The 991326-nt window shown below is 41.5% G+C and overlaps 1 protein-coding gene and 1 pseudogene across 5 annotated transcripts; one reads left to right on the forward strand and one right to left on the reverse strand.

Moving 5' to 3' along the window:
- The first annotated feature begins 406668 nt into the window (after positions 1-406668).
- LOC126174781 (axotactin) lies at positions 406669-974181 on the forward strand. Of its 5 annotated transcripts, XR_007535484.1 has the most exons (37): positions 406669-406839; positions 602982-603060; positions 641571-641671; positions 644239-644406; positions 650729-650981; positions 660966-661150; positions 667831-667998; positions 668374-668542; positions 675978-676093; positions 676204-676310; positions 686584-686893; positions 700895-701199; positions 715168-715272; positions 715357-715489; positions 720860-721090; positions 739204-739379; positions 753323-753557; positions 753714-753908; positions 771155-771328; positions 771441-771666; positions 774136-774383; positions 783766-784044; positions 812204-812353; positions 817749-817943; positions 832354-832491; positions 832912-833062; positions 833154-833322; positions 852214-852370; positions 871918-872096; positions 891665-891761; positions 911447-911637; positions 911745-911880; positions 919559-919623; positions 957388-957468; positions 971298-971434; positions 972272-972380; positions 973637-973664. XR_007535484.1 is itself a non-coding variant. In XM_049921127.1 (36 exons), exons 2-36 carry the CDS (start codon positions 603005-603007, stop codon positions 973825-973827), a joined length of 5949 nt encoding a protein of 1982 aa, XP_049777084.1. In that variant the 5' UTR covers positions 406669-406839; positions 602982-603004; the 3' UTR covers positions 973828-974181. The 5 variants fall into 5 exon arrangements, 3 of the variants coding, with proteins under 3 accessions (XP_049777084.1, XP_049777086.1, XP_049777085.1); XR_007535485.1 differs by lacking the exon at positions 957388-957468; XM_049921127.1 differs by lacking the exon at positions 971298-971434 and having other exon boundaries at positions 973637-974181.
- LOC126177279 (5S ribosomal RNA) lies at positions 505929-506046 on the reverse strand (annotated as a pseudogene).
- Positions 974182-991326: the final 17145 nt, after the last annotated feature.

The following is a 991326-nucleotide window of genomic DNA, read 5'->3' on the forward strand; positions in this document are numbered from 1 at the left end:
CGGCTACACGGGTAGCGCAGGCTGTGTGGCGTGGACTGGGCGGTTTTTTAGGTTAGAAGGCCTCGGGAAAGTACGGGGTGGGCTGCAATCTAAAAGGGTGCATGGCAAATACAGGACGTGCTTGGATCAAGGAACAGTCGGAATTGTAGTTGTAAATTGTTGTAGTTGTGCTGGGAAAGTCCCTGAGCTCCAAGCGCTAATACACTCCTGGAAATTGAAATAAGAACACCGTGAATTCATTGTCCCAGGATGGGGAAACTTTATTGACACATTCCTGGGGTCAGATACATCACATGATCACACTGACAGAACCACAGGCACATAGACACAGGCAACAGAGCATGCACAATGTCGGCACTAGTACAGTGTATATCCACCTTTCGCAGCAATGCAGGCTGCTATTCTCCCATGGAGACGATCGTAGAGATGCTGGATGTAGTCCTGTGGAACGGCTTGCCATGCCATTTCCACCTGGCGCCTCAGTTGGACCAGCGTTCGTGCTGGACGTGCAGACCGCGTGAGACGACGCTTCATCCAGTCCCAAACATGCTCAATGGGGGACAGATCCGGAGATCTTGCTGGCCAGGGTAGTTGACTTACACCTTCTAGAGCACGTTGGGTAGCACCGGATACATGCGGATGTGCATTGTCCTGTTGGAACAGCAAGTTCCCTTGCCAGTCTAGGAATGGTAGAACGATGGGTTCGATGACAGTTTGGATGTACCGTGCACTATTCAGTGTCCCCTCGACGATCACCAGTTGTGTACGGCCAGTGTAGGAGATCGCTCCCCACACCATGATGCCGGGTGTTGGCCCTGTGTGCCTCGGTCGTATGCAGTCCTGATTGTGGCGCTCACCTGCACGGCGCCAAACACGCATACGACCATCATTGGCACCAAGGCAGAAGCGACTCTCATCGCTGAAGACGACACGTCTCCATTCGTCCCTCCATTCACGCCTGTCGCGACACCACTGGAGGCGGGCTGCACGATGTTGGGGCGTGAGCGGAAGACGGCCTAACGGTGTGTGGGACCGTAGCCCAGCTTCATGGAGACGGTTGCGAATGGTCCTCGCCGATACCCCAGGAGCAACAGTGTCCCTAATTTGCTGGGAAGTGGCGGTGCGGTCCCCTACGGCACTGCGTAGGATCCTACGGTCTTGGCGTGCATCCGTGCATCGCTGCAGTCCGGTCCCAGGTCGACGGGCACGTGCACCTTCCGCCGACCACTGGCGACAACATCGATGTACTGTGGAGACCTCACGCCCCACGTGTTGAGCAATTCGGCGGTACGTCCACCCGGCCTCCCGCATGCCCACTATACGCCCTCGCTCAAAGTCCGTCAACTGCACATACGGTTCACGTCCACGCTGTCGCGGCATGCTACCAGTGTTAAAGACTGCGATGGAGCTCCGTATGCCACGGCAAACTGGCTGACACTGACGGCGGCGGTGCACAAATGCTGCACAGCTAGCGCCATTCGATGGCCAACACCGCGGTTCCTGGTGTGTCCGCTGTGCCGTGCGTGTGATCATTGCTTGTACAGCCCTCTCGCAGTGTCCGGAGCAAGTATGGTGGGTCTGACACACCGGTGTCAATGTGTTCTTTTTTTCATTTCCAGGAGTGTAGAAAGCACAGAAGCTGAAATCGTTATAGGTACAGAAAGCTGGCTAAAGCCTGAAATAAGTTCTGCAGAAATTTTTACGAAGTCTCAGACGGTGTTCAGGAAAGATAGATTAGGCAGAATTGGTAGTGGAGTGTTTGTGTCTGTCAGTAGTGGTTTATCTTGTAGTGAAGTCGAAGTAGATACTCCGTGCGAATTGGTATGGGTGGAGGTTATACCGACCCCCCAGACTCCGATGATATAGTTGCTGAACAGTTCAGAGAAAATTTGAGTCTCGTAACAAATAAATACCCCACTCATACGGTTATAGTTGGTGGAGACTTCAACCTTCCCTCGATATGTTGGCAAAAATACTTGTTCAAAACCAGTGGTAGGCAGAAAACATCTTCCGAGATTGTCCTAAATGCTTTCTCCGAAAATTATTTCGAGCAGTTAGTCCACGAACCCACGCGAATTGTAAATGGTTGCGAAAACACACTTGATCTCTTAGCCACAAACAATCCAGAGCTAATAGGGAGCATCATGACTGATACAGGGATTAGTGATCACAAGGTCGTTGTAGCTAGGCTCAATACCGTTTCTTCCAAATCCACCAGAAACAAACGCAAAATAATTTTATTTAAAAAAGCGGATAAAGTGTCACTAGAAGCCTTCGTAAGAGACAATCTCCATTCCTTCCGAACTGACTATGCAAATATAGACGAGATGTGGCTCAAATTCAAAGATATAGTAGCGACAGCAATTGAGAGATTCATACCTCATAAATTGGTAAGAGATGGAACTGATCCCCCACGGTACACAAAACAGGTCCGAACGCTGTTGCAGAGGCAAAGGAAAAAGCATGCGAAGTTCAGAAGAACGCAAAATCCCGAAGATTGGCTAAAATTTACAGACGCGCGAAATTTGGCACGGACTTCAATGCGAGATGCCTTCAATAGGATCCACAACGATACATTGGCTCGAAATTTGGTAGAAAATCCGAAGAAATTCTGGTCGTATGTAAAGTACACAAGCGGAAAGACTCAGTCAATACCTTCGCTGCGCAGTGCCGATGGCACTGTTATCGACGACTGTGCCGCTAAAGCGGAGTTATTGAACGCAGTTTTCCGAAATTCCTTCACCAGGCAAGACGAATGAAATATTCGAGAATTTGAAACACGAACAGCTGCTAACATGAGTTTCTTAGAAGTAGATACCTTAGGGGTTGCGAAGCAACTCCAATCGCTTGATACGGGCAAGTCTTCAGGTCCAGATTGTATACCGATTAGGTTCTTTTCAGATTACGCTGATACACTACCTCCCTACTTAGCAATCATATACAACCGCTCGCTCACCCATAGATTGGAAAATTGCGCAGGTCGCACCAGTGTTTAAGAAGGGTAGTAGGAGTAATAGATCGAACTACAGACCTATATCATTGACGTCGGTTTGCAGTAGGGTTTTGGAGCATATACTGTATTCAAACATTATGAATCACCTCGAAGGGAACTATCTATTGATACGTAATCAACATGGTTTCAGAAAACATCGTTCTTGTGCAACGCAGCTAGCTCTTTATTCGCACGAAGTAATGGCCGCTATCGGCAGGGGATTTCAAGTTGATTCCGTATTTCTAGATTTCCGGAAAGCTTTTGACACCGTTCCTCACAAGCGACTTCTAATCAAGCTGCGGGACTATGGGGTATCGTCTCAGTTGTGCGACTGGATTCGTGATTTCCTGTCAGGAAGGTCGCAGTTCGTAGTAATAGACGGCAAATCATCGAGTAAAACTGAAGTGATATCAGGTGTTCCCCAGGGAAGCGTCCTGGGACCTCTGCTGTTCCTGATCTATATAAATGACCTGGGTGACAATCTGAGCAGTTCTCTTACGTTGTTCGCAGATGATGCTGTAATTAACCGTCTAGTAAGGTCATCCGAAGACCAGTATCAGTTGCAAAGCGCTTTAGAAAAGATTGCTGTATGGTGTGGCAGGTGGAAGTTGACGCTAAATAACGAAAAGTGTGAGGTGATACACATGAGTTCAAAAAGAAATCCGTTGGAATTCGATTACTCGATAAATAGTACAATTCTCAAGGCTGTCAATTCAACTAAGTACCCGGGTGTTAAAATGACGAACAACTTCAGTTGGAAAGACCACATAGATAATATTGTGGGGAAGGCGAGCCAAAGGTTGCGTTTCATTGGCAGGACACTTAGAAGATGCAACAAGTACACTAAAGAGACAGCTTACACTACACTCGTTCGTCCTCTGTTAGAATATTGCTGCGTGGTGTGGGATCCTTACCAGGCGGGATTGATGGAGGATATCGAAAGGGTGCAAAAAAGGGCAGCTCGTTTTGTATTATCACGTAATAGGGGAGAGAGTGTGGCAGATATGATACGCGAGTTGGGATGGAAGTCATTAAAGCAAAGACGTTTTTCGTCACGGCGAGATCTATTTACGAAATTTCAGTCACCAACTTTCTCTTCAGAATGCGAAAATATTTTGTTGAGCCCACCCTACATAGGTAGGAATGATCATCAAAGTAAAATAAGAGAAATCAGAGCTCGAACAGAAAGGTTTAGGTGTTCGTTTTTCCCGCGCGCTGTTCGGGAGTGGAATGGTAGAGAGATAGTATGATTGTGGTTCGATGAGCCCTCTGCCAAGCACTTATATGTGAATTGCAGATTAGTCATGTAGATGTAGATGTGAAACAGGCGGAACGTTGGTACCAACGAGGTATTCATCTAATCGGTGTGGGAAAACTCCTAAAAACAATATCCAAGCTGGGCAGTACACTACCTTTTGTCGTTGATCTGCGTGACGGTTTTTTTTCTCTTTAAATCAAAAAAAAAGAAAAATAACTTTGGGCGGGACTCGATCCGGAAATCCACCGTTTACGGAGCTTTTTTTTTCAATACTACGCGTAAAATACATGCTACTAGCACGGCATCGTGCACCAAGAAAACAAATAATCCCGCGACTGTTCTGTACCGAGAGATAGGAATCTGTACTGCATAGCACGACGCAGAGAGGTGTGCCGCTTCTCTTCTTACGCATGATCATTCAGCTGTGTCCTAACGCACGTCGTAGGTTATTCCACGGACAGCCGACCGTGTCTTCGTCTGCTCAGTCAATAGATATTTTTTCCTACCTGTTGACCCTGTGGAGGGTCACGTAGGGCATTCCATAACTAATTAGAAAAATAGTCTTCGGGTTCCGTACACTCTCACTTGACATTCTTATAAGTAGTTTCAAAAGTCCAATACGTCTTTAGGTCCATCGTGAACTAGATAGTGCACCTCCTGCCCATGGACTCATGTGGCTGAGTTGATTTCGACATGCAGGAAATACATCTCATCCGGGGAAAGTAGCATCCGAGGTACGATATGTTCCAAGGTCACTCGTAGAGGGTGTAAGTGGGCTGTTTATGTTTTTATGTTGGTAACGTCACGTAGCGCTCTGTATGAAAATCACTGACTGTGCTGTGTGCAGTCTGTGGCTGGTTTGCATTGTTGGAATATTTGCTATTGTAGTGGTGGACAGTTGGATGTGAACAGTGCGTAGCGTTGCGCAGTTGGAGGTGAGTCGCCGGCAGTCGTGGATGTAGGGAGAGAGATGGCAGAATTTTGGAAGCGGACGATCTGGACGTGTGTCCATCAGAAAGAGTAAATTTGTAATATTGGATATCATGAACTGACATGTATATGATGACTTTTGAACATTATTAAGGTAAATACATTGTTTGTTCTATATCAATACCTTCACTAGTTAGAATCTTTTATTCAGCTGGCAGTTTTGGCGCACGCTGTATTGCAGTAGTTCGAGTAACGAAGATTTTTGTGAGGTAAGTGATTCATGAAAGGTATAGGTTATTGTTAGTCAGGGCCATTCTTTTGTAGGGATTTTTGGAAGTCAGATTGCGTTGCGCTAAAAAAGTATTGTGTGTCAGTTTAGTGATGATCAGAATAAGTAAAGAGAGAAATGTCTGAGTACGTTCAGTTTTGCTCAGCTATTTGAAAATCAAATAACGTAAGAGGTTTATCAGCACAGTCATTCATAAATTTCTAAGGGGACGTTACAAGGGTACGCCAAAATTTGTCGCACCAATCGCCATACGTCTATTGATGCGCTACCTCCGAGACGGTGCTCGTCCGTGTCTGGAACTCCTCATTCCGCGCATACAGTCGAGTCCGTCATATGTATATTGTGGAAACGCAATCGGATGAAATCGGGTGACCCGTTCAGCGTTTGCTGTGATGAATCATTTTTATCGGACGTCTGAATCCAGTGTAGCCGCGTCTGTCGTCCGCCTCACCACGTCCAACTAACATGAGGGTCCTTTGCCAACCCGACGTTTGCTGAACGCCTCCGTTGTAGGCCGCCTATTTCGTCGTTGGTAGTGCGATGAGGACCTAACCGTCTTCAAGGTGAAAGTGATGGAAGTAATAGAAAGGCGGGGGTGTGTCTTGCGTCGTCAGCGGGGGCGTAAGGGAGAGCGGAACCAGGGACTCCAGCAGCAAGACTGGGTGGTGCCACCACAGGTTGATATGGAGCTGATAAACAGGGCCACCGCTCTGTCGTGAACGTGAACTAGGCCAATACTTCCTCTGTCTAGGGGAAGCGTCAGCGTTTCGTAACTGACTTTGAAGACTTTAAAAATGGACGCAAACAGTCTCGACCACAAGAACATTTGTTTTGGTAGTAAGCGGTTTCGGTCAGTTTTTGTAGGCGGTTGCGGTGAATGGAGCGGGTGTTGTAACTTCACCAACATCAACTGTGCAGTAAATGAGTGCCAGATCGCTGTTCTCCACGAGATATGTTCTCAGAAATTAATGATTTCGAAGAGCATGCCGCTAATATACGTAACGGCATTGGAAGTACATGAGCTGTGTGTGGAAAGCGCGACGCTAAGTAAATATTGAGGAATTGCGTCCATTCAAGAATGTTGAGAGCTCAGTAGACGAATGTTGGCGATCTTCACCCGAATTTATTGTAACAAGTAACAGTAGTTAAATGCTGTATATCGTCGTGAAACTCTACCCGAGGCATTTGATAGTACCACTAAGCTGTTGGCGGTCGATACTTGCTGGGGCTAAATTGACTGCTATGTTTACGGCGACCGATTTAGTGACATATAGATAGCTGTGGGAGGCCACACAGTATATGCCAACCCATTCTAGGGCTTTGGTTGCATTGTCACCGTTGCGTAGGACGAGAATCGTGTCGTGTGCGTATGTTGCGCGGTGAAATGTGGCGCTACGCAACTTTAGTCCGGTGATCCGTTGATGGAGGCTGCAGAGGAGCGGTTCCAGTGCCGGGGCTTAGAGTACGGTCGACGGAGTAGCATTGAAGCACCGCTCTGGAAATCGGGATGGACTGCTTGAGACGTCCGTTGATGAGCGCTTTGGAGGTCGCCTCTAGTGGGAGGTGCTTCGTGACGTCTAAGAATTTCTAAGGGTACTGCACGTGTTGGAGAACGGACGTCAGGTGCACGTGATCAACGCGATCGAAAAGTTTGGCTAAAATCTAGTGATGTCTGTGCTCCCGGGATTCAGAGAGCCCTGCCTAGGGCTGTTATGTCACGGTATCGACAAAGGGCAGTGTGGATGTTATTGATGTGCCCTAGAGAAGCTTGATTTAGTGAGATGACGTGAGGCAGGATCAATCGTATACGAGACGCTCACAGTTAAGGAGTGTCAAAGGCGGTAGTCATGTATTCGACCGTCATCTGTCGGTTTGTCAACAGGTATAAATCATTCCTTCAACGGAAGCTGCGGAGAGAGGCACCGCGGGGGGACATGAGCTCCTGCAGATCTCCACCCACTTGGGGCCCAGTACATACTGAAAAGTTCTATAAAACTCCATGATGAGTCAGTCAGAGCAGCAGACTTGTTCGATGCTCCTTTACCTATGGCGTCATAACGTCTTCTTCTTCCATAATTTCTACCAATAATTCAGTGCTATAAAACGTCGTCGGGACGGAACGTTGAGCAGAATAAAATCGTGCGTAATGGTCGAAGGAGGCTGTGCCAGTACCGCACTGCATAATGAGGCGACGGTCATCCTCACTAGTGATGGCCTGTGTCAGCGCCCGTCGTCGTTGTTTACGTTCTCGAATAACGTAGTACGTGGTGTGTCTTTCCGTTGCTATTTTATCGTGCATTCGCGTTCGGACGATCGTTCCTTGTAGTTCGCAGCATATATCCATGATGCGTGCCCTCGCACTGTGAACTGTCATCTATCGTTGCGTAGGGGGTGGCAGGCAGACACGTTCGCGAAAGGCGGTGAAATAGAAATCCAAGGTGCGACGCATCCAAGCCGCAGCCTTGCGACCATGCGTAATAAAAATTCTTCACACATCGTGTTTGGCGCAGAGTAACCACCAACTAATTGATGCAGGTTACATTGCGAGGCACTGGACGAACGAACTCCATCTGTCTTCGAGGCATACTGTGTATCAGGAGAAGCGAGATGAGCGAGGTTTAACTTCCAGGGATGTCGGCTGCGCCACACCCGTTGGTGATGAAGGGTGGCGGCACACATATATATAGGCCGCGTAATCAAAAGAGAAGACCTGAGTCGAAACAAGGACCCCCGAGTAGACAACATTCCATTGGAACTACTGACGGCCTTGGGAGAGCCAGTCCTGACAAAACTCTACCATCTGGTGAGCAAGATGTATGAAACAGGCGAAATACCCTCAGACTTCAAGAAGAATATAATAATTCCGATCCCAAAGAAAGCAGGTGTTGACAGATGTGAAAATTACCGAACAATCAGTTTAATAAGCCACAGCTGCAAAATACTAACACGAATACTTTGCAGACGAATGGAAAAACTAGTAGAAGCCGACCTCGGGGAAGATCAGTTTGGATTCCGTAGAAATACTGGAACACGTGAGGCAATACTGACCTTACGACTTATCTTAGAAGAAAGATTAAGGAAAGGCAAACCTACGTTTCTAGCATTTGTAGACTTAGAGAAAGCTTTTGACAATGTTGACTGGAATACTCTCTTTCAAATTCTCAAGGTGGCAGGGGTAAAATACAGGGAGCGAAAGGCTATTTACAATTTGTACAGAAACCAGATGGCAGTTATAAGAGTCGAGGGACATGAAAGGGAAGCAGTGGTTGGGAAGAGAGTAAGACAGGGTTGTAGCCTCTCCCCGATGTTATTCAATCTGTATATTGAGCAAGCAGTAAAGGAAACAAAAGAAAAATTCGGAGTAGGTATTAAAATCCATGGAGAAGAAATAAAAACTTTGAGGTTCGCCGATGACATTGTAATTCTGTCAGAGACAGCAAAGGACTTGGAAGAGCAGTTGAACGGAATGGATGGTGTCTTGAAGGGAGGATATAAGATGAACATCAACAAAAGCAAAACGAGGATAATGGAATGTAGTCGAATTAAGTCGGGTGATGTTGAGGGTATTAGATTAGGAAATGAGACACTTAAAGTAGTAAAGGAGTTTTGCTATTTGGGGAGCAAAATAACTGATGATGGTCGAAGTAGAGAGGATATAAAATGTAGACGGGCAATGGCAAGGAAAGCGTTTCTGAAGAAGAGAAATTTGTTAACATCTTGTATAGATTTAAGTGTCAGGAAGTCATTTCTGAAAGTATTTGTATGGAGTGTAGCCATGTATGGAAGTGAAACCTGGACGGTAAATAGTTTGGACAAGAAGAGAATAGAAGCTTTCGAAATGTAGTGCTACAGAAGAATGCTGAAGATTAGATGGGTAGATCACATAGCTAATGAGGAAGTATTGAATAGGATTGGGGAGAAGAGAAGTTTGTGGCACAACTTGACCAGAAGAAGGGATCGGTTGATAGGACATGTTCTGAGGCATCAAGGGATCACCAATTTAGTATTGGAGGGCAGTGTGGAGGGTAAAAATCGTAGGGGGAGACCAAGAGATGAATACACTAAGCAGATTCAGAAGGATGTAGGTTGCAGTAGGTACTGGGAGATGAAGAAGCTTGCACAGGATAGAGTAGCATGGAGAGCTGCATCAAACCAGTCTCAGGACTGAAGACCACAACAATAACAACAATCAAAAGAGCTACAGACGAGTGATTCGTAAAATGCGTAAATTCCGTCAGATTCCCAAGGACATGTTCTCATGTATCTTACAGCTGGAGATCACTGATGACTGCCTCAAGTTTTTAGCACGGTGAACGCGCAGCAGCTGATGGATACTAAGTGGTAGGTCTGCAGAGCTCCCGTGAATGGGGATCACCAGCAGCGTCGCCGCATGTGTTTGGCCTGCCGAATGCATTCTGTGTCAACGCAGTCGTCCGCTACTTCGTGGGCGGGAAGGGGGGGGGGGCGAGTTGTGTGGTGATACACCTCTACTCATCCAATACAGCGAGCATAGAATCTTCTGTAGAGTAGTCCGCCCAAGGTCCGTAAGCTATCAGTGGCTGTGGTATGGTACTTCCTAGTTGGGTGACCAAAGTTGAATCAAGTCTTTTCCTGCTGCATATCGGTGACAGGATGTAAAGGACCGGAAATGGTTATGTAGAAGACAGGGACAGTAGCAGGTGATGGCAACCCTGTATCATCCTAATTCGTCAGACGTCCGGTCGTCAACCGGTGTAGACGTCTGCAGGCGGCAATCGTTTTATCTTTCCTGGTGACGTCTGTTTGAGGACATAGGTTTCTGTGTCCGAATGAGTGTGCGGTTCCCTCACTGTACCCCGTCAGGGAGAAAGCAGAGGTCAGTACAACCCTAGTGTTGAGCTCGATTCTCAAGTCCAAAGCTCCGTGCGAAATCGATGGGCGACCTCCCTCATTGTGGAGTGTGATTTCGCCTGTCTTTCAAGTGGTCCGCCGTTTGCCACGATGGTCGATCATTTCACATCAGCGTATTTGAGAGGAAGAGCCGTAATCATAGGTGGTGGTGGTAATCACCTAACGGGATTTGTGTAAGCAAATGTTTAATGCCGGCCCCGGTGGTCTAGCGGTTCTGGCGCTGCAGTCCGGAACCGCGGGGCTGCTACGGTCGCAGGTTCGAATCCTGCCTCGGGCATGGGTGTGTGTGATGTCCTTAGGTTAGTTAGGTTTAAGTAGTTCTAAGTTCTAGGGGACTTATGACCTAAGATGTTGAGTCCCATAGTGCTCAGAGCCATTTGAACCATTTGAACCAAATGTTTAATACACGCCGAACGTATGAGACCTTCCTGGCCGCAAACAGAACAAGTACCGACTGTCCATCGTACATCATAGCTGCCTGACATCCACCTATTACTAGCTAAAATGGTACATGTTTTGTTAATTCGATTTTTACTTTAAGCTGTTGATGACTCTGTCGCGTGGCTAATGACGGTCTCATACCATCGCAAAGCTGCGGTGAATACGTCCGGCAGCACTTCGAATCAGAGTTCGAAGACTCTCAGAGTATGTTCGTATATCTGCTCACAACATCATTAATATCGTCTCATTGACCATCTTGACGTAGACGCTACTTGTGATATGTAGATGGATATCATCGATGTGCTGTAATTCTAGCTGAACGTCGTCACGAATAAATCGTTCGATTTTGAAGGCTTCTGGTCTTACACCGTCGGGTTGTTGGCTTTTCTGTAAGAACGAGCCATAGCGAATAAATGTCAATGGATTCCTGTACTAACTTTTGGCGAGGAGCTACACAAACTACGAGCGCTCGCGACTCTGTGGACGAGACGAAAGCGAGATGTCCTCGCAGTTGACCTGCCGAAGGAAGACAACGGGTTGGATCCGGGGACGGCGTGCCTCCGAAATCCCGGAAACGGCGTGCTAGTTGATGTTCCTTACTTGTAAAGGAGACTGTGACTGCGCTACATCTCTACTTTTCATTTTTCTAAAATGTGGAAATATCTCTATTTCATGTCAAAACTATTGTGCTACTTTATACCTGTAGCTATACGCTCCGCGGTAGGAGGATTTCTCGTCGTATCACAGAGAGACTTTACTGCAAACTACTACCATTAAATCATATCTCCCACTTCATCTAAGCTAATAACCACCACTGTAAAACAAATTGATACTCCAAACATGTAAGCTGGATCCAGTCCGTCCACGATGGCTCCACGCTGCTGGTATGACGGTCCGACCATTCGTAATCCTCCACTCACTGACGGTGTGTGACGCACTGCGGCTGCAACACTCGATCCTCCAGGAGTTAGGTATAAGCTTCAATCAGTGTTAATGCCTAGCAAAGTAATTATGAGCGTTCATTGATACTGACAATATTGGCTATTAGTCTGGTCCAGTTATTTTTTACGAGTTCTTGTTCAAGATACATTTTTTTTCTGCTGCATAACGATTTTCTTTTTATTTTTCTTCTGCACCAAGCATTCGGGAAATGATTCCCATTTTCAAGAACGTTTTTATGTATAATGCCATTTATTTGTATAGTTTTGGATGTGTGAGGTGATGAATTGTTCTGTTGCCTTTACTATAACATATAAACACTATTAATTTTTCCAGAATGAGATTTTCACTCTGCAGCGGAGTGTGCGCTGATATGAAACTTCCTGGCAGATTAAAACTGCAGGAGACGAGATACTGGCAGAAGTGAAGCTGTGAGTACCGGGCGTGAGTCGTGCTTCCGTAGCTCAGATGGTAGAGCACTTGCCCGCGAAAGGCAAAGGTCCCGAGTTTGAGTCTCGGTCGGGCACACAGTTTTAATCTGCCAGGAAGTTTCACTATTAATTTTGTAATTAATTACCTTTGCTCAGTCCAAACGTTGAATGGTGGGTTTCAAATAACAATATCTCGCCCCATAATCGCTAGGCTGCAGTAACTGGCTCTGATTTTGGAATGGAAATTTGAAAACTGCAAGGAACTGAACTTATGTATTAGTCTAGGCCGTGACTGGGAGTCGATTTTGTTCCAATTGAGTAACAGAGAGGAAGGTGGATCGGAGTGTAGAGTCTCTACTAGTACGAATTTGCATATAGGTTACAGCAACATGTACACAAATGGATTGTGAGACAGACTAGCCGTGCTGAGTGAAACCTGCACCATGCAGCGGAAGGGCTGGGGCTAGCAGGACGGCATCACTGCCGGCCGATGTGGCCGAGCGGTTCTAGGCGCTTCAGTCTTGAACCGCGCGACCGATATGGTCGCAGGTTCGAATCCTGCCTCGGGCATGGATATGTGTGATGTCCTTAGGTTAGTTAGGTTTAAGTAGTTCTAAGTTCTAGGGGCCTGATGACCTTAGAAGTTAAGTTCCATAGTGTTCAGAGCCATTTGAACCATTTCTGAACCTTGGAATGGGCTTTCAAAGAGCAGAGGGCTGACACAGCAAGAAGAAGTAATGCGCCGCTGACGTCGGAGCCTTCCCCTACTGACGGACCGCCAGCCACTGCCCAACCTGACATTTGAAATGCAGGGTACCTATGCGAGTTCAGTTCCACTGGGGCAGAACTCAGGTAACCGTTGACGGCCCGTCGCGAAGGGTATCTGCCACTAACTGAAAACGACGAGCAGTGTAGCTGAAGATTAATGAAGTGTTTTTCTCGGGCACCAGGCACTACCGGCCCGCCACTCTGCCAACTCCCTTGGGCCCTACAGGGGATTCAACTGTAATAACAAAAATTGAAGTTTAAGGGAGAGATGTATTCCATTAAAATTCTCAAACGACGGTTTAATGCTGCATGCGAGTGGCGTGCAGTAAATAATTTAAAAAAATCCAAATGGCTCTGAGCACTATGGGACTTAACAGTGGATGTCATCAGTCCCCTAGAACTTAGAACTACGTAAACCTAACTAACCTAAGGACATTACACTCACCCATGCCCGAGGCAGGATTCGAACCTGCGACCGTAGCGGTCGCGCAGTTCCAGATTGTAGCGCCTAGAACAGCTCGGCCACCCCGGCCGGCAGTAAATAATACAACACTATATTGTTCTTCACTTTTTCGACTACAGAGCCCTATTTTTCAACATAATCTCCATTCAATGTGACGGCCTTGCGCCACCTTGATGGGCCTTCGCTCGCATGGTACCACTCTACTGGTCCACGCCAGCGCCAACGTCTTGCTGCATCAATAACCTCCCTGCCATCCACACTCCTTCCTGGACCCCAACTGGTGGACGAGTGTGTCAGCATTACCAACAGAGACGCCCAGTTGAACAGCGAGGTGTTTGACTTTGATCTATCGATCACCTCAAATGAGAATGTCTGCACGTTCCAACATTGCAGGAGTCATATCTGTGTGCGGTCGGCCGGCTCACGGGAGTTCAAACAGGTTTGTGCCACCTTTTTGCGACGATGAGACGCATCGCCCAATGACTCACCGTGCTTTTGTTCACTGCCAGATCTCCATAGAAATTCTGCAAGCACCCATGGATGTCTGCGATGCTCTGGTTCTCCTCAAAAGAAACTCAATGACAGTTCTTTGCTTGGAACGCACCTCCGTTACAGATGCCATTTTGAAGGTTACTATTGAGTTCTTCCTCAGTCTCATGTGCATTATCCTACATTAATCCACATTTAAGGTAAGCTGCCATTCTTTACACGGAGGATACTTTCATCCCCTATCAGGCTGTAGAGATTGAATCGGGAACATTTCACGATATCCCATAACAAGTTCTCCATTTTTTCAACCGAAATCGGCTGAGAAAAAAGTGTTGCATTACTAAGTGAATGGCCCGCTTACATATTAGGAAGACATTGACAGAGATATTAACCAAAGAATACAAGAATCAGCACATAAAGCTACACAGTGATTTATGCGGCACTCGCACTACTGTCGTAATGGACAGAGTTGACCGAAAGCGGGAATCCTAGCACGCTATAAAAAAGAGCTTAACTCACGACACAAAAAAAACAGGGTGAGATAGGTGAGTGATTTCTGTGACACGGCTGTTGATGTCATACGGAAATAGCAATGCATAATCACATGCTCGAGTGATAACGGTGAGCTTATATGTGAACGACGCAACTATCTTCTGATCAAGATAATTAACAGAATATCTTTAACCTCATTTTAAGTAGCAAGCGTCCAGAGTAGTTTCTCGAGCTGGAGTAATCTTGCAGCAACCACAGCCCTGAAGAGAAGTCAGCAAAATGAGGGCTGCGCGGTTGTGCTCCAGAGTTTTATGACTACGGAGTGACTGGTCTCAAAATATATGTCTAGTATCAGCTTCTGGAAGAAGCAGTCGCCAGGGACTGCCGGCTGAGTGGCTGAGGAGACACGACATCTGTTCATGAAAGTATCACATCTTGCCTTCTCTGCAACTCTCGAAACAGCCGTTGGTGTATACTCCTCAAGGAAGAAGAAAGAGCCGCATAAATTTTCATCTTTATTTAATGATAGCCTCTGTTTTGTGAAAATCCAAAATTGGATTCCGGAATATTGTTCCTTAGTATTTTAGGAATCTTCCGTTACAGTATTATTTGCCTCTTAAATTTTAATGTAGGGTTTATTTGCATTTAGAGTCTTGGGGACCTCGAAATAAAACTGATAACGCAATATCACACGAGATTACTTCATGATGAATAAATCCGACATCGCTGATGATATGAATGGATTATTAACATGTGTGCCCTTTTTGTTTTTAGAGGCTTCGCGCAAACTCACATGATCGAGTGCGACCACGTGGCGAACATGGCTAGGGTCGCTATGTTACAAAAGTTACATTAATATTAAAGTTATCCAATAATGCTTCCGAACCGAACAAACAATATTATCTAATCCCAGCAAATAATAATATTTAATTTCCTTCCCATTTGTCTCGGGAATGCACAAGCAATTGTTATGCACACTTTTCGATATGTGGAAGCCGGGTGCCGTGTGGGTACGATATCAATGAGGTACGACGCCGTGCGGTATACTTAAACACAGTTAAGAGACACACTACTGTTGACGATGGACGCTAAGAATGAACTGAAGTCTCTAGTCAAGTAACAGGTATTCCACTCCCAGCACGCCAACGATGTATATCATAGTGGAAGTTTACACAAAAATCTGAATTCATAATTTTTTTTCTAAACAACGCTTCGCACTTAACTAATCTTCAGCCTCTTTGGTGTCACGTTATATTGTCCCTGCTAGTAATTCCTATGTATATCTCTCTGAGCAACACTGTTCTTGGATAGTTTTCGCATTTAAGTCAAGGCTGGCGGTACACACTGCTCGTAAACTTTCCTCTTCAGACACATGGGAAATATCTGGAGAATCCTAATTAACTTATCAAAACACTCCCATCATTTTTAATCTTCTGTTGATTTTTTTTTTTTTTTTTTTTGCGCTACACACGAAAACTATGAGTACACTGTTAACTTTTATTGTTTTCTTTTTGACTGGTTCGTTGTACATTATTTACCCGTTCATTGTAGAAATTTCAGTGCACTATATGCAAACAGAATAATGTCATCAACAAGACGAAGGAGAGTTACATACGTTTTGTAATTTGTACTTCTTCTTTGTATTCCCGGTTTAAGGATTTGAAAAGTAACTGCAGTGTTGCTAAGAACAGTTTCAGCTGTGTGAAATCTTCTTACCTGATCCAACTCGCCTCCGTAGTCGAGGTCGCTAACGACCCCCTAAGATGTTTTAGCCTGTTCAGTCCCTGGTAGTGGACTAGTTTTCACTGCCAGTATTTGGGTGGCAAGGGAAGGAGGGGTGGTTCCCGATCAGTAGACTTCGCGCCATTGGCTTGCATTGAATTCCACTGCTGATGGCGATCCGTCCGTCGGATGGGAACACAGAGCCCGGCGAACCCCGTGGTGCTATTCGAGAGCAGCAGACCACGTGCCGGCACAGAGTTCCACCCTCTCCCTTCTCTCACCGTCGTACACTACAAACATATAGGCGGAAGATTTAAGTGCTCATTTTGCCTGCGCGCCGTTCGGGAGTGGAATGATAGAGAAATAGCTCAAAGGTGGTTCGATGAACCCTCTGCCAGCTACTTAATGTGATTTGCAGAGAATCATGTAGATGTAGATATAGAATATGACAGCGAGGTACATACACCCTTCACAGTTACCTACACTAAATAGATACACCTACGACAAAAATCTCAAACGCTACATGAAAATGTGCCACTGTCCGTGGAGAAAGAATTCCCCTTTACCTTTCGGACTGCCGAAAAACCCAGAAGGAATTCCGAGGCAACAACTGCTCTTTCTATACCTGGCTCCAACCCCGATGTTATAACCTGATAAAATTTAATGAATTATGTCAAATACAATAGAGAAAACAATGTGATACTTAACAGTATAAGAGGAAAACCTGATTTGAGAAACTGAAATAATCTCTGTTCAGAGCTGTCATTAGTTAACGTTGCATATTTCTAAATTCCCTTTAAGAAAGGATTAATATAATCTGGGTACTGATAATAAATGCTAACTTGCATCTTTAGAAATAGAAGATCCTTTCCTTCCGGTTATTCCACTCAAATAAGCTGGGGCACCGTCTTTAATTATTTGGGTAGCAATGGGACGTTGAGCCGTAATAACCGTTGCTTTCTTTTTAGTGTTAAATGTTTTCGTTTGGACATGTAAAACAGGTTCATCACTCCATAAATAAAATTATTAAATGGAGAGTTCGGAGCTAATCTCAACCACGTCCATTTTAGGCTATTTCTCATTGGAAACTACCATTCTACTGCCAAAACAAGTTACTTCCCTGTGAAGTATTGCACAAATTTCATAGTTAAATGAACACACACGAACTGGTATTAAATGTTTTGCCGTCAGAAGTACACCCATACGTTTTGTATGTTACAGTGAAGCAAGCCCACAAGAGTCTTATCTTATGACGCTTACAGATTCGTGGTGTACGTTTGTTAACTTTTTCAGTCCCGAAGACCAGTCAGCACGCCATAGGTGACGCCAACACAACACGCATACTTCAAAAATAATCCAGTGCAGCTGAACACACTCGTTAGCGATGTACCATCAGGATGAAGATGACGGTGACATTGATGAAGACCAGAATGTTAAGAAATATTGTAGTAATCAGTTACGAGGTGTGTAATACGGGGGTCGTTCAATAAGTAATACATTTATTTTCTCAGAACATATTTATTGTTAAGAGTCAGAATTTGGTGACAATATACATCAACATGTCTTGTCCATGCGCTATTTTTCTACGTAGACTCCATCACGTTCTATAGCCGTACGCCAACGTTGTCGAAGAGCATGTATTCCCTGCTCGTAGACGCTCTTATCCTGTAGGAGTAACCATGTTTTCACTGCATGACTGACCCTCTCGTCATCTTCAAAGTGCGTTCCCCGTAGAGAATCTTTAAGCGGCCCAAAGAGATGGAAGTCCAAGAGTACTAGGTCTGGACTGTAGGGTGGATGAGGCAATGATGTCCAACCCATTTTGGCGATGTGTTCCCGGGTTCTGAGACTTGTGTGTGGACGTGCATTATCGTGTTGGAGCAAGATTTATGCTGGATTCTTGTCCGATCGAGCACATAGGAAACGGTTCTTGAGTTTATTCAGAGTCTTCACGTCTGCCTCTGAATTGATGGTTGATCCTCTTGGCATCACATTCACGAGAATGACGCCATCACAATGCCAGAAGACTGTCATACAACTTTTCAAGCGAAGGGGGTTGTCTTGAATTTCTTCTTTTGTGGTGAATGAGGGTGATGTCACTCCATGAACTGCCTTTCTGTTTCCGGCGCAAGGCGGTGCAACCAGCTATAGTAAGCGTGGTGTCACCGCCAGACACCACACTTGCTAGGTGGTAGCCTTTAAATCGGCCGCGGTCCTTTAGTAAACGTCGGACCCGCGTGTCGCCACTATCAGTGATTGCAGACCGAGCGCCGCCACACGGCAGGTCTAGAGAGACTTCCTAGCACTCGCCCCAGTTGTACAACCGACTTTGCTAGCGATGGTTCACTGACAAAATACGCTCTCAATTGCCGAGACGATAGTTAGCATAGCCTTCAGCTACGTCATTTGCTACGACCTAGCAAGACGCCATTACCAGTTACTATTGAGATTATGAATAATGTACCGTCAAGAGCGATGTTCACCATTAATGGATTAAAGTTAAGTATTCCACCAGCTACGTCCGTTTTTTATAAAGTCTAATTTCCTTGTCCTGCTCCAGACCTCACGCTAGCCTGCGTGAGCTAAAACGCGTGCCTTTCGGCTTCCTCTAGTACCCGGTGTTGGCTCTCCTGCCAACCCACAACAGTAAGAGCCCTCCAGTGGCAGAGGGCAGCAAACATCTGATACAAAGAATAATGGTGTAGATTGTTAATAACGATTGTTTTATCTAATAAGCTTTAAGATTTTACTCATAGAAATCCAGAGGCACTACTTTTCAGCGCGCTCTCGTAATGGGGCAATAGTCCATTGAAAAGCATACCAAAACTTCAAAACGATTTAAGAAGTAAAATACATCAGTGCAAGGGGTTCGCCTTTACTGTCCTTTCCCTCAAATTCAACTTTCATGGAGTTGGTTGACTTCAGTTTTGAATCCCCAGATGTCGAATACGGAGTCATTGGTGGAGAAGCTGGACCTCCGGGGCCAAGCTCTCACTCCTTGGGAAGGCGCGTCCACAGCAGCAGGAAGAGCGCCCTGGCCTCAGACCGCAGTCCGTGCTCTTCACGTTAGCGCGTGGCGGGGGCACCAGCGCGCTAACTCCGGCTGACTCAGACCCAATCACGACGCCGCTCAGCGGCTGCAGGCTGGTTTCCGAGGTCCTGACCAAACAGGGGCACCACGGCTGTTGAGCCAGGCGAGTTACCTTCCCATTTCCTGCAGTCAAACGTCAACAAGCAGGCAAACTAAGCTGACAACTGATGGAACACTGAAAATGCATATTAAAATACCTTTTGCACCATCCAAAATTTTTCGCCCTTTAATATCCGTTGATGACTTGTACTGTAATTCTTAATCTGCAAGCTGTATTACAGAAACTATATTTGATATGTGTTAGATGTAAGAGTGTGTTTGTTTCTGACAGCATGTAATTCATTGTAATGATAATGTAAATACACTCCTGGAAATTGAAATAAGAACACCGTGAATTCATTGTCCCAGGACACATTCCTGGGGTCAGATACATCACATGATCACACTGACAGAACCACAGGCACATAGACACAGGCAACAGAGTATGCACAATGTCGGCACTAGTACAGTGTATATCCACCTTTCGCAGCAATGCAGGCTGCTATTCTCCCATGGAGACGATCGTAGAGATGCTGGATGTAGTCCTGTGGAACGGCTTGCCATGCCATTTCCACCTGGCGCCTCAGTTGGACCAGCGTTCGTGATGGACGTGCAGACCGCGTGAGACGACGCTTCATCCAGTTCCAAACATGCTCAATGGGGGACAGATCCGGAGATCTTGCTGGCCAGGGTAGTTGACTTACACCTTCTAGAGCACGTTGGGTGGCACGGGATACATGCGGACGTGCATTGTCCTGTTGGAACAGCAAGTTCCCTTGCCGGTCTAGGAATGGTAGAACGATGGGTTCGATGACGGTTTGGATGTACCGTGCACTATTCAGTGTCCCCTCGACGATCACCAATAGTGTACGGCCAGTGTAGGAGATCGCTCCCCGCACCATGATTCCGGGTGTTGGCCCTGTGTGCCTCGGTCGTATGCAGTCCTGATTGTGGCGCTCACCTGCACGGCGCCAAACACGCATACGACCATCATTGGCACCAAGGCAGAAGCGACTCTCATCGCTGAAGACGACACGTCTCCATTCGTCCCTCCATTCACGCCTGTCGCGACACCACTGGAGGCGGGCTGCACGATGTTGGGGTGTGAGCGGAAGACGGCCTAACGGTGTGCGGGACCGTAGCCCAGCTTCATGGAGACGGTTGCGAATGGTCCTCGCCGATACCCCAGGAGCAACAGTGTCCCTAATTTGCTGGGAAGTGGCGGTGCGGTCCCCTACGGCACTGCGTAGGATCCTACGGTCTTGGCGTGCATCCGTGCGTCGCTGCGGTCCGGTCCCAGGTCGACGGGCACGTGCACCTTCCGCCGACCACTGGCGACAACATCGATGTACTGTGGAGACCTCACGCCCCACGTGTTGAGCAATTCGGCGGTACGTCCACCTGGCCTCCCGCATGCCCACTATACGCCCTCGCTCAAAGTCCGTCAACTGCACATACGGTTCACGTCCACGCTGTCGCGGCATGCTACCAGTGTTAAAGACTGCGATGGAGCTCCGTATGCCACGGCAAACTGGCTGACACTGACGGCGGCGGTGCACAAATGCTGCGCAGCTAGCGCCATTCGACGGCCAACACCGCGGTTCCTGGTGTGTCCGCTGTGCCGTGCGTGTGATCATTGCTTGTACAGCCCTCTCGCAGTGTCCGGACCAATATGGTGGGTCTGACACACCGGTGTCAATGTGTTCTTTTTTCCATTTCCAGGAGTGTAGACTATTGTAAATTGCTGGGTAATAGTCAAGGGAACTTTATTTGAATGTACCGATAACAACGAGGAATGGCAGTAACTGTGCCGTTGCTTAACTTTGTTTATGGAGAGTCTATGTCGCTCTGCAAGCAGAGAGGAAGCAGAGCAGCCTGAGTCATGAAAGAGTGCATAAGTGTTTGTTGGGCACACCCGCAGACGCTGTGTGCAGCTATGATCGAGCCAGTGCAGGCGCACCTAATTCGTTAAACCGCGAGTATTGAGAACACTGGAGGAGTGAACATACGGAGGAAGCCGCCATTCTAAATTTTGCTTGTCCCATAACTGGAGCAGCAGCAACAGCGGCAGCTGAGCATTGTCGTCAGGTGCATTCTTCGTCGTCAGCACAGCTACAACATCTAAGACTTACATTGTACCGGCATTACATAGTGACATTTCTTTCACAAACTTTGATAATTTTCTTCAATAATAAGCTTCAATAAATAAAACCGGGCCAGTTGTGCTGTCATTGTCCTCAGACATTATCACCAAACAGGACCACTTTCCTTTCCATGCAATCACCGAGCGTCGTAAAAATATTAAATCTGATTAACTACTTACTGCCAGTTTTGTTTATTAGCTAATGACCAGTTTCAGTCAAAATTTTGCTGCTTAAGTAGCTGTTCATTCTTGCATTTCATAACAGAGGATTAATTAATTTGCAATTTTGAGTATTAACTTCACTCAAAGTACAAGATACAACACAAATTAAGAGTGTGAAATTCCATTTATTCTGCATTTAGCTTAGCTTGTGACTTCTGGTGGCTTGTTACGTACCTTAGTTTCATGTTAAAAGTAAATCAGTTGCTCATTTGCTTAAAGTAAATTCAATTCAGTCTGTTAATAACTAGAAGTAATATGCTTGCCTTTTTCCAAATTTTGCATTACGTTATGCAGTGGTAACTGAAAGTAATTTTTTGGGAAACAAAGTTTCAGTTGGTCAGTCAGTCATTTATTTAACCAGCAACTTCACTAAGCTTGACTTTCAAATTAGTTATTTCAGACTGAGTAACTGTAAACTCTGTGCCTTCTGATTTATTTATTTTCTCGTCAACTGTTATGTTGTCTAAAAGAGTGACAATCTTGTGTTTCCATGTCAGAAATTATTTGCTTGATTTTATTTGGCATTACCTTGGATAGGATTTTAGATATTCATGGCTCTAGTGGGCTGGAGACCGTTTAATTATCCTGTTTTGCTAATCAGTATTTTTTGTATTAAAAATATAACGGGAAATAAGTGTTATCGAGGGCTTGTAAAAGTAATTCGCCATGTTAGTGAGGGGTACAACACGATCATGGAACTCAACTTTCTTGCTGAACATCACACAAAAATTGATCTTTTGGAGCTTACAATTGAATTTGGTGAAACGTTTTTTCCGCTAGGGGCAACAGCTACAGCGTTAAACTGTCATAGGGTTCACTGATCGTGAAGGTGGTACCCAATAAGCTGTGGACACAAGCGTTAAAGATCACGTGACACGATACCGCATGGTACGGGGAAGTTGATCTGGGTGAGCATAGGTTCGGATCTACATAAGGGTTTATTATACAGGGTGATTCAAAAAGAATACCACAACTTTAAAAATGTGTATTTAATGAATGAAACATAATATAACCTTCTGTTATACATCATTACAAAGAGTATTTAAAAAGGTTTTTTTCACTCAAAAACAAGTTCAGAGATGTTCAATATGGCCCCCTCCAGACACTCGAGCAATATCAACCCGATACTCCAACTCGTTCCACACTCTCTGTAGCATATCAGGCGTAACAATTTGGATAGCTGCTGTTATTTCTCGTTTCAAATCATCAATGGTGGCTGGGAGAGGTGGCCGAAACACCATATCCTTAACATACCCCCATAAGAAAAAATCGCAGGGGGTAAGATCAGGGCTTCTTGGAGGCCAGTGATGAAGTGCTCTGTCACGGGCTGCCTGGCAGCCGATCCATCGCCTTGGGTAGTTGACGTTCAGGTTTCATAACTAACCTTTTTCGTAGGACTCTCCATACAGTTGATTCGCAACTCTCTGCTAGCTCTGCGAGTCGATTTTCCTGGGCTGCGAACAAATGCTTGCTGGATGCGTGCTACATTTTCATCACTCGTTCTCGGCCGTCCAGAACTTTTCCCTTTACACAAACACCCATTCTCTGTAAACTGTTTATACCAACGTTTAATACACCACCTATCAGGAGGTTTAACACCATACTTCGTTCGAAATGCACGCTGAACAACTGTCGTCGATTCACTTCTGCCGTACTCAATAACACAAAAAGCTTTCTGTTGAGCGGTCGCCATCTTAGCATCAACTGACGCTGACGCCTAGTCAACAGCGCCTCAAGCGAACAAATGTACAACTAAATGAAACTTTATAGCTCCCTTAATTCGCCGACAGATAGTGCCTAGCTCTGCCTTTTGTCGTTGCAGAGTTTTAAATTCCTAAAGTTGTGGTATTCTTTTTGAATCACCCTGTATATTGTAGTGCTATTGGAAACTAACAAAGATATGATTGAGTAACACGGTTCTGTACACAGATGTACAGTACACGTCAGAGATATGGACTGAGATTTTATGATTCTCGTCAGTCTTGATCATTTTGACAGGGATGAGCTGAGTCTGCCAAAGGATTTATTAGTTTCCAATTTAGATTTGACACAGGAGGGTGTTTTACACAGGTCAAGTGAGGATATCTGCCACAAGCAAATCATCAATGCAACTGCCTTACATGAGAAAGTGAACATTTACAGGGAAATAATAGAAAGGCAATGGAAGCTTTGGTACAGCAGTTAATGGATTTGTTTAATTTGAGTGGTCCATTAGCAGTGACACTATTCACGCAACACAGAATTTCAGTAGGGGATAATACTCTAGTGTAAAAGAACCAATATCTAGATCTGAAATGTGTCCAACCGGTAATGGAAGAATTTATCGACCAGCAGCTAACTGACAGTATTATTGAGCATAGTGACAGTTCCTGAGGGGTGACATGTGTAATTTTGGTAGCAAAAAAGACAGCAGATGGCTCTAAGAGATTCAGATTTTGCTGTGACTGCCAGTACCTCAATTCACGAACGATCACAATGCACATCTGATACCAAATACGACGGGGACTCTCGATAATGGATTTAAAGAGTACATATCATTAAATGGAAGTATTGCCAGTGGGTTGACTAAAGACAACTTTCTACATCCCAGGAGGTCATTGTCAAGCTCGTCCAACGCCATTTGGACTCAAGAATGCTCCCGTCATGTTTCAGAGATTACTGGATGGTGTATTTAGGGGACTGAAATCAAAACAATGTTTGATCTAAGTGGATGACATAACATTGTTTTCAAAGGACATGTAAGAGTATGTATGAAGATTGGAGGAGGTATTCATAAGACTGAGAACAACACGACTAATGCTAAACATGGTAAACGTCATTTTGCAGCAACGAAAATAAATTATCTTGGGCATATAATTAGCAAAGAAGGTGTGAGAACAGATCCACTCTTGGACTCAGCAGCTCAGGATTTTTCGCCACTGAAGACAGTTTAACAGTTGCAGAGTTTCATCAGACTCTGTAATTGCTGGGCCTTTGAACCGTTTGTTACAAAAGGACCAAAATTTGAATGATCTATCGAATGTCAGAAGGCGTCTCATACTTTAAAGCGAGCACTGATATTCTACCAAGTTTTGATATTCCCCAATTTCAAAAAAGAATTTGATCTGTTTTGTGATACAAGTACTACAGCTCTTGGATGTGACCTAGGACAGAATATAGACAGAAAGAGAACCCTGTAGTACATGCATACAGACAGTTGAACAAAGCAGAGCAAAATTATTCCGTGACTGAGAAGGAGATGCTGGCAGTAATCTAAGATATTACATACTTCCAATGCTACTTATAAGGCCAGTAGTTTAAGGTTGTGGCAGATCACACTGCTCTCAAATGGTTGTTAGAGGATTGAAGGATTATTGCAGAAGATTAACAAAGTGGGCACCCTGTTTGAGTGAATTTGATTACACAGTAATACGCAAACGAGAGAAAAGCAACAGCTTGAGTAGAAAAACTGCAGTTCTACAAACACTGGGCAGGATCATTGCTGAATAGCGAAAGGCTCAAACTGCTGATGTTGACTGTCAACAGTTCAAGTCATAACCTCAGTTTGTGATGCACGGAGGTTTGCTGTGCAGAATAACACAGTGTGGATTATGAGTGGTAGTAGCTGCAACTTTCCAGAACAAAGTCTTGAGACAAGTACATGACCATGTGTTGTCAGGCCATGTTGAGCAAAGACCGATTGAAAGATTAATAGCAGAAAAATTTTGGTGGAATACTATAAAACGAGATGTCAAGCAGTATTCCAGGAACTACATACCTTGTGTGCAATGAGCTGATCTTAGCCACCAAATGATTCCGTTCAAAAGTCTACTGGAAGCGTCTTAACCGTTTTCAATGCTTGGAATGGATGTTTTAGGTTCATTTAATAAAACACGAGCAGTACTGACTATAATCGACAATTTCTCGTGTAAAAAGCGTGTACAGTTGCTCAAGCATTAGTAAATAATTGGTTGTCACATTTGGCATTCCAGACACGCTAATTACAGGCCGAGGTACTATCCTCATGTTTGATCTTATGAAGCAGTTGCGTCGACTGTTCTGAATGCGCAAGCTATGAACAAGCCTATTTCACCCTCAAGCCAATGGAAGAACAGCGAGAGTTCATCGCATGATTTCAAAGATTTTAAGCTATTGCATTAGCAATAATGATGTAAATTGGGATGTATGTTTAAATTATATAATCACCACATACCATTCTTAAGTCCAAACACCTACTGGTCTATAAGGTAATACATGGGAGGAAAATTCATTCACCTTTTGAAGCGATTAAGCCAAAGCTTGGATCCAACATTGAATCAGTAAAAAAGTTTGCTCAGAAATTGAAAGACATTTGGCGACAAGCAAAATTTACAGATATGAAAATTTCAGAACAACAAGAGGAGATAATACACCTTGTAGGGAGTTTACTGCAATACATGGTTGGTCAATAGGTATTAGTCAATAAATCCATATACATCAAAAGGCAAAACAATAAAATGCCGACCCAATACCATGGACCATAACAAGTAGTGGAAATGGCGTCAGTGTTAAAATACAGACGCCAAAGATTACTTCTATTATTCACATGGGACATATTAAGCCTTTTAAGGGCGCTGTTGATGCGTTGCCACAGATACCAGCGGCATGCGAAGCCTCGTGGAATAAAGAAGAAACAGACACTGCTGGCCAGAGTACATTTAAAATGCCTTCCATCTTTAAGCCACATCGATAGATAATTTTTCAGATAATTGTTTACCTGTATTACACTTCCTTTGTTCTTGTGTAGAGTGTTAGGAAATCTTCCAGTTTTATTCTATACTATTTATAGTATGTTTTAAACTGTTTTCCTTTTCTTTACTTTTCGTTATCGAGGGATCGGCATACTGTTGTTTATGCATACGGAGGTAGAATTTTGTCCAGTTAATGGGAGTGGAAGATAGTGATAAAGATTCCTTTCTCTCAAGGTACATGTACTGTAAGTAGGCTGTTTAGGTTTTTATGTTGGTAACGCCACGTAGCGCTCTGTATGAAAATCACTGGCTGTGCTGTGTGCAGTCTGTGGCTAGTTTGCATTGTTGTCTGCCATTTTAGTGTTGGGCAGCTGGATGTTAACAGCGTGTAGCGTTGCGCAGTTGGAGGTGAACCGCCAGCAGTGGTGGATGTGGGGAGAGAAATGGCGGAGTTTTGAAATTTGTAAGACTGGATGTCATGAACTGCTATGTATATTACGACTTTTGAGCACTAGTAAGGTTTGTTCTCTATCAAAATCTTTCATTTGCTAACTATGCATATCAGTAGTTAGTGCCTTCAGTAGTTTGAATCTTTTATTTAGCTGGCAGTAGTGGCGCTCGCTTTATAACAGTAGTTCAAGTAACGAAGATTTTTGGTGAGGTAAGTGATTTGTGAAAGGTATAGGTTAACGTTAGTCAGAGCCATTCCTTTGTAGGGATTTTTGAAAGTCAGATTAAGTTGCGCTAAAAATATTGTGTGTCAGTTTAGTGTTGATCAGAATAGGTAAAGAGCGAAATGTCTGAGTGCGTTCAGTTCTGCTCAGTTGTTTGAAAATCAAATAATGTAAGAGGTTTATCAGCACAATAATTAATAAATTTTTCTAAGGGGACGTTTCATATGGCGACCCTGCCAGGAAACCTCACTGATTTTTTCTTGTAGTTTGTGCAATTAGTGCAGCTTTTGATTATTGCTAGCGTGTAATTGTAGAGAGTATCTCCTTTGTAGTTGCGATCTTTCATTGTTGTACAGTAAAACAGTTGTGGCATGCAGGTAGATTTGCACCAAGTATTTCGCAGCTGCACTAGCAATTAACCAGATTTTATTTCCAATGCTATGTTAATGTGTTTTCTTATTTTGCTCTTCAAATTGTGCTTTTCTGTGTTATCGTGTGAAATATTGTGACAATAATGGCGTGTGAAAAATGTAATACTAGGCTCCAAAGTAAACTGAGACATGACAGTGAAGACGAAAGCAGTGTGTTAGCGCCGCTGAGTAATGAATTAACTAAAGTTCAAAGTAGTAATTTGGTAATTGTGCATAGGGAAATGGAGCGGGCTGCAAATAATGGTGTAGGCAGTGAAACAATTAGTGAACAGGGAAGCATTATCGATCGATCAGTTGGCAATAGCTTACCTCAGGAATCCGAAATGACAGGACACAATCTTGCAAATACTGTAGATTCAGGTTTTGCGTCCTCTCCGTTTTCCCAAATAAGTCAAGACATATTTTCTGCGTTTAAAATGCGAATATTGCCGGTTCAAATGCATTGCCGAATAGCACTGAGGAACATGTTTCAGACACCAGTGCATTGTTATTACAATTAATGCAACAAATGGGACAAAAGCTTCAAAAGTTAGACACAATGGAACAAAATCAAAGACAAAAACAGTAAAAGCTTCAAAAGTTAGACATCACATTTGAACAAACACGTGAAGATTTAACTACTGAGTTACATAACATTGAATCGAAATGTCAAAAAGTCTGTAATGACGTAAAAACACAAATTTGTGAGCATTTTCAACCTATTTTTTCGCGGCATGAAAATGCATTACAGGATCACGAAGCAGCCATAACAGAACTGCAAACCATTGTTCATGAAAATCATGAGACCTTGTGGGCTAAAATTGATTCAGTTGCATCTATCGATTCGGTTATGCTACGTGCAAAAACTCAGGGAAACTTAAAGGACATAGTAGATACGATTTCAACACAAATGGACACTCTGAAACTTGGTTCAGAAAAACACACTGGGGAAATAAGCACATTATCGGAGAAAGTAGCAGAACTTTCGGATCAGTTCACTAACTTACCTGCAAAGGTAGATAATGATCTGAATGACACAAGACCTGTAGCCATCACTGACACAGAAGAGTGTGAACAAATTAAGAAATTCAAACAAAATCAGAATCAAATTAATACGCAATACAAAAGAGAAATCCGGGAAGAACAAGATCAGTTGGCACAAGTAATACAAAAAATTACCTATTTCAGAGGACCCTCGCGCTCCATCATGGGTAGAGGAACTTAGAAATACGGAAAAGCCACAAAATAATAACACAGGGCATTTCGTAAATTATAAAAGAAATTGGCAAGGTGCACCGAATTTTGAGATGGAACCGTCGACACGACGTAACAATGACCGATATGCTACTCGCCGACACGATGATTTTGACTATAAGCTGTTCATTACTACACGTAAATTCAAAATATTTAAGAATTCTGGCAACGACATTCATCCACAAGCGTGGCTCCATCAATTCTCTCTTTGTTTTCCTCCCAACTGGTCATTAGAGCACAGATTAGAATTTATGTGTGGCTACTTAGAGAATGAACCAGCTGAAAGAATGTGATTGGTCATTCACGATTGTCACAGTGAAGGAGAATTTTATCATGCCTTCCTCTCAGCATATTGGTCTCAAGCTACACAAGACCGAGTAAAACATAGCATCATAATGATGAAACATTTCGAACAATCTGAATTTTCCAGTCTTGTGAAATATTTTGAAGACATGTTGCACAAGAGTCAGTACCTGTCAAACCCATACAGCCCCTCAGAACTCATCCGCATTTGCTTAATCAAACTACCTGAACATTTACGACATATTATTTTTGCAGGACGTTGCAAATATGACATTGAAGCTTTTCAGGGACTGTTACAAGAATTGGAAATTGACACTGACAATCGCGGAACGTGAAAACAGGAACACAACTACAGGTCACATCTGTCACAATTCCCCGATGAAAGAAATAATAACTGGACACGACAAGGCTATTCTCACAACACAAATCGTGACCAAAACAGACACCACCCATATGACAACCGTTGGCAGAGTAGTAATAATTACAGGGAAAGATCACCTCTCCGCGGTAATGACTATCACAGAGAGAATCAGAGAAACAGACAATATGGGAACCAAAACAATTATTATCAAGGGAGACAGAATAACTTTAGATGCAACGGTCCAGCGCGCAGTTACGACTCAGGGAGAAATTCTCCACCACGTGACCGACAAGAAAGAAACTATGGAGTCTACCAACATGGCGACAAACGATATGATCGTAGCGACAGACCTGAATTGCATCAGAACTGGCGGGATTCAAACAGGGCGGGGTCCTCTCGACAAGGTGAATTTGTAGAAGTTAGGTCTCCAAATCCCAATAACGACGTGCGCCCACAAAGAGACAATAGGCAATGACTCATACCGCTGGCAGCCACAAAACTTACTTCTGAAACTGACGACGCAGCTGCCGCAGCTAGTAATTACGTAAAAATGGAAGACATTAGGGACATCTTACTCCAGGAACACGACGTAAAACGTAACAACATTGCATATCCTGTGGTTCACATTACAGTAAATGACGTAAAATTTACGGCAGCACATGACTCTGGCAGTCCCATTTCAGTAATTAGTGAAACAGCCTTTAGCAAATGCAACAAATCGAACGATTGCCCCACACTTCCGTTACGTAAGATTAAATTACAAGGTGCAATCGTTGGAAAAAGTGTAGATGTACGCCAACAAACCAACTTGGAATTCTTTTGTGAAAGCCACAGCTTCTCTATGAACTTTCTTATTGTTCAATTATTGTCAACGGAAATTATATTGGGAGTAGACTTTTTGAATGAATACAAAGCAATCTTAAACTTTCACAATGCTGAAATAAGTTTAGAGAAAGAAGGTAAGACAATAGCTTTGAAATTTGTAGATTGGCTCTCAAACCATGACGAGGCTTTACCTTCTGTTAGACAACAGTTCGGAATTTTCTACGGAACTAGACACTAACAATTACTCTGCAAGTACTGACAGGGATGATATCGACGGCATATTTGATACTAATGAGTTAATTCAGAATAAAATTCAAACAATTGAGAATTGTAATGACACTGATAGGCAGGATCTTTTTGAGATTTTACAAGCACATTCCACAGTTTTTACTCACAAAACAGGAACAATCAAGGGATTTCAATACCAATTTCGTGTTCGTGAGCATACTAAATTTTGTGTTAGACCATATGTAATTCCAGCACATTATAGGGACTGTGTTAGAACAGAAATACAATCTATGCTTGACGAGGGCATTATTGAGCCTGCAGTAAGCTCATACAACAATCCATTACATGTTGTTGAGAAGAAAAATGGATCGATCAGGCTTGTCTTAGATTTGAGACAAATCAATACTATCATCATTCCTGAAACAGACAGGCCGCAAACGATGGAAGAACTTCTTCAAAATTTTAATGGTGTAAAAGTGTTGTCTTCTATTGATCTCAGATCCAGCTTTTATCAGATCGAAATTCATCCAGAATGTAGAAAATACACAGCTTTTCTTTGTTTCGGCGTTTGTTACCAGTTTCGGAAACTTCCTTTTGGTTTGAACATTTCTTCGGCAGCATTCATTCGCTGGCTAAATTCCATATTACCCGAGTTTTTAAAACGTCACATCACCTTATATGTGGACGATATTCTGACAGCAGAAACCTCATGGGAACAACACAATCGCATCCTCAACAGCGTGTTACATATTTTTGCAGAATCTGGAAATACTGTTAACTTGGAAAAGTCTGAATTCGGTAGGATAAAGGTGAAGTTTTTGGGACATATTATTTCTTCTGAAGGCATTCAGCCGGATCCTGAAAAGTTAGAAGCAATCAGAGACATTCCATTTCCATCCACAAAAAAAACAAGTCCGCAGTTTTCTACGTCTCGTAAATTTTTACCGTCGTTTTCTGAATATGCAAATTCTAGTTACACCAAAACTTTGTTCTCTCACTGGAAAAAATACTATTTGGAACTGGGACGAACAAGCACAGTTGGAATTCAATTCTTTGAAAGAATCGCTACTTAACGCTCCAATACTAGCTCATCCAAATCTGTCACTAGATTTATGCCTTAGCACGGGTTCTTCTAAAGTCGGTCTTTGTGCCCATTTATTTCAAGAAACCACAGAAAATGACACTACTGTTCAGAAAACCATTGCTTTTGCTAGCTGAGTGCTAACAAAATCTGAAAAAATTATTCCGTTACTGAATTAGAAGCTTTAGCTATCGTTTGGGCATTTAACAAATTCCGTTTCTTTCTTTCTGGTAAGCACGTAAAAGTATACAGTGATCATCGTGCATTACAATTTCTTATGTCTTCAAAATTAAATCATGACAGGTTAAAACGTTGGGCATTGTTTCTGCAAGAATTCCACTTCACAATAGTCTACATTCCCGGCAAGGAGAACATTGTTGCGGACGCACTCTCACGCGCAGCGGCTGGGCTTGAGAAAAGTAACACAGAAGGCAACCTCGAGAAAAATTTCAGTATTCTTTACATTCAGAAAGTCGCCTTTGAAAACTTCATCTCCACATCTTTAAAGGACATTGCTCATGAACAAGATAAAGGTCCGATTTGGAAAGACATCAATAGCAATTCGCATGAAAAGACACACACACAGATTCGGCATTATTATCTGGTTAGAAACAACATACTGTTCAAATGCTGCACTGTTGATGACAAGCTATGGGTACTTTGCATTCCTAACGATTTTGTTAATAGGCTCATTTGGTACATTCATTTCAGCTATGCACATTTTGCCCCACGAAAATGTTATCATATTCTTCGGACAACTTGTTATTTTAACAATATGGAAAATAGAATTCGAAGAGTCTTGCCTATTTGTAAACTTTGTCAAAAGGCGAAACCATCTACTATCTCACTCGTGCTCCGTTGTTTCCTATCGTTCCTTCAAAATTAAAAGAATTTCTGCTGTTGATCTCTTGGGACCCCTTGTCAGAACATCGAATGGGTTTTCGTACGTTCTAGTCGCTGTTGAACTTACTTCAAAATTTGTTTCTTTCACTTCGTTACGTAAAGCCACTGGACGGTCTGTATCCAACGTCTTTGTTAAAAATTTCTTACGTGAAGTTGGCCACGTTGCTAAAGTCATTTCAGATAACGGACCGCAATTCAGATCTGCTGTTTGGTCACACATGCTTCGGAATCATAAAATCAAACCTGTTTTTATTTCATTGCACTCATCACATTGTAACCCCTCCGAACGGATTATGAAAGAAATCAATAAGCTTTGCAGACTTTATTGTCACAGAAAGCATCAGCATTGGGACAGATATTTACACTTATTTCAAAACGTGCTGAATGAAATGCCTCATGACTCCACTACTTTACCACCTATTCTTGTACTGAAGAACGAAGAACCACCGAACAGAATCAGAGAGCTTGTACCTTTTCCGAATACACGTAAACTTCGACACAAAGACATAATTGATTTGGCTATTAAAAATATAAATTCTGCAGCAGACAAAAGGAGAAAACTAGACGGTAAAGCAAATGCGAAGAAATTATATATTGGTCAGAAAGTTTTCATTAAAGCTCATTCGTTGTCACATAAGAAGAAACACTTGAGTCACAAATTCTTTCTAGTTTACAGTGGACCTCACAGAATCCGACGTATACCACATGATAATAGCGTTGAAGTTGAAACTCTGCGTACTAGGAAGAGTGTAAACCAAAGGTTTACACCACATTTCACATGTAAAACCGTTTATTGAAAGATAATCTGCTTTTTAACTTTGTCTTTGCCATATAACTTTTCACTTTTCATTACTAGTATGCTTTGTCAGACTTAGAATCTGTTAACATGCAACAATGTTTGAAGAACCAAGAGAATTTATTTAAACAGAAATTACGAATGCATTGTTATTGTGAACAGACGACACAGTGTTATTGTATGTGTACATTCTTGCTTGTTAGTTGCACGATTACGTAACGACTATAAGGCTCACATACTTATAACATTTACCAGTACTGCTAATGAGTTTTTAATGCAACATTTTGGTTTACTTGAAAATACATTCTGGATTTAAAGTATTTTCTGTGAGATACCAGATGACACAGTGGTTAGTTTATGTGACACCTACACGATTTTTTCACGACGCTACTAATGAGTGACAATTTACAATGTTGCTTTTGCGGTGTTTCTATTTTATATCTGCACAGTTTTTCTGAATTATTCTGGAAAGTAAAATATATTTTAGTAGTAACTTTTGTGGTATAGCTACAATGAGACAGCCTTTTCCATAGCACAACAATACGTTACAGCACAGTACTTTCTTCATCACGGCAATAAGCGTAATAACTAAGATATCTATACGCAAAGCATTTCACTTTTCTCTATCATGAGGTAAGTACATTGACTTCTGCAGAACTGAGCTTTCAGAGGACGATAACTACGACACTTCCACAGAGATTATCTTACAACAAGATGCACAGTTTAGCACTACAGTATATGTATTTGAGTGATTAATTTTGTACTTAAAACATTTATTTTTAAAGATATTTGAAGTACAATGATACAAAGGTTTTCCGTGACACATTTCATTCCATTGCTGTAATCTGTAACACGTGAGGGTATAATTACATTAATCCTCAGGGGGTACACGCTTACTTTGTGTACCATGTGATTGGCAAACACAAGGAGCCCTAGCTAATATAGTATTTGCTTATACAACTTTACACATCGGTACCATATTTCTCTAACCCATAAATTACACAGCTATTTGATCATTTAACTGAGAGAGACAAACATTTTTTTTTTACTACGCCAGTGACAGATGTTTACGCAATTATACAGCTGGATAACTTCACACTTATGAAATTTTATTTTGTCTGTACTGTGTGAACCCTTCATATTTTTCGGAACCATTGTGATTCTATGAGAGCTTTGAATGATGTATTTGGTATGGGGTCACGATTTTTAAAGTACGTTTGAGGTAGATGACACTACTGAAATGAGCAGAGAATTTTTTTTAGGTTTTGAAATTATTGGAGGAAGCTACGACGATTTTGAGAATTGACTGAGATGTTATGATATTATTACGATGACGATATGTATGTAATGATCAATAAGATAATGCTACCATATATGAGGAATTTGATTATGCTACGTATTTCTTATTTTGAAATATTGAAGAAGTGTCGAGGAATATGTGTATGTATAATAAGGTAAGGAATAATGAGTAGTGGTTAGGGACTCTGATTTGTGGAAAAGGATGTTGGAAACCAAGAATCGTACTTTAAGAATTATGAAATGTGTGTACATGCGTGAATGTATTACAATGCTGTCGAAAATTTTTTGGACACTGTCATATTTATAGGATTTATTTTCTACACATTTGTAACGCAAATTCTCAACCTGTGAAAATATTTTTATATGAGACTGTCACTGTAGCGGAAACTGCCATCGTAAATATTTCAGTAAGAAAGGTAAGTGACCTTGACGTAATGCGTTTTGGGCGCCCAGCTGAGAGCTAGTCGTCTGACAAAAGAAAGCCATTAGGTGGAGAAAAAAAAGAGGCCATTATCCTCGCTATTGACTTTTCTTTGTCGAAAGCATCGCAAATACGGCACACTCAAACTTGAAAACATATGATTACACTGTTGAGCTCTTAACTTATGATATTTACTAAAATGCCTAATGAAATGATGAGAAACATTTTACATCTATTGTCTTTGCAGTTGTGAGATTGCTCATTTTGTTTAATGTCTAGTTTCTAGCTGCACTGCAGCATTGGCTAAAATAAAATTTTATAGATGTACTAATATAAATATTTTATGCCTAAAGAGCCAGTAAATAATAACTTTATGATCTACTTCAAAAAAACGAGGGAGCACAAAAAGACATTTCCCTTCACAGGAACTGCATACTAATTTTTGTCAATGACTGGGTAACTTATTTAGTAGTGTAAGTTAAGGTGATACATCACCCCAGTGTTAAGATGTGACATAGGTATTAAAGATGGCCATTTTTACTGTAATATTTTTTCTGCTTGAGCTTTGTCATGTTTAGATATAAGTTATTGCATTTGCTGCTGCTGTTAGCCAGGCATAATGTTACTGAATTTGACTTTGTATTACTCTGTTAAGCCTGTTTTGTACGGATTTATTTTTCTTGTTTGCTGCACATTGCCTTATATTAGTTGTAATATTGCATTTGCTTTGTAATTTTTGCTGCTTGCTTTGCCAATTTGCATTTTTTATCATTGCTGTTTGTGTTAATTATTTTGCGCTGCTGCATTACCTTGTCCCTTAGTTTAGCATCTGAGCTCAGTAGATTTAAGTTAGCTTAAGAAGGGGTAGACTCTATAAGAAACTAACTATGGAGGACAGGGAAAGAATGCATTGAGAAGTTATACGAAAAAAGGTTGTAAAAAGAAAAAGTAGTGTGCAATGAGGAGTAATTATTTGGAAAGAGAATATGAATAGAATACAGAAAGTAGGTACAGAGAGGATTTTTTGGGAATAATGATGAATGAAGGGAGATCTCCAAGAAGTAAAGAAACTTTTGTTTGCAAAATACTGCAGTACCAAATGTCACACTGAAAACAAACCTTGTCCTGTACTTCTGTGTTATTATGCTATGTGAATTTGTGTTTTTCCTGTCTTTATGTGTTTAGCTAGTAAGATTTATGTCGTAGAATTTTTAAACTACTATGTCATTTTCTTTGTAAAGTTGTTTAGACATTATTTATTCTATTCTGTTTTGTTTCTCATGTGTGCAGCTGATGTTTCGAAAGCTATTCTGATCTTTTATGTATGTACTTATATCATAATTCCTGCAAGACTATATGTCTATTTCTATTCCTTTGTAAAGCCAGTATTACTACAAATGTTATCTGTATTGTTATGTTTTAATGATGTTTTTTGTATCTTTGTAATTGTATTCTCATGTTGTAAAATTGTAATTGACACCAGTTCATCAAACTAAGTAACTTGTAAGTTACATTTGACTGCACACGTTTCTGTTGGTCATAGTATATGGACAATATGTGAGAAGTAGGGACTGATAGTGTTTTCACGTGTGTTAATAATTCAGCAAGGGACTGGCTAACAGCATTGCTGGTTCTAAGGACAATTAAAAAAAAAACTTTGTGAGTGCACAAGTGGTGGTTTATGGACTTGCTATATTCTCCGCAAGACTCTTCGATGGTGATTGTGCACCTGCACAGTCGCAGCAGATGGCTGCTGGCTGTCTCTACGAGGACTACGGTGGGTCTGCATCTTTGATGGCCCACCAATACCATTATTTCTACAGGGACTGCAGTGGGTCTGCAACTCTGGTGGCCCACCAATACCGTAAACTCTACCAGGACTACAGTGGGTCTGCTCTGTGATGACCTACCTACCAATATTCTACAACTTCGACTGACTCTGCTGTGGGTTTGTCCTGTTGTGGCCCATTACCTGTCTGCATGTTAAGAGTCAGCACTGTCTTTCCGTTGGAAGGAAAAGACTACTTCTTCAAGACTGCATGGAAATCCACTACTTCTGTGTGCATTTTCTTTTACTGCTCAGACGTTGTGCATAAAATTGTAATTAATACTGTTATGAATGATCAGGACTGTCTTTATGGACTGTGAGAAAATCTTTGCTTTTGACCAACAGTGTATCAATAGGTGTGTGCATTGGATATCTTTGTTATTGTAATTATGAAAAATTTTTTTCAAATCTGTATTGGCCACTGCCTAAAACAATTTGTAATTTTTTTTGTGGGGAGCATGGAGGCTATGTAAGTAGGCTGTTTAGGTTTTTATATTGGTAACGCCACGTAGCGCTCTGTATGAAAATCACTGGCTGTGCTGTGTGCAGTCTGTGGCTAGTTTGTATTGTTGTCCACCATTGTAGCGTTGGTCAGCTGGTTGTTAACAGCGCGTAGCGTTGCGCAGTTGGAGGTTAGCCGCCAGCAGTGGTGGATGTGGGGAGGGAAATGGCAGAGTTTTGAGATATGTAAGACTGGATGTCATGAACTGCTATATATATTATGACTTTTGAACACTAGTAAGGTAAATACATTGTTTGTTCTCTATCAAAATCTTTCATTTGCTAACTATGCATATCAGTAGTTAGTGCCTTCAGTAGTTTGAATCTTTTATTTAGCTGGCAGTAGTGGCGATCGCTGTATTGCATTAGTTCGAGTAACGAAGATTTTTGGTGAGGTAAGTGATTTGTGAAAGGTATAGGTTAATGTTAGTCAGGGACATTCTTTCGTAGGGATTTTTTAAAGGCAGATTGCGTTGCGCTAAAGATATTGTGTGTCAGTTTAGTGTTGATCAGAATAGGTAAAGAGGGAAATGTCTGAGTGCGTTCAGTTCTGCTCATCTGTTTGAAAATCAAATAATGTAAGAGGTTTATCAGCACAGTAATTAATTAATTTTTCTAAGGGGATGTTTCAGTACATACAAATACTGTATTAATTTATGGCAGCACTCTAATGTCGTTGGAAGACCTACAGAGATGCCAGAGGGACAGTGTTAGGATGTGCCCAAGTAGGATGATACAGACTGGTGTACAGCCATGCAAGGTTCAGTTTGCTCCTGGGAAAAACCGAAGCATCTGAATGTCAAAGGGAAGTGTTAATGCCACATCCGCATTTCCAGAGAGTAGGCACCCACTGCGTCGACACAGTTTTTTCACCAGAAGTATAGTAAACTGTTAATAACACGGGAAACCAACATGTGTTGCTTGTCTCATTCCTGTGGCAGATACCAATGTTGCTGGCTCGTGTTTCCTAAACAGGGATTGAAAGCCGAGTCCTGATAGCCTGAGAGTACTTCAGTTGCACCGGGGGCGAGACTCCTGAGTGTAAATCTACGACGTCTGTGGGAGCACTTGCTGGTCTCTTGCCACTGACGAGGCTCTACACTGCCGGCCCGGGTGTGGCGCGGCACACACTCTTGTATTACTGCCTAATAAATGTGTGCTTGTCAGTGCAGTTTCCTTGGCGCTTTTGAGTGTAACTAGGATCTCACCATTGTATCCTACACAGCTCTCGTCCGAGAACCGTAGGAGACTGGAACCGGAGCTGTATAGTAGGTACTGAACCAGTGTCTCCCAGTCTGTTATCATCGTCCCAGCGGATTGTCTCAAGGTCGATAATATACTTAGTGATTGAACTTTGTTTGCTGAAAGTGTATGTGGAAAAGACAAAGATTTGTTATCATTTGGTCCTTTACTTATGTCTCCCAAATTTTTTTTTAGTTTTGTTTCGTGTAAAAACTTAGTCCTTCATAATTTTGTTTCACTGTCTGATAGAAACTCAGCCTTTTTTGTCGTTCTTTCTCCTAAGGATATGTGGATGTACCTTCTCGCCTGCCTTGTTCTACATCTTAAGGATTGTAGGGTGGGCCTCCAGGGAGTTTTGAACTCTTTTGACTTCCTAACAGATGTTATTATACTCGTGTCTTGAGCATCTGCATCAGTCGCACCAATCTGTGGCTTTGGCGTCAACATCAAGACCATTTCCGTGAAGTGGCGCTGTCATGAATTCTACCATTAAAATTTCCCAGTTGACTTTGCGTAAATCGTATAGTATTCGGTCTGGACGTTAGCGTCTGAGTGATTATCTGTTACTTTCATGAGATTATGGTCACTTCTTGCAAGACCTCACAGACCTTCCAGTAACGTGGTCATTACCTTTCGAGGTTGCATGGGTCATATGTATGTTTTCAGCAGTGGATAGTCGGTCAAAACCTGATTACGAACCAAGCACGAAAACAGGAAGAAGGTGTTCTGAACTGTGAAAAAAGAATTAAAAAGAAACGGTGCGCTGTCCAAGCTCAAGCTGTGCAACGTCGCGCAGAGAGCAAGATTCACGGTGTCGTGGTTATGTGGCTACAGTGTTGGACGGCAGACCGAATGATCAGGATTTAAACTTCCCTCGTGCCCCTTTTTTCACACAATTCTGAACTTTCCGGCCGGTTATTGACGTTTCTGGCCTGCTTCGGCATTCTTGGCAAATGTCATACTGCACATTGGTTGTAGAATATGAGTCGTGTGGTAAGAATAAGATACCGTCGCAAGTAAATGCGACGAATAGTGAGAGAGGGAGAGATATCGCATAGATCTTTCACAGAAATGAAAACAACAAATAAACTGGTGTGAACTACGTTATAACAAAGGAATTCAAGAGTCAAAACTTCCAAAACGGAATGCAAGAGTCATAACATGTGGTACTTGCGTAGAACAAATAGGAGGTACGTATATCTGGAAGTCCCATCCTTACAAATCGCTATTGCAAACGGACGTAACCCCAGGACACAGACACAAATTTGAATACAGCGAACAGACACGTCAATGACCGAACGTACAGTTCATAATTTTGCAAGAAAAAGAAGAGGCCAAAGGAGATTTGAACACAGATGTATCCCTTCGTAGTCCAGCACCATGACCACATAACCACGACCCTGCGGCTATTCAAATTTGCTCGATATCTTGAATTTGAACCATTCAATGCTGCGATTTTGGTTCTTTTTTCACAGTTCGGTACACCGTCTTCCTGTTTCCATGCTTGATCCGTGCTCTGTTTTTGATAGGCTATCCAGTGGGCCATTGGGCCATCTTTAAATCTGAGGGGAGGGGGGGGAGGTGCGATGGGGAATTTCCCTTGTAAGTATGGGTAGCCAGAAAGCCGGTGTGGGTGTGATGTGATGGTACTACTTATACGACGCTCAGCACAGTTGAGCCCTGTACCGACAGGTTTTGTATGAGCACTACTCATCTATGCTGGGGAGCAATATTCCACAATAGTGTAAACCAACACTAGAGCTGAAGTAAGTAGTGTCGATGCAGTTGATCCCCATGATATGCCACAGAGTAATAAGTAACAATGAGAAAACTTAATTTTTCTTCTGCAAGAAGGTCATTTTGCTGGTAAATTACACTAATTTCTCTCATCTTTCACTTTGTGAGCATTCTGTTGTTATGACTAAGCCGCTGATACAACAGTGAGCGAATGTTCCCGGCGTCGGCGCCACACTAGTTGTGTGATATCGCGCTCGTTTTCTGATGCGAGAAAAACTCTGACTTCGTGCTGCAGGTTTTGTATAGACTGAACAGACAATTTTTAATAATAATCAGTTGAATGATGGAATGCACAAAACTTCTTTAATTAGTACTATAATATGAAGACCACATGGCAAGATGGGGCTAAGTCCATTTTATAGATTTTTCAGGAGAGCAGTTTTAAATTTTAAAACGTTAGTGTTTCATTGGTTATTGAAGTATGCTTTTGCAGTTTATACAGTACATTCAACGACCTTAAAAGCGTAAAAAAACATTACTAAAAATTAGCCACTGTATGTCTTTTTATATGAATGTCTTTTTTAATTGTTTTGTACAATGCACTATTTAGATTGGAAAAGTTAGAATGCAATGAGGTATTGGGATGATACTTCACTATAAAACTTCCCTGCAACTTCGTTGACAAAGATCTATTCATCTTTGAGCCTAGTCATTATTGTACAGGATGTTCATGACTAATCAGGTCTTAAGAAAAATACTGTTTGTCAATGATCTGTTTTTATTTTCATTGAAGTCATGTAAATTATAATGATTAATAAGCCCATGTCTCAACTTTTGTAACTTTAAATCACCTGGTATACAACTACTAACAATTATACAATAAATGGTTACAACACATACTATAAAAATATGGTTAATAGGACGTAGTTTCAGTTATCACCATAAATCGCAGTTCTTATAACCCATAGTCTTCATTTCTCACTTTTTACTTATTACAAACAAATAACACAAAACGTGTTTGTAAATTCACTGCCGAAAAGGAATATTTGTTTAGTACTCTTGGGGCCCTGTGTCACAGAACACTTCCAGTTCTTTGCAAATCACGATACTTTTCCTTGGTGATAGGTAGCAGTCCTGAAACATTGGACATGCAACCTCTTATTAGGATGGTTTGTTATAATAAAGCAGGACCTGCTATTTCACACACTGATATGATCTGGTTTCATTTAATTGCTGTGACCAAGTATTTACCAGCCTACCTTTGTAACAGGGTGAAGGGAAGAAAAGCTCTCCTTCTACAAGTTATGGTTCCTCTTCCATTCATCCAGCAGGAGCAGTAACAACTGATGTCATCCAAGATGCGTTGTAAGTGTCACGATGAACGTTAAGCCTTGGATGGTGACGTTCTGTCTTCATCTCCTTAATAACTCGCGATGGAAATTGACAATCTGGTCGGTATCTTGGTTGCAAGAAATCAGTCCATTCACGTATCATCGAGGCAACTTCAACAACCTGAAAAGGTGTGGGTTTCGCACGTGCATCTTCAATAATTATGTCTGTCCAGTCCTTTAGGAGCTCAGCTTTTGTTTTACGTCTGATGAGGCCCACGTCTTTGTCACTTTCCAGGTATGAATGTCCTCTTCCTGGGAATGTCACACGAATTGATTCAAATCTCTTTGCATGATGGACAAGATAATGAATGAACCTGAAAAGGGTGTAGTTTTTATATTTACCACCACAGGAGTCACAGAAGATTTCCAAATTTTTAACCTCAGGATCCAGAGACGAAGTAACATAATGATGCAGGAAAGAAACTACTTCATTTGAACCTTTATTCCCTATTGCATTGTATTGTATGTTAACCAGGGACCTAGGAACGATGGAGAGGCTCCGTCCCCGCCGCAGCCGCAGTCGTCCATAACCCCACGACGCCTACCGCAGTCCCCTTCACCCCTCCGCCGCCCCACACCGAACCCAGGGTTATTGTGCGGTTCGGCCCCCGGTGGACACCACCAGGGAACGTCTCACACCAGACGAGTGTAACCCCTTTGTTTGCGTGGTAGAGTAAAGGTGGTGTACGCGTACGTGGAGAACTTTTTTGCGCAGCAATCGCCGATATAGTGTAACTGAGGCGGAATATGGGGAACCAGCCCGCATTCGCCGAGGCAGATGGGAAACCGCCTAAAAACCATCCACAGACTGGCCGGTTCACCGGACCTCGACACAAATCCGCTGGGCGGATTCGTGCCGGGGACGAGGCGCTCCTTCCCGCCCGGAAAGCCGTGCCGGCCATTTATTCACTATAGTTTCAGGGTAAACATAAAACACAGCATTACTGTCTGAGAGTCGATGAATGTTAAATAGATATAGAGAAAACTGTCGCTTATAATAGATAATGTTGGTGCTGATGTTTGGACATGAAAGATTTCGTTGGAAATCCATACATATTGATTCTGTGTTTGTAAACTTTCTGCTTCTGTGTCGAGGTCGCCTTTTACGCTGACAGAAAGCGTCAACTTTACGGCGGTGCAGTTCGCATTCGGTATTCTCTCCCTTAATATTACTTTGAACGTTTGATCATTCCTTTCCATCTGTTGCATGTGTGAGTTGTGCCTCTAGAGCTTTGAAAGTTACAGAAAACTCATCACAAGTACTGCATGTACAAGTATCACTTCGTGGGAAACCGAATGAGATATTAAATTTTGTATTAAATGTTTTACGATAAGTTTCATACGATACGGAACACGTACAATGTGTCTCTTGAAACATCTTGAATGTCTTCTTGATTGTGAGTTCAGGCAAATACAGTTCCTGTCTTTTATTTATGCTGTAATGACTGGACCGTCCTTTAAATCACTTGACGTAAGCGCAGATGTTTTGCTCTGCTTCTGTTGAATGTTTATGAACTTGGTTTCCGTGTTTCCCTCATTTATGAACTGCCTTTATTTTTTAAGGAATTCCTGATCGTTTCTAATCTTTTCTTTGAAATACCATACATTGATATAAAGACCTTTTGACAAACAGACAATTCTATCAAAGTATTGTCTCTCTCATTATTCTAACCTCATAATGAAATGCATAATCACGCAAAGTAGCTACTGTCTCATCTCTGTGAGGCCTTCGGCGTAGTATATTTCCAATAGAAATCAGTCCTGTCAAGTGACAATTTTGCTCATTCCAGTCCCTCAGAAAACTGAAATTAAATATTACTGTAAACTTCTCTGCATGTGTTAGCAAATCAGTACAATTCTTCTTACAGTTACAATGCTCTCCTATTCCTTGTGACATTTTTCTTAGCTTTACAGAAACTTCAGATTGTATGCCATAGCTCTGTCTTTTTCTAGAACTGTCGCTGCAGCTTGACTCTGGATATTCCATCACCAGTTGAAACACCGACCTCAGTTGGATTTTACATGAAAATCAATTCTAAACATCACACCACAAACCACTGATGCGATTGTCGAGGCTGCTCTGTGTTAGCACAAATCACGGCACGAAATTCAGTTCCACCACAGCACAAAGCAAAGAAGCCAATGTCAAATCTGCTCCGTGTTAGCTTCGACAACACATAAGAAAGATCAACAATGACATTGCATTTAACAATGTCAACAATGAGACTTCCATAAAAGCAGTCAAAAAAAATCAATACAGCTCAGAAATCCGCATCTGCCGGACTTCACCCTTTCTGTCCGTGTATTGGACGGACTTGACCCGTTTTCTCTGTGTATATCATATTTTAATCTGGCTACAACTCTGTGACCATACCCATCACATTCATTTAAGTTCACCCAACTGAAAGTACATGTGATGAACTTCATAACGATACCACTAACTCATTTTCATGAGATTTGGACTTATCACCTTCATTCCGGGTAGTCTTCATATTATTATTGTTATTATTATTTGTTCGTTCTTAGAAACTTTCATGTTGCTTATTTTCTCACTATTTTTTTAATGTGAATTTGCAAAATGACGCACTGGGTGCTCTTGTTTACCTTTGCTGTTCACCTAATTTTCAGAGTAAAGGGAGAATATCGCGTCAGAAAAGCTAATAAAGTGAGCTGGTATTCTAGCCATAAATCTGCAACCATTTCTGGTGATTTATCACTCTGACGATAAAACAGTTAACGCAGCAGTATGTTACACAACTATAAAACGAGTAAATGCGCCAAAACTACCAGAAAACATGAATGCACGGCCTTGATCAGCCCAGAACAGTTTACTGTTTCATCGGTTGACTCCATTAATTGACTGAAAATAGCAGAAAATGTTTCATGACATTGGAATTCTGATGCATCTGTAACGAAGTATGGAAAGATTGAAATGTTGAGTATTTATTGCTTTTGGGTCTAAAACCCAGTGTCCTGGTCCAGTATAGAAATTTTCGTCATCTAGTTTCAAGTTCAGGTTTACTAAGTGATACTGGTTAAAAAGAGGTATACCACGTCTCTTTATGCGTAGTCCGCAATGAAGATAGCTTCTGTGTTCGAATCGTAAGTTGTTCACGATGAACTTTCTCCAGAGCATTTGGCGCTGTAATGGCCGTTTTCTAACCTGTCTTTCTGTATTAACTAGTCCAAACAAATGGTTTAATAGGTGGGTGGTAAACATTTTAGAGAGCAAGAATACTTCGAATTATCATCGAACTTCGGGGGTCCAGAAAAAAATCTCTTATTCGGAATGAAAATTTAGTTTTTGGAAAGGATTACGGTGTGATTTATGTGGTTGTGTTAATTGTCTCATATTGCAATCAGAATAATAACATTTTAGAAACGTCATTTATTGTAATGAATTTGAATTTACAAGCGATAAGAACTGTCTCATTTCTAATATGGTGTCCCTCATCTATGTATTCTCGAGATTTTTGTGTTCACCTTAAAATCTTGCAAATACAGAGCAGTATACTCTAGTGGTCGCTTGTAGTAACAATTTTGTTCAGTCAGACGACAGTACCGCCGTCAGATTAGAGAACCTCTAAGTTAGTTACGTTAAGTGGACTACGTGGAGATAAGGCGGAACGGAATTCAGGTCTTTCGGATACTTTTGGACATGGTAGTACATAAGAGAGCTACAACGGCAGAAAATATTGCGAAATGGTAGAAAGCCATCCGAGGTGTGTCTCTTCTTGCAGACTGACAATTAATTAACCCTCAACATAAACAAATGCTACGTATTGCGAACTAGATGTAGGAAAGGCAGGTGCCAGACAAATTCGTTGAAAGAATCAAAAGTAAATTTAATTTGTCCACCAAATGGGTGACTTACAAAACTCACGCTGGACTAAATCTTATATATTGTCTGACAGTATAGCAACATAGTTTCGATAGAAGCAATAAAGAAGATCGAAAGAAGAGAAGCGTGTTTCGTCTTGGCTTCGTTTGGTATATCCGAGAGCACCATTAATATGCTGCTCCAAATCCAATGACTGGCGCTCATTAAAAAAGTGTTTCATTTCCAGCAATGAACTTTCCAATGATAATGGAGCAACATCTTACTTCCTGCCACGTACGAGGTGTTTTCGAAAAAGTAATGGGAATTTCGGTTGTTGTATTAGTCCGATTCGCGTGAGTCTTCGATACTGTGTTGTTAATGATCTGTGAAAAGTGCCAGTACAATGTTAGTTAAGGCTGATATTTAGTCTTTTGTAAGCTGTTATGATGGCTACATGTGTTTTGGGAATATCAGTGATGGTTTTCTGTACAACATGGGACAGAGAATTTGCATTAAATTTTGCCAGAAGAACGTTATAAAGTGCAGCAAAGCCATAGAAATGTTAAAATTTTCTTTCGGTGAGCTTATTACGAGTGAAGCAAGTACGAATGATATAAGCTTTTCGAACAAGACAAGCAACACGTTGAAAATGACGAGCACCCCGGACGACCTCCAAGCCCCCAAATGCTGAAATCGTAGAAAACGTGAAAGAAAATTAATTGGCTCATGTCATGACATTTTTCGAATGTTTTGGGTGTGAAACATGTGACACCAAAATTTGTTTCAAAACTGTTAAATTTCGAACAAAAACAGCGGTGGTTGTTACTTGCTCACGAGTCGCCAGACGGAGCGAATAACGTGGTAACTTGTAGAACTACTAAAACATGTCATAACAGACGCTGAAACATAGGTTTACTGATAGGTCGTCGAAACCATGGTTAAACTGTCCTATTGCACGTGTTCTGGACCAGCGAGATCGAAAAATCTCGTCAAGTACTATCAATTGTAAAAGTTGTTCTTTGACTTTAATGGCACTACTCTGAAGTGTATTGTGCTACCCTCAGGAAATTGAGGAAACAACTTCAACCTGTTCGTTCGATTATGTTGAAAAATAGGATTTTGTAGCCATATGAGTGGGGAATAATGTTGTATATTGCAATCCTAAATAAAACCAACCTCTTTTCAGAAAAAAAGTGTTGCATTACTTATTCAGCGCCCCTCTTGCAAAGATTGCCGTTATTTCTTTAACACATCTCGTATTATCTCGTGAAATGGTGACCGAAGTAATTCTAATTCATATTGAGGCTTACGTTCAGTCTACGTGAAAACTATTCACGAATGAAACAGTAAAGGAGAGAAGTAGAAAATGTAACAGGAAGTCCCTTCCACTACACACTGTAACGTTGCATTGCGCACTGTAGCAGACTGAATACAAGGATGCGGTCAGCATATGTAGCCAGTTTCGAGAATACTAATAAGGCCAGTACTGTGGGATAAATCCGTCTGTTGTAGTCCCTTCAGAATGGGACGGAAATAAAATTTGCTTTTTATTATGTAGGGAATCTGGGTAGCCAAGATTATGTCCAGTCTCTGCTGTATGTGTATCAAATATCCCGCTCCCTGCATGTGTAATAGCAGTAGATCGTACAAATAATAATTTTATGGGAGAGAGTATAACTTGGCTTTCTTTAAGCCAGTACGAAGTATAGTAAAGCCACATAGTGCTGACACAGTAAAACCGACATGTATGTAAGCGCATTCACCGTAATGGCAGGTAATGTATCACGTGTTAGGTGCAGTACCGTTAGCTTCGGTTTTATTGCTACCCCGTAAGGCTACATTTCCGTTCCAGCGAGCTAACAACGCAGCGTAATGTTAACAAGCCAAGCCTGCGCAGCTACGGGCGAGACTGCTCCCAAGGGAAAGACACGTAGTTGGTGTTCCCTGGTGAGCGTTGGCTGTTGCGGTATTGCGCAGTGCTCGAGCACGTGTACGTTAGGGTGAGGCAAACACCCGACGCCATTGAAATCCTGTTATCTTGTGCATCTCCCACATTATCTGCTGCTCGACCCTCTCAGACACCTTACCTTTGCCTTCTGTTTGTACATTATGGTACATTCAGTTATTACCACGTTCTCCTCTTTCTTTTACGACCTCTTATTTTCCTACAGTCACAATTATACAAGTTTTAAAGGTCGAATACCGTCTTTTTACAGCGTAATGGAAGTTTTATGAAGACTTAATAAGACTTACATTGCAGTCGCAAAAGCCGGTACACTATGTGATCAAAAGTATCCAGACACCTAGCTGAAAATGACTTACGAGTTGGTGGCGCCCTCTATCGGTAATGCTCTAATTCAATATGGTTTTGGTCCACCCTTAACCTTGATGACAGCTTCCACTTTCGCAGGTAGACATTCAATCAGGTGCTGGAAAGTTTCTTGGAGAATGGCAGCCCATTCTTCACGGGGTGCTGCACTGAGGAGAGGTATCGATGCCGGTCGGTGAGGCCTGGCACGAAGTCGGCGTTCCAAAACATCCCAAGGTGCTCTATAGGATTCAGGTCAGGACGCTGTGCAGGCCAGTCTATTACAGGGATGTTATTGTCGTGTAACCACTCCGCCACAGGCCGTGCATTATGAACAGGTGCTCGGTCCTGTTGAAAGATGCAATCGCCTTCTCTGAATTGCTCTCCCACCGTGGGAAGCAAGAACGTGCTTAAAACGTCAGTGTAGGCCAAACAACAAGGGGTGCAAGTCTCCTCCATGAAAAACACGACCACACCATAACATCACAGCCTCCGAATTCTACTGTTGGCACTACACATCCTGGCAGATGACGTTCACCGGGCTTTCGCCATACCCACACTCTGCCATCGGATCGCCACATTGTGTACTGTGATTTGTCACTCCACACAACGTTTTTCCACTGTTCAATCATCAGATGTTTACCCTCCTTACAACGAGCTAGGCGTCGTTTGGCATCTACTGGCGTGATGTGTGGCTTATGAGCAGCCGCTCGACCATGAAATCCAAGTTTTCTCACCTCCCGCCTAACTGTCAGAGTACGTGTAGTGGCTCCTGATGCAGTTTGGAATTCCTGTGTGATGGTCTGGATAGATGTCAGCCCATTACGACGCTCCTAAAATGTCGGCGGTCTCTGTCCGTCAATAGACGAGGCCTGTACGCTTTTGTGCTGTACGTGTCCCTTCACGTTTCCCCTTTATCACATCGGAAACAGTGGATCTAGGGATGTTTAGGAGTGTGGGAAGCTCGCTTACAGACTTACGACACAAGTGTCACCCAATCACCTGACCACGTTCGAAGTCCGTGAGTTCCGCGGGGCGCCCCATTCTTCTCTCTCACGATGTCTAATGACTACTGAGGTCGCTGATAGTTAATACCTGGCAGCAGGTGGCAGCACAAAACACCTAATATGAAAAACGTATGTTTTTGGGAGTGTCCGGATACTTTTCATAACATAGTGTATACAGGGTGATACAAAAAGGTAAGGCCAAACTTTCAGGAAACATTCCTCACACACAAATAAAGAAAAGATGTTATGTGGACATGTGTCCGGAAACGCTTAATTTCCATGTTAGAGCTCATTTTAGTTTCGTCCACCTACGCTCAATGGAGCACGTTATCATGATTTCATACGGGATACTCTACCTGTGCTGCTAGAACATGTGCTTTTACAAGTACGACACAACATGTGGTTCATGCACGATGGAGCTCCTGCACATTTCGGTCGAAGTGTTCGTACGCTTCTCAACAACAGATTCGGTGACCGATAGATTGGTAGAGGCGGACCAATTCCATGGCCTCCACGCTCTCCTGACCTCAACCCTCTCGACTTTCATTTATGGGGGCATTTGAAAGCTCTTGTTTACGCAACCCTGGTACCAAATGTAGAGACTCTTAGTGCTCGTATTGTGGAGGGCTGTGATACAATACGCCATTCTCCAGGACTGCATCAGCGCATCAGGGATTCCTTGCGACGGAGGGTGGATGCATGTATCCTCGCTAAAGGAGGACATTTTGAACATTTCCTGTAACAAAATGTTTGGAGTCACGCTGGTACGTTCTGTTGCTGTGTGTTTCCATTCCACGATTAATGTGCTTTGAAGAGAAGTAATAAAATGAGCTCTAACATGGAAAGTAAGCGTTTTCGGACACATGTCCACATAACATATTTTCCTGATAGTTTGGCCGTACCTTTTTGTAACACCCTGTATACAGGGTGGAGCTACCCATGGAGAAGAAAGACCATATGTGCTATCAGTGAATCTCTTTTATATGAACACCAGCAATTACATTGCTGCATTGAGAGAGTGTCGCTTACTGAGACACGGGTGAGCTTGGTGGGGCAACTGGAAGAAGAAGGCATCCTTTCCAGTGGAAGTTACTGACGAGGTTGCTGTTGCTGTAACTGATCGTGTAGCACATGCTAGTGCTCACGTAGTGTCACGAGAACTGTCCATACCATGGTCAACAGGACGGAGAATTTTGTGGTCTATTTTTCACTGGTACCCGTACAAGATACAATAGCTGAAATCTCATGACCCACAACAACGCCCCGAATTTGCTCTTCGGTTTCTGGAACGGATCGAAGTTGATCACATGTGGCCCTACAATATTCTATGAAGTGGTGAGGCAAATTTTACACTACAGTGAATACGCAGAACTGCCAAATTTGGCCATTGTTAAACCGCGTGTTGTGCACAAAGAGCCATTGTGCTCGCCTTATGTGACTGAGTGGTGTGTTTTAGGGCTGGTGATAAAATATCGATATATCACTAAAGTTTCAACGATATCGATTGATGTTGTCTATATTAGTTTACCGATAAATTGATATGGTGATATAGAAACTGCAATATGGAGCGCCGATTACATTCTTTTCGCAATTTTCGATTAATATTTGAAGTTGTTGTTTTGAAATTATAGTAGAACATAATTTTACTTTCACTGTGGGATGGAGTCTTACCACTTTTTGAAGATCATCAGATGCAGTCTTTCTCTTTGACTGTGTGAAGCAAGTATAGATGGCACAAAGAAGAAGTTAGATCGCACAGGGAGGTGGCGATGTGAATGAAATAACAAGATTTCCGACGCGAAAAAATAGCACAGCACACCAGTTGCGTTAAAAAAAATTTGTAACGCAACTGTTGTGCTATTCCTTCACGCCGGCCGCGGTGGTCTAGCGGTTCTAGGCGCTCAGTCCGGAACCGCGGGACTGCCGCGGCCGCAGGTTCGAATCCTGCCTCGGGCATGGATGTGTGTGTTGTCCTTAGGTTAGTTAGGTTTAATTAGTTCTAAATTCTAGGCGACTGATGACCTCAGAAGTTAAGTCGCATAGTACTCAGAGCCATTTGAACCATTTTATTCCTTCACGTCGGCATTCTTCAAAAATAGTTGCTGAAACAGATGAACAAAACCCTAAATTACAAGACTGGTCTTTGCGGTGGGCGCAGGCGTGTCAGAGGAAATGCTGACGTAATCGGCGCTCGGTGCTACCAACAGAAACTGCAACGTTTAACTTCACCACGCAACTGCTAGGTCGCTAGAGTCCGCAGAAATGAAAAAAAAACTGGGAAGCCGACATGGAGTGTTCCAAGCAAATCCGACATGTGATGAAACCGAACGACAGACCCATCGGCACCTTTTATTATGCCACCATCGTTAGCAAAGTGCTAAAGTGCACCGTTTTCCTTTCAATTCTTACTCTAAGGGGGACAAGCAAGCTCCTAGCTTGTTGACGTACAATTCCTTTCCTTCGTATCGATGTTCGACAATGATACTTTTTTAATATCGATATATCGGATTACCGATTTTATTAAAAATCTCAACAGTCCTAATGTGGATTTGCAAGTACTTTTATTCGCAGAACTTTTTTTTTAGCACAGTATATCCAGAGGTCTTGTCAGGTGTGCTGGACGTCTGCACGTCATCGAGACCTCCTCGAACAGCATGTGATTCCTGCTTTGAAAGAGCGCATCTGTATGGAAATCGCGTCTTCATACAAGATGGTTAATAATAAAATGAAGACTATGCCTTTCTCTCTGGTTTCACCTTTCTGCCACGTCCCGTTCCTCCGTTCCTAATTCATTACATATGGAGACATTGCTATACGTTTCTCGTGCATTCACAGTGGCAGGTTTGCAGTTGGTGGTCAAAATTTGAAATAATTTTTTTTCCAGCGTAAATCTGTTCGAAACTAACGCATTCTCCTATTCCAAGGTTCGTTTTTCCATACGATAATTACTGCCGACTCTGGACGTCCGTGAGTAGCTGCACTTTAATTATAACCACCCAGTATAGGGACGACGAGAAAGTTTCCTTTGGAAGGCTGTACTGTCCAGAAGCGGTATGCCAGTCAGACAAAAGGGCTGGAACATTGAGGCAATCACCCCACCGACGCACCAGGTTCAAGATACCTTTTTGGTAAAATGAAGAGTCCTGCTGCGTGAAGTCCATACCTAGCTGCTGTATATCCTCTTCCGACAAGCCGTTTTTAAGGAACCGAAATCGTGATAATCGCATGGGGAGAGATCAGGACCATAGCGCGGGTTCTCGAGTCTCTCCGACGAGTTTGTGACACTTGCACGTTGTGACACTTGTGCGGAGAGGAAATGTGTTGCCTTTTGTGCGGAGCCCAGGACTCTGTAGGTTGTGGATAGGGTGTTCCAGAAGTAGGATTCACCGGCCTGTCCGCCCTTTCTGCAATGTATACTGGCGAAGGGAAGAGCCCATTTCCACATCAAGTTCCCTGTCCCCGCACCAATTCTTAGTGTGCATGGCTTCCTACCTCAGTTCAGTACTGCAGCTGAACTCTAAATGGCAAGCATTGTTCCGTGTTTTGGTGCTGAGATAATGGAGTTCACTGATACCGCCAAAGGGAAACCTTTACTGATGATTTTCACGGGTTTGCAGCCGGGTTCCATCATCCTGACGACAACACATTTCGACGGGCCATCTGGCCGCCATCTCACCTGAAGATGGCGGCCAGACCAGATGGTCCGCCGAAATATCGTGTTGTCGTCAGGACGATGGAACCGGCTGCAAACCCGTGACAATCATCAGTATTTGATACGCGGGAAAATCTACGGAAACCTTTACTGATTTACAACGGGCATCAGTATATAGTGGACTACACAAAAAAAACAATAAGTGTCTTACTGGCGTTATATGAAATTTAAAAAGAATAAATGCAAGAGAAAACTATCCGCAAAGAATAACACAGTTTTACTGTATGGTAGCCATGTTTGTATTTCAGATGAAACCGTAAATGAAGTATGAAAGCATTTTGTCGGTGCAAAGAAGCCAGCAGAAGAAATAGATGCTACAGTTCCGTCAGTTTACAGTGAAGAAGTAAGGCAGCTCTTCAGTCGAGGCTACGACTTGGTAACGTCGGTACGATCACACCGAAGTGCGAACAATCGTTACATCGTATTAGGAGAAAATATGTGGAAAATAGACAAGATCCACAGATTCTGGAGCAATAAAGAAAATAATTTATTGATGAATGATGATAGCCACTTTTTGCTTGCAGATGATAACAGGGAACCGAATGACAGAATACTGTTGTTTGCCAGCGAAAAGGAAAGAGCGGGAGTATCAAATTGCGAAACGTTATTTGTGGATGAAACGTTCACGAGTTCGAGCTAGCAGATTGGACAGTTGTTTATACACCACGCCGAACTTAATAGTTCTTGGGAGGAAACAAACACCATTCCAGTTGTTTACGCTTTGCTGCCAAATAAAAAGCGGGAAGCATGTGAACGTACTTTTAAAGCTATAAAACTAAGATGCCTGGATGGAACCCTGCATCACTGATGATGGATTTCAAAATTGCCATCTTCCAAACAGCTAACACTTTTTTTTTTCTGAAACGGAGATTTAAATGGTTCAAATGGCTCTGAGCACTATGCGACATAACTTCTGAGGTCATCAGTCGCCTAGAACTTAGAACTACTTAAACCTAACTAACCTAAGGACATCCATGCCCGAGGCAGGATTCGAACCTGCGACCGTAGCGGTCGCGCGGCTCCAGACTGTAGCGCCTAGAACCGCTCGGCCACTCCCGCCGGCCGACCAGTGTTTCGATAACGAACTTATGCCAAGAGAGATGTGGAACGACAGTAGAAGATCTCATCGCTCTAATAACGTCTCAGAAGGATGGAACCGAAGAAGAAATACATTTGAGCCGGGGCAGCTTCTTTTCATCTTTTCTTGCCCCTTCATTTGCTGGCTCCCCCCAGGTGGCATGAATTACCCTTAGCTCCCTGTCTGTTATCGCTGGCGCGGAGTCTTGAGAACACGACGGAGCGTGTGGAGTTGGGTAATGTCTGGAAACGTGGCGACGGGGCAACACGGTCAATGGTCGGACCGTCAGCTTTGTGGGCCGTTGGCTCTGTATGTGCGGTGAGCGATTAGTTGCGAGTGTACCGTCAGCGGCTGCATTGTACTTACCATCAGTTCTTCAGTGTGCTTCAGCTGAATTGTCTTCCCTTATGTCCATGCTGTGAGCTTTTTAATGCTGGCGTTTTGCATTGAGTTAAAATTGTGGAAAAACGGCTTCTTGGTGTAGCAATGCTTGCTAACCCTCGTGCTGTGATTTGCCCGCCTCTGTGACTCCCGCTTTATTTACCTCAAAAAAATTTCACCCGTTGTAATTATTGAGAACCACAACTGGTCTGTTTGATTTTGATCCATTTAATCGTTAGTGCTTGTTCCGCACGTGTAAAGGTATCGCTTGGCATTGTGTTACTTGAAGTTTTACCTACTGTTACCTGTTTACGCCACAACCTGTCTAGTACCTTTAATCTGGTAGTTTTCAAATAAGTGAGCCGCCAGGTCGTTTGTCGTTACCCTAGTGGTTCAAAAATGGTTCAAATGGCTCTGAGCACTATGGGACTCAACATCTTAGGGCATAAGTCCACTAGAACTTAGAACTACTTAAATCTAACTAACCTAAGGACATCACACACACCCACGCCCGAGGCAGGATTCGAACCTGCGACCGTAGCAGTCCCGCGGTTCCGGACTGCAGCGCCAGAACCGCTAGACCACCGCGGCCGGCGTTACCCTAGTGTTTAATGAAATTGGGTATTTACCACTGTTAAATTGTTCATAAGTTCTGTGGTAAACCTGGTTTATTAAGTATTTGCATGTAGTACCTTGTGATATTTTCTTGGATTTATTATTTAATCTTTTAATTATTTCAAGGAAATTTGTCGAACTAATGTACGCTGTTCAGATTTGTTTTAGATCGTTCTGAAATTTAAATGCCTTGGAAGAGAGCCGCCTTGCGGAGTAGACGCACGGTCTAAGGGGCGCCTTGTCATGGTTCGTACGACTCCCGCTGTCGGAGGTTCGGGTCCTTCCTCGGGCATGGATGCATGTGTGTTGTCCTTAGCGTAAGTTAGTTTAAATGAAGGTAGTGTGTAAGCCTAGGGAGCGATGACCTCAGCAGTTTGATCCCATAGTACCTTACCACTACCAAGGAAGAGAGCCTTAGGTGTAAATTATAGCAATTAAGTACCACCTCCTAGAGGTAAGCATCTGGTTCTCATAGAAAGTTCAGTTTGGTGCAAACAAGCCTTCTATTTCAAGTAACTTTCCGAGATTAATGATTTCACCCTATTCAATTAAGTTGCTTTGGGGGAGACGTTTATTACGCCATCATTTTACCGTTTTATGTCGTTAAGCGGTGTTTGTTCCTTGCAATTTTGAGCAACATTACTGTTTGATTATTACGGCAGATTTGAAGATTTTATTCCATTAAGTTATTAAGGCGCGGGTGAATTACATTTTCTTAACTTGTACTTTTAGTTCATGTTTCACCTGTGCGGTGTTCGTTAACAGCTCTTAGTTTTGTGAGTTGAGGGGGCGCTGTCTAGGGTGGTGCTTGGCCATGGGGATGAGTTGCTGTTACACAGCGCCGTGGTGTTCATGGGAGTGTTTGTGCCTGCCCGACATTACATCATTGGAGCTGTTCGTGCTAGCAGTGTATTTATTAAGTTAAATTTGTTCACAAGTTCTCATGTTAAAATTTTCTGCCAAATACTTTACATCTCTCCTGACATGGGTAATATCCGATTTATGATCAACCTTCAGATTTTCTAAATAAAATTATTTCACCCAATACTTATTGTGCTAATATTTGGAAATTCTGAGCTTACTTTCTGTAGCGGTCAATGTTTGAGATGGTTTTCTAATTATTTTGCCATCATTTCCGTATTGTATTCATTCCAAGCATGTAGAGGAAAATCTTGCTGGATCGTAGCGGTTGGCACTTAACTGTCATAGTTGGTCTGTTCAGAAAACTGAATGTTTGGACTTGTGATTTACTAATCGCAGCTGCAGATGTTTCTTTCAAGGGCTAGTCTGATTAATAATGACATTAATTTAAATTTCTTTTTTAAAATCCCTTTAAGAACTGTAAGTCGCGACTTTTTTTGTTAAAGTTATGGCAGAGTAATTCTTTTAATTATTCCAAGGCCAAATTGCTTTTATTAAAAATAGGGGTATCTTATCATTTTTAAATATGTATTTAGTACAGATTCCTTTCTTCTGGCTTCGGGCCTATGAGCAGTGGCTTAAACCGATTATTGTCTTTAAAAAAAGTAGTCCTGTCGGTCGTTCTTTGACATGGTTAATATTGTATTCCGTTTGTCAGTGTAATATGTTCTGAAATAAATGTTAACTGTCAAACGAAAGATAATACGATTATCATGTGTCCGCCCTTCCATGCGTCCTTTTCCTTTCCGATCTTATATGGGGGTATTTCAACTGTAATATCAAAATCTCATCTGGCTGTTTACTCACTAGCGAAAAATCTTCGAGAAGGTGCAGAGTACCATGCCACTTTTATGAGAAACGAAGAAAAAGTACAGCAATTACGACTGATTAAACGATTGCAAAGGCTTTAAAGCAACTCCAAACTGATGGGAACATAACATCATTTCTGATTTGTGTGCCCTACGCACAGAAGTTACAATGACGAAGAAAAGTTCAGTATCACTGCCAAATACGTAAATATTGAAAAGTAGTTTAATGTAATCATTGGCAACCTTGTAAATATGGTAAATAAATTTAATTGGGGACGAAAAGAGACTGCTTCCTCCTGGTGTTCCATGGAAACCACACAAAGTCCGCTAAACGTATCTTGAAATTTGCAAAATATTCCCTAATGAAGACTGACAAGACTATCCCAGAGGCCGAAGCTTTTCTTGGGAATAATCGCAGCATACATCCTGATAAGTTCTTAGAAACAAAAACAGTATGGGCGGAAACTGAATACAAGATCTTTACGGTGGAAACACAGGCAAATGACATGCAATTAAATCCATATTTTTCCCTACGTTAGAAGATGAGCAGACCGTCACGAAGCTGGCAAAGACAAAATAAATCATCAGAAAAAAGTGACTGGTTGCAGTTTTCCAATTTTCCAACATATGTTAAAACTAATTTCTAGAAACAAATTTCATAGACTACAACAGGGCTGCTGAGGATGCGGCTAGACGAGCAAGAGACCTCACGTTCCTTTACCGTCTGTGTTATGTGCGCTCGCGATAAAATAGGACGGTCGTGTGTCGTTACATAGAACAGCACGGTCGACTGGTAGCGCACGAGAAGTGCAAATAATGTGCTGACTTCAGAGGAATGACCATTATTAGGTTTGACGTTGCCTCAGGTACGAACACGCAGTATATACGGCGCAGTGCTTAAGAGGAGACTCCACTCAAAATTTAACTTTTCTTCTACTTTTGCCGATATCAACCAAATTTTAAAATCGTGTCTGTTATGTAAAGATGCAACACTACCCAAAGTTTGAAGCCCATAATTTCGCTGGTTTCCAAGTTCTGAATTTTTAATACACACATCAAAAAAAGTCTTGCATCACCTCGGTTCCGAGAGTCCCGGAACCTGTACAGAAAATTGGAATAGAGATCAACATAAATATCATTTCCGCCCTTTTCATTGCTCATGAAAACCACACATTGCATTTTATACCACTCTACAGCAAGACCTTCAGAAGTGGTGGTCCAGATTGCTGTGCATCTCGGTACCTCTAATACACAGTAGCACGTCCTCTTGCATTGATGCATGCCTGTATTCGTCGTGGCATACTATCCAAAAGTTCATCAAGTCACTGTTGGTCCAGATTGTCCCACTCCTCAACGGCGATTCGGCGTAGATCCCTCAGAGTGGTTGGCAGGTCACGTCGTCCATGACAGCCCTTTTCAGTCTATCCCAGGCATGTTCGATAGGGTTCATGTCTCGAGAACATGCTTGCCACTCTCGTCGAGCGATGTCGTTACCCTAAAAGAAGCCATTCACAAGATGTGCATGATGGGGGCGCGAATTGTCGTCCATGAAGACGAATGCCTCGCCAATATGCTGCCGATATGGTTGCACTATCGGTCGGAAGAAGGCATTCACGTATATTACAGCCGTTACGGCTCCTTCCATGACCACCAGCGGCGTACGTCGGCCCCACATAATGCCACCCCAAAACAGCAGGGAACCTACACCTCGCTGCACTCGTCGGACAGTGTGTCTAAGGCGTTCAGCCTTACTGGGTTGCCTCCAAACACGTCTCTGACGATTGTCTGGTTAAAGGCAAATGCGACACCATATGCGACACTCATCGGTGAAGAGGGGTACATTCGGCATGTTGTTGGGCCCCTCTGTCCCGCGCTATATGGCGTCGTGGTTGCAAAGATGGACCTCTCCATGTACATTGGAACTGAAGTTGTGCATCATGCAGCCTATTGCGCATAGTTTGAGTCATAACACAGTATCCTGTGGCTGCACGAAAAGCATTATTCAACATGGTGGCGTTGCTTCCAGGGTTCCTCCGAGCCATAATCCGTAGGTAGCGGTTATCCACTGCAGTAGTAGCCATTGGGCGGCCTGAGCGAGGCATGTCATCGACAGTTCCTGTCTCTCTGTATCTGCTCCATGTCCGAACAACATCGCTTTGGTTCGCTCCGAGACGCCTAGATACTTCCCTTGTTGAGAGCCCTTCCTGGGACAAAGTAACAATGCAGACGCGATCGAACCGCGGTATTGACCGTCTGGACATGGTTCAACTGCAGACAGCACGAGCCGTGTACCTCCTTCCTGGTGGAATGATTGGAACTGATAGGCTGTCAGACCCCTCTCTGTCTAATAGGCGTTGTTCATGCATGGTTGTTTACATATTTGGGCGGATTTAGTGACACCTCTGAACAGTCAAAGGGACTGTGTCTGTGATACAATATCCACAGTCAACATCTATGTTCAAGCGGTCTGGAAACAACTTTTGGTACCCACACCACAATTTCCACAGGCCACATTTTGTAGGTTCATTCACAAGACTTATTATTTCAACGGTTCTGTGGATTCATTTTATGAGTTCTATCCTCGGCGTAGCCCAAAAATGGAAATAGGAGTAATCCGCTGAATTACAGGCCTATATCGAACATCATGAATTACCTCGAAGAAAACGATTTATTGACACATAGTCAGCACGGATTCAGGAAACACCGTTCTTGTGAAACACAACTAGCTCTTTATACTCATGAAGTAATAAGTGCTATCGACAGGGGATGTCAACTTGATTCCATATTTAGATTTGCAGAAGCCTTTCGACACCGTTCCTCACAAGCGTCTTCTAACCAAACTACGTGCCTATGGAATATCGCCTCAGTTGTGTGACTGGATTCGTGATTTCCTATCAGATAGGTCACAGTTCGTAGTAATAGACGGAAGTCAACGAGTAAAACAGAAGTAATATTCGGCGTTCTCAAAGGAAGTGTTATAGGCCATCTATGATTCCTGATGTATATTAACGACATAGGAGATTGTCTGAGTAGCCCTCTTAGATTATTTGCAGAAGATGCTGTCATTTACCATCTTTGTAAAGTCATCAGATGACGAAAACTAGTTGCAAAATGATTTAGATATCTGCGTGATGCGAATAGTGGCAATCGACGCTGAATAAATAAAAGTGTGAAGTTATACACATGAGTACTAAAATAAATGCGCTAAATTTAGATTACGCGATAAGTCACACAAATCTGAAGGCTGTAAATTCAACTAAATACTTAGGGATTACAATTACAAGTAATCTAAATTGGAACGATCACATAGATAATGTTGTGGGTAGAGCAAATTAAAGATTACGATTCATTGGCAGAACACTTAGAAGGTGCAACGGGTCTACTGAAGAGACTGCTTACACCACACTTCTCCGCCGTATTCTGGAGTACTGCTGTGCGGTGTGGGATCCACATCGCGTGGGACTGACAGATGGCATCGAAAGAGTTCAAAGAAGGGCGGCTCGTTTTGTATTATTGTGAAGTAGGGGAGATAGTACCAGAGACATGGTACGTGAACTGGAGTGGCAATCATTAAAACAAAGACGTTTCGCGTTCCGACGGGATCTTCTCATGAAAATTCAATCTGCAGTTTTCTCCTTCGAATGCTAAAATATTCTGTTGGCACCTACCTACGTAGGGAGAAATGATCATCACGATAAAATAAGAGAAATCAGGGCTCGCAGAGAAAAAATTCAGTGCTCGTTTTTCCCGCGCGCCGCTCGAGAGTGGAACGATAGAGACAACTTGAAGATGGTTCATTGAACCCTCTGCCAGGCACTTAATTGAAAATAGCAGAGTAATGACGTAGATGTAAATGTAGATATAGATTAAGAGTAAACACTCTAAAGATGTGAAATAGACATTAAACATTTTTTTTAAAAATTGGAATTTTATGGTGGAGTCTCACCTTAAAATGGAGAGTACCTGTTTTTAAATGGATGAAAAGTAACATCATGGTGGGATTAAGAACTTCCAAGTGGTCAGACAAATCAGTATCCACTTATTAGTTCAGGATGCCTGGTTTATAAGTTTATTGTATGCGATGATGTCTTCATACGCGTAGTGTTCTGTTAATGTGTTTCAAAACTTCGAAAACAATGAAAAAATTCAGTTTACAACAACATTACAACAGATTCGGTGCAAAATGTTACGCACACTTGAAAGATGAACAGCGAAAAGCCGAGGTGAAGAAAAAAATCGTTTTAAAGCGATATGACTGAAGAAAGTACTCATCGCAGGGCATCCCAGAACAAATGTCTCACTAATTTTCCCAACATTTTCAGTATGAAAATATATTTTTGTTTTCGGGAGAAATATTCAACGAATGAATCTGCAGTTAGATCAAGTCGCCATACTGCTTTCAGCTTGCAAAGCGTTGCACAGTTTTACTGATTTTCGGATTATGTTGACAGTGGGAAACTCGGCTACAGCTAGAACTTACACACTTACAGTGTGACGTTTATGCGATTAGTTTCATAGCAAAATTAGTCTGGTACGCTTCTGTTCCCTCAATGTAAATTTTCACGACTTCAGGTGTCTGCAGCTACCACTATGTCGATGTTTAGACTTACATGTACGTGTTGCATTTTTACGCAATGAAGATAAAGAAATCCGCCCAGAGAAGCTCACAGGCAAACATAATTATAAGAGCTTGTCTTCGAATTAGCATTATTCGAAAAATGGTAGAAGATATTAATCAAAATGTTCAAATCTGTGTGAAATCTTATGGGACTTAACTGCTACGGTCATCAGTCCCTAAGCTTACACACTACTTAACCTAAATTATCCTAAGGACAAACACACACACCCATGCCCGAGGGAGGCTCGAACCTCCGCCGGGATCAGCCGCACAGTCCATGACTGCAGCGCCTAAGACCGCTCGGCCAATTACGCGCGGCTTTTAATCCTTTAGTGGAAAGCAAAATAAGTAATATTCATTGACATTCTGCAATTTTATGTTTAATGTTTAAATAAAATGGTAACGAAATATAAATTTGTCCATTTAAATTTCGTCCTAAATCAGCAGTCATCATAAGTCTGCAACAATCATGAGAAATACTATAGTTCCTGCTTAGCTGCCCCCCAGTTGTTTGTATCATTAACTCATTAAAAGAGATGTCGAATTTCATTATCAGTTCTCCTTCAGACAACTGTCTTAAACTTGCCACGAAACGCGTTAATGAGTCACGCTGAAGCGGTACGCGGTTGCCCAGTGCTTTGGTGTGAGCGTTGTGCTGGGCTGCTGGACTTCTTAGTGCGCCTGTACCTGTGAAAAGCCGGTTAACCTGGCAAGAGCCCCAGGCTTCGTGCAAGTGTCACTCCACGCAAATGTCACTCCACACAAGTGTTCCGACCGTGTCTCCCACTTGAATTGGATGAGGCCGGTCTCCCAGAATAACTGATGTCATGTGCCACATCACGACCAGAAACAAATGCACCATTCCACAACAGTGGTGTTCAGGAGACGTGATGCCCTATACACATTTTTCATTCCACTTTGGGTGTCGAGCGGTGTTTGTCCATCTGCTACCAAGAAAAGAGTAAGAGCACATCAGTATTGCTTGGATGTATTTTATAATACCTTTACCACAGTTCACGGTTCCACATTTACCCACATATGCACATATGTCGGAAAGACACGAATGCTGTGTCGCTTATACGCTGCAGCAACGCCCTCAAATAGAATAATTGTTGGGTGTTTTTACCGGCCACCAGGTTCCACCGTGACAGTTCTGGACTCATTCAAAGGGAGTCTACACTCTGTATCGTAGAAGTACCCGGATCACTCTATATTAGTCGGAGGCGACTTCAACCTACCTAGTATAGACTGGGATGCCTATGGATTCATTACAGGTGGTACAGACAAGCCGTCGTGTGAATTACTTTTGAACACATTATCCGAAAACTGTCTTGAGCAGCTAAATCGACAGCCAACGCGTAATGGAAATACTTTAGATCTGGTAGCCACGAACAGACCAGACCTCATCGACGGTGTCAGTGTTGAGACAGGGATTAGTGATAATGATGTTGTCATAACGACTATGGTTATGAAAGTTAAAAAGTCGGTCAAGAAGGTTAGGAGAGTATTCTTACTAGAAAGAGCAGATAAGCAGTTGTTAGCATCCCACTTAGTAAATGAATCGACTTCATTTATTTCCCGTACGATGGATGTGGAAGAATTATGGGCAAATTTTAAATACATTGTAAATCACGCATTGGAAAAGTATGTGCCGAAGAAGTGGGTTACGGATGGAAAAGACCCACCGTGGTTTAACAGCGCAATTCGGAGAATGCTCAGGAAGCAAAGACAGTTGCACTCGCGGTACGAGAAAGATCGGGAGAATGAGGACAGGCAAAAGTTAGTAGAGATTCGTGCTGTTGTAAAAAGAGCGATGCGCGAAGCATACAACCACTACCACCGTCATACCTTAGCAAAAGATCTTGCTGAAAACCCAAGGAAATACTGGTCTTAACGTAAAATCGGTAAGCGGGTCGAAGGCTTCCATCCAGTCACTCACTGATCAGTCTGGCAGCAAAACGAAAGCTGAAATTTTAAATTTACCATTTGCGAAATCTTTCACGCAGGAGGATCGTACAAACATACCGCCGTTTGAGTCACGTACAGATTCCCGTATGGAGGACATCGTGATAGACATCCCTGGGGTTGTGAAGCAGCTGAATGGGTTGAAAATAAATAAATCACCAGGTCCTGATGGTATTCCAATTCGGCTTTACAGGGAGTACTCTACTGCATTGGCTCCTTACTTAGCTTGCATTTATCGCGAATCTCTTGGCTAACTTAAAGTCCCGAGCGACTGAAAAAAAAGCGCAGGTGACGCCCGTATATAAGAAGGGTTGAAGGACGGATCCTCAAAATTACAGACCAATATCCTTAACATAGGTTTGTTGCAGGATTCTCGAACATATTCTCAGTTCGAATATAATGAATTTCCTTGAGACAGAGTAGCTGCTGTCCTTGCATCAGCACGGCTTTAGAAAGGATCGCTCCTGCGAAACGCAATTCGCCCTTTTTTCACATGATATCTTGGGAACCATGGATGAAGGGTGTCAGACGGATGCCATATTCTTTGACTTCCGGAAAGCGTTTGACTCGATGCCCCACTGCAGACTCCTAACTAAGGTACGAGCATATGGGATTGGTTCCCAAATATGTGAGTGGCTCGAAGACTTCTTAAGTAATAGAACCCAGTACGTTGTCCTCGATGGTGAGTGTTCATCGGAGGTGAGGGTATCATCTGGAGTGCCCCAGGGAAGTGTGGTAGGTCCGCTGTTGTTTTATATCTACATAAATGATCTTTTGGATAGGGTGGACTGCAATGTGCGGCTGTTTGGTGATGAAGCTGTGGTGTACGGGAAGGTGTCGTCGTTGAGTGACTGTAGGAGGACACAAGATGACTTGGACAGAATTTGTGATTGGGGTAAAGAATGGCATCTAACTCTAAATATAGATAAATGTAAATTAATGCAGATGAATAGGAAAAAGAATCCCGTAATGTTTGAATACTCCATTAGTAGTGTAGCGCTTGACACAGTCACGTCGATTAAATATTTGGGCGTAACATTGCAGAGCGACATGAAGTGGGAGAAACATGTAATGGCAGTTGTGGGGAAGGCGGATAGTCGTCTTCGGTTCATTGGTAGAATTTTGGTAAGATGTGGTTCATCTGTAAAGGAGACCGCTTATAAAACACTAATACGACCCATTCTTGAGTACTGCTCGAGCGTTTGGGATCCCTATCAGGTCGGATTGAGGGAGGACATAGAAGCAATTCAGAGGGGGGCTGCTAGATTTGTTACTGGTAGGTTTGATCATCACGCGAGTGTTACGGAAATGTTTCAGGAACTCGGGTGGGAGTCTCTGGAGGAAAGGAGGCGTTCTTTTCGTGAATCGCTACTGAGGAAATTTAGAGAACCAGCATTTGAGGCTGACTGCAGTACAATTTTGCTGCCGCCAACTTATATTTCGCGGAAAGACCACAAAGATAAGATAAGAGAGATTAGGGCTCGTACAGAGGCATATAGGCAGTCATTTTTCCCTCGTTCTGTTTGGGAGTGGAACAGGGAGAGAAGATGCTAGTTGTGGTAGGAGGTACCCTCTGCCACGCACCGTATGGTGGATTGCGGAGTATGTATGTAGATGTAGATGTAGAACTTCTTGATTGACCCCTATAACTTGTCAATTATTATGTGTACGTTACAAAATTTTATGTTAGCAGCTTGGGTACACTGGATGAACTTTCTACTTCAGCTCATTCACCGCTACTCTTTGATTACTTCTTCGATATATTGTGGTTGGGCAAAAATACGGAAACCCTGTGAGAAATGCATGCTTGAATGTAAATGCAGATGTGAGCCAAGTTGTATTTGTTGTATCTGACCACAAACGGCACCTACGCATTGTCCTCAGTACTTTCCAAGTATCATCTATGGTCAGAACAGCGTTCTGTGTAATTTTGAGTAGGTTATGTCGGAGCTAAGCGAATTCGAACGACGGTTATTTGTTGATTCTCTTATGGTGGTTGCTTATGTAACCAACGTAGCCGATGTGTTTGGCATCATACCGAAGATTTTTAGTGCTTGTAGGGAAATTCGAAAACCATCGTCTTTTCAGTCACAACCTGTACGAAAGTGTGTATCGAGCGATCGTGGCTGTTCTTCGTTCCAGAGGAATATGGCGTGAAACAAGAGGACGACAAGTGTAAAACTTGATTAACTTCTCATGGTTGGGATTCACAGTCATATAATACACTCCTGGAAATTGAAATAAGAATACCGTGAATTCATTGTCCCAGGAAGGGGAAACTTTATTGACACATTCCTGTGGTCAGATACATCACATGATCACACTGACAGAACCACAGGCACATAGACACAGGCAACAGAGCATGCACAATGTCGGCACTAGTACAGTGTATATCCACCTTTCGCAGCAATGCAGGCTGCTATTCTCCCATGGAGACGATCGTAGAGATGCTGGATGTAGGCCTGTGGAACGGCTTGCCATGCCATTTCCACCTGGCGCCTCAGTTGGACCAGCGTTCGTGCTGGACGTGCAGACCGCGTGAGACGACGCTTCATCCAGTCCCAAACATGCTCAATGGGGGACAGATCTGGAGATCTTGCTGGCCAGGGTAGTTGACTTACACCTTCTAGAGCACGTTGGGTGGCACGGGATACATGCGGACGTGCATTGTCCTGTTGGAACAGCAAGTTCCCTTGCTGGTCTAGGAATGGTAGAACGATGGGTTCGATGACGGTTTGGATGTACCGTGCACTATTCAGTGTCCCCTCGACGATCACCAGTGGTGTACGACCAGTGTAGGAGATCGCTCCCCACACCATGATGCCGGGTGTTGGCTCTGTGTGCCTCGGTCGTATGCAGTCCTGATTGTGGCGCTCACCTGCACGGCGCCAAACACGCATACGACCATCATTGGCACCAAGGCAGAAGCGACTCTCATCGCTGAAGACGACACGTCTCCATTCGTCCCTCCATTCACGCCTGTCGCGACACCACTGGAGGCGGGCTGCACGATGTTGGGGCGTGAGCGGAAGACGGCCTAACGGTGTGCGGGACCGTAGCCCAGCTTCATGGAGACGGTTGCGAATGGTCCTCGCCGATACCCCAGGAGCAACAGTGTCCCTAATTTGCTGGGAAGTGGCGGTGCGGTCCCCTACGGCACTGCGTAGGATCCTACGGTCTTGGCGTGCATCCGTGCGTCGCTGCGGTCCGGTCCCAGGTCGACGGGCACGTGCACCTTCCGCCGACCACTGGCGACAACATCGATGTACTGTGGAGACCTCACGCCCCACGTGTTGAGCAATTCGGCGGTACGTCCACCCGGCCTCCCGCATGCCCACTATACGCCCTCGCTCAAAGTCCGTCAACTGCACATACGGTTCACGTCCACGCTGTCGCGGCATGCTACCAGTGTTAAAGACTGCGATGGAGCTCCGTATGCCACGGCAAACTGGCTGACACTGACGGCGGCGGTGCACAAATGCTGCGCAGCTAGCGCCATTCGACGGCCAACACCGCGGTTCCTGGTGTGTCCGCTGTGCCGTGCGTGTGATCATTGCTTGTACAGCCCTCTCGCAGTGTCCGGAGCAAGTATGGTGGGTCTGACACACCGGTGTCAATGTGTTCTTTTTTCCATTTCCAGGAGTGTATTTCTAAAAAGACAACATAGTCGCCGTTGACTGTATAAAATATTTATTATTACTATTGCAATTTCGGCCTTATATTTTGCAGTGTTACTTGAAAATGGCCATAAGGCCGAAATTGTAATAGTAATAACAAATATTTTATACAGTCAACGGCGACTATGTTGTCTTTTAAGAAACTGTAAAACTCATTGCAGTACTGGATGCCACACTCACAAACTCTGTCAGCGCCAGAAAAACTGAAGGGAGCTCCAGAAGCAGAGAATTACTGGGAGAGCTTGATCTCCAAAACACTCATCGGTTATGCAGATGTCCATTACAGGAGCACGTGGTGCTGAAGCCATAAAACCTGCACTATGCAGCAATGACATAACGTGTCTTGGGCAGATGAGTCTTATCCATACTGTTTTCAGCTTTTGGTCAAATAGTGAAATATGGCAGGGTTTCGGTGATGATTTGAGCAGCCACATCGCGGTATCCCGTGGTTCCCAAGGTTGCTCTGCGAGAACGAGTTACTGCCAAGGATTATGTGAGCATTGTGGTTGATCTGCTCCAGCCCACGTTTGTTCCCCAATCGTCATGCTGTGTCACAATTCAACAAGAACCGATATTTTGATCAGACAGAATGGGCATATTATAAGCGAGACGGAACAGTTCAAGTTCCTAGGCGTTCGGATAGGTAGTAAGCTGTTGTGGAGAGCCCATGTCCAGGATCTTGTTCAGAAACTAAATACTGCTTTATTTACCATTAGAACAGTTGTTGTTCTTGTTGTTGTTGTATTCAGTCCTGAGACTGGTTTGATGCAGCTCTCCATGCTACTCTATCCTGTGCAAGCTTCTTCATCTCCCAGTACCTACTGCAGCCTACATCCTTCTGAATCTGCTTAGTGTATTCATCTCTTTGTCTCCCCCTACGATTTTTACCCTCCACTCTGCCCTCCAATATTAAATTGGTGATCCCTTGATGCCTCAGAACATGTCCTACCAACCGATCCCTTCTTCTGGTCAAGTTGTGCCACAAACTTCTCTTCTCCCCAATCCTATTCAATACTTCCTCATTAGTTATGTGATCTACCCATCTAATCTTCAGCATTCTTCTGTAGCACCACATTTCGAAAGCTTCTATTCTCTTCTTGTCCAAACTATTTACCGTCCATGTTTCACTTCCATACATGGCTACACTCCATACAAATACTTTCAGAAATGACTTCCTGACACTTAAATCTATACTCGATGTTAACAAATTTCTCTTCTTCAGAAACGCTTTCCTTGCCATTGCCAGTCTACATTTTATATCCTCTCTACTTCGACCATCATCAGTTATTTTGCTCCCCAAATAGCAAAACTCCTTTACTACTTTAAGTGTCTCATTTCCTAATCTAATTCCCTCAGCATCACCCGACTCAATTCGACTACATTCCATTATCCTCGTTTTGCTTTTGTTGATGTTCTTCTTATATCCTCCTTTCAAGACACTGTCCATTGCGTTCAACTGCTCTTCCAGGTCCTTTGCTGTCTCTGACAGAATTACAATGTCATCGGCAAACCTCAAGGTTTTTATTTCTTCTCCATGGATTTTAATACCCACTCCGAATTTTTCTTTTGTTTCCTTTACTGCTTGCTCAATATACAGATTGAATAACATCGGGGAGAGGCTACAACCCTGTCTCACTCCCTTCCCAACCACTGCTTCCCTTTCATGTCCCTCGACTCTTATAACTGCCATCTGGTTTCTGTACAAATTGTAAATAGCCTTTCGCTCCCTGTATTTTACCCCTGCCACCTTTAGAATTTGAAAGAGAGTATTCCAGTCAACATTGTCAAAAGCTTTCTCTAAGTCTACAAATGCTAGAAACGTAGGTTTGCCTTTCCTTAATCTTTCTTCTAAGATAAGTCGTAAGGTCAGTATTGCCTCACGTGTTCCAGTATTTCTACGGAATCCAAACTGATCTTCCCCGAGGTCGGCTTCTACTAGTTTTTCCATTCTTCTGTAAAGAATTCGTGTTAGTATTTTGCAGCTGTGGCTTATTAAACTGACTGTTCGGTAATTTTCGCATCTGTCAACACCTGCTTTCTTTGGGATTGGAATTATTATATTCTTCTTGAAGTCTGAGGGTATTTCGCCTGTTTCATACATCTTGCTCACCAGATGGTAGAGTTTTGTCAGGACTGGCTCTCCCAAGGCCGTCAGTAGTTCCAATGGAATTTTGTCTACTCCGGGGGCCTTGTTTCGACTCAGGTCTTTCAGTGCTCTGTCACAGAACAGTATCTGAAATAAATGACACTTCAACACGAAAAGTAGTCTACTTCGCATATTTTCATACGCTTATGTCGTATGGTATTATTTTTTGGGGTAATTCGTCTGATTCAAAAAGGGTATTTTTGGCTGTAAAACGGGCTGTTCGAGCTATATGGGGTGTAAGTTCGAGAACCTTTTGTCGACCCCTATTCAATAGTCTGGGAATTCTGACATTGCCCTCACAGTATATATTTTCTTTAATGTCGTTTGTTGTTAGCAATATTAGCCTATTTTCAAGAGTTAGCAGCTTTCACTCAGTTAATACTAGGCAGAAGTCCAATCTGCATGTGGAATGTACTTCCTTGACTCTTGTGCAGAAAGGAGTGCAGTATTCTGCTGCATCCATTTTCAATAAGCTACCACAAGAACTCAAAAATCTTAGCAGTATCCCAAACTCTTTTAAGTCTAAACTGAAGAGTTTCCTCATGGCTAACTCCTTCTATTCTGTCGAGGAGCTCCTGGAGGAGGTAAAAAATTAAGCAATTTCCAGTGTTACATTGTTGATTTTCTTTATTTAAACTTACGACTTGTCACCTGAATATGTTTTTTTTATATTTCATTTTATCTGTTTCTAATATAGTGTTATAATTTCATGTATTGACTCGTTCCATGGCCATGGAGACTTCTCCTTAATTTGGTTCCACGGAACAATAAATAAATAAATAAATAAAGACGACGGGGCCCCTGTTCACACAGCTCGCTTCGTCCCCGACTAGTTTTGTGAGTATGACGATGAACTGCTCTAGCCACTAATCACCACATCTCAATATTACTGTGCCTTGTACTTTGGAGGGAAGAGTGTTGACTGCCAAACTCTAGATATTTGCCAATCTACTGATACTGTGGCTGCATTGGATGATTCCTGGCTGAAGAGAGGTCATACATCGCCCTCTGTAAATATAGACAAGCTGCTGGACTTTGAATGCCTTAAAAAACTGTACCAAGGTTATGCCACAAGGCTAATGAACACAAACGGGACATAAGTATTGAAGATTTCAGTAGTAAATGGAAAGCAAGGAGGCAGTCTCTATTTTTAATAGGTCAGTTATTAAACATGGTGTGCAGTTCACTCACTGCCTTGATGAAGGTGACTCTAAAGGCTTCTATAGTGCTGTGGTTACTAAACCATATGGTGCAACTCCAAAATGTGGAATGTATAGGAGATGTGCAGAAGAAAATGAGGGCTAGACTCAGGACACTCTGCAAGGAGGTGACAGGAAAACAGCTCTCTGATGACAAAGCAATTAGTTGACAAGGCAAACCCACGAAATCAGAAATAGAAAACCCAACAGAATATTATAGTCTAGCCTTCACGAGAAACTTTGGAAACGTCAGAGAGATGAGAAAAGCAATTTGGGCAACTCTATATCACAGAACATATTTTTTTTTTCTTTAGTGTAATTTTAATCACCTAATACAGGCGGGCTGTCAGCAGCTATGACACTGCTCTTCAGCCTTAAGTGGTACAATAATATGACATATAGGTGACACAGACAATACAATAAAAACAGCGGGCAAAAAATGTAGATTCGAAAAACAATAAACATGAAGCCGTTCACGCTGGACGAGAAAAAACACTAACACATGTTGACACGGCGCACATAACACGGATGACTGCGACGGCACACGTGAACAGTGGAGGCGTGACGGCGAGAGAACACGAAACACAAAACGAAGGCATACACACGAGACACTGAAGGCGATGATCTCCAGCATGCGAAAGTCCAATGAGAGTGTACGAGTCCGGGGACCTGCCAAGAGAGGAGGAGGGGGGAGGGGGTGGGAGAGGGAGAGGGGAAAGCAGAGATGCCATGGGCAGGGGAGAGACGGGGAAGGGAGGAAGGGGGAGGGGAAACCCGGGGGATGAGGGGTGGAGGAAGGGGGATGGGGGAAAAGGAAAGAGAAGGGAGGGGAAGGGAGGGAGGGTGCCTAAAGGAAAGGACACAGGAAGTGGGGGGAGGATCAAAGTTGATAGGAAGGGTAGATGTAGGGGAGGAGGACATCATCAGGGAGGGGGAGTTGGCGGAAGCCACCTTGGGAGAGGGTAAGGAGGGTGGAGAGATGGAGACGGGGTGGGACGTGGGAATACAGGCACGGCAGTGGGCGGGGGTGGGAGAGGATGGGTGAGACAAGCGGGTGAGGAGGATCAAGCGGGAGGTGTACAGGATCCATATCGTTTCAAGGAAAAGGAGGAGGTGGGGGAAGGGGATGAGATCGTACAGAATCCGCTTGGGGGAGGGGAGACGGATGCGATAGGTGAGGCAGAGAGCATGGCGTTCAAGGATTTGGAGGGGTTTATAAAAGGTAGGGGGGGGCGGAGATCCATGCCAGATGGGCGTAACAAAGGATAGGGCGGTCGAGGGGTTTGTAGGTGTGGAGGATGGAGGAGGGGTCCACACCCCACGTACGGCCGGAAAGGAGCTTGAGGAGACGGAGTCGGGAGCGTGCCTTGACTTGGATTGTCTGGAGATGTGGAGTCCAGGAGAGGCGACGGTCGAGCGTGACGCCAAGGTACTTAAGTGTGGGAGTGAGGGCGATAGGACGGCCATAGATAGTTAGATAGAAATCAAGGAGGCGGAAGGAAGGGGTGTTTTTGCCTACAATGATCGCCTGGGTTTTGGAGGGATTGACCTTGAGCAACCACTGGTTGCACCAAGCGGTGAACCGGTCAAGATGGGATTGAAGAAGGTGTTGGGAGCGCTGCAGGGTGGGGGCTAAGGAAAGGAAGGCAGTGTCATCGGCAAACTGGAGAAGGTGGACGGGGGGGGGGGGGGGGGTGACGGCGGTGGCATGTCCGCCGTATACAAAAGGTACAGAAGGGGGGAGAGGGCGGAGCCTTGGGGCACACCGGCGGAGGGGAAAAAGGTGTAGGAATCTGTGTTATGGATGGTGACGTAGGAAGGACGGTTAAGCACGTTCGAGGTCCAGAGAGAGGAAGATTGCGGAGCGACGGGAATTAAGTTGGTCGGAAAGGAGATGAGTGAGGTGAAGGAGAAGGTCGTCGGAAGAGAAGAACGGCCGAAAGCCACACTGGGTAACGGGAAGGAGGCGGTGCTGGCGGAGATGCTGGTGGATGCATCGGGTGAGGATAGATTCCAGGACCTTGCGGAAAACTCACAGAACATCCACTGATGAACATATAAAGCAAGACCTCTTGCCAAAAGGAAACACTTCATCGTGCAAGTAAAATAGGTGTGAAGCAAATGGACAAAAACATACACATTCACCCAGTGCTGAAACTGTTATGGTAGAACTAAAGCCAATATACAAGGTGGTCCATTGAAAGTGACCGGGACAAATATCTCACGAAATAAGCGTCAAACGAAAGAACTACAAAGAACGAAACTTGTCTAGATTGTAGGGGGAAACCTGATGGCTCTATGGTTGGCCCGCTAGATGGCGCTGCCATAGGTCAAACGGATATCAACTGCGTTTTTTTTTAAATAGGAACCCCCATTTTTATTACATATTCGTGTAGTACGTAAAGAAATATAAATGTTTTAGTTGGATCACTTTTTTCGCATTGTGATAGATGGCGCCGTAATAGTCACAAACATATGGCTCACAATTTTAGACGAACCGTTGGTGACAGGTAGGCTGTTTAAATTAAAATACAGAACGTAGGTACCTTTTAACATTTTATTTCGGTTCTTCCAATGTGATACATGTACCTTTGTGAACTTATCATTTCTGAGAACGCATGCTGTTACAGCGTGATTACCTGTAAATACCACATTAATGCAATAAATGCTCAGAATGATGTCCGTCAACCTCAATGCATTTAGCAATACGTGTAACGACATTCCTCTCAACAGCGAGTAGTTCGCCTTCCGTAATGTTCGCACATGCATTGACAGTGCGCTGACGCATGTTGTCAGGCGTTCTCGGTGGATCACGATAGCAAATATCCTTCAATTTTCCCCACAGAAAGAAATCCGAGGACGTCAGATCCGGTGAACGTGCGGGCCATGGTATGGTGCTTCGACGACCAGTCCACCTGTCATGAAATATGCTGTTCCATACCGCTTCAACCGCACGCGAGCTATGTGCCGGACATCCATCATGTTGGAAGTACATCGCCATTCTGTCACGCAGTGAAACATCTTGTAGTAACATCGGTAGAACATTACGTAGGAAATCAGCATACATTGCACCATTTAGATTGCGATCGATAAAATGGGGGCCAATTATTCTTCCTCTCATAATGCAGCACCATACATTAACCCGCCAAGGTCGCTGATGTTCCATTTGTCGCAGCCACCGTGGATTTTCCGTTGACCCATGGTGCATATTATGCCGGTTTACGTTACGGCTGTTGGTGAATGACGCTTCGTCACTAAATAGAACGCGTGCAAAAAATCTGTCATCGTCCAGTAATCTGTCTTGTGCCCAGTGGCAGAACTGTACACGACGTTCAAAGTCGTCGCCATGCAATTCCTGGTGCATAGAAATATGGTACGGGTGCAATCGATGTTGATGTAGCATTCTCAACACCGACGTTTTCGATATTCCCGATTCTCGTGCAGTTTGTCTGCTACTGGTGTGCGGATTAGCCGCGACAGCAGCTAAAACACCTACTTGGGCATCATCATTTGTTGCAGGTCGTGGTTGACGTTTCACATGTGGCTGAACACTTCCTGTTTCCTTAAATAACGTAACTATCCGGAGAACGGACACTTGGATGATGTCATCCAGGATACCGAGCAGCATACATAGCACACGCCCTTTGGGCATTTTGATGACAATAGCCGTACATCAACACGATATCGACCTTTTCCGCAATTGGTAAACGGTTCATTTTAACACGGGTAATGTATCACGAAGCAAATACCGTCCGCACTGGCGGAATGTTACGTGATACCACGCACTTATACGTTTGTGACTATTACGGCGCCATCTATCACAAAGCGAAAAAAGTGGTCCAACTAAAACATTCATATTTCTTGACGTACTACACTAATATGTTCCTATTTTTTAAAAAAACGCAGTTGATATCCGTTTGATCTACGGCAGCGCAAGCTAGCGGGCCAACCATAGCGCCATCTGGTTTCCCCCTCCAAGCTAGACAACTTTCGTTCTTTGTAGTTTTTTCGTTTGATGCTTATTTCGTGAGATATTTGGCCCGGTCACGATCACCTATATAGGGATCTTTCAGATTCTAAATTCCTGGAAAATTGTTTACATGGCAAAACACAGAATCCGAATGCATTTGGAAATGGTTTACAAAAATTGTTTTTGTTGGTATATCATCTTTAGAGATTGGTGTGATGAACGCCTTAATAAGTTTTAATGATGGAATAAAAAGATGATTAAAACCATTAGCAGACTATGCATCAAAACTGGAGACAACATTAAAAGTGGGCTTCTACGAGTAGACAGAAAAGGTGTCACTGAAGCTGAAAAACCTGCTGAAATTTGAAAAAGGGAGGGCAGAATAGCAAAGAAAGCAAATAAGCTGAGAAGGACACTCCTAATCAACAAGATTATGGAGCTGAAATGTTTTAACTTGTTAACATTGAGACGAAAATGACATGCTAACGCTTAGTTTCAATTCCTCGTAGTCAACATTTTTGTGCACTTAGGTATCATTATTTCATCTAATATTAAAGCAAAAACAAAACTTTGCATGACACTCTTAGTAAAAGACTGAGCAGTAATAACAAATCTTTTAAATTGAACTACCCACTGACAATGAGTAAAGTACACACTCAACCACATAACTCAACGATGTATTAAATATTGTTAGCTGGAGCAATTCATATCTTTTTAAGTTATTCGGAGGGAAAATTGAGTACTAAAAGACACTTTTTAAAAATGCACAGAACGTCGAATTGATGAATACTCCTGGTTTACTGTTTCAAAAAGTTAGTAATTGAAAGAATAAAATTGGTTTTGACCTTTTATTTTGAATAGTGTGGAAGTATAGTATACCTAAATAAAAAATTGCACATAATTCAGTACATAAGATAAAAATCAATATTCACTCCACTATGTATTCCACAGTTTTTAAAGTTTTCTTTCACCTGGAGGTCAAAATGTGTGATCAAAAGTATCCGGACACCTGTCTGAAAATGACTTACAAGTTCGTGGCGCCCTCCATCGGTAATGCTTTAATTCAGTATGGTGTTGGCCCACCCTTAGCTTGATAACAGCTTCCACTCTCGCAGGCATATGTTCATTCAGGTGCTGGAAGGTTTCTTGGGGAATGGCAGCCCATTCTTCACGGAGTGCTGCATTGAGGAGAGATGTTCTATAGGATTCAGGTTAGGACTCTGTGGCCAGTCCATTACAGAGATGTTATTGTCGTGAAACCACTCCGCCACAGGCCGTGCATTAGGAACAGATGCTCTATCGTGTTTAAAGATGCAATCGCCATCCCCGAATGGCGCTTCAACAGTGGGAAGCAAGAAGGTGCTTAAAACATCAATGTAGGCCTGTGCTGTGATAGTGCCACGCAAAACAACAAGGGGTGCAAGCTCCCTCCACGAAAGACACGACCACACTATAACACCATCGCCTCCGAATTATTGGCACTACACACGCTGGCACATGACGTTCACCGTGCGTTCGCCATATCCATACTCTGCCGTCGGATCGCCACGTTGTGTGCCGTGATTCGTCACTCCTGACAACGTTTTTCCACTGTTCAATCGTCCAATGTTTACGCTCCTTACACCAAACGAGGCGTCGTTTGGCATTTACCGCTGTGATGTGTGGCTTATGAGCAGCCGCTCGACCATGAAATCCAAGTTTTATCACCTCCCACCTAACTGTCATAGTACTTGCAGTGGACCCTGATGCAGTATGGAATTCCTGTGTGATGGTCTGGATAGATGTCTGCCTGTTACTCATTACGATCCCCTTCAACTGTCGGCGGTCTCTGTCGGTCAACAGACGAGGTCGGAGTGTGCGTGTCCCTTCACGTTTCCACTCACTATTACGTCGAAAACAGTGGATCTAGGGATGTTTAGGAGTGTGGAAATCTCACCTACAGACGTATGACACAAGTGACACCCAGTCACCTGACCACGTTCGAAGTCCGCGAGTTCGCGGAGCGCCCCACTCTGCTCTCTCACCTTGTCTAATGACTACTGAGGTCGCTGACATGGAGTACGTGGCAGTAGGTGGCAGCACAATGCACCTAATATGAAAGACGTATGTTTTTGGGTGTGTACGGATACTTTTGATCACATAGTGTATACTCATTATTTGGCTAAAGTTTCATTTCAATATCTAAGATATTTTTTGAGTAATTAAATTTCGAAATACTAGTTAAAATTACAGGCACGACGTCCAGGTCCGCTTTAAACGGGGTTACTCCTGTGTTGTCTTTACTTGTAGCACGAAGGTAGAGTGAAGCTGAGCACCAATTGAATAAGAGATCTGTTTGTTATAAAGCAACTTCTTACGCAGAAATGAAGCGTCATTGCAACCACTTAGTACACTAAATACTGAGCAGTAATAACAAATTGTTTAAATTGAACTACACTCTGACAATGAGTAAAGTACCAGTCGAATTAAGCTGGAGCACTGGTAATAGCAAGTAATTCAAACACAGTGACAGTCATCTCCCTTTCTTTTTCATTCATATTTCATTGCGTTGCATAGCACATAATTTGTCCCTGTAGACATTGCGAATATTATTATTTCGCTTCGATAAACGCAGTAACCCACCCAGAGACGAGACTCAGTAAACAAAGCCTGGACATGACCTTTTCACTGGAGCTAACGACATTCTATACTTTTCATTATGAAATACGTCTTTCCCAACAGGGAATGTGAAAACTAGTTATCATCTTCAGTATTACCTGGAAGCCGACACACCCTTTCACTGCAATTACGAAGCACTCCGCGGTCTCCTGGGAAAAGAAGCACTTGATTAATTGCCAAACGAGCGAACGGGCACTTTCCCTGAGAGCACAGGTCTATATCAGGAACTTCGTAGATACCGTGAGTCATGTTTCCGGATAATCGGTATTTACTGAATTGTTTGACACCCTTCGTAAATATTCCCGGAAATATGAAATCTAAAATGATGTGGAGTAAACTTTTTCAGCAATGGGTCATTTCCAAGATACTGGTTGGAAATCACGGGGAAACCCATACATAGGGCGGTCACAAACAGTCTGGAGTCGATACGTTGCGCCGTTTGCAAGTTAATTAGCACTGAAGTTATCCAATCAGGCAATTGCGCGCGCAAATTCAATCGACCTGCCCTAGGTGCTGTCGCCAAACGTGTTCTTCGTTTGGTTTTCTAACGCTGAACAAGAGCGACACAAAAATTGGGCATGGGACGGCAGTAAGGATCGGATCTGAGCCACAGACTAAGCAGTCTCGTGCGCCGTCACCTACGCTATATGAACAACTGACACTAATATTGTATCTGGCTGGTCGTTTGAATTTGTGTTCACAAAGGTCTGACTGGCTAATTTCAATGCTAATGTACTAGGAAACGGCGAAACGTATCGATTTTTTTCTTAACAATTATTTCTCACCACAGCCTACCCTGCAACACCCTTACAAGTTTTTCAGACTGTTTGTGACTACACTGTATATAAATGTGACGGAAAAAACAGCACTCACAGTATTTTGCATCAGCGAATGTTACATCGCTGAGTACGAGGTAAGTTAAAGACACCATCATTACTAAGGAAAATAAAACATGGTAAATCGATAAACAGACAAAGGGAGAAAATGAAAATCGATTACGGCTCAGAATCTACACTTCTAGAATAGCATGAGGAGGGCTAACAAGCTTAATGGCCCCATCCGATGGACGGGTCACCATCAACACATTAACACGCCCTCACACGTTCAGACATGTCGAAGTGGCTTGGAATGTAACACCTGACTTGGCAAGAAATGTGGTGATGAGGCACTTCACGACTCCAAATCTACTCCTCTAACTGAACACATACTGATGATGAAATTTTTTGTTTCTAAGATTCGCAGTGCCTAATTCCGAATCGTGTGGCCGTGTTCAAGGGTGATTCAACAACACCTTTTAGCCGTCTTCTTATACCATCTCTGTTTAATCTGAGTTTTCTATCTCCTTTTCCAACCCATTATGTCTCTCTCCAACACGTCTCTTTTTAGCTTCTCGCGCTGTAGTCTGTAATGTTTCTTTTATTTTCTCCTGTTTTTCCCTTTGTAATGCTAATTCTTGATATTCAAGTCATTCATGCTTTTTTCGGGATCTAAATGTATTCTATGTGGTCGAGTAAAGATCATTAACACTCCAAGAGTGTCGTTGGTCCTCGTTAATTCCAACTTGCGGTCCTCGTTAGTGCAACCGAGGACAACGTACCTTCTTTCGCACCTTTTCTGCATCATCCAGTGTTGGTGGTGTGGCCGGTAAGGTTGAAACTCCTATATGTCTGAAGCGACTCTGGTCGTCGAATAGTGTGTTGAATGAGCCACATACCCTAGTATACAGCTGATATTTGGTTCCTGGGAACAGGTACCACTTCGGCTGAGGAATGACACTGCTCGTTCTAGTAATTAAAATCAATTTTTTTCTCGTCCATGACCAAATTTCATTTTGGTCGGAACAAAGAAATTTATCTGCGAGAGTGTCGTGCATCGGAAGCTTTCTACACAGGGGATCTGCTGTTAGACTTATGTTGTGTTACTTATTACTTGTTGAAACTTCCCATGAACTGTATCCAGCCAAGGGGATTTGGTATCTAACGGCAGGAATTTTTGATGAACATTCAGCGAAACCCTGCTCCAGACTGTCGGTGGATAACTTCTGTGAAGTAGATGTCCCGGTGAATGCTGAAACGCTTGTTGGTGTAAAAAAGCTGTGGAACAGTGAAGGATCCTTCCCCCATGTTACTTGTAGTAATTGCACTTACAAGGCGCGGAGTGGCAGTTCTCTTTCCAGTATGAATATGGGCGGAGAAAGCGTTAAACAAAGTTTTAGTCACAGAATTTGTTGTAAATGAAAAGAAATTGAAAATAGTTGTGGCGTGCATAAAGTTGAAATACGATACAGCATTGTGCAATTCCGAACCGTCTTCGGAAATGTATGTTGCTGCTGTTAGAGAGCGTAAGTGAGGATGTTAAAACGACCCAATCGATTACGGTGGTGGCGGAAATTCTGGTTACTGTGACGTGAGAAGAAGTAAGAACTATGTCTCAGTTTCTTTTCTATCACGTGTTACAAGGCAAAATGTCGCTCGGTTTAGTTGTCTAAGAGCACAGATTTACATTTGAACCGATCTAATCAAAAATAACGTTTGTATTCGGTACATTTCCACTTATTATTTCAAACTATGAAACTGTCCTACACCATTTCGAATGAAATCGTGCCACTGATCAATGAAAGACGGTAATAAATAACTCAGGAAAAAGCACCACGTGCTAATAAATGCATTTGTCGATGGCAGTTGAAACTTCAGCCATTTCACCAGACTTAAAATCCTCTGAATTCCCCTGGTACAGCATCTAAGGAAATTTATGACTGGAGCACATTTTGAATGTCGTAAAAGGTGTCTGACACCCGTAGAAGAGTACTTTTGCAGATCTCTCCGAATAGCTCTTCAGAAGACTGCTCGTAGGAAAAACGTTTCTAAAATTATAAGAATTATGTGAATAGTTGACGTGTCGGACCAGAAGCTTTTCCCGTAGCAAAAGTCCCTTTGTCGCACGATAGTCACCTCTCTTAACATTGGCAGCCTTTCCTCCGTTTGCATCAGTAGCGACTTGTGTCCTTACTTTGTAAGATCCCGCTGAAATTTTCGGAAAGACACTGGAGATGAACAAATTCCAAACGATGTAAAGTGCTTTATTATCAGATTTCTAACTAGCGACCTCAGGTCGAATATTATCTCGTTATCGACAGCTGGTCATCCCTTTCCTATCAATCGTCAACACATTGTTTCTATGTAATCGAAATTCCACTAAACCAATGTGCCTACAGAGTAACATGCTGCAACGACAAGCCAAGTACTCGACCACTATGAATAAAACGACTAGTAAAACCTCTTCCTTTTTGGTGTTGGTTGGTGAAGAGTATGCATTACAACCAGCAGTATCAGTTTTCAACGAGAGTAACGCCAAAGTTTCGCCTTCCCTTGACCTGACTAGCCCGTGTCTCAAATACCACACGTGTTTCCTGTGCGGTAACTGACGCAGGTAGTGACAAGAGGGTGACGTGTGCTGTCATGTAAATCAATAAAGGTTTAAAGAGTGCGCAGCATATAGCATGCCTGTCTATTATTGAGCCACACAGGTATTTAATGAGTGGCTTTCTACGTAACGAAGAGGTTTAATGACTAAATTTCGAGGACGCACATTCCAAGGTGGGCTAAGAATAAATTACTTTCCGTTAAAATCAGTCGTGAGATGAGTTCGACCGTCAAATCAGATAAATTCGAGCTAATACCTACGCTTTCCGGTAGACATTCTGACGACGCACCATTCGCAAATGAAATAGCAAGACCTCAAACGGAAGTGTTATACGATGTACGACTTCACCACTTGCGTAGCCGATATTCATATAGAAACGTAATTGTTTTTACTTCAACTGCTGAGTGAAATTGAACCTACTGTCCCTTTGCTTGTCTTTGTCATTTCATAACTTCTGCATCTACATGGTCACTCTGCAATTCATACTTAAGTGCCTGGCATATGGTTCATCAAATCATTTTCATACTCCGAGGTGCTTTCAAGTTCTAAAGCCTCCGATTTTTTTTTTTTTTTTCTAACTAACTACTCACCCGAAATCGATGAAACTGGCGATACCTCTCGACGTAATCGCCCTGCAGACGTACACATTTTTCACAACGCTGACGCCATGATTCCATGGCAACGGCGAAGGCTTCTTCAGGAGTCTGTTTTGACCACTGGAAAATCGCTGAGGCAATAGCAGCACAGCTGGTGAATGAATCTGCGGCCACGGAAAGTGTCTTTCATTGTTGGAAAAACCCAAAAGTCACTAGGAACCAGGTCAGGTGAGTAGGGAGCATGAGGAATCACTTCAAAGTTGTTATCACGAAGAAACTGTTGCGTAACGTTAGTTCGATGTGCGGGTGCGTTGTCTTGGTGAAACAGCACACGCGTAGCCCTTCCCAGACGTTTTTGTTGCAGTGCAGGAAGGAATTTGTTCTTCAAAACATTTTCGTAGGATGCACCTGTTAACGTAGTGCCCTTTGGAACGCAATGGGTAAGGATTACGCCCTCGCTGTCCCAGAACATGGACACCATCATTTTTTCAGCACTGGCGGTTACCCGAAATTTTTTTGGTGGCGGTGAATCTGTGTGCTTCCATTGAGCTGACTGGCACTTTGTTTATGGATTGAAAAATGGCATCCACGTCTCATCCATTGTCACAACCGACGAAACGAAAGTCCCATTCATGCTGTCGTTGCGCGTCAACATTGCTTGGCAACATGCCACACAGGCAGCCATGTGGTCGTCCGTCAGCATTCGTGGCACCCACCTGGATGACACTTTTCGCATTTTCAGGTCGTCATGGAGGATTGTGTGCACAGAACCCACAGAAATGCCAACTCTGGAGGCGATCTGTTCAACAGTCATTCGGCGATCCCCCAAAATAATTCTCTCCACTTTCTCGATCATGTCGTCAGACCGCCTTGTGCGATCCCGAGGTTGTTTCGGTTTGTTGTCACACGATGTTCTGCCTTCATTAAACTGTCGCACCCACGAACACACTTTCGACACATCCATAACTCCATCACCACATGTCTCCTTCAACTGTCGATGAATTTCAATTGGTTTCACACCACGCAAATTCAGAAAACGAATGATTGCATGCTGTTCAAGTAAGGAAAACGTCGGCATTTTAAGTATTTAAAACAGTTCTCATTCTCGCCGCTGGCGGTAAAATTCCATCTGTCGTACGGTGCTGCCATCTCTGGGACGTATTGACAATGAACGCGGCCTCATTTTAAAACAATGCGCTTGTTTCTATCTCTTTCCAGTCCAGAGAAAAAATATCGGAGGCCTTAGAACTTGAATGCACCTCGTACTTCTCTACCATTCCACTCTCGAATGGCGTGTGGGAAAAAGGAACACCTAAATCTTTCCGTTCGAGCTCTGATTTCTGTTATTTTTTTATTATGATCATTTCTCCCTACGTAGGTTGGTGTCAACTAAATATTTACGCATTCGGAAGAGAAAGTTGTTGATTGAAATTTCGTAAATAGATCTCGCCGCAAAGAAAACCGCTTTTGTTTCAGTGACTTCCACCTCAACTTGCGTATCATATCAGTGACTCTCTCATCCCTATTGCGTGATAACACGAAACGAGCTGCCCTTCTTTGCACTTTTTCGATGTCCCCTGTCAACCCTACCTGATAAGGATCCCACACCGTGCAGCAGTATTCCAGCAGAGGACAGACAAGTCTGACGTAGGCTGTCTCTTTAGTGGGCTTGTCGCATCTTCTAAGTGTTCTGCCAACAAAGCGCAGTCTTTGTTTCACCTACCCCACAATGTTATCTATGTGGTCTTTCCAATGTAAGGTGCTCGTAATTGTAATTCCTAGGTATTTAGTCGAATTGACAGCCCTTAGAATTGTGTGATTTATCGTATATCCTTTTGTATTTGGAATTGATCGTCTGATGATTTTACTAGACGGTAAATTACAGCGTCATCTGCAAACAATGTAAGGGGGCTGCTCAGATTATCAACTAGATCATTTATATAAATCAGCAACAGCAGAGGGCCTATGGCACTACCTTGCGAAACGCCAGATATCACTTCTGTTCTATTCGATGATTTATCGTCTATCACTGAAAACTGTGACATCTCTGAGAGGAAATCACCAATCCAGTCACACAACTGAGACGATACTCCACATGCAAGCAACTTGATTAATAGTCGCTTTTGAAGAACGGTATCAAGTCTTCTGGAAATCTAGGAATATGGAATCGATCTGAGATCCCTTGTCGACAAAACTCATTACTCCTGTGTAGCACAAGAACGATATTTTCTGAATCTGTGTTGGTTATGTATCAATAAGTCATTTTCTTCTAGGTGATTCATAATGGCCGGCCGAAGTGGCTGTGCGGTTAAAGACGCTGCAGTCTGGAACCGCAAGACCGCTACGGTCGCAGGTTCGAATCCTGCCCCGGGCATGGATGTTTGTGATGTCCTTAGGTTAGTTAGGTTTAACTAGTTCTAAGTTCTAGGAGACTAATGATCTCAGCAGTTGAGTCCCATAGTGCTCAGAGCCATTTGAACCATTTTTTTTATTCATAATGTTCGAGTACAGTGTATGCTCCAAATTCCTACTGAAACTGAGGTCAGTTATTCCTATTTCCTTTCTTGAATATTCGTGTGACTTGTGCTACTCTCCGGTCTTTAGGAACAGACCTTTGGTCAAGTGAGCGGTTGTATATGATTGCTAAGAAAAGCGCTATTGTGTCTGCATACTCTGAGAGAAACCTGACTGTTGTACCATCTGGACCGGAAGACTTGCCTTTCTTCAGTGATTTGAGTTGTTTCGCAACACATAAGATATCTACTTTTATGTCACTCATCATAACAGCTGTTCTGGTTTCTAATTCTTGAATATTTACTTCGACTTCTTTCGTGAAGGAATTACGGAAAACTGTATTTAGTAACTCCGCTTTAGTGGCACCATCATCGGTAACATTTCCATCGCTATTGTGCAGTGACGGTATTGACTGTTTTTTGCACTGGTGTACTTTACATACGACTAGAATCTCTTTGGGTTTTCTACCATATTTTGACATCTCTGCTGGCAATTCACCTCCAACTTCTAGTCCGACCAGCCAAACAGAGTCTCTTACAGAGTCCCCACAGCGCTGTCAGAGTTATTAATACAGAGCGCTACATAGTGCTGCCAACATACAAACACAGAAAAAGCCTACTTACAATATCAACTCTTTAGCTTCACACCCTAGGTACTTGGGTGACTAAAATTGGTGAGACGTGTTAATTGTGTAACGATAGAGGAAGTGGTTCCTCTATCGTTACACAATTAACATGTCCCATTCGTATGATGGTCTTGTCAGTGGTACTGCAGGGGGATATCAGTTTGTTCAATCTGAATGTACCCTAATCGGCCCTGTTATCTGTCATGAAGTAATTAGACACTTTCCAGAATAATGAATTAGGAATACAATGACTACTAAAATAAACAATAATCGCAATTAATTCGGTTTAGTACGTTAGAATGAATCATCAGTCATCTGACAAGCAATAATAATTGATTAATGGAAAATCTCATATAAAGATGTGAAACAAATACTAACAAAGAGATAGAGGGGCTGGCCAGTACTTACCTCAGCTCAGTACAGCCGATAGATACACATAAAACAGAACCGAAAATTTACATTCCTAGCTTTCGGAACAAATGTTCCTTCATCAGAGAGGAGAGAGGGGAAAGAAAGGGAAGAAGGGAAAGGAGATTCAGTTACTCACAACCAAGGCTATGAAGCAACAGGGAAAGGAAAATAGGGAGGGTAGCAAGGATGGAGGCATGGTTGTCAGAGGGAAGCCAAAGATATTCTACTATAAGTACTGTGCCAGCTTCAAACCAAAGAGGATGCATGCAGAAGTAAAGAGGTATATACGTAGTATAAAGATAAACACGACTATGTAGGATGAAAAGATGCGTGAATGGCTAAAGAGGAAAGGGAAAGAGGAGAAGACTGAAGAATAAATGGGAGTGAGGTTGTTTAACGTAGGTTCAGTCCAGGGGGATGGCGGGATGAAAGGATGTGTTGGAGTGCAAGTTCCCATCTCCGCAGTTCAGAGGGTGGGAGAAGCCAAATGGCACATACGGTGTAGCAGGTTCCCAGGTCCCTAGAATTATGCTGGAGGGCATGCTTCGCTACTGGGTATTGGGCATCTCCTAGGCGGACAGTTCGTCTGTGTCCGTTCATGCGCTCAGCCAGTTTAGTTGTTGTCATGCCGATGTAAAAGGCTGTGCAGTGCAGGCATGTCAGTTGATAAATGACATGTGTAGTTTCACACGTGGCCCTGCCTTGAATTGTGTATGTTTTACCAGTAGCGGGGCTGGAGTAGGTGGTTGTGGGGGGATGCATGGGGCAGGTTTTGCAGCGGGGTCGGTTACAGGGGTAGGAACCGCTGGGTAGAGAAGGTAGTCTGGGAATATTGTAGGGTTTAACAAGGATGTTACGGAGGTTAGGGGGGCGACGAAAGGCAACTCTGGGTGGTGTGGGGAGAATTTTGTCAAGGGATGATCTCATTTCAGGGGTTGACTTGAGAAAGTCATATCCCTGGCGGAGTAATTTGTTGATGTTTTCGAGGCCAGGATAATATTGGGTGACAAGGGAGATGCTTCTGTGTGATCTGGGGGTAGGAACATTGTTGTTGGACGGGGAGGAATGTATTGCTCGGGAGATCTGTTTGTGGACAAGGTCTGCAGGATAGTTGCGGGAGAGGAAAGCACTGGTCAGGTTATTGGTGTAATTGTTGAGGGATTCATCACTGGAGCAGATGCGTTTGCCACGAATACCTAGGCTGTAGGGAAGGGAGCGTTTGATGTGGAATGGATGGCAGCTATCAAAGTGAAGGTACTGTTGTTTGTTTGTGGGTTTGATATGTACAGAGGTGTGGATGTGAGCTTCAACAACATTCCTGGATGTTGACCTTCATCTTGTTGAAGCTCACATCCACACCTCTGTCCATATCAAACCCAACGTACCGCAGGCTCCTACACCAGACACGCGCTCTGCTGCAGGACAACAAAGTGTGTCGCTTGGATATGCTCCTCAGAACACGTTACGTCAACACCTACCTTGTCTCCAAACTGAACTATTTTGCGCATGTCCTTCCATTGACGGCTACGGTGGTCAACAGATTTCAAGCAGCATATGGACATTTCGTAATCACCGGTCTGGTTTTTAAAGTCAGATACGCCACCCTAACACTGCCTCAGCGGGCGGGCGGTAACTGTTTAATTCATGTATATAACCGTGGGCGATCGCTTTATCTCAACATTATGAGTCGCACGTAGACCTCTGTCCACGACACTCTGACGGGCACCCTGATAGCGGAAGTCCCACCACACTCTCTGCATCCCCCGGTTTCTGTAGGACACATTTCACCGGCACTCGCCCACATCAGAGAGTTCTTGATTGACTTCAGCTACTTACGGACAGAACTTCCAACGACACGGATGCCCAGCACGAAAGACTATTATCGTCTCTATCAACAGCAGCATCCTATCAATACGGTCGCCCACAGACATCCTGAAGTTGCCTGGAACACAGTGTGGCGAGCGGTACACATGCCTTTTCTACCTACGACGGCGCGTTCATTGTGGTACGTGGTTGTGAATGGGAAGTTCGCTACTCGTCAGAGGCTACATTCCATTCATCTGACAGACGACCGCTTGTGTCTGACATGCTCAGTCGTTGACTCGAATGCACACCGTCTGACTTGTGGCGCGACCAGCGAGTGCTGACTACTGACCCAGCGCATGCTGGGATTACTCTTGCGGCGATTGCCGGAGTCTATCTCCCCTGATGATGTATTGCGCCCCGACGGCGTATACTTTCCATCGACCAGTACGAACGCCGTTAACTGGCTAAAAGGCATGGCCCTTTACTACATATTTTGCGATGCTCCCAAAGACACACTCGACTTCTGGTCCCTATTGATGACGACACATGCAGCTTTCAGCCGCCACCCGAAGTACAGAACCCGTTTCGCAAAGTATTTAGGTTCATTATTTACGGATCCTCCTGCTCACTGGGGCGTTCCGGGTATGAGACGCTGAAAATGAAGACGACTCCTCGAGCATATTGATCCTCCACCGACGGAATAGGGGGGAAACCCTCCCAACAGACGAGAAGACGTCTCGGACCCTCGACTACGGCGGTTGTAGGATCTTTTTTTGTAATGAAACAAAAATAAATCGATCAATAAAAAAATTTAAAATGTTATAAAAAATTAAAGAAATGAATAAATAAAACAACATAGACCATCCCACTACATCCTATTCCTGATCCTTCGATCCTCGAACACGTTGCTTGAGAGTGGCGGCGGGATGGCCAGGCTTCGGGTGTCGACCCCTGCCCTACCCGTCGTCTTGCTCCTGCAGCGGTTCCTTTTGGGAAAAAAAGTTGACAGAGCACTTGCCCGCGAAAGGCATAGGTCCCGAGTTCGATTCTCGGTCCGGCACACAGTTTTAATCTGCCAGGAAGTTTCATATCAGCGCACACTCCGCTGCAGAGTGAAAATCTCATTCTGGCACATTTATTATTCTTATACTTTTAACTAACTGCCCATTTTTTATATTGGCCACCTAGTATGGTATAAGATTAAAAAAATAGACCTAAGTAATAGTTTAGCAAATGTTCAGCACCCCCAACTCTTCACACCTTGTACACGTCATCCGGCCAGTGGCGATTCTCGCGCCACTGCATGAGCGCTTTCCGGGTTTCGGCCAGTCAGTCAGGCCGTGATCATTGCCGCGCGGCTCCTCTCAACTTGCACGGTATGTTCTGATATGTTTATGTGGCCCTAATTCCGCTGTTTGTTCATGCTAATGTTCTGCTCTTCGTCGTTCGTGTTTAGGAGTGTTTTATCAGCATCGTATTTTATTTTTATTTTCTAGGTCATTGCCGCTCCCATTATTTAAAAAAAAATTGTAAAAAAGATTTTTAAATTTTAACTACTGCTTTCACCAGATGACGGTATATTGGACGTGAATGGTGGGGAGTGGCTACAGGGCAATGTTCAACGTTATTATGTTATAAATAGCGTATGTGAGTACTTTCTTGTTTCATTCAAAAAACTTGCTATTTAAAAGTTTAATTTACACCTCAGAATTGGGGTACCGAATAGTTTATATAATCTCTTATTATATTATTTTTTGTACAGATTGCCTGAGGATGCACCGATGAGTGGTGCGAAACCGATCGCAGATTTAATAAAAATCATTCATACAGCAAGTACGGAATTTTCTTTGAAAAAATGTCGAGGTTTGGCTGTGGCTGCCCGCCCTACAAAATAATTGCTTCAGACTGAAGCTTGCGGTTATTGAATTTCTATAAAATGACTTTACTGCCCGTAATCATCTCGCTGTGGCAGCGCGAGCTCACTGTCTCTCCCTATAGGTAGAGACTGAAGCGGCTGCATCACTGGTTGCGCACCAACGTCCCGCGCGTGACGCCAAGTTCGAATCAGCCGGAAACTTTCGAAGTCCCTCAGTCCACGTGCTCGGGAACGGACGCTAGCGGCGGCAAAGGCCGGTGGAGGAGATGCCTCCCGCTAGTCGGGCGAAGAAGGAGTCCCATTGTCGAGTCCCGAATGTCGTATGAATTTGTACCGGCTGATTCTTAAAAGGAAAACTCGTATTTTGGCGTTTTTCTTCCTTTACTTGAATCGCAATAGCTGGGCTACGGGTATTCCGAGAGCCGACCAGTAAAAAGATTTCTTAAATGATGCTGGTCCCCGTCCCTCAGTTTTTCTTCGGGTGTTTAACCAGCAGTGAGCTTTACTTAGTGGTAAAAAAAAAGTCATCTTACTCTCTCTCTCTCTCTCTCTCTCTCTCTCTCTCTCTCTCTGTCTCTATGCCTCTCTGTGGCCAATGAAGTGGGACGTCAGCAGCCCACTCGAGTTTCTGTCTTCTAGTTTATCTACATTAGCCAATACTGGTAGGTCTTATATTACATTTCACTTTTATGGCCCTAACTTTCAGAAGTGTCCCACGCTTACAAAGAGGTCCCAAACTGCAGGCTCTCACTCCATTTTTTAGATGTTATCTGTTACGTCCAGTGCTTCCCGAAGAATCACAGTTTTGTACATTTTGTTCAAAATAGTGCATTTGTTGCACCTGCACTTTGCCTCTTTCCACCGTCGAGTCATAAAAGAGTCACCGTTGCAGGCCTTGCACCACCGGAGATTGTATCTACATTGTCTGTGATGTGCCCAGCGTCCACTTATGGCAACTCAGAGTATGGTGACGCGAGTGGCACTCACCTGCAGCCCATCTGGCGATCTCTCCTGAGAGTTCACCCGAGCGTGGCTTATCAGATTCAGTATGATAATTAATGATGTTTCTTGTATATGTGATGCACACCACGTATCCGTGTTGTCAAACTGCATCGCAGGGACCATACAGTTGCGGAATTTAAGATCAAGGGTTCCTATAAATAATCACGAACGGCTGGTTCAAATGGCTCTCAGCACTATGGCACTTAACATCTGAGGTCATCAGTCCCCTAGAACTTAAACCTAACTAAGCTAAGGACATCACACACATCCATGCCCGAGGCAGGATTCGAACCTGCGACCGTAGCGCTCGCTTGGTTCCAGACTGCAGCGCCTAGAATCGCTCGGCCACAGCGGCCGACGGAGTGGCCGAGCGGTTCTAGGCGCTACAGTCTGGAGCCGCGCGACCGCTACGGTCGCAGGTTCGAATCCTGCCTCGGGCATGGATGTGTGTGATGTCCTTAGGTTAGTTAGGTTTAAGTAGTTCTAAGTTCTAGGGGACTGATGACCACAGCAGTTAAGTCCCATAGTGCTCAGAGCCATTTTTTGAACCACAGCGGCCGAACGGCCGGCACGGCACACACTGTGGATGAGGTTGGGACAAAAACTACTTGCTTCCGTCCTTTACTGAGATAGATCAAGTAATGAAGTTCATTGCATGTGGCAGTTTGTTTGTCCACTCAATACAGAATCCATTTACTGATTTCCAAGCTTATTCATACGACCAAAAACAAATAGCAGATAACTTGCACTTGGCAATACCAAAAATTATCTTTATTGACGATCGAGGGAGTAGCAAATTTGCAGAGGCGCTGTTCACATGCGGCTTGTAGCAGCATCCCGAATCAGCACAGCACGGTGCGCCGTGGGACTTCTCAAACATGCGGGCGACGCTCCTTGAAGCGATGTTTGTTTAAATAAGGATGTAAATATTCTTTTCTTATCCCAAAAGCGGTGGCAATAGTTTAAATAGTACACAGTTTTACACTTATGGCAATCAGCGCAAACTGAAGGTAACGATTATGCAAGGTGAATCAGTGAATTGTTATGTCATACAGGGGAATTGTTAAGATGACATTTTAAACAAGACTCTTTGATTCTCCCGCAATTTTAAACGTAGGGCAAGAGACGCAGCACCAGTACCGCAGGTCCATCACCTTAGATTCTAGACTTTGCACAAGTGATCTGGCAACCATGTAGGCTGCACCAGTATCACAGGATTTGCCATCTGGAATTCATATGTCTTAGAAATTCGAAAAACAGTGAAATCTGACAACCATGCAGTCTCCACCACCATCCCAGGTCCATCATCTTGAATTCTGATGTCATAGGCTTGGGAAAATCACAACTATGCAGGCTCCACCAGTATCCCAGGGTCCATCATACTGAATTTTGATGCCATAGGGCTGGGGCAATATGACAACCACGTAGACTGCAGCAGTATCCCAGGGTCCAGCATCTTGGATTTTCAACCAGCAAGACAATTTCCCGGCTTGGTTTTATGGATTTCCCATCAATTTACATTTAGAACAAGTGACCTATTTCCTCAGTGCCTTCAGACGGATGGCAGACGAAAACCTTTTTTCCAGTTGTTTGAATTTCCTGCCATTTTACAGACAGAGTTTCGCAAGGAGTTTTCTCCAACGGCTTGCTGACAATTGACGATGCTAGAAGTGAGGGGGACCGGTTCCTCATGTCCATTGTCTTAGGATGAAATCAAGGATCAATGGCAAAACATATTCATTGTAAACCGCCCGAACGTCCAAAGAGTACATTTCCATTCGTGTAATCAGGAGTCTACTGAATGGTTGTAGACAGTCTGCCACTGAAACTTACGCTCTAATTCAGCACATCACAAATAGAGGATACTATGCTGCGTCCACATGCAGAGGTGAGGGTACCATTTTTTTACATTCATTGAGCACTAAGGCAGAGTCTAGACGTAGTAGGGGTCAGTGAAGTGAAATGAAAGAAGACAATCATTTCTGGTCAGATGAGTACAGGGTAATATCAACAGCACCAGAAAATGATATAACGGGAGTAGGATTCGTTATGAATCGGAAGGTACGGCAGAGAGTGACTTATGGTGATAGGATTGTGCTCATCAGATTCGACAGCAAACCAACGCCAACGATAGTTTGCGTGAACTTTCCTATGTCCAACCAGAAAATGAAGAGATACAGAAAGAATTTGAGGACATTGAACTGGTAATTCAGTATGTAAGGGGAGGTGAAAATCTAGTAGCCGTTGGCCATTAGAATGCGGTTGTAGGGGAAGCAGTAGAAGAAGGGTTAATGGAGAAAATGGACTTAGTAGTAGGAATGAAAGAGGAGAAAGACTAATTGAGTTCTGTAGTAAATTGCAGCTAGTAATAGCGAATATTCATTTCGGGAATCGTAAGCGAAGAAGATATACTTCGAAAAAGCCGAGATATACGGGAAGATTCCAATTAGATTATTTCATTGTCAGGCGCAGATACCGAAACGAGATATTGGATTGTAAGGCGTAATCAGAGGCAGATATAGATTCAGATCGCAATTTAGCAGAGATGAAGAGTAGGATGAAGTTTAAGAGACTAATCAGGAAGAATCAATGTGCAAAGAAGTGAGTTACGGCAGTACTAAGGAATGAGAGATACACTTAAAGTTCTCTGAGAGTGTAGGTACTGCACTAATGGGTTGTTGTTGGGTTGTTTTGGGGGAAAGAGACCAAACTTCGAGGTCATCTGTCTCATAGGATTAGGGAAGGACGGGGAAGCAAGTCGGCCGTGCCCTTTCAAAGGAATCATCCCGGCATTTGCCTGGAGCGCTTTAGGGAAATCACGGAAAACCTAAATCAGGATGGCAGGACGGGGGATTGAACCGTCGTCCTCCCGAATGCGAGTCCAGTGTTGCAATAAGGAATAGCTCAGTAGGTAGTATAGCTGAAGACGATTGGACATTTCTAAAAAGTGCAATCACTGAAATAGGAAAGAAAAACTTAGGTACAAAGAAGGTAACTGCGAAGAAACTATGGGTAACAGAAGAAATAGTTCGGGTTGACCGATTAAAGAAGGAAGTACCAAAATGTTCAGGGAAATACAGGAATACAGAAATACAAGTCGTTTAGAAATGAAATAAATAGGAACTGCAGGAAACCTAAGGGAAATTGGCTGCATGGAAAATGTGATGAATTCGAAAAATAAATGACTGTCGGAAGGACCGACTCAACATATAGAAAAATCTAAACAAACCTTCGGTAAAATTAAAAGCAAAGTCGGTAACATTGAGAGTGCAATGGGAATTCCATTGTTAAATGCAGAGGAGGGAGCGGATAGGTGGAAAGACTTTTGAAGGGGACGACTTGTCTGATGATGTAGTAGTCTCTAGAAGAGCGTAGCGTTCCAAAGGATTGGAAAAGGGCACAGGTCATCCCCGTGTTCGAGAAGGGACGTCGAACAGATGTGCAGGACTATAGACCTATATCTCTAACGTCGATCAGTTGTAGAATTTTGGAACACGTATTGTGTTCGAGTATAATGACTTTTCTGGAGACTAGAAATCTACTCTGTAGGAATCAGCATGGGTTTCGAAAAAGACGGTCGTGTGAAACCCAGCTTGCGCTATTCGTCCACGAGACTCAGAGGGCCATAGACACGGGTTCACAGGTAGATGGCGTGTTTCTTTACTTCCGCAAGGCGTTCGATACAGTTCCCCACAGTCGTTTAATGAACAAAGTAAGAGCATATGGACTATCAGACCAATTGTGTGATTGGATTGAGGAGTTCCTAGATAACAGGACGCAGCATGTCATTCTCAATGGAGAGAAGTCTTCCGAAGTAAGAGTGATTTTAGGTGTGCCGCAGGGGAGTGTCATAGGACCGTTGCTATTCACAATATACATAAATGACCTGGTGGATGACATCGGAAGTTCACTGAGGCTTTTTGCAGATGATGCTGTGGTGTATCGAGAGGTTGTAACAATGGAAAATTTTACTGAAATGCAGGAGGATCTGCAGCGGATTGACGCATGGTGCAGGGAATGGTAATTGAATCTCAATGTAGACAAGTGTAATGTGCTGCGAATACACAGAAAGATAGATCCTTTATCATTTAGCTACAAAATAGCAGGTCAGCAACTGGAAGCAGTTAATACCATAAATTATCTGGGAGTACGCATTAGGAGTGATTTAAAATGGAATGATCATATAATGTTGATCGTCGGTAAAGCAGATGCTAGACTGAGATTCATTGGAAGAATCCTAAGGAAATGCAATCCGAAAACAAAGGAAGTAGGTTACAGTACGCTTGTTCGCCCTCTGCTTGAATACTGCTCAGCAGTGTGGGATCCGTACCAGATAGGGTTGATAGAAGATATAGAGAAGATCCAACGGAGAGCAGCGCGCTTCGTTACAGGATCATTTAGTAATCGCGAAAGCGTTACGGAGATGATAGATAAACTCCAATGGAAGACTCTGCAGGAGAGACGCTCAGTAGCTCGGTACGGGCTTTTGTCAAAGTTTCGAGAACATACCTTCACCGAAGAGTCAAGCAGTATATTGCTCCCTCCTACGTATATCTCGCGAAGAGACCATGAGGATAAAATCGGAGAGATTAGAGCCCACACAGAGGCATACCGACAATCCTTCTTTCCACGAACAATACGAGACTGGAATAGAAGGGAGAACCGATAGAGGTACTCAAGGTACCCTCCGCCACACACCGTCAGGTGGCTTGCGGAGTATGGATGTAGATAGATAGATAGATAGAAGAAAAACCAGAATCGATATGGAGGAGATGCGAGATCCAATATTAGAATCAGAATTAAAAGTTGTTTTTAACAGTTAAAATCAAGTAAGGCAGAAAGGATAGATAACATTCCACCATAATTTCTAAAATCATCGGGGGAAGTGGCAATAAAACGACTATTCACGTTGGTGTGTAAAAACTACGAGTGTGGCCATAAACAATCTGACTTTCGGGAAAAAAACATCATTCGTACAATTCCGAAGACTGTAAGAGCTGACAAGTGTGAGAATTATTGCACAATAAGCCTAACAGCTCATGCATTCATATTACTGACTAGAATAACTTACAGAAGAATGGAAAAGAAAATTAAGGATGCGTTAGATGACGAACAGTTTGGATTTGGGAAAGGTAAAGACAGCAAAGAGGCAGTTCTGACGTTGCGGTTGATAATTGAAGCAAGACTAATAAAAAATCAAGGCATTCATACTATTTGTCGACCTGGAAAAAGCGTTCAGCAATGTCAAATGGTGTAAAATGTTCGAAATTCTGAGAAAAACAGTAGTAAGCTATACGGAAAGGCGAGTAACATACAATATGTACAAGTTCCAACAAGGAACCACAAGAGTGGAAAACCAAGAACGAAGTTCTCGGATTAAAAAGGTTGTAAGTGGGGGATTTATTCCTTCGCCAGAACGATTCAAGAGTATAATTACATTGCAATCTTCACTAAACGTAAACAGAACCTGTTGAATGGAATTAACAGTCTAATGAGAACAGAATATGGATTGAGAGTAAATGAAAGACAGAAAAACGGAATGAGAAGTAGCAGACATGAGAACAGCGACAGTCTTAAGTTCAAGATTGGTGATCGCGAAGTAGATGAAGTTAAGGAATTCTGTTACCTAGGCAGCAAAATAACCCATGGCGGATTGAGTGAGGAAGACATAAAAAGCAGACTATTACTGGCAAAGAGAGCATTCCGTCCTAGAGAAATCTACTAGTATCAAACATAGACCTTAGTTTGAGGGAGAAAGTTCTGAGAATGTATGTTTAGAACACAGCATTGTATGGTAGTGAAACATGAAACCAGAAAAGAAGAAAATCGAAACGTTTTAAATGTGGTGCTACAGAAAAATGTTGAAAATTAGGTTGACTGATAAGGTAAGTAATGAGGAGGTTCTTCGCAGAATCGACGATGAAAGGAATATACGGAAGAAACCGACAAGGGGAAGGGACAGGATGGTAGGACATCTGTTAAGACATCAGGGAAAAGATTCCATGTTACTAGAGGAGCCTGAAGAGGGTAAGACTATAGAGGAAGACAGAGATTTGAATACATCCAGCAAATAACTGAGGACGAAGGTTGCAAGTAGTACTCCAAGATGAAGAGGTTGACACAGGAGACGAATTCGTGGGAGCCGCATCGAACCAGCCAGAAGAGTGACGACTCAAAACAGATGACAAACCCGACATTGCCCGGATATTCATTCTTCCAATATTCCATTAGAAGCGCAAACAAAAAATGAACTGTGTTGCATAGTAATATCGAAAAATTTCATTTCCATGTACTCGTGAAAATACCTTTGAAAGTACGAAACAGTCGTACAAATAAAGATGCATAATGTACAAATCTACAAGTACAGGTGCTTCGCGTGTTTACAACGCGGTTTTGTAAACCGTCTCTATGGAAACGCCTCTTCATCGCTCTGCAGACGGCTACTGCCGTTTACGCTTCTCAGTTGAAAGCTGTCAAAGCGCTACCACGCGTCAAGAAATTTCTTAAGTTGACTCGACTGTGGGAGTGCCTTAGTAGTAAAGAATAACATATATGTTACAACTTCGTGCATGAAGTGGCATGTTTTTCTCGCATTTCAGTGTTTATGACGTCATATCTCTTGAACTATGTGTGTTACATTGTTGAATATGTGCAGGTACGTTTAGCGGCATATGTGGACACTGTTTGCGTTATATGTTTCCGAAAGAGTAAGTAGAAAAGAAGTAATAAATTTAAACGCCATGTACAATGTGGTAGTTTTTCAGGCGCTTCAGTGTTTATGACGTCGTCTCCTCTCAACTGTGATAGGTAGGTGGTTCTTACCCCAATAGCGATTGTTGCCTGACGGTAAGGTATGTGTTCCAAGTTTGGCTGAAGTCGGTCATGTGTTTTCGGAGAGGATGTAGAACATTCGTGTTGATGAATAGGTTATGTCAAATAATAGAAATAGAGAGTATTTTGCTTGAGGCTTTCATACGAAGTTCAAAGAACTGTCAGCTTACAGAATTTCTTAGTGACGCCATTCACATACACTTCAGTCAGTATATCCTAATCACTTTTCCTTGACCAATTTGTTAAGGTCTAATGCCATTACGTGCTAACATCCATAATTGAACATGCCTTTATAAATATATATAATTTATTCTGTTTTTTTCAGCTGTCCTGATACACCTGTAACAAAGAGAAATGGACGGAAATACATGAAAATCGTCCTCAGTATCATTGTAATCACTGGAGTTTGGTGAATAAGTGACAAATATAAATAGCACGAACAGTGTATTACTTCTGTCGGCTTACCTATATTCATAAATAGTTTACCAGGTTCATGGTTAATGATTCATGGTGCAGGTTCCCAGTTGTAGGTTCCCAGTATAACGGCTTCCAGGCACAACAAAATTTTATCTTCAGTGTTTCCTATAATTACTGGCTGAATCCCTAAAATTTAAAATGTTGTCATAATCTGCTCATTAAATGGTATAATCGTTACGCATGCGACAGCATGCGCTACCTATTATGTCTCAAAAGCAGCTCATAAAAAGGGGGATTCTGCCGAGGCTCATTTCTCGGGTCCAGTTGGTGTTATAGGTAGGGTCAAGTGTTTTGGATAGCTCTTGCACTAGAGACCACTTGTATACCCAACAGAAGGCTCGTCTTAATGTCACTATCCTATAGTGCTGTGTGAAAGTATGAATGACACTTTCTCCGCCTTAGGCAAATGGAGCAAATCATTCAGTCCTCTTTGCATTTGATGCGTTCTAAGGCGGGCCTTAAAGGGCCTGCGTAGGGAACATTAGTTCATGGGCGGTTTTTCAGAAAACAGCAAAAACAGATTTATTCACCATTTTTTTAATCAAAATCGAGCCACGGATTCCAAGATAGCTAATGGTTGAAATTTTTACAATGAAGTCCTAAGATTCCCATCTCAAACAATCTTGAAGTTTTTGTTGATATCTTTATTCGCTCCCGAGATACAGGAGTTCAATGTTACCGTACTTGTACACGTAAAATATGCACGTAGAATACGGTGTGAGGCGAAAAAGTGGTTTATAAAGTGACGTAGCACGGAGAAATGTGCTGTAAAATTTCTCCGTTATGATCAGAAGAGTTCTGGGAACCCCATGTTGTAGTACTGAAACACATGCAAAATTTTTTTGCATGTAAACTCCGGTCTCCGGGGTAAAATTAGGCTTGTGTTATTTCAGTTTCACATACGTAAACTGTGACAGGGGAAAGAAGGGAACCAGAGGAAAAATGCTCCTATCGCAGACAAAGAACGCTAATCTGCTCCTGTTTAAAACACTCTCACTAAAAAGCAGGGTACCAACTGCCACATTCTACTTTCTTCAGCACCTTCAAAAGCTTACCTAAAAATTTTGGCATGCGAACATATTCGCAGTTTTCCTAAAAAATTTGACATGAGAACATATTAGTGAATTTTTATGCTGAGAGGGAAGGAGACAGTGGCAGTGGGAAAGAGAATGAAAAGAAATACGATAGTAGACGGCAGAAGAACGAAGGAGACAACGGCAGTGTGAGACAAAGAGAGGGACACAGAGGCAGTGGAACATAGTTGACAGTGACAGAAGAATGCCAGAAGAAAGAGTAAAGTTAGTGCCAGTGGGAAAGAAAAAAAAAGGAAGGAGAAAGTGGAAGTGGGTGAGAGTTAGTGATACTGAGAGACAGTACGTAACAATGACAACAAGGAACAGAGAGATAATGACAGAGAGAAGAGACAGCAGCAGTGGGAAGAAATGAATGAGATATTAGCAGTAAGAGAGAGCAAGAGGAAGACAGTGACAATAATACGAGACTGCAGTAGTGGAACAGAACGAAGAGAGCCGTGGTTTCTTGACAGGAGACACTGACAGAGATACACAGAGACGTAATGATGAGTTGGTGTGAATGAATGAGTGAAAACGGGGAAGTGGGACTGGATGGGCATGAGCGACTTAACAGCGATGGACTATTGGGTGTGAGTGAGTTACAGTTAGGGGAATTTGGGGGAGTGAGAAGTGAGTTGCATGTTAAAAGGAGCACGAATATGTTCGCATGCCAAACTTTTTAAAGGTGCTGAGGAACGTAGAACGAGGCAGCTGGTACCCCAATTTTCAGTCAGAGTCTTTGAAACAGGAGCCTGATCACCTTTTTGTGCTCCGATAGAAGCATTTTTCCGCTGGTCTTATAAATTTAACATAGTAAGAGAACTATTATAATTAGCAACTGTGTGTATACCTTGACTGACTTTATTCATCCACTGACAGAGAATTAGGGCACTCAGTGACTTGCAAACAAACTTTATACACAATTTCAAACCTTTACAAAACTTTGTCCACTGAACCCCCCCACACACACACACAACAAAACGATGAAAGGAAAATATTGTATCACTTACTACATATTCGTTGTTCAAGCAGTAAAACTGCCTTTCAAGCATGGCGTTTTAAATCATTACTTCCTTACTACTGCCTGTATTTGCAAAGCATTATGCATACAGTATCGGCATTTACCACTGAATGTAACAGCAAAATTACGTCATTGTATGAGACATAGGTCAGAACATACGACGTCAAGAAAATTGAGATGCAGGGATCAACTAGCTTTTTTGCTTGAAACAGAGCGCAAATTACCCGGAATATATTCATCCAGTGTTTCAGAATGAGAGCGCTTAGCGACTTCCACCAAACTATAAACGTAATTTCAAACCTTTTCAAGACTTTTCCTCGCTTACATGCTTCACGTCAGATATTTAACACGTTAACTCATTTGTAAAGGAACGAGAAGTTTGAAGATGCTTTACACATGAGGGTTCGAATCTTTGAATATTTGTATTGCACTCTCATCAGTACTAAACAAATTCCTGTTCTGACTGCTAATTGAAATGCTATGTTCAACGCTACGTGAGTGAAAGAGGTCGCAATATAGTAGTGGCGAATTGTATTTTGCTGCATAATGGATTGTAATGTGGGACAGGGTAAGAGCTCTTAGTAGTTCCAGTTAGTGGAAATGTGCGGGACGAAGCCAGCAAATAAATTTGAGCGAACTGGAGCGCTGTGGTGTGTGTATAAGGCGGGGCACGCTACGGCGAAACGCGTTTAATGCGCCGCTCCCACGCGATCCACAGGAAAGTCGGTAGTTACAGCGTTTCCAAGAGGACGCGGCTGGCTATGGAACAAGCGAATACAAACCTCCCGCTGCTGCCAAGATACCTCAACAGAAGGAAAGTGGAAAGCAGGAACCTGCAGCCCTAATGACATCAAGGTTATTGTTTCGGGCAACCGCTTTTTATCACTGAAAGAAAAATAAAACTTCAGCTTTTACTGTTTGAGAATTTCTTTTCGTTATGCTTCTGACTGTTTTTTTTTTTTCTTTGCTCAAGTAAGATGCGAATTGCCTTGAATTTTTTAAGTATCTGTTAAGAAAACCACTTGACACAAATGAAAGATTTCTAAAAATTGTGTCTATTGATAGCGAAAACCGCTTCAGCAATAGTCGTTGTCGCGCGGTGAAAGTGGACTTTAATAACTGCGAGCTGCTTGTAAAAGAGTAAAGTATGAATTGTCCCTAAACAGGCGGTAGCGTTAGCATAGTTATACCGCAGTGTGCTACAGCACGGGGCGAATGCTAATGACACAGTATCATCACGGCGCCTGGTCTTTATCAAGAGATGTTGCAGGTGCGCCTCGTGCATTTGTGGCGCGTCTGTGAGTAGTCGTCAGTCGTCAAACGACATAGTGTACGACTTAACAGCTTTAGAAAAGTATAAATCTAGTGTGTACGTGTGACGATTTCCACTGACAATAAATTCAAGTAACAAGACACGAATGGCAGGTTGAATCTGTAAGTGTCACTTGGAAAAAAAATCGAAACATTGGACAAACTTTCGGACTACACGATGTAGCGAGAATTGTAGATACAGTACTTGTGTAATAAAAGATGGAAGCTGCTCTGGCCATAATATTCAGCAGTAACAAACGTAAAGAACCCCGGCTTTCTGAGTTAAGAAGATATGAAGCAGAGAGAAATAACAGGGGACCGTTCGAGAAAACAGCTACAGAGTCCAGAAGACTCTCGGGAAACAAGGTGCAAACCCGAGGAAAACTGCAGTCCAATATAGGGAGATGAGAAACCAGGCTACTGTCAGAGTGTGTTTAAAAAGCCATCACTTGGTCAGGAAGGAGACAGCATAGCTTCTGCTAGACACTCTTCTCTCCTACGACGTTCCTTACACCGACCAGCCACAACAAAGCCAAGGCGCATCTAGGAGATGAGAAACCAGGCTACTGTCAGAGTGTGTTTAAAAAGCCATCACTTGGTCAGGAAGGAGACAGCATAGCTTCTGCTAGACACTCTCCTCTCCTACGACGTTCCTTACACCGACCAGCCACAACAAAGCCAAGGCGCATCTAGCGACTGAGAACGGTGCAAGAACTGTCACAAACGCATTTGCGCAAGAAACGGTCACACTAATAGTGGCAAGATTATGTATGGAGTAGCTCTGGAGACGGACAGTATCCACTATGAAAGATAGAAATACCTAGCGCACAGATCTTACCCTGTCTTTCTCCGTTATTCAACGGTGCTTTAAGACTAAGAAAAGTACTGGAGGTGTAGAAATCTTCAAAAGTCTATATTAAAAAGCAGAGAAATCAAAGTTACGATTTTTGAGGGAGTTAAAGACCAAGTTTTCTTATAAATGCAAAAGTTATAGTCCAGGAGCGATTCCTGTCCAACCCTCGCCAGGGCCACTCAGAGTTCTACGGCTTTATCCAAGGCAGTATGGTTTCCAGCAAAGGAAACAGAGAGGCGACACCATTAACTGAGAAGGGAACCAGGACTACTCGCCATCACAACTTTAATCCAAATTTGTGATACATTCCTCGCCTGGCCAGAAATGACACCGACCTCAGTGCGAGCTCTAGATGGCCAAGCGTTTAGAAAAATAGCATTTGTGGCGTGGGTCAGACAAGGCATGTGCCATGTATGAATGGGTTTATTTCAATAGTGGTACAAGTCCATTTTTGTTCATTCTGAGATACAGAGTCCTAAAGTTAAATGAGCGCAGAAAAATCTACAGTTGAGATACCAAAAATAGGTGTTCGTTTTTCCCGCGCGCTGTTCGGGAGTGGAATGGTAGAGAGATAGTATGATTGTGGTTCGATGAAGTATATATACTTGAATATTCCTGGTATCATAACTGCAGATTTTGTAGCCTATCTTCTAACATAAGTCGTAGGATCAATATTGCCTCACGTACTCCTACAGTTATACAGGATCACAGCTGAACTTTCGTCACAACGGCTACTAAGACTCCTTCATTTTTCTGTAACTACACTACTGTCCATTCACATTCCAGTACCAGGAATGATACCAAACAACAAAATCATACTTATTGGGTGTACTAGGCGTTTCCCCACAGCTCCGGCTGCATTCGACACATATATAAAATACAGCTCCTCCTTACTGTCTCTATGTCCATCTTTTCGACCCTCCGCCTGTCCACCTTATCCCACCACTTATATCTCTCTGCCTCCTCCTCCTCCATTCCCTCTGTCTCTTCATTTTCTTCTCTCCCTCTCTTTGTCCATTTCCTCCACCACCTCTCTCTGACAATATGTTCTTCACCCTCCCACTGAATGTATCCTACTTCCCCTCTTTCTTTTCATTTATCCCTCCCCCTCCACATTTTGCACATGACCGGTACCCTCTACACTTTCCACCTGCCTCATGCATCTCCCCCTCCTCCAACCTCTCTGTCCATTTCCTTCTCTCCCTTGCTCTGTCCAACCCCTCTCAACCTGTCCCCAGCCATGCTCATCAGCACTTGTAACCACTGCAGTACAGTTCAATAAAAAAAAGGCTGATATTGTTCTCAAACCACACCTGTCACACTGGACAGGTTACACATCAGAGGCTTGAAAATTCATACATTGGTCCCTGACATACAGGCTGTCACGCAGAGCAGACCATACTACTCAAACACAACACACCTGTCATGCAGGGCTGCCTAAATGTCATGCCCTGGAAAACAGTTTCTTGCCCCTGAAACGTGTAAAGCAGGTTTATTTGGCATGCTGATACTGTTCCCACACAATGTGCCTGTTGTGCAGGGCCGCTTGTACGTGAGAGGCTATGAAAAATAAGTTTCTGCACTTATCTTTGCTCCTATTGGAGCTAAAAGGTTACAAACCCCACAGTGCGGATACTCGTGAGACCTGCTGTTTCTGCGCCAAATTTGGTTGGATATAGGAGACTGGGAGGAGGATCAGGCGTACACACATACACTCTCTTTATATAGATATAGTACAGCAGTAAGACTACATAATAAAATTCGTAGGGGATTGAGGGGAAAACAGGGTGCAAAATTTAGAACACGGAGGTGCCACAGCTAGTAGTGACTACAGCTTTAACCTGGCTGGACATCGATTTGAACAGCTTGGATGACAGATGGGCATATGTTATTTCAAGCTATTTCAACTCTTTGACAGATTACATCAATCGTGGTGGCATGCTGCTCTCTCAGTAGCCCATGACCAGATGTTTTCTTTTGAAGACTCGCGAAAGACATCGTTCTCATATAGCTTTTCTATACGGAGAGAGCACTGCGCGCCAGGTTCGTCAACTGGAGAAACTGCGCGGACGTATGCACAGTTGCGGAGTAATTTGGCATTTCTGCAACGTCGTCGGCATAAGGAGATCGTGCCCAAGTTTTCTGTTGTAAAACACCACATAAGGTGGCTGGAGCGAATAATATATTACGGAAGACTAGCCATGGTACAGTCAAAAAAAAGGTACGACATACAAGGTACGAACTGGATTCTAATGCACGCAGGTTGTATAACTGCCACCTATCTTCATCTGTAGTCTCCTCATCTCTCGACTGGGAGTGGGTCGATACTTCGAGGGGAGCTCATCAAAGAGCTCATCATGGCGATACAAAGGCGCAACAGATAAAGAAATTTGAGAGACTTGCAAACACGCAAAGATCGATGTCATCTCATGGAACGGCACGCACTGTCATCAACCTGTCGGACAAGAACCTGGACGAAGGAGCCATCTCGGTCCTTAATACAGAATTGAATTTCTCTCCTAAGTCACGCACTGTACCTATCGTGTTTTTTAGTAGAGTGGAACAGGCGGTGTAGCGTCTCTCAAAAGACGACGCCGACGTTGTAAGACTTACCACCAGTCGCTTTTTACCCTCAGCTAATCCGACCAAATCTAACGTCAACAGTGCAGAGAGAGGGGGGGGGGGCGGGGGCTTCGTACATTGCGGAAAGATGAAGATCTTGTGGTACTTCCTGCTGACAAGGGAAATGCCACGGTTGTTCTTAATACTGCTGAATATCAGAGCAAAGTGGCATCGTTGTTGAAAATAGCACATACAAATGCCTAAAACGGGACCCACTCTTTCATGCAGTAGAAAAACGGTGGAGTTCCTGAACAATTCTGGTCTACCAGAGGATGTCATCAAAAATCTTAGACCACGAGCTGCTAGACCTCCTAGGCTGTACGGATTACCTAAACTCCACAAGGAAGGTATTCCACTGAAGCAACTCTTAGCGCCATTGGTTCCGTTACCTAAGAGGTGGTCAAATATTTAACTAAGTGGAAGACTCCGATGGACGGCTGCTGTGAACATCAAATCAAAAACTCTCACATGTTCGCTGAGGAAATTAAACAGATGAGAGTTGGCCCAAACGATATTTTAACGTGGATGGATGTGGTCTCACTATTTACAAAAGTTCCTGCGAAGGACATATTTAAACTATTGGCAGGGCATTTTCCTCCTGAACGATAAAGGTGTTTCGACATGTTATGACGACCACCTACTTCTTGTACGGAGGTAAATTTTATGTAATGGACAGATTGGCAATAGGTTCTCCGTTGTATTCAGCAATGGCCAGCTTTTTTTATGGAACATTTTGAGGAACATGCATTAAATTCAGTTCCCATTCGTCCATCTCTATTTTATCATTATGTTGACGACATGTTTATGGTGTAACCACACGGCATAGAAGCTCTTGAGAACTTTCAGGAAAGAAAACAGCATGTATCCAAATATCCAGTTCAGCGTCGAGACAGAAAAAGAGAGAAGGTGCCGTTTTTAGATGTCTGGTACAACTAAAGAAGGAAGGATATCTCGGCCACTCAGTACACCACAAGCTGAAGCACACGGATTTATATCTGAGCGCTCAGAGTTTTCACCATCCAGTGCAAAAAAGAGCGGCTTTAGATACATTTGTACACAGAGCAAAATCCGTTTCTGACGAAGACCACTTGGATTCCAAGATTATTCATCAGAAGAGTGTGTTCTGGAAGAATGACTATGCGTCACGTCATATCAAGTCAACATTCACCAAGGAAAGGAAACGTGAAAATCTATGTTGGTAACCTTCTGTCTAATCAAATAATCCCAGGAAATTATGCTTGTGAGGTATGGAAAAGTGCTCAAACACTGCAGCCGGTGGTCTCCTAATTTCACATATGTGGGATGCCTATTTCTGTTAAGTGCCATCACAACAGTCCTGATGTCGCTAATGTGGAGATCACATTCCTGAAACTTGGATGATAAGTCAGGTCTGAAATTTCTTTTCTGCTCATCCCAGATCATGACATCATCAGTGAACGAAACTGCACTAAGTTCACTAAAGCTTTTCTTCGTGTTTTTTATTATGTCATCTATAAGAGTAATAAACAACAGTGAGACTTGTTATATGTAAACTCTTGTGGTGTTTGTAACATACAGCGTATGTATGTGTGGTTGCCTAATGTTGTCTCCACAATGGATTTCAAATGCCTACAAATGATTAAACGACCCTGCCATTGACAACCTCCACCTAGGGTTTCCCATAAAACGACGTATCATGTTGCGGTTATACTTCACTTCAATTTAACACATTAAACCAATCATTCCTGTCAGGATGCTTCTATAATGAATCACAATTTGGATACTATAAATGATTTATTCCCAAAAACAGGTACAGCACAAAACATTTGTACAAATATAAAGTGCACAACGTCAGATTCTACACCAAATGTAATTTAGAGATCGGCAGGACATACGTTTTACTGTATTTACATCACGCCTTCCTTAATTACATGGACACAATACTGGCTGATACTGATAAATGATGAGAAACAGAAAACCTTAACCCTGACTGGCACTTCAGAGAAAGCTCAGTGTACAAGTATATGTAACTCAACAAATTTACTGTGAGTGTTTCCCTACCCACCGAATTGGAGTGTGCACGTTATTTACTGAAGTAGCAACAGTGATCTGCTTGCTGGGGCGTTGGCCGCTGTGGAGATGATGCGTGGCGTACCTGCAATTCTCTACCTACACAGTGGAAGCAATATGCCATGAGCAAATTCCTAGAGCCGAAATTACCTCAGTACAAGACAGAACATGAGTCAAGATTTATGTTTGCTCATTAGCCAGAACCAGAAATTCAACTCAAGTATTCTTTGGTAAAGAGGGTTTCAGTATTTATCAGACTCCACAGAAAGGTAAATCATCGTCACCTGAATAAACAAAATGACAACTCTGTTCACGGAGCAACCTCTCCACGTGCTCTTTCTGTCGAAAGCAAGACTTCCCAAAATCTAAATCAAAGATTCCCTGCCTTAGTTCTCGCTAACTAGGTCAGTCCGCGGAGGGAAATTTCTTCAGTCAGTTCCCGCAGGGAAGTGCCCCTCCGTGTCACTAGCCCGCTCCCTCCTGGACACATGGCGTTTACATTTGCGCTCAGATGAGGAGACCCAGTGGCCGTAACAAAAACTTTACCTCCCACTACATGGGTCATGAATCTACCTGCCAATCATCTGAAGCTCATACACCTTTCCAAAGATTTTCTGGAAATTTCCCCTCTTACTCTCTTAGCACTCCGCCAATCAAATACGCAACTCTGCTTTTTGTTGTGAAGTGTGCCCGGCGCTTACTATGAGGAGATTCCTCGGAGGTCAGCTCAGGACCATCGTTCTCGACCCCACAGATTCCTTTGCATTAAAAGGACGTCTCTTCACCTTGTTCCGCCCCCAACTCTCTTTCGCCATGTACGCCATTCTGAAAATTTGCAGAGTGCAACCTCCTGATCGCACAGTCTGCACTCTGGGGGTTCTGTCGCTTCCAGCACTGTAAACCACCACATCCTTGCTGTGCACATTTTCAGGGCAATAAATGTCCGCCCCGACAGAACAAGACAACTCTCTTCCTAGCCTCTCTTTAGAGGCTCCTGAGGAATGTGTAGCCCACATTGCCCTTTCTGTCAGTGCGCACCTCTAATTAACTCCCAGACATGCAGTACTACAGGAACTGTTTGTAAGTGGTACTAGCCAGAATCTACCAATGAAATGACTGATAATCCGATTGTGCATCATAAACAGTGATCTAATAAAAGTATAAATCGAAACACATTTACAGAATACTAAATGTATGGTGACAAAATCTTGAAACGTCCCCTTAGAACAATTTATACAGGTCTGTGCTTAAACTGACACAATATTTTTTAGCGCAACGCAATCTGACTTTCAATAATCCCTACAAAACAATGGCCCTGACTAACTTTAACCTATACCTTTCACAAATCACTTACCTCACAAAAATCTTCGTTACTCGAACTACTGCAATACAGCGAGCGACACTATTGCCAGATAAATAAAGGATTCAAACTACAGAAGGCACTAACTACTGATAGGGATAGTTAGCAAATGAAAGATATTAATAGAGAACAAACAATGTATTTACCTTAATAGTCATAATATATATAGCAGTTCATGACAAATTACAAAATTCCGCCATCTCTCTCCCCACATCCACCACTGCTGGCGGCTCACCTCCAACTGCGCAACGCTACGCGCTGTTCACATCCAGCTGCCGCTTCCCAACACTACAATGGCAGACAATGCAAACTAGCCACAGACTGCACACAGCACAGCCAGTGATTTTCGTACAGAGCGTTACGTAACGTTGCCAATAAGAAAATATAAACAGCCTACTTACAATCTTGCCACCTTAAAAGTGCACTTCCTTACTGAACTCCACTGCTGGTCATTTTCTGGCTAAATAATCGTTCTTACAAATAATAATTTTGCTGATACTTGAAACGATGAGTTCCTGTGCGGCTACATTGTGAACATTAACTGTTGCCGCCACATAGTACGAGGGAGGGCTGGAAAGCAATCCCTCCGAATTTCTTATGTCAAAATTCTTAAAGATCTTTCAATTAAACAAACGTTATTAACATTTTACACTTTTATTCACGACAACATATTATTTCTCAACATACTAATCATAACAACGTACAAATTTCTCCCAACGAGATACCAGTTTGTTGATGCCATCACTGTAGAATGTTTGACATTGCTGACGGAGCCACAACCTCACCTCTGCTTGCAACGCTTCATCGCTGTCAAAGTGAAGTCCTCGAAGGCGGTTTTTTTTTCGGTAACGAAAAAAATCTGTTGCGCCAAGTCGGGACCTTGTGGAGGATGATCAACGACAGAGAACCCAAGGCATCGCATTGCTGCAGATGATATAGCGCTCGTGTATGGCATGGCAATGTCATGCTGAAGGAAAGGAAGCTCCATGTGGGGACGAACTCTTCGAATTCGAAACTCGTTTATAGTACGCTGCTTCTCACGAACGACATAGTTACGTTTCACATCGCCATTTTACACGCTAAAATATGGAGTAGTCTAGCCGCAAAGGGCTGCAAATATATAGACATGAGGAATAACGGTGTAGACCGTTAATCATGTTTTTTTTTTTTTTATTTGAAAAGACGTCAAAAGTTTTCACATATAAAATTTGGAGGCATTACTTTTCAGCTCGCCCTCATATTTTCAAATAAGAGATTAAATGGGCATGTCGGGAAAACCGTCTCAAGCAGATTACAAATGTTGGTAATTTAAGTTGAAGTAATAGACAACATTTTTGTGGGAAGTTTTCGTGCATAAAGGCTGTGGATGACTGACCCTGCGTTTCTTCGTTTGTAGCAGCACTCGTGAAACAGTTTTTACTCCTGAGCGTGAATTACCGTTTGGGTAAAGTAACTGCTGTCTGCTCGTAAAATGTGACCTCAGTAAGAGCTGGCATTGACGATGTATCCGTGACTGTTGAAAGTGTGGCAGCGGCCATCCCTACCTATGTGTTTTGAGTTTTCCTGGCCTTTAGCTGGCAGACAGTTTAATTTCCAGATGACAGATAGAACTGCAGGTTGGTCAGACTCTCGGCTAGCCACCGCCTGTAACTAAAGTCGTGGAACCAGCAATTTATAGTGGGATACATTTCCTCAAGTATATTTCTACAATCCTCGTGTCATTTGTTGATTTTCCGTCATTCACCTTGTGTTTGTAATGCTGTGCTGAAACTCACCAGGGAGTGGGGGGTTCGTGGGAGTTGGGGGAAGGCTGGGAGAGGAAGGGGCACCAGCGGACAGCTCACCTAGAGTATTTTATCTCTAAAATATGTTTCACTAACGCACTGTGATGTAAAGAGATCATTTTATTCATAACAAGCATTTTTTCTGTCCGGCGACGTTCTATGACTTCAGAGAATTTGGAACGTACTTGATTAAATTAATAGCGTCTCAAAATGAAAAGTGAGGTAGGGTACAAAAGACAAGACGGACGCTATAGTAAATAGATGTTACAGAAAATAATATTCTTTTATTAGCGCAGTATAGAATTACAAAATAAAAACTTAACCAATGTAAATTGTACGTTCGTAATTACCTTTTTGTGTTTCTGGTAAGTGTTATACGATGTACGCTTCACCACTTGCTTAGCCGATATTCATATTGAAACTTAATTGTTTTTACTTCAACTGCTGAGTGAAATTGAACCTACTGTCCCTTTGCTTGTCTTTGTCATTTCATAACTTCTGCATCTACATGGTCACTCTGCAATTCATACTTGAGTGCCAGGCATAGGGTTCATCGAATCATTTTCATACTACGAGGTGCATTCAAGTTCTAAGGCCTCCAGTTTTTTTTTTCTAATTAACTACTCACCCGAAATCGATGAAACTGGCGTTACTTCTCGACGTAATCGCCCTGCAGACGTACACATTTTTCACAACGCTGACGCCATGATTCCATGGCAGCGGCGAAGGCTTCTTTAGGAGTCTGTTTTGACCACTGGAAAATCGCTGAGGCAATAGCAGCACGGCTGGTGAATGTGCGGCCACGGAAAGTGTCTTTCATTGTTGGAGAAAGCCAAAAGTCACTAGGAGCCAGGTCAGGTGAGTAGGGAGCATGAGGAATCACTTCAAAGTTGTTATCACGAAGAAACTCTTGCGTAACGTTAGCTCGATGTGCGGGTGCGTTGCCTTGGTGAAACAGCACACGCGCAGCCCTTCCCGGACGTTTTTGTTGCAGTGCAGGAAGGAATTTGTTCTTCAAAACATTTTCGTAGGATGCACCTGTTACCGTAGTGCCCTTTGGAACGCAATTGGTAAGGATTACGCCCTCGGTGTCCCAGAACATGGACACCATCATTTTTTCAGCACTGGCGGTTACCTGAAATTTTTTTGGTGGCGGCGAATCTGTGTGCTTCCATTGAGCTGACTGGCGCTTTGTTTCTGGATTGAAAAATGGCATCCACGTCTCATCCATTGTCACAACCGACGGGAAGAAAGTCCCATTCATGCTGTCGTTGCGTGTCAACATTGCTTGGCAACATGCCACACGGGCAGCCATGTGTGGTCGTCCGTCAGCATTCGTGGCACCCACCTGGATGACACTTTTCGCATTTTCAGGTCGTCATGCAGGATTGTGTGAACAGAACCCACAGAAACGCCAACTCTGGAGGCGATCTGTTCAACAGTCATTCGGCGATCTCCCCAAACAATTCTCTCCACTTTCTCGATCATGTCGTCCGACTGGCTTGTGCGAACCCAAGGTTGTTTTGGTTTGTTGTCACACAATGTTCTGCCTTCATTAAACTGTCGCACCGACGAACGCACTTTCGACACATCCATAACTCCATCACCACATGTCTCCTTCAACTGTCGATGAATTTCAATTGGTTTCACACTATGCAAATTCAGAAAACGAATGATTGCATGCTGTTCAAGTAAGGAAAACGTCGCCATTTTAAGTATTTAAAACAGTTCTCATTCTCGCCGCTGGCGGTAAAATTCCATCTGCCGTACGGTGCTGCCATCTCTGGGACATATTGACAATGAACGCGGCCTCATTTTAAAACAATGCGCATGTTTCTATCTCTTTCCAGTCCGGAGAAAAAAAATCGGAGGCCTTAGAACTTGAATGCACCTCGTAGTATGCTATGGCATCATTCTTGTTTTGTGTCAAAAACTTAACTGCTATACATATTTTCTTACGTGCTTAATCCGTTTTCAGTAGTAAAATATGCACATATTTCCCATGTTTATATTATTTAAAAAAGGGAAGCATCAGTTGAGAAGGAGATGAGGCATTGTTGTAGCTTATTCTCGATGTTATTCAGTCTGTACGCTGAGTAAGCAGTAAAGGAAACCAAAGGAAAATTTAGAGAAGGAACTGAAGTTCGTTGAGAAGAAATAAAAACTTTGATATTCGCCGATGGAATTTTAATTCTGTCAGAGACGACGAAAAATTTCGGAGACCAGTTCCACGAAATGGACAATATCTGGAAAAGAAGTTACGAGTCGAAATCAACAAAAGTAAAACAAGGGTAATGGAAAGTAAACGAAATCAAACGATGCTGAAAGAATGAGATTAGGAAATGAGAGATGAGTTTTGTAATTTGGACCGCAAAATTAGTGACAGTGTTCAAATTAAAGGATATAAAACTCAGATTTACAATAACAACAAAAAATTTCTTGAAAGAGGCATTTTTGTCATCGACTTTAAATTTAAGTGGTAAGACGTATTTTCTGAAGCTATTTGGCTTTGAGCACTATGGGACTTAACATCTGAGGTCATCAGTCCCCTAGAACATAGAACGACTTAAGCCTAACTAACCTAAGGACATCACACACATCCATGCCCGAGGCAAGATTCGAACCTGCGACCGTAGCGGTCGCGAGGTTCCAGACTGAAGCGCCTAGAACCGCTCGGCCACACTGGCCGGCTGAAGTTATTTGTCAGGAATGTAGCGTTGAATGGTAGCGATATTTCTACGACAAACTGCTCACACAAGAAGAGAATAGCAGCTTTTGAAATATGGTGCTGCAATGGGATACTGACGATTTGGTTGGTAGATATCCGATAATGAGGAAGAAATTAATCAATTAGGGGAGAACTATAGCACAACTTGACTAAAATAAAGGATCTACTGACAGGACACATCTTGAGGCACCAAACGATCGTCCATTTAATACCGGAGGGAAGTTTAGAGTATAAAAATTATACTGAAATTTGTTTATATTATTTATACATTCTGGTAGCCAGGATAGGAAACAGAAAAATTAAACTCATCGATGGATAGAATGCGGACATTATGAGATGGCACTCACCCGTGAGCATATACAAACGACATCTTTGACCGACCTAGAGGCGTGGAGCGGTGTGGGGGGAGCAAGGCACGCCTGCCTCTTGCAGCGCTGGCAATCAACGACAGCGTTCTGGGCTTCTGCGAAAGCAGGACTGGCACAATGGTCACAACAGTCGCCGAGTCCTCTCGTGAGGATTGTACTCGAACCCCTTAGTCTCGTCACTCAACGCAAAATAAGGAAAGAAAGTAACGAACGATGCGCAACACAAAGCGAAGTGAAGTACTCAAACAGAGCAATCGTTTGCTGAGGCTGATAGTGTAGTAAACGAGGTAGTCCATGTCTTATCTCTACCGGTCCGCAGCTCGTGGTCTAGTGGCTAGCGTTGCTGCCTCTGGATCACGGGGTCCCAATTCGATTCCCGGCCGGGTTGAGGATTTTCTCTGCCCTAAATTTGGAACTTCGTAGGACGCTGATGACCGCGCATTTGAGCGCCACACAAACCAAACAATCTCATCATCAATCTCTACCGGAATCTTACGCAACCATTGTTCAAAGGACTCCCCACCTCAAACTGCCACTTTAAAGTGCCCGCGTAATAACCTCTTTCCCTCAAGGGCAAGCTCATCGTTTACTCCCAATGAGTCGCGGCTGTCTGGGTAAATGCACCAGCGTACGGAGATTAGCGGTAGTGTCCTCATGTAGCGACTGACTTCGGTTTTTCCTTACCAACAGAGCTTAAAGCACTGTAGCAAATTACATCTTTACATATTTAGTGTATCACTCGTATTTCAATTGTAGCGGTTAGTTGTATATTCACATACAGGCTGACAGCTATTGAGCCCGCAGCTCGTGGTCGTGCGGTAGCGTTCTCGCTTCCCACGCCCGGGTTTCCGGGTTCGATTCCCGGCGGAGTCAAGGATTTTCTCTGCCTCGTGATGACTGGCAGTTGTGTGATGTCCTTAGGTTAGTTAGGTTTAAGCGGTTCTAAGTTCTAGGGGACTGATGACCATAGATGTTAAGTCCCATAGTGCGCAGAGCCATTTGAACCATTTTTGACAGCTATTGAGCTATATGAAAAAACACGGAAATTAGTTACAAACCACGGCATGACTTCATTGAACATGTAAACGTCGCTACAGATACTCGGATTTAGAATATGACATGTTTGATATGCCTGCCATCTCTGACGATGATGTGGCGCAGACGAATACCGAAATTCTGCACAACCCGCTGAAGTGTCGGAACATCGATGCTGCCGATGATCTCCTGAATGGCTGTTTTCAGATCAGCAATGGTTTTGGGGTCGTTGCTATACGCCTAGATTAGATTAGATAAGTTTTCCTTTCATTCCAATTGATCCGTAGTGAGGAGGCTCAAATGTTCAAATGTGTGTGAAATCTTATGGGACGTAACTGCTAAGGTCATCAGTCCCTAAGCTTACACATTACTTAACCTAAATTATCCTAAGGACAAACACACACACCCATGCCCGAAGGAGGACTCGAATCTCCGCCGGGACCAGCCGCACAGTCCATGATTGCAGCGCCTAAGACCACTCGGCTAATCCAGCGCGGCTGTGAAGAGGTCCTCCAGGCTGTAGAACATGTCAGAAAAAGAATAATACATGACAAATATTTACAACTCAAACAAATAAGCTAATGTACCTTCCACAGGTCCCAAGTGGAATGATCGTCATTTTTTTATGAACACTATATGAAAGAATCATTTGACAAACACTAATGCACTGAATTTAAAATAAAAAAGTTTTTTTTATTTATAAGGAAATAAACATGTAATAGAACTATTATAATACTTATTTACGATGAACACATTACTGCACTGAAATGGTGCAGAAGTTAGATTGTACTTATATATATGAGTTCTACTGAGAAATTCATCAGTGGAGTAGAAGCCTTTAGGCTTCTCTTAAACTGAATTTCATTGGTTGTTAAGCTTTTTATGGCTACTGGCAAGTTATTGAAATGTGTGTTCCTGAATAGTGCACACCTCTTTGTACAAGAGAAAGTGACTTTAAATCCTTGTGAAGATAATTCTTATATCTAGTACTGATTGCATTAATTGAGCTGTTGGTTTGAAAAAGTGGTGTATTTTTAATGACAAATTTCATTAAGGAATAAATATATTGGGAAGCAGTAGTTAGTATCCATAGTTCCTTAAACAGACTTCTGTGGGATGTTCTTGAGTTCACACCACATATAACTCTAACTGCACCTTTTTGTGCCCGGAAAACATTAGCTTGGCGTGATGAATTACCCCAAATAATAATCCCACATGACATTATGGAATGAAAGTAAGCTCAGTATGCCAGCTTTCTCATTTTTGTATCCGCTATATCTGACACAATTCGCACTGCAAATAGAGATTTGTTAAGACGTTTCAGCAGTTATGTGGTGTGCTCATTCCAACTGAATTTATTGTCAAGCTGTAATCCCAAGAATTTAACACTGTCCACTTGTTCTATCTGCTTGTCATTGTATGTTAGGCATATATTCGTGGGACACCCCTTACAAGTCATGAACTGCATGCAGTGTGTTTTTTCAAAGTTCAGTGACAAATAATTGGCTAGGAACCAGTGATTAATGTCTACAAATATTTTATTAGCCTATCTTTCTAAGACTACACTTGATTTGCTATTTATTACAATGTTTGTATCATTGGCAAACAAAACGAACTTGGCAACTGGTCATGTTACTGATGACAGGTCACTGATATACACAACAAAAAGTAAGGGCACTAAAATGGAACCTTGTGGGACCCCACATGTAATTAGTTCCCAGTTGGTTGGTGCCTGATAGCTTAATGAATGGCTCTTTCCTAATAACACCCATTGTTTCCTGCCAGAGATATAAGATTTTAACTATTTTGCAGCATTTCTTGTTACACCATAATATTCTAATTTACTTAAAAGGATATTATGATTTACACAGACAAATGCCTTCGACAGATCACAAAATATACCAGCTGCCTGTAATTTTTTGTCTAATTAATTAAGAACATTTTCACTGTAAGTGTAGATGTTGTTGTTGTTGTTGTGGTCTTCAGTCCTGAGACTGGTTTGATGCAGCTCTCCATGCTACTCTATTCTGTGCAAGCTTCTCCATCTCCCAGTACTTGCTGCAAACTACATCCTTCTGAAGCTCCTTAGTGTATTCATCTCTTGGTCTCCCCCTACGATTTTTACCCTCCACGCTGCCCTCCAATGCTAAATTTGTGATCCATTGATGCCTCAGAATATGTCCTGCCAACTGGTCCCTTCTTCTTGTCGAGTTGTGCCACAAACTCCTCTTCTCCCCAATTTTATTCAATACCTCCTCATTAGTTATGTGATCTATCCATCTAATCTTCAGCATTCTTCTGTAGCACCACATTTCGAAAGCTTCTATTCTCTTCTTGTCCAAACTATTTATCGTCCACGTTTCACTTCCATACATGGCTACACCCCCTACCAATACGTTCAGAAACGACTTCCTGACATTTAAATCTATACTCGATATTAACAAATTTCTCTTCTTCAGAAACGATTTCCTTCCCATTGCCAGTCTACATTTTATATCTTCTCTACTTCGACCATCGAAAGGGAAACAGTGGTTGGGAAGGGAGTGAGACAGGGTTGTAGCCTCTCCCTGATGTTATTCAATCTCTGTATTGAGCAAGTGTAGATAGCCTTCTCAATATCAGAACCCTTTAGAAATCCGAACTGCGACTTTGACAGTATGTTATTTGAGATAAGTTGGTTATAAAGCCGATTGTACATTACTTTTTCTAAAAATTTTGAGAATGCTGGCAAAAGTGAAATTGGGCGGAAATTTTGTGCTATTTCTTTATCTCCCTTCTTAAACGGTGGCTTAACTTTAGCGTATTTCAACCATTCAGGAAATATTCCACTGATAAACGACTGGTTACACAGATAGCTTAATATGTTACTTAACTCAGAATCACATTCTTTAATTAACTTTGTTCATATTTCATCACACCCACTAGATGTTTTTGATTTTAAAGATTTTTATGATGGACATTATTTCTGCTGGGGTAGTGATGGTCAAATTCATATTATGGAAGTTACTTGAAATGTCTGGTCTGAGATATTACATAGCAGCATCTACAGAACCTAACAACCCCATCTTCTCAGAAACAGTTATAAAATGTTTGCTGAAAATTTCTGCAACATTATACACTTCTGTCACCAATGTATCATTTACTCTTAATGCTGTTTGTCCCTCTTCATGTCTGGTTCTACCGGTCTCCTCCTTCACTATATCCCATATTGTCTTTATTTTGCTCTCTGATATATCTTTTCCTTGTAATATATTTGTCTTTAATATAGCCCCACAAAAAGGAGTCGCAGGTGTTCAGATCCGGAGAATATGACGGCCTATCGGGGCCCATGCCTCAAGGTACCCCAGAGCCAGAATGCGGTCCCCAAAGTCCTCCTCCAGGACCTCAAACACTCTCCTGCTGCCGGGCGCGGTGGCCAAGTGGTTCTAGGCGCTTCAGTCCGGAACCGCCCGACAGCTACGGTCGCAGGTTCGAAGCCTGCCTCGAGCATGGATGTGTGTGATATCCTTAGGTTATTTAGGTTTAAGTAGTTGTAAGTCCTAGGTGACTGATGACCTCAGATGTTAAGTTCCATAGTGCTCAGAGCCATTTGAACCATTTGAACTCTCCTGCTTCTATGGGGTCGAGCTCCGTCTTGCAAGAACCAAATGTTCTCGAAATCAGGATCACTTTGGAAAATGGGGATGAAATCATCTTCCAAAACCTTCACGTACCGTTCGGTAGTCACCGTACCATCAAGGAATATCGTACCGATTATTTCCTGACTCGACACTGCATACACAGTCACGCTTTGAGGGTGAAGAGACTTCTAGATCGCGAAATGTGGATTCTTAGTCCCCCAAATGAGCCAATTTTGCTTATTGACGAACCAATCCAAATGACAGTGGCTTCATCACTAAACCAAACCATAACGCGCATATTAATGCCCATCACGCCCTGCAGCCAACCGTACAGTTCGAAAGTCCTAACGTAAACCGTTCAGATGTTATGGCCATTTTATATCGTATAGTTAAATAATTGTCACCTTGTAGATACAATATGGATGCAGGTGGATTTGTCACATCCTTAATAAAGGATTATAATTACAAAAATGTAGAGATATTCTGTATAGATGCGGAAATATAAGCATATGCTTCTGAAATAAAACCGATAAATATAATATTTGTGATTGTTTCAGTGTATAAGGCCACTCCTGAGTAACTCGTCAATTCGTTTGAAAATTTTTTATGTCCGAGTGAAACAAGAGATTTTTAATTTCTGTTGATTTCAATGTAAATTTCTTGAAGAAATCTGACAAGAAAAGTGATCTAGAGGTGTTGTTCTGTGCCGTCTGTAACTGATTATTAGTCATACTCTTTCCTACTCGAGTTGCTCAAGACACTAGTAACCTTACAGATAATGTATTCGTACAATAAGGAATATATGACTACATTGCATTAAACTGATTGTCAGATCTCGAGTCAGCTCAGTTATATCACAGAACTCAACTCCACGCGCAACTCAGAAGCCCTCAAAGGAAACAGTATAGTAATTAATGACGAAACAGAACAAAATAACGATCCAGAAATGATCCACCGCTGTAACGTACTAATAAAAGTTGTGAGAAAAGTAGGAGTATGCACATCTTATCTGAAAGTGACAGATCAGACGCTAAAACGAAATTAATGTGATATGTCGTTAAAAGAGAAACAGGGAAAGAAGCAACAGAAGGTTACATTATTTCTGTGAAAGAGAACTGGAGCTCTGTACAAGACAGTCCATATGCAGCATATATTTTTAGTAATTAGTTTTTAAAATAGGGTAAAAAGTGTGTGCAAATAGTTCAGAAGAATAAGCAAAACTGTACTCTAAAGAAGTAAAACTTAAGACGTTTGTGAAATAAAAAACATTCCTATCTGAAACACGAAGATCAACATGACTAAAAAAAATTCATATGGTATGGATAATTATTCCAATAAAAGAATTTAAAGTTGTGGTCACTTAAGCATAATTTCTTAATCACTCATGTAACGCATCATTAATTCGGGGTATTATTTCAGAAATTAGCAGATTCCTTGTTAGGCGTGCATCCACAGATGCAGATAACTACAGTCCACTGTCACACCTTCCGAAAAAGGTTCTGGAAGGTAATGTTCTCCAGGGTTTTTACCCATCTGCGTAGTAATAGGATACACACTTGCTTAGCACATAGTAAGATCTCTAAATGATAAAACAGCACCAGTTGGGATCTTTTTTCGCATATCTATGGCACTTGATTCCTCAGTCCTATTCTATTACGTAAGTTAAGATTTTATTGAATAAACATTTCAGCATATTCCTGTAACAGATTTTACTTAATAAACATAATGCAGGGAGCTACCTTACGCTGTTCGGGTGCTAGAAAAAGGAACGTCGCTTTATCTGCATGAGGAGAAATTACTGTGGAAGTCTCACAGGATTCGATCATTATGAAGCTAGTGTGTATCATGTGTGAGACTGCTTCTGATCTATCTTTCTACCACAGTTGCGCAAGGACGCTCTGTGAGTATTTTAGGAATTTGTATTGGACCTACGGCGTGCAAGATAGAAAGATACCAGCTCACCATGCAGAGTTGAGAATAGTGCAGCAGTATGAACAGTGATGTAATCAGACAATGATCTCAATGACGGTTCCACTACACTCCCTCTAAAGGAAACGTTATCGCTAACAGAAATTAGTGTACGGGTTCAGGCGTAACTATATGTTATCAAAAAATGATAATCTTAGATTTTTGTTGTTGAGGTTTATTTTTACTCTAAGTATGACTTTATGACATATCAGTCATAATTGTAATATGTACAGGATGGTAAAATATTGATATGGAGTGTTCACGACTGTGAAGCAAAATTCGTAACTATTCTAAGGTTATTTAACAATGAGATGGTTCATAACCATGTCTGGGGTCGATAAAAACAAACAAATTAAATAAAATTGGAGCCAGAGATATCAATTAGGCTAAAATGCGTAGTTAAAGTAACCAAATAATGGATGGGGCCCAGTAAAGAGCAATCAGAAAAAGTGCACAATTAAAACAATTCAATAACTCCAGAGTATAAACCACTCTAGAGCGGCTGATCAGTTCTTTTCGTTAATTCGAAAATCTCCCGTTTCTCCTTCAGTTAAGACCGACAATCGTGAATATGTTCAGCTACAGGTCATGGATGAATGCATAAAAAAAATTGTAGAGATGGAGACTACCGCAGTTCTGAGTATCAATTGAATATCACTTGCTGACATAGCGTGAGCGCGCATGTTTGCCTTTCGTCAGCGGCAGAAGTGGCTGCTGTCGGGGCGAGCTTCCTGAGAATCTATTCTAAATATCTCTCGACTGTTAAACACTAGTCAGATAGAGATTTTCACTCTGCAGCAGAGTGTGCGCTGATATGAAACTTCCTGGCAGATTAAAACTGTGTGCCGGACCGAGACTCGAACTCGGGACCTTTGCCTTTCGCGGGCAAGTGCTCTACCAACTGAGCTCCCAAGCACCACTCACGCCCCGTCCTCAAAGCTTAACTTCTGCCAGTACCTCGTCTCCTACCTTCCAAACTTCACAGAAGCTCTTCTGCGAACCTGGAAGAAAGGATACTGCGGAGACATGGCTTAGCCACGGCCTGGGGGATGTTTCCAGAATGAGATTTTCACTCTGCAGCGGAGTGTGCGCTGATATGAAACTTCCTGGCAGATTAAAACTGTGTGCCGGACCGAGACTCGAACTCGGGACTTTGCCTTTCGCGGGCAAGTGCTCTACCAACTGAGCTACCCAAGCACGACTCACGCCCCGTCCTCAAAGCTTTACTTCTGCCAGTACCTCGTCTCCTACCTTACAAACTTAACAGAAGCTCTTCTGCGAAGAGCTCAGTTGGTAGAGCACTTGCCCGCGAAAGGCAGAGTATCCATGTAGATGTAGATGTAGAGTTTAGTGGAATAAATTCATGGACAGTCTAAGGAAGAATGGAGTTGTCTCTAGGGATAGAAGGCTAGTTAAGAATCTGTACCTACAACAGAAAATACGAGTACAGACTTGGAATAAGCACAACTGGAAGAGGAGTGATGCAAGACTGCTGCCTACCCCCAATAATGTTCAACGTGTATTTGGAACTTATTTTCCAGAAACGTTTGAAACGAAAAAGAGGAATTTGGGTTGGTGGTAAGAGAGCAGAATGTATTCGATTTGCAGATGATATGATGTTACTGGCAGAGAGTGAAAGAATTATGATTGGAATGTTAAAAGAATTAAATAAGATCTGCTAGAAATTGTGAGTGAGTGAGAATTGATAAGAACAAGACACAAAGTGTGGCGATAAGAACAAGAAATGTAAAAACAACGATAAAGTCAGGACAGGAAAATATAAAACAAGTTAGTGCTTTCAAACATCTGGAAAGCATAATTACGGAAGACATTAAATGCAGTAAGGAGATGAAACGCGCATAGAAATTGCCACGGAGTCATTTAACAAGAAGAGGAGGCTTCTATGTGTGTGTGGGACAGGGACCTGAGGAAGAGACTGGCGAAGTGCTTTAAATGGAGCGCACCATTATACGGGGCTGTGAGATGGACACTGAAGGAAGAGGAAGAAAGGAGATAGAAGCATTTGACATGTGAATTTGGAGGATGTTGGAAGAGATGAAATAAGTAGAGAAAGTGAGAAATGAGGATCTGTTGAAAAGACTGGGCTAAGAGAGGGAATTTTTAAAAATTATCAGGAAGAGGAAATACAATTGGCTTGGACACTGGATGAGAAGAGATTGTTTACTGGAGGATGCTATGGAATGAACACCAAGTAGAAGAAGATGAGGACACAGACGATACCATATGATGGATAGAATAAGGATAGAAAACAATTACGAGTAGATGACGAGGGTAGCAAATGACAGAACTGCATGGAGAGCTACTTGTGAAGAGCTGCCCTAGGACAGAACACTGATGATGATGGCGATGATGTATCTAACGTCATCAGCGTACTAGTGGTATCACTATATTAATAATATATTCACAATTAGATTTGAAATACTTTATGCAAATATTTAAAATTAATAACACTCATTTATAACAAGGAAGACAAAAATGAACTCATTTTTTGCGTAGAAAGTGTGTGGTGTTAAAGTGTTTAGTGTTCTGTGTATTTGTGTTCCACATTGTGTTGTACAGTTCATCTTCCAGACCCAGCCTATTCCCAGAGATTATTGTCCAGTGTTCTTTCTAAGCGACAGGCGATATTTTTAGTGAACAGCTTGTACTTCATGGAAGAAGATATTGCTAGCTCTTTCGTATTATATAGTTTCTGCCTCATTTCTAATGAAGTAGAATAATTACATCGTTGTTCCAGTTTTGGGAATTATTTTCTCCGGTGAAAGAATGTAAATAATGTTGCAGTTTCGTTTTATCTTACTTTCCCCTCCAGATTTAAGCGTTTGTATTGAAACGCCACGTTAATCCGTTGTTTTTCGATTCTTTATAACTCGAATGTCTTTATATACGTCATCTAGCATAATTTCCAGGTCGTCTTTATTAAATAGTAGTGTTTCTGTTTCATGTCCTGAAAGATACAAATATTTAATCAAGTATTCGACTGCCTGTACACTTCGCTCTCTGTTGTTAGTTATCCGCCATCTTTACTGCGGAAGTATAACATCCGTTATGCGTAAAATAAAGAGAACTGACTGTGTGTATCTTTAAAACTGAGACAACTGTACCTATATTAAGTCAAGTGAATGTGTTGTAATGTGTTCAATTTCACTTTCATTATCCTCAGAAAATAATTTAATTCACGACGTCTAATGTTTTTAACGCACTGACAAAGAGGTGAATTTTACCCAGCGAGGTGGTCTGTGATTTAGATACAACTTTCCTATTTTCCTATAGTTTCCTTAAATAAGATGGAGCGAATACTGAAATGCTTTCGTCAACGGATAACTGCCGATTCCTTCGATACCCCTGTCAGCACTTCGCCTCCGACGGCTCCCAACTTTTTGGCAGCTCTAAAGCAGGCAACAAAGAGACGCACATGAGGATGTGCTCATTCCTTTCTGCGGTACTGCGGACAGCTGCCCTGGTCATTCGGTCAAGAGCACATTCATTACCAATTTAACGAGCGAGGGCAGACGCGGGATAGCGTTTCTCACTTGCGCGACCGCACTGCGGGCCGGATCCGGTGGCCGTGTCAACACGGGGGCTGCCTCGTTTTCCTCATACGCTGTTCAAACATCAGACGACACCGGGGCATGCAAGGGATCCATTAACGTCTGCATCAACGCCAGTACTACGCAGGTGAGATGTTCGCGTGTGACGCAGTGTTCTCCTTTTCCCTCCTTTCCTGTTTCATTTACGAATGACGCGTGGGAATTATGATTGTTGATAAGGCACCGTATAACATCTAATTTCTATAATTTTCTTGTCGTGACCATTTCGCGACATATATATGAGAGGAAATGATATGTTCCACGACTCTTGTTAGAACGTGACTTCACAAATTCGAACAGTATACCAGTACGTGATTCATAAAGACTCTCTTGTAGCGTCTGCGAGGGGAGTATGTTAAGCATTATCTGTAACGCTCCCTCGCCGAGTAAACGATTCCGTGACAAAACGTGCCACTCGTCGTTGGCTCTTTTCTCTCTTATTTATTAATTTTACTTCGTAAGGGACCAAGACTGTTGAACAGTAGTCAAGAATCGGTCAAAGGAGTCTTTCTCAACTCAGGATGCTCGCAATGAATCTCAGTCCGACGTCTGCTTTTCCTAATATACAGCGTCCGAGTTATAATTACACACATAAAAAAAAGTTTGCATCGCTTCGGTTCCGAGAGTTCCGGAACCTGCACAGAAAATTGAATTAGAGGTCAACATAAAGATCATTTCTGCCCTTTTTATTGCTCATGAAAACCACACATTGCTTGTTGTACTAACATACGGCAGGAACTTCAGAGGTGGTGGTCTAGATTGCTGTTCACACCAGCACCTCTAATACCCAGTAGCACATCCTCTTGCACTGATGCATGTCTATATACGTCGTGGCATACTATCCACAAGTTCATCAAGGCACTGTCGGTCCAGATTGTTCCACTCCTCAACGGCGTGTGGTTGGTGGGTGACGTCGTCCATAAATAGCCCTTTTCAATCTATCCCAGGCATGTTCGATAGCGTTCTTGTCTGGAGAACATGCTGGCCACTCTAGTCGAACGATGTCGTTATCTTGAAGGAAGTCATTCACAAGATGTGCACGATGGGGGCACGAATTGTAGTGCATGAAGACGAATGCCTCGTCAATATGCTGCCGATATGGTTGCACTATCGGTCGGAGGATGGCATTGACTTATCGTACAGTCGTTACGACGCCTTCCATGACCACCAGCAGCGTACGTTGACCCCACATAATGCCACCCCAAAACAGCAGGGAACCTCCACCTTGCTACATCCGGGTCGCCTCCAAATACGTCTGTCACGATTGTCAGGTTGAAGGCATATGCGAAACTCATCGGTGAAGAGAACGTGATGCCAATCCTGAGCGGTCAATTCCGCATGTTGTTGGGCCCATCTGTAACGCACTGCATGGTGTCGTGGTTGCAAAGATGGACCTCGCCATGGACGTGGGGAGTAAAGTTGCGCATCATGCATCCTATTGCGCATAGTTCTAGTCGTAACATGACGTCTTGTGGGTGCACGAAAAGCATTATTCAACATGGTGGCGTTGCTGTCAGGGTTCCTCCGAGCCATAACCCCTAGATAGCGGTTATCCATTGCAGTAGTAGCCCTTGGGCGGCCCAAGCGAGGCATGTCATCTACAGTTCCTGTCTCTCTGTATCTCGTCCATGTACGAATAACATCGCGTTGGTTCACTCCGAGAGGCCTGGACACTTCCCTTGTTGAGAGCCCTTCCTGGCACAAAGTAACAATGCGGACGCAATCGAACGCGGTATTGACCGTCTAGGCATGGTTGAACTGCAGACAACACGAGCCGAGTACCTCCTTCCTAGTGGAATGATTGGAACTGACCGACTGTTGGACCCCCTCCGTCTAATAAGCGCTGCTCATGCATGGTTGTTTACTTTTTTGGGCAGGTTCAGTGACATCTCTGAACAGTCATGTGTATATGAAATGCAATTACTTGAGACGTAATTGAGATATTTACTGGCGGTTTGTTTCTGCAAGTATGGTAACTCAAAATGTTTTCTGCTACAGTTAGTATCGCGTGCACCTGCGGTTAACTGCTCTGTTCACGTAAAAGCGCGTCAGTAGACATGTGGGCTCTACAGAAGACGTTCTGTGTGTTTTTTGTCCCGGAGTTATTGTCTGTTACGATGGTACAACGTCGATTTGGACGTGAATATGGATTGCGACCTCCTGAGGATGATCCCATTTACCTAAAAGTCAAGAAATGGGACAAGCGGCATCGGGAAAATACGAGTTTGCTTTCCATATCGGGCCCCCAAGCCAGGGAGGTAGTTTCAGAGGCTACTGTTGAATTAATCTGTACGTCCTTTCATCGGTGTCCTTGTACGTCAGTCCAATAGCAAATAGTCAGTTACAGGTACTCAGTTACCGGTACCTCTTTCGGCAGTTCGCAATGTCGTCCATAAAAGGGCTATGGGTGTACAAACTGCACTTCGTCAGAAACTCATGCCTGAGGTTGGACTGCGACGAGGGGCATTCACGGAGACAATTCTTCCAAAAATGGATGAAAACGAAACATTCCTCAATTCCGCTGTTGCTCGGCCAAGGCTACATTTCCCGGCACGGTAAACTGAAATTTTAAACTTGTAGTAAGGTAGTATGGGACCAAACAGCGGGGTCATCGGTCCATAGGCTTACACGCTACGTAATCTAACTTAAACTAACTTACGCTAAGGGCAACGTACACACCCATGCCCGAGGGAGGGCTCGAACCTCCGACGGGAGGTGCTGCGTGAACCGTGACAAGGCGCCCTAGACGGTGCGGCTACCCCTCGCGGCAGACGAACTGAACCCCGCCACATGGTGACAGAGAGCGAACGCAATTCCAAAGGTGTGGATTGTTGAAGGACAGCTTTATAGGCCCTTTCTTCTGCACGGTGCCTACAGTTAATGCATCAACGTACGTTCATATGTTTGAGCTGTATGCTGTGCAGCAACTTCTTCATGCCGCGATCTTTCAACTAGATGGCGCCCAGGCCTTTTTACAAATATTGTGAGGGATTTCTTGGTTCATGAGTTCCGCGATCGCTGGACTGGGAGAGGAAGTTAATCGATTTCTTGGCCTCTTAGAAGCCCATGTGGTTGTTTATAAAGAATGAACTGTACGAGACACCAGTTCGTGATCTGCGCCATCGCATCCATGCAGCTATCGCAAATTTTATGCTTGCAAGCTGCAAAACACTTTGAGAGAACTGGAATACAGGTTAGACGTCTATCGTATAACTAATGGTGTGAAAATCGAGGTGTATTAGGTGTGTGAGAAGACATTTTGGGTTACCATACTTTTAGACACATAACGTTAATAAATATATCAGTATCTTCTCAAGTCATTACTTTTTTTTATCATTTGCGTAACCTGAACACAGTGCATTTGTTTTATGTGATCATTCCACTTTAGGTCGCTCCGGACGGTTACTCACAGGTATTTTGAGGTAGTTACAGTTCTCTCTGAATCGAAGAACAGAGGACCTCTTCACCTATTTATGGACTTACTCAAGTTCAAGATCGTGCCAGTCCCTTTACCAGTCGTCGAACCTCTGCAGGTCCCCTTGCAATTTGCTACAGTGGTCTGGCGTTGCTGCCTTCTGTAGGCAAATCTTCCACATAGTGCCTCTCGGAGCCTCCACAGGTACCCACTAGATCATTGATATAACCAGCGGACAAATACTGCTGCCGCAGCACAAAAATGTAAATTTGTTTCCCCTTAAAAAAATTCTGACAGGAAAGTGGAGAACCAGCTGCCTCAATGTTCATTCCTCTTTACTCACCACAAATTTTGGCACGCCAACATATTCACACTCTTTTCACACAGAACATTCTAAATCCTTTTACACTGTCTCTCTTCGTAGTTAGCACTTCACACTTAGAGTCTCCCTCTCACTGCCACTGTCTATGTAAGTCTCTCTCCCACAGTCTCCTTTTTCTCCTACGGATTTTCTGCGTATCGTACTGTCACTGTCTCCTCTCTCATTTACACTGTCTCCTTTTGCCTTTCTCTCTCACTACTACTGACTCCACCATATCTCAGCAGCTCAAAAATTCTGCAAAATCTATTTTTATTTTCCCCCTATGCCCATGTGTTTAAAACTTCAATCTAAAATACGCCCTCCCCTATACACATTAAAGTTAACCGGTCTGGAAGGGTCTAGTCCCCCTCCCCCTCCCACCAAGTATATTTATGGCCTCCATACATTTGTATTTTACATGTCCACTGTCTTCCCTCTGTTTTGTTCCTACTGCTTCTATTTCCATCCATCTCTCTTTTTGTCTCTTACTGCTACTGTCCCTCCTGACCACCACTATATCTTCCCTCTTTGGCTGTCACTGCTATTGTCTTCATCCATCTCCCTTTCTCTTTCATTGCCACTTTCTGTCTTCCAACATTACAGTCTCATCTCTCTTTCTCTCCCACTGGCACTGTCTCCTCTAGCTTACACAATCACTGTCTGTCTACAACTCTCTTTCATCTAAAAAAAAGCGTGAATATGTTCACTTACCATAGTTTTTGGTTATGAAGGCGAAAAGTAGACTGAGGCAGCTCTTTCCCTATTTTTCTCTCGGGGTCTTTTAAACAGCAACAAATTCGCCTTTTTTGTGCTTCAACAGGGCCATTTAATCCGCTGATTCCCTTCTCATCTCTGCTATAGCTGGATGTGCCGCTTGGACACCAGGAATTCTATAAGTCAATAAACTTTTAACAGTTTATTTGTATACTACGGTACATTTATATACTTTTATACATATAAACAACATATGTATAAGCCCATTTAACTTAAATTTTTTTCTGCGTTCTTTGTTCATCGATCGTAATTCATCAAAAACGCCCGGCTAACGATTTTTATATTAAAAGAGTAAAAATTTTATTAGAAATATTTTTCTGGACTTTTAGTCTTTCCAGCTTTATATAATTTTTGGTAGTCTTTCTAAGTTCTTTTCATACATGTTAAGACCCATTTCAGCGCATTTTTTGTCGCTGCAGTACCAGTTTGAGCATATTTGTATAGGCGTAAAGTGCCCGTCATACAGAGGCAGCGAATGATAAACTGTTATATGTTGAAAAAATTCTTACTAAAAACATATTTTGGCGACTCTGAGCCCTTGCGATGATTCTATCACCCTCGTCATGTGTTGTACGCTTCAATCAAAATTACATTTTACGTTCATATTTTTTGCGGTAACTTCCAAACTCTGGATTTCCGTAACGGATAATGCTGTCGAAAAAAAGTTTCGAAGTTACCGCGAGAATATAACCTTAAGAACAGTGTTGTATGTGTTTCTGATGTTATACGGAGTGGAATAGTACGATATGTGCGTATCTACTCGGATAATGTAATAGAAAAACTTCTTGTGCCTGATGATTGTCGAAACTACTAGCAATAATAACGGTTTCGTAACAGCTGGAGATGCTATATCTGAAAAGTGCGGAGCATCAGACACTGAAAATACTGTACTCCACTGTGCAAAACTTAATGACAAAACTAACTTTCGCATGATGTATCAGGGCCAAGTAACATAGCTGTATGAAAATTTGACCATACATAGAAAGAACTGCTACACTACGTACAGTACGTACTGAAAGAATTACGCAATGAGACGAATAGAGATGACACTTTTATTCAAAGACAGTAATTGCACTGAACTCCCCGACATTTATGATGGTAACTTCTATACTATACTGTACCAGTTCTTTCTATGTATGGTCGAAGTTACATCGAGCTATGTTACTTGGCAGGGACACGTCATGCAAAAGTTACTTTCGGCCTTAAATTTGCACACCAGTGTATTTTCAGTAGCTGATGCCCCGCACTTTATTTGTATATTTCATTTTTATTCATTTTATTTCTGCATCAGCGACCAAGATCGTAGCACACTCCGTAAGAGAGAAAACCTTAGTAAAATAAATTGAACTATCAAATAACAAAATAAAAATAGTGCTGAAAATAATGACGTTGGTAATGATGGTCAAACAAATGGGAAACCGCCAGCCATGGACTTTTAGTCGATACCGTTCCGGCTTTTGCCAAGAATGGTTTGGAAAGACAATGAAATAACTTATCTCATTTGGATCAGCTAAAAAACCTTGTATTCACTTTACCTCAGCAGAATTCACACTTCCCAACTCACTTTAGTGGCATATCGCTTTAATAATCTAATTACCAATATGTGAGGTACTTCTATATGAGCGGCGTGCAGGCTGCCCCAAACGCTTCAGTTGTAACCTCATACAACAATTAAGCAAACCCGAAGTATACATGTAGAGGAAAGAAGTACTTTAGGAAGAGAAAAGCATTCAAGTTACGTGTGAAGACCTCCTTTTGTCACCAGCTACTTTCAAGTCTTGGAGATGTGCAAAGTGGTTCAAATGGCTCTAAGCACTATGGGACTTAACATCTGAGGTCATCAGTCCCCTAGACTTAGAAACTGCTTGAACTTAACCAACATAAGGACATCACAGGATTCGAACCTGTGACCGTAGCAACAGCGCGTTTCAGGACTGAAGCGCCTAGAACCGCTCGGCCACAACGGCCGGCACCTTGGTGATGTATTTTGAGAATGTATATTGCAGAACGCTGCACACTCTTTTGAACAGTAAATGAAGATATGATCTAAGAGATTTTTCGAGTAGACGTAGATGTATCAAATTTTCACAGTACTCAAGTTGCGTCATATCTGAACTGAAACTTGAATCTTTGAAGATATTCACAATCCTCATCGTCGCGATCTGACAGCTGGAACCGCTGCGTGTCTAAGATACACACGTCAAAGAAACAATCGCACACCCACCCACCTACACACACACACACACACACACACACACACACACACACACAGGTCCCGGAGTCAGCTCCTGATTACGAAGTTGGCGAGTATCGCAAAATGAAAGTACTCAAAGTACAAAGTGTCACTGTGTCGTAGGTGCACACAGTAATATTCTAATCGTAGGGGTAGCTGCATTCCATGTCTTTTTTTCTCTCTTTATTTTTCATTTCCTTTTCTGACAGGAGACGGGCTGCCCGCTGGAAAGCTCTTGGCATATTGGGGCCTTTGTATAACAGGAATTTATTTTATTTCCATTTTGTTGACATTTCTCTTACTGATAACTTATATACTAACTTACAAACTAGCTTATTTTCCGATTCCAGGTTTATTTTGTGGTCGCAAAACAATATTGGTATGAACATATCAGCAGGAGATCGTAGATACATGCTTTTCACGAAGCGGAATCTGCCTCTTCATTTCGATAAATATGGCAGACCTTGAATATTTTCTCCGTGATGAATATTCCATATCTGTAGCCAAAGTTTATATAAACGATGTAGTGCACTCGTTAATCCTTGACCTTCCGCTGTTACAGGCAGATGATAGAACCGAAGCCAAAACCCTAAGAGAAGAAAGAGTACGGAGTATTTAACGCAGGGATGTAGCTCTTAGAAATATTTGTGCTGACTGGGTGCTGCATTTGAATGGAAACACAAACACAAATTCCTCACCAATTTTTGGACCGTTTTATGAAGAATCTAACTAATTCGTAAGCCGATTTGTTGCTGTGGATGAGACGTGGAACTACCGCTTTTCGCGGAAACGAAACAGTGATCCGATGGGCAAAATCTGATATCCCAGGAGAGAAAACAAGTCCATTTAGTCTGCAAGAAAGGTTTTGGTGAATGTTTCTGAGGCTGTTCTTATTGATTCCCTAGTAAATGGTAAAAAATAAATAGCTAATAAAACGCATGTGCTATCGACGAACTAAAGGAAATAATACTCGTGAGGAGGTGTCGATTGCAAGAGACAGGTATAAACTCCCAGCAGGACAGTGCACCTCTCCACAAAAGCCAATATGAAAACTGAGGCTTTCGAAGTACGAATTGCTGAAACATTTATCATATTCACCTAATTTGCCATCCTCTGATTTCCACATATTCTCACATTTCAAGAGAACTACAGCTAAAAACATTTTAAATGCACTGAAAATGAAAACGGTGCGGCAACCCCTTGTTTCCGTGGGATAGGTCAGATTAAGGCACAACGATGATGAATCTCCCGATTTCTCATACTGTGTTAATCACTTCATCCCTAAGTAACATCGACACCTAACGTTATCAATTATTTGTTGTAAATATTATAATCTGTGTCGGCCTGTATAATTTTTGCTCTGTACGGTTTCCTTCAGTACCATCAAAGTTTTCTCCGAATATCTTAATATTATCCTATAATTCCTTCCCATCTTCTAATCAACGTTGCCCACATATTCCTTTCCTCGCCAATTCCTCATTTCTCAAGTGATCAGTCAACTTAATTTTCACTACTTCTTAAACGCTACGACTCTCCTGTTTTCCGGTTTTGCCACAGTCCATGAGCCACTTGCATACTATACTGTGCTCTACATGTACTTTCTCTGAAATTTCATTCTCAGCGTAAGCGTAATGTCTGGTATGAGTAGACATCATATAGCAACGAATGTCCTGTTTCCCTGTGCCAATCTGTTTCTTGTATCCTCCGTTCGGTGTCTGTCATACTCTATTTTCCTTACAACATAACACGATTCCTTCACTTTTTCTCCACTGTGGTCCTTAATTTTTATAAGACGTTTTTCACGATTTTCGTTTCTGTTACTCGTCAATACTTTCATTTATCTTAGGTTTTCTGGCAGTTCGGCACGTTCTACAATTCTTCTTCACTTTCACAGAGAACAGCAAAGTCATCAGTCAATCTTGTCGTTGATATCGTTTCACTCTGTATTTTAATCCCACTTTTGAAACTCCTCCGGAATACAGGTGCAACAGTAGTGAAGAAAGTACGCGTCTCCACTTCACATCGTTTTTAGAGCGGGCACTTGCTTTATTTATTTGTTTATTTCTTTATTCATCCAAGGATTGTCTAACAAATATAGGATTTGTCAATATAATACAGTGAAAGTCAAAAGGCCAAAATATAAATCACAGAGCATACATAACATGCCTTATGAGGATAGGACACGTAGTTCATGCGGATAGGACAGGGGGTCGGCCGTTGTCTTGACTAAAGAATCATCCCGGTATTTGTCTCAGCGGTCGAGGGAAACCACGGAAAACCCAAATCAGGATTCTGCTTGTTCCCTCTTGGTTCTTTTACATATTATACATCACGCATCTTCCTATACATCCCAAATGTATTTTCATGTGAATTCCTAAGATATTTCATCACTTACATTGTCGAATGGTCTTTCTAAGGGGACAAAAGCAATGAAAATGTCCCTATTCGTCTCGCGCATTGCTTCCATTACCAAGCTTAATGTCATAACTGTCCCTGCCGTCCCTTTACCTTTCCTAAGCCGAAAATAATCGGCAGCTATTAAGCCCTCAGTTTTATTTTGATTCTTTGGTATACCTTTCTAAACAGAATCTAGGATGGATGCATTCTCTGTAAAAACTGAGTTTACCATAGTTCGCTCCTTTACCATACTGTCTTACTGATTCTTCTTCCGAAATTTCCTTTTTTTATCACGTAGTCAGCATGTTACTCCCCCCTGTAGAGCTTCTCATTATTCTTTCGGACTATTCGTTCTTTGCTGTCTTTATTTTAACGAATTAATTTTTAAATTATCCGTAAGTTATTTTTCACCCCTCTGTGTGTTGAATGTATCCCTCCTACGACTTTCACTTTCTAGAAAGACCGCTTGACTTTAGTTTCCCTTACATCTTATTCATTTTATTTCTAGATTACTTATGTTGTCGTATACTTTTATTTTCTGAATTTTCTGCTTTTGTTGATCAATTTTAAGCACTTTTTCTCTTACCCGAAATTTATTCAGAGTTATTTCACATGTACCTTCATTTGTTTAATTCAGCTGTTGTGATTACTTTTTTTTATCAAACGTCTACTCACCATCAACGCAGCTGCTTACTATGACATTCGCTATTGCTGTATCTACAAACTCAGAGAACTTTAAGCGCACATTATCACTACTCCCACTTACTTGAGCATTATTACTTCCTAACAATTGTATAAGAATACATAGTCCGGTCAAACACAGCTGCGGATATGCGGCTTGGAAGTTAGAAAACCTCTTCAACAGTATGAAAATCCTTTTTATTGGGCTCCCGTAATTTTGGAGCCCAGTTAAAAGAATTTTGATACAACTGAAGCGGCTATTTTTTATTAGACTCCAATAAATTACTGGAGTCCAGTAAAAATGACTCCAATACAGCTGAAGCGGTTTTCTAATTTCCAAGGTTCCTGACAATTATTGTAAACTTCAGCCTACTCGTCATTTTACTATTATCTGATTCTCTCCCTATTCATGGATACTTTTACGATCCTTCCGCTAATTTCTAGACATCTGTCTCACCATGATGTAATCCAGCTGCTGTCTTCCTGTGTTTCCTGACCTTTCACAAGTATCAATCTAACTCTCATTATTTGAGGGTGCGTTTCTGATTACGAGCTAAATTTTATTGCAGTATTCAAGGAGTCTCTCTCCTGTTTCATTGCTGTGGAAATAATAGATGGGTATTTTGTAGATATTTCACAATCGCATTTCGTTCACTGAAAAAACATGTGACATTGCTCTACATGCATTTGTAAGAAAAAAACTGTTTTATCGACAGGCCGAGAAATGGGATTTGTCGTCATGGTATCACATCGAGTCAAGAAGGCTAGGAGAGTTTTTCTGCTAGAAAGAGCAGGGTAGCAATTGTTAGCATCTCACATAGCCATTACTCTGGTGCAAACCTCTTCATCTCAAAATAGCACTTGAAACCACGATCTAAATTATTTGTTGGATGTGTTCCAATCTCAGTCTCCCTCTACAGTTTTTACCCTCTACGGCTCCCTCCAGTATCATGGAAGTCATTCCCTGATGTCTTAACAGATGTCATATCATCCTGTCCCTTCTTCTTGTCAGTGTTTTCCATATATTCTTTACCTTGCCAATTCTGCGGAGAACCTCGTCATTCCTTACCTTGTCAGTCCACTTAATTTTCAACATTCTTCTGAAGCAACAGATCTCAAATGCTTTGATTCTCATCTGCTCCAGTTTTGCCATAGTCCATGTTTCACTACCATACAAAGCTGTGCTCCAAACATACCACTCAGAAATTTCTTCCTCCAATTAAGGCCTATGTTTGATACCAGTCGGCTTTTTTTTCCCAACTCCCTCCGTCTGTCATGTGTTATTTGCTGCCTAGGTAGCAGAATTCCTTAACTTCATCTACTTCGTGATCACCCATCCTGATGTTAATTTTCTCGCTGATCACATTCCTACTACGAGTACTTGTTATTACTTCTTCAGTTTAAGACATGCGCGGGTAAACGGGTCAACCCACAGTATTTAGAAATGAAGACAATGGGGTTGTGTACATGAGGCTGGAAAAAAGTGTATCAAACTATTTTATTCTTATTTTTAATGGAAATCCGTACAGTATGGACTCGTTATTGTTTCTGATCTGTCATATCCTTTATAATGGGACGTAACATGAGAAATAGTAATTAATAAAGAAGAAAAATAACATGTGAAGATTTTTTTTTACGTTATCAGACATCCACAACCACAGATTACCATTAACTGTAGATGAAAGTACTTTAAAAGGGAAAATTGGTGATAACGCATAACGTATGGTTCAAGTAGCCACTATCATAGCCTGATGTCGCTAAACAATGCATCCATTGATGAAACCAATGACCATAATAGAATTATAAGTTTTTGAATATTCTGAGCCCATTTTCAGATTTTCATAGACAGTACTAACCGGTTTAGCCAGGAAGTTCAGTTTTGTTTCTAGTTCTTTCTTTTTCTGACCGTTTTTCGCACATGAAATTTGCATCTTAAGGTGACGACGAACTTGGCAAATGCCACTACGTGGTTTCGCAAAGCCAATATTGAAAATCTGATAAAATATTTTACAGTACATGCCAAGGCTAGGAGGTTCCTAATTGCTGTATTTGCACTTATCTTGATAAAGACTGTACACCTTGCCAATGCTTGGATCTGCACACAGATACATCATGTTGGGATTCTTTTTCCTGGAATAGTGACTTGACTGCGTTTATTTAGGTGATTATTACGTGCCGCCCCCCCCCCCCCCCCCCCCCACCGCTTATCCACATTAAATAAAATATTTAGCTTTCAAAATCGTGTTACACATAAATCTATCATTGCGAATGTACGTCTAGTATTTTGTTGCCTAATGAAACACAGAGACTAACTTCAGGAGCTCCAGATGTTTTCTTTTGTTGATTCACATTCGATTATACCAAACATTGCTATACAAGCTTTCTTACAAAAACCGGAAGTCTGCTTCACCTACGCTAACCTTATAGATGTTGGCTGTCTGCCGCCTACACCTCTCTGGATCATCAGTATACCTCCTCTTGATAGGATTTGTATTCACACATCCAAATGTATAAGAATTTTAAAGATCATTGTTATTTAGATGTCGGAAATCACGAAACAACTTCTCCCGTGTACCTGCAGATACAATATCGAAGCATTTCCTCGCATAGCCTCAACCTGAACCTAGTGATTTTGCCTTTCTCACTACACTCCTATAATTACTGTACTCTTAACCACAGTTTCGCTACTTATTCTCAATTTCTTTGCGCCAGTTCTGTGGACTCTTTCGATAATTTACATTGATTTTCCACACTTTCTTCAACGTTTCCCATTTCTACGTCCACCATGTTCACTATTTGTATCCTGTACTGAATGTACCAACTGAACACTTCAGACACTCACTTCATTAATCTAGTTTAATAAAGTGATTAATGTTACATATATATTACATATTACACAACACTTATATTCTTCGTTTTATTAATTCCAACATAATCTACCTCAGCCCCCAGCTCTTTTCAAACTACGGTTAATTTTGTATTGTCTGTTTTCCATATGGCACAGTATTGGCTATCCTACTACACAGCTATTCAGCTTCTTTCCGCTGGAGGGAAGCCGGAGAGTAGCGGAAAGTTAGCCCGTTTTTGGCATTATACAAATCATATATAGCGAAATGCAAGAAATTCTCTGCGCTGTATTTCACCCTAATGTGATGTTTATGGGTGAGATCAGTGTCAGTTTCAATAGTTCCTGTACCCAACAACAGCACTTATCCCTAAGTTTTTACATTTGAGAGTTAGCCCCCTTCTTCCGCACATGTCTTCAGTTTACTATTAATCTATATTTTGTCCTCATTAGACTGTTCACTTCATTCAGCTGGTCTTGTAATTCGTCTTCACTTTCACTGAGGAAAGCAGTTTCATCAGCGAATCTTATCATTATTATCGTTTCACCTTGAATTTTAATTCCACTTTTGAACCTTTCTTTTATTTACGTTACTGCTTCTTCGATGTGTAGATTGAACAGTAGTGGTGAAAGACTACATTCTTGTCTTCTCCCCTTTTGAACCGAGTTCGTTCTTGGTCTTCTACTCTCATTGTTCCCTCTTGGCTCTTGTACATGCTTATAATACCAGTCTTTCCCCATAGCTTACCACTATTTTTCTCAGACTTTCGAACATCTTGCAGCATTTGACATTGTCGAATGTTTTCTTCAGGTCGACAAATCCTATGAACGTGTCTTGATTTTTCTTGAGTCTTGCTTCCATTATCAACCGCTACGTCATAACTTCCTCGCTGATGCCTTTACCTTTCCTAAAACCAAACTTTTCCATTCTTCTGTATACTAATCCTCTAGAAAATTGGATGTGTGAGCTGTTAAGCAGATTTGCAATAATTCTGGTACTTTTCGGTTCTTGCTGTCTTCGGAATTGTGTGGATAATAATTTTCTGAAAGTCAGATGGTATATCGCCAGATTCATACATTCTACACAACAATGCGATTAGTTGTCTTGTTGCTACTTCCACCAATGACTTTAGAAATTCTGATGGAATGCCATCCATAAGTTCAGAGAAGTTCAAACCCATCTCTCCATTCTTTAGTACATCTGTATCCCACTTCTTTGTGCATTGACTCTTCTGAGCAGTCTCTTCAAATCCATCCTACTCTTCATTACTGATAAATTGTGATCTGAGTCTGGCCCTGCGTATGTCTTGTAATCCAGTGTCTGCTTCATTCGATTATAAGTCTACCAAAGCTCTTTTAAATTCTGAATCTAATACTGGATTCCTGTCTCTTCTATACTGACTCCTATTTCTTCTCCTATCACGGCATCAGTTAAGTCTTTCCTCTCATAGAGGACTTGAATGTTTTCTTTCAATCTACCTGCTCTCTCCTTTGCACTTAACTGTGGAATTCCCATTGTACTGTACTCTTAATGTTACCACCCCTGCTTTTCAGTGCGCCGAAGATTGTTTTCACTATCCTATATACTGAATCAGTCCTTCCGACCATCATAGATTTAGATTCTTTCACGTGTTTCATGCAGCCATTTCGCCTTAGCTATCACTTCCTTTTGTATACCTGAATATCCATGAACATTTTTGCTTCTTTTTTCATCGATCACTGAAGTGTTTATTCTGTTATCTGTGGTTTCTTCGCAGTTATCTTCTTTGTACCTTTGTTTTTCTTTCCAACTTCTGTGATTGCCATTTTTAGACATGTCCATTCTTTTTCAGCTGCACTACCAAGTTTGCTATTCCTTATCGTAGTATCTATAGCCTCCGAGAACTTCAAGAGTTCTCTTCATTCTTTAGTACTTCTGCATCCCACTTCTTTTTGCACTGACTCTTCTGGCTAGTCTCTTAAACTTCAGCCTACTCTTCATCGCTTCTAAACTGTGCTCTAAGTCTATATCTGCTCCAGGATATGCCTTACAATCCAGTACCTGATATCGGAATCTCTGCCTGACCAGATTTTAATCTAACTGAAATCTTCCCGTATCTCCAGGCTTTTTGTAAGTATACATCCTGTTCGTGTGAATCTTGAAGAGAGTATTCGTTACTACCAGTTGAAATTTATTACACAATGCAATTAGTATTTCCCCTCTCTCAATCCTAGTACCTAGGTAAATAAATGTCGTGTGACTAGGGCCTCCCGTCGGGTAGACCGATCGCCAGGTGCAAGTCTTTCAATTTGAGGCCACATCGGCGACTTGCGCGTCGATGGGGATGAAATGATGACGATTAGGACAACACAACACCCAGTCCCTGAGCGGAGAAAATCTTCGACCCAGCCGGGAATCGAACCGGGGCCCTTAGGATTGACATTCTGTGACGGTGACTACTCAGCTACCGGGGGCGGACAGTACCCAGCTCAATTCTTCTGTAACCCTTTCTTCTACTCCTTCCCCTGCAACAGTTTTCCAATCCCCGATGACTGTTAGATTTTCATCTCCCTTTACATATTGAATTACCCGTTCAATATCCTATATATTTTCTTTATCTCTTCATCTTCGGCTTGCGCCGTCGGCATATATATCTGAACTATAGTTGTTGGTCTTCCGATGAGAGCAACCCTATCACTGAACTGTTAACAGTAACTCACTCCCTGCCTTACCTTCCCATTCATAACGAATCCTACTCCCGTTATACCATTTTATGGTGCTATTGATATTAACCTATACTCATCTGACAAGAATTCCCTGTCTTCTTTCCATTTCACTTCAGTAGCCCCTACTATATCTAGAATGAGCCTTAGCATTTCCCTCTTCAGAGTTTCTAGCTTCCTTACCACACGCCCGCATCTCGTGGTCGTGCGGTAGCGTTCTCGCTTCCCACGCCCGGGTTCCCGGGTTCGATTCCCGGCGGGGTCAGGGATTTTCTCTGCCTCGTGATGGCTGGGTGTTGTGTGCTGTCCTTAGGTTGGTTAGGTTTAAGTAGTTTTAAGTTCTAGGGGACTTATGACCATAGCAGTTGAGTCCCATAGTGCTCAGAGCCATTTGAACCATTTTTTTTTCCTTACCACGTTCAAACTTCTGGCATTCCACGCCTCTACACGTAGGACGTTACCCTTTCGTTGGTTATTCAATCTTTCTTTCATGGTCCTCCCGGAAATCCGAATAGGGGACTAGTCCGGAATCTTTTGCCAATGGTAAGATCATCGTGACACTTTTTCAATTACAGGCCACACATCCTGTGGATACACGTTATGTGCCTTTAATGCAGTGGTTTCCACTGCCTTCTGCATCCTCATACCGTTAATCATTGCTGACTCCTCCACCTTTAGGAGTAGTATCCCATCCAAGGGCAAGGGGCAAGACAGTGCCCCGAACAAATATCCGCACCTCCGCCGTCTTTGACAAGGCCGTTGACTGAATGAGGGTGACTTCGTATGCCGAAAGTCTACGACTGCCACTGCTGATGAGTTTTTTATTTAAAATATAAGCTGTGGCAGGGTGCGAACACGGGTGCGAGAAAGTTTTGGTTATTAATCACATACACAACCCCTCTTTTTTATGTTATAGATCAGAGATCAGAGTGGGCAGGAGTCGTGCTTGGAGGCCTGGCCACGGTGTCCCCATCTCCTGACAGATAAGGAAGAGGCAGCTGGAAGGAAACATTGTACTTTTATGTAATTCTTTTTTATTTACGTTTAAATCCCAAGAAAAAGATAATCACTTATGAAAAAGAAAGGGAAGCAATATAGGGCCGAAGTCACATCCTCGTTTCCCGTGAAACTACGTAATCCTCACCATTCGTGTGTGCCCTCCGCATGTCGTCTTCCATTAGGGGTTACAATAACGCTTCTGCATCCGGTCCGGACGATCCACCTCCGTTTGCATCTGTCACAGAATTTCTTCTCCTCTCCGATTGTCCGTCAGCGTCCCAGTGAAAAGGAGGCGGTAATGCTCCAGAAATCCATCAGCAATGTCTTGTTGTGACATCAAGGGCCATCATTACCATCATGCAGCACTATGATCAAGGATAGGCGATTACTCGCATGTCCCCTGGACACATGATGCATGTAAATACGTTCCATCGACGTTGTCCAAGCATCGAGCACGGATCGAAAATACCTCCAATCGACGTCTCATCATCGATAAAATGCACGCCTCAATGCGATGGACTTCCGCTTGACGCTTGGGCGATGGGACCCTGGAGGACAGGTCACGGAGCACCATGTTGTAATAGTCAAGCGTATCTCGGAGCGATCTCGCTTTTTTCTTGCCATACCTTATGAGAGCTCTTCGTATCGCCGGTTTTGCACATTGCTGCGACCATGAAAGAACCGTACGGTGCATCGGCAGACAGCGAATGCTTGTCTGTCATGTTTCTTCCATCCGCTGGCGACATTCTGGATCCACCAATAAGGATGAATTAAGTTTCCACGAACTACGGGCCCGCCAGAATCGCTGCCGTGGGAGGCATAACGTGCATAAATATGCAAGCTGATGCGTAAAAGCTGTGGGCCAACGTTCAGTGGCCAGTACATGATCTCCTAATCCGTCAGAAATACAAATCCGATCTAGCCTGCTCGCCGATCGGCTAGGGTAAAACGTGTAGTCCTCTCGCTGCCCATGGATCTTTCCCATGTGTCCATTAGTGCCATGTCTCGGCAGATCGTGTGCAATGCGTAGCAGGAACCGAAACGAGGGGTTTAATCCTTCGGTGACAGAACACAGTAAAAATCCCATCCTACCAAAATTTTGTCATATCTCCTATGGAATAGGGGAGCAATCTCCTCTGAGTAGAATTACGCACGCGCCCGTTGATTGTCAGATCCGGAGGGTCCACAGGTGTTGACAATACTAGTGCCGGTCACGGTCATCGTCAAACCCCGAGCCGAAGGGAGATAATGGGGGTCACACACCTGAATCCCTTCCCGGACTAATATCGCTGTGCCACGTCCCACAACTGGAGTCGGCGCTAGGTAAGAGTTGTAACCATGCACGTCTGAAAAGGCACCATTGCAGATTTCCTGCACCTGCAGAGTATCCGGAAAGTTGCATCTTTGCAAGCGATCGTGTGATATTAAGTTCACTGTTCCCACCTTATATGCTTGGTCCGTTGTCGTTGTAATGCTCGTGTCATGACATTGTGAACTCCAAAGTATTTAGTCCACTATTCGTGCTCAGAGGGGTGCCCGCCATCGGGCTGCCCTCCGGTGTTTTCGTTCTGTGGTGTGCATCCTAAAAGTCAGTCGTCATCAATTGGGGGTGCCAATTCCCGTATCTCTTCGACTGATTCTGCCCACTCGCATTGGTGATCAATCCCAGAAACGCCCTCTGCTGCATTTAGATGTGGCTGCTGGGACACTACCACTGACTCCTCCATCGGCAGTACCGGGTCAGTTGGTGCCAATGAAGAGGGACCGTCTGAAAGGCAGGAGATCCGGTCACCACCTGAAGGAATCCTTTCAGCGTCCTCTAGAGGCACATGTTTTATGTCAGACGTTTCTTCGACTCCAATAACTTCCGAGTCCCCTAGGCTAGGGCAGGACATGTCACCCGAACTATGGCGACGCTTCGGCGATCGTTGTTTGCGCGCCCTGCCCTCTGCCGCCGTAGGCGACGCCTCTCTATGTTCGTCGAGCATTCGTTGGTCCGTTGCTGCCGCCACAGTCTCGATCTCCATTTCTAGCCGTGTGCTACATGTGAGGGTGCGGAAGGTTCCTCCCTCATCTGCCGTGATGTGGTTGTAGGGGCATTCTCCGTGTCACCTCCATGTTCCCCTAACTCTGTCTGCTCTTGCATCAACATGTCCGTGTTACGCTCCAAACTCAGCATCAACTCCCGGCGGGCCACCGACACGTACGTCATCGGCAGATGCGTGGGAACTTCTCGCTGTGACGCTTGTCCATGTGGCAGTTACAAGACGCGGGGTTGTATGCACTACGAGCGGATATGCCCTTCTCCACCATAGCCACGTACTTCATCGGCAGATGCGTGGGAACTTCTCGCTATGACGCTTGTCCATGTGGCAGTTACAAGACGCGGGGTTGTATGCACTCCGAGCGGATATGCCCTTCTCCACCACAGCCAGAACATGTACATGGCTGGCCATCCTAAATCACAATAAAAAAAATGTATGTGAAATTTTATGGGACTTAACTGCTAAGGTCATCAGTCTCTAAACTTACACACTACTTAACCTAAGTTATTCTAAGGACAAACACACACCCCCATGCCCTAGGGAGGACTTGAACCTCCGCCGGGACCAGCTGCACAATCCATGATTGCTGTGCCCCAGACCGCTCGGCTAATGCTGCACGGCCGTAAATCACAATAGTTCGACATCCTCCACTACACAAATATATGTTTGTTAAGGACGATCTGCACCTGTCGGACGCCGTTTACCACGGGATAGGTGCTAAAACTCACCCAGCGTTCAGGCGTATGACTGAGTACCGTTCCATATGGTCGCAGCGATTCAATAACCATCGATTCTGGCAATTCAAAGATCCAAATGACCCTCACTCCCAAGCCTGAAGGAGCTACTATTACATCGCTGATATGCCCTTCAGAGTGTCGAAATTTAAATCCTCTTTGATCAACAGCGATAATTCTTTCACACGCAGCTTCATGGGTCATCTAGACGTACATTCTACTGCTTACAATGGATAGGTGTATCCCAATTAGGTCTACAGCAGGTAAACGAACTTCTTCCCTCAAAAAACGCTCTATTTCGAAAGCCTTGGGTCTGACATATTCGTTGTCAAACGTAAATTGGAGCGTAGTCTTTTTAAAATTGTGTGCCTTGGCGATCTAGTCAGACAACAACACGCGCGAATATCAGTGATGTAAACACTTCCTCTTCCACGCGCGTCCTCGGCCGGTACAGCAGGTCGTGCCGCGCCACTTCCTAAGGCAGACTGGTAGACCACAGGTAACCGTGGTATAACAATGAATTTCGCAAAATGTTCAGGAAGCAAATGTTGTTGCATCTCGGTTCAAAAGAAAGGCACAAATGACGACAGGCAAATGTTTTTAGGGATTCGTGAGCCTATAAAAAGATCTATGCGCGAAGCATACAACTTCAACCGCGATACCTTAGCAAAAGATCTGGCCGAGAACCCGATATCATTCTGGTCCTATGTAAAATCGGCACGCGAATCTAAGACTTCTCTCCAGTCATTCGTTAACTAGTCTGGTGTGGCAGCAGAAGATACCAAAAGGAAAGACGAAGTTTTAAATTTAGCATTTAAGGTGCAGAAGAATCGTACAAATACACGGTCGTTTTACCATGGCACACACTCCCAAATGGACGACTTAGTAATAGTAATCCCTGGCCTAGAGAAACAGCTGAAAGAGTTGAAAGCAAATAAGTCACTAGTTCCGGGTAGAGCCCCAATTCGGTTTTACAAACAGCAATCTACGGCACTGGTCACTTACTTATCTTGCATTTATCTCAAATCTCTAGCCCAGAGCAAAGTCCCAAACGACTGGAAAAAGCGCAGGTGACTCCTGTGTAAAAGAAGGGTAAAAGAACGGACCCGCAAAATTACAGACCAATAATCTTAACACGGGTTTGCTGTAGAGTTCTTGAACGCATTCTCATACCGAATATAATAAATTTCCCTGAGACGAGAAGCATCTGCCCACGAAAGAGCACAGTTTAAGAAACTATCGCTCGTGCAAAACTCAGCTTGTCCTATTTCTCATGTGATATAGTGCGAACAGTGGATGAAGGGCAACAAGCAGATTCCATATTTCAAGATTTCCGAAAAGCCATTGACACGGAGCGCCACTATAGAGTTTTAACGAAGTTACGAGCATATGGAATACATGAGAGGTTAGAGAACTTCATAAGTAACAGAAACTCGACGGCGAGTGTTTATCTGAGACAAGCGTCTCGTGAGACGTGGCCCAGGGAAGTGTAATTGCACCGCTATTATTCTCTGCAGAAATCTGCGGTTGTTTGTTGATGATGCTGTGGAGTACGGGAAGATGTCGTCGTTGCGTGACCGTAGGAGGGTACAAGATCAATTAGACTAAATTTCTAGTCAGATTGCTATCACAGCGCTTACCAGGGCGTCTCCAGACACATTTTCGGCCTGGAATCTCACTGACTAGAGCAGAATTGTCTTCATTGATGAGTCCCGCTTCGAAATGAGACCCGATGACCGGCGAAGACATATATGGAGACCCCCAGGCCATGGTGAATACCAACCTGACTGTCGCCCCTCCTATGGCCCGACAGCCAGGAACGATGGTCTGAGCTGCCGTTTCTTTTCATAGCAGGACTTATTTCGTTGACATCGGCGGCACCCTTACAGCACAGAGGTACGTCGACGATATTTTACGATCCGTTTTGTTGCCATTCATGTCAAGCCATCCTGAATTTAAATTTCAGCAAGATAATGCCCGCTCGCACACAGCAAGTGTTTCTACAGCTTGTCTTCGTGCTTGCCGAACCCTACCTCGGTCAGCAAAGTCGGCGGATTTCTCCAAAATGGAGAACGTTTGAGGCATTATGGACAAAGCCCTCCAACCAGCTTGGGGTTTGGAGAATCTATATATATATTTATATTTCGTATGGCTAATAGAATACAGCAGTAAGTAAGTAATAACACAAACAACGTATAAAAACAATGATGGTCAATATGTTACAGGCAACAAACAATTATTAGATCTAAAAAAAGGAAGTAAAACACAAAATACACAAAAATACATAGAAATTATAGTAATAGTATCTAGTAATAGGTTTTTCAGAAGGAAAAGAGTAAACCAGACTCATGGTTGTATGTCCAAGTCCCTCAGCCAGCCAGAAGCATCTCCCTCCAGGAGGTGCAGCTCCTGCATTGTGCCAGGGAATCTCCTCGTAGGGCAGTCCATTGCGATATGATGTAGAGTTTGTGGATTCCCACAGTCGCAGTTGGGTGAGTCAGTCTGTCCCCATTTGTGCTTCCAGTAATTACATCTACCATAGCCTGTTCGGATACGATTTAAAGTTGTCCAAGATTTTCTGGGAAGACCGAAGCCCTCGGGCCGTACAGTTGGGTCCGAGACTAAGTTAAGGTGATCAGGGTTAGACATATCCCATTCCCGACGCCAGGCTTCGTCGATATCATAATTGTCCTCGATCAGCTGTTGCGCTAATCTCCATGATGGCTTACGGGACTTGAGCCTGTGGCTGGGATTCTTGCAGTCTTCGTGTAAGGGTAGGTCACGGTTGTTAGCGCACTTTTGCCATTCCCTTTTCAGTGCAGATCTTCGCCTTAGGTGAGGTGGGGCTATGTTAGTACAGTAGACAGTACTTGGTATGACGTCCCTCAGAAGGACATCCTACAATTTTGTCAATCAGTGCCAATCCGAATAACTGCTTGCATAAAAGCCAGAGGTGGACAAAGCGTTTTTGACTTTGTAAGTAGCCTGTCTGTATGTTGGCAGCGCTATAGACTGTGTTAATATCGCCGATAGCGCTCTGCGCCCTTGGCAAGAGATTCTGTCGTTGGACGGACTAGCAGCTAGCGAACGGATAGGAGAGTGTATGAACATGATGTTCTTAGGTTGTTGGTAGGACACGCAATGTAAAGTGAGATGAAATGATGTGTTTATAAGAAAATATTCAAGGAAATGTATGTTAGCCGCGCGGAGTAGCCCCACGGTCTCAGGCGCCTTGCCACAGGTAGCGCGGCGCCCCCCGACGGAGGTTCGAGTCCTCCCTCGGGCATGGGTGTGTGTGTTATCCTTAGCTTAAGTTAGTTTAAGTTGGATTAAGTAGTGTGTCAGCCTAGGGTCCGATGACCTCAGCAGTTTGGTCCCATAGGAACGTACAACAAATTTCCAGCCGGCCGTGTAGGCCGAGCGGATCTAGGCGCTTCAGTCTGGAACCGCGCGGCCGCTACGGTCGCAGGTTCGAATCCTGCCTCGGGCATGGATGTGTGTGGTGTCCTTAGGTTAGTTAGGTTTAAGTAGTTCTACGTTCTAGGGGACTGATGACCTCAGATCTATAGTGCTCAGAGCCATTTGAACCATTTTTGAACAAATTTCCAATTTCCAAATGTATGTTAATGGATGTTGGTTCAAATGGTTCGAATGCCTCTGAGCACTATGGAACTTAACGTCTGAGGTCATCGGTCCCCTAGAACGTAGAACTACTTAAACCTAACTAACCTAAGGACATCACATATATTCATGCCCGAGGCAGGATTCGAACCTGCGACCGTAGCGATCGCGCGGTTCCAGACTGTAGCGCCTAGAACCGCTCGGCCACCCCAGCCGGCAATGGATGTTGTTGATAATGTTTAGGTAGTGTAATTATTGACAACTATATAATTTTTGGAATAGATGTCACATGAATAAGGTAAAATTTTCTAAATACTTGTTTGCTCTTCAACGAAATCTTTCTTTGCTAACCATATGCTTCCCAGTAGTTAGAGTCTTTTTATTTAGTTCGCCATTGTTGCTACTTGCCGTAATTGCTGTAGTTCATGTTATGAAGATTTTCTGTCAGGTAAGTGACTTATGAAAAAGAATGGGGTTTGCACTATCGGGATTCGTGATTGAAATGAGTTTAGGCAATTAACGGAGTTGGAGGTAGTTTCATATTTCTTTAATTTCATATTTTTTGGATTTGTATTATTGTTAGGATTTCTTGCAATCCAGGGCTATTCTTTTGTGTTAATTATTGGAAGTCATATTGTCAATGCATAGCAGTCAGATTGCGTTGGGATTGTATATTGTGGGTAATAAATGAATAGATTAAGTTTGAGTTATATCTGTCAGGGAAAATTCTGTAGGTCAATGCTTAATAAAAAAAAATAATTACAGAGGTACACTACTGTCCATTACTCGTAAAACTGCTACACCAAGAAGAAATGCAGACGATAACGGGTCTTCATTGGGCAAATACATTATACTAGAACTGGCATGTGATTACATTTTCACGCAATTTGGGTGCATAGATCCTGAGAAATCAGTACCCAGAACAACCACCTCTGGCCGTAATAAAGGCCCTGATACGCCTGGGCATTGAGTCGAACACAGCTTGGATGGCGTGTACAGGTACAGCTGCCCATGCTGCTTCAACACGATACCACAGTTCATCAAGAGTAGTGACTGGCGTATTGTGACGAGCCAGTTGCTCGGCCACCACTGACCACACGTTTTCAATCGGTGAGAGATCTGGAGAATGTGCTGGCCAGGGCAGCAGTCGAACATTTTCTGTATCCAGGAAGGCCCGTACAGGACCTGCAACATGCGGTCGTGCATTATCCTGCTGAAATGTATGGTTTCGCAGGGATCGAATGAAGGGTAGAGCCACGGGTCGCAACACATCTGAAATGTAACGTCCACTGTTCAAAGCGCCGTCAATGCGAACAAGAGGTGACCGAGACGTGTAACCAATGGCACGCCATACCATCACGCCGGGTGATACGCCAGTATGGCGATGACGAATACACACTTCCAATGTGCGTTCACCTCGATGTCACCAAACACGGATGCGACCATGATGATGCTGTAAACAGAACCTGGATTCATCCGAAAAAATGACGTTTTGCCATTCGTGCACCCAGGTTCGTCGTTGAGTACACCATCGCAGGCGTTCCTGTCTGTGATGTAGCGTCAAGGGTAACCGCAGGCATGGTCTCCGAGCTGATAGTTCATGCTGCTGCAAACGTCGTCGAAATGTTCGTGCAGATGGTTGTTATCTTGCAAACGTCCCCATCTGTTGACTGAGGGATCGAGACGTGGCTGCACGATCCGTTACAACCATGCAGATAAGATGCCTGTCATCTCGACTGCTAGTTACACGAGGCCGTTGGGATCCAGTACGGCGTTCCGTATTACTCTCCTGAACCCACCTATTCCATATTCTGCTAACAGTCATTGGATCTCGACCAACGCGAGCAGCCTTGTCGTGATACGACAAACCGCAATCGCGATAGGCTACAATACGACCTTTATCAAAGTCGGGAACGTGGTGGTACGCATTTCTCATCCTTACACGAGGCATGACAACAAATTGAGCAGTTTTACCAACTCCTCTCGTTTCGTTCTTTTTACCCTTCCCAGAAGATGTCGAAGCACCAAGAGTGCCGTCCACATTGACAAGTGATTTGTAAATAAGCATTCGCCGACGGCGACGAAAGCAACGTTTACCCATCATTGTAAGAAGCAGTGCCTCAGTGGCTATTCCCTCAAACCGAGTGAATGCGATAGACAGAACAATGTGCTATTTATAGCATCAGTCCTGGCGCACGCAGTGGATGTGGACTCTTATCAGCTCCCGCTATCGCTTGTCAATATGGACGGCACTCTAGGTGTCTCGACATCTTCTGGGAAGGGTAAAAAGAATGAAACGAGAGGAGTTGGTAAAACTACTCAATTTGTTCTTATTCATGGACCTACTTTATTTTGTGGTGCGAGGTTAAATTTTTCTTTAATGAAAGTTTCTTCTTCCTCTAGTTAGGGTAACGGATGGCTAACTGTAGCTTTCGTTGCCTGTAATAATGCAGGTAGACCAGGTTTGGAATCCTTTGAAACTAGAGAAATCTTAGCTTACCGTACTATACCTGTTTCTGAGATTATCATTGCTAGTGAGGGTTCTTACCTTTTTTCGCACGGGAGTTCGTCTTTGTCTTGTCGTAGACGTTGTAAGATAAATTCTGACTGTAGCGTTCACTTGTGGGTGAAGGCAAGTGGTCCTTCTTCTTTGGAAGGTTGTCGCATTGTGGGTGATTGTACTTTATATAATCATTGAAAGTAGTAGTTCTCAACAAACGGCCCTTTTAAGGGCCACAAATACTACACATTGATCTTGCCAAAAGCCGAGAAGCGATTCTGCTTGGTGTTTTAGCTCCCTGGGGCACTCTGGGATGCTCTCTGGGGCACTCTGGAATGCTCTCTGGGATGCTCAATAAATGTGGAGCACAGTCTCTGATTGGCTGACGTGTTTTTGGCGCGCGATTCAAATTGGTCTGAGCGACGAGTCAACGCCGGTCAACTGCTGTTTGTGTGTGAGAAATCGGTTGGAAACTTTCCTCATGTCAGCACGTTGTAGGTGTCGCCACCGGCGCCAACCTTCTGTGAATGCTCTAAAAAGCTAATCATTTGCATATCACAGCATCTTCTTCCTGTCGGTTAAATTTCGCGTCTGTAGCACGTAATCTTCGTGATGTAGCAATTTTAATGGCCAGTAGTGTAGTTTGAGCTTCCATAATTTGTGAAGCTCTTTCTCTACAGTAGATCACCCAATTTTTTCTGATTTTCTAATATTTGTTTGTACGTACATTCACATCACATCTACCGATTTCCTTCCCATTCGGAAATTCTCTCATGGTGCGAGGGTTTCTTTTTTATTTCATATTTTTTAATTTTTTTTTAGAATGTGTTTCGGAATCGCGCTATGGGTGTGTGATTCGTTCGCCGAAAAAAACATGTGGCAAAGTGCATTGATCTAAACTGGAACTCCATGGATTTGTGAGTTCACTGCCAAGATAAGAAAATTATTCCTTGTCTTCCTCCAGAGTGTCAAAAAAAAAAAAAAAAAAAAAAAAAAAGGACGAAAAAAAACCCTTGGTGCCTCCACGTTTCTGATTGTAACTGTGGTAAAGAAAATAATTTATCTGTGTTTAACACGGTCGCAGGTTCGAATCCTGCCTCAGGCATGGATGTGTGTGATGTCCTTAGGTTAGTTAGGTTTAAGTAGTTCTAAGTTCTTGGGGACTGATGACCTCAGAATTTAAGTCCCATAGTGCTCAGATCCATTTGAACAATTTTTTTATGTTTAACATACTCGCATTTACTGGTAGCCGGCAAGGCAAATAAGTACAGAGCAAGGGATAAAATAAACGGTGATCGACCGAGTACGAGGCTATTACAGAGCGCAGTATACGGCCCGGCCGCGGTGCGCTTATCGCAGGTCGACCCAGTTGCGCGCCGTAACGAGCGACGCGCCGGCTCGCCGCGGCCTCCCCAGGCGCGCCAGATAACACCGGTAGCCAGGCTCGCGTGCGCCCTGTCCGGAGCCGGTGTAGGTCACGTATGGGTCAACAGCTATGTGTCTATGGGCTGTACAAAAAAATTCGTACCGTCATCAGGGTTTTAAACGCAAAAAAATCCGTTTTCTCGGCACTAGTTTAATCACAGGAGAGTGAAGGCGAACAAATGCAGCATTCCTGCATCGCCGCTCTTGGCAAGGTCCTAGTGGAGGTGGTTTGCCGCTGGCTTCCTCCGACCTGTTATGAAGTTTCGAGTGTGTATCTGTGTCGTATCGTTGACTATAATGACTTCTTGTACAGTGTAATGTAGAGTTTGTGTTGTAATGTGTGGAGGAAATAGAGAGGGTGAAACCTGGTGCCGGCACGTAGCTTGCTTCTCTCGAATGGCGCTAACGGTACTAATGTACAGTCGTATTATTGAAAACTGGATGTGCAGTAATTGGCCTCTGCATCTGTAAAACATTAATTAATTACCTTTCAGGATGATGAATTAGGATTGAAATGATTACTAAATAAAATAAGAACCACAGTTAACTCGGTTTATACCTTTAAAGAAAACACGTCACAACCAATGATAACATCATTCTAGTAAAAACCTTCGTACGTTTGATAAAAGGGTCTGTAATAAGAGTCTAATAATCGCGTACGTGAGATAATTCCAGTAACGAAGTGGTGCCATGGTTGTTGAGCTGTTAGTGGAACAGAAAAATAGTACTCAAGAAGGGAATGTGTTGAACCTGTGCTTAGATTTGCAAGCAAGGTGTCATTGAACCTCCGTATAAGTCTTCAAAGAAAATCCTGAAGTCATGAAATTCTATAAAACGGCTTTATTGTCCCTATGCACCGCCTCAAGGTTCCGGCTGGATCCCACAATAGTAAATTGTGTGTGGAGGCTCAAGTGGCTGCAGAATCAGTCACAGGAAACACACCAATGACCCCGTCAGCGGCTAAGTGTGAGCCAATCTTAAATCTCTCTCGACCCATATGCTCTGGCAGTGGACCCAGACAGTCAGGACTCTGTCCAAAGAGTAGTAAGAAGAAGTAACTTTGTATCAAGTGCCCACTTAAAGGAAAACTCACATATCCACGTTTTCGCTCTTTACTCTATTCAGAACGGTTGAGCCACTCATCTTCCACGTGCCGACCAGTAAAAATGTTCCCTGGGAAACCCTGCTCCCTTTTCCCTATGTTATTCTTTAGGCAGTTTATCAGTAACTCGTGTCCTATCATTTAACTCTAAAGAAGAAGGCGTCTTACTCTCTTTCCACCTCTCTCTGTGACCAGTGAGGTGCGTCCTCGTCGGTGCACTCGAGTTTCTCTGTCTAATCTCTAGTTTCTTCATAAGCGTCACTCCCGGCATTTCTTACGTTGCGTAACTTCCTTTTTTTGTGAATTCAACGTCCAGCATCGTCTCACACTTTCCCAGTGTCCCAGAACCCAGGGTTTCCGCTTCATTTTTGAGATAGCATCTATGGTATCTGGCGCTTTCCAAAGAAGACACAGCTTTCTTCGTTATGTGCACAATAGTACCTTCTTGGATTTCGCTAAGAACAGCGTTCCTTCTCATTCTGCTTCTGGGTTCTAAAAGCGGTCACGGCTGGGGACCTTACGCTACAGATCTTATATGTGTTTTCCTGCGGTGTTTTGGGCGCCCAGCAGTGGCACTACAAAAGACTCTACGGTAGCCAGTGAGCGATTGATCTGCTTGCCTCCTGGCACTGCCTTTCGTGAACCACTCCAAGGTTGGTTGCCTATGTGACTCCTCGGCTATGTCAGCTCGTCACAACCTGCTTTCAGTATCTTCTTATCTATACGAACTCGGTCCAAAGGGGCCTTGAAGGATCAATCATATCAATTGACTACCACGTCGTTCTCACCCCACAAGCTTCACTGGATGCAGATACGCAGGTGAATGTGTCAGCACTCAACTCTCCCAGCCATTGTCATTTTACATGACCAGAATCGCAACTTCTCAGTCAAGTAGCTCCTCAAGTGACCTGAGTGCACCCTGCTTGCCAACAGCCTTCGGCAGACCAAGATAGTCACCCATCCAAGTGCCAGCCAAGCCCAACAGTGCTTTCGGTGATCTGTCGGGAAACGGTGTTATCACTGCAGCAAGGCAGTTGGCTTATTTAAATAAGGTTGGTTCAAATGGCTCTGAGTACTATGGGATTTAACATCTATGGTCATCAGTCCCCTAGAATTTAGAACTACTTAAACCTAACTAACCTAAGGACATCACACAACACCCAATCATCACGAGGCAGAGAAAATCCCTGACCCCGCCGGGAATCGAACCCGTGAACCCGGGTTTAAATAAGGCACAAATACTCAAATATAAGAGAAAACGAAGAGTAAATTACAATAGTAAGCTATCTACAATCGCTAGTATTGTTATGTATCACATTTCTCGGTGTCAATTAATTATTCCAGTCTAACTGGTCTTTGCATAAGTATTTCACTTACGTTATGGAACTGTTTCCGAAAAACATCAGGTCCAGTGGACGGATCACCATCTTCAGTGGTACACGCCTTCACTTCAAGAGACCCTGCAGAGAAATTTGCAATTTAATTCAGGGCTTTGGCGTAAAGAATGGTCATCAGAAAGTTTACACCACCACCTCTCCCTCGACGGTCTGAAATATCCAAGCACAAATCATAATCCACCCTCACAGTTATACTTCAGCTACACAGATTTAACCACCAAAGAAGTTTCAAATCAGCACACTCCGCCGCATAGTGAAAATTTGTGCTGAAAACAGTTCACCAGGATGTGGCTAAGACATGTCTCTGCAGTTCTAGGAGTGCTAGTTGTGCAAGGTATGCAGGAGACTTCTGTTAAGATGGAAGGTGGGAATGAGGCACTGGCGGAAGTAATGGTCTGAGGGGGTTGTGGGTCGCGCTCAGTCGGTAGAGCACTTCCTGCGAAAGGCGAAGGTCCCAGGTTAGAGTCGCCGAGAGAAGTAGGCGCGCGGTCCAGGGCGCCTTGTCATGGTCTGTGCGGCTCCCCCGCCCCCCCCCCCCCCCCCATGCCGTCGGAGGTTCGAGTCCTCTCTCGCGGCATGAGTGCGTGTGTTGTCCACGGCATAAGTCAGTTTTAGATTATGTAGAGTGTACGCTAAGGGACCGATGACCTCAGCAGTTTGGTCCCATAAGACCTTACCACAAATTTCCAATTTCCAAGGTTAGAATTCTGGTCCAGCACACAGTTTTAATGTGCCAGAAAGTTTCAGTAGAAAACCACCTGCTGTGTGGTGTCCGAAGGAGACGAACAAGGAGCACCTGAAATCGAATCTGCATCAGTGGAGTCGGGTGCTTTCACCGATGAGTGCAAGATTTGTGTGACAATTTTTGATGGTCGTAGAAGAATGAGGAGACCCTTAGCAACAAAACGTGTCAGCCTTGCAGTTCCCCACTTTCACCAGAGAGATGAGCAAGTCGTGTTTTGAGCTTGTACCATGTTGGACACCTTTGGTCGCTATTGAGGACTGTACAGTATTGTGACAAGACCTTCCAGCCTATCGTGCAGCTCTAGAGTCAACATTTCGGTAAAGGTTTCATCTTTCAGAACGATAATGCACTAACACACCGCACACGCTTCGTGAACAGTTTCCTCCAAATTGAACTGCCTGCTGAATCTGTTGACACGAATAAGATTGGTTACGCTTGTAATCAGTTGAAACCTACTGTTCATCGTTGCAGGACCCCTTTTCACACATTGGATGACCTCAGGAGGTTTGCCGTCGATCATTTGGATAGTATTGTGCAGCTACTCCTCGACCACATTGTGGGCAGCACGCCAAGGAAGAACTGAACATGTTATAATGCTAGGAGTGTAGCAACATGGTGTTGACAGTTATCCACTAGAAGGTTTTGGTTTCAGAGATATGTATTTATGTTGTGTTCACCAAATAGACTTGGCATCAAACCTAAATACGATGAAGGAAGCAACCCCCTACCACCTAAAGTAGTTGCTTTTACGAGCTGGCTTGCTTTCATGCAGCAGCTATACAGGGCCGGTCAGGGTTAGGCAACAGCTAAATAATAGTATGTGGCAACGCAAATTATATGAAATTTATAACAGTATATTAAAAGAAAAATTCCACTACATAACCTGCGCAGTTATACTTAACTTTAGACTGAAAAAAGTTCCATGGCAGTAATTTATAGCTGACTTGCATGGACTGTCTTTAATTCCGATCTAGTCCCGAATCCAGTGAAATGAACGAAAACTATAATCACTTGTAGAATGTTAAGCTCTTATTAGTGGCGGCAGTAGACACCCTCCTGACAATGCCTTGAGGTACCGTTGATACTGTACGCTACTGTCGCTGTCTCTTGGTCAGAGGAGCTTTATGTGTGCTTATACCCACATCTGGAGAATAGGTGTCCACTTGGGAAATATTTGACCGACGTATTGCGGAAGTATAACACATCCCTTATTGTGTTCATCCTCTTTGGAGTCTGAACCTATGTTGCGCCACTCTGGTGGCTGGCCTTACCATGTGGTGCCCCTCTTTGTATGGCTCTGTCTCTTATCTTCTTGTGGACACAGCAATTTTCCGACAGACTGCCTTTATTTTGGTTATTACTTTGCTTTTATTTCGCAATAAAGTAATTGTTTTCATTCCATTAGCATTATTTTCTTGTTTCCTTGACACGAAGCTGACTCACGTGGTGCATAACTTTATTTTAACCACTTTATGAAGGGATCGGCAGCTAAGTTGCACATTGCTGTGACCATTGAACATGGTCACCTTGCTTCATCAGCACCTGAAAGCGCTACAGTTATGCTAGGGACACTAGGAAAGGTACGAACTGGGTTCTGGACCACTATTTTATTGGATAATTAGGCTAATGAGCTATCATACCCCGCCCCCCTGCCCCAACCTTTGGTTTATGGTCTCCCTCCCGTTCCCCTCTAAGCCAACTGCGGCCTTATGTATAAATGGCTGTACTATGATAGTTTATGACCATTATGACATTATTTATTACCAAGTAAGCATAATTGCCTGACCCTTATATCTCCATTAACGTAATTTATTCATCGCCTTCCCCAAATTGGAATAATTTGTGACCCAAATTTAGAACCCAATTAACATAATCTATTACAAAAGATGGAGCCCAAGATGACTGCCTCTACGACTAGTTCACACTCCCTCCCTCTCTAGCCAAAAGTAAACAGGTCCTGCACCTTCGCACTCCCTCCCTCGCTAGCCAAAAGGAAACAGGTCCTGCACCTGAAGTATTGTTTCATGATACAATACTGAAAGTGTTGGATGATCCTCAATACCACTTAGCGACTTTTTAAACACAATTACACTGATATTTATTTTGGCAGTTACAGGGTGGAGATCGTTGTATGAGTAACGGATTTTTTTTATGCACTCAGGAACGAAGGGGCAATTACAAGGTGTTTATTATGAAACACAGCAGCTCCACACAGTCTTTATTATACAAAACACCAGTCACGAGACCACACACACAGTGTCACCCAGCTGCCAGTGCATGGGTCTCCTGAGCCCCATGTTCCACGTCTGCCAGCCACACTAGATGTATCGGCCAGCTAACGCAGACCACTATGCATGCATCCTTTGACGCCAGGTGCAGACTGCCGAAAGTACACTGATAAAGGGGCGCAGTATGCTGTACATAGTATGCTGTCTCCATCTTGTTAGTTGACTGGTCAGCATGTCTGACTGCCAAGGAGCAGGCCGGGGTTCGATTCCTAGCTGGGTGGGACATTTTCTCCACTCAAGAATTGAGTGTTGTGTTGTTGTCAAGATCATTTAAGCATCATTGAAGTGGAAGTCGCCCAGTGTGGCCTCAATTTAAAAGATTTGCAACTCGTAGGTCGAACTTCCGCAGGTCAGGACTCCTGGCCTTCGATGCCATACAATCATTTCATAGTACTTTGTGTTCATTTCTGCTGCTAGTGGGGCTGGAGCATTCTGCAGCAGATGGCAGCGCCTTGCCTCACCTCCCTCGTTGTCTTAACGCAGCCCTTCACTCTGGCAGGGCCTCGTATCACTGCACCACCGCCAAAAGCCAGTTCGCCAACCCACAGCAAGTGGTATCTCGCCTCCCTGCAGCCAGCAACAAGTCGTGTCCAAAGCTGTCACCCTCTCGTCTCAAATGGCTACATTTCTTGTGTTAATATATGCCGGGAATTTCAGAGGAACACGTGAATTTACAGACATGTAATCTGAGAATTATTCTGCGGCTGACGGCGAACTGAATGTACGATCAGGACTAATTTATTATTAGGCAGGCATTCCTTTAATCATTCTGCAGGACCACTCACACACTGTGTGCATCTGATAACAGAGTTTACAATGCGAGAGTTAATTTATGATGACCAGGGAATTTTTTGGCAAGCCAAGGGAAGTAAAGGCATTTAGGCCATTCTCATTCGCCCAAATTAAAAGTGGGCAGCAGGATGGCTACGAAAGGTGGTATCAAGGTTGGGCCTTCCACAATCTCCGCCCGCCAAAGGCCACAGGATTGCCCCGTGTAATTGATGGCTATTATGTGCAAATGTACGAGCCCATATTGTCCCTCCACCCTCCCTCCCCCACTCCTGTAGGAGTAGGAATTTGGAAGGATACGTTTGCAGGCATGTCACATTGTCTGGCGTAAACAGATACGTCGTTCTGATAATAAACAATTGTGCCCACTCAGCCAGAACCTCGCCCTGCACCTGTGCAGGTAATCTCAACAGTCGACTGAGTTCTCATGCTTCAAGTCTGCCCCAGCTCCATCTTCCAGCCAGACGGATATGAGAGGACCTCCATCAGCATCCTCAGATATGCCGACGCCGCATACATGCACGCACGACGCGCGATGGTGTATTGCCTGCGAGACTCGCGTTTATACTGTAACACAGATTTCATCTCCTCCATTAAGAGTGTAGCCTATCGCCAACTGTCCATTGTATTTTTCAGCTTATTGCTTAAGATACTAGCAAATTCTACATTGCTTAGTATGTTTTGTATTTTAAACAGCATAAAACAGAGTGCAGAGCCTTCATTGATGAATCTTCTGCATACACTAATCGAGCGAAATATCGTGATTATTCCACGCTTTGGGAGCAATATTGACTGGCACGCGTGAAAGGATATATAAAATACTGTGCGTAAAATGAGCCAAACGCTGCACATTCCTGGGAGAAAATTTAGACGCTGCAGCAAATCTACTGAACACTGTATAAACCATCCTTCTTCACCCTCTTCAGGGGCATTGTTACACATTATGAGGCTCTTACATGATAGGAATGACGGACATCGAAAAACAGTTGAAATAAGAGCTGTCCATTTTGCATTATCGCGAAATAGCGGAAGGAGTACTATGGATATCGTGCACGACTTAGGATGACAATATTTTCCCACGTAGATATAAATACCTATTTTGGGTCAATTACCATACAAATATACAAACCTCGTTACTCCAATATGCGAACAAAGTCAGCATATATAGTCGTAACTCTCGAGTCGAAGGACTGTTATAAGGCGTTACAATTTACAATAGATAACATTGGACGTTCCTTAAGGTGTGTGTCGGTGTGTACATTAATCCACATCTCTGCTCCATTTGCGTAGAAAGAATGATTGCCGCCAACCTCCATTTTTAGCTCTAATTTACCGCCATAGTCATTCCTCGAGACGTGTCTGGGAGCATGAAATATTTCAGTTGGGACTTATTCTCTTGGACTGTGTCAATAGTGAAATACCTCCGTGATATAGAGGCCCCTCTTGTAGCGCCCACAAAAAAGAGTTTGTTTCGCATATAAGTTATGTTCTCTGGCTAAACGGTCCCGTGACAAAACACGCCACATCTCGTTCGATCTTCTATTAATCTCCCTGGAAAGATCCATGACTGATTAGCAACATTAAAGAAATAGGCTAAACATGTGATTCGTAACCCCTTCTTATGTGGTTGGATTCCTTTTCTTTTAATTGCACACTACGCCTGTTTATGCACACACTACGTCACAGTTACTTACCTTAAGTGTCAACTCGCAATCCCTGTGCCAGTCACCGATACTACAAGGGTCTTCCTGCAATTTGCTACTGCCTTCTTGTAGACAACTCCACCGTCTGCAAAAAGTCTACATCTACATCTAAACACATACTCCGCATGCCACTGTACGTCTATAGCGGAGGATATATGGACTAACAGTATTATCGATTTTCTTTCCTATTCCACTCTCACGTACTGGTGAAAAGAAGATGATGTGTATCTGTAAGCCACAGCATGTGCTCTGTCTCTCTATTCTTATTCTTATTCTCTGGGCCAGATAAAGATTGATGATGGCATGATTGTTATACAGTCTTCATGAAGGCAGTTTCTTTGAATTTACCCAATAACATTTCGTGAGATACAAATTATGTTTTTGGACGGATTCCCATTTAAGTTCCCCGAGCTTTTGTTTTACATGTTTTGAATGGAGGATACCGATCAGAATCAATCCTAGCTGCCTCATAGAAGACCTGGATCATTTGTATTCCTATGACTGCTTCGCTGGTCAGCCACAACCAACTAAACACATAACGCGATTTTATTTGCAATTTGAGATCTGCAGACATAGTAGCATATTACAAGAAGCAACTTATAACTCTAAATGAGTTGCTAGAACAGTGTTGCTTTCGTAAATTAGGTTAATGATGACAGGATGATATGACTTGTTAAGACATAAGGGAATAACTTCCGCGGTACTACAGGCAGCTGTCGAGGATAAGAACTGTAGAGAAGGGAAGAGTTTGGAATACATCCAGCACGGAATTGTGAACGTAGGTTTTAAGTGCTGCTCTGAGTTGAAAACGTTGCCACAGGAGAGAAATTTGTAGCGGGCCGCATTTAACCAGTCAGAGAACTGATGACTAAAGAAAAAAGAACTGTTTTACTTTGCAGATGGGAGAGCAAATTCTAAAATCCTCGAGTCAGATGGGATATTGGCTATCAATAAATTCAAATAGGCGTGCAGTCAGTGTGGGTGGTCTAACACTCAAGAGCTCCTTTTGTACCATAATTAATTCCACTATCAGTCGGCTTACAGCAGGATAATAAATAATCCTGGCCCCAATGTGCATTTCTATTCCAGCTTGGAAAAAATCTGGTAAATTGTTCCAGTACCCCCAACCAACAGGACAGCTGTGATTGAATTTCCCGCCATTTCCCACCAACAGGACAAGTGGCCTAGAAGGGTAGGGGGGGGGGTGAGAATGGGTGAGGGAGGGAAAGGAAGAAGGCGTGAGAGAGATTTGGCAACAACGCATACTGTGCTGAAAAGGGCAAATGATCCTCCTACTAATGTACATCACTCTGGGGAACTAATGTTCAATATTAATTATCCGATGATCACTTTGTCACGAAGGTCTAAGCATGTTAACCATGTGAACGGTTACGTCCATAAACAATATGTTAAACATTTTTCTGCTAGCATGTTAGCACAATAATTCTCACTGTGCAGTCCTGAAATACGCATATTGATGGCCGAATGCAAAATGTTTCACGTACATAGCTTCACATAGTAGCTGTGCAGTTGGCCAGCTCGCTACAAGTAGTTGATGTAACGCGTGCGAACTAGCAACTGGTCGAATCATTGTCCTATACACCTTCTTATAGACACACAAGATAAAAAATCAAAATTTGCAAGCACATTTCAAATATTAACGCAAAAGACAGCAAAATCAGAGAATACAATGTTACAATAGGTGAAATAATAGGGCTACTTAACTGTCTCTCTGTCTTTAGATCTTCAACCATCAGGTTGGTTAGCAGCATTTTGACATGAATTTCTGTCTCCGGCCTTCATCTTGAGAGTGGTGTAGATAGTACAGCCGATATTCTCGGTGCTCTGATTGATATATTCTAGTCGCGGTCTGCCTCTTGTAGTTTTTACCTTCTACTGTAGCCTTCAATGATGCCACCATGTCTCAGCAGAGGGCCGACCCATGTATCCCTTCTGTGTTTGGTTACCAGCAGGTCACAAGGCTTCTCTTCCTCCACTCCGTGGAGCACCTCTTCGTTTGATATCATGTCTACCCAGGGTGTCTTGAGTATTCTGCGGTAGCATCACATCTCGAAGGCTGTTATTTTAAGTTGTTTTTTTTCGCTTCTCCGAATGACATGTTTTACTTCCTATAGCAGCACACTCCGAAAACGCCTTGGTGAGATTTTTCCTGAGGCGTTTGTCTATGCTGCTAGATGTGGAAAGGTTTCTTCTCTTGATAAAAGCAACTTTTGCCTGGTGGACTCGGCTTGCAATATTCTTCCTACCCTTTCGTCTGATGTAATTTTACTCCCTAGGTAGCAAAGGAATCGACAGTCTCCAGTCACTCATTTTAAGTGAGCAATTGGTAACGGAGGTCTTGTTTCACTTTCATTAATTTTCGTACTATAGGAAGAGCTGAGGATGTTTACCATATGGCCCAGCATCGCTTCTAATTGTTCTGAACCTTCTCATAACATTGCGACGTCATGAGCAAATTTCGGCATTTTATTTACTTACCAATAATTTAAATTCCTAGCTACACACTACCTTCATCTACTGCCTTCTGAATGTATCCAATGGGCACGACAGGTGAGACTGAGCAGCCCTGTCGTACACCCTGGTAGGTTCTTGATGTTCTCCACACCTTATCACAGCCACCTCTTCTCTATACAGACTTAGCATTACTCTTCTGCCCTTATACTTTAGGCCAATCTCTCTCAGCATCTTAAAAATCTGTCGCCAGTCTACCACGTCAAATGCTTTTTCTATGTCAATGAAGGCAATATATGTGTCATAACCCTTCTTCGGAATTTTCTCAAGAATTAATCGTAAGCTGAGAATTGCTTCAAAAGCCAAACTGGTAGTCTGTGATCATTGCATCTATCCTGCAGCCTTGTAACCACCTTATAATGGTAGAGGACAAGATCTTCGAGACGTGTATTACCAAACTAAGGGCCCTATGTTCTTCATATGTATTTGCTTTTGGTATTGGTACTGTGATACATTTTTTAAAAGTCTTTTGGGAACTTCCCGGTTTCGTACATAACTTGCATGAGACGGAACAGCTGTTCTCAAGTAGCTTTGATGACTTCTGCTGGTATATCATCAACTCCAGTGGCTTTCCAAGGTCTTAGCTGCCTGACTGCTAGGTCGAACTCATCGCAAAGATATAGTCTGCCTCTTCTTCCGAACCGATTTCCTCAGCGTTCTCGAGTTCCAGATCTCCACTATTTCCTGCAAATAGTTTCTCAAGGTGTTGTTTCCACCTTTCTAATATATCTTTCTGCTCATATAACGTTATTCGATCTTCATTTCGGACTCCACGGCTTTTTATCTCTCTGGTCCCAAAGAACTGTTTAATTGATTTATAGGCAGATTCCAGCTTACCTACCGTCATTCGACTCTTTACATTGGTCCTTCAAGAACTGTTGTTTAGCCTCCTTTGACTCTCAGCTGACTTCATTCCTCAATGTTCCCTTTGTTCTTGCTCAGTGTTGTCTTGTTTCACTTTAAATCTTAAATTTAGTTTTGTTATTATGCTTTCTATAATCATCTATTTAACTATAAGCAGTATAACCATAAACAAGCAAAAATTATAGATTCTATTTTACGAGAATGAACTAAAGTAGGGATTCCCAAAGACTGCCAAAAGTTCCTAAAAGGTGAAATTTTCCAAAGTGAATCATTAACATACTAACAACTTACTCTAGTGAAAGTAGACATAATCAGAAATATCTGGACTACAAGGCCATGATACTGAATTTTGTAAATAATCTCTATTTAAGATTTGAAATTTCTGGAACAAAAATTTTGAATATGAATAAATTTTTAAATGTAAATTCCTTGGAAGAAATAAAATGCTGTGGAGAAGGGAAGAATAAGGTCTTTAAAATGGACTAACTACTTTTAGAAACAAACAACTACCTCCTCACTGAAAATTTCACCTCCACATGTTTTGTACGAATTGTAAATCATGGAGTTACTAATGATTAATACATCCAAACAAAATAAAGTAGGAATAAGCAATTGGCTATTTTTTTAAAACTGTGCTATTTGCGAAACGAGATTAAATGAAACAAAAAGCGTTATATTAATATCAGGAGTAGTGTAAGAACAAGTTGAATAGTCCCAGCTTCTTCTGTTACAATACCCCCACCAAACTGGATTAAACAGATGAATAATGGGAAATAGCTAACTGGATAATACAATATAAAAGAAAAATTACTTACAACGAACATGTAGTACAGTCAGCACATATCAAATTTTGTAATGGCCAATAACATATATACATATTGCATATTTTTACAAATCATATGAGGCAAATAGTGGATGCAGAGCTGACTACCATCATACAACATGCCGTATTACAAAATTTGAGCACTGTAATAATAATTTAATACAGACATAACATTATTTTTAAATTTTTAGCAAATTTTTATCATTTTATATTTTTTCAATGTTGAAATTTTTTCATTAAGAGGGCAGAAAGTGGTTTTTATGGTTCACATATCCACATAAAAGAATCACACTTTCTACTAATTGTACTGCACTTGCTAAAGTGTGTTGATCTATCTCTTCAGGCGTTCATTTCTGAGCACAACCACCAGCATCTATTAGTTCTTGCAAGGAATTCTTTCAAGTCCCCATCTGCACTGCCTTCACATTACTCAATGTCCTTTTAAATTACATGATAAACTAACAAAAAAGAGTTCTATTAGCAATTGGCATTATAGATTATAATTGTAAAAACATTAAATCTTTCTAAAAAAACAGACGTCTGCTATATTTTTTCAGTTTAATATAATGTATAAATGAAATGGATGGAAGCTGTACTGGATACCCAAATGTTCTCACAACAACTGTAAACTAAATAATTTCTAAATCTATTACCTTTAATATTAATGGAACCTATTGTTAATTGCTGTCAGATTTTTATACATTTTTCTAACTAGTGATGCTAATTATTCACAGTCACATTTTTCATAACATCTTAAATCATTTGTACAAAATACCTCAATGACAACTTCACACTGCACAGGAGCCGAGTACTTCTGCATTCTGAAAACAAATACACAGCAATAAACTGTGAAACAAGCTGTTAAATAATGAATGGTTAAGTGAACTGTTCAAAAATTAAAATTTCATTCAGTAGTTTCAAATAACTTTGTTGCTCTCCTTCAGTATTACTGTTATTTTTCTTAAATTGCTAAACTTTTTAACTATAGTGCCACAATTTTTACATAAATCTCTCAAAATTTAGCCTCAAATTACATACATTTTCTTTCACAGCAAATACAAGTGTCATTTCTCTCCTAGATCACCACATCTGAACGTTTATTCATATCTGTTGTGAAATATATGTCTGTATTAATTTCTTCTTTATTTTACTCACAATCTGTCAATTGATGAAGTGGATTTGAAAGGTGGCTGCATAAGCCAACTTTATTTTCTGGCAGTGTTATATTATTTAATTACCCTGTATAATTTACACAGATGACTTTTATGTTTCTGCTAACATGATAATATAATACTAAGGGTGTGAATATATTTATTTTGTGTGTCAACCAGCATCCTCCCTATATCCCCTCAATTTCCCCAGATAATCTCTGCAATGTGTGAATCTGCAAGTAAGTGTTGCTGCATCTGACAATCAAGGAAGCAGAGATCTTATTGTATGTTCTGGGCTGTGTAGTATCAATACTGATAGCTATCCACAGAGCGGCCCTGCAGTGTTGGTTCCTTACAAATCAGAGCACTTCCAAGTTTTTTTTTCCACTGAGGGTTAGGAGAAGTTCATCGCTCACTACACTAAAAAAATATGGTCTGTGAACACGACCACCATCACTGGCCTTGTTTTGATTTCTTTTTTTTTTTTTTCAAGTTGTACTGGGGACCCTGTAGCCACCTTGGTAGGACATAATGTCCCATCTTGTACGATTTTGTCCTGATTAGAGTCGATTGCTTTTTGTTCATTATGAGGGAATCATTTCATTTACTTTGTGGAATATTTGAGATTACTTTTCTGTTTTGTTTCATTGAGTTTTTCAGTTAGTTTTTATGGGCAATGCCTAACCAGGTACTTTGGAATAGTTCATGACAAGGGTGACCACGTGCCATCAGCTGTGGGTTCTTTTTGACTAATTATGTATTGTCTTATATTTAAGAACAGTGTATCCATTAAATTCATAAAAGCTACAACTTAATTTAGATAGTTTCTTCCATTTTAATCAAACTGCGATTTTTCAAGGTACAAAGTAATAATGTTGCTAGTTCAGGCTACCCCACTGTACAGAACATCATGCAGAATGGACCACAAATTGATTTCTGTTTTGGTTTGACAATTATGGAATTTATCAGCTTTAGCGAAAGGGCCCTGATTTACCTTTGAAAACCACTCTTGCTCACCACATATTTTGAACAGTGGCAGAATGAAATGTTTCTTTCCCTAGCTGAGTTAAATACAGGATTATCCTACTTTTAAGTATTTCTCAGTTTCTTTTGCCCTGTCCTTTAGTTCATCATGCTACTCTTTTCTCATGTTTTGTGTTTCAACTATGATTGTTATATAATTAAGGGACTGTAATTTTTTATTTCAGAATTATTTCATGTATTTAATATGGGGCAATAACCACCATAATAAGTTGTCATTATCAGTGAGCACTGTTTTACAAATATTCCACTTCATCTCATACTTCCCATTTCCAGAATTATGGTCTCCCCCCCCCCCTTAGAAGATGAGATTATTAAATTCAGTATGAGGAAGGGAATTTGAAGCATTCTGTAGTGTTAATTAATATCAGACTTTTTATTGGCTGGTACTTCACACACAGCTGACATAGGCAAGATAGAATTTATGTAAACTACTTGTCCCCTGCTATTATTGAGTCAGGGCAAGTACTGTAAGTCCGTGATATACAGTAGATTACATGTCTACTCAGTATAGAATTCAGTTACAGTACTCCAAGTTTGTTAATGCAAGCAGCTTATAATCTGCAGTTAGCAATATGTAGTATTATTTCATTGGAAAAGAGGGCATTGGCAGTTAGCACTTGGTGAATGCGGCCAAGCTAACATCACACTTGAAGGGAAATAGGTAGCTTTCATTTCACAAAAATTAACTAACTAATGCTACATTGCATAATACTTCCCATAGTCTCCATTACTAATTTCATAATCACTTCTTCATCACTCAGTATACTTCATGTTATTTCATCACCTCTTCATACTGCCTCATCATTTCATATACTTCATAATAGCACTTCATTACTTCCTCACCGCTGAATTATTAAATACTTCTCCATAACAAATCAGTGAGCATCAGTGCTTTGCTTTATTCACAGAATTACTCAGTAATAATACGCCATAGTAAAAATTAAGTAACCTTGGCAGCACATAACTTTTTTTTTATACAACACACAATGCACACATTAATCAAATCAGTTTTTCACATTACACAATAATTTGTTCTTTGCTTCTGTCCATAGAGTTACACTGTGACACATTTTGCTAAAATACACATTGTTACAGACAACTAAACAGAATTTCACTTTATTTTGGACAAATGACTTTAATATTACTTTTATATACTTACAAAAATGGTACTGCTTTTAGTATCTGAAAGATCTTTTTTTTCTCCTGCTTGATGTGTTCCTCATAAAGTTAAATACTTACAGTTTTCATTAATTTCTCATTACTAATTTGAGATAAATTTCACATTTCTTTCACTGTTTAGCTTACTTGAAAATTTTAATATTTTTAACGAAATGAAATTTTTTATGCCCAAAACTTCATTGAATTGTAGCTTCATCATAAGTTGGTGACTAGTTTTGGACACCTGTGTCCATTTTCAAAAAATCTGTGCTGTATGTGTTACAAATACAGGCAAACGCCCATGTACACAAACTGCCCCTGCAGTAACCAAAGCGGTATTTTGCGGACTTAATAACAGCTAATTGCACAACATAGGATAGACGTTAGAGAACTCTAGTCTAGTTCTCTAATGTCCATCCAATGAGGTGCAATTTGCTGTTGTTAAGTCGGTCGTATACTGCTCTGATTACTGCTGGGGCAGTTTCTGTACATGGGCTATTGCCTATATTTGTCTCACAGCACGGATGGTTTGAAAATGGACACACTTCCAAAATGAGATTTTCACTCCACAGCGAAGTGTGCGCCGATATGAAACTTCCTAGCAGATTAAAACTGTGTGCCGGAGCGAGACCCGAACTCGGGACCTTTGCTTTTGCGGGCAAGTTCTCTACCATCTAAGTTACCCAAGCACCACTCACGACCCGTCCTCCCAGCTTCAATTCTACCAGTACCTCGTCTCCTACTTCCAAACTTCACAGAAGCTCTTCTGCGAAACTTGCAGAACTAGCACTCCTGGACGAAAGGATACTGCGGAGACATGACTTAGCCACATCCTGGGGGATGCGCTGATATAAAGCTTCATGGCAGATTAAAACTGTGTGCCGGATCGAGACTCGAACACAGAACAGCTTCTGTGAGGTTTTGAAGGTAGGAGACGAGGTACTGGTAGATGTAAAGCTGTGAGGACGAGTCGTTAGTCGTGCTTTGGTAGCTCAGATGGTAGTACACTTGTCCACTAAAGGCAAAGGTCCCGAGTTCGAGTCTCGGTCCAGCACACAATTTTAATCTGCCAGGAAGCTTCATGGACACAGCTGTCCTAAACTAGTAACCATCAAGAAATAAAAAATAGATGCTTCTCAATGCAACTTATGATGACTGTGATGAAGCTACAACCATTTATTTCAGTTACAAGACAAGCTGCAGACCTATTTCTCATCTGCAGCATGCTGCAAGTTCACAAAAATTCATTATTATTATTAATTCACCAATAACAAAATGCAACATTTTTCACATATTTTTTTTTCTGACAAGTTGTTGTCCATCCCCTTAAATATTACTAATAAACACCGATATAGCAATTTAGATTATGTATGAATTGACGTTGGTAGAAGATGATTACATTTCTCTTAAGTCTATAGACAGGGTAGCAGAAGAAAGATAAATAGATTCACACAAGTGAAGAGGCACTTCTCATTAAGTAATGTAGTCACTAAAGGCCATTGACCCCCCCCCTGCTTGTTCATTTCCTCACAATTCATCTTACCCCTGCTTCTCAGTATAGACTTACAGCACTGTGTGAAATCTAATATTTACTAGTCAAACGAATTGCAAATGCAGCACACCGAACAACAAATGCTTTGTTATGTGATCGGAGGCTTTCCCAGCGTATGTGTTGCTTTCCGGGCTCTCGGGTGTCCAGCCGGATGCGATCGTTGCAGTCCCACGATATTTCGGCGAATAACCTTTCCGCCATCATCAGGTGGTTCTGATGGAATTTATTATTATTCGCCGAAATATCGTGGGACTTCAACGATTGCATCCGGCTGGACACCCGAGAGCCCTGGAAACAACAAATGCTTTGAATGTTTTAGAGCTGATAAGCTTTACTCCATTAAGCAATACATTCACAATGGAAACTACTTTCCACCAAATTCAAAAACATTAGATACATTTATTACCGATAATTTAGTAATAATTTTCATTATCATTTTTCACTTTTCCTACCCTGTCTTCAAATATTCTGTCTCAGTTTTATTTACATCATTCTTAACTACTAGAACTTCACTGAGAATATCATTTTTTTTACCTTTCTTTTCAGTCTGCCATTCTGTCACAATTTCATTACCTATATCAATAATTTTCAATTCTCCTGTCGTATTCTTAATCACAAACAGCGTCTATTTGTTCTGTTTTAGATATCATTTTATTATCATTATTAGAACATGACTTAATTACTGCTTCTTGTTTAGCATGATAAGAATCAGCGCAAGCTTCCATCAGCTCATTATAGTGGTTTTCAATTTAGTTTTTACTCCACCAAATATCAGTACTGAAAGCTACTAATTTAGGTTCCAATTTTTTTTTTTAGCTCTTGAATGTTGCTTTGTACACTAACATTTTTTAGAACTGATCCAGTACTACAGTTCAAATCAAGTTTTAAGTTGCAAATTTCTGTATTCTATCGATCTAATTTCGAATTCAAAGTACTAATTTCACTACTGTTCTTGCGTAATTTCGAATTAAATTTTTAAAATACTTGTTTAATGTCACTGCTTCTATGGTCCAATTTGGAATTCAGTTTTGAATCTTTTTAATGTCACTTCAAATGCTTCCAAACACTTGCTCAATACTGTTTTGCCTCACTTTTGGTTTACCATAAAGGTCAGATTCTTGTCTAAAGAAACCAACCAATATGATACAAATTCCTCCTCGTTCACCGTATAATTCTGGACTTCCTTTTCACTCATTTTGTCATTAGCTACTGAACATTTAACCCTTCAAACTGATAATTTCTGTGCAGGTGCATGGCAAACTGGTGGTAGTTTACGTTGCCAACTGGTACATGAATGTAGCAATTTAGTGAAATTACTCTAGCGTGGGAATAATTTATATAAAAGTAATTGTCGTATGCCTTGAAACAATCTCCAAAACAAAGTTCTAGAAACGAGTCTGTACACCAGAACGATGTTTACGTTCCTTTCCCCGTTTCCTTGCAACATAATGCGCATCTCCTTGTAAGCTTGCCTTTCTTCTCTCTGGCTGGCACCTTCTCAATGAAACGCCGTGCTGTGATCCGTTCAGGCATAGCAGTTTTTTAAGACAGCCCACACATAAGCGAAGCTACACTCTTCCCGTCAATTTTGAGCAGCTCTGATAGGAGAAGCAACCTGAAGTTTACATTTGTTTCTTCCCTTGTCTTTCACTTTATAAATACTACTATATAAAGACAAGCCATTATTTAAAGCATTAACAAAAATCTCGAAAAGTCTGTAAGAAATTTACTTCGAAGTTTCACATGATACTCTGATAATAATTCGGACAGAAACAGGCCTTTTTTAATATACTCAGATAACAAAAGTCATGGGATACCTCCTAATACAGTGTCGAATCTCCTCGTAGTGCAGCATATCGACGTCGCATGGACTCAAGTCGATGGAAGTCCCCTGCAGAAAGACAGAGCCATGCTGTCTCTAAAGCCATCCATAATTGCGAAAGTGTTGTCTGTGCAGATTTTTGTGCACGAACTGACTTCTGGATTACGTCCCATAAATGGTCAATGGGATTCATGTCTGGTGATTTGGGTGACCAGGTCATTCGCTCAAATTGTCCAGAATGTTTTTCAAACAAATCGCGAGAAATTGTGGCCCAACGATATGGCGCATTGTCGACCATAAAAATTCCATCGTTGTTTGGGAACATGGAGTTCATGAATGGCTACAAATGATCTCCAAGTGGCCGAACATAGCCACTTTCAGTTAGTGATCCGTTCAGTTGGACCAGAGGACCCAGTCCAGTCCATGTAAACACAGCCCACACCATTATGGACCCACCACTAACTTGCAAAGTGGCTAGCTGACAACTTGTGTCCACGGCTTCGTGGATCTGCTTGATACTCGAACCATACCATAAGGTCTTACCAACTGAAAGCACGACTCATGTGATCAGGTTACGGTTTTCCACTGATCTAGGGTCCAACCGATATTGTCACGAGACCAGGAGAGGCGCTGCAGGCAATTTCGTGCTCTTAACAAAGAGACTCGACTCGGTCGTCTGCTGGCATAGCCCATTAACGCCAAATTTCGCAGTACTGTCCTTACAGGTACATTCGTCGTAATGGAATGTCCTGTGCGTCTAACTCGTACTACCATTCCGTGTTCAAAGTCTGTTAATTCCCATAGTGCTGTCATAATCATGTTGGAAAACTTTTCACGTGAATAGTTTGCATACAAATGACAGCTCCGCCAACACACTGCCCTTTACTTTGTGTACAGGATACCACCGCTATCGTCAGGTGTGCATGTAGCTATTCCCTGACTTCTGTCTCATTGTATATAATAGGTAAGCATACATGTTGTTGCCAACAATCTCAAAAAGGTTTGTAGCCAATTTACTTCAAAATTTTATGCAACACTTTAATAAACAATCGAACGAGCATAGTCTATATATTTCTAAATATATATGTAATATACACTTTGGAAACGTTCTTATCAAAAGTATAGGAAAGTTCATGACCAGTTTACTTCAGATGGTTACACAACAAACTAATGAACATTTATATGGACTTACAGTGTATATGAGTCATCAACAGTTCAGTGTCGGTGGTGATGGGCCCAGGCAGCTTTGTGTCGTGCAGTCATCAAGGGTACACGAGTGGGCCTTCGGCTCCACAAGCCAATATCGATGATGTTTCGTCGTATGGTTCGCACGCTGACACTCGTTGATGGCCCAGCACTGAAATCTGCAGCGATTTGCGGAAGGGTTGCACTTCTGCCACGTTGAACGATTCTTCTCAGTCATCGTTGGTCCCGTTCTTGCAGGTTCTTTCTCCGACAGCACCGATGTCGAAGATTTGATGTTTTACCGGATTCCTGATATTCACGGTACACTCGTGAAATGATCGTACGGGAAAATCTCCATTTCATTGTTACCTCGGAGATACTGTCTCCCATCGCTCGTGTGTCGACGATAACACCACGTTCAAACTCACTTAAATTTTGAAAAACTGCCGTTGTAGCAGCGGTAAACGAACTGCTCCAGACACTTGTTGTCTTATATAGGTGTTACATATATCTGTATTTGAATATGCATGGCTATACAAGTTTCTTTGGCGCTTTAGTGTATAAACATATATGCAATATGTAAAGGAGAAACATTTTTGTGAAACATCTCTAAAACCTGTTGACTGATTTACTTCAACTTTTTGTATGATACTGTATTTAACTTCTGGACGTAGACAGGCTATAACATTTACACACACATAAGGGGGAGACGCTTTTAGCAAAAGTTCCAGAAAGTTCTTGAACGATTTACTACAAATTTATATATATATATATATATATATATATATATATATATATATATATATATATAAGTAACAACTTGCTTATATATATATATATATATAAGAAAGTCGTTACTTAAAGTTGTTACCAAAAAGTACTTGACTTACTTCCTTCAAATGGTTCAAATGGCTCTGAGCACTATGGGACTCAACTGCTGTGGTCATAAGTCCCCTAGAACTTAGAACTACTTAAACCTAACTAACCTAAGGACATCACACACATCCATGCCCGAGGCAGGATTCGAACCTGCGACCGTAGCGGTCGTGCGGTTCCAGACTGTAGCGCCTTTAACCGCTCGGCCACTCCGGCCGGCTTTACTTCCTTCAGATTTTCAGATGATACTCTAGTGATAATTCTGACACATGTTATATGTTTTTGATATATGGACAAACATATATGTAATAAAGGGGAAACATTACCAAAAATCTCAAGTTGATGAGCAGTTTACTTCAATCTCTTACACAATTCTTTCATAAACAATTTTTAAGTCATAAGCTATAAATTTCTAATATATACAATATATAAATACATATGTACTATAAAATGGGGAAATGATATATATATATATATATATATATATATATATATATATATATATATATATATATATATATATATACAAAGAGGAAAGTTTGTCACCGAAAATCTCGATAAGTTCTTGAGTGATTGACTTCAGATTTTTACACAATACTCTAACGAATATTCAGATGGATATAAGCTAAACTTGCTTTTAAATATATAAGTAATGATGTAATACATAAAGGGGAAGTGTTGCTGCCAAAATACTATGAAATTTCTTGATTGGTTTACTTTAAACTTTTACGTGTTACTGTAATACACATGCACATGGGCTACATAGAGGTACAGGTTTTCTCTTAAATAAGTCTCCAGTAATGGAAATCCTATGCTCTGTGTGCAGTTTTGTTTTCTTTCTCACAGTCGACAAATTGTTTTTCCCATACATCTTTCTTCTCATTATAAATATTTTTATAAAATTGCACAGCCTTTTTTATTTTCTTCCTCACAGACGTTTTTCACAGAAAACAGAAAAGTTGTATATATGACTTACCGGCTTATGACTAGCATAGTACTATGGAATACGAATTTGCAATAAAAATAAACGAGGCTTAAGGTCAGAGAGGAGAGAAGAGGAGATGGAGAGAAACGTTTGCAGGAAATGGATGTAGAGTGGGTGAAGGAGGAGATGGACAAAGAGAAGTGAAAGGAGGAGATGGTGAGAGACAAGGACAGGAGAAGATAGAGAGGACACAGGGAGGGCGGAGGAGGCGATGGACAGAGAGAGGGGGGAGGAGAAGAAGATGCACAGAGAGAGAGAGAGAGAGAGAGAAGGAGGTTAGACCATATATCAAATTTCTATGTACATTTAGCAACTGCAGAGTATTGCTGGGTTCGCAAGTAAACAATAAAAACACTGTGCACAGCAATATTTATCAACCTTATAAATTTTTGTAGTACATCACTTACACCTTCCTTTGCCGACGCTCCGTGAGTGACATGCTACCACTTCACCTTTCTTAAGTCTTTTTCAAGACATCAGATATTTTCTCCCTATTGAGTCGAATTGTTCCAGCTACATTCATATTCATACCTCTTTTCATCAAATAATGACACAAACGCACATTGTTGGAATAATTGTCCATCGAGTGTGTATGGCCTATGCTTAGAAGATGCTCAAGAAGTTTTACTATGACTTGTTTTCAGGGTTTCCGCTCAAATAAACATCGTTTCTACCTCTGTGGAACTTTCTATATCATCAAACCTTATCTACATCAAGGGATGAACCTTTTGCTCCGTTCTGTCTCCTTCAAAATTGGTCAAACCATCTCTTAATTGCTTTTCCTAAAGATGTTTTGCCTCTTTGTTTACATTGTTTTATGGCTTAGTGATTCTTGCATTTGGCATACGGTCTTTATTTTCTTTCTGTTTCTTTTTTTTTTTTTTTTTTTTTTTTTTTTTGTCAGTTATGTTTTACATATTCAGTTCAGTTCGGATGTTATCGTTTCTGTTTTGCTTCATCAAAGTATATACAGTTACGTATCTAAGGAAATTCATTTCATATGCATCTCTTTTCTCTTCATTTCCCTTCTTAAGAGTCTAGTTTTCGCATCCATAGAGCAGTGCTGGTATAGGCAGAAGGTTATAGAACTTTAGTAGAGTATCTCTGTGGACTTTCTTTCCCATTGTTCTGTGTAAAGCTCCAAAGAAATACTTAAATAAGTCCAACTTATTTTGTATTTCATTGTTTCCCTTGTATATAATGCTACTTAACTTGTTCTATGATCTACTTGCCAAATTCAATCTTAACTAGCATGTGCGGATGTCCTAAAATGCCATTGATTTTGCCTTTGTGATGGGGACGTTCAACGTGTGTTCTGTGGCCATTTTACTTAAATTAAAGACAGCTTCTGGTGTGCCATTTTCATTCTGGCTAGTAATTACTTGGTCGTCAGCAAAACGTAGTGCACTGTCACCCACATTGTTAATTTAAAAAACTTTTATTGTCTGTAACCAAATTCTGGTTGCATCGCTGATATCCATATTAAAAAGAGTGGGTGAGGGGGAAACCCTTATCTAACTTCTTAGTTTATTTCAGCCATATTATGTCTGCTGCCTGGGATTTTTGTTTATATTTTGTTACTGATGTATAAATCCTGAACAGCTCTTATAAGATGAGATGGAATCCCTCTGTTTCTCAAAATTTCCCATAGTTTGCTTAGATTTACTTTATGAAACGCCATTTAGCCGTCAATGAAGGTAAGAAAAGTAGGTAAATTGGATTCACGATGGTTTTCTATTAGTTGTGTCATTGTGAAAAAACAGCCCGAGCATTATCTGCCATTTCGAAAACCATATTGGGCATCAGATAGTACAGTTTTAGCGATTGGTAATAGTCATTTTGTTGAAATTCTAGCGTATGATTTATAACCTGAATTCAGAAGGCTATCACCTTTGTAGTTCTGACATTCATATCTGTATCCTTTCTTAAAAGTGCGTATATCTTGGCTTTATTCCACCCAGCAGGTATATAACCATTTTACCAGCACATATTCATAAAATCAAGAATTCTTATTTTTGCAATATTTAGTGCATATCATTTATATATTGATTTTACTTCCTGTAGTTCTTCCAACATTATGGAGTCTATGTCTGGTTCACACAGAACTTTATATATGAATTACAATTTCCCATAAATATACTGTGGATGCTTCGCAGATCTGATGTAGTATATTCCAAATTTCACTGCTCTTAGAAGTAGATTTCTGTAACCAGGTTTCACTTCTATAACGTATGAGATTCATCCACAGAAATGTTTTCTTGCATGCTGTATAAATTTTCAGTTGTATCTTTCAAGCCTTGAATGATCGAGAACAACTTGAACAATCTTCTACTCTCCCCAAATTCCTGCAGTTTCTCATCGTTTACAGACTGGAGGAAACTACAAAGTAGCTCAAATCTGTCTTGGTGCATAGTCTGGTAAAAAATCTGAGTGTTCAAAAGCGGATGCTTGTTAAAGTAAGATTTTACGGACGGCTTCTGAACAATTCTCATCGACATATGCAGCGGAAAATAAATATAGAAAATAAAGGCATACAGCTCATCAGCTTCAACATCTACAGAGTTACGAAGCCTATTACGTGATTATATAAAGTTTGTTTCTGGATGTGATCTGCATCACGGCTGTTAGTTTTAAACACGCTTGTTTCACCAAATTACAGCCTGAATACTTCAGTTGCAGAATTTAGCTGTTTCATAGGCCCATATCTACAAACAAATGGGGTTTTCTCAAAGAACATAAGAGCTGTCAACTTTGCGACTTCCAGTCTTCTTCATATCACATGCGTTTCACTGCTGCATTTTTTTTTTACGTGAGTTCCTAATATTATCAAGCCTTACTCGTACTTACCAAACTTCGCAGAGATCTTCAATACGTAACGGCAATTTTTGGAACTAATTGCTGCTGCTACAGGCACATATGCTCTCTTATACTCTTTGTGCTATGAAATAAACAGCCTTCGAATGCCATCTTGAGGAATTGCTTGCCATGCCTGAAATACATGCCATGTCACATCATGAAGGCTGCTGGTAAGAAGCTTCTATGGAAGAATACCTCCTCCCATGGTATCCCAAACATGCTCTATAGATGACAAATTAGGGAAGCCAATCGAGGCTTAGTAAATTCGTCAAGACGTTTGTGGTGTGAGCTGCAAGTGTGGGTCCTTGTATTATATCACTGTGATATATGACTGGGTATCTTGGTCAAGAAGGCTGTGAAAACATGGTTTACCATCCTTACCACAGAGCCTAGTGACGAGCATTCAGCTTATCACCAGCAATTACAACGAAATCCCTGTTGATATAGCCAGCACATGCCCACAACAGGTCGTCTACGGACACGTCTTCGTCAATATCCCACCACAAACGAAACTCAGTTCCCAACACCACAGAATCCACCCTTAATGTCACTGTTAACTCTGGCTTGCAACTTTGTTCATCTGGTCTTCTGCTTTAGACAGCTGCGCTGTCACTCGATGTTGACGATCTTCCTGTTGTGAAAGTATCTAAAAAAGCATTTCAAATAATGAACACCACACTGTGGTAATTAACATTAGATTTCTTCATATTTATTTGTAACAAATATTCTCAAATATTCACTTCCGTAGACGCTATATAACACAATCATCTGGTGGAAATTTGTAACAATAATTTTCACATTCAGTCCTGGAATATTTACACATATATTGATGGCTCGTTACGGAATGTTTCACGCAATTAGTTCCACAGAGCAAGTGTACAATTTGCCGACTCGCTACATGTTGGTGATGTAATGAATGCGAGCTAGTGACTGGCTCAGTCATTGTCCTACACGTCTACTTATAGACACGCGTAAGAATAAAAATGAAAATTTGGTACCACAATTTAAAAATTAACATAATAGACAGCAAAATTAAGGGACACAAAATTACAACTGGCGAAAGAGCAAATCTGTTAATCTATGAGCTCTACAACCTGAAAAAAAGGCAAGGTTACAGCTCATATTTTTAAGGATGTAGTTACACAGGAATTCTGCAAGTCTGTCAAAAATTTTCTAAAAGACGAAATTTTCCATATTTAATAATTACCAAACTAACAAGTTATTCTAGCGAAGTGTGCAATTTTGGAATCAGAAAAATAAGCGTTACAAAACCATGGTACTGAATTTTAAAAACAACCACTATTATGATTCGAACTTCTGGAACACGAAAATTTGAATACGAATAGTTCTTAAATAGGAAGGTTTTCGTAAGAGTAAAACGTTTGTGGAGGAGAGAAGACTGAGGACTTTCAAATGAACTAACCTAATTTGGAAACAAACAGCTATTTGATCACTGAAAATTTCACCTCCACGAGTTTTTTACGAATCGTAAATCGTGAATATTTCCTAAGAAAGTACGTAGCACTTCCGGAAAGAAAGCACCGTTTGGAAAAAATTATAAAAATATTTTTTCAAACCAAAATTTATTTTTAAAGGCAACAGCATATCTTACACTATTTTTCTACATCATTGTTCACATTTTTGTGATAGCGGGAAACCAGATTTTCTACGCCAGCTTCATAGAAAGGTGTCACCATTGAAGGCAGCCACTGCTGAACGCCACATTTTCATCGTCATCAGTGTCAAAACGCCTTTCTCCAAAACCACGCTTCACGTTCAAGAATAAGTGGTAGTCAGAAGGTGCGAGAACGGAGAAGTATGACTGCTGATTTAGCTGCTCCCAACCGAATTGCTGACTACGGTTTCGGGTATCGCCAGCAGAATGGGGACGTGCATGTCATGAATCAACACAATCAGAGCATTCCACGCCGTACAGCCCCGATCTCGTACCTTCTTGAACTCGATTTTCGAGAAAGACACTCAAAAAACGCTGTTCAGCGGTCGTTGTCTTCACTGGTGGCATCTTCATATAAAGAGGTCATAGAAAAGTTGGCTTCCCGCTACGACGGATGTCTCAACAATGGTGGCAACTATGCAGAAAATAGTTTAAAATATTCTCTTTCTTGAAAAAATTAATTTTGGTTTGAAAAATTGTTTTCATGAGGTTTTTTTTCGAAAACGGTACTTACTTTCCGGACATACCTCGTATTTCCAGGTGAGCTGTCTGTAATATTATCACTAGTGTGGAGTGAATAATTAATTTCGATGAAGTAAAGTATAAATAAGAGCCCGCATCTCGTGGTCGTGCGGTAGCGTTCTCGCTTCCCACGCCCGGGTTCCCGGGTTCGATTCCCGGCGGGGTCAGGGATTTTCTCTGCCTCGTGATGGCTGGGTGTTGTGTGCTGTCCTTAGGTTAGTTAGGTTTAAGTAGTTCTGTTCTAGGGGACTGATGACCATAGCTGTTAAGTCCCATAGTGCTCAGAGCCATTTTATAAATAAGAAAGTAACTATTTTGCGTATCTGTCTTGTATGTGCTATTAACAAAACGAGATTTAAAAAAGGACAATAAAATATATTAATATCAGGAGTGGTTTGACAGCAAACAGTATAATCGTCGTCGCTCCCCCTTGACAACGCAGGCCTCTGTCGTCTGTGACAGGGCTTAAGTGGGGTAAAGAACGTCCGGAAACTCTAGATCTCAAACAAGTTTCCAGAAATCTATTCCTGGCGGGCCGTGGTCACACTGTGTACCAGAATTTCATCTGTTGTCATCCACTTACCAGGTGTACCGGTATGAAATGAGCGTTTTTTGTGAAAATGAAACACTAATTTTGAATTGAAAAATAAAAACATTTTATTCAAAGTGCTGACCATTGCTTTCTATACATTTTGACCACCTTTCTGGCAATTTGTGGACACCACGGCAATAGAAATGTTCGTCTTTTGCAGCAGATCAGTCAGACACCCAATTTTCGTAGGAATCGAAGTGTTCCTCAGCCAATGCGTGTCCCATTGATGAAAAGAAATGGTAGTCGGAAGGGGCCAACTCTGGTGAATACGGCGGGTGGGGTACCAGCTCCCAGCCAAGTGATTTGATTGTATCCTGAACCAGTTTTGCTTTGTGTGCAGGTGCATTGTCGTGTAAAAAAATTACTTTGCCATGTCTTCTGGCCAATTCTGGTCTTTTTTCGATCAATGCAAAGTTCAACTTGATCGTTTGTTGCCTGTAGCGATTAGTATTCACAGTTTCACCGGGTTTAGAAGCTCATGATACACGACAGCTTTCTGATCCCACCAAACACAGAGCATTGTCTTCTTGCCGAATCGATCTGGTTTTGCAGTCGATGTTGATGGTTGCCCCGGATTAACCCATGATTTTTCCCGTTTAGGATTCTTAAAATAATTTTTCATCGCCAGTACCAATTCGATGCAGACTTGATTTTCTTTAATATCTTTGAAGCAAAATTTGCCAAATGGTTTCATTCAATTCATGTGGCACCCATTTTCCACACTTTCCCATAGCTTTCAAACGGTCAGAAATTGTTTGTTGTGCAACATTTAGCATTTCTGCTATTTGCTTCTGACTCAAAGTATCATCTTCATCCAATATTGCTTGCAATTCGGCGTCTTCGAACTTTTTTGGTGGTCTTCCACGTTCTTCATTTCTTACATCAAAATCATTATTTCTGAACCGTTGAAACCATCTTTTGCATGTTGCTTCCGATAGAGTGTGATCACCATATGCCTCGACAAGCATTCGATGCGACCCTGCAGCACTTTTTTTCAAATAAAAACAAAAAATTAATGCTTTCCGCAAATCATCACTTTCTGGTACAAAATTCGACATTGTTAACACGATGAAAACATATGATGTTGTTTGTTCCGTGACTTGACGTATACTAAATATCTTTGACAGATGTCATACCAACCAAACAAAAAAAAATTAAGGCTCGTTCACAACAAATGTTCCCTATCGTCACATTTGTATCTTAACGCTCATTTCATACCGGTACACCTGGTATTGGCGAGGGACAGTCGCACACTCATCAGCTTGTGATGTAGTCGTTCCGGAAGACCAGTGTCTTTCCACGTTCACCTTGTCATCGTTCATTTTGAAGTCATTCCACTACAAGTGACTATGTCTCCGACGACTGCTCCCACATTGCCCGTGCCAATGATTCGATCTTTCTCAAAGTCTGAAAGATGACGCGCATTTCCTCAGAGCACGCTGTATTATAATCCCCAACGGAGAAGTTGCAGTGACGCAACAAGCACCCAACAACCATTATCTACTCAAGCCATTTTTCTTCATCTTCGGTAATGGGGTTTTTCTGCACTAAAAAGAAGCTCACATAAGGATGAAATTTTGATCCACATATCCGACAGACATGACGGGCAAGTTGTTCATGATGTAACACATTCTATTAACATCAGTGTAAGTCTACAACGTACATGTATACCGAACTTGTATACTCATTAAGGAAATAATCGTCAAATGTGACATAATAGCTTACAGTAAACTTATTTAGAAAGCGGATTCTATAAGTTCCATCCATCGTTTCCTCTACTTCACAGGTCCTGTTGCAAAGTGCTCTGAACCGGCAGGGCGTGGCTGATATCGATTCCGAAGTTCAGAACTTACGATTCCGGGTACGCCTTGTTAAGAACTGGCGTGCTGCCGACAAAAGACACATTTTTTTATTTGTAGCGTGAAAAAGGAGAGGAAACTAGTTTCTTGGAAATACCTCGGAAAATAACGAGATAATTAAGAAGTTATGCGTCGTTTTGCGAGGAGCTCGTTATGATTTATCGGAATGGCAACAGAACGGTAATCACCGACATGTTGGAAGTCGTTTGGGGCGCAAAGCCACTTTCAAAAACGTTTAAATTACATACATTCGTGGTGAGTACGTGACATTAGATTTATGGATCAGTGCAGTAAGATGGGTCGCCGTAGAGACGAGGCAATGAGGATTTATTGTGTTTGGACGTACTCATGACACCACCGTGAATCATGACGCCCGATTTGTTGGTGTATCAGTGCGGACTTACCTACACGTCTACAAGTAATGGTGTACCACAAGCTGCCTTGTAACATGGCGTAAGAATAGTGTCGCAAAAAAGATCCTATTCTAAAAGACCCGGACCGGAGACGGGTGCGTATCCAAATATCATAGTAATGATTGAGGCTCCCTTTTGACAACACAACCACAAAAACTATAAAGTACGAGGGCAGTTCAATAAGTAATGCAACACATTTTTTTTTCTGAAACAGGGGTTGTTTTATTCAGCATTGAAATACACCAGGTTATTCCCCAATCTTTTAGCTACACAACACTATTTTTCAACGTAATCTCCATTCAATGCTACGGCCTTACGCCACCTTGAAATGAGGGCCTGTATGCCTGCACGGTACCATTCCACTGTTCGATGTCGGAGCCAACGTCGTACTGCATCAATAACTTCTTCATCATCCGCGTAGTGCCTCCCACGGATTGCGTCCTTCATTGGGCCAAACATATGGAAATCCGACGGTGCGAGATCGGGGCTGTAGGGTGCATGAGGAAGAACAGTCCGCTGAAGTTTTGTGAGCTCCTCTCGGGGGGGAAGACTTGTGTGAGGTCTTGCGTTGTCATGAAGAAGGAGAAGTTCGTTCAGATTTTTGTGCCTACAAACACGCTGAAGTCGTTTCTTCAATTTCTGAAGAGTAGCACAATACACTTCAGAGTTGATCGTTTGACCATGGGGAAGGACATCGAACAGAATAACCCCTTCAGCGTCCCAGAAGACTGTAACCATGACTTTACCGGCTGAGGGTATGGCTTTAAACTTTTTCTTGGTAGGGGAGTGGGTGTGGTGCCACTCCATTGATTGCCGTTTTGTTTCAGGTTCGAAGTGATGAACCCCTGTTTCATCGCCTGTAACAATCTTTGACAAGAAATTGTCACCCTCAGCCACATGACGAGCAAGCAATTCCGCACGGATGGTTCTCCTTTGCTCTTTATGGTGTTCGGTTAGACAACGAGGGACCCAGCGGGAACAAACCTTTGAATATCCCAACTGGTGAACAATTGTGACAGCACTACCAACAGAGATGTCAAGTTGAGCACTGAGTTGTTTGATGGTGATCCGTCGATCATCTCGAACGAGTGTGTTCGCACGCTCCGCCATTGCAGGAGTCACAGCTGTGCACGGCCGGCCCACACGCGGGAGATCAGACAGTCTTGCTTGACCTTGCGGCGATGATGACACACGCTTTGCCCAACGACTCACCGTGCTTTTATCCACTGCCAGATCACCGTAGACGTTCTGCAAGCGCCTATGAATATCTGAGATACCCTGGTTTTCCGCCAAAAGAAACTCGATCACTGCCCGTTGTTTGCAACGCACATCCGTTACAGACGCCATTTTAACAGCTCCGTACAGCGCTGCCACCTGTCGGAAGTCAATGAAACTATACGAGACGAAGCGGGAATGTTTGAAAATATTCCACAAGAAATTTCCGGTTTTTTCAACCAAAATTGGCTGAGAAAAAAAATGTGTTGCATTACTTATTGATCTGCCATCGTACTTCAGCATAGAGAGAAGGTTGCTTGTGAAATGAAAGACGCTGTTGATGTGTATTGCGTCAGTTGAGACAATTGCCCTGCCTGGTATGTGGAGCAGACTGGCAGAGGGTTTGGTATATGTTCCGGCAACGCCAAAGTCTGCGGAACTCCAAGTCTACTTTAAGTAACCACTTACCCGAGTCTGGCCACTCCATAACAGGTATAGCTAATAATTTTAATGTTTTACACAAAGAAGGTAAAGGGCAGACCATAATCATTCTGGAAGAGACTGAAATTATGCAAATTTTAAAGCTATACCCCCAACACACACTTAATAAAAACGTTTTCAGAAATTACCAGAGACAGTCGCCTTTTTAAATAGTATTTCAGTAAACCATGACTGGTTGCAAACTGCCTAACAGCTCATCGTCAGATAGAAGATATATAAGTTCAGTGCTTTTTTATTTTAGGTTCGTGAGGCGTGTTGTGTATCTGTAGCAAGATAGAAAACGACACCATACAAGCGCAACATGTGGTACAGTTTCACGAAGCATTTACAATATAAGTTCTACTTAAAGGTGTTACCGTTAATAGATTCTGCAGACATATATTTGTTATGTGTAGCACATTGTAAAATACTATTCACGTTTTAGAATTGCTTCCACACGCTACAGTTAACAGACTTTGTCGCAAACACTAACTTCCACGTTTTATAAATTGTAAACAAAGCAACGAGTGTGATTAAACTACACGCTCAAAGATGTCATGTTGAACCAAACACGTTGTTGGTTAACACTCACAATGATGAAGGTTATATCTTACTGCAATTTTGTCATATGATGACATGGCTGGAGACCGTGGCTGTTATTTGAAGACAAATGTTGATGGTGTTGAGACAGCAAGCAGCCACAAATTTATTTTAAGTTCCTTTATTCAAAAGGTACCGTTACCCTTTTTGAATCATTACAATTCATCGTCCGCCTCCGTAACTTAGCGGTAGCAATACCGCCTACCACTTAGGGGGCTCGGGTTTTGTGTGTACGTCATCATCATTTTCATCATCATTGACTCGCAAGTGCCGGCCGGTGTGGCCGAGCGGTTCTAGGCGCTTCAGTCTGGAGCCGCGCGACCGCAACAGTCGCAGGTTCGAATCCTGCCTCGGGCATGGACGTGTGTTATGTCCTTAGGTTAGTTAGGTTTAAGTAGTTCTAAGTTCTAGGGAACTGATGACCTCAGATGCTAAGTCCCACAGTGCTCAGAGCCATTTGAACCATTTTTTGACTCGCAAGTCGCCGATGTAGCTTCACCTAAAAAGGACTTGCAATACGGCAGCAGAACTCCCGCGAATGGGGCCTCCCGACCAACAATGCCATACGATCATTTCATTTTCATTATAATTCATCGTCAGACGGCTTCCAAGCTTTCATTAGAACATGTGGTTCGTTTTTTATTGATTAGTTGTCCTAAAATATAAATAATACATAATTATAAGCATGCCCCACGGGTGGTTGCGTTACAGATTTGCATTGGGATGTGACTTAATTGAAATATCGGTTTGGAGTATTTGTTTTTATAGTTTTCGTCCAACAGATAATGTTCGTAGTTTCTGCCACAATTATACAAATTAATGTGTGCAACGACAAGAATGTCCCCCCTCCTCTTACCACTCCCTACCAAATGCCCACATTACTTATTAATTTTAAATTAACCACTAACCTGCTAATCTCAAATGTTATAAGCTCGTATGCCTAGTTCAGCCAACATATCAAGTAAGAAAGTAGCTGTTAAAAGTAATCCCAACACCAGTACTCTTAATCGTAATGGAATTATCATCTAAAAATCTAGCTCCATACACCTTGTAAATTACACATATTAATTTGCATCTCAATTTTTACTAATTTAAGTTAATTTGCCATTTATATTTCCTGTAAGGAAGATACAATCTTCATCAATGAGAAAAAAAATATCTGCCCCTGTTACTACATAGAGCAGACAGGCAGAAGCTTTGAAACGCGATACAAAAATAATACTGATGCATTCCGTCTAAACAACTTAAATAGATCATTTGCCACCCATCCAGCAGAAAATAAACATTCCATTACAGACCTAGGAATAAACCCCCATATCCTACACACTGCAGACAAGGGGATAAAGTTGACCTCTTGAAAAATTATAGATTTTCACCCACAAACATAAATCACCCCACACCATTTTAAATGAACAGACAGAATTAGCAAACAGCCCCTTCTTTCAGAATTTTAAAGACTCTTTAAACATGAAGAATTAAACTGACATTTGGAAACAAAATACAAAATACACAAGACACACACACACACACACACACACACACACACCTCAGTCCCCCCGCCCTTTTCTCTCTCTGCCCACATCTGAAAGCAACCATTTTGCTCAATTATAACTAAGCCCGAATAGATTAGCAGCAAATTTTGCATAGTAGTTTTCTAAGTTAAGCATCATAGACAATAACTACAATAATTCTTCGTTATTCATCTGGATTTTTAAGTAATTTTGTAGCTAGTCAGTATCGGTCCAATGAATCGAAATCAAGCGAGTTGTAAGTAACTGGATGATGACGAGGAATGTCAAAAGTCATGACACGATCCATACATACGTCAGCAATTAAAGTTTCAAGTATCTTTTAAATTCAGAAGCCAATATCTGGGCTTCAATAATGCAAAGCACCAAATCGGTATCGCTTAAGACGACGAGAAATTTCGAGGGCGTAAACTTGGATGCATGCGTGACTGCTCCAGAACTTACCGAGTTCGTGCCGTGTCGGGCTGGAGGTTGACGTCAGCCACCTGTTCGTCCTTTGCGGCCTTGTTCTAAATGTGCTTCATAACCACTGCCTGTCACATCGAACCTTTCCGGGTCACGCAACACTGGTTATTTGGACGGTGATTCATTCCATCTTGGCTAACGCTCCTACAGAACATCGTGCACTGAGTAAGCAACGAAAATCAATCGTTTTGTCTATAAGAGAAATGACAAAGTACGTGTCACTATGTGTGTAGTAAAATTATACCATTGTATTAGATAATACGACCAAGTGAGATAGTATCAGAGTTCTGTGACCAGATTATCCATGGTATATGCATACTAATGGTAAATTTAAAATATTTCCCGATTAGGAACAAATTGTGTAGATAGATTTTATGATAATAACACGTTAGTTGTTGTCAGATGACTCTTTCATACGATATGAATCTTTTTTGAATTTTGTTTCTTTTCTTTGCATGCCTACGATTAAGGAAGTATTTTTCGACAAAATCTGCATTTACATCTACATGGTGTAACCTCCCAACAGAAAAAATTAAGTGTAACCTCCCAACAGTTTAAAAAATATGTATATCATTCACACTCAGTGTAACCTCCCAACAGTTTATTAATCAGTAACCTCGCAATAAAAATGTGACTAACCTCTCAATAAAATTTGGGATCATATGTAACCTTTTAATAATTAACTGACTGTGAATCTAAACCGGCAATGCTACGTCATGACCCTGAAAGATCATTCTGAGTAAATTGAAAATTCTTACCTCAATTAAGTTGCTGGATAACGCGTATATATCAGCTCCTATAAGAAATATTTACGTCACAGCCCAGTGCAATGCTGGCTGCTAGGTTTGTTATGTACAGAAAGAAAGAACAGATTTTTCTTTACGATAATCGGGATGACCATGGATTGCCGAAATTAGTAAATTCTTTAAATTCAGATGAATGATTGTCAAAAAGTTAATTTTATAAGAAAGATTATTATTAAAAGATTTTCACAAAACATTTACATGGAACTTGATATAACAATAGTATAAATTTAGCTGTAACAAACTGCATATGCGCGCGTCTACTTTTACCTTATACTAGATCGCTCAGGCACCGCCATTGCTCCCCACGACCGGTCTCGCCAACTCCATACACCAGACTGCTAGCTACTCCTACTGCCGGAGCTACTTCTACTACTACTACTGCTGATAGCACTGCTCTCTGGTCTGCGATTCTCTTATAGCTTACATATCGCAGGCAGTGCGTGAGCAATCCATCGAAATTACATCTGCTCGAGTGCACTAGCAATAAATTCCTTAGTCATGGACCTCTTACATAACCCTCCACTGGGGGGGGGGGGGGAGGGGGGGAATTTGGCAGCGATGGTGAGTTCACAGAGTATATACATATATATAACATTATTGACAAGTAGAGAACATATTAAGAAATGACATAAAGTGCATACTCAATGAGTACAGAATATATTAGGAAATGGCATAATGTGCACACGCGCCATATAAGTCTTTACCATTTTACAAGAATTAGGAAAGGAATGGGAAGGATAGCATCATGGTTGTAGCACAGTGAGTTGCACATAGCTGCACTAAAAGTCCGTACCTTTCTACAGAAGCACAACACTAAGTGAGACAATCTGAAGTTCTCTTCCCTGGGGTATTTATCAGTGTAGCCAAGAAACTGAAATGTTGTATTAATATTGTATGATATCATTTTGGTGGAACATTAGGTACACCAAACAGTAGGTCCATAATAACATCTCCATCGTTCAAGGTTGTGGACAGCTTTATATGTCAACATCACATTTTTGTAGAATCCATACTCTTACATCAACATAGAATTAGTGCAAAAACCAAATATAGTGCTCCATGATCATGAGGATGGACAGGACATACGGATATTGCAATAACTGGTGGTAATTAGGTCAGAAGGTGAAGGATACATTAAGTCTTATGCTAGTCACCATTCAGAATTACACCAGTGTATCAACCGCTATGAATAATTATTGGCACTCATTGGCTAGTTACAAAGCATTTATGTATGGAGTATTACATAATATCATTCATAAGTCATCTCATATGGAGTATTACACAATATCATCCATACGTCATCTCATTTCAGTAATTATTGGCCTCATAAGTCATCTCATTACAGTAATCATTGGCATTCATTGGCCAGTTACAAAACATTTATGTAGTATGTGTGGAGTATTACAAAACATCATTCATAAGTCATCTCATTACAGTAATTATTGGCATAGGATTTATGCTTAAGTCACCTCATTACAACAATAATTGCCATAGCATTTATGCAGTATTACAGAACATAATTCATAAGTCATCTCATTACAGTAATTATTGTCATAACACTTATGCATAAGTCATCTCATTACAGTAATCATTGGCATACCATTTATGCAGTATTACAAAACATCATTCATAAGTCATCTCATTGCAGTAATCATTGACATTCGTCATCTATTTACAAAGCATTTATTATGCATTATTCAGAAGTCATCATTCAAAACAGGAGTGCTAGTGATTATATGTGATATCATGCAAGTGACATAAGACATATTTGAGATGTAATACATTGGAACTAGTACTCAAGGTGTTTAGTGCAATAAAACATAGACATATTGGAATTAACACAAGAGAAAAATTTGCATTATATTTAGGACAAGAAATATATCTTAAACTGATAGCATTATTTAGTTGTATACTGGTAATAATTTTTTCTTGTGCTTGCAATGTATTGCGTTGGGATCAATAGTCATTGCTGGGGCATGAAAAATTTTGCTTTTGATTTATTGCTGGAAATAAGGACTATTAACGTCATTCATCGTGAGTCAGCTGAAGCAAGGTTATGAAACAAGTAGAGTATATGTGATCACATTCATGAATGATAGAGACAACTGGGTAAAAAAATGCAAGTACTAGAACAAGTTTAATAATTAAATGCTTGTAGCATATTAATATCATGAAAAGCTTCTCCTGGAAAAAATACATAGTGGATTATTGAGCTGAAAAAACAAATGTATATTATGCTGAAAAGTAGTAAACTTCAAATTAACAGGTAATGAAACGTCTACTTAATATGTACGTATTCTAGCTGTCTTTCCCTAAACATTCAGTCATTATACTATGTGACATATGACATACTGTCAAAAAGAACTGCAGGAAGTACTTAAATAAGTACATAGCATCTCTTAACTAATAGGAAATATATAAACTTCATCATTGTCATCATGTGCAAAGAAAACTTCATTATTCAAAATTACCATATTCTTCCTACAACTATTCATAATCATTTATTATCATCTGCAAAAAATAGACACTTCATTATTCATATTCATATTACCATTTTCCTCATACAACTATTCATTATCATTCATTATTTCATATATTATAGAGTTTCTTACTTCTAGAATATTTCATCACTAAAATTAACATGTGTATTTCTGTCTGACAGCCTGCCACAATCACCTCGTATTCTGAAAGAAAAATAATTAGTCAAGACTGCTATAATACAGTGTGTATAGTATATTCTTGTTAATGCTTGTTAATTCCGATCCATTTACTTTTCATGACAAAGTATTGCATCTTCTTTCTTTCATTCTGATGGTAAAATTTCCATTTCATAGTAAACCACTGTGGTTGTTTAATTTATTTCTTTTACATGGCATTCCATTCTGAAAATGATGAATATGGTTTAATATCTTGCATTTAATTCATATACCCGTCACATGAAAACTCGTTTCTAGTGATATAGCTAAGCATACAGCATAGCATGACAGAAAACGTATTAGGTCAAAACCATAGACAAATTTCACGTGCAAAAATGTACACACAATATCATAATGCATTAGCAAAAAAACTGTAGAACAGTGAAGATATTGGGTCATCATAAGGCAAAATGTCAAAGTCAACTGGTGTTTGTTACATCTTTAAGATTTCATAGTGCGTACAGAGAAGGCAAATCCCGGGATGGTTCCTCTGAAAGGGCACGGCCGACTTCCTTCCCCATCCTTTCCTAATTCGATGAGACCGATGACCACGCTGTCTGGTCTCCTTCCCCAAACAACCAAACCAAACCATACAGAGAAAATTCTACTTTCGATAGGAAAACCATCATATATACATAAAAAGAATGGAAAATGTGCACGTTCTGATATATAACGATAATAAAAGCGAACTGCTAACCCTACCTTGCCAGGCACTTGCCAAGAAAAAATATGATCATCATCAGTAGTGTTCATATAAATATCTGCAAATGGCATTACAGTGTGATAAGTCATGAAGTATGTTTATTCAATAACGGGTTTAATATTGGAAATACGGTGATTGCCCTTGGTTTTTCTGGTTCTCAAAGTTTCGACATGTACTACATTGCGGTGAGGAATGCTGCAAATTCTATATGGACCTGCGTATAGAAGCTCAAATTTACTGCATCTACTTTTTCCTCTGTTGGATAAATAATGTGTGCGTAATAATATCTTCTCTCCAATGTGAAAGTCACGGCGTATACAAACCTGTTTTTGCTGTCTTCTCCGGCCGTCTGCGGCACGTTTGATGTTCTTGAGCGCAATGTCAATTATTTCATGGTGGCGTAGTCGACGTGATGTAGGAAAGGATACTAATTCTTTAATTTTGTTGGGTGGTTCAACATTTTTCAATATAACAGTCGGAGATAGCATAGTAGATTCATTTGGTATGGAGTAAATTACATCCTGGAATGAGAGTATGTGTGTGTCCCAATCAATATGTCTTTTATGGCCGTATATTCTACATAGTTTACCAATTTCTTTCATCAGTCGTTCAGAAGGGTTCGAAGAAGCTTGATACCTGGATATATAGATCGGAGAAATGTTTCTAGATCGTAACATAGTGTCTATATCGCAGATCGAAATTTTGGTCCATTGTCGGATATTACTTTCGATACATGCCCTACATGAAATAAAAAATGTTTTACAAATGCATTCGAAATAGATTTAGCAGTAGCTTTGCGTAACGGAGTGAAGGTAACAAATTTCTAAGTGAGTTCAACAGCGACAAAGATGTAACAAAATCCTCTATTGGATCTGGGAATCGGACCAAAAATGTCTACAGTGGCCATATGTCTCAATTTAATGGGTACAATGGGATGTAACGGAGGAATATGTGAAGTCGTGTCTGATTTAGTTTCTCCATTTTGGCAAAATAACAGTTCTGTCTCAGTATAAGAAAACATTTTCTGGCACCGTAATGTGCATAACTTAAATGGGTATATCAAATTAATTTGTTAACAAGCTTGTCAGAAATATATAATAACCAGTTGTTGCTGTCAGAGTGAGAGCGGCGAATTAGAACGTTATTGTGTACAGTATAATGGTTTGTAATGGTAACGTTATTCCTATTTTTCCAAAGGTGTTTAATTTCTTTTCACACGTTGTCTTTGCTTTGCTCTTGTGCTATGTCTCGTAAAACACATTATATTTCCAGTTCTGTAACAGAATAATTGCGTTCTGCAGGTGACAGAATTCGACTTGCAAAGGAGATGTTTTTAATTACTGTAGTACCCCCTTCAAATTCCTGAAAAATGTGTACGCCTAGAGCGGTGTTAGAACTGTCGGTGGCAATGGAAAAATTTCTGGTAGGATCTGGGTGTGATAAAAGTGGTGCGTTCAACAAGGCACGTTTCAAATTAACAAATTCAAACAGTGCTTGGTTATCCCAGGACCAAATAGCGTTTATACCTGTCAATTGGCATAATCTAGGGGTGTCTAAAGCAAAGTAATGAATAAATTTACGGAAAAAGTTAATTAATCCCAGAAAGCTGCGTAGTTGTTTCTTCGTCTTTGCAACGGTAATGTCACATAAAGCTTAAGTTTTTCCGGGTCAGGCGCAATGCCTTCTGCTGAAATTACATGTCCAAGAAATTTTATGGAGTTTTCCCACAGTGCGATTTGCAAAGATTAACAGTGAGTCCCTGTGCACGAAAAGTTTGCAACAGTTGTTCAATAATCAAATTGTGTTCATACCAGTTAGCTACTGCGATAAGGATGTCGTCTACATACGTTGTGATTCTGTCGTTAAGTTCTGTCGGAAGTATAGTATTCAAACCGCGAATAAATGCTGCTGAAGAAATTGTTAAATCGAACAGTAATTTGCAAAATTGATAACAATTACCAAAACGGAGAAAAGCTGTGTACTTTCTGCAGTTCGGATGGAGCTGAATTTGCCAAAATCCCGATTTCAAACCTAATGTGGAATAAATAGCAGTACCATGAAATTTCTGTAAAAGTTCTTCTAGTGTCTGTGGGCGATCTGTTTCATTAATAATAATTTCGTTGACATGACGCGAATCAAGTACGAGGCGAAGTGATCCATCCTCTTTCTTAACAATATGGAGAGGGTTTATGTACGGACTAACTCATTACTAGGAGGGCATTCTGTTAGCAAAAAGGTGAATGGCCTTTCAGATCATGATGCACAAATTTTAACTCTAAAAGATTTTTGTGCTGCAACACGTGTTAAATATAGTTATCAGCTGTTTAGGAAAGCTGATCCAGTTGCTGTAGAGACCTTTGTAAACCTTATCAAGAAACAAGTGTGGCAAGATGTTTATAGCGCTGATACAGTAGATGATAAATATAATGCTTTTCTCAAGACTTTTCTCATGCACTTTGAAAGTTGCTTTCCGTTAGAATGTTCAAAACAGGGTACTAGCCGAACAGGCAGCCTGGATGGCTGACTAGAGGGATAAGAATATCTTGTAGAACAAAGTGGCAATTACATCAAAACGTTAGAAACAGTCACAATCTAAATGCAGCAGCCCATTACAAACAGAATTGTAAGGTGCTTAAAAATGTTATTAGGAAGGCAAAAAGTATGTGGTATGTAGATAGAATAGCTAAGTCTCAGGATAAAATTAAAACCATATGGTCAGTCGTAAAGTAAGTGGCTGGTCTGCAGAGACAGGTCGAGGATATAGAATCAGTGCGTAGTGGGAATGTCCGTGTTACTGATAAGTCGCATATATGTACAGTATTTAATAATCACTTTCTGAATATAGCAGGTGAACTAAATAGAAACCCAGTCCCGACAGGGAATCATGTAGCGCTCTTAGAAAAAAGTTTTCCGAGACTGTTACCTGAAATGCTCCTCCATGATACTGACAAGAGGGAGATTGAGTTAATAATTAAATCACTTAAGACCAAGAACTCTCGTGGATATGACGCGGTATCTAGCAGAATACTGAAGTATTGTTCTATGTATGTTAGCCCAGTACTTAGCCATATCTGTAACTTTTCCTTTAGGACTGGTCGGTTTCCTGACCGATTAAAGTAATCGGTAGTGAAGCCACTTTATAAAAAGGGAGACATTGATAATGTTGACAATTTTAGACCTATTTCTATGCCATCGATGTTCTGCTAAAGTTATCGAGAAGGTTGTATATACAAGGTTACTGGAGAATTTAAATTCACATAATTTGCTGTCAAATGTTCAGTTTGGTTTTAGGAATGGTTTAACAACTGAACATGCGATATTCTCTCTTCTCTGTGAGGTTTTGGACGGATTAAATAAAAGGTTGCGAATGCTAGCTGTTTCCTTTGATTTAACGAAGGCTTCTGACTGTGTTGACCACAAAATATTACTGCATTGGACCATTATGGAGAGAGGGGAGTAGCTTACAGTTGGTTCGCCTCTTACTTTAAGAACAGAAATCAGAAGGTAATTCTCCGCAATATTGAGAGTGGTAGTGATGTTCAGTCCCAATGGGGCACTGTTAAGTGGGGCGTTCCCCAAGGGTCGGCGCTGGGGCCACTGCTGTTTCTTATTTATATAAATGATATGCCTTCTAGTATTACAGGTGATTCAAAAATATTTCTGTTTGCTGATGACATCAGCTTGATAGTGAAGGATCTTGTGAGTAATATTGAAACAGTAACAAATAATGTAGTTCATTAATTTAAATTCGTGGCTTGTGGAAAATAATTTGATGCTAAATCACAGTAATACTAACTCACTATTCAAGAAGAAACGATATTTTGATCAGACAGAATTTGCATATTATAAGCGAGACGGAACAGTTCAAGTTCCTAGGCGTTAGGATAGATAGTAAGCTGTTGTGGAAAGCCCATGTCCAGGATCTTGTTCAGAAACTAAATGCTGCTTTATTTACCATTAGAACAGTATCTGAAATAAGTGACACTTCAACACGAAAAGTAGTCTACTTCGCATATTTTCATACGCTTATGTCGTATGGTATTATTTTTTGGGGTAATTCTTCTCATTCAAAAAGGGTATTTTTGGCTAAAAAACGGGCTGTTCGAGCTATAGGTGGTGTAAGTTCGTGAACCTCTTGTCGACCCCTATTCAATAGTCTGGGAATTCTGACATTGCCCTCACAGTATATATTTTCTTTAATGTCGTTTGTTGTTAACAATATTAGCCTATTCCCAAGAGTTAGCAGCTTTCACTCAGTTAATACTAGGCAGAAATCAAATCTGCATGTGGAATGCACTTCCTTGACTCTTGTGCAGAAAGGAGAGCAGTATTCTCCTGCATCCATTTTCAATAAGCTACCACAAGAACTCAGAAATCTTAGCAGCAGCCCAAACTCTTTTAAGTCTAAACTGAAGAGTTTCCTCATGGCTCACTCCTTCTATTCTAACGAGGAGGTCCTGGTAGAGCTAAAAAATTAAGCAAATTCCAGTGTTACATTGTTGTTTTTCTTTATTTAAACTTACGACTTGTCACCTGAATATGTTTTTTTTTTATATTTCATTTTATCTGTTTCTATTATCGTGTTATAATTTCATGTATTGACTCGTTCCTGACCATGGAGACTTCTCCTTAATTTGGTCCCACGGAACAATAAATAAATAAATAAAATAAAACTGCCGGTTCAATGAGTCCTTGGTCAAGCATAGCTTGTAATTCTTTCATAACTTGTTCTCTGTGAATATATGGAATGGGATAATGTTTGGCTTTAAATGTGTCGTGCTGTTTAACTTGAAATTCATGCATGAAACCGGAAATAGTACCAGGGATGTTGTCAAAAACTGGAGCTTGCTGTAAAAGAATTTTGCGTAGCTGAATACGTTCGTCATCCGTATTTGCGTTGCTCTGTTTTACTTTATCAGAAATCATTTGCATAACGTCATAGTCGGCTTCGTCTGGTGTATTGTAGTTGTGTAGATACGTATCTGTGATAAATGTGGAATGACAGTCTTTGTTACGTGATGTAGAAAAGATCTCTGTTCGATTAATTTCTTGTTCTTCTGCAGATAAAGCGTGCTGAAATTCTAATGCCAGTTGGACTTTTTAACCCTTTAACATCAAATAGGAATTTTGAAAGTCAATAATTGCGTCGTCCTGTACCAAAAAATTCGTACCTAAAATAACGTCTGTTGTCAATAAGGGAACAATCCAAAAATTTGAGTGGAACGTATGACCTGCAATACAAAATGATAAATGTGTCTGTAATTTTACATCTACTCCTCTACCAGATACTGCTCCTTTTACTTTAATTCTGCCTAATGGTAACGTAGGATAGGTGTTCTCTTTGTTACATTCGTTGAAAGTTTCCTCATTTATAACTGACATAGGTTTATCCAGAATCGATTACTGCTGAAAATGTGGATGATCCAATCTTTACTTCAATAACAGGGTGGGAAATAGTTTTTTGAATAACTGGTTTTTCAGGTAAAAGCGTGTCTCAGATGTCGTCAAAAGTAATAACATTTTCGTGAACAAGATTCTGTGTATCAAAAGTATTGCTTACGTTGCTGGAAGATGCAACCTGTACTGTATCTAGTCAAATTCTTTCTGACGTGCTGTTATTTGCAGGAGGATGCTGTGGCATTTCGACTATTTGTACTGTTCTGTTATTTCGTCCTGACGTATTAGGTTCGGGATGATATCGACTGTCTGGTTCATTCATGATAATCTGTTGTTGCGGATGATTCTGCTGCTGATAAGACCTACTGTTATTAAATGTACGCTGAAAACTGTGCTCATTACTTTTACGTCTGTCATGATAGTCTTTGCTATACGGCGCGTTGCGATAGTAGTTGAAATGATGTGTCTTCTGTACGTAGTGATTTCCTTGTTGCTGTGCGTTAGTGTTTGGTGGAGCTGACGCTATACGTGTAGGCGGCGAAACACTAAAGCTTGTTTGACCTTGCACATTATATTGTTGGTTAGGTATGCTAACCTGCTGGTTTTGTCACTGTTTTGGGGAAAGAACCTCTATTGTTACCAAAATGTGTTTGCTGTTGCTGATAATTTTGATGATACTGATAATTAAAATTTTGTCTGTTATTAAAGTCTGGTGGTTGTCATTCCTGGCGCGTCTATCACCTTTGCTATTAAAATAGCGTGTCTGATCGTAATTACTGTATGCTTGTTGGCCTTGGTTATGAGGTGAAAAATTTTTGTTAAAGAAGGAATAATCTGATCCAAAGGGTGAATCTGTGTTGTCATTGTTAAATACCTTAAATTTTCTAACTGATAGAAAGTGCTTGTAATCAAAATTATCGTCTCTGAATGTCTGAGCAGATTCATGATTGCATGAGAATCTATTTTTCTGTGTCTGTTCGGAATCTAAGTCACGTACTCTCTGTAAATTACCTAAATTAAACTGGCTGTGTGAGTGTGAGAAATGTTCAAAATGTGGCGTATGCTGTGCCGTGTTAGAGGCTGAAACATTTTTCATTTCTGTCACCTCTTGCTGTAAAGATGATAATTTTCTACATAATGTATTATTGGACGAACCTATCTCACTGATTGTCTGCTGTTTGTTTTGGAATTCGGGTGTTTGGTTGCACGAAATTGGTGACGTACCGTCTATTTTCGATAACGTCAATACGACTGGTTAATTCATCAAATTTTTCAGTCAGTGCCTTTACCTGATCTTCATTTTTAGTGTCACTAGCATTAATTTGTTTTTGCATTTTACGTGTGGTTTTGTTCAACTTATTAACGTTTGCTTTAATGGAATCGGGATCCTGTATTAATTCTAATTGTTCAAGTCTGTTGGTCACTGTCTGAAAGTCTACTGTGCATTTATTTTCCAAAGTCTGAATGTCAGTGTCTGTTTTTGTTTTTAGATCGGATATTTCACCATGCAATTCAGTGTTCAACTGTTTGATAGTAGTAATTTCGTCTGATACTGTAGCAATGTTGGTATCTACGTATGTTTTTGCTTTCGTAAACAACGTCCGCTTATCTTCCTGTCTCTGTGCAGTAATTATTTCCATGACTTGTTTCTTTACTTTGCTCTGTTCCTGTATGAATTTACGGTAACGCGTTTCACTGTTTTGTAGGTAGTGATTAAAACGATCGTTAATTTGGCTGTTCTGTCGTTAAAATTTCTTGTCTACTTTCGCGTGAAAGTTCTGCTGACATTAATTTAAACTCGTCGCGCAACTGTTTGCGCTTTCTGAACATTTTTTAGCAACTGCACTGATTTCATCCCTACGTAATTTTGTTGTGGCTGCATGAGAATTACGTATTTCTTGTGCAACGGATTTAAGTTCTTCACAACTATTCCTAGCACAGGCCTTAATTTCCTCACGTAATTGTTCTTGTTTTTCATTCGACTCTTTGAGATTTTCATTAAATTGTAGCAATGCTGTAATAAGTTGATCCATGCCAAAATTAGCGACTCTATTTTCTGTGCTGCGTGATGGTGTTTTTGCATTTGTCACGTTTTGTGTAACCATTTGGTCATTGTCTGATTCATGAAAAGGTTTGATATAGGACGTGCACTGTTGGTCACTACATCGGAATCAAATAAATCTGACGTATTTTGAGTACATTTTTCGTCTTCGTTAGAATCATTTATCTGTCACCGTGTAAATTTTGCAAATCAGGTGTGTCAAACTGGGCAGGTTTCACTGTAGCGGAACGTGCCGCGTCATCAATTGTCGTTAAATAACAATATTAATGTGCTAATAGTAAACTGCAGGAGCGTCTATAGAAAGGTCCCAGAACTGCTCTCATTAATCAACGATCACAACGCCCATATAGTACTAGGGACAGAAAATTGGCTGAAACCAGACGTAAACAGTAACGAAATCCTAAACTCAGATTGGAATGTATACCGCAGAGACAGGCTGAACAGTGAAGGGGGAGGCGTGTTTATAGCGGTAAGAAGTGCAATAGTATCGAAGCAAATTGACGGAGATCCGAAATGTGAAATGATTTGGGTGAAGGTCGCGGTTAAAGCAGGCTCAGACATGGTAATTGGATGTCTCTATAGGCCCCTGGCTCAGCAGCTGTTGTGGCTGAGCACCTGAAGGATAATTTGGAAAATATTTCGAGTAGATTTCCCCACCATGTTATAGTTCTGGGTGGAGATTTTAATTTGCCGGATATAGACTGGGAGACTCAGACGTTCATAACGGGTGGCAGGGACAAAGAATCCAGTGAAATTTTTTTAAGTGCTTTATCTGAAAACTACCTTGAGCAGTTAAACAGAGAACCGACTCGTGGCGATAACGTATTAGACCTTCTGGTGACAAACAGACCCGAACTATTTGAAAAAGTTAACGCAGAACAGGGAATCAGTGATCATAAAGCGGTTACGGCATCGATGATTTCAGCCGTAAATAGGAATATTAGAAAGGGTAGGAAGATTTTTCTGTTTAGAAAAAGTGACAAAAAGCAGACTTCAGAGTACCTGTTGGCTCAACACAAAAGTTTTGTCTCAAGTACTGATAGTGTTGAGGATCAGTGGACAAAGTTCAAAACCATCGTACAATATGCGTTAGATGAGTATGTGCCAAGCAAGATCGTAAGAGATGGAAAAGAGCCACCGTGGTTCAACAACCGAGTTAGAAAACTGCTGCGGAAGCAAAGGGAACTTCACAGCAAACATAAACATAGCCAAAGCCTTGCAGACAAACAAAAATTACGCGAAGCGAAATGTAGTGTGAAGAGAGCTATGCGAGAGGCGTTCAATGAATTCGAAAGTAAAGTTCTATGTACTGACTTGGCAGAAAATCCTAAGAAATTTTGGTCTTATGTCAAAGCGGTAGGTGGATCAAAACAAAATGTCCAGACACTCTGTGACCAAAATGATACTGAAACAGACGATGACAGACTAAAGGCCGAGATACTAAATGTCTTTTTCCAAAGTTGTTTCACAGAGGAAGATTGCACTGTAGTTCCTTCTCTAGATTGTCGCACAGATGACAAAATGGTAGATATCGAAATAGACGACAGAGGGATAGAGAAACAATTAAAATCGCTCAAAAGAGGAAAGGCCTCTGGACCTGATGGGATACCAGTTCAATTTTACACAGAGTACGCGAAGGAACTTGCCCCCCTTCTTGCAGTGGTGTACCGTAGGTCTCTAGAAGAGCGTAGCGTTCCAAAGGATTGGAAAAGGGCACAGGTCATCCCCGTTTTCAAGAAGGGACGTCGAACAGATGTGCAGAACTATAGACCTATATCTCTAACGTCGATCAGTTGTAGAATTTTGGAACACGTATTGTGTTCGAGTATAATGACTTTTCTGGAGACTAGAAATCTACTCTGTAGGAATCAGCATGGGTTTCGAAAAAGACGGTCATGTGAAACCCAGCCCGCGCTATTCGTCCACGAGACTCAGAGGGCCATAGACACGGGTTCACAGGTAGATGCCGTGTTTCTTGACTTCCGCAAGGCGTTCGATACAGTTCCCCACAGTCGTTTAATGAACAAAGTAAGAGCATATGGACTATCAGACCAATTGTGTGATTGGATTGAGGAGTTCCTAGATAACAGGATGCAGCATGTTATTCTCAATGGAGAGAAGTCTTCCGAAGTAAGAGTAATTTCAGGTGTGCCGCAGGGGAGTGTCATAGCACCGTTGCTGTTCACAATATACATAAATGACCTGGTGGATGACATCGGAAGTTCACTGAGGCTTTTTGCAGATGATGCTGTGGTGTATCGAGAGGTTGTAACAATGGAAAATTGTACTGAAATGCAGGAGGATCTGCAGCGAATTGACGCATGGTGCAGGGAATGGCAACTGAATCTCAATGTAGACAAGTGTAATGTACTGCGGATACACAGAAAGATAGATCCTTTATCATTTAGCTACAAAATAGCAGGTCAGCAACTGGAAGCAGTTAATACCATAAATTATCTGGGAGTACGCATTAGGAGTGATTTAAAATGGAATGATCATATAATGTTGATTGTCGGTAAAGCAGATGCCAGACTGAGATTCATTGGAAGAATCCTAAGGAAATGCAATCCGAAAACAAAGGAAGTAGGTTACAGTACGCTTGTTCGCCCACTGCTTGAATACTGCTCAGCAGTGTGGGATCCGTACCAGATAGGGTTGATACAAGACATAGAGAAGATCCAACGGAGAGCAGCGCGCTTCGTTACAGGATCATTTAGTAATCGCGAAAGCGTTACGGAGATGATAGATAAACTCTAGTGGAAGACTCTGCAGGAGAGACGCTCAGTAGCTCGATACGGGCTTTTGTCAAAGTTTCGAGAACATACCTTCACCGAAGAGTCAAGCAGTATATTGCTCCCTCCTACGTATATCTCGCGAAGAGACCATGAGGATAAAATCAGAGAGATTAGAGCCCACACAGAGGCATACCGACAATCCTTCTTTCCACGAACAATACGAGACTGGAATAGAAGGGAGAACCGATAGAGGTACTGAAGGTACCCTCCGCCACACACCGTCAGGTGGCTTGCGGAGTATGGATGTAGATGTAGATGTAGATGTGAATTTACTATTGCCATAATTAAATTTGTTTGCTCATCATTTATATTAGAGTCATTACTGGTGGTCGGCATGCACTGATTATCTATAATTGGAGGATTATCATTAAGACATGGAGTGTCGCTAGTGTTATCAGTAAAATTATTCAAGTCAGCTTTTTCACTCATTACACATCGCGATGCACTGTTAGCGGTTTTCCGCGGCATTTTCATAACACATCTGTTCTATAAATAAGTCTATATACAAAGTTGACTAACTTAATTCTTAGTAGTGTAACTTCTCATACTTTCCTGAGTTTAAGTTCCAATATCGCAGAGGCGGGCGCGCCGGACTAAGTGTGCCGGCCGGTGTGACCGAGCGGTTCTAGGCGCCTGAGTTTGGAACCGCGCGACCGCTACGTCGCAGGTTCGAATCCTGCCTCGGGCATTGATGTGTGTGTTGTCCTTAGGTTAGTTAGGTTTAAGTAGTTCTAGGGGACGGATGACCTCAGATATTGAGTCCCACAGCGCTCAGAGCCATTTTTTTGAACCGGATTAAGTGTTGGCCACATGGCAATAAGTCTAAGTCTCCTCGTAGTTACGCAGCACTGCATTGCGTTCTTACAGCATCAGAACTCCAGCTAAACCATATCTGACCGACCGACCTGCTGCTCCATCACTGCCATCACTCTCATCACTGTCTCAACAATATGGCGGCTAGCCTTTTTATAGCAGTAAAGCACCCGGCACCACTTGTTCTAGAAGGTTCCAGAGCATTGCGTGTGTGTCACGCGGTAGCACGTGAGGCCTACGTGACGAATAGGCCGTACGTCGCTGTCCAAGGGTTGCGTCTTGCGACGGCTCTCGAGCCTCGTGATCCGGCATAGTCAACATTACACATAAGCCACGTCTGGTCACGTCCGCCTCGCTGGTAACAAGAATTTTCAAGCCTACATCTCACTTGAGTAAGCGATCAAATACTTCCTCAAGTCTCGCATTATGGTCCTCAAGTGACGCACCCACGGCGACAACATCGTCTAGGTAAATGAACACTTTATTTCCCTGTACACCCGTCTGTACGGTATTCATTAACCGTTGAAATGTGGATTGAGCCGTCTTCATCCTATTGTATTCGTAATGGCCTGTAGATGTGCTAAAGGCCCTCTTTTTCTCGATCCCGTTCGTCTATCAGGACTTGATAATACCCTTTCGCGAGATCTAGGGTTGAGAAATACTTTGCCTTCCCTAGGCTATCCAGTATTTCATCAATTCTGGGCAGGGGGAAGATCATATTCAACGGCATATCATTTAATTTCCGATAATCGACAACCACTCTCCATTTATGTGTGCCGCTGGCATCAAGCTTCTTCGGTAGTAATAACAGAGGGAAGTTAAATTGACAGGTACTCGGCGATATTATGCCGTCATCCAGAATGCCATCTATTTCCTTTTCCAGTGCTTCCTGTTGTGCTTGGAGGATTCGGTAAGGCCTCTGATTTATGACTGTCCCTTCTGCTTCAGGTACTAGTGGAATCTGGTGCTTCAGTACAGTGGTGTTGGTGAGACGTCTCTCCGTAAATGAAAGACATCATTGTACGCCAAACACAACTCCTGTATGACTTCTTGCTCTTCTTGGTTTAAGTGCTCTATACGCATGTTTTCTTTCAACAAACTCTGCCGCGGTTTTCTCCCGTCTTTTTTTCCCTGCTGTACACGTCGGATTTTACAACTGCTTGGTGTCGTATTCGTTCCGCGAATACCTCCGGCGCGATAAAACGGACCTCTTGTTCCCTGGTATTCACCACACTTGTTATGCACATCCCGTCCCGCACAGTCACCATGGCTTCTGGTATATATAGACCCCTGGTCTAATCTCTTGTTTCGGAATTACCGCTTCATTCCCTGGTTTTCGTGTCACGCGAACTTTTATAAATCTGTCTCCTCGCGGCTCGATTCTTATTTCTTCCGAGTCCTCCGAGGCTGGAGACATGTCACTCCTACTCGTCGTGAAGTTACATTGATTCTGCGCTCTTCGGGGTGGCCATTTACTTCGCTTAGTTTCATTTTCATTTGCTTCCGTACAACCCTCTTGGGCCGGCGCAGACGGCGGCCGGCTGACTCGCCTCGCCGTGTATTTGTCTTGACCAATACCCTCGCTATCTACGCGGGATGGGCCTCTATCGTCCGGTTGCGTTGCGGCGACTGTTTCTGTGCGCGCGGCGACCTTGCCCGGTATGTTTCCAAACCTCGCTCGTAGAGTCTTCCCGTTTCTATCGTCTTGTACAGTTAATCTATTGACGGTTGCTTCTTCCCATTCTTCCCGCAACTCTATCCATTCGCCTCGTACCTGCATTCTTCTATGGCCATAATCCAACACGACTTTTTGTCCAGGAACCCCCGTCCCAGTAACCCATCAAATGGCAAATCAATACTCTCATTCATTACTTGGAACTGAGTGACCCAGTTGCTTCCCTCGTCGTTGCCTAAACGGATTGCCATAGGACCCTCTGTCCTGACCTCTTCGTTTACAATACTTTTTATCGTTACCGCCCTTCTAGGATCCCACCTCACGTATTCCTGCACAACCTTGGACTGTATAATGTTAATATGGGCACGACTATCTATCAATAACTTTGTTTCAGAGCCTTTCACATCCTTGTTCTGTACGCATATGTAATCATTTTTCCCCGTGCTGTGAGCAGCTCGTATGATTCCTGACGTAGCGTAATGGAGCTGCGGCATTACGCCCGCTGCTCTTTTTCCCTGCACATTTTTCCTACGTATGTTAGCCCACTTACTTTCGCGACAATCACGAGCATAGAGTCCCGTTCGGTGACACGTGAAGCATGTCACTGGCTTGGCTTTAGTACACGGGGCGAGTGCCCTATCAGATTACATGCCGTACATCGTACTGGTGGGGAACACCGTGCCCGCGATCCAGTCTCTCTGAATTCACGGACATCGATTTCTTCTATGGGCAGCCTACTACGTTCTGTCTTTTGGGGAACCTGCTTTACCGTGTTTGTCTTCCGGACATTATACTTTTTCCTGCACTCATGCGACATGTGCCCCCCTTTCCCGCAGTTAAAACATTTCGCACTACTTTTCTCCGGCCGAGCTACAGTTGCTACTCGGCGCTTATCTCTTTCCGAGTTTATTGCACACTCTTCGGTAGCTGCTAAATAGCTTCGGACAGGGTGATACGTTCACCTTGGGCCCGTATTACTGTCTTTATCCGCTCATCATACAACCCTTGTATATAGACAGTCCCCATCAACTCATTGCGTCCCGTAATTTTTTCGTCCTCCATGACCCTCTTCATTGCTTCTCGAAAATGGAGTTGCATGGAGTCCACGCGAGAGTCCCATTGAGCCACACTTTGATATTTTTGATATTGAACATGATGAGGGCATAGTAGTCAATAGTGCGTTTACTCTCGTAATTTTCTAGCAAAATTGCCCTCACGTCAGACCAAGTTCCTGTGTGATGTCTAACTAATAGCTTACTTCGGGCGGAGCCCGTTATTTGGCCAATAATAAACTTTAAAAATACTTGCTTATAACTAGGATCTACTAAGTTGTAAGCGTTGTCACAATTATCTATGAATTCGGGCAGTTTTTCCCTGTCCCCTTCAACTTTATGAGGCACTAACTTGGTGGCCTTACTATAACTTAAATATAATCTGTTCTCACTGGGGTTTACTTGTGTACTCCACCTGAGCCTACTGCGTCAGCGTTTCCCATTTTCACTACCCTTGATGTGAATCTTCAGGTTTTGGCAGCGCAAACAGTGTTCCATTAAGTTTCTCCTTCTTCTAATATTTCGGCCGTATAACGTTCAGCCATCTTCAGAGTGAGCCGCTCCAGTGCTCGCTTCGTCCCTTTATACTCGAGTGCCTTGTTTCTTGTGGCGTGTACGGCAAACTCTGTGCTCTCGAAGGCAGTGCGTGGACCGGCTCCCAACGAGTGCGGCGCGAGTTGGGTCAGCTGCTGCGGTGGCGCGGACCTGCGACCCACCGCTTCCGCGACGGCGCGATGCGACGCCGGCTCTGCGTTGGCGCAACGCGGCGACTCTCTGCGTAGACGCGGTGCATCCACCCTCTGGCTGCGACCCTCCGATTCCGCGACGGCGCCATGCAATGCTGGTGCTGCGTTGGCGTGAAGCGACGCCCCTTTGCCTATTCCTGTACTCTATTTCTGCTGATTCTCCACCCTACTCCACCACTCTCATCACTCTCATCACTCCCATCACTCCCATCACTCCCACCACTCCCATCACTCCCATCACTCCCATCACTCCCATCACTCTCATCACTCCCATCACTCCCATCACTCCCATCACTCCCATCACTCCCATCACTCCCATCACTCCCGTCACAATATGGCGGCTAGCCTTTTCACAGCGGTAATGCACCCGGCACCACTTGTTCTAGACGTTACCAGAGCATTGCGTGTGTGTCATGCGGTAGCACGTGAAGCCTACGTGACGAATAGGCCGTACGTCGCTGTCTAAGGGTTGCGTCTTGCGACGGCTCTCGAGCATCGTGATGTGGCATAGTCCCATTGTTAACAGGGTCAACATTACACATAAGCCACGTCCGGTCACGTCCGCCTCGCTGGTAACAAGAATTTTCAAGCCTACATCTCACTTGAGTTTTAACTCTACTTTCTATCATTCGCCACACGTGGTCTGAGTAGGTTCACAAAACTGTGAGCCAGCGGGCTGCCAAAGGAGCGTTACGCGATGCTACGCTTCCAGAAAAATTGCAACATACACTCCTGGAAATTGAAATAAGAACACCGTGAATTCATTGTCCCAGGAAGGGGAAACTTTATTGACACATTCCTGGGGTCAGATACATCACATGATCACACTGACAGAACCACAGGCACATAGACACAGGCAACAGAGCATGCACAATGTCGGCACTAGTACAGTGTATATCCACCTTTCGCAGCAATGCAGGCTGCTATTCTCCCATGGAGACGATCGTAGAGATGCTGGATGTAGTACTGTGGAACGGCTTGCCATGCCATTTCCACCTGGCGCCTCAGTTGGACCAGCGTTCGTGCTGGACGTGCAGACCGCGTGAGACGACGCTTCATCCAGTCCCAAACATGCTCAATGGGGGACAGATCCGGAGATCTTGCTGGCCAGGGTAGTTCACTTACACCTTCTAGAGCACGTTGGGTGGCACGGGATACATGCGGACGTGCATTGTCCTGTTGGAACAGCAAGTTCCCTTGCCGGTCTAGGAATGGAAGAACGATGGGTTCGATGACGGTTTGGATGTACCGTGCACTATTCAGTGTCCCCTCGACGATCACCAGTGGTGTACGGCCAGTGTATGAGATCGCTCCCCACACCATGATGCCGGGTGTTGGCCCTGTGTGCCTCGGTCGTATGCAGTCCTGATTGTGGCGCTCACCTGCACGGCGCCAAACACGCATACGACCATCATTGGTACCAAGGCAGAAGCGACTCTCATCGCTGAAGACGACACGTCTCCATTCGTCCCTCCATTCACGCCTGTCGCGACACCACTGGAGGCGGGCTGCACGATGTTGGGGCGTGAGCGGAAGACGGCCTAACGGTGTGCGGGACCGTAGCCCAGCTTCATGGAGACGGTTGCGAATGGTCCTCGCCGATACCCCAGGAGCAACAGTGTCCCTAATTTGCTGGGAAGTGGCGGTGCGGTCCCCTACGGCACTGCGTAGGATCCTACGGTCTTGGCGTGCATCCGTGCGTCGCTGCGGTCCGGTCCCAGGTCGACAGGCACGTGCACTTTCCGCCGACCACTGGCGACAACATCGATGTACTGTGGAGACCTCACGCCCCACGAGTTGAGCAATTCGGCGGTACGTCCACCCGGCCTCCCGCATGCCCACTATACGCCCTCGCTCAAAGTCCGTCAGCTGCACATACGGTTCACGTCTACGCTGTCGCGGCATGCTACCAGTGTTAAAGACTGCGATGGAGCTCCGTATGCCACGGCAAACTGGCTGACACTGACGGCGGCGGTGCACAAATGCTGCGCAGCTAGCGCCATTCGACGGCCAACACCGCGTTTCCTGGTGTGTCCGCTGTGCCGTACGTGTGATCATTGCTTGTACAGCCCTCTCGCAGTGTCCGGAGCAAGTATGGTGGGTCTGACACACCGGTGTCAATGTGTTCTTTTTTCCATTTCCAGGAGTGTATGTGTACATCAAGGCCAGGCACGTCGTATCACTGACACACCAACATTGCGCGGTGTGAGCCGGCGTCCCATAATTGGTATAATTTGTTACAACAGTTAAAAAATTGATCAAAGGGTCTTCTCACTGCAAAGCACAGAATTGGAATGATTTATATTGGATGAGAACGAAACGAGACGGTATAAGCTCTATTCCCATTCTGCCTCCAGTCACCCTCCCCTCCACATCACTCTCTCCTACCCTCCTCTGGATGATCTTGCCAAATGTTCGCCAGTGACCTTCAGTAAGACATGCAAAGTTGTAATACGACACCAAGCAAGAAGTGCCTATGGGTGCTGAGTCACCTATATGAGCTTGCTCTCTCCTTGACGCTCTAGTGCCCAGGATTCCATGGTTAAATTTTGAGACAGCAATTGTTAAGTTATATTTATTGCAGATTTTATGAAGTAAATAAATAGCTCTTTGAAGATTATTTTCTTTGTTTTGCATTATCACTAACTCATCAGCGTATTTACATCTACGTCTACATGATTATTCTGCAAAATCACAATTAAGTGTCTGGTAGAGGGTTCACCGAACCACTTTTAAGCTGCTTCTCTACTGTTCCGCTCTCGAGCAGCACGCGGGAACGACGATCACTTAAATCTTTACATGCGAGCTCTGATTTCTCTTATTTTATTATGATGGTATTTCCCCCCTAAATAGGTGGGTACCAACAAAATACTTTCATTCTCTGAGGAGAAATTTGGTGATTTAAACATCACGAGAAGGTTCTGCCGCAGCGGTAAACGACTTTTTAATGACTGCCACCGCAATTCGTGGATCAAATCCATGTCTCTCTCTCTCTCTCTCTCTCTTATTTCGAGCTAATACAAAACGAGCGTCTCTCTCTGAACCTTCTCGATGTCCTCCGTTAATCCTATTTGGTGTGGATCCCACACAGCACGGAAGAGGGCGGACAACCAGTCTCTTTCGTTGATCTGTTACATTTTCCAAGTGTTCCGCTAAAAAATCGCAGTCTTTGATTTACTTTCACCACAATATTATCTGTATGATTTTTCCAATTTAAGTTATTCGTAACTGTAATCGGTAAGTATTTAGTTGAGTTTACGGCCTTTAAATTGTTGTGATTCATCGAATAACTGAAATTTAGCGGTTCACTTTTAGTACTTTTGTGGACGACTTCACACTTTTCATTATTAAGAGTCAATCACCACTATTTGTACCATGCTGTTACAGGGTGATAATTATTGAACTACATGAAATAAAATCGTCATAATCTCTGAACGGTTTGAGTTAGGACGTTCAAACTGCACGGTTGGCCGCGGGGCATGATGAGAATTAATATGCTCATGCATGGTTTGGTTAAGCGACGAAGCCCACTTTCATTTGGACGGGTTCGTCAATAAGCAAAGCTGACGCATTTGTGGGACGGAGAATCCGCATTTCGCGATCGAGAAATCTCTTCACGCTCAACGGGTGACTGCCGGACGGTGTGACCGAGCGGTTCTAGGAAGCGCGCGACCGCTACGGTGGCAGGTTCGAATCCTGCCTCAGGCATGAATGTTTGTGATGTCCTTGGGTTAGTTTAGTTTAAGTAGTTCTAAGTTCTAGGGGACTGATGACCTCAGATGTTAAGTTCCATAGTGCTCAGAGCCATTTGGACCATGTTTTTCAACGGGTGTCTGTGTGGTGTGCAATATCCAGTCATGGAATAATCGGTGCGATATTCCTTGATGGCATGGTGACTACCAAACGGTACGTAAAAGTTTTGGAAGATGATTTTATCCCCGCTATCCAAAGTGATCCTGATTTCGACAAGATGTGATCAGGCAAGACGGAGCTCGATCCCATCGAAGCAGAAAAGTGTTCGATGTTCTGGAGGAACACTTTGGGATCCGCATTCTGGGTCTGGGTCACCCAGAGGTCACTGGCACGGGCCTCGATTGGGCGCCATATTCTCTGGATCTGAACACATACGACTCCATTTTGTGGGGCTATATTAAAGACAAAGTGTACAGCAATAACGCCAAAACCACTGTTGAGCTGAAAACAGCTATTCAGGAGGTCATCGGAAGCATCCATATTGCGACACTTCAGTGGGTCATACAGAATTTCGCTATTCGTCAGCGCCACATCATCTCCAGAGATGGCAGGCATATCGAACATTTCATAACCTAAATCCGAGTAACTGTAGCGACGTTTACATGTTGAATAAACTGCGTGAACGCCATAGTTTGTAACTAATTTACGTTTTTTCTCATGTAGTTCAATAATTGTCTTATGTAAATAATTTTTGCTATTCGGTTTTGATCATACGACGACTTTACAACATGATAAATGACTGGATCATCTGCAAACAATCTAAGAGGGTGCTCAGATTGTCTCCTAAATAGTTTATCTAGATCAAGAACAACAGACGGCCTATAACACTTCCTTGGGTAACGCCAGATATTACTTCTGTTTTACTCGATGATATTCCGTCAGTTATTACGAACTGTAACCTTTCTGATAGGAAGTCGTGAATTTAGTCACACAACAGACGATACTCCATAGGCACGCAATTTAATTAGACGTCGCATGTGAGGAACGGTGTCAAAAGCCTTCTGTAAATCTAAAAATATGGAGTTAATTTCACGTCCCTTGACGATAGTACTGCGGCAGAATAAAGAGCTAGTTATGTTTCATGAGAACGATATTTTCTAAATCCGTGCTGGCTACTTGCCAATAAATCGTTTACTTTGAGGTGCTACATAATGTTCGCGGAGAGTATATGTTCCAAAATCCTATTGCAAATCTACGTTAGTGACATGGGTCTGTAATTCAACGGATTAATCCTATTTCCTTTCTTAGGTATTGGTGTGACTCGTGCACCTTTCCACCTTTTGGGTACAGATCTTTCTACGAGAAAGTGGTTGCATACGATTGCAAAGTATGAAGCTATTGTATCAGCATATTCTGAAAGGAACCTGACTGGTATAGAATCTGCACCGGAGGCCTTGCCTTTCCTAAGTGATGTAAGATGCTTCGCTACACCGAGGATAGCTGCTTCTATGTTACACATGTTCACAGTTGTTCTTGATTTGAGTTCTGGAATATTTACGTCCGTCACTAAAACTGTTTCATTTACAGTGGTCCTTCCTTACATAATTCCAGGTGGTGCCTGATTCATTTATGTGGAATATCGTCCATACAAATGTTAAAAAGCTTCGGAGATAATACACCCCTTGTCCTACACCCTGATTAATAACTACATTTCTCCCACTCTTATTATATAAACTGAGGTTGAAGCAGGTGCCAAAATATAAAATTTTTATACACATCATTATGGGTTGAGGATAGCCTCGTTTAGCCGTTATATTCCGTATTTCATGCCTCTGTACCTTATCGAATGCTTTCTCTGGATCTACGAACGTCATGTAAGTGGGTTAATTGTCTTCCCTTGTTTCGCCCTATTAGCATTGTCAATATAGTCTCTCCCTTTTCGAAAACCATTCTGTTTTTCTTGAAGAGTGACTCTGCTATTGGCTTAAACCGATTATTTAATAAACCAGCATATAGTTTATACGTTGGATTTAATATACTTATATCTCCGTAGTTGTGGGTTTATTTCTTTCCCTTTCTTAAAAACGGAACAATCAATCGCCGTTAACCACATTTCAGCGATCCTAATTGCAAGCCAGCATGTCTGTAGTAGATGAAGAAGGTGGGGTTTGAGTAAAAGACCTCCGTTGTTTATGAGTTTTATATTTAGGCCCCTGGCGCTGGTGATTTTTTATTTTTTAGTTTTCTTATTACTGGATCTTACTATGCTAAAGTAAATAAGCCAATATTTTTTATTAATTCACCGGTCCTACCTTCATGATAAGTAGGAATGTCTGCCTCAGGTTAAATCCAAATATTTTTGCAATTTAGATCCAATATTTATGCAATATTACGTCTTACTCACGAGTTGTCTCTTTCTGGTTTATTGAAATTTTTTAGTAAAATATACTTACAACTGATCAGCAAGAATCGGAAGATCGCTATTCTTCTTCTTGTCTTTGTTAATTTGCAGCTATTATTCTTCGTACAATGTTTTCTTTTTTCAGAAAAGGAAATTACTCCCGTGTATTTCAAAGAGTTCACGAAAAGAAAGAGCTAAATCCATTTTTTTTGAGTTGTCATTATATATGAAAGTATTAAAAAACCCAGCATTTCCTGTTACAGTAAGCAGGAAAAACCAGACTCAGTCATATTGTAAGTGAGCTTTGAAAATTAGCTCTACAGGGAAAGAAAGAGCTCAGTCCACAAGAAAAATGAAAAACGCTTAGTTCATTAAGTACTGGTACTTCACGTAAACAATGATATAGGTTGTAGCCCTAACAAACAGTTGTTTTCAGAAATTGTAATTATGTGCAATGTTGGTACATTAAGCTTTTTTGTGCAGATCTTTATATAGAGCATTAAAGTTTGTGCAATTTTCTGAAAATACTGATATGGAAGGTGAGCCATTGAGTAATCCCTCTATTAAAATATGGAAGTTGGTCAGAAGCTAAGGCAAAAAAAAAGCTTGGTCGCTTATCTGAGGTAAACAAAAAGATTAATTTGATGTATCCTGAGATGGTAGAAAACTTTAATTTGCACATATTGCAAGCCAATACGTTTTATGAGGAGGAGAAAAAAGGTAAGGACACCCGAAGAAGTTTGTAAAAGGAAGCCATATGTATGGATTTTGGCTAGAATCTGCCTCTGCCTAACATTAGAACTAACACTGCATACTACAAACTGCAATTATCTACAAATGCTTTCAACATCCACTGTTTATCAAATGCTGAGAGTACATTTTTCCTTTATGCTGAATAAGTTGCCAAACAGCTAGTGATGATGCCTGTTCGCTGAGTCATACATTTTCTGACACACCTCCTGGTTTGTGGGTTGAGTGTTTGTGTTAAACACAGCGCGATATGAAAGTGGCCCTGTCACTTATAAATACTCCCCACCCCCCACCCCTCTCCCTGGAGGTAGTGATTACAAGCAATACCTAACTGACAACAACAAATAGTTACATCACAATGAATATCCTACAACTAGAAGATATTGCCTGGATTTTTCAGTTATTCTCTAGGATATTCGGACTATATTCTCGTTCAAATGGTTCAAATGGCTCTGAGCACTATGGGACGTAACATCTGTGGTCATCAGTCCCCTAGAACTTAGAACTACTTAAACCTAACTAACCTAAGGACATCACACACATCCATGCCCGAGGCAGGATTCGAACCTGCGACCGTAGAGGTCACGCGGTTCCAGACTGAAGCGCCTTTAACCGCACGACCACACCGGCCGGCTATATCCTCGTTCCCAAGCTCGTCTGAATTAACTATTGCATCCGAATATTATTAATAAAAAACACAAAACATTAAAATCAATGATCAAGGAAGCGACTAATCTCTACTGAAAGAATAAAAGTAATTCTGCACTGTACGAATTTATTTTACGTCAGAATCCATTTAAATGAAGATGAAACAACAACATAATCATCCAACGGACATATAAAACAATATAAAAGTCACTCTAAACTAATACAAGCGATCAAGTGCGTAGTTCTGTCCTGTTTTTGGATGCGGGATCTCTGAAATAAAACGCAAGTGACTGACATCATCTCAGTACGAAACTCTACAAGAAACTACATCAAACAATTGGTGTGAAACTTCAGTGGAGATAAAAAATACATTAATAGTGATCACAGCAATGTACTTTTACAAACCTGCAATGCCGGACTGACTCGCAGTATCGCCATGAATGCAGCGTGGTGGCAAAATGAAGTGACCATTTTCGAAGAAATCTGCACCATCGGCAAAGGTGCAGCCCTTAAGGATATTCTGAAAGCTAAAATCCAATACTTTGGACAGCAGACGTTGGTCCACAAACTATTGAATCTGAGTATGATCTCGTAGCTTCTCTGCATGCATCAGACGATAGACGTGAACTCCGAAACAGAACAACGAAAATTAGAAACATCTCACAGTGAGAGTACAGCAAACGAAATGCTCTCAAGATCACTGTATGCTACGTAACAGATGAGAACTCCCAGCCAGAAAGGCGAAGTACAGAATCGTCTAAGTTTAGATGTACGGTGGTCTAACTGCTCACTAAAATACATGTTCGGCTGAGAGCAAAGACAGCAAGTCCGTCCGTCGTCAACAAGAGCTGACTCGGAGGACGTCCGTTTCTCACGAGTGTTCAGAGAGAAGACTCTCAAAACTGCTGGCTCTCCAGCAAACCTCTGGTTAATTCCCCCCCCCCCCTCCCCCGCCCCACTCCGCGTACATTCTCCCTCTCAGCTCATTCTTCCGACCGCCGACCAACCACTGACTTTAGTTTGGTTTTGGCGTCGAAATTTTTAGAATTCCCTACTTTGCCGTCTAAATAAAATTTCACCATTCGGTGCAAAATTCACGGGAAACAGCCTGGTACAATGGCCGCTGAGCTAACGGCTGCTGGCGCCGCCGTGCCGCCTAGGGCATTCCGAACTTGCTCTGTGTTGTTCAACAAGGTTTCCAAACGCGACCGCAAAGGCGCCAATGGAACTCAGGTGCACATTGTGTTGGTGCTCGCGCAATCCAGTCTGTGTGGTCGCCGACCGCATTAACGTGAAAGGACGCTGAGACGCTCCGCATGTCCATGTGGGACCTCCTGCGTTAAGCTGGACTGGGAAACCGCCTTTGAATGCTGTGCCGCCGCATCCCCACACTACCTGCCGTTTCCGAGCTGGAGAGGGCTACCCATACCCACTCCGTGAGACCTATGTCCCGTTTCTGTCTCTTATTCCACTGAGATCATAGTCACCCATCATTCAATGAACGCTAAGAAATAGTGGAAAAGCGTACCTGACAGTGTCCCATTAAAATCTCCTCATAAACAGTAAATGACCTATCAAATATTTCCTAATTTCAAATTAATCATGTGGCAGCTATTGGGAACTGAATCAATGTGAGGTGCAAAATACTGCCTTCTCACAATTTTGTTACATTTGTCTTGATATATTTTGTGATTCATGTGTTGGACAAAACAAGAAATACACGCTTATTTGATTTTTGCACAATTCGGTTACAGTGAGAGAAGATTTGTCGCTGTAAAAGTAACATTTCCAATAAGTGGATGTTCTTATTTGGTATGTGATAAGAACACGAAGCTTATAAACCAGAAATTCACACTGAAATTCCCATAGACTGGATAGAGATGTCCATATCATCTCGGTCAAAGCCTTCAGAATTTAATGTTGACAAAGCTACAACTGAAACTTTTTGCCTATGAACAGTATTCCTGAAGCCCTTCTACAAGCAGAAGCGTCAGTTTCCTACACGACCAGTTAGGGAAATAGCCATAGACAGAACCCACTCAATGCTTGTCAAACGGAGCGCGATTTTTGATATTGCTGCTTTGAAATCGGCTCATCCAGCTGAAAAATCGAATGGACTAGAGTTTGATTTCACTGAATTTTCTTATATGAGTAAGACTGTATGACAATCTCAAAACCTTATCTATTTGTTACTACGATGTAGTTCCAAATTCTAAAATGTTGCACTTTACACGTTCAGACCTACTATCCTTCTCTCGTTACAACCACCAGGATCAGCAGGTTTCGAAAAATTTTGTGGGTCAGAAGCACAAGATTATTATGACAATCTTCCTATTTCTTGTATTCCTCAAAACAGGCAATCTTGTACCGCTTTTTAAATGTAGTCTGATTCTTACTTCACGTAACACAGGAAAAAGCAATGCTTATGCTACTTTCAGTTCATGGACTCAGCATCTTCTTTCATTAAATAAGATCCTCCTACTCAGTTTCTTAACATAAAGCAATGAAGGTTTGAATAAACATGCAATAATAATGTTATATATGGCATTTACAGAATATAATTTACGTATTCGTATTACGTATTTACATACACGAAATTATAAAACTTTCCAAACTAATCCTTTCACAAACCTGTTTCCAGTTTCACGAAACAATTTACACATTACCAGCTGGTGTGGGTATAAGCAGTAATATTGCTGGAACCTTAGCAAACATAGTCCTCTAAACTCCAAACAAAACTCTTCAGCTCACAACAATCCTTTCTAGAAAACAACATGTATTTTAATTCTGCATGATAAATTTAAATGTTACAAAACTGTAAGAAAAAGAAAAGATTTAACTAAAATGTTACTACATCTACATATATACTCCGCTAGCCACCAAGCGGTGTGTGGCGGAGGGCACAATTCGCGCCAGAGTCATATTTCCCCCCTCTGTTCCACTAGCGGATCGCGCAAGGGAAAAACAACTCTCTGAACGCCTCAGCACGAGCTCGTATTTTCCCTGTCTTACGCGATTTGAAAGTTCGTGGTAATAATGTATGCTCTACATCCTCGGTGAAGATTGGATTTCGGAATTTAGTGCGCAGTCCCTTCTGTTTAGCGCGTCGTCTATCTGCAAGTGTGTCCCACTTCAAACTTTCTATCAGATTTGTAACGCTCTCGCGATGGCTAAATGTACTAGTCACGAATCTTGCCGCTTTTCTTTGGACCTTCTCAATCTCCTGAATCAGACCCAACAGGTAAGGGTCCCATACAGACGAACTCTACTCCAAGACTGGTCGAACTAACGTATTGTAAGCTATTTCTTTTGTTGAAGGACTGCATCGCTTCAGGATTCTACCAATAAACCGCAATCTAGAGTTCACCTTACCCGCTACTTGTGTAATCTGATCATTCCATTTGAGATCATTTCGAATAGTCACACCCAGATACTTGACGGATGTTACCGCTTCCAAAGACTGATCATTTATTTTGTAGTAATACATTAATGGGGGTTTTTCGCCTGTTATATGCAGTAGGTTACACTTAGTAATATTGAGAGATAACTGCCAGTCATTACACCACGGATTTATTTTCTGCAAATCCTCATTGATTTGTTCACAACTTTCGTGTGATACTACTTTCCTGTAGACTACAGCATCATCGGCAAACAGTCTAAGGCCGCTGTCAATACCATCAACCAGATCGTTTATGTAAATCGTAAAAAGCAGAGGACCTATTACGCTGCCCTGGGGCACACCTGAAGTTATTCTTGTTTCTGTTGAAGTTACCCCGTTCAGGACAACATACTGCTCCCTGTGTTAGAAAACATTCTATCCAACCCCATATGTCATTGGATAGACCGTAAGTGCGCACTTTTTGTAGAAAGAGACAGTGCGGAACTGTGTCGAACGCCTTTCGAAAGTCGAGAAATATGGCATCATCCTGGGAGCCGGTACTTAGAGCCTGTTGTATATCATGCACAAAGATGGCCAGCTGTGTCACGCATGACCGCTGTTTCCTAAAACCGTGCTGGTTTCTGCAGATCAGCTTCTCAGAGTCTAGAAAGGTCATTATGTCTGAACACAAGATATGTTCCATGATTCTACAACAAATCAATGTCAGTCAAATTGGCCGGTAATTATATGCATCCGATTTTCTACCCATTTTATAGATTGCTATGACGTGGGCCTTCTTCCAGTCTCGTGGAACTTTCCGCCGTTCCAATGATCTCTGATAGATTACGGATAAGAATGATGCCATATTTGTAGCATAGTCAACATAAAATCTTACGGATACCGTCTGGGCCAGATGCCTTTCTGGCGTCTACGGATCTTAACTGTTTTACAGTCCCAGATACACTAAACACTATGTCAGCCATACTTTCGTTTTTTCGATAATTGAAAGGGGGAATGGTGCTGCAGTCCTCTATCGTAAACGAGTTTTTGAAAGCTAGGTTTAGAATGTCGGCCTTCTGTTTATCATCATCAGTTACATTACCCTTACTGTCAGCAAGAGAAGGTATTGAATTATTTGTAGCGTTCATAGATTTTAAGCACGGCCAAAATTTTTTGGTGTTATTTTTAGAATCTACGGATAAAATATTGCTTTCTAATTCGTGACAAGAGTCTCTCATTGTCCTTCTGACAGCTGCTTTCATTTCGCATAATTTCTGTTTGTCAGCGGGGCAGTGACTACGTTTAAAACGACTGTGCAAAATTCTCTGCTTTCTCAGCAACTTCCTAATATGTTTGTTGTACCAAGGTGGATCCTTTCCCTCCCCTATACTTTTGCTAGGCACGTACTTCTCTAGCACATGGTGGACAATACCCTTAAATTTCGACCAAAGATGCTCAATATCTTTGTGTCCCGCGGTGAATGCTTGGAGCTGACTATGAAGATATTCATTAATGACACTTTTATTTGCTGTCCCAAACAAGAAAACTCTACGCTGTTTCTTAGTTTTTTTTCTTTTTTTTGCGATTCCCACTGGCATAGAAGCCACAACGACATTATGGTCGCTAATACCTTCTTCTAGATTAACTTCCTCAAAAAGATTAAGTCTGTTTGTCGCCAAGATACCTAATATGTTCCCATCTCGAGCTGGTTTTTTAACCAACTGTTCAAGGTTGTATGTTGAGAGCGCTCCTAGAATAACTTCACACGAATCTTTGCTTCTGCCCCCTGTGATAAACGTGTAATTTTCCCATTCAATGTATGCTAGATTGAAGTATCCACCTATAACTAATGGATAATTTGGATAATTACTTCCTATGTACTCAAGACTTTCCCTGAAACGTTCTGCGAAGTTTGTTGCAGATGCTGGTGGTCTACAAAAATATCCTAATGCAATGGTCAGTCCTTGTCTGATTGCCAGCTTTATCCAGACTATTTCACAGTCCGACCCAGTATCGATCTCAACTGCGTTTAAACAGCTTTTAACTGTAATGAACACACCACCTCCCATAGCATGAGTCCTATCCCTCCTAAACATTGTCCAATCAGAGTTCAAAATTCCACTCCTTTTTATGTCTGGTTTCAACCAGCTTTCGGTACCTAATACAATGTTGACATTGCTACTGTTTATTTCGGAGATTAACTCGGGGATCTTTCTACAGACACTTCGACAATTTACTAACATGAGGTTAAGCATATTTAAATCCTTTGGGATGACTTGTTCAGACGAACTAACAATTTTTACAGTTGGCACACCCACATCAGTGTCATGAATGGTAATTTTTCGGGCCAGCGGTTTGTTTCCCATGGGGAGGAACCTAATTTTAAAAAAAAAAACCATGTGCACGCCACAAGTATTGTGCTACCCATGTAGCTGCTTCCCGTGTGTAGTGCACCCCTGATCTATCGAGGGGCGTCCTACAGCCTTCCACCCCATAGCATATGTCGAGGAATCTACAACCATTTTCGTCACAGAGTCGACGTAGCCTCTGGATTTAGATTCTCCACTCGACTCCAAACCAAAGGACCCCAGTCCACTCTGGGTACGATGCTGCAGATCGTCAGCTTGGCTTCCACTCCTCGAGAGATGGAGACTGCCTTCACCACTGTAAACTTTTCAAATCTGTACTTAGCTCGTTCACATCCTTGACCCTTGTTATTTTTTTATTGCGTCCAATCGTTTTATTTCTCTTTCAGATGTTACGGGACTCTTACGTTTCAAACACGGGTGTAATTTAAATGCAGTGCTGATATATTGATTCAAGAACCACTTACACTATTAATATACACTTTCCCCAATCTACTCGGCATACCTGGAACCGTTTGAATTACGCAATGTGATGCAGTTGCGGAAATCAATAAACTGCATGGATATTTGTAGGAAAATTAACATTGTCGGCTAAAATAGTTGTGCACAGTGTATACTCAACAATATGAGCTCCAATATACTGACAAACGCAGTCAAATTGTATCGCACTTAATGTCAGTAGTACAGTACACAACAAGACATCAACGTTCCACGTGGTTAAAGGTGGAACTCAGATTAAAGGCACTCGGCTCTTTGTGGTATTAGTGTAAACAGACACCATTAGTGACAGTGCGTGTCAAGCCAAGGGGAAAATATCATGAGATGAAAAAGCAAAAATCTGTGTGTACATGAAAATGGGACTCTCGAATCGTCATATCGCCAAGATGATGAACTATTCAGGTTCGTTTGAGGGGATGCACGATATGGACGGAACGTAAAATATGAGCTAAGTAGAAAATTATTGGAGGCATCGAAATAGTTCTTTCTGTGTAAAGCAAGGGCCACAAATAATTATCCTTCGCGACTTGTTGCTGATTTGCAGTTGTCAGTAACCGACAAACGTGTAAAACAAATTTTGTCAAATAACAAACATCTTACATTCAAAAAACAACTGCAGACATTGGCCTTAACAACCAAACAGGCTAGATTGGTGTTTGCTGAGAAACATATGTCATCGACTTCAGAATAGGATAAAGTGGTCTTCAGTGATGAGAAAAAGTTTGATTTAGACGGGTCAGATGGATTTGAATATTAGTGGCATGATCTCATAACAGAGCAACAAGGAAGAATGCACAGAAATTTTCGTGGTGGAAATGTTATGGAATGGGGAGCCTTCTGCGCTAAAGGTTCAAAGGTATCCCTAGTGGGGACTACATACATTGATTGAAAATGTTGGCATAATTTTTGTGTTCAAACAAAATTTACTTTTTCTATAAAAAAGGACATAAATAATGCTATACAAGCTACTGATTGAATACCGCAAACAACTAACAGGTGGTTTAAGACTACACTAGTCAAGGATCCTGGGTTGGCAAAGGTGGCTTAACTCTGGCTCTAAAAATGTGGGTAATGCAATCTGAACGTATCTGACGCTGAGAAGACTTTGGTTGATCAAATCCACTGAAATTTCTCTATAGAGGTGCAACTGAGAGCAATTGGTGATTGAGATCTGTACGCCCTGACAGTGCCAAAGTGGCAGTACTTTACCCTGTTTGCTTCGTGCCGCGATGTACATTGGAGCTGGCGAGATGTGTGCGGCAGAGATGAGACATGAAGGCGGCACTTGTGAATCGATAGCGGCTACGAAAGAAATGCAAAAATTCACGGTCTAGCGATCAGATAGGCGGATCGCAATTTACTCTCCACCAGAGCCTGAAATCAAGTGTATGACATACCAGTTCGCTGGTCGTACCAAGGACCAATTTGGCTCACTTATATGATAGAGCGCACAAGGATACCAAACGTCAAGACTGGTAAACCAGAAACGAATAAGTGTGACCTGGGTAAACGAGAAGTCCGACACGTTTGAAGTAACACTGTCGGTGCAGTAAGAACTTCACCACAGCCTCCCAAGTCTCGCAAGTGAAGTCAGTCTCAGGACAGGTCCCAAGTACCAACCACACATGCCAGAGCCTCGACTGGAAGTTCTTCCAGACCAAAGTCCCACACCTGACTGCTTCGCACCTCTCCCGAAAAAAAATCCGTTTTCCCACAAAGTGCATAAATGACACCTGCCTTCACCCCATCTTGAGTCAATCACTGGGCTATAGAGGCGCTAAATCTCCCCTCCCACATGACAGCACAAACTCATGTCGAACCAGGGCAAGAGTTAAGAAACCTGTGTCTCTGAAAAACAAGGAAACTTCCAATTATTAGCTTTTTTGAGTTTTTGCAGAGGGGGAGAGACAATTTTCTCTGAAGTCATGTCGCTTCCCACAGCAACAAGTGAACAGATACAATCTGAAAGATCTTTATCTGAATCGCCTGTGACACGGAGCCTGTTAGATTCTATCTCTAAGCATTTCTCAGACGCCGGATTTTTCTTATACAACCAAGGTAGCCAATGGAAGTGGTTCACAGGCCTATTTGAACCATCGGCAAACATGAAAACTTGTGAAATTTTATTACCCTTAGCTCTGCATACAATGTCTGGTTCATGACTCCACTATGTAGACGCCTTCCTTCAGCCCATTGCCCCCAACCCAGGCTTCAGCTGGCGCCATGGCAGGTATTGTGGTATTGTTCTGTTGGGTACCTGTCTTGACAAAGGGCTGCCCTGTATGGCTGTGGACCTGTCCAGCAAGATTTACTAAGTGATGGGCTCTCCGCCAATTGTTTTCAATTCCCAACATGCCGTTTCTACAAGCTAAGAACCACTAAAATACCTCATGCTTTAAGCACCCTACCAGGCTCCATCAGTGTCTGCTCACGCCATTAACTTTCTAGAGTCTCACTCAAGGTGCATCAGGTTGTAATAAAATCATTAATAATTTTCTGTATGCTGAAAATAGGCGAGAGAGTAACTTGTCCTCTCTCAAGGTAAATTATGTACTGCATGGCTGAACACTAAATGATGGCTAACACGTACACTGAGTTGTTAGAGACAGAATTGATTAGAATGAATGAGGACCTAGGGAAAAGTCCAACGATTGAACAAGATGAAGAAGATAATGCATCTTTACATGTTTCTGCTACAATCAAATGTAGCTTGGAAATCTCTTGCCCAGGCCTGCATGTAAACTGGGTATGAGCCCCCTGGAAAACCTTTAGGGAATACATGCTTATCACAATGGAAGACATTCCAATCTGTATGTGAGCTGAGCAATGCGATATGACAACATTAGGTGACAATATCACTGTAAGAACTACAAATCCTAACAAAATAAATGACATAGAGAATTTTTGAGGTAATTAGGAAGAATGGAGATTGGGCAAAGTACTAACAATGCAATAAAACAACAGGACAAAGAATTCCTTTATACCAGCCTCCACCCAGGAAATGCAAACACTTTATTTTGTTGGTCATGTTAGAAAAGGAACTGCGTCTTATGTGTATCTACTATTTTCATAATAAATTTGATACAGTGTGCTATAGATATTGTACTATTACTTTTGTAGAAATCCTGCCTTTACACTGATTTCCACTACTGTATACTGTCTTATCTGAAGCATAGAGCAATAAAGACATTACTCCACACCGCAGACTGCCTACATCAGGGACAAGCATACATTCAGGGGCAAACCTATTGTTCTCTTTTGATTGACTTAACTATTGTTCTGTTAAGAGGATTATGATCCCCTGGGGAAAATCCGTCCTTTTGAGAAACTTCCCTCCACCCCTACCCCTCCACCCTCCTCCTCCCCCACCCCTCCGGTGATATCCACTTGCCAATACAAGCGCACTTTTCATATCAATTTGATTAATTGATTAAATCGATGAATTAATTAACCCCCCTTCTGGGAAACACCCTAGTCCTCTCCCTCCCCTCCTACACCTGGTAACTGGTGAGAAAAAGACTCAGTCGATTGGTTATTTGGCGCAGAATTGACTGAAGTGTTTGGAATAGAGTTTAAACAGTTTAGACAATGTGTGGAACATTGTTTATATAAACAATTCATAGGATACAAGCAGTATTTTGAATATAGTTCATTTATTTATTTAAATAAACTGGCGGGAAATCAATTGCAGTGCATCAAATACTGTTTATTTAAACATTTTGTGGGCACGAAGGCAGTATGGAATACTTCAACAATTGCAGTGTTTTTTTATCCCAACCACACAAGGAATACAGTCAACATAGCTCACCGCACGTAGATACACTGTTAAAAATATTTCGCACCGACCGCAGTGCACTGTGCGCTGGGCCAACCACTTTACCAGGCTTCACCACGCGCTAATGTCCAAGAGACCGCACTACGCCTGCTCAGATCCGACGATGGCAAACCAGATGTCGCTCTGATCCCTGAACAAAAGTGTTAATTGATGCAACACTTTGATACTGATACCTGAGAAATTCCTGTCGAAGTACATGCTCTCTCTCTCTCTCTCTCTCTCTATCTATCTATCTATCTGTGTCTCTCCCTCTCTCTCATGTGGTCACACCCTGTCACGTGACATTGTTAGGCCTGCGCGTGCCGTCAGACGCTCTCCGACCGAATCACAAACAAAGCAGTGTTTATCTGTTAAATTCCCAGCTCTAGATGTCTTGGAAATATTTCCTCACTATCAAATTGATTAGCTAATTAATTAAATCGACACCCTTTGTGTCGGACAGTATCTCCTTTCCTCCTTTTGGAAAATAAGAGGATTGGAATATTTGGCAGGATTCGATCCTGCAACTACCCGGTTTCCAAACCCAACTGGATTTGTTTTCCCTTACCTCCTATCGCTGCATACGACATAGTACGGTCTTTTTGTAGGAAGTCCATTATGATGAAGGTAGCTGAAAATTTTAAATTTCGGTTCAGTCACTTGCTATGCCCTTAAACAATCTGCAGAGAGGTTGGACTGGTGTGTGTACTCGCAATAGCCTACATAACCCCTAAGTCGGTTTTCTCCACTACATTCTGAAGGAGGAGGAATCGCCAACTGCAAGATAGCATAGAGACGATAACAACAACAAATACCTGTGCAAGACAGGGTCGACAGTGCTGTACTGAGAAACAACAAACACGACGCATTTAAACCATGATCCAGTCAGTAGCAGTAGTTGTCCTGCGTAGATGACGGAGATCGCTGAAACACTCACACATCCCGCGCGCTCATACCCCGACATTCTCATGCAGTTACCAGTCCCTTCGTATGCCGCTGGCGCCAATAGTCAGAAGTCGGTGAAAACTACCGCCGCGTCCGCAGCCACAGTCGTGGATCTCTGTGTGTGCCAGAGTGCACAACCCACGCCCATGGATAATATCAGGGGATGATTTGAGTAGTAGGAATTCGGATATTACAAGTATGTCCAATGCAAACACCCGGCATTCTGAACCTCATCTCACGGAACACACACATCCACTGCAATCCCCGCTGACCCAGCGCAATGGTCACTTTGCTCGTCCCCGCTGCCGGAGACAACAGCAGACAGGCCAGTGCATTCTTTGTACCTAACTGCCTGTCACAGGCTGCGCTAATCCGTTACTTCTGGTTGCCGACTCCTCATGACCATCCTTGCAGCCAGCTGCAGTGAATTGCCAAACAAACAGCTGCAGCTTGGATATATGCAGTAGTTCTAACAAATTCTAACCGGACATAGACCCCCCCAAATTCTAGAAATTCACTTTACCCAATCTGAGGCAGCGATTTTGTTGACCATACATCTCGAATTTCTCACGCGAAATGTAGATTTTTCGTTTTTATATAAGTCATTTTCGAAGACAGAAGAAATCAGGACATACACCATTTTTTACATCGCTAAAGTAACGTTACTTGTTGTGAAAATCCTGTTACAGTATGGCATAGGCCACATTTCCTCTAAGTATTTTCTCACCACGTAAAAAAAATCTGTTCCAATCAGTTTAATATATGTTATGTCGTGCATCACAGGACTTGAATATTAAACTCATTTTTGGTTCATGATGGAGTGCTAAGATCTACCTCTGTCACAGGACGCCTCCTTACTTTCCAACTCCCTTAAAGTAAACAAATGCCTGGCCACATACGAAGTGTCTTAAGGTAACAGCACAGAGAAGTCGTAAACATCAGGTTTATACCACCGTATCACTTTATAAATTCCGTAATACATCCTATCTTATTACGATGGTCGTCTCTCCCGGTGTAGTTGGGATATTGAAATTTCGTTCAAAGATATCGCTGCAACGAAAAAAGAAACGCCTGATTACCGCTCCAAGTCAAGAATCATAACCGTGGTGCCCTAGCAACTGCCTCCAACCGCCAGGCGGCACGTCATTGATATCAAATTGGTACGCTAATTAATTAAATTGATCGTGAGAGAATTTGCATGGAGAGGAATTTTTTTTCACCAGTCGGATCACACTCACCAGGTACTTCAAACTGGAATCCCTGGAGGGAAGATGATGTTCTTTTCGAGGAACACTATTGAGAACTGATAGTTGAAGCTGACAGTAGAAGGATCCAACCGCCAACAACATACATTTCACGAAAGGAAATTCTATCTGTGATATGGAATCAAGTCTATCCAACCAACCACATTGTTGTGCTGGATCCTGCGGAGACGTCTTTTAATGGTTACAGCCACCAGTGAATCATATTCATGCCACTCTCATATCTTGAAACAAGTCACCGTTTTTTATCTGCTTAGGATCCCGTACAGCAAAGCTCCAGCGTGCATCTTGTAACTGTTCCTCAGTCTCTGCCTCGCCCTCCCTGCAGGTTTGTCCACGTGATCGTTCCAGTTTAATTCGGAACCGAAGAGAAATCAGAGAGCGCTATAGCTAAGACCTTCTGCATCCTTGGAGAAGCAGGCTGAGCTAGTTAATGCGACAGGACCGTGTTTTGACCACTCGGTGGATATGGAAACATGTTGCCATATCTGCCAACCGTGTACAACGCCAAACGAGGTAGTAGAAAAGACAGCAGGAGCAATTGTTGTTGTTGATGATGTGGTCTTCAGTCCTGAGACTGGTTTGATGCAGCTCTCCATGCTACTCTATCCTGTGCAAGCTTCTTCATCTCCCAGTACCTCCTGCAACCTACATCCTTCTGAATCTGCTTAGTGTATTCATCTCTTGGTCTCCCTCTACGATTTTTACTTTCCACGCTGCCCTTCAATACTAAATTGGTGATCTCTTGATGGCTCAGAATTTGCCCCACCAACCGATCCCTTCTCCTAGTCAAGTTGTGCCACAAATTTCTTTTCTCTCCAATTCTATTCAGTTCCTCCTCATTAGTTATGTGATCTACCCATTTAATCTTCAGCATTCTTCTGTAGCACCACATTTCGAAATATTCTATTCTCTTCTTGTCTAACAGGAGCTATTACGGTGGTGTTTCTTAGTGTTCTTATTTTCCCTCTAGGAGCAATTACGGTGGTGTTTCTTAGAGGGAAAATTAAGAACACATCACCCAGGGACTGAAAGAGTGACGAGGATTTTGCTACTGCATTGTAGTGCGTCTCCAAACTACATAGAGGTACCGCAGTCTGAAGGAGATCTACGTCTCTCAGGATGCGTTCATGTCTGTAACCCAAACATTCTCTCCCTTCTCGTTATTTTGTACCATCCAACAGAGAAAAACTATGAACTGTAAAAACTCTGCTAATGTAAGCTGGTAGAGAATTCGGTAAGATATTACTTCGTCCGTGTCTTCTAACATATCGGGAAGCAAATACGTCCATATACTGGCATTGACCACATGTCGTGATCCCACAATACGTCACGTCTGTGATAGGGTTCAAAGATGGATCCACCAGGCGTTAAGTCCGGAGATGTGTCCTGTGTCCAAAGTTGGACCCACGAGCGGGAGGACTAGCAGATGTACTGACACAGACTTACAGAAAACAGGGCAAACACACTCAGCTGTAGAATGTGGTTGGAGGTGACTGGCTGCATTTGAGTACAGTGTTATACTATTCCGTCCGACCAGGAGAACAGTGCATTTGCGCTGGGTGTTGACACCTGTACTACATTTAAAAGCAGTTTTTGAATACTTGGCGAGAATTAATGTCATGATCGCATGCGCAGAAGTGACATAAAATCAATAAAGTTACGAAAAATGACGGAAAATACGTATAAATTGAGCGAAAATACGCCAAAATGCGGGGGAAATTGAGGGGGAATGAGGGAGTACTTGCATGTCTTCTGCTTGGTGAAAGAAATGTACTTGGCAACGAGTATGCGACAGCAAGAGGAATCCGAGAAAGAGTCGACAAGGAAGCACCAGGAAGCAGGGAAACAGTCATTTTTCGTCGAGAGCGATAAGACGGTTACAATAGAATGTTTAGATGACCACCAGATGTAGAATAATAAATTTATATATCTCATATCACAACCCCAGGTGTGACCCCAAAGTTATCAGCAACCGCCTTATAAACTTTTATAAAGTGTCCTTAGCTACAGGGCGTTGTATTACCAGCTGGGATGATTGCAATATACAACTACAGAATAGGCCGCATGTTTGATCCTGTGCAGGAGTATACAAGCGTTTTAAACGCTAAAAACCAGTATTTACAATGCGCTTCTCTGTACTGTCCACTAATCACAACCATGCAGTGTCAGCTGACAAATACCTTACAGAACAGTTGCTGTGTAGTTTTTTAACAACATTCTACTGTATGTCCCTTGAGGTAATAGATACATTGAAGTTGACGGCTGTCTTTGATGCTTTCCTGGAGAAGACAGCCATCTGTCTAAATTGACATAGATCTGTGTTAGAGGGTGATAGAAAGTAGACGGAGTGAACTGTTGTGAGGACTTATAATTACGTATGATTTAATGGTAGAGTGATGATGAATTCTAGAGAGAGGAAAATGTTGCTGTAGATCATTTATCACGCATTTAACCATTTTTTCGTATGTGGCCAGGCATTTGCTTACTTTAAGGGAGTTCGAAAGTGAGGAGGCGTCCTGTGACAGAGGTAGATCTTAACACTCCATCATGAACCAAAAATGAGTTTAATATTCAAGTCCTGTGATGCACGACATAACATATATTAAACTGATTAGTACAGATTTTCTTTTACCTGGTGAGAAAATACTTAGAGGAAATGTGGCCTATGCCATACTGTAACAGGATTTTCACAAGTAACGTTACTTTAGCGATGTGAAATGTTGTGTATGCCCGGATTACTTCTGTCTTCGAAAATGACTTGTATAAACCGGAGAAATCTACATTCCGCGTGAGAAATTCGAGGTGCATTCTCAACAACATCGCTGCCTGAGATTGGGTGAAACGAATTTCTAGAATTTGGGGGTCTATGTCTGATTAGAATTGGTTAGAACTACTGCATACATCCAAGCTGCAGCTGTTTGTTTGGCAGTGCACTGCAGCTGGCTGCAAGGGTGGTCACGAGGAGTCGACAACCGGAAGTAACGGATTAGCGCAGCCTGTGACAGGCAGTTAGGTACAAAGAATGCGCTGGCCTGTCTGCCCCTGTCTGCAGTGGCGGTGGCTAGCGCAGTCACCAGTGTGCGGGGTGACTGGGAATGGAAGTGAATGTGTATGTTGCGTGAGAGGAGGTTCTTAATGACTGCTGTTTGCACCGGACGTACTGATAACAACTGCATTCCTACCACCCAAATCATCCCCTGATGCCCACCGCGGCTGGTAGTGGCGCACCCTGGCATACACATGCATCCACGACTGCAGATGTGGCTGCAGCAATAGTTTCTGTGGCTGTGCCATTCGACCTCTGAGCATTGGCGAGAGGTTTCTCAGAAGGTTGGATTATCCCCAGGTTATCATAATCCTCCTAACAGAACAATAGATTAAGTACCTGCCAATCAAAAGAGAACCATAGGTTCATGCCTGAATGTATGCTTGCCCATGATGTAGGCAACCTGCAATGTGGGGATATGTAATGGTTGCTCTATTACTTACATAGACCGTGCGTATTACGAATTTGAGCGTTATTCCAGTATTTGCCACTCTTGGAGAATTATTTCCAATAAACAATGCATAAGTGTTTGACACTACACCAAACAAATACAGAAATACCATACTTCAGTGCCTGGGTTGTTTAGAAGCACTATGCATTGATGTCTGTAGGAATTTAGCATCGCACTTCTGAACTACACAGGCACTGCAATATCCTATTTACTCTCCGAAACCAGTTAAGCGACTGTCAATTAAAATGACTCCCCTGTACGGTAATATACGTAATCAACGTACGAATACAGGTCGAGACACATGGTTGACGTCATATGGAAGTTTGGATCCGGCCGTGAGTCAAGCTTGGTTAGCCTATAGTTTGGTGACCACTCGCTGTTACCGGAAAATCTGGTTTCGAGTACCGCTCCGGCACTTATTTTCACTGTCGTCATTCCATTACACAGCTGATGGTTGTCCACATTCGCAACTGCGATAAATTTCATGGATTACAGAAATAACCGTACCATAGTTTGAATCGCGCAACCATTTTTAGTTATTAGTTACCTAAATACACTGCTGGTCATTAAAGCTGCAACATCAGAAAGGATAGCAAATAATGAAATTTCACTTATAGTGCATCGTCGCACTCACCTTGTGGATATTTGTCCCGTTGCAAACAAGCCTGCATATGGGACCGTTGAGATTCTGGATGACGTTGAGTGTGGTCTGCCTGATTCCATATTCGCATGAAGTCATTGGATCCCGACCATGCTGGTAGACATTAGTCCTAACACGATGCATACCACAGAATGTAGAGGACATCGATTGTGCGTATTTCACGCAGTTGCACTGAAATGATAAACATTTGCACATCCAAGCATGTAATACACTTCAATCCAATTTGGTTTTTGTTCCATGCCGCCTTAATGATGTTTCAACCTTAATGGTCTGCAGAGAAATTTCTCTGACCGGGATACAGTATGGAGTGGAGGAATTTCACTGTTCTGAGCAATGCTACTAACAACGCTGCCAATCTTGAACATGGAAAAGTTGAAAACACATCAGACTCACACTCTGATTCTCAAACTGGATTTCGCATTTGCACTCTATTCACGCCCTATAAACAACTTTGCCAAAAGTGCAGTGAATCGTTCCCACTATCTGCGAATGATTTAAGCTACTAAGTCTGAAATACTAACACGGCAGTTGCACAGTGCATCCGATTAAAATTTAAATAAAATCGATAACGTTCATGTTGACAGCTACAATGGACTGAATGTATAATAACAAAGAAGAACCGCCTTCAGCCGCATTGTGATTTTGTTAAAATGCACGACGCATTTCGAGCCCTGTGGTCTCATCTTCAGGTGCTTTGACAGTCTACATCGACTTTACATTTCGTTTAATTCTGGGCCCAGCAAGATCCCATTGTTATATTACAAAATGCCACATTATGAAACATAAGTTTATAGCACTATGGAAAATTGAAAAGTAACTTGCTGTTTCTAGTAGTATGTGTATGGTTCTGGAGAATGTTTATGTACAAATACGCACTTTCTACTAAACAGCACATTTGCAGAAACTTTTTGACGCAGCACATTTTCGAACACAATTCAAATTAAATCAAAGAATTTCGACCATGTTGATGCTGCATTTTTACAAATACAGAGATATTATCAACAAAGTTTTACACTGTTATTAACATAGATGTCCTTAATAACATAATCACGATTTGTGGCTGAAGGCGGTTGTTGGTTGTTCTTTATAATTACAAAAGTAATACAGTCACTGAAGATACACTGCGAACAATGGACAAAATTAAGGATTAGATTTACGTGGTCCAAGTGTACTATAGTTCAGACTTGCAACTTCAGATGGTTGTCCTGGAATTGTAATCTGGAAAAATGATTAACACAGCACGAGAGATAACTTTTAGAGGGGCATGTATGACCTTGAATGAAGGAAAGTTGATTGAATGGAATCGATCACAATAGTGTCTTCCATTAAGGAGAAATGCACACCTCACTCATTTTCACCATGTCTAGCAGTAATTTCCATCATCGTCTGCCGCTAGGTAAGAATGGGTGGTGAATCGGTAGCCATGATGTCGGTATCTGTGTATTAATTGAGTATCCACTGGCGCGTAAGTCTCTCCTAGGGATGAACAACACAGGTACACTCCGCAACCCCACAATGCCTCGAGGCTACGTTGTCTTTAAAGCATCTCCGTCTAAACATCAAACGCAAAATGACTCCCAGGAATAACGTTCCGCGAAAATTGATGACAACAACTTGGAGAGCACAACCACGTACTATGAGCGCTTCAGCACTTGCTTTGTGTACTCCATAGCTTAGCTGCACCTCTTCAGTGAGCCAAAGAATAATGAAAGTAGACAGTTTCGGACCAGAGACGTGCAATGTGGTCCGATAAGTCGCGATTTTTCCTGTCTTCAAATGACGCAAAGCGTCGAGTACACCGACGTGGAGTACTGGTCATAAAAAAAGGTCCCAACCGATGGAGACCCAGGACGACAGTCACGACCTGTCAATGTCAGTCGGTTTTAAGCCCACACAGGAATTGCTGTTTTCAGTTAATGCCGGTCCATCTCAATCAGTTCCCGATCGAACATTTACAATAAACAACCAGCCACTTCCATTCCGTACGATCACCGGCTACCGATTTCAGCTAAGTATGAGTTGCTTGTGACTATTTTCCGTTCACTGTACTTGGACAATAATTTTATTTGAGCCCTAAGCGTTTCTGCCTAGTTTTGAAGCAGTGTTAACACCGGTTCCCGTCAGATCACCAAGCCTAAGCACTGTCTGTCTTGGGTACCACTTGGATGGGTGTCAAATTGGTTCAAATGGCTCTGAGCACTATGGGACTTAACATCTATGGTCATCAGTCCCCTAGAACTTAGAACTACTTAAACCTAACTAACCTAAGGACATCACACAACACCCAGTCATCACGAGGCAGAGAAAATCCCAGACCCCGCCGGGAATCAAACCCGGGAACCCGGGCGTGGGAAGCGAGAACGCTACCGCAAGACCACGAGCTGCGGACAGGATGGGTGTCCATCTTGGTTGCCGAGCGCTGTTGGCAAACAGGGTGCACCCAGACCTTGTGAAGCAAACTGAGAGGCTACTTGCTCGAGAAGTATCGGCTCCGGTCACGAAAGCTGACAACTGCCGGGAGAGCTGTGTGCTGACCAGATACTCCTACACACCTGCATTCAGTGACGCCTATCGGTTGCGGATGACACGGCGGTCGATCTGTGCCGTTGAACTTCCCCAGACCTGTTCGGATGGAGCATTTTCAAAACCTTAAACACGGCTGTGAAACAGCAACTGAATTAATCTGAAGAGGTTGCAAAAATCAGCCAACCAGTTGCAAAACAAAGGTTTATTAGTCACTGACCTAGGTTTCGATATTTCTGAAAATATTCAGGAGGAGTGGGCTTTGTTACATCACATGATGGTACATGGCTTCAGCTAATCTAATGTACCATAATATGAAGTAACAAAGCTCACTCCTTCTGAAGAGACCCAAATGAATGGTCCCCGTAGTGAATATTGCTCCTATCGGCCTGCGTCTGTAGCACTGTGCACCTTTCGAGCAGAAGTTTGCCTGAACGATAGTGTATGTGGATATGATCACCAACCTGGTGTAACAAGAAACGTGATTCAGACGACCAGACAATACGTTTTCATTGATTCTCGATTCACTCCCAATTATCGTTTGCCCACTGCAATCGTAACTGACGATGTCATTAGCTCAAGGTCGGAAAGTGTAAAGGCCATGCGCTGATCAGCGCCATGTTCAACGACGTGGGCTCAACGGTGTGCTCCGAGACACTTCTGCCTGGACAAGCACTGCGCTCTGTCGTCAGATCTGCAACAGATCGCCACGTATCTTGCTTTACAGATCCGCCAAGCTTACGACTTCCACGTTACGTGATGGGGAGTAGACCAACAACCTGTCGCCTACTTGTGGTTTCGGTATTCTTCAACATGTTTCCATAGATATCGACATCATTACCACGCGGACAGCCGACCAACTTCACCGTTTCCGAGATGCTCCTTCCCTCCCAGCGCAGGGCCGTAGCAATCTGTCCCTTGCCAAAGTCGTTAAGTCCAATAGGGACCCATATGTCGCTAGGGTGATTCACTATTAGTCTCTGCTGCCTTTATACAATTTGCTTAGCGCATCACGTACCTACAGCGCCTTCACGTGGCACTCAATCTCGCCGTGGGCAGCGACGATACTGTTTGGTTCATCAGTGTGTGTGCCACTTAGTGTCAGTGAAGATTCGTAAAATACATTAGACAGTTTTATATATTGAATGAATTGCACCCACAGATACATTTGTTAGTGCTAATTTCATTATTATCTGAACATGGAAATTGGCGAGGGTGATGGGTTGGGCTGTTTTGGGGAAGAGACCAAACTGCGAGGTCATCGGTCTCATCGGATTAGGAAAGGACGGGGAAGGAAGTCGACCGTGCCCTTTCAAAGGAACCATCCCGGCATTTGCCTGGAGCGATTTAGGAAAATCACGGAAAACCTAAATCATGATGGCAGGGCTCGGAATTGAACCGTCGTCCTACCGAATGCGAGTCCAGTGTGGTAACTGGTGACATTGTAACTACAGTCCGATTAAAACTACTTGATAGTTGACATTTCACACGATGGAGCTGATGTCCTCTACTCAAAGCGTTCACCGTCACGGCCGAACCGTTCGCCGTCACCAAACTGCCACAACAAGTAGTCACTTCACTTCCAATTTCTTGTCCGGTTTTCTTTCTTGATGTGTTTGGATCCCCAATCCTGGGTCTGGCCCTTTTATTTCGTATTTCATCACACATGATAACTACACCAAAAACAACATACTTGGAAACACACACACACCAGCGCGCGTGCGCCCGCGCGCTCCCAAAACGATGCTAAGGAGATGCACACGTTTCATACACAGCCCTAACCAAAAACGACTGGATTATTCTGTATAAGATTCAGCCTGACGTGTACAGTTATTTATAATCGCAGAGACCGGCCTACATTAGGTAAGCTTCTCACGATACCACGTGATGCCGAAGTTTTGAAGGCTGCAATAACCGTTGCGACTAGGTCATGAGAGCCACAAAAAAAATTCCCACCTGCCGTCCAGTCCTTTGGCGCAGCTGTTACAGACGTTCGTAGGTTCATATCTCGCCACATACGGCGAATTTCTTTTAATTTCTAAAAAAAATTGATGACTGTTTTAATTCAGTTTCTTGATTTGTATTAATAGTTTTTTGTTTCTAATACTTTGCTGCATCATTTTCAAAATCTCATTCACTTTTTTTTATTTGCTCTTATTTTTGTTCCTACTATTCTTTTTTTGTTTGAAATCCGCTTCTGTCGCCTATAATCTGATACAACGTGCCAACCAAGGCTGATCATAGGTCTGTAATATGGCATCCCACGTAGCCAGTGTGAGGATAGTTTCAGGTAACCAATGACAGCGAGAAATGACAGTTTGCTATTTCACTGCGGAAGATGGCTATGTAAACAAAAATATTGTTAAACTCTTCTGTCTTGAATTTGTTCCTAGATGTTAGTCTTACGTGCCGTGGACAAAGCTATCGTAATTTTCTTCGCCGCAGGTTGTTGATCGCCGATTTCTAGGCTACATTGCACATCACGAGTTTGTGCTTAGGTTATGACATGAGTTTATATTCAATGCTACGAAACGTGTGCCACAGTTCACTCACTGGTCGTCCGTCCCCGGTAGCTGAGTGGTCAGCGCGACAGAATGTCAATGCCAAGGGCCCGGGTTCGATTCCCATCCGGATCGGAGATTTTCTCCGCTCAGGGACTGGGTGTTCTGTTGTCCTAATCCTCATCAGTTCATCCCCCTCGTCGCGCAAGTCGCCGAAGTGGTGTCAAATCGAAAGACTTGCACCCGGGCGAACGGTCTACCCGACGGGAGGCGCTAGTCACACGGCATTTATTTATTTATCAGCTGTCGACAGAGCACTTCCCATTTCCATCTTAACTCTCGACGGTCGCTTCCAACATTGCTCCGCGTTACACATTAATAGTATTTGCAAAGTGACCCGCCCTGTTTGTGTGTCGTCTGTAAACGAGCGGTACCCGGCAGCGAATGTGGCAATACCGTAGCTGCAAGTGACAGACGTCAACTACAAAGCAATTTTAACCGGACAATAGTAATGAATTAGGGGAGACAATAGCATGATGCTGAGCGTGAAAGGGCAGGCCAGATGTCGTCCCATATGTCGGACGGACAGATGGGCGCGGTGAGCCAAAAAGCGCACATGTGCGGCAACCGCCACTAATGAGACTGTTGTGCGGTTAGCGCGGCCGGCCGGGGTGTCGAGTTAAGCGGCCGCTCACGCCTGCACGCAGCTTTCCGCACTTAACGCGCTTAGCACTTGTTGCGGAAACTTACCTCCCGGCCGCGGCGCCGCTTAGCCAACCGCCCTGCTTCCGACACCCGGCGCTCTATGGAACCAAGGCGCCCAGTGGGCTTTCACCTCTGTACCATCAGAAGCAGCGGAACACAGGTAGCACGACAGAGTAGTGAAGTTTTGTAAGAACTGACTCAGTGTGGCAAAAGCACGGAATTTCGGGTTGTCCCACACAAATCAAGTTATTTAATGCTAAAAGAACGCTTACCAAGTCACCCAGTCGTGATATTTCAGGGGTCATCTGAAAGCAGACCTCCTGACGCCACATATCTAGGGCTTCTTTTGAAATCAAAATGAAGCATTGCCAAGCGAGAGAGCTATGTTAGTATTTAATAAACATGTAGAGGAAAAACATTTGCGTCTTCGCGTCTTGGTTCAAAACCTGACAGTAGAATTTTAACTGCTGTGGTGATACACTGTGGATCAAGTACAGGGCCTACAGAATCAAAATAAAGAAACATGCCATAGCTGCGAAAAAGAAACTTAACTTTGTGTTCCACCTTACGGCAGGTCGTGTCATGGGGGAAGCCTCGTCAGAGAGGTCCATCGCATGAGCGTCTAGGGAAGATATTCCAGTGGTGGTTTCCCGTTACCTTCCACTGATGATGATGAAATGATGAGGACAACACCCAGTCCCCGAGCGAAGAAAATCTCCAACCCAGCCGAGAATCGAACCCGGGCCCCATGGCGTGATAGACGGCCAAGCTGACCAATTTTTTTTTTTTTTTTTTTAGAAAGATGTTCAATTTATTGCTCATAACATTCTACAGTAGTACATTATTTTCAAGTGACATTTAAAAGTAACAAAACATAGGAATTGACGCATTGTGCAAGGAATGGCAATTGAATCTCAATGTAGACACGTGTAATGTGCTGCGAATACATAGAAAGATCTTTTATCATTTAGCTACAATATAGCAGGTCAGCAACTGGGAACAGTTAATTCCATAAATTATCTGGGAGTAGGCGTTAGGAGTGATCTAAAATGGAATGATCAAATAAAGTTGATCGTCGGTAAAGTAGATGCCAGACTGTGATTCATTGGAAGAATCCTAAGGGAATGCAATCCGAAAACAAAGGAAGTAGGTTACAGTACACTTGTTCGACCACTGCTTGAATATTGCTCACCACTGTGGGATCCGTACCAGATAGGGTTGATAGAAGAGATAGAGAAGATCCAACGGAGAGCAGCGCGCTTCGTTACGGGATCATTTAGTAATCGTGAAAGCGTTACGGAGATGATAGATATACTCCAGTGGAAGACTCAGCGGGAGAGACGTTCAGTAGCTCGGTACGGGCTTTTGTTGAAGTTTCGGGAACATACCATCACCGAGGAGTCAAGCAGTATATTGCTCCCTCCTACGTATATCTCGCGAAGAGACCATGAGGATAAAATCACAGAGATAAGAGCCCGCACAGAGGCATACAGACAATCTTTGTTTCCACGAACAATACAAGACTGGAATAGAAGGGAGAACCGATAGAGGTACTCAAAGTACACTCCACCACACACCGTCAGGTGGCTTGCGGAGTATGGATGTAGATGTAGTTGTAGAATTAATTACAAGTTCCTTGACATTTTTGAAGAAACCCAAGACTAGACCAGAAAGTGATGTTTGTCATTTCATCGTACGTGTTTTTCAAAGATCAGATTGTCTCTTGTTTCTCCATGTTCTGAATCGCATCATCGAAAATTGGAGTTCACATGACGGTTCTTCTGAGGGAGTTTGCGTACGTATCATAGTAATTGTTGGTGGGTAGTAGCTTCTGACCACTCAGCTATCGGGGTGGACCGCGAAAAAGAAGTAAAGAAATATTATTTTCCAAAGTACTGAAACGTTCAGTAACAATCTGCCGCATTGCTAGGAATACCGAGGTTATTTGAAGTAGTTACGAGGACGTACTGAAAAGCAGATCCTTCGCATTTATGTGAAAACCCTAAATGTTTTTAAATAAAACTAACGTCATTAACATTCTACATCTTTAGTTTTCGTGATTACATATTTATTTCTCAACATTGTTACCCTGCCGAAGAACACATCGCTCCCAACTAGAGACCAGTTTGTTGATACCGTCGCTATGTTTGTCCCCGAGACCAGCGGGACACACGGCCCCGCAACGAACTTGTAATGTGACACAAGTAGGCTTCTCAGCCACACTTCGGGAACGTTCAGCTCCGTCCAAGACCCATGGGAAATCAATATTTAATTCAAAAGGCATCCGCTAAAGGATGTAGTTAAACGTGCAGTTAAGAATTATTAAACTGATCTGAAATAGTTTCTCGCTCCCCGTGGTAGACGCTGCTGGCCCTCTTAAGGCCTGCAGGGTCACGTGCTGTGACGTACGCGCCAACGCCCGTCTTCCACGTGGGCCTCGCTTTCTCGCAGACCGACATAGTTACGCTACAAGTCGCCATTGTGCACCCTACAATTCGGGTCACTCTATAGGCAGAAGGTAGCAACTTGCGTCAGCGAAGCAGAAACGTCTCCGAGTAACACGCATGACCTATAATATCTCAACCAATATTGCGAGTAGAATACAAAATAAGTAGACACTACTTTTCAACATACCCTCGCAAGCACGCATTCTAACAACATGCAAATCACAAGATCATTCATTCATGCTTGTAACGTCGCTATAAGCTTTGCATAGTTAAACTTTTGCAAAATGAGGAATAGAATGTAACATCTAGGACCTACTTGAAGAATCTGATTTCCCCAATTATGAGCAGCATTTAAATGTCATTGTTGTTCTGGTCTTCAGTCCAGAGACTGGTTTGACGCAGCTCTCCATGCTACTCTATCCAGTACAAGCTTCATCATCTCCAAGTACCGACTGCAACCTACATCCTTCTGAATTTGCTTAGTCTATTCATCTCTTGGTCTCCCTCTACGATTTTTACCCTCCACGCTGCCCTCCAATACTAAATTTGTGACCCCTTGATGCCTCAGAACGTGTGCTACCAACCGATCCCTTCCTCTAGTCAAGTGGTGCCACAAATTCCTCTTCTTTCCAATTATATTCAGTACCTCCTCATTAATTACGTAATCAGCCCATCTAATTTCAGCATTCTTCTGTAACACCACATTTCGAAAGCTTCTATTCTGTTCTTGTCTAAACTATTTATCGTCCATGTTTCACTTCAATACATGGCTACACTCCATACAAATAGCTTCAGAAATGACTTCGTGACACTTAAATCTATACTCGATGTTAACAAATTTCTCTTCTTCAGAAACGCTTTTCTTGCCATTGCCAGTCTATATTTTACCCTCTCTACTTCAACCATCATCAGTTATTTTGCTGCCCAAATAGCAAAACTCATTCACTACTTTAATTGCCTCATTTCCTGATCTAATTCCCTCAGCATCGCCTGATTTAATTAAACTACATTTCATTATCCTCGTTTTGCTTTTGTTGATGTTCATCTTATATCTTCCTTCGAAGGCACGGTCCATTCCGTTCAACTGCTCTTCCAAGTCCTTTGCTGTCTCTTATAGAATTACAGTGTCACTGATAAGCAAACAGTATCCTTAGTAGGAATACTCAAATTTTTTTCTCTACTTTTTTAATGGTTAATACCCTAGTTCTTTTTCTTGTAGTTCGCGATTAGTTTTTAAGTAGCGGCGCATGATTACAGTTTTTGTGTTTCTTTGATGTGGTGTCCGTACCACATCACACTTTGTCGGGTTTGTGTGCAGTTTCTGTACCACAACCAATCGTGCATGTAATTACAGCGTTGGAACGGCGTTGTTGAAATTTTATGTCTATGAGGAAAAATATATGGAGTAGATATTTTTATTGTGCATTTTAGATAAATTTGTTTTTCATGAACGATCACGAGAAGTAAGGCACGACTATTATCGAGCGAAGCTAAAACGAAAGAGGATAGCATAATGGATAACGGGCAGTTTACTGACGGGGATAGGTTCGGACATGAGATTGGCACATTTTTAGCAGGACAGGACGATAGGTTCATTGGTGAGGAAGGTGATTTGCACGCGATCTTAGAGCAACGTCGCAGCCGTGATTATGATAGTGAGGTAGAGGATGAAACAGAGACACGCACACGGGTCGAGACGGTAGCAGAAGTTTATAATCAAACGAACGAGAGTAGACAGGGGCCTGCTCGGTCACGTTAGAGCTCTAGCGCCCAGGTGTCCAGAGTTACATCGCCCATGTTTGAAGAGGATCAAAAGGATGACATAAACCAAATACTGAGCTTCCTACGATCAATGAAAGAAGAAGCTGACGAACAATGTAAGAAGGAGAAGGAAGAAGGTGAGAAACAGCGTAAGAAGGAGAAGGAAGAAGATGATGAACAGCGAAAGAAGGAGAAGGAAGAAGCTGACGAACAGCGTAAGATGGACACTCAGGCAATAATTTCGCATATAGGGGAAATTCGTGGGGAATTACTAACAATAAATAAAGAATGTGTAGAAGTAAAACAAATGTCAATGGCTGCACAAAAAGTAGCAGGCCTGGCCAAAACGGCAGCAATAGGGGCAATGAAAGTCGCGGAAGCAACTTCTAAACTCGCAGGGCGCTTGCGACGTACAACACAAGCCCACTCAAAATCCATAGCTTTCTTAAGAACTCAAGGTAGTATCGCGGTTACGAACACCACGAAACGAATAGAAGAAGTAGAGAGTCAGATACCAAAACTAGAGCGAAACGGGCACACGAGCACTGCGCGTTCGGATACCAATGATGGAGTACACAGAATTGTGTCTCCGAGAAAAAGCTCGCCGTGCTCTAGCGCAATGACCGAGTGCGGGACTAACAATGCGCACGCAGAAACAGCGAGTAATAGCTCCAATAATCGTAGCCCACTTAGGAGAGTGAATTCTGAGTGCCACTTCCACTGTGATACAGAGGCAGCACATCACAGTTATCAGCAAGATAGATCAGGACACTCAGCAGACGTGCAAGTATCGGAAACGAGTGACAACACCAGTGCGAGGATCGGACAGGATTTTGATCAGAATCACTTCCTGACGATACTAAACTTCCAGAAGTTCAAAGATAATGGAGGGTCAATGCATCCGAAGAGCTGGGTGATGCAGTTTACAAATTCATTACCGTCATCATGGCCAACCCAGGCAAAATTAGAATTCATGTGTGGACACATCGAAGGCCAAGCCACGGAAAAGATGCGGGGTGTGGCAGCGACGTGTCGGACTTATCAGGAATTTGTTGTTGCATTCCTGCGGACCTACTGGTCAAAGGAAACGCAAGACAGGATTAAAGACGAAATAATATTTTGCCCTGAACTGGAAGTGTCTGGGCATAGGAGCGCAACCAGATTTTTTTATTTATTCAAGAAGAATCAATTTTTAGATAGTCCATATAGCAACGGAGAAATCATTAAATTTTGCTTTTCCAAATTGCCAGTTAGGTACCAACAGACACTTGTCGGAAAGTGTGGATCTGACATAGAAGCATTCAAGAGTCTATTGCGCGAACTCGAAGTACTCTTTGATAAACAAGACGCAAAGGACAGGAAGAAGGCTGATTCAAATGGCTCTGAGAACTATGGAACTTAACATCTGAGGTCATCAGTCCCCAAGAACTTAGAACTACTTAAACCTAACTAACCTAAGGACATCACACACATCCATGCCCGAGGCAGGATTCGAACCTGCGACCGTAGCTGTCGCGCGGTTCCGGACTGAAGCGCCTAGAACCGCTCGGACACCGTGGCCGGCCAGGAAGAAGGGGCAAAGTAACAAATGCCACGGGCCAGGAAGGGAAGAAAACAGATCGCATAATCGCACTGGTCCGTTAGGAAACCAGGGTTACGGAAATCAATGTTACGCTATTCAAGGTTATGGAAACCAGAGACACGGAAACCAGAACGTCAGGGAACAGGGTCAATCTAGACAAGGTATCTGGGATAGGAGGAATAACGAACGGCAAAGCGACCGTAATTGGAGAGAGCGAAACGAAGGACAACAGTGGAGCCAGGTGATTGAAACTAGACCCGCAAATCCTAATGCACGTCAGAGAAGGGGAGCTTAACAAGAGATTGACGGCAGGTTAGTGCGAACACAGGCCGCCGGAATTTCGCACGTAATCTTGGACCTGGACAACTACGGATGATAAATTACGAAGATTTATCAGAAATCCTGCTAGAAGAACACAAAACAACTCCTCGACAGGATCGGCAGCCTCTTATCACAGTAGCAATAGCTGAAAAGAGTACGAATGCGATAATAGATAGTGGAAGCTACATAACAGCAATATCTGAGGCAGCATACAAGAGGTGCTCTCAGGAGGTGGACTGGCCTGTCCTATCGGTTAAGAAAACCAACATAAAAGGGGCATTAGCGGGTAAATGTACGGAGGTCACCCAACAAACAAGACTGGAATTCTCCTGCCAAGGACACAAAATGGAGTCTGACTTCTGGATCGTGCCAAATCTGGCGATTGACATGATAATAGGAACGGTCTTCCTAAATGAGCATGAAGCGATAGTTGATCCAGGACGAGGTGAAGTGGTTTTGAGGAAAGGGAATCCCGTCCACATTAAGTTCGACGACCAGCTGATCCCAGCTCAACTACTGTCTAACTGTGTACGGATAAACTATGCGTGTCAGAAAGACAGAAAGGAAGAACAGGTCGACGTTGCGGGTAGGGGAGAGGATAAGGATGAGAATGAAGTCGTAATAATGGGAGAAATAAAGGAGAAAATCGGAGAAAAAGTGGAAGCAATAAAGAATATAAGGTCCGACCAGCGCAAAGAACTTCATAAATTACTAGTAGAACATGCGGAGGTTTTCATTCCCAAGACAGGATCAGTAAAGAACTTCCAATATGAATTCCGGGTACGTCCGCACAACCAGTTTCGTGTGCCACCCTACCCAATCCCCTTGGCATATCGACAGAAAGTAGCAGCTGAAATTACGCGAATGCTGAGTGAAGGAATAATAGAACCTACGGCTTCAGCCGATAATTACGCGTTAAGAGTAGTGAGAAGGCAGATGGTAGTATTCGTTTAGTCTTGGACTCGCGACAAATTAATACCATAATAGAACCCGAAACAGACAGACCGGAACGATTAAAGGAACTCTTACAAAACTTCCATGGAATATCAATCTTCTCATCAGTTGATCTAAAATCGAGTTTCTGGCAGATTGAGCTCCACCCAAATTGCAGACAGTACACAGCCTTTTTAGCATTTGGAAGATATTACCGGTTTCGTCGTCTACCATTTGGTTTGAACATTTCGCCTGCCGCATTCATTCGGGGGCTGGACGGCATACTAAGCGATAATTTGAAACGTCATGTCACTAGCTATGCGGACGATTTGCTGATCGCGGAGAAATCTTGGGGAGAGCACAATGCGATCCTCGGTGCACTTGCGACATTCAAGGAATGCAGAGTGACTATCAATATCGAAAAATCGAATTTTGAGATGTCCTCTGTCAAATTTCAAGGACATATAATCACGGGTGAAGGCATTGCGCCAAATCCCGAAAAGATCGAAGCGATTGAAAAGTTTCCCATTCCTACGACAAAGAAGCAGTTAAGGGGGTTCTTAGGGATCATAAATTTTTACAACCGCTTCATACATGTCAAAACTCAGAGCAGTCCTAGGTTGCATCACAGGAAAGAAGATTCCTTTGGATTGGGATGAGGCGCCCGAATCCGAATGGAAAGCATTAAAATTCGCATTATTACAAGCACCAATCCTCTCACACCCTAATTTAGCAGAAGAGCTTTGCATAGTAACGGACAGTTCATACTCAGGCCTGGTTGTCATGGTGTCCCAAGACTATGTACATGAAGGAAACAGGGTGTGGAAGACAATTGCGTTTGGTAGCAGAGTACTAGCCAAGAGTGAGAGGAATTACTTAGTAACCGAGTTAGAGGCGCTGGCTATTGTATGGGCGTTTGAAAAATTTAGGTACCTTCTGTTTGGTCGAAAGACGAGGGTCTACACAGACCACAAGGCACTCGAGTTCCTGATGACTGCAAAGCTTAATCACAGGTGGCTCATTAGGTGGGTATCATACCTGTAGCAGTACAATTTTTCGATAGAATATATCCCCGGCAGTCAGAACATAATTGCAGACGCCTTATCACGGTTTCCGATCGGATTTGACCACAACATGGAAGAAGATCTGGAGGAAAATCACTCCTGCCTTTTCTATATGCAAAAAGTAGCCTTTGAAAATTTTATTACGTGCAGTATGCAGGACATCAAGAAGGAGCAAGACAAGGACCCTGCCCTAGTGTTACTGGAACAGAAATGGATAGACAGAAGACACGCCACCGTCAGGCTGTTCTACCTCTTGCGGAAAGGGATGATGTTTCACCGAAATTATGCCAATGACATTGAATGGGGGGTATGCATCCCTGAACACCTAATAAACAAGGTTATATGGCATACTCACCTCAGCTATGAACACTTCGGACCACGCAAGTGCAATCTCAAGATAAGGACCATGTGTTACTTTCGAAACATGGAGCGTCGAATTCGGAGGGTACTGTCGGTGTATAAAGACTGCCAAAAGGCTTAGCACACCACTGTGAGCATGCAGGCACTATTGTACCCAATCGTATCGACCAAATTAAGGCATTTAGCGGCAACAGATTTGATGGGGCCTTTGCCAAAATCAAGAAGAGGATATACTTGCGTATTAGTGTTTGTTGAACTAACGTCCAAATACATTACCTTTACGGCACTGAAGAGGGCGACAGGACGAACTGTATCACGAGCCCTAATCCGGGATTTCCTACCACAGGTTGGTCATGTGAGTAGAATTATTTCTGATAACGGGCCACAGTTTAAGTCAAAAACATGGAAGGAGACGATGTAAAATTGACCCATTTTTATATCTTCACACCATCCGAGCTCGAATGCTGCAGAACGGGTTATTAAGGAACTCAAACTTGTGCCGGTTGTACTGTAACAAACAGCACACACATGGGACGTTTTCCTTAAAGACTTCCAGGAGGTGATCAGTGAGGCACCCCATGCGATAACAAAATTGGCACCCATTACAGTACTGAAAAACCGGATTCCTAAGGACTTGATAACCGAGGTCGTAAACTTCCCACCAAGGGCGCGAACGCAGCACCGAGCTATAGTGGATTTGGCTCTCAAGAGGATACGGGCTGCAGCAGAGGTCAGGAAGAGACGTGCCGACAGGGGAGCTCGTCTACGACACTTACAAATTGGACAAAGGGTGCTCGTGAAGTCTTTCCGACTCTCGAACAAACAAAAAATGGAATGCCAAAAATTCTATTCTGTTTACAACGGCCCGTACCGTATAAGGAGAGCAGCTCACCACAATGCTTATGAATTGGAGACGCTGAAAGGAAAGAAGTCCATAGGACTCCACCACATCTCTCACATAAAGGAGTTCGTGGAAGAGTAGTAGTGTAAGTGGCGTACATAGTAGAATGGGCAAATACATGAACCTTGCTATAGTAGTAGTGGAAGTGGTGTACATAGTAGAATAGGCAAATATATGAACCTTCCTTCGGGGAACAATAATCTTTGCATTAATAGATTAAGATTGCTAAAGTATTAACACGCTGCGTTGTCTCGCATAAGAATTTACTGCTGCTATCATTCTTGGTTTATGTTCGCGACTTACAATGTCGATGGAGTAGGAGGCACTACCATTCCATAAGCAATGTTTTTGTCCTTTCCTGTCTGGTGTCCATATTGAGGGATAATGATGAGTGAGGAGAGGTCGCACAAATGGGCGCATACAAGAACGTGCTCCTAGAAGCGTTCTGGAAAGTCGTGATACGCTCCATAGCAGCCACATCCAGTTCGCGAGACGTTCATAACAATACTTGCAAGCACACGTCAGTGCACTGCAAGATTGTGGTATATTGCGTGATTTCGAGGATCAATATGGGCAGTATTGTTTTTACAGTGGTGCGCCAGCATCGTTGTCTTGCGAGTCGGGGTCAACCAGTGAGCGTTTAACTCCAATGGTACACCAGACGGTAGAAATGCAGGCATAAAGCCTACCACGCCAATGTGCTGGTTGGGGATTTAGCGTGCTGCTCGTGACTGTCACAGATGAATAACCAAGGAATTATACTTGGAGATTCGTGACATACTGTGTAGCTGGTATCTGGTGGGCGACGGAATCCTCAATAGGAACCAGCCCTGGCTTGGTCATATTACATTGCCTCTGGAAAGGTGCACTGTGATCGCGAAAACAGCATCACATAGAAAAAGAAGTTGTGTGTGTGTGTGTGTGTGTGTGTGTGTGTGTGTGTGGTTTGGGGTTTTCGGGCGCTAAACAGCATGGCACTATAAATTTATTGTTTTGTATAGCCATGGATAACCCAGTCACCGGAGTTTCAGTGAGGCGTAGTGAGAAATCGGAGGCCGTGTCGTACGCCGCCCACATCACTTTCGTCGTCAATGGCGGCGAGCAGCGAGAGATCTCAGCGTAACAGGAATTATGTAAGAGTACTGTAAAAATAAATAAATAAATAAGGGTACCATATACTAGGATAAGTTAAACTTTAGGATTTAACAATAACTAGATCCTTAATATTGTGGGGTTTTCTACCACAAGTGCTTGGCGCGCGCCTGTTGGGATGCTATTTTTCAGGTCACCAAACCACAGACCCGAGATGGAGGGACGACGGGCGAGCGAAAGTAGAATAGTTGCATGTTCTTTATAGCTTCGTAAAACTTCAACCTGCATAATAACATAATTTATTCAAAAGACATAGAATGTAGATCGTTGGCAAATGGTAGTTAATTCTCGAGCATGGTGACTGTCGATCTATATAAGTAATAGTAATATTAGTGTGGGTCCGCACATTTAGTTGTTCATCCAATACATAGCATCAGTTGTCACACATCATGTACAGTAGTGAGATGGTTCTTTACACAAATATCAAGATAAATTATTTCCATGTCTAGATTAGATACACCAAGATTTTGTTATAATGATAGCCATAGATTAATAACTATAAAATTAAAATAAGAGTGTCTGAAATGTCAGACCATCAATCCATCAATGTATCATTATGTAAATTTATTACAACATAGAAGGTTATGGAAAAAAGTTAGGCATAAGATTTTTGTCAGAATTGTGCAGATGACGGGTATCGTGGCAATGCAGAGGCCAGCCAGAGCAAAAACAAGAGGTCATCAGCTACCTGCAAGAGAGGGAGCGTCAGTGTGCCACCTAATAAGAAGGGCGCGGGAGCGACCAGTCCTACAAGCTGACAGTCACCGGGCCGTATATCTGAGGGATTAGGCGGGGGTCAACCCTCGCCGGGCCACAAGCGAAAGTGAGGCTGGCCGTTGACACTGACACGCGACCAACATGCACCAGCCAGCTAGCTCTCCGGACGCGGCAGCCGTTTGGAGGGATTCCCTGTGGCAGACCACATTGTCGTGAGTACACGAAGATCAGGTACAGTGTCAGAACCTACCCCTCATGTGCCTCAGGACAGAAAGGGACGCTATATACTCACCTGTTTGAGTTTTTACGACTTACTAGCATTGGCCGATCTGCATACACAAAGCACTATCGTGCCACAAACTCTAACAAATGAATTGTCTCATTTCTAACTTCTCCTCTCTATTAGAGAGCAGTTGTAGCAATCATCGCTCCTAGTTCGATCCTGTATGGATGACCTCACACACTTGTGGAGTCACTCCACGTGCCATCATCCCTCGTCGAACTTCAATATTGTGAAACGTAAACTACTGTCCAGGGAGAGAAGAGATCTGGACTAGTGATGAATCCCAACTAGTAGACCTTAGAGACAATTAATCGACATGAGGAGAGCCCATCACCATGTCTTCCTACCGTACTTCCGTGATCATATGTGTGGGTCTTGCTGCAATCTCAACAGCATACTGCAGATGCTCCAGCACACCCTATTGCTGTTGCAACAACGTAGCAACAACACCTGACGTTTAGCCCTATGTGATGTCAGTACCGTGGCCCCATCCCAAAAGCCCCCTCCGATGCTCAAGACATGGAACCACGTGCATCAATGCATATGACTCAACATACCAACCCCCTCAGAGAAACCAACGTATTTGTGAAGTGCTTCGAATAATTCTAACAATGTGATTTAGTGCCTCATTCTCAGCACAGTCGTGAACATTGTGCAATGTGCAAGCACAACTTGACACCCCATGAACCTTGTTTTTTTTCTTAAATTTCTTTATCTAGTGTTGGTTTTGTAATGTATGTTATACCTTGTATGTGTGTGTTTTGCACTGTAATTCTTATGTAAGTGATAGAGTAGGGCGACCAAATTACTGTATTGTTCTCTACACCATGTTTTTTTGTATTCCGTATTTATTGTTGTGTGTATGCAAACAGTGTGCCTGAAGTCCCCATAAACTAAAGCAGATGCCACCACTGTCATTGTGAATGGACCGTCAGTTCAGGGAACATTTTGTAAAGGTTATTCTTGCGCTGCAGGGAGTCAGAATGAATCGGGGGTTGTAAATAGATTCTGAAAGCTCACAAAGAGATTGTTAATGTAAATAGTATCATGTCTGATTGAGTTCAGGTTAGTTTAATGATTGAAATTGTTGTAACATCTTGGGCATTTAACTGCGGAGCACTCCAACTCTGATTGTAAAGAATAAACTGCTCCATATTTGGCTCACATGCCCGGGCCATAGAGCGTGAAGGTCAGTGTGAATCGGTGTTTGGAAGGGGCTATCTGGTTACGGATGTGTGATGTTGAAACGTCCCCTTAGAACAATTTATACACGACTGTGCTTAACTGACACACAATGTTTTCAGCGCAATGCAATCTGACTATCAAAGATCTCTGCAAAAGAATGGCCCTGAGTAACATTAAACTATACCTTTCAGAAATCACTTACCTCACAAAAATCTTCATTACTCGAACTACTGCAATACAGCGAGCGCCACTACTGCCAGCTAAATAAAAGATTCAAACTACGGAAGGCACTAACTACTGATAGGGATATTTAGCAAATGAAAGATTTTAATAGAGAACAAACAATGTATTTACCTTAATAGTCATAATATATATATCAGTTTATGACAAATTACAAAACTCCGCCATCTCTCTCCCCACATCCACCACTGCTGGCGGCTCACCTCCAACTGCGCAACGCTACGCGCTGTTCACATCCAGCTGCCGCTGCCCAACACTACAATGGCAGACAACAATGCAAACTAGCCACAGACTGCACACAGCACAGCCAGTGGTTTTCATACAGAGCGCTACGTAACATTGCCAATAAGAAAACATAAACAGTCTACTTACATAAAGAAAACATAAACAGCCTACTTACATAGCCCCCACGCTCCCCACAAAAAATTTTACAAATTTTTTTTGGGCAGTGGCCAATAATGATTTGAAAAAATTTTTCATAATTACAATAACAAAGATACCAAATGCACACCCTTATTTATACAATGTTGGTCAAAAGCTAAAATTTTCTCACAGTCCATAAAGACAGTCCAGATTGTTCATCACAGTAAAATTTCAGTGTTTTTTTTCTTCAAAGACTGAGCAGTAAAAGACAATGCACACGGAAGTAGTGGATTTCCATGCAGTCTTGAAGAAGTAGTGTTGTCCTTCCAACGGAAAGACAGTGCTGACTCTTGACATGCTGACAGGTAATGGGCCACAACAGAGCAAACCCACAGCAGAGTCATTCGACGTGTTGAAGAAGATTGTTAGGTAGGTCGTCACAGAGCAGACCCACTGTAGTCCTGGTAGAGAATATGGTATTGGTGGGCCATCAGAGGTGCAGACCCACTGCAGTCCTTGTAGAAATTGTGGACAGGCTTTACAAAAGAATCGAACTAACATATACATCAGTCGAATTATGACATGAGTACATACATAAAAGATCACAATAACTTTTGAAACATCAACTTCACACATGAGCTTTAAAACAAAACAGAATAAATAATGTCTAAGCATATTTACAAGGTAAATAACATATTATTAATGCCAATTATATTTGAGGATAACAGTATTCCTCATCATAGTGAATGTAGCTTAGTATTAGAAGAGAAAAAAATTCTATGAAACTACACAGAGACAGGAAGAAAACAAATACACAAGGGTACACAAACACATAGTGGGATAACACAAAAGGAAAGGACAGGGTGTATGAAACATCCCTCTTATTTCAACATTTGCTCCAGCCAAAAAAACATCCTATCCAAGCATGCTTTCTGTATTCTGTTCACGTCCTCTTTCAAAAATAGTTTTTCTCCACTGTGCACTACTTTTTTGGCCAAACTATTTTCTTATAGCTTCTTAATGCATTTCGTCCAATTCATCATAGTTAGTTTCTTATATAGTCTACCCCCTCTTAAGCTAACTTAAATCTACTGAGCTCAGATGCTAAACTAAGGGACGAGGCAGTGCAGCAGCACATAACAAATTAACACAAACAGCAATGCAAAAAAAATGGAAAATTGCAAAGCAAGCTACAGTAAATCTAAATTACCAAGCAATGCAACATTACAACTAATATAAGGCAATGCGCAGCACACAATAAAAATAAATTATTAGTAAAACTGGCTTAACAGAATAATACAAAGTCAAATTCAATAACACTATGCCTGGCAAACAGCAGCAACTTATACCTAAACATGACATAGCTCAAGCATAAAAAATATTACAGTCAAAACAACAATGCAGATAAGGAAAATGTATATTCACACCTTAATGTATATGTAATTAAAGTGGTGCACCACAACTATTTCTACAAAAGAAATTACCAAGTACTTGAAAAGAAAATTCTGTATGCAATTCCTGTGAATGGAAATGTGTTTTTGTGCTCCTTCGGTTTTTTTGAAGTACATCAAAGTTATTCTTTTTTTTCTGGATCTGTAGGCATAAAATATTTATATTAGTACATCTATAAAATTTTATGTTAACCAAAGCTGCAGTGCAGCTAGGAACTAGATATTAAACAAAATAGGCAATGCAAGGCGAGAAACGTAATTCACTAGCCATGTGGCATTTCATAATGCAGTAAACAATCTTTCAAGTAATAAGACAATAGACACGAAATGTTTCTCATCGTTTCATTAGGCATTTCAGTAAATATCATAAATTACGAGCTCCACAGTATGCTTTCAACAAGGAAATGTCAATAGCGAGGATAATGGCCTCCCCTTTCTTTTTTTTACCTGAGCCTCTGCAAGGCACTCACTAATGATTTGTTCTCAAGGCGGCTGGCACACCTGGCCGCTCACAACGCATTATGTCATGGCCACTTACCCTTTCTTTTTGAAATATTTACGACAGCAGTTTCTGCTACAGTGACAGTCTCATAAAAATATATCACAGGTCGAGAATTTACGTTGCAAATGTGTAGAAACAAAATCCTATGAATATAACAGTGTCCAAAAAAATTTTCGCCGGCATTGTGATACATTCACGCATTTACACACATTTCATAACTCTTAAAAGTACGATTCTTGGTTTCCAACATCCTTTTTCACAAGTCAAGAGTCCCTAACTTCTATTCATTATTCCTTACCTTATTCGTCGACACTTCTTCAATATTTTATCATAACAGCTACGTGGCTTAATCAAATAACTCATATAGCATCAGCCTATTAATCATAAACATACCTCAGCAGCATAATACACATCGTCGTCGTAATAATAACATCATAACACCTCAGTCAAATCTCAAAATCGTCGTAGCTTCCTCCAATAATTTCAAAACCTAAAAAGAATTCTCTGCTTATTTAAATAGTGTCATCTACCTCAAACGTACTTTAATAATCATGATCTCATACCAAATACATCATTCAAAGCTCTCATAGTATCACAATGGGTCCGAAAAAATATGAAGAGTTCACACAGTACAGACAAAATACAATTTCGTAAGTGTGAAGTAATCCAACTCTGTAAATGCGTAAACATGTGTCACTGACGTAATAAAAAAGTTTGTCTCTCTCAGTTAAATGATCAGATAGTTGTGTAATTTGTGTGTTAGAGAAATATGGTACCGATGTGTAAAGTTGTATAAGCAAATACCATTTTAGCTAGGGCTCCTTGTGCTTGCCAAACACATGGTACACAAAGTAGGCGTGTACCCCCCTGAGGATTAATGTAATTATACCCTCAGGTGTTACAGATTACAGCAATGGAATGAAATGTATCACGGAAAACTTTCTTTGTAATTCAAAAATCTTTAAAAATAAATGTTTTAAGTACAAAATTAATCACTGAAATGCGTGTCCTGTAGCGCTAAAGGTGCATCTTGTTGTAAGATAATCTCTGTGGAAGTGTCGTAGTTATTTTCCTCCTAAAGCTAAGTTCTGCAGAAGCCAATGTACTTACCTCATGATAAACAAAAGTGAAATGCTTTGCGTAGAGATATCTTAGTTATTACGCTTATTGTTCTGATGATGAAAGTACTGTGCTGTAACGTATTGTTGTGCTATGGAAAAGGCTGTCTCCTTGTAGCTATACCACAAAAGATACTAATAAAACATGTTTTGCTTTCCAGAAGAATTCAGAAAAACCATGCAGATATAAAACAGATATTCCGCAAAAGCAACAATGTAAATTGTGTCACACATTAGTAGTGTCGTAATATAACCGTGTAGCTGTCAAAGAAACCAAATGCTAAGTCATCTTTAATCTCACAGAAAGTACTTTAAATCCAGAATGTATTTTCAAGTAAACCAAAATGTTGCATTAAAATCTCATTAGCAGTACTGGTAAATGTTCTAATCATGCAACTAACAAGCAAGAATGTACACACACAATTACACTGTGTCGTCTGTTCGCAATAACAATGCATTCGTAATTTCTGTTTAAATAAGTTCTCTTGGTTCTTGACTGGATATTTAACTTCAAACATTGTTGCATGGTAACAGTTTCTAAAGCATACTAGTAACGTGAAGTGAAACGTTTTATGGCAAAGACAAAGTTAAAAAGCAGATTATCTTTCAATAAACGGTTTTACATGTGAAATGTGGTGTAAACCTTTACTCTTCCTAGTACGCAGAGTTTCAACTTCAACGCAATTATCACGTGGTATACGTCGGATTCTGTAAGGTCCATTGTAAACTAGAAAGAATTTGTGACTCAAGTGTTTCTTCTTATGTGACAATGAATGAGCTTTAATGAGAACTTTCTGACCAATATACAATTTCTTTGCATTTGCTTTACCGTGTAGTTTTCTCCTTTTGTCTGCTGCAGATTTTATATTTTTAAGAGCAAAATCAATTATGTCTTTGTGTCGAAGTTTACGTGTATTCGGGAAAGGTACAAGCTCTCTGATTCTGTTCGGTGGTTCTACATTCTTCAGTACAAGAGTAGGTGGTAAAGCAGTGGAATCATGAGGCATTTCATTCAGCACATTTTGAAATAAGTGTAAATATCTGTCCCAATGCTGATGCTTTCTGTGACAATAAAGTCTGCAAAGCTTATTGATTTCTTTCATAATCCGTTCAGATGGGTTACAATGTGGTGAATACAATGAAATAAAAACAGGTTTGATTTTATGATTCCGAAGCATGCGTGACCAAACAGCAGATCTGAATTGCGGTCCGTTATCTGAAATGACTTTACTAACGTGTCCAACTTCACGTAAGAAATTTTTAACAAAGGCGTTGGATACAGACCGTCCAGTGGCTTTACGTAACGGAGTGAAAGAAACAAATTTTGAAGTAAGTTCAACAGCGACTAGAACGTACGAAAATCCATTCGATGTTCTGACAAGGGGTCCCAAGAGATCAACAGCAGCAAATTCTTTTAATTTAGAAGGAATAATTGGAAACAACGGAGCACGATGTGAGATAGTAGATGGTTTCGCCTTTTGACAAAGTTTACAAATAGACAAGACTCTTCGAATTCGCTTTTCCACATTGTTAAAATAACAAGTCATTCGAAGAATATGATAACATTTTCGTGGGCCAAAATGTGCGTAGCTGAAATGAATGTACCAAATGAGCTTATTAACAAAATCGTCTGGAATGCAAAGTACCCATAGCTTGTCATCAACAGTGCAGCGTTTGAAGAGTATGTTGTTTCCAACCAGGTAATAATGCCAAATCTGAGTGTGTGTCTTTTCATGCCATTTACTTTTGATGTCTTTCCAAATCGGATCTTTATCTTGTTCATGAGCAATGTCCTTTAAAGATGTGGTGATGAAGTTTTCAAAGACGACTTCCTGAATGTAAAGAATACTGAAATTTTTCTCGAGGTTGCCTTCTGTGTTACTTTTCTCAAGCCCAGCCGGTGCGCGTGACAGTGCGTCCGCAACAATGTTCTCCTTGCCGGGAATGTAGACTATTGTGAAGCGGAATTCTTGCAGAAACAATGCCCAACGTTTTAACCTGTCATGATTTAATTTTGAAGACATAAGAAATTGTAATGTACGATGATCACTGTATACTTTTACGTGCTTGCCAGAAAGAAAGAAACGGAATTTGTTAAATGCCCAAACGATAGCTAAAGCTTCTAATTCAGTAACGGAATAATTTTTTTCAGATTTTGTTAGCACTCGGCTAGCAAAAGCAATGGTTTTCTGAACAGTAGTGTCATTTTCTGTGGCTTGTTGAAATAAATGAGCACCAAGACCTACTTTAGAAGAATCCGTGCTAAGGCAGAAATCTTGTGACAGATCTGGATGAGCTAGTATTGGCGCGTGAAGTAACGCTTCTTTCAAAGAATTGAATTCCAACTGTGCTTGTTCGTCCCAGTTCCAAATAGTATTTTTTCCAGTGAGAGAACAAAGTTTTGGTGTAACAAGAATTTGCATATTCAGAAAACGACGGTAAAAATTTACGAGACCTAGAAAACTGCGGACTTGTTTTTTTGTGGATGGAACTGGAATGGCTCTGATTGCTTCTAACTTTTCAGGATCCGGCTGAATGCCTTCAGAAGAAATAATATGTCCCAAAAACTTCACCTTTGACCTACCGAATTCAGACTTTCCCAAGTTAACTGTAATTCCAGATTCTGCAAAAATACGTAACAAACTGTTGAGGATGCGGTTATGTTGTTCCCATGAAGCTTCTGCTATTAGAATATCGTCCACATATAAGGTGATGTGACGTTTTAAGAACTCAGGTAATATGGAATTTAACCCGCGAATGAATGCTGCCGAAGAAATGTTCAAACCAAAAGGAAGTTTCCGAAACTGATAACAAACGCCGAAACATAGGAAAGCTGTGTATTTTCTGCATTCTGGATGAAGTTCGATCTGATAAAAGCTGGATCTGAGGTCAATGGAAGACAACACTTTTATACCATTAAAATTTTGAAGAAGTTCTTCCATCGTCTGCGGCCTGTCTGTTTCAGGAATAATGATAGTATTGATTTGTCTCGAATCTAAGACAAGCCTGATCGATCCATTTTTCTTCTCAACAACATGTAATGGATTGTTGTATGAGCTTACTGCAGGCTCGATAATGCCCTCATCAAGCATAGATTGTATTTCTGTTCTAACACGGTCCCTATAATGTGCTGGAATTACGTATGGTCTAACACAAAATTTAGTATGCTCACGAACACGAAATTGGTATTGAAATCCCTTGATTGTTCCTGTTTTGTGAGTAAAAACTGTGGAATGTGCTTGTAAAATCTCAAAAAGGTCCTGCCTATCAGTGTCATTACAATTCTCAATTGTTTGAATTTTATTCTGAATTAAATCATTAATTTCAAATATGCCGTCGATATCATCCCTGCCAGTACTTGCAGAGTGATTGTTAGTGTCTAGTTCCGTAGAAAATTCCGAACTGTTGTCTAACAGAACGTAAAGCCGATTAATTTCCTCATCATGGTTTGAGAGCCAGTCTTCAAATTTCAAAGCTATTGACTTACCTTCTTTCTCTAAACTTATTTCAGCATCGTGAAAGCTTAAGATTGCTTTATATTCATTCAAAAAGTCTACTCCCAGTATAATTTCCGTCGACAATAATGGAACAATAAGAAAGTTCATAGAGAAGCTGTGGCTTTGGCAAAAATATTCTAAGTTGGTTTGTTGGCGTGCATCTACACTTTTTCCAAAACTCGCACCTTGTAATTTAATCTTACGTAACGGAAGTGTGGGGCAATCGTTCGATTTGTTGCATTTGCTAAAAGCTGTTTCACTAATTACTGAAATGGGACTGCCAGAGTCAAGTACTGCCGTAAATTTTACGTCATTTACAGTAATGTGAATCACAGGATATGCAATGTTGTTACGTTTTACGTCGTGTTCTTGGAGTAAGATTTCCCTAATGTCTTCCATTTTTACGTAATTACTAGCTACGGCAGCTGCGTCGTCAGTTTCATAAGTATGTCTTGTGGCTGCCAGCGGTGTGAGTCATTGCCTATTGTCTCTCTGTTGGCGAGCGTCGTTATTGGGATTTGGAGACCTAACTTCTACAAATTCATTCTGACGAGAGTGCTCTGCTCTGTTTAAATCTCGCCAGTTCTGATGCAATTCAGGTCTGTCGTTACGATCATATCGTCTGTTGTCATGTCGGTAGATTCGATAGTTTCTTTCTTGTCGGTCACGTGGTGGAGAATTTCTCCCTGAATCGTAACTGCGCGCTGGACCGTTGCGTCTAAAGTTATTCTGTCTCCCTTGATAATAATTGTTTTGGTTCCCATATTGTCTATTTCTCTGATTGTCTCTGTGATAGTCATTACCGCAAAGAGGTGATCTTTCCCTGTAATTATTACTACTCTGCCAACGATTGTCATACGGGTGATGTCTGTTTTGGTCACGATTTGTGTTGTGAGAATAGCCTTGTCGTGTCCAGTTATCATTTCTGTCGTCACAGAATTGTGACGGATGTGATCTGTAGTGATTGTTTTCCTGTTTTCGCATCCCGCGACTGTCTGTGTCAATTTCTAATTCTTGTAAGAGTCCCTGAAAAGCTTCAATGTCGTCTTTGCAACGTCCTGCTAAAATAACATGTCGTAAATGTTCAGGCAGTTTGATTAAGCAAATGCGGATGAGTTCTGAGGGGCTGTATGGGTTTGACAGGTACTGATTCTTGTGCAACATGTCTTCAAAATATTTCACAAGACTGGAAAATTCAGATTGTTCAAAATGTTTCATCATTATGATGCCATGTTTTACTCGGTCTTGTGTGGCTTGAGACCAATATGCTGAGAGGAAGGCATGGTAAAATTGTCCTTCACTGTGGCAATCGTGAATGACTGATCGCATTCTTACAGCTGGTTCATTCTCTAAGTAGCCACACATAAATTTTGACCTGTGCTCCACTGACCAGTTGGGAGGGAAACAATGAGAGAATTGATGGAGCCACGCTTGTGGATGAATGTCGTTGGCAGAATTCTTAAACGTTAAGAATTTACGTGTAGTAATGAACAGCTTATAGTCAAAATCATCATGTCGGCGAGTAGCATATCGGTCATTGTTACGTCGTGTCGGCGGTTCCATCTCAAAATTCGGTGTACCTTGCCAATTCCTTTCATAATTACCGAAATGCCCTGTGTTATTATTTTGTGGCTTTTCCGTATTTCTAAGTTCCTCTTCCCGTGTTGGAGCGCGAGTGTCCTCTGAAATATGTAATTCTTGTATCACCTGTGTCAGCTGATCTTGTACTTCCCGGATTTCTCTTTGGTGTTGCGTATTAATTTGATTCTGATTTTGTTTGAATTTCCTTATTTGTTCATACTCTTCTGTGTCAGTGAAGGCTACGGGTCTTGTGTCATTCAGATCATCATCTACCTTTGTAGATAAGTTAGTGACCTGATCCGAAAGTTCGGCTACTTTCTCCGATAGTGAACACATTTCCTCAGTGTGTTTTTCTGAACCAAGTTTCAGAGTGTCCATTTGTGTTGAAATCGAATCTACTGTGTCCTTTAAGTTTTCCTGAGTTTTTGCAAGTTGCGTAACCGAATCGGTAGATGCAACTGAGTCAATTTTAGCCCACAAAGTCTCATGATTTTCATGAACAATGGTTTGCAGTTCTTTTATGGCTGCTTCGTGATTCTGTAATGCATTTTCATGCCGCGAAAAAATAGGTTGAAAATGCTTACAAATTTGTGTTTTTACGTCATTACAGACTTTTTGACATTTCGATTCAATGTTATGTAACTCAGTAGTTAAATCTTCACGTGTTTGTTCAAGCATGGTGTGAAGATTTTGTTCCATTGCGTCTAACTTTTGAAGATTTTGTCCCATTTGTTCCATTAATTGTAATAACAATGCATTAGTGTCTGGAATCTGTTCCTCTACGCTTTTCGGCAGTGCATTTGCACCAGCAACATTCACATTTTGACAAGCAGAAAATGTGTCTTGACTCATTTGAGAAAACGGTGAGGACCCAAAACCTAAGTCTACAGTATTTGCAATATTGTGTTCTGTCATTTCGGATTCCTGAGGGGAGCTGTTGCCGACCGATCGATCGATAATGCTTCCCTGTTCACTAATTGTTTCACTGTCTACACCATTGTTTGCAGCCCGCTCCATTTCCCTATGTACAATTACCAAATTACTACTTTGAACATTAGTTAATTCATTACTCGGTGGCGCTAACAGACTGCTTTCGTCTTCACTGTCATTTCTCAGTTTACTTTGGAGCCTAGTATTACGTTTTTCACACGCCATTATTGTCACAATATTTCACACGACAACACAGAAAAGCACAATTTGAAGAGCAAAAATAAGAGAACACATTAACATAGAACTGAAAATAATATCTAGTTAATTGCAAGCGCAGCTGCGAAATACTTGGTGCAAATCTACATGCATGCCACAACTGTTTTACTGTGCAACAATGAAAAACCACAACTACCAAGGAAATTCTCTCTATAATTACTCTAGCAATAAACAAAAGCTACACTAAAAACACAAACTACAAGAAAAAATCAGAAGATTCCAGTGAGGTATCCTAGGCTAAGGGTCGACATATGAAACGTCCCCTTAGAACAATTTATACACGACTGTGCTTAACTGACACACAATGTTTTTAGCGCAATCTGACTATCAAAGATCCCTGCAAAAGAATGGCCCTGAGTAACGTTAAACTATACCTTTCAGAAATCACTTACCTCACAAAAATCTTCATTACTCGAACTACTGCAATACAACGAGCGCCACTACTGACAGCTAAATAAAAGATTCAAACTACGGAAGGCACTAACTACTGATAGGGATATTTAGCAAATGAAAGATTTTAATAGAGAACAAACAATGTATTTACCTTAATAGTCATAATATATATATCAGTTTATGATAAATTACAAAACTCCGCCATCTCTCTCCCCACATCCACCACTGCTGGCGGCTCACCTCCAACTGCGCAACGCTACGCGCTGTTCACATCCAGCTGCCGCTGCCCAACACTACAATGGCAGACAACAATGCAAACTAGCCACAGACTGCACACAGCACAGCCAGTGGTTTTCATACAGAGCGCTACGTAACGTTGCCAATAAGAAAACATAAACAGCCTACTTACATAAAGAAAACATAAACAGCCTACTTACAATGTGAGTGTTAGATTTCCATATTAAGAAGGTGAAGTTGGCTACATCATAAATAATCCTCCCTCTATGAGCTGCATTTTCTGTTGCAGTGATATTTTTTATAGAGTGGGGCATGTGCAGTCAGTTTGCATGATTGTTCTTGGGCGATTGACTCACTACCTCGCTACTAAGTGAGCCAACCGCTCACCAATTACAATCCAAAAATGGCGTAGGGGCTATGAGAGGTGGCATGAGCCCCCTCTCATATTTCTATCTTACTCGAGTAATTTGGTTTTCCTCTCTAATTGCATGCAGTGAAAAGTCGCTATTCCATCACACGCGGACTTCCCACGCAGCGTCTCCCGTCACCCGGGTGGTCTGGTGACAGGCGGGTTCTACTGAACTTGAAAGGGTTAAGCCGACAGGTGTGAGGGAGTCGAGTGGATGCTTTCCAGACGGCAACATTGTCATAAGAGCGGGAGCGACATGCCCACAGGGGTCTGACGGAGCAGCTGGGCTATAGATTCCGCTACTTCGCAGAAACTTAGTGAAAACACTTTCTGGCGGGCTACCAGCGATGCGTGGGAATAACTTGTGTTCCCAGGCAGTCATGGCGGGCAAATTCCCGCGTTTTCTGGAAAATCATAACTGTGATTGGCTGGCTCAGGGGATAGCTCTGTGACGTTACAAAATCGGTGCAGAAATTGGCGCCAAGTATCTCCACTGGTGGAATAGTAGTGCGTCGGCAATAGAGTGGAATTTTCCGCCGGTTTTCGAGTTGCTGATTGGTACGTTTAACCACGGCCACTGTCAAGGGGACGGGAATGTTCTGTGTTCAGCTTGTACAGGTGCTCTTGAGAGAGTCGGCTCTCAGATTTTTGTCGGAGTAGGTTACAAGAGTGAGCTCTCGCTGCTCTGGACAGCCTGCCTTTCGTTGGCTGTCTAATATACTTTCATTTAATTGTAACTGTTTTACGAAGTTGCTGAAGTTTCGACTTCAACGTAACTTTCCGAGTACAGTTGGCAATTGAGTGTTCTGCGTACAAGCGACCTGTGTTGTCCATCTTCAGCAGTTTTGGGTAAAGTTGACTGTATCGGAGTTACTGTGTGACTTCGCTTGTTAAAATCAATCACTGTACCGTCAGTGATTGTGTGGCGAGCCTTCTTCATCTCCCTCAGAGGCGCATTTGTATTGATAGGAAGTCTAGTCTGGAAGAACCAGACTATAATAATTTGTTTCGGTCTATACTCGTGACAATATCATCACCACGACTGGACGTCGAAGCAACCAGCCATAGCTTCCGGTACGCGAGATCGTGTCCTTGCAGTTAAGAAGACAGCTTGGTAATGTACGTCTGCAGCACCGGAAGATTAGGGAATTTTCGTCTGTGATAATCAGAGCTCAGCAGAGCGCGCCTGTTTCCGTCTTTTCTTACGTGGTTCTGTCTTGGATGTTCATTGTCTGAGTTCTCACTACTGTAACAGCAATTAATGTTGGGTTGGCTGGGTGTTTCTCTTAAGATTTTAGTTGCAAGGAATTGGCTCCACATACCACTTCGTCATAAACGTCACAAGCTAGTTTACGGACAACTTCACCTTCACAGCATTTATTTGAGTATCCAATTTGACATATTGTAAATGTTTCATGTGTTGTGTTTATTATTTTGAGTTTAGTCATTATAATTCAAATTGTTATTTTGGACAGAACTTTCATTCTGTAGATCGGTAGAGCAACCCTTTCATTTCCCACCACGTTAATGAAACTTATTTATCAAATTAAATTATTGCAGGTGCCAAACTCTTTTCTACTCCACTTGCAGGTTCGATTAGAGTCAGTTCGCGTCTCTTCTTAATCCGTGTGCAACAGCAAAAGTCAGAGTTAGAAAAGGGGGGACTTAGAGCATCATTTTCTTATGAAGATTGTAGAAGAATTTAGTGTTAGATACACTGCTAGCCCCGGCACCTCGCTAATATACAGATTGAATAACATCGGGGATAGGCTTCCCAACCACTGCTTCCCTTTCACGCCCCTCGACTCTTGTACCTGCCATCTGGTTTCTGTACCAATTTTATATAGCCTTTCGCTCCCTATATTTGATCCCTGCAATCCTCAGAATTTGAAAGAGAGTATTCCAGTCAATATTGTCAAAAGTTTTCTCTAAGTCTGCGAATGCTACAAACGTAGGTTTGCCTTTCCTTAATCTATCTTCTAAAATAAGTCGTAAGGTCAGTATTGCCTCACGTATTCCAATATTTCTACGTAATCCAAACTCCTCTTCACCGAGGTCGGCTTCTACCAGTTTCTCCATTCGTCCGTAAAGATTCGTGTTAGTATTTTGTAGCTGTAACTTATTTAACTAATGGTTCGGTAACTGTCACATCTGTCAATACCTGGTTTCTTTGGGATTGGAATTACTATATTCTTCTTGAAGTCTGCGGGAATTTCGACTGTCTGATACATCTTGCTCACCAGATGGTACAGTTTTGTTAGGGCTGGCTCTCCCAAGGCTATCAGTAGTTCTAATGGAATGTTGTCTACTCCTGGGGCCTTGTTTCGACTTAGGAGTTTCACGCAGCAACATATCTGCCATTTCATCTTCATCTACGTCCTCCTCCATTTCCATAATATTGGCTCACAATCTTTCGTGGACGTCACGTGTGCTGCACTGCTGTTGAAATTGCTCGTCAATATTTTATAAAGTTTTTGTCTTCAGTTACTTATTTTAAAGCTTATTTGTGTTAATATTTTCTGTAAAAGTAAGTTATTAGTGGATTTTCATTAATCTCAGTCTTTCTTCATGTTTTATTTACTCGAACGGTCAGTTATTCGTGAGTGTGCTTACGTCGTTCGTCCAAGACTCACGCCTCAGTAGTGTGTTTACATTTTGCGACGTGCAGTTGCAACTGTAGCGGTTATAAGGCTAAATACTAACAAAGTTATTTGTGCGCTGTTATACAGTTTTTAAATTTAATAGTTTTCAGCGGTGTTTCGTGCTGTTTGTGGCGTAATAGCGATTTAATAAACTGTTCGGTCGCTGTGTTTTTTAGAACATTCTGTGCGTTGAAGTCGTTTAGGAAATTTCGTGCTTTACATTTCAGCTGACGTTTCTTATTGTATCTAGTGAAATATTTCAGTCAAATTTTTATTCAGTGTTTTAACTTTGTTGAGTGTTCCAGTGGTCGCTTTAATTTTTAGTTTTAGCTAGTAATTTTGTGAAGTTTTTTGGTACTGGTATTAGCTGTGTGCAGTAGTTTTCATACAAGTAGTAGAGAATATCGAGACCACTATTGTTAGTTCTATAAATAGTTCTACTGGTGTCATTGAACTTGGTAACGTAGACGTATAGTTCTTTCAGTAACTGTAGAATTTTACCATGAGTGAGAAGTGTGGGCACCAGATTTGTGAGTAGTTTACGGCGTGGGATTTGTCCAAAATATTTTCATTTGGGGGGGGGAGGGGGGGGGGAATGCAGTGGGGAAGCCAGTGGGCATTCTAGCAAGATCCTCTCCTGGGAATGCAGAATTTGTAGTAGAAATAAGTTGATAGAGGAGCAGGAGTGTAAGATCTGTGCCCTCCAGGTGCAGTTACAATGCGCAAAGGAGGAATTAGATAGGTTGAGGAGGGTGAGGGATGGTGGGGAATGGGAACTGGCTGTTGTCAAGAAGGCAGCTAGGAGGAGGAGGTATTCAGACAGTTATAGTTTGCGTAAATGCAATAGATTTGACCAACTGTCAGAGTTGAGGGGAGAGGAGCCTCTTGTAGCTGAATGTGTAGAGAACATGCAGCAGTCCTCAACAGTTAGGTGGCCTAGGTCACTTACAAAGTCTAACAGAAAGAATAAGGTTCTGCCGCTAGGTAGTTCGCATGCTAGAGGTGTGGGCCAGCAGTTGCAGGAAGTGTCGAGGAGTGAGTACCAGGTCACCAGCATTGTGAAGCCTAGTGCAGGGTCGGCTCAAGTGCCTGGCAGCATAGGGGAGTTATGTAGGAATTTCACGAAGGAAGATCAGGTAGTGGTAATGGGTGGAGCAGGGAACAGTCTTGATAGGGACGGGGAATATGATGTAGGTGGTGACCTGGTAAAGACAGCTACTCAAAGTGGTTGCACTAATGTGCATTTTGTGCAACTGTTTCAGCGTCATGATCGGCCTCATCTTAATGCGGCTGTTAGGCGCGTTAACATGGGGCTGGGGAGGGCGCTGATGGCAAAGGGCATGGGCTACATTTCAGTGGCGCCAGTTGGGTCTACCAGTATTTCGCATTTCATCTTGCATGGCCTGCACCTCAGTAGGTATGGAAAGGGGAGGCAGTGACAGTGTAGTGGGTGGTGGTGGGATCACTCATGGAAAAATTCCTGTAGTAGTTGGTGTTAGAGCTGCACCTTTTATAGATTGAAGCCATCTGATAGGCATACCTGCTTAAAGGAAGTCCCTCTAACTATGGGCTCGCCTTCAGAGAACGTCATGTTTCCAAGTAGAGAAGGAATTAGCATATTTCATCAAAACATAAGAGGTATTAGAGATAAAGTTAGTGAACTGCTTATAGATGTTGGGTCTGAAATTATTGGTATATCGGAGAACCACTTAAATAACTTGATAATTCAGAGTTCCTTTACGAGGATACATATTAGCTGGCTGTTTTTCAATGAGTTCCTTGCGGTTTGGGGGAGTGGCTGTGTACGTAAAAAACAGTATTCCATTTGAGTCCATAGGCGTATCACGGCACTGAACTGAACAAATATTTGAATGTTTTGCAGGAGCAGTTGAATTTAGTGAAACTAAACTTCTAATTGTTGTTGTTTATAGGTCCACTAACTCTGACTTCAGAGCTTTTCTGCTCAAGCTAGAGAGGGTTCTTGATTCACTTTATAGAAAGTAACAGAAATTAGTTGTATGTGGTGATTTCAATATTAATTTTGTATATGATGGTGCAAGAAAAAAGAAGTTGGTAGATCTCCAAATTCATATGATCTGATGCAGATTGTTTTTCCAAGTAGGGTGCAGGGGAACAATAGCACAGCCATAGTCAATATTTTCATTCATTCTTCCATACTAGATGGGCATTCTGTTAGTAAAAGGGCGAATGGCCTTTCAGACCACGATGCACAAATTTTAACACTAAAAGGCTATTTTACTCAAACAAATGTCACATGTAATTACAAATTATGTAGGAAAAAGTTAATCCAAAAGCAATAGAGAGTTTTTTAAACCTTGTTAAGGAACAGGAGTGGCAGGATAGTGCCGATAATATAGATGATAAATAACATTTCTCATGCTCTTTGAGAATTCCTTTCCATTAGATCGTTCTAAATGGGGTACTAGCACTAGTAGGCAGCCTGGGTGGCTTACTAATGGGATAACGATATCATGTAGAACAGAGCGGGAATTATATCAAAATGTTAGACGTAATCACAATCAATCTACAGTAGCCGATTACAAACAATATTGTAAGGTGCTTAAAAATGTTATTAGGAAGGCAAAGAGTATGTGGTATGCAAATAGAATAGCTAATTCACAGGATAAAATTAAAACCATATGGTCAGTTGTGACGGAAGTGTCTGGTCAGCAGCACAAGGTCGACGATATAACGTCAGTTCGTAGTAAAAATATTTCTGTTACTGATAAATCAGATGTATGTACTGTATTTAACAATCATTTTCTGAGCTAGCTAGTGAATTAAATAAAAAAATTAGTTTCTACAGAGAATCATATAACTCTTTTGGTGAATGCCTTTCTAAGATTGATGTCTGGAATACTCCTCTGCGATACAGACAAGGGAGAGATTGAATCAATAGTTAAATCACTGAAGACTAAAACTCATGGATATGATGGAGTGCCTATCAGTATATAAAAGTACTGTGCTACACATGTTAGCCCTGTATTTAGCCATATTTGTAATTTTCCCTTTAGGAATGGTCAGTTTCCTGAAGGATTAAAGTACTCAATAGTAAAGCCACCTTATAAAAAGCGAGAAAGGGGTAATGTAGATAACTTCAGACCTATTTCTGTGCCATCATTGTTTGCTAAAGTTATTGAAAAGGCTGTGTATGTAAGGATAATTGATCATTTTATAACACATGATTTGCTATCAAATGTACAGTTCGGCTTTAAAAGTGGTTTAAAAACTGAAAATGCGATATTCTCTTTTCTCTGTGAGGTACTGGATGGGTTAAACAAAAGGCTTTGAGCACTAGACATATTTTTTATTTAACTAAGGCGTTTGATTGCGTTGATCACAAAATATTGCTCCAGAAGTTGGACCACTACGGAATATGAGGAGTAACTCACAATTGGTTCACCTCTTACTTTCGCAACAGACAGCAAGAGGTCATTATTCACAACGTTGAGAATGTCTGTGATGTGAGGTCTGAGTGGGGTACGGTCAAGTGAGGGGTGCCCCTGGGATCAGTGTTGGGGCCACTCCTGTTCCTTATTTATACAAATGCCTTCTTGTATTACTAGTAACTCTGAAATATTTCTGTTTGCTGATGGCACTAGCTTGGTAGTAAAGGGCGTTGTCTGTAACATTGGATTGGTTTCAAATAGTGCAGTTCGTGGCTTGTAGAAAATAAACTAACGCTAAATCACAGTAACACTGTTTTTACAGTTTCTGACACACAGTTCAACAAAACCTGACGTTTTAATTTCACAGAATGGTTATATTATTAATGAAAATGAACGCTTGAGATTTCTAGGGGTTCAGATACACATGGAAAGCCCAAGTTCAAGATCTTGTTCAAAAACTTAATTCTGTCGTTTTTACTATTCGAACGGTATCTGAAGTGATTGATCGTTCGACACGAAAATTAGTCTACTCTGCTTATTTTCATTCGCTTATGTCGTATGGTATTATGTTTTGGGGTAACTCTTCCCATTCTAAAAAGTATATTTTTCGCTCAGAACCAGGCGGTTCGGGTAATAAGTGGTGTAATTTCATGAGCCTCTTGCCGATCCCTGTTCATGAGTCTGGGTATTTTGACATTGCCCTATATATATTCATTTTTTGTAAACAATATTAGCTTATTCCCAAGAATAATCAGCTTTCACTCAGTTAATACTCGGCAGAAATCAAACTAAGTTGTGAGTTCTTTACGGCCGTGCGAAGAAGACGGCGTCTATGTCGTGGTGTGGCCACATTGCATGCTGCAGTACCCCTTGTTTCTGCTTAAAATCCATTTCTATCTATTATGTCCGTATACGCATACTTCCCCCCACCCCCCACCCCCCACCCCTATGAACCACGGACCTTGCCGTTGGTGGGAAAGCTTGCGTGCCTCAGCGATACAGATAGCCGTACCGTAGATGCAACCATAACGGAGGGGTATCTTTTGAGAGGCCAGACAAACGTGTGGTACCTGAAGAGAGGCAGCAGGCTTTTCAGTAGTTTCAGGGGCAACAGTCTGGATGATTGACTGATCTGGCCTTGTAACACTAACCAAAACGGCTTTGCTGTGCTGGTATTGCGAACGACTGAAAGCAAAGGGAAACTACAGCCGTAATTTTTCCCGAGGGCATGCAGCTTTACTGTATGGTTAAATGATGATGGCGTCCTCTTGAGTAAAGTATTCCGGAGGTAAAATAGTCCCCCATTCGGATCTCCGGGCGGGGTCTACTCAGGAGGACGTCATTATCGGGAGAAACAAAACTGGCGTTCTACGGATCGGAGATTGGAATGTCAGATCCCTTTATCGGGCAGGTAGGTTAGAAAATTTAAAAAGGGAAATGGATAGGCTAAAGTTAGATATAGTGGACTTAGTGAAGTTCGGTGGCAGGAGGAACAAGACTTCTGGTCAGGTGAATACAGGGTTATAAATACAAAATCAAATAGGGGTAATGTTGAAGTAGGTTTAATACTGAATAAAAAATAGGAGTGCGGGTAAGCTACTACAAACAGCATAGTGAACGCATTATTGTGTCCAAGATAGATACGAAGCCCACGCCTACGATAGTAGTACAAGTTTACATGCCAACTAGCTCTGCAGATGACGAAGAGATTGATGAAATGTACGGTGAGATAAAAGAAATTATTAAGGTAGTGAAGAGAGACGAAAATTTAATAGTCATGGGTAACTGGAATTCGACAGTAGGAAAAGGAAGAGAAGGAAACGTAGTAGGTGAATATGGAACGGGGGTAAGAAATGAAAGAGGAAACCACCAGGTAGAATTTTGCACAGAGCATGACTTAATCATAGCTAACACTTGGTTCAAGAATCATGAAAGAAGGTTGTATACATGGAAGAGGCCTAGAGACAGTTGAAGGTTTCAGACAGATTATATAATAGTAAGACAGACGTTTAGGAACCAGGTTTTAAATTGTAAGAGATTTCCAGGGGCAGATGTGGACTCTGACCACAATCCGTTGGTTATGAACTGTAGATGAAAACTGAAAAAACTGCAAAAACGTGGGAATTTAAGGAGATGGGACCTGGATAAGAGAGTTTGAGAGTGAGCATTAGGGAACGATTGACAAGAACGGGGGGAAGAAACACAGCAGAAGAAGAATGGGTAGCTTTTAGAGATGAAATAGTGAAGACAGCAGACGATCAAATGGGTAAAAAGACGAGAGCTACCTGAAATCCTTGGGTAACAGAAGAGATATGGATTTAATTGATGAAACGAGAATATATAAAAACGCAGTAAATGAAGCAAGCAAAAAGGAATACAAACGTCTCAAAAATGAGATCGACAGGAAGTGCAAACTGGCTAAGCAAGGTTGGCTAGAAGACAAATATAAGGATTTAGAGGCATATATCTCTAGGGTGTCTTGAAGGGAGGATATAAGATGAACATCAACAAACGCAAAACGAGGATCATGGAATGTAGTCGAATTAAGTCGGTGATGTTGAGGGTATTAGATTAGGAAATGAGACACTTAAAGTAGTAAAGGAGTTTTGCTATTTGGGGAGCAAAATAACTGATGATGGTCGAAGTAGAGAGGATATAAAATGTAGACTGGCAATGGCAAGGAAAGCGTTTCTGAAGAAGAGAAATTTGTTAACATCGAGTATAGATTTAAGTGTCAGGAAGTCATTTCTGAAAGTATTTGTATGGAGTGTAGCCATGTATGGAAGTGAAACATGGACGGTAAATAGTTTGGACAAGAAGAGAATAGAAGCTTTTGAAATGTGGTGCTACAGAAGAATGCTGAAGATTAAATGGGTAGATCACGTAACTAATGAGGAGGTATTGAATAGGATTGGGGAGGAGTTTGTGGCACAACTTGACCAGAAGAAGGGATCGGTTGGTAGGACATGTTCTGAGGCATCAAGGGATCACCAATTTAGTATTGGAGGGCAGCGTGGAGGGTAAAAATCGTAGGGGGAGACCAAGAGATGAATACAATAAGCAGATTCAGAAGGATGTAGGTTGCAGTAGGTACTGGGAGATGAAGAAGCTTGCACAGGATAGAGTAGCATGGAGAGCTGCATCAAACCAGTCTCAGGACTGAAGACCACAACAACAACATTTCTAGGGCTAAGATAGATACTGCCTACAGGAAAATTAGAGAGACCTTTGGAGAAAAGAGAACTATTTGTATGAAATCAAGTGCTCAGATGGAAAACTAGTTCCAAGCAAAGTAGGGAAAGCGGAAAAGTGGAAGGCGTATATAGAAAGTCTATAAAAGGGCGATTTATTTATTTATTGATTTATTTACGTCAAGTTCTACTCAAGTCAAGTTTTATTCTGGATCATTGCAACTAGTGTGGGAATCTGTTTACTGTATGTCGATGAATCAGCGCCCCTTGTTGCGCTATTTCGTCGGCTCCTATTGGTCAAATATAACAAGTGTCCTATAACGCTATTAGTACACGAACTGCATATATAGAATCTGAGTAACGAAAGTGGTGCTTTCGGATGAATCAAGCTTAATACTGTCCTACTGTGATGGGTACAAATATATTAGACACTACTGCGTGATTATCGCACATACTGCACTACTGAGCACCATAGTGGTTGAACACAATGCAAATATATGAAACTGCGATCAGTCACTTTTTTTAAATAGTTATTTATTCATACCAAGAACCGGTTCTACGCATTTTCAGGCTCATCTAAAGATGGTTCTCCGGAAGTTACATACCTATTTCAAGCATAATCCTGGGTGCTGGATCTGTGACCAGAAGATGGAACATGCGTAATGCATAACCTAAGTATTGTTTATCTTTCGATTTGGACCTAAAATTTGGTTTCGTACTTATGCGACAGTATGGGAGATTTTTGTTGTTAGTATTCATCTGTCTGCTTCCGTTGTGACGGCCAGTTGGTACCACGACACACACTTTTACACAACATGAATGCTCATACATTATGATAGGGAAACTTTTCCAGCATCCTGCATCTACTATACAACTGTTACTTATTATAAAGATCTTGACACAAAGATACGACATAGGTCTACTTTGGCCAGAGATGTTCTTTTTGTTTGCATTTATTAAAGTCGATATATGTATAAATACTTCAATCAAAACTGGCGTTAACATGAAAGCTCAAAATAAAATAAATAATCTCGTGTTATTCCTATTCGGATAAGAACAAAATTTCAGATAAATCAGCAGTTCATTTGAAATTTAGTTCTTGATTTAAATATAAAGTTCATAGTCACACAAACACCTTTTCTTCATTTATACATATTTCCACCAACTGAAATAAACAGAATCTGCCTTTACTAATATTCCAGAGCACGTTAATGTACAAACAGAAATAAGTCTGCAGTTCATTTGAAGTTTTGTTCTTATTTTTAAATTTAAATATAATTTTCATGGGCATACAAACAGCTACGTTCATTGCAAATTTTATTCCTGGGCATTCTCGTTAATGCCAATCTTGATTTTAAAATAAAAAAAATATTTACTCATAAATTTACTATATTAAACGTTAATATACGAATAGTAATGAGACACCAGATCATTCTTCTGTTGCTCTTCAGTAAGTTTATGCCACTCTCATAGTAAACGCACAATTTCACTGAATTACAGCGTTGAACTGCTATTAACTCACTGCTTTTTTACAGCACAATTATTTTTTATAAATTGTCACTGCGTAAACAGTATGTTTATTTGGGAGGAGGTCATGAAAGTTTACTAAGAACATTAAACTGTTATCAATGTAACAGCAGATGCAGCCATTCTTGCAGCTGTGGCAAAATGTAAAGTAAGTTTGGAATCAGTGCAAGAATTGTTTCGTATATTCTTCTTAGAAAAAAATACTACTCTATCCATATGTCTATGTACATGGACAGAAACTACAGTAATGTTGTTCGTAATAACTGCGCACGAAGTTTCAAAACTGTGTTCAAATATTTCTAGTACAATTACATGGCTGCGTCCAAAGTGCTTTAAATATGGTGCACAAGTGATATAGGTCTTTGATCCTTCTCCACATGATTCTGATTCTGAAAATGAATGCGAATACGTCGTCAATGATCTCTAGTCACAAAAACGAGAACTTGCCGAAAGTAACAGTTATAATTCAAAAATTAACTGTAAGAAAATAAGCATAGGAACTTACGTTCCCGCTGATATATTTTTCTGACGTTTTAATCTGTGATTTCGATAGATGTTCTCTGTTGCTCTGTAGAAGTACTTGTATGGAAGTTGCACTTCTATTTTATGGGATCAACGTTCCCCATAAATTCTTAATTTCTTCTCCCTAGTGTTTATCCCGACTATAACGGGGTCTGCTTAGTTAGGATTTGGCAAATTTTATTTTAATATTTAAGCTATGACCAGATACCCTTCCTGGCGCCACATTCGTCAAGGCAGCTTACGGAAGGGAAGTCGTGTGTGCTATCCGTGAAAACTTGATTCTGTCTGTTTCGTATATTAACTGTTTGTGTAACGTTTTGTTTGAGGTGAAATTTGGGGATCAGTCCCGTGTTTACCTAAACAGGCGTGGACTAACGCCCAAAAACACACCCTAGCTGCCCAGTGTACCAGCCCACGGTCGTTAATCCCATGCGTGGATACGATCCGGATCTGGTTCTCTTTCTAGTGTTCTCACAAGCAACCGCGCTGCGGATTATGTTGTACGAGCAAGTAGCTACTTTCGTAAACATCTGTCACGTTCAACATGACAAAGTCCGACAGACAGGACTGCACGAACCAAACTAGAAAGTTTGGCTCAAAAATCAATATACCCCTCAAAATAGCCGGAACCAACAGGGAAGCAAATGCACATACACTACGCGATGCTGCGATTTCACTTGTTTATTATTCCGCTGCAGAATATTGTACCCCTGCATGAAAAAAGAAGAGTAATTCTCGTACTAATATGGCAAATATAAATCAAAATGAGGCTATGAGGACCATTACTAGCCAGTGACAAATAAATAAAAACACCTACAGCCGTCCTCATGATTTTATTTTATTTTGTCGCTACCAGTTTCAACGCTGCAGTGCGTCATCTTCAGGCCGATTTTGATGCGGTCCATCCATTTGCAGTTGATGGTTGGAGTGCTGACACATTATCTGCATATCTAGTAATCCTGAAATTGATGTGTTATGCATGGGGATCATATCAAGCTGTACCGCATCAAAAACAGCATGATGATGACGCACTGCAGCGTTGAAACTGCTAGCGACAAAATAAAATAAAATCATGAGGACGGCTGTCATGAAGACGGCTGTAGGTGTTTTTATTTATTTGTCACGATAGTAAACGGCCGCCGTCACAGAAACGTCCTGCTAAAAGGATGGACATACAAAATTACTAGCCAGATCTACTGCCATTCACTAGCTGCCTACTCTCTAAAATTTTGCTCCTCCGGATCTCAGAAGAAAAGTTATCTACGGTCAGTTTCTTAAGTAGAAACCCGTAAGAGCTCAATAACGCTTGCCAGAATCCTTCAGCTATACGCCTACAGTTCCACACGCCGCCTTGATCGATCTTGCGGTCACAGGCGTTTTCGGTGTCACCGTGAAGTAGAACGAACGCTACAATGAAAATCCAACTCGGAATGTCAATCTAATTCAAAATAAAATAAAGGAAGTTGCAGGGTTTAATATTTCGTGTAGTGAATGGTCGAGGCTGAACCTCATCCGAACGGGACAAGAGAAATGTGGCCACATGCTGAAGAAATGGGGTTATTGTGGAACTATTGCATGTGATTGTGGCGCGAAGGAACATGCAATAAGGTATATTGTGGGGAACTCCCCACTCCATGCGTTTAAAGTCTTCTGGTGGGCTTGCATGAAGTGATACAAAATGTGTCAGTTCATGTGGAATTCAAAAATTAATCAGGAAATACACTCCTGGAAATGGAAAAAAGAACACATTGACACCGGTGTGTCAGACCCACCATACTTGCTTCGGACACTGCGAGAGGGCTGTACAAGCAATGATCACACGCACGGCACAGCGGACACACCAGGAACCGCGGTGTTGGCCGTCGAATGGCGCTAGCTGCGCAGCATTTGTGCACCGCCGCCGTCAGTGTCAGCCAGTTTGCCGTGGCATACGGAGCTCCATCGCAGTCTTTAACACTGGTAGCATGCCGCGACAGCGTGGACGTGAACCGTATGTGCATTTGACGGACTTTGAGCGAGGGCGTATAGTGGGCATGCGGGAGGCCGGGTGGACGTACCGCCGAATTGCTCAACACGTGGGGCGTGAGGTCTCCACAGTACATCGATGTTGTCGCCAGTGGTCGGCGGAAGGTGCACGTGCCCGTCGACCTGGGACCGGACCGCAGCGACGCACGGATGCACGCCAAGACCGTAGGATCCTACGCAGTGCCGTAGGGGACCGCACCGCCACTTCCCAGCAAATTAGGGACACTGTTGCTCCTGGGGTATCGGCGAGGACCATTCGCAACCGTCTCCATGAAGCTGGGCTACGGTCCCGCACACCGTTAGGCCGTCTTCCGCTCACGCCCCAACATCGTGCAGCCCGCCTCCAGTGGTGTCGCGACAGGCGTGAATGGAGGGACGAATGGAGACGTGTCGTCTTCAGCGATGAGAGTCGCTTCTGCCTTGGTGCCAATGATGGTCGTATGCGTGTTTGGCGCCGTGCAGGTGAGCGCCACAATCAGGACTGCATACGACCGAGGCACACAGGGCCAACACCCGGCATCATGGTGTGGGGAGCGATCTCCTACACTGGCCGTACACCACTGGTGATCGTCGAGGGGACACTGAATAGTGCACGGTACATCCAAACCGTCATCGAACCCATCGTTCTACCATTCCTAGACCGGCAAGGGAACTTGCTGTTCCAACGGGACAATGCACGTCCGCATGTATCCCGTGCCACCCAACGTGCTCTAGAAGGTGTAAGTCAACTACCCTGGCCAGCAAGATCTCCGGATCTGTCCCCCATTGAGCATGTTTGGGACTGGATGAAGCGTCGTCTCACGCGGTCTGCACGTCCAGCACGAACGCTGGTCCAACTGAGGCGCCAGGTGGAAATGGCATGGCAAGCCGTTCCACAGGACTACATCCAGCATCTCTACGATCGTCTCCATGGGAGAATAGCAGCCTGCATTGCTGCGAAAGGTGGATATACACTGTACTAGTGCCGACATTGTGCATGCTCTGTTGCCTGTGTCTATGTGCCTGTGGTTCTGTCAGTGTGATCATGTGATGTATCTGACCCCAGGAATGTGTCAATAAAGTTTCCCCTTCCTGGGACAATGAATTCACGGTGTTCTTATTTCAATTTCCAGGAGTGTACATTGTGTACATATATTTGTATGTACTGTAATGCCATACAATAATAATAATAACAATAAGAATTATATCTGTGGTTGCCATTTTGTGATGTTCTTCAAGTAGATTGCGCTCGAAAGAAATACGGCAATGTTTGAATCCAGCAGCCGTTCTCTTATCGTTAGAAATAAAAGAGCCGAGACTTTATGCACCTTTTACGTCTTGGATGACTATCAGCTGGTGATACACTGCACAAAACAAAAATTTTGTAAGGGCATAGTGTTCTCGCTTATGTATGAGTATTTGAGCGAAACACACGTGACTAGTTGAAAAAGTTGAGTGGTCAAATCTATACAGCAAACTTAAATGATATGTTCTTGGGAAATATAAAATAAAATAATCGATAGCAAAGCAGCGACCCTGTCAGATCATGAAACGTTCGCGTTGTTTGCGTAACTACTGCAACAGATATAGTTTTGCCTCTTAAAGTAGACTGCCACGGTTCCTGTAATGAGCCTGGTTAATACTGAACCCCAGCTGATACTCATTCCACACATCGACCTTGCAAATAATGATTTGCCTTTCCAGACGATACCATTCTGACAGTGCTGTAATTGCATACTCCATTGCGTAGTAATGCACATGAGGTTGCGTAAACAGTGGACGAGTGCCGTTCCATAGCTCTTTCAGCGCATAACGACTTCCAGATTGGCAAGAAGTCAAACAATAAAACACATCCGCTCAAGACCGACAAGCTGTGCAAGCAGAGCTAATTGCGGCATGCGATGAAAAGCACTCATCCGAAACTACAAGTCACGGGTCGCTCCTATTATATTACGTGACTTTTTATTAGTTGTGACATAATAAACCGTAGAGTAGTTAAACTAGTTACGTTGCTATAAGGCGTCTCTATCAGCGTCGGTGCGTTATTCCCCCAGCCAAGTACACTTGACAGCGCAAAAAAAAGAGAATGACCGTAGCTGAAATTTGAATTACCCACCATGTTACACAGCAGACAGTCGCGCCAAGGGGTGTAGAAATCTGCTGATAAAAGTGAAGAACCCGTGTAGCTGCGAGTGTAATAGGATTGACACCTTTTTCACACTTAGCATAAGGACACATCGTCTAAAAACACGTAACAAAATTATGCCACGTGACTCACAGCATTGCAGAACTAGTAAAGCTGCTTCATTTAGTGATGCGGAATCAAGACCTATATCTCTGACGTCGATCTGTTGTAGAATTTTAGAACATGTTTTTTGCTCGCGTATCATGTCGTTTTTGGAAACCCAGAATCTACTCTGTAGAAACCAACAATGATTCCGGAAACAGCGATCGTGTGAGACCCAGCTCGCTTTATTTGTTCATGAGACCCAGAAAATATTAGATACAGGGTCCCAGGTAGATGCTATTTTCCTTGACTTCCGGAAGGCGTTCGATACAGTTCCGCACTGTCGCCTGATAAACAACGTAAGAGCCTATGGAATATCAGACCAGCTTTGTGGCTGGATTGAAGAGTTTTTAGCAAACAGAACACAGCATGTTGTTATCAATGGAGAGACGTCTACAGACGTTAAAGTAACCTCTGGCGTGCCACAGGGGAGCGTTATGGGACCATTGCTTTTCACAATATATATAAATGACCTAGTAGATAGTGTCGGAAGCGGCTTGTCGCGGATGATGCTGTAGTATACAGAGAAGTTGCAGCATTAGAAAATTGTAGCGAAATGCAGGAAGATCTACAGCGGATAGGCACTTGGTGCAAGGAGTGGCCACTGACCCTTAACATAGACAAATGTAATGTATTGCGAATACATAGAAAGAAGGACCCTTTATTGTATGATTATATGATAGCGGAACAAACACTGGTAGCAGTTACTTCTGTAAAATATCCGGGAGTGTGCGTACGGAACAATTTGAAGTGGAATGATTATATAAAATTAATTGTTGGTAAGGCGGGTACCAGGTTGAGATTCATTGGGAGAGTCCTTAGAAAATGTAGTCCATCAACAAAGGAGGTGGCTTACAAAACACTCGTTCGACCTATACTTGAGTATTGCTCATCAGTGTGGGATCCGTACCAGATCGGGTTGACGGAGGAGATAGAGAAGATCCAAAGAAGAGCGGCGCGTTTCGTCACAGGGTTATTTGGTAACCGTGATAGCGTTACGGAGATGTTTAGCAAACTCAAGTGGCAGACTCTGCAAGAGAGGCGCTCTGCATCGCGGTGTAGCTTGCTCGCCAGGTTTCAAGAGGGTGCGTTTCTGGATGAGGTATCGAATATATTGCTTCCCCCTACTTATACCTCCCGAGGAAATCACGAATGTAAAATTAGAGAGATTCGAGCGCGCACGGAGGCTTTCCGACAGTCGTTCTTCCCGCAAACCATACGCGACTGGAACAGAAAAGGGAGGTAATGACAGTGGCACGTAAGTGCCCTCCGCCACATACCGTTGGGTAGCTTGCGGAATATAAATGTAGATGTAGATGTAGAAGAGCGGTAAGAATATCTAAATGTCGGCAGCTTTAGCACAATGTACGAGAGCTAATCAGTAAAGACCGAGACTAATGTTTTTCCTATAGGTTCCGTGATTGTTTCCTACATGTACTTTGAATACTTGGAAAAAGTGGGTCGGTGTGTGTAATGTCGATAGGCGATAGCACTCTCGTATCGGAAGGTTAATAGTAATGCTCTATTTTGTAAACTCCCTTTGCATTTTTCATATCGAAAATTGGAGGTGACGCGAGAGGAGCAGTACGGCTCAGTATAAATGTGTTCGTTTAAACCATACAGCCACTGAAAGTTACGAAAAGCTGCAGCAAGCGTACGGTGTAGATGCACGCCCACCTGTCTGTGTTAAGCAAGGTGGGCCTGGTGTTTCGGCTTCTGCTGTGACGGAAGTCAACATCAACACAGCCGCTCTGATTGTCCGCCAGGATCAGTGTATAACTTTATGTAACCTCAATGAAGTATTGAGAATTTCATACAGCAGTGTCTTTGCGATTATTCACGATCATCTCCATATATCCGTGTTTGTGTCCGTTGGGTGCAGTGTCTGTTGACTGCCCATGAAAAGTCTACGCGAACGGACACAAGCTGTGACGTGCTGCGTCTCTTAGTTGATGGATGGGATGCGTTTCAGGAATCGGTTATCACCAGTGGTGTATCATAGATGCATCATTATGATCCAGACGGAAAACAAGCCAACACTGTGTAGAAATCGCCAGGTTCCCCAACACCAAAAAAGATGAAAATTCTTCCACTTGCAGGGAACGTGATGGTGATCACAATTTTTGGCTGTCATGGAATGATTTAGTAGAATGCTGTTCGCCTCACACATCTGTTATAGCAGCATAGTGCACGCCCATATTGGCTAAACTGAGGAAGCACACTGCAGGGAAACGACCAGAATTTATCGGAGTGGGCGGCAACTTCATGATGAAAATGTGCGGCCTGACGTCACAAATTAAATAATGCAGTTTATAGCTTAGTTCAACATTACCTGTGTACCGCATCCGCCTTATGACATCGATCTTGCACACTGCGATTTATTTTATTCCCATCACTAAAGGCAAAGATTCGGAGCATTCAATTTGAGAATTCCGAAACAGCGCTCAAGAAAAGTGATGCAATTCTGAAGGAACTGACAAAGAATGGCCTTCACCATGTGCTCGACAACTGGCAGAGATGCTATGAAAAGTGCATTCGATTAGAAGGGGAGTAATTTGACAAAAATCATACAAACATCGAAATGGAGTAATAAACATCTGTGAAAAAATCAGTGTTTTCAGCTCTCGTATATGTATCTCAGTGACATAGTCGGCGTTCTGGCCTGTGACTGCCTGGTGTCAAGGTTTGCTTTGTATCTGAGCTACTCATTTCTTTTATTGCTCCGTCAATTAGTTTGGTCAGTAGAAAACACAGAATTAATAGAACGAACAGTTCACGGTTCTTATTAAGATATTTTCGGTCATCAAAAGAATACAACACATGGTATTCTTTACCACTTATAATCCTATCAAATGCTTCAATGACTGTCTGCATTCTGCGAGGAAGGGAATTCAAATGGTTCAAATACCCCCCTGAGCACTATGGGATTTAACATCTGAGGTCGTCAGTCCCCTAGACTTAGAACTACTTAAACCTAACTAACCTAGGGACATCACACACATCCATGCCCGAGGCAGGATTCGAACCTGCGACCGTAGCAGCTGCGCGGTTCCGGACTGGAGCGCCTAGAACCGCTCGGCCACAACGGCAGGCGAGGAAGGGAATCTAAGTGACGCAATGAATCTCTAATTTTCCGCCACTTCCTCCCAGGCAGCTAGCTCGAGTTTGAAAGGTCATCATAGGTTCTTGGTGTGGGGTCAGGCCAGTTTTCCCGCATGATTCGTTTCGTCTTTGCCCATACTTGTACAGTATTATTTGCATCTGGCGAAGAAGAGGGCCAGTCGAGAAGCGAAACCTCTTCACATCCCGCAAAACACTCCTGCACCTTCACTGAAATATGTACAGGGACTAGTCCTGTGGGAAATAGTTTACTGTCTTACTCACATCGAATAAATTTCGTTTAATTTACGTCTATGTTCACAGATTACCAGTTTCGGTTTATAATTACCATCTTCAGATCTGTGTTTTGTAAAAGTACTGCAGTACATTAGGACACTGTTTTTATAAAACACAGATCTGAAGATGGTCATTTTAGACCGAAACCGGTAATCTGTGAACAAAACAAAAATTAAAGGAAATTTATTCTATATACGGGTCACTGTTTTATTCGCGACAATGTCGCAGCTTGTAATACATTGGACCATCACTGGCTGAGGACAACTACGATTCGTCAGAATATATCAACTTTCGCCACTCATAATTGGCGTTGTCCTTGGAAACTCTGATCGGTAAAGCCAATGATCACCACGGAGTCTGTTCTTGACAAGTTTGCGAAGTAGCCTCCTGAAGCCGTCGCCGAACGTTATCGACCAACATCACAAACGTAGTGGTATGTTTCAAGTAGACCCGATTTAATAAGAATTTTGCCGTGAAGTGTTGACAAGGTCGTTATCCTGCACAAGTGTTGTTACACGCCAAAATTCAGTTCCACAAGTCTACTAAACTCTAGTATCTCTGTATCGTTTAATCTGTCGGACGCAGTGCACTCAGGAAGGGCATACCACGTCACGGGTACTGGCGCCGTCAAATTCGCAAGACCTATCAGAAATGATGCAGTCACCAATAGCCTGTTGACGATGAGGCATGGCCCATGAGACATGTGACTCAGCTGAAAGAAATGTGGCACAGGAGTTTCAACTTGCTCTTGTTCTCTCTTTGGCTATTATAGAACGAATGGTGGCTTGCACTTGAAGAGATAGCTCACCGCGACAGACTATTAGCCTACTACCGTGTAATATCAATGGAACTGTGTGATTAGTTCTCACGTATTAGGTCAAATAGTAGTAAAAAATCTGATTTTTCAGTGAGATCATTCTGCAACAGAAATGACTCATTTATTTAAAGCCTGAATCCTGTCGCATCTTCTGCGGGGAAAATAGATGAAGAACACTGAAATGTGTTTTGTATAATAAAATGAAGCACTTCCTAGCCAAAAAGTTTTTTAAGGAGAAGAAAGTGTCTTTTATGGCGAAAAAAAGTTCGCATGGATCCGAATATAAGACACTTTACATCAACATATCTATTCGGTTAACGTGCACTTTGTCTGTAGATATTACCAGCATATTCTACACTCCTGGAAATTGAAATAAGAACACCGTGAATTCATTGTCCCAGGAAGGGGAAACTTTATTGACACATTCCTGGGGTCAGATACATCACATGATCACACTGACAGAACCACAGGCACATAGACACAGGCAACAGAGCATGCACAATGTCGGCACTAGTACAGTGTATATCCACCTTTCGCAGCAATGCAGGCTGCTATTCTCCCATGGAGACGATCGTAGAGATGCTGGATGTAGTCCTGTGGAACGGCTTGCCATGCCATTTCCACCTGGCGCCTCAGTTGGACCAGCGTTCGTGCTGGACGTGCAGACCGCGTGAGACGACGCTTCATCCAGTCCCAAACATGCTCAATGGGGGACAGATCCGGAGATCTTGCTGGCCAGGGTAGTTGACTTACACCTTCTAGAGCACGTTGGGTGGCACGGGATACATGCGGACGTGCATTGTCCCGTTGGAACAGCAAGTTCCCTTGCCGGTCTAGGAATGGTAGAACGATGGGTTCGATGACGGTTTGGATGTACCGTGCACTATTCAGTGTCCCCTCGACGATCACCAGTGGTGTACGGCCAGTGTAGGAGATCGCTCCCCACACCATGATGCCGGGTGTTGGCCCTGTGTGCCTCGGTCGTATGCAGTCCTGATTGTGGCGCTCACCTGCACGGCGCCAAACACGCATACGACCATCATTGGCACCAAGGCAGAAGCGACTCTCATCGCTGAAGACGACACGTCTCCATTCGTCCCTCCATTCACGCCTGTCGCGACACCACTGGAGGCGGGCTGCACGATGTTGGGGCGTGAGCGGAAGACGGCCTAACGGTGTGCGGGACCGTAGCCCAGCTTCATGGAGACGGTTGCGAATGGTCCTCGCCGATACCCCAGGAGCAACAGTGTCCCTAATTTGCTGGGAAGTGGCGGTGCGGTCCCCTACGGCACTGCGTAGGATCCTACGGTCTTGGCGTGCATCCGTGCGTCGCTGCGGTCCGGTCCCAGGTCGACGGGCACGTGCACCTTCCGCCGACCACTGGCGACAACATCGATGTACTGTGGAGACCTCACGCCCCACGTGTTGAGCAATTCGGCGGTACGTTCACCCGGCCTCCCGCATGCCCACTATACGCCCTCGCTCAAAGTCCGTCAACTGCACATACGGTTCACGTCCACGCTGTCGCGGCATGCTACCAGTGTTAAAGACTGCGATGGAGCTCCGTATGCCACGGCAAACTGGCTGACACTGACGGCGGCGGTGTACTAATGCTGCGCAGCTAGCGCCATTCGACGGCCAACACCGCGGTTCCTGGTGTGTCCGCTGTGCCGTGCGTGTGGTCATTGCTTGTACAGCCCTCTCGCAGTGTCCGGAGCAAGTATGGTGGGTCTGACACACCGGTGTCAATGTGTTCTTTTTTCCATTTCCAGGAGTGTATTTGCAGAAAATATTAAAGAGACCAGTTTCCTGCAATTTTTAATTAACACTTCCTCGTCTGCGTGACCCCAAGGCAGAAAGAAAACTGTGGCACGCTGCATCTCATTCATGCCAATGCTGTACCGCACTTTAAGTCTGGCTGCTATTCCGCCGGCCAGTTTTAGTGCTGTCAAGAGTAGGTCACGAACGAACGTCGATCGGCTCAAAATTGAACTTCGCGTTAGCACTGGCAGATTCAGAGATAATAAGAAATTAAATCGCTTGGGGACGAATTCGAAAGACGCTGTCCGATGCGCCATTCCTTGCCATGTCAGTAGAAAACCGGTTAAGATAAATTCGATAACACAATGATCTTTTTTAGAATAGTATGTGCCCTGTGTGGTATTGTCCAGAGATCCTGGCGCCGTACCAAAGTCGACAACTCGCATCGATACCGAAGAAGTTAGCAATGTCTCGCCGCAGTCTGCACCGAGGGATGGGAGGCGGTGGCGGAGCTACACCACGCCCGCTGTCCTAGCTCCACAGCGCCACTGCACAGAGGACGATACACAGCAGAGCGGAAGAAGGCTCTGTTCAGGTCATGACCTCTGATCAAGAAGACAACACGACTAGTTACGGCGCATGCGTCACTCATGCATTAGATGGAACTGTACTTTTGAACACTAAGTTAAGCAAATTTCTTTATCACCCTTGTAATAAAGTGAATTGATATTTCATATGTTGTATTTCCGATTACCCGCCTCCCAAAGCAACTAAAGAAACCACTGTTATGACTAGACGATTGTAGTTTCGTCAGGTTATAATAGAACCACTCGTACAAGCAAGTATAAGAGCAGTTTTTGGTAAAAAATCAACGCGAATATATTCCATGTCACAATCAGTTGGTAGAGAAGGACTGGATACATTTCACTTACACATGCCTAATAGGTTTTTGATGGGTAGTGTGAATAGAAAAATTACAGTAGCCGCTGGTGGATTTGCATCATACAACCCCTGCAGATCACAAGTAGATATCTCTGACAAAATACTAGTATCATGGAAGAAAGGAAAGGAGCTATTTTTGATTTTTTGAAAAGTATGAATCTCTATTATCGGATTTAATGTTATTCTGTGGTTAATTGAATGTAAAGGGACACAGTACTACCTTACCATAGAGTCTAGAAGACTTAAACATATTATGCGAGCAATTATACAGGAGTCCCACGGATTATACCGAACAATCGTACCCTTATTTCACGTCTATGGTGGACATCACCTAAAATGTCAAGAAATAAGCACCAGGTTTAATTCAAGGTAAGTAGCCTGAAAAAAACTCCGCCCGAACAGGCCTTGGAAGGCCCAACGGCACCGACCGGCCGCCATGTCATCCTCAGGCCACAAGCGTCACTAGATGCGGATATGGAGGGGCATGTGGTCAGCACACCGCTCTCCCGGCCGTAAGTCAGCTTACGAGACCGGAGCCGCTACTCCCCCATCAAGTAGCTCCTCAGTTCGCCTCACAAGGGCTGAGTGCACCCCGCTTGCCAACAGCGCTCGGCAGACCGGATGGACATCCATCCAAGTGTTAGCGTAGTCCGACAGCTTTTAACTTAGCGATCTGACGGGAACCGGTGTTACCACTGCGTCAAGGCCGTTGGCAGCCTCATAAACCTACAAGAAAATTTGATGTCAACTGACATTGATTGAAATAATGTTGTAGTTGGGGGAGGTCTTCATTCCAAAGACTGGTCTGATGCAGCTCTCCAAGCTGGTCTGTCCTGTGCCAGCCTCTACATCCACATGAACCTGCCTACTGTACTAAAGCATTAGTCTCTCTCAAAAAGTTTTTATTCGTCCCACATCCTTCTCTCCATAATATAATTGACTGTTCCCTGGTGCTTATGGATACGTCTTATAAACCGATCACTTCTCATCGACATGTTGTGCCACAAGGCTCTTTTCTTCTCAGTTGGATGCAATACCTCTTCATCAGTTATCCAATCTAACCAGCTAACCTTCAGCATTCTTCTGTAGCACCACATTATAAAATCTCTGCTGCTTATCGTCGACTTTCCATCTCCACACGAGGCTACACACCAAATACTCTCAGTAAAGTCTTCCTAACACTACAATTTGTACTAGAAATTAATAAATTTCTCTTTTTTAGAAACTCTTTTTCTTCGTGTAGTTAAGTCTGCAGTTTATGTACGCACTTCTTCGGTCATAGTCAGCTACTTTGCTGCCCAAATGGCGGACATCTTCGACAACTTTCAGTGACTCATTTCCTAATTACCTTAGCATCACCTGCCTTAACATTATTCCACTCCATTTGTTTTATAACCTCTTTTCAAACTATCCTTTCTGTTAAAGTAATCTTGCAAATCCTGTAGCGTCTTTGACAGGATTCCATTTCATTAGAAAACCGCTGAGTTTTTTTTTTTTTTTTATTCTTCCCACCTGAACATTAATGTCCTGTACACATTTCTCTCTAGTTTTCTTTACTGCTTGCTCAACGTACAGACTGAATAGCGTCGGCGATAGGCTACAACCCTGTCTCACTCCCATCTCAACCACTGCATTCCTTTCAAGTCCTTAGACTCTTATAACTGCAGTTTGCATTCTGTGCATATTGTATACAACCTCTCGCTCCCTGTATTTTATCCCTATTACTGTCAGAATTAAAAAGGTGTATTCCAGTTAACACCGTCAAAAGTTATCTCTAAATTTATGTGTGTTATATACGTAGATTTCTCTTTTTTCTATCGTCTAAGGAAAGTCGTAGGGCTAGTACTGCCGCGTCTTGCTATATTTGTCCAGAGTTAAAATTGGAGAATCTTAAACAAATTTAATTCATTCATCGAGAAAGAACTTACAAAAATGTTCATGTGACCGATTGCTGGTCGCAGACTGGGATCTGTACTAGGCAGAATAAAAGGAGTATTTGAGAGGCAACTATGAATTCAGTAGTGGCGATCGGACTATTGGAGGAGTGGAAATTAGAATATGGTACACATGTAAAAATGCACAATTCATACAAAATGAAAATACAACACTTGTTTCGCCCTATCATTTACCGTTGCCCATATTCTACAGAATACTTGTAGAACGTAGTTTGAAACATCAACCGCGAAAGTCATAGAAAAAGGTCCTAGGTAGCAAACAATGCCCCATTGAAAGTTCAGTAAGTAAATCTTCTCGGCGTTGTTTCACGTTACACAACAGCCGTCTTCCCAAATGCATGGTGGTTATTAAATTGCAAGATTCCAATACTTCTTAGCTTAAGTCGGTTAGACTGAGTATCGCTTTTGCACTTCTCGCGCATCCCAGAAGGGAACAAACTAAAACATAAAACTCGTGTTGTGCGCATATGAATTCCTTCATAGCATCGTTAGCTGCACCTAATCTGCCACGCGGAGTAGCTGCGCGGTTTGAGGCGCCATGCTGCGGATTGCGCGGCTCGTCCTGACGGAGGTTCGACTCCTCCCTCGGGCGTGGCTGTGTGTTGTTCTTAGCATAAGTTAGGTAGTGTAAAGTCTAGGGATCGATGACCTCAGCAGTTTGGTCCCTTAGGAATTCACACACATTTGAACACATTTGCACCCAATCTACACGAAATATGTGTGTCATCCACAAACATATTCTTACAAGATTCACGGAAAAGCTGCGTGTTTCATCACACGTCCGCTAGGTAGTTGATTAGAGGTATTGTGTGCGATGGCAGTGCGTATTGCTAAAACTCAGAGTGCCCGTGTTCCAGTAACATTCGAGCAACATAGTACTTCTTCCATACATATTTCACGAAATCACTAAGATGTTGAATTGAGAGAATTTCGAGCTTATACAAAGACCTTTCGATAGTCAGTTCATCCTGTGCCACTTGCAAATATAACAACAGCTCTGAAAATAACTGAATATTGGTTGACTGAAAAGGTAGGGCAAGAGTTTCATACAGCCGGACAACAAAATGATGTCTAGACCAATGATGACTTCAGATACCGTTATTTGATTTGATAAGTCGTCCAGCCCATTTTTTTCGGACATCTCGGCTGGTTTGCGAACAGAGGAAGCTCAATACATTGAATTCCAGGCAGTATCGAGGCAGACATGAGACCGACTGTGGAAAAATCCCGCGTCATCAATACTTTCAAAAGACAAATTATTAAGGAAAAACGTTAGCGGAAGGGGTAAATCTTTCGTAGATGCGTTATTTCAACATTCTGGTTCCAAACACATAACCGGACCAGTTTTCTTGCTAGAATCTCATTCTCTCCAATGATACAGTGATCCTAGAGCAGGAAGACAGGTTCATTTCCACTCGCGCTACGGAGATGAATGATGCACACCGTAGAATAACAAAAACAGAAACTTTTAACGTAACAAATAACAATAGAAAGCTACTCACGCCATTATAAGTAATTGTGATAGAACTAAAAAATTTCAGTATCCGCTCACTACAAGTTAAATCAGCTAATATACTGTCGCTCACTGAGCAACTGTTCGACCACAATCCATTGCAAACCATATACTTGTTGAAAAGTGTAAAATAAGTTTTGCCAACATTGTCCACGGAGAGAAGCGATCTGATTCTATATTTAAAAATGAACAGTCGGGATCGCAATAATACTCGTATTTCTTTATTAACCGATTTCGGCTTATCTACAAGCCATCTTCAGAATTTTTTGGCCCCCTATGGCTGCTGCTGATTTTTCGTGATACCACGATCGTACACTTTTATCTTACTACTTATTTTAAAATGTTTTAGAGTAATGTTGCTGACAAAGCTTTCGTAAATCAATAATTCCTTCAAGATATTCTTACCCTTTGTCAGATTCATTTACGATGGGCAAAGCCCGAACAGCGACCATATAATAAAATGCTTTAAAAGCAGTTGAGGTGTTTCTCTGAAAATAAAATGCTCAAACAATTTACGGAAACCGCATAACATGGCGCACTGAAAATGGTTACAAATCTAAAGGTTTCACGTTCAATAGTCAGTGGATCCTAGGCTGCTTTTCTGGCAGCCAAGCCTAGTTTCACCTCTAGGGTTGCTTTCCGAGCCTGTGTACATGTGAAAAGTAAATGCACCGAGTTTTGGATTCCATAATAAACAATATAGTTTTGGATTCCATAATAAACAATATATGCTTCCACAACTTGCGCGGTATGCGAACCCTCCAGTGGAAGGAGGCAGGGTTATGCCAAAATAAAGCATTGTGATGCTTCTATTTATCATGAACTTCACTAACTTTTGCAGTAATATAGTGCCCCACAAGACACTCATTTTGTGACTCTGCCTTGCGCCTCAAATCAACCATGCGTTTGGTGTGTTTCCGATTCATGAGCTTACAGGCTGTTTTCATTTGACGTTCTGCTTCAGAGGTGTTGACAACTGGATGACTCTTGCCGAATGACGTTATCCAGTATATTTTTGTCGGCGATATGTCAGTTCGTCATGCTGGCTAGAAAAGTGGTGACACTCGCCGAAACCTTGGAAGGTCACGTTTTAACAGGTCGTTCACTTGAAAGATTGCCCCAGAAGTGCATTAAAGCCTATCAACATACCATATGCTTGTTCTTTGGCGGCGGTTATTGTTGGTGGAACACCATTTTGTAAATAGTCTTGGTCTACTATGATACTTAGGTGCACCTAACAAGGGAACCTCCCCATCACCCCCCCCCCCCCCCCCCCTCAGATTTAGTTATAAGTTGGCACAGTGGATAGACCTTGTAAAACTGGACACAGATCAATCGAGAAAACAGGAATAAGTTGTGTGGAACTATGAAAAAATAAGCAAAATATAGAAACTGAGTAGTCCATGCGCAAGATAAGCAACAACAAGGAAAGAGTAAGCTCCGGAGTGACGTGGTCCTGTGGTTAGCGTAAGCAGCTGCGGAACGAGAGGTCCTTGATTCAAGCCTTCTATCGGATGAAAAGTTTAACTTTTTTTTTCAGTTTATGTGACAAACGCTCATGTTTTCATCACTTTTTTGGGAGTGATTATCACATCCAGAAGAAAACCTAAATCGGGCAAGGTAGAAGAATCTTTTTACCCATTCGCCAAGTGTACAAGTTAGGTGGGTTGACAACATATTCCTGTCATGTGACGCACGTGCCGTGGCCAGTGTTGTATAGAATATATCAGACGTGTTTTCCTGTGGAGGAATTGGTTGACCTATGACCTTGCGATCAAATGTTTTCGGTTCCCATCGGAGAGGCGCGTCCTTTCGTTTACTAATCGCACAGTTTTGCGGTGCGGTCGCAAAACACAGACACTAAACTTATTACAGTGAACAGAGACGTCAATGAACGAACGGACAGATCATAACTTTGCAAAAATAAAGAAAATAAACTTTTCACCCGACTTGAACCAAAGACCTCTCATTCCGCAGCTGCTCACGCTAACCACGGGACCACGGCGCTTCTGAGCTGACACGCTCCTTGATGTTGCCTATCTTTCACATGGACTACTCAGTTTGTAAATTTTGCTTATTTTTTCATAGTTCCACACAACTTCTTCCTGTTTTCTCGATTGATCTGTGTTTAGTTTTTCAAGGCCTATCCACTGAGCCAACTTATAACTAAATCTGAGGGGGGTGCGATGGGGCGGTTCCCTTGTTAGCATCAGCCGTACCCTAAGTCGTTATGATGTCCCGGAATGTAAACATTTTACAAATACATTATGAGCGACGTTCACAGTTCAGGAACATGTCCAGGACTTAGTTTGTAGCATTTTGTGGGGAAAACAATAGGTATGGTATTGCGCTTCTCTATGTCAACCGTAGACTACAACCACGACCCCCACAGTTCGTAATCAACGATCACGACTGCAACGAATTGTTGATTTCTTCAACAACAGTCACCAGCGCTGTCTCTTTGTAGCCGCCTCAACAATATTCTCTCCTCAGCGCAGTACTGGAGCTTCCTTTTCTTCTTTGGTATGAACATATCCGTAGAGCCGTACCTTCTATTGTGGCCAAAACAGCGTAAACCTCGAAAATTAATGGCAGGTGATCATTTAGGCGACCTAAGCAGAAATAGCAGGAAATTATTAACAGAGAATGGTTGCATTCGTCATAGAAGACGTCATAAATCGAAGAACTCCATTACAGAATCTCGGAACCTGGGACCTTTCAACTGTCGAACAGAAAGAAAGACATGAAAAGAAATGAATGAAATGTGAATTTTTATAAGGGGTGCTGCTATCGATATTGGTATTAAGTACTAAATTGTACCCGTTACGCATCACTGGTTCTCTGGAACTGTCGGAGAAGAGCACGCCTTATCCATCAGGGACATTGTCTTGCTGTTTCGTTGAACAATCCCCAAGCACTACCAGTCACGCGGCAATTCGAAGTGATAATCGTTCGGATTTCGTGCAGAAAAGTCGCGTGCAGTTGAGTGGCACAAAAATTTATTGAATAGTTTAATGTGATGAAATATGATTCTGGATGTTTCAGTAGAATGGTAGTAATTACTCAGAGCAGAGGGTGCGCATAATTTCACATCATTTCAGTGGACAGATCACTCTCCGTGGACTAAGCATCCGTTGGCGAGATGTATTATCATCGGAACAGATATAAAGGCTACCGTGGACTATTATAGCATGAAAGATTAGTTCAGAAAATCAGTACCACAGTGGCAAACTTCAGTATAGAAGTGGAATAAATTTAGCTGTTAATACGAGCATTAAGAAATCAATAAACGAAGTAAAATCATCAAACCAACGTTTTTCCACCTGATTTTGAGGAACTTTAATACTCGATTAAGCAATACTGTCAGATTTCGCAACGAAACTGGCTCTGTCTGTCAACCATCCCTTATCCATGTCCGACCGCCGCAAACTATATTGTTGAAGGGAAGTGTGGGAAAAGATATAGAGAAAGAGAGGTTACAACGTGAATCGAATTTTTTGCCATTATCTTCAAAGCACACCTAATTGGATCGATATCGCGGCTTCTGGTGGCTCCTACATATAAGGGTCGACCAAAAACTTTCCGTTCGAAGGCCGTATGGACCAAAATTGGTATGGCAGTCAGGCAAAATAGCAGTGAGCATTAAGACTGTCATTGCTCAAAAATGTTCAAATGTGTGTGAAATCTTATGGGGCTTAACTGCTAAGGTCATCAGGCCCTAAGCTTACACACTACACAACCTAAATTATCCTAAGGACAAACAGACACACCCATGCCCGAGGGAGGACTCGAACCTCCGCCGGGACCAGCCGCACAGTCCATGACTGCACTGTCATTGCCCCGACGCGCCAGGTTGAATATAACCGTTTGGTGAAACAACGTATCCTGCTGCGTAGAAAAGTCCATAACTGCCCGCAGCACATCCTAGTGTCACAGCAATCGTCGGACCTTCAAGGTCTTTTTTTAAGGGTCCGAAGGCATGATAATCGCTTGGGAAGAGATCAGGACAATAGGGCGGGTGCTCGATTATCTCTCTCTTCAGTTAGCGTAACGCCGGGCGTTGTGGCCGAGCGGTTCTAGGCGCTACAGTCTGGCACCACGCGACCGCTGCGGTCGCAGGTTCGAATCCTGCCTCGGGCATGGATATGTGTGATGTCCTTAGGTTAGTTACGTTTAAGTAGTTCTAAGTTCTAGGGGACGTATGACCTCAGAAGTTAAGTCCCATAGTGCTCAGAGCCATTTTTGAAGTTAGCGTAACTTCCGCGCTACGGCGTTTGTGATATGGGGACATGTCTTATCAAGAAGCAGCAGCAACCCTTGTCGCAGCTGGTTTTCGACAGACATGCTGCCCCATACACATTCTTCATTCTCCGATGTATGTCTAGCGGGCGGCAGCCGAGAGGAGAGTAAAAGCATCCCCCAGGCTGTGGCTAAGCCATGTCTCCGCAATATCCTTTCTTTCAGGAGTGCTAGTTCTGCAAGGTTCGCAGGAGAGCTTCTGTTACGTTTGGAAGGTAGGACACGAGGTCCTGACAGAAGTGAAGCTGTGAGTACCGGTCGTGAGTCGTGCTTCGGTAGCTCAGTTGGTAGAGCACTTGCCCGCGAAAGGCAAAGGTCCCGAGTTCGAGTCTCGGTCGGGCACACAGTTTTAATCTGCCAGGAAGTTTCATATCAGCACACACTCCGCTGCAGAGTGAAAATCTCATTCTGGAAACATCCCCCAGGCTGTGGCTAAGCCATGTCTCCGCAGTATCCTTTCTTTCAGGAGTGCTAGTTCTGCAAGGTTCGCAGGAGAGCTTCTGTTAAGTTTGGAAGGTAGGAGACGAGGTACTGGCAGAAGTGAAGCTGTGAGTACCGGTCGTGAGTCGTGCTTCGGTAGCTCAGTTGGTAGAGCACTTGCCCGCGAAAGGCAAAGGTCCCGAGTTCGAGTCTCGGTCGGGCACACAGTTTTAATCTGCCAGGAAGTTTCATATCAGCGCACACTCCGCTGCAGAGTGAAAATCTCATTCTGGAAACATCCCCCAGGCTGTGGCTAAGCCATGTCTCCGCAATATCCTTTCTTTCAGGAGTGCTAGTTCTGCAAGGTTCGCAGGAGAGCTTCTGTTAAGTTTGGAAGGTAGGAGACGAGGTACTGGCAGAAGTGAAGCTGTGAGTACCGGTCGTGAGTCGTGCTTCGGTAGCTCAGTTGGTAGAGCACTTGCCCGCGAAAGGCAAAGGTCCCGAGTTCGAGTCTCGGTCGGGCACACAGTTTTAATCTGCCAGGAAGTTTCATATCAGCGCACACTCCGCTGCAGAGTGAAAATCTCATTCTGGAAACATCCCCCAGGCTGTGGCTAAGCCATGTCTCCGCAATATCCTTTCTTTCAGGAGTGCTAGTTCTGCAAGGTTCGCAGGAGAGCTTCTGTTAAGTTTGGAAGGTAGGAGACGAGGTACTGGCAGAAGTGAAGCTGTGAGTACCGGTCGTGAGTCGTGCTTCGGTAGCTCAGTTGGTAGAGCACTTGCCCGCGAAAGGCAAAGGTCCCGAGTTCGAGTCTCGGTCGGGCACACAGTTTTAATCTGCCAGGAAGTTTCATATCAGCGCACACTCCGCTGCAGAGTGAAAATCTCATTCTGGAAACATCCCCCAGGCTTGGCTAAGCCATGTCTCCGCAATATCCTTTCTTTCAGGAGTGCTAGTTCTGCAAGGTTCGCAGGAGAGCTTCTGTTAAGTTTGGAAGGTAGGAGACGAGGTACTGGCAGAAGTGAAGCTGTGAGTACCGGTCGCGAGTCGTGCTTCGGTAGCTCAGTTGGTAGAGCACTTGCCCGCGAAAGGCAAAGGTCCCGAGTTCGAGTCTCGGTCGGGCACACAGTTTTAATCTGCCAGGAAGTTTCATATCAGCGCACACTCCGCTGCAGAGTGAAAATCTCATTCTGGAAACATCCCCCAGGCTGTGGCTAAGCCATGTCTCCGCAATATCCTTTCTTTCAGGAGTGCTAGTTCTGCAAGGTTCGCAGGAGAGCTTCTGTTAAGTTTGGAAGGTAGGAGACGAGGTACTGGCAGAAGTGAAGCTGTGAGTACCGGTCGTGAGTCGTGCTTCGGTAGCTCAGTTGGTAGAGCACTTGCCCGCGAAAGGCAAAGGTCCCGAGTTCGAGTCTCGGTCGGGCACACAGTTTTAATCTGCCAGGAAGTTTCATATCAGCGCACACTCCGCTGCAGAGTGAAAATCTCATTCTGGAAACATCCCCCAGGCTTGGCTAAGCCATGTCTCCGCAATATCCTTTCTTTCAGGAGTGCTAGTTCTGCAAGGTTCGCAGGAGAGCTTCTGTTAAGTTTGGAAGGTAGGAGACGAGGTACTGGCAGAAGTGAAGCTGTGAGTACCGGTCGTGAGTCGTGCTTCGGTAGCTCAGTTGGTAGAGCACTTGCCCGCGAAAGGCAAAGGTCCCGAGTTCGAGTCTCGGTCGGGCACACAGTTTTAATCTGCCAGGAAGTTTCATATCAGCGCACACTCCGCTGCAGAGTGAAAATCTCATTCTGGAAATGTTGGTCTTGTTTGGGCGCATTTGGTAATAACGTCGCCATCGTTCACGTTTCCACATTTCTCGCACGCGCTTCGAAAAGACACGAATGCCACACTAATCCCATGCCTTCATTTCGGTGCTTACATCCCCGTATCAGCGTCACTTTACGTTGCGTATACGCTGCAGCAACTCCCTCAAATTGAAACATTTTGATCCCCCTTATAGGTCGTGGTAGCTTGAGGGAAATCAAACTATGCGACCTTGTGTTCTGGTCTGCAGGTGAAACGTGCGGTTTTACCACCGGTGTATAGCTCCTCAAATACATCCTGTTCCTGTCGAGTACTTCAGGACATGAGACGACTCAGGGCAAGTACACGGTATAAAACACGTACTTGGAGACTAATTAATAAGGCAATATTTCTCCCTTTCAGCTGTTAGTAGTATAGTTTGCTCCTCCAGAATACACAGAACGTGATGAACCAACATATATATCGAGAAGCCAAATGATTGTGCACAACTGCTTAACAGCTTGTTCTTCCAACTTTGGAAAGCGATAATCTGCGATTCCATGAGTATGGATTCGAAAAGTTCGTGGTTAGTTTCTGTAGGTAGGTGGGACTAAATTGCCGTTTACTGCACAAAATACGTGCACACCGAAGATGTGACCAGATTTGTGATTGGACACGGGATTCCTTGCAGACAGATCTGAACATGATGGTCTAAACGGAATAAAATCGATAAATGTGAAGATAATGTCAGGAGGTCCTCAAGGGAGAGTTATAGAGCCACAACTATTTACAATTTTTGTTAGTGATATAGCGAATAATCTTGAAGGTTCTGTGAGAGGTTGTTTGCGCTCGATGCTGTCGTCTACAAGGTTGCAACGCTAGAATACCATAGATAAAAGCAGGAAGACCTGCACAGCATCGAAGATTACTGCAGGGACTGTAGTTGACTCTGAACATAAATAAATTTGCGTCCTGCATGGAGGGTATAAGATGAACATCAACAAAAGCAAAACAAGGATAATGGAATGTAGTAGAATTAAGTCGGGTGATGCTGAGGGAATTAGATTAGGAAATGAGACACTTCAAGTAGTAAAGGAGTTTTGCTATTTGGGGAGCAAAATAACTAATTATGGTCGAAGTAGAAAAAAATGGCTCAAATGGCTCTGAGCACTATGGGACTTAACAGCTATGGTCATCAGTCCCCTAGAACATAGAACTACTTAAACCTAACTAACCTAGGGACAGCACACAACGCCTGTCGAAGTAGAGAGGATATAAAATGTAGACTGGCAATGGCAAGGAAAGCGTTTCTGAAGAAGAGAATTTTCTTAACATCGAGTATAGATTTAAGTGTCAGGAAGGCGTTTCTGAAAGTATTTGTATGGAGTGTAGCCATGTATGGAAGTGAAACATGGACGATAAATAGTTTAGACAAGAAGAGAATAGAAACTTTCGAAATGTGGTGCTACAGAATAACGCTGAAGATTAGATGGGTAGATCACATAACTAATGAGGAGGTATTGAATAGAATTGGGAAGAAGAGGAGTTTGTGGCACAACTTAACCAGAAGAAATGATCGGTTGGTAGGACATGTTCTGAGGCATCAAGGGATCACCAATTTAGTACTGGAGGGCAGCGTGGATGGTAAAAATCGTAGAGGGAGACCAAGAGATGAACACACTAAGCAGATTCAGAAGGATGTAGGCTGCAGTAGGTACTGGGAGATGTAAGAAGCTTGCATAGGATAGCGTAGCATGGAGGGCTGCATCAGACCAGTCTGAGGACTGAAGACCACAACAACAACAACATGTATTTCGCCGAAAAGATCCAGCGCTGTTCGATTACCCTGTTGCCGACAAATCAGTAGAAATACGAGAGCTCCTTTTTTTCAGTGTCCTCTCAGTTGTCAAATTAAAGCCACAGTGAAAATCCGACGTATCTTTGTGCAGATGAGTTGCATAGTGTCTCTAGTATGCCACGCGGTCGCCTCACGTCGCACCAGTTCTGAGCGCACAGTGTGCATGTAAACAACAGTCTCTCGCAAAGTGTGAGCTGCGTGCTGTCATCCGATATCTCCATGCTGAGGGGTTTGCCTGATTTCATGCGGCCCTCATAACGCGGCTGTCATGCATAGTAGCAAAGTGTGGCAACGGTGCAGGAACTTTCAAGCAGGACGTACAGACGTTTATGGTGCAGGCGGTCAGGGAAGTAAGCGAGTGACAACCAATATCTTGCTCAGAGAATGGATTAGACGATTAGAGAAAATGGGCTTTGAAGGGTTATTCAGAGCAACTGAAGAGGGATGTTATCATCAAGCATTGTCCTTCATGACAATCCTTTGCTGCACCCTGCAGCTGCAACAAAGACACTCCTATAGAGTTTTCGATGGGAAGTGTTTGGTCACCCACCATACATCTCGGACTTGGCTGCTCATGATTTTCACCTCTTCGCTCACACGGACCACTGGCTAAGAGGACAGCATTTTGGCACTGACAACTAGCTGCAAGTCAGCGCAGACGATAGGCAGAAAGCTTGGCTTATACCTTCTATGACGAAGGCAATGGAACGTTGGTAGCACCCTACAGCAAATGACTACGTGAGAGCAGCAACTCTGTAGAGAAGTATCTATAAGGTGTAAGTAAATGTTGCAAATAAAACATTACTGAGTTTTATTTGAAACGGTACAGTAGTTTCCGCTCCATAAGCAGCAGGTTTCGCTGCTCGCTTGCACCGGGAAATACAAACAGCGGAGCCGCCAATTTTATTACACGACGCGGCCGGCCGCGGGTGCAACAGAACCCATGTGGATGGGTGGAAAGAAATGTGTCAGGCTTCATAATACGTATTTATATGTGTCGTGTATTATGCATTTCTTGTACGTGAATGTGAATATGCACATGAACTTTCCTTGTCCTCCTCACACCTTTCCGTAAAGCGTGGCCAAATCTTAGTTGGGAAGTAATTCTGTAGTATAGTAGTGCCAACCTTACTCCTAGGTAGGGGATGAGAGAAAGAGCTCAGGCAGGTAAAAGACTTTCCAGTTTCACAAGATTTGGGGTGGAGAAAATTCTTCCACTTGCAGGGAACGTGATGGTGATCACAATTTTTGGCTGTCATGGAATGATTTAGTAGAATGCTGTTCGCCTCACACATCTGTTATAGCAGCATAGTGCACGCCCATATTGGCTAAACTGAGGAAGCACACTGCAGGGAAACGACCAGAATTTCTCGGAGTCGGCGGCAACTTCATTATCAAAATGTGCGGCCTGACGTCACAAATGAAGTCATGCAGTTTATAGCTTAGTTCAACATTACCTGTGTACCGCATCCGCCTTATAACATCGATCTTGCACACTGCGATTTATTTTATTCCCATCACTAAAGGTAAAGATTCGGAGCATTCGATTTGAGAAATCCGAAACAGTGTTCAAGAAAAGTGATGCAATTCTGAAGGAACTGACAAAGAATGGCCTTCACCATGTGCTCGACAACTGCCAGAGATGCTATGAAAAGTGCATTCGATTAGGAGGGGAGTAATTTGACAAAAATCATACAAACATCGAAATGGAGTAATAAACATCTGTGAAAAAATCAGTGTTTTCAGCTCTCGTATATGTATCTCAGTGACATAGGTGGCGTTCTGGTACGTACTGCCTGGTGTCAAGGTTTGCTTTGTATCTGAGCTACTCAATTCTTTTATTGCTCCGTCAATTCGTTTAGTCAGTAGAAAACACAGAATTAATAGAACGAACAGTTCACGGTTCTTATTAAGATATCTTCGTTCATCAAAAGAACACAACATATGGTATTCTTTACCACTTATAATCCTATCAAATGCTTCAATGACTGTCTGCATTCTGCGAGGAAGGGAATTCAAATGGTTCAAATACCCCCCTGAGCACTATGGGACTTAACATCTGAGGTCATCAGTACCATAGACTTAGAACTACTTAAACCTAACTAACCTAAGGACATCACACACATCCATGCCCGAGGCAGGATTCGAACCTGCGACCGTAGCAGCAGCGCGGTTCCGGACTGGAGCGCCTAGAACCGCTCGGCAACAACGGCCGGCGAGTAAGGGAATCTAAGTGACGCAATGAATCTCTCATATTCCGCCACATCCAGGCAGCTAGCTCGAGTTTGAAAGGTCATCATAGGTTCTTGGTGTGGGGTCAGGCCAGTTTTCCCGCATGATTCGTTTCGTCTTTGCCCATAAACTTGTACAGTATTATTTGCATCTGGCGAAGAAGAGGGCCAGTCGAGAAGCGAAACCTCTTCACATCCCGCAAAACACTCCTGCACCTTCACTGAAATATGTACAGGGACTAGTCCTGTGGGAAATATTTTACTGTCCTACTCACATCGAATAAATTTCGTTTAATTTACGTCTATGTTCACAGATTACCAGTTTCGGTTTATAATGACCATCTTCAGATTTGTGTTTTGTAAAAGTACTGCAGTACATTAGGACACTGTTTTTATAAAACACAGATACTGAAGATGGTCATTATAGACCGAAACCGGTAATCTGTGAACAAAAAGTTTGTGACCATAGACGCAAATTAAAGGAAATTTATTCTATATACGGGTCACTGTTTTATTCGCGACAATGTCGTATCTTGTGTTACATTGGAACATCACTGGCTGAGGACAACTACGATTCGTCAGAATATATCAACTTCCGCCACTCATAATTGGCGTTGTCCTCTGGAAACACTGATCGGTAAAGCCAATGATCACCACGGAGTCTGTTCTTGACAAGTTTGCGAAGTAGCCTCCCGAAGCCGTCGCCGAACGTTATCGACCAACATCACAAACGTAGTGGTATGTTTCAAGTAGACCCGACTTAATAAGAATTTTGCCGTGAAGTGTTGACAAGGTCGTTATCCTGCACAAGTGTTGTTACACGCCAAAGTCCAGTTCCACAAGTCTACTATACTCTAGTATCTCTGTATCGTTTAATCTGTCGGACGCAGTGCACTCAGGAAGGGCATACCACGTCACGGATACTGGCGCCGTCAAATTCCCAAGACCTATGAGAAATGATGCAGTCACCAATAGCCTGTTGACGATGAGGCATGGCCCACGAGACATGTGACTCAGCTGAAAGGAATGTGGCGCAGGAGTTTCAACTTGCTCTTGTTCTCTCTTTGGCTGTTATAGAACAAATGGTGTCTTGCACTTGAAGACATAGCTCACCGCGACAGACTATTAGCCTACTACCGTGTAATATCAATGGAACTGTGTGATTAGTTCTCACGTATTATGTCAAATAGTAGTAACAAATCTGATTTTTCAGTGAGATCATTCTGCAACAGAAATGACTCATTTATTTAAAGCCAGAATCCTGTCGCATCTTCTGTAAGAAAATAGCTGAAGAACATTGAAATGTGTTTTGTATAATAAAATGAAGCACTTCCTAGCCAAAAAGTTTTTTAAGGAGATGAAAGTGTCTTTTATGGCGAAAAAAAGTGCGCATGGATCCGAATATAAGACACTTTACATCAACATACCTATTCGGTTAACGTGCACTGTGTCTGTAGATATTACCAGCATATTCTATTTGCAGAAAATATTAACGAGACCAGTTTCCTGCAATTTTTAATTAATACTTCCTCGTCTGCGTGACCCCAAGGCAGAAAGAAAACTATGGCACGCTGCATCTCATTCATGCCAATGCTGTACCGCACTTTAACTCTGGCTGCTATTCCGCGGCCAGTTGTAGTACTGTCAAGAGTTGGTCACGAACGAACGTCGATCGGCTCAATGCTGAACTTCGCGTTAGCACTGGCAGATTCAGAGATAAGAAGAAATTAAGTCGCCTGGGGACGAATTTGAAAGACGCTGTCCGATGTGCCATTCCTTGCCATCTCAGTAGAAAACCGGTTAAGATAAATTCGATAACACAATGATCTTTTTTAGAACAGTAGGTGCCCTGTGTGGTATTGTCCAGAGATCCTGGCGCCGTACCAAAGTCGACAACTCGCATCGATACCGAAGAAGTTAGCAATGTCTCGCCGCAGTCTGCACTGAGGGATGGGAGGCGGTGGCGGAGCTACACCACGCCCTCTGTCCTAGCTCCACAGCGCCACTGCACAGAGGCCGATACACAGCAGAGCGGAAGAAGGCTCTGTTCAGGTCACGACCTCTGATCAAGAAGACAACACGACTAGTTACGGCGCATGCGTCACTCATGCATTAGATGGAACTGTACTTTTGAACACTAAGTTAAGCAAATTTCAGTATCACCCTTGTAATAAAGTATATTTCATATAAAGTATATTTCAATATTTCATATGTTGTATTTCCGATTACCCGCCTCCCAAAGCAACTAAAGAACCCACTGTTATGACTAGACGATTGTAGTTTCGTCAGGTTATAATAGAATCACTCGTACAAGCAAGTATAAGAGCAGTTTTTGGTAAAAAATCAACGCGAAAATATTCCATGTCACAATCAGTTGGTAGAGAAGGACTGGATACATTTCACTTACACATGCCTAATAGGTTTTTGATCGCTAGTGTGAATAGAACAATTACAGTAGCCGCTGGTGGATTTGCATCATACAACACCTACAGATCACATGTAGATATCTCTGACAAAATACTAGTACCATGGAAGAAAGGAAAGGAGCTATTTTTGATTTTTTGAAAAGTATGAGTCTCTATTATCGGATTTAATGTTATTCAGTGGTTAATTGAATGTAAAGGGACATAGTACTATCTTACCATAGAGTCTAGAAGACTTAAACATATTATGCGAGCAATTATACAGGAGTCCCACGGATTATACCGAACAATCGTACCTTTCGTTCACGTCTATGGTGGACATCACCTAAAATGTCAAGAAATAAGCACCAGGTTTAATCCAAGGTAAGTAGCCTGAAAAAACTCCGCCCGAACAGGCCTTGGAAGGCCCAACGGCACCGACCGGCCGCCATGTCATCCTCAGACACTGGATGCGGATATGGAGGAGCATGTGGTCAGCACACCGCTCTCCCGGCCGTCAGTCAGCCTACGAGACCGGAGCCGCTACTCCCCCATCAAGTAGCTCCTCAGTTCGCCTCACAAGGGCTGAGTGCACCCCGCTTGCCAACAGCGCTCGGCAGACCGGATGGTAACCCATCCGATTGTTAGCGTAGTCCGACAGCTTTTAACTTAGTGATCTGACGGGAACCGGTGTTACCACTGCGGCAAGGCCGTTGGCAGCCTCATAAACCTACAAGAAAATTGGATGCCAACTGACATTGATTGAAATAATGTTGTAGTTGGGGGGGGGGGGGGTCTTCATTCCAAAGACTGGTCTGATGCAGCTCTCCAAGCTGGTCTGTCCTGTGCCAGCCTCTACATCCACATGAACCTGCCTACTGTACTAAAGCATTAGTCTCTCTCAAAAAGTTTTTATTCGTCCCACATCCTTCTCTCCATAATATAATTGACTGTTCCCTGGTGCTTATGGATACGTCTTATAAACCGATCACTTCTCATCGACATGTTGTGCCACAAGGCTCTTTTCTTCTCAGTTGGATGCAATACCTCTTCATCGGTTATCCAATCTAACCAGCTAACCTTCAGCATTCTTCTGTAGCACCACATTTTAAAATCTCTGCTGCTTATCGTCGACTTTCCATCTCCACACGAGGCTACACACCAAATACTCTCAGTAAAGTCTTCCTAACACTACAATTTGTACTAGAAATTAATAAATTTCTCTTTTTTAGAAACTCTTTTTCTTCGTGTAGTTAAGTCTGCAGTTTATGTACGCACTTCTTCGGTCATTGTCAGCTACTTTGCTGCCCAAATGGCGGACATCTTCGGCAACTTTCAGTGACTCATTTCCTAATTACCTTAGCATCACCTGCCTTAACATTATTCCACTCCATTTGTTTTATAACCTCTTTTCAAACTATCCTTTCTGTTCAAGTAATCTTGCAAATCCTGTAGCGTCTTTGACAGGATTACATTTCACTAGAAAACCGCTGAGCTTTTTTTTTTTTCCTGAACATTAATGTCCTGTCCACATTTCTCTCTAGTTTTCTTTACTGCTTGCTCAACGTATAGACTGAATAGCGTCGGGGATAGGCTACAACCCTGTCTCACTCCCATCTCAACCACTGCATTCCTTTCAAGTCCTTAGACTCTTGTAACTGCAGTTTGCATTCTGTGCATATTGTATACAACCTCTCGCTCCCTGTATTTTGTCCCTATTACTGTCAGAATTACAAGAGGTGTATTCCAGTTAACACCGTCAAAAGTTATCTCTAAATTTATGTGTGTTATATATGTAGATTTCTCTTTTTTCTATCGTCTAAGGAAAGTCGTAGGGCTAGTACTGCCGCGTCTTGCTATATTTGTCCAGAGTTCAAATTGGAGAATCTTAAACAAATGTAATTCATTCATCGAGAAAGAACTTACAAAAATCTTCATGTTACCGATTGCTGGTCGCAGACTGGGATCTGTACTAGGCAGAATAAAAGGAGTATTTAAGAGGCAACTATGAATTCAGTAGTGGCGATCGGACTGTTGGTGGAGTGGAAATTAGAATATGGTACACATGTAAAAACGCACAATTCATACAAAATGAAAATACAACACTTGTTTCGCCCTATCATTTGCCATTGCCCATATTCTACAGAATACTGTAGAACGTAGTTTGAAACATCAACCGCGAAAGTCATAGAAAAAGGTCCTAGGTAGCAAACAATGCCCCATTCAAAGTTCCGTAAGTAAATCTTCTCGGCGTTGTTTCACGTTACACAACAGCCGTCTTCCCAATAAATTTTATGCTTGGTGGTTATTAAATTGCAAGATTTCAATACTTCTTAGCTTAAGTCGGTTAGACTGAGTATCGCTTATGCACTTCTCGCGCATCCCAGAAGGGAACAAACTAAAACGTAAAACTCGTGTTGTGCGCATATGAATTCCTTCATAGCATCGTTAGCTGCACCTAATCTGCCACGCGGAGTAGCTGCGCGGTTTGAGGCGCCATGCTGCGGATTGCGCGGCCCGTCCTGCCGGAGGTTCGAGTCCTCCCTCGGGCGTGGGTGTGTGTTGTTCTTAGCATAAGTTAGGCAGTGTAAAGTCTAGGGATCGATGACCTCAGCAGTTTGGTCGCTTAGGAATTCACACACATTTTAACACATTTGCACCCAATCTACACGAAATATGTGTGTCATCCATAAACATATTCTTACAAGATTCACAGAAAGGTGCGTGTTTCATCACACGTCCGCTAGGTAGTTGATTAGAGGTATTGTGTGCGATGGCAGTGCGTATTGCTAAAACTCAGAGTGCCCATGTTCCAATAACATTCGAGCAACATAGTACTCCTTCCATACATATTTCACGAAATCACTATGATGGTGAATTGAGAGACTTTCGAGCTTATACAAAGACCTTTCGATAGTCAGTTCATCCTGTGCCACTTGCAAATAAAACAACAGCTCTGAAAATAACTGAATATTGGTTGATTGAAAAGGTAGAGCAAGAGTTTCATACATACGGACAACAAAATAAAGTCTAGACCAATGATGACTTCAGATACCGTTATTTGATTTGATAAGTCGTCCAGCCCATTTTTTTCGGAGATCTCGGCAGGTTTGCGAACAGAGAAATCTCAATACATTGAATTCCAGGCAGTATCGAGGCAGACATGAGACCGACTGTGGAAAAATCCCGCGTCATCAATACTTTCAAAAGACAAATTATTAAGGAAAAACGTTAGCGGAAGGGGTAAATCTTTCGTAGATGTGTTATTTCAACATTCTGGTTCCAAACACATAACCGGACCAGTTTTCTTACTAGAATCTCATTATCTCCAATGATACAGTGATCCTAGAGCAGGAAGACAGGTTCATTTCCACTCGCGCTACGGAGATGAATGATGCACACCGTAGAATAACAAAAACAGAAACTTTCAACATAACAAATAACAATAGAAAACTACTCACGCCATTATAGGTAATTGTGATAGAACTAAAAAATTTCAGTATCAGCTTACTACAAGTTAAATCAGCTAATATACTGTCGCTCACTGGGCAACTGTTCGACCACAATCCATTGCAAACCATATACTTGTAGAAAAGTGTAAAAAAAGTTTTGCCAACATTGTCCACGGAGAGAAGCGATCTGATTCTATATTTCAAAATGAACAATCGAGTTCGCAATAATATTTCTTAATAAACCGATTTCGGCTTATCTACAAGCCATCTTCAGAATTTTTTGGCCCCCATGGCTGCTGCTGGCGGCTCCTCAGATTTTTCGTGATACAACGATCGTACACTTTTATCTTACTACTTATTTTAAAATGTTTTAGAGTAATGTTGCTGACAAAGCTTTCGTAAATCAATAATTCCTTCAAGATATTCTTACCCTTTGTCAGATTCATTTACGATGGGCAAAGCCCGAACAGCGACCATATAATAAAATGCTTTAAAAGCAGTTGAGGTGTTTCTCTGAAAATAAGATGTTCAAACAATTTACGGAAGCTGCATAAGATGGCGCACTGAAAATGGTTACAAATCTAAAGGTTTCAGGTTCAATAGTCAGTGGATCCTAGGCTGCTTTTCTGGCAGCCAAGCCTAGTTTCACCTCTAGGGTTGCTTTCCGAGCCTGTGTACATGTGAAAAGTAAATGCACCGAGTTTTGGATTCCATAATAAACAATATAGTTTTGGATTCCATAATAAACAATATATGCTTCCACAACTTGCGCGGTATGCGAACCCTCCAGTGGAAGGAGGCAGGGTTATGCCAAAATAAAGCATTGTGATGCTTCTATTTATCATGAACTTCACTAACTTTTGCAGTAATATAGTGCCCCACAAGACACTCATTTTGTGACCTTGCCTTGCGCCTCAAATCAACCATGCGTTTGGTGTGTTTCCGATTCATGAGCTTACAGGCTGTTTTCATTTGACATTCTGCTTCAGAGGTGTTGACAGCTGGATGACTCTTGTCGAATGACGTTATCCAGTATATTTTTGTCGGCGATATGTCAGTTCGTCATGCTGGCTAGATAAGTGGTGACACTCGCCGGAACCTTGGAAGGTCACGTTTTAACAGGTCGTTCGCTTGAAAGATTGGCCCAGAAATGCATTAAAGCCTATCAACACACCATATGCTTGTTCTTTGGCGGCGGTTACTGTTGGTGGAACACCATTTTGTAAATAGTCTTGGTCTACATTGATATCTTAGGTGCACCTAACAAGGGAACCTCCCCATCACCCCCCCCCCCCTCAGATTTAGTTATAAGTTGGCACGGTGGATAGGCCTTGTAAAACTGAACACAGATCAATCGAGAAAACAGGAAGAAGTTGTGTGTAACTATGAAAAAATAAACAAAATATAGAAACTGAGTAGTCCATGCGCAAGATAAGCAACAACAAGGAAAGAGTAAGCTCCGGAGTGCCGTGGTCCTGTGGTTAGCGTGAGCAGCTGCGGAACGAGAGGTCCTTGATTCAAGCCTTCCATCGGATGAAAAGTTTAACTTTTTTTCAGTTTATGTGACAAACGCTCATGTTTTCATCACTTTTTTGGGAGTGATTATCACATCCAGAAGAAAACCTAAATCGGGCAAGGTAGAAGAATCTTTTTACCTATTCGCCAAGTGTACAAGTTAGGTGGGTTGACAACATATTCCTGTCATGTGACGCACGTGCCGTCGCCGGTGTTGTATAGAATATATCAGGCGTGTTTTCCTGTGGAGGAATCGGTTGACCTATGACCTTGCGATCAAATGTTTTCGGTTCCCATCGGAGAGGCGCGTCCTTTCGTTTACTAATCGCACAGTTTTGCGGTGCGGTCGCAAAACACAGACACTAAACTTATTACAGTGAACAGAGACGTCAATGAACGAACGGACAGATCATAACTTTGCAAAAATAAAGAAAATAGAAAATAAACTTTTCACCCGACTTGAACCAAGGACTTCTCATTCCGCCGCTGCTCACGCTAACCACGGGACCACTGCGCTCCTGAGCCGACACGCTCCTTGATGTTGCCTATCTTTCACATGGACTACTCAGTCTGTATATTTTGCTTATTTTTTCATAGTTCCACACAACTTCTTCCTGTTTTCTCGATTGATCTGTGTTTAGTTTTTCAAGGCCTATCCACTGAGCCAACTTATAACTAAATCTGAGGGGGGTGCGATGGGGCGGTTCCCTTGTTAGCATCAGCCGTACCCTAAGTCGTTATGATGTCCCAGAATGTAAACATTTTACAAATACATTATGAGCGACGTTCAAAGTTCAGGAACATGTCCAGGACTTAGTTTGTAGCATTTTGTGGGGAAAACAATAGGTATGGTATTGCGCTTCTCTATGTTAACCGTAGACTACAACCACGACCCCGCACAGTTCGTAATCAACGATCACGACTGCAACGAATTGTTGATTTCTTCAACAACAGTCACCAGCGCCGTCTCTTTGTAGCCGCTTCGACAATATTCTCTCCTCAGCGCAGTACTGGAGCTTCCTTTTCTTCTTTGGTATGAACATACCCGTAGAGCCGTACCTTCTATTGTGGCCAAAACAGCGTAAACCTTGAAAATTAATGGCAAGTGATCATTTAGGCGACCTAAGCAGAAATAGCAGGAAATTATTAACAAAGAATGGTTGCATTCGTCATAGAAGACGTCATAAATCGAAGAACTCCATTACAGAATCTCGGAACCTGGGACCTTTCAACTGTCGAACTGAAAGAAAGACATGAAAAAAAATGAATGAAATGTGAATTTTATAAGGGGTGCTGCTATCGATATTGGTATTAAGTACTAAATTGTACCCGTTACGCATCACTGGTTCTCTGGAACTGTCGGAGAAGAGCACGCCTTATCCATCAGGGACATTGTCTTGCTGTTTCGTTGAACAGTCCCCAAGCACTACCAGTCACGCGGCAATTCGAAGTGATAATCGTTCGGATTTCGTGCAGAAAAGTCGCGTGCAGTTGAGTGGCACAAAAATTTATTGAATAGTTTAATGTGATGAAATATGATTCTGGATGTTTCAGTAGAATGGTAGTAATTACTCAGAGCAGAGGGTCCGCATAATTTCACATCATTTCAGTGGACAGATCACTATCCGTGGACTAAGCCAGTACCGTAGCATCCGTTGGCGAGACGTATTATCATCCGAACAGATATAAAGGCTACCGTGGACTATTATAGCATGAAAGATTAGTTCAGAAAATCAGTATCACAGTGGCAAACTTCAGTATAGAAGTGGAATAAATTTAGCTGTTAATACGAGCATTAAGAAATCAATAAACGAAGTAAAATCATCAAACCAACGTTTTTCCACCTGATTTTGAGGAACTTTAATACTCGATTAAGCAATACTGTCAGATTTCGCAACGAAACTGGCTCTGTCTGTCAACCATCCCTTATCCATGTCCGACCGCCGCAAACTATATTGTTGAAGGGAAGTGTGGGAAAAGATATAGAGAAAGAGAGGTTAGAACGTGAATCGAATTTTTTGCCGTTATCTTCAAAGCACACCTAATTGGATCGATATCGCGGCTTCTGGTGGCTCCTACATATAAGGGTCGACCAAAAACTTTCCGTTCGAAGGCCGTATGGACCAAAATTGGTATGGCAGTCAGGCAAAATAGCAGTGAGCATTAAGACTGTCATTGCTAAAAAATGTTCAAATGTGTGTGAAATCTTATGAGGCTTAACTGCTAAGGTCATCAGTCCCTAAGCTTACGCACTACACAACCTAAATTATCCTAAGGACAAACAGACACACCCATGCCCGAGGGAGGACTCGAACCTCCGCTGGGACCAACCGCACAGTCCATGACTGCACTGTCATTGCCCCGACGCGTCAGGTTGAATACAACCGTTTGGTGAAACAACGTATCCTGCTGCGTACGAAAGTCCATAACTGCCCGCAGCACATCCTAGTGTCACAGCAATCGTCGGACCTTCAAGGTCTTTTTTTAAGGGACCGATGGCATGATAATCGCTTGGGAAGAGATCAGGACAATAGGGCGGGTGCTCGATTATCTCTCTCTTCAGTTAGCGTAATGTCGGCCGGTGTGGCCGAGCGGTTCTAGGCGCTACAGTCTGGAACCGCGCGACCGCTGCGGTCGCAGGTTCGAATCCTGCCTCGGGCATGGATGTGTGTGATGTCCTTAGGTTAGTTAAGTTTAAGTAGTTCTAAGTTCTAGGGGACGTATGACCTCAGAAGTTAAGTCCCATAGTGCTCAGAGCCATTTTTGAAGTTAGCGTAACTTCCGCGCTACGGCGTTTGTGATATGCGGACATGTCTTATCAAGAAGCAGCAGCAACCCTTGTCGCAGCTGGTTTTCGACAGACATGCTGCCCCATATACATTCTTCACTCTCCGATGTATGTCTAGCGGGCGGCAGCCAAGAGGAGAGTAAAAGCATGTTGGTCTTGTTTGGGCGCATTTGGTAATAACGTCGCCATCGTTCACGTTTCCACATTTCTCGCACGCGCTTCGAAAAGACACGAATGCCACACTAATCCCATGCCTGCATTTCGGTGCTTACATCCCCATATCGGCGTCACTTTACGTTGCGTATACGCTGCAGCAACTCCCTCAAATTGAAACATTTTGATCCCCCTTATAGGTCGTGGTAGCTTGAGGGAAATCAAACTATGCGACCTTGTGTTCTGGTCTGCAGGTGAAACGTGCGGTTTTACCACCGGTGTATAGCTCCTCAAATACATCCTGTTCCTGTCGAGTACTTCAGGACATGAGACGACTCAGGGCAAGTACACGGTATAAAACACGTACTTGGAGACTAATTAATAAGGCAATATTTCTCCCTTTCAGCTGTTAGTAGTATAGTTTGCTCCTCCAGAATACACAGAACGTGATGAACCAACATATATATCGAGAAGCCAAATGATTGTGCACAACTGCTTAACAGCTTGTTCTTCCAACTTTGGAAAGCGATAATCTGCGATTCCATGATTATGGATTCGAAAAGTTCGTGGTTAGTTTCTGTAGGTAGGTGGGACTAAATTGCCGTTTACTGCACAAAATACTTGCACACCGAAGATGTGACCAGATTTGTGATTGGACACGGGATTCCTTGCAGACAGATCTGAACATGATGGTCTAAACGGAATAAAATCGACAAATGTGAAGATAATGTCAGGAGCTCCTCAAGGGAGAGTTATAGAGCCACAACTATTTACAATTTTTGTTAGTGATATAGCGAATAATTTTGAAGGTTCTGTGAGAGGTTGTTTGCGCACGATGCTGTCGTCTACAAGGTTGCAACGCTAGAATACCATAGATAGAAGCAGGAAGACCTGCACAGCGTCGAAGATTACTGCAGGGACTGGTAGTTGACTCTGAACATAAATAAATTTGCGTTCTGCATGGAGGGTATAAGATGAGCATCAACAAAAGCAAAACAAGGATAATGGAATGTAGTCGAATTAAGTCGGGTGATGCTGAGGGAATTAGATTAGGAAATGAGACGCTTAAAGTAGTAAAGGAGTTTTGCTATTTGGGGAGCAAAATAACTAATTATGGTCGAAGTAGAAAAAAATGGCTCAAATGGCTCTGAGCGCTATGGGACTTAACAGCTATGGTCATCAGTCCCCTAGAACTTAGAACTACTTAAACCTAACTAACCTAGGGACAGCACACAACGCCTGTCGAAGTAGAGAGGATATAAAATGTAGACTGACAATGGCAAGGAAAGCGTTTCTGAAGAAGAGAATTTTGTTAACATCGAGTATAGATTTAAGTGTCAGGAAGTCGTTTCTGAAAGTATTTGTATGGAGTGTAGCCATGTATGGAAGTGAAACATGGACGATAAATAGTTTAGACAAGAAGAGAATAGAAGCTTTCGAAATGTGGTGCTACAGAATAACGCTGAAGATTAGATGGGTAGATCACATAACTAATGAGGAGGTATTGAATAGAATTGGGGAGAAGAGGAGTTTGTGGCACAACTTAACCAGAAGAAATGATCGGTTGGTAGGACATGTTCTGAGGCATCAAGGGATCACCAATTTAGTACTGGAGGGCAGCGTGGATGGTAAAAATCGTAGAGGGAGACCAAGAGATGAACACACTAAGCAGATTCAGAAGGATGTAGGCTGCAGTAGGTACTGGGAGATGTAAGAAGCTTGCATAGGATAGAGTAGCATGGCGGGCTGCATCAGACCAGTCTGAGGACTGAAGACCACAACAACAACGACATGTATTTCGCCGAGAAGATCCAGCGCTGTTCGATTACCCTGTTGCCGACAAATCAGTAGAAATACGAGAGCTCCTTTTTTTTCGGTGTCCTCTCAGTTGTCAAATTAAAGCCACAGTGAAAATCCGACGTATCTTTGTGCAGATGAGTTGCATAGTGTCTCTAGTATGCCACGCGGTCGCCTCACGTCGTACCAGTTCTGAGCGCACAGTGTGCATGTAAAGAACAGTCTCTCGCAAAGTGTGAGCTGCGTGCTGTCATCCGATATCTTCATGCTGAGGGGTTTGCCTGATTTCATGCAGCCCTCATAACGCGGCTGTCATGCATTATAGCAAAGTGTGGCAACGGTGCAGGAACTTTGAAGCAGGACGTACAGACGTTTATGGTGCAGGCGGTCAGGGAAGTAAGCGAGTGACAACCAATATCTTGCTCAGAGAATGGATTAGACGATTAGAGAAAATGGGCTTTGAAGGGTTATTCAGAGCAACTGAAGAGGGATGTTATCATCAAGCATTGTCCTTCATGACAATCCTTTGCTCCACCCTGCAGCTGCAACAAAGACACTCCTACAGAGTTTTCGATGGGAAGTGTTTGGTCACCCACCATACATCTCGGACTTGGCTGCTCATGATTTTCACCTCTTCGCTCACACGCACCACTGGCTAAGAGGACAGAATTTTGGCACTGACAACTAGCTGCAAGTCAGCGCAGACGATAGGCAGAAAGCTTGGCTTATACCTTCTATGACGAAGGCAATGGGACATTGGTAGCACCCTACAGCAAATGACTACGTGAGAGCAGCAACTTTGTAGAGAAGTATCTATAAGGTGTAAGTAAATGTTGCAAATAAAACATTACTGAGTTTTATTTGAAACGGTACAGTAGTTTCCGCTCCATAAGCAGCAGGTTTCGCTGCTCGCTCGCACCGGGAAATACAAACAGCGGAGCCGCCAATTTTATTACACGACGCGGCCGGCCGCGGGTGCAACAGAACCCATGTGGATAGGTGGAAAGAAATGTGTCAGGCTTCATAATACGTATTTATATGTGTCGTGTATTATGCATTTCTTGTACGTGAATGTGAATCTGCACATGAACTTTCCTTGTCCTCCTCACACCTTTCCGTAAAGCGTGGCCAAATCTTAGTTGGGAAGTAGTTCTGTAGTATAGTAGTGCCAACCTTACTCCTAGGTAGGGGATCAGAGAGAGAGCTCAGGCAGGTAAAAGACTTTCCAGTGTCACAAGATTTGGCGTGGAGAGGTTGGTCACGGCCAAGTGGTTCGACCATCCCCTCCACCGGTGCCCAGGAAGACCTCCGGGTGCCCGCCGTATTCTGAGAGTGTTACAGAAGACGGGTAAGTGAGCAGACGTGCCCCCAGTGCGTCTGTCTCAATGTTCACGCATGGAAGAGAGGTATTTGAACATTTTTACTAATTCTTTTATTTCCAGCTTCGGACTGTGTAAGGAAAGGAATGTTCTCGTTTAATTTCGGCAATTTGACCCCCTGTGTTAATGTATCTAGTCCCCAGTTTGCCCGTTATCCTCCTCACACAGTGGATGTCCTATGTAAAATATTGGGAGACTTCGGTGGTATACATTTGGCCAACGCAATTCCGTCTTTCCCATAGAAATGTGCGTGCAGATTAGTATATAATATACCCGAGCTAAAAGTTGAAAAATTGTAATATCTGTAAACTGGAACAATTGTTGCAATCGCTGTAAAGTCGAGTGATAATGTTTAAAATAAATAGGTAATCAATTGTCATCAATCTTAAACATACCTTAAAAATCACAAAGAAGTCAAGCTAAAGGAATTCATTTAAAATAAAAGATATAGAATGCAGGGACCCACACATCAGCGTGTGAGCCCTCCAGCCCCTTGCCTATTATCGTACAGAAAGGGCACGCTCTCTAGGTAGCGCTCTCAAGCTCCCCTCCCCAGTTATCCGTTGCGCAATTTTCATTCAGGGCTTGACGACATCAACTTTCATCTGGCAAGGAGGTCTGACGGTAATCTTTCATACTGTTAATTCCATTTCGTGGCCGATCTACCCTTGAAAATAATAGTCCTCGTATTAATTACTGTAAAATACGTAGGAGTAACCACCCTGAGCGACCAAATGTGGAATATTCACGTAATACAAATTTCAGGGCAAGTAGAAGCCGTACCATGCTTACTATAAGCTCTGGAAGAACAAGATCGCGCGGCGCAAAGCTATACTTTCGAACCATTGGCGGCGCTGGATGTTGCGATGGGTGTAGCAAGTGTAGCAGCGTCAGATGGCGGCAGCCATGCAGAAGTTCCGCCGGTAATGGTCCGTCTTGTCGGTGGGAGCGATGGGAGGCGAGAAAGAGTTGCAGCGCCTGTTCCCGTGTGTGGGTGGTGCAAAGCTTGGCCGTCTGTTTGGAAGTGCGTACGAAGCGTTCCGCTACTCTGTTGGTCTGCGGGTGAAATGGAGCACTTGTTAATTGACGAATGCCATTTTGTTCACAAAACTGTTCAAAATCACATGAAGAGAACTGTGGTCCGTTGTCCCACACAAGTACTTCTGGCAGCCCTTCGATGCAAAATATTGAGGACAGCGCTGGACTGGTGCTGTATGATGTGGTAGAAGCAACAGGCAACGCAAATGGGAACTTGCTAAAAGAGTCTATCGCCGTGAACCAACGAGAGTTCCAAAATGGGCCTGCAAAGTCTATGTGCACTTGTTGCCATGACGATTGAGTATTATGCCAAGCTGAAAATGTCTGTAGTGGAGCAGATTGGTTTTCCGCGCATGCGCGGCACTGTGATGTCATCTGTTTAATGTGGGCGTCCATGCCAAGTACAGTGCCGGCTCGCTGTTTAGTGCGAACAATTCCCCCATGTCCTTGTAGGAGCAATCGCAACAAGTCCTTTTGCAACACTTTGGGAGTAAGCACACACGATTGTCCACTGTCATTGTGAACTAGAATCACACCCTGTTGAACTGAAAGGTTGTGCCGACGTGCTAAATATCGGCGTACAACTGAGTTCTGGATACTGTTCAATGAACGAGGCCAAGACCTGCAAGGGTAATGCAACAAATTCTTGATATCTGGGTCTGCTTCCGTGACCTGTGCTATTTTTCTGTAGTGCAAGGAAAAAGATTCCAGCAATTCAGAGTGCTGCGCATCGATTTGGCAACAAGATGCAGCAGATGCATCAAAATCAGAGACTGAGCCAATAAGAAGGAGAGACGGGACGTCTGCACTGCCATGCTTTGCAATAAGTCTGTACACAAATTCATACTGATACTGCGAAAGCAAAAAAACCCAGCGTTGCAATTTTTGAGCAGTGCATGTAGGAACCGGCTTTGACGGATGAAAGAAGGACTGCAAAGGCTTGTGATCTGTCACTAAATAGAACTTGCGACCATACAAATAGTGATGGAACCATGTTACACCATACACGACAGCGACAGCCTCTTTTTCGATTTGTGAATCATTGCACTACGTTCGAGTGAGCAACTTTGACGCAAAAGCAACAGGTCTGTCCTGCGCACCAATTCTGCGCGAAATCACAGCGCCGATTCCGTAGGAAGAAGCGTCGATTTGCAAAACTACTGGCTTAGCAGGGTCAAAATGCACTATTCATCTGTCACTGAGCAAAGCATTTTTGAGTTTCTGAAAGGCGTCTTGACAGTCTTTAGTCCACACAAGAGGTACATTTTTCCGACGCAAGCGATGTGATGGAGCCGCAATATGAGCGGCATTCGGCATGAACCGATGTAGTAAGTCATCTTGCCAATTACTACTGTAGCTGAGATACATTTCGAGGAACAGGCAGGTCACGGATTGCAAGCAAATGAGATTGGAGGGTGTGCACACCCTGAGTGTTTATCACATGACCTGGGTGCACACCCTGACTGTTTATCACATGACCTAAGTACTGTAGTTTAGTTTGAAAAACGTCACACTTTTCGAGACGGCACTTGAGTCCTGCCTCTGACAACACTCGAAAAAGAGTACGCAAACTGGTAATGTGTTCCTCTGGTGTACGACCTGAGACAACAATATCGTCGCGCGACTGCTACGGTCGCAGTTTCGAATCCTGCCTCGGGCATGGATGTGTGTGATGTCCTTAGGTTAGTTATGTTTAAGTTGTTATAAGTTCTAGGGCACTGATGACCACAGATGTTAAGTCCCATAGTGCTCAGAGCCATTTGAACCATTTTGAACAATATCGCCAAGGGTAGTTTCAACAAAATGGCACTTTTGCAGTCAGCTGTTTCAAGTGACGTTGAAAAATGGAGAGGGCGGAAGCACTGCCAAAGGGCAAACGAAAATGCTTGAACAGTCCTAAGTGTGTATTGACAACAAACACTTTCTGTGATTCTTCATCAACGTAATTTGCAAGTAGGCATCACGCAAATCTGTCTTACGAAAGTACGTCCTGCACCGAGCCTGTCCATGAGTTCCTCTGGGCGAGGTAACGGATAATTGTCAACTACTGTCTGTGGGTTGCCTGTAAACTTGAAGTCATCACAAATGCTTAGGCAACAAAACGAGAGGACTTGCCCGCTGACTAGCTTGAATGGGAGCAATTACGCCATTATCTTGCAATTCTTTCAGTTCACTGGCTACTTTGTCTCTTAAAGCAATTGGAACGGGGCGGGCCCGAAAAAAACTTGGGCTGTGCATTGTCTTTCAACGTAATATGCGCTACAAATTTATTAGCTTTTCCCATTCCTTCTGAAAATAGTTCAGGAATCCTTTCAGCAAGCTAGCTACATTGTCTTTTGCGTCGAAATCACACACAGAAAGTGCATTGTCTTGGATGCTATGTCCAAATAAATCAAAGGCATCTACACCTAAAATGTTCTCACTAGATTAGATTAGATTAGATTTACTTTCATTCCAATTGATCCGTAGTGAGGAGGTCCTCCACGATGTGGAACATGTCAGAAAAACAACAATACATGACAAATATTTACAACTAAAACAAATAAGCTAATGTACCATTCCACAGGTCCCAAGTGGAATGATCGTCATTTTTTAATGAACACTAAGAGTCATTTTACAAATACTAATGCACTGAATTTAAAATAAAAAAGTTTTTTATTTATTTATAAGGTAATAAACATGTAATACAACTACTGTAATACTTATTTACAATGAACACATTACTGCACTGAAATGGTGCAGAAGTTAGATTATACTTACACACAACCACACACACACACACACACACACACACACACACACACACACACACTCACACACACACACACAAATTTTCAGTGAACACATTACTGCACTGAAATTGTGCAGAAGTTATGTTGTACTTATATACAAATCAGTTGGTTTTACTAAGAAATTCATCAATGGAGTAGAAGGAGTTGGCCACCAATAAATCCTTTAGGCTTCTCTTAAACTGAATTTCATTGGTTGTTAAGCTTTTTATGGCTTTTTATGTCTCTCGATTTCAACACAGTAAAATTCACTGCCTTAGTGTGAGATTTGTAAGGGTGTAACACGCCCTGGAGGAAAGGGGGTAGATATGCAGTACCAATTAAAGCTAGGAACGGGGCTGGCTGGATATTTAACAACCGTGTGCCTAAACCCACGCACCTGGCCCTTCCCGTGGCGGTTGATATGCTGCTGCTATGATGTGTCCTGCAATAAATTTTCACTTGACCGGCCGAGGTGGACGAGCGGTTCTAGGCGCTACAGTCTGGAACCGCGCGACCGCTACGGTCGCAGGTTCAAATCCTGTCTCGGGCATGGATGTGTGTAATGTCCTTAGGTTAGTTAGGTTTAAGTAGTTCTAAGTTCTAGGGGACTGATGACCTCAGAAGTTAAGTCCCATAGAGCTCAGAGCCATTTGAACCATTTGAATAAATTTTGTCTAGCACAGAGAGGAGCCACTCACACAGACAATACCAAGTTGATCTGGTAGAATTCACTGTATTCTGTTAAACACTCGCACAGGGTGGGGCTGCACTGTTGACAAACAACATATTCCACAATGGATGTGGTAAGTATTTGTATTCCAAGTACGTGCCTGTTGTGACGTATAATGTTGTTGTCCAAATGACGGCATCTAATGCAAAAACACGGTGCACAGAACACAAAATAATCCCTGTTCAACGAATGTTTTATCAGTCGACGATAGGCACAGTTCTTCCAACAATACCAAACAATTCAATAGCTTATTACACGAGCGTGCGCGTGACCGAATCGAGACGCGGATGCTCCATAAAATTTCGGGTACGATATAGGAACGAGAAAGTACCTGCGCTAGTGATATGCAGCCACTCAAAACGATATGTGTTTCTTTCACTTAGAACTTGCAATTAGGATCATACCAGTCCACATTATTTTACTGTAACCGTCGCGACGCGGTTGATTGTTGCTCTCCCGACTCGACACACGAAACTGAGAAACATCACCTTTTGGATGAGTCGTGAACACTGAAATTAAACGCTAAATTTTCAATTTCCTCACCATAACTTGTAAGATACTTGCTGCAGCCACGGCATCAACACAATACTCCGTCCACGCTCCACAAAATCTACGCCACGACTCCCCTCTGTTTCCGCGCTCGGCAGAGAGGCGACTATCGATAGTCAACGACACAGTTCAATGCATACAAGTGTCAGGCAAACTACACTGTCCAAGCACTGGAATTTTCTGTCCGTTGTAAGCAGTGAGGTGCTTGCTAGATTTAGAAAGGCATGGTGAGCCTAACTGTTCGTACGAGGCACGATTAAGCAACGTTACTGACGCACCTACGTCTAACTGAAAGTTCACACGACGGCCAGCAATGCGCAATGGAATAGTTTGTTAGAATATTGTTGCACAGCACTAGCGCGAGAATGACGCACAAACTTAATCTTACATTCGTCAGAACGTGTTGTAGATTTAGAAAACACAACATTCACTGCATGTATAAGAGCCTGTTTTTTCTGGGAGCGGGCAAAATTGGCGTTTTTGTGCCCTTGAAAAAAATTTGCTTTGACATGGCCTTTTTTTCCACATGTGTAACACGCTGCATTGCGTTATGGACAGTCCTGTCTTTTATGGCGAGCAACAGATGTAGGGCAAGCCTTCACTAAGCTCACGGATTTGTTTACCTGCCTACGTGGCTGTCAGCGCGGCTGTGTACACGCTCCTTAATGAGGCTGCTTGAGCACTCGCGAGCAAGGGGCGACTCGACCCGACAAATCAGGGCCTGGTCACACTTATCGGGCGCTCTGACACCCGAATCATATTGCTCTGAGATTTGCAACACTTGAGGAACTGATGGATCAGAGTACTTTAAGATCTGATCCCGTATTCTAATATCTGGGACACTGAATGTTATAGCAACTCTAATCATTAAATTACTGTAAAAGTTGCCTCAAGTACACTTAAGTTTACATTTCTTAGTCATGCCCGGTAATTCTGTGTACCATTAACGGTACGTATGTTCCGGTTTTTTCTGCAAGCGCAGAAACTGATATCTGGTTGCAACTACTTGGACTTGCCAATCATGTTACTTGGTTAGCGCAGCGATTATTTGATCATAGCTGAGTTCGTCGGGGACACAGTTGGGAATAGGTTTTGTATGAACCTGAACACTGGGGACCCGGCAATCGACAGGAACTGTGGTAGCACAGTACCTTGTACTCGATGAACTTGACAATGCGCTTGGAACTGTGTCAGGTATTCGAGCCATTCCTCTTCGGTGTCGTTAATTGCCGGAACTTTGGTATGCTGGTCGGCGGCATTTGTTGGTCTGGTCGGTTTGTCTGTCACGCGGGCGACGCAACTTGTGCAGGCAGTAGTTGTTGTACTGTCGTTAGTAGTGCAGCAATTTGCTGGTTCTGAAATTGAAAAGCTTGTGTTAGATCGATCACATTGGCCGTCTGCGGGTGAGGCGCGTGGACAGGGGTTGGAGCGGGGTGGAGTAGCCATGGTTTACACAAATACCTTGTAACCTCCCCCTCACTTATAGACCTTGTTGTTGTTGTTGTCTTCAGTCCTGAGACTGGATCGATGCAGCTCTCCATGCTACTCTATCCTGTGCAAGCTTCTTCATCTCCCAGTACTTACTGCAACCTACGTCCTTCTGAATCTGCTTAGTGTATTCATCTCTTGGTCTCACTCTATGATTTTTGCCCTCCACACTGCCCTCCAATGCTAAATTTGTGATCCCTTGATGCCTCAGAACATGTCCTACCAACCGGTCCCTTCTTCTTATCAAGTTGTGCCAAAACCTCCTCTTCTCCCCAATTCTATTCAATACCTCCTCATTAGTTATGTGATCTCCCCATCTAATCTTCAGCATTCTTCTGTAGCACCACATTTCGAAAGCTTATATCCTCTTCTTGTCCAAACTATTTATCGTCCATGTTTCACTTCTATACATGGCTACACACCATACAAATACTTTTACAAACGACTTCCTGACACTTAAATCTATACTCGATGTTAACAGATTTCTCTTCTTCAGAAACGCTTTTCTTGCCATTGCCAGTCTACATTTTATATCATCTCTACGTCGACCATCATCAGTTATTTTGGTCCCCAAATAGCAAAACTTACTTTAAGTGTCTCATTTCCTAATCTAATTCCCACAGCATCACCAGACTTAATTCGACTACATTCCATTATCCTCGTTTTGCTTTTGTTGATGTTCATCTTATATCCTCCTTTCAAGACACTATCCATTCCATTCAACTGCTCTACCAAGTCCTTTGCTATCTCTGACAGAATTACAATGTCATCGGCGAACCTCAAAGTCTTTATTTCTTCTCCATGGATTTTAATTCCTACTCCGAATTTTTCTTTTGTTTCCTTTACTGCTTGCTCAATATACAGATTGAATATCATCGGGGAGAGGCTACAACCCTGTCTCACTCCCTTCCCAACCGCTGCTTCCCTTTCATGTCCCTCGACTCTTATAACTGCCATCTGGTTTCTGCACAAATTGTAAATAGCCTTTCGCTCCCTGTATTTTACCCCTGCCACCTTTATAATTTGAAAGAGAGTATTCCAGTCAACATTGTCAAAAGCTTTCTCTAAGTCTACAAATGCTAGAAACGTAGGTTATAGACCTTAATGACAGTGAAAAATTAAACCGCGTGCACCGAATGGAAATTTGGGAAAAGCAATCGTCACCGAAGTTAATCTGTCGGTAAAGAGGGAGGAAAGGGTTACATCTAAATGAAAGGAAAAATGCAAATTAAATTGGTGAAAATTAATTTTGAGAAAAGGGTAAAATTAATAAAGAAGGTAAATGTGCGGTCGTTACGTTAGCAATTAATTGGCGTTAATTATATATTTGAGATTTGGGGAAAATTACGGTCGCCAGTCCTATGGACAACTACTATAATAACTGAAAACGAAAGATTAATGCACATATAATTAGCACTAAAGGCGTGGCAACTGAAGGTTGACACGTGTTGTGTGAAAACTGAATGTTTGTCACAAGTAATAAATTTCGCTACACTCTGACTTAAATTAGCAAAGGAATTAATAAAACCGGAAAATTTAAAGTTAATTTAGTGACTGAAATTAATAGTGAAATTTGTTTCTGAAGCACTACGAAATTCAATAAAATAAGTTTAGTCTTGGGCTACCTCAACAATCATTTCAAAAGCTACTTGAATCTACGCAATTTATAAATAAGAGATTTAACTTTGAACTTGCATTAAATGATTCTGAACAATTGACAAAAGTAACATTTAGCACGTACTAAGCTGAGCTGCAGTCACAGGTAAGCTAAAATATGGTTACAAAACTCGCACTCTTAATTTCTGCTTGTGTAATCTAAATATTGTAGCCAGCTAAGAATACTTTAACTGAACTTCGAAATTAAGACAGTGAAATGGAATGATATTATTTTAATGCTGGCGTATGAATTTCAACGACACTCGGGTTCATTCCGGAAAAGGAACGGACCCTACTTGGTAATGCAATTGGAACAATGAGCAACAAAGGTTCATGCTAAGTTGCTGTATTTTTGTGATGCAACAGTTTGAAAAGCTGAGGTCCGCCATACAGTTCTAAAACTTTACGTGCTGTTAGTCTTCCTTGTTGGTTGATTGAAGGTTTTCAGTCGTCGATCAGGAAGGTGGCGACAGTCACTCGTTGTCGGCCATCGCTGTTGCAGAAGCTGGATGTTGGCGCGCCTTCTTCTCAACACGGTCACCAGGCGAAATGAGCTCTTGATGTGCGCCAGCTAATGCTTCCCGTCCGCGACACCGTGTCAGAAACTATCATAGCAAGTCGAGCGCAATTACATGCTGCCAAACCCCGAAAGCCCGGCAACTCGCGGGAGCATCACACAACACACCTGCTCCATCGCCCTACTCCTGCCAGACTCCCTCTGCCCGCGCTCCACGCGGCAGAGTTAACACTACCAAAGATCCTAAACACTTTGGTTCTCCACACGACCTATCGATGTAATCGTTCGATAGCAGAGTTTTCCCTAGGCCAGACTCAGCGTAAAAATACAAATTATATCTACAAAACAAAACAAATATACATCGACATAAATGCATAAATATATATACAGGGTATTACAAAAAGGTACGGCCAGACTTTCAGGAAACATTCCTCACACACAAATAAAGAAAAGATGTTACGTTGACATGTGTCCGGAAACGCTTAATTTCCATGTTAGAGCTCATTTTAGTTTCGTCCACCTTCGCTCAATGGAGCACGTTATCATGATTTCATAGGGGATACTCTACCTGTGCTGCTAGAACATGTGCCTTTACAAGTACGACACAACATGTGGTTCATGCACGATGGAGCTCCTGCACATTTCAGTCGAAGTGTTCGTACGCTTCTCAACAACAGATTCGGTGACCGATGGATTGGTAGAGGCGGACCAATTCCATGGTTTCCACGCTCTCCTGACCTCAACCCTCTTGACTTTCATTTATGGGGGCATTTGAAAGCTCTTGTCTACGCAACCCCGGTACCAAATGTAGAGACTCTTCGTACTCGTATTGTGGACGGCTGTGATACAATACGCCATTCTCCAGGGCTGCATCAACGCATCAGGGATTCCATGCGACGGAGGGTGGATGCATGTATCCTCTCTAACGGAGGACATTTTGAACATTTCCTGTAACAAAGTGTTTGAAGTCACGCTGGTACGTTCTGTTGCTGTGTGTTTCCATTCCATGATTAATGTGATTTGAAGAGAAGTAATAAAATGAGCTCTAACATGGAAAGTAAGCGTTTCCGGACACATGTCCACGTAACATATTTTCTTTCTTTGTGTGTGAGGAATGTTTCCTGAAAGTTTGGCTGTACCTTTTTGTAACACCCTGTATACATACATACATACACACACACACACACACACACACACACACATATATATATATATATATATATATATATATATATATATATATATAACAATTACAATATACACTCCTGGAAATTGAAATAACAACACCGTGAATTCATTGTCCCAGGAAGGGGAAACTTTATTGTCACATTCCTGGGGTCAGATACATCACATGATCACACTGACAGAACCACAGGCACATAGACACAGGCAACAGAGCATGCACAATGTCGGCACTAGTACAGTGTATATCCACCTTTCGCAGCAATGCAGGCTGCTACTCTCCCATGGAGACGATCGTAGAGATGCTGGATGTAGTCCTGTGGAACGGCTTGCCATGCCATTTCCACCTGGCGTCTCAGTTGGACCAGCGTTCGTGCTGGACGTGCAGACCGCGTGAGACGACGCTTCATCCAGTCCCAAACATGCTCAATGGGGGACAGATCCGGAGATCTTGCTGGCCAGGGTAGTTGACTTACACCTTCTAGAGCACGTTGGGTGGCACGGGATACATGCGGACGTGCATTGTCCTGTTGGAACAGCAAGTTCCCTTGCCGGTCTAGGAATGGTAGAACGATGGGTTCGATGACGGTTTGGATGTACCGTGCACTATTCAGTGTCCCCTCGACGATCACCAGTGGTGTACGGCCAGTGTAGGAGATCGCTCCCCACACCACGATGCCGGGTGTTGGCCCTGTGTGCCTCGGTCGTATGCAGTCCTGATTGTGGCGCTCACCTGCACGGCGCCAAACACGCATACGACCATCATTGGCACCAAGGCAGAAGCGACTCTCATCGCTGAAGACGACACGTCTCCATTCGTCCCTCCATTCACGCCTGTCGCGACACCACTGGAGGCGGGCTGCACGATGTTGGGGCGTGAGCGGAAGACGGCCTAACGGTGTGCGGGACCGTAGCCCAGCTTCATGGAGACGATTGCGAATGGTCCTCGCCGATACCCCAGGAGCAACAGTGTCCCTAATTTGCTGGGAAGTGGCGGTGCGGTCCCCTACGGCACTGCGTAGGATCCTACGGTCTTGGCGTGCATCCGTGCGTCGCTGCGGTCCGGTCCCAGGTCGACGGGCACGTGCACCTTCCGCCGACCACTGGCGACAACATCGATGTACTGTGGAGACCTCACGCCCCACGTGTTGAGCAATTCGGCGGTACGTCCACCCGGCCTCCCGCATGCCCACTATACGCCCTCGCTCAAAGTCCGTCAACTGCACATACGGTTCACGTCCACGCTGTCGCGGCATGCTACCAGTGTTAAAGACTGCGATGGAGCTCCGTATGCCACGGCAAACTGGCTGACACTGACGGCGTCGGTGCACAAATGCTGCGCAGCTAGCGCCATTCGACGGCCAACACCGCGGTTCCTGGTGTGTCCGCTGTGCCGTGCGTGTGATCATTGCTTGTACAGCCCTCTCGCAGTGTCCGGAGCAAGTATGGTGGGTCTGACACACCGGTGTCAATGTGTTCTTTTTTCCATTTCCAGGAGTGTATAAAGACACAGAAATGTCATATCTTCAGGTAACAAAATAAGGAGAAATATTTATAGTACAATAGATGGAAATAGGAGGATATGCATTTCCGGCGTTACAACCTTATAGCAAAAAAGCAAGCAAAGCCTCTGAAAAAGAGAAATTTGATTAGTCTGAGGATGCCATCCTGGAATACATGCAAGAACACAATAACAAATTAGCAATGAGAAACGAGCATGCCTGCAAGCTAAAACACAAGAGAAGCAAGCAAAATCTGCAATGAACTATACTCTGCGCCAGTTTTTGTGTCGTCTCATTGTCACTGTAGGCTTGTACCATCGGAAGCAAGGAGATGATGCCGGCCGTTGTGGCCGAGCGGTTCTAGGCGCTACAGTCTGGAACCACACGACCACTACGGCCGCAGGTTCGAATCTTGCCTCGGGCATGGATGTGTGTGTGATGTCCTTAGGTTAGTTAGGTTAAAGTAGTTCTAAGTTCTAGGGGACTGATGACCTCAGATGTTAAGTCCCATAGTTCTCAGAGCCATTTGAACCATAGGAGACGATGTTGTTTGGTGGCTGGTATCCTCTTTTTATCACACAAACTGCACACATATATTAACAGGGTTGTTTATCAACATAAACAGAGAGCTACTTATCTTAAAGCAAGTTGTTATGGCACAAGCTCTTCCGCTATGTACACTCCTCTGGTCACTTTGTGCTGCCTGAGACTGAGACTCTGAGCCTGTGGGGACAGCCTCCGTCCCCACCCAAGAGATTTGCACGTTGACTTTTCGTCAGCGAGCTGATGACCATGATGTCGAGCACCCCCTGAACCCAAATAATCATCTGATTGTGCCTGCTACTGAGTGTACCGCGGCTGAAGACTCACTGAATTTTTGACTGGGTGACTCCGGGTCTGCGGCGGCGATCTAAGTACTGACGGTCGAGAGGGCGTTGGCGACGCATTAGTTGCGAGTTTGTCTTTGGCCTCTCTCCTGATAGGCTCGCCTGCTCCAGTGCCTATTGTAAATCTTTCGCAGCCTCTCTGACGATCAGAGTGCCGACGACAGCTTACGCCAGCACAATCCTGATAAATTGTAATCTGTAATTTACCAGACTTGTCCACACATGTATCGGTTCAGTTGTTGTATAATGTACCATGTGTTGAGATTCAATGTGCCAGCATTTCAAGTAACTGTGTTTTAACTTAATTTCTCTGTGTGTTACCTTTAATGAGAAAATAAATGTTAACTATTGCCACATTCGTTGCTACTACATCTCACAGCGCCATTCCGCTTCCTAGTCAGGATCCTCAAAATCAGTTTGCACCTCCATAATGTTTCAATGAAATTTTACATGATTATTGTATATGGATTGGTATTTTATTAGATCGCCAAATGACATGTGAAGTGGTGCCCTTTATCAGCTTAATTAACATTTAAATAAATTTGGCCCACAAATCAGAAATTTTGTAGTGGGTACTTGTTCGAGGCAAGTGAATGTAGGCTCCTCTTGCATAGTCATTCTTGGGATTTAGGAAATCAGGAAAGAGATATTTCGCGAAGCTGATCCTACCAGTACCTTGCAGCAATATAAGATAACAGGTACCACTCCAAATGCAGACTGAAAATGCAGGATGACAGCAAGTGTAATGCAAGTAAGAAAAGTTGTCGTCAGTTGAGTGAATCGTGTGATGACTTACAGCTAACTGAAACTGAAGATAATAAGAAAACTCCCTGTGAATTTTTTGCTCTGAAACTTTGTTCGTTAACCTCAGTGAAGAAGGGAGACTGGATAAAGTGCCAGCAATGTGTTGCATGGTTTCAAGTGTGTGGGGTGCAATAGGACAAAAAATGCCTCTTCATTTTGTGGATTAGCCCCACCATTTTTGTATAGAGTGATTTCTGTCTTCTTCAGATGTTCCTTTAATACTTTGTTCGTGAAAAGGAATTTCCACCTTTTATACGCTGGAATATATTCATAATTAAAATTGAAACGTCCCCTTAGAACAATTATACACGACTGTGCTTAAACTGACACACAATATTTTTAGCGCAACGCAATCTGACTTTCAAAAATCCCTACAAAACAATGGCCCTGACTAACATTAACCTATACCTTTCTCAAATCACTTACCTCACAAAAATCTCCGTTACTCGAACTACTGCAATACGGCGAGCGCCACTACTGCCAGCTAAATAAAAGATTCAAACTACGGAAGGCACTAACTACTAATAGGGATAGTTAGCAAATGAAAGATTTTAATAGAGAACAAACAATGTATTTACCTTAATATCATCAAAAGTCATAATATATGTAATTTAAAAACTCCGCCATTTCCTTTCACACATCTACCACTGCTGGCGGCTCACCTCCAACTGCGCAACGCTACGCGCTGTTCACATCCAGCTGCCCAACACTACAATGGCAGACAACAATGCAAACTAGCCACAGACTGCACACAGCACAGCCAGTGATTTTCATACAGAGCGCTACGTGGCGTTACCAATAAGAAAACATAAACAGCCTACTAAAATACCATAATCGTATCACATTGACAGATTTGTAAAAAGTTTCATGTCATATTATATAGGGCCAATAGTTGAAATGAGCGGAATATCCCTACTGTACCCTAACTAATATATTGAGGTCACAAAAGTCATGGGCTAGCGACATGAACATATACAGATGTCGGTAGTATCGCGTACTGAAGATATGAAAGGGCAGTACGTCGGTAGGGTGTCATTTCTCCTCAGGTGATTCATGTGAAAAGGTTTCCGTCGTGATTATGGTCGCACTATGGGAATTAAAGAGTCACTGAACTCGGAATGGTAGTTGGAGCTAGATGCATGGGACATTCCATTTTGGAAATCGTTAGGGAATACAATATTCCGAGATCCACCGTGTCAAGAGTGTACCGAGAACATCAAATTTCAGGCATTACTTCTCACCACGGGCAACGCACTCGCCAACGGCCTTCATTCGACGACCGAGCACAGCAGCGTTTGTGAAGAGTTGTCAGTCCCAACAGACAAACAACACTGCGTGAAATAGACGCAGAACCACTGTGGGACGTACGACGAACGTATCCGCGGAGAAGTTTGGCGTCAATGGGCTATGGCAGCAAACGACCAAAGCGAGTGCCTTTGCTAAGAGCACGGCATTGCTTGTAGCTCAACATCGCTTGTAGCTCCTCTTCTGGACTCGTGACCATATCGGTTGAATCCTAGAGAACTGGAGAACCATGGCCTGGTCATATGAGTCACGTTTTCAGTTGGTAAGGGCTGACAGTAGCGCTCGCGTATGGCGCAGATCTGATGAAACCATGGATCCAACCTGTCAACAAGGCAATGTGCAAGCTGGTACTGGTTCAAATGGCTCTGAGCGCTATGGGACTTAACATCTGTGGTCATCAGTCCCCTAGAACTTAGAACTACTTAAGCTTAACTAACCTAAGGACATCACACACATCCATGCCCGAGTCAGGATTCGAACCTGCGACTGTAGCAAGCTTGTAGTGGCTCCATAATGGTGTCGGCTGTGTTTACATGGAACGAACTGGGTCATCTGGTTCAATTGGAGATATCATTGGGTTGAGATGACGGTTTGCAGCTATTCATGGCTTCATTTTCTCAAACAACGATGGAATTTCTATGGATGACAATGCACCATGTCACACGTCACCAGGCCACAACTGTTCGCGACTTGGTTGAAGAACATTCTGGACAATTTGACCGAATAACTAGCCACTCAGGTCGCTCTACGTGAACCCCATCAAACATATATGGGACATAACCGACATGTCATTTAGTGCACAAAATCTTGCACCGGGAACACTTCCCTAATTGTGGGCTGTTATAGAGGCAGAATGGCGTAATATTTCTGGAGAGGACTTTCACCGACTTGTCGAGTCCATGCCACAGCTAGTTGATATACTACGGCAGGCAAAAGGAGGTCCGACACGATATTAGTAAGTATCCTATCACTTTTATCAGCTCAGACTAGAGCTGTGAAAAGAGGCTACACGTCGTTCAGTGAAGACGTTTTCACAATTCATTTGAGTGAAAATAGGATGCCTTCAATGGTTCTGGCAATATTTGATGTGAACAGTTTAGCTCTGTCATTCTGCCAGTAAGAACATAAATGCCCCTAGTGAAATGTTCTTGTGAGAGGGGCAAAAGGGATAGCCACGCCCCCTATTACCGCCTCCCCGTCCCTTGGCCCCTGACTGAGTGCTTCCAGCCTCCTTCGTAGATGGTTTACACTTCTGATAAATCACAGTCTGTCCTGCCTTCTCAAGACCAGATTTTTCTTTTCGTCCCACTTAAAATTGCTGTCGGCAGATACTGCCACATACTTGATGTTTAGAGCTGAATCCAGCGAATCAAACGACACAGGGCTTTTCATCTGTTTACTCACGTTACATTTATTTATAATGAGGGTGAACTCCCAAGCTATACACCAGACACTGCTTATCTACAAGACTTCCTGTATTTTATAACAATTTTATGGAAACACTATCTGCCTGTAACACAAAGAGTCTCAGAGGACTGCAAACCGTGCATACATTGTGAACCGTAACGGTGTTGTGAAACTTCCCGGATGAGTAAACCTGTGTGCCGGGCCACAACTCAAACATGGACGCTTGCCTTTTACAACAGCGAAAACGCCACTGTACAGGAAAAGACTCACTGTAATAACGGTCCTATCATACGCCCTTGAAATATGCCGGACGCTACTCGTTCCTGACGTTGTCTGCACAATAAACGGTGAAACCACGCCGTATGTATCTACTAGCAGACGGGAATAGAAGCGTATGGGGCGGAGTGCTGGCTTTCCTGGGCGCTGAATAATGCGGACAACACACAGAGTGCGGCTGGCGTTACAGGAGCTGTCATTGGCGGGACGCAGCGGGGCTAATTTTAGACGAGTCTTGCAACCGTGGGCAGCGGCGCTTCCTCAATTCGCTAGCGCCGCGACCTCGCTCCTGTCCACCAGCTCCGTGCAGCGATGATGCACGAATCGCGTCTGGAGGGCAAAAACTAGAGAAAGTCATCAGCATCCAGCTCTACTCCGTGGAAAATTATACAAAACATGTGTAACAAAATAGTGTCAATTTCTCAGTAGAAAGTGGATAAAGCAACAGACTCATACTTCAGAAACAGAAGTTGCGAATACCGAAATATTTTATTTAATATGGCCCTTTTCTATTTCAGCAATGATAAAGTTCTTGGTCCTCTTCTTAAGATTCCCGTGAAGAAAGAATATGGCGTTTCTGCGTCGATTACTGGCGCTTGAAGAAATTCGTTTGTAAAGTTGTTATGTGTAATGTTGTTGCATTAATTTATTCTGAAAGCGGTGCTGATATTCAAGACCATAAAAGTGGGTTAAAAACTGTGAGCTGTCTGGGGATGTTAACCTTGCATTACTGAGCAACTGTTTCACCAGGTATCCAGTCTAGCTTACCAAATTCCCAACCAAACTAACATTAATTATAATCTTTCAATCGTCATACGACAACTGGTGATATATATATATATATATATATATATATATATATATATATATATATATATATATATTTATATAAAGAGAATTTAAATAAAAAGAAATAATTCAGTTTAAATTTGGAAATTTATTTTAACATTGATCATTGAAATTTCAGCATATTAAACTTGATTCAGAACTAAACTGGTGCCTTATTAAGGATTGTGAAAATGTGAGTTTGTAATCTTACAGAACACATCAAATATGGAGCCAAGATTGGGAGACTGCATACAACACTGCATTCATAAAATAACACACGAAGAACGTTGAAACATATGCAAGAGGAAATTAACCACTACCAACAGATTCAATTTTCACCCAAAGAAGTTACGTTCGTAGCGCAATCCTGTCCGTCATGTAATTACCACACACTGGTATACTAAATTTATACTAACTCTCTGTGAAATCTTCGCGAAAAGAATAGCTGAGGGCTACTTTGATGCTTACACCACATGCTTCACGTGGTCAACTTGGTTTACACAAAGAATGTAACTCCACAATAATTTTTATCATTAAAATAAATTACATTGAAACGCAATTTACAAAAGAAAAACCTCGAACTGGTTACTATAGTCTTATTATTAACCTGATGGGTCAAAAAGTTGTATAATCATGTGGTACTGGTCTCACAAAGTACAGCCCACGTGGGTTGAACATAAAGAAAAGTTGCTATATTGAAAAATATTGTCAAGACGAGACGTTATAATCTCCCGCACATTCGCATTTAAGATTGATGATCTTAGTTAGAGTTACTGATCAACACGTGGTTCCACTTTACTCACAAAGTAGTGACAGAGCAACTACCGGAAGATATTCTGAACTTTACACTCGAATTACACTGCGTTGCAATTGAAGATAACATTAGATATTTTAGAGCTAAACCTGAAATAAAGGTGATTAAATTTTCAGTTAGGCTGAACTTAAGAAATCCATTGTCCTACGGACTTAGCAGACGGGCCCTTAGCCGGAGATCTTACCACTTCAGACGCTCGCCGCGGACAGACTGCCCTGGCTCCTACCGAGAGTGCTTCACAAATACAAACGGAAGTGACCAGAGGGGCAGCTTCCTATACCAACATGACAAGGGACGGACAGGACCATACTAAGAATAGAAACCTCTCTGCTTTTAGAAAGCGTAGCTACCTGTTCCAACGTTGGTCCTACTGTTCTCTAGCAGACAGGCTTGTCTGCTACCATCCAGCATGCAACTACAAATACATTTGCTCATTCATCCTCTCACACAGAAGGGAAGGGGGATGACAGTATCTTATCATATACAGTATATAAAAGAAAGCGGATGTAGGTTCCGTATGAGACTGTGTGACATGAATTACATATATGAATTACATATAAACTGTGCTTTAAAGTGTAGTAGTGTGACAGATCGTTCTTGTTTATGTTTAAAAGTAACACGTTCCACTGCTCAGTCTCCTCCCAGATAGTCAGAAACACCACAGTAAATTTAGAAGAGGAATTTATGCCGTAAATGACAACATATTTAAGAAATTAACATAAAAGGAATCCAACAGAGACCTTTCACGTTAAAAATTGGAGCGAATTGATCACCTATTGGACTGTCTGAAACTAGTGGAATATTTCCCAATTATGGGTAGACAGACTGGCTGGTGCTCGAGGTGTGACCAAGGTGACTCAAACAGGGCTGAATATTGCTTTCCTAACACTTCATGGTCTCTATGAAAGGTACGCTGCTTCGTGTGTGCGACCGTCCGCTCTTGAATTACTGAAACCGCCCTTCGACATTTTGAATTACTACCTAGGTGGTCATGTTGGCTTCTCAAAAACATCCGAAGAGCATTTAAATCACTTAACAACTGTTCTGAGCCGGCCGGAGTGGCCGAGCGGTTCTAGGCGCTTCAGTCTGGAACCACGCGACCGCTACGGTCGCAGGTTCGAATCCTGCCTCGGGCATGAATGTATGTGATGTCCTTGGGTTGGTTAGGTTTAAGTAGTTCTAAGTTCTAGGGGACTGATGAGCCATTTGAACCATTTTCGAACTGTTTTGAAGTGTTTCTATGATATTATTCTTCGTCTGAATTCAAGAAATAAAAGATTTGCTGAACCCAATTAACGAAAACAGAGTCCTTCTTTATCCCAAAAAAAATCCGTAACTGATTTTCCAAGTCCTCGGCATATTCGCTATGTAACGGGCTTCCTTAGAAGTGCTGGGAGATGCCAAATTTTCTTGGAACGAGCAGGTAGACAGATCTTTCTGTATCCTTAACAGAGATTCTATCCCATACGAATGTAGGTATGGAAAGAGGGGACGCTGTTCCCGCGAAACCATAGCGGATATTACGGTATATTAATAATTTTTACTTATGGACCGTCTGACAGCAACTGAATAAAAAACAATTTTAGTGCCATACGCGTTTCGCCTTCATTTTCTGCAAGGCATCATCAGTGGCCTGGAATATGTACATATGTTAGCTATTTTATTTACATTTTTGTCATTGTGCCTATAGGTTATAAACAATTCCGGTGGTTGGTATTTCCTATTAAGTAGTAATGTTTTGAACTGTACTTACAGGTTGCGTGGACAATTTCCTACATATTACGCTCCTGTTGCATTTTTGGTGTTGTTCTTCTTCTTATGAACGCCAATTTGCAGTTTTTTTCGCCATTCCACAACACTATGCACAGAACGCTTGTTTTAAAGCAATGTTTTGGTTTCTGTTGACGACTGTCAAATGTTTTTGCCAAAGATCGAATGTTATTGCCGAACTTATGAGTGTAACTATTGAAGTATCTGTGGTCTGTTCGTGTATGCATTTGTGTGTGCGTTTGTGTATGTGTGTGTGTGTGTGTGTGTGTGTGTGTGTGTGTGTCTCCAGATGATGTGGGGAGAATTCTCTTTCTTTTTTTTGTTTTTTTTGTTTTTTTTATTATTTTTTGTTTTATGTTATCATTTCCTTTACTAAGTGTAGTAGGGAGCCTGTGCTGATGTGTGTTTGTTCATTTATCACATGTTTGTTTTCTGCTATGGCTTTCTGGATGTGGAAGTTTTCTTCCATTTGTATAAGATGTTTGTCATGGTTGCTTATTCTCATTATTTTCATTTCTTGTTCCATGTTTGTAGGATGATGGTTGTAGTGTTTTAAATGTTCTGCAAATGTGGAATGGTTTGTTTCATACTTCCAACATCTGATATGTTCTTTGTATCTTGTTTGAAAATTCCTGCATGTCATGCCTATGTATACTGCATCACAACTTTGACATTCAAGTTTATATATTCCTGATTGTTGAAATTTGTCTCTCTTGGTAGCTGGCTGGCTTAGGTGTGATTGAAGGGTTTGCCCAGGCTTATATGCTATTTTGAAGCCCTGTCTCTTTAGGATGTTTGCAACTCTGTGTGTTAGTTTATGTGTGTAGGTCATGGTGTACCATTTGGTTCTTTTCTGTGTGGTGTTGTCATTGTGTGTGTTTGTTGAGTGTGTTTGTAAGTTTTCAGCTTGTGAGTTCTTTTGTATTGTGGAACTGTTGTGTTTGTTTTTTATTTGTGTTTTATTTGTGTATTACGTACGTAATATTACACGCAACTGAGGAAGACAGGACTATAAAAGTTGAAGATGTCATAGCGGATATATTTAAGGAACGGCTATTCGAGAAAGACTGGGCAATAACTCTACTGCTGCCATCGTTCAGGGCGGTAATAATTAAAGGGCAGCTGCTCATGGAGATCGAGTGTGAGCCGTAATTACCGTAGGACAGCAGAATTTGGTAGATAGGCTAATGCGTTAATGAGGAACTGATTTATGCTGGGAAAAAATTAGTTTCAGTTTTGGCCACCAGGTGCAAATCTAGTGTTCGTATAGCACTTCCTCGATGTGTCTGGTGCTCATATTGAACGAATTATGTAACTGGCAGCTAATAATAAAATCAACATTATGCCTTTCTCACTTGTTCGATCTTTTCTGTCCACGTACAATTCCTAATCTTCCTAATCCATTACATATGTAAACATTTCTATACGTATTCACAGCGTGACCAAAATTGAAACTAATTTTTTGCAGCATAAATAGATTCCGCATTAAAGCATTAGAATATCAACCAATTACACACCACACTGAACCTCTGTGAGTAGCTGTACATTAATTACAACCATTCGGTACATCTAGTGTAGGAAACATGAGAATAACATACGTTAGATCAGGGAGCGTACAGGCACATATACAGACTGTTTCTTCTCTCGCTCTGTGCACAAATGTAATAGGACAGAAAATCGCTATGCGTTGTTCATTAGCTTGTGGAGCAGGTCTGTAGATGCAGATATAGATAGATGTGTGTGTAGACAGGAGGATAGAAGCGAAGACATACTGCTCCAATGGGATAATACCAGGTGAATCATTGTTGTTTCGCTGGCCGATGTGGCCGTGCGGTTCTAGGCGCTACAGTCTGGAGCCGCGCGACCGTTACGGTCGCAGGTTCGAATCCTGCCTCGGGCATGGATGTGTGTGATGTCCTTAGGTTAGTTAGGTTTAATTAGTTCTAAGTTCTAGGCGACTGATGACGTCAGAAGTTAAGTCGCATAGTTCTCAGAACCATCTGAACCATTTTATTCATTGTTGTTTCAAAACATTATCCTCCAGTTTCAGCTTTCCTGGCCATTTTTGAGTTCTTATAACTAATACATCTACAGAAGACATGCAAACGAAAAATCTGCAGAGAATAACGGTAAAATGTAAATGTCGTGTGACTAGGGTCTCCCGTCGGGTAGACCGTTCGCCGGGAGCAAGTCTTTTCGATTTGACGCCACTTCGGCGACTTGCGCGTCGATGGAGATGAAATTATGATGATTAGGACAACACAACACCCAGAGAAAATCTCCGACCCAGCCGGGAATCGAACCCGGGCCCTTAGGATTGACATTCTGTCGCGTTGACCACTCTTTTTTTATATAGAACATTTATTTATTGGTATTCTATTTGGATACAAAATTAGGCAGTTCACAAACACTAAATGAAATGCATCCTCTGCAAAAAAAAAAAAATCATTGTAATACAAATCACAAATTTAAAAGAACAGGGATGTTGTTTTTTTTATTTATTTATTTATGTTCAATAAGGATCACTTTGTTAAAAGTATGAAGTAGATCATTTCATGGTATAGTATGTGCATTACATATTGAGTGGTGAGAGAAGCGTGAGGTTCTTTATCAGCTGTCAAATGTGCACACCGACTGCACCCGGCACATCCCAACTGCGTGGGGGGTCGAGGAAGACTGCCTGAAGATAGTTGGCAAAGGTTTTTCGATAGTGTGACCATCTATGAACCTCACTGTGGGCTTGCTGCAAGAAATATCAAAAATCAAGTCGCGACTTGGCAGCATCCCCATAGAGGTACGCGATCGTCCAACCTTTGACCCAGATGATCCACTGTGATTTAGTCGCCGGAAAGTATTCACTCTCCGGATGTAAGAAGGAAGCAGGAGTAATATGTTGCGGGGTCACAAGGAGGTAGCTAGCTACCATCTGTCTTCCTAGGAGCCAGACGTCCTCCACCGCGATACAAGTTAAGCGGTGATGGTCGTCATCCACTTGGTGACATTTCGGGCATAGTGGAGTGTCCACTAGTCCGATTGCAGGGAGCCGTTGGTTCGTGTTGAACTTGCCACAGGCGACAGAGAACCACAGTGCCCGAACGAAGGTAGGAAGGAATTTTTGGTGCACATGTCTCCAAATCTTCGGCCAATGCAACCTGGGGTGTCTGAGTTCAATGACATTACGAGTTATCCGTCGTAGCAGCCAAACATAAAAATCCTTCGCACATGGCGATCTCGTGCGCGGAAGCTCGTCTCCGTTATAACTAAGTTCCACGATAAATGTTGAGACATGCGCAAAATGTGGCGTAATGTTGCCCACCGCCACCGGAGGTGTGAGGGACGCTGGAACCAGGAGATCCAGTAGGCGGGATGTAAGGGAATCACCCCCGCTACGCCATTGCTTGTACATCGTGGCTAGAAGGAGCGCCGTCGCTCGGCAGTGAACGTACTGAAGTCGACGTCCGAGCGTGAGTGGTAGGGGCAGGATCTGCGAAATATGCACCATTCGAGAAACCACATAAGTGTTCAGATACTCGACTCGCTGCAAAAGATCAAGGCGCCGTAGGAGATGTTGTCGGACCATGGTACGTGTTGTCTGTAAAATACGTCAGTAGTTAACTGCCGCAGTATGCTTTACAGATGAGGTAAAGTCTATGCCGAGATAGCGGAATCGTTGCACATAAGGAAACGGACTGATTTCTTCCGGCGTAAGGCCTCTTCCAACCGGCATTGCCACCGATTTGTTCATGTTCACTGCACTACCCGCCGTCACACTGTGGTCCAACAACAGATCAAGGACCGTCTTCACCTCTTCCTCAGAACGAACGAGCGGCAGGAATTCGTCCGCATAGGCACGATATTTGAATGTGTAGCCCTGTAGTTCCATCCCAGAAAGAGAATTTGTTAGCCTCCCAATTAATGGTTCCAACGCTATCGCGAACAGCAGCACGAAAGAGGGCAGCCCTGACGAAGGGATCGTCGAATTTGAATGGGCCCTGCTATACTTCCATTAACCTGTACCAAGGATTGTGCGCCCCCATAAATCCTTCTAATGAGACCAGTAAACCGGTCTGGAAATCCCATTTGTTCCAGTACAGCGTACAGATAGCTATGGCGCATCTTATCAAAAGCACTGTCAAAATCAACCGCCACCATCGCCGCTTTAAGCCGGCACTCCTCCGCCAGCGCTATCAAATCACGGCATTCGCCAGTAGCTGTTTGCACATTCACCGATCCACCCGGTGTCGTCTGTTCTGGAGAGAGAACGCTACGAATTAACATAGGACATCGGGACGCTAGCAACCGTGCAAAGATCTTATTGTCGGCATTAAGCAGGGTGATGGGGCGATTATGTGTGACCGTAATTCCTGGCTTCGGTTTATGTACTGGCACCAAGAGGCCTTCCATAAAAGCCGGTGGAATAGGCGCATCGAAATTTAACATCTCGTTGTACATTTCCGCCCATCGCGGTGCCATTTCGTTGCGAAATTCTCGGTAAAATTCAGCAGGAAGCCCATCAATGCCTGGAGACCGATCCAACGCACCTTGTGCGATCGCATCATGTACGTCCTCACAGCTAATGGCTTCCAGTAGGGTTCCCGCGGCTTCCACCGTCAGTGTACGGGAGACGTACGTGGCTATACGGTCGAGGTCATCGACAGGGGCTGCTTCTTCCCGATAGATGTGTTGGTAACGGTCGACAAATTCAGAGACAATGTCCGCTTGACGCGTCACTCTTCGGTCTTCGCGGGTAATTAATTCCCGTACCAAAACGCGTCGTCGGTGCTTTCGTTCATTCACGACGTGGTGCATGGAAGGAATCTCGTGCCTTATCGTATCGTGACATCTGGCGTGCACCATGATTCCCTGAAGATGTTTCCGAACTGAAGCCACTAGTTTAGCTTTTATCCTTTTGCGTTCGATCCAGATGTCCTGTCCCGGCGGACCATCATCCAGGTCGCGCAGCGCTGCAAAATAAAAGTCGGTCGTACGGCGGCGCCATTCAGCCATCTCTCTGCTATATGAGATGAACGTACGGCGAAGCGCCGGTTTAGCACAAGTCAGCCACCAATCAAGCATCGTCGCATACCTTCCAACCCTTCGCTCGCACATCGTCCATGTCTCAAGGATCCGTTGACGGCATTCAGGATCATGTAGATGTTGAATGTTTAGTTTCCACGGGGCCTTACTGTTCCACACCTCTCTACGTACAGATGTAAGCGCTGTGATCGGTAAATGCCAATGGCCAGCGTTCCGCGTCCTGGACATCATTTGCATGAGCCCGTGAGATATAAATGCGATCTAATCTGCTCGCCGAATCACTTGTCACATAGGTGTATCCCGGTGCATCTCCATGTCGTAATTCCCACGTGTCACTAAGTACAAGGTCGTTGACAACGATTCGCAACTCCTGGCTGATGTTTTCTTGCGGCCATTGGTCTTTCTGGCTGAGAGCACAGTTGAAATCTCCACCAATTATTACACATTCATAGCGTCCATGGAATAGTGGGGCAATGTCGTCTGCATAAAATCGCGCCCTTTCCCGCCGCCGATTATTTCCCGACGGTGTATAAAGATTGATGATGCGTGTCCCAAACGTGGTGAAAGCCATTCCCCTGGCCGACGGAAGATAACACACGTTTTCCACTGGGAAGCCATCTCGCACGTAAACTGCCACCCCACTCCCATTGTGATCTCCATGTGACGAATAGGATTGGTAGCCTGCGATGTATGGGAGTGCAGATATGTGGACTTCCTGCAGCAGAGCAATATCCACATCAGATGCCCAAATCGTTTCCTTCAGTAGGTGTATTTTGGCCGGTGAACGCACGTCATTTATATTTAATGTCGCAATACGGTTCGCATGGTGTTGAATCCCAGTCTGTCGAGGCGTAACAACATCTTCCTGCATCGGCGCTGGGGGCTGAGTTAGAAGACGTTCTCCCGCCCCTCTCCCTTCACCTTCAGCGATTATTAGGCCGTCTACGTGAGTGCCGGCTGCCTCTGTGTGACGTCCGGCGCCTCCTCAATATCGTCATACCACATATTTTCAGGCAGTGATACATTCGTGTGCATAGCCACAGCATCTGAGTCTGGAGAGCCAACTGGCTGTGATTCCTCTTCAGCATCTCCACGTCCCGCTACCGTCAATGTGACAGATGGCTGCCGGTCAGATCGAACAGTTTCCATTGACTCATCCTATTTCGTAGAGGCTGTTGTGTCGTCTTGGCCCACAGGCACATCGTCGTCGGGGCAAGGGGAGTCATCCCGAGGAGATGTCGTGCGACGACGCCGTTTCCTCCTTTTCGGGGAACGTTGTTTGCGTGATCTTCCTTCCGTGTCCTCAGATTGTAGGGAATCACGGCTGCCCGACAGAAAAGCATCCGTAGGAACTGGAAGTGTTTCGAGTCCCATCGTTGTACTTGGCGGGAGTTTGGTCGGAATTGATGTTGTCGTCACAGAGTGCGTTCCAGACGGAACCGCATCCATAGTTGCTGGAACTGCTTCGTGTACTATCGGTGTGCTTGGTGGGAGTTCGGTCTCATCTGATGTTGTCGCCGTAGATGGTATGCTCGATGGAGCAGCATCCTCTGTCATCCCGACGTCTGCTACAAGGTTTCGGAGAGTGCCATCTTGATCTTCCACAGGGGCTGTGTCCTTTCGGTCATCAGCAGACGCAGTGAGGGCTTTCGCATAGGTGATCGGTAGTAATGTCATCGCCGGCGACGTCTCCCGCACATCTGAAGGCAGTTGCGTAATTCGCCGCTGCATACAGTTCGACCTGAGGTGTCCCTCCTGGCCACAGCCAGAACATGTACGTGGTTGACCATAGTAAATCACCACCTCCTGACAACCACCAATTGTCACATAGGACGGTACATGCTTCTGAAGATCAATAGTGATCTGTCGCACTCCGTTAAGAACGGGGTGCGTGGCGAATTGCGTCCAGCGTTCTGCCGTGTGACCATGTACCGTGCCGTATGGCTTAAAAGCCTAGATAACAGCCGGGAGCTCAAATGGCAGCTCAAAAACACGTTTTGTCCGTACACCCAGACCAGCATGTTCTACAGTGACCGTGCCGACATTCCCGTCACCATGGCAAAATCGGAGACCTGCTTTTGTCGCCTGTAGAATTCTCTCACACGCCGCGTCGTTTATCATCTTAACATTCACAGTGGGACTAATGATGGACAGGTGAAGTCCGACAATATCGTTTGGCGGTATCTTGACTTCCTCTCGAATGAATCGCTCCACTGCTAAAGCCTTCGGTCGTTCGTAGTCTTTGCAGAAATTGAATCGTAAGGTAGTTTTCCTGTACTTGTTCGCCATGATCGTTGATACTAGCCCGCGCGCAGACTAAGTCCACAAATAAACAAAACTCACACACGCCGCACAGGCGGAAGTATCGGACCTCCGCTTCGCACGGCCGCTAGCGCCGAACTGACCACTCAGCTACCGAGGGGCAGACAGAGTAACGGTTTTACGATAGGAGTATGTGTTTTTGAGAAACTTATTGAAAGGAAGTGTTACTTGATATTTTTAGAAACTTAGCGATGTTCAGAAGTAAACAGAAGACATAGAGGGAAGAAAGAAGTAAGATTCAGGTTTATGAAGTCCCATTTACGACAAGAGGATAAGTGGATCAACATGAGCCTCGAAGAAATGTTGAAAATTAATTAGTATAAAACCATATCCCAATGAATCTTTAAGAAAACTGACATTTTCATCGCTAACGAGTGAGAAGATCAACAGCCGGCCAGAGTGGCCGAGCAGTTCTAGGCCCTACAGTCTGGAGCCGCGCAACCGCTACGGTCGCAGGTTCGAAACCTGCCTGGGGCATGGATGTGTGTGATGTCCTTAGGTTAGTTATGTTTAAGTAGCTCTAAGTTCTAGGGAACTGATGACCTCAGAAGTTAAGTCCCATAGTGGTCAGACCCATTTGAACCATTTTTGAGAAGATAAACACATTGAGCAAAAGAAGAAGAGATAAAGAGCCAAAGCTATAGTTCAGACAATGAGCCTTTTGTGTGATAGATGAGTCTAAAGGGATATTAATACAGAGTAATGACAATATATACCTTAGACAAGGCCTGGCCAAGATTTGTGCTTCCATAGCACGTTCGCACGAGTATAGCTCAGTCTGCTTAGCGCTCTGGCTTCCCCCACCACTGCACTAGTCTGAGTAGGCGTGCGAGTGAGATGGTTATATACCAACGACCGCACAAGGGCGAAACGAAGACGCTTTTGAAACACAGTACAGTTACTTCTAAGAGAAGAATGTTATAGCATACTTTCATAAGCAGCATTTTATGATTTGTGTTTATTTTCAAGTTTTTATTTTTCTATCAAAGCAATAACTTTAATTATTTGGTTAAGTATGTACATTACATAGTGATAATATGGTGAGCATAACTACAAAAAGCTTTGCATTTAGTCGCTTAACAATAAGTTATGCTGTTTATAAATTTAAACATATTTCAATTTTAGAATATGTAATATATTTAGGGCTATGGTTTGTGATCCAGTCAAACACATGGACTTTCGCAGATTACAATCTGTTAAACCTGAACATTGGCGGCACTTTGACAATTTTATAACAGTAAAAAATAAAAAAAAATAAAAAACGTTTTCACACCTGTGTTGAACCATACATTCAAGTAACTTTAGGGGCTTGTCTGTGCAGTGTAGGATATTTTATAAAATCCTTGTAAATCCCTGGATTGCACAGCACTTCGTTGAGCTGGGTGCTAGGCTGTACGCCTATCAGCTCAAATTGGAAGTAATGAGGTACAATAACAGCCAAAACCGAGAACGGTGTGACAAATCTAAATCCGTCTTCAATCGTGCAATGTCTTGGAATCTCTCTACGCACTAATTACGAAATGTTTCAGTTATGTCTGGTCCACAAATGACTCCCTTGAGTTTGGAAAATTTTATGAACCTGGTACTGATTTTCCCGTAGGATTACCTTTTTTTCTTGATAGCAACAACCTTGTCTGCCGTGTCTGTTACCGTATGATTCTCCCTTTGCATTAAGACACCTAATGAATTCGAATAATTGGTGATGTCGACGATAATAGATCTGACACATCCCTCTTTACCCTCAACTCAATTTTATTACCTAAGGGCCACCTTAAACTCAATTTTATTCCCTAAGGGCCACCTTCAGTTCAGCCAGCGCTCGCTGGCTTTCGTCGGTGAACAAGTGCATCCTATCGTTTTTGTGGCTGGTGTTGTAATGACGCTCCAGTAAGGGTTTTTCTCATGTCATAATAGTGCGAGAGCATAAAGAACGCTTTGCATGGCCCTTAAACAATACTAAAATGAAAGGGACTCTCCATTCGGCACTGAACGATATGGCTTCTTGACTTTTTCTGTTTTGGACAAGTGCGCAGACGTCATAGTTCAAATGGTTCAAATGGCTCTGAGCGCTATGCGACTAAACCTCTGAGGTCACGAGTCCCCTAGAACTTAGAGAACTAATTAAACCTAACTAACCTAAGGACATCACATACATCCATGCCCGTGGCAGGATTCGAACCTGCGACCGTAGTGGTCTCTCGGTTCCAGACTGTAGCCCCCAGAACCGCACGGCCACTCTGGCCGGCGACGTCATAGTACTCGCAATAGAGAACGTAAATTTAAATTAACGCAAGTAGTATCGTCAGCAAACTGCTTGGTGTGTGACAAAGCGACAACTTTGCTATAGTGGCGCCCGGCTGCAGCCTTCATTTTCCTGTTCCCCCTCACCCATCAGCGCCGCTGACTCCTGCGCTGTTTGATCACGCCTACCTTAGCGTCCCATTGCATAATAAAAAGAATGGAAAACTTTTGAAAAACAGTGAAACTATAATCATGTTGCAAGGCATCGCCACGTGCACTTCTTTGCATCATTCTTGGCGGAATGTTGATGTCCGACTGTCTGGTATATAACAGTTACTGTATTCAACAGAACTCACTTGAGCTGCTGATGACCTTCTCGTCAACATGTCATTAAATCCCAGTTTTCTGTTTCCGTAAGGCCGTAAGAAAACTGGATTAATAGCGTTAATATTTTGCTAATTGAAGAACAGATTCAGTTTTAGAGGTATTTCAAGCAAGTATCTAAAATAGGTTTATGGTCTGAAGTAGCACTGAGAACGATGCAGTATCCTTCAAACAGTCATTACTGTTATTTGTTGAATTTAGGTTAGATTTGAAGCACTTTTCATTCCGTATATCCACATTGAGGTCCTCAAGGATGTAGAACAAGTCACATTTGCAAACAAGGGTTATGCTAAAATAGCGTCCAAAGATTACTACTGATATGATCCTCATGAATGTGGAATAAGTCAAAAGTCTTAAACATATTTTAATTCAAAAGGAAATAAGAAACTTATTACAAAACATGTAAATCTGCAGTACGCTGAGATGCATGTGATAATTCTTCGGCTATTGCAGCCACACGTCATCAAAGAGAAAAGTCCGTTGTAACACTTATTTACATTGACCACACTACTGCACAGAGGATCTACAGAAGTCAGATTTTATGTATAGGGCCAGTCAAATGAAAACCGAACACCCACCGCAATGGTACCATGGAATGGTGTCATTCAAAAGTAGTCACAACACGCTTTGAGATATTTATCACACTTGGAGACGAGGTGATTAATTCCTGTTTCGAAGAACGCGGTCGGCCGCTGAAAAATCCATAACCGTACCAACTCTTGCACTGCCTCGTCCTATTGAAACCGACGGTTATCATGACCTCAAGTGATGCCCGAGGGCAAACGGCAACGCCTGCAGTGGAAACATCCACATCTCTCCCGCCAAAGGAATCCACAACTGTTCGCACAAGCTCCGTTAAGTTCATAATGACCTTCTTCTTCGACTGCAGGGGCCCTCCCTCTGCTCGTCTAGTTCCACGAGCACGGAACCACAATGCTCTATGAAGACACTTTGCAGAAACTGCAAAGCCGTATAAAGTCAAAATGCCCATGAATGCTGTCGGACGGAAATATACTGTTACACGACAACGTCCTTCCCCACACCGCCAATCGGACGAGGGCTACGCTTCTGCCATTCGGCTGGGAAACACTGCAGCATCCTCCGTACAGCCTGAATCGTTCACCGCGTCATGCTCACACCTTTGGCGACCTGAAGAAAGACATATGTGGCCGTCGGTTGATGTCGTACGAGGAAGTGAAAGAGTAGGTGCGGTTGTGGAACTATCAGTGGGCGACTGCGTTCTACGAAAGAGAGATTCATCATCTCGTCTCCCACTGGAATAAATGTCTTTACACGCGCGGCTGTTACTTTTGAATGGAATCATTCCATGGTCCCGTTGTGATGCCCTTAGGTTAGTTAGGTTTAAGTTGTTCTAAGATCTAGGGGACTGATGACCTCAGATGTTATGTCCCATAGTGCTCAGAGCCATTTGAACCATTTTACACATCAGTCATATCCACTAAGAAAGTCGTCAACAGAGTAGAAGTTGGCTACCAAAAAATCGCTTAGGCTCCTATTAAACTGAACTTTATTAGAAGTACAACTTTTGTGGCTGCTGTCAAGGTATTGAAAGTGTGTGTTCCTAAGGAATGGACACCATTCTGTGCAAAAGTAAGTGACTTTCAATTTTTGTGAAGATAATTATTATTTCTAACAGAGAACTTGTTCTTGAAGAAGCCTATGCAGAACATTCTTGTGTTCACACCACAAATAATTCTTATTATACGCCTTTGAACACAGAAAACTTTCACTTAGCTTGATGAGCTACCCCAAAAAATGATCACCTATGGAATAAAAATAAGCAAAGTATTTCAGGATTTTTTATTTTATATCGCCTACGTCCGACGACATGTGCAAGGCAAATAAAGATTTGTTTATGTGCTTCAGAAGTTCTATGGTACGCACCTCCCAGTTGAATTTATAAGCTGTAACCCAAAGAATTTAACACTGTCACTCTCTTCAGTCTCCTTCTCGTGATATTATAGACACAAAGGGACGAAAGCCACTTACAAATTTTGAAAACAGATTGTAAGAGGTCCATGACTAAGGAATTTATTGCTAGCGCACTCGAGCAGATGTGATTTCGATGGATTGTTCGCGCGCTGCCTGCGATATGTAAGCTACAAAAGAATCGCAGACCAGAGAGCTGTGTCGGCAGCAGCAGTAGTAGTAGCTCGCAATCTGGTGGTTGGACCGGTCGTGGAGAGCGATGGCGGTGCCGGAGCAATGTAGTATAAGGTAAAACCAAGAATTACTATTCATAGCCGTGCGCATATGTAATTTGTAACAACTGATTTTGTACTATTGTTAGATTAAGTCCCATGTAAATGTTTTTAAAAAATCTTTTAATAATAATCTTTCTTATGAATATAACTTACGACAATCATTCATCTGAATTTAAAGATTTTACTAATTTCTCCTATCCGTGGTCATCCCGATTAACGTAAAGAAAAATCAGTTGTTTCTTTTTATACATGACAAATCTAGCGGCCAGCATTGCACTGGGCTGTGCCAGAAAAATTTCTTATATACGCGTTATCCGGCGACTTCATTGAGGTAAGAATTTTAAATTTATTCAGAATGATCTATCAGGGCCATGACGCAGCATTGCTGACGTCCAAAATTTAACAGTTTAGATTCACAGTCAGTTGATTATTGAAAGGTTATACATGAGTCACAATTTTATTGAGAGGTTAGCACCCATTTATTGCAAGGTTATGGAATAAACTGTTGGGAGGTTACACTAAGTGTGAATGTTGTAATTAAATAATCTGTTGGGAGGATACAAGATCTTTCTGAAACTTGATTTGCTATTTATTGAATCGTTTGTATCAACTGCAAACAATATAAACTTGACACCTGCTAATGTTACTAATGAAAGGTTCCATTTCCAAGTGCTAAAAACCAGGAAACCAGGTACCTTATACCGAGAGACGTGTAAGGACTACAGATGTCTTGAGTTAAAACCTACCTTACAAAATTTTGTCATTAGGCAGTTTAACTCAGGACGCCTGTAGTCCCTATACATCTGTCGATATAAGGACGATTGCTTTATCTGGTTTTCTAGTTTTTAGCACTTTAAAGTGAGACAATGTTGTCCCGAATCATGTAGTGGCAATAAGTACACGAATACAACTGGGCTGTATACCCTCAATATTGCTCGAATAACAATTGTATAATGGCATCACATCAGTTATTATAATGAAAGTTCATTGACATATACAAGAAAAAGTAAGGGCCCTCAGGTGGAACCTTGTGAGATCCCAGCTGGATTTTGCCTATTAGTCTAACAAGGGACTGTGAGACGTGAGTTTCTGTCGGTGTATACAGCGTTCAAATAACGCAGTCAGCTGACGTCGCCGGCAACCGCCGATATTTGGGCAGGCGACACCGTCTCTTTGTTTAGGCAAAATTGCAACAAGTAATCGCTGTGCAGGCGAATTTAAGACCTTGGCTTGCAGAGCAGTTCCGGAAAGATGATACATTCGGACTTGCCGTTTATAGGAAGCCTACTCACACGGACTTGTATTTAGAGGCTGATAGTTGTCGCCATCTTGCTCGCATGATGGGGTATTTCATACCCAGTTTCACAGGGCCCACGTCGTCTCAGACCCTGACCTTTCGTCAGAATGGCTGTAGTGGAACACAGATCACACGTGCGTCGCGCTATCGACCGGCCGTGCACCGTATGAGTGGTTATAATACCGTATTGCTACCAGTCTGCGGCCTTTTTGCCTTACGCAGGGGACATATGCGATACTACTGGTCGTATTTAGCGGAAATATGTGTTTTTCGGCCACTATCTATGGTTTGGGTGAGTCAGTTGTCTACCATTTTCGTTGCAGTTGTGGCATGTCGTATATTGGTCAGTCAGGACTGTGGAGAATCAGTGTACTGACTATACAAGTATCAACATCCGAGCAAAACTGCTATTGCAGAACATTGTCTTGGCACAGGTCCTGCCTTGGAATACAGAGGGGTCCAAAAAAATGTATCCACTGTTTAAAAGTCCATAACTGGAAAACTAACTGACGAAGTTGTCTCATCTTTGGTAGTGTAATAGTTTGTAATTCCAGCAATCGCCACAGAATCGTTGTATTGCGTTGTTTTGTTTTGTCAGATGACAGTCGCCAGATAATCAGTGTTTTGTTCTTAGTTGCACCTAGATATTCGAGTAAACATGGCTGGCGCAAGGCTTACAGTCAATGAAAGGAAGTCAGTTTTGAAGTGGTATTTTAAGTACGAAAACATTAATGACGTTTAACGGAAATCGCGAAATGAGTATCAAACAGGGCCACCGACGCGTTTAACGATTCGTCGCATTCGAGACAAATTTGAAGCCGAAATCTGTGTCAAAGATGTACACAAACAACGATCTGGACGACCTGTAACAGTAACAAGTCCAGCTAACTCCCGTCGTGTAACAACAACTCACTCTCTCACCACAGAAGTCTGTGAGACGGTGTGCCCTGGAAACTGGAGTGAGTTGCTCAAGTATTTGGCGAATTTTGAAGACAGCAAAGTGGAAGTGCTGCATCCCACGATTGCTACACTCAATGAACGAGGACGACCCCGATCGTAGAATGGAGTACTGCGAGTGGTTTACTAACACGGTGCGCAACGATGAAGAGTTTGCAGAGATGATTGTGTGGTCTGATGAGGCACAGTTCAAACTCAATGGTACAGTAAATCGCCACAATTGCATCTACTGGGCCGCCGAAAATCCGAACGTCCATGTAGACAAAGCCGTGAATTTGCCAGGAGTAAATGTGTGGGGTGGGTTGCCTTACCGGGGCTTGATTGGGCCATTCTTCTTTGACGGCACAGTTACCGGTGAGGTGTACCTTCAGAAGCTTCAGACATCCATTTTACCTGCCATCCGAAACTTTTATGGAGACGGAAGAGTTTGCTTTCAACAAGATGGTGCCCCAGCCCACTACCAAAATCGTGTTAGGGCGTATCTCGACGAATATCTACCAGGAAGATGGATAGGCCGCAGAGGTGCTATGGAGTATCCACCAGGTCCCCCAGACCTAACTCCTCTGGACTTTTACCTGTGGGGAACACTAAAGGACGTCGTTTATCGACAAAAGCAACGCACATCGGATGAACTTCGAAAATCCATCGTATATTTATGTGCAAATATCCAACGGAACACGTTGCAGTCAGTAGTTCGTGCTGCAGTTCGGCGGCATCGTTTGTGTGTGGCTGTTAATTGTGACCATTTCGAACATCTACAGTGATATCTTTAAGTTGGACTTTAAGTTACTCTTTCACCAAAAATGAGACAACTCTGTCAGTTAGTTTGCAAGTTATGGACACTTAAACAGTGGATACATTTTTGGACCGCTCTGTATAACAACACGTATAACCTGACATGCAGTTCCAGCTATTTGGAAACTGTTATTAAGGGAGAAGTTGAGATTAAATCAGCTTGTAACTTTATAACAGAGACGAATATTTTTGCTTAAATTTTGCATGAAAATGGCAAGGTGTACACCTGTCGGCGGTTGTCGACGATGTCATCCGGCTGCATTCCAGTAAGTTATTTAATAGAGCACTCTTTGTTTTCTACCAGAGAGATAGGATTTGAAGCATTTCTTTGTAGACTATAATATTCTAATTTGTTTACTATCAACTAATTTTTACAGATCGTAAAATATACCAGTATCATGTAATCTATAGTTTATTGAATTAAGTGCATTCTCCCTGTACGTGGAAATACCATTTTCATTGTTGAAACCTGTAGCAAATCCGAACTGTAACAATATATTATCTGCAGTCAGATGATTAAGAAGCCGACTGTACAATACCATTTCTAAAATATTCGAGTTTGCTGGTAAAAGTGGAACTAGAGAGAAATTTGGCGGCCTTCCTTTATTTCCTGTCTTACGTAAACGCTTCAGCACATTTCCCATTCGCTAACTGTTCCAGTGATAAATTACTGGTTTAATAAACCTAGTGAAATACTCATTAATTAACTTTGTTCATATTTTATCAAAACCACTATTTTATTTTAAGTTAAAGATTTTGTGCCGGGCATTACTTCTGCTAGTGTAGTGAAGGTCATATCATATTACTGGAGTTACTTGTAATAGCTGGTCTGAGATATTCCATGGGAACGTCTACTGAAACTTACAACCCCATCTTTTCAGTAACAGTTGTGAAAGGCTTCTCAAAAAGTTTTGCTCCACTGAAAACATTTGTTACCAACGTACAATTTACTCTTAATGCTATCTACTCCTCTTCATCTTTGGTGTTAATACTCTCCTTCTTCAGCCGATATTACTATCTTTCTTCCGTAATACATTTATTTTGATGTCTGTCTTACGATGTTCTGTATTTTGCAATACGTATTGTAATTAACTACGGCATCAGCATTGGAACTTTATGAGTTGTTTCCAATACAAAACTACTGGACTTTATGGTGAATGATAAGAAGTTCTTTGCAGAAAGTCAGGTATACCGAATTTGGTGCCCAGCTCACTAAAAAAATGTAGTTCGTTAAAAATATGGCGTCACTTACGAAAGTTGCTGTCTCATTCAACAGGGTCTCTTTATAATTTAGAGAGAAACTGAGATGGGTAAAAATATACGGTAACAGAAGAAAACTTATGCCAGTAAACTTCCGTCCACAAAGGAGTCGTTTGCGAGATAACTGCCGACATGCAGCTGTGAGCAACCATTGATTTCAGTATGAAACATTGTCATAATTGGTAAAAACGCATTATAAATGTAAACTTTTCCATTAATTGTCCATATAATTGGGCTCAAATTTCACCCACGTTCTACCTTAACAAGCATTTTACATGTTGCAACTTAATATACACTTGTCGTCAGTCTTCTGACTGGTTGAAACGTCCCCTTAGAGCAACTTATACACGACTGTGCTTAAACTGACAGACTATAATTTTTGCGCAACGCAATCTGACTATCAAAAAATCCCTGCAAAAGAATGGCCCTGAGTAACATTAAACTATACCTTTCAGAAATCACTTACCTCACAAAAATCTTCGTTACTCGAACTACTGCAATACGGCGAGCGCCACTACTGCCAGCTAAATAAAAGATTCAAACTACTGAAGGCACTAACTACTGATAGGGATAGTTAGCAAATGAAAGATTTTAATAGAGAACAAACACTGTATTTACCTTAATATCATCAAAAGTCATAATATATATATCAGTTCATGACATTTTTCAAAACTCCGCCATCTCTCTCCCCACATCCACCACTGCTGGCGGCTCACCTCCAACTGCGCAACGCTACGCGCTGTTCACATCCAGCTATAGCAGTTCATGACAACAATGGCAGACAACAATGCAAACTAGCCACAGGCTGCACACAGCACAGCCAGTGATTTTCATATATAGCGCTACGTGGCATTACCCATATAAAAATCTAAACAGCCTACTTACATAGCCCCCATGCCTACGTGGCATTACCCATATAAAAATCTAAACAGCCTACTTACATAGCCCCCATGCTCCCCACAAAAAATTTTACAAATGGTGTTGGGCACTGGCCAATACAGATTTGAAAAAATTTTTCATAATTACAATCACAAAGATATCAAATGCACACACTTATTAATACAATGTTGGTCAACAGCTAAAATTTTCTCACAGTCATCAAGACAGTCCAGATTGTTCATCACTGTGAAACTGCCGTTTCTTTTCTCAAAGTCTGAGCAGTAAAAGACAATGCACACGGAAGTAGTGGATTTACATGCAGTCGTGAAGAAGTAGTGTTGTCCTTCCAACGGAAAAACTGTGCTGACTCTTGACATGCAGACAGGTAATGGGCCACAATAGAGTAAACCCACAGCAGAGCCAGTCGAAGTTTTGAGGAATATTGATAGGTAGGTAGGTAGGTCATCACAGAGCAGATCCACTGTAGTCCTGGTAGAGATTGTGGTATTGGTGGGTCATCATAGGTGTAGACCCGCTGTAGTCCTTGTAGAGACGGTCAGCAGCCATCTGTTGCGACTGTGCAGGTGCACAATCACCATTGAAGAGTCTTGCGTATAATATAGCAAGTCCATAAACCACCACTTGTGCACGCACAAAGTTTTTGGGAATTGTCCTTAGAACCAGCAATGCTGTTATCCAGTCCCTTGCTGAATTATTAACACACGTGCAAACACTATCAGTCCCTACTTCTTACATATTGTCCATATACTATGACCAACAGAAATGTGTGCAGTGAAATGAATGCTTACAAGTTACTAATATGATGAACTGGTGTCAATTACAATTATATAACATAAGAATACAATTACAAAGATACAAAATACATCATTAAAAACATAATAATACAGATAACATTTGTAGTACAGGCTTTACAAAAGAATAGAAATAGACATATACATCAGTGTTACAGGAATGATGGCATAAGTAAATACATAAACGATCAGAATAATTTTTGAAACATCAACTTTACACATGAGCATTAAAACAGAACAGAATAAATAATGTCTAAGCATCTTTACAAAGAAAATAACAGAGTATTAGAAAAATTCTACAACATAGCTCTCATCAGCTAAACACATAAAGACAGGAAGAACATAATTACACACGGGTACCCAAACACATAGTGGGATAACACAAAAGGAAAGGACAGGGTTTGTTTCACTGCAGTATTTTGCAAACAAAACTTTCTTTGCTTCTTGGAGATCTCCCTTCATTCATCATTATTCCCAAAAGTCCTATCTAAGCCTGCCTTCCGTATTCTGTTCACATCCTCTGTCAAAAATAGTTTTTCTCCACTGTACAGTATCCTTCTTTTTCGCCCAAACCATTTTCATATAGCTTCTCAATACATTTCTTCCAAGTCATCATAGTTAGTTTCTTATATAGTCTACCCCCTCTTAAGCTAACTTAAATCTACTGAGCTCAGATATATATACCAAGGGACGAGGCAATGCAGCATCACATAACAAATTATCACAAACAGCAATGACAAAAAAAATGGAAAATCGCAAAGCAAGCTACAGTAAATCTAAATTACCAAGCAATGCAACATTACAAATAATATGAGCCAATGTGCAGCAACAATAAAAATAAATCAATAGTAAAACTAGCTTAACAGAGTAATACAAAGTGAAATTTAGTAGCACTATGCCTGGCAAACAGCAGCAGAAATAACTTATATCTAAACATGACATAGCTCAAGCAGAAAAAAACATTACACTAAAGACAATAATGCAGACAAGGGAAACGCATATTCACATCTTAATGTCTATGTAATTAAGGTGGTGCACCACAACAACTTATTGTAAAAAGAAATATTACCATATACTTGAAAAGAATATTATGTGTTACTGTTACTAGTTCCTTCTTATTGTTCTTTCCTTTCCAAGTGCTCCTTTTTTTTAAAGAATGTGGATCATAAAATAATTATTTAATAGATCTGTTGACAGAAAGTGTTCACATTAGCAAATGCATTTTATTTTATAAGAGCAATGCTGCAACACAACTGCAAACCAGAAATCAAATGAAATAAGCAATTACGCAAACCAAAGCATAAAAATATCATTCAATAGTCATGTGGCATTTCGTAAGTCAGTAGCACTCAACTCTCGGAGAAAGACACTTGTCATAATCAGGTGTGCAGATGTACGAATATTTTCCATCAATTCATAAGCATTTCAGTAATTAGCACAAAGTGCGAGTAATCATATGTTTTTAAGTAACGAGGGTGTCGCATTAGCGATGAAAGGCACACCCTAATGGCTTGTTCTCCAGGTGTTTGACACAGCTGTGTGCCCACAACGCATTACAAAAATCATATGTTTTCAAGTAACGAGCGTGTCACATTAGCAATGCCCTCTACAAAGGAATGTCATTAGCGGGGGTATAGGCTTCCGGAAAGGCACACCCTAATGGCTAGTTCTCCAGGTGTCTGACACAGCTGTGTGCCGACGACGCACGTGCAGGTGGTCACTTAACTTTCTTACGGAAATATTTACGACAGCAGTTTCCGCTACAGTGACAGTCTCGTATACAAAATATTTCACAGGTCAAAAATTTGCGTTGCAAATGTGTAGAAACAAAATCCTATGAATATAACATTGTCCAAAAAATTCTCGCCGGCATTGTGATACATTCACGCATTTACACACATTTCATAACTCTTAAAGTACGATTCTTGGTTTCCAACATCCTTTTTCACAAGTCAAGAGTCCCTAACTTCTATTCATTATTCCTTACCTTATTCGTCAACACTTCTTCAATATTTCATCATAACATACGTAGCATAATCAAATAACTCATATAGCATTAGCTTATTGATCATAAACATACCTCAGCAGCATAATACACATCGTCGTCGTAATAGTAACATCATAACACCTCAGTCAAATCTCAAAAACGTCGTAGCTTTTGCAATAATTTCAGAATCTAAAAAAATTCTCTGCTCATGTCAAAAGTGTCATCTGCCTCAAACGTACTTTAAAATCATGCTCCCTTACCAAATACATCATTCAAAGCTCTCATAGTATCACAATGGTACCAAAAAAATATGAACAGTGAACAAAGTCCATCAAAATACAATTTCTTAAGTGTGAAGTTACCCAACTGTGTAATTGCGTAAACATCTGTCACTGACGTAGTAAAAAAAATGTTTATCTCTCAGTTGAATGATCAGATAGCTGTGTAATTTGTGTTAGAGAAATATGGTACCGATGTGTAAAGTTGTATAAGCAAATAACATATTAGCTAGAGCTCCTTGTGCTTGCCAAACACATGGTACACAAAGCAGGCGTGTACCCCCATGAGGATTATTGTAATTATACCCTCAGGTGTTACAGATTACAGCAATGGAATGAAATGTATCACGAAAAACTTTCTTTGTAATTCAAAAATCTTTAAAAATAAATGTTTTAAGTACAAAATTAATCACTCAAATACGTGTCCTGTAGCGCTAAATGTGCGTCTTGCTGTAAGATAATCTCTGGGAAGTGTCATAGTTATTGTCCTCCGAAAGCTAAGTTCTGCAGAAGTCAATGTACTTACCTCATGATACACAAAAGTGAAATGCTTTGCGTATAGATAACTTAGTTATTACGCTTATTGCCGTGATGAGGAAAGTTCTGTGCTGTAACGTATTGTTGTCCTACGGAAAAGGCTGTCTCCTTGTAGCAATAGCACAAAAGTTACTACTAAAACATGTTTTACTTTCCAGAATAATACAGAAAAACTGTGCAGATATAAAACAGAAAAACCGCAAAAGCAACAATGTAAATTGTGTCACACATTAGTACTGTCGTAATATAACCGTGTAGCTGTCAAAGAAACCAAATACTAAGTCATCTTTAATCTCACAGAAAGTACCTTAAATCCAGAATCCACTCTCAAGCAAACCAAAATGTTGCATGAAAATTTCATTAGCAGTACTGGTAAATGTTCTAATCGTGCAACTAACAAGCAAGAATGTACACACACAATTACACTGTGTCGTCTGTAAGCAATAACAATGCATTCGTAATTACTTGTCTAAGTTACCTATGTTCTTGACTGGATGGTTAGTTAGCTTTAAAACATAGTTGCATGTTAACAGTTTATCAGTGTGACAAATTGTACAAGTAGCGTGAAGTGAAAATTGCAAAGACTAAGTTAAAAAGCAGATTATCTGTCAATAAATGGTTTTACATGAGAAATGTGATGTAAACGTTTACTCTTCCTAGTACGCAGAGTTTCAACTTCAACGCAATTATCATGTGGTATACGTCGGATTCTGTAAGGTCCATTGTAAACTAGAAAGAATTTGTGACTCAAGTGTTTCTTCTTGTGTGACAATGAATGAGCTTTAATGAGAACTTTCTGACCAATATATAATTGCTTTGCATTTGCTTTACCGTGTAGTTTTCTCCTTTTGTCTGCTGAAGATTTTATATTTTTAAGAGCCAAATCAATTATGTCTTTGTGTCGAAGTTTACGTGTATTCGGGAACGGTACAAGCTCTCTGATTCTGTTCGGAGGTTCTACATTCTTCAATACAAGAGTAGGTGGTAAAGCAGTGGAATCATGAGGCATTTCATTCAGCACATTTTGAAATAAGTGTAAATATCTGTCCCAATGCTGATGCTTTCTGTGACAATAAAGTCTGCAAAGCTTATTGATTTCTTTCATAATCCGTTCAGACGGGTTACAATGTGGTGAATACAGTGAAATAAAAACAGGTTTGATTTTATGATTCCGAAGCATGCGTGACCAAACAGCAGATCTGAATTGCGGTCCGTTATCTGAAATGACTTTACTAACGTGTCCAACTTCACGTAAGAAATTTTTAACAAAGGCGTTGGATACAGACCGTCCAGTGGCTTTACGTAACGGAGTGAAAGAAACAAATTTTGAAGTAAGTTCAACAGCGACTAGAACGTACGAAAATCCATTCGATGTTCTGACAAGGGGTCCCAAAAGATCAACAGCAGCAAATTCTTTTAATTTAGAAGGAATAATTGGAAACAACGGAGCACGATGTGAGATAGTAGACGGTTTCGCCTTTTGACAAAGTTTGCAAATAGACAAGACTCTTCGAATTCGCTTTTCCATATTGTTAAAATAACAAGTCGTTCGAAGAATATGATAACATTTTCGTGGGCCAAAATGTGCATAGCTGAAATGAATGTACCAAATGAGCTTATTAACAAAATCGTCTGGAATGCAAAGTACCCATAGCTTGTCATCAACAGTGCAGCGTTTGAAGAGTATGTTGTTTCTAACAAGGTAATAATGCCGAATCTGAGTGTGTATCTTTTCATGCCATTTACTTTTGATATCTTTCCAAATCGGATCTTTATCTTGTTCATGAGCAATGTCCTTTAAAGATGTGGTGATGAAGTTTTCAAAGGGGACTTTCTGAATGTAAAGAATACTGAAATTTTTCTCGAGGTTGCCTTCTGTGTTACTTTTCTCAAGCCCAGCCGGTGCGCGTGACAGCGCGTCCGCAACAATGTTCTCCTTGCCGGGAATGTAGACTATTGTGAAGCGGAATTCTTGCAGAAACAATGCCCAACGTTTTAACCTGTCATGATTTAATTTTGAAGACATAAGAAATTGTAATGCACGATGATCACTGTATACTTTTACGTGCTTACCAGAAAGAAAGAAACGGAATTTGTTAAATGCCCAAACGATAGCTAAAGCTTCTAATTCAGTAACGGAATAATTTTTTTCAGATTTTGTTAGCACTCGGCTAGCAAAAGCAATGGTTTTCTGAACAGTAGTGTCATTTTCTATGGCTTCTTGAAATAAGTGGGCACCTAGACCGACTTTAGAAGAATCCGTGCTAAGGCAGAAATCTTGTGACAGATCTGGATGAGCTAGTATTGGCGCGTGAAGTAACGCTTCTTTCAAAGAATTGAATTCCAACTGTGCTTGTTCGTCCCAGTTCCAAATAGTATTTTTTCCAGTGAGAGAACAAAGCTTTGGTGTAACTAGAATTTGCATATACAGAAAACGACGGTAAAAATTTACGAGACCTAGAAAACTGCGGACTTGTCTTTTTGTGGATGGAACTGGAATGGCTCTGATTGCTTCTAACTTTTCAGGATCCGGCTGAATGCGTTCAGAAGAAATAATATGTCCCAAAAACTTCACCTTTGACCTACCGAATTCAGACTTTTCCAAGTTAACTGTAATTCCAGACTCTGCAAAAATACGTAACAGACTGTCGAGGATGCGGTTATGTTGTTCCCATGAAGCTTCTGCTATCAGAATATCGTCCACATATAAGGTGATGTGACGTTTTAAGAACTCAGGTAATATGGAATTTAACCCACGAATGAATGCTGCCGAAGAAATGTTCAAACCAAAAGGAAGTTTCCGAAACTGATAACAAACGCCGAAACAAAGGAAAGCTGTGTATTTTCTGCATTCTGCATGAAGTTCGATCTGATAAAAGCTGGATCTGAGATCAATGGAAGACAACACTTTTACACCATTAAAATTTTGAAGAAGTTCTTCCATCGTCTGCGGCCTGTCTGTTTCAGGAATAATGATAGTATTGATTTGTCTCGAATCTAAAACAAGCCTGATCGATCCATTTTTCTTCTCAACAACATGTAATGGGTTGTTGTATGAGCTTACTGCAGGCTCAATAATGCCCTCATTAAGCATAGATTGTATTTCTGTTCTAACACGGTCCCTATAATGTGCTGGAATTACGTATGGTCTAACACAAAATTTAGTATGCTCACGAACACGAAATTGGTATTGAAATCCCTTGATCGTTCCTGTTTTGTGAGTAAAAACTGTGGAATGTGCTTGTAAAATCTCAAAAAGGTCCTGCCTATCAGTTTCATTACAATTCTCAATTGTTTGAATTTTATTTTTAATTAACTCATTAATTTCAAACATGCCGTCGATATCATCCCTGTCAGTACTTGCAGAGTGATTGTTAGTGTCTAGTTCCGTAGAAAATTCCGAACTGTTGTCTAACAGAACGTAAAGCCGATTAATTTCCTCATCATGGTTTGAGAGCCAGTCTTCAAATTTCAAAGCTATTGACTTACCTTCTTTCTCTAAACTTATTTCAGCATCGTGAAAGCTTAAGATTGCTTTGTATTCATTCAAAAAGTCTACTCCCAGTATAATTTCCGTCGACAATAATGGAACAATAAGAAAGTTCATAGAGAAGCTGTGGCTTTGGCAAAAGAATTCTAAGTTGGTTTGTTGGCGTACATCTACACTTTTTCCAAAGATTGCACCTTGTAATTTAATCTTACGTAACGGAAGTGTGGGGCAATCGTTCGATTTGTTGCATTTGCTAAAAGCTGTTTCACTAATTACTGAAATGGGACTGCCAGAGTCAAGTACTGCCGTAAATTTTACGTCATTTACAGTAATATGAATCACAGGATATGCAATGTTGTTATGTTTTACGTCGTGTTCCTGGAGTAAGATGTCCCTAATGTCTTCCATTTTTGCGTAATTACTAGCTACGGCAGCTCCGTCGTCAGTTTCATAAGTACGTATTGTGGCTGCCAGCGGTGTGAGTCATTGCCTACTGTCTCTTTGTTGGCGCGCGTCGTTATTGGGATTTGGAAACCTAACTTCTACAAATTCACGTTGCCCAGAGGGCCCAGCTCTGTTAGAAACCCGCCAGTTCTGATGAAATTCACGTCTGTCGTTTTGTCGGTAGTTTACATAGTTTCTTTCTTGTCTGTCACGTGGTGGAGAATTTCTCCCTGAGTCGTAACTGCGTGCTGGACCGTTGCGTCTAAAGTTATTCTGTCTCCCTTGATAATAGTTATATTGGTTCCCATATTGTCTGTTTCTCTGATTGTCTCTGTGATAGTCATTACTGCGGAGAGGTGATCTTTCCCTGTAATTATTACTACTCTGCCAACGGTTGTCATACGGGTGGTGTCTATTTTGGTCACGATTTGTGTGGTGAGAATAGCCTTGTCGCGTCCAGTTATCGTTTCTGTCGTCACGGAATTGTGACGGATGTGACCTGTAGTGATTGTTTCCCTGTTTTCGCATCCCGCGACTATCTGTGTCAATTTCTAATTCTTGTAACAGTCCCTGAAAAGCTTCAATGTCGTCTTTGCAACGTCCTGCCAAAATAATATGTCGTAAATGTTCAGGCAGTTTGATTAAGCAAATGCGGATGAGTTCTGAGGGGCTGTATGGGTTTGACAGGTACTGATTCTTGTGCAACATGTCTTCAAAATATTTGACAAGACTGGAAAATTCAGATTGTTCAAAGTGTTTCATTATCATGATGCTATGTTTTACGCGGTCTTGTGTGGCTTGAGACCAATATGCTGAGAGAAGGCATGGTAAAATTCTCCTTCACTGTGGCAATCGTGAATGACCGATCGCATTCTTACAGCTGGTTCATTCTCTAAGTAGCCACACATAAATTCTAACCTGTGCTCCAATGACCAGTTGGGAGGGAAACAATGAGAGAATTGATGGAGCCATGCTTGTGGATGAATGTCGTTGCCAGAATTCTTAAATGTTTTGAATTTACGTGTAGTAATGAACAGCTTATAGTCAAAATCATCGTGTCGGCGAGTAGCATGTCGGTCATTGTCACGTCGTGTCGGCTGTTCCATCTCAAAATTCGGTGCACATGGCCAATTTCTTTCATAATTACCGAAATGCCCTGTGCTATTATTTTGTGGCTTTTCCGTATTTCTAAGTTCCTCTTCCCGTGTTGGAGCGCGAGTATCCTCTGAAATATGTAATTCTTGTATTACCTGTGTCAGCTGATCTTGTACTTCCCGGATTTCTCTTTTGTACTGTGTATTGATTTGATTTTGATTTTGTTTGAATTTTCTAATTTGTTCATACTCTTCTGTGTCAGTGAAGGCTACGGGTCTTGTGTCATTCAGATCATCATCTACCTTTGTAGATAAGTTAGTGACCTGATCCGAAAGTTCGGCTACTTTCTCTGATAATGAACTAATTTCCCCCATGTGTCTTTCTACTGTGTCCTTTAAGTTTTCCTGAGTTTTTGCAAGTTGCGTAACCGAATCGGTAGATGCAACTGAGTCCATTTTAGCTTGCAAGGTCTCATGATTTTCATGAACAATAGTTTGCAGTTCTTTTATGGCTGCTTCATGATTCTGTAATGCATTTTCATGCCGCGAAAAAATAGGCTGAAAATGCTCACAAATTTGTGTTTTTACGTCATTACAGACTTTTTGACATTTCGATTCAATGTTATGTAACTCAGTAGTTAAATCTTCACGTGTTTGTTCAAGCGTGGTGTCTAACTTTTGAAGCTTTTGCTGTGTTTGTCTCTGATTTTGTTCCATTGTGTGTAACTGTTGCTGTGTTTGTTTCTGGTGTTGTTCCATTGTGTCTAACTTTTGCAGCTTTTGCTGTGTTTGTCTCTGATTTTGTTCCATTTGTTGCATTAGTTGTAATAACAATGCATTAGTGTCTGGAATCTGTTCCTCTACTCTTTTCGGCAGTGCATTTGCACCGGCAACATTCACATTTTGACAAGCTGAAAATGTGTCTTGACTTATTTGAGAAAACGGTGAGGACGCAAAACCTGAATCTACAGTATTTGCAAGATTGTGTCCTGTCATTTCGGATTCCTGAGGCGAGCTGTTGCCGACCGATCGATCGATAATGCTTCCCTGTTCACTACCTGTTTGACTGTCTACACCATTATTTGCCGCCCGCTCCATTTCCCTATGCACAGTTACCAAATTACTACTTTGAATATTAGTTAATTCATTACATGGTGGGGCCAACAAACTGCTTTCGTCTTCACTATCATTTCTCATTTTACTTTGGAGCCGAGTGTTACGTTTTTCACACGCCATTATTGTCACAATATTTCACACGATAACACAGAAAAGCACAATTTGAATAGCAAAAATAAGAGAACACATTAACATAGCACTGAAAATAATATGTAGTTAATTACAAGCGCAGCTGCGAAATACTTGGTGCAAATCTACATGCATGCCACAACTGTTTTACAGTACAACAATGAAAGGCTGCAACTACAAAGGAGATTCTCTCTACAATTACGCGCTAGCAATAAACAAAAGCTACACTAAATACACAAACTACAAGAAAAAAAATCAGAAGATTCCAGTGAGGTATCCTAGGCTAAGGGTCGACATATGAAACGTCCCCTTAGAACAATTATACAAGACTGTGCTTAAACTGACAGACTATAATTTTTGCGCAACGCAATCTGACTATCAAAAAATCCCTGCAAAAGAATGGCCCTGAGTAACATTAAACTATACCTTTCAGAAATCACTTACCTCACACAAATCTTCGTTACTCGAACTACTGCAATACGGCGAGCGCCACTACTGCCAGCTAAATAAAAGATTCAAACTACTGAAGGCACTAACTACTGATAGGGATAGTTAGCAAATGAAAGATTTTAATAGAGAACAAACACTGTATTTACCTTAATATCATCAAAAGTCATAATATATATATCAGTTCATGACATTTTTCAAAACTCCGCCATCTCTCTCCCTACATCCACCACTGCTGGCGGCTCACCCCCAACTGCGCAACGCTACGCGCTGTTCACATCCAGCTATAGCAGTTCATGACAACAATGGCAGACAACAATGCAAACTAGCCACAGGCTGCACACAGCACAGCCAGTGATTTTCATATATAGCGCTACGTGGCATTACCCATATAAAAATCTAAACAGCCTACTTACATAGCCCCCATGCCTACGTGGCATTACCCATATAAAAATCTAAACAGCCTACTTACATGGTTTGATGCGGCCCACCACTAAGTCCACCCCTGCGCCAGTCTTTTTTCACCTCCGAGTAACACTTGCAGCCTACGTCCTCAACTATTTGCTGGATGTATTCCAATCTCTGTCTTTCTCTATAGCTTTTATCCTCTCTATTTTCATTCTACTACCATGGAGGTTATTCCCTGATGCCTTAACACTTGTCCTATCATAGTGCACCTCCTTCTCGTCAATGTTTTCTGTATATTCCTTTTCTCGCAGATTATATGGAGAACCTTCTAATATATTATCTTATCCGTTCATCTGACTTTCAACATTCTTCTGTAGCACCACATCTCAGGCTCTTCGTTCCTCTTCTGTTCCGGTTTCCCACAGTCCACGTTACACTTCCATACAATGCTGTGCTCCAAATGTACAGTTCCGCAAATTTCTTTCTTAAATTAATTGATACCATAAGATTTCGCTCGGTTAGGAACGTCGTCTTTGCCTGTGCGAGTTTGCTTTTGATGTCCTCCTTGCTCTTCCCGTCATAAGTTATTTTGCTTCCGAGATAGTAGACTTTCTTAAATTCATCCACTTCGTAGTCGTTAATTTTGTATCTTCTCTCGTTTCTGCTGCTCCGCATTGCTTTTGTCTCGTTTACTCTCAGTGCAAATTCTCTACTCTTTAGACTGTTCAGTCCATTCTCTTCCACTGAGCATAGCGGTGTCATCAGCGCATGTTATCACTGTTACCCTTTCATCCTGAATTTTAATCCTACTCCTAAACCTTTCTTTTATTTTCGTCATTGCTTCTTCTATGTATACATTGAACAGTAGGGACAAAAGACGGCATCCCTCTCTTACAATCTTACTAATATCTGTTCCATGTGTCACTGACTCAACGCTGCACTCGTCTCTGCAGCAAGTTACGAGGTCTTTCAAGCACCCCCAGATCAATCCGTAAATCCTTACAATACTGTACAGTGTCTGCTCAAGTTCTTCAACCATACCGATGGGAGTACTGGATACATACTTCTGCACCATACAGAAAAATACAGAGCGTTGAGGTCACGTGCTCTTGGAAGCTAATTTACAGGTCCTGCTGCATATATAGATCCCGGTCCGTATTGGCGGCTTGGCTGTCGTCTTACATCAACAGCAAAATGTGCCGGTGTTTCATTTTGTGTGTGTGTGTGTGTGTGTGTGTGTGTGTGTGTACCGCATTCCTCAGCCTTGGGTCACTGGTGAAATTTGAGCTCAGATAGATGGGAAGTTAATAGAAAAGTTGAGCCCGCCCAGTTAGCCGAGCGGTCTAACCCACGGCTTTCCGGAGCGGGAAGCAGCGCCTGGTCCCACGAATCCGCCCGGCGGACTTGTGTCGAGGTTCAGTGAGCGGGCCAGTTTTTGGATGGTTTTTAGGCGGTTTTCGATCTACCTCGGCAAATGCGGGCTGGTTCCCCTTGTTCTGCCTCAGCTACACTATGTCGGCGATTGCTGCGCAAACAATTTCTCCACATACGTTTACCCCCATCATTACTCTACCACGCAAACATAGGGGTTACACTCGTCTGGTGTGAGACGTTCCCTGGGGAGGGGAGGGGGGGGGGATGGTCTACCGATTGCTGAACCACACAATAACCCTTGGTTCGGCGGAGGGGTGAAGTAGACTGCGGTAGTCGTCGTGGGGTTGTAGACCACTGCGGATGCGGCGGGGACGGAGCCTCTCCGTCGTTTCTAGGTCCCTGGTTAATATACAACATCCACAATAGAAAAGTTCACATTTCAATTACACTTATACTAAAAAGAACAACATTTCGTACTGAAGTGAGTGGCCAATCCGAAGCGCAAACAGCTCGCAGACAGCTCGTTAGCCAACCCGTTTTTACCTGAAAGTTTCTGCTTTTACCATCGAATATTGTCAACCGCGTCAATTCTCGCTATTAACTATTACGTAACCTGTATATCAGCCTCCAGAATTGACAGGAATTCCTCGGTATAGTACGTGAATATTTGCTTCTATCAGTTTCAAGACCCTGATAAAATAACTACTGCATTTTATGCATGGAGGTAACAGAGAGGCACTAACAAGGTAACTGAATTTATCATTTCATGCAGAATTTTAATTGCATTGCCCACATTTCATTGATTCACCACAAACGAATAATGAATTGAGCCTTTACCGTGCTGACATGGGATGTACATTTTGTATTTTGCTGAGTGCTCCATTTGTAACGGGTCCCTGGTTGATATAAAATAACAGACGGGAAAGGTGAGAAAAATTGCAACTTGTCGCTGAATTTCGACACTGAAATTCACACAACATTAAACTGTGCCCTGTAGAAAACTTTACGGCGTATTTGTTCAGGGCGGAAACGGAAAATAAATACGCAGTATTCGAAAAAAATTAGTAATTTCAGGATCACGGCGCTGATTTAGTAATGTAGACCTTGACGAATTGTTTACGCATTTACAATGATGATTAATGCAGGTTCTCAATGTCACCACATGTGGAAGAGATCGTCTCGGCCGGCACCTAACTTCCGGTGGCGCTCGCTAGACAGATGTAGTCGATCGCTCTCGATTAACAGCTGGCAAGCTCAGAGGCGAACCATGGAGAGATGAGCTACTGGCACGTGTCTGATGACAGTCTCCGCCACGCCCTCACTCACAGTCCCCAAGTGCGTCTAATACTGAACATACTGCGCGCGGGAACATGAAAATCTCTACAGAAAATTATGGTTTTTTTTGTCATTTTAAGTTATCTGTCGAATGGAAACAATCATAACTGGTGTACTGAGTGAGGAAAAGTCCTAAGTGTGTGCAAAGAAGAGATTTTTTTTTTATCTTACACGTTTTATAAGAATTGTTTACTTTCAAAACCTGTTCTCGACAAGATCTGTTTTAAGCACAACATGGTAAGGATATCAACTAATAAGCAATACTCAGGAGAAGTAGAACAAGTACCTTGTAAGCCATTTCTTTCCACTCTGAATTACTTTTCCTTCAGAATCTCCCAATGAATTTCACCTTGGTACCTGCTTTTCCCGCAAACAACTTAACTTTCGATGTTCCGTAAACCTATTGGTAGATATTTTTGCTGTTTTTGTTTCCTGTGAGCTGTTGCCAATACCGTGACTGAACAAGAATGGCATTTTCCTTCCGTTTACGCTTATCTAGTTACATTTATTTACAATGAGTGTCACCTGCCGGTCCATGCACCAACAGTCAGTGTTCTGCATATCTTCCAGCGTTTCGTTACAGTTCTCCGCGTTACAGCTTTCCTAGTTACAAGACATCATCCCGAATAGCCACTAGATCATATCTACATATCGCGACTAGCAACTGTTCGTTAACACTTCCTGTAGGTAGCTACAATGTTACTTCTACATATGACTATTTCGACCCGTTAAGGTCAACGTGGATGTGTTGTATTCTGTCAACAAGGAAACCCTTAATCCAATTACAAAGCTAGTCTGATATCCCATAAGGCCGCATTTTGACCAAAACATGCTGTATTATACTGGTATAGGAAATACACTCCGCCACACACCATTATTTGGCTTGTGAAGTATAAATGTGGCTTACGCGAATCAGTTTTCTTCGTAGTTGACTTCATTTGATCGAGATGTCTTCAGTTACATTAACATCAGTGGCACTTGAAAAGGTTAAAACACTGCAACTTAATACTAACTGCTCTGTAAAAAGCTCTTTAACTTGTCACCATTGCTTCAGTAGAACTATCTGTTTCTATCGTCATTCTTTCTCCCACTTCGATGCTATATTGTACCTAATGTATCATAACTTGTTCGTCTCTGCGTACCCATTGTCTCCAACCTTCTTCATAAACTGTTTTAGATAGTCCCCCTCCCTCTATTTCTTCTTCCATTAGCAAGATACTTTATCACAAGTCCCACTAACCTATCCTTTCTTCAGATGGCTTCCCACAAACTTCTTTCCTCGGCTAATCTTTCTCTATATTTCTATTTCATCCGCTCTTTTATTTTTAACATACCTCTGTAATTTTTAATTTCAAATGTTTCCAACTTATTCCTTTCAATGAAGTATATCACTGCTTTAGTTATAATCGGCCTGTATCAGAAGAATCGAAAAGAAAACTGAAGATCTGTTAGGTAATGACCAACTTGGTCTTAGGAAAGGCAAATCCACTATAGAGTCAGTTCTGACGTTGCACTTGCTAATGGAAGCAAGACTTGAGAAAAATCAAGACACGTTCATAGAATTTGTCGACGTGGAAAACGGATCAGATCATGTCCAATGGTGCAAGATGTTCATAATTCTGAGATAATAGATTACATTAGACCAGATGTACTTTTCATTAAAAAAAAAACAAGAATACACAATAAATATTTACAAAGAAAAACAAAGACTTTCCACAGATCCCAAATGAAATGTTCCCCACGGATGTGAAATACGTCAAAGAATCTTAAACAAATTTCTATTTAAAGGGTTGCAAAGACTAAGCTGTCGAGACATACAGATAACACAGGATTTGTACAAAAACCAAGAGGGAAAAATAAGAATGGAAGACAAAGAATTACTCGGATTAAAAAAGGTGTAAGACAGGTATGTAGCTTTTCGCCATGCTGTTCAATCTACGCATCGAAGAAGTAATAACGAAAATAAAAAAGGTTCAAGAGTGGGATTAAAATTCAGGGTGAAAATATATCAAGTATAAAACGGCACTGCTGTCCTCAGAGAACGTGAAGAAGAATTACTGGTGGTGTTCAATAGAATCGACAGTTACATGAGTACAGAATATGGATTGGTAATAAACTGGAAAAAGACAAAGATAATGAGGAGCAGCAGAAATAAGGTTAGCAATAACCTTAACATCAAAATTTGTGACCAAAAAGTGGATGAAGTGAAGTAATCCTGCTGCCTTGGAAACTGAATAACGTATGACGGACGAAACACAAAGGATATAAAGCAGCCTTTGCGCAGGCAAATAGGGCGTTCCAGCCAAAAATAAGTCTACTTGTACCAAAAATTGGCCTTAATTTGAGGAAGAAATTTCTTAAAATGGAGAACTGGATTCGGTGGAAGTGAATCAAGGAATGCAGGAAAACCGGAGGATCGTCCAGTTTGAGACTTGGTGCTGTAGGAGGACGTGGAAAATTAGTTACATTGATAAGGAGTGAGGAAGTTCCCTACAGAATCAGCAAGGAAAGATACATGCGGGAAACATGACAAGAAGAAAGGACAGGGTGACAGCACATGCGCTGAGGGATAAAAGTATAATTTCCACGGTACTTGAGGCAGCTGTTGAGGATAACACCTTTAGGGAAAGGCAGATTGTAATACATCCAATAAATGCTACTCTGTTTAGCACAGTACTGGAATTCGTGGCGGCTACATCAGACCATTCATAACAATGATGATCGAAAAAAGGGAAAAAATCATCTGCATACAGTACGTAAAGATCGATAGGTACAAAGATAGCATCTTTCCCTTCCCCATTCTGCTCCATGACTCGACATTTTATACTCGAATCTCGTCGTCCCATGCTCAGACTCTAGCCTAAACCGCATTTACCGTACAGAATCCATTTCAAAGGCAGTCTACGTTATTGCTTCGTGTCTAGTGATGTAGAGTAAATTGGTTTTTAACTGTAGGGAAGACAGAAAAAAGCAAGAAACTTTTGTTTTCAGGTAGTTCTCATGCCAGAGGTGTAGGCCAACTTCTGCAGGATGAATTAGGATCAGAATACCAGGTCACCATTTTTTTTAAACCTAGTGTTGCTCTGGTTCACGCGACAGAGGATATAGGTTCACCCTGTGTACAATATAGACTGTGACCTGGTAAAGAGTGCATCAGTATCGAGACGTCCCAGTGTGGGGTCTGTGTCTGTTCTAAGACCCATGACCGACCTCATTTGAACTCTTCTGTCAGGAGAGTTAATTTGGAGTTGGAACAGCTGCTTGCGTCTGGTGTGCAGTCACATATTGATGTGGTTCCTGTTGATTCTCTCAGTAAATGGGATTACACTAGGCATGGCTCACAGCTCAACAGGAAAGGGAAGGGTTAACTGGCTGGGTTAATAACAGAAGATTTAAGGGGGGAGAGGCACTGCCACGAGTGGTAAAATGCCAGTGGTTACAAGTGTTGGAGCAGCACCTTTTTTTAGGATAGATAGAATAGAAAGAAGTCAAGTTCTACGAAAGGTCAGAATTGAAACGAACGTTCAGTTTGAGAAATAAACTTAACAGCATAATTGTGGAACATTGGACCAGCAAAAACAGCTGTTTGTTAAAAATTTTCAGTAACCAACAGAAATTTTAATTCCACACGGTTTTGTCTCAGTCGGTGTGAAATGTCAGCTATCTTTAGTGCATCAACATGTTCGAAGGCTAAAAAGTAAAATAAATGAAATACTTACCCGCAGTGATGTATCAGAGCCATCCAAACTTGTCAAAATAATCTCCCTCTGTGGACACCATCCGACCAATGGTATGGATGTGTTAAGTCTTGCAGGATTCAAGTTGGCTTCTCACTTCTGTAGGGCGGGAACGGAGAATAGTGGAGTTACCACACACACCAGGAATTGCCATACATTTAATAACAAAGAAATTCATAGATTTTGCCTGGAGCAGCATATGGCAGCGCATGCACCAGAAGTAGAATTTCATAATAAATCGTTCATAACAGGTAGTGTATAGCAAGTACGGGCAGGTAATTTTTATCTGTTCATAAATCACTTTGAAGCTCTATTGGCCTGTTTAAAAACAAAAAAGAAAGAATTTGTGGTTGCTGGTGATTTTAATGTATGTTTTCTTGAAAACTCTCCCTGTAAGAACTTATTGCAGTCAATAATATTGTCATTCAACATAATTCATCCTGTTAACTTTTCAACTAGAATAGGTAAGGGTTCAAAGACAGCCAGTTGTAATATCTTTGTAAAAATGTATAACGAACGAAATCATATTACAGAACATGCTATGCAGTACCTTTTGCTGAATGTTAATACTGATCAGGATATAAAATCTACTAAATCTAAATTCAAGAGGGTGGTGCGTAAGCCAAAAATCAAAGACATGAATTGGAGTGATGTGTACATTGCTCATAACATGAATAAAAAATACAACACTTTTATTAATAATGTCCTTAACATATTTGAAAACAGTTTACTCCAAAAGCTAACCCAGATTATACTAAATTCTATAAAAAAAGAGATGGATTACCCAAGGAATAAAGGTATCGTGTAAGTCTAAAAGGAATTATATCTATCACTCAGAAACAGATTTGATGTAAAAACATACTGCAAAATATTGAAGACAGTAATATGGACATCAAAGCAAATGCACTATCAGAAAAGGATAGTCACACCAGACAACAAAATGACGACAATATGGGATGCAGTGAAGGATGAGACTGGTAGAACCAGAGATGAAGAGCAGCACATAGCATTAACAGTAAATGATACACGTGTGAGAGATGTGTGCAGCGTTGCTGAACTTTTCAATAACCAGCTTCATAACTGTTACTGAAAAAATGAGGTTGTAAAGTTCAGCAGAAGCTGCCATGGAACACCTCAGATCAGTCATTACAAATAACTACAGTAATATGAATATGACCCCCACAACACCAGTAGAATTATTGTCCACCATAAAATCCGTAAAATCAAAAAATTCTAGTCGCTATGATAAGATGTCAAAAAAGTTGATTGAAGAGTGTGCCTCTGAGTTTATTAACATTTAAGTTACTTATGTAACCAGTGTTTTAACAGTGGAACATTTCCTGAATGGTTGAAATATTCTGAAGTTAAGCCTTTGTATCAGAAAGGAGAAAAAGAAATGCAAAGAAACTTCTGTTCAATTTCACTTTTGCCCACATTCTCGAAAATTTTAGAAAAGATAATATACAGTCATCTTTTTAACTATCTGACCAAAAATAAAATATTATCCAAGTCACAATTCGGATTTCTAAATAGGTCCAATATTGAGAGGGCTATCTACACATGCAGTGAGACGATAAATTACAGGCTACTGGTATATTTTGTGATCTGTCAAAGGCATTTGACTGTCTAAATTACAATATCCTTTCAATTAAAATACTCTGGTGTAGCAGGAAATTCAGCAAAATGGTGCAAATCCTATACCTCTGACAGAGAAAAAGGTGTCAGTAGGAGAGGGACATGTATTAAGCTAACACGTTTCAACCAACTGGAAACCAATAACATGTGCTCTCCACCAAGGTTCCATCTTAGGGCCTTTACTTTTTCTTACACCTGACAATGATCTTTCATCAGTAACATTACCGCATGCCAAGGTTCTATTGTTGGCATGTGATACAAACATTGCAGTAAATAATAAATCAATAATAGCGTTAGATACGGCGGCATCTGATTCGATCTGACCGTCGGTTAAGTATTCGATCGAGTGCTCAAACTGTAGGAACTAACAAAGAATGCGTCAGGAAAATTTTGAATAAGCAGTTGAACACAAGAAAACTGTCTGCGAGACTGGTACCGAAAATTCTCATGATGGGACAAGAAGAAGCTCGAGGAAATGTTTGTACTAACACTTTGATTACAGATGAAATTAGTCCTAATTTCTTGCCAAGAGTGAAAACAAGTGACGAATATTTTTTTTAGATGTTCTTGGAATTGTGTATCTTCACTGGATTCCTGAACGTCTAACTACGAGAAAAAAGACTGAATTGTGGAAGAACAAGTCATGAGTTCTGCATCAAGGCAACGCACCGGCTCATACCGCATTGTCTGTTAATAGGTTTCTAGCGGAGTACAGTATCCCAGTGTTACACCACCCACCTTATTCGCTCGACCTAGCACTATGTTACCTTTCACCTATTTACCAAGGTCATATCTCCATTACAGGGAGCAAGATTTCAGTCCGTTGAAGTAGTGAACGGCCGGCCGGAGTGGCCGTGCGGTTCTAGGCGCTGCAGTCTGGAACCGAGCGAGCGCTACGGTCGCAGATTCGAATCCTACCTCAGGCATGGATGTGTGTGATGTCCTTAGGTTAGTTAGGTTCCATTAGTTCTAAGTTCTAGGGGACTGATGACCTCAGAAGTTAAGTCGCATAGTGCTCAGAGCCATTTTGAAGTAGTGAACGAAAAAGCGGCAAGCACTATCAAGGAGCTCACAGAGGAAGACATGCAGCACAATTTCCATCAGTAGAAAATTCGCACGGAGCGTTGTAGGGACAGAGTAGGTGAGTATATTTGGGGTGATATTAACTGATTTTGTTTTTGAACCAAAATGTTTTACAGCAATAGTCCTGTTATTTTATAGCCACACTTAGTATGTATTATTTCACTATTTTCAGCAGAATTGTCCAGCACCGTTATCTCTCATCATGACGAGGAAATTCTCAAATACACTTCATGAGAAACCTCCCAGTATCGTATCGGATCCCCTTTTGCTCGGCGTAGTGAAGAAGCTTGACGTGGCGTGAACTCAACAAGTCGTTGGAAGTCCCCTGCAGATATACTGGCTCATGGTGTCTCTATAGCCGTCCACAATTGCGAAAGTGTTGCCACTGCAGCATTTTGTGCGCGAACTGACCTCTCGGTTATGTCCCATAAATGTTCGATGGGAGTCATCTGGGTGATGAAAACATTCGCTCGAATTGTCCAGAATGTTCTTCAAACCAGTCGTGAACTTCTGTGGCTCAGTGGCATGGCACTCATCTGACCAGACCTCGTTTTCCAGTAGTCTAGGGCCCAACCGACACGGTCAAGGGCCCAGAAGAGGCGCTGCAGGCAACGTCGTGCTGCTAGCAAAGGCACTTGCGGCGGCCTCTGCTGCCATAGTCTGTCACCGCCAAATTTCACCGCATTGTCCTGACGGATATGTTTGTCGTACGTCCCACATTGACTTCTGCAGTTACTTCCAGCAGTACTACTTATCTATTACCACTGACAACTCTACGCAAACACAGCTGCTCTCGGTTGTTAAGTGAAGGCCGTAGGTCACTGTGTTGTCCACAGTGAGAAACAATACCTGAAATTTGGTATTTTCCGCACGCTCTTGACACGATGGATCTCCAAATATTGGATTTCCTAACGATTCCCGAAATGGAATGTCTGATGCGTATAACTCCAACTACCACGCCGCCTTCAAAGTCGGTTAATTCCCGTCGTGCGACCATAATCACGTCTGTAACTTTTTCATATGAATCACCTGAGTGCGAATGACAGTCCCGCCAATGCACTGCCCTTTAACACCTTGTGTGCGCGATACCATCGCCATCTGTATATGTGCTATCCCATGACCTTTGTCACCACAGTGTGCCTTCTCCACTGCAAGCATATTCTTTTGTGCTTTTCTCCTAATTCGATGCAATTATGGTCTATCAATAAATGAAACATACTCCTTAAGGAGTTCAGATGTAATCACAACCTTTCACTATGGATGCGAGGTCTTCCTAAATAAAAGATTATGTAGCTTCTATGAACATGGACCTTGCCGTTGGTGGGGAGGCTTGCGTCCCTCAGCGATACAGATAGCCGTACCGTAGGTGCAACCACAACGGAGGGGTATCTTTTGAGAGGCCAGACAAACGTGTAGTTCCTGAAGAGGGGCAGCAGCCTTTTCAGTACTTGCAAGGGCAACAATCTGGATGATTGACTGATCTGGCCTCGTAACACTAACCAAAACGGCCTTGCTGTGCTGGTACTGCGAACGGCTGAAAGCAAGGGGAAACTACGGCCGTAATTTTTCCCGAGGGCATGCAGCTTTACTGTATGGTTAAATGATGATGGCGTCCTCTTGGGTAAAATATTCCGGAGGTAAAATAGTCCCCCATTCGGATCTCCGGGCGGGGACTACTCAAGTGGATGTCGTTATCAGGAGAAAGAAAACTGGCGTTCTACGGATCGGAGCGTGGAATGTCAGATCCATTAATCAGCCAGGTAGGTTAGAAAATTTAAAAAGGGAAATGGATAGGTTAAAGTTAGATATAGTGGGAATTAGTGAAGTTCGGTGGAATGAAGAACAAGACTTCTGGTCAGGTGACTACAGGGTTATAAACACAAAATCAAATAGGGGTAATGCAGGAGTAGGTTTAATAATGAATAGGGAAATAGGAATGCGGGTAAGCTACTACAAACAGTATAGTGAACGCATTATTGTGACCAAGATAGTTACGAAGCCCACGCCTACTACAGTAGTACAACTTTAGATGCCAACTAGCTCTGCAGATGACGAAGAAATTGAAGAAATGTATGATGAAATAAAAGAAATTATTCAGATTGTGAAGGGAGACAAAAATTTAATAGTCATGGGTGACTGGAATTCGGCAGTAGCAAAAGGGAGAGAAGGAAACGTAGTAGGTGAATATGGATTGGGGGTAAGAAATGAAAGAGGAAGCCGCCTGGTAGAATTTTGCACAGAGCACAACTTAATAATAGCTAACACTTGGTTCAAAAATCATGAAAGAAGGTTGTATACATGGAAGAAGCCTGGAGATACTAAAAGGTATCAGATAGATTATATAATGGTAAGGCAGAGATTTAGGAACCAGGTTTTAAACTGTAAGACATTTCCAGGGGCAGGTGTGGATTCTGACCACAATCTATTGGTTATGACCTATAGATTAAAACTGAAGAAACTGCAAAAAGGTGAGAATTTAAGGAGATGGGACCTGGATAAACTGAAAGAACCAGAGGTTGTACAGAGTTTCAGGGAGAGCATAAGGGAACAATTGACAGGAATGGGGGAAAGAAATACAGTAGAAGAAGAATGGGTAGCTTTGAGGGATGAAGGCAGCAGAGGATCTAGTAGGTAAAAAGACGAGGGCTAGTAGAAATCCTTGGGTGACAGAATGAATACTGAATTTAATTGATGAAAGGAGAAAATATAAAAATGCAGTAAATGAAACAGGCAAAAAGGAATACAAACGTCTCAAAAATGAGATCGACAGGAAGCGCAAAATGGCTAAGCAGGCATGGCTAGAGGACAAATGTAAGGATGTAGAGGCTTAACTCACTAGGGGTCAGATAGATACAGCCTACAGGAAAATTACAGAGACCTTCACAGAAAAGAGAACCACTTGTATGGATATCAAAAGCTCAGATGGAAACCCAGTTCTAAGCAAAGAAGGGAAAGCAGAAAGGTGGAAGGAGTATATAGAGGGTCTATACAAGGGCGATGTACCTGGGGACAATATTATGGAAATGGAAGAGGATGTAGATTAACATGAAATGGGAGATATAATATTGGGTGAAGTGTTTGACAGAGTACTGAAAGACCTGAGTCGAAACAAGGCCCCCGGAGTAGACAAATTTTCCATTAGAACTACTGATAGCCTTGGGAGAGCCAGTCCTGACAAAACTCTACCATCTGCTGAGCAAGATGTATGAGACAGGCGAAATTCCCTCAGACTTCCAGAAGAATATAATAATTCCAATCCAAAACAAAGCAGGCGTTGACAAATGTGAAAATTACCGAATTATCAGTTTAATAAATCACAGCTGCAAAATACTAACGCGGATTCTTTACAGACGAATGGAAAAACTAGTAGAAGCCGACCTCGGGGAAGATCAGTTTGGATTCCGTAGAAATGTTGGAACACGTGAGGCAACACTGACCTTACGACTTATCTTAGAAGAAAGATTAAGGAAAGGCAAACCTACGTTTCTAGCATTTGTAGACTTAGAGAAAGCTTTTGACAATGTTGACTGGAATACGCTCTTTAAAATTTCTGAAGTTGGCAGGGGTAAAATACAGGAAGCGAAAGGCTATTTACAATTTGTACAGAAACCAGATGGCAGTTATAAGAGTCGAGGGGCATGAGAGGGAAGCAGCGGTTGGGAAGGGAGTGAGACAGGGTTGTAGCCTCTCCCCAATGTTATTCAATCTGTATATTGAGCAAGCAGTGAAGGAAACAAAAGAAAAATTCGGAGTAGGTATTAAAATCCATGGAGAAGAAATAAAAACTTTGAGGTTCGCCGATGACATTGTAATTCTGTCAGAGACAGCAAAGGACTTGGAAGAGCAGTTGAATGGAATGGATAGTGTCTTGAAAGGAGGATATAAGATGAGCATCAACAAAAGCAAAACGAGGATAATGGAATGTAGTCAAATTAGAATGCTGAGAGAATTAGATTAGGAAATGAGACACTTAAAGTAGTAAAGGAATTTTGCTGTTTGGGGAGCAAAATAACTGATGATGGTCGAAGTAGAGAGGTTATAAAATGTAGGCTGGCAATGGCAAGGAAATGGTTTCTGAAGAAGAGAAATTTGTTAACATCGAGTATACATTTAAGTGTCAGGAAGTCATTTACGAAAGTATTTGTATGGAGTGTAGCCATGTATGGAGGTGAAACATGGACGATAAATAGTTTGGACAAGAAGAGAATAGAACCTTTTGAAATGTGGTGCTACAGAAGAATGCTGAAGATTAGATGGGTAGATCACATAACTAATGAGGAAGTATTGAATAGGATTGGGGAGAAGAGAAGTTCGTGGCACAACTTGACTAGAAGATGGGATCGGTTGGTAGGACATGTGTTGAGGCATCAAGGGATCACCAATTTAGTATTGGAGGGTTAGCGTGGAGGGTAAAAATCGTAGAGGGAGACCAAGAGATGAATAAACTAAGCAGATTCAGAAGGATGTAGGTTGCAGTAAGTACTGGGAGATGAAGAAGCTTGCACAGGATAGAGTGAAAGGTGGCTACACTGAGCCACAGCGCCAAAAATCGCGCCAGAGAGTATTGTTCCGCCGCCTCCACTGGCAGTGATTATTGAGACGCAGCGACAAGCAGTTCTTGCCGAGAAGTTGTGGTGGACACTGCTTGTAGCTGAAGTTAGAGTGTGATGCGGTAGTGGAGGGTGTTGTTCCATGTTTATGCAGTTATTTGATGGGAGAGATAGCAGATGATGTTCCAATGGAGATATTGTAATGATCTGAGTGCTTTTCGTCAATATAAATTAAGGTAACTAACTACTGTTCTTTATTTTCTTATTATTTGTGTGTCCTGAATAATGCTTCATTACAGGTTCAGTCAACAAAGCATCTGGCGTGTGTTCTTGTATTAGAGTGTAATTCTGGATTTCTTGCACAATTATAGTATTTCTAATTTTCTTTTATCACGGCAGTATAAATGATATTTAAAAATTCTTGTCTTGTTGAAGAAGAACCGTGCCAGATGTGCGTTGAGTCATACTACCACATACAGAACAGCTACACTTGTGCTTGTTGTTTCGTAGGTTTTATAGTTGCTGGGGACTTAATTAATTAATTGTATTAACTGAAATTTTCATTTCATTCTTTATGGTTGTTACATGCAGTCAGATTGCGTACGAAAACTAGTCAGGGCCAGCCGTTTACGAGACTTGCGTAATCGGACATACAGCTACTAAAATTATTTGCATTTTAATTTTTTATTTAATTAAGCCCCCATGCACGTGGCGACCCTGCCAGGATCGTCCCTTGGAATTCTTCTGATTGGAAAAATAGTAGACAGTAGTATTGTTGTAGTAATTTGTAGTTTAGTAATTGTAGCTTGTATTGCATGTGTAGGTTTGGTGATTGTCATTCTTCTATTGTTCGTTAATCGTGTTTGAAGGAAGCATTTCGTGTGATTGATATTGTTGGTGATAAAGTGTCATTGTGTATAAATTTCATATAGTGACGAGTTTTGTACATTTTGTAAATGATTACGCGGTCGATGAAAAAGGCAAAAATGATGGATAGTGAGAATGAAGAAATTGTTAACATGGCGAACTCGCCAACACAGGACAACAGTGTGATGAATAATGAAGTTGAAAACAATTTAATAAGTCGGGAGAATAGTCCAGAACCATTTCAAAATTTTTCTCAATCAGAAAATTCACAGAATACGAGATTAACGATAGAGGATTCTGAAGTAGTATCGAACAGAGATAGCCTTACAGCTATGCAGAAGGAAGTTAGTTTTGTGGGAAATGTTAGGGGCGAAAAGAATTTCGAACAACTTAACACGGAGCAGTTGATGAGTGCAATATTAAATTTGGGATCACAAATGGGAACAATGGAAGCACGGTTCTTCTTCAACAAGACAAGAATTTTTAAATATCATTTATACTGACGTGATAAAAGAAAATTAGAAATACTATAATTGTGCAAGAAACCCAGAATTACACTCTAATACAAGAACACACGCCAGATGCTTTGTTGACTGAACCTGTAATGAAGCATTATTCAGGACACACAAATAATAAGAAAATAAAGAACAGTAGTTAGTTACCTTAATTTATATTGACGAAAAGCACTCAGATCATTACAATATCTCCATTGGAACAACATCTGCTATCTCTCCCATCAAATAACTGCATAAACATGGAACAACACCCTCCACTACCGCATCACACTCTAACTTCAGCTACAAGCAGTGTCCACCACAACTTCTCGGCAAGAACTGCTTGTCGCTGCGTCTCAATAATCACTGCCAGTGGAGGCGGCGGAACAATACTCTCTGGCGCGATTTTTGGCGCTGTGGCTCAGTGTAGCCACCTTTCAAGAGTAGCATGGAGAGCTGAATCAAACCAGTCTCAGGACTGAAGACCACAACAACAACAACATGAACATTTCAAAAGTTGAAATCTTACGCTTAAGCGCTGCTAATTAGCAGCTCTAAACGGAAAGTGAAGACTTTTTAATAAGTAGATCTACTTCTCTAGCATCCGTTTCTGACCTACGTTCTAATTAACTTCCTAGTAGTCTCTTCCATCAAGGAGTACGTGAGTGTTCTCTTCCTTATTTGTAGGTCTATTGGACGCCTGAAAAACTTCCCAGGATCTGCCCCTCTAGTCAGCATCGTCAGAAACGCTCGAAATCAAGACCATGAATTGTTTCATCATTTATACGAAAAATTCAATCCACATAAATATCAGCACACCACGGAACGACTCGTGTATTAAAAGCCACATTAGACATCTTCATTGTTAAATGTTACTTCTGCGAAACTTCAGTACAGCACATGTGACTGAAGAGTGGTAAGGAAGCTGACCCTCAATCTCAATGAGGCTAGGAACCGAATTTATCAAAGCAACAACAAAGAAATAGGCGTAATTGCCTCAGCGACCTACATTCTGACATTTTTTCCTGAATAGCTCGTTTAATATTCCGCACTTACGTTTCGAGAGCTTATACTAGTTGAAACAGCTTTGAGGTCCAAAGAAAGAGGCGAATAATATCTTGCGTGCACACGCAACACTCGGAACACCCAGGAACAATTATGGACGCGTCATTGTACAGGTAGCACGAAATGAAGTGGCGTATCGCGGTACACAGTATTGTGCGCTGCGTCGGAGTGCTTATCTGCTCCTCCGATATTCGTGGAAGCCTCTCGAGAAAAAAACATGAATAAAGAAGTGGACTACGAGCGAAAGCAATGGAAGAGCGCGCTTGTCTGTGCTTGTATGATCTTTTGTCGCATTGCTGCCATAAACTTCCCTCACGTCCGCAGCAATAATCGTACTGGGGTCGAAAGGGTGATGGATGAGATGGCGCCCGAACAATGGCACCAATACAATAGCTTCGAGAGGCCCAAGGGCCCTCGAAACCTCGGCGCCTTCCAGCCTCACCCGAAAAGAACGAAATCACTCCCCCCCTCTGCCCATAAGGCTCACCCTTCTACCCTCAACGTCCTTCCCTCGTGTTTCATTCACATACGCTTCATATCGCGAAACCATTCTCCACCGTAGCTCGCACCGTGATGGCCGTGCTGACTAATTATAACGCCCTCGGCTACAGCTGCCGTTTCGACGAGAAGCGCTGCTCATTGTGAGTCTCTCCGATACGGCCTGCGTAAAAACTAGAACACAGGTGGCTTGCCACACGCAGTCCCTCCACTTACTGGAGGGCTTGCACATTCTGCAAAGCGACAATCTTGTTGGTGCCTGAGGCACGAGAGTGTGTCCGCCGCGTTCGCTAGGAACACTACTTAGCTATCGCCCTTATCCATCCCCCCTACACCTTTGCGAGTAGTACCTTACTCAGCAATGAAAAAAGGTCGACTAGGAGACGTGACAAAACGGCAGAAAGGAGCTGTCGTACTTGTATTGCTCCTGACTACATCGTCAGTGTATTTTCCCGACTTGATGTTGCATGAACGCGACTGTCTAACATGTCTACAAGAGAGGAATGGCGGCTACTCTCAATCACGCGACATAGCAAAAGAATAGTGTTCGTAACAATATTCTAGTCGATAGGGACCAGAGACAATGTCGCCTTGTTTCAAACGCGACCGAAATTATTGTGTGTGTGAAATACTATGGGACTTAACTGCTAAGGTCATCAGTCCCTAAGCTTACACACTACGTAACCTAAATTATCCTGAGGACAAACACACACACACACACACACACACACACACATACCCGAGGGAGGACTCGAACCTCCGCCGAGACCAGCAGAAATTATTACTGTCATCTCAACCATTTTCTGAGCGACATTGCGAAGTGAACTGCATGCAACGGATTTTTGGAGTCGGGTAGCCTACTTCACGAAAGGCGAATGCTCCCAGCAGCACATAAAACTACACGTCTTCAATTAGTCGAACAACACAGGAACAGGATAATAACTGACTGGAGGCTTATTGTGTGATCCAGTTATTCGCAAATTTGCCTCATTTCGAAAGATGCAAAGCGTTCCGATGAAGACTTATACAGTACCGAGGGCGTAGTTTAGAACAGAGGTGATTCTTTTAAGTTGCTGGGGGTGTTTTTCGCATTATAACTAGCGGTTTCATTCGGATTGTCATGAACATAATCCAGAACGTTCACGCAAGTTGTAACGCCGGAAATGCATATCCTCCTATTTCCATCTATTGTACTATAATTTTTTTCCTTATTTTGCTACCTGAAGATATGACATTTCTGTGTCTTTATATATTGTAATTGTTTTACTATATATATATATATATATATATATATATATATATATATATATATATATATATATATATCGATGTATAATTGGCTTGTTTTTTAAACACTACTTGTAATTTTTACGCTGGGTCTTGCCTAGGGAAAACTATGCTATCGAACGATTACATCGATAGGTCGTGTGGAGGACTAAAGTGTTTAGGATCTTTGGTAGTGGGAAGTCGGCCGCATGGAGCGCGGGCAGACAGTCTGGCTGGAGTAGGGTGCTGGAGCAGGTGTGTTGTGTGACGCTCCCGCGAGTTGCCGCGCTTTCGGGGTTTTGCAGCATGTAATTGCGCTCGACTTGCTATGATAGTTTCTGACACGGTGTCGCGGACGGGAAGCATTAGCTGTCTCACATCAAGAGCCCATTTCGCCTGGTGACCGTGTCGAGAAGAAGGCGCGCCAACATCCAGCTTCTGCAACAGCGACGGCCGACAATCAGTGACTGTCGCCACCTCCTCGACCGACGGCTTCAAACCTTCAATCATCCAACAAGGAAGACTGGAAGCACGTAAAATTTTGGAACTGTATGGCAGACCTCAGCTTTTAAAATTATTCCATTCACAAAATTACAGCAACTTAGCATGAACCTTTGTTGCTCATTGTCCCAATTGCATTACCAAGCAGGGTCCCTTCCTTTTCCGGAATGAACCCGAGTGTCGTTGAAATTCAAACGCCAGCATTAAAGTAATATCATTCCATTTCGCTGCTTTAATTTCAAAATTCAGTTAAAGTATTCATAGCTGGCTACAATATTTAGATTACACAAGCACAAATTAAAAGTGCGAGTTTTGTTACCATATTTTAGCTTACCTGTGACTGCAGCCCAGCTTGCTACGTACTAAATTTTACTATTGTTAATTGTTCAGAATCATTTCATTCAAGTTCAAAGTTAAATCTCTTATTTCTAAATTGCGTAGATTCAAGTAGCTTTTTAAATTATTGTTTAGGCAGCCCAAGACTAACCTTATTTTATTGAATTTCGATGTGCATCAGAAACAAACTTCACTCTTAATTTCAGTCACTAAATTAACTTTCAATTTTCCGGTTTTATTTATTCTTTTGCTAAATTAAGTCAGAGTGTAGCGAAATTTATTACTTCTGATAAACATTCAGTTTTCACACAACACGTGTCAACCTTCAGTTGCCACGCTTTTAGTGCTAAATATATGTGCATTAATCTTTCATTTTCAGTTATTATAGTAGTTGTCCATGGGACTGGCGACCGTAATTTTCCCCAAATCTCAAATATCTACTTAACGCCAATTAATTGTTAACGTAACGACCGCACATTTATTTTCTTTATTAACTTTACCCCTTTTCAAAATTAATTTTCACCAGTTTCATTTGCATTTTTCCTTTCATTTAGATGTAACCCTTTCCTCCCTCTTTACCGACAAATTAACTTCGGTGACGATTGCTTTTCCCAAATTTCCATTAGGTGCACGCGGTTTAATTTTTCACTGTCATTAAGGTCGATAAGTGAGGGGGAGGTTTCAAAGTGTGGATTCTAATTCAACATCTTCATGATGAGTACGATGCCGATACTTCCGTCTTCCAAGATGACAACACATGAGTTCACAGAGACGTTCGGAAGCGTTCCTGATTTTCACGACGTATCGCATCCAGACTGGCCTCTTAACCACACGGTTCTAATACCATACAAAATGTTTGTGACTGTTTATAACAATGACTGAAACGTAATAATACGCGTCTTGGCAATTTGGTAGCTCTGCAGCATTTAATCACCAATGAATTGCTTCATCTGGTTTTGGCATACCTCAAGAAACTCTTACACTTCCTTCTCCGTCGAGCTGAAACGATTACCAAGGCTAGAGCGTTGACACATTAAATACACCGATGAGCCAAATCGTAATGATCATCTACCACTAGCGTTGGTCCACGTTTGGTACGAAGTACAGTAGCGCTTCTCCGTGTCCTGTATTCGACAAGTCCTTGGTAGGTTTCCGGAGGTAAATGGCACCAGATACGCACATGTCACGCAGTTCCAGAAATTTATGTGCCGCTGGTACGTGGACGCGGAGCTGCCGCCCCGTAGTGTCGCAAATGAGTCCTTCCGGATTCAGATCAGTCAAATTTGGTGCCGAAGGCATCTACGTGAGGTCACTGTCATTTTCGCCAAACCCTTGTAGCCCTATTCGGGCCCTGTGAAACTGGCAGTTATCATGCTATAAGACGCCATCGCCATCGGGAAAGATATCAAACACTAAGGGATGCAGATGGTCCGCAGTATTTTTCATGTATTACTACTACAGGTCTGATGGAGCCCCATGTGAATGTCCACTGCACCCACTGGCCTTTGTCTGTGACGCTGTGCGCGTTTCGAGCAGACATCCCCTGTATGTGTCAAGAAACGTCATTCAGCCGACGAGGCGACACGTTTATGTTGATACACAGCCCAATCTCGATGATCATATTTAACAATTTATATCTACATCTACATGTCTCACTGCAGGTCTCACTGAAGTGCCGGACCGTCTCCAGAGCATTTCTCGACCGTTCCAAATGCAATGCATCCTCCGGCGGGTAGTAATGCCTAAGTGTAAAAACCGACAAAGGTAACTGAATGTGCTCAATATTATGCAGTGCATAAAATAAAGGTCTGCCGTCGGAAAGATACATCACATGACGTATTCGGTACATCTAAACATCTGAGTATATTACACTACTGGCAATTAAAATTGCTACACCAAGAATAAATGCAGACGATAAACGGGTATTCATTTGACAAATATTTTATACTAGAAGTGACATGTAATTACATTTTCACGCCATCTGGATGCATAGAATCTGAGAAATCAGTAGCCAGAACAACCTCCTCGTAATAACGGCCTTCATACGCCTGGGCATTCAGTCAGAGCTTAGATGGTGTGTGCAGGTACAGCTGCCCATGCAGCTTCAACACGATACCACAGTTCATCAAGAATAGTGACTGGCGTATTGCGACGAGCCAGTTGTTCGGCCACCATTGACCAGACGTTTCAACTGGTGAGAGATCTGGAGAATGTGCTGGCCAGGGCAGCAGTCGAAAATTTTCTGTATCCAGAAACGCCCGTACAGGACCTGCAACATGCGGTCGTGCATTATCCTGCTGAAATGTACGGTTTCGCAGGGATCGAATGAAGGGTAGAGCCACGGGTCGTAACACATCTGAAATGTAGCGTCCACTGTTCAAAGTGCAGTCAATGCGAACAAGAGGTCACCGAGACGTGTAACCAATGGCACCCTATACCATCACGCCCGGTGATACGCCAGAATGGCAATGACGAATACACGCCTCCAATGTGCGTTCACCGCGATGTCGCCAAACACGGATGCGACCATCATGATGCTGTAAACAGAACCTGGATTCATCCGAAAAAAGGACGTTTTGCCATTGTGCACCCAGGTTCGTCGTTGAGTACACCATCGCAGGCGTTCCTGTCTGTGATGCAGAGTCAAGGGTAACCGCAGCCATGGTCTAATGGTTCAAATGGCTCTGAGCACTATGGGACTCAACTGCTGTGGTCATAAGTCCCCTAGAACTTAGAACTACTTAAACCTAACTAACCTAAGGACAGCACACAACACCCAGCCATCACGAGGCAGAGAAAATCCCTGACCCCGCCGGGAATCGAACCCGGGAACTCGGGCGTGGGAAGCGAGAACGCTACCGCACGACCACGAGATGCGGGCGCAGCCATGGTCTCCGAGCTGATAGTCCATCTTCTGCAAACGTCGTCAAACTGTTCGTGCAGATGGTTGTTGTCTTGCAAACTTCCCCATCTGTTGACTCAGGGATCGAGACGTGGCTGCACGATCCGTTACAGCCATGCGGATAAGATGCTTGTCCTCTCGACTGGTAGTGATACGAGGCCGTTGGGATCCAGCAAGGCGTTCCGTATTACCCTCCTGAACCCACCGATTCCATATTCTGCTAACAGTCATTGGATCTCGACCAACGCGAGCAGCAATGTCGCGATACGATAAACCGCAATCGCGATAGGCTACAATCTGACCTTTATCAAAGTCGGAAACGTGATGGTACGCATTTCTTCTCCTTACACGAGGCTTCACAACGTTTCACCAGGCAACGCCGGTCAATTGCTGTTTGTGTATGAGAAATCGTTTGGAAACTTTCGTCATTTCAGCACGTTGTAGGTGTCGCCACCGGCGCCAACCTTGTGTGAATGCTCTGAAAAGATAATAATTTGCATATCGCAGCATTTTCTTCCTGTCGGTTAAATTTCGCGTCTGTAGCACGTCATCTTCGTGGTGTATCATTTTTTATGACCAGTAGTGTAATTATTCTATTGCGTATTGACACGACTTCCTGTAAACAAAATAAAATGGCTTTCGCTTACTGATCGGTGGCTGCTGAAGAACGTGCCACTGATCATTAAGCAGATTGATCGTGAAAATCATCACCTTTGTTTCCACCTTAAATAGCAAAAATTAATCAGACTTCGTGATAAAGATGTACGTTCCGTTTGTAACGCAATACTCAAACAGCAACTTAAATTCGAAGGAACACGTAGAAAATGTTGTGCGGAAGGCTAACCAAAGACTGCGTTTTATTGACAGGACACTTAGAAAATGTAACAAATCTACTAAGGTGCCTGCCCACACCACACTTGTCCTTCCTCTTTTAGAATACTGCTGTGAGGTGTGGAAGCCTTGCCAAACAGGATTGACGAAGTATATAACCTCCCCCTCACTTATCGACCTTAATGACAGTGAAAAATTAAACCGCATGTACCTGATGGAAATTTGGGGAAAGCAATCGTCACCGAAGTTAATCTGTCGGTAAAGAGGGAGGAAAGGGTTACATCTAAATGAAAGGAAAAATGCAAATGAAACTGGTGGAAATTAATTTTGAAAAGGGGTAAAGTTAATAAAGAAAGTAAATGTGCGGCCGTTACGTTAACAATTAACTAGCGGTAATTAGATATTTGAGATTTGGGGGAAATTACGGTCGCCAGTCCTCAGGACAATTACTATAGTAACTGAAAAAGAAAGGTTATTACACATATAATTAGCACTAGAAGCGTGGCAACTGAAGGTTGACACGTGTAGTGTGAAAACTGAAAGTTTGTCAGAAGTAATAAATTTCGCTACACTCTGACTTCATTTAGCAAAAGAATTAATAAAACCGGGAAATTGAAAGTTAATTTAGTGACTGAAGTTAACAGTGAGCTTTCTTTCTGAAGCACATCGAAATTCAGTAAAATACGGTTAGTCTTGGACTACCTCAACAATCATTTCAAAAGCCTCTTGAATCTACGCAATTTAGAAATAAGAGATTTAACTTTGAACTTGAATTAACTGATTCTGAATAATTAACAATAGTAAAATTTAGTACGTAGCAAGCTGAGCTGCAGTCACAGGTAAGCTAAAATACGGTAACAAAACTCGCACTCTTAATTTGTGCTTGTGTAATCTAAATATTGTAGCCAGCTATGAATACCTTAACTGACTTTTGAAATTAAAGCAGTGAAATCGAATGATGCTGGCGTTTGAATTTCAACGACACTCAGGTTCATTCCGGAAAAGGAATGGACCCTGCTTGGTAATGCAATTGGGACAATGAGCAACAAAGGTTCATGCTACGTTGCTGTAATTTAGTTATGAAAATGGAACAGTTTGAAAAGCTGAGGTCTGCCATACAGTTCAAAAACTTTACGTGTTTCCAGTCTTCCTTGTTGGTTGATTGAAGGTTTGAAGCCGTCGATCGAGGAGGTGGCGACAGTCACTCATTGTCGGCCGTCGCTGTTGGAGAAGCTGGATGTTGGCGCGCCTTCTTCTCGACACGGTCACCAGGCGAATCGGGCTCTTGATGTGCGCCAGCTAATGCTTCCCGTCCGCGACACCGTGTCAGAAACTATCATAGCAAGTCGAGCGCAATTACATGCTGCCCAACCCCGAAAGCGCGGCAACTCGCGGGAGCATCACACCACACCTGCTCTACTGCACCACCCCAGCCAGACTCTCCCTCTGCCCGCGCTCCACGCGACAGAGTTAACACTGCCAAAGATCCTAAACACTTTCGTCTCCACACGATCTATCGATGTAATCGTTCGATAGCATAGTTTTCCCTAGGCCAGACCCAGCGTAAAAATAAGAATAATATTTTCAAAACAAACCAATTATACATCGACATAAGTGCATAAATATATATATATATATATATATATATATATATATACACAAATAGTAAAACAATTACAATATATAAAGACACAGAAATGTCATATCTTCAGGTAACAAAATAAGCAAAAAAATTATAGTACAGTAGATGGAAATAGGAGTATATGCATTTCCGGCGTTACAAGTACATCGAAAAAGTTCAAAGAAGTTCAGCACGTTTTGTATTATCGCGAAATATGGGAGAGAGTGTCATCGAAATGATACAGGATTTGGGGTGGACATCATTAAAAGAAAGGCGTTTTTCGTTTCTACGGAAACTTCTCACGAAATTCCAATCACCTACTTTATCCTCCGAATGCGAAAACATACAGGGTACGCCAGAAAAATGTATACGCACTTTGAACTGTCATACACAATTTATTTCCCATTCTACAATGTTAAATATCTGTGAGAAAGTAATGTTATGTTTCTTCAACAGGTGACAGCAGTGGCAAGGAAGTAACTGCAACATGGCGGACGTGCGTTTGAGCTTTGAAGCGCGGAAGCAGATAATTAAGTGGTACTGGAAGTTTGAGAATGTAGCTGCGGTTCGAAGACAGTGGAGAAGTGAGTATGGTACAGAACCACCTTCAAGGTTAACAATTACACGTCTACGAGACAAATTCGAAATTCATGGAACAGTGTGTGATGTGCATAAAGGTCGATCAGGGTGACCTCGTACAGCTACAAGTGATGATTCCCCAACTGCGGTCTTGGAACTGTTTCAGCATTCGCCTCAAAAATCTTCAAGGCAAGCGGCACGTGAGAGTAATGTTAAGTGCTAGTAGTGTGCTACGCGTGCTGCAGAAAGGCAAGTTTCGTGTGTACATTCCAAGGCTGGTACAACAGCTAAGTGATGACGATCCTGATCGAAGGTTAGAATTTTGTGAATGGGTTCAGGAGATCGTGAGACGTGAACCAGGATTTATAGGTAGCATAATTTGGTCGGATGAAGCCCAATTCAGACTCAATGGAACTGTCAATAGGCACAATTGTGTGTTCTGGGCTGAAGATAATCCTCACATTACAGGCTGTGAATTTGCCTGGTGTAAATGTGTGGTATGGTCTGTCTGCAAGAGGAGTCATTGGGCCTTACCGCTTTGAAGGTACGGTTACTGGAGAAACATACCTAACAATGCTTGCTGACTCCATATTCCCTGACATTCGTGCATTATACGGTAATGATGAGTTTTATTTCCAACAAGATGGCACCCCACCGCACTATCATAGGGACGTACGAGCATACCTGGATCATAATGTGCCAGGCCAGTGGATAGGACGCAGGGGACCAATCGAGTTTTCTGCACGCTCTCCAGACCTCACGCCGCTGGATTTCTTCTTATGGGGCACAGTAAAAGATGAGGTGTACAAACGTAAACCACGTAACCTGAACACACTTTGGAATGAGATTCAGGCGGTGTGCGCAGAAATCTCATTGGACACTTTGGTGCGATGTACGGAATCAGTGGTGACTCGTACTCAGAAACGTATTGATGCTGAAGGCCACCAGTTTGAACATTAATCACATTTGCAAAGTACATTTATTTTTCCAATTGGACTTTAAGCTTTCCATTTCCAGAAATTTAACATTGTAGAGCGGGAAATAAGTTTTCTATGACGCTTTAAAGTGTGTATACGTTTTTTTGACGCACCCTGTATTGTTGACACCGACCTACATAGAGAGAAGCTATCACCACGATAAAATAAGGGAAACCAGAGCTCGTACGGAAAGATATAGGTGTTCGTTCATTCCGCGGGCTACACGAGACTGGAATGATAGAGAATTGTGAAGGTGGTTCGATGAATCCTCTGCCAAGCACTTAAATGTGATTTGCAGAGTATTCATGCAGTTGTAGATGTAGCAAGACGCGATCAGTCTGACTGCGTTAGAACTATGTTACATTACCCTTCCTGACACACCGTCTCTAAAACAGAAAATACACATATTTACTATAAAAAACAGTCTTGATCACAATTTATTTATTATAGTGACCGGTTTCGACCACTACTGTGGTCGTCTTCAGACCAATGAGTAAGAACCTCCTTCTGGCGGTAAATCACAGCATGAAAATATATGTGGGGAACATATCCAGGGTGTTTCAAAAATGACCGGTATATTTGAAACGGCAATAAAAACTAAAAGAGCAGCGATAGAAATACACCGTTTGTTGCAATATGCTTGGGACAACAGTACATTTTCAGGCGGACAAACTTTCGAAATTACAGTAGTTACAATTTTCAACAACAGATGGCGCTGCAAGTGATGTGAAAGATATAGAAGACAACGCAGTCTGTGGGTGCGCCATTCTGTACGTCGTCTTTCTGCTGTAAGCGTGTGCTGTTCACAACGTGCAAGTGTGCTGTAGACAACATGGTTTATTCCTTAGAACAGAGGATTTTTCTGGTGTTGGAATTCCACCGCCTAGAACACAGTGTTGTTGCAACAAGACGAAGTTTTCAACGGAGGTTTAATGTAACCAAAGGACCGAAAAACGATACAATAAAGGATCTGTTTGAAAAATTTCAACGGACTGGGAATGTGACGGATGAACGTGCTGGAAAGGTAGGGTGACCGTGTACGGCAACCACAGAGGGCAACGCGCAGCTAGTGCAGCAGGTGATCCAACAGCGGCCTCGGGTTTCCGTTCGCCGTGTTGCAGCTGCGGTCCAAATGACGCCAATGTCCACGTATCGCCTCATGCGCCAGAGTTTACACCTCTATCCATACAAAATTCAAACGCGGCAACCCCTCAGCGCCGCTACCATTGCTGCACGAGAGACATTCGCTAACGATATAGTGCACAGGATTGATGACGGCGATATGCATGTGGGCAGCATTTGGTTTACTAACGAAGCTTATTTTTACCTGGACGGCTTCGTCAATAAACAGAACTGGCGCATATGGGGAACCGAAAAGCCCCATGTTGCAGTCCCATCGTCCCTGCATCTTCAAATAGTACTGGTCCGGGCCGCCATTTCTTCCAAAGGAATCATTGGCCCATTTTTCAGATCCGAAACGATTACTGCATCACGCTATCTGGACATTCTTCGTGAATTTGTGGCGGTACAAACTGCCTTAGACGACACTGCGAACACCTCGTGGTTTATGCAAGATGGTGCCCGGCCACATCGCACGGCCGACGTCTTTAATTTCCTGTATGAATATTTCGATGATCGTGTGATTGCTTTGGGCTATCCGAAACATACAGGAGGCGGCGTGGATTGGCCTCCCTATTCGCCAGACATGAACCCCTGTGACTTCTTTCTGTGGGGACACTTGAAAGACCAGGTGTACCGCCAGAATCCAGAAACAATTGAACAGCTGAAGCAGTACATCTCATCTGCATGTGAAGTCATTCCACCAGACACGTTGTCAAAGGTTTCGGGTAATTTCATTCAGAGACTACGCCATATTATTGCTACGCATGGTGGATATGTGGAAAATATCGTACTATAGAGTTTCCCAGACCGCAGCGCCATCTGTTGTTAAAAATTGTAACTACTGTAATTTCGAAAGTTTGTCTGCCTGAAAATGTACTGTTGTCCCAAGCATATTGCAACAAACGGTGTATTTCTATCGCTGCTCGTTTAGTTTTTACTGCCGTTTCAAATATACCGGTCATTTTTGAAACACCCTGTAGGTGACTATATTAATGACACACTTTTGATAATTATGCCAAGTTATTATTCAGAACAATACAAAGTACAAGATTTGCCAGACAGAGATACCACGGTCTGTACTGCAAGGCAGAACAAGTGACAGTGATTAATCGGAAGGACCTTCTCCCTCAACAAACTTCTACTTTTTAACAAGAGACAGATAGTTCTCATACATGTCGACACATTTATCTAAACGCATTTACGTATGTAAATAGTCTTTGCTTTTGTACTCTTATTGAAGCGTCGATTTTCTTCTTAGTTTACGCTTACGTCGATACGTTTTATTATGACAGTCTGGACAAACAAAAAGAGTCAGTTATTTTATTTCTTACGCTTTACTCTCTCTAACAGCACGTGGGAAAAATGAATACCTAAATCTTTCTGCACAAGCTCTGACTTCTCTTATTTTACTACGACGATAATACCTCCCTGTATAGGGTGCCGACGATAAAATATTTTGGCATTCAGAGGAAAATGTTAGTGATTGAAATTTCGTGAAAAGATCACGCCGCAACGAAAAACATATTTTACTGATTGCCACCCCATCTCTCTTATCATATCCGTGACACTCACTATTTCGCAAATAGTGCAAAGCGAGCTGCCCCTGTTGTGATCCGAGCGGTGTGCTCCGAAACACACGTGCCCGCACCAGCACTGTACTCTGTCTTCAGATGTGCCACAGATCGTCACCTATCCTGCTTTTCAGAACAGTCAAGCCTTCTACCTCCACGTTCTGTGATGAGACGGGGAGTGCAACACCTTGTCGCCTACTGCCCTTCAAGCAGTTTCCATTTAGACGCTCACGACAGTAGCACACCAACAGTCGGCCAGCTTCGCCGTTCCCGAGACACTCGTACCCTTTTGTCAGAATCGCTTATTACGGAGGATTCTCCTGTTTGGGGCCCATATCGACGCTAGAATGAGTCTCCATTCGTGTCTACTTCGCATATGCACTTTCCATATCGCGCCACATGGTCGCAACGCCACCTGCCGTATTGAATCTCATGGCGGGGAGGGGTCACCGTGTTTTGGCTTATGATCGTAATATGTGCGTAAAACATCATTCTTGTTATATTATTGATTCAGGACGTTCATTTTTCAGTCTCTTGGTTTAGTGACTGTAAAGTCATTTGTGACATCCAGTAGTTAATGACAGTGAAGAATCTTGCCAGGCGTATTAGGTATTCTTAATGCCTTACTTGAGCTCCTGCAAGTGACCCATCAATATCATATACCGATCCTTCTTCGAGTATGCTCAACGGTGCTACAGCTCCATGCCTACATTTAGATGACTCAGTGCTCATACTGATTTTCGCTTCACCCATCTGTGACCCACGAAGAATTCTCGCTTCATGTTGACCATGAAGCAGCAGTGCCCTTCCAGCTTTGTGTGCGATTACTGACCACCGTCTCGGGTTACCTACCGATCGTCTAAGACACCTCATCCATCAAGAGTCAGTACGCTTCCTGTGGGGCAAACTGTTTCCGCTGCTGGAATAACTCACTCTAGTCGCGTGTTTGCTATACTACAGTACTCCAGGTATTTCCGGGTTAAGGTGAGAAGCATGTCGAAAACGTTTTCTCCGGATGAAGACGAGGCGGCTCATTTTGATATCTTCATATCTCCAGAATACGATTCTGCTCTTGAGTGCACCACGTTACAGTTGTACCAGAAATTCTGACATGTGTATACAATATCTTTGTTTACAACTGCTGCTGTTAAAACATTAGATGATAAAAAAAATAATTTAATACTGATATATAAATTATATTTATTTATTTTTTCATAGCCCTCTTCATTATTTGTGGCTTTGTTGTTAAATTGTAAATACTTTCGTTTTTAACATTGGTGTGACAATTCTTTTATTATTCTTATCTGTAAGCATCACACTCCCACTTTCTCTCTGACCTTAAGACAAAGTAAGTTGTCAGTGAGCACACGTTATCTTTATCTGATCAGCAAACAGACTGTGTGAAATTCAAAAGTGGCTTGTTGCTGTATTTCTTCAAGTAATATGAAATCATAGCCTAAAACGTGGTTTGAAAGCTTTTAGAAGAACTTTCAGAAGAAAGCTCCCCTTTCACCAATTGTTTGCAAGACAGCCCAGTCATCTCTTCTGTTGTTTCTAATAGCTGTGGTTGTACCTGTTTCTGACAAGCTAGTTGCTCAGCACTTTAGACTTCTGCCTACGGGTGTAGTACGCGAAAGATGTACAGATGCCTCGAACCAGTGGGAGTAACTTCGGATACCTCCTCTCAGCTACGTTGGAACGTAACGTCTACTAAATTGTGCTGTGCAATGCTGTATGATATGAATAAAAGCCTTGTACCGTGAAAATCACGCATTTTTCGCAATACATTCGTTACACATTCTTCTTTACACGTTCAGGCATATTTTACGATAGTTTGGCCCTAGGTACAAAGTCGCAGCTTCAAACCTACGCCATGCAAAAGAAAGCAAACGGCAGATGAACCTTACAGTCACACAAAATTATCAATATGTAGCGGTATAACACAGAATACAAAAAAGTGCACTCATAACGTGGTCATTGAGCGCCCATAAATCACAAACCCACTGAGTACGGAGACGTCCCTGACACAGATAACAGACAGCACTAATCATTTGTTTGTGTATCGGCCAGTCGCCAAATGGCGCTAAAGTCTCAGAGATTACATACCTCAGTGAGCTAACACCAGTGAGATCCGTGTCTGCTAACTTCGTCGTTGACGATATGTTACACCATAACCCAATTCCTTTTATGGCACAGAAAGTGATTTTCAATACGATTAACCACCTGTATTGTACCGCATTGCACTTACTTTTACTTTAGTGGTCATTGACAATACCCACTAGCTGTTATATGTGCTGTATCCACATACATACTCGTACGTAATTTGCCACTCGAAGCACTACATTGAATCAGCCTATTACAACACACGAAATATTATCATATGGAATACCTCACATAAAATATACTGATGAGCCACATTCTGTTGAAAGTATGCTACCTAGCAGATTAAAGTGTCATTTAGAAAGTGTGAAGAAGAACAACGTGGTCAAACCAAAACAATATTTTTCTAGAAAACTGAGTCAAATGAAAGAATAAAAAATCATCATTTTGCCGGCGAAAATTTCGGATAAAGCGCTTCTAGCATTCTATAATGTAGCTTACCGAGTACCAAATTGTATGAAAGCCCGTACGATTGTACGATTGCAGAAGAACTAATTCTGCTGTGTGCTATTGACGTGGAGTCCATTATGCTTGGAGCGTCCATGGAAAACAGGTTCTGCGCATTCCTTTGTGTGGTACTACAATTAGTCGCCGAATTGAAGATTTAAGAGGATCTTCATGAACCAACTGGAGAGAAAATTGGAGGGAAGGATTTTAGTTTTCAGCTTGATGAGGCCACCAAGCGATAGAAATAATCATTTAATTTGCTGTTTGCGACTTGTTGACGAAAAAATAAATAAATGAGGGTAAGATCTTTTTTGTAAGGAAATAAATGCAGGTATCACAGATAAAGATTTGTTCGAAACAGTGGACAACTTCACGACAGAAAACTAAATTAACTGGGATCACTGTGTTGGTGTGTGTACGGATGATATCCGACCCATGCCGGGGCATTACAGTGGTCTACAAGGACTTATCCACGGCAAAGCTCCTATATAATGTGGACACTCTTCATTATACAAATGGAAGCACTTTCTTCGCAACATTTGAGTGTTGATCAGAATCAAGTAGAGCAAACTGTCATAAATGGGGTGAACTTTATTAAAACTCGTCTTCAAAAGGCTAGATTTTTTAGACAGAAGTATCACAGTAAGGGGGATAAGCTCACAACTCTCGTATTTTATAGCAGCACTCCTTTGCTTTTCAGGAGAAATGTATTATCTCTCATTTTTTAACTTACGCGAGAAGGTTGTTCTTACCTGCAGCAAGAAAACCGTGTCAGTGCTAAGTGCTTTCTAGACACTGACTTTCTATTAACGGTCGGATGCTTATGTGATATATGTGAGAAGCTGAACTCACTAAATAAGTCTGCGCAAGGAAATGAAAATCATTTCAATCAGCTTATCGACAGAATTTCGGCATTCAAAAGGAAGCGTTGTCCTCGGAAGAAGAAAATAGACAAAAGATAAAAAGTGGTATACTTTTACGTTTGCAGCGTTTTATAAGCAACAATGAAATAGGTCTTTCTGCAGATGAGTTTTCTGCAATTGAAGGACGTATAACTGAACTTCAAGCTCATTTTGAAAAATACTTGCCTGAAAAATGTGATAGGTTTCAATGGGTACAATATCCCTTCAGCAATGGTTCCCCTTCTAAATTGAATGCTTCAGAAGATGAAGAGTTGATAGAATTTTCATCAGATTCTTCACTAAAAGACAAATTTTCATCAAAGACGTTGGCAACATTTTGGTATTCAGTAAGAAAAGACTTTTGAAGCTGGAGCAACAGAGCACTGAAGGTATTAATTCCTTTTGCAACTTCCTACCCTTGCGAGAGGGGTTTGAGCAGTGGTTGTCCTTAAAACCGAGTACAGATCAAGACTTTGTATGGAGAATGAAATGACGGTAGCTGTGTCTAATTTGGTGCCAGGATTTGACAAACTGTGTAACAAGAAGCAAGCTCAGGTGTCGCACTGACATGAGTCGTATTTTATTCGTAACTTTTTTATCAATTATTTAAGTTTCAACAAGAAATGTACAGAGGAGACACGGAAACAGAATAGTTGGGGGGGGGGGGGGGGAGAGGAGGGGAGCCACGAACTAAAAAATGTTGAAAACAATGACGGAAAGTTATTGGCCGGTGCTTTGTGGGGGCGGAGCTGGCGCCCAGAAACGTGCCACGTGTGTTCCATCGGGTTCATATCAGACGAATTTGGAGACGAAGACATCAACGTGAGTTCACTGTCATGCTCCTCAAACCACTGTAGCACGATGCTGGCCTTGTGACACGGACACTTATCCTGCTGGAAGATGTGAACGACGTCCGGGAAGACATAAAGTATTAAAGGATGCAGGTAGCCCTCAATAATGTTCACGAGGTCCACAACTGTCATGGTGCCTTCGATTACTGCTACAGGTCAAACTGAATCAAAGGTTAATGTCTCCAATAGCATAATATGCCCCCAAATCGTTGGATCCGCTGCGCGATGCACGTTTCGAACAGCCGTTCGCCTAGACGATGAGGTATCCGGACTGGACCATCGCTTTGGTGTAACAAGAAACGTGATTCATCCGAGAAAGCGACATGGTGCTATGGGATCATCGAGACTGTAACATGGACTAATGGAAATCGATCAATAGCCCATTCTCGTCGTGATTAAAGATGTCGTTGGGTCAACATGGGAACATGTCATCTGCTGTTCCACAGTGTGATTGCTCCCACGGTGCCTGCGACAGAATTTGTCATCATATTTCCCACAGATCGTAGCCTACCCTGGTTTACTTAGCGGGAAAGTGTCCGGCCTCCACGTCCTGTGGTGAGGCGTGGACGCCTAGGACGTCGCCTACTCGTGGTATATATAGGAATATAGGCAGTCATTTTTCCCTCGTTCTGTTTGAGAGTGGAACAGGGAGAGAAGATGCTAGTTGTGGTACCCTCCGCCACGCACCGTATGGTGGATTGCGGAGTATGTATGTAAATGTAGATGTATCTGCATCCCTGCGCTTTCGCCTTCCAAGAACTGCGGACTGTTAAGGAGTCCTTGCGGTGACTCTCCGAGCAGCGTGTTTCTCCCCACACAGTGCCAGAACAAATAGTTCTCAAGGTTACTTAATAGAAAGCAAAATCCGTCATCTCTAATTACCCAGAGCAACTAGATACAGAGAGAGGCAGTGCACAATCAATGGTGACCAACTTCAATAAATGCCCTAGTGCCTTCCTATTTAGATAACCATGCGTTAAAAGCGTACATGCTCATGACTTAATTAATATAATATGAAAGGTGACAACCCCACACGATCTGCCATCTTTCTAACTCTTTGTCGATATTTGCAGTGGAACAGACATTTTGTCGTCAACGACTTGAACACGGATGTCTTGCATGCCGTATCCTCAGGAAATGAACTAAACTTCCTCACAGTTCTTGCGATAAATCGGTATTACCCTATGGTATGACAGGCAAGTGAACTTATTTGTTTGCAGCAATACACAACGCTTCAGAATACTATCTATAAAAATTTATCGATGTGTCAATTTGGAATCTTATCACTAATGCTGTATTGTAACATTTATTACTTTGCCCATATTTATACGTATTTACGTTTCACTGTTTTCCGGGCCGTGACTGGCCTGACGGGCCGGGGCCGTGACATACCGGGATATCACAGCCACTGCCGAGCCGCCCCACACCGGCGACATTCAGAGTGTTTAGCATACGCTTCAGCATCTGCCGTAAACATATCAGACGTCTCTCCTCTGTTTTTACTAAACTTGTCACCGCACGAGTTAATTTTTCTTTCTTATTAATCACAATCGCAGTGGAAAAATTACAAGTATTTGTTGTTGTTGTTGTTGTTGTTGTTGTGGTCTTCAGTCCCGAGACTGGTTTGATGCAGCTCTCCATGCTACTCTATCCTGTGCAAGCTCCTTCATCTCCCAGTACCTACTGCAACCTACATCCTTCTGAATCTGCTTACTATATTCATCTTTTGGTCTCCCCCTACGATTTTTACCCTCCACGCTGCCCTCCAATACTAAATTGGTGATCCCTTGATGCCTCAGAACATGTCCTACCAACCGACCCCTTCTTCTGGTCAAGTTGTGCCACAAACTTCTCTTCTCCCCAATCCTATTCAATACTTCCTCATTAGTTATGTGATCTACCCATCTAATCTTCAGCATTCCTCTGTAGCACCACATTTCAAAAGGTTCTATTCTCTTCTTGTCCAAACTATTTACCGTCCATGTTTCACTTCCATACATGGCCACACTCCATACAAATACTTTCAGAAATGACTTCCTGACACTTAAATCTATACTCGATGTTAACAAATTTCTCTTCTTCAGAAACGCTTTCCTTGCCATTGCCAGTCTACATTTTATATCCTCTCTACTTCGACCATCATCAGTTATTTTGCTCCCCAAATAGCAAAACTCCTTTACTACAGTAAGTGTCTCATTTCCTAATCTAATACCCTCAACATCACCCGACTTAATTCGACTACATTCCATTATCCTCGTTTTGCTTTTGCTGATGTTCATCTTATATCCTCCCTTCAAGACACCATCCATTCCGTTCAACTGCTCTTCCAAGTCCTTTGCTGTCTCTGACAGAATTACAATGCCATCAGCGAACCTCAAAGTTTTTATTTCTTCTCCGTGGATTTTAATACCTACACCGAATTTTTCTTTTGTTTCCTTCACTGCTTGCTCAATATACGGATTGAATAACATCGGGGAGAGACTGCAACCCTGTCTCACTCCCTTCCCAACCACTGCTTCCCTTTCATGTCCCTCGACTCTTACAACTGCCATCTGGTTTCTGTACAAATTGTAAATAGCCTTTCGCTCCCTGTATTTTACCCCTGCCACCTTTAGAATTTGATAGAGAGTATTCCAGTCAACATAGTCAAAAGCTTTCTCTAAGTCTACAAATGCTAGAAACGTAGGTTTGCCTTTCCTTAATCTTTCTTCTAAGATAAGTCGTAAGGTCAGTATTGCCACACGTGTTCCAGTATTTCTACGGACTCCAAACTGATCTTCCCCGAGGTCGGCTTCTACTAGTTTTTCCATTCGTCTGTAAAGAATTCGTGTTAGTATTTTGCAGCTGTGGCTTATTAAACTGATTGTTCGGTAATTTTCACATCTGTCAACACCTGCTTTCTTTGGGATTGGAATTATTATATTCTTCTTAAAGTCTGAGGGTATTTCGGCTGTTCCATACATCTTGCTCACCAGATGGTAGAGTTTTGTGAGGACTGGCTCTCCCAAGGCCGTCAGTAGTTCCAATGGAATGTTGTCTACTCCGGGGGCCTTGTTTCGACTCAGGTCTTTCAGTGCTCTGTCAAACTCTTCATCTACATCCTCTTCCATTTCCATAATATTGTCCTCAGGTACATCGCCCTTGTATAGACCCTCTATATACTCCTTCCACCTTTCTGCTTTCCCTTCTTTGCTTAGAACTGGGTTTCCATCTGAGCTCTTGATGTTCATACAAGTGGTTCTCTTATCTCCAAAGGTCTCTTTAATTTTCCTATAGGCAGTATCTATCTTACTCCTAGTGAGATAAGCCTCTACATCCTTACATTTGTCCTCTAGCCATCCCTGCTTAGCCATTTTGCACTTCCTGTCGATCTCATTTTTGAGACGTTTGTATTCCTTTTTGCCTGCTTCATTTACTGCATTTTTATATTTTCTCCTTTCATCAATTAAATTCAATATTTCTTCTGTTACCCAAGGATTTCTACTAGCCCTCGTCTTTTTACCTACTTGATCCTCTGCTGCCTTCACTACTTCATCCCTCAAAGCTACCCATTCTTCTTCTACTGTATTTCTTTCCCCCATTCCTGTCAATTGTTCCCTTATGCTCTCCCTGAAACTCTGTACAACCTCTGGTTCTTTCAGTTTATCCAGGTCCCATCTCCTTAAATTCCCACCTTTTTGCAGTTTCTTCAGTTTTAATCTACAGGTCATAACCAATAGATTGTGGTCAGAGTCCACATCTGCCCCTGGAAATGTCTTACAATTTAAAACCTGGTTCCTAAATCTCTGTCTTACCATTATATAATCTATCTGATATCTTTTAGTATCTCCAGGGTTCCTCCATGTATACAACCTTCTATCATGATTCTTAAACCAAGTGTTAGCTATCATTAAGTTGTGCTCTGTGCAAAATTCTACCAGGCGGCTTCCTCTTTCATTTCTTAGCCCCAGTCCATATTCACCTACTACGTTTCCTTCTCTCCCGTTTCCTACACTCGAATTCCAGTCACCCATGACTATTAAATTTTCGTCTCCCTTCACTATCTGAATAATATCTTTTATTTCATCATACATTTCTTCAATTTCTTCGTCATCTGCAGAGCTAGTTGGCATATAAACTTGTACTACTGTAGTAGGTGTGGGCTTCGTATCTATCTTGGCGACAATAATGCGTTCACTACGCTGTTTGTAGTAGCTTACCCGCATTCCTATTTTCCTATTCATTATTAAAGCTACTCCTGCATTACCCCTATTTGACTTTGCGTTTATAACCCTGTAGTCACCTGACCAGAAGTCTTGTTCCTCCTGCCACCGAACTTCACTAATTCCCACTATATCTAACTTTAACCTATCCATTTCCCTTTTTAAATTTTCTAACCTACCTGCCCGATTAAGGGATCTGACATTCCACGCTCCGATCCGTAGAACGCCAGTTTTCTTTCTCCTGATAACGACATCCACTTGAGTAGTCCCCGCCCGGAGATGCGAATGGGGGACTATTTTACCTCCGGAATATTTTACCCAAGAGGACCCCATCATCATTTAACCATACAGTAAAGCTGCATGCCCTCGGGAAAAATTACGGCCGTAGTTTCCCCTTGCTTTCAGCCGTTCGCAGTACCAGCACAGCAAGGCCGTTTTGGTTATTGTTACAAGGTCAGATCAGTCAATCATCCAGACTGTTGCCCTTGCAACTACTGAAAAGGCTGCTGCCGCTCTTCAGGAACCACACGTTTGTCTGGCATCTCAACAGATACCCCTCCGTTGTGGTTGTACCTACGGTATGGCTATCTGTATCGCTGAGGCACGCAAGCCTCCCCACCAACGGCAAGGTCCATGGTTCATGGGGGGTACAAGTATTTAGTCCATCTACTTTCACAGTTCAGCAGCAATAGGGTGTGAAAAACCCATATTTTCTTACCCCGTTTTATAGTTATTTCGGTTAAAACAGTGCAATCGGAATGGAAACACCTTAGCTACTGTTACAGAAGACAAGTTTAAAAAATTGTCAAAGTGAGATCAAGTGATCCAGGGAAAAGTCCATCAAATCGCAATTTCGTTGGCTTTTGTTTTACATGATTTTCGTAAATTATATATTAATTCCAAGACTTGTGCACTGTTACTTGTCAGCAGAAATAGACACAGTGAGCCAAATGGAAACATGTCATGAATTTCCGCTTTTCAGTCTGTCAGTGTCACAAGATGATCATTCTGTGAGGTCGTTATTAGGTCCAGTCAACGAGCCATTACCATTGCCGAGTATGGCATCATAGAGAAAAAAGGAAAAAAAAGAACTTTTGGAAAAATATTGCGAAGAATTTTAGATGCTCAAGAAGGACAAATTAGCTTTGATGAAGGCACACCAAGGCGCCATCCAAGATTACGACACTTGTTACTTCCTGAGGAGTCTCAGGAATGCGATAACATATTCTTCTTCTAAGGCAACTACGCTGAAAAGCCAAAGAAGCTGGCACACCTGCCTAACATCGTGTGGGGCTCCCTCGAGCACGCAGAAGTGCCGCAACACGACATGACATGGATTCGATTAATGACTGATGTAGTGTTGGAGAGAACTGCCACCATGAATCCTGCAGGGCTGTCCACAAATCAGTAAGAGTGCGAGGGGTGGAGATCTCTTCTGAAGAGCACATTTCAAGGCATCCCAGATTTGCTCAATATTGTTCATGTATAGGGAGTTCGGTGGCCAGCGGAATCGTTTAAACTCAGAAGAGGGTTCCTGGAGCCACTCTGTAGCAATTCTGGACGTGTGGAGTGTCGCATTGTCTTGTTGGAATTGCCCATGCATTACAGACATGATTGGATGCAGGTGATCAGACGGGATGCTTACGTGCGTGTCACCTGTCAAAGTCGTATCTAGACTTATCGGGGTCCCATATCACTCCAACTGCACACGACCCACACAATTAAAGAGCCTTCACCAGCTTGAACAATCCACTGCTGACATTCAGGGTCCATGGATTCATCAGGTTGTCTCCATACCCGTACACCAGACTCGTCCGACCAGGCAACATATTTCCTATCAACAACAGTCCAATGCCGGCGTTGACAGGCCCAGGCGAGGCTGAAAGCTTTGTGTCGTGCAGTCATCAACGGTACACGAGTGGGCCTTCGGCTCCGAAAGCCCATATCGATTATGTTTCGTTGAATGGTTCGCACGCTGACGTTTATTGATGGACCAGCACTGAAATCTGCCGAAATTTGCGGAAGGGCTGCACTTCCGTCACGTTGTACGATTCTCTTCAGTCGTCGTTCGTCCCGTTCTTGAAGGATCTTTTTCCGGCCGCAGCGATGTCGGAGATTTGATGTTTTACCGGATTCCTGGTATTCACGGTACACTCTCGCAGAAAATCCACATTTCATCGCTACCCCGGAGATGCTGTGTCCAATCGCTCGAGCACTGACTATAACAACACTTTCAAACTCACTTAAATCTTGGTAATCTGCCATTGTAATAGCAGTATCCGATCTAGCAACTGCGCCAGACACTTGTTATCTTATATAGACGTTTCCGACCGCAGCGCCGTATTCTGTCTGTTCACATATCTCTGTATTTGAATACGCATGACTATGGCAGTTTCTTTGGCGCTTCAGTGTATTTGTAAAACTTAAAATATAAGAGCCACTGTGTAATGAACGGGAGCAGTGAGTTTTGTGCAAAGGTTTTCTTCACTACAATTACCTCGTTGTAACTCATCTTACTTCAGCGCCATACACATTTTTCTTCTACTGTTATTTCTGTTTTGAAATTTTTCTTCGATGTTCTGCAGCATATACTGAAGTGTACTGCGGTTCAGTCTATAATATGAATATGAAAGTGTTTTGGTTCTTCACGTAAGAAAGAATCATTGCTAAATACTGGTCAATACTCACGAATTGAGACTGTAGCTTGCTACTACTTCTGTGCTTCAGAACACGATGAGTTATTGCAGTGTCAAAACAATTTGAGTAAGACAATAGTCATTATTCTGTAAGTTGGCTCTGACTAACTGGCAGTAAACAAGATAAGCCAAACAATGAGAAAAAAAAAACACAGAAACTAAAAGAAACAAAGACATGCACTTCTCACAGTTTGAACTTTTTTGAACTGCACGAGGATAAAATGCTACGCCTGAATCGATCGACAGTAATTCGTTTACCTAGCCTGCAGTGTTTCACGTTAAGACGAACACGCGTGTTATTATTTCTGTTAAAACAGAAAAACAAATGAAAACCCTAAGACACAGAGGGAAGAATTTAACATTTTCGTAAGGTGAGACCACGTATTCCACGGAAAAGTCCATTAAAACAAAGTTCTACTTGGCTTTGGTTTCATCATATGAATTTTCTAAAAGATATATTATCCCTAACAGTTGTGCACGATTCTTTAAAAGTGGAGATAAGGTAATTATTTTACAACTTGTGCTACTATACTCTCCCGGAAATACGAAGGTGAAAATTTCAAACAGGAACATTTTGTGTATTAGTCACTTTACACATAGAAAAATCTATAAATGTACTTCTCTTTTTGGCTCTATAGAACTGGAAAGCAATAAAACAGAAAGTCGTAAGCTTTTATTACAGTTCACATAAAGTAAAGTCTCGTCTTACATTAATTTATTCTGATTTTCTAGTTTCAAATACGAAACGTGCATTCCACTTGTAAGAAATGGTCGAGAATTAACTGCTTACCTTTTATCATGTGACATGTGGACTATTGTAAGATCATAGCAATTGATTGTCCAGTTAATCAGTCATTACTGAGGCAAAAATTTGAATAAATTTGGAATATTCAGAACATATATGATTACAAAAAATTGCTCTGAGCACTATGGGACTCAACTTCTGAGGTCATTAGTCCCCTAGAACTTAGAACTAGTTAAACCTAACTAACCTAAGGACATCACAAACATCCATGCCCGAGGCTGGAGTCGAACCTGCGACCGTAGCGGTCTTGCGGTTCCAGACTGCAGCGCCTTTAACCACACGGCCACTTCGGCCGGCTCTATGATTGCAACCACAAGATAGTCGGGTACTAGGCATACACCGGTAGCGGATAATTCGTTTTTCTATCATGCGGCGTGAGCCGTGCGTGGCTCGTGTTCCCGCCATCGTGTATTTTACTCCCTGTTTTTAACGTACTTCCACCCCACTACGTTAATTTAAATTACTACTGTCACTGAGTTGCGGCTTTGCCTCACCGTGAGCGGCGGTAGCAGCGCGTATCGATATATCCCCTCTCGTAGTATCTTTGCTTGACTGCTATTACCTCCCGGTCATTGTCTGTCGTAGACCGGTTCGTCGTGAGTTAGGTCAGTTCGCGTCGGGAGTTCGTGGCGAGTTTGGGTCTGCCAGTCAGTTGGAACGCGTCTAGAGTGCAGTCCGAACCTGCCAGTCGGAGTGGCGATGTGGCACTAGGCTAGTCGGGTTGGAGCAGCAGTGAGGTCTGCATCGACATGGCTCGCTCGACCATTGCCGCCACGCATCACTTGAGCCGGGCCACGGTCTTGGTGGCTCGTCGGCCGGTCCCCCTACCGGAAGACGCGTTTGGTCTCGCCGATCGTTAACGATTCGGCTGTGAGTGTGTGCATCGACTCCCGATTTCTTTTCTTGTGTGTTTATAATTACTGTTGGGTATCGTTCAGGTCTTCGTGCAAGTGTTTGTCAGATTGTGTGTGTTGTTGTCCTTATTTCTACTGACAACTATTTTAGATGTTGTCGGCATTCTGCGGCTGTCGATCGGTTGCTGCGGAGCTTTCCTGTGGGCAACAACGAGTGTTTGAAGTGGTCGAAATAGCCGCGGTCAGGTGGAATTAATCAAATTAGTTTACTATTGATCAAGTGCATCAGTGGAATTTTTTTCTGTCTTGTGGCCGATAGTGTTCTGGTTACCTGCCCGGGCCGCTAACGTAATTTTAGGCAGTATCCTTCCTAACCTGTTGCTGCTGTCCAACATGGTGTGTAGTTTTGGCAGCTTAGTACACACATGTATTTGATTGTGGATAGTGACGCTCGTAACTTTTGGTCTGAATTCCGATGTACTCTTTCATGGCAAGCAAGCGGTTTGTCGGTCGGTCCGTGACTGTCCCCTGGTTGGGTTCCGACGGATCAAGTATAGCTGGGCTCGCCACCTGTCTCACCTCAGTGAACGGGGGCAGACCGACCTCCCTGGAGGCCTTCTGAGTGACACCTGTGTATAATTATCTGTTGTCAGCTATTTTAAATTTTGGGCTTGTGGTTATTGCTTGTTTCTTAAAATTTTGCAAAATTAATTTTTAAATCTTTCAAGCTTAAACACTGCGGATTTCTGCCCTTTAAGATTATGGTAATATATTTTGAAATTTTGAAGTTTGATTGTGGCTCTCAGCCATTGGTATTGCTCCTTGCATATGTTGTTCCTTTAAATTATTTTATTGCTATCTTAGTTGGATTTTTATCTTGTTGATTTTTAAGAATTCTTGTTGTTAAACATGCTGGCCTTCTGCCTTTAAAGGTCTATGGTAATATATTCTGAAGTTTTGAAATTTAATTGTGGCTCTCAGCCATTTGTGTTGCACTTTGCGTATGTTGTTTTTTGAATTATTTTATTGCTATCTTAATTGAATTTTTTTTATCTTGTTAAGACTTCTTGTGGGAGGCCTTCAGCCGTGAAATAGTTGCTAAATTACCATAAATGACAATTAGAAGCAGAAACTGACTTCAGCCCTTGGCCCTTTCCACAATCCTATTAACTGTTCTGCCCAGTGGGTTTAGTGAGCGTTTCACGGCGTCTGATACTACACTATACCTACGCCAGTTCCGTCGGCTCGGGATCGCAGTGTTGACGGTATTTCATAATTCATATTTATTTATGAAAGAAGACATATATCAATATCCCTACCATTTCAAAAACTCTCTTGTATTTTTAGCAATGTTTCACTCGCGGTAACGTATGGTCTCTATCGTATGGAATGGTACGCTACACGTTATCACACTTTTTTTAATGCAAGATGTAAATCAAGTGCATATACTTGACAAAAAATGTAATTGACTCTTACGAATTATAAAAAGGTGAATGGCTTATTAAGAATCTAAGATGCAGCACTGCCATGTGTACCAACAGCAAATTTTCTTCAAATTCGAGTGAGAAACGTTATGGAACTTAAAAACCACAGGAAATGAATAGTAGGCTTTTTTCACAAGGAAAGTAAAGCTTTTAAGGAAAACGTAAATCAATAAAATAATGTGGAGTGGTTTTGTACACCGTGAAGAGTTTTTACAGGATGAAAATTGGGGAAATCGGTCTTCCCCTTTGCAGTGTGAACACACTCGACAGCGGCTTGAGCCGGGTAGTTGCGGGCCGGTTCAGTACGTCCCATCCCGGCCTGTCTTGGCGTATAGAGTGAACGCAGACTAAAGATGAGTTGCCATAAAAAACACCACGTGGATATGTATCTAGATCTTTCAGCATTTCCTTACAGTTACACAGAGATGAGAGCCAACGACACTGGAAGCGAACAGGATGAGAGGATTATTAGCTTTGTATAGCTGTGTTGTGAATGATGAGATTAAGAGCAGTTCTTTCTTAGATTCTGTCCACGAGCTAAAATTGAGGAGGAAGGCGACTGACAAAAAAAAATTCTAGATTTCCAAGTCGCAATTTATTCCTTTATGGAAGGTGGCTGAAATCCTGGCACCTGAGAGGGAGAACCTAGCACAACGGTTATTAGTAAACTTTTACGCAATGACTGAGATCTTTAAATGGAGTTAGGGCTCTACATCCCGTCGACGTTACGGTCGTTAGTGACAGACACATAGTTCAGTAGTAAAATGAAAGGGCGCAGCAGTGTTGAAGAAGAGACCGCCCGAAAGCTAGATACAAACCGTCTGTGAAAATTTTACCTGTATGGTAGAACCATATGGACAAAGACTTGGGGATTCTCACTGAAACTCTGACCAGCTTTAGAAATAAATTTTTCTACAGATTTACTCACTACTTCCATTGCGATACCTCGTACTGCCAAATTAGCAGCAGCTACAATGAAGTTCTAGGTAATGGCTACAGTGCATATCGGAATAGTCGAAACGTTGGAAGGCATTTTTTTTTTTTTTTGCACAATGTCATAACAAACAAACAGCCTCGGAACAGGCTTTGAAGATCCAACTGTACCGACCGGCTGCCGTGTCATCCTCAGAACTTAGGCGGGGCATGTGGTCAACACACCACTCTCCCGGCCGCTGTCATTTTTCGTGACACGTGTCGTAACTTTTGAATCAAGCAGCTCCTCAGTTGGCCTCACAGGAGCTGAGTGCACCCCACTTGCCGACAGCACTCGGCAGACCCGGACGGTGACCCAACCGAGTGCTAAACAAGCCCAAGGACACTTAACTTCGGTGATCTAAAGCGAACCGATCTTATCACTGCGGAAGGCCGTTGGCTCGTACAATGTCATAAGCAGCAAAAATGTCAGTATTAAAAACAATTTTTCGCAAACGACGACAAGTTTAAAATCACTGTTAAAGTCGCTGCAGGCCACGTTCCAGAACGAGTATTTAAAGAAGATGATCCACCCCTGCGATAAGTGTTTTAATGTCCAGGAAATTACGTTGAGAGGTGGCATACGGCTGGAGCTTTCACATGTACACGGTCTAGTCACATTCGTGTGACCACCGCGTCTGTTCGCCTCCAAAATACAGTAGCCACTCACAGAGGGCAGGTGGCAGCCCTAGCATTGGAGGGTGTATAAGGCGTTTCAGGAGACGCGGATGCATTCGATGTCGTCATTAGGAAACGGAGCGATTTATTTGACGTTGAAAAACACATGTTCATTGGCTTTCGGGCCAAGGGTGGAAGCATTTCCTAACGTTAAAGTATACCGTGCATCGCAAGAAGGCGCTATACAGAACCGGCGCCGAGGTAACTCTGGTGCACCACTGGTCATAAATGTCAGGGGTGGACAACACCTGAGGAGATGTGCACATCTACATCTACATCTACATCTACATCCATACTCCGCAAGCCACCTGACGGTGTGTGGCGGCGGGTACCCTGAGTACCTCTATCGGTTCTCCCTTCTATTCCAGTCTCGTATTGTTCGTGGAAAGAAGGATTGTCGGTATGCTTCTGTGTGGGCTCTGATTTTATCCTCATGGTCTCTTCGCGAGATATACGTAGGAGGGAACAATATATTGCTTGACTCTTCGGTGAAGGTAAGTTCTCGAAACTTTAACGAAAGCCCGTACCGAGCTACTGAGCGTCTCTCCTGCAGAGTCTTCCACTGGAGTTTATCTATCATCTACGTAACGCTTTCGCGATTACTGAATGATCCTGTAACGAAGCGCGCTGCTCTCCCTTGGATCTTCTCTATCTCTTCCATCAACCCTATCTGGTACGGATCCCACACTGGTAAGTTTTCGGATTGAATTTCCTTAGGATTCTTCCAATCAATCTCCGTTTAGCATCTTCTTTACCGACGATCAACTTTATACGATCATTCCATGTGCTAATAGTAAACCGCAGGAGCGTCTATAGAAAGGTCCCAGAACTGCTCTCATTAATAAACGATCACAACGCCCATATAGTACTAGGGACAGAAAGTTGGCTGAAACCAGACGTAAACAGTAACGAAATCCTAAACTCAGATTGGAATGTATACCGCAGAGACAGGCTGAACAGTGAAGGGGGAGGCGTGTTTATAGCGGTAAGAAGTGCAATAGTATCGAAGGAAATTGACGGAGATCCGAAATGTGAAATGATTTGGGTGAAGGTCGCGGTTAAAGCAGGCTCAGACATGATAATTGGATGTCTCTATAGGCCCCCTGGCTCAGCAGCTGTTGTGGCTGAGCACCTGAAGGATAATTTGGAAAATATTTCGAGTAGATTTCCCCACCATGTTATAGTTCTGGGTGGAGATTTTAATTTGCCGGATATAGACTGGGAGACTCAGACGTTCATAACGGGTGGCAGGGACAAAGAATCCAGTGAAATTTTTTTAAGTGCTTTATCTGAAAACTACCTTGAGCAGTTAAACTGAGAACCGACTCGTGGCGATAACATATTAGACCTTCTGGTGACAAACAGACCCGAACTATTTGAAAAAGTTAACGCAGAACAGGGAATCAGTGATCATAAAGCGGTTACGGCATCGATGATTTCAGCCGTAAATAGGAATATTAAAAAGGGTAGGAAGATTTTTCTGTTTAGAAAAAGTGACAAAAAGCAGATTTCAGAGTACCTGTTGGCTCAACACAAAAGTTTTGTCTCAAGTACTGATAGTGTTGAGGATCAGTGGACAAAGTTCAAAACCATCGTACAATATGCGTTAGATGAGTATGTGCCAAGCAAGAACGTAAGAGATGGAAAAGAGCCACCGTGGTTCAACAACCGAGTTAGAAAACTGCTGCGGAAGCAAAGGGAACTTCACAGCAAACATAAACATAGACAAAGCCTTGCAGACAAACAAAAATTACGCGAAGCGAAATGTAGTGTGAAGAGAGCTATGCGAGAGGCGTTCAATGAATTCGAAAGTAAAGTTCTATGAACTGATTTGGCAGAAAATCCTAAGAAATTTTGGTCTTATGTCAAAGCGGTAGGTGGATCAAAACAAAATGTCCAGACACTCTGTGACCAAAATGATACTGAAACAGACGATGACAGACTAAAGGCCGAGATACTAAATGTCTTTTTCCAAAGTTGTTTCACAGAGGAAGATTGCACTGTAGTTCCTTCTCTAGATTGTCGCACAGATGACAAAATGGTAGATATCGAAATAGACGACAGAGGGATAGAGAAACAATTAAAATCGCTCAAAAGAGGAAAGGCCTCTGGACCTGATCGGATACCAGTTCAATTTTACACAGAGTACGCGAAGGAACTTGCCCCCCTTCTTGCAGCGGTGTACCGTAGGTCTCTAGAAGAGCGTAGCGTTCCAAAGGATTGGAAAAGGGCACAGGTCATCCCCGTTTTCAAGAAGGGACGTCGAACAGATGTGCAGAACTATAGACCTATATCTCTAACGTCGATCAGTTGTAGAATTTTGGAACACGTATTGTGTTCGAGTATAATGACTTTTCTGGAGACTAGAAATCTACTCTGTAGGAATCAGCATGGGTTTCGAAAAAGACGGTCATGTGAAACCCAGCTCGCGCTATTCGTCCACGAGACTCAGAGGGCCATAGACACGGGTTCACAGGTAGATGCCGTGTTTCTTGACTTCCGCAAGGCGTTCGATACAGTTCCCCACAGTCGTTTATTGAACAAAGTAAGAGCATATGGACTATCAGACCAATTGTGTGATTGGATTGAGGAGTACCTAGATAACAGGACGCAGCATGTTATTCTCAATGGAGAGAAGTCTTCCGAAGTAAGAGTAATTTCAGGTGTGCCGCAGGGGAGTGTCATAGGACCGTTGCTGTTCACAATATACATAAATGACCTGGTGGATGACATCGGAAGTTCACTGAGGCTTTTTGCAGATGATGCTGTGGTGTATCGAGAGGTTGTAACAATGGAAAATTGTACTGAAATGCAGGAGGATCTGCAGCGAATTGACGCATGGTGCAGGGAATGGCAACTGAATCTCAATGTAGACAAGTGTAATGTGCTGCGGATACACAGAAAGATAGATCCTTTATCATTTAGCTACAAAATAGCAGGTCAGCAACTGGAAGCAGTTAATACCATAAATTATCTGGGAGTACGCATTAGGAGTGATTTAAAATGGAATGATCATATAATGTTGATTGTCGGTAAAGCAGATGCCAGACTGAGATTCATTGGAAGAATCCTAAGGAAATGCAATCCGAAAACAAAGGAAGTAGGTTACAGTACGCTTGTTCGCCCACTGCTTGAATACTGCTCAGCAGTGTGGGATCCGTACCAGACAGGGTTGATACAAGACATAGAGAAGATCCAACGGAGAGCAGCGCGCTTCGTTACAGGATCATTTAGTAATCACGAAAGCGTTACGGAGATGATAGATAAACTCCAGTGGAAGACTCTGCAGGAGAGACGCTCAGTAGCTCGGTACGGGCTTTTGTCAAAGTTTCGAGAACATACCTTCACCGAAGAGTCAAGCAGTATATTGCTCCCTCCTACGTATATCTCGCGAAGAGACCATGAGGATAAAATCAGAGAGATTAGAGCCCACACAGAGGCATACCGACAGTCCTTCTTTCCACGAACAATACGAGACTGGAATAGAAGGGAGAACCGATAAAGGTACTGAAGGTACCCCCCGCCACACACCGTCAGGTGGCTTGCGGAGTATGGATGTAGATGTAGATGTATATGTAAATCACACCTAATGCCTACTCCCAGATACTTTATGGAATTAACTGCTTCCAGTTGCTGACCTGCTATTTTGTAGCTAAATAAGGAATCTATCTTTCTATGTATTCGCAGCACATTACACTTTTCTACATTGAGATTGAATTGCCATTCCCTGCACCATGCTTCAATTCGCTGCAGATCCTCCTGCATTTCAGTACAATTTTCCATTGTTACAACCTCTCGATACACCACAGCATCATCTGCAAAAAGTCTCAGTGAACTTCCGATGTCATCCACAAGGTCATTTGTGTATATTGTGAATAGCAACGGTCCTACGACACTCCTACTCAAGTTGCTCTTTTCAGTTTTGTGTGTGTGTGTGTGTGTGTGTGTGTGTGTGTGTGTGTGTGGTTTGGGAACGTATGGGCGCCCAACGGCGAGGTTATCAGCGCCCTGACATCGATGAAAACAAACAAAAGTGGTTAAGAACGAAAACTGTCGTACACGCATGCACACGAAACGACCACACAATGACTATCGCACAGGCACTCTCACATGCATTAAAACCGATGAGGAGACAAGATAACTAATCAAGAAAGTAAAAGAGGGAAAACAAACCACAAAAGAGCTAAAAGAACAGCACAGGTAAATGAGACTGGCGGACCGCTAAAAGAACAGCACAGGTAAATGAGACTGGCGGACCACTTAAGAAAAAATGTGGGTGAGCCAGCCACCCCTTGACACATTAAAAATATCTCCCCAAAATCTTGTTAAAAATGTGGGACAATTCACAGAACTTTAAAAGCCGAACCACATTCATTTGAGCATTGCATAAAATAGACTGCAGATCCGCCGGCAAATCCGCTGCAGTCCGCTGGTCAGCAAATAAAATGCAGTCCAATAAAAGGTGGTGAACCGTGATCTGCACGCCACAAGCACCACACATCTGAGGGTCCTCTCGTCGGAGTAAAAATCCATGCGTGATAGGGCTGTGGTCGACGCGAAGACGAGTAAGGATGACCTCGTCCTGTCGACGTGGCTGGAAGGAAGTACGCCACAGCCGAGTTGTGGGCTTGATCACACGGAGCTTGTTGTCGTTTACTTCTAGCCACTCATGTTTCCATCGACACAGAACTTTATACCTCAACAGCGAGGTGAGGGCATGCAGTGGGGTAGCACACTGAAAGACCTGACGGTCACGACACGCCTCCTTGGCTGCTCGATCAGCCCTTTCATTCCCCAGAATTCCCGCGAGCCCTGGTACCCAGCAGAAAGACACCTGCTTCCCCAGTCGCTGTAGTTGGAGGAGGGCGTCGCGGATAGTCTGGGTTCCTTTATCTGCTGGGTACAAACGCTGGAGAGAGTAAAGGGCAGGTTTGAGCGCACAGTGAACACCGTAAAGATGCCTAGAAAGTAGTGTCTCACGCCACGTGTGAGGGTCTGTTGAGGGATTTCATCTGAAGCTATTCAGCCCACATAACATAACTGTCATGTGTTTCCTTCTTCATGACAATTCTAGCCCGCACTCTGCAGGGCCTATGAAGATGCTCCTGCAACGTTTTCGATGGGAAGTGTTTGATTACCAACAATACAGCCCGTGATTGACTCCCACTGAGTTTTGTTTCTGCTCACATGAACAACTGGTTATGAAGACAACATTTTGGTACAGACAACGAGCTGTAGACCAGCGTAGAGATCTTGCGGAAAGTACAGGCGGCTGCCTTATACGACGAGGGTATTGGAAAGTTGGTACAACACTATGACAAATGCCTAAGTCTGAGCGGGGACTATGTAGAGTAGTAGACAGAAGGTCTAGCTAACTGTTTCAAACAAAACATTTTTGAATTTCACACTGGTTTCTATTTCGCGACCGGTCGGACCTTACTTTCCGAATAGCCCTCGTATGTGACGTAAATAGACGTATCTCTTCACTGCATTGACTAACAAGCTTAACTTTTTTACATCGCCAAGGGACCGTAGACCTTAACATGGTGACGTAAATTTCAACTTGGGAAAAGAGTTTTGAAAAGTCTGACAGACAGCTGGACAACAGAGTGATCCTACAGGGCTTCCTATTTTCTGATAGAGATACGGAAACCTAAAAACAACCAGACTTAGAAAATATTGATGTTAGACGCATCATCAAGGATTAGAGGGTCTTACCCTGCTGGAATAAACAACAACTGTCTTAGCAGCAAAAATGTAGCACATGAATTCAAATATTCTTGAAATTTTAAAGCAACAGAAGGAGAGACAATCACAAGTCTGGCAATCCCACGTACAAGAGACATGGCTGTTTTTTGTCGTGGTCTTCAGTTCGCAGACTGGTCTCATGCAGCTCTCCATGCTACTCTATCATGTGCGAGCCTCTTCATCTTTGAATAACGACTGCAACCTACATCCTTCTGAGTCTGCTTAATGTATTCATCTCTTGGTCTCTCCCCGCATTACTAAAATGGTGATTCCTTGATGTCTCAGAATGTTTCCTATGAACTGATTCCTTATTTTGTTCAAGTTGTGCCACAAATTTCTTGTCTCACCAGTTGTATTTAGTACTTCAATTTAGAGCTTTCTTGTGCTTTAGTACTTCAATTTAGTTAGAGCTTCCTAATGCGTGATATACCCATCTAATCCTCAACATTCCTCTGTAGCATCAGATTCTGTTCATCGTCCATGTTTCACTTCCATGCATGGCTACTCTCCAGACAAATATCCTCAAAAAAGACTTCCTAACACTTACATCTGTATTCGATGTTAACAAATTTCTCTTCTACAGAAGTGTTTTTCTTGTCATGCCAGTCCATATTTTATATCGCCTCTACTTCGGCCTTATCACTTGCTGTCCAGATAGCAAAATTCGTCTGATACTTTTAAGTATCTCATTTCCTAATCTAATTCCTTTAGCATCACTTGATTTCATTCGACCACATTCCATTAATCTTGATTTTCCTTTTGTTGGTGTTCATCTTATATCCTCCTTTCAAGAGATTGTCCATTCCGTTCAACTGCTTTTCCAGTCCTTTACTATCTCTGACAGAATTACGTCGTAGGCAAACCTCCAAGTTTTTATATCTTGTCCGCGAATTTTCATTCCTAGTCCAAATTTTTCTTCGTTTTCGTTTACTGCTTGTTCACTGTACAGATTCAATAACATCGTAGATAGGTCACAATCCTGTCTCATTCCCTTCCCAACCACTGCTTCACTTTCATTTACCTCGACTGTCGTCTGGTGTCTGTGCAAGTTGTAAATAGCCTTTCTCTGCCTTTATTTTACCTCTGCTACGTTCAGAATTTCAAAGAGAATATTCCTGTCAACATTGTCAAAAATTTTGCTCTATGTCTACAAACGCTAAAAACGTATGTTTGTCTTTACTTAACTTATCTTCTAAGCTAAGTCGCAGGGTCAGTAGTGCCTCGCGTGTTCTTACATTTCTCCACAATCCAAATTGATCATCCCTGAGATTGGCTTCCACCAGTTCTTCGATTCTTCTGTAAAAAATCCGTGTTAGCATTTTGGAACCCTGACTTATGAAACTGATAGTTCGGTCATTTTCACACCTGTCAGCAGCTGCTTTCTTTGGAATTGGTTCAAATGGCTCTGAGCACTATGGGACTTAACATCTGTGGTCATCAGTCCCCTATAACTTAGAACTACTTAAACCTAAGTAACCTAAGGACATCACACGCATCCATGCCCGAGGCAGGATTCGAACCTGCGACCGTAGTGATCACGCGGTTCCACACTCAAGCGCCTAGAACCGCACGGCCACACCGGCCGGCCGATTGGGATTACTGCGTTCTTCTTGAAGTCTGAGTGTATTTCGCCTGTCTCATACATCTTGCACACGAGATGGAACAGTTTTGTCATGGCTGACTCTCCTAAGGCTATCAGTAGTTCTGACGGAATATCGTCTACCGCCGGGGCCTTGTTTCGACTTAGATCTTTCACCGATGCTTCTCGCACTATCATATCTCGCACCTCATCTTCATCTATCGTACTTCCCTTTCCTGCTTCAAGTTCACCTCCCTTGTATAGCACCTCTTATATTTCTTCCACCTTTCAACTTTCCTTGTTTGCTTAGGACTGGTTTTCCATCTGAGCTCTGATAATCATTGAGCTGATTCTCTTTTTCCCAGCGGTGTCTTTAATTTTCCTGTAGGCGGTATCTGTCCTGGCACTAGCGAAATATGCTTCATGCCCTATGTAACTGTCAAATGACATCAACACATTCAAATTCCAGTGTAACACCAAAAATTTAAACACATTCCGCAATCTTGCAAGATGTGGGTAAATAAAGGGCGATTTTTTGTGCTTTTTTACAGGACTGACGATGGCTGTTATATACAACCGAAACCAGTCGTCAGTTTTTAATTGTCTAATGTAAATTGCGGTTTAGCCAGTAAAAGTTTCATTTATTACAATTTTATATATATACACTGAAGTGCCAAAGACACTGTTATAGGCATGCTTGTTAAAATATGGAGATGTGTAAACAGGCAGAATACGGCGCTGCGGTCGGCAACGCCTATATAAGACAAGTGTCTGGCGCAGTTGTTAGATCGGTTACTGCTGCTACAGTGGAATGTCATGAAGATTTAAATGAGTTTGAACATGGTGTTATAGTCGGTGCACGAGCGATGGCACACAGTATCTCCGAGGTAGCGATGAAGTGAGGATTTTCCCGTACGACCATCTCACGAGTGTGCCGTAAATATCAGGAATCTGGTAAAACATCAAATCTCCGATCTCGCTGCTGCCGGAAAAAGATCCTGCAGGAACGGAACCAACGATGACTGAAGAGAATCGTTCAACGTGACGCAAGTGCAACCCTTCCGCAAATTGCTGCAGATTTCAGTGTTGGGTCATCAACAAGTGTCAACGTGCGAACCATTCAACGAAACATCATCGATATGGGCTTTCGGAGCCGAAGGCCCACTCGTGTGCCCTTGATGACTGCACGACACAAAAGTTTATGCCTCGCCTGGGCCCGTCAAAAACGTGTTTGGACTGTTGATGACTGGAAACATGTTGCCTGGTCGGACGAGTTTCGTGTACGGGTATGGGGACAACCTCATGAATACATGGACGGTCTAAGACGCTGCAGTCATGGACTGTGCGGCTGGTCCCGGGGGAGGTTCGAGTCCTCCCTCGGGCATGGGTGTGTGTGTTTGTCCTTAGAATAATATAGGTTAAGTAGTGTGTAGGCTTAGGGACTGATGACCTTAGCAGTTAAGTCCCATAAGATTTCACACATATTTTAACGTTTGAATACATGGAACCTGAATGTCAGCAGCGGATTGTTAAAGCTGGTGTAGGCCCTTTAACAGTGTGGGGCGTGTGCAGTTGGAGTGATATGGGACCCCGACACGTCTAGATACGACTCTGACAGATGACACGTACATAAGCATCCTGTTTGATCACCTGCATCCAATCATGTCCGTAATGCATTCCGACGGACTTGGGCAATTCCAGCAGGACAATACGACACCCCGTACGTCCAGGAACAGTCTTCTGCTGGGTACCAAACTCTCCATATATGAACATTATTGAGCGTATCTGGGATGCCTTGCAACGTGCCGCTCAGAAGAAATCTTTACCCCATCGTACTCTTACAGTTTTGTGGACAGTGCTGCAGGTTTCATGGTGTCAATTGCCTCCAGCACTACTTCAGGCATTAGTTGAGTTCATGCCACGTCATGTTGCGACACTTCTGCATACTCGCGATATTTGGCTGGTGTACCAGTTTCTTTGGCTCTTCAGTATAATAAATGATGTTAAGACCGTCGTCTCTTTTTCTGACAATATCAGGCTTCACAAACAGGATCTGGTTCAAATGGCTCTGAGCACTATGGGACTCAACATCTGAGGTCATCAGTCGCCTAGAACTTAGAACTACTTAAACCTAACCAACCTAAGGACATCACACACATCCATGCCCGAGGCAGGATTCGAACCTGCGACCGTAGCGGTCGCGTGGTTCCAGACTGAAGCGCCTAGAACCGCTCGGCCACACCGGCCGGCAACAGGAACTCTTCTCCTAGTTCTGACCAATAATACCTCCTGCAGGAACCTATGACTTTTTTAACAGCCCGTTCCGAATATAATGACATTACTCGTAGGTCTACTACTTGGCGTGATTGTGCTGAAATGTCTATTATTTGCACACCCAAGTGTCTAATACACTTCACGACAATTTTGACGTTTGTTGCACGCCATCTTCACTGTGTTGCAGTTTTAATGGTCGTCTGTGTAGTTAAAAGTCGTCAAATGTGATGGCGTTAGCAAAGGAACCAATTATTTGCCGATCTGTCCCCTTGTTACAGAATCGCTGCCACCTGCGCCAAGGCTTCCGTGCCCGGCGTCACCGCTACCGTACGCAGCAGTCTAGCGTCACCGATTGCGCGCCGTCCTGCTGCTGCCGTCGACCGTGAGATGGCGGCCCCGTCGCGTGCGCACCGGGTGACGTCATCCGCGACGCCGGTGGGCGTACGCGGGCGGCCCGAAGCGAGGCGTCCACGGCAGTCGCTGTGCAACGGCCGGACGGGAAGGCACGGCGCACACCGTAGCTCAGGGAGACCGCTACCGCCACCTCGCCACACCGCTTACCTCGCTAGAGTCTCGTCCGCCAGCGACGGTGCGTGTGCGCGTTCGCCACCAGCGAGCCCGCCGCCCTACAGAAACTCTTACGACGCGTCGCAGCGCAGCGGAGCCTTACACAGTGAGTACGTCGCCAGATATGGCGAAGTGTAATTTCGTGGTCTCTCCAACCTGTGCTTTCTTTTCAGCTACTGACCACTCCCAACCAATTCTTCCCTCTGTCGAGCTCAAGTCTGCACGGAACAAGATAACACTGCTTTCCTTTTCTCAGTTCTGTACCGTGCGAGCCGAGAGCGAACCGCGTTTGAAGAGAGAATGCTACTAATTACGGAACCATTGGTGCAGTCTTCATGAACTTTTAAGTTTTCAAACCTAAACTACCTCGACAGAAAACTTCTATATTACACAACAAACCTAATGTACAACAAATTTAATTGTGCGTTAGGTTTCACAAATTTTTGTTGTTGTGACTGGTTTTGATTCCATCAAACCATCTTCAGATATGAATATGTCCGCTACAAAAGTAATGCGCCCGGTATAATAAGCAATATACATGCTAAGTGAGAGAACAACACAATTTCCTACGTTACAGTCACTTTATTATTCTACGGCGTGGCATGAATATTGCTTATAAAAATTGACGGTTTATTCTTGGAGCAGACACACTCAGATCCGAAAATGATCCGATGGGTGCGAACTCGTCATAACATTGAAAATATATGTAATCAAAATTTTTTGTACAGCAACTGTTTGCGGATTTTCTCAAAAAAAGACATTTCGACAATTTTAGGAAGATGATGGTTTTTTCTTTATATAGTCTCAGATTTCAAAGCTTTCTAACTAATACAATATTATAAGTACCACCTTCAATTCTGCAATTCGCTGTTCAGAATTGCAGCGTTTAAGCGCTACACTCGGAAACTTAATCTCAATAAATTTTCAGTGTCCTACGGGCAATTTTCCCCAAAGACTTTCGTCGTATAAGTGACCTACGCAGCATCACTTTTGTATCTTAAGAGCGTTAAATTTCTGACATGCGGAGCCAGCGCTTGAAATGTCAACAGCATTCCGTTATTGTCGACGGCGAATGACTGAATTCAGAAAAGTGTTGTTTGTGGTTTAAGACAACTCGCTTGCGTCATGTGTCTATATGGAGAACGAGTTATATTTAATGGCAAGAGCGTATTATACGCCCATATTTTCTCGTGCTGACCCTATAATGTACTTCCTTTCTTCATCACTCCCTGGGAATGAAGTTGCTGAACCACCCGCTACCGAAGTTTTACGTGAGAGGCAGGGTAATATTCTTAAAGACTCTCGTCTTCACATTTACAAAAATGGCTCTGAGCACTATGGGACTTAACATCTTAGGTCATCAGTCCCTTAGAACTTAGAACTACTTAAACCTAACTAACCTAAGGTCACCACACACATACATGCCCGAGGCAGGATTCGAACCTGCGACCGTTGCAGTCCCGCGGTTCCGGACTGCAGCGCCTAGAACCGCACGGCCATCGCGGCCGGCTCACATTTACATCATTTACATATCACCATGATTTTAAATGAAAGAAATGTAACATAGATCGAGAGTCGGTATGCATTAGCTTACATCACTGCGTTTCTTACGGACTGAAGACCATGGGCTAACTCCCTCGTGCATTGTAGCGGGGGAAGTGAAAGATGCTTTACTCCCAAATTGCTCCTCATCGATTCGCCAGTTTTCCTCTTCTCAAAATTGACTAAGTGACCAAATTCAGTATTACGACTACCGAACTCCATCATTTTGTGTGTGTGTGTATACATCAATAAGATGTGTGATGCCTGATGGATTTTCTTTTAGTTCAGGTTCAATAACGGATATTCCGTAAACAGTCTGTTTAAGCTAAAGTACGATACCATCTCCAGCATAGAGCTACAAGTTGAATACTTCCGGAATCCCACTGGAGGTGGAAAAGTGTTAGGGCTAAAAGAGTAGGAATGTATCTAGTGTAGGCACTATGGGATTACTTTGTAGGGCAATACACTTTTAACCAACAATGGCGAAGATCGTTGCATCTGTCTATTTCAGAGCCGCTTGCTACTCGTTGCAATAAGAAATTATTGCCTCCTTTCCATGAAATTTTAAACCAGTGTCTTCTTGCTTAGATCACAACTTTTAAAGTCATCTGTTTCGCGAGACATGCGGGTGATCTGTTACTCTCTTCGTAGTGATTACCTTCTCTAGCTTGGCCGTAACTGTCTTATCACAGAAAGACGTATTAACGTTGCGTGATCAATAGCTACTGTATCGTGTTACGGCACTGATGAGCTAACTCCCTCGTGCATTGTAGCGGGGGAAGTGAAAGATGCTTTACTCCCAAATTGCTCCTCATCGATTCACCATTTTTCCTCTTCCCAAAATTGACTAAGTGACCAAATTCAGTATTACGACTACCGAACTCCATCATTTCACGACACATGAATATGATCAGTAATAAACTTACAGGTTCATGTGAACAGCTGTCTGATGAATACATTGATTCGAAGTCGTTAACGGTGCTATTGGAATAGCGTTATTAACAGTAGCTGGTTGCTGTTTCTATTTTGTAAGAACTGGCGTATATTTTTGAATTCACGGTCGCACCACTTCATTATTCAACAAAATAGCCATAATCAAGTTGCTCCCCCATATAACTAATTGTGACCGAGGGAGGTGGCGCACTGGTTAGTATACTAGGCTCGCTTTCGGGAAAACGGTGGTTCAGATCCCCATCCGGTCGTCTAGATGTAAGTTTCCCGTGGCTTACCTATATCGCCTTAAGGCAAATGCCAGGACAGTTCCTCTGTAGTGAAGAGAGCGGTAGATTTCTTTCCTCAATATGAGCTCATCCTCCGTCTCTAGTAACCTCGTCGTCGACGTGATGTTGGAAATTAATCTTCATTCTTCCTTCAGATCATGTATACCATGGGGAATGTTACTTCCACTGCTGCCCAGAAAACACTATTCCAAACGAATACTCCAGTAAAATTGCTTGTCATGAGTTAACACTCGGACTACAAACAATACGTCCCATTATTTAAGGAAAAGACGTAGTGTAAAAAATACATCTACTGTATATCCACATTCCGAAAGCCACTGTGAGGAGCAGGGTGGAGGGTGTGTTATATCAGTGTTGCCAGTTTCCTTTCCTATTCAATTCACGTACTGAGCTAGGAGAAATGATTGTCTTCATGTTTCTGTAAGTGCATTAACCTCATCTCATTTTCATTATACCTACATTAGTGGCAGCGTAATGATAGCACAGTCTATTTCGGATACCAGTTGGCTAAATTAATGCAACAGGGTTTCCTGAGAACAGCTTGTCTTTCTTCCAAGACTTCCGATGTAAGTTTTCCGAGGATTTCTGTTACATTGTCGAGTGACTACACCGACCTGTTGCGAACCTAGTACCGCGTCTCTGAATTCGTTAGCTTCCTGCTGTCACTCCTACTTCATAAGGACTCCACGCACTGCAACAGTATTCTAGAACTCGTCGCGCTAGCATGTTGTATGCGATTTTCCTTACAGACTCACCACAGTCCTTCCAACGAACCATAGTCTTCCATTAGCCTTTCCTAATACTGCTTTTTGTGAAAGTCCCTTTTTAGATCGCTCCTTAGCATCACACCTAATAACTTATACATGGTGACAAGCTGAATATGCTTTCCACTAGTCTTGTAAACTGATGCTATACTGTTCTTTTTTCGTAAAATGGAGAACAAACCGCCTTCAGTCACAAGTTGTGTTTACTTACTTCACTATGCATTTCGCACAGAAGTAGACATCATGCAATGTTAAACTGCAAACAACTAAAAAAACCTGATGTAAATCACTAAAAAGCACCTGAAGATGAGCCTCCAGGGCTCGAAACGCATAGTGCAGTAAATAAACGCAACTTGTGATTGAAGGCGGTTTGTTCTCCATTTTACGAAAAACAATGGATACAATTATGTTCTTTTTTCTCTGTGTAGACATTATCTTACATTTAACCACATTTAAAGAGAGCTGCCATTCATTACATCAAGTTAAAATGTTGTCCAAGTCTTTCTGCAATCCAAAATGGTCGTCCAAAGACGCACACTTTCCTGCACACAACTGTATCATCGCCGCACAATCATATAGTGATGCTGCTCCTACCTGTTAAATCGTTTACATACACTGCTGTGCAAAACTTAAGAGCGGAAGTAAGTTTCGCATGATGTGTCCCTGCCAAGTATCATAGCTCGATGGACAATTCACAGAAAGAACTGTTACAGTATAAATAGAAGGCTACTGAAAGAAATACCCGACGAGACGAACAGGAATGACATCTTTATTTTAAGACATTAATTACTTTAAACTCGATGAACCCTTGAACTTTACAAAAGAGGGGGCGTGGTGTATGATCGCCACGGACGGCAGTGTATGCTTCCATGCCGGCCATGGTTGGGAACGCGTTCTTGTGGTAGAGCGTCCACTCCTACACGAGTGACGTCGACAACTGCTAAATCGTCGTTGGTGCAAGTCGGCGTGCTGTAGTACACATTCCACACATGCTCGATGGGATTTAAATCGGGAGGAGCGGGCAGCCCAGTTCATTCTCCGAACAGCCTCTTGTTCCCAGACCTCCTCCACTTGCCTTGTTCGATGCGGTCGCGCATTGCCAACGTGAGTACCTTGGAAGTAGATATCCTTTGAGTAGCGAAGCAACTTAAATCACTTGATAAAAGCAAGTCTTCTGGTCCACAATGTATACCAAGTAAGTTCGTTTCAGAGTATGTTGATGCATAGCTTCATACTTAACAATCATATACAACCGCTCGGTTGATGAAAGATCCGTACCAAATGACTGGAAAGTCAATATTCAAGCAAGGTAGGAGTAATCGACTAAATTACAGCCCAGATCACTAATGTCGATATGCAGCATGATTTTGGAACATATACAGTATTGTGTTCGAACATTATGAATTATCTCGAAGAGAGCGTTCTATTGACACAAAGTCAACACGGGCTTAGGAAACATCGTTCTTGTAAAATAGCTAACTCTTTACTCACACGAATTGTTGAATGGTATTGACAAGGAATTTCAAATTTACTCCGTATTTCTAGATTGCGAGAAGGCTTTTGACACTGTACCTTACAAGCGGCTTTTGCAATATTGTCTCAATTATGTGACTGGATTCGTGATTTCCTATCAGAGTGGCCACAGTTCGTAGTAACTGAAGGATTCACAAGATAGTATCATAGGCCCTCCGCTGTTCCTTATCTACGTAAACGATTTAGGAGACAATCTGAGCACATATGATGCTGCCGTTTATCGTCTAGTAAACTCATCATAAGATCAAAATAAATTGCAAAACGATTTAGAAAAGGTATGTGAAAGGTGTGAAAATTGGCAGTTGAACCCAAACAATGAAAAGTGTGATATCATCCACACGAGTGCTAAAAGCTTTAAACTTAGGTTACACGACAAATCAGTCTAATCTAAATGCCATGAATTCAACTAACGACCTTGGAGTTACAATTACGAACAATTTAAATTGGACGGAAGACGTAGAAAATGTTGTGGGGGATGCAAACCAAAGACTGCACTTTATTGGCAGACCACTTAGAAAATGTAACAGATCTCCTAGAGAGACTGTCTACATCACGCTTGTCCGTCCTCTTTTGGAATACTGCTGCGTGGTCTGGGATCCTTACCAGATACGAGTACATCGAGAAAGCTCAACGAAGAGCAGCAGAAATAGGGGAGAGAGTGTCATGGACATAATGCAGGATTTGGGATGGACACCATTAAAAGAAATGCGTTTTTCGTTGCGGCGGAAACTTTTCACGAAATTGTGATCACCAACTTTCTCATCCGAATGCGAAAATATTTTGTTGACGCTGGCCTGCATAGGGAGAAATAATCATCATAATAAAATAAGGGAAAGATATAGGTGTTCGTTTCTTCCGCGTGCTGTTCGAGAGTGGAATAATAGAGAAGTATTGTAAAGTTGCTTCGATGAACCGTCTGCCAGGCACTTAAGTGTGACTTGCAGAGTATTCATGTAGATGAAGATGTAAAAATGAAGTCAGGACCGAACGCAATCCTTAAAAGACGAATATGTGGAAGGAGTATAGTGTCAGAAGAACGTTGGCCGGCGAGGGTGCCGTGTTCAAAGACGAAGAAGTCACCACCGTCATACAACATTCTGCTCCCCCACATCATAGCACCTGGACCGCTAAAACGATCGTAACGTAACGCCATATGGGGAGCGGTGGGAAACTTACCCAGGAAAATAATCGACAGCAGAGGTCCCATTTTAGTCCTTGGGACACGCCCAATGATACTTTCGTTTCTGTGGAACATTGGCCGGCCAGTATAATGTACCAGGTTCTGTAAGTCAGTCACACATTTGCGGCCATATCCGTATGGGTATTTTGAGTAATAGTCGATGATGTGGCACAGCGTCGAACGCCTTACGGAAAACTACGGAGACGGAAATCTCACTGCCCATCTGCATCTATTGTTTGCAAGATGTCGTGCATGAATAAAGGAAGTTGTGTTTAACACGAATGCTTTTTTTCTGAATCCGTGCTGATTCTTTGAGGGAAGCTAGTTTTCCTCTAGAAATGCCATAACGTTCGAACTTAGAATATGCTCTAGGACATTGCAGCAGACGGACGTTAGCGACATTGGTTTGCAATTCTGCGCATCCGATATTTTACTCTTTTTGTAAACGGGAGTAACCTGTGGTCTTTTCCAGTCACTTGGGACAATAAATCGAAGAAGTAACTACTTAAATCATAAGCAAGATGAAAATGCAAGAGCAAACGGTACGAAGCAATCGGAATCACTGACGTTTCATTCATATACCTATACAATGACGAACTTCAACCGTGAGTTGAATACACGTCGCGTTGTTTTTGTAATAAACAACTCTTGAAAATGACTGGGTACCAGAAGCTACGAATAATTTAAGACCGGCTTCCTCTAGCGACAGTCTGTAATCAGGGACCTGGCAGTTATTTGGACTTAACAGCGACTGCACGGTTCCGCAGGCTAGTGCGTAGCGCCCAATCAGAAGTGCGCTTAGATTAACGAGGCACTAGGAACAAACGAGAGTGCCACTTTAAAATCTCTGTGGCTGAGAAGAAGTACAGCCGACACTACAGCGCTGCTAGGCTAACCTGTCTCGCCAACATTCCACAACTTCAAATCAAATGGTTCAAATGGCTCTGAGCACTATCGGACTCAACTGCTGTGGTCATAAGTCCCCTAGAACTTAGAGCTACTTAAACCTAACTAACCTAAGGACAGCACACAACACCCAGCCATCACGAGGCAGAGAAAATCCCTGACCCCGCCGGGAATCGAACCCGGGAACCCGGGCGTGGGAAGCGAGAACGCTACCGCACGACCACGAGATGCGGGCCAACTTCAAATCACCTGTTTTCCTGAGCACGGGGAAAATTTTCTGTTTATCAGTCGCTCTGGCTTACTTGCCTGGGCAGTGGAGGAACGTACAGAGCAACATATCATGAAATATATCACGCATTAAAAAATAATGAGACTAAATCATATTTCTGCTGAATCAATACAAAACGTAGTTATTGCAAATTAAGATAGGATCAACATGGCCGGTACATCGACGATGTTCTGATAATATTCACCTTTTCTCACACCCACCACTGATACAGTTATTTGTTAGGACTGAACTTGTATTTCAGTCCGGAAAGTCTCATTTAGATTTTTTATGATTTTCCTAAATCGCTTATGGTAAGTGACTACTTTTACTCATCCATAGCTAATTTCTTCCTGTATACTTCGGCCAATGGAGTGCTGCTTCAGCAGTAATAATCAAGCACAAAAGAGCTGCAACACGACGTTCTGAAAAATTTCCGACACGGCAGACACTGCGCTCTTGCGCCCCCCCCCCCCCTCCCCATCACCCACTCGTCTGGCTATTCAGATCTTCTCCAAGGACATCGTGGGGCTGAAAGCCTTCTATGTGTGATGTGAGCCCTTTGGAGTAGCACTACCAAGGTTTTTGCTTCGGTATAAAGGTGGAACCACTAACGACCGTTCAGAACGAAATATGAACGTGATTCGAAGAAGTAAAGGGCGTTTGTATCCTCCTGTTTCGCGCCCTCCTATGGCATGACCATGGAAGGATGAAGCGATGATATCTGCGTACATAAAACGTCGAACCTCGAGTTCGGCAACCCCCTCGGTGGCACATGTGAAACATAATTGTAAAGAGACTTCGACCCTCATTCAGCTGAGTGGTGCTCTGCAACTGCTCTAGAACCTGCTTGCTGGCATACGGAATGCAGCGGGTATCGTAGTAGGCGCTAGAACTGCAGTGGAGCGCCAATCATATGAATGGGTATCGACATATCTGTACAGGTACACGTTTAAAGAGCTCAATCTTCGTGTCTGGGTGGCACCGAGGTGCTGCCGAACTGGAGAGGTCTGAAAATGATCGTCTGCCGTTTTATTCCCACATGTGCCTATGTTGCATCGCCCACCCAATAATCACGCCACAGGAGGGCGCGAAACAGAACGGCTGATAAACCATAACCAACTTTTGCTGCTTCGGATCACGTTCATATTTCGTTTATCGGTTTTGAACGGTCCTTAGCGGTTCCACTCTGTATATCAGAGTAAAAATCGTGCTACTCTCCAAAGGGCTCAGATTGCGTTCAGTGGCGTCATAGCCCCACGATCTCCTTAGAGAAGGGTTGAGCCATCAGTGGGGTGTCAGCAGTGTCGAGCATGGTGAAGAACGTCGCTCGTTGTTCATCGCACTGCGAGCTGTCATTTTCGACCGCTAAATACATGTCACCTCCTGAGGCCTTTTCGTGTCGACTCTAAGGGATGGTGTGCCTGAAATATTTCTCTTGGCCACACAAAAGAAAACGGCATGCTTTCAACTCTGGGCGCAGACGCGACAGATGGGGTGAAATGTAGATAAGAAGGGGTGTGACGACTTTCTCATTGTGTGACACATATACGGTGGCGTCGGGAGGAATTTGAATGAAATTTGGTGCCAATGTGACGTCATTAAACCTACTTTACACCTCACCGGAACTTCTGAGATCTGACCTTTTTTCCGCTTGTCGACACTTAGGTGTTCAAACTGCAGCCGAGCTCGAGAGTGTCGTCGCAGGGCGCCACGCTTTTTCTCCATTGCAGAGGAAGGACTTACAACACCAAGTATCAAATTTCTGCGTCCCTAATTGAGACAATTAGGGGGTTTCAAAAAAGTGACACTTTAATTGTGATGTGTAATGTAGAAGATACTACAAATGGTTACCAGCACAATTCATCTACATCATACTCCGCAAGCCACCTAATGGTGTGTGGCGGAGGGTACTTTCGGTATCACTATCTGATCCCTCCAACCCTGTTCCACTCGCGAATAGTGCGTGGGAAGAATGATTGTCTTTAAGCCTCTGTATTGGCTCTAATTTCTCGAATTTTCTCCTCGTGGTCAGTACGCGAGATGTATGTGTGTGTGTGTGGGGGGGGGGGGGGGGGGGGGAATTAATATGTTGTCCGACTACTCCAGAAAAGTGCTATCCCGAAATTTCAATTGTAAATCTCACCGTGATGCACAACGCCTCTCTTGTAACGTCTGCCAGTGGAGTTTGTTTAGCATCTCCGTGACGCTCTCTCGCCAGCTAAACGGTCCCGTGACGAAACGCGCCGCTCTTCGTTCGATCTTCTCTATCTCCTCTATCAATCCTGTGTCCCATGTTGTACGATACTGTGATTGCTGTAGCTCCACAATTGGCATAGTGCGCCTTAATGCCCTGCTTTCCGTTGAAATATTCTCTATGTATTGTGGTAATGTCAGCAATCGGAAAAATCGGAGTATGATATCTTTTGATTTAATAAATTGCAGCAACTGCCTTCAGAGACTGAAGGAGTTCAAGCGTGAGATACAAGGGGCAGCCAAATGAAAACGACAAAGACGGAAAGAACGCTAGTATCTCGTTTATTACTCAAAACTACACTCCGCAACTGTTAATACATTTATTCCACTATGTGACAAGACGGCCAGAGCCTTCATAGAAAAAAGTTTACGGTTGCCTACTGTACCATGGTTGTACCCAGGACTGCACCTCTTCGTCCAAAGCAAATCGAGACCTTGGGCGGACCCACATGTGGCCAAGGTTGTTTCTAGTATGCGCAGAAGTTTCGCTGGCCCTCACACATACAGTTCTATGTCTCCTCATGCGATTTTCATATTTTTCTAGCTCTAAAGAAAGACATTTGTGGCTTTCGATTTGCTTCGGACGAAGATGTACAATCACCGTTCAGTAGACAACCACGAACATTTTTCTGTGAAGGCATTGACCGTCTTGTCTCACAGTGGGTAAATCTATTAATTGTTGTGGCGATTGCTTTTGAAATAATAAACAATTTATTTACGTTTTTTCGTCTGTTTTCATTTGACTGCCCTTTATATACGTGGGAATCGCAACGAGTATTCGAACTCGCAGAAAATATTTACACACGCAAGGCTCGTGAGTGATAAAAGCTATTGACCGCTCACGAAACATGCTTAAGTGACACCATATGTGACGGCTGCTTTGTTACTCAAAATCGTGTCAACATTACGAGCCAAGTTTATATGTAAATGGAGTATTGTGGCAGCACGTTTTACCTCGTGGGAATCTAGGTCTTATCTCAGTTTCTCTTACAGATGATTACGCCGTCTGATAAGATACCTTGCGTAAATACTGTAAGAGCACGCGTTTGCTGCGGAACAGACGTTTCATTTGAGATCTGCGTCGCATGTAGATAAGTCGTGCACACGGTATATTACGCACAGTCCGCTACTTGTTCCATGTAAGAGTAAAAGATTCAGAAGCTTCATAAAATACCACCTACATCTACATCCATACTCTACGGTCAGTAGCAATAGCCGGATCATGCAACATTAGTTGGAGGTGACTTTAGCCTACCCAGTACACACTGGGACGTCTATGGGTGCATTGCAGGGAGTAGAGACATACAATAATGCAAAGTAATTTTTAACAAGTTTTCTGAAAACTGTCTTGAGCAGCTGTTTTAGCAGACTACAGGCAACGGAAAAGCCCGCATCTCGTGGTCGTTCTCGCTTCCCACGCCCGGGTTCCCGGGCTCGATTCCCGGCGGGGTCAGAGATTTTCTCTGCCTCGTGATGGCTGGGTGTTGTGTGCTGTCCTTAGGTTAGTTAGGTTTAAGTAGTTCTAAGTTCTAGGGGACTTATGACCTCAAAAGTTGAGTCCCATAGTGCTCAGAGCCATTTGAACCATTTTTTTTTTTTTTTTTTTTTTTTTTTTTTTTTTTTTTTTTTTTTTGCAACGGAAAATCTTAGACCTTTCCACTACAAACAGGACGGACCTTACCAATAGAACACAGTATGTTGTCCTCGATGGCGAGTGACCATCGGAGACCAATGTATCGTCAGGAGTGCCCCACCATTTAGAGAATCGGCATTAGAAGCTGACTGCAGAACTATTCGACTGCGTCCAACATACAATGCGCATCAGGACCACGAAGATAAGATACGAGAAATAACGGCTCATAGTGTGGCATACAAATAATCGCTTTTCCCTCGCTCTATTTGCGAATGGAACAGGAAAGTAAATGACTAGTAGTGGTACGGAGTACCCTCCGCCAAGCGCCATACGGTGGATTTCGGAGTATCTATGTCGATGTAGATGTAAATGCAGATATTCTGTAAACCGCTGTGAAGTGAATGCAGAGGGTACAGGGCACTTTCCCGTTTCATGCACGTATGGGGCGTGGGGACAACAATTCATTTTGGTTCAAATGGCTCTGAGCACTGTGGGACTTAACTTTTGAGGTCATCAGCCCCGTAGACTTAGAACTACTTAAACCTAGCTAACGTAAGGACATCACACACACATCCATGCCCGAGGCAGGATTCGAACCTGCGACCGCAGCAGCAGCGCGGTTCCTGACTGAAGTGCCTAAACCGCTCGGCCACAGCGGCCAGCTCATCAATTGATTAAATGTGTCTGTGTGTGGTGTAAGTAATCTAATCTTGTCCTCACGATCCGAACACGAGTAAATAGGGAATTGTAGCATATTCCTGGAGTTTTCATTCAAAGCCGGTTCCTGAAACTTTCTAAGTAGACTTCTCGGGATTGTTCGTGTCTATCTTAAAGAGACTGCCAGTTCAGTTCTTTCAAGATCCCTGTGACAATCACGTGGTTCGTTTGAAAGGGCATGGCCCACTTCCTTCCACATCCTTCCTTAATCCGATGGGACCGATGACCTCGTTGTTTCGTCCGCTTCCCCAAATCAGCCAACCAATGAGGCCCCCTCTCACAAGGGGAGGCCACGACGTTTGGACCGCGGCTCTACTGCAAACTTCGTACACTCGTAGTACTCCATGAGGACAACAAAATGTGTAACCAGTAGCGCGTACTTCTCAAGCGTTACTGAGAAAATCGCAAGATAATTTCGGTCGTCAAATATATATCTATGCGTGGACATTTCTATCATGAAGCTGCTACAACCGAGTGGTGCCGGCACGGCAGCTCAGCGTGTTCGGCCAGAGCGTTAGCTAGGTCTAATGTTAAAACCGTTCAGTTTGTTCGTTGATCCGTGCGCTCAGTTTTAATATTAGGAAGGGTAGTTACCGCTCTGACCGACACGATTTTTTTCCATTTTGTTCGATATAGTTCGTTGCGTTTCGTCTATGCGGGCGTCACAAGACATCCGTTCAAGTTGATCGTTGATTCATTTTACTCAGTTTTTATTATTATTATTATTACTACGAGGGCGGTTCAGAAAGTAACCTCCGATAGGTCACAGTGCGGGTTGTGGGGGGAGTAGCGACGCCATCTGTGCATTCACGCAATCAACAGGTCAGTCGGCATCAAGCCGTGGTCGAGTGAACGTCGTACCTGCGCTAGTTTAGTTTTTGTGGCAGTTTGAAATGTGTGCTGCAATAGAAAACCCCGCCAAATGTGAAGTGCGTGCTGTCATAAGGTTTTTTACAGCCAAAGGATATTCTGCAGCAGCTATTCATCGTGAGCTTTGTGCCGTGTACGGACCAAGAGTTATGAGTGAAGGAGTTGTCCGTGAATGGGTACGTTTATTTAAAAGTGGACGAGAAAACGTTCATGATGAAGAGAGGAGTGGTAGACCATCATTGGTGACTGACGAACTCGTTCAGACAGTTGATGCAAAAGTTCGTGAAAATCGACGTTTCTCAATGTCGGAGTTGTCTACTGGTTTTCCACAGATTTCTAAGACTCTCTTGTACGAGATAGTGACAGCAAGATTGGGTTACCGTAAGTTCTGTGCACGATGGGTGCCCAAAATTCTTACCGACCACCACAAAACTCAAAGAATGGCCTCTGCATTAGACTTTCTGTCACGTTATGAGGACGAAGGAGAACCATTGTTAAACAGAATCGTGACCGGTGACGAAACCTGGATTAAGTACGTGAACCCTGAGACAAAAGAACAATCAAAGATTTGGGCACATTCAAATTCGCCTACCAAACCAAGAAAAGCCTCGCAAGATTTTTCTGCCAGAAAACTGATGCCAACGGTGTTTTGGGATGCCAAAGGGGTGTTGTTGGTTGAATTCATGGAACGTGGTACGACCATTAATCAAGACGTGTACTGTGAAACAATAAAAAAGTTACGACGGGCTATACAGAACAAACGCCGTGGTATGCTGACTTCCGGTATCGTTTTTTTGCACGATAACGCCCGTCCTCACTCTGCTCGCAGAACAACGGCCCTTCTTGAGTCCTTCAAGTGGGACGTTATCAACCATCCACCTTACAGCCCAGACCTGGCGCCAAGTGATTATCACCTCTTCATGCATTTGAAGAAATGGCTCGGGTCACAGCGGTTTGATGACGACGAAGAGCTCAAAGATGCGGTCACAGGCTGGCTCCAGGCACAAGTGGGTGATTTTTATGCAGAAGGAATTTCAAAGCTTGTGAAGAGATACGATAAGTGCCTCAATCGCTATGGAGACTATGTAGAAAAATAGTGCAAAGATGTAGTTGTAAGATGTATATATTAAAATATTTTTATTTAACTTGGTGTATTTTTTTAAATCAACCGGAGGTTACTTTCTGAACGGCCCTCGTATTACAGAGGGCAAGCAGACCTCTGACCGAACACGCTGAGATACCGTGCCGGCTATCACGTTGAGCTACCGTGCCGTCACCACTCAGCTGTAGCCGCTTCATGGTAAAATTGGCCACGCACATATATATTTGACGATCGAAATTATCTTGCGATTTTCTCAATAACGCTTGAGAAGGACGCACTGCTGCTTACACATTTTGTTGTCCTCATGGAGTACTACGAGTGTAAGAGGTTTACAGTAAATACGCGTTCCAAACGTCGTGGCCTCCCCTTGCCAGACAAGCACGCGGCACCTCCGTGTCCTTGACAGTGTTCACTCAACGTGTGCCGCTGTTCGTGCTCGTTATATGCCCCAGCATGCCTGGTAACAACACTAAAGGCGAACAACGCTAATGCCCTCTGGTGGCCGCCCTATCAGTCAAGACAATTGCAGTTTTGCTCATTTACACACCCGCCGCTAATGTGTGCTTGTATGGAGTTACATTGACGTCCGACCAAGTCTTACAGGTGCTTCCCCTTTTTCCCCCTAAGGTTCCTGACAACTGTGTAGCACCAATGTTATTAAACAATGACTATGCATGGACCCAGAGATGCATTCAGTTATTTGAAATGCACTGACTCGCGTCACATCCACATTCCAAATCTGTTTTACCGGAATAAACTTTTCGCTTTGGAGCGGAGCGTGCCCTGATACGAAAGTTCTTGGCAGATTAAAATTGTGTGCCGGACCGAGACTCTACAGAGTTTATTTGTTTATTTTGTTCGGTAGTGTTCGTTTCGTTTGGTCTGGACGGAGGTCACATGTTATCCGTTCAAGCTGATCACTGATTCGTTTACTCAGGTTTTTATTACAATCGGCCCTCTGACCGAACACGCAGAGCTACCGTGCCGGCTCAGAGTGATCTCCCCGAACACAACTGACAGCCCCTCCTCATAGCTTTACTTCCGCCAGTGCCTCATCTCCTACCTTCCAGACTTCGCGGAAGCTCTTCTGCGGTAAAACACTTGCCTGCGAAAGGCAAAGGTCCCGAGTTAGAGTCACTCTCGGTCTGGCATACATTTTTAATTTGTCAAGAAGTTTCAAATCTGGTTTAGCCATCACGGCTTGTTCTTAGTAGTCGGTTCCGCACGAAAGGAGGCGAGGTTACTCCATTTTAAGACATATTATGGCATAATTGGGTTATTATTATGGATTACTTTGCGAACTCTATAACTAAGACTGCCGAGCACCAACCAAGATTTAACTAAAGTACTAAATTGCTACGGGAGCAAATTTTTAATTTACTCTAGAAATAAATTTATGTACTCCACAGCTGATGGAGAGCACCAGGTCCACTACTACGTTAGTAAATTAAGGAGGAAATAAGGCCGAAATTTACTCCTAAAGAGTAGTACGAGTAATGTTAGAGAGTAAGGTGTGTTCTTTGTTTCTGCTTGTTAAATACCGAATTCTATGGATTACCTGGACTACGAAGAATGTATGGAAATGGAGGAAGAGGTAGATATTCCAAGAATGAGGGTTTTAACGGAGAGAAGAGACCCATTTGCGAAATATAGTGGCAATGATTTCAAAGAGCGGTATGGGGTTCGTAAAGGAATTTGCTGAGTCACTGCTTGGTAAGCTGGAATCGTTACTGTAGCCTTCTTTGTGGACTGTGAATCTTTCGCAGAGGCACTTATCAAATCGTAGCAGAGTATCTGATTAACGCCTGTCGTGGTACTGCTGGGAGAGCTTTCAAAAGTGTGATAAACTGTTTAATTGCCTTAAAGCCACTGTACCTGTCCATAGCACGGAACCAAGAAAATATATCAGGGAACAAAAGGGAATTCTATCCAGCTGGTGGTTTCTCGAATGTCATGGGGGCCAGAAATTGTGTACATATACCGATACTTTGTCTTTCTGGAGCACAAGCAGAACTATACAGAAATTGCAAGAATTTCTTTTCTGTCAGTACACAAATCGTCTGTTGTGCCAATATCAAGGTTTCGAAAGTGGTAAGCCTTTGGCCGCGTTCTACGCATGATGCACGCATTTGGGACAATAGTAGAATTGCTGCAGAACTTGAAAATAGACAATATGGTGGGTTGCTTGTTGGAGTTAGCGGATATGCTCTTTCCGGACATCTTAGTACTCCCATGTTTCGACCTCACAAAGGAGCCGAAGTGCATTACAACGGAGTCCAATTGCTAGCAGACATGCAATAGAACGTTCATTTGGTGTTTGAAAAAAATATTTGCAAATTCTCACTAAAACACAAACAAAACAAGTGTCGATATGTTACCGTGGCTGCAGCAGTTGCAGACAGCTTCGGAATAGAAGCCGGAGGTGTGTGTGTGTTCAAATGTGTGTGAATTCCTAAGAAACCAAGCTGCTGGGGTCATCGGTCCCAGGACTTAAACGCTACTTAAACTAACTTATGCTAAGAACAACACACACGCCCATGCTCGAGGGAGGACTCGAACCTCCGGCGGGAGCGGCCGCACAGTCCGTGACATGGCGCCTCAAACCGCGCGGCTTGGAGATGTGCTTCACTCTGATGCTGTGGAGGTGAATGACATCGATCAGTATGCAATTCAGCCAAAAGCAGATGCTGCAGGCCAAGCTATGGTCTGTTAGACTCAATTATTTTAATTAAAATTGTACCTAATTTGCTAGTAAAATAACAAGTTAGTGCAAAGATTTTAACTTCTTAAATAATAAATAAGGCTCTGGATCGTTATTACTGCAGTAAAATGTGACCAAACTTATATTTATGTTTCTCTGTCTCTTTCTTTCTTCTGCAATTAGCAGATTAACATTTTCATTTTATTTCGTACTTCAGCTCACGTAGTTACACAATGAAGATGTTTTGATTAGAATTTGATGATTAGAAAAATTAAATGTACTGATACCGAAATAATAAACATGTATATGATGTCATGCTAAGAACAATAATATATTAACCACTGGATAAAATATCAAGTAAATAAAATGTTGCACAAGCACAAAAATACTCATAAACCTAAATTTCTCGAGCATATTGGCTGAAGTGCCAGAACCTGAAGTTCGTTCCATTTCGTTCTTGAACTTAATCACAACTTCCATTTTAAGGTTATGCTCTTCTTCCGTGATTTCTCTTTGTCTGTTGATTAACAACATTTTTGCTTTATATTCTTCTCGTATTAAATGCATTTTAATGAATGAAACTCGTCTGCTTTTTCCAACAACTCCCTGTTCTTCACTGCAACCGCATACTGTTTGTCTTTTTTTCACGTGCGCATCTTCTGATAAGGTCCCACCAGAAATGCAAGCCAAGGCTCGTGACTATGGTATAAAGTTACACTCTCAGTACTTTCATTGCCGTCCTCAGATTAGTTATCATCATCAATGTTGCCTGAAAAGACCACATTATCTTCATTTGTGTCACTGTTGTTACCTCCAGGTATTTCCTCCACAACTTGTGGGTTCATATCGACAACCATTTGGCTTATATCGTCTATCTTCGTCTCAGCTCCTCCACTGCCGGTTTGGAACTCTTCTCTGTTGCATTTTCTTTTCTTTCGCTTTTATGTCCTTTAAATGTACTTTAAGATGCTCCTGTGATCTTTGTGTAAGAGCTTTTGCATTCTATTCGATGTGCATCTCCTTCCAACAATCTTTTTTTTCGTTTTTAGTATGTTTACATCGTAATTATACACCTTTTCATTATTTCAGCAAGCCGCTCTTTTTCATTTTTTGGTATGTGTTTTCAACGTTTCTTAACACTTAAAATGTCCTTGGCCACCTCCAAGTTGCTGTTAGCTCGTATCTTAACCTCCAAGTGGCGCTTAAATTACCATCTATAACCGCCAGTAATGGACGGTGGTAGCTGTATATTACGCTAACACGATATTAATGTCAAAACGTGATGCAATAATGTCTACCGACAATATTTTCCGAGAGGAAATGAAATACACATGCCAACATTATGCTGAAATGGCTTGCTTCTTTAGTAAAAAGGTTTTACAACCTCAGTTACAATAAAGAAGTAAACAGAAATTGGATTCTCCAACAGTTGCCAAAATAGTATAGGCCTACTACTACGGAAGTAAGTTACTAAAGTAGTCCATACTAAAGACGTAAGAGTTACTACAAGAGTAATGTATAATAATTTGGTGTTCGTCACCCTAAAGCTATGACTTTAGTTACAAAAGAAGAAAAGAATATTCACTATAACAATGGGCTTGGCCATAAACGGTTTACATCTACGTCTACACTCCGCCTGCCATCTCAGGTTTCTTTAAAGTCAGCACCGCTGTACTTGTTTTAATGTTATACAGTGCCTAAGATGGCACACTGTCGTATTTAAAATACACTATTAGACACATTGCCCAGGGGTCAATATTTCTGCTAAAAGCCTACTGCTTTGTTTTATCACTGAGTATACCATCTTGACTCTGATGATCGTGTAAATGTAACAATACAAAAAAAAGTCTAATGGCGATACTACCTTTGAAGAAATATATTATGACTGTGGCCCTACATTATGCAAAAACCATCTCAAGTCGTAAGGTAAGGAATATTTCTTATGCCACCATCTTCTCTCCCTTCTCTATTCCATACTAGATTCTCAATATTTTTGTATCATATCTTCTTTTTCTATGTGTCACATCTTTCAGTAATTTGATATACGCTAAACAAATGAATCAAATAAGTCGTGGGCAAATACTGATTTTATTAGAAGAAAGAAGGTTGTCTCTCATGGCGCATTTCTCTGCCAGTTGTGTCTATTAGGAAAGCTCTATGTTCCTCCGTTGGTTCCAAATCAGTGGTACTGTGGCTGTTTTGGTACAATAAGAAGCCGAAGGAGAGTATGGGTAGGGACAGGCTGCAGATCTGAAGCAGTCAGTGAGACTGTACGCCAACTGTAGCTCCCAGACGGACAGGGTCTATGTGCATGTTATGTGGGGTCGCCGATTACATATCTTTAGGCCTTAACTGCGATACCGTCAGGTTCGCAAATGAAGCTAGCTGATATAGTACAAAGAGCTGCGGGGATAATCCCGTCGTGTTGAAATATTAGCGTGGTCTCTGACAGATTGTCAAAATGAGTGAACGTTTCCCGGAATCTGTAAAAATACCATAACGGGATGACTTTATTTACTCTTTTGTAGTTTTTCTTCCCTACACAACTGTGCTGTGGAGACCTGGAGTTCCGCTCTTTGTACAGTTTCGCAAAATCCTAAAAATGCAACCCTTTCTGGAGCTCAGTTATTTTCAGCCTGATCTCAACATGAGAATATTTAAAAGTATAAAGATCCAATGCGCCAAATTTGCGAGAAAAGTCGTTAAAGAAATCTGTTTTCGGCGTTTTCATAATGTACCGTTCAACATAGAATGTTAATGCGTTAACAGTTTTCTGGTGATACTTGGGGTTTTTAATAACACATCATGTAATGGGATCGACAACGGGACAACTCTGTATCTCACGCTAAAAACTAAAACAAACAAATAAAGTGCAGATTGCACCTTAGTCATTTGTGATGTGAAACGCACAGTGGACTCTCACTGGCTTGTAGTGAACCTGATGGTAATTGGACAGAGCTCTCGCTATTTAACTCTCCTTAGGATAATGTTTACAATGCAGATAAGAATTTAATATGTTGCTCCTTCTCTAGCGTGGTTTCTCATTTTAGGTAATGTTCGTACTTAGCATTTTTGTGCATACAAGTATCCAATTGGGATATCGTGTATAGGACTGCCGGCCGGAGTGGCCGAGCGGTTCTAGGCGGTACAGTCTGGAACCGCGCGACCGCTACGGTTGCAGGTTCGAATCCTGCCTCGGGCATGGATGTGTGTGATGTCCTTAGGTTAGTTAGGCTTAAGTAGTTTTAAGTTCTAGAGGATTGATGACCTCAGAAGTTAAGTCCCATAGTGCTGAGAGCCATTTTGTATAGGACTACCGTTTGCGGCATTCCCGATATGGTCATGGGAAAACTCTCGAGAAATTTTGGTTGACTGCACTCAGCATAGCGATTAGAGGAGCAAATTTTCAAACTTTTATTTCTAGCTGATTGGCAGTGATTCAACTGAATGATTTATCACTGCTGAAAACACTTCTTTATGCTGATAACCTGATATTGATATTTTAGAAAATATTATGATCTTAAAAGTGTAATAATAGTGAGATGGGTGTGGAATATAACACGCAAAAAGGAATATCCAATGACTGATCACTGTAATATAAGACACTGATGTAATACAAAAATGTCATGTCATAAAAAATATAATAATTTTTACCTTAAATGTCACACCTCCTATTTGAACCAAGGACAAAGCACGAAAGATTCGGGTTTAACATTCTGTCGACGAAAAAGATGTCGGAGACAGAACACAAGTTTGGATTGGAGAAAGGTGCGGAAGGAAGTAAGCCTTGTCCTTTGCAGAGGAACCAACACAGCACTTGCCTTAACTGCTTTCGGGAAATCACGGAACGCCTATAGCAGTATGGCCTGACGGAAACGGGTTCGATTCCCGGCCGGGTCAGGGATTTTCTCTGCCTCGTGATGACTGGGTGTTGTGTGATGTCCTTAGGTTAGTTAGGTTTAAGTAGTTCTAAGTTCTAGGGGACTGATGACCATAGATGTTAAGTCCCATAGTGCTCAGAGCCATTTGAACCATTTGAACCTGACGGAAGTTTCAATCTCCGCCCGCCTCCTATCCAAAGCATTGAGCCACCTAACTTAGTATTTTATGACCATGATAATTATGCACAAATCGAAGCTCTCAAGTACAGCAGCGTATGTGGATTAGTCAATAGGCAGATAAAAACCACAAATCGAAAATAAACCCAGACAGAATTTATTTTATACTCTGTCGACATCGATGTTTAGAAGTGAGTCGTTGGTTTTAAGCAGACGACTTACATAAAATACGGAAATTAAAGTTTCAAAAGGCAGCAAGGAACATAAAAGAAAAGAAGTATCAGTACATCTAGACACAATTTCAGATATCAGATAGGTAGTGCACAAGAAAAGTAGACATAAAATAGAAGAATATGGAATTAACAGCTGTATAGATTATATCCAAATAATAGAGATAAACATAAGAAAGAAAGAAATTTTTAAAAATATAGAATGAAAAAGGAGAAGAGCTTTTCAAATATGAAGGCAAAGATGGAACCATAACAGGGAATAAATGACTAAATACGGGTAGTTAAGAGAGAGACGCTGGGAGAGAACCGACCCAGATAAAAACATGTAAACGCAGTGCGTGTGCGTGTATTTCTGTCAAATGGTAACATCGACGAATTAATGGAGATTTAGTTCATCCTAAATCCTTTGATATGTAAATACACTTTAAGATTGTAAAGATGGAACGTTAAGTTCCGTCGGATTGCTTATGATCTACATAACGAGTATCCATGGTGAGAAGATTTCGTGGTTTGGTCTGGTTACTGACGAAATGACATAGTCGATTGCTTCCAGTAAATTCTCACACGATTGCAAATACGGGGTGGTTATAATTAAACTTTCGCTGTTATAGAGGGCCCCATGAAAAGCAAGTGAATGCAGTACAACAAAACTTTGTAGAGACACTTGTAAGGACTTGCCGAAAGAAATAACGAGTGAACCATTGAAAGAAACACATTTTTAATTTCCACATGAAAGGATAACATTTGTCAACTGCGTACCATATTTATGTTCTAAATCACAAACGTTTTCAGTGTGACGACCATATGCATCCATGACAGCCGTGAAAGCCGGCCCGAGTGGCCGAGCGGTTCTAGGCGCTACAGTCTGGAACCGCGCGACCGCTACGATCGCAAGTTCGAATCCTGCCTCGGGCATGGGTGAGTGTGATGTCCTTAGGTTAGTTAGGTTTAAGTAGTTCTAAGTTCTCGGGGACTGATGACCTCAGAAGTTAAGTCCCATAGTGCTCAGAGCCATTTTGAACAGCCGTGAAACAATTTCATAAATGGCTCAAATGCCTCTGAGCACTATGGGACTTAACTTCTGAGGTCATCAGTCCCCTAGAACTTAGAACTACTTAAACCTAACTAAGGACACCACACACATCCATGCCCGAGGCAGGACTCGAACCTGCGACCGTAGCGGTCGCGCAATTCCAGACTGTAGCGCCTAGAACCGTTCAGCCACTCCGGCCGGCATTTCATAAATGTTCGTAGCACTTTCCGAATGGTGGTTCACGAACATTCAGCTGTCGGGACAGCTCGTGCACTGCTTGAAGATCACACAGTGCGTGTAGTATTCTCAGACATGGCAATAGCAACTTCTTAACAATGTGTATCGCAATTGACCGTCGGCCTCTCCCAGGAACAATTCCCAAATCGTCAGTTAATATGAACCTCCGAATCACGTTGTTGAACCCCGGTGAGGAAGAAGGACCTTTTCGTATTCCTGAAATGCGTCTATCCTCGTGAATAGCAGCAACGCTGTTGCTGTCATTTTCATAAAACGGCTTTACGAGTAAAGCACTGCTCACCTTGTGCAGACCCATGTTCAGTGCCTGCAGTTATATTGCAGACTGATGTTTGTGTATTCATCTGTATGTCGCCGTACCAGTACCAGTACTTAACGGCAGGCCATGAGACTAACACTAACAACAACGCAAATCCTTCAGCGCACGGTCTGAACATCATTTCTATGAAGTTGGGTACCCATACTGTAAATAGTTTTCCGTCTACACTGGCTCAAGTAGTGAAAGTTTAATTATCACCACACTGAACTTGTCTACTGGTGAATTCACTGTTGAGAGCATGTAAGGTTTTGCAAAGCAGCGATAACACCTATCATCCGTTTCAGCGTCCAAATTAGTCAATTACCGTTGCAAACTGCAATGAAAATTCACGAATTACAAGAATCTCGATGAAAGAGTATAATCGTTGCATTTCATGTCATCGGCGAAACGTCAGGTTCTGTATGACTTAATGGTAGTGTTGTGTTGATAAGAATAGCGTTTAGTATGAGAGCTACATGCTAACGCCGGTAATAAAAATAATTCATTTATGCGAACTGCGGAAAAGCGGGAAAATGCCGAATAAGAAAGTAGTACAAGAGCTGAGTGATAGAGGAGTTTCCCAACGCAGGTGGTGTCCGTAGTGGTGAAAAAGTGTGCGTTGCTGCTAGGATTTCTGTTCCAGTTCTCTTTCCCGAAGCGCGTCACACGGGCGTGCTCCCCCTATATCCCTGGAATCACGCATCTGTAGGTGGATAAGGCGCTAAGACTCGGTCCTGGCATCCCGGGCTGAATGGCGTAGGGGATCACTGGTTTTTATTACCTACCAGAAAACGAAGGACAGGCCGCCTTATCCGAGACAAATCCGAACTGATGATGTCGGGGGCTGCTCCTATTCTTTTGCTAAGCTGGCCTGAATGCTACTTTATTTCTCCTCCAGCCTGTACTTCAATTCTTTAACTAGCTTCATTTCCTCTGCAGCAAGCTATTTGCAGTGACCTATTTAAACTTCTTGTGTTTACCAACGATCCGAATCAGAAATTTCCTAGAATAAAGAGAGAGAGAGAGAGAGAGAGAGAGAGAGAGAGAGAGAGAGAGAAAAGATATGTGCGAGTAGGACTTGGCTCTGAGAGTCCCGTATAAACTTAATTATGCATGCAGGGTGGTCCAGGAGGAAAGATACATGCTTTGAGGAGGGTTAAAGTATTAGTGATTGTGAACAAAGAACTTCTTATGAACATACGTCTCGTTCTTAATAGTTTCCGAGGAAACTAATGAAAACAATTCTGAACAGGGCAGACGCAGGTGATGATAAAAGAAACACTGTGATCTAATGTTGTATTTAATGGTGTACATTACCTCACGAAAGACGCTCAAAACTTTCACCTTCCCCTAAGCATTTTGCAGGTCTTGCAGATAGCTGCTGTTTTGCTGATCTGAGATCATTCGTATGGTCCACAACTTGAACACGTGCAGGTAACATAATCGTTCTCAATAGTTTCCGAGGAAACTAATGAAAACAATGCGGAACAGGGCAAACGCAGGTGACAATAAATGAAACGCTGTGGTCTAATGTTGTATTTAATTGTGTACATTTCCTCACTAAGGATGCTCCTTTTTGTCCACTCTGCGCTTGTAAATTTCGCTCTTAAGTCTACCCCACAAACAGTAATCTAATGGAGTTAGACTAGGAGACCTGAGTGGACAAAAAGTGACTCCACGACGGTCAATCCAACGCCCAGTACACGTTTCAGTGATGTACTGTGTCAGTGGGGCACTGAAATGGTCTATAAAAATGACTTTACTATCCTACGGATCATCTCGCTGTTGCAGCTCAATCTCAACGTATCAGTCTGTAGTTGGAGGCTGAAGCCGCTGCAGAATCTGTCATTGGCAATGCACCTACGACCCGCACCTGCAGTTAAATTTGTGTGTTTCTGAGTCCCTCAACTGACCGGCTCGGAGATGGTCCCAGGCGGCAACGAAGGCCAGCGGAAGAGAAGTCTAATGGAAGAGGCTGCCAGTAGTGAACTAATGTGCATGGTCTGCCTACTAAAAGAAACACTTGTGTTTGTATTTTTGCGTTCTTTACTCTGTTTCGATTGGTGGCTATGAATATCCAAGTGCCGACCAGTAAAAATATTTCTTAAAAGATGCTGGTCCCCTTACCTGACTTTTGTTTCAGGTTGTTAACCAATAACGCGCTTCCTACAATTTTATGCTGAAAAAAGGTATCTCTCTCTCTCTATCTATCTATCTATCTCTTTCTGTGGCCAATAAAGTGAAATCTTGGCAGCGCAGTCGAGTTTCTCTCTGCAACTTTCGGTTTATTTATATTAGCTAATCCTGACACCCAAAGATGTTATGTACGGCTTTTGGCACACTCCAAAGAAACACAGCTTTCTACGTTTTGTTCACAATAGTGCCTCACTCGATCATGCTAAAAATAGCATTTCTCCTCTTTCTACCTCTGACTTGTAAAAACGGTTGCTTCTGGAAGCCTTATGCTATGGAAGATCGCATATATGTTGCCTGTAGGGTATCCGGCGTCCAGTTGCGGCATCTCAAAGGTAAGTCTGATCAAATGAGTGGCACTGACCTGCACCTCTTCCGTTGGTCCTTCTGAGAATTCCGCTTGGGTGGTTCCCTTGTCCGGCTATGTGATTTCGCTGTTCGCCCGAGTGCTGGCAGCTCATGTACTTACGAAGTGGCTTTGTAATTATATAAACCATGTAATTCCGAATAAAATGTAAATTATGTTAATTAATCACTGGCAATCACGGGTGTGTACAGACTCTTTCAGGTTTCCCAGTTACGTTGGTTCTTTACGAGTCACATTTCATCAAAATGGCTTCGGTCAGTAACAATCATGGAGGTCTCTTTGTTTAACGTTCTCAGTGTTGATTAGTTATCCAGTCTGACGGGTCTTCATATAGTGATCTTACAATAGACATTGTACAATTTTGGAAAAAGTAGTTGTGTAACAGCCACACCATTATTAAATATTGAAACAATTACACAGCCGCCACTTCGACCTTGCGACTAGACTGCTGTGAAGACGATCGCTGCAAAGACGTCAGTTGTACACTTCTTTCAGTGTTTTATGATGACAGCCTAACGCTGAATGGCTTTACTCAAGTTGATGCTGGCCGCAGAAACCTTCAGACGCATATAATGATCGCCTCTGCTTCGCAGAGCGGGTAATTCGTACAACAGGCGTTGTTATGACCTGTTAAGGCTGGAGACAAACCATATATTCCAGTTCTACATGACGTTTTCTTTCAATAAGACAATGGAAGGCCGCATGTTTCCTGAATTGTATTGACCTACCTCAATAAATGGCATGCTCCACTGTTGCCATGGCCTGCACATTCTCAAATTCTCTCGCCCATTCAAAATATGTGGTCATGTGTTGTCGAGAGATGGCACTTCACCACTCACAGGCCACTACCGTTGATGAACCCTAGTTGAAGCAGCACTAGTGCTGTATACCTTTCGACCATCCAGATTCAACTAGCATCGATGCCCAACCGTGTTAGGCATTGTTTCTGCTAAAGATGGCAGATCTGTCTACTAACTTTTCCTCCCTACAAAACCCCAAATCAACTACAAATGTTGTCATGTATTCTTTCTGGCATACTGTATAGCACAGTAATTAAAAGGCATACTTTTTCCGCCTGTTGATCATTGTTATTATTGTTTCAAACTCATCGGTTTCAGACAGTGTCACTCATGTTCAGATCTGTTTTAAGAATATAGAAGTAAACGACAATTTGGTTCTAATTTAGTGATCTAGTTACACAATAACCATTATTACGGTACTATCAATTTTCGTGTCATTTACTAAACCCTAACTTGTATGTTGTCAATGTGTATTAAAATTCTAAAAGAAATTTGGTTGACATGAAAGATCTGTAGCGATAATAAGTGCCCTCTACATGCACTAACAGATTTAAAAATATAATCATCAAATTATTCGTACATACAACTTTCCAGATCATTAAATGTAAAACACTGCAGTGGATTTCTTAGACTGACAAATTTTATTAAAGCAAAACGGTTAAATACTTTTCAGGAGGTCTCTTCTCTTTTTTTCCATTAAACCACTGCAGAGAAAGAGCAGTATATAGGACAGGGCAAAAGTATTGCCACGTCGACGTTTCTTCTGTTGTGTCCAGCATCGCAGCAGGCGCGTGGTAAAACGCATCAAATGGCTCTGAGCACCATGGGACGTAACAGCTGAGGTCATCAGTCCCCTAGAACTTAGAACTACTTAAACCTAACTAACCTAAGGACATCACACACACCCATGCCCGAGGCAGGATTCGAACCTGCGACCGTAGCTGTGGCGCGGTTCCAGACTGAAGCGCCTAGAGCCGCTCGGCCACACCGGCCGGCCGCGTGGTAAAGAGTCCGATCCCAACACGATACGCTATTTTAGTCTTCACCTCTAGAGAGGTTTAATGGATGAGAAGAGAGGGCACATTCGTGAAACTTTTTTTTTTTATTCTTTCGTTTTAATGACATTTGTCAATCTAAGAAATTCTCTGTAGTGTGTCACGTTTAATGCTCCGAAATCTTTTATATGTTAATTATATCAGGCTTGTATTTTTAAATCCGTCATTACGTCTAGAGGGCACTCCTTAATACTACAAGGCTTTTACATGGAACCAATTTCTTCTGAAGTAGCGTACAAGTTGGGCTTTAGTATATGACAGCATATGCAGAATAAGTAAGATTTCGCTAAGTGCAATTTTTCCTGGTGTTGCAAGTTTAATGGCCACTAGTGTACATTTTAAAAGCGTGAAACAGGGATTAATTCGTGATACGATGTTGGTCATGTGAGTTCATTTTGTTCTGTGGAGATTGCTAGTGGTGGGAGTTCCGTCTAGCATTTAGTGCAATGATTTGATAATGTAGACACAGAAGACATCTACAAACATATAATTTAAAGTCCCCCTCGCACTGTTTTTCTGCCTGTAAGTAATGGCTAATCTGAGGAACTAGTGTAGGGGTCTTTCGCTGACAGACTAATTCACGAGAACGTTTGTGTGTACGAGTAATAAGTATTTCGTACAAACTGCATGAACTACGATCATGTTTATCAGTTACGTCGTGCCTCCTTAGAACTCTACCCTTTCGCTGCTCCAATCGTTTTCGCTATGTGAAAATGATCATATTCAGTACCTAACGTTGTTCTGTTAATTTTAACCATAATTATACGCAGTGGACCATAAACAAAATTACCGCTACGTCAGACAAGCCGTCTGCCCGTAGATACAGTGCTACACGAGTGAATCCGGAACTGGGAGGTATATGTGGGCGTTGCAATACAGGCACAATTACAGGTATTTTCCACCCTTCCCTTGGGCTGGATTGAGTAAGGTGAGCTACGGCTGATATATAGCTCATAAGCGATTTCTTGGTTTGGGACGGGTCGCCGATCATAAGTATGCCAGGGAACAATATGGAGTGGTTGAAGATGGAGGGAAGGTGGGACGTGTTGGTACAGGCATGGCAGAAGGCCAGGGTCGTCGAGAAATGCAGTACGGTGTAAGAATCGAGTTTACGGGAATTGTCAGGCAGAAGGAGAAGTTCTAGGTATTTGAAGAGGTGAAGGAAGAGCTAGAACAGGATACGGGTGGGGGATGGTAATCAGCTACGGAAACTTAGTGTGGCGCACGTCGTTATGGGGTTTAGAGGCTGCGATAAAACCTGGGAGGAGCGAAATACATGCAACAGTACATAGATGAGATCAGATCGGACATAGGTCATATATGAATGTATGATGATCGTGGAATTTACTGGCCCCATTCCCTCATTTATCAGCTTTAATTTATTATTGGGTTTCTTTTGGATGGTTAGTAGGCAGGGATCTACATCTACATCTGTACTCCGTAAGCCACATTACGATGTGTGGTAGAAGGTATTCTGTGTACCACGTCACTTCCTCTCTTCCCTGCATCAGTCATGAATGGCTCGCAGGAAGAATAATTGCTGGTTGCTTTCCGCGTGAGTTCGAATATCGCTAATTTTAAATCCATGCTCTTTTCGCGAGATTTACTTAGGAGGAAGTAATATACTGGTCGACTCTTCTAAGTACGTCCGCTCTCGGAATTTTAACAGTAAAGCACTTCGTAATAAATGGAAATGCCGTGTGGCCAGGGCCTCCCGTCGGGTAGACCGTTTGCCTGGTGCAATTCTTTCGAGTTGACGCCACTTTCGCGACTTGTGTGTCGATGGGGATGAAATGGTGACGATAAGGACAACATAACACCCAGACCCTGAGCGGAGAAAATCTCTTATCCAGCCGGGAATCGATACCGGGCCGTTAGGTATGACAGCCGGCCGTTGTGGCCGAGCGGTTCTAGGCTCTACAGTCTGGAACCGCGCGACCGCTACGGTCGCAGGTTCGAATCCTGCCACGGGCATGGATGTGTGTGATGTCCTTAGGTTCGTTAGGTTTAAGTAGTTCTAAGTTCTAGGGGACTGTTGACCTCAGAAGTTAAGTCCCATAGTGCTCAGAGCCATTTGAACCATTTTTAGGTATGACTGTCCGTCGCGCTGACTACTCAGCTACCAGGGGCGGACAAACCACTCCGTCATGCACAATACCTCTCTTGTAACGCCTGCCACGGGGTCGGCTGAGCATTTCCGTGGCACTCGCTCTTAATATATGAACCTGTACGGAAATTTGCTGCCTTTCTTTTTGTCTTTTCCATTTTCTCTATGAATCCTAAATGATACAGATTACAGATGAGCAATATTCAAGTTTTGGGTGAACGAGGGTTTTGTAAACTACCTCCTTTCTGGGTGGACTACACTTCCTGAGGAAGGCAAACAGTGTATTGCTATAGGTATGAGGGGGGGACGTTTAGGGACGTCGGCTAAGTTCAATAGAGAAAAGGGAAGAGAGAGTTTGAATATTTGGAACACAACTGAATATTCATGAATGGATGTTCCTAAAAATCTTGCCTATTCAGCAGAAGATTTGTTTCTTCTCAAACGAAGTTAAACACAGAATATGATCGACAGTTCACGAGCATCTAAATATATTACTGCTCTTTCGTTCCTTTTTTGGTCCATTCCGCTTGTAAAGTTCGCGCCTGATGAGTTTTGGTTTTTCACGCATCAAGAGAGGTTTCTGTATCCGCATATCTTTTCAGACTACGGACAGTCATCTCTCTCTAATATGAGGAATCTAAACTGAGGAACATCGCGTGCGCTATCTGTGTGGAACGTAATAACTCCTCCCCTGTATTTTTGTGTACGCGTGAACGTCGTTCGCGGGACAGAAATGTGGGATACAGCTTGTTTTCGATTAAGATGCTAATGAAACACTCATAAGACTACTATCAACTGCTTGTTGTAACCGACCGACGGTCGATTCTAGTTCAGCTCATCCAACTGTTTCGGAAGCTGGTAGACCAAAGTTTTACATTGTGTGAGCAGTTATTGACAGTTAACCGTTATTACTTCCTGTAGAACTATGCTGCGCCACACATTCGTCACTGCGTTAACTGGGCGGGTGATGTATACACTAGTGCTTTCGTACTGAACATCAGCTGCAGCGGACGGATACACTGCCCAGTAAAAGCCTTCCGTTCCCAGGCGAAATTCTGCGGGAAGACTGCCGCCTTGGCAGCACCATTAACATATTAGGAACAACGCCAAATGGCCTCATCAGCATTCGCATCGCGGACCTATTTCCCAGATTGACCGCGAAAGCAGTAACGCGAAAATGCGTGTCGCCTGTCCGCGGGATGTGATTCTCAGCGTGTAACGAAGTATTAGACCTAAAATCCGTATATAGCATTCATTTTTGCTCGTTCCTTCATAAAACGGTTCACTGGCTTCTTCGATGTTAGAAAAATGCTCTGATACTTATGCACCCTTAATGTGAATAACATTGATCAGTTTTCCAAATATGAGGTTTCATTTAAGAAGTTATCAGTAATTCAGAAAGTGCACTGACCATCAAAATCTAACGAGTCGACCTAAGTAAGAATCTTTGAACATTGGATCTATAATCTAAAGGACATGGCGTCAGTTCGAGCATTGTCATTAATAACTAACTCCCAAGCTCCATGCAGTAACAGTATGCAGTTACCTATCTACAACTGTAATCGTGTGGAGGATATAAGCCTAATGTTTGAACGAACGAAATGAGTTCTTTCTGTTGGACTGTTGCGTGTTTTGCCAGACGGTAACGTGTCCATAACAAGATGTACAAGATTATCGGAGGCTGAATATTTCCAGCGCGAAGAATAGAATACTCATTTTCGAAAAGTAGTACGGATACTAACTTCCGTCGTAAGTCGCAATAAGAAAAATCCTTATTTATTGGTCGGCACTACTTTCGGACACTGTGTCCATTCTCAAACCATCCGCCCCGTAAGGCGTAAGTAATTGAAATACTGTTCAGCATCGATGCAACTAAATGAAAGACAGTTTGTTTCTTACTTCTTTTATTTACAAAGCATCTTCAGTGGCCTGTAATAAACGTTTCTTTTTATACATATAATAAATGTATTATGTAGTTGTTACATTTTGTCATGTTTTTCTCTCGTTTTTCATATTAGAAACAACTTTTGTACCATAAGTTTCGTGAGGTTAAATAATCATTGGTGTTATTTACGATTACCAGTGTTGTTAGTCCATATGTGTGGTCCTGAAGATGTTTTCATTCGGTTCCAATGCTACACTTGGCCGATTTCCGGCGCTTTTTCACCCACATTTATTACAAAACATCACTTGCACTTATCGTTTTATGATCAACATGACTGTTTACAGTGTGTAGTGTTGCAGACTGTCGCTAAGTGTTTATCCTTCGTCTGTTGTTTGTGTTGTGTGCGTGATTTGATATTTTTCATTTGTTTGGCGTGAGTTTGCGTGTGTGAGGTTCAAAATGGTTCAAATGTCTCCAAGTACTATGGGACTTAACATCTCAGGTCATCAGTCCCCTAGACGTAGAACTACTTAAACCTAACTAACCTAAGGACATCACACACATCCATGCCCGAGGCAGGATTCGAACCTGCGACCTTAGCAGCAGCGCGGTTCCAGACTGAAGCGCCTAGGACCGCTCGGCCAAGGCGGCCGGCAGTAATTAAGTGAACTGTTCTTAAATAGTAACTCGGTCCAAGCCGGAGATGATCGCTGTGACTCCTAAGACGTGCAGTGTCACGCTTGACGCCCTCCACGGAGACCGTACTGTATACCTCGTTGGCCCAGGGTCTTGCCGGGCCCCGTAACGAACTTCTGACTAGTCGGCTCGAGGCCCTCGAGAAAGACAGGGCGCCGAGCTTACGTCACGAAGGTAGGCCTGAGCTCACTCGCTTAACATAGCAGACAAAATGCGTTTCTAAACTTGTTAACTCGCAGCTGGTGTGTACGTGCTAACGAGACTTGCATCTTCTACTTGAATCTGGTATTACGAAGTCTTACTGATTATTAGTCGTACAACAAAATTTGAGATTAATTTTCGACATAAATGGCATAACGTCTTGTTTGTAGCATTTAGTCTCTTCTGCGTAACTGTCATCATTTCATACAAGATGTGGTGCCTTATGCAACTGATAACCTGTTTGACATGACTTTAATTTTATTGTACCCCAGTACAGCCGTGACAAATTATTTGCTGGCCTATGCGTTTTCTACCATTGTTGGACTAATAACAGTAATATTCCATAATAGTGAGTGGATTCTAATAGAAGATGCAATTCTCGTTTGTGCATTCACATCCAGTTACGAGTTAACAGGTGTAGAAACGCAGTTTTTCTTCTGATTTGAGCGAGCGAGTGAGAGATGTCGGCCTACCTTCGTGACGTACGCGCCGCGGCCTTTCTCGGAGGCCTCGAGTCGGCTTGTCCGTCGTATTTCGCAAACGCTCGGCTCCGTGCAGAGTCCACAGGAAATAAATATGCCAGTGAAGAGGTACCTACTATATGTCATAACTTAGTCGTGTGCTATCGAGAGTCTGCATGCTTTAAAACGCGCTGTTAGCCGTGCGTGGCTCGTCTTCGTGCCATCTCTTATTTAACAAATGGTTCAAATGGCTCTGAGCACTATGGGACTTAACTTCTGAGGTCATCAGTCCCCTAGAACTTAGAACTACTTAAACCTAACTAACCTAAGGACATCACACACATCCATGCCCGAGGCATGATTCGAACCTGCGACCGTAGCGGTCGCACGGTTCCGGACTGAAGCGCCTAGAACCGCTCGGTCACAACGGCCGGCGAGGAAGGGAATCTAAGTGACGCAATGAATCTCTCATTTTCCGCCACATCCTCCCAGGCAGCTAGCTCGAGTTTGAAAGGTCATCATAGGTTCCTGGTGTGGGGTCAGGCCAGTTTTCCCGCATGATTCGTTTCGTCTTTGCCCATAAACTTGTACAGTATTTTTTGCATCTGGCGCAGAAGAGGGCCAGTCGAGAAGCGAAACCTCTTCACATCCCGCAAAACACTCCTGCACCTTCACTGAAATATCTACAGGGACTAGTCCTGTGGGAAATATTTTAATGTCCTACTCACATCGAATAAATTTCGTTTAATTTACGTCTATGTTCACAGATTACCAGTTTCGGTTTATAATGACCAAAAACATCCTGTTTTTGCCGTACTGCCACCTCGTTATGTTAGTTTCAATTACTTGCGTCACTGAGTTGCTGCTTTGCCTGCCTGTGAGCGGCAGCAGCAGCGCTTATCGATATAAGCCCTGCCGTATTATCTTTGCTGGACTGCTATTACTTCCCGGTCGTCGTGTGTCGGCCAGTCGGTTGGTACGTGCCAGCAGTTAGTTGGGACCTGGCAGTGTTTGAGTTGGCACGCGGCACAAGTTCAGTCGGGGCGCGGCAGCAGTGAGGCCCGGACCGCCATGACTCGCCCGACGGTTGCCGACACACATGATTGGAGTGGGGACGCATTTGGTTGGTCGTCGGTCGGTCGTCTTGCCGGACGACGTGTATGTGGCCGGCGATCGCTAATGGGTTGGCTGTGAGTGCCGAGTCGTGATTCGTCTCTGTTGTTGTACACTCACTGCCGTTAGCATTGTCTAGTTCTTCGTGCAAGTGTTCGTGAAACTGTGTGTAGTTTGTGTGATTTTGACTGACAAGTTATTTTAAATGTTGTCGGCGTACTGGCTCTGAGGAGTCGGTCGGTTGGCGTGGAGCAGTGAGGAATTCTCGGCAGGGTGTAGTTTGGCCGGGGCGCGCTGGCGGTCTCTACGCGGTGTGGGAGTGTGTGGCGCTGTTCCTATTGCTACGAGGTCCGTGGCTCACCGACCCTGAACACGAAAGTTGAGTTTTGACCTAACCTACAAGCAAGTCAAGACTGTTCACATTGTGTCGTTTGGAGTTCGTTGTCGGCTGTTGGGATACTCCCGCGAGCAACAACGTGGTTTTGAAGTTGGAAAATTCTAACAACCCTCCGGTGGAGTTTCACTGTATTTAGTTATTTGAATTGAAGTGCACCAGCGGAATCTTCTGCCTTGTGGCCGTTAACGTTCCGGTTACCTGCCCGGGGCATTGACGTAAATTTCAGGCAGTGTAGTTTCCTCATCGTGTTGTTGCTGACCAGCACGGTGTGTAGTTTGACAGCTCCGTGTATGATTGGTTGTGGGCGCCAATATCTTCTACGTTCTTCCGTTGAACTCCTTGCTCTGCCCTGGTCGGGTGAAGTGGAAGTTGTCTCGTCGGTGGGTCCGCTGACTGTCGGTCGGTTGAGCTGTCGTCGGATCGTGAATGGTTGGCCCCAATGCCTAAGCGAGCGTTAGTGTTGAACATCTCGGCCCCCATGTGTGTACTGCCTTATTTTTTTAAATTTGTTCTTGTTGGTACTTGTATGGCTTCTAGCCGGTTTTGTGTTTTAAATTAGAGTTGTTTTACTCTTAAGTCCTTCAGCCTAGTTTAAAGTACTGCCGGCCGGTATGGCCGAGCGGTTCTAGGCGCTTCAGTCTGGAATCGCGCGACCGCTACGGTCGCAGGTTCGAATCCTGCCTCGGGCATGGATGTGAGTGATGTCCATAGGTTAGTTAGGTTTAAGTAGTTCTAAATTCTAGGGGACTGATGACCTCAGATGTAAAGTCCCATAGTGCTCAGAGCCATTTGAACCATTTTTTAAAGTACTGTTTCACGAAAACCCATTGGCATTTAAAAAAAAATTGAATTTTTAAGTCTTCGGCCTACAGCCGATTTGAATTTTACTTGTGTACTCCAGCCTAACTAAAGAACTGTTATAAGATAAGGCTTGCCTTTTAAATTTCTGATTATGCTTGCGTTTTAGGTTATTGGCCTTCAGCCGTTTTTAAATTAAAGTGGCTTTCAGCCAATAATTAAGTCCCAAAGATTAAAGCAGTGTATTTAAAAACAATTTGGGCTCTTGTAATGTTTGATTAAATAATAAAGTTGTATGTTCGAGTGTAACTGACAGCCCCTTATTTTGGCTCCTTTCCACAATTTATTCTATCTGTCCCGTCATGCGGGCTAAGTAGGGCATTTCAAAGAGTTATTAAACTCGTCTGAAATTGTTACTCGCTCCCTGCCGAAGACGCCTGGTGGACATCATATAGGACTCTCGGCTGTCGTTACAGTAGACTACGAGGCAAGCATAGGTAGGTGAACGGCACTCTGGTTATGACGAGTCGTAAAGTCGGCCACAAACTGCGTTTATGTCTGTGGCCTGAGACTCGATACTTTGCCGCTGGCGACACTGTGACGTCGGCGTTCGCTGCTGCAATGACTGGCGCCGCTGTTCGCAGAAGGGCCACTCGCTTCAGATTATTTCTCCACGGCTGATAGCTTTCATCACTACAAACGTAAGTGGCCAGTTATGGTCAAATTTTAGTTCATAACTTATCGTCTGGGCTATGACTACGCCAAAAACAGCAAAACCGTTATGTTCAAGACAGACACCATGCATTCATGTAATTGATCCACTTTCTTCAGAGCAGATGTACAAATACGTCTGATCTCCTGTGGGAATCTCAGAGTAGCGAACATGGAGTCAATGGACAGGGACTGCGGACAGGTGGCGCTCGATGGGTGTGTGGATCGGCCGTGAGGCGTGGTTCAGATGGTTCAAATGGCTCTGAGCACTATGGGACTTAATATCTGTGGTCATCAGTCCCCTAGAACTTAGAACTACTTAAACCTAACTAACCTAAGGACATCACACACATCCATGCCCGAGGCAGGATTCGAACCTGCGACCGTAGCGGTCACGCGGTTCCAGACTGAAGCGCCTAGAACCGCAAGGCCACACCGGCCGGCCCGTGAGGCGTACCGAGACAGTCCGCACAGTTGCAATAACGCGGTGCCCGGATGGCGCAGTGGTTACCGCGCCTTCCTTAGTAAACAGGAGATCCCGGTTTCGGATCCCTGTCCGACACACATATTCGCCCGTCGTCGCTGATTCCAGGTAATGTCCAGCTACACTTGACAGCAGTGATCCTCTTGGATTTATCTATAATGTTCCACAGCTGCGGATTCTGCGTGGTTTCCGAAAGAACAAACACCCGCGTTCATATAAAGTTGTCTATTGACGACCCTGTCGTGTACGATAAACCATCATCGTTGTACGATCACAAAGACCTACAGAAAGACATAGAATATTTGCATATGACCTAGTCTACATCTACATCTACCGGGTGATCAAAAAGTCAGTATAAATGTGAAAACTGAATAAATCACGGAATAATGTAGATAGAGAGGTACAAATTGACACACATGCTAGGAATGACATGGGGTTTTATTAGAACCAAAAAAATACAAAAGTTCAAAAAAATGTCCGACAGATGGCGCTCCATCTGATCAGAATGGCAATAATTAGCATAACAAAGTAACACAAAGCAAAGATGATGTTCTTTACAGGAAATGCTCAATATGTCCACCATCATTCCTAAACAATAGTTGTAGTCGAGGAATAATGTTGTGAACAGCACTGTAAAGCATGTCCGGAGTCATGGTGAGGCATTGGCGTCGGATGTTGTCTTTCAGCATCGCTAAAGATGTCGGTCGATCACGATACACTTGCGACCTCAGGTAACCCCAAAGCCAATAATCGCACGGACTGAGGTCTGGTGACCTGGGAGGCCAAGCATGACGAAAGTGGCGGCTGAGCACAAGATCATCACTAAACGACGCGCGCAAGAGATCTTTCACGCGTCTAGCAATACTTTTTATTTTCCAATAAAACCCCATGTCATTCCAAGCATGTGTGTCAATTTTTACCTCTCTATCTACATTATTCCGTGGTTTATTAAGTTTTCAAATTTATACTGACTTTTTGATCACCCGGTACATACATGCTCCGCAATCCACCATACGGTGCGTGGCGGAGAGTACCTCGTACCACAACTAGCATCTTCTCTCCCTCTTCCACTCCCAAACAGAACGAGGGAAAAATGACTGCCTATATGCCTCAGTACGAGCCCTAATCTCTCTTATCTTTGTGGCCTTTCCACGAAATATAAGTTGGCGGCAGTAAAATTGCACTGCAGTCAGCCTCAAATGCCGGTTCTCTAAATTTCCTCAGTAGCGATTCACGTAAATAACGCCTCCTTTCCTCCAGAGACTCCCACCCGAGTTCCTGAAGCATTTCCGTAACACTCGCATGATGATCAAACCTACCAGTAACAAATCTAGCAGCCCGCCTCTGAATTGCTTCTATGTCCTCCCTCAATCCGACCTGATAGGGATCCCAAACGCTGGAGCAATACTCAAGAATAGGTCGTATTAGTGTTTTGAAAGCCGTCTCTTTTACAAATGAACCACATCTTGCCTAAATTCTACCAATGAACCGAAGACGACTATCCACCTTCCCCACAACTGTCATTACATGCTTGTCCCACTTCATATCGCTCTGCAATGTTACGCCCCAATATTTAATCGACGTGACTGTGTCAAATGATTCAAATGGCTCTGAGCACTATGAGACTTAACTTCTCAGGTCATCAGTCCCCTAGAACTTAGAACTACTTAAACCTAACTAACCTAAGGACATCACACACATCCATGCCCGAGGCAGGATTCGAACCTCCGACCGTAGCGGTCGCGCCGTTCCAGACTGTAGCGCCTAGAACCGCTCGGCCATCCCGGTCGGCAGACTGTGTCAAGCGCTACACTACTAATCGAGTATTCAAACATTACATGATTCTTTTTCCTATTCATCTGCATTAATTGACATTTATCTATATTTAGAGTTAGCTGCCATTCTTTACACCAATCACAAATCCTGCCCAAATGATCTTGTATCCTCCTACACTCAACGACGACACCTTCCCGTACACCACAGCATCATCAGCAGACAGCCACACATTGCTATCCACCCTATCCGAAACATCATTTATGTAGATAGAAAACAACAGCGGACCTACCACACTTCCCTGGGGCACTCCAGACGATACCCTCACCTCCGATGAACACTCACCATCGAGGCAACGTACTGGGTTCTATTACTTAAGCAGCTCCCATTAAGTGTGGATACATGTGAGATAATGGATAGAACAAAGTGAGAAAACGCAGTAGTATCTACAAGATTAGTGGCAAATATCGTAAAGACATCAAATCGTGTAAGTTTTAATGGCTAATAATAAGAAGTGATATGAAATGGGATATCACGTGAAATCAGTAGCAGGGCGGACGAATGAAAGACTTAGATTTGTTTGAACGGTTTTAGAAAATTGATGAACGCATACTAGAAGCTAGTGCAGCCAATTTCTGAACTATTGTTCTAGCGTTTACGGTCTTTAATAAATAGACGTAACAGACACCGAACCAATTCAAAGACGCTGTGCTAGGAACCTAGCGGATCGGTTTGGCCCGTATCAAGTATCCCATGAAGAAAGGCGACGTAGTTCTCGACGAAACCCTCTTGGGTAAATTTAAGGAATCTGTATTCGAAGAGGACTGTGCCATCATCATACTTACTCCATCGTAGATATCGCTTAGGATGTAGTATATGATTTCCAAGGCTCCCAGGTGTCGTATCCCGGATTCGCTGTGGTAGTCGTCCGGTGGCGACGCAAATTGGGTTTTCTTCAACAGGAAGAGTATGGACCGGATTTTCCCTAATCCTTCTAAACGTTTGGTTTTACAGGGAGAAACATTTCCCCTACGACGGCTGTTGCAGAAAGGATTCCGAACCTCCTGTCAGAGGGCAGCACCTTTCAGGACCACTGTACGCAGGAGCAGGGGAATGCCCAGGACAATGTCTACTCTTTACTCCTGTTTTCTAACTGGCTGAAAGGTCTATATTTTAAGCAATTTCGTGGAGCGCTGAAGAGCAAGTTTGCTTTGCTACACTCAAGAGCCAAAGAAACTGGTACACCTGCCTAATATTGTGTAGGGCCCCCGCAAGCACGCAGAAGTGCCGCAACACGACGTGGCACAGATTTGACTAATGCCTGGAATAGGGCTGGAAGGAATTGACACCATGGTCCCGCAGGGGTGTCCATAGATCCTTAAGAATACGAGGAGGTGGAGATCTCGTCTGAACAGCACGTTGCAAGGCATCCCAGATATGCTCCATAATGTTCATGCCTGGGCAGTCCGCCCACGGTATCTGAGTGGTCAGCGCGACAGAATGTCAATCCTAAGGGCCCAGATTCGATTCCCGGCCGGGTCGGAGGTTTTCTCCGCTCAGGGACTGGGTGTTGTGTTGTCCTAATCATCATCATCTCATCCCCATCGACGCGCGTCGCCGAAGTGGCGTCCAATCGAAAGACTTGCACCCGACGAACGGTCTACCCGACGGGAGGCCCTAGGCACACGACATCTATCTATTTACTTTTTGTCTGGGGAGGTTGCTGGCCAACGGAAACGCTTAAACGCAGAAGAGTGTTCCTGGAGCCACTCTGTAGCAATTCTGGACGTGTGGGGTGTCGCATTGTCCTGCTGGAATTGCCCTAGTCCATCGGGATGCACAGTTGACATAAATGGATGCAGGTGACCATACAGGATGCTTACGTAAGCGTCACCTGTCAGAGTGGTGCCTAGACGTACCAGGGGTCCCATATCACTCCCACTGCACACGCCCCACACCATTACAGAGCCTTCACAAGCTGACATGCTGACATACAGGGTCCATGGTTTCATGAGGTTATGTCCATACCTATACACGTCCATCCGCTCGATATAATTTGAAACGAGACTCGTCCGACCAGGCAGCATACTTCCGGTCATCAACAGTCCAATGTCGGTGTTGACGGACTCGGGCGAGGCGTAAAGCTTTGTGTCGTGCAGTCATCAAGGGTCCACGAGTAGGCCTCTGGCTCGGAAAACCCATTTCGATGACGTTTCGTTAAATGGCTAGCTCGCTGACACTTGTTTTGGCCCAGCACTGAAATCTGCAGCAATTTGTGGAAGGGCTGCACTTCTGTCACGTTGAACGGTTCTCTTCAGTCGTCGTTTGGTCCCGTTCTTGCAGGACCTTTTTCCGGTAGCAGCGATGTCGGAGATTTGATGCTTTACCGCCGGATTCCTTATATTCACTGTACTCTCGTGCAATGGTCGTACGGGACAATCCCCAATTCATCGGTACCTCGAAGATCCTGTGTCCCATCGCTCGTGCGCCGTCCATAGCACCGAGTTCAAACTCACTTAAATCTTGATAACCTGTAGCAGTAACCGATCTAACAACTGCGCCAGACACATGTCTTATATAGGCGTTGCCTACCGCAGCGCCGTTTCTGCGTGTTTACGTATTTCTGTATTTGAATACGCGTGCCTAAACGAGATTCTTTGGCGCTTCAGTGTGGCTTCAGTAATTGCTTGGCAGCTCTCAGTCGTGACCAGCAGTAGTGCGAGCAGAAAGAGCAAGGGCGGCGGGAACCGCACAGTTCAGATTGGCCGCTCAGCCGTACCACCTCCCCTGGCCGTCAGACAATTTGGCGTCCCACCCCGGACCGTAATCACTAACCAATAACATCCGCAGCGGGCCCGAGGCTGCCAGAGGGTGCGCAATTTGACGCCCCGCGTGGCTGCTCTGAGTGCAAAAACGAGATTAAAAATCCAATTCCGGCGCGAAGCGGGTTCCAGGGAGGGCGGCGGCGCGTGCCGGCGAGCCTGGAGCGGCTGCCGGCAGATAAACAAACGGCAGCCGGCAACGGCCCACTGTAGCGTAGCACCGCTCCAGGACTCTCTGTGAAATCAAAGGAGGACGGTGCGCCGTCCTTCCACCCACCTTTCGCATTATTATCACGTGGGCACCACTGGTGACGTACAAGAACTATTTCATGTCCACCTGTTAGAATAAACCAGTAAAACCCCAATTTTTTAAAAGAATCGAGCTCCCAAAACAGTCTCGAACGTCTGCTTACTTTGCACATGAGTTAATGTGTTAAATATTTCACTTTAACATAAGCATACACTTTAACTTAAGCATACAACCCGACAATAAGTTTAACGAACTTTTCAAATTACGCTGCAAGTTTGTTGGAAGTCGCTAATGATCGTTATAAAACACCGGATGCTCTATAGCCTCGGTAGTTTGTGATCCATTTTAAGAAGTGCTACTTTTTCACGCATCTCAGTATTTATGACGTCACATCTTCTGAATTATATGTTTCACAATGCTATGATTTTGAAGGTACATTAAGTGATAAGTGTGGATACTGTCTGCAGACCGTGTTGCGGATACAGTTAGTAGTAAGGGAGTAATAAATTAAAACATCATGAATGTTGCTGAAGTTCTATTGTGCGCTGTTTTAAGGAAAAGCTAGTTTTCCAGGCATTTAAATGCTTGTGACGTCGTGTGTCCTGAACTATGTGTCATCCAATGATAATTTTTCAGGTAATTCAGTAGTATGGGTCGAAATCGTCTGCGAACTGTGTTGCGAATAGAGTCGGTGGTGAAGAAGTAATAAATTAAAACGTCATGTCTGATTCTGAAGTCTGACTGCATGCACAGCCAAAATTCGGTGAGCGACCAACTTTTTTCCTTTCATCATTTTGTGTAGTGCGTCAGTGAGAAAAAGTTTCGAAAACATTTAAAATTTTGTATAATGTTTGTTGGAAATCGGTAAGGAATCTCATTGTCAAATACCGGATGACCGAAGTGCAGGTCTTTGCGTGTCGTTTGTTACGCTACCCCGAGAGAAACACACAGTTCCTAAACGTAAAACTTCTCTTATTGTGCTAAACTTCTAACGTAAGGCTCTGAGCACTATGGGACTTAACATCTGAGGTCATCAGTCCCCTAGAACTTAGAACTACTTAAACCTAACTAATCTAAGGACATCACACACATCCATGCCCGAGGCAGGATTCGAACCTGCGACCGTAGCAGTCCCGCGGTTCCGGACTGAGCGCCTAGAACCACTAGACCACCGCGGCCGGCTCTAACGTAAGTTTATACTTCTTAGTGAGAATATCATGACACCATTTTATATTTATAAATTCCGTCAATAGCTACACAAAGTATTGAAAATCAAATTTTTGATTCCCCGGGAAGCCCAGTTAAATGGGCAACTCGCATGGGTTCCGGGTTAGCGGTTTGTTTATAGGGATTCTCATTTGTAATACTAAATTTGAAATTTTTCGAATTCACAGTAATTCTAGCTGTGGCCTTCGTGTAGCCCAGGGATCTCCAAACATTTTAGCCTGAGGGCCACACTGGCTTTTGCACTAAGTCACAAGGGCCAAGACCTAGCTATAGCCCAAGTTTCCTTGCCGCCTGAAAGTCAGTACGGCTCTAAACTCCTTGGTGCAGTTCAGAAATTTTCGTGTGTCTCACCACTGCGGCCAGTCTTTACGAGCTGACACTGAATCATTACGCAGTGTAAAGCTTGTTGTTCGACCTTAACCTGTGGCCTTAATTTCATTTCATATACAGGGTGGGTGATAAGTCCCAATGCCCCATAGTATCAAATGCTAATTGATTTGATTTGTTTTAACCCAAGTACTTATTTACGTATTAAGTGTCCATTGTGGAGGTCAAAGTGGCCGATTAGTATTGATCACGTCAGTCCATAAGTACTCCACAGTTACACGAAAAACCGATAGCAGCATACTTATAAATATATTTATTCACCTATGTCTTTGTTTATACCCGGTATATACTATTCATGAAGAAATTGGTTAAATATTTACTGTGTTTTAGAAAGAACAGAGACATTAGGCTACGGGCCTATTTTGTTTCTATTCCTTTGATATATGTTCATTTGATTTGTTTATGTATTTAATCATGTGTGTTAGAGCGTGTTTATGGTCCAGCCATAGAAATATTTAATTTCAAGTTATTTAAATGTAAATCCAGTATTTCGTATGTGTTTCAATATGTTTGTGAGTGTGCATTGGCTTGGAGACATGGCGGGAGCGCTCTAGTCAATCACAGCACTCGCTACTACGGTAGGCGACTAACGAAGTCAATGGAGAGACTGTATGGAGGTGTGGGAGGAGCATCTGGTCGCACAGGACACGGGGGAGTGCTGAATGGGAAGGCATGACGGACAGTCGCAGGAAATACTTGGAGAGTGTTGAGCAGTTTGCGCGTGGTCGAGGAAGATAGAAATATTTCGTAGTGCCGACTTGAGCACTTGTGAGATGTCCGTGGCTTCTGTAGTGAAGATGTAGTATGCGTTTGCAAGTGAATATCTCACGAGCTATGTTGTTGTTCATAACTAATTACGTGAAGTAGGAATCTATTGTTTCCCTGTTATTCAACTTATATTTTATTTAATTGCTGTACCATCGACTCCAATAAGTGTTTTGCAGTAATAAATGCCATTCTTAAAGGTACTTCTGCTATTGTACTCATCATTTAAAGTCTTTAAAAAATAGTACCTGCAGATTTTATTTAATTGCAATCTTTCATTTATAAATTTCTATGTTACATTCAAAATTCGCAATTGCCGAGTGATAAAACCTTTGACCATTCGATTCAGGTGTCTATTCATACTGTATACTATAGACTCAGCAGTATTGGCTTGTAATGCGGCAACTACGTATCCCAGCCCCTAGCAAAGAAACCAGCTAAAACTTTTAATATTTCAACTATGAGTCTGTGGGTACGTATTTGAGTCAACCATTAATTTTTTTTTATAAGCCCGCAAGGGTAATAATTGTAAGAGAAAAGAGAAAATAGAAAATCAGTGAATAGAATAAACGAAAGGCATGGACTGGAATATACCCAATAAATAATAGAGAACATCTTGGGTGTAAGTGGTACCCTGAGATGAAGAGTTTGAGACAGGAAAGAATTTCGTGGAGACCCGCATCAAATCAGTCAGAAGGAAATTTGAAAATTTGTGGTAAGGACTGTGGGACCAAACTGCTGAGGTCATCGGCCCCTAGGCTTACACACTAATTAATCTAACTTAACCTAACTTACGCCAAGGACAACACACACACCCATGCCTGAGAGAGGACTCGAACCTCCGGCAGGAGAAGCCGTGCGAACCGTGACAAGACGCCTGTAACAGCGCGGCTACCCCGCGCCGCCCAGTCAGAAGACTGATGACCTGTAAAAAAAGGTTGTTAGTGGAACCCTGAAGTAACTGAGGGGCTGAGAGTACAAGCGATCCAAGTGTTTGCTGAAGTACACTGAGTAAATTATTGCCAAAGGTAAATAGCTATTTACATAGTATGTGATTACCTATTGAAACATCAGATATTTTTTCTTAATGGTCAGCTAGTATGTGGATAGTTGTAGACATGTTTAGAGGCTGTAGCGCCCTAGCATCAGTTTTTTTATAATATATTAAAAGACTTATACTTCTTGCGTTTTAAGACTTTGAGTAAAACAGGTAGAAGTGCAAAAATATTTTTTTTTACTGTGCTACATTTTGAAGATGTTTTGGTAAAACATACATGATATACACAGTACAATACACATTCATTAGAAAACAAGGACATGTGAGTAATTAAAATGAAATTCATATAACTCGCTTAAAAGCAATAGGTAAATAGCAAATAAAATTAAAATACAAAAACGAAAATATATTGGTGAGATTCCAACACATATGAGAGCCTTTTCATAGCCACTTTCTACAATTCCTTCAGAGTCAGTGTCTACAGAATCAGTATCATTTCCTTCCGTATCTCTTAAAGAATCTCCCTCTTGGGCAACACTCGTGATGCTGTACAACCGAGCCGGCCGCGGTGGCCAAGCGGTTCTAGCCGCTTCAGTCGGGAACCGCGCGACTACTACGATCGCAGGTTCGAATCCTGCCTCGGGCATGGAAGCGTGTTGATGTCCTTCGGTTAGTTAGGTTTAAGTAGTTCTAAGTTCTAGGGGACTGATGACCTCAGATGTTAAGTCCCATAGTGCTCAGATCCATTTGAACCATTTTTGTACAACAGTGTTGAGCATTTTTAAGTCTCCCTAGTCCCTTTCTTTGCCCACATCCTCTTCTTTCTCCACTTTTTCTTCTTACACACGTGATAACTGGTGTCTGGGAATGAGGATATACGAGAATTATTGTAGAACACACGACAAAGAGGAAGGATATAGTTCTTGATCTCCTGAAGATTTTTCCACTTCTTAATTTTTGTTTCAAGCCTATCTTAATGCAAAGGATGCAGAAGAGGGGCCAGTAGTGGGCCTCCTAAAATCCATTTCTAAAAACCCCTGAGCATGGTGTAGTGAATAGTTGAACTGCTATGTTAGAGGATTTTCTTTACTAATTTAGATCCACCTGGTATTCCTGCACTGCATTTTATTTCCTTCTGTGTGTATGCAATTTTAGCCATGACACCCATGGCTTTAACTGAAAAAAAGTTTTTCTGTTTTCATTTCCACTATCGAAAACTTTCTGTTGACCTGCTTCATTCCTTCCACCCATGTCTTAAGTGTTTATTTTCCTGTTCAGAAACACCAGAATCTTTATCACAGTCTCTATAGACTGTGATAAAGATTCTGGTATATATATGTCCAGGTACAAGGACCTTCTGATCTGTTCGGTCAATATGCTGATTTTTCCTCATGATACACAAGCGACTTTATCAAATATGGTCTCTTTAAACGTGCATTAAATATTACTATAAGTACTCTTAAAAGTATACACATTAGGCTATTGCTATATTTTCAGAGAAATGCGTACCTGAACCTTCATTAAAGAGAGCAGCAGTTCTCCTTCTGTAAGCCATTTCCCATATACTTGTTGTATTCTAAATACAGTCCAGGTATTGGCTTGGAGCAGGGTTTCCCAAAGTGTATTCTGTAGGGCACAGATGTACCGCAGGAAGTGAATAAGTATACCAAGAAGAACTGTTGATAACATGGCGGAATTTCTTCGACATTTCTATGATGCTAATTATTTTTAAAAAATTTTGTTATGATTTGTATTTTATTAGTTAAGATATACAATGTAAGTGATCACAGAGTAAGATAAGTTTTTCATTTAATTCTCATAAATCAAGCTCCTCTCATTTTCTTGCAAAGCGTTTAAACTTACGAAATAGACGAGGTGTTTGATCAAAGTATTCTCAAAGTATTCAGTTACAGAAAAAGTTTGGGAACCCATGGCTTAGAGCTTAAACTTTATCGTCACAGAGTGCGGCACTTCGCAGGAAGTCGCTTCTACTTCTTTTACTCAGAAGAGATTCACACTTTATCTTTCCGAATGTGCATGTAGTTCATTTTCTCGTGAAATGTCAGTTATACCAATTTCTCTGAGGGCCTCAATTTCGGCATAAATTTTCCTACCGTGTAGGGTCGACAAAACATTTACCCTGTTTTCTTTTAGTTTTGTGGGACTCACGACGTATAAAATGAGTATTTACTGGAGTGTTCCGTTCCTTTGTTACGATACACCTGATGCAGGTCGTTATTCCTCCAGCGGACCCTGCTCTCTCGAGCTGCCTCTCCCTTCTGTCGCCTCCGCTGACACGGCACACAGCAGCCGCAGTTCCCCCCCCCCCCCCGGCACCCGCCCCCGCAAACCTCCTCCCCCCCTCTCTGCCACCCCCAATTAGGCCGTCCGTCAGCAGCCGCTGATTTGCGCGGCCGCAAGCCACACGCCACCGCAGGCGGCCCACCCCATGGACAGATTCCCCCCTCTTGATTGCCACCTCTCCCATCAAAATGACAGCGGCGCCTCCAACAACGCGATTAACCTGCCACGCAGCTGAGTGTCGTCGCAGACAGTTCCTTTATTATCTTTTTAGGGTATTCATTGCCTTTTATCATGCGGTTCGTGGAAAAATGAATATCTAAAGGGTAATAGAGTTTCAGAAAGGCAGAATCGCCTAGCGAAGAAAAGAAAAGAAAAGAGACGAGAATTCAATAAGGCAAACCATACTGTTTTATAGATTTTTGAGAAGCCTAATGTGAACAGAGAAATGTTGTAGAATGTAATGGCTCAATGAGGTTATCCATCTCTCTCATAAAGACAAGAGTTTATACACAAACACCGAAACTGTTATGGGTGTGGGGGCTATGGTGACAAACCCAACTGACAAAAATAAAGGTGTAAGACAACGATGCTGTACTTCCCCGAATTTTCCCGAGACTCTTCAATGTACACATAGATAAAGTGATCAGTAAACGGAAAGCGACGAATAAAACAAGAATTTTTAGATCGTAATGCGAAATTAAAAGCAATTTTACTTACAGGTGACCTAAATTCTGATTGCAGAGAATGTAGATGACCTCCAAATAGAAGTCTGTAACTTGCAGCAGGTAGCCGCAGATTACAACCTAAAACCGTCTGAGATAAAACAAAGGTGGTGGCATTTCAGGGCATTCAATCAGTGAGATCAAAAATAATTTTGAATAATAAAATCAACGAGCAAGCTGAACATTTTAAGTATCTGGGGGTGATATCACGTGTGAATACGACATGGACTAAAATTAAATTAATTTGCTTCCTTATACGGAACGATGGTAAAAAAAAATTACAGGGAAAGAACAGCAAATAAACCCAGCTGATGTTTTACAAAACCATAGTAGTACCAACTTTTGCTTATGGAAGCGAAGGATGGGCGTCAACAAGACACCAAGAAATAGAGCACAAGCTCAAGAAATGCTGTCTATGAGGTGAGTGGTACGCGAGAAGATCGTAAAAGAAACGATATAAGGAAAGAATGAGGAATATAAAACCTAAACGAAAAAATAGAAGACGGTAGGAGAAAGCGAAATGAACGTGTAGACCGTATGGGTTGTGAAGATTCCCGATAAAGACTGTCATTTACAAACTGGATGGAAGAAGAAATGTAGGAAGACCGTACAAGAGATGGACTACTGTGACAGACAGTTTGCCTAATACATGAAGCGAAGACGAAGAATGAGACCGAAATTCGTCATCAGTGGCACATTCAGGTAACGATGACGGAGGTGGATAGCGATCAGGCACCCTTCTGTCCAGAGTAGACCACAAAGGCTCAACAGTGTCGAGATCTGTCGACGGTGCGACAATTCATCCTCTTGTTCATAAGACCAGTCCTGGACGATATGAGCTACGCGAACGGTGGCCGTACAGTCTTGGAATACAGTATTACCATTGGGCAACAAACATTGTACCACGAGATGGACCTGATCAGCCAATATTGTCACGTAATCATTGGCAGTAAACCGACCTTGCAGAGTATCCATGTGGTCCATAGAATACCACGATGAGGCTGTCCAAATCATCACCGAAACGTCGCCATGTTTCATTCTTGGGACGTTAACTAGGCCAGATGTTCGAAACAGTGTGAAACGAGAGTCATCCGACTAAATGTCATCCTTTCATTACTTCAAAAAGCTGGTTTTTGTGGCTTCGGCATCACGTTTTCCTGTTAGGGGCATTTTTCCCGACTGACGAATGGTTCTGGAATTCCAGCTCGCCCTTTAATTCCCTCCTTATAGAGCTCCCTTTGTACCCGCCAGAGTAGCCGAGAGCGCTAACGCGCTGCTTTTTGGACTCAGGTATGTGCGCCGGCCGATGTGCTGGCCAGCCTGGATGTGGTTTTTAGGTGGTTTTCCACATTCCGCTAGGTGAATACTGGGCTGGTCCCCACGTTCCGCCTCAGTTACACACGTCGCAGACGTCTGGAACACGTCCGCACTATATCACACTCGCCGCAGACAGTTGGGTTACACTGATTCCGTCCTGGGGGGATATGGGGTGGCGGCAGGAAGGGCATCCAGCCATCCCTAACACTAACATTGCCAAATCCGTTGTAACTAGGCCGATCCTGCGATCGCTGTGGGACTATGGCATAAGCAAAAGAAAGAAAGCAAGAGCTCCCTTCATGTTGTTTTGGTACTGACAAGGTTCGCGAGTGCGACATTCAGATCTGTGGTGACTTTTGCAGCTGTCATTCCCTTATTTTTCATCACACTCCTCTTCAATGAGCCTCTATCATATCACTCAACATACACTTTAATCAGCGTTGTGACTTAGTGAATGATGTTTTCCTGTTTGCTTTTTTCACAATATTACTTTTATTGTGTTAACAGGTTTTCAGCTTAAAAGGCCATCTTCAGATATTTACTGAGTATTGTCAGCAAAGAAGTTACAATGTTTGCAACCAACATTGTAAGAGAAGTAACACGTCTAGACTGAAGCAGAAACATACAGTAAGTAACATCTTTGACATTGTGGTAGTAATGCAATGAAAAAGTAGAAAATTGAACAGTAAATAAATAAAAATGGAGTAGACAGGAAAAACGTTAACGCAAAATAGGAACAGCATGCCTACATAACAGTTTCTATTAGTAAACAAACCTAATAAAATAAAATAAAATTAGTTCTTGACAAGGCTACATCAGGAGGTATAAAACATGGATAGTAATACACAAACCAATTAAAAGAAGAAATAATTACCAATGTAACTACAGAATACATAAGGAACTTAAGCAATGTCAATAAGATAAACAGAAATAAATAAATGCAGGAAAATGGAGGCATTTGAGGGAACATACACTAAATGCAATCTTTGAGATTGTGATGGTACTGCATTTTAACATTAACATTAAATTCAAAACTGTGGATATGTGACAGTTTACATTAAATAATAGAACAAATTAAAATATGAACAATATTTGATGAGACAACTACAAGTGGTGTTAAACATGCACAGTAATACAAGAACCAGTTAAAAGAAAGCCTCAACAATTGAAACTGCAGTGTATATGGAATACATAGACAACTTCGATAAGACAAATGTACATATTGAATACAGGAAAATGGGAATATGTACGAACAGACAGTGTGGGAAGTATCGAACAACAGAGATGATTATATAAAGTTTAGGACAGGGGATATGTTGAGCTGTGTCTGGTCATTTAGGATTAGATCTGGACCGTGAGCAGGTTGTTTGTTAATTTCCAGGGCTTCCAGCAGGTTGAGTTTCTGGCCCTTGTTTGCGGAGTGAAGTACATAGGACACTGGCTGGTGGTTGTGACCCTCACTCAGTACATGCTCAGCAAATGCAGAGTCAGAATTCTGCAACCTCCAGCTGCATTCATGTTCAGCCAGCCTAGTTGCTACGTCTCTGCCTGACTGACCGATGTAAATTTGTCACAATCAGGACAGGTGATTTTGTATACCCCACTGTTGGCTAATAACTGGATCTTATCTTTGCTGTTAGAAACACACTGGGCTGTCGTGTTCTTAATATAGTGGGAAAGCTGATACTTGCAGGCTTTCGGTGCTTTGGCTACAAACTGTGATACCTCACCTAGAAATGGTAGTGTACACCATTTCTTGCATACAGTGGATGGGGAAGTAGGTGGGGCTTAGAGGAGGGCTATAATTTTCCGTTTTTGTTTACTGTGCAAGATGTGGTAAATAAGAACTTGACTATAGCCATTGGCTGTGGCAATAAATTTTACTGTATCTAACTCTGCTTTAAAATCATCTCTGGGCATAGGGATGGATATGAGACGGTGGACCATTGAGCGGAAAGCTGCATGTTTGTGAGCTAAGGGATGTTGTTAGCAAGAAGGTATTACTGTGTCCGTAGCTGTAGTTTTTCTATAAATTTTGAAATAATGTGAGTGTCTCTCTCTCTCTCTCTCTGTGTGTGTGTGTGTGTGTGTGTGTGTGTGTGTGTGTGTGTGTGTGTGTGTGTACTGATGTCAATGGTGAGATCTAAGAAGTTTTTCCTGTCTACTCCATTTTTATTTATTTACTGTTCAATATTTTACTTTTTCATTGCATTACCACCTCAATGTCAAAGATGTTACTGTATGTTTCTGCATCAGTCTAGACGTGTTACTTCTCTTCCAATGTTGTTTGCAAACATTGTAACTTCTTTGGTGACAATATTCAGTAAATGTCTGAAGATGGCCTTGTAAGCCGAAAACCGGTTAACACAATACAAGTAACATTGTACAACAAAAACAAACTGGTCCTTTTTATTTATTATAGTGTTTTTCTACCAAGAATCGACGGAAGATGTTTTCCTGTTTCCCCTATATGCGGTATAAAACTTCGATACTGTGGCCCTTGAAACTCCAAACACTTCTGCTACTTTGGTTAGGAAGAACCTATCGTACGAACACCATCAATTTGCCCACATTCGAATTCACCTAGCTCTGACACGTCAGACACTTACAACTAGACAGAAGACTGCTCTGATCACGACTGACACTTGTATCCTATTGAGAACATTGCAATGGTGGCGTTCGTGGTCAACAGCGGAAGCAACATGCAGACTGGCTAAATCTGCTTTTATGTTGAAGCATGCATTTCTCTCGGTGTTTGCATATTTCTGTCCACACCCTGCACATCTTCGTATGCAACTATAAAGCATTTTCTTTGTGTAAAAGGTTCTGCGTCCAAATATTTCTCCGAGTATTTCAAAGGTATAGGTTCGAAGGAAGCGTACTTACGCGCACTTTCACTGGCAAAAATTTATGTACGTAAACGAGAGTCGCCTAGAAAGTTATTTGATCCAGGACTATGGGGGTGACACAAATTCAGGAACTAAAATAATTGAGTTTTTGATCTACGTTTGATTCAGCGACAGGGTAAACGACTTCCAAAAATTACCCCGAGATTTCCTTCGAGAATACGTTGCAGATACTTTGCATACCAGTTTTTAGATGCGCGTGGCGTGTCTCGCAATACTATACCCTACTATTAGCAAAGGAATAAACATTAACGCAAGAAACAGCAGAAGAGGCCTGATATGAAATTGTGATGATGAGGATGATGACGTTTGGTTTCGCCGCGCGGGATTAGCCGAGCGGTCTCGGACGCTGCAGTCATGGACTGTGCGGCTGCTCCCGGCGGAGGTTCGAGTCCTCCCTCGGGCATGAGTGTGTGTGTTTGTCCTTAGGATAATTTAGGTTAAGTAGTGTGTAAGCTTAGGTACTGATGACCTTAGCAGTTAAGTCCCATAAGATTTCACACACATTTGAACTTTGATGTTTGGTTTGCGGAGCGCTCAGCTGCGCCATCATCAGCGCCCGTACAAAGTCCCAATTCTTACACAGTCCAGTTTTTTACACAGTCCAATCCAACCACTGTCAGGCATGATGATGATGATGATGATGATTATGATGGTGATGAAATGATGAGAACAACACAAACACCCAGTCCCCGGGCAGAGAAAACCCCCAACACGGCCGGGAATCGAACCCGGGACCCTGTGATCCAGAGGCAGCAACGCTAGCCACTAGACCACGAGCTGCGGATGATAATAAACTGTGACCTTCCGTGCATGTAACTGTCGGTGTAGAGTTGCAGGTATTATGAGAGTTCCAATCGTGTTAACTATCAACAATTCCATCGAAAGTTACCTGATCGGCATCATGAAGTATTCCGAGAGAAGACGCCACCGTGCACGTCACGGCAGGGGGAAATAGCACCACCGTCGTCTGCTGTCAGACGCTCTAATAAATGATTCGCCTCAGCTGATCGATTCCTACAGGAGACACGCCAACGGCTGGTCCGGAGCGCGCGTGCCCAATGCACTGGCCGCGATCCACAGCCAGTTCGCAGCGCGCCCCAGTTCCGTGGTCCTCGATCACTGACAGTAGGCCTACGCCGAGCAGTATCCAACTAGCCACAACCTTTCCTTCGCCGTGGAATAATCCATCTGCACAGTCTACTCATATACAGGGTGGTCCATTGATAGTGACCGGGCCAAATATCTCACGAAATAAGCATCACACGAAAAAACTACAAAGAACGAAACTCGTCTAGCGTGAAGGGGCAAACCAGATGGCCCTATGGTTGGCCCGCTAGATGGCGCATCATCATTTGTTGAAGGTCGTGGTTGACGTTTCACATGTGGCTGAACACTTTCTGTTTCCTTAAATAACTTAACTATCCGGCGAACGGTCCGGACACTTGCATGATGTCGTCCAGGATACCGAGCAGCATACATACCACACGCCCGTTGGGCATTTTGATCACAATAGCCATACATCAACAAGATATCGACCTTTTCCGCAAATGGTAAACGGTCCATTTTAAAACGGGTAATGTATCACGAAGCAAATACCGTCCGCACTGGCGGAATGTTACGTGATACCACGTACTTATACGTTTGTGACTATTACAGCGCCATCTATCCCAAAGCGAAAGAAGTGGTCCAACTAAAACATTCATATTTCTTTACGTACTACACGAATATGTAATAAAAAATGGGAGTTCCTATTTTAAAAAAACGCAGTTGATATCCGTTTGACCTATGGCAGCGCCAACTAGCGGGCCAACCATAGCGCCATCTGGTTTCCCCCTTCAAGCTAGACGAGTTTCGTTCTTTGTAGTTTTTTCGTTTGACGCTTGTTTCGTGAGATATTTGGCCCGGTCACTATCAATGGACCACCCTGTATAAGTAGCTATGAAGTTACGGTCACTCCTGCGCCCCGCAACACCGGGTATTTGTAAGGTGGTAACAGATAACTTCGGCAGTGAGGTATCTACGGCTACGTCTCCATGGATAGTGTGCATTGCACACTTAAGTGCCACGCAGAAGGTTCTTCGAAAAAAATGGTTCAAATGGCTCTGAGCACTATGGGACTTAACATCTATGGTCATCAGTCCCCTAGAACTTAGAACTACTTAAACCTAACTAACCTAAGGACAGCACACAACACCCAGTCACCACGAGGCAGAGAAAATCCCTGACCCCGCCGGGAATCGAACCCGGGAACCCGGGCGTGGGAAGCGAGAACGCTACCGCACGACCACGAGCTGCGGACGAAGGTTCTTCGAGCTGTTGCGTACGACTTCGTACACAATGCTAAGGAGAGCTGGTTACGTAATAGTGGGGCAACTGTCATCGTGGGAAAGTTGGGCAGGAGCAGAAAAGATTAGTGAACAAGATAACACTACAAACTAAAGAAGTACTTAACTTGTAAAGTCCAGCTCACACAATAGCTACTAGGATGAGGCTCCCTGAACAAAAGCACGAACTACTGTGTGATAGCGAAAGGCTCCAAAGGCAGCTGCGGTGAGTGGTTGCCGCCGGCCATTATACTGGTACATTGCGGCGTACAGAGCTCGTCGTACAGAGCTGTTGGAGGCGTGGCTCGGTAGGTCGCCTGATCCTGAGCGACCTCGGTCTGCATCGGACAGAAACCTGGAATTCCGTTACCAATTCTGCGATGCCCGTGGGGTGATATCGAGGCATGATACCACGCTAATCACCTTCAGAATTTTCTCTACCGTTCCTCTCTCTAACAGCGCTTGGTAAAAATGAACAATGACAGTGGTTTATTGATGCGCCTCAGGAAAACAGACTGTAATACGCTAGGTCATAGTCAGTTGGATCACATGGTTAGAAACTGCACATGTGTTGCGCTTAATAATAATAATATAAAATGTCCAAGTTGTTGTCGGTTATCAAAGCTGTTGTTGTCAAGGGCAAAACATTAAAATTGGGGAAAAGGTCCTATTTCAAAACCCTCAAAAGCTGCTGATGAAATAAATCGTTATTAACTATAGGTTTACATAACTTAATCTTCACCAAGTACTTACAACAACCTGTATGGCGACGTTCTTATTGTGCCGCCAAATAAAAACCGTCCTATTTCGTCAATAATAAGATGCGTAATACATATTGAATTGCTATAGTTAGTTAATTTCGTACGCTGTAATCATCAGGTTCGACACTTCTCGGTGGAGCGCACTAGTGAGAACATTTCAATCCATACAGGCTGTTGCAGATAATGTTATCATATCTGGTGATGATCAGAATGTGGAAATAGGTGGCTAATAAAGGTTATTTCATCAGCAACTCTAGGCGATTCGGCACCATGACCTTTTTTTTTAAAAAAAAAAAGAATGTATCAGTAGAGCACAGCATGGGCAAATGTATTAAAATTGGGGGGCAAGCCAGTCCTCACTGAACGCCGTCACCAAATGTTGGAGAATATTTTCCTCTCTCTATTACTCCACACCGACCTCCACCACTCCTGTCCAACTTGCGTGAGACTAACCAAAGGAATAAGTTGCTTAGACTCTATACCTCTATTTTCTTCTGATTTCATCGTCATGGTCATTGCCTGACATATACAGGGTGAACCAGAACGCCACCAGAGACCACGGATCCCCTTTACCAAAGTACACAGAAAATATCCGCGAACAATCTCTGAAATTTTTTTTTATAGTTCGGGGTCACCGGCATGTTGAAGCAAGCAAAATTTTACTTGACTCCACTAGCAATCAAAGGGAAGCTAAAACATGTTTTACAATCCTTCAACAAACTGATTCTGCTGATTTTAGTCAATATTCTGCGCTTATGACATGCCACTGAGTCTTTTTCTAATCACCTGCGATGCTTCCTTTTACAAGTGAATTTCTTCTAGATATGGAGGAAGGTTCCTCTGTACTTCAAACAGTAGAAATATATTCTACTAAGTGCCTCGTTAAGGTTAGTGGTTCATCCTCTAGGTGGTGTTTTCAGTTATTTTTCACTTTCGCGACCTTTTGACTCTAAATAATAAAAATTCGTATTGGGTGCATAATATCTCTAATAAGACTTTAATTGCGGCGCAGACAGACTGAAATATGCCTTTGTTAGGGCTCTTTGTAAGGAAGGTGACGCCACTGATGTCAGTAACTACCGCCAACAGTCAAAATTTATATCATTTCCTAAAATTTTTGAGAAGATAACCTACTCCAGGTTGTCACCCACCTCTGTAGTTATGGGATACTTAACCAATCACAGTTTGTATTTCAGAGCGAGTACTCTATTGAGACAGATATTTATATATTTGTTGATAATAAAATACTAAAATGATAAAATAATACCAGCTGGGATCTTCTATGAGTTACGAAATTGCTTCTCTCATAATATTTGTCAGCATACAGATACATACAGACAAGTTCACAGAGTTTCGCACTCAAGTTGCCACGTAATCTTGACTTATTTAGTTTCAAAATAGAAGAGAGGTCTCTCAGTCAAATATGTCGATCGAAATATTGTAGCACTTTTGCAACTTCATGTTGGAGAAGTGGAAAATCTACCTGAGGAAATCAGTGTAGATGTGTTGGACAGTTTTAACGTAAAAAGCTTTGGCACTGAAACTAGAACTACCTTGCGGGTCAGTCAGTTACATCTGCACATACACATGGAGCTTTGAACTGAAACGGGAAATGGCCTCAAAAACAGCTCGGAAAGAGATATAAAACTGTGTCTTCAAAACCTTTATAACAATCTCATTTTAATTCTTGCAGGGCCAAAATGAATTCTTCAAAATCGCGCTTTCTTTAATGCGAATGGGCTTAGGGAACTGGACTGCCTTTGTCGGAATGTCCCTCCTAAAATGCGAAATGGTTCAAACGGCTCTGAGCACTATGGGACTTAACATCTGAGGTCATCAGTCTAGAACTTAGAACTACTTAAACCTAACTAACCTAAGGACATTACAGACATCCATGCCCGAGGCAGGTTTCGAAGCTGCGACCGCAGCAATCACGCGGTTCCGGACTGCAGGGCCTAGAACCGCTCGGACACCGCAGCTGGCCCTAAAATGCGACTTTCTTTTCAAATGCATCCACATTATATCAGAAACTAACCTTGCAATGTCTTACTGTGGGCAGAGGGCAGTCAAGTCCACTTAAATGCGAAGTTTACAATCCATTCTGGATATTCTACTTTTCGTTCCTGCACTCATTTTTTCTTCATAAATTCAACAACAGCGAGTTTTAAATAGAAAAATCGTTCCAAGCTTGCCCCTAACTTAAGTACTTCGCAGTAACATATGAATTCTCATACTCTTCGTTCATTTTCATTGAAAACTGTTGTAACTGACATTGAAATAATGGGTGCGACTTCAGGAATTCGTACCACCAGTTTGTTCAAAGTTCCATTCCTGCAAATTTAGGACAAAGTACTTCTCGATGTACAGAACAATGAATCCCATATTTTGCTCTTTCATTGTTCAAATTCTTTCTGCGTCGTATTGTGATGTCGATTCATAGCAAATAGGCAGTACCCAACGCTTATGTGAACTGAGAATTCTCGTCCATCTCTTTTGCCATTCCCGTTCATGTTAAGGGCTCTGAAGACAGATGGGTAGACTGCTTCTTTTAGCGCGAACAGTCACTGGACCTGTGAACATCCGTCATACCAAAAACAAATAGCGAAGCGTAAACAGTGCTTACACCACGATTCCGCCCAACTCAGAGAGTTGCGCCCACCAAAAAAATGCTGCACCGTCATGCTAAATGAAACGTCGCTCTGTTCCGAGAAGGACCGAGCAAACCTGAGTGACAGGCCGAGCATTGGCTCGTCCGCGGTCCGCGCACGCTGCAGGCGTCAAGTTTGGCACGCCGTGGCCGGCCCTGGCTGATATGCTGCCCAGGGGAAAATAAGCATTAATGACTTGTTCTTGCCACGTGTACTTGGAGGTACTAACCAACTTAAAAACATGCGACTTGTAATAACTATTAGTCAGCAAGTGACGTAAATACTGATGTAATATTGTTCATCGTCTTCAGCCATCAATAGAAACATATCTGCACTATTTACCCGTTACATCCTGTATATGAGTTTCACGTGTGTTCTGATGACGCACTCCACATAACGTTTATCACGAATATGATCTATGGAACAACAAACTAACTAACTCACTAACTTTTCAACGTCTCATTTACCTCGCTATTTCATGGACATCATCCTCTACACTCTCCCTATGCAGTCTCACATGCTGCACCTTGCTCTGATTCGCTGCCTGACTGCGTCTATGTACACCACGGAGATTATTCAGCCTACGCGAAGCGTGCCTCAGTCATGTCAGTGTAAATGGATGATTTTGCTATTGATTTTTGCTCTCCCGAGAAGTCAGCGGTTCATTGTACTGTAATTAGTTTACCTATATTCCGCGCCGAAGATTGCAAACGTCTGCTCCCATTCCCATCCCGTGTTGCGTGACCCTCGTTGGCCGTCCGGAAAATCGACCAGTCGAGGAGTCCAGTAATAGCGTGGCGCACGGCATCAGCTCCTGAGGGGCCCGGATCAATGCCTGTCGGATTCATGAATGAGTTCTAGCGACCTGCTCTGCCCTGCGACGGTCATCGCGTGTAGCTTCCACATGTTAGAGTGAGATCATTAAATCACCTGGAGAAGTATCAGGAGCTTAGGAGTCGCTGAAGGCAGTATCTTCGTCTTGTCTCAGTCTCTTCGGAAAACCAAAATTACCAACTTGGTAGTAATCACATAAGAGGGCTATTATTTTTTTCAATCTCCGATCGGTCTCGAAATTAAAACCAAAGTGAAAATCCAATGAAGCTTCGCACGGTTGCGTTGGGTAATGTGTCTAGTACACCCGTCCATCGTGTCACGTCGCTCTTTTCAGTTCTGAGCGCACAGTGAGCACTTAAAGATGCCTAGAAAATGGTGCCTCTCGCCAAGTGTGGTCTCGCTGAGGTGTCCTTCTGATTTCATGCAGCCCACATAGTGTAACCGTCATGCGCTTCTTTCTTCGTGACAACTCTCAGCAGCATACTGCTGCTGCAACGAAGATACTCCTCAAGCGTTTCAAATATGAAGTATTTGAGCATTCACCATACAGCCCGGACTTGGCTCTCTCTTATTTTCATCTCTTCGCTCATCTGAACCAATGTGTATGAAGTCAATGAGTTCAGAATTTTGGCACAGACAACGAGTTGGTGACCAGTACATAGGGAGCACAGACGGCTGCCTCCTATGACGAGGATATTGGAAAGTTAGTAATACGCTACGACAGATGGCTAAGTCGGATGATGATGATGATGATGATGTTTGGTTTGTGGGGCGCTCAACTGCGTGGTTATCAGCGCCCGTACAATTTCCCAACCTTTGCTCAGTCCAATTTCGCCACTTTCCTGGATGATGATGAAATGATGAGGACAACACAAACACCCAGTCATCTCGAGGCAGGTGAAAATCCCTGACCCCGCCGGGAATCGAACCCGGGACCCCGTGCTCGGGAAGCGAGAACGCTACCGCGAGACCACGAGCGGCGGACGGCTAAGTCGGAGCGGTGACTATGTAGAGAAGTAGTTCAGGTGGAGCTAAATGTTGCAATTTTTTTATATTTTTGCTGTGGTTTCCCTTTCGTGACCGATCTGAGGTTGGAAAAAATAGTCCTCGTACAAAACAAGGTGCCGCATCTTAAAATACTAAGTACGGACAGACATGTCTCAACCCAACGTTGTTAGCTAAACGGGAGTTGTTCGTTTCGAACTGTAGATAAACAAAGGGTGAAATCATTCGATTATCACTCGATAACAATAACAGTGGACGAATAGTATTGTCGAACAACAGTGCCGACTACCGTTTGACTTTCGTCAGTTACTCAGAGGGTGACTACGTTAGACTTGCAAGGAGAACGAACCCCAAGCTATTGTTATCTCTGTTTTTCTGTTTCTCAAGCAAAAACGCGACGCTTGTAGCCGCTCTGGCGAATACTGTCAGATGGCCTTGTCGTCTACTGCTTATTGTCACGTATTTCACGTTACGCATCACGTCTGTGAAATATCATCCAGTGTCGTCCGCAGTTGTGTTTTTAAACGTAATCCATCCGCACAGACGGTGTGTCCGTCATTGACAGTACGACATCGTTCTTTGCGAAGACACTGGTTGGCGAAACACGGCAGATGACTTCACACCGACTGCAGCCAGATATTGTCTCCGGCGAGTGGTCAAATGCCGTCTCTAGTGCGACAACTGATCGATTTACATCTGGAAAGAGCGTAAGGTGCCAAACAACCAGATACGCGCAAAACATCTCATTAGTCATTATCGTCCTGTCAGCAAACAGTGTGGGTGGGCGCCTGAGTCTATAGATCGGACGCTCCAGGTTAGTGAGTTGAATCCTCGCAGGCCGTCGATATAAATGTGCTGGAGAACAGGGTTGAAAATGCAGAAGAGTTATGGGAGTTGTCGATAAAGATATGCAAACGTACCCTCAAAATTGTCAATGGAGAAACTTACGACTATTAAATAGAACATAGGTTACAATGACTTCGATTTGTTACAAAAAAAAGATTATTAAACAATTGGCAACCTGTGCTGACATCAAAATGATAAAGTCACAGATAAGTAAATGGTAACCTAAGGCAACATTAAATCCTTTGCATATCGGAGGATCGAGGTGGAAAGATGCGAATAACTTATAATCACGGCATGCCGACTGATTGACGCAAGGTTAATAGAATCGCAAGGTTATTAGAAATAGATAGTATTACACAAGGGAACACCTCGCACCCTTGAGCGGAGTTGGAAGCAAACTGTTCATTGAATGCGAGTCTTCAGAATGAAGCTTGGAGCAATCGGATTATGAAAAAGTGACTCTAATTTATCTACAGCTCGTCTCGCAGTTGGAGCTCCATCTCACCACGGTATCGTAGGTGGTGGCTAAAGTGGCTGCAGAGTCGATCATTGGTGGAACCAACGACGCTCGCCAGTGGTTAAGTACAAATTAGCCCGGAAAGTTTCTAAGTTCCAATGCATCAGCTCAGATGACTCTGCGGCGTCTCTCAGCTTTGAGATCTGGCAGCGGAGGCTCCGGATCTTGATCTAGACATCCAGTCGAATGTCAATTATAAGGAAACTTCACACTGCTGTGTCTCTCGTCTCTCACTGCATTTTAATTGACTTGGCTCCGGATCTTCCGAGCACCAATCGATCACACTGCTCCATACAAAACGCTTGCCTCCTTTCCCTGACTGATTAACCAGTTACTTGCGTCTTACTATAATCTACAGAAGGAGTTGCGTGTGTGTGTGTCTCTCTCTCTCTCTCTGTCTGTCTCTTTCTCCAGGCAATGAAGTGCTCCGTCTCATCGCCATCCGGTGTCTCTCTCCAACTTAGGATTTAATTACGTTAGCTAATACTGTCCGCAGCTCGTGGTCTAGTGGCTAGCGTTGCTGCCTCTGGATTACCGGGTCCCGGGTTCGATTCCCGACCGGATTAGGGATTTTATCTGCAAAGGGCTGCGTGTTTGTGTTGTCCTTATCATTTCGTCATCATTTCGTGACAGTGGCTGGATTGGACTGTGTAAAAAAATTGGGCTGTGTAAAAATTGGACTTTGTGTGGGCGCTGATGACCGCGCAGTTGACGGCCCCCAAACCAAACATCATTATCATCATTAGCTAATATTGGCAAGTTTTACTTCGAGTAAACATTGTTTTTTATTAAGCCAAAGCATTTAGCGGTCTCTCACATTTTCAAAAGACCAAGGTTGAGTGTCCCCTTTCTGTCATTCTCTGTGCTCTTGTGGGGAAACGGCTATCTTCCTATATTTCGAGGACAAAGATGCCTGTCTGTTAAAATGGCGAATCTATTCACTCCTTTTCCTGGTTGTAAAATGTTTTTTCCAGGCGTTTTCTCTATGGCCCGACGCCCACTATGGTCCTGCACAGCAAAGAGTGTTGGCCAGTGCCCATTTTATATAGCGCTGTGATTTGAAAACTGGACATACTCGTGGGTAAGGAGTTGTCCGCTACCCCTATTTCTAGAAAATACACAGTACTCAGTATGTCGATTGTCGTTTTTTGTCTCGAAATTACAGTTTTCAGGCAGTATTCCTCTGCTTTTAGACATCAGACGAGGAGCCACAGTGTTTAAGAACGGTAATCTTGAGATAAAGAACAGCGACCGACAGACAGAATAAAGTATGTTTTGTGCCGTGATTGATTCCAGCAGTGTAAGTAGATTCGTTGTACGGTTCCTTAATTTTGCTCTGTTTCATAACTCATTATTCTACTTTTATTGCACTACCACACAGTTTTGCAAAAAACGTTTAGCATTATTTATAAATTGAGGGTAACTGGTTGTTACCCTCGATTTATAAATTGTCTTCGATTTTTCTGACACTGCAGTGCGAAACGAACAGATTATCTTTTGTTTGTGTTATAAAAAATTTGGCTTTATAGCCTACGATAATACGCATGCCAAAAATCTGCATATGGCAGTCTCAGTCTTCGAGTAGGAGTCACATGTTTCAAGGACTCACTTGCCATGCCGGTCGTGTTGTGTGTACTTGTACTTCACAGGCAACGTCATAAGCTGACGACAGCTGCTTCATGTGTTAATGTGTGTTTATGTACTTTTATGCACTCAGTACGCCACACGCGTATAGCTACGCAGCTCTTTGCATGAATGCTCCTGTTTTCGAGTTCGAAGTTCCAAAGGTATAACAGTCAACCATACAAATCTTGATACCTGTTTTTTTTTTTACGTTTCATGAATATAAATGACTGGGTACTAGAAGACAGCTTTACATGAACACGTACTTGTTTTCCCTCTCTCATTTTCTGTTCAAACTAAATAACCTGTCGAAGACGCAGTTCGTTATTGAAACATTCCACTAAGAAAATCAGAGTAATCAGCTACGTTTTTGTGGTCCCGAGTTGGCGCTGCTAAACTGGAAAAAATTCAGAAAAGTTTTATTGAAACATCAAAAGGTAGAATTCGCTTAGAAATTTCGTTCTGGTGTAAAATTTGAAGAGGGTGAGTTTAAAAATGAATTAAGTGTAGAGTAAACTCTAGCTCACGAACGAAAAAAGAAAAGAGAATTTGACGTTTAATAAGTAGTAAGTAACGCGCTGTCCTGGAAATCTGAGGCACATCTTCAGAAAGTTCGGAAATTGTGACTCGATGTCTCGCTTACACAATTTCGTCAACAAACTGCGTAAGATCATCAGTCACATATGAATGCCTTCCTCGAGAACTTTCGTCACCGCTCCCTCACAACACCATCAATCATAACTACATCCCCAAACACAAAACACAACAGCTGATGGAAGGCAATATTGACTCCTTGCAGGAAGCGTAAGACAGAACGCCTCTAGCAACTAGTGGGAGACGCAATAGCACCGCCCCGTTTCAGCCCTTTGTTGCTTATACAATACGAACGCAACAGTAGCTGACCGGCGCAACGTGAGTTACAATGTGTCCTTTTCCAACCAGCCACGAGCCATGAAACTACAAGCATTAGTTTATTCTTAATATCGGGTCTGAGGTTAATTTAGGAATAACCTTCCTTGCAACGGAAAGCAGCGGTTGAGATCGCAAATTTATTTTATATCTAATGTTGGTAATCGGTTTCGGCCATTACAACTAAGTTATGATAATGACTGAAATCAATTACCCACAGGAGACACAAAATAAATTTGCTATCATCACTAGTGCTTTTTTCTTTCTACCTGTGTAATAAGTTGGTAGTTACATCCTATGAATACCAGGCTCCAGTGAAATATATAAAAATATAATTTATTGACGTTCTTTGGAAAGAAATAGAAGTGGCCACCCAGCCGGAAGATAACTGTTGAAAAAAAAAAAAAAAGAAGAAAATGATATAGCTTCACCGACTGGTAGCAGGGTAGAACAACACCTTGTGATGTAACAAACTAAAAGTGATGTTATTCAATGGAAAAGTTGGAATTTGAGATTTCGCTTACTGTTTTATCAATCACAATTGGCGTAAGAATCATGGATTGACCATTGCCATAAAATATTGCCTTATGAAATGTGAATAGTCTTTACTTGCAGTTTCGCGTGGCTTGAAGCAGTCACAGCTAGCGTGCTATTGATAAAGAAATTGCATTATCGTCTTTCTAATTACTTCATGATCGTAAATACGATCATACCCGGTCGTGAAGTTATTCTTATGACAAAACAATTTCCTAAGGGACCAGAATGTTCGTAAGGGCGCAAAAACAACTGTAACATCACACAAAAGGGAAATTCAATATTAAAACTGCTGCAAGAAGACGATAAAACAGTTTACTTTTTGAAACTTCCTGGCAGATTAAAACCGTGTGCCAGGCCGAGACTCGAACTCGGGACCTTTGCCTTTCGCGGGCAAGTGCTCTAGTGCACTGGCAGAAGTAAAGCTGTGAGGACGGGGCCTGAGTCGTGCTTGGGTAGCTCAGTCGATTGTAATAAAAAAAACTAAGTTAATGGATCAACGACGAACTGAAAAGGGTGTCTTGCGACGTCCGCACCGAGCAGATACAACGAACAAAAACGAGACCAAAAAAAAAAAAAAAAAAAAAAAAAAGAGTCGGTAGAGCACTTGCCCGCGAAAGGCAAAGGTCCCGAGTTCGAGTCTCGGCCTGGCACACAGTTTTAATCTGCCAGGAAGTTTTATATCAGCGCACACTCCGCTGCAGAGTGAAAATCTCAATCCAGTTTACTTTTTGTCAATGTAACGCACACATTGGACTGCTGATTTTGGCGTCTGTAATCTTAGCAAAATTCATAATTGGCTGGTTCAAATGGCTCTGAGCACTATGCGACTTAACTTCTGAGGTCATCAGTCGCCTAGAACTTAGAACTAATTAAACCTAACTAACCTAAGGACATCACACACATCCATGCCCGAGGCAGGATTCGAACCTGCGAACATAGCGGTCGCTCGGTTCCAGACTGTAGCGCCTAGAACCGCACGGCCACTCCGGCCGGCAAAATGCATAATTAAAATGAAAATAATACTGAGGAGATTATAGGAATGAGCATTGCTAAATGATTCAATATTTCAAGAACAAATATTTATTATAGCTAAAACATATATCGTACCTTAAGCTTAGTACTACAATGACGGTAGATTTTTATGTCCGTTTCATGTCTATTGGGCGCTCTTTTATATAGCCATTGTCCTTTTGAGTCGCCCGTGCGTCGTCACGATAAGTTATAACAGTTCTTCTTTTTACACTTCACTCAAACTTAGACGTAACACGTTTTTATACATTTACTAAAAATTAGATCAGACTGCCACAAATCTGCGTCCGTCTTACTTAAGAAAAACAGTACAAGTCTTTAGCGCTCAAAGCTTCATTTGTTCTCCAGCGAACAAAATAAAGAAGGATCGCATATCTATCCGTATTCTTCTGTTTATATTGCCGCCCAAAGACCACGAATTACATCTGTTGTGTACATAGTTCCGTGTAGTCAGCGCGTACACAACTTTCCCACTAGAGCGCGCCCCGCTAAGCACAACAGCGCAGGCGCAGCGCTCGTCCGTCTCCGCACTACGAGATGGCGCTGTCTGAGAGACGGACCAAATTCTGCTTCCGCCGATCCGCGTATTAATATATAACGCAGCCAATGAGATTGCTGCTAACGTAGAACCTTTTCTCCTCACTTATCACACTCGCACAGTGATACATGAACGCGCGAGGTATTATAACGAGTGTACAGACCTCCGATTAGTCAGTCTGCATTTGTCTGTACCAATCTATAGTCTAGTTTCAGTCTGCGCCTAATAAGATTATCATATTCCTGTACATAGCCATGAAGAGAAATGTATAGACACTTTGTCAAGTGTCAGAGATATGTGAGAATAAGATTAACGTACCAACACCAAAGGAACTTCAGATTGTCAATTGTAAATAGCATCCAGAACCAAGTTAACTTATTTTTAGGCTTGTTATTATTTTAATAAATGTGTGTGAAAATTAATCAAGTTCTGTTTAAAGTTGGTCACCGTCAATCTGCTACTGTAAGCGTGCGAGTGGCATTTCTATCGTCTGACCTAACGGCAGAAGATAAACAGGCCACGATAAGACCACGAGACATATTGCTGACACTCGCCTACTTCGCTATAGCGACAAGTCAAATAATGTGATGGTGTGTGTACCGAAGGTCTTACAGTACGCACGCCACATCATTTAGGAAATTCCACCGTCGCTATGCGACGCCTTATTATACACCAATCATTCTTTATAAACAAGTATCTGCCTTCTGGCTGAAACTGTTAACTATTTGCTGTTTTAATGAAGCCAAAAATAGTGAATATCAGAGCCTTCTGCTGTCACTACTATTACTAATGTGGGAGAAGGGGGGGGGGGGGGAGTCACAAAAGGAGGGTGCGGCCGTGTGTTGAAGCACCACGCAGCGAGCCGTCGCCCGTGGCTGAGGACGCCTATGGCAGCTGGCAATCAACGAGGCCATTCCCGAGCTCGTGAGCGGCTGGGCCGGTCCCCTTTAAAAGAGGAAGGCGAGTGGGCGACGCTGACTAGGCCCTCTCGATGATGCCGTCCTCTGGGCGGAGCCGCTGCGGGGAGGCCGGCCTGTCGGGTCACCGAGGGAAGACAGCAGTTCCAAAGTCAAAGTGTTAAGTAATGAAACAGCACCTGTTGCTGATAATTAGAATCCCAAAGAAAGCAGGTGCGGACAGATGTGAAAGTTACCGAACAATCACTTTAATAAGTCACAGCTGCAAAATACTAACGAGAATTCTTTACAGACGAATGGAAAAACTGGTAGAAACCGACCTCGGGGAAGATCAGTTTGGATTCCGTAGAAAAATCGGAACACGTGAGGCAATACTGACCCTACGACTTATTTTAGAAGCTAGATTAAGGAAAGGCAACCCTACATTTCTAGCATTTGTAGACTTAGAGAAAGCTTTTGACAATGTTGACTGGAATACTCTCCGAATTCTGAAGGTGGCAGGGGTAAAATACAGGGAGCGAAAGGCTATTTACAATTTGTACAGAAACCAGATGGCAGTTATAAGAGTCGAGGGCCATGAAAGGGAAGCAGCGGTTGGGAAGGGAGTGAGACAGGGTTGTAGCCTCGCCCTGATGTTATTCAATCTGTATATTGAGCAAGCAGTGAAGGAAACAAAAGAAAAATTCGGAGTAGGTATTAAAATCCATGGAGGAGAAATAAAAACTTTGAGGTTCGCCGATGACATTGTAATTCTGTCAGAGACAGTAAAGGACTTGGAAGAGCAGTTGAACGGAATGGATAGTGTCTTGAAAGGAGGATATAAGATGAACATCAACAACAGCAAATCGAGGATAATGGAATCTAGTCGAACTAAGTCGGGTGATGCTGAGGGAATTAGATTAGGAAATGAGACACTTACTGTAGTAAATGAGTTTTGCTATTTGGCAGCAAAATAACTGATGATGGTCGAAGTACAGAGGATATAAAATGTAGACTGGCAATGGCAAGAAAAGCGTTTCTGAAGAAGAGAAATTTGTTAACATCGAGTATAGATTTAAGTGCCAGAAAGTCGTTTCTGAAAGTATTTGTATGGAGTGTAGCCATGTATGAAAGTGAAACATGGACGATAAATAGTTTGGACAAAAAGAGAACAGAAGCTTTCCAAATGTGGTGCTACAGAAGAATGCTGAGGATTAGATGGGTAGATCACATAACTAATGAGGACGTATTGAATAGGATTGGGGAGAAGAGAAGTTTGTGGCACAACTTGACTAGAAGAAGGGATCGGTTGATAGGACATGTTCTGAGGCATCAAGGGATCACCAATTTAGTATTGGAGGGCAGCATGGCGGGTAAAAATCGCAGAGGGAGACCAAGAGATGAATGCACTAAGCAGATTCAGAAGGATGTAGGTTGCAGTAGGTACTGGGAGATGAAGAAGCTTGCACAGGATAGAGTAGCATGGAGAGCTCCATCAAACCAGTCTCAGGACTGAAGACCACAACAACAACACCTGTTGGTAATTTTTGTGACCTCTCTAAGGCATTTTACGATGTAAATAACAGTATTCTCCTAGATAAACTGTGAGGTTTTATGGAACTGATGGTACAGCCAACCAGTACTGTAATCAATCCAATCGTGCCTACAGTAGCAGAAGGAATGGTAAACAATTTTCGTAAGTGTCGTAACTAACAAGAAGAATGTAGAAAGTCGTACTTAATAATTCAACCAACGAACCTCAAAGTTTTTATTTCTCCTCCATGGATTTTAATACCTACTCCGAATTTTTCTTTTGTTTCCTTCACTGCTTGCTCAATATACAGATTCTTCTGACGGGGGAGAAATCACGTATGGAGGTTCCGAAGGGTCAATCTTAGGTCTTCCGTTACCCTTCATATATGTGAACAATCTTCCATCTAATATACAACAAGCAAAATTGGTTCATGTTTAGGACGACACCACCACTGTAATCAATCCAAGCGTACCTACAGCAATAAAAGAAATGGCAAACGATTTTCTTAAGTGTCACTAACTGGTTTTCTGCGAGCGATCTCTCTCTCAATTTTAAAAAAGTTCTGCACACCTAAAGGAACTGCACCAGTGATAAGAGTAACACATTATGAGTATTTTATCCATCTTCAGCAAGTGTATTTCTATTTCTTCAAGTAACTAGCAACCAGCGTCATTATTTTTCACGCTCGCAAATAATACTCTTTTCGGATAGTTTCGCTGCAGATCCAGTTCATGCACTTTACCACTAAGTTTTGCATTGTATACTTTGCTGATGGAGGTTCTGCCAAAACACTTCCGGTCTTAAACCTTTGCTCGCGATAGGTGTGGCAATCAACGCCACAAAGAGATAGCGCGCCGAAAAGCACCATCAGTCAAGCCAGAATTTCATCGGAGACTTACCCTGGGCGTACAAGAAATGTTGTTACTTCCATCTAGGTTTTTTAGTTGAAAACAACAAGATCTTGTTCCACAAGAGCTAACGAAAAGGTTTGCTGAGTCTGCATCTCATATCTCTATCAAATTTGTTCACACAAGAGACACACTCTAATCTCCAGTTTGGTTAATGATTGAGTTCCAGTACTTTGAAGTATGAGCTAGAATTCTTATCTGCGAAAACCAGATTTTTGTACTTATTCGCTTATGTTCGACAACAGAAGATTTTTCAAGATTTCTGTATTTTATGTCCTGCTGATGTTCGGTACAGTGCGGGAAACTGTTAGAATGGACGTAGTTATTCCACATTCATACGGAATTTTGTGAACACCTTGGTCTCCAAGGCCATACCTATCCTTCACAGATTTTGAGCTCTGAGTGGCTTCAACTCACACTGAAGAAATTTGCGGACTCTCTTCGTCGCCAAACTGACGCCATTATCAAAGCTAGAGGTGGCGTTCCGTGGTGTTAGCGTGACGTCTCTTGGACGTAAATGATTTTTTTCTTTTTTTATCATCAGCGGTTACTTCTATAGAGGGTGGACAAAATAATACAAACCCCTTGCACTATAGTACATCTTGTTACAGCCTGCCACCAGTGCGTGCCTGTAAACCTGCGACGCAGCTGCAGTGCACAGTCGGCTTGCCAAGTTTTGGAGGTAGGCGAAAGCTGAAGTTAGCTGACACAGACCGACGAGCATTAAACCAGACAACATGAAATTGCCGAGCCAGCATCCGAGTAATACTGTGTTGACAAAAACAGTAAGTCGGGAGCTTCACAAAGCTAATATTCATGGAAGGGCTGCAACTGCGAAACCCTTAATAGCGAACGCCAAGGAAAGTTGTGAAAGAAGAAGTTGTGCCACGTTCATAAAACCTGGACACTTGATGGCTGGAATAATCTGGTACGAACCGACGAATCATCGTTTACAATGTTTCCTACACAGTGGCGGCTCCTGTGTAAGAGCACAAGTGCACGAGAACACCCTAATTTTCCACACTTTGTTGATTTATTAGTTATTTTTCTTTGACTGTTGTTAGACGTAACATAGATGCTGCAAGCTGAGAGATGAGGCACTTAGGTCTATCGCGCTACGTCTCCTCCAGACTCCATGCAACTTGGCAAAAGGATCGCAAGGACAACTTCAGCTGTGCACGTTTTACGGAGCTTTTGCGTATTCGCAACTCGCGTGACGTAATTTCCCTATGGTCCAAATACACGTGGCTTTGATAAACAACGTGCACGGTTCACTATGTGCACAGCTGGCCCTTCCCACTCAACTAGAAGTTAATGTCAGTGCCACCAGGTGGTAGCACATTGCGGCAGACTTTCATCCCCTTTCGCTCGACATAAATCCTGCTAGACGATTGCACATTCTGCCGGGACGGTAGCTCAGGTTAGCAGCCCTCTGTAATAAAAAAACTGAGTTAATCGATCAACAACGAACTTAAACGGATGTCTTACGATGTCCGCCCCGAGCAGATGCAACGAAAAAAAAAAAAGTGGTCAGCGCGATAAAATGTCAGTCCTAAGGGTCCGGGTTCGATTACCGGTTGGGTCGGAGATTTTCTCCGCTGCGGGACCGGGTTTTGTGTTGTCCTAATGATCATCATTTCATCTTCATCGACGCGCAAGTCGCCGAAGTGGCGTCAAATCGAAAAAGTTGCACCCGACGATGGGTCTACCCGACGGGAGACCCTAGTCACACGACATTTACCTTTTTATGTATGTATTGGACTGGGGACCTAGAAACGACGGAGAGGCTTCGTCCCCGCCGTAGCCCTCAGTGGTACACAACCTCACAACAGGCTACAGCAGTCCACTCACCCGACACTGAACCCAGGGTTATGAATGAGACATAGTATATTAAGTTATGAATTTTATCATACAGTAATCCATTTGAAGCTCTGAGAACCGTAAGGGCCTAAAGCACATCAGCAACGATTGTGAGTTTGTAGCATTTATTCGTGCTTCTGAAATACGTTAATCTTATGGTGAGTCAAGTTTATCTGTGCTGTAGGCCCACATTGTATACATGAAAATTCACGAAAAGCTGTATCATTGGTTTGTCTAATATTCACGCAAATGTGGGATCGACGGCGCTGTGCCTTAGGCTCTTGAGGATCTCACCTCCTCATTTTTGTTCTAGTCAACAACAACAAATGTTTCAAATGGCTCTGAGCACAATGGGACTTAACATCTGAGGTCATCAGTCCCCTAGAACTTAGAACTACTTAAACCTAACTAACCTAAGGACATCACACACATCCATGCCCGAGGCAGGATTCGAACCTGCGACCGTAGCGGTCGCGCGGTTCCAGACTGAAGCGCTAGACCCGCTCGGCCACACCGGCCGGCTGTTCTAGTCAAGTTACCATGTTGGTAGACATACTACTTGAGTTTAATCATTTTCACAAACGGCACGTTGTGTTTGAGGTTGGTTGTTTGCTGCGCGGGATCGGCATTCATGTGCAGTGTGAACATGAACTGCGTTGAATCTGTTTTAAACACCTACGGAAATGTAAAGGTGTGAGAACGGGTCACTCAGTTGCTAGAGCTCTCCCCCGCGAGAGGCAAAGTTAGACCCTCGGTCCGGCACACAGCTTTAATCTGGCAAGAAGTTTCATATCAGTGCCCACTCCGCTATCGAGTGAAAATCTCATTCAGGGAACAGAAAAGCAAATTACGAGGAAAAGTTAGCCGCTAAAGCACAGATCGTTGTATTGAGAGAGTAACGAAATCAAATAAGTGTGACTACAGGCGAACATTTAACAAGGAAGTGAACAGTTAGCACAGGTTGCTGTGTGGGTGCAGCGAAAGAATATCTGATTTTCAGCCCGGAAGTAAATTCGTGAACAGGTGTCTGTTAAGGATTTTGTATATTTGTCCGAAAGAATGGAAGAGTACGAAAACTTCCACTTACACGAAAATGCAAAATGGAGAGTTGTGAAAGTTTACACATTATTTCGTTATTGCCCTAAACTGTACTTAATTATATCCACAAAAACAATTCTTTCCTTTGCCAGATAAGTTAAACATATTATTGTTATTATTACTGGCAGTGGCTGTAGTTGTATCAACTTGTTGATAAGCGCAACTGTTATACAGCAGAAGCTATTAATTTCATACTCTCAAATTTACCTGAATCTAAAAATTTGTGAACGAGCCTTCACTGTTGCTGCAAGCGGCCGGGTTTATCTGTGGAGAACACTGAAAGAAGCCTACGATGTTGACCGCCTGCATCCTACAATCAAGCATGAGGGAGTTTCCGTTATTATTTGGGCGGTTATATCGTGATACTCAGCACTGGCTAGATTATTACGAATGAATATCTGACATCTTCCTGGTTATCAAAATCACCAGACTCAACATCATTCATCGTTGTGTCAAGTTTTATAACAGTGAGGAGCAAATTTCCAGCTCCGACATTGTTGGTGCTGTCGGCGGGTGTTTTGGTACAAGAATGGAAGAACATTCCGTTGGAAACTATTCAGACACTATCGGTTGCGCCTTTGTCCCGCAGTTGCGCGGGGTTGGCGTGGTTAAACCGGACTTGGTATGTTAATGTGAAGGAGTGGCCGGATGCCCTTCCTGCCACCACCCCGTACCCCCCGGGACGGAATCAGAGTACCCCATCTGTCTGTAAGTGTAAATCACGGAAAAGTGCGGATGTGTTTCAAATATCTGTGAGTCGTGTAACTGAGGCGGGACGTGGGGACCAGCCCGGTACTCACCTAGAGGGATGTGGAAAACCGCCTAAAAACCACATCCAGGCTGGCCGGCACACCGGCCCTCGTCGTTAATCCGGCGGGCGGATTCGATCTGGGGCCGGCGCGCCCACCCGAGTCCGGGAAGCAGCGCATTAGCGCTCTCGGCTAACCTGGCGGGTTGGAAACTATTTGGACACACTACGAATCTGTTCTGTCGAGAATTGCAGATGTTCTCATAGCCAGTGGTGGTACAACTCGCTATTGATAAATATGTGTATATATCAGTTGTTGATATTATTTTGCCCTCCCCTGTACCAACAGGATGTGAAATGACTCCTGTATAGATGGCGCACTTAGCGACTTGGATCGTGGAGAAGATTTTCTTGTGTTGCACTCTACAGTCTCGTGTGAAACTCAGGCAGTGGAGAGAGCTGAGGTCTGGCGACAGTGCACTGACAATCGGCGCGCGCGTGCCCTGCTGGCCGGCCTGGCCCGCGGCTGGCTCGCGCGACGCTCGGCCCCGGCGGACGGGAGACGTCCGTCCGCAGACGGCGGGCGGTCGGCGGCCGGGCAGCCCGCCAGGGCAAACGTCACGTCAGAGCCCGAGCCGCGACGGCGGGCCCCCCGCATCCGCTCACACGGCCCACCGCGGCCGGCTGACGGCTGCCAGCCTCGCACGCCGGCCACGGCTCACGCTCGGCGCTTTCTGTCTAGACCAGGGCTCTCCGGTCTGCGACGCCCCCGGCAAATCGGCCCGCGTTAGCTGGCCGGACATCCCCGGTATCCGCCCCGCCAAATATTTTAGGTGGTACCTATACTGCCAACAACTAAGTTTCGAGGCCTATCGCGACCAATACACCGCGACATTGTCGGAGCTCTATCTTTACAAAGCGGAAGGTCATGGTTAAGCTTGTGGCTATCCTCAATAAACAGACAGACCATTCTCCGTGCGATAGTGAAAAAAAATAAAGGTTAACAGACTAACTCTTCAGGCTTTCCCGGCGAGATCTTGACATGTGGAACAATCGGGTCTACTGCCGGATGTTTGTCTCGCTCTGGCACAATATTTCGGCCACGTAACTCGTTGCCTTTTTCAGGTGCTACCTGAGACTGCCATGTTGGAGGATCTTGTCCAGTATTTATGCCCAGAGGGCGCTAGGTGCTCTCTTTGCCGTCCGCGCCCGCCTGGCGCTGCTTGTAATGTGTAGTCTCTTCCCCGGTGTTCCCTCGGACGTCCGCGCCCGACTTGGGCGCCATCTGTGGCAGCTCTCTGAGGCCTGTCCTTTGTTGGGCGCTCCATTCGCGGTCCGCGCCCGCCTGGAGCTGATCCTGCGGTGTTGCCACTTCCCTGGTGCTCCGACGGTCGTCCGTGCTCGACTCGTCCATCATCTGCGGTCGTGGCGGCTGTCAGAGGCCCGTCCTGCGTCGGGAGTTGCGTTCGCGGGCCGCACCCGCCTGGCGTTACTCCTGCAGTGTTACTACTTCTTGAGGAGTTTGTTGGTTCATTTCGTTGAGCCCTGATAAGCTCCAGAGCCGGACTCCACGCCGAGCTGAGCTGGTAACCGCTGTCTCGGTTTATTAGGTTGTCTGTGACCTTGATCTCGATGGCCTCCTTTATGACACTGTCCCAAAATCTTGGCGTCTGTGTCACAATTTTGGTGTTGTTATAGTCCACTGAGTGGCCGAGCTCCAGACAGTGCTCCGCTATGGCAGATTTTGTTGCCTGTCCGAGTCCGGTGTGCCTCTGGTGTTCTTTGCACCTGACGTCCACTGTCCTGGTTGTCTGGCCAATGTATAACTTTCTACACTGGCACGGGATGTTGTAAATGCCTGGTTTACATAGCCCCACGTTGTCCTTCACACTCCCTAGCATGGTCCCAGTTTTGGAGGGTGGACAGAAGATACTCTTTATATCATATTTTGAAAGAATTCCGCTGATCTTTGCAGAAATAGGTCCAGCATACAGCAGGTATGCCATCTTCTTCGCCTCCTCTGGCTCCTCTTGTGTACTTGTGGTTTACTGGTAGTACGAAGTGCCCTTTTTCTGCCAAACACCAGCTGTAGATGTTCTATCTCTGTGGCCAGACTTTCCGTATCTGACAGAGCTCGAGCCCTGTGAACTAATGTTTTCAAGACTCCATTCTTCTGTGCCGGGTGGTGGTAGCTACTGGCTTGAAAGTATAAGTCAGTGTGGGTGGGCTTACGATACACACTGTGCCCCAAAATGCCATCTGTCTTCCTCTTGACCAGGACATCCAGGAATGGGAGTTGTCCATCCTTCTCTAGCTCCATAGTAAATTTTATACTTGGGTGGCGTGAATTTAGATGTTCCAAAAAGTCATCTAGCTTCTCCCTACCATGGGGCCAAATGACAAAAGTGTCATCAACACACCTAAGAAACCACTTGGGTTGGTAAGTGCCTGATGCAAGTGCCTCCTCTTCGTACCTTTCCATGAAAAGGTTGGCTACCACAGGTGATAAAGGTCTGCCCATTGCCACTCCTTCCGTTTGCTCATAAAATTGATCCCCATAAAGAAAATATGTTGAGGTCAGTACATGCTTGAACAGGTCGAGCAGGGCACCATCGAACTTCTCTCCAATAATATTGAGTGAATCGGTGAGTGGCTCTCGTGTGAAGAGCGACACCACATCGAAACTGACCATGATGCCAGAGTCCACGATGTGTAGTTGCCTTAGCCGTTGTAGGAAGTCCTCCAAGTTCCGAATGTGGTGTGCACATTTGCCCACATATGGTGCCAATATCTTCTTCAGGTATTGTGCAGTGAGGAATGTCACTGCGCCGATGTTACTGACAATAGGTCGAAGAGGGAGCCCCTCCTTGTGGACCTTGGGGAGTCCATAGAGTCTGGGTGGTACAGGTGCTTTGGGATAAAGCTTCTTGGTGACCTGTTCAGGTAGACCTGTCACCTTCAGCAACTTCCAGGTCTTCTTGTCCACCTTGTCAGTGGGGTAACCATCTAGTGGTTTGCAAGCAGTGTCTTCCAGAAGTTGTTGCACTTTCCTATCATACTCCAACTTGTTTAAGATGACCGTGGAGTTACCCTTATCAGCTGGCAGCACTACAATGCTGTCATCCTCCCGAAGCTGCCTGAGTGCCACCCTCTCCAGGCTCGAGATATTGGATTTGGGGGGCTTCGTCCTGGTGAGTGCCCTGCAGGTCTCCCTGCAGATCTCTTCAGACCGTTGGAAGGTAGCATGTTGACGACTTGCTCAACCGAACTGATGAAGGCTGCAACAGGTACGCTTCTGGGACCGCGAATGGAGCGCCCAACAAAGGACAGGCCTCAGAGAGCTGACACAGATGGGGACCAAGTCGGGCGCGGACGTCTGAGGGAGCACTGGGGAAGAAACAACACCTTACAAGCAGCGCCAGGCGGGCGCGGACCGCGAACAGAGCCCCTGACGCGAGACGGGCCTCAGACAGCTGCCACAACTGGGCGGGCGCGGACGTCCGTCGGAGCACCAGGGAAGTGCCAACACCTCGGGAGTAGCGCCAAGCGGGCGCGGACAACGAACGGAACGCCACTTGCGGGTCCGGCCCCAGACAACTGCCACGACCACAGATGGTGGACGAGCCGGGCGCGGACGTCCGTGGGAGCACCAGGGAGGGGTAAAACCCTCAGGAGCAGCACCTGGCGAGCGCGGACCGCGAATGGAACGCCCGACACAGGACAGGCCTCAGAGAGCTGCCACAAATGGCGCCCAAGTCGGGCGCGGACGTCCGAGGGAACACCGGGGAAGAGACAACACATTACAAGCAGCGCCAGGCGGGCGCGGACGGCAAAGACAGCACCTAGCGCCCTCTGGGCATAAATACTGGGCAAGATCCTCCAACACGGCAGTCTCAGGTAGCACCTGAAGAAGGCAACGAGTTACGTGGCCAAAATATTGTGCCAGAGCGACACAAACATCCGGCAATAGACCCAATTGTTCCACATGTTAACAGACTAGTTTTGCGAATACATTTTAAGTAAAAAAATTCTTTGAATTTTATTCTACTCCCGAGTCTGGTGCAAGTCTTTCAAATGGACGCCACTTCAGCGACTAGCCTTAGTAATCAATCATGATGGAAGATGCTTCTTAAGCGAGGTTTCAATTTCTTTTGATTACGTTGTAAAATACACATAGCAAGTAAATCGTAAAAAATATTTTTATTTAAAGGCAATTTAAAGAAAATACAATACCTGGTGAACATAATGATATTGGATATTTTAGTTGTAACTGATGTATAAAAATAACTGTAATTAATTTATATCTTGAAAACTCACAGTGTTAGAGTATTCACATAAAGAAATTTAACATCTTAGTGATAATTAGTGACTTTTATGTAGCTCTAACTTTCCTTTCGTAATTACCTCCAGTTGCGGGTCAAGTTTACTGGTAGAGATAATCATCAGCGACTTCAAATGCTCATCAATTACTTTTGATCTGTAAATATTTTTTGCATGTTTCATTTTGGAGAACGTTTTTCACACAAATAAGTAGTGCCAAAAGCGGAAAAAAAGCCACGGGCATAATTATTTTAATTTGGAAACTGTGTGGATGGAAGACACTTATAAAATTCTAGTAATGTTGACTTTGAACGTTTTTCTTTAAAAAAGTCGCTACATTACAAATCAATAATTTCAAACTGAAGTTCTGCAGGTAACGCTTATATATCGACGTCAAAGGGATATTGAAATATCTTGATATCGTTTGAATTTGCATCGATATCTGAAAAACGCGGTTCAAAATTAATTTTTAAAGCGCCCAAAGCTTCAATTGCGAAAGTTATAGGAAACGGAATCTCAGTTTGCTGACTGAATGTTTGGTATGTATTAAAATGCGTGAAGCATACTTTGTTCAACTGAGAGTGAAACAAAGCAATCTTTTGTTGGAAGGACTTAACGTGGGTGTATAAATCAGGCAAAAGCTGGTTTTCACCTTGCAATTTTAAATTAAGGTCATTCATATGTTTAGTCAAGTCTGTATACAATGCTAGCTTCCATAACCACTCACCGTTTCGTAACTCAGCCAGAGGACGATTTTATCAAATATACGCTCTGGCTCTGCTACTCGCTAGAAGACTACATAACTAAACTTATTGTTGCGCCGCTTGAAATGACTATGCGTTGACATACTCTACCTCTGTTACGTCTTGCAGTAATAGTGTTGCTAACAATGATTTTGAGATTTCGTTAACTTTGCAGGACGCTTTCGTGAGGAATGTGCAGTGACATATTTCTTTGTCGGTGAAATTAACCAGGATAAAATACGCCAGAATTTCGGTCAGGTAAGTCCACCAGTCAAAATTATGTAATTAAATAAAAATCGTAGTTGTTTTCAGCGCAAGCTATTCCCACAACCTTAGATTTTTGCGGTTTCATCTTTCCTTTAGCCTTACATTACGGTGATCATGGAGTGCTAGAGTGCTTTAATCCCACTAGGTAGATCTTGGACTTGGAAGAGCAGTTGAACGGAATGGACAGTGTCTTGAAAGGAGGATATAAGATGAACATCAACAAAAGCAAAACGAGGATAATGGAATGTAGTCAAATTAAGTCGGGTGATGCTGAGGGAATTAGATTAGGAAATGAGACACTTAAAGTAGTAAAGGAGTTTTGCTATTTAGGGAGTAAAATAACCGATGATGGTCGAAGTAGAGAGGATATAAAATGTAGACTGGCAATGGCAAGGAAAGCGTTTCTCAAGAAGAGGAATTTGTTAACATCGAGTATAGATTTAAGTGTCAGGAAGTCGTTTCTGAAAGTATTTGTATGGAGTGTAGCCATGTATGGAAGTGAAACATGGACGATAACTAGTTTGGACAAGAAGAGAATAGAAGCTTTCGAAATGTGGTGCTACAGAAGAATGCTGAAGATAAGGTGGGTAGATCACGTAACTAATGAGGAGGTATTGAATAGGATTGGGGAGAAGAGAAGTTTGTGGCACAACTTGACTAGAAGAAGGGATCGGTTGGTAGGACATGTTTTGAGGCATCAAGGGATCACAAATTTAGCATTGGAGGGCAGTGTGGAGGGTAAAAATCGTAGAGGGAGACCAAGAGATGAATACACTAAGCAGATTCAGAAGGATGTAGGTTGCAGTAGATACTGGGAGATGAAGAAGCTTGCACAGGATAGAGTAGCATGGAGAGCTGCATCAAACCAGTCTCAGGACTGAAGACCACAACAACAACAGGTAGATCTTGGCCCTTATGACTTCGTGGAGGAATCAATGTGGCCCGCAGACTAAAAAGTTTGGAGACCCCTGGTCTAGACGACTGTAAAGCCGCCAGCACACGGACCGTGGTCCCGAACGTCAATGTTGAGCGCGCGGAGTTCACCGTGCTGCTGAACGCTCAGGAACGATGCGACTCGTGCATACGGTACGTGGACCCCAACGTGGTATACGCGATGGTAACGCGCTCCAGCGGCACTTGTGGGATCTTTCTAGTTTGTAAATCACACCGTTTACTCAACGGGCGCGCGTAAATTTCCCACGTTAGCTCTGCCAAAACGCATATTTCCTCCATTGTCCATTTTATAGTCACGTTGTCCTATATGTAATATACACAAATAACAACTTCAATATCCATGAACATTTTATGAGGGGTGCAGAAAGTCAAACGGGCCGACTTGGAGCAGGAGAGTCACCACAGGGCATTTTAATTTCAACTGTCTATACTTTCACAAATAAATTCATAAAACTTTGTCACCATGACCAGGAAGGATTGCGAACTCACACTCATCACCGTGGAAGTTCAAAAACGTAGCAAAATACCTTTTTTTTACATGTGAAATTTCATCATTTTTTCACTTATTACTGGCTGCATTTGTTTCTACAGGTACACTTTTCTTTCTAAGTAAGAGAGATTCTTCGATGAATTTTCCATAGCATACAAACAGTAGTTACAGGTGTATGAAACTCTAGAATTTTCCAAATCTATTAAAAAGCTGTGGAAAAAATTGAGATAATTAACTATAAAACTTGATTTTTTCTGAACATGAGGTTTAAAATGTAACAGTTCATTCATTTTTTCATAAATGAAATAACTTATAGAGTATCATACACCTGTAACTATGGTTTGTATGCTGTGCAGAAGTCATCGAAGAATCTCTCTTACTTAGGAAGAAAAGTGTACCTATAGCAACAAATGCAGCCAGTAGTAAGTGAAAAAATGATGAAATTTCACAAGTAAAAAAATTTGTTTTGTTACGTTTTTGAGCTTCCACTGCTATGAGTAAGAATCCTGAATCCTTCCTGGTCATGCTGTTAAAGTTTTATGATTTTTTTTTGTAAAAGTATAGACAGTGGAAATTAAAATGTCCTGTGGTGCCTCTCCTCCTCCAAGTCGGCCCGTTTGACGTCCTACAAGCCTTAAAACAAAAAAAGAAAGTACCATGTCCAAACGCACATTTCTTCCACTGTCCATATCCTAGTCACGTTGTTCTATATGTAACATACACAAATAAAAACTTCAATATCCATGTACGTGTTTTAAGACAAAATGGAAAGTACCATGTCCAGTCAATAAGGACACAGGCTTGAACTTCATTACAAGCAATGTGACACAAATTTGCTATAGTTCTCCACATAAGATAAACATTATTTTATCATTCCCACATTTTAGAAAACCTTAAGGTCATTCTTACTTGATCGCTGTTCCTACCCAGTAGCAGAATCTTTGCAACATGTGAATTACGAAACTTAAAAGATAAAGGAACAAAATCTCTTTATACAAGTAGCGCAAGCTGCCCTGTAGATTAAGCCAATCGAACAAACTCACGCCTCAAAAAAAAAAGGTGAACTTATATTTACGTAACATCAAATATTGAAGTATATACTTATATTAAAGTAATAACAAAGCGTCAGAACCTATTAAGAGCGCTAATGTTAGGAAAAAAATATTTCCGCGTGGCGAGACTATAGCACGCATTAACGCTACTCACTACGCTAAACAGACAACACAGAGTTTGTGGCCGCTTCTAACGTCTTTCCACTTGCTAAAAGCTTTAATCGTAGTTATGTTACTAATTGAAATTTAACTATAACAAATTACACCGAGAACAATGTGTTTTTGGTGGATCCTGTGTGTCGCTGCCTTCAAATGGCATATCTCATAACATGCAAGTTACAATAATTCTTTTCCCACAAATATGTTGTCTCTCATTATTTTATTGCGACGAATGACACAATTAACAACGGGTTCTCGAGTGATTCTCAAGGTGCTCAGGAACGGCATATATACGTATAGGCTTGAACTGAATGCCATTATGTGCTGAAGGGAGATGGCATGCATGTGATGTAGGTGGTGTTGTGCCGTCTGATTGGTCAACGCTCAGAATATCTGAAATGCTAGATATTGCTCTGCGCGTTGGGAAAGACTCCCGAACATGCTATTCCACGCTATGACGTCAGACACTCAGCACGCTCGCTCAGCGTTCGGATGCACGGTCCGTGTGCCGACGGCTTAAGCGTTAACTCCACTATAAAAAAGGAAATAACGGAGCTTCCCGCCGACGATGACTCACAACTCATAAGGGAACACTCACAGGTGTAAAGGAACGATCCTCATGAAACTTGGCGGGTATGTAGCGGGACACAATAACGTTATACCTATTAAGCCCTCGGTACACAGACCGTGCATCCGAGCGTTGAGCGTTGAGCTTACCGAGTTTCCAACTTCATAGCGTGGAATAGCACCGTGGGGAGTCTTTCCGAACTTGCAGAGCAATGTATAGCATGTCAGATATTGTGACCGTGCGTTTGAATGTTGACCAATGAGATGGCACAACGCTACCTTCGTCTCATGCACGCCATCTTCCTTCTGTGCAGTGTTCTGGGGCGCCATATTGGCCGTTTCTGAGCACTTCTGTTGCCGCGCTATTAATGATAACCTCAGGATCTGTTTCCTGGTTGCCAGTTACGACAGAACATTGGCAGGTAAAATTTTAACTGAGTGCAATCGGTAATTTAATTAATAGAAGTTGTAGCGAAAATGTGTGTCATTCACAATGTGAAGTGATAGGCAGTATCTGTGGTGTACGTGGGTGCAGCCAATGCCAGGGCTAAGCAAGTGTATCAGCAGTGACTCACGGATTCTCAATACTTACGCTGATGATCAAAGTCTTCAGCAACCTTTCAGCAGGCTCTGATGTCTCCCAGCAGATGTGATAGAAAAGTGTGTCACAGCATTTCTTGAAATCTTTCCTTCCTCTCTCCTAAAAATTCCGTCCAAGCCATGTTCTTGCTTCTGATTTGCCAATTTGCAACGACTGGGTTAAAACTTCTTCCTTCACAAAATCCTCCTCTCACCTTTCGGTGATTTCTTCTTTTGCATTATGGTCCTGTCCATACGCCTGCCCTGTTAAAAAACGTATAACGTTCCTCTACTGGGTAAACTGTGGTAGAACTAGTAGCACTAAGGATATGTACAGGGTGCAACCACTGTTTTTCTAGTCTTAGGTCCAGTTAGCAACTGAGTAAGAGGAAAGTCTTCCAACGAAAATTCTTCTATATTTTCATTCCGTTGTTACAAAATAACCGCTAAGTCCGTACTAATCTAAAGTTACAGTCTCATCGTTCACGGGCAGTCATAGACACACGTAAAAGCGAGCTTATGGTATTTAAACTAACCTGTAACCGCAAAAACTACTCAAATGATTGTCTGCGGCAAATGCTCGCCCAAGTATGCCACACCTCGATCCCTTTGAACATTCAGTTCTCTATCCTGACTTCCCAAAACAGCTGCGAAATTCAAACGTCACAGTTTACACACAAAAAACATAATTTGCGCGTTCTTCTTTAGCACTTGTTCTTGATTACTTTGCTGCACTCCACGGCCAAGTTTAACTTACAGTTCCGAAAATTATTGCATCTATTCAGAGCTCCTAATACACGCACATGAGCTCCGAGCTTACTGCATACATCACAAAGCAGTTCTTGAGCTCATATAATACACGTGAATGTCTGTCCTCTGACCGACTGATATGAATCATAGCCAGTCCGATTCAGTATCAGACTGTGCACCACGTCTTTTACTCTGGATCACTAGCACTTTAGTAGCTTTATTGAGTAATTTACTAAATGAACAATTTGGAACACCCAAAAATGTCAAATATGAGATAATTCCCTGTTTAAATAACTAAAGTATTGCAAATGTTTTTTGTTTCTCTAATACCATAAACTGGCGAATTACAATTGTATATTTCCCCTGAGAGTATGATTCACTGTCTCTGCATAGATGCAATTCACACGTTACCATATACTTTCATTTCTAAAATACATTGTTTTTAACTATTTAGAATTTCATAGGCTGCGCGATACTGACGCCTTTCGGCCACAACCGTTACTACCTGCAGCTAGCTTAGACTCTCCACCTCTCACAAGATAGGTATACATCATCGTCTGTATGCAGCTGTCTTCCGACTTCTATAGGCGCGATGCAACGCGCTATGCCTCAGATTGACTGTTTTCAACATTCGTTGCTATTAAGTAGCGCCCCTCTTCTCCTGGCTAAAAAATACACCGTCGCAAAAATATGTTGTGTTTAAAGGCGTTCGAAAATAAAACAAATATCTTTCCCGAGTTCTCAGACTCCGTGTTCCATTGGGTCGAAAATCTCCTGGACCGTCCATTATTCATAATCACTAACCAGAGTACTGTAGGCGAGTGCGGGATTCGCGTGGTGTTCGCTCTGCCGCAAAATGCAGGAGGAAGTGCGAATCAAGTTCGCACAACACGGCGGGAGTTGCTGAACATGACCGACGCCGCCTCGCGTAACGACGCACGAAACTCTTACTGATGCTCATACGTCGTGAAGCTGCAGTGTGAAACGTCCCCTTAGAAAAATTTATACATGACTGTGCTTAAACTGACACACAATATTTTTAGCGCAACGCAATCTGACTTTCAGAAATCCCTACAAAAGAATGGCCCTGACTAACATTATAACCTATGCGTTTCACAAATCGCTTACCTCACAAAAATCTTGGTTACTCGAACTACTGCAATACAGCGAGAGCCACTACTGCCAGCTAAATAAAAGATTCAAACTACGGAAGGCACTAACTAGTGAGAGGCATAGTTAGCAAATGAAAGATTTTTATAGAGAAAAAACAATGTATTTACCTTAATAGTGTTGAAAAATCATAATATACATAGCAGTTCATAATATCCAGTATTACAAATTTCAAAACTCCGCCATCTCTCTCCCCACATCCACCACTGCTGGCGGCTCACCTCCAACTGCGTAACGCTACGCGCTGTTCACATCCAGCTGCCCAACACTACAATGGCAGACAACAATGCAAACTAGCCACAGACTGCACACAGCACAGACAGTGATTATCATACAGAGTGCTACATAACATTGCCAATAAGAAAACATAAACAGCCTACTTACAAGTGTCAGCCAGCAGCCTTGCAGCGCTTCCTCTACTGCGTTGTGACGTAGCTAACTGCCATGTTTCCTTGACCGCGTGGAAAAGCTAAATCGTCTACTGAGTCGCAGTCAGGAAGTGCTCGCCTGCGTGTAAACGAGTAACAACGAACCGAGAGGATAGCTCGACTTCGCCACTCGCATGCATGTTCTATCGATGACTCTGTATTCCAGATAAGCGGAGGTCCCTGCCGCAACTACAGTGTCCTGTTGCATTAATGTGACCATCTGTCAAACGACAGAATAACCTCCTATTTACATAGCGGCCGTGCAGGAAGAGAGTGTGGTTCTGGAACTTACAGACATGGATGTGACGCCACGGCGACTCCAGTGCTGAGCTAGGTTTCTCGGTTGAGGATCCACGACAAGTAGAGTCCGATCGAGGTCGTCCCACAGATTGTCGACTGGGTTCAAATCCGGGAGTTCGGTGGCCAGACGTGTACGACAAGCTCATGCTTGCGCTCTTCGAACCACGCACGAACACCGCGAGCTGTGTGGCACATTTCATTGTCTTGCTGGTGGGGGCCATCGAGTAAAAACAAATTGCGTGTAGGACAGATGCATACTTGTGTTGATCCACTGTGGCTCCCAGAACGAGGATATCATTCACGGAATGCCACGAAAACATTCCCCAGACAATAATGAAATCTCCTCCGAATATTGTTGCAGACTTTTCACGCCGTAAATGCCGACGGCCATCTGCCCGATAGAGCATAAAACGCGGTTCATCTGAAGACGCCACCTATCGCCACTCAGTGGACATGCAGTAGCAGCATTGGTGTGCAAATTCCAGCCTTCGTCAGCGATAAACGGCAGTCAGCATGGGTGCATGAACCAGCGTTGAGGAGACACTGTTGGTAGGCCGTTGGTTCGTCTGGGCGGTCAGTTGCTCAACAGTTTGACGTCTGTTCGCCCGTACACATTTCCGCAGCCTTCGTTCAACTCCGTTATCTACGGCCCATGGTACACCACAGCTGCCTCGTCGCCGGTTTTGGGTAGCGCCGTTTTGCCATCGACGGCATACCTTAACCACTGCGGAACGCGAACATTTTTAAACTTAGCCGTATCGAAAATGCTTCTACCCCTGGCCCAAAAGCCAATGATCACGCCCTTTTGGCGACCAGATAAACCGCTCCGTTTCCGAATTACAACGACTGCACTGTTGTCCGCCACTGCCATTGACACTGACGTTGACATTGCCGAAGCCTGTATCATGTTGGGTTTCTGCCCAGGTAGGTTTGAAGGACCAGTGGACCTTACCATTTTGCCTTCTGTCTGAGCTAGAGACTTGTGAAATGACGTTCTATTACGTGTGATGTCTTTTGAGTGTTTTTTTGTGTTTTTGTTTAGTGCAGAATGTTTTAAATTCTGATTTGGCGAGTCAGTGTATTCTTCGGGTGCTCATAGTTGTCGTGGAAGGGGTCAAAAATGGTTCAAATGGCTCTGAGCACTATGGGACTTAACATCTGAGGCCATCAGTCCCCTAGAACTTAGAACTACTTAAACCTAACTAACCTAAGGACAACACACACATCCATGCCCGAGACAGGATTCGAACCTGCGACCGTAGCAGTCGCGCGGTTCCGGACTGAAGCGCCTTGAACCGCTCGGCCCCAACGGCCGGCAGAAGGGGTCAGAACCAGCTGATGAAATGAGATGGAAGGTGGGATTTTCTGAAGATGTGTAGAATGATGAGTTTGTGTTGTATGAGTTAGGTAATGGCTGGCATGTTTGATGTATGTCTGTGTTTGAGACTGTTGTCCATGTTCACTCCCCCTACCGCTGACACGCTTTATATACCCTCCACTGCTAGAGTTGCTAACTGCCGTCTGTGAATGCTTATTCCTCGTTGACGTAGAACACAAGCGGTGGTCATATTAATGTAAATGGACTGTGTAGAAGGCGCGTTTTGGATAGATGCTTCGGCCTTAACTGTATATCAACAAACTGCAATATCCTTTTTCTTTAGTTGTCACTGATGATGATGATGATGAGCGTTTGGCGTCATTGGCCGGGAGGCCCCTCGCGGGGCAGGTCCGGCCGCCTTGGCGCAGGTCTTATTACAGTCGGCGCCACATTGGGCGACCTGCACGCCGGATGGGGATGAAATGATGATGAACACAACACAACACCCAGTCCCTGAGCGGAGAAAATCTCCGACCCAGCCGGGAATCGAACCCGGGCCCGGAGGACGGCAATCCGTCACGCTGACCACTCAGCTACTGGGGCGGACAGTTGTCACTTATCTTGCTACTCTGTGTGCATTTTTCGCTAAGTATCAGAGTAATGAAACCTATCGCTTAGGATCCAAAATTTGATAGCCCATTGCGAAATGCTGTTAGTAGCCGTGCTTCCGTCAGCCGGCTGCGCCCGACAGCACAGTGCGTCTTCTCGGACGCCTGTCACACCACGGGCTGCCAATGAAACGAAACGTGCCAGCTACGCTGTTGCGCAAGACGCCGCCCTCGCAGGCGCAGCTGCAATTAGGACGTAGGGCCGGCCCATTAGGGCCCTCTGGCAGCCCGTGATTAACGTCCTCATAAGGGCGGAGCCGAGGCCAGCTCCCAGGTGCGGCGAGGCGACCGAGGGCGCTGTCTCAAAGTCCGGACGTCACCTTAACAAGGGCGCCTTCAAATTATGCAAGTCGTTTAACGATCGCTCATATTCGCCGTTTTATTGGCAGAGAGCAACAGTGAGCACGTTACTTGTAACTACACTGCTTATTTCAGTCAAGGCTAACATAAAAATTATTTAATAGCTGTACCGGTTTCAACACACCAGTCATAATCAGTAGCCCATCGCTGACTGGTAGTCCCCTAGTAGGAGACTCATGAAAATGTTAGCTCGTAGCACCATCTGACGTAGCCGCGCGCCAAATAGTGTTTATGGGCTATTGACAATAACTAGCCATTCGAAATTTGCATACCCATTAAAATATTTGGGTGAACATTGGTAGAAGTTAGTTTATAGTTTAATGATCGAAAGAGTGTTTATGATTAGACACTTTTTTTTAAACTTCACTGTTTCTTCTAGAAGTGCATCGGTGTACAGACTAACATGGTTTAGACTCACTTTGCTGTCATCTTCACGTCTCCAAAAAAGTTCGTTATAAAAATAGTTCATTTTTAGATGGAATCGGCCTCTGTGGCCGAGAAGATCTAGGCGCTTCAGTCCGGAAGCGCGCTTCTGCTACGGTCGCGGGTTCGAATGCTGCCTCGTGAATGTATGTGTGTGATATCCTTAGGTTAGTTAGGTTTAAGTAATTGTAAGTCTAGGGGACTGATGACCTCAGATGTTAAGTCCCATAGTGCTCAGAGCCATTGGAACCATATTCTTTAGTTGGAACTTAGCGCCAAGTTGTCACGTTAGTGCATAAAATGTAGCACAAAGATTCGTCACAAATAAAACATTTAAAATAGAAAAGCAACGTTGCACATGGCCACATCCATTTATGTAGCGCTCAAAAAACACACAGTACACAATACAATGCCTAACAGCACATCTGTTTACATTAGCTGGAAATGTTCCCATTACAGAAGATCCGCCTTAGACGGCGTTGAAGGTACAATTTGACTTGAGGTTCAAATGGTTCAAATGACTGGCTCTGACCACTATGCGACTTAACTTCTGTGCTCATCAGTCGCCCATAACTTAGAACTAATTAAACCTAACTAGCCTAAGGACATCACACACATCTATGCCCGAGACAGGATTAGAACCTGCGACCGTAGCGGTCGCGCAGTTCCCGACTGAAGCGCGCAGAACCGCTCGGTCACCCCGGCCGGCACTTGAGGTTCCAACTCAAAAAGAACACATGTCATAACAAAAATTTTTGAAGACCTGAAGATGAAAGCGAAGTTTGTCGAAACTGGTTGTAGTAAATAAAGAAATATTCATGCGATCTTGGTCACAGAAAGTTTTTACCAAGTACAATAGACCGCTCCTTCTTGTTTCTCAACAAGATTAAATTCAGACTAACTGACAAGTCAACAACTGCAAGCTCTTTGTATTATAGAATGTCCATCACTTTAATACCGATTGCTAGGTTGGCGTCTTTAAACACTACGCGAATAGATCAAAAGGTATGAAACTTGTGACGAGTTGCTGTATTTATAGCGATTCAAGCTGGGTTATGCTAGCCAATTAACCTTTTATAAAGCTCCTAGCAAAAGGCCATCCACTGTTAACATACTGATGAGCTACAAACTACGCAAAGCAGTAAAATCTGTTTACATATCCTTTCCATTAAATTATTTCATATTTTTGCCTTTCGCAGTCGCCAGCAGCGACTGTAAAAACAAATGGGTTAGAGTATCATGTCATAATAGCGTCATCTTTCGTTCGAAGTTTAGATTTACATTCTAAACTATTCTCCGCCACTTGACATTCTTCTGTCATAACCCGGAAACACACTTAACACGAAGTCTCGACAAGAGTCGCGAGCGGTTGAGCAGCATGTCCCAAGACGCCAAGGTCTCCGGAGACACGAGAATAGGGCAGGAAATGGGCCGTAATTTTGTTGTAGGAAGAATTCCAGCGTTTCAGTAATATGATAATGAGGTCCCATACTCCGAGGAGCGCAAGGGACGATGCGGGAGACCTGCACCGCTGTACTAGGCAAGGTCCTAGCGGAGGTGGTTTGCCATTGCCTACCTCCCACCGTAATGGGGATTAATGATGATGATGATGAAGACGACACAACAACACCCAGTCATCTCGAGGCAGGAAAAATCCCTGACCCCGCCGGGAATCAAACACAAGACCGGGTGCGCATGAAGCGAGACCACGAGCTGCGGGCTTCAATAATATAGGAAAACATAAATCTGGGTAGTCACGCGGGGCTTTAAATTCTGCTCCTCCAAATATGAATACCGCTGTTTAATTATTGCGGCATTGCACAAAGCAGTCGAATCGCGCACAGAAGGAAACGTTTCCTTAAGGGGACATTCATCTCCAGCCTTGGCCGTATTTATTGACAAAGATGCTTTTATTTCTCCGCCATCAAGATTTTGGCATTATGCTACTTGCAAATGAACAGAAAACATATGTCAAGCGCCACAGTTGAGAAATGCTTTGTGGTGTATGTGCATAAAACCGAAGACTACATGATTTTGTAAAGGAGGGAGGAATCGTGGGAAAGGAGTAACAAACTTGGAGGGAGACCAAGACAACAAGCAGGTTCAAATGGATGTAGCTTGGAGTAGCTATGCAAAGCTGAAGAGACTCGAGCGGGATGAACTAGCTTGTCGTAGGACTGAAGGCTACAGCAAGAGCACGTGCATACAACTTGTAACAGTTACGTCGGAGTAAAATTAAAACCTGTGATCGTCACGAAGAGACAGCAAAGTTATGTGTTCATCTGTAGCTAAAATAATAATACCAAACAATGGCATATGGCAATAAAACACACGCTGTGTAAGTGCCCTTTAGAAAGAAGGGTTTATACTCCAACTTCTAATCCAGGTATTTTTACCGACAGCATTGTTAGTGTAATACTGCGTTGTCTAATATTCAGAGGGTTAATGGCCTCATATAAGTCCTTATCTGTTATTCAGTCATAAAAGGCGTTATGTCTGTAGTATGCAATTCCTCAGTAAACACAGCTCTTCTCACAAGTCTTACGAGTTCCATTGTACTCGTAGTATCAGCAAGTCTTCATCACCGTTGTCTTTATGTAACAATGTGTATCTTTTACCGCGCAAATCAAAATGTTTTCTTCTCTTTTTCTTAAGTTTCTCTTTCGATTACAGGTACAAAATGTTCTCCCTAATCGAAGAAAAATCTCTCACTGTTTACATCACTTCTTTTTCTTTACAAAATCCTTTCGAGTAAAAGCTCCATTATTACTCGAGAATCTTCAACGCGCCGCTGGGTATTTTCGCGATATCCACTGAATTCTCATTTTTGAACCCATTATATAATGCAAGAAAGACCCTGTATTTAATTAAAATTTTTTAATTATTCGTTCTACTTGTACGTGTTAAAAACATGATGCCCAATGATCTGCTTTCAGTTCTTTTCACTCTGCTTTAAACTAACATTCATTTGATTTATTGTTAATTTTTTCATTGGATTAAAAGGTCATTTTATCTCTTTTAGCAACCTACACTCACCACCTTCTATAAAGATAACAATTTTCAGTCCGTCATTAGATTGTATCTCAACAGGCCGAGTGGAATTTGGCACTCTAATTTTGTCTAACATAAACACAAAATCTCTTATTCTTTCCTCACATAAGGACCTGCTAGATGGTGAATCTAGACCAAAGATGAATGTAAGTCAGTCCAATAGTCATTCCGTATGCACTCTTTTCAGGGTTTTCCAAATCTACCTATCGTCTTCTAAGCAGTTAAACAGATTTCGCATTATCGAGTCCTCTGACAGACGATACTGTAGCCATTCTTCTCTCTTTCCACTTCTAAAAGGCAAATGGATACTTACGTTTCCTTAAATTTTGCTACTCGTGAAGATCGTTGCTTCCATTTCCGTCTACTCTGTTTTTCTTTCTTTACCTTAAGCACTTAACCCGCTACCGATTCCCTCTGCTTTCCTAATTGTATTAGAGCTCTGCTTTCTTTTGTAAATTTGCTTCACGTAGACATCATCGTTCCTAGAAACTAAAGAACATTAGTTTCTTTATAGCAGCAAATCTAGCTCAGCTACAAACAACTAACTTGTGAAACTTCATTCAGTGCGATTATCTTGATCCAAGCAAGCAAAATCTGTAGTAGTAAAAGGACTGCAACGGAACTCTTCTAAAAAATTACGAATTTTCAACGAGCGACATCTCCATTTCTTTTGACTTAGCACTGATGATGACAAGATAATCCCATTTCCAATACAAAGCATTCGCTCTCGTAAAGCACAAAAGCAGCATGTAAACGGTCTGTATGTAAGTATATCGTTAAATTTTTTCGTTAGAACAAAAAAAGATTGGTGGCAGACAAATCTGTTCAACGATTGCGACCTAATCGACCTATCGGAATATTCAGTGCGGACTGTACCTTGCTCCGTGGCTCTGTCGTTCGTAGAAATGCTGGAATGTTCCAAAATAATACAAAGCTTCGACACAGAGGAAATGGATGCTGCTAAGCCAATTAAGGTAACACAGTTCTGGTAATATCAACTCTTTTCTGGAAACTTGTTCTTTCAGAAGACTGCACTATTCACACGCCATGTTCGTATATAAATCGGACTCACGATCACAGCCAAACTATGTTTCGCTTATTTCGTGAACATTATCAAGTTGCAGCTATTTCGACATTCATTTGTTTTTAAATATTACAATGATACGTTCACTGACATAGTACAACAACAGCACGGTATTTTCGCTGTTAATTCTTGTACCACAGTGCGCTGTTCACACAATGGTCAAAAATTTCTCTTCTTCCAGTCACATACAAAATCCTCTCTCAATGTCTTCTGAACCGAGCACAACAACAACTTGAATGGAAAATTGGCGAATATCAAGCAGGTTTCAGGCCAAATAGATCTTGCCCAGAACAGATTTTAGTCCTCAAACTAATTCTCAGACATCAAAAAATTTACAATAAAAAACTAGTTTGTACCTTTGTAGATTTTAGAAAGGCTTATGACTCAGTGGATCGTGAACCTCTTTTCCAAATTGTGAAAGAACAAGGCCTGGATCCTAAAACCACGGCAATTATCAGAGACACGCTAACTGGTACAAAATCAAAAGTAAAGTTCAGAGGAGAAATTTCAGAACCCTTTGAAATAAAAACAGGCGTGAGGCAAGGTGATGGACTCTCTCCGTTGCTATTTAACTGCGTTCTAGAAAAAGTAATACAAGAGTGGCGCGAACGAAAATTGGAGTTCAAAGTTGACCAACCAGTGAAATTAGGACGAACAAATATTCGAATAGACTGTTTGGCCTTTGCAGACGACTTAATTATTCTAACGCAGGACATCCAAATTGCTCAGAAACAAATAGAAATTCTTAAAGAAACAGCAGAAAGAGTAGGTCTCCAAATCTCATTTGAAAAAACACAGTATATGACTAGCAACAAACTGGCACCCAAACTTTTGGAAACTAAGTATGGAAAAATCAAAAGAGTTTCGCAATTCAAATATTTAGGTGAAACAATCTCAGAGACTGGTCTAGAAAAAATTGGAAATGAAATTCGTTGTCAAAAGATGGAGACAGCTTTTAGACTTACAAAAGACATCTACAACAAAAAATGTCTCTCGAGGTACTCTAAATTGAGACATTACAACACGGTCATAAAACCAGAGTGCCTTTATGGGGCTGAAACGCTAATTTTAAACAGAAAAAAGGACATTCAAGAAATCCAAAAAAGAGAAAGAAAAGTAATCAGAAAAATTCTAGGTCCAAAATATACTGAAGAAGGAACATACAGGCTAAGAGCAAATAGTGAAATTCAACAATACACCAGCATATATTCGGATATGAAAAAACGCAGATTAAAATTTTATGGGCATATTAAAAGAATGGATGCTACCAGACTAACTAAACAAGTAGTGGAATTCTACGAAAATCGAAGTAAAGCTAAATTTGAGACAATAAAATGGATTGCTGCTATAAAAAAAATGGTTCAAATGGCTCTGAGCACTATGGGACTCAACTGCTGAGGTCATTAGTCCCCTAGAACTTAGAACTAGTTAAACCTAACTAACCTAAGGACATCACAAACATCCATGCCCGAGGCAGGATTCGAACCTGCGACCGTAGCGGTCTTGCGGTTCCAGACTGCAGCGCCTTTAACCGCACGGCCACTTCGGCCGGCGCTGCTATAAAAGAGGACATGAAAGAGGCAGATATAAAACAAGATGAAATTCAAGACAGAAAATTATTTAGGCAAAAAATTCATGACTGGGTAGTTGGTCAAGCTGAAAAACCAAAGAAAACTGGAACCACATGGTCTGATGAAAGGAAAAGAGCTCATTCCGAGAGAATGAAAACAATTTGGGCAGAGAGAAAGTCTAAAAGAAAATAACTGAATACCCCGTGATTGTACTTCGCGTGGTCCAGTAGGGCCCAAACGTGAATAATAATAATGATACGTTCACTGACATAGTACAACAACAGCACGGTATTTTCGCTGTTAATTCTTGTACCACAGTGCGCTGTTCACACAATGGTCAAAAAGCGCATCGTTCCAGATGTACACGAACAGCTATTACTAGTACAAAATGGACCAATTGTCTTTTATTGTGTACTGAAATGTACGTTTGCATTACTTCTCGGCCCATACACAGTCCGTCCACAACGTTCCGATAGTGATTTTATTCCTGCGTATAAGCGTCGACAACATAGTAATTACGATGACATCTTGATCCAACAACCGTAAACGAAAAATGTGCATTTGGCCAGTGTGTTGTGAGCAGGCAGTGTTAAGCAGTGGACGTGCGGCCGTAGTGTGTCAACGTTGCTGTGTCATAAGTCGCAGCAGCGCAACATCTGTAATTCGGGTGTTCAACACGATCTCCAGAACGTCTGGAAGAAAAGAAAAGTATGTACACATCTTGTGTCTCGAACAAAAACAACGACACGTGGACAACTGCACTACTCGAAACGCAAAACGCGGATAGTTCTCTTATCGAAAAAAAATCATCACTGGTGACAAGACTTGGTGTTAGCAATACGAATTAACCACAAAACGACACAGTGCAGAAATTCACAACACGAGGCAATGCTTCGACGTCATAACCGACTTTCAGGTCAACGTGACGCACGATTTTTCTGAAATTCTCACATGGTTTTAAGAATGTTCTTCGCGTTGTACTCAAGTGGGGAGAGTAAGAATAATACCTGAGGCATTAAAATCACCATCGGGACGTCCGCAGCTCGTGGTCGTGCGGTAGCGTTCTCGCTTCCCGCCTCCTGGTTTCCGGGTTCGATTCCCGGCGGGGTCAGGGATTTTCTCCGCCTCGTGATGACTGGGTGTTGTGTGATGTCCTTAGGTTAGTTAGCTTTAAGTAGTTCTAAGTTCTAGAGGACTGATGACCATAGATGTTAAGTCCCATAGTGCTCAGAGCCATTTTTTTGAACCATCGGGACTCTTCGCTATTTTTTCTTTTTGGACTGTTGGAGTATGTACGCAGGCACGCCTGCAAATAACTGCCTTTTTACCGCTTAAATAACCTTGAAGTAACACGTTATACCCAGAACGTCGACGAGCGAGACACACTTCTCCATTTCTCTACATCCCGGGAGCCAATACTCACTGGATTTGCCCGTTAGTCCAACCGATCGCAAGCCAAAAAAACAAACGCGGCGCTAACGACAGACTATCGATAGCTGCATACAACTATACGCAACTTAAAAGCAGCCATACTTATTCCCTCTTCTGAAGGACCCAATTGTTTCTGTTCCGTGTGAAAAGAATGAAAAAATAAAATACAAACTCGATATGACCCACGTTTCCATTCCACAATACACTTTGGAGAGATCTGAAATTTAACGAAAGATACTACTCACGAACAGAAATTCTCAACTGCAACATTTAATTCAGTTCACAGTGTGTTTCCGATTGTTCCTGTTTCTGTAATGAATACTGTATCAACAGTGATGCTCGAACTGACACTTCCGCATCGGTAGTCTTTGCATTTCTAATGATATTGATGGTGCGGATCGATTATACTGGTGGACTGTCGGAATGGCGACGCATTCGATTTTATCATCTGACGATCATCTCCTGCTGGAACGCACAAAGTGTTCAGTTTTCAATTACGGCAGCCTCTTCGAGTAAGCAAGGCGCTACGTTAAACACGAACAGAAGTAAGCGCTAACGGTTGTGTAACTACTGTATTTCGGATGCTTTACATTAACATCACCGCGCTTTATTGTCTTATCTCTTACAGAAACTGGCTGGCAGTCGTTTCTGTTTCGTAGTTTTACGGATCTGAGGTGTTTTTAGAGCTTAATCTCCCTGAACTTACCATCGCAAGTATTCAGATTCTTCCGCGAACGTCGACGGAAGATAATTGGTGCATGAGAAGAATGGTTCGTTTTCTTCATTGTTTCTTTATTTTGTGTCAACGTTTCGTCCCAACGAAGAGGAGGTCACAAATGAATGAAATAGTAGATTAGTACGAGAGGCACTTAGGAAAATTAAAATACCTTCGACTGGAGCGTATATTGTTTTGTTTTGTATTGTTTGACCTGCAGAAATTATATTCTACTTAGCCACTGAAAACTCTTGTTTACATAGAATACATAATTATTGTACAGAAAAATTGTATATCTACAGAACTGAAAGCTAAAGTGGTCAATTTTTTTACAATAAATATTTAACAAATAGTGCGATAAGTAAACTAGACATTTTATGCTATCATTTCACACTATTTTTTAGATATAATAATAAGTGATACAGGTAAATGAAAATATGAATACTATTAAAGTCTACAGACTTTTAGCTGTACTCTTAAGGAAATTCACAATTACTTTATAAAGTCTAATGTCTTTAGAAACGAAAAGAAATGGAGGAGGTAGCTCTTACTCACCAAAGGCTTCAAAAATTCCGATTGTTCATTCTCAAATGTCGAACACGAAAACCAGATGTGGTTTACGTCAGCCTCTGATTCAGAATCACAAGCAAGGGAATCATAAAAGTTGATTCTACACAGGTGTACAGGAAATGAGACATGGTTGAAGCGGAGTCTAATGGTGGTGGAAATCATAGCTTTGTGCAAATGCGTCCTCGTTCCCCAAGGTCTTGTAGGAATTGGAGGTTGTAATGCCACATTTCGTTTGTTGGTGCACATTCTACGTCTCTCGCATTTGCTGTTTTCCGTGGCTACTAACTTCACGTAAGAAGTCTGTATACGCTCATTTCAAATCTAGAACTCTTCCTGTAGATGCAGCTTGTTTAGTTGAAACGTCAGCGCGAGAACCCACACCAGAAAGATTGTCTGCCCTCCTTTTACAGCTAACGTATTGCAGTTCCACATCCAAAATATAACGATTGGTTTTGTTAATCCATCATCAGTGCTGAATATTTTTAAGAATACTCTGGGAGTCGGACACGATTATTATCTCTAAGAAGGAAGTGAAGAATACGATGTTGATTTCTTCCAAAACTGCCACAGTCTCCGCCGAATAACTGTACGCTTTACTGACTTGGATCTGAGGGCGTAGAAAAGCACATTAATATACTACTCTTGTGGAATTTTGGATCCAGCAGTATACAAGGTTTCAGCTGCCCCTGTCCATGGGTTTTATGCAACCTGCAACGTCTTCAAATATCACACGCAAGATTTTCACACTCTCTCGCTCACTGTGTGCATACTGTTAGTCCTGCATAAATTATGAATAGGAACTATTTGTCCGAAATTTAATGTAGTTAACCTTTGTACTTGGATACGTTTTTGCTACAAGCCGTACTTTTCGAATTATTCGAGAAGAACGTACAAAAGTGTCCTTCGATCGCATTTTTCTTGAATAACTGGAAAGAGGTGACCTTCAGCGAAAACGGAAAAATTTAACTACATTGAATTTCCTACAAAAAGTTCCTGTTCATTTTTTCTGTAGGACTAATAGCTTGCGCGTATCGAGCGGGAAAATATAAACGTCTTACACGTGGTTTTTGAAGGTTTTATGGGTTCCATAAAACCTATTGCTTGGGGGATCTGAATCACGGAATATATACAGATATAACCAGTCCACTGAGCTTCAACCTGACGATTAAATCTGCAATTTACTTTAACACTCGCCTAGCTTGTCATATTATAAAAATAGACTGGAATCTAGTGGCTGAGTGTGTCAAGATCATATTCAAATAAAGGCAAATAGCATAGATTATATAATAGAATCTTATGATAGCAGACAAAGAGTCAAAGCTGGTAAGTGGTGTATGTAAACGATTCTTCCCTTACACAGTTCTCGAATTGTTTACACGTTTACTGAGCAGGTGCTGCTTCGTTACATTTCGTACCAGTAAGCTCTCCGCACGGAAGAAAAACAAACTATTGTATAGAATAGCACTATGCGTAGCGTTCTTGCTGAAGTTAGGCGACGAATGTGTGAAAATCGTTGAAATAAAAATCGTTGAACATACTATTACGAACGACTGCATAGAAAGTGTGTGTGCTCACACACAGTCCCAATACACCTCATGGACCGACTCGAAGCTTGACAATAACTACGTCTACTTTGGACCACGGGAAGAATGACCGCTTAAATGCCTCTACGTGCACTGTGTTAAGTCTAATCTTGTCTTCATGATCCGTACGGGACAGATATGAGGGGCATGAGGGATATTTCTAGCTTCTTTACTTAATGCTAGTTTTGGAATTGTATAAGCAGGCAGTTAATTTCAAAAGTTTGCCAGTTAAGGTTCTTTAACATTTCTGTAATGCTTTCCCGTGCGCCATATAAACTTGTGACCACTCGTGCCGCCCTTCTTTCTATACTTTCAAATCCCTTTTTTCTCATACATTCTAAGCAGTATACTAAGGTGGGAGGCACAAATGTGACTTGGAAGCAGTCCACTTTGTAGACCGGCTGTATTTTCCCAGTATCCTCCCAATAAATCGAAGACTGCACCTGCTTTGCCTATGACCGAACCTAAGCGATCATTCCATTTCACATTCCTACAAATGGCTACACCCGTGCATTTGTATGAGTTGACTGGAAATCTAACTGTGAATCACTGAAATTGTAGTCATTTGAGTCTGCTTTTTTATGTTTTTATTGCAGTGCACAATTTTACATTTCTGTACTTCCAAAGCCAGTTGCCAAACTTTGCAACACTTTCATATCTAATAAAGATCTGACTGAATATTTCTGCAGCTTTTTTCAGACAATATTTCATTATAAATTGCTGTGTAACCTGTGAAAAGTCTGAGGTTACTATTAACATTTTCTTCAAGATCATTATACGGGGTGGTTGTTATTAACGTCTGAAAACTCCTGAAGCGACGTAGATGACGCTGAGTTAAGTAATTTAGTATAAACCACGTGGCGCCGCAAATACCGGGAAATATCCTCGAAGTGGATGAAAAGTCTTGAGCTTGTGACGTCAGCGGATGACGTACCTAGCCGCACGTGCAGCGGTTGGGCTTGTTGATCCTACCCTCACTGGCAGGGGGCAGTGCTGCGCATCGCTCTGATAGACTAGTCTGTTTCCGCTCTTGCATTACCCGATGTGACACAGTAGTGAACGCATTTCAACAGATTCTCTTCTTGACAGAAAGCAGCCACGAACATACGCAAACAAATTCTGATTATAACGTGATGGAGAAGATTGTCCAAAATGTCTATCTTCAGAGAAGCTTTTCTTCGTATTACCAGTTTGCTTTCTATATCTTTTTATTTCTTCTGCAGTCAGCTGTTGCATGGGGGCTTTATTTTTTATATATATATATATATAGATATATAGATATATATATATATATATATATATAAGGAATGCAAATATTTTTTAGTAGCTGTCTGTCCGATTACGCAAGTCTCGTAAACGGCTGGCCCTGACTAGTTTTAGTACGCAATCTGACTGCTTAGAATGACAACAAAGAATGTAAGGAAATTTCTGTTAGCACAATTAATTAATTAAGTCCCCAGCAACTATAAAATCTACGAAACCAACAAAGCACAAGTGTAGCTGTTCTGTATGTGGTAGTATGACTCAACGCACATCTGACACGGTTCTTCTTCAACAAGACAACAATTTTTAAATACCAATTATACTGACGTGATAAAAAAAAATTAGAAATACTATAATTGTGCAAGAAAACCAAAATTACACTCTAATACAAGAACACACGCCAGATGCTTTGTTGACTGAACCTGTAATGACACATTATTCAGGTCACTGAAAGAATAAAAGAAAATACCTCCATATATATTGACGAAATGCACTCTGACCATTACAATATCTCCATTAGAACATCTGCTATCTCTCCCATCAAACCACTGCATAAAACATGGAACAACACTCTCCACTACCACATCTCACTCCGCCTTTACGACAAGCAGTGTCCACCACAACTTCTCGGCAAGCACTGCCTGCCGCTACGTCTCAATAATCACTGCCAGTGGAGGCGGCGGAACAATACTCTCTGGCGCGCTCTCTGGCGCTGTGGCTCAGTGTAGCCACCTTTCACTGTTTCCGTACCAAAATAGCGGAAGTCCACTACTTTTAGTGTCGCTTTTCCTAATCTAATTCCCGAGATTCATCTAGTACTACAGTACATTACCCTTTTTTTATTTTTTTGATGTTCAGCTTACAACTTCTTTTTGAAAACTTCCAAAGTTTTTTACGTTCCCGACAGAATGACAATGTCATTGGGGAAAAAAGATTTATTTCTTCACCCTGAACTATATTCCCTTTCCAAATCTCTCCCATTTTTTTCAGGTTGCCCTACCTGTAGACTGAAGAAGAAGACTACAGGCCTGTCTCACTCTCTCATCAGTTATTGCCACCCTTTCGTGTCTCTCGATTTTTATTTCTTAATGGGATCAGACATCGTAAACTCCGGTAATGGTTTGTTTCTCAAAACAGAAAGGTGCGCCGTGGTACAGATAACAACGACGACTACTAGCGCTCCGATATTCGGGAACTTCAGCGGTAGACCACGAAACCATAAAAAACTAAAACTCCGCCCGAACAGGCCATGAAGGCCCAACGGTACCGACCGGCCACCGTGTCATCCTCAGCCCACAGGCGTCACTGGACGCGGATGTGGAGCGGCATGTGGTCAGCACACCGCTCTCCCGGACGTTGTCAGTTTTCGTGACCGGAGCCGCTACTTCTCAATCAAGTAGCTCCTCAGTTCGCCTCACAAGGGCTGAGTGCACCCCGCTTGCCAACAGCGCAGGAATAACCGGATGGTCACCCATCCAAGTGCTAGCCCGGCCCGACAGCGCTTAACTTCGGTGATCTGATGGGAACCGGTGTTACCACTGCGGCAAGGCCGTTGGCCCACGAAACCATTATCATCTCAGAAATCAAATTTCTATGACGTGATGGTACCGAACTGAGTTTACCGTCACGATAAGCGTCTCAGCAGTGGCGGCAATCACACATAAAAGTAATGGTAAACATTTAGTTGCGTACCCATCATACACTGTTTGGTACGTGTGTAATGGAATTTGTTACTTGGTTATATTATAATGAACACTTGTTAGTAATTAAGCGCCACATAGAAGTTGCCCTACTTACAAAAATGAATAACCTCAAAATTAGTGTAACGCAATCTGACTAGTTACAGTTAAGTTTATCAGATACCGATACTTAACTAGCGCAGCAGATATTATATTTGATATCTGAATTAATCTAGTACTGGCCACTGGTTAAGTTTCCGTTCAATGAAACCAGAATAAATTCTCCTAATAACATTTAGCTCTTCTCTGATTAGTAAAACATGGTTCCAAGTTCGTGCATTCAAGTATAGCCTGGCGAACTAGTAATGCCACCGTCGCACAAAACATGTAAGCGGGACGTTATGTAGCTGCTCTCTCAAAGTTCTCGATATGACTTGTTTTGCATGACCTGCAAATATCTTAATAATACGGAGCGTGGCTTATCCCTGAGTATTCGTTACGAGTGACAGTGATGCTGAATCAAACATGAATTGAATCGGTCGCGAAATGTTCAGTTCAGTTCCTTCCACAAAAAGAAGTCGTACAGTGCCTCATATTTGCTAGTATGTATTATCTCGGAAAAATGGTACCTCTTTTACTGAATAAGTGAATTGTATTGATATGAAATAAAATGTAAGATTCACATTAATATGGATTATTATTCTGTCATACACATACAATATCTACTTAGCCCACATCGATTACAGTGACTTGACACATGTGGTGTCTTCTGCTCTCTCATACAAAGACTAGTTCTTCGACGTACACTGAAAAATCGTAGAAGACGTAACCTACACTCCTGGAAATTGAAATAAGAACACCGTGAATTCATTGTCCCAGGAAGGGGAAACTTTATTGACACATTCCTGGGGTCAGATACATCACATGATCACACTGACAGAACCACAGGCACATAGACACAGGCAACAGAGCATGCAGAATGTCGGCACTAGTACAGTGTATATCCACCTTTCGCAGCAATGCAGGCTGCTATTCTCCCATGGAGACGATCGTAGAGATGCTGGATGTAGTCCTGTGGAACGGCTTGCCATGCCATTTCCACCTGGCGCCTCAGTTGGACCAGCGTTCGAGCTGGACGTGCAGACCGCGTGAGACGACGCTTCATCCAGTCCCAAACATGCTCAATGGGGGACAGATCCGGAGATCTTGCTGGCCAGAGTAGTTGACTTACACCTTCTAGAGCACGTTGGGTGGCACGGAATACATGCGGACGTGCATTGTCCTGTTGGAACAGCAAGTTCCCTTGCCGGTCTAGGAATGGTAGAACGATGGGTTCGATGACGGTTTGGATGTACCGTGCACTATTCAGTGTCCCCTCGACGATCACCAGTGGTGTACGGCCAGTGTAGGAGATCGCTCCCCACACCATGATGCCGGGTGTTGGCCCTGTGTGCCTCGGTCGTATGCAGTCCTGATTGTGGCGCTCACCTGCACGGCGCCAAACACGCATACGACCATCATTGGCACCAAGGCAGAAGCGACTCTCATCGCTGAAGACGACACGTCTCCATTCGTCCCTTCATTCACGCCTGTCGCGACACCACTGGAGGCGGGCTGCACGATGTTGGGGCGTGAGCGGAAGACGGCCTAACGGTGTGCGGGACCGTAGCCCAGCTTCATGGAGACGGTTGCGAATGGTCCTCGCCGATACCCCAGGAGCAACAGTGTCCCTAATTTGCTGGGAAGTGGCGGTGCGGTCCCCTACGGCACTGCGTAGGATCCTACGGTCTTGGCGTGCATCCGTGCGTCGCTGCGGTCCGGTCCCAGGTCGACGGGCACGTGCACCTTCCGCCGACCACTGGCGACAACATCGATGTACTGTGGAGACCTCACGCCCCACGTGTTGAGCAATTCGGCGGTACGTCCACCCGGCCTCCCGCATGCCCACTATACGCCCTCGCTCAAAGTCCGTCAACTGCACATACGGTTCACGTCCACGCTGTCGCGGCATGCTACCAGTGTTAAAGACTGCGATGGAGCTCCGTATGCCACGGCAAACTGGCTGACACTGACGGCGGCGGTGCACAAATGCTGCGCAGCTAGCGCCATTCGACGGCCAACACCGCGGTTCCTGGTGTGTCCGCTGTGCCGTGCGTGTGATCATTGCTTGTACAGCCCTCTCGCAGTGTCCGGAGCAAGTATGGTGGGTCTGACACACCGGTGTCAATGTGTTCTTTTTTCCATTTCCAGGAGTGTATTTGGCGAACCGATTCGCTAAATTCGATCGCGCTATAAATACAATTCATAAACAGAATAGAAACTACACCTTCGCATTGATGATAACCACTCTGCCACAGCAGTTAGTATTTAATCTGGACGGATTTCAACACACCAACATGGCTGGCATTCACTTCTTAATACAGAATTATTACCTTTTCTCCAGAAGCATATCTTGAGAGCCGTTTCAACAAAATATTTCAAATATGCAAACCATTGCTGCTTTCGTCCACACACACACACACACACACACACACACACACACACACGCACACACACACGCACACACGCACGCACACACACACGTGCGTGTATAATGAATTCAAGTTGCAGGCAATGCGCAGCTTCGCACGATTGTGCAAACATAAATGGAATGACAGAGCGGTCACATAACGAAATGTACCCCACATGCTTATAGCTTCCCTGTATTAAATGTAAAACATAAGTTTTTCATTGTAGGCAAGTGAAAACAGAACTTCCCGTACCCAGCGTTTTAGAGACATGACAATGAATATAACTGTAAAACAAGCTTTTCTCGTTAGTGTAATTTACGAGTCGCCCACGCTCGACAGTGCCATGAAATCGTGCTCATGTCAAGCTAATTGGGATTGCTGTTACACTCACACTTAATTTAATTACGTTATTGCGTAAAATATTTTTGTTATGACAAGGCTGCGACAGCTGTGTGCTTTTTTCCAATACAGAGTAGGACACAACAGTTTACATTAATGTTGTCCTACGCAACATTTCACTGAATACGCCACGCCAACATTACATTTCTTACTTCACAGTTAAAGTTCATGCACTTTGCGCCACTCCAAAATAACGCATCCCGTTTTATTATCTCAGTGTTGGCTTGGCTATATTTTAATTATTTTGTTAACTGTGTAGTGGACTGATAGCTGTCTTGAAAGTCTAAGCTTCTCAAAACACAAACCAACGTCGCTATAGACCCACCTACAAATATATCTCTGACTCCGATAGTACATTGTTTCGTACAAGGCGTTCAAAACAAGTGGCACTTATTCCTACACGAGGTAGTATTGTTACCCATGGGATTTATGCAACCCACAACTCCTTCAAATACCACGCGCAACGTCTTCATACTCTCACTCGCTACGTCCAAGCTGTCCTCCGTCATACAGAGGAAATGTATAGGATCTTTTTGTAGACAATTTAATGTAGTCAGATTTTGTACTAAGATATGTTTTCGCTACCGGCCGTAGTTTTCGAGTTATTCAAGAAGAACGTACAAAAGTGACATTCAGACGCGTTTTTCTTGAATGACTCGAAAACGGTGGCCTCCTGCGAAAACGTATCACAGTACAAAATTTAGCTCTATTAGATTTCCTAGAAAAATGTCTTTTTCAGTTTTGCTGTAGGACAGATAGTTTGCACGTAGCGAGTAACAGAACATAAAAACCTCCTATGTGCTTCTTGAAGGCATTATGAGTGCATAAAACCTATCAGTAGAGGCAGCTGAATAACCCTGTACGTCCAGAAACAAATGCCTGTTGACATATGGACGTTTTACTTGTGACATGTGGTGTGTAGTATTTATACAGGAAGTAGGATTCACAAGAGGGCATAGATAGTAAATTATTACAGTACCAATGTGTGGGCAGCTGCAAATCCTCGAGCTGTCATGGGGAAGGTTCAATATGGTTCAAATGGCTCTGAGAACTATGGGACTTAACATCTGAGGTCATCAGTCCCCTAGAACCTAGAACTACTTAAATCTAACTAACCTAAGGACATCACACACATCCATGCCCGAGGCAGGATTCGAACTTGTGACCGTAGCAGTAGCGCGGTTTCGGAGTGAAGCGCCTAGAACCTCTCGGCCACCGCGGACGGCCATGGGAAAGGGGGGGGGGGGTGACAAGGTGGCATCAGGATCAGAACGTTACCCTCGCAGAAAGGGAACGATTGTGATTTATGCATGCAGGGAGACCATCATACTATCTACGGATCGTGGGATGAAACTCCACCTCAATGTATGATGAGTGTTGGATTGGCTAAGGAGGCGCAGTAGCATGGCCTATCCTTTCATCAGCCTTAATCCCTCAGATTTACAACTGTAGGGACATTAGAAACATTGGTGTATGCCCGACCCATCGCTGGTTTGTAGACGTTGCATGAGAGTGTTACCAATGTATGTTTCGCAATCTGAAGGAACCCAAGTGGATGTGAAGGTGTGTGTGATTTACTGCGAAGAAGGATTGAAGGATGTGTCAAGATGCGAGGTAACGGGGAATGAGAGGACAAATTGTCCCAAATCTCGACAGATATTCGTTTCCGGACATATCATTGTAGGAAATTTTCTTCCAGTTTTGATCAGAATTCCGACAGATTTTGGATTCCGACAGACTTTAAGAAACAGTAGTATGGACCAAGAAAAAAGAAAATATGTCCAGTAAACACGGGCTCTAAAAGGCATTCCTGACCAGCTATGACATCTTGTTTATCTTCGCTGCTGTGAAACACGTCTCTTCCACTGAACATGTTCTCGTAGATTAATGTATGCGTATTCAATTGCAGAAGATAAAGAAAGGCAACGAGGGGAGAAGATTCAGAAAGAATGAAGGAGGAGGAAAAGGGTAAGAGAGAGAAAGAGAGAGAGAGAGAGAGAGAGAGAGAAGGCTTTGCAATTGAACGGTATACGAAGTGTTTTCAAAAATCAAAGGGAATTTTTAATACTTGGACAGAATTTTCTTTATTCGCCTACATAAATTTCACTTAAAAAGTGTGGTATAGTCCAGAGATCGCGCTGCTACAACAAAATCAGCTCCACGAATCTATACCACTGACACTTGTGAGTACTCGCTGCAATTCGCAACGACCAGTGGAAGACATTCCAGAAGACACACTCTGCCTCACTGCACAGCAGTGAGCAAAGCACTAAAGCCAGCGCTCACCCCAGTTCGAGACCTCAGCTACAGCAGTAAACGTCACGTGTAGGTCAGTGACATTTAAAGATTCTGATGAAACGTAGTCTTGTAAATGTTGCATTTTGTATTGCAAGAGAACAGTTTGTTAATCTTTGTATCAAGTGATGCTTTCATTGTCAATAACAACTGCAAAGTGAACTAATATTTCATATGTTCTAGTTGATGAGCCTTCTCCCAGAGAAATCAAAAAACCCACAGTTCTGGCCGGACGAAACTAGTTTCGACCGATCGCAATAAAAACCATCCCCTATTAAATGTTATACACTTATGCCAGAGCGTTTCAGTCACTGAAACATCTCCGAACTCGATCGTAGGATAGGTTTTTGCTCTGGCGGTGCTTGTAAAACAACGGACCTTCAAGATTATCTTAATTTTGGTGAAAAGAAAAAAAGTCTTGGGGGCCCATATCTAGAGAATGTGGAAATTGTGGCCACAGTACAGTGTTGTTTGGCACAAAAATTCGCAAGCAAGCAACGAAGTGTGAGCAGTTGCATTGTCTTGATGTGGGATCCTTGATTTTTTCCGGACTGCTTCACACAAATCACGTTTTTCTTGTAACTCCTTACTGATCGCCCTTGTGGCAAGAACTTATGGTGCTCTATGCTGCTAAATACGCACTTGAAATGCTACCACTGCGACGATTGAGCCTTAATTTCGAAGTTATATCCGTAAACCAACCTTTCATCACCTTTTATCAGACGAGATCGTTGTTCCCTCTATCTGGTGACTCCTGATCAAACTGAAGTCGCTGCTGTTTTTGTCGAAATTCAGCAATTTGTGAATAATTTTTGTTGCCCTAGGTTTCATACCGACAAAAACCGAGAAAATTTCAGGCTGTGAGCCAGCTGATGTGTCAACGTCATCAGAAATTTCTCTGACTATGATCTGTCTTCTTTCACTTTTCCCACGGCTCCGTGGGTTGATAATGTGCGAGGGCGTCCAGGGCGATAGTCATTTCGAACGTGGTCATGGCCTCCTCTGAAACACTTTTACTAATCGTAGATCCTTGCTTTACTTACATCAGACTCACCGAAATCAAAATTTAACTTTTCTAAATTTGTTTGCACTACATTCATTTATTCTACAGAAATTTAAAACAAAGTCTCTGATCCACATTTCTACTAAACAAATAATCGCCAGTACTAGCAAAACAATGTAATCTTTTTGACAGCTTCTAACAACCCCGTTCCCTCGGTTCAATAATCCTGACGATAAATAAATGAAGATAACTAGGTTTCAACATTTCTGTCAGCGTCAACTAACACAGAAATATATATATTTTATGTAGGGAAACGGAATTGTAGATAGTTTGACCCTATGTTGACTGAATCAGTAATTAGCAGTAAATAAATATAATCATCTTGATTTCTAGTGTAAATTATTGGCTCGGTTCTTTGTCTCCGTAAAATTCCGAGTACAAATCCTTCAGGGGCCCTGATCTTGACACGTTACCGGAAAGAATATTAACCTGTTAACGTCGAATGATCGCAGCATATTCTTGACTCCAACTTGGGCAACAACACGGTTCTCTTCATTTACGTAATGAATGAATCTGTTTAACACCTAAAAATTGTTTTTTTCGGATTCATTGGTTTTGTACTTTCTGATCTCACTAATGTAATACAAACATTAACTTTCTTGATACAGTCATTTTATCATACATATTTCAAAATACAAAATTTCACATTATTTAACCTGGAAGCAAGATAAAGACTTGGCTTCCTACTTCCGGTCTTCTCCAATACTTCTCAGAGACTCTCCAAAAAATGTTATAATACAGTAAACAAAGATACCACATATCATGGGCGCGAAGAGTTTGTGAGGTAATATTACAGTAAGTCTGAGTTGACAATTGTGAAGAAAGCAATAATCAGTACATAAACGTACACTCCTGGAAATGGAGAAAAGAACACATTGACACCGGTGTGTCAGACCCACCATACTTGCTCCGGACACTGCGAGAGGGCTGTACAAGCAATGATCACACGCACGGCACAGCGGACACACCAGGAACCGCGGTGTTGGCCGTCGAATGGCGCTAGCTGCGCAGCATTTGTGCACCGCCGCCGTCAGTGTCAGCCAGTTTGCCGTGGCATACGGAGCTCCATCGCAGTCTTTAACACTGGTAGCATGCCGCGACAGCGTGGACGTGAACCGTATGTGCAGTTGACGGACTTTGAGCGAGGGCGTATAGTGGGCATGCGGGAGGCCGGGTGGACGTACCGCCGAATTGCTCAACACGTGGGGCGTGAGGTCTCCACAGTACATCGATGTTGTCGCCAGTGGTCGGCGGAAGGTGCACGTGCCCGTCGACCTGGGACCGGACCGCAGCGACGCGCGGATGCACGCCAAGACCGTAGGATCCTACGCAGTGCCGCCACTTCCCAGCAAATTAGGGACACTGTTGCTCCTGGGGTATCGGCGAGGACCATTCGCAACCGTCTCCATGAAGCTGGGCTACTGTCCCGCACACCGTTAGGCCGTCTTCCGCTCACGCCCCAACATCGTGCAGCCCGCCTCCAGTGGTGTCGCGACAGGCGTGAATGGAGGGACGAATGGAGACGTGTCGTCTTCAGCGATGAGAGTCGTTTCTGCCTTGGTGCCAGTGATGGTCGTATGCGTGGTTGGCGCCGTGCAGGTGAGCGCCACAATCAGGACTGCATACGACCGAGGCACACAGGGCCAACACCCGGCATCATGGTGTGGGGAGCGATCTCCTACACTGGCCGTACACCACTGGTGATCGTCGAGGGGACACTGAATAGTGCACGGTACATCCAAACCGTCATCGAACCCATCGTTCTACCATTCCTAGACCGGCAAGGGAACTTGCTGTTCCAACAGGACAATGCACGTCCGCATGTATCCCGTGCCACCCAACGTGCTCTAGAAGGTGTAAGTCAACTACCCTGGCCAGCAAGATCTCCGGATCTGTCCCCCATTGAGCATGTTTGGGACTGGATGAAGCGTCGTCTCACGCGGTCTGCACGTCCAGCACGAACGCTGGTCCAACTGAGGCGCCAGGTGGAAATGGCATGGCAAGCCGTTCCACAGGACTACATCCAGCATCTCTACGATCGTCTCCATGGGAGAATAGCAGCCTGCATTGCTGCGAAAGGTGGATATACACTGTACTAGTGCCGACATTGTGCATGCTCTGTTGCCTGTGTCTATGTGCCTGTGGTTCTGTCAGTGTGATCATGTGATGTATATGACCCCAGGAATGTGTCAATAAAGTTTCTCCTTCCTGGGACAATGAATTCACGGTGTTCTTATTTCAATTTCCAGGAGTGTATTTTGAGCAGAAAAAATAATTATATATTCCCAAGAAAACTTTTGGCAATGAATTTCATGATTTGGTTAATGTTAAACATGTAATTTTCTTCCGGTTACTGACGAACGAAACGAATCTAATTTCATAATATAATCGAAGCGCTTAGAATCAAAGAGGTGTAAGTGACAAAACCGAATATTTATAGAATTGTGCACCATACTACAGTCGAAGAACCAATCGATTTGGTGGCAAACTGATACAGGTGTATAGGGCTATCTGAACTGCTTCTTAGAGGTTATTTGCAGAACTACTTAACAAGAAGTGCACGTAGAACTTTTAGAGGGGAAAATAGTGTAGAATCTGAGTTCGGTAATTGCAGATCAAAATTATAGTATATCAGCAAGTAGTTTAACGTCTAAGTACAGTAAAGCCACGGAAGCTCCGTCATGGAGAAGGCAGTGACGTTAAACTCTTGTGATGAGAAACCTATAAAAAGGCCTGATCGTCATTATTACCGCCTTTTTTCCTTGATTGTTTCGTTAAAGGGCGAGGAACCCGTGTCAGTCAGCGAGACAATAATTAGATTGGACTTTATCGTGTTAAGATTCACGATAAACTGTTAGAATATTACGGAGATTAAAAGTGATGTAGTGTACGATCTCTGACTATTAGTAGCAACGGAGTATTAAGGGGATTTTAGGACTTAAGTGCTACATTGGAACTTTACGGACATACAGATGACAGAAACTCAAATTATCTGCTGATACGAGTGAATTCAGAGGTACCGGTATTCAGGTACTAACGTGTGGACATTTGAAAGTGTCGTGTGCCGTTAGTTGCGAATCTGGACGTAGCGCGTGTATATCGGCATTTGCGGACTATTTAGATTCCTCCAGGCTAGGAACCTTTTAAATAGGCCATCATCCATCACCACCATCTTAATCCTTGAATATAGAGTGAAAGTGAAATACAAGAGTGTTGTACTTATTTCATTTACCTAGTACTAATCAGTGAAGGTTTTACGGAACCAACAGCTAGTCAGCAGTAAGTCAGCACCATCTAGCCGAAAGCGTAGGCATTAACTAACACGCTAACTGAAGTGAACGTTTACGTGTTTTACGGACTGCTTAACATGAACTTTTGTGACTCTTTGACGTCCCCACTCCCTCTGAAAGGTGGCGCAGGCTGTCTTAATTATAAAAGGGGAGGGTTTTAGCCTGGAAAATTACTAAATAAAAGCGATATTTACAAGACTCGCAGTAATAGCAAGACACAAGGCCTGCACCTCATCGGAGAGTCGTCGCTGTCACGTCGGGAAGTAAAGCCGGAAAACCTACCGACGATACGTATCTACGAGAAGACGTCGACGTGGAGTGCCTAAAAAGGGAACCACAAGAGAGTTGGGGATGCTTCAGTATCGGATAAGGCTAATACTGTACAGATACGTCTCAGAAACATTTACTAGCACAACAACGAAAGAATCGCACAGCTCGTTTGTGCCGAGGAAACAGAGAGAGAGGGCAGTGCCACAGGTGCCCCAGGCAATTGCCCGTGCGCCAACAGGCGGCAGGTTGCGCAGTGGTCCGCTGCCCCAGGAAGTGGCAGCGGCCGTGCTTCCGCCCGCCCCCGCAGCATCGGCGCTCCTTGCGTGGGAGGCGGTGCCTGCACGCACGCGGCTCCGGCAGACACCTGCGCCAGTCGTGCCGCGACTACCGTCCGACGGGCATCGGGCGCGCAGCGGTCAGCCAGCAAGCCGGGTCCCGACACCTCTCTCCAGGTAAAAGGCACTGGTCCCGTCTCAGTTATAATGGAGGGAAGTCGCGAACAGCCGTCGAAAAGTATTCCTCAATAATCACCGCTTATGACAATTTGGGACATGTTCACAGTGCGGTTTTAGTATTTTATCCATGTAGCACATGTAGGCCCTCCAGAAAACCGGAATATCGAAATAATCAGCAACCAGTTGCGTAAAAGAAATTTAATTTCTTAACCGGTTTCAGGCATGTACTACCTTCTTCAGAATGTTACAACTATCGTATTATTTGCGAGTGTCAACAATAAGATGCGTGCAACATATTGCTGTTGTCATGTGGTTCAATGCGCCTGTACAAAAGTGGTATAATGAAGCCAAACAATAAGTGCAGACGTCATGCCAGCTCTGGTATGATGTCAGCACTCGTTGTTCGGCTCCTTTACACCATTGTTGTACAGGCACACATGCAGTATGTTGCATGCATCTTCTTGTTGACACTCGCAAATACATCTACACCTACGTGATTACTTTGCTATTCACAATAAAGTGCCTGGCAGAGGGTTCAATGAACCACCTTCAAGTTGTCTATCTACCGTTCCACTCTCGAACGGCACGTGGGAAAAACGAGCACTTAAATTTTCTCTGCGAGCCCTGATTTCCCTTATTTTATCGTGATGATCATTTCTCCCTATGTAGGTGGGTGCCAACAGAATGTTTTCGCAATCGTAGGAGAAAACTGGTGATTCAAATTTCATGAGAAGATCCTGTCGCAGCGAAAAATGCCTTTGTTATAATGATTGCCACTCCAATTCACGTATCATGTCTGTGACACTATCTCCCCTATTTCGCGATAATACAGAACGAGCTGCCCTTCTTTGTACTTTTTCGATGTCATCCGTCAGTCCCACCTGATGTGGACTCCACACCGCACAGCAATACTCCAGAATAGAGCGGACAAGCGTAGTGTAAGCAGTCTCTTTAATAGACCTGTTGCACCTTCTTAGTGTTCTGCCAATGAATCGCGGTCTTTGGTTTGCTCTACCCACAATATTATCTATGTGATCGTTCCAATTTAGGTTATTTGTAATTGTAATCCCTAAGTGTTTAGTTGAATTTACAGCCTTCAGATTTGTGTGACTTATCCCGTAATCGAAATTTAGCTGGTTTCTTTTAGTACTCATGTGAATAACTTCACACTTTTCCTTATTCAGGGTCGATTGCCATGCGATAGTTATAGCCCTCTGAAGAAGGATACTAAGTGCCCAAAACCGGATTGGAAAGTAAATTTCCTTTATGCAACTAGTTTCTGATTATTTCGATGTTTCGGTTTTTTGGTGACCCTGCAGGTGCTTACCCTGCGCTACATAAGTCACACCCACAAATCTATATATACATACGTACTGCAAAACATTGTACAGTGCATTATGAAGGCACATCGCATCAATGTTACCGATTTTCTGCGCTCTTCGATTTGCGCTTTGACCGAGGGGAACAATAAATGTCTACTGGGTACAAATGATAACTGTTTGCAAGATATCAGAGACGAACAATTTGATATAAGACATTGTGGTCTAACAAGCCGGCAAACAGCCTCAAATTGACCTACAAAAGCCATCTAAGTTACGGCGCATCTACACGTAATGATTACTCTGCAATTCACATTTAAGTGCCTGGAAGGGGGTTCATCGAACCACCTTCAAGCTGTTTCTCTACCTTTCCATTCTCAAACAGAACAAGGGAAAAACAAACACTTAAATAATTCTGTCGTAGCTCTGATTTCTGTTATTTTATTATGATGATGATTCCTCCCTGTATAGGTGGGGGCCGATAAAATATTTTCAAACATTTAGAAGAAAGATGTTGATCGAGAAGAATCCTGCCGCAAATGAAAACGCTTTTGTCTTAATGATTGCCACTCCAATTCACGTGTCATATCCGTGGCGCTCTCTCCCCTATTTCTTGATAGCACAAAGCGAGATGCCCTTCTTTGAACATTTTCGACATCCTCCGTCGACCCTATCTGATGCGGATCCCACACTGCACAGCAATATTCCAGGAGAGAACGTACAAGCGTAGTATAGGCAGTCTCTTTATTAGACCTGTTGCACTTTCTCAGTGTCCTGCCAATAAATCGTAGTCTTTGGTATGCTCTACCCTCAACATTATCTATATATAACCATTCCAATTTAAGTTATTCGTAATTACAATCCCTAATTATTTAACTGAATTACAGCCTTTAGATTTGTGTGATTTATCGTGTAAGGGAAATTTAGCGGATTCCTTTTGATACTCATATGAATGACTTCACACTTTTCATTGTTTAGAGCCAACTGCCACTTTTCGCACCGTACGGGTATCTTGTCTAAATCGTCTTGCAATTTGTTTTGACCATCTGTTGACTTTATAAGACGGTAAATGACAGCATCATCTGCAAACAATATAAGAGTGCTACTCATCTCCTAAATCGTTTATGTAGATCAGGAGCAGCAGAGAATCCATGACGTTTTCTTGAGGAACGTCAGATATTACTTTTGTTTTACTCGATGACTTTCCGTCAATTACTACGAACTGTGACCTTTCTGAAAGGAAATCACGAATCTAGTCGCACAACTGAGACGATATCACACAGTCACGCAATTTGTTTAGAAGGCGCTTTTGAGGTGCAAGGTCAAAAGACCTCTGTAAATCGAAAAATATGGATTGAATCTGGCATCCCCTGTCAACGGCGCTCATTACTTCGTGAGAATAAAGAGTTAGTTGTGTTTCACAAGAACTATATTTTTCTGAATCCGTCTTGGTTGTTTTTCAATAAATCGTTTTCTTGGAGTTAATTCATAATGTTTGAACACAGTATATGTTCCAAAACCCTACTGCAAATCGAACTTAGCGATGTGGCTCTGTAATTCAGCGGATTACTCCTTTTTCCTTTCCTGGGTATTGGTCTGACCTGTGCAGGGCCGCCACGGGAAATAAAATCGTGCTTAAATGTTAAAAACTCCTTGTTCTTTCCCTCACAAAATACAAAACTGACTTTTTTGTATGTTTCACCTCAAAATATTGTGAATTTTTACAGCGCGAAACTAATATTTAAATCGTTTTATTTGTCTGACTTTCTTACTACGAAACTACTGTGCTTGTAAGGGTTAATTTTACATCGAATTGTAAACATAACTAGTATTTGCATAAAGTTTAAAAAAGTCTTTTTTGTTTCATTGCCCTGATGATGCATTAAATTAATATATTGAGTAAATAGGTGACGAATCCCGTGTCGTAAGAGAGCGAGAGGATATTGAAAATCATGCGGTATCCATGCGTCGTGGCTAAGGTGGCTTTTATAGGTCAATTTTAGGTCGTTTTTCGGCTTGATAGACAGCAAGTGTCCTATACAAAATTGCTCGTCTCGACTTCCGCTACAGCACTGCGGTTTGTTACAAGCAGTCTCCCTACGCGAGATACACGATGGTGCCGGAATAACGTTCGTACAGTCTTCTTCGAAGAGAGGGTTTCTGAATTTTCTGAGAACAGTTCCACGAGAACTGTGTCGTCTTTCTTCCACACATTTCCATTTAAGTACTCCAAGTATTTCTATTGCCCGTTCGTATGGGCCTTTTATGACCCTAGCAACGCTTCCCTTAAGGGGTGTAGGACGTCAAACGGGCCGCCTTGGAGCAGGAAAGGCACCACAGAACATTTTAATTTTCACTGTCTATGTTTCACAAATAAATTCACAAAACTTTCTCAGCATGACCAGGAAGGATTCAGATTCACCCTCATAACGGCGGAAGGTCAAAAACACAACAATATAATTTTTTTACATGTGAAATTTCATCATTTTTTCACTTGCTATTGGCTGCATTTGTTGCTACTTTTCTTCATAAGTAAGAGATATTCTTCGATGAATTTTGCACAGCATACGAACTATACTTGCAGGTGTATGAAACTCTAAAATTTATTTACTATATAAAAAATGAATGATTTGATGCATTTTAAACTTCATGTTTACAAAACACTCAAATTTTATAGTTAGTTATCTCAATTTTTACCACAGTTTTTAATAGATTTGGAATATTCTAGAGTTTTGCATTACGGAGTTTGTGTTTAATAAGCATACCAAGTTTGAAAGTAATGCGATATTTATTTTGGATGTTATATGCACCTAAGTACAGAAATTAATGTTTTGCAGAAAACTGCCGTTAAAGTTTCTGCTTGTATTTGACATTCTTTTAGAACTGTCCGGCACCAAAAGCAGGTTCTTTTTCATTTTCTTAACCAGTTTTCTTCCTTTCCATATTCCTATGATGCACTCGTCTTGATTTTATCACCTCCAAAAATGATTTATCTGCTTTCACTACACGCTCTGTGTCTATCGCATACAAAATTTTGGTGCAGTTCACTCCGGGCTTTATTACCTGTTTCTCTAAAACATATTTCCTGCTTTACACACCATCATTAAAACATGAAACTACATCATAAACACCAATAGCAAGTGCATTTCTTCCCACAAAAATGGTTTTTGACAATCTTTCCCATACACATTGGTTAAAACTTTCATTTGGGTTTTGGGTACCGCCAAGAAGACATGTCTTCAATAAGTTTTCATTTGCAAGATCGCTGAATATAGGTTTGATGACTTCCATTACAGCAATTGGTAGAGAATTCCTGTGATGATATTCTTCACTTATGTATGACAGAAGAATTCTGTGCGCACTAGTGAGGTGCTGCATCTTGGTGCACGTAAGTCCAAATAACGTGCCTTGTAGTCTCTCAAATATATATGTTTTATACATCAAACTATTCAGGAATATGTGCGCTACAATATATGCACATTTTTGAAAAATATAATTTTTTTAGATTTTTGACCTCCGACCCCCCCCCCCGTAATTTGTTCCTTATCTAATATGAAGGCTACTTGATAAGCTATGTTGAACAAAAACCACTGCAGTTGCAACTTCTTTATTAAATGGACGACCAGTTTCGTAATTTAAATTACGTCATCAGGTGCGAATTTGATAGTGGTCAAGCCACTTCTACAATCTGATCCGAACCTTTTCTTTAAACTATGGGAAATTTCGGAAAAAGTGATAGTTATCGATTAAAACAAGGCAGTGAAACTAGGACTTACAGTTTCTGTAAAGTTTGTCTTACAGCACTGAACCTTCATCTTTACTCATGGACCGTCATATGAGTAATTAATAAGAATCTGTGTTTATACCCAGCATTTTTAAACATGTCCTACAGATTTATACGCATTTTATTTATCATTTATTTAAGTATACACTATATAACTGTGGTCTCGTTCCCTGTCGGAAGACGACCGTTTCGGCGTTGATCTACAATTCTTTCTCGTAGGAAATTTAAAAATCTGACTATTACGGTAACAAATCTAATAATCATAAGGAAAATTCTAGTTCCGATGAGAAGGAAAGAAGCCGAGAAACTGAGAAACAATTATGAAATTTATCAAAATATAAAATAGAAACAATATGAAAAAAACATAGTATTTTGGGTGTTTATACAGGATGAATAATAATAAGCTGAGAAGACAGATCTTCAAGTATCTGTGGGAAAAGAAATTAAGAATCCTGATTCTAGACGCTAAAATAGTTTTAAAAATACATAACATAAAACAAGTAGCAGCAGCAAAATGAAACATTTTCAAGGCAAGTGTTAGATTGAAAAAGATTCCAACGCACAAGCACTAAGAGAACAGGTGTGAAGCAGTTTGAAGAAAGAAAAATGAGACGAGGTGTAAAGATGAAGGAATCTTGGAGGAAAACGAAAGAACAGACGAGAAGTAATTGTCTCATGGTCCCTACTTGACCTAAACATAACGAAAACAATGCAATAATAATTACAAAGTGAGACGCAGAGAGAAAATGGAATCTGTATACCTTTGGTCTCGTTGCACTGTTGAGACAGACTGATGCGATTGGAATTGAAGCTGAACATAATTTTCTCATCGCCCGTGACCATCATTAGTAGTTTTTGTGATCTAGCGGGAGAGAGTGAAAACTTAGAATAAACTAAATTTTCTAAGTTTTTTGAAGTGAGCGCGAAGTTGCGCAGAAAAATGGGCTCGCCTAGGGTGGTGTCCGCCGCCCCCCGCCCCCCCCCCCCCATTCAGCCTGTATACTAAAGACCAACCAACACCAGATTATACCAGCCAATTCCTGCATGCCGACGATCCGGCCATCACAGCTCAAGGGAACGGCAGAATAAAAGCTGGAACGCGCTCTGAGTACCATGTCAGAATACTAGCAGCAAAATTATCTTAACCAAAGACCTCAAAGACACAAGTCAGCGCCTTACATCTTCCCCCAAAACAAGCACACCGAAAGCTAAATATAACCTGGAATGGAATCGTTTTGGAACACATAGGTAAACCGGCATACCTGGGTGTCGTATTGGGCCAATAATTGATATGCAAACCTCGCTGCGAAGATACTCATTATAAATTAGCAGTAAGAAATGAGAAAATTAGCTAACAGCCAAAACAGGGGTGGACCAAAGGTGCTGAGACCCACAGCCCAGGCATTGTGCTACTCCACGGCAGAACGGGCTTTCCCGGTATGATCCGGATCTGTACGTGCTAAAACATGCCAACTTAATTTAAAGAAAATTTGCCTACCAATGACCGGTTGTATAAAGGCCACTAAGCCCGATAACTGTACAAAGCGGCCGGTTTTACGGGCCCATTTCTCGAAGCCCTGGTCACGAACATACTGAGAAGATTAATCATACGTTTGATGAACACCATTACTTATTTGCAGCTTCGTGTCGACATGGAAGATTTACATCAAGCGAGACATACTTGAGCAAAGAACTTGCCAAGCCTCCAAACGACTACCCTCCATTCCAGGAGACGTCCAGTGGCGAGAACTTTTAAGCTGGAAGATTTGGAGAACCATAACAATATCAGTAGGCTGTAGCACCAGTAAGGCAAACGTGATCAAGTGCACCGAAAGGCGAACGTTGAGTGTGCTGAGTTTTTGACGTCATAGCGTGGAAAAAGCACAATGGGGAATCTTTCAGAACCTGCAGAACAATGTCTAGCTCGTCAGATATTCCGAATGCGCTTTTGTACGTAGACTATTGAGATGGAAGAACGTCATCTGCATCACACAGTCTATCACTTTTCAGTACAGTGTCGTAGACGCCATATCGACTTTTATTTGAAACCTATATTTGTTGGGTTTTGTATTATAACGAACGTCCTTGTAACTTGCCGGTTATGAAAGTATACCGTTTCAAGGTAACGGCACACTGAAGATCCATAACTAACGCATTCTTGGTACTATTTGTTCAGTTAATAACATATTTGCGATTAAACCTTTGAGGGCATGGTAAGATGCAATGTATGGCGCATGTACTAGGTGGTCGGCGTAACATGTACTACTCATGTACAGGTCCTGAGTTGAATGGTAGTGTGTGAAGTGTTTCTGGTTCGCATCTTACTACATTCAAACATGCTTTTACTCACCTTCGCGTTGTCTAATAGGTTCTGAGACTTCCTCATTAATTTAATACAAGTATGTTCTTTAATATTCGATATTATATAAATATGATTGTGCTCTCTATGTGGAGCGAATTTGTTCTACTGGATTGGTACAAGACAGCTTGCACTATTTGTAGTAAGGTATGTTCCACTTTCATGTTGCAAGCCTTGTATTTCACATGTTCTACACAAAAATTCCGCTGCTTCGGAGGAACAGTGATCAAGTAAGAATAATTAATGAGAATGGTGATGTAATTTTTGTCTCATGTGGAGAACTATTGTAAATTTGTATCGCACTTCTTGTAATGAGACTTTTACACTGAAGAGCCAAGGAAACAGGTACATTTGCCTAATATCAAAAATGGTTCAAATGGCTCTGAGCGCTATGGGACTTAACATCTATCGTCATCAGTCTCCTAGAACTTAGAACTACTTAAACCTAACTAACCTAAGGACATCACACAATACCCAGTCATCACGAGGCAGAGGAAATCCTTGACCCCGCCGGGAACGAACCCGGGCGCGGGAAGCGAGAACGCTACCGCACGACCACGAGCTGAGGACGCCTAATATCGTGTAAGGCCAACGCGAGGATGAAAAAGTGCCGCAACATGTCGTGGCATGGATTCGACTAACGTCTGAAGTAGTGCTGGAGGGAAGTGACACCATGAATAGTGTAGAGCTGTCCATAAATCTGTAAGAGGGGGTGGAAATCTCTTCTGAGCAGCACACTGCAAGGCATCCCAGATATGCTCAATAACGTTCATGTCTAGGGAATTTTGTGTCCAGCGGAAGGGTTTAAACTCAAAAGTCCTCCTGGAGTCAGACTCTAGCAATTCTGGACGTGTGTGGTGTCTCACTGTACTGCTGGAATTTCCCAAGTCCGTTCGAAAGCATAATGGACATGAATGGACGCAGGTGAACAGACAGAATGCTGTGTCACCAGTCAGAGTCGTATCTATACGTACCAGGGCTCGCATATCACTCCAACTGTACACTCCCCACACCATTCCAGAGCCTCCATCAGCTTGAACAGTCCCACGCTGGCATGCAGGGTCCATGGATTCATGAGGTTGTCTCCGTACCATTACATGTCCATCTGCTCGATACAATTTGAAACGAGACTCGTCCGACCAGACAACATGCTTCCAGTCATCAACAGTCCAATGACGGTGTTGTCGAACCAAGGCGAGGCGTAAAGCTTTGTGCCGTGCATCTCATAAGGGGTAAACGTGTACGCCTTCGGCTCCGAATGTCCGTATCGATGATGTTTCATAGAATGGTTCGCACGATTGATGGCCCGGCATTGAAAAAAATGGTTCAAATGGCTCTGAGCACTATGCGACTTAACTTCTGAGGTCATTAGTAGCCTAGAACTTAGAACTACTTAAACCTAACTAACCTAAGGACATCACACACATCCATGCCCGAGGCAGGATTCGAACCTGCGACCGTAGCGGTCGCTTGGCTCCAGACTGTAGCGCCTAGAACCGCACTGGCACTCCGGCCGGCTCCGGCATTGAAATCTGCAGCAATTTGCGTAAGGGTTGCACTTCTGTTCAAACGTGTGTGAATTCCTAAGGGACCAAACTGCTTAGGTCATCGGTCACTAAACTTACGCAATACTTAGACTAACGTATGCTAAGAACAACACACACACGCATGCCCGAGGGAGGACTTGAACCTCCGGTGGGAGGCGCCGCGTGCATTTCTGTCACGTTGAACGGTTCTCTTCAGTCGTCCTTGGTCCCGCTCTTGCAGGATCTTTTTCCGGCAGCAGCGATGTCGGAGATTTGATGTTTTACGGGATTCCTGATGTTCACAGTACACTCGTGAAGGAAAATCCCCATTTCATCCCTACCTCGGAGATGGTGTGTCCCATCGCTCGTGCGCCGACTATAACGTTCAAACTCACTTAAATCCTGAGAACCTACCATCGTAGCAGCAGTAACCGATCTAACAACTGCGGCAGACACTTCTTGTCTTATATAGGCGTTGTCGACCGCAGCGCCGTCTTCTGCCTGTTTACATATCTGTATCTGAATACGCATGCCTATACCGTGGCACTTCAGTGTATACAGGGTGTTACAAAAAGGTACGACCAAACTTTCAGGAAACATTCCTCACACACAAAGAAAGAAAACATGTTATTTGGACATATGTCCGGAAACGCTTACTTTCCATGTTAGAGCTCATTTTATTACTTCTCTTCCAATCACATTAATCATGGAATGGAAACACACAGCAACAGAACGTACCAGCGTGACTTCAAACACTTTGTTACAGGAAATGTTCAAAATGTCCTCCGTTTGCGAGGATACATGCATCCATCCTCCGTCGCATGGAATCCCTGATACGCTGATGCAGCCCTGGAAAATGGCGTATTCTGTCACAGTCGTCCACAATACGAGCACGAAGAGTCTCTACATTTGATACCGGGGTTGCGTAGACAAGAGCTTTCAAATGCCCCATAAATGAAAGTCAAGAGGGTTGAGGTCAGGAGAGCGTGGAGGCTATGGAATTGGTCCGCCTCTACCAATCCATCGGTCACCGAATCTGTTGTTGAGAAGCGTACGAACACTTCGACTGAAATATGCAGGAGCTCCATCGTGCGTGAACCACATGTTGTGTCGTACTTGTAAAGGCACATGTTCTAGCAGTACAGGTAGAGTATCCCGTATGAAATCATGATAACGTGCTCCATTGAGCGGAGGTGGATGAACATGGGGCCCAATCAAGACATCACCAACAATGCCTGCCCAAACGTTCACAGAAAATCTGTGTTGATGACGTGATTGCTCAATTGCGTGCGGATTCTCGTCAGCCCACACCTTTTGACAGTGAAAATTTACAATTTGATCACGTTGGAATGAAGCCTCATCCGTAAAGAGAACATTTGCACTGAAATGAGGATTGACACATTGTTGGATGAACCATTCGCAGAAGTGTACCCGTGGAGGCCAATCAGCTGCTGATAGTGCCTGCACACGCTGTACATGGTACGGAAACAACTGGTTCTCCCGTAGCACTCTCTATACAGTGGCGTGGTCAACGTTACCTTGTACAGCAGCAACTTCTCTGACGCTGACACTAGGGTTATCGTGAACTGCACGAAGAATTGCCTCGTCCATTGCAGGTGTTCTCGTCGTTCTAGGTCTTCCCCAGTCGCGAGTCATAGGCTGGAATGTTCCGTGCTCCCTAAGATGCCGATCAATTGCTTCGAACGTCTTCCTGTCGGGACACCTTCGTTCTGGAAATATGTCTCGATACAAACGTACCGCGCCACGGCTATTGCCCCGTGCTAATCCATACATCAAATGGGCATCTGCCAACTCCGCATTTGTAAACATTGCACTGACTGCAAAACCACGTTCGTGATGAACACTAACCTGTTGATGCTACGTACTGATGTGCTTGATGCTAATACTGTAGAGCAATGAGTCGCATGTCAACACAAGCACCGAAGTCAACATTACCTTCCTTCAATTGGGCCAACTGGCTGTGAATCGAGGAAGTACAGTACATACTGACGAAATTAAAAGGGGCTCTAACATGGAAATTAAGCGTTTCCGGACACATGTCCACATAACCCCTTTTCTTTATTTGTGTGTGAGGAATGTTTCCTGAAAGTTTGGCCGTACCTTTTTGTAACACCCTGTATAAAATGGCTCTGAGCACTATGCGACTTAACGTCTGAGGTCATCAGTCGCCTAGAACTTAGAACTAATTAAACCTAACTAACCTAAGGACATCACACACATCCATGCCCGAGGCAGGATTCGAACCTGCGACCGTAGCAGTCGCTCGGCTCCAGACTGTAGCGCCTAGAACCGCACGGCCACTCCGGCCGGCACACCCTGTATAAGCCGATATTCTTGTTGCCTGGATATACTACTACCCTTTCTGCCTTATAACATGTTAATGAATATTGAAACCTTTATTTATATACTGCAAACACAACGACATGATTAGCTTTGGGCAAGGGAGGAAAAGCGTATTTTAATAGAGCTAACGTAGCAATTTTACCCTCGTCCATTTCGTAAATAGTGTGATGTGTAAGCCAGATACAGCCGACAACTGCCGCTGGTGCGCACTACGATCGCGTATACGGTGTCGAGGCACACGTGTCATATGCGCAAGCCGCATCGTTTTTGAGCGTTCAGCAGCACGTGAATTCGGTACGCTCAACACTGACGTTCGAATGCACGATCCGCGTGCCGACAGCTTTATAGATGTATACGACGGCATCTGTGATTGTGGCGAATAGCAGAATGTAGAATATCTCTTGAGCTATCGTAAGTGTCCAGTAAATATACTCTCGATAAATTAACCAAGGGAAGCACGAAACTATTGGAGGTAGCCATATTTTGAGATGAAAAAAATTGATATCCGGACACGAAAAAATAAGTAAAATAAAACGAGAAATGATACGCCGGACACTTAGCTGATGGCATACTGGGGAGGCCGCTTTGGTCGCTCGTAGTGTTCGTACAGAGCAGGAGCAGACACGCAGCAGCGGCGAGATGTCCACGTGTTGGCGGCTGGCTGCGTCACGCGTGGCGGGCAGTGACGTGGCCAGCCGGCTGGGGCTCCACGGCGCTCTTGATGACGACTAATGGTCCAATCTCGCGACGCTGCGTCTGCGGCCGGAAGGCGCCGCCGGTGACCGCGAAGAGCGCACCTCTGCTGCGCCGGCCTACGCTCCCACCTCGCTGCTACAATTGCCGAGGACAACGATCTCAGAAGAGACGTCTTAGATCCGCTACAGAGTGTTACGTTACATTATTTTCGACGAGTGGACCAGTTAGGTTCCTTTCAGAGTAGACTGTCCCGAAAGATCCATTTTTGCCAGTCATATACAATCCCTCCATCGAAAAAATTCCTTAACCATAGTCCGTGAGTTGCTGACTAGTACCGACACTTCAGGTGGCCAGGGGGCAATGTTGCCAGATGTGGCGTACTTCACTTCAATCGCTATGACTCTCGTACGCTAGCGGCAAAAATGGAAATAAATAAATAACTAAAAATATTAACGCTACATCATGTAGGTGCCATCTTAAACCTAAATTTATTTACAGTAACTACTTCAAATACACTCCTGGAAATTGAAATAAGAACACCGTGAATTCATTGTCCCAGGAAGGGGAAACTTTATTGACACATTCCTGGGGTCAGATACATCACATGATCACACTGACAGAACCACAGGCACATACACACAGGCAACAGAGCATCCACAATGTCGGCACTAGTACAGTGTATATCCACCTTTCGCAGCAATGCAGGCTGCTATTCTCCCATGGAGACGATCGTAGAGATGCTGAATGTAGTCCTGTGGAACGGCTTGCCATGCCATTTCCACCTGGCGCCTCAGTTGGACCAGCGTTCGTGCTGGACGTGCAGACCGCGTGAGACGACGCTTCATCCAGTCCCAAACATGCTCAATGGGGGACAGATCCGGAGATCTTGCTGGCCAGGGTAGTTGACTTACACCTTCTAGAGCACGTTGGGTGGCACGGGATACTTGCGGACGTGCATTGTCCTGTTGGAACAGCAAGTTCCCTTGCCGGTCTAGGAATGGTAGAACGATGGGTTCGATGACGGTTTGGATGTACCGTGCACTATTCAGTGTCCCCTCGACGATCACCAGTGGTGTACGGCCAGTGTAGGAGATCGCTCCCCACACCATGGTGCCGGGTGTTGGCCCTGTGTGCCTCGGTCGTATGCAGTCCTGATTGTGGCGCTCACCTGCACGGCGCCAAACACGCATACGACCATCATTGGCACCAAGGCAGAAGCGACTCTCATCGCTGAAGACGACACGTCTCCATTCGTCCCTCCATTCACGCCTGTCGCGACACCACTGGAGGCGGGCTGCACGATGTTGGGGCGTGAGCGGAAGACGGCCTGACGGTGTGCGGGACCGTAGACCAGCTTCATGGAGACGGTTGCGAATGGTCCTCGCCGATACCCCAGGAGCAACAGTGTCCCTAATTTGCTGGGAAGTGGCGGTGCGGTCCCCTACGGCACTGCGTAGGATCCTACGGTCTTGGCGTGCATCCGTGCGTCGCTGCGGTCCGGTCCCAGGTCGACGGGCACGTGCACCTTCCGCCGACCACTGGCGACAACATCGATGTACTGTGGAGACCTCACGCCCCACGTGTTGAGCAATTCGGCGGTACGTCCACCCGGCCTCCCGCATGCCCACTATACGCCCTCGCTCAAAGTCCGTCAACTGCACATACGGTTCACGTCCACGCTGTCGCGGCATGCTACCAGTGTTAAAGACTGCGATGGAGCTCCGTATGCCACGGCAAACTGGCTGACACTGACGGCGGCGGTGCACAAATGCTGCGCAGCTAGCGCCATTCGACGGCCAACACCGCGGCTCCTGGTGTGTCCGCTGTGCCGTGCGTGTGATCATTGCTTGTACAGCCCTCTCGCAGTGTCCGGAGCAAGTATGGTGGGTCTGACACACCGGTGTCAATGTGTTCTTTTTTCCATTTCCAGGAGTGTACATAAAGTAGACCAGCCGATAAGAATTATTCAGTAATTAATACGCTGAAACATTCTAAATTATTTGTTATACTTCACAACAGAAATACAGACTGTCTTCGTCAGAAAAGACCTCGGAAGGCCTAACGATACCGGCCGACTGCCGTGTCATCCTTCAGCCGATAGCCGTCGCTGGATACTGATACGGAGGGACATGTCAGCACACTGCTCTCCCGTCAGTTGTCAGTTTTCGTGACCGGAGACGCTACTTCTCATTCAAGTATCTTCTCAATTGGCCTCACATGGGCTGCGTGCACAGCATTTGCCAACAGCGCTCGGCGGACCCCGACAGTCATCCATTCAAGTGCTAACCCAGCCCGACAGCGCTTAATTTCGGTGATCTGATGCGAACTGGTATTACCACTGCAGGAAGGCTGTTGACAGAAATGCAAACACTTTTAATAATATTCTAAAAATCGTATTTTTTCTTTTTGTTGTTAAATATTTTTGTTTTGTATTGTATTGTATGTTAACCGGAGACCTAGAAATGACGGAGAGGCTTCATCCCCGCCGCAGCAGCAGTGGTCCACCACCCCACGACGACTACCTCAGTCCACTTCACCCCTCCGCCGTCGCACACTGAACCCAGGGTTATTGTGCGGTTCGGCCCCTGGTGGACCCCCCAGGGAACGTCTCACACCAGACAAGTGTAACCACTATGTTTGCGTGGTAGAGTAATGGTGGTGTACGCGTACGTGGAGAACTTGTTTGCGCAGCAATCGCCGACGTAGTGTAACTGAGACGGAATAAGGGGAACCACCCCGCATTCGCCGAGGGAGATGGAAAACCGCCTAAAAACCATCCACAGACTGGCCGCTTCACCGGACCTCGACACAAAACCGCCGGACGGATTCGTGCCGGGGACCAGGCGCTCTTTCCCGCCCGGAAAGCCGTGCGTTAGACCGCACGGCCAACCGGGCGGGCAAATTATTTGTGTTATTAACTTTTTATACAATAAGCAACAGAATATTTTATCAGTATATTAACCACTATAATCTGAAGAACGTACAGTATGATGATCGGAATACACTCCTGGAAATTGAAATAAGAACACCGTGAATTCATTGTCCCAGGAAGGGGAAACTTTATTGACACATTCCTGGGGTCAGATACATCACATGATCACACTGACAGAACCACAGGCACATAGACACAGGCAACAGAGCATGCACAATGTCGGCACTAGTACAGTGTATATCCACCTTTCGCAGCAATGCAAGCTGCTATTCTCCCATGGAGACAATCGTAGAGATGCTGGATGTAGTCCAGTGGAACGGCTTGCCATGCCACTTCCACCTGGCGCCTCAGTTGGACCAGCGTTCGTGCTGGACGTGCAGACCGCGTGAGACGACGCTTCATCCAGTCCCAAACATGCTCAATGGGGGACAGATCCGGAGATCTTGCTGGCCAGGATAGTTGACTTACACCTTCTAGAGCACGTTGGGTGGCACGGGATACATGCGGACGTGCATTGTCCTGTTGGAACAGCAAGTTCCCTTGCCGGTCTAGGAATGGTAGAACGATGGGTTCGATGACGGTTTGGATGTACCGTGCACTATTCAGTGTCCCCTCGACGATCACCAGTGGTGTACGGCCAGTGTAGGAGATCGCTCCCCACACCATGATGCCGGGTGTTGGCCCTGTGTGCCTCGGTCGTATGCAGTCCTGATTGTGGCGCTCACCTGCATGGCGCCAAACACGAATACGACCATCATTGGCACCAAGGCAGAAGCGACTCTCATCGCTGAAGACGACACGTCTCCATTCGTCCCTCCATTCACGCCTGTCGCGACACCACTGGAGGCGGGCTGCACGATGTTGGGGCGTGAGCGGAAGACGGCCTAACGGTTCGTGGGACCGTAGCCCAGCTTCATGGAGACGGTTGCGAATGGTCCTCGCCGATACCCCAGGAGCAACAGTGTCCCTAATTTGCTGGGAAGTGGCGGTGCGGTCCCCTACGGCACTGCGTAGGATCCTACGGTCTTGGCGTGCATCCGTGCGTCGCTGCGGTCCGGTCCCAGGTCGACGGGCACGTGCACCTTCCGCCGACCACAGGCGACAACATCAATGTACTGTGGAGACATCACGCCCCACGTGTTGAGCAATTCGGCGGTACGTCCACCCGGCCTCCCGCATGCCCACTATACGCCCTCGCTCAAAGTCCGTCAACTGCACATACGGTTCACGTCCACGCTGTCGCGGCATGCTACCAGTGTTAAAGACAGCGATGGAGCTCCGTATGCCACGGCAAACTGGCTGACACTGACAGCGGCGGTGCACAAATGCTGCGCAGCTAGCGCCATTCGACGGCCAACACCGCGGTTCCTGGTGTGTCCGCTGTGCCGTGCGTGTGCTTGCTTGTACAGCCCTCTCGCAGTGTCCGGAGCAAGTATGGTGGGTCTGACACACCGGTGTCAATGTGTTCTTTTTTCCATTTCCAGGAGTGTATAATACTCTATTCTCTTGAGTTTAAGAGTGTGCTGCAGTTACGACAACTATCACTGCTGGCGTTTCGCCATGTTTCTTCTAGGCACACAAAACTTTCGAATGTCACATCCTTGATCCTCCCCAGAAATATGCAACTCCATGCAACATCTATCATTTTCATTAATATTTTACGTCCGTTATTAGCTGTCTAGCTGAAGACTACGTCTTTGTCCACTCTGTGCAATTAGATTTGCTTCCTTTACCAAGATCGTCTTTAGGAGGTTACACGAGGAATTTCGATATCGTGGGCCATTTTCTTCTCTTATAACACACAGTGTAATTCAGCCATCCCTTCCGACGGGTTTTATGCAACCCATAATGCCTTCAAAAGCCACATGCGAGATTTCCATCTTCTCTCGCGCGCTACACCCAAATTATGAGTCCTACAGAAGAAATGAGCAGGATCTTTTTCCAGAATGAAATTTGCACTCTGCGGCGGAGTGAACGCTCATATGAAACTTTGTGGCAGATTAAAACTGTGTGCCGGACCAAACTCGAACTCGGGACCTTTACCTTTCGGGGCAAAGTGCTCTAGAGCGCTTGCCCACGAAAAGCAAAGGTCCCGAGTTCGCGTCTCGGACCGGCATACAGTTTTAATATGCTAGGAATTTTCAGGATATTTTGTGGCAAATTTATTCTAGTTAAATTTTTAAGTGGGATATGTTTTCACTGGAGACCACAGTTTTCGAGTTATTCAGGAAAAATGCGTTTGAAGGTCACTTTTGTATGCTTTTCTTGAGTAATTCGAGATTTCTGGTATCTGAAGAAAACATGTCCCAGTACGTAACTTAACTACATTAAATTTAGTACAAAAAGGTCCTTTTCATTTTTTGCTGTAGAACTAATAGTTTGCGTGTAGCGATTGAGAGAATACGGAGATTTTGCTCATGGTATCTGAAGGCGTTGCAAGTTGCACATGACCCATAGGTAGGGACGGCTTAATCGCCTTGTACATAGAACAACGAACAGTGTCTTTCTGAAAATCGTCCGAAGCTCAGTTACTTTTTCCTCGGCCGCTTTTTTGCTGGTGTCTGCAGTCTTGTTGTGCCGTTGTTTCCCTATCGTTACAGCTGTGTTGTTTTTACTTTCAAAGCTACTGCAGTCTTCTTTATGACCTGGGCAACAGGAAGGAGGGGTTAACCTTATCCATTTTCTTTGTCAGAATGCTCCCTCATCTAAAATAAGAATTCGAGGGCTTGACTACGTAGCACACTTTTCTTTGTCTATTTCTCTTCACATTGGACATGGTTTAAAAAGAAATAAAAGTTAATAGAAACTAAAGTCACCAGATATGTAATAAGCTACGGACTTCTAGTTATACCCAGCGAAACAGCAGCACCGGTTACAAGCAAGAAACTCACTGTTATATTTAACTCACTGGCGTGTTTGTTTGTAGCGCGGCAGCATGGATCGTGTTATTTGCCCAGGAGCCGTCCATTACTGGCCACCAGCTAGTCAACGAAACTACGCAACTGCCCTGCCAGTACCAAAGACTCACCTCCTAGACTATAATGTACTCCAGTGTATTTCACTCATCAGTTTAGTAATGAGATACTTAGCCAACCACAGTCTGGATTGGCCTCTCTAAAGAGTCAGCTGGTTATAAAGATACTCAGTACACAGTAAATTCATTAAATCATAAAACATCACCAGTTGGAATTTTCTGTGGTTTACTGAAGGCATGTGATTTTGTCAATCGTAATACTCTATTGGAAAAGTTAAGATTTTATGGAATACATAGTTCAGCACATTGCAGGTTTAGTTCTTATTTAAGAAACAGGCCAGAAGGTTCCCTAGACTATTCGAGTAATATGAAGATGGACACCACATCATCTCCATAAAGAAAAACTACGACGAGATTCCCACAGGGCTCCATCATTGGCCCGTTTACTTGTGTTAATTCTCTACCATTTTATTTGAATCATAATACAGAATTAGTCCAGGCTGCAGATTGCATGAGTACAAGTATTGTTGTGAAGTGGACCAAAGAAGCACCATCAAAGAATATCATAAATAATGCTTTTGCGGAAGTTACTAACTGGCTTTTCACAAATGGGCTATCTTTCACCACTGAAAAAACACAGCTAATCCAATTTTGCACTGTCAAAAACACCTCACCGCTATTAACCAAGTACAAAAACAAAGACTTAACAGCCGGCCGGGGTGGCCGTGCGGTTCTGGACGCTACAGTCTGGACTTTGATCATTTATTTTAAATAAGTTGTATCGAACCTCCCTTCCGTATCTAGAGTTATAAAATATTATTTACCTTATTATTTCGTTGGTGGCCTCTTTGTCATCCGTGGGATATAGTGCTGGTCTCGGATCCTATTTCTAATAAGGAGAGACATTAAATTGTGAAAGGACTGTTTCAGGTAGCTTCCAGTCATTATTTAATGAAATACAGCATTTGAACTTTGGAACAACTATACTTATTAATATTTACACACACTGATCTTTAACACAAAATATTTCTACTGTCAACAGTACTACAAAGACACATTAGCTCCATTTACAATAGCTCTTCCGCCAAGACTGACCATTTCACATCACATTCACCGTCCACAACGAAGAAGAACAGAGATATAATATAAAATGAAAGAGTTTACAACGTGGTGGATAGTAATCACTTGTACGTCTTTGAAACAATAAAACTGAATTTGCAGAAATTTAAACAAAATGTTTCAACATTCCTTCCAGTATGTATAATGTGAATATTTAAATATGAAACAATTGTTTTTTGTGAATATGTGTTTGTATGAAATTATTTATCGTATATATCTTATTGTGTTATTGACTTGATGGCTGTGGAGGATAATCTGACCAAGCCGTCTTAGATTGTTGGCTGCTGATACTGTCATATATCGTCTAATAAAGTCATGACAAGATCAAAACACATTACAAAATAGTTTGGACATAACTGCATGGTGTGAAAAGTGGCAGTTGATCCTGGACAATAAAAAGTGCGATGTGCACTGAAAAAAAATTAAATTTCGTTCCAACGATAAATTACACAAATTTATACATTGTTGATTTGACTAGGTGCTTAATAATTGCAGTTACGAATAATTAAAACTGGAACGATCACACAGAAATTTTTGTGGATAAGTTGCATGATAGCCAGCGTTAGAAGATGCAACAGATCTACTAATGAGATTGCCTTCACTGCGATTGTACTTCTTCTTCTTGAGTATTGTCGCACGGCATAGGGTCCTTACGGGATAGAAGTGACGGAGGACATCGAAAAAGTTCAATGAAGGGCGGCTCGATTTCTACTGTCGGAAAATAGGGGAGGGAGTATCTTAGTGAATTTTAACTTACGCATGGGATTATGAGTTTTTATTTTCAAAACAACCATCCAGTTTTTCAACGGTATGCAACATGCAAACACATACAACCTTGCGTACATTCTTCTTTTATATTTTCTCTTTTTTAGCTGATCTATTTCTGTGTTTGTAAATACGCTTTCGTCATTCAGCTCTTCCACTAGAGATCAATATTCGTAATTGCATACAGTATTTTCAATTATCATAATTCTTCTCGCGTTTGTGTGGTGGCAGTAAGAATTGCTTATTTTCTTTCAAAGGTAGGGTACTTTTTGCACACCGATAGTGATTAGTAGTGTCGTGTTTCGTCCAAAAAGTCTTTGTATACTGGTGTCTTGCATTTTTTTTTACAGTTTTGCTCTTCGTTCGTGTTTTATGTATGTTTCCCTGTGGCTTTTCTTTTTTCAGTTGTGAATAGTGTTTGTGTTTTAAAACTACACAATTTAAGCATTTCCGTGAGCAAATCCTATTTAGACTCATAATAACTCGAAAATTACTTCACTTCCAAATTCTGCGCTGTTAATTTTTTGCCTAATTCAGTATCACTGCAAATCGACAAAACCATACTTTTTGGCTCGGACTGGCATTTACACAGCTGTCTTGATGGACAATCTTGAATTTGATACGCGTAATACCTTTTAATGCTCTTGTATTGCAGTAACAGTTGCATCAGATATTGTGAATTACACTGCCGATCATGTGCCTAGCTTCTCTAAAGCCTTTTAGTAGCTACACGGGAGGATTATATCGTCCAAGCACGCCGGCACTTTTATTCATGTCTCTGTTTGGATAACTGTCGATTCGCCAGTCCTTTAGACGCCACCTGTAAAGTCAAGTTCTTTAAAATTTTCCGTTTCAGTTGGAGGTGAAGTCAGATTCTCAAATATTAGTAAAAAGTTAAAATTTTGACCGAACAGCATAATCTTTTCTTATGTAATTGAGCCACTGCTTAAATATTTTACTTAGATGTCCCTTAACTTAACTTGCCTGTAAACACCTGCAAAATACTAATTTCATAAAGTTTACGTAGCTCTAACTAAAAAACGTGAAACTGAAGTAGGATGAAAATTGTAGGGCAATAAGAGTGCTTCTTGATGAACATTTCATGTACAATTAATCATATTAGTTCTCATGCTGACTTTTCTTGTGAAAATCAGTAAATTACATGTTCTATTTGCCCGTTAATATTTGGAATCTGTGCACTCACTGTCTTACTTAGAAGCTTGAAACTTTACGAACACAGTAACAACAGGTCCATTTAAAAAAACAGGCTACAAACATGTCTTTTCAGTTAGGAGAAATAATTCCATCTGAAAATCAAAATTAAGGTTATTTTCTATAACTAATCAGTATGTATTTTTCTTCCTGTTGGTAGTCCTCTGGTGTCTGTAGTCTACTCCACTCCAGATAGTATCCTGAAAAATTCAAAAAAATTTCAGCCTTCTAGCTCAAATAGATTTTTTTGCATAAAATAAATATGTCAGAAAATTTAATTCTCAGAAAATTCAATTCAGTTATATTTCATGTATGGAACACCTCTGTTGTTACTTATTCATTCCAGCTAAGTCATCTTCTCGATTTACATGTTTGTCATCTCCTCTCTTCCTTTCCTTGGTTCTCCTTGTTCTGGTTCCTTTAGCTGTTTCAAGGACCCACTTTTCAGCTTTGGCCACTCTCATAAAATCAACTGCAATTAATGATTGCCTCACACTGAAGCCAGAATATATTCCAACCAACTCTAGAACCTCAGTGCCAAAACAACTTTTGGGGGCATAATAACTTTCGAGGATGATAAAATAGCAAATACGCAAAAACGAGAAATGTTTATAGGTAAAACAATGTTCGGAAACCAAAGAGATACAAGGGAAAACATAAGACCAGCGCGAAGTGAGTCTTCTAACGTAGCTGACAACTCGACAAAAGGTTGTATAGTATATCAATGAAAGCATAATGAGAACATTTGACGTGTCAATGCAGAGGAAAGATGGGCGTGGCGGCACACAGAGAGACCTTTAAGTTGGTTTTTAAATAACTTCTCCATATCCAGTTCAGTTCTTTTAACTATCATTTTGTTCAAAAAAACACTAAGCATCGTTTTAAGAGGAAAACCAAAAATTAGATTTTTTTTTCATTAGCAAGTGACCTAAAGCCAAGTAAGGTTCAAATGGCTCTGAGCACTATGGGACTTAACATCTATGGTCATCAGTCCCCTAGAACTTAGAACTACTTAAACCTAACTAACCTAAGGACAGCACACAACACCCAGCCATCACGAGGCAGAGAAAATCCCTGACCCCGCCGGGAATCGAACCCGGGAAAAGCCAAGTAAGGCTGTCGGTTCGACGTGAACGATTGGTTCGATGTGACTGATTGACTAGGAGCTGTGCAAAGCAACTACCCATGTCCGCCGAGGCCGGAAGGCGGGCTCCAGATCAACGGGCGCAGCGGAAGCAGCGCGGTCGGCGCTCAGCTATCTTCAGCTACCCGCGCCGCCGTCCTTGCTCTGGAGCGCGCGTGACCTGGCCGCGCGCCCGGCTTGGCGCGGGCTGGCGCCTGAAGGGTAGGCCGCCGGGCTGTCACTGACACAGCCAGACGCGACTAACAGCTGCTGCCCGCCGTCCTCGGCCTTCACTCATGGCGGAGGACGATTCAGCGCTCGCGACTCCCCACGGCCGACGGCACAGTGTGCCAGCTAGCTTTGTAAAAGCCTGAAAACATTCAGAAGACTGTGTACGGTAGTGATGGAAATTACGCTACGTTCATCACTACCATACACGTCGTTACACAGTCTTTTTATTGTTATCTACTTGCGACCTGCCACAGCTTAGAATGGGCCAGACGACTCATCCAGCGTAGCAGTATCTATGTTTACGGGACACTACATAGAGTCGTGATTGAAACTATCTGAACACCTAGCATTATTCGGATATGTATTTATTCAAATCTTCTTTTTATCCATGTACACCTCCCTTCTCTCTCTACATCAACATCTACATACATTCTCCACAATCCACCATACGGTGCGTGGCGGAGCGTACCTCGTACCACAACTAGCATCTTCTCTCCCTGTTCCACTCCCAAATAGAACGAGGGAGAAATGACTGCCTATATGCCTCTGTACGACTCCTAATCTCTCTTATCTTATCTTTGTGGTCTTTCCACGAAATGTAAGTTGGCGGCAGTAAAATTGTACTGCAGTCAGCCTCAAATGCTCGTTCTCTAAATTTCCTCAGTAGCGATTCACGAAAAGAACGCCTCCTTTTCTCTAGAGACTCCCACCCGAGTTCCTGAAGCATTTCCGTAAAAGTCGCGTGATGATCAAACCTGCCAGTAACAAATCTAGTAACTCGCCTCTGAATTGCTTCTATTTCCTCCCTCAATCCGACCTGATAGGGATCCCAAACGCTCGAGCAGTACTCAAGAATAGGTCGTATTAGTGTTTTATAAGCGGTCTCCTTTACAGATGAACCACATCTTCCCAAAATTCTACCAATGAACCGAAGACGACTATCCGCCTTCCCCGCAACTGCCATTACTTGCTTGTCCCACTTCATATCGCTCTGCAATGTTACGCCCAAATATTTACTCGACCAATTGTATGTCCATCATCTCCTGCCCCCCTCTCTCTGTCCATCTGCTTCTTCCCACTTTCTCTGTCCATGTCCTGCTTCCGTTCTGTCTCTTCATCTGCTCCTCACCCTCTCTATCCATCTCCTCCTCCCACCTCTCTGTCTATCTCCTCGTTCATCTCTCTCTCTCCTGCTCCTCTTTTCTTTCTCTGGCCATCTTCTTCTATCGTCTCTCTCTCTGTCCATCTCGTCCTCTTCTGTCCATTTCGCAGTTTCCTTGTTTCTGTGCATCTGCTCCTAACCCTTACCTATATCCAACTCCTCTTTCTCCTACGTATCCATCTTCCCTCTCCCCTTCTCTCTCCACCTTATCCCTCGTCCCAGTAGTTGAGTTTGCTGTGTGCTGTGTCTTACCCACAGTAAGTAATAAGTCTGATTGACACCGATCCAGGGGTGTAGGAGAAGCGTTTTACCCTCTGATTTGGCCCTATTCGCATATGTCACATATATATCACATAAAAATAACGAATCTCATACATATTTTTACATATATTTCACCTGTATCTCTAGCGAATTTCTTCCTGCAGTTTTCATGCAGATCAATCATTACGTCACATCTCCCGAAATATGGGTTGTGCATCGACATAATTTTGTAGGTACATCCAGCAGTATGTGTGGATACTGTCTGCGAAAGATGTTGCGAATAGAGATAAAGCGTAAAAGCAATGAATTAAAACGTCACGCATGAGAGGGCAGTTTTTCAGCCATTGGTGTACTTATGAAGTCATATCTTATGAACTATATGTTTTACAATTATAAGTTTTTTGAAGTTAATTCATTAGTATTTGTTAATACCGTCTGCGTAATGTGTTGGAAATAGAGTTGGTGGTACAGAAGTAATAACTTAAAAAGTCATGTCTGATACGACAGTTTTACTGCATGAACACTAAATTGTAATAAGCTATCAACTTTTTTGCTTTCATCATTTTGTGGTGGTGTCAACGAGAAAAAGTATCCTAATTGCTCTCATTCTCAAACACTGGAGGTGTGTAGTCTGGCTATCTTCGCGTCTTCAGCTACACTTCTTGCACACTGCCTCATACATTTCAGATGTCGGTGGTTCTTACCCCAACAGTGGTTCTTTCCAGAAGTGATATGTGTACCAAGTTTGGTCGAAATCGATCCAGTGGTTTACGACGAGATGTGGAACATAGATTCATACACACATACATCAACTTTTACAATATGTATGGATTCGGAGGACAACATTAGATAACAGTTATCACCCCCTTCCATGCAACATTGGTGCGAAGGACCATCTGACGGGTAACATTTGGATAAAGTACCCCCTGCTATTTAACAGCTCTCCGGAGCACCCTCTATCACGGGACATCGTGACACAGGCACACTATAGGCACAGGAGATATGCGTATGGCTGTGCGAAGTAACGTGATTCAATAGAGTTCGGTCATTCACCACTAGATGACCATGATATCACTTTCACAGCAGCGGGGAACTGTAATTCATCATAGTTTAGCCAATTTGTAATGAAATACGAGGGTCACTCCAAAAGAAATGCACACTCATTTGTTTTTAAATCAATCTTTTATTCTACATGTTTGAAAGTTTTATAGTGTGTAGATACGTCGTTTAGGAACAATATTTTCAGTTCACCGCAATTTCCATCCCTCTCAACTGCCTTACGCCATCTTGGAACCAGCGCCTGTATACCCGCACGGTAAAATTCTGGCCCAACTTGTTGGAACCACAGTTTGGCAGCGTTCACAAGGGAGTCATCATGTTCAGACCTTGTTCCACGAAGAGAGTCTTTCAGTTTCCCAGAGAGATGATAGTCACATGGAGCCAGGTCAGGACAGTAAGTCGGGTGTTTCAATGTTGTCCATCCGAGTTTTGTGACTGCTTCCATGGTTTTTTGACTGACATGTGGCCGTGCATTGTCGTGCAACAGCAAAACATCCTGCTTTTGCCGATGTGGTCGAACACGACTCAGTCGAGCTTGAAGTTTCTTCACTGTCGTCACATATGCATCAGAATTTATGATGGTTCCACTTGGCATGATGTCCACAAGCAAGAGTCCTTCGGAATCGAAAAACACCGTAGCCATAACTTTTCCAGCAGAAGGTGTGGTCTGGAGTTTTTTTTTTTTTTTTCTTGGGTGAATTTGCATGATGCCACTCCATTGATTGCCTCTTCGTCTCTGGTGAAAAATGATTGTGCCATGTTTCATCACCCGTCACAATTCTTCCAAGAAATTCATCTCCACCATTCTCGTACTATTCCAAAAGTTCGCTGCATACCGTTTTCCTTGTTTCTTTGTGAGCCACTGTCAATATCCTGGGAAACCACCTGGCACAAACCTTTTTTTAACGCCAACACTTTCGGCATTGTGCAAACACTTCCTTCCCCTATCCCAACGTAGCGTGACAATTCCTTCATTGTGATGCGTCTGTCAGCAGTCACCAATTCGTTAACTCTCTGCACATTGTCTGGAGTATGTGCAGTACGAGGCCTGCCGCTGCGAGGACAATCCTCAATATTTCCGTGCCTGCTTTCATCATCTAACCTTCTTGCCTACCGACTAACTTTACTGCGATCGACAGCAGCATCTCCATACACCTTTTTCAACCTCTTGTGGATGTTTCCCACTGTCTCGTTTTCACAGCACAGGAATTCTATAACAGCATGTTGCTTCTGACGAACGTCAAGTGTAGCAGCCATCTTGAAGACATGGTGTGACGGAGCCACTCACGGTGAAACCTTCCCGTCTCCTCTATACCTCTTTTGTTAATGATAACCTTTCCTTTTACAATAAACTATGAAAGCTTTCCTTAGGATTTCTATCTCTTGCTTAATAATAACAAATGAAATCTTCCCTTTGAAATTTATTCTCTTTCTCAATCTTCGCATACAAATTTAATTGCTGCTTATTAAAAGCGATTTTCTGATTATTTCGACGAACATAGAATGTGTCGTCGTCGTGGCCCTCAGTCGTTATCTGCAATAACCCGAAACTGTTCCTTACCTTTTTTTACTGTTACTGGATCGCCATCTGACTGCTACATCGAACTGCGACATGAATATACTTACTCTGGTTTACTATACTCTATTAACTGCTGGTGGGCTGTCATAATAAGTGGCTGTATTTATTACCAAAGCTGACGTTATTCTTTAATAGCAAAGCTGACGTTATTCTTTAATTAATTTGACTGAAGTTACGTAATTCATAATTACACTTTTTCTTGACAACAATAAAATTTTTGTAGAGTTATAAGTTGATGGTTTTTGGGATGGATTATAATCAGTAATGCAACATTGCTGGCAAAAATTAATTATATTTTGAAAACGCTTCAAATATTTACTGTTGGTAATGAAATGATTTTACAAACGTTCAAATGGGACTTACTTTTTACAATAACCTTACAACTAGCAATGCGCAAACATACCTTCAGTAGTCTTGAGTTTCTCAAAAAATTAATTCAATAATATTAGTTCCTCTTATTATAATAGGTAGATGTCTCTGTACATCCGTTTATAATCTCTTGTAAATCACAGCTAGTGGCTGGCAGGCACACCGCTCCTCTCAACCTCTCGCTTCACACCTGCTACCGACTCGCTTCACTTCTCGCTTACTACTGACTTCCTACGAACGCTAAAGTGCGGTCTCTCCTGCCAACAATGCTTTCTGCTGCTGACAGTCCCTGCTACCATTACAAAATGTATCAATGCGCGGTCTTTCCCGCTCTTTTCTTAAAATGTATCCATACGCGGTCTTTCCCGCCCTTTTTAAAATTATACCAATTTGCGGTCTCTCTTGTCAACAATACTTTGGTGCAGACATTCCCTGCTACCACGATTATTTCCAACATGACAAATATTAATTATTCCTACTTAATCCTATCAATAAAATATAAATATCTTTCATAAATTGTGATTTGACAATAGACAATAGAAATATACACGTCTTACAACGGGAACAGGTTGAACTAAGTTTGGAAACAAGCGGGAAGTCACACATTCAGAATGAAAACTGTATTTTTACGAAAATAGTGTGCATTTCTTTTGGAGTGACCATCGTATTTATAAAACATACACCCAAACTTTCCTCGTAAATCAATATGTGTGTTAGTGAAAACCTATTAAAATCCCTTTAGTGGTTACTAAGATTAGCCCGAACAGACACAACTGCGACAGAGGACTTCAATTTATAAATATAGACAGAAAGAATGTACTAAGAATATAGATAGATAGATGGATAGAGCTGATCGTTTCACCTTGCATGCTCTTCTTCCAAGAATTTTCTTCGTGTTCTCTTCAGTACTGCCGATAACACTGTCCTCCAGCTGCTAATCTTTACTTTGGCGTAAAATCGAATTCACAGCACCGTACAAAAATTGTCTAACCGGCCCTGACAGACGGAGGTGTGTGTCAAGTGCTGTCTCTGCTGAAAGGCGGCTTGCGAGTTAATCGTGGGAGGTGCCGGAGTAAACAGTGGGCGTGGCTGGCGCGTCGCGGGCCGCGGGCGCATGGGAACGGCGGCAGGGAGAGCGCCGGCGCGCTGCCCGCTCTGCCCGGCAATCAAGGCCGAAGAAAGCCCGGCAGGAAGATGAGTCAGCCGCGGCCGCCGCGCCGTCCGCTGCACCGTCCGCGCGCCTCCCGTCTCCCACAGCCGCCACCTGCAGAGCCTCTTCCGCCCCTCACCCCCGTGGCCATCTGCGGAAACTACGCCCCAACACTTGGCAACGCTCAGCCACGTCGTATCCCAGCTTACACGCTATTATCAAAGACGAAATAGATACCTCCGCAAGCAACAGGCATTCGGTCTTCATCTCTGTAACTCTAGTTCCTTGCACGCCAACCCTCACTAGAAAATTGTCAGTTACAAAACCTATTAAAGCGTTTCTCTTGACTGGATGGGCCGCTTCTTTCTTTACGAATTAATTTCTCTATAACAATTTTCATACACAAATCGGCATACTTTACTATAAGCTTTTGCCTTACATGAATTATCTGCTGACGTACTCCGATACGACACTATTGGCCATTAAAATTGCTACACCACGAAGATGACGTGCTACAGACGCGAAATTTAATCGACAGGAAGACGATGCTGCGATATGCAAATGATTAGCTTTTCAGAGCATTCTCACGAGGTTGGCGCCGGTGGCGACACGTACAACGTGCTGACATGAGCAAAGTTTCCAACCGATTTCTCATACACAAACAGCAGTTGACCAGCGTTGCCTGGTGAAACGTTGTTTTGATGCCTCGTGTAAGGAGGAGAAATGCGTACCATCACGTTTCCGACTTTAATAAAGGTCGGATTGTAGCCTACCGCGATTGCGGTTTATCGTATCGCGACATTGCTGCTCGCGTTGGTCGAGATCCAATGACTGTTAGCAGAATATGGAATAGGTGGCTTCAGAAGGGTAATACGGAATGCCATACTGGATCCCAACAGCCTCGTATCACTAGCATCTTATCCGTATGGCTGTAACGGATCGTGCAGCCGCGTCTCGATCCCTGAGTCAACAGATGGGGACGTTTGCAAGACAACAACCATCTGCACGAACAGTTTGACGACGTTTGCAGCGCCTGCGATGGTGAACTCAACGACGAACCTGGGTGCACGAATAGCAAAACGTCATTTTTTCGGATCAATCCAGGTTCTGTTTACAGCATCATGATGGTCGCATCCGTGTGGCGACATCGCGGTGAACGCACATTGGAAGCGTGTATTCGTCATCGCCATACTGGCGTATCACCAGGCGTGATGGTATGGGGTACCATTGGTTACATGTCTCGGTCACCTCCTGTTCGCATTGACGGCACTTTGAACAGTGGACGTTACATTTCAGATGTGTTACGACCCGTGGCTCTACCCTTCATTCGATCCCAGCGAAATCCTAACTTTCAGCAGGATAATGCACGACCGCATTCTGGATATAGAAAATGTTCGACTGCTGCCCTGACCAGCACATTCTCCAGATCCCTCAGTAATTGAAAACGTCTGGTCAATGGTGGCCGAACAACTGGCTCGTCACAATACGCCAGTAGTACTCTTGATGAACTGTGGTATGGTGTTGAAGCTGCATGGGCAGCTGTACCTGTACACGCCATCCACGCTCTGTTTGACTCAATGCCCAGGGGTATCAAGGCCGTTATTACGGCCAGAGGTGGTTGTTCTGGGTACCGATTACTCAGCATCCACGCACCCAAACTGCGTGAACATGTAATCACATGTCAGTTCTAGTATAATATATTCGTCCAATGAATACTCGTTTATCATCTTCATTTCTTCTTGCTATAGCAATTTGATGGCCAGTAGTCTATTAACGCGTTTCTCTTGACTGGATGGACCGCTTCTATCTTGAGGAGTTAATTTCTCTATAACAATTTTCATACACAAATCGGCATACTTTACTGTAAGCTTTTGCCTTACATGAATTATCTGCTGTCCTACTCTGATACTATACAGGGTGTTACAAAAAGGTACGGCCAAACTTTCAGGAAACATTCCTCACACACAAATAAAGAAAAGATGTTATGTGGACATGTGTCCGGAAACGCTTAATTTCCATGTTAGAGCTCATTTTAGTTTCGTCCACCTACGCTCAATGGAGCACGTTATCACGTTTTCATACGGGATACTCTACCTGTGCTGCTAGAACATGTGCCTTTACAAGTACGACACAACATGTGGTTCATGCACGATGGAGCTCCTGCAAATTTCAGTCGAAGTGTTCGTACGCTTCTCAACAACTGATTCGGTGACCGATGGATTGGTAGAGGCGGACCAATTCCATGGCCTCCACGCTCTCCTGACCTCAACCCTCTTGACTTACATTTATGGGGGCATTTGAAAGCTCTTGTCTGCGCAACCCCGATAACAAATGTAGAGACTCTTCGTACTCGTATTGTGGACGGCTGTGATACAATACGCCATTCTCCAGGGCTGCATCAGCGTATCAGGGATTCCATGCGATGGAGGGTGGATGCATGTATCCTCGCTAACGGAGGACATTTTGAACATTTCCTGTAACAAAGTGTTTGAAGTCACGCTGGTACGTTCAGTTGCTGTGTGTTTCCATTCCACGATTAATGTGATTTGAAGAGAAGTAATAAAATGAGCTCTAACATGGAAAGTAAGCGTTTCCGGACACATGTCCACATAACATATTTTCTTTCTTTGTGTGTGAGGAATGTTTCCTGAAAGTTTGACCGTACCTTTTTGTAACACCCTGTATACGTAGTCTCTCACTTCTTCTGCTATGCCGCCCGCTGTGGCCGAGCGGTTCTAGGCGCTGCAGTCCGGAACCGCGGGACTGCTACGGTCGCAGTTTCGAATCCTGCCTCGGGCATGGATGTGTGTGATGTCCTTAGGTTAGTTAGGCTTAAGTAGTTCTAAGTTCTAGGGGACTGATGACCTCAGATGTTAAGTCCCATAGTGCTCAGAGCCATTTGAACCATCTTCTGCTATATTATGGACAAGATGTGGAACATACACTCCTGGAAATGGAAAAAAGAACACATTGACACCGGTGTGTCAGACCCACCATACTTGCTCCGGACACTGCGAGAGGGCTGTACAAGCAATGATCACATGCACGGCACAGCGGACACACCAGGAACCGCGGTGTTGGCCGTCGAATGGCGCTAGCTGCGCAGCATTTGTGCACCGCCGCCGACAGTGTCAGCCAGTTTGCCGTGGCATACGGAGCTCCATCGCAGTCTTTAACACTGGTAGCATGCCGCGACAGCGTGGACGTGAACCGTATGTGCAGTTGACGGACTTTGAGCGAGGGCGTATAGTGAGCATGCGGGAGGCCGGGTGGACGTACCGCCGAATTGCTCAACACGTGGGGCGTGAGGTCTCCACAGTACATCGATGTTGTCGCCAGTGGTCGGCGGAAGGTGCACGTGCCCGTCGACCTGGGACCGGACCGCAGCGACGCACGGATGCACGCCAAGACCGTAGGATCCTACGCAGTGCCGTAGGGGACCGCACCGCCACTTCCCAGCAAATTAGGGACACTGTTGCTCCTGGGGTATCGGCGAGGACCATTCGCAACCGTCTCCATGAAGCTCGGCTACGGTCCCGCACACCGTTAGGCCGCCTTCCGCTAACGCCCCAACATCGTGCAGCCCGCCTCCAGTGGTGTCGCGACAGGCGTGAATGGAGGGACGAATGGAGACGTGTCGTCTTCAACGATGAGAGTCACTTTTGCCTTGGTGCCAATGATGGTCGTATGCGTGTTTGGCGCCGTGCAGGTGAGCGCCACAATCAGGACTGCATACGACCGAGGCACACAGGGCCAACACCCGGCATCATGGTGTGGGGAGCGATCTCCTACACTGGCCGTACACCACTGGTGATCGTCGAGGGGACACTGAATAGTGCACGGTACATCCAAACCGTCATCGAACCCATCGTTCTACCATTCCTAGACCGGCAAGGGAACTTGCTGTTCCAACAGGACAATGCACGTCCGCAAGTATCCCGTGCCACCCAACGTGCTCTAGAAGGTGTAAGTCAACTACCCTGGCCAGCAAGATCTCCGGATCTGTCCCCCATTGAGCATGTTTGGGACTGGATGAAGCGTCGTCTCACGCGGTCTGCACGTCCAGCACGAACTCTGGTCCAACTGAGGCGCCAGGTGGAAATGGCATGGCAAGCCGTTCCACAGGACTACATCCAGCATCTCTACGATCGTCTCCATGGGAGAATAGCAGCCTGCATTGCTGCGAAAGGTGGATATACACTGTACTAGTGCCGACATTGTGCATGCTCTGTTGCCTGTGTCTATGTGCCTGTGGATCTGTCAGTGTGATCATGTGATGTATCTGACCCCAGGAATGTGTCAATAAAGTTTCCCCTTCCTGGGACAATGAATTCACGGTGTTCTTATTTCAATTTCCAGGAGTGTACATTCGTAAACATACACATACACATTACATCTCCAGTCACATTAATTTGGCCACTTGTCAAAAGCTCGAATAACCACCTCTTCCCACGCTGACCACTGTGAGACGTGCAATAAGAGAAGGTTCTGGAAGGTACGACAGGAATGTAGAGCCATGTCGACTACAGCACCGTGGCCAGCTGCGCTAGATTTCTCAGTTCAGGATCCAAGCCGCGAACAATCCGATAGTAGCTGTCCCACCCATTCACTGTTGGGTTTGAGTATGGGACGTTGGCGGCCAGGAAATGCAGTAAACTCTTCCTGGTGCTCTTCCAACAACGCATGTACAGTGCACGCTGTGTGATAGGTAGCATTGTTCCGCTGCTAGATGCCACATAGTCCCCGAGTATCAATGCATACTTGTGTTGATCCACTGTGCCTCCCAGAACGACGAGAACACCCAGGGAATGCCGTGAAAACATTCCCCAGGTCATAATGCTCCCTCCTTGCTTGATTTTAGACGTTCCACGCCGTACACACACGCGTCCGATGGAGTTTAGAACTTGATTCACGTGAAAAGGCCAGCTGTGGCCGTGAACGTCAAGTTACGGTATTGGCGTGCAAATTCCAGCCTTCGTCGCCAGTCAGTGCATGAGCCAGGCGCATGCTGCGGAGACCCATATGCAGCTACGTTCGCTAAACGGTCGTTGAGGAGACACTGTTCGCAGCTCCTTGGTTCGTCTGGACGATTAGATGCTCAACGGTTGCAGATCTGTTCTCCCACACACATTTCCGCAACCGTCGTTCACTGCTGTTATCTATGACCAGTGGTGCACCACACTTGCCTCAGCGCCGGGTTTGGAAAGCACCATTTTGACAGCCACGGTATGGTTTAACCGCAGCGCCACGCGAACAGTTTACAGACTAAGCCGTTTCGGAAATGCTTCCATCCTTGGCCCGAGAGCCAATGATCATGTTCTTCTGGGCATCAGAGGAATTGCTCCGTTTCCGCATTACGACAAGAACCCAGCCCTCCCCCGGCAATAATAATAATAATAATTCCATGTGGCACAACGGCCTGGCGCAAGTCTTTCAATAAGACGCCTCTTCTGCGACTTGCTGACCGACCCCCGAATCTCATCGGAAAATGGGGCCTGTAGTTTAGTGTGAAATCCAAACCACGAATAGTTCCTGGCGAATATTCACATCGCTAAGAAGTGGACCCCCCCCCCCCCCCCCCCATTAACCATAGACCTTGCCGTTGGTGGGGAGGCTTGCGTGCCTCAGCGATACAGATAGTCGTACCGTAGGTACAACCACAACGGAGGGGTATCTGTTGAGAGGCCAGACAAATGTGTGGTTCCTGAAGAGGGGCAGCAGCCTTTTCAGTAGTTGCAAGGGCAACAGTCTGGATGATTGACTGATCTGGCCTTGTAACAACAACCAAAACGGCCTTGCTGTGCTGGTACTGCGAATGGCTGAAAGCAAGGGGAAACTACGGCCGTAATTTTTCCCGAGGGCATGCAGCTTTACTGTATGATTAAATGATGATGGCGTCCTCTTGGGTAAAATATTCCGGAGGTAAAATAGTCCCCCATTCGGATCTCCGGGCGGAGACTACTCAAGAGGATGTCGTTATCAGGAGAAAGAAAACTGGCGTTCTACGGATCGGAGCGTGGAATGTCAGATCCCTTAATCGGGCAGGTAGGTTAGAAAATTTAAAAAGGGAAATGGATAGGTTAAAGTTAGATATAGTGGGAATTAGTGAAGTTCGGTGGCAGGAGGAACAAGACTTCTGGTCAGGTGACTACAGGGTTATAAACACAAAGTCAAATAGGGGTAATGCAGGAGTAGGTTTCATAATGAATAGGAAAATAGGAATGCGGGTAAGCTACTACAAACAGCATAGTGAACGCATTATTGTGGCCAAGATAGATACGAAGCCCACACCTACTACAGTAGTACAAGTTTACATGCCAACTAGCTCTGCAGATGACGAAGAAATTGAAGAAATGTATGATGAAATAAAAGAAATTATTCAGATAGTGAAGGGAGACGAAAATTTAATAGTCATGGGTGACTGGAATTCGAGTGTAGGAAAAGGGAGAGAAGGAAACGTAGTAGGTGTATATGGATTGGGGCTACGAAATGAAAGAGGAAGCCGGCTGGTAGAATTTTGCACAGAGCACAACTTAATCATAGCTAACACTTGGTTTAAGAATCATAAAAGAAGGTTGTATACATGGAAGAACCCTGGAGATACTAGTAGGTATCAGATAGATTATATAATGGTAAGACAGAGATTTAGGAACCAGGTTTTAAATTGTAAGACATTTCCAGGGGCAGATGTTGACTCTGACCACAATCTATTGGTTATGACCTGTAGATTAAAACTGAAGAAACTGCAAAAAGGTGGGAATTTAAGGAGATGGGACCTGGATAAACTGAAAGAACCATAGGTTGTACAGAGTTTCTGGGAGAGCATAAGGGAACAATTGACAGGAATGGGGGAAAGAAATACAGTAGAAGAAGAATGGGTAGCTTTGAGGGATGAAGTAGTGAAGGCAGCAGAGGATCAAGTAGGTAAAAAAACGAGGGCTAGTAGAAATCCTTGGGTGACAGAAGAAATATTGAATTTAATTGATGAAAGGAGAAAATATAAAAATGCAGTAAATGAAGCAGGCAAAAAGGAATACAAACGTCTCAAAAATGAGATCGACAGGAAGTGCAAAATGGCTAAGCAGGGATGGCTAGAGGACAAATGTAAGGATGTAGAGGCTTATCTCACTAGGGGTAAGATAGATACTGCCTACAGGAAAATTAAAGAGACCTTTGGAGATAAGAGAACCACTTGTATGAATATCAAGAGCTCAGATGGAAACCCAGTTCTAAGCAAAGAAGGGAAAGCAGAAAGGTGGAAGGAGTATATAGAGGGTCTATACAATATTATGGAAATGGAAGAGGATGTAGATGAAGATGAAAAGGGAGATACGATACTGCGTGAAGAGTTTGACAGAGCACTGAAAGACCTGAGCCGAAACAAGGCCCCCGGAGTAGACAACATTCCATTGGAACTACTGACGGCCTTGGGAGAGCCAGTCCTACCATCTGGTGAGCAAGATGTATGAAACAGGCGAAATACCCTCAGACTTCAAGAAGAATATAATAATTCCAATCCCAAAGAAAGCAGGTGTTGACAGATGTGAAAATTACCGAACAATCAGTTTAATAAGCCACAGCTGCAAAATACTAACACGTATTCTTTACAGACGAATGGAAAACCTGGTAGAAGGCGACCTCGGGGAAGATCAGTTTGGATTCCGTAGAAATACTGGAACACGTGAGGCAATACTGACCTTACGACTTATCTTAGAAGAAAGATTAAGGAAAGGCAAACCTACGTTTCTAGCATTTGTAGACTTAGAGAAAGCTTTTGACAATGTTGACTGGAATACTCTCTTTCAAATTCTAAAGGTGTTAGGGGTAAAATACAGGATGCGAAAGGCTAGTTACAATTTGTACAGAAACCAGATGGCAGTTATAAGAGTCGAGGGACATGAAAGGGAAGCAGTTGTTGGGAAGGGAGTAAGACAGGGTTGTAGCCTCTCCCCGATGTTATTCAATCTGTATATTGAGCAAGCAGTGAAGGAAACAAAAGAAAAATTCGGAGTAGGTATTAAAATCCATGGAGAAGAAATAAAAACTTTGAGATTCGCCGATGACATTGTAATTCTGTCAGAGACAGCAAAGGACTTGGAAGAGCAGTTGAATGGAATGGATAGTGTCTTGAAAGGAAGATATAAGATGAACATCAACAAAAGCAAAACGAGGATAATGGAATGTAGTCGAATTAAGTCGGGTGATGCTGAGGGAATTAGATTAGGAAATGAGACACTTAAAGTAGTAAAGGAGTTTTGCTATTTGGGGAGCAAAATAACTGATGATGGTCGAAGTAGAGAGGATATAAAATGTAGACTGGCAATGGCAAGGAAAGCGTTTCTGAAGAAGAGAAATTTGTTAACATCGAATATAGATTTAAGTGTCAGGAAGTCATTTCTGAAAGTATTTGTATGGAGTGTAGCCATGTATGGAAGTGAAACATGGACAGTAAACAGTTTGGACAAGAAGAGAATAGAAGCTTTCGAACTGTGGTGCTACAGAAGAATGCTGAAGATTAGATGTATAGATCACATAACTAATGAGGAAGTATTGAATAGGATTGGGGAGAGGAGAAGTTTGTGGCACAACTTGACCAGAAGAAGGGATCGGTTGGTAGGACATGTTCTGAGGCATCAAGGGATCACCAATTTAGTATTGGAGGGCAGCGTGGAGGGTAAAAATCGTAGGGGGAGACCAAGAGATGAATACACTAAGCAGATTCAGAAGGATGTAGGTTGCAGTAGGTACTGGGAGATGAAGAAGCTTGCACAGGATAGAGTAACATGGAGAGCTGCATCAAACCAGTCTCAGGACTGAAGACCACAACAACAACAAGAAGTGGAACCTAGGTTTAAGGCGGACTGCTGTATTTCGTTTATGTATGTCCATCCTTTTAGCAGAAGGTCTCTGGGGCGACGGCAGTTTACTATCGTGACAAATAAAAACACGTACAGCCGTCCGTATAATTTTATTTTATTTTGTCGATACCAGTTTCAACGCTTCAGCGCGTCATCTTCTGGCTGTTGTTGATGCGGTAAAGGTTGATACGATCCCCATGCATAACACATCAGTTGCCAGCATTACTGTTCGAGTCAGTTGGCAGTTGATGGTTGGAGTGCTGGCACATTATCTGCGTATCCAGTAATGCTGGCAACTTATGTATTATGCATGGGGATCATATCAACTTGTACCGCATCAAAAACAGCCTGAAGCGTTGAAACTGGTAGCGACAAAATAAAATAAAATCATAAGGACAGCTGTAGGTGTTTTTATTTGTCACGGCTGTATTTCGTGGTCCGACTAGGAGTCGATTACTCCACTTTTCAGTTTCCAGGCACTCGCTTTGCCACTTAGATCGCCACGATCGCTAGGAATTTAGTGGTAACGTAGTTCTGCTACGTGACTGCTGTTCAGTGGGTAGCATCACGCCTGAACGTAAGGCGCTCAACGGCCCAGTCCCTTACGAGACGTGCTGTTGGATGTTTAGTCGACACTTTACGAGCACGCGACAGATGACATTTTAACGTCGCCTCTGTATTGTCCATTGTTTCTCCCGGCGACGCAAACGATACACGAAAGCTGCGTCACGCCAGAGAATAGGACAGTACTCACCAGTGTTTTTATTGGCGGCAGGTGGCCGTACGCTATCGCATTCACTGCGTTATCGCGATGCGCAGTCACTAATCGTGCCCAGCATTTTATCAGCTGCTTCCTTCTGCCCGGATATCAGCAATCTCGGACGCTGGTGGTACGGTGAAATTGCGATTACGGCTGCGACGTGGGGTCATAACAATGGATCATTTTAAACACGTGACCTATGAAGCCTGTCTGACAGGTGTGGTCCTTAACAGCGACGCTGCTCAGTGTACAGCTGTGTTTGTCATTCCATTGTCAGGCAACAATAAACTTCCATCAGCTTCCGGAACAGCTTGGTTACAGGGTACGTCGTGGTGGCGGCATTACTGAGCGGAGTCGTGTCAATGATCCACTTCAGCATAAGGACAGATGTAAAATACATATTAATGTCTTGCTCCGAGGAAAACACTTAAATTCATTGGCATCCACTGCGAAGAAAACGATGGTGAGTTCTCACGTCCCATACACAATTTCACACGGATCAGGGCAAATACGCGTAACAAAAACATCATGGTTTCTACTGGAAGCCAACAACAACGTAGCAGCTATACTTTACTTTAGCTTCTTCTGCCTTCTTTCGTATTTGAGTCCGTTCTAGTGAAAAGCGAAAGAAATTTTTGCAAAATAAACTGCGATCAAATTAAGTTGTGTGTGTGTGTGTGTGTGTGTGTGTGTTTTGCTTCGTTGGAGGTGTACAGCTTTGGAAGGTAAATAAAGGCAAATTAGCGAGTAATGTCCTATCAGTGACGAGACAGAACATCAGATCGGATGTGAAGTGGATAGGGAAGAAAGTCAGTTGGTCATGCTGCTTCCCGAAAAACCTTCTTGGCATTCGCCTTGACCGATTTAGAGAAACGACAGAAATCTTAGACCTAGCTGCTCGGAAGGGAATCTGTACTCCCCTACTTTGTGTTTGGGGGTACGTATGTGATTTAGTTAACATCTGCCAGATGTCGTTCCTTGTTCACATTTCACAGTTAACCATACGAAATTAATACTGTGACAACCTCAGTAGAAATTTTTCATCTCGACAGTTCTGATTCATATCTATAGGCTAAAAAAAATGTGTGCTTGTTCAAATTAGTTTCCTGAAATGAAGTTCATAGACGAAGCACAGAAGTGCTTCAAATAATAAGAGTTTTCGATGCATGTTAGGCTTCCGGTTTAGTGCGCGGAAAATGTTTCATGTGATTCTGTAGAGTTGTTTTACTTTCATTTTTTTGTTTCTCGATTTATCACACAAAGACATGGCAAATTCAATTTTTTAATATGTTTGTTTGCATGGCCCAACTAAAAACAATACTCGCATTTCCGTAACTGATTTATGTTTATTTTCTGAAATCTCATCTCCTGGTTGTAGTATCTCCTGGTATTGTTGGTTCTAATACACGACCTGTCAGTGAGTTAATGATTTTTAGCTGATACAATTCCTGATTTCAAACTGATATTCTGAAGGATATTTCAGTTTCAAATGAAATTTCAATCGTATTATCCTGAAACGCACGAAATTTTCTCAGGGCTCTGATGCGATTCGAAATGTTTTATTGATATGTGTTCCCTGCACGAGAACTACGCAGGAAAAATATAAGATACATCTTTGCGGTTTTTCTAGTTTTAATTACTGAAGTGCTTCAAATACTAAAGGTGCGTGTTAGGCTTCCGGTTCAGCGCGCGGAAAATGTTTCATGTGATTCTGTAGAATTATTTTACTTCGATTTCGTTCTTTGTTTTACGATTTAATTGTTAAAGTTGAATGATTTCTTGTCGGCATATAAAGTGAGGGGCGAGAGATATTTTGTCACATTAAGGTGTGGTGAATTCTGGAGACATAATAGATTCTGAGTAAATAGATTTTGAGTGAAAGTTTTCTTGGAATTTCAGAGAAATGTTAGTGACAATGCAATCATTTACGTCCTATTGACGAAGCAGAATAACCAAGTCACTCACGGAAGGTAAATATCACACATTAATATTAGTTTCACGTAATTTGCCAATGACTAATTCTTTACGGTCTTTCGCCTTATACTTCCTAGACAATTGTAAACTACGATGTGGGTAATCAGTCGCTTGATCCAGCTCCTGTTTTAAAAGCAAAAAATTAAAAATTTCCCGTATAAAATGAATTTACCATGTTTGTTTCCTCAATTATTTAAATTTTAATGTTTTTCAAAGTAAATCGAAATATAAATGCAGAAGGGCGAAGAACGGCCGTTGGAATATCCGTACATAACACAGAGACAGCTGATCAGGGGAAGACTTCCTCCAGATCGCATATGGAAAAAGATTTATCTCGGGTATTAATAGCCGCTTCAGCTGTATTTTAGTCCTTTATTACTGTACCACTACCGGTTTCATGGTGCTGAAGCCACGTCCTCAGGAGACATGATTAAAACATAAGAGCGGAAAAGCTCGGAATCTTTTTTTTTTCAACATTCGTTGTCCGTCAAATACAAGACACCGCCAAAAGACGGTATTCATGTATTAAAAAACTGCCAAATTCCAATATAGTGGATGGGCGCGAAACAAATCGTATCATAGTGGTCTAAACAAAATCTTCAAGTAAATAGCTAAGCCACGCGGTCTGAGGCGCCTTGTCACGGTCCGTGCGGCTCCGCCCGTCGGATATTCGAGTCCTCTCTCGGGCATGGGTGTGTGTCTCGTCCTTAGCATAAGTTAATTTAAGTTAGATTAAGTAGTGTTTAAGCTTAGGACCGATGACCTCAGCAGTTTCGTCCCATAAGACCTTACCACAAATTTCCAAATTTTCCTAAATAGCTAATGGCGGAAAAGCAGAACCTGCAGGAATGTTGGAAAAAAGATTCCGAGCTTTTCCGCTCTTAGGTTTTAATGATATGTCACCGGAAGATGTGGCTTTAAAGCCACGAAAACGATAGTGGTACAGTAATAAAGGACCAAAATACAGCTGAAGCGGTTATTAATACCCAAGATGAATACTCATAGCTGTGGTTGCCCCACCTACAAGGTTGTCTGCAGAAAACAAATTAATTATATGGTTTATCTCATGTTTCATGAAACGCTCACATAATTGTGAGAAAACCGCTGTTGACGTGCTATAAAATCTTCAAAATTCCCGATCCAAACTCACTGTCACGCTCTCAAAATCGTGGTAATACGTGCCGCGTTATCAGTACGTCAGATTGTTAGGATAGGCTTCTGTATTTCTCTTGACACAGACAAATGCTGTATTTGTCGGGTTAGTTATTATATTGATATGCATAGACACTGGAAGTAGAAATTATGGTGGCATAAAACAATTAGTTACTTGCCCTAGCAGCTATTACATTCCACGGCTCCCTCAGTCGAACGAACAGTGGCTTTAAAATCCTTCATTGCAGTTTACGTTAGCGCGGTTTCTTTCGCGATCGTAAATTGTCGCATGAAGGTTTGTTTTAAAGGTCTTGTCGTATTTCTGGGGTATCCGTTTTCTGTATGCAACTGGCATAACGGAAAACAAATCCTTTGCTTACATTTCTGTACAACTCCTAGAGTACGAAACAACGCAGTGTCTACGTGATCATTATTGTGAGGAGCTTCGTTCTTCAGATTGTAATAACCTTGCTGTCTACGAGGAGTCAATAACTAAACTTCCTTCTTGTTTACTCTTTGTCGATATCATACTCCTTGACTGGCGACCATTGTGCAAATAGAAGTAAATATTACCAAATATTACCAAGACGGAGACACCACTTAGTTTAACAATTACCTAGTTTTCTCGAACACTGTCAGGAGGACTATTACAGCTTGTAGTCAGCAGCAGGTGTTGCACAGTAAACGAGCCCTTCTGATGCCATATTTTCCCTTCGTCCTTAATAACCCGAGCTGCAAGCAGCGCGTGCGCGGCAGCCTGGCCCAGCAGTCTTGATCTTCCGCGGAGATAGCTACCACCCGGTCGCGTGTAGTTGTTCCGCGGTCGATAACACGGTCAAACTGAGTTAGTAGGACACAGGTCGACACTACGGAATCGCACGCGATTATCCTTTTCCAGATGCTTCGTCCTTGAGAACTGCTGCAAGACAAACTGAACTGTGCAAGACAAGCTGAGCTGTAATAACGCAGTCATATCTAAATGTAAACAAGACATACACTACCGATGCAATAAAGTAAAGTCGTATGGCATTGTTGGCTTGGATATTTGAGAGTTGTTTTATGAGTATTTGTTGAGCGTAGGTAAGTGCAGCTTAAGTGCATGTTGTTATGTTTGTGTTGTGTGATGATTAGAAAAGGGGGAGGTTGAAACCCGATTCCAGCACACACTCAACTCCTCCCGTAATTCACCAAGGGATCGTCGGCACTAATGTCACCATCCGAAGGACGGATTGCCATCAACTGTATACTTGCCCTCACTTCATGAGACATTGCAGAGAGGAGTCCACTGGTGCAGTATTCTGACCGGAAACTTTACATCATCAGCAAAGTAAAGAGCTTGCAGTTGAAGAGATGTTTTTTGATAGTAGTGAAGATGGACAAGGACTCACAGCTCTTAGGATACACATTTTAGAGCTCATGTTTGCTAGACATTTTTTTTCTTGTTTTGGTGTAAGAAACCAGTCCCGAAGTTTTGTGAAGGGAACTTAGTTACACCCTGTATGTAATGTATCGCAGGGAGACTTCGTTGTCCGCAGCGCGTGGTCGTGCGGTAGCGTTCTCGCTTCCCACGCCCGGGTTCCCGGGTTCGATTCCCGGCGGGGTCAGGTATTTTCTCTGCCTCGTGATGACTGGGTGTTGTGTGATGTCCTTAGGTTAGTTAGGTTTAAGTAGTTCTAAGTTCTAGGGGACTGATGACCGTAGATGTTAAGTCCCACAGTGCTCAGAGCCATTTGAACCATTTTTTGGAGACTTCGTTAGTAAAATTCATGAAAAATTCTAGACTACTTTACTTCTGTTTTTTTTTATAAAACTCATTAACTAACATATTATGGATATTGGCTACATATATATTTTAAACAGCAATGTACAGGTATTCTGTTAAAACTGAACGCGAGAAAGAAAATGCTGTACTCTGCGCTGCTGTGAATATGTGCCTTTTTGTTTTCTTTCTCGCAATTTGCTTTCACTATGATAGTAGAGCATTTAAACCATTAGAAAAACTGTTTATCTTATAGATATTCTTTCTCATTTAACATATAGAAAATGGGAAAGAATATCTACATGAGAAACACTTTTTCTTATAATCTAGATGTCCTACTTTCGTAGTTAAACCGATTGCGAGAAAGGAAACAAAGCGTCTCATATTCACTGCACAGCAAAGCACATACACTCACACACACACACACACACACACACACACATATATATATATATATATATATATATATATATATAACCGTCATAACTTTTGAACGGTTTGCGCTAGGACGTTCCAACTGAACGGTTGGCCGTGGGGCATAATGGGAATTAGTATGGTTTGGTTTAACGACGAAGCCCACTTTCATTTGGATGGGTTTGTCAATAAGCGAAACTGGCTCATTTCGGGGACTGAGAATGCGCATTTCGCGATCGGTAAGTCTCTTCACCCTCGACGGGTGACTGCGTGGTGTGCAGTGTCCAGCCACGGAGTAATCGGTGTGACATTCTTTGATGGCACTGTGACTACCGAACTGTACGTGAAGATTTTGGAAGATGATTTCATCCCCATTATCCAGTATGACCTGATTTCGACAAGATGTGGTTCATGCACGACGGAGCTCGACCCCATCGAAGCAGGAGAGTATTCGATGTCCTGGAGCAGCATTTTGGGGACCGCATTCTAGCTCTGGGGTACACAGAGGACAGTGGCATGCGCCCTGATTGGCCGTCATATTCTACGGATCTGAAGACATGCGACTGCTTTTTGTGGGGCTATATTAAAAACGAGGTGTACAGCAGCAACCCCAAAATCATTGCTGACCCGAAAATAGCCATTCAGGAGGTTATCGACAGCATCGATGTTCCGCTACTTCAGCGGGTCATTCAGAAATGCGCCACACCAGCACCAATTATGGCAGGCATATCGAACATGTCATAACCTACATCAGAATATTTGTAGTGACGTTTACTTGTTGAATAAGGTGCTTGTACGCCGTAGTTTGTAACTAACTTACATTTATTTTCATATAGTTCAATAATTGTCACCCTGCATATACATATATTCAATAAAAATTGTGTACACAGCAAGTTGCCTTTTTGTTTTCTTACTCGCAGGTTTTACTGCTCGCAGTTGGTTTTCACAAAAACAAGAAGTTCTACGAGGACTTTTCGGTAAAGAATGATCATAAGTTTTTATGGTCATAATTTAATCTTATGATATTCTGTTAGCCTAATGTACAACAAATACGCCCTAGTAGTTTCATTGTTGGGACTCCTGGTTCCCGTCTGTGAGAGGCAGCCAAGGTCAGACACGTTCAGTATCGCCTACCGCTGCAATGGAGGTAACACGCGAGGAACAATATGCGGCTTTTAAATTCTGCTTTCGTCTCAACAAATCTTCAGCTGAGAACTATACAATGTTACAGGAGGCCTATGGAGAGTCTGTTCTTTCCAACAGAACAGCTCGAAGGTGGTTTAAAATGTTTAATGAGGAGAGACAATCAATTTCAAAGGAAGGTGGACCCGGTGCTCCAGTTACTGATCTTACGGAAGAAAACATCAACACTGCTGCTGTCATTGTGAGGCAGGATCGACGAATTACCTCCAGATCACTTTCTGAAATACTGAACATTTCATTGGGCGCCACCCACACGTTGGTGACAGAAAAATTACACATGACCTTTGTTTGTGCGCAATGGGTTCCAAGACTGTTAATTCCCGAACAAAAGGACATTCGCGTGCTGGTCTGCTTGCAGTTAAGGTTGATGTTAGAGGAAGATCCGAAGTTTCTTTCAAATGTCATCACTGCTGATGAAACTCGGCTACATCATTTTGATCCTGAGAGCAAACAACAAAACACAGTGTGGAAATCTCCTTCATCACCAACACCCAAAAGAGCAAAAATGGTTGCTTCTGCTGGGAAAGTTTGGTCATCTCATTCTTTAATATTCATGGAACGGTTTATCAGCATGTTGCACCTGCACACACATCAGTAACTGGACAATACTACAGGGATGTCCTGAAAACATTGCAAGTCCATATCAGGAGCAAAAGACCGCATTTCCATGAAGCGGGCTTGATGCTGCACCACGATAATGCGCGGCCGCATATTGCCAATGTTGTTGCTGCATATATTGCAAAAATCAACGTCAAGCGCACCCCTCACCCTCCCTTTATAGTCCGGATTTAGGTCCATGTGACTTTTTTCTATTCCCTAACATGAAGAAACGCCTTCGTGGGAGGCATTATCAATCATCAGAAGCAGTGGTGAAGGATGCGGAGGCTATTTGGAAGGATCTCTCAAAAAATAGTTTCCAGCATGTATGTGAAGACCGGCAGAAACGCTGGGACAAGTGCGCGGAATTCATGGAAGACTACTTTGAAAAGAACCATCAAAATTATGAGGATGAGTAAAGGTATGTTGCCAAAACAAAATTATGATCATTCTTTATTGAATAGCCGTCGCATTTATGGCGTATCAGCTTCTGATTAGAATACTACTACGCTACTGAATTTAAAATAAGAATAAACAAAGCTCAAGATCAGAGAGAGTGCGAGGAGTAGATGGAAGAGAAGGTGGGGGGAGGAGGAAGAAATGGACATAGAGACGAGGAAGTGTAAAAGATGGACATACAGATGGGTAGAAGGAGAGACAGAGGGAGGAGGAGAAGATGGACAGAGAAATGTGGGAGACGTTGATGGACAAAGAGAATGGGAAGAAGGACATCAAGACATATACTCGATTCTCATACATATTTAGCAACTGCGAAGCACTGCCGGTTCCCTAGTATTAATAGTATTCTCGTTTATATTTTCTAGTATCTCCACTTCGTACATTGCCTTCATTTTACCTCGATGAATTCTTGATTATCTTACACTTTTGGACCACCTTCGTGCGGTAGCGTTCTCGCTTCCCACGCCCGGGTTCCCGGGTTCGATTCCCGGCGGGGTCAGGGATTTTCTCTGCCTCGTGACGGCTGGGTGTTGTGTGCTGTCCTTAGGTTAGTTAGGTTTAAGTAGTTCTAAGTTCTAGGGGACTGATGACCCTAGATGTTAAGTCCCATAGTGTTCAGAGCCAGTTGGACCACCTTGTGGCATGTAAGTCAACTCTCTGGTAACTCCTTGATGATTATCACACAAAAGCGCACTTACCAAGAATTCAAACGAAATAGCTCGCTGCCCAGCTGTGTTTCGGCGGTTGCTGGGGCCTTCCGCAGCGGCCGTCCCCCGTGGGCCGCATCTAATGGAGAGGCTGGAACCGGCTGAGTCAGGGCTGGCCCCCGCTTTCCAGGCGGCTCGTTACGCCGTTTAGTGTCACTTATCGAGAAAAGCGCTGGGGACGCGCCAACGGCGCTCCTCCGGCAGTTCTCTGCACCGTGAATCATGTCGAGCTGGGTCGGATGTTGCACGTTGGAAAAATAAAATATCAGTAAAGAAACCAGTGACTTGCTATCAGAATTACGCAGGCATAACCATTGTACAGGCGAAAGAATTTGCTTATCTAGGAAGAGCGATAAACAAAAGATGACTACGGACACTTTAAAGTAGTTGGTGTTTGACAGTAAGCGGACGGGACTGTTCCCACCAACATCAATTGGAACCCTGTATCGGTGGCTCCGTCCGTATCACCGCTTTCACTGCGCAAAGCAGTCTTCCTTTCACCTTTTTCAAGAAAGAAAACGTGACTCCTGTCTTAATTAAAATTAACAACAGATTTCTGACAAGCTTAGACACCATGGAGTAGAAATATCGCTGGAGTGAGCATTCAGAAGCGCAGAATTGATTTTGTGTTGCCAACATACGTTGCCACAATGGTCACGTGATCTCGGGACGCCGTAGATTTGTGCGACATTTATCCTATAAATTTTGAATGTTGTCATATCGCTAGTAAAGACAGATTCCCTTCGTAAGTGCTGTGGATTTAGTATAGACGTTTTGCAGGCACCATAGCAGTTTACGTCTGATATTTGAAATAAATTGGGCTCTTAGCTTTGAAGAGCAAAATGAACGAGCATGACGTCACAGAAGCTTCACATCAGCATGTATTTACAATGTCTTTCATGTCACATCTCGTCAAGTCGCTTAACACACTACTGAATGGGGAAATTGGGGTTTTGAGTCACCATCCCTAATATGCATAAAATGTTAGAGTATAGTATCAGAACTGAGGAATTAACAACGACAAAATTTGTCAATGGCCGAAGCAAACATTATACCCTATGTTCTTGATCAATTATGTTTGGTAAATTACTGAGAAGTGAGACAACGTTTCAAAACATCGACAATTATTTGCTAGGGAAAATATATACATTCATACACATCAAAGAAAGCTTCAAACGAATTAATGAAGCCTTTTGAACTTATCCATTATGTTTTTTCTTACGTAATTAATAACGTCATAAACAACTGTATTTGACTCCTTCATTAAAGCTGACTTTTTTGCTTAAAATGTCATATGGTGGAATTTGCTTCGTCTACTTATGTTCTTATACATATACATTGTGGGCGTCAGCGCTGTTGTGTTATCGTACAACCTAAATAACTTTTCGCCTTCAGATATACGACCTCGGTTGTGTAAGAAAGTGGAAAAAATGTCCCAGTCGTCATGTAACATCTCCAATTTGTCACTAAAACAAAGCGCTATTATGAAGATTATGAAGATACAACAGTACAAGATCCACTGTAATAAGGAGAATGAGCGCGGCGAAAATAGGTTAACTTAAGATGTTAACAGACTCTTACCGTCAAAATTTTCTTCCCGAGAAACCTTGACGTACCGTGAAATAACGTGACGTTCCGTTGACGACCTGTGCGAATGCCTCCATTCGAAAGGTATTGTAAAATGTTTTGGTGTTGTGTGACGAGACGTGACGTCACCCGATGGCGGACGCGAATTGGCGTTAAACAATCGACGTCGTCCCTAGATCACGTGACAATTCCAGTTTAATGTTGACAACATGCGCAGGACGCAATGCTCACTCCAGAGATATTTCTACTCTATGTTAGACACTACAGACACCACAAAGGTCCATATTGTTGGGTTAGTGCGTAAGTTCGTAGTGTTCTTCCATAAGTGTAATAAAGACAACAGATACACATAACAAAGACTTTAGTCATCAATAATACATTCTCCTTCACTACGTAGAACAGTCTGCAACGCTGGGCTCACTTTCGATTTCGCGACTGTAGAAATGACATGCTTTTGAGGCGAAGAACTCGTCGAGCCAAGTTCTGAGTGCATTTTCATCCGGAAAGGTTGTTCGAAAGAGAAACTCTGAGGGAGCAAGATCAAGTGACTAAGGTGGGTGCGGAACGACTTCCCAACCCAATTGCCGAGTAGTGTTTTTTGTCAGTCTAGCAGCATGCGGACGGGTGTTCCCACATGTAGCATAACTTCACTAAATCTTCCTGGTCATTGTTCTTCGATTGCGTCTGTAAGACGTCTCAGTTGTTGATAATTGTCAGCAGTGATGGTTACACATCTGGGAAGCAATTCGTATTAGAGCACACAGTGACTGTTTCATATGATGCTTAACATCATCTTTTGTGGATGAGCGCAGGTCTTTGTACGGTAAGTTGGTGCTTTGTTTGAGCTCATCCACTCCTTTCTCTTCGTTATGTTAGCATAAAGACACCATTTCCCGTCGCCAGTAACGATACAGGATAGCAACCGTCTGTGTTGTTCCCGAGCCAGTTGATGACGAGCAAGCAGAGATGCACATATGGCCACCCGCTGAATTTTGTGATTTTGGCTTAGAGCATGCGGTTCCATTTACTCGATTTTTGTACCTTCCCCACTGTATTCAAATGTCGCACGATAGTGGAATGCTCACTGTTCATCACATTCACCACTTCTCTCCAGTACACTGACATGGAGCATTGTGAATTAATGCGTTTAAACGATCTCCATCAAACCCCGTAGGTCTTCCTGAACGTGGAGATTTACTAATGTCGAAAAGAGCCTCTTTAAAACGAGAAAACCATTTTCTTGCCGTGCTCTGTCTGTCCAGGGGCATTATCCCCACACACGGCGCAATTGTTTCTGGCTGCTCCGCTACTACCACGCCTCTACTGTAGAATATGTCAGAAATGTTCCGATTTCTGCCCTTGGCACTCCATTTTCTAGCGTCCACAGCACACACTATTTCCAGATGATAAAATGACAATATGTAAACTGAAATAGCAACAATGAACTACAAATAAAAATTAAACCCATAGCAACCGGAATACCGACATGCAGAACAAAAATGCTACGAACTTATGCACCAAACTAATATATATATCAGTTTCAGAATTTTTTGCGTGACTTTAGTAGGAGATTGTGACCTCAGGCCTCATACTTGTAACGATTAGATATTAACAGAATTTTTAAAAAAAGAATGCCGATTCTTCATAGAAAACGCCACGTGATACCTAACTCCTTTGGCCAGTGAGGTTTTTGGTAATCAACTAACATAAAAGTATTGAAGTGAGTTCAATAGTTACTGAGATATAACATGATAAGTTTGAAGCTGTTTCACGGGTGGGAAAGTTTAAACCGTTTCAAAAGAAATTAACTTATCTCTGGTCCTAATTAAAATTATGGACAGATTTTTGCGTGCTTCGCAACGTGAATTTCAGAATTCTTACGTGATTTTGGTAGGATATAGAGACTACAAAACCATTTCCGATCGCCGGTGAGAGTGATGCGCTGTGGTGGATGCCTGCAGACAGTACTCTTCGCGACATCGTCGCAACTTTCGACCGTAAGCGTCATCAGATGCAAACTAACTTAAATCGGATTATAAGGAAAGGAAGGTATCATAAGTAAAATGATGCATCGTTGAACGTTTTGTTCAGCGAAAGAGACGAGTTTACCAGGTACAGTACGATACAGAGCTAGAGAAGTTGCGCTTTTTGCTGTCACACTCGAACCCTACCGCCAGCTCTTACCAACTGAAATCGGGACTCATCTGACCAAGCCATGGTTTTCCAACCGTCTAGCCTCCAATGCCTTTTTCCTCTCGGCATTCATAAAGTACTTCTTGTTAATGTTCGATCTCCCGTACATTCATATTCGCGGTTCGAACAGTGTTTTGTGTGTGTGACATGCCGTATTCCTTGATGATTTTCAACTCTTCTCACAAGACGCCCAGTTCGAATTTGGATTACGTTGTTTGTTAATGTCTTGTAGATGGATAACGAGATCCTCAAAAGCTAGTGTCAATCTTTTCTCGACCATCCGGAAGCTATTTACCTACGTTGCATGTACGTAAATAAAAATTTAACTGCCATTTTGCTCATTATTAATTAGTTAACATGGTTTGAAGCCAGCATTACATGAGAGAGAACCCTTTTTTCCAAGTTTTTTAATCACAGTATTGCCATGTTCCTTACACAACTGTCATTGAATGCAAAGTGACATGTATTCCCTCTATGTATTAAAACTAGCAAGAATTTGTAACAAGTGTGGAAGTGTACGGTAATTGCAGGATTTATAAATGAGGAACTGCAGACATTAATTTATGTCTGTAGCTGAACATATCCTTCAGGCATCCTTGCCTTACCCTTAGTCTTAGCTTGAAAGTTATCATCATGAACTTTTTGGTAACGAAGCTGGTGGCAGAGGCTATATTCAGTCAAAGTTCTGGTCACTTCCCTGTTACAAGGGGCGTTCAATAAGAAATGCAACACTTTTCTTCTGAAAGCAGGTTGGTTTTATTCAGAGTTCCAGTACACCATATCATTTCCTACTTTTCTGGCACAAAACCCTATTTTTCAATGTAATCTCCGTTCAACATGAACTCCTTGTAAGGTGGCTATACTTTCGCACCTTACAAGCACCCATCCACATACTTTGCCATGATCTACAAACATAATTAGGTATCGTGTGACAGGTTGTACATCATATATATGAATATATAAAGGAGGCTGACATTGTCACATATGCGTTATAAATAATTGTTGACGCTTATTGCATGAAAGGTGACGGAGTGTCTTTGTTATCAGAACGGCGTAATGAATGATTGCCTATACTAGTAGAGGTTGGAACGACAGTGGAAATGAAACGGCAGGCGGAACTCAAGCCCTGGGTGGAAGGCCCATACAGGTGTGTCGGTCCTGCTCAAACACAGGAAGTAGCAAGACGGACGTTGGGACACCTGAGCGCTGGAGTACAATAGAGTCTTACATTCTGCGTGGTGTCTGTTCTAAGTCGCGTCTCCCTAACACTTCCGCGCAACGACGCTCTGAGCGTGTTTTTTAGGGAATTGACTAGTTTGAACCTGGGACCTGTTGCTGGTAAGGAGACGCCAGACCACGCATGACATGTAGAGTTCAGAAGAGTTCAGTGAGACTAGCGATGATATAATCAAATACTTAATGATTTCAGCGTCAGCTCCACTGCACTCCCTGTAAAAGAATCTTAATACTAACTAAATTTAGTGGAAGCGGTTCAAGGCTTTCCTATTTTTAGTTAGCTGGTAAAATAACGTCGAAAAAGTAGTTAAGTTTACCATTGGAAATTTTTATTCTACTCACAAAACATTGTTTATAAATTGCACTATTGATAAAAGGAAATATTTTAATACAGGATGATAAAAACCAACTGCGTTCAACAAAAATGTGAACGAATATTCCCTGAATGGGTTTCCAAGTTGTACAATGGATCGAAGGATGACCTATGCCATATCACATCTATAATTTAGGTTTAAATTAAGTTTCACAAAAGAGAAAACTATCAAAATGGTCTACAGTGACCCTCAATTATCTTAAATTACTTATTTAACTTGTCGTAAATTACAGTGGCTGATGTGGCTTCTCAATACTTATATAACAGAAAAATCATCGCGTTTCAGATTTTAACTTCACGTAGCAAATGTGTATACCATGAGCTTTAATTGACGATCGACCCTAGTATTACGCAAAACGGGGGTGTAACAGATGAGACTTCTGCAGTTCTGAGTGAAGCTTTATGCGCTATTATGCGGCATCGCATGCGTTCATTACCTTGTCGTCAGGGGGCGGCGGGCGGCGCAGCTCCACATCTCGCCGTCTCGGAAGCAGCTCTCTCCTAACTTCTCCTTACTACAATTTACCAAAGTTGGTTTTAGAAAAGCTATCTGGCTGTGTTTTCAACAGACCAATCAGGGTCTCAATGTTAACCTTAAGCTCCGCCGACAAAAATTCTGTCTATCCAGTGAGAAACGTTATACTTTTCGTGATGGGGCAATGTTTTTAACGTTTGCAACGTAATAGAGACGGGAAAAAGTCTCACGCTAAAACTTGCAGCTGGTGTGGCCCTTTTAGTGTTATCGTAAGATCTATACTGTTCTTCTGGAGAGCTCTATCTTTTAACATGGGCTGGGGGGTGGTCCTGGCGGTCAGCCGGCGATGTGAGTGTCCGTCCCTTATCGTAAGGTCTTCTAGCTTAACACGGTTCTGCTCTCAGCTTCTGTTCTCGTTTCTTCCCTCGGAACTGCGTCTGTTTCACAGTGGGAAGGTATGACATGCATTTAGGCGTTCTTGTGTTAGTCTGTGGTATTCCATTTGCTCACTCGTTGATCGTATTACTTTGATTAATTTAATGTCAGGATTTATTCTGGGCTATGTGACATACTGCCGGATTTGCTTATCATGTCAGGGTTTTCATGGAAGGTGTTGGATTTGCCTGACACCTTACAAGAGTCGCGACCGGCCGAGGTTGTAGCCGGATGGGGAGGGTTATATTTCGGAAACTACGAAAACCTGGGACGCAGATGAGAGGAACGAGGAACTGTCACCTTGGATATCACGCACTCTGGGTTATTTCCGCGGAGTTTTACTCAGAAGCCCCTACGGTCGCAGGTTCGAATCCTGCCTCGGGCATGGATGTGTGTGTTGTCCTTAGGTTAGTTAAGTTTAATTAGTTCTCTAAGTTCTAGGTGACTGATGACCTCAGAAGTTAAGTCGCATAGTGCTCATAGCCATTTGAACCTTTTTTTTTTTTTCCTCAGAAGCGTACCATTGTATGAGTATAGGTATTTCCGCGCTGGACGACAAAAGGCTAAAATATGGTTGGTCGGCGTTCAGAAGAATCTGTAGAGAGGGATAATATTCCGTGGTTTCGGGAATATGATTCGTTTGCGGAATTACGATAGTGGGGAGCCGAGCCTACACCAACGCCATGGATATAGAAACCGCTCTTTGTTTTAAATCGTACAAAAATGGTAATTTTATTGTGTATTTTAATTTTGATCTGCATTCTGCCAACCAATTTTATGTAACGCAGCATGTGAAGGTAGCTGTGTGTGGACGAGTTACTTCTGTAACCGAAATTGCAAGTACGTTCTTGTACATTTGATGTTAATCGGATAGGATGAAAAAGTTTGCATTTGTGAAATAGTAAATTAGTATCATTATCGTTTCAGATCTGAAGATGGTTCTAGAGGAACCGAAACCGGTCATGTGAATAAACATTTTTGCAATCAAGGCGGACTATAAGTAACATTGTTAAAACATTGTTGAACATCTGAGAGATCTTTATCAATCGTCCATATACAAGAATAGACTGTAATCTAACCACAGTGGCGCCCGTGCTCTTAGCTAAGTTGTCAGCACGTCTGATGGCCAGGCAACGGGTCCAGGTTCGATTCCCGGCCGCGTCGGAGATTTTCTCCGCTCGGGAACTAGGTGTTGTGTTGCCCTCATCGTCACCGACACGCAAGTAGCACAATGTGGCGTCAACTGAAAAGACTTGCAGCTCGGCAGCCGAACTCCCTGCCATCAATGCCATACGATCACTGCATTTCATTTTTCAACGAACATAGGAATAAGAATTCTTAATGTTAGTTTGTTTCCAATTGAGAAACTTAACAGAAGGATCTATTGGTTGTAGAACGCTGTCCTGTCGCAGTGGTACGCTGTCAGATCCCCAAGTAAAGTATTCATCAATTTGAAGATTGTTTGGAATACTGCAGTGCTTTATTAGGGTTGGTTCCTATGGAGATGGTATGCTGCTCCCTTCTTCCGACCTTTGAAACTGACTTACCTAGCCAATTGTAGGAAGACCTACAGTTTAATGTGGATTCTGAACCACGGCGCCGCTCGGCATTCTTCACATCGACAAACACATTCAAAGTTGAAAGAAGTGGTATGTGACAGTTAAGAATCCTAGGAATGATTGGGGATCGAACCCAGGATCTTAGGATTTGTATCCTGGCTCTTTGCTAATGAGCCACCGAGCCACACCAAACCCTATTTTCTATTGATCCTGACATTTCTTACATTTATTACTACGTGCAGAATCTCCATCTCCATTGAGCGCTACGGCTGGAACGCAGGGAAAACTTCGCCGAGTCGAATGACGGAAATAGCTTCTGTGTGAGCCTGGCTGAAGCTGCACACGAGACGTGTTTACATCTAAGGCCTCTGTCACTCCGTGGTCGCGTAAACTGTTTAATCGTCCTTGCGCCGAAAGTGTTCTTGTAACTTCATCCCTCTTAAACTTGATTATGTGGTGCGTTTTAGGCGAGAACGGATTCGAAACAAATTAAAAGTACTGTATAGTAAACAGGACAGAAGACACTGCAGTTTCTAGTTTCCTAAAGAGGACAGAACCACCAACAAGTTTTTCCCGCACACCGTACACCTCTAGTGGGATGGAAAATATTCTGCTCAAGCGTGCCGTCCGCTGCGACCGAGCGGTTCTAGGCAGTTCAGTCCGGAACTGCGCTGCTGCTACGGCTCTGCCTCGGGCATGGATGTGTGTTAGTTAGGTTTAACTAGTTAGATTTAGGTAACTAGTTAGTTTTAAGTCTAGGGGACTGATGACCTCAGATGTTCAAGTCCCATAGTGCTTAGAGCCATTTGAACCATTTGCTCAAGCATGAGAAATTATCTGCAAAACTACCATCCACCATTTTGAGTTTGATCAAGAGACAGAAGGTTCTGTGCGGTAACTGCTACAGTTACTCATAAAAAACGAGTCCTGGAATGTGCAGTATGCTGCCTCTCCCATTCGCTGTATTTCAGATGTGCTCGAATCATCAAAACCAGGTATACACTAACTGAACGCAGGTCACAGAGGAATATTCCGTCTTGGAACAGCATTCTAAGATGTATTCTCACAGCTGTATCGAAGGAAGTATCGTTTTTCATTTTCTTCCTTATCAGAGTGCAGATTTCTTTTCATCCATTCGAATGATCTGGAAATGAAAATACAGAATAATAACATTTGTTACGGTCTTCGGTACAATAATTTGCCACAAGCTGGTAGCGCAGCATAGCTGCTTTGCGACAGCCGAAGGGTGAGCTGTTGGCGAGACGCACTGTACAGACACTGCCACAAATGAAGACCCCAATCCGGATGGCACTCCAAATAATGGACTCCCCTGATCCTCTGTTCAAGGACCTGTTTCTTGTTTACTCTTAAGTCGGCTGTTTCATAAGTGCTTATCTGTGCAGCAAACAAAATAGGAAAAATAGAATATTTGTTGCGTCGTTACTTTTGATCTTTGAAACGAGTACATTCTACCAACAGGGATGTTCTAGATTTTCTAGACGCTGCATTCATCTCAGAGGAAGTATCCCTCCCTAGAGGCTGCCACGTCTTGGTTCCACGTCACCCAAACTGTGCCGCGCGCTAAGAAATGTTTCTCCAACATCATCAGCTGTAAAATCGACCAATAGGATAACACTCCTTCTTCTGAAATGTTAACTGAATTTAACAGTATTTGCGAATAAAGCCGTTTAGATCACTTGATATATTTTCATTTATTACGAAGTTTCGTCCACTCCCGTCATCCTGTCAACACTTAGGACTCGTAAAACAAAGTTCAGTGTCAGTTTCAATGGAACTTATGGGCAGTCTCATTATCTACACACTAGCGCTTTGGGAATCCAGGGACTGATCACGTAGCTACGCCACGAGCTCACTGTCGACTCGACATGGAAGTGTAACCTGCCTCCTTGCTGTACTTGGGAGCATCAGCATTCAGTGAGTCATTTAATGCCATTATCTTAGTACCAGAGACCAAAATTCGGAAAAAGTGGCACCAAGTCAACAAGGCTTTTAGTGTAAGTTTTTTAACACTCCCAGGCGTCCTGAAGAAACAGTGCTACATCTATTCTACAAAGAGAAGAGCTGCTCGTTGAGCAAGACATCGTATGCATAGCGATATGGTCCATTGAGCTGTAAATTGAACCGTCCCTGACGCCAATACACGAGGTCCGATGTCGTGCTCCGTTGATAACCGGAGTCCGTGGCCTGTAAGCTCGGCTTGAAGCGCAGGAGCGCCTGGGTAAAGCTTATCGGATGACACATAAACTCGCAACGGATTTATTCTTCTTCTGTATGTAGGTGGATACTGACAAGGGAACCTATTACAGAGATAAATACAGCATCCTCATACAGGATGTTTAGAAACAGTCTGAAAAAGCTTGGAGGCTGTTGCAGGGTACGTTGTACTCGGAAATAACAGTTAAGAAAAAAATTCTATATGTTGTACCGTTTCCGAGCTAATTAGGGTTGAGTTTAGCCAATGGGCCGTTGCGCGTGCAGATTCAAGCAGCCCGCCAGGTGCAATTAGTAGGCTGTCAGTTGTTGTCATAGCGTAGGCGATAGCGCACCCGACTGCTCAGCCTTCCGCTCGAATTCGATCCTTACTACCGCCCCGTGTCCAAATTCTGTATCGCTCTCTTGTTCGTTATTATGGAACTAAACACACACGTTTCGTGACGCCATTTCGGGTGAACCGTCGGAAATAACACAACATATTTCATAATAGTTATTTATCGGCACAACCTACCCTGCAACACCATTACAAGCTTTTCACACTGTTTGTGATACCCTGTATATTAAATGAATTTTCCGTCGGTTCTTGTCAGAACATGACAAAATATTAAAAAGGTGACACTCTCTTAAGATTCTCCAAAATATATTATTTATTTGGTCACGAGCCGTGTTTCGGCTTCTTAGGCCATCGTCAGATGACAACTGAATGTCGCAAACACAGCTAAAGTGATCTGCGACTTATACTGTTACTACTTATACGGAAAATACGAAATGCATTAAAAAATGATGACATATAAAGTGTTCACAAAGGAAAGTATTACACTTCTATGTTGCGCAGAAATACTGAGTTAGTTGGTGAGGGTTAGTTTCATTTCTACAATTAATTGCAGCGATGTGGAACGAGTCCTTTCACATTCACAATGGCACTTAGTTATATTTATCTAAAACGAAGTTTACTTTAAGGTTATCGTTACGTTTAACAATTGATGAAAACTAAAATAAAATTGAATTTAGCACTGTAATCTACTGTTCGTATAGGTGAAACTTAATTTAAAAGCCGGCCGGAGTGGCCGAGCGGTTCTAGGCGCTACAGTCTGGAACCGCGTGACCGCTACGGTCGCAGGTTCGAAGCCTGCATCGGGCATGGATGTGTGTGTTGTCCTTAGGTTAGTTAGGTTTAAGTAGTTCTAAGTTCTAGGGGACTGCTGACCTCAGAAGTTAAGTCCCATAGTGCTCAGAGCCATTTGAGCCATTTAATTTAAAAGAGAGAAAAGGAAACTGAGTTCGGCTATTTAAAATTAAGTTATATCTCTGTCTTGTATAACGAATCAATGTGTTCGTAATGTGAGCGATCGGATTATTTTGAATTTCTAACATAATTTATACCTTTGAAGCTACACACATGCATGTTCGATTTCCGTTCGTCTCATGTTTTGTAAAAACAACGAAATGTGTTAAGTCTAGATCGCCATCCTGAAAGGTCCTCCATATTTTGTCTCTAATTTGATTTTAATAATAAATCTTAACATTAACTATGTTTTCATTTGCTGACAAAGTGGTCAATTCCCTCCAATAATATCATCTGAAGTTCGTGCTTATATGTTCCAGCTAATTAAGCTGTTGGAAAGTGGACGGTTTGGTGACGTGATAAACGCACGCGCCATCAACACACTATCGAATGTACATTTTCGTCATTCACAAGTCGAAACCTACAGACTAATTTTCTTTTTACGGGGTAAAATTATCATTATTATTGTCAAGCAAATTATTTCTTGCATTTCAGTTTTATATGCACACGTCCTTACGTCGACAAACTTCTCCGTTCTCCAACTACGACTCTGCGCCTGACTTTCGCCAGAATATGTAATTTGAGCTAATAGTTCCCATTCGACACTGAAATAAGTTCATTTTAATCATAAACCTAGAAAGTCTACAGTTTCACTCTATTCTTGTGTCTTCTTTTGTAGTCAATGCAAAGTGTCCCACCTCTCGATCAATTAATACTCAAAATTTTCTCCTTACTCATCTTATTTTCTACATTACACCAGATATAATATTCTACGAAAATAGAACATGCGTAAAACTACACCACTTCTGTACGTTGGCTAACAATAACCAGACAATATTTACAAAAACTGGTGCACCACCGTATATGAAGGCAAAATTTCATAGCCTCGCAAAAACATTAAAAGTCTCGCAACTACAGAACCGCGTTTTATAATAACAATCGCTTATCAAAATGTTTATTCCACTGTAAAAGTAAACTGTAACCGCTGCCACAGAATGGTGTGTATAAAGTCACTTGCGGTGTGGAAAACTATACATCGATCAGCCAAAACATTATGACCACTCCCCACCGCGACGTTGCATGACGCCTGGTGGCGTTGCGAGCAGGTGACGCGGTAAAAAAAATGTGTAAGTGGCGCAGAGACGGACGGCGGATAACGCTAGCGAAGATATCGGCTGCAGATGAGGAAATCCATTGAGGTAGCCGACTTTGACAAAGGGCAGATTAATATTATTATGCAGAGGCTGTGAAAGTGTATTTTAAAAACAGCTACTGTCGTGAGCATCTACGGAAAGAGGTAGACGGACAGTGAAACCACCACTAAACGCTAAATAGTTGGACGTCCAAGACTCTTCACAAAACGTCGGGTTCGGAGGCTTGCGTGCTCTGTAAAGTAGGATAGATGGTGATCTGTGGCATCTCTACCGAAAGAGTACCGTGACGGTACAGGCACAAGTGTTTCGGAACGCACCGTTCATCGTACATTGTTGGACATGGAGCTCCGCAGCACATCACCCCTACGTGTTCACATACTCACCTAGCGACGTCAGCAGGTACGATGGGACCATCGGGATTCGACTGTCGATCAACGGAAACGCGTCGGTCTTCGGGTGACTCACATTTTTGCTACTCTAGATCGACGGTCGTCTCCACAAGCACCGTCATCGAGGCGAACGGCGGCAAGAAACGTGCAGTGCACCACGGACGTGGTGGGACCAGTATTATGCTATGGGAGACAGTCTCTTGCGTGAGACTTAAGGCAGTAACCAAAGACAGGTGCGAACCACGTCCATCCCTTCTACATTTCCATCTACATAGGTACTCCGCAAGCCACCGTACGGTGCTTGGCGGAGGGTACCCTGTACCACTGCTTGTCATTTCCTTTCCCGTTCCACTCGTAAACAGAGCAAGGGGAAAACGGCTATCTACATGCCAACGTATATGCCCTAATTTCTCGTATCTTATCTTCGTGGTCCTTACGGGCAATGTACACTCCTGGAAATGGAAAAAAGAACACATTGACACCGGTGTGTCAGACCCACCATACTTGCTCCGGACACTGCGAGAGGGCTGTACAAGCAATGATCACACGCACGGCACAGCGGACACACCAGGAACCGCGGTGTTGGCCGTCGAATGGCGCTAGCTGCGCAGCATTTGTGCACCGCCGCCGTCAGTGTCAGCCAGTTTGCCGTGGCATACGGAGCTCCATCGCAGTCTTTAACACTGGTAGCATGCCGCGACAGCGTGGACGTGAACCGTATGTGCAGTTGACGGACTTTGAGCGAGGGCGTATAGTGGGCATGCGGGAGGCCGGGTGGACGTACCGCCGAATTGCTCAACACGTGGGGCGTGAGGTCTCCACAGTACATCGATGTTGTCGCCAGTGGTCGGCGGAAGGTGAACGTGCCCGTCGACCTGGGACCGGACCGCAGCGACGCACGGATGCACGCCAAGACCGTAGGATCCTACGCAGTGCCGTAGGGGACCGCACCGCCACTTCCCAGCAAATTAGGGACACTGTTGCTCCTGGGGTATCGGCGAGGACCATTCGCAACCGTCTCCATGAAGCTGGGCTACGGTCCCGCACACCGTTAGGCCGTCTTCCGCTCACGCCCCAACATCGTGCAGCCCGCCTCCAGTGGTGTCGCGACAGGCGTGAATGGAGGGACGAATGGAGACGTGTCGTCTTCAGCGATGAGAGTCGCTTCTGCCTTGGTGCCAATGATGGTCGTATGCGTGTTTGGCACCGTGCAGGTGAGCGCCACAATCAGGACTGCACACGACCGAGGCACACAGGGCCAACACCCGGCATCATGGTGTGGGGAGCGATCTCCTACACTGGCCGTACACCACTGGTGATCGTCGAGGGGACACTGAATAGTGCACGGTACATCCAAACCGTCATCGAACCCATCGTTCTACCATTCCTAGACCGGCAAGGGAACTTGCTGTTCCAACAGGACAATGCACGTCCGCATGTATCCCGTGCCACCCAACGTGCTCTAGAAGGTGTAAGTCTACTACCCTGGCCAGCAAGATCTCCGGATCTGTCCCCCATTGAACATGTTTGGGACCGGATGAAGCGTCGTCTCACGCGGTCTGCACGTCCAGCACGAACGCTGGTCCAACTGAGGCGCCAGGTGGAAATGGCATGGCAAGCCGTTCCACAGGACTACATCCAGCATCTCTACGATCGTCTCCATGGGAGAATAGCAGCCTGCATTGCTGCGAAAGGTGGATATACACTGTACTAGTGCCGACATTGTGCATGCTCTGTTGCCTGTGTCTATGTGCCTGTGGTTCTGTCAGTGTGATCATGTGATGTATCTGACCCCAGGAATGTGTCAATAAAGTTTCCCCTTCCTGGGACAATGAATTCACGGTGTTCTTATTTCAATTTCCAGGAGTGTATGTTGGCGGCAATAGAATCGTTCTGCAGTCAACTTCAAATGCCAGTTCTTAAATTTTTTACAATAATGCTTCTCAAAAAGAACGACGCCTTCCCTCCAGTGATTCCCATTTGTGTTCCCGAAACAACTTCGTAACACTTGCGTGTTGTTCGAATCTACCGTAACACCTCTAGCAGCCGCCTCTGTATTGCTTCGACGTCAATTCCTCCTTTACCGGTGAACCGCTCTTTCCTAAAATTCTCACAATGAAGCGATGTCGACATTCGCCTTCCCTACCTCAGTTCCCACATGCTCGTTCCATTTCATATCGCCTTGCAACGTTGCGCCCAGATATTTAAACGACTTGACTGTGTCAAGCAGGACAATGGTAATACTCTATCCGAACATCGCGGGTTTATTCTTCCTACTCATTCGCATTAACTTACACTTCCCACATTTAGAGCTAGTTGCCATCCATCACACCAACTACATATTTTGTGTAAGTCGTCTTGTACTTTCCTATAATCACTCAACTTCGATGCCATACCGTACACTACAGCGTCAGCAGCAAATAACCGCTGCGCGGAGTGGCAGCGCGGTTTGAGGCGTCATGTCACGGACTGCGCGGCCCCTCCCGCCGGAGGTTCGAGTCCTCCCTCGGACATGGATGTGTGTGTTGTTCTTAGCATACGTTAGTCTAAGTAGTGTATAAGTCTAGGAATCGATTACCTAAGCGGTTTAGTCCCTTAGAAATTCACACACTTGAACATTTTTGAGCAAACAACCGCAGATTGCTGCCCACCCTGTCTGACAAATCATTCATGCGTATAGAGTACAACAGCGGTCTTGTCACACTTCTCTTCATGCTTGTTGTCTTCGCCGGCGGCGACGTCATCTTTCAGCAGTATAATTATCCGTGTGTCGGAGCCTGTACCACGCTACAGTGGTTTGAGGAGAATTATAGTGAACTCATTGATGTCTCGGTGACCAGTTTCACCTGATGTAAATCGTGTGATCTATCTGGGTCGGTATCGGGCCCCATCACCGCGTACGCAAATCAGCGGCTCATTGTTTACGGGAATTACATGACTGTGCGTGGACATCTAAAGTCACATACCTCAAAAAACCTACGAACAAACCATCGGATCCTTGATACGCAGAATCAGTAATGTACTTCGTTCCAAAGACGGACAAACAAGCTATTAAGCAGGCGATCGTGATGTTTTGGCTCATCAGAGCACGTCAGGCCGAGATGTGGCGTATAAGTTATCGGAATGTAGGAGAAGCTGGAAACTAGGAAAGACAGACTTTGCGGAACGCCTCTTAATAGAAAACCATCCATGTGGAGTAGATAGTGAAGATTTACGCACTATTAAGGAAAATGGAAAGACGATTCTACGGGAAGTACGCCAAATGACGCAGAATGCCGACTCAGATTTAAATGACAAAATTCAATTTCCTTTTTCCCTCTGTTAAATTAAGTTACTGTTATGTACGAGTAAATATCAGACTGCAATGGTAAATTCTACTTTATTAACACCTGTTGTTAAATGCAACGATATCGTCATTAAAATTGTATTTTTCATTTTTAAGGTTCCTCAGTCGGTAAAAACGGGAGTCTCATACGATTCCTTTTTCGTCCATCTGTCTGTCTGTCTGTCTGTCAGACAGACAGTTAAGAGCCCGTTTCATCAGAAATGGGTACATATATCGAGTTGAAATTTATGTCGCACACTAAGATAGACAGTCCCTTGGATGTGTAATAAATATAAGCTTCTAAGTTAACGCTCTCAGATGACATGACAAGTTACGTAACATTTTTTGATACTCGCATAAACGCTGATCAAGACCTGTACGGTACCTCCCGCAGACTTAGAATCGTGAAAGTTAGAGACAAGAGTTCAAGGCACAAGTAAGCGGGAAAAAATCCGGAAATGGGTAATTTGTAATTACATCACACAAAACAAATATATTTTCGTCATTTATTATCCTTCTGTCTGTCCGTCTGTTAAGATCTCCTTTTTCTCAGGAACGGGTAGATGCATCTAGTTCAAACGGTCTACGGTGCTTCGGCCGTATAATTAACCATTTTCGGTACTTTTGCATTTACTTGCACTACGTAAACTTGTTACTTGCCAAATTTCACGAATTAAGTCAGCGGGAAGTACCGTATAGCTTTTAATCAGTGAGTTTATAAGTATCAACATATGACATAAATGCTGTTGCCAATTAGCGAAGCATGTTAACGCAACTCCAAAATTAATAAAATAGTTGCAGAATTTCAATATCAAATGCGAAATTATATAAAATACACAGTTAAAACTCAAAATTAAAACATTCTCGAAAGCCTTGGAATTCCCAGGTCCGATATCCTACCAGTATCGACATGGATAACAGGCTAAACTCGTCGAGGTTCTCTATTCCCGGGATGGATGAACTGTCTGTGCCCAAGCCCTACTCGCAGCTAATCGTTTTTTTTTTTTTTTTTAGTTTAATGTGACTACAGGTCTGCGTGACATAAAAGTGCAACACTTTCTTTTGTGAATACTCTGTGTGTCAAATTTTGTCAAATTTTTTATACATCTTCTTTATATGTATTTTACGTGCAAGTCACCTTTCATTTTATCTGTGTTTAGGACATTCATTTACCACATGGCGGCGACCAAATAAATATTATTTTACAGAACATTAAGAAAGTACTTCCTATTTAATGTTACTACACAATAATTAAACAGCTTCAGTTGAACGAGAGTGTACAAAAAAAAATCAGCAGAGTATTTTAAAAGAAAAAAAAACATCCCCGTGTTCGACTGCAGTGATTTAGGAAGATTCTACAGTGATTATGCTAAAGAACTTGCCCCCTTTCCATCAGCAATTTATCGTAGATCGCTGGAAGAACGTAAAGTACCTAGCGACTGGAAGAAAGCGCAGGTCGTTCCCATTTTCAAGAAGGGTCATAAATCAGATGCGAATAATTATAGACCTATTTCGCTTACGTCAATCTGTTGTAGAATAATGGAACATGTTTTGTGTTCTCGTATTATGACGTTCTTAGATAATACAAATCTCCTTCATCATAACCAACATGGATTCCGCAAACAGAGATCATGTGAAACTCAGCTCGCCCTATTTGCCCAAGAAATTCACAGTGCCGTAGACACTGGCGAGCAGATTGATGCCGTATTCCTGGACTTCAGGAAGGCATTTGATACGGTTCCGCACTTACGTTTAGTGAAAAAAATACGAGCTTACGGAATATCGGACCAGGTTTGTGATTGGATTCAGGATTTCCTAGAAGAAAGAACACAACATGTCATTCTTAACGGTTCAAAATCTGCAGATGTAGAGGTAATTTCGGGAGTACCGCAAGGAAGCGTGATAGGACCTTTATTGTTTACAATATACATAAATGACTTAGTTGACAACATCGGTAGCTCCGTGAGGCTATTTGCAGATGACACGGTTGTCTACAAGAAAGTAGCAACATCAGAAGACTCGTACGTACTCCAGGAAGACCTGCAGAGGATTAATGCATGGTGCGACAGCTGGCAGCTTTCCCTAAACGTAGATAAATGTAATATAATGCGCATACATAGGGGCAGAAATCCATTCCAGTACGATTATGCCATAGGTGGTAAATCATTGGAAGCGGTAACGACCGTAAAATACTTAGGAGTTACTATCCGGAGCGATCTGAAGTGGAATGATCACATAAAACAAATAGTGGGAAAAGCAGGCGCCAGGTTGAGATTCATAGGAAGAATTCTAAGAAAATGTGACTCATCGACGAAAGAAGTAGCTTACAAAACGCTTGTTCGTCCGATTCTTGAGTATTGCTCATCAGTATGGGACCCTTACCACGTTGGATTAATAGAAGAGATAGACATGATCCAGCGAAAAGCAGCGCGATTCGTCATGGGGACATTTAGTCAGCGCGAGAGCGTTACGGAGATGCTGAACAAGCTCCAGTGGCGGACACTTCAAGAAAGGCGTTACGCAATACGGAGAGGTTTATTATCGAAATTACGAGAGAGCACATTCCGGGAAGAGATGGGCAACATATTACTACCGCCCACATATATCTCGCGTAATGATCACAACGAAAAGATCCGAGAAATTAGAGCAAATACGGAGACTTACAAGCAGTCGTTCTTCCCACGCACAATTCGTGAATGGAACAGGGAAGGGGGGATCAGATAGTGGTACAATAAGTACCCTCCGCCACACACCGTAAGGTGGCTCGCGGAGTATAGATGTAGATGTAGATGTAGATGGAAAACCTGAATCTGAATAACCGGAGGGAGATTTGAACCCTGATTCACTCACAAGGAGACCAACAGACCTGTTAATCACGAATTTTGATTAGTCTTAGGTATGTTGTAGACGGACCTGCACTGAATACGTGGCTAACGGCTTTTCATGCGACGGCTCCTAAAATAAAATTGATGTTGAAGTTGTAGGCGTATCCCCTATACCTGTAACGTTACTCCCGTTTCACCCAGCGAACGTAGTAAAGCGGCTGAGGTGCACGCCTGCCGCACTGGCAGGAATCCTGCCGATGTACATTTTTTTCACTTTGATCGTAAAGAATATGATGCAAAATTATTCAAAAATAGTCATTTTCTCTGTATCAATTTTCTTAACAAACTGATCATTACAGCAAACTTTCTTCAAATGCGTATCCCGCTTGTAGTTCGTAGTTTAAGTTCCAAATATTTGGACAAAGTCCTCTTCCTGAGTTTCCTAGTAGTGACCTCTCCTCATGTTGTCCCCTCTCCCTCATGGACCGATACGAAATTCCCAGGCCCTGTAAACCGACAGATGACATTTGTTGCGATCATCAGTTGTTCGAAAAATGTCTCCAGTGCAGTATGTCAAAAGAACACAATGAAACGGAAGAAGCAAGTGTTTCTATAGAAGGCCAGCCAATAGAAGATCCATGAGAAGTGGAGTAATGTGATGAGCAATCGAACGGCGAACTCACTAACGTCATCAGATACAACGAAAGATTGCTTCACGATTTGAACCTTCTTAGAGATACACCTCCGAGCACGATTGCCGCTAGTTTACCTGCAACTGGAGCTGCTATATCCAGCGCAACACAAGATCTATTGGCCGAAAGACGAATCGTCATTGTGGATGATTTAATAGACTTAATTTCTCCTGTAACAAACGGAAGACACATTAGAGAAAAGTTTGCTGTAATGATTGATTTATTAACGAAATTACTACGGTGCAAATGGTTATATTTGAATAATTTTGCTTGTCGTACACTACTGAATGATTTTCTGTACGGTGGAACTGAAAAAAATGCACCGGCGGGATTTGAACCCTCACCACAAGTGTCGTAGCCGTGAATCTTAGACAATGCACTACGCTCGCTGGGAGGAAAATGGCTGAAGTAACAGGTATGGGTGGTACGCTTGAAACTTCAACACTGATTTTCTCGGAAACTAGTGGCCGTCGCATGAAAAGGCGCTAGCCAGGTACTCCGGACTCGTCAAAATCCATGATTAACAATTCTGACGGTACCCATGTCAGATGTACGTTCGAGAGGTGCAACGCATTTAACTTCTACGTTATACTGTTCCACTAAGTTTCGGGTGTGCAGCCGCAAGAAATCTCCTTCTTCTTCTTCTTCTTCTTCTTCTTCTTCTTCTAATATTTCGGCCGTATAACGTTCAGCCATCTTCAGAGTGAGCCGCAAGACTGCCGCTCCAGTGCTAAGCTTCGTCCCTTTATACTCGTGTACCGCGCGACTGCGCATGCGGCCACAGATTCAAATGCCCCAGAGACGTTGGTCGGCGGCAGAGACGTGCATAATGCGCGAGTTGTATCTATGACTCCGCAGTCGATCTGTGTTGGTATATCGATGTATCATTGTGAGCTGCACTGTGACGACGTCTTTGTGAGTTTATTACAGCAAGTGCCGGATTCCATGATTTATCAAGATTGAGACCACTATCTCTATTTATTAAATTCGTCGTCAAGCGAATTTCAATTGCCTCCTTCACTATGGAGTCCCAAAAGGATGATGTAGTTGCCAAAATCTCGACGTTGTCATACAACATACTGTGACCATTATCAATACAGTGCTCTGCCACTGCCGACTTGTTAGGTTGTAAAAGCCGTATGTACCTCCGGTGTTCTGTACATCTTTCTTAGACAGTACGAGTTGTTTGTCCGATGTAAGAAAGCCCCCATTCACATGGAATTTTGTAAGCTCCAGATTTTCGGAGCAGCAAATCATCTTTGACGGAGCCCACGAGTACAGCTGTCTTGGGTGGAGGAATCCGTCCTATTTTTGATGAGAGGCTACCCACATATGGCAGGAAGGCCATCAATTTAAAGGTTTCTTCATCTTCTTCTGCTTTCTTTGTGGCCTCTTTCGGTTTCATTTTCAGCGCCCTCTGTATTTGTTGTGGAGAGTACCCATTGTCTTCAAACACTCTTTGTAAGTGGGAGAGTTCATCTTGCAGACTGCTTTCGTCAGAAATAATATGCGCTCTGTGGGTCAAAATTCGGAGAGCACTCATTGTCTGGGCAGGATGGTGGCAGCTATTTGCACGGAAATACAGATCGGTGTGCGTCGGCTTCCTATGTACTTCATGTCCCAAAGTACCATCTCCTCTGCGCCGAACCAAAACATCCAAGAATGGAAGGCATCCCTTCTTTTCGCTTTCCATTGTGAACTTTATTTGATCGTGGAGGGAGTTGAGATGTCTTAAGAAGTCTTGCAAGTTGTCTTCACCATGGGGCCAAATTACAAAGGTGTCATCAACATACCTCCAGAATACCGTGGGTTTCAAGTCAGCAGATTGAAGCGCCTTCTCCTCGAAGTCCTCCATGAATAAATTGGCCACCAGAGGGGATAAGGGACTACCAAAGGCGACTCCGTCCGTCTGTTCAAAAAATTCGTTGTTAAATAAGAAATATGTGGAGGTCAGAACATGTTTAAATAAAGCTGAAATCTCTTTGTCTACGTTATACTGCTCGTTGCTTTGTTAACTTGTAAACACTTCTAGGTAGAAGTAGAATATGACGTAGTACTCAGCTGTAAATACCGTTTCCAGCCACGTTTCAGACGTGCACCACTGCAGCTCACTAACGCAGTACGGGCGGAATTAATATTCTGCGAGATAGCGGCGCTACTGAGAGTATGGCACGAGCTATAAGGGAGAGAGAGTGTGGGGTGGGGGAGAATAGTGCCTGAAGGATGCTATAGCAGGACGGTAATGGCACCCCTAGCGGGTCCTAATTAAAGGGGGCGCCGTCTGGCATGGAACGAGGACGCGAGTACATCCGCTCTGGACGCGTCGCCCCCACCGCGGCTCCACCGACACACGACCCGCCCGCACCTGCGTAGCAGTCACGGACAACTGCGGATCCTTGACTTGAAATGAGATGTGACCGCCTCAGTAGCCGAACTGTGCGGACGGCAGCGCATTATGTCAAAATACGAGTACACTACTGGCCATTAAAATTGCTACACCACGAAGATGACGTGCTACTAAGGCGAAATTTAACCGACAGGAAGAAGATGTTGTGATATGCAAATGATTAGCTTCTCAGAGCATTCACACAAGGTTGGCGCCGGTGGCGACACCTACAACGTGCTGACATGAAAGTTTCCAACCGATTTCTCATACACAAACAGCAGTTGACCGGCGTTGCCTGGTGAAACGTTGTTGTGATGCCTCGTGTAAGGAGGAGAAATGCGTACCATCACGTTTCCGACTTTGATAAAGGTCGGATTGTAGCCTATCGCGATTGCGGTTTATCGTATCGCGACATTGCTGCTCGCGTTGGTCGAGATCCAATGACTGTTGGCAGAATATAGAATCGGTGGCGTCAGGAGGGTAATGCCGTGCTGGATCGCAACAGCCTCGTTTCAGTAGCAGTCGAGATGACAGGCATCTTATCCGCAAGGCTGTAACGGATCGTGCAGCCACGTCTCCATCCCTGAGTCAACAGATGGGGACGTTTGCAAAACAACAACCATCTGCACGAACAGTTCGACGACGTTTGCAGCAGCATGGCCTATCAGCTCGGAGACCATGGCTGCGGTTACCCTTGACACTGCATCACAGACAGGAGCGCCTGCGATGGTGTACTCAACGACGAACCTGGGTGCACGAATGGCAAAACGTCATTTTTTCGGACGAACCCAGGTTCTGTTTACAGCATCATGATGGTCGGATCCGTGTTTGGCGACAACGCGCTGAACACACATTGGAAGCGTGTATTCGTCATCGCCATACTGGCGTGTCACCCGGCGTGATGGTATGGTGTGCCATTGGTTACACGTCTCGGTCACCTCTTGTTCACATTGACGCCACTTTGAACAGTGGACGCTACATTTCAGATGTGTTACGACCCGTGGCTCTCCCCGTCATTTAATCCCTGCGAAACCCTGCATTTCAGTAGGATAATACACGACCGCATGTTGCAGGTCCTGTACCGGCCTTTCTGGATACAGAAAAATGTTCGACTGCTGCCCTGGCCAGCACATTCTCCAGATCTCTCACCAATTTAAAACGTCTCGTCAATGGTGGCCGAGCAACTGCCTCGTCACAATACACCAGTCACTACTCTTGATGAAATGTGGTATCGTGTTGAAGCTGCATGGGCAGTTGTACACGCCATCCAAGCTCTGTTTGACTCAATGCCCAGGCGTATCAAGGCCGTTATTACGGCCAGAGGTGGTTGTTCTGGGTACTGGTTTTGTCAGGATCTATTCACTCAAATTGCGTGAAAATGTACTCACATGTCATTTCTAGTATAATATATTTGTCCAATTAATACCAGTTTATGATCTGCATTTCTTCTTGGTGTAGGACTTTTAATGGCCAGTAGTGTACGAGCAGTTGTAACATCAGACCAAAATTGAAACTCTGACCAGAAAAAACAATATGGTAGCCTGGCCTTTTTAATTTTATTTACTTTTTTAAGTCATCAGACTTGTTTGATGGAGCCTGCCACGAATTCTTCTCCTGTGCCAACTCTTCATCTCAGTAGCAGTTGCAACCTACGTCCTCAATTATTTACTGGATATATTCCAGTCTATTTCCTCTATAGTTTTCTCCGTCTAGAACTCCGTCTAGTTCCACGGAAGTAATTCCCGGATGTCTTAACAAATGTCCTACCATCCTGTTCCACCTTCTTATCATTGTTTTCCATATATTCTTTTCCTCGCCAACTCTTCGGAGAATCTCATCATTCCTTACCTTACCAATCCCCCTAATTTTCAACATTCTTCTGTAGCATCACATCTCAGATGCTTCTATTCTCTTCTGTTCCGGTTTTACTACAGTCCACATCTCATTACCAAACAATGCTATGCTCCAAATACAATATCATAAATAGCTTTTTAAGATAAAGGCCTACGTTTGACTTCTTTTGACCAGGAATGAATTTTTGCCAGTAGTCTGCTTTTTGTGTCTTCCTTGCTTCGTTCATCGTGGGTTATTTTGCTGCCCAGGTAGCAGAATTTCTTAACTTCATCTGTTTCGTGATTGCCAGTTATGATGTTTGTCGTTGTTCTCATTTCTCCTGCTGCCCATTACTTTCGCCGGCCGGAGTAGCCGTGCGGTTCTAGGCGTTACAGTCTGGAACCGAGCGACCGCTACGGTCGCAGGTTCCAATCCTGCCTCGGGCATGGATATGTGTGATGTCCTTAGGTTAGTTAGGTTTAATTAGTTGTAAGTTCTAGGCGACTGATGACCTCAGAAGTTAAGTCGCATAGTGCTCAGAGCCATTTGAACCATTTGAGCCAGCCCATTACTTTCGTCTTTCTTCGATTTATTGTCAGTCCGTATTCTGTACTCATTAGACTGTTTATTTCACTCATCAGACCCTGTAGATCTTCTTCACTGAGGATAGCAATAGCATCAGCGAACGTATCATTGATATACTTTCACACTTAATTTTAATTCCACTCTGGTACGTTTCTTTTATTTCCATCATTGCTTCTTCGATGTATAGACTGAACAGTAGGGGCGAAAAACTACATTCCTTTCTTACACCCTTTTTAATCCAAGCACATCGTTCTTGGTCTTTTATTCTCCCCTCTTGTCTCGTCCACATGATGTACATTATCCGTTTTTCCCTATGGCTTACTCCTTCTTGTCCTCAGGATTTAAAACATCTTGCACCATCTGACACTTGACATTGTCGAACGCCTTTTCACGTCGACAGATCCTATGAACGTGTCCTTACTCCTATTGTCCTCAGTATTTCAAACATTTTGCACCATCTGACATTTGACATTGTCGAACACCTTTTTCACGTCAACAAATCCTATGAACTTGTCTTGATTTTCCTTTAACCTTGCTTCCACTGTCAACCGCAACATCAGCGCTACCTCTCTGGTGCCTTTTCCGTTACTAAAACCAAACTGATCGTCTGGCTATTGGGTGATTCGTACACTACGTGTTGATGTCACCAACACTGAGTTTTAGGGAATTTAACCTCTGTGCGCACATGTGGAGCTTCACTCACCATTTTTTTCTCCGTATATAGGCGTATTTTTTCAGCTTATAGACTGATGATTTGCGAATGTGGACCTTCTAGTTCTTAGTTTTAAAACCAGGGCACAGCACTTTGCAACGTTTCAAAAATGGCTCTGAGCACTATGCGACTTAACTTCTGAGGTGGGTTTCCTGAGTTTGTTTACAGCTAGTCGTATGCATAAAATGCTTACTTCCACATCGAAAAGGTGTGTAAATAATTATTATGTCCAAATATTAGACTGAAATTATGTGGTTTTTTCTGACGTTTGCTATTTGTTACGTCTTCCCTGCATCTGTGTGGTTCTTTAGTGGATACATGAGCGAGGAACAAATGCTATACATAGAGAGAGAACTGACATATTAATTTATTCTACATTGCGTATCAAATAGAAAAAATAGTACACAACTTTGTTGCTGTCTTAGCAGCGTCAGTTGCTAACAGTACCTCTAATTGTTGAAACATATACAGTTACAAAAGATTTGTACGTCTGACACTCTTCAATACAATGTATTCAGGAAGATATTGAGCACTGTAAATGTTATTCAACTAGCAAACACATAAAATGGGGGCGATGCAGACCTAGAAGCACATAATTGAGGGTTGAACCTCGGCAGGTGGTGAAGTTCTAGCGCCTCTAGGGCGCTTCCCCTGGTGGCTTGATGGTTTGTGGGGGTGCATGAATGTTCGAACTTAAGTAGACCCGCCGGTGGAGCTCCGGAGAGGGGATGCTTGCATCTCATTGGCAGCGGTGTAACCGTTCCGTGGCAGCGCCCTCGTGGCGCATTGGTGGGTTTAGGGAACGCTACGGCGGTATGCGTATTTGAAAGTGCATCCGATCGGATAACGGTCGATACCGTATTATTCTTGATGTTGAAAATTCGTTCAGATGGGTATAATTTTGTTCGTTACTATGAAATATCCCATTTACTGAAGGTTCTAGTACGTGGACCTCGGGTAATAATGCTAATTTAAATTTGGTCTTCGATAATGGAATACTGAAATAACTGACGTTTCTACACTCTACAGTAATACATCAAATACGAACAATTAGAAGCTCGTTTTAATGACAACAATGTGGAATTATCTGACTAAGAAGATGACGAATTCACGTTTTTGACTGAAATTGTCCTTCAGAGCTTGATGAAACGAGTGTTAAACAATAAGAACGTTAAGATGTCGTACCGGTAACTAGGAGAAGAGGACGTCCTTGTACAATGAATTCCTCTCATGGCGAAGATGTAGATGCTGTAGAAAATGCGAATAAAAAGTCACGAAGGACTGTGCTACAACCAACTGCCGAAGTTAGGTTTTAAACTGTTAGCCAACTGCCAAATATGTTGAGGCAAGGAATGCTTCAAAATGCAGGAAACTTGGCTGCAGTTTCAAGACGAAATAAATGTGCGTCAAATGTGTAATGTACTTATGTATTGTGAAAAATTAATTGGTTTGAAGCGAATGATAAAACGAACCGCGAAGATTTATTTACTGGCAGTAGAAAATTCGTACTTACCAGAAATTATTGTGTGACTGTCATGTTCTTGGATTTATGAAGCTGTTTTAGAGCATCTGCAAAAATCTGTATTGGAAAACTTACGTTTCAAAAATATTAACATTAAGAATCCTATTTTCTGTGTGCTACAGCATATATAGTTTACTGTTTCAAATAATATATCGATATTGCTGATTACAGTTTTTTGATTGAATATAGGAGAAAGAGAATACAAAGCAAAGACTAGTACGTTTTCAAGATAAGTGAGACTTGAGGTCCACATATGTGGACCTCCATTTACGCCTTAGCGAATCATCAAAAATATTTCATTTGCATTTCTGTCATGGTTGTTTATTACTTTGTTGGAAAATATGAAAAGAAGAAATTCCTGTGAATTTCTTGTATCTCAGGAGTGAAGAGGGTGAACGGACAACATTTCAGGATCAACTACAGGAGAAAACGGAATTATCAAAACAGTTTTGCAAAGTGAGCAAAAGCATGGTATCCCTGAATACGAGATATTAAGACCAGTCTGAAGAGTGCTGAATCCTCTAGTTTTTACTTCGTAATTAAGAGTAACACTTTACTCATTATGTTACTAGTAGTTTAAATGTACTTTATTCTCTCGAAATAGGATACAATTTTTAAAAAGAAAATATGCTACAGCGAAGAAGAAGAAATTTATTTCACTTACCTAATTTTCCTTAAAAAGAAACAAGAATCTCAGTTTCATGGATGACAGGCAACTGGATTTTGACAAAATATTAGAATTATTTTGAAACAAAAAGAGACGTAAATGATTTCACGGCAAGTAGGACTTACTTCAAATTTTAAGGATGAAGGAATATATAACCTTCAAAGGAGACTTTACTGTATTATCACTTTTGTTTTTCAGTTTCACGAAATTAAACATTTTCCTGCATTGTTGCTACCGTTCAACTGGGTGTATGGGGACGAACATTGTCGCGTAGCAACAAAACACCTGCAGCGAGTAGGCTTCGTCGTTTACTCCTAATTGCAGTGAGTTTTTACCAAATTACAGCATGAATTACTGGTCACTGTTACCCCCTTTCCATGTCATGCTCCAAAATTACCTCCTTCGCATCCAAACAGAGACTTTTGCCGCCGACGGTTGAGTGTGGAACTTTCTGGTTTTGGCGAAAGAATGGCGATGGACACCCATGTTTCATCTCCTTAGACAGTTCTACAGAAACCCATTACCTTCGACCTCGAAACTACGCAAAATTTCCTCACGAGGCATCGACAAGCAGATTTCTCGGCTCAGCAGTCAACGGATGTGGCGCCTATCTTGCGGGCACTACGCTGAATCTCACCTGATGATGCATATTATTGTGTGCTGAACCTACACTAATATCCACGATAGGGACTATTTCTTTTACAAAAATTCGTCTGTGTTCATTCACAACCTCTTCCACTGCGGTAATGTTTTCGTTCGTCACTATGCGGTGTGCCTGGCCTGTGCGAGTAACGCCTACAGCAAAAATTTTAAAATCTCTGCACCGATCGTACTCTTGCTGCAGGAACATACACGAATCACCGTGCTGAGATTTCATCCTTCGTCGCATTTCTCCAGGTTTTAACTGCTTCACTGCTCTAAAAACGTATCACAGATCGCTGTTCCAAGACGGTGCGACAACAGGCGGTCATTTTTGCTCAGTCGCAACGTCCTCTTCTGTGATGCAACAACAGGTTGCCAATTGATAGTCATTTGTTGAAACATGATCAAAATTCCTGCCAACTGACAAATCGATAGTGCAGTTATAAGAATTTTATTGTACTTTTAATGTTTTTATTTCAAGCACCCTCGAAACACGCACGGAGGCTGGGAATGATCTGACGAAGCAGAAAGACGCGTATCGTAAGGGGGCTATTACACTTTTACACTTTCAGATATATTTGACAAAGACATTTGTTCAAATATTGGACAAAGATCTCTGACAAACATCTCTGACGTGGTGCAAACGTTAGTATTACACTGTCGTCCAGTATTTCTTCAAAGATTCAGAATGGCGGTAATTACCTTGGTACTATGTTCTGTAGTTGCCTCTACCACAGTTGCACAGTGTTTACATTTGGAAGAGGAGCGGAATAAAAGGAAAAGGAAATATACTTGGGTGAAATTGTGGGTTTCACTGAGAGATAATAAAAGCATACAACAAAATTTGTTACGGGAGCTGCAAGCCGAGGACGTAAAGCCGTATGAAAATTACTTACAAACAGATGAGAGAAGGTTTCAGCATGTGCTTAGGAAAGTGGCTCCTCACATTATAAGCAGACCACTCCCTTGAGAACTGTTATATCCACAAAAGACCGATTTTTCGTAACTCTGCGATTTATTGCAACAGGAGGAGGCTACTATAGTTGACAGTATAGCACACGAATACCGCAGTGTACAGTGACGAAAATAATACGATAAACGTGTGAAGTTATTCATAAAGCTGTGAAAGAGGAATATCTGAAGGCAAATAACTATTTAGTGCATACTACAGGCATTAAAAAATATTTTTATTTCTACAAAAGTTGTAGATTTTCTCCTTTACATCCACGGTGGTACATCCCGGCCATACATTACGGCTAATGGCCACCGCAATTTATTTATACTCTCGCTTCCTTGTATTCTGGATGTAGCAAGTTATACAGTGCTTCATCTGTCTCGTACATTTCTATCAGTTTCGTTGTATACGCGAAGCGCCATATAAATTTTGAAGCCTTGTTCATAAACATTAAATGTCAGACACCTGCAGCGAATTAGCGCTCCTAGAGGGTACATTTCTCAGTAAACAGAAGACGAACGATTTCTTAGGCAAATCTAAGAAAAGGCGCGAGATTTGATCAAATAAACTGGACGAAAGGTGACATTTGACAAAAGTCCCCTATTACACTACGTCCAATACACTTGACAAATAAGCTATGTCCAATAAATTTGATATTGTAATATCGGCCTTAGAAATTTCTGCTTTAATGGCATTCGGATGCACTCAGCTGACAAGAAGAAATCACAAAGTTTCAGGAGGCCGCAACGTGAGCGCTGGTGAAAGCACGGACAATATCTAGAGCAGCTTCTCCTGCCACACGTCAGCAGGCCTCGCCCGTGTGACCACTTCTATTGCCGATGTAAAGATGCCACATACACTCCTGGAAATTGAAATAAGAACACCGTGAATTCATTGTCCCAGGATGGGGAAACTTTATTGACACATTCCTGGGGTCAGCTACATCACATGATCACACTGACAGAACCACAGGCACATAGACACAGGCAACAGAGCATGCACAATGTCGGCACTAGTACAGTGTATATCCACCTTTCGCAGCAATACAGGCTGCTATTCTCCCATGGAGACGATCGTAGAGATGCTGGATGTAGTCCTGTGGAACGGCTTGCCATGCCATTTCCACCTGGCGCCTCAGTTGGACCAGCGTTCGTGCTGGACGTGCAGACCGCGTGAGACGACGCTTCATCCAGTCCTAAACATGCTCAATGGGGGACAGATCCGGAGATCTTGCTGGCCAGGGTAGTTGACTTACACCTTCTAGAGCACGTTGGGTGGCACGGGATACATGCGGACGGGCATTGTCCTGTTGGAACAGCAAGTTCCCTTGCCGGTCTAGGAATGGTAGAACGATGGGTTTGATGACGGTTTGGATGTACCGTGGACTATTCAGTGTCCCCTCGACGATCACCAGTGGTGTACGGCCAGTGTAGGAGATCGCTCCCCACACCATGATGCCGGGTGTTGGCCCTGTGTGCCTCGGTCGTATGCAGTCCTGATTGTGGCGCTCACCTGCACGGCGCCACACACGCATACGACCATCATTGGCACCAAGGCAGAAGCGACTCTCATCGCTGAAGACGACACGTCTCCATTCGTCCCTCCATTCACGCCTGTCGCGACACCACTGGAGGCGGGCTGCACGATGTTGGGGCGTGAGCGGAAGACGGCCTAACGGTGTGCGGGACCGTAGCCCAGCTTCATGGAGACGGTTGCGAATGGTCCTCGCCGATACCCCAGGAGCAACAGTGTCCCTAATTTGCTGGGAAGTGGCGGTGCGGTCCCCTACGGCACTGCGTAGGATCCTACGGTCTTGGCGTGCATCCGTGCGTCGCTGCGGTCCGGTCCCAGGTCGACGGGCACGTGCACCTTCCGCCGACCACTGGCGACAACATCGATGTACTGTGGAGACCTCACGCCCCACGTGTTGAGCAATTCGGCGGTACGTCCACCCGGCCTCCCGCATGCCCACTATACGCCCTCGCTCAAAGTCCGTCAACTGCACATACGGTTCACGTCCACGCTGTCGCGGCATGCTACCAGTGTTAAAGACTGCGATGGAGCTCCGTATGCCACGGCAAACTGGCTGACACTGACGGCGGCGGTGCACAAATGCTGCGCAGCTAGCGCCATTCGACGGCCAACACCGCGGTTCCTGGTGTGTCCGCTGTGCCGTGCGTGTGATCATTGCTTGTACAGCCCTCTCGCAGTGTCCGGAGCAAGTATGGTGGGTCTGACACACCGGTGTCAATGTGTTCTTTTTTCCATTTCCAGGAGTGTAGATCTACAACGTCAGCCACAGGAGGGCCACATCGATCGATAATCTTTTGCTTTGGCGCTCATCACATATGGACTGACTACCCTCGTGATTTGCTTAAAGCGATGACTCTTCGCGTGTATCCCGCGGCCTTGCGACAGCGTTTACGTGTTCTCAGATATGTCCGTAATTCAGTCATCATTCTTAGTATGAGTTCATTTGAGACAAACGATATCTGTATGGCAGTCACACACCGTTACCACTTCACATTTGACGACTATGTTCGTGGTGTACGCTCCTTTGCAAGATTCTCGAAGAAGTTACGGTTGAACATCCTTACGTTTGCAACTCTATGCTTCTTTGTGTATGGGAACAAAGACAGCAATATTCAGTAACAATTACGTCCTTATCTTTCTTACTAGTCGAGGAGCTTTTCATCTGACTCTGACTTTTGTGGTGTATTTGTGGAATAGAACCAAAAAATTTTCGCTTAATAAGACAAAATTTGCCCAATATGGACGGAAAAGTTCATTTTGGTTCTTGTTGCAAGAAAATATTGTCTAATGTAATTTTATGTTTCCAATCAACAGAGCAACGTCAGGCTACACTAGTATGCTAATCAGTTCAAGAACATTCATTGACTATTCCAGCGAAAGGCGAAGGAGAAGCAGTGGTTCGAACAGTCACATTGCGGCTGATGTGTTTCGACATCGTGACTCGTCAGTAGCAACGCTATGCTTATGAACGGTTTTGTTTGAGCTGTTTCCAGTTATTCGCAGCGAAATACTGTAAGTGTATTCGGAAAGATTAGAGAAAAAACACTTGGCGACACTTAAGAGGAACGTCATCTATTTCCATAGAACGCCATGCGATGTGGCGCGCACATTTAGTATCTTCGTGCAAATTTCGCTCTTATTCCTGAGTCTGCCAACGCAACACAGAATATTCCAAACGTTGATAAGGCTAAATTAACTACACTACATATGTGTTTATTGCTCTAGAGGGACTCATTAATGCCTCAGAGCAGAACGTAATTGTAATGCGTGGATCCTTTGCTACTGTTCCGGATTTATGACTTTGAATATCTTTACGCCATAAATAACATTATCAAACTTAACTACTCCTAAATGCTGAAGAGTTGTGCGAAACAACTGAACAAATATCACGTTGTTGCAAATATCCATGGTTTCTAGGGTTCGTCGCGCAGTTTCCAGCAGTAGTACGAACACCATTAAAGCCTGAAACTTTTGAATATGTCTACATCGCTACAAATATTACAAGACGATCAGTTTCGTCAGCTATATGCGGTCAGCTTGCAGCTACACAATCGTTACTCAACCAATTACTTGCGAATGTCTAATGACGACTTTCTATACTTGCTATGGCCAATAGTCATTATACAACGCTGATGAGTTGCTGTGGCAGCAGTTGTAAGGCCTGAAAATGACTGCATATAGTGAGTCAAGCCAGTCGCTTTGACATACTGGTGGCGACCCAGGCATATTAAAAAGTTATATGCATTGTGCTGAGATCCAATGCTTCAAGAACAAATTATTTCTAAATTCATAGTTGCCCATTATGTCCACTACTGCAACAGAATTGTGCAGGTGCAGAAAGCTGACATAACAGTGGGAAAAGAAAGGACGACTAGAGTTTGTATTGTCGACGACGAGGTCGTTAGAGACATAGGACAAACTCAGACAGGACAAGAATGAGGGGAAAAATCGACTGTCCCCGCATTTTTATTTATTTATTTATTTAATTTTTGAGGAATCTCTCCAGCGTTCACCTAAGTCTGGATAGCCGGAGAGGTATCTAAACTTCGCTTTTCTCTTGTTCAGGTCAACTTCCTTCCTCATTCAGTTTCCATGATCTGTCTGAACAGCGTAGCGTGATTGAAAACGAATAATAGCATTTTCCGGGGACGCTATTCCGGTTGGTGGGAGTGCCGACAACATTTAGCCGCTAGGGAAGTGTGTGTGGATGGGTGCAGTTATTGTGTATAATCAAGTTTTGTGTGGAGTTAATGTTATAATGTATTTGTAAAAGTTTTTACTTCATTCCTTAAATGCGTTATTCATCGTTATAAAAGCATGTGGAGAAACTAAGTCTTTCTTATACACTATAGACGTATTTCACCTATTTTCCAATTTGATAAAAATTATTAACTGGGCAAAGGAGGGTAACCGACTAATAAGCTCCATATATTAGGTATGCATGTCTACGAAGCGCTAAACTCTGCTTCTTCCAGTGGGGTATCCTTTCACATCTCTATCTATTTCTGGTATCTTCTTATCGTCTCATTTCCTAATCACGGTCTGTTATTTCTCGCGCTTCCTACGAACAGTCAATTTCTCTATATTTGTTTCCTTCTGTACTGCTGCCATAAATCCCGTTAGATGTCACTACTCACACCCGATAAGGCGGTAGTGAGAAAATTTAAGATGTTAATTAATGTTAACAAGACGAACATATATCGAATTCTGTTCATGGTATTTATTAGTATATGAATCATCATCATGACCGTTATTATTATCATCATCGTTATTAGTAGTAGTAGTAGTAGTAGTAGTAATAGTAGCAGTTACCGTTCACGTGCTACGTATCTTGTAATGTTCACTCAACAAAGATTTCCAGTTAGATGTAACAGACGGCCTTTAAGCCCTATTTTTGATAAGTGAAATACATAGACATAACGTGTTGCTTCCAATTACTACACGTTTAAGTCGTTTTTAATCTGATGAAATCGTCAGGAGAAAAAGTAATTCTGGAGTATTCGAAGGGAGTGTTGAAGAGCTTTTACACAAGAACGTTCCCAGAGTCTGAGCTAGAGAAAGGAAGAGAAGAAGAGGTAGAGCAACTCATATTGGTTTCTCCATCTACATACATACTCAAAGCCACCTTTCGGCGCACGGAGGAAGGTCCCCTGTACCACTCGCAAATAGAGTGCGGAAAAACAACTAGGTTTATGCCTCCGTGCGGGTCCTAATTTCTCTTATCTTCTTGGTCCTTACCCGAAATGTACCATGGCGACTGTAGATTCGCTGTGCAGTCAACTTCAAATACCGGTTCTCTAAATTTTTCTGAATAGCGTTTCGTGAAAAGAATCTGTTGATCGAATCTACTGTAACAAATCTAGCAACCCGCCTCTGAGTTGCTTCGACGTTTTCCTTTAAACCGACCTGGTGGAGGTCCTGAACACACTCGATCAGTAGTCAAGAATGGGTCGCACTTTTGTTCTATAAGTGCTCTCCTTTGTAGGTGAACCATAATTTCCTAAAATTCCCCCGATAAATCTAAGTCGACCTTTCGTCTTCCCTACTACCGTCCTCACAAACTCGTTCCATTTCATATTGCTTTGCAACGTTACGTCTAGATATTTAATTGACGTGACTGTGTGAAGCAGAACACTAGTAACCCTGTATTCGAACGTTGCAGGATAGTTTTTTCCTAATCATTTGCATTAACTTACATGTTTTCTACATTTAGAACAAGCTGCGTCTCACCATAGCAACTAGAAATTTTGTCTAAGGCATCCTGTGTCCTCCTGCGGTCACTCAACGACACTCCGCACAACATAGCGTCATCTGCCAATAGCCACAGGTTGCTGCTCAACCTGTCCGTCAGATCCTTTATGTTCCACACCGTATGGCAACATACAGTGTGACTCAAAATGAAACTGCACTAATTCATGGAGTGATGTAGGTACAGAAGTGAAAATGACGCGCATGCCTGAAACGACATGGGGTTTTACTGAGAGAAAAGAGCGAATGGAAAAACCGGCCAACATGTGGCATGTACGTCAGTCAGTGGAGCTGCATGAAGATCGTGTATATAACGAGCTGTAGTGAGAGAGGGAATGAGATCCTCAGACCTCAGTATGTGTGATCATTGACTATGGTGTTACCTGAGGTCGCAACTCAACTGCGATCGTCCGACCTCATTAGGAATTCTAACAGACAACATCCCACGGCAATTTCTTACCATACCTACTGACATGCTGTACAGTCTCTTCACTTTATTTTTCCCTCAACTTCAGATATTGTTGATGAATTACGGCCTACATGTTTAGTATTTGATAAAAAAAATCATCGTCTTTGCTAAAAATCAATTGTGATAGTAATTGTTGCTTTTGAATCATATGAAGCGTCGTCTGTTGGTTATTATGCTGACATTTATGCAGACCCTCAAGGTTACAGTTGGCCTTCATAAATCATGCGCAAGGTTTTCATATTCTCTCGCTCGCTACGCGCAAACTATCAGTCCTACAGTGACAGCAGCAAGTGCCACGAACAGTCTACTGGAAATCCAGACTGTTGAGGGATAAGTGTGGGGTGGATGTGCGTTTGAAGGTCACGTTTGTATTTTTGTCTTAAATACCACGAAAACCGTGGCCTCCAGCGAAACCATATCCCTGTACAAAATTTAACTACATTATATTGCCTACAAGAATGTCCCGTTCATTGTTTCTGTACGACTAACAGTTTGCGCATAGCGAGCGAGAGAATATGAAAATCTCGTACGTGCTTTACGAAGGCCAGTTATAACACCGCGGGTTGCATAAAATGACAGCGGTAGGGGCAGCTGAATCACCTTGTATACAGATGGTTTAAGGAGGATATTCGTGGATGATGCTTTTAGTATCGGACAGTGATTCGAGCTTTATGCCCAGCCCGACCGTCAATATGGAGGGAAATCAGAGATACACCACGAGCACAGCATGGTCCTGTGGAGGGCGGCGCCACTGTCACATGGGTCCGTCCACTGACTTGTTTATCATAAAAATGAAAAAAACTTATAATAAATGTGATTGATCTTAGCTGTGTTTACGTTTCTTGATTCGGGATGCGCCCTGGACTGTTTTCTCGCGCTAGGCTCTGTACTGCAGGTCTGGCTCCCCGTTCACTGGACCATAGGAACGTCCTGTTTCTTTCACCAGTGTCAGAGTTACCACCTGTGCGAGTGATCGCTGAGCAGAGCAGAAAATTGCTGATCTGTAAGAAAGTATACCGACAAACTTAGAGGGATGATAAAGGGGCTTATGAGGAACAGCTTTAGGATAACAGCGCACGTCCGGAAATCTCATCCAACGACTTTACGGAGCATGAAAGTTATAAGGACAGGCATAATGAATGCTGTCAGATCAGTTACCAAATATTCCGCTTAACGCTCCGTCAGTGTAGAAAGCCACATATGATGGCCTATTGGAATGCTTTAATCCCTGTATCTCAACGATCTCCTCTGCAGTAGCGTTGGATAATATTTCTAAATATGAGTTACTACCCAGAATTTTTTCTTCAAAACATCCTCTACTACCAGTTGAATATTTAGAGGCATATTTTTGTTATACCCTGTGTAGGAGAGTCGCAACGTCAGAAGATTGTAGTGAACGCAGCAAGACATGCAGTGGGTCGACGATTGAGGCAGGATATAATCGCCCTCCCGGTTAAGAAGCTAAAAGGTCTGCAGTTTCAGTGATTCATTAATTTATTGCTTGACAAATTAGTGCGGGAAAGAAATTACAGTAGCTATGTGTAATAGCGAGACAATACTATTTCACGTAGCTTGAAGCAGTTGCAACACATTACCATGGACGCAGTGATGCACGACAGTGAATATTTACTTTCTAAAACTGCCATCGGACTTCGTTTAAAGTCAAGTGAAGACGGGTTCTGCATTCATTGTGCGATATGCACTAAAAGTGGCGATAACGACCGACAATTTCATCACTTCCTTAGTAGCGAAGTAGTCTCGCCACACTGAAACAAATTAGACAGAACACGTAAATCTTGTAACAGGTTCAATTTCTAAAGGTACTATGAAATGACATTAAGACGTTTTTCAAGCAACTCAATAGTTATTTAAGAAATAATATACATTTTCGCACTCTGATATCATGGAGACGCCGGTAAAGTGATCTGAAACATAAGCCTTACCGAAGAAGTCGCCTTCCTCTTCTCGAGAAGGAAGCAAGTTACATTTGTTTTGTTTTAAACAGACGCGTGGCGTAATGTTCCCTGCGATCGTAATTCACAGAACCGTTTTACATTAACTGTGCACTGTCGGGGTGTACAGTGCCGTGAATCTCTTTTATGGGGTACCAAAAATCTCGCTGTTGACCTTCATCGTAAATACAAGTTATGCATTATCTGCAAAATTGGTCGATTAAACTATTGGTAATAAATTCCTGCAAACTGAAATAACAGTCATATAATGTAGCCGTAACCGTCTAGCGCGGGGTTAAGTGGCCGCAAAGAAAGCAAACGCCAGACTGAGCGTCACTGGAAGATTGCCAGTTAATGTCAACTTACCCGTGGAAGAGGCACACACAAAACCCTGATTAGGCAGAATCTCGAGTACTGCTCGTCAGTCAAGAACCCATACCAGTTAAGTTTAATTGCGAATATCTAAATAGAAGCGGCGCGTTTCGTCATTGGTCCATTTAGTAAGAGCAAGAAAGCCAAAGATGTGCTCATCAAACTCTAGCCGAAGACATCGCTAGAAGGCTTTCTATACAGAGAGCCTTACAGTTAAAATTTCGAGACAGTAAGTTTGAAGAAAAGTCAGACACCATATTTATTCTTCCCTGTTCTCACAAAATGGTCATTACTGGAAAATTTGAGGCATGCAGAAGGTTGCCGACATTCTCTCTTCCCGGTTCAGCTTGTGCGGTTGGAATAGGAAAGGGTCTTTCTGACTCATGGTGGTACCAGAAGTGTCCTCCGCACACACTGAAAGGCGGCTGCGGAGTTGTTGTTGTTAAGGGTATACGGAACGCCCTATGCTTACAATGTTAAATTGAGCTAAAAGTTAGAAACATTTTCTCATTTGTTATTTGGACGATACTCTTGATTTTTTCACAGAAAGCAGAGATATGTTCTGCTTTTATGCTGAATTATTAATTTTGAAAAAATAATGTATAGTTTTTCAGATATTTTATTTTTTGTAAATGTTAAAAAAAGTTATACATTTTAACAAGTATTTTAAAATTTACATCCATTAATACAAAATAATTCCACATATCTTTTAATTCAGATATATTAGAAGGTCTTAAGGAACAACTACAGAAAATTTCATCTTTCTACTATAAATAGGCCCTGAGAAAATATACCTTATACACAAAAAAACTAAAGTTACGGGAAATTAGCTTCGAAGTTTTTACTTCAGTACAAGCCTGCTCCATAGCTTGTATCATCAGAATCGTCCAACAGCTTCCTCTTGATGGCTCTGCTATGCTGTCTAGCCATCTTTGAATATACTTTTATGGCATTATCTGAAGACCTGAGCCGTTCCTTGTCCAAACAAAGCATAGCTGCGGCAGTTCGTAGTCCTACACAGAGCCCCAACTTCTGCAGAACTTTGCACTTTGTTATATTGCCCTGATTGAATGATGAAACAGCATCATAAACGCCGAAGTGAAGTGTGTTTATACCCACAAACACAGTTTTAGGTAGTCTATTCCATATCATATGGTTCACACACTCATTTGGATTTTGAGTCCGGCCATGAAGACATTTCTTTAGTAGACTAATATCTGCGAGGTCTCGGAAGATTGGTTTTATTTCATCCATTATGGCAGGTGGCAGGTGATGACGGTGATTTTGTTGTTTCTTAGTTACCTTGCCTCTGTTGTACTTGCACCAACTATCTTCTCCTTTTGGACATAGCCCATGTTGGGGATTCTCATTGTTTGAAGCTGTATGAAAAAACAAAGCCAAGACTGCTCATTAATTCTGCATCTGCTGTATTCTGTCTTATTGCTAGACCATAGCACTTCTGAATATGATCTATTGTAGCGTCTGTCAGTCTATTTTTCCCATCTAAAGTTTTTCCATCGCTCAATTTCTTGCTTTTCATGCCAGCCTTGAGCCGTCGAAGTCTTGATCCCATCCTTTTCTGAACATGGCCAACGCACTCCAGTTTGGAAATTTTCACATCGTTACCATAGGGTCTCAGTTCCTCAATTTCTTTGAAAGCCTTTGAGTCACCATCTCCAAGATAATTTATGTATCTAACGTTGTACCATTTTACTGAGCGTTGATAAATACTTCTTACACCAGCAACTTCCATACCACCACTTGACCCATAGTAATTTGCCATGCACTCCTCTTCATGTTTAGTTTTCATTTTCTCCTTGCATCTGCAATGCTTGGGAAGTATTGCCACATCAACTACCTTACCAGTGTCCACACTTGTAGCTGTTACTACACCATTCAGAGATGTGTGGCCTCTCTTCTGCCAGTTTCCATCAAAAGCTATGGACAAGTCTCTGCTATTAATATTTTCAACAACTGCTTCCTCAATAGCATCTTTCATGTTTTCCTGTGCCACATCTTCTACAGCAGAGCTTATTGCAATTATGTGTTTGTTAAATTTTGAAGGTGGAAGAGGGAGGTTCATCACACCACACAACATGGCACCTGCAGCCCTGCCCTTTCCTATATACCGTAATCCATAAACCAGTCTAATGTTTATATCGTATAGTTTACCTGTATCTGCAGTAACATGTGAGGAATTGAAGAAAGTAACACTGTGTTTGCAATAACTGCACATCAACTCTAATTCACAAGCAAGTCCTACATGTAAGTTTGTTTTCAATTAAACACCACATTTTCCACATTCTTTGCAGCACACATTGTTCTCCAAAACGTCTGATAATAAATAGACGTTAATTACCTCATATTTTGTAGTCCCAGCATTTAGTTCCTTATATTCTTCTTCAATTCCAGCTAGTTTTCTTCTTGAAGCACTTTCCGGTATAGTGGCAGCAGCATCACTCAATGTATCACTACCAGTGTTGAGGTTAGTCGCTACTGGGACATCAGATACTGATGAAGATAAATCAGACGAATTTTTAGTACACTTTACTTTCTTGCGCCAATGTAAACGCTTTCTAAATACCTTCAGACTAGGTCTTGGCATGTTGAAGGAAAGAAAACTCAATGATTTCTCCACATACGACTTTCACAACAATAACATGGATGTACTCACAAAGGAAACAATACAAATGGTGCAGAATCTATTGTCAACTGTCTAGCAGTGTAGCCAACAGAAAAGCTAACTCTCTTGTGCTCAATTATATCTCTGGCAAGGCTGTCTATATCAGGTATATTTCGCGTCTCATATACAAGGTGCGGAACATCGTGTGTCGAAATCATTTTAAAAAATTATTTAAAATAGTTCTAGTCACATCATCCAAATATTTTATACATGGTATTAAACGGGAGAGTCTAAATTTTTCGAAAATGCATTTACCCAAAAATCGATTTTTTCATCGAAAAACTCATTCCATATACCCTTAACAGACACGGAAGAACTTATATTTGACCTTTTTTGTTTCAGGTGGAGCCAAAAGACATGTCTATATGATGGACGAATTTCGAAGAAAACCAAGAGGCGACTGCTCGTGTACAACCCGGAGGTAAGTTTATTCCTGCACGAATGAGACTAGAATAGAAACTACGAGGATTGGAACTTTAATAGTGTAACTATGTATTTACAGCTCGTACAAAGTAGATACGTATTTAAAAGTTTTACTGACCTTCAAAGTAGTCACCAGCATTGTGTATAACCCGTTCCCAGCGATACGGAAGTCGTAGGATACTCTTAGCAGTGCCCGATGCGTTGACAGTTCGAGCGGCGCGGTCTATTGCCCGACGAATTTGTAGCAGTTCTGAAGCGATGCCGTGAAGTGTTTCCATCAGTTTAGAAATCGAGTTGAACTTACGAGGGCTTAAGTCAGGGGAGTGCAGTAGGTGGTACAACATTAGCAGCCCCATGATTCAAACAAATCAGTAACAGCTTGCGCTGTACGTGCTTGACCAATGTCCTGCAAAATGATGGTCAGGCCCTGCAGAAAGCGTCATAACTTCTGTATCTATGCTTCATTTTTGGAACACAACCTACGACCAGCTTAGAGACAGAAGTGATGACACTTTCTGCAGGTACAGTGATGACGCGCGCAATGTACTCCCCGAAGACTGTCCCTGTGATGCTACCTTCGTGACGGTGTGATGTGTGTTGTTGCCTTCAGTCCGAAACCTGGTTTGATTCGGGTCTCCATGCTAGTCCATCCCGCGTCATCCTCTTTTCATCTCTGCACCCTGTATCCATTGAATCTGCTTACTGTACTCGAGTTTTGGTTCTCTCTACGGTTTTTGCCTCCAAACTTCCCTCGATTACCATACATAGGATTTCTTGATGCCCCACGGTGTGTCCTAGCAATTTAGCCCCTCTTTTATCAAGCTGCGCCATAAAAATCTTCTCTCCCCGATTCTTTTCAATACCTTATTAGCTATTAGATCTAAGCATTTAACCTTCAGCATCCTTGTGTATTGCCACACTTCAAAAGCCTCTATTCTCTTCTTGTTTCAGCCATTTATCGTCCACGTTTCTCTTCCACACAAGGCTACGCTTTGCACAAATATCTCCCGACAACACTAAATCTCTTTTTAAAAGATTATTTTCTTGCTATTGTCAGTCTGCATTTCATATCTTCTCTGCTTTCGCCATTGCCAATTATTTTTCTGCCAAAAATAACGAAATACAGCTATTACTTTTAGTGTCTCATCTCCTAATCTGATCTACATCTACATCTACATCTACATTTACACTCCGCAAGCCACCCAACAGTGTGTGGCGGAGGGCACTTTACGTGCCACTGTCGTTATCTCCCTTTACTGTTCCAGTCGTGTATGGTTCGCGGGAAGAACGACTGTCGCAAATCCTCCGTGCGTGCTCGAATCTCTCTAATTCTACATTCGTGATCTCCTTGGGAGGTATAAGTAGGGGGAAGCAATATATTCGATACCTCGTCCAGAAAGGCACCCTCTCGAAACCTGGACAGCAAGCTACACCGCGATGCAGAGTGCCTCTCTTGCAGAGTCTGCCACTTGAGTTTGCTAAACATCTCCGTAACACTATCACGCTTACCAAGTAACCCTGTGACGAAACGCACGGCTCTTCTTTGGATCTTCTCTGTCTCCTCTGTCAACCCGACCTGGTACGGATCCCACACTGATGAGCAATACTCAAGTATAGGTCGAACTAGTGTTTTGTAAGCCACCTCCTTTGTTGATGGACTACATTTTCTAAGGACTCTCCCAATGAATCTCAACCTGGTACCCGCCTTACCAACAATTAATTTTATATGATCATTCCACTTCAATTCGTTCCGCACGCATACTCCCAGATATTTTACAGAAGTAACTGCTACCAGTGTTTGTTCCGCTATCATATAATCATACAATAAAGGATCCTTCTTTCTATGTATTCGCAATACATTACATTTGTCTATGTTAAGGGTCAGTTGTCACTCCCTGCACCAAGTGCCTATCCGCTGCAGATCTTCCTGCATTTCGCTACAATTTTCTAATGCTGCAACTTCTCTGTATACTACAGCATCATCCGCGAAAAGCCGCATGGAACTTCCGACACTATCTACTAGGTCATTTATATATATTGTGAAAAGCAATGGTCCCATAACACTCCCCTGTGGCACACCAGAGGTTACTTTAACGTCTGTAGACGTTGTTCCATTGAGAACAACATGCTGTGTTCTGTGTGCTAAAAACTCTTCAATCCAGCCACACAGCTGGTCTGATATTCCGTAGGCTCTTTGTTTATCAGGCGACAGTGCGGAACTGTATCGAGCGCCTCCGAAAGTCAAGGAAAATGGCATCTACCTGGGAGCCTGTATCTAATATTTTCTGGGTCTCATGAACAAATAAAGCGAGTTGGGTTTCACACGATCGCTGTTTTCGGAATCCATATTGATTCCTACAGAGTTGATTCTGTGTTTCCAGAAACGACATGATACACGAGAAAAAAACATGTTCTAAAATTCTACAACAGATCGACGTCAGAGATACAGGTCTATAGTTTTGCGCATCTGCTCGACGACCCTTCTTGAAGACTGGGACTACCTGTGCTCTTTTCCAATCATTAGGAACCTTCCGTTCCTCTAGAGACTAGCGGTACACGGCTGTTAGAAGGGGGGCAAGTTCTTTCGCGTACTCTGTGTAGAATCGAATTGGTATCCCGTCAGGTCCAGTGGACTTTCCTCTGTTGAGTGATTCCAGTTGCTTTTCTATTCCTTGGACACTTATTTCGATGTCAGCCATTTTTTCGTTTGTGCGAGGATTTAGAGAAGAAACTTCATTGAGTCCCTTATTTGATTCGACTACATTCTGTTAACCTTGTTTAACGTTTATTGACATTAATCTCACAACTTTTTTTGAAGACTATCCGTTCCGTTCGATTTGTCTTCAAAATGTTGCTGTATCTGACAAAATGACAGTGTCATCTGCTAACTTCAAATTATTTTTTCTTCTCCATACTCTTCTCCTTTTTCAGGTTTCCATACTTCAATCGGTAGAAACGGAATCCTTACAGGATCACTCTGTAGTCTGTCTGCCTTTATGTCTATCCGACTGTTAAGATACCTTTTTCTCAGGAATGCTTAGACGTATCGTGTTGACATCTACGCCACATACTAAGGTATACGGTCTCCTGGTGATGTAATTAACAATTATGAATCTATATCAACGGGAAGCACCCTACTGGTTTTGATCAGTGATTTTGCGAGTACCGAAATATGTGACATAAATGCAATTGCCAGTTAAAATAGTATTTTAACGTAACTCAAAATTAATAAAATAATTACAGAATTCCAATAGCGAATGCGAAATTATACACAGTTTTAAATCATCCTCGAAAGTCTTGGAATTCCCAGGACCGATATCTTGAAAGTATTGATATGAATAACAGGCAAAAATAGTCGATGCTCTCGTTTCCCGGTATGGATGAACTATCTGTACACATAATTACGTTTGTACGGAATCCTCTGCGCGTAAGTCCTACTCGCACTTAGCCGAATTTTTAAATTTGTCCTTCGTTTCCTTCATGCTAGCTCAACGTACAGATTAAATAACATTGAGGATAAGATACTGCCCCGTCTCACTGCCTTATCAACTACTGCTTTCGTTTCATGTCCTTGCTATTCCTATTCAAGGGACCTGTCGTCTGAACTAAAGAACGCATTTTTGCATATTAAAACTATCCCCTGAACGCCGAAGAGCTCCCTAAGGTAGCACGCCTGCTTTTTTCTTCCGAAACAATTTTCGGCGACTGTGATGGCCACGACGTCGATTATCATAAGGAAGGGGACACAAATTTTGCCACCTATGTAGGTTAGGACCTGTACAATCCTTGAAAAGTGGCGGAAAAGACAAAAGATTTGTATATACATTACTGAATTTATTCCCCATTTCTAGACAAGTTACAATTAAATTGTCATAACATACTGCAGTCAGAATTTTGCACCAACATTAACACCGAAAAAAACCATATATAAGATAGTGTTCGTAATTTCGTTCTCCATAAAAATACTCAAAACCAAAGTTAAATGAAACATATTTTTTATTCTAATATTGCCAAACACTTTCACTATTGTAAATCACTTGAAGGTGTGGGACAACGCGGGTATTTTCATTATGAATATTCGTCGCTGTTTTTTCAAGAGCCTGAAAACTATTTTTGTGGTCAACTAGAAAGCAATGGCGAACATACTGGCCATAATTTCCAGTCTGCAAGTCCACATTCTTCTTGTGCTCACTGAAAGGAAATGTTCCTACTTGCTATTTACTTAGTGAGACCATGCACTATGACTATAAATACAAGTTTTGAATTTCAACTGATTAAAATATTCAGTAAAAGTTCACGTGCACAAACACAATAATATGTCCGTATCAGAAACTGCACTATTAGCAGTTCAGAGGTGACCTCTACGGTAAGCCCCATGTAAAATAGTCTATTGCCCTGACTTCTAGTCATCCAAGTTAATTGTTCGCCGCAGAAGTGGAAAATCAAGGGGCACAGTGCATGCTATTAATTGTGTGTTGATGAGCAAGTGTAAAATGCTGCAGGCGACATATGTCAACTATCACAGCTACGTACATCCACCTGTACAACTGGAAACATCCACGCAACTTTTCAGCATGCCGGAATAAAGGATGTGATCACACTCTAAAATAAAAAAATTCTTTCTTAGCTTTCCATTCTACTTTGCCTATTTTTTAACTCTGGATGCCACAAGTTAAAAAGCGCTTCATCTCTTTCGTACTTTTTTATTAATTTTGTAGTTGTTGGAAGACTAATTCCATTAATTAAATTATTCAGAAATAAAAATAGTTCTTATTGCCCTTGTAGTGTACTAAACATTTATTTACCTTTACATATTCTCCCTTCGTTGCTTTACAAATCGCTTCACAGCTTTCTGGAATTATTTTGGTTAATGTTCAATGTGATATTCGAATGCTGTGTTGTAAGCTAGAGTAGTATCACAGTTTGCTTGTCTTCTGCAAGTATAACATTTCTCAAGAGAGTATTCTGTTTTATGAAATGAGAAGCTACGTTACTGATCAAATACTGAAATACACTGTCATCCATTCGTAAGTAATTTATTTATAAAACCTGACGTCCTCCACTTGCAGCTCTCGTAACAAATTTTGCTGAATGCTTTTAGTATCTAGAAGTAATACCTATGGCTTCATCCAAGTGTGTTACCTTTTTTCCGCCGCTTTAATTCCAAACACACACAATGCAATTATTGTGATACTAACAAATGCAGCGCATAGTAGCAAGTTGTTATCCGCTATCTTGAAAAATGACGAAAAATATAATGGCAGTGAAATACCCCTTTTTAGCGCCACGTCAAAGATCTTTGTAAAAGAAATTTGACGAATATTTGATCATATTTCTTTGTCAAAGAAATATGATAGTGTAATAGCAGCCTTAAATTATGGCGCAATACTTTGTATGCTACGCACAGGCGGGTTATGACGACGTGGCGCTAGTATAGCAGTGAAATGGGGAAAGCCCTGGCATACTCGGTCGCCTCTGTATCTCTTACAATGATACAGCGCTTGTTTCCCCACAAAGGCCACGAATGAATAATGTTTTCAAGTTATTTTCAGTCTTCTAAACACATGTCACATATGAATTTGTATGTTTGTGTGGTTCAAGAGCAAGTATCGTTACACCAAATCAAGCATTCCCTGCAAAGAATCTGTTTCTCGCCACTTGCATTTTCCCAAGTGAAAAAAGTAAAATAGTTTTTATAAATAGAAAATTAAATTAAATGTTAATAACAATTCCAAATTTTGTCTCTAGTACGAAAATAGGAACTGCAAGGGCGACGAAATTATGAACCTCTACAGATTTGTTATAATAGCCGCTACAGTAACATACGCCAGAGTCGTGACTATATCATTTACACTCCAGTAAATGCAACACACGACTGAAGTACAGCCCAATATTTTAACGCCACTCAGTGCTATCTCTAGGAATAATCGGATGTTAATTTGACTACTGCATTAACTCATCTAAGAGCAAGAAATGTATTCCCTCCACACGGAAGCGAAACGTGCAGCACACAACAGACTCTCTTAACAAGACAATGGAATGAGGTCACGCATTAACACGCAGCTTAACATCCGACACAAACTGTGGAAAACAGAAATTCCTAGGGGACAAAATTAGAAGCAAGGCCGGAATTAGGGCCTCTACTAACTATCCTTCCACACACACAGACACACACACACACACACACACACACACACACACACACACACACACACGCACGCAGAAATGTTCACGGATTAAACATGGAGCTGCACTCCACTTGGAAGCGAAAACGTGGCCTGAACCACAGAAGCGAAAAATGTGGCCTCTGCCACATACAATTTAAAAAAATAATTTAATGCAAAGGCAGATAACCTTCGTTATCAGAAATATGTTTACACAAAAATCTTCATTGCATGGAAAAATTGTTCAAATGGCTCTGAGCACTATGGGACTTAACTGCTGTGGTCATCAGTCCCCTAGAACTTAGAACTACTTAAACCTAACTAACCTAAGGACATCACACACATCCATGCCCGAGGCAGGATTCGAACCTGCGACCGTAGCGGTCGCACGGTTTCAGACTGTAGCGCCTAGAACCGCTCGGCCACTCCGGCCGGCTCATTGCATGGAAAACATTTGCAAAGGTTCATTGAAACAAAGTCTTCATCTCTGACAAGATAACACATGTCTAGTCTTCCACAGATTCTGGGATGCAGACCTTTTATTCATTGTAGAATACTCATGCATTTCTAGAAATGATTGCGTGTGACGTTACCGAACCGCAGATATAGTATCGTCAAACACCAAAGGAAGTATTGAAGACTTAGCAATCGCTACAAAACTGCACTTCATTTGCAGAATGAAATTTTCACTATGCAGCGGAGTGTGCGCTGATATGAAACCTTCCTGGCAGATTAAGACTCTGTGCAGAGCTGAGACTCGAAGCCGGGAAACTTGCCTTTCGCGGGTAAGTGTTCTAACGCCTGGGCCACACGAGCACGACTGAAGACCTCTCCTTACAGCTTTACTTCCACCAATATCTCATCTGCTACCTTCCAAACTACAGAGACGCTCTCCTGTGAAAGTAGCAGGTCTAGCACTCCTGGAAGAAACGATATTGCGGAGACAGTGTCCGGTCGCTCCTGTGCCCTCACAGCGCCTTGCACAGATACAAAACAATCTCTTGTAGTAGCATTCCAATCATCGGCGACGATCAAATTTTCATCCACATTTCATCAGTTCCTTTACTTCCTCATATGTTCTATTTCCTCATCGTCAGCATACACTACTGGCCATTAAAATTGGTACACCAAGAAGAAATTCAGATAATAAACGGGTATTCATTGGACAAATATATTATACTAGAAATGACATGTGAGTACATTTTCACGCAGTTTGGGTGCATAGATCCTGAGAAATCACTACCCAGAACAATCACCTCTGGCCGTAATAACGGTTTCATATGCCTGGGCATTGAGTCAAACAGAGCTTGGTTGGCGTGTACAGGTACAGCTGCCCATGCAGCTTCAACACGATACCACGGTTCACCAAGAGTAGTGACTGGCGTATTGTGACGAGCCAGTTGCTCGGTCACCATTGACCAGACGTTATCAATTGGTGAGATATCTGGAGAGTGTGCTGGCTTGGGCAGCACTCGAACATTTTCTGTATCCAGAAAGGCCCGTACAGGACCTGCAACATGCGGTCGTGTATTATCCTACTGAAATGTAGGGTTTCGCAGGGATTAAATGACGGGGAGAGCCACGGGTCGTAACACATCTGAAATGTAGCGTCCACTGTTCAAAGTGGCGTCAATGTGAACAAGAGGTGTAACCAATGGCACACCATACCATCACGCCGGGTGATACCCCAGTATGGCGATGACGAATACACGCTTCCAATGTGTGTTCACCGCGTTGTCGCCAAACACGGATCCGACCATCATGATGCTGTAAACAGAACCTGGGTTCGTCCGAAAAAAATGACGTTTTGCCATTCGTGCACCCAGGTTCGTCGTTGAGTACACCATCGCAGGCGCTCCTGTCTGTGATGCAGCGTCAAGGGTAGCCGCAGCCATGGTCTCCGAGCTGATAGTCCATGCTGCTGCAAACGTCGTCGAACTGTTCGTGCAGATGGTTGTCGTCTTGCAAACGTCCCCATCTGTTGACACAGGGATCGAGACGCGGCTGCACGATGTGTTACAGCCATGCGGATAAGATGCCTATCATCTCGACTGCTAGTGATACGAGGCCGTGGGGATCCAGCATGGCGTTCCGTATTACCCTCCTGAACCCACCGATTCCATATTCTGCTAACAGTCATTGGATCTCGACCAACGCGAGCAGCAATGTCGCCATACGACGAACCGCTATCACGATAGGCTACAACCCGACCTTTATCAAAGTCGGAAACGTGATGGTACGCATTTCTCCTCCTTACACAAGGCATCACAACAACGTTTCACCCGGCAACGCCAGTCAACTGCTATTTGTGTATGAGAAATCGGTTGGAAACTTTCCTCACGTCAGCACGTTGTAGGTGTCGCCACCGGCGCCAACCTCGTGTGAATGCTCTGAAAAGCTAATGATTTGCATATCACAGCATCTTCTTCCTGTCGGTTAAATTTCGCGTCTGTAGCATGCCATCTTCGTGGTGTAGCAATTTTAATGGCCAGTAGTGTATAGTATGGGAATGCAAATCTGTACTACAGTGGTTAGTGCTGGCTTAGTTTCAACCACTAAAACCACCCTTCTTCAAAGAATCGAACTTCCATATGCAAAAGAGCATCAAATGTCTTAAATGGAATGACCACATAAAATAAATAGTAGGAAAAGCAGATGCGAAACTGAGATTCATACGAAGAATCTTAAGGAAATGTAACTCATCCATGAAGGAAGTGGCTTACAAGGCGCTTGTAGGACCGATTCTTGAATATTGTTCATCAGTCTGGGGCTCTTACCAAGTAGGAGTGATAGAAGAGCGTCGCGTTTCGCCGCGGGACCGTTTAATCGGTGCGAGAGCGCTACAGAGGTGGTGAGCAAAATCCAGTGGCAGACGCTACAAGAGAGGCGTTGCGCATCACGGAGAGGTCTGCTTTTGACATTTCGAGAGAGTAATTCCCGGGAAGAGTCGGACAACATGTTACTTTCTCCCACACGCATTTCGTAAACTTACGGCAATGAAAAAATTCTAAAAATTATATCTAATACAGAGGCTTCCCGAGAGTCATTCTTCCCACGCGCCACTCACGAATGAAAAAGGGAAAGGGGGGGGAGGGGGGAGGGTCAGGTGATCTGCGGAGTTTTGATGCAGATGTAGATTATTTTACAAACGAGTTAATGCCTTAAATATTTTACGTTGAATATGCGGGCGAGAAAAAGTTTAGAGAAGATTTGGTATCGTGTTTAAAATTTGTTGGAAATAGCTAACTGCTCTCATTACCAAACATTGGATGAATAAAGTCTGTGTAACTTGAGCTCCATTTTACGAAAAAGCAAGTTTTTCATTTATGCCAATGTTTATGACGTTATATCTCCTGAATTACGTGTAGTACAATGACAATTTTGTAGTTACATTCAGTGACTTACGTAGATAGCATCTGCAAAGTGTGTTCCGAATAGAGTTAGTAGTAAAGAAGTAATAAGTTAAAACGTCATGCCTGATGTTGAAGTTTCACTGCACGTCATTCTAAGCAGAAGCTAGTTTTTCACGCACCAAATGTCTATGACGTCATATCTCCTTAACTATATGTTGTGCAAAGGTAGAACTGTGTATGTACATTCAGTGGTGCGATACTGTCTGCTGACTGTATTGCGAATAGAGTCAGCAGTAAAGTAGCAATAAAACGTCATATTTGAAACCGAAGTATTAGTGCTTGAACAGCGAAAACGTAGTAATCGATAAACTCTTTTCGTTTCATCATTTTGTGGCAGGTGTCAGCGGGAGAAAGTTTCGGTAAGGTATGAAATTATGTGTAAAGCTTGCTGGAAGTCATTAAGTACTGTTCCTCAAATACTTATTGAATAAAGTCAAGGTATCTGCGCGCCTTTAGTTGCGCTGCCTCCAGACATAGACAAAATTTCTAACTGTAATACTAGTCCTGTTGTGTTAAATTTTTAACATAACCATTACAACTCTTAATGAGTAGATTATGATAGCATTTTAAATTTTTAAATTCGATTAATAATTCCGTGAACTATTGAAAACCAAAATTTCGTTGCCCCTGGAAACCAATAGATAGGCAACCTGCAACTTGCACTGGGTTACCGGGTAGTCGCTTACTAATAGTCACAGTACAGTCACGTTAAAGAGACCACAGCCTATGTTCGACGTCAACGCGGAATAACCACGTTCAGACGGGAGGCGGCAGCAGTATTGGAGGGTACATAAAATTTGAAGAACGCTGCCACCTAACACCGGCGCCGAAGCGACTGTGGTGCACCGCGGGCCACAGATGACAGGCGTGGACGATGGCTGCGGATCGTGTTCGGGCGAACAGACGTGCAGCTGTTGAGTTACGTACCGCCCAGGTAAAACAAGGGGCTACCCACAGTGTTTACTCAACGGCCGTTCAGCAAACATTGCTGCCCATCTGCCTTGCAGCGGACACCTGGTTCATGCAACCATGCTGAATGCTGTTCATCGGCGACGAAAGTTGGAATTTACACGTCACTACCGCTACAGGGCCTACAGCGAGTGGCGACAGGTGAAGTTTTCAGATGAATCACGTTTTGTGCTCCATGGAACGGATGGCCGTTGCCTTGTAAGGCGTGAAATGTCTAAAAGCTGAGTTGCCTAATAGCGTGGCGCATACTTGTTTATTGGTTAGCAGTTTCATATAACAGTAGCGCTATAGGATCTAGAAATGAAAGTCTGCAACTTATTTAGACGTTTTACAGATGTTCACATATTTACTAGTACCAGATCTGGATATATGACCAGATATGCTTTTCTGACGAGGACTTGTATTTCATACCACTCTGATGTCTTTAGACACATAAATAAGTTTTTAGACTTGAATTGTACACAACAAAATAAAAGTTATTTCAGCTAAATCATCCAAAAACATTACTGTGACTGTGGCTCCACCCAAAAAGAGAAGTTTAGTGAACGTTGCTGCGTATGGCCCTCCGTAGCAGACGCTTGCTTCATGCACCCATGTTAACTACTGTCCATCGGCAACGAAGACTCAAATTTGTAAGCCAATACCGAACTGGACGTTCACTCGTTTGCGACAGGTGGCGTTTCCAGATGAATCATGTTTTATGCTCCATCGGACGGTTGCTCGTTGGCGTGAACGGCCGGAGGACGGAGCATTATGGTCTGGGAAATGTTTTTTGTGGCATTCGCTGGGTGATCTCGTCGTTCTGGAAGGCACAGTGGAACAACACAAGTTCTTTCTATCCTTGGATTTCTATCCCTACAGGCAGTTTATTTTTCCTCGGCACGATGGCATCTACCAGCAGGGCAATACAAAGTGTCATACGACTCACGGTGTACGCGGGTGGTTCAAAGAGTATCAGGATGAGTTTACCGTATTCGCCTAGCCACCAAACTCCCAGGATATGAAGCCAATGGAGAATCTAAGGGACCGCCTCGATCGGACTGTTCGCGCCACGGTTCCTCAACCGGGAAACTTTACTCTGTAGTCGGCGTGGCTCCAGATCTCTGTCGGTACATTCCAGAACTTCACTGACTATCTTCCTGCCCATCTCGCAGCGGTCCGCATTGCAAAAAGCGGTTATTCAGTTTTTTAACAGGTGGCCACATTAACGTGACTGCGGAAATCTCGGACGAATAACTCGAGCATTGTGTCTCTCACAATGACGCACCCTGTTACCTAACCCCCTTTTCATGACGACACTAATATCAATATCATAATCATTTATTGATGTCGTTCTTATTATAGCCATCTACATGATACCGTCCAAAATACTCCCTTTGTCAGAAAAGTCCCTGGACTGGTTTTCTTCAAGATAGAAAACTGCACCTACCAAGTAATGATCCTAGCTCCCATCGAAGTAGTCCCCTTGGTTACCTACACAGTTGCCACCGTTTCTGGAGGTCTTGGAAGCAAGCAGGGAAATTTTCAACTGCCATGTTTGCAAGCTCACTTGCCACGGCCCGTTGGATGTCTGCGATATCTTGATGAAGCCTTTTCACTCGCGAAAACAAGAAAAAATAGCAAGGCGAGATGTCGCGAGAATATGGCGGATGTGGAATGGCAGTAACAGAATGTCTGGCCATATACTCGGTATGCAGTATGGGGTATTGCATTGTGAAGCAGTAAGAACCAGTCCCGAGAATGCCACAAATCAGGGCGGCGACGGCGAATTGCTTGTTGCTAACGCTTCAAGACTTCGACGTAAAGCGTTTGGTTCACTGTTTGACCTGGAGGAACATACACTCGCTGAACTAATCCTTTACTATCAAAGAATGTGATGGACATTGTCTTTGTTCTCGAAGGTTGTCGCTTGGGGTTTTTTTCTGATGATCCAGCACTCCTCCTCTCAGCTCTTTAACGCTGTGCGTGTGGGGCATACTGCCAACTTTCAACCCCTGAACAGGCTTTGACAATCGTGGGATCACGTCTGGCTCTGTCCAGTAGTTAAGCAAAAGTGCTTCGTCTTTCCTCTTTCTCTTCGTCTGTTAGTGTGTGAGGGACGAGTTTTGCAATAAGTATCCCTTTCCCTAAATCTTCACGAAAAATCTCATGTCACACATCACAATTACATGACAGTTTCCTTGCAATAAATATCTTACACACTCCACGCCTGGATCGTTATGGGCTGCAGACGCGCTACCAACTCTGGGATCGTCTTGCACTGAGTGTCCGCATTCACGAAAACTTTTGTGCCACTAAAAAACACGATTTTTTGAAAGTGCCTCGCCTGCATACGCTTGCTTATCATTTTCCACGTTTCACTAGTGGTTTTCCCGAGCTTAACACAGAACTTAATTTTCACTCTTTGCTCACAGTCAGCACCCATTGTGTCATCGTACGTAATGCGCCAAAAATCCAAACAGTGTGTTGATAAGCACAGCCGGCAGCTGTGGCCGAGTAGTTATAGGCGCTTCAGTCCGGAACCGCGCTGCTGCTACAGTCGCAGGTTCGAATCCTGCCTCGGGCATGGATGTGTGTGATGCCCTTAGGTTAGTTAGGTCTAAGTAGTCCTAAGTCTAGGGGACTACTACCTCAGATTTTAAGTCCCTTAGTGCTTAGAGCCATTTGAACCATTTGATAAGCACAGCCCTGCCACCTGTTGAGTTTGCGCGAAACATGGCCAAGGTAATTTCAAGGACGCCCACATCCCACGTAACATAAAAACAACATTTGCTCCTCTTTAGTGCTGCAAACTTACAAATTAAAAAAAAGGCCTGTCCCGGAGCTTTTCTGACAAAGTTCATACTTCTGATCTACCTTGCTACTCAATCTTTGGGACGCAAACTGCGAATACAGTACCCTCCATAGCTATAAAATTTACTAGAAACATACGATAATTTTGTGCTGGCCGAGCAATCGAACCCAGATTCTCTGCGTTACGCTATCAGATGCCTCAATCGCTTTGGCTATCCAAGCACATTTCACGAACAGGCCCAAACTTCCATACTTCCCCAATGTCTGCATCCCAGGAACAGACACTGCTGACGATTTGTAGCCACGTTAAATCATAAAATGTATCCACAAATTGCGAATATGATACTACCACATGCATGCATGTCTGAAGAAACTATGCGTCTAACTTTACAGATACCGTCAAATACAGACACTGTGCCCCCTAATGTATTTCATGCCAAAGCCAAAACAGCGTGTCAAGAAAACTAAATAAGTCCCTCCCTATGTGGAATCACGTAACTGTGCCAGCTCTACGAGAAGGAGACACGGAACTTATGGAAGTCTCAGTCTGTCCGTGAAGCGCGTTCGTATACCCGAAGTGATTAAGGCGACTCGCGTAATGCGGGAAATCCGGGATGGAGTCCCATTCTGATACAAATTTTCATTTGTTTCCAGTAAATTGTATAGCTATGGTGGTACCAAATACGCAATTTTGCGAATACATTTTATGATTGTACACAAGTTACTAACAATTATTTCTTTTTTCAGATATTATCATTAAAACACGACGTGATGTGGTGAAAGTTGCACCTCGTGAAAAGAATGTATGAACAACATCTTCTTCACGTAGTCCACCCACTACACACGTACTTTATTTTCTGCACCGTGTGTCTATGACAATAAAAGTGAGACATACATAAAACAAATGCTAGATATCTCACGAAAATTTCTTCTCCAAATTGTATGTGGTTCCTGCAGTGGACCATAAATTGCTTCAGTACTCAAGCTGAAACGGATAAACGAACTAACTGAAAATAAAAGACAACAGTAACTACATGGTAGTTGTTATGGTGCTGCATACATCATTATTATTATTATTATTATTACTATTATTATTATTAGTCATGTTGGTCAGACACAAATCATTGACAGACTTAAGTCTACTAACTAATGCCAGTTCAGAAGTAAAGAATCCAGCAATCAAGTAATTTACAAACAATAATTACCCTGAGGTGACAAAACTCTTGGATGCCTCCTAATATCCTGTCGGACCTCCTTTTGCCCAGCGTAGTGTACCAACCTGATGTGGCATGGACTCAGCAAGTCGTTGGAAGTCCCATGCAGCAATCAGTCAGCCATGGTTCAAATGGTTCAAATGGCTCTGAGCACTATGGGACTTAACATCTGAGGTTATCAGTCCCCTAGAACTTACAACTACTTAAACCTAACTAACCTAAGGACATCACACACATCCATGCCCGAGGCAGGATTCGAACCTGCGACCGTAGCGGTCGCGCGGTTCCAGACTGAAGCGCCTAGAACCGCTCGGCCACACCGGCCGGCTCAGTCAGCCATGCTGCCTCTATAGCCGTCCATAAATGCGAAAGTGTTGCCGGTGTAGGATTTCGTGCACTAACTGACTTCTCGATTATGTCCCGTTTCGGGCGACCTGAAGGCCAAATCATTTGCTCGAATTGTCCAGAATGTTTCCCAAAGCAATCAAGAACAATTGAGGCCTGCTGACATGGCTCATTGTCCTCCATAAAAATTCCATTGTTGTTTTGGAACGTGAAGACCGTGAATGGTTGCAAATGGTCTCCAAGTAGCCTAACTTAGCCTAACATAGCCGGTTCAGTTGCACCAATGGAATCAGTTCATTCCATGTAAACACAGCCCACAGCATTATGGAGCCACCACCAGCTTGCACAGTGCCTTGTTGACAACTTGGTCTGCGCCAAACTCAAACCCTGCCATCAGCTCTTACCAAGTGATATTGGGACTCCTATGAACAGGCCACAGTTTTCCAGTCGTCTATGATCCAACTGATATGGTCACGAACCTTGGAGAGGCGCTAGAGGCAATGTCGTGCTGTTAGCAAAGGCACTCCTTTCGGTCGTCTGCTGCCATAGCCCATTGACGCCATAACTCGCCCCACTGTCCTAACGGATACGTTCGTCGTACGTCTCAATTGATTTCTACGGTTATTTCACGCAGCATTGCTTGTCTGTTAGCACTGACAACTCTACGCAAACGCCGCTGCTCTCGGCGTTAAGTGAAGACCGTCGGCCACTGCACTGTCCTTGGTGAGAGGTAATGCCTGAAATCTGGCATTCTTAACACACTCTTGACGCTCTGGATCTCGGATATTGAATTTCCTAACGATTCCCGAAATCGAACATCCCATTCGTCTAGCTCCAATTAACGTTCCGCGTTCAAAGTCTGTTAGTTCCCATCGTGCGACTATAATCACGCTGGAAACCTTTCGCATGGATCACTGAGTACAAATGACAGCTCCTTCAATGCAATGCCCTTTCACACCTTCTGTACGCGATACTACCACCACCTGTATATGTACATATTGCTATCCCACGACTTTTGTCACTTCAGTGTATAGCCCACATTTTTTAACTCGGTCGATTTTAAATGGCGTACAGGTATGGGTGAAGCAAGTGTCGCTAGGGAGCAGAGTGGTGCAGCCTCCTATTCTAAGGAGGAGTCGTAGGTACCCGCGACGGATTGGGAATTGGTTCATTCTAGCATACAAACTACTGACGCACACCACACGGAAAGGAAACGTCGCACACAAGATTAAAATATATAAAAGTAGATTAGTGACTATGATAACAACAAAACAAAAAAGACGTGAGTACGCTTCGAGCATGACACGATATGCAGTGACTGAGAACAAAAGGTTGTTCACAAGTTCGAGTTCCGGTCAGGCTCACAGTTCACAAGTTTTAAATCAGCGAACACTCCGCTGCAGATTGAAAATTCTCTCTGGAATCAGGCAGAGTTGTTGAATGCGAGCGGTCTCTGTGGGGCGGATCTGCAATGTTTCAAGTCCGATGATACCGGATGAATGTTCCACCGACATTGCTGTGGTGGTCATGAAGTCGCATAGTAACTTGCAGTACCGATAACGTGCCTTGACGTAAAATTAAGAGGCGAGCATAGTCTAGGCTTTAAATGCGCTTTCTAGGTATGCTGACAGACTGGAAAGCCATACTGTCCTGTTCACGATTGTAGACACGGCACTGTGGACTGAACTTACCTGAAAATGCTGGGTTAGTTTCACTTCCATTACACTCGCAGCGGCACGTAATTATCACAACAGTGTTGAGAAAGAGGTTTCCGATTAAAGAATACAAACTACAAGTCAGAAAGGTGGTGTAAAACTTTATATTAGGCAGTGTATGACGTTGCTGTTTTGTTCTACATGTACGCCTACATAGATACCCCGCAAGCAACCATTCGATGCACGGCGGAGGGTACCCTGTACCATTACTCCGCGTTTCCTTTCCTGCCCCACTTGCAAACAGAATGGGGGAAAAACGACTGTCTATATGCCTCGATATGAGCCCTAATTTCTCGTGGCTCATCTTCGTTGTCCTTACGCGAAATGCATATTGGCGGCAGTAGAATCGTTTTGCAGTCAACTTCAAATGCCGGTTCTGTAAATTATATCAATAGTGTTCCTCGAAAAGAACGTCGCCTTCCCTCCATGAATTCACATTTGAGTTCCTTGAGAGTATCTGCAATATTTGCGTGTTGTTCGAACCTACCAGTAACAAATCTAGCGACCTGCCTTTGATGTCTTCTTTTGATCCGACCTGATGCGGAACCCAAACACTCGACCAGTATTCAAGAACAGGTCGCAGCCACGCGGGTTAGCCGCGCGGTCTAGGCGTCCTGTCACGGTCCACGCGGCTTCCCCCGTGGAAGGTCCGAGTTCGCCCTCGGCCATGGGTGTTTGTGTGTTGTCTTTAGAAGTTAGTTTAAGTTAGATTAAGGAGTGTGTAAGCCTAGGGACCCATGACCTCAGCAGTTGGGTCCCACAGTCCATTTCCAACAGGTCGCACTAGCGTGCTATATGCACACTTCTTTTACAAATGAACCACGCTTTCCCACAATTCTTCCAATAAACCGAAGTCGACCATTCGCCTTCTCTGCTACAATCCTCAAATGTTCATTTCATATCGTTTTGCAACGTCACGCCCAGATAGTTAAACGACGTGACTGTTTCAAGCAGGACACTACTAATGCTGTGGTGCAACGTAACGGGTTTGTTTTTCCTACTCATCCGTATTAACTTACTATTTTTTTTTTACATTTGGAGCTACCTACCATTCATCACACCTACTACAAATTATATATGTCATCTTGTATCCTCTTACAATCACTCAACTTCGTCGTCTTCTGTACACCACAGCATCATCAGCAAACAACTACAGATTGCTGCCAACTCTGTCTGCCAGATCATTAATGTACGTAGAAAATAACAGCGGTCCTAACGCACTCCTGACGATACCCTTGTGTCTGATGAACACTGGCCGTCGAGGACAACATATTGGGTTCTATTACTTAAGAAGCCTTCGAGCTTCTCACATACTGGAAACCTATCCCATATGCTGGTATTTTCGTTAACAGTCTGCGGTGTAGCACCGTGTCAAATGCTTTCGGGAAATTTAGAAGTACGGAATCTGCCTGTTGCCATTCATCAGTAGTTCGCAGTATATCATGTGAGAAACGGGCAAGCTGAATTTCGCGCGAGCCATGCTTTCTAAAACCGTTCTGATCCGTGGACATAAGCTGCTCGGTCTGAGAAAATTTATTATATTCGAACTGAGTACAATATTGCAATATTCTGCAGTAAACCGAAGTTATGGATATTGGTCTGTAATTTTGTCGATCCGTTCTTTTACCCTTATTATATAGAGGAGTCACTCACGCTTTTTTCTAGTTGCTTGAGATTTTGCGTTAGGCGAGATATTCGCGATAAATCCAAGGTATATAAGGGGCAGTGCCTTAGGATACTATTTGTAAAACCGAAATTGGATTCCATCCGGACTTAGTGATTTGTGTTTGCAACTCTTTCAAATGGTTCAAATGGCTCTGAGCACTGTGAGACTCAACATCTTACGTCATAAGTCCCCTAGAACTTAGAACTACTTAAACCTAACTAAACCAAGGACATCACACACATCCATGCCCGAAGCAGGATTCGAACCTGCGACCGTAGCGGTCGCTCGGTTCCAGACTGAAGCGCCCAGAACCGCTCGGCCACTCCGGCTGGCACAACTCTTTCAGTTATTTCTCTATGCCAGAGATGTTTAATACTACAGTACGCCTCCATATGGGAATCTGTTCGATAGTCAAACGGCAGTATGTTTGTACGATTCTCCTGCGATATTTAAAACTTTAACTGCCACACTGGACTGGTTAACAAATGACTGGACCCGCTTAGAAATTTTACAGAGGACCAGAATTTTCTCGGGTTTCGGCCACATCCATTTCTAAGGTATGACGAGACGTTATTTGTAAGTTGCTAAGGTATGACGGTGGTAGCTGTACGCTTCGCTCATAGATCTTTTCACAGACGCACGAATTTCTCTAACCTTTGCCTGTCGTCGTTTGCGCGTTCTCTTTCGAACCGAGCGTGTAACAGCCATTGCTTCCCAAGCATTTTCCAAATCTAGTTATTAAACCATTTTGGGCCTTTTCCATGTTTACTGCACTAAGTAGGCACATTTCTCATACCATGATTTAGAGTCTGCTTAAACTTTGTCCATAACTCCTCTAAGTCCATCTTAATGGAACGGATTGGTGTCAGTTCACTGTAAGTGAGATGCTAACGACTGCTTATCTGCTCTTTATAACAGAAACACTCTCCTAGCCTTCGTGACTGTTTTTGACTTTCGTAACATTAGTTGCTCTAATGGTACCATGATCAGTAATCCCCGTATCTGTACTGACGTTGTCGATAAGGTTCAACCTGTTTGTAGATACTAAGTCTAAGATATTTCCAATGCGTGTGGTCTGCCGAACTAGCTGCTCAAGATAGTTTTCAGAAAACGTTTTCAAAAGTACTTCGGAAGATTATCTTTCTGTACCTTATCTGTCTGTACCCCTCGCAATGAATCCACAGACGCCCCAGTCAACTAAATACCTAGGTAATACTATTACGAAGAACTTAAATTGGAAGGAACACATAGAAAATGTTGTGGGGAAGGCTAACCAAAGACTGCGTTTTATTGGCAGGACACTTACAAAATGTAACAGACCTGCTAAGGAGACTGCCTACACTACGCTTGTCCGTCCTCTTTTAGAATACTGCAGCGCGGTGTGGGATCCTTACCAGATAGGACTGACGGAGTACATCGAAAAACTTCAAAGAAAGGCAGAATGTTTTGTATTATCGCGAAATATGGGATAGAGTGTCACAGAAATGATTCAGGATTTGGGCTGGACATCATTAAAAGAAAGGCGTTTTTCGTTACGACAGAATCTTCTCACGAAATTCCCATCACCAACTTTCTCCTCCGAATGCGAAAATATTTTGTTGACACCGACCTACATAGGGAGGAACGATAAAATAAGGGAAATCAGAGCTCGAACGGGAAGATAATAAGCGTTCAATCTTTCCGCGCTCTATATGAGGTTGGAATAATAGAGAATTGTGAAGGCACTTAAGACACTTAAATGTGATTTGCAGAGTATCCATGTAGATGTAGATGTAGATACACTCTGCAGGTTAAATTCGCCTCCAGCCAGTATTGCCTGATCTGGGTATTTACACGCTAATGATAGTAGACATTCTTTGAATGACTGTAAAACTGTCACAGCGGAATCGAGTGACAGGTAAAACATCCAACAATTAATTTGCTTTCACCCAGAGCAGTTATACGCGAGCAGGTAACTTCACTGTCACACTCAACTTCAATCTCAATAGAGACAATATTTTTATCAAATGCAATGAACGGTCCCCATCATATGGCGTCTAATCTGTCTATCCGATATACGTTCCATGACTCGCTAAATATCTCAAAGCTTTCTGCTTCAAGTTTCAGCCAGCTCTCGGTCCCAAGAATAATATGAGCGCGAGAGCTTTCTTGGAGGGCAGTAAATTCGGGAACTTTGGTACGAATACTGATAACATTTTGACGCAGTCTGACTTGCCTTTCTGCGTATCGACTGGAGAGAGTTCTTCACGTTCCTCAAACTATAGCCTGGCCTAAAAGAAACCCATGCGCACTGCACAAGTACGCGACTATCCGAATAGCTGCTCCCTTTTTGCAGTGCACCACTGCCTTATCGAGGGATGTCGTGCAACTCCCAGCCCGATAACACATGTCTAGATATTTGCAGCCAAGACAGTCACAGAGTCGGCGAAGCCTTTGGTTCAGACCCTCAACTCGACTCCAAACCAAAAGGACTCCTATCAATTCTGGGAACAAATTGCGAGCTCTGCTTGCACACCGCGCGCGAGGCCAGCAGTCTTCTGCGTAGTGTTAAAATCAGGCGCGAACGCTCGTTACATAAAGGTTAAAGAGTGACCGACCTGAGAAAACAATGAGTCGCTATTCTTACGCCTAACTGTGACGTTCTTTGAACTGTTGAGTACGTGCCAAACAATATCAAACGCTTAAGCACAAAGAGGTTATGTTTGCAATTTAGTATATAACAGGTGTCCCTTACGAAAATCTCCCAGTTTAAAGAAGCACCCAGAAAGCGCAGGGTCTTCCTGTACGAGATCCTATTCTTTTCCTCCTCAAATCGACAAATAAGTTAGTTTTTATTTTCTGAAATCGTTTCTCACAATAAGTTTCACGAAAGAGAAAACGTGTTTGAGTCATACGTATATGAGTAAAAGTCTATTTTAAAATACGCTGAAGAGCCAAAGAAACTGGTACACCTGCCTAATATCGTGTAGGGCCCCCGTGAGAACGCAGAAGTGTTGCAACACGACGTGGCTTGGTCTCGACCAATATCTGAAGTAGAGCTAGAGGGAACTGACACCATTAATCCTGCAGGCCTGTACATAAATCCGTTAGAGTACGAGAGGATGGAGATCTCTTCTGAACAGCACATTGCAAGGCATCCCAGATACGCTCAATAATGTTCATTCCTGGGACGTTTGGTGGCCAGCGGAAGAGTTTAAACTCAGAAGAGTGTTCCTAGAGCCACTCTGTAGCAATTCTGGACGTGCGGAGTTTCACAATGTCCTGTTGGAATTGCCCAGGTCCGTCGGAATGCACAATGGACGTGAATGGATGCAGGTGATGAGATAGGAATCTTACGTACGTGTCACCTGTCAGAGTCGTATCTAGGCGTATAAGGGGTCCCATATCACTCCAACTGCACACGCCCCAAAGCATTACAGAGCCTCCACCAGTGTGAACAGTCGCCTGCTTACATGCCGGGTCCATGGATTCATGAGCTTGTCTCCATACCGTAGAAGCCCATCTGCTCGATGCAATTTGAAACGAGACTCGTCCAACCAGGCAACATGTTTCCATCATCAATGGGCCCAGGCTAGGCGTAAAGCTTTGTGTCGTGCAGCCATCAAGGGTACATGAGTGGGCCTTCGGCTCTGAAAGGCCATGTCGATGATGTTTCGTTGAATGGTTCGCACATTGACACTTGTTGATGGCACAGCTTTGAAATATGCAGGAATTTGCGGAAGGGCTGCGCTTCTGTCACATTGAAATATTCTCTTTAGTCGTCGTTGGTCCTGTTCTTGCAGGATCTTTTTCAGGCCGCAGCAATGTCGAAGACTTGATGTTTTACCGGATTCCTGATATTCACGGTATACTCGTGAAATGGTCATATGAGAAAATGCCCACTTCATCGCTACCTCGGAGATGCTGTGTCTCATCGGTCGTGCGCCCACTATAACACCACGTTCAAAGTCACTTAAATCTTGAGCAGCAGCAACTGATCTAACAACTGCGCCAGACACTTGTCTTATATAGGCGTTTCCGACCGCAGCGCCGTGTTCTGCCTATTTATATATCTCTGTATTTGAATATGCCTATACCAGTTTCTTCGGCGCTTCAGTGTATAATGCACTACACTATGTGGGGCGTTCAATAAATAAGGCAACACTTTTTTTCTTGGCTATTTTCTTGCTATTGCTGACATTCTAATAAAAACAACTTTGCCAGTACTGCATGGTCTTTCTTCTCAATTTCCATTGCGCTTCGTGAGCAAAACTTTAACCTTCTTAACCCTTTACACTAACAGTCATTTCACAAAATAAATCAAAACACGTCGTCAAGGGACAAAGAGCATACTGACGGCGAAACAGGAAACATTTCGCATTCTGGCTACTTACAGCATCATATTTTTATCTGGTGGCAGAAAGACCAACTTTTAATTTTTTGAACATAACAATTTATTGGACTGGCATCCACAGCCACATTTCTGCATGTTGAATAAAAACCGCTACAACTGCTGTAAGTCCTTCATAAAAGGCACGACCGGTTTCGTAATTTAAATTACATCATGAGGTGCAAATATTATAGTGCTCAAGGCCAAGCTACTTTCCCAGTCCGATTCCAACCTTTTTCTTAAAATTTCGGAAATTTAGCCAAAAGCGATAGTCATGGAACATCAGCTGAAACTGCGTCAGGACAGAACACTGCGACTGCCATACACCAGCATACTCTTATGAGCGCACCAATAACTGGACACACGTACAATGTTTCAGTATCCTGCAATGTATACACCCTGCATTGGAGCACTTGGAACACCGTCAGTTTAAGTAGTTGGTACATTTTTAGTGTCGGACTGCTTCTCGTCGATATGTCTCGCTGATACAAGGCATCTGTAACGCTTTGGTGGAATCCTCAATGAATTCATTAAATTAGTTTAAAATAACAGTCTAATATTTATATTAATATCTTATAGTTGTTCACAAGTACGGACATATAATTATGAATTTCACAAATGCGTTACATATTGAATTTGAAGATGAGACAAGAGTTGTAGAAGAGGACAAAGGATGCTGCATCTTGGAAGGAGAAGTAGAAAGAGCTTTAAGTTGAAGAATTATAAATCAAGTGAAACTGATGTATTACCAGCAGATTTGTTTAAGAACCTTTAGATTAGTGGTGTTAAAGAGTTAACATATCTATGTAATAAAATAATGGAAAACGTGAATGGCCGGATGACTTTCTCTCGGCTGTAATGATACCAACGGAGAAGAGAAGGAATGCTAAGAATTGTGGAGATTTAAGAAGTCTAATTTCTCATGCAGCAAAAGGTTTATTGAGGGTGATAAATAGAAGACTTCGCGAAAGACTGGAAAAAGTATGGATTTAGAAGAGGCAAGAGATGCAATAGGACCGCCGAGAATTTTAGGTAAGAGAAATATTGAAAAAGGAGGAAAAGTTTACACTGTTTTCGTTGACTTGGAGGAAAACCATGATAGAGTACAGAGGAACAAATTAACGGCCATTCGAATGGTGTCGACTGGATGGACAGAAGGCTGATTAAAAACCTATATCTACAACAGCAAATACCAGTACAGATTGGAAATAAGATTACAGAGGTAAGCACAATTGGAAGGGGAGTGAGGTAAGACTGCTTTCTCTCCCTAATGCTGTTTACCGTATATTTGGAGCATATTATTCAGAAATGTTTGAGGTAAAATAAAGGAGCTCGGATTGGTGGTAGGAGGATGGAATGCATTGGATTTTCGGATGATATGGTGTTGTTCGCATGGGGCAAAAGAACCATGACTGGTATGTTAAATGAATTAAATAAGACCTGTCAGGAATTCTGAATTAGAACTAATAAGAAAAAGGCAAAACGTTTGATGACAAGTGCAAGAAAAGTAAGAACAACTATTAAGTTAGAATAGGAAGATATAAAACAAGTTAGTGTTTTCAAATAGCTGGGAAGTGTTATTACCTATGATGCCAGATGTAATAAGGAGGGCCGGCCGTTGTGGTCGAGCGGTTCTAGGCGCTTCAGTCCGGAACCGCGCTGCTGCTACGGTCGCAGGTTCGAATCCTGCCTCGGGCATGGATGTGTGTGATGCCCTTAGATTAGTTAGGTTTAAGTAGTTCTAAGTCTAGAGGACTGATGACCTCAGATGTTAAGTCCCATAGTGCTCAGAGCCATTTGTAATAAGGAGATGAAAACACATATAACAATTGCCAAGGAAGCATTTAATAAGAAAAGGATGCTTCTGTCTGGGTGTTTGGACGGGAACCTGAGGAAAAGACTAGCGAAGTGTTTCATATTGAGCGTGGCATCATACGGAGTTGAGAATGGACGATGAGGAAAAACGAAGAAAGAAGAAAAGAAGCACTTGAGAAATGGATTTGTAGGAGGACGGAACTAAAATGGATAGACGGAGTGAGAAATGAGGAGGTATTCAGAAGAATGGGGGAAGAGAAAGAAACAATGGCCAAGGAAGCATGTAATAAGAAAAGGATGCTTCTGTCGGGGTGCTTGGACAGGAACCTGAGGAAAAGAGTAGCAAAGTGTTTCATATTGAGCGCGGCATCATACGGAGTTGAGAATGGACAATGAGGAAAGACGAAGAAAGAAGAAAAGAAGCACTTGAGAAGTGGATTTGTAGGAGGATGGAACTAAAATGGATAGACGGAGTGAGAAATGAGGAGGTATTGAGAAGAATGGGGGAAGAGAAAGAAATTTTAAAGATAATCAGGAAAAGGAATTGGCTTAGACAGTGGATGAGAAGTGGCTGTTTTCTGATGGACGCTATGGAAGCAGTGGAGAATCGAAGAAGGAGAAGAAAACGCAAAAGATACAAGATGGTGGATAGTATAAGGGTAAGAAATACTTATGAGAAAACGAAGAGTGTAGGAAATGACAGGACTGAATGGAGAGCCACATGTGAATACCTGCCCTATTATCAGTTTCATAATGATTGACCCCTGACTTACAGCTCATGCATTGGTTGCATCGCATGATGAACATCGATGTGTTGTACCTTACCGGAAGCGTAGAAATATCTACTTCTGTATGGTGTATGAATATTACTTTTTAGTTGAAAAGGGGGCGATATACGCGATCATATTTAAGAGAAAGCGTGCTCCTTCGAGCATATTTTAGAGCGTGTCAGCTTTGAGTAGTCATAGAAGTCGGACCGTCATTAGAAGAAAAATTTTCTTTACATACTTTAAAGATACCACCTTTTTCTATTTGCAGGGCTGAATTTTCGTTGCTCTACGATTAGTCGTTTTGTCCTAATAATGCTGAATGCAAATTGCCGCAGTTCGCCTGGTGGTGATGTGTATTAACAAGACAGCTGTTATGTTTTTATGCACATAAATCTACATAAAGCGCTAATATCACGTAATCCATTTATTTGATTTTGCGCCTTCATGCGCCGCGTGCTTGCATATGCTATATTGCCGGACCTCTGCAACTGAACGCGGCAGTGCTATATTGGAATGCAACCACGAAATTGCCATTCTTCGCTGATGAATAGGCACCTAGCGCGCATAACAACAGGTATGGCAACCACACTCAACCACAGCCTCGCTTACATTGCAGCTACTAACGCAATTGCTTTACAAACTTTTAACTGGTGAACTCGAGGAGTAAACATTAGTAATGACATACGATGTAACCAACTAAAGTTCAAGGTTTACACCCATGCTTTCTCCGCCGCAGTAGCTACAACGGAAAGCTCAATCGCAGCGTCTAGTTTTCGAAATTATAGCGACGAAACAATCAGAAAATAACTAAAATCCGTCTGCAAATAGAAAAAGGTCTTTAAACAGTGAAAAGCAAGTTTTTCTAGTAACTGCGGTCTGGCTTCTATGACTACCGAAAGTTGAAACGTGTCAAGAAATGCTCAAAAAAAGCATTCTTTCTCTTAAATATTGTCGCGAATTTCGCCCACATTTCAACTAAAATGTAATATTCAGACGATGTAACCAGAATATATGCTAAAAAGGTCGATCATTATGAAATGGATAATTGGGAAGAACACAGATGATAATGATGATGATGATTACATTTCCGACCAGTTACAGGATGCAAACCATAATGTAAGACCGGAAATAAAAGGAAAAAGAAAATTGGATATTTGCTGCCCATGAACACGATAGACATACGTAAAGTAGCTCCAGAAACCTTCAAGAGTCTAAAGAATCTATGTAGAATAAAATTATGGTTCGTTACTTCAGATCTTCTACTAAGATGGTAGCAGTGAGAATGTACTTTTTCAGACTTCTGTCTTTGTATATACTGCCGGTCGGGGTGGCCGAGCGGTTCTAGGCGCTACAGTCTGGAACCGCGCGACCGACGGTCGCAGGTTCGAATGCAGCCTCGGGCATGGATGTGTATGATGTCCTTAGGTTAGTTAGGTTTAAGTAGTTCTAAGTTCTAGGGGACTGACGACCTCAGAAGTTAAGTCCCATAGTGCTCAAAGCCTTTCTTTCTTTCTTTTTTTTTTTTTTTTTTTTTTTTTTGTTCCATAACTCTGATCGTAAATGTACACGTCACATTTATCAAACTCGTGGTTGTCTCGTTTTCCCATTCTACATTCCTGTAAATAACAAACAAATAGAATGCCTCTACTTACTGCTCACGAACTATAACACGAGCGTCACGCTAGCGGGGCGAGCGGGTAGCGGATAGGAATTGCTGGCGGTACAGGTGGGGTGCAGAGAACACGCTCCGTGTTAAGTACGCAATGCGGAAAATACAAACCTGTGATTTGAGCTCCCATGAGCTCCACGATGGGCCAGCAACCGCATCGCCAGTCATTTCCGAAAAACATCGCAACGAAAGTGCCGCAACGTAACCAAGACAGCGACAGAACGGATCAGTGACAAAGCGTACAACAATGCAGTCAGCGGCGGCTACTACAGGGACTAGTTACATTAATGTGTGCAATAACCACTTACAGTCTCACCCGATGAACCATGGACCTTGCCGTTGGTGGGGAGGCTTGCGTGCCTCAGCGATACAGATAGCCGTACCGTAGGTGCAACCACAACGGAGGGGTATCTGCTGAGAGGCCAGACAAACGTGTGGTTCCTGAAGAGGGGCAGCAGCCTTTTCAGTAGTTGCAAGGGCAACAGTCTGGATGATTGACTGATCTGGCCTTGTAACAATAACCAAAACGGCCTGGCTGTGCTGGTACTGCGAACGGCTGAAAGCAAGGGGAAACTACGGCCGTAATTTTTCCCGAGGGCATGCAGCTTTACTGTATGATTAAATGATGATGGCGTCCTCTTGGGTAAAATATTCTGGAGGTAAAATAGTCCCCCATTCGGATCTCCGGGCGGGGACTACTCAAGAGGATGTCATTATCAGGAGAAAGAAAATTGACGTTCTACGGATCGGAGCGTGGAATGTCAGATCCCTTAATCGGGTAGGTAGGTTAGAAAATTTAAAAAGGGAAATGGATAGGTTAAAGTTAGATATAGTGGGAATTAGTGAAGTTCGGTGGCAGGAGGAACAAGACTTTTGGTCAGATGAATACAGGGTTATAAATACCAAATCAAATAGGGGTAATGCAGGAGTAGTTTTAATAATGAATAAAAAAAAAGGAGTGCTGGTAAGCTACTACCAACAGCATATTGAACGCATTATTGTGGCCAAGATAGACACGAAGCCCATGCCTACTACAGTAGTACAAGTTTATATGCCGACTAGTTCTGCAGATGATGAAGAAATTGATGAAATGTATGATGAGATAAAAGAAATTATTCAGGTAGTGAAGGGAAACGAAAATTTAATAGTCATGGGTGACTGGAATTCGGTAGTAGGAAAAGGGAGAGAAGGAAACGTAGTAGGTGAATATGGATTGGGGGTGAGAAATGGAAGAGGAAGCCGCCTGGTAGAATTTTGCACAGAGCACAACTTAATCATAGCTAACACTTGGTTCAAGAATCATAAAAGAAGGTTGTATACATGGAAGAAGCCTGGAGATACTGACAGATTTAAGATAGATTATATAATGGTAAGACAGAGATTTAGGAACCAGGTTTTAAATTGTAAGACATTTCAAGGGGCGTTTGTGAACTCTGACCACAATCTGTTGGTTATGGACTGTAAATTAAAACTGAAGAAACTGCAAAAAGGTGGGAATTTAAGGAGATGGGATGAGGATAAACTGACTAAACCAGAGGTTGTACAGAGTTTCAGGGAGAGCATAAGGGAACAATTGACAGGAATGGGGGAAAGAAATACAGTAGAAGGAGAATGGGTAGCTCTGAGGGGTGAAGTAGTGAAGGCAGCAGAGGATCAAGTAGGTAAAAGGACGAGGGTTAGTAGGAACCCTTGGGTAACAGAAGAAATATTGAATTTAATTGATGAAAGGAGAAAATATAAAAACGCAGTAAATGAAGCAGGCAAAAAGGAATACAAACGTCTCAAAAATGAGATCGACAGGAAGTGCAAAATGGCTAAGCAGGGATGGCTAGAGGACAAATGTAAAGATGTAGAGGCTTATCTCACTAGGGGTGAGGTAGATACTGCCTACAGGAAAATTAAAGAGACCTTTGGAGAAAAGAGAACCACTTGTACGAACATCAAGAGCTCAGATGGAAACCCAGTTCTAAGCAAAGAAGGGAAAGCAGAAAGGTGGAAGGAGTATATAGAGGGTCTATACAAGGGCGATGTACTTGAGGACAATATTATGGAAATGGAAGAGGATGTAGATGAAGATGAAATGGGAGATACGATACTGCGTGAAGAGTTTGACAGAGCACTGAAAGACCTGAGTCGAAACAAGGCCCCCGGAGTAGACGACATTCCATTAGAACTACTGACGGCCTTGGGAGAGCCAGTCCTGACAAAACTCTACCATCTCGTGAGCAAGGTGTATGAGACAGGCGAAATACCCTCAGACTTCAAGAAGAATATAATAATTCCAATCCCAAGGAAAGCAGATGTTGACAGATGTGAAAATTACCGAACTATCTGTTTAATAAGTCACAGCTGCAAAATACTAACGCGAATTCTTTACAGACGAATGGAAAAACCTGTAGAAGCCGACCTCGGGGAAGATCAGTTTGGATTCCGTAGAAATTTTGGAACACGTGAGGCAATACTGACCCTACGACTTATCTTAGAAGCTAGATTAAGGAAGGGCAAACCTACGTTTCTAGCATTTGTAGACTTAGAGAAAGCTTTTGACAGTGTTGACTGGAATACTCTCTTTCAAATTCTGAAGGTGGCAGGGGTAAAATACCGGGAGCGAAAGGCTATTTACAATTTGTACAGAAACCAGATGGCAGTTATAAGAGTCGAGGGGCATGAAAGGGAAGCAGTGGTTGGGAAGGGAGTGAGACAGGATTGTAGTCTCTCCCCGATGTTATTCAATCTGTATATTGAGCAAGCAGTGAAGGAAACAAAAGAAAAATTCGGAGTAGGTATTAAAATCCACGGAGAAGAAATAAAAACTTTGAGGTTCGCCGATGACATTGTAATTCTGTCAGAGACAGCAAAGGACTTGGAAGAGCAGTTGAACGGAATGGACTGAGTCTTGAAAGGAGGATATAAGATGAACATCAACAAAATCAAAACGAGGATAATGGAATGTAGTCGAATTAAGTCGGGTGATGTTGAGGGAATTAGATTAGGAAATGAGACACTTAAAGTAGTAAAGGAGTTTTGCTATTTGCGGAGCAAAATAACTGATGATGGTCGAAGTAGAGAGGATATAAAATGTAGACTGGCATTGGCAAGGAAAGCGTTTCTGAAGAAGAGAAATTTGTTAACATCGAGCATAGATTTAAGTATCAGGAAGCCATTTATGAAAGTATTTGTATGGAGTGTGGCCATGTATGGAAGTGAAACATGGACGATAAATAGTTTGGACAAGAAGAGAATAGAAGCTTTTGTAATGTGGTGCTACAGAAGAATGCTGAAGATTAGATGGGTAGATCACATAACTAATGAGGAGGTATTGAATAGAATTGGGGAGAAGAGGAGTTTGTGTCACAACTTGACTAGAAGAAGGGATCGGTTGGTAGGACATGTTCTGAGGAATCAAGGGATCACCAATTTAGTATTGGAGGGAAGCATGGAGGGTAAAAATTGTAGAGGGAGACCAAGAGATGAAAACACTAAGCAGATTCAGAAGGATGTAGGTTGCAGTAGCTACTATTAGATGAAGAAGCTTGCACAGGATAGAGTAGCATGGAGAGCTGCATCAAACCAGTCTCAGGACTGAAGACCACAACAACAACAGCGTTTTCGGCGTGAAACATCTGAAAGCGAATATCCTGCAACAGTTACGGTCTGTGGAATGTTTTCGTGGCATTCCCTGGATTATCTCGTCTTTCTGGAAGGCACAATTGACCAACACAAGTATGCATCTATCTTTGGGGACTATGCTACCCCTGTATGCAATCTCTTTTTCCTAGGAACGATGGCATCTACCAGCAGGGCAATGCAACATGTCATACGGCTCACAGTCTACGTGGGTGGTTCAAAGAGTACCATGAGAATTTACTGTGCTCCCCTGGCCACCATACTCCCCGGATTTAAACCCAATCGAGGATCTATTGAACCACCTAGATTGGGCCGTACGTGCCATGGATCCTCAGCTGCGAAACCAAAAGCAGCTGGCCACGATACTAAGAGTCCGCATAGCTCCACATCCCCATCGGTATCTTCCAGGACCTCACTGACTCTCTTCCTGAAAGTCTCGCAGCGATCCACGCTCTAAAAGGTCGTTATTCAAGTTTTTGACAGCAGTTATACACTACTGGCCATTAAAATTGCTACACCACGAAGATGATGTGCTACAGACGCGAAATTTAACCGACTGGAAGAAGATGCAGTGATATGCAAAGGATGCCTGGTGAAACGTTGTTGTGATGCCTTGTGTAAGGAGGAGAAATGCGTACCATCACGTTTCCGACTTTGATAAAGGTCGGATTGTAGCCTATCGCGATTGCGGTTTATCGTATCGCGACATTGCTGCTCGCGTTGGTCGATATCCAATGACTGTTAGCAGAACATGGAATCGGTGGGTTCAGGTGGGTTATACAGAACGCCGTGCTGGATCCCAACGGCGTCGTGTCGCTAGCAGTCGAGATGAGAGGCATCTTATCCGCATGGCTGTAACACATCGTGCAGCCATGTCTCGATCCCTGAGTCAACAGATGGGGACATTTGCAAGACGACAACCATCTCCACGAACAGTTCGACGACGTTTCCATCAGCATGGACTATCAGCTCGGAGACCATGGCTGCGGTTACCCTTGACACTGCATCACAGACAGGAGCGCCTGCAATGGTGTACTCAACGACGAACCTGGGTGCACGAAGGCAAAAATTCAATTTTTCGGATGAATCCAGGTTCTGTTTACAGCATCATGATAGTCGTATCCGTGTTTGGCGACATCGCGGTGAACGCACAGCGGAAGCGTGTATTCGTCATCGCCATACTGACGTATCACCCGGCGAGATGGTATGGGGTGCCATTGGTTACACGTCTCGGTCACCTCCTGTTCGCATTTACGGCGCTTTGAAGAGTGGACGTCACATTTCAGATGTGTTACGACCCGTGGATCTACCCTTCATTCGATCCCTGCGAAACCCTACATTTCAGCAGGATGATGCACGACCGCATGTTGCAGGGCCTGTGCAGGCCTTTCTGGATACAGAAAATATTCGACTGCTGCCCTGGCCAGCACATTCCCCAGATCTCTCACCAATTGAAAAGGTCTGGTCAATGGTGGCCGAGCAACTGGCTCGTCAGAATACGCCAGTCACTACTCTTGGTGAACTGTGGTATCGTGTTGAAGTTGCATGGGCAGCTGTACCTGTACACCCCTACCAAGCTCTGTTTGACTCAATGCCCAGGCGTATCAAGGCCGTTATTACGGCCAGAGGTGGTTGTTCTGGGTACTGATTTCTCAGGATCTATGCACCCAAATTGCGTGAAAATGTAATCACATGTCAGTTCTAGCATAATATATTTGTTCAATGAATACCCGTTTATCATCTGCATTTCTTCTTGGTGTACCAATTTTAATGGCCAGTAGCGTATTAATGGAGTGGATGTTGGAGCACGCTGTAGAACAACGAAAATCTGCAAATCACGAAGAAACGAAGTCTTCCGACTGCTACCGATCAGAGCTGTGGAGCCAGAGTGCCAAGTTAAGTTTCCACATACGAGCGCCTTCGTTCGAAATGAAGTGGAATATTCATGGACGTAGCCGGGACTTTGTCAAAGGGGGTGGCGGGTGTTCAATTTGTATAAATACTCATGTTTTTCATTTATTCCGAAATGTTCATAAAGCGCGATAAATCACTTTATTCGAAAATTATCTCGGAGTTTTCACCAAACGGAGATATAATGTCGTTATTTAGGAGTTCTGTATTTTGGAAAACCACTAAGAAGCAGCCATCCTCCAGTCTCCCTTCCTCCTCCGTCATTTTACACTCTTCTTCTTTCAGTTTCAGTCTCGATTTGAGATGAGAGAGTGATCAAGAATGCATGAGCGCAAATTGTTTGGGACACCGTTATTATTACTGACAAGAGTTTCGGAATAAAGAGGTCTCTGTTCAACATATGACCATTAGAACAATTTTTGGTAGCGAAAATGCAAAGGATCTGGATTTATTCAGCCTTACACATTCTCGAATTTCCTCATTGAAGCATAAATCTGTAACTTGATGAAATGTCAGAAATATTTTCTGCCTTAAAGAGTATCCCGACAGACAAATGCACGAGACTAAATGAGGAGAATTTAATTTTTTTATTTTTTTATCATATGACTTTTTGTGCCGAGGGTCTCCGAAGAGACGTTAGGCTCGCCTACTCTTTTCATTTAAACAGATGGGCTACATCTTTAAGGGGATTGGAATCTGTGAAGGAATTGGCTGTGGCCTATAGTCAACCCTGCATTTGCCTAAACTGAAAATAGGAAACCACAGAAAACCATTTTCAAGGTGGCCGGAGGATGGATTCAAACCACCTCGCCTTCCGAATCCAGGGATTGCTAGCTCAGAGGTTCAACACACAGAGCTACACCATGCCGGTGGGGAATTTGGAGAAACTAGTTATTGCATACTGTTTTACAAAAAAAAAAAAAAAAAAAAGAAAAAAAAATGCGTCACAACAGGACTGAATTCTGACATTGCATGTTTTTCCTTTTAATTGTGCAAGTTTAGTCATTTGATAGTGCTTGAATGCATGTTTATTTTCACACTGTTTTACAAAAAAAAAAATGCGTCACAACAGGACTGAATTCTGACATTGCATGTTTTTCCTTTTAATTATGCAAGTTTAGTCATTTGATAGTGCTTGAATGCATGTTTATTTTCATACTTGTTTGTGCATGGAATTGCTGGCTTTAGATCGTAAATAGATTCTGGACTATGGGGAGCGAGGGATGCAGGGCGCAGTCGGCTCAGACGAATTCAAGCAGCCAACTGCAAAAATATTTTAGAAACTATAGAATGTGCTGTCATCGTATACTCCTATGGTCTCCAAAGACCTCTCCTCATCTTTCCGTATCGGAACAGGTTTTCATTATTGAGTACCGCCCGGGTAACCATATTGAACGATATTTTGGCATTTGAGCTACTAATGACAGAATACTGAGCAAATTTTTTGAAGAAATTCAGCCATCGCCATTGGTGCGATACTTTTGTTAATTAACGCGATTTTTGCACGTCGCAGACAAATCGAATGAATTTTCATGCGCTGATTTTAACTGAATGTTATTTGTAACGATATTTACCGCTTCGTTACCTTGTGAAAACTGAAATATTACAAACTCGAAGTTCTGCCAGCCTCCACACAATGACTCCAGTGCTAACATTTAACTGCTGTAGGTAGGTAATCTGGCGATTATAATAGTGAGCCCATACTTTTAATTTACCATAACGCTAGCAAACGAATCAAAATCAGTTTTACTGTTCTTTCTTGTTGTTACAAACTTATTCAATAGAAACACAGGGCAGAAAAATGAACGGCAGCTCTTACCTTAAAATAATGTAAGTCAGAACGGAAATGACTCACAACTACTGAACTCCAGTAGGCCAACAGTTGGGTCTTGGCTAAAACAGGGATTGGTGATAGCTGTTAGTTCTATGCATGTACAGATAGTTTAAATCTATCGTTGGCCTTGCTGACAATCGATAGTCATTTCCTTTTTTCGTTAGTTTATTTTAAGTAATTGGTGAGATGTCCGGAACCCTGCACCCCCGGCCCTTTGACTTCTACGATCACCTGACTTAAAACTGGAACGTCGTTAGCGTGAGAAAGAGGAGGGTAAGAAGAAAGCATTTACAGCCGTGGACAAAGATAGATGTTTCTGGGCAGTACGAAAGAAATGTTCTCCATCCTTTGTGGACAACGCCTTAGCAATACATCGACAACTACTTGGAATAGGCTGATCCATTATCAGCAATAATTCGTGGCAACAACGCATTACGGCTGTGTGTAACAGCCACATTGCAGCAGTGTTGGCGGCAAACAATTGCGGCCACACAGTACTGTAATATATGACCTGTGAAAAGACGTCTTAATCCTCTGCAGTTTCATCTATTTAGTGAATTGAAAGACGCATATGACACAATTTTGAATTCAGTGAACTCACCAGTTCTCGGTCGTAGGATTGTTAGTGGTGGGCCATTATTAATCCGCATTCTGTAATTAAAATTGAAAGAAGTTAAGCAGACGCGTCAAATAAAATATATATTGAAAGTATCGAGATTTTTTATGAAAAAGATATGTAACATAAAACTAAAAGTCGACTTCCAAATGATGGCGAAACAGGTTTTCTGTAGACTGAATTGTTGTTATGTCAATTTTGACAACAGAGAATAACTTTCCATTGTTTACGAGTAGTTAAATTTTATTATTTGAAACATCTAACAGATTAAAACTAAGGACAAAACGAATTACCATTGTCTGAAACATTAATTGCTACAAAACCCCAGTTTACCACATTTGTTCTCTCTCTTCGTCTTAAGAATGTTTATGTAGTTTTGTTTCGTTTCGCTTTGAGTAAGAATGTTTGCAGAAAACTGAAGTTGAGGTAGGAGTTGTCATTTCTCTTAAGAGTTATTACAAAATACACCCTGTGATCGTGGACAGTGATTATCGTTTTGGAGCTTGTGCTGAAGCAGTATAATTAACGGATGGGAAGTTCATGATAGTCAAGATACATTGGACAATATCTCATGATTTTGAGTTATTTATTAAGCAACTACCGATACGCGCATTATTAAAGTTTCTAACTTCGAAACAGAATGACATACTGCAATACTTAATGGGCATATAAGTTCAAGTGTTTAGGACAAATCTGTTATACAGTTATGCTGAAGTCCTTTGGCATGTCATATAATCTGATCTCCCCCATACAATTTACAACATGAGTTATGGTAATCAGCTGTGCTGTTGACCACATTTCTACAGTTACATCGAGTTTGCAAAACAAATTGTGCGAATGCTACACGACTCACTTGGCATCTGTGAAGAGTGTAGCACAGTCAGTAAAGTAACCTCCAGTTCTCAAGAAACAAGTTCAGTAAATTACAATTCTCGTTTTTTTAACTGCCACTGCTGCTAAACATAGCAGTTCATTTCCCATAGCAAAACTTCTCATCACGGCGGTGTTCGTAAGACTGGTTGAATGCTTGGCAAATCGCTCGTGTGTGGCGCGGTCGAGGCGAGCGACCGAGTGCAGCGATATACGATCATCCCAGTTTCCAATGACATCCAAACCACGGTGACGCAAAGTTTTACTACAGATAGAAGTTCCATTCATAGTCCGGAAAGATTCTAAGTACATTCAGCACAAAAAAATTGGCCCATACGTACGTAGATCCCAGCTAGCACTCAAGCTTATTTCAAGGTGGATATTGAGTTTACGTTCAGTTGAAAATTCAAGATTGAAAAATTAACCTGTTACACAGCTTGTTTCAAGGTGGGTATTGAGTTTAGGTTCAGTTGAAAATTCAAGATTGAAAAATCAACCTGTTACACAGTTTACATCAAGCTGTAAAAAATTAAGCTTGAATTAAAATAATTTTCCCAAGCTTGAAATAAACTGTAATTTCCCTGGAAGGCTGTACAGCAGATGCGCGCGCAGCATAGCTTCCATAGACGTCCACGGGAAGCGCCACAAGCGTTTATAAGCCGTGACGTAAGGGTGTTGTCGTGTGTGACGTCATGACGGCGCGGAGTTTGGTTTGAGTGTGGCTGTCTCCAGTTCTGTTTTATCTTATTTTATTTACTTTTCTGAGCCTTGCTATGTTTACGGCCATTTTACCTTTGTGACGCGCGTTAATGGTTGTGGTTTGTTGACAAGTTTGTTTTATACTAGAAAACAGTTCGGTACGTTAATGTTAACAAATGTTAAATATTACGTAACGTAAAGTTACGTTTACGGCCATTTTACCTTTGTGACGCGCGTTAATGGTTGTGGTTCGTTGACAAGTTTGTTTTATACTAGAAAACAGTTCGGTACGTTAATGTTACAAATGTTAAATATTACGTAACGTAATTAATTAGGTTCAATAAATTCAGATTAATATTTATATAGCTTAAAACAAGCTGTAAATACCAGGCTGTATTCCACGTGTGTAGATACAGCTGGAGCCAAGCTTGACAAGTCAAGCTTGAAATATAGCTTGAACTCTGCCAACTTTGATGTTTATTTCAAGCTAGAATCCAGCTAACAGGCTTGAATATTCCAGCTTTGATCAAGCTTATATACTTGAACTTTACAGCTGGAAACAAGTTTGAAACCGGCTTACTGTGCTATCTGGGATGGCACGGCAAGGAAAGGTACTTGGGTGGTAGCGAGGGCTTTGTTGCGAATTGACATCGTGCGGCAGGGGAGCTGTAGTTCGGCAACTGAAGCTTTAACACATACATCGCATAACGGCCCTAGGCAACAAGTAAATACGAGTGCGTTACGCCACTACTGTTGCCCGCTTTCCAGTCTCCTCTCTCCACCAATAACAAGTAATAGAGGAGTACACACTCTGCGGAAGGCCACTTACGATAGTGGCCGAAAGTTCTACACGTGGACATGCGGTCACAGACCCTGGGAAATTTTATTAAAAGAAAATAAAGTTTAACCACCCATTGCATACCATAAAACAAAAAAGGGTAAAAATGTAGCGTAGCAGACAACGCCGCTTACTACGACACTGCCAATGTAAATTATCCATGCGTCAGTCCCTCGAATCTGTTCGTCAAAATTACCTAAATATGAAATTTTCTTCTCGTTCTTCTACGTCTTTTCAGGAATAGTGTAGCCTTGGGAAGTATTTGTAGCTATGTTTTAGCCCCCATTCTTATTGTGCGATTTGAATCGCAAGCTGTTTTAGCGACCCTCTTAAGCGCACTTTTTGCCATGTTATGAAGCGGAGAGATAGCAACGAGAACCATACGTGCACATGTCTGCAGGACGATCGTTTACTGATGTCATAGCGCTAATGTTCCAGTTTCTTAAATGAGTTCTCATTGTCAGTACACAGAGTATATATTACAAATCAACAGAGAAGTTTGATTCTTTACCATAAGGACAGTTAATATTATTAGTAAATTGAGTAGTTTGGCATTATGTTGCTACTCTACATAAACATTTATTTTCTGTGTATTGTAATAAATCGAAGCTCTTAATGAGATATGCTTATTATAATATAGTACAATAATTTCTTGATCCATGGGTCGTTTGTACAGTAATAAGATTTGTCATATGTGTTTCACGAGGATAGGACAGGTACCGACCGTGGTTTTCTCGGGAACACTATTTGCTTTAAATGATTAAGGAAAACCAAGAAAAACCTATGTCAGAATGATCAGACAGTGCATGAATCTCCATCTTCCTGAATCTGAGGTCAGCGTTTAAACAAATATATTACCCATTCGATTTATATCTTACAGTAAGCGTTTCAGCCAGATGTTTTTGTTTAAATCAAAAACTCATTCGTACTGGAAACTGTGAAGTTATATTGAGTGAATTCGTCATAGTACAAAATACAATTAATGTTTCTATCAGCTTATTGCGTAAAAGCAATTACGATTTTAACTATAACAGCCGTGCTCAGTTAACTGCCAGCGTGTTTAGACAAATAAAGAAATTTATAAAAGGTGACATGAGAATTATGCTGTAGGTATCTGATTATGCCTGCTTCCTTAATACTGTCATCCTCTGACATATGTTAACTGAACGACTTTGGATATGTCACTGTTAAAAGTAAATGTTTTTCTACAGGGAAAATGACCTATCGAGAAAGAGCTTGGTAGCTGTGGGAGGTACGCTTCTGCTTCTTGCGGTGTACAACTTGCCTGCTGCAACAGCCAGTGTCATACCAGGTTTGTAGCTGATTCATCTTTTTAATGTACTGTATTAATGTGTAGTGATAAGCTCGTATAGAATATTTTATACAGTCCAGTATCTATAAGACTCTGCCAAACGATAGCTGTGTTATTAACACACAATAAATTGTCACTTCTCGAGCGGTGAAGAGGAGGTGCTGGAAGTCAGTGTACCGGATCCGTAACTCACACATGACTGCTCCAAGTTCCAACAGGTGACACAGCATATAAAAAGAAAGAAACGTAAAACTCTTGTTTTATGCTGCTATCAAAGTAGAAGTGATAACAGTCTTCGTTCCAAGGACAACAAAGCTGTGGTACCTTACGCCTCTGTAGTCCGTAGTATTGTAAAAACAACTTTGTAGTAAATATAGTGCGGTGAGGCAATTAGGCTTTTTTTATCTTCTAAATTGGGCCTGCATTTTACAGAGGATAAAAAAAGAACTAATTTCGACACTGTACTACATTTACTTCAAAGCTTGTTCACTTTATAGAACTACTTGGACCACAACTTAATCTAATCTCAGTGATTTTTAATTAACCGCATACGGGAAACATATTTCGTTGCAAATATTTAGTACTGGTACCGTTAACCTAACATCTTAGCTACCGGTTAGTCAATAACTGTCAGCTTGGTGTGCACGTAGAAGTATGTGTCTTATGCATCTATTTCGGCTGTAAAATTAGTGCGTTTGACGAAATAAAACAGCAAAAGTTGCATGAGCGTAGTTTTTTGTTGAATAACTATACCGGTAGTAATGATCTGTATAGATAGTTGACTGCGGAACCCGTTTTAAATATTAAATATGTTACGGAGCCCTTAAACAATCAAAACCTGAGCCCTTAAACGTTCATTTCGTCATTTAATGTTAACCATACAAATAGATACACGATACATTACTGGCTTCTACAACAATATCCAAAACGACACACGGTAAATCAATGCGCAAAATAACACTTTTTTGATTCCATTGTAAATTGATAAAATTGTTTCCATTTAATGAGAGGGAGACAGCTGCCTTTCTTATTTGTGATCAACTTCTTAATGTTAGACTTGACAGACTGGAGCTGAAGACGCATGTCAGGTTCAGCATCCAGTCTGTTGCAGTATTTTGTCGTAGTAACTGAGAATTTCGTTTCGCGGAATATTGTTGGGAACCGCAGAAGGAAGTCAGCGCCCTTGTGGCAAGTTGTTGATATTTATCACTAACTCTACACCAAGAATCACCAAGTGACGTTTGTTTTCATGCGTAAAAAGGAGTTATAAGTTTCGTTTGACATATTTTCAGGCTTCTGCAAATACGGTTCAAAAGAGTTTTAAACCCATGAACTCATTTTCAGTTTTGAATTTCCCTTTTCAGAAAAATACGTCCCAAAAGATGTGCGCATTTTGTGGAAACCCTGGACCAGTTCTTCAAGTATTTCATTTGGCAATTCTGCCCTCTGACCAATGAACACATTCAGTTTTAAAAATCCGTCTACTACTCTCTTGCCAGCACAATCCAAAAATCTAACTTTTTAAAGTGGTTATCATGTTATTAGTTACTGTTTCTCTTGCTACCGTTTCTCTTGTGAAGATAAATTTAATTCATTAACTTTTCCAAATATATCGGCCTAAAAAGGTAGTCTGAACAACCAAGTCTCATCCCTCGAACGTCCGCAGCTCGTGGTCATGTGGTAGCGTCCTCGCTTCCTACGCCCAGGTTCCCGGGTTCGATTCCCGGCGGGATCAGGGATTTTCTCTGCCTCGTGATGACTGGGTGTTGTGTGCTGTCCTTAGGTTAGTTAGGTTTAAGTAGTTCTAAGTTCTAGGGGACTGATGACCATAGATGTTAAGTCCCATAGTGCTCAGAGCCATTTGAGCCAATCATCCCTCGAACGTTCTTATAATTTAAAAGAAATTTTTGTCATAAAAGCTTGTAATTCAGCTCTTAGTTTGAATAATCTTATTGAGGTCTTACACTGTGATAACCATCTAACCTTGGTGTGGAACATTAGTGTTTTAAGTATGCTCCCATAATCTTCACACAATATTGAAAACAATCGACCTGTTTGGTAAGTCTTCCCTGACCCAGGATTCTGGGCTACTTTTCCAAGCTGTCCTTATTTCCTAAACGTCATCAGTCCCATTTCATCGTCCCTCTTCCTTCCTATTCAACCCATCTGCCAGAAGAAGAAGCCACGGGCTCAGAAAGCATGCCGATTTCCGTAACTTTGTATGTGTGTTTTCCTGCTTGGTGAGCTGATTTTTTTAACCATCTAGCTACATTATATTTTCAAAAACTTATTATTATCATTGATAAATACAGCGACTGTTATATAAATGGCAATATGGGTGGTGCAGTTGGCATGTACACACCATGTTTTCACTCATTGCAAATGATTGGTTGAATGTACTCTAAGGCTGTTAGTCATTACAGGGAAAATAAAGAAGCTTGAACTCTCACAGTGAATCCAAAAAGATGTGTGTGACCTGGCAACATTTGAATTATCTCTCTTTTTTTAAGTTATCCTTTCTGTCTTCTTTGCAAGGTGAGGTATTTGACATACATGTTTGTGTTCAGACAGATGTCACCAGCCACCAGAACGAGGAGACTGTACCGATTATGTTCACAAATGGTTCTACAGTAACAAAACTGGTAAATGTGAAACATTCATTTATGGTGGCTGCAGAGGAAATGACAACAAATTTGACTCAGAAAATGAGTGCAGCCTTGCCTGTGTTGAGGGATGTAAGTAATCATTTGTTGCTATTTCCATCATTCAGATTTTGCCCTGTTTATTTCCCCCACTCCATTTATTTCTTCCAATTTTGCTTCATGCTTACCCATTCATTACTTTTTTTCTAAACTGCAGATATTATTTGTTTTCATTTTATTGAATCTTCCTTGGGCACTTTCTCTGTCTTGTTTGCTCTCTCTCTCTCTCTCTCTTTCCCTCTCTCTCTCTCTCTCTCTCTCTCTCTCTCTCTCTCTCTTCTTTATTGTGTGTAACATATAATAATAATAATAATAATAATAATACTCTATTCAACATATGTATAAAACAGATTACAATTCTTGATAATAGTACAATAATACATTCTTCTCAATGAATCATTGATTAACAAAATGATTAAATTACAAGTAAAATGGTTTGCTTAACACTATTTACATATTTTTTCGAATCACTTCTTATTCTACATGTAAGTATGGTATTCTTCTAATGTGTAAAATGGATTTTGTAACAGGAATTTCTTTAGCTGAAATTTAAGCTTCATTGTGGGTAGGTTCATAGCATAACATTACTGGGCAGTGCATTGTTTAACTTTAAAACTACTTTTGTGGACCCTTTTCATAGAGTGCTGTTCTGTGGCTGCTGGTGTAAAATTTTTCTTTGTTTCTGGTATTTTTCTGATAAAAATCAGAACAAATGTTGGGCTGCAGTCTTTTAACAAGTAATATTGTTTTCAGTATGTACATGTTTAATATGGTTAGTACACCAGTTTTTGGAAACAAGTCTCAGCATGATTCCTTATATTTTGCTCCATAGATGATTCTTATAGTCCTTTTCTGAAGTAGCAATAGCTTATTTAGATTTGCTTTGGTTGTTGCTCCCCAAATTTCTATTCTGTAATTCAGGTGAGAGGAAAATAGAGCATGGTATGCAGTCCTTAGGACAACAGTGTCTTTGCAGAACTTACTAATCATATTAATTGCAAATATATTCTTAGACAACTTACAAGCTAGAGTGTCAACATGTGTGTCTCATTTTAGATTGCTCTTTGAATTGTTACTCTGAGGAATGTTACACTGTACTCTTTTTTTTACTAATTCATTGCCTACGTGTAGTTTAATTTCATCATTAAAATTACTGTTGTTAAACTACAATAAGATATATTTTACTACTGCTTACATTTAAGTGGCTTTCATTAAAGTGCTGAACAATTTCATTTATCATGTTATTACAGTGGGTCTCTAGTTTGTTTATAATGCTAAACTGGTGCACTTCCTGTTTGCATGCAGTGTGTTGTTATCTTCATTACTATGGATGGATACTAACTTAGTTTTTCAGATAGGCAAATGGGAATGGAATGGAAAGAAAGGAACATGTCCCTGATGCCCTGTATTAAGATGTGAATGAATTGTGTATTAGCATTATCAACTAACTTGTTAGCAATATATGTGTACATAAAAGAGAATTGTATACATTGTATAAATCCTTGTGGAACTAGATCTCGTCAGTAACTATGTACCTGTGTCTATGACTTTGTTAACTTTTTATTATGTTAACTTTTGTTGGCAGTATGTTTTATTGTGTGTCTGATATGATTTTAAAATGATCTGTGAACAAGTATGCTTCTAAGTAGATCTCATTCTTTGGCCCTGAAGATACTGCTGCTACATCATGGAAATTTATGAAGGGAGACTGTAGGGTGACATACCATCCGATATACAGTAGAAACCCCTGAGACTGTGCAGTTCACACATTTCTGAAGAACCAAATTAAAATGGTGAAGCATTTTCCTTCCTAATTGTCACATTCTTCAGCAGAGAATCGGAGGAATACGTGCCACAAATTGAAAAGTTTTTTAAACTAGTGTATTCAGTACTGAAACAGGACTGTTACTTCTAGTATCATAACACACCTTTAGCCAATTAGTCAAAAGCTTACATACTAATTTATGGCAGTAGGCTTCATGACCCTGATCACATTCCAAGTGACTTTGTCTCACTTCTGAAAGTGAAAATTTTCATGAAAGGATGACAATTTGTAATGTATGGAAAGCTTCTACCATACATTCTTGGAATATTCAAACAGTGGAGAAACAGCATAAATTATGATGATTGCTTCTCATCACATAGAGGAAGCACAGAGTGACCAACAACAACACCTAAAAGCACAATTCACTTTTAAATGTGCATGTCTGCCGCTAAACACCACCTATGCATAATGAGTTACAATCAGTTCCAATTTATATTTGCAGAGTATTAATGTACTCTTGGTAATTTTGTTATAAATGAGTGACTTGTTAAGATGGTAGGAACCATAATATATGATATGTTCTTGCATTCTGCCTGCAACGTGATCCGTATCTGCTTGTAAAAATAGCAAATGTATATAGTATAAGTATCTCCACATTAAAAACAAAAATGACAGCATTTAGTGAATGGGAACTAGTCAGGGCCAAACTAGTCATTAATAACAAATCAGTATAGGAAGTTAAGCTAGAACCCAGTCCCACATACCATTCCTGCATTGTTGACTGGCTCATGGAAGCCCCCCAGATGGTCTTACCATCAAATTACCCATCTTCAGCTGCAACACCTACTTCCACAATGATCTCCATCTATTCAGATTCTGCCAGTCCTTAGCCCTCACCAACCTAGTCTTGCAGAACCATGTACATCTGGCCCAAACCTCCATGCAATACTATCTCTCCATCCATAAAATTCTGCTGCTCTGCAATCCCAAATTCCTGTATCCCATCTTTCACATTGAAACTCTTGCCCTCTAGGAACTAGAGCAGCATGCACAATGCCACCTCAGAAGCCTCTCGAACCTGTTCACCTCTACTCCCACCATGGACTACCACTATCCACCTCTGCTACAACACCTTCAAATCTCCTCCACATCCCCTCATAACTGACAAACCATGCCTCACAGATCTATTACATTTAACACATCCTCAGAAACTTCCTTCCAACATCATAAAGAATACAGAACAAAAACAGCTCCACAACACAGTTATGTACCTTCCAAAATCCTTAGTCCCACAAAAGTATCAGCCCTTTCCAAAGGCCCTAACTTTTGCCTCACTCCCAAATTCAATCATGCTGGACTTGTTAAAAACCTTTTATCCTTCTCCCCATCTCTACAGTGGAAACACTTTTTTGCCACCAACGCTACCAATCAGACATAACCCAAAACAAATGTTGAACCCTGCCTGACTCATTTCACTCCTCCATTCAATGGTGATCCACCCCCACTGCCTCCAAATCACGCCCTGTTAACATTCCATAACTTCTTAACTAGAGATTCCCCAAACCCTTCAACATGCAAGCTAACCTTGTATTTGCAGAAAGAACTGCAATTCACCACTCAAAAACTGCTCCTGACTTTACAATCCTGTCTGCAGACAAAGGCATCACCACTGTAGCTTTGAACTCCAGGGATTACCTGGTGGAAGGACTCCACCAGCTGCCAGATTTCCCCACCTACAAACCCTGCCACAGTGACCCCATTCCCATAGTCTTTCCTCACATCCTTTGGCCCATCCCATAGCCTCTTACTTGAGTTTCTCTCTCTCTCGCTCTTACCTACTCCATGCTTCCTAAAGTCCATAAACCTAACCACCTAGGAAACGCTGTTGTTGCTGGTTACTGTGCCCACATAAAGAATGTCTGCTCTCCTAGACCAACACCTTCAACCTATTACCTTCAACCTACCTTCCGTCATAAAAGACACCAACTATTTTCCTCCACTGACTCTTCACAGTTCATGTTCCTTCACCACATTGTGCACTGCTTATCACCTTCCTTAACACTAACATCCCTAAAGCCCATGGCCTCACTGTTATTGAACACTGCTCTTCCAAATGCTTGACAGATTTCGTACCTACAACCCCCTTCCTGGTCACGATGACCAATTACATCCTCAGCCACAATTACTTCAACTTTGAGGGCAAAACCCACAGACAAATCCATGCTATGACCATGGGCACCAGCAACGCACCATTCTATGACAAACTATTCATGGGCCACCTAGAGGAGTCTTTCCTAACCACCCAGAATCCCAAACGCCTCACCTGGTTCAGATTCAATGATGACATCTTTGTGATCTGGATCAAAGGTGAGAAGACTCTATCTGCAGTACTCCAGAACCTCAGTGCCTTTTGCCCCATTTATGTCACCTGGTCCTCCTCAACCAACAAGCCACCTTCCTTGATGTTGACCTCCACCTCAAATATGGCTACATCAGTGCCTTCATCCATATCAGTCCTACTAACCACCAGCAATACCTCCACTTCAACAGCTGCACTCACTCCACATCAAGAAGTCCCTTACATACAGCCACTCATTGCTGTCACCTCTGTCTTGAGAGGCAGTCCCTCTCCAAATATACCAAGTGTCTCACTGAGGCCTTAACAGACCAAAATTACCCTCACAATCTTGTACAGAAACAGATCTCCCATGCCTTATCACTACAGTCACCCACCACCTCACAAAGCCCCACCCTCTGGCCACAAAGTGGCATTTCTCTTGTGACTCAGTACTACCCAGGATATGAACAGCTGGATCACATTCTCTGCAAGGGTTTTGATTACCTATCGTCATGCCCTGAAATGAGGAATGTCCTACTCACTATCCTTCCCACAGTGGTATTCTGCTGTCCACTGAACCTACACAGTATCCCCATCCATCCCTCCTCCAAACTCCTTGCCTCATGGCTCATATCCCTGTAATAGATCTAGATGCAAGACCTGTACCATATATCCATCCATCCGTCACCACCTTGTCCAGTCCAGTTACAGGCATGACCTATCCCGTCAAAGGCAGGCCTACTTGTGAAACCTCTGTCCACATGAATGACCACCGACAAACTGTGGTCAAGAGACAGCCGGATCACCCAGTTGCTGAGCATGCTGCCCAACAAAATGTTCTTCACTTCAATGAGTTCTTCACAGCCTAAGCCATTTGAATCATTCCTAGCCACACCAGCTTTTGTGAATTGCGCAGGTGGGAACTCTCCCTGCAATATATCCTACATTCCTGTAACTCCCTGACCTCAATCTTGATTAGCCCTGTACTTCACCCCACCTATCCCCTTTCTTGCTCCCATTCCAGCACATACAGACTTCTATTCCATCACAGCATCCAGTCTCTTTACTTTCCTCCTTTTCCAACCCCACACTCCCTGCCACAGGTCTAACCTCACAACTGCACCTTGCTGCCCTACCCTGTCCCCACCACATCCTTGTATGCTCCCACAAACAGCACTTTACTGTTCCCCGTCCGTACCCTGCTACCCCTCCCCCTCTCCGCCCCAGCCTCCTCCTTACCATATACTGCTTCCCCATCATGAACAACTGATCGCAGTCCAGCCTCGGTGGCCAGAGGCAGTGCTTGTGTGTGTGTGTGTGTGTGTGTGTGTGTGTGTGTGTGTGTGTGTGTGTGTGTGCTTACACAAATCTGTATGTGTGTGTTCTGTCTACTGTAAAAGAAGGCTTTTTGGTGCCTGCGACTCAACATCTCCACTATATGTGAATAGTAATATGTCCTTTTCATAATAATATCATTATTCCATCCTGGGTTTTCCATGGTTTGGAGTTAACAAATTCCTTTGTATTTAGTTTTATATTATATAAATGTCAAATTATTTGAGTAGAAATCTGCAGAAATTCCTGTGTATTGTTTACAGAAGCAGCTTGCCGTTGCTGTAACTGCATATTAACATGTAACTTGCTTGTTCCACATCCATAAGGGCCCTCTTCATGACTGGATTTACAGAACACAGTGTGTGAATGAATGAATGAATGTACAGTGTAGACAAATTAAATTTTGCTTGCTGATAGTTTGTAAATTAGGTTTTGGAGTTATAATTGGTATTAGATAGCAACATAAGTAGATGAAGCAATAGGTGTTTGCTTAAGGAGAGACAAGTAACATGGATGAAGTGATACGAACAATAGCGAAAGATGTGTTGATTTCTGCAATACTTTTCCACTTTCTCTGTTAATCATGAAGTATTTTGTATCATTAAAAATATGCTGTGCTCAGTCCTTATTTTTCATTCTGACATTCTGTTTTCCCAATGATACAGTGTTTCATTTACCATACTTTTGATTTGTGCTTCTATGGTATAATCAAATTCAGTAAAGTAAATCTTACTCATTCTTATGTTACATTACGCATGTCAATTTCCTTTCACTTATAATCATATCTTTTAATTGTGCTGGAAAGTGTTCTAACATATAAATTTGGAAATTATTTTTCTTAATAAAATGCATTAATTATTCAAAAATAAATGTTAATGAAACTGTGGAACAATTATTAATTTCATTGTCCTCTTCAGTTGAGCCCCCAGAGTACATGCTACCAGAACAAAAGACAAAAGATGAAAAGCCTCTTGTCACTCACAGCATGACTACTTCAACAACAGTGTCACCTTACATGATCCCAAAAACAACATTACCTCCAGTACCAATCAATCAGAGAGGACCAGAACTTACTTTTGAAGAAACAGGTCACCATAAAGTCTTCATGTTTGCCAAAAGGAACACATACATACAACTTGATGGAAATCACATACCAAATTTTCAACTAAGGTAAGTAATGAAAGCTATTCTCTTTATTTTACTCATGCAGTTTAAGATTTTGTATAGTTCTCACCAGTAGATGAAAATGGAACATGATATTAATGAGTTATAAGCTGTGCCACCATTAAGAGAAGGAGAGGGATGTAGTGACCTACCAAAGCTGGGGTCATTAGAGATGTGACACAAGCTTGGATTGGATAATGATGAGACAGGAGATATGTAGTGCTCTATTTGAAACAAGCGTCCTAACATTCACCTTAATTTGAGCTAGTGACAATACGAGCAACCTAAGTCTCTGTGACTTGACAGGGATTGGACCCATGCTCTGCTTGTAGATCAACTCATCATCAGAGTTCAATACTCAGAAAACTAAGTCATTATGTCATCCAAGATGTTTATTCATGAACTCTGAAAATCCCTTGGCTTGGCAGCACCACTGGCTAGCCTTTGGTAACAGGGGCGGATCCAAGGGGGGGGGGGGGGGGGGCAATGAGGGCAATTGCCCCCCCCCCCCCTGGTGCATGACCGATCTTTTTTTTTCCGACTGGTTTAGGGGCTGATTACGTCGGCCTATCTAGTATGTTTTACTTAAGTCGAAGATGTAAACAATGGCACGCAGTTTGATGTAACAATTCAAAAAGAGACCTTGAAACCTCTTCCATGTAGCGAATAAACTACAGAAGAAACAACTATACTTACGAATAAAATGATAATATTCGCTAAGGCATGAGTGATCTGTGTCCCTTTTTTAGCACTTTCCCCGCAGTGCATATGTAAGATTTTGTTTCTAGTGGCAATTTGCAAAGAGATGGTGTTGATAATTAAGCAATGAACACCGAAGGAATACTTGAAAATATTCTCATTAGTTGCAAATAGTGAGAACCTTACGACAGTCCCTTTTATTCTGCAATTGCACGTTTTCGATTTGGATGAATGCTTCTCCCCCATTTTGGCTTTTTTCTCACTTTTGATGCGGTATGTGAACAAACGATAATTAGCCAAATGTAATAATGTACACGAAAATAACATCTGTGGATTCATTCACAATCCATTCTCTCATATGGTAAGAATATAAATGTTACAGTCAGCAGATTCAAACAGATACTGAAATCTAGGAAACTCAGATTCATTTCTCTTTCCCCAAAGTGCAGAGGGCAACTCTGCCAAGGACTGAGGAATGTCTGCTTGTGTCTGTGTATATGCGGATGGATATGTGTGTGTGTGCGAGTGTATACCTGTCCTTTTTTCCCCCTAAGGTAAGTCTTTCCGCTCCCGGGATTGGAATGACTCCTTACCCTCTCCCTTAAAACCCAAATCCTTTTGTCTTTCCCTCTCCTTCCCTCTTTCCTGATGAGGCAACCGTTGGTTGTGAAAGCTAGAATTTTGTGTGTATGTTTGTGTTTGTTTGTGTGTCTATCGACCTGCCAGCGCTTTTGTTTGGTAAGTCTCATCATCTTTCTTTTTAGATATATTTTTCCCACGTGGAATGTTTCCCTCTATTACATATACACTCCTGGAAATTGAAATAAGAACACCGTGAATTCATTGTCCCAGGAAGGGGAAACTTTATTGACACATTCCTGGGGTCAGATACATCACATGATCACACTGACAGAACCACAGGCACATAGACACAGGCAACAGAGCATGCACAATGTCGGCACTAGTACAGTGTATATCCACCTTTCGCAGCAATGCAGGCTGCTATTCTCCCATGGAGACGATCGTAGAGATGCTGGATGTAGTCCTGTGGAACGGCTTGCCATGCCATTTCCACCTGGCGCCTCGGACCAGCGTTCGTGCTGGACGTGCAGACCGCGTGAGACGACACTTCATCCAGTCCCAAACATGCTCAATGGGGGACAGATCCGGAGATCTTGCTGGCCAGGGTAGTTGACTTACACCTTCTAGAGCACGTTGGGTGGCACGGGATACATGCGGACGTGCATTGTCCTGTTGGAACAGCAAGTTCCCTTGCCGGTCTAGGAATGGTAGAACGATGGGTTCGATGACGGTTTGGATGTACCGTGCACTATTCAGTGTCCCCTCGACGATCACCAGTGGTGTACGGCCAGTGTAGGAGATCGCTCCCCACACCATGATGCCGGGTGTTGGCCCTTTGTGCCTCGGTCGTATGCAGTCCTGATTGTGGCGCTCACCTGCACGGCGCCAAACACGCATACGACCATCATTGGCACCAAGGCAGAAGCGACTCTCATCGCTGAAGACGACACGTCTCCATTCGTCCCTCCATTCACGCCTGTCGCGACACCACTGGAGGCGGGCTGCACGATGTTGGGGCGTGAGCGGAAGACGGCCTAACGGTGTGCGGGACCGTAGCCCAGCTTCATGGAGACGGTTGCGAATGGTCCTCGCTGATACCCCAGGAGCAACAGTGTCCCTAATTTGCTGGGAAGTGGCTGTGCGGTCCCCTACGGCACTGCGTAGGATCCTACGGTCTTGGCGTGCATCCGTGCATCGCTGCGGTCCGGTCCCAGGTCGACGGGCACGTGCACCTTCCGCCGACCACTGGCGACAACATCGATCTACTGTGGAGACCTCACGCCCCACGTGTTGAGCAATTCGGCGGTACGTCCACCCGGCCTCCCGCATGCCCACTATACGCCCTCGCTCAAAGTCCGTCAACTGCACATACGGTTCACGTCCACGCTGTCGCGGCATGCTACCAGTGTTAAAGACTGCGATGGAGCTCCGTATGCCACGGCAAACTGGCTGACACTGACGGCGGCGGTGCACAAATGCTGCGCAGCTAGCGCCATTCGACGGCCAACACCGCGGTTCCTGGTGTGTCCGCTGTGCCGTGCGTGTATCATTGCTTGTACAGCCCTCTCGCAGTGTCCGGAGCAAGTATGGTGGGTCTGACACACCGGTGTCAATGTGTTCTTTTTTCCATTTCCAGGAGTATATATATATATATATATATATATATATATATATATATATATATATGACAGGTATTACAAATGTCTGCTTGTGTCTGTGTATGTGCGGATGGATATGTGTGTGTGTGCGAGTGTATACCTGTCCTTTTTTCCCCCTAAGGTAAGTCTTTCCGCTCCCGGGATTGGAATGACTCCTTACCCTCTCCCTTAAAACCCACATCCTTTCGTCTTTCCCTCTCCTTCCCTCTTTCCTGATGAAGCAACCGTTTGCTGCAAAAGCTTGAATTTTGTGTGTATGTTTGTGTTTGTTTGTGTGTCTATCGACCTGCCAGTGCTTTTGTTTGGTAAGTCTCATCATCTTTGTTTTATATATATATATATATATATATAATAGAGGGAAACATTCCACGTGGGAAAAATATATCTAAAAAGAAAGATGATGAGACTTACCAAACAAAAGCGCTGGCAGGTCTATAGACACACAAACAAACACAAACATACACACAAAATTCAAGCTTTCGCAACCAACGGTTGCCTCATCAGGAAAGAGGGAAGGAGAGGGAAAGACAAAAGGATTTGGGTTTTAAGGGAGAGGGTAAGGAGTCATTCCAATCACGGGAGCGGAAAGACTTACCTTAGGGGGAAAAAAGGACAGGTATACACTCGCACACACACACATATCCATCCGCATATACACAGACACAAGCAGACATTTGTAAAGGCAAAGAGTTTGGGCAGAGATGTCAGTCGAGGCGGAAGTACAGAGGCAAAGATGATGTTGAAAGACAGGTGAGGTATGAGCGGCGGCAAATTGAAATTAGAAATTAGCGGATATTGAGGCCTGGCGGATAGCAAGAAGAGATGATATGCTGAAGGGCAAGTTCCCATCTCCAGAGTTCTGACAGGTTGGTGTTAGTGGGAAGTATCCAGATAACCTGGATGGTGTAACACTGTGTCAAGATGTGCTGGCTGTGCACCAAGGCATGTTTAGCCACAGGGTGATCCTCATTACTAACAAACACTGTCTGCCTGTGTCCATTCATGCGAATGGACAGTTTGTTGCTGGTCATTCCCACATAGAACGCTTCACAGTGTAGGCAGGTCAGTTGGTAAATCATGTGGGTGCTTTCACACATGGCTCTGCCTTTAATCGTGTACACCTTCTGGGTTACAGGACTGGAGTAGGTGGTGGTGGGAGGGTGCATGGGACATGTTTTACACCGGGGGCAGTTACAAGGGTAGGAGCCAGAGGGTAGGGAAAATGGTTTGGGGATTTCATAGGGATGAACTAAGAGGTTACGGAGGTTAGGTGGATGGCGGAAAGACACTCTAGGTGGAGTGGGGAGGATTTCATGATGGATGGATCTCATTTCAGGGCAGGATTTGAGGAAGTCGTATCCCTGTTGGAGAGCCACATTCAGAATCTGATCCAGTCCCGAAAAGTATCCTGTCACAAGTGGGGCACTTTTGGGGTTCTTCTGTGGAAGGTTCCGGGTTTGAGGAGATGAGGAATTGGCTCTGGTTATTTGCTTCTGTACCAGGTTGGGAGGGTAGTTATGGGATGCAAAAGCTGTTTTCAGGTTGTTGGTGTAATGGTTCAAGGATTCCGGACTGGAGCAGATTCATTTGCCACGAAGACCTAGGCCGTAGGGAAGGGACCATTTGATGTGGAATGGGTGGCAGCTGTCATAATGGAGGTACTGTTGCTTGTTGGTGGGTTTGATGTGGACGGACGTGTGAAGCTGGCCATTGGACAGGTGGAGGTCAACGTCAAGGAAGGTGGCATGGGATTTAGAGTAGGACCAGGTGAATCTGATGGAACCAAAGGAGTTGAGGTTGGAGAGGAAATTCTGGAGTTCTTCTTCACTGTGAGTCCAGATCATGAAATTGCATCAATAAATCTGTACCAAACTTTGGGTTGGCAGGCCTGGGTAACCAAGAAGGCTTCCTCTAAGCGACCCATGAATAGATTGGCGTATGAGGGGGCCATCCTGGTACCCATGGCTGTTCCCTTTAATTGTTGGTATGTCTGGCCTTCGAAAGTGAAGAAGTTGTGGGTCGGGATGAAGCTGGATAAGGTAATGAGGAAAGAGGTTTTAGGTAGGTTGGCAGGTGATCGGCGTGAAAGGAAGCGCTCCATCGCAGCGAGGCCCTGGGCATGCGGAACTTTTGTGTACAAGGAAGTGGCATCAATGATTACAAGGATGGTTTCCGGGGGTAACAGACTGGATAGGGATTCCAGGCATTCGAGAAAGTGGTTGGTGTCTTTGATGAAGGATGGGAGACTGCATGTAATGGGTTGAAGGTGTTGATCTACGTAGGCAGAGATGCGTTCTGTGGGGGCTTGGTAACCAGCTACAATGGGACGGCCGGGATGATTGGGTTTGTGAATTTTAGGAAGAAGGTAGAAGGTAGGGGTGCGGGGTGTTGGTGGAGTCAGGAGGTTGATGGAGTCAGGTGAAAGGTTTTGTAGGGGGCCTAAGGTTCTGAGGATTCCTTGAAGCTCCGCCTGGACATCAGGAATGGGATTACCTTGGCAAACCTTGTAAGTAGTGTTGTCTGAAAGCTGACGCAGTCCCTCAGCCACATACTCCCGACGATCAAGTACCACAGTCGTGGAACCCTTGTCCGCTGGAAGAATGACGATGGATTGGTCAGCCTTCAGATCACGGATAGCCTGGGCTTCAGCAGTGGTGATGTTGGGAGTAGGATTAAGGTTGTTTAAGAAGGATTGAGAGGCAAGGCTGGAAGTCAGAAATTCCTGGAAGGTTAGGAGACGGTGATTTTGAGGAAGAGGAGGTGGGTCCCGCTGTGACGGAGGACGGAACTGGAGGACGGAACTGTTCCAGGCCTGGAACAGTTCCGTCCTCCGTCACAGCGGGACCCACCTCCTCTTCTGCACTTCTGCCTTGACTGACATCTCTGCCCAAACTCTTTGTCTTTAAATATGTTTGCTTGTGTCTGTATATGTGTGGATGGATATGTGTGTGTGTGCGAGTGTATACCCGTCCCTTTTTCCCCCTAAGGTAAGTCCTTCCGCTCCCGGGACTGGAATGACTCCTTACCCTCTCCCTTAAAACCCACATCCTTTCGTCTTTCCCTCTCCTTCCCTCTTTCCTGATGAGGCAACAGTTTGTTGCGAAAGCTTGAACTTTGTGTGTATGTTTGTGTTCGTTTGTGTGTCTGTCGACCTGCCAGCACTTTCATTTGGTAAGTCACATCATCTTTGTTTTTAGGTATATTTTTCCTACGTGGAATGTTTCCTTCTATTATATATATATATATATATATATATATATATATATATATATATATATATATATATATATATATATATATATATATATATATATATATATATATATAATTATGTTGTGTGTTTTGTTAGTGTGGTGCACACTGTTGTGGACAGTGCAATGGCACCACTGTTATCACAGAACACACTTCACTGTGTTTAATAAACAATTACGCAGACTGTGATGATATATTGCTTCTTTCTGTTCTGCTGATAAGGACATGTATTTGACTTCTGTAGTTGATATAGCAACCATTTGTTGCTGTTTCGAATTTCATGAAACTGCTACTTCAGCTAAGTTAAAAATATAGTCACTCATTGATAGAGCTCCAATGCATAATTAGCAGCACACAAGCCTTCAGTTTTGATTGCCTCACTTTTTCAGAAAATTATTCCTACATTGATTGTGCCTTTGATGTATCTTGTAATTTGCTTGACTGCTTCCCAGTGGATTTTTTCAATAACTGGATTTGAATGTACTGTCAACTCTCCCAGCATATTCAACGCCTAGTCTTTTTCTTTGAGGGCAATATAGGAGTGACTCAATGACGTCTGGTAAGGAATAAGATGTAATACAAGTTCTTCCTTAGTGAACAATTTTTCTTTGCAGTTTTGTAACGTTAAGTCAGATTTGACTGGATAAGCAACTGGTTTGCAATCTTCCGATCCAAGTACCATGAGTATGTTTCATGCACATTTTTGCTTTGATTGATGCTAATCGCCCAATGTTTCATTTTGATTCTGATGCCAAGACACCAGCTGAGTTCAAGAAGAACTCTCATCTTAAATTGATTCATTAGTTCTTTCTTCCACCTGCTTATTTCTATAAGAGGAGATTATCAAGTCATCTACATAAATGGCCAGAGCTTCTCAGCTCTGTAGTAAATTCAGGGATTGTAATCTGACTTCTTTGGGTTCATTTTATGTAATGTTACATCCAACATCTCATACTAAGCATGTGACACATGTTTTAGACCAAAAATTAGCTTTTTAAGGCTAACAGCATATGAAATGATGACTAACAATGGACAAAAACGTGCTATCTAGCAAATAGCATTTTGCAACAAAATGAGCCTTATTAAGTTCAGTTTCACCATCTTACATTTCTTTGAGTTTGAATAACCATTTTGAATTGAATGCCTTTGTGCCTGTTGGTAAATCAGTCAGTCTCATTTTCAACTATGATTTGTATTCATCATTTAATGCTCCCTTCCATGTTTTGCAATCATCGAAATTCATTGCTTCTTTATATGAATTTGGTCCAGAAATACTACTAAAACAAGGAAAGTCATTGTTAAAATCATTGGGATTGCAGTTTGAACATCCATGTGTCCATTGTCGAATCAAATCCAGCTGTGAGAGCTAATGGTGTGTGAAGCAAACAGTGATAAACAACAGGCAAGAATGTTTTATCAAAGGCAACTCTTATTATCTGGGAATAACATTTTGCAACAAAATGAGCCTTATAATGTTAAATTTCGCCATCTGACATTTCTTTGTCTTTGAATACTCAATTTGAATTTTTTGCTTTTCTGCCTGATGGTACATTAAAGTCCAAGTCTCATTTTCAAGTAATGACTTATGTTCACCATTTAAGGCTTCCTTTCATTTTTGCAATCATGATGACACATTGCTTCTTTATACAAATGTGGCTCAAAAACACTTGCAAAATAAGTAAAATCATCATTAAAACAGTTGGGATTCGATTTTCTTTAATGTGATGATTTTCTGATTTCTGACTGCACAAGTTCTGTGTCTGAGTGATCGATGGTATTATCTATGTTGCATTCACTGTCTGCTAAGTGTCACTTTGTGCCAGTTTGAGATAAAGTGCATTTCTGTGGACATCAGCTGCCACCAGTTGAGAGCTGCCTGTATTGGTATTGGCCATCAGATTACTGTCCATGGTGCTTTTTCCAGTTGCATTTTGAATTTTTTATGGATTGCACATCAATAACCTTCACAATTGTCTGTTGCGAATTTGAATTGTCTGCTTTAGAATCATAGCAATAGCCAACAAAGGTAATTTTCTTCGATTTGTTTTCTAACTTGATTCATTTTTCTTACAGTACCTGTAGAAATATTCAACACCCAAAGATTCATAACTGATGCATATTTATTTGGTGACCACACCCTAATTCTTCAGGACTATCATTTTGAATACCTTTTATTGGAGATCAGTTCTTCAGATAAATGAGAGTGGTAGGGCTTCAGCCCAAAGCTGTTTGCTTACACTGCTTAAAAAGTTGGCTTGAAAGAATGAAATTTTCATACACATTATTTCCAGGAACACAGATTATCAACACTATTTATTCAGTGATATATATACAAAACAGACCAAAGATTAAAAAAATAACATCAAACTGCTATACAAGGCATCAGCAAAGGAAAAAAAAAAACATAGCTGTTCCCAATAAAATCTCTGGCCTTCCACTCTTTATTGGTCCAGCTGTAGCAATGAAATAATTTAGTTACTAATACATACTAGAGAATTATGAGTTTTCAAAATATGTTCACCTTCACATATTGAAGTCAGAGACCTTATCTTACAGGTGCATTGTAAAGCCAAGAATAAGACATTCTGAAGTACACATCTTCTTACTACCATACTGAATAGTAGCAATATTACCTAACCACCTTAGTTTTCTGGTTACATGAAATATGTACTTAAGATGTTCTCAGCATGCACTAGGTAATTTTCTGTGGAGACTCAGTGCTAAAGATCGATCGTCTTTTATGCTTTTATTGTCCTTGTTCCAGTGGTCCATCCCCACAAACCAAAATAAGGCTAAGATGAGCTACATTAACTGCAATTCATTCAAGATAATTACTGCCTTCCTCTTTATTTACATGAATAATTGATGTATTACATTTAGTATTTTGTGAAGTTGTGGGGAAAAGTAATGCCTCCAATTTTTTTTTCTGTTCTCAGTAGTGCTTGAAGTATTATATGTCATGCAAGTCATTACTTGGTCAACTTCACTGACACAAGTTGCAACCATCTACCACTAGAGGGCTCCAAATAGTAGCATGTAACATGGTGACATGTAACATAACTATGTCAAAGCATGAGAAACAGCATGATGTAATTGAATTTCTAACTGCAGAAGATTTTGTTCACACATGGTGCATCTGCTACTTCAGCTTGACACTGCCAGAACACATGAAAGTGCTGAGACATCTGCAACAATCAGATGCCTTGGGTTCACTGTCATAGATCATCCTCCAAATAGTCCTGACTTGGCCCCCTCACATTTTCATCTATTTCCAAAACTTAAAGAACACCTTTGAGGACTTCACTTTGATAGTGATGAAGCAGTGCAAGCAGTGGTGAGATTATGGCTCCATCAACAAAGTCAAACGTTCTACAGTGATGGTATCAATGAACTAGTCTCTCGTTGGGAGAAATGTGTTCACCAGGGTGACTATGTCAAGAATTAAGTATGTAGACATGAAGAATAAAGATGTAGAATGTTAATAAAATTTGTTTTGTTTTAAAAAGCTTTAAGAATCTTCATGTAAATTTTGGGACATTGCTTTTTAGCATGCCCTTGTAGTAGCACTTATTACAAAAGTAGTAATTGCTGTCACTTACCATTATTAACACACCTGATCCTGATTCTTTTAGTACTACTACTATGACTGGTGCTGTTCATAATAGCTAGTCACCGTAGTAGTGGTGACGATGTGGTGGTGGTGGTGGTGGTGGTAGTAGTTGTAGTAGTAGCGGTAGTAGTAGTTTTTGTTGTCACAGAAAAACTGTTAATTGTCCATTATTTCTCATCTTGGTTTCAGGCTTTGCCGTCAGATCTCCTTTCAGTTTCGTACAAGATTACCTCATGGGCTGCTGGTATATCATAGTGTCAAGAATCGCCCAGAAGGACTAGATCCCTATGCACTGTATGTTATAGTTGAAAAAGGACAGCTGAAAGTTGTGCATGTTTTTGGAAAGGAGTCTACCTCTCTTACTGTGGGGGAAGGTAATAACACTTTATGTAATGTATCAAGCATAGTGTCAGAAATTTAAATATATAAACAAACACAATGGAAAAGAAATAGGTGATGGCCACACCGTTGATAAGTGTACTTTTTTTGTTATCAATGTATTTATGTGAATTTCTATTAAACAGGCAAACTGAAAATTCTAGCACATACATCAACATTTAGCAGACAGTTTGATTTCTTGTGTAGTGTAGTATTAGTACTTGGCACAAAAACATCTCTGACAAAGATTCCAACAGTGGGAAGAGTGTGTACAGAGATGGATGTATGAATGGTCACAAGGTTGTTCACCACTCCTTGAACTGGTTTCCTGGAGGAAATCTTCAAAAAAATCAACTTTGAAAATAACAGTTCACCCGATAACAATTCACAAGAGGTGTATGAGGTGTCACCATGTGCCATCAATGAATGAGTGAGAAGTAATCTTGCACCCCCATCCATGCTCCTTTTTATGATCTGCAGAGTGTAGATGTAGATAAAATAAAACTCATCTACATCTTCATGAGTGTTCTAAAATTCACACTTATCTGCCTGGCAGAGGATTCATCAAACCACTTTCACACTATTTGTCTACTGCTCCACTCTTAAACAGTGCAAGTGAAAAAATAAACACTTAAATCTTTCTGTGCAAACTAAGATATCCTTATTTTATTATGATGATCATTTCTCCCTATTTAGATGGGCTTCAGCAGATACTTTCACATTTGGAGGAGAAAGTTCATGATTGTAATTTCAAAAAAGGATCGCATTCCAACAAAAAACACTTTAGTTTGATTGCTACCCCAACTTGTGTATCATATCCATCAAATTTGTCCCCTGTTTCACAATAACACAAAAACAGCTATTCTTCTCTGAACTTTTTCTAAGTCATCCATCAGACCTATCTGGTAAGACTCCCATACCACACAGCAATACTCCAAAAAAGGACAGACGACTGTAGTGTAGGTAGTGTAAAGTGAATTTGTTGCATCTTCTGACTGTTCTGCCAATAAAATGCAGTCTTGGTTCACCTTTCCAACAACATTATTTATTTGATCATGCCAATTGAAGTTGTTCATAATTGCATCTCTAAGTATTTCATTGAATTGACAGCCTTTAGATTTTTGTGATTTATTGTGTAACCAAAATGTAATGGATTTCTTATTCCTTTTAGTACTCATGTGAGTGAGCTCACACTTTTTGTGCTGTATAGATATCTTGTCTGTCTTTTATGTTTTCATAGCTTAACTAGGTGGTTAATGACAGCATCATCTGCAAACAATCTAATAGGGCTGGCTGCTCAGATTGTCATTTGTAGAGGTTAGAAACAGCAGAGGGTCTATAAAACTTACTTGGGAAACACAGATATCATTTCTGTTTTTCTCTGTGACGTTCTGGCAGTTACTATGAAGTGTGACATTTCTGACAGGATATCACAAATCCAGTTCCACAACTAAGGCAATACTCCTTAAGAACCTGATTTGGTAAGAAGCAGCTTCTGAGGAACAGAATCGAAAGCCTTTGGAGAAGTCAGATTATGGAATCAATTCGAGACCATCTGCCTGTCATTAGTTCATGACAATAAAGAGCTTGTTGTGTTGCACACAAGTGAAATGTTTGGATCTTATACTGCCTGTCTGTCATTAGATCTTTTCTTTGAGATATTCATAATGTTTAGATGTCGCATTTGTTCCTAAATCCTACTGCAAATCCACACCAGTGATACGTCTCTGTAATTCAGCTTATTACCCCTATTTCCTGTCTTGAGGATTGGTGTGATATGTGCGACTTCCAGTCTTTAGGTATTGATCTTTCATTAAGTGAGTACTTCCATATAATTCTTAAGTATGGAGCTATTATATCTGTGTACTCTGAAAGGAATATACAATCTGGACAGAAGGTTTCCATTTTCTAAGTGATCTGAGTTGTTTAGCTACACTGAGGATATCTCCTCCTAAGTTACTAATTTTGGCAGCTGTTTTTGATTTGAATTCTGAAATATTCATTTCATCTTCTTTGGTGAACAATTTCAAAAACTGTATTTAGTAACTCCACTTTAGTGGCACTATCATCTATTTTGCAGTGGAGGTATTTATTATGCCTTGCCAATGGTGTACTTTACATATGACCAGAATCTCATTGGATTTTCTGCCAGATTTTGGAACAGAAATTTATTGTGGAAGCTGCTAAATGCTTCTCGCTTTCATGTCCTATTAATTTATTTGATATAAATCTTTTGACTGCTTTCGATACTACTATTTCTTTGAACTCAGGTTACAAGTCTGTTCTTATGTAGTTAGCTCAGAAGAAATGGACACTGATTTTTAGGAAGGCATCAAGTGAATTTTTATCTGCTTATTTTAAATAAATACTTATTGCATTTTTTGATGAGTTTGAATGTTACAGTATTCAATCTCACTACAATGACCTTGTGGTCACTAACAGCCGTATCCATCATGATGCTTCCTATTTGCTCTGGATTATCTGTTTCTAAGAGGTCAAGTATCTTTTCATAGCCATTTATGCTTCAAGTTGGCTCCTAAACTAATTGCTCAAAATAATTTTTGGCAAAAGCATTTAGTACAAAGTTGGACAATGTTTTGTGCCTACCAACAGCTTTGAACATGTATTTTTGCCAACATATCAAGGTTATATTGAAGTCACCACCAATTATAATTATATGGGGAAGGGTTGTACCTATTTGAGATAATACTCAAGTTTCCTTTGAATCTTGTTCTTGGCACAGTTGATTTCCATACACTAGATCAACATAGCAAATGTGATAGAGCGTACTTGACAGGCACCAATGATGTTCAATATGTGTTCATGTCTGCTGTTGCCAAGCCACAGTACTGGTATGGCTCTGATTATTTCAAATAGTTCCTGTCAGCGTGTGCCTCTCAGTTTCACAATTACACTCACATACAAGCATTACAAAATTTCCTTTTTTAAATAATTTCAAAAGTGCTCTAATCTTCATAAAAATTGGTTGTAACTTTATACATTTGGTTAAAAATTGAAATTGTGTCCATAACACTACTGTATTGACAATAGCCACAGGCAGGCCATAATCACAGAATTTACAATTTTTGTTTATTTTAAAAACCCTTAAATCTTTCCACTTTTGCAGAAAATGAAGTAAATAAATAACATAAAAATAAAAAATTGTACATTTGGTTGTGTTGTTGTGGTCATGAGTCCAAAGACTGGTTTTACACAGCTCTCCATGCTACTCTATCCTGTGTAACCTTCTTCATCTCCCAGTAATTACTGCAACCTGGATACTTCTGCATCTGCTTAGTGTATTCATCTTTCGGTCTCCCTCTACAATTTTTACCCTCCACGCTTCCCTCCAATACTAAATTGGTGATCCCTTGATGCCTCTGAACATGTCCTACTAACTAATCCCTTCTTCTAGTTAACCTGTGCCACAAATTCCTCTTTTCCCCAATTCTATTCAGTACCTCCTCATTAGTTATGTGATCTACCCATCTAGTCTTCAGCATTCTTCTGTAGCACCACATTTCAAAAGCTTCTATTCTCTTCTTGCTACACTGTTTATCATCCATGTTTCACTTCCATATGTGGCTACAGTCCATACAAATACTTTCAGAAATGACTGCCTGACACTTGAATCTATACTTGATGTTAACAAATTTCTCTTCTTCAGAAACACTTGCTGCCCAGGTAGCAAAACTCATCTACTACTTTCAGATTCTCATTTCCTAATCTTATTCACTCAGCATCATCTGATTTAATTTGACTACATTCCATTATCCTCATTTGGCTTTTGTTGATGTTCATTGTATATTGTCCTTTCATTCCATTCAACTGTTCTTCCAAGCCCTTTGCTCTCTCTGACAGAATTACAGTGTTGTCGGCGAACCTCAATGTTTTAATTCCTACTCCAAATTTTACTTTTGTTTCCATTACTGCTTGCTCAATATACAGAATGAATAACATCAGGGATGGGCTACAACCCTGCCATACTCCCTCTTTGACCATTGCTCCCCTTTTGTGTTCCTTGACTGTTGTAATTGCCGTCTGGTTTCTGTACAAATTGTAAATAGCCTTTTTCTTCCTGTATTTTACCCCTGCCACCTTCAGAATTTGAAAGAGAGCATTCCAGCCATCACTGTTAAAAGCTTTCTCTAAATCTACAAACACTGTAAATGTAGGTTTGCCTTTCCTTAACCTAGCTTCTAAGATAAGTCATAGAGTCAGTATTGTCTTGTGTGTTCCTACATTTCTCCAGAATCCAAGGTCAGCATCTACCAGTTTTTCCATTCATTTGTAAGGAATTCGTGTTAGTATTTTGCAACCATGACTTATCAAACTGATAGTTTGGTAATTTTCACACCTGTCAGCACCTGCTTTCTTTAGAACTGGAATTATTATAATCTTCTTGAAGTCCGAGCGTATTTTGTCTGTCTCATATATCTTGCTCACCAGATGGAAGGGTTTGGTCATGGCTCGCTTTCCCAAGGCTATCAGCAATTCTAACGGAATGTTGTCTACTCTCAGGGCCTTGTTTCTACTTAGGTCTTTCAGTATTCTGTCAAATTTTTCATGCGGTACCACATATCCCACCTCACCTTCATCTACGTCCTCTTCCATTTCCATAATATTGTCCTCAAGTACATCACCCTTGTATAGGCCCTCTACATATCCCTTCCACCTTTCTGCTTTCCCTTCTTTGCTCAGGTCTGGTTTACCATCTGAGCTCTTGATATTCATACAGGTGGTTGTATTATCTCCAAAGGGCTCTTTAATTTTTCTGCAGGCAGCATCTGTCTTACCCCCAGTGATATTTGCTTCTACATCCTTACATTTACCCTCTATCCTTTCTCACTAAACCATTTTGCAGCTCCTGTTGATCTCATTTTTGAAATTTTTGTATTCCTTTTCACCTACTTCATTTACTGCTCTTTTATATTTTCTTCTTTCATCAGTTAAATTCAGTATCTCTTGTGTTACCCAAGGATTTCTACTAACCCTCATCTTTTTTACCTACTTGATCCTCTGGCGCTTTTACTATTTCACCTCTAAAAGCTACCCATTGTTCTTCTACTGTATTCCTTTCCCCTATTCTTGTCAATCATTCCCTAATGCTCCTTCTGAAACTCTCTACAACCTCTAGCTATTTCGTTTATCCAGGTCCCATCTCCTTAAATTCCTACCTTTCTGCAGTTTCTTCAGTTTTAATCTACAGTTCATAACCAATAAATAGTGGTCAGAGCCCACATCTACCCCTGGGAATGTCATACAATTTAAAACCTAGTACCTAAATCTCTGTCTTACCATTATATAATCAATCTGAAACCTTCCGGTGTCTCCACGTCTCTTCCATGTATACAACCTTCTTTCATTATTCTTAAACCAAGTGTTAGTGATGATTAAGTTATGCTCTGTGCAAAATTATACCAGGTGGCATTCTCTTTCATTCCTTACCCCCCATTCCATATTCAACTACTACTTTTCCTTCTCTCCCCTTTTGTACTATTGAATTCTAGTCACATATGGCTATTAAATTTTTGTCTCCCATAACTATCTGAATAATTTGTTTTATCTCATCATGCATTTCTTCAATTTCTTCATCATATGCTACATGTAAAATTTTCATAGTATTTTCAGTACTATCTGTTGCTCGTTTTGTACTTCATAAATGATGGCAAAAAGCAGTCTCATTGTTGATACAGATATGTTCCTTAAATATAGTTCTACATTTGGCATAAACAAAAATTATCACATGATCCACATTGCAGGACCTGTAGATACCAGTCAGAATGAAAAAAAAGCAGGTGAAGTGGGAGGCATAATAACTGTGTGTGAGTGTAATTGTGAAATTGTGAGGTGCACACACAGAGAAGTACTATTTGAAATAAATTGAGACATACCATTATCGTGGCATGGCGACAGTGTGTATGAACACTTGAAGAAACTGAACATGTAGTAAAATTGCACTTAAGATCCTTTTCAGGCAGAGCCATGAAAACCTGATTAAAATTGTGTATGTCCTTTGTTTTTCAAGCTGGTAACCAGAGTGTTGTGAACATAGTTGACACGCTGAATATCTGCTGTCAACTGTTCTATAAACCAGTCATGAAAAAGGATTCACTTGTGTCCCTAAATGGCAACCTGTTATACTGGTAATGGCCAAAAGCTGTATTTAATATCAAGATTTTTTTCACTTACTTGGCCAACATGAGCTGGAAATAAGCTGGAAATTGACTAAAGGGAACAGGCCAAAGCGGTTGCTGTTGTTCCAACCTATCTAATTCCAGTTTCACTTCTTACTGTGGGGACAAAAAAATCTAGTGGACTTTAAAGAAATGCTGTACTCTGGAAGGTTTACAAGAATGTTTGCCTGCTAGCAGTTACGGTCTTGAAAAATTGGATTACATAGCAGGAGTACCCTGCATGGGGAACAGAAATGGCTCTTGGATGTCACTTATGATGTTGACGGACAGAGAGTGGCAGAACGTGATCCTTTCAAACCAATTTACATTGATAACACATGTCACCAATTTCACACTATAAAATCCCTTATATTGCTTTATAAATTCAAGTTAACAGGCCACCACATAATTATCATCAGCTTGTTGAGATTTTTTGAATCTCCCTTTATCTCATAAAGTGACTGTAAACATTTAATGAAATTAGTTCTTTTACATTGCAGCTCTGAATGACGACCAGTGGCACAGTGTTCAAGTATTGATAGATGTGCACAGAACTCGACTTATTGCCAAAGTTGACAAGGAATTAGTGGAAACTCATATTAAAGGCTTAGATCCAGCAACAAATTATGGTGTATCCAATGATTTGACTTCTGTTGTTCTGATAGGAGGTAAATAATGTAATTCGATTTACTTTCTGTAACTTACTACACATTTCTCATAGTTTAGATTATCTTCATACAAATGTAATGCATATTTCTGTTTGTATCCTGCATCAACATTGCAAAATTTCATTTATTCCTAGCCTTTCTTTCCTCTACTTTCAATTGGTACATGATTAGCTTTTTTTTCTATGTAACTATATTGTAGATTGTTTGCTGCTCCGTGTAATATAACATTTATTTAAAAAACAGTATTATTTTGATATATGGTTTACAATTTATTAATACTACATTATTTGACTATGTAAATGGATTTAGTATTAATTAAGTTGGTTGCACATCATCCTTTTTGTGCCAGTTGACAGAATATTTATGTTACCACAGGTCTTAGCTCAGAGGAAAAACTACATGGTGTGAAATATATTATTGAGTCATTTGTTGGGTGTATCCAAGATATGATACTGAGTGCTGGCAAAGCTGCATCTGATCTCTTGCCAATTAAACCACTCATAGCTACAAAACATGAAAATGTTGTAGAAAGCTGCATTAACAAGTAAGTGAACATGCTCATAAACTCTGATATATGAAGACAATAAGTATAGTTTTTACTTGACATAAGTGCCTAAATACTATTATGGAAAGTAGTTGCAGTACCACCTAACTTAGATCTGCAGTCGACATTTCCCTGTTAAGTATAAAATTGAGTGGAGCATTATCGATTGTGACTCAACACTCAGCAAAACTAACTTGACTCCTAATCTGATTCCTGAATAAACTTGACCCAACCATACCTGAAATCTGATGACTGAGCTGCCAACTGGTAGAGCTGAATCAGCATTTCTGCAGAAAAGTGAAGGGGCATACCTGTTGCTTGAATGTCAATGCACAGCTTGTCAAATTCCCAATGCTTATGCTGAAGTACTCAACTTGGTTTAGACAGAATAATCTAAATGAACCTGCCCTCGTCTGAGAGGCACTGCATAATCTCAATTACCAAAGGGCAATATTAAATGAAAAAAATAAATAGCCTAGTGGCTGGGATGCAGCTCAAGCAAACAAAAAACTCTGAACTTTATGCAAGATAATGATTGGAAGGAAGACAAAAATGATGTCTTAACATGGAATTACCAGAATTTCTGCTTGGGTTTGACAGAAAGTGCAACCAATTTATAAGATGACAGATGATAAATATGTTTTAGGCATGACTTGTTAATTCAACATTTAATAATCGGCTCTTTGCAGTCCAAACAGATAAACAAACATGAAATACCTAGGTTGTGCATCTTCAAAACTAAAACCAAGTCTTGCACATTGTGAAAATACAAAAACAGTTTAAATGAAACTGGGAATACATTATTCAGTGCTTGTGGAGGCTCATAGAAATTAACAAGAATACAAGAATTTTGCATGTGTCGTGCGTGAAAAACAATTTAAGCAGAAGTGTTGGTCTCCATCAGTTAATCCATGTGGACCCTTGAAATACTGATATAAATATCAACTGACACTGCTGGTGCGCATATAAAACATATCAAATTGGACATGAATACAAATTTCAGCCCCTGCCATGAATGAAAACAATCTGAACAAAGCGTTTAAACTCAACTAGTTGCTGCATGTGAATCTCGTAATACTAATGTAAATATCAAATGCTACTGGTGCCATGGAACTATAGTAAGAAAGGCCATGAATTCCTAACTGAAGCTTGCAGAGGCCAGTCCTGCTGGTGAAAGAAATAAATTTCTATCTCTTAGGGTGTCTGCTGTAGTTCAAGCTAGAGCAGACTGTAGGGATCAAGAATTATTAGCTGAGAGAGCTGCTACACTATAAAGCAAATCACAGTGAGAAGAGAAAGTAAACTGTGTTTGCAGATTCTTGAAGTATTTCAAATACTCCAAATATTGGGTGTGAAATCATTGAAATGATACTTCATTTAATTCATGTCAATAATTTATCCATCTGACAGCCAAAGAAGTTGCCTTAAAAGAACCTGGACATTTATGTGAATTGTGGACATATATTTTTCACTTAGAGAAAATGCAGTACATTCCCTCTCTTTCTGTCTCTTTCTCATTCCCATTGATATATAATAAGCGCACCCATAGATCAAAAAAGTGTTAATAAGTTTTACACATCTGTAAACATGGGAAGATATGTTGTATGTGGTATTCGGTGTTTAAAAACTTGTAGGCCTATTCTTTCATAAACAATGTACAATAATTATAAATATTTCCACATACAATTTCATAGAGTGTACAATATGTACCTCAAGGTATGACAAAAATAAATAAATAAAACAAGCTATTGCAGCCTTCAGAAAAATTTGTATTATCTTTCCATGTTTACCCAGTTGATTTCTTTGCACTCATGTGCGTGAAACCTATAAAGTACAGTAAATCATTAGGAAGAAATATTCAGAGACAAACAAAATAATATGTTCCCTTCTCAGATGTACTGCATGTATGGAGATATGTTTGAAGGATAAAAATGTATAAAATTTGTTCCTACTTCTGAATTAACCATAAGTATGTTTTCGACTGGCTTCTTAATATTCCCAGACACAACAAGAAGAACTAAGTTCTGTGGTGTAGTCTTTCAACTTATTTTGGTAAGACAGCATTGCTAATAACTTACCGTTGCATTTGATTGTTATTTTGTAGCCTTACTACTGTACATGGTACATACTTTTATTCCAATGCTAAATGTTGGATTGTAATATATGACGATAAAACATTATTATATGTGTTTAAGGATGCTTTTATCTATAAAAGTGAAAGTTTTGTATTTGACTAAAGTGATACCAGCAAACATTTTAATCTACTGTTACAAGTTTCAACCATGTGTAACAACTGAGAACTAGTAGAACAATCTACATACTTTTTCTCTGGTATTATTCAGTCCTGCAGCCATGTGGTTTAAAAGGGAGGATTTACCTCTTGTGACTTTTTATGATTTCTGAATGAGCCTGGTTCTTGTTCATTGACTGAGTGAAGTAGGTAGTTGTTGCACCCGTGAGTATATTCTGTATACTCTTGGAATTGTACTGACATCTGTCTCTAACATATTATACAAGCATCTTCATGTAATGGAGGTTTGCAGTTGTTAGGTACCATCCTGGCAAAAAATACTTAACAGTTGCAATTTGAGTACTTCAAAATTGATATATTATATTGAAAATGGTTATGAAATATCTGGCTGTAGAAGTGGCCCAGAGACAAAGCTGCATTTTACAATTTGAATCTTCCCATTAGCTATTTTTACAACAAAACTGAAGAGATCACGTGATGTAAGTATGCTGTAAATGAATATACTTGTATATGCACTATCTCATTTGAAGAATGGAAAATGGTAATCACGGAGTATTGTTCTGGATTATACCTTTTAAGCTTTTCAGGTACATGCACCATAGGACCTGAAATGCCTCTGTGGCCTCTCATTTCACCAAGATAATATGTTGCTCACAAGATGGTCAAAACTAAGTTTATTTAGTGGAATCCTGAAACAAGATGAAGATGACCAACTTTCCTGTATTTTCTGGGACCTCCCATAGTACCACACTATTTTTTTTTCCTTAATTCTCTCAGCTCCCTTATTGATAACCTGTTCATCCAGTTGTTTTGTCAGTGATATCAATCCCACAAAATACTTTCAGTGGTTCAGATGCCCTGACAGACAGATCTTTATGCAAGGAGCATAAGCTATGCAACTAAAGGGGTCATGAAAGGGGGATCGTTTACATGTCCCTCAGTCAGTACTGGCAACCGACAGAATAGAGTAAAACTATTATATATATTTATATATGAGTTACATGTGATCTTGACTATTAACAGATTGTATTAAACAATCAAATAAAAATTTAACCTTTAGGTTACTTGTTTCCATCCTGGCTATGGCAGGAACTGACATTTATACAGTCATTGTCACCATTCCAAGAAATTGTGATGTATTTGTGCAGTTGATATTTACTGCAACCTATTCCCCCTTAAAATCATGGTCAGATATTACTAATCTCCTTTAAACCCATGATCAAATGTTGGTTGCACTAACCCAGGCACTTCCATGCCCAATTTTCTGCCTAGATCTGACCCCATTTGATTTCCTACCCATCCTAGAAGCAGAAGAAACTATCTGTTATTATCTTTGACTATCCAAAAGCAGCTGTGTTAACATACATGCAATACATCCCACTAAAAGCCCCAAAAGTTCTACCAGGTTATGTAAAGTAATTATAATAGTTTGGAAAGATGAGAAAGCAAATATTTAGAAAATCAGGAATTCACATCACTTCCTCAGAATTTTCAGTGATCCTGAAATTGTCATCAGAGGCAATGGAATTTTATTGTGATGAAAAATTCTCAACTATTTAATTCAAAAATTGATTATAAGTCCCCAAGCTGAATGTTGAGGTTTTCTCTGTTGGTTAGCTTAGTTATCCTTCTTTTGTGAGCTCAGTGACAGGCATGAAAAGAGAGAAGAGTGAAAGACACTATACAATGTTACAGCTTATCCTTATCAAGCATAGAAATCTAAACTTACCACAAATGCTTAATCCCATCCTATAATACCGAGAGCTCTCGTAATCAGTTTGCATGACATAGAAGGAATTTCAAGTTCTTGTTTTTATGTGTAATAGCTCTATAACAAAGAAACAAATAGGCCATTGATACCAACACCTCTTTTTGGCAACACCTGAGAAAAAAGAGATTTATGGACTGCAAATACTTAGCAAGAAATTTACTGAGTTACATCTAATTAATTAATTACATAAAAATGATATTCTTTGAAAAATTAGGTTTATTTAATGTTAGAATGTTAGTTTCAGCATCAAGGACTTGTTCAGGTGATAAATACATAATGGGACCATGAACTAAATGTTTCACATTCTTTTGACTCAAAACAGTATAATAATAAATAGTAAGATTAAATGTGAAGAGTATTCATAATTTAAGTTCCAGCTTCAAATTGGTGTAGGAAGAGAATCACTATCGGAAGACAATCACTGGTCAGAAGGACGCCAAATTTGAACAGCATGTTATTGACACAAGGAGAAACGTCATGGAACAAAAAAAAGCAATGAAAATTTTACCACTATATGACACTGTAAGCATGTTAACATAAATGGGGTCAGATAAAAATGACACGTGAAGCACAATACAATGGCGATGGTTTGAGTTACGTATTACACCATCCATACTGTTCAGTATGCGTGACTGCACAAGTTCAACAGTCAACAGTTGTGGCACTGTTAGTTAGATAAAGTCTATCCACCATGCCAAGGTCATAGCACATTAGACAGAAAAATCAGTTTTTAACTGTCCTGGCGCCAAAAACCACATAAAAAGCAAAATGACATTGGTTTTTAATTATCTTGAGACTGGCACAAGACCACCATTTTCTGCCACAAGTTGAAACAGTATGTTCCACAACAGATTGGAGTTTCTTGGGGTCACATTGAGAATGTGTTGTCCAATGTGTGGCTTCAAATCAGCTTTGTTCGTAACACTGAACACAAAATCATTCAGATAATTCCACAGTCAGAAGTCATATAGATTAAGATCAGGTGATCTGGATGGCCAGGCTGTAGGGAAATGATGGCTGAGAATTCTAGCATTACCGAAGTGCCTCTGCAGTGGCCACTTCACTGACTGTGCAATGCACAAAGGAGCATCATCTTGCATAAAAATGATACTACACAAACATACATGCTGTTGAAGGCTTGGAATGACTTTAGTGTGCAAAAGACTCTCATAGCATTTACCAGTGATGATACTGGTGAAAGGATGTGCAGGACTCATCTCCTTGAACAAATACAGCCCTACAATAAATGACTGTCAACTTCCACCACAGAGTCACCTTTGCAGAATGAAGTGGTACCAGTTGATGTCTACATTATGCGATCCTGTGTATTGACATGTCCTTGGAGATGGAAATGGGCTTCATTTGTCCACAGTGTCTTCCATGGCCATTTGTAGTCCACTTTCATGTGAGCAATAACATCCAGAGCAAATGTTTGTCTAGCTGATAGGTCAGCAGAAAGCAAAGCTTGAACATGGGTGATATTGAATGGATAACAATGTAGAATGTTTCATAGGATTTTATGTATCAGGCTCACATATGTGTCCAGTGTTTGGGAAATTCCCCAAGCACTATGACAGACGTCAGATCAGGTGCTTTCTTCCATCGGCCACATTGCACTTCAAAAGGATCTACCTTTTTGAATTTTATAATTGTTTTCTCCAGACCCTCAGCAGAAATCAAAACAATGCATTTTTTCTTACTCTTGACTGTCTGCAGGGCTGCTGGCACACAGTCACCATTCTTGTAGAAGAGCTGTATCACCACCACCATGTGATCCTTTGTGGAGACAGTCATTTAACCTTACAGTGTCACCTATTTGTCAAATTTTCATTAATTCTTTTTTCCATAATGTTTCCTCTGGTGTCAATAATATGTTGTTCAAATTTGACATCATTCTGAGCAATGATTCTCTTGCTACAGAGTTTTGAAACTGGAACTTTAATTATGCACTCTCTGTATATGGGTGATAGTTAAGAGTGATCGCGGGTAAGGGATTTGAGGACTTTTTTATTCAAGAAATCAGCCAAATAATGAAAGACAGCTGTCAGGTAGTCAACACACTTAATAGTAACTTCCTGGAAGTAGCTCGCAAATACACATAGACATTTGAAAGGATAAAGTAATAGAATACATACAAGAATCAATGCCACATACATATAGAAAAATCACACTTATTCCATGTTCTATTAAAGAAACTGAAAATGTAATTTCTCAAAGTAAGATACTTAGTCAGAATTAGTTTTGATTTGAAAAGGATGTCTCTACAGAGAATGTCATTTAGTCACTACATGTGAGCCATAAGGATCAATGGTGGATCCACTCTTTTTCTTGTTATATATAAGCTTGTCTTCATGAACCCAAGAGGCTGAAATTGCTTTGCTGAAAATGCAGGTATTCAAATATAAATAAAATTTTCTTGCAAATGTATATTCGATAAACTAATATCAAACACCCTACATGCAGTTCTGTAATGCACAAAGCCTGACTGCAGCATTAGCAACAGTACCTCGAAGAATCACTAAATAAAACAGAATATTCTAAATTCATAGGTGTTTTTATCAACAAGAAACTGAAGTGGAAGTTGTGTTCCAAATCTTCTTAAATGTCTGAGTTATGCAACTTAAGCATTACAGATAATATCGGATTTTGGAAATGAAAACGTCTTATGGCATTATATCCTGAGATAACTCATCATTAGAAAGTGATAATTGCAAAAAAAAAATGTAAAATGGAAGAAATATATGGTCCTGCTCTTGAACCTCTTGTAGACAGCTCTTTAAACAGTACATTTACATTCACTCCTTTGCGAAGTGCTGTGTCAACAGTCAACCACATTTAGAAAAGAGCAGTAAAATTCATAAATGTAAAAGTATGAGAAGTCACTTACACTATATTTTATTCACAGAAAGGAGTGATGTATTCAGCCATATCTTTGATCATCAAACTAGTGATGCAAAACATTTAGTAGATGATAAAATTAACTTTAAACATAAACTGAAATCATATCTTTCTGATGTGTTTGACAAGACAACTTCTTTTACCCCATAGAACAATTTCTAAATGTGTGATAATATGGTCTGTGCGTGAGTGAGGGCTTGAGAGAGATTGAGAGAGGTTGAACATAGTTAAGTATAAATTAATGTATTTTACAAAACATGATATTTTTATCACCTGGGACAACTGTGACTGTTAAATGACTCTAGGGGAAAAATTTTAAAAAAATTAATTTAAGACAGTCATGTCAGTAAGGTTAGCAGACGTTTCCCTGAGAAAATGTAATATAATTGTATAACTAACTCTGTCCACCTCATAGGGAGAGGCCACAATTATGGTCTATGGTTCATGCAGACATGTAACACAAATTAAGATGTTGAAAATATTAGATTTCCTTGATTTCCTTTTGTCTTTTTAAGGTGCAAGACTCGCGAAAACCTCTGTTTTTTTGGCAGCCAGTGTGTAAATCATTATAATACCCTTACTTGTGATTGCTTTGGAACTAAATATGAAGGAGAACAGTGTGATATATACAGTAAGTAATGTATGTACCTGCTATTGTTTTGAAAATACACTTTTTAACTATCATGTTACTTCAGAATGTAAAATACCTGTGAAAATTGTGACAGAAAATGTGTTTTCCAGCTGCTACCACATTGACTTTTCGAGGTTCATCTTACGTTTCGTACAGGGTGTATGACTGGAAAGACAGGGTACACACAAGTTCAAATCGAATTAGCCTGCAGTTCAAGGTAAACATTTATACCAGCAATATCAGTAAAGTGTAAAAAATCCAGTTTTTGTAATAAATTCAATTGCATCACATTTATGTACTATTATTATAAGAGCAATGGTTGGCATTTCTTAAGTGTTAAAATATTGGGTGGGATCCTTCAATAAGTGCACTGGTTTTGATACATCACTTTATGAACTTTATTTTTTCAAAACACACTAACAAAATAGTTGACTTTTTTTATGTTTTGTTGTTATATGTTGCACAAGGTGTTTGTAATATGTTCCATATTTTTTAAAATAATGATGTAGTAATTACGCTTTGCTCAGCCAGTTGCTTCTTATCCAGACATGTTGTATGTTAATGTGTTATATTAAAGTGTACTCCTTTACACACCACCAACTGTTAATTATAATTAAAAAGAGAATCTTTCAAGAAGTTGTGGACCTAGATACATGCTTGTATTAAATTTTATACACAACTGTTCATCAGTTTTTATGAAGGACCACATAAATTGTCAGTGGTACATTGCATATCAGCAAATAGTTGAAAATAGCATCAGCTGTGAAGTAAATGAGATGTGTGGAATTATTTTGTCAATCCTTGGGCAAAGTATAACCAGGGAAGTCAGTTGTATGTTTAAGGTTCACTGATAGTAAATTTATGTCTGTTATCACTGGATTCCCTTGATTTACAATTGGAACTTTTGTTGGAGATTAATCCCAAAAGTGTCAATCACATTTCTTTGTGATTTAAACTAGACATAACACAGAAGTCAAAGAAGTTTCATTCAATAGCAAATCTACAAGAAACTAAACCAACTGAGGAGACTTGATCAACATGCAAAGTCTTTCATTGGGAAAGATCATGAGACACAGATTTTATAGGTTCCAATAGCAGCAGCAACATTGCCAGGAAACTAGCAAGTTGCAAATTGGTCAGTTAAATACTTCAAAAATTGGAAACACTATATGCCAAAATATCAGATTTAACAATTGAAAGTTAGCAAAGATACGCTACTGGCCATTAAAATTGCTACACCAAGAAGAAGTGCAGATGATAAACAGGTATTCATTGGACAAATATATTATACTAGAACTGACTTGTGATGACATTTTCACGCAATTTGGGTGCATAGAGCCTGAGAAATCAGTACCCAGAATAACCACCTCTGGCCGTAATAACGGCCTTGATACGCCTGGGCATTGAGTCAAACAGAGCTTGGTTGGCGTGTACAGATACAGCTGCCCATGGAGCTTCAACACGATACCACAGTTCATCATGAGTAGTGACTGGCGTATTGTGACAAGCCAGTTGCTCGGCCACCATTGACCACACGTTTTCAGATGGTGAGAGATCTGGAGAACGTGCTGGCCAGGGCAGCAGTCGAACATTTTCTGTACCCAGAAAGGCCTGTACAGGACCTTCTACATGCGGTCGTGCATTATCCTGCCGAAATGTAGGGTTTTTCAGGGATTGAATGAAGGTTAGAGCCACGGGTCGGAACACATCGGAAATGTAACATCCACTGTTCAAAGTGCCGTCAATGTGAACAAGAGGTGACTAAGATGTGTAACCATTGGCACCCCATACCATCACACTGGGTGATATGCCAGTATGGCGATGAAGAATACATGCTTCCAATGTGCGTTCACCGGGATGTCGCCAAACACGGATGCGACCATCATGAAGCTGTAAACAGAACGTGGATTCATCCGAAAAAATGACATTTTGCCATTCTTACACCCAGGTTCATCGTTGAGTACACCATTGCAGGGGCTCCTGTCTGTGATGCAGCATCAAGGGTAACCGCAGCCATGGTCTCCGAGCTGATAATCCATGCTGCTGCAAACATCGTGAAACTGTTCGTGCAGATAGTCGTTGACTTGCAAACGTCCCCATCTGTTGACTCAGGAATCGAGACGTGGCTGCATGATCCGTTACAGCCATGCGGATAAGATGCCTGTCATCTCGACTGCTAGTGATACGAGGCTGTTGGGATCCAGCACGGCATTCCGTATTACCCTCCTAAACCCACCAATTCCATATTCTGCTAACGGTCATTGGATCTCGACCAACATGAGCAGCAATGTCGTGATACGATAAACCGCAATCACGATAGGCTACAATCCGACCTTTATCATAGTCGGTAATGTGATGGTACACATTTCTCCTACTTAAACGAGGCATCACAACAATGTTTCACCAGGCAACGCTGGTCAACTGCTGTTTGTGTATGAGAAATCGATTGGAAACTTTCCTCATGACAGCAGGTTGTAGGTGTTGCCACCAGCGCCAACTTTGTGTGAATTCACTGAAAAGTTAATCATTTGCATATCACAGCAGCTTCTTCCCGTCAGTTAAATTTCGCGTCTGTAGCACGTCATCTTCATGGTGTAGCAATTTTAATGGCCAGTAGTGTATTTCTTCAGATACAGTACTAGTAAGTCAGCTATTCAAACCACATGCAGATTCAGAAATATGCAGAACATTTAGAAGCAAAAGGTGAGGCAGGGAAAGAGAGCTGGATTATGTCACAAAGTCTTGAAATGTTACCACCAAAACTTCACCACTTCCTTACTGTGTGGGATAATGTAGCAACATCTGACAAAAATATTGACACATTATTTGAACGTTTTCATCTGGAAGAAGGTAGATTAAACTAGGCAGAACAATCAAATATGCCCCAAAATGCTTTCATCTCAAAATTAAAAGAAAAGTTTGTCGAAAGATGTCAGCAGGAAAAAATCTGTAGTTCAATATTTTAAATGTGATATAAATGGCTTGTAAAGAAACATTGCAGAAATAAACAATGTGCCAAGTAGTTAGCATATTGCAGAGAAAATTATTTGCATAACAACTGCAAGCAAAACGGTTATTTTTCCAGGGAATATCCACATGAAACATTATACAGAAATGAGAAAAATGAAAACCTGGCCATAACGAATCAATTAAGTTTTAAACGTAAAAAAAGTCACCATTGGATTATTACTGCCAATATAAATGTCATAAATTTGCAACCTAATGTAGAAAACATTTGATACCAAAATTGTGTCACCATGCACCACATGACATTTAGGAGTGACTGGTTAATAAATTATGTGAAATTAAATCACTATACAAAGCATTGTTTGGTGAGGCTACTAAATTACAAGCAAATGGAGTGAGAGTGGAGAACAGTGGTCTGATGTAATTCTGGAGAATGTTTTATATCTACCAAATACAGTGCAATATCTATTTTATATTTTCATGCAGTCCAGACTAAAAAACGCAAAATTGAGGAAAATACAGAATTGAAGAAAAGGTTAAAACCCTCTAAATACATATGTAATTGGCATATATGATTAAAAATTGTAATTCTCTCCAATATGTTGTATAAAAATTAAAATTACAATACGTTTTTCATACAATAATTTGTTATAATGAATTTTATCAGTTAAAAATTCACAGATGTGTAGCAGCAAGTAAAAGCTTATGGAAAAATTGAAATTGGCATCTGGGTACAAGGCAATGAGCTATTTTCTGACAGGCTATGACCAAAAAATTTTGAGAGATCTTTTCTTTGTGTTCACTCAGAGAGTTAGCCAATATGAAGATCATAACTTGTGATTTGCCGTAGACTCTGCCCTCAGCAGGTTTGCTACATTCAAAATTTCCAAAGCATAACAGCATAAATGTTGGGTACTGTTTTTCAAAGAACAGAAGTTTACACATTTGGTGGGTTCTACTTAAATAAAATAATTACTGTAACTGTGATGTGATGAGGTGAACTACAGCAAAAAGGAATCAGTCAAGACAGAAATTTTCAGCAGCTACAAGCTAAAGTGTTTCCACCAATTTTGCAAAATATGTTAGGAGACACTGTAATTTTTATTTTATGCACTGTATATTACTGAAATAAAGTAACAAGAAAAAATATAAAATATCACAGCAGCTAAGTCGTTAAACCATAAACATAAATGTGGTCATTTGCTTAATGACAAGCTTTGTCACCATTACTGTTATTGTTTGATACTTTTGTTATGAGCTACATTTTATATACTCACCACTACTCGTATGCTGCATGCCATCAAAGTGTTATTTTAGGCTCGATAAGAGAAACACAGATGTGAAAAAATCAGTTTACTTCCCCAACTGAATTTTAAAGAAAGCTCAGGCACAACAATTTTGCTTCAAGCCATCTATCATTACTACCAGTCTTTATGATCTACAGAGTGTGGTGCAAAGTATAAATGTGAATAGTGTATGTAGTTGTTGTACCTGTATCACGTAAGATTTGAACACGAAAGTCTTGTGCTATTGCAAATTCTGTGTTCTATTTCCACACATCATCTCTGCCACAGCACATGATCTGCACAAAAAGTATATTTTCAGCACTTCACAAAATGCTTTTGCTCATACCTCCACTCATATAGTTGAAGAGTCACTCTCCCTCTCCACACAGTCAGCAGCTGAGCTTATTTTACATGTGTTAGTGTGGTGTGGTAGTTATACTGGCTGTTGTTTACGTAACAAGTCACCACCCAATAAGAGCTCACTAGCCAGAAACAGCTGATGTTTCCTTGATTCTGACTAACCATATTCTTTGAGATTCATATCATATAAAAGTTTGTTGGTGAGTACAGTATATCAGAAATACATGCAAAAATACGAGAGTGTATTATAAGTGACACAAGTAAAGATGGCAGCTGGGCCCCTTTGTCACATATTAGCTCAGTCCGGAATACTTTGCATCAACTGTCCTTTTTTTTTACATTACTGCCACAACCTAGCAACAGTTCTACCAAAATTGTGTGGTAAATCTAAACACTGCAAGTTGTGCAGGCAACACCGATCATGGATTACATCAGCATTTCCTCTCAGACATCTCCCCTCTCCACAACGGCCTAAAATTTTCCCTTAACTCTGCCACCACCCATGGTGTGAACTATCTGTCTATTGTGCCACTTATAACTTGTTCAGTCACATCAAATGTTAGTTGGAAGAAAATGAGACAAAGTCAAGTGGGATGTCGTGAAGAACATACAATTGAGGTAAACCCTACTAGGAAGAAACAAAAAATCAGGAAATTTTTAGCCTTGATCTTATGGGGATCACAGGGACTACAAATTTCTGGTGTGAAAAATGTGAAATTGGAGAATGTAAAATTCAAGTTCCACTGTATAAACTCTAATTTATTTTCTATCACTCAAGTCCTGAATAAAAGCTGCAAATACAAACATCTCAGTTTTCAGAACTGTTAACAGTCTGGAAACTGTAGCAATAGGCAGACACAAACAACAGCTATACAAAATGTTGTTTCATACAAAAGAATCTAACAAATGTATGACAGTTATCTCAATTGAAATGTTGCATGAAAAATTAAGACCTCGAAATGTTGTATATGTTAGACATGTACTAAATAGAAATGGCATTGATTATATTGATGATTGAAATGAATATGTATGTATTTATTGTATCTATGGCAAACATCACAAATCTCATCTAACAACTACTAAGGTTGCCGAAATTACTATGGAAGTAATTCATGTTGACTTCTATGAAATGAATCTCATATTGTTAAAATGAGCAATGTAATTTTCTATTGTTTAAAGATGATTTTTCCCATTTCTGAACTGTTTATTTTCTGACAATGAAAGCTGTTTCCAAATTAGAAATTTTAATGAAAGTGATAGAAAATCAGTTTGGGAATAAAGTAAAATATTTACTATCAGAAAATGGAGTCCCAATTGAGAATGCTCTCACTAAACAGCCTCTACATGAACTTGGAGTTTTTCATTTCAAGACACACCATCACAAATCAGATGAATTGAAAGAGAAATGTGCACAGTTGTCAAGTCAGCAGGATCATCAGCATATGCATCAAACCTGAATCATGAATGCATGAAATCCGTGGGCCGACCAATAGCTGAGCAGTCTTTACACTAAATCAAGTTGAAAGAAGCTCAATAAAAGGATGAAGTCGCACTGAATTGTGATTTTAACAGAAAATAGATCTTAATAAGTTGAGAAATTTTTATGTGATTGCTATGTTCTCTTTGAAGATCACAAAGAAAGAATTGAAAAGAAATCAATGAAAGGAACCTTTGTCAGATACAATTTGGGTTCACCGTGCTACAGAATCTACCTACCTGATGAGAGGGGCATTGTTATCTCTGATAATATCATATTTAATGAAAGATTTGGAAATGAAGATGAAGCTAGAGTAGTAAAGACTTTCACAGGAAAAGTGAAGGATGAAACAGGGTATCTAGAAGAAAATCAGGTATTTTATGATTCACTGTGGGGTGTCTCTGAACAATGCAGTATGTTATCTGATTATCTAACTTAAAATAGAGTCTTGCCACCAAAACTACATGACCAGTGAAACCTCACGGAACCTGTCAGATATGCAGGTTATGAAATGAAACCTGTGCAATGCAGTAATAATGCAAACTTTGGAATGATAGGCAAAGTTGAAGATATTTGTTTTTCAGATGCCTTGAAAGACAGAAACTGGTGTAAAACAATATCTGTTTACCACAAATTGCTAATAAAAGTGGAGTCTTGTATAATTTCTAAAGAATGTAAAACATTTAACCGGTTATGAAACTTCCTGGAAGATTAAAACTGTGTGCCAGACTGAGACCAGCAGAATTAAAGCTGTGAGGATGGGTCATGAGTCGTGCTTGGGTAGCTCATGCCCGCAAAAGGCAAAGGTCCCAAGTTCGGTGTCTCGGTCTGGCACACAGTTTTAATCTGCCAGGAAGTTTCATAGCAGCGCACACTCCACTTCAGAATGAAAATTTCATTCTTTAACCTGTTGCTGGATAGTGTGTACAAAACATGATGGACATTGTAGAACCAGATTAGTTACAAGAAGCCTTTAGTCCTGTAGTGCGTTATTAATCAATTAAAGTTTTGCAGCTACAAAGATCTACATGAATCAAGAGGATGGATTCAACAATGGTGCTGACCTAAAACAAGTTCCAACTGAAAAACAATTGTTGAACTATGAAATGGCATTATGATTTGTTAACACTGACAACAATCCTATCTTCAATCATGAAAGGAGCTGAAGAAATCAATTAAAATTTATGTCACAGCTGAGACTTGCACCCAGATCTCATATGCATGTATGCTAACCATTACACCACCATAGAACTGTAGCTAGCACACCGCTGCATGGGCTACCCTACTCCAGTGTCCTTCCTAACATGAACTTCAATTCAGAAGCATCATTATAGCATTGTTTACTGATGACGGGCTAATTATTCAAAGGAGAACAGATAGCATTACTGAAGCTTTTGACATGCTGAATCAGAAATTTGAAATAACATTTGACAGGATATTTTGAAATCAATTTTCTTACCTTGGAACGGAAATTAAAATAAGTTCACAGGGAATTTATGTAAATCAGTCAACATATACAAAGAAAATTTTAAGATATTTTAAGTTTGATGATTTAAATCCAGTTGCTACACCTATGGAGTGTGGAATGGTGATAGATGAAGAAAATGTTGTCAGTGATGAGCCATTGGAAAGGACTGAACCCTATCAAGAAGCTGTAGGGAGTCCATTGTACTTTGCAACAATATCTCATCTAGATATTAGTTTTGTTATTAATCCCTTAAGCAGATTTATTGGTAAGCTAACGTTTAATCACTGGAAAATGGTGAAACACATTTTCAGTATCTAAAAGGAACTATGAAGTACAGTATATTCTTTGATGGAGGCTCAACACTGCTTGCCTACGCTGATTCTGATTATGGAGATAATATCTCAACTAGATGCTCCACCAGCAGAGTTCTTATCACAGTAGGAGGACCCATTGCCTGGTATGCTTGCAAAAAATGTCTTGTGGCAACTTCAATGGATGAAGCAAAATACTGACCTCCAGTCAGCGATATTTGTTGAGTATGACACCTTGGATAAGAACTTGGAATTTCAGGTTTGGACCAACTGCCAGAACTGTGTGTTGACAATTGGGTTGCCATATGAATCTTGAAGAAAACCAATGATGGAAAAGTAACAATATACTGAAATTCCAGGAATATTCATTGAGCAACGTGTTGAAATGACTGGTAAATTAAAATATGTAGAAAGTTCTAGTCAACTTGCTGGTGTACTACAAAACCACTACCTCTTATAGTGTTTGAAGAATTGAGAAGAAAAATAATTAAGGAGGAGCATTGAGGGTTAATAATTTTCCTATGTTTTGCTGTTATATGTTGTGCAAGATGTTTATGTAAGTGTTCCATTTTTTTTAATAATGCTGTATTAATTACTCTTTGTTCAGTTAGTTATTTCTTTTCCAAGTGTGTTTTTGTGAATATGTTACATTAAAGACTACTCATTTAAACATTGCCAGATAGTTATTTATCATTACCAGAATTTATACAGAGGTCATATGTCAAACATCGTTTTCCATATCTGAAATGGGAAAGTGTGATAAACATATTTATGTATTTTGTTAATGTGTTTTGAAAAATATCAAAACTCCAGTACTTTTTTATGACTCTACACAATATTTCATGTTTTAAGAGTTAGATAAACACCTGTACCATCATTCAGAACAGCAGTGTCAGTAATGTGTAAAAATATCCAATTTTTCTAATACTGTTGATTATATCACAGTGATTTATTTTTTCATTATAAGAGCAATGGTTGACAATTCTTAAATCATGAACTGTTCCACAGGAACTCTCAAAAATTGCACCAGTTTGGACATACCATACTATGAACTTTATGTTTGAAAAACACACCAACAAGATACATAAACATATTCATCATACCTTCCCATTTCAAGTATAGAAAATGATGTTTGACATATGATCTTGTCTAGTGGACTAACATGCAGTACATTTGTCCATGAAATTCACTATGACTGCCTGGCAAGACTCCACTTGCATTTCAAAAGCAACATTTTTAATTTCTTCCTTTAACTCATGGATGTTTTAGGATTTATTGACATCCACAAGTGATTTAAAATAACCTCAAAGAAAAAATAGTCACAAGGGATTCAGTCAAATGATCTTGGTGACCATTGTTGGTCACCAATAACTGAAATTATGCAATCCAGAAATTGCTTATTTTAACAAGTCAGTTGTTTCACAGGCAGTGGGACAAGCATCACTGTCCTGCTGTAACCCCAACTCTTGAATGTCCATTCAAATGAAACAAGGTCACAGAACACTTCTCATCAACACATGGTACTGGATTCCATTGTTCTACCTCACCATCCTAAAGGTAAGGGCAAATGATGCCACCCATCCAAAACCACTAAACTATCATTTGCTGCAGGTGCATTTCCTTCTTTTGAACACTACAAGAATTTTCTGGGGGGTGGGGGGGTTTATGGGCGCTCAACATCGAGGTCATCAGCGCAAGAATTTTCTATCCTCAAATACAGCAGTTCTGTTTATTCACAAATCCATTTAAGTGGAAGTGCACTTTATCACTAAAGATAATGTGCCTTACAAAACTGTCATCTGCCGAGAAACCATTCAACAAAATGTCACATTTTCTTATTATCAGCTGCTGTGTTAACAACTTCAATAAAGGTAGCAGTGGAGATCACATCAGAGAATTTGCTGTACTGAAAACATCCAAAGCCCAATTCTTGGGAATGCAAAGAACCAATTTCTCTAGACTAATGCACTATCATGAACTACTGCAATGTTTTGCAAAGCTCAGCCAGAACGAGGGTGTCCAGAACTTTAACATTCATTACTGAATCTGTTTTATTGAACATTACAGTAAGTATGTGGACAATTGATTCATTCATACCTTTATTGCACCCTAAATAACTTTCCTCATTCTGATGAAATATTTTCCCTATTAGCACATACTGTGCATTAGCATACTGCTCCATTGTTAGACACACAATGAAGAAATCTGAGAACTTCAGATTGAAGAAACACTGGGAATGTTTATGGACACCAAAGTGATACACACAGTGTGGTCAAGTGATAAACAAACATATACTATGTATTTCAAAACCAGCACACTTTTTGGATGACCTTTTAATGTCTTTCTGTCAAAGATGTTAAAATGTGTCACTATTCAGAGAATTTAAGTACTGGTCAGCTACAGTATAAGAAAAACATCAAATTTCATGTTTTATTCTCCAACCAGCAATCTCTGCTAATAAAATGATTCCGCTAGTAGTAGTATTTCAGTTTTAGAAATTAAACAGTTAGATGGAGTTCCAAAGTGCCCATGAAACACTGATAAGAAGTTTAAATTATTTTCTTTATAATTATATGACATGAAGCTGGTTCTGATTTGTTTTATTCATCCTTCTTTTCCAGACCTACTTTGATGATTCAGCTCTCTTCTATGCTAGTGGTGAACCAGGCATTCATTACATTGCTGTCTCCATTAAGAACAGAGTTGTCCATATAGAGATAAATTTAGGAAATGAACCAATAATTACAACAATGGGTGATGATGTCACTGCGAACTATTGGAATAACCTCACTATAATTCATAATGAAAACCTTGTACGAATTTATTGTAACACTGAAGCAAAAGAATTTGAATTGTCTGGAACAAAGAATTACTTATATATAGACCCAGAGATTTATATTGGAGGGGGGCCAGAACTTCATAAGAAAACAGGTATGTGCCATCTGATAAAATAGAGATTTTAAATATTGATAATGGTAATTCCAGTATTAGGATAATAAATAAAACAATGAGGAAAGACACTCACTCACCTGCATGTGAATGAAGGGTTATGTATAGATGAGAAAGTCATACTGGCTTTTCAGATTTTGATATTTTTCTAATACACTTACAGTATTTACATCTCTCTCTCTCTCTCTCTCTCTCTCTCTCTCTCTCTCTCTCTCTCTCTCTCTCTCATAATATTACTTACTAGCTGTTCCCTGCCACACATTGCTGCAGTTCAGTCTGGTTAAATACAAAAGAAAGAAATGAGAAAGAATACATTTCTAATATATATAGGAACTGGATGTACATCTTAATCTCCTTCTCTTCCCTGTATCTGTCTGTATATATTCAGCAGTGGCAGCCGAAAACTTCTGGCATAGCCAATGGCCTTGTCAAGGAGGGCAGTGGAGTGGGCAGAGGTCAGCAATGATCTATGGCATGAGGATGCAGCAGGCAGTGGACACCACTGCATTAAAGATATATAATGTTTATTCACAGAACATACGGCCTGTAACTGTAAAAGTGTCATGATGATCACTCTCTTGGCAAAAGATTCAGGACTAGCCTCCATTTGGATCTCTGGGAGGGGCTGCTGAGGGGGAGATGATTATGAGAAAAAGATTGAATAACCAATGAAAGGATAACACTCTATGAGTCAGCACATAGAATGTCAGAAGCTTGAGCATGGTTTGGGAAAATAGAAAATCTGAAAAGGGAAATGCACATGTTCAATCTAGATGGGGGGGGGGGGGGGTGTCAGTGAAGTGAAATGGAATGAAAACAAGGATTTTTGATCAGATGAGCATAGGATAATATCAACAACAGCAGAAAGTGGTATAATGGGAGTAGGACTCATTATCAATAGCACGACTAGGCAGAGAACAAATTACTGTAAACAGTTCACTGATGGGATTGTTCTTATCACAATTGATAGCAAACCAACATCAGCAACAATAGTTCAGATATACATGCTTACATCACAAGCTGAAGATGAAGAGGTAGAGGAAGTATATGAGAATACTCAATGGGTAATTCATTATGTAAAGGGAAATGAAAATCTAATAGTCGTGGGGGACTGAAATGCAATTGTAGGGGAAGAAAAGTTTACAGGACAATATGGGCTTGTGACAATGAACAAGAGAGGGGAAAGACTAATTGAGTTCTGCAATTAATTTCAACTAGTAATATTGAGAACTCTGTTCAAGAACCACAAGAGGAGGAACTATACTTTGAAAAGCCCAGGAGATGCAGAAATATTTCAGTTAAATTATGTAATGCTCAGACAGAGATTCTGAAATCAGGTACTGGATTGTAAGGCATACCCAGGCGCAGATATAGACTCAAATCACAATTTAGTAGTGAGGAAAAGTAGGCTGAAGTTTAGGGGACTAGTCATGAAAAACCAGTGCCCAAAGAAGTGGATATGGAAGTACTAAGTAATGAAAGAGACACAATTGAAGTCCTGTGAGGCTGTAGAAGCTGTGATAATGAATAGCTCAGTAGGCAGTTCAGCGGAAGAGGAATGGACATCTCTAAAAATGGAAATCACAGAAGTTGGAAAGAAAAACATTGGTACAGGGAAGGTAACTATGAAGAAACAATGAGTAACAGCAGAAGTACTTCAGTTGATCGATGAAAGATGGAAGTACAAAAATGTTCATGGGAATTCAGGAATACAGAAATACAAGTCACTTAGGTTTGAAATAAATTGGAAGTGCAGAGAAGCTAAGGTGAAATGACTGAATGAAAACTGTGAAGAAGTCAGAAGGACTGACTCAGCATATAGAAAAGTCAAAACAATCTTTGGTGAAATTATAAGCTAGGGTAGTAACATCAAGAGTGCAAAGGGAATTCCACTGTTAAATACAGAGGAGAGACTGGACAGATGGAAAGAGTACACTGAATGCCTTTATGAGGAGGAAGACTTGTCTGATGGCATCATAGAAGAAGAAACGGGAGTTGAAAGGGAAGAGATAGGAGATTCAGATCTAGAATTAAAATTTAGAAGAAGTTGGGAGACTTACAGTCAAATAAGACAAAAAAAAATGGTTCAAATGGCTCTGAGCAATATGGGACTTAACATCTGAGGTCATCAGGCCCCTAGAACTTAGAACTACTTAAACCTAACTATCCTAAGGACATCACACACAACCGTGCCTGAGGCAGGATTCGAACCTGCGACCGTTGCGGTCGCGCGGTTCCAGACTGAAGCGCCTAGAACCGCTCGGCCACACCGGCCGGCCTCAAATAAGACAGAAGGGATAGATAACATTCCATTGTAATTTCTAAAATCATTGAAGGATTTGGCAACACAATGATTATTCAGGTTGGTGTGTAGTATGTATGAGACCATTATCAGATTTTTGAAAAAATTCCGAAGTTGGCGAGATCCAAGAAGTGCGAGAATTGTCGCACAGTCAGCTTAACAGCTCATGCATCCAAGTTGCTGACAAGAACAACGGAGAAGAAAATTGAGAATCTGTTAGATAACAATCAGTTTGGCTTTAGGAAAGGTAAAGTCACCAGAGAGGCAGTTCTAATGTTATGGCTGATAATGGAAGTGGGATTAAAGAAAAATCAAGACTCATTCATAGGATTTGTCAATGTGGAAAAAGCTTTTGACAGTGTCAAATGGTGCAAGATGCTCAAAATTCTGAGAAAAACAAGAGAGTATAGGGAACAATGGGTGACATACAACATGTATCAAAACCAAGAGAGTACAATAAGACTGGAACACCAAGAATGAAGTGCATGGATTAAAAAGGGTGTAAGACAGGGATGTAGTCTTTCATCCCTGCTGTTCAGTCAATACCTTGAAGAAGCAATGACTTAAATAAAAGGAAAGGTTCAAGAGAGGAATTAAAATTCAGCATGAAAGAATATCAGTGTTAAGATTCACTGAGACATTACTATCCTCAGTGTAAATGAAGTATTACACGAGCTGTTGAGTGGAATGAACAGTCTAACTGGTACAAGATGTGAATTGAGATTAAACCAAAGAAGGATGAATGTAATGAAAAGTAGCAGAAACACAACATTAGGATTGGCGATCACTAAGTAGACCAAGTTAAGGAATTCTGCTAACTAGACTGCAAAATAACCAATGACAGAGAGCAAGGAGAACATAAAAAGCAGATTAACAGTAGCAGAAACATCATTCCTGGCCAAGAGAAGTCTGCTAGTATCAAACATAGTCTTAATATGAGGAAGAAATTTCTGACAATGTATGTTTGGAGCACAGCGTTCTATGGCAGTGAGAATCGACTATAGGAAAACTGGAACATCAGAAAATCAAAGCATTTCAGATGTGACACTACAGAAGAATGTTGAAAATTAGATGGACTGATAAGGTAAGAATGAGGAGGTTCTCTGCAGAATCAGCGAGAAAACGAATGTGTCGAAAACACTGACAAGAAGAAGGGACAGGATGACAGGATAGGACACCTGTTTGAGTCATCAGAGAATAACTTCCATGGGAGCTGTAGAGGGTAAAAACTGTAGAGAAAGACAGAGATTGGAATACATCCAGGAAATAAGTGAGGACATAGATTGCAAATGCTAATCTGCAATGAAAAGGTTGGCACAGGAGACGAGTTCGTGGTGGGCCTCTTTCATTAGCATATTGTGTAAAAATTTAAAGTAAATCAGTCAAGCACTTTTCGAGATTTTTGCTAATAATATTTCCCCTTATTACATATTTATTTATTTATATGTGTGAAAATATGTACACTCCTGGAAATGGAAAAAAGAACACATTGACACCGGTGTGTCAGACCCACCATACTTGCTCCGGACACTGCGAGAGGGCTGTACAAGCAATGATCACACGCACGGCACAGCGGACACACCAGGAACCGCGATGTTGGCCGTCGAATGGCGCTAGCTGCGCAGCATTTGTGCACCGCCACCGTCAGTGTCAGCCAGTTTGCCGTGGCATACGGAGCTCCATCGCAGTCTTTAACACTGGTAGCATGCCGTGACAGCGTGGAAGTGAACCGTATGTGCAGTTGACGGACTTTGAGCGAGGGCGTATAGTGGGCATGCGGGAGGCCGGGTGGACGTACCGCCGAATTGCTCAACACGTGGGGCGTGAGGTCTCCACAGTACATCGATGTTTTTGCCAGTGGTCGGCGGAAGATGCACGTGCCCGTCGACCTGGGACCGGACCGCAGCGACGCACGGATGCACGCCAAGACCGTAGGATCTTACGCAGTGCCGTAGGGGACCGCACCGCCACTTTCCAGCAAATTAGGGACACTGTTGCTCCTGGGGTATCGGCGAGGACCATTCGCAACCATCTCCATGAAGCTGGGCTACGGTCCCGCACACCGTTAGGCCGTCTTCCGCTCACGCCCCAACATCGTGCAGCCCGCCTCCAGTGGTGTCGCAACAGGCGTGAATGGAGGGACGAATGGAGACGTGTCGTCTTCAGCGATGAGAGTCGCTTCTGCCTTGGTGCCAATGATGGTCGTATGCGTGTTTGGCGCCGTGTAGGTGAGCACCACAATCAGGACTGCATATGACCGAGGCACACAGGGCCAACACCCGGCATCATGGTGTGGGGAGCGATCTCCTACACTGGCCGTACACCACTGGTGATCGTCGAGGGGACACTAAATAGTGCATGGTACATCCAAACCGTCATCGAACCCATCGTTCTACCATTCCTAGACCGGCAAGGGAACTTGCTGTTCCAACAGGACAATGCACGTCCGCATGTATCCCGTGCCACCCAACATGCTCTAGAAGGTGTAAGTCAACTACTCTGGCCAGCAAGATCTCCGGATCTGTCCCCCATTGAGCATGTTTGGGACTGGATGAAGCGTCGTCTCACGCGGTCTGCACGTCCAGCACGAACGCTGGTCCAACTGAGGCGCCAGGTGGAAATGGCATGGCAAGCCATTCCACAGGACTACATCCAGCATCTCTACGATCGTCTCCATGGGAGAATAGCAGCCTGCATTGCTGCGAAGGGTGGATATACACTGTACTAGTGCCGACATTGTGCATGCTCTGTTGCCTGTGTCTATGTGCCTGTGGTTCTGTCAGTGTGATCATGTGATGTATCTGACCCCAGGAATGTGTCAATAAAGTTTCCCCTTCCTGGGACAATGAATTCACGGTGTTCTTATTTCAATTTCCAGGAGTGTATATAAAAATACATGCTTATTCAAATGTGACATTCTGTCAAAATTTTCTAAAGCAATCAATGAAGAACTTACAGAGCATTAAGATTTTGAACACACCAGCATTTAATTTTAATTTATGCAGATGTATGTGGGTGGTTTAATAGCCTGGCAAATTTCCATAAATGAATGGAACATTTTTGTTGCACCTTCCTGATGGGTAACCAAGGGTTATATAAAGAATTTCAACAATGTAGAGTGTACAGCTGATTGTTGACAGCCATCTGATTTGTTCAGTGTGCTGACTGTGATTGAAAGTGGAAAAGATCTAGTTTTGTGCTGTTACTAAACATTTTCATTTGAAGGGTTGGACTGCTGGAAAAATCAAAAGAGAATCAGATGAAGTCCATGTGGACTCTGCACTATAGTTGAAGACCATTTACTTTTGGATAGCACCAAAGATGAGGCTTGCTCTAGCTGTCCAATTAAGACCACCACAAAGGAAACTGTTGACAAAATCCAGCTAAGGTTGCTGAGACTGTAGGCATCTCAGCTGAGTGAGTGCACAATATTCTACACAGAGAACTGGCTATGAAGAAGCTGCATGCGATATGGGTACCGTGGTGGCTCACAGTCAACCATATCTGGCAGAACATTTCAACACACTGTCTGGCGATGTTTAATCACAACCCACAAGACTTTTTGTGCCGATTTGTGACTGTTCATGAAACCTGAATCAATAACTACAAATCAGCGTCAAAATGTTGGTCATAACAATGGACAAAGGGTTGTGAAAGGGCACCAAAGAAGGCAAAGACCATTTTGTCAGTTGCTAAGGAGATGACCACTGTTTTTGGGTTCCCAAGGAATAATACTTGTAGATTATGTGGAAAAAGTCAGAACTATTACTGGACCCTCCTATGCTTCATTGTTGGATTGTCTGAAACCCATGTTGGCTGAAAAAAGATCAAAATTGGCATGCAAAAAAGTGCTCTTTCACCAGCATAATGCACCATCTCACACATCAGCGATGATAATGGCAAAAGTGGCTAAATTGGGCTTTGAATTCCATATCTCTGTGACACACTTCCATGGATTGAACAAACCTATGACCATTCATGCTGCCCTTCTTTGTATACATTCTGTATCCCCTGTTAGTCCTATTTGGTATGGGTCCCACACACTTGAACAATATTCCAGAACCAGTCACACAAGTGATTTGTAAGCAGTCTCATTTGTAGACTGATAGCACTTCTGCAGTATTCTGCCAAAAAACCGAAGACTACCATCTACTTTACCCACAACTGAGCCTATATTATCATTCAATTTCACATCCCTACAAGGTGTTACACCCATGTATTTGTATGATTTGGCCAATTCCAACACAAACTCATTGATATTGTAGTCATTTGTTTTGTGAAGTGCATAATTTTACATTTCTGAACATCTGAAGCAAGTTGTCAATCTTTGCACCACTTTGAAATGTTATTATATCTGACTGAATATTTATGCAGCTTCTTTCAGATAGTACGTCATTGTAGATAGCAGCAGCATCTGCAGAAAGCCTGATAATTGTTGTTGTTGTGGTCTTCAGTCCAGAGACTGGTTTGATGCAGCTCTCCATGCTACTCTATCCTGTGCAAGCTTCTTCATCTCCCAGTACCTACTGCAACCTACATCCTTCTGAATCTGTTTAGTGTATTCATCTCTTGGTCTCCCTCTACAATTTTTATCCTCCACACTTCCCTCCAATACTAAATTGGTAATCCCTTGATGTCTCAGAATATGCCCTACCAACCAATCCCTTCTTCTTGTCAAGTTGTGCCACAAACTCCTCTGCTCTCCAATTCTATTCAATACCTCCTCATTAGTTATGTGATCTACCCATCTAATCTTCAGCATTCTTCTGTAACACCACATTTCAAAAGCTTCTATTCTCTTCTTGTCTAAACTATTTATCATCCACATTTCACTTCCATACAAATCTACACTCTACATATACTTTCAGAAACGACTTCCTGACACTTAAATCTATACTCGATGTTAACAAATTTCTCTTCTTCAGAAATGCTTTCCTTGCCATTGCCAGTCTACATTTTATATCCTCTCATCTTTGACCATCATCATTTATTTTGCTCCCCAAATAGCAAAACTCATTTACTACGTTAAGCATCTCATTTCCTAATCTTATATCTGCAGCATCACCCAATTTAATTCGACTACATTCCATTATCTTCGTTTTGCTTTTTTTTATGTTCATCTTATATCCTCCTTTCAAGACACTATCCATTCCATTCAGCTGCTCTTCCAGGTCCTTTACTGTTTCTGACAGAATTACAATGTCATCGGCAAACCTCAAAGTTTTTATTTCTTCTCCATGGATTTTAATTCCTACTCCAAATTTTTCTTTTGTTTCCTTCACTGCTTGCTCAATATACAGATTGAAGAACATCGGGGATAGGCTACAACCCTGTCTCATTCCCATCCCAACCACTGCTTCCCTTTCATGCCCCTCGACTCTTATAACTGCCATCTGTTTTCTGCACAAATTGTAAATAGCCTTTCGTTCCCTGTATTTTACCCCTGCCATCTTCAGAATTTGAAAGAGATTATTCCAGTCAATGTTGTCAAAAACTTTCTTTAAGTCTACAAATGCTAGAAATGTAGGTTTGCCTTTCCTTAATATATTCTTTAAGATCAGTCGTATTATTAATTTTTATCAGCTGACATTGGAAAGTGTGACTGCAAATGTGATGGGAAAGTAAAGTGTTGTTTGGAGGTGCACTTCTGCTTTTAGAACCTAAACCTTTGCCTTCATTAATGTTTTGCTGTAGATTTAAGCTTCTCCTCTCATAAAACACATAATAAGACTGTATCCTCATAGGCAATTAACTAATGAAAGCCATGTACTGAATTACAGATTTTTCACGGGAAGGAGGTCTGAATGTTCTTCTGATATGTTATTGTCAAAGAGTGTTGTTGCATATGTCAATAAATTGTGACATTAATAAAACTGATCTGATAATTCAAGTTATTTGTTTGTTTGATAACTTTGTATGGATTCATGATGTTGTATATTCTAAGTCATCTGTGCAGCACAATGTAGACCACCCTATTGGGAAATCACATCAAAAGCCAAAAAGTAAACAGCGTCTAACAAACAAGGCAGTGTAGTTGGGTAATCCCCTCTGTAGTTTCTTTCTTAGTGCAATTGGAGCATTGTCTTCCCAGAACAAAGCATATATGTCACTACATACCAAAAGAATATGAAATTACATTAAATTCAACAAATCATTTAAAAGATTTGCATACATGTTTTATAGAAAAACCATCTTATGTAATTCTCTTTGGTTTTATATCTTCTTTCTCTTCCACAAATGAATTAAAAGAATCCAATCACCATTCCTGTCTGTGATATTTCACTAGCAATTCTTTCCCCTGCTTGGAGTTTCCCTGTTGCTGTATTCAGGATTGTAGTTATCATAAGTGCTTGGATATTTTTCCGCTAGACCAACAAAAATGGACACTGAACTCAGGACCATTTGTCATTTTCCTGGGTTCTGAGACAATCACACAACCAAATCAGAAACATTTATAAATTGTCAGTAGCACAAATGTGATGCATGGCAAAAAGTGGAGCATGCCTCACTCATGTGGCAGTGGCATGGCATTCCATATAATTCAGTTACTTTGTGTCAATGCAGTGGGCACTTCTCCATTAAACTGTGTGTGTTGCTTATGATAGAAGCATTCCTTTTGCCATGCCACATGCCATGTGACTCGCCATGTCACCCTGGTGGACACCCTGCCTTAGATGCAATACATTTAGTTTGTTACAAAGAATTCCGTACATGATAGCTTTAAAAGTTCTTATAATGAAAACCTGTTTAGTGAATCAGAAGACACCAGATTTGTGGGTGGTAAAATACAATGTGTAGGTACCAGTCATTGAATGCAGCTCAATACTACAGGATGAATCTTCAGTGTTCTTTGGCTCACCATAATGGATTATAAGGCAATTCAGCAGACAACTTACCATGCTGACAACCCATCTTGCAGTAATGTGACAATGCTCAATCCACATGGCTCTTCTGGTCAAACTGACAGGCTGAACAGTGTACAATACATAAGCTGCATGGCCCGTTCATGATTGGAAACACACTGTGCTCTACTGAACTATGCTGAGATATTCTTCCATTACAAATGTGGTTGTAAGTTGTATTATTATTAATTAGGCTGCATCATTTATTGAGATAGATACATACCCACAACAACATGAATGGGGAGGATGGCTACATATTGTCAAAGACGTAGATGCCAGAGATTCCTATCCAACAGGCCACATTTTTTCAGCAGGTGGCCAATTCTGGGCTCATTATAAACAAGCAGCTAACAGAGAATTGCCATATGTCATCAATGTCTTGTTACAGGAAAACATTTCCCCTTAATACAAGTTAACAATTTGTTTTAGCCTCCCAGTAACCTACTACAAATGTGTAAGCCATTCACTACCGAGGAAAAGACTCCATTGCTTCAAGATAACAAGAAGACACAGGGTGTAATTAATGGTTCCAGAGATAATACTTACACAGCTAAGGGACTTGTGTGTCAAAAGTTGCAATGCTGCTAACAATGTATGGGGTGCCGTAGGTACATAATGTGATCTAACCTCTAAGGTTAATTATCAGTGAAATCAACTCACCCACATATTTTCTGGTAGAACATCTGGTGTGCAAGCTACACTGCCTGGTTGTTCACATGGAGTCTTATGTTAAAGATTCCACATATAATCTCTCTGTTTACATATGTGCTTGTACCTGAAATCATTAACATGTAACAGGAATAGATACTGTTAGACATTTGTGACTTAGTGCTGTCATGCTTGTCAACATATTTCAGTTGGCAGGGTAAATTCTATGAGTAGGAGTAGGCAGATGGGGTGGCAATGGATTCCCCACCTCCCTTCTGTAGCAGCTGATGTGTTCTTTTGAAGCCTTTGAACAAATAGCTCCAAGTTCCACACTGCTACACTCGTAGACCCATTCTTCCCACCCATCTGTATTCAGAATGATGTAAATGGTACTTTAGGAGATGTCACTTACATTGGTATATGACTTTTACCTCTGAGTCCAAATCAGGAAACTTTTGCAGAAGAAAGGACATCTGCTGAGAGGAAGGTGGGCTGTAAGGGGAGGAGGCAGCCCCATCTTCCCAGTTAAGGGTAAATGTAAAGTGGTTGTTAGAGGTACATAAATGACATGTTCTTTGTAAAGCAACACAGGGAAACAGAACTAGGGGAGTTCCATCAGCACCTCAGCAGCCTACATAAAAACATATGATTCATTCTGGAATTGGACGATAACAGCACAGATCCATTCCTGAATGTACAAGTATATAGAACACCTAGCAGCAAACTACAACATAACTTGTATAGAAAACTATGCATGCTAACAGATATTTTCATGTGGAGTTGCACAATAATCCAGCACAGAAGAATTCTGTGTTATGTATTGTGATATTTTGAGCTCTCAAGAAAAATGATACTGATAACCTCTAACACACTAACAAACTCTAGGCAGTATTCCATATGAATGGATACACCAATAAAAACATGCATTAATCTAGACAATCAGCAAAACAAAACTGATAACAGTAAAGGACAACAATCCTTGTTGCTTGCTTGCCTTATGTGAGAAGCATACATGACCATAGTGGCTGCATGCTGCACCACAGAGGAATTACACTACCAGAGTGGCTACAAAAAGATCCACATATATTACGGCCCATAGTTTCTATCCATGCTGCAGTCATTTATGAATTTCAATGTACATACAGTGGTATCTGTATTGGTGAAACCAAGAGACTGATTCAGAGCATGAAAGGTATGTATGACTGGGCCAACATAGAAAATCAGCAATAGCCAATTGCCAGCTAGACTTTCATTTTGCAAGAAGCCTTTTGCTTCCTCAGCAACAATTTATGTGATGGTGAAAAATGAGAAAGGCCATTGAGATAATGAAATACCCCAACAACATCAACAAGGAGAATGGCTACAAACTGCAGTATACCTAACTGCCATTGTTCACAGCCCAACGGACCTAGTGTGTCCATCAGCCAGCAGGTCCTCAGGAACCAAGCTCAACAGTATAAGTAAATAATCACAAGAGAACTGCCATGTGGTTAAAAGTCTTGTGGTAGAAAAGTGTTACCCCTGTGTACAAGCTTCAAATTTGCTATTGCCTGCCAATCCCTCGTTGGAGTAACATAGGCAATAGCCTTATGTGTAAGCACCCCTACACAAGTGCCTTGACTTTGGACTGTACAATAACACTCCAAAATGTGATGTTGGTAGTCACTTGACAACTGAAACTGGATGGTAATTGGGAAGACCATCTCAGAATGGAGTTTAGTCACTGTGAAGAGATCACTGCAAAGATGACCAAAATGTCAGTTTTATAGTTTCACTGTTTGTAGTTTTACTGGTTAACAGTGATGAAGCCTAATAACCAGATTCTTTTTATTCAAACATAACTGCTACTTATCCACCTGTAGTATAGTGTGATCTTCAAACAGTGGTGATTGATGCATGGACGAGGATTGTGTTGTTGACGATTCCAAGTGAAGTTGCGGTATGCGCACGTGTGTGCCTTACACTTGAAGAAAGCATATATCTTGCAAATTAAAACTCTCACTTCCTTTTGTGGAATGTATCACTAACCACCATATCAGCAATGACAGCTCACAACAAATGGAACAAAAATTCCTTAAACAACTCGCTAGATAACATTTAATGCTCACATTAGCTACAGCATTCAGAGCAGAGCATTCAGAACACTACTGAACTCTCATTGGCTGTTGGAGAATGTGTGACATAGATGCACAGAACAAACCTAAACTCAACCCTTATTGTTTGCTGAACAAATTTTCATGGAGTTTTCACAGGTAACTTCTGCATAACTTGAGGCAATTAATAGGCTTTATTTTATCAAAATCAGATACAAATGAAAAATAAAAATAAAGTAAAAAAATTAAAATAAAAAAATCATAATTTAAAACTCTGGGGGGTCTGCTTAGCTTAGTAATTTGGATGTTTATCTTAGTGATAGCATAATACATCAAAGACCCAACAGATGGTGCTGCTACTGCTAGTTTTGTAGTACACCAAAGAACCAATAGATGCACAGTTAGTACTATGTCCCCCCCCCCCCCCCCCCAGGGACAGGAGTGTTCTCAGAAATTCACATTAGTGATTTAATTAAGTGCCACAATCTTATCATTGTGAATGCAAACTAAGATTGGATTTACTTTGCTAGGATATATGAATTTAGTGATGTCCGTTTGTGCATTATAAACTTGAGGATATTGCTGCTTTTGATAAGTTTCTTTCATATTTGACTTCTTGGATGTAGAAAATTAATTTAGACAAAGTGATCATGTAAGGGTCCAGTTTTTACCAACTGAGGTACAGCATACTAAAAAGCAATGCTATGCAAATGCTCTTTTTAACTTCCATTGCAAAGGATGGCGATATAGCTAATATTTCAGTATGGTTTGATAGTACTTCATGCATTCTGTGCCCTCCTTGCTCCCAAATCACCAGCCTCCTCCCATATGTCACACTACTGGAAGATAAGGTTGCTGTATTCATTGTTATCCAATATAATACAGAGAAACAATGAAAAATACTTTTATGGCTCTGCTGCTGAGAACCGTATCACCAGTTATAATTGTTTCTCCTCCACATATCAAATTATCTGTAGCATTAAACTAAGCATAAGTGTGGCAAAACATGAGTGGTCACAACACGTCACAGTCATACTTAAATGGTGGCCACTGCATTCTCTGACAGATCTCACCTCAGTCTTGCTGCACTAGATGATCAAATCAGGTTTTGTTTCCATTGCTGATACCACAATGGGCCAACCCTGAACACTTGATATTATGGGTTTTGGTAACATGACCTATAAATTCTATCTATTCTTCTGTTTCTTAAAAATGTAGAAACATTGAATAAATTTTATGGTTCTGGAGTACAAAAGAGGCTGCAGATAGAAACATTAGGGGAGAAAATCCACCTTACTTGAATGTGTGTTAACTGAAGGCAGTCATGTTATCCATTTCAAACTCTGACTGAATTGGCAGGTGCTATACCCATTTGTGCAGAGAAGCTATTCACATATATGACCATATTAACATTTTTACAAGTCAGGTAGGAAGCCTAAAAGTAAAGGTATATGGATGTTACATCTCAGCATATAAACAAAACTCAAGCGTAAAAAGACCAAAAATCATTTCATGCATTATTAGAACTTTCATCTGCAGTTACAACATTGGTTTGGTGATATATAAAGCCTATTTTAGTTCAGTAGCTCTAATCAGTGATGGAAAGTCTACTGATGTGAAAGTAGGCAAAACAGATTATGCAGTGGCTGTTCACCATACATACAGTACTTCAAGCATTAAGAACAGTACTATAATTTTTAAATTATGGCTATAGTTTAATACTACCCTGAAATCCCTAATCTAGGTTCAGAATCAGTTGGTAATCTAGCCAAGGGATCAGATCTAATCCAGATCTGGTCATCATGACTTCATTTTTCTACAGTTTTCCTAAATCCTGCCATATGGATGGTATGACTTTTTCCGTATATTCACTATGAACTACTTGCCTGATTTTTGTCCTGCTGAGATAGTGCTCCATCAACTTACCATTAGCAAGATATTCAGGTGTAAAAGAACATTTGTGGGCAGAATCTCTTCAAACTTTTAACTATTAATTCCTTTAATCTGTAATTTATCATGTATGCATTATTTTTTACAGGTCTGGCATCTCACAATAACTTTGTGGGGAGTTTGAAATATGTTTTCTTTAATGAAATTTCAATTCTCTATGAACTGAAGAAAGGAAATCCAAAAGTTCATTACATTGGTGTTCTGGAGCCAGAATTTGAAGAAACAAAGGTTGAAGTTATACCATTGACTCTTCCATTCCCATCAGCTCATATTAAGTGGTATTTAAATGATACTGACACTTTGTCACTGAAATTTGACTTCAAAAGCAGTCAGCCAACTGGAGTTCTTGCTGTGTCCAATATTACAACACCATCTGGTCATGGATACTGGGAGGTATTCAAACAAAAGTAACTTTTATCTATAAATTTGAGACTGTAATTATAACAAAAAGAAGATAAAGTGAGGTGAAGATTGGACCTAGTTAAAATGCAGTGCCAGCACACTGCAGCCATCTAGGACAATGTAGCTGTATAAGTGTGAGAGGTCTGTTCAAAAAATTCCAGAACTTTATCCACAAAATTTTTATGCACTTACCTCTTACTTATTGTGCATGGTCTCCTTCAAAATACTCTCTTCCACTATTGATACAGTGTTACCAGCATCGTTTTCACTTTCAAAAGCAGTCTCGGTACATCTCTTGCTGGATCACATGAAAAACTGTCTATGAATTTTCTTTTATCTCATCTACTGTTGCCAATCTTAATTTTTTCAACAGGGTTTTCAGCTTTGGAAATAAAAAAAAGTCCACAAGAGCACAGAGGATAAGGCAGCACAGTTATTTCACTTTTTTGCAGATGAATGTGCAGCTGCATTATCATGATGCAAGAGCCAGGAATTGTCTCACCGCATTTCAGGTCATTTCCTTCCCACATTTTCTCACAGGCATTCCAACACATCTCAATAGTACCACCGATTAACAGTTTGCCACTGTAGCATCAATTCATGATGAACTAATCCTACAAAGTCAAAGAAAGCTATCAGTATGGCTTTGACATTTGTCCTGATCTTGTGAGCTTTTCCTGGTCTTGGAGAACCTTTCTCAATGCATAGTGAAGATTGAACCTTGGTCTCAGAATCATAACCATAGACCCACAGCTCATCACCATTTATGATTCTTGTAAGCAAAATCTTGTTCTCGTTTGCACGATCCAAAACCTCTTCACAGATTTCAAGGCAAAGGCCTTTTTGGTCTTGACTCATGCGCTTTAGGACAAACATGGCAGCAACATGATGCTTTCTAAGATGCTGTGTCAGGATTTCATGACATGTTACATTCTTCTGCAATCTCTCAGACAGTCAGTCTTCAACTGGTACCCAGAATTTTGTTTATGTTCCTGACACAAGCGTCATCTGTAGACGTCGAATGGCATCCTGAATGAGGGTCATCTTTAACATCTGTCTGGCCATTTCTAAACCATGTCAACCACTCATAACACCGAGTACGGCTTAAGCACTCACCACCGTAGGCTTCCTGCATAATTTGGTGTGACTCTATGAAGGTTTTCTTGAGTTTTATGCAAAATTCAATGCAGACACATTGCTCCTCTAACTCTGCCATCTTGAAATTCACAAGCTGTGCAACACTGTGATCTACTCAGTGCAGCACTGAACAATAAATAATAGACATATGACAATGAAACTTCTAGCAGTTATATATTAAACATAGGTTTGCGCAGGAATGCCACCACCATTTCACTCCAACATACCATTGGTTTGAATTTATGAAAGTTACAAAACTTTTTGAACAGACCTTGTACGTATACTCCATATCTTTGAACAAGGGTTCATCCAAAATCTAACATTTTCAGTCTTGTTTATGTGTCAGTTGATGACTCAATGCCTCAACAATCTGATGATTTATTACCTTTACTCCTTGAAGATAATATAGAATTCTTGCATGTTTTCTTCTAGATATTTTTTTCTTCTTTTACAGTTTTCATAGGTCAAAGCCAAGTCATAAGGTCACTCTAAAAGGCAAAAAATAATTACTTGACTTAATAGACAGTACATTAGCTAACAAGTCACTCTTCAACAAAACAAACAAACATACAACATTTTTAACTGTAAAAGATTTAAAAGAAAGACATGAATAATATTAGATGCAATAGAAGATGAGTTATGTGCATATTTGTGAAAGGATAGAAAAGAATTAGGAAAGAGACTACTCACTAATGATAAGCCAATATGGATCCTGAATGAACAGTGTTGGTGCATGAATATTATAGCTTTTTTATTGAAACCTTCATTCGGCAAGAGCACAATGTAGAAAACAGTGATTACCAGTGTCAACTTCTTAAATGCTCATCTTCAGGTGTGGAAGTTGTTGTAAAAATCACAAATTAGAAATACTTTAGAATACAACAGTGTCACAAGAATAATTATGCATAAGCTGTTGGGAGAACATACCAGGTTACAAACATGCAGTTCCTGCATCAAGAGAATAGGTAAGACACTTCGTCATTTCAGTGTTAACATGCTGAAGGAAGTGACCACTGGAGAATACAATAGAATAAAATTATATGGATATCATCCAAAGCCAATGGAACGAAGCTATGTGCAATAAAATCCCAGTTACAGCATACCTTACAATTGTATTTAAAAACTGGGTAAGTGAAACATACTGTATAAACATCATTGTACCAAGTTGAATGTGACATAAGTCAAGTCATCTTGCCTGGCCACAGTGTCAGACAAAATTGACAAGGTCAAGGCAGCAAACAGACTGACTGCCATTGTGTACATGGGTTCACAGTTTAGTGGAGATACCACTAGGTGGCAGTGCAGCATAATAAAGTAGAAATATAATGTAATACAATAATTAAAATGAGGAAAACACTATACAGTAATTTAAAAAACAAATAATAAATTATTTAAGAAACTTCAGAAATTTGGCTTATTGTCACAGGAATTTGCACACACATATAAAAACTCAAAAAGATTTTTTGACATGTTGCAAGTACTTTATATGTGCTCCCCTACTGATTCTGGCGATGCCAAGCAGATAATTAATCAAGTTCTTGCCATGTTCAGTGAAACATGTCCCTATCAATCAGATCAAAAACACTGTTGATGCAGGTTCATAGTCCTGGCAGGTTTGTTGGTAGAGAAGGCATAAACACTGAATCTTTAACATAACCCCACACAAAAAATCACTTGGGTTTAGGATGGGAGAGAATAGAGGCTATGTCATGAATAGCTGATCATCAATTCCACAATATCTGATCCACTGGCTTCTCAATTTCCCATTTAGGAATTCACGAACATCTTGGTTGGAAGTGGGTCAAGCACTTTCCTGTTGGTACATGAAGTCCACACTGTCAGTCTCCAGTTGTGGCATGAGCCAATTTTCCAGCACGTCCAGAAACGCATGTCCTGTAATGGTCTTTTTGCAGAAGGAAAAGGTACCATAAACTTTAAACTGTGAGACCGCACAGAACATATTAACTTTTGTTGAACCTCAAATTTGCTGCATGATTGATGGGGTTTCTGTTCCCCAGATTCACAAGCGTGCCTGTTCACTATGCCATTCACAAAAAATGTTGCTTTGTCAATGAAGATGAGTGTCTCATAAAACCCATCCTCTTCTATAAGCTGTTGCAACTGTGTGGAAAATTCAAAGCATCTGACTTTGTCATCAAGAGTCAGGGCTTGTAACAATTGCAAGCAGTAAGGCTTCAGTTTCAGTCAGTTCCCTAAGATATTTCAAACAGTTGGTTGTGGTATGTTCAGCTCCATGCTTGACAGCTTCTATGGACTGTGTGTGAAACATACGCACAGGAAGTCAATCGCTCTTCACTCGCTATAGGCTAACCTGTTCATCTCCTTTTCTAGAGGCATCTTGAAGCTTAAACTGTGCATACCATTGCCAAATGGAGTTTGCAGTTGGTGGAGCTGTGTTGAACTAAATTTTGAAGTTTCTTTGCTGTGTTATGGCAGACTGACGTGAAGGCGTTTTGAGCATAACATACGCTTTCTCTGCACTTCCCACCATCTAGCCTAACTGCTTATTGCTACACTCTTGTGGCAGAAATCTGAAGTGTGGCTGTAACAATACAAAACTTTTTATGTTTGTCAATAGAGTGTTGAGTTCTGTGACAAATTGTCAATGAATGTACTTGCAGTGTATTTTAAAATCACTTCAGTCACTTATAATGACCTTGTATATACAACATTTACATAGTTTGTAGTAAGGGTATAAAAGATTATAAACAGAAGTAATAGTTAATATATTAAAAACAAAGATTCCACGACTTACCAAACGGGAAAGCGCTGGTAGATAGGCACAATAAAAAAACACACAAACACACACACAAAATTTCAAGTTTTCGCAACCAACCATCAGGAAAGAGGGAAGGAGAGGGAAAGACGAAAGGATGTGGGTTTTAGGGGGAGGGTAAGGAGTCATTCCAATCCCGGGAGTGGAAAGACTTACCTTAGGGGGGGAAAAGGACAGGTATACACTCGCACACACACACACACACATATCCCAATTACGAAAGCTTGAATTTTGCGTGTATGTTTGTGTTTGTTTGTGTGTCAATCAACCCGCCAGTGCTCCCGTTTGGTAAGTCACATCATCCCTGCCCTTAGATATACTTCTCCCACGTGAAATGCTTCCCTCTAACGTATACACATACGTGGGAAAAATATATCTAAAAACAAAGATGATGAGACTTACCAAACAAAAGCGCTGGCAGGTCGATAGACACACAAACAAACACAAACATACACACAAAATTCAAGCTTTCGCACCAAACAGTTGCCAGTTGCCTCGTCAGGAAAGAGGGAAGGAGAGGGAAAGACGAAAGGATGTGGGTTTTAAGGGAGAGGGTAAGGAGTCACTCCAATCCCAGGAGGGGAAAGACTTACCTTAAGGGGAAAAAGGGACAGGTATACACTCGCACACACACACACACACACACACACACACACACACACATCCAACTGCACATATACAGTCACAAGCAGACATTGTAAAGGCAAAGAGTTTAGGCAGAGATGTCAGTCAAGGTGGAAGTACAGAGGCAAAGATGTTGTTGAGTGACAAGTGATGTATGAGCGGCGGCAACTTGAAATTAGTGGAGGTTTAGGCCAGGTGGGTAACGGGAAGAGAGGATATATTGAAGGGCAAGTTCCCATCTCCGGAGTTCGGACAGGTTGGTGTTAGTGGGAAGTATCCAGATAACCCGGACGGTGTAACACTGTGCCAAGATGTGCTGGCCGTGCACCAAGGCATGTTTAGCCACAGGGTGATCCTCATTACCAACAAACACTGTCTGCCTGTGTCCATTCATGTGAATGGACAGTTTGTTGCTGGTCATTCCCACGTAGAAAGCTTCACAGTGTAGGCAGGTCAGTTGGTAAATCACGTGGGTGCTTTCACACGTGGCTCTGCCTTTGATCGTGTACACCTTCCGGGTTACAGGACTGGAGTAGGTGGTGGTGGGAGGGTGCATGGGACAGGTTTTACACCGGGGGCGGTTGCAAGGGTAGGAGCCAGAGGGTAGGGAAGGTGGTTTGGGGATTTCATAGGGATGAACTAAGAGGTTACGAAGGTTAGGTGGACGGCGGAAAGACACTCTTGGTGGAGTGGGGAGGATTTCATGAAGGATGGATCTCATTTCAGGGCAGGATTTGAGGAAGTCGTATCCCTGCTGGAGAGCCACATTCAGAGTCTGATCCAGTCCTGGAAAGTATCCTGTCACAAGTGGGGTTCTTCTGTGGGAGGTTCTGGGTTTGAGGGGATGAGGAAGTGGCTCTGGTTATTTGCTTCTGTACCAGGTCGGGAAGGTAGTTGCGGGATGCAAAAGCTGTTTTCAGGTTGTTGGTGTAATGGTTCAGGGATTCCGGACGGATTCATTTGCCACGAAGACCTAGGCTGTAGGGAAGGGACCGTTTGATGTGGAATGGGTGGCAGCTGTCATAATGGAGCTACTGTTGCTTGTTGGTGGGCTTGATGTGGACGGACGTGTGAAGCTGGCCATTGGACAGATGGAGGTCAACGTCAAGGAAAGTGGCATGGGATTTAGAGTAGGACCAGGTGAATCTGATGGAACCAAAGCAGTTGAGGTTGGAGAGGAAATTCTGGAGTTCTTCTTCACTGTGAGTCCAGATCATGAAGATGTCATCAATAAATCTGTACCAAACTTTGGGTTTGCAGGCCTGGCTAATCAAGAAAGCTTCCTCTAAGCGACCCATGAATAGGTTGGCATACGAGGGGGCCATCCTGGTACCCATGGCTGTTCCCTTTAATTGTTGGTATGTCTGGCCTTCAAAAGTGAAGAAGTTGTGGGTCAGGATGAAGCTGGCTAAGGTAATGAGGAAAGAGGTTTTAGGTAGGGTGGCAGGTGATCGGCGTGATAGGAAGTGCTCCATCGCAGCAAGGCCCTGGACATGCGGAATATTTGTGTATAAGGAAGTGGCATCAATGGTTACAAGGATGGTTTCCGGGGGTAACAGACGGGGCAAGGATTCCAGGCGTTTGAGAAAGTGGTTGGTGTCTTTGATGAAGGATGGGAGACTGCATGTAATGGGTTGAAGGTGTTGACCTACGTAGGCAGAGATACGTTCTGTGGGGGCTTGGTAACCACCTACAGTGGGGCGGTTGGGATGATTGGGTATGTGAATTTTAGGAAGAAGGTAGAAGTTAGGGGTGCGGGGTGTCGGTGGGGTCAGGAGGTTGATGGAGTCAGGTGAAAGGTTTTGTAGGAGGCCTAAGGTTCTGAGGATTCCTTGAAGCTCCGCCTGGACATCAGGAATGGGATTACCTTGGCAAACTTTGTATGTGGTGTTGTCTGAAAGCTGACGCAGTCCCTCAGCCACATACTCACGACGATCAAGTGCCACTGTCGTGGAACCCTTGTCCGCCAGAAGAATGACGATGGAACTGTCAGCCTTCAGATCACGGATAGCTCGGGCTTCAGCAGTGCTGATGTTGTTATATATATATATATATATATATACACTCCTGGAAATGGAAAAAAGAACACATTGACACCGGAGTGTCAGACCCACCATACTTGCTCCGGACACTGCGAGAGGGCTGTACAAGCAATGATCACACGCACGGCACAGCGGACACACCAGGAACCGCGGTGTTGGCCATCGAATGGCGCTAGCTGCGCAGCATTTGTGCACCGCCGCCGTCAGTGTCAGCCAGTTTGCTGTGGCATACGGAGCTCCATCGTAGTCTTTAACACTGGTAGCATGCCGCGACAGCGTGGACGTGAACTGTATGTGCAGTTGACGGACTTTGAGCGAGGGCGTATAGTGGGCATGCAGGAGGCCAGGCGGACGTACCACCGAATTGCTCAACACGTGGGGCGTGAGGTCTCCACTGAACATCGATGTTGTCGCCAGTGGTTGGCGGAAGATGCACGTGCCCGTCGACCTGGGACCGGACCGCAGCGATGCACGGATGCACGCCAAGACCGTAGGATCCTACGCAGTGCCGTAGGGGACCGCACCGCCACTTCCCAGCAAATTAGGGACACTGTTGCTCCTGGGGTATCGGCGAGGACCATTCGCAACCGTCTCCATGAAGCTGGGCTACGGTCCCGCACACCGTTAGGCCGTCTTCCGCTCATGCCCCAACATCGTGCAGCCCGCCTCCAGTGGTGTCGCGACAGGCGTGAATGGAGGGATGAATGGAGATGTGTCGTCTTCAGCGATGAGAGTCACTTCTGCCTTGGTGCCAATGATGGTCGTATGCGTGTTTGGCGCCGTGCAGGTGAGCGCCACAATCAGGTCTGCATACGACCGAGGCGCACAGGGCCAACACCCGGCATCATGGTGTGGGGAGCGATCTCCTACACTGGCCGTACACCACTGGTGATCGTCGAGGGGACACTGAATAGTGCACGGTACATCCAAACCGTCATCGAACCCATCGTTCTACCATTCCTAGACCGGCAAGGGAACTTGCTGTTCCAACAGGACAATGCACGTCCGCATGTTTCCCGTGCCACCCAACGTGCTCTAGAAGGTGTAAGTCAACTACCCTGGCCAGCAAGATCTCCGGATCTGTCCCCCATTGAGCATGTTTGGGACTGGATGAAGCATCGTCTCACGTGGTCTGCACGTCCAGCACGAACGCTGGTCCAACTGAGGCGCCAGGTGGAAATGGCATGGCAAGCCATTCCACAGGACTACATCCAGCATCTCTACGATCGTCTCCATGGGAGAATAGCAGCCTGCATTGCTGCGAAAGGTGGATATACACTGCACTAGTGCCAACATTGTGCATGCTCTGTTGCCTGTGTCAATGTGCCTGTGGTTCTGTCAGTGTGATCATGTGATGTATCTGACCCCACGAATGTGTCAATAAAGTTTCCCCTTCCTGGGACAATGAATTCACGGTGTTCTTATTTCAATTTCCAGGAGTGTGTGTATATATATATATATATATATATATATATATATATATATATATATATATATATGCCATGCCATTTCCACCTGGCGCTTCAGTTGGACCAGCGTTCGTGCTGGACGTGCAGACCGCGTGAGACGACACTTCATCCAGTCCCAACATGCTCAATGGGGGACAGATCCGGAGATCTTGCTGGCCAGGGTAGTTGACTTACACCTTCTAGAGCACGTTGGGTGGCACGGGATACATGCGGACGTGCATTGTCCTGTTGGAACAGCAAGTTCCCTTGCCGGTCTAGGAATGGTAGAACGATGGGTTCGATGACGGTTTGGATGTACCGTGCACTATTCAGTGTCCCCTCGACGATCACCAGTGGTGTACGGCCAGTGTAGGAGATCGCTCCCCACCCCATGATGCCGGGTGTTGGCCCTGTGTGCCTCGGTCGTATGCAGTCCTGATTGTGGCGCTCACCTGCACGGCGCCAAACACGCATACGACCATCATTGGCACCAAGGCAGAAGCGACTCTCATCGCTGAAGATGACACGTCTCCATTCGTCCCTCCATTCACGCCTGTCGCGATACAACTGGAGGCAGGCTGCACAATGTTGGGGCGTGAGCGGAAGATGGCCTAACAGTGTGCGGGATCGTAGCCCAGCTTCATGGAGACGGTTGCGAATGGTCCTCGCCGATACCCCAGGAGCAACAGTGTCCCTAATTTGCTGGGAAGTGGCGGTGCGGTCCCCTACGGCACTGCGTAGGATCCTACGGTCTTGGCGTGCATCCGTGCGTCGCTGCGGTCCGGTCCCAGGTCGATGGGCACGTGCACCTTCCGCCGACCACTGGCGACAACATCGATGTTCAGTGGAGACCTCACGCCCCACGTGTTGAGCAATTCGGCGGTACGTCCACCCGGCCTCCCGCATGCCCACTATACGCCCTCGCTCAAAGTCCGTCAACTGCACATACGGTTCACGTCCATGCTGTCACGGCAAGCTACCAGTGTTAAAGACTGCGATGGAGCTCCGTATGCCACGGCAAACTGGCTGACACTGACGGCGGTGCACAAATGCTGCGCAGCTAGCGCCATTCGACAGCCAACACCACGGTTCCTGGTGTGTCCGCTGTGCCGTGCGTGTGAGCATTGCTTGTACAGCCCTCTCGCAGTGTCCGGAGCAAGTATGGTGGGTCTGACACACCGGTGTCAATGTGTTCTTTTTTCCATTTCCAGGAGTGTATATATATAAAGAAAGATGATGAGACTTACCAAACAAAAGCGCTGGCAGGTCGATAGACACACAAACAAACACAAACATACACACAAAATTCAAGCTTTCGCAACAAACGGTTGCTTCATCAGGAAAGAGGGAAGGAGAGGGAAAGACGAAAGGATGTGGGTTTTAAGGGAGAGGGTAAGGAGTCATTCCAATCCCGGGAGCGGAAAGACTTACCTTAGGGGGGAAAAAGAACAGGTATACACTCGCACACACACACATATCCATCCGCATATACACAGACACAAGCAGACAATAATTTTCTTTCCGATTCTACTCGCATATGGAGTGAGGGAAAAGTGACTGTTTATATGCTTCCATGCAAGCCCTAATTTCTCTTGTCTTACCTTATCTTCATGGTTGTTAGCCAAAATGTACATCCCAGACTCTTAAGCAGTGCTCAAGAATGGATGATGCTAGAGTTCTATAGCTTGCCTTCTTCACAGATAAATCACACTTTGCTAAAATTCGTCCAGTAAACCAAAATCAGTCATTCGCCTTCCCTATTACTGTCCATACATGCTTGTTCCATTTCACATCACTTCGCAACATTATGCCTAGATATTTAATCAATGTGACAGTGTTAAAGCAGCATGCTACTAATGTAGTATTCAACCACATTGGGATTGTCTTTCCTGCTCATCTGCATTAAGTACATTTTTCTACATTTAGAGTAGGCTGCCATTCATCACAGCAACTAAAAATCTTGTCTAAGTCATCTTGTATCCTCCTGCTGTCACTCAAAAATGACACCTTCCCACATACCACAGCATCATTAGCAAACAGCTGTAGACTTGCTGCTCATCCTGCCTATCAAATCATTTATGAATACAGAGGACAAGGACAGTCTTATTTCACTTCTATGGAGCACCCCTGTCTTTGATGAACACTACCATTGAAGACAAAATACTAGGTCATTACTTGAGAACTCTTTGAGCCACTCACATATATGCAACATAATCTGCATGCTGGGAACTTCGTTAATAGTCTGCAGTGTGGTATCACGTCAAATGATTTCCTGAAATCAAGTAATATGGAATATGGCTATTGCCCTTTATTCAGGATTCACAAAAAAGATACACCCTGATCTGGTAATTTATTTTTTCAGCTCTTTTAGTTGTTTCTCTAACTCAGGGATATCTATTACTATGTTCTGCATAAAGGTGTCTGTGCATCAGTCAAACTATGTTAGGTTTGAATGATCCTCCTGCATGAATGATTTCTTCAACATGAAATTTAAAACTTCAGCTTTCATTTTGCAGACAAGTTGATGAGTGACTGGATGGAAGTCCTCAACCCCCTTGGGTGATTTTACAGAGGACCAGAATTTTCTCAGGTTCTTGATAACATCTTACACTAAGGTACTTTGGTGAAAGTTATTGTATGCTTCACATGTTGTTCTTTTTGCAGACGCATGAATTTATACTATTGCCTGTCTCCATTTGCACATTCTTCTTTGAACTGAGAGTGCAGCAGTCTCTGCTTCATCAGCACTTTCCAAATTTTGTTATTAAACCACAGTCGGCCTTTTTCATCTTATCCCACTTACCCAGCACTACTTGTCAAGAGCACAATTTATAGTCACTTTAAACTTTGCCCATGATTCCCCTGTGTCCATCACATTGGAACAAGTCCATTCATTGTCTTAGTGGGATTCTAAAACTGCATATTTGTTCATTTTTTCAAAAATACTCTTCTGGTTTTTTGTTGGATTTATTAACTTATGTAACCATCACAGCTATGATGACATCCTAATCATTCCCCTGTCTCTATACTGACACTGTCAGTACGGTCAGGCCTTCTTGTAACTGAAAGCCCATCACTTGGTTATTGTGTCCCATCAAAGGCAGGGACATCTGTGAAAGCAGTCATGTCATACACCAGCTCTGAAGTTATTTCTGCATAGCATTTTATGGAGTTACGACCACCAACCAGCTGTTCACACATAGGAATGAGTGCCAGCAAACTGTAGCCAAGAGCAGAGTTGACCACCCAGTGGTAGAACATGCTGCTGAGCACAATCAATAGCCACTTTACAAACAGTTTCATTTGGATCATTTTCCCTAACAACAGCTTCTCTGGACAACATTGCTGGAAGTTGTCTGTGCAACAGATCCATCATTCCCGTAATCCTCATGGCCTAGATATTTGCAAGTCCCTGCCCCAAGCCCACATCCACCCTGCTGCAGAACTCTTAATTTCACTCATCCTGTTCCCACAACCTCTTCCCAGCGATCTGCTTTTCCTGTGCTCTGTCATCCCCCTTCCAGTCTACTCCTCCACATTATTGTCATCACCGTACATTGCACATACTCACAGTTAATGATGATCCTACCACATTCTTCTCCCACGCACCTCTGCCTCTATCCCCTGCATTCCTGTGCTGTGCATCTGCTACTACAGGGGATCCTAGATGTCAGCCAACTTTATCCATGCCTCCCTTCTATTTCCAGCCTCCTTTTTCATCCACTTTACTCCACTTGACACAATCCCTCACCTGTGAAGGATTCATCCAAAAGGTTGCAAAGTATTCAATTCATGTGCCTGTCAGTGAGCTTTATTCAAAAGTTACTTACATTTTACCATGACTTTCCACTACCATATGTAAATCTTGATTAAGCAGATTGCATGCCTTCATTTCAAATACACTGAAGAGCCAAAGACACTGGTACACCTGCTTAATATCATGTAGTGCCCCCCCTCTCCCCCTCATGAACACGCAGAAGTGCAGCAACACAATGTGGCATGGACTCACGGAGATCTCTTCTGAACAGCACATTGCAAAACATCCCAGATATGCTCAATAATGTTCATGTTTGGGGAGTTTGGTGGCCACTGAAAGTGCTTAAACTCAGAAGAGTGTCCCTGGAGCCACTCTGTAGCAGTTCTGGGCGTTTGTGGTGTTGCATTGTCCTGCTCTAATTGGCCACATCTGTTGGAATGCACAGTGGACATGAATGGATGCAGGTGATCAGACAGGGTGCTTACATGTGTGTCAGCTGTCAGAATCATATCTAGATGTGTCAGGGGTCCCATATCACTCCAACCGCACACTCCCCACACCATTACAGAGCTTCCATCAACTTGAACAGTCCCATGCTGACATGCAGGGTCCATAGATTCATCAGGTTGTCGCCATACCCATACATGTCCATCTGCTTGATACAATTTGAAACAAGACTTTTATGACCAGGCAACATGTTTCCAGTCATCAACAGTCCAGTGTCTGTTGATGAGCACAGGCGTGGCATAAAGGTTTGTGTTGGGCAGTCATCAAGGGTACACAAGTGGACCTTCAGCTCCAAAAGCCCATATTGATGGTGTTTCATTGAATGGTTTGCACACTGACACTTGCTGATGGCCCAGCATTGAAATCTGCATCAATTTGCAGAAGGGTTGCTTTTCTATCACACTGAACAATTCTTCTCAATTGTCATTGGTCCCGTTCTTGCAGGATCTTTTGCTGGCTGCAGCAGTGGTGGAGATTTGATGTTTTACCAGATTCCTGATATTTGCGGAATATTCGTGAATTGGTCATGCAGGAAAATTCCCAATTCATCACTACCTCGGAGATGCTACGTCCATTGCTTGAGCACCAACTTCAGCAGCACATTTAAGCTCACTTAAATCTTGATAATCAGCCATTGCAGCAGCAATAACCAATCTAACAACTATGACAGGCACTTGTTGTCTTATATAGGCATTGCCAACTGCAGTGCCATATTCTGTCTGTCTACATATCTCTGTATTTGAATAAGCATGCCTCTACCAGTTTCTTTGCCACTTCGGTGTATGTTACAGAACTTGATTGAAACCTATCACTATTTTGAGTGACATAATTTCTGGAGACCATGTGATAGTCATCTTATTTCAGTACATTTTTACATCTTGCCTGTTGTAGATGCTTACATATATATGTTTTAATGTTATATTTATCCAAATCTCTTGAAAAAAAGGTGTTTTAAGGGATTTTTTTCTGTTTCGTAATAACAGTTGATCTCTTGCTTTTTCCCGTGACTGTTAAAACTCATAATCCAGTAATTTATGAAATCGTACAGTAGTTTTATTTAAATATGATGTCCGCCAACAGAGGCACAAATGGCTTTAACATAAATTGTATTTTCTGGAGAAATCTTTTGCTCCCTAACTGTGCTGCCATCCCTCTGTATTTACAAATTGACTTATATTATGTGACTTTAACACATAATATTTTTTTATTGAACCATCCTTGACTTCACACCTATACATGAGCCTTCTTCTTGTCCCTTGGCACTGAACTAGTCATTTGCACTTGCTGGTAATAATCACATTCCTGCACAAAGTGTTTTTTTGTTGTGGAGTTCAGAATGTCAATAACTTATGAATGAATGAATGAAAATAAGTAATTTTCATCTGTAGTTACAGTTTGTTTATGTTATGCTATTTGTATATGAAAATGAGTCTTTAAAATTTCATTTATTGACAGGCATGTTACAACTCTATATATTTACCTTATATTAGTAGTAATTAAAAGAAATAGATAAGAAATATGTTTCTAGCCACACTGAAGAAGAGCTCATAAAACACGTGAATCAACATACTTCACTAATAATATTAGAAAACAGATGTTGCATAAATTCTGAATAAGGTAATGACATTGTTTTCTTTCTTGTATCAGCTTAAACTGGTAAATGATGATGTTCGATTTGTACTAAGGGACCTGTCCAGAAATTTTACACACCAATCAGCAGTCAAATATGTTGCCCATGTAAACTGGCATCATGTGAGTAATAATGTATTATTGCTGTATTTTAATAATTACAAAAATATTTTTGAAAAGTTTCTCACATATTTCTTTTATTTATAGGTTGATATAAATTATAAGAAAGGTTACTTAAACCTCACTGTTGATTACCTACATAACTCATATCAGCTGATAAAAAGGAGTTTTAGATTTGAGAAGAACTTAACAATAGGAACTGGAATAAAACTTAATCAGGGTAAGTAGCTCGGATAATCTTTTTCAGTAAATCTAAAATATTTAGTTCACTGAGTTTTAAATCTGTTGCTAACAGAATTGCAGGTTAACTTTAGTCATTAAATGTCTGTCAATCAAATATCTGCAAAGAAATAGATTTCCAAACAAAATCACTATTGTATAAATAGCATGACTTGAGAAGCAGTCAGGTGGGTACTTATGTTGTCTGCAAGAACAGAAATGACGTACTTTCATTAATATTGTCTGGAGACACTGTAAAGTAAAACAAGGCATTGACTAAAAAATTTGTTTGTTGTCGTGGCATTTTAGTTTGCAACAAAATACAGTTGTATACAGATAAACTGCTGTTCTTCTGAGGTGGACACGTGAATTAACATTTACAATTTTGGCCTGTGTATAGCAGCATCATAGAAGCTCTCTAAACTTTAAATTCCATCTAAGCAGGACTCGAAAGGTGCAGTGCTACTGACTGTTGTGTCATTATCAGCTGGATACAGCACTGGACGCAGCATGTGGTCAGCACATCACTCTGCTGATTGTCATCAGTTTTCGTAACTGGAGCCACTATTTCTTTATCAAGTAGCTCCTCAGTTAGCTTCACAATGGCTGAGTGCACCTCATTTGCCAATAGTGCTCAGCTGACCCAGATGGTCACCCATCCAAGTGCTAGCCAAGCCTGACACCACTTAACTTTGGTGATCTGAAGGGAACCGGTGTTACCACTGTGGCAAGGCCATTGGCCATCACAGAACTTGCTGATGGAATAACTGTGTCAATAAATTGTTTTTAAATACAATATCTAATATAAAACAAAAGTAAATCCAGAATGGAATAATGACAATATTATGAAAAGGATAGATTGGTACTCACCACATGGTGAAGATCTTGAGCTGCAAACAGGCACAACAAAAAGATTGCTAAGCATGTGAATTTTTGACCCGAAGGTCTTCTTCTAAAGTAGACAAAAAACAAACACACACTTAAAGTATAATTCACACACACATGACCACTATCTCTGGCCACCAATGCCAGCCTCAGTGGCCAGAGGCAGTGGCCATGTGTGGGTGAGTTGTGCTTGCATGAATGTGTGTGTGTTGTTTAATTTAGAAGGCCTTTGGGCCAACAGCTCCCATGTGGAGCAGTCTTTTTGTCACGTCTATCTACAGCTCACTGATTCCACTATATGGTGAGTAGCAATCTTTCTTTTTCTTAATATTGCCAGTATGTAATATGTGTTCTGTAGGCACTGTCATTTGCTGTTAAGCAGTAAAAAATCTGATCTGTTTCTGTCAGTGGAGCTTAACAGACAAGCTGTTGGTGGTGTAACAACAAGTCATCATATGCTTGCCTGAGACCTTGCTGTGGCAGGGAGGCTTGTGCACATCAGTGATATATGTAGATATACAATAGGTGCAACCATTTAAGAGAGCTATCTGTGGAGAGGCTGGACTAACATATGGTACCAGGAGAAGTGCAGAAGCTTTTTAAACACTTGCAGGGGTGACAGTCTGGATGAGTGACTAATCTTAATGACATGCAACTTTATTGTATGTCTTAATGATAATGGCATCAACATGGGTAAAATATTCCAGATGGAAAAATTCTCAGTTCAGATCTCCAGGCTGGGACAACTCAGGATGATGTTGCCATCAGGAAAACCAAACTGGTGTTCTACAGGCTGGAGGGTTGGATGTTTGATACCTTCAGTGGGTGTGTAGCTTGGAGATTTAAAAAAGACAGAGATGGATAAATTGATGTTAAATATAGTGGCAGTTACGGAAATGTGATGTCAGAAAGAACAGGACTTCTGACCAGGTCAGTAAAGGTTTATAAACACAAAATTAAATATGGATAATGCAAGAATTTAATAATGAATAAGAAAAAAGAGGGAAAAATAGCAGAAAATGTGGACTGGTGAAAGGAATGAAAAGGGAAGTTGCCTGGTAGAATTTTTGATAAAGCATCATTTAATCAATGCTAATATTTAATTTAACAATCATGAAAGAAGAACAATCATGGAAGAGACCTGGAGGCAATGGAAGGATTCAGATAGATTATATGATTGTAAGATAGAGATTTCAAAACCAGTCTTAAATTGCACAACATTTTTAGGGGCAGATGTTGGCTCTGACTGTAATGTATTACTTATTAATTGAAGATTAAAATTCAGGAAATTACAGAAAGGTAGGAAAACATGGGAATCAAATCCAGAAAAGTGAAAGAACCAAATATTGCTGAGAGTTTCAAAGGAAGCATTAGATGGTTGACTGAAACACATGAAAGGAAAACAATAGAAGTCAAAAGGGTAGATTTGAAAGATGAAATAGTTAAGGAAGCCAAGGATCAAATAGGCAAAAGACAAGGCCCAATAGAAATTCTTGGATAACACATGGGTCACTGAATTTAATTCATGAAAGGGGAAAGTATAAAATTTGCAGGAAATGATGATGCATGCAAAGGGCAATAAACATATCTAAAAATGAGACAGATAGAAAGTGCAAAATGGCAAAGCAATTATGGACAGAGGAGAAATGCAAAACTGTAAAATGACCATATCATAACAAGAATAGACCGCTACTCACCATATAGTGGAAATGTTGAGTCGCAGGTACGCACAACAAAAAATTGCCTCTTTGTTGGATCTATCTGTGACTCAGCATTCCCCTATATGGTGAGTAGTAACCTATCTTTTTGGTAATATAAAGTAATTGGATAGATTAAAAACCTACTCAGCAAGCAGTGGCAGGAGAACACATATATAACAATAGGTTTTAGGTATACAAGCTTTCAGAGCCAGTGGTTCCCTCTTCTGGCAGAAGGGTTGAAGGGAAAGGACAAGAATCAGTCTTTCCTTTTCATCCCAAGAAGTAAGGTTCCCCTGACCCAGAGTTCTGGGTGACTTTTCCAAACTCTACCCCCTTTCCTAAACCTCTCCAGTCCTTTTCCTTCACCTCACTTCCCTTCCCTTCAACCATTCTGCTGGATGAAGGAGCCACTGGCTCTGAAAGCTTGCATATCCAAAACCATTTTTTATGTGTATGTTCTCCTGCTGCTGCTTCATGAGTAGATTTTTTATCTATCCAATTACTTTAGAATCTATCCTTTTACAATACTGTCATTAATTCATCCTGGATTTTCCAAAGTTGTAAAATCATGATTGTCTGTGGCTAAGATAAATGTCACTTACGAAAAAATTAAAGAGACATTTGAAGGAAAGAGAAGCACTTGTATAATTATTAAGAACTCAGGTGGTAAGCCAGTACTAAGCAAAGAATGTAAGGCTGAAAGATAGAACAACATGTACAGGGCAAATGAACTAGTGTACAGGGAAAATGAACTAGAAGCCTACATTACAGAAAGTGAAGAGGAAGTAGAAGAATTGACAGTGTTCTGGAAAACCTAAGTTGGGAGAATAAGCCATGACTAAACTATTCCACCTGGCATGCAAGATGTATGAGACAGCAAAGTACCTTCAGACTTCAAGAAGGAGATGACTTCCTATTCCAAGGAAGGCAGGTGTTGTTACATGTTAGTATTACTGAAGATTAGTTTGGGTTTCAAAAAAATATAGAAACAAACAAGGCAGTACTGACCCTATGATTTACCTTAGAAGACAGCCTGAAGAAAGGCAAACTTACTTTTAAAGCATTTGTAGATCTGACAGTGTTGATTGGAGTACTTTCTTTAAAATTTTGAAGATAGCTGAGATAAAATACAGAGAAGAAAGGGCCATTTACAACTTGAAACAAAACTGCAGTTATAAGAATCATAGGACATCTAAGGGAAGCAATAACTGAGAAGACTGGGTTGTAACCTATCCTCTCTATCTTTCAATTGGAAAGGCAGTTAAATTTAAGCAGAAGAAATTAAAACTCTTGAGATTTGCAGATGGTACTGTAATTCTATCAATGGCTAAAAAGAAATTGGAAGATGAGTTGATTAAGGTGGTCAGTCTCTTGAAAAGTGGTTATTTGATGTAAATTAATAAAAGTGAAACAAGTGTAATTGAATTTGGTTGAGTTAAATTGGTTGACGCTGAGGGAATTAAGTTAGGAAATGAGACTCTAAAAGTAGTAGAGGCATTTCATTTTTTGGACAGGAAAATGAGTTGGAATGACTGTAGTAAAGAGGATATTAGATGCAAACTGGTGATATATGTCTGTGCGTGTAATAAACATTTTGAATAACTAATGAGGAGGTACTGAATAAAACTGCAGATAAAAGAAGTTTATGGCAGAAACTGACTAAAAGAAGGAATTGATTGGTAGGACACATTGAGGCATCAAAGAATCACCAATTTTGTAATGGAATGAAATATAATTGATGAAAATTATAGATGAAGACAAAGGCCTGACTACAGTAAGCAGTTTCAAAATGGTATAGGTAGCAGGTCTTATGCAGAGGTGAAGAGTCTCGCACAGGATACATTAACTTGCACAGTGGCACCAAATCAGTCTTCAGGCTGAATAACACAAAAACAGTGTTCACCACATTGCAAATAGATACTAGTGGATCTAGTTAAAAATATTTTGCTGATACTCTACTAACTAGCAAACAGTAAATAGTGGTGACATGTCAATATGTACCAGTAACATTATGAGATCCTTAAAGAAAAGTAGTATGACAATTTTTTCATAGAAAAAGTGTGCACGACGCTTTTACCTTTTAGCTCACTGAGGTACACTGTACAATGTGAGAGATCTCTAAACAGCATGCACACATTATACTAGATTTCCATTCCATTGAAATAAATGTTGTCTTTTATAAGAAATAGTGTGTCTCTGGTAAACATGGTTGTTCTTAATGGATAATATCATTTAAATTTGAAGTAATACCAAAGCAAAGTGTTATTTGGGCAGCAATGTCTGAACTGTGAACCAATGTACAAAACTTTTTGAAATGTTTAAAACATTTGGGGTTCTGGAAGAGGTTTTATTCGGACTCCTTACAAAAGTCTGTCTCAATACATTACCTATATTATGAGAATCATATATCTTGTAAGACAATGTAAAGTAAAGAAAAGAAAGCAGTGTTAGTTATTCTTATTTGCTACCATATCCTTAATATTTTTCCACATACAAGCAGCCCTTGTAGAGTGACAAAAGCCACTGCATTTCAGTGATGCTGAAATATTAACTAAATGTGTTTGGGAGAATTACTTCTGTGGCCAAGATACATGATTGAAAATACTTTTGATGTTGCAAAATGTAAATGAAATACCTGTACTTTCTTTTGAATTACATGTATATATGGACAAATAGTTGGTGAAGTGCATTATGCTCATGTAAATAATAACATGCTGCACAATAAAGTGTGTATATGTATATTCTATTATTCATCCAATTGTAATGCACTATCTATCTTCCACCAGGCTTGGTTGGATGTGTGCGACTTATGATGGTGAATGGGGAATCAATTGAACCACGCTATGTTGTCCGCTCAAAACATGCAGTGGGAGATGTTTCTATAGATAATTGTCAATTAGTTGATCCATGCAAGAGACCAAATGCTTGTGAACATGGAGGACGATGCTCTGTTAAAGATGATCACATTCTGTGTGACTGCAGTGATACAGGATACATTGGGAAAAACTGTCATTTTGGTAAAAAATTGATGGATACTTCTGTATTTCCTAGAATTATGTTGACACAATCATCTTAAAATTTCTGTCGATTATTATTTTATTATCTTTCAGATTTATGTAGTATTTTTTAATTACATGTAACATTGCAAACTAATATACGTATGTGGAGATGATAATAGCCAGTCGGAGTGGCCATGCAGTTCTAGGCGCTACAGTCTGGAACCGAGCGACCGCTACGGTCGCAGGTTCGAATCCTGCCTCGGGCATGGATGTGTGTGATGTCCTTAGGTTAGTTAGGTTTAATTAGTTCTAAGTTCTAGGCGACTGATGATCTCAGAAGTTAAGTCGCATAGTGCTCAGAGCCATTTGAACCATTTTTTTATGATAATAATGAGCCATTTTAAGAATAGAAAAGACCTATATTTCTGTTGGTTGATTATTGCTATTATATTCAGAAGTGTATGATGACTTACAGTGGCAGAAAAATGAAAAGCAGTTGACTGAGGAAGACTTTGCTTTAATTGATTTTCAGACTGGCAGAGAAAGTAATGTACACCATTTACACACTCATATGTGAAAAAATCTGTACACCTTCTGTAGTGGAAACACTTTTCCCACCAATCCTTCCAACTAAATCCCACCACTGAACCTTGCCTCTACCAGTTCATTCCCCATCCAGCCTTGCCCATCTGCCACTACCACTTAATCAACTCTGTGTTACCTTCCAGGAATTCCTTACCTCCAACTTGGCCTCGTCCTCCTTTCCCAGGTCCCTTCCCAGAACTATAAATCTTGCAGTGGAGGAAAGGACAGCCATCAAGAGCCCTCCTACAGATAAAACTTCCACAATTGCCATGATGAATGACAGTGATTACCTGGCATAAGACATCTGTCAGCTGTCTGACTCCTCCACCTACAAAGACTATCACAGTGATTTCATCCAGATGTCGAGCATTCCTTGCTATCCCTACTCAAATCCTTAATCCCATCCCAAATCTCTTCTCTGAGTTCATGCCCCTTCTCATCTCAATAACCTTCTGCAAACCCACCTTGTAAATCCTTCCCAAAATCCATAAGCCTAACTATCTTGAACACTCCATTGTAGCTGGTTATTATGCTTACACCAAAAGAATTTCAGCTCTTATCAGTCAACACCTCTAACCAATAGCATGCAGTGTATCCTCCCATTTTAAAGACACAAACTGCCTGCTTCACTGAATATGAAGCCTCCTGACCGCATGTTCTGCTTGTCACTGTTTACACCACCTCCCCATATACCAGCATCCCCCATTCCCATGATCTTGCCACCAGTGAAGACATCCTCTCCTTCTGTTCAAACCACAGCCTCATTCTGTAAGCATATAGTTAGCTACATCCTAACAGATAACTACTCCTCCATTGAGGGGAAGATACACATATACACAAAAAATCTACAGCATGGCAATGGGCATCTGTATAGCATATTATGCCAACCTGTTTGTGGGCTGGCTAAAGGAAACCTACCTAACCACCTAAAACCCCAGACTCCTTGTCTAGTTCAGATCCACTGATGATATCTTCATGATCTGGAGTGAGTGCCAAGATACTCTATTCTCATTCCTCTACAGCCTCAACACCTTCTTTCTCATCCATTTCACCTGGACCTCCTCAGCTCAGTGTGCCACATTCTTGGAAGGTGATCCCCACATCTTGGATGGCTCCATCCATGCTTTTGTCCTTATGAAGCCCATTAACATTAACTAGTACCTGCATTTTAGTAGCTTTCATCCTTTTCGCACAAAAAAATCACTCCCACATAGTCTGGACACTTGTAGACCTACATTTGCAATACTGAGAAATCTCTTGCTCAGTATGCTGAAGATCTTACTAAGGCCTTTACAGACACGCACAATTTCCCAAACTTAATGTATAGACAGTTTTCCTAAGCCACCCTCCCCAAGAACTAACACCTATGTCCTCAGCCAATATCTTTCTTGTCACATAACTGAATCACAGCCTTTGTCAAGGAATAGACTGTCATCATGCCTGAAAATAAGGATCACCTTATCCATAATCCTTCCACCAAAATCCTACTGCCCACCCTAATATCCTACTCCATCCTTATGCTCCACCCACACACAACTCCTTGCCACGTGGGTCATACTCTTGTGAAAGACCCAGGTGCAAGACCTGTCATACTTCCACCCAGCACATCCTACCCCAGTTCACTCACAGGCTTATCCTATCCTGTCAGAGGCAGTACCACTTTTGAAACCAGTCATGTAATATATCAGCTCTGCTGCAATTTTTGCACAGCTTCTTCATGGGAATGATCACCATCCAGCTATCCATCTGACTGAATGGCAATCATAAAAACCATGAGCAAGAACACAGTTGACCATTCATTGGTGAAACGTACTGCTGGGCGTAGTGTGCTTGATTTCAGTGGCTTCTCAGAACCTTTGCTGTCTGGATCCAAAATCCCCAACACCAGTAGATGGGAGTTGTCCTTGCATCACATCCTTCAATCCCAAAATCCTCCTGGCCTCAGTCTCTGATAGCCCCCTGCCACACACCACACCCACCCCTGCCCCAACACCATAACTTTACCTACCCAGCACCCGCACCCTCTTCCCTGCAGTCTCTCCTTCATCTGCTCTGTCTCCACCTCAGTCCTCCTCATCATCATGTACCATACAAGCTCAGTAGTGCTGGTGCCTGTGCCACATTCCTATCCCATCCGTCCCTCCCACATTCCTATATCAGGCACCTGGTGCCTCTCTCTCCCAGTCATCAGCCACTCTTCTCCAACTCTCTTTCCCATTCCCCACTTCCTTTCTCCCATCACCCATTCCATCATCCGACACAGTCGCTCACCTCAAATGCGCTGCAGTGCCTTCACTAAGTAGTCAGTGGGCATAATGTAGTCATAAAAGTTTTGTGTGTTTGTGTGTGTGTGTGTGTGTGTGTGTGTGTGTGTGAGAGAGAGAGAGAGAGAGAGAGAGAGAGAGAGAGAGAGAGAGAGAAGGCTGAATTTGAGTGTGTATATGTTGTCTGTAGTTCAAAAAGATATTCATCTGAAAGCTATCAAAGTTCTTAGTCTTGCTTATGTGCCGTTCAATGAGTTGATGTCTCTGATATTCAATAAGTTGCTATCTTTATTCCTTAAAGCATTTTCTTTTCGGCCAACACTTCTCATTACCACAAGAAAGAACTGAATTTTATAGGCTTGTGATAGAGAATAATCACAACATATACCATTCTGATCCATATACAGGGTGTGTCATAAAAATGTATACACACTTTGAAGTGTCATAGGAAATTTATTTCCGTTCTACAATGTTAAATTTCTGGAAATGGAAAGCTTAAAGTCCAATTGGAAAAATAAATGTACATTGCAAATGTGATTAATGTTCAAACTGGTGGCCTTCAGCATCAATACATTTCTGAGTACGAGTCACCACTGATTCCGTACATCGTACCAAAGTGTCCAATTATTTCTGCGCACACCGCCTGAATCTCATTCCAAAGTGTGTCCAGGTTACGTGGTTTATTTTTGTACACCTCATCTTTTACTGTGCCTCATAAGAAGAAATCCAGCGGCGTGAGGTCTGGAGAGCATGCAGCAAACTCAATTGGTCCCCTGTATCCTATCCACTGGCCTGGCACATTGTGATCCAGGTATGCTCGTACATCCCTATGATAGTGTGGCGGGGCGTCATCTTGTTGGAAATAAAACTCATCATTACCATATAATGCACAAATGGCAGCGAATATGGAGCCAGCAAGCATTGTTAGGTACGTTTCTCCAATAACAGTACCTTCAAAGCGAAAAGGCCCAATGAGTCCCCTTGCAGACAAACCACACCACACATTTACACCAGGCAAATTCACAGTCTTTCCAACTGTAATGTGAGGATTATCTTCAGCCCAGTACACACAATTGTGCCTATTGACAGTTCCATTGAGTTTAAATTGGGCTTCATCCGACCAAATTATGCTACCCATAAAACTCAGTTCACGTCTCACCATCTCCTGGACCCATTCACAAAATTCTAACCTTCAGTCTGGATCGTCATCACTTAGCTGTTGCACCAGCCTTAGAATGTACACACAAAGCTTGCCTTTCTTCAGAATGCGTAGCACACTACTAGCACTTACATTACTCTCACATGCCGCTTGCCTTGAAGATATTTGAGGTGAATGCTGAAACAGATCCAAGACCGCAGTTGTGGAATCATCACTTGTAGCTGTACAAGGTCGCCCTGATTGACCTTTATGCACATCACACACTGTTCCATTAATTTCGAATTTGTCTCGTAGACGGATAATTGTTAACCTTGAAGGTGGTTCTGTACCATACTAACTTCTCCACTGTCTTCGAACCGCAGCTACATTCTCAAACTTCCAGTACCACTTAATTATCTGCTTCTGCACTTCAAAGCTCAAACGCACGTCCGACTTGTTGCAGTTACTTCCTTGCCACTGCTGCCACCTGTTGAAGAAACATAACATTACTTTTGTTGATAATTCTTCCGGGTTATGTGGCCGTGGTCCATGGCATTCTTCTATTCCTAATGTTTCATCCAATACTACGTTGGAAATCCTCAGATGTATGGCTGGTCCTGCCGAGTCCTGCGGACTGACGAGTCGGGCGTCGGAGAGTGGCCTAAATACTGAGGAAAGTGGGCGTGGTCTAGCTTGCACATAGTAGCAGAGAGAAAACTAGTCAAAGATAAAATGTAACTATCAATAATATTCCATCATAGATCAAAAATACTTATTGATTCTGTAACGCCACTGTCCATACCTCGCTTAATTTCAAGGCCTCTTCTTTTCTATTAAAATTATCTTCATGTTTATAAATTTCAATAGCCTCCCTATACAGTCGTGGATAATAGTTCGTGGTAGCACTTAAAACTGTAGTTTCAGAAAACTTAACTATATGCTCACCTGACTGAAGTGCATGTTCCGCAGCTGCCGATTTATCTGTTTTTCCCAGTCAGCAAAGACTTTTATGCTCCTTTACCCTCGTATTCACACCTCTTTTCGTAGTACCAATGTAGACGTTGCCACAAGTACACGGAATTTTATACACACCGCTAGATGATAATGGTGGCCTTCTATCTTTAACAGAACGAAGTACTTGTCCTATTTTTCTGGTAGGTTTGAATACCGGTTTCACTTTATGTTTCAGCACAATTTTGCCGATTCGATCTGTAACCTTACTAATGAAAGGTAAAGACACCGTGTTCTTCCATTGCTGTGTACCATCCTTGTCCTTTGGCCTGCTGTAATTAGGTCTTAAAACTCTGTTAATTTCTTTGTTTGAGTACCCATTCTTTTCGAAGGCCTGTTTCAGATGATTCAGTTCCGTATCCAGATGTTCTGGAGTACAAATCCGTTTTGCCCTGTCCACTAAACTTTTGATTACACTTCTTTTTGGTTGTGGGTGATGATTGGAGTTCTGACATTCTGGTCAGTTTTGATATTGTATCTCTGTTTACTATGATTCCGGTCAATGAAGTTATGGTTTACATAACAGAAGTTTTCCCTGAAGATTTGGCCACTCTGTTTAGACACTGTCTCACATCTAGCCAGTTTCAGTGGGGTGAGGAGTTTTATGAGCAAGTGGATGGTGTTGCCATGGGTAAGCCGTTGAGCCCTGCAATTGCCAATTTTTACATGGAGAAATTTGAACAATTAGCATTGAATAAACCAAATAAGAAACCATGTTGTTGGTATCGTTATGTAGACGACACATTCGTGGTTTGGACACATGGTAAAAAAGCCTTAGACAATTTTTTTATCATCTTAATAGAATAAACCCTAAAATTCAGTTTACCATTGAAGTGGAAAAAGACCAGGCTATTTCGTTTCTCGGTGTGTTAGTCATGAGACAGAGTGATGCCACTCTAAGACATAAAGTGTTTCGGACGGGCACACATACTGATAGATACTTACTTAAGAACTCCAATCATCACCCACAACAAAGAAGAGGTGTAATCAAAAGTTTAGTGGACAGGGCAAAACGGATTTGTACTCCGGAACATCTGGATACGGAACTGAATACGAACAGGCCTTCGGAAAGAATGGGCACTCAAACAACGAAATTAATAGAGTTTTAAGACCTAATTACAGCAGGCCAAAGGACAAGGATGGTACACAGCAATGGAAGAACACGGTGTCTTTACCTTTCATTAGTAAGGTTACAGATTGAATCGACAAAATTTGGCTGAAACATAAAGTGAAACCGGTATTCAAACCTACCAGAAAATAGGACAAGTACTTCATTCTGTTAAAGATAGAAGGCCACCATTATCATCTAGTGGTGTGTATAAAATTCCGTGTACTTGTGGCAAGGTCTACATTGGTACTATGAAAAGAAGTGTAAATACGAGGGTAAAGGAGCATAAAAGTCTTTGCCAACTGGGAAAAATAGATAAATTGGCCATTGCGGAACATGCACTCAGTCAGGTGAACATGTAGTTAAGTTTTCTGAAACTACAGTTTTAAGTGCTACCACGAACTATTATCCACGACTGTATAGGGAAGGCTATTGAAATTTATAAACATGAAGATAATTTTAATAGAAAAGAAGAGGCCTTGAAATTAAGCGAGATATGGACAGTGACGTTACAGAATCGATAAGTGTTTTTTATCTATGATGGACTATTATCGATAGTTACATTTTATCTGTGACTAGTTTTCTCTCTGCTGCTATGTGCAAGCTAGACCACACCCACTTTCCTTGGCATTTAGGCCGCTCTCTAATGCCCCACTCATCAGTCGGCAGGTCTCAGCAGGACCAGCCATGCCTCTGAGGATGTCCAACGTAGTATTGGACGAAATGTTAGGAATAGAAGAATTCCATGGACCACGGCCACATAACCCAGAAGAATTATCAACAACAGCACCATCCAGTCATGGAAGCCTTCATTGTATGATAACATTACTTTCTCACAGATATTTAACCTTGTAGAACGGGAAATAAATTGTCTATGACAGTTCAAAGTGTGTGTACATTTTTTTGACACACCCTGTAGAAGTCAGTATTTTGTGAAGATCTCCACCCATTGTTATTTTAAATGTAGCAACAATGCAACTACAATGACAAAGAGTTCTTAGCCTACTTCTTCTGAAAATACTAGAGCTGCAGGGCCAGTGAGATTGTTGTGGCACCTGCACTAAAATGATCTCAAAAGTAGCTGACACAAATGTGACCTGCGTGTTATACAGGTTACATGAATCACCTCCTCACCAAACAATGCAAAACCCATCAGAACAGATAAAAATTGATTCTGTTTCCTTCCCAAGTGAACAGTGAGTGAGGGAAAAAGTCGTATCTGTGACACCACAAATAACTCAAATGTTGCAAACAATTTATGGTCAGGCACTATGTTTTTTGAATAAGGTGCAAAGAACAAGCTATTTATTCTTTGTTGAACAATGAAATTTCACACCATGACTTACTTAATTCAATAACAGTCGTGCATCATTATGAGTCAATTCAGTTTGAATAATTAGCATTATTTGCATTTCATGCTGTGTTTTGTCCTTTCCAAATGAACAAGTCTAACCATGAGATTTCTTTGTGACATAGTTATAATTTTTGTCACTGACAGAGTACTGGTACCTTAAAGTGTTTAAGTTGTAGTATGAGAAGGTAAATCATCATAATAGCTGAACTGTGCCTGTAACGTTACCCTCCAAATCAATATTAATGTGACAGGACCAGTAACTTCAGTTTTAAACAAGTTTCAAAATGTTCATTCTTTCATACAATATTATGAAGGTAAAATAAGAGCATATAAATTTCAGAGTGAGGGATATGATTCCTGTCTCAGTCTTTTTTTTTTTTTATCTTACGGAATTCTGTGAGGAAAATCTTGGTCTATCTATCACTCACTTGCTACATGTGCTACACATCTCTGTTTCATTTTCATTGCAGTCATAGTTCTGTCTTTCAGTTGAGCCTACCTCTACATACATGCTTCACAAGCCACCACACAAAGCATTGCAGAGAGTATGCTGTAGCACTACTAGTTGTTTCTTTGCCTGTTCCACTTGCAAACAGAGTGAGGGAAAAGTGATGTCTAAATGCCTCTGCATGTGCCATAATTTCTCATATCTTATCTTCTGGTCCTTATGGATAATGTATGTTAGTGGCAGTAGGATCATTCTTCAGTCAGCTTCAAATGCTGGTTCTTAAATTTTCATAGTAGTGTTCCTCGAAAAGAATGTCGTCTTCCCTGCAGTGATTCCCATTTGAGTTCCCGAAGCATCTCCATAACACTTCCATGTTGCTTGAACCTACCAGTAACAAACCTAGCAGCCCACCTCTGAATTGCTATGATGTCTTCCGTTGAAGTGACCAGATATGTACTCCAAATACTCAAGCAATACTCGTGAATAGGTCACAGTAGCATCCTGTATGTGGCCTAATTTACAGATGACCCATGCTTTCGTAAAATTTCCCAATAAGCTGAAGCTGCCCATTTACCTTCCTTACCACAATCCTCAAATGCTTGTTCTCACTTTTACAGTGTTGTGCCCAGATATTAAAATGACATGACTGTGTCAACCAGGACACAACTAATGCTGTATTTGAACATTATGTGTTTGTTTTACACATTAACTTTCATTTTTCTACATTTGGAGTCAGCTGCCATCCATCACACCAACTAGAAATTCTGTCTAAGTCATCTTGTATCATCCTACAGTCACTCATCTTCAGCACCTTCCTGTGCACCACAGCATCATCAGCAAAAAACTGCAGATTGCTGCCCACCCTGTCTGCCAGATCATTTGTGTACATAAGAAATAATAGCAGGCCTATAACATTCCCTGGGGCAGTCCTGATGATACCCTTGTCTCTGATGAACACTCGCTGTTGAGGGCAACAAACTGGGTTCTATGTTCTGTCTGTTCTTAATGTTTTTTTTCTGTATTTCCTAGTGACTCTGAACATACATCTGTCAATTGCTTGAGTAGTCCTCAGTTAATGAACATTTTTACATTTCAATAGCATGCTGTTTTGCCATAAGTTAAAACTGTTGACACAGACTGCTGTAAATGCTGCATTTCAAACACATAGATAAGATAGATCTGAAAACTCTACTTAGTACCAAAAGGCACTCCTGGCTATTATTATCTCCTATTTATTCTTTAACTGTTCAACCAACCCTTATACACAGAAACACACCAATTGGTTCTATAGCTTCATTGCTGTTATTCATACTGTTTGCATTGGAATGGGTTGATTATTCTTGTATTTAGTTGTATGATAATTAATTTTCAGGCTTACTTTCAACTTTCTCTTCTAAGCTCCTTGGTTAGTAGTTGAAGTTTATCTGCACAAGAAGAAAACGTTCGTCGTTAACAAAAGGAAGCTGAGTCAGATATGTTCCGTTAAGCTCTGCTGCTTTTTGATTTTCCCAGTTTAAAATCCATATCTGAGAATAGTTTTAGTAATAGGGAACCTCCTTATTCAACTTCATTTCAATTCCAAATTTAAATAAAAAAATATGTAGTTGTACATATTCTTCTGTGTGAATGAATATATTTTTTCTCAATGGCTGTTAATAAAGGTTGTTGTAATTAAACTGAAAGCATTCTAAAAACCTAAGAACCAGTTGAGAAGTTTATTTTCTCATAACATAAAAGTCAAACCAGTCATTTATTGTACAGGAGACTCGTCAACATTATGCTATTAAAAACTCTAGTTTTATATTATTTTGGTGCTGTACTATCTAACTACAGCACATCATTTAATTTCACACACTACATTAAAAATTAATTATTATTAAATTTCTTTTGTGGGTTTACATATTTCAGTTCTTTTTGTTGTATCCTGCTCAAGTAAAGACATTATCATTCAAGAATACCTTTACTGAGTAATACCACTTTTGGGCTAGGATGCTGTACAATTTCCTGTTCAGAAGAATATTCTCAATCTTATTTATGCTTTGCCCTTTTAATTCATTCCAAGTTTTCATTCCAATGTACTGTGGAGTTTGGGCAGAGAGCTGTGGGCAGTGGATAGGAAGCATGAATTTTCTTTATTCATAGTACTATACATATGCTGAGAATTATCTACTAAAAATAGACTAATGACAACATTATGAAAAGAATAGTTGCTACTCACCATATAGCAGAGATGCTGAATTGTGGATAAGCAGAACAGAAAGTCTGTCAAACAAAACTTTTAGCCAAACAGGCCTTCAACAGAATTAGACAACATACACATACACTCTAGCAAATGCAACTCACACACAACTGATCACAGTCTCTGGTTGTCAAGACCATATTAGATTAGACTTACGTTGTGTGTAAAAGGAATTAGCTCATACACTGAAGCACCAAAGAAACTGGTAAAGGCATGTGTATTCAAATACAGAGATATGTAAACAGGCAGAATATGGCACTACAGCCGGTAACACCTACGTAAGACAACAAGTGTCTGGCACAGTTGATAGACTAGTTATTGCTGCTACAATGGCAGGTTATCATGATTTAAGTGAGTTTAAACATGGTGTTATAGTCGGTGCATGAGCTATGGGACACAGCATCTCCGAGGTAGCAAGGAAGTGGGGATTTTCCTCTGCGACCATTTCACGAGTGTACCATGAATATGATGAATCCAATAAAACATCAAATCTCCAGCATTGCTGCAGCCAGGAAAAGATCCTGCAAGAACAGGACCAACAATGAGTGAAGAGAATCATTCCATGTGACAGAAGAGCAACCATTCTGCAAATTACTGCAGATTTCAATGCTGGGCCATCAACAAGTGTCAGTGTGCAAACCATTCAATGAAACATCATTGATATGGGCTTCTGCAGCCGAAGGCCTGCTCGTGTACCCATGATGGCTGCCCAACACAAAGCTTTATGCCTTGCCTGGGCCTGTCAACACTGATACTGGATGTTGACAGCTGGAAACATGTTGCCTGGTCAGACGAGTCCTGTTTCAAATTGTGTCATGCAGATGGACACGTACAGGTATGGAGACAACCTAATGAATCCATGGACCCTGCATTTCAGCATGGACTGTTCAAGCTGGTGGAGGCTCTATAATCATGTGGGGCATGCACAGTTGGAGTGATATGGGATCCCTGATACATCTAGATATGACTCTTACGGGTGACATGTACATAAGCATCCTGTCTGATCTAGAGATGGGGGATCTGCTCCTGAACTGATTCCTAGAGTTGAATCTTTCAAAGGAGTGAACAATCAGTGATTCAGAAAAAAAAGAACGGTAGCTCCAAACGTTTCCCACAGCAGAGAGAGAGAGAGAGAGAGAGAGAGAGAGAGTCGGAGCAGATCAGCGGGGCCTCTGCTGGTCAGAGCACACTGCACGCCACACAATACAGCCAGCGCTGGCCTCTGCCCTGCTTCTGCCTTGGCTGCCTGCATTGTGCAGTGCCCCATTGGATTTTGTGTTTCACATATGCCATGCCGTCTCTGTGCTTCCTCTGTCGCGTGCAATGTCTGGCCACCTTAACTTAGCATCGCACTCCGTCGGCGATCGTTTCAGTCGCACGTCCTGCCCTCTGGGCAGTTGATGCGAGCAACAGGATGGAGAGCCTCCTAGTGGAGGACATAAGAACTACTTGCAACAACCTGCTCGCAAGAGAACGGACGATTTGCCTCAGAGTGGGTGACTGTTGGCCGTTTACAGCTCCCCCAACCCTCGGAACTCGCCCGCTCAGTGCTCACCCCACCGTTCTCTACTCTAGCCAGAGCGTTGAGTAAAGCAACTCAGGTGTCACTCTGGTCTCTGCGATCTTAGCTCACGCAGTAATACAGCTCGCGGCTCGACCTGCTTGACTCAGCGCCTCTGCATCGGAGTTCGTCTCTACTGGATATTGTTCTTCGTAGTAATACCGCTATGTATATTACATAATTATGTTATGTATACATCATTTGTTTTTATTTTATTTTTATTTGTTTAAACTGATCAGATTAGGTTCCTGACGACTCCTCTTACTACAGGATTTTTTATTATGGACACTCAAATTTACGCTTTAATTACGAGCGAACCGGTCAACGTATCGCAAAATGTGATACACCAATATTTTCCTTGTTTTATTCTGCGTAAGGCTATATGCAGCACTTTGGTCTTACAGTCAAATTTACATATTTTTTTCTTGTTTTAGTACGGATTTTGTGATTTTAGGCGTCTTCGGAACGAAACGTTCACTTTAAAAATATATGGCTTGTGATGTATTTGTACGAGGTTAATGAAATTTTAATACATTATAGCCAAATATATTTTTAATGTAAATCTCAAGTTACAACATTTTCTGATCACCCAAAAAACCACGATAGTGCAAAATAAATCAATAATCAAAAACTTTGTCATATCGTGGAAATTTCAATAAACAATATAAAATTCTTACTCATTATCTGTGTTACTTCAAAATAGGATCAAATAAGATAAAAATACAGGTATAGTACTGGAATAAACCAAGTTTAAAGGGCAATGTGCCTTCCATTTATTTTCTATTGTGAATAAGTGGTGAGTCATGAAAAAGAGCTAGTTCATTTCAGGGAGTGAACAGTTCTGATCCGATCTCTGAAAAGAACAGTTTTGCCCACCTCTAGTCTGATCACCTGCATCCATTCATGTCCATTGTGTGTTCTGACGGACTTGGGCAATTCCACCAGGACAATGCGACACCCCACACATCCATAATTGCTACAGAGTGGCTCCAGGAACACTCTTCTGGGTTTAAACATTTCCCCTAGCCACCAAACTCCCCAGACATGTACATTATTGAGCATATTCGGGATGTCTTGCAATGTGCTGTTCGGAAGAGATCTCCATCCCCTCATACTCTTATGGATTTATGGACAGCCCTCCAGCACTACTTCAGACATTCATCGAGCCCATGCCACATTGTGTTTGTCACTTCTGTGTGCTCACGGGGGCCTACACAATGTTAGGCAGGTGTACCAGTTTCTTTGAATCTTCAGTGAATATGTAGAGGAGCAGAACACTTGAAATGTATAGCTCTCTTAATAGTGGACAACAAAGCGCCCTTGGCCTTTCTTTGCATGTATTTCTGATAACACCATACTTCATCACAGATGCTAAGTAACTACAGTACATTTATCACATCTTGTCAGCTGAGTCCTAGTGTGTTGATGCAATGTTTTGATGAGTTTCATACTCGTCATCTTCAGGAGAATTATAATTTAACAAATGCCTTTAATTTGTTTCTTAGCTTCTGAATGAATTTATTTTTTGCCATTTGTTTTTATGTCCTTACAGCATTCTTAAATACTTTTTATAGTTTTTAACATAATTAATAAACTCAAGACTTTTATTGTGTTTCAGATCCATATGTAGTTTCCTTTTTTCTCCCTAGATTTTGTGGCCAGTAGTAACCAGTTCAGATCATTACAAGGGGCATTCAATAAGTAATGCATCACTTTCTTCTTCGAAAAGCAAGTTGGTTTCATTCAGGGTTTTAGTACACCATTTTGTTCCCCACTCTTTTGCCTACAAAACCCTATTTTCAACATAGTTTCCAATCAATGTGACACCCTTCTGTCATCTTACTGGGAGGGCCTGTATGCCTGCATGGTACCACTCAGCTGGTCGACACCAGAGCCAACATCTTGCTGCATAATAACCTCCCGATCGTCCATGTACTGCTTCACAGAGTGCATTCTTCATTGGGCCAAACAGATGGCCAGCCGGTGTGGCCGAGTGGTTCTAGGCGCTTCAGTCTGGAACTGCATGACTGCTACGGTCGCAGGTTCGAATCCTGCCTCGGGCATGGATGTGTGTGATGTCCTTAGGTTAGTTAGGTTTAAGTAGTTCTAGGTTCTAGGGGACTGATGACCTCAGATGTTAAGTCCCATAGTGCTCAGAGCCATTTGAACCATTTTTGAACCAAACAGATGGAATCTGGAGGGCGTGAGATCTGGGCTGTAGCATGGATGAGGAAGAACAACAGTCCAGTGAAGTTTTGTTAGCTCTTCTTAGGTTCACAGACATGTGCGAGGCATTGTGGTGTCACAGAGAAGGAGAGGGTTGTTTGGATTTCTGTGGCAACAAACACCCTGAAGTCATTTTGTTAATTTCCTGAGGGTAATGCGATGGACTTCAGTTGATCATTGCACCATGAGGGAGAACATCAAGCAGAGTCCCAGAAGATCATTACCATGACTTTATTGGCTGAGAGTGCGGCTTTGAACTTTTCTTCAGAGTAAAGGTGGTGTGACACCACTCCATGGATTGCCGTTTTGTTTCTGGTTGAAAGAGATGAACCCATGTTTCATCACCTGTGACAGTGTTCAACAAAAATTGCCATGGTTGGCATTGTAATGCACAAGTAGTTCTGCATATATGGTCCTTTGTTGTTCTTTATGGTCTTCTGTTAAATGGTGAAGGACCCAGCAGGCGCAAACCTATGAGTACCCCAACTGGTGGATGAATGTGTCAGCTTTGCCAACAGACATTCAGTTGAGCATCAAGGTGTGTGATTGTGATCCATTGATCACCTCGAATGATAGTGCCCACATGTTTCAACATTGCAGGAACCACAGCTTTGTGTGGCTGGCAGGCATGTGGTTGATTGGACAGATTTGTGCGACCTCGTGTCATTGATGACAGACAACTCGTCCAACAATTCCATGCTTGTGTTTACTTCCAGGTCTCCGTAGACATTCTGGAAGCACTTACACATAATTTTGATGCTCTGGTTTTCTGCCAAAAGAAACTCAGTGACAGCTCTATTCTTGGGATGTACATCAGTTACAGACACCTGCTGGGACTTCATGAAACTATAGGAGCTGAAGCAAGAAAATTTGATGATGTCCCACAACAAATTCTGCATTTTTTCAACCAAACTGGCTGGGAAAAGAAATGTGTTGTATTACTTAATGAACACATCTCATAGTTGCCTTTCTCCAGCAGTTTACTTATGAAAATGTGTCACTGAAGACAAGCAGAAATCACTCACCCAAAGTTTTCCCAATGTGAAGATTCATTTTGTAATTGGCACTGAACCTCATTAGTACAACAGAACAAATTTATGTTTTCCTCACTGAATTTTCTTTTATAAAGTTTTCCTAGTATTTTGTGTTTTATTTTTGCAATTCAATCAATAAAGCAGAGTGATATGAAAGTCTTGGGTTGAAGCAGAATTTAGCATCAACTGCATAATTTGTTAAGGTATTGTCTATATGTTGCTGTCCTCCCATTTGTCCTGTTGAATTGGTGACATTTAGACTGAAGCCAGATTCTTGAATCAGATCAGTAAGCTGTGTTGATATGTTTGATTTACTAGTTGTATCCTTGTTGAAAGCAGCAGCAATCATTATGTTTTTCTTTCTTTTTTAAGTTTCTCAAAAAGGAATTGCAATTTAGCAAAACATAATTGGTTATTTCAGCACCTGGAGTCCTGCATATAGAGATAATTACAATGCTTTGACATAATTCTATACAGCATGTTTTAAATATACGTTCTTCATCATAGGTTCAAAATTATATCTTATTTTATATTGTAATGTATTTTCAACAACTATACAGGAGTGTCTGTGACTTCTGCCACTCCTACAAAAGCTACCGGCTGCTCTGATAGTTCCTTCCTTATTTAGAACTGCGATAGTTTTTTGTTTTTCTTATTCCTAGGCTAACAGTGACTTTGCAGTTTCGAGTTTCAGTGTTTCTGAGCATTGAGTCACTGTTTATTAAACAGTCATTTTTGGTACCTAGCATTTTTGCTTTTTGAAGTTAGTTTGTTTTCTTGCATTTTATGGTGGTCCATTTGTATTTGTTTGTTTCTTCCATATTGAGTGAACTGTTACCTAGTTCATCACTAGAATTATGTTGGATCTTAATTAAATTTTTCAGTGAGCTCTAACCATGCAGATTTTTATGGTTATGATGAATTTTTTACACTGGTCAGTTTCTTATTTTCCCAGGCTTAATGGTTATTTATACTTATTGCTCTGTTCTGTAATTTTGTTCACTGACTTGCAAATGATCCGTTGTGATGCACGTCCATTGTGATAAATCTATATTCCCAGTTCATTACTTACTTGATTAAAATCGAGTGTTATACATATTTAAATAGTTATTTTGTTTTCCAAAACAGAATTCTCACATCTTTTACCATAAATGTTGTTTTCATTTTTTATTTATCAATGGTTGTGTTTCATGGATTCTGGTTTCATGGATTCTGAGAGACTTAACCTTTCACCACCACCCCCCTCCCCCACTTCTCCATCCCAAACTCACAAAGTAAAGTTTTTTCTTTTTTTCCTATTTAGCCTCCTTTGGCTTCAAGCTGAAGATCAGTTTTTTTTTTTAATATATTAATTTTTTAATTTACTTTTTCTTTCATTTCACTCATCTGACTCTATGAATTCTATTCCAAGAGAGGTCTGTCAAGAATGTAAAACAAGGCACAGAATGTGTAAGTAAAGAGAAACAGCTTTTATAATTGCATTCAAAACTTATATTAAGTGCCATTAATGACAAATGACTTACGTGACTTTAATCAGTGGCATTAGTTTTATTCTGTCTGCTGAACATTTTAGTCTCTACAGATTATTAAAATTTTTTTGGGACTGGTCTATGCACACACAAAATATAGTCTCTTATTAAAAAAATCAGCTGCTTTTTCAGTGACATTATTCAGCTCCTGTTTGCCCACGACTGTATACTTAGAGTGAGTAAATGTACTTTCATCATAAAATATTTATCTGCTTTTGATTGTTAAAATTTTTGTTTTACACCTTATCTTCTGAATTTTTATTGTGTTTTCCAGGGCCAACATAGTTTTAAATTGTTGTTTTGTGTTTATTCTGCAGCTTTCCTTGTTTCATTTATATGTATGTCAAACAGGTATTGGATAAGTACTCTTATATACCACATAATATTTATAAGTATTGGAAGGAGTAAAGGTAAAATTCACAAAACCGGACTGGTGGGTATTGTGGCCATAAGAACTATGGCATCAAAGGATGTGTTGTAAGACAGTTCACAGCTCCATAATTCAGAGGCCAATGGCTGGCCAACTCAACTCTTGGCCACAATTTGATGGGACATGTTCATTTGTGTAGACAACTGGTTGATGGTTGTATCCACATGAAAGACTATACAGAAGTTATAACAGAGCTGATATAGACGTGACTGCTTTCACAAGTAGCCCTGTGTCTGATAGAGTAGATATACCTTTGAGGGAACTGGAACAGGATGTGGCGAGTGGGTGCAGAGCACCTGGTTGTTCTGCATGGATGTATGTTATGAGGAAAGGGATTGGAGACAGGTGGTATAAGGATGGACCATCATATTTGCTAGATTGGTTGGGTGGCAGAGTACCACTTTTTGAGGGGTGAGAAGGATGTAAGATATTCCTCATTTCTGGACATGATTACAGGTAACTGAAGCTCTAGCAAAGGCCGTGATAACATTGGGTAGTGAGGGGAGTGATCCTTTGCAAATGATTTTCAGGGGTGGTTGGAGGATTAGTGGCATGTATGGATATGACACAAGAGATGTCTTTGTGGACTAGGTCCAGAGGGTAGTACCCATCTGTAAAGGCCTTAATAACACCCAAAGCATCCTGAGCAAAGGACTGCTTGTCTGTGCAGTGTTCCCACTAAACTGAAACTTGTGCTGGAATTTCAAAAACAATGTGTGAAAAAGGCAAATCTGTGTGTAATACAGAAAATCTTACATTCACAATGTACATTAGTTAATGTTTAATATGGACTACCTTGATATCCAGATTGATTCTTCTTGTTGATTTAGTTTACATACTCCCTGAGCTACCCTCAAAAATTTATTCCCAAGGCTGTGTTTAATTCTCTTAAACACTCCATGGTAAAGATAAACAGAATATCAGATCTGCTTACATGAAGTACCTACTATGACTTAATACATTTTATTATAATTAATACTAAGCATGAAGAGGGTGAAATGTCTGAAATTTCATTTATTCCTTTCAAATGACTGATTCTTCTTTCTTTTCCAAATTGTTTTGCTCAGCAGTATTATTTTTCATTGCAGAAATCATTTGTTATTACTTTTGTTCCAGACATAATGTTGATTATTTCTGTGTATTAATAACTTAAATGTGGATAATCCTTTGTCTTTCTATAGTAATTTTGTGTATATATTTTCAGCACTTCACAGGAAAACATGTGAAGAACTGGCTCTTCTTGGATATACAAAACCAAGTGTTTACTGGATTGACATAGATGGAAATGGAAGGTTTCCTCCTGCTCATGTTAAATGTGAATTTCAAGCAACAGAAGATGCAACAAAAACTATTGTAGAGCATAACTTACCCAGCCAGACTGTAAGTACCAGTGACTGATTAGGAGCTACTTTGCTTGAAAGAGTGAGAGATTAAGGTGTATTTGAATATGTTTCCTGCAAAACACTAAAACGTGTATTTACACAAATTTATTTTCATTGTAAAATAGTAAATCAGAAGAAATTTTCTTAATCATGGTTTGCCAAAATTTTTTGCTGCCTGAAAGATTTTTTTTTTCTTTGTTTTGTTTTTCTTTAATCAAATTTTTACATTTTTCACAAGCTGCAAAACTGTATAAACTTTTCACACTAATTAAGGCCATAGAAGCATGGTCTTTTCCAAATGTACAAGATGGTTATAATTAAAATAAATCTTTCAAAACACTGTTAAAATAGCATCAGATTGATGTCAAATTGCAACATAATATTATTGGAGAAGGGGGAAAGTGTATGGGAGAAGAAGAAAAATAGTGTGAAAATTGATCAATAGATGGTGTTGTATGCACCAGAATATGTAAATGAAAACACCTGTCATGTGAATGACCCATTGAAGTTGGTACAAACATGCCGGGTACACAGCTTTTCCTCCTTTCGCATATGCAAGACCTCCAGCATACTTGGCAAGGGAGTTCTTGTCACTGCAGATACATCATCAACAGGTGGTTAGGCTTTATGAGAGAGATTTTTGTTGTTGAAAGGATAGCAGCTGTCAGAACACAGGTACTGCTGGTGGTTGGTTGGTTTAATGTAGATGGAGCCATCAGAGTGGTGCAGGTCAAAATCCAGGAAGGTAATGCATGGGGTTGAGAATCAGTTGAAGTGGATGGGAACAAAGGTGTTGAGTTTATGAAGGAATGTGGGTAGGGTGTCTTGGCCCTGAGTCCAGATGATGAATATATCGTCAATGACTCTGAACCAGACTAGGGGTAGAGTGTTTTGGGAGGCTAGGTAGGTTTCCTCTAGATAGCCCATAAACAGAATGGCATAGGAGGGTGCCACACAGCTACTCATGGCAGCAGATTTTTTTTGCATACCTTCCCTTCAAAGGAAAAGTAGCTGTGAGTCAGAATATAGCTGGTAAGTTGTATAAGGAAGAAGGTCATTGGTTTGGAGTCTGAAGGACACCGGGAGATGCACTGTTCAACAGTGGCATGACCATGGGCATGAGGGATACTGTGTACAGGGAGGTGGCATCAACAGTGATGAGTCAGGATCCATGCTGTATTGTGCAGTTCTTCTGATAACAACCTAACACCTTCATTCATCTATTTCCTGCACCATTTCTCATTTCTTAATGCTGTCCCTACCCCAAAGGACCTTTGCTCAATCAATATGCATCAGTTCAGAAGTGTATCTCTATCCTTGACTAACATCCTACTCTTTAAATGCTGTTTAACTCATGTATATCCCTCCCCCCCCCCCCCCCACCCCCCACCCCACCGCATAATAGCCTAACCATAAAAATCCCCTTCTCTGGATCCCACCTTCCTTTCGTAATGACCTTCACCTTTCCATATTCCGCTAGTACCTACGCCTCACAAACCTGGTACTGCAGAAACATCTCTTCACATCTGAGGCATCACAGAACCACCTCTACTGCCTCCTCAGGATACTTGTACTGTGCAGTCCTTACTGCACAAACATTTCTGAAATAGAAACCCTTGTGCTACAGCATGTGGAGGATCATTCCAGACACCATCTACATAAATTGTCCAACCTGCTGATGTCCTACTACTATCTTGTAGCATCACTATCCAACAGTTCCCCTCGTCAACACCTCTAATCGACCCAGACTCTGCCAAGCTGATCTCTTCCATTTGCCACATTGTCCAGAAGTCCCCCCAATACACCATACAACCCAGAACTGAAGCAAACCCAAAACACAGTTGTTTATATTACCATCAAAACCCTCAGGCCCAATGAAGTTTCAGTCCTATCCAAAGGTCTCATCTTAAGCCTCAAGCTCAAGCTTAACCAAGCTGAACTTGTCAAAGACCTACCCTCTTTCTCCTGACCCCTACAGTGGAAATACTTCTTTGCCACCAGTTCCTGTACCAAAAGCTAACCTAATCCCAACATTGAACCTTAGCTCTTCCACTTGAGACCACAATCAGTGTCATCCTACATACCTCCCATCTAACACACCCATATCAGCTTTCAACAATTTCTTACTTCTGATTTGGCCACACTGTGATTCCCCAAATCCTTTCCTTAGAACACTAACCTGTCAGTAGTAAAAGGACAGCCATACACAAACTGAAAACAAATCCTGGTAATGATTCACAGTGCCTACCTGACAGAACGCTTCCACCAACTGTCTGGCTCCTCTACCTACAATCTCTGCATTAGTGATCCCAACCCACAAGTCCAACACAACCTACTGAAATCCATAGGCTGTTCCCTGAACCTCTCCCCTGAGCCCACCTCCATTCTCACCCCAACAATAACCCACACACCCACCTTCTACATGCTCCCCAAAATCCACAAACCCAACAGTCCTGGAAGTCCCATTGGAGCTGGCTATTAATCATTTACTTCACGAGCTTTCCACTATCCTCACCCTTTTACCTCCTGGATTCTTACTCGTCACTGTTGAGGGCACATCCCTATACACCAACATCCCTCATGCCCATAGCCTTGCTACTATCAAACACTGCACCTTCCAATGTCCTTCAGAGTTCAAACCCACCACCTTTTTCCTTATACACCTTACCAACTATATCCTGACTTACAGCCACAAACAAATTTGGGGCACTGCCACGGGTGCCCGTATTTCACCCTCCTATGCCACTGTGCCAACCACCCTATTGGTCTTCTGGAGGAAACCTTCTAGGCCTCTGAAAACTGCCAACACCTACTCTGGTTCAGGTCCATTGATAATATCTTCATGATCTGAACTCAGGGCCAAGACACCCTATCCACATTCCTTCACAAACTCAAAATCTTCTCTCCCATCCACTTCACCTGGTCCTCCTCTAGCCAACCTTTCTGGATACTGACCTCTGCCTCTCTGATTGCACCGTCCACACCTCTGTCCACATTAAACCCACTAACCACCTACTGTACCTGCAGTTTGACTGCTGCCAGCCCTTCAACATAAAAAAATCCATGCCATACAGACTAGCCAACCATGGATATTCTATCTGTAGTGACAATAGCTCCTGTGCCCAGTTTTCTGAAGTTGTCATCAAGGCCTTCAAAGACAGGCACTACCCTCAAAACTAGTCCACAAACAGATTTCCTGTGTCATATCCTCACATACCCCCAGTCCTACCATTATCCCCAAGAATCAGCTACAAGGAGCTCCCCACTCTTCACCCAATATTGCCTTGGACTGAAACAACTGAACCTCACCCTTTGTCAGGGCTGTGAGTATCTCTTAGCTCGCCCTGAAATGAGGGACATGCTACCCAAGATACTTCTCATCCTTCTTAAAGCAGTTTTCTGTCACCCAACCAACCTACACAACATCTTCATCCATCGCTATGCCACTCCCACTACCAACTGCTTGCCATAGGGACCATATTGCTGTGGTAGAACAAGGTGCAAGACCTGCCCAATCTATCCACCCAGCTCCTCCCATTCCAGTCCTGTCACAGGCTTATCCTCATCCATCAGAGGCTGGGTCACCTGTGAAAGCAACCATGTCATATACCAACTCTGCTGCAAACACTGCACAAACCAGCTGTCCACAAGGATTAAGGGCCACTTCTAAACTGTTGCCAAGAACAAACTTGATTGCCAAGTGTCACAAGTTGTGGCTGAGGACAGTATGGTCAATTTCAATGGCTGCTCCTCAACCCGGGCCATCTGGATCCTTAATTCCACCACCAGCTTCTCTGAACTATGCGGATGAGGGTTATCCTTGCAACACATCCTCTGCTCCTTTAATCACCATGGCCTCAATCTCCAGTAACCTACTGTCACTGCACCATCCACCCAACTGTTTCTCATTCCTCTGCCCAGTCACCCAATTCCAATTCGCATCCTCACATCATCTTCAGCATGCACTGCTCCCCAACTTCTCTGACAACTATGTATCACATACCCAGCCCATATACCTGCCACCCCTCCTTCCTAGCTGGCAAACCAGCCACTAAACATCCACCCACAATCGCTCTCTCTGCCTCTCACTTCCCTGTCCCTCTACCCACTCCATCCAACACTACACCCATCACAACCATTGCCAAAAAGCAGGCGAAAACATTGTTTTGGCTTATAAGAATGAGAAAATTTTTCATCCCACAGAAATAGTAAACATTTTCAAAAATTGTTATACTTTTCATAGCAGAGATTCGGCACAAAAACACTCCACCAAAAAGATGCAACCAGACAGAAACAAAGATGTCATACAAAGCTCAATGTTTATGACTAAAATAACCAAAGAAAATGTATTAAAATCTATCAAGGAACCAAATAAAATACTTGATGGCATTGATGGTATATGCAGCCTGGTCCAAAAGAAATGGTTACTGAAGTCAATTGAACCCTTATACATCTCCAGTCACAACTTTTCTGCAAGTGCTGAAAACATAAAAAATCATACAAATCATACCCATTCACAAAGTCAGGGCTTCTCCTACAGTTTTTACACTCTGCAGCTTCCTCTAGCACCATGGATCTTATTCCCTGGTGTCTTAACATATGTCCTATCATCCTGTCACATGTTTTTGTTAGTGTTTTCCGTATATTCCTTTCTCATTCCTTAACTTGTCAGCCCAGCTAATTTTCAACTTCCTTCTATAGCACAATATGTCAAACACTTTGATCCTCTTCTTAAGTGTTCCTACAGTCCTTGATTCACTATCACACAGTGCTATAATCCAAATGTATATTATCATAAATTTCTTCCTCAAATTAAGCCCAATGTTTGATACTGGTAGACTTATTTTGGCCAGCAATTGTCTCTTCACCTGTGATATTCTGCTTTTTATGTTCTTCTTGCTTTGTCTGTGAGGTGTTATTTTGCTTCAATTCCTACACTTTGTCTACCTATTGGTCACCAATTTTGGCATTAAATTCATCACTAATCTCTTTTCTGCTACACCTCATTACTTTGATCTTTACTTGTCTTACTCATAATCATTGATCTGTTCATTCCTTTCAACAGTTCCTCCAATTTTTCTGCTCTTTCAATGGGAATAACAATGGCATTAACGAATCTTATTATTGTTATTCTTCCAACCCAAGTTTTAATCACACTTATGAACCTTTCTTGTTTGATGTAAAACGCTGCACCCCCATCTTACACATTCTTAATCTGAGCACTTTGTTCTTGGTTTCCCATTTTTATTCTTCTCTCTTGAGTTTTGTATGTGTTCTATATTACCCATCTTTCCCTGTAGCTTACTTATAATTTTCTTAAGAATTTCAAATATCTTGCACCACTTTACATTATTGATCACTTTTCCACGTCAACAATTCCAATGAATGTCTTTTCGTATTTCATAAGCCGAATGGTTATCATCTATCAGATCCTCAGTTTTATTTTCCATTCTTCTGTGCAGTAACTGAGTGAGGTGGTGCAGTGGTTAGTACACAGGACTCACATTCAGGAGGAATAAGGTTCAAATCTGCATCCAATCATCCTGGTTTAGGTTGTCCTTGATTTCCCTAAATTGCTCCAGACAAATGCTGGAATTGTTCCTTTGAAAGGTCATGGCTGATTTCCTCTCCCATCCTTGAAACATTCTGAGCATGTGCTCTAATGACTTTGTTGTCAACAAGGCATCAAACTTAAATCTCCCATACTTCCTATCATTCCATACATTTAAAGTAGTGATGAGTTTTGCTATTTGGGAAGCAAAATAACTGATGGCGGTCAAAGTAGGGAGGATATAATACATAGACTGGCAATAGCAAGAAAATTGTTTCTGAAGCAGAGAAATTTGTTAACACCGAGCATAGATTTAAGTGTCAGGAAGCTTTTTCTGAAAGTATTTGTATGAATGTAGCCATATATGGAAGTGAAACAAGGTTGATAAACAGTTTAGACAAAAGGAGAATAGAACCTTTTGAAATGTGGTGTTACAGAAGAATGCTCAAGATTAGATGGGTAGATCACATAACTAATGAGGAAGAATAGAATCGGGGAAAAGAGAGATTTGTGGCACAACCTAACTAGAAGAAGGGGTCAGTTGGTAGGACTTATTCTGAGGCATCAAGGGATCACAAATTTAGTACTGGAGGGAAGCATTGGAGGTAAAATCCATAGAGGGAGGCCAAGAGATGAATATAGTAAGCAGATTCAGAAGGATGTAGCTTGCAGTAGTTACTCAGAGATGAAGTAACATGGAGAGCTGCATCAAACCAGTCTTCGGACTGAAGACCTCAACAACAAGATGATGGTCTCATCAGCAATTTTGTATATTTTTATTGTTACTGTCATTTGTTTTTCAATCATTTAACATGCAATAAAAACAGGATTGGTCCCAATGGGCCCTTGTGGCTCACTGTGTCTGATTGCTGATAGATCTAACTAACAGGTATTAACTGTGTCATTTTCTTTGTGTGTTATCCCTGTGAGTTTTTTGGGGGAGAGGCAGGATTAAATCTAGTTGCATGCTGCCCCTCAGTGTCTAACTTCTCAATCTGTTGTAGTAGCATATCATGGCTGATTGTATCAGATGCCTGTGTTAAGTCTAGAAATATGCTTTAAACATGTTCCTATATATCTATTCCCTGTAATACTTTGTACAGAAAAGAAAATATCACTGTTTCAGTTGAATTGACTCTTCTGAATCCATGTTGGCATTTTGTTAATGTGTTATATTTAATTAATAAATCAGGAAGGCTGTAAAAGATTTTTGTGGTTTTTTTTTTGGGGGGGGGGGGGGGGGATTGTCACCACTTCACAACTTCCTTTTTTTATGAAGTAGTTTCACTTTTGCAATTTTTAAATAATCTAGAAAGTTGCCAACAGATAAGGGCAGATTTATAAAACAAATCCATTGTTATGATATTTTTTATAAACAAATCTGAAATTTCATCTATTCCTGCAGTGTGTTCAGCTTTTAGTAGCTTCATTTCTAGCTGTATTTTCTGTTTGGCAGTTGGCATGAGAAATACTATTTTATGTAGCTACTTCATGTTCCACCTCATATGTGTGTAATTTTTATGAATGATATTTTACTCAAGAAGCTTTTCGCCATTATAATTAAATAAACAAAAAATAAAAATTAAAAATTAATCAGTTTAATCAGCTACATCTGTTAGGTTGCTGGTAGTTTGCAATTTTTCATTCAGCTACCTTTCAACAAAGTTGTATGAATATGTCATTTTCCAACAATCTGCCAGTTTTTTATTACTCTTCTGAGTATTGCTTTACACTTACAAAAATTTTTGTCAAATTGAGATGTTGTACTGCTTATTTCAGAAATACTGTAGAGGAACTGTTTCTAAGCATCTGATTTTCTTATACCTGAAAGGATACAGCTCTTTCTGTAGGTTTCTAGTTTTAAGTGAAAAGTATGTATCAAAATATTGTTTGTGTTTGAATACATCAAATTTAGCAGATATGCTTCATGGACTATCAATCTGCTCCCTTGACTCTTCATTTAAATATGGCCTAAATTCTTTAAATTCCTGACCACTGTAATATCTACTTTTGTACATTGTTGGTTTCCTATACCGGGTGTTATTACTTTCCTATTGGAAACTTATACTCTGGTCATAATGGTCCCCCACTCCTGTCTTAAGTGTTTCTGAAGTGTATTGATGTTGATTAGCACTAATCATTATTTTATCTATAATTGAGTTAGCATCAGTATTTTCTCATTTAGGGGAATGTATTCTGATTTTTATGTTGAAGACACTACATATTCATCATCTAAGTGCTTCCACTGTGTCATGTGCTAAAGTCTATACTGAAGTTATCACAAGTGTGTATAGTTTGCTTATTTTTTACATGTTTCATTAATGTATCTTCTGTGAGTTGTAGAAAATTCCTTACGCCTCCATCAGTAGACCTGTAAAGGCATGATACAGTTATTCTGATTATTGGTATTTCTTTAGCTCATATTTGAAAATCTTTTTCAAATATTCAGTTTCTAGCACAATGAAATTGCTTACTGCAAGTGTAGTCTGCCAATTCACAGCACAGAAACATGCAACAGAAAACAGTATTCACACTACCTTTCTAACTTTTGCTGTTTCTTTTGTAAAGTACATACATACACAATCACACAGGCACACACATGCACATTCCTGCGGTCACAGTGAGACTGATTATAGGCAGATGGAGCTACAAAGAGGGTATGGAAGAATCCACAAAGCAAGGATTGGGCAACAGGATAGTGTGTAGTACATCTTTCAGCAGATGACACAGTGGCTGTGCAAGATGAAAAGAGCTGAGAGGTAGAGCATATGAGAGACAGAGAGAGGGGGCCAGGAAGGGAGAGGAGGAAATGAGAGGAAAGTGGAGATGAAGAGGGAGCAGTGAACGAAGGAAGAAAGAAAGGGAGAGTGGTGGAAAGGGGAGGGGGTTGAGAGAGAGAGAGAATGCTTGCATGGAGGGAGGGAATGGTGTGAACAGGAGGGAGATGGGGAAGATAAGTTGAGGCAGTGGAAAACAGAGTAGTAGAGGACTAGGCCAGGAGGATTACGAGAGTGCAAGATGAACTGGAGAGAGTCAATTCCCACCTGTGTAGTTCAGAGAAACTTGTGGTGGAAGCGAGTATCCAAATGGCCTGTGTAGTGAAGCAGCTGTTGAAGTCATTAGTGTTGTGGTGTGCAGCATGTTTGGTTGTTGGATGGTGGAACTCGAGGTTTGCCACATTCTAATTGTGGTCATTCATGCAAGAAGATGGTTTGTCACTAATCATGCCCAGATAGAATGCAGTACAGTTATTGCAGCATTGCTAATATGGCTTTAATTGGTTTGGTAGGAAATGTCTGTGACTGATCTGCTGTAGGGGATAGTGGGCAGGTGTATGAGGTAGGTCTTGCACCTGGGCCAACCATAAGGCAATGATTCATGGGGTCCTGGTTTGGGAGCAGGATTGGAATAGATATGGACAAGGATATTCTATAGATATGGTGGATGGTGGAACACTATGTTGGGTGATGTGAATAGGGTTTTGAGTAAAATATCCCTCATCTCACAGAATGATGACAGATAATCGAAGTCCTGGTGAAGGATGTGGTTGAACTTTTCAAGGCCAGGGTGGTACATGGTCATCAAAGGAGTGCTGGTCCTTGGCTGGTTAGCAAATTTACTGGTATCAAAGGAGGAGATGGCACAAGGGATATGTTTATGAATGAGACAGATTGAGTACCCTGTTGCTGAACATGCTTCACACCACAACACAAATGACTTCAACAACTGTTTCAGTAAATGGACTATTTGCATGCTCTGTTCCAGCACAAGTGTCTTATAACCAAGCAGCTGGGAATTTGGGAATTCTGTCTCCAGCACATCCTGTGTTTTCGCAACCCCCTGTCCTAAACCTCTGCTAACCTGTCCTCTCTCCCCTCCCCCCCTCTCTCTCCCTCTCTTCCCACTCTCCCACTCTCTCCTTCTCACCCCTCTCCCTCTGCTCCCTTTTCCACCCTTTCCCTTTCTTCCTTTTCATATCCACCTTCTTTTCCTTTCCTCCCCTCCCTTATTCCCTTCTCCCTCTACCTATCACTTATGCATTCTACCCTCTGAACTTCTTTTGTCTTTTTGTGCAGCCACTGAGTCATCTGCCAATGGACCTGCCTTGCACTGCGCACTATTCCTTGCTTTCCTACCCCCTCCTCATCTCTATTATTCCCTGCTTGCCTCCCCCCTCCCTCCCTCACCACCATGTGCCCAGGTAACTTCCCTTAGTGACTGATAATCAATAATCAGGCTATTCATGACTGGGGGAGTATGTGTTTGTGTGTCTGTGTGGTTGTGTGTGTGAACATGTGTCATTTTACTAGAGGAAGAGCAAGTGCTCAAAAGCTAGTATGAGTACTGTTTTCTGCTACATGTTTCTGTGTGCCATACATCTTTCTGCCATAGGTGAGTAGTGGCCCTATTCTTACTTTATGTATTTTTCCATCCAAGAATATCCATTGCTGTTTTTCTGTTAGTAACAACTTTTTGTTTGGTAGAAGCAGTTAGTCATCAAAAAGTATGTTAACAAGGCTGAGAACTATTGTAGCTTTCCAACAAATTCTTCTTTTTTGGAACTATAGAGTACACATACATATGCATATATAAATAGACCCTCACACACACACACACACACACACACACACACACACACAGCTACACTGTCCCCATTAACTATATTGTGCCAGCATTCCAGCTTGCTTGTGGTGTGAGGTTGTGTCAGGTGATGTGGACGAGGGGAGAAAGGAGTGGGGAGCAGGAGGGAGGTAGGGATGAGTGGCTAGTAGGGAAAGGCAGCAGGTTCATGGGACACGAATGTAGTACTGGCATTGATTTCCTGAATTTGGCCACAGGAAGGGATGAGTTGTGCACAGCACATGATTATATAGAGGAGGGAACTGGGAGAGGGAAATAAAACAGACAAAGGATCGACAGTGGGGAAGAAAGTGGGAATGCAAGAGTAAAGTTAGGATTCTGTGTTCTGGTCCAGGGATGGAGGCAGTTGTGGGGAAGGGGGCTAGTTGAAGATGAGGCCAGGAGGATTACTGGATAAAAGGATGTGTGCTCTATAACTCTAATAAAGGTCTATTCTGAAAGCTAGCAATGTTTTCTGCTTGTTCATGTGTCATGTAATGACTCACTACCCATGCTATTTGGTCAGTTTTTACCTTTACTCCTTAAATTATTTACATTCCGCCAGGATTTTTCATTAGCATATCTACTGTTATTATTGTATCCTACCTCAATCTCACTGCCTGTGGTCTCAGGCAACTGAAATAACAGGCAGCTTGGGTTCAGTTGCCTGAGACTGCAGTGGTGTGTGTGAATTGTGTTTGCATGAGTGTGTGTGTGTGTGTGTGTGTGTGTGTGTATGTGTGTCTGTTGCTGAAGAAGGCCTTAATGACCCAAAGCTATAATTGTGAGAGTCTCTTTGTTGTGCCTATCTGCGACTCAGCATCTCTGCTGTATGGTGAGTGGCAACTTTCCTTCTCATTGTATTATAGTTTGATAGTGTGATAGTTCTCTCACTTTTCTGCTGTTAATATGTTAATATCTTCAGGACTGTGTGGATGATATTTTTCTGAGGGTCTGATGGTACATCTCCAGACTTGTAGATTCTACACATCAACTTGAATAGCATTTGGTTGCCACTTCCTCAAACAATTTTAGAAATAATGAAGTGCAGTAGTCAGTTACTTCTATCTTATTTGATGGCAAGTCTTCCAGAACTTGGTTAAACTCTGGTTCCAATACTAGATCCTCTATGTGTTCCATGTCAGTTCCCATTTCTTTTTCTATCACATCATCATGGGTCTTCTACATACTCTTTCCACCTGTGTGCTCTCTCCTCTGCACATAATAGTGGAATTCCTCTTGCTCTCTTAATGTTGATGACTTTGTTTTTAATTTACCAAAATCCATTTCAACCATTTTATATTCTGGATTAGCTACTCTGATTACCATTTCCTCTATAACATTGTCTGTGAGACTGTAGTCTTGTTATAGTGAGTCTGTGTAAATTTGCATACCTTTTTTTTCAGATTGATAACTCTCAAAAATTGTTTCACTGTTGTTCATGATCTCAGTGTGATTTTCTCAATGTACCTGAAGGAAAGTAGCTGATAAATCAGATCATATTTCAAGTGCTGTGGTGCTGTAGGTTTCCTATAAGGGTCTTTTTTCTCCTTTGATACCTAAAAGACTGCCATTGACACCATTTTGTCTATTTATTGTGTGCATATTTTGTTTCTTCGATAGTCCTAGTTAAGAGTGGTATTCAACCAGTGAAGACTGATCATTCAATATTGATTCTATGACCCTGATTTACAGTATGTATTTATGTTAATCTCAAGGGTTGTAGATATTAAACATTACAAAGGTGATGATTACACTGGTAAAGCAGTGAATCTTAATAATGTCTTCAGACTCCAGATCCATCTTGTAAACACTCCAGTTACATCTTTTTTTTTTAAAGAGTTAAATGATTTCTATTGTTTCCTATGCTGTCAGGGTTCTAAATGTATGTCTGGCAAGGCTTTCTAAAGGACAGTCTTTCTTTAGGTGCATCACAGTTTATTTGATTGTCGAATCATCTTCTGCATGCTTAGATAGATATTAAACATTACAAGGGTGATGATTACATTGGTAAAGCAGTGAATCTTAATAATGTCTTCAGACTCCAGATCCATCTTGTAAACACTCCAGTTACATCTTTTTTTTTTTTTTTAAGAGTTAAATGATTTCTATTGTTTCCTATGCTGTCAGGGTTCTAAATGTATGTCTGGCAAGGCTTTCTAAAGGACAGTCTTTCTTTAGGTGCATCACAGTTTATTTGATTGTTGAATCATCTTCTGCATGCTTAGGAACATCTCTCACCTTTCAGTCATTCAATGTGGCCTTTCTACAGATTCAATTTTATTCAGTCCTCTATATCTGATCATGACTTGTGTTTCACAATCCCATGTTTGAATTCCCCCAGAGTCTGTTTTGATTTCAGGTATAATACTACAAGTGTGCTTTCTGTGCCTGCACAGTCTTTAGATTCTTGCTCTCATATGTTTTATAAGAACCCAGTAATGTTTTGTTCGAGACCGCTGCTGCTGAACATCTGTTGGTTTTAAGTCTGAGTTTGTTAGGCAGGAATTGCACTTCAGTTATTCTTAAGCAGTGGTGCATATTAAAATAATTGTTTTCCAGTATTTGACATTCTAGATCTTAAACATATTGTGTCTGTGACTGCAACAAGATCAGTCTGAAATTCCTGTAGTGGAAAGTTTGGTGACTTCCTGTTTTATTTTTATGTGCAGTTTGGAAAATACGTGGATATGGATTTCAGATCAAAGAATTTACAGTGGCTTGTAAGGTGTCTTTCATTTTATGTGTCCTCGAGTGTGCTTGATTTGTATGTCTTTTCTGTGCCTATCTCCACATTAGAAATCACATAATTAGATTTTTACCTACTGTTCTCAGATCCTGATGCTAGTCTTTGAGTAGACTACCACCAGGATCTGACAACAGTAGGTGAAAATCTAATTATGTGATTTCTAATGTGGAGATAGGCACAGAGAAGACATACAAATCAAGCACACTGGTGGATAAATAAAATGAAGGGCACCTTGCAGACCACTGTAAATTCTTTGATCTGAAATCTGTATCCATGTATTTTCCAAACTTCACATAAAAGTAAAACAAGAAGTCACCAAAGAGTTATCCTGCTGGTAGTCTCCTCAAAGGGTTTCCATAAGTCTTCAACTTTGTGTAACTAACGTTATTAATCTGAGCAAGGATCGTACAAAGCAAATATTCTACTGTCAAATGTAGGACTAAGTGGTGAGGTCATTTCAGAGGTAGGATTAAATTTGAGTGCTGAATGTATAACAGGTTTTTTTTTTTACTTGTAAGGTGGTCAACAAAATAATTAGATTCCTTTTGATATTCTCTGAAATGTGTTTCCTCTGGAGGTTTTCTTTTTTTTCCCCCCCTGTTGGAATAGAGATTTTGATAACCTCTGTTTATTCCCCATGTCATATTCCTTATCTCACAGAATCTGATGGTTGGAAGAAACTAGAGTGTATGGGTCTGGGCCTGGGATAGTTGTGTTAGTATGTCTCCCAGCATACCACTGTTGCCAGTCATAAGTAATTGCTGGGATGATCATCATGTCAATCATGAAGCTACAACTGTATTATTATGCTGGAGAGATCTCTCTTGGCTCCATCACTTTAATCCTTTCAGTACCTATTACATGCAGAGTTAGTGCTAATGTTATGTCTATTACTATTAATATTATTATTGTTATCATTATTTTTATGGTTATTATTTATCAATATAGTATTGTCTTGGTGTTTTCTGTAAGCAAAAATTATGTGCACAAGTATAGATTAATGGATTTTAACCCTGTTTAGGATGTGCGTAGTTTGGCAGAAAAAGATTTCAAGTTGAAGATCCAGTACCGGGAATTTAGCCCTGAGATGTTACAAGAACTGATCTCCCATTCCTTACGCTGTAGCCAGCATATAAAGTATGATTGCTATAAGGCACCATTGGAGCTACATTCCGCTACATGGTTCCAGTCATCAGCAAACAAACAAATTGTTGACTACATTGGTGATGTAAAGAAAGGAACGTGCCCATGTGCTGGTAACTATGATTAAATCCCAATTCAAAGAACTGTATTTTAAATGTTTATAGTAACTTGAAGTTGTAAAAATCTTCATTATGACTGTATTGTGAAAAATTATCACAGTCTGTCTGACTTTATGTACCATAAATTCAGTGCATTTGTTTACTTTGCAGTGAACAAAACTTGTATTGATCCAAAACAATCCTGTAACTGTGATGCAAATGAAGCACGATGGCATACAGATGAGGGTCTCTATACATCTCCTAATACATTAGGAATCACTGACATGATATTCCTACAACAAAAGGAGCTGGTTCATGATTCACAAGGTCGCATAACTCTTGGACCTCTGGAATGTGTTGAAACGAGTAAGGCATAATATTTGTTTTAGAAATAGCATTTAATCCATTTTATTTCCTATATTGAAGTACATAATTTATAAAAAAAAACCTATTGCTTGCTTTATTTGGTGCACCGATTGTCAATTTGAGTTTTTGTTGCCTTGGGCAATAATTTTCCTTTTGTCGTGTTGTGTGGTGAGCTGATTGTAATTTTCCCTCACTGTCTATACTTGGTCCAGTCACATTAATGTGACTACCAATTATTTTTGATGTCAATGAGCAATAACCACTCACAGACGGCAGGTGGCAGCACTAGCAGTGGAGGACATATAAAGCTTGTTGGCAGGCTGCAGAAAACAGTGCAGTCTTTGGCATAACGCAGAGACAGAGCAATGTATTTGATGTACAAAGAGGTATGATCATTGGCTTTCAGGCCAAGAGCGGAATCATTTATAAAATGGCTAACTTTATAAACTGTTCACAACTGTTGTGGTTGAAGTATAACATGTACAGCAAAATGGCACTACCGAAAACCAGCGCCAAGGCAGCTGTTGAGCCCATGTTCCATAGATGACAGGGGTGAATGAAGGCATGTACAGGTGACAGGAAGACATGTACAGGTGAATAGACATGCAACTATTGAGCAACTGATCATCCAGATGAACCAAGGGGCTTCCAACAGCATCTCCCCAATGACTGTTCAGTGAACATTGCTGCGTATGGGCCTCCACAGCAGGCATCTGCTTCATGCACAAATGGTGACTATTGTTCACTGGTGACAGAGCATGGAATTTGCATGCCAGTACTGCAACTGAACCTCCACTGATGGGTGACGGATGACATTTTCAGATAAATCACATTTTATGCTCTATTGGACATTGGCATGTACAGCGTGAAATGTCTGTAAGGAAACTACCTGTTACAATCGTCGGAAGCTTCCAAGTCAGAGGCCATTCCCTCGGTTATCTCATCATTCTGGAAACCACAAAGGATCAACACAAATATGCATCTATCCTTGGGGCCCATGTCCACCCTATGTGCAATCTGTTTTCCTCGGCATGATGGCATCTATCAGCAGGACAATGCAATGTATCACACAGATCATAGTGTATGTGCGTTGTTTTGAAGAGCACCAGGATGAGTTTACCATACTCCTCTGGCCACCAAACTCCCCAGATTGAAATCCGATCAAGAATCTATGGGACACCTCAAGTGGGCTGTTCATGCCATGTATCCTCAGCTGAGAAACGTAGTGCAGCTGGCAATGGCACTGGAGTGAGCATGGCTCCACGACGTTGTTGGTACCTTCCAGAGCCTCAGACTCTCTTTCTGCATGTCTTGAAGTGGTCTCCACTACAGGAGGTGGCCATTCAGGTTTTCAAAATGTGGTCACATTAATGTGACTGTACAGGACTGTCTGGGTGGCATTTTTGCTAGATATCTCACTGTTCTTTCTTGAATCATGAATATTCTTCCCGAGTAGCCAGCTTGTGCAGCTTGTAATGCTTTTTTACTCTAACTGTTCATGAGGATAAAAAGTATACAAAAATTAACTGTAACTGTAGTTTACTCAAGAAAATTTATGAGTATTTTATACAATGTATTTTAAATTTTTTGAAAATCAGTAAAAACGCACATTTTATACATAACTTCATGCCTGAGTCATTTCATTAATTGTTGAACATAGTCCATTATTTTCAGAAAATTCTTGGGTTGGTTTGTTATCTTTGCAAACTTCATGTGGTTCATGTTTTCGTTAAATCAGACATCTTATTAACATTTCTAGTGTTTATTCCCATTACACTTTGTTCACAACTCCTCACATCATGCTGTCATAGAAACTGTTCACATGTTCTAATGTTTTCCCATTGTGTCCAACCAGCAACACCCTTCTTACTTTTTGCTTGCCAAGCTAAAGCACTTTATGCCTCCTGACACCGAGTCAAAGATAGTAAATCACAAAGTAAATATATTACAAACAACACTGGTTGCTTTTAAGATTTGAACATTAATATTGTAAAATAAAAAATTTGAAATGTTCTTATTGCATATTGTAACTAGGAAAGATAAATAACAAATTTACTAGGTGTTAGTTTTTTTTAATGCATGATTGATAATGCTATCCCTACTTCAGAAGTAAATCAATAATTATTTCCTGCATACATAAATGACAAATTGAACTTATTGATATCATACCAAGACATGAAATGAAAAGACCGACACCTGCTGAAATGAACTTTCATTTTACAACTTCCACATAGCTGTAATCAATAGGACAAACATGAAAATATAAGTTCATAGTACATCTTGTTCAGAAGTTTCTCATTAATAACCTTTGTGGTTGCACAGATCAGGAAGAGCTGTGTACTTATCTTTTTACTCTGTATCTAGTCTGATGGGCCAAGACATTTGACCCTGTCCACCATGAGACTTAATGTGGTCACATGACACAGTAAGGAGAGTAAATAAACAGAGCAGAGATGAATGGGGGATCAGTCCAGCAATAAAATAAATGACTTTGAAAAAGGTCAGGTTGTTATGGCCTCATACCTAGGAATGAGCATGTCAAAAATGGTGAAGCTGGTAGTTGTCAATGTGCTACTCTAATAAGCATTTATGGAACGTGGTTGAAGGACAGTGAAACCATAAGTGGGTAACAATCAACCAATCAATCTCTTTATTCATCTGTTAACAATATACATTGTATGGATGTAGTCAATTACAATATATTTTCTTATCTTCAATTTGTTTCAAAAACTTGGATAATAAATATAAATATTTTATATCAGTATATGTAAATAATATTATTTTTCCATATTCAGATATTCTTCAATGCTATAAAAACTATGTGTTAGTAAAAATAGTTTAAGATCTACCTTGAATTTGCAAAATTCTTTAATTTTCTTTATTGTAGAAGGCAATGCACAAAAAAGTATTTTGGGCTGGTAGTTTACACTTTTTTGGTAGAGTGCTCCTTTGTGGGTGTCTCTGTGAAAATCATCCCTGTTCCTTGTTTCATGGTTATGAACCTGATTATTTAATGTTGAAAATTCCTGGTGAGTTTTCAGAAAGCATACATGTTCATAGATGTATAAGCTAAGAAGAGTCATTATTTTAAATTCTTTGAATATTTCCCTGCATGACACTCTGCAGGGGACCCCCTACATTATTCTAATAGCCCTTTTTTTGAAGTTTGAAAGCTTGTTTTGCCATACCTGTATTTCCCCAGAAGATCACACCAAATCTAAGCAAACTGTTCATCTAAGCATAATAGGCACACACCAATGATTCAGTGTTGCAACATTCCCAAAGCATTCTTAGCACATAGCAGCATTTACTTATTTTTTTACTCATAAGTTCTAGATGCTTTTCCCATCTCAAGTGCTCATCCATCCATATACCGAGGAATGTTGTGTATGGAGCTTGTGCAGTAACATAGCTCTGTAACTCAGCTTTTACTCTTCTTCTAGCTTTACTTTTAATATTACTGAAATTCATCAATACCGTTATATCCTTATTTATGATCAAAGCATTATCGCTAAACCATTTTCCTGTCTCATTTTTTGTCCTAGAGACACTCTTCTGTAGATTATCCTCAGTGTATCCTTTTATAAAAATGCGAGTGTCGTCAGCAAACATCACCATTTCTGCAACTGTCAGATGGTTTGGCAAATCGTTTATGTACACCAAGAATAACAGAGGGCCTAACACGGAACCCTGGGGCACTCCATAGCTATAGCTAGGGTTTTTTTTTTTTTTTTTTTTTTTTTTTTTTTTTTTTTTTTTTAAAAAAGATCTGAAAGATACTCTTTGCCTTCATGACATATTTGTACTTCCTGTTGTCTGTCAGAGAGATAAGACTTGAACCATTTGAAGGCAAGTCCCCGGACCCCATAACATTCTAGTTTCATAAGCAATAAGTCATGGCTGATTAAATCAAACACTTTAGATAAATCTAACAATATTCCACAGCTTAATTCTTTCTTGTCCAAGGCATTTAGAACCATTTTCATGAATTGTGAGACTGCCATTTCTGTGGATCTGTTCTTTCTAAACCCATTTTGAGCTTTATTCAGTATTTTATTTTTATTCAGGAAGTCAGCTAGCCTTTCATACATTACTCTTTCAATTACTTTAGAGAAACCTGACAATAATGACACTGGCCTATAATTATTTATGTCAGCTGTGCTATCCTTTTTGTGAAGTGGCTTTATTATGGAGAGTTTTAGTTTTGATGGGAACACCCCTGTCCTGAAAGATGTATTAATAATGTCCGTTAGGTGAGTATCTATACTGGCAGAACTATGTTTGATTACCTTGTCTGGAATTCTGTCAGTACCACAAGACATTTTATATTTTAGTTTATTAATAACATTTGTAACTTCACATTCTGTTACTGGGTACAGAAACATTGTCTTTTCACAAGTTGCTACTTTTATGTTTTTGTTGCTTGAATTGCACAGACTTTTAATTAGGTTCATTGCAATGTTCACATAATGCTCATTGATTATATTTGCTACCTGTTGAGCATCTTCTATCACTTTACCCTCACTTTTAATTTTGAAATTATGGGTCTTGGTTTTACATTTTCCTATGCTATTGTTTATATCCTTCCAAATCGATTTTGATTTATTGCTTCCCTTATTAATGTATGAACCATTGATTAGCCTTTTTTTTGCCTGTAAACTTTTCTATGCACCCTTCTATATTTCCTATAGTATGGTTTTATTGTTGTATTTATTTTAGCATGTTTGCTTAGGTTTCTAAGGGTGGTTGCTGGTTTTTTAATCCCTTGTGTTACCCATGTGTTCTGTCTTCTCACTGACTTTAATTCTTTTTAAAGGGAATGCTACATTGTAGCAATATTTATAATCAGTGATAAAATTGTCTTACTTTTTGTCTCATCATCATTTTGTTTTATGCCCCACTGCACCCTTTTTAGCATACTATTAAATACCCTTATGTTGTTTGCATTAATAAGTCTTCTTTGAACATATTTTTCAGTGACTGTGTATTTCTTATTGTTCTCATTCCTTATCATCATATTTTTAAAGCCATATGGCCAGAAAAGCCTGTATCTGTTACCTCAACATTGCACTCACAGCTTTGTTTGTTGGTAAATATCTGATCAAGTGTTGTTTCAGACCCATCCCCATACCTGGTAATTTCCTGCACTGTAAGTTGCATGTTGTATGTGTTAAACAGATTTAATAATTTTACCTTGTTCTTATTACTTTTGTTAAAATTAAGTTAAAGTCACCAAGAACTATTGTGCATTTTGACATGCCTCTCAATTCATTTGAAAGATCATCTATGTGATATAAGAATTGGGTAAAGTCATCTGATGGGGACATATAGATGCAAGCAATGATAGTTTGATAGTCTGTAAGTTCTCAAATACAACATTCAAAATCTTTTTCTGTGCACTTCACCTTGCTAAGTTTTACCTCCTTAGATTTAACATTACTTATAAATAGATGCATACACCTCCACATTTATAAGTTTCCCTGCAAAAGCTACTGATTAAATCACAGTCTGGTATATTTGCTGCACAAATCTGAGTGTCCCAAAGCCAGTGCTCACTGATACACAGCACAGAAACCTCCTTAAGATTGCAGTTTAAAATTACTTCCAGCTCATACATTTTGTTGCCTAGGCCTTGTACTTTCTGATACAGCAATGTCAAGCCACCTAGATTTGGTGCACTGCTCACCTTAGTGTCCCCTTCAGGTTTTGACCAAGTCTGACACATTTCAGGCTTGGTCAGCCTTATATGTTTCCCTGATATGGTTCTGAGTTTTGAGACATATCTTCCAAATTTCTGATAAAAGATAATTTGTTATTTACCATACTAAGTGTTTTTTGGTCCAGCAGTGTCTTTCCTGTTACACTTAGGCCTTGACCATGTCTTGTATGACAAGTTCTCGAGCAGTTAAAATTGTCAGAGGGTTCATGGTTACAACTGATACATTCCTTAATATCTAAAAGCATTACATTTTTAAATTGTTTGCAAATTGTTTCAAAATATTTGTTAGTTTTGGTTATTTCTCTGTTTACACATGATGTTTCAATTAAATCGTAATGATGAGATGTTTTAAATAATATAACATTTGTGTTTGTTAACCTGCCCAGTGTAGTCTTCAGAGCTGTTGTTGCTGCAGCTGTTTCATTAGGGTACACATCATTGGAACCACCTATAAGAACTGCAAAGTCACTCCTCGACAAATTACTGCAATCTTCAGTCTTGGTGAGGATCTGGTTGAATCTTGCTCCAGGTTTCATTATGCCTTCAATTTAAATGTTTTTTTGAGTTGTCAGGATCTTCATTTTTGTAGCCATCCCTCTTCCAAAACCACCAGAATAGATTCTGATGTGTGTTGTTTTTTCTCTTCATATTTCTTGACTCTGTGCTCCATCTTGTTCTTTATCTGTTGCATTTGATACATTGTTTGTTTTATTCAATTTCAAAACAGGCACAATCAAATCTGTGTTGCTGCAAAATTTTTTGCTGTGTTTCTTTTTTGATGATTTAAACACATCTGCGATTTTTGTGCCACAATCCATGTTGTTCTGCTTTGTGTGTTTGGCTTCAGATTTGATTTTGTGAAGTTATTGGACATGACGCTTCACCACTGAACATGGAGGCTGGAGGCTTGCCTACTCTGTAAAGTAGTATGGGCAGCGATATGGCAGATCTAACAACAGAATGTAATGCTGGTATGGTTATAAGTGTTTCAGAGCACACCACTTCAAGCACATTCTTGATCATGGGGCTCCACTGCAGATGACCTCTCTGTGTTCCCATGTTGGCTGAACAATACTGGTCTGTATATATTGTTGTCCAGGTGAATGGCTGCTTGAAACATTTACTGCACCTTGGATACTCTCTAGTGGGGGCAGTGTTACAGAACCTGTAGTAGTAATCAAAGGCACCATGACACTTGAATACTACCTGGATATAATTGCAGACCACCTGCATCCCTTCATGCTTAATATGTTCCCTAAAAGCAGTGGCATCTTTCAGCAGGATAACTGTCTGTCACAGTGCCAGAATAGTGCTACTATGGTTTGAGAACCATTCATGTTTTTGGCACCAAATTCACTTTACCTTAACCCAGTGGAACACATCTGACAAGCTATTGGGTGCCAGCTACTTGTTCACAAACCACTGACACATAATTTACAGGTATGTAGCCATCTGGTGTCACATACCTCGGGAAATCTACCAAAGACTTGTGAAATCCATGCTGTGCAGAATCACTGCTGTACTGCATTACAAAGTGAACAAACACACTATTAAGCAGGTGTCGTAATGTTTTGGCTCATTTGGGTATTCACTTCCAAGGTAAATAGTTCTCTGTTAGCCCTTGGAAGCTTTGAACTACTTATTTTTAAATACATCACTGTTTATTCTAAATTTGAGAAGAAAAGGTAACAAATAACTCACCAAATACTTGAATCACCAAGTCATAGATAGGCACCTACAATCCTCTGAATATTCCCAAGAATCAGCTGCAAAGGATCATCTCCTCATCACTTGATATTGTCCTAGGTGGAAATAACTTAACCATATCCTCCCTGCTTACTTATCATGCCCAGAAAGGAGGAACATCCTAACCACAACCCTTCCCACCCCTTCCAAAGTGGTATTCTGCTACTAACATTTCTATATAATGTCCTAATCCAACCTTACGCCACACTTTGTAATACGAGCCGTATCACTATGGAATAAAAGTACAAGACCTGTGTGATACAAACAGCCAGAATGTCCTAATCCAGTCCATAAATAGATTTAACCTATCCTCTAAGATATACACTTAATGATGCATCAATCATTGAAGATGATCTGAAAGTTATATTATTCTTTGTAGAATCAACTTTGCCAAGACTGCTAGTATGTCTTTTTGTTACTATTACTGGTTTCAACAGATCTACGCTGTCATCATCGGTTCTTACCAGGTCTGTCAAAGCCTGTGATAATAATAAAAAGAATTATTAGCAATCTTGGCAAACTTGGTTTTTCATGAATAATATAACTTTCAGATTACCCCAATGATTGATGCTATGTGAAACATAAATTACATCTAATAATGTTACAATATCTGATGGTGATGGAGTAGATCTGTCAAAACTGGTAATAGTAGTAAAAAGAATTACCAGCAGTCTTGGCAAACCTGATTCTTCAAGAATAATACATCCTGTAAGAGTTAAGGCCACTTGTGAAAGCAGCCATATCATATACCAGCCCTGCTGTAATCTCTGCATCTCAATTTATGTGGGCATGATCAGTGGCATGCAGTCCGCCTGACAGAATGGCCACCACTAAACTGAAGACAAAAGCAGAGTTGACCACCCTATGACAGAATATGCTCGACTTCAGTGGCTGCTTCACAGTGTGTGGCATCTGGATCCCTGCCTCAAATACCAACTTCCGTTAATGACATATACAGGAATTGTCCTGGCAAAATATCCCTCCATCATGTAATCCTTCTGGTCAATCTCCTACAGCCCCTTATAGCTAATCCACTTTACCTGCTTTGGTACTCTCGATAGCTGACACTTCTTCTCTCAATTGTTAGCAAGCTGAAATCTGTTAGTGACAAAAAGGATTGTTGTAATGAATAGTACTAATGATGTAGCACACACAGTATTAAATGTTGGAAATCAGTCACTTTTACTTCCACTTGTGGCATGTTTGCGAGCAATGACCAGTTAAGTTTTCACAATTCTCTGTTGAATGCAGGTAAGGGAAAACTACATACTGCAGTTTGTTACAGTTCTTGCTATCAAATTTTTGTCCAGTAAACACACTCTTGATGAAATAATTAAAAATATTTCAGTGGCAAAGGCAGTCAACTTAAATATCACAAGCACAGTCACAATGTTGAGGGGCGTAATTATTTCACCAGAATAATACAATGTTTTTTAGGCTGGACGAAAAACATCACAATTAAATATGACTGCACAGTGAAAAATTTTTGACACAAATGAACACTGTCTCTAGCAGAATGACTACAGCAGACCTTCCCACAGCAAACTGACATTGTTATTGTGTCTGTAATTATGGTCACAGCCTCTTTCAGTGTAGGTATTATATGTTTTGTATCTGAAGCTGGAATCTAACATGAATCAACATCATGATGTTATCTGATTACATGCAGTAGATGAGTGGTACTTTTGGGGGGGGGGGGGGGTTTAAAGACAAGCGTAAAAATATGATATGATTTCTGAAACTACTTAAAGTTTTGTAAATTAACTAGTTAGATGTTGCTATTTTGTATGTATTATTAGTCTTTGCTGATATGTGGTTCATGAAAAATGTTGAAGGTTAGTAAATTATATAAGTGTATGGAGCACTGTCTTGCTTACAGGATAGAAATCCACTACTTATGAGAATGGCATGCATCTTGAAAATAATCTTTTATAGTTATAAATCATTTAAGTCTTAATTAGTGATTGGCGTTATTTGATTTAGAAAAAAATATAATAACAAAATTACAGTGTCAAAGCACACAATCTTGTAATCATTAAGGCAAAATGGGCCATCAAAATTATGAGTTTCTGGACTTTCAATGTCAGTTATCTTTGGAGTTAATTAGTTTCAAGTAATTTAAAATATATTTCCAGAAAGAATGAAATACCTACTTTCGAATGAATTGTAATAGGTCATTTTATTGTGTAGTAGCTCAACATGTCTCCCCATTACTTACTATTACCAAAATTTCTGTTAGCCTTAACTTCTAGTGAAACTAATTGTATCATTGCAATCAGGAGGATAAATATAACCATTTGAACTACATATTTAAATCAAATTTTTGACAAAAATCAAACAATGGAAAATCCAGGATGGAACGTAACAATAGAGGAAAAGTTGTTAGTCACCATATAGCAGAGATGCTGAGTCGCAGATAGGCACAACAAAAAGACTCTCACAATTAAAGCTTTCAGCCATTAAGGCCTTCATTGATCACACACACACACACACACACACACACACACACACACACACACAAATGCAACTCTCACACATGACTGCAGTCTCAGGCAACTAGAACCACACTGCAACCACCACTGCAGTGTGGTTTCAGTAGGCTGAGACCACAGTCATGTGTGTGAGTTGCATTTGCATGACTCTGACTGTGTGTGTGTGTGTGTGTATTGTTGATGAAGGCCTTAATGGCTGAAAGCTTTAATTGTTAGAGTTTCTTTGTTGTGCCTATTTGGACTCAGCATCTCTGCTATATGGTGAACTTTCGACAAATAACACTTTGACATGTTCAGCTACATATTGCTTGTGCAGTTGCATTAGATATAGAATGAAAATGTGAAAAAAATTGGTTATTCATAGTTGCTATGTTTCACCTAGCCCCACACTGATGTACCCCTTGACCGTACCTTCACTCATCCTATACTCACTCTGTCCACTGCACACATTACCCTGTGACTGCAGCCAAAATGAGTTCACCAGTGCCACATTGATGTCACTTGTGCCTGGTGCATCTCCCTTACAATTGTCAGTCGCCTTCCCAAATCCTCCCATCTGCTCCCCACCTCATTTCTCAATTTTCTCACTGCACGCGACCTCTCACTCTAATTGAGCTTCATTGCTGATACAATATAGGCAACTTGGACAGTGTGGCCATATAGGTTGTGGTTAAAGACTAGAACATAGTTACAGGATATACTCAGGTAAACCAGCTGCAAACTAAACATCATTTATCAATAACTGTCACAATTACTTTTTTGTCTGTTTTAAGCATATTGAAAACTGAAAAACTCGTTCATCAGATGCAATTCACATTTCTGGATTATTTTCAGGGTTAGTACTGTAAACATTATGACTAGGCAACACATCTTTTGATAATAATAGACACAAAAAATGTTTTTTCTTAAGAATGCTGCCATTTGCAGAGTAAGGGAACATAATATTGAATAGATAACAACTCTGCCTTGTTTGCAAAACATGAACAACCATGGAGAGACTTCATAAGCTATGAGTGTCATAATGTTCCAAATCAAGAATGACCAAACACTTAGGCTCAAAAAGCAGTGGAGAAAATGACACTAGCGAAAGTGTTCAGTGCAAGTTTGATTCCAACTTCTGCTAACATGAAAGGAGAAGCAGTTGTCACCAGAATGTGGAACAGGAACCACAAAACTTTGACAATAATATCTAGAATATTTCCCCTTAACCAAAACTGTCATTCAGTCTATAAATACACAAAGAATGACAAGTATCATGTACTCATAATGATTACAGTATAACTACTGTAGATGCCCCGTGAATTAAAGTGAAAAATGCCTATGCTGAACAGCTTTCTATCTTGCAGTATGCTGAAGGTAGAGAGAGCCCAAAATAATGATAGGTTCACAAAGCCAAGCATTGTTACAGGTTTGAAGTGAATTTTCATCCACAAAGGAATTTTATTGATGGTTGTTAAATAAGGAGAGTGAAAGATAAACATTTGAGGGTATAAGATCAGAACAACAAATGTGTGAGGGATGACTTCACAAATAAACTCCTGGGTAGTTTATTTGTGAAATCGGCAGGGTGTATAATCATGTAACAGCGTCTCTTGATGCAATGTTGTTGGTCATTTTTGTTACACTGCTACCAAAAGGTATCTCAGTTGTTGGTAGCAATCATCAGCAGCAATAGACACTCTTTGGTGGAGGAGTTCATAGTGTATAACATGTTTTCTGTGCAACCCGATGCAAAACATTATCCATTCCAATGACCTTTGCTTGAGTATGAGTTTTGTTAGGGCTCAGCCACTTATTTCTACTTAACAAATTAACATAAAGACATATTCACTCATTAGCAGTAACAATATTGCATGTCCTGTGAGATAACTGATGACATTCAAGAAAAACTGCGTAATTATCACTCACCTCTTTGATTTTTGTCGCTTTAAATGTGAGCACATATTAGTCCTGCACCTGGCTTCTGTACTTTGCCTGTTGAATGCAAATGTCATACAAAGGTTAAATGTTTAAAGTTTATCACAAATGTCAATTACCAAGACTTTCTGAATGTGGCAAGTCTTTCATTCCAGAATAATGTTTCCTGAAACTAGAAAATCCTTTTCAGAGATGACTTGACCCCACAATACAAATGTTTTGAGCTGCCTCTGTTGCTTTCATTCCTCTGTTTTATAACACTTAAACAATATTCATAAGATTCACATACACAAAATACAATATGTAGCTGAAAGACAGATACTAGTACTTCACATGACAATTGACAAATAAATTCATAGAAGTCTATAGACATTGTGTTATTGCACAGTGTTCCCTCAGTTCATTGAAGTTCTTTTTGCTCAGAAAATCAGATTACAGTAATAAACAGTGTTACCCTTGCCATTGCATTAGCAGACATATGCCCAAGGTGCACCATACTGTGTTCATCTGTTTAACCATGCCTGGCACCAGGGAATGGTTGGCCGATAATCAGAGGCCATTGACTGGTGGTTGCTGTAGGATGAGGAAACTCTAGAGCATAAACTATTCTGATATTGATGCAGCCACAAGCTCTTCAGTGGAAATGTTTCTGGAAGATTTTGCTATTACTGATGGGTTAGAAAGTGAAGCAAGTTATCTTTGAGATTGCATCACACTGTTACACTTAGGAGACAGATGAAATGCAGTTTAAAAAATAAAGGAAGGAGTGGACTCGAACTTGCATTATTGTACCTACATTGCATGGTTTTTACCACTAGACCACGAGCAGATAGAGCATTGTAATAGCCTGAACAGAAGACAATACTTCCTCCAGAAACTTCCACGTAACATAGTGTTGCCAAATCATGTGGATGGCCAGACTTAGAATTTGAGTGGGTGGCAGGTTTTATTGGTGTCTTAAGTGAATGACTTAGATTTAGGCTCTGCAATAGCAGCTATCAGCCAGGTTTTATGCCAAAGACTGTGTATGATCAAGTGGTTTAGGAAACTCATAGAAACACTAATGCTGGTGAAACTGTAAAGGCAATGAGGGAAAGTTTACCTGTTCAGTTCACTGATACTGCCTGAAAGAAGGGGGAACCTACAGTTTCAGTGAGCAACAATATTCTTGCCATGAAGTCGACTATAAGAGAAACATTCATCTCCTGTCAACTCTTCATGATAGATTGCTGTAGTATATGGACATACAAAGCTGTGAAAACCGAATGCTGAAAATAATAGACACATAAATTATAACTATGGAATTGGTCATGTTTATTTTAATCTGTGACCAGTTACAGATAAAAATGCTGAATTCATAAATCATCTAACATTTATTGAACCAAGAATGAAATAGGACGAAGTTCTCAAAGTTTCAACTCTATTTTTTGTTGTAGTTCTAAAAGAATGCCTTACCTGCCTGACATCTTGCACAAGAAGCTCATCTAAAGTGGAAAACATGCTAAGTTTTGACAGTTTCCAGTGGACATAGACCAAAGGAAACCACTCCCCCTAAAGGAGGTAATGCCTGTTAGAAGAGACAGCAATGTGAGGAATGCTGTTCTGGATGAGGCAAATGTAAAATTTCACTAAAGCAAATAAGTTTTTCATGGTATACAAAACATAGCTGAACTGTGTATGATAGTATCTAGTTGTATGTGAACAGGAATACCTTTATTTGCTATTTTGTGCTTAATGTTTATTGTCTCAGCCATAGGGCTTCCATAGCTATTGTTATCACTTTGATTACATGACAGCTCCAATTGCAAAAAATTGTATATTTACTTGCAACAATATGAAATGGGTAAAATGCTACTCACCACTTACAGGAGGGAGGCATACATATTGAAAAAAGACTGGTAGATATTATTAGCTATTAGGCTGTGCTGTTCATCATAATGTATATAAATCACACACATGTTCAAACACGCATAACTCACACGCACATGGTCACCATCATGTCTTGGCACTAAGGGCCCCCGGCATCTGCTTTTGATGTGAGCAACAATCTTGGCAGGAGTGGGTAGTAGGGGTACAGAAGAGCTGTGGAGCAAGGAGGTGAAGGGATAGCAGGATAGGGGTAGGAGAAGATGCTAGTGCTGCCAATGGGAATGTGCAGGGATGTGACAGGGATGGATAGTGGGCTGTTTGGAGGATCATCAGGAGGCTGCTCTAGGAGGGAGAAGATTGGGGGTAGAGGCAGCAAGTGGATGAGGGCGAGGAGAGAAGTAGAGGAGGTGAAAGGATTATGCAGGTGTGCTGGTGGGACAGAAGGCACATGTGGGGCTGGAATGGGAGCAAGGAAGAGTTTAGAGGTAGGTGGAGGACAGGGACCAGTGGAGGTTGAGGACAGGGGATTACAGAAATGAAAGATAGGTTGCAGGATGAGTTCCTACCTGTGCAATACAGGAAATCAGATGTTGATGGGAAGAATCCAGGTGTAGCAAGCTGTGAAGCAGTAAATGCTAAGCACATCTTGTTGAGCAATATTGTGGTGGCCATTCATGTAGGCAGATAGATTCTTAGTGGCCATGCCCACACGGAATGAGCACAGTGTTTGCAACTAAGTTGGTGGATAACATGACTGCTTTCACAAGTGGCCCTGGCTCTGATTGGGTAAGAGATGCCTGTGACAGGACTGGAGTACAGGGTGTCAATTATTGAACTGTACAAAATAAAATCATCATAACTTCTGAACAGTTTGTGTTAGGATGTTCAAACAGCACAGTTGGCCACAGGGCATGATGGGAATAGTATGGTTTGGTTTAGCAATGTAGCCCATTTTCATTTGGATGGGTTCATCAATAAGCAAAATTGGCTTGTTGGGGGGACTGAGAATCCACATTTCATGATCGAGAAATATAATCACTCTCAGTCGGTGACTGTGTGGTGTGGAATCTCCAGTCACAAAATAACTGGTGCAATATTCCTTGACAGCACGGTGACTACCGAATGGTACATGGAGGTTTTGGAAGATGATTTTATCACCATTATCCAAAGTCAACCTGATTTCAACAAGATGTGGTTGATGCAAGACCGAGCTCGATGCCATCATGATGTCATGGAGGAGCACTTCCGGGACTGCATTCTGGCACTGTGGTACCCAGAGGCCACTGGCATGGGCATCGAGTGACAGCCATATTCTCTGGATCTGAACACATGTGACTGTTTTTTGTGAGCTATATTAAAGACAAGGTGTACAGCAATAACTCTAAAACCATTGTTGAGCTGAAAACAATCATTCAGGAGGTCATCGACAGCATCAATGTTCCAACACTTCAGCGGGTCATGCAGAATTTCACATTTGTCTGCACCACATTATCGCCAACGATGGTGGGCATATTGAACATGTCACAATCTAAATCCAAATATCTGTAGCAACATTTACATGTTAAATTCAGTGTGTGCACACCGTAGTTTGTAACTAATTTACATTATTTTCATGTAGTTGAATAATTGTCACCCTGTATTTGGTAGTGTGAGAATCTATGCACAAAGTCCTGCATCTAGATCTATTCCAGGGATACGACCCCTGGAGCAACGGGTTGGGAGCAAGGGTGGAATAGGAACAGACAAGAATATTGTGTAGGTTTACCTGGACATTACACGGCCATTATCAAGTGTGCAGTCACATCCGGAGCTGTGTGTCAGTTATGAGGGAACAAATGAATGCTGAGGAACTCCCTTCAGTGTATAAGACAATGTTTAAGAAAATCTTTCTTTTACTAACTTTTGATCTGTGTGCCTGGCTGTGGTCAGCAGACTTGAGCTTCCAGTAACCTGACATTGGACATATAGCTCCTAGAAATCTTTGCCTCACAGAAATTAAGATTGATTAAAACCCTTATGCCTAAAGTTTACTCCAAACTGCAATAAGAAGACCAGGTATTTGTATAATGGGTTTATTAACCAAAAGTTGGTGCCAGCTAATCTTGCTTTGGCATGGTCACCTAAGTGACTTAAAGTGTCATTGATTATTTTTCAATACTAGCTCATAACAAATGTCTCTGAATTATCTTCTTCTATAGTTGGGGCCCTTCTGGTCACAGTTCTACAGCAGCCTGAAACCAGGGAGCTGCAAAATGCAACACCTACCTGTCACTGCTATCTTGGCCACATGCCCTTGTTACTCCGACAAGCAGGGCCCTTTGAAACATCATCCAAACAAACTACCAACAGTAACTGTTCTGATATAAAATAATCCTACAGTTAGTTACTCAAACTAACTCTGAACACTAATGCTTCAATACTCATAAGCTGAAAATACGGCTCCTGTTAAGACTGAGCAGTAGATAATAGTCTAGGGGCTGAAACTGGTTACATAAGTGTTATCATTTTTATGAAACAGGAGATTCCATTTAATAAAATTCAGTATATTTATTTACTCATAATTTGCACAAAATTGTGTGTACATCAGCAATGAGCTGGATCAGTCAGAAGTATCATGCAAAATTTAATTCATAAAAATCATAACTGAAAAGTTTAAGCTGTTTAAATAATTGAAGTCAATGTTTCCCACCTTTGTAACATCGCGCAACAGTTCTATACTTGTTTTTTGCATCAGGAACTACCTTTTCAGTGTACTGTATTAATTAAAAATTCTATAAGGCCTCTTATTCCTGACCAGTTCTTTAGTAGTGCAATGGTATGCATCAATCTGTTTATGACTGAGATATACAAAGTGTAAGTGCTGCAAATAATGTTATAAGTCTTGCAAGGAAAATTCGCATTCAGATTACCAGTATGTGATTTTTGTTCATAAATATGAATTTATTGTACCAAGTAGCAGTGGAAGAATCCATTAGTACGTAGCAAACTATATTTCCAAAATACAGTTTCTTTTCAGCTGATCTGAATATAAAACATATATGGTATAAACATTTTAGATATTTGAGCAAAATTTTTCATCTCAACTGCTTTACATTGCACATATTAACTGTCCATTTTATAAAAATACATTTTTCATTAATGGCATTATTATAGGAAAGTAATTCTTTAGTAAGTTCATATTGATTCTTAACAAATTAAAGTATTGATACCCCCTAAAATATGAATGAGATAAAAGCATTGAGAAATATGATGTATCTGTGTCTTATGTATGTTTTATGACTCTTTCTTCATCACTTTGTTGTGCTATGAGATAAAAACGTTTTTTTAGACGACATTGCCTTTCAACAAACAGATGGTTGACAGTTTGGGAAGTCCACAGTTTTGTGCTTGACTTCATGTCAGTAGTTAACAATTTCACATTTATAACATGAAACATTACTACCATGTACACTGTCTCAAAAATTATGGTTGCTTCTCTAAATGTATTCCTTTGTACATTTCAGATACTCAAAAATATGTAGTAACTTTTACATCAAGTCAATCATACATTGAAGTACCTGGATGGAGGAAGGGTGATATTTCATTTAGCTTCCGAACTACAGGAGAAAAGGCTATACTACTGTACCAGCCACCAATAAGACCAAATCATCCCTCCTTCATGGTTGCACTGACAGATGGTAAGCAAAATATCAAAGCTGTTATGGTGCTATTTCTCTGTAAGAAGCGAATGAAAGAGTATAACATTTTGCAGCTGTTAGTCACAGTTTTCAATATTTCTTTCGTTTGCAGATTTCACTTTGACATTTAATTTCACACTCAATAATGGAAGTTCCAAAGTAATGGAAATAAAATCAGGCAGAAAACTAAATGGAGGAGAGTGGCAGAAAATTTGGATTGACTATAATGAACATCATGTTCGATTCATGATCAATACAGAGACAAAAATGGTGGATCTTGCACCAGATGAAGAATTTGGGCCCTTTGAAGGAAGTATGTTTATAGGAGGAGCACCAGAGTAAGTTTTCAAGACTTTTTAAGTATAAATAAGTTTAATATCTTCATTATAATTTTGTGTCACAGGATCTCTTCAACTCTTTTCTCAATTTAAGTTTACTTATTGGACAAAAAGTAATTTTTCATTATTGCAAATTTAAAATTTCTTAAATCCCATAAAGTTAAGTTGAAAGCAGCAGTTAGAGCTAAAATTACATGAAATATTGTTCTTCTGTTTTATAAATGTTGAAAGAATTACTGTAATAGTTTTAATGGTAACTAGGCTCTGGTCCACAATTCCAAGAGAGCTTCAACAATGTTCAACCATTAGGAATGGTGGAAAGCCATCATTTTTTGTTTTCAGTAAAGTATTAAACACTATCAGCAAGTAGATTGCAATGGAAATCTTTTTTTATTATTTAAACAAATTTTTAAATGTGAATCACCAATTAGCAATCACAACATATTTAATTCTTTACATCAAAAGATGTTCAGATTATTCGGATTACTCACAATTTTTGAATGTACACATTGCTGAGTATTTAAATTGGAAGAAAAACAAACACTTTGTAGATTTCAAATCAGTTCAGCCACTTTTGCACTTTGTGTTGCTGCAGACATTGGAGAGAAACAAAGAAAGAAGCCAACATACTATTACTTTGCTTATTTTCATTTAGTAGTGTCATGGGGAACAGCAACCAGAGAATCTTATATTTAAGAAAGAAACTCTTCATTCCATGAAAGCATGCAATAACAAAAATATTTGGTGCTCACCCTCAATCATGTGGTAGACTATTGTTTAAAGTGTTAGATATTTTAAGGACAGTCTCATAGTAGATAACATAAGAAGAAAAAATTGGCCGTCATTATTCTCCATGCAAACTGACTTTAGTTCAGAAATGGGTAAATAATGCTGCTATAGTAATCTTTGATAACATACCCTATGATATTAAATACCTGACATAGAAAACCTAAATTTAAAAGTAAGCTGGGAAGTACATTCCATTCTATTGAAGAATTTTTGTTTGGAATCTTTAAACTTCTTTAGTGTAAAAGTGTTGCATTCTTACTTGTGTTTGTTAAACTAAATATTGTTTTCTTTTATGTGTACCCCCATGTAAATTGCCAGTATGCACCCATATTTAAATTTCGGTAAGTTAATATTCTGTAAACTGAGTCAACCATCTTCATTATGGTGTATTGTACAAATGTGGAACATGTAACTAATTAAATAAGTAATTGTATCAAAAGGAAAATTCAGTTGAGAAAACTACAAAATTATGAGACAGAATTGACAAATGATTAGTTCTGCCGACACAGACATATAAAAGTGCGTAATAGTATTGTGGCATTAGGACCTATTACCATATTTGCCAGTATACAAGACACACCAGCATAAAAGATGCCCCCCCCCCCCCACTTTTTAAGACCCTTTTTTATATCTAGACAATATAAGCAAGAAAGACTGCTTACCTTTTAATATTTTTCCTCAAAATCCGTCCTCAGAGTTGGAGGAAGGAATATGTGAAGCCACCATGTCAGGATCTAAATCCTCGTGCAGTAAATTATCCTCTATAACATCCAGTGCATTACTGATTCCATACTTCTTAAATGATTGAATCACTCTTTCAGTTTTTATAGAGTCCTATGAAGCTTTGACCCACTCACAAATTTGAGAAATTCTATCTCTCTTCCTCCTTCCTGATGATATAATTTCAAAATCTGTAGATTACATCCATCTGCTCCACTCCTCCTCCATATGTCCCTTGAATGGTCTGTTGATACATACATCTAAAAGTTGAAATAAATGAGTTAGCCCTCCAGGAATTACAGCTATCTGAGTCTTCAATTCATTCAGTCTATTTTTAACATCCATTCAATGAGAACGAAACTGATCTCATACTAAAAGAGCAGGCCTCTTCAGTAGGCTTCCAGGTTGCCTAGACCAAATTTTATCTGTCCACAACCGTATTCCTCCTCCATTCATCCCGCCTTTATTGTGTACATGAACAAATACTCTTTGGCATTGTTCCATAGAAACATGACCACATGACCACAGTCTCTGGCTGCTGAGGCCAGAGACTGTGGTCATGTGTGTGTGTGTGTGTGTGTGTGTGTGTGTGTGTCTGTGTGTCTGTGTGTGTGTGTGTGTGTGTGTGTGTGTGTGTGTGTGTGTGTTTGTTTGTTTGTTTGTTTGTTTGTTTGTGTGTGTGTGTGTGTGTGTGTGTGTGTGTGTGTGTGTGTGTGTGTGTTTGTGTGTGTGTGTGTGTGTGTGTGTGTGTGTGTGTGTGTGTGTGTGTGCATGTGTGCGTTTTGTCTATTACCGACAAAGGTCTTGTTGGCCAAAAGCTCACTTTCTGATAGTCTTTTTCTTATGCCTATCTGCGACTCAGCATCATCACTATATGGTGAGTAGCAACTATCCTTTTTATAATATTGTTACATTCCACACAGGACTTCCCATTTAAAAAAGTATTTTCTTCATTTTTAGAGACCTTTTGAAAATGAGCACTGTCAAGCAAGGCCTCATAGGATGCTTCCGAGGCTTAGTCGTCAATGGTGAAGTTCTGGATATATATTCCTACATGAGTGTCCATTTGTCTGAAATAATAAAAGACTGTAAGCCATCTTGTGTTCCAAATCCATGCAAGAATGGTGCACAATGTAAGGAGCTTTGGAGTACATTTCAATGCATCTGTGAAAATCCTTGGGCTCATCGTGGTCCTCTGTGTGAAACTAGTAAGTACCCTAGGGAAAATGATTACAATGCTTCAATTTGAACTCTCAAAACATTATGAAACAATTTGCTATTTTCTGTTGATATTGATAACTGTGTGATACCATAATAGTATACAACTAATTTTTCATCAGTGTATACTTTTGAGTGCATGCACCTGTGCCCCCCCCCCCCCCCCCCCACACACACACACACACACATTCACTCTCCCAGCCCAGTGCTTCTCTCACCGTGCAGTTAATGTGACCATGACTGTTATAGGATGCCATGTTCTTGCGCATCACAATAAGTAGAAAGTAGTTCATGTGCTTACGGAAAGCCGAGATAGAAGTACAGAGAAAGAAATAGATGGGCAGTGTGAGTGTAGAATGTAAATTATGTCATACAATATTTCATTCCAGAATGAAAGGAAACGATGTGGAAAAATTACCAAGGTAACACACAATTGTGAATGTAATATAAGCAGTGAAATGAGTAAACCCATTCACTTATCAGACAGAGAAGAGATTCATCTTCTTTTATGTTCCTTCTTATCAACTACTCAAAGACATGTCTGCTTGTGTCTGTGTATATGCGAATGGATATGTGTGTGTGTGTGTGCGCGAGTGTGTACCTGTCCTTTTTTCACCCTAAGGTAAGTCTTTCCGCTCCCGGGATTGGAATGACTCCTTACCCTCTCCCTTAAAATCCACATCCTTTCGTCCTTCACTCTCCTTCCCTCTTTCCTGACGAAGCAACCGTTTGTTGCAAAAGTTTGAAATTCAAGCTTTTGCTACAAACGGTTGCTTCATCAGGGAAAAGGAAAGGAGAGGGAAAGACGAAAGGATGTGGGTTTTAAGGGAGAGGGTAAGGAGTCATTCCAATCCCGGGAGCAGAAAGACTTACCTGAGGGGGAAAAAAAGGACAGGTATACGCTCGCACACACATACATATCGATCCTCACATACACAGACACAAGCAGTCATATATATATATATATATATGGTTATAATAGAAGGAAACATTCCACGAAGGAAAAATATACCTAAAAACAAAGATGATGTGACTTACCAAATGAAAGTGCTGGCAGGTCGACAGACACACAAACGAACACAAACATACACACAAAATTCAAGCTTTCGCAACAAACTGTTGCCTCATCAGGAAAGAGGGAAGGAGAGGGAAAGACGAAAGGATGTGGGTTTTAAGGGAGAGGGTAAGGAGTCATTCCAGTCCCGGGAGCGGAAAGACTTACCTTAGGGGGAAAAAAGGACGGGTATACACTCGCACACACACACATATCCATCCACACATATACAGACACAAGCAGACATATTTAAAGACAAAGAGTTTGGGCAGAGATGTCAGTCGAGGCAGAAGTGCAGAGGCAAAGATGTTGTTGAATGACAGGTGAGGTATGAGTGGCGGCAACTTGAAATTAGCGGAGATTGAGGCCTGGTAGATAACGGGAAGAGAGGATATATTGAAGAGCAAGTTCCCATCTCCGGAGTTCGGATAGGTTGGTGTTAGTAGGAAGTATCCAGATAACCCGGACGGTGTAACACTGCGCCAAGATCTGCTGGTCATGCACCAAGGCATGTTTAGCCACAGGGTGATCCTCATTACCAACAAACACTGTCTGCCTGTGTCTGTTCATGTGAATGGACAGTTTGTTGCTGGTCATTCCCACATAGAACACTTCACAGTGTAGGCAGGTCAGTTGGTAGATCACATGGGTGCTTTCACACGTGGCTCTGCCTTTGATCGTGTACACCTTCCGGGTTACAGGACTGGAGTAGGTGGTGGTGGGAGGGTGCATGGGACAGGTTTTACACCGGGGGCGGTTACAAGGGTAGGAGCCAGAGGGTAGGGAAGGTGGTTTGGGGATTTCATAGGGATGAACTAAGAGGTTACGAAGGTTAGGTGGACGGCTGAAAGACACTCTTGGTGGAGTGGGGAGGATTTCATGAAGGATGGATCTCATTTCAGGGCAGGATTTGAGGAAGTTGTATCCCTGCTGGAGGGCCACATTCAGAATCTGGTCCAGTCCCGGAAAGTATCCTGTCACAAGTGGGGCACTTTTGTGGTTCTTCTGTGGGAGGTTCTGGGTTTGAGAGGATGAGGAAGTGGCTCTGGTTATTTGCTTCTGTACCAGGTCGGGAGGGTAGTTGTGGGATGCGAAAGCTGTTGTCAGGTTGTTGGTGTAATGCTTCAGGGATTCCGGACTGGAGCAGATTCGTTTGCCACGAAGACCTAGGCTGTAGGGAAGGGACCGTTTGATGTGGAATGGGTGGCAGCTGTCGTAATGGAGGTACTGTTGCTTGTTGGTAGGTTTGATGTGGACGGACGTGTGAAGCTGGCCATTGGACAGGTGAAGGTCAACATCAAGGAAAGTGGCATGGGATTTGGAGTAGGACCAGGTGAATCTGATGGAACCAAAGGAGTTGAGGTTGGAGAGGAAATTCTGGAGTTCTTCTTCACTGTGAGTCCAGATCATGAAGATGTCATCAATAAATCTGTACCAAACTTTGGGTTGGCAGGCCTGGCTAACCAAGAAGGCTTCCTCTAAGCGACCCATGAATAGGTTGGCGTACGAGGGGGCCATCCTGGTACCCATGGCTGTTCCCTTTAATTGTTGGTATGTCTGGTTTTCAAAAGTGAAGAAGTTGTGGGTCAGGATGAAGCTGGCTAAGGTAATGAGGAAAGAGGTTTTAGGTAGGGTGGCAGGTGATCGGCGTGAAAGGAAGTGCTCCATCCCAGCGAGGCCCTGGACGTGTGGGATATTTGTGTATAAGGAAGTGGCATCAATGGTTACAAGGATGGTTTCTGGGGGTAACGGATTGGGTAAGGATTCCAGGCGTTCGAGAAAGTGGTTGGTGTCTTAGATGAAGGATGGGAGACTGCATGTAATGGGTTGAAGGCGTTGATCTACGTAGGCAGAGATACGTTCTGTGGGGGCTTGGTAACCAGCTACAATGGGGCGGCCGGGATGATTGGGTTTGTGAATTTTAGGAAGAAGGTAGAAGGTAGGGGTGCGGGGTGTTGGTGGGGTCAGGAGGTTGATGGAGTCAGGTGAAAGGTTTTGTAGGGGGCCTAAGGTTCTGAGGATTCCTTGAAGCTCTGCCTGGACATCAGGAATGGGATTACCTTGGCAAACTTTGTATGTGGTGTTGTCTGAAAGCTGACGCAGTCCCTCAGCCACATACTCCCGACGATCAAGTACCACGGTCGTGGAACCCTTGTCCGCCAGAAGAATGACGATGGACCGGTCAGCCTTCAGATCACGGATAGCCTGGGCTTCAGCAGTGGTAATGTTGGGAGTAGGATTAAGGTTTTTTAAGAAGGATTGAGAGGCAAGGCTGGAAGTCAGAAATTCCTGGAAGGTTTGGAGAGGGTGATTTTGAGGAAGAGGAGGTGGGTCCCGCTGTGACGGAGGACGGAACTGTTCCAGGCAGGGTTCAATTTGGATAGTGTCTTGGGGAGTTGGATCATTAGGGGTAGGATTAGGATCATTTTTCTTCGTGGCAAAGTGATACTTCCAGCAGAGGGTACGAGTGTAGGACAGTAAATCTTTGATGAGGGCTGTTTGGTTGAATCTGGGAGTGGGGCTGAAGGTGAGGCCTTTGGATAGGACAGAGGTTTCGGATTGGGAGAGAGGTTTGGAGGAAAGGTTAACTACTGAATTAGGGTGTTGTGGTGCCAGATTGTGTTGATCGGAATTTTGAGGTTTTGGAGGGAGTGGAGCTGGAAGTGGGAGATTGAGTAGATGGGAGAGACTGGGTTTGTGTGCAATGAGAGGTGGTTGAGGTTTGCTGCAAAGGTTGTGAAGGGTGAGTGAGTTGCCTTTCCGGAGCATCTTGGCGCAGTGTTACACCGTCCGGGTTATCTGGATACTTCCTACTAACACCAACCTATCCAAACTCTGGAGATGGGAACTTGCTCTTCAATATATCCTCTCTTCCCGTTATCCACCAGGCCTCAATCTCCGCTAATTTCAAGTTGCCGCCACTCATACCTCACCTGTCATTCAACAACATCTTTGCCTCTGCACTTCTGCCTCGACTGACATCTCTGCCCAAACTCTTTGTCTTTAAATATGTCTGCTTGTGTCTGTGTATGTGTGGATGGATATGTGTGTGTGTGCGAGTGTATACCCGTCCTTTTTTCCCCCTAAGGTAAGTCTTTCCGCTCCCGGGACTGGAATGACTCCTTACCCTCTCCCTTAAAACCCACATCCTTTCGTCTTTCCCTCTCCTTCCCTCTTTCCTGATGAGGCAACAGTTTGTTGCGAAAGCTTGAATTTTTTGTGTATGTTTGTGTTCGTTTGTGTGTCTGTCGACCTGCCAGCACTTTCATTTGGTAAGTGACATCATCTTTGTTTTTAGGTATATTTTTCCTTCGTGGAATGTTTCCTTCTATTATATATATATATAAAAAGAAAGATGATGAGACTTACCAAACAAAAGCGCTGGCAGGTCGATAGACACACACACACACACACACACACACACACACACACACACACACACAAAAAAAAAAAAAAAAAAAACATACACACAAAATTCTAGCTTTCGCAACCAACGGTTGCCTCGTCAGGAAAGAGGCAGTTTCCTTCCCTCTTTCCTGACGAGGCAACCGTTGGTTGCGAAAGCTAGTATTTTGTGTGTATGTTTGTGGTTTTTTTTTTTTTTTTTTTTGGTAAGTCTCATCATCTTTCTTTTTAGATATATTTTTCCCACGTGGAATGTTTCCCTCTATTTTATATATATATATATATATAAGAAAAAGAACACATTGACACCAGTGTGTCAGAACCACCATACTTGCTCCGGACACTGCGAGAGGGCTGTACAAGCAATGATCACACACACGGCACAGCGGACACACCAGGAACCGCGGTGTTGGCCGTCGAATGGCGCTAGCTGCGCAGCATTTGTGCACCGCCGCCGTCAGTGTCAGCCAGTTTGCCGTGGCATACGGAGCTCCATCGCAGTCTTTAACACTGGTAGCATGCCGCGACAGCGTGGACGTGAACCGTATGTGCAGTTGACGGACTTTGAGCGAGGGCGTATAGTGGGCATGCGGGAGGCCGGGTGGACGTACCGCCGAATTGCTCAACACGTGGGGCGTGAGGTCTCCACAGTACATCGATGTTGTCGCCAGTGGTCGGCGGAAGGTGCACGTGCCCGTCGACCTGGGACCATGGGACCAGACCGCAGCGATGCACGGATGCACGCCAAGACCGTAGGATCCTACGCAGTGCCATAGGGGACCGCACCGCCACTTCCCAGCAAATTAGGGACACTGTTGCTCCTGGGGTATCGGCGAGGACCATTCGCAACCGTCTCCATGAAGCTGGGCTACGGTCCCGCACACCGTTAGGCCGTCTTCCGCTCACGCCCCAACATCGTGCAGCCCGCCTCCAGTGGTGTCGCGACAGGCGTGAATGGAGGGACGAATGGAGACGTGTCGTCTTCAGCAATGAGAGTTGCTTCTGCCTTGGTGCCAATGATGGTCGTATGCGTGTTTGGCGCTGTGCAGGTGAGCGCCACAATCAGGACTGCATACGACCGAGGCACAAAGGGCCAACACCCGGCATCATGGTGTGGGGAGCGATCTCCTACACTGGCCGTACACCACTGGTGATCATCGAGGGGACACTGAATAGTGCACGGTACATCCAAACCGTCATCGAACCCATCATTCTACCATTCCTAGACCGGCTAGGGAACTTGCTGTTCCAACAGGACAATGCACGTCCGCGTGTATCCCGTGCCACCCACCGTGCTCTAGAAGGTGTAAGTCAACTACCCTGGCCAGCAAGATCACCGGATCTGTCCCCCATTGAGCATGTTTGGGACTGGATGAAGCGTCGTCTCACGCGGTCTGCACGTCCAGCATGAACTCTGGTCCAACTGAGGCGCCAGGTGGAAATGGCATGGCAAGCCGTTCCACAGGACTACATCCAGCATTTCTACGATCATCTCCATGGGAGAATAGCAGCCTGCATTGCTGCGAAAGGTGGATATCCACTGTACTAGTGCCGATATTGTGCATGCTCTGTTGCCTGTCTCTATGTGCCTGTGGTTCTGTCAGTGTGATCATGTGATGTATCTGACCCCAGGGATGTGTCAAAAAGGTTCCCCTTCCTGGGACAATGAATTCACGGTGTTCTTATTTCAATTTCCAGGAGTATATATAAACCAAAGATGGAAGCACAGCTCCCCCCCCCCCCCAATTGCCATGGCTCCCCCCTCTGAGAGTCAGTGTCTGTTGGCATATCAGTATCTGGATGATTTGGGATGGGTCATTTGCCATGACCCAATAGGTTTCTTTTTTGCTGTTGTGAACTTTTTTTAAATTTTTTCCAGAAAAGGACAGGTACTTTATTTCAGTATCTATAGTAATGTGTTACATCATCAACAACTTCAATCTTGGCACAATTCAGTGCACCTTTAATCCATACGGACACAGAGCCTGATTCATTTACTTTACTATGGTTGCATGTCCTAAGAACCAATGGCATTGTAGAAATATAGTAAAATGAACCACGATCTCTCTTATAAGCTTCACATATCTGAAATGTATGATGAGCAGTAACTTCTCAGTTGTTAAAAGTCTCCAGCCCTGATACAGTCTCCACTTCACCACCATGGACTAGAGCCACAGAAACCCAACCATTGCCATGTGCACTAGCATCAGCATTAGTACGCATTAAATTCAGTACGCATCTGCAAAACACTGAAGGACCATGATGAGTAACTTGTGCACCAACTCTGCTCTTCATAGTAATAGATATATTATCAATAGCTTTATACACTGTAAGGCACGAACGCCTTCTCCTCCTAAAATAACGCAACATAACAAGTCTGTGTCAATGCTGCTGCGCGTGCTGCTGCTCGATGACTGATGACATCTAACCAGAAACATCACTTATGTAGCTCCCAGTTATCAGACTGCAACTTCTGCCACCAGTAATGAGCCAAGTCCCTTATCTGCTTCTAGTCCGGGAGCAATAGCATGCGCGACACTAAGTAAAACTATAATGAGGAGGTGGTGGCCCAGGTACCATCAAGCGATGGCAAAGAGGATAACCGTTTGTCACACTTATCAGATGATCACTAGATATCCATATATTCCCAAGCCAGTGGCTTTGGGTGTGACAAAATTTAGACACAGCTGCCTTCAAATTTTTAAATATGGTTGTGGCTTTAGTGATCGTAGTTTTGATCCACTGCCTTTTATCAACTAATTACTAATGCTGATGCTAGTGCACATGGTAATGTTTGGGTTACTGTGGCTCTAGTTTGTGATGGTGAAATGGCGACTGTATCAGGGCTAGAGACTTTTAACAGCTGAGAAGTTATTGCTCATCATACATTTTAGACCAGATGTGGCTTGAATTCAAGGAAATAGTATCAGCAGCAATTGAGAGATTTATACCAAATAAATTAACAAATGATGGAGCTGTTCCTCCTTGGTACACAAAATGAGTCAGAACACAGTTGCAGAAACAACAAAACAAACATGCCAAATTTAAACAGATGCAAAATCCCCAAGATTGGAGATCCTTAACAGAAGCTCGAAATTTAGTGCGATCCTTTACAGAAGCTCGAAATTTAATGCTCACTTCAATATGAGATGCTTATAACAGTTTCCAAAATGAAACTTTGTCTCGAAACCTGGCAGAAAATCCAAAGAGATTCTGGTCGTATGTGAAGTATGTTAGCAGCAAGGCCCGTTTGTGTACCCTTGATGACTGCACGTCATGAAGCTTTATGCCTTACCTTGCCCTGTCAACAGCATCATTGGACTATTGATTGGAAACATGTTGCCTGGTCAGATGAGTCTCATTTCAAATTGTATCGAGTGGATGGATGTGTATAGGTATGAAGACAATCCCATGAATCCATGGACCCTGTATATCAGCAGGGACTGTTCAAGCTTCTAGAGGCTCTATAATGGTGTGGGGTACGTGCATTTTGAATGATATGTCTATATGCAACTCTAACAGGTGACATGTATGTAAGCATTCTGTCTGATCACCTACATCCATTCATGTCCAATATGCATTCTGATGGATTTTGGCAATTCCATCAGGACAGTACAACACCCCACATGTACAGAATTGATACAGTATGGCTCCAGGAACACTCTTCTGAGTTTAAACACTTCTGCTGGCCACCAAACTCCCCAGACATGAACATTATTGAGCAAATCTGGGATGCCTTGCAACGTGTTATTCAGAAGAGCTCTCCACCCCCTCATACTCTTATGGATTTATGGAGAGCCTTTTGGGACTCATGGTGTCAATTTCCTCCAGAACTACTTCAGATATTATTCAAGTCCATGCCAAATTGTGTTGCAGCATTTCTGTGTGCTCGCTGGGTGCCTACATGAGGTGTACAAGTTTCTTTGGCTCTTCAGTGTATTGCTCTATACAAACAGAACCATCCAGTTTAAGTTCACAGGCCATTTTAAAATGTCTTTGTCATGATGAATGTGTAAGCAAACATGTATTTTATTTAGCAATATCGTAGCCATTCATATATTGTGGTATGACAGTCACAGTCATGCCAGTCTAAGAGTCTCAATTTATTTATTTGTGCCATGAGTAACATATATGCAGCAGTAAAGTATCCATCTCAGCTGCTTTGGTTTAATAATGCAATTTACAGTCTATAAATGTAAATGTGGTTTACATTTTGCTTGCATGTTCATTCTGACAAACACCCTCAAGACAATCCCTGCAGAATGAAACGGGCTGACTGTATTTGTAAATAATAACACAGGAGAGTCTTAGCAGTGAGGTGGATTCCATTATAGGGAATCCATGTTTCAGTGCCCAGATGGCTGTAGTACCTACAAAAATGGGTTATTTTTTTAACCCTTAACTGTTGTCTTAGTGACAATATGAATTAAGGTAGACTGCTACTCGCCATATATAGGAGGCATTGAGTGAGAGACAGGCACATTTAAGTACATTTAAAAGTAGACTAAGCTATTGGACGTGGTTGTTCTTCAGCAGTCCATCCTAATTCATATTATTTTTATTCCATTTATGTTTTCCATTACCCATTGGCTTTGTATATTTCATTATAGTTTTGTTCTTCAACAGAGATTCAGTACATATATAAATGAAAACTGACTTTCAGCATAATCTTATTTGTAACTTCGAGATTAGTGCATGCTTCATACATTAACATCCATCTATGGAATATGGAACATTCAATAAAGAAGACTGAAAATCAGTACAAGTACACATCAAAGTAAATTTTCTTATTTATACGGCTACACTTTTCCTTCTGTTAATAAGCAGTTGGCTCTGTTTAGAGACTTAAGGACTATGTATGTTTCATCTGTCTGGCTTCATTTTTTAGTTACCACTTTGCTGTTTCCTTTCAGATATAAATGTAAATGGTCTCACATTTGTGACTAAGGAATCTTATTTTAAGAGAAGTTACCTGCAAACAACACCAGATGATGATTACAAAAAGATTTTTACATCAGTACTTACAAAGAGTTTTCTCATAAATCTGAGGACATATGACAAAAATTCACTTGTGCTCTATGCTAATGACCATTTAAATAATTTTGTCCACTTACACATTGAGAATGGCTCATTTGTGGTATTTATGTTCAACTCAGACAATGTAATTCAAAATATAACTGTGGAATATCCTGGTAAGTAAGCTGCTACTTCTGTTTCGTAGCTAAATATTTATTTTACTTAACAGAACACTGAATTGCCATCCAGTACTTATTTTCAGGAGATGCAATGTTTAGTGTTGCCAACAGACACTCCTTCCCTGGAGGTGTCATTTAAATTGTTGCATGGTATTGATTATTTTACAGTTTCATTATCATGATTATTTATTAGTTTATATTTAATTACAGATTATGTTGACACTTAATGTGGCAGTTTTAGGTGGGGAGTGTTTCGGAATACAGTTGCCTCAGATATCAATAGAGGCTGGGCCTGAACTACTAAATTTATTGCACTACCAACCTCAGCTAGCAGTTGCACTGTAGCCATTACTGAATGCTTTCTTTTGATTGCACATTGCTCATTGTTTTCTTTTCTTACTTTGAAAAGAGTGAAGAGACTGATCTTGATTCATCACAGGGTTCAAATATGACACTCACAGCACTAGAAAGAATCAGCAATCCCTATGACAAATGTCAGTTCTGCTTTTGCAGAATCACAGAACATGGATGTAGGCTGCAAGAGGGAGGTGGAGCTTGATCTTTAGCACCACTCCTCTCCCTTCAGAAGATCTACATTCTCACGTGTTTACACTCAAGGCTGACTGTCACGATATGGTGTCCACACCCTACCTCCTACCTTTGACATGACAAAAACAACAAAACAACAGCAATATCTTCTCTCTCTCTCTCTCTCTCTCTCTCTCTCACACACACACACACACACACACACACACACACACACACACACACACACACACACACACACACCTACTTACTCACTCGCTCACACTACATATTACCCTTCCTTCTCCTCTCTACATGTGAGTTTTTTTGGGGTTTCTTGTGGGGTTAATTATTATTATCTCATTGTTAACTGCAATCCAGTATAAGTTAAGATAGTAATTTAATAGATAGTTGTGAGCCTACTGATGTAAACTGTGTCAGAATGGGCTACTACCCAACGTATGTAATTGATTCCATAATGTGATTATACAATGAAAGCGCCACTATTCATTTACAGTAAATCCTTTTGCCCAGTTTAACCATTAAATCAGTAGTATGTCTAAAAGTCAACAGTATTTCCTCTATCTGTAGGTTCTGTGCTTTATAATACTTTTTTCTATTGAAATTCAGTAGCATATTGTATATTATTCTTGTTAGTATTGTTGTTATTATTACTGCTAGTAGTAGTACCAACAAAACATGATTTAACACCAAGTAATGGATCTACCATATTTGCTTACTTTAAGTGTCATTACAATAGATAAGAAGTATTACAACAACAATGAAGCTATGGCAGGTGGTACTATTTAAGTTACAAACACATATATGTCGCTAGCTCCACTGCAGAAGAAGGTGGAACATATTTTATGTTGCTCAAGACAGAATACCTGTATGTTGTGTGTAACACACTTTTATCTACTAGGTAATAGCACATAGAGATACGAAATAAAAAAACATTATGAACACTAACATTCAGTGTCTCCAGTTTCTTCATCTCCGGCAGAAAATGAAAGATGGTTTAAGCAAATGAGACAATGAAGTAACTAAGTACTACAGTCACTGAAGGAAAAACAATAAGATATGAACATATAACTTTATTTGCACTTTTTCCTGAAATATGAGCTTTCTAGTTCTGTTTTATGAAGTAATTCACTCTTTTGAGATTTAATACATGAACTTTTATCTAATTGTTACTAGAAATTCCACAGAAAGCAAACTTGTCTTTCTTGTAAACATAAATATTGATTAGAAAATATTATATTCACTACTATCACTATAAGAATCCATCAGCAACAGTGGCATGATATGTACTTTGGAATTCTCATTATACATGTTGCTTTAGATATACCTTACAGGAACTTAGATAAGGTCAGCTATAACGGTGAACTTTCCATTATCTGCAGAAAACAATCTCAACGTCGGAATGTCACTTGTGTAAATTAATAAGAAATGCTACTCTTGGGAAGGTATCACAACTGAACAATTTTGTCTAAAAAGTTTTTTGTTTGTTTTGTGCTGTTTCAGTGATACCAAAAAATTCTCCTTGCCAGGAATTATGCCATCCCATTCAATCAAACTGGGTGCAAACTGTAATTTGCATTTCCCACTGCTATTTCAATCACTCAAGTCTAATAAGAGGCATTTTGGTTGTACATTGGCAAAAGTTTCTGGGTGGCCTTCAGTCTTTGTATGCCAATCATTTAGTAATGGCATTTTCCAATGATGAGGCATTTGATATGCTTATAGTGCTCAGAGAATGACACAAGAATTGCCTACAACAAATTGGTTTTATTTTATGCAGGCTGATACGAAGATTGTCCAGACAAGTTGCAACATGTTTCTTGGCAATTGGCCGACTGACTCATAGTCATAACAAATAAATCAGAAGATTTGATAGAAGCGCATAATTATATTCATGGTGCAATAAAATCTCAAACGACATTTTTCTACTCAGATAATATAATGGAACTTCGGAGCAAGCAGTAGTATTGACTAGAGAATTTTCCATGGTTTATATCCATATCACTTCATTATTTTTCTTGAAATTTAAGCTAAGTTGTTTTGTAGACAGGAATCACATTCAGCACATGGTTTACAAACCAAAAATTGGACTACATGATTGTCATACTGTGAACATGAAGGAACTTTCAAATCTAATAACAGGTTAAATATCCACAATGCTGCCTATTGGTCTGGAGAGCACCCTCAGTGTTTATGTCAGCAAGACAACCAGCAGGTGTGGAGTATTAAATGCAGACCAATACTCTGTGTCTCTCTAACTGCATTGACAAAATTACTAAAAAAAAATTCCAGCTGGTTGTTAATGTCATTGCAGCAAGACAGGTGCCCAGCACATTTACCTCGGTGGCCATGTGTTCCATAAACATTTTTTTCTTGGATGATGAATTGGTAGATTTTGATAAAAGTCAATCCACAATCAGTATCAGTGGGGCTAATCCCAGTTCATTCACAACAAGAGGTACACACAAGATGCTTCTCAGAAACAGTGCAACTATCTTAAGTCTGTATTTCAAAGAAAAGTTCAGTCCACGCCATATCAGAGACACCCCTCTTACAATATGAACACTCTAGCCAAACCAAAACTACGCTTGCTGCACACCTCACAGATTGCATCACAACTGACTCAGACAGGCCCTGGCTTGTCTTATAAGCTGGTATCCTTAGAGGATGCTCCTGATGACAAACACACTCTGGGTAGTGGCACCACAATGGTCATCAGTAATGCTGCATCAGCTATTCAGTTTCCACAGTGAAATTGGATGGCACTACTGTATCCCCACTTCCCCATTCCCCTACCCCATACCTCACCACCTCTAACAACAACTGTCACAGGAGAAGGTGAAGGTAGTGCATGGCCCAATGGCCCAGAGGAATTGCCACCAGAAAGGCAATGTGTTGATGGCCACAGGTATTACAGTGGAAGATCTAGGCATGGTGAGGCTCAGAGGAAGATGCAACAGTCACCATTGGACTGGAGAGCTCACTGGGAGTGGAGAAGCAGGTGGCTGCTGACCAGAATGGAGGAAGTGACATCGATTTCAGTGGTGCTGCAGAAGCCACAGAATATGTCTATACACACAAGATGGATGGAGATAGTCCTGCAGATGCAGGTTGGGTGATGCCTGAATGATACTAGTGTTATAATAAATCCCATTAGAGAGAAAACAACAGAAAGGAAGGTAAATCATATTTTACAAAGAATTATAAAATGCTTCTCAGAAAATTGCCACTCCCTAAATATTGAAAAAAAAAAGAAAACACCATTTTCAGTTCTTACAACAAATAATCAAATCAACAATTGATGTAGCACATGTGCAGGAGTCAGTAAATAGGGTAGGATGTTCCAAATATTTAGGTGTACATACTGATGAAACTTGTCCTGGAGGAAGCTTATTACTGTGCTTCTCAAACAATGAAGTTCAGCTACTTTTGCCCTTCATATAATTGCTAACCTTGGAAACAAACAACTCAGCCTCCTGACATATTTTCTGTATTTCTACCCAATAATGTCTTACAAAATAATTTACTGGGGTAACACAAAACTTAGGCAGAAAATATTGATTTACCACCTGGATCCATATTCACAACTTTTGATGCCACTTTCCTGTACACTAACATTGCTCATGCTTATGGCAATAGCTGCTATTGAAGACTACCATTCCCAACATCCTTCAGACTCCAAACCCTCTGTGTCTTTCTCATACACCTTACTAACATTATCCTAACACACAAATACCTTCCCTTTGAGGGGAAGGTATACAAACAATTCCACGTTACAGCCATGAGCACCCACATGGCGCACTCCTATGCCAACCCATTTATGGGCCATCTGGAGGAAACCTTCCTAGTCTCACACAACCCTAAACCTCTCATCTGTTTCAGGTTCACTGATGATATCTTCATGATTTGGACTAGACATCCTATCCTCGATCCTTCACAACCTCAATACCTACTCTCCTATCTGCTTAAAATGGTCCTCCTCAACCCAGTGTGTCAGCTTCCAGAACATTGACCTCCTCCTCTCTGATGGTTCCATCCACACTTCTGTCCACATTAAACCCATCAATCAAAACCAGTACCTGCATTTTGGCAGCTGTCATCCCTTCCACTCCAAAAAATCCCTCTCATACAGCCTGGGCACATGAGGACAGTGTATCTGCAGTGCCAAAATCTCCCTTGCCCAGTATGCTCGAAGTCTCACCAAGGCCTCGACAGACAGGCACTATCCCCCAGATTTAGTATGCTAACAAATTTCCCATGTCATTTCCCCACACAACCCCAGTCCTCCCACAACATCCAAGAACCAGCTACAAAGGAGTGCCCCCCTTCATCACCCAATACCACTCTGGACTGTAACAACTGAACCATATCATTCATCAAGGCCTTGTTTTTTCTGTCATCATGCCCTGAAATGAGGGACATCCTACCAAAGATACTTCCCACCCTTCCTAAAGTATGGTTCCATTGCCCACCCAACCTCCACAATATCCTAGTTGATCACTTTGTCAATCCCGATTCCAACCCCTCGTCATGGGAATCATACCCCTGTGGCACACCCAGTTGCAAGACCTGTTCAATACACTCACCCAGCACTTCATATTCCAGTGCTGTTACAAGTTTATCCTATCCCATCAGAGGCAGGGCCACATGTGAAAGCAGCCATGTCATATAACAGCTCAGCTGAAATCATTGCACAGCTTTCTATATTGGTATGACTTGGTATGACTATCAACCAGATGGTATGACTATCAGTTAGTTATCCACCAGGATGAATGGTCACCGCCAAACTGTGGCTAAGAGCAAAATAGACCACTCTGCAGCACAACATGCAGCTGAACATAACATGCTCTGTTTCAGTGGCTGCTTCACAACCCAGGCCATCTGGATTCTCCTCTCCACCACCAACTTTACTGAACTCCACTCCCAAAATTATCCCAGCTTCAACATAAGGTAATCTACTGTCCCACACCCTCCACCCAGCAGTTCCTGCCACCTCTTTCCTATCACCCCCTCCCCTCACCCTCATTGTATGCTGCTCTCTTCCAACATATCCACCCATCATTTCCCCCTCCCTGCTCCTCCCCCCCCCCGCCCCTTCCTCCTGCCCCACATGCCCTGGATAACACTGTTTTCATACTATTTCCTGCAAATATGATGTCATTTTGATGTCCCTTGCAGCATCATCAACTGCAGTAACTGCTGACGAATTTTGTTAGCGTTTGATGTGGGCCTTTCTTACATGGATAATGGCTCACCCATGTCATTAGTGGCAGAAATATGCCAATCAAAAGAAGTGCCACTGGTTTGCAGGAAGTCTTACTAGATAAGTGTTATGTGCAAAATATTTGTTACAAGGAATAACATGAATGTAATTGCTCACCGTTTCACTTGCAGGAATTTAGGTTTCCCTCTGAGGTTCCTGCCTAAGAACACACTAAGAAATCGCCACATGTTTGGAAATAAACAACCAGATCTTTGTGAGGAGGAAAATGAATTTTATTGCCCCTCATTTCAGTCACAGCACTTACAGTAGTCCTCTTAGGTTCCTGCTTAACCACATAGTAAGAAATTCCCACATACTTGGAAATAAAGAACCAAATATTTGTGAGGAGGTTGAATATGAATGTTATTGCTCTTCATTTCTCTTGCAGCTATTTAGGGAAGGGGAAGAAAGGAAAGGAAAGGAAGGAACTAATGATATCAGCTGCATTGAGACTTTATGCAGAATCAGCAGCGATGATTGAAAATGCGGGATTATGGCTTGGCTGGGGATATTATCAATATAGGCCCCACATTTGTGACAAACACTGTGTCTGGGTAGAGTAGTGGATGACACAACTGCTTAGTAAGCAGGAGATCCTGCATTTGAGTCCCAGCTCAGCACAAATTTTTGCTCGGCGCTGCTGATTCTGCGTGAAGTCCCAATGCAGCTGATATCACTAATTCCTTTCCCCTTCTTCCACCTCCAATTACATAGTATGTATCACAGTTGCACACTCCACATGGTGTCTGTTCTTTCAGATATGTCCAGAAGAACAGACACAACGCATTCATATAACTGATTCTCCTCTATGAGCATTTAATCCACAATCTTCAGTGCAGATGCATATTTACATTTGACCCCCAGTGGAAATCTAAAATTAGCAAACATGGAGGACATGGATGGGGACTGTGGATAGATGGCACTAGATAAGATTGTGGGTTGGCCGGGTGGCATACCAAGATAGTCTGCACACTTGCAATAAACATTGTGTCCGTGTGATGCAGTGCTTAACACAACTGCCTAATAAGTAGGAGATTCCAGGTTCAAATCCCAGTCTGACACACATGTTCACTCATTGCCATTGATTCAGCATAAAGTCCCAATGCAGCTGATATCATTAGTTCCTTCCTTTTCTTTCACCCCCCTCTACCTTCAGTTACATAATAGGTATCATAGCTGTGGATTCTGCATGGTGTCTGTTGTTTTGGACACCACACATTCATATAATTGATTCACCTTGATGGGCATTTAATCCATAACCTTCCATGTGCATGCACATTTACATTAGACCTCCAGCAGGAATCTAAGATCAGCAAGCATGGAGGACATGGATAGGGACTGCGCATAGGTGGTGTTGGGAGCAAGTGTTGGTTGGCTGGGGAGCATACCAAGATAGTCCACACATTCACAATAAACACTTTGTCTGATTGGTGCACTGGTTAACACAACTGCTTAATAAGCAGGAGTCCTACATTGAGTCCCAGCCAGTCACATATTTTCACTCGTTTATCACTGATTCCGCATAAGGTCCCAGTGCAGCTGATATTATTAGTTCCTTTCCTTTTCTTTCTTCCCCCTCCACCTTCAGCTACATAATGTGATTTTTGTCTCGTGTCTCAGTTATCATATTGTCTCTTGAAGACTTATATTTTTGATGGGCTATTTACTGACATTTAATGATAAGGGTGACGTATTTGTGATAAATTTTCAATGTGCTGTTGTCTTGAACCATCATACTGATAGTTGTTATACGAAAAAGTTTTACATATGCCAAATGAATAAGGTGTCTGTCAGATCGATTGTCAACACCACAGTCTAGAATGTAGTCAGTATTGCATGTGATGTCAGAATGACTACATTTGCAGGAAGTGTTGTGAGATGAGTGTTACCCCCATCTCCCCACACCACAGTGTCCTGATATTGTGCTTCCCATCCCACGTCAGACTGCTGCTTTTGTTCAGCATGACAGTTGCAGCTGCCAGAGACAGCAATCATGTATGCACAAGGTGGACCTGCTTGTGTGAATGTGTGTGTTTTCTGTTCATAAGGCTTTTGCTAAAAGCTAAATGTGTAACAGTCTTTTCATTGTGCCTGTTTGCAACTCAACATGTCATTTTTATAGTGAGTAGCAATCTATCCTTTCCTAATATTGCTTTTGTTGAAAAATGTAGTAAATGTAATAAAGAAAATATTCTAGACATCTCAAGTTCCACTGGCTTCATTAAAGGCTACAAGTTCTGTGTTAGATGTTACTGTTTGGGATTTCCTGACAAGAACATGTCATTTTGTTTTTCGGTTTTGAAAATTTGACAAGCCAAAAAATATAACTCAGTCATGGACACCTAAACATGCCACTCTTCATGTTGTTCATTAAATGTTGAAAAAGCTGTAAACATGGATGACATCGGAGATGTTTCTGCTACATCTACAGCCATGTTGTATGACCCACTGTATAGTGCATGGGGGAGGGTACGAAATACGACTATTAGTTCACTGGCAAAAAGAGTGAGGGGAAAATTACTATCTGTAAGCTCCCATACAGAATGTCCTCAAGAATACTTCAGCAAAACTGATGTTCAGGATATTGGTCTGTAATTATGCAGGTCCATTCTTTTACCCTTCTTGTATACAGGAGTCACCTGCACTTTCTTCCAGTCACTTGGGACTTTGCCTAGGCAAGAGATTCATAGTAAATGCAAGTTAAGTAAGGGGCCAATGCCATAAGTACTCTCCGTAGTACTGAATTGGGATTCCATTTGGCCCTGGCCTTCTCTACACTAGGGATGCCTATTCTTATGTCCTAAGTATGGGAGTCTGTGTGACAGTCAAAATGATGGTATGTCTGTACGATCCTCCTGTGTGAATGATTTCTGAAATGCAAAATTTTAAACTTCGGCTTTCCTTCTGCTGTCTTCTGTTGCTGCACCAGCCTGGTCAATGAGTGACTGAATAGAAGTCTCTGACTTGCTTAGTGATTTTCGTAGGTTCTCAGTGAGATCTTTCACCAAGGTATGTTGATGGAAGTTACTGTATGTTTCATGAATTGATCTTCTTGCTGACAGATGAATTTCTACTAACTTTAGCCTGTCAGCACTGTCATGTTTTTTGAACTGAGAGTGCACCAATCTCTGTTCTCTCAGCATTTTCTGAATTTGATTATTAAACCATGCTGTTAATTAACTTGAATTTACCTGGGCCTGCTATCCTTGTCCAGGTAACTTCTCAGACACGTTAAATTTTGACCTTGATAGACACAATATTTTTGTTGACATAATGAACACTTCCCGCCCACCCCGCACCCCTCCTATGCTGTATAATCTGTATTTTCGATACTCGTTCCATGCCTCTCTAAGTATCCTAGAGCTATGTATTTCAGGTTTAGCCAGCTCTCACTCCTGAGAATAATTTGAGCATGACTAATTTCCTGGAGGACAATGAGTTCAGAAACTGGGTTATAAATACATCGACAATTTAAATTTTTTATTGGTCCAGTTTTATCACACAGCACAAATTGTACAATTGATTTTGGACAGGTCAAAGATAAGTTACAATAATACATAGTATTAGGAAAATAGTAGGCAAATTAAAAATAGGTATCTATTACAATTAATTTTGTTATGTATTCAGAAATTCTCTGACAGAATTGAAACAGTGCTTTATTATAAATGCCTTTAGTTTAGCTTTAAATATTGGATGAGTAGCATTTTTTATTTCCTCTAGTATCTTATTGTGTAGTATTACACCAATGTTAATTATGCTCCTCTGACAGGTGGTTGTTCTGTGATATTTTTTATGTATATTTGATTTCCCTCTGGTACTATAGATGTGTAAATTTTTGTTCTGTAGCAGTTTTCCTGTTTTCAGGAGGTAGTCCCTAGTGAACAAGATAGTTTCATAAATGAATAAACTTGGAACATTTAGAACACCAAGCTCAGAAAAATGGGATTTAAAGGACTCCATCTTTTTAAGGCCACAAATGATTCTTAGAGCTCTTTTTTGCATTCTAAAAACCTTTATACTGTGAGTTGAGTATCCCCAGAAAACAATCCCATGTCCGACTAGTGAGTGGGACTGTGCATAGTATGCCTGCAGTTCTGCTGTTTTCCTTGTTGTACCCTTTAAAATTCTTAGGCCATAGCACACAGATGATAGTTTTCTAGACAAGTTATTTATATGTGTGTCCCACTTTAAGTCTTGCTGAACCCATAGACCCAAAAATTTTGTGACACTTACATTTCCTAGGGGATCATTTTTTAATTGTGCTTGAATAGACATTTCATTAGTTGGATGAATTAAATGAAAATTGACACACACACATTTTTTTCAGTATTTATAACGAGTTTGTTTTTTGTGAACCACTCAGAAAGTCTTTTCATAGAACTTTCTGCTGTGAACTGTGAAGTTTCTGGACTGGATCCAGTGAGCAATATGCTGGTGTCATCAGCAAACAGGATAGTTTTTGTGGGACTCATGTATTCAACTAAGTCATCCACATAAATCAAGAAGAGTAGTGGACCTAAGATTGAGCCCTGTGGTACACCATATTTTATTGTTAATTCACTAGAAAGAAAGGAGCTGTTTCTTGTTTTATTCATTTTGTTGAGTTCATACTGAAGTGATACTTTCCGCCTGCAGTTTCTTAGGTATGAACACAACCAACTATGTGCTACACCTCTTACTCATCGTCTTTCTAATTTTTTGTGCAGAGTGTTATGGTCCAGTACGTCAAAGGCTTTTGAAAGATCTAGAAAAATACCTGCAGCTAATTTATGTCAATCAAGGGATTTTAAAATGCAGTCTAAGAATTCTAATTCTGTGTGGATTTAGATTTTCCAAAACCATGTCATTGTACTGTAAGAGGTGCATATTTATTTATGAAACTTAAAAGCCTGTCATAAAAGAGTTTTTCTAGAATTTTTGAGAAGGAACTTAACTTTGACTCGGGTCAGTAGTTTGATATTTTTTCAGAAGAACCTATTTTTAGCAGAGGGGAAATTTTTGCTATTTTAAAAATATCTGGAAATACACCAGTTTTTAGAGGTTGAAAATTTTTGCCAAGGGGTTTGCTATGTGGCGAGCACATGCTTTTAATATGAAATCAGGTACTTCATCAAGCCCACTTAACATTTTATTGGTTAATTATTTAATTTTACTTATAATTTCATTGGAGTTTGTTTCATAAACATACATAAAAGCAGTCAAGATCACTGACTTGCTGGAGAAACTTGTAACTGGTTCCTTGACAGTGTACTTGAATGATGTCTTCAGCTAGTGAAGTATTCATTGAATTTTTCCTCGACTGAATTTGGGTCTGTGACTTTTGAGCCTTCTAGTGTTAATTAATCTTTTTCTTTGGCGCTGAACTACAAGTTTCTCTCTTTATAACTCTCCATGTGGATCTCATTTTGTTAGACGAGTTTCTTATCAAATTGTCATTCCACATAATTTTTGTCTCTTTGACTACTCTACCATAGATTCTTTGGTAGGCTTTTGAATAACCTGTGAATTCTTGGGTTACTCTATATTTCTTATGACAGTACTGCAGGAGGATGTAGTTATCAGGAGAAAGAAAACTGGCGTTCTACGGATCGGAGCGTGGAATGTCAGATCCCTTAATCGGGCAGGTAGGTTAGAAAATTTAAAAAGGGAAATGGATAGGTTAAAGTTAGATATAGTGGGAATTAGTGAAGTTCGGTGGCAGGAGGAACAAGACTTCTGGTCAGGTGACTACAGGGTTATTAACACAAAGTCAAATAGGGGTAATGCAGGAGTAGGTTTAATAATGAATAGGAAAATAGGAATGCGGGTAAGCTACTACAAACAGCATAGTGAACGCATTATTGTGGCCAAGATAGATATGAAGCCCACACCTACTACAGTAGTACAAGTTTATATGCCAACTAGCTCTGCAGATGACGAAGAAATTGAAGAAAAGTATGATGAAATAAAAGAAATTATTCAGATAGTGAAGGGAGACGAAAATTTAATAGTCATGGGTGACTGGAATTCGAGTGTAGGAAAAGGGAGAGAAGGAAACGTAGTAGGAGAATATGGATTGGGGCTTGGGGCTAAGAAATGAAAGAGGAAACCGCCTGGTAGAATTTTGCACAGAGAACAACTTAATCATAGCTAACACTTGGTTTAAGAATCATGATAGAAGGTTGTATACATGGAAGAACCCTGGAGATACTAAAAGGTATCAGATAGATTATATAATGGTAAGACAGAGATTTAGGAACCAGGTTTTAAATTGTAAGACATTTCCAGGGGCAGATGTGGACTCTGACCACAATTTATTGGTTATGACCTGTAGATTAAAACTGAAGAAACTGCAAAAAGGTGGGAATTTAAGGAGATGGGACCTGGATAAACTGAAAGAACCAGAGGTTGTAGAGAGTTTCAGGGAGAGCATAAGGGAACAATTGACAGGAATGGGGGAAAGAAATACAGTAGAAGAAGAATGGGTAGCTTTGAGGGATGAAGTAGTGAAGGCAGCAGAGTATCAAGTAGGTAAAAAGATGAGGGCTAGTAGAAATCCTTGGGTAACAGAAGAAATATTGAATTTAATTGATGAAAGGAGAAAATATAAAAATGCAGTAAATGAAGCAGGCAAAAAGGAATACAAATGTCTCAAAAATGAGATCGACAGGAAGTGCAAAATGGCTAAGCAGGGATGGCTAGAGGACAAATGTAAGGATGTGGAGGCTTATCTCACTAGGGGTAAGATAGATACTGCTTACAGGAAAGTTAAAGAGACCTTTGGAGAAAAGAGAACCACTTGTATGAACATCAAGAGCTCAGATGGAAACCCAGTTCTAAGTAAAGAAGGGAAAGCAGAAAGGTGGAAGGAGTATATAGAGGGTCTATACAAGGGCGATGCACTTTTGGACAATATTATGGAAATGGAAGAGGATGTAGACGAAGATGAAATGGGAGATACGATACTGCGTGAAGAGTTTGACAGAGCACTGAAAGACCTGAGTCGAAACAAGGCCCCCGGAGTAGACAACATTCCATTGGAACTACTGACGGCCTTGGGAGAGCCAGTCCTGACAAAACTCTACCATCTGGTGAGCAAGATGTATGAAACAGGCAAAATACCCTCAGACTTCAAGAAGAATATAATAATTCCAATCCCAAAGAAAGCAGGTGTCGACAGATGTGAAAATTACCGAACAATCAGTTTAATAAGTCACAGCTGCAAAATACTAACACGAATTCTTTACAGACGAATGGAAAAACTAGTAGAAGCCGACCTCGGAGAAGATCAGTTTAGATTCCGTAGAATTACTGGAACACGTGAGGCAATACTGACCTTACGACTTATCTTAGAAGAAAGATTAAGGAAAGGCAAACCTACGTTCCTAGCATTTGTAGACTTAGAGAAAGCTTTTGACAATGTTGACTGGAATATTCTCTTTCAAATTCTAAAGGTGGCAGGAGTAAAATACAGGGAGCGAAAGGCTATTTACAATTTGTATAGAAACCAGATGGCAGTTATAAGAGTCGAGGGGCATGAAAGAGAAGCAGTGGTTGGGAAGGGAGTGAGACAGGGTTGTAGCCTCTCCCCGATGCTATTCAATCTGTATATTGAGCAAGCAGTAAAGGAAACAAAAGAAAAATTCGGAGTAGGTATTAAAATCCATGGAGAAGAAATAAAAACGTTGAGGTTCGCCGATGACATTGTAATTCTGTCAGAGACAGCAAAGGACTTGGAAGAGCAGTTGAACGGAATGGATAGTGTCTTGAAGGGAGGATATAAGATGAACATCAACAAAAGCAAAACGAGGATAATGGAATGTAGTCGAATTAAGTCGGGTGATGTTGAGGGTATTAGATTAGGAAATGAGACACTTAAAGTAGTAAAGGAGTTTTGCTATTTGGGGAGCAAAATAACTGATGATGGTCGAAGTAGAGAGGATATAAAATGTAGACTGGCAATGGCAAGGAAAGCGTTTCTGAAGAAGAGAAATTTGTTAACATCGAGTATAGATTTAAGTGTCAGGAAGTCATTTCTGAAAGTATTTGTATGGACTGTAGCCATGTATGGAATTGAAACATGGACGATAAATAGTTTGGACAAGAAGAGAATAGAAGCTTTCGAAATGTGGTGCTACAGAAGAATACTGAAGATTAGATGGGTAGATCACATAACTAATGAAGAAGTATTGAATAGGATTGGGGAGAAGAGAAGTTTGTGGCACAACTTGACCAGAAGAAGGGATCGGTTGGTAGGACATGTTCTGAGGCATCAAGGGATCACCAATTTAGTATTGGAGGGCAGCGTGGAGGGTAAAAATCGTAGGGGGAGACCAAGAGATGAATACACTAAGCAGATTCAGAAGGATGTAGGTTGCAGTAGGTACTGGGAGATGAAGAAGCTTGCACAGGATAGAGTAGCATGGAGAGCTGCATCAAACCAGTCTCAGGACTGAAGACCACAACAACAACAACATACTGCAGGAATCTGTTTCTCTCAATGGAAATTTTTATGCCTTTAGTTACCCATTGCTTATTATTGTTGGGTTTTATGTTTTTACTACTTTTGGAAATGCTACATTAAAATAGTGAAGAAAGATACTCTGGAACTCGTGTATATCCTATAACTTTGTTCTGAGTGGCGATGCTTTCCCAGTTTTCCTTTGCCAGTAAGAGATTAAAAATTCTAATGTTATCTTCAGAAAAGGTTCTTTTTCCAACTACTTTTTCAGAACTGCTACTGCTTGTTGGCATTTCTACACACAGCAGCTGTGCCTCGTGATCATTATAACCCATGCTCAGTACTCTGGTTGTGAATCTGTAATTTGTTTCTGAGATTAATATTTGGTCAATAATGGAATTTGTGCATTCTGTTAATCTTGTTGGGCAGTGTATTGTGGGGATCATATTGAATGTGTTGGTCATATTTATCAAAGCATCTCTGGTGCTGCTGTCTTTTGAAAAATCAATATTGAAATCCCCACAAAGCACTATCTTCATATTTAGTGTACTGATCCTGTTCAGCAGAACCTCTAGTTTATTCATGAAGACTCACAAGTTTCCACTTGGTGCTCTATATATGTTAATAACTATGAAATTTAACAACTATGAAATTAAGCTCTGGCAGTTTTAATCGAAAGTTCAAAGTCTTTTTCAATTGAGTCAATATAACTTTTACTGACATCACAGAACTTCATTTGTTCTTTCACAAAGATAGCAGAGCCACCATGTTTGGAAAACTCTCAGCTAAAATTACTTGCTAATCTATATCCTGAGATTGAGGTTAATTTTACTTCGTCATTTCGTAGCCAATGTTCAGTAATGCAAATTGTTTATATTTTTAGTGCATACTGGAGTAGTGCTTCCAACATGGAAATTTTATTTGTGAGTGACTGAACGTTATGGTGTATTATAGCAAAATCTGGGTATTTAGTAACTTTAGGTGAAATGGTTTCTGATTCTTTATCTAATGGCATTTCTAATACAGCACTTACCCTAAAAAATTTTCAGTATCTTTCTTGTGTGTGGCTTCTGATTTCTGGTGGCAATCAGCTGGTGAGTTAACTTCTGGAGCTTGTATAAGCTTTGCTTCATCCACATCTGTCCTCTTCAGTTTAAACCATATCGTAATTTTCGTTTGGCTGACGACTTGATTGTTTGTTTCTTGCCTAATTGATTTAAACCACTTGGTAATTTGCGTTTATTCAATGGCACAGCTTGTAACTCATCTAAAGAACTTCTTAATCTCTCTTTGTTTGTCACTGATACTTTTTTCTTTGCTCTTCTTCGAAATGCGAGTACATATTTTTTCGGCTAGTAAATTCTTTCCTGGCATATTTAAATGAAGTCCATGGACTGTATGGAACCTTTGCTCCAATCTGTTTATATCTAAAATTCTTCAATCCATAATGCAGGTCTAGAAATGTGCAGCCAAGACTGTCACAGAATCAACAGAGCCGTTGGTTGAGACACTCCACTTGGCTGCAAACCACATAACCCCATCATTCTAAGAATGTTTCTGCTTATTGTGAGCTCTGCTTGTACTATGACATTTGGCGACACTTGCATTAAATGGCTGTCATTGGCTCCTGATAACCATGCACAGTTTGAGTTAGTAGTTGTTGTAAATGTCACCTGGTTGAAAACCCACATAATTACAAAAATGTTCAAGGCCTGATTTGCACTTATCATGAGTCCTGAGTCATTGCCAATTTTGTAAAAGGTTACCCATATTATTCCGAGTAAGAAATATATAAAAGATGATTGCTGGAAATAGTGCAAATTATCTTAACTCTGTATTCCAAAGAAAAGTTCAGTGCATGCTGTATCAAAGTTACACCTATGACAAATAGAGTCCACAATATAAAAACCTAAGCCAAACCAAAAGCATGTTCACCTCGCACTCCACGTGTTGCATCACAACTGACTCAGACTGGCCCTGGACCAGCTTAAATGCGAGATTGTGCACCTGATGATGTGCACCTTCTGGTTAGTTATGCCACAGCAGTCAACAGTAATGGTTTCATAGTGACATCAGGTGGGGTCACTATGGTAGAGAAGAGCTAGTAACTTACAACCACAGTCACCAGAATTAACCCCCTTGATTATTTCTTCTGGGGTTGTACCAAAAACATTTTATATCAGTTGTGCCCTAGAACATAGTATGTTATGAATAATTCATGAAACATATCACTCATTTGCTGATGCAGAGGTGCTTTAGAGTAATCGAAGTGCTCAAGGAAAGATGGCTGTGCTTAGAACAATGTGAAAAACATTTTGAGCACCTATTGTAGCACATCAACAGAAAATATGATATTTTCTAATAACTTGTCACAAATGTTAAAATTGCAAATGAAGGTCACTCAAAGTTAAAAATGCAAGAAAAAGTTTTCCCTCACTGTAACATGAAAAAGCACATCCATTATCACAGAAATTTCCTTTTCTTTCTTTAAACATTGTTCAAATCACCAAATAAAGGAAGAGATTTTGATGACATCACCAAAATGATACAATATACAGAAAATATTTTGGAAAATATATTCACTTTTGTGATCTCTTTTCAATGGAGTTAATTGTTCCCCATGTTCCTGTTAATAACAACGAAAACAGTCAATTTTTGACAAAATAATTTAATCGGATAGATAAAAAATCTACTCACCAAGTCATGATAGAACACACACATAAGAGAGTTCTGCCTTCTTCAGGCAGAAGGGTTGAAGGGAAAGGAAGAGGGGTGAAGGAAAAGGCCTGGAGAAGTCTAGGAAGAGGGGTAGATTTTGAGAAAGTCACCCAGAGCTGCAGGTCAGGGAAGACTTACTGCCCAGGATGAGAAGGAAAGACTGATTGTTGGGGACTGCATTAGATGAGATTTGGAAATCCTAAAGCTTTAAAAGGTGGAATACATGGTAATATGAAAGACAGAGATTACTGCTTAAACATTGTGCATGAATTAATAAGAGCGAAAAGCTAAGTGCAGTGTTCGTAACAGAGGCGGAAGGGGGATGATGAAAATAGATGGGTAAGACAATGAAATATGTACAAAACTAGAACAGGGTGAAGAAAAGGATAGTTACTGTGACGAAATGCTGAGATGGAAGAAATTAATGTAAGTTAAGGTCAGGTGGGTGGCGAGAACCAAGGATATGTTGTAGCCTTAGTTCCCACCTGTGGAGTTCTGAGAAACTGGGGTCTGGTGGAAGAACCTAGATGGTGCGAGTCATGAAACAGGCAATATGGTCACAACTGACATGTTGTAGAGGATGCTCTGCAACAGAATATTGCATGTTGCCAGTAGACACCCTCTGCCTGTGCCCATTCATCGTAATTGATAATTATCGTAGAGTGCATTAAAATAATTCTTCAGTTTTATTCTATGACACACAGAAAGTCGTGCTTCAGCTCTAGGTTGGATATTAAAATCGAATTTCCACTCTGTTAGTTAGGAATTGACCGTAACAGCACATCAGTATTTCCCACAATTGGTATCAGTTTCATACACCGTTTCTGTAACTGAGTAATGTTTTTTTTATGTATACACAGTACCATAGTAAGTCAGCATGGGTCAGTTGCATTCAATACTATAGCTGGAGCCACAAACAAAGGTGGTCGAGTTTAGGCTCATTCTGTGCACCTGCATCACTCATTTTCCAACAACCCGTGAGCATTCTGTAGGGCTCTGCACACACTGCTGTGAATGTCGCATCCAATGCAAGCATTAAATGTGGTTGCAGTGAGTTATTTAGTGAATTTTTATCCATTTATTTTGAGTTGGTATCACTCTTGGTGGTAGTAAGCAACAAATTCTATGCAAGCAAGTCAAAGACGTAATTTTCAGGTCAGCATACATGCTTACATCAAGCGCAAAGCACTTGTATGCATGTACTGCAACTGTTGCCCAGGATCAGCAACAATGCAGTCCCTGTTCAACCTGTGTGAACCACTACGGGCTTTCAAAAATAATAAAAATAAATGAGGTGAGGTGGCAACCACGTACCCTCAGACTCAGAGTTGAAATATTAAAAGTTTTGGCTGGTTTCTTTGTCTATGGGCTGGGATACGTAATTGCTGCATTACAGGCCAAATACTGCTGAGTCTACAGTATACAATAATAATATACACATGAATTGAATGGTTGAAGGTTTCTATCACTCGGCAATTGTGAATTATGTATGTAACATATAAATTTATAAATGAAAGAGTGCAAGAAAATAAAATCTGCAGGTACTATCTTAACGACTTTAAATGATGAGTACGATAGTAGAAGTACTTTTGAGATTGCAGTATATTTCTGCAAAACACTTATTAGTGTCAATGGTCCAGCAATTAAATAAAATACAAGTTGAATAACAGGGAAACAATAGATTCCTGCTTCACATAATTAGTTATGAACAACAACATAGCTCATGAGATATTCACTTCTAAATGCATACTATGTCCCTCACTGTAGAAAACACCGAAATCTCACGACTTCACAAGTCGGCACTCCGAAGTATTTCTATCACCTGAGACCATGCACAAACAGCTCCACACTCTCCAAGTCTCTCTCTCGACCATACGTCATGCCTTCACGTCCAGCACTTCCCGTATCCTGTGCAACTCTGCCGAACTCGCTTCCATCCAGTCTCCCCATTCACGAGCGCTGTGATTGGCTAGAGCTCTCGCGCCATGTCTTCATGCCAACGCACCCACACAAACATAATGAAACACATTTGAAGTACTGGTTTTACATTTAAATAACTTGAAATTATATAAATATTCCTATGGCTGGACCATAAACACACTCTAACACACATTATTAGATACATAAACAAAATAAATAAACATATATCAAAGGAATAGAACAAAAGGTAGGCCAGTAGCCTAATGTCTCTGAGCTTTCTATAACACAGTAAATATTTAACCAATTTCTCCATGAATAGTATATATCGGATATTAACAAAGAGAAAGATGAATAAATGTACTTATAAGCATACTGCTACCATTTTTTCGTGTAACTGTGGAGTACTTAGGGCCTGACACGATCGATAGTAATCGGCCATTTTGATCTCCAATAACTCATGTACTATTCAAGTTACATGCCTGTAATTTATACCAATTTAGGTTTACACTAATAGCTTTCTAAAGACATGTTGATTGATGAAATTGGGTGAAGCATTTAAATTTTGGAAATTCATTGCTTGGTGTTACTTGTATAATTTACAGTCACATACTAAACCTTAAACTATTAAAGATATTGAAAATATGATTACACCATCAGAATTGTCATGCAAGTAATAGTAATGTTCATGTTTCTGTTTGAGGTATCATGATTCATCTGGCTATTTCCGTATGAACAGTGAAATGTCTGCCATGATGGTTTCACAAAGTCCGCCATCTTTGCGCTCTCGTCATAGACATCTCCTTTATTGACACAAAGCACTGTCCTCATTACAGCAGAATTCCCAGCCACATGGCTGGACCATGCACTGAGGCTACCCCTCTTGTCCAGTTAACGTTTGGCACCACGTGTTTGCTGCCGGGCTCCATCTGGCCGAACAACCCGTGCTGCCGCACCAACTCCGAACATAAAATATTTCCAGGGCACCACAACTTGCCCGTTACCTCACACCACCATCATTTGCAGATCAAACTATAGTAACTCAGTTTTAAGGCTTTTATAATTATAACAGACTCAGATATCTTGTCTACAAATTTGAAGTTTTATTAAGAAAATAACTAAATTGACAGAAAATATTTGGGAATCGAGTTTTATGAAATGTCAATAATTTGATCATGTCTTCCTGAGTATCGACTGAGCCTCAGTGCTGACAATTGATGTATTTAAATATTATAAGAGCATGGAATACAAATTCATTGAGTATTTTTAATTATGTATGTATATGGTGATGTGCTCCTCTGTGTATTGCATTTTGATATTGCATGTATTGCAGAATTCTTATATGAACACTCTGAGTAAAAGGCAATTCAGCTTCTGTAGTAGCATTATCTTTTAAGTGTTGTTTTAAAAGAGATAAATATCTCCCAGAAAGTAAATTTATGCTCTTTATTGACAGTAAATTATCACTACAGTGCAGTATACTCTTGGTACCTACACAGGTTTAATTTAAAATGGCAAAGAAAGAAAGGAAAATCAGTACACTGATGCAAAAGATAACTTCAGTTTCCTCCATTATATTAATTAGCTGCTGTTTACTTCTGATTACTAGCTTCATATGTACATTCCCACTTTGTTATCAAAGAACTGTAATTATCTAAGTACAACAAGAATAGGGTCATGTTTACAATAAGCATTGCTCCTTGTTATGCAGCTAACTGGTATCTTTGATTTTTATTCTCCTATTAAGCTGACACAAGGCTTTAGTACTCTGTTAGAAACACCATGAACAGAAGAATGATAGTGTTTAACATCACCATGTGGTTCCAACCCCCCCCCCCCCCCCCAGGTCTTGCACTTGAAGTTATATTTGCCAGTGACATAAACAGTGTGTGCTGGAGTAAAAGCAATAGACCTCTACAAGGGCATGCATACAATAGTTTGTAGAAGGAGGCAGGCTAGATCTAGGGGTGTGGAGAATCTTTTAATATTTAGGAAGAGGAAAGGCAAGATGTAAGAAGCCATAATTAAGTTCCAGTTTTGACACTGTTAAAAACCTGAATAATACCAACTTTAAAATCATATTTGTTGTGGACTGGCAAGACAGCCAATCCACTATGAAGGAAGCCAAAAGGCACGCGTTTAAGCTCATGCAGGCTGGCGTGAGGTCTGGAACAGGACAAGGACTTTATAGTAGCAAAAATAGTACTTAGCTGCTGCAATACTTAACTTTAATCCATAATAGGTGAACATCGCTCTTGACGGTACATGTTTTACAGCATCAATAGTAACTGGTAATGGCACCTTGCTAAGTCATAGCAAATGACGTAGCTGAAGGCTATACTAACTATCGTCTCGGCAAATGAAAGCGTAATTTGTCAGTGAACCATCGCTAGCAAAGTCGGTGTACAACTGGGGCGAGTGCTAGGAAGTCTCTCTAGACCTGCCGTGTGGCGGCGCTCGGTCTGCATTCACTCATAGTGGCAACACACGGGTCCGACGTATACTAACGGACCGCGGCCGATTTAAAGGCTACCACCTAGCAAGTGTGGTGTCTGGCGGTGACACCACATTCCTCCCCCGCAAATCGGTGGATGGTTGTGGCATAAGGCTTCCGCCCGCCATGGGGAGGACCCCATGTTGACGTATGCGACGAGGTGGGGAGCCAAACTACAGGTGAGGCTGTGCCACCCGCACCCTGCCATTCAGGCCGAGGGGAGCTAGAAAAACGCCTGAAAACCTGCTCCACGGTGCACGCCAACATGCGGTGTATGCGCCCGTAGAGAGTCAGGAGGGGCCGAAGGGTCGACCTTCATCGGGCCGGGGCACCCGACGGGCGAAGACGACATATGGTCCGGAGCGGGCAAGAGTTCCATGGCGGAGGACAACTGGTCATGGGAAGCGATCAGCAGCGTGTGACCCAGGGAGGCTCCCGGCAGTTGCAGCGACGCGTCCACTGCGGGCGTCGCCGGCGGGAGAACAGGCGGCGGCAGCTGTGGCGGCGGCGCGTCGCCATGGGGCAAAATGGAAGGCAGTGTCGGTAACACCTGGGGCTGAGGTGAGCCAGTAGATGGGTCCCCAAGGCGCTGACCGGATGGCACCGTCGCTGAAAGCAGACGGGGAGAGGCAGATCCCATGCGACGACAGAGGCGCAGCTGATTGAGATGCCGACGCACCTCACCAGAGGCCCCCAAAATCAGATACATAGCGCGGCCGAGGCAGCGAAGAATGCACCCTTCGAGCCAACGCCATGAACCTCGATAGTTGCGATAGTATACAACGTCACCTGGGGCAAAAGCAGGTGTCTGCCATTGCACAGGAACCTGATGTGGCGGATGTAGCAAAGACATCAATGTTCGATGAGGGCGACCGTGAAGCAACTCAGCCGGCGAGCGACCATCTCGGGGCTGAGAGTGATACGAGGACAAAAAGAGCAATAATGCGGCCTCCTGAGAATGAGACTCTTTCAACTTCAACATCTGTGACTTGAAAGTCCTGACCAAACGTTCAGCGGCACCGTTGGACAGTGGCAAAAACGGCGAGGACGTCATATGTTGAACACCATTGGCCTTGCAGAATGACTGAAATTCTGCGGACATGAATTGTGGGCCATTGTCGGAAACAATTGTCTGTGGAAGACCTTCAATGCAAAAGATAGCGGATAACGCTTGGATGGTGGCAGATGATGTCGTGGAAGACATCCGGACAACAAAAGGAAAATTACTGAATGAATCTACCACAACCAACCATCGAGCATTCCAGAATGGACCAGCAAAATCGATGTGTAAGCGTTGCCAAGGAGAAGTGGCTTTTGGCCACGCAAACTAATTTTCGCGGTGGTGCTGATTGTTGTTCGGCACACACCATGCAAGAAGAGCACATATTCGTAATCGCGGCATCGATTCCGAACCAAGTACAGTGCTGACGAGCAAGTTGTTTCGTTCTCACTATACCCCAATGTCCTTGGTGGAGAAGCTTTAAGACAGAGGACTGTAACGAACGTGGGGCCACAACCCTGGACTGATCATTATCAGAACGCAACAGCAAAACACCACGTCGTACAAAAAGTCTCTCCTTGTGAGCAAAAAATCGTCGAACCAACGGATCCCCGATCCGTGACTTTGACAAGGGCCATTGATTAACAACGAAATGCAGAATGGTAGCAAGGACAGGGTCGGCAGCTGTGGCTGTAGCTACCCGACAAAAATCAATAGGAAACGATTTGACCACGTCATCGGTTTCCGAATCAATGAACATGCAAGCAAGTTCAGAAGAATCGAATGCTCTATCCTCGGCAACAGGGAAACAGGACAACGCATTTCCGTGCTTAGCAGTGGACCGATACAAGATATTGTAGCGGTACTGCGAGAGGAAAATAGACCAGCGAATGAATTTCTATGCTGTACGTGGAGGTACAGGCTTGGTCGGATGAAAAAGTGATGTCAAAGGTTTGTGGTCTGTGATGATGGTAAAGTGACGACCATACAAGAAATCATGAAACTTTGTAACACCAAATACGAGAGCCAATGCTTCTTTCTCGATCTGTGAATAATGTCTTTGGGCAGACGAGAGCAATTTGGACGCAAAGGCAATAGGGCGATCGTGCGAACCATCTTTGTGCGCAAGCACAGCACCAATCCCAAAATCCGATGCATCCTCCATCAACAAAAGGGGTTTCTGGCGATCAAAGGGCATAAGGCAAGTATTGGAAAGCAACGCCGATTTCAACTGGCGAAAGGCGCGTTCGCATTCTGTCGTCCAGACGAACGGAACACCTTTACGGCGTAAGCGATAAAGCGGAGCTGAAATGGAAGAGGTGTGGCGCACATATATATGGTAATAGTTAATTTTGCCCAGCACACTCTGTAGCTGCTTCAAATTCTGCGGCGAAGGCAAGTCTTGTATGGCACGGAGGTGCTCTGGACTGGGATGTATGCCTTGGGCATTGAGTACATGTCCCAGATAGGGTAAGTCACGAGCAAAAAACACACATTTGTCCTTCCGCAAGCGAAGACCATTTTGTCGCAAGACCTGAAATAATGTTCTGAGATTGGCTAAATGTTCTTCTTCCGTCTTTCCGGAGATCACAATATCGTCCAGATAGTTTGCTGCAGTAGGGACCGATGCACAAACAGCTTGTAGATATTGCTGAAACAATGCAGGGGCGGATGCACACCCGAATGGCAGTCTTTTGAATCGATACAAACCAAGATGCATGTTAACCACCAAAACGCGCTGGGATTCTTCATCCACCGGTATTTGCAAGTACGCATCTGCTAGGTCCAACTTCGAAAAATATTTATCTTTGTCAAAAAGATCTTCCGGGCAGGGTAAAGGAAAAGTTGCAGTCACTAGTTGTGGATTCACTGTTGCCTTGAAGTCCACGCAAAGTCTCAGTTTTCTGGAAGGTTTTTGCAAAATTACTAAGGGTGATGCCCAGAGAGAAGCCTGCACATGTTCAATGACACCTTGTGGTTCCAAATCGTGTAATGTTTTTGCGACCTCATCACGCAATGCGTGGGGAACATTGCGCGCTCTGAAAAACTTCGGTTGCGCATTCACCTTCAGTTCCAAATGTGCTTTATAGTTCGTAGTGCAACCGAGGCCCGGTGCAAAAATGTCTGCAAATTCTTCACATAGACGAGAAACACTGGCTGAAGGCACAGTCTGGTTCACTGATAGGACCTGATTGACTATAGACAAGTTAAACAACTGAAATAAATCTAAACCAAACAAGTTCACTGCAGCAGAAGAACGAAGTACGTAAAATGACACAAGTTTTGGTTGTCCCTTGTATGTTGCAAGAAGGCTGCACTGTCCTAACACAGGGATCGCTTGTCCTGAATAACTACGAAGCTTAACATTTGGGGCATGCAACGGAGGTGTGCCCAGCTGTTTGTACGTGTCGTGATTGATCAGTGAAACTGCAGCTCCGGTATTGAGCTGGAACGGTATCACTTTGCCATTAATGTCCAAGTCCACAAAAAGTTTATTGTCCTGCTGATGACAAGAGCGACTGGCTTGTGCAACATGAACTGACACTGGTACAGAATCACTTGCGACTTGACGGGATTTCCGGTGATGTCGACGCACACTATTTGTGGGACAAACACAGTCACTGTGAGAGAGAGTAGCACTGGGCAGAGTGGAATGAACTACATGAATTTCCATAGGCGAAGTTTCACGAGCCAGAGTGTCCTTGGTTCGATTCTGATTCCAGCGTGAAGCAAAGGGCCTGGAATGGTTATGAGTGTCCGATTGGACCTTTTTCTGGCAAACACTTTGAACATGTCCTTTTTTATTACAGAAAAAGCAAATAGCCTGGCGTGACGGGCAATTCTCACGCGAATGTCTAGTAGCACACCGTGGGCATGATTTCACTGCATTTGCTTGCTGGCGCAGGACATGTGGCTGAGAGCGAGGCGGCTTTGGCGCGGCCGGGCGTGAGGCCTGTTTACTGTTCCGTGCAGCTCGCCCGGCGGGCCGGTTAACGTGACACATGGGTGGCAAAGTTTCAAATGATTCCTGAGCAAAGTCAAGTGTGTCCTGCTGATCCAATATGTCCATCACTTGTTGAAGGGAGGGATTGACTAGTTCCAAAATCTGTTCCTGTATACGAACATCAGAAACGTTCTGTGCAATTGCATCACATACCATAGTATCTGAATAAGGGAGTCCACATTGACACTCAAAAGCACAATCCCTAGTAAGGCCTTACAAGGTTGCAACCCACTCCCAATTAGTCTGACCTGCCATACGTTTTGTACAAAAGAAGGTATACCTTTTCGCAACTACATTGACTGATTCTTTGAAATATGCATCTAATGCAGACAAAATTTCATCGTAGCACAGAGTTTCTACGTCACGTCAGGGAAATAATTTGACTATCACATGGTACGTGTGGACTCCGACGGACGAAAGGAGATAAGGCTGCCGCTCATTACCTTGAATTCTGTAGGCGGCGAGATGGAATCCAAATTGGCATGCCCACTCCATCCAGCTTTCCAGTGCAGCATCAAAACGACGAATGAGTGGTGGAGCGGCGGCTGCCGCATCGTTTTGCATTGCACATTGACCCTGGACGATCTGTCCAAGGGCATCCAGTAAGGCCTGCATCTGCTGATTCTGTAAGCGATAAAATTCGGACAGTACATCTGGAGATTGTGGCGAAGCCATTACACAAGTAAATCAGGGCAGTATAGTTACGAACGCGGTTTGGCCTCATCGCCAACTGTTGTGGACTGGCAAGACAGCCAATCCACTATGAAGGAAGCCGAAAGGCACGCGTTTAAGCTCACGGAGGCTGGCGTGAGGTCTGGAACAGGACAAGGACTTTATAGTAGCAAAAATAGTACTTAGCTGCTGGAATACTTAACTTTAATCCATAATACATCGCTCTTGACGGTACTTGTTTTACAGCATCAATAGTAACTGGTAGTGACGCCTTGCTAGGTCGTAGCAAATGACGTAGCTGAAAGCTATGCTAACTATCGTCTCGGCAAATGAGAGCGTAATTTGTCAGTGAACCATCACTAGCAAAGTCGGCTGTACAACTGGGGTGAGTGCTAGGAAGTCAGTCTCTAGACCTGCCGTGTGGCGGCGCTCGGTCTGCAATCACTGATAGTGGCGACACGCGGGTCCGACGTATACTAACGGACCGCGGCCGATTTAAAGGCTACCACCTAGCAAGTGTGGTGTCTGGCGGTGACACCACAGTATTCTTGAAGAAAAAATACCTGACTATACTATATTTTTCCCTGAGAGCTAGGAGGGGAGGCGTGCCCCCTCTTTTGCCCCGTGGATATGGGCACCCTTGAATCTGAACTGAGTTGTTTATTCAAAGCTGTGATGTTTGTTGCCATTGTGGTGAACCAATAACTGAAACTGGTGACCAGTTATTTCAGTTATCGTCATTTCTGACACAGCTATCATCTGGAAACTATATTTCATTTGCCTTGATGTATTAGTTGTTTAATAATACTTTAGGTGGGTCATGCTTTGTTGCTGGAGCATTTCATTTTTCATGCATACTTATGCATTTTGATTTTTTGATAACAGACTGGAGAATTTCACATAATTGTGGTAATGGAGTTTTCAATATTGGTTATAGCTTATCCTCTGGATCTTCTCACCGAGGAAAAATCCGTGGCAGTACCACAAATTGATCTTGGATCCCCCAAATGGCAGCCAGCTGTGCTAACCATACAGGCTATATGGCAGATGCCTACAGACATGAGCAGCACCAAACCTTGACTAACAATAGACTTCATCATTCAGTTGTCAAGCAAACTGCACACCAAAACACTGCTTGAATACTTTAATATTGCCCTCCAACGCCATCCATAGTTTGCATGTTGAGTCATATCTTTTCTACTTTCACAACTGTGTCCTTAGCTCTGTTCTTTCATATCATTTTTTTCCACAAACCACCCCTGTCTCAACAGTGTAATCACCTTATCTCTTTTTCCTCTGTCTCACACTCATCCCTCAGATTCATAGTTGCTACTAGTATTAATCTACATTTTACCATTTTCGCTGAGTGTCATCAGTCTTCCCCTCTCCTGAATCCTGTCAAAAGTTCCATTGGCCCTCCTTCTTTGCATCCGAATCTTTGTACCTGTGTGTATGTGTGTGTGTGTGTGCAAATGCTTGAAAGCTAGTCTCATTATCCCAACTTTAAGTGATGTGACTAAGAGCTGACAATTACATATCACCCAGTGAGTGGTTATCTCATATGATTTTTTGTATAACGTTTATATCATGGAAGTTTAATTAATATAATATTGATTGCTTTAAGTAGCTCCTGTCTGTCAATAGATGCAACTATCTCATGATGTCAGGACAGTTTTTCTCCAGTACCTGCATTATAATATGTCTGATGCTTGCACTGACTTAACAACTTGAAGAAAAAGGACTATAAAGTTTATGTTGCAAACAAAATTGTGAATCATTTAAAGTTTGCACTTTCAGTTACCATAATTAGTGTAGAGGAAGACTGTCTGCAATGGTATTGATGCTCACATGTGTGTAAGGCCCTCATTTTTGTTTTGTACAGGATTCAGCTCATCCCTTCTAAACATGATGAAGAAGCCTAACATTCAGAGGGCTATCAATAATATAAGAAATCTCATGTAGTTTCTATTGGAAGTTTCTCTATAGTCTGTAATGACAGTATCATACAGTTAATGTAGATGGAGATATTGTTGCAGTTTAAATTAAAAGATTATGTATTGTTTGATTGTTTAAGCTAGAGTCTGTTTTGTTGCTCTTTACAGGTCTAAATAGTGGGAAATCTGTACAGGTGGCAATAATCAGGACACCAGAACTTACTACTATGCATGTAAATGAGAAAAACAATTCCTTACATACTAAGGTTATGCTGTTGACAAAATATTCAAACATTCCTTGGATTAATCGAGAAAAAGGTAATAGATTCTTCATTCAATTTTTTTATTTATTTATTTTTTATTACAGTATGCTACATACTCAGTAATATAACTAAAAAAAACTAAGTTTTCAAATCTAATGGAGAAATCAGTTTCTATTTAATGATGAAAACGGTTTCACTTGCCTTTAAATTTTATGCATAAGGTTTGTTTTCAGTTGTATTTATGGATCATGGATGAATCAGAATATATGCGACTGTAGAATACAGTTTAATGTTTGATCAGTGTTGACACTTATATGTGTAAAATGCATTTATAATTCATCGTTACTAGAAAATATTAATGTTAGAAAGTGTAGTGCAAACTAGATGATATGAAACTCATCACTGGCAAAGATAAAGGTACAGATAGGAATGCTTTAATAAATGCAGAACAAACAAACAAATAGGTGTCGTGTAAGGGTGAGTGATGTACTTTGAGGATGATGTATCTAGAAACACATGATATTTCTAGGTTGGTGTACCAGTCTAGAGACTGATTTTAGAATCATATGTACACTCCTGGAAATGGAAAAAAGAACACATTGACACCGGTGTGTCAGACCCACCATACTTGCTCCGGACACTGCGAGAGGGCTGTACAAGCAATGATCACACGCATGGCACAGCGGACACACCAGGAACCACGGTGTTGGCCGTCGAATGGCGCTAGCTGCGCAGCATTTGTGCACCGCCGCCGTCAGTTTCAGCCAGTTTGCCGTGGCATACGGAGCTCCATCGCAGTCTTTAACACTGGTAGCATGCCGCGACAGCGTGGACGTGAACCGTATGTGCAGTTGACGGACTTTGAGCGAGGGCGTATAGTGGGCATGCGGGAGGCCGGGTGGACGTACCGCCGAATTGCTCAACACGTGGGGCGTGAGGTCTCCACAGTACATCGATGTTGTCGCCAGTAGTCGGCGGAAGGTGCATGTGCCCGTCGACCTGGGACTGGACCGCAGCGACGCACGGATGCACGCCAAGACCGTAGGATCCTACGCAGTGCCGTAGGGGACCGCACTGCCACTTCCCAGCAAATTAGGGACACTGTTGCTCCTGGGGTATCGGCGAGGACCATTCGCAACCGTCTCCATGAAGCTGGGCTACGGTCCCGCACACCGTTAGGCCGTCTTCCGCTCACGCCCCAACATCGTGCAGCCCGCCTCCAGTGGTGTCACGACAGGCGTGAATGGAGGGACGAATGGAGACGTGTCGTCTTCAGCGATGAGAGTCGCTTCTGCCTTGGTGCCAATGATGGTCGTATGCGTGTTTGGCGCCGTGCAGGTGAGTGCCACAATCAGGACTGCATACGACCGAGGCACACAGGGCCAACACCCGGCATCATGGTGTGGGGAGCGATCTCCTACACTGGCCGTACACCACTGGTGATCGTCGAGGGGACACTGAATAGTGCACGGTACATCCAAACTGTCATCGAACCCATCGTTCTACCATTCCTAGACCGGCAAGGGAACTTGCTGTTCCAACAGGACAATGCACGTCCGCATGTATCCCGTGCCACCCAACGTGCTCTAGAAGGTGTAAGTCAACTAACCTGGCCAGCAAGATCTCCGGATCTGTCCCCCATTGAGCATGTTTGGGACTGGATGAAGCGTCGTCTCACGCGGTCTGCACGTCCAGCACGAATGCTGGTCCAACTGAGGCGCCAGGTGGAAATGGCATGGCAAGCCATTCCACATTCCAGCATCTCTACAATCGTCTCCAAGGGAGAATAGCAGCCTGCATTGCTGCGAAAGGTGGATATACACTGTACTAGTGCCGATATTGTGCATGCTCTGTTGCCTGTGTCTATGTGCCTGTGGTTCTGTCAGTGTGATCATGTGATGTATCTGACCCCAGGAATGTGTCAATAAAGTTTCCCCTTCCTGGGACAATGAATTCACAGTGTTCTTATTTCAATTTCCAGGAGTGTAGAAATTTGGTACAGAGACTGCTATAAGTGGTTTCCTATGTTTTGTACCATTTTGTTGTTGTGAGACATGAGGTTGTGTTTTGCGCAGTATTTGCAAATATTTTTAGTTCTTCCCATTTAAGCACAGTTAACACATTAAAACTACTTGGAGGATATTATTAATTCTTTAGTTATAAAATTTTATTATGAGTAGAATTCTGCATGATTTAAAACTAGTTACATAACATGTGGATGGTTAAGCCATATTTTGTTAATCATGCAGCTTCTTGTACCTGGTTATAGAAGACTGTCTTTTACCATAGAAAATGTCCACCCCCAGTAGCTGAGTGGTCAGCGGGACAGAATGTCAATCCTAAAGGCCCGGGTTCAATTCTTGGCTGGGTTGGAGATTTTCTCCACTCAGGGACTAGGTGTTCTGTTGTCCTAAACATCATCATTTCATCCGATCGACACTCAAGTTGCTGAAGAAGCATCAAATCGAAAGACTTACACCCAGTGAACAGTCTACCCAACGGGAGGCCCTAGTCACACGACATTTATTTACCATAGAACATCTGATATTTGCAAATGAACTGAGTTTTTTAAAGTCTTGGGAATTTTATCTGTCTTGAAAATTGGATTTTGTGTTAGTTTTTGGTAGGCTTCTACTTAAAATGTATTTAACTTGTGACTAGTTTTTGATAATAGTTCTACTTAACTTGATTTCACTTACTGATTATTGGTATGTATTGAGTAATAACATAACAGATGGGCTCTTAGGAATACGGTACTGACAACATTTTCTCTGTTGCAGTGCTGTTAAATTTCAATTGAATATTTGTTCCTAAGTATGTGACCATGTTGTATATTGGAATATGTTTTTACCTTTTGTAAAACCCTGCTTCTCTAGAGCAATTTTTGTAGTTTCAGAAAAAGATAACAACACACAGAAATTGAATAGTATCATTTAAAAATGAAATATGAAAATATATTCAACTTGTTTTACAAAACAGGTTAGAAGTGAATATTTTGAAAAGTCCTCCAAGGTACAACACTCTCCCCTAGTAATAAATATGAAATTTCATAATTATTAGAATATTACAGGCTATTATGCTGTCATCAGATGAATTTTTTATTGATACCCTATGTTTGGTTTATAACTATGGAGGACATCTTCAAGGGGGGTTGTAGCTTGTATGAAGGTATGATTCACACCCTGGCCTGCTAGCAGTTAGGTTATGCAGTGGACCATCAAAGAAACCTTTGAAGGTGTCCTATGCAAGTGGGGACAAAATCTTGAGCTTCAATCAGAAACTCATCTGACAGTGGCATAACAACCCAAAATATTGGAATAAGTTAATTACATGTATATGCAGCCGAGGTGGCTGTACGTACATTCTGTAATTAAGTTAACGCACGGTTGCTGGACTTCAGCCTATAACAATGTTTAAAATTACATTTGAATAAGTGCGACATTTCTGGCCATGAAAGTTTACATTTTATAAATATAAAGTTAGTTCAAAGAAACACTAAGTAAGTATTTTGAGTGAAAAGTTTAAAGAAATTTAATTTTATTGGTTGCCATATTCACTTAGCAGAAATGGAGTGGTAATAGCATATTAAAATAGATAGGATAGTCAAACAAATGTATAAACACAACATAATCTTTAAAAATCAAACTAAGAAAGAAAACACATACAGCAGCAATTTTAGAAGTACCATGTGAAGGTTGTTTAGTAGCCAGATAAAACTGGTACTGTGATCAAACACTATAAATTCTTCTCTGCTACAAACTCACTCATGGTGAGGCTGACTTGTTAAAATCACTGGAATCTCTAAATACCTTCTCCAATTAAATTTCACATTGTCCTATTCTGAATCCTATGTCACTTTCCTTAATGTTGATTTCATCCCACTGAAGGCCAGCTACATACTTCCATCCACATTAAACCTACTAGCAAACAACAGTACTTACATTTTGACAGTTGCCATCCTTTTCATGTCAAATGTTCCTTCCCATACAGTCTTGGCATTTAAGGCAAACATATTTTTTTGGATGCAGATTCTTTACAGCAATACACCACCATTCTCACCACAGCCTTCAGGATGTAATTACCACCAACCCAGTTCAAAAGCAGATTTCCTAGGCCATCACATACATTCCTGGTACACCTGATCCATCTAAAAAAACAACTTTGTAGTGCACCACTTGTCATCCAGCATTATCCTGGTCTTGAACATATTAATAAGGTACTTCGACAAGGCCATGACTTCTGAAAATCATGCTCTGGAATGAGATCCTTTCTGTCTGAGATTTTGCCCACCACAACTAGAATAGTTTTTTGTCATACTTTAAATCTCCACAATATCACTGTCAGACCCTATGCTCCTCCTGTACCCATCTCCCTACCTTATAGCTCCTGCTCCTGTGACTGTCTGGGCTGCAAGACTTGCCCTATGGACCCTCCTACCACCATGTATTCCAGCCCTATAACTGGCAGAACATAATACTATGAAAGAGAGAGCCACCTGTGAAACGACACGTATCATATACCATCTGTTACGTAAACACTGTTCAGACTTCTACATCAGCATTACTACCACCCAGTTCTCATTTAGGAGGAATTGGCATAGGTTGATGGCATATACCAGCAACACACAATATCCTCTTGCAGAGAGTGCTCTGCAACATGACACTGATGGCCTTGGTACTTGTTTCACCACATACACCATCTGGAGTCTTCAGCCAGACACCAGTTTCTTATAACTCTGCATTTGTGAACTAACACTTCAAAATTGTCTTGGTTCTCACCACCCTCCTGGCCTTAATTTAAATTAATTCTTTCTGTCTCAGCACTTCTTCACAGTAACTACACCTTCCTTAAGTCCATTTTAGTTTTCTACATCTGTCATTTCCTGACCAGTTTATTTTTCCCCCTCCCACCTTAGTTACATACAATGCTCTTAGCTTTTCACTCTTATTAACTCATGCACAATATTGTAGTAGTAATCTCTGTCTTGCATATTACCCTGTCTTCTGCCTTTAAGTGCTCAGGTTTTCAAATGTCATCTGGTTCAGTCCCAACAATTAGTTTTTCCATCTCATCCAGTCCGCTAAGTCTCGCCTGACGTGGGGTTCGGGTTGAGTTTTCTGAACTGTACTTGTTTTCCTAAACCTCTCCAGTCCTTTTCCTTCACAATTCTTACTTCCACTTCAACTTCTACCAGAAGGAACCACTGGCTCCAAAAGCTTATAAAAATTAAACGTTTTTGTGTCTGTGTTCTCCTGCCGCCTTTTGGTGAGTAAATTTTTTATCTATCCATTTGCATTATATCATCAACAATTGATTATTTTTGTGTTAGAAACTATTTTTTTAAGCTCTTCAATTTTAATTCAAATAATAGTTGGAATTAGATTTTCTGCAAGCAGGCTGATTTGAATATTTTGTAATTTGCTGTCTTTTTCTCCTTTTTCTTGACACAGAAATTTTGTCACCACAGCGACCTCCTGCGCCTCCTACTGAGTATTTTCAAATTAATCTTGGTGGTTATAAACCAATAGACCTGAAATCAAATCCAGCAGCCATTTCTTTGTCTGGATATGTTGGTTGTATACGTGGATTCTCTGTTGATAACAAGACTGTTGATTTTAGTCTTGGAAAAGACCCTGTTGAAAATGGTATGTACAACAAGCACCATACTTAGAAATATTTTTGATGAGTTTATGAAAACTAGTACTTTGACTTATTGACAGTGTTAAGTGAAGGCACTGTTAGCATGTAACTTAATTTAGCTAGTAATCATTTAAATGAACTATTGTATTTACAAGTATCTTCTGAGAAAGAACTGATTCTTGTCTTTTAAGTTGTGCTGCTCACAAACCAAAAAGAATAAATTATGGCTGTACCAGTAGAATTCTAACACCCGTTTCTTCATTAGAATAACTTTGTTTAGAATAACTTTCTTTAATAACTTAGTTTAGTGTTTTGTGTATTCTAACTGTAAATATGCTGTATTTATTACTAATGTCAACTGAACTACTTCTGCAGTACTTCTATCACATAAATATTTAATTTAACTGTGGTCCACAGGAGCTATGATAACATGGGAACAGTTTGGTATAGCACTTTTTCTATAATCTGTGCTGGGAAGGAGATACCTTAATAGAACTCCTTGTCATAATTATGTCATCATAAAAATATTCCAGTCTAATGATTTGTTAATTAACTTTGCCTGTGATGTGCATAATAGGGATTCTGTAGACTGAAATCCTGAAACTCTTGCATGATGTCAATATGATTTAAGTACTTTACTAATTGAGTTATTAATTAATGTTGCCTGTGATGTGCCTAATAGGGATTCTGTAGAGTGGTATGCCCAAAACTCTTGCATGATTTCAATATGATTTAAGTTCTTGACTAGTTATCTCCATTTCACTGTAATATTAGACGCATTCTGTATCAGTTACATAGAAAGATACAATCAGTAAATACTCCTGACTTGTTCAATTCCCCACAACAGCTTTTTCAGTATGAGGTTTGTGTACTATAATTTATGTTTGCATATTATTATTTATACATGTATGTATTCATGATATCAATATTGTAGTGTATGATTCACATTTAACAAATTATTTACCAGCAATAACAATCTTTAATGACACAGCTGTGATATTTCTCTCAGCTTACAACAACTTTGTTGAGATGGCAGGTCCTGAAGCACTCAAGTACATTGGCTTTAAGTCATATAATGGCATGTTTAAATTTGGAAATAAAGGTAAAAAAAAATAAACATTGTTATGTGTCGTGCTGTATCTGCCTCATAAAACAGTGTGTCACTTTGTGCTGAAACAGGAAGAGGGGGCATGGGACTGCAACTTTTAGCCAAATGTCTGTTCTTCAGTCACTACATGTATATGAAGTTTCTATCTGATATATTTCAAAAGAATAAATAAACATAGTCTATGTGAATTCATAAATATATTCAAGAAGGAATTTGATAATATAATACAGTTAAAATTTTTTTCTGTATCAGCTTAATGATGTGAACTATTTTCCAACTGTATCACTATTTTCCTTTGTTAATTGCCTTTCTTGTGAAGAAGAAACTTTGGGCTCTGCAAAATCATTCCTGTCATATATGACATGTATAAGTTTTCCTTATTAATTTTATTACACTTGATTTGCACAAATATTATGTGCAGCATCACTTCTATTACCTTTTGTAAGACAGTATATTGAAATCATATTTGCCTCATTGAAGTGAATATTCAATCACATTACATGAACACAACTGTAATAAGTGCATAACCCGAGTTTAACAATTATAGACTAACTATCCACAGGTTAACATACCAATGTAAATAAATATCCATGATATTATATCACTGTTTAAGATATTATAATTTCATTTATAACTTGATTTCTATCAGTAAAATCACCTACAACGTGAGATACAACTTGCATCGTGTGACAATGTGATTGGGAAATCATTACTGCATATTAGAAACACTGTATAAAAATGTTATATTTTTATACAGCACATCATTATATATTGGTCCATAATGTTCAGTAGCTTTAAAATGCACCAAGTGATTGTATGAATCTGCCCTAATAATGTAAAATTCTAATGACATTGAGCCATGTCAGACCCAAAATAATTACATGTATTAACAATTTGTCTGATGTGTTGCCCTATTCAGGTTTGACTTTTTTTGAGCAGTTTTTATCACTTGGCGAATTCTAATCAGATTTCACATGTATGATTCACAAAGAAAGCATACTCATCATACCGTTCACATTTTAGACACAAGCTAGGCCTATCAAAGCTTCCTACCTATGTTGGAAAAGATATGTCATCACTGAGGGATGTAGCCAAAGAATAAAGTGCCGTATCCCACAATGATTATCTTCAATTGTTGTTTGGTATATAAAATTAAGAAAACTACGGAAGAAGAGAAGTGACTTATTTTTTATTGCCATGTTAAATGTGAGAGAGCTAAACATGCATACTTTAAGTCAGACGATGGACGGGAATTCATCTCAGCTTCTTTAATATTTATGTGGCGACTGAACCTGTGTACTGATTGATAAACTGGAGGTTTCAAGCATACTTCTTTTCTGTTCATCAAAGAATAACTGTCTCAAACTGGCTAACAGAAAGCATGTTTCTTGAGAAAATGACTCTGATAAAAATTTAGGTGAACTGAGAGTGACAACATTGTATATAAAGTTAAACAGACAGTGTCATCAAAATAGATTGATGAGAGAGAAAAAGAAATGTTACAGAAATCATGTGTAATAAATAAAATGTCTTTTTGTTACAATACCTTTTTACAAAATTATCTGTTTTCTAACGTCATCAGGCTTGAATGAATACTTAAGTTTTGAACTGCTTCCTTTGTCGTCATTGTTAAAAACTGACTGTCATAAGAGATACTCTGGTAAACCCTTACACATATTTCATAATCAGCCTACTTATGTCTTGGTGATGTGATAAAATAGTCAAGGTATTTGCTTATTCCCCCACAAATAATGTCAATGTCTGCAATAAAGGTTTACTTGTAATGCCACTAATTCCATTGGAAAGTAAGCTTATCACTGGTTGCTCTTTATCTTCCCAGCAGTAAATAACTGCTTCAGTATGCTGCTCATGATATATCAGCTCTCTCAGTTAAAGCTATTGTTGTACATTCTGATCTCGGTATCTTTCTTGATAACAAAAACCCATTAGGTCAGTGCATGAAGTAAGATTTTTGTCTCATTAAATTTGATTCTGTGCTTGTTTGTGAAGCAGTTTTCAGTTACAACTGATTTGTCCAATTTTTCCTTTAATATTTCTGTGGTGTTGTGTACAGTTTCCTGCTACTTGGAACAGTTTCCTACCTGCATGTCATGTCCAATCCTCAGTACCTCACAGTTTGATGTCTTGGTGAAATAGCCGAAAACTGTTTTTCAGGGATTGTGCAAGTGATGTACACTACTCAGCTTTCACAGTTAACTAGCTCTTTCCACATTTATTAGCACTGTAAACAGTGCAATGACAAGATACAATTTCACATTCACACATCTTGCACAGGTAGGAATCACATCAGTGAACTGACACAATAATCAGTTAACTCAATAACAGCTTCACGCAGTGGTAGCATGATGAAAAGAAAGGTGCACATGGTAATGTTTTCAATAATGTCACATCAATGGAAGGATCACCTGGTAAATTAATCACTTTATAAATGCAGGTGTTAAATGGTAGTTCTTCTGATGCATATTTTTGTGGAACTGTCACATAGACGTTATGCCAATGTTGCCATTGCACACTATGTTCCATATAGATTTTGCTCAAGTTAATTCCGATGACAGACTTTTGTGATAAAGTTACACACAGATGTTATGCACTTACTTCCCAACTGCAGACTTTCATGCACATTTGTTGTAAAAAGATATTGGCATTATAATGGTTCTCTTGACACAGGTGTTGCTTGTTCACATCTGAGCAATGATTGTGATATTTGGATAGTATCCAACTATTTAAAAACTGGTTTGTGGACTGATTTTTATTTTGGAAACTACATAATCATTTGAAAACCTGCTTGGTTAGATTTTTCTACTCTAAAATACCATGTAGCTTATTAAATATGTTATGGGTTAGAAAATTATAAAAGTTTATGGAATACCCTATTTATGAGTGCAAGTACAATATTGAAAAATGTGGTAAAATACGCAGATATCTTGGTTTAATCAATCACTGAGTGTGTCACATTACACATAATAATTAGGCTAACAAAAGTATAATAGCAAAAGGTCGGAATCTAACAAGCACAGAGGTGAAGTCTGCAATTGAAAATAACGATGGTTTGGGACTTCAACATTAATTATCTCATAAGTTAATTAGTTTTATGAGAATTGGAGTATGTTACTGAAAATTTTGAACGCACGTCTTTCTAATAGTGTATGTTGTGACTTACCAAACGAAAGTGCTGGCATGTTGATAGAAACACAAACAGATACAAACATACACACAAAATTCAAGCTATTGCAACCAACAGTTGCTTCGTCAGGAAAGAGGGAAAGACGAAAGGATGTGGGTTTTAAGGGACAGGGTAAGGAGTCATTCCAATCCCGGGAGTGGAAAGACTTACCTTAGGGGGAAAAAAGGACAGGTATACACTCGCACACACACACACACACACACACACACACACACACACACACATGTCTGCTTATGTCTGTGTATGTGCGGATGGATATGTGTGTGTGTGCGCGAGTGTATACCTGTCCTTTTTTCCCCCTAAGGTAAGTCTTTCCGCTCCCGGGATTGGAATGACTCCTTATCCTCTCCCTTGAAACCCACATCCTTTTGTCTTTCCCTCTCCTTCCCTCTTTCCTGACGAAGCAACCATTGGTTGCAAAAGCTTGAATTTTGTGTGTATGTTTGTATTTGTTTGTGTGTCTATCGACATGCCAGCGCTTTCGTTTGGTAAGTCACATCATCTTTGTTTTTAGATATATTTTTCCCACGTGGAATGTTTCCCTCTGTTATATTAATAGTGTACGTTAATTTATCTAAATAGGTGGAGTAGTACACTAGAAATTTCTCATGAAGAATTACAGTACTATTTCCAGTTAGTCTTATATTTCGATTAATGGATTTTTCAGTAAAACTAAATGCAGTATTGGAGTTGGCATATTGAAAATATTACCTTAAATAATTAAAGTGGAGAAAAGTTTGTGAAATATGTGAGCACATTTGTCAAGCATAATATTTAGGAAATGTACAAAATTGGTAAAAAGAGCAAAAAAAAATTGTTGTTATCAGGAGACAAAGTCATGAAAAATGGAGTAATTACAATTTGCCATGTCTCTCACTGACTGACATATCTATGACTGTGCTCAAACAAAAACAATGTTAGAAATTCCAAGATCCCTAAAACCAAGACCTTTTTTTTTATATATATCAGGCATAACACCCCTTTTAGTAAAACCTCCAAAATAGCAACTTTCCTCCTCTCTCTTTCTCTTAATTATTCACATGATCATTGAACTGTGAACACCATATAGCCATGTCATAAATGTCGCATAAACATATTGGAAGATGGTTGACGGACAATGGAGAGTTGGATTTAATATGCGTTTCGATAATTCTCGATAATAAAATTGGTCATTGCTTCATCAATAAGCATAAAGTTGTCTTGGATGAGACAGAAATCTTTTCCTATATGATAATGAACAAGGCTAACATCAAATCAGTTGTAAAAGAGTTCTTGGTTGAGCATTGCTCCTGTCCTGTAAGGAAGTATCTAGAAAAACAAAATTGCACTACCCTTTTATATTACATTTAATATAATCCATTATGGAGTCAAGGTAGCAGTTGTCGTTATACTGGTTATCACTGTTAGCATTCAACCGCTAACAGTGATAACCAGTATATTACATTTGTAAAATGTCCTCAATTATACAATATTCTGTAATATTATTTCTAGTTGAAATCGTGCAAGAAATGTTTGTATCATTTTAGGATTGGTCCAGGTTTTACTGTCCACAGTTTAATGCACAAAATCCCATTAAATAAGTATATAAACGTGCAACAACTGTAGTTGTGACACTAGATAAACACACTTGTTTTCTCATTTTTCCTTCCTTTCAATGTTCTAACTGGATTGATGTGGATCAATTTAAATTCTTTTTCTGTTCCAATCTCTTCATCTCAGAGTAGTGCCAGCACCAAATATCCCCAATTATTTATTGGGTATGTTCCAATCCCTGTCACCTCCTCCTGTTTTCATCCTCCACAGTTCCCCCAAGCATCATGGAAATCATTCCTTTGTGTCAAGCCACATCTCTTTGGCATCCTACCTCTTCTCCTTATCAATGATTTCTACATGTTCTTCTCCTCACTGATTCTGTGGAGAACCTCCTCATTTCTTGTCTTATAAGTTCACCTAACATAAACATCTTTTTTATAGAATCACAGCTCAAATGCTTTTGATTTTTCATTTTTTACATTTATCCCACAGTTTATGACTCACTTCCATATAATGCTATGACCAAATGTGCGTTCTCAGAAATTTTGTCTTAACATTATTCTTCTTTCCACATCAGTTCACTGACCATTGTCATTCTCTTCCCAAAGATCCAAATGGGAAACTAGTTTAGATTCTGGAGGGATTCTCATGTCGCTTTATTTTTAATTACAGTCCACATATCCTGTGGATGCAAATGAAATGTCTTTAATGCAGTAGTATCCATCACATTCTGAATCTACATACTGTTGATCACTGCTGATTCTTCTGCCTTTTAGGGACAGTTTCCCACCCCAATGACATGAGTCTGCTATCAACCTTTGTCTCACGTCCATCCACTTTGACAAGGCCATTGACAGGGTGAGGGTGTCTCTTTATTCCAGAATTCTTCAACCACTCAGATAGAACCCACAATCCAGATTGTTTTGATCTAGTCAGAGATGCTACCCCTAGACTAGCGTGACCCTTGATGCCGAGGGCTAGAGAGAAATGTGCTGAAGTATTTACTTCCCAGTTGTGTCAATGGCACTACTAGCATTCCTCCATCACAGTCATTGCACAATCTCTTTTTGCATCTTCAAGCTCCTTAACTTCAATACAGGTGACCTCCAAAGAATCTGTTATGACAGTCAATGTTTGACACTGATGCAAGAGGAAGCTGTAAAAAGCTTGAGTTCTCATTCATACTATTGTAGCAATAAAACCAAGAACGTTTTATCCAAGATTATAGCAACTGTGTGATCATTTTTTCACAACTATTAGTTATCATGGGCATTATGAATGAACTATTATTTCATGAAAAAAAGATTCACTTCTAGTTAGTAATAAGATCGTTCACTAACAGAGACAGAAAGTGTCGAAATAGTTCAAATTTCAAAAAAATAAGAGCTCTCTCTGCACAGCTTTTTTATTGGCCATTTATTTAGAAGATGTGTCTTCCAAACCTGATATCCTGTAACAAAGAATATTGAGATAGATGTAAATTTTAATTACTATAATCAATAATTGTCACAGACAAGTCACAAATGGATAAGCTTATAATTTCATATTTTTTCTTTTACGATTGTGTTATTACACTCTTATTTGAATTCATTGCACTAATATTCTGAATATTTTGCCCCCTCTTCCATCAGTATTATGTGTTATGTGCATTTCAAAAATATAGCCACTTACTGTCTTCAGGTATAGGGATGTTTCTTTAACTTTGTACAACATTTGGTAATGAGATGATGTCTTGTACATGCCTTACTGAATTTTAGATGCGTGCTGTTGCTGTAAATTGCTTTGTGTCTTCCCCCTGTGTTATAGTGAAAATACCATATGTATATGTGTAAATGGTGTCAAAGTGTCAAAAATGAACTAAAGACTCTATAACATAGTGAAAACATGTAACAGTGAAACAAAAAACTGGATAATGAAATCATCAGCCACTCATTGACATCAGGCAGCCTGAATGTCTCCCTTTGTTAATCCAGTGACATTCACAGTTACAACTGAGATGGACAAAAGTACTCTGTGATTAGCTAATGAAATTATGGAAATAGATTCCTGGTCAGAATCATCATATTTCCTAATATATTCTATCAGCAGCTTTGTCACAGTGCACTGGCTTTGTAACACCTGTCATCTTGATGACTGGACTGAAACATACTTAGGATAGAGGTGGCAGTGTTATGCTATGGAGACACTCAGATAATCTACCAGTGATTGTTACAGAGCACAGCACCAAAGTTCTCTGCTGTCTCAGTGTTATTGCTGACTTATTGTTTTCCTTCTTGTCTGATTTTCTCTTTCCACTAGTACCATTATCCATGGCATAATGCCACACCATGGAACACTGATTCGATAATCATGATAAGTTCCATTTGATGTTCTGGCCCTCAGATTTACTATATAACAGTATTATCAGACACATTTTGGATGTTTTTAAAACCATCTCACAACTCACAAACCATTTTGTCCTTGACTGTGAGAAAAGTAGATGTTTGGCACCATTTACTGCAGAATTCTTGACATTTCGAGTAGCAGTTGTTCATCAGATCAAAGTCAACCAGTACCCTATAAGATGCCTGGTCAAAACATTCTAAGTGATCACAGTAGCCTACATAATTAACTGTGACTACGTTTGTAATTGAATGCAGAACACTGCCATAAAATCTGTAATCAGCTTTCATATAGTTCACTTCCCCTTCCATTGCTTACCAATATATACCAACAAAAATTTATTCCACCAAAGGTATTTTAACCACCAATCCCCAGAGTGACAACCAGTTATCACTGTGATTCAATAGACTCAACTGTGTAAACATGTGAGATAGAAGTAAAAGTACAAAATTGTGAGCATTTCTCACTTGATAATTTTTCCAGGAAAAAGCAGCAGTGAACTTTAATCATTTGACATCTAGTTCCAACACTGTGAATTCTTGAGATAGGAAAAGAAAACATATGGAAAGCAGCAACATTCAATTCAAAAACTCTGTATCAAAGGAAAGAATAATATGTCAGACTTTCAGTACTAGATTGAATGTAAATATAAACAGGAGACAGGCAAATGACAACTTAGGAACCAAATATGTTACACTGATATTTCATTAGAACTCAAAATAAATGCTGTGAAAAGAGCATTTTTTCATTCTGGTTCCTATAATACTTGCGAATTTAACTTGCACATGTAGCTCTAGCTTCACTTCACGTCATCTCCATTTCTACTACTTCCCTGCTCTTACACAGTATCTAAATATTTCATAAAAGTAAAGTGTAATAAAAGTGTAAGGAAACAAGAAACAAAGAAATCAAAAATTAAAATGATGAATGAGAAATAGTTAAAGAGAAGGTTCATACAGAAATGGAACAGGGAATGTGAAATATTAAAAGTGAGATCAACATTACATTGGTTTTATTTAGGATAGCTAAGAAGATCTACATGCAGTGTTGACACACACATTTGAAGCAGCCAAGCAAGTTGCTGTTTTCAAACATGGAATGAGATATAAGAAGAGCTCTAGTTTCTTTTCCCCAGTAGCATAATTAAGCACAGATCATCACATAATGGTGTCTGAAATCCTAGTAAATTAAGCTAGAGGTTCTAGTTTCATTAAGGCTTTGTGTTTAATACTTACTTTACTAACACCACAGCAGGCATCTCATCTGATGGTCAATGTTCATTTCATTGAACACTGTCAGCAAAGAAAAGTGTGTCAAAGAGCCTGTTGAGGGTTGAACTCAAAGTGTAGCTAGCAGTGTAACACCATATAAGATATTTCACAAGATGCTTGGAATCAACTTTAAAGTTCATACTTACAACATGTCAGTCACTAGAATATTCTGGATACCACTGATAAACTTGCTGTTGATCACTCTTAAACTGTGCAGTCTGCGTAAAAATGTAGTTACCTTTGTGACTGATTACCCAAAAGTGTATCTTCCATGTGTCATAGTCCCAAAAATTTTTTTAAGATGTGTTCTTTTTACCTTTCATTGCAGAATGTGGCTTGAGATATAAATGACTGCCATTGCAATGTTTTCAGTACAAATACTCGCAGCCAGGAATGGAATGTGTAAGAATGTCTCTTTTTCATGAGCTAATTTGCAGAAAGGGATAGCTACCAAACAGTGTCCTGAATTAAAGCTGGGGTGTCCTTATATTTAATATCATGTTTATGGTAATACTGAAGGTTTAATACTGAAGCTTTACTGAGGGATCAGAAAATGCTGTACTCTGGAAAATGTTATTCATGATAAATGAGATTAGTGAACTAAACAATTTAGATTAGATTTAAAGCTGAAATCAGAAATTTTCAAAACAAACGTCATTGCATATGATTATTATTATTATTATTATTATTTTCCTGCTATTCTCCACTAAATTCAGATCCAAAGTTCAATATGTGTTCCTGCTAGTTCTCAGGAAGACTGTAACTTAATGGAAATACTTCTCTCTTGTTTCTCTCATCAATTTTGAATCCTTATGTTAACAGTAAAGGAAAGAATAGATTGCTACTCACCATAAAGCTGATATGTTGAGTTACAGACAAGCATAATGAAGGGACTGTTAACACATTTAGCTTCTGGCTCAAGCCTTCTTCAGAAAAGGCAACACACACACACACACACACACACACACACACACACATTCATTCATACAGACAAGCACACCTCGTGTAGACCTAACTGCCACCCCCCGCAGCTCGGTCCAAGTTTGCTGATATTCCAACCTCAAGTTTCCATTGTTTGATGATGCCTTAATGTGTTTTGCTTTGACTGTAATTGAACCGTTTGTTTCTGTATGCTTATGGGGTTTTGTGTTGTTTACTAATGCTTAATATATCTAAAAATAAAGATGCTGTTACTTAACAAACGAAAGCGTTGGTATGTTGATAGGAGACAATAAAAAACACACAAACAAACACACAAATTCCAAGCTTTCGCAACCCAAGGTTGCTTCGTCAGGAAAGAGGGAAGGAGAGGGAAAGACGAAAGGATGTGGGTTTTAAGGGAGAGGGTAAGGAGTCATTCCAATCCCGGGAGGGGAAAGACTTACCTTAAGGGGAAAAAGGGACAGGTATACACTCGCACACATACACACACACACACACACACACACACACACACACACACACACACATCCAACCGCACATATACAGACACAAGCAGACATTGTAAAGGCAAAGAGTTTAGGCAGAGGTGTCAGTCGAAGCGGAAGTACAGAGGCAAAGATGTTGTTGAGTGACAAGTGATGTACGAGGGGCGGCAACTTGAAATTAGCGGAGGTTTAGGCCAGGTGGGTAACGGGAAGAGAGGATATATTGAAGGGCAAGTTCCCATCTCCGGAGTTCTGATAGGTTGGTGTCAGTGGGAAGTATCCAGATAACCTGGATGGTGTAACACTGTGCCAAGCTGTGCTGGCCGTGCACCAAGGCATGTTTAGCCACAGGGTGATGCTCATTACCAACAAACACTGTCTGCCTGTGTCCGTTCATGTGAATGGAGAGTTTGTTGCTGGTCATTCCCACATAGAATGCTTCACAGTGTAGGCATGTCAGTTGGTAAATCACGTGGGTGCTTTCACACGTGGCTCTGCCTTTGATCGTGTACAACTTCCAGGTTACAGGACTGGAGTAGGTGGTGGTGGGATGGTGCATGGGACAGGTCTTACACCGGGGGCAGTTACAAGGGTAGGAGCCAGAGGGTAGGGAAGGAGGTTTGGGGATTTCATAGGGATGAACCAAGAGGTTACAAAGGTTAGGTGGATGGTGGAAAGACACTCTTGGTGGAGTGGGGAGGATTTCATGAAGGATGGATCTCATTTCAGGGCAGGATTTAAGGAAGTTGTATCCCTGCTGGAGAGCCACATTCAGAGTCTGATCCAGTCCCAGAAAGTATCCTGCCACAAGTGGGGCACTTTTGGGGTTCTTCTTTGGGAGGTTCTGGGTTTGAGGGGATGAGGAAGTGGCTCTAGCTATTTGCTTCTGTACCAGGTCGGGAGGGTAGTTGTGGGATGCGAAAGCTGTTTTCAGGTTGTTGGTGTAATGTTTCAGGGATTCAGGACTGGAGGAGATTCGATTGCCACGAAGACCTAAGCTGTAGGGAAGCGATCGTTTGATATGGAATGGATAGCAGCTGTCAAAATGGAGATACTGTTGCTTGTTGGTGGGTTTGATGTGGACGGACGTGTGAAGCTGGCCATTGGACAGATGGAGGTCAACATCAAGGAAAGTGGCATGGGATTTAGAGTAGGACCAGGTGAATCTGATGGAACCAAAGGAGTTGAGGTTGGAGAGGAAATTCTGGAGTTCTTCTTCACTGTGAGTCCAGATCATGAAGATGTCATCAATAAATCTGTACCAAATTTTGGATTGGCAGGCTTGGGTAACCAAGAAGGCTTCCTCTAAGCAACCCATAAATAGGTTGGCGTACATTGATGCCACTTCCTTATACACAAATATCCCGCACGTCCAGGGCCTCACTGCGATGGAGCACTTCCTTTCATGCCGATCACCTGCTACCCTACCTAAAACCTCTTTCCTCATTACCTTAGCCAGCTTCATCCTAACCCACAACTTCTTCACTTTTGAAGGCCAGACATACCAACAATTGAAGGGAACAGCCATGGGTACCAGGATGGCCCCCTCGTATGTCAACCTTTTCATGGGTCGCTTAGAGGAAGCTTTCTTGATTACCCAGGCCTGCAAACCCAAATTTTGGTACAGATTTATTGATGACATCTTCATGAACTGGACTCACAGTGAAGAAGAACTCCAGAATTTCCTCTCCAACCTCAACTCCTTTGGTTCCATCAGATTCACCTGGTCCTACTCTAAATCCCATGCCACTTTCCTTGATGTTGACCTCCATCTGTCCAATAGCCAGCTTCACACATCCGTGCACATCAAACCCACCAACAAGCAACAGTATCTCCCTTTTGACAGCTGCCACCCATTCCATATCAAACAGTCGCTTCCCTACAGCTTAGGTCTTTGTGGCAAATGTATCTGCTCCAGTCCTGAATCCCTGAACCATTACACCAACAACCTGAAAACAGCTTTTGCATCCTACAACTACCCTCCCGACCTGGTACAGAAGCAAATAGCTAGAGCCACTTCCTCATCCCCTCAAACCCAGAACCTCCCAAAGAAGAACCCCAAAAGTGCCCCATTTGTGACAGCATACTTTCCGGGACTGGATTAGACTCTGAATGTGGCTCTCCAGCAGGGATACAACTTCTTTAAATCCTGCCCTGAAATGAGATCCATCCTTCATGAAATCCTCCCCACTCCACCAAGAGCGTCTTTCCGCCATCCACCTAACCTTCGTAACCTCTTGGATCATCCCTATGAAATCCCCAAACCACCTTCCCTACCCTCTGGCTCCTACCCTTGCAACCGCCCCCAGTGTAAAACCTGTCCCATGCACCCTCCCACCACCACCTACTCCAGTCCTCTAACCTGGAAGGTGTACACGATCAAAGGCAGAGCCACGTGTGAAAGCACCCATGTGATTTGCCAACTGACATGCCTACACTGTGACGCTTTCTATGTGGGAATGACCAGCATCAAACTGTCCATTCACATGAACGGACACAGGCAGACAGTGTTTGTTGGTAATGAGGATCACCCTGTGGCTAAATATGCCTTGGTGCACGGCCAGCACATCTTGGCACAGTGTTACACCATGTGGATTATCTGGATACTTCCCACTGACACCAAACTATCAGAACTCCGGAGATGGGAACTTGCCCTTCAATATATCCTCTCTTCCCGTTACCCACCTGGCCTAAACCTTCGCTAATTTCAAGTTGCCGCCCCTCGTACATCACTTGTCACTCAACAACATCTTTGCCTCTGTACTTCCGCTTCGACTGACACCTCTGCCTAAACTCTTTGCCTTTACAATGTCTGCTTGTGTCTGTATATGTGCGGTTGGATGTGTGTGTGTGTGTGTGTGTGTGTGTGTGTGTGTGTGTGTGTGTGTGTGTGCGTGCGAGTGTATACCTGCCCCTTTTTTCCCTTAAGGTAAGTCTTTCCCCTCCTGGGATTGGAGTGACTCCTTACCCTCTCCCTTAAAACCCACATCCTTTCGTCTTTCCCTCTCCTTCCCTCTTTCCTGACGAAGCAACCTTGGGTTGCGAAAGCTTGAAATTTGTGTGTTTGTTTGTGTGTTTTTTATTGTCTCCTATCAACATACCAATGCTTTCATTTGGTAAGTGACAGCATCTTTATTTTTAGATATATTTTTCCCATGTGGAATGTTTCCCTCTATTATATTCTTACTAATGCTTAAAGTTTTTGTGGATGTTATATTCTTTGAATGTTGGTTGCCAGGAAGTATTCAGTGTGGACTTGTACTAAGATAGTGAACATGACGCTGTAAATTTCTCTGCATGCTTATATATCTTTAGGTGGTAATGAACAATGAAAATACCATTTGATTGTACAGTATTTGTTATAATAATTTTTCAGATTAACAGAAAATGTAATAATGTAGCAACAAATCAAAACTTATTTCTTGAAGTTAATGGACTGTGCACGTAACTGATTAGTCATTCTTATTGTATGTTTACTGTGTCCTTCAGGAATAAAAATTGGATGCAAAATGAAATGTGATGAAGTTCCCTGTAAAAACCAAGGCATTTGTATAGAGGACTTCAGTAAAGGAGAGAGCACATGTAATTGTGAATATACCTCATACTATGGAGAATCTTGTTCTGATGGTAAGTGCTGCACATTTTATAATGCGTACTCTGTATTTATAAATGTTGTCCAGAAAAAATCATCCACATGCTGCTCTATTGATTTCTTTTTTTCACAAAAAAATCTCATATAAGTTTAGACACCAAGCAGAAAGTAAAATTTTATCTTTCTCCACTGATTCCATTTCAGTTTATCTTTTCATGGGAAAACATCCCACAGAATCATAGTCAACAATATGTACAATATAGGCATGGCTTTTGCATGGCTCAAAATCTATTTCTGAAAATTATTTTTAGAACAAACTTTTACCATATGATTTTTTCTGTATTATATTATGTTCTACCTTTTTTGTAGTTTGTTATAGAATATAGTGGTTTTAAAAGAATCCAAGTTTGTTGTGCATGTAGTTGCTGGTTATCTATTTTTCTACTATTTTGCAGAAAAAGGATCTGAGTTTGAGGGTGAATCAGCCATAAAAAGAAAATATATCCTAGATGGTCCAGTGGAACAGGTCAAAGTTCAGCTAGCATTTTCTAGCAGTTTCCCTCATAAAACAAATACTGTACTGTTGCTACTACAGACAGAGCATAAGTAAGTTGCTGTGGGATTAAACCAATCTGTAAAATATCATAAGACACACTGTTACCAAATATTTATATTTAAAATTTGATGTGTATTTCAGGCGAAATTACAACTTGCTTGTTTCATTGTCAAGTAATGGACACCTAACATTTAGGGAAGATCAAGAAGGTTCATCTCTCATAGCCAATGTTGCTGATCGAAATTTTTTGAATGGTGCCAGACATTCTGTGTATTTTCAGAGAAAAAATGACAACACAACTAAGTTATTGGTAAGAATTTTCGCTCATTACCTTTATCTGTAACATCGCACATTCTGTTATATATATATGCATGTGGGGATGGGAGGGAAAAACATCTATAATGCAGTTTGTACAATTAGTAGGTTTGCTTAGGAGGAGATCATTCTTAACAGACTCTATATTTTAAAGGCTGATTTAGTCTTTTTCAGGTCTCACACTAGCTAACATTTTAGTATGTGAACAACGTCCTTTGTTGCTTTTACAATCACTTATTTTGAGGAAAAATCTAAATGTGTATTGAAAGGATAGGCTAATGACGAATGGAAACATTTTATGCACACAGTAGACAAGAAACTCAGAGTCACAAAAACAGAAGTGGATATGCACGTGAGATTGTTTGGGCATACTGCATCTCTAGATCATTTTATCAACCACCAGACCATCCAAATGTTACCAGAGCCTTAAAAGAAAGCCTTAACTTGCTAGTATATATGTTCCCCAACCATCTTATTATCAGTGGAGGAGATTTTAATTATCTAACAATTGGTTAGGATAATTATGGTTTTGTAAGTGGTGGGCACAGAAAAAGAAACATCCTACAAAACAATATTGTTTGTTTTCTCTGAAAACTATGTAGAACAGATAGTTTAGAGGCCCATTCATAGAGGAGATATATTAGATCTAGTGAAAACAAGGACCTTACTTCTTCGAGGGTGTCCACATTGAAACTGGTATCAGTGACCATGAGGCAGTTGTATCATAAAAAAGATTATTAAATTACAATGAGTAACTGAAACAAGTAGGAAGATTTATTTGTTCAGTGAACTAAATAAAGAGACAGTGATGTCATAACTCTAGAATTTTTCCCAGAGACATTTAAATCTCATCTTTATCCATGATAATGATGCAAGCTGAAGAAATGACTTAAAATTTGTGCCACAGGAAGGACTTGAACCTAGGTCTTCTGGCTTACTAAGCAGAAATGCTAGCTATTACAGCACCACAGCACTATAGTCAACATTGGTGCAGGAATGATCCAAGTCGAATGCCTTCCCCAACACACACTTCAGTTCACATCCTCAGCTTATTTTTCCCCTACATTGTCACTATTGTGAGGGCTCTCCAGCAATGGAATAGCACCCCTGCATATCATTGATAAAGATGAGACTGAAATGTCTTGAGAAAAAATTTCATTATAAGATCTATAAGATAAAATATGAGTACAGGACTCCTCCATCAAGTCCAACACTCAGGTGCTAGTCCAATGCCTGAGAACCCTGGAAATAGTGACAATGTATGGGGGAAATAAGCAAAGATATGAACTGAAGTTTGTTCTGTGGAGGGCATTCGACTTGGGTAGTTCGTGCAGCAATGTTGACCATAGTACTGTGGTTGTGTAATGGTTAGCATATCCGCCTAGTAAGCAAGAAAACGTGTGTTCAAGTCCCACCTGTGGCACAAACTTTAATTCATTTCTTCAGCTTCCATCATTACTGTAGAACTCAAAACATTTAACCCTGGCCAAAGGCATGTGAAGGAACCATAACTGAAGTTTAGAAAAACAGTTGTCCAGTGTCCAAGCATTGGATAGTTACATACCTAGTAAAACAGTCTATGGTGGGAGCATCCCTCCAATGTATACAGTCTCATTAAACAAAATTGGAAAGTTGCTGCTCGTCATATAGTGAAGATGCTGTGTCACAGATAGGCACAACAAAAAGACTGTCACAAATAAAGCTTTTGGCCATTATGGCATTCATCGACAATAGATAGGAACTTTCCCTGCAATACATTCTACGTTCATGTAACCCTCGTGGCCTCAACCTTCATTAGTCACTGTCCTCACCCATCCAGCCCCTTCCCTGTCCCCATTCCAGCACTACACAGCTGCCATTCCATCATCACACCCAGTCTTATTACTTTTCTCCTGTTCCACTACTTCCCCTCCTCCCCCACCCCACCTCTTCGCTCCCCTCCATCTAACCTGCAACACTTCACAGTCCACCTCCCCTACCATGCTATCTCTCCTTCTCCCCACCTCAGTCTCCTCCTTACCCCCACCCAGATGCCACTCCCATCAGGCACTGATGCAGCTGCTCACAGTGTGGTTTCAGTTGCCTGAGACTGCAGTCATCTGTTCATCTGTGAGAATTGCGTTGGCACACGTGTGTGTGTGTGGGGGGGGGGGGGGGGGGGGGGGGGTGCGTGTGCGCACGTGTCTGTTGTCTATTGTTGATGTAGGCCTCAATGGCCAAAAGCTTTATTTGTGACAGTCTTTTTGTTGTGCCTGTCTACGACTCAGCATGTCTGCTATATGGTGAGTAGCAAATTTCCTATTCACAAACTATTAAAGGAACAGCAATTATTGCACAATAACAGCGAAAAAAAGAATGAGCTATACATAGAGAGATATTAAATGAAAGGCATTTGGCTCTCAAAAGGGTAAAGCATGAAGCCTTCAGTAACTACCATACCAGAATGGAATAATAACAATATTGTGAAAAGAATAGACTGTTACTCAACATATAATGTAAATGGTAAATGTTGAGTCATAGACAAGCACAATAAAAAGACTGCTAAAAAAGTAAGCTTTTGCCCAGAAAGCCTTCTTCTGAATTAGACAACACACACGCATGCACACACACACATACACACAAACACACACACACACACACACACACACACACACATTCACATGTGTGTGTGTGTGTGTGTGTGTGTGTGTGTGTGTGTGTGTGTGTGTGTGTGTGTGTGTGTGTTTTGTCTTATTCAGGAGAAGGTTTTTGGCTGAGAGCTTATTTGTTTAGCGGTCTTTTTGTTACACCTGTCTGCAAGTCAACATTTCCACTATATGGTGAGTACCAGTCTATCCTTTTCGCAATATTGTCACTATTCCATCCTGGATTTTCCATTTTTGGTTTTACCATCCTAGAATCTTATCAGAAGACCTCTCACAAAACCTAAAGAAAGTCTTGTCAGGTGTAAAGATGTCTACTGCACTTAAGTTAGTATCCAGACAGTCGCAGTTGACACAGGAACTGAAATTGAGGGTTGCAAAGCAAAATCTAAATGCTGAACTCCTTTTTCAAATGTTCATTTAACTAGGGGGAATCCAGGTGTACTGTCTTAGTTTAATTCTCACAGCACTGCAAAGATGGATGGTATACATATTAATGCCAGTGTTGTTGAGAAACAGCTGAAATCATTAAAAATGAACAAGGCCCAATGGCTTGATGGATACCTTATTAGATTCTATACAAAAGCTACAGCTAAGTTAGCTCCTATTTCAACTGTAATATACCACCCCCAAAGAAAAATTGGTCCCAGTATTATTATGGTATTTTGACAATTTTTACTTATAGAACGTCTGACAGCAACTGAATAAAACACGATTTTAGTGCCATACGCTTTTTGCCTTTATTTTCTGCAAGGCATCATCAGTAGCAGGTTGCGTGGACAATTTCATACATATTATGCTCCTGTTGCATTTTTGGTGTTGTTCTTCTTCTTATGAACGGCAATTTGTGGTTTTTTCCACATTCCACAGCACTATGCACTGAACGCTTGTTTTAATGCAATGCATTGCATTAATGCAACGCTGTGGAATGTGGAAAAAAACACAAATTGGCCTTCATAAGAAGAAGAACAACACCAAAAATGCAACAGGAGCATAATATGTAAGAAATTGTCCACGCAATCTGCCACTGATGATGCCTTGCAGAAAATAAAGACGAAACGCGTATGGCACTAAAATTGTGTTTTATTCAGTTGCTGTCAGACGGTCCATAAGTAAAAATTATCAATATACTGTAATATTACATGCAACTGAGGAAGACAGGACTACAAAAGTTGAAGATGCACCCAGTAGTTGGAAAAAAGTACATGTAACACCCACGTAAATATTAATGGTAGCAGAAGTGATCCACAAGACAGCTGTACAGTATTACTAACATCTGTCTGTGGTAGAATCATAAAACTTATTTTCAGCTCAAACATAATGAGCTGCAATAACTGACTGTTGTCCTCTGGTACGGTGGCAAAAATAAATGTTTAAACCCAGCAGTAGCCATAAAATGTCCAAAACTGTACTGAATGCTTTCTCAAAAAAAATTATTTTGTACAGTTAGTTCAGGTGCCCACTCAAAGAATAAAATAATGATTGCTGAAACGACTTGACCTCCTAGCAACAAGTAATCCTGAGCAAATAGGGAGCATCATGAAGGATACATAGATTAGTGACCACAAGGCTGTTGTAGGAAAAATGAATACCATAACACTCAAAACCACCAAAAATAAATGCAAAGTACATCTGTTTAAAAATGCAGATGAATTTTGCTTGACGGATTTCTAAGAGACAGTCTCCACTCCTTCCAATCTGACAATATAAGTGTAGACCAGATGTGTTTTGAATTCAAAGAAATAGTATCAACAGCAACTGAGAGATATAAACCACATAAATTAATAAGTGATGGTACACAAAATTGGTCAAAACACTGTTGCTGGAGCAACGAAAAAAGCATGACACATTTGAAAGAATATAAAATCCCCAAGATTGGCAAAATGGTGATGTCGCTGATGACAGTGGCACTAAAGCAGAGTTGCTAAACACTTCACCAAAGAAGATGAAGTAAATATTCCAGAATTCAAATCAAGAACATCTGCTAACATGAGTAACTTAGATGTGCATATGCTTATTGTAGTGAAGCAGCTTACATCATTTAAAAAAGATCAGCCTCTGATTCAGATTGTATACCAGCCAGCTTTCTTCACATTATGCAGATACAATAGCTACATGCTTAGCAATTGTGTACAACTGGTCACTCATCGAAATTTCTGAACCTGAAGACTGGAAAGTTGCACAAGCCACAACAATACACAAGAAAGAAAATAGGATTTATCTGCTAAATTACAGACCCATATCACTAATGTCAATTTGCAGTAGGGTTTTATAACAGACTGTGTTTGAACATTATGAATCACCATAAAAGAAATGATTTATTGACAGTCAGCACAGATTCAGAAAATATTATTCTTGTGAGACACAATGAGCTCTTTATTCTCATGAAGTAATGGGTGCTATTGACAGGTGATGTCAAATTGATTCCATATTTTTAGATTTCCAGAATGCTTTTGTCACCTTTCCTGACAAACATCTTCTAACAAATTGAACACATATGGAGTATTGTCTCAGTTGTGCAACTGTATTCATGAGTTCCTGTCAGAAAGTCTTAGTTTATAGTGATTAATGGAAAGTCATGAAGTAAAACTGAAGTAATATTTGACAATGAAAATAACTAGTTTTTGACAATAGAATAGAATTTATCTTATAATTAAATTTTCCTCAAGACATTTAAGTCTAATCTTTATCTAGGATAATGATGGAAGATGAAGAAATGAATTAAAATTTATGCCACTGTCAGGACTCGAACCCATGTGTCCTTGCTTACTAGGCAGGATTGTTGACTATTACACCACAGCACTATGATCAACATTGCTGCATGGACTACTCAAGTCCAATTCCCTCCCCAACACAAACTTCAGTTCATATCTTCAGCTTATTTTCCCCCTAAATCATCACTATTGCTGCAGCTCTCTGGCATTGGACACAATGGAGAAATCCTGTACCTCAGGTGATCTTATAGATCTTCCAGTGCTGGAGAGCCCTGGCAGTAGTGATGATTTAGGGGGAAAGTAAGCTGAAGATATGAATTGAAGTTTGTGTTGGGGAGGGCATTGGACTTGAGTAGTCCATGCAGCAATTTTTGACATTAGTGCTGTGGTGCTGTAGTGGTCAGCATTCCTGCCTAGTAAGCAAGGAGACCTGGGTTCTGGTCCTGGCCATAGTACAAATTTTAATTCATTTATTTAACTTCCATAATTATCATAGATAATGGAATTGGACAGATAAAAAATCTACTCACTGTGTGGCAGCAGGAGAACACACACATAAAGAAAGGTTTTACTTATGCAAGCTTCTGAAGCCAGTGGCTCCTTCTTCTGGCAGAACATTTGAAGGGGAAGGAAGAGAGGTGAATGGAAAGGAACATGAGAGGTTTAGGAAAAGGCAGAAGGTTTGAAGGGGAAGGAACAGTGGTGAAGGGAAAGGAACAGGAGAGGTTTAGGAAAAGAGGTTGAGTTTCGTAAATCCACCAAGAAACCCAGGTCATGGGAGACTTACCAGATGGGATGGGAAGTAAAGACTGATTGTTGGGAATTCCACTGCATGAGTAGAGGCTACCAGTCATAGTGTGCACTGCTGTTGGCCACCCCAGCACGCTCTGTCAAGTGTCCTACTGAAATACGTGTCCACAGTAGCATGTTATCATCCTCACTATTGTACACAGAATATCTGTGTCACCATTACAGCATCATCCTGTGTATTGCTATTATTATTATTACTATTATTATTATGTAGTATTTTGTCTCTAAGCAGGTCTGGTTCATCAGATGAAGAATTCTGATGTCAATGTTCCCTGTCTTCAGCATCTTCCTTCAGTCTTCTGTATCTCTTTCCATCTTCCATGTCATCCAAATGTTGAATTCTTCTTCTTCCCTCCTTCAATTCCTTTGATCTCCCTTTCAGTGATGTTGTATATGAGCCCCTCATGCTAAGTACGTGTCTGATCCAGTTGGCCTTTCTCTGAAGAATAGTATTCAGAATAGTTTTCTTGTCCTGTATTGTTCTCAGTACATTGTTGTTTGTCACCTCATCTGTCACTTGATCTTTTCTATCTCCTCCAGAAGTACATTTTGAAACTTTCCAGGTTTATTCCTCCATTTTCCTCATGGTCTGCATCACTGCTTCACACACTGCAATGCACCAGATGTAGCACTTCACCAGTTTCTTCCTTAATTCCAAGCTCAGCTTGCTGGTCAACAGAGTCCTCTTCTTGAAAACAAAGTCTTTCATGGCGGCACTGATATGTAAAACATTCTTGGTTTTCTTGTTGCGTCAATTTGGGATAAAATCTCAAGCTTTTGACAAAAACCTCCATCATCATCGACTTCACTGGCTTCACTGCTGCTGTGGTGGCCTTATATAGCCTGTGAACGGCTTCTGATTGGTTGGCTTGTGATTGTCAGTGATTATGTACTGCTGTTGCAGATGGTGTCAATTTCTGTGCTGGTGGCACCACCGCTTCCGTGGGAGTGTAAACCCTGCAAAGGATGTCTCTGCTGCTTCTCTGCATCGAGCGCTTGTTTCCATACACCACTCAAATAGAATCCACTATCGTGGTTAAAGTTCTTCTTGCTCATTCTTATTTCAACAGCCTGCTTAATAGCAGAATCCCAGTATGTGGAGGCATGGGACAAATTTTTAATTTCATTGAACAGTATTTTATGTTTGTTCATGAGGCTGTGCTCTGCAATTGCTGGTTTCTCCAGTTCTCTAATTTTAATATGCTGTTGTTGTTGTGCACAGAAGTTGGAAATGGTCTGACTTATGTAATTGCGTCCACACTCACACAGGATACTGTAAATTCCAGGGACCCTGAGGCCCAGACTGTCCTTAACAGGGCACATCATCTCCTTAATTTTCTTAGAAGGACAAAAAATCAGTCTTATACCCCGTCTACCCAGGACTCTTCTTGTTTTGCTGGATGTAGCACACAAAAAGGAAGAACCACAATCAGTGTTTCATCCTGTGAGTGTGCAGCTTTTTCATGTTTCCTGTTCTTGGAGGTTGCTGCCTTTATATTGTGTGCACCATAGCCATTCTTTTGGAACACGTACTTCAGATGGTTAATTTCGTACTTGAAGTGGTCCTCATCAGAAACAGTTTTTGCTCTATATGCCAACTTATTCAAAATGGGTCTCTTCTGAACAGGATTATGGAAGCTCTGTGCATTAAGGTAAAAATCAGTATGCATCTGCTTACAGTACACAAAGTGGCTGAGACAACTGTCTGCCTGTTGTTGTACTAAAATGTCTAAGAATGGAAACCTTCCTTCCTTCTCCAACTCAACAGTGAACCGGATGTTCTGATGTATGCTGTTCATGTGTTCCATGAATTGTTTGAGAGCTTCTGTGCCATGTGGCTGTGCACAACACCAACAGCATATTAAAAATAGTGAACTGGAGAAATCGGCAATTGCGGAGCACTGTCCCATGCCTCCACATACTGGGATTCTGTTATTAAGGAGGCTGTTGAAATATGAATGAGTGGGAAGAACCTACACTGTGATAGTGGATAATATCTGAGCGGTGTATGGAAATGAGCACTCAATGCAGAGAAGCACCAGAGACATTCCCTGCAGGGTTTACACTCCCACAGAAGCGATGGTGCCACCAGCGCAGAGACATTGGCACCATCTGTGACCAATCACAAGCCGACTAATCAGAAGCCGCCACGGGCTATATAGGGCCACCACAGCAGCAGTGAAGGCAGTCAGTTGCTCCTGACGATGACGATGGAGGCTATCATTGAAAGCTTGAGATTTTATCCCAAATTGATGTGGTAAGAAAACTGAGAATGAGACTTTGGAAGTGGCAGTTCATGCCCGAATTTCGTTTTTACAGTGGGCATCTTTTGTCAGCAAGTTTCCCGACTACTTGAACAGCATTACATTCTCTGCTTTTCACTTATTTACAGTTTCTCCCATTTTGATATATCGTATCACTTTTGATTTCCTTGCAGTTTCCACTAATCGGCTCATCTTGTATTGCAGTTATCTTTGATTTTTGGGGAGCACTGCTATGTCATCTGCATACTTAATGGTGTTGATGAGTCATTATCCTATTCTGAAGTTTCCACATCTTTTCAAAACTTCTGTTGCCAGCCCTTCTTCATACAGTTTGAAGCAACTCAGCTATAGACAACATCCTTGTCTGACCCCTCTTCCTATTTCCATGCTGTTTGTGTCTCCATGTTTAGTCACATCTTTAGCCTTTGTCCCAGGTACAAGTTGAGGATTAGTCTTTGATTGTCCAGTTAATTCCTATCTCCATGAGGATGTTCATCAATTTTGTGCAGTTGACTGTGTTGAAACACTTCTGCCAGTCTGTAAAAAAAGTACAAACTTTTTTGTTAACAGCCAAACCCTCATCCGACAAAATCCTCACCTTGCCGATGACGTTTCTGGTTCTTTTTCCTTTGCTAAATCAAAACTGGTCCTCTCCCATTACTTCTTCAATTTTGGGTTCCAGCCATCTGTTGAGTATTCTTTTGATGATCTTCACCATGTGTGAGATCACACTAATTGTTCTGTAATCACTATGTTTTTTGACTTTTTATTACTTCTCAAGAGCAATCGTTGTGACATCCAAAAAGTCCTCAGGCCATTCTCCAGTTTTGTAGATTGTGTTGTTGAGTTATGTCAATGCCTTCAAACCTTCGTTTCCAATTTCTTTCTGCAAATCCACTCATATGTTGTATTCTCCTGCACCTTTCCTCCTCTTATGTCCTTAATCACCTTCTTCACTTCCATTATCAGTATGATGAGCTCTTTTTTGTCTTCATCAGTAGCCTCCTCTGTCTCTATTTCAATGTCTTATGGAACACATTACTTATTGCAGAGTTCCTTTACGTATTCTTCACATGTTTTTAGCATGTCTGCTTGCTCAATAACCATTTGTACTCTAGAGTCTCCAATTCCAAAGTTCATTATTCCTCTGGTCTCGGTCCCTCCCAGCTCCTCCATTTTCTGGTACCTTCCTCTTCTTTATAGTTCTTTGCATTTCTTTGCACATTTCTTCTATGTACTTTCCTTTGCTTTGTCTGTTTCTCTCCTGATTTCATTTTTAAGTCTTTTGTATTCTTCTTCTTTAACATTTTTACACTTTGTCCTTTCCTCCAGCTTCTCCCGCATTTTATTGGTGATCCAGGGTTTCCTCACTCTCTTTGCTTGCCTCCCAACTCCAATCTTTAAGATATTCCATGTAACCAGTTTATCTTTTTGCCACAGCTCTTTTGCACTTACATTTTCACCTCTCACTTTGTTAAATTGTTGCTGCAAAGTTCTCTTTCTGCCTCATAGTTCTCTCTTAGCTTTTCCAGGTCCCATCTCTGTTTTCTTCTTTCAGACTGTCAGATCTTCTTTAATCTTGTACAGATTTCTGCAACCAAAAGTTGTAATCCTAGTCTTCATTGGCAGCTTGCATAGACTTGGCATCTTTCACACCACCCCTAAACCTCTGTTTGATGAGGATGTAGTCTAACCGATATCTGTTAATTTCTTCTGGGCTCTTTCATGTGTACAGTTTACTCTTCCTTTTGTTGAACCAAGTGTTCATCACCATCAACTTGCTTCACTGACAGAATTCCATTGCCATCTCACCTCAGTCATTTCTTCTTCCTAATCCATATTGTCCCACAATGTTTGCTTCCCTACCTTTTCCAGTGACACTATTCCAGTCGCCCATGATTATGGTGTTTATTCTTCCTCTGCCTTCAGAGTGTATGATATCTTTTATTTCATCACACATTTCCTCCACTTAATCCTCAAGATCTGATGTTGGCATGTGCAGTTGAACTATCAGAATGTCTGTTGGTTCTGCACTTATTTTCACAAACATTAAACAACCACTATGGCTCACCACTTTGGTCACACTTTGCACTGTATGATTTCTCATCACTATTGCTGCATCATATGCAAAACTTATTCCACTAGAATAAAAAATTGTGTAATTTCCTGACACTACTTCACCACTGTCTGCCCACCTCACTTCACTTTGCTCTTTGAAGTGTTCTTACATTCCATGTCCCAATTCTGAAATTAAAATAGCCCTTCCTTTTGATGACACCCCCTGAAGTACTCCCCACCTGGGGATCCAAATGGGGGAGTAGTTCACCTCCGCAGTTTTTTACTCTAGGAACTGCCATCATTATTCTCTGTCTTCCGATGTCCAGGAAATATAATCATGTGTTAGTCTAACCATTTCCTTTCATTATCACAGTATCATGGCCAAAGATACAGACTATTATTGGTTTCACTCATGAGTCTTTCATCTTGATCCATCTGAAGCATCATTTACTCTGTGCTTCAAATCAGTACTGGTGCCTAATGCTGTCCAGTATCAGCCTACCCATTTCATTAATTGACGACAACCATGACATGGGCATTGGATTGGAGGGTTGCCTCTTCTGCCGTAGTGATGATGTACATTTCTGCCTTCACCACCATTGAAGTCTTCACTGTTTCCTAGCAAGGACCCTCACAAGGAACTATCACCCAGGCCAGGTGAACCAAGGTTTTTTTAAAGAGGCTTTACTCTTCTCCCATCTCCTTTCTCAACCAGGCTTGGAAATGGCTATGGCAGAGTTCATCCCTCACACAACCAACAACTCTTCTTTGGTGTTTCTGTGATTTTAACATGGCAAGTGCTGTATCCCATGCTGTGCTAGTTAGTATCCCGTGTCTCTGTTCAGTGGATTAGCTGAGCTGTGAATTTCCACTACTTCTTTAATAATGTTGTCGCAGTAAAAAGGGGTCAATTGGAGAATTTTGCTGTTTTTGCATTCCATATTGTGTCCTGTACTAAGACAGTTTTCAGCCATTGCAGATTTCTCTGCCTGGTCCAGACACATTCTTATTCAATGTTGAACACATCTGTCTTCCACAGTGAGGCAAGTTTTTGCTATGTATGTCATCCTGCAGCTACATGGAATGTTATAGACACCAGATCTTTTTAAATGAAGATCATCTTTCTCTGGATCTAAAAGAGTTCTGAGTTTTGTTGGCAGATTAAAGAAAAATTTAACTTTTTTCTCCAATAATCTTCCTATTTTTGAAGAAACATTGCCAATGTATGGCAAAACAACCATTCCTGATTGTTCTTCACTTTCTTCCAGCTTCCCACTTTGTCTAGCATGCACCAGACATAAGGCGCTGCAAATCTTCTGTTTAGAATATCCGTTCTCTAAAAACGTGGCATAGCTCATCACATAAGCTGTCTGAATCTGATATGGCTTGTGCTCTGTGGACCAATGTCCTAAGCACACAACTTCATTGTGCAGTATGGCGACAGCTGGTGGCCTGTAAGTATAAGTCCTTGTGTGTAGCTTTACAGTACACAGCATGACCGAAGGTACCATTCTCTTTTCTGGCTAAAACATCTAGCAGCACAATTGAACCCTTTAGTGGGAAAATTTGAACACCATATTTGCAACTCCAAATATTTTGTCAGTTTGGTCAAGAACTTGTGACTTGCACCTTCAGATATTCTTGTTAGTTTCAATGTTGTCTCACTTTTCACTTGAGTCCTATTGCAGGAACCACTATTGCTCATTGGTGAAAAGCTAGAAGAGGAACTTGTTGACTTCTTCAAGCACGTGCTCACCTGACTTACTTTTCACTCAATGACCAACAATTTGAACAGACTGATGGTGTCATAATGTGTAGTCCCTTATCACCCATTGTGGCCAATCTTTCTATGGAAGATTTCAAAGAGAGAACACTACAGTCAGCAGAGTTGAAACCTATGTGCATTTGGCAATATGTGGATGACATCTTTTTCATCTTGCTCCATGGAACTGCATTGCTGGATTCATTTTGGAACACCTAAATTCTCTTCATTTGAACATAAAGTTTACAATGGAGTTGGAGAAAAATGGTGAAGTAATGTTCCTGGATATGTTGATGCAGAGAAAAGAGGATGGCACCTTGGGTCACACTATGTACCATAAAACTACACACACAGACTTATACTTACAGGCCACCAGCTGTCACCATCCTGCACAATGAAGTGGGGTATATAGGATGTTGATTCACAGAACTTGAGCCATATGAAATTCAGACAGCTTATCTATGAGCTACACCACCTCCATTCCATATTTTTAGACAATGGATATTCTGAAGAGGGGATTCATCATGCGTTATGCCTGGTGCATACTAGACAAAGTGAAAAGCTGGAAGAAAGTGAAGAACAAAAAGAAATGGTAATCTCGCCATATGTTGGTGATTTTCTTCGAAAATAGGAAGATTAATGGAGACCCATAAAGTTAAATGCATCTTTCGTCTGCCAACAAAACACTGAGCTCTTTTAAGCTCAGTGAAAGATGATCTCGATTTAAGAAAACCATGTATCTATACGATTCCCTTATATTTGTGGAGGGCAGATGTGTCAAATATCAATGATACACTTCTGGACCAGCCAGAGAAATCTGCAGTGACTGAGCATGATGTCTCAGTACAGGACACAGTATGGAATACAAAAACAGCAATGGAAATTTGCAGTTAGACTAATCTGCTAAACAGGGACACAGGATACCAACTTGGCACATCATGGGATCCAGTGCTGGCCATGTTAAGATCAATTAGCAACCACCAAAATGAATTGTTGGTTGTACAAGAGATGATGCTGTAGTGGCAACATAGATATTCTGTTGACAACTACGAGTACAGGCCACACTAGTGCAGGCACATATTCCAGCAGGCAGATTCCAACAGAGGGAGCTGGGATGGCCGATGGCAGCACACAGTATGACTGCCAGTCTCTGCACTTGTGTTCACCACCCGACAAGTGATGCAGCCGTCTCTCTCACTACCAATCAGCATATCCACGCTGCTGGTCACTGAATTTGGTACATTCATGCCTGCACAATTTATTTTCAGACTGTCAAAACAGGAGGCTTTGGTTACAGTCTCAGCATTGTGTTTAGCATATCTGTAGATGCTGGTCAGCTGTTCTGATGCAATAGTGTGGAACTTTCACAATGACATCCAACATCTTGTCTGAGAATCATATTTACAGTAGTCTGTCAGGAAAGCCTCAAGCAAAGGATTATCCTGTAGGTATATACCAAGATCATTCTTTTGATTCTGTGGATCAAGGAATTCTGTTCAGCAAAATAAAATGTTATGGCATTAATGGCATCTCTCCTGCAGGGATATAATCTTATCTCCATAACAAAAATCAGAGGATCTCATTAACAGACTGTGTCTCAACCATGACACTAACCTCAGAAAGGGGGTACGTAACATGTGCAGTGCCACAAGTCTTGATACTGGATACACTCTTATTTCTAACACACATAAATGACCTACGAATTACTTTGAAAGGTAGTTCAAGAACTTTAATGTTTGTCCATGACACAAGCATGCTGATCAGTTGTCCAGACTCAATTTTAGCAGACAGCTCACATGAGAGCTGTAGACACTAACAAGTGATTCACAACTAATAGTCAAAGTTAATACCACAAAGACTCATATTATGTAATTTCAAACCAGCAATCATGACATGTTAATACCAGATGTGGACATTAATAATCATATACTAAATGAAACACACTAATACTCATTAGGATCCAACTGGATAACAAGTTAAAATAAGTCATCACATAGATAAACTAATCAAGAAGCTCAGTTCAGTGTGTTATCCCATAGAAGTATGTCTCACTGTGCTGACCTAAAGACAAGAGTGTTGCTCATTTTGTGTATTTTCTCTCTGTGTTCTCTTGCAGAATTATCTTCCGGGGCAGTGCACTTAAAGAAAATAAAGTGTTTATTCAGCAAAATCAAGCATTAAGAATACTGTGTAAAGTAAATAACCAAGAATCTAGCATTAGACTTTTCAAGAATCCTGGAATTTGTACACTTACTTCCCAGTACATTTACACTTTAATAGTTTTTGTTGCTGATAATAAAATAAATTTCAACTGAACTGTTATTTCCAGAATCAAAATACAGGACAGAAAATAATTTTCATGTAGACTTTACCTCCTTGTCTAGGGTTCGGAATGGCATTACATTTTTTGGTGAGCAAATATACATAAATCTAATATAAAACAAGAAATTATTAATCCCTACAAATTATCGGAATGTCTGTTTTCAGGGATTGAAAAATTCTGTTAATTACATGGCAAGTAGTGGTGTTTGTTATAAAACTGTGAATAATATTTAATATTTCCTTTGAAATACACCATTGTAATCAAGTAAATATTAAGCTTTTTTTTTTTTCAAAGTACTAGCTCTCTTACTAGTTTACTCTATTAAATTTAGATGACATAACCATGAATATCTTAAGCAGTGTAATGAGAGTTTATTGGTAATGCATCATAAAGATTAATTATGATTAAGTTTTATAATTTGCTTGTCTTTTGTTAATGTGTATGTTGACTCATTCTGTCTCTCTGAAGGTTCTTCTTCTTGATGGGATGTATAGAACACAATGAAATAATGAGTAAATGAATGAATGTATGTTGGATGTTGAGTCATCAACAGATGTAGAAGTAACTTCAGATATGCCAAGAGAAGTATTGAATGTATGTTGGATGTTGAGTCATCAACAGATGTAGAAGTAACTTCAGATATGCCAAGAGAAGTATGTTGGGACCCTTGCTGCGTGTCTGGTGTATTGATGGCCCAGCAGACAATATTAATAGTCATGCGGATATCAGTTATCTATAATAAAGTACTAACAGGAAAAGGAAAACTGAAATATTATCAAGAACTGACTGAACATTTGTGCAAAGTTGTGAAAGATTGACAACTCAAGCAGTTGACAGACCTCAGTTCATTGCTGTAATTGTTGTTGTGGTCTTCAGTCCTGAGACTGGTTTGATGCAGCTCTCCATGCTACCCTATCCTGTGCCAGCTTCTTCATCTCCCAGTACTTACTGCAACCTGCATCCTTCTGAATCTGTTTAGTGTATTCATCTCTTGGTCTCCCTCTACGATTTTTACCCTCCACACTGCCCTCCAATGCTAAATTTGTGATACCTTGATGCCTCAGAACATGTCCTACCAACCGGTCCCTTCTTCTTGTCAAGTTGTGCCACAAACTCCTCTTCTCCCCAATTCTGTTCAATACCTCCTCATTAGTTATGTGATCTACACACCAAATCTTCAGCATTCTTCTGCAGCACCACATTTCGAAAGCTTCTATTCTCTTCTTGTCTAAACTATTTATCGTCCATGTTTCACTTCCATACATGGCTACATTCCATACAAATACTTTCAGAAACGACTTCCTGACACTTAAATCTATACTCAATGTTAACAAATTTCTCTTCTTCAGAAACGCTTTCCTTGCCATTGCCAGTCTACATTTTATATCCTCTCTATATCGACCATCATCAGTTATTTTGCTCCCCAAATAGCAAAACTGCTTTACTACTTTAAGTGTCTCATTTCCTAATCTAATTCCCTCAGCATCACCCGACTTAATTCGACTACATTCCATTATCCTCGTTTTGCTTTTGTTGATGTTCATCTTATATCCTCCTTTCAAGACACTGTCCATTCCGTTCAACTGCTCTTCCAAGTCCTTTGCTGTCTCTGACAGAATTACAATGTCATCGGTGAACCTCAACGTTTTTATTTCTTCTCCATGGACTTTAATACCTACTCCAAATTTTTCTTTTGTTTCCTTTACTGCTTGCTAAATATACAGATTGAATAACCTCGGGGACAGGCTACAACCCTGTCTCACTCCCTTCCCAACCACTGCTTCCCTTTCATGCCCCTCAACTCTTACAACTGCCATCTGGTTTCTGTACAAATTGTAAATAGCCTTTCGTTCCCTGTATTTACCCCTGCCACCTTTAGAATTTGAAAGAGAGGAATCCAGTCAACATTGTCTAAAGCTTTCTCTAAGTCTACAAATGCTAGAAATGTAGGTTTGCCTTTCCTTAATCTATTTTCTAAGATAAGTCGTAGGGTCAGTATTGCCTCACGTGTTCCAACATTTCTACAGAATCCAAACTGATCATCGCTGAGGTCGGCTTCTACCAGTTTTTCCATTCGTCTGTAAAGAATTCGGGTTAGTATTTTGCAGCTGTGACTTCTTTGGGATTGGAATTATTATATTCTTCTTGAAGTCTGAGGGTATTTCACCTGTCTCATACATCTTGCTCACCAATGGTATAGTTTTGTCAGGATTGGCTCTCCTAAGGCCATCAGTAGTTCCAATGGAATGTTGTCTACTCCCGGGGCCTTGTTTCGACTCAGGTCTTTCAGTGCTCTGTCAAACTCTTCACGCAGTATCGTATCTCCCATTTCATCTTCATCTACATCCTCTTCCATTTCCATAATATTGTCCTCAAGCACATAGCCCTTGTATAGACCCTCTATATACTCCTTCCACCTTTCTGCTTTCCCTTCTTTGCTTAGAACTGGGTTTCCATATGAGCTCTTGATATTCATACAAGTGGCTCTCTTTTCTCCAAAGGTCTCTTTTATTTTCCTGTAGGCAGTATCTATCTTACCCCTAGTGAGACAAGCCTCTACATCCTTACATTTGTCCTCTAGCCATCCCTGCTTAGCCATTTTGCACTTCCTGTTGATCTCATTTTTGAGACGTTTATATTACTTTTTGCCTGCTTCACTTACTGCATTTTTATATTATCTCTTTCCATCAATTAAATTCAATATTTCTTCTGTTACCCAAGGATTTCTACTAGCCCTCGTCTTTTTACCCACTTGATCCTCTGCTGCCTTCACTACTTCATCCCTCAGAGCTACCCATTCTTCTTCTACTGTATTTCTTTCCCCCATTCCTGTCAATTTTTCCCTTATGCTCTCCCTGAAACTCTGTACAACCTCTGGTTTAGTCAGTTTATCCAGGTCCCATCTCCTTAAATTCCCACCTTTTTGCAGTTTCTTCAGTTTTAATGTACAGTTCATAACCAATAGATTGTGGTCAGAGTCCACATCTGCCCCTGGAAATGTCTTACAATTTAAAACCTGGTTCCTAAATCCCTGTCTTACCATTATATAATCTATCTGATACCTTCTAGTATCTCCAGGATTCTTCCATGTATACAACCTTCTTTTATGGTTCTTGAACCAAGTGTTAGCTATGATTAAGTTATGCTCTGTGCAAAATTCTACCAGATGGCTTCATCTTTCATTTCTCTCCCCCAATCCATATTCACCCACTATGTTTCCTTCTCTCCCTTTTCCTACTGTCGAATTCCAGTCACCCATAACTATTAAATTTTCGTCTCCCTTCACTACCTGAGTAATTTTCTTTTATCTCATCATACATTTCATCCATTTCTTCATCATCTGCAGAGCTAGTTGGCATATAAACTTGTACTACTGTAGTAGGCATGGGCTTTGTGTCTATCTTAGCCACAATAATGCGTTCGCTATGCTGTTTGTAGTAGCTTACCCACACTCCTATTTTTTTATTCATTATTAAACCTACTCCTGCATTACCCCTATTTGATTTTTTATTTATAACCCTGTATTCACCTGACCAAAAGTCTTGTTCCTCCTGTCACCGAACTTCACTAATTCCCACTATATCTAACTTCAACCTATCCAGTTCCCTTTTTAAATTTTCTAACCTACCTGCCCGATTAAGGGATCTGACATTCCACGCTCCGATCCATAGAATGCCAGTTTTCTTTCTTCTGATAACGACGTCCTCTTGAGTAGTCCCCGCCCAGAGATCCGAATGGGGGACTATTTTACCTCCGGAATATTTTTAAAGTATATAGAATATTTATACAGTATATAGACAAATAAATTACACCCATTGCTGATTTCTTAAAACTAGTTCTGGAACACATGTGACAGAAAATCTTCTCTCCCTGTGTAACAATGATAAATTTCCTCATACAATCCAGGTTTAGTGTGTGTTCTCTATTACCAACATGTTATCTCGTTTCTGAGCTAACATTTGAGAAACCAGATGTCACCAAGGAAATGATAAATTTTTCATCATTTGGTAAACGACATGTATTAATATCTTCTTGTTTCCTAAATCTCTGTGCTGCATTCTTGTATTAAACTAGAATGATACCATGGTCCAGCATGGGTCATATTGTATCCTGTTACAACAAATATGAATATCTGTCATTCCATCAGTGTTGTAATGTACTGGACTATAACATATGATCCTGTCTCTCTTTTTGTCAAATGTTGTGATACAAATAGAAATTTGCAGATCATTGCGTTAAATCAGTTAGGTACTAAAACAGGTTGAGAATAAATATTGTAGTTCATCTGCAACAAATTTTTATGTTTGTTTCAGATTGATCAAGAGAATATCAAACTAGAGCCAACAGGAGTACTCAGTCTCTCTGATCTCCCTACAGGTGAACAGGGTGCCAATGAAGTTCAAGTTGGTGGGTTAAATACAACAGATCCTAGATTTACGGCCTATAAAAGTTTCAATGGTTGCCTCTCAAGTAAGTTTCTTCACCAGAATACTTGTTATCAGTTTTATGTAGTTTTTGTTTGAGAATTAAAGTAAGTTGCATTGAAAAACCAGTCTGCCTAACAAAACATTTTGCTTATTGGATTTACGTCCATAAGAGTTATATCTATATAGGACTAAAACACAAACTTTACCATCATTGTGCTCCTAAACATAACAATTGTCTGAATCAACTGATTTGATACCACATGTTAATACACTATGTGATCAAAAGTATTCGGACACCACCTAAAACATACATTTTTCATATTAGATGCATTGTGCTGCCAGCTACTGCCAAGTGCTCCATATCAGCATCCTCAGTAGTCATTAGACATTGTGAGAGAGCAGAATGGGACGCTCCGCAGACTTCACGGATTTCGAACGTGGTCAGGTGATTGGGTATCACTTGTGTCATACGTCTTTATGTGAGATTTCCACACTCCTAAACATACCTAGGTCCACTGTTTCCAATGTGATAGTGAAGTGGAAATGTGAAGGGACATGTAGAGCACAAAAGTATACAGGCTGACCTCGTCTGTTGACTGATAGAGACCACCAACAGTTGAAGAGGGGAATAATGTGTAATAGGCAGACATCTATCCAGACCATCACACAGGAATTCCTAACTGCATCAGGATCCACTGCAAGTACCATGACAGTCAGGCGGTAGATGAGAAAACTTGGATTTCACAGTCGAGCGGCTGCTGATAAGCCACATATCATGTCAAGTGATGCCTCGCTTGGTGTAAGAAGCCTCAACACTGGTGACTGAACAGTGGAAACGCGTTCTGTGGAGTGATGAATCATGGTACACAATGTGACAATCCGATGGCAGGGTGTGGGTATGACGAATGCCTGGTGAACGTCATCTGCCAGCCTGTGTAGTGCCAACAGTAAAACTCGGAGGTGGTGGTGTTATGGTGTGATTGTTTTTTTCATGTAGTGGGCATGCATCCCTTGTTGTTTTGTGTGACACAGGCCAACACTGATTTTTTAAGCACCTTTTTGCTTCCCACTGTTGAAGAGCAATTCCGGGATGGCGACTGCATCTTTCAACATGATTGAGCACCTGATAATAATGCACAGCCTGTGGCAGAGCAGTCACACAACAATAACATCCCTGTAATGGACTGGCCTGCACATAGTCCTGACCTGAATCCTAAAGAACACCTTTGGGATGTTTTGGAATGCCGACTTCATGTCAGGCCTCACCGACCGACATCAGTACCTCTCCTCAGTGCAGCACTCTGTGGAGAATGGGCTGCCATTCCCCAAGAAACTTTCCAGCATGGGCTGCCATTCTCCAAGAAACTTTCCAGCACCTGATTGAATGTATGCCTGTGAGAGTGGAAACTGTCATTACAACTAAGGGTGGGCCAACACTATATTGAATTCTAGCATTACCGATGGAGGGCACCAAAAACTTGTAGGTCATTTTCAGCCAGGAGTCCAGATACTTTTGATCACATAGTGTACCTTTTGCTGCATTATTTCATCTTGCTAATATTGATAGTGTGCAAAACTTTAAGTTTCCATTTCAGTGTATTTTCTAGGAGTTATTCCCAAGCAAGCAGATGTTCACTAAACGACAACACTCACTAAGAAAACTGGAACAGCCTTTCAGCCTATCAGATTCTGAAATAGAATGTAGGCATTTTCATTGGTAATTTTCTGCTCCTGCCAATAGCATTCCTCTATGAATTGCTGATTCCTGCCAGCGTTTCAGAAGTTTATTTCCAACATGGGTTGAAAAACGTTTGTTATAATGAGAAATCTGTTGAGTCCTTGTTGCCAAATGTGGGGTCTTATCCACACATCATGTATAGGGTGCCTAAGGGACACTATCTCGAAATGCTATACAACAATTCAAGCAAATAACATTAGTAGTTTTATTTCAATAAAGCAGGTTGACAATACATGCAACATAAATCTGAGTCCTTGCTATACACAATGTTCAAACAAGCAATGGGTATGGAATGGTACAATCTGATATCATAGCTCTCTCTGCCAGGCCATGCTAATACTCTGTGAATCCTGTCCACTAATGTCCAGTTGAGGCTGGCAGGAGCGGCACTTATATTCACTTCTTGCAAAGGTCGCTCCTGTCGAGGCGTGATCCTTGTCAGTGGACTATTGGCTGATGTTGCCTCACTGCCTTCTCTGATCTTGCATTCTTCCTCTTCATTTCAGCACTTGTGGTTACACCAGAACGAAATCAATATAAGAGGATACAACCACAAATCATCTCCAGGCTGGACAAAGCACACTTTGTTCATATCCCGAAAACCACATGTGACATCCACAGTAACCAAGAACACAAGCCCAGCAGGCACTTGTATAATATGCTAAACAGCCATACATTTTTTGCGAGAGATCAAATTATTACTAATCAGGATAGTCAAAAGTTTTGGAGCCAAAAAGTTAACAAACATGCTGGAGTCAAAAAATTTACAGATGTGCTGGAGATATGCTAACTGGTTGGTATTTACAGAGACCACTATTGTTCCTAAACATATTCTTGACAAACATCCCTACATTACACATATCATATGTTCAGTTACCAAGACTGTATTAAATAAAATAGTGTTGAAGACACAAGACGCCAGAAGAAGCCAAATTTGCATTAACTCATATGGAACATCATCACTAAAACAGAAGAGTACAGATGGCTATTTGCTGCTGAATAATTGAACTGAAATGTACTCTTGCTATGAATGTCTACACTGAAGCACCATAGAAACTGGTATAGGCATGGATATTCAAATACAGAGATAAGTAAATGGGCAGAATGTGGTGCTGCAGTTGGCAGTGCCTGTATACGACAAAAAGTGTCTGGCACAGTTGTTAGATCAGTTATTACTGCTACAATGGCAGGTTATCAAGATTTAAGTGGGTTTGATTATGGTGTTACAGTCAGTGCACGAATGATGGGACACAGTATCTCTGAGGTTTCAATGAAGTGGGGATTTTCCCATACGACCATTTCACGAGTGTACCATGAATATCAGGAATCCGGTAAAACATCAAATCTCTGACATTGCTGTGGCCAGAAAAAGATCCTGCAAGAAAGGGACCAATGATGACTGAAAAGAATTGTTCAACATGACATAAGTGCAACCCTTCTGCAAATCGCTGCAGATTTCAAAGCTGGGCCATCAACAAATGTCACCGTGTGAACCATTCAACGAAACATCATCAATACGGGCTTTTGGAGCAGAAGGCCCACCCACGTACCCTTGATGACTGCACAAAACAAAGCTTTACATCTCACTTAGATGTGTCAGCATCAACATTGAACTGTTGAGAAAACAGCCTGCCCAGATGAGTCTCATTTCAAATTGTATTGAGCGGATAGATGTGTACAGGTATGGAGACAGCCTCATGAATCCATGGACCCTGCATATCAGCAGGGGACTGTTCAAGCTGGTGAAGGCGCTGTAAAGGTGTGGGACATGTGCAGCTGGAGTGATATGGGAACCCTGATATGTCTATATACGATTCTGACAGATGACACGTAAGTAAGCATCCTGTCTGATCACCTGCATCTATTCATGTCCATTATGCATTCCGATGGACTTGGACAATTCCAGCAGGACAATGGGACACCCCACATATCCAGAATTGCTTTACACCTCACTTGGGCATGTCAGCATCAACATTGGACTGTTGAGAAACAGCCTGCCCAGATGAGTCTCATTTGAAATTGTATTGAGCAGATAGATGTGTACAGGTATGGAGACAGCCTCATGAATCCATGGACCCTGCATATCAGCAGGGGACTGTTCAAGCTGGTGAAGGCTCTGTAAAGGTGTGGGACATGTGCAGTTGGACTGGTATGGGAACCCTGATATATCTATACACGATTCTGACAGGTGACACGTATGTAAGCATCCTGTCTGATCACCTGCATCTATTCATGTCCATTATACATTCCAGCAGGACAATGGGACATCCAGAATTGCTACAGACTGGGTCCAGGAACACTCTTCTGGGTTTAAACACTTCTGCTGGCCATTAAAGTCCCCAGATGTGAACATTATTGAGCATATTTGGGGTGCCTTGCAATGTGCTGTTCAGAAGAGATTTCCACCCCCTCGTACTCTTACAGATTTATGGACACCCCTGCAGGATTCATGCTGTCAGTTCCTTCCAGCACTACTTCAGACATTAGGTGAGTCCATGCCATGCCCTGTTGTGGCACTTCTGCTTGTTCATGGGAGTCCTTAGGGTATTAGGCAGGTGTACCAATTTCTTTGACTCTTCAGTGTAAATGTTGTTGTTGTTGTTGCGGTCTTCAGTCCTGAGACTGGTTTGATGCAGCTCTCCATGCTACTCTATCCTGTGCAAGTGTCTCATTTCCTAATCTAATTCCCTCAGCATCTCCCAATTAATGTGACTACATTCCATTATTCTCATTGTGCTTTTGTTGGTGTTCATCTTATATCCTCCTTTCAAGACACTGTCCATTCTGTTCAGCTGCTCTTCCAGGTCCTTTGCTGTCTCTGACAGAATTACAATGTCATCGGCGAACCTCAAAATTTTTATTTCTTCTCCGTAGAGGTTAATTCCTACTCCAAATTTTTCTTTTGTTTCCTTTACTGCTTGCTCAATATTCAGATTAAATAACATTGGGGATAGGCTGTCTCACTCCCTACCCAACCACTGCTTCCCTTTCATGCCCCTCTACTCTTATAACTGCCATCTGGCTTCTGTACAAATTGTAAATAGCCTTTCTCTCCCTGTGTTTTACCCCTGCCACCTTCAGAACTTGAAATAGAGTATTCCAGTCAACATTGTCAAAAGCTTTCTCTAAGTCTACAAATGCTAGAAATGTAGATTTGTCTTTCCTTAATTTGTTTTCTAAGATAAATTGTAGGGTCGTAGGGTCAGTATTGCCTCATGTATCTGTGTAAAACATCATTATTAGCTGGTTTATGTTGAGTAAGATCTTCAGACTTTGATATATAGTCATCTTTGTAAAACCCGATGTAGTCAGTTAATGAGGCATGTAATCTGTAATAATTTACAATAAATTTATATATTTTGGTCACCGTATTTTATATTGTGATCAAGACAAAAATATATAGTGACATAGTCACCTTTTCCCTAGAATGAAGTTAAATTCTCATCTTCTAAATATGGCACTGAAAGAGATTTCATTTCTAACAGGTCCTTATTCTCTAATATGGCCAATTCAGGAGCAACTGATTGTGCTGCCACAGTTTCAAAGTCCAGTTTTATCTCTTGGAATTGATTCCCTGATTATAATGGATCACTGTCTTCTTCAGTTTTTATGGTAGAAGTGAGAGAAAGAGCTTCATCCATTTCTAGTGTAGACAAAACATTAGCATTCTGCAGATGGTTTTGGGGAAGGTCATCTTTCCCATCCAAAAATGTAGAATTTCCATCATCTAATTCCTCTATTTCCCACCCTTCATAGTCCCTCAGGTGCTTTTTGCAAACTTCCTGCTCTAATCTGAACTGTTAGGATCTATGTTCAAGCCATTTATTCTTCCTTTCTTCTGTTCCTTCTTTTTACATTCCTTCCTTCTCAGTCTTCTTTTCATCTCTCTCTATTTCCCTGCCTGCCTGCTTCCATGATGTCTTCCTTCTCTTCCTTTTCTTACTCTCTCTCTCTCTCTCTCTCTCTCTCTCTCTCTCTCTCTCTCTCTCTCTCTTAGCTGTATCCCACTATGCCAACAACTTTGTTATTTGGTCCATTTTATCTACACTACTTTCTGTCAAATTAATTCCTCCTTGTGCATCTGCTTTCATTTCTCCTCTCTCTATTTATACTTCACTCCTCCTTCCAGCTTATCTGTTCCTTTTCCATTATCCCACTTCTACTTTTCTTTCACTTTTAAACTGTAGACCCTCAGCACAAGACCCAGCAGCCTGCAACATTAAAGTTTTACAAGTTGACACATTCACAAAACCAAGAACTCATGCCCAACAGTTCCTACAAATTTCGTAGTGTTGTGATGTAGGATTTACCCTTCTGGTTTTCTACATTGTGCTGCCAAAGAATATGCAGCACATGAGACAAATTATAGAACATATAACAGTACAGATTCAACTGGAAATGGTTATTGGTAGACCCAGAAAGTATTATCTGCTGCAACATTATTAAATCAGCCCAAATAAGAGTGACCAGCCTCACTATGATCCGTAAACCAGGGTTAAAATGGTCACTATTTCTGTGCCAACAGCTAGCAAATCCCACTGTAAATTTCCTCAATAAGCAAAAAGGGAAAAGACACACGCAAAATCATCAAACATCAAGTTGTCACAGAAATAAATCGAATTTATTGTCTTCCATTAGAGATTGCCAAGTCCACATTTTTCATTAAACTCCATCTCCAACTAGCTATTGCCTCCACATTCTAATATGAGGCCTCTTCCTACCAAGCACATTGCAGCAGGCAAGCACATTGCAGCAGGTTGAGGGTGCAATGATCGCTATGGAAGAGTGGAACAATCATTGTTTTAGCATCTCACATTGAAGTTTGTGCTAAATTTTAAGCTTCTGTAAAACTTTGCCAATCTTGGGGATTTTGCATTCTTTTAAATTTGGAATACTTTTTTATTTTATTTTTTTATTGCTTCTGCATTAGTGGTAGGACCTGTTTTGTGTACCACAGAGGATCAGTACCATTTCTTATTAATTTATTTGGTATATATCTCTCAGTTGCTGCCAATACTATTTCTTCAAATTCAGACCACATCTGGCCTATGCTTATATGGACAGACTGGAAGGAGTGGAGACTGTCTCTTATGAATGTGTCAAGTGATTTTTTAACTGCTTTTTTAAACAGATATGTTCTGTGTTTATTTTTGGTGTATTTGGATTTTATGTTAATCAGTCTTACTACAATGACCTTGTGATCAGTAATCCTTGTATCCATCATCATGTTCCCTATTTACTCAGGGTTTTTTTGTTTCTAATAGGTTAAGTATGTTTTTGCAACCATTTACACTTCGAGTGGGTTCCTGAACTAATTGTTTGATTAATTGTCAGAAAAAGCATTCAGTACTATTTTGGATGACACTTTATGCCTACCACCATCTCTGAACATGTTTTGTCACCAACATAATTATGGTAGATAAAAGTTACCACCAACAGTAATTGTGTGAGGGAGTAGCTATTTGAAATGAGACTCAAGTTTTCTGTTCAGCAACTGTATCATCCAACTCAGAGAGTTAGCACCAGGAACCAGTTATTAATTTATTACAATTGTCAAGTATAATGTCTACCCATACTAGCTCACAAGCACTATCTACTTCAATTTCAGTACACGGTAAACAATTTCTTACAACAATAAAGACTCCACCACCTACTGTCTTTAGTGTACCCTTTTGTGAAGCAATTAGGTTCTTTGTATCAATTCTGCCTGAACTTATCTCTGTATTCACTCATCATTCAGCACCTATAATGATTTGAGCTTCAGTGCTTTCTGTTAGTACATGGAGATCTTGTTCTTTCCCAACACAGCTATGACAGTGTACAACTACAATACCAATTGTTGTGAGGTTTACCCTCATCCTGTGTTTGCTCTGCACCCTTTTACACTGACATGCTTTCTGTTCTTTCCAGAGACCCACTAACCTAAAAAACCACCCAGTCTAACCCACACAGCCCCCACTACCCATGTAGCTGCCCCCTGTGTATAGTGGAGCCCTGATCCTTTAAGCAGAATCTGAAAACTGAGCACCCTATGATGCAACTCGAGGAGCCTGAAACCTAAATGGTCACAGAACCATCTGAGCCTCTGATCCAGACTCTCCACTTAACTCTGTACCATAGGTCCACAGTCAGTCCTCTCAACAACATTACAGATGGTGACTGTGCCTTCATCTGGCAAGCAAGACTGGAAGTCCTTACCACTTCATCTACTCACCCAAAACCAGAGAGAATCTCTTTCAACTCAAAGGGACATATAACCTGCAGTTGGTTGCACCCTATGCTCAAAATGGCTCCTGAATGACTCCTCCTGGTATGCACAAAGAGTTCACACTGGATTCCTTCCCCTCCTTTGCTGGCTTATTTCTAAGGAGCCACATTACATGCCTTGTATTGGTGCACCCATCTACCACTAATTCTACTCTCTGTGAATGCCCAGACTGCCAGCCAAGAGGCTTAACACTCCCTGAAACCTGTTCATCAGATAAACTGGGAAGGCCCTTCAATTGGCCCCCCAGGAAGTCTTTTGCCAATCGCCACACCTTGGAACAAACTCCCACTAAACCATGGGTGAGCAGTCAACCTCAATGTGGGCAGTACTTAGGGCAGCTACAGTAATGGACAAATCTGGGGACATTTGGGACGTGCTAGACAACCCGCAGATCCTCACATCTGCTCCCCCCCCCCATGATAGTGCCTATTGGCAACAGCCTCAGGCTGCATGATCAAAGCCAGCTCTGCCTGGTGTTGTGAGTGAAGGGTCACAAACTCAACTCACATCTGAGCACAGCAGTCACAGTCTCTATCCCTACTAAAGATGACAGAAATAAATAAAAAATAATACACAAACATGCAGTAAATTTAACAGTTTTAAACCAAAGAGCTCAGAGGAAATATCAAAGTAAGTTGCTTCTTATGGGAGGCTGTGTCAACCCACAAGCCAAATGGGGTACTTTGATACATTGCTGTTGTAAAGGAAACTACCACTCAACTGAATGTTTTACAACAGTAACTTGCTCTTCGTGTGAAAACAAATGCCTGTTGTGATGCAGACAGCAGTACTGTGGACTACACTGTTAATAAAATGTAGAATTGTGATAGATAAATACACAAACACGTACAAAATTTAAGAGTTTTAAACTAAAGAGCATGGGAGAAATTCAAAATAACTCGATTCTTATCAGAAGGTGTGTCAACTCTCAAACCAAGTGTTGTTCTTTGAAGTGCTGCTGTTTTGAGGAAGCTGCCAGTCATTGATCATTTCCTGCTCCCACTAATAGAAATAGGCCACAAAATATAGCTTGGTGCTGGAACTTTCAGAAGTTTATTTCAAATGGGTGCTGGCAACATACCTGTTTTAATTATGAAGTCACTAGTCATTAACACAGCTTAGTGGGCCCTGATCATATCTCATTTAGAAGGATTATGGAAATACCAACCCATCCGTTGGGTGGACAAGCCACCTATGCCTGGACACCGGAAACCACTCTGACATCCACGGTAACCAAGACAGTAAGCCCAGAGGGCATTGTCTGGGATGATATCAGCATTCTTGTGCATGTTGCCAACTCATCTTTGCTATGTGTAATCACATCAATAAGTATCACTAACGCCCAATCTACTTCAAGGGATCTAACACTCCCATTCTTTGCTGAACATTTACTTAATCAGTTACAAACATGCCTTGATCATCTGTCCTTGCCTTAAACAGTTCCTACCGCAATCCCAACTTGATCCACCACCACTACCTCAAAATCATCCCATGCGCGCCTTCCAAGAATTCCAAACATCCAGCATTGTTTCACAATCCTTCCTCAGGTCTCTACAACATGACACTAAACTGTCCTCTGCAGAACTCCAGTCTCTGTGTTCCATAAAAGCTGATGACTCCATCATTATCCTCCTCACAGACAAAGGATCTACCACTGTGGTACTTGACCGAAAGGAGTCTGATACCTCTAAATACAGTATCTCCCATCAAGATCCCATCACTGTGACTCAAAATAACTTGCAGTCCTCCTTAAAACCTCAGTCCCCTTACAAGGACTAACACCTCAATCCATAGAACTTCCTACTCCTCCCAGACCATGCATCCCCATCTCTTTTCTTCTTCCTAAGAGTCACAAATCCAATCATCCTGGCCATCCTATAGTTGCTGGCTTCAAAGCACATGCAGAATGTACATCTGCCTTAGTTGATCAGAACCTGCAGCCAGTAGTACAAAGACTTCCCTCATGTATTAAAGATACGAACCATTTCCTAGATCATCTGAAATCTGTGCCTGTCCCATTCTCATCATGCACCTTGCTTGTCACCATTGATAGCACCTCCCTCAATACCAACATCCTCTACATGCATATGTACATAGTCTGTCAGCTGCTGAACATTTCCTCTGTCAGCACCCACCTGATTCCAAAACTATGACATCGTTCCTGCTCACCTTAATCAACTTAATACTTACCAACTACTACTTCATCTTTGAAGGGTAGACATACAAACAGATCAGGTTATAGCCATGGGAACTAGGATAGCTCCTTCCTATGCGAACCTATTCATGGCTCGATTGGATGGGGCTTTCCTGGGATCCATAAGCCTTAAGCCCCTGGTTTGGTTTAGATACGTTGATGACATTTTTGTCATATGGACTCATGGTGAGACTGACCTGTTAAAATTCCTGGAATCTCTAAATACCTTCTCCCAATTAAATTTTACATGGCCCTACAGGGTGTATATGACCTGGGACAACCAGGAGATCCAGGAAAAACCCGGAAATGTTTTCATTCAGGAGAAAACCGGGAAAAACCTGGGAATTTTTTAGAATTCCAGGAATTTTTCATTGTTTTAGTTTTCAGTTAAATTTTTGTAACTTTGACTGCTAAGAACCAATACTCTAACAAAGAATATTACTGTAGCTCACTACTGCAGAATAATATGGCAGCAATAAAACACGAATGAAAGAAAAAAAATTAAAATAAAACTTAAGTTTCAAAGGAAATGCACCATATACAGCAACAAAACACAGTGCTCATACAAGCGTCTGCCAACAGCAAAATGTGTCAAAGTCTTTAGGAAGACTATGCAATGTTTCATAACAACAAATCACCTCTGATGAGCATGACGTCACAACTGTTTACATTATATTCGTTTGAGCAGTTGCGAGCGAGCTTATGCGCATGCGCAGTTGAGTCACATATGAGTAGTACCTTCTACCACTTCTGGCTACAGAAGTGTGGCAGTTAGCTGTATACCGTATTTACTCGAATCTAAGCCGCACTTTTTTCCCGGTTTTTGTAATCCAAAAAACCGCCTGCGGCTTAGAATCGAGTGCAAAGCAAGCGGAAGTTCTGAAAAATGTTGGTAGGTGCCGCCACAACTAACTTCTGCCGTCGAATATATGTAGCGCTACACAAGCGTGTTTTGTGGGCACAAAGATAAATACTGGCGCCAAAACCTTTTTTTTTTTTCTCCGCCCCGAGTTTCGACCACTGCATTTTCATACATTGTCCAACGAAGTAAATACAAATTCCGTATTGTTCATCTTCGAATGTAGCAGAATTTCAATGTACTACGAAAATCCGACTGGCAAAAAAAGTAAGTATATGCCGCGAGCGGCGACAGGCCGTACACACGCACTATCAGAATGCAATAAACAATGCATGACACAGTACAGTAATGCATTTTCAGCTTAGAGTGACGTAAACACCTATAACAAAGAAAACGGCACTTATCAGATCAAAGCAAAATAAGCAATCGATTCAAACCAGACGAAGCACGTGAAAAAGGAAGAGTACCCGTATAAATACGGACGGAGCGCCTGACGCATAGCAATGGCTACCTGGTAAAGCTTAACTGCTAAGCTTACGACTCGAACCAAACTACTGTAGCTGTATCGTCTTTCATTCAACCTAAATTGTATCTCGTATTACAATGGACCAACTTTGTTTCGATTTGGAGGTGCGGCCTAAAACTTTTCTCTCCTCTTGAATTTCGAGTCTCAAATTTCAGGTGCGGCTTAGATTCAGGAAATATTTTTTTCCTTTATTTCGAGTCTCATTTTTCATGTGCGGCTTAGATTCGAGTGCGGCTTAGATTCGAGTAAATACGGTAAGCAAAAGCAGTAAGCAGCCAGATGCTATCCGGAAAAATTTTACTGGTGCGCCTAAGCTTCCAGATTCACGTATGCGCACAGGCCCAGAACTAGGGTGCAGGGGCAAACCAGGGTATCTGCCCTGGACAGCAGTTTCATGGGAGGGGGGGAGGGGGGGGGGCGCCAGATTCATATTATTGAGGAAAAAAACCTCGTTTCAACAAGCGCCTAGCATCCAGCACACTTTGGTCCATCGATTACTCATATGATTTTGAATGCATCCCTGATGGTTTGTGAACAAATTATAAGTTTATTTCTGAATGAATCATAAGTTGATTTTTGAATGCGTGCATAGTGTATGTGATGTCTCTGCCAGGGCAATCCCCGTCACATCCAGAAATAAACTTTCCTGACGACAAAAGGGGACGGGTCTATATGAGCTGAGCGGAATAAAGCCGAATGGGTGAATGCCAATCACTGTTTATGGGGTTGACTGGTTTGCAAATGATCAGCATTGTATAATTAATAGCGACTTCCATAGATTCAGACTAGCAGAGTGGAAATAAATGACTAACAGGAATAACAGGCAACTAAGATTACATATTGTCTTCTCCGTGTATCCAAGAAAATGAAATTTTGACAGAAAATTTTTGGCCAGAGCGCTACAGTACTGAGGACCAGTTATACAGTCCCCAGTTAGCACCCGCTCAAGTTCCATTCTGGGAGTAGTGCGGAAAACACGTTGTACGAACAGGTAATAATGCCTAACCGCAGAATAAATGCGGGATAACTAATCCGGTGATTGTGGCAGGACTAGTTAAGTTAACCAGAGAATAAGTTTTGACACTGGCAGGAATAGTTACAGAATTAATGATGACAAGATTGTTAGAATGCGGAAGGAGAAGAAACATGGACTCACACAAATCATGGAAGAATATGATGATTCCAAATTTATATAAAAATTTTGTGCTACTACTTTTTGATCTCGTGCTTCAGAAGCTAGAGAGTATGAATGAAATGTGAAACTATTTCCTAACATAAAACTTTTTGCTTGTAGTAGGCCTAATAGGCATTTGATATTGGTACTTCGTAAATTATATTCTGTGGTGTTATAAAAATGACCATTTGTGCCAAAACAGTCTCGTTTATTTGGTGTGTAACAATTGCTGCAATATTAGGTAGGCCTATTTCGTTTTATCTAGCAGACAGTGATCAAGTACATGTAATCAGATCTAGAAACCACACCAGTCTTGGGTACTATTTGTATTACCAGCTTTTCTAGTATTAGACAATGACATTTTGTTTTTTCATGTATCAAAACGTTGACGAACTTCAATGAGGTAATAGATTCTTTCCCAGAAAGGAAAGTACACCATATAAATCTGTGACAAGATTAGAGAGGAGAAGAAAGCTAGGACTTAAGAATTGAAGAAATGTGTACTGTCTTGCTTGTCTCTTGTCTTTACCCATTTTATGTATCGTATATTTAATTTTATGTCACACAAAACAGCAAGTTATTAGCTAACAGGCAGTAAAGACTGCAGATTTTCAGAAGAGTTCTTGTTCTGCCAGTTACAAATAATCCCATCCAGTATTAATTGCGAGATTTTTTTTAAAGAGGGGCAGGTTGTCAAACCAGCCAACTGGGAGCAGGAGAGGCACCACAGGAGATTTTAATTTCCACTGACCTAAATATAGTTTGATGGTACCCATTACAATTACACATTTGAGTTCCACAGAGTGAAATACAGAGCCTTGCAATAGCAGAATGCTGTGTGAAGAAGTGTGGCACAGCACTTTGGCACACTTAAGACCAAATAACATGTCTTACATTCCCTCAAACATATATGTTCTATGTATCAGACATCCTCAGAAAGATGTGCACCACAAAATGAAGATATTTTTGAAAAGTCAATTTTTTAACTTTTTGGCATCCTGCCTCAAACGCTCAAGACAGGGGGAGTGCCACTATCTAATATTGCCATGGTTAAGATATATCGTAGACCAGCATCTGAAACACAAAGCAGTATGAGTTGTAGCGGGGAGGTGGGTAGTCTCCATGTGACCCGTGTTTACATTAAGTGATTTTGCTGTTTCCTCTTCATTTGTTGTTCTCGTGTCAAATGAAAACCAAATGGATTTCTGTGGCCGGGAGCTATCTAGTGAATTAAAATACACTCTCATAATTACAGAAGACTCTCCCCGTATCGTCCCCTATGCTCCTCGAGTATGGGACCTCATCATCATCATCACCATCATCAAAATATGTTATTTGTTGCAGATTTTATTTGTTTCCACCTTTCTAACAGTCAAGCGTTAATTGCTTTGCAGAACAATGAAATTATTTTTGTCAGTTTTTTAAAGAAATTTGACTTTTATTAATCTTTTCTGCTGAGGCAGTCAATTTATTTGAAATGAAGTGTTTAATTCCACACTATTGGCTAGTTTCAACTGTTCGCTGTATTTCAAGTTCATGTTTTCATCTTCTAGCACGTATGGCATTATGCCATAATAAAGAACCAAACATGGGATAATACAGTACTGGTACTCCAAGAAAATTTACATCTGAATCTGGACATACAAATGTGCACTTCAGCCGAATTATGCATTTTAGTATGGTCCACAAAATTCCCATGCTCTTGGAGTATCCTCTAATGTCTTTTAATGTTTTACACATACAAACATATCGGCTTCCTGCACCATCGTAGCTGCGCAAGTGCAGCGACACCTGTTATCTGGCCCTCACAATTGCTGAAGGAAATCTATTTCTAACAGGTTGCGGGAAAATATTCCTAATGGTTGTTTGAAAAGCAATGCTTTCAAAGAAAATTTCCTTTTATGCAAGATGAACTCTGTGCACGAATGTCCGATGAATTGCTTAAATCACAGAGTGTTTGACTCTCATTCAAAAATCAAATCTTTGAGGGCGACCAGTAAGAATATTTTCGAGCCCAGAAGATCAGACACATATGTCATTAAAAATTTTACTGGCACATTTGTATCATGTATGTTAAAGCGTAACATGCACAAAAAAATCAACATTATGTGTGAAAGCTTAGCTTCTCTTGTAGCTTATTAATCTTAGAGACCAATATTATACGTGAAAGCTTTTCTTTTCTTGTAGCAACACTATGTACATTAATTTAAACCATTATCTTTTCCTACTTGTGTGTTTGCGCTACTTAACTGTGATTGTCTGACTACATCACATGTCCTATGCTCTGAATATCTGCTGTCATCGGCGGGCGAGATTGCTTGATATGAGCTGCAACTGGCTTACAAAAGTGCATCCCAATCACGATTTCAATCCTTCAGAAAGTAACATGCAATGTTTGGTGGAATTCAAATTAATATGAAAATATGTGGTGTACATGTTGCTGCACATCAGACATCTTTCCAAAACATGTTTTTTCCTTTGAGTTTCATTTTCTAAAGTGCCGGGAAATTCTACGCCTGTGTATAAAACAACAACCATTCAAAACATTGATAAGTTTTACAGTTCTGAGGAAAAGTATACTGTTACTTAACATGGAAAAAGTGTATTTTCATCTGGGAGAAAGTGTATTTTTAACTGGGAAATCTGGGAAAAAGCCAGGATTTTGTTTTCCTCGTCCACCTATACACCCTGTCCTATTCTGAATGTCATGCCACTTTCCTTGACATTGATCTCATCCTCACTGAAGGCCAGCTACATGCTTCTGTCCACATTAAACCTACTAACAAACAACAGTACTTCCTTCATGACAGTTGCCATCCTTTCCATGTCAAACATTCCCTCCCCTATGGCATCTGAGGGAAATGTGCTTGTTTAGATGCAGACTCTTTACAGCAACTCACCACCATTCTCACCTCAGATTTCACTGGACATAATTACCCTACCAGCCAAGTGCAAAAGCAGATATTCTTGGCCATCATATCCAATACTAGCACTAGTGATCACTCAAAAAAACAACACTGGAGCACACCACTTGTCACTCAGTATAATCCTGGTCTTGGATGTATTAATCAGCTACTTTGACAAGGCCATGACTTCCTAAAATCAGGCTCTGAAATGAGACCCACTCTGTCTGAGATTTTGCCTGCCACACCTAGAATAGCTTTTTGTTGCCCTCCCAGTCTCCGCAATATTCTTGTCAGACCCTAGGCTCCTTCTGCACCGATCTCCCTACCGTGTAGCTCCTACCCCTGTGACCATCCCCACTGCAAGACTTTCCCTATGTGCCCTCCTACCACCACCTACGCCAGCCCTGTAACTGACAAAACATAGACCATCAAATGGAGAGCCACCTGTGAAACAGCATGTTGTATACCAGCTATTGTGTAAACACTGCTCGGCCTTTTACATCGGCATGACTATCACCAAGTTATCATTTAGGATGAATTGGCATAGACAGAGGGTTTTTACTGATAGCATACAACATGACAGTTGTGACTTCAATGTCTGTTTCATCACATGTGCCATCTGGATTCTTCCCCCAGACACCAGTTTCTCAGAACTCCACAGGTGGGAACTAGTGCTGCAAGAGGTCCTTGTGTTCTTGCCACCTACCTGGCCTTAATTTACATTAATTCCTTCCGTGTCAGTATTTCTTCACAGTAACTACTCGTTTCATCACTCCATTTCAGTTTTCTACATCTTTCATTTTCTGACCTGTCTATTTTTCGCTGTTGCCCTACCACCTCTGTTGTACAATGCACTTAGATTTTTAGTCTTATTAACTCATACACAATGTTTTATGAGTAATCTCTGTCTTACATATTACCCCATCTTCCACATTTAAGCTCTCAAATTTTCAAATCTCAAAAGGTGCAGCCATCAGTCTTTCCTTCTTAACCTGTCCGGCAAGTCCCCCCCGACCTGTGGTTCTGGGAGGCTTTTCCAAAATCTACCCCTTTTCTTAAACCTCTCCAGTCCTTTTTTTTTCACCCCTCTTCCTTCCCCTTCAACCCTTCTGCCACAAGAAGGAGCCACTGGCTCTGAAAGCTTGCAAGTAGAACTTTCTTTTATCTGTGTTTCTCCTGCCGCCGCTTGGTGAATACAATTTTTTTTTCCCTCCTATCCAGTTACATTATATTGACCTTATAGAAGGAACTCATAAATTTTGAGACAGAAATAGTGGCCAGTGCCCACCAAACTTATAAATTTTGAGACAGAATTATTGGCCAGTGCCCACCTTCAGGGAACAAAATGTGTAGTACTGCAGATAGCTTTCAGAATTACTTGTAGCTTCCTCCCCAGGGAAGGAACTTCCCCCTCTCCCTAACAGTTCTCCATATTACACTATCATGTAGCTCTAAAAGTCATACATATAAAAGCTCTAATCTCTATTTCAAATCTCTCTGTGGTGCACATCAGACATTCTTAAATGCTTTACATATATTTATCACAGAGTGCAAGACTATCCTTGTGCTACAAGCAACACATCTGTTTCATCACCTTACACTTAGTTTATCTTTTTATTTATTTATTTGTCAGTGTTGGTGACTAAAATTGTGCACTTACATTTTTGTATATTTAATGTTGCTGAAAACTAGGAGTTCTGTTTTGGTAGTGATTTCTTGCTTATCTTACTCAAAACATAATTCCAGTGAAATGATCTGTTCCTTTCACAAAGTGAATCATACATTAGCTGTCTTGTCTAAGAACATTTTCCTAGTCCAAATAACAAAAAGAGAACTCATATGAATAACAGAAAATCAATACCCATGGTCCTTCCTCATTTATGTTTCCGTATTTCATTATGTCACTAGTATAATATACACTGAGGTGACAAATATCATTGGATAGCGATATGCACGTTTACAGATGGCATCAGCATTGCTTATACAAGGTATAAAGGGGCATTGCATTGATTGAGGTTATGTATGATGAAATTGCCCATTAGGACAGAGTGACGAAGTTTGGCATTAATGGGCTATGGCAGCAGATAACTTATATGTGTGCCTTTGCTAAAAGCACATCATCATCTGTAGTGTCTGTTCTGGCCTCGTGACCTTATTAGTTGGACCCTAGATGGCTGGAAAACAGTGAGCTGGTCAAATGTGGCTCCATTATGGCGTGTGCTGTGTTTACATGGAATGGAATCAATTGGTGACTGAAAATGGATGTGTTTGGCTGCTTGGAGCCATTCATGGATTTCATGTTCCCAAGCAACAATGAAATTTTTATGGGTAGCAATGCGAGATGTCACTGGGCTATAGTTGTTTGCAGCTGTTATTGTGGACCGTTTGAGCAAATGATTTGGCCGCCCTGATTGCCTGACATGAATCCCATCGAACATTTATGGGACATAATCGAGAGGGCAGTTTGTACACAAAATCTTGCACCAGCAACACTTGCACAATTATGGATGGTTACGGAGGCAATATGGCTCAATATTTCTGCAGGGAACATCCAATGAGTTATTGAGTCCATGGCACTTTGAGTTGTTGCAGTACGTAAGGTAAAAGGAGGTTTGACTCAATATTAGGAGGTGTCCCATCCGAGGACGTCCATGTCATAGTTTTTAGATTTTTTGGGGTGGCAGGGGGGGGGGGGGGAGACCTGGGGATATGGAATATTTTGGAAGATGCATAGTGACATGAAAGTAGCCATAAATAAGTTAGAGTTTGGACCCTATTAAAAACCTGCATAATACCTACTTTTAAATCATTTTCTTGAAACGAAAACACCTGACTGCACCTTTTTTTTTTTTCTTTCCCTGAGAGCCAGGGGGAGGCCGTGGCGCCCCCTTTCACCCATGTATGGGCGCCTGTGATCTCAGGTCTTTGTCTCTTCAGTGTAATGCTATCATGATACACATGCAGCAACTTTTTGGTGTCCATTTTAGTATTTGTTGGCATCTAATGAAGACTTATGAATATTTGTCTGTTTGCGTTGCTACTGTAAAATAATTACTCCTCCAATGTGATGTTCATGGAGACATCCATACAGTAATCTCTTACCTGAATTTTCTTTACTTTGTTTCTCCTCTTTACTTCTCTGCTGCCCACTGCTTTGACATTAATGTAATGAATTCTGAAATCATTGGTCTGTTATTTCCACAAGTACTTATTTGTCATTAATTTCTAATGATGAAGTTCCTCTTGATAATCTGTCACATAAACTAGTTACACAAGTAACAACACTACCTAATCAATAAAATTGTACATACAGTGTGATTCTTTAGATGGCACTGAGACAAGTAATAATATAAGACACATGAGGCTGCAAAGGTTGGGAAATGCCCCAAAAGTGGATGACAAATGTTTAACATGTGACGTATCTCATCGCACATGCCGTGGTGGGGCTTGTTGCTCCTATCTTCACTGTAAAGGGCAGTGCTGGACATAAATGTAAAGCAGTTCATTATTGTCTTGTATTACAAGTACCATGAGCACTACCATAACACTTCAGATAATGCAAGACTGATGACGAAGGCATTTAGTCCCATAACCCTGCTCAGTCAATTAGATAATGCAGGAACAAAAACAGGTAGCCTCGTGGGGTGATGTGTAGAACTACCCTACCAGTGAGGTTAGGATTGACAATCCCAACTACTGCATGTGCAGTGAGGCATGTCATCTGGTGACATCACATGTTCAACATTTGTCATCTAGTTTTAAGGTATTTCACGACATTTGTGGCCCCATGTGTGTTATATTAAATTACATGTTGCAGGTTATCTACATAACTTTGGGGATTTTTTAAACTTTAGTAAAAATCACCCTGTATCTATTTGTAATTTTTGTGCAGATCAAAATAATTAAAAGTACATTTTGATTACAGATGTTTTTGTGGAAGTGAATTCATACTCAATGAAACCTCTGGAAGAATACATGTTATTCACCAAGGCTGGAAGCAAAGAAATTAATGTGGTTAATCCTCAGGGAATACGAATGGGGCAGTGTTCAGTTTTTGATTGGAAATATAGGCCTATATCTGGACCAGCTCTCAACAACAGTCAGGTGTGTGTGTATATATATATACAGGCAAATCTCTTTGCCTTTACAAATGTCTGCTTGTGTCTGTGTATGTGCGGATGGATATGTGTGTGTGTGCGAGTGTATACCTGTCCTTTTTTCCCCCTAAGGTAAGTCTTTCCGCTCCCGGGATTGGAATGGCTCCTTACCCTCTCCCTTAAAACCCAAATCCTTTCGTCTTTCCCTCTCCTTCCCTCTTTCCTGACGAGGCAACCGTTGGTTGCGAAAGCTAGAATTTTGTGTGTATGTTTGTGCTTGTTTGTGTGTCTGTCGACCTGCCAGCGCTTTTGTTTGGTAAGTCTCACATCTTTCTTTTTAATATATATGCACTCCTGGAAATGGGAAAAAGAACACATTGACACCGGTGTGTCAGACCCACCATACTTGCTCCGGACACTGCGAGAGGGCTGTACAAGCAATGATCACACGCACGGCACAGCGGACACACCAGGAACCGCGGTGTTGGCCGTCGAATGGCGCTAGCTGCGCAGCATTTGTGCACCGCCGCCGTCAGTGTCAGCCAGTTTGCCGTGGCATACGGAGCTCCATCGTAGTCTTTAACACTGGTAGCATGCCGCGACAGCGTAGACGTGAACCGTATGTGCAGTTGGCGGACTTTGAGCGAGGGCGTATAGTGGGCATGCGGGAGGCCGGGTGGACGTACCGCCGAATTGCTCAACACGTGAGGTCTCCACAGTACATCGATGTTGTCGCCAGTGGTCGGTGGAAGGTGCACATGCCCGTCGACCTGGGACCGGACCGCAGCGACACACGGATGCACGCCAAGACCGTAGGATCCTACGCAGTGCCGTAGGGGACCGCACCGCCACTTCCCAGCAAATTAGGGACACTGTTGCTCCTGGGGTATCGGCGAGGACCATTCGCAACCGTCTCCATGAAGCTGGGCTACGGTCCCACACACCGTTAGGCCGTCTTCCGCTCACGCCCCAACATCGTGCAACCCGCCTCCAGCGGTGTCGCGACAGGCGTGAATGGAGGGACGAATGGAGACGTGTCGTCTTCAGCGATGAGAGTCGCTTCTGCCTTGGTGCCAATGATGGTCGTATGCGTGTTTGGCGCCGTGCAGGTGAGCGCCACAATCAGGACTGCATACAACCGAGGCACACAGGGCCAACACCCGGCATCATGGTGTGGGGAGCGATCTCCTACACTGGCCGTACACCACTGGTGATCATCGAGGGGACACTGAATAGTGCACGGTACATCCAAACCGTCATCGAACCCATCGTTCTACCATTCCTAGACCGGCAAGGGAACTTGCTGTTCCAACAGGACAATGCACGTCCGCATGTATCCCGTGCCACCCAACGTGCTCTAGAAGGTGTACGTCAACTACCCTGGCCAGCAAGATCTCCGGATCTGTCCCCCATTGAGCATGTTTGGGACTGGATGAAGCGTCGTCTCACGCGGTCTGCACGTCCAGCACGAACGCTGGCCCAACTGAGGCGCCAGGTGGAAATGGCATGGCAAGCCGTTCCACAGGACTACATCCAGCATCTCTACGATCGTCTCCATGGGAGAATAGCAGCCTGCATTGCTGCGAAAGGTGGATATACACTGTACTAGTGCATGCTCTGTTGCCTGTGTCTATGTGCCTGTGGTTCTGTCAGTGTGATCATGTGATGTATCTGACCCCAGGAATGTGTCAATAAATATATATATATATATATAAGTTTCATCATCAGGTTCCTGCATACCAATTGAAAAAACATATGAAGAGCATTACATGACTAAACTATCACTGACCTATTAACTGATAAAAAGGTTAACAAAATCCCACATGTAATAAAATGTTACTTAGTCACATAAAAGCATTTACAACATCATATTAGGCATCTGTACAGAGTTATGTGTTGTCATATTGTAATATAAATTATATTTCCACTCATAAATGCTGCCAGATAGTGCAATTATTCATGCTACATCAGCAGTCAGTCATAGCACTAGGAATTCAGACAAAACACACACTGCCAATTGCATAGCTGATCACTGTATACCAGCTGAACCAAAAATGATCTAGAGAATGTATTAAGAAACAGATAGGTAGCAGTTTGGCAGTGTAAAGACCTAGCTAACAAAATGAAAAGGCTAGATTGCTACTTACTACATAGAGGAGATGTTGAGTTGCAGACAACCACAGTGGAAAGACAGCTAACATTTAAACTTTTGAACAACAAAGTCCTTCTTCTGAATTAGAATGAAAGTCACACACACACACACACACACACACACACACACACACACACACACACATTGCTATTGTCTCTGTGGCTGCTGACATGTGTGGTAATCTGAGGTGGGAGGTGGAGAGGAGGCATGGGCGGTGAGTGGAAGTGATAGCAGGATGGGAGTGGGGAAATGTGCTGCTTGTGAGAGCATGCAGGGATATGTTGGAGACAGGATGGCCTGCTAGGTGAGTCGGTCACTGTGCCAAGACAGGAGGGAGGGGGGGCAGGGGGGGGGGGGGAGAAGAGATGTAGAGAAGGGCAAGACTGTAGGTTTGTTGGTGGAGTAGGAGGTGTATGCAGTGTTGGAATGGAAGCAGGGAAGGTGATAGGCAGGTTGAGTACAGAGACAAACAAAGGTTGAGACCAAGGGAATTAAAGGAATGAAGGATATGTTGTCAGAAGAGTTCCCGCCTTAAATTCAGGAAAGCTGTGGTAGGTAAGAAGAATCCAGATGGTGCAGGCTGTGAAGCAGTCATTGAAGTGAAGCACATTGTGTTGGGCAGCATGTTCAGCAACGGGTGGTCCAGATGTCTCTTGGTCACTGTTTGGCAGTATGAATGGCATAATGAAAGCTTTATCATAGCGAAAAGAGACAAAAAGCCAAGACCCACCAGAGTGGTAGAATTGTACATGCCTATGTACCTACTAGTTCCACAGATAGTGCAGAGATTGAAAAAATAAGAGATGAAATAAAAAATATTATTTAATTTGTAAAGGGAGACAAAAATTGAATTATGATGGGAAACTGGAATTCAATAGCAGAAAAAGAAAGAGAAGGCAAAGTAGTATAACATGGACAAGGAATGGGGGGTGTGAGGGGAAGGATTAAAAGGAGAAGCTGCTTGACGGAATTTTACATACACATTTGTTTAAGAATCATGAAAAAATGTAAACATGGAAGAGACCAGAAGCCATCAGAAGGTTTCAGATAGATAATGTACCGTATTTACTCGAATCTAAGCCGCACTCGAATCTAAGCCGCACCTGAAAAATGAGACTCGAAATAAAGGGAAAAAAAATTCCCGAATCTAAGCCGCACCTGAAATTTGAGACTCGATATTCAAGGGGAGAGAAAAGTTTTAGGCCGCACCTCCAAATCGAAACAAAGTTGGTCCATTGTAATATGAGACACAATTTAGGTCGAATGAATGACGATACAGCTACAGTAGTTTGGTTCGAGTTGTAAGCTTAGCAGTTAAGCTTTACCACGTAGCCATTGCTATGCGTCAGGCGCTCCGTCCGTATTTATACGGATACCCTTCCTTTTTCACGTGCTTCGTCTGGTTTGAATCGATTGCTTATTTTGCTTTGATCTGATAAGTGCCGTTTTCTTTGTTATAGGTGTTTGCGTCACTCTTAAGCTGAAAATGCATTACTGCACTGTGTCATGCATTGTTTGTCGCATTCTGATAGCGCATGTTTACGGCCTGTCGCGGCCCGCGGTATGGCTTGCTTTTGTGCCTGCTACCGCCGCGTACAATAAAAAAAAAAAAAAAAAAAAAAAAAAAGAGAGAGAGGAATCGTCTCATTAGCGAAACAATGGCAAGAGACTGCTATTTGTTGTTACTTACACTGCTGCTTTCTTTGATAATGATCAACAAGAATCAAATAATAGACTGCGTATGATAGAACATGTTCTGAACGAGAGTTAGGCGAAAATTTTTCTCCGTTTGAAAATCTTTGCGGCCGCTTCTTTATTACATCAAATTCTGCACAGAAATTAGAGTCATCTTAGATTTAAAAATCTAGTCATTTGCCGTGCTTCATTTCTGACTGCATCACTATAAGGCATAAGAATAATACGAATATAAACATGACACGATACGTATATTCTTCCGCGTTTGCTGTTGTCTCACTCTAGTTTCGTAGTTTATTAGGCAGGCAGGATTTAAACGAGATAGCAGCAAACACGAAAGAATACATGGCAAAATGTTTATATTCGTATTATTCTTATGGTGAAGAGAATACTGTATGTGATTCAAATTTCATCAGGTTCCTATTAGCAACCATCTCTTCTCACAGATAGGAAAAAATTCAGAACGTAGAGTTGGCCATATTGACAAACATCCCAAACAGTCTTGCCAGTCAGATTTTCGTAGTACACTGAAATTGTGCTACATTCGAAGATGAACAATAAGGAATTTGTATTTACTTCGTTGGATAATGTATGAAAATGCAGTGGTCGAAACTCGCGGCGGAGTAAAAAGCTCGTCTTCCACTTTTTTTTTAAAAATTTATTTACTGACGCAGAGGTTTTGGCGCCAGTATTTATCTTTGTGAAGCATGCCTGCGTAGCGCTACATATATTTGACGGCAGAAGTTAGTTGTGGCGGCACGTACCAACATTTTTCATAACTTCCGCTTGCTTTGCACTCGATTCTAAGCCGCAGGCGGTTTTTTTGATTACGAAAACTGGAAAAAAAGTGCGGCTTAGATTCGAGTAAATACAGTAATGGTTAAGACAAAAATTATAAAACCAAATTATAAACTGCAAAACATTAGTAGGATGTGAATTCTTATTAAATCTATTATTTATTAACTGCAAATTAAAACTGCAGAAATTTCAGAAAGGTAATAAATTAATGAAATGGAACCTAGATACACTGAAAGAACCAGAGGGTGCTGAGAGTTTCAAAGGGTGCAATAGGCAACAAAGAGTTGAAACAGAGGAAAAGAATACAATACAAGATGAGAGAAGAGAAAGTAAAGGCAGCAGAGGATTAAATAGGCATAAAAGATAAGCCCCAGTAGCAGTCCATGAAAAACAAATGATTTATTAAATAAAATTCATAAAAGAATATGATAGAAAAATTCAGAAAATGAATTCAGTAAAAGGGAGAACAGATGTCTATAAACTGAGATTGACAAAAAGTGCATAATGGCACAGCAGGAATGACTAGAGGAGAAATACAAAACTGTGGGAGGAATCATGACTATGGGAAAGATAGTTGCTGCCTGTAGGGAAATAAAGGAAACCTTTGTAGCAAATAATGGAAGGCTGATAGAGGGAGCAATATATAGAAGGTCTATACAAAGCAAAGAAATTTGAAGAGTATATTCTGGAAAAGATAGATGAAGTAGGTGGAGATGAGAAGGTAGATGTGATACTGCAGGAAACATTTGACTGAGCACTGAAAAACTTAAGTCAAACACATTAAATGAACTGTGATAAGCACCTGAACAACAGCTACTGGAGCACATATAACAACTTCGAAATGATAAAGGCTAGTTACTAGCCAAAATCTGGATCTGCTCTAATAAAGTTTGAATGGAAACAATGACTGTTTTGAAAGTTATATCATAGTCTTGGAGGGCTTTTCACTTTTCTAATGGAAGGTAATTTGATGAACTTGTTTCTGCTCACAATAGTGGAATCATTGTACTAGTTTCTGGCTGATGAGCTTTTTCCTTTTTGGAGTAGTGTAGGTATCCATTATGTCTTTACATTCCATGCACCAGTTTTCCTTGTAATTTAACTATTTTTTTATGCCAAAGGTGAATGATCACATGTAAATGATTGCTGTTCAAGACTTAAACATGACTGCAGATAAGTAGTCCACATTTTCTCCATGTGGGATGGGCAGACACAGATGCAGGATTGAAGTCCTTTATCGTCATGGAGTCTCAGGGAGCTGACCATCACAGATTTGTTGCTAACATTTAGGTCTTGAATAGAGACTCACAGTTACACACACAACTTGTCTCCATTCCTGTCAGTGTTGTACACCCAAGAGAGAGAGAGAGAGAGAGAGAGAGAGAGAGAGAGAGAGAGAAGGAAAAAATAAAGAAACAGTAGAAGAAAATACTGGCATTTGAATTTAATTTAAAGTTGCTCTCATTTGCCTGTAAGTGACTCACTTGCTGTTGTTTTGAAGCCATTCAACAGTCACTGTCAAACTGAATAACTAACAAGCTGTTGTGAGCTTAAGAATAATTAAACTGGTTTATCTGGCATAGCTTCATCAACCAGTACAGCCATTGCTAGCTGAAACATGGCTGGTGACTTAACTGCTGAACATTTCTTGTTAATTGGGTTTGGATGGGAATATTCTAATAAATCAAATGTAGAAATAATCCTTAGAATGTGATCTTCAATTACCAATATTCACTTTTCCACATAATCACCAGCCAATTGGAGACATTTCTGCCAAAGATGAACAAGTTTGCTGACGCTGTCATGGATGAAGTTGACACTCTGTTTCCGCAACCATAGTGTCACAGTTCTCTCAAAATCTTCATCAGAAGCATAATGATGTCCCCGCAGATTGTCTTTCATTACTGGGAACAGATGGAAGTTCGACAGTGCTAAACCTGGACTGTATGGAGGATTGTGAGATTCAGTCTGAAGGTCAGCATCCGGGATATCCATCGTGCACAGATTTTCTGATAGCCAAGCAAAGGAATAATGTGACCCACAGGTTCTTGTGAAATGCCGACTGTGCTTGCAGTTTCTCTCTTAGTGATATGACGATCATCCTGAATCAAGCTGTCAACGTTTTGCTTGTGAAACTCAGTGTTTGCTGTCACAAGATGTCTATTTCCTTGTTTGTCATGCAGCTCAGATGTTCCTGCCTCAACATCTTTAAACATGCTCACCCAATGATGCACAGTACTCACATCAACACAATCACCATACACTGCTTTCATTCTCTGATGAATCTCTGTTGGAGTGACACCTTCTGCTGTCAAGAATTCAATGACTGCACGTTGCTTAAATCACATTGACTGACCATCTGTGCATGGTTCCATACTTAACACTGTAACAACACACCTGTTCAATGCTAAAGCTTCCCACCAATTGGAACTGTAGAGAAGAGGCTATGGAACAAGCCAGTACCTGCCACATACCAATGCTGCCTACTGTTGAAGAGTTACGAAGGTGGAGGCATTACTTTTTAGTCAAACCTCGAGTATCTTCATATGCATATGCATATTTTCTACACAATCTCCATTATGAATCAGCACTCAATTTAATACCAGAAGGGTCCACTGTTTGTAGATACTGCTCAGTCATAATTTATACAAAATTACACTCTGCCATGGAAGACATAGTTGTATATTCTCAGCTTTTTTGGTTAATCACTATTATACCATTATTTTCTCCTACATTTCAAAAGTATTAGGAAAGCTATGTAAGACAAACTTACAAAATTTATAAATAAAAACAATATCCTATGCAGTGAACAATATGGATTCAGAAATAAGAGGTCAAGAATGGGATGCCTTCTGTTACTTCCATATATAAATGATCTCAGTACCAATGTGAGCCCAAGGATCAGTAATGGGATGTCTTCTCTTCCTTCCATGTGTAAATGATCTCAGTTTAAATGTGGATGCACATAAAACAATCACATTTGCAGATGACACCACTTTCCTACTAAAAGGAGACAGCAAAGAACTATTACAGCAATCAGTAAACAATCTCACAAAACAACTTAGCAGTTGGGCACAGAATAATCAACTTGTAATAAACAGTAAAAAAAACATTTCACTAAATGTTCACAATGCTCCAAACAAGGACAGTTTTACCCCATTGGTCTCTATCAGTAACAAACTAGTTAGTAACAGTACTGAAACCAAATTCATAGTACTTGGCTGCAGAGCAATGTAAAATGGGATAAGCATATTGAATACCCTAATGCAGAACTGAGCAAGACATATTATCTTCTTTGGCCACTAAAATCATGCTTAGTGAGAAAACAGTAATGAATTTGTATCATGCCTACTTCAATTCTCCCCTTAAATATGGAGTTACTTTCTCGGCTAACTCTAAAACAGCTAATGGCACTTTCAAACTACCAAAGAGGGCCATTACAATCATATTTGGATGCAAACCTACAGGCTCTGTTTAAGATATCTAGATATCTGGTATTCCTCCACTACATCATGGAAATCCTTATATTCTTTAAAATAAATGTAATAGGTAAGGACTGCAGACTGCAAAAAACCTTGATATGCATGATCACTTTACCAGACAAATCAAAATTTACATATAACCCAAATCAACACATCTCTGTGCCAAAGAGGTACTTTCCACATGAGAGTTAAACTTTATAACAAACTTCCTAAAAACATAAAAGCTATTACTGAGGTCAAAACCTTCTGAAAATCTCTAAAATCCTATTTACAGCATCACTGCTTTTACTTCATTGAAGAATATTTAAATTTGTGAAGTGTGTTGTATAAATACTTAAGATGTAAAGTGTTTTATTGTAACCTTAAATAAGTATGCCTAGAAATCACTTTCAGAAGTGTGCTTATAATGTGACTTGTCCAATGTCTTATGCAAAACATGCTTTCGACTGCCGTTTATAGGTGTATTGTTACAATGGAAGCAAATTGGATTCTAAAACACTGTGGATGTGATTTTTATGTAAATGCCATGAGTTAAAATCACTCTGTGATTGGATTTTTGAGCACTTGACTTCTGGGAACACATCATATTGATATGTAACAACTTGCTTCAGGAAACATAAAAGCCTCAGAACTAAGCAGATTAAATATCCCAAAAGACTGCTTTGCCTCAAAGTTTTGCTGGAGTATATTCAGCAACAAGAGTACCAAGAAGAAACAATCGCCTGTGGGACAGCATCATTGTCAACTTTAGCCTCAACAACAATTGTAAGAATCCTAAATGGGCACAGTATTAAGGGGACTTGTATGTGAATGTCAAAAAATCAATTGTTTTCTTCTGAAAAATTTTCTGTGCTTTTCTGACAAGAAAAAGTTTACTTCCAGGAAAATGGACCACAGAAAATACCAAAATTGGGGGAATTTAAAAGTGGCTGCACACACCACAACATCCCCATGGCAAACAGTCAGCTCTGTTAAAAATAAAGTTTTGCCCTTATTTGTTTCGTTTTTATGACTTTTTAGTCCTTTTTTTTGCTAACCTGGAAAAGCTTTACAGCTGCTTATCTTTTGTTTATACACAGAGTCTAGTCATTGTTTGCTGTTGTTTTGGCATGAATATTTTGTTTACAGTGAAGTAATTGTGTGCGTCAGTTGCTTATTGTGTGCGTGAGTTTCTTATTCCACTTGAAAGCTATGGGAAGACTTAAGAAGTTCAGTGCTAAACAATGTAAATTTTATGGAAAGCGGTTCACCAAGTGGATTATCTGTGCTAATACTGATATATAACGTGATACAACACTTAAATCAGCTTCAACTACTCCAAGTGCTTCAAAACTGAAATATTTGGACAATAGGCTTGACAGTATTAATGCTGATAATATAAAGACACCAGCTTTTGATTCAGGTTGTGTTATTGTGGAACTCTCTGCTCTATCTGAACTAATAACTAAAGTTTTGCAGTTTAAGGAATGTGGCAGTAGTGGTGTGAGGGTAGTTGAGGAGATAGGTGCTAGAAAAGTTGTGCATCAAAATTAAGAATTGTTTGTAATTTGTGTGATTTAAGCGAATGTGATTATACTTGTGGTGTAACTAAAAGAGAGTATAATACCAATATTAAACTTGCTTATCCTATGAGGTGTATAGGCAAATGGTAGAGAATTGCACAAATTTTCTTGCTCTTATGGACTTACCTCCCCCTATAAGATTTGAGAGTTGTTGTTGTTGTGGTCTTCAGTCCTGAGACTGGTTTGATGCAGCTCTCCATGCTACTCTATCCTGTGCAAGCTTCTTCATCTCCCAGTATCTACTGCAACCTACATCCTTCTGAATCTGCTTAGTGTATTCATCTCTTGGTCTCCCTCTACGATTTTTACCCTCCACACTGCCCTCCAATGCTAAATTTGTGATCCCTTGATGCCTCAAAACATGTCCTACCAACCGATCCCTTCTTCTAGTCAAGTTGTGCCACAAACTTCTCTTCTCCCCAATCCTATTCAATACCTCCTCATTAGTTACATGATCTACCCACCTTATCTTCAGCATTCTTCTGTAGCACCACATTTCAAAAGCTTCTATTCTCTTCTTGTCCAAACTAGTTATCGTCCATGTTTCACTTCCATACATGGCTATACTCCATACAAATACTTTCAGAAACGACTTCCTGACACTTAAATCTATACTCGATGTTAACAAATTCCTCTTCTTGAGAAACGCTTTCCTTGCCATTGCCAGTCTACATTTTATATCCTCTCTACTTCGACCATCATCGGTTATTTTACTCCCTTAATAGCAAAACTCCTTTACTACTTTAAGTCTCTCATTTCCTAATCTAATTCCCTCAGCATCACCCGACTTAATTTGACTACATTCCATTATCCTCGTTTTACTTTTGTTGATTTTCATCTTATATCCTCCTTTCAAGACACTGTCCATTCTGTTCAACTGCTCTTCCAAGTCCTTTGCTGTCTCTGACAGAATTACAATGTCATCGGCGAACCTCAAAGTTTTTATTTCTTCTCCATGAATTTTAATACCTACTCCGAATTTTTCTTTTGTTTCCTTTACTGCTTGCTCAATATACAGATTGAATAACATCGGGGAGAGGCTACAACCCTGTCTTACTCCTTTCCCAACCACTGGTTCCCTTTCATGCCCCTCGACTCTTATAACTGCCATCTGGTTTCTGTACAAACTGTAAATAGCCTTTCGCTCCCTGTATTTTACCCCTGCCACCTTCAGAATTTGAAAGAGAGTATTCCAGTTAACATTGTCAAAAGCTTTCTCTAAGTCTACAAATGCTAGAAATGTAGGTTTGCCTTTTCTTAATCTTTCTTCTAAGATAAGTCGTAAGGTCAGTATTGCCTCACGTGTTCCAACATTTCTACGGAATCCCAACTGATCTTCCCCGAGGTCGGCTTCTACCAGTTTTTCCATTCGTCTGTAAAGAATTTGCGTTAGTATTTTGCAGCTGTGACTTATTAAACTGATAGTTCGGTAACTTTCACATCTGTCAACACCTGCTTTCTTTGGGATTGGAATTATTATATTCTTCTTGAAGTCTGAGGGTATTTTGCCTATCTCATACATCGTGCTCACCAGATGATAGAGTTTTGTCATGACTGGCTCTCCCGAGGCCATCAGTAGTTCAAATGGAATGTTGTCTACCCTCGGGGCCTTGTTTCGACTCAGGTCTTTCAGTGCTCTGTCAAACTCTTCACGCAGTATCTTATCTCCCATTTCGTCTTCATCTACATCCTCTTCCATTTCCATAATATTGTCCTCAAGTACATCGTCCTTGTATAAACCCTCTATGTACTCCTTCCACCTTTCTGCCTTCCCTTCTTTGCTTAGAACTGGGTTGCCATCTGAGCTCTTGATATTCATACAAGTGGCTCTCTTTTCTCCAAAGGTCTCTTTAATTTTCCTGTAGGCAGTATCTATCTTACCCCTAGTGAGACCAGCCTCTACATCCTTACATTTGTCCTCTAGCCATCTCTGCTTAGCCATTTTGCACTTCCTGTCGATATCATTTTTGAGACGTTTGTATTCCTTTTTGCCTGCTTCATTTACTGCATTTTTATATTTTCTCCTTTCATCAATTAAATTCAATATTTCTTCTGTTACCCAAGGATTTCTATTAGCCCTCGTCTTTTTACCTACTTGATCCTCTGCTGCCTTCACTATTTCATCCCTCAGAGCTACCCATTCTTCTTCTACTGTATTTCTTTCCCCCATTCCTGTCAATTGTTCCCTTATGCTCTCCCTGAAACTCTCTACAACCTCTGGTTCTTTCAGTTTATCCAGGTCCCATCTCCTTAAATTCCCACCTTTTTGCAGTTTCTTTAGTTTCAATCTGCAGTTCATAACCATAGATTGTGGTCAGAATCCACATCTGCCCCAGGAAATGTCTTACAATTTAAAACCTGGTTCCTAAATCTCTGTCTTACCATTATATAATCTATCTGATACCTTTTAGTACCTCCAGGATTCTTCCAGGTATACAACCTTCTTTTATGGTTCTTGAACCAAGTGTTGGCTATGATTAAGTTATGCTCTGTGCAAAATTCTACAAGGCGGCTTCCTCTTTCATTCCTTCCCCCCAATCCATATTCACCTACTATGTTTCCTTCTCTCCCTTTTCCTACTGACGAATTCCAGTCACCCATAACTATTAAATTTTCGTCTCCCTTCACTACCTGAATAATTTCTTTTATCTCATCATACATTTCATCCATCCTGAATAATTTATTTTATCTCATCATACATTTCATCTATTTCTTCATCATCTGCAGAGGTAGTTGGCATATAAACTTGTACTACTGTAGTAGGCATGGGCTTTGTGTCTATCTTGGCCACAATAATGCGTTCACTATGCTGTTTGTAGTAGCTAACCCGCACTCCTATTTTCCTATTCATTATTAAACCTACTCCTGCATTACCCCTATTTGACTTTGTGTTTATAACCCTGTAGTCACCTGACCAGAAGTCTTGTTCCTCCTGCCACTGAACTTCACTAATTCCCACTATATCTAACTTTAACCTATCCATTTCCCTTTTTAAATTTTCTAACCTACCTGCCCGATTAAGGGATCTGACATTCCACGCTGCGATCCGTAGAACGCCAGTTTTCTTTCTCCTGATAACGACGTCCTCCTGAGTAGTCCCCGCCCGGAGATCCGAATGGGGGACTATTTTACCTCCGGAATATTTTACCCAAGAGGACGCCATCATCATTTAATCATACGGTAGAGCTGCATGTCCTTGGGAAAAATTACGGCTGTAGTTTCCCCTTGCTTTCAGCCGTTTGCAGTACCAGCACAGCAAGGCCGTTTTGGTTAATGTTACAAGGCCAGATCAGTCAATCATCCAGACTGTTGCCCCTGCAACTACTGAAAAGGCTGCTGCCCCTCTTCAGGAACCACATGTTTGTCTGGCCTCTCAACAGATACCCTTCCGTTGTGGTTGCACCTACGGTACGGCCATCTGTATCGCTGAGGCACGCAAGCCTCCCCACCAACGACAAGGTCCATGGTTCATAGGGGGCGGGGGGGGGGGGGGGGGGGGGGAGATTTGAGAGGTACAATAAAATTACTCTACAGACTTCAGAAGAAGGAGCAAATGATAGTATGAAAAATGCTGCTCAGGAAAGTGTAGACATGAATGACAGCAACACATGTCTGTCTGCAGCCCTGAATGCATTCTGGCAATGAAGAGACCATAGTTCCCTAAATGGTGTAGTGACAGCTACCTTCTTGGACAATGACAAAGTCATTGATGTGAAATGTATTACCAAGCACTGTCATGGCTGTACTAGAGTAACCGAATATTATACTTGTTTGATTAATTTTAGTGGTTATAGCGGAGGGATGGAATCTGAATGTATTGTGAAGATATTTCACAGGTTAGTGGAGAAATATGGTGTGGTGTATACATCTTACATAGGAGTTGAAGACTCAAAAGGGTACCAAAAAGTTTGTGAATCCAAACCTTATGCTGACACAAAAATTGAAAAAATGGAATGTTTTGGACATGTCCAGAAAAAGTTACATACCAGACTGAGGAATTTGAGAAGGAATTTGAAGGGAAAGAAATTAACTGATGGTAAGTGCATTAGTGGACATGGTCAGCTTACAAATGAAGAAATAGACAGGTTACAGTATTATTATGGACAAGCCATAAGACAACTTAAAAATGACCTTGAGGGAATGAAAAAGGCAGTACAGGCTACCTGCTTTCATAAATCTTCCGCAGATGACAACCCGTGTCATGTGCTCTGCTCACCTGGCAGTGTTTCATGGTGTTGCTACCAGAGGACTGTTACTCAAGATGAGACCTACAACCGTAAAACATTCTTTGCCATTTGTTATAATTAATTAATGAATGAAAATAGCCTGTGTTGTCCCATTGTGGGAAAAAGCCTCCTAAAAGTATGGGTAGCTGCTTTTAAACACTAACACAGTGAGCTGGTCCACATAAGAGGGTACCGCACTTAATGCACACTACACATTGAATTACACTTGATCTTTTAGTTTTAGTTCTAGTTCTTTTCATTCCTTTCTGTTTCTGGCTATGCTGGTCCACTGTTTTCGTGCTTGTTTTCTGAGTAAGTCCAACCATTTCTGGCTTGGTCTTCCTGCGAGTCTCTTGCCGATGTAGGGGTCCCATGTGGTAGCTTGTGCTGTCCATCTGTCGTCTTGCAGCTTTGCCACATGACTGCCCCATTTCCATTTGGTCTTAATAGCCTGTTGTGCTATGTCTATTGCTGCTGACATCTTGTATATTTAGGTGTTTGATATTCTGTCTTTCAGAGAGATGCCAAGGATGTTCCTCTGCATTTTCCTTTGTTATACCTGTGGAGTGTTTCTCTCTTTGGCTCTGAGAACATATGTCTGACCTCCATATAATAACACGGGAAAAATGCAGCTTTCGAGTGCCTCCATTTTGAGCCTCCTATTTAGGGTTCTGTCTGGCAATATGAACTTTAAGGCCCAGAAAGCTTTATAAGCTAAGGAAACTCTTCATTTTATTTCTTTTTCCATTTTGTTGTTAAAGGAAATTGTTTGGCCTGTGTATATGTATTGTGATGTACACATTAGTTCCATTCCTTCAAGATATATTGGGGTTTCTAATCTATTTGTCATTACTTGTGTTTTAGATTTGTTCATTGTGAGACCTGCCATCTTGCTTTGTGTGTTAAGTTCCTGAGGCATTGATTGCGGTTCCCTTGCAGTTTTGGTGAAGAGGACTATGTCATCAGTGAATCTCACATTTGTTAGTCTCTTGCCATTGAGGCATATTCCATCTTTCTTATTCCATTTTAGTTTCCTGAATATGTTCTCCAGTATGCAGGTAAATAGTTTTGGGGAGATGGCATCCCCTTGTCTAACTTCTCTTTCCACATGGAAAGGTTGGCCTGTCTTTCCAGTTTTAACTCTAGCGAAGCTGTTGTTTCGAATGTTTCTTAGTAATTGGGTGTATTTTGCTTCTTCTCCTTGATTTCTTAGTGCTTGAAGTATGCTTGGGTTTTTGATGGTATCAAATGCTTTGCTGTAATCAACAAAAGCAAGGTATATTTTGAGGTGACAATTGCCCGATTTTTCTATTATCTGTTTAATGGTTTGAATATGATTCAATGTGCTAAATCCTTTGTGGAATCGTGCCTGTTCTGAAGATTGGTTCTCATCTAGTGTTTTTGTTAACTGCCTTGTTAGAGTTTTCATGAACAGTTTATATAGGTTAGACATCAGGCTTATGGGTCTATAATTGTTTGTGTCATCTTTTGTACCTTTTTTGTGCAAAAGTACAATCGTACTTGTATTCCACTGGTCGGGAATGTCTTCGGTTTGTATGATTTTGTTGAACACTTCTGTAATGTTTGGTATTAGGAGATCTTGGGCTTCTTTTAAGAGCTCATTGTATATGTTGTCTTCTCCAGATGACATACCGAGCGAGGTGGCACAGTGGTTAGCACACTGGACTCACAGTCGACAGGGCGACAGTTCAATCCCGCGTCCAGCTATCCTGATTTAGGTTTTCCGTGATTTTCCTAAATTGCTTCAGGCAAATGCCGGGATGGTTCCTTTGAAAGGGCATGGCCGACTTCCTTCCCCGTCCTTCCCTAATCCAATGAGGCCAATGACCTTGCAGTTTGGTCTCTTCCTCCAAACAACCCAACCCAACCCAGATGACTTCCCATTTTTCAATTCAGTGATGGGTGTTCTAACATCGCTGTGTGTTATAGTGGGTGTGGTTTCACTGGTGTTTGGGTCTGGATCAACAGGGTTGTGGTCGGTGGTTTTGTTTGGTAGAGAACTTGTCCAAATTGCTTTATAGAATTCTGTTGCTGATTTGATTATATCCTCTCTTATGTTTAGATGTTCTTATGCTTGATTCTTCATTCCTAGTATCCACTGCTCCTGCCCTGGGCGCTTATCCTCTCTTTTCTAATTGATTTGTATGTTTCTAGTATTTGTGTTATTGTTGCTGATCGGTGCTCACAGATGTGTTTCTTTATTTCCCTTTTCATTATTTTGTCTAGTTTTGCATATTCTTCTTTATTCCTGTCTGAAATATTGCTAGTGTTTGACATTATCTATCTGTGGTCGATTAGCTGTACGGTACTGTGGCTTAATTTGCTTCGACTTTTCTTCATTTGCTCTTTGCTTGTGTCTTTGTTAGCTTGCTATATTCATTTTTATAGTGCATTATACATTTCTTGAGTGCTTTGGTTTGTATTGATATTTGCTCGTTGTACTTGCTTCTGTAGTTCTTGCTTAAATTTGTCTCTGTTCAGTTTTTCTATTTCTGGGTTACTTGCTTTTCCTACGTTTCTTCGTTTCTTTGGAATTTTTATTTTTGCCCTCACCATTCTATGGTCTGTTCTAAATTTTAATTGTGAGATTACTTGGATGTTCTTTATTACATTTTGTTTGTCCATTAGAATGTAATCTATTTCATTTCTTGTCTTGCCATCTAGTGAGCACCAAGTCCATCTTTTGTTTTGATTTTTCCTGAAGAAGGTGGTGGTTATTTTCAGTTTGTGTTCTTGAGCAAATTGTACCATTCTTTCTCCTCACCTGTTCTTTGTTCCAAAACTGTGTGGTCCAACAGGCTCTTCGTCATCATTACTGCGGAGGCCAACTTTACTGTTGAAATCTCCAATTATTAGGTTTGTTGGTGATTGATATCTCTCTAAGGTGTCATCTAGTTTCTCATAGAAATCTTCTACTTCTACGTCGGTACCCATTTCTGTTGGGGCGTATATTTGTATGATTGTTATTTGATGACTTTGTGTGATAATTTTCAAAGCTGCTATGCTTACCGACAGTTCCACTAATTCTTGTATGGATGATTTTGAGTCACTTTTGATGATGAAGCCTATCCCTCTTTGTTTTGGCGTTGATCACTTATAATACAGCAGATCGCCATTTGATTTCTCCATGATGGCTTCCCCTGTTTTCCTTACTTCGCATAGTCCGTGTGTATTGAATTATATTTCTTTTAGTGCATTTTTGAGCTATAATGGAAGTTATAAAACCTTTATATAAGAATCTTAGTGACACAAGATTATAAGAGAAATGTTTACATTGTAGGACTCAAAATCTAAATGGAAGTTTGAACAATTGTATATGGGAACGGATACCAAAAATTGTTCTAGTGAGGCTAAAAACTTTGAAAATAGGTGTGCTGGATGCTGTTCTATATTTCAGTGACAGTGTAGTGTCAAGGCTTAATGTTATGGAACTGATGGGAGTACTTGGTGGACTAAATATGCGTAGAGCTCTAAAAGCCATTGAACAAAGGAGACTCTTCGAAGCAGAAAAATCAGTGCTGGAAACCACCAAAGAAGCAAGAATAATAAGAAGTGTGAGAAAGAGAAGGGGGGAAGAACAACATGGGAAACAAGATGAATATGGACCTAGGATGCATTAGTGCCATGCAAGTTAAATAGAAAAAGCAATATTTAAATTTAACTTGAATTTCCCAAAAGTTAAATTATTTCATGTTCTGGTACACTTTGGCTAAAAACTATTAATGGTAGTTGAAATTTTGTATACTGTCTTAAAACATGCTTAACTAAAATGTAGACTACTCTTGTGACTTAACTTTGAAAATAAAATGCTTTTTTGAAGAAACACCCTGAATTCATTTCCAAAATTTTTATCATCATACTTAAAATCTTTTTGTACCACAGTTTATGACATCACCATCACTTCAATAGTCTGTTTTAAAGATAATAGTGTAAAGAACTTACAGGAAAAAATAAATGTTCTACTTTGTTTGTATTTTGAGTAATGTGTACCTATGATGTACATAAATAATTAGCATGGTTTATTCACTTGCAAAAAATAAAAAAAAATAAAAATAAAAAATAAAAATTAAATAGCGTGAGAGCTAAAGCTGTGGTTCATACACGAAAATGTTGCCAAAAGATGTCTTAAAAATGGTAAGCATTATATGGGCTTACAAATCTTATTCTTTGAGTTACACTGTTTAGAAAACTGACAATTTTTTCGAAGTTTCCCCTGGTATTCATGGACCAGTCCCCTTAAAATGTGTCTCCTGTTATCTAATGCTAAATTCAGCATGTCCTACAGCAAACAAATCTAAAAATTGGATTCAGATCAGAGAAAACAGTAATAACTTGAATGCACCACTTATTTGAACAACCAAACAAAACTTACAGATCTGGCTTATGAATTAAAATGTGAAGAAATATACATTGGTGAAATTTTGAAATTAGATTCCAACAACATACAAGCTGCAGTTAAGGCAATCCATCGGCAGTCACTACACATCTGAGAGAGCAAACTCACAAAACAACAGATATAACACACTGCATGTCAGTTCTACACATGGCTGATAAAGGCAAATATCTGTATATTCTTGAGGAACTATAAATTTTTACTTACATGAAAACAGGTCTGCATGGTATTCTAAATGAAACAACTAGACTAAAAAAAAAAGTTACAAATATGCTCATTCAAAGATGCAATGGGTGAAACAAAATTAGAGATCACAGACATATCATAAATCAGAGGTAAAGATACAAAACAGCCAAGATATTGGGCGTTTTTGACAACAAAATATTTTGCCAATATTCTAAAGCACCATTAGTGTCATTTACACTAATGTGAGAATGTGCCATAAAGCATACACCTTTATATATAAATAAATATGTCGTTTATCAACTATACTACGAAGGCTACAAGACACCCTGAATACAATATGACTGAAAACATTTGCTTTTCCTGGAAGCAATGGTCTCAGCATTGTGGCATGTGTATTGGATTCCAGAATTCATTTGGAAGTCTGTAAATTATGTGGCTTGTCACAATAATGTAGAATTCTGTCATTCACAGTTATTGCATATGCATAGGATAGTTTTAAAAATCCATGCCAGCTGTATGTTGCTTCGGAGCAGTGCACCATGTACAGTAGGATAAGATGAAGACCCTGTTGTCAATCACCTCTTTTGAGATTTCTGTCACCAAGAACCCATACAGATTTACATTTCAGAGGCTCCAACTACAAATGTTGCAGTAATCAAATGCCAGTTGCCAGTGCACAAGGATCCAGTATAAACTCAGACACAGCACAGCTAGTTCACATTTTGGCAATGGTAGTACACTGTGGCTACACTGGTAGATATGGTCATCCTTTGTAATCCTTTATTCCCTTTGTGCTCTGTGGTAGGAAGAAGGAAGCTGAGGATACATCTTTTGTGTCCTTAATGACCTCCTCCACATCTCGTAGTACATTAACAATCTTCAACAATGAGTTTTATTGAAATACTGTAGGAACTACACAGCTAGATCTGACCCCAAACCTGAAAGCCATATATTCAAAAATTATGTTTTGTGTTTTTAATTCATTTCAGATTATGTTAATATGAATGCTGTTATATTTTAAATTTTGTTTCCTTAAGTACTATGTCTTTTCTTGACCTAGGAGCTGGATGATGTACCATTTAAGGAAGGCCCACAAAAGGAAGAATACAAGTCTTTGTATACTGAAAGGTCGGCAGAAGAAGACAGTTCCTCAACTAGTAAGTGGTGTGTCAGTTTGTAGCTATGCTTCCAGTTTTCTAATAAATTGATCTGCTGTGTCACTTTGTAACAGCCCCATACTAGTTAAAAAGTTCTGTAACATTTCATTTAGTTACAGGTTCAGTTAATAGCAAAAAGGATATAACATAAGATCTCCAGAGCCTGTTCACATTGGTTCAGCCACAAATTCTGTAACAAAGTTTTGCAAGCCTATTGTCACTTGGATTAAACTGTTAACATAGGGCACAATTGTTTACTTTATGAAATAGTTTGGTGAACAGATCAGTTTTTACTGGCTGTATTCTTCTATAAAGGCCAAAAGCAATAACTTCACAAAGCTCAGTCAAAAAAGAAATGAGATTATTCACTTTATTAAGAAATTATTTGCTGTGGCATATTAGTTCACAACTTCCTTTTTTTCCCCTTCATTTACCTTTGTCTTGTCTGTAACAAGTTCGATCAAAATTAATCAGCTCAATGGCAGTGGATAAGAAGTTTGCTACAGTTGAATTCTTGCAGTAAGCCAGAAAATGTAGAGTGCAAGATCTTACACAAAAGATCTGAGACTGATATTACAGATTTAAGTGCTTATGAAATAGGTTCAATTAGGGTTTTTCATCTTCAAAGTAGAACCCATCCCAAACAAGGCTGCACACATCTGCAATCTATTCCTGCCACACACACACACACACACACACACGCACACACACACACACACAGAGAGAGAGAGAGAGAGAGAGAGATATTGTGTTGTGTGAGGCAGCACCCTTTGGTGGAGTGTGTCTGAACTTTGCAATGTAGTGGGGGAATAGCATTCAAGAATTGACACCTCTCGTGCCTGCCAAACTACAATAAGAGGAAACAATGCTATATTCACACCCCACAGGGGTGAGTGAAAAACCTAAACATTAGCAGATGGCTCATCTACTGAGGACAGTGGTTGGCCTTTTGCCCTTGTGTGCACATTTTAATTTTAACAAGTGACCAGTGAAACTCAGTCAGTGAACAAAGATAACAAAATACATTAAGTGATGTACATTTAAACAGCTGGAATTTGGGTGATTCTGATGAATGCAAACCATACTTTTGAAAAACTTGATTTTAGATTTCGAGTGCTGGCTGGACACAACATTCATTGATACAAAATATAAAATGATATTACATCTTACAATATCAAGACCATGAATCTGTTCAGTATTATGCCATGAGCAAATTAAATTGGTCACGTCTACCAGTGCATGTCGAGCAGTTTGCAGGCAAATTACTCTCTCTCTCTCTCTCTCACACACACAAACACACACACACACACACACACACACACACACACGCACACACACACACACACACACACACACCAAATACCTTACTCAACACACTCACACATGGCACTTTGCATGACCTTACCAGACGTGCCCACGGGCAAAAGACGTAAAAACATCTCTGCATGCTCTTATCTCAGCAAGTCATTTATGTTTAACATTTAAATTGTATCCATTGATAATTATTTATCACAAATATTAAATAATTCTTTCATTCATAATTGTTGTAAAATTCACTTTTATTATTATTATTATTATTATTATTATTATTGTTGTTGTTGTTGTTATTACTATTGTTACATCACCACAATCCACACCCACTAGTCAAGACTCTTACTATATTTATTCCTTCCTTTCCACACTGTATTACTCAATTTTTTTTTACTGATTTTCAACTTTTCATTCAGTGAACATTCAGTCAAATATTATATGGCTTTATGCAGAATCTTAACTGTTTCTCCATGGATGACTTACCTTGACACGTATTTCCAAATCAGTTTTCTCTCATCTTGTTGAAAAATTCTTGGTAAAATTTCCCACAGTACACATATACAACAGTGCAATAGCAGTGTTATCACGTGACACTACGGCCTGTTATCTTACACATTTGCAGCAAACTGCTCTTCTGCCACTGAGATGACCAGTTTTGATTCAAATTTACATAGTCTGAGGATGCAATTCAACATCAAAAAACATCAATACAGTAATACCTCACTTCAAATAATTCTTTAGAAATTTGAACAGTGCCATTTCTTTATTGCAAGACATCATAGTTCAGTTCTGAAGGTAAACTGTTGTAAATGTAGAGCAGGGATGATTTAAGATGAAACAAAGGTCAGGGGCAGTGGAACTGGTTCACACGTCTAATTAATCAGACAGCGGGGAAGGATGATTAGGCCATCAAGTGTTTGTATGAGTGTATCCAGATGGAGAGCAAATACAAGTACAGTACAAATGACAATAGAACAGAAACCCTGAAAAATGTTTGATTAATCTCTGAGAACTCTTCAGTTGTTTGTACCAGTTTCTCAATTCATCTGTGATTTATACCATGGAGAAATAAACAATGGCAAAAGTTTATAAATATTTTGTGATAGAGAGACATTTAAAAATTAATAATACTACTTAGCTTGTGAACAAAGTCCTTCTTCAGAGCTAATAAAATTGAAAATGAATATAAGGAGAAAAAGAAGATATATGGGGTGATTTAAATTAGGAGAAGGAGATAAGGGATAGCAAAGTTTCCAAGTAAGTGAGCTATGGTAGAGGAAAAAAGTAACAAGGATAATAAGAGGCCAGTGTGAGGAAGCAGGGTGAAATGGGATGAAAAGTGGGGGAGAGTGGTCGGGGTTGGGATGGGGAGTGGGGGGGTTAAATGTAAGACCAGGCCTGTGGAGATGAAGTATAGTTGTGAGAATGAAATATATGTAATGGAATGAGTTTCCACCTGTGTGGTCCAGTAAAACTGATGATAAGGATAGAACAGGAATAGCATTAGTTGTAAAACACTCATGAAACTGTAGCATGCTCTGCATATGGGTGGTCAAATTCACCTTCAATTACAGTAGGATAGCAGTAATTCATCAGACAAAAAAATTCATTAGTGTTCATTCACATGTTGAATGCTGTACATGATACTGCTTTCACAGATGAGTTTTCATTTAAGAGGGAAAGAAATGTCTTGACAAGGCTGGGATGTGAGATAGTGGGACAAAACTTGCACCTGATTCACCCTCAAAGCTATGGCCCTTTAGCAGGAGATTGGCACCAGAAAAAATGAAATGTCATGTGGCAAGGGGCTTCCGTCAGGTAGGCTGGTCGCCTGGTGCAAGTCTTTTGAGTTGACACCACTTCAGCAACTTGTGTGTCGATTGGGATGAGGTGATGATGATGAAGACATTATAACACCCTGTCCCTGAGTGGAGAAAATCCCTGACTGACCCAGCTGGGAATCGAACCTGCGACCCTTTGCATGGCACTCTGTCGCACTGAGCACTCAGATGTCGAGACAAACTGGCACTAAGAGACGTATAGGGTCATATAAGGGTGTTGCATAGGTTAATTGCACAATGGAATACCACTTTGGCTGTACAGACATGGTTTATGAGAGTTTTATTCCCCATTTTAGGACACAATGAGACCTAGCTAAAGCCTTGATATAAACTTTATTTTGTTGTTTCACTCTTGAATGATGTTGGTGAGCTCCATTGTGGTTGGTTAACAGATGAAACAGGGGTACTAAAAGTATGTGGAGAAAGCAGCTTCAATGGGGAAGTTGTTGTTGAGAGCAGAGGTGGTCACTATTTCCAGGAAAGGAGATGTGGTTTGGAGCAATCTGGGCATTTGGAAAGGTTAATTTCAATGGTGGCAAGACCATGGGTTGTTAGCAGAGAAATGTGCAATCAACAGTGACTAGAAAACAACTAGACATTGGAAGAAGTGTCTAGGGTCTTTGATATAAGGGTATGCGGCAGGCAGTAATTTGAAGTTTCTGGTATACAAATGCAAAAATTCTTTCTGTGGGGTGTCATAATGAGGCAGATGTCGAGCTGTTGGGTCAATACATCTTGGGAAGTACATAAAATATTGGTATCTAGGGAGTGGTAAGAGTGAGGAGAGAGATGGACTCAAGAGAGGCCAGAAACAGTGGTCATGGAAGTGTGTGAATTGCATTTACAAGAATGTATATATGTCTGTTGTCTAATTCAGAAGAATGCCTTGTGGCCAAAAAGCTTACTTGTTTAGGTTTCTTTTTGTTGTGCCTGTCTGTGTCTCAACATCTCCACTATATGGTGCATAGCAATCTGTCCTTTTCATGTATTCTCAGTATTCCATCCTGGATTTTTCATCAAATTAATTTTGCTTTGTTCCCCAAAATGTGGGTCCACTGTTGTAGCCTCTGTTTCTTCACAATCTTGTTTATTTTTGTTTGTTTCAGTTTTATTTTAGAAACAATGATTCCCACAGTTGTTATCAGTTTGTGAATTTTCTGGATCTACATCTTCATCTATGCTCCACAAGCCATCTTGTGGTGTGTGGTGGATGGTACTTTTTGTACTGCCGTCAATTCACCCCTATCCTGTCCCAACCACAAATAGTTCACAGGAAGAATGATTTCCAGTAAGTCTCTGTGTGGACTCTAACTTTATCTGTGTGGTCTTTTCACGAGATACACATTAGAAGGAAGCAATATTATTTGTTGACCCTTCTAGGAACGTACACTTTCAGAACTTTAACGATAAACCCCACCATGGTGCAGAACACCTCTCTTATAGCAACTGCTACTGGAGTTGGTTGATCATCTCTGTGATGCTTTTATGCTTACTAAATAAACCTGTAATGAAACAGGCTGCTCTTCTTTCCTCTGTATTTCCTTTATTGATCCTATCTGGTACAGATCCCATATTGACAAGCAACACTCAAGTGTTGCTCAAACAAGTTTTATAAGTTACCTGCTTTGTTGATGGACTATATTTCTTGAGGATTCTTCCAGTGTATTTCAGTCTGTCTTTCATGTGATTAGTTTTATGTGGTCGTTCCACTCCAAATTGCTCCATACTCATATTTCTAGATATTTTATGGAAGCAACTGCTTCCAGCAATTGTCCTGCAATTGTGTAATCATACAGTAAGGGGCCTTTCTATCTGTACATGCAATACATTTCATTTGTTTACCTTCAGGATCAATTACCACTGATTGCACCAAGCATCAATTATTTTGCTGCATTTCACTACAGTTTTCTAACACTGTGATTTTCCTGTGTCTTGCTATGTTCTTTACGTATGTCGTGAAAATTAATGGATCTATAACACTCCCTGGGGGTACACCCAAAGTTAGTTTTACATCTGAAGACTTCTCTCCATTGAGAATGATATCCTGTGTTCTGTTTGCTGGAAACTCTTCAGTCCATCAACCAATTGGCCTGATATTCTGTAGGCTCATATTTTGTTCATTAGGTCGTAGTGTGGACTGCCTTATGCAATTCAAGGAACACAGCATCTACCTGTGTGCTGGTATCTATTGCCTTGTTGGTCTTGTGTACAAAGAGAGCAAGCCAGGTTTCACACAATCATTGTTTTTGGAACCCCTCTTGATTCCTAAAGAGGAGATTTTCAGTCTCCCAAAATGTCATAATATGCAAGCATAAAATATGTTACAAAATTTTATAACTTACAGCATTGGAGATATGGTCCTATAGATTTGTGCACCTGTTCGATGACCATTTTTGAAAATGGGAATGACTTGTGCTTTCTGCCAGTCATGAGCAACACTTCGCTCTTCTGTTATCATAGACTTACAGTACATTGCTGCTAGAAGAGGAGCAAGTTATTCTGCATACTCTATGTAGTATTGTATTGGTATCCGGTCAGGTCCAATGGCCTTCCCTCTGTTGAGCAATTTCATTTGCTTTTCTATCCCATGGTCACTTATTTCAGTATCAGCCACTTTGTCATTCATGTGACAATTTAAAGGAGGCACTCAGTGCAATCTTCCTCTGTGAAACAGTTTTGTAAAAAGACAAAAAGTATTTTGGCATTTTCTGTGTTGCCTTTCATTTCAGTGCTATTATGATCACAGAATGTTTGTTTATTTGTTTATTTGTCCATATAAATATCTTTTTCAGTACATATATTGTACACAGGATATTGGACCTTTTTATCTGCTGGTTTTTCAAATGCCAGACATATATTATTTAAATTTTTATAACAAATTGGATCTATACAATTAATAATTACAAATTTTTGAAAATACTGTATATTTATAATTTATTTCTACAGTTAAAGATACATATTACATTTTTTCTTGCATACGATACTGTGAGATTGAATAGTAGCAGTTTTTCAGAAGGTAGGCTGTCAGACTTTTTTATAGCTCTGTAGTTCAGGAAGAGATTTTATATGTCTTGGTAATCTGTTGTGTAGTTTTGTTCCTGCATAATACACACCTTTTTGGCATAATGTGGTGTTACAATGATTAACATGTATGTCACTGTCTGACCTGGAACTGTAATCATGGACACTTTTGTTTCTAGGAAAAAGGTTTTCTTTTCTCAGGATACTTTTTTTGATATGCATGACTACTTCCAGTATATAAATGCAGGAAGGGGGTAGGATCTTTAGATCTTTAAAGAAAGGTTTGCATGGTTTTCTGCTGCTCACTTGTTTCATTATTCTTATAATTGCCTTTTGTTTCCTAAAAATTGTTATTGCTTGGTGTACATTTCCCCAGAAAATAATACTGCACTTCAGTACTGAATGTACATGAGCAAAGTATACAGCCCTAACTGTTTCTGCACTAGTATTGTTGCAAATAATTCTTACTACATAGCTCACTTTTGCTAGTTTTGAATTTAGGGATGTGAAATGAGTGCTCCATTTAAGACTTTACTGGATATGAATCCCAAGAAATTTAGTTTCATTGACGGCACTGATGTTTTGGTTATCTATACATATTACAAGTTTGCCGCATTTTTATTTTGATTGGTGTGGAAATTCATAAGTACCGTTTTTTGGGGATTAACTATTAGCCTGTTTCTGGTAAACCATTCAGACAATACTTTTGTAATATCTTTTGCAGATGCAGTAAAATTTTCTTCTTTATTCCCTTCAATCAATAGACTGGTGTCATCTGCAAACAGCACTGGTTCAGAATTCCTAACGCATGATGGGACCAAAAAAGGAAAGGGAACTAGTATGGAGCCCTGTGGAACACCATGACTTAGTCCACATGGTTCTGAAAGGTGTACCTGGATTTCATTTCCTTCCATGTACTTAATTTCAGTTACCTGAGAGTGATATTCCAAATATGCTTTAATCCATTGATTTGGCACACCTCTTACACCATACCATTCAAGCTTCCTCAGGAGCACAGAATGATCAATCGCATCAAAAGCTTTTGTTAGGTCCAAGAATAAACCTGAGATATTTCTGTGGTTGTTCACTGCATTTAAGACATGGTTTATCAGATTGAAAGTGGCTGTTTCAATTGATCGCTTTGGTCTGAAGTCATGTTGACATCGGAAATAATATTATTCTTGTTGAAGAATGTAGTTAGTTTTGAAAGGAATACTTTTTCAATAATTTTTGAAAACACTGACAGTAGCTACACAGGCCTATAGTTACCCATACATTGATAATCACCTTTTTTATATAGGGGTATTACTTTTCCCATGATGAAACTAGATGCCAATAGCAATGAAATTCTAAATTCTAAATGGAATATGTATCAAACATATAGGTTGAATGCTAGTGGTGGAGGCATGTTTATAGCCATAAAAAGTATGATAATATCTTGTGGGATTAGTACAAATTTTGACTATGAAATAATTTGGGTGAAGACAAGTATTAAAAGCAGATCAAACATGGTCATTGGATGCTTTAATGGAGTCCCTACCTCAGTAGCAGTAGTGGCAGAACATTTGAAGGGAAACTTGGAAGTTTTGCAGGAGAGTTTGGGAGGTAGGAAATGAGGTACTGTTGGATTAAAAAATTTGAGAACAGGTCATGTGTCACACTTGGTTAGGTCAGTCAGTAGAGCACTTTCCCGTGAAAGTCAAAAGTCCTGAGTTTGAGTCTCAGTCTAACATACAGTTTTAATCTGCCAGGATGTTTCATATTAGTGCCCACTCTGCTGCAGAGTGAAAATTTCATTTTGGAAAATATTTCATATAAATTTGCTGGTTATGTTGTAGTACTAGGTGAAGATTTCAAATTACCAGTTACAGACTGGGAGACTCCTGTGCTTACAGAGAATTTTAGGGACAGGAAATCAGGTGAAATTGTTGTAAATGCCTTATCTGAAAATTACCTTGAGCAGTTAATCAGAGAACTGACTCATGAAGGTAACATCTTACATCTGCTGTTGACAAACTGACCCAAACTTTTTGACACAGCATAGCAGCGAATCAGTGATCATAAGGCCCCTAGAGCATCACTGAATAAGGCTTTAAACATGATTACTAAGGTAGGAAGACCTTTCTGATTAGCAAGAGCAACAAGACACAGATTTCAGATTACCTGAGCAGGCAACAAGAGCATTTCATCACCATCACTAACAATACTGAGTATCAATGGACAAAGTTCAAGTTGTGCAATATACTTTAGACATGTACGTGCTGAGCAAAGGTGTGAGGGATGGAAAAGGCTCTTTGTTATTTGGTAGCCATGTTAGAAAGCTATTACAAAAGCAAAGAGAGCTTCAATTAAAATTTAAACAAATCCTCACAGATATACAGAGTTAAAATCAGTATAAGGGGAGATACATGTGGAGCATTCCACTAATTCAAAAGTGAAATTCTGTGTACCAGATTCAACAATGGGAAATCCAGGATGGAAAGCGCCTCATCATCTCTGCTGTATGGGGAGTAGCAACTATTCTTTTCATAAATTCTGTGTACCGATTGACAGAACATCCTAAGAAGTCAGTGAATGGATTGAAGTCATCTGTCCAGACAGTAGACAGCATCTCAAAAAAATGTGATGCAGAATTAAATTGCAAATATACACTGAAAATTGTACACCAGAATGTACAGTCATTAACAAACAAAGCTGATGAAATAAATATACCCCTCAATTGTGAATGGAAAGACGTTTCTGTTTTATGTTTTTGTGAGCATTGTTTACAAAACAAGCATTTTCAATACTTAAAAATATTGCATTTTAAACTTGCAAACTGCTTTTGTAGAATGGAATCAAAACATGGGGGAACTTGTATATATGTAAAAGAAAATGTAGATTAGAGTATAGTCTCTGTTTGCAAACTTGGTTGTGAAAGAAACTTTGAAATCTCAGCTGTTGAGTTACTGTCTGAAAAAAAAACTATTATTTTATGTGTGTATAGATCTCATGTTAGCAATGTAAGTGTTTTTTTTTCCTCAAAAAATTGTAACTTGCTTTAGGTAAACTTAAGACAACTGGGAAAACAGTGGTACTATGTGGAGATTTTAATATTGACTTTGTGAGCCATAGCCCTCACAGGGAAAGTTATTAAATATTATAAAAGGCTTCAATATTTGTCTGACTGTTAGCTCTCCAACACATGTAACAAAAACTAGTGTCATTCTCCTTGATCAGGTATGTGTAAACGTGGACGAGTGTACATCAGAAAACTTTGATACCGGCTATAGTGACCTCCTCTCGCAATTACTAACCATACCTGTAAATCACATTTCAACCAGTGTACAAAATATTATCCATAAAAGTATTTATAGTAGGAAAAATACTGAATACTTCCAGTATCTAATCAGCGAACAATATTGGAGTGAAGTATATGATACCTCTATTACCGACAAAAAGATGGAAAATTTTTTGAATATTTTCAAGCATAATTTTGACATAATTTTTCCACAAAGGAAAGTGATTTCCAAAAGCACAGATAGATTCAAAAACTGGATTACAGTAGACATTAGATTATCTTGTAAAAGGAAGTGGGAACTTTTTCTCCAGTCAAAAACTGACAACAGTCTAGAATTTCTTAGTGATTTCAAAAACTACAAGCTAGTTTTGAAACATGTCATAAAGAGGCAAAAATTAAGGAAAATGATAAATATATTATGAAGTCATTCAATAACTCTAAGACCATATGGAAAGCTGTGCAGGATCTTACGGGGCAAAAGACAACTCACAAAAATATTGTGATATCACATGATGGCAAGAATGTCACTGACCCTAGGGCAATTGCGAACAGTTTCAATTCTTATTATGCAACTATTGCTGGAAAATTAGAGAAGGAAAAATTTGGAAATCCGCCTAATACTACATGGAAAGAACTTTCATCTATTGAAATAAATAATATATCCATGTTCCTCAGTCCAATAGGCCCAACAGAGCTCCTAAATACCATTAATTCACTGAAGAGTAATTATTCAACTGGTAGTGTTAGCTTTCTATCCCTAGTACTCTATGGGCATTGTTGCTGTTTATAGTTCTGAGGTCCTGCAGTTAACTAATAATATGTTAACATTTTTTCTACAAATTACTGTGATATATACGACCCTGTCTGGAATCGGAACACATGTTATATTGCCTGTGAAAGGGTTTCTCTATCCTAAATAAAAACCACCATGTGCACACTGCATGTATTCCACTATTCTAGTAGCTGCTTCCTATGCATAGTGCTTGGCAGACCTATTAAGGCAAAACCCAGAATTCTCCACCTGATTGCAGAGGTTGATAATTTCCAGAATCATCTGAGCCTCTGGGTTACCTTTCTCTCTGCTCCAAGCCAGAGGACAATGATCAATTCTGGGAACGTCGCTGCAAAATGATAGCTTTGCTTCCACCCCACAGGTGAGGCAAGCTGCCTTCACCAAATTAGCTAGCCACGTGTAGCAACGAAGGATGGCCTCTGAACCCAAGTGGCGGGTGACATTGATGCCTACATAAGCCATAATTTGTAGCCGTGTGCACCCAGTGCATTTGATCACTGCTGGAAGATCCTCATTCACATCTCAGATGAGACTCCCCCACAAGCAGACAGAGTGAACACTGGGTTTCTTTGTCAATCTGCCTGCTATTTTTCTGACAGACTCCAAAACCCACCAAACTATGGAGCTCCCAGTGACAAGCAATTCCACCCTCTGCACTTATCTGTACCTCTCAAGAAGATCAGCCACAGTCCCAACAGGCTAGGCATCCCATGCAGGCTCAAATGTACTTTTAGCCACAGGCAATACCTCAAACTTTTGCTAAGACATAAGAAGATAGCTATACGGCCAGTACTCACTTTTGCCTTCCATCCAGAGATTGCAATCCCGCCATAGTTCATCACTCATTACCGTGTCAACTGGCCAGGACATGCAAATTGGAAGATGCAGCAGCATCGAGGATCCCAAGCAACACTATAGGCTCCAGAGGTGCCATAGCATTCGTTCCAGATGCCCCAATGACACTGCAGCCCAGGGCAGCAACATGAAACCTATCGACCATGGCCAACACAGCTTCCATCTGTTTACAGACAGTGGCCAGTCCCCCCTGCATCTGTACATGACAGGCACAGCCCCTATCCATCTTTAATAAATTATTGTCTGAACCATATGATTCCTCAGAACTGTAATCCCCTCATTCTTCATTTAATGTGTCTAATCCTTCTACGCATATTAATAGTTCATTTACACTTGACCAACCACAGTACCATATTCCTTTTCTTACATGGTGGAGTAATGTACACAATACTTTTATTAAATGACTCTCCTCTTGACTTGTTTGGGTTTTTGGATCTTATTTGATGCTACTTTCTTATAGCTACCCCCAACTGCTATTTTATTACCTAGGATCTAACAATTCAAGTGCCAGCTTTTATTTTGAGTGCGTGATGACCAATACTCCTTTTTAAAGTTTTTCTGAAAGTCATTGCAGGGAGAGAAATCTCCCAAATGAGCTGTTGCCCATTTGGCATTCCCTGCTAAATAACCAAGGACAAAATTAATTTTCTTGGTGTCATCCCAGTGTTTTGGCAATTATTTAGAAAATGTCATTGAGAAGTAAGCAGCATGAACATCCTCTTCTGGTTTAAATTTAGGGAACTGTGTGGATAAGTTTGTCCCACTTTGTAAATGCAATTCCTGAATTAATTCTAGTGGGAACCCACAAGTCTCCATTTATTATTACACTACTGGCCATTAAAATTGCTACACCATGAAGATGACGTGTTACAGACACGAAATTTAACTGACAGGAAGAAGATGCTGTGATATGCGAATGATTAGCTTTTCAGAGCATTCACACAAGGTTGGCACCAGTGGCGACACCTACAACGTGCTGAAATGAGGAAAGTTTCCAACTGATTTCTCATACACAAACAGCAGTTAACCTGCATTGCCTGGTGAAATGTTGTGATGCCTTGTGTAAGGAGGAGAAATGTGTACCATCACGTTTCCGACTTTGATAAAGGTCAGATTGTAGCCTATCGCGATTGTGGTTTATCATATCGCGACATTGCTGCTCGCGTTGGTCGAGATCCAATGACTGTTAGCAGAATATGGAATCGGTGGGTTCAGGAGGGTAATACGGAATGCCTTGCTGGATCCCAACAGCCTCGTATCACTAGCAGTCGAGATGACAGGCATCTTATCTGCATGGCTGTAATGGATCATGCAGCCACATCTCGATCCCTGAGTCAACAGATGGGAATGATCGCAAGACAACAACCATCTGCACGAACAGTTCGACGACGTTTGCAGCAGCATGGACTATCAGCTCAGAGACCATGGCTGCAGTTACCCTTAATGCTGCATCACAGACAGGAACGCCTGCAATGGTGTACTCAACAACGAACCTGGGTGCACGAATGGCAAAGCGTCATTTTTCGGATGAATCCATGTTCTGTTTACAGCATCATGATGGTCGCATCCATGTTTGGTGACACCGCAGTGAACGAACATTGGAAGAGTGTATTCGTCATCACCATACTGGCGTATCACCTGGCGTGATGGTATGGGGTGCCATTGGTTACACATCTTGGTCACCTCTTGTTCGCATTGATGGCACTTTGAACAGTGGATGTTACATTTCAGATGTGTTATGAGCCGTGGCTCTACCCTTCATTCGATCCCTGCGAAACCCTACATTTCAGCAGGATAATGCATGACCACATGTTGCAGGTTCTGTACGGGCCTCGATACAGTACCTCTGCATACAAAAAATGTTTGACTTTTGCCCTTGCCAGCACATTCTCCAGATCTCTCACCAACTGAAAACGTCTGGTCAATGGTGGCTGAGCAACTGGCTCATCACAATACACCAGTCACTACTCTTGATGAACTGTGGTATCGTGTTGAAGCTGCATGGGCAGCTGTACCTGTACACGCCATCCAAGCTCTGTTTGACTCAAAGCCCAGGTATATCAAGGCCATTATTACGGCCAGAGGTGGTTGTTCTGGGTACTGATTTCTCAGGATCTATGCACCCAAATTGTGTGACAATGTAATGACATGTCAGTTCTAGTATAATATATTTGTCCAATGAATACCCGTTTATCATCTGCATTTCTTCTTGGTGTAGCAATTTTAATGGCCAGTAGTGTATCAATCTTAATTTTAGCTAATTCATCCCAGATCTTTTGTAATTCCGCCTGTGTTCTATTTGTTTCATCTGTTGAATGAGATGTACTGGCAGATGAGTCCACCTTCCTATACTCCTTGTGCAATTAATTTGCTAATACACGCCATCAAGGTTGCAAGGGTGGAACGTGAATCTTTATTTTGTTCTAAACATTTAATCTTACTGTAGTGTCTGAGATTTGTTTATGTAGCTCCATTTGGGTACTCCTTAATCATTTCATATCTTTATTCAAACCACCGTGTTATTCATTTATCTCATTCCTCACTGAGGCACATTGTTTAATAACCTCAGACTGTAACTCCCCTGTCAAACTCGGAATGGCAGATGGTACTTTAGATATTTTATTGTGTTTCTAACTTTTCTTTGGGAGACTCTGTGATATGCTCTTCTAGATTCTGAACCTGTTTATGTATCTTCTCATTTAGATCAACACTAATAATCTCTAATTTGTTATTAAATTTAATGATGGTCTGTTTCTTTATCTCTGCAGGAGTCTCTGAAATCTAATATCTTGAGCATTTATACTTGTGTTCATAGTAACCAATATTACATCTTGAGCATCTACTTTCATATTTAAGCTAGTTACCTGCTCAGTAAATATTCTGAATATATCTTCTAAATGCTGCTCCATAATCCTAGTTAGTATGAGCAAACAGTTACAACAATATCCAGTTTCTAACTAATATGTCCTCCTGCTAACAACTGACACACACACACACACACACACACACACAGTAAAAAAAGAAAAAGGGGAAAAAATCATAAATATGGGTTGATTCGCCACTGACATAACTATTGCTCACTGCTGGAACCCGACGATAACAGTTCTAGCTCTGTGCAATGGGGCTGTCGGTCTTCTGACTCACGGACTTAGCAGATTCTTCATAGACATAATTGTTGTCAATTAATTTGGTTATTATTCATCAACAAATTATTATAGACACAGCTATGCCAAATTTTAGTACCAAATTCTTCCTGAGCTTTACCATGTCCTCTTCTCCAAACTCTGTAATGAATTTCATTATTATGTTATCAGTTTCTCTCGCCAAAATAAATTTTATTACTGTTTAACAAGTGACTGTCAATCACAATCAGAAGGTATATTCAGACTAGTCTAATCATTCCTTTACTTAGTTTGAGCCTGATCAAATCGTTGTCTTTGTCCACATTGATTGAAACGCTTATTTCTGTAAACATCCAGTAAGATATTGATAGGATTTTTAAATGGTGCAATATTGGCAATTTACTTCAAACGTTCATAAGTGTATAAAGTGTCCCCTTCACAAAATACAAATATGGAGTGTCCTTTTACAATAATATGAATGATTCACAACTGGAATTATTCAACTTATACAAATATCTGTATACGACAATTGTGATAATATGAAATAGAGAGATAATATAGGCTCAGTTGCAGGTAAAGCAGGTAGCAAAAATTTGGATCATTTGTGGGATGATCAGTTAATGTAGTCACCCTACAAAGGAGACTGCTTGAGAACACTCATGTAAGCAATTGTAGAATATTACTTAATTGTGTGGGACCCATACCAAATAAGACTTAACAGGTAAGATCATGTGTGTAGAAAGAAGGGCACATCAAATGGTCACAGGTTTCTTTTAATTATGGGACAGTGCCATGGAAATTATGGTGTTGCATCATCAGCTCAAGCAGGCCACAGCAGTCAGACAAGTGAATTGCCAGTTACGAAATTCCAGTGGCAGGCACTGTAATACTATTACCTTGGGATCCTGCACTCCAGGTTGGTGCACACTATTGCAAGATCAATGATTTTCAGGTAGGCTTGACAACAAGTGGAACTTCTTGCCACAAAAACACCAAATAGATGAATATATCTGGACTCCAGTGCAGAACAAGGTCATTTCACAGTCATTTCCACAGTATGGACATTGTTGTTGTTGTTGTTGTTGTGGTCTTCAGTCCTGAGACTGGTTTGATGCAGCTCTCCATGCTACTCTATCCTGTGCAAGCTTCTTCATCTCCCAGTACCTACTGCAACCTACATCCTTCTGAATCTGCTTGGTGTATTCATCTCTTGGTCTCCCTCTAAGATTTTTACCCTCCACGCTGCCCTCCAATACTAAATTGGTTATCCCTCGATGCCTCAGAACATGTCCTACCAACCGATTCCTTCTTATAGTCAAGTTGTGCCACAAACTTCTCTTCTCCCCAATCCTATTCAACACCTCCTCATTAGTTATGTGATCTACCCATCTAATCTTCAGCATTCTTCTGTAGCACCACATTTCGAAAGCTTCTATTCTCTTCTTGTCTAAACTATGTTTCCATGTTTCACTTCCATACATGGCTACACTCCATACAAATACTTTCAGAAATGACTTCCTGACACTTAAATCTATACTCAATGTTAACAAATTTCTCTTTTTCAGAAACACTTTCCTTGCCATTGCCAATCTACATTTTATATCCTCTCTACTTCTACCATCATCAGTTATTTTGCTCCCCAAATAGCAAAACTTCTTTACTACTTTAAGTGTCTCATTTTCTAATCTAATACCCTCAGCATCACTTGATTTAATTTTACTACATTCCATTATCCTCATTTTGCTTTTGTTGATGTTCATCTTATATCCTCCTTTCAAGACACTCTCCATTCCATTCAATTGCTCTTCCAAGTCCTTTGCTGTCTCTGACAGAATGACAATGTCATCGGCAAACCTCAAAGTTTTTATTTCTTCTCCATGGATTTTAATACCTACTCCAAATTTTTCTTTTGTTTCCTTTACTGCTTGCTCAATATATAGATTGAATAACATTGGGCAGAGGCTACAACCCTGTCTCACTCCCTTCCCAACGACTGCTTCCCTTTCATGCCCCTCAACTCTTATAACTGCCATCTGGTTTCTATACAAATTGTAAATAGCCTTTCGCTCCCTATATTTTACCCCTGCCACCTTCAGAATTTGAAAGAGAGTATTCCAGTCAACATTGTCAAAAGCTTTCTCTAAGTCTACAAATGCTAGAAATGTAGGTTTGCCTTTCCTTAATCTAGCTTCTAAGATAAGTCGTAGGGTCAGTATTGCCTCACGTGTTCCAACATTTCTACGGAATCCAAACTGATCTTCCCCGAGGTCAGTTTCTACTAGTTTTTCCATTCGTCTGTAAAGAATTCGCGTTAGTATTTTGCAGCCATGACTTATTAAACTGATAGTTTGGTAATTTTCACATCTGTCAACACCTGCTTTCTTTGGGATTGGAATTATTATATTCTTCTTGAAGTCTGAGGGTATTTCGCCTGTCTCATACATCTTGCTCACCAGATGGTAGAGTTTTGTCAGGACTGGCTCTCCCAAGGCCGTCGGTAGTTCTAATGGAATATTGTCTACTCCCGGGGCCTTGTTTCGACTCAGGTCTTTCAGTGCTCTGTCAAACTCTTCACGCAGTATCATATCTCCCATTTCCTCTTCCATTTCCATAATATTGTCCTCGAGTACATCGCCCTTGTATAGACCCTCTATATACTCCTTCCATCTTTCTGCTTTCCCTTCTTTGCTTAGAACTGGGTTGCCATCTGAGCTCTTGATATTCATACAAGTGGTTCTCTTTTCTCCAAAGGTCTCTTTAATTTTCCTGTAGGCAGTATCTATCTTACCCCTAGTGAGACCAGCCTCTACATCCTTACATTTGTCCTCTAGCCATCTCTGCTTAGCCATTTTGCACTTCCTGTCGATATCATTTTTGAGACGTTTGTATTCCTTTTTGCCTGCTTCATTTACTGCATTTTTATATTTTCTCCTTTCATCAATTAAATTCAATATTTCTTCTGTTACCCAAGGATTTCTATTAGCCCTCGTCTTTTTACCTACTTGATCCTCTGCTGCCTTCACTATTTCATCCCTCAGAGCTACCCATTCTTCTTCTACTGTATTTCTTTCCCCCACTGCTGCCATTTGTTCCCTTATGCTCCCCCTGAAACTCTACACAACCTCTGGTTTAGTCAGTTTATCCAGGTCCCATCTCCTTAAATTCCCACCTTTTAGCGGTTTCTTCAGTTTTAATCTACAGTTCAAAACCAATAGATTGTGGTCAGAGTCCACATCTGCCCCTGGAAATGTCTTACAATTTAAAACCTGGTTCCTAAATCTCTGTATTACCATTATATAATCTATCTGAAACCTGTCAGTATCTCCATGCTTCTTCCACATATACAACCTTCTTTTATGATTCTTGAACCAAGTGTTAGCTATGATTAAGTTGTGCTCTGTGCAAAATTCTAACAGGCGGCTTCCCCTTTCATTTCTTACACCCAATCCTTATTCACCTACTACGTTTCCTTCTCTCCCTTTTCCTACCACTGAATTTCAGTCACCCATGACTATTAAATTTTCGTCTCCCTTCACTATCTGAATAATTTCTTTTATTTCGTCATACATTTCTTCAATTTCTTCTTCATGGACATAGATGCAGAAATTCTAGGAACTCGGAAATGTTTTAGCCTATTTTTCAATTAGAATCTGTCTGGACCTTTACATTAAATTTTTGTAACAGAGGATAAAGATTACTTACAACCAGCTTAAAATTTCTCAACTGGAAAATGCATATTGTTATCATGAAAGAGATTATATTTAGCAGTAATTCACAAGGACATGTTGTTATATGCTGCCTATATGTGGTGTTGTTTGAATTCATGCACAATTTATATATGTTTGGAAACACTGTTGTCTCCATATTAATATTTCATGAAGGAGATATCAGGTAATAAACACATCATGCATTTTTGCATATCTAAATTTTTACATGATGCTCAGAGAAGTGCATGTCATCTGTCACTTCTCGACATTATACATATTTTAAATAAGGATGAAATAATGATGGGCCTAACAGGTCTATTCAACTGTATCATCCAAATCTTTTAGTTCACCATACAACACAATAATGACATTATGTAAACCTTTAGAGACATGAACTGTGAGATACAAATTCATGAACATTTGAATAAGAGACACTAATTAGCAGTGTGTACCACCCCATTTTAGTCTAATGGCACCAGCAATGCATCATTTCACAGACTACAAGAGACAATGGAACCATCCTCATCAATGACTGCTCAAATGCTGTTTGAAACCTACAGACATTGGTCAAGGATGTACTCAATATGATCCTGATAAGGTGATTTGGTTCATCCTTATTTTGTGGAGTATTCCTGTAACTATCTGACACAACTGGGGAGCTATAAAGTGCTGTTTGTCTTTCTGAATCTAGAGGTGTCTCAGGGTACTACAGGCAAATGAATGATGTGATTGAACTGTTTGTACCTGTATTGTTTGTTAGCGAGCGGTAATTACAGAAATATCAGTGTTCCTATTTCGTGTAGTGAAACATTCCCCCTCCCTCTACCTGCTGACAAGCAAAATGTGTGCTTCACAATTTTCAACAAACTTGTACCATGCTGACAGCCTGAACTGACGAGGACCTTGGTTCATCACTCTAAATGACCTCCTACCATACTCTGATCTTTATTTTCCTACAGTAGGGGTATTTCTGTATGCATGTTACTTTCACTACCCTGTAACATGTGGTGACCAAAGCTGCATATATGGGGCAGGATAGCTTCTCACCAATTGCTGTTGTCCAATACTCAGTCAATGAATGATTTATTTCATTAGGATCTGTCTATCTTTGATAATCTAAGATGACCTCTGTCATCTGTTCATTGTTGTCAATGGGATATAACTCTGATGGATGCAGTTTTCCCTGATTCAAGGTATCCATGGCACACCCTTGAAAGGTAGCACATGAAAACAAAGTACTTGCATAACTTCAGAATGGTGTCTCTCATGCATTCTGGCTGCCACAAGATGCATTGGTAATACACATCTTGTATATCCTGCTCTGGACGGTCAATCCAACTGCCAGCCTGAGATATGACAACATCCAAGTCTCATGACAAATTGAAGTATTCCATTTACCATGCTCTGTCTCTCAAAACAATAGTTGTCTCCAATTCAGCTGCTTGAGTCTCACTTGGACACTGGCATAGCCAGTGCTTGAGTAAGACTTGGGCACCATCTCAAAAGGGTTAAGAGCAACACAGCTAGCCAAAAAAAGCATCCTGATTTAGATTTATGCTATTACCACAAATCAAACTGGTTGACTTTTGTTTTAACTACAAAAATAGCTGTATGTTTTGGATGATTTTTGTTTTAACTATAGAAGTAGCCGTATTAGCTTTAGAACATTACAGAAATAAGATAAAGTGTTTTTAGTTTATCCCTGTAGGTTAAAAATTAATTATTATAACTGTACCAAATTAATATTTTTTTCAGTTGTCTTTTTAGTGATGGCTGTACTCTTTGTTGTGATTGTCCTTGGAGCCTTATGCGAAGTGTATCGTTCACATCGCAAACACAAAAGGAGGCAAGAAGCTGAGGTCGAGGCTGCCATAAGATGGCCTAAATCTCAGAAATTTCAAGATCCTGGCCTGCCATCTTCCCTTAAAATGACAGGGTACAAGAGTGTAAGTGTAAAAATATTAATTAATTCATAGATTCAATGTTCTTACAAATGACACTGTAGGAGGAAGAAAGTATATTCACTTGGAAATGAATATTTCTCTTTTAACAGATTCCAGTACAAGACACAAAGCCAAAACAGCCTTTGGAATCAAAACCAGTGGCAAGAAATGAGTATAAGCCCATACCAGATTCTGTCCCAGACGAAAAAAAGCCAAGTATGAATGGTGAAAGTAAAACAAAAATTGGTAAGCACAAACTGTTCAGTACTAAACTTGTAGTTTATATACTTGGAAGAGAACTAAGATAACAGTAATATTTTTCTAATAATGAAAATGAGGAAAGGGAACATGTTACCTGTGTATAGTTAGGGCTGTGCATTTATGTGTGTGTGGGAGGGATAAGAAGGGAAAGGGGGGGGGGGGGGGGAGATGCTTATATGTGAACCTGCTATTATGTGTGTCCATACACCACATGTCGGTGAACTGTTGATGAGTGGTTACCTTTTCTCATTTCGTGTTATTATTTTCATCCTTTAATTTTCATTATAATAAATAATCAATTTTTAAAATAATGATAAATACAAAATCAAAGAGGAGTAGGTTTAATAATGAATAGGAAAATAGGAATGTGGGTAAACTACTACAAACAGCATAGTGAACACATTATTGTGGCCAAGATAGATACGAAGCCCGCGCCTACCATAGTAGTACAAGTTTATATGTCAACTAGCTCTGCAGATGACAAAGATATTGATGAAATGTATGATGAGATAAAAGAAATTATTCAGATAGTGAAGGGAGATGAAAATTTAATAGTCATGGGTGAATGGAACTAAATAGTAGGAAAAGGAAGAGAAGGAAACATAGTAGGTGAATATGGAATGGGAGTAAGGAATGAAAGAGGAAGCCGCCTGGTAGAATTTTGCACAGAGCATAACTTAATCATAGCTAACACTTGGTTCAAGAATCATAAAATAAGGTTGTATACATGGAAGAAGCCTGGAGATACTAGAAGGTCTCAGATAGATTATATAATGGTAAGACAGAGATTCAGGAACCAGGTTTTAAATTGTAAGACATTTCCAGGGGCAGATGTGGACTCTGGCCACAATCTATTGGTTATGAGCTGTAGATTAAAACTGAAGAAACTGCAAAAAGGTGGGAATTTGAGGGGATGGGACCTGGATAAACTGAAAGAACCAGAGGTTGTAGAGAGTTTCAGGGAGAGAATTAGGAAACGATTAACAAGAACGGGGGAATGAAAGACAGTGGAAGTTAGCTTTGAGAGATGAAATAGTGAAGGCAGCAGAGGAACAAGTAGGTAAAAAGATGAGGGCTAATAGAAATCCTTCGGTAACAGAAGAGATATTGAATTTAATTGATGAAAGGAGAAAATATAAAAATGCAGTAAATGAAGCAGGCAGGAAGGAATACAAATGTCTCAGAAATGAGATCGACAGGAAGTGCAAAATGGCTAAGCAGGGATGGCTAGAGGACAAATGTAAGGATGTAGAGTCACATCTCAGTAGGGGTAAGATAGATACTGCATACAGGAAAATTAAAGAGACCTTTGGAGAAAGGAGAACCACTTGCATGAGTATCAAGAGCACAGATGGAAACCCAGTTCTAAGCAAAGAAGGGAAAGCAGAAAGGTGGAAGGAGTATATAGAGGGTCTATAGAAGGGCAATGTTCTTGAGGACAGTATTATGGAAATGGAAGAGAATGTAGATGAAGATGAAATAGGAAATATGATACTGCATGAAGAGTTTGACAGAGCACTGAAAGACTCAGTGAAACAAGGCCCCGAGAGTAGACAACATCCCATTCGAACTACTGACAGCCTTGGGAGAACCAGGCCTAACAAAACTCTATTACCTAGTGAGGAAGATGTGTGAGTAAGACGAAATACCCTCAGACTTCAAGAAGGATATAATAATTCCAATCCCAAAGAAACCAGGTGTTGTCAGATGTGAAAATTACTGAACTATCAGTTTAATAAGCCACGGCTGCAAAATACTAACATGAATTCTTTACAGACAAATGGAAAAACTGGTAGAAACTGACCTCATGGAAGATCAGTTTGGATTCCGTAGAAATGTTGGAACACGTGAAGCATTACTGACTCTACAACTTATCTTAGAAAATAGATTAAGGAAAGGCAAACCTACTTTTCTAGCATTTTAGACTTATAGAAAGCTTTAGACAATGTTGTCTGGAATACTCACTTTCAAATTGTGAAGGTGGCAGGGATGAAATACAGGGAGCAAAAAGCTTTTTACAATTTGTACAGAAACCAGATGGCAGTTATAAGAGTCGAGGGGCATGAAAGGGAAGCAGTGGTTGGGAATGGAATGAGACAGGGTTGTAGCCTATCCCCGATGTTATTAAATCTGTATATTGAGCAGGCAGTAAAGGAAACAAAAGAAAAATTTGGAGTAGGAATTAAAATCCATGGAGAAGAAATAAAAACTTTGAGGTTTTCCGATGACATTGTAATTCTGTCAGAGACAGCAAAGGACCTGGAAGAGCAGCTGAACATAATGGATAGTGTCTTGAAAGGAGGATATAAGATGAACATCAACAGAAGCAAAATGAGGATAATGGAATGTAGTCGAATTAAATCAGGTGATGCTGTGGGAATAAGATTAGGAAATGAGTCACTTAAAGTAGTAAATGAGTTTTGCTATTTGGGGAGAAAAATAACTGATGATGGTTGAAATAGAGAGAATATAAAATGTAGATTGGCAATGGCAAGGAAAGTGTTTCTGAAAAGAGAAATTTGTTAACATTGAGTATAGATTTAATTGTCAGGAAGTCGTTTATGAAAGTGTTTGTATGGAGTGTAGCCATGAATGGAAGTGAAACGTGGCCGATAAATAGTTTAGACAAGAAGAGAATAGAAGCTTTCAAAATGTGGTGCTACAGAAGAATGCTGAAGATTAGATGGGTAGATCACATAACCAATGAGGAGGTATTGAATAGAACTGGAGAGAAGAGAAATTTGTGGCACAACGTGACTAGAAGAAGGGATCAGGTGCTAGGGCATATTCTGAGGCATCAAGGGATCACCAATTTAATATTGGAGGGCAGCGTGGAGGGTAAAAGTCATAGAGGGAGACCAAGAGATGAATACACTAAACAGATTCAGAAGTATGTATGTTGCAATAGGTACTGGGAGATGAAGAAGCTTGCACAGGATAGAGTAGCATGAAGAGCTGCATCAAACCAGTCTCTGGACTGAAGACCACAACAACAACAACCCTTGTGATAAGAAGATGCAAAGATTAATTATAATGACCACAAAAAACTACAAACACACTCTCTCTCTCTCTCTCTCTCTCTCTCTCTCTCTCTCTCTCTCTTTCTCTCTCTAGCCTTTAGGTTAATGGGAATAGTACCATACTGACCCAAAAATAAGCTGCACTCTTTATCCACATTTTATCCTCAAAAACTTAGGAATCAGCTCTTTTCCACTACCTGTATTTTTATAAATAATTATTGTACAAAAATTAATCTCGTTTGCAACAATACAACTTGCGTCTGTAGCCAAAACTGACGACTAGAATTTTATTATGCAACATTGCAAAATTTTACCAGTGTTTTATTGGTGTTATCATTGTGTAGTTCTACCAATATTGTTTTGTTATCCTATAGTTCAGTTTCAGTTGGTAACTGGTAAGAGTTCCTGGTTTATGATGATATGAAAAACAATTTAGAGTGAAAAGCATCATCAAGCCAAAGAATTTGGTGTAGTTACGTTGCAAGCTTCAAACTTATAGTTGTGTCTTAAGTCAAGCCCACAGCCAACAGAGAGGCTGGAAAACAGTATGGATTGGCTGAATCTAATGTGTGACTTTAGTTGCTTCAAAAGAAAAATGGAAGAAGCCAGTTTCAATGAGAAAATCATTCAAGGGGCCAAAATGTGGCAAGTATCAGAAACTTGACACTAAGATTCTTTCCTATGTGCAAGATAAGAGGACAGATGTCCCATCTCACAAGAAATTATCCAACTGTTGGCCTTAATGAGATGGAATAACATTTTTCCAGAGACATATCCTTATCAACAATAGAAGGCCTCAATAATCACAAAAGTCTTAAACATGCCACAACAAGAATTTCTTCGGTTTATGTGGAGGTATGGCCTTACTCTACGACAAAGTTCTACTCTAGTACAGAGAATGCCAGCAGCTTTCGAGCAGAAACTGGTCAACTTCCGGCATTACATTATCTAGTTGCAAAAGGGTCACTTACATCGTTTTTCATCAGATTGGCAATGCTGATGAAATACCAGAGTTTTTTGACATCCTGAACACTGCAACAGTTATCATGAAAAGGGCAAAAAGTATCTTATTAAGGTGAACCAGAAACGAAAAAATTGAATAACTTTGATGTTAGCTGTTACAGCTGATGGGGCAAAGTTCCCACTTATGTCATTCTGAAGAGAAAAACCATGATCAAAGAACACTTTCCTATGGGCTTAGTGATTTGCTGCGACGAAAAGCTCTGGATGACAATGCAACTGAGGATTGACTTCTTGTCTCCTGTTTGGTTTTGGAGACATGGGGCACTACTTCCTAAGAGAACCATACTAGTTTCAGATGCTTTTAAGGGACTTATCTAACACCTGAAATAAAAGATAAACTTGCTGCATCAAAAGGTAGATCTTGTCTTAATATCTGCAGAAATGATTTCAAAACTACAGTTACTAGCTGTTGCCCTAAGCAGACTGTTCAAGGACAACCTCCAAAAAATGTATTCAGATTGACTCCTGGAAGAAAATTATGTACTTGCTCCATCTAGTAAGATTAAGAAGCCACCAGTTACCCACATGTGCATGTGGATTCTAGCTTCATGGTCCTGTGTATCATCAGAGTCAACCATAGAGGTGTTCAAGAAATGCTATGTATTGCATAACCTGAATGGGAGTGAGGATGATGTACTGTGGAAAGAGAATGAAGAAAATAATAAGAGTGAGAGTGATGAAGTGAATACTGGTGCTATTAGTGATGAAAGTAAGAAAGACAAAGTATGTAGTCAATGCATTGCATCAAATGTTAGAACAAAAGGTTTGGGTACGTACTTATGTCTTACATTTTTGGTAATTTGTTTCCTCTCAGTCAGTGTGTGGCTTATTTTTGCACAAAGTCTTGATTGTTTATTATTATTATTATTTTAATTCCTCAAAATTTAGGGGTGTGGCTCATAAGCAGTGGTGGCTTATTTTCAGGCCATTACAGTAATATAAATATATCCAATATATCCACCTCCATAAGGGAGTGGTCAGCACTTCTGATTGCCACAGAAAGGACCTGGGTTCAATTCCCCATACCACCAGGCATTTTCCCTTCATTGCAGGATTGTAACTGGGAGTACTCACCCTTACGATGCCTACTAGGGAACTGCATTTATGAGAAGTAGCATCACCAAGGTCTGGAAAGTTGCCAGTAGCTCTGAGAGTGGTGTGTTGACTCCATACCCGCCGTAAGGCATCCAAATGAGAACATGTAGCAGAGTATGACACAGAAGCAAATCAGAATCATGTGGTCCTCTGAGCCTGATAGTGGAGAGAAGGGGAGGAGGAGTTAGACAGAGAGAGGGAGGAGGAGGATAAGAACAGGAAAAGGGAGTAAGAGGAAATAGACAGACAGAGGGAGGGGGGTAGTAGATGGACAGAGAGGGGGGGGTAGGAGGAGATAGTCAGAGAGAGGGAGGAGCAGATGGAAATAGAAAATGTAGAGAAGGTAGTGGACTCAGAGAGGAGGACAAGGGGATGGATAGAGAGAGGGGGGAGGAGGAGGTGAACTAGGAGAAGGAGGAGGAGGGAAGGAGGCAGGTGGAAGATGGAGAAGGATAGTGGGCTGTTGGCTGTAAGATGGAGTGGTTTTAGGAGGAAGCATAAAAGGGTGTGATGAAGCAAGTAAAAGAATATTGGATATAAGGAGAAAGGATGAAGAGTGGTGGGACATGGTGGAGTGTGTGGAAGAGAGGAGAGTGAAACAGGAGGTAGAATAGGACAGAGATATAAATTCTTTCTTATTATTCTGATGAGACAGCAGAGATTGAGACCTATGTGTGTGCAACATAAGTAAAATAAAGGAAAGGAACCACTAATCTTTAGCTGTCTGATGTGTGGTGCATAGAAACACACACTAATAAACAGTATTCATACTAGCTTTTCAGCTCTTTCTCCAGTACAAGTACACACATTCAGACACACAAACACAGCCACAGAAATGCACACAACCACTTCTATGCTTTGACTGTGCAATATATCTAACACAAGCACACATGAGAATTTTGCACTACAATTTATTTATATGCTAGATAGCAGCAAAGTCCCGTTAAGTCACTTGGTTATAAATTGTTCAAAAATGCAAAATGAACGTAACTTTTCATCATCTTGAATTGCTGTGGCTGAGTAGCATGGCAAGCCTTGCAGTGTTTAAAACTGTTCCAAGGTGTACTTGTGATGGCTACCATTGTTCAATATATGAATTTATTCCCTTTTTCACTTCACAGTCCATTGAGCAAATGGTCTGGACATGTGGTTTACTATGCTGGTTCTTACTTGCCTTTCAACAATGCCTACTCTTGTGCCTATTATTGGCTCCTTTGTTGGCACATATTTCTAATCTCTTCACCATCACTTTTAACTTTAATAGTATTATTTCATTTTGTTCTCCTCTGTGTTCTTCTTCACCAAAAAATATCTGATCACTCATTGCTACTAGTAAGGTATTGATGCATGGTAGCAGAAACTGAACCATCAGGTGCCACACTCACTACTACTTAAAATATCAGAACCACAAAACTTTAAGAAGGCAACAGTTAAATCAAAACTTTGTAATTCACTGGGACACCTGTTTCTGATGACAAGTGGTTATCAAATACTTTTGTTTTTCTCCTTCTCACTCTGGCTATTTTTCTCATTTCAAACAATAAACAATCATTCACTACTACACTCACCCTGCTAGTTTCCACCACAGTAAACATAATCCAAAGAGCTCCAAAGACACAGTAATCCTACTGTCATAAGTTTACAATAGCATTCTGGGAAAATGTAATCAGCCTACAAAGGAGATTTTTTATAAAACACTCGTGCGACCCATCACAGCATACAGCTCAGATGTGTGGGTTCCAGACTAAATAGAATTATCATGGGATATGTTATGTATACAAAGAATGGCTGTGCATGACTTTGATTCATAAAAGAGTATTATGGAGATACTGCTAAATGTGAACTGGCAGACACTTGAAAGAGGTATGAATTATCCCGTGAAAGCCTACTTACAAAGTTTCAGGAACCATATTTAATTGAGAAATTCAGGAATGTACCATGTATTACTTGCATAGGTACCACAAATACAAGATTAGACTGTTTACAGGGCACACACTGACATTTAATCAATCATTATTCCTGATCTCCACATGTGAATGGAATGAGAAGTAGTCTTTGTAATTGATACAACAGGATGTCACTGCCATGCATTTCACAGTGGGTTGCAAACTATAGATGTAAATGTAGATGCAGATGAACAAACTCCTAAATTTTGGTTATATTGTATAATGATAAATGATATGTCAGTTAGCAGTTTTGCCTGATAGTCTACCTGTGTAATAAATAAATAATACCTGTGTAGACTGTTCAGCCAGTTTGACAACTGACATTTTTCCTCAGTAAATGATTGAAATTTATTTCAGAAGTTTTAAATTTGTGTCCTGATAAGGGAAAAACTGAAATAAGTAACATGGAGTGGTAGTATAGTCCAGAAATGCTCAAGTAATCTGTAAGGAATTATTCATAAAGATCATTACAATTGTGGATTCATGTCAAGAATTTATTTGTTTTGTTAACAAATAAACTATGTAATGCTTCATTCAGTATGAGGAACAGAGCTAAATGTTCAACTGTTGCTTTTACAGATAACACGGATAAAGAATTAGCATGGGAACCTCTAAATGAAAATACTGGTCTTCTGCAAGATAAGGTATTTATGTAGTAATAAAGCTCCTCATTCTAACTCCAAAAATAACAAACTTTAAAGTCTGTAATGACTGCTGTCAGTGGCCCAATTTGGTAAGATAATGACTTACCAAACAAAGAATTATCTATGGTTGGTCATTTAAGTTTTAATCTCAAAATACAAATGTGATGCAATTAAATTTTAGTGATAATATCCAAAAACCCCAATTTTTGCTTACTGTACTAAACTTGGTTTGCCATTTCCTTGGCTCTATGTGATCAGTAAACTAAAATTTAATTCATTTGGGAAGACTGCTAAAAAGACTCAATTCAGGGCTATAAAGACAAATATAAAAGGAACCACTTACAGATAACTATTTCCCATATCAGATGGTCACACACTGAGGCCATGTAAAACAAATGTTGGGTTAAATATTTAGCATCCAGAAACAAGATTTTTTCCACCTGCCAACTGAGAGGCAACAGTTGAAGAAAAAAGGACTATTCACAGCTTAGGCAGGAATGTTAGCAAACACTATCAGGATGCAAAGAATATCAGCAATGAAATGCCCTTGACATTTCAGATTTAAAAACCTGATTCATTGAATGTGGCAGTGTCATAGAGAAAATGAAAGGAAAAAGGAAAGATTCATCAAAAATATGATAGCACAGGGAAAGGAACTAAGGATATAGTAGTGCAAGAGATAAGAATGAAAGAAAGAGAAAAACACTAGTGGAAACCTCTAAAATACAAATGTAAAACAAAGGGGGGAATTAATTTTAAAAAAATTAAATGAGCAAACTGCTTTGCTCAATACATCAATTTGAGTTGTGGGACCCAGGCATGTGGCATTGTGTAAGTTGCCATCTGCATTGTTTTAGGTGCTAGAGTTGGGGGAAATGGAGTAATTAAAATTATCTGCATAATGTGGCAGGTACCAAGGTCATGTCACATCTGCTTTATCAGAGCACCAAGTGTTGCGAATATAAATTCTGTGCATGTGGTAATTCATCCTTATAACTGTGTAACTATGGCACAGACAGAGACAGCTGCATAATGGTGGAATTTCACCTGATACACAGTATAAGAATCGCACAGACCCAACTCCTGAGGTAGACCTCACCACTGATGGTACTAACATTGCAGTGATGGAGGTAACATAGGGAAAATTATGCACTTGACAATATGAAACACTGAACAAGGAAATGAGGTTCAAGAGATATATTATTTTGGGTGATAAACACTGGGCCAAAATAATACCATACAAGAAGAGGTGAACTCTATCATTGTTCTTGAGAGAAAACAGTATTTTTAAGAGTGGCCAAAACAGGATAAGAAAGTCAAATGTTGAGTTAAATATTTAGCATCTAAATGGCAAAATTGCTTAAAAGTACTTGCATGTACTTACATGGAAAGGTAAACTTTGAGAAGTGTCACATGGCCTCGGACACTCTTATAAAGCAGATTAATCTGCGTCAATCAGCAGAACATGATCAGTATGAAGACATGTCGTAGTGCAAATGAGAAATGTATAATGATAAAGTTTCATTGAAAAATTAAAAGAGAAAGAGAACAGCATATAACTAATGATCTAATACATATCACTGATCTCTAGTGCAGTTCAGACTGAGGCATACACTATGTGATCAAAAGTCAAGACACCTGGCTGAAAATAACTTACAAGTTCGTGGTGCCCTCCATCGGTAATGCTGGAATTCAATATGGCGTTAGCCCACCCTCAGCCCTGATGACAGCTTCCACTCTCACAGGCCTACCTTCAGTCAGGTGCTGGAAGGTTTCTTGAGGAATGGCAGCCCATTCTTCATGGAGTACTGCACTGAGGAGAGGTATTTATGTTGGTCTGTGAAGCCTGGCATAAGTCAGCGTTTCAAAACATTCTAAAGGTGTTCTATATGATTCAGGTCAGGACACTGTGCAGGCCAGTCCATTATAGGGATGTTATTATCATGTTGAAAGATGCAACCGCCATCCCCGAATTGATCTTCAACAGTGGGAAGCAAGAAGGTGCTTAAAACATCAATGTAGGCCTGTGCTGTGATTGTGCCATGCAAAACAACAAGGGATGGAAGCACCCTCCATGAAAAACACAACCACACAGTAACACCACCACCTCCGAATTTTACTGTTGGCACTACACACGTTGGCAGATGACGTTCACCAGGCATTCGCCATACCCACACCATGCCATCAGATTGACACATTGTGTACCATGATTTGTCACTCCAAGCAACGTTTTTCCACTCTTCAGTCATCCAATGTTCATGCTCCTTACACCAAGCAATGCATCGTTTGGCATTTACCGGCATGATGTGTGGCTTATGCTCGACCATGAAATCCAAGTTTTCTCACCTCCCACCTAACTTTCATAGTACTTGCAGTGTATCCTGATGCAGTTTGGAATTCCTGTGTAATTGTCTGGATAGATTACAGATTACGACCCCTCTTCAACTGTCAGCAGTCTCTGTCAGTCAACAGATGAGGTCGGCCTGTACATTTTTGTGCTGTAAGCTTCCCCTCATGTTTCCATTTCACTATCACATCAGAAACAGTGGACTTAGGGATGGTTAGGAGTGTGGAAATCTGGCATACATATGTATGGCACAAGTGACATCCAATCACCTGACCACATTCGAAGTTCGTGAGTTCCATGGAGTGTCCCATTTTGCTCTCTCACAATGTCTAATGACTACTGAGGTCGCTGATATGGAGTACCTGGCAGTAGATGGCAGCACAATGCACCTAACATGAAATCATATGTTTTTTGTGGTGCTCGGGTACTTTTTATCACATAGTGTCAATGTTTCAGAAACAAAAGAAGTTGAGATACTTTTACTGAACAGAAGCCACTAGGAGAAAATGGGTTTAAAGTTAGTTCAAACATGTTTGAGATGTACAGAAAAACTGTTGATGAGACAGTACATTCAGGTCAATCAAGAACGAGCATACTGACTTACATCAATCAAGTGAACTAAATGCTAGTACAAAATTAGTAATCATTTCTTACTCAAGACACTGAATTGGTGACAAGTTATGATAATGTTAACACTGCATTCAGATGGTTTTGGATAAGCAGAATATCTGCTTATTCAGTATATTCCCAGTTTGTGCAACACAAATTGACTGAACAGCAGATGGCAACTCTGATAGAAACAGCTGAAACATTACATTGACATGTGTAGCCAAGATCCATATTTTGTGTAAAGTACCATAACAGGATTTTATACCTGCTAGTAGTAAGTCAATCCAAAATAGGGAAGACAACCACTGAAATGTATTGCTCTGTGCATTATGTTGTGAGAGGCAGACATTTGACACCAGTTCTTTTGTAATTCCAAGAGAATACTCACTGACACTTTGCAGCTCCTTATAAATGTTCCCATAAATGTATTGCTGTTAACTGAGATAACTTTGAAGGTGAAGAATGTCATCTTGTATTTATTTTCTGTTTACTTTGTTTCACGATACTATTCTGCATACTTTTGGATGTAGCATCTAAACTTCTTCTTTTTTTCCCACTGTGTGTACTTGATTTTCTTTATTTGTCATAAATATAAAAGGGGGGGGGGGGGGGGGGCAGGAGACAGTCAAATGAAAACTGCACACCTGCCACAGTGGGACCATGAAATGGGCCCATTCAAAAGTCGTCACCACCCATGTTAAGACATTTATCCCACTGGGAAACAAGACAGTCAATTCCTGTTTCGTAAAACGTAGTCAGTCACTGATGGATCCACACCACTCTTGCAACTTCCTTGTCTGACTGAAACCAACATCCACAGATATTGTTCTTCAGGTTGCCAAAGATGTGAAAATCACACAGTGAAAAATCCGGGCTCTACAGAGGATGTTGGAATATTTCCCAAACAAGTCATCGATGGTAGCATTTGCCCAGTTGGCAGTGTGGGGGCAGTATTTATTGGGCATCAGGATGATCCCATCCACAGCATTTCTACAGCCCAGCAGTACAAAATATCTTTCATCTCGCATGCCAAAGAAATCCAAAGCTGTTCAAACAAGTTCAGGTAAGTACATGATGACTTTCTTGACTGCAGGGACCCACTGCCCATCAAGTTCCTCGAGCATGAAACCACAATCAAAGCAGAGACACATTGCAGGAACTGTGATGCACCATATAAAGTCAAAACACTCAGGAATACCATTGGATGGAATGATCCTGTTGCATGATAATGCCCAACCCGCACTGCCAATTCGATGAAGGCTACACTTAAGCAATTTGGTTGGGAAACACTACAGCATCCTCCATAGAGCCCAGATCTTTCACCATGTGGTTTTCACATCTTTGGTGACCTGAAGAAAGACATGCATGGACATCAATTTCAGTCAGAGGAGAAAGTTGAAGTGTAGGTATAGTTGTGGATCCATCAGTGCCCAACCACATTCTATAAAACAAGAGTTGATCGTATCATTTCTCACTGGGATAAATGTCTTAACACATGTGAAGATTACTTTGGAATGGAACCATTCCTTGGTCACATTGTGACAAGTGTTCGATTTTCATTTTAGTGCCTCTCATAGCATTAAAGAGTAAACATACCAGAAATTTAATGTCTGTATCCTAAGACATTACACTCACTTTGAGTCAATCCGTACCAAGTGGTCCAAGAAAAAAATAATTGGCTGATTGACCATCTCAGAAAAAAATTATATTTGCTGGGTGAATTCACCAATGTTTAGTAATCACAAGAACTTCTTTTTAAATTTATTGTTTATTATTTTGAAGTGGTGGCCATATTTGTTTCAGGCCGCATGCGTTTTTCACATTTGCAAGCACCTACATTTTGTATAATTATTCTGTAGTGGATTGTTCTAAGCCTTTCAGATAAAATGCATTTAGTTTAGCACACTCTGGGCTCCAAATTAACATCATTATCACTTAGCTGAATGTATTCTTTAATATATTTTTAATAGTTCCAAGTTATCAGCCACAAATTGAAAAAAAAAAAACCTCAATTTTTGAACAGTATTTTTCCAAAGAAAGATTAATTTCTCAGCTTTAATATTTTTTCTGCTATTACACTGTATAGTATAGTTACTTTTTATAGAGTCTCAATGGTGAGCTGGTGAGCAGCTTACACTTAAGCAAATACACTATTTTAAAAAATGGATTTTTTTTTTAATTTTGTGGCCTGCAAGATCTTTGTTGGGGGACTGGATAAAAATCTGAAAATTTCACAATTAATAGACCTTTATGATATCAAACTTCAGTATAAATTTCAACTTTGAGATTCAATTGGAAGTTATGGAAAAAACAATTACAAATACGAGTCAAAAATACATTTTTTGATATCTGGAACATCTAGGCTTATGGAATAAAATATATCAGTTACAGTATATAATTTAATCATATCTATGATTACTTACTTTTTTATTGAAAATCAGCCTACTAATTACATTATATTGTTCTCTTGTTATTTGTTTTTAGTGCATCGCTCATTGAACATTTGAGAAATTTGTTCACTCAGTTTGGGTGTTAGATTATAAGTTCACCCAGTCACAGTTGTAAATTCCATGGGGGACAGCTTCCTTAGTACATTTTTAAGTGGCATCCAAACTTGATCCTTCTCTATTTTTTTAAAAGACGTCCTTGGTCCTGGAGGGTGTTAAAATACAATATGTACATCTTCGTTTTGACAGTCAATATTATCAACTCTGCCAACCCACCACTGTTCATCGTAAACACAAGTCATTATGTCTTTATTTTGAAGAAACAGTTGTACAAGTTTTCCACATTGATGAAATTCACTAACAGGCGAACTTGATGTGATCTCACACTTCAGTTAGTTGTGTGAATGGGGTACAAAACAATGAAAAGATCGAGTGCCTTTAATCTTCTGACAAGTGTTGTACCTTTCCTTCAAGCCACTGTCATAGACTTCATGTATTTCCTCATATTGTACAAAAACATAGGTAATTCCTTTTATATGTTTTTTACAGAATTCAAACATTTCTTGAGGTGTTATGATATGATTGTCATTGGTCCACTGCAGACTTGCTTTTGTGATAGCTCACTTTGTTGATCCCCTGACACTATCACAAGCATTCTTCCCATGGCATGAAGTGAAAAAGTGCCATTTTTCATCAAACCCAAAATCTTCTTTATGAAAGGAGATGTTAATAATTTTCTTTTTTTGTTTTTATATTGACTTGCTGTCCCATCCTAACAGTAAATCAATTTTTTTATGGAAGGGTGGTGCTGTTTAATGCAGTTTGTTAATTTTAGGTGAAAAATGTGAACTGCTGTAGTATTGCGTTCAAGGTAGTCACTTAGGACACAAAAGCTGTAGCTCATTAGTTTATCTTCGTCTTCATAATCGAATACAAATGGATGAACTGTGGCCTGTTTGTTTACCCAGTGTCCGCCCCGATAGCTGAGTGATCAGCTCGGTGGGCTGTCATGCCAAGGGCCCCGGGTTCAATTCCTGACTGGGTCAGAGATTTTCTCTGCTCAGGGACTGGGTTTTGTGTTGTCCTCATTATCATTTCATCATCATCAGTGGAAGGCAATGGGAAACCACCACTGGAATCACTTGCCTAGACACTCATGCGGTGGACCTCTCTGACGACGCTTCCCCCTTGACAAGACCTGTCGTAAGGCAGAACACAAAGTTTTTGTTTACCCAGTGGTGTCCTTGTACTTCATCTTGAACAACAAAGGAATAATTTTCCGAAAAGTCAGCAAGAACTAAGCATTCATCAGCTGCCAATGTTTGCTTTTTGTCTTTCAAAAATTTACTTTGAGCTTTTGCAATAAAATGATGCATTTTCAGATTTCAAGGTTAGCCACCAACATTTCAAAAAACTCTTCTCGTGATTTTATGACTGTCACCATTTCAGTTCTGTCTTGTGTCACCCATTGTTTGTATTTTATATTGTCAGGCATCAAATCATCTTCTTCGGATTCTTCAAACATGTCAAGTAAGGCTTGTTTTCCTGGACAATTTTCATATTTTCCCTTGATCATACAACTGTAACTGTCAATATTGCATACCATAACTTCCAAAAGGTCTTATAGTCAACTCTAAGATTGGCCCCAACTATCATCAACTTTACGTTTTGATGATACAAACGAACACAAACATTATGGGTGCCAGATGCCCCTGCAACAATACACCATCTTGGTCTCAGCTCGCAAAACTCTGATCTTCCAATTTTAATGTCAGGATTTTCTTTTTTAAATTCAGTGAATAGTTCATTTAAATTACACAATATTAACCTTTTTTGTCTTTGAATCTTAGAACCATTTTCTTTCATGGAAACACAGTCTTTTTTGCCAGACATCAAACGGCTGTTATAGTCATCGTCATAATACTTAATAAATTTATTGATTGCGTTTTCATCTACCAAATTAGATGCACTTTTCTTTTGTAATGTTGGTAAAATTCCCTGTTCTTTTACTAATTGTATTGTTAACTTAACAAGACGTTGTGACACATTAAATTCATCACTAACTTTTGCTCAACTCCAAGAACTCGGCAGTAAACTGATAATCTTAATTTTATCCTCTTTGTTTGAAGTACTGTGTTTAGTTTTTAGTTATTCATTAACTAGTGTAATGTGGTGTTTCACATTATGCAATTGGTATACTTTATTTGATTAGCCCACCAGATATCGCAGATGTTAAAAAACGCATTTTTGACTCGTGTTTGTAATTTTTTTTCCGTAACTTCCAATTGAATCTCAAAGTTACTACATCCAAAAATTCATCTAATGAGTAGAAGGAGTTGCCATTAAGAAATTCTTTTAATTTCCTTTTAAATGCTATATAGCTATCTGTCAGACTTTTGATGCTGTTAGGTAAGTGACCAAAGACTTTTGTGGCAGCATAATTTACACCCTTCTGAGCCAAAGTTAGATTTAACCTTGAGTAGTGAAGATCATTCTTTCTCCTAGTGTTGTAGCCATGAACACTGCTATTACTTTTGAATTCGTTCAGATTGTTAATAACAAATTTCACAATTGAATACATATATTGTGAGGCTACAGTGAAGATTTCTAGCTCTTTAAATAAGTGTCTGCAGGATGGTCTTGGATGAGCTCCAGATATTATTCTGATTACAAGCTTTTGTGCAATGAACACTCTTTTACTCAATGATGAGTTACCCCAGAATATGATGCCATACGAAAGCAGAGAATGAAAATAGGCACGGTAAGCTAATTTACTCAGATGTATATCACCAAAATTTGCAATGACCCTAATAGCACAAGTTGAGAAATCACCAGTTTTTTGCATATTATGTGAACTGTTTATTTCAACTTTGGCTCTGAGCACTATGGGACTCAACATATTAGGTCATAAGTCCCCTAGAACTTAGAACTACTTAAACCTAACTAACCTAAAGACATCGCACACACCCATGCCCGAGGCAGGATTCGAACCTGCAACTGTAGCAGTCCCGCAGTTCCGGACTGCAGCGCCAGAACCGCACGGCCACCGCGGCCGGCATTTCAACTTTCTGCACTCTTCCAGTTAGGTATGATTTAAACCATTTGAGCACTGTCCCATTCATACCACAGTACTTGAGCTTATCTATAAGTATTCCATGATTAGCCTTTGATAGGTCACAAAAAATCCCAAAAGGTGACTTCTGGTTAATCAGAGCATTTAATATTTCATTAGTGAAAGTATATATAGCATTTTCCGTTGAAAAACCCTTCTGGAAACCAAACTAACATTTTGTTAAAACTTTATTTTTAGAAAGGTGTGAAGCTACTCTACAATACATTACTTTTTCAAGAATTTTGGATAAGGCAGTCAGAAGAGAGACTGGGCAGTAGTTTTTGGCATCAGACATATCCCCTTTTTTTATGCAGTGCTTTAGCAATGGCATACTTCAGTCTATTTGGGAAAATACCCTGCTTCAGAGAGCTATTACATATGTGGCTAAGAATCCCACTTATCTCTTGGGAACAAGCTTTTATTATCCTGCTGGAAATGCGATCAATTCCATGTGAGCTTTTATTCTTGAGAGAGTTTATTATCTTCCTAAATTCAGAAGGAGAGGTGGGTGGAATTTCAATTGTATCAAATGATGTGGGTAAGGCCTCTTCCATTAACTGCCTTGCTTCTTCTAATGAACATTTAGATCCTATTTTCTCTACAACATTTAAAAAATGATTATTTAAAAATGTTTTCGACTTTCGGCTTGTTGTTATCAAGTTTCCATTCACTTTGATGGTGATGCCATTGTCCTGTACTCTTGGTTGTCCTGTCTCCCTTGTAATAATATTCCAAATTGTTTTGATTTTGTTATCAGAGGTATTAGTCTCGGACATGACACACATGCTTCTGGACTTTTTAATAACGTTTCTTAATGTAGCACAGTAGTTTTTATAATATTTGGCTGTTTCTGTGTCATTGCTCTTTCTTGTTGTTAGATACAGTTCCCTTTTGTGGTTACAAGATATTTTTATTCCTTTAGTAAGCCAAGGTTTTTTGCATGGTTCCTTATAATTAGATTTAACTACTTTCTTGGGGAAATTCTCTTACAAGTGTATCATGAAATAAGTTATATATTAAATTAGCGTCGGGTTCCATGTACACCTCATCCCAGTCTAACTGCTGAAGACTTTCTCTGAAATTTCTAATTGTTGAGTCATTAATTGAACAGACAACTTTGCAGGGTAGTTTTGAATTACTGAATGGAGCTATGTCATATACTATAACTAGCTGAGCATCATGATCAGAAAGCCCATTCTCAACAGGACAAGAATTTATGTTTTTAAACCTATCTTGGTCTATAAAAGTGTTATCTATCAATGTGCTGCTGTCCTTTACTACCCAAGTAGGAAAATTAATGACAGATGTCAAATTGAAAGAACCGAGCAAGACTTCCAGGTCATTCTTCCTATTACACTCTTGCAGTGAATCAACATTGAAGTCCCCACAAACAATAATTTGCTTTCCCCTATCTGACAGATAGCACAACAAGGAATCCAAGTTTTCCAGGAATAATTTCCTGGAGGGGACCTATATACTGTTACAATTATAAAAGAGCCCTCCTTCAGTTTAAGTTGACAGGCACATGCTCCTATATGTTGCTCTAGACAAAACTTTTTTGTACCTAAGCTTTCTACACAGTGATAACCTTTGACATATATGGCAACTCCTCCTCCTACCTTATTCTCTCTACTCATATGTGCAGCTAGTTTATAACCACTGATATTTACCTTTTCCATATCAGACACAATGTGATGCTCAGACAGGCATATTATATCTATTACATTATCAGATTCAATGTCATATAAACAAACCCGGAGCTCATCTACTTTATTCTTCAATCCCGGAATATTTTGGTGAAAAATGGTAACATTATTTTTTACTTTACTTTTGTGAGAATCAATCATTAATCCAACAATATTTGGGTTAAATATTGTAACATTATTATTTATTTGTTTGAATTTTGTGAGTTTTGGACCTCTTTAGAACCTGCCTGCCTGAACTTATCATTGGACACTGATATTAGTCTAAAAAAGAGGTACATCCATGAGCACTAGTTTCCTCTCTTATGGATTTTGCTAACAACCCTGCCAGTTTACCATTCCCTTTCCTATTGAGATGTAGGCCATGTCTTGTGAAATCCCCCCTATCAATAGCCTCGACAGGAACCAATCCAATGCCGGACAGAGTGGCTACCCTACGCAACTGATCCAACTCCATATTTACCCTCTTGACAGAGCGGTTGAACTGGGGCTGATCATGCTGCACGAAGCAGGTGCCAGCCCAACATTGGTATGAGTCGTTGCCGAGGCTATTTTCACCAGGTCACACTAAATGCTGTAGCCCTGATCCCTATCAATACTGTTTCCCACTCAACCCACTATCATCACATGATCCTGCTTTGTGAATCCCTTGCACAAGGAACCTATATCCTCTACCACCTGGCTAAGACTTGCACTTGTCTTGAAAAAGTTTGTGACGGCCCACACCTCTTCCATGGCTGCTACCTAGCAACAGAACTTTCCTCTTACTTTCTACTTTTTTTGAAACAGTTGGTTTCCTAGTGAGACTCTGTTGCATCTTAACTACACCTACTTCTACTGGAGCCTCTTCCATACTTAACTGTGGTAGCAAGGCAAATCTATTGGTTGTGTCAATTGGGAAACTGTCAGACACTGTCCTCTTTGTGTGGTTCCTGTTCCCAGCTACCACTTCTCACTGCTATTTGCCCTTCTCCCCCCTTAACCTCTTCAGTTCCTCCCTCACTCTGTCAAAATCAGCCTGAAGGGCTCTAATTTTCTCCTCCTGTTCAGCTATAATCCTATCTCTTGACCGAGTGAGTTGGTGCCGTGGTTAGCACACTGGACTCATATTCGGGAGGACAATGTTTCAATCCCGTGTCCGGCCATCCTGATTTAAGTTTTCCGTGATTTCCAGCCAAATGCCGGGATGGTTCCTTTGAAAGGGCACGGCCGACTTCCTTCCCCATCCTTCCCTAATCCGATAAGACCGATGACCTCACTGTTTGGTCTCTTCCCCCAAACAACCCCCCCCCCCCCTATCTCTTGAGCAAACCCTGCAAGAGAATGGAAGAGTCTCGTTTGCTTCCCCAGTTCCCACGCCACTACAATTTCCCCAATGAAACCACCTGTCACAACAGCTGCACAAAACCCCTGAACTAACATTCCTACTGCAGCTCACACACTTAGTATCGATGGTAGTTTGGAAATTAGTTAAGAGATTTACTAAGTGATAACTAATTTCCAACTTCTCAGCTAGTGGTCCAAAAAATGAAGATCAAAATATACCAGCTCCTTCTGAAGCATTTATACGTTTAGATACTGCCTTCAGGTGGTGTGAAGCTCAAGATGAAAGTGACCAGTTGCAGATATCTGTCCTGAAAAGTGTAACATAGCTGCTTGTATGTGGGGAGACTTGCTTTCACATACCGCAGTTAAGGATTTTTAAAGCATTGATTCTATACGTATGTACTGTACATAAAAATTCAAATGGATTGCATATTTTTTGTTTACTAGGCTGTACTACATACATTCCTACTGTACTTGCCCTTGTGATAATAAAAGAGATTCATGTTATTATAAATATATGTAGATTTTATTGGTAAATAAAAGTATACTGTTCAATTATCTGAACAAACCAGTTTTTTGGACTTTTATGTCCCCTGAAACTAACGGGATGTGAGATCTCATTTTGCTACAGTTACATTATGAGAAAACCTTTCTATTTAGTTCTGTCATATTCAGCATTGAATTTGTTTCCATTTGTCCTGAAGTATAATGAACAGGTGTTAGTAAGTTTTCGGGCACATTGATATGGCACATAATTGATGCTCTAATTTATACCTAAGTCTTCAGTGGAGTCCAGTTAGGCTCTGAGCAGGAAATTTCAGCAAATACATTCAAATTTCTTTTGAAACTATGGCAAAGTAGTTCTTGCTTTCAGGACAGAAGGATAATCATATTGATCTAGAAAACGTCTGTTGCCACACTATGGGAAGTATACTATTCTCTAAAATGTTTTTGTAAACATTTGCATTGATTTAATAGTCTGAGTCAAAAGCAGGGTAAACAGCTTCAGATCATCACACCTTCCTCCACTGAATTTCACTCTTAGCACACTTCCAATTAAGTACCCTTTTCCATGCATCCACCAAGTCCACATATGGCTGGTAGAGTGTCACACCCTAAACTTTTTGTTACTAATCGTCCACAGAGCCTCTTCTGTTGGTGCACAAAGCAATGGTGGTATCATTTGTTTTTATGAACACCAATGTCTGGCAACAGTACAACCCTAAAAAGTGATAGTTTCTTGACAGTCTTTGCCATTGACTTCTGTACCTCAACTGGAATATAAGACAAAGCTCATGTCAGAATACTTTACTGTTTGGTGATCCCCATCTGGTCTTTGATTACCCTAGCAGGACAGTAATTCGGATTAGTACTTCCCAAGTGTCTTACCTCTGAAATAGCATTGTTGCCAGTTGTCATAGACAAATTTAACAACTAGGCACATGTAGTGCCCAACAGAACATCCTTTTCACTTAACACTTCATTTGAACGCCTTGAACTCTGAGACCGAACTGACATTTTCTATTATTATTTATTGGCGTATACACTGTAATTCACATGAGAAGTTAAATTATGCCACACCAGGACTCATGTGTGCAACATTGCCTTTTGTGGACAGTGAATTACCAACTGCACAACTTATTCTGGCCTCCCACAGATGAACTAAAAGATTGAAACTGTCACTTGTTTCCTTCCATAACCTCAGTGCTCCCAAAGAAGCTCTTCTTCAATTTGTTTATGGTCATAGTGTCTGCAGGTAAAATAGTTAAGCATATCACATACTGTAGACAATTTTCACTACTGCTGAAAGTATTTGCAAAGTCCAGAGATACATAATGTATCAAAATACCATCTCACTTTCTTGGTCTGAGAAACCTCTTCCCAACCACTACATGGGGGAGAAATGCCCTCTTCATTGTCGTCATTGTTCTGCAAACATTTCATGATAACCATTGACAAGCAACTCAGAATCAAAGCTATAAAAATCCTCACAAATAAACTGCACAAGCAATAGCAAGCAAATGCAAACACTGCCTCTTTTTTTATGTGAGACTTAAGGCAAATTGACACTGGCCATCACATCACATCATGATCCATCCCATCAAAACATTCTGAAATGCATTTCAAATGGTGGCATCCACATTGACTGTCCTCTCCCATCAGGTCATGTCACATCATGGCACCATCAAAGTTTCTGGGGAAGAAAGGTTTGCTGTCTGACGTCATCCATCTGTAGTTGATCACATGACCCCCAGGCTCATTTCCTCTTTATACATGGCCATGCTCAGATCTTCATATTTTGTTTCATTGTAGTTTTTGTGGTTAATATCAATTGTTTTTTGTTTGTTATTTGTTATAAATTGTTTTGTTTTGTAACTTCTTTTGCTAAAATTTATAATAAATGACAAAAGATTAATCAAAGCAGTGAGGCAACAGTCTGAATTGTATAACATGAATGTACTAAATTAATTACTTTCTGTCTACTACATTAGTAAAGTGAATTGTTTTACATACTGGTAAGGTATTTAATATCTTACAGTGAAATGGATTATAATAGGGCTTCAACTTGAAGTGAAAAAAGTACTGTGGGTAGAATCAGATTGATTAATAGATGGAATTTGTCTGTTTGTCGTCAGACATTTGTACTGTTTAATAAAGAAATGGACTGAAACATTTAGAGACTGCAAGTTGTTTGTTTAAATATATGTTTGTGGCAGGCTTATTTACTGTCAAGTAACCCTCTGAATTGTGTATGTGAAACAGTTTAGCAAGTGTAAGCAATTAATATTTATGTGGTTTCATTAGCTAGCCCCAGTACAAATCAGGCACTTGAACTATTAAAATCCAAATACAAGACATAAAGAAAACCCATTTAAATCTTGAAGGGAAAGGTATCGAGGGAGATAATACTATTGTACGTAAGTTTTCACCATACCAGCAACTAAACTTAACCTTAAACAGACCAATTTTTCATGATATGTGATGGTAGCTCATAACACTGTGTTCCTTTTAGTAATTCTGAGTGCAATTTAATGTAACAAATGAAAAAATTGATGCTTCAACTTCCTAAAATGCAAAATGAAGATTCCTCTCCCTCGGGCTCCTTGTATAGTGTGTGAAATTCCCTTTCTGTACCAGTTAATGACATTATCTGGACCCATGCTCTTTTATGTGTTGTTTTGCACTTCTGTTTTCTTTCTCTAATATACAAACTATCCCTGTAAACTGTAAACCATTTGAGTCCAATAAAGGTCATTTTTGTACAAATTTCAAGCTACTACATTGTGTATGTGCACTTTGTGCATAAAAACAGTTGAAAACCACCTTGCAAAGATTGCAATTCTTGCAAAAAGAACAATTGAGGACAGCCATACGAGTTGAGATAATGCGACTTGAATTGACTTGATGTGCCATGAAGTGATGGGCGGTGTGAATATATCTTGACGTGATGGAGCCATGATATGACAGTGTCATGACAGCGAGTGTTAATTGGTCTTTATTGAACTCAGAAAGTGACTGACTTCTTCCACATGCTGTTGTGGTGTTTTTTAACCATCACTGCGTGTGTCTGAATTTATTCAGAGAACTACGGATTGAATTTATTAATATCAGGTTACATCATGATAATCACTTTTTCAAAAACAAACCCATCCATTAAAGGCAGTTCACACTGTACATCACAGTACCATCACATCGTGGCACTGTTATGTCTAGGAGTATTCACACTGTCCATCACAGCACAGCACATCAAGTTAATTCAAGTCATGTGATCTCAAGTCACAGGGCTGACCTCAACTGTTTTTTCATGCTACTTGCTATCTTTGCAAGACGATTTTCAACTGTTTTTATGCACTAAGAGCACATACAAAATGCAGTAGTGTATATATGTGGATGCTGTAGTCAACATTTGTATAAAAATGACATTTATTGGAATCAAATGGTTTGCAGTTTGCAGGGGTAGCTTGTACATTAGAGGAGGGAGACAGAAATGCAGAATAATGCAAAAAAGGGTGTGGACCCAAAAAACATCATTATGTGGTACAGAGGGGAAATTTCACATGCTATGCAAGGAACTTGAGGAAGAGGAATCTGCATTTTATAGTTTAGAAAGTTGAAGCACCAGTTTTTTCATTTGTTATGTAAAATTGCTCCCAGAAGTACTATAAGGAACACAGTAATATGAGCTTTCATCACATCCCATGAAAAATTGGCCTCGTTTAGGTTAAGTTTGGTTACCAGTTCAATGCAAATTTTTGTGCAATAGTCATATCCCCCTCAATAGCTTTCCCATAAAGATGTATAAGTTTTCTTTCCAACTTGTATTTGGCTGTTAATAGTTCAAGTGCCTTATTTGTACTGGGGTTAGGTAGTGAAACCACATAAATATTGACCACTTATGCATACAAAAGTGTTTCACACAAAAACCAGGGAGCCACGTACAATAAACAAGCCTGCCACTAACACATATTTAAGCAAATAACTTAAATACATTACTTGATGTATACTTTGCAAAAAAAAAGTGTTTTGCCACTGTTGCAATGCCTGAAGTTCTCAGTCCATTTCTTTAGGAAACATTACAAATGCCTGACAACATATAAATAAATTCCACTTGCTAATGAGATTCTATCCAAAGTACTTTTTTCAGTTCATGTTGCAGCCAGATTGGTATCCATTAAATTGTAAAGAATTAAATAAGGTACTGATATGAATAAAAATCCACTTTATAAGTGTAGTAGAGTGCAGGTAATTTAGTACATTTATGTCGCAAAATCCGTATTGTTGCCTCACTGCTTTGATTAATCTTTTATCATTTAGTATAAATTTTAATGAACGAAGTAACAAAACAAAACAATTTATTATGAATTAGAAATAACATACAACTAGTGTCAACCATGAAAGCCACATCAACATGAAATAGTGGAGCTCAGGGCATGGCCAGGTAATGCGATGAAATGAACAATTGACAGATGGCGTCAGCTGTCAAAACTTTCTTCCGGAGAAACCTTGATGGTGCTGTGATATCATGTGATGGGACAGGATGACCAGTGTGGATGCTGCCATTTGAAAAGCATTGCAGAATGTTTTGATGGGATATGAAATGATGTGATGTGATGTGATGGACAGTGTGAATTGGCCTTTACATTAATATTTTTTTAGTTCCATAGGATCCTACACTTAGTGCACACCTGTCCTTAATGACATAAGTGGCCTTTTAGTGACCATAAAGGACTGCCCAGAAACTTGTAAGTCTTATGGCCATTTTACATGATACTTTGTAGCTGTTGCCTCGAGTTGTTCCCATTGTTGATCTTGCTTACTGTCTGGACTCCACCCCAACAGTGAAATGGACAAGCAATAACAATCATTTCTTGAAGTAAGGCAGTCTTGGTTACAAAATCCTTTTTATGCACAGGGAATGACATGTTGAGACCTGTTAGGGCATCATCAGATTGATGTAAAAACTAATGTGGAAAACCGACATTCATCCGTTAATGCCCACATATGGCATTAAGATGAAATTTTAAAGGAACAATCATCCCATGACAACAGGATGATGGTTCCCTATAAAATTTTGTCTTAATACCATATGTGAGCCCTTAATGCAGAAATGCTTGTTTTCCACATAACTTTTTATGCCAATCTGATGATGCCCCAAAAGGGCAAAATGAGTCATTTTCTGTAAATAAAAAGATTTTGCAACCAAGACTGTCTTATTTCAAGAAATCCATAGGTGGTTACAGTACCAAGTGCACAGCATAGAATGGAACTATTTTTAGTATCAATAATTGTTGCTAGTAGAAATCCTTGGATAACAGAAGAGATTACAAAATTTAAATGAAGCAAGCAAAAAGGAATACAAACGCCTCAAAAATGAGACTGACGGGAAGTGCAAAATGGCTAGAGGACAAATGTAAGAGTATAGAGGCATATATCACTAGGGGCTAGGTAGATACTGCCTACAGGAAAGTTAGAGAGACCTTCGGAGACAAGAGTACCACCTGTATGAATATCAAGAGCTCAGGTGGAAAACCAGTTCAGAGCAAAGAAGGGAAACCAGAGGTGGAAGGAGTACATAGAGGGTCTATACAAGGGTGATGTACTTGAGGGCAATGTTAATGGAAATGGAAGAGGATGTAGATGAAGATGAAATGGGAGATATTATACTACCTGAAGAATTTGATAGAGCACTGAAAGACTGAAGTTGAAACAAGGCCCCTGGAGTAGACAGCATTCCATTAGAATTACTGATAGCCTTGGGAGAGACAGCCATGACAAAACTCTTCCATCTGGTGAGCAAGATGTATGAGACAGGTGAAATAACTTCAGACTTCAAGAAGAATGTAATAACATCAATCCCAAAGAAAACGTGCGTTGACAGGTGTGAAAATTACCGAACTATCAGTTTAATAAGTCACAAACCTGTTAGAAGCATACCTTAGGGAAGATCAGTTTGGATTCCGTTGAAATGTTGGAACATGGGAGGCAATACTGACCCTATGATTTATCTTAGAAGATGGATTAAGGAAAGGCAAATCTACATTTCTAGCATTTGTAGACTTAGAGAAAGCTTTTGACAATGTTGACTGGAATAGTCTCTGCCAAATTCTGAAAGTGGCAGGGATCAAATGCAGGGAGTGAAAGGCTATTTACAATTTGTACAGATACCAGACGGCAATTACATCTACATCTACATCTACATCTACATTTATACTCCGCAAGCCACCCAATGGTGTGTGGCGGAGGGCACTTTACGTGCCACTGTCATTATCTCCCTTTCCTGTTCCAGTCGCGTATGGTTCGCGGGAAGAACGACTGTCTGAAAGCCTATGTGCGCGCTCTAATCTCTCTAATTTTACATTCGTGATCTCCTCGGGAGGTATAAGTAGGGGGAAGCAATATATTCGATACCTCATCCAGAAACGCACCCTCTCGAAACCTGGCGAGCAAGCTACACCGCGATGCAGAGCGCCTCTCTTGCAGGGTCTGCCACTTGAGTTTGTTAAACATCTCCGTAACGCTATCACGGTTACCAAATAACCCTGTGACGAAACGCGCCGCTCTTCTTTGGATCTTCTCTATCTCCTCCGTCAACCCGATCTGGTACGGATCCCACACTGATGCGCAATACTCAAGTATAGGTCGAACGAGTGTTTTGTAAGCCACCTCCTTTGTTGATGGACTACATTTTCTAAGGACTCTCCCAATGAATCTCAACCTGGTACCCGCCTTACCAACAATTAATTTTATATGATCATTCCACTTCAAATCGTTCCGCACGCATACTCCCAGATATTTTACAGAAGTAACTGCTACCAGTGTTTGTTCCGCTATCATATAATCATACAATGAAGGATCCTTCTTTCTATGTATTCGCAATACATTACATTTGTCTATGTTAAGGGTCAGTTGCCACTCCCTGCACCAAGTGCCTATCCGCTGCAGATCTTCCTGCATTTTGCTACAATTTTCTAATGCTGCAACTTCTCTGTATACTACAGCATCATCCGCGAAAAGCCACATGGAACTTCCGACACTATCTACTAGGTCATTTATATATATTGTGAAAAGCAATGGTCCCATAACACTCCCCTGTGGCACGCCAGAGGTTACTTTAACGTCTGTAGATGTCTCTCCATTGAGAACAACATGCTGTGTTCTGTTTGCTAAAAACTCTTCAATCCAGCCACACAGCTGGTCTGATATTCCGTAGGCTCTTACTTTGTTTATCAGGCGACAGTGCGGAACTGTATCGAACGCCTTCCGGAAGTCAAGGAAAATGGCATCTACCTGGGAGCCTGTATCTAATATTTTCTGGGTCTCATGAACAAATAAAGCGAGTTGGGTTTCACACGATCGCTGTTTCCGGAATCCATGTTGATTCCTACATAGTAGATTCTGAGTTTCCAAAAACGACATGATACTCGAGCAAAAGACATGTTCTAAAATTCTACAACAGATCGACGTCAGAGAGATAGGTCTATAGTTTTGCGCATCTGCTCGACGACCCTTCTTGAAGACTGGGACTACCTGTGCTCTTTTCCAATCATTTGGAACCTTCTGTTCCTCTAGAGACTTGCGGTACACGGCTGTTAGAAGGGGGGCAAGTTCTTTCGCGTACTCTGTGTAGAATCGAATTGGTATCCTGTCAGGTCCAGTGGACTTTCCTCTGTTGAGTGATTCCAGTTGCTTTTCTATTCCTTGGACACTTATTTCAATGTCAGCCATTTTTTCGTTGGTGCGAGGATTTAGAGAAGGAACTGCAGTGCGGTCTTCCTCTGTGAAACAGCTTTGGAAAAAGGTGTTTAGTATTTCAGTTTTACGCTTGTCATCCTCTGTTTCAATGCCATCATCATCCCGGAGTGTCTGGACATGATGTTTCGAGCCACTTACTGATTTAACATAAGACCAGAACTTCCTAGGATTTTCTGTCAAGTCGGTACCTAGTATTTTACTTTCGAATTCACTGAACGCTTCACGCATAGCCCTCCTTACGCTAACTTTGACATCGTTTAGCTTCTGTTTGTCTGAGAGGTTTTGGCTGCGTTTAAACTTGGAGTGAAGCTCTCTTTGCTTTCGCAGTAGTTTCCTAACTTTGTTGTTGTACCACGGTGGGTTTTTCCCGTCCCTCACAGTTTTGCTCGGCACGTACCTGTCTAAAACGCATTTTACGATTGCCTTGAACTTTTTCCATAAACACTCAACATTGTCAGTGTCGGAACAGAAATTTTCGTTTTGATCTGTTAGGTAGTCTGAAATCTGCCTTCTATTACTCTTGCTAAACAGATAAACCTTCCTCCCTTTTTTTATATTCCTATTAACTTCCATATTCAGGGATGCTGCAACGGCCTTATGATCACTGATTCCCTGTTCTGCACTTACAGAGTCGAAAAGTTCGGGTCTGTTTGTTATCAGTAGGTCCAAGATGTTATCTCCACGAGTCGGTTCTCTGTTTAATTGCTCGAGGTAATTTTCGGATAGTGCACTCAGTATAATGTCACTCGATGCTCTGTCCCTACCACCCGTCCTAAACATCTGAGTGTCCCAGTCTATATCTGGTAAATTGAAATCTCCACCTAAGACCATAACATGCTGAGAAAATTTATGTGAAATGTATTCCAAATTTTCTCTCAGTTGTTCTGCCACTAATGCTGCTGAGTCGGGGGGTCGGTAAAAGGAGCCAATTATTAACCTAGCTCGGTTGTTGAGTGTAACCTCCACCCATAATAATTCACAGGAACTATCCACTTCTACTTCACTACAGGATAAACTACTACTAACAGCGACGAACACTCCACCACCGGTTGCATGCAATCTATCCTTTCTAAACACCGTCTGTGCCTTTGTAAAAATTTCGGCAGAATTTATCTCTGGCTTCAGCCAGCTTTCTGTACCTATAACGATTTCAGCTTCGGTGCTTTCTATCAGCGCTTGAAGTTCCGGTACTTTACCAACGCAGCTTCGACAGTTTACAATTACAATACCGATTGCTGCTTGGTCCCCGCATGTCCTGACTTTGCCCCGCACCCGTTGAGGCTGTTGCCCTTTCTGCACTTGCCCGAGGCCATCTAACCTAAAAAACCGCCCAGCCCACGCCACACAACCCCTGCTACCCGTGTAGCCGCTTGTTGCGTGTAGTGGACTCCTGACCTATCCAGCGGAACCCGAAACCCCACCACCCTATGGCGCAAGTCGAGGAATCTGCAGCCCACATGGTCGCAGAACCGTCTCAACCTCTGATTCAGACCCTCCACTCGGCTCTGTACCAAATGTCCGCAGTCAGTCCTGTCGACGATGCTGCAGATGGTGAGCTCTGCTTTCATCCCGCTAGCGAGACTGGCAGTCTTCACCAAATCAGATAGCCGCCGGAAGCCAGAGAGTATTTCCTCCGATCCATAGCGACACACATCATTGGTGCCGACATGAGCGACCACCTGCAGATGGGTGCACCCTGTACCCTTCATGGCATCCGGAAGGACTCTTTCCACATCTGGAATGACTCCCCCCGGTATGCACACGGAGTGCACTTTGGTTTTCTTCCTCTCCCTTGCTGCCATATCCCTAAGGGGCCCCATTACGCGCCTGACGTTGGAGCTCCCAACTACCAGTAAGCCCACCCTCTGCGACTGCCCGGATCTTGCAGACTGAGGGGCAACCTCTGGAACAGGACAAGCAGCCATGTCAGGCTGAAGATCAGTATCAGCCTGAGACAGAGCCCGAAACCGGTTCGTCAGACAAACTGGAGAGGCCTTCCGTTCAGCCCTCCGGAATGTCTTTCGCCCCCTGCCACACCTTGAGACGACCTCCCACTCTACCAGCCTCAATGCGGGCAGTATCCCGGGCAACCACAGTCGTAGTCCGATCGGGGGATGCGTGGGACAAGCTGGCCGTCCCCGACAAACCCCCATCCGGACCCCCACAGCGATGCCCATTGGCAACAGCCTCAAGCTGTGTGACCGAAGCCAACACTGCCTGAAGCTTGGAGCGAAGGGATGCCAACTCAGCCTGCATCCGAACACAGCAGTTGCAGTCCCTATCCATGCTAAAAACTTGTGCAAAGAACGTCTGAACTAATCTACAGAGAGTGCAAACAAAAGACACAAAATTGAAGCGGTTATTAAAATACAAGATTGCCTAGTAAATGCAGTAATGCTGCCACTTGTGCACTGCTGACACACTGCTCGGCGGCGGAAGGAGACTACGCGATTTAACACTATTTGAGTACTAAAACGTGATGCTACAACTCTCAAATACTATAATACGCCCGAAATTTATGAATTAAACAATGCAAGTACCAAAAACACGCAAAGAAATTAAGAATTAAACTATGTAACAAATGAGTGAGCTAGGAGTATACGACTTGCTGCTGCAGCTGCTTATCCAACGGCGGCAGGGAGCACACTGACTGTGACCAACCGACACTGGCCGTTCAAAACAAAAACAGATGACAGACGACTACGCGAATTTACACTATTCAGGTACTAAAACGCGATGCTACAACTCTCAAATACTATAATACGCCCGAAATTTATGAATTAAACAATGCAAGTACCAAAAACACGCAAAGAAATTAAGAATTAAACTATGTAACAAATGAGTGAGCTAGGAGTATACGACTTGCTGCTGCAGCTGCTTATCCAATGGCGGCAGGGAGCACACTGACTGTGACCAACCGACACTGGCCGTTCAAAACAAAAACAGATGACAGACGACTACGCGAATTTACACTATTCAGGTACTAAAAGAGTTGAGGGACATGAAAGGGAAGCAGTGGTTGGGAAGGGAGTGAGACAGGGTTGTAGCCTATCTGCAATGCTATTCAATCTGTATATTGAGCAAGCAATAAAGGAACAAAAGAAAAATCCATGGAGAAGAAATGAAAACTTTGAGGTTTGCGTATGACATTGTAATTCTGTCAGAGACATCAAAGGACTTGGAAGAGCAGTTGAATGGAATGGAAAGTGTCTTGAAAGGAAGATACAAGATGAATGTCAACAGAAATAAAATGAGGATAATGGAGTGTAGTCAAATTAAGTCAGGTGATGCTGAGGGAATTAGATTAGGAAATGAGACACTTAAAGTAGTAGACGAGCTTTGCTATTTGGGGAGCAAAAAACTGATGATGGTCGAAGTAGAGAGGATATAAAATGTAGACTGGCAGTGGCAAGGAAAGCATTTCTGAAGAAGATAAATTTGTTAACATCAAGTATAGACTTAGGTGTCATGAAGTCTTTTCTGAAAGTATCTGTATGGTGTGTAGCCATGTATAGAAGTGAAACAGGGATGATAAATAGTTTACACAAGAAGACAATACAATAGGAGCTTTCGAAATGTGGTGCTACAGAAGAATTCTGAAGACTAGATGGGTAGATCACTTAACTAATGAGGAGGTACTGAATAGAATTGTGGAGAAAAAGAATTTGTGGCACAACTTGACTAGAAGAGGCAACAAGGGATCACCAATGTAGTTTGGGAGGGAAGTGTAGAGGGTAAAAATGATAGAGGAAAACCAAGGGATGAATACACTATGCAGATTCAGAAGGATGTAGGTTGCAGTAGTTACTTGGAGATGAGGAAGCTTGCACAGGATAGAGTAGCATGGAGAGCTGCATTCTCTGGACTGAAGACCACAACAAAAACAACAATTGTTACTTTTGGAAGTTGCTCTCAAGGCATTACACAAATTGGATTAATACAATTTCCAGCAATATGTCCAGCCCATAACTGGACTGAAGCACTTGAGATCCCTGCTCAGCAACTGAAGAAGATTGGTAGAAAAGTTGCAGAAATATCACACAAAACAATAACGTTAACTCAGCTTCAAATATCTGGTGATCATCAATGTCACTGAAAAAGTTTGAAAAATCTTGATCTCAGCAAGAGAAAATAGGGTGTTTATTCATCAAAAGCAAGCAGTAACGGTATTGTTTTAAGTAAATAACTATAATTTTTGATGAGGTTTCTTGAAGTGTCTTGAAATTTTTGCCTTTGCTTCAGGATGTGTTTACTCCTTAATAATATTTGTTGTTGGTAATAGAAATTAGTTTTTTGTCTCCTTGTGTACCTTCCAGAGTGAGTTGTAATAACCTAGTTCAAAAGTGTCCAACAGCTACCATCAAACATTCAGCAAGAACATCTTTACCAGTCAAAAGAAAATTAAGAAATATACTTGATTAGCTATTCACGTAAATTATTCACACCTCCTGTTTACTCCTTTTTCTATTATTAAAGACATATATAACTGTTATTCTTATATAAATATTAGTGCTTACTTTCAAACATTAGGTTAGCAGTAGCTAATAAGGAATAGGTATTTAATATAATTCAGGAAGCAACAGCTTTTTAAAAGTAACAGCTTTCCCACTAATTTTGCTGTATTAAATTTGGTCTGTGTTAACACAAATATTGTGGATTAGTCCAGCAATAGTTTTCTGTTTATACAGTATACTGATTCATTTTCTAACATCTACTTATCTTTTCAATTACTATTTGTTGACTACTTATTTTATACCTAAGCAGGTTCTCCCTCTTCATAATACCTTCAAAACATGATCAATGAACTAATTAATTAATTATATGTGTTAGAGACAAACACTGTACCACGAATACAGTGGATTGTGAATTGTGTTTTATTCATCTCATGACGCACATTTGCAATCTATTTGGTTTGTGTACAGGAGACAAGTCAAAAATTTATAATACAGTTACAATTATTTTTACATTAATAAATCATAGCACTACAATAAATAATAACACTATAAGGATATTTCTTGGAATGTGTAACACACTGTATCCAGCTCAAATTTTAAGTTTGTCCTGCATGAATTCATCCACTGAGTAACAACACTTTAGTGTCAGTACCTCGTATAGCTTTCTTTTAAGTGATACTGAATTCAGCAGCATCAACTTGTTCCCTTTTAATTTCTTACAAATTTTCATTCTCATGTGTTGAGGACCCTGGGCAAACAGTCTGAGGTGGTGGGTGTGGAGCATAAAATTTTCTTTGTTTCTAGTATCATGTGAATGGACAAAATGGTTTCTCTCAAATAATTCATGTCTGGTGTACAAGAATATAATAATCTCATATATGTATAAGAATGGCAGAGTTAATATTTTAAGTTTTCCAAATAATGGTCAACATGGTTCTTTGTGATTTGCAATGTACATATTTCGAATGATATTTTTCTGTATTTTTAGTATCCGCACTATGTTTGTCAAATTACCCCAAAAACAATTCATACCTAACAATGGATTCAAAGTAGCGTGTATATGCTAATTTTTGTGTCTATGTCAGTTGCAGTTGATAATATTTGCATTGCAAATGCAAAGCTGCTCACTTTGTTTGCCAGGTATTCAATGTGTGCCTACCAGCTCAAATTTTTATCTACATTTAAACCAAAGAATTTGACTGAGTCAACTCCTTCTATATCTTGGTTGTTGTGTACAGTGTTAATCTGCTCACATTTTGACTGTTTGGTTTTGAACTGCACATGTTTAGAGTCAACCCATTTAGCTGAAACGAAGTTTCTGAGGTACTGAGGGTACTGATCACAGATTTCCACAGTTATTATCTTTGTCTTCACTGAGTGTCAAGATGTGAGTAGTAGTCATATACAAATTTATTGCTCTCTAATCTTTGTTCAAACAGACTGAGACATATTGTGGACATCAGGTGTTTTTCAACGAAGCTCAGTTATCGCCTGTATTTCCTAAATGTTCCAATTACTGTGTCTAGATGGTTGCTACCTCAACTCCATGTGGTTTCATAAGTCCTATGATGAAAGAGAATCTTCAGGTGCCACATAAATGAAAATGCAAATTTAAAATTAACAATATTGAAAAAAAGTGAAACTGAAACTATAATACACTGGCGGCAATTACAGCTACAGCACTAAGAAATACAGCAAATAAAAAAAATTACTTATTATCAATATACAGTATAGTAGGAAGAATACATCATTAAATTTGTGGGTAAGCTGGGGTATATGGGATGGTAAATTTAGTACACAGAATTTCGAACCCCCCCTTACTCTCACACTATAAACCAATCTTCAGAAATTAAAAATGATTTTCCAAACTTTTCTTCTATCATGATTATGTTGAAATTAGTTATATTCAGCTTCTGTTAATCGTAAGATGAATGTGGAAGAGTTAGAATATTATTTTCAGTAAGAATAGTGGGAATAACTATTATAACTTTTCTTCTTTCTTGATGTACATCGTAGATTTCTTCTATTGCCCGCACAGTAGTCATAGTGGATGACATTCTCCTGCATGGATACAAAAGAGGAGTTTGGATGTGCTGATTTTATATGTTAAATCAATAATAAGATGTTGCAGGCTTTTGAATTCTCTTCAAAACAATTTTATTCCATATTTTGGAGATACTTTGAAACAAACACAATAGAGACAACTCATTGGGTGCTTTCAGCAGCCACCTTCAACTCAAAACACACTGCTGCACAGCTAACTCGACAAGGATAGCAAAGATAATACAAAAAGTGACCAAACATGTATATCTTGAAATACAAACTCTCTTCCCCCTCCCCCCTTTCCCGTTGTTCCTTACTTGCTTCAAAATTCGAGGAGATGTGTCCCGTCTTTGCAACTAAACGAAGGCAGTTTGTTTTTTGCCTTATACATTTTGCTTCTTTTATTTAAGAAGCATCTTTAGTGGTCTGTAATATAATAAATGCCTTGTGTAGTAGTTACATGAAGCTAGGAATGACTTTTGAAGCATAAGTTTCATGAGATCAAATTATAAATAACACCTCACAAAAGTTGTGCCACCAAAGTTGTTTCCAAACTAAAAAACAAGAGAATAATAAGAGAAAACATAACATATTTGTAACTACTACATAATGCATTTATTGTATACATACAAAACCAAGCATGTATTACAAGCCACTGGATATGCTTCATAAATAAAACACGTATGTCAATAAATAAATAAATAATGCATTTCATTTATTTGCAAAGGCAGAACATACCTCCTTGAACAGAAACATTGATCCTGAAATTCTGATTACTACATTCAAAGCAATTTATAAATGGTTAATAGTTTATGTTGCAATGTTTTTGTAAGCTATATTTTTAAAAAGTCACAGAAATGATATAATCATTATAATTATAAATGTGAATGACTAAATTTTGAAATAAGTACAATGAACAAAAAATAATTGCTTTTCAGTGATAACAAATTTTACACTAAATTCGTGTTTTTACTCCTGTGCACCAAAACCACACTGAATGTAAATTTACCACATGTGCACTATCGGATTGTGTTGTGAACTAATATTTATTTATTTATTTATTATTTTACATATCTAATTTCGTAGGACCAAATTGAGGAGCAAACCTCCAAGGTCATGGAACATATTGGTACATGAAATTACAACATAAGAGTAATAACAGATAAAATAAAATGTTTATGAACCCAAAAAAGAAAAAAGAAAAACAGCCATAAGTTTTTGTATACGTAATCAACAATATAACACACAAATCAGCTTAATTTTTCAAGAAACACCTTGACAGAATAGAAGGAGTGACCCGTGAGGAAACTTTTCAGTTTTGATTTAAAAGTGCTTGGATAATTGCTAAGATTTTTGAATTCTTGTGGGAGCTTATTGAAAATGGATGCAGCAGTATACTGCACACCTTTCTCAGCAAGAGTCAAGGAAGTGCAATCCAAATGCAGATTGGATTTCTGCCTTGTTTTAACTGAGTGAAAGCTGCTAATTCTTGGGAATATGCTGATATTGTTAACAAGAAAGGACAGCAAAGAATATATATATACGGAGAGCCCAGTGTCAGAGTACTCAAACTAATGAACAGGGGTTGACAAGAGGTTCATGAACTTACACCACTTATTGCCCAAACTGCCTGTTTCTGAGCCAAAAATATCCCTTTAGAATGGGAACAGTTACCCCAAAATATAATACCATGTGTTATAAGCGAATGAAAATAAGCAAAGTAGACCACTTTTTGTGTTGAACTATCACTTACTTCAGATACTGTTCGTATAGTAAAAATGGCAACATTAAGTCGTCGTACAAGATCCTGAACATGGGCTTTACATGACAGTTTGCTGTCTACCTGAATACCTAGAAATTTGAACTGTTAAGTTTCACTAATCATATGTACATACTGTGAAATTAAAACATTGGGTTTTGTTTAATTGTGTTTTAAAAACTGAGTCTTACTATGATATATTTTATTTTCTACAAGCCATGAACTTACGTCGTGAACTTCATGATTTGAAATAGTGCCAATATGTATCAGATTCTCCAGTATATGACAAAAGAAAGTGCACTTACCATTTCCATTACAAGTTCCTACTTCTGGTGACAACAGTGGCTCTAATTCAGCTGGGTATTGAGTCAAACTAAACTTCAGTGACAGATAAAGTTATGTCATTCCATGCTGCTTCAGCTCCATGCCACAATTCATCAATTGTAGTGGCTGATAAGTGGTGGCTTGCCAGTCTTTTGGTAACTGATGACAGGATGTTTTAACACATTAGCAATCTCGAGAATGTGCTGGCCTGTGCAAAAGTCAAACATGCTGTATATGAAGATAGCCTGTGACAGCATGGACAACAAGTGATCGTAGATTATCTTGCTGAAAAAATGTCACTGAAACCTCTAAGAGAGGGCACCAGCCACCACCCTTAATGCTTGAGAAATGTAAAATGCCCTTAATGCTTGAGAAACGGAAAAGCTGCTGTTCAAATTACTGACTGTTTGAACCAGAGATGATTGTATTATGCACCCAGTGGCACAACATACCATCATGCCAAGTGTGGGGCCAATATATTAGTGTTGTTGTTGTTGTTGTTATGGTCTTCAGTCCAAAGTCGTGTTTGACACAGCGCTATACTAGTATATCCTGTGCAAGCCTCTTTATCATTGCATAATTACAGCAGATAACATCTGTTTGAACCTGCTTACTGTATTTGAGTGTTGGTCTCCCTCTACAATTTTTACCTTCCACACTTCCCTCCATTACCATGCTGATGAGCACTTTATGCCTCAGGATGTGTTCTATCACTTAATCCCTTCATTTAGTAAGACTTCACAAAAAATTTCTTTTTTTCTCCAGTTCATTTCAGTACCTCCTCATTACTTATTCAATCTACTTACCTAATCTTTAGCATTTCCCTCTAGTACCACAATTCAAAAGCTTCTGCTCTCTGCTTAGATGAACTGTTTTTCACCAACATTTCACTTCTGTACAAGGCTACACTCCTGGCAAATACACCCATAAAAATTTCCTAACATTTAAATTTATATTTGATGTTAAAAAATCTTTCTTTTTCAGAAAGGCTTTTCTTTCCATTGTTAGTCTGCACTTTATATCCTCTCTCTGCTACACCAGTGTCCGTTAACTGCTCTTCAAAGTTCTTTCGCTTTGCTAACAGAGTTGTAATATCATCAGCAGATGTCAACCTCTGTATTTCTTATCCCTTAATTTCAATACACTTTCCAAATTTCTCCTCTACAGCTTGCCTGGTGTCCAGATTGAATAATATCAGGGGTAGACCACAACCCTGTCTCACACCTTTCTTAACTACTGCTCCCTTTTCATGTTCTTACGTGCTTATAACCGCACAGTGGTTTCAGTATGAGTTGTATGAATAACCTGTCATTCCATCTATTTTATCACTGCTATCTTCAGAATTTCAAAGAATGTTTTCCAGTCAACAGTCTCAAAATATTTCTCGAAATTTACAAATAGTGTATATGTAGATTTGACTTAACCCATCTTCTAATATAAGCCTTAAGATCAGTTTGCTTGTATGTGTCTACTCAACTACTGCTTCCTTTTCATGTCCTTCAATTCTTATAACTGCAGATTGGTTTCTGTATGAGTTATGTGAATAACCTTTTGTTCCCTCACTATCTTCAGAATTTCAAAGAGTATTTAGCAGTCACCATTGTCAAAAAATTCTCTAAATTTACAAATGGTATAAATGTAGGTTTGCCATTATTTCTTAACCTACTATAGCACTTCTGTAGATTCCTTCCACTGTTCAGCTTTCCCTTCTTGGTTAGCATTGGGTTGCCATCTGAGCTCCTCATATTCATACAACTGCTTCTTTTGGTCAAATGTCTCATTCATTTTCCTGTAAGTGGTATTTATTTTTTCCCAAGTCATGCATGCTTCAACAGTCTTGCATTTGTTCTCTAGCTGTACCTGATCAGTCATTTTGCACTTTCTGTTAGTCTCATTTTTTAAATGTCTGGACTGGAACTGCAGCACAGGAATTAAAACCACTATAGCAATGGTGAAAGAGGCATTTTATAAGAAAGAAGAACTTTCTGCAACAGTATGGACAAAGATTTGAGAAGAAGAAGAATTTGAGTAAAAAACTAATTAAGTCTGTATGGAGTGTCCTCCTGTATGCTGCTTAATTGTTGCTACTGAGGAAGAAATATAGAGCACGGCTGGAGGCTTCTGACTTGTGGACGTGGTGGAGGCTAGAAAAAATAAGTTGGATTGATAGAGTGAAACCTGGAAAGCTACTGAGAAAAGAGCAAGAGTGAAGAAAATTACCAAATGTAATAAGAAGGAAATTAAACTGGATTGGACATATATTAAGAAAGAAGGAGGGATGTATAAAAAACATCTTAGAGGGATATGTGGAAGGAAAGAAGAGGTGAAGGAGTATGAGATTTCAGATATCGGATGATGTGTTGGACAGCAGCACATACAGCAGCTTTAAGAAGGATGCAGTGGATCACAGGATATGGAGATGCAAAGGACCTGCAAATATAGCAGAAAACTATGTAGGAAACTGTACACCTTGATGAAGGTTTCTTGGGTCTCCAGCAGGGTGGTAGCGTTGATACCTCGCGATGTTTCGGGAAGTGTCATACTACCCATCTTCGCCAGAAGATGGGTAGTATGACACTTCACTGGGAAAGCCTACAGTCACATAAACTGTATACCTATTTTATTTTTGTAATACTATGTTCTTAGAAGAAATCCATACAATGCACATTGTCACCGATGAATAAACTACTTCTACTACTACTATTACTGCTACTACTGGTGATGATTAGTATGATGATGATGATGATGATGATGATGATGATCCCCTTTCACCTTATACATTTGCTGCATTTATATACTTTCTCCTTTCCTCAGTTAAATTCAGTATTCTGCTAGGATGATTCTTCGTTCCTCTCTACTCTCTTTATACTACCCACCTTCCACATGGAGCACGTCCCTATCTCACCATTGACTTCTAGTATCAGCTGCACACAGTTCACATCAACAAGTGTATGGGCCTGAAGATGATGTTGTTACAATGTTGAAACTAGTTGCCAAAATAAAGTCAACTCCTTAAATACAGCTGGAGTAATTTCTGCATTTTTAACATAAATTTCTACTAGCTGATGCCCCACTGTCCTCCATTTCAACTATGGATGTACAAAGATGGAAATTGGAGGCTTGCCTGCTCTGTAAAGCACAACAGACAGTAATTTGTGGTAGATATGACAACAGAGCACAATGCTCATGCACGCGTAAGTGTTCTGGAGCACACAGTTCAATGCACATTATTGAACATGTGGCTCCACGGCAGGTGGTCCCTATGTGTTCCCTAGTTGAGACAATGACATTGTCAATTGCAGTGGACAGGGGATCATCATGATTCAATGGTGAATCAATGGAAACATTTTGCCTGGTTGTATGAATCATGTTTCTTGTTAAACCAGGTCAGTGGTCATATCCTGAGACACTGTCGTACAGCCAAGTTGTTCCTCAAGATGTTAACTATGTGACAAATGCAGATTGTTGGGAGCAGTTTTATGTCATTAGGGACATTCCCTGGACTTCCATGGCTGTGGTAGTAGTCGAAGACACCATGACAGCTATGGATTATGTGAACATTGTTGCAAATCACCTACATCCCTTAATACTCGATGTCCTTTCCAACAACAATGCCATTTTTTGGTACTATAACTGTCCATGTCAGAAGGTCTGAATTATCCTAAAATTGTTTGAATAGCATAATAGTGAACTCAAATTGCTTTCTTGGCTGCCATCTTTGCTTGATCTGAACCCAATAGAACACATGTGAAACACTAATCACTGACCTATAATACACTCCTGGAAATTGAAATAAGAACACCGTGAATTCATTGTCCCAGGAAGGGGAAACTTTATTGACACATTCCTGGGGTCAGATACATCACATGATCACACTGACAGAACCACAGGCACTTTTCTGTCACTTGTCACTTCTTTCAAGCCTCAAAATGCTTTATTACTGTGAAAAATGCCAAGCTGCATTGTGGTTTGGAGGCCCTGACTGAAACCAGCTCTCTGAGATTTCAGGCGTGTGTGCAAGTCGCATGTGTGTGTGTGTGTGTGTGTGTGTGTGTGTGTGTGTGTGTGTGTGTGTGTGTGTGTGTTTACTGCTGACAAAGACCTTAATGGCCAAAAGCTATAATTGTGTGAATCTTCTTGCTGTGCCTATCACAACTCAGCATATCCGCTATATGGTGAGTAGCAACTTTCCTTTTCTGGTATTGTTACATTCCATCCTGGATTTTCCATTGTTTGATTTAAAAGTCATCTTTGTTTTCTATATGCATAGATGTTTCATACTGTATTTGACAAATTCTTGCAGGAGGAGGTGGAGGAGAGGAACTTCATGTAATAATTACGATGCTGTGATATAGAGATTTGCAAGTACTGATTTCTTTATTTTGAGTACAATTTCCCTCTCTGGCTGTTCTTTCTTCTTTCCTTGGACTTCATCTCCTGTGTAGTCTGGCCTGTGCTGGAGATAAAATTCATGCTTACCTAGGTTCAACAAGTTACCAGATGAGGGAAGTCTCTTTTTAAAGACGTACATCTATTCTCCCAGCTTATAGGCTTCTGTAAAGCCCCATATACAATTGTCTGCAAATTAGCTTTGACAAATAATCTATTGTTAACAAAATTATAAACAGTTCAATGTCCGTTCCCTAACAGGCTTTAGTGCAGACTCTCTGGTGAAACCTGCTCTTCTTCTTCTTCTCTTTCTTCTTCTCCTTCTTCTTCTTCTTTTTATGAACTAGTCCATTGTCAAGGATTGTACTGTTCTATGGTGCACAACATGTCTCAGAGGCACTGGTGCATTTGCATGGAATAATCCCCAAATCAGCAATCGCTGGAAGGCTTGACCAAAATGCAAAGCTGCCCCCTTCCTGCAGAAATGTTGTTTCCATTACACTCATTCACATGCACAAACAATACACATCCTCCACACAATATTGTATTTTCAAAAGTGCCAAAAAATATTAATAAAGATTAACTCTGTTTTTAGCAAGCATAATTTGTTGGTACTATTAATATCGTGCAATTCATCACTTCCCAGAAGTGATTTCGTTACACCTCAATGCCTGTGCATCACACAGCACTTCATCTTAAATGTGAGTTATGGTCAGTCAGTCTCCTCTGTCATTTGTTACTTGTTACTTTCTATCTTCTCTTATGTTTGTATATTATGCTTTCCAATGCATTTGCACACCTATCTTCATTTAATTTTAATTTCTATTGACTGCTGTTCTGGCAAGTGCCTGAGATGAAGTTCAAGTTTCCTGCCATTGGCTGTCTCTGCCATCTGCCAACCCCCCCCCCCCCCCCCCCCCGTTTTTTTTTTTTTTTTTTTTTTTTTTTTTTTTGTGGAAACAGGCTCCTACATTAATTCTTTAATTAAATGTAATACAAAAATTCAACAATAAATGATATGAGTTACACTCCTGGAAATTGAAATAAGAACACCGTGAATTCATTGTCCCAGGAAGGGGAAACTATATTGACACATTCCTGGGGTCAGATACATCACATGATCACACTGACAGAACCACAGGCACTTAGACACAGGCAACAGAGCATGCACAATGTCGGCACTAGTACAGTGTATATCCACCTTTCGCAGCAGTGCAGGCTGCTATTCTCCCATGGAGACGATCATAGAGATGCTGGATGTAGTCCTGTGGAACGGCTTGCCATGCCATTTCCACCTGGCGCCTCAGTTGGACCAGCGTTCGTGCTGGACGTGCAGACCGCGTGAGACGACGCTTCATCCAGTCCCAAACATGCTCAATGGGGGACAGATCCGGAGATCTTGCTGGCCAGGGTAGTTGACTTACACCTTCTAGAGCACGTTGGGTGGCACGGGATACATGCGGACGTGCATTGTCCTGTTGGAACAGCAAGTTCCCTTGCCGGTCTAGGAATGGTAGAACGATGGGTTTGATGACGGTTTGGATGTACCGTGCACTATTCAGTGTCCCCTCGACGTTCACCAGTGGTGTACGGCCAGTGTAGGAGATCGCTCCCCACACCATGATGCCGGGTGTTGGCCCTGTGTGCCTCGGTCGTATGCAGTCCTGATTGTGGCGCTCACCTGCACGGCGCCAAACACGCATACGACCATCATTGGCACCAAGGCAGAAGCGACTCTCATCGCTGAAGACGACACGTCTCCATTTGTCCCTCCATTCACGCCTGTCGCGACACCACTGGAGGCGGGCTGCACGATGTTGGGGCGTGAGCGGAAGACGGCCTAACGGTGTGCGGGACCATAGCCCAGCTTCATGGAGATGGTTGCGAATGGTCTTCGCCGATACCCCAGGAGCAACAGTGTCCCTAATTTGCTGGGAAGTGGCGGTGCGGTCCCCCTACGGCACTGCGTAGGATCCTACGGTCTTGGCGTGCATCCGTGCGTCGCTGCGGTCCGGTCACAGGTCGACGGGCACGTGCACCTTCCGCCGACCACTGGCGACAACATCGATGTACTGTGGAGACCTCACGCCCCACGTGTTGAGCAATTCGGCGGTACGTCCACCCGGCCTCCCGCATGCCCACTATACGCCCTCGCTCAAAGTCCGTCAACTGCACATACGGTTCACGTCCACACTGTCGCGGCATGCTACCAGTGTTAAAGACTGCGATGGAGCTCCGTATGACACGGCAAACTGGCTGACACTGACGGCGGCGGTGCACAAATGCTGCGCAGCTAGCGCCATTCGACGGCCAACACTGCGGTTCCTGGTGTGTCCGCTGTGCCGTGCGTGTGATCATTGCTTGTACAGCAGTGTCTCGCAGTGTCCGGAGCAAGTATGGTGGGTCTGACACACCGGTGTCAATGTGTTCTTTTTTCCATTTCCAGGAGTGTATTTGAACCTTTTCAAGCTTTTAACTTATATTGAAAAATGGTGCGATTCTTGTTTCACATTTTATTCAGCCTGCTGTCTTAATGCAAACAAAAAGAATTGAAGCATACAGTTATGCATTGGGCTAACCTTATTCGTGGGAGAGTTAAGAAAACGTGGCTGATGACTGTGAGAGAGAGGCAGCAGTGGTAATATAGGAATGCAGATGGGGAGAGGAAGACATGAATGTGGCTCAAGTACCAGCATCAGTGAGCTTTCACATCACTTGACAATATGGCGGATGGATGGTTGGGAGGGGGAGACTGCGGGGAAGAGGATATATGTGCAGGATGAGTACAGTTAGCGTCCAACAACAGGGGTGAAGGTGAGTGCAGAGCAGAAGCCTCAGGCTTTTCAGTAGCTCAAGAAAGGGTTTGTCCAAAAGATACTAAAGTTCTCCATTTTGTTTATGTGCCTTTCAAGGCCTCACAGCCCCTACTATTTAGTGGCTTCTTACCTTTACTCTGTACATTGTTTACATTCTATAAGGAAAAAATGTTCAAATGTTTGTGAATTCATAAGGGACCAGACTGCTGAGGTCATCGGTCACTAGACTTACACACTACTTAAACTAACGACAACACACACAACCATGCCTGAGGAAGGACTTGAACCTCCGGCAAGAGGGGCCACGCTATTTGTGACATGGCGCCTCTAACTGCGCGGCCATTCCGTCAAGACTTCCAATTACCAAGAACAATTATGTTTCTATCCAATTTTCTTATGTTGGTAATCACAAGTTTGCCAGATCCATGGTCAAATTAGCAACACATGATAGTTTACTACAGGCTGAGTGGAGCTGAAAATCCTATATTATTGGCAGAATATATATGGCCACTTATGTGCTACTGTTTTCTATCATTTGTTATCTGGTGCTGGATAAAGGCCTCCTCAAGAGTTGTGCATGTACAAGCATCTTGAGTTGTTTACATCTGTTTCTCCTACATGTTTTCTAATGTCATTTAGTCACATTCTGTTACTTCATTTTAATGTTTATTTATTTCTTTATCATTTGGAATCCAGCAAAGAACTTCCTTGTCTCCTCTATCTTCTTCTCACTTGGCTGCAGGTCTGGCTAACTCTATTTCTTTTCCATCACAGTCATGATTACATCTTTCACTACAGCTGGTTATCTGATTCATTTGTTTCTTTTTGCCTCTCCAAGCAATATCCAACCTGCATTTCCCATCCTCACTGAACAATGGCTTCAACATCTGTTGGTACCAAAAGTCAAGACTGATAATACACATTGATTGTAAAGCTTCCTTCAAGTTGTATGTGAACTTATAAATGAATTAGATATCACCGTACATCTGCATGTAAATTTTTTAGAGAAATAGGGGAGGTCAAAGATAAATAAAGGGGATGAATTATGATAATACAGGGTGATTCATGAAGATATGCAAATATTTTAATATGTTATTCTACAAGTAAAACTAAGGAATAAAATTCATATAAACATAGGTCTGCAAATGTTTAGTTACGGAGCTACGGCTAATGAAACATGTTGCCTGAAATTTGGCAACTGCACCAATATAAAGCCATCACAAAACTGCAAAAGGTTAAAGTAAAGCACAATTTCCATTTATTTTGTTGTTATGTCCCAGAAATGTGTCTGCAGTAGTTTTGCAGAACATCAAGAGAAGCAAATATTATTATACAAGTAAATTTGTTTACTTTCCTGCACAAACAACAAAATCTGTTCATACACATGCAGCTAAATACATTGAACTCTGTGGAGACAGTTTTGAACATTTCTTGTGAATGTATTGTGAAATTGTACGTACACTGTACAACTTCCTTAACACTGAGCTTTGTTTCTTCTGGTTTAATAGGAATTCACTTGTACTATGGTATTAATAAAAGCAGATTATCTGACACATTCATACAGTTTCAGCTAACATTATTACCATCATTTTTCCATATTTAAATTCTCGACAACTTCTGTTGAAAACTTGTGCAATGGTCTGGAATTTAAAAAAGCAAACTGCACCAAGTAGTTAATAAAGAAAAATTTTTATGAAATTATGTCTTTGCTTCTCTGGATGTTCTGGAAAACTACTGCAGATACACATCTGGGACATGTTTTATTAGATTCACCAGATCAATAACAACAAAATAAACGGAAATCATGCTTTACTTTAACCTCGTACAGTTTTGTGATGGCTTCATATTAGCAAACTTGCTAAATTTCAGGCAAAATCTTTTCTTAGCCATAACTCCCTAACTAAACATTTGCAGACCTATGTTTATATGAACTTTTTTTCTGTAGTTTTACTTGTAGAATAACATATTAAAATATTTGCATATCTTCGTTAATCACCCTGTATGTGAGGAACATGAATCAATAAAATTAAAGAGCAGAGAAACTGTTTAATTAATTAATGCCTTTAATTTTTCAAAGAAATAAAAACAAAACAAAAATCAGCTTCAATTTCTCACACTTCATGTTAATAAAAGAGTGTGAAACATTGGGGGAAAACTAATGTTAAATACTTGCTAATTGCAGTCTATAGAAGATTTGTCCCAGAAGATCCCAAATGATGTAGGGCACGAGAGCAGAAATGCAGATAATCTATCAGAAAGACCAGTAAGTACAAATTTATCGAAACTTGCTCCACTCAGCTCAATCAGTGAAGTTACTCTGAGTAACTATGATTCTGACAAACTTGCAGTGAGTGCCAGTGATAGTGATGACAGATCTGAAGTATATTAGTCTTTTATTTATATCCGGTAAAAGTAAAAAGTACTTAAAAATGTTTTGTACAAAAATATGTGTTCAGATATTAAGCATTTATTTAAAAGACTTCATGCTGATACAAATCTTCATTAGTTAAAGTACTTTAGTGTGGTAACTGTAGTGAGCACTATTGGAAATGGAACTATCTTTTTGTATTTTTAGAAGCTGTAAAAATAATGGTATATTCACATTAAATCATCATATGTAGTGATCACATAAAATATATCATTAAAATTTTCCACATGTATAAGAGTTGTAGCAGTATTCTTATAAAAATGAATTTCATACATGCATGTGTCTTTTCATCAACTGTAAAGCTTGTCACAATCACATAAATAGCTCAGGTTGGGTTTTAAACCAAGTTTTTTTTTAATATATAATGAATCATAGCAGTCAGCCATAACTACAGGAAACAGCAGGATGTGAACCCTCATTCACTTTGAAATTCAATTGAGATTGAATGCGCACTGCTGACACATTTTTCATTAGCAATGAGAATACTAAGCCAAGGATAGAGGTAGTGCAAAAGTACTCTAACTGTCTATCTGTTTCTACTTTTTTTGTCTATATCCCCTCCAAAGTCATTTTCTTTTGTAGTAGTTTTCCATAAGTATGCTATGGTACATTTTCCCTAATCTGCCCTCTCAAGTACGGAATGAAGATGTTCCCAATACAGGCGAATTCTTTACCATTCCATGCACTTTTCTTGTTATGTCTCAGTAAATGCTTTCAATTTCTGTACTGCATTTATATTCTATCACTTTAACTGTGATTCTTACTGAAGGATACATAAAATGTGTGCACATTAGAGCTTAATTTGTACACATTTATTTTACTCCTAAGATAATTTATTTGTGAAATGAATGACATTTTATTTCTATAACTGTAACACAATTTAGCAAGAGAAAACAAGACAATGTTGTGCATAGATAAAAGAATCTTAGCTACAATAATACTGGACAAAAAATTGTGCACCTCATGGATGAAATTCTGTCCATCAACAACCCATGTCTATATGAAGAATCTGAAATATTCAAGAGTTTCATTACCATGGCAGTCAAGATAGTAGTGATCATGGGATTTACTTTATAACTTGGATATTTGATCCAAATTTATGTATTTTATTAAAAATTATAGCTGGCTTTTCATAATCGTATCTCTTACACTTGCTATTGGTTGTGGCTATTATATAACTTCTTGAAGTTAGCAGCATTATCTTTCCACACTAGGAAGAAAAAAACCTATCATTATGAAAGATTGAATGACATAGTATTGACTGAATATGAAAAATGATTTAGTCATATAGTATGATTCATTCACATGGTAGATAAAGAAATATTTACCTTTTCTTCAAGTTAATGGTATTGGCTTTTTGTTATTGTTACCCATGTTGCTTTAAAATTGATTATTAATCATTTGTATCCTTAGAATTAAGATTAATTTTAATTCAGAAGGCACTAAATTCATTTAATTATGGCATTATATTTATTATTGTCACCTGACTCCCCTTCAAATTTCATTTTCATGGATAAAATAAGCTTTGTACACCAGTTTCTTTAGCTACTAATATCCAAAATTCAGTACACAGTGTGAGTACTAATGATGGGGGAATATGAGCGTGTTTGCATTTAATTATTTATTGTAATTCCTGAGAAAGAAGTTTATGTCTCCATAAAACTCTCCTTTGTGTACCACAAATGTACAAGCTATTTATGTAAACAGTTATATGTTACAACCACATCTACTACTATGAGGATTATTTTATATTCTTATTTTTTAGTATGTCACCCTGTCTATTTCTGTTAAAGGAGGTGACAATGTTAAGAGTTTTTATTTATGATTATAAAAGTTTTATTTTATTGCCTTAATCAGTACAGAAGTGTTACAAGGCAACAGAGCATTGTGTATGGTTGTAAATTCACATGTACTATCATTTCTTAATAGCCACAACTTTGGTACTGTAAGAAACAAATATACATATATATATATATATATGTATTGAATTATTTCTGTCTTTCACATACTTAATCTGAGTCATTTGCATTCTAATCTCAGATACTCAACATACATCAGCAGTATTCATATTGGTCCTGGTTCATATCTTATTTTAGTGTGTGTGTGTGTGTGTGTGTGTGTGTGTGTGTGTGTGTGTTGCCCCTCTTCTGAAACTTTCCCTGCTAAAATAATAATAATAACATATTTTATTTTAGTAATTCTTACTCCATTCTTAAAAGCAAAAGTAATTAAAACACAACAGTTTTGAGCAACTCTGTAGTTCAAAATAAATTTCATTAAACTGATGCCAAAGTAAAAAAACCTAAAACTAAAGTTGGTAACACAAATGCAAGCTTGGAGGTAATGGTGAATCTCCATGCATAAAGTTTAAATGGCATTTCCTTTTTTGTTTCTGGCCTTGTAGATCAGTCCAATGATTCAGTTTTTGGAAAACTTGTATTTTAAAGTGGAACTATATACAGTGCAGCAATGTGATACTGTTTGTATACAAGTTACTTTGCTATAGATAACATTACTAGAGGTGAAACTCATGTGGTAGCAAGAGAATAAATATGAATACATGAGGCCTTTAAACTACTTTCATGATGCTTAAAGAAGTGAGCCACTTAATCACCTGAGCATATGTTCCAGAACTGTAAAAAAGTGTTATAGCTATTTCCACCCAGACACAATTCACTCTTCTTTTTCTATTTCAATCAATAACTGCCATGCTACAAATGTTCCAGTATAATTAAGCCAATGTGAAATGAAGAGTTTGCTAGTTCCTCCACACAAGGATGTTCAGATGATTTTTAAAAAGGGTAAAAATGCAACAAAGTAATAAAAATAAGTGTTTGTATTGCTGGTGCACTGTACCTCTGTAGTAACTGGTCATTGTCAGATATAATCTCTCAAACAGTAATACTGGTCAAGAGAAACAATACATTTTATAATACTTCCATGGGACTCAGAGGTTAAGGAATTTATAGGGACTCTCATTAGTTGTTTCTTATGATTTTGTGGAATTGTTTAAGATCTAATTTTAATTGTGTTTGTGCTCCCTAGCTGAAATGTTACTACTCGAGTATGGTTCTTTCTCTTGCTATTCCAAATTAGGATCACACACAATCTTCTATCATGTGAAAACAGGCAAGAATTAAGTAAATGAGAATGATGAATGTCATACAAGATTTTTATGGTTAATCATAAAGATATAAAAATTTAATCCTAGAACCATTGATATTGTTCTGATTTATTATGAAAATGTAACTGTTGCACATTGTGTGTGTGTGCGTGTGTGTGTGTGTGTGTGTGTGCGTGTGTTAGACCTAGTTTAAAATTTACAAACTGTGCTTTGGATTTAAGAAATTTACAAACTGTGCTTTGGATTTAAGAGCTGACAGCTCAGATACATTTTTTTCTGGAGTGGGGCATAAAGCTGACCCAAAAGCTGTGTTTTGTTGTTTGGGAATTGTGGTAAGGAAGAAAAGCAGTGCCTCAGTCACTGATTATTGCCACATTGTTGGTGCCTGTGTGTAGCACCTCTTATATCTTTGTTAGTATCTAGACATTTCAAAACTTATACTATGTCTTTGATCTGTGGTATTCTACTGTATCTTTTATAAAAACACAGTACATGTAACTCTAACATCCACTTGACTGTCTTCCTTTCTTAAACACTGTTACTGAACTAAATTGTAGTAGTATTATAGTAGGGGCATTCTGGTAGAATGTAAATAATTTAAGCTGTAAAGGAGACCACTCACCAAATAGCAGAGATGTTCAGATATCAAGAGGAACACACAGAAGAGAAACAAAACTGGCTAGCTTTCAGAATAAATCCTTTGTTGAGCTAAAGTACAAATAGACACACACACACACACACACACACACACACACACACACACACACACACACACACACACACCTGTGCCCCTACATTGTGCTGCCTAGACACACATTGCTGGGACTGCATTTTGGCAGGTGGGCTGAGGTGGAGTGGGGGGCGGGGGGGCTCGTGTCAGGAGGGTTGGGTAGAGGGAGGAGGCAGAAAGAGGGGTTGTGCATTGGTAGCTAGTGGTTCAGAGACATTCAACTTGTTTGCTGGCTATGAATGTGGAAGGGAGGGGTGACAGGTACAAGGGATACGCATGTGACGCACAGTTGTTGGAGCCAGGGGGGAGTGGCGCATACTAAATGTGTCATGGGGACATAGACTGAGATGAAGTGACAGGACACAGGAAGGGGAAACTTTTGTGAAGGGTATGGGGAAAGTGGGTTACCTGAGATGGTGGCCAGGATGATTATAGGAGCAGAAGAGGATGTGTTGTAAGGATAACTTCCTGTTGTAAGGCTAACTCCTATCCCCTTACGCAGAGAAGCTGGTAGTAGAGAGAAGGATCCAGTTGCCCATGTTGTGAAGCAACCACTGAAACTGAACATACTGTGCTCAGCTTCTTATTGTGCAAGTTGGTGGTCGACTTTGTTCTTGGCCACAGTTTTATGGTGGCCATTCATTCTGGTGGACAGCTGGTTGATTGTCATACCAGTATGAATCTGTGCAATGAATGCAGCAGAGTTTGTATATGACATGGCTGCTTTCACAGTTAGCCCTGCCTCTAATTGAGTAGGATAAGTCTGGACAAGACTGAAGTAGGAAATGCTGGGTGGGCGAATTGCGCAGATGTTGCACCTCGGTCTTCAACAGGGATATGATCCCTGTAGTAAGGGTTTGGTAATAGGAGTGGCATAGGGATGGACCAAGATGTTGTGTAGGATGGGTGGGTGATCAGATGTGACGTTAGGAGGGTTGGGAGTGATCTTGGGTATGATGATCCTCATTTCTGGGCATGATGCTAGATAATCAAAGCCAAGGCGAAGGATGTGTGTCAGTTGTTCCAGTCCAAGGTGATACTGAGTGAAGGGAGTCACTCCTTTGTAGCTGATTCTTGAGGTGGTGGGAGAATTAGGGGCATGTGAGGATATGGCATGAGAAATCTGCTGCAATCACTGCACAGCTTTTTATATTGATATGACAGCCAATCAGTCAAATGGCCACCACCAAACTGTGGCTATGAACAAAGGTTTGTGGCAAAACATGCAGTTGAACACAACATGCTCATCAGGTTACCTTCCTTTCAGAGGGCTGTTGCACGCAGCGACTGTTATATTGACTTGTAAATAATAGATTTCAGCCATCAGTCGTTCTTTTGATTTTTTTTTTTTTTAATTGACAAATTTAGATTTCATTTAGAAACTAGCCATTCTCAATGCTAAAAATACAACAGGTACATAGTTAGATGATGACATAAAAAAGTTGCAATTAATGTCTTAACTCATATGGTTTGTATATTACATACCACTATCATTTTTGATCAGTTGGTCGGGCTTCATCCACAGTTCATTGAATACTAATTTTTGCGGAGGGCGGGCAGTGTGGAGAACACATAGGTTAGTTACATGGTGCCATCTATGTGAACTACATATAAACCTCAAAGGAAGTAAACTACTTCAAATTTAATTACATAAAATGGAACATAAGTAAAAATCTTACATTGTCGTCTGACTTATTTCATATTTATCATTAAGTAATAAAGTAAAATAAGTCAGACAACAATGTAAGAATTTTAGTTATGTTCCATTTTATGTAATTAAATTTGAAGTAGTTTACTTCCCTTGAGGTTTATATGTAGTTCACATAGATGGCACCATGTAACCAAACTATGTGTTCTCCACACAGCCCGCCCTCCGCAAAAATTAGTATTCCATGAACTGTGGATGAAGCCCAACCAACAGGCATTACATGCATTGATCAAAACTGGTAGTTGTATGTAATATACAAACCATATGAGTTAAGCCATTAATTGCAACTTTTTATGTCATCATCTAACTATGTACCTGTTGTATTTTTAACATTTAGAATGGCTAATTTCTAGCTGAAATCTAGATCTGCCAACAACAACAAAATAATAATAAAAAGAATTCAAAAGGATGACTGATAGCGGAAATCTGTTATTTACAAGCCAACATGCTCAGTTTCAATGATTGTTTCAGAACATGAGCCATCTGGATCCCTCCCTCTACACCAGCTTTTCTGAACTACACAAATCCTTGCAACACATCCTTTGCTCCCATAACTGTTCTGGCCTCAATCTACATTAACCCACTGCCCCCACACCCTCCACACAACAGTTTCTCCTTCCTCTGCCTTGTTACCCTTTTCCAATCCATGGCTCCATGCCAACTTCATTGCATGCTGCATCCCTTCAGCTGCAGATCCCACGCATCACACGCCTAACTCATACACCTTTAACTCCTTCTTCACATGTTCCTAGCTAGAAAACATAACACCTTCCTCTAAGCTGCTAGCTACCCACTACAACAGTTCTTTCTGCCTCCTGCCTCTCTACCCATCTCACCCAACAGAACACCCCCCCCCCCCCCCTCCCAACCTAGTCCACATGCCAAAATGCAATCCCAGCATTTTGTATCAAGCCAGCACACTGTAGGAGCACAGGAATCCTCCCCACTCTCTCTCTCTCTCTCTCTCTCTCTCTCTCTCTCTCTCTCTCTCTGTGTGTGTGCATGTGTGTGTGTGTGTGTGTGTGTGTGTGTGTGTGACAAAGGATTTATTTGCTAGCTGGCAAGGTTTCTTTCTTTTTTTGTGTGCCTTTCAATGACTCAATGTTTCTGTTACTTCTAAATTATTTCAATGCAAATTACCACCAACATTCATGCAAGCAGCTTACCAGCTCATTACAGTGATCAGTCCCATTCATACTTCTGACCAATGTGACGTAAATATTATCCTTAGGAAGCATCGGTCTGGATGGTCCTCATAAAAGAACAGCACAGACCTAAAGTACGACAGAATGTCAAACCAATACTCATGTAGCCAACACCATTATTTAAATAACTCACCCAAATATGTATTTTATAAGAGAACAGTTCATATTTTACACGAACTAGGATGGTGGCTGATACTCAGAATTATGCAAAATAGTGATTTGCTTCTTCCTTCTTTGGCCTCTGACCAGAAAATGTTTTACAATGCTTGCTCGAATTTGCATCCACTGTTAGTGACATATCTCTGCTAAAGCAGCATCATCACTCAGAAACTGTAGGTACGAGTGAGACCAAACATATGAAAAAAATGTATCACCAAAAATCCTAAACATACAGACTGCTGGCCTTGTGGGAGCCCATGTGATATTACAGGGTTTGCTTAAAACATTCTATGTTTAACAAATTATAAATCTAGTATGGTAATAGATAGTCCAGGTGGAATGCTTTTGGATGAATCCTTTTTCAAGCATGCAGACACACACACACACACACACACACACACACACACACACACACACACACACTCTGCGAGAACTGCAGCTAAGCTGGGAAGGGGGGTGGGGGTGGGGGAGTGGGGGGTGTCAGATGATGTGGGAGAAAGGAAGCAGAAGCCAGAGTTGTGGAACAGTGGCTGACTGCTGGTGGGAGGGGAAGGCAGCAAGCACATGGATAGAAAAGTGACACTGGCATCAGTTCCATTGCTTTTGTGCAGGCATGATCATGATGATGTGGAGGACAAGACTGGTAGGAGAAGACAGGTTGGAGGAAAGGAGACTTCAGGGAAGAGCGCAGGACTGAGGCCAGGAGAATTATGGGATCAAAGTATATGTTGCAAGGACAGCTACAGTCTATGTAATTCAGATATGCTGGCAAAGGGCAAGCACCCAGATAGAGTAGGTTGTGAAGTACCCATTGAAATCAAGCATGTTGTGTTCAGCAACATGTTCAACCACTGGGTGAGTTTGGTGCGGCCACCTGTTTGGGTGGACACCTGGTTGATGGCCCTAGCCACATAAATGCTGTGCAGAAATTGCAGCAAAACTAGTATATGACATGACCATTTTCACAAGTGGCCATGCCTCTGATAGGGTAGGATGAGACTGTGACAAGACTTGGGTAGGATGTGCTTTTTGGGTTATCATACAGATCTTCCACCTGGGCTTCCACAGGGGTATGACCTATTTGACATGGGGTTGGCAGTGGGTGCAGTTCAAGGATGGACTAGGATACTCCATTAATTGGTTGGGCTGTGGAACATCATTTTGGAAGGATGAAAAGATTGTTGAGAGGGTGGTCCTCTTTCCTGGGCACAGTAAGCCATGATGAAGGATATGGGACAATGCAATGTGGGAGTGACATTTTTGATATGAAAGGGATGACAGCATTCAAAATGCAGCTCCTGTTTAATGGTTAATGGGCTTCCCTTATCCCCCTCACTACACTGAAGTATGTAAGATGCATTACCTGAAGTGCCCTTAATATAAAAATATTGTACTCTCTGTGAATGTACACTGTGTTGATTATTTGTGATAAGTTAAAACCTTGTGCCACTTGAAACTTGAGCCTAAATATGTGCCTTTCATGGGTGTCCCTTATTTTGACCCAATTTATTTTTTATTTTATTTATTTATTTTTTCAAAAAATTTTATCTCACCCCTTTTCTGTTGGTTAGATTTACACTGGAAAGAAATTTCAGCTCAATAGGATGACATTGACCCATGCTGAGCAAATTTTAGGTTTTGTAGTTTTTAGTCAGTGTAAAAGTTATTGATGACTGCACAAAATCAAAATTAAATACCTTTCTGTTTTTTAGGATGTGTTTTGTATTCTTGAGAATATTTTCTTTTCAGTATTCTGTCTTGCAATCTATAATGTTCTTGAACACAGTGCGAAACATATTTCTCTTGCTCCTCATCTATGGTCAATAGTCCTTGCATTAATTCAACACACCTTTCAGCGCAATCATTAACAGCTTCTAACTCCTTAACCATGCCTTTAGTGTCTAATTATGAAGTGCTGCTTGTCCATGTTGAAGGACATTCTTGAATAAAACTAGTGTCCATAAGCTTCAGGCAAGAGAATAGATTTCTGCTCTTACTTGACACAAAGTCAGTTAACGTTTTCTCTGAAATGAAGATAAGACATACATTAATGAATTGAAAACAATAAAAATGGTAATTAGAGTAATATTAGACTTACCATATAATGGTCCAGCCAATTCTTCACAAAAAGGAATATATCTGTTTTCTGCTTGTGGGTCCTCTCTGTTCAAATTTGCTACCATTTTGATTTTGGTTTGTATGTCTACTACATCATGAAACAGCAATAACAGAGGCAACTGTTCTGATAAATAAGTTTCCTTATAACTACTTTTGAAATCATGGAATCTATCCTTTTATATGATTTCTGATCTTTTAAGAAGCAGAGATCCAGATGAGGGGGTTCTACAGCTCCACTGCACTGAAACTTACAATGAAAAGAGAGAAATCTCTCATTGAAGTTTTATTTTAAATAGATAGTTCAATTTATGTCTAACAGAATCATTTTAAGCAATAAATTGCTTTGCTATACATCTTGCTCGATGCATACTGTTACCTGTATAGAAGAAACTTTAAGGTAGTAACAGACCTTGCCACATTGAAATGGTTACTGGTATTGAAAGATCTGTCGGGTAGATTGATATGTTGGGTTCTGAAATTAAATCAGTTTGAGTATGAGGTAATCCTGCACAGAGCTCTGTGAGTTCACAGTAATGACCTCTCACTGTTGGTTTATCTAATTCACTTTCATAAAAATAAAATAGAAAGAAACATTCCACGTGGGAAAAATATATTAAAAACAAAGATTCCATGACTTACCAAATGGGAAAGTGCTGGTAGATAGGCACAATAAAAAAAACACACACACACAGACACACACACAAAATTTCAAGCTTTCGGAACCCACGGTTGCTTCGTCAGGAAAGAGGGAAGGAGAGGGAAAGATGAAAGGATGTTGGTTTTAAGGGAGAGAGTAAGGAGTCATTCCAATCCCGAGAGTTGAAAGAATTACCTTAGGGGGGAAAAAGGGCAGGTATACACTTGCACACACACAAATATCCATCCACACATATACAGACACAAGCAGACATATTTATATGCAGACATATTAATATGCCATATGTATATGGAATGACTCCTTACCCTCTCCCTTAAAACCCACATCCTTTCATCTTTCCCTCTCCTTCCCGCTTTCCTGACAAAGCAACCGTGGGTTGCGAAAGCTTGAAATTTTGTGTGTGTATTTGTGTGGTTTTTTTTTTTATTGTGCCTATCTCCCAGCACTTTCCCGTTTGGTAAATCACTTTCATAAAAGTTTAACATCTCCTTAATTTCAGACTCATTAAAAAACAGGTCTACAATGTTTTGCTAGTATGAAAATTACAGACACTGATACTTTTCAGATTTCTCTCAAATACTGAAAAAGCTGGTATTTCAGGACTGCTTGTTACACTATGTACTTTACATTTAAGTACACTTTAAAATAAGTTCATATATGTGACAACTGCATGAAGAATACACGAAATCCTTGTCCAATTTTTGTTCAATTAAGAAGCATGTCCCATTAAGACAGTCACGGAGTAAACTGTGTCGCTCCAGAGAATTTGTACATTGTCTTTGACGCCCTAACTTGTTAATGCATTCCAAACAGCATTAGCTTGCTCTTTACCAGAACCATTCTGTAATTCTGGAATGCCAATGAGCTGTTCACTGTCCCCAAATGTAACAATGAAGTCTTTCTTGTTTTGGGTCCCTCACATTTAAAGCTGGCAGCAACAGTTTACAAACCCAATGAATGTTAAGAACTGCAGGGATATCTTTCTTGAAAATTGGTTTTATTGTTTCAGGCTGTTCTATTTTGTTCTCTTCTCTTCTCCTGTCTGATTCTATGAAGAGAAAATTTATTACTACAGACCTTTTCAATATTTTGACTAAGTGCCTGTGCTGTGACCTGAAGAATGTATACAGGAAAATGTACAGGAGCTCTTACACTCAGCTGGCATGTATCCAAGGTAGCCATTAATTACTGAGTAATAAAATATTTGGTACCCCACATTGCAGCATTCTTCAGTGAACTGCTCTTGGAAATGCTTTCTAAAACCTCATCATGTCAGTTTCATCTGAACTTGAAACTGTTTTATCTTATTCATCAAATGGTGGAGAAAGAAGCACAGCAGAAGATGTAGAAGTATATGCTGTGCACTTTTGTTTCTCTCATCTTTTCTCTTCTTCCAATTTTCTCTGCCTCACCCCTTCTTCTTAATGTGCAAGTATCCGGTCCCCTCATGCAGGGTAACCTTTAAACCCTGCCTCTCCCTGTTCAATTAAAAACCTCCTGTCTTCTTCCAATTTGATTTTTTGTAGTGCATTGCTACATATGATATCAAATAAACTGCCTAAATTATTTATGAACTTCTCTTGATGGCACTAAAACACATCTTGACACTTTTTTCATTTTTTGCAATTTTCTCCAATTCAAATGCAAATTAATAAGTTTTTGTGAACAGTGGTGAATAGGTCTTGTTAGAATTCCTGCTTTCTCCCAAAATGTAATGCACTCCCAAACCAAAAGATCAGATTTTCACTAATAGTTAATTTTATTTCCCATATGTTATAAAATAATACTTCCAGCACCTGACTATTTTATTGTAATTTGTGTCCAGTTATTTAGTGTATTACATCTCCTATTAAAAACTCACCTTCCTTTTCACTGCACAATTGACATGACATCTTAAACAGTGATGGGAATATACATGTAACACAATCAGTAGCAACCAACTGATTTTAGTGCTCATGCATGTACTGATAAGCTGAGGGGACATCAGCACAATAGCTGTGACCAATGTGAAAGATCGTGTTCCTCATGCAAGTTCTTGCTAAAGTCAGCACGATTTACAGTGCTTCAATCATTACAAAATTTTGTACAGACATGTTTTAGACTCATTCAAAGAATATTGGTGTGTGACTGCTCAAAAATATTAAGGAACACACTAATGCATAATGCATTATCAGTTGTGCTGTCTGAGCATACCTCATCAACCAGGTTATTAAAGCTTCCACCTGCCACCTATTTGGAAGTAATATGAAGAAGCCTGTAACAGGTCAGGTCATTGAGATGGTCCATGATGTATGCTCAGGCATCACAGTTGATAGTGCTTCACCCATGAAAGGCAGGTACTGAGATTCAACAAACAAATTGTAACTTCTCCACCATTTGAAGAATCAGATAAGACATTTTCAAGTTCAGATGAAACTGACATGATGAGGTTTTAGAAAGCATTTCCAAGAGCAGTTACACTTAAGAATGCTGCAAGGTGAGGTACCAAAGATTTTATTACTCAATAATTAATGGCTACCTTGGATACATGCCAGCTGAGTGTAAGGGCTCCTGTACATTTTCCTGTATACATTCTTCAGGTCACAGCAGAGGCACTTAGTCAAAATACTGAAAAGGTCTGTAGTAATAAATTTTCTCTTCATAGAATCAGACAGGAGAAGAGAACAGAACAGAACAGCCTGAAACAATAAAACCGATTTTCAAGAAAGATATCCCTGCAGTTCTTAACGTCCATTGGGTTTGTAAACTGTTGCCAGCTTTAAATGTGAGGGACCCAAAACAAGAAAGATTTCATTGTTACATTTGGGGACAGTGAACAGCTCATTGGCATTCCAGAATTGTTCTGGTAAAGAGGAAGCTAAAGCTAATGGTCTGTAATTAGTGTGGTATTTATTTGATGCATTCACCAAACACCCTGAGGCTATTGATGACCCGTATTCCTCACTCTATCCATTCTTCCAGAGGGTCACAGCATCATTTCATCTCATCATCCACACTTTTTCTTTCTGTTTTGTCTGTTCTTTCTAATGATTTCTCTACCAGCTGTTTTTGTTGTACATTCTTTTAACCATATAACTGTACAAAGGACACTTCCTTTTTTTTCCTCTATATCTGTTTTCTTATTTTGTGTTATCATCATTTCTGTCTCAAATATATACTTCCTTCATCTGGACATCTGGACAGCCTGTAATCATACTCCTACTATGTTGTACTTTAAGATGTCATAGTTTTCTTTACTGTTTCTCTTGTGCAGAAGTTTTTATTCTTCCAGGTCTGAAGAGTTTGAGTCACTTTTCCTGATATCCCAATTAGTTGTGTCAGTCTTTCACACATTTATTCACATGTTTATCTATCCAGTTAAATTACACATTTAAAATTAGACCATTCATATTTGCTTTTCTCATTCTCAGTATGAGTGGTTATGTTTCATATTTTTAAGTACCATAGCAGTTTTTATCTTCAGACTCTGTACCATTTGAGTCCAATGATTACTTATTTTATGAAAGGGTGTCATTCTTTCTACAGCTGAAGATCATTATACATCACAATATGATTGGAATACATGTTGTTCTGGAACATCATGGTAGATTAAAACTGTGGGCCAGATCAGGACATGTACATGGTCTGGAACATAGTCTTCATCTCCCAGGAAGTTTTGAAACAGTGCACTCTCTGCTCAAGAGTGCATTATTCATTCTGGAGACATATTGTTCTGCTTATATGGAACTAAGTAATGAACGCCAAAGAATGATTGCAAGACAATTTGTATTTTCTAACAATAACCCATAAAATATTACTAATAAAGGGTTTAGTTTATAAACTAACAGTAATCGAGAAGTACAGCATAATATTTTTAAAGTTACGCAAACTATTTACATTCACGTAGTAACTGCTTATAATGTTGCAGGATAAATCTGTGGCTCTAGCATAATCAGATTCACATCACATTCCAATATTTTCAGGTGTATAAACAAAACCACAATCATACTCTACCATATAGTATTGATGAGCTAGGAAGCATTGAATTCACTACGACTCCATATGCCTGAAGTGATACGGATGTTCAGACAGAAAAAAACGAGTACTGCTTATATTAAAGGTGAACCGGCAAATTAGCAGACAAAAATGATAAATTTATAAGGGACAGTGTAGCATGAACTACTGGGATAATGCTGCATGTTATTTCCTTATGTCACAAAACTGCACAGAGTAAGAAGTGTACTTTGGGTGCAGACGTACAAAGTATATATTTCCACAGTCAAATCAGAGATTCAGAAAATCTTGCTTACAGTTCATCTTCTAAAGAGATGCACAATCTTCTAAGAGCATCTTGCATGTCACCTTACCACAGCTATTGAGATACAAGCAGAGATTTGATTCATAATTAATTCAAGTATATTTTCAGTTGTAAGATGAAAGAAGAATCACAGAAGTAAACTTGTAACACTATCTGAAGCTTCCCTGTGCATCTTAAATTTTCTATCCTTCTCTAACTGCATGTGAAACTGTATGTTAAACTCTTCTGAGAAACTTCAACATAGATCTTAGCATACCAAAAACCAAACTTTGTTTCCTTGTAATTTATTGTAAACAGTATGTTTTGCTGTAATCCAAATACGTCATTCATTTAACAGAGCCTACTAAATTAAGATATGTAAAAAATTGAGTGCCTGTCGGCAAGAAAACTATGTATTTCATTTTTACATTTAGACAGGTTAGATGCATTGACTATCAGAGATAATCCAACTTATATAATTTATCGGTATTATTTTGTATGTTGAAGTGTCTCTTTGCATGTTGGGACAAACCTCCTCACTTCTGGGTTCTTCTCACATTTGAGCATGGATCTTTCCTTGAACAGTTACATGTCTCATTTCTTTTATAATGTTCATAATTGTGTGTTGTATCTATGTTTTAATATGTTGTGTGTTATCAGGGGCAGGGTCAAAGAGCAGACGGGAACATAAATGGGGTCAGTAGTGTGTCTCAAGTGAGTTCTCCACCACCTTTTCCACCAATTCCTGAAGAGAGAGTGGAAAACAGAGGTTAGCACTGTTAGGTAACACTGTTATGCAATTTATATATCTATTTAAAAAATTTAAGTTAAGAACTAAGGGCATAAATAAGAGGCTGTGGTAAAACAGACATGTAAAACTCTTCAAAAGCAGACATTGTGTCAAAACTGACCCATCAACATAAAATAGGGGATAATGAACCTCAAACTTTTGAAAGCAAAGCTTTGTTTACTACCCATTTAGAAAAAAAGAAGAAAATTAAAAGAAACCAGTGGAGAAATGGTATAGAAAGATAACAGAGATGGGAAGTGATTGGGCAGTTGGGCACAAACAAAAGTGAACTCTGTGTTGCATAGATGAGATTGAGCACAAACCAAAGTGGCTGTCATACTGGTACAAATGTCCTTATTTCAGTTCTATGCCAACAGAATCAGTTACAAGATGGAACCAGAATTGATAAGAATGAAAGTGGCAGAAAATTTGAAGGTTAAGACGAGGAAACAAACAATTGAAGGTGGGACTAGTAAAACCAAGGCATGGAACAAAGGGTATGAGTTACCAAAAAGAAGAAAGAAATGAGTGGAACTGAGCAAAAAAATAATAATAATTCAAAGTAAAAGCATAGCTGAATTGTCAAGACTGAAGTAGAAATAGTAGAAATCTGTCTTTAGGTGAGCCCAATTGTGCAATTAAATGTTACCAATTTACAAAGAATTTTGGATTAGAACAAAATTTTACCCAAAATGTTGTATATACTGCTCCACAACAGAATAATTACAGTAATGTAGCAGCCTGTTTGATTCAATTCATTATCCCAATTTTGTGTTGGTGTTACCATTGCCACAATCTTTGCTTTAATTAACTTCTGAATTTCAGATCTGATAGCAGAATCTGTTGACTGTGATACTTTTTATAAATAATATTTTGACTTTAATCTTCAAAAAATTTAATATTCTGTTAATAAACACATAATCTGTTGTTCTTTAAATCTAATAAACTTCTGATAGTGAAAAAGTAACATGTAATTTGTTAAGTATCTTCCTATTTCATTTCTGTCATTCAAAAGTAATTAATTTTTGTAGTGGCTTTTCGGCTGTTGTATTATATATATACCAAAACAGTCAAATATTTAAGTCAAAAGAGTAAACAACAAAGTATATTGATATAATTAAAACTGTGATGTTTGCTGTACTTCCATAATGCTTTTTGAAAGTTAGAGAACATAGTCAACTCTTATTCAATTTTTAATGTTAGGGAAACTAAAACTACAAAAAAATGAATTTCAGATATGATAGCACCAGGTAGTACATCTGAGGCTCTAAAACCACGACTCACACCTGGTGCAAAACTATCACCCATATTTTTGAATGAAGAGCGCCGCACATTTGAGAATCCAATCAGTTACCTTGGAGGCCCACGTCTTCAGTCTTCTGTTGCATCAAGAGACAGCAAGGAGTCAGTGCTCTCACTCGACTGAGTGTTTCATAGATGTGTGTTAAAATTATGAGAAAGGCAAACAAACAAGAAACAGTGTATTATTTTTTATTGCCTCTGTTAAGTACTGCTTTGACAGGATATATTTATTAAAAGAAGTTCTAGTGAGTGGCCAACGGAAGTGATTTGTATATATGAACTTATGACGTCACTTACATTGGAAAACTGTGTGGAAGTTATAGGACAAGAGGAATTTGTGTATATTCTTTCATACTGAGCTTTAAAAGAGTATTTTTGAATGTGGTATTTTAATCTCCATTTGCAAAATATGTGGAACAACTGCAGACACATGTCATAGAAAATGGCAAGAAAACTGCAATTTTGGGGGGGGGGGGGGGGGGGAGGGAGGTAATAATGTTACATAATGAAAACACAAGTTGGAAGCTGTATGTGAAAACCTATTTGCCAGTTTCCTTTTAAGTTCTCTGCCCAAAGGTGCCTTTTAATTGACACTCTGTAAAAAGGCTAAATGTTTTGTTACTTACGATCTTTGTCATGTGTTAGCACAGTACATATTTTACTTGCTGTAGCTTGTTGTTTGAAATTGTGTTGCTATAGCTCAGCTGTTAATTCTGTTAAATGAATGTGATTTGATTGTAGATAATTCTGTTGTAGTGTGTTGTTCTGAGTATCCTACAAAGTAAGATATATTTTCGTAGTAATGAAATACACAAATGACTTACCTGTGCTATTATGTTGTTTTGTGTTCATTTCTTGGTATTGTGCATCTTTCTCTTCTCTTTATTACATTTAGAGGGAAATACAAATAGTGCCCTTCAAGTACAAAAAAATAAAATAAAATTAAAAAAAGCATGTTATGACTGGTAGATTTAGAATTTCATGAAAATTTTCTCTGATCTTTGTCTCATTGGTTGTGGCTGCTAATCATGTAGCATGACATGTTTGACCCACAGATATCTGGTGTTAGTCTTGTTGGCAGAATAATTTTCTGCACTGAAATTTAATTGGCAAGTAGAGGTATCATGTACAGTTAACTGATTTGACAATACACCATGTACTATGGAGTGGTAACATGGTAATGTTTGTTACTGGTGAACCAGCCACTGGATGGAGCACTTGCACTCAGCTGATCCTTGTCACTGTTTTGAGAGAAGTAAGCTGACAGTTTCTTCCTTCTCCATTTCTCTACTTGCAAATTCATTTATAGCAACAATATTTTCATCACACCCATCTATGCTCTGCAGTTACACATTTGTCACATCATACCTAACAAGACAGTAACATTCTATTCCTGTTGAATAACATTACAGAATTATTCCATTGTCTCCAGTGCATATTGACAAGTATGGGCTACTGTTTCCAACACATTTTTCTCTTCAAAATTCTAGCACACTGAGAGAAACATTTTTCATTTACAATCAGTCATTTTTTGTCCAGTGCCCATTGCAAGCACATTATTTTTCAGTTTAGTGCTCAATTTCACAACACAATTGATCTTTAAGGCAGGGCAACTATCAGAGTGACATGACACATTATATATCTTGTATTTAGCTTATAGAATGTACAAAAATTTAAAAAAAATTAGCTCTTGTCCCTTGGGTGTTTGTTTTTATGTACTTGGAACATGTACACTATGTGATCAAAAGTATTCGGGCACCACCAAAAACATACGTTTTTCATATTAGGTGCATTGTGCTGCCACCTACTGCCAGATACTCCATATCAGCAACCTCAGTAGTCATCAGATATAATGAGAGAGCAGAATGGGGCACTCTGCAGAACTCATGGACTTGGAACATGGTCAGGTGATTGGGTGTCACTTGTGCCATATGACTGTACACAAGATTTCCACATTCCTAAACATCCCTAGGTCCACTGTTGCTGATATGATAGTGAAGTGGAAATGTGAAGGGACATGCACAGCACAAAAGTGTACAGGCCAACCTCATCTGTTGCCTGACAAAGGCTGCTGACAGTTGAAGAAGATTGTAATGCGTAATAGGAAGACATACCCAGACCATCACACAGGAATTCCAAACTGCATCAGGATCCACTGCAAGTACTATGACAGTTAGGCGTGAGGTGAGAAAACTTTGATTTCGTGGTCGAGCAGCTGCTCATAAGCCACACACATGCTGATAAATGCCAAACAATGCCTCACTTGGTGTGAGGAGCATAAACATTGGATGGTTGAACAGTGGAAAAATGTTGTGTGGAGTGATGAATCACGGTACACAATGTGGAGATCTGATGGCAGGGTGTGGGTATGGCAAATGCCCAGTGAACGTTATCTGCCAGCGTGTGTAGTGCCAACAGTAAAATTCGGAGGTGGTGGTGTTATGGTATGGTCATGTTTTTCGTGGAGGGCCTTGCATGCTTTGTTGTTTTCCATGGCACTATTACAGCACAGGCCTACATTGAAGTTTCAAGCACCTTCTTACTTCCCAACGTTGAAGAGCAATTCGGGTATGGGGATTGCACCTTTCAACACGATAAGCATGTGTTCATAATGCATGGCCTATGGCAGAGTGGTTACACAACAACAACATTCCTGTAATGGACTGGCCTGCCCAGAGTCCTGACCTGAATCCTATAAAACATCTTTGGTATGTTTTGGAATGCCGACTTCGTGCCAGGCCTCATTGACCAACATCGACACCTCTCCTTAGTGCAGCACTCTGTGAAGAATGGGCTGCCATTCCCCAAGAAACCTTCCAGCATCTGATTGAACATATGCCTTTGATAGTGGGAGCTGTCATCAAGGCTAAGGGTGGGCCAACACCATATTGAATTCCGGCATTACCAATGGAGGGCGCCACGATCTTGTAAGTCAGTTTCAGCAAGGTGTCCGGATACTTTTGATCACATAGTGTATATTACTACAAAAATGAAACACAATCCTGATACCAATAGCCACAATATCATTATTTATGAGAAAGCTAACAATATGCTAACTGTTGAAGACAAACTTAAATTGAAAAGAACACAGAATAATTTAAAATTCTTATGCACATACTTACGTTTCTGTAATGGTGTTTTATGGTCACACAAAAGGAAATTACATAGAATGTTCCCTAGCTAAAATGCAATACTTGTAGGCCAGTGGTGTCTCCCTGCACAAGTAGCTGTACATAATAGTTTCCTGATCAAAATGAGGTGATATCACAGGAAAAAAAGTTATTACCAAACAGAATGCAGAACATTTCAAGGCAGTCTGAGAAATGTTGACTGGAGTGATACGTACGCGTGATAGATGTCAATTGTAAATTTAATGTATTTCTAGCTGTATTCCTATGAATATAAATAGCTGCTTTCTCATCAACACAATAAAGTCCAGCAGTAATAAGACTCCTAAACACCACGGATTGCAAAATGAATCAAAATATCATGTAGACAGGAAAGGAAATTATACTAAATTATTAGGACAAGCATAGAGTTAGGACTGATTTCATATTACAAGAAATCCTGTGCTGTCTTAAGGAAAGTGATCAAAAATGAAAGTAAACCTCTGTATAATGCTTGAAATAAACAATCCAAATTATGAAATAAAATCTGTAAGAGAAACTGTGAAATTATTTAAGGAATGTGAGGATTAATTATGAAGCAAACAGCCAAATAATAAGAGTCGGAAGACAGGTAGTCAAAATATTAGTAATAACTTCCTGGAAATAGTTCAGAGCATTAGCACAGACAATTCAAGAAATAAAGCAAAAGGATACCTGCAAGAAACAATGGTATTTCCACATGCAGCCAAATCTGAATTTCCCATACACTGACAAGGAAACTGAAAATGTAATTGATAAAATTGTTTCATGCTTCCAGTGGAATCAATTGGTATAAAACCCACAAACTTTTGGCTGCAAGATCCTTGGTCATTTTCATCATCATCATCATTTAAGACTGATTATGCCTTTCAGCGATCAGTCTGGAGCATAGTCCCCCTTATAAAATTCCCCCGTGATCCCCTGTTCAGTGCTAACACTGGTGCCTCTTCTGATGTTAAGCCTATTACTTCAAAATCATTATTAACTGAATCCAGGTATCTTCTTACCTTCTCCTTGCTCTACCTCGACTCCTCCTACCCTCTACTGCTGAACCCATGAGTCTCTTGGGTAACCTTGCTTCTCCCATGCGTGTAACATGACCCCACCATCTAAGCCTGTACACCCTGACTGCTACATCTATAGAGGTCATTCCCAGTTTTTCTTTGATTTCCTCATTGTGGACACCCTCCTGCCATTGTTCCCATCTACTAGCACCTGCAATCATCCTAGCTAGTTTCATATCCGAAACCTCAACCTTATTGATAAGGTAACCTGAGTCCACCCAGCTTTCGCTCCCATACAACAAAGTTGGTCGATAGATTGAACAGTGCACAGATAACTTAGTCTTGGTACTACTTCCTTCTTGCAGAAGAGAGTAGATCATAGCTGAGCACTCATTGCATTAGCTTTGCTACACCTCGCTTCCAGTTCTTTCACTATGTTGCCATCCTGTGAGAATATGCATCCTAAGTACTTGAAACCGTCCATCTGTTCTAACTTTGTTCCTCCTCTTTGGCACTCAATCCATTTATATCTCTTTCCCACTGACATTACTTTTGTTTTGGAGGTGCTAATCTTCATACCATGCACCTTACATTTCTGATCTAGCTCTGAAATATTACTTTGCAAACTTTCAATCGAATCTGCCATCACAACTAAGTCATCCGCAAATGCGAGACTGCTTATTTTGTCAGATTGAGATTTTCACTCTGCAGCAGAGTGTGCACTGATATGAAACTTCCTGGCAGATTAAAACTGTGTGCCGGACCGAGACTTGAACTCGGAGACAAGGTACTGGCAGAAGTAAAGCTGTGAGGACGGGGCGTGAGTTGTGCTTGGGTAGCTCAGTTGGTAGAGCACTTACCCGCGAAAGGCAAAGGTCCCGTGCTTATTTTGTGTTCACATATCTTAATCTCACCCAGCCAGTCTATTGTTTTCAACATATGATCCATAAATAATATGAACAACAGTGGAGACAGGTTGCAGCCTTGTCTTACCCCTGAAACTACTCTGAACCATGAACTCAATTTACCGTCAACTCTAACTGCTGCCTGACTATCTATGTAAAGACCTTTAATTGCTTGCAAACTTTGCCTCCTATTCCACAATCTCGTAGAACAGAAAATAACTTCCTCCTAGGAACCTGGTCATATGCCTTTTCTAGATCTATAAAGCATAGATACAATTCCCTGTTCCACTCGTAACACTTCTCCATTACTTGCCATAAGCTAAATATCTGGTCCTGACAACCTCTAAGAGGCCTAAACCCACACTGATTTTCATCCAATTTGTCCTCAACTAATACTCACACTTGCCTTTCAATAATACCTGAGAAGATTTTACCCACAACGCTGATTCAAGAGATACCTCTGTAGTTGTTACAACCTTTCCTGTTTCCATGTTTAAAGATTGATGTGATTACTGCTTTCGTCCAGTCTGATGGAACCCGTCTCGACTCCCAAGCCATTTCAATTATCCTGTGTAGCCATTTAAGACCTGACATTCCACTGTATTTGATGAGTTCCGACTTAATTTCATCCACCCAAACCACTTTATTGCACTGCAATCTATTGACCATTTTCTCCACTTGCTCAAATGTGATCCTATTTCCATCATCATTCTATCCCATTGTACATCGAAATCTGAAAAATTACTGATCGTATTTTCACCTACATTGAGCAACTCTTCAAAATATTCCCTCCATCTGCCCAAGGCATCAACAGGATTCACCAGCAGTTTTCCTGACCTGTCCAAAATACTTATCATTTCCTTCTTACCTCCCTTTCGAAGACTACTAATTACACTCCAGAATAGTTTTCCAGCAGCTTGACCCAACGTCTACAACCTGTTTCCAAAGTCTTCCCAAGATTTCTTCTTGGATGCTGCAATTATCTGTTTGGCTTTGTTTCTTTCTTCAATATAACTTTCTCTGTCTACCTGAATTCTAGTTTGTAGCCATTTTTGATACGCCTTCTTTTTTCCTTTTACAGGCTGCTTTGACTGTGTCATTCCACCAAGCTGTTTGCTTCATTCTTCCTTTACACACTACTGTACCAAGACATTCTTTAGCCACTTCTAGTACTGTGTCCCTGTACCTTGTCCATTCCTTTTCCAATGACTGTAATTGACTACATTCAACTAACTGGTACCTTTCTGAGATCACTGTTATGTACTTGTGCCTGGTTTCCGTATCCTGAAGTTTCTCCACTCTTATCCTCCTACATATGGACCAGACCTCCTGCACTTTTGGCCTCACAATACCAATTTCACTGCAGATCAAATAGTGATCAGTGTCATCAAAGAATCCCCTGAATACACGTGTGTCCCTCACAGCCTTCCTGAATTCCTGATCTGTTATTATATAATCAATGACAGATCTGGTTCCCCTGCCTTCCCAAGTATACCGGTGAATGTTCTTATGTTTAAAAAAGGAGTTTGGGATTACTAAGCCCATACTGGCACAGAAATCCATGAGTTGTTTCCCGCTCCTGTTGGCCTCCATATCCTCTCCAAATTTACCCATAACCTTGTCATACCCTTCTGTTCGATTTCCAATCCTGGCATTAAAATCACCCATGAGCAGAACACTGTCCTTGTCCTTTACTCTAACAACTACATCACTGACTGCATCATAAAAACTATCCATCTTATCTTGATCTGTCCCTTCACAATGCGAATATACTGACACAATCCTAATTTTCTTGCTAGACACTGTCAAATCTATCCACATCAGTCGTTCGTTTACATACCTTATTGAAACTACGCTGGGTTCCATTTCTTTCCTGATGTAAAGCCCTACACCCCATTGTGCTATTCCTGCTTTGACTCTTAACAGGTAGACCTTGTATTCTCCCACTTCCTTTTCTTTCTCACCCCTTACCCAAAATGTCACTAACAGCTAAAACGCCCACCCCATCTTACTTGCAGCCTCTGCCAGCTCTACCTTCTTCCCAGAGTTGCCCCCATTGATATTAATAGCTCCCCGTCTTGTTACCATTCGTTTGTCGAGTCTTATCTTAGGAGTCCCTGGTTTGTCAATTAGAGGTAGGACTCCGTCACCTCCAAAGGTCCGAAGCATTTTGCTCTGATTGTTGCCAGCATCATATTTAAAGTACCAGGGAAGTAGGTTGCTAGCCTTACTTGCCCCGGGTCCCATTGAGTTTTACCCCTAATGGGTGAGGGACTAACCGTTGGATTTGGTAGTCTTTGCCATCTGAGCACAAAGGTGACCACGACATGTCCGAGATGCCCAGCCTTATTCCAAAGTAACTGGTATCCTGACTGTCAGGACCACTTACTTGGCCACTCATACATTGCCTGTGGGTAATGAACTAGGATGTGATAACAGGAACCCACACCATGAACCACATTTTCAAGCAGTCAAAAATATAACAACTCTCTCAAAGTCAAAACCTACCACAGAGTTAAAGATATCTTGAGTAAATTACTAAAATTCTGTTCTTCACATTTGTGCTATGTGTTTTGACACATACAAGATACATCATTATCACTGGGTATTTTTCCAGGAAGGTTGAAATATGTTACTGTCACACCCATTTACAAGAAAGTCTGTACAGCAGATATTAATAATTACCAATGAGTATCAGTGCTTACTTGCATCTAAAAAGTGATGGTAAAGTTTATCTACATAAGAACAGCACATCTATTTCAATAAAGATACTGAGTTTCAGTTTGAATTTCAAAAGGATCGCGCCACACAACATGCCACTTTTCAATTTGTGCAACAGATTACACAAAATTTAAATTATAAAATTGAAAACAAACAACAGTCTTAACAAGGTAAAGAACAGAAAAGACTGACAAGGGGGTTACATAACAAAGAATGGTGCCCACAGGAGCTAATATATCAATGAAAACAATCAATTTTTGAAAATATAATTGGATGGATAAAAAATCTTGTCATTAAGTAGTGCCAGGAGGATACACACATAAAAGTTAAGGGAATGTGCCACCTTTTGGAGTGAGTGGATTCTTCTTCTGGCAGAAAGGTTGAAGGGGAAGGGAAGGGAAATGGCAAGGTTTAAGAAATGGGGAGATAATGGAAAAGTCACCCAGAGCAGGGGAGACTTACCAGACAGGATCAGAAGGAAAGCTTTCCACACTTTGACACCAGGAGTAACACTTCTGTGTCCCTCCAAAATATTGAAGAATGGTACCTCCCCACAAGTTGCCACCTTACTCACCGATAACAGTCATCCAGGGTGGTACAGAACTGTAATTCAACAATGAATATAATGCTGTGCCATTCGTTAGCAGTCCGTGTTTCCTGGTCATGACACCACACCAAACGCCATTTGTGTTGTGGTGTTAATGGGAGCCTAAGCAAGGGACAGTAATTTCCTAGTCTCACCGCTGCTAGTCTTTGACCAGTGGTGCGGGATGACAGAATATTGCAGGTTCTCCATTACTGCTTCTTGGATAGAAGTTTTAGACATAAAGGGGTTACTTTTTTATGTATAATTCTTTTAATGACTTAAAAAATTTTAACTGGATCTGAAGATGATTGATTTTTTTCAACCTATCTAATTATTGTTTTCTAATTGTGATTTAGAGAATTAAAACTTTTAAATAATTAAAAAAGAAAGGTTTTTCTTTAAAAATATATATTTGAGATCACTTCTCTACATCTGGACAATGTCAGATAATAATATGATGAGGTTACTATGATGTGCTTGGCGAATAATACTCCCTTGTGGTCAGAGGTGGTCAACCAGAACTTTCATGACAAGGATGCCTGTCCTCACACTCCCATGCAGTCCAACATCCATCAGTGGTAACAGCCAAATGCCCCGCAGACCAAAATAATGTATGATTTGATCAGCCAGCCTAGTGGAGACCCACAATGAGGCCATTTTCAAACTCTGTCAGGTGCTGATAACACTGTCTGACATAATCATGTAGCATCTCCGTGTCCTACGCAGTGATCGCTTAACATCTCATACTCTTCACAAGGCTTATACAGCCTATCACGCCTGGTAATAACAATGAAGATTAACAATGCTAATGCACTCTGGTTGCTATTCTACCTGCCACAGAGAATTGTAACTCTAATCATTAACATACTTGCCAATGATGTGTAATAGTATAATAGTATGACAATATATTGACATCTCACCAAATCTTCTGGGTGCTTGCTTTTTTTTTATCAGACACTGTAGTTGACTTACCTTTTTAACTTAGATTCACTGATGTCTATGGCATAATATCTGTGGCAACTCATCACTCAGAAAGACTGTGTTTATGGCACAGAGGTGTGTAATACGTATAATATGTGGTGTACACTCTATGTCCTCTATGGGTAGCTACTTAAACAGTTGGGCACACTGACAATAGTCTTACTGTACATTTACTCCCTTATGAATTTCATTGCCAACCATCAATCACAGTACTAAAATAACTGTTTGTGTGTGTGTGTGTGTGTGTGTGTGTGTGTGTGTGTGTAATAGTGGAAGGAGAAACATCTTATACTATCTATCACTCAGTCTTAGTGTTGAACAGAAAGGAGTGAGGTACTGATCAGTGATGTGAATAATCTTATAACCAGTAAAATTAATCTAAAAAGAAACTGAAATCATATCTGCTTGACAACCCCCATCCTTAGAAGAACTTCTAAATGCATAATATGAGAGAGAGAGAGAGAGAGAGAGAGAGGACATTGCAGTTATGATCCATGGAAAATGTAAATAACTAAACTAATCTATTAAGGAGGGTACTGAGTCATCTGTCAAACACTGTAGTTCACTATAAAAGAAACTGAAATGTTGAGAAAGTAAAATTTGATACCATATATGTGTAAAGGTAATACATGTAAATGATTTGAGTTTCAGACCTATATACAAGGGTTAGTCAATTGTTATCCACAAAGTAGTTATAAAATTTTATTGTAATCAAATAGGAAACTTACAAAAACATCATTTTTTGACATAGTCTCCTTTCGTTTCAATGCACTTGGTCCATCGTTGTACAAGCTTCCTGATGCCCTCATAAAAGGAGGTTCTCGGTTGAGCTGCAAGCCAGGAATGCACTGCTTCTTTCACTGCTTCGTAGGAGACAAATCAACGGCCCCTTAATGCCTGTTTGAGTGGACCAAACAAGTGATAATCAGAAGGGGCAAGATCAGGACTATAAGATGGATGATCCAGTACTTCAGATTTGAGTTTCTGGAGTGTTTCAGCTATGTCGGCAGCAGTATGCATTCAGGCATTGTCATCCAACAACACAACTCCTTTTGGCAGCAATCCTTGGTGCTTGCTTTGAATTGCAGGCTTCAGCCTAGCAGTAAGCATCTCACTGTAACATACACTGTTTATTGTTGTGCTCCTTTCCCCATAATTTTCCGGTCCTGGACCTTGTGCATCCCAAAAAACATAAGCATCAGTTTTCCTGCAGTTGGTTGGTTCTTGAACTTTTTCTTGCATGGCAAATTTGGATGTTTCCATTCCTTACCCTGCTATTTACTCTCCGGCTCGTAATGATGGATCCATGTTTTGTCACCGGTAATGAATCTGTCTAAGAAGTTGTCCCCTTTGTTACCATAGCAATCCAAATATTTTTTGCAGATGTCTAAGCGCGTTTGTTTAGGCAATCGTGTGAGTTGTTTTGGGACCCATCTGGCACAAACTATATGAAACCCAAGTCTGTTGTGGATGATTTCATAGACAAAACTGTGAATAATTTGCAGGCGATGTGCCACTTCATCAATAATTAATCATCTATCTAAAAGAATCATTTCACGTGAATGCTCAGTGGTTTCTTCATTTGTGGTGGTAAACAGTTGTCCAGCTCCTTCATCATACGTAACACTTGTGCAATCATTTTGGAATTTTTCAATCCATTCATAGACACTCTGTTGTGGCAAAACACTGTTCCCGTACTGCACCAAAAGTCCTCGATGAATTTCAGTCCTGATATGCCTTCTGTCCACAAAAATGCATCACTGAATGTTGCTCTGCTTTGGTGCAAATAGACAGTGGAGCAGCCATGATTAACAGCATGCCAGCAATAACGAAACTAACCTAGAAGCTTGCAAATTGCAAAGATATAACAACAAATAAACAAAGCATGGGTCAACAGCATAAAACAACAGTACTACCAAAATAAACAAAAATATAACTAAATTGCGGATAATAATTGATGTACCCTCGTAATAAAACCTGTATTGAGTATTGCCAGCCATGCTGCCAAGTGACTGTCAGCTGCTTACATCCAGTCACTGACAAGTCTGGCAAACTGAAAATTCAAGGGAGAATAATATCTCGTGTTTTGGAAAATTGCATGAAAATTTTGAGCATTTTCACATTTTATAGTAGGATGTTGTCTTACTGGAATTTATTGCCAGTAGTGTGACAAAAAAGGGTGAATGTGACCTAAGTGATTTTTGTTGGGCCACAATTTACCCAGCAGTTGTGACTTCCGATATTTACCTTTGACACATCCAAGCAGCACACTCCAAATCACATTCCTACACCTTAACACCGAAACTGAAATGAGTCAATACAGCTAAAGTCATGCAGGTTGACTGCAGCAAAAGTCTGTTATGATTCAGCAATCATTTTGAGCCAACAGCTGCAATCTGCTGGATACTCTTGTTAATCAGACAATGGAAAATCCAGGATAGAATGTAACAATATTGTGAAAAGGAAAGTTGCTACTCACCATACAGCGGAGGTGCTGAGTCGTGTGTTATTGCTGTCTAATTCTGACGAAGGCCTTACTGGCTGAAAGCTAATTTGTGACAGTCTTTTTGTTGTGCCTACCTGTGACTCACCATCTCCACTATATGGATCCTCTTGTTAGATGACCAGTGTAAGAATGAACATTTTTGTTGGGACGAAACAGGAATATAGCATCAGTGTCATCTCTCCTTCACATTCATATTCATTGACAGTGTTGTAACTGAGGATCACATGTGGTACACTATATAGCAATTACTCTGGTCCATGTAAATTTACAAGGACAATCAAATACATGTTCTATGCAGAATGAGGTGACAAAAGTTGTGGGATAGTGGTATGCACATATACAGACAGTGGTAGCATCATGTAACCCAGGTATAGAAGGGCAGTGCATTGGCAGAGCTGTCATTTGTACTCAGCTTCATGTGAAAAGGCTTCTGATGTGATTATGGCCACATGACATGAATTGACAGACTTTTTACATGAATAGGTAGTTGAAGCTAGATGCATAGGATACTCCATTTTTTAAATCATTAGGGAATTCCATATTTTAAGATATACAGTGTCAAAAGTGTGGTGAGAATACCAAATTTCAGGCATTACCTCTCACCACGGACATCACAGTGGCCAATGGCCTTCATGTAACGACTAATTTACAAATGTAAAATTAGAGAGATTCGAGCACGCACAGAGGCTTTCCGACAGTCGTTCTTCCCACGAACCATACGTGACTGGAACAGAAAAGGGAGGTAATGACAGTGGCATGTAAAGTGCCCTCCGCCACACACTGTTGGGTGGCTTGTGGAGTATAAATGTAGATGTAGATGTAGAAGAGCAATGATGTTTGCATCAAGTTGTCAGTACTAACAGACATGCAACTCTGCACGAAATAAATGCAGAAATCAATGTGGGGCATACGACGAATATATCCATCAGGATAGTGTGACTGAAACTGGCATTAATGAACTTTGGCAACAGACAAATGAGGCGAGTGCCTATGCTAACAGTATGACATCACCTCCAATGCCTCTCCTGGACTATGTCGGTTGGACCCTAGATGACTGGAAAACTGTGGCCTGGTCAGATGAGTCCCAATTTCAGTAGGTAGGAGCAGATGATAGGGTTAAAGTGTGGCCACTGACCCTGTGAAGCCATGGACCCAAGTTGTCAACAAGGCACTATACATGATGGTGGTGGCTCTATAATGGTACAGGCTGTGTTTACATGAAATGGACCTGGGTCATCTGCTCCAACTGAAATGATCATTGACTGGAAATGGTTATATTTGGCTACTTGGAGTCCATTTGTAGCCATTCATGGATGTCATGTTCCCAAACAACAGTGGAATTTTTATGGATGACAGTGCACCATGTCACCAGGCCACAATTGTTTGCTGTTGATTTGAAGAACATTCTGGACAACATGAGTGAATGATTTGGCCACACATTGAACATTTATGTGATATAATCAAGAGTTCAGTTCATGCCCAAAATTGTGCACCACCAACACTTCACAATTTTGGATGGCTCAATATTTCTGCAGAGGACCCCCAACAACTTGTTGAGTCCATGCCATATCTACTTGCAGCATTTTGAACTATATTTGTTAATAAATGGGTTAGTGTTACACTAGCTTGGTGTGGACTACATTATTCACTTTTCCTATTTACTCATTTTATATTTATGTTGAAGAAAGAAAGAAGGAGCTGAGAATATCAAACTTTTCCACCAGTCACAGCAGCAGCAACAGTAGTAGTAGAAAAATTTAAATGAGAACGACTAGAAAATACTGTGTACCAGACAAATTGCTTGGTCTTACTGTATTTATGTTCTTGTCTTTGATTTTAAGTGAATTTATAACATACAATAATACTAAATAAGCTCGTGTGAGTTAGCACTTTCTTCCGGCAACCGCTTTGTGTTTTGTTGTGGAGAATATAATAATTTTCTGCAACTTGTGCTTTACCAGAACCTTGTCTTAATGGCTCCATGTGCTGCTCGTCTTATTAAAATGTTGTTTCTTATTTGCAAAGAAACAGCAACATAAAGAACTTACAGTGTAGCAGCAATCAATACAACAGGTTACGGGAAGAACAAAAAAGTGCTAATACAATCTGTTAAGACACTGGATGGAATTACTGAAACAACAACACCAAAACAAGCCAGCTTTCATATCATTAGGAAATTGAAGAACTGCAGAAATACTTATTTTCTTCTGATTGAACTACATTTCAAGACACACCCAAGTCACAAATGATGACCAGCCATGAGCATATTTCATGTCGTGGATTGGCTCTCAAGACATTTAAAATGTGATAAAATGATTGGGCAAAAAGCAACTGAAAATAGTTCGTGTGTGTCTGTTTAGCTAGCTCCAAAGGCATCATCTCATGAGATGTGAAAACATGTACGAGGAGCTGGTGATGTCAATGTGGAATTCCACATTCTACTACATTGTGAAGCATGAAATAAAGAATCTGGTATGTCAGAATATTGCCTCATGGAGAGGAACATGGCCAGTAAGATGTGGCATTTGTTTTATGTCACAAGCAGAAGGAGGAGGGGAGATGAGTGTTTAACACCCATCGACAATAAGGTCATAGAGATGCAGCACAAACTTAGATTAGGGAAGGAATGGGAAGGAAATCAACTATGCCCTTTCAAAGGAACCACCCCAGCATTTACCCTGAAGCAATTTAGGGAAATCATGGACAACCTAAATCAGGATGGCCAGACATGGGTCATGGGTTTGAACCGTCGCAAGCAAAAAAGAGCCAACGTAATGCACTGAGAAGAACTCTATGGTGAAACAAGTCATTTTAACTATGATTTGTTATGGTAAAATTACAGGAAACAACCTATCGATAGTTAAAGGCTTCCTGTATTTGATGTTTGATGCTTTTAGTGTTTATACCTTGTGTGCTATGAAAGTGTACTGTTTCAGTGCTATGGCCATTAGAAGCACATCATTTTGGTGTAGTTTGTCACAGCTAAGTGTCAAATAATGACATTTGTAGATACAGCTCTTACACAATATATACCATATAACTGAGGTGCTGCAGCCTTGTTGAAGCTGTAATGTAGTTGGTAGCATCATGAAGTTTAAGGTGAAAGATAGCAGGTTAGCATCTACCTACCTCTATTTTTTATCCATTTATCTATTTATTTATTCACAATGAAATCAATCAATTTTTGACAAAATAAATTAATTGGATAGATAAAAAATCAACTCACCAAGCGGCGGCAGAACACAACATAAAACAAAAGACCTTCTCATCCCATCCACTAAGTCTCCCCCGACCTGCGGTAATGGGTGGCTTTCACAAAATCTACCCCTTTTCCTAGACCTCTCCAGTCAATTTTCTCCACCCCTCTTCCTTCCCCTTCAACCCTCCTGCCTGATGGAGCAGTCACTGGCTCCAAAAGCTTGCCTGATGATAACCTCCGTTTATGTGGGTGTTCTGCCATTGCTTGGTGAGTAGATTTTTTATCTGTCCAATTAATTAATTAATTTTTTAAGTTTTTTCTCTTTCTTATACATTTAATAAAAGTATTATTTCAAGGCATCATTGTTATTTATCATTTTTTATTTATCATAAATAATGTGTTTGCTGCAGTTCTTGTTGCTTAGGCCTACAACTGGAATGTTTCTCCAGTAGCCAGATATCTTAATGTGGTTCAAATGGCTCTGAGTACGATGGGACTTAACTTCTGAGGTCATCAGCCCCTAGAACTTAGAACTACATAGACCTAACTAACCTAAGGGCATCACACACATCCATGCCCGAGGCAGGATTCGAACCTGTGACCGTAGCGGTCGCACGGTTCCAGACTGTAGCGCCTAGAACCGCTTGGCCATCCCGGCCGGCTCTTAATGTGGCTTCCAGCCTATGTAAGCAAACGAACACAGGTTAAGTACTGGAAGTTTTTACTATTCTGAAACTTTGCGTAAAATATTTATTCCTATCTCTGGGGTTTATGGACTGTTCATGTTTGTATCTTGCAGTAAATATCTTTTCAAATTGTGGTGAGTAGGTTTGAAAAAAGTATCCTTTCCCATTTGAATGAAATTACAAAACAAATTCTAATCCTGAAACCTGTATGTAGTACCTTACTTCAGAGTGATGGCAGTCAATACATCATTAGGTATGTGCAAACTGACATTATACACTACACTTAACTATATTCAATTTAAAACAGAAAAGAGATGGATATTCAGTTGAGCTGTAGAATAACTTCTACTAATATTTATATCAGATCACTGTACAGCATTATGGAGTGTTCCTCTATCAGGAATTTGCTGTTCAAGCCAATGACAAGTCAAAACCTTCTTCACAATTTTCTCCACTCTTCTATGACAGTTGCTAACAGAGTCAATGCAGCTATTTCACGTGCATCCATTTTTGTAAAGAAACTGTTTGATTTGTGCACCAGATGCAGTCAAGAACTGCCACTGGAGATTGCTGCAGTCCCAAATTGCGATGAGGAGCACGTTCCACCAGATGTAGCAGTTCATTTCAGAGCCTGCAGCGACCACAACAGTCATCATGTCTGGCAAGCTTTGCAATGAGAATCAAGTCTCATGTCAGGACAGCTAGTTTAAAACAACTTGCTACATCTCACGGAACTTATTCCTCATCACGATTTGTGATCACTGTGCTCCCCCAGTGGCAGTTCGCAGCTGCAACTGTCATGCATATCAAACAGTAGATTAGATTAGATTAGTACTTGTTCCATAGATCATGAATACGACACTTCGTAATGATGTGGAACATGTCAGGTTAATAAAAGTTGTCTATACAAGATATTACATCATTACGCAACATATTGCATGATGTTTAATCTTTTTTGTGTGTGTGTGTGTGTGGGGGGGGGGGGGGGGGGGGGGGGGGGGAATTACCCACTTACTACGTCCAAAAATTCATCTAATGAGTAGAAGGAGTTGCCATTAAGAAATTCTTTTAATTTCCTTTTAAATGCTGTATAGCTATCTGTCAGACTTTTGATGCTATTAGGTAAGTGACCAAAGACTTTTGTGGCAGCATAATTTAGCCCCTTCTGAGCCAAAGTTAGATTTGCCCTTGACTAGTGACAATCATCCTTTCTCCTAGAGTTGTAGCCATGTACACTGCTATTACTTTAGAATTTGTTCGGACTGTTAATAACAAATTTCATAAGTGAATATATATATTGTGAGGCTACAGTGAAGATCTCTTTCTCTTTAAATAAGTGCCTGCAGGATTATCTTGGATGAGCTCCAGCAATTATTCTGATTACACGCTTTTGTGCAATGAACACTATTTTATTCAATGATGAGTTACCCCACAATATGATGCCATACGAAAGTAGAGAATGAAAATAGGCGTGGTAAGCTAATTTACTGAGATGTATATTACCAAAATTTGGAATGACACTAATAGCATAAGTAGCCGAACTCAAATGTTTCAGCAGATCTTCAGTGTGTTTTTTCCAGTTCAACCCCTCATCAATGCATACATCTAGAAATTTTGAGTATTCTACCTTAGCTACCGATTTCTGACCAAAGTCTATACTTATTAATGGTGTCATTCCATTTACTGTGTGGAACTGTATATACTGTGTTTTGTCAAAATTTAATGAGAGCCCATTTACAGAGAGCCACTTAATGATTTTGTGAAAAACATCATTTACAATTTCATCAGTTAATTCTTGTCTGTTGGGTGTGATAGCTATGCTTGTATCATTGGCAAAAAGTACCAGCTTTACATCTTCATGAATATAGAATGGCAAGTCATTAATATAC

Source organism: Schistocerca cancellata, chromosome 3, assembly GCF_023864275.1.
Source record: "Schistocerca cancellata isolate TAMUIC-IGC-003103 chromosome 3, iqSchCanc2.1, whole genome shotgun sequence".
Taxonomy (NCBI): domain Eukaryota; kingdom Metazoa; phylum Arthropoda; class Insecta; order Orthoptera; family Acrididae; genus Schistocerca; species Schistocerca cancellata.

Coding starts and splice junctions, on each gene's coding strand:
- LOC126174781 (XM_049921127.1), top strand. CDS start 603,005: ATGATGGACGAATTTCGAAGAAAACCAAGAGGCGACTGCTCGTGTACA. Junction 667,999..668,373: donor TTCTGTTGTTCTGATAGGAG/GTAAATAATGTA, acceptor ATGTTACCACAG/GTCTTAGCTCAGAGGAAAAA. Junction 832,492..832,911: donor TGGAGAATCTTGTTCTGATG/GTAAGTGCTGCA, acceptor ACTATTTTGCAG/AAAAAGGATCTGAGTTTGAG.